The sequence below is a fragment of the Vulpes vulpes genome, chromosome 3 (assembly GCF_048418805.1).
Source record: "Vulpes vulpes isolate BD-2025 chromosome 3, VulVul3, whole genome shotgun sequence".
Taxonomy (NCBI): domain Eukaryota; kingdom Metazoa; phylum Chordata; class Mammalia; order Carnivora; family Canidae; genus Vulpes; species Vulpes vulpes.
Window position 1 is genome coordinate 35,923,262 of NC_132782.1, and position 1,081,501 is coordinate 37,004,762.

General features: G+C 37.0%; 1 protein-coding gene and 1 non-coding gene across 21 annotated transcripts; one reads left to right on the forward strand and one right to left on the reverse strand.

Moving 5' to 3' along the window:
* Positions 1 to 84,472: 84,472 nt before the first annotated feature.
* NLGN1 (neuroligin 1) lies at positions 84,473 to 890,444 on the reverse strand. Of its 20 annotated transcripts, none has more exons than XM_072752181.1 (8): positions 890,204 to 890,410; positions 717,305 to 718,116; positions 716,801 to 716,860; positions 520,634 to 520,693; positions 513,746 to 513,898; positions 92,301 to 92,513; positions 88,147 to 88,936; positions 84,473 to 87,104 (listed from the first exon to the last, which is right to left on the reverse strand). In XM_072752181.1, exons 2-8 carry the CDS (start codon positions 717,795 to 717,797, stop codon positions 86,282 to 86,284), a joined length of 2,592 nt encoding a protein of 863 aa, XP_072608282.1. In that variant the 5' UTR covers positions 717,798 to 718,116; positions 890,204 to 890,410; the 3' UTR covers positions 84,473 to 86,281. The 20 variants fall into 20 exon arrangements, with proteins under 20 accessions (XP_072608282.1, XP_072608280.1, XP_072608283.1 ...); XM_072752179.1 differs by having other exon boundaries at positions 889,731 to 890,396; XM_072752182.1 differs by lacking the exon at positions 890,204 to 890,410 and adding an exon at positions 735,469 to 736,266 and having other exon boundaries at positions 92,328 to 92,513.
* Positions 573,914 to 573,986, forward strand: TRNAK-UUU (transfer RNA lysine (anticodon UUU)). Its single transcript has one exon. It is a non-coding gene; the product is annotated as a tRNA-Lys (tRNA).
* Positions 890,445 to 1,081,501: the final 191,057 nt, after the last annotated feature.

Genomic DNA, 1,081,501 nt, shown 5'->3' on the forward strand with positions numbered 1-1,081,501 from the left:
GTAGGAACTTCTATCAGTTGCAAAATTAAAGGAGAGGAAATACTAATACATGCTTAGCTTCACATTCTGCAAAACATGAAACAGAAGTTGGCATGTGCATTATGCAAGATAAAATGAAGCAATATTTGTGGGTGATTTTTTAAAACAGGGGAAATATAATTCTGAGATTAAGAAATTGAACACAAACATGTCTTGAGGAGGAAACTGTGGCTTTAAGTAATAGAATTATGGGTTAATTTTTCCTCCGCATCTCTATACTTTTCTCCATTAAAACTTATAAAATGAATAGCTGTGATAAATGGATAAAAAGTAAATAGAAATTATGGTTCCAACATTTAAAATCTTGGAAGTTTGCTCCCTTACCCTTATATGAAGAAGCTCAACAAATGGAAAATCAACCATTCTTCTTGAACCCATCGCAGGGCAAACTGCTACCCAGAAATTTGTAGTGATGGATAAATCCAGAGAGTTACAGCCAAGGTCTCCTCACGTAAAGTAGAAATAACTGGAGCTGTAAACTGGTAGAAACACTTAAGTGAGAATGTTAATGAATTGGTGGAGATTAGGTATAGACACGTATGAATATTTATAGCAGTTTTATTCATAATTACTAAAAACTAGAAAAAATAAAATATCCTTCAATAGATAAATGGATAAAAAGTGGGTGGTACATCCATGTAACAGAATACTACTGAGCAAGAAATAAAAGGAAAGGAATTCTCAAGCCACAGAAAACACCTGTGAATCTTAACTGCATATTGCTAAGTTAAAGAAGCTCATCTGAAAAAGCTCCATACTGTAGGAGTTCAACTGAATGTCTTTGGAAAAGGCAAAGCTGTAGTGACTGTAAGATATCAGTGCTTTTCTGGGGTTCGGTGGCAGAGGGAAATAAGTGAATCACAGAGGATACATTTAGGGGGGTGAAATTATTTGGTATAAGACTATAGTGGTGGACATATGACACTCTGCATTTGTCAAAACCCATAGAACTTTATAGCATAAAAGGCGAACCTTAATGGATATAAATTTAATTTTAAAAATTTTAGGAGGTTATAGTTTCCCAGGAAGGACTGCACACTGCGACAAGAGACTGTAACCATATTACGAATGTATGAAATAACCTCACTGAGGGGGTGGGAGGGAAAGGCGCTGACCTCAGTGCTTTTGGAAATGAGTGGAGTCTGTACGACTAACAGCAAAGGGAAATGCACACAGCACTGTACTCTAGTTGCTAAATTTTTTTTACCCATGAGAGGTTGGGTTAATAACCCTGGAATTTCTATACATGTATACTGGAACTGACCAGATACATAAATGAATGGTAGGTAGAGGGAGCCAGATGTCTCACTATCGGAGTATGAATGTACAGACGAGCAAGCGAAGGAAGCAAGAATAACCCATGTGGTAATGGATTAGAGATGACTAAACAAACCTTACTAGTTGAACGAGATTGATATGATTACTTACAGAAATATTTATAGCTGTGTGCGTATTTATGAGCTCATGTACACACACGAACTTCCTTCCTTGCTCTGTCAGCTGTGAGGACCTAGAAACAGTGACATACTTAGTGCCCAGATCTTATTTCTAATACATTCTCCAGTAAAAGGATCCAGTGCTGCTTGGAGAAAAGGCTGATTCTAGGACTAGAGCCGGAAATATATAAGGCAATCCTGGAGAATCCAGTAGTGCCAAAAAAAAAAAAAAGTGTTTAAAAAGAAAAATCAAAATCTACAATAATAAGGATATGTCAACGGAACACAGGAGCCAATTGAGAGAGCTCTCTAGGGCCAAGACTGAGGAAATCTGAGCAAAGTAGTTCTGGATTATAACACACCGTATAAAATAAATATCCATAAGAACATACGGATATAAATGTTAAAAAGATGATGAATTTGAAATGAAGAAATAAATAATATAAAGCTATAGTAAAATTAGTACAAAATTTTCATACTATTCTCTCAAACTTTCTCATGTGGTGGACTGAATATTTTTTCTGAGTTTCCTAGTCGTCAAATCAGAGAATGAAGCAAGTTATAAGACAACTATAAATTAGTTGTTCAGAGGAAGGCCAGCATCTCTTGAAACTAAGATTCAAGGGGCATCTGGGTGGCTCAGTTGGTTAAGCATCTGCCTTCAGCTGGCATCGTGATCTTGGGGTCCTGGGAGCCCCCAACTCGGGCTCCCTGCTGGGTGAGGAGTCTGCTTCTCCATCTCCCTCTGCCCCTTCCCACTCCTGCTCATGTTCACATGTGCTTCTCTCTTTCAAATGAATAAATAAAATCTTAAAAAATAATAAAATAAAAAAAAAGAAAATGAGATTCAAGACAGCTTTCTTTCTTGGGTTTTCACACCATCTTTCCAATAAAGATAATAAGGAATTTTAAGAATATCTTTCAGTATAGACTAGTTAATAGGAAATTTGTTTAATTAATTTCTTAAGGGACATTTATGATAATGTTTAGGGATACTATAATCTATACCTCTATAAAATCTAAAATTATCCCTTGTCTCTAAAAGATGAGATTTTAATTAATTTGAATTCTTGAAATCATATAGGTGGCAGAAACAGGCAAAAATTAAAATATTCAAAGATGACTTCAAACTTTATTTTTATGATCCTGAGTTATTCCTGATAATCAAGAAATCGACTTGTTAAAAATACATATTTCCAGTTTTAATCCTGAGTGTTCCATGCATGTATTTAAGAAATAAGACCCCAACTACTGACATGAATCCCTCCTTTTAATTTTATTCCATCCCATTGTGGTCACAAGCCTCTGTGTATCTCCAGTTACTGCCATAGCTTCATCTAAAAGCCAAAATGGTTCCAGATTTATTTAGAATAGGTTGTTTATAGATCAAAAGGCAAGTGTTTTCATCAAGTCTGAACTTTTTTCCTAAGATCGGCTTGACTTTCTGATCTACAAGAGTTATAGATCAAAGCTGTGAGATTGCCCTGGAAGTGATCAGTGGGTGCCCTGCAGTGCTGACTTCCCTAAGACGAGCTAGGAGCCACTGGTGGGGTGGCTAATGCAGCATTAGGTCTAAATAAAAAGCATAAACAAAAACAATCTATATTCACCCCCATGGACGATTGAAACTAGGAGGGCTAATTTGTTCCCAGTGGGAAAGAAACACTATAGACTCCCTGCTCTAGGCTCAGTGGGTGCTTAGCATTTAACTCACCATGGGGCATCCCATAGAAGCTGACCTGGAATTGTTTCGGAGTGAGACTACGAAGAGATGTCTGTGATGGGACTCTATAGCCATTTCCATCAGATGTCACATTTAAGTTACATTACTTTTTTTTTTTTAAGATTTTATTTATTTATTCATGAGAGACACAGAGAGGCAGAGACCCAGGCAGGAGGAGAAGCAGGCTCCATACAGGGAGCCTGATGCGGGACTCGATCCCAGGACCCCGGGGTCACGCCCTGGGCCCAAGGCAGATGCTCAACTGATGAGCCACCCAGGTGCCCCTACATTATATCTTAATGGTCATTCAAGTATTGTTTTTGTAAACAAAGCTGCTGCTTAATTTGCAATCCTTTTTTACTTGTAACATTTTATCCATCCTGAGAGTCTGCATCTAAGTAAATGATTGGAAAGTTGGCTGAGACGACTTTTCCTCCTGTTGAAGGACCGAGACCTATATACACTCTTCACTGTGTAATTTAGTAGCTTATGATTTTAATTATTGTCTTTGATCCAATCATTTTGTCAGGTATCACACTCCAGTAAAACCCAGCCTTACCCTCTTGGTGTTTGTCGGGAGGGTATCATTCAATTTAAGGTAGCTTTACCTCTCTATCAGAGCTTCAGCGGACACCTTGAGAAATGAATACCTCAAAGTGTGTCCTTCCCGTCATCAAATCTCTGTTATGGTGTGTTTTATTTCCAGGGGACTTCTTCTAATATAATTATGCTTTTTAAAGTGCCTTATCACTTGGGGACATATTTTCTTATTTCTTACCTGGGAATCTGAAGAGATCAAGGTAAAAATACCAGCTTAATCAGCAGCATACTAGTATAGAACCTAATTATTTATATTTAAAGCAGGTCCTTTAAAAATGTTTACTGATGTGTAATAAACAGTCTGATACACTAGCGCACTAGAACAGTAGCGGGTGTTATACTGCTAGTACTTAGGTATGGACTAGGAAAACCAAATATCAAACGTAGAAGGGGTCGTTAAATAACTAGAGTGGAAGGATAGCAACAGGCGTATAACTTTGAAAAGATAATTGGTAAAAATGTCTCCTGTATTGAGGGGACTTTTACTCACATCATAATTGGGTTCCAAATATTATTCTCTCTGTCCACTTTTAGCAGGTTTACCTCCCTTACCCTCTTTCTTATATCATCTTACCTTTTCCTCTGTGCTAGCTACTTTTATAAACTTTCTTAGATAATATTAAATAAAAAAAAAAACACCTTCTTCTGAACCTTTCCCTTCTTATTATTGCATTGTAACTCCTTTTTCATTCACCTACAGACACGGTGGAACTTTACCTCCTTTACTTTATTCATGTTTAAACCTTTCGCAATCTGTTTGCAATGGTTTCTGATTCATTATTATCTTCATATGGTCAGATCTCCTTATTTTTAATTTTTTTAAGAAATAATCTATTTTTTTAAAAGTCAACTCTCTCTCTCTTTTTAAAGACTTTATTTATTTATTAATGACAGACAAAGAGAGAGGCAGAGACACAGGCAGAGGGAGGAGCAGGATCCATGCAGGGAGCCCGATGTGGAACTTGATCCTGGGATCCAAGATTAGGTCCTGAGCCCCAGAGTTTAACCGCTGAGCCACCCGGGGCATCCATCAACGCAACTCTCAATGCGGGGCTCCAACTCCCAACCTCAAGATCCAGAATCAGATGCTTTAGCAACTGAGCCAGCCAGGCACCCCTGTCAGATTTCTTTAAATTGTCTTCTGACATGAGCTCTGTTCCCTATCTGTGCCCCATCCCCATTTCCCACATGAAATATCTCCTTTTTCTTCGCTTCCTGGTCAATGCTCTATTTTTTTTTCTTTATTAAACTGTTTTTGTTTTGGTTTTATTGTTGACAACAGCTTTTGACCTCTTTCTTCAATGTGTCCTCTATTGCCTGACCCTAACGTGTTGGTCTACTCTTCCCAACCTTCTTCTCAATCTGTGCTCATCCTGAGTGATCCCATCTATTAGCAGGGCTACAGCACCCATCCCCGTGCTGATGAATCCAAAATCTAAATGGACCAGACAAAGAAAAGTTGGACTACTTTGAGAAGAAAAAGTGTACATTCTGAGCAATCAAAGCAGAAAGATAATTTTAGGCAGATTCTGAAAGAGCACTCCATACATTCAGTTACAAAGTAGATTTACTGGCTCTAGCTATTAAAGAAAAAAAAAAAGGAAAGCAATAAATTCAGAAGCTATACAAGAAATAGGATCACTAAAATTAAGATCAAAAAGTCATCATAGTGTTTGAGAACTCAAAGATGCTCTCTCTTCTTCTCTGAATGGAGCAGGAATTCTTGGCCTATAACTTCCCGGTAGCTTCTACTAAACAACAGAGAATGACATGTTATGGAATTTTCTCGGTATGGTTACTTGTGGTGTAGAGAGAGGAACTAGCAAACAATATCAAACATCAGGATTTCAGAATAGCTATAAAGTGTGCTTTAACCTCATCTCAAAGAGGCGAAATGAGATGAGTAGCAGAGAAGTTAAGGTATTAAGACAAAAAAGGCCAGGACTTGGTTGCTGATTCATTGGGAGATAGATTAGCTATGCTGTTTTGAAAGCAAAGCCCGAAAAAAAATCACTTGAATCAGAAGTGGGTTTTGTGGGCTAGTGTAGTTTGCATGGGGGGGGGGGCATATGAAGTATAGCAACTCTTCATATTTTAAAAAATAAAGGAAAATGAGTCCTCCATGGATTCAGTAAAGTCACAGCAAGGGTTTACTAACAGACATACTATCGGAATTCAGACTTCTGTCTTGTGAGCCATCATAACTGTTAGCCTCTAAAAAATGAGGAAAGCTTAGAGAAATTTAAGTCAATTCTTTGTTTGAAAACCACTTTAACAGTGCTTTGCCCCAACCAAGTAAATATCAACATTTATTAGACAAAATGTCTTAATTCACAGGGAAAACGGTAAGTTCTCAGGTGGCTCCTTCTGTTCTGCTCCCTGGAACCCGCCCGTCCAGCATGATTGGCCGCAGGGACAATTTCCTCCTTTTCAAGTTCTCTAAATTTAAAGCTGAGATGCTTCGAAAATCCTTCATCACACATAAATAAACAGCCTGATTGCGATTTCCAAAACACTGAAAATCTTGGAAAAGAACAAGAACACCAAGTTTCTTTGAAGACTGTAGAGTCTTTGCTGGGCGGACCGCACCAGCTTAAGAGGCTACTTGGCTTCTGCTTTAGATAACTCAGAGCTCACTTCCATTTGACAAATCAAGTACATTTCTCAGTTGAGATTATCTTTCTGCAGAACTTTCTTTCTCATTTAGCTTGGTTATTAGCAATTTAGAAACATTTACAAATGCTGCAAATGATCCAATTTAATTAAAAATACAATATAGATGAGAGGTATATATTGAATGAGATTTTGTAATAAAGGAAGTCAGTCTTCTTTTTCTTTTTCATAAAGGAAGTCAACCTTCAAATGGGAACGGCCCACTTCATACTCAGCCTCTGCATTATATACGCTGACTGCTATTTCCATTACTCCATCCTCCCGGCACAGGAAATCATTGCATGGGCGCTGTCTGAAGACTTAGAGCTTTAAGGCGTAGGCCATGTCGATTGGGTTTTGGTAGTTGATGTTGTTTCGTTTTGTTATGCCACCTGAAATTCCTATAATTAGAATATTTGGACAAAAAAACAAAAACAAGAGTCTGATAAAATTGCAAACATTTCTGGGAATAGCAAATGGCTTTTAGGCATTGACTTTCCTTCTAAACTCAGCCGGCCCATGGCAATAGGAGTCTTTGGAGAAAGGAAATCATTTGAAAGCATAACACTTGGGTTGTTGCAGACCAGGTCTGGATGGACAACATCATGCGACAGGAGACATACTAAAGATAGGTATTAATTCCAAGAATAGAGATTTTAAAAAATAAATAAATAAAAGCACCCTCTATCTTCTGTGCACAGACAGACACAGACAGACACGCGCACGGGCTATATTCAAGATCTCTGTTCTGCCAGGAAGTAGAACTCAGGAAATGCCAAGAGCACCATACGGATTAGCTATATCGTGGCTTAAACAGCTTTTATGGACTGACTTAGAGAGAACACTTTTCTGAATTTCAAATTATAGATAAAAATAATAAGTGCTTATGATATAACTGGATTATAAATTTTGGAATTTATAGACAGCGTAAGTAAAAGGAGCGTCTCCTGGGTAATGTTTAATATAATAAAATTGTTGGACACCTGGGTGGCTCGGTGGTTGAGCATCTGCCTTCAGCTCAGGGCATGATCCTGGGATCCAGGATCGAGTCCCACATGGGGGCTCCCTGCATGGAGCCTGCTTCTCCCTCTGCCTGTGTCTCTGCCTCTCTCTCTGTGTGTCTCTCATGAATAAATAAATGAAGTCTTAAAAAAAAAGGAAATATAATAAAATTGCTTTTAGGTTTTAGTACCCCATAAGAACATCTCTCTTTGAAGAACTGGAAAGTTTTCTTTAATCAGATGATAAGAATTTTATCACTCTTTTGTTCTGGTCTCTAATAAATTCAAATCCAAGGCCTAATCTATTACAAATCTGACTCCCTGTTGATTTATATGCCACTCAACTTTTTTTATTATTATTATTTTGCTTTTCAATTTCTAAATAAGCAACCTAATTATAAGTGGCCTTAGCTCTTTTTGTTTTAATATGTAACAAGGAGAAGAAAGAAAAGAAATAGAATGTTATTATGAACGATGTATTACATGTTATATATATATATATTACCTCATTATTCCTCCCAACAGCCTATGATGTAGGGCTTCTTAACCCATTTTTATAAATGAAGCTCGGTTCAAACAGATCCGAAGTGACAGCATTGAAATTCAGACTTCTCTGTATATAACCATTTTATAGAAAAAGCAATATTCTGATAGGTCATAACCAGGGTACATCTTTCTTTCTTCCATGTTTACATTTGAAAATGGTTTTTTGTGTCTCCCCATTCATTACTTGATCTGGAGTCTGCACAGCTTTTAAGTTCACTTTCAGCTTAAGGATGTTGTGCCCAAGATTGCGAATCCGAGAAACCACCAAGGAGCCGACACCGATGCAAACACACGAGGGTTTATTTACAAGCTCGAGCCTGGGTCCAAGTGTGCCCGACACAGTGGAGCAGGGACTTGGACCCCGAGGTTAAGAGGCATCGCAGTTTTATAGGGGCCAGTGGCCAATGAGATTGTAACACACAGAAAGTTGCACAGTCATGTCAGTCCACACGCAGGTGGCCAATTGAATTACAATTTACCCTATAGTGACCGTCTGCACTGGCCTATCACTCTGGTCAGAACTGGCGCACAGGTTTGGCGGGCACAAGGCAGAGTTTACATTCTCTGGCAGCGATGGGTTCCTCATTCCTATATGAGCCGGTTTCTGGTAAGGGTGTGCTCAGCGGCCTGACTAGGGTGGGGGGTGCCTTAGTTAGTCCTGCTCTGCTTGTCCAGGGCTAGGGGATTTTTGTTAAATTCCTTGGGTCCCGCAAAGGATACTTTTGATTTTCAGGTGTTCCAGAGTCTACTCCTTCCTAAAACAAAGCTCCAAACATCCAACTAATTCAGAGTTTTTCTCCTGCCTCCCCTAAGGCCTGAGATGGGCACAAGAGTTGGAAGTGATAAAGCTGCCATAGGCTTTGTCACTCTTTCTCCCCACTTACTCTGTAGTTGGCTTCTCCAGAGTTTGGGAGTGGGGGGTCCTGGAGAGGGATGGGGGTAGCAGTGCCTCTTTCGCAGCAGGCTTCAGCAATTCATCTTCCCTTCCCCATGTCCTCTTTGATGGCAAGCTTCCAGATGCTGGCTGACATAGGAGAGTCACTTTCTGGCTGGCTTCTTGAAACTTCACTCCTTCTACAGCAAGGCACTTTTCCAGCTTCTTCCTGTGGGATGCCCTTTTGGCTGGGGTCCATCAATATGTTTTAGAGCCTATCTTCTGAGATATCCATTTGGCATGAGGAGACTCACAGCAACTTGTTTCACAAAGCAGTTTGCTTCTTGCTGCCCTCTCTACCTGCCTTGTCATTCAAACCCGTTTTGCCATCTTCTCACCTTCAGCACTGTCTGGGGGAGGGCCAGGTGCCAAACTCTATGTTTGTACAGACCCTAGGAATATATGTCAGGTTCTCCCAATAGCCAGCCGGAGGGAGATTTCCAGTGTCCTCCGTGAGTCACTCCTGATATTGATGCCAATTATCTTATTCCCTGTGACTTGTCTTGATGTGTGTGAAGTGGAATACTTCAACAAGGCTGATAACTCTTTACCTGGATTAACCTCTTTAATAAACCTCACTGATAGTGCGCTTTTATATAGCTAAGGAGTAGGGGTCAAATGCTGCCCTGAGGTTGCTGCCTTACGTGGATCCCTCCATAGATGCAGCTAACACCTTTCTTTAAAATGTGAGTTTTCGGGGAACCCTGGGTGGCTCAGCAGTTTAGCACCTGCCTTTGGCCCAGGGCGCAATCCTGGAGACCCGGGATCGAGTCCCACGTCGGGCTCCCGGTGCATGGAGCCTGCTTCTCCCTCCTCCTGTGTCTTTGCCTCTCTCTCTCTCTCTCTCTCTCTGTCTATCATAAATAAATAAATCTTAAAAAAAATGTGAGTTTTCTTTTTCAACATTCCTTTGGCTACATGGGGTCTTTTCTGGGTCCATACAAATTTTATGATTATTTGTTCCAACTCTGTGAAAAATGTTGATGGTATTTTGATAGGGATTGCATTGAATGCAAAGATTGCTTTAGGTAACATTGACATCTTAACGATATTTGTTCTTCTGATCCATGAGCATGGAACGTTTTTCCATTCCTTTGTTTCGTCCTCAGTTTCTTTCATGAGCGTTCTATGGTTTTCAGAGTACAGGTCCGTTGCCTCTTTGGTTAGGTTTATTCCTAGGTATCTTATGGTTCTTGGTGCAATTGGAAATGGGATTGACTCCTTAATTTCTCTTTCTTCTGCCTCTTTGTTAGTGTATAGAAATGCGGCTGATTTCTGTGCATTGATTTTATATCCTGCCACTTCACTGAATTCCTCTATGAGTTCTAGCAATTCTGGGGCGGGGAGTCCTTTGGGTTTTCCACATAGAGTATCTTGTCATCTGCCAGGAGTGAAAGTTTGACTTCTTTGCCAATTCAGATGCCTTTTATTTACTTTTGTTGCCTGATTGCTGAGGCTAGGACTCCCAGTACTATGTTGAACAATGGTGGTGAGAGTGGACATCCCTGTTGTGTTCCCAACCATAGGGGGAAAACTCTCAGTTTTTCCTCACTGAGAATGATATTCACTGTGGGCTTTTTGTAGACAGCTTTTTTGGTATTGAGGTATGTTCCTTCTATCCCTACGCTGTGGAGAGTTTTAATCAAGAAAGGATGCTGTACATTGTCAAATGCTTTTTCTGCATATACTGAAAACCGAAGCTGGTGGCATCATGATGCTGGACTTCAAGCTGTATTATAAAGCTTTAATCATCAAGGCAGTATGGTCCTGGCAGGAAAAAACACATAGATCAGGACACCCGAGTGGCTCAGTGGTTGAGCATCTGCCTTCGGCTCAGGGTGTGTTCCTGGGATCCTGGGATCAAGTCCCACATCAGGCTTCCCGCAGGCAGCCTGCTTCTCCCTCTGCCTATGTTTCTGTCTCTCTCTCTGTGTCTCTCATGAATAAATAAATAAAATCTTAAAAACAAAAACAAAAAACAAACCCCATACATAGATCAATGGAGCAGAATAGAGAACCCAGAAATGGACCCTCAACTCTATGGTCAACTAATCTTCAACAAAACAGGAAAGAATATCCAATGGAAATAAGACAGTCTCTTCAAAAAACAATGGACAGCCATAGGCAGCAGAATGAAACTGGACCATTTCCTCACACCATCCACAAAATGAATTCAAAATGGATGGAAGACCTAAATATGAGCCAGGAATCCACTGAAATCCTAGAGGAGAACACAGGCAGCAGCCTCTTTTACCTGGACGACAGCAACTTCTTACTAGACATGACTCCAAAGGCAAGGGAAACAAAAGCAAAAATGAACTATTGGGACTTCATGAAGATAAAAAGCTTTTGCACAGTCAAGGAAACAATCAACAAAACTAATTGACAACTTACAACATGAGAGAAAATATTTGTGAATGGCATATCTGATAAAAGTCTAGTATTAAAAATCTATGAAGAGCTTATCAAATTCAACACCCCAAAACCAAATAACTCAGGTAAGAAATGGGCAGGAGATATGAATAACATTTTTCCAAAGAGGACACCCGGATGGCCAACAGACACATGAAAAGATGCTCAACGTCACTCATCACCAGGGGAATACAAATCAAAACTGCAGTGAGATACCACCTCACAGCTGTCAGAATGGCTAAAATTAACACAGGAAACAACAGATGTTGGTGAGGATGTGGATAAAGGGGAGCCCTCTTACACTGCTGAGGGGAATGAAAACTGGTGCACCCACTCTGGAAAATATATGCAGATTCCTCAAAAAGTTAAAAATAGAGGTACCCATGACCCAGCAATTGCACTACTATGTATTTACCATAAAGATACAAATGCAGTGATCCAAAGAGGTACCTGCACCCCAATGTTTATAACAGTCATGTCCACAATAGCCAAATTGTGGAAAGAGCTCAGATGCCCATGGACAGATGAATGGATAAAGATGTGGTCTATATAAAAAATGGAATATATCTGAGCCATCAAAAAAGAAATATCGCCATTTGCAATAACATGGATGGAACTAAAGGGTATTATTATGCTAAGTGAGGGTTGCTAGACGGAGGGGGTAGGAGGATGGGGTGACTGGGTGATGGACATTAAAGAGGGCGTGAGGTGATGAGCACTGGGTATTATATGCAACTGACGAATCACTGAACTCTACCTGTGAAACTGATAATATACTAAATGTTAATTAATTGAATTTAAATAAAATAAAATAGAATTTTAAAAAATATGAGGAGTACCTATCATCCATTATTCTCCTTTTTGGGACTTTAGCTGAAAATCAGAGGCAACAGGACAAAACCATTTAATACCCTCTTATACTATTTTTAGAGTTTCTAGCCTTTTCACTATGATATGCCATTTCCCAAAATTCTTCTTTTGTGGATCCACTCATATTCTTTAAAACCCTCCCTTAATCTAGAAGTTCAGTAGGACAATAAATATCTATGTAATAAAAAATAAGCAGACTTTATATTCTGAAACTCTGTTTTATCTCTATTGTCTTTTATGAGTGTGAGTTATGTGTTTTCTGCTGCAAATATATTGAATTGCAGCCATAGATTGTCAGAATGTCAGTATTTGCTAAATTCAATAATATTTCTATGGAAATAGTTGCAGTCGAGCATTAGGGAATTTACCACTTTATTCTGGTTTCTTTCCACCCCGACCCACTAGTTGGTTGGTCAAAAGTGTTCTGCAAAGAACTGCTAATTGAAAAAAGATATAGATCTTACTCTTGGCCTTAGTGCTAGAGAGCTGTATGAGGCTGGCAAATATGTTAACCTCCCTTCCACTCAGGGTTCCTATAATTAAAGACTCTTACTAAGTAATCTTTATAGCCACAAAAGGTTAACCACGCACATAGTGTTTCGATGAACCGTTTCAACGAAGCACTGAAATCTTTCTAAATAAAGCCAGAGCCATTGAAGCTGCTGACTAGAAAATCACCCCTGACTGATAATATGTCTGGACAAGCCATTATCCAGGATGGGTTGCTTTGATTTCAGTAAAGTGAAGTGCTAATCTAAGCAGTTAGTTCTTCTGAGTTCCCGGAGACTAAGGAGGATACATGCGAAAGAAACAAGCACATTTACAGAGCATGTGATTCCCTAAACTGACAATGTGTAGGGTATGTGTGTGTCCACAAGTTAACAAGTAATATTATTTTTTTTAACAAATAATATTATGACAACATTTTCACAAGTAATAAACTAATCTTTACAAATAGGTATGTTTCAAAATATGGATGTGCATCCATTGACCCCAGGGCAAAAACCAAACTCCTTGACATGCATTACCAGGACTTCCATGACCTGGCCTCTGCTGATCCCTTTAGTCTTTACTCTTGCCTTGCCCTGACTCCTATTCTGTCCTCTGCCCATACTCAGCTTCTTGGTCTTGCTTGGAAACACCAGGATGTTTTAAGCCTCCACAGTTTTTCACAGGCTGTTCCCATTGTCTACTGTTGTAGTTACTGACTGCTATGTTATAAATTATGCCAACACTGAGTGGGGGTCCTGGGACTTGGCAAGGCTTAGCTAGGTGGTTATTGCTCAGTGAGGTCTCTCACATAAATGTAGTCAGATGATGGCTGGAACTGGAATTGTCCAAGACTTGCTGACTCACATGTCTTATTGCTAGGCTTGGAGGTCTTGAACAGCTGGTACCGGGAATAGCTGACTTCTTGGGAGTCTCTCTCTGTGATCTCTTGAAAAGGTCTCATCATCATGGAATATTTGGGGAGCTAGACATCTTACACGTTGGTTGGGCCTTCAAAATACATGTCTCAGAGTGAGAGAGTCAGGTTATAGCTCTATCATCTTTAGATGAGCCTTGCAAGTCATTTATTTTTATTTTTAAAATTTTTTAACTTTAATTTTATTTTTGTTTTTGTTTTGTTTTTTTGCAAGTCATTTCAATTCATTCTGTTGCATTCTATTCATTAGAAGTGAGTCACTGAGGACAGTCCATGTTCAAGAAGAGGTGAATTAGACTCCCTCCCTTGATGGAAGGAGTGTCAAAGAATGTGGATACGTTTTTAAACCACCACATGTACATAGCAAATACCTGTTATCTTTCAAGATTCCTCCTGATAGTCATGTTCACTATGAAGCCTTTGGATCATGACCGTCCTCCACCTGGCTCCTTCCCTTTCTCAAATTGACCCTATGCTCCACTGTACCTCTACTCTTCCTTGTACCCATTGCTATTACTACACATATGATATCTTTTCTTGTATCCATATTAGTATATGTTTACTTGGACCTCATTCATTCATTCATTTATTCAGTCAGTTAACATACAGTGTTTCAGGTGTACAATATAGTGATTCATCACTTCCATACTATCTGACCTATTAAAATATACATTTCTTAAGGGCAGCAATTATTTCTATGTTCTCCTCTTTAGCTCATTTGGTTAGACCAGTGGGTGGAAGATCCTTAATTGAATAACTAATGAATTGAATAGAAAATTGAATAAGAAATATGAGAACAAATGTGAAGCTTATCAGTACCATAAATTTATTTATTACAAAGAAGATTTACTTTAAAAATAACATTAAACCATTTCTTCCAATGCTAAAAGCATTTGGCTTAGGGCATTATGAAAAATTATCATTTGCTTACTATTTTGTTTCTATTGAGTAACAGGTGACTGAAAATTCTAAACTTATTTTTTCCTTGCTAGAATTATGGTCATTGAAAGCAAAGTGTCAAAGCAGATTAAGAGCTCGTGCTCTTAGTTTTGAGGCACTGAAAAAAATTAGACTATAATGTAAAATACATTTATTTTTTTTCTCAGAACTTTAGTCCACGTTAATCTTGTAGATCCTTCAGTGCTGATTACTGTGAGAGCCATCAAAGATCCATAAAAGCCCAATACAATAATGGAAGAAGGAACTTTTCCAAGATGAATTTAAGATGTGATGGAATTGAAAATATAATGGTTAACTTCCTGGCAATTGTGTAATGAATGATAAGCAGAAATTAAGCAATGCACTTCTATTTGCTTTAGATTTATATGTTTGCCTTGTGGATACATGCTGGCCATTGAAATTGACAGCATTAATCTTTGGCATCTTCATTTCATGTCCTATATAAAAGCTAGTTTAAAAAGATCTTGCAACTCTCACCCAAATTAGTGAAAGCAAAGTTATTTATATTTAATTTTCCCAAGAGCCATACTTTTTATTTCGTATGTATTTCTATATCAATATTAGCATTTTGTATATTGAGAAATTTTTAAAATTGAATAGTTTACTGGCATATTTTGGCAACTCAAGATCTCTGCTGCCCGCAATTGCAATTGCATGGGGAATGGGTAATTACTCTTTAATAGTAGAAGAATAGTAGGGGTCACATTTGGCTCAGAGTCATAAGTAGCGTTTTCATTAAATATCACCCCGTAATCATTACTCATTGCACACTTTAGCCAGACAGCTGATGAGGAAGGACGATAGAACAGGGACATTGCCATCAGTAGGCAGAGCACGCACAGGCTCAAGAGTATAATTTGGTTCTACTAGTACTTGGAGACACTTACTGTCACATTATGCCACCCTACAACTAAAAAGAGTTTAGGGGATAAAAATTGTTGTTTAGAGAAAATGTGTGGTTGTCTGATGGCACACACTTCAAACTCTGTTCAAATAAAAACTAAGATAAATGAGATATTCCACTCATCTTATTGTGACTTCAATGAAACTTAGGACACTGAATCCCACAATTTTATGTGTCTTCAGGCAGAACAGGCAATAGTGTCCTTCATGTAAGTCAGGTGACATGAAGTGAGAGATATTGCCCAGTCATTACCCATAATACTTGAATACAAAGAGAGGTAGAAGAGGGTTTTTTAAAATTTTTTAAAAAAAATTTTATTAACTGCTTTCTCTGCACCTTTAAATATAATATAAAGAAAACTTTTAAGCTGATTCCTGCCATTGTCATTTTGTACATTTTTAACTTTTCTGGTTTAGGAATAGCCATGACTGAGATCACTCAGTCTCATCATCAGATATTTTAATTCTAACTCCTTTGCTTATTTTGGGGGTGTGGAATTATAGCATGAAAAACAAAACCAGAAATCCCACTGATCCATGTACACATGGTGTTCAGTGTCAGCACACATGGATGGTTTGAGATGATTTATCCCTTTCACAATCTCTGTTGACCGTGTTCCTTTCCTTGAGCTTCCCCACCAAAGCACACTCCAAAAAAACAGGGAGCACGTATGTCCAATATATCTCTCACAAAAGTTTTTGAGCCTCTCATTTCAGCCAAATTACTTCTCCTGAGTCCTTTCTATATAGAAATTCTCAAGTTCCTTCTGGTTACATTTTCATTGGAATGCCTAGCTCTCATGAGAACCTTCTACTTCTTCAAAGATAATCTCAGAGGATGAGAAAAATAGTAAGTCTTGATATTTATTATTTGTAGTTCTGTGATTTAAATTATGACAAAAAGAGAAAGTCAGAATTCTATGAGATCCCTAAGAGGTCTGGGATAAAAACTGTTCAAAGAGAATAAAAGGATGGGTAAGGTCATTTGTACGTAACAATATTCACTTGAAGCAATTTTAGAGGGTTTTATAAACTTGGGGGAAATTTTTTTCTTTTACTCCATGTTTTTACTTGTCTCTTATCTGTATGTTGAGTTAGACTGATTAATGTTTGTGTAATGGTTCTGGCCATTGGGGGCTTTCTTTCACTCTGGATGGGAAAAAGCAACAGGAAACAAGGCAAAAGATTCATTTCAAGAGTGGTCATGATTTGGAAAGTGACAGTGAACAGACTGTGCTTATCTCGTTGCCTTATCTACAGTTGTTCATATACTTCTCTTTTTCCTACCTATTGTTTGTTTTTAATTTTATTTCTGCCTTTCAGATGATCTTAATGGCTCTAAATAGTCTCTTTTTCACTTTCCCTTTATTTTGAAAGTTGTGAGCTATCTTATATAATGCATAAAAATGTACTGTCACTTAAAAAATGATTATATATACCTTGTATCACCATCTACACCGAGTGTTGAATCACATCTAGGTCCATTCTTCAATAAATTTACAACTTTAGTGGAAAAGTGGAAACGGTGAATGACTGAATATAATGAAGTGTTATAGATACTTTAAAAGACCCATGCCTGCGTATAAAGAGTGAATACCAAAACAAGGCATAGTTAATTGTGTTCATTGGAGAGAGGAGGGAAAGGACAGGGATGCCTACATAGATAAAATTAGAGGAGAGTCTTAACAGACCAATGAGTGATTGCCAAGTAAACAATCAAGTAGTCTAGAATTCTAGACAGAGAAGCTGCAAATCATTGACATGTGAAAAATCTTAGTATATTTTGAAATCACAGGTGGGATTGTGGGGTGTAGGGCAGGGACAGGGCCTTAGTATCTTAAATTTTATCTGGAATATAAATCCTAAAGTTTGAGTAGGACAAGTTGGAGGCCAGAGTGACCCAATAGAGGGTGTTTGGATAATCCAGGAAAAGACTAAGGTAGGGATTAGGGAACATGAAAGCACTATGCAAATTTGAGTACTTTTAAAGAAGTATAATTTAAAAGAAGTACAACTTTAAAGAAGGATAATTTTCAAAAACTGTTGATTAATTGGATATAGAGAGTAATGAAAGGAGGAGACAAGAATCAGCCCCAGGTTTTATTCTAAGTGGTACCATTTAGGTTGATGGTGATACCATTAGGTAAGATAGAGAATTCAGTAAAATTGCTCAGTAACATGAATTTGGATATAATGGAATTTAGGATTGGTTCTAATTTTCCTCCCAGGCTTAGTTCTGAAGCAGGGAAAATGAGGGCAAAAAAAAATCAGGAGACAGGAAAGCAGAGCAGAGAGTAATTAGAAACTGAGTGCCTTGTGCTCATTTGAGATTTTCTCAGTGCATAGTCATCTATATTCAATATATGTTTCACTATCTTTACCTTTGTTCCTATTACAATTTTATAGCATAACTTTTTAATTAACCTTGCAATAATATGACCTTGAATTTTAGCTGACACAACTTTTGGACACCACATTTGGTTTTTTGGTGGGGCTCTACTGTATAGGAGGGGGATAGTGCCAAAGATGTTGAAATGAATTTTAATACTGAGTTTGTGGTGCTTGTCGTGCGTGGAAATGGAACCCATTAAATAGGTATGTGAATACATACTGTTTCAATATCAAAACTGAGCTGGAAATGGAGATTTAGTAGCCATCAGTATATATTTGGTACTTGAAATCATGATTTTACATATATAGTGAGAAACTGACATTTTAAGAGTAGGCAGAAAAAGAAGAACCCACATGGAAAATAGGAAATAAATGATCATGATCAAAAGCACTTCAGGAGATCAAATGAGTGCAGAGTCATGGAAACTAAAACATAGGGAGTTGTTTCAAGAAGAAAGAAATGAGCTAGTAACAAATGACTAGAAATTTCCCCTGCATTTGATAATTAGGCAGCGATCTGTGGCCTTGGTTAGAGCCATTTTAGTAGCATTCTGGGGGTGGAGAGCTGATCATAATAAGAACTGAATGATGCTAACAAAGTCAGAATGTTTCCATGAGAAGGGCAGGATAGAATTTGGAGGCAGTTATTCAAGTACACAGGGTCACATGGTTTTAAGATGGAAGGAAGTCGAGCCTACTCGTGGTGCCAGCACCTAGAGGGAGGGCTGAGCCTGGGGAGAGAGAGAAGACAGACCATAGGACAAATCGCTTGGATATTGATGAGAATTAGATCAAATGCCGGGCTAGCAACGTTGGCCTTGAAAAGGAAAAGAAACATCTCTTTCTCGAAGGTTAATAGAGAGGACATTAGATAAATTTGTGGATCAGAAGGAATCAGAAGTAAAACGGGACCTTGCCTGATGGCCTCCATTCTTTCAGGAGGGAGGGGTTAATAACAAACCATCAAGAGTGGCTCTTGAACGTCTGCTAACAACAACTCAAGCCTGGTTGACATGTGTTAGTGAGAAAGCCACCCCAAGGTACCAGAGTGCTTTGTTTTCTTAAGCATCGTTATAAATACACCTTGTTGTCCTGATTACTAGAAGGAAGTGATGAGAAAAGCCTTGCTGTAAAAGGAACACTGGAGATGGGCTTCTGATTACAGTCTTGCCATATGTCCAGCTCCGTTATGCTAGACAAGCCAATTTAATAGGCTTCTCATCTGGAAGGGATACTTGAACTGAATGACCTCTAACTGTCCTTCCTAATGCAAACCTAATGTTATCAGTTTGAATTTCCACAAAGGCAACTAAAAAGCCTGGAGAAATGCGTAAGCACCCTATTTAACATGTAAACCCATGCCATGCTGCAGACACCTAGTAGCCGGGGACTTAAATTAGAGCTTGAGGTTTAGGGTAGAATTTTTAATTTATCTTAAAAGATATTTATGGCCTTCCTACTTTGAGTCAAACACTGTGCTAGGTGTCGTGTGAATAAAAAGATGGATTAGATGGGTTTGGGTCCTCGAGGGAGCTTACAAGCCAGGAAAAGAATGGAATATACATCTTTCAAATGTTGAAACTATAAAATCGAAGACATGAAGAGACAATAAACGTTCCAGGACTGAGCATAACAACAGAGAGAGTCTTTGTTCCCAGGCTGTTTGTTAATTGCCACAGACATTTGCTGTTAATTGGCCAGGACATTTTCCAGTTCAGTTCACGTGATGTGCTGCTCGATCCCTCTGGTCTACTAAATCTGTTGCCACCATAGCCTGGAGAGATTCTAAAAGTATCATAGAAGCCTACAGAAATGTTACCTCCCTGCAGAGGGAATTGGTTTGGGCAGGAACCCATGAGCAGTTTAATGTCATTCAGCTTATGCCGTGTGTTATCCTTAAGCTAACTAAACTCTGCCACCAGAACCGGGGTTGCGGCTTGGGGGTGAGGATTGGGGGTTTGAAGGGGTAGTAATTCTATTACACTTGGCATGAACTCCTCTGCATATCTGCAAAGCAAATGAATTTTCAACACTCCCTCCCTCCCTTTTTTTCTCCTCTCCCTTCTCTCCTGCCTCTCTCCATCTCTCTCTCCTTTGTTTGCTCATGTAGTTTTGTCCCAGTCTTACTCAGCCCTGTGCTAGATGATAGATAAAAATAATACGGTTTCTTTTCTCATAGAACTCATAGTCAGGAGAATAAAATACATATCAACAGTAATACGATGCCTTGGTAACTATTTGAAGGGTGTTGCGCAATAAATACTGGCGAGCAGAGAAGGAGGGGGTAGTGGTCAGGGAAGACTCTCTGAGTTGAGTCTTGAAATATAGCTGTGTGCAGCTATGTGCACGTGCACTCACTTTCTTGGGAGAAGTTACCGCATCTGCAGAAATCCTGAGGGTAGAAGGCCACGTGGAAGAATTTGATGGAGCTCTGCTCTGAGCTTTCTGTCCCTGCTCCAAACTATAGATGAGAAATGGAGCCTCAATCCTACTTCTTTCACTCACCTGCCAAACTAGAGTTTATTCCTCTTTCTCTTATATCCTATCCCATCTTCTCTACTCTTCAAATGATATTTCATCAAGAGACAGTCTCTACAATCATCCACAGGTCTCAGGACTTTGACTTCATCTATTTGTACTGCTCAAAGGGAAGAGAAGGAAAGGATCCTTCTTTCTTTTTTTCTTGTGTTGAGTAAGTGTCTATGTGCTATCACCGATTTTTACTATTTAGGCGGCTGATGGGAAGAAAACAGGATCATCATTAGGAGAAGTGCCAGGAATTTGGAGAGGCCATAAGGTACAAAGAAGAATGAAAAGAATGAGACTGGGAAGGTAGGGAGGGGACAGAGCGTGAGGTGCCTAGCGTGCCATTCTAAAGAGCATAGATCTTATCCTGAAGGTGGTAAGAGTCAATGAATATTCAAGGAGGGGAAAGACAGTTGTAACGGACACGATTAATCATGTTGTGTAGAATATAATTAAGAATTTGGCATAGCCCAGAGAGAGGTCTGGCTTTTGCCCTCAGCTTGGGAGTTCATCTACTCAAACTTGAGAGAATTATCTTTGTTCAGGGTGGCGGGATGACCAGACCAGATCTTAGGGTGGAGCCAGTCACAAATGATAATCTTAGGGCAGGGGGTGCTTGGGTGAGGGTGAGAGTTATGTCAAAGATACTAATTATATGATTTAGGGTGGGGTCATGCTGTATCATCAACTCCAAAACTGAGAATGACCACATGGATAATCCATCAATCCCGTTTAATGAAACTCCAATGAAAACTCTGAATTCTTGAGTAAGCTTCCTGGGGTTGGCAATCTTCATGAGTATTATCACATGTTGGTGCTAGGAGACTAATGCATCCTGACTCCATGGGGAGGGAACCTAGGAAGTTAACATCTGGAGTTCCCCTGGACTCAGCCCTCGGCGTCGCTTCCTTTGATTTTAATCTCGAAGGTTTCCCTCTATTTAATTATAACCATGAGTCTAATAAATTTCAGTGAGTTTATGAATTGTTTTAGTGAAACTAAAGGTGGGAACCCCCCCCCCCCGAAACTTGCAACTGCTGTAAAATTGAGGGCAGTCTTGGGGACTGTGCACTCTAACTTCAAAGTTGGCTGAAACTTTTTGCGTATAGTAATTAAAAACACAGGCTTTGGAGTCAGACCTGAATATAAATCCTAGGTGGTTATTTTGTGATCTGTGTTACCTCTCAAAAAAGGTTTCTTTATGAGAAGCAGATGACTTTGATGCTTTGTGTCACCTCCCCTTGGCTTACCTTGGATTTAGTTCCATGTGAGCTCAGACTCAACTTTGCCCTGCTAGTATTCCAGCTCAAATGTGTGTTGTGTATTTTTTCTCTTCTTGTCTCTGGGCTCCCAGCCCTCAATCAATGCAAAAATAGCCCAGAGTCAGTCCTCTGAAAGGGGGGAGGCAGTGATAAGTGTTCAGACTTTCGTATGTTGAGTGGTCATTTTTGGTCATTTTTGGAGAGCACTCTGTTCGTTTCTCAGATATTCCAGCTTCTGTTGTTTATGGCAGCAATCATGACAATGCACCTGGTATTGGCTTTCCCTTCCCATTCCCTCACCTCTGCTCTCTAGCTGAGGCTTCTCTTGTGCTCTTAGAAGCTAACTTAAGACACTATCTTACTCTTGCTATGAAGATTGAGATATTTGCTTAAAAGCATTTTAGTCCTTAGTAGATAAAGGCTGCTATTAGAAAGGGACATAAATCAAGATAGTAGGGATGAAGAGAAGGAGATTCATTTGAGAGAGTTGGGGGATTCATCTGAGAGTTTTTAAGATACTAGATGGGTATAGCACATGGATAGATGTGCTAAGGGATGGTGAGGAATCTGAGATGACTCTCAGAATTCTGACTTTGCCATTTTCTGAGAAAAAAGACTAAGAGAGAGGCAGGTAAGTGGTGGGAAACACTATCTGACGTATGAAGCCTGATATTCCTGTGGGTAGATAAATGTAACTGTCCATTATGATAGTCTTTCTACATATCTAAAGCTAAAAAGACAGGTGGCCTAAAGAACAAATCACTGCTGATCCTAAGTAACCCTTGACATCATCAGAGAAATGTATATAGAATAGCGGTTACAAACTGGACCCCACAGGCCAAAAGCATAAATGGGTGTTGTTTAGTCTGAATACTATTTCCCCACATATTGGTTTTTTTGTTGTTGTTTGTTTTCATATATCTGGAATCATTTTCTAACTTGTTTTATATAAAAATCCAACACCAAGCTTACATTTCTGAATGACAATGCTCAGATGAGTCTGAATAGCGTGTCACCTTTAGAATAGAATGAGCTCACTCCAATCAAACACAGGCCACGCCACCTAGTCTACCTTTGAACTGGAGGGTCAGTTGCTATTTATCATGAAGGTATTTGTTAGTTTTCCTTATAACAGAACCACAGCATGCATTTTTGTCATATATTTGCTTCCTTGTAGGCATTTGTGATTGAAATATGTGCAGAATAAGGGAGTGGATGAGGGAAACCCTGGAGAAGCTTCCTTTAAGGGGAGGATTCTTTGGAAGAAGATCTAAGAAAGCAACCTGCACTGGCTTGAGTCGTGTCCCCTTAAAATTCATGTTCACCTGGAACTTGTGAATGTGATTTAATCAAGTTAAGACGAAGTTATACTGGGTTAGAATGGACCCAGTGAGAGTGGTATTACTGGTGTCTCTTTTTTAAAAAATATTTTATTTATTTATTCCTGAGAGACACACAGAGAGGCAGGGACACAGGCAGAGGGAGAAGCAGGCTCCGTGCGGGGAGCCCGATGTGGGACTTGATCCTGGGGTGACCCAGGGTCACGCCCTGGGCTGAAGGCAGACACTTAACTGCTGAGGCCCCTGGGCGTTCCTACTGGTGTCTCATTAAAAAGAGGGAACACAGGTGTAGAGCATTTGACTTCAAAAAGAAGGAACACACACAGATACATAGACACACACACACACACACACACACACACACACACAACACCATGTGACAGCAGAGGCAGACGTTGGAAAGGTGCTTCCACAACCAAGGAATGCCAAGGATTGCCAGCAGCCCCTGGAAGCTAGAGAGCCAGGAAACATTCTCTCTTAGAGCCTTCAGAGAAACACAGCCCCACTGATGCTTTGATTTCAGACTTCAGGCCCCTAGAACTGTAGAGAATAAATTTCTTTTGTTCTAAGCCACCTATTTCATGGTAGTTTGTGACGGTGGCCCTAGGAGACTAATAAGAAGAAGATGAAGAAGAGAAGGGATCAATAGGAAAGACTCTCCAAGAAAAAGAGTGTTATTATTATGATCAAATGCTGAAAAGTGGTCAAATAAAATAGAGACTGAGACTATTGGAAGCGACAAGCAGGAATTTAGTGCTAACCTTGCGCGGAGCCCTTTCGAAGGAGTGCTGGGAGTGCAATCCAGGTGGAACTGAGCGGAGGGAAGAATATGAATTGAAGAGATGGTGACAAGGAGTAGATTCAAGAAGCTTCTCTGAGAAGGAGTTGAGAATAACAAGACAATAGAGGCACATGGGATTCGTGGGGTTCAGCCAGCTTTTTTTAAAGATCCATACTTGTGCATTTCTGTGGTGACTGATTGCTGCATGCCCCTGCCGCTGCCCTCAGCACCCTTCTCTGGCTGTTCATGGCAGGCATGAAGGGCATCAGTGGGCTCTCTTGCTCTCTGACTTCTGATTAGGTTTGGACAATGGGAGGCACCAGCAGAAGATGAAAGGTTGTCCAAAAGTAAGGTCAAGGCATGCATTCCTTGGCTTTCCTCTCCGTTGGGGTGATGGGTTAGCAGGGCTATGTTCTCCCCAGCTTTTGTCTGGTGGGCCTCTCCTACCACAATGGTTCTCTTCCTGCCTCTGGTAACTGTCCCTTCTGCTTTCTCCTTCAGATTCTCTGGAGAAAGCCTCACTTTCTCTCTCAATGGAAAGCCTCACTTTCTGTTGACGGTCTCCCTTTCCCCTCTATGTTTTCTCACATGCCATCCATTCTTTAAAAGTTTTCCAGTTACCTCTTCGAACGTGTCACCTATCGGGAAGAAGCCCCTGCAGGAGATAACCCACAAGGGTTGAGACCATGATGAATATGCAGAGATAAATCCTGAGAAGCTGAGAAGACATGGTTTGGAACTTCTACTTACAGTGGAACCTTCACACACGGGCACCAGAGTGATGGCCCTAGTGACACGGGTCAGATTACACAGTTGCTCTACCCCAGGCTCTCCAGGGACTTCCTGTGTTACTGGGACTGAATCTACAGCTTCTCCCACAGCACCGAGCCTATACAACCCGGTCCCCAGCGAATTCTCTGATCTGACTTTCTGCTACTTTTCCTCTTGCCCTGCTCTTCCTAGAGCAAGACAAGCAAACTCATTCCCTAGAACCTTTGCATTTACTCTTCCCTCTGCCTAGAATGTTCCCTCCAGATGCCAAAGTGAATCACTCGATTCAAGCCTTTGCCTGATGTCACCTATCAGATGACAGCTCTCTGAAAATAGTGATAAATACGTTATATCCCCAGGGATTACAACGTCCAGATGATCATTTACAATAAAAAAAAAAAACCCACAAAAACAACTCTCTAAGGATGGCAGAGGTGCAGGGGCCTCGCTCACCTGGCCCCCCAGCTCACCTGGATACCTGTCAAACCATCCCCAACACCTATGCACTTGACCTGAGACTTCAAGAGAGGGCAGCCCGTCACTACAGAGAGGAGTTTTTGCTTCTAACAAGGTAGGAAAGCTGGAAAAAATAAAAAAGAACCAAGTGGGGGAGGGGCCAAGGAACTGGGCCAAGGGGGGCAGGGAAATCCCGCCTGGAGAAGCAGGAACTTTAAAAATCCTCCAGATTCTTCCTCAATGGAAAAGTGCTCAGCAGGGCAGTCAGGCAGGGCCGCAGGAGGGGCAGGGACGCCTCCATTCCCGGGGTCACCAGGAGAGGAGGGGCCCGGGGGGGGGGGGGGGGCTTTGGGTGGGGGCAGGGGAGGGCACAGGAATGCGAGGACACTCTCCCATGGGCACCCCCAAGCTGTGCAGGTCAGCCACCCTGCACCCCTGGAGCACCTAGGCCAGTGTGGACTGGGAGCTGCAGGTGGTTACTGGGGGAGCTAACTCCAAGGCTGGAGACCTGGCCGCCGCCAGTGCTGTTGTCCCTCCTGGTGTCATCCTGTGCTCCGGAGGGGCGGGGCCCCCAGGGGAACAGGGGCCTCATGGGGTCAACAGCTCACCTAAGCCCAGCACCCGGTGGGGGTGAGGAATCCCCTGCAGGTGCACAAACCTGAGAGTCAGCACAGCAGCCCCGCCCCCAGAGACCAGCTAGAAGGACAGGGGAGGAGCAAGGTCTTGACCAAACGGCACTGGGAAGTTCCAGGGAGAGGGACTTACAGTATATAGAACCAGAGGGTACCCTCCTTTTCCCCCCTTTTTCCAGTATAACTCGTTTTTATATCAGACTAAAAATTTCCAATATTTTTTTCTTTTCCCACCTTAACTACAACATTTTACCACCTCTTCATGTTTAAGTTTCTTCCTTTTTGACTTTCCTATTTCTACAATTACAGGTCCTAGATATATTTTTCACTTCTTCATTCCCTTCAATGTCCTCAATTTAATTTTGGGAGATATACAAGATATGGGATTTTGTTTGTGGTTTTTGTTTTCTCTGCCTCATTTTGTTCTATGATAGTGGAAGTTAATACCTTCTAAAACATGACCAGCATGCACCCAGAACCAAGTGGTACACTGGGCTGGTTCATTCTGTGAGATTATATTCTCTCTTCCTTCCCATTCTTACCCCCTCTTTTATCTCGTTTATGTTCTGGTGGTCAATGTTGGGCTTTCTACAAGTATTGCTGGTTTATATAAATTTGGGACTGAGCTCTTCTAATAAACAGAACTTAATATACTCAGAACCAAGAGGATCACCCTCTAGGACCCCTCAGGTAGACTACAGTCTCCCTCCACTACAACTTTGTCACCACCACCATCTCCCAGTGCCCTTCCTTTCATTTCTTTTTTTTTTTTTTCCTTCTTCTTTGGGATTCTTGGCCTTTTATTTTTTAATATTTTGTTTTAAAATTTGTTTTTCAGTTTAGTGGTCCTTTTGTTTTATTTCGTTTTGATCTTTTTTCATTTGCTAGTCTCTGACCTCGTCAGAATCAGGGTGAAATTTACTTAGGTTGTGGTTGATATTCTTGACTCAGCCTGCTCATACAACCACTCTGCACTGAGCAAAATGACTAGAAGTAAGAACTCACTACAAAAGAAAGAATCAGAAAAAGTACCCTCTCCCATAGAGTTACAAGATTTGCATTACAATTCAATGCCAGAAAGCCAATTCAGAAGCACAATTGCAAAGCTACTGGTGGCTCTGGAAAAAAGCATAAAGGATTTAAGAGACTTTATGACTGCAGAATTTAGATCTAATCAGGCCGAAATTAAAAATCAATTAAATGAGATGCAATCCAAACTGGAGGTCCTAACAATGAGGGATAATGAGGTAGAAGAATGAGTGAGTGGCATAGAAGACAAGTTGATGGCAAGGAAGGAAGCTAAGGAAAAAACAGAAAAACAAAAGACCATGAGGAAAGGTTAAGGGAAATAAATAAGAGCCTCAGAAGGAAGAATCTACATATAATTGGGGTTCCAGAGGGCGCCGGGAGGGACAGAGGACCAGAAAGTGTATTTGAACAAGTCATATCTGAGAACTTCCCTAATTTGGGGAGGGAAACTGGCATTCAGATCCAGGAGATAGAGAGGTCCCCCCCAAATCAATAAAAACTATTAAACACCTTGACATTTAATCATGAAATTGCAAATTCCAAAGATAAAGAGAAAATCCTTAAAGCATCAAGAGACAAGAGATCCCTAACTTATATGGAGAGAAATATTAGATTAACAGCAGATCTCTCCACAGAGACCTGGCAGGCCAGAAAGGGCTGGCAGGATATATTCAGGGTCCTAAATGAGAAGAACATGCAGCCAAGAATACTCTATCCAACAAGGCTCTCATTCAGAATAGAAGGAGAGATAAAGAGCTTCCAAGATGGGCAGAAACTGAAAGGATATGTGACCTCCAAACCAGCTCTGCAAGAAATACTAAAGGGGACCCTGTACAAGAAAGAGGACACCCAAAGAAACAATCCACAAAAACAAGGACTGAATAGGTATTATGATGACACTAAACTCATATCTTTCAATAGTAACTCTGAACATGAATGGGCTTAATGATCCCATCGAAAGATGCAGGGTTTCAGACTGGAAAAAAAAACAAGACCCATCTGTTTGTTGTCTACAAGAGACTCATTTTAGACCTAAGGACACCTACAGCCTGAAAAATGAAAGGTTGGAGAATGATTTACCATTCAAATGGTCCTCAAAAGAAAGCTGGGGTAGCAAACCTCATATCAGATAAAGTTTATCCCAAAGACTGTAGTAAGAGATGAAGAGATGAAGAGGACTATATCATATTTAAAGGATCCATCCAACAAGAGGACCTAACAATCATGAATATTTAGGCCCCTAATGGAGAGCTGCTAAGTATAGCAATCAATTAATAACCAAAGTAAAGACATACTTAGGCAATAATACACTAATACTGGGAGACTTCAACCTGTCACTTTTTGCAAATGACAGATATTCTAAGCACAACATCTCCAAAGAAACAGGGCTTTAAATGATATACTGGACCAGATGGATTTCACAGATATATACTCTCCTTCCAAAACGCAACTGAATACACATTCTTCTCAAGTGCACATGGAAATTTCTCCAGAATAGACCACATCCTGGGTCACAAATCAGGTCTCAACCAATACCAAAAGATTGGGATTGTCCCTTGCATATTTTCAGACCATAATGCTTTGAAACTAGAACTCAATCACAAGAAGAAATTTGGAAGAAACTCAAACACATGGAGGTTAAAGAGCATTCTACTAAAAGATGAAAGGGTCAATCAGGAAATTAGAGAATTAAACCGATTCATGGAAACTAATGAAAATGAAGATACACTGTTCAGTATCTCCGGGATAAAGCAAAAGCAGTCCTAAGAGGGAAATACATTGTAATACAAGCATCCCTCAAAAAATTGGAAAAAACTCAAATACACAAGGTAACTTCACACCTAAAGGAACTGGAGAAAGAACAGTAAATAAAACCTACACCCAGCAGAAAAAAAAGAGTTTAAAAAAATTCAAGCAGAACTCAATGTGGAACTGATCAACAAAACCAGGAGTTGGCTCTTTGAAAGAATTAATAAGATAGATAAACCATTAACCAGCCTTATTAAAAACAAAAGAGAAGACTCTAATTAATAAAATCATGAATGAAAGAAGAGAGATCACAATCAATACCAAGGAAATACAAACTATTTTAAAAATGTATTATGAGCAGCTATATGCCAATAAATTAGGCAATCTAGAAGAAATGGATGCATTTCTGGAAAACCACAAACTACCAAAACTGGAACAGGAAGAAATAGAAAACCTGAACAGGCCAATGACCAGGGAGGAAATTGAAGCAGTCATCAAAAACCTCCCAAGACACAAAAGTCCAGGGCCAGATGGCTTTCCAGGGGAATTCTATCAAACGTTTAAAGAAGAAACCATACCTATTCTACTAAAGCTGTTCTGAAAGATAGAAAGGGATGGAATACTTCCAAATTTGTTCTATGAGGCCAGCATCACCTTAATTCCAAAACCAGACAAAGACCCCACCAAAAAAGGAGAATTACAGGCCAATATCCCTGATGAACACAGATGCAAGAATTCTCAACAAGATACTAGCCAATAGGACCCAATAGTACATTAAGAAGGTTATTCACCATGACCAAGTAGGATTTATCCCCAGGATGCAAGGCTGGCTCAACACTTGTAGAGCGATCAATGTGATTGATCATATCAACAATAGAAAAAAACAAGAACCATATGATCCTCTCAATAGATACAGAGAATGCATTTGACAAAATACAGCATCCATTCCTGATCACAACTCTTCAGAGTGTAGGGATAGAAGGAACATTCTTCAGATCTTAAAAGCCATCTACGAAAAGCCCACAGCAAATATCATTCTCAATGAGGAAACACTGGGAGCCTTTCCCCTAAGATCAGGAACATGACAGGGATGTCCACTCTCACCACTGCTATTCAACATAGTACTAGAAGTCCTAGCCTCAGCAATCTGGTAACAAAAAGAAATAAAAGGCATTCAAACTGGCAAAAAAGAAGTCAAACTCTCCCTCTTCACCGATGACATGATACTGTACATAGAAAACCCAAAGGACTCCACCCCAAGATTGCTAGAACTCATACAGCAATTCGGCAACATGGCAGGATACAAAAATCAATGCCCAGAAGTCAGTGGCATTTCTATACACTAACAATGAGACTGAAGAAAGAGAAATTCAGGAGTCAGCCCCATTTACAATTGCACCCAAAAGCATCAGATACCTAGGAATAAGCCTAACCAAAGATGGAAAGGGTCTATACCCTAAAAACTACAGAACGCTTCTGAAAGAAATTGAGGAAGATGTAAAGAGATGAAAAAATATCCCATGTTCATGGATTGGAAGAATTAACATTGTGAAAAAGTCAATGCTACCCAGGGAAATTTACACATTTGATGCAATCCCTATCAAAGTACCATGGACTTTCTTCAGAGAGTTGGAACAAATCATCTTAAGATTTGTGTGGAATTAGAAAAGACCGCGAATAGCCAGGGGAATATTGAAAAAGAAAACCACATCTGGGGGCATCACAATGCTAGATTTCAGGTTGTACTACAAAGCTGTGGTCATCAAGACAGTGTGGTACTGGCACAAAAACAGACACATAGATCAATGGAACAGAATAGAGAACCCAGAAGTGGACCCTCAACTTTATGGTCAACTAATATTCGACAAAGCAGGAAAGACTATCCACTGGAAAAGGGACAGTCTCTTCAATAAATTGGACAGTCACATGCAGAAGAATGAAACTAGACCATTCTTTTACACGAGACACAAAGATAAACTCAAAATGGATCAAAGATCTAAATGTGAGACAAGATTCCATCAAAATCCTGGAGGAGAACACAGGCAACACCCTTCTTGAACTTGGCCACAGGAATTGCTTGCAAGATACATCCATGAAGGCAAGAGAAACAAAAGCAACAAAAGCAAAAATGAACTATTGGGACTTCATCAAGATAAAAAGCTTCTGCACAGCAAAAGAAACAGTCAACAGAACTCAAAGACAACCTACAGAATGGGAGAAGATATTTGCAAATGACGTATCAGATAAAGGGCTAGTTTCCAAGATCTATAAAGAACTTATTAAACTCAACAGCAAAGAAACAATCCAATCATGAAATGGGCAAAAGACATGAACAGGAATCTCACAGAGGAAGACATAGACATGGCCAACAAGCACATGAGAAAATGCTCCGCATCACTTGCCATCAGGGAAATACAAATCAAAACCACCAGGTGATCCCACCTCACACCAGTGAGAATGGGGAAAATTAACAAGACAGGAAACCACAAATGTTGGAGAGGATGCAGAGAAAGGGGAACCCTCTTACACTGTTGGTGGGAATGTGAACTGGTGCAGCACTCTGAAAAACTGTGTGGAGGTTCCTCAAAGAGTTAAAAATAGACCTGCCCTACGACCCAGCAATCGCACTGTTGGGGATTTACCCCAAAGATTCAGATGCAGTGAAATGGCAGGACACCTGCATCCTGATGTTATAGCAGCAATGGCCACAATAGCCAAACTGTGGAAGGAGCCTCGGTGTCCATCGAAAGGTGATGGATAAAGAAGCTGTGGTCTATGTACACAGTGGAATATTCCTCAGCCATTAGAAATGGCAAATACCCGCCATTTGCTTCAATGTGGATGGAACTGGAGGGTATTATGCTGAGTGAAGCAAGTCAGTCGGAGAAGGACAATCATTATATGGTTTCACTCATACGGGGAATATAAAAAGTAGTGAAAGGAATTAAAGGGGAAAGGAGAGAAAATGATTGGGAAAAATCAGAGAGGGTGACAAAACATGAGAGACTCATAACTCTGGGAAACGAACAAGGGGTAGTAGCAGGGGAGGTGGGTGGGGGGATGGGGTGACGGGGTGACGGGCACTGAGGGGGGCACTTGGCAGGATGAGCACTGCATGTTATACTATATGCTGGCAAATTGAATTCCAGTAAAAAATATGCCACCCCCCCCAAAAAAAAGTCCCTAGACTCTATTATCCTCAAAATGAATCTTGTCCCATTTTTACCCCAAATGTCAAGTTCAGAACAAGTAAGGTGTTGTGGCCATGGAAATGCCTAGCTCAGGTCGCTAATGAGGGAGGATATAATTCATGTATGACCCCAGTTGCTGCACCCTCAGAGACATCACATTTATGACGGTGCTGCATTCCGGGGGCTGCTCCAAGCACTCCTCTGAGTGCAGCAGGGAAGCTGGGGCAGGCCCAATCCTGAGGAAGGTGCCATTTTCGGCCAGATAGCTTTGGCGCAAGGACTCCCCATTGACATTATTGAAGTCTTTAGAATTGCACCCTAGTCTAAGACTCTTCCAGTTGACCTTCATTCCTTCCCTGTCTCTTTTCCAAGAGTCAGGTTTACAGTGCCATCTCTTGGCTCTTCCAAGCTCCCCTAGCCTCCTCCTCTCTTTCCCTCATAGACGCTCCCCCCTTGTAGATCTTCTCCACATTTAATCGCATCTTGCTGTCTGCTTCTCAAAGAACCTGGACTAATATGTAAAGGAATATTTTCCCTAGGGCCCATGACTTTGTCTCTTGCTCAGGTCTTTGCTTTTCTGGAAAGCATGTTGATGACAAATCCCAAGGTGTTCAGAAATTCACCACCCAAATCAATGAGTTCCAAAGAGGAACCTCCTCCCATATTTTCATGTAGTGCCATCATTCTGTTTTCTCTCTCTCTCTTTCTTTCTCTCTCTCTTTCTCTTTTTTTCTTTCTTTCTTTCTTTCTTTCTTTCTTTCTTTCTTTCTTTCTTTCTTTTTCTTTCTTTCTTTTTATTTATTTATTCAAGAGAGACACAGAGAGAGGCAGAGACACAGAGAGAAGCAGGCTCCCCCCACTGTAGGGAGCCCGATGTGGGATTTGATCCCAGGCCGGGAATCACGCCCTGAGCTGAAGGCAGACGCTCAACCACTGAGCCACCCAGGCATCCCCATTATTCTATTTTCTGATCTTTCCTCACACGTCACATATTTCCTTTTTTCCATTCCTGTGCTCCCCACTGCCAGAGAAAGCAAAAAACTCCACCATCGTTCCAAGCCATGGAAAGTGTCTTGGATGCCTCCTTTGACAGAAATACAATACATCACCAACAGCTGATGGGGGAGCTACATATGTAGAACCAAAGCTCATTATTTAAAGTGTGTGTGCGTGCACGCATGCACGTGTGGGTATAAAAGGGATTTGTTGGCATTCTAGAAGCAGCAATACAGAGAAGTTTGATTTAATGTGGCTGAAGTGTCAGGTTCTTGGCTCTAGTCCATGCTCTGCTAACAAACAGCATATGGCCCCTGACAGTTCCCAGTTTAGGGTTTTTCTTCTTCTCTCCTGCATTCTGGGTTCCTTTCCCTTATCCTCCTCGGGGGCCTCACTTTTAAATCCTTCCCTCCCTCTCACATGCTGCATCTGCTGCCTCTCAAATGAGTTCTTCTCTAACGCATCTAAGCATGCTTAGTTGTCTCCCATCTTACCAAACAAACAGATAAACAAGCAAAACTCAGAAGACCATTCCTTTTGTACCTACCTCACAGGAGTGTTATGGGTGCCCTAGGCTGGCGTGGCAAACAACTCCACGTACGCAGGATGACAGATACTTTAATCAGTGTTGCACCCCCAGACCCTTGCTTACTACCTCGATCATGACAGAAAAGAAATAAATGATTACTGAATGAATGAAATGAGATAATACTTGTGCTTTGGAAGATAACACACGTGCTTTGAACGTGGTGCTCAATACAAATAGAAAGGCACATATGATAATTAATTTTTATCTTTTTTGAGCAATCTTTACTAAACTATAGAACACACACAGAAAAGTGCACGCGTCATAGCACAGTTCAGTGGCTTTTCATGTGTTCATAGTTGCAGAGCCAGGACCGAGATTAAGGAAAAGAATGTTATTGGCACCCAGCACCCCAAAGTTCTTCATACTGTTCTCTTAAAAAAAAATTCATTTCTTTGAGAGAGGAAGAGGGAGAGAGAGAGAGAGAGAGAGAGAGAGCACAGGCAGGGGGAGGGCTGGAGGAAGAAGCAGGGTTCTTGCTGAGCACAGGGCCCAGGACCCTGAGATTGTGACTTGAGCTGAAATCAAAAGTCAGACACTTAGCCAACTGAGTCACCCAGGCACCCCCATTCTTCTTAAATTACTACAGCTCTCCATACACCAAGTGTCTTGTGTCCAACTTTACTAACTGGACACTTTATTCTGGAAGTTCATCCCCAGTATTTTGTGTGGTTAATTCATTCTCATGGCTTTGTGATATCCTACTGTATGAATATACTCAAATCTATTAGCCAATTCCACTGTTAATAGACATTAGGGTTTTATCTCCAGTTTTTGGCAACTGTGAATTGTGCTTCTCTGGACATTTTTGAACAGGTCTTATAGCAGATTATATCCAAGGGGTAGAGTTGCTGGTTTGTTAAGGCCACATATTAAAATGCCTCCTGTAAACACTCCTAAAACATCTAATGAGGAATAGCAACTCACTCGATTCCACCCAAATAAGAAAGGTTTTATTGAAAAGTGCACAAATGCCACAGAATTTGAAAAAATGGGAAGCTATCAAAAGCAGCCATACGAATTCACAAAGCACACACTTGAGTTTAAATACTTTGACATGTTATAATAGAAGCATTTTAAATTTTATGACCCAGAAGGATGCTCATGAGGATGCCACTAAGTTATTAAGGGCAAATTAAATTGTCAGGGTTGTGTAATATACTTTAGGAAAAAAAATTATTGACAAATTATAGTATAAATCTTAATAAGTAAAACATTCAGTAATGTGGGGGTAACTTCTACCCCAATCTTGCTTTACTAAAGAGTCTAAATAGCTGCTATTTTATTCAGAGAAAAAAAAATACGACAATCTTTTTATATAATGAGGAAAAATACGAGGAACATTAAAATTTACTTTTAGCATATTTCAATTTTATATTTTCATATATTTAAATATACAGTTTGCAAGGACTTACACCTAATAACCATTTGTTAAATATTATTATATTTATGAATTATGTAATTATCTTACATATAATATACATATAATGAAGTAGACGGGCTTCCATTAAAATGTGTCGATTAAATATCTATAGAGCGCACATAATGCGTACCACGTAAATTTTATCTCCCTGTACCCACATTATTAAAAGTTCTATTGGCCACCCAGTTCCTCACAGGTGATGAATTTGTGCTATAATCTTTATTCTGATTTCCACAGCGATATCCTACCTAGACCATTGGGGAAGTAATTACTGTTTTCTCTAGGTGCTTACATAGGTGACCTCGTGCTTTGTTATTCAACCTTCACGGAAATGTGTCATGAAGTGCAAGAGAGAACAGGACTATTATATTATTAGATAAGCATACCTGTCCCCTGGCTAGTTCAAAAGGACATTGTAAGAATTAATGAGATTATATCATTGAAGTACCTTTAAATACTGGAAAAATTCAAACTATGTAAATGGTTATGGCTTTAAAATGATCACCAAAGGTATATTTCGGGAGTGTGATTGTATTCCATTCAAAAATTATTAAGTCAATAAATTAGCTTTATAATGTCATTTTTACTAAATTCAAAGGGTAGAGTCTTGAATTAATTTAACTTTTGTGAAAGAGACCTTTTCTATAAGGCAGGATTCTTTTGGTTGCCACTCTGAAAACCCAGGCCCAAAGGAGCTTAACCATTGGAGGGAATTGATTGGCTCGAGTAACTGAAAAGGCGGGGGCTGGTATACCTTCAGGCCTGGCCAGGTGCAGGGGTCTGAGGTTGGCACACTGAAATGACCGCTCTCTTCTCAGGTCTGCTTTCTCCTAGGTGACTGAGCAAATGTGGTCCAGAGCAGCTCCGGGGGGTTCTCAGTCCATGGGGAAACCCCAGGGGGAAAGGACAGTGTAGAGTTCTCAAGAGTTTTATGAAAACCCCAGATAGTTATTGACCCACGATGGTAAGGAGTTTCCCACTGTGGTCGGGGTTAGCTGGGACAGGTCCCAGGTGTGCCCGGAATCAGAGGGAGAGGGGCTGCCTGCCCACGGGAAGAACCAGTGCTGCCACCAGTGGACAAGGCTGCAGGGAACCCAGCAAGGGACCCAGTATCCTTTAGACTAGTGTGTAAAGTATCCGTCAGAAAGGCCACAGAACAGAAATTTGTCCACTGTAACCCCAGTTTTGTTTTTAACATTTTCTTTAAACAAAGATTTCAGTTTTACTTATCTGAGAAGGAGAGACAGAGAGCGTGCAGGAGCAAGGGAGTCGGGGGCAGAGGCAGAGGGAGAAGCAGGCTCCCCACGGAGCAGGGAGCCCGGGATCAGGACCTGAGCCAAAGGCAGACGCTTCACCGACTGAGCCCCCCGGGGCGCCCCAGTTTTTAACATTTCTTGAAGATTGATAAAACATTGAACAGTTTTGGCCTGAATGTCCTGCCACTGGAAATTACCTCCTGGGTTTAGCAAAGCTACCTGCCAACATCTTACTGCCTGGGGGATGTGGAGATTCACACTGCTACAGTTCTCCCCAGCAAGATCGCCTCGGTACAGATCTTAGGACTTGGGGACCCAAAATCGAACATTCGGTGGGTTCGTGAGGTGAACTGAATGACCCCGTCAAGTCTGAGCGCATATCGGCCAGGGACACTGCGAGGTTTCAGAGAGCAAGCGACAGGTTAAACCTCCCATAAAGGAAAACCAGAAGACCAGTGAACCCGATTTTATGTGTAGAAGAGAATCTGTACAAATAAATAATTTAAGCGGAATTTAGAGCCTCAAGGGGAAAATTAAAGATCTTATGGAATAGTAGGAAAAAGTAACAAGGGCGAAGAAAGTCAAATCACACCAGATGTACTTGTTGGTGGGTCATTTGGATTTTGCTGGCGGGGCAACCCCAGCAGGAGGGGTATTTTCACATCGTTTAGCCGAGGCCACAGCAGGGATTAGGAGTTCTAGTCCCTTTATTAGAATCACAAAGTCATTAAAGGAGGCATGGGCGTGTGGGAACTATTTATGGAAATAGTCAATGAAATGCTTGTATGACCACAAGAAGTAATGGAAAGTGCATGTTGCTTCTGGACACATTAAGAGAAAAAAAAAATGATTTATTTTGGCTGAAGAGAGGGAGTCAGGAGCTTCCCTTTGGAGAGGAAAAGACGTGTTCCGGGGATGAGGCATGTGCTGGCAGCTTTGGGGCTCCGGCCCCCGCCTTCGACTCCAATTAAGCCCTTTGGCCCCTTTGCTAAGAGCGATTAAAATATTACCTTACAATGTTGATTGTAGCATATAAACTTGCTCCAAGTTTTTAAAAATCGCTTCTGAGGGGGGAATTTTGAACTTTTGGGGCTTCTGCTTTTCCTACCAAGAATTTCTTAATATACATAATATACATATATATTTTTTTAACTGAGACACAGCAGGCCTTGGTGATTCCCTAAGACTAACCTGGACCCATAAAATCTGCGGGCTCATCACACGGATCTCTGCACCCCCACGGCCAGGGAAGTGGGAGGCTTCCTAGGGTGGTGGCGCCCAGGTGGCCTGGACCGCGCACCTGCCCGAACCGCACACCTGCCCCAACCAGGCACCTGCCCGAACCGTGCACCTGCCTGAACCGTGCACCTGCGTCCCATCGGCTAGCTCGGCTCCTCTCCTGCCCACCTCGCGGCCAAGGAGCCTCCAGGTTCGACCCTCGTGTGGGTGGCAACGGGCGCCCACCTATGGGAGCTGAATCCCTACTCACGTAGGGGGGAGGCGGGCAGCGGGGTCAGGTGGGCATGGCAGGGGCAGGTGGGCATGGAGGGGGCAGGTGGGCACAAGGGGCAGGTGGGCACGGAAGGGGCAGGCGGGTACGGAGGGGGGCCAGATGGGCACAGGGGACAGGCGGGCACGGAGGGGGCAGGTGAGCACAGGGGGAAGGCGGGCATGGAGGGGGCAGGCGGGCACGGAGGAGGAGGGGGTGCCAGACGACCTGCAGCTGGAGCCGTCCCGGGGGGTAGGGGGAGCCCAGCAGTCCCCGGGGAGCCGAGCTCTCCGCCCGCAGAGCTGGCTGCAGGTCTACGCCCGTGTCCTCACCATCATCACCCAGGCTCAGAACCTCAGGAAATTCCTCGACGGCGACAATCAGCACAAGCCCCTGGATCTGCGGCCCAGGGGACCCAGGCCACGTGCTACTGGTGCGAGGAAAGGCCTAGAAGCAGTCGCGGAAGGGGCAGCGATGGTGGCTGCGCAAGCGCGGGCTCAGGGTCGGAGCGCAGACTTCCGGGGCCCATTTGGTCTGCACCGGGAGGCCCTTGCAGGTGAAGTGGCGGGGGCGGGGGGGCGGGGACGCAAAGGGAAAGTGGAGTCCAGGTGGGGACGGAGCTGGCTCTGGGGACGTGGTGGGTGGAGCGGAGGACGCGCGACCCCAGCGGGCGGTGCAGCGGGGACCCCAGGCCAGCGCAGCCCCGTCCCTCCTCGTTTCGGGGACCCCGCCTTGCTGACTCGGTGAACACGCGGGGGGGGGGGCTGCCCCTGTGGCTTGGACCCACCTCGGAACACGCGCTGCAGCCGCCCTGGGACCGACAGTACATCCCATTCATGCGGCACCTCAGAGGGCTTTTTTCCAAGCTGGACATGAAAAACAACTTGTTTTCACATTTAAGACTTTTAAAAATGTATATATTTTATTGATTCATGAGAGACACAGAGACACAGGCAGAGGGAGAAGCAGGCTCCCTTGGGGAGCTGGATGCACGACTCGATCCCAGGACTCCAGGGTCAAGCTTGGGATCCCGCTCAACCAGAGGCCCCCCCCCACCCCGGGCGTCTCAAGATGGTTATTTTTATAGGAATTTGCTACCAGACAATTGAAGAGCCAGCCCGGTTCATGATAAATCAGCCTTATTGGGCTTATTAAAAAAAAAAAAAAAAAAAATTCTGCACCGTGAGACCACTCCCGTGGTGCAGCTGCCCCCGTGGCTCCCACGGCGTGGGCTCACCTGGCTAGCTCCTACTGTCAGCACAGGCCAGGGGTGCTCTGGGGCAGAGCATGTATGGGGTTATGGGGTGCTACAGTGTGAGAAGAACACTTGGGTTCCCTTCCCGCCAACTGAACCACCATGCACTCAGCAGCCCAAAATCACACCTGCTTCTTTGATGGGCCACAGGGGTGCAGCTCGAAATCCTGACCCGACCCTGGATTCCTGGGGGGATTTTCTGCTCAGGCCCTTGCCCACCCACCAGCACACTCTGGGCCAGCCCTGTTTTCCTGCGGGAGGAACCTTGGGTCCATGTCCGTTGAGGCTGTTGACTGAAATCTCATCCAACCTCCTTTTGGTGTTGACCTCTGACTGCAGGAAGAGCCTGGTCCCCCTACGGGTGGGCTCCCCCAGGGAATCCCCTTCCTGACAATCAGCTGTCCCATACACCAAACCTAAGCGTGGAGTAAGATCCATCATATGCACAGATTCAGGGATTATGCGGGTGATATGGCAGTAGGTGTCTTGCGGGGAATCACCTTAAAATCATGCATTACGTCAGACAGGACAATGCCTTTTTTTCACCTAAACGTAGTGGCCACGTCTACAAGGGCCTGTAGTGCAGCCAAAGCAGCCATCCCTCTGGCGTTGACTCTGTTTCTACCTGCCAGCCTACTGCTGCCCTCCCTTCCCAAGGACTGTGTAAACTGCCAAACCCTGACATGACAACAGGACATGGCTCCCAAACCTTAGGGCGTGAGAGTCCTCTGGCAAAACTCTTAGGTTTGCGGCACTCCTAAGAAATCCTGGCTCAACAGGTGTCAGAGAGAGCATTCCAGATAATACACCTTAGCGGTGCTTCCGATGTGTGCGGTCAGGAGAACACCGCTCAAGACTGTGGAGTGATCTTGACCCTCTGGTGTGGCCCCTGTGCTACTCCTAGTCTGCTGTACACAGCATGTTTTTAGACTTGAAAACTAAGATTTCTGAAAATATTTGAGGACTAAATTTGAGATTCACTTTATCGAGTTCTTGCAAATGACAAATTATTTTAATGTAAAACAACTTTGGATGTGAGACATAAAACAGCCAAAAAAAAAAAAAAAAAAAAAAAAACCAACCCACAAGCCACCAAATATCATGGAGAAATTGCTTCAAAAAAGAGTTTTAATGTTGTTTGAGTGTCATCATTGAAAATGTCATGTTTTTCATCTGCGCTATATTTTGTTAGGTTTACAGTAGGCATCGAGAGGAAGCATCATGAATATTGACTGCATTTTGCTTTCATTCATACATAATGATGATCATGGAGCAAAACATGAGAAAAAAAGTGCAGTAGACTGTGCACTCCGGCTGAAATAGACATTGTATTTTGGGATCATTGGTTAAAGTCTAAATGCAGAGTTAGAGTCTTGATTTATGAAGAGAAATGAGAAATGAAGAATGAAAAATAGCATCATCATAAGCAACACAGTCAAAAAGACTGCTTTTTTTAGGGAACAATTTTTTAGAATTACTCTGAACATAGGATTGTTTCATTTTTTCTTAATTACAGTGACTTCAGTTTATTCATATTTTACTTTCACAAGTCTTTCATCCCATCATTAAATTAAACCCTGTTTGTCTCTGGAAAGTATTAAACACTTTAAAGTAGAAATTTGTGCATTTCGACTAACATTTGCAATCAGGCAGGCAGTGAGTTTCCTTCATGATTATGCCTCTCTTTGCAAAACAATGTAGTGGCTACAAATTCAAATACTCTCTTTAGGAATCGTAATTTATATAAAATGCTTACCTTGTCTTACCTGGTGAAATGCCAATAAATCTTTCCAATTGCTATTAGCCGCAATGATTGCGGTAATAAATGAATATAGATATCCAGCATCACTTGTACTTACCCATTCACATAAACCAGTATAACACAAATTTATCACATTTTTATGCCTACTAATTCTACTATTAGATAAAAACCTTGGCTTTTTAAAACCAGAGTTCCGTTTGACATCTAAATATTTTATATTATTACTGAACTTATTAATTTCAAAATATATGATAATATTTAAAGATCACCAAAGCACGTGAATTCTAGAACATAGTAATTTCAGCTAGTATGGTTGAAAATGTAGCATATATCAACGTGTTTTTTTTTTTTTTTTTTTGTACTGCCTTTTCATATAAATTTTTTCTGGAAAAATAATTTTCTTTTTCTTTTATTTTTTTCCTTCCTTCCTTCCTCCCTTCCTTCCTCCTTCCCTCCCTCCTTCATTCCCTCCTACTCTTTCTTTCTTTCTTTCTTTCTTTCTTTCTTTCTTTCTTTCTTTCTTTTCTTCTTTCTTTCTTTCTTTCTTTCTTTCTTTCTTTCTTCTTTATCATTATTATTTTAATTACATGCTCTAAAGTAATTCCTCAATGGACTGAAAGAGCAGATTTTCCCCCTCAAGTTCAGATCTTTCTTCAATATCTCCCTTAGGCATATGTCCCTTTCTTTTCTATTTCCTCCCCTCTTTTCCTTTTTGGTTTAAATTCCCGGGGTCTTGAATTTCACTGAGGTGTTGGAAGATAAAGGTGCTACTTTACGAAATTTCCATAATCTTCATCACCTTTCTCATCATCCTTATCACCTGAAAACAGCATATGATCTTCCTCTTATTTTGAGTAAAATCTAAGCTCTCACACATACACTCCTTCTGAATTTTTCTCCGCAACTCAAGTATATTCATATAGCCTCCCCTGCTTGCCTGACAGGAGGGATGCATTAATGCAACAGTCTATTAATGCTAATGCCTTTGACTCTGGTCCAGATTCCAAATGATAATGTCTTTTCTGAGAACTGTTCTATCGCCACCTGCTTTTGGATGTTCAGTCTAACCACTAACTTTTTCTCTTCAGTTTTGTAGGAGAGGAAAAACAATTTTTCTCCCTCCACCTTTCTCGAGTTTTTGGCTAAGGTGCCCTATAATAAAAAACAGATTAGCAATAGAAAAAAAAAATTACATATGTAATGTATGAGAACCTCACAAAGATATGAGACTCAGATGGCAGGCAGACAGTTGAGGCTTATACACCATCCTGAGCTCAAGAAAGGCACAGGGGTCTGGATCTTTAAGTGGGGGGAGGTAATTTTGGGGAAGATGAGAAAAGGAAATGTTGGGTAAAGGTTACTCTGCCTTGCAGATGTCTCAGGCCAAAACAAACAAACAAACAAACCATAATCTTTGAGGAGAACTCCCTTCCTTGTACAGGCCCCCTTTCTAATGTAAATTTTCTCTACAAAAGGGGAATTTTTACTGTTTTCAGAGCTTCTCTTGTGCCTGCAGTTTATCAAAATAGTTGGTTCAAGAGAATCCTTAATGCCAAAGAGGCATATTTTGGGTTGGCACAATCTGCTACCCTTCGGGTTATAAACACTCAAGCATCTCTTAAATCTCCCACAAAGAACCAAGATTATCCCAACCTACCGACTCTTCATCCTGCTACCAAGTTTCCTTACAAGAGTAGTCTGTCTACATGAACTTTCCCCATTTCTAATCTTGAACAATCTCTTGTATTCTGGCTTTTTTTTTTTTTTTTTTTTTTTTGCTTTAAACTCACACTTTCCTTCTAAAACATTTCTCTTTCTGGTCTTTTTCTAGTCAAATGCTACTCATTTTGATACTAATGACCCCATCCCTTTGGAAACTGTTTTATATAGGTCAATATCACTTTGATGATATTCTAGTATTTTTCTTTTCCTATTATTTTATATCCATCTCTATCACTATTCTAACTTAGTCTCATTCACTTTTACAGTTTTATTTATAAATATCAATTTCTGTATGTTGCCTCTATTCTATTCTCTTTCTCTTGGTAATTTCATATATGATAAGAACTGGAGAATTACTTCCTAATCGGATTTCTCTTGGCCTAACTTCTCTCTTGAATTTCAAAACCACCTCTTCAGCTGTTTTGTTGGATATTGCACAAGCATGTCCTGTCTGAATCAAAATTTCAGCTTGTCCAGGACTGCTACCATCATCACACCAGTAACTTTTTCCAGAATGGTGCTCCTTCCGGGTCATCGTTATTGTCCTACTTCCCAATTGGCACTGGGAAGAATTCAACATATGCTGAATAAGTTACTCCTTCTCTATCAATGGATTTTGTATTTTACCTGTTACTTAGGTTTAAGGCCATTTTCTTGAAATTCTTCCTTACTTGACCATCAATATAAAGAGGCTTCTGTAAACTCAATCGTTGCAGCGTCTCTCGCTGTCTGTCATAAGTCTTCTTTCCTATTATTTTTGTTCTCAGTTGCTTATATGTGAGTCACAAGAAGGTAGGGAAGTTATATTACTTTGTTCACAAATTTAGCCTAAGCATCAAGAAGGTTATATGATATATAGTCAGTACTCAATAAATATATGTTGAATTGAACTGAATCAAGGGTTCTTTGTTCTTTTTGCATGGACAATTATAATAGACTCGGACTCTCTGCACCTATTCATTTCTCTAATCCATCCTACACATCACTAGTAGTCACCAACTACTACTCCTCACTCAGTATAAATATTCTCACTTCTCTAAACTATATGCCCCAATTTATCCTGCCTCAGAGCTACCATTGACCAAATTCCTGGTTATTTCCCAACATCTGTCCAAGCTTTAGATGCACAGAGTACATTTTTCTTTTCCATTTCAAATTCTTCCATCACTGCGAATACTTTACTATCTATGTGTATTGACCCTTGTACATCAAATATCACAATTTCTAGTCTACCATATCACCTTCCTAGGAATTCTTTAATATCTTTTCATTTGTTGAAAGTATGCAGTCTGAACCATTGTTGAGGTATTTCTGAATCCTTTAGTTTGTTCAATGTAGTTTTAGAAGTTTTTACCTAATATCAGAAAATAGCTTTGATAGCTTAAATGAGCTTTCATAATACTTTGGTTCCATGAAAATGGATTGAATACACACAAGATTATATCTCTGTCTTTGTGATGTGGAAAAGAGTGTGATGAGTTCAAGAAGCTAATTTTTAATCAAATTACAAATTACTATCTTAGTATATTGAGAAGATAATATTCCATAAATGATATTGCCAGACATTGTAGAGGACTGTGTTCTTATGAATAGCTCTCCCGGGAAAAATAAATCATTTTTTGTATCTGTTGCCAATCCCTTTATGTTATACTTTGATCAGATTAGTAAGACTTTATTTCTCATTTTACTCTTTGCATTATACCTAAATATAATATTATTGTAAAACATCACATTTTGACTTTTTTAAATAACTATGATACACCTTGGTCTTGCTCTATGCTCTAGATCTGTTTAGAAAAGGATATATATAAAATGGACACTATGATTTAGAGTCATGCTTGTGTTTACCTCTATTTCATTTCATTCTCATGGAATAGGATTCCTTTGACAATAAGTACAGTATGTTCCTTGAACTCTCCCTATTTCAACTATAATTTGCATGATTTTTGGTATCCCACAAAACAAACCCAAAATAATTTTCTTTTCACATTGAGTTATTTTCACTCATTATAATTGAATAAAGTATCACTTTGATAATACGCATTAATTGCAGAAAGATTGGATTAGAAATGTTATCAACAGATACTTTGGAAATGGAGCTCATATAACATTAAAAGCCATTACTTGTATTGCCATGGATGCAACAATTTGCATGTTTTGATTCTGATTTGATAGATTAACTACTAAGGTGAGTTGTTTAATGACTCTAAGAAAAAAAAATTAACAAATTAAAATTAAGAAAGACTACAAAAAGAATAAAAGTTTTAATAAATTGGATAACCTTAATCAAATGGATAGTTTTCTGGCAAAGTATGAATTGCCAAATTTTAATCCAAAATAATTTAAAAGATATAATTAGTACAGTATAGGGAAATAGATAATATGCATATTTTTGATTTTATTGATTTATTCATGAGAGACACACAGAGAGAGGCAGAGACACAGGCAGAGGGAGAAGCAGGCTCCCTGTGGGGAGCCTCATGTGAGACTGTGGGACTTGTCCCAGGATCCTGGGATCACAACTTGAGCCAAAGGCAGATGGCCAACCACTGAGCCACCCAGGTGCCCAATAGATAATATTATAAAATAATTATTCTTAGCTTATCACTGGAGTGAGATGGCTTTTTAGCCAATTGTTTAAAATTCCAAAAGACCTATAATACTTATACTATATAATGTGTTACATAACATAGCTAAAAGGAGAAAATTACCTAAGTTGATTTTATAAACTAGAAAACCTTGATAGTTTTGGACTTGACAAAAAACAAAGCTAACTCTAGGTCACTATCATTTAGAAATATATATGTATAAGTTATACATAAAATATTAGCAGGTCAAATTCAGCTCTACATTAAAAAAAATATCATCTATCATGAACAAGTACAGTTTATTCCAGTAAAGTATAGATGATTCAAGCTTAGGAAATCTATTAACATAATTCATCACTTCAAACTGTCAAGGAAGAGAAGTCTTATGATCATCCCAATTGAGTCCAAAAATATTATTTGATGAGAATATCTCTAAGAAAACTCAGAAAGAAAAATGCTCACTTAAAATCATAAACAATATCTACTTTGACCAATAGCTCATGTCACACTCAATGTGAAATGTTTAGAAGACTGCCTTTAAAAATCATGAACAAGATAAGGATGGCTTTTGGTTGTCATTTCTAAAGGAAATATAGCTGGGATTCTGGAGTCTTCTAATCTCTTCCAATCAGCAGTTGCTGATATAGTTGCTACTGTCTACCCTAGTTTTTACATGTGAAATATGATAGCCAGGCAGACACCTTTTCTTACATGCTATGGCTTTAGTCATACTATCAGGGAAGATATGTGAATCTAAAGGATCAAACTTAGCTGGTTGTATGGTTTACCTACTAGTGAGAAGGGAGTTAGTGAAGCAGAAAGCCCCATCAATCTCAATGTCATGAAACTGTTCAGATTAGATAAGGAAGACGAGGAAGATATCTTGAGGACAGAGAAAAAAAGAATTTGAAATGAGTGGCCCCTCCCAATCCATTTGTACTTATTTAACCTATCGGTCAGTCAGTATAGTCTTTGTTTTGCTGTGGTAACACGTTCACTCTGAAATTTTAGATACTTAAATGATACACGTTTGTTTCTCATTCATGCTACATGTTTAACGAGAGAATTAATGTGGGGTATTGCTTCAGATAGTTACTCAGGGACCTAGGCTGATGGTGGCTTCAGCACCTTGTATTTATATGATCTGACACACATGGCCTCTTCAGATGGCTTGGCCAGAGAAGATAAGGAATGGAGATTGCTCATGACTTTTCATTGTCTCAGTCTAGAAGTAATTGAAGTTGATTTCAATCACATTTCATTGAGTAGAAAGTCTTATGACCCTTTAGAATAGCAAGTGGGATATTTGTTGAGCACAAAATGTTGTCGACTACAGGATCAAAACTAATTCTTTTCCAGTGGCCCTCAGACTCCAACCACTATATGAATGAGATCACTGATCGTGATGGAAAAAAAAGAAAAATGGAGTGGCTGTTAGTTCATTTATTCCTTACTCTAAGTAGCTGTGCCCTCTCAGGTGTTACCAAAAAATTAATTAATTTGAAATGTAATGTAAATGTGAAATATATTCTATTCCAGTACCAAACAAGCCATATGGGATGTCAACATTATCAGTAACACTGTCAAATCCACAGGTACTATTTGTAGTCACATAACAAATTGCCTCAAAGTATGTGGCTTAAAACAACACAGATCTTGGGAATTCCTGGGTGGCTCAGCAGTTTAGTTCCTGCCTTCAGCCTAGAGCGTGGTGCTGGAGTCCCCAGGATCCAGTCCCACATTGGACTCCCTGCAAGGAGCCTGCTTCTCTCTCTGCCTGTATCTCTACCTCTCTCTTTCTCTCTCTCTCATGAATAAATTTTTAAAAAATCTCTAAAAAACAAAACAACACAGATCTCTTATCTTGCTGTTTCCATGTGTCAGGAATCCTAGTATGGCTTACCTGGGGCTTGTGGTCAAGATCTCACCCCGTGAGATTTGGATCTCAGCAAGGACTACAGTACTACCTGAAGTTCGAGGTCCTCTGCCAATCTCGCTGGCTGTTGGAAGAATTGCACAGATTAATAGCTGTTAAAAGTTATTACTTTGGTTCTGGGACTGATTGTATTTTTGAAAGTTTGTGGATGTGGTGCTAACATACTCTTAGGTGACTGACTTTGGAAAACCTAAAGTTGGTAATGGAGTCTTGGAGCTGAGGTCATGCAAGTTATAGAGGGTGTGGAGGAGAATTCCAGTTGTAGCTGCTAAATGAGAAGTCCAGACTCTACCCAGGATTCAGCAGAAGAAAGTTGGGCGGGTGGTGGTCATTTATGTATAGTTAGGTAATTAAAAAGTATACATTAAGTGATTTCTCTGGCTTGAACATCAAATAGGGTTTGAAGCTTTAAAATTTTATGGACCGAAGTGTCAGACAATTGCTTTATCTGAATTGAAATTATACTACTTATGGAGGGGGGGGCAAATATGGTGTAGAGGGAAAGCACTAACTCTTTGGAGCCAGACTGCATGGATTCTAATTCCCTCAATTAGTGGATAAGTTCACTAGAGGTAGCTACTTAACCTATGTGTTTTCTAATCTATAAAATGAGAATGGTACTAGCATCTACTAAATAGGGTTATATGAGGATCAAATGGATTAGTGTCTGTCAAAATACTCAGCATAGTGCCTGACACATGGTAATTAATCAATGTTAGCTTTAAATAGGGTGCTAGTGTAGTCAGACAATAGAGCCAGTAATATGTTGAGAATTGGGAATAGTCTGGGGGTGACTACCAGACTTAGTATCTAAGATGGGATAAGGTCACTTGAAATATTTCTCTGGCTTCTGAGTAACATCGAGCAGCATTTAAAAATGACTTTGAGGCTGGAAGAAAAAACTGGAAATCATTCACATAAAGATGCAGGCCATTTTCAGGAATAATCCTTAAAAGACAAAAACATCCAGGAAAAGGCTATAGACTCACAAATACATTGGTTTAACTCAGAGAAGAAAATGTGATTGGGAATGTGGGTTATAAGATTTAATATCTAAGGGTAATTGAAGCATCCCCACCCATACCTAGTGCCGGTTTAATCCTCAGGAAGAGTAACTTAGATGAGACACAAATACGAAATGGAACCATCAATCACGTTATCTCAGGCCAATGGCTTGGGGCTTGATTTTCTGTGGGAGAAATATTCATATCACGAGTAAAAGTGAATCTACATTGAATACTTTCTGGAGCAAGTTGGGTAAGAAACAAACAGATAAATCTCTCAAATCTAGAAACAAATTAAATGGATTCATTTGATCGTTTTCTTGCATCCTTCTTTGGGCACTCTCTTAAATCTTTCTGACCCCGGGCTCTTTGATTTCTTTCACTAGAATTTGTGACACGTGGTAGGGTAGGGCTTGGGAGAACACGAGAAGCCATGCAATAGCCTGGATGTGTCCCGAGGAAGGAGGAGCGAGGGCCACACTTGCCTATCGTTACTCTAAGCCTGGGACGTAGAGCTCATACCTGGTCCATTTGTCTTCATCAGAGAAGACCTGATGAGAACTCGGATCCATGCACCAGTTGGAAGTGAAGGGTTATATGTAGCTTGGGGACTAACATGTACATAACAAATGTGGGGTGAGTTAATGATTTGTGGTTTTAGGTCTGTTCGGTCCTGATATCTTTCTTTGACCTACAGATACTCACCATTTTCTGGTATTCGCATTGTTCTCAAATTTCTCCTGTGTGTGTAGAAGTAACACAATGTGGCCCCCCAAGATCCATCTCTGAATCTCTCCAGTACAGAGGTTGGAAAGTGAATATCTAAGGCAGGGGGGCCGTGTAACCGAGTGATGTGTAGGTGAAAGTCCCCAGGAGGGCTTCCTTTCATAATGGAAAGCAAACTGTCACCGGGAAAAACTCCTTCACTCCTTGCCTTTCAGTCCTTTCCTTGGGGGGAGGACAGAAGTAGCCCCACGAGGGATCGGCTGCTTTGAATGGCCACGTCAGAGGCAACACGCCTGGAGAAGCAGGAAGAGTGATGCACAGCTGCCAGGCTGAACTGCCCCCTTCCCAACTCCTTTCGATGAGCTTTTAGTTGGAGTAGTACAGACGTAGAAAAGTGCAGAAATCATGGGTATGGCACATATCTGTGTGGCCACTACTTGAATCAAGAAAGAGAAAATCAAAAAAAAAAAAAAAAGAGAAAATCATTAGCATCAGAGAAATCCCTGCCACGCAATGTACTGGTCATGAATCCTCTCCCCAAAAGGCCATCACCATTTTAACATCTATCATCATGGAGTAGTTTTTCCTGTTTTGAGACTTTACATAAATGGAATCGCACAGTATATAGTCTCTTTTTGAAAAATTAAATAGCAATGTGACTAGTACTTTTCTAGTACTAAATAAATGGGAATATATTTTTGCAGAAATAAACCCAAAGGATAAAAGTAAGATATATGTTAGGTGGTGATGATTACCATGGAGAAGAACTGCAGGGAGATAGAGTATGTTGCCAGGGGGGCCAGGGAAGATTATAATTTCCAATTTTCAAATCAAGTGGTCAAGAAAGATGACAGTAAGAGGGCTGCAAAGGCTTGGGGGCAGGCAGCGAGACCTAACCTGGTGTTTGTCAGACTCCTCTATCAGAAATCACATTCTCATGTACACTTAAAAAAAAAAAAAGATTTTATGTATTTATTTGAGAGAGAGATGAGGGGGTAGGGGGGCAAAGGGGCATAGGGAGAGGGAGAAACTGAATCCCCCTTAAGCAGAGAGCTCAATGTAGTCGATCCCAGGACCCTGAGGTCATGACCTGAGCCAAAGGCAGATGCTTAACTGATTGAGCCACCAGGTGCCCCTTCATGGACACTTAATAACACATAATAACACTAGATTCTCCATAGGTTGTGGGAATAGGCTAGTTGCCCCTTCTTGTGGAGAGCTTCTTCACCTGTCGCTCAGACTTTCATTTTTCATAACCAACTGATAGAATTCCTTTAAATAGCACAAAGTGGGAAAAAAACAAACAACCCAGGCCTGAATAGGTCAAAAAGCACAGCATGAAAAGGAAGGACACATTGGGTTATCAACAAAGGGAACAGGAAGCATGTGATGTGGAGCCTTTTGCCTTCTCTCCTTACTTAGAGATGACCCTGTGCTATGGGTCGTTGAGTGTTTCTTTTCCAACCATGAGTGGAGGGTATACCCAGTGGATGATGTGTTCCCTTCCCTGCTTCCTAAGATGCCTCTACTGCAGCCCAGCCCCAGCTGTACCTCCAGTCCACATCTATTTCAAGTCTTCCTCTACAGCACTGTCAGAGGGTTCTGGATGTGACCCAGGTCTCTGCCAAAACGCCTTCTCCTAGAAAAGTGCTCATGTGATTTTTAAGGCCCTGGAGGTTGGTCTGTGCCTGCTCCTCAGGTGTCCCTGTCCCATTCTGCCGCAAGCCCACCATATTCTAGTGAGACTCATTACTCTGTTGCCTTCCTGCATGGTCTTCAGTGTTCTTCAATGCCCCCTCTTCTTTGCAACCCCCCGCCCCCGTAATGGAGGGAATGGCTGTGCCTGGCGCCCTGGCAGCCTTGCACACGTCTACATAAGTTATGTGGGCGAAGGCTTGAGCCACACTCAGCTGACGCTTGGAAGAACACCTCGTGACCCCTCCAGGATGTGAGGCCAGGAGGCTTGTGAGGAGATGCTGTGAAGCTGCCTCTCACTCACCTCTCTGTCACAATCCCTGAGAGGCCTTTACGTTTCTCATCACCCGCCAAGTTCTGGTGAGGGCTGAAGCTTCCAGTCCTGTCTCTTTCAGACCAGAGCTGCAGACCATGCTGCCAGTTAGCCGCAGTCTACTGGACTCCTCCACAAGGGGGTATCCCACAACTCCTATGCAGTCAACTGGACCTAATATTTATCCCTCTCTTCTAACCCCTAGAAACCACTGATCTTTTTACTCCTTAGTTTTGGCTTTTCAGGATCTTCTATAGTTGGGATCGTACACTCTGTAGCCTCCTCAGACTGGCTCCTTTCACTTAGCAATATGCGTTGAAGTTTCTTCTGTGTCTTTTATGGTTTAATAGATCATTTCTTTCTAACTTCATCCCATCGTGATTGGAGAAGATATTTTGTGTGATATATTATCTTTTAAAAATCTATTGACTTAATTTATGGCCTAACATATGATCTTTCTGGAAAATGCCCCATGTGCACTTGGTATATGCTCTTGTTGGGTAGAGTGTTCCATATGTTGGTTAGATCCAGTTAGTTTCTTATATTGTTTTAAGTCCTCTATTTCTTTATTTTCTGTCTGGTTGTTCTAACCATTTTTGAGAGTGTGGGATTGAAGTCTCCAACTATTTTTGTAGACTTGTCTGTTTTTTTATTTCAGTTCTACTAGTTTTTACTTCATATATTTGATGGTCTATCATATTTATGATTGCTATCTTCTGGCTTCCTTGAACCTTTTACTTTTAAAAATGTATAACATTATTTAATATATAATGTCTTTCTTTGTCGCTTGGAAACGTTTTTGATTTAAAGGCTATTTTGCCTGATATTAGCATAGCCACCTCTGCTCTCTTTTGGTTATTATTTGTGCAGAGTATCTTTTTCTACCCTTTCATTTTCAATCTATTTGTGTTTTTAGATCTAAAGTGAATCTCTTGTAGACAACTTACAGTTGGATAGTGTGTTTTTATCCATTCTACTAATCTCTGTCTTTTCCATTTAACTCAGAGCAGAAAACATGATTGGAAGTTTTCCAATCCTGTCACTTTAGTCCTCAGGAAGAGGAACTGAGATATGAGACAAATATCGTATTAAATCTTCCAATTCATGAACATGTGACATCTTTCCATTTGTTTGTGTCTTGCTTAATTTCTTATGTCAGTTTCTGTAGTTTTCAGTGCATAAGTCTTTCACTTTCATAGTTAAGCTTATTCTCTAGTATTTTATACCTTGGTGTTATTGGAAATGGGATTGTTTTCCTAATTTCCATTTCAGATAGTTCATCATTAGCATAATAGAAATGCAATTGATTTTGTATCTTGAAACATTACTCAATTTATTTTTTAGTTCTCACATTTTTATTTATTTAATTTATTTTTTAAAAATATTTTATTTATTTATTCATGAGAGACACAGAGAGAGAGGCAGAGATACAGGCAGAGGGAGAAGCAGGCTCCACACAGGGAGCCTGATGTGGGACTTGATCCCAGATCTCCAGGATCACGCCTTGGACTGAAAGCAGGTGCCAAACTGCTGGGCCACCCAGGCTGCCTGGTTCTAACATTTTAAAATAGAGTCTTTAGGATTTTCTCTATAGAAGATCATGTCAACTTCAAAGATAATTTTACTTCTTCCTTTCTGATTTTAAAGCTTTTTATTTGTTTTTCTTGCTTAATGCTCTGGCTAAAGCTTCCAATACTATGGTGCATAAAAGTGTGAGGAGTATCCTTGCCTTGTTCCTGATCTTAGAGGAAAAGCTTTTACTTGTTAACTGGGTTTTACATATATGGCCTTTGTTATATTGGGATACTTTCCTTCAATTCTTAGTCTTTTGAGAGTTTTTGTCATTACTGAGTGTTGAATTTTGACTCTTTTTCTGGATCTGTGGAGATGATTATGCAATTTTTATCCATTATTCTGTTAATGTGATATATTAGATTAACTGATTTGCATATGTTGAACCATTCTCGCATCCCAGGCCTAAATCCCACTTTGTCATCACGTGTGATTCATTTTACATACTGTTGAAATCAATTTGCTAAGTTTTGTTGAGGATTTTTGCATGTATATTAATCAAGGATATTGGCCAGTAGTTTTCTTTTCTTGTAGTGTCCCTACCTGGCTTTGCTTTTAGGGTAATTCTGGCCTCATAAAATATGAGTTTGAAAATGTTCCCTCTTCTTCAACTTCTGGAAAAGTTGGACAAGGATTGGCATTAATTCTTTAAATGTTTGGTAGAATTAACCAGTGTGGCCATCAGGTCCTGGATTGGTTTTTGTTGAGATGTTTATGATTACTGATTCAATTTCCATACTGGTTATAGATCTATTTAGAGTTTTTATTCCTTCATGATTCAATCTTGGTATGTTGTATATTTTTTAGGAATTTTTCATTTCTTCTAGTTCTTCTAGGTTATCTAACTTGTTGGTATATACTTGTTCATAGCGGTCTCTTAGGATCCCTTTTATTTCTGTGGCATCACTTTTAATGTCTTCTCTTTATTTCTGATATTGAGTCTTTTTTTTTTAATTTTTATTTATTTATGATAGTCACAGAGAGAGAGAGAGAGAGAGGCAGAGACACAGGCAGAGGGAGAAGCAGGTTCCATGCACCGGGAGCCCGACGTGGGATTCGATCCCGGGTCTCCAGGATCGCGCCCTGGGCCAAAGGCAGGCGCCAAACCGCTGCGCCACCCAGGGATCCCTTTTTTTTTTTTTCTAAGTTGAGTTACGAGTTTGTAAATTTTATCTTTTTGAAAAAATCAACTCCGTTTCATTCATTTTTCCTATTGTTTTCTGTTCTCGATTTCATTTATTTCTGTTCTAATCTTTATTATTTCTTTCCTTTTGCTTACAGGGGGATTAATTTGTTTTTCTTTTTCTAGTTCCTTAAGGTATAAAGTTAGGTTCTTTATTTGAGATCTTTCCTCTCTTTTTATATAGGTGTTTACTGCTATAAACTTGTCCCTCAGTGCCACTTTTGCAGCATTCCTTAAGTTTAGGTATGTTGTGTTTTCATTTTTATTTGTCTCAAGATATTTTCTAATTTCTCTTTTGATTTTTTAAAAATCCATTCGTCGTCCAAGAACGTGTTGTTTAATTTCCACATATATGTGATGGGCCTTTAAGTGAATGCTTTGGTGTGTACATGGCTTTTATGGTTGGTTACTTTTAACTTGCATGCCTGTGACACATTTAGCAACTCTTTTCTTTTTTGCAGCATCCTGTACACATTTCAACTGTTATCCACATCACACTCCATACTAATAGTTAGTTGCTCACACAAATGTACACAGCATCCTGGATTGTGACTACATTGAAAGTACATTCTCATCTAGTCTTCACAGCCTAGCTTAGTGTCTGGTGGTTTATGGGTGTAAGTAAATGTTTCTTGAATCAGCAAATAAATTAATGGATTTAAATATTTGTGTGTCAGGTGTATTTTAATATCCTCCAATCAATAAGAATGTGTGCCAGGAATAATTCTATGCTATAAGTGTGGAGTTAAAAAATCTAGCACAAGTTTAAGAATCATGATGTTTTGAAAGGAGAGAGTGCCATCCCTGTCTTAGCCCCAGGAGGTACAAGAAGGAATCCCATGTGTGAAGGCACAAATAACACTTCATGTCAAAAGGTAATTTCCTACCATATCCCTAGAGCAGCTAACACAGGAATTGTCAGTTTTCATCCTATTTGCAACTGCTATATTTTATTTTTCTCTTCAAGGGCAATACGAATTTTGATAATTTTGGGGCTCTAGAGAAGCACCACATTTGAGCACAAGCCTCTGTTCTAATAAAGCAAGTAGCTGACCCTTTAATTCTCAGAATGTTGTATTGTTGTTTCTTTGTTTCCCTTAATGAAATAAAAGATTTTAGAAAATTTTTAGAAGAAGTTTAAGAGTAGACAGTGGGCCAGAGAGAAAAAGAAAAGAAAGAAGTCTGGAACATTGATATATATCAGTCACTTACTCATACTGTTCAGCCCAATGCAATCAAAGCATGTTTAAATTTGTAAAATCAATGTATAATATTGTATTTTTATTTGATTCAAACAGATTTCAAAGACAATTTGCTTTAATATTAATTTTTACATTTTTGCACATTTCACCTAATATTTCTATGCTGAAACCATCATAAGTTTATTTATTCTGGTTTGTTAACAGAAGAGGCATTTGTTTATGCCTGTTTATTCTTTGCCTTATGTTTAAGTTTTACGTGCCTAATTTGGCAAGGCTTTGTTCCTACTAATCATAAATAGAGATTCCAGGAACATCCAAGGAATTAAAACATGTGATGTACCTGACACATGGCATTTTGATGGTCAATCATATGATAACTATCTCTTGAACCTGACCAGAATAATAGCATATTTAATACTATAAGAGAAATTCATGGAGGAAAACAATGGTTTCATCTAGGACCAAAATACTGGAATTTTTTTTTGACACCTTACAAAAATTTTGCCCTAATGGTTGCAAAATGCTTTCATATATTTTTTTCACAGATCCTATTTTGTCTTCAGCTCATTATTTTCATCATAAGAGGTTCAGAGGGTCAGAGAAGTTAAGCAACTTCTCCTGCATCACTCAGCTCAAGTGTATAGCAGAGGTGCCAGTTGACCTCAGGTCATGCAAGGGAGCATTTTGCAGATAATCTGTTAGGAATTTACCTGTTCTGTTCAGTGTGTGTTTTATGAAGCATCTCATTCAGCCTTGGGAAGAAAAGCAAATGCATCCGACTTCCTGGAACAAGCTAACCAATCCCTAACAATTAACAAATACCTCCATGCATAAACAGACTTTATTGCCAGCACTGAAGTAGCTGGCACTTGAATTTCCTCCAAATCTTTTAAGGCTTGTAATAGCAGTATTATAATGTTTCAGTTGAAGGTATACGGAGTCTATCTGCAGTAGCATTCTGTAATGGCATAGGGTCAACTATTTCTTTTAGGACTCCTTGTTAATCACTTTCAAAGGGTCAGCTCTTGACTACGATATCACTTCTGAAAAGTAGTGTAAAAAAATTTTTTTTTTTTGTAGAGTTCTCATATACGTTAGATTTGTTCAGAATATCAATAAAGGCTAAAATCACTATTACCTGGAGCAGTACTTCTGTGCCATATACCATCACAGGCCTTTGGTTGTAATTTGTCTCAACTGATGGTTCAGACAAATATTTCATCTTCCAAGCAAACTATCTACAATGGTTTACCATGGTCTTATTTTGGGGAAATAGGATTTTTCTCTAAGGATTTAAAAAATATTTAAGTTTATTGAGATTCATGAGGCTACTTTTTGGCTGCCTGGGTCCTAGGAATTCTAGGCCGCGTTGCGTCAAGGTTTGGATCCTTGGCCAGTCCACATACTCCCAGAGAAGACGGCACCTCCCTAATGAGACTGGAGTGGTACCCATCCATTCCTCTGTGTGGGCACCCTCCTGACCCTAAAATCTTCACATTTTCCTTATTTCCTTGGGTGAATTGAATCCAGGCTCCAGAAGGGTCTTATTTTTAAGTCCAGAAGTAGCATTAAATTAAAAAAAAAATGTTGAGAGTTAAAGGATTAAAAAAAAATCCTAAGCAAAGAATTGGGGAAAATAGAGAGAAGCTGACTCCACGCGAGGGGGCAGGATGTGGGAAGGTTAGAGTCAGGAGACTGTGGGAAGCTTGGAGACAACTTGGGAACAGCGACCGAGTTAGATGCTAAGGAGATGTTGTTAGGGCGGTGAGTAGTAAGTAAGTGGTAACTTATGTCACTAAGCTTAGTCCAGCCCTGTGCTAACACCACACATCTCTTTCATTTTAGTAGCCTCCCACCACAACTACAAATGCAGCATTCTTTAGAACACAGTATTTCTCTCTCTCTCTCTCTCTCTCTCTTGCTTTCATCTTTTAAATTTCTCATTTGGTGTGATATTGGTGGTATAAGATTTCCCTGAGCATGTCTGGGTTCGAGTTTAAGACTGTTAAGAGTTCTATTGAACAGTTTACAGATATTGATTCTCAGAAAAGGTCAAAGCCTAGAATTAAATGGATCATTTGACTATTCAAATAGGATTTATTTGAAGTTGTGCTATGATATTTTTTGGCCTCTAAGAACATATCTCTAGTTTTGTAGTCATGTAGAATCACTTGTGCTACCGGAGGGGTTTTTTTTTTATTTATTTCTAGTTTATTTATTTATTTTTACATTTGTTTTTATTTAACTTTGATCTGCCAACATATAGTATAACACTCAGTGCTCATCCCATCATAACACCCAGTTCTTATCCCATTGCTATCTGAGCATTAGTTTAAATTCTCCTTTAGCCCAGATTGAGGAGTGCCTGGGAAGACTTCTAGAAGTCACATTGCCCCATGTTTAGTCAGAGAGCACCAAGTGGCCTTTATAATTTGATTAGAGACTATTATATAAAGACAGGCTAGAGAAGTTGACTAGGAAATATGAGGTCATATTTTGAAAAACATAAAGCTGAAAAAAGATTTAGATTCTAATGGTACTCAAGGCAAAAGGTTTAGTCTGAAATATTAGCTGAAAGTAGGATCCTCTAGATTTAACCACATGCTAGAAATGTTGCTTCAGGTACATCTTTACTGGAGAAATGAAACAATATACAAAAATGTGTGTATATTCAAACACAGATTAATATAAATATGTAATGTATCTTTCTATATTTTTGAATAGGGGGAAGTTCCTATTGGAAATTCTGGTTTGGTTTCTGTTCAAGATTAGTTAGAACCCTGGTGAGCAAATCAGATGTATAAATTACAGTCCCTTGAGTAGCTATATCATTTAAACATTTTTTTAAATTGTAAAATATAATATACACTAAAAAAGACATAAAGCACAAATATACAGTTTAAGGAATTATTGTAAATGCAAACATTTGTCTAAGTACCTCTCTGTTCCAGAAAGAGAATGTTTTTAGCACCTCTGAAACCCTCCGTGTACCCCTCAATTATAACTGTCTCCCTCTGAGAAATAACCACTAATCCAGCTTCTATGGTAATCATGTCTTTGTTTTGCTTTATAATTTTAACACCAAAGGCTGCATTGCTAAACAAGAGAATTCAGTTTTGCTTGTTTATGAAGATAATATATGTTTGACTAGAAATAATTTGCCATATGAGGAAGCCCGGGTCATCACCACTTGGTGCTGATTAAGTCAATATGATCCAATGACAGTATAAGAGGCAAAGCATGTTCTCCCAAACCAGCCTAGTTATGTCTTTATTAACAAGAAGTTAATAGATTTTTAAACAATGTTCTCTCCCAGTTAGGTTCTTTTTCTCTTGATTCCTCCTTTTAATCTTACTGCTCCTTTAAAAAAGTGACTAGATGTAAACATGAAAACTTATTTTCATAATAATAGTTTTGTTGTTTTGTTTTGTTTTTGCATCTTGAGCTATGTCTACACTCATGACTGTTGATGGTTCCAACCTTGACTAGATTAATTAAGCTAACTAATTGCTGTTTGTCTATACAACAGTGTGATTGGCAAAAGCTGGAGACATCGTTTCATTCAATCTTGCTGATGCCTGAAAGGGCTGTTGAGCCATTTGAAAGAAAGTTGTGGCTTGGACCGCTCTTGGTACCATTCTGCCATCTCCTGTGTAGACCAGATTATTGATCTCATAAAACTTATGGATGTACTTCAAATTGTTTTAGTTGTACAAACCAATCTAAGAAGATTTTAGCCCTTTAAAAAGTGGCTTCTGGGCATAGCGAGGCTAAGAGTTCAATGCCTCAGAGTATATGGGGCTAGTAGAAAAAAACGAAGTTATTTTTCTTCAGATCAAAAAAGACTAAAGGGACAAAGACTCCAACACATTAATAAATGAGACATGACCCTTTCCACTGATCCCAGATATTAAAGTTGCTTTTCCAAAGTAAGAGTTTTATTTTTCAAGAGAGACAGGGTCATGTGGGAAAGAATAAGATCAGAAAATGAAAGGTGATGTCACATCAGAGTAGTTATAATTAATAAGTGCTACTGGAAACACTGCAAGAAATGTCAAGAAGGTAAAAAAACATAATTTTAGATGACTATTGTAACTTAGAATGTTGTTTTCAGAAGAAAAAATATTTTCAAATACAAATTTATATGTACTTAATTGAATCAAGCTCAGTTACAATTAGATTAAATGCCAAATGTACACTGCCTGGTTTCAGGGCACATAGAATTCATCATGTGAAAAAGATAAGTCACCGTATGGCCAATGTTTCTTCCTTATTTTGAGAATCATATGTAAATGTAACAAGCTTCAAGACCTTGTAGTATTGGAAATTAAAAATACATAAAAAGTAGAATAATAATGGCTCCATATTTCCATCACCTACCTTCAAAATGAGCAACTCAGGATTGTTGATGCCTTACCTGGGCACCACGTCCTTTCCTTAGAATAACATGTCAGCACTCACTCCCAAATATATTGTTTATTGTTATTTTTAGTGTTATCTTTGATGTGTAATGTTTGTAAAATCCTTTCTCTCAAATAATTATTCAATTTTTTCTTCTCTTGCATAATAGTTCTCAAACCTTAGTACAAGTGAGAATCATTAGGAAAGCATCTAGGATGGAACACAAGAAGATGCATTTTAAATACACATACTGAAAATTTTGATACTATTGATCTATGGAGCCCACTTTAAAAGGCATGACTGGAGAAATTTATACTAGAGTTTCTTTTTTTTAAGATTTTTAAATTTATTCATGAGAAACACACACACACACACACACACACACACACACACACACACACAGAGGCAGAGACACAGGCAGAGGGAGAAGCAGGATCCATGCAGGGAGCCCAATGTGTGACTCGATCCCAGGTCTCCAGGATCATGCCCTGGGCTGAAGGCAGCGCTAAACCACTGAGCCACCTGAGCTGCCCCTATACTAGAGTTTCAAAGTATTTTGGTGAAGTCAAAAGGAAAATGGTTCATGTGAAGGCCACTTTTAAGGGTTTTTTTTTCCTCTCTATGTTCATCATAAGTATTTAGAACTCATCAATATAATATAACACCATTTGCCATTCCCCTTCATGATGATTCTACGTTTTCAGTTTAAATGATTTTTAAGTCTGATGTAAGTAAAATCTAGATGTTATAGTCTCATATAAATTGAGGTTTTATCACTTCTTTTAGGAGATATTTGCTTTAGAAAGCCATTGTTTCTGATCCTGTCTACATTTGCCATGGTAATTATTATTTAATTTTATGAATTGCATTGCTGAAATGCTCTCTGGGAAGGAAGAAATAAATTGGGTTTCTCTCAGAAAAAAATAAACAGCAGCTAAATATAAAATAGCATTCCTCTTATTAGTTAAAGAAAAGTTAGAAAATTATTCTTCTTCTGGTGGAGAAATGCTTGAGCGCTCTAGTTCCACTTTTGACTCTGCTCATGAAGAGAGACACAGAAAAATGAAAGATGAGGGGAGAGGCTTAAAAGCCAAGCTAACCTTTGGTCAAAATTCTTGGGGTAGAAAGATCATTGTGAGGAACAGCTAATGATGTCCCCTTTATAAGTTGTAAGTAAGCAGGGGTTCTCACTAGAGAGATAAAAGATTTCCCTGTTCAAGAAAATCTAAACAGACATTGAAAAACATGCTCAGCGGGCATCAGATTTGGATCTGATTTTAATGATTTGGATCTCTGTTGACCACACATGTAAGTCTGACTGGCTGAGATGTGTGGTTACCAAACATTCCAAAAGAATGGAAAAATGAAACCAAAGATCAACTTTTCTGCCTGTAAACCACCCTTAAGGATTTGCCCTTTTCTTGACTGCCCATGCTGGGCTCCAAATGAAAGGGTCTTCACATGGGAGATTTAAATTTTCAACTTATTTTCCTAAATATCCCAACAGTGCACATCCTACTTCCTTTTCTCATCTCTCGTCTAGACCAGATCCAAACAAGCCCTTGCTTCCTGCTTTCACTAGAGATGTATTTCAGACTCTTGGAATCATGATTCTGTTGGTCCCCTCCCTTGCCTTGATTCCTGAGTATACAGAGAAAGGACAGTTCAGGAGGTACCTATGAAGGACAGTGCAGGGTTCCTATGCTAGCTCATATGCCACTTCCCGACACCCCCTCTCAGATATAGCAGAAATCAGATTTCTTTGTGGAATGTTTTGGTCCTCTAAGGGGTGTTCCACATTGTGGAAGGAGAAGGCCTTTTACTACTGGTCCTCAAGGAATACCCATTAGAGAGAGCACCATTTTCTGGGTAAACATGGTAGTTTCTCATTCTACATCATTCAGTGGGGTCTCTGGAGCTTGGGGTATACGTGCACTCATGAACAATGGTATGGATATGCCTGTTGAAGAAGATAAATAGGATTGTTAAGATAGATGCTTCTATCATGTTTAGTCCTTTCTGCTTTTAAGATAAAGGTAAGTGTGGATATTGGAGGAAGGCCCAAAGAACATCTCACACCATGGCCTGGTGCTGCTTAGTGTAATTCTTACTCGATTACAAGTATATTTGAGATTCTTCTAGGTCATCAGTTATACAAATTATCTGGTAGTTATTAGTAGATGTAAAAGAAGACGTGGCACTGAAGGTTGAAGAAAAGAATGGAAAAGGAACTCATAATCTCTGTGGAAGCTATATTATGAGTAAACAAATGAAAGGAGCCATATTCAAATTCTATGGTTTTGTCTGGGTAGTTGTGCTATGAATGGGCCAGTAGGCAGTAGAGGAATACAGATCAAGGGATATGCTCCACTAGGCCATGAGTTTAATTTCTAAGTAGGTGATTTGTTAATATAGCTGGTGAGTTACTTAAACAATGTCATCAAAAGCCAGGAGACATTTGAAGAATACCCTAATTTTAAAGGATATGTGCTAAAGTATTTGTCTGTAGTATCATAATATGTGCGCCTTATATCCGAATAGTTTGTTGAAAGAGAAGGATAAAACAATGTGGAAAAATGTTAAAAATTGCTGAATATCTGAAAGATGCCATTCTTTCAATGCTTCTGTGGCTTTGAGAATTTTGAAAATAAAAGTTGGCGAGTAAAAGAAGTAATACAAATATATTTATAAATGTGAAGGTAAATATCACCTAAAAGAATCACAAGAGTTGAAATTGTCTCTGGAGTCAATTTATCAATTTTATCTGATAAAAGTGTCTGACTGCTGTTTTTCTTTATACTATTTTTAGCACTATTTAGTTTTTAAACAATCTGAATACATTACTTTGACAAAAACTAAACAATACCCTTAAAAGGAAAAAAAAATCAAATAGGCAAATTGAGAGATCAGATTTCCAAATGCTTCATGGGATTGGAAAACTCATTGATAAATATGCTGGAACAGTTTTATTTACATGTATAAGGGGGAAAAACCCAGTATCTCAGTAAAGAATACAATCACCCCAGAAGAGGATAATAGACATATGAGAGAGTAAATCAAAGGTGAAATAGAAGGAATCTGAGTGTCGGGAGAGGGGACAAGACTCTTTATGGCCACTCAATTCAATCTTTCTTAAGAGGTAATACAGGATTATTTATTCATGAAGAATTACATGACTGGCTATTTCACAGATTAAATGAAATCAGTAGATGCATTTATTGACTTACTATGTCTTAAAGGTCATTGTCTCTATACACCTTGGTTTCTTGGATAGGCTGTAGGTGTCCTAGAAATCTAATTTACTAACTAGTGGTTCTTGTTGAAGAGACCAGATGCCCTTAGGGGTAGAGGAGATACTTCACATTTTCTGATTGTAGTGGGAAAATTAATAAGTATTCTAATGTTTGTGTTTTATTTTATTGTTGTTTGTTTAACAAAAACACGAGGTCGCCTGAGGGAAGAGGGAATCCTGATGATACTCTTCTGTGTTCCAACGGTTATATCAATGTGCTTTTAAATGACCCCATCCTTGATCTCTGAAAAAAAAAAAAAAAAGTATAGTCTGGTGATAGCCAGAGCAGACACTGGACCCTTTAAGTAGCTTGGGCAGTGGGTGGGTGATAGGGCTAAGTGGTTGAAATAGTTTCTACATTTAAATTAATGAGAATTATTACCAATTTCAACAGGAAATTAGCCTTACACGACCAAGGTTTGGACATTATGCTGCTGGCTATTTCTGAATCTTGGCACCAGCAAGTATGGGCTCCAAGTCCTCTTCATCTCCTCTGTTATTCTATTGCTGCTCTTGGTTGAGGTTCAGAGTTGCAGTTTCATCTGTCACTGATGTTGCCACATATCAAAGCTGGTAAATGTCCTTAGTGGCCATCTCCGTATAGATTGTCAAAAGCTGCAATTTAGGCCTGAGCTGCCTTGGAGGCCAATTGATCCAAATGACTTTGCTCAAGATGGAGGAGAGATCCTGACCCAAATCAGTCTTTGTGCAAAAGAGAAAAAAATCTTTATTACGTTAGGCCACCACCGAGACCGAGAATTTGGTGTATCTTTATTATGGTGGCTAGAAATGATTATCCTCATTAAATGCAGTATGATTTGGAGAAAGAACTGGAAGATCTCTGGTCCACAGTGAACCGCTACAATGGCATTAGTGACTTCAGAGGCACTTTTGGGCTAAGGGTTCTGAGTTCTAAAGCAAGACAGTAGATTCCACTTCTGTGACTATCAGGTCCCTGGTTGACAGAAATAGGTGAGAGCCTTCAGCAGCTGCCACAAGTCAAACTGTGTCGTAAATCTCAGTTGTTCCTTAGAGAGGGAAAAATCACTAACTTAAGGATACAGAGAGGCTCATGAAAGATATTACTCTAGAATGTTCTTGTATGTAGGTCCCAGATGTCATCCTGAAGATCCCTGGAGAAGGGGGTGTGAAATGACAGCCTGATGTTACTTCTAGGTGAAAAGCAGCTCATGACAGTCATTCAGTGTTTGCTCTCACATCCATTCCCAGCCTTATTTTGCTCTGCTTTGTATTATAAGGGTTTGACCCTGCTGGCTTGCATTTAGTTTGGCCAATTGAAGGAATTGGCAGGAAATTGGAAGGCAGAGAAGTCAAGTAGCCAGTCAAGTAGTCAAGTACAGTTCCCTCCTACTCTGACTTGGGAGAGATTTATGGTACTGCCCATGCCTCTTTTTGTGGTAGTAGTTTACCATTCAGTTCTTCCTTCTGTGGTCTCATTTTCTATTGGTATCCCTGGCTTCTGGGTTCTAATAATTCCTATTCTTCTTCTTTTTTTTAGATCTCAACTACTCAAGGGGTGATGGTGGCTTTCTGCTGTTGCTAACCTAAGAGTTCTCTTATTACCTCTTTTGATTTTACATCTCTTGCAACACTTTTGTAACTGATCCCTGTATTTAAAAGTCCCTTTTGAGCTACCTGTCAAAGGCTCTGTTTAATTGATTTACCCTGGCTAACTTGGGCTATAGACCTTGGTTGAGGTTCCAGGAGCCAGGGCTAGATGAAGGAATGCATGGAAATGGACATCTAGACACAGGCGAAGAGATAGAGGGTGATGCCATGGGTTTACAGGGGGAGATTTGGTAAATATTCTTGGCAAAATGGGTCTTGGGGGAGGAAGATACCTTGTATGAGGTGCCCACATTTGAGCTGTTGGTGAGGAGTGTGCATACCCTGCATCGTATTAGCCATGTTTCAGTTTTTGACTAGTTGTACTTGGGAAATCCTTAGAGTATCTAGCTTTTCTCCTACCAGCTCATTAGCAGAACCTGAATCTAGGTTTCTTTCCTATACTCACTATCCCTCCTGGTGTTTAGGAGAAGACCTAGACCTCAGTAACAGGAAAGTTGTCTTTGGGATTGTTAAGTTGATTTCTTTTTCTTTTAAAAAATATTATTTATTTGAGAAAAAGAGAGAGAGAGAGAGAACAAGTGGGGGGAGAGGTAGAGGACAGACAGAGAAGCAAACTCCCCATTGAGCAGGAAGCCCAATATAGGACTCTATCCCACAACCCTGGATCATGACCTGAACCAAAGGCAGACTCTTGACTGATTGACTGCCCAGACACCCCTAAGCTGGCTCTCTAAGGTCAATTTTATTTTCCTTCCAGATGGTTTGCCTTTTGCAGATGAGAAGGCCCATATACACATTCTGTCCCACTTGCTAGTAAAGGGATTGGACTATGCTTAAAGACCTCAGATTCAGGTTTACAAATGCAATTATTGAAGTGAAAAATAGAGACTAAAAATAATTAAACTAATAAAATTCTCATTTATTTCTGAACAGTGAAGTATTTTTAAAAGTTAAATGTAATTAACACTGCCTATTAATACAATAAAGTTTTATTTATCAACTCGATTATTGATAAAACATGAAAATACCCTATATTCTACCAATAGTACTTTATAGGCTTAACTAATATCCATTTGTTTTCCAAATCATTTAGTTAGTGTTCCAGTATTATCCTTATGCAGTCATTTAGGAGCTACTTTAATTGGCTTCATTATATTTCTACTTAATCCTTCTGATATTATTTACTATTATTTTTCTTTAAGTGCATGCATGTGTTCGTAAAGAACTAATGATGCCATAAAAATATCCTTAAAATTCAGATATCAGTTCTCAGATTTTCTACCCTTAAGTTTACTCTTCACACTGAACTATGAGCAAAAAAGAAAAGAAAAAGGTGAACATAAATGCCATGAACTTAAATTTGTTCTAAGCTTTTGGAGAGAAGGTATAAATTGGTAAGGAGGAACTTTAAAGACCAAACTGAAAAACACTCTATTTCATTGTAGCATGCTTCATTTCATGCATTTTTAAACTTAACCAGGGTGCTATGTACTCATGGTGGCAGAGATGTTCCAGGATTGTTTGTACAATTCCACTCAGGCAAACTGGGTCAGGCAAGGAGGCATGATTGAAATAACAAATCATTCAAGTTCTTTTCAATTCTTTCTCCTCTCTATCTAGTCATCTCTAACCTGTCATTTAAGGCCAACTCAAGAAATACATATTGAGCTGTAAAGCATTCCACTCATCTCAACACATGCTTTCTGCTAGCTGTGCTCCCTCTTCTTTCCTTATTAAGATTTGTACCAGCTAAGTCAGACAAAAGAAAATGTGGCAGGTGTATAGTCAAGCTAGAAGTGTGTATAATGAAAACAATTAACTCTCACATACAACCACTATGCATAAGTACAAGGAGTCAGAAAACCCTTTAGATAATTGGATATTTATGCTCTCATGGAAGCTGATCCGAAATAAAAGAAATAGGAAACCTTAGAGGGGTTGGCATTCCTATAATGTCATAGAAATGTTTGCTGGGAGGACTCTAGGGAATACAATGAAAAGACAATTTTTGAAGTGTATCTGCTTTAGATCAGAGCTTCTCAAGTTTTTAATGTGTAAATGAATTACTTGGGGATCTTGTGAAAAGCGTGTTCTCATTTGGTGGGTTCCTGGGAATTCTCCAGATCTTCCTTATCTAATAAGCACCCAAGTGTGCTGATATTGCTGGTTTTTGAGCAGGAAACTTTAGACCATGTTGACCATTTCTGGTTTGCTGAAACACTGAGCTCCTCTAAATAGTTATTAATATTTGTATTTTGAAAAAAAAAGTATTGCCAGCAGTAAATATGTCCAAAAAATGGTGGTTTTATCTGGATTAATGATGGCGAAGGGCCAAATCATGAGTCAAAAGTGAACTTTTTGGGCGAGCTTGAGTGACAGTGAAATCAGCCTCTGAATCTGTTTTAATTAGTATGAAGATAGGTCTACATTGTTTCTCGTGTCTTTAAGTGTTGAATTATTCATTTGGATGCTTCAGAGCAGCTCTCTATAAATCAAATGAAGAGAAATGAATTGGGAATTATAATGGTGAGAAATTCAGAGCTCCTACCTGATATACCTGGGCACTCTCTCAGTTATCTTTCTCTTGTTCTGACCAAATCATTCCTAGTGATTTAACAGCACCTAAATTTAGCCCCCAGAGACTCTTTCATTATGGTATGTGATTTTTAAGCTCTGCAATTTTAAAGCCTTGTCAGATGGATATTAGAGTCAATTTTGAAATCTCAAAGTGCCATGTGAGGAACCTTCTAGAGAAGGTTTCTCCAACTCATTTTAGAGGAACATTTTGTTATTCCATCTACTAGTAATACAGTGTTCTCCCTCCTTCCTCTTAACACTATTTGGCATAGGTAAGTACTGAAATATTTTGTACGGATGAATTTCATTCATTCCTGTTGGTTTTCTACTGATAAATGGTTCCTGATTATTAAGGGCTAGAAATTTATTTTGTTTTGTTTTGTTTTAAAGATCTTATTTATTTATTTGAGAGAGAAAGAGAGAGAATAGAGGGAGAGGGAGAAGCAGACTCCCCTGAGAGCAGTGAGAGCCTGATGTGGAGCTCCATCCCAGGACCCTAGGATCATGACCTGAACTGAAGGCAGATACTTAACTGAGCCTCCTAGGTGCCCCCATGGGGCTATAAATTTGACCAAAACCCCTAATACACTGATTAAAGTAGTAAGAAATTGAGCACAGTGCAAATTATATGTAAAGTTTTAAAAGTAGATTGAAATAATTGTCAATATAATACAAGTGATTTATGATATAATTGATACTGCTTTGCCTTGGGGCTCCTGGGTGGCTCAGTTGGTTCAGCATCTGCCTTTGGCTCAGGTCATGATCTCCAGGTCCTGGGATCAAGCCGCACATAGGGCTCTCTGCTTAGTGGCGAGTCTGCTCCTCCCCCTGCCTCTCCCTACCACCCATGCTCTCTCTCTCAAATAAATAAATAAAATCTTAAAAAAAAAAAGAGATGATGCTTTGCCTCACAAGATTACTGTGAGGATCAAATAAGACACTGTCTTTGAAAGTGATCTGTAAAGTATAAATGGTATTTCTGTCTTAAGTTTCACTTCCTGCCAATCTATTTTACGCAAGATCACCAGATTAATCTTCTTTGAGCATCACTTTGATTATATCATTTCTCAGTTCAAATCCCTTCAATGCTCATCCCCACCTTCTCACGGATTAGGTTTGGCTTCGCTTGGCATTTAAGAAACATCATGCTGCTTTTCTAGCCTTATCTCCAGCTATTTCCCCATGTTTCTTACATCCCAAGGCTGTTTGGTTAAATCACGTATCCTGAGTTCCTGGACCATATTTTCCAATGTCTCCTGGACAGCTCCAACTGGTAGTTCCATAGTGGCCCTAGTATCAAACATATCTAAAACTAAGAACATAAGCTTTTTAATACATTTCTTACTGTCCACTAAGTTGCCTAAACCAGAAAATGGGGAATTTTTATTTTACCTGCACCTCTCTCTAAAGCCCATCTTCGACTAGGAATGGGCAATTTTTCCTTTACCTGCCCTTCTTCCTCAAGCCCATCATCAAATGCTACCAACATCCATTAATTCTCTGATATTTTTTATTTTTTATTTATTTATTTATTTATTTATTTATTTATTTATTTATTTATTTTTTATTTATGATAGTCACAGAAAGAGAGAGAGAGAGGCAGACACAGGCAGAGGGAGAAGCAGGCTCCATGCACCGGGAGCCTGATGTGGGATTCGATCCCGGGTCTCCAGGATCTCGCCCTGGGCCAAAGGCAGGCGCCAAACCGCTGCGCCACCCAGGGATCCCTCTGATATTTTTTAAACCTAATATCTTGTAGTTCTTCTAATGAGAAAATATTTATGAATCATTTGCCATGTGTTGGCTGTTGTATCAGTTTCATATTATTGCCATAATATGTTGCTACAAACCTGGTGGCTTTAAACAGTACATTCATTATAGACTTCTGGATGTCAGAAGAAGTCAAAATAGATCTTACTAGGCTAAAATCAAGGTGCAGGTTAAACTGTGTTCCCCCTGGAGGCTTGGGGGTTGAGCGGCTCCATTTTCTTGACTTCTCTGGCTTCTAGAGACCATCTGAATTCCTTGACTTGTGTCCCTCTTCTACCCTCAAAGCTACCAATTACATTGTTCCTACATACTCTCTGTTGTCTTATCTCCTCTTACTCACTCTCTTGCCTCTTTTATTTATAAGGACCCTTGTGATTACATTTAGGTCCCACTTGTGTAATCCAGGAGAGTATCTCAAGTTTCTTGGTTTAGGCACATCTGGAAAGTCACTCTTTGCACATTAGGTAACATATGTACAGCTTCTGGGGGTTAGGACATGGCCATCTTTGGGAGAGGCTTTATTCTGTTTATCATAGCTATCTTCCTAAGCAGCATGAACATAAAAGTCAATATGATGATACAGTCCCTGCCCTCAAGAGCATCAAAGACAAAGCAGTTAAATGAGTGAGCATAATATACTATAATTACTGTTATGGAATTATAATATAAGCTATCAGAAATGCTTGGGGATCAGGCAAGGCCTTGGAAAGGAGTGATATCTAAGACATGATTAAAATTCTATTTGAGACTCTTGTTACATTTTAGGGTGGAGGATAATGACACTAAATAAGTTTGATACAGCCTTTCAGGGTCCAATAAAATCAATCAATCTGATTTCTTTTTACAGTGGTGAGCAAATTGGCTTAATATAGATACTAGCTATGCTCCAAAATTATAAATACTGGTACTGTATAAACATATTATATTCATATACATAGTCTTTATGTATATATCATATGCCATCCAACAGATAACTTAAGCAATAAAGCTTTAACTAGTATGTGTGAGACACTTTTCTATGGGCAAAGGGGGAGAGCAAAGTCATACACAAATTCTGCTCTCTGAAAACTCATGCTTTTGAAAGGATTCAAGACTTGGGTATAAATATTCACAAAAATATGAGGCAGAAAGAAATGACTATCATAAGAATGATACATAGTATAATGTGTATAAAGGGCTGGAAAGAAGAATTTTGAGCTTAGAGAAAGCAAGAAAGACTTCACAAATGATGTATGATTTGAGCTGGAGTGTCTAAGGATGGGTGGTTGGACTTTGGTGATGATGATGATGAGAGAAAACATAAAAAGGGGCACACACTACACTTTGCTCCTATGTAGGGGACAAAATAGCTCATGTTGGAGATCTTTGAGTCTTTGAAACATCAGTCAAAGATATGTGAATTCTAATTCCAATTTCACTTCTACTGAATGGAATTATTCACGCCCTTCTATTGCTCTCACCAGGTCTTCAGGAGGATTTCTCCTGCAATCTGGTGAGGAAAATATGTAGAAATAAATCACATACTTCCTTGTTAGAATGGGAAAGATTAAGAAATTCAAAAGAGGGAAAGTATTCTTACTGAATATTTTCTGGAGAGAACAGTAAAGTTTATAGCTTTGGGAAATTATTTCATAATAATTCATTCAGTATATATTAAGCACTGACTGTAAAACCCTGTGATAGATAATATAGAGAATACAAATATTTTGAGACATAGTTCCTATTTTTAATCCATCTATTTTGGAAGAAAGAAAGAGATACTGAGTCCATTGCAAAGCCATGTGATTCATATTACATGGTTAGGATATAGATCAGATCAATTTTAGTGGGTCTGATTAGGCTAATGCTTATGAATTAGAGAATGCCTCAATATGACCTATAAGAATAAGCAGGATTACAATAGACTGAGGAATGTACACAGGGCTGGAGGGAGGGTAAATTCGTAGGAATGAAATTCAGACCAAAAAACCCAGCATGTGCAAAATCATGGAGGTAGAAAAGTCAAGGCTTTTTCAGAGACTGTACATTGCTATTTTTGTCCCTAAATCAGAACTGAGCAGTAAGCTCAGAGAATACAACTGCAAATAAGACAGTCCCTGACTTCAGGAGTTTATGTCCTTGGGAAGGGAACAGAGAAGCAGACAATTACAGTAAAGCGTGATTTATGTTGTGGCTGAGATAAAACAGACTTCCTAGCTTTAACCTAGCCTGGAAGTCACAAAGACCAGAGAAAGCTACCCAGAGGAGGTACCATCTAAGGGAAGTCCTGATGGATGATTTTGAGTTGGCCAAGTAAAGAGAGGGAGGATGGAGGAGTCTGTGTAGAGAACAGGGAGGCGAAGAACACGATGCATCTGAGGAACTTCAGAAAGTTTCTTTGTAGTTGGAATCCAGGATTTATGGGAAGAGGATGAGGAAGCCTATTGATGTAAACAGCAACTGGGTCATACAGGATTTTGGAGGTTAGGGAGGAGGTTGTTTTAACATCCAGATCAGAATGGTTGAGGATCAAAACTACGGAAAGTCAATGAGGATTAATAAGAGAATACATATGAGATAGATAAGAGATCCATGAGAGAAGATCCCCAGAAACCCGATTTATTAAGGAAGGGTTTTTCCACAAGAAGTCTCTATGAATGTATTGCTATAGAGGAATGACAAAGTCATACTTAGGAATAAAGCCAAGGTGAGAAAGACAAGGTGGTACATCCAAGGAGAAAGGATAGAACAAGTTTGCAAATAGAAAAATAAAGGTTGGGGTCATGGAGGGCAGAGGTGAGGGAGGAACTTAGGAAACTTAGGATCTGCAATCAACTGTTCTTTTTCAAAGAGGCTAGTAGAGACAAATGTAGGTAGAGGGTAGCCTTTGTAATGAAGTCACCTTAGCTGGGTAAATGCACCTTGATCAGTCCTTTTACCTGATGTACAGAAGAGCAGTTAGATGATTTGGACAAGATATCTAAGGCTGAGTCCTCATAAGAAAGAAACAATAGTATGAACCTCAAATCACCTCTCCACTTTTCTGTTTTGTTGGTCTACGCAGCAAAGACAGGATATCATATTTCCTGTAGGTGAACATAGTTCCCTTCACGTCAAATGTATGTAAATCTATAGTTTGACAATTCTTGGTTTTGAGTGAAAATAATTTTCTGATTTAGGAGAGGGAAAGCAAATGTAGTTTTAACAATGGATTTTAACTGTGGAAAATTCCAGGGGAAATTGACAAGACTGACTCTTATTGATGATTATTGTCTTGATTGCTTCTTCCCTCTTAAGATTTTTCTCTGTAAATAATGAATTCTTTAGCTTTAGCTCTCATTATCAGAGCTCTCAATCTTTCCCCATGTTTCCCCATGTAGTTTTCATAGTCTTTGAAACAAATATATCAGCTTATTTTTCAAAGAACCTTTTGGTAGCCAGGAGAAAAAAATACTCATAGCTCTCTCTCCTTAACATGAGTGTTCACATCTGCTGGACAGTCCAATTCTTTCCTCCTTCCCTTCCCAAAAATGTTTTGTTGGAAACTGTGCACACATTGCTAAGCTTTTTTGTTTTGTCTCCCAAAACACTGTGTAGACGATGTGCAGAATGGCAACCTGATGTAGACACAAGATAGATGGATGTTAAGTGGAGTTGGGCCATCAACTAAAGGATTTCTCTGTATACAGTCTTGCTCACATGGTACCCAATTAACCTTTTATCACTTTTTAAAACATACAGAGCTTCATGGCATGAGCTCATTCATCTTTGCTAAAAGCCTTCGTGGGAATTTGAACAAAAGTAGTTTCCATTAAATTTTCTTCAACTCTAATGTGCAGCCTTTTATTACTTCCTTTTAGCTTTTTCTTCTCTCTCTCTCTCTCTTTTATTAATAGCTGTTCTTAGGCTTTTTAAGGCTTAGAGTGAAAAAGTATAGAAATAAGTCATGTAGCAAAGTGTGGGCCCTGAGACTCAATCTCAAAAAAAAAAAAAAAAAAAATGAAGGCCAGACAGAGAATCAGAGATGCGGTAGGTGTTTTGGGCAATGGATAAGGAAATTAGTCAGAGTGAAATTAGGTCTCTCAAAAAAAGAATCAGAAGACAGTCTATTCTATTGCCATACAATTTGGGGAGAAACCCACAGCCACCAAGAAAGATACCTAGAAGATGCCGAGACAACCACTTGTCTTTAAGACGCTGTACATGGTAGAAATCCCTGGCAGCACTATGGTGGCCTCTACCAAGCATTTGGTTTGGGTCTCTAAGTCCAGGAGCAGATGGAGGCATAACTCCTGTTGTTGTTGCCCTTTCCTGACTCCAATCTAGACCAAAATACTCACCCACTGGAGTTCTTTTCTTGCTGCTATTTTCTGATTATAGGACTCAGAAAACTTATTATTCTTAAGCTATTTTGATATTGAGTGGCGGTTAGAAACTAAGGTCTTTAGATAGGAATATAGTTTATAACCTAAAACCCCGTGGTGGCGCACGTGAGAAGACTGGGATCCTAAGCCAGAGGACTTTCCCCTCACTGGATGGATAATTTTAAACTTTATGGCAGCTTCCCATTTGGAAAAAAGATGTCACAAACTAAGGGGGAGGCAGGTTTAAATCATAGGCCTGTAGGAAGACAGGCAGAGGTCGTGACCGTGCACTATGGTTTAGTTACCATCTTGCTTTTCTACAGTTTTGTAGATTTTGATGGCTGAAAATAAAAAGTTCTTATCTTTACAATAAAATGTGTCCATTTTATTCAAGTCTGAAACATATCAAAATCTTGACTTGTTTGGGATAAAATAAAGCTAACCTCCTCCTTACCTGTTATGACAATTTAAATTTCAGATGGAGCAAAGATTTAACTATAAACAGTGAGGCTGTCAATATAGAAGAAAATTTGATTAGATTTAAAAGTTTGGAATAGGGAACATCTTTCCAAGCAAGATACCAAATCCAGAAAATAGGAAGGAAACACCGATACATTTAAGTGCTAAAACGCAAGCATTTCTGTCCTGCACAAAATAACAAAAAATTCAAAGGAAACTTGAGTAAAATTATTTGCAACACACATGACGAAAAGTACTGATTTTATTTATCTATAGACAGCTCTTATAATTCCATAAGAAGAGATTAAAAAACAAATAGAAAAAATATACAAAGTAAAGGAAGACATTTAATATAAAAAGAAATACAGTGGCTTATAAGCATAAGAAAAGATGCTTTACCTCAATTTAAAAATGCAAATTAATACAATAATGACATTTCGTTTATGTTAAAATGGAAAGATTAAAAAAGTGATAATTACAATTTTGGCCAGAGTAGAGGGAAACAGGCACTCGAATACAATGTTGGTGGGAATGTAAATTTGTATAACATTTTGAAAAATAAGTCAGGAAATAGTAAAAAAAAGAAAGAAAGAAAGAAAGAAAGAAAGAAAGAAAGAAAGAAAGAAAGAAAGAGAATATCTTTTGTTCCAACCTGTCCATTTATAAGAATCATTCCTTAAATGTACTTCCACTCATGTGTACAATGTTCAAGGATAACATTCCATTGCTTATAGAAATTTCTGTTTTTCTCTGATTAACAATGATTTTTTTGTTGCTTTGTTTTTTTTATATCCTTCCCAAATTCAGCACAAGAATTATAAAAGTTATACAAATCACATTTTTTTTTCACGTGATGAAATCTGTCAGATACTTTATCACTTTCCATTTTATTTTAGAGCCGTCTCTCCCGGGGTCCCCAGCGTCACACGCTGAAGCTGGACTGATTGTTTTCTGGCTGCCTCTCATCAGACATTCGGGCATTCCCTTGATTTTTCTCCAGGATCCCCATTTCCTTGGACTAATAGCACTGCATTAATATTTTGCTTAGACATAAAATTCTAGGTTGATCATAATTTCTCCTTAAAAAAATGTGAAAGCCTTTATTCAAGGCATTTATTCTTATGGCTTCCAGGGCTGGTGTGGAGAACCCCTTGTCTTCTTCTCTGGAAGCTGTGAGGAACTTCTCTTCTGATGTCCTGACATTTCATGACGGTGGGCCTTGATAGGGTGCTTTTTCTAATCCATTATAGAAGGCAGTTGGAAGGCCCTTTCAATTAATAAACTCATATCTTTTAAGTCCAAAACATTTTTATGTATTATCTCTTTTATTACAATCCTTTTTATGTTATTGTAAAATCATAACAGTGGTACAGAGAAACCTTATGGAATAAATGTTTGGTTGAAAACATCATCATAAGAGAAATATTCTGGAGAGAAACACCCAGATTAAGAGATAGAACTTTACAAATCACCCCAAAGTCTTCCCCATGCACCATCTCAGTCACATCTTCTTTCCTCTCCTATAAATAATCCCCATCTTGGGGGCTTGTTATCCACCTTGCTTTTCTTTATAATTTATCACCCAAAAGTACTACCTTAAGCAGTAATTTTTAAGTTTAAGTTTCTTTTAATTTACATATTATCCCACCATATTTTTTAATTTATTTGTTGAGGAAGCCAAGAGATGTAATTGGTAAAATTTTCTGTAGTTTGAATTTTGTTGATTTCATCCCCATGGTGTATTTTAACCTGTTCCTTTGTTGCATTTATTTCCTGATTGATGGACCTACAGACTTCATTGCATACATTTTGGGGTGCAAGACCTCTTCAGAGGTAGTGTTCAGAGTTTCTATTCAGGACGCACACGGTAGCTGGTTGTTTTTTTATGATGATACCCGCCGTTGACGCTAGCAACAGTTAGATCCATTAATTCATTAGGAGTGAGAAAGGGTGCAGCTCTAATACAATGATTCCTTATTTTATTAGCTGAAATAGCTTCTATAAAGTGTAAATTCTTTTCATCCACTATTTGGCTACTTAGTTATACAGTTCATAGAGGAGTAGTAGGCAAATTCTTTAATGCTTCTTTTTAGTTATCAGTTTTTCCAACAACGAGTTGAATTCCAATTATCCTCTGTAAGTGACAGAAGAATTTGCCTTTAAACAATTACTAAATTACAGATTTTAACTTGATTTATTTTAATTAATGGAAATTATTCTCATTGATGCTCAAACTGTCTCATCTTTAGATAGTGAGATATGAAAGTTGGCTTTTGAGTCTTTTTTATGTATCCAAAGAAATCTTTGGCAAGATGTTCCAGATTCATCTTGTATAGTTTGTCTCCTGGTTTTTTCTCTCTCTCTCTCTCACTCTGTGTGTGTGTGTGTATGTGTTTGTGTGTGTGTGTGTGTGTGTACCCATGTGCACACGTGCATAGGGAATGTCATTTCAAGACCACGATCTGAGCTCTGGAGACGCTCTTTGCTCCAGGCTTGGTTATTGTTTGCATAACATTTTTAGTGTTTATTCTGACACTTCCATTTTAAAATCCAAACCATGGGGTTTTAACTTGACCTCTTGTATCTTGCATCAGAATATCCTTTCTTCTGCATTAAGATGGCTGATTCTCAAGACAATGGAGATGATAGAATTAGCATATCACAGTATTCCCCATGTTGTGTAATTCTTGTTGTATGAGTCAACAGTCTCAGGGTAGCAATAACACTATTACCAAAACCAATATGATGACTATACATAATGATGGTTTTTGTATGCGATTTCCCTATTCTCCTCACATTTTTAAAATAGTTGTACTGTGTCTACATTGTCAAAGCATATAGCTTTCCACCTTACCCTCATTTAGTCATAGTTCTTTGAGCAAATATATATTATTTGCCCATCACCAGTCCTTATATCAATGTCACCTTTCTGCTTGGCCAAAGGTGACGGTCTGTTAAATTTCTCAAGAAGTGTTCATTGGAACAATATTACCTGTGCTCTTGAATGTCAATTAAAAGTTTGTTGTGGCCTTCATACTTGTGTCCTAAATAAAGTTAGTTTATAGCAAGATATAAAAATCATTGGCTCACATTCTCTTTTCTTGAGCCTCTTCACATGCTATTCAATTTTCTTCTGGCATAAAGCATTGTTTTCAAAAAGTCTGATGATTAATTATATTATGGGAGTCTCCATTATAAGAGATTCAGCCTTTTTAACCTGGATGTGAATGCTCCAATAATTTTTTCTTTGATATTCAATAATCTTCCTAAAATATGTCTTAACAGTGGTCATTTTAAATGTATTCTCAGATACTGAGTGCACCTTTTCAAAAATGTAATTTTAAATATTTTTCTATTATTGAGAATGTTTTCTAATAATTGTAGTTTTTATTGTATTCACTCAGGCTCATTTTGATTTTCCTTTCTGAAGACTCCACATATACATATGTTGAGTCTTTTTTGTATTTTTATTCGTCATTTACTCTTGAATTCTTTTTCTTTTCTGGATATTTTCCCCTTTTTACCTTCTATTTCTCTTTAGCTATTTTTAAAGCCTTTTAAGGCATTCTTTGGTCTTGTGTAATTTAATCTTTACATTTGAAATCATTCTTTTATTTATAAACCTTTCTTCGGTTTTGTTAAAGCATCTCTTAACTTTTTAAATTCTGATTTATGTTATTATTCATAGGTTGTATTATTTCCTTAATATCTTTTAGTTTATTTAATTTATATCTTCCAAAAATGTTTTAGAACTACTTAGCTGTTATCTCTTCTTCTATTCTTCTTGTTCTGATAGGCTTATTTTTTTTTTAACATTTTATATTTTTATGAGGGTTAGGGAAAGGAAAGAAATAACGACATGTTCTCAATCCACAATATTTAATCAGCCCCGTTTTCTTGTGGATTGTCTTTTCTTATTGATTTATAGAAGCTTTCTATCCAACTCAATAGTTAAGTTTTTATTAATTATACATATTGTAAATATTTATTTTTAGTATGTACCAGTCATTTAAAAATATTATTTAATTTATTGAGATTTTCATTTCAATTTCTTATTCTTTCCTTTATGTTATGCTGTTTTGTGTTTTGTTTAATAAATTATTTCTTATTCCAAGGACATGGCAATATTATCCTATGTGTTCTTCTAAAACATTTAAAATTTGCTTCATATTTATAGTTGCAATTTATGTAGGATTAATTTTGTGTATAGTATGACACAGAGAGCTGTTTCCCCCATATAGATAGCTGAAAAGTTTATCCTTTCCTTTTGATGTGTAATGTTTAGTATACACCAAATTGCTCCTTTTCCTTAGGTCTGTTTATAAGTTTACTATTATTCTTCATTTGTTTCTTTTGAATTGATACTACTCAGTTTTAATGACAGTAGCTTAATAGTGGTAGGTGAAATAGTTGCTCCTTATTCTTTTGCTTCAAAAGATTTTGGCCAATCTTGACCTTTACCCATCTAAGGTCTAAACACAAACACAGAAACAAACATAATCTGTGGCAATTTTGATTAGAATAGCTTTAGATTTATGGATACATTTGAGACTTATTTTTATTTACTTCAACTTTCTCATAAAGCAGATATCTAGTGTGCTTTCATGGAACATGTCAAGAAGAATTTAAAAAAAACAATATATAGTGATCCCTGGGTGGCTCAGCAGTTTAGTACCTGCCTTGAGCCTAGAGCGTGATCCTGGGGTCCTGGGATCGAGTCCCACATCAGGCTCCCTACATGGAGCCTGCTTCTCCCTCTGCCTGTGTCTCTTCCTTTCTCTGTGTGTCTTTCATGAATAAATAAATAAAATCTTTAAAAATACACAATATATACATATAGTGACCCCAACATATATATGTAGGCATACACATTTGCACATGTTTGTATATGGACAGAATATTTGTAGAAATAGGTATACAAATTAGCAACTGTCAGTGGGGAAGGGGGAAGGGGACTGGAGAATTGGGATCTGAGGTGGGAAGGTTTTTTACTTTTCACTATAAAATATTTTATCATATATAGGTTTTTTTTTTAACCTTGTGCATACTTTTTCTCTTAAGCAATCCCATTTGAAAACTGCACTTGAATGGCCTATATCAGACTCTTAATTATGACAGGTGATTGTTGTGAGAGTTGGGGAAAATATCATAGTGGCAGAAGCACATTCTTTTTCCATAATTTCTTTCATTTAATAAGCACCAGTAACTCAGAAACCTCTAAATAGGGGTTCTATTTTTTAATGTATTTTTTTAAATAGGGGTTCTAAAGGTAATTATCCCAATTTTCTTACTCAGGATGACTATTACATCATTCAAATATTTTAAGTGGAAGAAAACAGTCTTCAAATTTATCTGATAATGTCTCTTGTGCTATGTGTATAGAGAAAATGAAGACTTAATCAGTTGCTTGCTAGTAATTAAAGAACAAAGGCTATCATTTTTCTATCATTGGTAGCTCAGTGACTCATAATAATAGATCCTTAATAAGTGTATCTAAAAGTATTGATAAGCTTGTGAGGGTGGTATTACTGGTTTGTTATGGGGTATGATACAGAATCTAGGATATAGTTAGTGCTCAGTAAATGTTAGCTGTTGATTTGTTATGGGGTATGATACAGAATCTAGGATATAGTTAGTGCTCAGTAAATGTTAGCTATTTCAATTACCATTGTTCCAAAACTTTGTCCTTAGCCTGATTCGGCAATAGTATCTTTTTAAAATTATCTGGGTAAAAATAAAAAAGTATGTTTATCACTTTATTGGATTTCATTAGTCTGGGATGGATAGAAAGATTTCATAACCTGGAAAAATGTGATGAATCTAATGAGGTGGAATTTAATAGTATCCAATATCCTGAAGATAACACTCAAATGATTAAGGACAGGATGAAGGCATAATTTGCTCAACTGCAGGGCGTGTGGAAATTTTCAGGAGTTTTAATAGGGAGTAGGTCTCAATCTAAATTACTCGTGTGCTATGGCCACCAAAGAAGATAACATTACGATAAGTTATATTAAAAGAATACAGTTTCTACAATGAGGAGATTGTTAATAATGCTGTATTAGATAGGGATCAACCTATACCTAAAGGATTTATTATATACAATCCTAGACATCACACATCTTAAGAAATATAGGCTTGAGAGACTATTAAAAAAACTAGTGATCAGAATGGTGAAGACTAAGCTATTTTGTATTAAAAATGGGATTTTTTCTCTGAGAAGAAAATGACTCATGGAAGATATGAGGGTTGTCTTCAAATTTTTGAAAGGAAGTCATGAGATGGAGATTTTATGATTTTTCAAAAGAAAAGATAGAATAATAGATGATTATAAGGAAGAAATTCAAATGGTCTCTAAAGTAGCCACTTGCTTTAGAATTGCAGACCAGTGGTGTCGTGCAGTAATAAGGTTCACAACCACATTTTAGGACTGTGGTAGAGGATTAAGGAATCAGTTAAGTGGCTGGATCAGATGAAATTTAAGCTGGATATTTCATGTTTGATTTATTTTGGCATAGTGCGGTGTGGCTTCAGATATGGCTATATTTATTGTTGGGAAGGATTGTCACACACCTGTGTTTATTGATGGACTTGGTCAATAGCATTCAACTAATATTGCTGTGAACTCAGCCAATACTGTTTTATGTTGACTATTTTGAGCCATATTAAATAGCTAAAACAAACTATTGTATAATGATTTTGTATGCTGAGTAGTACAGAAGGAAATCCGAGGAAATAAGCTTACGTGTTTAAACCTAGTCCAAGTATGGCAATAGTTGTATTTTATTGGTAAGTGTTTAACATTCAGCCTATTGTGTTTCACATTCAGCACATTGGCCCATGGTGAAAACCATTTATTGAATACATGAATGACTAATTCTTCCCATTGTTTAATGATGATGCTAGCTACTAGCTTGCCTGAGGAATGGAGGGAGCAATTCCTAAGGCACAACTTCTTTAGATCCCCTGGACATAGTCCCCACAAATTCTGCCTTTAGGAGAAGGCATAAAGAGCAATGGGAGCGGACATGCAAATGGGGGTGGTGGGAAGGTCTCCTCAGGTACAGAGGAAGTCAACTCCAAGACTGAGGCTGAATATTTTCAGGGAGAGAGATAAATGTTTTAAGGGGATATTCAAGGAAATTCTCCTGAATTGGGGGAGTAGGACGTATTTCAAATTATGGCACTCTGCTGGAAAATACTGTATTCATGTAAACATTTATAGAATATATTTGGGACTGTTTTTTGAACTCAGAAATAACATTCTGTAACCTGTAAGGAAATGTAAAAAACGTAGTAAAAATATAATCATGTAAAACAACATCAAACCCTAGAAAACATCTAAACCTTTTTGTGGAATGTGAAATTTTTGAAGGTTGTTTGGGACTGTTTACTTGGTACTGATGGCTCTGTGCGGCCAGAGACCAGCAAAACAGTGACAGTTCTTTTATTTAGCCACTTGGAAATAATGATCTTTAGGCCATATTTTGGGAAATTCTATGATGTCTTATTTGTTTAACTGTATTCTTACCCAGGGCTATGTACAGATGAGCGATGACCACACTTCACTCAGTCCTCCCTGCTGAGATCATTATTGATTAAATAGAACAAGAACAAGAGATGCATCACTCTAGATTTTATTTTTCTTTGTTTCCAGGGACACAATTTGAGTGAGGCCTGGATCAAGGATTAAATTCATTGTCTCATCCTAAATATTATTAATCTTATTCTCTAAGGACAATGAACTATGGCTTAAAGAGATTTATTTAAATATTCTCTCTCTCTCTCTCTCTCTCTTTAGAAGTGGCCATACATCTCTACAAAAAGAACTATTTGGAGGCAGAAAGTCATTAATTTAAAATTGAGAACTTTTTCTCCCTTTTTTTCCTTCCTCATTTCTTCACTCGTTCCCTTTTTTCTCCTCCCTCTTTCTTCTTTCTTCTCTGACAAGCTGTGCAATAAGTGAGCCCAAGTCCCTGAAATTTACTCTCCAGATTCTTTCCCTGCATTCACCAGAGGTGAAGAGACCATAAACTGTCATTGTTTCCATCAAACTGGACCTATCACCACATGTGTGGGCAACACAAAGAAATTGGAAAGGAACATTTATCTTGAAGATGTTTTTGTGTGTGTCACACAGAGAAGGAATTATTTCTGAGTTTAAAAACAGCCAACACAACTTGGAAAACACGGTAATATTTATTCATGATAATAAACGTGTTTTAATGAAACCCACGGATGTCCAAACACAAACTGAATCATGACACCCGATGGCCTTTTTCACAAAAACCATGACATATGTCCCAGTAATTTGCTAAATGAGATGAGTGCAGGAAAATGAATCAAAAATTCTTTTAAACATTCCATCTAATATAGACATCAACCCTAGACGTGGCTTTCTAAAATGGTCCCTTTTCTTTAACTTCATCTGCTGAGTTTTTGTTACTATACCTTTACACATTTCTTTAAAGCTTTAATTGTTATTGTTCGCTTCAATCAAAACTGCTAGCACTTTGGCTTGACCTTCTACAAAAGATTAAAGTCTATAACATTAGTACAGATGTCGTAAGATATACAGAGTCATTTGTAAATGTGTGAGTCTGAAAGGGCCCTCACAAACATCCAATAAGCCACATACCAAATAATGTGTGTATATATATATATATATACCATGTGGTATATATGACGGTTGACTAGAAAGACAAACGATATACTTTCTAACTTATGTTTGTCTCTAACAACTTCAGACTCCTTTTAAGTTAAATTTACCTATTTGGAAAAAAGTTAAAGTTTGTTAGAGATTTAAGTTTCTATACTTAAATACTATTAGATTTGATGTCTAAAAGATTCTTTGTTGTTTTCCAAAAATTCACCTCACTCCTTCCTAGGAATCGTTTGGACCCATTTGCTGCCATACAAAAATCAAATTGAATGCCAGAAGAGACCTTTCTAAATAAGATTTTCTTACTGGAAATTTGTAACATGGTCATCCTGTTGTATCTTTTCAATTGAATTATCAGGATCTGCAAATTTAAAAGAGACAATAAGGTTGATAAGTAAAACTAAATCCCAGGGAGAAAGGCACTTACACCCTGCACACGGTTAGTCCAGTCTGTATACTCCATAACCTTTGTCAAATGGAATTGATTTCTGGCCTGTGTACAAATACATCAGAGGGCCAGAATAGAGTCAAATCGGAATGCTTTTGAAAGAGAATCAAGGTGGCTACCAAATGTTTCGTATCAGCAGGATATTTCTTTAGAGGCTTCTGTTGGAAATTTGAAGTGTATGGTATCATATCACGTGCAGGAGAGGTATAAGGCTGTTGGAGAAATTCCCTTAGTTTATTGACTAAAAAGCCAACACAATTGTCTTTAACAGTAAAGCTTGACAAGATAATTAAATGAATGATAACAAAATCTCAGCAGGGAAATGCCCATTAATTGAATTTATTTGGGAGCATGTTTTCACAAGTATAGCCAAATTATCTAATTTTCACTCACATTAAAAACTGATAGTCTATAACAACTAATTACTAGAAATGAAGAAAAAGGCCAGTACTTTGAACCAATAACACAGAAGAAAACAAACATCAAAAGATTGCCATGATATTTGACAGCTTCCTAAAAATTCCATTCATCGTTTTGCGCTTTGAAAATCTTTCAGTGAAACTCGCCAAAGAAAAAAATCCCAGTATTTTCTATGTAGCAGTGCCTTTAAAGCTGAAACACATTTGCCACATTCTTTGCATCTTTTCACAATATTAGTATGTGTGTCAGTTTGAGTATGTCAACAGGTGAAATAACTGAGAAGAATAGAACAATTGAGTTTTGGCATTTCTTTTCTGTAAGAAAATTAATGCATTGTTTTTCTCTTTTGTTTTACATATGGTGACTTATTTTTAAAAATTTGGTTGCAGTTTTCATGTTATACAGAACTAAAAAATCAGAATTAATGCATCATTATGGTCAACTTTTAAATTTGAAACGAGGAATGAAATAATCTATACTCTGCTCAGATTTTCTTCTTTTAGCTGCTAGCATGATCTCTCCAAATTCAAATTGGATAGTTTTAATGCTCGAGCAAATAACTTTCCAATTTTCATAAAGATAATGATGAACCTTGTGATACATCTGTAGCAGTCAGCTAGATTTTGTTCACAGTCAACATATTCAGTAGAGATTTAAAACTATGAAATCTGTCACTTTCATATTTCTAATCTCATACTCTGGAACAACTTGAATCTGGCGAAAAACACCTGGTGATAATTTTATATGATAACAAAACAATGAAATAAAGTCCATTTTGACCTAATGTTTGTATAAATTCTAAGCAGCCTTGACTATCTGCAATTTAATCTGAGGGAGGAAAATCTGAATTAATAAGGAATGCCAAAAATATTCCTTTAATTTTGTGACTTACTGTTTTCTGAAGAAAATCGTCTGAATAAATACATTTTAAAGATATTGGTTAAAATTTAACAATATTCAAAATATTTCTGACATTTAAAAAGTATGTTTCAGCTTTAAAAACAGTTCTTAATGTTCTGTTTATTGTGGGAAATCATTTTACACTCAGAAAACTAGCTGCTGTAATTATAAAACTAACAACTAACACTCATTCACAATGACTTTATCACGACTTGAGAGTAATAATAAAACCTAGAACTGCTTTTTTTTTTTATCTTCCACAAAGTTGATACTACATTAATTTAGAAAAAAGACCAGGACTATGCTTTGTTTTCCTAAATCATTTCCCTAAATTAATATGACAAAGATGTCAGTTATGGCATATATAGGTAGATTGATAGGTAAATTTAGAGCAACAGATATGCAGAGAGAGATAAATATGGCCATCATTAAGTTATCATAGAATGCTTGATTTTGCCAAGTGAAATAATGTACATGAAAGATTTCACTCGTATCTTATTTTGTTGCCATTTCTATTTCTTTTTATCTTTTGTTTAATCAGTATATTAAAAAGACAGTTTTCTGATTAGCAGTATTTCAGATGTTAAGCAATTCTTTCTCTTGGCTCACATTGGCAGTTCACAGTCGAAAAGCACAACCACGTCAGGCAAAAACTGCATGTAGACCGCTCTGGGTTTTGAAGACTTTTTGCTTCTCACAGAGATTTTTATTTGAAGTTATAGAGTAATATCTACATTTAATTGATAGTTAATAATTGGGAGGGGGAATTACAACCAGAGAAATTCCTTGATAGAGAAGGTTTTATCTTTTAGTGTCAGCTTAATGTCTTGCTCAGCACTTTTTAATTCTCTTAGGAGGATAACTTTCTATCCATTACTTTGTGATAGTTTAATCACCCTTCTACTATGAACCTAGCTCTTCTCATTCCATGAAATATTGCACATTTATTTCCAATAGAGCTTTTCTCTGATGATGAAAATTGGAACCTGTGTTTCTAACTGAAAACAATTGGCACATTTTATTTCTACGACACTTGCACATAAGAGGTATTTAAAAATACAAAGCTAATACTTTCCATGATTCCTGGGCTTATAAATTCATAATGTCAAAGTTTCATCAGTTTCATCTTAGGTGAGACTTGCCTTCAAATACACTTGTGTTTTCTATAGAAGTTACCTACGTGTCTTCAAAAACCCAACTTGGTCTAGAAAAATGACTCTCTGAGACAGTCATGTTTCTTTTGTTATTTAAAAAAAAGACAAAACAGCAATAAACATTTTAGCTCTTTAATGAGCAAAGATCATGTCTCTTAGCATTGGACTAATAGTCATTATCCAGATTATCTTTATTTCACGCAATGACCAGTGACATGGCCAAGATGTACAAAGTTGTTTCCATCAAGTAGTATACAATTTTTTTTTTGTATAATAAGCTTTCATTCTTGAAAAAGAGTAACTGAAAAGAAAGGTTTCTGTTACTGCAGTTAGTTTGTCAGAGAAAGTTCTTTGCATTATCTTACAAACTATCAAAATTGCTAGTCATCTGAAAAAATGTAAAAAAAAATCACATAACTTTAGTCTAATAGAAATATAGTACAGGTAAGAGAGAAAGTATTTATCAGGATGTGCTCTTTAAGTCCATCTCAATTTTGTTTTTAATATAAATGTACATCTGATTACATATACAAACATTTGGAAAGGTCTGTGATATACTGTTACTGGTAAACAACAGGGGGATGAAGAGTTTCCTGTGGTCTTAAAGTATTCATTTAAAATCACACATACGTGTAAGACTAAAATCCTCCAGGTGTTGACTCTCCTTCTAGGTTCTGTATCTATGTTGTACTCTACTGAGATCGCGTGGGTAAATTCCAGTGAATGAACCTCAGTGAGAAAGATAAGTGATATGAGGAGGGACATGACTGTATATTGAATTCTTATTAGTAAACATTTTGTCATGCAACATGAGTAAATCAATTAACTGAGAACTGTAATCAGAGTGGTAATTTGGGGCATATCCTCATATCATAAAAGACTGTTGCAAGTAACTCTTTGGACACACTTCACCTTTACCAAAAGGAACAAAATACAGAATAACAAAAACCACAGCAAATTATAGATCCTGTAACACATGTCCAATTAGGGCTGTATTTCTATAAATTATTTAGACTGGAATGAAAAGAACATTAAAAACACAGGAATTTTTTTCCTGGGATTCATATCAGCGAGTATTCACCACTATACCTATAGTTTCTTCAAATACCTTTAATAACTAATTCTTCCTATTATCAAAACTACTGTGAATTATTTACTTCTAATTACTTTTGCCCCTTAAAATCTTCTTTAGGTTTTGCCAATTGATAGAGGAAGCTTCTATTAAAGACTCCAATGGGATGAGAAGAATTTTAATTACGGCTTAATCAGCAGCACAGCCACCAAGCATATAAATTATCATGCACATCGTGCTAAAAATATCCAGTTTCCTTTATCCCCACAACTTTATACTGACAGCACTTATGTGATAATGTTGTACCTGCCAGTCTTTAAACTTGTTTGTTTTACTGGCAAATTTCAGCATGAGCCTCTGCTAAGGCCATTAACAGCATTGGTGCTTTGTGTACTTATCCAAATATGTAAATATGGTCTACACAATAAAACGGCTCCAAATAAAAACTGGTGAAAATTATCTGACATTCCATTGGTGTGTCCCTTGTGCATATTCATGGTTGTTTTTTTATTTTTATTTTTTATATTTCAGACATAGTTCTTTCCCGTTTGGTGTTCCACATGCCTAATTCCATCATGTAACATAAATCTTCAAAAAATTAATTCTTGAATGTGAATGAAAAAGTATCATTCAGAACAATTGCCTCAAGCAATTGAAATTCATTTTTAAAGTTGATTTGTGTATATATGTACAATTGAATTTTTTTTCAAAACCCCCAAAGTTCTTGATATGTATATTCACATAATATTCCTCCTTATTTAAATAGTAAGAGTCTTGTAGGTTGAAAGCCAAGGAATCTTCAGTAATCTTTTACTGCAATCCATCAAAAAAATAGAGTTTGTTTCTCTTATCTGGCTATACCCTGGTTGTTGAATGTGAATGGGGGTGGGGGTGGGGGTGGGGCAGAGTATTGTTCTGTCCTCCGGTGAATGTGTTGAATGTGTGTAAGGGTTGAATCCCTGGTATAGTGTTGGGGATCATTGTGATGGTGTTGGGTGTCATTAAGGGAACATCATCAGGTGACCTCCTCATAGCTAGTGTGTAATCTGGGGGGCAGGCGGTCCGAAGAACCACCTCATGTGGATGGATGGACTCACATTCATGATCCAAATCAGTGTGCTTCATTTGGAGGGACATGATCTCCTCTTCTTGTGCGTGGGTCAGATCGTTGGTAGTAGTGCGCTGAGGGCTGCATCTCCTGTGAACATCGTGTCTCCTCTTATCCTTTTTGTAGTATAGGGCTGCAAAGGCGAGGATGTTCAGAAACAGCAGCGAGGCTCCAACTGCAATAGTGACGCTCAGCTCTGTGGAGTAGTCCCTTTGATCCACTGAAAATGGACTCGGTTGTTGTTTGGGATCATCCTGCTTGGCAGTGGGAAATGCTGATGTGACAGGTACAGAATTCTTTCTCGTAGGTCTGAAAGTGATGTCAGTCGATGGCACTTTAGTTGTTGTCGAGGTATACTGGGAAATGTCATTGAGATTATGCAGATGAGGTACCAGCTCCAACCAGAGGTTCACCTTATTGGCTCTGTAATGTTCTTTAACTCTTGGTTTTAATCCAATATGGAGATAAAGTTGATCTTTCTGGGAATATCTGGTCCATGCTACTTCTTCAAAGCGGTTGGGTTTGGTATGGATGAATTTCGTGTCTTGAGGGACTGGTTGATTTGGGTCACTAGGAAAGAAGAAAGCACTGTAAGAACAAAATTGTTTTAATTCTTTTTCTTAATCAAAATAGTATTAGCTTAACATCGGACTGAAGAGGTAACTTAGCAAGTCAGCAAAGCCTTAGACCGTGTTTTAATAACAATTTGGGTCAATTTAAAAATATAGATCCAACTGCGGGCAGCTTAGATGGATGATAATGTAATGAGAGTAAGAGTCATATTCTTGATCTCTTTGTCCATTTGGGATGGGCTACTATCTACCCAAAGATTTTAAAATTCGTATGTGTATGTATTTCTCCTAGGCAAGCTAGCAGGGATGGGATGGAATAGTGGTAAAGATTTTAGTTTTGGAATTGGAAGGTGAGGTTTTAAGTCCTAGCACTGCTACATACTAGACATATGAATATCTACCTGAGGCTAGGCTCTCATCTCCTCAGTCCCTTATTTGCAAAATTGATGAACAATGCCTGACCTGTTCACCTAACAAAGAAGTTAGAAGGACCAAAGGGTAAACAATATATTGGAAAGCACTATAAAATAATCATCACTACTAAATAATAACAAGTCTTGTGTAATAAAAACCACAAAATAAATTTAATTATTGAGTAATCCAACGGGGGTATTAAGTCTTCCTTTTTTTTTTTTAAACCCACTATTCTATTCTTTTAAAAGAACTTTTTAAAAATTTATTTGAAAGAGCACAAGCAAGGGGAGTAGCAGAGGGAGAGGGAGAAGCAGGCTCCCTGCTGTGATGCGGGGCTCTATCCCAGGACTTCGGGATCATGACCTGAGCCGAAGGCAGATGCTTAACCAACTGAGCCACCCAGGCACCCCATAAGTCTTTCTTAATAAACTTCTAAAAAGTAAGAACTAATAAAGCAACGATTTCTGAAATAGCACCATGTAGAATTTTGAATAAAGAAACCTAACATGTTATTGGCATTAACTTATTAAATTAAATCATTTGGACACAAAATTTGTATTATTTTTTTAACGCTTACAAGGATTTTTTTATTGAATTATAGAAAACTTCACTCATTAGATACATACCCAGTTTTAGCAAAATTTGTCCAGTATGTCATAACAACTGCACTCAGCATCACATCATTTTTGGAGAAATTGCAAGGAAATAACTCTGTAGGTCCAATCATGGGGATTCCTAGTACGTAGGGAACTTCGTCTCCATGAGCTGCATCAGCCCAAGCTGGAACCTGATCTGTTTGGCAATGATGGTAAAAGGCATAGAAATATGTAGGTGAACCAAAGTTTGAGTGAAGATCTGCTGTAGCTACAGCTGGTGCCACCCACTGATGATCTGTAAACAAAGCCAATAAGGTCTTCCTTCTGGTTTCAGGGTTATGACGGTCAGCCCAGTCAGTGTACATGAATTTAATGGTTTCTCTCAAAACATCTTTGCCTTCAGGATATCCATATAAATTATCAACAAAATTGGAAACGGCGAAGTCAAAATCACTAGCTGATATGCCATCATCACTATCTACTATGTTCTCAACAAATTTTAACCCTTCCCCTTGGTTAACTCCTAACATTATATCATAGTTGAGAAACTCTCCTTGCTCCATCAATATCTGAGGGTCATCTGGTATTACATCGCCATCAATCACGGGTCCGAAGGCTATGTGGTATCGTGCTGGTTGAATATCTTGGTCAACAAGTTCTTTGTAAGGCTTCTTCTGTAGGCATTCCACTAACTCTACTGTATCTGAAACATTGCAACCAACTTTTGTGGCCAACATTCTAGCATATTTTGCAGGTTGGAAACTAACAGCCCAGCTGGAAAGGGCTGTTCCACTTTGAGCTATTGCTCGCTGAAAAAGTCCTACGGGAAGAACAACAAAGAGTTTGAGATGACTTTTGAATAACATTGTGGTAAAACAGTAACATCTGATTTTTTTAGGTGTGTATATAAAAACCCATATACAACTCAAGAAACAGGAAGATAGAGACATTTTTGTTTAAGAGAAGGTACATCAAGTCATCCCCAGGGTATAAGGAGTCGGAGAGGTAGACTAAGTCTCATGCTTTGAATGGCAACTGTTTTAGGGATCAAGGAGGCAATAAGCAAGGAGAAATGGAGAATGTGTAAATACTAGTGGTACAAAGTCCCAAATATTTTTTTTCACTCAACATATAAACACCTAGGTTATTATAAAAGTCAACCAGATGGGGTTTTCCCCCCTTTACTCTTCATTAGACTTTGTATTGTTTTTTAAGAATATTTTTTCCAATTTGGCTGCATGTGTCTTCCATCAAAATGGCTCTGTACGTTTGCTTTATTCAGACTTACTTAAAAAAAAAAAATTGTTGGGAGCTTACATAGCTACTGGGGCTGGGGATTTGCTAATACCCTGGGGATGGCCCTGAAGGCACACAGACAGAATATCACTTTAGACATACTCTTTCCAGCTCTTCATGTCAGACATAGTGTGCTGAATATTCATCTTTCAGAAGAAGACATAACATTTGAAGTGTTTTCACTAGGTTAAAGAAAAAACCATCAGCAGAAGGATTCAGTGGGGGAGGTGGGGTTGTGTGATTTAACTTTTTCCACTGTTGAATGTGCACTGCTATATTTTATCATAAAAGATGAAAAATACATGGTCCACTGCTTTTAACTTAATTGCATTTAAGAATTATAAATCATGGTCCCATATGCAGTTTGATAAGAGCTGCATGCCATTCAAATTTACAAATGCACTTTATCTACCCATTAAGGTATTTTCAAATAAAATTCTTGTTTTAAAAACATAATTTATCTATTTTCTTTTAAAAATTATACTTATTATCAATTTCCAGATATAGCTTTGTAGTTCAGTTATTTAAACACATGCTCAATTATTCATATGTGTTAATGAGATAAGAATTCTTTTCACAAAGGTGCTAAAGCAGTGTCTGAATTAGAAGCAAAGTTTTAGATTTTTCTCCAAACATGTATATGTACTCAAAATGTCTATAATATGCTCCTAGATAATTCTAAAAATATTCAAAAAGTCAAACAGTACCAATTAAATTTGTTTTGGTTTCTGACATCTTTATGAGCATATTTTTAGTTTGCCAGAGCAAAGTATGCTAGAGCGAATGATATAAATACAGATAATTTTTAAAAAATTATGTGTGTGTTTGTTAACATTTGTTCAGAGAAATATTTTACTAATTACAATTAAAATAAACCTGGAGGTTATTTCCCATTTCAGGGGCTCAATGATATTAACTAAATATACCAAAAAAGATGTGGCAAAGATGAACGTCATATTAAATGTTGTCTGAGATATGCCGTCTGGATAGTGTTGGAAAAACCATGTGTTTTATCATTAGTGAAAATGCTTGTTATGTGTATTCAAGCTGTGGCTGACTCCTGGTATATACGGGGCTAAACACTGCTGCAGCTCTGGGGGTTTGTAGACTTAGATCTGTGTCTGTGTAGGAGACAGTATTAACCTGATGATTTCAAGGTATCTCCCGGGCATCTCCTGGTAAAAATAAAGCAGCCTTTTGTGTGGAGATAAGCTTATGACTAAACTAAATGTAAGTCCATTTCTCTGGTCCCACAAGGACAGAAAAGTGTGATGGAATGTTATATTTTCAACTGTTGGCATAGCAATTGGCCACTGTTTACCAAAATATCAACAGATGAAAGCAATGCTAGCCAATGGAATAATTGGTTTATCTCTTTATCAATTGCTAGTTTTATACTCGTTGACTGGCTTTGGTGCCCACTTTTGCTCTACATTTAGAAAAACTTCTAGAATAAATAGGAAGAAATAACTTTTGAGATCAAGTGACCCTATGAAGTCTGAACACATTGTCTAATGTTAACCTACGTAAATATTGGCATTAGTATAGTCTTCAGCTAGAACAATATAATCTCCTCAATTAAAAAAAAACCAACAGCAAAGTTTGCTATTTCAAAATAAGTCACTTCATTACAGACCAAAATCTCTATATAATTAGGAATGTTCTTATATGTGTCATTTTGTCATCTCAAACCAGAACTCTACTAACACAAATGAGATGTTACATAAACTATATATAAATTAAGTCTATGATAATATATGATTCTCCAAATATATATACTCATTTAATGATATGCTGTTCTTTAGGAATTCCACATCAGTGTATCTTTGATACTGAAAATAAATATTCTATGTCTGATGCTCATATCATAAAACTCAGTCTTACAAATCGACGGGGTATACTTCCTATATATAAAATGACAGTAAAAAAGCAGAAAACACTAAATGGTCTATGTTGATGTGTATTCTCTATCTCCCTATCTATTACGTACAATGGAAAAAAAGTATTTGCTTTTGCAGATTTTTCAAAAAAACCCACTTCTGTTCTGGTGGATATTTCAAGTTAATAATGAATGCAATTAGGATGAGTGACTTAAATTCATGGTAAAATGGGAATTCATAAAAAAAGCCCACATGATGAGCCTTAGGCAGGCACTTGGGCAAAAGGGTGTCAAGGCCAGAAAATGGAGGCAAGAAAAATATTTCATGGGCTTATGCAGCTTCAGTACTTCATGCTGCTTTAAAGCCAAGCTTTAGGGGGTGGGGAGAGGGGGAAATAACACTTTTGAAGTTGAAAAAGCACAGATTCAAACCTAATTTTCCTTTTAATGAAAAGCTCTACTAGTGACCTTGATGCTTTGACAATTTTGGATCATGCATGCAAAATAATCAAACATCCATTCTGTACTCAGACAACAAGTGAAAACCTTGTTTCCGGACAAACCAGCTTATGACTGCCTCCTTATCTTTTTACCAGTAAAAGGTTTTACATGTCTATTGTCTTGAAAATAGATTATACACAATCCTTGCATTTAGAAAGAACCTGTCTTTGATTTTTGATTACTGAATAAACAGAGACCACAGAACTGTGAACATCTTTGATTTTTCCCCAAAATCACCCTTTGAGAGGAAAGAAAAGTAACTGTAATTCTAACTATTCTGAAGTGCGCTTGAAAGGGCATCCTTACCAAGCCCCACAGGAGACAAAGAAAAGAGTTTGACGAAAATTGAAACATGCATAGAAAAGCTGAAGAAACAAAATTTTAAACAGTTATTGAGCTCAACCTAACACTCAGTTTGAACAGAGAAATATATACAGAGCATCACATACTACTGATGGTGGTGGCATGCAGACACCAAAATTGTCAAAATTTGCAACCTGCATAATACCTTTGGTTGAATTGCTCCAACGGTTACCTTCAGAATAATGGGATAAAGTCAGCAGATTGACACATGAACCCCCAGCGCCAGATCCAAAAACAGTGATTCTTAAGGGGTCACCACCAAAGAATCCAATGTTCTCACTAGTCCATCTTAAAGCCTGTATGAGATCAAGGAGTCCATAGTTTCCTTTTGCAGCCTGATCCCCTGTGCTCAAGAAACCTGGAAGATCAAAATGAAAAGATATCTTAGAACACCTTTTTGAGTTGACATGAATCAAATAGACATCCAATATAAATAGAATTGAAGCATGTGTTCATCAAGGTGAGTAGAGTCCAAGTTCTTTTTTTTTTTTTTTTGAGTCCAAGTTCTTTAATAAAAAAAATTACTTCCCACCAAAATAAAAGAATATACTTTAGGAAGAATAGTAGCCACTGAAGAATGACATTTATCTTCCCCAGTTACCCAGGTAAAAAACCATCAGCAGAATGTAACAGAAGGTAACAGGGGGCAGGTAAGAGAACGAAAACATTCTGTAAAACCTCAGGAGAGACATACTACCAGCCAGGTTACTTGGAGACATTTGGGATAGTGCCACGGGACATACGAGAAGGTGCTTTTGCATAAAACACTGCGTCAGTCCTCAGGGTGCTCATAGTTTAACATGGTTGGAATTTAAGAAGTGGGTCACAGAGTGGCAGGATGTGAGGGTGAAGAGCAGGGGTGTCTTTTTTTTAAAGATTATTTATTTATTTAGTCATGAGAGACACAGAGAGAGGCAGAGACACAGGTAGAGGGAGAAGCAGGCTCCCTGCGGGGAACGTGATATGGGACTCAATCCTGGGACCCCAGGATCACGCCCTGAGCTGAAGGCAGACACTCAACGGCTGGGCCACCTGGGTGTCCCAAGAGCAGGGGTTTCTAAGGCTTATGCATAAAATTATATGCAACTCTTTTCACGTAGGTGTATAAGTGCATTTTAATCAAAGATGGTCCAGGCTTAAGAAAGAATCGCTGTGTTAGAGATAATTTGAGACCACGTTTTGGAATACCTGATATGCTAAACTGAGCATATTGGCTCAATTAGAAAACAACATAGACTAATTGGAGGTTTTGGAAACGTTCAGACTCATATACCTGGGATGTTTAAAGCTCCACTTTTACAGTAAATCTGATGATCAGGAGGGATGTATGTTGCATAATAAAAGCAAAGGTAGAGAAGAGGTTACAGGGATCTGAATTGACAGAGTCGTAAAGGCAATTGAAAAAAAGGAGAAAACATTTTTGTGGCTCTAAGAACTGAGTGACTTTCTTATATGTGGAGGTTGTTAGGGAGAGAAGTAAAAGATATCACTTTAATAATACTTTAAACATATTAAAAAAATAAACATATTCATTCATTTCACTGACTTAATAGCCTTTATAATACACTTATTATAATTTATAGAACAAATATCTACTCTCTAATATATTTCCACATTTGGTATAAATGAGAAAGTATAAAGAAATTCATAAAAGATTCCATTTTATTGACTATTCACATATTGTGTAGAAAATATTTAGAGACATACGACATATAAATTGATTATTTTCATGGATGTAATTTCCAATCTCACCATGTTTAGGGAACTATTTTTTCTTTAGATATATTCTCTTACTGCAGACCCATTATAGAAACTCAACATAAAAAAGTATAAATTGTTTTGTTCAATTTGAAATACACCTTTATTTTTTTAATATAATTATTTTATAACTATACCAGGAAGTCAGTTATATTAGTGATAACAGTATCTATCAGTTGAGTCAATCAATCTATACTCAAAATTAATATAGGGACAAGAAGTTCTTTAGGGTCATTGTAGGGAGCAATAGATGAAGACAAATCTTGAATAATTTTGCAAAAAATAAAAAAGAAAGAAAGAAAGAAAGATGATTAGTCATTGTTTTCCTACAAGACCAAAAATTCTAAGAAACAAAAACATGATCTCTAGTTCACTGTGTATGTGCATGTGCATGTGCATGAGTGTGTGTATGTGTATATGTGTGTGTAGAACCCTGGAAATCATCTTTGAGATGAAGGTTAACTTTTAAAAAATAGTATCCAAATGAATACATCTTTCTGGTCATATTCATTACTTTTAAAATTAGTCTACATAATTCAAGGAATTTTCATGGTATCTTCTTACAAAGAAGCACTTTCAGGAGCACCTGGTTGGCTTAGTTGGTTAAGCAGCCGATTCTTGATTTCTGCTCAGGTCTTGAGCTCAGGGTCATGAGATTGAGCCCCTTGTTGGGTTCGTGCTGAGCATGGAGTCACCTAAGATTCTCTCTCCCCCCTTCCTCTGCTCCCCACCCCCCTTATCTGTTCTCGTTCTCAAAAAAAGAAGCACTTTCAAATTCTCAGTAGTCATATAATGAGAGCATATTAAAATACAAAACAAAAACATGACAAAGAACTCTTTTAACTTTACTTGGTATTAAGTGAATTTTGGTGTAAGACAGAACCATTGGTTTAAATTCCTTAAGGGATCCATTACAAATGTTTTGATCTATAAACATGGACTGATGGCATTAACCCTGAAAACAACATTATAGAAGGATTATGGTGTGTTAGATACAAAGGACTCTTGAAGGATAAAGGAGGTATAGTGTGTGTGTGTGTGTGTAGGAGAGAGGGAGAGAGAGAGAAAAAGACAATGAATGAGAGAATGAGAGCACACTCTAGCTAGTTTATTACCTAGATTTCTATATCACAAATACATTCAAATAGAAATTTTATTTCTGAATGTAGCTCATGCCACTCAGTGCAAACCCTAGGATTTGTATTTAATTCCTCTTGAAATAATATTGAGTAATTCCAGTAATATTCAAATGAATCTCTATATTCATACAAAAATTGACTTCCCAATAAAATAATCATAATTCAATATGTAGCATGTGGAGAACCATAGTAATAAGATGATTATCTCTACGGTAACTAAAAAAAAAAAAATCCACTCTAAAAATCCAGTTTTAGTAGCACCATTTTAACCACTCTGGTAGGTTGGTCAAATAATTTTGTGTTGATATAGCAAACTTGTGAAAGCAATTGTCTGAAGAGCAACTTCTACTTTATATATAATTTAAAGAAATCTTGTAGCATTTTCAAGAAAAAAAACTTTTTGAACCAAATCAATTCAATTCCAAGGTTGCACTATTAAGTCATAGCATGGAAAATGGAGCACGTTTTCAGGTAGAAGATTGTGTCCTAGGCTTGGAGTGTCCATGCTACTCTGTCAAGCTTCATTTTTACCTTTCATTCCTGAGTTTCCTTCACTGTTGATTTTTATTTCACGTGTATGCTGTAGTTTTTGTATCTATGTCATCCAGCTATCTCTCTCATTCCATCATCTATCTATCTATCTATCTATCTATCTATCTATCTATCTATCTATCATCTATCCACTAAAAGCAAGTGATCATTAGCATGAACTCAGAGAGCCACTCTGAGTTTTACATGAGGAAAAAATAATAGATACCTGCTGCCTTTGTTAAGGTCAGCCAATCGATCATATCTATCTTTTTTAGACCTGATAAAGTAATACTATATGCTGGTATGAATTCTTTGATTTCTGATGCTATATTCAAGCAAAACTTTGTGTCTCAGCCAAGGGAGAAAAATGAGGAATGTTGAGCAAATCACGGCCTCACAAGACACAGTGTGCTAATTACCCAAGTGATGTGCAGCATTCTTTAGACCTTGCTGTCCAGTGAGGTGTCATTTAAATTTCTTTTGAAAACTGACTTAGCTGCTGTGTTCTTAATAGCAGAATTATTTCAGGTCACTCTAGCTGGAACTTTACATTGGATTGTTCAACTGCAGTCCAGCCATGGCAGAAATCAATTTTACAAAGATCCTAAAGTGTTGCTTACCTTCATGATTACTTTGGGAACAATATTTTCCCTTAATGTCACTTAAAGTCTTTCTCTATAGCCACTCACTGTATCTAGACTCTCCTAACCTTCACGTATAAGCTCCTATGATGTAATCGATGTCCTGGTGCAAGGACACATATTTTGTAAGACAGAACAATAATGATGACAAGATCTTCTCTTCTGGGGGGAGATAGCAAAAGAACTTTCCAGAAAACAAGATTCAACTATTTAACTTCCTTGACTCATGAGTATAGAACCCTGAAAAAATGATTATTTTGAAACTCATGGTAAACTTTCAAAATTCACAATTACAAGTATGCCATGAATTATTTCAGTGGCTCATAATACACTATAATTCTCATTTGACTATGTGTTCAAATGGAATTTATTTAATACCATTCTTCCCATCTGAAAATTCATCCTATTAAAAAGCGTCTTCAATCATTGTTTTTCCTACATGGACCACTAGTCCTACTGATCTGATTAAACTTACTGAGCAGGTTTGGCATCAATTTGATGTTTACCTAATCTGGCAAGTAGGATTACTTGCAGGTGTTAGTGAGTAACCAAGCAACTGAACATGGGCTCACAGGCCCTTGGAAGGGAAAAAAAAATCAGATCAGGCATAAAATAAATTGGCAAGGGGAAAATAAATAAAAATAGATAATCACTGTAACTAGGTATTGGTTTGGGCTACTGATGTCCACCAAATTCAGACTGGCAGACCAGAGGAATGTGAGAGAAGCTAAGTTAAGTTGTCTGGCCGCAGCCCTGCAGCTGATTGGTTGATCCATTCTCTAGTCGAGTCTCAGTATAACCGCATAGACAACATATTTACAATGTAAACCAAAAGAAAAGCAGGGTGCTTCTCAGTAGAAAAAAGGATTTAAACATATTCAGGGAGGAAACTGAGACTAGGAAAAATGCAGACTGTTTATACTTGAGATTACAACTAGAATATCAGAAATTGAAGATGTCAGTGATTGTGTACTATAGGTGCTGTACATGTGCTTTCTTTTATGTGGGGGCAGGTTTGAATGTCTGTGCTTATGGTGTTTAATATCTGAAAGATTATATATATATATATATATATATATATATATATATATATATATATGAGTTCTCCGTCTGTGTTCATGCTATGAAAAAGTAGGAAAGAATCTTCTGTGTTTATCAATTCTGTTGCCTAGATACAGATGGTTGTGGTTGGTCTTTGAGACAAATTGATAAGAACTTCAAAGCAGAGGCCATACTGAGCATTAAAGGGCCAGCCTTGCAGACATGAGACTTTGAATGATAGGTAGGCATCCTTCTAGGGACCTGGGACTGCAGATCAGAAAAATAATTCATTAAGGATTTTGCATCATAAACATAAAAGGATTGAAAATGTGGGATTAATATCTCAAATTCTCCCAACTAAAAATCCAACTGAAAAGACCATGTGCTGACTCTCCTTATCTTCTTAGCTGTCAAATCCAGTTCTTGCTCTGCACTCTGTCTCTATTTCCTGCCTTCCACTCATCTTCCTGACTTATTCTAGGTCTCCTCTTTTCTTCTTAGACTCATGAAATCCTTCTAACTAGTCACTCAAAAAATAGCAAACAAGTCTTCTATTTCATCACCAGAATCACTTTTGAAATATATTATCTTCCAACGATGGACACTGCAATATTGAAATAACATCCCTATGTTAACACACATTGGACAGTTTCCCTTCATTACTCTTTGAGTCAAGATTGTTTAAAATACGACGGTTTAAAATTCCTCAAATTGGACAATTTGGGGTCTGTGTAGGGAAAAGAACACACATAATATCATTTAATTACTCATCACCTCCAGTTAACATCCTTGCTAATGTGTTCTCTTGGGAGCTGTCGTTCTTCTTTGAAACAACAAAGGATAAAGTCAAAATACTTTCCTTTTTGTATGTATCCTCTGGAAAAAAAAAATTACTCTCAAATGGTTGATCTTTTAATATCATATAACTTGGCAGTATTTCCAAAATTTTATATTTTCATACATTTATCTATTGATTATCTATCTATCTATCATCTATCTATGTATCTATCATCATCATCATCATCATCATCTATCATCTACCTATTTATTTATTGTGAGATAATTTGCTTTTTAATGGCTCATCTTTGGGAAAAGTAAACTGAATTACAGGCCAACTCCCCTGATTGCTGACAGCTGGACATGGGGAAGGTGAAAGTGACTACTAACATTCCTGAAAAGAAGATACCAGTAGATGTCTCTCTATTTTTTAATCCCCAAATTTCCCATATTTTTGTCATTGCCAAGGTAAACAGATGAGATTGATCCTTCTATATTATAGCCAATGCTGACATTTGTGACTCCTTCCCCCATAAATAAGAGTGGAGAAAAAAAGGCCCAGGTTTTCTTAGCCTCAAATTGTGTTCACTTTTCCAATTTCAAGAATGGCCCAAGACACTAGGGAAAAAAATCACTCCCAACCCCAGATCCCACACCATTACGCTATTTTTCACTCCAACCTGAGGCTGTTAATGTTCACATTTCTTGGACTGTGTGTCAAGAAACGCTTATGGAACATTCCCTGAATTAGGTTATTGTGTACTTCCTGCCTATTTGAATCTGGACAACAGACCTGGTATCAAAACTGACAACATTCCTGTGCTTTCTGAATAACTGCTCTCAAGGAAGCGAAAAACGAGAACTCTCCCTTCTGAAAGAGCTACTTAGAGGAAAGAAGTCACATTGTTAATTTCTAATTGTTCTGATTATGCAGGAATGTGTCTAATGATTTAAAAGCATAATCTGCTTCAAAGCATGGCATTCAGGGAGCCACAGTGGCTACCATATAAGAAAAATCTTCAGCAACTACATAGTTCAGAACTCCATAGCTTCAGGAGCAGTAAGGAGTATAAAATATTACAAATATCTATCTAATGCATATTTCGGTCTCTCTTATGTGCTCCTGTTCTAAGATGTGTGTGTGTGTGTGTGTGTGTGTGTGTGTTGTAATTTATCACTTGTATTTATAATGTGTTCATTTTCTTTATTTTCTCTGCCCTGGATGCTTCACTGTACCTGCCCCCCAACCCCAATGGCCATTCTGTACATATTTTCTGAATAAAGGTGGACATTAACATGTTATGATTGTCACAATATGGAGATCAACAATTAAACTTTCCAAATGAAAGAGGTCTCTGTGTCTTTCTTTGATGACAGCAACGAAGTAGGAATTTTGGAGCCTCTCAGCAGCCAATCTGTTTGGAAAAACATAGAATGGTGGTAGCATCCTTACAAGGAGGAAACTAGGGCTGTCCTCGGTATGGCCCTCCTGAAGGGAGAAGAGGACACACTGGCCAGCAAACTGACCCAGAATATGCACCCAGATTATTGGCCTAAGAACACAATGTTTGAGAGGCATTTGAGATTCTCTCAGTAGGTAATGTTATGAGAAGAGCACCACACTTAGCAGGACAACTTGGGTGTACAAGCAAGTTGCTGTGTGAGCAAGTTAGTTAGCCGCTCGGAGCCCCAGCTTCCTAACAGACACTATTAATAGTAGTACCTGCCCTACGGAGTTCTCATAATTAAAAGATAATGTCTTGGTACACAGGATGGCTTAATATATGTTGGGTAAAACTCCTCTGGTTTTAATCAACTAAATTTGACATTTTCCTAATCACCACCTATTTCATTAAAAACATTCTTCAGTCTTCATTGAAAAAAATGAATTTCAAAAGAATTAAAAAATTTCAATCACAAAAAAGGTTAAATGTATGTATATAAACAACAGGGTTAAATTTATCACAGAGGTTTTTATTTTAATTTATTTTAATTTGATTTTATTTTTTAAACTTTTAAAAAATTAATATTTTTAACGTTTATTTATTTATTTGAGGTGGGGGGCAGAGAGAGAGAGGGAGAGAGTCTTAAGCAGACTCCATGCTGAATGTACTGAGTGCAGGGCATGGAGCCCTTTATGGGGCTTGATCTCACAACTCTGAGATCACAACTTGAGCTGAAACCAAGAGTTAGATGTTCAACTGGCTGTGCCATCCAGGAGCCCATTATTTTTATTTTTATTTAGTTTTATTTTTTTTAATTGTTTTTAGAGAAGGAGGGGAGAGTAAATTGTGGGGGAGAGGGCTGAAGGAGAGGAAGAGAGAGAATCTTAAGCAAGCTCCATGCCCAGTGTGGAGCACAACGTGAAGCTAGATCTCACAAACCTTGGGCCAAAAATTGAGAGTCAGTCACTTGACTGACTGAGCCACCCAAATGTCCCAATTATATATTTTTATTTTATTGAAGTGTAATTGACATACAATATTATAATAGTTCCAGGTGTCCAACATAGTGATTTGACTTTTGTGTACATTACAAAATGATCATTTCAGTAAATCTAGTTATTACCCATCACTATGCAAAGTTAATACAATATTATTGTCTAAATTTCCCATACTATACATTACACCTAGATACGACTTATTTATCTTATAACTGCAAGTTTGTACTTGATCCCCTTCAGTCATTTTGCCCAGCTCCTAGCCCCCTTTCCCTCTGGAAACCACCAGTCTGTGCTCTGTCATAGAGGTTTTGAAATTGTTCTACAGGCTGTAGTTGCCAAGACAATTAAAAATACATATGTCGCCCTCTAAATTTTAATTGGGTAATGAGGATATTTGTTATTACATAAACGCATTTAGTGAATCTTCTTAAGTGTAGAAAGCATATTTGTGTTCATTGTAGATAGTTCCTTAGAATTCAACTCAAACATCTAATTGGGTTGTATTGTAATGAGAATAGTTTTATAAGCCAAATTACTGTGATGATGATTAAATAGCAGACATTGAGCTTGATTTGATCACTCAAAAACTATTTTAGAATAGTTAGCAAAATGGTTAAAACATCTTAGTAGTACTTTTTTTAGATATAGAAGAAAATTGCAGAAAAAGATGAGTGATGAATAACTTTGACTATTACAGACGGCAGGAGTCAACTGCACATAGCTGAGACCTGGGTGGGAAGGAGGGATGTTGTGTTCTTCAGTCCCACACCAGCTGCCCCTGAGAAAGACACAGCTAATAATAAAAAGAAAAGAAAAAAGAAGGGTAGGAGATAAAGTCTGGGTAATGAATAAGCGTAACTAATTAACTTAAGACAACTTAACTAATTTCATAAGAATATTGACCAAATAAGATTGTATTAAATATTTTATTTCTACCATAGCAGGATTTTTTGAGAAGATAAATATTGTCCTAAGGTATGACTAGTAAAACCTGATAGTCACTAAACACTTCTTTCATTATATTCTTCTCTATTAAAAGCTAATCTGCCTGATTTGGCCATTTTAAGACTTTCTATTTTTGAAAACTTCCAAATTACCAAAACATTTCATAAATAGTACAAAAATTCACCATGCACTTTGTCATCCAGATTTCCCACATACTAACATCTTCCTTCCTTTTCCTCCCTCCCTCCCTTCCTCTCTCCCTTTTTGCCCTCTTTCCTACTCATTCTTTCTTCCTTCTTCCCTCCCTCCCTCCCCTCTATCCTTCCTTCCACCAGCTCTCACTCCCCTCCCCCCATCAAATCTGGAATCACATGTTGAATTTAGTTTTTCACTTAAACTCCTTAACTGTAAACGGTTTTGTTGGTCTTTCCTTGTTTTTCTTGACCTTGATATTTTTCAAAGAATATGGGTCAGTTATTATGTAGAAAGTCCCTCAATTAAGATCTGTCTGATATTTCTTGAGGATTATATTTCCTCAGGTTATGAATTTTTGACAAAAGGACCATAGAAGGAATGTGTTTCTCAGCTCATCAAAACAAGAGCTCACAATGTTGATTTGTCTCATGACCACTTGGGTAAGGTGGTAATTTTCCATGTTTCTTCAATTAAGTTACTATTTTTCCCTTTGCAGTTAATAAATAAAAGGTAGGTGGATTATGCTGATCCTGTGTACATGTCCTGCTTCTTATCACACTGTCATTGGCTGATTCTGGCATCTTTTATGATTCTTATCTGAAACAAATATTAATTTCATTATTTATTTTATTCTCAGTTGGAATTGGCAGTAATAAAAATATTTCCTTTCTACCCAATTTGTATTCATTCATTTACTCATATCATTATGGACTCAGAGATTTTTATTTTATTCTAGGGGCTATCATCTTTTCCTTTCATTTATTTTGATGCCTATACTGTCCCTTATTTGCCAGTAGGATTCCGTCCACGGTGGCCACTATGTCATTTTGACATGTCTCCATCATCTTTGGGTACATCCTCACTTCTCATTATTTTGTAAGAAACCCCTACTACTTTTGGGGTCTTGGACCTCCCTTTGGTTAAAATTTTTGAATAGTCTTTTCACATAAAAAGCAATCAAATTTTTTCTTAGTAATTGTGAAAATTAAATTTACAAAGTAATTTAGTAAAAGTAAATTCAGATCATGAAAATTAATTACTAGGATGACAAAACATTTGAGTAATTATAAAAAACAGAAACAGAAGCTTATCCTGGAATTTTGGAATAAGGGATATCTCATTTGTGAAAAAGTGTCACATAATAAGGTTGAAACCACTAATCTGGAAGAATACTAAATAATGTCACCAACACCACATATGAAGTACCAACACACACCATCACACACACAGAAACACGCATCTACAAACCAAACAAAAATGATGGCAATAACAAATTTGCGACTCACCCTAGCTAAAGATATTGTAATGCCTCAAAATATACAGTTTATGGGAAGAGCATGGTGACATGAGTTTACCTATAGTGAAAATCTACAATACACAGTAGCCAAAGCTACAGTATAAAGAAAATTACACCAAACTACTTCCTAATAGATCTCTGATGAAACTTGAATGAATCCAAATTTTCCACTCTCAAATTTTATTTTTTAAATTTTGTTTATTTTTTTCACTCTCAAATTTCAAATTACAAAGTTGTCTGTGTTTTCTTTTAACACCAACTTTTCCCAGGAAGTTTCAATTAGTGATTCTTAAAAGTTTGTGAACCCTAGATTAGGGCCATATGGCAGGCCTTTTAGAGCAGCTGCCGAGTGTACATAAAGGCACTAGAACGGACTCCAAACATCCTGAGGCAAACCAATCCCAGAGACCAATGTGGTAGCACCAGCGGCTAGCCTCGGGTAATCTCATTTACTAATGCCGAAGGGATATATGATAGGTTTTACTTAGATGTTAGCAATAAATCCACCTAATATTGAAAATTGGAATGACTTTTTGTGTTGTACTTAAGCATAAGTAACATGGGGATGTTGGCCCCTGCAATCCATCAGAAGTGTTGTCTGGAGCCCCAAATCTATTGCTGTGTTAATCTGTGAAAGCTCACCAAGGAGAAATTACTCATGCAACTTGGCCTTCAGTTGGAGAAATTTTTCAAAAGTTTTCCTAGACCAGCAATTCCTACGGTAGCTAATATGGATCTTCAGCTCAGAGGGTCATGGAATGCTGTTCCATAGTGAAGGAAATATTGAAACAAGTAGAAGGTCAATTTAGAAGAAGCAGTGATCTGAATCTCCCCCAGGGTGCCCTCACATTAAGTTTGGATTTGTAATTGAAAATAAATCTTTCATGTCTGGGTGACAAGTCTGAGGTCCTGTTCTGGGTGCAGTTTTCACTAAGCATTATATTTTCCAGTTTGAAGCCACTGTCCTTTTCAGCTGATTTGACCTGCAATGCCACAGTAGGATGTTGGCTGCCAAGTGATTAGCTATTCAAGAAAAAAGTGAAACTAATCTCTGTATTAATATACATGAGGTGAAATGAGAAAGAATCTGAGACTCGAAGGCATGGAGACCGATGTTACAAGCTGTGCAGTGAGGCATACTCCCCCAGATCCAGTAGCAGAATCAAACCCCACAGAGGAAGGGTGACATTTGGCAGAGGTGGTGCAGGAGACAGCTGCCGTGGGTTGAAGTGACAGCTTGATTTTCTAGCACTTTAATGGAAAGAGTTAGTCCTTTTGCAGAATAAAAAAGAGCATCCTGTCATTACGGCACTTAGTAAAAGGCATACAAGTGCAGGATTCAATTTTTTCCTTTACATTGAGGATTGGAAGGGCGCTAGAGTGAAGAGAAGGTGTGAGATATCCTGCCAGAAGAACCTGCAGGTTCTTCTATATAGACAGAGAAAATATGGATATTTGTTGATCTATAAACCACGTCTAATATCGCATCTATAAAGGCTACGGAGGAACCTTTATATAGACTTTACCTCTGTTAGAAGTATTCCTTCTTTCTCTTAGGGAATCAAATAATCATGAAGACCAATTATTAGCACAAATACGAATCTTTTGACAAAAACAGGCCCATTAAATCCACATTTGGTAGATACCTACTCTTCCCAGGCATTCTGCTAGCTGCTCAATACACAAAGTCTAGTAGGACCTGTCCCCTGTGCTTCAGAAAGTTGGGTTTCATGGTAGGTACCTACCAAATACGGAAAGAGTGTGTGAGAAAGGGTCCCTGAACTCTACCTGTTTAACCAGAATCTCTGGCGGGTGGAATATGTACTTTTAGCAAGTTGCAAGGTGTTTTTGCTGCACTCTAAAATTTGAAAACACTAAGAAATTGGTTGTGGATTTCTTTACTCAAGCAGTTCATTACATTGTATATATTCGCTCTTCTTTTTGCTTTACTCATCAACCATTTCCATATAATTCTGTGTTACAGGATGATGATGACGAAAGGTTGGTATATGAAACTCTCTACACTTTTGACCTTTTCTCCAGACTACCTTTCGTCCGTCTGTAACTATCTAGACAACCAAGGGTATTCTCCCATGCTAAAATTGATCTCCCACAACAACAAAAAAATGATCATGCAAGGCCTATTCTAATATACTTTTATTAATTTTTCTTGCAGTTAAAAATGATTAAATTTATTTACAAATAATCCTTATATTTCCAAAATAAAGGAAAAACTGGACTTTAAAATGTGAGGCAATAAAATCTCTAATCTTATTTTTAAGGACCTAACAACTTTGGGGGAAAAAAGCTCTCCTTTATAAACTAATTTTATTATTCGCTTTGCTAGGAAATTCTTTTCAGAGCTGAAATATCTATGTAGCTTAAGCCAGTTTCCTTTTGTTCTGTGCTCAGAGAAGATGGAAAACATCTGGCAGGTTCTTCTGGCAGGATATTCAAGGAAAATCTTTACTCTTCAGGCAAAATAATCCAATTCCTTTTTGTCTACGTTGTATGGAACTATTCTCCAACTCTTATACAAATGGATAAATTGCATAATGGAGATGGGTATTTGTTGATCAGAGCCAAGTTATAGTAGTTTAATTTGCAATTTCTTTGAATAAAGTTAATTATAACAAAAGCAATGTTAATAAATTCTACAGAAAATAATTTGCTTTTTAGGTTTTTCAGCTGTTATCCATGCCAAAAGAAAATATAATTATGCAGGATGCTAAGAATTTCTTTTTTAACCTAACTAGGAGGAAACACTGGCTCGTAGACTGCATCTGACCAGCTTTTACCAGGTGCCATAGGGTTTCCCATAAATAACTTCATGGTGAGGAAATCATCATCGCACAAGGGAGGCAGCCTGCACAGGTGCCTTTTTCTAATTTACGCAACGTGCCTTAGGATATCCTCCTAACGAGGCCGCCGCCAGACTGGTCCACAGCAAGCTTCTGCCAGTTGTTCAGCATTGTCTTTGTGGGTCAACAGGCTTAGACTCTTCTAGATGTTGAGAGAGGGCCATTCCCACCGTTCTTACAAAGAAAAAGTACAAATAATATATTGTATACTACAAATTGATCCAACGTTGAATGAACTTCGTTTGAAAAGTTTTCATTTCTTCGTAACCATTTCTGTGAACATTTTAGAGTTCTAAACTTAGCAGCTTTCTATTTTGTATGTAGCTTCCTTTCGTTTTTGTTTTTGTATTTTGTTTTGTTTTTAAATTGGAATTAGTGGATATCGCTCTCATCTAAGATGAAGAATTCCACAAAAGCAACTTGGTAGGCTAACTCTAAGTTTGGCAAAGGAGCAAAGCTCGATTTCCTACTAAGCTGAACTAGTGTAATCATACTGTACTCAATGGAAAAACAAAAACAAAAAAATCCCTTTCTTTATTAAAAACAGCCTGTCAGATTCTGTCCAGAGAAACCTTGCTCACATGAACAAGTAAGGCTCTGAGGGTAGAAGGGGTGATCAATATTTGATTATCTGTATATCCTAGGTCACAGCTGCTCCTCTCCCTGAGCTGGACCATGGTTCTTAAATTATTTACAATCAGAAGGAAGGAACGTTAACTTCTCAAACTCAGCTTGGAGGCCTTGCACCAAGTCTGCTCCACTAATATGACCTCCTTCTCCCTCTTCTCTTTCAGCCTCTTTGATGCAGCCAGGGCCGACTTTTCTTACTTTCTTTTCCAGAGTCTTCCTCCAGGCTTTCAGTTATGCCAGTGTCCTTCTGCTTGTGCTTCCTTTGCCATATTAAAGTTTCCCTGTATCAGATTCTCATTCCTCAAACGATCATTTTTTTTCTTTATAATCTTTTCCCCTGAATAAAAATAAACCTCTTATTTCAAACCAAATAAATAAAAACAAAATTCAGTTAAAAAACTATATATGGAATATGGAATAATTGAACAATTTTTAGTAATGCCTATTCTATTAAAATAACAATTAATAGTAATGGTGATTAGTCCTATATAATATGGCTAGAATCTATTGAGAGCCTCACACGATACTAGGCACTTTGGTTAAGTACTTTGCATACCACGTTTCATTTAACTTCTATAATAATCCTGAATAGTAGTTAAGAGTTCAAAGTCATCTAGTGAGTTAATGGCAGAGTAAGACTTAAGGGCTTTGCTCTGAAAAAAAAAAAAAAAAGTATGCATTTAATATTTTGATAATGAAGTACGTCTTTATTGTATGATTCTTTTTTTAAGCAAAATATTCGTCTGCTAGAGCAACATAAAAGGCGGACTTTCCCTGGGCTTCTAAGCACCTCTCTTCTGAACACTTAACATTTTCTCCCTTAACAAATCATCCAGCCTACATAACCTCCTTCTATTCCTTGATAATATAATCTTCTCCTTTCCATAGGTCACACACTGGAACAAATGTATGATCCATTTGTGACAATGAAACACAGCAGCCTCCTTCTTATAATACAAAGGCATAATCAGAGAGGAGAAAAATAACTAAGCAAAAAAGGAAAGTGAGAGAAAACTACTCTGGTTTTAAACATAACTGAATGGAAAATTTGTCTTTCATCAAAAGTATTTCCAGGCTAATGACTTGTGGTTTCTTCAGTCTTCATTTAAGTAGAATAGGACTCACTTTTCATAAAGGAGGTAAGTGGATAAAGTACTCATTCAATTCTACATTAATTTTAAAGGGAATGTGAACTAGCTCCACTTGATAGGAGCACTCAGCTCAAAGAAAGCAGGCGGTCAGAGTTCCTGGGGACAGAACTGTCTAGTCTTATTTCAAGAAAGGGCCATGTTCCCTGGTCATACAGCTTAAAGAGGTGGGCACTGGATCCTGGCCCTGAGGGCTCTATTCTTCATCATTTCAGACCATGTAGTTGGAAGGGAGAGGGGGTGAGGGGTGTCTTAATTATATTCAAAGCATTTAGTTTAGTTCAATGGAAGATTTACTGGAGCATGTGACAGGCACAGCACTAGGCACTGAGTTTCGAGAGGCATAGAGCAATCACATTTTAATGGAGATGAAGGAAGAAATGGCAGTTCTTAACTTATTGCTCTCCATAATGGAGCTATGACATGACATAAAAGATGAGAGAAGGGCAGTATTACAATAGGAGTGTTTTTTAACATCTAGAAAATCAGACTTCAGGTGTGCATTATCTTATTCAGAGTCTAAGGCTGTAACATGAAGAGACAGATACATGGGCACTGACGCAATTGCTGTATTTCCTTTAGGGCTCCTTACAACCCCCATCTGAATGTAGGTAGGGCCACTACGAATCTCCTGGCCATGGAAGTAGGGGGTCAGAGAAGCAAGGATGCACGGGGCAAATGACAGTGTGGAAGTAATAGAAAGAACTCTATTATAAACATCGAATATAGGATTCTAGAGTCGACTTTTGGTTCTTAGCTCCCACACTATGATCTGAGATACAATCTTTATATTAGAATTCTTTATTTTTAAAAATTTTATTTATTTATTTATTTATTTACTTACTTATTTTGCTGCCAAAAGCTTTATTGTCTCCATTCGGTCCATGGATTGGAAAGGGCTCCAGGATTCTTGAGAATTCTTTATTATATAATACAATTAGTGTCCCTAGTACACTTCCTAACAAACAGCAGGTACTCAATAAGTGCTTGCTGAATTGGTGACCATACATATTTATTTTGGATAATCCTTATAAATAATTAGGTGCACAACCCTTTCCCACGTTAGACTGTAAGTATTTGGAGGAAATTGAGGAGAGAGAAAAAGAATTCATCTTGGTATCCCCTGCCAGTCTGTGGCACACAGTAGGTCACATTTTATAGAAGAGCAGAAGGTATTGTCGAATCTGGGTACCAGTTCTCCTAACCCCCAATGGAGCCTTGGCTCTGCCATCCCCTCACTTGCTCCTCATCTAGCTGAGCTCCACTTACAAATCGGAAGGTGGAGCTAGAAGCCTGGCATTTACCAGTTTGGAAGCTGGATTGATTGTGCAGTGATCCACATCGCTTGCTAGCACGGCCAATGGGAATGAAGGAGGCCTGCCTGGTCTGCTTATTTCCTTGTGCATGGACAAAAGCTAAAAACATGTCCTGTGGATCATTGTGTTTTTTTTTCTCTCAAGAATCCATAATTTACATACATCACACATCTGCAAATTTTCAGGCAGCTTTACAGACGCTTTCAGCCCTAACTCAGATGGGGTTAGATGTGGAGCAAAGCAGAGGAGGAGCCATCCCTGGAGAGGCTGACAGGGCTCCTCTTTCACAGCCGGGGCGGTTTCCAGCTGAGATGGCTGTTAGTGACTTCGGAGATAGTGGTAATGGCCTGTTGGCTTAGGCTCCCTATCTCATCTCCGAGCTGGGCTGCTTGATGGGTGAATGATGAATGCAAGTGGGTCTGGCTGACAGCTGTCTGCTGCTGAGGGGCTAGAGCTAACTGTAAGTAAAGTTAAAAGATGGGAGAGACTTCTCAGCTGCACTGATAAAATCATTTAGATGAGAAGCCTGAGTAAGAGGTGGAGTCGAGAGATAGCCAGGCCCAGAAAGACCTGTCACGGAGGCCCTCCACGAGGGTTTTGGGAGACAGACTCTTAACAGAGGAAGGAAGCTTGGGTTTTTCTCTCAGACACTGAATATACCTTCTGCCAGCTAAAGGCGGAGAAGCCACGTTAGGAAGAAGCTCACTGAGTGGTGAGCCCATTGAGGTCAAGGATTATTTCTGTAGTTTTCAGGTGATGTGGACTCCTAGTGCTAACCACACAAGGGGCTCTGGATCCACGACTTGAACTGCAAACAGCCACGGTACTGTCAAGACCAGAGCATCACCTTCCCTGCCGGCCTCTAATGCCAAGGAAACAATGACAACTCACACATCTTACTGACATTAGAAAGAGACACACGCAATCTTCCCTACTGTATGACTCACGATAATTTAGAGAATGCTTAAGACGGATCAGGGTTTAGACTTGGAAACGCTCCAATTAGATAGGCTCTTCTGCTATTGGCTCTTAAGAATTATTCTCTTCTGTATGCCTATCTGACCCATAACAGAACAAGGATAAGAATCCATGGGCATTTAAGTTGGATTAGCTCAATTACTAGTCACTTTCTTCCAATAGACGACCAGTGCTCCTTTTGGTTCTTACTGATCCCATCCATCAGTGTGGACATCTGCTGATTATCAAGAGCCATTTTCCCCCATTGCAAGGGACTTAACCACCCATTCATTCCTGAGTGTATTTCCAGAAAAGGATCTTGTTCAAAATGAAACGAGGGTCATCCCAGTGAGTTTAATCGAAAGCCTACCCTTGCTCACTTTCCCCACGAAATTTCCTCTGCACGTAGAAAGCTGGTTTTGCAATGATCATCAGATGGAGTTGAAGATAAGATCCTACATAGAGCAACCGACACAGTGAAAGATCAATTACTTCATTTTCATTATACTCGACTTAGGTAAAATAAATAAGCGAGAGTGTGGTAGGGATCTTGACATCTCTTTTAGACCTTTCTGCTTTCTTCTAGCCTCAACTGGTACCCAGTGCTGTCCAGGGCCAGCGCTACTGTTCTCATTCATAATACATTTGTTTGGGACTACATAAATAATCTCATGAATGACTATTGAATGTGTAAGAGTCACCTAATGGGGATCCCTAGGGCTTGCCCCATAATGGGCACCCTATAAATACACACTCCAGTGAATTGTAAATAGGCACAATTTTGTCAAGGCTAAATTCTCTTATCACCTTTGATATTAGTCTTCAAGTAATGCCAATTACGTTCCATATCAGATATCATATTAGGTTACCATATCAGGGAACATTTTCACGTAACAGGGGACTCTTAGAGACGTCATTCAGACCTGGGTATAGGTTTAAGAATATGAAAAGTAGTTGGGCAGAGTTTTTAATAAAAAACATACATTGATCAATTTGTTCTTATAGAGAATTTACAACACTAACTTTAGAAAACACCTGGAGGTTTCATCCATGATATTGATAATATTTGCTAATACTGGGGAAAATTGGGAAGCAATTTCATCATTGCTTTGTAGTTTTTGTAAAGTTAATTATATCTATATCTGTTTAGTTACCATTGTATTTAGAGACAAGATTTATTGTCTTCATGGTTTTTAATTCCAGGTAAAAACTAATAAACCAGGAATATTTTTCCAAATGATACTGATGAAGAAAAAAACAGAAGAAGGGCTCCTGGGTGGCTCAGTCAGTTAAGTGTCTGCCTTCAGCTCTGGTCATGATCCCGGGGTCCTGGGATCCAGCCCCACACGGGGCTCCTTGCTCAGTGGGGAGCCTGCTTCTCCCTCTCCCTCTGCGGCTCCCTCTGCTTCTGCTCAACTCTTTGTCAAATAAGTACAATCTTAAAAAAAAAGAAAAAGAAAAAGAAAAAAACAGAAGACCATAGTTTTAAATCAGTTACCTATTAATATTCAGTGGCTATTGGCAGTATGCTCTCCCAACAGTTTTTAGAATTGGCCGAGCGGAAGGCCTAGTATTGAGTTCATTCATGTTGCCCTTCCTCGCCATCTAGACAGAAAGCTTAACATGCTTTATATATTAAACAACAGAAGCTATGTAGGAGAATTAGTTTCAAAAATAATAGGGGTAGTTGCTTTTTGAATTAAAAATCACAGAGACTCTAAATGCCACTTTGGAAAAAAAAATGAGTGCTATTAATCTACCCTTCCCAAATGGAACCCGGGGAGATTAAGCTGCTGTTGGCCGCACATCTGTTACACAAAACAGCTGCATCAGAGGGTATAGATTAAAATAGAAATAGATTGTGTAGATGCTCTTGTGACTCCAGAACATCCTTATAAAACACCTAGTCACACACCAGTCTCCCTCTAATTTTCTAGCAACAATTTAAATAAATACAAGATGTCAGACAATAGTCCCAGTTCAGGGAAAAAAGGGTTTCAATTCCACCCCAGTTAATTGAGGCTAGAATCATTCCTGCAACATCTATGGCAATTTCACATTGGTGCACTTCAATTAAGGAATAATAAGAGTGCAAAGTAATTTATACTCATAGATTAGATGTCGTCTGTGAAAAATTACCGATTAACTCAAAGGCGGCCTCTGGAGTGCTCACCAAGCATTTTAATGGGGGTCTCTCTGTCACCTCTGGTCCTAATATCTGGTCAGAAACTAGCAACACTTGAAATGTGCCTTTTAAAAAAACTCAATATATGGGTCTCACACAACTGTTTCATAGTATAATCAGTTTTAATCATCTCCCACGTTTTCTATTATTTTGCCTACACTGTTTTCTTTTATTTCGGTACTTCTGGATTTACTTAGCATTAAAGGACATTTTCTCCAATAAAGTAGCAACAAAAAGACATTTTTTGGATAACATTGTTATTCAAATGTTCTGGATTGTGTTTTCACCTCAATGAACATACATAACTAACTTCCAACAATGAGAAAATGCGGTGTTTGCAGTAAAGAGAAACCAGATTCTTAATTACTGTTTTCCTCAAACTCAAATTTTAAATCTTAGTAGATGATCAGCATGAAGAAAATTTTGTGCATAATATGTTAAACTCTCCTCGAATTAAGCAGGAGGATTACCACTTGATTATCGGTTCTCAAATCAGTACTTTCTGAAGTGTCTAGAGACATGGCTAAGAAACAGTAAATTAAAGAAAAAGAACTAAAAATAGCTTTATTGAAACCATCCCTTTCTATTCTTGAGTTATTATCTGAAGAAAAACAAACTGAAACATAAAGAAAACTCACATTTATTTCATTAGGAGAGAAAATGGTCCACTTAGTAATTTACTCTTAGAGACGAAAGAGCAAAATTAAACACAAGTTGAAGCAAGATGACCTTTTCCTTTTCCCCGTGATGATGGAAATGTCAAAGAGTTTGGACCTAATAAAGTCAGGAAATCTGTGTCCTGTGGTGAGCTCTACTGCTTACTAGTGGTATGAATTTTGGCTGAACATTTTGACTTCTGTGAAACAGGATTCTCTGAAGAATGGGACAATACCTCAGTAGGTTGTTGTGAGGATGAAGTGTATGAGCATACGTGGACTCTGTGTAGTAAGGGCAGTTGTCATTTCTGTAGGGTACTGTTCAAACAGGACACCAGAATAATTTCTAATATATTTCTGAGAACCTGAGGCATTTCTATCTGTTTCTCTCTGTAATAAGTATTCCATGGTCCTTTTTTTTTAAGAGTAAGGAATCACATATACTGTAACTAGTGAGCACCTGCAATACCACCAGCCTAATAGGACTTTTAGAGGACATATTAGGAAAGAAAAAAAAAAAGTTGGGATAGAAAAAGAGTTATAGAAGTTAACTTTTAAAGAGATTTCAAGAAAGAAAAGATCCAGGCAATTTAAAAATCAAAAAATTAAATTTTAAAATTTCTGCATTTTATAGTCATTAAAATGTGGTCCTGCCTGTGTTTGGTTTAGAAGTCTTGCTTTGTGGCAGCAGTTTATTTATGCTGCTGACACTGTTTATTTAAACCTTCATTGCCAAAGTGACTAAGTCTCCAGCCTGCCCACCCACGAGCCTGAAAAGCCATGTTAAGTTATTCTGTGAGTTCTGGATCTGGGAAGATAGACACATTTGAAAGGAGGATTTCTTGAAGCAAAGCGTTATCAAAGCAATAGGCAAAGGGCATAATATCTTTTGAGAAATTAGAAATATTTGTAAGTGAATTTTTAAATACACCAGTGGGATGGGCCTGTTTAGATAATTCTATTGAGCTCTGCAAGATCTGTGATTAACAAAGGTATGTGATGAAACCCCAACATACACTCTCTCAACTTCCTTCGAATAATAAAAAAACACAGAGGGAGATAAACAGCGTGAAAGGACCAGGAAGTCAAGGCTGGGAGTGATATTTAATAAGCATCTTGGAGGACTTAGAACTGATGGTGAAGTTGATCAAGCTAGATTTGATTTCTTTAACATCTGTAGAGCACATGCAGTGTGCCAAGCAACCTAAGCAATTTACAAATGTTGACTTGTTCAATCCCTTAATCCTATGAAGTCAGATTATTAAGTATTATGAACATCAGCTCACACCACTGGTGAAGTAGTAGAGCTTGGATTTGAACCCAGATGCTCTGACTCCAAAGTCCTCTCAAAACCACTCTATTCTGCAGCTGTGAGAAATTAGATTAAGGATTACTCTGGGAAACAGTTGCTGTGCTGTGCTGTGGACACACTCGAATTGATGAGAATGTGTGTGCAGGTAGGTTTATTGTTTTAGTACCTGTCTCCCCTAAAGACTCAAATCCTTGAGGACAAGGGCTATGTTGATTTTGTTCCCTTATGCATGTCAGGAACAGGAAGGTGTTCAAATAAATTTTTTTATTGGTAGATACATATATACCTGAAGGATGGCTACAAAATGGCTTCGAAGGATTCCTGGCTCAAAAGTCCAAGATCAACACCTGGCTGAGCATCTTTCTATTGCATGAGAATTGCTTTTTGCAGTTTTAATTCTCAATTGTTTTTTAATCATGAAATCAGTAAACAAAAGAAAATTTAGAGCCTAAAAAGTAAAACAACAAGAATAAAAACGTAAAATAGAGAAAAAAAATAAATCACTCGGTTCATACTAGAAAGAGACATCATAAATTAGGTCATGAAATAAGAATTTAAAAAAGATAAAGAAATATCAAAATTTTCAGTAAGTAACATGATTAAAAATGAGCCTGGATGGCTCAGTCCGTTGAGCTCCTGACTCTTGGTTTGGGCTCGGATTATGATTTTATAGGTTGTGAGATCACAGCCCCTGGGGCTCTGGGCTCAGGGCAGAGTAGGCTTGAGAATCTCTTCCACTGCCCCCCCCCCCCATACTCAAGCGCTCTCTCGCGCTCTCTCTCTCTCTCAAATAAATCTTAAGAAAACTTTAAAGTTATTAAGATCGAACTTTATTCACCTCCACTTTTCTAGGAGGGAAATGAAGAAAAAAATTATTCAGTATTCACAATCGTGTGCAGCTCTCAAACCTGTTTTGTTATTGTTAGCAAGTACAGAGAGGAGGACAGCTCCTGTTATTTTATTTATTTAATTTAATTTAATTTAATTTAATTTAATTTAATTTAATTTAATTTAATTAATTTTATTTTATTTTATTTTATTTTATTTTATTTTATTTTATTTTATTTTATTATCTCCTGTTATTTTAAGTTGTCACCAAATAAGTCAAGAGAGGCCATCTGAGTTGTAAAGTGGAAGGTGTGGCACAAACAGCTTTTGGAAATTGGTGGGAGTGTGGGGGCAGAAGAGAAACCCCTGAGGAAAAAAATGAACCCCAGTTTCTCCTCACGGATGGAAAATTCCCTTAACAAGATATAATCCACCTGTATTCCTGAGTTAGGGCCAAACAAAGGTGTGGAAAGAGCCTTATCCTTTTATATATACCTGATGCTTGAATCCTTACTTTTGTTTCAAGATTAATGCAGGTGTGGTATATATTCTGAGCCTTGAATATCTGAGAATAAGAATTTTTCTGCGAATAATATCTTCAGGTCACAATGTCTTTGCCTAAAATTCTACAGATGCTGCTCTGTCATCTTCTGGAATGAAGTCTCAGAGAGGGGGGCAATGATTTTTTCCCTTTCTAGATATACTATTGTGTGTTGGTTCTGTTTTTTTTTTTTTTTAATTTTTATTTATTTATTCATGAGAGACACAGAGAGAGAGGCAGAGACACAGGCAGAGGGAGAAGTAGGCTCCATGCAGGGAGCCCGATGTGGGACTGGATCCCAGGACCCGGGATCATGACCTGAGCCAAAGGCAGACGCTCAATTGCTGAGCCGTCCAGGTGCCCCTGGTGCTGTTGTCTTCTTTATGGACTTTATTTTTTTTTGGGGGGGGGGGGGGCTGGAAAATGAGAGTTTGGATTCTCAAGCCATCTTTTCAGCTCAAAAAAATTCTTCCACAATATATTTCATTATGCTTCAATTCTAATTTTTATATCTTTCTTAGAAAACTCTTCTAAGGCTAGCTTTCCATATTTTTAACATCACACCTAGTGTTTTCTCCCTCCTCATTTCAGTGCTATTTTCCTTTTTTTCCCTATATTATGACTAAGCTTTTAAAGTATGACCTCTACATCGATGAATCGACATCAATCATTGTGGATTTAAAATCTGCCATTATTATTTAATTCTCTTGATATCCTTCCTTATCTCACCACCCATTTTTTAATATCAGCCTGCTGCCTTTTATTTCAATCTGTGTTCTCCAAGTTGATTTATACCTCTGTTTCAAAGGTAATGTATTATATATTCTAGGAAAATGTCAAATTTCTAAAATTATATTCTGGTTTCTATATCATTTTCAGAGGTCTGCTTTATTTGTAGAATGATACCTTTCTCTTGCTTGATAATATTTTAAAGCAGGAAATATAGATTTTTAAATTTTTTTGTGTTTTCTTTTCTTTTTTTTTTTCCATCTTGAACATGGTATTTAGACCTGGAATTTGTTAAATTACATGTTTTGACTTTTCTTAGTTCTCCTCAGTCAACTTTTCAACTGACAAAATTCCCTTCTTAGGTCTAACTAAGACTGATTAGTTGGTCAATGTACACTTTCCTTGACCCCGTTTTTAGCATCTACAGTGTTATGGGCTCTTTTTCTGCCATGTTAAAACACATAAAAAAGTCTTAATTATTGCATTAGCCATTCTTTTGTAAAAGAGGGAAAATTAAAAAAAATTAATCAAGCAAAAAAGATAACAATAATAGAAGGAATTTATTGGGACATATGTTGAAACAAACTAAAACTAACTGACATCAGGCACAGTTGAATACAAGGGTTTAACTCCCACCATCACGGCCCTTTTTGCATAGTTCTAGATACAAGGGGTCAAGAAAAGATCAGTACAGGACAAACACAATAAACCCAAAGATGTAAGTACTGAGATTTAGGCAGCATACCATCATCTGCCTTTCAGCTGTAGGTATGAAATAGGTATCTAACCAGCTACCAGGTAGGTAGTCAATGATTGGAACCCAAATATTTTCTACCCACACTATCGAGTAGCACTTACACAGTCAGTGTAGATAATATTTCATTTGAGGATCAGTAAAGAAAATTAAAGAGAAATTGGTAAAGAAAAAAAGAAAGAAAGAAATTGGGAGAGAGAGAGAGAGAGAGAATTATCTGCATGACTGAGAATGAGTTTTTATCTCTAAAATTATTTACTACAGGGATTGGAAAACAAATATAGACAGTATTATTTTGCATTCTCTGTAGAGTACAAAAATATATAGTTTATTAAATTGGATTAGAAAGTCATAAGAATAAAATAAAGCCTGCATTGAAAATGGAGTCTGTAAAGGGAAAGAAAAACTTTGGAAGCCTCCCTAGGATAGATAATAAAAGGACAAATATACAAAAACAAAGAAAGAACAGAAATTAGATATTGAGAAAATGGCTATGTAACCTTAGAATTATAGATACACATTCCAGAGGAAGGCATCATCAGGGCAGTTACAAAGCACGCAATTAGGAAGTATAAATTACCAAAGGGGAAAAAAATATATCAAGTACTGGGATACTTGTACTTGATTTAAAAACAAGACAAAACAAAACAACTGAGTATTCCAATGGACTAACATGAAAAGATATGAATATATAGACACCTAGTTGAGCAGAATTTTATAATCACAAGGATAATTAATACATCATACTGTCAACTATACAAGTAAAAAAGCTGTCCACAGAGGGATAAAAATCTGACTAGAAACTGACAACTTGGAGACATAAAATACCTGGAGACAACAGAAAAGGTGCTACAGAGTTTTCAGGGCAGATTATCAATTTATGGCTTAAAATTTTTATCCTAAGGGCACCTGTGTGGCTCAGTGAGTTGTATGTCTGCTTTCAGCTCAGGTCATGATCCCTGGGTCCTGGGATGGAGTCCTATGTCAATGGTGTCCTTGTTCAGCAGGGAGTCTCCTTCCCCTTCATCCTTCTCCTCCCCTCCCGCCACTTGTGTGCTCTTTTTCCATCTCAAATAAATAAATGAATGAATGAATGAATGAATGAATAAATAAAATCTTTTAAAAAATTCTCCTAACATAAAAACAATGGGATGATAACTTCATGTATGCTTGGCTCAGCAAATAATGCCCATTTTGTAAATGTTACTTAAAGATGCATTTTACTTGACTGATGAATTAAAACTCAGAATTTAAAAATAGGGAAATTGTATCCCTAAAGGATTAATGTGGTGTAAAATCATTAAACATAATTAATATTCTAATAATTGGAGATTTGGGTAGGCAAATGAATAAAACATAACATATTAATGAAACAAGAGCTGTATAAGCCATAAATAAAAAATAATGTAAACTTTTAGGTCTAAACACATAGAACATGTTAACAAAGCCTTTAAATTGAGACAGCAGCAAATAAAAGTGAAGATAAAGTATTTGAAATCTCCAACACTAAATTAGGAAAGCAGAAAGGATTTTATTTACTTGTTGACTTTACCAATGAATTGACTATATTTTAGAATTTCTTCACAGCAACCCCTTAGAATGCAAGTTCCATAAGTTTTGTGTTTTTGTTACTGACAAACCTCAACTGCCTACATTTCCTGCACATAATAGGTGCTTAATAAATATGGGTTGAATGAATTAATGAACTTACTTTTAGAAGCACAGTGTATATAAATATGCGTTTACTTTTGTAGATTTGGAAATATTGTACTCACTGGGAAACTAAAAGTGAACCCACAGAATCCATATAATAAAAACAAGGATCAAAAAAAAAAACCCAAAAACAAGGAAAATGAAGATAGCAGCCAGAAATTACAACTAAGATAAAACAACAACAACAAAACAACTAAAGCTAAAATGAGGAAGACCAAGAAGAGTAGCAATGTTAAAAAATGCAAATGGGATGAAGATAAAGAATTTTGGCCAGTTAGGAAGCAAAATCTAAGTAAATGCTGATTGCAAGCAACACATTAAAAAAATGTAAAAATCAATGATGAAAAAGCTTTGTAAGGTGAATACAAACTAAAAGCAATTACTGAGGGCGGTACTAAATTCTGACACAGAAAAGACAAGAAAGAAAATATGAAATGACTTGATTTTCTGTTTCTAAAGAGGGACAATTTTTTGGATCAGAGTTATAACCTGTAATGAAAATAGTTGTCATGAATCTTGTCATGAACAAGCAAGCACCCAATAGAGAATACAAGTTCTTTTCAAGCAACTATGTCATTGTTACCAAAACTGATTATACAACAGGCCTTACACTTTTATAGATTTCAAAAAGCAGGTTAATAATTTTCATTCAATTATTTATTACTATTTATTGAAGACCAGCACTCGATATTTGTGAGCCAGTATTTTCCAAGTATTGTTAATATATTAGTGAACAACACTGACTATTCCCTGACTTCTTGGATTTTAAGTTTGGGTGGGGAAAAGACATGAATAAACAAATAAGCCAGTAAATATATTGTATATATCAGATGGTGGAAGGTGGTATAGAAATAAAGAAGGCTAAGGGGAATGAAGGATGATGATTTTGGAAGAGTTTACTTTGTTGCTTCCTTTTTGCTGGGGGTGGGGGGGTGGGGGGGAGTCCTTTTTCTCAAACTTATGCCGGGTTTGGGCTATTCTTAGTTCTGCTATTTAGGACAACACTATTCTGTTTAGAATTAAGCCTTTTATAATTTTACATAAGCTTTCCGACCATAGCATGGAAGGTAAGTTAACAAATCCACAATTTTAATATGTAAGTAGCAACCAAAAATCCTATTTGTAGCCACAAAGAACTAAATCGTTAAAATATCCAGCCTATTAAGGAGGATTTTCCACTTTTAATTAAATCAGTTTCCCTATTTTGTTTCCTCTGGGTCTTAGGAATCTGACCTTATTATTATGCATCTGACCAGGATATTATAAAAGAATGATTGGGTGACATGTACTTGAAAAGTGGCTTGTTAAAACACTTAGCTAGAGTCCCATTATCTCACACGGATATAGAGGAGTACCTAGGTGTGAACACGTAACTGTATTAAGGCGTGTGTGCTCTCCTTTGTTCACTTTTCCTCACACCAGACTCACTGAAGTTAATTATTACCATTCCCCAGGACAGAGGTCTGAACCCAGAGGAAAAGTTCCAGGGAAGGGCTGTAGAAGGACTGGGAGTTATATACTTTGCATGTTCCAAAGGGGCATAAGGAGGTGACAATTCTTACTCAATTCCCTGTTTTGCTGGGCTAAATGTTCTCATGAGTAGATTTCTAAATGAATTTGGGGAAGACATCCTTAAAACCTCAGGACATGTAAAACTTTAGGGACAAGGTAGGGAAAATTCAGGTCAAATGCTCTACGTGTTGGTTTCATTTAATGTCAATACTAAAACAACAAACAAGCAAACAAAAAACCTAGCTATCATTAAAACAGTGAGAGCAATAATTCCTTTTTTTTTTAACGAAACCCAGAAGGATAGGATATAAAAACATGCATGAAAGAGAAGAAATGTGAAGGGAAATTATTTTAAAATTCAAAATATAAGATAATTTTGGGAAGAGAAGATTTTTCTTATATATTTTTAAATTGAGGTTATAAACTGCACAATTTTATTTTACATTAATTTGGTGCTAAAAGCATAACTGAGTGATTTAGTGTGGAATGACTAAATTTCATATTCTTTTTATTCATATGGAACTTAAAGTAGGTTACTGAAAAGAACTATAGAAAATTAAAGTTAAATGCCTACATAAAGGATAAAAGGAAAAAGAAACTATATGTCATTATGTCATAGGCACAACCAAATATAAGCTAAAAATTAGCATATAATACTGAATTGTGATAAACACTGAATTTGCATTATTACTAAAGAACTTAATGACTAGGGTGGTAATGGTGACTACTTTTCAGAGGTTTGGGATTCACTAAATGCCATCTTCTGTGCAGAACTCCCTCTGTTGAAATTCTTCAATTTGCTAATCACTTCTACGGCTGCAGAGGATACGCACCTCAATATTCCACTATCATTATGCCATAAAATCAGGGGATGTGCAACTTCATGATTTTATAGAGGATTAACCCAGAGAGAAAGGCACTGTCATTTCTCCTGGAAGAGGCGCTTCTGGGGTGGAGTCCAAATGAGAAAAGAGTCAGGTGTGGAGCATGTGAGCAACCACCAGGCCAGCTTAACTGGAGAGCAACATCCTTGTTTGGGTTCTGGGATGACAGAAAGGCATGAAAGCTCCAGACGTTGGGAATCATGAAGCCAGAGACACCTGGATTGGGAAGAGCACTACTGTGCAGAGAAGCTGGGAACTACCTAAGGCAAGTCCACTTATTTTACTGTTCGTTCCTCCAACACCAGTCCTGTTGGTGGCCTGCAACCTTCAGCCGTGCAGACACACTGCCTTGGAAAACCACAGAAGAGTCTATTGTCCAGAGGCTTATGCTCCCATCAGCACCTCCTGTTTGTCATGAGCTAGTCCTCCACCTATTAGACTCCTAAGGCCCTAATTTTCTCACCTCCCCTTATAAATCCTTCCTCAGCAAGCAGATCTCCATTTGCAGGCAATAAATTGCAAACAGTTTCCTTTGAAGGACTCAAACATCAATCAAAAATGAAATTCCACTTGACTAAATATATATCTTTAAGCACCTACTCTTAGGCACTCCGGGAATACAGAGACAAGTAAGATCCAGTCTTAGCAGGTCAATAAGGAACACAGACTGGTAATAAAATATAGTATGAAAAGTAGAACAGACATCTAATTCTGGGAAATGAACAAGGGGTAGTGGAAGGGGAGGTGGGCAGGGGGTTGGGGTGACTGGGTGACAGGCACTGAGAGGGGCACTTGATGGGATGAGCGCTGGGTGTTATATTTATGTTGGCAAATCGAACTCCAATAAAAAAAATATACTAAAAACAACAAAAAAAAAAGGAAGAAAGAAAAGTAGAACAGTAGAAAAATCTAGAAAACAGAGCAGTAGTACAAAAAATCTAGGGAAGACTTCCTGGAGGAAATGATATAGCTAGTTGTTGTGGAATAATAATAATAATAATAACAACAAAAGCTGGCATTTATTAAGTATTTTCTATGTTGTTGGTAGGAGCCATATTATGAAGGATCATATCTGTCACGCTGAAAGCTTATGTTCTAATCTTACACCAAAGTTCAATGCAAGGCTTTAACGTGCAGGGGAGAACAGGAGGTTACATGGATCGTCTATCAAGTTGACAGCAACATGGAAAGTACATTGGGGAAGTATAAGGCTAGAGGGAGGACACTTATTTGAAAGATTATTGGATTATTCTTAGTGTGAAATGATGACAACTAAAATTAAAGCCCTAATAAGAAGGGGGAAATAGTAGCTGTTTGTTTGTTTGTTTTCTATAATAATAGTTTAATCTGTTATTCTTTGAGGTTTATTTGTGCAATATCAGGGATTACACCTTCACCAAACCAAGACATTTTTGAGAGTGAAACGGGGCATTATTAACAACGACATCTAGAGACGTGGTGTCAAAAAACCAAGACTATTCCAGGTAACCTTTTAAATTAGTTTTGAGAAACTTGTGGTGGGCTCACAGAGGTCATTTGGGGGTAGAAAGGACAAACATATCAGAATGTCCAAGGCATAAGTGGTCAACTTTTAAGAACTGCCCTGTGGAATCCTAACTCAACCTACTTTTTTGGAAGATGGAGGGCAGATATGCGAAATTTCCCAGCTGTGACTATGAGACATAAAACTACACCACACGTAGAGGCCTCCAGACTTGCTCTGACAACTAACTTTCTACGGAGGTGATTTCTCGGTGTTTGCACCTTTCTGTGGCTCTAGTTTGCTCATCCTTTGGACATGCACCGATTCTCTTTGAGCTCCTTGAGGGACAGAGCTAATAGGGCGGGACAGTCTATTCGCCTAGCTGAGCTGTGACTGCGCTGGCAGAGGGTTTCACAAAGCTCCCCTTAAGGCTTGAGCAGTGTAGACATTAGCAATGGGTCAGCTGCGCTTTTGGGTGTTCCTGCTGGATATAGCAAATTGACCCTGAAATGAAAGCAGAGAGATAAGTGTTTCCCTTTGGATTCAGTAAAGAACTTCCTGCCGTGTGGATTAGGGCTTAAATTAATTTTCATAAACCAATAATATGCTAATACCTAAGATATTTTGCTATGTTTTATGTCATTTTTAATCTGATTTCTGTAGTTTTCAAAGGCATATTAGTGACGATAGTAGCAGTGCTTGCCATTGTTGCAGAATTGGAAAAAAGAAAACTGTAAAAAAATGAAAAGAATTATCACCCATAATTTATTCACCTTAATATCTACTGTTAAACAAGACAATTTCTTGCACCTGTGTGTACAATGCGTACAACTTTCATGTGGCTTTTTTCACTCAACATTGTATCAGAAATAATTCCCTATGCCATTAAAGTCACTTCAAAATTTAATATGTAATAACAGGATAATACTTTGTCTTATAAATGTACTATCATATGTTAATAATTTCTCTATATTTGGATGTTTATATGGATGCCAATATTTCATTAAAACCACGAATGCTGAGGTGAATGCTTTTGTGCATAAATCCTTTTTTTTTTCTATATCCTGATCATCTTTAGATTTTTCAGTAATGAAAGTACTTGGGAAAATTCTACTCATATTTTAAGGCAGATATACTCTGTGAAATTTCTTTCAAGAAAGTTTATATCACTTCACACACTAATACTACTGAATGTTGGATCCATATCATTCTATTACCCATAGCACCAGGTCTTATAACTTTTGTAATCATCTCTGATAATTTCATGGTGGAAAATATCAGCTCATTTTCTTTTAATCTGTATTTCTTAGATTTTTTAGTGAGGCTGCAAATTTTCTCATGTTGTTCATGAATACATTTAAGCTTCCTTGATTGAAATTTTCCCAGGAAAACACTTATCTCAATTCTCAAGTCATTTTTTGAAGTTGAACATAGTGTTTTTTCAATTTCATACTTCCTCTCCAATGATAGATGGGGCTCCTAAGGCTCCTAGGTTGTGCACATAGTGGGTGTATATATCGAACAGGGTGAGAGCCTTATTTGCATCTCATTATATTTCCATGAATGAACATGTAACAGTTTCACTGGTTAGAAATTCTTCTAGAAAAATGTATCTGGAGACAAGAGTGAAATGGGGAAAAATGTATCTGGAGACTATAGTGAAATGGGGAAAAATGTTTTGATGAAAAGGATTTAAGGACTTTTCTGAACTTCCTTTATTTATCAATTTGGGATGAGTGTGTTCCTTGTGAAATTAGTATCATACAAGAATTGGAGGCTCCAGTGTATACTGTTCAGACAGGAATGTGTAGACAAATCTCCACATACAGGCCAATAAACAGTAATAGTAATAGTAACAGGTTTATGTAAAGACCTAAGAAATCCTTTTAAAAGTGACATCACATAATCACAATTACAATAAAATGGAAATTTATTCTCTTCTTTTGATTTCTTCTAATGGAATACTTAAATTAATTCACCAAAATTCTGACAGTATTTTAAAGAGATTTAGCAAATCCTACAAATGCATATATCTGTCAGGGTTTTGGGTTTTTTTTCTACGCATTCATTAGCAGAAGACTTTCACTTAAGAAAAAGACCGAAAGAAAATAGATTATGCTTCAAATCAAGCTACTAAAAGAAACTTATCATTTGAATTTTATTAATTTGGCATTACATAATCTGACTTTGTTGCAAGTTTATAAACAAAGAGTTTGAGGCAAAGGGGCAAGGGAATAGGGTGCATATGTATCATGAGCCAGGATGGATGGATATCTCAGTCTTATTTTGAGATGAGGAAACAGAGACTCACCCATTCTAGAAAACTTGCACAAGATCTCACACTTAAAAAATGGCAGACTCACAGTTAAAACCTACTTCTGCCTGGCACCAAAGCCCATGTTCTTTCTAGTTCGCTTTTTTGTCTCCTGGTATAAGTCCTTGAGGTCTAGTAGTTCTTTCAATTTTTTTATTACTTCTATATGATGGGAGCTCTGATGACCTATTTGTGTGGAAATGAAAACACAGAGAGGTAAGGGATTTGCTCAAGGTCACACAGCTGGTAAGCAGCAGAGGGAGGAATCAATTTCAGGCAATCTGAGACCAGAGTCTGTATACTGAATCACAACACCGCACTACCACTTGACGTGCTAGGAGAGTAGATGGAACCAACGATCTTCAGTGGAAATATGACATTACAGCTTAATTTCTACCATGTGACACCCTTGAGGAGATTATCAGTTGTCTGCTTTATAATCGATATAATGTAACACTTTATTTGCATGATGAATATTTGTACTATTTCTTGGTTCCCACAGAAAGCTACTAGACTAGAAACACCATGTTATTATCTTGTCAATGGATTTGTACAAAAAAAATGCTTATTTGGGGGCAGGACATACTCAAAAGAAGAGCTGCAAAAAGAAAGGGCATGTTTCATGCTAGAGTTTGGAATGGAGTTTTTTTTCACCTAACATAGATAAAGGGCAGCTGGAATTTTATCTGCAGGAGCATATTATTGGTGGAATTAAAATGCAACTATATAGTTATCCTGTGCTGAATAGCATCTAAGCCACAGTTATTTTCTAACATATTTTAGAAATGTCCCGTTCCCCCTTATATGCACAGTGAAGAAAATACATTGGCATCTCTGGTTCTGTTTCCTTAGCCCCTATCGCATAGTAGTATCCTGCAAATGCATGCCTTTGGGGATTAAGGTAAATGATTTATGCTAATAAAACCATGATTAGACTCATAATTGAGCCAAATTCTGTTATGTGGAACTGCATGCCATTTGATTTGCAAAAGTTGTTCCATCTGACTTTACAGGAAGATACACTGATGATCTATCATTTTAATTTCTTTCATGAGCACTCACTGGAAAAAAGTAGGAAATGACGAGGTTGTTTATTTGTTACAGTAGTGCTCCTCCAAAATCAAATGAACAAAGGTAATCTTAATTTCATGAATCAATTATCTTAATAAATACTTCCATAATTAACTGAGGAATTCTCTGTGGAAAAGCCAATTGAGAAATGATTTCAATATGAGGAAGTAGAAAGAGACAAAACACAATAATTCTGAGCTAATATTAAACTTCCTACCACCATCATATATGGCATAGAGACTTTCCTAAGTATATGTACAACTATACATCAAATATCGCATAAGCATACGTAATGTGCAAATTATGTCATGTTTGATTCTGTTATTTGGGCTCATTCAATGGCCATTTTACAGGCAACTAGCCAACTTAAATTTTAATACATTTGGTATAACTGCATAAGACAACCACATCTTAGATTATGCCAACATTAATTTCTTTCTCCATCTCTGTACTTAAAATATAATTCCACTTGGATTAATTTAATAATGCTATTTAATAAGTAGTTTTGAAAGATTGTTGGAAACCAGGGTCCTACTACCAGACACATTTGCCGCCAGACATCTATTGATTTTTAAGACATTTTCTTTGCCTTTTGTGGTCACAGTTTTCTCATCTGTGAAACAGGTTGAACTAGATGAATTCTGAGGCTCTTTTTTTTTTTTTATAAAAATTATACTGTTAAGAAATATGCCTGCACTGATAAATTGCAATATGATTAAAAGTAAAAATAAAATGATTCTATTAAGAGGTATGACTACTGTGTGCTTTGAAAAATCAAGAAGAGATTAAGGAATAGAAGAGAATTGCGTTTGAATTCCTGTTGTAACTCTGATGAGCTTTGTGACCTCCTGTTAACTCTTCTGAGTTTTTGAGACTTCATCTGTAAAATGGAGATAGTAGTAAAAATAAGTTTTTTTCCCCTAGTAAGTACGAAAAGTGAGTATTCTCTCAGGTGGTTATGTTTTAGTCTTACAATTTCACAAGATTTTGGTTACTATAATGAATCCATAGTATTTAAAATTGTCTAAATGTTCATTTAGCTACTGGTACAGGTAATACGCATGGATTTATGCTTTTCACATAAAGTCTGTGTGAGCCTGGTAGGTAAGTACACAGATTGTTCATTCCCATTTATAAATTCAAGTAAAGCCTATGAAGTTAATTCTCATTACTCTTAACAACTTGCCTATTATAAGCTTCCCAGATCAGGCCTAGGATTATTTTTAATATTTGGATCCCTAGAAGTCAAGGATCCTATCTCTCCTTGCTTTCATTTCTTGTGTACCAGTGATAAATAATCAGGTCTTTAAGCTATAGCTTCATTAAACTACATATGCTACTTTGCAGCTGGGACAAATGGAAAAAGTCATCACCTCCAGAAGTGAATAATTCCCTGAACTGCCAATTTGGATGGGATGGCTATAATCAGGCAGCCTAAGAAATAGGTGGAATATTCACAAAGGAATATTTCAGCAAGTCACTTCTTCATTTTAGTGTTGTTTTAAATTTTGGTCGATGGTATATAGCCTTTTTTAAATTGAGTAACACACATATAGCACCTGGTTCTTATGTCATAAGATACTTAAAAAGTAGATGAAGTAACTATAAAATTCAGTGCATCATGAGTCTAGTAAAAGTTAAGTCCAATAAAAACTAGCCTAAAAGTATCTTATGCATAGATTGTCTGTAATAGCACCCCAATGTTATAGCAATACGGAAATCTCACACAAACTAGCACTTAAAATGACCACTTCAGTGTCATGCTAATTGAATCAGGAAAAAAAAAATAAAACAAAATTCTAGAGAAAATCCCTCTTAAATCATGACCTGTTTAGTTCTTCATACTGAGTTCTTGCATTGTGTGAGAGATGGATGGTCACAGATACACCTAGATAACCAGAGGGGAGCAGCTAATGGTCCATCTCTTCCCTCTATGAGTCCCTCTATGATGCAGTATGTGCCTTTAATTAGAAACCATACACTTTCTTGGCATCTACAGTTATTTCCTAGCTGTACTCATAAAGAACTTCCATGCTTTCTTCATAGCTGAGATGATTCCAGCCATCTGTCTCTTAATCCTCTCTTTGAACATATTTTGATGATCCAGGGGATAATTAAGTCTAGGTGGCCAGTAGTGAGTTTTAATTTTGTTTCATAAAGGAAACATGACATTCAGTATAAAGGAGAGAACGATATAGAAATTTTGATCATGTCTGCACAAATTTTAATAAAATAAGATCCTTCTGCTCTTTTGCTATATTTCACATTGCTATTCCTGTTCTAGAAATTGTTTCCTTGACTTGTTGAATATACTTTGCTAGTCCAGAGTTTAATTATAATGATACAAAACAAAAGCAACCCCAACTACCAAAAAAAGTAAAGACATTTCATAGTCCTAATTATAAACCTTGCTTTTCTCCACCCTCATATTTCTGATTTCCAAGAATAATCTAATAGCACAGGGATAAACCAACAGTACAAGGCATGTTGTATCACTTTTGTTATCTGTGTTACAAGTTGGGTTGGGCCAGATGCCAGCCATTGAATTTTCTCCTTCCCTTGCCTACCACACACAAAAAAATGAATTCCCATCAAACCCTAGGATAAGGATCCCTAAAAGGGAGTTTACTGCGATTTGAAAATCCTCAAAATTCCAGACTTTTTTTTTGTCTGTAGAAAAAGGCCATATTTTTCATTAAAATTTCAAATGAGATTCCAAACTCTTGTATCCGGATTACTTAAGAATATTATTTTATAACTAACATCTCAAGCTATACAGAGAGTTCTTCCTAATTCAGGTATGGAATTAATGAGATAAAAAAGACAGTTGTCTTTTTCTGTTCTGGGAGAGAAGAAGTGGGCAGGAAGGACAGGAAGAGCCCGTGTTGAACCCAAAATAAAAACATGGATTATTACTCAGAAGGTTTGGATTTTCCTTTTGATTTAACCCATGAGAAGCTCTCCAAATTTGTACTTATCAATTGTTCCATCTTGGCCTCAGATTCCTGGTCTCTAAACAGAGTGTGTTGGGTTACATCAGTGATATTCAAAGCATGTTCCATGACGTCCTAGGGGCTTTGGGAGTCTGGAGAAGTATTTTATGACCCTCCCAAGATGAAAAACTAGTGCAAAAAAGCCCAGTTAGCTTCATGCACCTCCTGAAGGGAAAGGTAGGGGTGGTAGAGGCCAAGTAAGGGCTAGTATATAGATTTACATTTTCAAGCTAACAACTCTAAATTCTGTTAGATGGTTCCTTTGGATGCTCACACCATTCCTTTTTTGGAGATGTTGCAATTGCTCGGACTTCTAGGAGAACATTTTATATACAGTATGGTAATTATTAGTTTACAGTTCTATTTCCTCCATTGGATTGTCAGTGACTCAAGAAAGGCATTATCTCTTGCCCGTCTCTGGAACATGAGAAGTAGTTGTTATACAGAAGGAGAAAGATAAACCGAAGGTGAAGGACAATAACTGGTACAGTGGTATGGAAGACAGATTCAATGTTTTCGAGTCAAATAAAAGACAAGCAGAATGTCAGGACGGTCACGCAGTGATTGTCTATGCAGTGGGACAGAGAGAGGGGATTAAATTTGAGAGATAGTCAAGAGGCAGATTGCTTATGACTTCAAGGCCAACTTGGCAGGAAAGATGGGGGAGGAGGGTCCAAAATAGCTTTCAAATTTCCGTATTGGAGTGTCATTAACCAGGAGAGGAAATACAGAAGGAGGAACAATTTGGGAGGTAATGATGATGACTTGTTAAGTTATGGTCATATTACTGGGGGTGCCAAGTCTTGTGGCCCTTTGTGTCTTTGGGTGCCCTTTGTGATTTAAGATGCCAAATGTGGGCAGCAGTCAGCAAAGTTTGAGAAACATTTCTTAAAGAAATACTCATGAGATAGTCTGTTGTCAACCAAGTACTTGTTCTCAATTTAGGATACATATTTAGAAGTCAGCAAAAAGACATCTGGCTGTGCACAATAATTTGAGAGTTGCCAGTGGGCAGGTTAGTTGAAGGCAGGTGAGTGGGTGAGATTAAGCAAAAGAAAAGTGAGAAGGAAGAAACCCTGGAGAATACTCACAGTAAGGGATAGACAGAGGAAAAGGAGACAGGAAAAGAAACTAGGAAAGTATCCTGAAAGCGAAGAGAGAGGACCAAGCTTCTTAGGAAGCTAATTGGGTGTGATACTTAGGTTTTAGGCCAAGAAAATGACATAGATTTGAACTTTCCCTGTAGGAACTTAGCATCAAGTACCAAAATGACACTGGCCACTTTCACAATAAAGATACAAAGCATACTAGGCACACTAACTTGGCCCAAAGGGAGAGTAAGATGGATAGAGCACATATTTGGTTAGGATGGCAAGGGTAGGAGGAGATGTGGGAGGTGGTGCGAGGGATAAGAACAATGTGAAGTTGTCAGCTCTCCTCTGATCAATGTGAGAACCCTGTGAGCAGAAGGGAAAGTATTCTCAGTGATTTACAGAAGAGATATATAAAACCCCGGAGCTACTCTCCTCTCTGGTGGCACAAAACATGCAAGAATCAAAGCAAATAAATCAGATGAAATGTGAGAATTGATTTTGAAAATGTGAAAAAATTAGTGGTACACTTCACAAAAGTAAAGTACAACCTTAGAATAGTAAAAGTAGAAGAAAAAAAAGATGTATTTTCAAATAAACACTTCCATTTATATCAATTCAACAACTCCATATGGTAAAATAGATACAAACGGCAGCTAGGATAGTCTCATCAACACCCGGGAAGAAATGGATGAACGAAATGAGCCAGTGGTGTGCGAAGGGAGATTACATTTACATGTGTCTTGTGAACCTGAAAAATGGAAGAGAATTGCAAACTCAGAGCAAAGAAAACTTTGCTTGCCCAAACAGGAATCTTATTTGGCCAGATATATTGACTGAGTTGCATCTAATGAGTTCTTGTGCCAATGCAAAAAGAACCCCGAACCTAACCTAGGAACCTTTCATCCTAAAAATGATTAAGTGAGAGAGAACCGTGTTGATTGTCAAGCAGGGAGTTATTTGCTTTGTAAGCCACATATTACCTCTGTTTACTATATGAAATAATGTGTGCATTGATTTGGGGCGAGGAGAATCCTCTCATTTCTAAGTCTTCTAACCTTTCAATTAGATTAACTTTTGCCCACTGAGTCTCCCTATAAAGTAAAAGAATGAACTCTTAACCCTAGGAGTCCTTTGCTAGTTTGAAGTATTCGCAAAATAAAGTATGGGGAAGAATGACACAATCTGCCTCTGTTATAGCTATCTAAGCGATTTCTAATAAAATAAATGCTCGCTGCATAAGTTAACATACCATAAAATCAAGCAGGCTGTGTCTGTGTATAATACATGTATGCAATAACCCATTAATGAAAGACTTACGATTGAAATTATTTGAATACTCGTGTCTAGTCATCTCAAAATATTAAAAGATTTAGGGCCATAAACTTAAATTTATAGGGGGTTGAATAGAGTCTCCTCAAAATTTATGTCCCCTGGGGACCTCAGAATATGAGCTTATTTAGAAATATGATCTTTGCAGATATAATTAGTTAAGATAAGGTCATACTAGATTAGGGTGGGCCCCAAATCCGGTGATTAGTGTCTTTATAAAAGGGAGGGACATTCAGACACAAGCATGCAGGAGAGAAGCAGCCAGGAATTGGAAAGATGTGCTACAAGCCAAGCAACACCAAAGATTGCTGGGAGCCATCAGAAGAGGCAAGGAAGGTTCTTCCCTAAATCTTAAGAGATGTATGGCATTGCCAACAACTTGATTTTGGATTTATATCCTCCAGATCTTAGAATAGATTTCTGTTTTATTTTATTTTATTTTATTTTAATTAATTAATTAATTTATTTATTTATTATGAGAGAGAGAGAGAGAGAGCAAGGGGAGGGGCAGAGGTGGAGGGGGAAGCAGACTCCCTGCTGAGCAGCGAGCCCGATGGGGGGCTCAATCCCAGGACCCTGAGATCCTGACCTGAGCTGAAGGCAGACACTTTACCAACAGCTACACAGGTGCCCCACATTTCTTTTGTTTTAAATCACCTGGTTTGCAGTAATTTATTACGGGAGCTCCGCCTCCCCCCCAAAATGAAATACTATCTTCGAAAAAGTGTTTAGGTATGTTTACATAAGTACTGCTTGCTCAGAAATCTGGCTTTAATAAACCTCAAGGACTATTCATGATGCCCAGAAGTTGAGTGACTTGCCCAAGGTCATTTGGTACATGTGTCTTTGTTGTCACTGGAACCCAAGACCACCAAGTACTTGAAGTCTTTGCGGCAGTCACGGTCTCTTGCTGCCTCTGACTTTACGAGGATAATTCTATAGAAAAATGACTCCAGTAAATTCCACTGTCCGTCAGGAGGAGCGGGCCAAGCGCTCGTGCTGATGGTTTTCGTGATTGGAATGCAGGGCAAACAGCCCCACACTCTGCCTTATAAAACAAGCTAAAGTGTCGTCTGCTTCCTCACCTCATCATTTCTAGAATGGTACTTATCTTTCAAGCCACAAAACAGTGCTGATGCCAAGGCCATAAAAAGTATTATATGGTTCCGCCTGCCATCTTTTCAAGGTGGGCTGGCAAAGCAGAGGACCACAGACAGAAAAATGGAGTAATAAAGTTTAAATAGTAGGCGATAATATTAATCTGCTGTGCTGCAGTGACGATTAAGAGATTGAACCAACTCCCTGCAGTTCTAATTGGATTTTCCTGTGTTTTCTACAACCCTTGGGGTTCTACCCTGATAAATCCTATTTTTGCTTGCCATTTATTCCCCGTGAATGATTCTATGTAATGGACTTATCTGTAAAAACACACAAATGCTTGTATTACCATAGAATATTTCGTTGATTTTCTTTGTAGATTGCTGGCATGTGACTTTCCAAAAAGCGAGTAATTAATGCACTGAATCGCTGGGCTAATTGCTGCCTAAATATTTCATATGGGTAATAAGATAGAGGGCTATGGCTCAGGTACTGAGAAAGCACAGTCACGTAAAGTGATGTCCTAGAAAACTGTATTATGTTGACACTAGGAAGATAGACCCATACCTCGTTATGGGTGATATCTGAGGCAATCAGATGTAAAATGAAAGAGGAATAAAGCTTCCTGTATACACACGTCAAAGACATTTCTCGAATCTGCAAGATCACTTTCGCATGGTCAATTCACTATTTATTTTAATTTAAATTCAATTGGACAACATATAAATAATGCTATCTTTGTCTAAATTTGTCTTCAGGTGTATGTATGCGAAGCCGAAAAGTACTTTTGTCAGAATATTCTAATCACTGCTTGGTTATGATCCCAGTAACAACCATTTGGCTCCAGTTATAAAATACTAATTGTATATTCCCAGGTCTAGATCGGAGAAGGAGAGTGTGTGAACCAGCGACTCAGTAGGCGCGGCTCTTCAGAAGATCTCCATACTGATTCACACCCAAAATTCTGATTGACTAGGTCTGCTCAATGTGTCTGATTTTATCATACGACTAGGGATGCTTCTAGTCACTTTCGGCATTGCTTTCAGTGTTGGCTTAGTGTGGTACCTGGAACCCCATACTTTTGTGATTTGTTCAGCAGAATCTCCTGTAAACAAATGCTCCAACTCAGTAAGTTGCCCACATTTTCTGCTTCAGAGTCTTTGGACAACATCTCTGTTCTCCAGCTTGTGGTGTTTTGCCCCTCAGACTCTGTGGACATCTTATTCCTGACTGACAATTACTGTTGCATCACCTCTGTCTGCCACCGAATCCATTCTGTCTTCCAACTTCTTCCTTTGACTCTCTTCCAGATGGCTTCTACTTGTCTGACACCGGGTGGCTGCTCTTCTGACCTAGGGCCGTCATCTGGAAAAACTGAACTGGAGTCAGCAGTCCTGCTTATTTGCTGATGCTGTGTCTTGCTTTTACGCTGTTTCACCTGACCCAAACGTCCCCCGACCCTCCTGGTTTCCACTTCCAAGTCCGACCAAGGATTTCTAACGATCCATCTCAACAGACATTTATGAAGCATTTGCCACGTGCCAAGGCATTGGACCACTGGGGCTTCGAGGGTGAACAGGCACTGTCCCCATTTTCAAGGAGCGAATGGCCTGTCAGGGTAGATCGGTTCTGTTGTACTCCTACTATGTTATAGGAGGTTTACACTTAAATCTCACAGCTGTGGGTTGTCTAGGCGTGACTGACTTGGTAGTCATCCGGGAAGTTTGCTAAAATGTCAAGGATCTGCACCGCATTCTAGATTTGTTGCATCAGAATCTTCACGAATGAGGTCAAGGAATCTGCCTCAGCAAGCAGCTCCTATGACTACGTGATTATGTAGCAGATCATCTGAGGAACCTGCCTTGAGACATACTCTCATAGCAACTCTATGGAGTTGGTTTCATAATCCTCATTTTACAGATGAAGTTATGTATGTAACTTTAGGTATGTAACTTTTCCAACTGAAGAGTGGAAGAAGCATGAACCAAACCCATATATATATAGATTGAAAACCACTGTCATTTCCACTCTACTCCTTTACAGAGCCTCTTATCTGTGGGTCCTTGATTCTCCTTCCAGAGTGGTCTCCCAGACAATCTGTATAATAATATTAATAGCTGGTATTATGGACAGCTGTGATGGTTAATTTTAGGTGTCAATTCAGCTGGATCATTGGGTGCCCCAGACCTTTGGCCAAATTCTATTTTGGAAGTAGCTGGGAAAGTATTTCTGGATGAGATTAATTTGAATCATATGCAGTTATAGTAGACTGCCCTCCCCAATACCCATTGTGGGTGGGCTTCATCCAATCAACTAAAGACCTGACTAGAACAAAAAGGCCATGTAGGAAGGCTTGACTGTTGACCTGGGATGTTGGTCTCTCCTGGTCTTTTGTCTTGGACTGAAACACTGCTTCTTTTTGGGTCTTGAACCTGCTGGCATTGGGATGGGAACTACACATCAGCTCCTCTGGGTCTCCAGCTTGCAGTTTGCAGATTTGGGGGCTTCTCAGCCTCCAAGACTGCATGAGCCAATTAATCTCTCCTGTTATTTTTGTTTCTCTGGGAGACCCTCACTAATGAAATAGCATTTTCCAGCATTTTCGAAAACAAGGAGCCATCTTTTTGGATATCCTGACAAGTTGCCTGAAATAAACTTGGACATTTCGTACTTATTTTAAAGAGTATGCACTGAGTGTGAACAAATATGGCAGAAAATGATCTAGGTCAGAATGAGTCACCAGCTGAACATAAACCAGGATGGTTCTGTCAGAACCAGAGCATCATCCCGATCTTGACAAATGGCAATAACAGCCCAGAGGCAATCCTTGCACTTTAGGGAACTGATGAAATGCTCTCAAACAATAGAAAATGGGCTACTGTCAGCCGGATCCCTGAACAGAGTGGGAGACCTGGAGAATGCCAAGAACCAAGAAACTACAATTACAATGGAGCCCGAGAGGGAAAATAAAGCTTGAGCAATGTAGGTGATGTATCTGATGCAGGCTCAGTGAGCAACGCGTCAACTATGTGGTTCTTGTACGCTGCTCTGCAGAGTGGTCCTGTCTTAAAGGGCCACTTCAGCCCATCCAGGAATTTTCCAAAGATGAGCACATCTCGTTTTGAAGGAGGTCCACAGCATGGACCTTGGCTCCGATACTACTACGGAGTAAGGGTCTCAAGGACATAAGTGCTGTTTCTTGGAAAAGCTAGTCCTTGGATGTGTTGAAAGGCAAAGAAAAGGAGGAAAGATTTTGGTCAAACTAAGAAAAACTTTCATAAGACTGAGTGGAGTAAGGCAGCATTGAACTTAAACCATTTCTGATAATCTCCTTCCTATTCCTTAATCTCCCTAAGGAAAGATGATGCCGCAATACTGCAAAAAACCGTACCGGGAGCATTTTTATTATCTGTCTTAAATCCTCCCTAATGCAATTTTACCTTATTACTCTCGGGAAGGTAAGGGGTGGTCAATGAATGGCATTAGTCATAGTTTTCTTGGTAAGCTATATTCCCCTGGTGGCAGATTCTATTACCATGAATATTCTCATTTTAACCTTGCTTGATTATTTAAAGGGAACTTAAGTGGTATGGATTCAACTCGTCTAAAGCATTAATTTTTCCCATGGAAAAAAAAATGGTGTAAGCCATAAAAGAGCTGTGAGAGGGCCAAAGACAATTTTCTGAGGAAATTATTCATTGACTTAATTTACTTTAAATTGCAAAACTCTGCTTCTAAAGTTCATTTATCTTCTGGCCCGGGCAAACTTATGAAGTAGGTAAAGTCTGTCTTCCTCAGCCCTCCTTACTCTTCAAGCTGGCAATCTTTCGGTCCCCGACCCGCATGATGCCTCACATATTTATATATGTGGATCCTGGATTGTTGTCATTCCACCTCCCTTGGGCCTGGCATCCCTCCCACTCTGTTCTAACCTCTCACCCTCCACCTTAACCTCACAAAAGTTTAGCTGCTTTGTTTAAAATTTTTTTTTTTTTTAGGGTTTTTCCTTTCTGCTAGGTGAGGTCTAACTAACCTGATAAACAACTTAATGTGTTAATGGAGACTGTGATGGTTTGAATTACGTCCCTGCAAAAGATAATGCTGAAATACTAACCCCCAATATCTTAAGTATGTGACCTTATTTGGAAGTAGGGTCATTGCCATCCAGTTAACATAAGGTCACACTGGGTGAAGGTGGGCCCTAAATTCAATATGACTGGGGTCCCCATAAAAAGCAGGCATGTGAAAAGAAAACACCATGAGATGTCAGAGCCAGAGAGTGGAGGTATGGCGCCACAAGCTGAGGAATACCTAAGGCCAGATGCTGGAGAAGACATGAAAGGATCCTCATCCAGAGGCCCTGGGAAGAACATGACCTTGCCAACACCTTATATTCAGACTTCTAACCTCCAGAAGTGTGAGAGAACAAATTTTTGCCGTTTTAAACAACAGAGTTTATGGCAGCCCTAGGACACTAATGCAGAGTCTAACTTGTTAAAATGCTATGTCTTTTTTTTTTTTTTAAGATTTATGTATTTTATTTTATTATTTTAAGATTTTATTTATTTATTCATGAGAGACACACACAGAGAGAGGCAGAGACACAGGCAGAGGGAGAAGCTGGTTCCACGCGGGGAGCCCGACGCGGGACTCAATCCCAGGACCCCGGGATCATGCCCTGAGCCAAAGGCAGACGCTTAACCGCTGAGCTTCCCAGGCATCCCAAGATTTATGTATTTTTAAAAGAGAGAGAGCACGAGTGGGAGGGACAGAGGGAGAGAGAGAATCTCAAGCACACTCTGTGCTGAATATGGAGCCCAAGGTGGGGCTCGATCTCACGACCCTGAGATCACGACCTGAGCCAAAACCAAGAATCAGATGCTTAACCGACTGTGCCACCCAGGCGCCCCAAAGTGCTATTTCTGAGTAACTTACATATGTTTATTATAATAAGGCCTTCAGTAGACAATGACACAGCAGAAGCAATACTACCAATGACCTGGCTGGTCAACGGGAAAGGAATTCTGAGATGGAAAGGTGTGTGTGTGTGTGTGTGTGTGTGTGTGTGTGTGTGTGTGACATCCACCGGCTACACACAGATTCTGATTTCTGACCCAGCATCACAACCTAACACTTAAACTATCCTGTGGGAATTCAGTTCCTAAATATTGCAAATACAGAGAAGGGCATGGCAAGGAAGGTAGTTATCGCTGGCAGAGTCTAAAGTATCAGGCACTTTGGTATATCCTTGCTCCCTTCCTGCAGCTGCTCCACAGACAGTCTTCTCTGTTGCAGGAAGGGGCACTTCCATCTACCCAGTTGCTCAAGGCCAACATAACTGGAAGGTGGAGGAACAGAGAGTTTTTTTCTTCCCCTCAAATCCCCAGCACTTTGCACAATGCATGGTACAAAGTATGTATTCAAAAGTGTTTGAGATAATAATCGGTCTAGAAAGTCTGAACTGGCTTATCCTTGTGACAGGGAGTCACCATTTGTTGTGGCTTCATGTGTTGGAGGACCCTATGCTCCGCTGTTTCTCTATCCCAAGGTTCCATGGAGCCTTTCTTAAAAGAAAAGCTTAGGACACAGATCCATTTGCTGATGGCAGGATGTACAGGAGGAGGTATTGGGGAGGCAGTGGGAGGAGTCTGGATTCTGGCCTCAGCTTGGCTGCTAACCAGACCCAAACCTGGACAGGGCACAATTTAAGAGGAATTATTAAAGAACACAGTAATGCAATTGAAAGTGGATCGGAAAGCCAGTAAAATTGGATTTCTAATCTCAGTACTGCCAAAAACTCACCCCATGGGGTTGTCATGAATCTCCTGTGGGTGACATTTTTCTCCTTGGAATATTAAGGAGATTTGACTATTTAAGAGGAAGCAAGCATAAAGCCATTTGGCTCTGTGGGGTGAGGGGGTTCGGAAGAGTGAAAGGAATGGAGGGAGGAAGGTTGTCACGCTGGGAGGCTGCAGTAGAAAAGATAAAAACACCATTTTATTTGGAGCCAATGATGAGTGTAGAAATAGTTTTCTTTTACTGTCCTCAAGTATATTCATCGGCAACACACTGCCCTTCTGTTAGATTTCCATGGTTTTGTGTGACCTACATTTGCTGTGATGTTTTACTGACTGCTTCATTTGAATTAGCTGCTTTTTTTTTTACATGCCTTCAAATGCCATTATGAATCACTGAAGCTCAAGACCATCTATCACGGTTACAAGGCATATAAAAGATGACAATCATCAGTCAAATATCTTCACTCCGCCTGAAACAAAATTTTCTCAGTACAAAATAAATACTTTCCCTCCTGCTGGATTAGCTAAGATTTATACTCCTTATATGCAAATAGTCTTCAAAGTTTCAGATGAAGGAAAGTATTCGGTGTCTTGGCTCAATCTTAGGCAGGAGATATAATTTTAAATAGGTATTTCTGCTTTGAGGCTTATCCACAGCTTCTGGAAGTGTCACATTTTTATTAGTGGGACAGCACATGGCGTTCTGTGTGCTTAAATATTTCTCCAAAAAATTCTTAGCTCATGTCTTGAGCATACCAGGAACCTACATTAGATGATGGCTAAATCCACCCCTAATTTTGTTTCGTAGACCAAGAAACTTGAATAGGAAAATATAAATTGCAATATATTATAAAATTATTGAATTTTGGAACTGGAAGAAGCCCAGGATATGCTCACTGTTAAGTCATTTGATGATTTGAGGCTCAAGTGTAGAGGGAAAGCTGCTAATTAATAATACTTGGACCTGAATTTCAGAGGTCTTGACTTTGATTTGAGCTCCTTGTCAATTCCATCAGATTCTAATAGTTTAAATAAGCATAATAGAAACTGCTTGTTGCCACTGAATATTTGATTTTCTCTTTCCCTGATTTTGTTCTCAGTATCAATGCATCCCATCAAAAAGCTGCATTCTCCAGGCAAGTTTTGAACAATAACATTTAAGTGTAAGAGTTTGGTGCATTTTCTAAGACTTTGACACCTTGGACTAGAAGACGGCTTTCAAGGAGCCCAGGCTAGGCTTATAGAATCATGGGCCCTTAGTAACCACAGGTCCATCCTACTTATCATCTGTGAACTTCTTTTACTTGAGAAATAAATAATCACCTATTTTATAAAGCAACTATTAGTTTATAGAGCTAAGACCAATTCTAACTGTATACTGTGCTACTGCCATGCTTGAAACAAAACAAAAGAAAGCAAAAAGCTTTCTAAAAACTCAGTAACCAGGACGCCTGGGTGGTTCAGTGGTTGAGCACCTGCCCCTGGCTCAGGGCGTGATCTGCGGTCTCAGGATCGAGTCCCACATCGGGCTCCCTGCCTGGAGCCTGCTTCTCCCTCTGCCTACGTCTCTGCCTTTCTCTGTGTCTTTCATGAATAAATAAATAAAATCTTAAAAAAAAAAAAACAACTCAGTAGCTGGATGTTTTGGAATCTGCCATTTTGAGTTAACAAAAGGGGCACCTAGGTTTGTCTCAGAAGAGACTAAAATGTGTGCCCATAAATATGTTAAGTAGTTATTAGTACGATTAATAGGGACCACTGTGACTGCATGGCAAAGAAAGCTGAGACTTCACTAAAAGCAGTCTGTTTCTATAAGATAGTTTCACAGCAATTTACTAAACATTTCAGAAGAGCTAATGCAAACCCAGGTAAATAATTGCATAATACAGAAACTGGATACCTGGCAAACATAATGAGTCTGATGAAACAGTGAAAATCGTGGGGATGTTTAAATTCTGAAGACATGACAGGCATTGTTAAATTTCATTTCTGATAATCTGGATTCTGATTTGTGTCTGTTAAAACAAAGTGCAAATATTTTAAAAGCCACAAAACTATAGCTAATAAGCTAGAGTAATATAAAAAAAAAAAACAACACCTCCAGAATAGGTCAAAATCTTCCAAGTAACATTGTCATAAATGATTTATTGTTAAAGCACTAAATAAAATGTTTTACATATATTATCTTGCTAATCCTTAAAAAAGCCCTTTCCACAAATAATGGTAAATTAGCTATGATAAAATAGCATCACAAAGCTGGTGCTTCTTTCTTGAATTTAAATCTAAGAGAGAAAAAAATCAATAAATAATCAATCAATCAAAGGGAGACAGATACTATGAATCATCACTAGCAAATGTAATAGTTTTCAAAAGTAAATTGTAACTTTGAAATTATGCACAGCTTTTAATTCAATAGTTCTTTTAGAATTTTATTCTAAAATGTTTAAAAAAATGACCTAAGATTTAGAAATAAAAGAGAATGAGTGTAGTTCTTTTCAGTGTCATTGTTTTAACAGGCACATTGGAGGATTAAAAAATTATCCAAGAGAATGTACCTAGAAGTCTGATGACAGAGGAGACACTGTGAAATGACATCTTCGCTAGTAGATTTCTGTTTTGTAGAAAAGAATAAATCCAAAAGCTTATAATTTTATGGTCCAGTAGCACAGTTTGTTTTTTAGTATTAGCGAAACCACTTAGCCTTCTTTGATGGGATATATACATCTCTGCTCCTCATATGCTCCTTTGAACCAGTCTAAGCATCATGACTCTATTATTAATAAGGTGAACAAAATCTTATATGAGAGTCTAATTCTTAACTTTTGATAAGGTATATTTTAACAGAAAAAAATGAACTAGACAGTTCAGTAGAATTTATTAGCACCAAAAATTGCCTGCCACCCAAATGGTACCGCATACTCCAAAATGTAAACCACAATTATTTTGGAAGCGGGAGACTTATCAAAATATATTGTTTTCATATTGTTTCTTGTAGGACGAATAATGCTCCCCCAAAGATACCCAGAGCCTACTCCCCAGAATTTGTGAATATGCTACTTTACACACGACACATGTAATTATTAGATAATAATTGTGTTGCCTTAAGATACTACCTTTGAGGTAACTTGGCAACTATGGAAAACTAATAAGCTTCTTTATATTTAAAAATGCCTTTTGTAATAAAGCTGGTCGGGGAGTATAGTTGAGAGCCTCAACATGTGAAGTAGAGGTTGGAAGGGAGAAGGAAAGCAATGCGAAGACTTGGGACTTGGTCTCAGCTCTGCTAACTATGAGCCAGGATACCGAGGATCTCATTTTCTTTGGGCCCCGAGCTCTTTTCGGCTTTTAAATCCCATGACATTTCAGGGCCTTTAGAAAATTTGGTCGTCAGGGAAAATATGCGGTGGTTCCCCCCCTACCTCTGCTAACACCAGTCACCTTTATTAATTGTGTCCACGATACTCGTTGAAGGACACATTACTTTATGCAACAGCTATTTGTTGTCCACCTCCTGTGTTGTCAGGCACTCCTCAAGGAGCTGGAGTGACAGCGTGGGGGGTGGACACAGGACCCTCAATGTTACATAGATCTTGACAGTGGAGAGGAGAGAAGTACATGGGGGCCAAATAAGAGATAAACAGGACACACTTAGATGGCAACACTTGAGACGAAGGGCACGTGACATATAAAAACCCAGGCTGGTGTGTGGGGAAGAGGTCGGGGAGTATAGACGGTACCAGTTTCATGGAAGTGATATGTGAGCTCAGATGTAACTACGAGGAGGAGCCTGACATGTGACGAGCCGGGGAAGAACATTCCAAGAAGAGGCAACACAAAGTCCCCCAAATAAGAGTGACCTTGGTGGGTCTATACAGAGAGAGAACTCCAGGGGGTCTAAGACATGGTGATCTAGGGCAAGGTGGAAGGAGCTGAAGGCAGAAATGCAGACAGACGGGCCCAGGGGTAGCCAGAGGAGATGCACCAGGGAGTGACCATGTCCCCTTCTCCAGAGGGACACTACGTCTACTCAAATACCCACGTGCTGTCATGCGGGTGAACCACTTTAGGAGGCATGTACTTGTGGGTACCAGTGTGTGGTGGAGTGATGCCCTGCGGAACGCAGGGTAAACGCTGGTCCTAGGGCGCACACGTGGAGACAGCCAGCCCCACGCTGCTCTTCCCAAGTCCGGGCCGAGCACCGCAGGGAGGGCCAGGGCTGCTGCAGGCGCAGGAAGGGATGAAGCCAGGACTCGAGAAATCATCAAAATGAAAGTAGCAGCCCCTCAGTTAAAAACCTAGAACTACCACCGCCTGCCTGCATCACTAGGCTGACGCAGCCCCTGCTCCCTGCTGGAAAATACTAAAGACCCTCACAAATGCAGAAAAGGCAAGAAAGAGGAGCAGGCAGTGCCTTTAAGTCTGCTGTGGATTTCCTCGGGGCCTTTGCTGCTTGGATGAGGTTCTGGGCCTTGTGCTTAGTTCCGTGGCTCTCATGATCGATACACGACCCTTTGCCTTTTTCCTGCACTACCTTGCAGGGATGGTACAGCTCGGAAGGCAACACATGGGGAGGCGTCAGATTCACAAATGCAGGCTCCTGCAGGCCGCTGTGTGCCAGCAACGTCGGAGGGGGTTACGGGACTGTCCGGGAGGGCCTAGACTAGCTGATCCCACACTTGGCTCTCCCAAGTAATGCTGATCAGATTTAAATCTGGTCTTTGGAATGGGGTCATGTCAGCTATAGCAATGGTGAATCCTCTACTGTGACACACCATTAGTCTCCTCTTCTTGTGTGAATAGACTCACTGTTGAGCTGTGGCAGCAAATCAGATCTCCCGCACCCCCCCCCCCCCCATTTCTGCTCTTTGCTTCACAGGCTTAGTACAAACTTTGCTAAAAAAAAATAAATAAAGTCGAACCTGACTGACTTCAGCTGGGTCCCCCACCTCCCACAGGCTCCTCTCCTTCTGAAATGAGACTACAAAGTCAGGCTGATGCTCTCCTTTGGGTGGTCACGCAGGAAGCACAGAATTGGAATTGAACGCTATTTTCATGATCTGGAAATAATGGGGGAGCGGATGCCTTTTTTTATATATATATCATTCATTCATTCATGTCCCCAAAAGGCACTCTTAAGAAGTCTCTGTTGAAATAAATTGATTCGCCTTTTGCTAAAGCTTTGTTTTAGAATGTGTCAAGGGGTTTGAAAAATATAGGCGGTATTCAAGAAAGCAAAGCAAACACATGCAACGTTTGCATTATTTACCGATTAGAATTTGGCAAGCAGCTCTAGTTTGCATACATTTGAATTAAGAGAAATTCATTTGTACATGAATATTACTAACAAGAATATTCTAACAAGAATATTAATTCAACGTTCACGAAGGCCTAGAAATGTGCAGATTTCCGTGCTTGGCGCAATGAAGGGTTCAGAGACGGGCAAGATTATGGTTTGGTGAGGCACCAGACACGGAGAGAGAATTATTAATAGTCATGACAAGTTACAAGCAAGTGTCTTTGGGAACGGTTACTCCTGCCGTCTTCCTTGAAGAACATTATGAGAAAAGGATCCTGGAGTGCAAAACATCCTTGCGGTGGAAATTTCTGAGAGCCTGTGGCATCCATGTGTAGGAACCATATACACTTGGATTATAATAAAATTCATTCGGTTCACACACTCAGCTTGGCAAGAGAGTATGAATCAATGTCTTCGGAATAGAAAAAAATAATCATTTTATGTCTAATTGAGCTGAGAACAGAACCGCATTCTGTCCGGATCCTTGTGTATTTGCTGGGAAGATATATATTGAGCACTTGCCACCTGGCAGGCCCTGTGCCTGTGGCTGCAGAGCCTGTTGCAGTGCTCCCCTAGGAAGGGCCTGCATAGGGCTGTTGCACCAGGAGACGTAACAGAGGGGTGCTCTGGCCAAGTACATTATCTGTTCATTATTATCACTTTGTTCCGAGACCTTGCCTTCTTCATCACAAAACAATGTAGAGCCCTCCTGTATCCCCCGGATCGCGCAAGGCTCAGTATTAACCTACTAGGTCTGAGCACCCAGGTGGTCCTTATTTACTGTTCCTACTCTTTTTGGACCCCGCCAAACCCTCGAAACACAAGCACCACTCAGTTTTAACATCTCACCACTCCAGAAGAAGAGAAAAGAGAAAAAAGAATTCTTCATATCCTTTCACTTTTCTCCCAAAAGATAAACCGCAGGGTCCCTTGGGGCAGGGTGGGGTTGTGTTAGCCCTGGTGAGTCTGATGTATATGTGTTTCCAGTGTAACCTTGAGAACAGTCCAGGGTCTGGGGAAAGGGAGGATAAGGCAAGTGTGCAGGAGATCATACCCACACTCCTAACTAGAAATAGGCTCTCTTGGATAATCTAGAAGGTTCACGCCAATTGACTATCTTTTTTTTTTTTTTTCCCAGACCCACTAGGTCTCTGAGGGGAAATACAGGCACACCTCTGCCTTCTGCAGCCTATCAGTTTCACAGAGACAGGAACATACGGTGCTGCCTGGGTTCTAAAGCTCTTTTCTTCATTCCACACAGGTCTCCTGAATGCCATTTATGATGAGAAGTCCAGCAAAGAATTGGCGGCAGAGAAGAGCTTAACCTACATTATTTACCAGGGGAGGCCAAGAAAGCCTGAGCAGCTCCATGAAGTCCCTCCTATAGAGCAGGGACAGGTTTCCAGAGCAGTTGGAAATACGAGTAATGAGGGGATGAGTCTACACACCGGGTGCTTCTTCTTTGTCTGGGGGTCGGGTCCCGGTGGAGAGGAGTGATAAGAACTCTTGAGCAAATAAAAGGTTTGAGGGGAAATCTAGGTGTCACAAGAAGTGGTGTGAGGTGGAAGACGGGCTCTTTCCAGAAAGATGGAAAGGTGCCTTGGCTAAAACACAATTTATGATTTTTGTCAAGGAATGGCGTGATATGCTCAATCTAGAACCCCCCCCCAAAAAAAACAAATGGAGCTTCTGGGGTGCCTGATAATGCCTCCTTGACCTGCACCTGCCTCTTGATCTCGGAGGCTGAAAGCTGATGTGAGTGCTGAGCCACCACCTGATTTCTCTCCTCTTGCCACAGACAGAGAGGTGATTAAATGAGGAAAGGAATATGGCTTTAAGGCCTTTGGAAGTCCCTGCTCAGGGGATGATCCGTGATTATTTTCTTCATTGAAAATCAAATCATGTGCTCTTAATTTTTGGCCATATGGTCAAACAAATATGGTTATCATAGCTGGAGAGTTTTCGTAGACATATACAGGCTCTAACAATTGAGATTTGCTCAGTTGCTCCATTTTTTTGGGGGGGGGGTTCTAGATTGAGCAAATGAACCACACAATTTCCATATCCACTCCATCTATGTTGTTTAAAATATTTAATAAAAATAATCATGACTATAGTCTGTTGGGCACTGGGTACCAGGCACTGGTCAGAGGCACTTTGCATGGAGCTGCCTCAGGGATCCTCACAATAACCTTCTAAAGTTGAACCTAGAAGTCCTGGGACACGACCTTTAAAACTGTAGAGTCCTTCTCTAGAATATAGTGTGGAAACATTAAAATTAAAAGGGCACACATTTTCTAATCAGAATTTAAGTGCTACTGTATTTCTTAAAATATATATATATAACTTAAGGCCACTTATCTCAGTATTCTTTAAAATGCAGAATCATAGAAATTAGAAAGAAGGACAAAAATTCTAATTTATACCTTTGATTGATTTAGTTATCATTTTGCTCCTGTAAAACTTATCTTCCTAATGACTTTGTTAACACAATTTAAAAAGAAATACAGAAGAACTGTGCACAGATACTGTGACTGGAGACTGAAAGTCCTGAAGTATTGAAAACTTTAAAAATGATTGTCATAATAAGCATTAAAATATCCTTTTCTTTTCTCTTTTCTTTTCTTTTCTTTTCTTTTCTTTTCTTTTCTTTTCTTTTCTTTTCTTTTTTTCTTTTTCTTCTTTTCTTTCCTTTTCCTTTTCCTTTTCCTTTCCTTTCCTTTCCTTTCCTTTCCTTTCCTTTCCTTTCCTTTCCTTTCCTTTCCTTTCCTTTCCTTTCCTTTCCTTTCCTTTTCTTTTCTTTTCTTTCCTTTTCCTTTTCCTTTTCCTTTTCCTTTCCTTTTCTTTTCTTTTCTTTTCTTTTTTCTTTTATTTTACTTTTTAAAGATTTCATTTATTTATTCATGAGAGACCCAAAGAGGCAGAGACACAGGCAGAGGGAGAAGCAGGCTCCCTATGGGGAGCCCGATGCAGAACTCGATCCCAGGACCCCGGGGTCACACCCTGAGCCCAAGGCAGACGCTCAACCCCTGAGCCACACAGGTGTCCCTAAAATATTATTCTGAGTAAAAAAAAAAATCCAGCTACTTTGACTTTTCAATGTTAAGTGAAGTTAAAGTTTTCATCGAGTACTAAATTTGGAGAGTTGTAGAGACTAATTTGAAAGACGTGCTGAAGTAACGGTGAGCAATGGAATTGAAACATTTCCCTTTTCTTTGTGAAAATTGCAATGATATAATATTTAGCTTTAACCTCAGGCTAATTGTATCCTGAAAAGGGAATACAACAGAATCGATGTTAAATCTTCAAGTGCTTTGTTTTGAATATTGTAGTTTTCTAAAGAGGGAAATTCAGTGGATTTCCTAAGGGTAAAATTACCACAATTATATTTTCATGTCACTTGAGATATTTGTTGAACACAAAAAAAATGGCTTTTTATTTGGAATTATATTGAAATTAATACAAGTGCCACGACGATTTGCTTACTATTTGTGTCAAGCACAGTTACATAAATCCCCGATCCAGAGACTTTGCGACCACACCAGCACGCGACCAGTGTTCTATGTTCCATCTCTGCCAACTCATTGCTGGCTATCACATTTAAATCCTTCTTTAATAAGCCCTGGCAGGCTAAAATATGATATGTGGAGGTGGGTAATCCAGAAGGACTTACAGGTGGCATCTAAAAAAAAAAAAAAAACCTGTTTGAAGTTTAGTTAATATGCATCTTTATGTTTTTCCTGCCTACGAATTCAAAAGTTGGAAAGTTGTAGATGGCACGCTAAGCTGCCTTAGAGATGACGGCGTGCCCACATTAACAACCAAAGTCTTCATCTCTCAAGCTTTTCTGGGTATTAGTCATGGAAACACCACCATCTCCTGAAAATTTACCACGCATGGATACAAATCCTGCTAATCAGATTATACTTTTGCTTCTTCATGAGCTTAGGCTGCCTCAGAACTTTCACCCCAAACTTCATTATTTAGGGAAATAAAAAGAAAAAAAAACCCACCTATACTTAGTAGAGCAAATACCAACAGAATCTGACACACTCCACCGAGACCACAAGGACTTCGGTTCCCATTCACGGATGAATCTATCTTATCAACTAAGCCAGTGATTGATGAGCTAGAACCTTCAATAAAGAGTTCTTTACATCAGCAGAAACACAATTAATCTTTTGCTTAATTAAATTTTAAGTTAAAAAATCTTTTTTTGATGGGCAAAGAACAGTTCTCCTTTTGGAAACACGTCAAGAGTGTTCTGGAATGTTAAAATACACTCTGATTCATTGTCCTTGAAGAACAACAAAACTACTCTGGCATTTGAGGTTATTAAAGATTTGAGTGAAAGATATGCTAATTTTATAAATGTAAAAAAAAAAAAAGAACAAAAACCCCCACCGCTGTGAAAAAAATGAGAGATTTGGAGAAATAATTTGTATTTAATTAATAATTACTATCTGATTTAATTTCACTTACGTGGATGCCAGTCCGTTGTCTCCTATGTTTAATAGAAAGATATAAAAATGTATTCCTTATAAAAATGAGTTCCTTTCCCTAAAAATTTTAATATTAATGCCTTGAGAAAAATATCTGTACCATCGCTATAATTTTCAAATGACTCTAATAGAAGTTCTATATTATGTGAATCAAATTATAATGACTTTTTAGGAAATTTATTCCGTGTCTGTGTTGCTATGGGAATTTTTTTTTTTTTAATAAACAAAGATTGGATTAAGTCTCTAATTGGGATAAAATAGCCACGACTCTTATCATTTGATCCTAGATATTCTGTAGAAATACAGTTTTAAAAATCGGCTTCTTTTAAGATCCTGCTCCATTGACTACAGTTCCACACCTGACAGGCCCTATGCATGCAACGGGGCATCTTATGGTCGTCATGCTGGAGAAGAGGGGACGGGAGGGTGCGCTCTGGTCGTTCATCTATTTCCTTCCTACGTCTGGTGCCCTGCTGGATCAGATCTGCATCTGCCTTCTGCAGCTGCAGCAGCATGGCTCGTGATGGAATGACAGCGCCCTGGGCAAGAGAAGAAAGTCCTGAGACAAAGCACTACAGGAGAGCATGTTCTCCATGGCTTCCTTGTCTCCTAAGGTCCGCCAGCCTCCAGCTGTCCAAGAACAAATGTGCAGCTAATCAGAAGGGGCGAATGCTTCTGTGCCCCCCCACCCTTCTACCCATGGCAGGACTTTCCGATGAGAATTCTAAACATCTCTCAGCAAAGGAAATCCTTGGTAGCAACTGGAATAGGAACCTTTGCTGGACTGCACAGGAAGGAGCAGAAAATTCCTCCTCCTGTCTCGGTCTCTGCAGCATGAGGAAGTTTCTACTCGCCAGGGCTGTGGGTTGGTGGGTAGACATGGCCAAGAGCTCCAACAGTGGGAGAAGAGCTCTGAAGAGTGTGTTCAGTGAGCAAGCGCTTCATACAGACATAGCTGTTCAGCGACACGTTCAAATCTGTCCAAATCAACCCCATAAAACTTGGGAAGCAAGTGTTTTCCCTTTGATAAGAAAACAAAATCCAGCAGTTCTAACAGAAGGTAGGGGCCGTTTGCTTGATGCGTTTCAGCACTCAGCAAGGGCTCAGGAGCCTGCCCTGCACCCCTCGCGGGCAACTCCCTGACTTGGGTGAGCGCTGACCTCTATTATTACTGCCACAGATATTTATTCTCGAGTAACAGATTTTTGGATGAGTCACACTCAGGTTCTCTTCTACTTCTTCCCCACAGTAACACCAGCACTCTTCATTTGCATCCCTGTTGCCATGGAAAAATGAACATTCTGAAAAGCAGGCAGGATTATGAGTTTAAGGCAAAGTCTAATAGTAGGGGACAGAGAGAATGCAGGCTGGAAGCACACCACAGCTAATGTTACAGAAAAATGCCAACTTCAGTAATGAGAAAAAGAAAATAGAATTCCGCGGCATGTCTGATAAATAAGCCTGTAGATGAAATACTCTGTTTCACAGCTCTTTTCCAGGGTTTGTTTGTTTGTTTGTTTGTTTGTTTGTTTGTTTGTAGAAAAACACCCTCATGCTTAGGAACAAGGGAAGCATGGCATTTTCACCACCTGGTGCACCGCTGGCCGACACAAAGGCCATTGTGCACCCAACAGCACATAATTGGATTCCATCTACACTGAACCTGCTAGATCATTAGCCATCTTTTCATTTGGAAATAGAAATGGCTATTTAAGAGGAGCAGGAAACAAAAATGAAATACCAAACTCTCTGCATTTAGTTTATTGGACAAGAGGGTTTATATTTGGATCCAGGTCATTTTATCTCAAATTCATCAGGTACTATGGGTAATGTGTATGGAAGATGTGTTTCTGGCGGTGGTGGTGGGGGGGAAGATTTACAAAAAAAGGCTGAGAGACATCAAGGGATAGGGACATGTCAAGACAGTGAAACAAGAAGAACTGGTGTTGAGTGTTAAGAAAGAAAGGAAGAAATACAGAGAAAGAACTGGGAAGTGAAGGAAGCATAAAAGACAGAGAGAGAAAGAGAGAGAGAGAGACTGATCAAAGAATAAGATGTAGAGAGGGGGATATAATTGGAAAGAAATTTGAATCAAAAAAGAGAACACAGAGAGAAAATTCCTGCCTTTAACAAGACTTCACCCAAAGGCCTTGAAAAATTGGGTAAAGTGGGACCATGGAAAGAAGCGAGAGCAGTGGAATGTGACCATCATCCCAGACTCATTATCTTGTCCATCGGAATGAGGCTCCTCTCCTAGGTGCCCTGGAGGGGCACGACACAATCTTGACTGGGGAGCACCTGGCAGTCCTGAAGGGAGACTTTTTTAACTGGGAAACCACTTTCGGTGTCGTCTTCTCCTTTTACAGTTAAGCTCTGAGAAGAGCTAGAGCAGCTTCTGACATCTTGATCCTTACATCTGGTTAGATCACATCCGATCAGATGTGCGGTCCCTGGATCTCCAGGCTGGCACTGTCACCCCCAGCCTCGGGTGAGCAAGCTGTTGGCCACCTGCCATGGAAGGGGAGGTGATGCGGTGCAGCAAGGGGAAGGCGGACCCGACAGGCTGGAGACCTGGAATTATTCTCAGCAGTGCCACTAACACAAAGAACAAACCCGGGCCGATTTCTACCCCCGGGATGTACACTCATGTAGATTCTGAGGACGTTATGGCTCTAGGGTGAGAAGAGAGGCTTCCTACCCCATGCGATCAGAATATGCGCGCCTGGTGGCTAAGGCCAGTGATAGTGAGGAGGCCTAAGAGGTCTGTTGAGGATTTTTATTTTATTTTATTTTATTTATTTATTTATTTATTTATTTATTTATTTATTTATTTGGTCTGTTGAGGATTTAACAATGTAACAGCTGAGAGGGAGGTGGGAGTGAGATTTTAGGCCCAGATTAAAGCCCAGATACAAGGAAAGGGTTGTTAATATTACTACCTTGCGACCTCTCGAAGTTGAAATTAATCTTTCTTCAACATTTACAGGCCTTTCTCTGAAATCTATCCCATTGAAGCATTCAGCCCTTTCTACTATGTGTACCAGTTGTTGACGTTCACACCTCATCTTGTCTGCTAGACTGTAAGGACTCTCGGTGTAGAATCTGTCTGGTTAGTCTTAATGCCTCCATAGAGTCTGGTGCACAGGAAACACTCAGCTTACATTTGGTGTATAAATCACAGAAATAGTCAAGGAGGTCTGTTTCTGGGACAGGGTATATAAAGACTTAAGCTATGACTTTATCTCTAATTGTATTGCTAATTTTGAGGAAATTGAATTGAGAACACAGTATTCAAACCTTAGAAATTGAACGGCCAGTGTCTGAGTCATTATTAATAATAACTGTGGAATTGCAATTATGTACTAGGATCTTTAAAGCAGTTACCTTTCTTCCTTGAATTAACACACCGAGCCAGCCGTTCTTGTCTCCATTTTGCAAGTGAGGGAACAGGGAATTAAGTAATTGGTCCAAGGTGACACATTGAGGAAAAGGCCCAGGCAGAGGGGCTGAATTCACATTCAGGGTGGCTGGTGCGTTAATTCTGGACCCAAGGCCCCTGCTGGTCAGACTGGGAATTATGAAAGTTTCTCTGTTAAATCTGGGACTCCAGGGAGGGCTCTCCACGTAGAGATGACCACAAAAGGACAGGAGCAAGGGTAAAAATGCCAGACTAGCTTGACTCTAAGTGAGGGCTTGGGCTGATCTTAAACTCCTACGGCATTTGCCTCTTCCTCTGCAAATGATACTACTCTGAACATAACACTACTTCCTCCATGGCTGATAAGTACCTTTTTGTGTTAAAATGTGATGCTTGAAAAGCTCCTAGATCGGTGTGTGGGCACATAGTAGGGACCTCAGTACATGCCACTTGAATCTGAATTTCTGCAGAGAAGTTCAATGGTGGGATTTGTGGCACCACAAGCATAACGTGGAAATCTTTCCTCAATGTTGATAGCGCTTTCTCCAAAATCTGTCTTATTGAAACATTTACCACTTTCTACTCTGTGTCGCAATTATGGTTGTTCACACCTCAATATATATCTGTGGTTCGGAGCACGAATTCAACACTCCTCCTCTCCAGCCCTAACTGCAAGGCAAATCTCACCTGATTGTCATACTCATTCATTGACACAGGTTATCTGCCCAGCAAGAGGACAATCCTGAGAGGAGCTCTTCTCGATTTTGAGCCCTTCTAACCCGTCCAGATTTGTTTCTCTCTGCGAGTTAGTGCAGAACAACCAGAATTAGAAAATACTGCTTTTAAGAAAGATAACCTTGACCACATATCCGCCTTCACTGCTCATACTATTACCACCACTACTACTGGTAGTAGCTAACTCTTATGAACACTCATACTGAGTCACACATTGTCCTAATGCCTCTATGTCTTATTTCATTTAATCCTCAAATAAACCTATGAGATATGGACAATTCTTATCATCATTTTATAGATGAGGAACCCATGGTTTATATCCCTTGTCACAGCGTTACGTGCTCTCGGTGTAGCAAGGGTAAATTGACTCCCACAAAGCTGTTCCATAAACTCAGCCTAATGATATGCAATCCAGCATGTGATCACATCAGAAGGGATTCCACACACATTACCTTTGTCATTAGATAATACCCCAGGGGAAGGAACTAGATAAATATGGGCACTAGATAAATATGATTCAGGGAATGTCTCTTAATTACTATAAAGATAAAAATAATTAATGGATTCATAGCCAGTCTTACTATTCACTAAAAAATACAAATAAAAGATCTCATATTTTTAAAATTCTCGAATTTGAAAATTTAAGTAATAATTTTCAGTGTTGGGAGTAGTGTTGTGCAATGAGCATTCTCATATTCTGCGAGGAGGAGTATATATTAGCATATTTGTAGAGGGGAAATGTATCAAGAGCTTTGCACATTTTCATACTCTCTGATTCAATGATTCCCCATCTAGGGATTTATCTCAAATAAGTAAATCGTACAAAAATACTTATATGTAAGGATGTATATCAAAATATTTTCAACAATAACACAAAGTTATGGGTAGCAACTGAAAATACAGACTCAAAAGACATCAGGGTTCAAATCCCAATCTACAGTCACTAACTCTTTGACCTTTGGGAAGTTTATGTCCCTAATCTTCAGTTTCTACTTCTATATAATAGGACTGTGCGTAAGACACCCTGTAGAATATCTGACATGCAGTATGTGCTTAACAAATATTAGCCATTTTATTTTTATTTTCTCTATTATCATTATTACTTTTTAACCTCAATGTAGAGCAATGTGGTATGGCTGTATTTTATATAATCATCTATTTAATGGAATCTTGTTTTTCAAGATTAATGATATTTAGAAGCGATAACAATCAACGAAGTGACAAATGTACAGGACAAAATCACAGGAATTATCACAATTTTTAAAATTATATAGTTCATAGATAATATGTGTGCATGTACACTTGTATGGGGCAAAGGGAGGGAGAGAGAGAAACAGGATCCCAAGAAGACTCCCCACTGAGTAGGAGTCCGATGGGCTCTATCCCACAGCCCTGAGATCATGACCTGAGCTGAAATCAAGAGTCAGACACTTAACCAACTGAGCCATGCCGGTGCCCTGGATTAAATATAATTTTAAAGCAGTTTTCACAACAGATTATTTTAAACCACACCTCCTGCACCCACACCCCCCCACACACACACACATGATGATGGCAATTGTTTTGAAGGTTGCAACTATGGATATTTGTGGAATTTTGACTGCCTAAATCTATTTCTATTTCCCAAGAGCAAGCTCATTGTCTTTAGGAAAGGCACATTGTCCTCACTGAACAGTCTACCAGGATTGTATTCCAGTCCCCAAGGAAGAGTCGCGTTATCGAAGCCAGACTAACTGGGTCCTCCTTTATTAGAATTTGAATCTAGAATTTGAGTAGAGCAACAAACGGATTGAAAATATTTGGAATTCACTCGTCACGGTATGATTCTCTTGACCATTCTGTACCTAATGTAAACTGAACCTATAGTTCTGCTTTCCTTCTTCACCAAGTTGATGTGGTTCCTGCAGGTTTCCAATTTGGCTCTCTAGACTTCCTGTGATTCTGTGGCCTCGCACTATTGTTTCAATACATTTCTGTTTGCTTAGAGTAGCCAGTGTCGTCTTCTAGCGCTGGCAACCAGAGATAACTTCACTTGTATTTAATCTACAGTCTTAAAGAAATGGCTAGATGAAAACTCATAAAGTTATTAGTTAATAGCACAAATAAGTTAGTTCCAAGACATATAGAAATTTTGGCTTATCGTTAGAACACAACATAGACAGTATGTTGTTGAAATTTATCCTTGTCCTTTCCATTCTATTGGTTAAAACTGGGTCCATAAAACTTTCTCACCTTCTGTGGGCATGGCCTACTCAATATTTCAGATATAAATCACGGCTAAAAAGGAGAGTGATTTTTTTTTCTGCCATTCATGTATCCCTCATAATAACTGTTACAAAAGACTTTGTTCTAAATAGACAGAATGAAGTATTCGTTAAAACCATAGACTCTGGCACTTGACCACCTGGGATTAATTCCTACCTCTCCACTTGCAAGCTGAATGACCTTGAGAAAGCTACCTAACCTTCAGTTTTCTTCAGGTGGAAAACTGAGATAATAACAGTTCCTACTCATAGGGTTGATGTAAAGATTAATAAAGTCAACATGCTTAAAGTACTTTTAGGGTAGAAGCAGGAATACACAAAGTTTATGGACAAAGGGGCATAGAACTTTTTAGAGTAGGAACCTAGAAATAGCCTGTGCTATTTGTGCTAGGTATGTGGAAACACATGTCAGTCTAGGGAGTACGGAGCAGTCCCATGGGTTAGGGGAAGAGAGTCCCAGGAAAGAATGAAGGAAAGAAGGCCATAACACATCCTTCTCATTGGCAAATAAAAAAACCCAAAAATTTATTAATTGAGTTCTTTGTGGGAAGCACTTTGGGGAGCACAGAAGACTAAATAGCTTTCCCCAAGAGCTTATAGGCCAGTCACAAAGACAAGACAAAAAATACATAAAAACTAAGCAATATATCATGGCAGGAGCTACATCGTCTGCACTTCAGTGCTAAGCTCCGAGCAGGAACTTAATAAATGGAGACAGAATGCATGCATAAATATATCTGCCCCGTTAACTTGCTGAGAACAACATTCGTCAGTTATGACATTGCACAGAATCACTGATTCTCACAAGAACTTGATCTTCTCTTACTGGCATCTTCAATAGGACACCAAAGCAACTGCTTGCAAAGGCAATGTAACCTGAAGAAACTGGTCATCAAGCAGGCAAAACACCTTGTGTCTTGGTCGAATTCGTTTTTTCAGAACCTAGATTTAGAGTGCACGGGTTTTCTGTATAAGATTTTGAATTTTTAAAGATAAAAATCCTCTAATGTGTTTCAAAAATCCTATGACAGCATATCTTTTTTCAAATGAAGCAATTTTTTCAAGTAAAGCAATTTTTTCAATAAAATAAAGCATTTTTTGTTTTCAAATAAGGCAATTTCTTCAAAAAAAAGCACTTTTTTTCACCCTCTGACACTGTCAAAAACAAAACCTAAAAACAAAACAAAACAAAACAAAAAAACAAAACCTATATGTCTACTCTGGATCTACTGCTATGTGGTGAATGCACAACAGTGTTTCTGGGGTTTAGGCTCAATAGACTGAATGAAGTATAAGTATTATTGCCTTGGAATAAGCCACAGTCATTTTTGTTAGTTTTAATAAACTTCTGTCAAACAGCATACAAGACATTCTAATGGATTTCATTTGCAGAATGGAATAAGAGAAGAAAAAAGAGAGAAAAAAAAAGAGAAAAAAAAAAGAAAAAGAAATGGAATAAGAAACCCACTTGACGTAAGCTTTATCGGTAGGCAAAATGCCCAAACGCTCAGATTATGTTACTTGAAGACAGACCTTCGGAACTGGAAAAAAAATCTGAAAGCCCCAAATCCTGGGAGAGAGCATTTAAGTAATCTTAATGATTCTACTTCTTGATGCTTCGTCACAATTATAATTTTGCTAAGCAGACAACACCTGTCAGCACTTTCTTCATTGCTTGACCAAGGTGGCCTGTTCAAGCAAGTGTATGCACATCATCACACGACGTGTGATTTGTAGTTTCATTTTTGGCAAGAGACACACACTTTTCACATAATGACAAGTCATAGAGTTGCAAGCCAGCCTCACTCTTTGATCTCTGCTGTCAAGAGCAAAACTGAGAAGCAAAAATAGCTTTGCTCATTTGTCTTTTGCTTATTAGATGTACGATTTGACTAACAGCTTAAAAGGAAGCGTAGCTGTACCGCTCCACTACGTACTAATAAACAACCACATACTTTACTTTGATTACTTCATTTCCCGTGCATAACAGAGCAGTGGTTGTGACAGCAAATGCTACTTTCTAGCAGCAGGTGTAATTTTGATAAAGCAATAATACTTTAGGGAGATCACTATACAAGTCTGCTTATTTGCATAGGAAAATCTCCTTACGGTAAACTCGTTGATACCAGAAGGTGGATTGCTAAGGAAGACTAGATCCATGAGTGGGCCAGACAAGCCTGGCAACTTTGTGGATTCCTTTCACAATGTAGGTCATATTTACCGCATGCAAAGGCTTCTTTAAGTGAAGGAATAAATGTAATGTATTGGGTGCATGCGAAAGAATAAAAGATATTTGTTGTTTAGATATAAAGATACATTTATATAAGATCCATAAATATGAAGTATGCAACTTTATTGATATATAAATGATATAGAAATTTTATGAGTAACGTATAAATTAAGATATGGTTTTAAATATATGTTATACATATGCATATATATTTTTATATATATACATAAACAGAAAGGGGAGAGACTCCAATAAAATCCCAAATATCAGAAATTCTTGCCCCCATTCAAACTCGTAATATTTGCCTTTGGAGAGACATATTTCTGGAAAATTAGTTGTTTTGGCTACAGGAAGCATCAAAAATGAGATTCCCTGATGATTGTACGTAAACAGCCCGTTTAGACACGAGGGAAGGGATTCTGAAGTGTGTGGTAACAGTGAAGTGATGAGATGGGAACTCACTTAGGTAATAGTTATAAACAGGGAATAAATGTGCACACGTGTGCAATCCAGTCCTTGCATGTAACCAGGAAGAAATTTCTTAAGTGTGTCTATGTGCATACATGAATATCTTAATGGTTGGAAAAAAATGACCTTAGTGAACATAATCCATATTAAAAATGTCTGATGGGGCAGCCTGGGTGGCTCAATGGTTTAGCGCTGCCTTCAGCCCAGGGCGTGATCCTGGAGTCCATGGATCGAGTCCCATGTCAGGCTCCCTGGAGGGAGCCTGCTTCTCCCTCTGCCTGTGTCTCTGCCTCTCTCTCTCTCTCTCTCTCTCTGTGTCTCATGCATAAATACATAAAATCTTTTTTAAAAAATCAGATTTTTTAATAGTTAAAAACATTTTCTTAAAGTGAAACTAATTTCATAGATGTATCACAAAAAAAACAAATGCATTTCTCTGAGGACTTAGAAAGTTACATGTTTTCATCTTTTTTTTAGATGAAAACTTAATCATTTGATGACCTTTTCTAATACTGTGAGTTTTACAATCGGGTGAGTGGCAGCTAATCAGCAGGTTTATTTTCTTTGCTGTTTAAATTGTGCAAAATTTTGGTAGGTGCTATTTCTGCCCTGGGATTTGTCTTTCTGTAAAAAATGAAAAATATGGAGAAAATACTGCATTTGAAATCATAAACAAAAGAGCCTAAAACTCTTACTCGCCATGCCACTTAAACAGAACTCAACACAGTGGGTAACGTGCCTTCCAAATCATATAATAATTCACTGTTAAAAACTGAGTTGTAGCACAGTGCTCACGTGTTGTACCTTTCTACTCTTAACTCTCAAGTGGCATCATGTTCTCATTTATTGAATGCCCCTGATATTCAAGTCACCTAGCTGTAAATTGGCTTCCCTTCCAGCCTAATAACTTGGAGACTTTTTTGTAAAACAATTGTAATATTAAAATTCAGACAAGTGACCCAAAAATGGCCCTAGAGGGCAGGCCTGCAATTTCCTGATTTGCACTTTCCTTATTCCCTCATTTGTTAAGTTTCGCGACATCAATTTTTATACTGTTGCTGTTTTATCCTGGCCAAATGGTTGTTGAATTTTAATGAACTGTCTCCCTTTGACAAATGAGTTATTGTTTGATATATTACATTAGGGATATAGAGAATAAACTACTTATGGATACTAGATATTTGGATAAAATACATTTACATAATACTAGACTATTAGTGTAATGAGTTCTATTAGTTGGGAAAAAGACAATACACAGCAGACTTTGAAACATGCTGAAGAATGATGGACGTATACATAATTTAAATCCCAGTACCTCAAACGAAATGGGAAGTATTTTCACATTATGTAACTTGATTCCTTCCCCCATTGTTAAGGTGCTAGAGAAAATTTTGCTTTCATGAAATAGATCTGAAGGATGGGGAAACTTTTCCTGATTATCAGCAATTACTCAAATAGGGTGTCAGTTGAATTCACTATTAATGAAATGAAATAGGTGTTGAAGAGCAATTTAAAAGGTGGAAAACACTACAGCTATGCTCCCTTTCCCCCTTAATGCTTCCATCCCACTAGGGAAAAGTGGTATTTTTTCCTCTTATGTGAGGGCGTAGGGCTTGGATTAAAAGTGCTCTTTGCTCCGTGTCTTCCATTCAGACTTGATTTCAAAATAATTTACCCAGACACTGTTACAGTAAAGGAAAATGGTTCAAGCAAACTCCCACATATTCAGGAGCTAAATGACCCAAAGGTTCAAATACCCACACTTTAAAAATATTATTACATGCTAATTATGTGCATGATCATGAGGCACTTCAAGATTCTGAAGTACCTTTCTCATCATTGTAGAAAGAGGAAATTATATTTGGTATGACTTTAATGTTAAGTATATGTACGTTCTTTTATTCTAGCGATAGTGAAAACTCACATACTCTAAATATAATAATTTTCTCCCAACCAGAATATTTAATTACCATTAGTATAAGGTGGTGATGAAGAACGCTGCTGGCTTTTTGAAGGGAACTTGAGTTCATTCTTCATTCTCTCGCTGACTAGCTTTGTAAGCCCTGGAGAGCAGTCAAGACTCTGTAAGCCTCAGTTTTCTCATCTGGGAAATAGGATGACCAAACTCACAACTTCCTATTTTTGCCCTGAGCTTAAGTAAGGCAATGAAGATCCGATATGTAGAACATGGGATGAGTTTAAATACTATTCGTTGCTATTCTTGTTGTCATTTGGGACTGGGGACTTAGTCGAGAGGTGTGGTTAAGAGTGTGGAATTTGGGGGCAGACAGATGGTGCTCCAATCCTGGTCTTGTTATTTCCTTGCTGTATGATCTTTGACATTCATTTAAGATTTCTGATTCTGAGTTTCATCCACAGTAGCGGGGAGCTTGCAATAGTTCCTATTTCATAGAGTTGTTGTGACGATTAAGTAAGATGATACATGAAAAGTGCACATTGTATTAGCTGAAACATAGCAAATACTCAATGAATGGTAGCTCTTATTTTCGATGTTTTAGTTGTTATCTTCTTTTTTACTTTTATTGGCTCTTATTTTATATTTTTCATTTCTCCAAGCATTCTGGGTGAACAGATACTTATTTTATTCAAATTTGAATATACCATATTTCATAAATATGCAAAATACAAGACTAAAAACCAGAAAAGATATCCAGAGAACTTTACAAAAGTATAAAGTATGCAAGCAGGTAGCAATGTTACCACGAATGTTACTTTCACTATTAAAATCATTTAGTAGTTATTAGTTCCGGGTCCAAAATTGTATTCTCCTTGATAGACGTCATTTAAGTACACACATTATAGAACTCAAGTAGCTATCTAAAAAATATTGAACAGAATGTATTCATTCAATGCTATGTGGACTGACTCATTCATTCAATAAATCCGGGATGATGGTCGAGCATGCAGTGAGAGTTGTGCTCAGGGTGGAGGACACGGAGGTAACTGAAACACAGTCTCTGGCATATAGCAACTGACTGTCCCAGCAAACCTACCATCTTACTTCTCCCAATGAGAAAACCACGGAGGAAGTGAGAGTAGGGAATGATTCTCCCAGGAGCCCATCGGTCAAGTGGGACTAAGAATAGTTGAGGCAATCATTCCTGACTTCTGAGAAACTCTCCAGTTAGAGGCCCCACCCGAGAGTCTACAGCACCGATTGGCAAATATAAACCAGACTCTAATCTATCAGAAGCGATAAATGGGATATGCTGGTCAACGTGGCAGGGCTGAAGCAGAAGCATCAGGTGAAACTCCTGCAATTGGTTCCGATTAGTCCTCGATGGCGATTTTCCCTTGCGTACTCTTACCTTCCTACCATAAGAATGTAAAAGAGACTCCACACAACTCTCCCGAGGTCACGAAATAGCAAAAGAAAGGAGTGAAAGAGCCAAAGTGGTTGAAACTAAATGTAAAACTAAAAGCGATGGGACTGTATAGAACAGCAGGTAGGGGATAGGCAGAACAAAAAGCAACTGTGATTTTGGTTTGGGAAAAGATTTTTGGAAATAGCATTTACAGATATCTCAAGCACGAGGTGTAAATGCACATATAACATGGATGTTGCAGAACATTTTATGGATCATAGTCACTTGGGGCCTTTGCAATGACTGTCTTTTCTTTCAGAACATTAACTCTGCGAGTTTTGTTAAAATAGTTTGTTTTCTGTTTTATCATTCATTCATTCCTTTTATTTATATTAACAATGTAAGATTTCTGAGTTCACAGTACACATTTATTGAGTGCTTACTATGGTCTGGATGCTACATTAGGAACTAGAGATACAGTAGAGATTAGAAGTCCCTATCTCTTCTCATAGAGGTCACAGTCTACTGTGGGAAGACGTGGACACAATGAACAGAGTCCAATATAGGGGGATGAATGCGGTAAAAAGCATAAACATAGCAATTATATTTCAGCAGATTTTTTAGCCAATTTCTATTAGAGGCCACCGTTACCGATATTCTCATTTTTCCTTCCTTCCTTCCTCCTTTCCTTCCTAAGTAGGCTCCACACCCAACATGGAGCCCAACATGGGGCTAGAACTCAAGACCCCGAGACCAAGACCTGAGTCAAAACCGAGACTCACATGCCTGATTGAGCTACCCACGGGTCCCTGCCAATATTTCTGAAATGTGAACTCCATTCATGTACCATTACTTTCCCTTCGTACTTTTCAGTAATTATTTTTAAGTGCCCTTAAAACTCTGTAACTTTTCCACAGAGTCTAATATTTATTCTCACTACGTTGTCAAATACACACTGGGATCCACTCAGATTTGACCGTTCGTTTATTCAATAAAACTTTGTTGAACACATACCACAGCTGAATATGCTGAGGCCTATTCTTTATGATATGAACAACGGTCCATTGATGTTTCTACGTATATTAAATTTTGGTTTAGTGGTTTTTGTTTGGGGTGAGATATAATGAGTATTTTAAATCATTTCTTTCATTGCCAAATTCCTTTTATTTATATTCACAATGTAAGATTTCTGAGTGACAATAATTCTTACAATTTATTCTGGGTAAACGACAAGTAATCTTTTTTTTTTTTTTTGACAAGTAATCTTTTAAACTTTCTCCATCTGTTTGATCGCTTATTACTTTGTTTAGTGCCTTTTGACTTTCATATTTTTATATTGAGGATTGGTTTAGAAAAGATGCTAAAGATATCCTTCTTTTTTTAAAAAAAATATGATCATTTATGTGGCTTTCTCATGAGTTGCTATGGGGCATGATTTATTTTCATTCAGGATCATCTCTGAATTGCTCCCTGACATTCAAGGTTGAGCTTTGCCTTCAACTGAAAAATAATAGTTCACATACATTGTCTATACACACAGACAGGCCATTTGTAAATAGGAGGAACACTGGCTGCTCTCACCAGGAGGCCTTTCACTTCAGTTCAGCCCAATATTCAAGACACAATTCACAGGACTGAGGCAAATAATGAAGTAACTTGAAAAGGAGGAGTATTCACACATTTTTTTCCTGTCTTTTCTGCTGATTTATGGTGATGGGCTAAAATTTGAAAAGACTTCTCTATCTTTTCTGCTGATTCTGGAGATGGGCTTAAAATCTTTCAGGGCAGCGTAAATTATGAATACGTGCACATGTGCAAGGGAGCAGTGACTTAACATGGAAGTTACAAATATGTGTTCCCCTCCTTATTGTGGTGTTTCTTAGCATTTTTCTCCGCTATTCGCCTTTTCTTCTGCCCTTTCAACTCAACATTTTCTTCCTCGGTAAGTAGCTAGTTAGGATTTATTCACTCGTTCATTTTTTTAGCAGTCGTTATTGAAACACCTTCTAAATTTTGCACATAACACTATGGTAGAAGATGCAAAGAAAGATGAGATTCAGACAGGTGTTATGTGCAAAGGAGCTCAAAAGAACCCTGAATACCTAACTCGGCTGGGTCAAGGCAGGCCTCAGGAAGAGGGGAGTTACTTTGAAGGATGACAGTTTGCCTACTAAGGATTGGGGACAGAGCTTTCCAGGCAAAGGTAGCGGCCTGGAAAAGAGGTAAGAAAGCACGTGGTGAAGCCCACGTGAATACAGGTTATGTGTGCTAGCAGCGGTGGCAGGTGAGGCAACGGGGTGGCAGGGCCAGTGTGGGAAGGGCCTGCAAGTCCGGAAGGTAAATAGCAGGTGATGGAGAGACACTGATGGGCTTTCCACCCAGGAGTGGTAAAGTCATATCTGTATTTTATTTTATTTATTTATTTTTAATAAAAAAAAAAAGAAATTGTATTTATTTATTTGAGAGAGAAGGCATGAGCAGGGGGTGGGCAGAGAAAGAGGGAGAAGCAGTCTCCCCGCTGATCGGGGGGCCCAAGGACCCTGGGATCATGACCTGAACCCAAGGCAGATGCTTAACCCATTGAGCCGCCCCAGATTTGTATTTTAGAAAGATCTTTCTGAGTGTACCTTAGAGGATAGGTGAGAAAGGGGTTGGGGAGAGGAGCAGCAGTGTGACTGTGCCAAGGAGATTCAGGAAGTCTTGGGGAGGAGATGGAAGTGAAGCAAACCTTATAGGATTAGGGCATGGACCTCCATCTTCTCAGCTTACATTCTTCCCTCGACGTGGGCAGGCTTTCATTAAATGTCCTACTGCCTCCGTGAAGCCTGCCTGCCCTTACAAGCTTCACGATGAAGCCCTCTAAGGCACTGAATGGGTTTAATTTCTTCCTATTCAGAGGATGGTTTGTGGGCCAGCAGCACCTGCGTCACTTAGGAACCTGTTAGAGATGCAAAATCTCAGGCGTCTGAGTCAGGATCTTAGTGAGGTCTCTAGGTGATTCGTATGCATGATGCATATGAGGAGCACGTTTCTCAGTTCTCTATGCCCACACAGATTTTTTTTTTGGGGGGGGGGTAGAGTGGTAGTTTCTATGCTCTGCGTCTTTTGACTCCCTCAAAGCGCATAATAGCGTATCCTGCAGGTGGGCAGCAGGTACTTCCTAGTTGATTTATTTTCAAAACAAGGATCTTACTTTAAATGATTCAACCATTTCACTTTAATAGACATTTATTGCAACTGGGAGACCAGTTAAGAGATTATTGCAATATTGTCTAGGTGACAAATGAAGTGCTGCATTACGGCAATGATGGTAGAGATTAAAAAAAAAAAAAGAAGTGGCAATGGAAAAGAAATATATAGAAAGAAAGATCGGTCGGTTTGATAATTACAAATATAAAAAGTGAAGGTGAGAGGAAGTATAGGATGTGTGGGTGAGGTGAGGACATCACCTACTGATTTTACTGGCCAGCTGAAGCCTGGCTAGGATTCCAATGGTATCCAGACATTTTTTTTTTTTCCTACATCAGTCTATATATTTTTTTTCCTTTGGTCAATAAACATTTTCTGAGTTGGTACCTTCTCTAGGGCAGGCTCTCTCCCAGGTGTCATAGATAAAAAGGCTCATCTGATATTATTTGTTCTTTGACCTCAAGGAATTTACAGTCTAATGGAAGAGATAGAAAAACAAACTGGCATCTAGGAGGGCATGAAGGAAGAGCTGTGATAAAGGGAGGAGCCAGGGGCTACGTGGCCCGGAGGGGGAGTCGTAACCTAGATTTGGGGTGGATGGTCTCAGAAAATGCCTCTCAGAAGAAGGACTCCCACAAGGACCCCTTGAACCTAACCAATAGCCAGGAATATATGCAAATACTCTGGATAAAAAGAGATGGGGGGGGGTGAGCTTTCATGCACAAAGGAAACCGAGGAGGGGAAGGCCTGGGAGCGAGAGCGTGGATGGTTTATTCGGGAAACTTCTACTGTTCCACGTAGCAGCAGCAGCAGGCTGTGCCAACAGGAGGCTTGCTCTGTTGAAAAATTCAGGTAAATGATGTTATAAAGTTGTCACCGATCTGGTTATTGCAGATCAAGGTACACAGTGATTTCTGGCAAACCGTGTCTCTCGCAAGGAAACCACAGCAACTTGGTGTTAGCCTCGTTCCTTGTCGGCGATGAAATAAATCAAATATAAATCTGTTTTCTCTGCACTCCAATCACTTGTTAGAATCCTGCTGATCTTTCAAAATCCATTTAGATATCTCGTTTTGTTTTGTTGTTTTGTTTTGAAAGAAGCTGACCCATATTCTCTCTCCCTTTCCTACAGTTCCCAAGTTTTTCTCCCTCATTCTTCAGGGACTGCCCTTTAGCTTCCTTAAAGTCTGAGGCTTCCCCCTGCTTGTGATCTCCAGGAAGTCAAGAATATGATCTTGTGCATCTTCATAAATATCTCAGTTAGGGACATCATGCTTGGTAGAGAGGAGGCCTCCAAAGAGTGATCTCAAATCAACCGCATTTTAAATGGCTGACCTCGGTGCGTGATTGGGGATGAAGGTGAGGGTTACCATCCTTTTAAGAAGAAAATCAGAAGTAAGTCTTTTCCCCAAATTTGCTTCAGATGTATAAATCATTCGTAACGTAGTACTGGGCTTCGAGGGGGAGGAGGTGAGGACTAGCCATCTGCGACCTCTCACTAAAACCTGCAAAATATCTCTGGACTCCAGCTCTGCTTTGGCCATAATTGCATGACACTCTACGAACAGCTCAAAAATAAATCGGCACTTTGTTAATTTTCTTTGTTAGCTCGATGCCATCACTCAGCTCGGCCAGTTTCCCACTGAACTTGGACAACAGGGAAGAGGAAGGAGTGATAAAGCCACAGACTCTCTCAGTGGCCGGCAGGCTCTTGCTGTGACAGAAGGATTGGCGGTGACACGGTGTCCTTGCAATTTTGCCCTCCTCTCCCCAACGTGTGCTAACAGGCGCTCTCATTTTTGCATCGTGTTTAATTTTTCTTTCATCTCTGGCTCTTCCGTGACTCCTCTGCCTCCCTACTCAATTGAAAGAAGGGGCTGCGTTTCTTCTCCTATAGCAATGGCAGCAGGGGGCATAAATAGGGTTTGACAGCCCTTTTATTCTATTTTACTAAAGAAAAATAGATGGTCTCACTGAATCAGCTTGGGATTATATTGCTATAATTCTGTCTCTGTTTTTGGAAAGAACATCCCCCCCCCCCAAATCCTGGGCACCATACATGATTAACTATGAGCACAGATCAAAAGCCGTCACTACGTGGGTTCTACGGAAGGAGGTCACAAGTTCAAGCAAGTGTAGTGGAGGGTGGCTTTGTGGACGTGGCTCCTTAGAGACGGATTTCCAAATTAAGACTCTATTCTTAAAAAATAAATAAATAAATAAATAAATAAATAAATAAATAATAAAACTATTCTTAGCTCTTAAGGGCCTATGAGAAAGGAGCGATCCCCTTTGGATAGCAGTTTGAGGGTAATAACCTCCAGAAATGTTCAACGTCTCAAGAGTTCAAATACACTCATTGGTCTAAAGCAGGTTGTACGACTCTGGCTTGGCAATGGACCATATGCCTGGACATGTCCCCCTTCCTGCCCAGGGTTGACCCGGTATTCTTTAAAAATATACGGAATAAAAGCTGTAAGCTAAAAATACGTTTATACCGTACTAACCCTTCTTCCTGCCAACATCTAACATATAATACTAAGGCAGCATAATCTCTGTCAGGGACACTAAAAACGTCCGCTTGATACTTGACCCTGGGAGGTGTACATCAGAGCCTCAATACCGATGTCTCTCAATATTCTATTGCAACACTACACTGTATTTCTCCCCCCCCCCCGAGTGCATCGCTTTCTCCATGCACACATCCCGTTTTACCTATTTTTCCCCTGCAACTTCTCATTTCTCTCAATATTCTTGCCGATACTCATGGACCATGGGATCTCATTTTGTCTCCAGAATTAAAAAAGACCCGAGGTGACCTGCTCCTAACCAAGAAGTCAATTTAATCCTATCTAGGCTTTAACTAAGGTTGAAAATGCCTCTGGTGAGGCAAACAATTCATTTCAAAATAAATATGGTGTTTCTTGTGTCATAACGTTGGCCCGGCGATTGGCTATTTGAGGAATCCAACGAGAACCCTTGATTTATCACTCTGATGGTCGTAGCCTCCGGGGGCGTTAATAACCTACTGACTTCAAAAATAATCAACAAAACAATGATGTGGTAGGTAAAATGAGTTTGAATTATATATTCTTTATCGTCTTCCCGGATATATCACAGAATGGTTTTATAACCTTGGGAAAGTCACTGAGCCTCTCTGTACTTCTCATCTCTTTAAAATAAAGATAATGACTTCACCTTATTGCCCAGTTCAGTGATGAAGGTGGGAAGACTAATAACCATAAAAGGCACATCGGGCTTTCTGCAAGCCAGACTCAGTATAAACACAAAGTATTTATGAAAGGGAGCGCGCACAGAGTTTGTAAATGCAAAGATGAAGTTTTTATCAAGTGGCCTAGAAAAAGAAAACACGTAGAGCGAATAAATCATGTCTTGAGACTCATTTCCGAGGTGCTCCTGTGTCCACCACTTCCCCTGCGCTGTTAGTCAAAACGAAAGCCCCGAGGGACTCTTTATGTCACTGCATTTAGCATTCAGCTCGGGCTCCCCATGGCCGGCAAGTGAAATACTCATCTTCTACTTTAAGCACCAGATTTACTGCTCCTAATGGGAGATTTGCATTTGTTCTAAGATTACAAATAACAATTATGCCAAAGCAATTACTCTTAACCTCAATTTGTAGCTCTTGCTTGCAGCAGGGCGCTTTCATCTGTTCCATTTATTTTCATTCTCATTTTGGCCTGGAGGTATTTCTAAATAAATCAATCACAGGAGATGTTGGAACAGGTCTATTGAATAACACCTAGGCTGACTACACACACTGTGTGGAGAATGGAGAAAATTATAACTATAATTCAAGCATACTTCAGGGGTCAGTTATCTGAATAAATCAAGGCAGAAAACTTTTGCCCGAGATTAGCTAGTTTGCTCTCCTCTCCACTGCATCCTGGAGGTGCAGAGGCGGCCTTTTATGTGGCAAATATGAAGCAGATAATGCACCGCCTGTTTAGAGACCATGTGTGAGTGGGTCACGTGGAGTGAATGAGTCGTCTTTGACAATGACGATGACTGGTAGAGATCACGAATGATGACTATCACCGTTGTTCATCCTTATTATGAACTTTCTACCGTGCCAGGCGCTAGGAAGCACTTGCCCACCTGCTTCCCATCTTACAGATGAGAAAACTGAGAGGAGGTTTGGGTTTGCTCTATTGAAAAATATAGGTAAAGGGAGATTAAATTCATAAAGTTAGTGACTGGTGACTGGTGGAAGGAACAGTCCATCCCGGGTCCGACTCCCACCACCTCCGGCTCCTCTGTTCTCATGGTGAGCCAGACGCTTCACCGAGCAGCACCGTTGTCTGGGCTGTCTGCACATCATGGTCAAGGACCGATTCCAACATGAAGAATAAATAAAAAAATTATGAATTGTGACTATGCTTCTGTGTCCATTCTTGGGACTACTCCTATTTCTTCAGAAGATGACCCAGTGAGACATCATGAGTAAATGATTATATTTTGACTATAGGCAGGTATAGTTGAATTTAAAAATCTTACATTTTTCTTTATATTGTGACTTGATCGTCAAGGAACCATCTTTTACTTAGTATCCAAATGAGTATTCCTCCTAAAAATGAAAAGAACTGTCTTCCATGAACTTCAGTAATGTTCTCCTTTGCTGAAGACACTGACTTTCATTAGTGATTTCTTCATATTTATCATACGTGATATATATGTCAACCCAGTAATGGAGATGGCAAACAAGGGATCAATCACCCAAAATATGGGCATGATTTCTTTTTTTTTTAAATTTTTTTTTTTTGCATTTATTTATGATAGTCACACAGAGAGAGAGAGAGAGAGAGAGAGAGAGGCAGAGACACAGGAGGAGGGAGAAGCAGACTCCATGCACCGGGAACCCGACGTGGGACTCGATCCCGGGTCTCCAGGATCGCGCCCTGGGGCAAAGGCAGGCGCTAAACCGCTGCACCACCCAGGGATCCCCATGGGCATGATTTCTAATTGCAATACTAACTAATGTTAGGTTTTTCAGTAATTATTAAAATTTGGTACTCTGCTGAATGATTTCCTAAGGTAGTTTTTAGTTAATTGATTATTTATTTATTTTTAAAGATTTTATTTTATTTATTCACCAGAGACAGAGAGAGAGAGAGAGAGAGGCAGGGCCATAGGCAGAGGGAGAAGCAGGCTCCCCACGGGGACCCCGAGGCAGGGCTCCATCCTGGGACTCCGCCTTGAGCTAGGGGCAGATGCTCAACCACTGAGCCACCCAGGAGCTCTCTAAAGTAGCTTTTTGAAACAAAACAAAACAAAAACATAAAATAGGTACTCAATATAGGAAATTTGGGAGAAAGCAAATGTGAAAAAGAAGGTGAAAAATAACATATAATAACTTCAGTTAGAGGAAAATAATGGGCCGACATATTTCTTTCTAAATTTTTAATGAAGATTTTGATAAGGAATTGTTTGTTACTGAAGCAAAGTGTCCATACAGCCAGGAATTCTGAAATAGTTTCCAAATTTTTAGTGTCTTACATAGACAGGGGCACAATTAAATTATAACAGCATATTTTCTAAATTAACTCTGATGTTCTAAAGAGCATCACTTTAAATTAAATATTTGTAGCTTGTCAGATTATAAAAAATCTTACTCTAGGCCTTGACCAGATAACGATTCTGTGTGTTCTATAAAATCTAGCACCTCCCAATTAAGCAGCATGCATGGGTTAATTCTTGGAGTTACCAAAACTAAGGCAACTTTCAGCTGAGGCGAGTCACACATGACCAGGAACTCTCTTTTCTGTCCGAGTGTAATATGTCTAAATTATGGCCAAATTATATTAACCGTGAGTGTCTGTGAGTGACAGTATGATTGCATGCACACATTTGCATTTAAAGATAGATGCTTTTGATCTTTAGGTCTAATTAAAATGGTATTACTGGCCTCTGTCCTTTTCTTTTTGGACAGCAATCTGTAGTTATTCACTGTTTCTTCACTGTTCTACACTTGAACACACAGAACAATTTATAATCCTTCTAAAAAAAAATCAGAGTACTAAGCCGTTCTGGTTCTCTCCTTCCCAGGGAGGCAAGAACACTCAGTAGAAAAAAAGGAATCTTACATCTGGCCCACAGAAAAGCTATTTACTGTAAATGCAAATTTCTGTTGTTCTATATCTTAGGGTAGGAACTTTTAAAATGCCACTGGTGATTTATTTCATTTATATCTATGCATAGCTAGAGGTGACAGAAGACAATAAACTTTTAAATATTTTTGGAAGATTTTTATTGTAAAAGTCCTGAGTGTTTGTGTACATAATGGAATTAGGGAGATTCTTATTTGACCATTTCCTATATTTAATTGATAGAAATATATTAAATGAGGCTCTGTGGGATGCTCTAAGGTAAAACGTGAAGATCATTTTGCACTAAAAAATATTCAATGGTATGTTCCCATCTCCCAACGTGACTTGTAAACTCTACAGTAAAATATATTATTCAAAACACCTGATATCAGAACCAGAAATCTGGCCTGAAAGCAACTTGTGGATGGATGGATGGCAAGTCCAAAAATCCTCCTAATAATGTATTCTTTGAACTGCTAGTGGATGTGGATTTAATATGGAAAACATATGCTCAGTGGATGAAGGGAAGAACAACTTTAATATTTGCACCATGGATGGGAGAAGAGTAATAATCCCAAAAACACTCTCAGTGGCAATCACATGGGTGGTGGCCGCGACTGAGTTGACGGCCCTGAGCTATCTCTAACATGCAGCCACCCAGGATTGCTGGGGCTCTTCACCAGGATTATGTTGGGCAAATATTCATCCTTTTAAAAAAAAATCATTTACTTATTCATTAGAGACGTAGAGAGAGAGGCAGAGACACAGGCAGAGGGAGATGCAGGCTCCTGCGGGGAGCCCGATTCAGGACTTGGTCCCAGGACCCCTGGGTCATGACCTGAGTGTCTGCTCAGTCACTGAGCCACCCAGGTGCCCCTATTCGTTCTCCTTTGAGTCTTGTTTCCCTCACTCTGAAAATGGTGGGAAATATGTGTGGTACCTCACAAATCTTTTAAAATAATTAAATATTGGGACACTTCATAAATGCTAAAGCCCTCTCCACATGTGAGGTGAAGGGGTGAATAGATGCCACAGGGTTCTGGGAGTGAAATTTTATGATAACTTTCCATGCAAAAATCCATGCCATTAAAGTGTTTGTGTGTGTGTGTGGGGCGGGGGGTAGTTTTTAAAGGTGGGGAGAACTTCATAAAATATATTTAGCATGATAGAGAAGGCTTTGGGAAAAACTAAGCATCCAATGATTAAAGGATCTGAGTTTAAATCCTATCTAAAGATTACATTGGAATTTGGGGCTTAGCAAGGAAATTGGGGAAAGGTTATTATATTAACCAGAACAATGAGCTTGGCAGAAAAATTAAAACTTGAGGGGAGATAAAAAGATCGAGTTATATGTGAAATATGAGCTTCTCAAGGTCACAAAACTCAGATCAAGCGGTGGGAAAACCAGTGAGAAGGAGAGAGTCCTGGGACTGTTGAAGACCTTAACTAATGTGACTAAATGTTTCACAATCTGGGAGTAAAGTAATATCTAAAAATTCAAAGTCCCGAAGTATGATTTGTGTGCTGGTATTACGAGAGCTCCATGAAAATGCTTATGAACTCATTTTACCCAATTTTATTAGTGGCCTCACAAGGAAATTAAAGACTTTAATATTTAATTTTTCAACATAAAACACCTTTCTAAAACACTAAGTGAGTTATTAGAAAAGGATAGAAACTAGTTTAAAAGCTCATATTCTAGATCAGGGTTCTCTTTGCCCATAACGTAGCGCGCCACTATTTATTTTTGAATGGCAAATCCTACCATTGAAAAATGATAACAGCAGGAGCATAGTCAGGATAATAGATACAGCAGGTTGTAGCCTCAAATTCATTTTGTTCATGATGCTTTCTAATTCAGCAGCAAAAAAGAACAGTGTAGGCAAATTAAAATATATAGTGAGTCTTTCAAAGCCCATGTTTTCCACACAACTCTCTGATGATTACCAACAGTGACACCTGATTTTAAATTATTTTTCAGAGTTGCATAAGACATGCATTTAATTTGTTGGCAAATATACTTGACTTATTTTATTACTCACAAGAACATGGTATTTCTATACATTTCAAACTGAACTTTTTGGTTTGTTTGTTTTTTGATATTTTTAAAAAAGAGAGATGTGACCTTAGACGTTTGGTCATGTATTTGCCTGTCTATTCTTTCTGCAAACTTATTAAAACCCTACTAAATATCAAGTATTGAGTAAACAGCTAACGGAGTTCACGACTGGTATTCCTTAATAAGAATGCAAGTTTTTGTTTCCCATGTTTCATGTAGGTGAATACGTAAATAAATGTGTAGGTAGGTACGTTCAAGTTCAGAGATACTTTGGCCATCCGACAAGGATACGGATTGCAACACGTAATTCATTAAACATTTGAGTTCCTAGAGCAACAGACTACATTACTGAGGAACCAAAATGCACATAGTATAACATTTTTACTGGTACTACTTAAATCTTTTCTCTAATTCAGATGATCGATCCAAATGTCCCTTTAGGATATTGCCCAACACTGCAGTCACTGCTATGTACATTACCTGACACCAGCCTTTTGAAACAAAAAGAAAATTCCATCTTATGAAGCAAGAAAAGTTGCTGCTTGCTCTCTCATGTATATAATTCAATATATAGCTGAAAGGTATAGCGAGTTTTCCTACTCATCCATTCCCTTTCAAACCTTTTTTTTTTCTTTCATTAGAACTACAACAATTTATGAAAGAGGTCTGTTTGAAGCACTTTCTTTCCTGTCAGCCCCTGGGCTGGTGATGTAATACAATAATCCATCATGGGGCCCGGGGAGCCCTGCTGATGGGTTACAGCAGTGGATCATCGTGTGCCACTCTGCTCTGTAATGCACCATTACTGGGGCCCAAAAGCAAAGTAGCTTTGAAAGAACTAAGAATTCCAGGTAAAGCTGTGTATATATATATATTTTCCCCCCATTTTAAGGATGGTATTAAAGGTTGGAGGAAGTGAGAAATGTTGATGGACTAATTCAACAAATTTTAAGGTGTCACAGAAGAGGAAAGAGAAAAGTTCTCTACTTTCTGACCCAGATGGAATTTACTTTGCATATTTTAAGGAAACAGCACAAGTTTGATCAGAGAGATAGGGTTTAGGAAAGTCCACGTGAATGATGGTGAAGGGTGACAGTGAATGATGAGTTCACAAAAGGAGAGAAAAGAAAAAAAAATGATAACTTTCTAATCTGCATAAGGTTGATGCTTTTCTTTCCAGTCCTACCTGGAAAACATTCTAGTCTAGCAGACAGAGATGCCCTGTAGTTAGTAAAGCTTCATACAGGTGGCACTTATCAGCGAGGATTCTCTTTGGAAAGTTTAATCTCATCTGCTCTCCATTTGAAGATGAAGTTTCCGAATGCTTGCTTATAATGCATGGCTAGGAGATGGTGGATAAAAGACGTGAGCCGACCTCTCTGGACTTGAAATCCAGCGTGGCAGCGTACAAGGAGAATAGATCTGTATATATCTACCGCTTAGTGTCAATAAAAACCGAATTCATACCCTTAATCCGGTGACAGGTAGAGAGCAAATACAGATCAAAAGTCATCTATTTTCTTTCCTTTCCCTCATCTTTATTTAATTACATGCCTCTTCCTTGAATTATAGGCCATTATAATATCCTAGATGTGAACTCAGAGAGAGCTTGGATATTCGCAAGATGTTAGAATAGCCACAAGGATGCTTAAAATTTGTTCCATTTCTTAGTGGTAATCCATAGTCAGTCTCCATACCCATTCTCCCATTGAGGGCAATCTGTTTCTTTCCTTCTTCTTCTTCTTCTTTTTTTTTTTTTTTTTTAATCTAATTGTTTCTTAAGGAAATTGCAAAGTAAAATTTACCAGAACAAATAAAAAGCCCTGAATATATTCAAGAAATCAATTGTACAATACAGAATTGGAATAGTCCAGTTGATATAGTTGACCTTAAAAAGCAGAACAAAAAATAATGGTTTCATTGGTCACTGGTTCTTTGTTTTGTTTTGTTTTGTTTTGTTTTGTTTTTGAAACTACAATCCTTTTATAATTCCATGGCCCAGGGAAGAGGTACTATTAGTAATATTTTCCATCTTGGGTAAAAATGTGGTCACGTCAACCTTCCTCCTATATTAGTAAATCCAGTATCGTCACCCCGTGCCTTCCATCCTCCTGTCCCTTTGGGGGGTTCGGTTACTGAGACTAAAGGGGTCATCCTGTCAGTTACTTTGTTAATGAATGAAAAACTCTAAAGTAACTGCTTTATGTGAATGGCAACAGCTTTAACTAGACTTTATAGTCCCATCAAACTCAATCCATACCTGGATTACTTGATGTGTCTCTGGATGTTTCATTTTAACAAATAAAGAATGATGTTAGAGTCTGGAAACCATCTAATGTTAGTAAGACACAGAAAAATTTACTATGCAGAGCCAATGAAAGTGGGACAAAAAGAACCTAAGGAGAATATGAGTACTCTTATTTGTATTTGTGAGTGAGGGGTACAAAGTAGTCAAGTGTATAAAGTCACAGCTAGCACACATGGGTCCAAGATCCTGGGGGACCAGACTGTCCCTCAATTAAGACAATAAGTTGTCTAGAAGGAGGTCGGTCTGCTTTTTTTATATGACTTCTGAGGGACCAACTGTGCTTGTTAAATCAAATGACAGAAGATTCCTGTATTTGGTGGAGATTTGGACCAGCCATGTAAGGTCCTTCCAACTCTAGAATTCCTGATTCTGTGGAAACAGATGGAAGCTGAGGTTCACAATGATGAAACCCTTGAATCACACGAAAATGACTTTTTACACAAGCAATATAATCACACATATTTATTGAACACATAATAGGTACTCAATAAATATTTTTCTTCCTTGATTCCTCTAGAAGTTTCATGTAGACACTATCTAAGTCTTTGTGAAGTCCAAATAAAATACCCTTTTCCTTCCTGAGTAAATATCCTAGTTTCTGACATGGGAAACTCTGACAGTGAGTTATGATTTTTCAGTTGAATTGTTTGGGTTGTTATTGCATTTCTAAACTATGATCCATTGCCTGAATATTATTTATATAGTTTTCCATCACAGACTCAGAGTTGATTTCACAATGCTTTACTCAACTGAGTAGAAAAAGGGAAAGATAAAACACAAATCTACATTATCAGACTTTAAAAATGGATCACTATTTTCTTCATGAAAATAGAAGTAGCTATATATACAACATATGCTTATATATTATATATTACATATGCTTATATATGTATAGAAAGTATTATAATTGATATTTAGTTAACAATTGTCCTTAAGGACAATAATTTTCAGTGTTGTCACATTGGTTCAAGAAGGGAATTTTATAGATAACAATAAATAGAATATTTTACTAGCAACTGATTAAAAATCAGAGAAATTTATAATTCTGGAATTAAAATATAGCAATAGCATTCCACAGAGAACTTTATACCCTACAAAGTACATTGACAAATATTCTCTTTTAAAGTATAGATAAGAGAACCAGATTATAGTCAGCAGGAGTATTGGGGTAGGAAGGGACTGAGGTAAAATGCCTTGTTTCCAAGCAGTGTAGGCAGGGGTTAACCTGGGAATATAGAAACTAGTATAGAATATAGTATCTAGATAGAATATATATGTGTATAGAATATGGTATAGAAAGACTATATGGGGGAGGCATGATACGGTAAGGCCTGGCCCAGGCAGGTAGCATTAATGATGGGAACAAATGCTATTACAAAAGCAGAAACAATCAGATGCTTTCACCCAGGAGTAGGAGTAGGAACTAGGGTGGCAGTGGAATGGAGGGAAAGTTGATTATCACTCTAAGAAATTGAATCTATGTGGTTAAGAATATTATATAACCGTGGAGAATAATAAGAAAATAACAGAAAAAAAAAAACAGAAAAAGGAAAGATGGTTTTGAAGATTTTTTGGATATAAAAATAATAATAGTTGCTCTTATGCAATACTTACTAGGAAACATTGTTTTTAAATGCTTTACACCAATTAACACATTTAATCCTCACGAAAACCTTACATGGTAGATATCCATGTTGCCATGACTTCAATGAAGTTAGAAATGCAAAGATTGTTGTTTTAGAATTTTACATTGGCTGACCAAAATAAAATATTTTTAGCTCTTCAAGACACCATTGTTAAAGATGTATAGTATGTTATACTGGGATGATTGAAAGTGATTTAACATCGCAATATGTGTAGGGTCAAGTCTGGAATTTAGGAAGGAGGTGGGAGTAAATATTTGGAGGAAAAGCAAAGTGTTCCCTGAAAGCTTCATGCTTTGCAGCCATCTCCTCCAAAATACTTCACAAAACTATAAGAATGAATATGCAGAAATGAGATGTCAGCAACTAAAAAAACACTATCCTGAAAAGAAATATGCAAAATAAAGATGTTTTTTAACCCCTGATTTTATGGTAAATAAGACATTCAGTAGTGGAGGATTCCAAACAATTTTAATAGCAGAAGCAGTCTTTAAATAACTGATTACTTTGGTCAAATGTAAAATGACTTTTTTTTTTTTGAGTGGGGGGAAATCTGGGTATTTAGGAGAAAGGGAAATCAGGAACTATAGGTCTATAAACTTCCTCACAAATGGCTCAGGAGAAAAAAAAGACAGAAAATGCAAAGATGGTAAAATATTGACATCTGGAAAATCTCAATGAAGTTTTTTTTTTAAAGTTTTTTCTATAATTCTTAGAACTCTTCTATACATTTGAAATTATTTTAAAATACAAATTAAAAAAGAAAAAAAAAGTCATGGTTTGTGTTCGTAAAGCTTGTGTGTGTGTGTGTGTGTGTGTGTGTGTGTGTGTGTGTGTGTCTATCTGGGGATCCTGGAGCTGCGTGAAAGGAAAAATTCCAAGCTAAAAAACTAAGGGAACAAAATCAATACGTGTTTTGCATGACAAAGAAAATCCCGTAAGAAATTGATTTCATCTGGCCCATTCCAAGTACTTATGAAATGGTATTGCTATGGTTGTAATGCCGCATCTAAGAATAAAATCAATCCCCCATGGAAGCTGTCATGGCATCCTGTTAAGTGCCTACTGAAGGGGAAGCATAATAAGTATAGTTGAATAGTAGTGGCTAGTGGGTAACTGCAGAAAAGCTCATTGGAATTTCGAAGGATAAGGGTAACAGGTGAACACTGACTTTGATGACTATCCTACAAGTTAACTGTGGAATCAGACCAGCAGCCTAAGTCAATTAACACATCAACCCCAGAGCCTAGGGAACGGTCCCTTGCTGCCTCTACATTTTTCCTCTTCTGTGCAATCTTTGTAAATTTTCTTGTCTCTCCACCTCTTTTAGAGAATCCCATTCCTTATTGTTTTTCCCTTTTCTTTTCTGTCTCCTCTAACTTTGCACTAGATCCTGCTGGTGTCTCTCTTATCCATTCCTGTCTTTATAATCAGAACAAACAGAACAAAAGTTGAGTTGTTGCCTTTGGTAACTATAATGTAAGCCTCACTGTTTTATATTTAAAGCTGAAGTTTGAAAATGTTTCTTGTGATCAAATCACCCTCAAATGGTTATTTCCTTGGATTCGGCCCTTTATTGATTTTTTTGGTTGGTTGGTGGTTGAGTGACACTTAATTTTCAAAAAAGGATTGAAATTTAATAGTCATCATATAAGGATAGATACCAAGAGTAAAAAATCTCTCAAATATCTTATTTCATACCTGGCTTCAGAGCACCACGCGTCCAGAGAACCGTGGGTAAAGAATACATCTTACTTCTATGGTAGCGCGATTCCCTGGGAGCTAGTGGAGCTATTTTACCACAGATACAATGGTACCCAGTGTATCCTGGATGAATCTCAGCCTGGCTATTCTTGAGTCGACCCAGTGGTTATTCAGTAAAGAATTCTACAGAAAAAAAAAGATATAGCTTTCACATATATCGTGAAGACTTCAGAAGCAAGATTCTATAAAGGGAAGCCAAAAAAAAAAAAAAAAAGATGAGGACACCTAGTATTTATGAGCACCTGTTTCCACGACCTGGATTAACATAGAAGGTGATGGGAAAGGCCTGAAGAGTGAAGAGGGCTGGTTTATAAGGTGGCTTTCAGGAGCTCAGATATGAGCCTGATGTCTGTACTGAGCAATCCATGATCGTCTAGCTAACGGCTTTTTCAAACTATAGTACGTATCTCGTCCTGGCTCCCCTCATCCCCCTCCCAACTCCCCAGCTCCTCACCCTACAAAATACATGCACACCCACATAAGTAAATACTGTTCTACTAAGTGTTTCTCAAACACTGATGTGCACATAAATCACCTGGGGATTTTGCAAAAAATGCAAATTCTGACTCCATAGATCTGAGACGGAATCTGAGATTTTGCATTTCTAATAAGCATCTAAGAGTGCCCAGGGCTTCCAGGGGGTAGACCACCATTTGAGTAGCAAGGCTTTACGTTGCAATGACTTTCTGGTGCTTTTCTACTTTAGATTGTCTCTAATGTTTATGTGATTTTAAATGTTGTCCCCACCCCCTTCTCAAATGTATAAACTATTTGGAATTTGGTTTCTACTTATATTTTATCACCACATATTATACACTTTGGAAAAAAATAAAGGAAGCTTCATTAAGAATACAATTGGGAAGCCCTGAAGGGAGAGCTCTCACATGCCATCACTCAGACCCTGAGCAGCAGAAAGCTTACTTTATATACCCCAGAAGGAGGAAGAAAGGATTTCTCCTTGCAACAGTCCATCCAATGAGAAACTGCCACACTTAGCCAATAGGAGGTCTTCGCCACCTTGAACTCTTTGAAACAATCCCTCCCAGCTTCCTCCTTCGCTCCAGAAAAGCAAGCCCCTTTCTTCTGTTCTCTGGACTTGCCTACGATTCACCACACTTTGTTCTGAATTGCAATTCTCTGCTATTCCTAAATAAACACGTTTTGATGACAAATAGCTTTTTTTTTTTTTTTTTTTTTTTTTTTTTTAGGTCAATAACCTAGAGGTCCCGAGAGCATCTGGGTGACCCAGTGGTGGAGCAACTGCCTTTGGCTCAGGTTGTGATCCCGGGGTCCTGCGATCGAGTCCCACATTGGGCTCCCTGCATAGAGCCTGTTCCTCTGCCTATGTCTCTACCTCTCTCCCTGTGTCTCTCATGAATAAATAAATTAAAAAAACCTTTTTAAAAAAATGACCTAGAGGTCTAGATGCATAGTAGGCATCCAATAAACACATGCTCATATAAGTTCCACTTTAAATTGTATCACTTCACAAAATCTTTGAATAACTTTTTTTTTTTTCTTCGCACAAGAGAAACTCATGTGTGAAAAGCTGTTGGTTAGTCCCTTAAAATAAGAGCAGAAAAATACTTGTTATTATTGGAGGAGAGAAAATGCACTTAACAAAGTCAGTAAATACAAAACATAGTGTTGTTCTTTGTCTAATCTTAATGCCGTTTAGACATAGCATTTTATTCATCACAGATATTCTCTCCCACTTATAATCCTCCAGAAGCCTGACGATAGAGGGACTCCTGCGCGGAAAATGTGTGTTCTACTTAGGGCAATGGTAAAGAAGCAATTTTGATGAGTGCTATTACAATCTTAGATTGTTGATTAAGGCTAAAGAGTTTTGAAAAAAAAATTATATAGAAGTGAATAAGAATGTTGTAAGGGGAAGAAAGGAAAAAGAAAACCCCAGTGTAATCTAAAAAAAATATTTACTAACATTTTTCCAAAAGCATTGATTTCTTCTCTGCCCCCCCCCCCCCCCCCCGTCTTTAATCTCCTTTCAGAACTCGGTCTTTGCTTCCTCCTTATGCTTGAAGAGGTGGATGGAAATCATGACCATGGCAATCTCTTTCCAGGAGGTGGAGGGGGTTGGGTTGGGAGTAAAAGTTCTCAGGATCACTTGGCGGTAGGAGATATTTGCAATCATCCAGTACAAACATGCAAGTAGAAATATGTATAAAGGTGCAAGTAAAAGTATGTGTGTATATATATATATAGATATATATGTATCTCTCTTTATATGTAGATATATGTCATGCAATTTTTAAAAAGCTTATTCTACTTTCACAATGAATATCTAACATTTTTTGAGTGCCACCAATGCATTATGCATTTTGTCTCTTTTTATTTACTTTTTAACGGGGAGAGTGCTTATGTCAACTAATGCCTGTGGGGAAACTCAAAGCATAGTCATACTTTTTAACATATGTCTGAATTATCGAAACCTATTAATGACAGGAAAGAAATTTTTAAAGAACTTTCATCAAACATATTTAGTAATGTTACTTGTTATGCTTTTTGATAAGCAAACGCATGCATATTGTATAAATGTGCAGTGCATTGTTTATTTTTCTTAATATGCTAATACACAACAATGTGAAAGAGGAAAGAAAAAGGATTTTAAGGTTACCAGTTACACTGGTCATTGTGTTTGTGTCATCCATTTAATAAGCATCTTGTCAAGAAGCATCCTTGAATATAAATGACCTAAAAATCTTCACAGCACTGTGGTCAAACAGGCTTTGAAATAAAATATCCATTTTTCTCTCCAACACACCTCCAGGTCTACCTCTCACCAAGTGTTTTTTAAGTTCCTGTGTTAACGTAATTTGTAATTAAAATACAGGGCATTTCCATTTTATTTAAAGAACATAGAGCTTAATTTTTTAAATCATATGTTTAAAATGAATCCTTACACATAATAGTGAGATATTTCTATGTCCCCGCTCAAGTGGTACTCTAGTGTAGAAATAATGTAGTAATATTAAAAAAAAAAGAAATAATGCAGTAAAATATAGTTTATAATTCACTTGGTCAGCTAGCTTTGCAATTATGTTATTTTTGATGATTTTGTTTTAAATGTTGGCATTGATTGTGTATTTTGTGCAAAGCTCAGACTCCATTAATATTACCATATCACACATTTTCAAATTTGCTTATTGCAAACTATATTTACCTCTTAAGTATGAGGACCTCCTTAAGTGAGATATACCCCCTCAGGTTTTATATTTAGACTATCCTAATTAACATCATTCTTAAGACAATTATCTTTGATACACAGGTACCCAATCTATGTAATTCACAACATAATTTTACACGAAAACCTCACTCTGTTGACAGAGGAGTAATTATATAAAGTCACCGAATGAAAGGGGTTTCTGATTTTTGGTAAATGTGCTGCTGAAGCGAGCGCTAAAAGGGGTTTCTAAATATCCCATTTAAATTAAATCATCTTATTTTTATTCGGGAAACTAGGAGCATTAAAAGAACAAAACAACAAAATAAGCCTCAAAGAAAACCCTGGGTTCTCTGGACTAAATTGCATCATTTCTCCAAATTCATGTGTTGAAGCCCTCACCTCCAGTGTGATGGTATTTGGAGACAGCACCTTTGGGAGATGATCAGGTTAGGCTGAGGTCATCGGGGTAGGACCCTCATGATGGGATTAGTGTTTTTTAGAGACCCCAGACAGCTCTTTTCTCCCTCCTAAGCCCTCTCCCGCTCTCTTTCCCTCTCCGTTCCCCACTCTCCACTTGTGGACAGAGTGAGAAGGTGGCCAGCTGCAAGCCAGCGAGAGGACCTCATCAGAGAACTAAATTGGCTGTGAACTTGATCTTGAACTTCCCTGTCTGGAAAACTGTAAGAAATAACTATCTACCCTTTAACCCACCCCGTCTTTGATTATTTGGTTATGGCAGTCTGAGCTAAGATGTCAGGCCACTGGGATGAACATGTTTCTGGGAGTCCAAAGACCCTGATTGAAATATTTCCTAGACAGGTTTCCTGGAGAAATGAACTGTTCTGGGAATAGCTGTTAAAAAGGTTTACTACAGCATTAAGGCAGCTGACTGGCTTCAAAGATTCCTGAAGTCAAAGCCAGCAAACAATGAGTTTGAGCTGCCATAATGACACACAGGCCTTAGAGCAGAAACAAAGCAGAGCGTGATGCTAATTATTAAAGAAAAACAGTTTTTTTTCACCAAAGCTACTACCACTGCTCTTTATGCCTTGACTGGTTAAAGCTGGTAGGTCTTCCCCTCAGAGCCAGTGTACCATGCTATGCTCCTTAAAATAACCAACATGTGCCCAAAATTTGGCCTCCTGCTGGTTTACTTTGTCATGGAAAGGGTGTTCCAAAGCATTGTAGCCAGATTGTAAATGAAGACAGAAACACTTGTAAGGACAAAAAAATTAAAAGAATAACTTTCTTGTCTGTAAGGCTTATAAAAAGGGATTTCTCTAAGATCTACTTTGCTCTCTGGAGACCCTGGAAGGTCTTCTTTACATTACCAGGAAAAAAAAAAAAAGTGAACACATACATACTCTAGTTCTTGCCATCCTGGTTTCTTTATTCATTTTGATTTTGATACTTCCTTATTCACTTTGTATGCTCTTGCTTATTTTTGTTGCAATTTATGCCATATATACGACTTCTATAATATAAAGCAACTCTAGCCAGGGAGACATTTCTTTTGTCTGAAAATAAGAACTAAATGGGGGAAAAAAAAATCCATTGCATCCTTAGTAGCTATGTTATTTGACATATCATTGAAATCTGAAAAACATACCAGTAAGATTTTCCTATATTGTTTAATGAAAAGTTTGCAAGCATATTTTCACTGTATATTGTTCACAAATGCTTCATTGTCCCCTGATAAATGGTCTGTAGCAAATCTCTAAAATCTTCTTTTGCAGTACTACAGCTTAAAAGATTCATACCATCAAACACTGCACCTCAAAGGCTAATGTCTACTCTCCAAATTTCAAATACCGGAGCCTAATAAAAATTTAAAGAGTCCGAGCTTCTCTCCAGGGAGCAGCTGTCAAGCTTCTCTTGAAAGAAAGAAACATAAACAGCCTCCACCTAGAGTACCAATGTCTTGTCTTTGAGAAAAGACATAGTAAGGGCAAGTTTTTTTAATAAAAAAAAATCCAAGTTATGCTATTTGATGTTAAAATGACAGACTTTTGATCTCTCAATAACGGCGGAACAAAAATATTCCAAAAATATTGGACGTATTTAGGAAGGGAAAATGAAAAAAATATTATTTTATGTATGGATATATGACATATATAAAACGTATATGTACACACAAACACGTATATAACAAACATATACAGGACACACAAACATATGCACACACATATATTCTATTTTGGGGACGTTACAGTCTCTTTTTAACTGCTTTCATCGTCAACTTTCTGCACAAAGTTTGATTTATTGTGTTCATAGCTGTATTTCATTAAGTCATGGCTGCCCTGGAGACAAAACAAAGTTCATTTTAGTTCAGCAGCATTTCACATTTTGCTCTCTTCTCAACACATTTCATCAATTATCCTTCATTTACACTTTCTGGTTCAGTAAAATTCCTTGTAGTAATATTCCTTCATAAAAGCCTGATCTGAAAAATCCTGTGTAGAAAGGACCAAACCACTTACTTTATGTCATCTACAGAACAATTTATTTGAGGACTCAGAGCCCGAGATTGGATTGGAAAGACTGCCACTTGCTTCGACAGAAACGCAATCTCATTTTTCCATTATAGCATATTAAAGTGTATTTTTACTATCGCCCTAATAAAGAAATTTATTTAAAATCAGTTTAATATTGGAGATCTTTATAAAATGAAGCACAAACTTTCTCTTTTGTAATCCATCTTCTGGTCAAGATGCCTTCCACTGACTTCTGCTTCGAGAAGAAAAAAATACCCATCTTAACTAAAGGTACTTCTGGACTCCTTCTCGATTCTGCAATAACCTAACATAATTCAGTAAAGAGGGGTTACCCTCAAAATTTTCGATGGGCCACTAACTACCTATGGAAATGAATCACAGTTACATATTATCTTGGTTACATTGTGGTTCATACTTTTGTAAATGTCAAAGACAATAGAAAACACCTATAGGGGAAAAAAAACAAAAACAAAAACAAAACAAAAAACCATTGACAGCCATGTTGAATTGGCCAGCATCTGGAAAAACAATGACTGCTTTAAGGGGAAAAAATTCACTCAAATCATCTACATTTATAAATTCAGTAGTTAAATCATAGCCATCCATGGTTTCTTATTCACATTATTCTGATAATTTGATTATAGACAGACATTTTAAGCCAGTGTAATCTAGTAGTTTTATTCATTATTTTTTTAATTTTTTAAAGGTATTATTTATTTGAGGGTGAGAGTGAGCAGAGAGAGAGAGAGAGAGATCAAGCTGGGGGAAAGGCGGAGGAGAGGGAGAAGCAGACTCCCCACTGAGCAGAGAGCCCGAAGTGTGGCTCGATCTCAGGACCCTGCAATCATAATCTGAGCCTGAGGTAGATACCTAACCACTGAGCCACCCAGGCGCCCCCTACTACTGTTTTAAAAATAGCCTTAAAAACGACCATTTGGTAATTGAAATTTGGTAACCGAAATGCAACAATAAAAAAAAAAATAGAACAATGTTTGAGTAAAAATTTAAAATCCCAGAGGTTCAAAATGCAGCTGGTTTTAAAGAAAAACCTCATGCTACCACATATTGTGGTTTTATTCTGTGATGCTATGCCAGTTTTAACTCAATTTAAATTTAATAAAATCACAAGCATTTCAAAGATTTTTTTAAATCGTAAAAAGTTAAGTATAAATATGAGTATGATTATTAACTTGTAGAGTTGACATTAAAGATGAAGGAAGGAATAAGAGCTCTAGCCAAACTATATGCCATTTTCAGTGCGACTTGCTGAATAGCATCCACATTCCTACACCTGTGGGTATTTTAAATGTGTGTGGGAAAGTATCACCATATTTACTTTCACATTTTTTTTTTCAAACCGGAGTGAAATAGAAGTTAAAATCATCCTGGAAGCACAGCCTAGCTTACATTAAGTATACTCATCACATTCACCTTTGTTTTATAAAATGCACCTGTCACAAGTGTCAAAATTATAAATTGTGGTAAGTTCTATAAAGTGCTGAGGAAGACTAATAAGTTAGTGACATATTAAGGTAAACCTCTTCAAGGAGGTGCCATTTAAACTAAGACTTGAAGATGAGGAAGTCAACTAATAGAAGAGTCTCGTTGCCCATTCAAAGGACCTAAGCTGGTGTTTTAAGGCTGCTTGGAGCACAGCGAGAGAGGGAGATGAGAGAAATGAGGTAAAGTTGGAAAATTGGCACGGGCTAGATCGTACAAAAACTAGCAGAGACTGAAACAGAATTTGTATTGTATTCTGAATGCGTGAAAGGCTATTGCAGTCTCTCTCTCTTTTTTTTTTTTTTTAGATTGGATTTTTTTTTTTAATTTTAAAAATTTAAATTTGATTAGCCAACCTACAGTGCATCGTTAGTGTCAGATGTAGTTCAGTAATTCATCACTTGTGTATAACACCCAGTGCTCATCGCATCAAGCCCTCCTTAATGCCTATCAGCCAATTGCAGTCTTAAATGCAAAAGAAAAAAAATAATTTGATAAACTTTAAGAGATGATCATACAGGCTTATGCACGGATAATAAGGTGGTGGTGGTGGCATGTGGCACACAGAAGTAAATGGTTTAGGATCTTCATTTATATTAATTATCTGGATTTCTTAGTTGAATATGAAATAAAAAGCAGCTTTCCCGTAATATGGTAAAGCTCACTGGATGCAGTGAATACTATGTGCAGGCCTGAACGGTAGGTATATCCTAATATATTTGATAAGCAAAGTACCAATCACCTTTACATTATTTTGCTTCATTGAAATTGAGAACATCCATTCTCCCCTTCTGGTGAAGAATCCTAAATATGCTAACTATGATTCTGAGGGTATATTTACGCATATGGACAGGCAGGTAGATAGATAAGTATATTATACATATAAATTTTGCTATATGAATAGTGTAAGGTACACTTGGGACAAGTAGAAATGAAATATTTAGTTCTGCTTTTTTTTTTTTGAAGATTTCAGAGTTTCAGTTAATACTATCTATTTCTCACGACTGTATTTTGCAATGAAGAGGAATATAAAAATCAGACCTATTCTGGTTGGCTGCTTTTGCATGTGATTTGTGATTAAAGCCTTTTCACAATGTTTTGACACGAGAAGGTGTTCGGGGACTTGTATTCTTTCCCTCATAGCCATTTTCATTTCTATTCACATTATGAGGTCCCCCCAAAATGCTAATAAGTGTTCATGGGATATTTTTCCTCAGCTAACTTTTAACTTAGAAATGGATTTCTGAAATAAATATTTTGGTCCATGTGTAATGCGGGAATCAGTTAAAGAGCTGACGATGAACTCTTGACAGTTTGAAATACTTTAGGAATATCTGGATCTCATTTGATACACAAATGGTTCAGGCAACATATTTGGTCTAAATCAGTCAATCAGCTCTTAATGCCAAAACCTTTTTAAGAACCAGGTTTCACAAAGGAAATGCATCAACATAACACAATGATCTGAATAAGTCTGTACCAAGCTGTGCTTGTTTTCTGAAGGCTGTAAAGGTTTACAAAGAACAAATATTCTAGAGACTCATGGAAATATAATCTGTCTGTGATAAGTTCTCATGAGAAATTTATTTGGGAACATAAATATGTTCTAACTTAGAGGCCTGAGGACAATTCAACTTTCCAGAGAAATGTAAACAAACATAAACTATGACGGCGATGTCGGAGGAATTTTTAAAAAAATGGTGCTCATGACCAGCATGTTCAATATGACAGCAACCATTCCCGCCTGCAAAGGTTGGCAGGAGGCAATAAAGGTTAAAAGTAAAATTTTAAATTATTAACAAGCATAGATTGATAAATCAAGAGATAGCAGTCTTTCTATTTAATAACCTCTCTGTTTGATAAACCCCTTTTTCCAAGTTTCAATACAAAAACAGCTTTTTAAAAGCTGGTTAAAAGTGAGAGTAAGGAATTAGCTTCTTTTATATAACTCAGTCTTTCAAAATGAAGATCGCCTTTGTAGTTCTCTATGTGTGAAGGCCAATTGTCGGCATATGACACTGCAGCCCAGCTCTGTTAGACACACGCACTCAGATAAAAAAGAAAGAGGGAATTAGGTGAGCAATAGAGATGTTTCCAGACTTGGAGGAAAACATGTCTATGGCCAAGGAATTCAAGGGCGGAGGAGAGTTCTTCTATTAGGGGAAAATGCTGCTAGGGAGAAATGACCGGCCAGACCAAGTCCCATTAGTTTGCGAGGACTGTGTCAAGTGGCGTAACTGATGTGATGCGACGATACCAGACAACAGAACCCATTTTTGTTTAGAATTTCGAATAGCAAGAACTGGATCACTGACTATTTAATCTTTTCTTACGCCATTGCACTTTCCGATATTAGAGCTTTCTAATCTCTTTCCATCTACAGTTTTGACTCCGAAGAGAACCAGCGATCTGCCATCTCTTCCCGTATGTGCCTCCTCAATCTCTGGAGATTGGGCATATCCGTCAACTACAGCCTCCACAGCAATTACACAGGAGGCCTCAGTAGGACATAGCTTCATGCTATGTCGGGCTGTGTGACTTTCCTAGCTCCGACTTACCTGCAGCCCATGCTCCCAGCATAACCCTGGGGACACGGAACTGGCTTTTGAACAGTGGTTCTTTACCAGATTTTATTCTATAGGAGACAATTTACAAGGTCTGGACACATTTTCAGTTGTCACAACAGAGAGGCTGTATAAGTCAGGAATGCTGCTGAACATCCCGAAATGCACCCCCCCCCCCCCAACAAATAATTACATTGGCGCAAGATGTCAATAGTACTGAGACTGAGAAGAAACTGCTCTGGGGGCATCTGCTTGGCAATCAACTGTGCCGAAACACATGACTCTCAATATGAAAAAAAAAAAGGGGGGGGGGGAATTTATTTTTGCAGGCGTTAGTAAATATTTGTACTTAAAATATTAACAATACGTGACTCGATTTCTGATATTTTAGAGGACTAAGTTTATATTAATAGATTGTCCAGACTACATATAATCCACTTTAATAGCTGTTTTCCTTCTTTTACATTTTTAATTACATTGTGACTGTTTTGCTCCTCTTCAGTTCCAGAGTATAAGAGGATGGGGGAAAACAATGCTTTTAAGTTTTCCTGGCAAAAGAGTAGAGATTATCCATCAATAAGGATTAAAAGCTATCCATATATTGAATAGCTAGGTCTTGAGTTTATTTACAAGGAAAGACAAGGTCGTAAGTCACATTTGACAGCATGCAACATCTGTGTAATTCAGCATGTTTTCTTTTTTCTGCCTAGCTGTTCAAAAGCTCTCGAATAAATTTATTACCCAACCTCTGCGATCTGCTTATCCAGGTTTCTTGTAGTACTCAATTTTGTTTTCTTTAGTCTCTATTCTGTTTTACTATTACCTATCAGATATTGTTCTAGCTTTGACTTGTAAATCACTTCAAATATTTTTAGAGATCCTTGGGTTAAAATTTTTGAATTCTATTCAGTTTATCAAATATTTGTTCAGTGCCCATATCATCTTAAGAAAAGTGATAAAAGGTTTGAAGGTCATAAAGCAGAAGAACCAAATTGTCCTCACACTGAAGGATGTTTATGATTTGATAAGCTGCTGATAAGTATTAAACAAAGAAGAAAAGCTAGAGAGGAAGATAGACTAAATACTCAAAATCCAGGAGTTACTCCTCTTTGGGAAGGAGTGTGAAGGCTTCGGGATAAAGCAGGCTACTGAAATGTGGACTCTTTCCAGGTCAAGATGTCAGAGGAAAAAGGTATTTCAAAGGAACAGGACGAGAGAAGATGAACATTTAAGAGAAAAGAGTTGTTTGGGTGACAAAATAAGCATTTGTGTCGGACACTGCTGGTGGATTACTCAGTGGTTTTGGCTGGAGCATGACTGCGATCCAGTTCTGACCAGCGGAATCAATGGTGAGTTTAATGCCATCCTGGAAGTTTTCCTCCTTGTTGAATATAAAAGTGAGCGCTAGATGAGGTCATGACGACTGGATGAAGTCATACCTTTACAGCCTCCTTGTTCCCTGGGCCCTTGCAAATAAACGTATTTGAAGTGATGACATAATCAGATGGGGTCGGGTCATTAGCACACATGGAAGGAAAGTAGGGAATCACGTCAGAAAGAGATTGAACACTATCGCAACCAGTTTTGAATGGTATCCTTTGGCAGCTTGTGCTTCATTTGGTAGATCTGTAAGGGTCGATAACAACAGAATAATATAACTGTGGAAATATGTAATATAAGTAATATGTGCTTTGCTGCTGTGTTGTCTACACTTATACTGGGGTCAGGCCCGCCCTAGAGTAGGTGCTAAGTAAACATCTGATGAATAAACAAAAGGATGAAACCACACAAATAGTTATTGTAAAGTCTTCAGCAATGCTCAATAGCTTATGTTTTACCTCTATTTAATAAATAAGTCCTACTTGAACTTATAACACGTATAAATTTCTTACAACACGTGTAGAAGTGTGAATGGTGTCTGTTATCAAACAGATCTATATACTTAAGTGGGAGGACACAATTAAATACTAGTAGATTCGGTTATGCTGTTGAGAATTAATTCTGTTCCTTGAAAATGGATTCAGAGAAATAAAGGCGAGAGAATAGGAAGGAAAGGAAAAACTATAAATGTAGCTATAAGCTTGTGGCAATTGGGCAAACATTTCCAAATTAGTAAAGAGGAAAGTGTTGCGAATTTATATTTACTTATTTATGCACCTGCAGAAGTACCTACGTTTTGGGAATAATTACTTATACCCTTCCACGTCCACGGGCAATGTATGGCTTCTATACGAATGTATTATCTGGGACATATTATGTCACTTTTGAATGTAGTCTCAACTAGTGAAACTGAACAGAAAACCAACATTTTCCTAAGTGATACATTTTTCTAAGTTCTTCCTGTTTTGTTTTGTTTTTTAAACCAGAAAAAGGATGCAACGTCTACAAGTGGGAAAACACCTATACTCCTTAATCAAATTGGAGAATAGCTGATGTTTGTCACTGACAAAATTAAAAATTCATTGTTCAGTTTAGTAGCTTGAAACCCTGTTATGTCACATTCTTCACTGAATGACACACATTCTTTTGTAGAAGTGCTCTGCTAAAAGCACACCAGAATGTTGGCAATTGGGGCATGCAAATTTGTTCTGCAACTAAGAACAAGAGGAGGATTTAGAAGCTATTTTAATTTATGTGGTGGTACATTTATGTTTAAAGTACAATAATATTCATGTCATTATCATGTATTATTCATATGCAGCGTTTGAAGTAGAGGTCTTTCCAAATATATTAAGAAACTCTTATTCACAATAATCTAATTAATTCCCACACCTCCCTTCCTCTGGTTTCAGCAAGTGTGAATCTTTAGGCTGAATTATATCACAGACTATAAACTGGCACCTTATGGGCCAGATCAAGCCAGCAATGTGTTTTGCTCACACGGTGTTTAATTTTTAAAAAATTATTTGCCAGAATCTAAAAATAGAAAGCTATGCCACAAAATTCAGATTCTCAGCTTCTTTTGTAACAATTTGCCCTAGATCAGGGCCTCTGTGGTCTGATTTCACGCAGGTCCCACTGCACATGACTTGCCTTGTCTTGGCCAACAGAGGACTTCTCCGGGCACTGGAAACATGCATGCGTGCTACCCCTGACGTCCTGGCACACACAGCCCAATTCAATCTGATTGTTTATGGATTTAGCATGAATAAAAAATATTGGTGACAACAGAGTGAACCCCCTTTCTGTACCTGGGGATGGATGGTAATGCTGATCTCAACTATCAAGCGGGGTTCATTGGTTATGGATATCCATAAACCATCCCTATGAAAAAGGTTTCCAGTTCTATTAAAAAACATGTTTTTCACCCTTGTTAAAAGACGTTTCCATGACATGGATGTTCTGTTTCTCCTGAACCTGCTTTATATAAATCCTACTAAAGAAAAGGGTGTACTATACGTTGCGGATGACTTTGTTAAAAGGTCCACTTTGTAATTCAGATTTGTGTCAGTTATTTTATATAAATTTTTATTTGAGTCATCCTAAACATCCAAAAGGATTTGCTTTTGATTTAAAATTAAAACTACTAACCCTTTTGTTGATGTCCAACATTTACGGAGCAGTTACTATTGGTTATAAAATTGTACTGATTGCTTGATAGGCATTACTTCATTTAATCTCGCAAAAGACACAGGAAGTATGTGCTATTATTAATCCAATTTCATAGGTCGAGATTAAATAACTTCCCTAACGTCTCAAAGTAGTAAAATCAAGTCTTGAGGCCAGTTTTGTTTGATTTCAGAGTCACATTCCTAACCACTGTAGCCGTGGGAGAGAAAGATAGAAAAAAGGAAGGAAGGAAAGAAGGGTGGAAGGAAGGACAGAGTAGTGGAGAATAGAATAGAATAGAATAGGATAGAATAGATTAATAGAGTTAGTTGTATCTAGGTCATGCATATATTAATGATAAATTTTGATTCTGAAATTTTCCGTGCAAGGTCCTTCCGTTACAAGGTTTGTGTGTGTGTGAGCCCATGTGTGCATGTGTGTGCATACATACTAGGAATGATATATTTTTCCTTACTGTGAAATTTGATCAAAAAAAGTTTAAAGGCACTGCACTATAGTCTATTGTCTCCTCCTACTAGAGCTTATAATATTTAATGAAATTATACTCATATTTCAGGTGGATGTGGAGTTTAGATGTAAACATCTCTTTTAAACACATTATGTCCCATAGGCATTACAATGCAAAAATTCACAAATATGTATTGTAACTTTACAGACTAAGAATAATGGTCACACCTTCGAATTTTAGGGCACTAACTAGTCTTATAAAAAAAGGAGAATGTCATTGGAACAGAATCAATGTGCTACAAAATGGAAGCAGCAATGTCAGAGATTCAAGAGATTCAAGGCTGATGACTCAAAAAAAAAAAAAGTGTGATAGAGGTTTTGTCAATGCCTTTTTGTTTAACTGTGTTGTCTAACTGTTTTCTTTTAAACACCTTATTTCCTCTGTGAATACAAGGTAGACACATTAATCAGGTGACATTGTTTTTATTCAGCTCTGTAGATGTTATTAATCAGTAATTAATTTCTGTTGTGAAGAATTTGTTATCAAATCCTGAACTCATTTCTTTCCTTTTTATAAAAGATTTTATTTATTTATTTGACAGAGAGAGAGAGAGAGAGAGAGAGAGATAGAGAGAGCACAAGCAGGGAGAGGGAGAAGCAGGCTCCCCACTGAGCAGGGAGCCTGACACGGGGCTTGATTCCAGAACTCCCGGATTATGACCTGAGTTGAAGGCAGATGCTCAACCAACTGAACCACCCAGGTGGCCCCTTGAGCTCATTTCTGATGGAGAAAAATAGACACATTGGAGCCTGACATAACTGACCATATTGTCATACTTAAGCTGTTTCCCTCGGATTGTGCCAAGGGGTGTGTTGCAGAGAGGCTTTGGACCTCAGTGGTTTCCATTAGCACCTCGCAAAGTCAACTCTGAATAGAGAAAAGTGAGTTTTGCTCTAACATCAGTGTTTTCTGCTGGCTGCTGCATAGCGAGGCTCCACAGCCACGGAGTCCATTTGGAGCAGAGAGATTCTAGAGGGGACGTCTTGAGGGAGCTCAACGGCATCATATGTTGGAGGAATAATAATTGTAAAGTTATGGCCAAACATCCCTCATTGTACCTTTGCTTTTTCTTCCCTTTGGTTTCATAACTCGGAGCTATTGTATAAAACACAAATTTCCCAGCAGCTAATGCTGGTTACATTTTTCTCCGTGCTCCAGGTAGCCGGTAGCAGTTTGTAAATCTCATATATATGCAATACTTTTTATTTTATAAATTATTATAAAATTATAAATTATAATTAGAAATCATTTTATATCAATGTTATATAAAATATGTATTATACTTTATATAGTATACATTAATATGCCATTAATGCATATTATTTATTTTATTTATTTATTATTTTATTTAAAATTTTTTTCATATTATTGATTAAAATAAACGCATGTACATTTGAAATTTGTATGGTGCAATTTGGTATGGTGCATAAAATCATGTGCACCTTCTCCGGGTCACTACTTCAAAGGCCACATAGGGCTCCACTTGATCCCTTTCCTAACTTTTAGACTTCTTTCTCTGTTTTGGCTTCTTGGCCCTTCTTTTTCTCCTTAGAACAATACATTTCTGTTGGCAAATTGAATTAAAAAAAACAATAAATTTCATCCCATTTTTGGAACCTCACTTGTATTCTCTTCGTGTAGAATATTCTCATGCAAGGCGTCCTGTTTCCAGTGTGCCTTAAGTACCACTACTTAAAAACACAGAAAAGAAATCTAGGAAATTTGAATACTAACATAGCCTGTGACTCAGAACTTCCTCATCGAGGCACATATCCATAAAAAAATACATATGTGTCAGATTAAACGTATCATAAAAAATGATCAGAGCTATGGTTGCTGTAATAGCAAACAAATAAGAAGCAAACAACCTGGAGACACTCCAAACGCCAATAGAGAGCAGAATGGATAAATACGCCATAATGGACTCACACACTGAAATTTAATACAGAACATTGAAAATAAATGAATAGGCACCAGCCTGGATGCACATCAGAACAAAATGTAGACTCACAAAAAGCCAGTTACAAAAAATAGCTAGTTTTATTTTTTGGTAATATTTTAAACATGCAAAATAAGATAATATATTTTCAGGTATACATGTGTATGGTAAAATCATTAGGAAACCAAAATGACAAGCACACATTTCAAATGGTAGCAGATTCTAGATGTAGGGAGAAGGGAGGCATTTAGATCAGAAGGGTACATAGAGGCTTCGGATGTTTTCTTTCTGAATCCAGATTTTAAGGACCTGTGTGTTTTAGTTTTACATATGCAGTATATACATGCAATAAATAATATAAATAAGAGTATTAAATAATAACTTTTTTTGAACTTTCTTTTGGTTTTATTTATTTATTCATGAGTGACACAGAGAGAGACAGAGAGGCAGAGACCCAGACAGAGGGAGAAGGCTCTGTGCAGGGAGCCCGATGTGAGACTCGATCCTGGGACCCCAGGATCACGCCCCGAGCCAAAGGCAGATGCTCATCCGCTGAGCCACCCAGGCGTCCCTAAATAATAACATTTTTATGCATGCAATACTTTAAATTAAAACAACAGGCCATCAGTCCTTTTATATTCATCCTGTTTTATTTTCTTAGAGCTTATCGCTATCTGAAATTACTATACTCATTTATTGCTGACCCATTTATTGTTTGTCTCTCTCCCTTTCCCTTCCAGACTGTGGGCTTCATAGAGGCTGGCACCTGATCTCTTTGGCTCAATGCTCAAGATAGAAGAGTGCCTCAGACCCAGTAGGCACTACATATACTTATTGGCTATTTTCAGGAATCACCAGCAGATATGTTATACAAATTAATTGTGGAGTATTGTTGGGGAGGGGGGACATTTTTAGGTATATATGTTTCATGCTCTTCAAGCTCTTAGATTTTAGGTGGATTTGTTCAACATTACGTATCTCCAGTGAATCAAACCATTTTCTCTTATCAAACCGACTTTCTTGTACATGTACCCATTGCTCTTCCTTGTAAAGCTGCCCATGGACATGTGAGACTTTTTTTTCCCCCACAGGACGCATTTGAATTTTGGCATTTAATGAATCCTAATGTGACAAGATGAAATATTAGGAAGTGCTTCAGCAACCCTCCTCTCATCTATTCCATCACTGGGTAGGAAAATTACTCATGAATTTCCTAAAGACTATGATCCTATTCCTGTTAACTGCCTGAAAAATAATTTGCTTGTATTAAAGGAATGTCTTTTTCTTGTTAATTTCTTAATGAAAAACAGTGTAGAAACTATTACTTAAATGGCACGGAAAGGCCTGAAATACTTAATTACCAAAGAAAGACCAGAAAAATGTTAAGTGAAGTGTAACAACAATTATAAAATGAGCCAAGAAGCCATTAAACAACATTTAACATATGTATTTTAAAATTTTGCCTTTACTCAAATGGTACTACTTGGCTGTTTAATTATTTTAGAAATAATAAAGGATAATACTTTAATGTAGAAATTAAAAATAAATTCCTAACATCGTTCTCAAGAATTGAGTCATTAGCTAATATAATTTTTCTTCCAATCACAGAGTCATAAAAAATCCTTAAACTTTTGGCTCTACAATTTATAAACACTTATGGAAAAAAAAATAACCTAGTTGGGATGATTTCTTCCTCCTCGGTTCTTTCCTCAAAATTTAATCTCTGTAAAACAAACAAACAAATAAAAAAAGAAAACAAAACAAAAAAAACCAACCAAACAAAACAGAACCCTGATTTTTTTGCTTAAAAAAGAAAAATCTACAAGCTAGAAAACTGAAGGAGGTAACGGCTAACCAAGAGCAATCATGAATTTTAATGTTCCAGAGAGGAGGAGCATGACCTACAGTAATGAGAAGTAATAGTTAAGTCCGGGTTGCTGGACCATATTTCTTAGGTTTGAATAGTATTTCCACCCACGCACAAGTTATATGACCTTCAGAAAGTTACTTTCTTTTTGCCTTGTTTCCTCATCCATAAAATGGGGATAATAATAATAGTACCTGCATCATAAGATTTTGAAGGTTGAATGAAATAATACATATAAAATACTTGAAACACCCCCGGCATATAGTATACGTTTTACCACTACCTATATTAAATTGAAACTTTGAGTGTAAAGATTAATTTATTTGATGCTTAAGTTCTGTGTGAAAGAAATGATAGGTACCTTACAAAGTATATTAGCTAATTCTAGTCAGTGAACGTGTCTAAAATAAACTTGGAAAATACATTAGAAATAGTCAATTTAGCATAAAATTCATCTGGCAAAAAACCATGGATCAATTTGATGCTTAAAGTCTTATAATAAATCTTGCTTGTCCAAAATCAAACCTATTCAAAGTTGGATAAAATAAGTGATATATAACAAAGCACCTTAGAGATATAGCTAATATTTCTACAGAGGAGAACTATCTGGTCAATAGAAGGAGAAGACAAGCCACAGTCTAGGAGAAAATATTTGCAGAAGACATATCTGATAAAGGACTGTTATCCAAAATGTAAAAAGGAACACTCAAACCCCAACAATTAGAAAAGAAACAACACAATCAAAAAATGGACAAGAGTCCTGAACAGCTATCTCACTAAAAAAGATATATAGATGACAAGTGAGCATATGAAAAGATCAGGGGCTTGTGAATGACAACAATAATGAGATACCATCACCCACTAATTAGAACAGCCAAAATCTAAAACACTGACCACACTACATGCTCACAAGGATGTGGATCAATGTCAGCCATTGCTGATGCAAACTGGTAAGCCACTTTAGAGCACAGTTTGACAGTTTCTTACGAAACTACAGTACTCTTCTCCTACAATCCATTAATTACGCTCCTTGACATTTACCAAAATCAGTGGAAGATTTATGTCCACAAGTAAATACCTGCATGCAGGTATTTGCAGCAGCATTATTCATAATTGCTGAAACTTGAAAGCAAGCAAGATGTCCTTCAGAGGTAAATGGATAAATAAACTGTGATACATCCAGATAATGGAATATTATACAATGATTAAAAGAAATGAGCTTTCAAGCCATGAAAATGCATGGAAGAAGCTTCAATGCATGTTACCAGGTAAAAGAAGCCAACCTGAAAAAGCTGTACACCTTTGTGATTCTGAAGGGGAGCAAATATGCTATCTTTGGCATATTACTTATTTTAAATTAAAGTTACTTGGGAAATATCTGGGTTAAGAAGAGCCCTCAGACTGTCCTTCTCCTCCTGGAAGTAGAAACTAAATCTCCTGTGCGAAGGTATCCATCCTTCCTATACCAGGAGAGTAGAAGGGATCCTTATTGTCAGTCAGAGATTGGGAATTCAAGGGTGAGAAGGCTGCTTAAAAAATCTTGCTGCTTCCTCACTTGTTTACCACCCTAAGTCCAAACTTCTTTGTCTTGTCAATTCTTCACGAACTTCTGGTTTCTTGGCCAAAAAGATATAAAAGCTGCCTATCTTGGTCACTTCTTGGAGCCTCCTATCTTTGAGTTTCCCATATTTTTTTTTCTCTTGCTAATCTATTTTGTCAATTTAATTATTAGACCGGCCAAAGAATCTAGAAGGGAAAAAAGGAAAAGCTTTCTACCCCTATAATTTTAAACCATGTGACAGTCTGAAGAAGGTAAAATTATGGACACAGTCAAAACAGTGGTGCCAGGGATTATGGGCGCAGAGCACAGTGTACTTTGGGGGTAGTGAAACTATTGCATATGATACTACAATGATAGATGCTTGGCATCATATCTTTGTCCAAACCCATAGAGTGCACAACACCAGGAGCAACTCTTAATGTAAACCATGGACGTAGGGAAATAATGATGTGTCAGTGTATGTCCATCAGCTGTAGCAAATGTACCACTCTGGAGCAGGATGTTTGTTTACCCAAAGTTGCACATGTGTGGAGACAGGGGTTAATGGGCATCTTGTGTGCTTTCTGTTGAATTTTGTTGTGAACCTAAAACCATTGAAAACATGAAGTCTATTAATTAAAAAAAAATCTAGCATGTAGATATTGACTAAGCAATATATGGCAATGTTAGTAGAATACAGAATCTAGTTTTTCTGAACAAGAATCTGAAACTAGGCACAAAAGCACATGTGGACTATATATTCCTTAGCAGGATTATAAAACAACTAGAGAATGAAGTTCAAATAATTGAACAAAAATGTTTCAAATTTGCTGCCTGAATTAATTGAACAACTAGATGATTTAATTGTTTTACCATCAGCAGCCCACTCTCCCTTTTTTGTCTTTTGTGAACAGCCGAAAATAAACAAAAATTGATAATTAAGCAATATACTCATTATCTTATAAAAACACTTAGAACTACATGCAGAATGAAATAAATCTTTCCAAGAGTAGTAAGAAGTAGTAATAGTAGTAAGTAAAGAATAAATTGTAAAGTAAAAACAATGATTTCATTCATTGTAAATTGCAACTTAGAGTTCAACCTTGAGCAGATAAAAAGCAATCTTATTAAAAATAATTTGCATGAATTTTGACAACCAACATTTTTTTTCTCGTAACTGGAAGCTACTTACCAAGAGACCCTAAACAGTTTGGACACCATATGTACAAATAAAGCCTATTATTATCGTTCTAGAAATCAGGAGCTGGTATTATTCCTTTCTGCTCAAGAAGACTAGAGGGAATGATTAACTTTTCAAAATCTAAGTTTCCCCACATGTAAAACAGGTGAAATGATTCAGAGGTATGTATATTTTTTACCCAAAGAAATGTCAAAATTAACATGTCTGTACTGATTCATTACGTGTCTTTATTTGTTATCCCAGGGCATTAACTGACACAGTATTTCTGGTGGATCAAAGTAATAGTCCATCCATGTAGGAGTTTTAAAAGTTGTTTCATATCCATGACCTCATCTGGGATTTCCAATGACCCAGCAAGGTTGCCAAAGTAGAAAGTATTCCCATCGAAGAGACGAAAGTGAGGTTCAGACTTGGTATTGCTCTCCCAAGGGCATATGGCTATAAGTGACGTAGAGTCTAGATTAAAACCCAGACCCCTAAACCAGTCCTCTTAACTACAAAGCGGTTTCATTCTTAAGGTTAAAGTCTGTTTAAGCAGCCTTAGGAAACGGTGTAGTTCAGATCTACTTACAAATGTTTGTGTTTCTCTTGCTAGTATATTTCATTTTCTTTTCGATTACATAAAAAACACATTCCAGGAGATATTATTCAGAGAAATATCATTTAGAGCAGTGTTTTTCAAACTTTGTTCAATGGAACCCATGTGTTCTCTGTGACTCAATAAGTATTCTAGGAAAACAAGACTTTATAGTTAAATTAGTTTGGGAAATCCAGCACATTAGCATCCTCTGAACTGTCGATGTACTAACCCCTGCAGTAAAGTTGCCTATTTAGCTTTGTTACGTAGCCTTTGTATACCTATAATATAACCTAAGTTGATTTATCATCCTCTTCTCATGGAATGAATTAATGTATAATTGACTTTGGAACAGTTTCTGAAATACTTCTTAAAAGAAAATGAAGTGGGGGATCCCTGGGTGGCGCAGCGGTTTGGCGCCTGCCTTTGGCCCAGGGCGCGATCCTGGAGACCCGGGATCGAATCCCACGTCAAGCTCCCGGTGCATGGAGCCTGCTTCTCCCTCTGCCTGTGTCTCTGCCTCTCTCTCTCTCTCTCTCTGTGACTAACATAAATAAATTAAAAAAAAAAAAAAAGAAAATGAAGTGAAAAATAAATTACTGCGGTTTTTTCTTTAACTTTCCTTTTTTCTAGTTAAAGCCTTGACTCTGCTCTGGGTTAATGAGAATATTTTCATCATCTTAAGCACTCAGTGGGCAGGGCCTGGATGTTAGGCATCCTCTTACCTCCTACTAACTAATAATTGCTGGACACAAATTGGTAAGCTGTGTATGAGGACAATGATTCGACAGACGTGGGTTGAGTTGCTACGAGTAAGATGCTGTTACACTATGAGGAAAACTAAATTCATGACCAATTTGTAGGGATTTTCCTAGTACTGAGTAAGTAAGTGATGAAGAAGAAAGATTACAGCTTTAACCTTGAGATATTTCTCTTTTCAGATGAGACTACAAATGCATTCTGTTCTGATGGGGAACAGAAAAGAGCCTGCAATCGTAGTTCCCCTGCGAATCCCCAGCTTGAACAGGGGAAAACTAGTTCCACTGTAGACGGGATAGCCTAAAATTGCACACACGCGCGCACACACACACACACACACTTTTTAAGAAAGAGAAGCCCAAAGGATCACAGCGCTGGGGCAGTGTCGGACTGAAGAGTACTTTCATGATCGAAAGCATGGAAAGCAAGTGGGTCTCAGACACTGGGTACAACGTTCTTCGCACCGTTTGCAGAATGTCATGACTAACCTCTGACCTTCCGGAGGCTGGAACTTGGCTGGAACTGACATAGGCAGACGTTTGTGGAACAAATGCATGAGTGTACGATTGATCTTGCCCTTTTTGGTACAATTCAACTACTTTTTTCATTGGGCCATAGCGTGAAGAGTACCTTCAGGTGCAAACTCCTACTGTTTTCTTCTCGTAGTTCGTTTGCCCTGAATGAGTTTGCCAGAGAATACCCCCTCACCAAGAGTCGAAAAACGGTGACTTCATGCACAATAATGTGTATCCTATTTAATTCTCAGGTGTGGGGTGCACAGAAGGAGAACTGCAGGGGTAGATCACTGTAAGCTCTGCTCATGGGAAGTCTGAGCCAGGGCCCCAACGGCCGGTTTTGGTGCTGTTGGGGTCACGAATGGTTGTCCCCCATTGGAAGTACTTGGCTCTAGAGATAGTTAAGGAGCCTAAAGAGCTCAGCTAATGCAAGAGCCCAACTCCCTGCCCTAAAGCCTCAGACAAAGCTGCTGTGAAGACCTGCCTAGACCAGACATATTTTCAAATGGAGGAGAGCTAGTTGAGTCAAGTCAACTGAGCTGTTTCCCCCAAACCCAGAGAAAAATGTCAAGGAAACGGTATGTCTCCTCTGCCTCTATCAGAACCCCCTCCCCAGCTTTCTCTCAATCAGATGGTCTGTACGAGGTGTGCGTTTCCTAAAACGTTGTATCTGGGTAATTTTCACTGTCAGAGCTATGTTCCCGTGTCCACCCCCCAAAACGTGCAAAATTTCCCCCTAGATTTTATCTGGCTTTGCCACCTCACAATTCAAATGCCAAATCTGTTAATCCCAAGACACACTAAAACAGGTTCGCGAAGACAGGCTTCGGTGTTCATCTGACTCTCTGAAAGTGGAGGTAACAGACGCCGTAACATCACACGTATTGCTCCGGGCCTTCGTTTTCCTGTTCTGAATGTTCATGTGAACATCCCACCAACACATCGGAGATATGCTTTTGTAGCTTACAGACATCCGCCCTATCCTATGAGTTGCAGAATGTTCAGCAATTGAAGACTGTCCCAGTCTTGCAATTTTTGGAATTATTTCAGGATTGAGCAAAGATCAAAGCCCTCTGCGTGTGTGTATAGCTTTAAACGTATTAGAACAGAAATTAAGCTGTGCTTGGTGAGAAAACAGAAGGGTAGAGTTTTAGAATTTAAGAACAATGGCCTGCAAATCATAGTCGCTTTTCACTTTATTGAATTTTGATTTTCAACGATACTCTAACAGTCGTTTATTTCTTCATCTCACCAGATTTGATCTACGTCTGAATCTTAGAAATGGCTTTTTCAGAAGCTACTTAAAATTTAAAATCATTAATAATTACTTAGTCAAGACAGTTCATCTTCTGTAATTTTTTTTCCCTACATACTTAGCTATAAGTAAACATTAATTTTTATTCTAAATGAAGCTAAAGCATCCAGTGACCACAGTGACGATTGCTGCGCTGGCTCTCGTATTCCCTGCCACCCTATAGGCCATATTTTGAATCCCTTTCTGTTCCAGAGAAAATCTGGAAGTGACAAAATAGCCTTTTAAAAGTCAAAACAGAACTTTAAAGCCATGCATCTAGAACCAGAGTAAATAATGAAATATAATTGGGTTATTAATAGAAATCATTAAAACCCTCTGAATGTCAGAAAAATATTTGCTTTAAGCCACATACCGTCTAGGCAACTACCACTCTCCTCCAAGCATATTTAACACTGTTTATCTTGAAACACTTTACACCTTAACGTCATCTGCTTATCAGTAGGATGTAAAAGAAAACGATCCTACTGCAGGTTCTAGCTAACTGTTCCCAATTTGATTTGCCAAAAAACACAAAAATTAAAGTTTTGCCTCATCCACTCAGTATTTTCAGACATTTATTTAATAAATGATTTATAGGATAAAGGTTCTGAGAAATATAATCCGCATGCAATCGCCTCAAAAATGGTTAACTTAGGAAACGAAATGTCTGATTAAGACGCATTAGAAATCCTAAGAAACAATAATGTTACATGTGGGACGGTGGGAACGATAGCTGCTACAACAAAGACGTTAGGGAAATGGTTTTAATGATCTCAGAACTTTGGCAGAACGTTAAATTGCTTTTTTTCTGGATCAGAAGTAGCTGCCAAGGCTTCTCAAAGAGAGAAGAACTAGTAGGCCTCTGTGGGGAGGGCCGCAGCCAGGCCAGGAGAGCAGCGGGGGGCCAGGTGCGTGGGGGCCCCTCGGGACCTCGCTTGCTCTCTGGGAGGCAGAAGCAGACAGACCCGGCTCTGCCTCCCCCTGGGCCCCCATCGTGAGGCCTGCCCAGGACGCATGTCACCGTGGACGACAATGGGTCCAGCGCCCACTGGCCTGGTGGCACACGAGGGTTCCCTCTGAGGAGCCAGGGCCCTCGCTATGCAGTGCCAGGTCACCTACCTACAAGCTGCAAGCTCTTTTGGGGCCCTGTGGAAGGAGCAGGATAACCAGGCTTCTCTTACTACTTCATACACCTCAGGCTCTTCGTGTCACGTCACGTTGGGGCCCACCGTAGGGCTGGTCTCTCAGCCTCTTTGTACAAGGACGACAAGGGGATAGCACATCTCATTCAGGTTCGCGGAGCAATATAGATTTTTTATTTTATCCTCAGAGTCTTAAATGGAGATATCATTTAAATGATAAAGATTCCTTAAATGATTTGTTGAATTTTTTCAAAATTAAAAAAAAATCAAATCAAAAAGCTAAGTAAATTGCTTTATGAGCATGAAAGTATTGAACTGATAACCAGACATGTGGGCCACGCTGCTCTCCCATGTTTCTCAGCTTTAACCTTAGAATTTGTAAAAGTGCTCTTGATTTGGGGCACTAGGTGGTTCAGTCAGTCAAGCGTCTGACTTTGGCTCAGGTCATGAATCTCAGGTCCCGGGATGGAGCCCCGCTTCGGGCTCTCCACTCAGCGGTGTCAGTGGTGGGGCAGGTCCACCCCACTCATGGGCTCTCTCAAATAAATCCATAATATGTGTAGAAAAAAAAAGCACTATTGGTTTTTACCTCACCAATTCCTTATGTTCTAGTCACTCCTTCGTGTCCTGCAAACTGGCTTTCCCAGCTACCATTTTTTTTTTAAGATTGTATTTATTTAAACATGAGAGACACACAGAGAGAGGCAGAGACACAGGCGGAGGGAGAAGCAGGCTCCTGCAGGGAGCCTAATGTGGAACTCGATCCCGGGTCTCCAGGATCAGGCCCTGGGCCCAAGGCAGGTGCTCAACCACTGAGCCACCCAGGAATCCCCAACCACCCGTCATTTTCTATAATTCTCTTTTTGATTCTCGTTTTACTCTGTTACTCTTCGATTTCTGTTTTTTAACCACAACCATTCCTTCTTGGTCTCAGGATTACAGTAAAATACAATTTGTCCGCTTCCTTCACCCATCACCTTCAAGATTAAAACCGAAGAGGAGGAAGGCCTTGCCTAAGAACTTACTGTCTCAGACTTTATTGGTACTGGCTTCGAAGCTTCGTCAGGTATAGGAAAACCAAGAATGCTACCCAGGTCTGTTGCCAAGTCTTATAAAAGCTCAAATAAAGGAGTGTGCGTGCTTGGGGTGTACGGTGGGGCAGAGATTTAAAATTTGCACTGTTTTGGGTGATAACAAGATAGATTCACTCCGTTGTGAGGAAGATGGCCTTGCTAATTAAGAGGGCAGGCAGGGCAAGGTTTTCTCTCTTGGGATTTGACAATCTGCCTCCAAAAAGTTATTGCTTCTCTTTGGGAAGTATGTGAATTCCATCTGCAGTCAGAACAGTAATTCAGAATGTCTACAGCTCACACTGGAGGGAAGAGTTTCAGGGGGACTCCACGGGGAGGTCTTGTTCACCGAAGACTATTTTCACCTCACTGAGAGTACCAAGGCCGCGTCCCTCATCCTCCATCTCTTTGATACCTGCAATCTTATGATTTATAAGAAATACATATGTCATTTCAGAGGCCCAAAATATAGTTCTCATATGTGTTTGGTTTTCATCCAGGGCTCCTAGCTCCTACAACACATGGGATCTCCTGTGATAAGAGCAATAAAGGTATCTTCTCTCTTTCCTTTTAATTAATCAATCAATTAATGAAAGGTGTCTTCTATTATGTTAATGGTGTGACTTTTGTAAAACTCTTGGGTAACCTAAGGGTGAGGGGTGAGGGGAACAACCTCAGGTAATTCGAGGGTTAAAACTTTCAGTTTCACTTCCTGACCTTTGAGGACGGGGAGAGAAGCTGGAGGTCGAATCAATCGCCAATGGCCAATGATTTAATCAATCAGGCCTATGTAATGAAGTCTCTATAAATAGCTGAAAGGGCTGGGTTGGTGAGCATGTGGAGATACGGGAGATGGCTGTGCCTGGAGGGGACACAGAAGCTCTGGGCACTTACTTCGTACCTTGCCCTTGCATTCTTTCCATCTGGCTGCTCCTGAGTTATATCTTTTTATGATAAACTGGTGATCTCGTAAATAAATGTTTCTCTGAGTTCTGTGAGCTCCTCTAGCAATAATCAAACCCGAGGAGGAGTTCCTGGGAACCTCTGATTTACAGCCAGTCTGTCAGAAGCATAGGAAGCACCTGGGGCTTGCCACTGGGGTCTGAAGTGGAGAGTGGGGGACAGTCTTATAGGACTGAGCCCTTAACCTATGGAATCTGATGCCTGCTGGTGCTATGTGTGGGAGAACCCTCTTCCCACTTTGGAACTGGGCCCAGGAAACCCTAGAAGAACAGTCTACCCTCCACATCTCTCCCAACAAAAGTCAAAATTGTGCTGGACTCAAAGGGCAAAACCCTCTAAAAGTTGACTGGCAAGTGACCTGGGCATTAATTGACACTGAATTTCTTAGACTTGGAACCTGTACTGTTGGGAAAAGGGGGATGGATCCTGAAGGAGAGATTAAATGGACGGAGTTTCCTAAAAGATCATTGGAAATTTGGATGTTAAAGGTTAGAAAGACATTTTCCCACAGAGGCTCGACCTGAAGATAAGGAAACGGGATAGAATCTGGAATTGTTTATGACCTGGGAAGGTTTTAACTTCTTGGCTACATATGACCCCTTCCTCATCCTTTAATGTCACTGTTAGAATAGGCAGTTACTTGGCTTTAACAGGATGCTTGGAGACTAGCAAAAGGAGAGTCATGGGTAGCGACTGGGAGAGTTAGAGACCTGTCCTGGCAACACTCCAAAAGCAAAGCCATCAGAAGCCTGATGGAACCAGACAGGCCCAAGACAGAGAAGGCCAGAGCCCCTGACCATGTGAAGAAGAATAGGCATGAAACCCTGTTCTCAAAGAAATCCCCTCCCCAAGTAATAAATATTCTACTCCCTAGTTAACAACTGTTAATAAAAGATAGACACCCAAACCCTGGGGCAAACAGCTCTCCCCGAGCTCCAGCTCGCTTACTCTTACACCTCAAGAGCGCACACTCAAAAAAATAAAAAAATAAAAAATAAAAAGAGCGCACACTCACTTTAATAAACTTTCCTACTTGTACCATCGGACCATTGTGTCTGGTCCATCCTTGAATTCTTTCTTGTGAGGGGACCAAGAACCTTTGGTGACATCCTGAGAATGGGCTGGAGGAAGGCCTCGGAGCCCAAGGGTCTCCTCAGTCCACCTGGCAACATTGCTGACCACATGATCTCTCAGGAAATTCTAATAAGTATATACAATCCTTGTTTTCCTATTGAAAATCAAGGAGTGGGATTGAGCTGATATGAATAGAAGAACTGAATTAATTTACCATCAGGTGGGTAGAGTCTGAGAAGACCACGAGAATCTACGGCACCCAGGAATTTACGACAACCCTGGGGAGGGCACTGGACTTTCCACACATCAGGGAGTAAAGATGGAGCCTAATTTACCTGTGGCCAAAGGACAGAGTGATCCTAGCAGATTTTTGAATCCCACGCTTAGTAAATATTCCCCTATAACTGTCTCAACCTCCATTACCTGGATTAAAGCAATCTCATCCACACCCTTGGAAGAGAGCACTGAATCTTATACCTGGGACATATTCAGTCATTTGTTAGATAGAATTTCCCAGTTGAGATCACTTAATATAATCTCATTACTAAATAAAAAAACAGAATCGTTTTGCTGACACCCGAGGCAGTGACTGAGTCTACTCCGAACACTATTAAGCCCACTGTGACTAGTAGAGTGCCTTGATCTCTGGGAAGTGCTTAGTAAATGTTTATTGATGATTAATCCAAAATGTTCCAGAAGCTTTACAGGAAGTTATAAACAGACTGAAAAAAAAATCCATAAATCCCCCGAGACAGGGCCAGTCTCACAAGGGTATTCAAACTGTTTTCTCTGAAGCAGTTTTAGAAGAAAGGAACCATGAAAGGAAAATTCTAAATAGCCTAATTTTATGATATGGGTTTGCAAGTACATTCCGAATGCCAAGTATTCATATAAAGGGCTTGTCTCCTTTTTTTTTTTTTTTTGGTTTTAACTTCTCTGATCCCCCATTTTAGTATGAGAAATTTCAAACAGAACGTTGAAATAATAGTAAAATGAATGTTCATATGTTTACTATCTAAATTCAATAATTATTGGTATTTTGCTATATTTGCTTGCTCTCTTCTCTCTCATTTTGAGAGGAACATGTCTTGCCCACAACTAAATCAGTGTTCATCTTCTAAGAACAAGCATATTTTTCCTTTGTAGCCATGATATCATGATCACGCTTAAAAATTCAGCAATTCTGCAATATCATTCAATGTTCAATTCACATTCAGATATTCTCAATTGTCCCTAATATGTCTATTATAGCTATTTTTTTCAAACCAAGATCCAATAAATCTTTCCATATTGCATTTGTTTGTTATGTCTAAGCATCCTCCCACTTGCTTTCTCCCAGTACAGTGACTTTTTGAAGAGACCAGGGTGATTGTTTTGTAGAACGGCCTACACTTTGGATTTCTCATATTGTTTCTTCCTCATCTTTAGGGACCTGTTGCTCTGTCCTCTGTATTTCCCATGAACTGAAAGTTATATCCAATGGCTTGGTTAGATTTAAGTGAAACAGTCTTGATAAGACTACTCTACGGGCAATACTTTGTACTTCATATTACTCCAGAAAGCACATAATATCAGCTTCTTCCACTGTTAAAGAAGTTAAATTTAGTCTCTTGATTAAGGTGGTTTCCACCAGATTTTTTTCACAAGTAAAGGTTAGTTTTCCCATTTGTAATTAGCAAGTAATCTGTAGGGTAATATTTCGGAACCTTACGATTGTTCTATTAACCACCCAAACTTTCATATGATGGTTTCAGTACCAATTGGTAATCCATTAATAGAATCAATTGTTTCACCGGGGATTACTCAGCACTTTTTATTATCATCATAAACACAGTTAAGTGACATCCTAGAGGAAGTACAAAAAGGAAGCCAAACCAATAATAGAAATGTGTTTTCTTGAACTCATTTGGGAGCCTCCAGATCCACATAAAAATAAACAGATAGCAGATGGGATATGTTGAATACATTGCAGAACATATTTGTTTCTATGCAAAAGATACTTGAAAATTAGTTAACAGATTTAAGTAAGTTTGAAGAGGATAACCTTCATAGCTTGCCATATACATTGTGGTGGTCTTCATTCATGTTTTTTTTTTTTTTTTTTAAGAGAATCTGAAACAGTTTGATAAGCATGCTAGAATCACCCAACAAGAAACAAGAAACAGAGGTGGGGGGATAACTCAAACGGTAAACACCTTGGAAGTCTGAATAGTAAGATTGTAAAAGTAGGTTTAATTAGAAAGACCAACTGGATCTTCAAAAATGGAAAGAATTTCTTAATTTCTCTAGTGCAGATCATTTCAACGCTGTCAAAATCAAGAATTGAATGAGTACAAAGGGCTGGAGGCTCCCTGAGTAATTAAGAAGCACAACTCATCTGCAGATCTGAGTTTGTGAGTGAGAGTTACCCAAGTGGTTTTGTCCGCTTGACTTCACAAGCTGATTTTCTATCCTATGATTTGAGATAGAAATATGAAATTCCCCTCTATTGTTTTTTTCCAAGTAAACATATATTGATTATGTCATTAGCAAAACATACAAAATCATAAAAAGAATAACAATGTCCCTTATTTACTCCTTTCAGGTATATTCTTCTCTGATATTTTATTGCGCATCATTCAAGACCTTTTCTATACATGTATTATTTTATTATTTATTTATATAATAAATAATAATATATTATTATTAATAAATACAATAAATAAATATAATAAAAATATATAATACATAATTATATATATAAAATAAAATAAATATAATTATATATAATAATAAATGTAAATATGAATATAAATAAATATAAAAATAAAAATAATAATAAATAATATATTATTTATTATTTATTATTATTTTATATACATGTAATATTTTAAGAAAAATACAGTGATGCTGTTTCACTGTTTTTATAATCTGCTTTTTCATCTAATGTATTTATGAACATCTTTTTTTGTCAATAATATAGTTTATATTAACATTGCAATGATGGAAATTATCACATTGTATAGATGTACTACAGTTTACTACATAATAATCTGTTGAAAGTAACAGAATTACCAGTTTTCACTGTTGTGAACGATGTAACAGCGATCGTAACTGTATTTCAATTTTTATTTAGTCATGTGATTTTCTCAAAAGTTCTAGAAGTAGAATTGCTAAATCAAACGATACACACTTAAAAACAACTACTTGCAATACATTCTAATCTACTTATTGCTACACATTTAGCTCCTTGGTTAATTCTGTTTTGTTCAAATCTGACTACTTAGTTTTATTTTGCCTAAATGTAGTTTCTAGAACGTTTTATCATATATCGCTTTTCAGCTTCCATAAATCTACCAGAGAGCTAGATATGACTTCACCCTCAATTGTCTAGTTGTTTTGTAAATATCTTTAGCCTTCCAATCTGAGGCAAGTGGAGTTCTGCACGTCTCCAGGCTGCCAGGTGGTTTATAGCGATGATAGCAAATCTTACACCAAATTCTTTCACAAGGATCGACTGGTAAGCAGACACAAACATCATATATCCTTTTCTTGTAAGTTCAAGACAGCTCTCTCTCTCTCTGTCCTGAGAAACTTTAGAAAAAACTGTGAATGAAAACTCCTTTTCTTTTACATTCTAGGCAACTGCAGCACCGGAAGGACTAGCCAATTTTTGAGCTGGCTCTGGCAACAAAATGCTCCATGAAATGGGACTGACATAGTGCTACATGGAAGTTCAGATCTGAAACACAATTTTGAAAGTACTGAGATGCTGGGTTTCCTGTGTACCAATACTTGCTTAGGAAAGGGCAGTGATGTCCCGACCGTCTTTCCAGGCAACAGCGAACTTTAAACACCTGTCGTTTCACTATGTCGATGTCTGCCATCCTTCATCCTGATTGGCAAACTTTCTGGTGTTAGTTTCATCAATAATATGCGAAGTGTTTACCTTGGGATGTGGATTCCTGATGAGGGCCTTTCAGAGGCTAGGGAATAGTTTATCTTTTATTTAAACAGTCACACATACACACATTTACTTTTTAATACCTCTAGTTAAATTGTGGAATATACACATTCCCACAATTTAACTAGAGTTTTTAAAAAGTAAATTATCTTCAAGAAGTATAACAGGTTATTGCTTCTGTTAACATTATCATTATTATTCCCATTGTGCAGATGAGAGAACTGAAGCTCAGAGTTTAAGTAACTTGCTCTGAATCCTACAACTAATATGAAAAAAAAATTATGTCTGTGTAAATCAAAACTTGGCTCTGGGCTTTCAATATCCAAAATAAAGAGGTAAACACTGTGGGTTACATAGGTTTTATGGCTAATAGAAGAATCTGGAGGACAAACAGGCATACGTGTGAAAACATATATAAAAATCATTTTGGACAATGTAATAGACATGCACTTATTGTTAATAGTTTGAACAATGCAGAGATGTTCCCATGGATGATTGTTTCCGCTATTAGCCTTGGAGAAAGGCCAGGGTGTTCTGCTATCTACAGGAGGAGTTAAAATGCATGATGATGCTTAAAAGCTTCTTGGTGACCTGGCTTAATATAGAGATGAAGCTTAACAAATGAATGATTAATATATTCATCACACTATTTTTTTTCTCTTCTTAGGAAGAGGGTATGATGAAGAATCACATGAAGATCTTTCTCAATATATACCCTACATCCCCATGACAATTTTTAAACTATTGTCTCAGAAAGCATGTGGCAGGAGCTGAATGCCAGATGCTACAAAAACACAATTTCTAGGCCGTAGTTTCAGAATAGGTATTCTCTGCTATTCACTGAGGGCTATTCTGCAGGCCCTAACCTTTCAGTGTAAAGATAAAATTGTTAAACTCAGTTTTTATTGTCTTTTCTCATTTCTCTTCTCCTTAGTCCCCATTTTCCTGTCTTCATGAATGACAACTCTGCTGACATATCGTCCTGTCCCTTTACTTTACTTCTTGTTGGCTGCTCCATCTGGCACACCTTCCGCCACGCTGTGGCCTAGCCACCACCTCCCAGCTCTTTCTCTTATCTCTCTGTCCCTTGTATACCACAGCACCCGACATACCACAGGTTCTCAAGACTGTGGAATGAATAAAGGCACGAAGGCATATATTCATTTTTATTTATTATATTTTATCTGATCCATTTGGATTTCCCAGGCTTTACAGCTACCAGGAAAGGAACAGATTTTGGTTTGGACACTGGAAAAAGATGTAGGGGCATGTGGTGGGTCCACCACCAGTAATATGACCTCAAGGAAGTATCCTCTGCCCTCTACCCGGCAATTGTGCACGGCAATCTAGAGACATTATTTACTCTAAAATTGCACATGATTTTTTTTCATTAATTTTTTTTAAATTCAATTTCATTAACAGAGAGTGTATTATTAGTTTCAGGGACAGAATTTAGGGATTCATCAGTTGCACATAGCCACTCCGGAAAATAGTGTGAAAATTACACATGATTTCTGAATGGCAAATGTGTGTTGGAGTAGACGTGGAAAAATTATACTTAAGACCTGTATAACTTATATTTAGATATTTTATGAAGCACCTTAGTTCCTTTATTTTTGCATGTTTTTAAGCAATTGTAATCAAATACAAATATTTCATTACATACATAGTGGTATAGACCGACATAGTTCCCAGTCCTAGGCTTAAAGGTAAAGTTCTATTATTTCATTGGCAAGGGTCCCCTCCCAGCCAGTGGCACAGCCGATGTCTAGCCAGTGCAAACTATAAAAATGTCAAAGTCCTCAAAGAACCTAACAAGACCATCTTAATCTAAGTGCCATATCCACCTTGATTGCTAAATTCACCTTTGTGAATTTAGGAAAATTCTCATTTCCTAAGGATATATGCCTTTTCAGCTTCACTTAACACTTCTTATTAGTTAGATTTAGTGAATTAATGAATGTGTGCATTTGTGTGTGTGTGTGTGTGTGTGTGTGCGTGCATGTGTTGTGTAGATGGTAGGGGGTGTGGTGAAACATATTTACTCGTCCATTCCATACCACAGTCTGGGATTCTTACCTCTTTAAATTCTAAACCCCAAAATTGGTTGTTCGGGCCCCACTACTTCTAAGTCTTGAAGGTACAGGATAGAAAATTTTCCTGGCAGCCTAAGACACCTAAAGCCAAATGAAGGCTTAATAAGGAGTGGAAAGTCATCCACTTTTACATGATACTTGTCGGCTTGTATTAGGGCTCGCATCTCCAGATTTGACAGCGGGCTAACTATACATGCTTGGGCATGTTTGGATTGAAGATTGCTACCTATAATGTCTAGATAATGACCTCAAACAGATGCGGCATTCTTTTGCTCTTCACAGGACAAGGACACACTCTGAAAATAAATTTGTCTCTAATTTCCTTTGTTTCCCATTTCTATTTTGATTTCCTGAGCCTGCTGTATTTGGCAGGCAGACACATTTTCCAGATGAGGCTGTGAGGAAGGCAACAATCAGGACATGCTTTATGATGTTCTTTTCAGGTTGCTTTATGCAGCACCATATCTAAAGAGCCCAGCCTTCCTGAATGTCCAGGCAGGTGGCTCCTTTATGAAGCCCACTGAAATAGCTCATCCCAAAATGGACAAGTTACAAGCTACCAACTGAGCAGGTAAAAGCACTGCACTCTGAGTTCTCTGAGGTCAGTCAGTTTGACTAAATGTACAAAGACGAGAACTACATGGACTTTGGGGCTGCTTTTAAAATGGGTCAATAAATAATCACCATTCAATCAGAACAGCAGTGGAAAGACTGGATGTATTCAACAGCAGTAAAATGGAGTTGAAAGCTACTTTCTTTCCATTTAACTGAGCTGTTGTAAGGATCAAGTGAGAATCCAAATAAAAACGTTTCAGAAGATGTTAAATGTAATTCCTATCTATCCTCCGCATTATCTTTTCCATGATTATTTTAGTATTTTTTGATGACTCCAGCTGGAGAGAAGCGAGAAGTAATATTTGAGCTATTACCCTTTTGTAAAATTATTATAAATGAATTTCCTCTTAAAAAAAAAAAAAACAAATGTAGGATGGGTAGGAAATTACTGGCTCTCAGGTCAAGCTTGTAGATGTAGTTGGCCAGAAATGGCTTTTCATTTTAATGGAGAGTTGTCATCAAAATTAAAAATTCAGAATACTTCCAACAAAAATCTTGGATTTCTCTGCTTTATTGAGAAATTGGGAAATTTGGAAGCAACAGTTTCTCTTTTAGCACTAATTTAGTCACTCATTCAATAATATTTATCGAGGTTCTACTATGTGCCAGGCACATTTCTAGGTATTCAGAAGATGACAGAGAAAGATCTGGCAAAAATCAGCTAAAAATATCAGCAGCTGCTTCTGTATACAAGTACATGCTCTCTATTTCATCACAGCACCCCCCACCCCCCGTCCATATCCTGAACACCAGGCCTACTGTACTCATTTACTTTACCTGCCTTGATCCCTGTGAACACTGGTGTTCGTGAGGCCTGTAATACACTCACAGTTTACTCATACACACCTCTTCTCTAGAAGGAGATATTTAATGGGCCAAATGTATTCATGACAAATAATAGTAGATGAGAGGTTAAATTAGAAAAAAAAATTGCTGTTATTAAACTCAAGCCTCTAAAGAGCACCTGCTACATGTACACTCTTTAAGAGGGTAGTCCTGGAATTGAGCCTTGAAAGGAGTGGAATTTCCACAATAGAACGTGTTGGGAGGTGGGGGGCGGTGCATAAGGGACACGTCTGGGTAAGGTGAGAGAAGGGAACTGTTCAAAAGCGTTGATGAGACCAGCTTGGCAGGGGCACGGGACAAGGGAGGGAAGAGCACTATTTCACAATAGTAGAGAGTCAGAAGGTGCAAGTGCTGCTGCCACTCTGTTCATAGAATTAGCTATTACAGGTAAACAAATACTCCAGAAAATAACAGAAGGATAACATGGAATCAAGTGGTTTTAAGATATTATGGTCTTATAATGCCTGAAGAATAGAAAACGAGCGCACACTTGGATTATGTGGTTGTTACTATACTTGTAAAGCTTCAAAAAGGGGGGAAACAGACGATTGAGAAGTTTTTAAATGTCTACATTATTTAGGCCCACATAAATTCCCACACGCTTGGGCATGACTGAACCATTTAAATGAGATTTCTCACACAGTACTCCAACCTATTAAGCTTGATGAGTCATCATGATGAAAATATTTATTAAGCCCTGGCTTCCGTCTAGGAAGTATTTTTAGCTTGTTCATGTGTCAAGCTTAACCTCTGAAATCATATAATTCCCATGACATTTTTGGAAAGGATGGTAAGATATATTGTATGGTATATGCACATAAACTATATATAACTATATTACAAATAGAGTTTAGAGCCGTAGTTAAGGAGTTAGAATGCCATGCTAGCACATGACATTTTGTAGTTCAGGAGAGAAAACTTCTAATGTCTTTGGAGGCCAAGAAATCTCCTCTTCATCAACATTCAATTTATTTATTTTATTTTAGTAAGTACTGTGTAAATACCATGTGCCTGATGCTAGATTAAGTACAATGGAAATGGAAGCTTAGAGAAATCACAGAACTTGTCCTTGAGGAGCTCATGATTTTCAGAGGCCTCGATTTCCAGTGTGGCATTTGCGGAGGGTTAAGGGAAAGCAAAGTATCTCATTTTCTATTCTCTTCTCAGTCCCAGGGTAGGGCATGTTTCCATTACCAGCAGTTGATTGACTCCTAAACTATGTTAGCAATTATGGTGGGCACAATTAACGGATGAAGAATGCATTAGCACTTCATAGTATGTTAAGAATTAAATCTGATATCTATTTAATCTTGTTCCGTACAGCACATTGGGCAGAAAGGGATACCAAAAAATAATAATAAAAATCACATCCATTCGCCACCTGGCTCATCTGTACCTGTCACTCCACTAGACACTTCATGGACATTATAATTTTTAAACTATGACCCAGGTCTGCCAGGTTGCAAAGTCTATTTTCTTTCCTCTTTACACTCTGCTCTGGTGCTGGCCCTTAGCAAACTCATAAATCTAGTGGGAGAGGCAAGGCTACCACACACACACAAAGCAATAAAAGGATAAACTGAATCCAGTTCTGTGCCCTTGATTTTAATACCAAAACAACAAACAGCAACAAGAGAAATAACAAAACTAGTTCGGGCAAGGGCTTACGCGGCTCCATTTCTCCATCACGGACCTGCGATTGGACCTTAGATTTTCCACCACCACTTTTTATGTGTGACCTTGAACAGTGATGTTGCTTCCCCATCTACCCCGTGGCAATAATACCTACTGCACTGTGAGAATTACAGTTAGAGGTAAAGCGCCTTCGCCTGGTGTCTGTCCCAAAGTAAAACCTCTATGTTATTCAATTCAATAAGTTTTTTTTTGTTGTTGTTGTTTTTGTTTTGTTTTTCCCCCCTGCCTCACATTATTTGACTGCAGTGGTTTCGGTCAAGGTAACTGGTGACAGCTCTCTTGAAACAACCTTATTCCCTATGGCCTGAGATTCCAGTTTCTCTTTTATCTCTTTGGCTACTCTTTGATTTTTTTTTTCAGGGTTCAGTTTTAGGCCTGTTTCTTTTATCACCGTATACTCTTTTTCTGTACAATCTCATGTACAACCAAGAGTGACATATACATATATATTCCAACAACTCCGTAGGCGACATTTCAGACTTTGACTTCCCATTGAGTCTCAAACTGGATTATGCAACTGTCTGTTTACTTGACCAGCATCTCAGTGGGAACATGTCCACATCTTGGACTCCCTACATCACACTGACACCCCCAATCTTCTCTTCCTCTCCTTTCCTGTGCTAGTAAATGGTACTCCTAGTTGTTCAAGCCACACAGCCAGATGTCATCTTTCCTAGTCCTCATTTCTTTGTCCCCGTGTATCAAATTGATTGTTAAGTTTCTCACAATATAGTTTAAATACACTTTAAATTAAAACTTCGGCTTTTTCTCCTCCCTCATTGCACTCTTGTGCAAGCCAACTTTGCCTCCAGACTGAACTATAGAATTTTATATGCTTTTTATTTTTTGATCCAAGTCATCCTACACATAGCCATTAAAAAGTTCTTTCAAAACTGAAAATCTACTCATATCATACCTCTACTTTAAGCCCTTTAATGGGTTGCTATTGCTTTTAAAATGAAGACAAAAGTCTTAATCTTTGCCTACACTGTAATCTGCCACTTAAGGATGTCTCCAGCTTCACCTCATACCATTTATTCTCTATCACCTTCAATAATCTTCAGCTAGGCTATGCTTTGTCAAGTTCTTCAAATGCACCAAGTCGCTTCCTGGGTCAAGCTTTGGGTACCTGCTATTCCTTCTACATCTTTGCCTGGTAAATTGCTGGTTAAACTGTAAATTTTAGTTTAAACTTTCTCAGAGTAACTTCCAGACTAAACTTGATCTGTATTTTTTTTTTACATGCTTTCACAAGAACTATGTTTCTACTTCCTACAATATTCATGATATATTACATACTATACATAATATATAATGTATAATATACTTGTTTCTTTTCCACTTTCTCCTGAATATTGCTTCATAGAACAAAAACTATGTGGTTTTATTCACCAGTGCCAGTTTATTCCCATTCTCCAGTATAGTGCCTTGTACAAAATAAATGGTCAATAAATATTTGTTGATGGATTTTTTTTTATGTTCAACAAGTGGTAGCAAACAAAGAAAACAGCTGGTTGACCACAATCTCAGCATTGATGACTCACAGGCAGAAATCTTTGACCACCGTATTATATTGACTATATAGACTCCCAGCTGTCTATCACCTATAATTCACCTATTTCTCCTATAATTCAGAGCAACAAATCTCACTGCTCTTTCAACTCAGGTGACAATTATTTTTTCTGCCTTTTATTATTGGTTTTCACTTCCAAAACCTGCCTGCAAATAGTTCTCTTTACTTTGTGATTCTCCATTGTGAATCCTGATGAGACGACGTGGTATAAGAAATATACTTGGTCTTTGTACATGGTTCATGGGACAGAGCTCTCAGAATCTTTGGACTTTCCTAAGTGATAGAAGTGTCTTTTGTTATTTATAAGGAGCCTCTTTTAAGCACATCTGAGTTTATACCAATGAAGTGACTTAGGATGGGGTTGATCACCAGAAAGACGAGGTGTTTAGAAAGTAGAATTCTCAGATCACCCACCAACTTTTGGGAAGGAATTGGGGGCAGAAGAAGCTGGAGATTAAGCTCTATAAAAGTAATGAACTACGGGATTTGATGAGCTTCTGGGTCATGGCAGTGCTGAGAGTGGCGCACTCAGAGAGGGCAGGGAAGCTCCATGTCTCTTTCTTTAAACCTTGTCCTATGTGTGTCTTCCATCTAGCTGGTCCTGAGTCGTATCCTTTTACAATAAATTATGAAATATTTCCCTGAGTTCCGTGAGCCATTCTAGCAAATTATCAAACCCGAGGAGGCGATTGTGAAAATCCCGATTTATAGCTGGTTGGTCAAAGTATGGGTGAGAAAGTGGACTGGTGATTGGCACCTTCAGTGGGAGCAGTCTTATGGGACTGATCTAACCAGTAAGATCTGATACTATCTCCAGGTAGACAGTATCAGAATTGAGGTAAATTAGTAGGATACCCAGTCGTTGTCAGCTGAAAATTGAAGAACTGCTTGGTGTGGGAAAATCTCTACATATCTGTTATCACAAACACTGAGAATAGAGGAGAAGAAGAATTGTCCCTTACAGTTGGAATCTACACTAAAGAGCCTCATGTTAGGTGAATTTACCGTAAGTTAAGGTAAATTGTCTGTAGTTCCATTTCCCCACTACTTAAATGCGTAACCAGTAGCATTTGATGTTCTCATCCTTAGTGTTTTCAAATTGTGCTCGAATATTAGTGATTATTTTAATACAGTTGATCTTTAAACAACATGGGGGTTAGGGTGCCAAAAATCCACCTATGACTTTTGACTCCCTGCCAAACTTAAATTTCTAATATTGTTGACCAGAAGCCTACTGCCTACCAGAAGCCTGATCACATAAAGTCACTTAACATATTTTGTGTATATATTATATCCTGTACTCTTACAATAAAGTAAACTAGAGAAAAGAAAATATTATTAAGAAAATCACAAGGAAGAGAAAATACATTTACAGTACTGTATTTCTAAGGAAAAAAAATCCTTGTATAATTTGAGCTATTCAGTTCAAACTCCTGTGTTCAAGGGTCAACCATGTATGCTTACTATCTTGAAAAGCCTTCTCCTTATCACTTTTGAAGGATGAGGTGTTTATTTGTGTTTATTTATCTATTTATTTCTTTGTCTTTAAATAACATGGTGCTAAAACAAATTTTCTTTATACATCTTTAATACAAAAGCTACCAGGGTATGCAGGCATGACAGACCCAGCTATTAAAAAAAAGAGAGAGAGAGCGAGAGCGAGAAATCTTCTGTTATTTAAAAACCATAAAATAAGCAAGGCTAGGAACGATTTTCCATGTGAGGGCAAAGCCAGAGCAAGTGATCTTTGCTTTTGGAGATCTAGTTCTAGGTTTTGGCTTAAAAACAATGTCATTGTTAAATCTGAAGGGCAAATTTGCCACATGATAATCACGAGGATGTCGTAAATTGCATTCTTCCCTTCTCCCTGAAGAGGTTATTAAAGAACAAGAATTATTTTGAAAATGTCATCAGAGAGATGGAAAAAAATAATCTTCCCCTCTAGGTAGAAGATAATAAAAGACTAAGGGATCCTGGTGGATTTTTAGCTAACAGAGGGCACAAGCCTTCTTTCAGCTAAAGCAAGAAAGAACGCAGCAAGGTTACATTTCCTTTGTATGACCCTGCTATTTTTATGTTATGGTTATTAAACCTTCATGCTCAAGCTCTTATAGAACATGCAGAAAGCCAGTTTTCAAAATGGGTTAAAACTTTAAGTGAAAAATTTTACTCTTAAGGAGGTTACCTCCTGAAAGAGGAAAAATAATTAGTTGCAGGTGGCATTAAATAACTTAGTGTTTTTACGGAGATTCAAAATGGGCAATATCTCTAGGCTTGGGAAATATGTTTACTCACTTTTCCTTTCATCTATTTTCTTAATTCCACAGGATGTTCCAAGGCAGCATTTTCAAGAGCTGGCCCAGAGGTGAAGTGATTTCAAAGAGGGGAAAGAGAAGTCTTTACTTATAAAAGATGGGAAAATCCTATATAAAATAGGGTAAAAGAATAGACGGAGGAGAGTGTGAGTATAAATTCGAAGCAGGAAAGTCTGCTTGATTTAAAGAAGAAAATGACAAGTGCAAGAATAGTGAGTTTGGTTTCTCATATTTATATGCACATGTAGGTTCAGCTCTTCAAAGGAAAGAAATTAGAAACATATGTTCAGGTAGTATATTCTAGTTTATGATTTTGTCCCCATAAAATCCTATGTACCTTAGATGATGGGTGCTTTAATATATGGGTGTATAATTCTCATTGTGTGAGATCTTGGAGGTGTAGGAGTTGTTTATATTTGATGAAAAATTCAGTGGTGAGAACTGGAGATTGAGCATCCAGAAATGAATCTATTCAGAACTAAATTTCATCCCCCTAGCTAAGGAACAAAGCTTTCTTCCTGTTTTGTTTTGTTTTGTTTTTCTTCCTTCTTCTTCTTCTACCGTGCTGAAAGTCTACCTTAGAACTAATTTCTAGGGCTACTTGAAGCTCAAGCCCCAATCGCTGATTGCATTAATTTTATACACTTGCCAGCTTGTCTGGAATACAAATGTGGATCAATGTGGCCGTGCTGCCCTGTGCTGTGCACACAGCATTTTCACACAAAGCACAGGTCACCCTGTTGGGTGAAAATGTGTCTGGTCAGTGATCTCAAAATAAAATGCTGCTGTAGACAATAGCACTCTCAGGCACACTCATTCCACTCAGGACCTATGGACAGAGGGGAGGCCAAGTAGAGTTGAAAAGGTCAAGTGGCTCTCAGGCGGAACTCACTGCTTTTGCTCTTTCAAATGCTGTCACTAGTCTCTGCTCCCAAACAGCAGAAATAATGAGCATATGTGCTTGGCCTGAACCCTCGATGTGTTACCAACTGGAGGGCACATGCAAGGCTACCCAGCTGACTCTAAAGGTATCATTCAAATTGCACTTGAATTTCTGTGGCTCTGAGGCACTTCCTAGTGCATAAGTTACAGGAATTTGAAAGCTTCAGACTATTTAGATTACTCAAGTGAAAAGCTACCATAACAAGGCCTGTTGCTCTGAAGATTCAGATACATTGCAGGTCAGAGTCAGACACGTTGCAGGCCGACTAACGACTGCGGGGCCCTATGTTACCCACAGCCGGGAACACGGCAGCCTAGTGGTATGAAGTGAAGCCTGGATTCAGGGTTAAGTAGATCTGCGTTCTAGTCTTGGTCTAGCACTTTTAAAGTGTGGTGCCTTGGTCAAGAAACTTGATATTTTGAGGTTTAAAACTCTACCTCGTGGGGGTTTAAATTTCCTCTATCAATTCCACCTCCACTCTGGAGGAGGGAGGAGATGGGGAGAGAGAGAGAGGGAGGAAGAGATCTTTTTTAAAACTGAAACACGACCATGTCATATCCTGCTTTAAAATCTCCCATTATTGGGGTACCTGGGTGGCTCCGTAGGTTGATCTTCCAAGTCTTGGTTTTGGCTCAGGTTACATCTCATGAGATCAGCCCCATGCTGGGCTCCACAGGGAATTGGCTTGAATTCTCTCCTTCTGCGGCTCCCCCTACTCATACTCCCTCTCTCTCTTTCAAATAAAGAAATAAATCTTAAAAAAAAAATCACCAATTATTATTCAATACCACAGGATAAAGTTTAAATTCCTAAAGAAGCTAAAGTGGGTCACTGGTTATTCTCTAGAGAGTCAAATTAATAAGTGATTCAATGAGATGACTAGGTAAGTGGAACTAATAGTGATAAGACAGCAGTTTTTGAACCTGGCCTGTACACTTGATGTCCTGGTGCTTCATATCATCATTTCATTTCATCCTCACAACCACATACTTACCTTTAATGCTATTCCTAGCTCTATTTTGTGTTATTTGGAATCTAGTTTCTCAATGTTTGTTACTTTTAATGTTAATGGACATTCCATGAAATATCTAGGCATCTGAACCAGTGGTTCTCGAACTATGGTTACAGTATTTCATGAGATAGAGCTATTATTTTTTAAAAGGTTTAGGATTCACATTAAGAAGGACTAGATTAAACAGAGATAAGTGAGTTTCTTTATTACAGGAACTTCCTGACTTTTATTATAAGTTGGTGCTCCACGAATGTCCAAGGGAAACTGGGGTGCTACTTACATCATATGACAAGGAATTCTTTTTGATTGAGCACTTGTTGAGATGTATCAGTACTCCACAGGACACAGCTGGGGAAGTTCTAATTTAGATAAATAAATCCTAGAACGATGAGTCCTTGGCAAATATTCCCAGAGCACTTTCAAAGTCACAAAGAGCTTGCTACCACCTGAGGATTGGCTTCTAAGTAAGTCATGTAGTAATCTTGTAATCTCTCTAAGAAGAAATGCTTGTTCTGAAGCAGTCGTAGAGCCCCGAGCAAGAGCATGTGGTATAGAACGGAGGATCCTAATGCAAATCCACAGAATAATTAGACACCTGACAAATCTTTCCCAGATCCATGCGAAATTAGAATATTGTCTAATTTAATGGGTGTGTACAAAATGTTAAGGCAAAGAGGATTGAAAAAGAAATTATAATAAATCCAAGCCATATAGTACTACGAAGTGGTTAACTAGAGTGAGGTTAGACCCATGTGTACTGCTGCAGGGAAACAAACTGAAGAAAGCACGTTCTAGAATGACTATAATGCTAAGAAACATGTGCATTTAGAAAGGCATAGAAATGACATACAAAACACGCAATGGTGTCGGCTGAAGATGAACTATGGGGTTATGAGCTGTGTGGGTGAAGGAAGGCATTCAGTTTTACCCTAAGAACCTTTGTGTTATTTGAGATTTCAGTAACCGGCATGCATTACTTTGGTAATAAGTTTATTTTAATTGAATTATACATGTTTTAAGCATGAGGAAAACAACGTATTCCAGTTATTGTCTTTTCCCATGTCCTTTGCCTTACCTAGAGATGGAATATCAATTATTATTGTCTTTTAAAAGATTATAGAGAAGACTACTGAGAATGCATAGGGTTATTTACTATAGATTTTGGAAAGCATCAGGCATTGCTCACATCCAATTATGTACCTTATACAAGCCAGGGGTGTGAATGGGAAAACCCACAGCGTTGCTTTTGGTATGGAATAAAAGACCCCCAGTACCTTATTTTGCATTCCACATGTATGTAAGTTCTTTCCAGATCCTTCCAAATGCTTGGAGATCTTTTTTTCTTTCTTTTAGATCACATGGGCAGGCGGACACGAGAAACATCCTTCTTTCTACTCCCCATCCCACTCCCATGTGCTTGTTCAACATCTAAGAATCCTTCAGGAATTAGTTTGGAATTTTACTCCTTCATGAAATGTTTCCTGACTTAGCTCCTTCTCCACCACAAGTGAATAAATGATACTTTTAAAGACTTGAACCTTAGAATTCTTCAGTGCATTGAAATTATTATATAACCTTAATCTTATCACTAAATCATATACACTTTAAAACACATCTTTATTTATTTTTCAATTCCCAAGCCTGCATACAGCAGGGTTCATAGTCAGTGTCCAATTATAAGTGTTAAGGAAATGGATGGGTTTGGTCATGAGGCTCGGATGCAATGTGAAAGGTACTATAGTAAGCTCTCTGAGGGCTCTACGGCTGAGACAGGCCCGGATGCTTCCTCTAGGAAAGTAAGTGACATGTGTACAAATAAGTATGATACTAAGAAAAAAGTGATTAGAATCCGAGAGGAATTTAGAGAAAACGCAGTTCTCTTCCCCCGAAAAAAATTGCCAAACAGTGGCAAATGGCCATTTGCGAATTTTAAAAATTAAAGTAAGTTAAAAGAAGAAAATTAGCAGTTTCAAAAGTAGATGAAAAATCAACAACAAAAAAATAAGTATTAACGGCACGACCTTAATTATCAGAGAAAGAGAAAGGGGAAAAAAAAAAGGAAAACATTCCTTGCGAAACAAATTTATTCATTCCCTGCATAAAGGATTTCTTTGTTCCCTTTGAAGCCAGATTAGAATCAATTCCTGAAAGAGAGTGTTGGACTTGAGTATGTGTTAAGATTATATGTTAAATAAAGGGCATTTGTAATGTCTCATAAAATAAAAATAATCTATGGAAATGAAAGTAATAGAGTTTCCTTCTAATCTTTGGTTAAATCAATCACATCTTTTGTAGGGGTTTCAGAGCTTCCAAGCTGGTGGGCTGCAGCGCGATAGTGTGTTGCAAAGAGATTGCAGGTATATTAGATATTGACCTCTTGCAGCCCTCGTGGCCATTCCTCACCAGACAGAAGCTGGCTGGTTCATTTGTCCTAGTGATTTTCCTTGTGTGCTATGATATAAAAGACTTGAGAAACATTGATCTACTGTCATTTGAAATCTTCATTCTTTCACATGAACCAGCTTTTTGATAAATGCCTATTATAGATGTAATTGAAGAGAATGGCAGCACAACAAAATAGGACACCAAGTTTAAAAATTAATGATCATTAAAAATTCAAAATTATCTATGTCCTTAAAGAAGTGACTTAACTTCTTTCATCCTTAGTTTGCTTGTCCATAAAATGTATAAAATAATATCTGCCAAGCCTATTTTCATATGATTTTTACAAATATCAAATAAAATAAGGGATATGAAAGTGCTTCAAGCATTGTGTATTATTAATTTATAAAGCTGTCAATGGCAGCTTACACTTTCCCCCTCTATGGAATAGAAATCACTTTGTATACATCATTTTGTTAATTCTTTGAAGAAATGAGAAAATATTATAAGTGACAGTCATTCATGACTAAAATGAAATTTAATTGCATTATGGCTCACCTGCCTTCTATTTCAATTGCCATTATCTAAGAATATTTGAATTCTACACTTGCACCAAGTTTAAATTGAAATCCAAAAATCAACATTTAGCTTTCTGGTATGTGAGTCTACAGTTTCCAAATTCTATTTTTGCTCATGTATTCCCAGAATATTACATGTCTCAATTCATTGTGCACTATATGGAACTAGTTTTCATAAATGTAAGAGGGTAGCAATGTTGAGTTTTGATGATGATGATGGTGGCGGTCGGTGGTAACGGTGGCGATGAGGATGGTGATGATAAAATCTCTTACTTTTGTCTAAACCTTTGAGTTGTCCAAAGCCAACAGCATTTATAAAAGTGAATATACAGGTTCCATGGAGGCTATTAAGTTTGAAAATTGAGGGGTTAAGGATTTTCCTTTTTATTGGACTTCCTAGAGGTTTAATATTCCCCAGAGGTTTTCACTGTAAAATCAGAAGATAAATGGCACATACAGAATTCTCTATGGAAACATTTCATCCCCCACCCCAAGGCATCAAGTGGAATATTAAGTAATTAGTGGAATATACTGTATGAATGATGCTGTTGTCTAATGAATCAACACAGAGAACCTTAGTGCTGAGATGACCATGGTCTCACGTCATTCAGTTCTACAGCTTCACTGAGCAGAGGGGGCTTTGAAGATCGGAGAACTTAAGTGACATCTTCAGGACAACACAGCAAATTAGTGGTAGAGGAGAAATTATCCGTCCAATCTTCTAAATCTAGGGCTATGACTTTTTCATTACATCATCTGGGACATAAGAATAGCCCCAGGCTTCCTTCATTTCTGTCCAGTGTTCAAGTTAATCCTGCTACCCTTTCCCTTATCACCTAGTCCTAGACTCTCATACCTTTCATTTCTTGGATCAGAGATTCAAAAGTTATCTCTATGACCTCTGGGCTCGCTGGCTTCAAGGACTTCTCCGTGAATCATTTATCTTTATTTGGATCCTGTAATATGGTTTCATATATCTGTTTAACAGATGAGGAAAACAATATCCAGAAAGTAAGATTTGCTCAAGGTCAGGCAGCCATTAGAGACATGAAGAACCAGGATTGGAGCCCGAGCAATGCCTGATAGCTAAACCTATTTTCCCATGTGCTTTAATTTTTACAAAATAATGGCTATCACTTAGGGAGCTCAAATGTCAGTCTTTGTGCTTAACTAAGTACTTTAGTGATCTCATTTGATCTTTCGATTGGCAAACTGAGTAAATTCTGGTGATTAAATCACTCTCCATGGCCCCAGAACTAGCAAACAGCATTATAGGATTTGAACTCAAATCTAACTTCAGGTACTCCTCTACTTCATACTCGGCTGACTTTGGTATTTAATCTGCAAATAAGCAAAACTCAAATCATAGGAGACATCCACAATCTTGGGAACGCTCTAAATGTCAGCGTGGTCAATAGTCCTTTGCTAACCGGGCAGCAAGGATGTTCCCATCAAGGTTTGGAAAACCGAGGTTCTGGTTCAACTTTTGCTTTGTTGTTGTTGTTGTTGTTGTTGGCTTTATAATATTGAGTGAATTACTCTGAACCTCAATTTCCTTGCCTTGTAAAGGAGAATAATGATGCTTCCTATTTTGTAAAATGGTTCTGAGACTAAGGACTCTGGAGAGCCAGAGACGATCGGGGCTCAGGAGTCCTTATGGTGTGAGAGGGGGAGACTTAAAAGATTTGTGGGGAACCTTCCAGCTGGGGTAAAAATGGGCCACAGGGAGACAGATGCATTGGCAGGGTACCTCTGCTCAGGTGGACAATGATAACAGCACTTCGCAGGTTACACAGAAGTGCGTGGAAAGTACACGGCATAACACAAATTTGACAAACACAACTAGAAGCTATGTGAGGAAAATCATGTTTCCCGAATTTGTAATTTAAGAGGAAACAGATTTCAAAAGAACGGAGTCATGGTTTTTTGTTTTTTTTTTGTTTTTTGTTTTTTGTTTTGGTGTGTTTTGCTTTGTTTTGCTTTGTTTTTGACAGATTAATTATTTGTGTGACTTGGTCTAGTTGATACTGAAAGCCTCATTGAGTGAGGCATCAGCTAAACTGGTATGAAGCATCCACTTTACAATATTTAGAGTACTCCTGGGAGTTTTGGAATTGTTTATATGCTATTTTAAAATGGAAGATTATGCAAAATGAGAGAAGAGATCATTTTTACAACTTCAGTCATATTACTAGGGGCTTTATGTTGATATTTGTAGATTGGTATTTTAATGAGTTACATAAAGTCTCCCCCTTAATGTTTATGACATATGGTTGTTACTGCAAGCTGTGTTTCTAGGAACTTAAATGCCTAAATACTTCGAGTACCCTAAAAGCCATGTGGGTAAAAACAGCCAGGAAACACAGCAGTTCGGATCACGTGGCATAAAAACCAAAGCCTGTACATGCACAACACGGAAAAATTAAAACCAGTGCCTCGGTCTCAATAAATATGATGCAGAGATATATTTATTTCTGTTACATAAGAGTAGTCCCATTTAGCATATGTTGAATATTCCTAGCTAATATTTGTACCACTCAATCTAAAAATAGAGAAGGAGGGGGAGATAAAGTTGGGGAAGAGAGCTTCTGGCAAAATGAAAAATTATCTCTATTAGAGTGGCACCTACTACTGCTGGGTGGTAGTTAAGTTCTCTCTGAGCTGATGCTATAAATCCTGATTTCCAATGATTTATAGTATGACTATAAAAGGGGCTGATACAGACCCTTCCCATTTTCAGCCTTTAGGATTTAAGTGGATTCATGCACGTTCAGCTACTGATAATATAAACCTAACCGTGCTAATCAGGATATCAGAAGTATTTTAAGGATTATTATGTTATACATATATTATATGTTTATTAAATATTAGGCACATAAGTCGTGTACAGGTCATTTTATTAAATCTATACAACAGGTCAATGGCAGAACTGTCCTTTGCATTCACATTTTATTTTATTTATTATTTTATTTTATTTTATTTTGTTTTAATTTTATTTTATTTTTGCATTCACATTTTAAATAATAAAATTGAGGCTCAGAGTGGTTCGTGATTACTCCAAGGTCGCACAGCTAATGAATGGCAAGGGGAGGACAGAAACCTAGCTCGGGTGATCCTTAGCTGCAATTGTTTAGCTAAGTACATGTTAAGCTCATTAATTCTTGTTACCAGATCCGAAACAACACAGGGCATCTCCAGTGGCTGTCACTAAAACAGTAATTGTTACAAAGCCCTTGGGATAGAAAGGTATTTAAATTTACTCTAGATAAGGGAGGCAGGAATGATAAGAAAGTTGTCCCACCACAACATTTTAAATCACATTTTACTGATGCTTTCCCATAATAAACACTACAGTAGAATATATTTGAATTGAATAGTAAATTGTATGTCTCATGAAACTTTGTCTCATTTTGAAAATAAAGCCTATCCTTCGTATTTGCATTGCTTTTACCTTATCACTTTTTTCTTCAGAAGCATTTGAGGCTCAAAATCACTGTATGGCATTGATTCTTTGAAGACCAGCTTTTTGAAAGTATCTGAAACTAATATCCTAATCTAGTGGCATGTGAAAATGTGTCTTTTGGAGCTTATGTACTGTTGATAAGCAAATGCTCTTAGGAGTGATGCATCCAAGTGAGGAAAAAGATGTCAAAGCACTCACTTGTGGTATAGAATATAAAAAGTAAACACCAAAAATCTTGTATGAGTGGTGAGATTATTTCTTTTTTTGACGAGTCTCATCTTCTTTCTCTAATGCTTCTATCCTATAATAACATTAATATTCCTTGAGAATGGGATGCAGAAATTATAGAGGGTACTATGTGCATGTAGGCATATTTTTATATACATACTTTATAAAAATCATACACACAGAACTACATGCTTATGTTTAGCCGTACAAATGCTGTGATTTGTATCAAGTTGTTTTGAGGATCAATTCAAGGAGAAAAAGGCCAACCCATTAATTCATTTGTTCACTGACTATTTATTGAGTGCCTACTATATGCTAACCAGTGTGCCATATTCAAGATTCATCAATAACAGGCCAAAACTAAGGAATAAATCATATTTGCATGACAGGCTAACACATCTTAAAAATGTGGTATTATTGGTTTGTAAATAAGAACTTCTAAATCAATTTGCTTTTGTCTTCTACTGTTTGAATTCATCATTTTAATAGAGAAGCAGGAGTAATGAGTGACATTTTAGAACGACTTTTCAATACAACTGAAGATATAAAGTACATTCTGCATCTGACTTGGGCCGTTAATCTGTGTCATGGATCTATTGAACAGTGAGCAGAACAGAGTGGTATTAGCAAATATCACTGAAATGGCATTGGGTCAAAAAAAAAAAAGAGAAATAGGACTTGCAATGATCAGTTCAGAATAGTCATAATACTGACTTCTTCCACATTTATTTTAATGATTACCTGCGAGGAGTTCAAACTCTATTTTGTGAATTAATTCTCATATTCATAACAGTTTTCTGAAGTACAAGGGAGTTTTTCTTAACTTATAGATATTGTAATAGAGTAAAAGAAAGTTTAAATTGATATCGATCTATTTCATTATCCAGGTGACTTTATTTTTCAATTGGAAAATTTGACCTTGTGAAGTTCCTGTATACGAGCTACCTGTATATCAAAAGACTTAGTTTTCATACTTCATTTACAAATCTTTCCAAGCCATTAAGGGGTTTGCTAATTCATGTATCAATGGCTTATATATTAATTTGGCAATTGTTCAGATATTACTTTGTGACATTTCTTGGGTCCTTCTATTAAATTGCTGTTTGTCTTATGTATCAACTTCTCACCTACATAATAATCATCTTGCTCCCTGGGTCCTTCTCTTAGAACAGGAGCTGAAAATTGGTGATTCTAGGACTGGGTTCACTGGTAAATCCAACAGTACATGTATTTGGCGTAGTCTAATATATTTTTATTTAGGTTTAATATGCACAGAATTTGACCCTTGTTTCATTACATAGTTTCCCTGTAAGTTTGCATGTGGCACTCATTTATTTAGTTCTCATTTAATTGGTTATTTTTAGTAATGTAATATCACTCAGGAATTGGTCTCCACTTAAATCATAAGACAAGACCTTAATAATAACCTGTATCCAATAATTCATTCTTTTACTTCCTCCACCAAATACAATTACCATTCTGTATCCCTTGTGTTCATCAAGCCATTGATTTCCTTTTCCTGGAGTTTTATTAAATATGTATATATTTATGAAAGGTAGATTTTGTAACTTTAAACTTTATGAAAAGATAAAAAGGCTAAACGAAATATTTGGCGATTCTATTTTTCATTTAATATATTGTTAAGTTTCTTTTGTATTTTGCATATTCCAATAATCCATTTGTTTTGGTCACAGTGGGTTTAAAAACACATGAAATAGCTACCACCATTTAGAGACTGGGAGAAATCCAAAGTATTCCTTAAAAATCCGAAGTTCTCTTAAGCAATGTTAAGTTCTGGAGATATTTGGCCAGAAATTTTACATACAATAGACCAGAGGTAAGAAGCAGCTACTACTTTCCCTTGGGACCGTGCTTTCCAGGCCACACCATTTGCTACATCCCACCTCCTGTCCATTTCACTACCTCACCTGGAATACAAGGGAATATGAGTTGGTATCTCCTTTCTTAGACTGGAGATGAGAATTTAACAAAAGCAACACCTAATCCTTAAGAAAACCATAAAATCTCAACCCTTTATAATAACTTTTTCTCAAAAAAAATAAAATGAAAATTTAAAAAATAATCTGCTCTGGTTGACTCATGAGGACAAAGTTATAGCTTCTTAGTGCCGGGTGGTGCCCAAGCATGTACAAGACTGACAATAAATATTTCTCAGCACTTGCCTTGGGTGTTTCTGAATGTGACCTTTAAAAAGCAGCAGTAACTATTTACCAAAAGCCAGAAAAGGATTGTTCTCTGGAATAATGTATTTCTTGTTTAGTGCCTTAAATTTGTTTAACCTATCCACATTTTACCCTAGGTCTCTCTGGGTTAAAAGAAAATGCTCCAAGGCACTATGTTTATATAGTCAAAATATATTGAAAAATTGAGGCATTTGTCCAGATAATTTAAGCAAAGAATCATAATATTAGAAAATAATTCTTTGGTCAAAATGACATATTTGGTAGCCTACATTAAGTAAACATTTTTAACCCGTAACGATTATTCATTTGTGTTCATCACAAGTGCACTCCTAACTCCCCATCACCCATTTTTCCCACTCACCTCCCATCTGCTAACCATCAATTTGTTCTCTATAGTTGAGTTTTGTTTCTTGATTTGCCTCTCTCTCTCTTTTTTCCTGCTATGCTGGTTCTGTTTCTTAAATTTCACATTTGAATGAAACCATATGGTATTTGTCTTTCTCTGGCGGACTTATTTTGCTTCGCATAATACCCTCTAGTTCCATACATCTTGTTGCAAATGGCAAGATTTCATTCTTTTTTACTGCTGAGTCAAATTCCGTGTACATATTGTATGTGTGTATATATAATGTATATATATTTTTTCCACATATATATTCATATATATACATATTATATATATACACAATGGAATATGTATGGGCATATTCCATTCATCGGCTGATGGAATGGAATATGCCCATTCATCACTCAATGGACACTTGGGTTGTTTCCACAGTTTGGCTATTGTAGATAATGCTATTGTAACCATTAGGGTAAATATATCCCTTTGAATTACTATTTTTGCATTCTTTGGGTAAATATCTAGCGATGCAATTGCTGGATCATAGAGTAGTTCTATTTTTAACTTTTCGAGGAAATTCCCTATGCTGGATATTTCTTGAGTATTTACTACATGCTAGGCATCGTCCTTCGGGTTGGTGTCATAGTAGCTAACTCTCTTTTGATAACATTCATTAATTTTTAGAAAGTACTCAAACCCAAAGGAATAACGCTTGAGAAGCTAATTAGAATAGAAAGGAATAAAACCATTTGTTTTCCAGTAGTTTCAGGTTTTTAGGCTTTTTTTCCCTAGATGTTGGATAAGGTAGTATCTTACCTTATCTGAGAAAATAAAAGGAAATAAACATCCCTTTAAAACAGCCAGACAGAAATAAAACCAAGATACGGTAAAAATGCGAGCAACCAAAGTGAATGCTGTGATTAGTTCATGTGGGAGGTAGAGATGTGGAAAAGAAAGTACAAATCTACAGGGAAATGTAGCACAGTATCGATGGAATAGAGAATTAAATAACTACAAATCAGGGAAATGTTCGCGCAGGAGAAGCCACCCAAGTGAACATCTGTAGTTTCAGGCTTTAACAAGTCGGGGAAGTTCTGTACTGGGAGAAGGTTCTAAAAATGACAAATCAAGTGCTGCGTACCACTCTGAAAACCAAAAAAAGTGGAGCATTCCACGGAATTCAATGAAGGCGGTGTTTTAGGTTTTTGTAGTTCTTGAACATGTTTCTAATTCACAAAAAGGTCTTTGCATTTTTTTCTCCCTGTTCTATTGACTAAGGGAGAAGCAGTTTAGGAAACTCGTGGACAGCTTCTGATTCTACTTCAGACATAAATGCTATGTCTACGGCATCAGCAGACATAGATCCACATTTAAATTTCAAAGGATTTGTTCCTAGAGAGTAACACCAAATGTAACCTGGGGAATGGATTTTTAGATGCTTAAAATATCTTCACATCTTTGCTTATCATAAATATTCTAATAAGGTACAACCCATTAATGGCTAATACTTTCTTCCACCCTGGATAAAAATTCAAAGAATCCAAAATAAAGAAGGATAAAAGAATATTTTTAATATGTTAGTTTCTTTATGGAGTCTTAAGGTCAGCAGGGAGAAAAATGCCATCAAAGGAAAGAAGAGATAACTTTTTTTTGACAGAGTAGGACAAATAAAATGTTTATGAAAATTAGGTGACTTAATAAAATGTGCATGGTCAAGAAAAAGAGGATGGAGTCCTTCTAAGTTAGGAACAGAGAATAAAAATTCAGAAGCAACTTCAAAAAGCTGTAATGGCCAACTGACAGCATACGACAGCGACTTCTCAAAGCTGGTCAAACCCACGTTAGAAAGTGATGTACAAGAAATAATGCCCAGTTAATAGAAGGCTGCAAAAAAGATATGGGAGGGAGGAATACTTTTGAAAATTTAAATAAGGAAGTTTATAATCTTAAACAATTTCTCCAGAAGGATAAATCAGCCCCAACAAACAATCGTGATAGTTAAGGCCATTAGAAGATACTTATTTTAAGATTATGTAATTCTATCAGTCATTTTTCATTTCTCCCTTTCCAAATCAGTTATTTCTAAAAGCTTAGCCAAACGAAAAACAAAAATCATGTGTACACACACACAACACACGTGCACACACACACACCCCTGGATGAATCTCCAGAGATTGAGTCTGAGTGAAAAATGCCAAACCCAAGTCTCAGTTACTACATGATTCCATTTATATAATGTTCCTGAAATGACAAAATTATCGACTAAGGACAGCTTAGTGGTTGCCAAGGGGTAAGGAGCAAGGAGCAGTGGAGCTGGAGGGAGGGGGGTGTGGCTACGAAAAGGCACCATGCAAGGCCCTTGTGGAGATGGAATTGTTCTTCATCTTGACCGCATCAACATCAATATCGTGGCTGTGATATTTTACTGTAGTTTTGCTATATTATCATGGCTGGAAATTGGTAAGGGCAACAAGGGGTCTCTCTGTATTATCTCTCACAATTATGCATATCTACAATTATCTCAAGTAAAATATTGCATTAAAAAATACAGTGTTACAGCAATCACGGCTCTTAATTTCCTTGAGTAGGTGAAATGCAGCAAAATAATTCTTAAAGATTCTCACATCAGTTAAACTTATTCTCTCATGACCCTAGTTGTGAGACTTGGGCCAAATGATCTGAACTTCTTGAACTTCATTTCACACATTTGTAAAAGGAGACTAATGATTCTTATCAAGGATTGAATGAGGTATCTGTGTGTGCGTGTGTGTGCATGCGTGCTCATGTGTGAGGGATAGATCTGGTTTTGTAAAAATCATTTTATTTGAGTATAGTTGACACGCAGCGTTACATTAGTTTCAGGTATACACCACAGTGCTTCGACTTCTCTCTACGTTATCTCGTGCTCGTCACAAATCTGTCACCACACAACACTACACCAGTATCATTGGCTCTATTCCCTGTGCTGAGCCTTTCATTTCTATGACCTACTCATTCCATACCTGGAAGCCTGTATCTCCCACTCCCACTATTAGTCTATTCTTTGTATTTATAGATCTGTTCAGCTTCTTGTTCGTTTATTCATTTGTTTTGTCTTTCAGGTTCCACATACGAGTGAAATAACACGGTATTTGTCTTTCTCGCTGCAGTACTATCTACCATAGCCAAGATAAGGAAGCAACCTAAGTGTCCATCAAAAGATGAATGAGATATTTTATGTAAACATCTCATCGCCGCGTCAGGTACAATTCAGATTCCCAATCGATGGCAGTTATTGCATGAATTTCAGGGATTCAAGCATCCTAGGCCAAGACTAATCCTCTGCCTTCTTGAGCAGATTACCAATGTGACCCAGCCACATTTTGTGGCCATGGAATATTGCGCCCACTCATACAATGCTCCCAAACCAACTTCACTGACATATATACTCAAGGGGAAAACAGCAACGACAATCTCCTCAGTAGATTGAAGACACTTGCCCAGAATGAAAATGATCTGGTGTCACTGATTTAAGTGAACAGCAAAATCCTTTGATCCAAACAATCAAGCTAGAAACTCCGTTTCAATTCCTCCCCCTTTGGCACCTTTCACACAGAGTCAAAACTTAAGTCTTACAAATGAGACTTTCTAACATACTTTTTGGTCTCTCCTTTTCCTTAGCTCTACCCTACTTTCCAAAATACAAGTTAGTTTTTTTTTAAACCCATGTTCATGCCATAGCCTCCTCACCAAAATCTGTGAATCTGCATTCTTTTCCTCTTTTGCTGCTGGTTACAATTTGAGAACACGTGTTATGCTGTTCGTCATTTCCCACTCTTGCACAAGCCATATCTTAAAAACTCCAATCAAGTAATGTAATTTCCTAATCAAAAGACAACTTTGCTAGATTCACACTGGCTCCAGAATAATTTCTGAACTCCTCACCATGGCAGTTTATACCCTCTATGATCTGCACCTAATTTCATGTTATCCTTCGCAACACAATCCGAGATCCTGCCAAAAGAAACTGTTACCTCCAACTCTGCTGACTCGCACATCTTCACAAACATGAGTATATGATATGTCTCCACTTCTTCACCACTTACAAAATCCTACTCACTTGCAAGATGGCACTCCTCCTCCCTGAAGTGCCTTTTAATCTGAGTTAGAACAACAAAAATTCTCAGCTTTCTAATGATTCTCAGCTCATCAAATATATATTCATTACATTATTTCCTGTGTCCTTTAGGTTATATTTAATTTTCATGTGTCTAACTTGCATCATGTCATATATTGAATTTTTAAAATAAATATTATAAAATAAAGACACAATTTATAGCTAGTAAGACTATCTTTCAATTTCCAATAATGCTCCATGGTATTAGATACATGCAGGATACTCCGTTCTAAATGTTCAACAGATATTTTTTGAGTAAATAGATGGATGACTGCACACATCTGTATCCTTCTACAAATATACCCCAGTGCAATATATCTAATATATGGTCAGTAAAAGCTGAGTAAAACAGCTTTGAGTGAAATATTATCATAATATTTCTAAAGTTCACATGGTAAATTTGATTGAAGTATTGCTATAATATTTTTGAAGCTCAAAAAGCCAAGCCATAGAACATGGAGAGAGGGAACAATAACCAAGCAACTGCAGAAAAAAATAAGGAAATAAAGACTAAAGAAAGATGATTTGTAGCGCTGAAAGAAGAAATGAGAAGCCATTGTGAAAGACTGTGAAATGGAAAATGGTACTAAATATATAAGTGTAAACAAAAGATAAAGTGAAATATCATTACTCTACGAGATGCGAAGAAACAGTCAGGTGTTTTTACACTTCTGCCTTTACTCAGAAGATAAACTAGGAAATGTTACCAATAACCTACATGTAGGAAAAGCAAAATAATAAATATAATAAATATCAGTTGTGTGGAGTACATAGAATTAGTCACCACGGAGAAAAGAGAAAAAGAAAGAAGTTATGATCTGGTCATTTCCCTTCAGATTCTTCGAACATGTGTATGGAATTTAACAGGTAAACATACAGCTATGCCATTCGGTACCAACCGTATTCCAGAACATTGGAAGTGAGGGATTTAGGTCCGATTCTAATAGGTAATGATATTTTTTATGTTATGTACAGCAGTTCACCATACCACTAATATGCTACAACATAACAAAAGGCCTATTTTCAAAGGCGTATTTTCTTATAAAATGCAGATGGGTTATATTATTTTACTGTATCGTAACAGCATATTTGAAAATTGCCCATTCACCACAACATTTAACTGCCAACTCCCATCCTGGTGTTTAAAATAAAATCTGCCCCAGTTCCAGACATTCAGATGAGGCGATGCTCTGGCTCCTGGTGCTGATCCTTCCCCACAGTAAATTTTTAATTTGTGGAAGAGGTGATATTCGGATAAGCAGGAAGGAGTCATTATCTGTAAAATTAACCACGTTGAAATATTTTTGAAAGGATTTTAAAAATGTTAATAGCAATTATTACCCCTTAGAACATCCCGTCTCTGCAGTCCAAAAATTTTTGAGCAAATTGCTTTTTATCTCTCATCGGTTTTATGCTTAATCAAAACCTTTCTTAAAACATTTCAACAAATGTGACACCCTAGGAACTTCCATGTAGAAAAATGAAATGTTACTCACTAGGACTAAGTTCCAATGCAAATAAACCAAATGTCAAAACAGTGTTGAAGTTAGAAGTACAACCGCAAGCTGCGAAAAAGATTTAGAGATCTTCCCGGGCCCCCATTTATTTTATAGCTGCCATATGAGATTTTATTTCTGGATGAAAGCTGCATTGATAAAGAGGTTTAATTGTCTGTCAGTGTGCCTTATGGTGAAGTTGCTTCATTTACTTCAAGCCTGAATCTCATTACCAGTTCAATTCTCCAGGCTCCTCTTCATCTTAAGGCGGCGCTTAATTAGTGTAGCCCCGGCGATGAAGGCAAACACTGCGAATCTAATAGACTATTGATTTTCCATCCTTAAATGGATCGGGCACCGTTCAATCATGATATTAGCTGTCCATTAGCTGGAATCCCCCCCCCATGGGCTGTCAACACCGTCAAGGCCACCCAATCCCCCAATCCACAACGAGGTAGCACCTGCAAGTGGGGATTTCTTTGAAAACCAGGCCTAAAATCCTCCTCTCTCTATTTTTTTTTCTTCAGAGGAGCTTCTATTCCTATCATCATTTTTTTTTCTTATTTAGCATTTGAATAAGGCTTTCATTTCCTAACAACTATACCACTTGGAAAGAGGTGTTTGCTTTTGAAAGGTTGATTGTGTTATCTGCCGACAAGCCATAATTTTACTCAAAACTAATTCTACCCCTTTTCCACATCTGTAATATTTTGAAAATAATCTGACACTATAAACAGTTAGAACTTGTCAAAGCAAATAGATCCTTCTAATTTTAGCAAGAAGATCTTTATTAATTTCTCCTGTAGTTTTAAGAGATGATTATCATATTAAAAAGCAAAAGGGGGGAAACGAAGATTTCACTCCCCCCACCGCCCAGATACACAAACATTCTGCAGTTCAACCAAGAGGAAAAAGAGACTGACTGTGATTTTGCTTTTTTAATTGCATATCGCCATAGGAGAAATCACAGTGAGCAACACCTCTGTCATCGAACAGAATGGCAACCACAAAAGGCCTTCAGAGGGTAGAAAGTCTGAACCTTTGCTTTCAGATTTAGAAACTCCTTATTGTTTTTTTTAAAGTTACAGGACATATTATTTACTAAGCTACTCATTTTATAATGAAAATGATGGTGGCCATGCCCTCCGTCTGAAATGCCATTTCTTCTCACACCTTTCTACACGTTGAAGTTTTATTCAAGTACCATTTTCTCTGCGAATACCCTCTAATCACCCTGTTGGACACAAGTGAATCTCTTTACTAATCACATTATCTATATTTAGTAGGGCATTCTGATATATACTATGGCTCATGTAAAAGCACTTTTCTTCCCTTCAGGGCAGGTAATATGCATTCATTCATTCATTCATTCATTCAGTGAGTGAGTCAGTCATTCTTTTCGTCATTCATCCATTTGATAAACATTTACTATAAATCTATAGTGTGGCAGCTAGCATGCCAGGCCTCAAGGAAAAAATAGATAAACGACATACACAAGTCTGTTTTCAAGAAGTTCATAGTCCAGTGAAGGAGGTAATGTGTAATTATAATACAGAGCCATTATTATTTTTTTAAAAAAGTGCTGATATTTATTGAGAGCCTACAATGTACCAGGCACTAAGCTGTGCACTTTGTACACATAACTGAATTTAAAATCCCAAACTATTACAAGTAAACTATCATTGTTCTAATTTTATGAGTAAGGAAATCAAGGTCAAAGAGGGCTAAGTAAGTACCTGTGTTCACATCACATAGTTGATAGAAGGTGAAAGTGGGTGGCTTAAAAACAGTCATGCTTTCTGCCTTTTACTTGCTGTCCAAGGGAATCTCTAGAAGTCTGATGGCCTCGTATTACTCAAATTGGGATAAAATACTGTACTTTCAGGTAAAGGGATCACTACCCAAATGGAATGCTGAGAAAATAGACATAGTTAGAAGTGCCTAGTAAACCAGGAGAAATGGAGGGGGGCACCTTCTTACCCTTCCAGGGATTTTCGAATGTTTTTGGCAAGAAATGACTTTTGAACTGAAATTGGGAGATTCTGAAGAAAGAAAAAAAACTAACTTTGATATAAACCACAGCTTGTGTACAGGACTGGTGGCTTGAGAGGGGATGGCCATTGGGAGAACCAAGCTTAGAATTCAATATGCCTGGAAGCCAAGATGTGAGAGTCAAGAAATTGAATTGTAAATCAGGTAGGTGTGGCCAGATCCTGAGGAACCTTGTATGCTACACTAAAGAGGTGTGACTTCATTCAAAAGCATTGGGGAGCAGAGCCACTGCAGGACTTGAAAGGGAGAGACAGATTAGCAATGCACTTTTGGAAGATGATTCCAGCAGTGGGACAAAGCTTAATAAAAGTATGTTAAATTAAATTCATGAAAATAATTATACTTCACGGTGGTCATAATAGAATAACTGCAATTAGAATACACCCTTTTAACATAAGAATTTATTGATTCATGCAAGATGTGAGGCCATTAAAAGATTCCAAAGTTGCATTCCTGTGGCATGGAAAGACAGAAACAGCAACAAGAGCATGCGGTCACATTGTGGGTTTTCATTTCTAGCAGAACCCTGGAAAACTCAAGGAAGATTTTTCTTCGCATTTTTTGCTCACAAAGAAGACAAATCCCTCACTCAGTAAATGCAAAACCTGAAAAAATTAAATTATATCTTCCACCCACAGAAATGTCTAAGAGTCAACATGGGTCATAGCAAAGGTTTAAGGCACATCTTTAAAGATGATGTATCAACCTTGACAGTTGCCCTGAGATGTTCCTGACTCAGCAAAAATGTCAGAACTGCATCCCATCCCATAAGTGAACATTGAGAAACACTGTAACTTTTGGAACAAAAATTCATTGCCTGAGATAATTAGCTCTACAGATATTTTCAGAGCTTATCATTTTTTGAGATACACAAGCTGCCTAACAATACATTTTCTTCTCACAATAGAGCCTATTTCATACTAGCATATTCTTCTGAACTTTTTACTTCTGAGATTAATTAAAGCCTTCTTTCTTAAGTTCTTCACGTATTGTATTAAATAATTAAATTGATGGCATATATACTGCAAGTTAGAACAATCAATGATATCTATGACTAAATAAACCTTAATCATTTTCTTTTTTTAAAGATTTATTTACTTATGGGAGGGGGGGGCAGAGGAGAGGGAGAGAGAAACCAAAGCAGACCGCACTCTAAGTGTAGAGCTGGATGTGGGACACAATCTCATGATCCTCAGATCAAACCTGAGCTAAAACCAAAAGTTGGATGCTTCAACCAACTGAGCCACCCAGGTGCCCCAAGCTTTAATCATTTTCTGTAGCTGTTTACCCAGATATAGAAATGTATTCTCTCCTTTAATCCCAGAACTCCATAGACAGCCTTCAACAAGAACTAGTAATGTTGCCACATATTTAAATGGAATCTGATGTTACACCTAATCAATGAATTCAGTTAAGTTGCAGAATATAAATGTAATATTCAAAAATCAGTAGTACTTCTGCACACTAACAACAAATTATCCAAAAAAGAAATAAAGGAAATTATCCCTTTTACAATAGTATCAAAACCAATAAAGTACCAAGGAATAAATTTAACCAAGGAGATGAAAGATCTCTACATTAAAAACTCTGAGACACTGATGAAATAAACTGAAGAGTTCACAGAAAAATATTCACTGTTCATGAATTGGAAAAATTAATATTGTTAATATGCCCATATTACCCAAAGCCATCTATAGATTCAATACAATTCCTATCAAGGCTCCAATGACATTTTTTTTACAGAAGTAGAAACTTATGGAACCACAAATACCCCAGATAGCCAAAGCAATCCTGAGGGCAAAGGAAACTGGGAGGCAGTGTGGGGGGAGCATCACATTTCATGATTTCAAGCTATGTTTTACAGCTAGAGTAATCAGAACAGTATAGAATTGGCATAAAGACAGACCAATGGGACAAATTTGAGAGCCCAGAAATAAATCTCATCAACTAATATTTGACACAGAAGCCAACAACACTTAATGGAGAAAGGATAGATAGGAGGGCCTTGCTTAAGTGCCCGACTCTTGGTTTAGGCTCAGGTCATGATCTCATGGGTAGTGAGTGAGGTCACAGTCTCCATGCTCAGCAGGGAGATTGCTTAAAGATTCTCTCCCTCTGCCCCTCCCCCTTCACACACACACACACACACACACACACACACACACTCTGTTTCAAATAGATAAATAAATCTTTTTAAAAAATAGAGAGAAAATAGACAGTCTCCAATAAAAATGGTGTTGGAAAAATTGGATATTCACATGTAAAGACTGAAAGCCATATCATATACACCACTCACAAAAATTAACTTGAAATGGATTAAAGACTTTAAAATTGAAAGCCATAAAAGTCTTAGAAGAAAACATAGGAAAAATGCTTTTCTTTGTCTTGGACATGATTTTTTTTTTCGGTTATGATACCTAGAACAGAAGCAATGGGATAAAAAATAAGTATAAGTGAGGCTACACCAAACTCAAAAAACCACCAGCAGAATGAAAAAGGGAACCTACAGAATAAGAAAAAACAAATTGCAAACCATACATCTGGTAAGAGATTAATAACCAAAATATATAAAGAACTCATAAACTCAATGGCAAATAAATAAATAAATACACCATTTGAAAATGGGCCAAGAATCCCAATAGGTATTTTTCACAGATATTCAAATAGCCAAAGGTACATGAAAAGGTGTTTAACATCACCAATCACTGGGTCACTAGGGAAATGTAAATCAAAACTATAATGAGACATCTCCTCATGCCTGTTAGGATGGCTAAATTCGAAAAACCAAGAGGTAACAACCACTGGTGCCAATGTGGATAAAAGGGCTCCCTTGTGTACTCTTGGTGGGATTGTCAAGTGGTAGTCACTAAACAAAACAAAACGCTATGGAAGTTCCTCAAAAGGTTAAAAGTAGAATTACCATACGTTCCAGCAATTTCACTTCTATGCATGTAGGTATGTATGTGACACAAATTCGCTATGTTGAAGAGATACATGCCCACATTCACTGCAGCATTATCTAAAATAAACAAGACATGCAAACCACCTAAATGTTCACTGACAGATAAACAGATAAAGAAAAAAGTGGGATATATACACAATGGACCATTATTTAGACATAAAAAAAGAAGGAATTTCTGCCATTTGTGACAACCCAGATGGACTTTGAAGGCATTTTGCTAAGTGAAAGTCAGGCTGAGAAAGACAAATACTGGGCAACCTAATTAAGATGTATGTAAAATCTAAAAGAGAGAGAGAGAGAGAGAGAGAGAAGAGAGAGATCAGATTTGTGATTACCAGAGGTGAGAAGGTGAGGAGGAATTGGGTGAAAGTGGTCAAAAGGTAAACGCTTCTGATAATTAAGTACTGGGGGTGTAAGTTACAGCATGGGGACTAGTTAGGCTGTTGTAGGATATATTTGAAAGTTCGGTGAGAGTAATCCTTGAAGTTCTCATCACAAAGAAAACAACTTTTTTTTTTTGTATCTATATGAGATGATGGATGTAAACTAAACTTATGGTTTAGTTTACATCCATCACATACATACTTCAAAATATATGTATATCAAGTCATTGTGCTGTGCATCTTAAACTTATGCAGTGCTGCATTTCAATTATTTCTCAATAAACCGAAAGAAAAAATCAGAATGAATGAATGAAAGAAATCTGAGCCTATGGAAACTCTAAGCATATTTTTCAGGTGAAATCAGGGCAGTTAAAAAAGTGCACTGCCAAATAAAAAAATGACCACCCTCTCCCACCTCCTCCCATGTATGAAAACCTGGAGATTATAAACAAACAATAAACACTGCAAATTAGCATAGGCTCTAGCGTGGTCTAGATCATGATCTGTTGTCTACAGCAGAAAATAATATTTGCAATTTAGATAATGTTTTAGGTATATGTTACTTCAAAATGCATACATGTGGATTTTTCATATTCACACCTCACTACATATTTATGAGATTTGAGCCAGATGTTTATCATCTTCAATTTGTAGATAAAGAAAGCTGTTTCCATGGCAGAGCTGGGATAAAAAGTCCGCTTCCTAACTCCTACTGTTTTCCCTTCGACATCACTTTTTGATTTATACAGTTGTTTGTAAGGGCTGCTTTTGGTTTTAATAGAAATGTCCAGTTTTAATAAAGTAATTTATCTTTAATATGACTAACTATCAGAATTTCACAGCAGGGAACCCGACTTAGTTGATATCTTCATGTTCCGGCATTTTCACTCATTTAATGAGATCCTATTTAAGTTAACAGAGCCAAAGTTTCTAATATATGCATAAAGGCTCCTATTAATGAATTTTCTAATGGCTTCTGTATTTTGAGGGGATTACTCTCTTTTTGGGTCTTCATTATAACACTCATAGGCTCTATATTCAGTTCTTTAAATGGGATGCGAGTCTACCTATTAATAGCTTTAGTATACCATACTCTTGCTACTCAGAGTATGATTGATTTATGGCCCAGGAGCCTTCGTGAGATTTGGTTAGAAATGCAGAGACTCAGGCTTCACACTGGACTGACTAAATCAGAATCTAAATTTCAATAAGATGCCCAGGTGATCCGGATGCACATGAAAGCCTGAGAAATACTGTTCTGCACTCAGTTTAAATAGAATATCACTGCTGAATAGGACTACAGAAAGTAGACACCACCAGACATCCGACATTTATATATCTTCTTATTGTCCATCATACTTGAGAAAGCACTTGAGGTAGCTAGTTTCCTGAATTTGATAAAAATGTTCTCCACTGCACCTCCTCTACCTCCAGCAGATAACCTGCTAGGCGGGTATAGAGGCACACGCACAAAAGCATACATATATTACATAAAGAAAAATTTTATCATGCCCATAAATACTTCGACTTTTCTCTCTCATTTATCCTAAGAACAAATTTTGCAGATGTGCAAAAACTATGAATTACAAGATGTGAAATATAGATAATCAAACATGCTAAGTACATAGCCATAAATGAAGGAAAAATGTCTGGGGAGGTTAATGAAACTCTCCATGGACACAGGCTCAATCCTAGATAATCTCATTAAGAGCTTTACTGCAAGTAGCAACAAATTAGCATCATTATGAAGGCGATTTGTATTTAAATTTCCTTTTATTTTTCCGGTGACTGTGTCTGCTTTGGTCCGACATTTATGGGGAACTGGTTTGATTTTATCAGATGACTGTTAATACCACCTCAGCAAAGAAAGTACTTGGAGGAGAGAGAAAACGGCTCATCCAGGCGCATGCTCAGCGCTACAGTAGTGAAGTGGTGGGCAGTTGCTGGTGACCGCACCACTTACCCACTGACTATGAATCACCACCTTATTAGGGGGAAGTGGTGTGGAGTGATAATGAGCGGGTGTCCTTGTTGCTAATTAGAGCTGTGCCACCCCTCTGACCACTTCCAGCAGCACTTGATCTCTCCATGAAACTCCAGGAGCTATTTCAGTTACGCTTTGTAACTGCTTTCTTTGTAAACTCAAAGACTTTCTCCATTATGCACTATGTGGGTATTCACAGCTGGGTACGCTGACTCCAAAACACTACATAATTGTGCCCCATATTCATATCCGTTGAAATAATTTGGGATTTAATGATTGACTATTCAAAAGGTTGAGTGAGTGACTGGGAGAATGATCTGTTTTTAACACAGACTTGATAGAAATGACTCACGTACTTTATATTAATACATAAAACAATTCTTTGCAGATCCGAATCCAAACAATTTTAAAAGCTCCCTTTTGGGCAATGAATATTCCATCTGACAATCTACACTGATCAAATAAATTGAACAACTGCCAAGTTTTCACTTTGGTGCTCGGTGTGTAGACCATCCAAAGTTATTCACATCCATTCACTGATTTTTGCCCTGAGGAATAGATATGAATGATTTCTACAAGTGATTTGAGTTCTAAGCAGAGCTATACTTGAAAATCTGAATAGTTACAAAAATGAAATGATTAAGCCTTTGAAATTCCTTGCCATGAACGGAAATTTCCCATCTGCTTATTAAGAAAACATTCAGAAAATTGGATAATTATAATCATTTATATGTAGCTAGCATCTTTCTACAATGGTGCTCATAGACCCACTGTTTCATTAACCCTCAAATCATTCCCAGAATGGAGAAATGAAATCCCTTCGAATGTATGGTGGCAAAAGTCATTGGTTCAAAAAATCACACACACGTACACGCTATTTACTTACTGACTTAATTCACTCCAGGATATTATTTCCGAAAAGTTGTTATTTGCCTTGTAAGGTATCACCTCTGAAAGTCTCAGAGTTTCTAAATGCCACTGTCATTGAGGTTTCTACAAATGCAATCACATTTTTTAAAAATTCTAACAAATATTCTCAATTAAGATGAACAATTTGAGAGTGCCCACCAAAGTAATAGATTTCAATAAGTTGTCTCAAAAATGATCACTGCTAACAAAAGCCTGAATAACACAAAAAAGACTAGGTGGTTTTTCCTGGTTTTTCCATTTTTGTTAAGTTCTGTTATTCGAAAAGTCACAAAATATTGCTATAAACACTATCTCAGCCAAGCGCTCGTTCTTCACGATCTAGGTTTGTTTTTGGGAGTTTCCACATTTATAATTTATCCATTTTCAACCTGACCTCCTATCTCTTTTTGTAAAGTAGAGATTTAGTTATATCATCTCTTGCGGTTGTCTTCCATGACTCCTATCATTCCAGTTAGGATTACTCCTGAATAAGGCTTACAGGTAATTTTTAAATGCGTATGTTCTCTCTATGCACGAAGATCTCGATGTTAAGCTATTCTGTTGGTATTAACATCTATTTATCAATCATTATGTATTAGTCGATTAGATGAGCTGTCATCTGGAAATCTGGATTGTAAAAGAAAGCAAATAGATCTGGATGAATGAATGTGATTGTAGGAGGAGAACTGGCCTCCTCAGGAGTCATTCTCAGGCACAGACTGGGGGAACCATGCCCTCTGCTCACCTGCTCACCCATCAGTATTTGAGGGTGTGATCTAATTTAAAGCAGAGACATAAAATACTGGTGCCACTGTGTTCCAAAACATTTTATTGATAGGCTTACTTATCAAGAGTTCTAATTGTTGGCACAATTTGAGTTTATCCATTCATAAAATTAATGTTTCTATATTAATGTAAAATTGAGAACCTCCAATGAACCGGGGCTTGTACTAAATGTTGATGCTATAGTGACAATATTACATGGTCTCTGCCTTCAAGTATTTGTAGTTTACTAGGGACCCCTCAAAACCACCCTTCTCATTCCTTCTCTTTGGGAGTGGAGGTGATGAGAATAAATGCTGACCTCCCAGCTTTGCCATTCGGACCTCTATGTATTAATAGACATTTACTTCAGTAAAATTTCCATAGAACTGCACATTTGGGTACTTAGAAATTAATAGAGCTAGATACACCAAGTAATTTGAGAAAAAAAAAAAACAGCATTCCCTAATTGCATGATTGGGTCTTTTTTTGTCTTCTAATTTGAGACTATTCACTGTGAATGTACCAAACTCTGACATAACCCTTGTGATATTCTTTGTGACCCTTATGGTCATAATATGTTTGCCATCCAAGTTCTGGGCGATGGAATTCTGCTGCCAAATGCAGAAGAACCATTTGACTTTTAATGCCCATGCCCTCTGAGGAAAATTTACGCAAATAAGTCACTATGTGTCTCATTTTCTTCAAAACACCTACCAAATTTCCCTCAAAACCTTCCTGAATTGGGATCCCTGGGTGGCGCAGCGGTTTGGCGCCTGCCTTTGGCCCAGGGCGTGATCCTGGAGACCCGGGATCGAATCCCACGTCAGGCTCCCGGTGCATGGAGCCTGCTTCTCCCTCTGCCTGTGTCTCTGCCTCTCTCTCTCTCTCTCTCTGTGACTATCATAAATAAATAAAAATTAAAAAAAAATTATAAAAAAAAATTAAAAAAAAAAAACCTTCCTGAATTCAATATCTCTTGTGAAAATATTTATTTACTCTCTGATTTGTTGCTGCAAAAAATATAAACATTATACAGGTAATTAATACTTCATGCGTGTCAGGAAGTTTTACACTGTTAATGTATACAGGTGATATAATTTGTCCTTGATTAAATCAGCCCAAGTTGCACAAAGGACCACTCAAGGGTCACCAAGGGAGAGAGAGGGAAAGACCTAATGTGTGAGGCTTCCAAATATTTCCCATTAACTGTTTTAATCACACTAGTTCCATTTTTATCTATTTTATTCATTCAGGATCCATTAAAAGTGTCACATGAAAAATTACTACTAAAAATGTCTGAAAACTGATTCCTTATAGGTGGTGCTTATGGTAGTGTCTATAAAATATCATCACACACACACACACACACACACACACACACACACACTATATGTGTATATGGGCTCCTGCACGGAGAGTGACTCTCCAATCCTGTGTATGCAGGCTGATTTAGCATACAGCATTGCAACTTCTAGTGACTTTCCAGGAAGGTAATCTATAAGCTGTGTGAGGACTACCCTTAATTTGATTTTCATTGGCTACTTGTTTGTTACCAAAATTAGGTTTTTCTTCTTAAGCTTAATCTAGCTCCATACTGATATAATTTATTTGCCACAAAGCACCTTTAAAACTTTTACTTTTGAAACTTCCTCACCAGGTTCAAGATCTATTTTGTCCATTTTTTCAGACCCTGTCCAGTAAGTGACCCTCATATATTATCTTACATCTGTCACGGTGACGGGGAAGAAACAACATGACAAGGGTGCTGAGGCAGGAAAGGCTTGTCTAGTCATAAATACGCAAATGTCCCAAAGGGCTCCAGAACCTTTGGTACAATGGCCGTGTGCCTGATTGACTCTCTTTGCCCTTTCCCCAGGGCAGAAAGAAATGGTTGGGTGCGAGAGGCCAATCTTTGCTCAGCCTCAGCCTTCTGATTCTTCCCATTCTCATTACTTTTCAAAAGGAGGGACTATTGGTCACCTAGTCTCAAAGCTGCTGAGATTTTAAGTTATAGTGTTTGTGATTGGCTCACCACACTTCCTTTTATTAGAATAAAATATATACTCAACTCATTTGTGTGTGTGTGTGTGTGTGTGTGTGTGTGTTATGTGTGGAACCAAGGAATGTTGAGCAGAAAAGCAATTTGTTTTCTCTGTAAACACAGAGGGAGGATATTTATAGATGTTTAATAGGGTATAACAAGGGAATCCTAAAGAATAAATAATAGATATTATTGTTTATACTCTCAGGGCATATTCCCTGAAAGAGGAAAGAATCAGGCTTTATAGGTTTTACAATGACAATGTTTGAATGATTACCAAATTACAGCTAAATTATGAGACAAAGGATGTGAAGATATTTGTGATATTTTTAAAGTAACTTTTCCAGTATAAGTCATAATTACTAGAAATTATAACTTGGCTTTGCAATGAAAGGTGGAAACTACTGAATTTTAGGATAAGTAAGTGAAAGCTAAGCAGGAATTGGCCATGTGTATGTTGCCACATTAGGAACCATGATCCCTAAGAGAATACCTGCCCTTAAGATTTTTATAATTTAATAAGAGATATTACCATGTAAATAAGAATGGAGGAACAGGAGACATGGACGCGTGCCAGGAGTTAATGCAGATTTTCAGGTAAGAGACAAATGAACATGAAATAAGAATGCATCTGAGAGACTTTCAGATGGGGAAATCTATTTGGATGTATAGAGTGACGAAGATGAAGGACCTAAATATGATCCTCAAATTTATTCTTGGAGTAGGAGGTGGATGGAGTCATTCCAAGAGACAGGCAGTGTATAAAGATAAGCAGCTTTGGTGGAGACTACAGGGAGGAGAGAAACAATGAGCCGAGGAGCTTAAGGCTCGTTGAGCTGATATGTTAGCAAGAGTTCTGCAAGGAGATGCTCTGTCAGCAATTAAAACTATCTAATCCAATCGTCTGAGATGTGTCTCTGGACAAATGGAACTTCCACAAAGACACTTAAAATGACATCTTCTCTGTTCCTTATTAATGTATGCATTTACTCAATAGGTATTTGTTGGCTGTCTTCTAGGAAGCAGGTGCTCTTTTAGATATATGGAGAGGATCAGAAGAGACCTGGTAACCTTTTCTCATTGAATTATAGTCCAACTGGAGGAGGCAAACAATAAATAAGTAGATAAACAAATATATACAACGTGAGATCAAGTGAGATGAACTGAAGGAAAATAAAGGGTAAAATAGGGAGACGTGTTTTCTATTCAGAGACATCCTTTCTGAGGAGGTGACATCTATTCTGAGACCCAAAAGATAAAAAGAAATTGAGTATTCGAAGATTATTTTAGGCAAAATGAACGCACATATCTACAGATCCTGAGGCCCGTAAGAGCGGCTCAAGTTTAGGAATGCAAGAACAACGTGGTGTGGGATGACATTGGTAGATTTGGTAAGTTTGCAATGCAAGAGACCTCTACAAGGAGAGCTAAAGGATGTGTCAAGTAAGAAGCCAGTTTTGTCCAGTGACTGGAACAGGGAGGGAAGTTTACAAAGAACGAAGGACTCCTTTGAAACTATAAACGTTTTTCTGATTTGCATTTAACTGATATTACTCCTCCTCCCATTTTAAAGCATCTCAGTTAAATGAAGCAGAGCAGGAGTCCACTGAAGAAAATGCAGGAGTCATCCTTCACCAGATAAGTAGATGTGCACTACAAGACAAGCAAGGTGAAGTCCACATGAACCCTGTTGTGGTAGAGAAAGGGGAAGCATTGTATTTAGAAAGAGTAGCCAACAAGGAATGCATATTTTTAAGATCTGTCATTTCAGATGGGGATACAAAATTTCATTTGCTCTTTATAAAATAAAACTGGTAATAGCAATCTTTAGGGTGAAATTATTGATGACCATACACACCTCAACTTCACCATTCACAAAGAGCTCTCTCCACATCCATCTATTTCTTAAAATAATCTAGCAAGGTAGATGTTACTATCATTATTTTTATTTTATCAAAAAGGAAGCTGAGGCTCAGAGAGAAGAAAATTTCTTGGACATTACACTTGCAGATGAATATAGTCCAGATACTACTAAAATCCCACTTTCATTCCACGGGATAATTATGCTTTATAATGAAAGCTTCATGTAGAATTTCCCAGAGAGATTTATTGTGTATTAATAGAAAGTGTAACCTTCAAATGTGAACCCAACAAAAACAAAACCCAATGGATAGCTGTTAAATCTTAAATGGCAAATGGTATAAGAGTAAGCCTCAATTCCTATGTGGGAAAACAAAGACAAAATGCCATGGAAGGACTTAGGTCATTGGCCACACACACTTCCAACAAGCTGCAAAATGGTAACTTCACCTTGTACCTACAGGGCCTCAGAAGAGATGATGCATCCTTAAAATATAAATTAATGATAAATTATTAAAATATAATTATAATTAAAATATAAATTAATTATAAATTAATATAAGTGCTTATACATATTAGATGGAAAACATTCTATTTATGAAATATATATTATTTATATAAAATATAAAACACATATTTATATAGAATCATATAATTTATAAGATATATATTATTTATATATAATTAAATAACATTAATATAAATAACATATTTAAATACAAATAATATATTTATATATTATAAATATATTTATAATATTTATATATCATAAATAAATATAAATATAAAATATATTTTATATATAATATATAATATAAATATCCTTATTTATATTTGTGTATCCTTATTATATTATATAATATATAAATATGTTTATATATAAAAATTTATATTCGTGTATCCTTATTATATATGAACATATATTTATATTTAGATATTATGTTATGTTAAATATATAATATAAGTACATAATTATATTTAATAAATTTATAAATAAATAAATTTAATATATATTTTAACAATAAAATATATTAAACAATGATATTCATAATGTATAAAATAATATTTAAACATATTTAAGTAATATGTTATTTATATTATATGAATATATAATATGTAGCTATTATACTAACATTACATAAATGTATGATATTTTATATAGATAAATTCCTCAAGTTAATTTCAATGGAAAACACAATTTCCTTACTTAAATTCCAAGATCATAATATTAAGTTTAATTATATTGCTCTCTCTAGAGGCATGAGAACACAGAGAGGAAAGGTCATTGGTGAGTAAAATAAGTACGTTTATGAAATACTTGAGAATGGGTATATGTCAGGGGTGAGAAGAAACAAACTCTATCTTTATAATAGTGGATACTAACTAAATTAGTCTGACATTGGCTACAAGGATTGTCTAATTATTACATGTAAACCAATTAGCAGAAAAAAATTGTATTAGAAGTGCGGATAATTTAGTTATAAGGTCAAATTTGAAAAAGAAGCAATCACAATCGAACACATACCTTAAATAAATGTTTCCCATGGTTTCATTTATATCAAACTGGCTAATGTGCTGCATTAACCTACTGCTAGGGATTAGCATTATTGATGAATTAGTGTGTGACTATTAATTAGTTTGCTTCAGAAAGACAAACTACTGTTTTAATTTGTTTTCTTAACTACACTCAGATCTGCCTTTATTTCCTTCCTCTAACCAGCATCTCGCCTGTCGCTGGCGTATGCATTTGCAGCTGCCTAGTTGGAAGCTGTACCTCTAAACCGCTCTCATCGCCTAACAGGCTATGTGGGGTCTCACTTATTAAAGAAGGCACTATTTTGAAAACATGTATCCCTATTGCTTGCACTTTTTAGCCATAACTGGGTTCTGGTGTCCAGTTAAATTTATTTCGGATAATATCTCAATACTTCCTTTTCCTTCTTTTCTGCAAAATCCTGTGTGCTGAAAATCAGGCTCCGTGTTGGCACAATGCCTTTCTGGTTAATGCAAATAAATGGAAGATTGTATTCCTTTAGATCCCTGATGTGCCAGGCAAGGTTAAAGCTTCATTCTCATAAGAAAAGTAAGCTTTTTAAAGCTGTCCCAGGGTTTGATTTATTTTCTGCAGTCACTGTTGTTAGGTATGGTCCCTGGGACTGGCTAGCTCAGGGGAATAACAATGAGCTGCGGGGCTGCTCCCTTCTAGAATCCTGGTACAGACCCCGGTCATCTTGATAATGACTCAGAGAATTTAAAGACTTGATGGATTAAAAATTGGGGGAAGGGAGCTAGACCACAGATTCGAAGTTAGCAACCACGGGCCACATTTGAATTGGCAAGTGTCCATAACTTCTGAATAACCATAAAGCTGAATGTTCAAGTTCTCTTTAGGGACACCACGACTGGACTCACTATATATCTTCATGAGATGACCAGAATTGCCGTGCATTAAAGTGCTTATGTGGCAACAGAGACCCACTTTCCTCTCTGAAGTGAAAGAAAAAAGAGAGAGAGGGAGAGAAATGCAATGAATAATGTCATTTTTTGGTTTGTCTAAAAAATGTGAAACAAAGACCCACTTATTGGTATCAGTTTCACTTAGTTTCTCTCCATTATCAGATGGTAACTTATCTTGATGATAGTTCTTAATGGGAGGCAAGCGCAGCTCTTAGAGACCTATGGAAAAAAGAGATGTATTGAGGTCCCCAAATTCTCACATGAGCTCCCACAACACTTTCTCTTATGATTGCTAAAAAGACAACAAATCCTATCTGTCATACAATGGTACCTGTCCTCCATTTTTTTTTTTTTTTTTGTGAATTTACTTTCTCTCTCTCTTCCCTTTCATACTTGTCTATTTTCCTCCACTGACCCCCTTGCCTTGGTTTATCTCATGTGTCTTTCCCCAGATCAGAGTTTCATTCTTTCATTTGCTAGTCCACTATTCATACAAGCTCGGAAGAGTTACCTGTTTTGATTTCTTCTGAGAACAACTCCACTTTATGTCACATATTCATGTGGCTACTAGGTACCTGAGGAGTGCTTTGCACAAAACATAGTAATTTTAATGATAAATATTATATAATGTTAAAATTAATTTTATTTCTTTCTTCATTCTTATTTATATTCAATGCATTTTTATCTATAATTATAATTTAGATAAACTTTTCTATTCTATAAGAGACTTATAAGCTCCGAGAGGGAGAATTATTTTTCAACTAATTTATTCCAAGACTTCCTTAGTACAGTATTCTTAGATTCAATTAATTTTTTTGGGGGGGAGTTGGCCATATTTCAGGAGGCTGATAATAGGACTGGTATTATTAAAGTCTAGATGGCAGAAAGAGGCAGAGGAACCATCGGTTAGTAATTAATGAATTAGAAATATCCTTTTAAATATATTTATAAAGCTAACTGAAATTAGGTAAGCTTCATAAGGTTTCATAATATCTTAAAGGCAAAAGAACCTCCCCTCAAGCCCCTGCAAACCCACAGATGTATTCCTTTTAGAAAACCAAAGTTTAACACTTTCACGAATATGTTTTTCCAGTTCCCAGGGAAAGGAAAAATAAATGATTCATTGAGCTGTTAAAGGATGATATTTCTAGATTAAAAATGATAGTAACCACAGCATGATCTCTTTGTTAGTTTTAAAGAAGAAAACACTGTGAAAGATCAAAGAATAGTTCTGCATCTAGCACGGTCTCTGGCTAGATACTATACTACCCTGGCTAAAGAATGTATTTCTGCAATAGGCAAAGAGTGAAGGCAGGCTTGTTATTAATGTGAGGTTTCCTTTAAAGTAATTGGAAAGTATTTCCTATCCTCAGGTGTAATTAAACATAAGTCACCCAAATAATTTTTTTTTTAATTTCGCAGAGAGGAAATACATTCTGTAACTGTTAAATAAATCTAGAAGCCACAGGAAGCACTGGTGACCAAAACACAAAGCAATAAAAACCCATAGCTGTTTTAAAAGGTTTAACTAGACATGACCACAGCCGAAGCCCCTGAATCATCCATTTGCCAGATTGATTAGGGATCACCACAAATTTCATCTTGGCTTCACAACTCCAGGTTAATTTCCTTCAGGCACCTGGTCAACCAAGATCAATCATTGCTCTGGGCAGGTCAGAGCTGTCTGGAAAAGCACAAATCTACCTCACTGCCTCAGCACTCTACTTCCTCCGGGTACGACAGCTCGTGGTCTAGCAATGTTGCAAAATAATCCACAGTTGTGAAAATAAGGAGGGAAAAGCAAGTGTTTTTGAAAGCTAAACATTACTGCTCTAACTTTAGAGTGAGGAAGAGTCACCCGGATGGGACAGATGAGGGCCTGACATGGGCATTTTGAATTAGCTCCCTCAAGAGATCTATGCTGCTGGTCTGAGGACCACGCTTTGAGTAGAAAGGGGCCAAAGATCACTGAGCTTTCTGGAAGGTTGCTGTAATAAGCAAAAAAAAAAAAACAAAACAAAAAAAAACAAAACAAAAAACAACAACAACAACAACAACAAAAAAAAACCCAAAAACAATCTTTGTTCTCTTAAATCTCTCCCTGCGGGTCATGTACGAATATTGCCAGTCCTCTTAAGGTTCTTGTCCTTATGTGCCCCTATATTCCAACTGAATTCTACTGGTTTGGTGGCAGGGAATTCCTTTTAGTTTGGTTCCCAAATGACCAACTCTCATTCTGTATGAATTGATCCGAGTGTATTTCTCCCTGAAATATCTTTGTGAGTCTTTCTAAAGCTATAAACAATTCCTTTTAAGATTTTTTTTTCTTTTAAGATTTATTTATTTGAGAGAGAGAGAGAGAGAGAGAGTGAAAGAGAGACAGAAAGAGAGAGCTCACGAGCCGGGGGATGGACTGAGGGAGAGGGAGAAGCAGGCTTCCCACTGAGCAGGGAGCCTGATGGGGGCTTGATCCTAGGATCCTGGGACCATGACCTGAGATGAAGGCAGACACTTCACTGAGCCACTAAGGTGCCCCAACAATTCCTTTCTTAAGTAATTTTGTTTTTCTCTTTTTTTTCTATTTAAAATTCTAACGCAAAATTAATTTTCATTAAGTGTATAGAATCTGTTGTTTCTTACACATAGGAATGCATATGCTCTTCCCTTATAACAGTCAGCTTGACTTCTCCCCACGTGGACATTGAGTCTATCTTTCATGCATAGATTTTTTTTTCTTTATTCCTCACTTCAGAGATGAATGCATTGAGTGGATGTCTATATTATGAGACAAATGATGGCTGGTTCTTAATGAAAAGCACATCTTTATCTATTGGATTGCTTTTTGGTTGATAAAGAGTTAACATAACAGGTTAAATAAAAGTAATGATAAATCTAGATATAGTGAAGGTACCACTACAAGAACCTGGGTCCCCCACATATTATCTTGAAAGAAAAAGAAATGACCTGTTTATACAGTCTCTAAGGCAAATATTACATAGCATATTTTGCTCTGAATGCATTTGTGACTTTGCCATAGAAATTCTGGATGCCTATCAGTGAGAGAATTACTTCTTGAACTTAATTGGATTAAATGGATCCGTTGTACACTCCATGTGAATGCTGCCGAGCTCTCTTGAATGATTTATTGGTGGCCTCACCCTTCATAATAAGAATAAAAGTGCTGTTGAAAGATCTTTTAGATCAATATATATTAATTTCTTCTTTATTTTTTTAGGTAGAGTTTTCTTTTACCCCAAGATCTCATAAACACAAAAGGTAAGAAATATTTTCAGGTACTTGGGAAAGACTGTATTTATAAAATTGTGCACTTCTTTGAACTTATGAAAGTCTGAATGCAAATATTTAGACCCTCTCTTATTCTTTTTTAAGATTTTATTTACTTATTTGAGAGAGACAGAGATCATGGGAGAGAACACAAGTGAGGGATGGGGAAAGGAGGGAGAGAGAGAGAAGCAGGCTCCCCGCAGAGCAGGCTCCACTCAGGGCTAGATTCCAGGACCCCAGGACCATGACCTGAGCCCAAGTCAGGTGCTTAACCCCTGAACCACCCAGGAGCCCTCATCCTCTCTAATTTGTGAACAAGGTTGCTGTTTCTATGGACTCTGGACAACACGTCCTCAAACCTGCATGATATTCTGATCAAGTTGTAGTTGAAAGAAAGAAAGTAGTAATGAAGTGCAGGCTAGAGGAAGAACCACATACTGAGAATGGCTAGATAAGTTTCCAGGGAAAATATTTTAAGCAAATGGTACCCAAAGCAGGTTATATGTTTATTTATGGGACAGACTTCCACATCTTCCATTATTTTCTGAAGTGAATGAATGCTGATCATGCTCCAGTCCCAGGAACTATATGCATTTAAATTAAAAATCTGGAAACTACAGTACACATTGAGGTGGGATCTATTGACTGTGTCAGTAATAGCAGCGTTTTCATTTTTCGTTTTGTAATAGAAGTCATTGTGTGTGTTCAGGATGGATTCTCAGTCTTTATTAATCTCAGCAGTGAGAGCATTTGGGATTTTAAAAGCTATTGATTTTTTAAAAAGAGATCGTAGTCCTATTCTGTGTTATCCTCAACTTCTATTTCAAATCTGTCATAAAATGGGTATCCAGTACAGAGGGTCTGGCGCTTGGTGGTGCATTTTAGCCTCCCTCTTTAATATGTCTGGAAAGATTTGAATACTAGTTTAATTTTAAGGAGTTAAAAAATCTTGTTTTGATGAATGATTTTCCCTATTCCCCTCCCCAGCACCTCCTTTTGACAATTCGATAAACAAGGTGCTGGATTGTGATAATAAAGTTTGCAAAATGGACATTTTTAACATGTCTTTCATTTGCATATTCTCTCAAGGCCTCTAAGTAATCTATTTTCCCTTCTAGTCACCTTTTTACTTTCACTTGCCTCTGAATCTTACTGCTTTCTCTCCGGAAGTATCTGAACCCCTGTTGGCCCCTGGAATGAATTGCTTATTCTTCTTCAAATGAACCATTAACTTATGTTATTAATGTCAATACAAAATGAATCTTGAAACAAAATGGGTGTCTTTTTCCATTACTCTAGGATATTACTTTCTTTTACATCATGACATTATAGGGAAAAACACAAAATGTAATGAATGCTAAATATATATCATGTAGTAAAACCTATTAAAACTTTGCTTGCATTCGTAATGATTTAAAAGTCTCTGCCCTGAGCAGCAAATGGTACCAGACTGCAGGAATACAAAAGCAAGGCTGACACATGCAAAAAAAGCCTTCCTGAGATGGAGAACCCGTTTGCTTTCTTTCCCTGTTATGTAGCTGGGGATTAAGAGAATTCCATACATCACCACAATTCTCACTCACAACTATTCAAATGAGAAAAGAATGGCAATGGATCCACAATCAATTATGAAGAGGATTATAAGAACATGGGCAAATATGAACATGCTAACATTAATTTTGCAGTGACTTCTAGGTATAGCTGTGGCATAGAACTTTCATTATATTTAAAGGTCAGGATATATAGTCATTAAAAATCCCAGAGAATGAATGTATGAGAAGATCTAAAATTCATATTTGGGTTTGGCTTTGAAGAGTGGGAGAGTAAAAGGAATGTTTGGTAGTTAAATCTCGAAAAAAACTTGGTAACAGTATATATATATATTTTTCTTTCATGCTACCTCTGTCGTTCAGGATAATAGAGGCATTTTATGCCTTTAGCAATTTATGTATGCATTGACAGTTTTGTAACTTTACATTTAACTACCATAAAAAGGTTGATCAGCTTGTTTTTGCTATGCTAGATATAAAACAAAATGGCCATAAGGAGATTGGTTCTTCAAATCCCCACGATTGTTAAAAATGAAGACAAAAACAATGGTTTGTCTATGAAAAGAAAATAGTGTCTTTTAAGAAAAAAATTCATATCATATGCCCAGATTAATTACATTGTGGATGCTAAAAGATATTCTGAATTTTGTCTTTGAGGATGTGTAATTAGACAAAAATTATAAAATATAAATAATTTCAAAGAGATTTTGCCAAAATCTTTTGACTTATAATAAGAAAAACAATAGATTCCTATATTATAAGTTATCTTGTTATATTTTTCAAAATTTATTTCAAATAAGGTAATACTTTGAATTTTGAAAAATTTTGAGACTTTTTTTGGAGAATAGCAGGTGGGAGAAAAGACCATGTATTATACCACAAAAGTACAGAGGCTATAAAACTTTTTGCTTTTTAATGGCAAGGAAGAAATAAAACTTTCAGTATTTGCAGATGACATGATATTATATATAGAAAACCTGAAAGACTTGCCCCCAAAATTGCTAGAACTGATAAACTAATTCAGTAAAGTCGTGCCCTTGAGGCAAGGGAAACAAAAGCAAAAATAAACTATTGGGATTGAATCAGAATAGAAAGCTTCTGCACAGTAAAGAAAATAATCAACAGAACTAAAGGGCAACCTAAGGAATGGGGGAGGGTATCTGCAAATGACATATCCAATAAAGGATTAGTATCCAAAATATATTTTTAAAAACTTATAAAACTTAACATCCCAAAACCAAATAATCCAATTAAAAAATGGGCAGAAGACATGAACAAATATTTCTCCAAAGAAGACATCCAGATGGCCAACAGATGCATAAAAGGATGCTCATCATCACTCATCATCAGGGGAATGCAAATCAAAACTACAATGAGATTTCACCTCAGTGTCAGAATGGCTAAAATCAAAACCAAAGAGGGCAGTCCTGGTGGCTCAGCGGTTTAGCGCTGCCTTCAGCCCAGGGCGTGATCCTGGAGACCTGGGATCGAGTTCCACTCGAGTCCCTGCACGGAGCCTGCTTCTCCCTCTGCCTGTCTCTCCCTCTCTCTCTAATAAATAAATAAAATATTTAAAAAGAATAACAAAAGAAACAACGGGTGTTGGTAAGGATGTGGAGAAAAGGAATCCTCTCCTTCTGTTGGTAGGAATATAAACTTGATGCAGCTACTCTGGAAAACAGTATGGAGGTTCCTCAAAAATTAAAAAGAGAACTACCCTACAACCCAGCAGTGGCACTAATGAGTATTTATCCAAAGAATACAAAAACAGTAACGCAAAGAAATATATGCACCCCTATGTGTGTAATAACATTATTTCCAATAGCCAAAGTATCGTGGAGTGCAAGTGACTATCAGTTGATGAAAGGATAAAGAAGAGGTGGTATACAAATACAATGGGATATTATTCAGCCACAAAAAATTAAATCTTACACGGATGGAGCTAAAGAGTATACTACTAAGTGAAATAAGTCAAAGACAAATACCATATAATTTCACTTATATATGGAATTGGAGAAACAAAACAAATGAGCTAAGGGGAAAAATAAGGGGAGAGATAAGCCGAGAAAAAGACTCTTAACTATAGAGAACAAATTGCTGGTTACCAGAAAGGAGAGTGTGGGAGGGATGAAATAGGTGATCGGGGTTAAGGAGTGCACTTGTCACAATGAGCTCAGAGTGATTAAAATAAAGACTTACAAGAATTTTTTTCAGTTTTCCTTCTCAGTTATTTTATTTTATTATTTTATTTTTTAATATTTTATTTATTTATTCATGAGAATACACAGAGAGGAGAGAGAGAGAGAGGCAGAGGGAGAAGCAGGCTCCATGCAGAGAGCCTGACGTGGGACTCGATCCCGGGTCTCCAGGATCATGCCCTGAGCTGTAGGCGGCACTAAACCACTGAGCCACCGGGGCTGCCCTTCTCAGTTATTTTAAATAAGTGGTTTATATTGCTCATATAGAGTTCCAAAATCTACATTGCTTTCTGAATTTAACATTATGCTATATTCACATCTCTACAGTTCTGCTAAGGCTTTTTATCCTGTCATGTTGCAGACTGTCATGAGTATTTTTACACACATGACTTTTTTTCCTTAAGAGTGCATATTCAAATTATTAAATATTAAGTTAATGTCTCAAGATCAGGAAAAAACTAAAAATCACCTGTTTAACAATCACATTTTAATCCAAACCCGTATATATACATATATATAAACATATATATAAATGTGCTTCAGCGAATATTTATGAAAGGAAAAAAGTGATAGCAGTTGAGGTAGGTGATTGTGAGATATTTGGTACATTTGGTCAGAAAGGACTAAGTCTCCACTGTATGTATATTTTTGTACAAGATGACTTTAAAAATCATGAATAGTAATGATTTTACCCCCAAATATACTCATTTTTATCAAGAATAGTTGACAATTACTATTGTAGTGGAAACTGGAAGGCTGTTTTAAACAGTCAAGATTTTTCTTAACTCTGGTAGGACCTCAAATAATGTGTGCTAAAAATTATGAAATAAATACATTGATTTTGAAAAACTGAGTTTAAAAAAAAAGAAAAACTGAACTTAGATTCAGATAAATTTAAAAATCTATTTGCTGCTGACAAACAGGTATGCTAGCTATTCCACTTTTCAATAAGTTGTCTAGCAATAAATCAAAATTAAAACTTTACCAATTAGAAGTTTAATTCAAGGAATAAAAAATGATAAAAAAAAAGAAGTCCTCAACTCCTTTCTTCCTCAGGCTATCTTTCCTTTGTACTCTGTAATTCTCTGCCATGGAAGACACAACACAAAGAATCTTCCCTCAAAATGTTAAGAATCAGACACAATGACCACTATATACGTAAAACATGGGAGGTGCCTTACAGGAGAAGAGCTACGTGCTATGAAAATTATCCTGGAGGAGATGCTGAGTATCAGAGAAGAAGGAAATTTGAACAAGTCCCAATGGATAAGAGCCAAATCACTTGAAGAGCCTATATTTTGCTCAAGAAATGATTTGGATCACACTCAATCTATGAGATACAACCTCACAAAAACATATTTGTAAATGAGTGATAATAAAAAGAAAATTCAGTGAAGCAATTGAAGGTCTAATAATGCCCTTTTTCTTAATTTGAATTAGGAGTTTTTAACTGCTCTATTCTAAGATGTGTATTTTCCCCAATATTTCATTTGAAAAAATTCCAAATACACAGCGAAGTCAAAAGACTACAATAAGCATTCACAAAACAGCTACACCTAACATTTTATTACACTTGCTTTGTCACATTTATCACATATGTATTCATCCACCCATTCATAAGGAGCAAATTTTAAGAAATAATTTTTATATATTTATAATTGTAACTTTCCTGAAATTGAATTGCATTTCACAACCAATGTATATGTTAAATATGATAATGTTGTTTTTCTTTCAAGGATTGTTTCTAATGTGGTGGTGATTTTTTTTTAAGGGTTAATAAATGAGAAAATAGTTTTAGTTTTGACAAAAAAGGTGAATTATTATTTAGTCATCCTATAGAGTTTTTTAAAAAGAGATATTTCACGGTTTTTAAATATTTGGTGTTAACTTTAGCAAGATTTCAAGACGAAGCTCATCATTCCAGTATTAAAAACATGAATCATGTTTGAATTACAGGGGAATAGACTTTTATAGCATATGAAAGAGTGGAACAAAGATTACAGGAAGAATTTGGAGCATTAAATGTCAGGAACAGTATTTTCTCAGGGAAGTTATTAACAGGGTGACATCCCTATCCTTTTATTTAGGCCAGACAATCCTTTCCATTATTTTTTAACCTTTGAATACTGATAAACACAACCATAGTAACTCCCTTATTTTGGTTTTCTGGGTTCTTTTGTATTCTGAATTTTTAGAGAACAAAGAATATGAGAATATGATTTATACATTCAATCTCTGTTGATGCCCACCCCCCACCTGATTTTTCACTCTGTACCATCTTTCTAGAAAGTGGAAAGAAGCATGCTGAAAAAAATAAAATAAAATAAGTAAAACCTGGAGAAAAGGCCTATAAAAAGATATATAAATTTTTATTGTAATCTATTCATAAATCTTCTTAAAGAACTACTTAGTTCTTCAAGTTATATTATTCAAGTTATATATATTCAAGTTATATTCAGGTTAGTTACATTAATTGACGATAGCTGTAATATAAGTGCGCAGTCTTAGAAAAACATGAGATACTCAAAAGGAGAAAACTTAAAAAAACCCCTGTGGTTTTGGAATTTCTGTATTAGTACTCAATTATCTGAAATTGTTAAGGAATCTGCTATTTCATGTAATTATTTCTTCCCACATCCCATCCCACACAAAAGTACTAAATTAAAAAAAACTTATAAATGTGTGAAAAAAAGTTCCTGCTTTATGAGATAGTGAATTCTAATTGCAACTTAATGATAACAGCTCAGCAGAAGCATCAACTTTTCATATTCTCCAAACTGCAAAAAAAAATACAAAATTACATTTTTCCTTCAGAAGCTGTTTATCTTTCCATAAATGAATAGTTCTTAGGCTTTTTGTTGTTACTTCGTTTTGTTTTGTTTTGCTTCATAATGTACAGCTGATATATCCCTGACCTCACTATGTGGCTCTTGGTTCTCTCTCCTTATTCCCATTGGGAGAGCCTGGTACTAATGGCCACGATCTTTTCATCGGTTCCTTATCTGCTGTGCTGATGGGGGGAAAACAGTGACCAGAGTATCAGCATTAGGTGGAGAATAGGAGTAAATCTTCTGAAGGCTCGAGAGTTTTTAAAGAACGGATTACATTAGCATCAGTACATGAACTTTCTGACATCGATTTTAATATTCAAAGCTTAAAATGCATATTTTTAACTATGTTCCAAATAGATAAGGATTTTTAGGAAGTGACCTCAAAATAGGGGGTGTAACTGAATATTATAAATCAAATTCTAAATCTCAGCTATGTGATTTCAGAGAACGTTGAATGTTAGGTTGTCCTCGATTTGTGATGTATTTTTAATTACAAATTTAATCATAATAGTTAATACTGTTGATTCCCAACTATGTATGAGGCACCGTCTCCATTGCTTTCTATATAGTGACTCATCTGTTATAACGGACAGAGGAGTTAAAAGCCTAAGTATGCACGTTTTATGGATGAAGAGAGGGAGGCAGAGAGAACAGACAACTGCTGAAGAGGAGTCACCAGTTAAGCGCCATCAATCTGGATCCAGAATCTACAGGCTTACCCACTCTGTTATACCACGCAAATCTACGTTAACCCATGCATGTCATGGGTCTGTTATTTTTCACTTAAGACCATAATCTATGTTCATTAAGGAAAACTATAAATAAATAAATAGAAAAGAACATAAAACACATGGCCAGAAGTTTTTCCATACACATAAAAATAAACTGTTAATATTTTGGTGCACTTTCTTATTTTTAAAAAATTTCATAGCACTTGAAAACAAAGCTCCAATTATATTTTGTGTATATTGTATATCCTTTCATTCAGTTGACTATGTTTCAAGAACTCTTCCCCAATCTATTTTGTAGTCTTTTTGATCATTATATTTAATAATGATCATTTAATAATATTGGTGGGTATTTAATAATTATCAGTGGAATAACTTGCCACCATTGCTTACATACTGGCCTAATTTTAAACCAAAAGTCATAGAAAAAAATGATTGCTGCAGGTTGAAAGTATCCACCATCTTTCTTTTTAAATGGCTACTTAAAAAAATGAATGGCTACTTAAAAAAAAAAAAAAATGAATCTCTTACTGGCCTGATGACCTGTTTTAAATAAGAGTTTAGGTAAAAGAATATTTATATTTTAAAAAGAATGTTTGGATATATAAGGATGGAGGGTTGGGTAGTCATTTCAAGAAAATATTGGTAATATATGGATACATCTCATAAAAATGTGTGGCTTGCCTGCCTCATCAGAAAATCCCTGACTTGAAGTTTTTATTAAAGTCGCTTAATATTTTCACTTTAAATAGAGAAACAGGTACAAAAGTATAATTTGAATAATCAAATCTATTTCTTAGACCCTCATTTTAATGCATATCACTAGTCATAATGATAATAATAATAATAATAATAATTAATAATAATAATAATACTGTGGCCATTGTGCATTTTTCAATATCAGTCTTCCACCCTACACAGCTCATATTAGACCCCTCAATTGCTCTCCGGTATGAGCTAAACTGGGAAGTAGAAAATCCTGAAATTTGATTAAATAATTCGAGGTAAGTGCTTATAATTTAAGCATCCCCTTTCCCCCAAGTCATAAATAAATAGTATGTATGCCTTTGCCCTCCGATCACACCAACATGGTGTGTTGCATCTGCAATGCAGACTTTTTTGTTTCTCATGCAGTTTACAACTCATGGTTAAGTGTGTAGCAGAAGGATGCAGCCTACCTACCGATGAAAATGATCTTCAATCTCAGCAGCCCACCCAATACAGCAGCCAGATTTCTGGCATTTAATTGCTACAAGAACTATAGGAAAGGGTTAATTTATTCTGTCTGTTGTGACTGAGCATCTCTGTTTTATTGGCTATATATTTGGGGATGTAGGCAGAGGTGAAATAATTTTTGGACAGAAATTATGCCAACAGAGTGAAAAGAATCCGAGGTAATACATGGAGAGTAACACAGGCTTAAGCCAGATTGAGCCCCGCATCTGGCTCCGTGCACAGCATGGAATCTGCTTAAGATTCGTTCACTCTCTGCCCCCTTTCTCTTCTCAATAAATAAATAAACTCTTTTTTTGTTTTTAAAGAAGAAATCCAGCTATTAGAAATAAACATTCTTTTTGATTTGTAGGGTGGGAAAGGGTTTTGCAAGATTAAAGAATGACTGAAATGAAGTTCCTCTTCAAATAACACAACCAATGTCATTTCTAATGTAAAACAGCAGTAAACACATTGCCAGTCCTTTCCTTTTTCAGATATTATGATACAAAACCGGGAAAGTAATTTCCAGCCTTAAGTTGAGCTTGTAAAAAAAGAACCAGAGTTCTGTTGCCTAGGTTGGAAACAGCGATTGGGATTTAAGTTGGCCCTTCCATGACTCCAGAGGGTAAGTTCTTTCCATTAGGCTACGACTTTTTAGTTTGCTTGTTTGAAATGTCATATGCATTCTTGTGAAGAGGAATCCTATTTATATATGAATAGGAAAACAAAATTAAGACAACACAGAACTTCAGAAACCACATAGTCTAAATTTCTGCCCAGACCTTTTCCAATGGACGATTGATCACTATTAATACTTTAAATAAATGTGTTCTTTAATACTTTAAATAAGTCCTGTCTAATTCCTCTCTTTCCTCATCGAGCGAATTGTGCTCAGTCAGGACATAACAAAACGGGGTGTTTTTTACACTTTACTCCAACGGGAATGAATCTAACACATGCTAGTCATCCTTTTCCAATATTACGTGCTATGCAATTAGGAAAATGGCCTTTCTTACATATGTTGCTCTCCTTTGAAAACCTCACTAAATAGTAGCTCTTTTTCTCAAAATACGATGGAGTCATCGTATTAGATTTTAAAAATATTTTACTGAAGAGGTTTTCGGCAGTGTTTTCTCTCTGTACACAGAAGTCTTTGGGTAGCATACATATGTCTATAAATCATATACAGCACGAATGCTCAACTCTTGGGTTTTGTTCCTCCATCCCCACCTTCACTGCATCAGCTTTAGGAAATAGCCTTATGACTCATTAGAGAGTAACTGCACATCTGTGAGATTGTTCTGGCTTTTCTCTCTAGAGACCAAATGTTTGCTATTTTGAGCCATATGAAATATGCCTTCCTTACGGGACGATTGTTAACAAAGAAACAGAGCAAAGAAGACAAAGGTCTAAATGCCCCAACTTTCTTTATGTTACGTGCCTATTATCTTAGCATTTGCAACCATCTATAAAATTACTTTTATCTGATCTATTATCACCACTTTAGAAAGTCAACTGCTTCCCTTAAACAAGCTTCACTTCATAACCGAGTTAGTGAACAGATTTCACTGTTCTACTAGGGCACTAGACCCTTGTAAAGTTTGGGTATTGAGGCTGATGCCTTCCGAGTAACACTTTCTGAGCGCATAATGCCTCATTTCCTCCAACAATATGTTCTACATAATCTCATTTTGAAAATGGGGATAGATATGTTTTTCCTTGGGAAAACAACACCAAAAAAAAAAAAAACTATTTTTTTTTCTGTAATTTGTCGCTTGATGTGTCAGTGCTGAGTTAGCAGTGAACTGAGCATACAAGGTACATGAAGTAAACTCTCTCCTGGAAATCAGTTTAAAATGTCATAGTTTGAAGACAGTAGCTTTTGTTAATAGCTGCGGGGGGTTCTGTAGGCTAACTGTTCGTAAGAGGCATACCCAGAGCTGTTGTGCATAAAAGCAATTTGAATTATTTAGGTCCCACCGTCCATGATTTGTGGAGCTGCCAACCATCTCCTGGCCTCCTCAGGGAAGTGGTGGTGCTCTCTCGAAGCAAGGGGCAGTGAGGAGAGGGGCCACTAGCCTACTCCCCATCTGGAATGCACAGCCAGCTAGGCAGGGGAAGTGTTATTAAACAAGAAATCTTCTTGACTCACGTGTTTGACTGTTTTGGTTTAAAATATTCTCTGCCCTCCGCCAGCCTTCTCCCTGGTATTTTCTCAGTGGGTAAAGGTAAATATCTTATGCTATGAAAGGTCTTTCTCATCAAAATAGAACTTAGTAGTTCCAACTTATCAGATGAGATCAGAAGCTACCTGCTATAAAGAGAGCTGTGAAAGGTATATTAGCCCTAGACGGAGACGCTCTCATGGCTACCCGTGCAATTACGAAAGAGATGCGCAGAACCATTTCCAAAAACATGTTTTGCTGATAGAACAAGTCATCCTGAAGGCAGTTACGTTATTTTTTGATTCCTCGAATACATGCAATAGTTTAAATATGTATCTCTAATCTTCCCCAAACTCTGCCAGAGAGGGATCATTACTTGCAATTCACACATGTAGAAAGAAGATATTAGAAATCGTAAATTGATTAGAATCACGATCATACAAGCTAACGAAGTCTAGGCGTGTGGCTTGGACCTTGAAGTCTGATCTCCTCCACTTCAGTGTGTTTGTTTCTTCTCTACTACCATGTCTTTATTTTTGAATCCTTAGAAACTTCACTTTTTTTTGGTAATTTTTTTGCAAAAATTACACGTGGTTGGAAAACCAAAATAAACCCAAAAGCCTTTATAGTTCTAATGTGGGATCTCAGCAGGACCCACTGAGACCCTATTGAATGTGGTGGTCAATGCAAAACAAATGCTAAGCTCGTTCACTGGTTCAGGGCCACACTCTCCTGCACCCTCTCTGCAGTTTCAAGAGAGGAGGTTTTGTGGTCTCTGAAACTTATATTATTTGGGGTACCTTCCTCAAGAAAATAACAAAAATCAAAACCCTAACTTAGGTACAAAATAAATACTATTTAGAATAGAAAAAAATAAAGGGCACCTGGCTGGCTCTTTTGGAATAGCATGAGACTCTTCATCTCAGGGTTGTGAGTTCAAACCCCACTCTGGCTGTAGAGATTACATAAACAAATAAAAGCTAAAAAAAAAAAAAGAAGAAGAAGAAGAAAATAAAACACAACAAATATTGAGATCTTGGGGATTCAGTATTTCTGAAATGTCTGCCAGCAACACCATTAGGCAGATGGTTCATGAACTCAACCGCCCCTCTCAATTTAGAACATCGTATGCCTCCCAATAACTCTCAGTATCACAGGGGCCTGTGCAAATAAGAGGTCCTGAATATTTAGCTTCTTTAGCATCATATAAATTACTTAGAGCGTGGATGACTCAAATGGACTTCAGTAATATCACAAGTTATCCCTGGTAATAAATCTGTGGGCTGGTCACCTTAAATCCACAGCCACAAATTGTTCTACAGGCACATAGACATGCATGCATGTGAGCATAAACAGAAACACACACACACACACACACACTCTCATACTTTATGGGCCCAGGGGGTGGAGGCACTAACCCTTAACTCTCCCTGGCAGCTTCAAGAACAGCTTCACAGAAGATAGGACAATTTACACGGATTGCAAGAGATGCATATGAGTTTGTTAAGCAAAGAGAACATAGAGAAGTATTTCCAGTTGAGATAAAAGCTTCGGCTGAACATGATGGAGTCTGTCTGGGTCTTCTCTCACCCATCCGGAAGGACTATAATCTGGCGCAGATCTAGCCCTTGTGAATTTTCAGAGGATCTCAGTGCTGTGTGAATAGCGATGGGAAGAAGGCTAAAGCTTTCTACGTAGATGCCCACAAAGCAGCTAAACGAATAATAGGAAATTGAGTCTAAAGATTGAAGATTAGACTTAAATATGTTCTGAAACTTAGAATGACATTGCCTCTATCACCTCTAAAACCAATATGCATTTGAAAGGAAATTATTCTTAAAATTGTAAAGTATATTGTTTCAAGATCGCTGGGCAAATTTTGGACACAAAATATATATGGCAGACAAATAATATAATGTATAGTATGTTATATATGATATAAATTATAATTTAATTGAGTTAGCAGTTACAAGCTAATTGAATGGTACAGTGTGGGCAGAGATATGTAAAATAAAGTGCTGTTGCTTAGTTTAATTACTATCTCAGATGCTGTTACACCCACAGTGATTCTTCATACAACAATGTAAAGTGTATATTCTCAGTATAAATTAGCTATTTCTTTTTTTTTTTTTAATATATTTTTTACATTTTATACTTTTTTTTTTTTTTTTTTTTATGATAGTCATACAGAGAGAGAGAGAGAGAGGCAGAGACACAGGCAGAGGGAGAAGCAGGCTCCATGCACCGGGAGCCTGACGTGGGATTCGATCCCGGGTCTCCAGGATCGCGCCCTGGGCCAAAGGCAGGCGCCAAACCGCTGCGCCACCCAGGGATCCCATAAATTAGCTATTTCTATGCATGATTTGATATTGATCAAGTTAACTAAACCAATGAAATTAAGATCCTAATAGCTTACTTTCAGTTCCACGGAAGCTTAATATCTAAATATGGCATCTATAAGAATCAATAATCCACATATAGATTATTTCTATGTTCTCTTTATTTTTATCTCTAATGGTAAAAAATTAATATCTTGTAGTAAATTTTATTTTTCTCCTAATATATTCCTTAATACAAATGCTTACCAGTATTTGTAAAAGGTAAAAACTAAGGGAAAAGTCATATTAATTTCCAGAAATGTCTACTCATATGTGGTTCCATTCTGCCTTTAATTAGAATGTGTAACTCCTGGACAAGTTACACGCTAGCATGAGTATCAGAAATAAATTTTGTGACATTTTCAATCATGTCTGGCATTTACTTTAAAGGACCGCTTAATCAAAATTGTGTCTAATCTGGGGGCTCTGATTATCATGTAAATTGATTTGCTGTTTACTGATTGATTAAGGAACACAATCAGCCAATATTAGGGGGTTTTAAATCATTGTCTTCATGTAATAACTTATCTTGACAGTATACATCTTTAAAATAAATTATTGATTATATCTTAAATTCCCTAAGATCCTAGGACATGGAAATAATACCTTTTCAAATATTAATAGAATTGTATGCATTTTTTAGACAAGTTAAACATTTAGACTCCTGTAAAAATACCCTTTAAATGCCACTCAAATTTAGGATAAATATTCATGGTAGATTCTGTACTCTTCTGTCAAATAGCTTACAGCTCATCCAACGTCTACTAGCTTCACTCCAAGAGACATCAGGGTAGTTAAACTTTCTCTGGTTCTAAGGAATTCAGGAATGTCCTTGGTTCAGGTGAAGTAATCTTGGGAAGCCCAAAAGTGACGGATGAGGCTGGTTTAGATTTAAGTGGACAAGGTAACCGTTTACACTTGCAATAATATTGTGCATTGTACAATCCTAAGGTTGATTAGAAGCTGCTGGCTCAGGGGTAGGTGATATCTGGGCAAGGCTATGTCTTGGCCTGCTTACCTCCGAGCCAAAAAGGAAGCGTTGGCTAAAAGGAATCTTTGCATTTTCAGAAAGTATGATGTGATCCTTATTGAGGATCATCCGCAACCGTTTCCCCTAATGATGCCTCACGGGGAACCCCAGGAGCTTACGTCAACGTTCATCACGGGACAACGCTGCTAGTTCTCTGCTGTCAACACTAGGACGGTGCTGACCTTATTTTCTATCACTTACCAAAGTAAACTGTGTGTAATTTGCTCAAAGTTAAAGCACGAAGTTAAAACCACGTCTCATCCTAAATACGACTTGCATTTTGTTCCATATTTTCAATATGTTTTTGACAAGAAAATAAAGAATACCCCAGAAGTTAAACTCACTTTTTTCATGTTTTAATTGGTTATAACTATGAGAAACAGCTTTGAACTAAATATTTCCTTTTTCATGTCTATGTTTCTACTAAAATAGATACCATTTAATTAGTGTGAAAATTATAATCATGAGCAACACCTAAACCATAGAAGCTTAATCATAAATATTAGCATGCCATCATCTTTGCCAATAGGAAATGGGCAATGATGGTGATTCATAAGATCTGGTTAATTCTCTTTATTTTTCCAAGTATTTAAACAGAGCTAGTCCTAGAGCAGAAGCATCTGAGAGTTATGATTGACACTTCCAATCCTCCATTTGGGGTCAAGTTGTTTTTTGAGATGCTCCATCTACACTGGCTCTAAATAATGCTACAAACATTTCCAGAAGAATCCTGTTCCTGACCTTTCCACTGCTTTCAATTTGATTGACACTTTTTTTTCCCCTGCATATTGCATTCATCTCTGCTTTCTACTAGTTTATTGGTTAAACCAATCTTTGCTTTTAAATTAAGTGGGACCCAACAGTTTACTATTGCTTCATTCTAGGCCACATTTACATTTTAAGTCAGCATACTATGAACGCTTTAAAAAATAGAGGTTCTTATTTTTTTTCAAACTACAGAGGATTGCTTTGTTCTTTCAGGTGCAGGTTTTGAAAGATTCCGACTACCACTTTTAATTTTTGTGGAAGAAAGTCATCAAAATGGATGCTGTGATGACAAGATGTGTGATTCTGGTGAGTGTGTCAGCTCCACCAATCACATCCCAGAAATTTCAGTGATATCAATAAAATTAATCTGAGCTTCTCATTAGCATGAAATTAGGATTGCTATACTTTCAACCAAATGTGAAGAAGTAAATTAAGGTTTTCACGAAGATTTTCCAAAATGTTGAAAATAATCTTTTAGGCTTCACTGCTACCTATACAGACTTCCAGAAGGAAGACAAGTGAAGCAGAGAATAAGTGTCTTAATCCAAAGGAGTGATTTCAAGGTCTAGAATTTTCTACCAGTGGAGGAAATGACTTTAGGTAAATCTAATTAGCTCTATGCTTAAAATATACACTCTTAAACATTCATCCTGACAGTATCAGGTGCTCTAGAGTGGCCTCCACATCTAGGAATTCTGAAATTCTATCTTTTAGAAGTTAAATTGAGATATCTGCAGGATAAATCTTAGTTAATCTGAATGAAATAAAATACTAAAATATGTAAAAGTTGCACATAAACTTTAAAATTATTAGAACATTGTTTGGTATTAAAAGAATGTCCTCTGTACCCCTAGTATAACTTCACTTGTTTTCTTTTCTTTTTCCCTTTTTTTCATTTGAAAAGAAAAACAAAACAAAGAGTTTGATTTACATTTTTTGTAGGTCCAGCTCTGACAGCCAATGCTTCTTGAGTGCATTGTATCTAAAATTTTTTATTTTTTATTCATCTGTTATTCTCTTGAGAATCTAATTAAATAGTTGAGTTATATATTTTATGTTAATTTATACAAACATAGCATAGAGAATTATTTAGGTAATGAAGCTATTTGACACTTGGATAAAATTCCACGCCAGAAGGCAAATTTCATTCAGTCACTCACTTTATTAATAAAGGGAATGTAATACCCTTTACATTGGGAGCAGCAATATATCTTAATGTCATCTTCAGTTTGAGTCATTTTTGTTTCAAATACACTTAACCAGAATGAAGACTGAATAATACCAGTAGCTTCCCCATAGCTATTCTGGCTATGAACTCACTTTGGACTCCACGGTCAATTCCTTCTGTGGGGCTCCCAAACCAATACTTGACCCTTTATGCTGAAGCAGCCACACCAGTACCCTTCCCTCACCCACAATGTCCTCTTTGTCTATGCCTGCCCTGGACTGCAAATACTGTGGGAAGCAATTAGACAGCTCTACCGAGCCAGCAGCATCCACACCGGTGTTGCCGCATTTCGGCTCAGACCTCAGCATCGTAGCACAGTCCTCTATTTTGCCATCGGTACCCTTGATGTGTCTACAACTTTCATCACTTTATCATTGTCGGTTGTCAACGTGTAACTCCTGAGTCTACATTTTCCAATCTCGGTTTGGATGTCCTAGTGTCACGTGTTACATAACCAGCTCAGAATAAACTGTTCGTCATTGTGCCAAAGTCAGTTTTCCGCTGACTCTCTCCGGTCTCTCTATGACAATACCATCCTTCAGTTCATCTAAGATCAAAACTTCCTTCTCCTTTGCTGCTTTCCCCCGAGGACATAGTGTCTCTCTTCAGGATTGGAAGTCCTCCTATTATACTTTCTGGTTAAGTGATTTTAGATAAATCAGTGATTCTCGAATTTCTCATTTGTAGAATGACAAGAGCGAGCCAACTACCACTCAGTGTAACTGTGAGGATTAGATACAATAATATGAAAGTGTTTTTTTCTTCCCCTAGACTTACTTTCCAAAGATGTTATATTTGTCCATTTCTACAGCCAAGTAGCATAATTATTTTTGCTTCTGTGTTCACAATCACGCACCTCGTTCACCCTTTTATTCATTCGGATCCCTTCCACATGGAATGCTCTTTAATCTCTGCCTATCAAAAATCTTTCTTGAAGTCATTTCATTGCCAGCTCCTTCAAAAGGCTTTCCTGATTCTGTAACTACATCTAACCTGTACGTAAGATACTTAAAAGCAGAAAATTATTTCTATATCCTCAGAAATTCTTAGCATGGTTTCTCTAAGAAAGAATAACTAAATAAACTGAGAATATTTCTTACCTGCTTGCCAGACTTATATTTCCATATGCCCACCTGACACCTTCTTAGAAGGAATAGCCTATTCTTGCCTTAAATTCCATGCAGAAAAAACCAAAAACAAAAACAAAAACAAAAAAAACTAAGCTTTCATCCCCTCTGCCTTCATTGATTCCATTTCCTTACATACCTAAATCTTTTAATATTCTATGATCAAAAATTCAGCTGCCTTTAACAAAATTCTGATCAAATATTATAGTAACAGAAAACTGAAAGCTGCCTCAAGTTCCTGTTACTCTTCCACGTGGTCACCAAGAAATTAAAAACGTTTTCCTACTTAGACTTTCATTTTTAAAAAAAAATTTCAAATCTTAGGCATGTCCTTTATTCTTGATGAGTACAACTTCATAGTAATTTATCAGTTTATATATTTAGCCATTCCTGACATTCTAATCACAATAGTTTTAAAGTTCTGATATTTAATATACAAACTTTTATATTAAAATGTCAGGGATTGTGAGGTGCATGCTTTGAATTATCTGGCAAATAGTAACCAACCACAATCCATAGCTACAGTCCTTTGTCTTCAATTTAATAAAAAAAAATTGTAAGCAGAATATTCTATCTAGCTTTTTTTTTTAATTCAGCTTTTCACAGTCGTATTTCTCTTTGAGAGTTGCAGAAAAAGTCAGACTTCCAGATTGCTTCTAACCACCTACCAAATTATCATTTTTGCTCATTTGTCCATATTTTACCAACACCACAGTAACAATATTAATGTCAATGATCTATTACTATATGCCAAACTCTACAGTAAATAATGTACATTAGCTGTCTTATTTCATCCTCCTAAGCACCCTATAAGGTTGTTCTATTGTTGTTTTCATTTTATAGATGAGGATACTGAGATTCAGTGATGTTTAAGCCACTAAACCCAGATCGTTTAATTCATAAGCCTTAGGCCTAGAACTCAAAACCTGGTCTTCGGCCTCCAAATCTTATGGTAATAACCATTCTATTATGTAGCTTTTTCAGAAATAATAAGACTCAGGTTCAAACTACTTTCCTGTTGCTTACCTGGCCCACTAGGATGGTTATATATATAATTTTTTGTATCTTCTCTTGATCTCCAGTGCAGAAGCTATCTAGACAGTTGTACCACCAGTGAGCTCCCTGCATAGTCCCCTGTGTGCCCCAGTTTCACTTCTCCATATACTACTATCAACTCAACTGGTTGGATTTCTCCTCCAATACAACCTTAAAGTACTCCCTTGCTCCAGAAGATGTATGTATAGATAGTAAAGGTCTTACTTTCACCATATAGAAGAAGAAAATGTATGATACACATGTGGGTAGGTACCTTTCCTATCATAGCCTCCCGCCAAATTCTTCATGTGCTATATTTATACAAACAGGAAGTCTCATTAATTACTTTTTACAATGTCTCCCAGGATATTCCCTTCTTTGTCATTCCCATTATCACCACTGGTCTGGTCACTATGAGAGCCTTCTAGCTTGTCTCCCTCATCTGTCAGAGTTACATCTCCAAGACACTACTTTGATATATTACATCCAGGATCATAACCTTCAGGACATGCTTTCAGTTATTTGGCCTAGCATCCAAGGCAATAAGTTCTTCCCAAGTATTTACCTTACTTCACCATGAGGTTCTGCTACAGATAACATATTACTCTGTGCCTTATGCAAAGTTGCATTTTTTCTGACTTTTATATGAGGCTTTTCCTTACTTTCTCAGAAACATTAGGCTCCATTCTTTCTACTTCTCCAAAGCTAATACAAGTCTCCTGTCTTCCAATGTGACCTTCTCTGAAACTCCATATCCTCCTTGACTCCATCCCATAGTATAGCACAGAATTATATATATATATATATATATATATATATATATATATATATATAAAATATACATAACTAACAATATATATACAATATAACTATATTATAGTTGCTATATAATATAACTATATTATATTGCTATAGCATATAGCATATATATAGTTAAAATATAATATAGTTATATTATATTGCTATAACATATAGCAATAACTCTTTTCTCCCAACCAACTCATTTTTTTTCCCTAGCTGGCATGTTTTAGGTGTAAGTAAATACCTAGTATCACATCACTCTCTCTACCATGCACTTTAATATGGAACATACTTATTCAACAAATGTTTTTAGTTTGACATTTCACATTAAAAACTAAAAAGGTGTTTTTACCCCATCTATTATCTTAGATATATATCATGTTAAAAAGTGTAAATGAAGCAGAATTAAGATCCATTAAAGTAAACTTGTGGCTGGGATCATTTCTATATCAAATATAACTTCTTTTCAGGTACATCAGTGTTTTCTAATTCCATAAAATTTTTAAAAAGAACGAAGAAAGCCTACAAGTAAAATGAATGTAAGGTAAACATTTCTGATAAGCAAATAATGTTTTGCTAATTCTAAGTGCAAAATCTACTTAGGTTTAAATCAGTCACAAATGTGGTTTAGAAATGAGGGTATGTAGGTAGAGGTCAGAGTATCTAGTAACACTGGGCTCCTGGCCGCAGCCTGGTACAGACGAAGCTTGCCAGTAGATGTCTATGTATTTCATGCAATATTTTCATTCCATACAACTTTTTTGCTGTGCCACCTAACTTATGATCACCATAGGGCCCCAGAGTACTTAGAGTACCGTACAGTGCTGTACTACATAGTGTACTGTATGGTACTGTATAGAGAACTTAGAGGAGCTCTAAAAGGCCATCCTATTCAGAAACACTTTTCCTCTCAGCTATTTTCAAGGTGCCAGAAATGCCAATGCCAAGAGCCCAGTTAAAATGCAAATGCACATACATTGCTAGAAGGAATAACACAAGGGGGAAAATCGTCTTCCCACCTCACCTACTTCCCAGTACTGCCTCGGGCCAGCCTGCTGAGAGGAAATCCAATAGAGCTTCAAAGTAAAGGACTAGAATGTGCTATTCAGGTCTTTTGTGTCCTGATTCTCAAGATCATTTTCTGTACTTGAACATTCCACATTGACGTTCTTTAATATTTGTCTTTTTGCGTTTTTCCCCAAATGCCCCAAACTATTTTCTTCAAATAGACAGATGCAATGATCCCATTTCTTAAAGGGTGTCTGAGGGCAGAAATTTGGGGGCCGGGCACAAGTCGTAACAGATGACTTAAACTCAGCAATGGAGCTGGTCTGCACAGGATGTATAACTTTGAAATTTCTCTGGTAGAACACTGCGTGCCCATTAATATAGAGGAGACGTGGGAACAATTGTTTTCACAGAAACCTACTTAGATTTGCCTACCTTACCCCCAATGAAAACTTCATCTAACTCAGTAACGTTACCAAGAAGAAAAGTAACACTGATTTTCCACAAGGGCTTTTGAGTCACATTTTCTAAACAAACAGCATTTAAACTTCTAATACAAAACAGAAGAGAATCAATTCTAGATGTTGAATTTACAATTATTGATATACTATTCTTAATACTCAGTAGAAGTAAAAGTTACTTCTGCTTCGACAATCAGGAACAATACACTCTCAAAATACATTTTAGTTTTACTAAATTCCCATTTGCACTATGATTAATTTAATGGGACTTGGGAGGTAGAAAGGTAGATTTATCAAATTTACTTTATTCTCTCAGCTGTAGAGAAAAAAAGATCAAGATTTGCCAACTCTGACAACTTTAAACACAGCATCATTATTTACCTATTTTCCTTTGTGACTGCATTTTTCCCCCTTTATCTGAAGTAGTTACTTAAGGCAACTTCTTCCAGTGAACCAGAGAAATAGTTATAATATTTATTAAGGAAAAGAACTCAGAAATACAGGGAATAAAAAGGTTTTAGGTTAGGTGTGTCAAATAAGTTTCTTTGTGTTATTACTTTTATGGCCAAGAGCATCACAATCTGAGGAAAACACATTAGTGTCGGTGAGAATATTTGAAAAATTTACTTCCTATCAAATCTCTCTTCTATCAAACATCAGAACAGTCATTTGAACAGATTGCTGGTTCTGATCCTTTGTGTATAGGTCAAAATTTCCCACATAAACAAACCATTCAGGTATGAAGTCCTGCCAAAACATACCTTGCTCCTAGCGAGGACCAATTTAACTTTATCACTTAAAGAAAAAGTATGTCACAGAGACTTGATTTTACCTCCAGATCATATAATCCATCTTTACTAACAAGACGCTACTTATTTTACTACATTAGAATTATCCATAACCTAAAAACAACCAAAATAGTGAGATACTCTCTCTATGAGAGAGACACACACACATACACAGATTTGCTCCATAATCCATTTAAAAACTGAATTTAGATGGACTTGACATCAGAGTCAACAGCAAAAGCTAATTAAGACACTTTTTAAAGGTTTGGAATACATTGGAATAAATTGACAGATTACTTATGCATATTTGAAATAAACTGACTGGACGTCAAATATCCTATCTTGATATACCTTCACTTTTTTTTTTTTTTTTTTTTTTTGAGCTGGACAATTCTGGAATTAAAAAGAAAAAAAAAACTGTCCCTAATTTTTAAGTTACTTTAGTTATTAGATTATGCATTCTAATTGAGGGGAACAGAAGAAAAAAAATAAACTGCCTCTGGAAATTTTTTTTTAGGGAGTCCGTGAATCATTAGTCTAAGAATTACTTGTGTGGTGATGAAGTTAGCATTAAGTCTGTTGTTTAACAGCCCTTTGAAGATCTCATTATGCCCTTTTAGTTATTCAAATCTGTTATTATGCTATCTAGTTATTCAAATTTGCTTTAAAATTACACTTTTAAAAACTCAATTTTAAATTTTGCTTTTTTCAATCTACAATATATCTTAGAAATCATTCTTTATATTAGGATATTTCTCAATATTTTCCATGGTTTCATAGTACTCCATTGTATGAATGTATAATAGTTCATGCACACTGTGATTCCTGGGAGATTATCCATGCTCTCTCAGTTTTCTAATCTATTTGCAGAGTTACGCAGAGTAGTCTCGTGATTTTTAGTTTTTTCTGCTTTAATATATAATAAGATATATCTTGCTTCCTTTTACTTTTTATTGTCCTCCTTTTCTTCAATCAAGGCAGATAGTGGTTCAGTTAATTAGTTGATGTTTCAAAATGCCAAATTTTCAATGTGCTTATTATTTCTACTGTTTTTCCCTTTACTACTTAATTAACTTCAATCTCTTTCTTTATTTTTTTCCCAAGCTTGATTTGTTGTTGTGTTTCTACCTTTTTGAGTTGAGAAATAAAGTAATTTATACCAGTCTTTCATCTTTATTGGTACAAATATTTAAGGTTATGAATTTTCCTCTGTTCACTGCTTTATTTGTATCACATGAGTTTGAATATGTGATCTATTAGCATTAACTTTTGAAAATTATGAAATTACAGTTTGTATTTCCCTTTTTCTTCAAAAGTTGTTTAATAGGGAATTCGAATATATCAGGTAGAACAAGCTTTTTTAAATTAGTTTCTAGTTTTGTTATGTTTTGATAAAATGTTGATATTATTAAAGCTTTACATAGCAAACTAAAGTTTTTGTTATAACCCAATAAATGGTCAATTTTTATTAATGTTTCAAGAGTACCTGAGAAGAATGTCTATGCTCTATTATCATGATGTAAATTTCAATATATATTTATTATATCTACCTGATTATGTTACTTAGTTCTTCTATTTCTGTGTCATTTTGTCCTTAGAGAAAGAATGACATATTAAAATCTTCTTTAACTTTGCCATTTTATTTATTTATTTTAAATTTTTCTTTATTTGAGTATAGTTGACACACAACGTTACATTAGGTTCCACCGCACAACCTAGTGATTCAACTTCTCTGTAAATTATGCTATGCTCACCACAAGTGTAGCTACGGTCGGTCAGTAAGCATTGCTATTACAGTATCTTGACTATACTTAGGAGAATAGTCAAGGCAAAGGCAATAGTGCTGTGCCTTTTATTCCCATGACTTATTTATTCCAAAACTGGAAGCCTCTATCTCCCACTCCCTTTCACTCATTTTACCTCATCTCCACCCTGCCTTCCCATTGGAAACCATCAGTTTATTCTCTGTACTTATAGGTCTGGTTCTGCTTTCTGTTTGTCTGTTTATTTATTTATTTATTTTTAAAGATTCCATATGACTGAGATCATATGGTATTTGTCTTTCTCAGTCTGACTTATTTCACTTAACCCTCTGGGTCCATCCATGTTGTTGCAAAGATTTGCCATACTATTTGAGATCTGCAATACTAGAAATTAAAATGAAAGAGCTCTTTCAGAGGAGTTGCATGCCCATATGTTAAGGAATTTCATGGTATGATCCAACCTTATCTATCTCTTAACTCATCCTGAGACATCTCCCTGAAATGCATTCTCTAATATTAAACTCCCTTGGTGTGCCTTTTCCAACCACCTTACTGGTATATTTTTTTAGTCTTGCTTCTTGGATCAACTTCCTTGTCCAGAAAACCCACTTCATCTACGCTAGTTGCTTCTTCCTCTACCTTTTTCCTTTAGTGAAGTCTTCCCTATCCACTTAAGAAGTGAATTAGTCCCTCCCCTCCAGGTTACCAAAAGCATCATACAGGATTTTACTGATGCACTTATCATATTGGATTGTAATGTTTTATTTCCTCCTCTACGAGCTGTAAGCTCCGTGAAGGCAAGCTTCTTTACTTTTACATGTGAAGAGTCTTATACAGCAGATGGCACATAGGAAGCTTCAATGATTATTTGGTAAGTGGTGAATCAATTAATTCTAAGAGCCTTGAGTGTTTTCTGAATGCCATACCCTTAACATGTCACACTTACTTCTCATAATCACCCTGATTTCCTCTAACAAAGAATCCTTTATTAACTATTCTACTTGCTATATATACAACTCTACATTTCCATTATATACATTACCATGTTGGATTGTAATTATTTTCTTAAATATCTGCTTCTAAACTAGATAAGATGCTCTTACAGAGGAAACTTTCTACAGCCTGGTATACAACAATTGCTAAGAAATTGTTGGATGCACAAGTGAATGAATGAATAAATGAATTAATAAGATAGGTACTATTGCTAAGACAAAGACCCTGGCTGCTGTTACCAGTATCTAATGTAAGGTTATACTTAGGAGAAAATAAAATAAATGTAATAATTATTATACATTATTATCATACTAAAATTGTTAAACTAGTAGCCAGCATGTTTTTAGTATATATATGTTAATAGAAAAGGAGGTTTTTAAAGTGATTAAAATAACATAGTAGAAAATAATTGTTTCTGTCCTGATAAAGGCAGTGATTTCAGTGATACTTACATTTTTAAGAAAAAAACAGATAGAAAAATAGTTTTCTTCTCTGAACAATGAGACCATGTGAATGAATGATACAAATGACATACAGAAATCATTCTAGTTTCAAGGGTCTGTGCTATAACATTCCAGTTCATACAACTATTGTTTTCCTTTCAAGGAATACTTTCAAGCCCCTCAATTATAATGTCTTAGTTGATATTTTAGTCAGTTAGAACTTTTAGGAAACAAAAATTTGAGAAATGTTGAGATTGTTATATGTGAACAATAAGAGGCCCACTCTACTTGGGCCAAGGAGGTCACTTAACAGATATTGATACAGAAAAAAATCAATTTCCATATAGAATAGAATGCCACGTATTGAAAATAGAACCATAGGAAGTTCTTCGATCTTAAGTTATGGGCCTTAACACTTGATAGTTACAAAATAAGCTTTTGGGATAAAATTATCAGTAATTTCTCATTGTCCCACATTCCCAAACTTCAAAAGCTTTCTAAAAAGTCAATTTTCTTTTAAAATTTTTAATCACTCCACCTAGATCAATGAATCTGAATCAAGTTGAAACTCCTAATAGTGTTAATGATTCTATCCTTCTCTAGAAAAGCTTTCCTGTCCCTTTTCCTTCACATGTACTCCTAAAAGCCCATGTATAAATTAAAGAAACACATTGAACTAGTCTTGTGGAATATCTAGGCTTCCAATTATTTCCAAGTAAAATTCAGAGAGTTGACTTAAGTCAACAGATGGTTTGGGGCTTGTTTAAAGAAGAAATTATCTCACTCCATATGTACGCTTGTGAGATGTGCAATCAACTGCTGCACTTTTGCACATAATTTCTAGAATTCCATTTTAAGAAAAATGCATCCAAAGAATATTCAATGGAGAACCGGTAACTTCAGTGTTTCTTCCCCTTTTAGAGCACCAGGATCTTATTAGCTTACCTTGCTGGTCCTTAGTAAACAAATTGGCTTGCAGCTGCTGCTATGTTGATGTTACTTTTATCTTAAATCCTTTTAATTAATTCTGTTGATAGCTATTTTAAGCTTTTTAATTAGCTATACTCATAAATCTGAACCACTGAAGCTAAAAACAATTCTTTGTGTCCCTTTAAGAATTAAAGTAATCACTTATGCAATGTTCTTCTGAGACAATTATTTCATATGGGTTGACAATACTTCTTATATTGGCAACCAGGAAGGCTGATATGCTTTATCCCTCTGGTTCTACTCTTCTTTTTGGCTGGCCCTTCTACAATGCATTTACCAATTCCACTGGCTTTCCTCGGAGTGTAATGACTTTCCTTGTACTCTGTTAAAAATATATCCCCACAAATCAAGAAGAAGCAGATTCAGACTAAGTGGCTGAGAAGATTTACATTCTATTGCTAACCCAGTTATTACTCTGCTGAAAACCCCATAGCATCAATATAATGAATCCCTCAAATTCTGCAGCAAGCACAATTTTTCTTCCCAACCTCATTGGCTCCCAACTTTCTGCTTGACCTTTTACAATCTGTGTGCGGCGGAACTTCATTACAACCTTTTAATGATGCACAAATGGCACACAACACCAAGGTCACAGAAGATCCCAAGTGAAAACTTTTCAAACACCACTAGAATAGATATTGAGAACTCATTTAAGAGGCAGACTAACCTTATGGAGAAATCATATCTTAGGATTCAGGATGTCTCCCAAGGGCTTATAATGCAAAATATTGACAATGTGGTAAGTTAAATACCTTCAAAAAACCTTTTTTTAGAAGAAATGAACCTGATTTCTCAAGCTATATAAAAAGGCTAGGGATCCTAAATGGCTCCTTTGGTGTCCTATCTCAGTACTGGAAGGATAATAGCTTTAGAATTCCAACCCAGACAAGTTTTGTTATATAATTCACAACATTGGTGGAAGCTCAAGAAGCCAACACTTTTATATATTTTTTCTTATCAGTTTGAGCCAGAAAAAAAAAAGCACCTCCAAATCCCATTGTAAAGTAAGTTAAGAATGTGAAAAGCACAAAATTATAGCATAGGTCTTCACATGATTGATTGAAAGTGGAGGAATCTTGAAGGCCTAGGAGCAAGCAAGTTGAATTCAGGACGGAATGGGATGTGGTAAGAAAGAAGAAGGGAGAATTTGATTCTGACCAGTAATCTCCTTCAGGAAGAATGAATATTTGCTTGAGGAGGAAGAGAGTAAAAGGAAAGAGCCTCAAGAAAAAGCTTAGTTCCACTTGCTTTAAAGCTTATTGCTCAAAGAGAGAGTGAAAGAAAACATATGATCTGGTTCTCTTTTTTGCAATTTTAAATCACTTGCACAAACGGGTTGGTTCCCGTTTTCTCTTTTCCTATCCTACCTCTTCTTCTTTCTCTATTTTTCACATCAATTCAAAAAGTCCAAGTTATACTATACATGAATGAAGCTGTGTGATCTGCTAGCATATGAGTTGGAGAGGACTGTCCAGGTTTAATCGGAAAAGGGGAAACAGTCCAGCTCACTGCTCCTCCTCCTACTTTTGTCCCCCAACTCAAATTTTTATGATAGAGATATATACTGAGAACCATGTGGAAACTAAATGAAAAATATTAGAGTCTCTGAATTGAAGACACCTGCCCCCCCCCCCCAATCTAACATTGGTGGTACCATGATGACCATATTCAATGCCTAAAAGATGCCAGGTAATTTCTACGGGTGCCTCTCCTCCAGTTCACACATCAAGCAGTAGTTTTATAGAGGACAAAGATGGGAGTTCAGAAGCCACAGAAACTGGTTCTAAACTCATGAAGGCCTTGAGCCCTAGATGCAGTGTGTACATTGAAATGAGAATGTGGGTTATGTTGCCATAAGCAGCCAAGTTCAAACCTCCAGCTCAGGCACTTGTTAGCCATGTGAATCGGGCATAATTACTTCTCTGTGTCTCAGTTCCTTCCTGTCAATGTGTAACAGCACACAGAGCTAATCCATATAGAGTTTCTCGCACAGAGCTTGCTGCTTAATGGATTTTCTTTAAATGGTAATGGTGATCGTCATAAAGCATATGACTTGACTCAGATATTGCAAGAAGTCATGGATGTTCATTTTCACCAAGAGGCTCAATAAGTTAAAAAATGACTATCAGCTTAAAGAGCAAGAATGGTTTTCTGCAGAAAAGGCCACCTGATTTGGTTTAATACAGTATTTTATGGGGAATAAAACTGGGAATAGAAGCTGATACATTTTTTAACCAATCCAAAAATTTGTTTACTTAAGTTTCCCCCACACTCCCCCCCAAACCTTTCTTTCACAGTAAGCTCCATTCTTTGCCATTCCTTCCCATTGGCACTGAACATACTTCTATACAGCATTGTGACACGCTATCTTTTCCATGCAAAATTGCCTTTGAGGGCCATGACGACTCATGGCTTTATTTCATAGTCTAAGTCAATGCTTAGTGATCCTTTTACTAGATTAACTAGCTGAGCTAGCCTGGGAAGAAATACTAGATTGCACCATTTACTCCATCAGGCTGTCTGCCATAGGCTCTGGATCCTATGCAGTATGACTGCTGGCAGCCTTGGTAGTGAGCACAGATGGAGAATAATTGAGGTGCTCAGTTAGCACCAGGCACATTGTGAAAGCTCAGAAAAGTATTAAACAGCAATGGGAAACTGTTCATATTCTCTCTTCATACAGCTGTTATACACATTTGTGAATATATTTGTAGCTGAGATTATTCACATTTCATCCTCAAGCCTGCAGGGTTAAATGTGAAAGGCCTGGCATTTCCTTTAAGAGTCCTCAACATCTTGTCCAAGAAAATGCTGAGCTTCTGGCAATAAAAATTATCTATAGACGAGGATATCAACAAATTAATTCTTTATGTATTTCCCCATTGAAATTTACTGCTTCAAAATCCTAAGAAAATAGTTTTGATTTCTGTAAGTAATACATTTTTTTTCATAATAACTATACAAAGTACATGCCCACTTCTAAACCATTTTTACATACACTGGCAGAGGTAGGTCAGGTAAAATTAATAATAAGAGATTTATAAATATTTTTGTTAATATTTAAAACATATATGCAGGTTGATTTATGACAAAATCTTTAAGTTGGTTTTTTTTATTAGTATTCATCTATTTACCTTTGAAATCTTCAACAAATATATGAATATCTACTTACTGAGTTTCAGACAATTTGATGGGCCCTGGGAAATGGCAAGAAAGAAGCAGGCTGATATACATGAATCTCTCTATTAGTGCTGTAACATGGGACTCCTAATGCTCTTTTCCAAAATCTCTAAAAGTGAGATTCATCTGCAATGAGATGGGAAGTGTGTCCAATTCATGCACTTTTATCTGATTTAACTGAAACAGGTACTCTTCGGTACAAATGCTTCACGTTGCCATAAAATTTCATTACAGAAGGTGTCAAAACGGCGTACCAGTAAATGGAGTTAAAGAAGTTAAATTTTCATAATTCTAAAAAGTCAACTGTGAAAATAAAAACTGCCTCTCTAGCTAATTCCCCATGCACAGACTGCTTATACATGAATAATAATACAAAAGGCTCTGAACTCATTCACTTGACAAAGGAGGCATAAAAAATACTGGTAAATATATTCTTACCTGCCTTGTTACCACTTGCCATCTGTATTGTTACTGCATTCTACAGTCACTTCACTGCAAATGTAAAGAAATCATCTTAGCTGCAACTCTTTCTCTCAAAATCGCAATCAATGCCCTGGGATAATGCCAATCCACATCTTTTACCCTTCCTTCCACATCCGACTTCACAAAGACGCCACTTCAACATCCAACACCATCTCCTGCCTATTGTACAAGAGGTAGAGGGACTGAGCAAATTAAAGGAAATTGTTTCCCCTCCACAAGCAGAGCCAGATCCATAATTATATACTCAGGGAGTTCAAACACTTCAATTCCCTTCCTGGAGATGCTTTCTTGGGAAGGTCACCCATTTTGACTGAGTTATAAGAGGGATGCAGATGGAGAACTGAGAGGGGGAAAGAAAAGGGGGGGTGGGGGGTCTCCACCTGGCAAGTCCGATAACCACAACCAACTCTGAAAAATCAATGGTAGGTGTGATAGATGGCAGCCAGATTGCCCTCCCACCAACATCCACACAAGGTCATGGTAGGATCAATGTCACTTTTAGCCAGAGCTGGCTTCTCGTGGTCAAGATAATATATGTGGAAGTTTAGAAGACTTTATGGAAGGGCATTCCTCAAATCCAGTCGCCAAGCAACTCGTTTCTATGCCCTGTGGCTTCATGAAAATTTTCACGTGTCTAGACAATTACAGTTTTTACCTTTCCCCCTGGCCACCCCTAGACCTGGGACAAGATTGCTAGCATGGGTTGCCAGGAGTCCCTGCTGCCATATTTGAGGTTCATCAGCATGTCCACAGGTGCTGGCTTTTTTTTTTTTCTTGCTAAGGATTGTAGCAGTAACCCATGTCTAATTACCAGGAGGTTCCCTCCCTCCTACCAAAAACAGTGCCCTGACAGATCAACACCTCTAAATTCCGTTGTGATAAAAAAAAAATACCTAAGTTATGACTTACTTCTCTTCTCCGCTAATTACAATCTAAGGGCAATTTAAAACCAATTAAGTTCTTAGGTTTTCTTTCCCCGGTCTGCCATTAATAGGCCCTGAATTACGAGAATATAAGAAGCTGTGGAACATCAATCTACAGTCACAATACTTTCAGTAGAATTGTCATGAAATCACGGAAGGATAACGAAATGATTGGATGTAATTAGGCGGGAGGGAAATAGGACCCAACTCAAGACGTCAATCAGTAAGTAATTAATCTTAAGGTAGAAAAATGGAAAAAAAAATACATATACGTGCCTTAGAAGCCATTTTATATAAAAAAAAAAAACAAACTATATTCCCCAGAGGAATGAAAGCAACCAAAGATGAATTAGAAACTCTTTATTACTAATTTGATCAAGTTCATGTTTACCATAATAAATGACAAGGTTTCTCAATTTATTAAAACCGCCTGAAAGGAGAATGGTTTCCTTTAGTCTGAAATGTAGCACTTGAGCTTACTGCAAATGACATACAGAAATTTAATGCTTTATTAAATGTTTCATGACAGGAAAATAAAAACAGAAGTGGCCATTTATCTTTGAGGAGTGACTATAAAAATCCCATTATATATACTGGTCTAAGAGAACGTCTATGGTGAGAGTTTTGAATTCTTCTTTCTGTTGGAAGTAAAGCCTCCTCCAATGAAAGGCTTATGATTTACTCATCTTTTAAGAAAATTATCACCCTGAATTAGTAGGAAAGAGAATCCAAATAGACTATTTGCTTAAATGACATGTGACTGATAATAATTTAATATGACCTATAATTCAAGAAAGAGAAAAAAATATTCCTAGAAGGAAAAAATTAAAAAAGATCTTCCAGTTCAACTTTCTTCCCATCCATATGAACTGCCTTCAGAATCCCCAGAACCTAAACGTGAAAGAGAGAGAGAGCAAACCCATTCTGCTTTTAGTAAGAAAATACATTTCAAAGAGAATGAAACACGAAGTAGGGGGGCAATCACAGACATGAAGAATCGCTCAATACCCTTATATCCCTATGAAAAATACCCAAACACATTTCTGGATAAATAGGCTCTGAGATGGCAGGGTTAGGGCTTGATTTCTGGGGATAGACCTGTGCTCCAATTCTCTTGCACAAATTACTTAATGCATTTAAGCTTTAGGTTCCTCACCTTAAAAGAAGGTAATAATAGTATCCGCTTCATAGGGATGTGAGGATTAAATCGTAGAAGAGTCACATATAAAGCCCTGAGCACAATACTTGGCATGTAATCTGCTCTCAACACATATTAGTACTTACAGAAAAACACAATTTATACTTAGATTCTATCGGGACAGATACAATTGGCTGTAACCTACTTCGAACAGAGGCCAACAAAGCAAATTCAATGTCTGATTTTGCTGAATGGACATACCTAACACTAAGAATGTTGTGATTTTATTGATAACATTAAGGGGCAAAAAGTCAAGATTGGGGACAATTAATTATCGATGACACTTACGGGATGCGTATAATGTGCCAGGTGATGTTTAACTGTTTTACACATGTTAAATCATTAAATTCTGGTCAAAAACCTTGAGATAGTTTCCGTTGTTGCTTGTCTGGCTATCCCACCAGCTGTGTGAGGATGGGGATTATGTTTTAGGAGCAGGACAGAACAGAATACGTGGCGTTCATTTGTTGCTTACGAGCTGTGAACTGAACACATGAATGAATCTTTCTAAAATGCCCCAAATCTTTAATGTTTTCACACATCCTACAAGTTAAATCCAAATGTTTCCTTCTCCAGATTTCTCTCTAGCTTTATCTGCCAGAGGCCCACAATTCTAGCTGTACAAGACAAGTCACAGTTTCTTGATCTGATCACAAATTCATGATCAATGCCTTTTTTTTTTTCCCCTTGCTGCCGCCTAAAATATGTTCCTCCTTCCAATACCTACTACCTTCCTCTTCTTTCTCGGGCCTGTTCAAATACTGCTTCTTGAGTGAAATTTTCTCTATTTTCTTCAACAAGAATTAGTACCTTCCTATTCTGTGTTGGCAGAGCCATTTATATGCCCTTTGGTCCATTTGGTGTTCATTTATTCAGTGCCCGCATGTTAAATGTCAGTGATGACCACCAAGCATTTTTAGACACTGGAGAGAAAAACAGGCCTTGGAGAAGTTCATACTCAGAAGAGTGAGCCGACTTGGTCAAATGCAAGTGATACAGGCAGAAGATGAGCAGAGTAATGGGGCTTGGAGTCATAATCTTGGAAGGCCTTCTGGAAGAGGTAGCTTGACATTCTGAGTTTTGACAGGCAAGTCAGAGATTAGTCAGGAGAAGTCAGGCTCATTCCAGGAAGGAGACACCACAGTGGAATGGCAGAGGGTGGCACACAGTTTGCAAATTGCAACTAATTTAGAAGAGTGTTACTTAAAACTGTGATCCACCACCTCACTGGCAGACTGTCTGCGAGAAATAAAATCAGAGATTGGGAGTAAGCGGACAGAAACGTTTATGGAGAGTTGACCCTGCTGTGACAGGAAAGCACCAGTGGCCTCGCTGTTGCCCTGAATACGGTTAGGTCAGTTCTCGTACTGTTGAACGAGGGCAGCCAATCCCATGTGGCACGAGCACTGTACTTGTCACCTGCTGGAGGCCCATGGACGTGTCCCCTTGGATTAGAAGCAAAACAGACAAAAGCAACAGGTCGTACAACCCAGTTTGAGAAGCGCTGATTCAGAACACCTGATGCACAGCAAGATGGGATGGCGAAAAACCCAGAGAGGGGAGGCAGGGCCAGATGATCAAGAGAACACGTTTATTATGGAATTCACTTAATCTAGCCTTTAAGATCATGAACTCTTTGTCGACGACTGAGTTTAACTTAAGCAACTCTGTATTCCCCACAACTGTCCAGGTTTGTGCTGTCGAACGCTTTTGAACACTGTTTGTGCGTGTGTGTGACTTCCTGCGTACTGACAGCCCAGTTAGGTTCCACGCAGCGGTGGAGGCTTTCGGGATGCATCCGTCTAATCTGTCATTTTTCCATTTTGTTTGGTGACTTAGAGCTCCAGGCTAGCACTGGGGATATTATGGCCATGAAACGGACCCTGTCTCTACTGGCAAGTTGTGTCAGTGGACACGGAGGAAGGAGCCATACCTGTAGTTGACAGTGAGGCCATACTTCGCATCAATTAGCCTCTAAAAGTTCCAGTGATCTGTTCGAGACTGCTTGAATTTTAGAAAGCTGTCCACATTTGTATTGAACGGGACAAAAATATTTAAGAACTTTGGCATAAATATGTTCCTTATATCGAACATTTCAGAATTTTCAATAATACTAAAGGAAGGCAAAAAATCTAATCAATTTTAGGCCATGTTATGAATTTTCTTTTCCGATAACTAGACACCCCAGGAAAAAGCAGCAAAATGAAACAAAGGAGGAACTGAAGGGGAAAGGTTGGGAGAGAAAGACAAAGGTTAGGGAACAGAGAAAGAGGTTATGGACAGATGGCTCCAGGGGGAGAAAAGACGAAAAAGGAGGGGCCAAAGCCAAAAGGGAAACAGTTCTGTTAGCACTTGGAGCTCAATGATCATTGAGCTTTACCCACGCCCTATTGTTCTCTTTCCATACGTGAATCCATCAAAAACAATGACTTCAAAAGTGTACAAAGGTTTGCTTGGAATGGTTTCAAATGAATAGAAGTCCAGGGAAGCCAGCTGAAAAAAGTACGATCAATTAAGATGTCAAAACTGCATATGAATATGGAGCCAGTTTAAAATGGCACATTTAGAGTCAGTAAAATTGTGTTGACCATGAAGAGAATAGATTTTTTAAAAAAAACATAACAATGATCACTCATCTTTTGCCTCACAGTTTACAAAATACTTTCATTTTCATCCTCATATTTGGTTATCATAACAACACCGAGATCTGGGAAAAAAAAAAACAAGGAATTTTACTCCTGTGTTATTGATGAGCACACCGAAACTCAGGGATGTTGAGGAATTGGCCCCTCATTACATGATATTAAATCCTGAAGGCAAGAGACCCACCCAACTTTTTTAGCATCAACCTCAGGACACTTCCTTGCACACCCCGCCATCCTGCTACAAGGCAGCGTTGCGCTGATGGACTGCAGTAACTCTGCAGAGTCCTACCCGTGCGCTTTGGGAATTGCACAAGGATAGGCATGGGGCACAAATAACCCCACTCCAAAATGGTTCTCCCCAGATGAGGCAGCAATTACTTAGCTCTGAAACATTACTGCCACATCTGTTTTGTCAGAAGCATTTTTGATAGAGTGAGCCTTGCTGCTCCTCGCACAAAGCATTTGGCAATGCAATGCAATAATCCCTCCTCATGAAGCCAAATTGGGGGATCTCCTTAGAAGTCTACGGATTGGGAATTTTGTTGTCAAATCCACAGAACTGAAAAGCTCACAGATCTCTGCCATTAGTATCGGTGACACAGATGCTAAAACTGTACACCCTCTAATCGAAGCACCCAATTACCTCACCTTTATCCTACTAAGGGCTACTAAGATGAGAGTTTAAATAAATGATACAGTGATATGTTAGCCTCAAGGCTCCCCATCACATAAATTTGGTTAGTTCTGTTTGATTTTTATTGCCTTATTAAAATATACCTGTATATCACCCTACTTAATGCATTGAAATATGTGCTATAAAAATGCGGCCATTCACAGAAATGTATTCAAGTTGAAAAATGAGCAGGTCCCAGAGAACTTTGCTTCATGGCATTTATTTATTTATTTATTTATTTATTTATTTATTTATTTATTGGCTTTTTTAGAGTGTTGATGCTTATTTATCATAAAGTATGCATTCTAAAATATATCCCTCGCTTAATTAAAAGAAAAGCCCATCAATTCTCTTGTTAACTCTTCAATGAAGTTCCCAGAGAAAATAATTAATATTCTTACTGAGAAAAAAGGAAAAGTATGCTATCAAAACATGCTATCAAAGGAGCCCAGAATAATGTCACAGTAAGTCTTACACATGTATTACAAATTAATGCCCTGAATAATTGTGCCCCTATCCAACACATGCCCCCCCCCCCCCCCCCCCGCCTTTGGCCCAGCTCGAAACGATACTCTCATTTTACATTTCCCACCTGGAACATTCACAAACTGGTTCATGGGAAAAAAAAAAAAAAAGCCAGTGACATCTCAATGTGAGTGTGAGGCTGCAAGTAAAAGAAGAAATTAACATCTTACTGAGGAGTCGCTTGGAGTTTGTGAGCCTCGAGCTAAGTGCTAAAACAGATTATGCTACATGAAAAACTAAATTTCTCCACAGAGGAAGAGGATCTTTATTGGCACTGGAAAGGCAGACAACCCAAGTGTCTGGAGCTATTGCTGTCAAGCACATAAATCTACATCTCTTTTCAATAGTATTGCATCGCATCTTTATTCAGACAAATGGAAAATTCTATCGAGCCAAAGCATAGGAAGCTCATCTGTCTGCCGGGGTACACTCTCCATCTGGGTGGGTGGGATAAAAACTTTATAACACAAAGCATAATTCCACAGTCTTTGCGAGGCTCTCACAGAAGTTGATGACACTTACTCTCGAGGAACATTTCCTTTCATTAGTTTGATCCCATTAGTTCTCCCCCTAACCCCAAGTTCCACGATTATCCCCCTCCCTTCAGTTTTTGTGACATGCCTTGGTTTGTAAGCTTTTCAGTCCCATTCACGTCCTCCAATCCCTGAAGCTTCTTCCAGGCGTCCATGTAGAGTTGATTGCCGTACATAAGGGTAAGAGGAAGTCAGAGCCTCTCTGAATTGATTGTAAGAAATCTGCCTTGCAGCCAGTGAAGTCCGCTATAGCGAAAGCCGACGCACGCAAGGCAAATGGGAGCTCTCTTCGGCGCAGGTGGTGGCTGACCAGCACGCAAAGGAGAGACTGGAACATCTCATCAGCAAAAGCCCAGACTTGGCAACCCCTTGAGAGGGGACGTGCCAAATCTTCATTTAGTCTGTCCTTTAAATTGGGGCTACGAAATTGAATCCACTTGGGACTCTTCACAATTCAGCACCATAACACTGTGAAAGGCACCTGCAACTGGAAACCAGCTTTAGGGGAGACACTTGACCCCACGAATCTCGGTTACTTTATCTCAGAAAACATCCTTTAAGAGTAGAATCTCTTGTTTCCTAATACCTGGAACTCCAATATGTAATGAGCAGCAGCAGAGCCAGTGTGGTAGAATGAGAAGGTGGGGGCCTGGAGGCCCTCCTTCTTGGTTTCTTACGTCCTGCACTTGGCCATGAGGGAAGTCTGAGAAACATTGGACTCTCATAGAAGTCGGTCTGAAAACTCTGGGCTTGGCAATTTCATACACCCACCACATCCTAACCTCCTGTGAAATGCCCCTGCGGTTCCTAGGAATTGTACTGACCACATGCCTGCAAGCAGTACCGGAGGCATCCCTTGACAATGCTTCACTGGTTCTAGAATTCTACAACCAAACCTCTCCCAATATCTGACCTCTCAGCCCAGAGCTCTCTCCTCTCTGCCTGGAGTCCTCACGATCCACTCAGACACCCGGACAGCAGTAACACTTCTGACCCTTAGAGCAATAAATAGCTCTAGTCCCCAGTTCACCATTAGAGCTTCCCTCCTCCCAATTCAAGAATGCTCCTCAACACTTGTTTGTTTGTTTGTTTGTTTGCTCTTCAACATTTCTGAGTTTACTCTAAAGATACTATGAGCTGAGAAAAAGAAAAATAAATAAATAAACTTTTGGTGAGGAAAGGGCCAAATTGCTGGGGTGATAAGGTTCCAGTAAAGGCCAGGGAAGGCCCTGGAGACCAACTTCATCCTTCAAATCACAGCATGGCCTCCTCTCTCCACCAAACCGAGCATTGCTTATTTTATGCAAAATGATGCACTGTTTTCTAATGGTTTATCATAGACTTTCAAGCTGTGATAAATAGTAGGTCAATCTGATCCATAATTATGCCGGGAAAAAGCAAAGAAAAAAAAAGTTTCACAATCCAAATTTTACTGAGTGGGACTTGACTCTTTTCATGGTCCTCAATGTAGGGATTAGCTAAAAACATGAGCCAAGTGTGATTTTTCAGGGCATTCCAAGTAGCTACCCCCTAGTATCAATGCCACAATAGCCTAAAACAGTGCTCACACTTTGAATTCTACTCACTGACCTCTAGATCTAGAGAGCTCTAGTGATTAGTCTTTAAAATACCAGGCTATTCTATAATGCAGCTGTACGTAGAAGTATTGATCATTTTTGGTCTAGAATCCAGCATGTACACCTATACGCATAATTTTTCCAATCCCTTTTCATAAGGGCTACGAACGGCCTCAAATTTTTATTTCAAACTTTTTTCTTCTTCTTAATACTGAGCAGTGAACCTAAAATACTCACTTTTTCTCTTGAAAGTATTTAAGGTAACATAGCCCTCTTTCATCATTCTTAACTCCTAAATGCATTATCCTCTTCTATTTCCCTTTTACTCAGAATCCTTCTATCAATGTCTTTAGCCCTCCACATTAAGCATCATATTGATTATCTAGCTTCTTTTTCTCTCAATATTCTTAAACAGTTCTCTCGTGTTGGCCTGGGCACATCCATCATTCTGTATCCTCTTTTATACATAATGAATAATCGTATTTACATACTGTCCAGTTCCAATGAATTAAAGCACTTTAAATTACTTAGGGGAAATATGTGTAATCAATTCTGACAGCATTTCTGAGACAGGTAGAAGCAAAACACCGTAATCCATTTTTCCTAAGTAAGAAAGATGGCACTGGAGATAGGGAATTAGCCTTAGGTCACGCTGTCACTTTCCAGTAGTTACAGACTGACATTCAATTGCTGGTCCAGTCTGTTAGTTCTCTCAGTCCTGCTCTGCCCGTTCCCCCTGCAACTCTCCGGGTTCAGGCCACCTCGAGGACTGCCGTGCCCGGGCTTCCTACTGACCTCCCGTCCCCAGACCCTCCCTGCTTGGATGCTCTCCTATTTTGTCCTGTCCATTATTGACAGAGGTGTCTTCTTGAGGAACTTCTCTGATCATACCACTTACTGGATCATAAACCTTCAATAGGTTCTAATCACCTAGGAAATTAAATTTAACTTTTTTTTACATCAGCATCTGAGGGTGTCAACCCAAACTTTTTCAAATATAGCAATGACTGCTCATATATACTCTCATGCCCTACTTGACCAATGCATTACTAGCTCTTCCCCGAAAGCCTCAAACTTTCCCACTTCCAAGTCTTTGCCTATGCCCCTTCGGATATTCAGAAACGCTTGTCTCCTTTTTTTTCTGATCTGATCCTGTCACTTTGTTCTTTGGGGATCATTTTGAATATTTTACTTCCATGAATTCCATCCTGGATCTGCTAGCTGTATGTAACCTATTTTTTTTTTTTCAAAGGTGCAGAAAATTGTACTTGCCTTTTGGCATTTGTGATCATCTAATTTACCTTCTGTTTTGCTTTGTTTTGTTTTTAATCACGTTTCATGGAATATAAAGTAGTTTTTCAGGAATATAAAATTGTTTAAAGCAATAACCGTTTGCCTTATATTTTGCAAAACCTTCAGCGTTACTTAGGGTCTATAATTACGTATCTAATAAAAATTCTGGATGTATTTATCTTGAATTCATTAATAGTATTTCATCATACTCAATGTATCCTATCCTCAAGTACTATTTTTCATTACAATTCATAAAATCATCATTTATCATTGTATGCTCTTTAAATTCTTGAACTTTATTTTTCTATATCACTATTGTTGGCTCCCCTTTTTAATTCTTAATTAAAATTCTTAATTCTTGCATTCCTTATGGATTAGCACATGCATTCCATTGATTGGTTCTTGTTTCTTACCCTATATGTATATCCTCCAGGAGAAATGCTTTTTCTGATAGCTCTACCTTGTGACACATGACACTAACCTCAAGGTTGTTTGTTGTTGTTGTTTCAGACCTGATCATTCTCTGTTACCTCGATTCCAAATGACTGCTTAAAATTTCTGCTAGGATGTCAATTTATATGTAACTAAACTTAGTACCTCTTCCTCCAAGATTCCCTTCCATTATCTACACAAATGACTTCACCTCCCTTTGGCACATTAGGCCAAGATTTCTTCTCTAAATCACCTAATCAATCTGATCGTCTTCGTGTACACGTGGGGAAACTAAAGCTTAGAAAGGGCATTCAGTGAGCCAAAATTACACGACACAACTGATCTGCAGATCAAGTTAATACTGAATCAGCAGCCCATCTGACAGGATGTCTTAAAACAGCCCCATGAAATTTGTTGTGTTTATAACAATAATGTTGAGAATGACGACTCTCTCTCACAATGTTCTCTTCTTGAAGATACATAAAAATCATTTCTTTCCTTGCTGAGTTCTGAGAATAGATGGGTTGCTTCTTTTGCGATGGCTTTAGTTACACTTTGTGTGACAAACTTGATCACATCTCCTTACTGCCTTCTAGAAAGTTGATATTCCAGTTTTTGCCCACATATAGCAAGTGTGTTTGAACCCTAGCATTCCTTTTGGTTTTTTCTTCCTTTCTTCTTTCTTTCTTTTCTTTTTTTTCTTTTTTTTTTTTTTTGAGAAGGAGAAAGGGGGTGGGGAGGAGCAGAGGGAGAGAGATAGAATTTTAAGTAGGCTCCACGTCCAGCACAGAGTCCCACACAGGGCTCAATTTATCATGACATGAGCCAAAATCAAGAGTCTGATGCCTAACTGACCAAGCCACCCACGCATCCCTCCCTTTTGATTTCAAATTACTTATTCCTACCAATGTTTTCCTTTCACATAAATTTCATCAATTATCTGTTTTAAAAAAATAACTTGTGAATTATATCTATTTTTGGACTATGTCGAATGTTTTGAGTGAATAAAACAGAATAAAACTATAAAATATATAAGTAAAATAGGATAGAGATTGAACTAGATATAAGGTCTCTAGGCTCCCAATAGCACACCATGTCTTTTCTGGTCTTTCTTCCTTTCTTTCTTTCTTTCTTTCTTTCTTTCTTTCTTTCTTTCTTTCTTTCTTTTCTTTCTTTCTTCTTTTTCTTTTCTTGATACGTATTGCTGTGTACCTGTGTGTGTGTGTATTTAAGATTTAGTCACTTTTGTATATCCTCCTATCAGCTTGCAAAATCCCCAAGGACAGAAATTGTCTTAAAATTTTTTTTGGCAACTTTCTCAAGCAAATATAATAGTATGTGCATATGGCAGCAACTCAGTAAGTGGATTTGGATGATTCTCAATCTTACTAAATCCTAACTCATATCTCAATTCTCAGTCACCATCTCACTTATATATAGAATTGTCTGTCTGACCTTGGCTAAAACTGTAATCCTTTACTTGACAGAATAGATATGTAATCTTAGGGTTTACTGTAAAATAAATTTCTGTTAATGGAATCTGGTCTTCTCCGTAACATGGGGAAAATGGAAAAATATGCACTTCATAAAAGTATATAAGGCAGCCAGTATTCAAAATTAGAGCAACACAATAATGTTTAAATGCATATTAATATTCAGAGTATTAGCAATATTGTTTTGTGCTTAATATAGGCTAAATATTGAAAACATAGTAAGTAGAAAAGTATGAAGAATCTCTGCTCCAATGACACCTATTCTATTCTTTTTTTACTACTTCTTTCAATGTGAAGGTAGAAATATTTAAAAATTTAGAACGCCCACCTATTTATCATCAATGACTATCTTAATAATTATACTTTTAAATTCAAGGCTGATTTGGTTTTAACTTTTCAGAAACCTAAAAAAAAAAAAAATCCTTCCAATACACTACAGATTTCTTAGATACTTACTATTAGCTCCTATCAAATTTGTTGGATGGATGATAACTGCATTAAATAAAATTAAGGAATGAAAAACCAATACCTTGTTTAGCAGTGGAATCCACCCCCTGATACTTCACAAACATATAATTAACTTGACAACGTTGTTGCTCTTCACCTCAGTATTAAAAAAGTAGGCAGCATGAGTGTAGGGCGTGCCTTATGAATTAAAGTATGTCTATATTTCCTAAAATATAATCCTTAGGAAACAAATACTTCCAAAGTTACATTGAAATTATTTTCTTTATTCCATGTAAATAGAGAAAAGCATGTTTGTTGCACCTACCAATATGGGCTGAAACACAGAAGCAGGAGGTACACAGAGTCTACACTGGGGCCCCTGTACCTATTAGATTACGAGAGTAAATCCCACACCTTCTGCACAGCCCCATTTCTCATGCACTGATGCAGAGCTACAGGATGCATAAACAAGCAGACAAAGCAAAACAATTAAAAAGAAACCTTTTTGGTTTCCATTAGAGCCAATAGTGCCTGCTCTTAATAAAGCAAGACAAAACACATTTTTCTACCAATGTCCAATTTTCCATTATTATTTAAAGCACAAAACTCCTGTATTAGAGTCCATTTGAAGAAATACTATTGTCATCTTCTTATGTATAAAAGCAATTTCAAGTCACTGCTAAATTATATTTAAGAAAATAAAGTGCGGAGCCTCAATTTTTCACATGCTTTTGCAAAAGAGTAGGAACAGTTCTTACTAATGTGCTTGCAATAAATCTCACACATATTGAGATAGCACCTTTTCTTTAGGTCATTTTTGAAACACTGAGAGTATAATGTCCAAATATTCTCCAAAAGGCACGCGGTTTTTACCCTAGTAGTACTCTACATCATGACGTCTTTTTTCAGACTTCCTGAAAGTAAGAAAATCTGACTTGAGATCAGAACTCTCGTTAGAGAAATCATTTCAGAGGACTAAAAAGCCTGCCTTTTTTCAATTGATAAGAAAAAAATTTTTTAAAAGCTTAGCTTTTCCGTACTTACTCTCTGCTACACAATTTTAAATCACATTTGCAAGTAGATTTATTCAAACACCTTCAGTAAAATATAAGATAAGGCATAATGAAAGGATAAAAACAAAAAACAAAAAAAAAAAAAAGAAAGGATAAAAACAGAGGTCTTTAAAGACATTAAGATACCATTTAAAATAATGCTAGTCTGCATTACAGTTTTCTCAAGGCAGTGTGTAGGCTCAAATGTGCCTGCTTTCTAAGTAGTGGGAACAATGCTGATGCTAAGTCACTCCCCACCAGGAATAGTGTATGATGGGCACACTGGTCTTCATTACGGGACAATCTACACACTGGTTAGGAGGCCAGTTTAGAGATTCAAACAGACCTGGGGTCAAGATTTTTGGTTTTGTCACTTATGAGCTGTGTGACTTTGGCAAATTATCTTACCACTCCAAGTTTGTTTCTTTATTTCTAAGTGCGCATCACACAAGTATTTATTTACTAGAGTTAATCTGAAAATTAAATGAGATAATCTATGCTGAGAAACTTAATTATCAATTGTTGGCTATTTTTATTAGCATCATTTTTTTGTTAGCCACAATTTTGGGGGAAAAGAACCTAAGTGACCTTTTTCAGTCGAATGGGAGTTTCAACTTTACTTTCTTTGTTTTCTTGGCTTACTAACTGTGAACTCTTGGATAATTTATCTGAAAGTCTCTAAGAAGAACCAAAGCAATAAAATAGAAAAATAAAAGTCTTTTCAGCAAAGGGTAATAGAAAACTATATACCCACATGGAAAAAATCAGTTTCAACACCTACTTCACACCATATATAAAATTTAATTTGAACATTAGCCCAACTGTAAAGTCTAAAATACTAAAGCTTTTAGAGGAAAATGCAGGAGGATATTCATATGACTTGGAGCTAGACAAGAGTTTCTTAGATCTACAATTTAATAATAAAAGTCCAATAATCTAATTTTTTAGATGAGCAAAGTATTTGAACAGACCTTTAACATGAAAAGATAAGGGAATGTCCCATAAGTACATGAAAATGCTGAAGATCATTAGTCACCAAGAAATGAAAATTAAAACCACAATGAGATACCACTACAAACACCTATCAGAGTGACTAATTTAAAAAAAAAAAAAAAACAAACAAACAACTGCACCAATTTTGGTAAAGATGTGGAACGATTCCAACTCACACATATTGTTTATAGGAATTAGAGATGGTACGGTCACTTGGGAGAAATCTCTCGCAGCAATTTTATTCCTAGGTATTTACACAAGTAAGATAAGAATATATGTGTATTTAAAGAGTTTTACAATAATGTCCACAGAAACTTTATTCATGATAACCTCAAACTGTAAACAGCCGGGGTGTTCATTAACAGGAAAGTGAGGGCACCTGCCTGGAAGCACAGGACTCTAAATCTCAGGGCTGTGAGTTCAAGTCCCACATTGGGCGTGGAGTCTACTTAAAAAAACAAACACAAAAACAGGAGAATGAAGAAACAGACCGTGGTATACTGGGACAGATACTACTCAACAATTAAAGGGGTGGAAATAGTAATAGATATATGAATGTTTGCTGTAAAATTCTGTCCATCTTATTGACATTTGGAAATTTTCATTAAAAAATTGTTGAAAAAATGAAAACCTTCTGATGTTCTTTCATCTTCTAAAAAAGGGTAATTATAATTACTACCTAAAAGTTTTCCAGAGATAAAGTGAGACAATGACATCTTAGATAAATGTTTTGCAAATATGTCTTCTGGCTCTGTGAGATGCCAATTCATTTTCTCAGTGGTGGCCCTTCATGAGTAGAAGTTTTACATTTTGATGTAGTTTATCAATTTTTCCTTTTATAATGAATGAATGAGGTGGTCTGCACAACACTGATCTCCAATGAGTGTTGGTTCTTTCATCCTTTACTTCACCTGCGTTCCCCGTCAGGGTCACAGGAAGTTCCTTTCAGCGGAGTCTCCAATCCACTTAGATTCTCCAACCTTACTTTCAGCTCCTCATCCTCCTCTACGTGGTTGGCAGTCACTTGCTGAGAGTGAAGGATATCCTTGACGTCTCCCAGCAACATCTCCTTTTCCCTCGGTTCTCTCACAACACACGGAGCTCATCAGTAGATCCGAGTGGACAGTCGGCCTCTTTGGGCCTCCAACCCCTTTTCTCTCAAAAGGGAGAAGGAGCAAACAAAACAAAAACAAACAAAATAAGGAAATGCAAGAATGCAGGGGACCACATGTCACACGAGAGTCTCCTGAATGGTCAGGAGCCGGTGTCAACTGCTCTGGAAGGTCAAGGAGAATTAGGACAGAAGAAAAGGCCTTTGAATTGTGAGACTTGTGAATACTGACCCTCAGAGAGATCATTTTCAGGGAAGTGGTTGGAACCTCAGAGGATTGGCCTTATTTCTATTCTGGGCTTATCAGTAGCTCAAATTCAATAAACTTTCTAGCTACCGTTGCTGCAACATGAAGGTCCTGCCTATTTTGCTTCAGTTTCTCACATTCTTAAGCAGAAAATTGTTACCTCTCAACGTTCCTTATCTTCCCAAGCACAGGCGGTCACAGGCCTACAAAGGCACCATGGACACAAATGATTCCAGGCGCATGGCACCCGCACTGCCAGGAAGCCGGGCTGTGTTTGTTGGTTCTGGAAAGCACTCTACTGCTGTCTTCATTTTTCAGGTGTATATATTTTGTCCTTTGCAAGGAATAAGCTCCAATGGCTTCACCAACTTGCTGAGGCTTATCTTTCTTACCGAATGCCTTTTAACGTTTCATCCTCAAAGGACAAAAAAAGTCACTTGGAGCCAATGAACAGGCTTTGAAAATACAAATATCAGCCTAAGGATCTTAGTTCTTCCCAGAGATCACCTTTCTTGAGGTAAAATAATTATCTTAAGGATCTTTAGGTAAAAATTATGAGGTAATTAGCACTGGAAGCTGGATGCCTCCTTTGTAAATGACCTGCTTCTGAGGGGTCCTCTCTTGTTTTCTGGTACCCGAGGAGTCTCATACCATATGCAGCAACTTCGGTTGAAACTACAGCTAGCGGGATCCCTGGGTGGCGCAGCGGTTTAGCGCCTGCCTTTGGCCCAGGGCGCGATCCTGGAGACCCGGGATCGAATCCCACATTGGGCTTCCGGTGCATGGAGCCTGCTTCTCCCTCTGCCTGTGTCTCTGCCCCTCTCTCTCTCTCTCTCTCTCTCTCTCCCTCTGTGTGACTATCATAAAAAAGAAAAGAAAAGAAAAGAAACTACAGCTAGCTAAGACAATTATGTTTACATTCACAACAAGCAATTTTTGATGCTCAAGACTATGATAGGCTGTATGGAGCCTATAAAAGAAAAATGCCATGTGTCCTTTACCCAAGGACTTGTGTACATGAAACAGGTTAAAGGACAATTCAAAATGCAAAATTAGTCAATTTGGGGTAGTGCGTATATGGACAGAAAAAGATAAAGGGGGCTGGAGTACATTTCCTTAGTTCTTTAGGCTTCCTAAAGGAAAAGGAAGACCTCTTTAAGAATGTATAGGGTTAGGGGGCACCTGGGTGGCTCAGTTGTTGAGCGTCTGCCTTTGGCTCAAGTCATGATCTTGGGGTCCTGGGATCGAGTGCCACACTGGGCTCCTTACAGGGAGTCTGCTTCTCCCTCTGCCTGTGTCTCCGCCTCTCACTCTGTGTGTGTATGTCTCTCATGAATAAATTGATAAAATCTTTTAAAAAATGTATTGGGTTGGGGTATCTGGATGGTTGAGTCCATTAAGCATCCAACTCTTGGTTTCCACTGGGGTCATAATATCAGAATTGTGAGATCGAGCTCCCCCTTGGGTCCCCCATTCCAGCTCCATGCTCAGTGGAGACTCTGCATCCCCTCTGTCTCTGTCTCTCCCCCCGCTTCCATACTCTCTTCCTAAAATGAATCTTTAAAACAAAAAGAAAAGAATATGTAGGACTTATGAAAAGTAACCTGGACACTCAGGAAAAGAAACGTAAGCGATTTAAGATGGCTGCAGACCCAGAACATATTTTTTCCCCCAAAACAAATTTTTAACTCTTTGTAGTAGCTATTTTTAGTTTTTTGGAAGAAAGGGATTTCCTTAAATTAACCAATGATACCGCGAGGTATCCTTAGAGGTAATATTCCATAACGTAAGGCACAGGTGGGAGCAACTTGAACAGTCCTTGTAGAAGAAAGATAAAAAGAAGCTTGGCATTATTAGTAAGCCCTACATGATGCAAAGACCATCCTTAGGATGAGTTACAGAAGTGGTTCACTGTGGAGAATCTTTTTCTGAATTTCAAGTAGGGTCCATTTCCCACATCACAAGAAAGGCAAAGGATATAGTTTAATTCCTTCCAGATATAAGTGGGTTTTTTTTTTTTTTTTATGATAGGAACACAGTGAGAGAGAGAGAGAGAGGCAGAGACACAGGCAGAGGGAGAAGCAGGCTCCATGCACCGGGAGCCCGACGTGGGATTCGATCCCGGGTCTCCAGGATCACGCCCTGGGCCAAAGGCAGGTGCCAAACCACTGCGCCACCCAGGGATCCCAATTCCTTCCAGATATGGTGAATGAGTTGAGGGCTAAGAGGGAGAGGGAATGGCTGACACCTCAATGAATCCGCATAGAACACTGAGTGGAAAAAAACAAAGACGAACAACAACAGCTGTCCACTAGCAACAGGATAATTAGACATTGCATTTAGAAAAATGTCAATTTTGACTAAAGCCTAACAGTCCAGTGGGGATAGTGAAATTCCATGAGTTGCTCATAGAAGCCAAATGAGATTTACAGAGTTAAAGCCTGATGAGAATTACACTGTCCGGATTCACACTGACTACCACATTCTCTCTTTATTACCTTATTTTAGTTAATATTCTTCAGGAGGCTTCATGCCTCATAACATTCTTTGAATAAGAAACATAATTTTCCATATTTGCAAATGTATTTGTGCCATAAAATTCATTCAATATATTTTTATCATTACTGGAAGCATTAATATCAGGCATCGTCTCTGCCCTTACTTTTTGCATCAATAATTCCTCCTTCAGTCTATTAAAACCACAGTCCTCATAACACCCCTCTTTAATAATGTTTCATCACACTGTCGGTTGTGCTTTGTTATTGTTGAAATTACTACCCAATTAACGTGCTCAAAACCACTCTCTCAGCCTCCATCTCTGGCTATTAATTACTCTTTTCACGTGTTCATCCCGGAGGAAACAAAAGGTACAGCAAATGCAGAAAATAGCATTAGTGACATGTTCATCCTTAAAAACCGTATTGCCCCAAATTCACACACTAAAATCAAGTTTAAATAAATAAATAAATAAATAAATAAATAAATAAAATCAAGTTCATCCTTAACTAACAACTTTAGCTAATATCCAAATAGTTTCACTTCCTATTTCCTCATCGTGCTCACTAATTCATAGTATTCTGTGAGATGGTGCTGTCTAAATATACTTGTCCTATGAGCTCTATGCAATTTTTTTAAAGATTTATGTATTTAGAGGGCACACGAGAGAGAGAGACAGAGAGACAGAGAGACAGAGAGAGAGAGAAGGGAGGGGCAGCAGAGAGGGAGAGAAAGAATCTTCCAATGAACTCCCCACCAAGCACAGAGCCCCATGGTCACCCTGAGATCATGACCCGAGCGGAAATCAAGGGGTGGACGCTTACGTGACCGAGCCCCCCAGGGGCCCCACGAGCTCTATGCGACGGAGCCTTTGGCTCAGAGGAGCATACATTGCTCTCGCTTTCATCAACACGGTGATGTCTAACATCAAGACAGAGTTTTTTCAAACTTGGTCACTCTGGTGGAGGTCACCCCCTTGACGGGAAGCTGGCACACACGCTTGTTCCCCAATGGAGCAGAGGGGAGAAGTCATGCCTCACAACACTCGGTCTAGAAGCTGAGCAGCCCCGTGGAGTGTGAGTTACAGCTGGAGGCCTCTTTCCATGAGGCCGGGGGTCACCAGGGGGAGTTGGTTTCCGTGTGGCTCCCTGGGTGCTCTAGACTCCCTCGGCATCCAGACTGGTGGCACTTGATTGAACCCTCCCCATGCTTGCTCGGGGTTGGGGCTGTCATGCAGGCCACTAGCTGCAGGAACAGAACACCTGGGGAGAGTCAGCTGGGGGTAAGGAGGCCTCACCTCGGGAGGACAGCAGCCAGGAGGTGACCCCCGTCCTGGTGTCACCTGCACCGAAACCACCTGCAGAAGCTAGACCATCGCAGATCCCAGGATCTCCTCCCTGGGGGCTCTGACTGCTGTCCCCAGGGAAGCCCCCTCCCAGGTGAGGCAGAGGCCGCCCTGAGCAGGCCGAGGCCGGGCCTGGCCCCCACATCCTGCCCAGGTCCCCCCCCCAACCCCAGGGTGAGCTGCTGCTTCTGTCAGGCAGTCTCCACTACCGTGCCCTGCAAACCTCAGTCCGTCCTGCCAGCCCGAGCCTTTGAGAACCTGGACCCCTCACCACACGCCCAGGGCCTGGCCCGCACCTACCACCTGGCCACGGCAGGAAACAGCACGCCCAAGGAGGGTTTCGTGGCCCAGCTCGATGCCGTCCACTACTCTCAAGGGATGAAAGGGAGGAAGCGAAGGGCCTATGTTCACCCCTCAGAGAGGCACAGGGGTAAGGGGAAGCCCGGAGGGCCTGGGGGTGTCTTACTCCAGGGCTGCAGGGTAAGTTAGGGTGATATTCTGGTCACAGGGCTACGGCCCCGACGCCTCAACTACTACGATGATTCCAGGACAGGACAAAGACCAGCCCTTGGCACCTGCCGCCCCAGCCCCCTCTGCCTGCACCAGGCCACCTCACTCACCTGACGCTGTTGTTAAGTTAGTGTAACTCCGGGGAATATCATTTTTGCCAGATTTTTCCTCCCTAACACTGTAAATCTCATTTGGCTTCCATGAACCACTCACAAGACCTCCCTGTCCCGCTTCACTGTTAGTTTGGGGTCAGGACTGGACCCCTTTATGCCTTGTCTAGTTCCTCTGCAATCACTAAACATCTAGGGTGTCCTTACCATGCTTTGTTAGTGAGGATAGCAAAGGGTTTCTGTGGAAGTAGGAGTCTGGCTCCAAGTAGTGGTGAACTCGCCACTGGGGATGCCCCATGGAGTGTCAGGTGACATAAGACTGAGGGGGTCACCACTGCAGTTGTGCGGCGCCTCTGCCCTGGTTGGACTCTCGGCTCTGCTACTCTCTAACTGGGTTGACTTCGCCTGTGACTACTTCAGCTTCTTGTGCTTCTGTCAATAAAATAAGGACTTGATTCACACAATTGTCACGAGCATTAAATGAGTTCATACTTGTACTTAAAAGAGTACCTGGCCTGTAATAATCACTATGTTTTTATTATTCTTTAAAGATTTTATTTATTTAATCATGAAAGAGAGAGAGAGAGAGAGAGAGAGAGAGAGACAGGCAGAGGGAGAAGCAGGCTCCATGCAGGGAGCCTGATGTGGGACTTGATCCCAGGTCTCCAGGATCACCACTGAACCATCGGGCCTGCCCTGTAATAATCACTAAATAAGAGTGTGTTACATAAAACTAAAATGCACAAAAAAGCCCAAGCCAAGAAGGCCCGTGGCACTGATGTCCAGGCGACACTGGATTTGTTCCCTTTTGTTTTTGGAGTCTGATCCAGGTTCTATTTGCTCGGGTTCTATAGCTGATTAACAATTAAAAAAAAAAAAAAAAAAAAACCCCAAACCACACAGTATTTGTAACACGGAATTACTGTTTTGCTTTCTTGCATAAGTTCATGGATTGCTAAGGACACTCAATAATGAGGGGACACCAAGTCTGTCGTGGTTGTAAAGGGATCCGGGACCCGTGAGGCTGGAGGCCCAGAGGGTCGCAGGACCCCAAGGGGCACAGAGTGGAGACGAGCTCACGGGGAGCTGCCAGCTGGGTCCCCAGGCCGGGGGACAGGTGCAGCTCCGCACTGCGGGGTCCCTCTGTGGGCGCCCAGGGGGGCAGGGCCTAAGGCAGCAGCCTCGCTCGGGCCTCACCTCCCACCTGGCAGGTGGGGAAAGAGGCGCGCTCAGGGCCCGGGCGGTGGCCTGCGTGGGACAGGCTGTGGACAGCGACGGGCCGATCACTTTGGAGCAGCCTTGGGTCATAGCAATCATCGAAGGGACACGAGACCAGAAACACGCCCGCTCACAGGTGTCAAATGCGGATTTTTCTGTTCCAATGAGTTAATAAAAGGAAAGTGGCGCCTGCCGGGTTTTGCGGTCTTATTGATCTTTGCATTCAAACATGCAGCAGGTGCCATATACCAGTTGGATTTTCATGAGGAATAAATGAGATAATTGAGGTGGGAAGAAAAACTTGGTCAAGATGTAAGATGCATAGTAGGTGCTTTATCCGTAACGTTCCCCTAGTGGGTGGTGATGTCCCACAACCTGCGGTGACCTACTTCTGAAACCGACACTGCCACCCTCGTGGCCTTGAGGTCGTGGTTAGCAGGGCCTGCTTCCCTCCACCCTGTAACTGCGACCCAAGCCTTTGTATTTAAAGTCACATATATTAGGGTCTTGCTTTTATTTTTTTTTAAATCCGCTCTCAGCACCTGCCCCTTAATTGGTCTGTTCAGACCATCCACAACTGAAGTCGTGACGGCTTATTGTTGGCTTAGCAGCTGTCTGCCTTCTCTACTTGTTACGTTCGTTCTTTGTTTTCTCTCTGCGTATCCCACCCCCCATTTTTACGTCCCCTCTGGTTTTATTTTTATTTTTTTTATTTTTCCCCCTCTGGTTTTAAATGAGCATGTGAATGCTTGTTTTATACATATTAACTCATGATGGTGATCCTTGAGATTCATGTACAGAACCACATTCCCGTATCGATTTCATGATTCAAAAAAGCGATAAAAGTCAAGCTTTTAAAAACTCAGTTTGCAGCAAAACTTGACCCAACCTGAGTTTATCTGGGGGCAAAGCTTGACCTGAACTAACATCGCTACCCCGTACAGTATGAATATTTGTATGTTTTGTTAGAGAAAAAAAAATAATGTAATTGCTATGCCATTAGTGCAGTCCAGTCTCCTTAGTCATATTTTTTTTATGGACCATATGTCTTCTAAAGACCTGAAAAATGTGAAATTCTGAAATACCTCTTGCTCCAAAGGGATTGTGGCCCTGTGCACGTATTTATAACCTTTCCCCGTGAACCCTACCTGCTAGCTTTTTGTTTTGCCCATTAGTGGAGTTGAAGAGCACAAAATAAGAAAGAGAAGTAGCTCTGATAGGAAGAGGAAAACCTAAAACAAATCCAAAAGTTGGAGGAGAGAGCGTGAGAGAGAAAGTTTGGAGCTGTAGAGTGAATACGGAAGATGAATTTTAGGAGGGAGCAGTTGTCAGGATGAATAGTGGGGGGCACACCACTGGGTAATAACGTTTTTCGGGATTCCTTCTGCGTGTTCAGGCTATGCAGAAACCTTCGCGCAGGCTTATGTTGCTTTAAAGGTTTAGTGAAAATCCATTTCTGTCTTTAGCGGGTTCTTTTTCTCTCTTTCTCTTTTTTAATGGACCTGGACCTCACTTAGCCAAGTTCTATTTGGCTTACCCTCCTAAGCTATATTCTTCTTGAACACTTAGGACTCCATCAATCCATCTCTTGTACACAAATGTCGCTTAATAAGTGCCTTTAAATTATGCAGCGTGGCACTACTTAGTATAAGAGCGGTACACGACGTAGGGAGAGGGCAGGATTAGGGACGGAGAGTCTTGTCACTTGGCTTCAAGTTCCGTCTTTGTTGTTCAAAGCTGTGTAAGGGAGGGGATTTTGTGTGGCTCTTGGACCTCAAGTGCAGAGAGTCGGGTTAACCACCAACTCATAGTTCATGGCACGTGGTCGCGACAAGTATTCTAATGCTATTTATTATTCCTTCCTTCCTTCCTTCCTTCCTTCCTTCTTTCCTTCCTTCCTTCCTTTCTTCCTTCCTTCCTTCTTCCTTCCCTCATTCCTTCCTTCTTCCTTCCCTCATTCCTTTTGTCTCTTTAATCCAAATTCCCCCACCTCATGCTCTATTATGCTGATATATGACCTGAGTTATGCTTGTAAAATATGTAATAATGTTGCATGTTCATCTATTCTTTATTGATATGGCTAGTGCTTGGGATGTAGTCTACATTTTAGCTGAGGGGTTTTTTTTTTTCCTTTTTAAAAAAAAAAAAAAAACTCATTATTTTTAAGATTAGCCACAGTGGTTATATGTATACATAGGATATTAGTTTTAAAAATTATCTCCTTGGGGCACCTGGGTGGCTCGGTTCCTTAAGTATTTGACTCTTGATTTTTGATCAGGTTATGATCTCAGGTTTGTGAGATCGAGCCCCGAGTCAGGCTCCGCACTGGGCATGGAGCCTGCTCGAGATTTTCTTCTGGGGCCCCTGGGTGGCTCAGTCCATTATGCATCTGACTTTGCTCAGGTCATGATCTCAGGGTCCTGGGATGGAGCCTCACATCGGGCTCCCTGCTCATGGGGGAGTCTGCTTGTCTCTCTGCTCCTCGCCCCACTTGTGGTCTCTCTCTCTTCCTCTCTCAAAGTAATAAAATCTTAAAAAAAAGATTCTCAATTTCCCTACACCTCCTCCCACTTCCCCCTCTCTAAATATATATATATATATATATATATATATATATATATATACACACATATATATATAGGTATATAATTTCTCCATTAAAACTTTGTTTACGTATTCATCTGAAACTATTTATTAGCATCAAATACATTCAAGGCACAATAATGGACACAGTCTTTGGCCTCTGGGAATAGAGAACTAAGCATATAACTCTATCTGAAAAATATTTTTCATTTTTCTACTGGTTTCAGTTTCTAGGAAAGGGTTTGAAACCACTGATAAAATAGGCTCTTTTCTCACTTAAAAGAAAATATTTCCCACAAAATACAAGTTGCTCTTTGTGATTTTTTAAAATATAGTTTTGTGTAGCTCAGTTCTGCTGTGTAGCCAACATCACGGCAGTCTTATAAATCCTTCTCTCCGGTGATAACCTCTTCTCTAGAAAGGCTAATCAGGTTTACACTCCTATCAGTAGTGCCCAAATGTGGCCACCTTCCCACATCCTTAGCAATCTCGATAGTTATTCACTTTTCCAGTTTTTACCAGCCTGATTGATATAAAATGCCTTCTCGTTGTTATAATTTGCATTTTCCCCCAGCTACTAGTGAATTTACACACCTTTTTATCTGCTTATCCATTTGGGCTTCTCTTTCGGCACTTTCCTGTTCTAAATACTTTGCCCTTTTTCTCTTGGAGTCATTGACATCGTTGATTTGAAGGAGTTCCCAGTATATTCTAGATAACAACCCTCTTTGCCCATTTTAAATGCTGAATACATTTTTGCCTTCTTGAACTGCCATCTTTATTTTAGCTTTGTGTGTAATAGCCTTCATTGGACAGAATATCTGAATTTTCTTGTATATGCTTTGTGTTTTTGGTTATGCTTTTTGAGTCATGTAGAAGTCATACTTTCATAACACTAAATCAAAAGATTATAAACTAGGTATTTAATGATTCTGTATTGGTGTCCTCTTTTGGAAAACCTAAGTTGGCCTGCATGCTTGTTAATCAGTTTTTTCAAAGTTACATTCCTAGAAAAATCTGCAGAATTTTATTATTAATCAGAACTGAGAATGTAGTTAAATTGAAATAATATGGGTAAAGCATCTCTAATTCCAGGCCCACAGGAGGCATTATACTAAGTAGCAGTTACCATTATTACTATGAGGAGAGGTATTACTGGCCAGAAAGAACCAGAGGAGGAAAGAACATGTGGGCTCATGAACAACAATGGGCGTGACTTGGGGACGGACATTTAATTTTTATTTGTTTATCTTGTGCAATCAAATGCTGAGAAAATGAAATGTGCTTATTTTCTCTCTTAAAGATTTCTAAGTGAAAGATGCCACAAAATCCAAATCGCAGCACTGCAGGGCCAACTATTTAGTGACGGCTGGATCGACAGCACAGTGGTAATCTTATGTTGTCAATAAGCAGATAAAAGGATTCAAAGAGCCGTTGGTGTTTTCGAGTTGATTTGTGGTGATCCTTCGGTGGGCAAACTGACTTTTGCCAGCCCTTTCAGTGTGTGATAGAACTTCAGATTCTTGCATGGCTCTGAATGATAACTAAAATTTTGTTTTATTTTATTTTTCCCAGAAATACCCTGGGGTGATCTATGGAGGGCCAAATACAAATGACTGTCTTGTGTACAAACAGCAAATTTTTCTCAGTGGGTATGGAAAATGTAACTCTGTGAGCTGTTATATACGTACCATAAACTTCAAGTACTCCCAATCCTAGCCTCTTTCTCATTCCTGAAAAAGTAATTAATTCTGCCCAGAAGATAACCCATTTTCCTAAAGAGAGACGTGGTGCTCCTAGTAGTGCTCGTTACCTGTAGTGCTCATTTAACAGGCTAACGTTTGCTGGCAGGAATCCTGGGATCTCTCTCTATTCCCCCAAATACCCAACACTCCAATCCTCATACCCCACGGATACTTCAACAATATTTGCTGATTTACCGATGATCTATGCTCTACTGCGGCAGTTTACCTACGGTCAAGTCCGTGTCATCATCATAGGGAGGCTAGGAACACCCAGGGACTGATGAACTTCTGCATGTGCTGAACAAAGAAAGCCCCTGGTGCCCTGTTGGGATGTTTGCAGTAAAAACCCGTTTTCTCTTATCTCTACATTAGTAACCACGTGTACTAACCTGTGACTTACGATGTCAGGAGTGTGTCTCATTTCCTAAGTTTCTACATGTGATGGGTGGTACACAGGGAGTGTGGGGAGAGGTGCCGACCCCCCCCCCCCCAGGGTGTTATTGCCAGTTGGCTCTTCCCATTCTCCAGATCGGTCTGCCCTTCACATCAGATCCGCAGCAGCTGACTGCAGGGCCTGTCACTGCTACCAGTTTTGCCCCTTCATCACCCAGTCAGCATGACTTTTTTTGCTCAATCAAACTTACCCTGATTCGGATTGTTCCATTGGAGTGGTCTGGCTGCTGCTGCTGCTATTTCCCAGCGATTAACATAGACATCACAGTGCTCCAGCCACTCGGAGACTGCAGCGGCACAGCCATCCTGGACGGCGGCCACTTCAGGGACAGCTCAGACAGATGGCAGTTTGCAGAGGGCACAGAATTCAGCAGCAGTGCCTCTCCACGCTGCGATGGCGGATTTCCACCTCAGAGGGACTAATGGGCATTAATCCCCTCCAGATTTCACGACACTCGGTCTGGGCCTTTCTACCCATATCCCATTCCTCAGCCTTGCGAACAGCAAGCAGATGCCAGCATTATAGGGGCCCGAGAAGAGGGGGCTCCTAAGATTGCCGAAGAGTCTTCTATGGATGCTGACACGAGGAGCCTGTCTCCAAGCAGACTCCCACCGCTGGCAGACACCAGGTTTGGGATCCTGGAATCCTTTGATTTTTTTCATCTGTATATTAAATATAATAAACTTAACTCATCGAGTTTTGGGGATAACTGAATGAGATGTTATCTAGATCGCACAGAGCAGATTCCTGGCACTCAGTAGATGCTCAGTAAACGTGAGCCGCGGCAGGGAGCCACACTGGGCAGCGGCATGTTGCCTCTCTCACATTCTTTTTTTTTTTTTTTTTTTTTTTTGCCTTTTCCTCTGTATTCATCAATAACTCCCTTTCCCAGTAATTTATGCGATTCCTCCATATTGACTAGAGCTTCCTTCTAGATTTTTTTAAGCGAAATTGTAATTTAATATACTATATACATCAAAAGCACCCAAATCCTAAATTATAGCCTAATGAACTTTCACAAAGTGAAAAACCTATGACACCAACACTCAGATCTAAAAGAGACCACTAAATAAATAAATAAATAAATAAATAAATAAATAAATAAATAAAAGAGACAACTAGCAGCACCAGAAATCCCTTTCTGCCCCCTTCCAGGTCCTATAAGATTCTGAAGTGCAATAGCGAGTGGGAATATATTAGCAGATTCAAAAGATCTTGAGATGCTTTGTACAAGGGACAAATAATATGTTATATGTCAAATGAATGTTCTTCCAGAAGAAAATCTAGACTCACAATTTCCCCAACACGTGTCTAGCTCTGCCTTAGTACTCGTGGTCAGCAGTGTTTCAACAACTGACCTCAGGACTTCCACTCCAGAGAGTTCTTTTCTGACTCTCCAGGGTCCATATTCTTGGCTGTTTTTAAAAGATGCCTCATCTCCCTACAAACAATTCCATAAATGTTATCTTAGTAATGGGGAATTTATCCTTCTAGAGGCGAGATAACCTACTGCTGGCCAAAAATGTTGGTTTAGTGGCATTCATTAGAGATGCATTCTGATGTGAGACTGGTAAGTAATTTAGAAAAGAATTTAAAAACCTCTAACCATCAGGATCTATTTCGAAAACAACTCTAAGATTTTTATGTGGTGTAAACTTATATCGGTGCAACCCTAGCAATTTAGTTCTATTTGAGGTATACTCAGTAGGAATGACTGAAAAATTTAAATTTTAATTATTATGACAATGCATATATAATTACTAGCCTGTTATCAAGGAAAGGTACTTCAGAAGATAAGTCTGAAAGTTCTAAAATTAGCATACCAATTGTTTGCCTGTATATGCAGATTTAAAGTACTTCAAAAATTAGATACTACCTTAATAATCATGCTTACACTATTGTTTTTTTTTTTTTCTGTAAAAAACATTTTCTACTTCATGAGGGAAAAGATACATAAATTTACAAAAAATTCCCTATCTGACTTACGGCAAATTGTATACTACTTGAATCTGAATAAAGGAGGATTTATTATTTAATTGACCTTAAAATAAGAGAAATATGAGAACTATGTGTCATTAGAAGGGAAGGCAGAAAATGGAAGTCCAGACATATTTTAAGAAAGGATTTCCAGCATATGATTTCAGACAAGTAAATGAAAATAATGTGTTAAAAATCATACAAGCCCTGAATCTCCTCGCTCCTGTATTTATAGCTTTTGAAAAATTACATGTTCATGTCTCCCTTCTTACCTTGCAATTCTGGGATTTTCGAAATTGTTTTATGTCACTGTGACAATCATGTTAAATTCCAACTCAGCCCCAGAACAAAATGCTGTGTAAAGCAAACTGAATAAACAAAGGGAGAACGCTTTATTAGGGTGGAGGAGAGACAGGAGCTGCCCACCTGACTGCCAGGGCGTGCTTGGCAGTCCAAAGAGGTCTGGTCTAAGTTGAAAATCAACCAAGCATTCATCAAGAAACCTAGAGAGAAAATGGAGCATCAGAAATTTGTCAAAGGTGGCCAACATCACCACCTACTAGCCATCTACAGAACACCAAAGCACCAAGCAATGGAACCTATAAAAGTAAGAGGAAGGTAGCAGAGAAGGCCCCCTCAGTCTTGTGCCAACCAACCCAACTAGGTTGGGATTCTCATTCCCAGATCTGCCTGCGGGCATTGCTCTCGAAAGAAAACATCCAAAGACCCATCCCAAGACCTAGAAATAGCCCTTTCTAGAAACTCCTTCATCTGGACACTCTTGTTTGCAAGTGGCTGGAACCCAACTCAAACTACCGCATGCAAAAAGGGAATAAATTATCTCAGGAAACTAAAATTAAGAGAAGAGCTGGACTCCCGAGATCAGGAACCAGACGTGCGATGACCACTGGATCTCTCTGTTTTTCCTAATCTCTCTTTCAGTCTCTCTCAAGCCCATTCGTTCTCTTTCTCTTTCTCCTCCCCGACCCCCTGCAAGGACTTACTCTCTGATCTGCTTTACCCACAAGGCTGGAACCCCCATGGCTGACAGTTTCCAGGAGCACATTTTCACCTGAATGCTGAGAGGAACTGTCTTTCTTCTCTTAGTTTCTGTTACATTGCTCCCAAGATTATTGTATTCTGTAGAATAGTCAAGTTGAGATTAAAATACACACATACGTATTTTTAGAAGACTGAGACAGAATTTCTATGGCATTGCTTTCTCCAGAAAACACAAAACAAACTTTCTTTTGCCAACACCATCGTTTCATTAAACGAGGGATATTTTTAACTCTAAAGGGGAGAGTTTTGTAACCTCAAAATAAAGGACAGTTTTTTAAGTGGAATATATTTAGCTTCATGAAAAAATTACAAGATTACAGTTACTGTTTCTCCATTTCACCCATGAATGCATAATCACTGACCAGCATCAGTCCTTGTAAATCCCTCTTCGGAGATACGGGGAGGTAGAGACCACTGCTTTTGGGGACCTACGGTGTGCACGTATCCCTCTCCCCACACAATCTTGTTTTAAGTTTCTTGTCACCACTGCCCATTCATTAGCTACCATAGACCAGAGCCAGGAGAGGTTCATCAAAAGCAAGAAATCAAGGGAAAAAGAACAACAGAGGGGCAATGATTGAGTAAAGATACACACAGCGGTAACGTCAGTTATGGGGAGGGAATGGAGCTTGAAGGGGATCAGGATATGACACCCCGTCCAAATAAGCCGCTTTCACACCCATTTTATTTTGAACTGAAGGCATTTGAGGTCCTGAAATAACTCATCTGCCTAAAAGCAGAGCTTCCAAAGGAATTCAATTGCCATAAATCCCCTGCCCTGAGGCAGGTCATAGAGATGGCAGGTGCTGAGAGGCCTCTCTGACCTCTTCTTGGTCCTGAAGCAGGTCAGAAGACCCTCATGGGAGAGGTGCCCTCCCTAGACCCGTAGGAAAGGAACATACTATTTCCAAAGTTGGAAGAGACCTAGAGGAATCTGAATGAACAAGCCTTGCTGCTTCCCCTGGGGTAGTGCCCTTAGCTCCTACCTTCTGTTCTGTTCTGTCCTGTTTTGTTTTGTTTTGTTTTAAGATGTTATTTATTCATTCATGAGAGACACAGAGAGAGAGAGAGAGAGAGGCAGAGGGAGAAGCAGGCCCTGTGCAGGGAGCCCGACGTGGGACTCAATCCCAGGACCCGGGGATCACACCCTGAGCCAAAGGCAGATGCTCCATCGCTGAGCCCCCCAGGGGCGCCTCCTACCTGCTGTCCTATCACGGTTTTCCACCACTTCTCACTCTTCATCAAGCCTGGAATAAAAACGCTCAAGCTAACCATTTCCGCAGGTCTTCATTTCCTCATGAAGGCTCCTGTGTCATGTAAAACTTACATTAACTAACTTTGCTTGCTTTTCTCCTGTTCACCCCCTCTCTTTGTCAGTGAAATGTGCAGACCCAGCCTGGGACCCTAAGAGCAGAATGGCTTCCTCCCTACATGTGCTTCATCTCTTTCCGGAGTACGTCCTTTCCATCCTTTTCTGTCTTCGAATCTGCTACACAACATAAAAGCATGGACCACACCCCTAAATCTTGGTGTTTAGTGCCAATTAAAGGATAGAAAATTACTTTCAAATTCCAAATATTCATGTAAGAATATGGATGCTAATTTGCTGGCATTGTTTTCTAATTGCATTGTGCCCGTCCCTCCATATATTCATAAGCATAACGAGGTCTTTAAACTGAAAGTTCTTCTCCTCTGCTAGAGAGTATAACCCAAACTGCTTCACTGAAATATATTCAGTCATTCAACAACAAGCCAAGCTTTCAAATTAGCATTTGCATTAGTGAATGACTCAGATATAATATAAAATTAATCCTTTACAAATTTATACAGGCTTCCTCAAACTGTTACTGTAATAGATTTCTTTATGAAAGCACATTTAATTACATCTTTTAGGAAGAGTAGTACATCAAGACCTAGACATCAACGTTTAAAGAATTAGGTAAAATTGCATTTCTAATGAGAAAAAGAATTTAAAAAGTAGAAAATAAAACAATACTAAAATTATTTACATAATTTCCAATCTTTAAAAAGAGCTGGTACAAATTCCCATCAATCACTTGCAGTCATTTTTGGCAGGAAAAAAAATTTGTCCTTCCAAGGCAAAGCAGCTTTTGCTCAAACCTCGAGTTAAATTTTTTCTCTTTGACCAAAAAAAAAAAAAAAAAAAAAAAAAAAAATCACATCATATTCATTTTACTTCCTCAAGCATTTATTACAGAGAGAATCAATTAACAGTAAAGTTAATTACAAACTATAAAATTGCTAATTGAGACAAATTACACATGATGGCTTTGCAATTTGGGTAAATGACAGGTTCGGATGGATGTGTGACCTACAAACTTATGTTATCCAAGATATTTGTATTTTTAACAAAAAATTCAAGAAGATATGTGCATTAAAATACCAGTGGAACAGAAGCTACCGTAACACAATATATTACAGCACAAAATTCAGTAACAGGAAGTCTTCAACCTGGAAGCTTTATTACTTCAAGTTTTAGGAGCAAGCCATTGAACATTGTTAAACTCATCATATACAATCTAGTGACAAAGACCCTGAGGGCTGAGTTACAGTGAGAATCAAGGTTTATTGTTCGATTGGTTTCTATCATGCTTCCTATTTTCCAGTTATTGTTACGGTCGCAATCATTTGCACTAGTGCATAACTATGTAAACAGTTTAGATCAAATACTAAAAGAAAATAAAGCTCTTTGGAGTTTTTTCTTTTTTAAGAATATTTTTTAAAAATTTATTTCAGAGAGAGAGAGCGAGAGTGCACAAGAGTGGGTGGCAGGAAGGAACAGAGGGAGAGGGAGACAAGCAGGCTCCCCACTGAGCAGGACCAATCTGGGGCTGGACCCTGGGACCCTGAGATCATGACCTGAAAGAAATCAAGAGTAGAACACTCAATTGACTGGGATACCCAGGAACCTATGGAGGTTTTTTTTGTTTTGTTTTGTTTTTTGTTTTTCTTTGTGAAAACTAACTTTTCCCATTCTCCTAGTAGGAAGTGATACACATTCATTGTAGAAAACCTAAATGAGTAAAAAGAAAAATGATCATGGATAATTTGACCATCCAGGGATTCTCACTGTGAAGATAATGGTGCCTTTCTGTCTACCTATCTCTAATTATATTTGTATATTTGGAAGTGTTTACCTGCAACAGAATAGTATCATACTGTACATATAATTTTGTAAACTACTTGTATAGCATACAGATGTACTGGTGACACATTTCCTTGCTTAACTTCAACAATATGCATTTTTTTACTACTACTTGTATAAATGGTGTTATTGAATATATGATTTAATTAACACTCCGTTTTTATGACATTTGAAAGTTTTCTTTTTTGATACTATAAACAGCATGATGGCCATCATCCTTTTAGCTAATATTTGCTTATATTTAGGACTATTTTTCAGTTTTTCTTTCTTGTATTCCAAAATGAATTCATATATATTTTTATTGGTTTGGCCCTATCCTTAAAAAAATATATTAAACTTAATATACACACACACACAATCCACATTGTATGGGATCTAAATTATACATAGGAGTATTTGGCTACTTTAATTAAAGATAATATTCAATTCTGTACTTCCCGGTCTGAAAATGAGGTTGCAGAGGAAAAGAAAAAGTGCAGAAGCCAATTAGCATCACTTGACTGTTTCATAGACTTAAATGGAGAACTCTGTGTATGTCCTCTAAAGGGAATTTTAATTTTGTTTTAAGAATGTTTTTTAAATGGATCTAGAAACTGCTGTCACTGCTTGAGACATCACGTAGAGCCTTCTAAATAAGCCCATTCTAAAATGACTACAAACTGTACCAATCTTTATGATTTCTGCTAAAGATACGACTCATATGTATGGTTCTCAACCAACTAGAATACTTTGGGAGGCTGTCAAAGAAATGATACATGTTCCAGAGATTAAATATACATATTTGCATCATGAAACTGACTTTGAATAAAATGTTCATGGAGCAACCATAGTCTTCTGTTAAAGTCCTAGACAACAATGAAGAATAAACAGCTTTTCAAAAAATACAACAAAACAGCTCTAGACCCAACATTAGCAGAAAGAAGAGTGGAAAAACAAGCTAAATAATGTCTTAACACTCTGAGCCCATGATCTATTCATCTATTCAACTAAATTCATCCTTCAATAATGAGTAGTATAGTTTCAAGGCCCCTAACAATAGGGTAGCAGATGACAGGGTTCAGGACACGCTACTCCCAAATCGGGCAATTTGGCTCACTGAATTTTTTAAGCTGGAGGAATTTGAGAGATGACACGTACAGAAAGGATTTTCTGACTTTTCCCTGAAATGAGTAGTAAAACCCTCAGGTAAGAGGTGCTCTCTGTATACCCAAAGAAAAGGAGCATCCTTGAATCCAAGACACAAAGAGATTACATTGAATTTATGATTAGATTTTCAAATATTTTTATATATAGCATATAATCAGATAATAGATTCTGTAAGAATATAATGTGTGATTTCTAAACTGATGGCCAAAAATTAAAATAATGGCTTAACATATTTTCATCTTAAGAACTACAAAGATAAAGAGCAAACGTAGTTTAGAACAATAAAACTGCCACTCTAAGACATGGGATAAGACTATGTTCTTTTCTTTGTGAGAAGTATGTGAGTTCAACTCACAATTCAAATATGTGAGTTGGTGGAAATTCTCTTCAGCTACTCAGTTTGTCCGCCAGCCCTGTCCCTATTATTTACCATTTTCGCGTTCACCACCTCTCTGATAGACTTGGAAATGAATTATTTTCTACTACCTTTGCCTCAAGAACAGTGATCACCATTTATGAAGCCTCTACTCAGGGTTAGGTACTATGCCAAGTGCTTCATGTGGTATCTCACTTGATTGCCATAGAAAGCTTAAGAGGTAAGTTAATACCTTCACTTTATAAATGAGCAAATAGAGGGTCTTGCTATGGGGTGTAACACTCGTGAACTAGGATTCAAAATCCTACCTTGTCTGTCTGGCTCCAAAAGCTGTATCTTTTATGACATTAAGAGATTAAAGAGAGGGATAAAGCATGCTTGGTCTCTCTCCTCTGGAAACTAAGAATTTCAGGAGTGAAGGTAAAGAGTGAAATGCAATCATATGGAAAGACAGCAATTAGTATTTAATAAAAGTATGCATCAAGTGTATCAGGTGAGGGGTAGGTAATTATTTCTTCTTAAAGTGGTAACATATAAATAAGGCCTTGAACAGTAAGTGAAATGTTGACAGATGGTGGAAAGGGAGAAATGATACAGATGGGCTCAAGGACAAGTTTGCCAGATGTAACTTAAACTTAAAACAGAAAGTCTGAAAATGTAGTTTGGGATGATATAATACAAAGTTTATTATGTTAGTAAGTTTGGTGTTTATTATGTAGCACAAAAAATAATAAATCATATGTTTACACATTTATGTTGAACAATGTGGCTTACTTATTTTAAAAAATTATTTATTAGAGAGAGAGAGAGAGAGAGAGAGAGAGATCCTGCTGTCACATATGTAAGGGGAAGTGCAGAGGGACAGGGAGAAGGAGGAAGCAGATTCCCCGTTGAGTGCAGAGCCTGACACAGTTCTAGAAGTCATGAACCCTAGATCATGACCTGAGCTAAAATCAAGAGCTGGATGCTAAATCAACTGAGCTGCCCAGGCACCCCTGGTTTACCTATTCTAAGATGTTTCAATGCAATTTTTATTTATTTATTTTTATATTTCCCATGGGGCTTGAGTTGCTTTCAACTTTGAGAAGCACTGTTATCTTGTTAATTTTTCAATATTTAAGATCTTCAATATTTTCACTTTGCTTAAAATATGTGGCAGTATCAACCATGTCTTCAGAAAACACTCATTGAAGATGAGGTACTATGATTCCTTTGCCTTATAGAATGTATTTGAGGCATCACATAGTCTTGAATTCTTTTATTGTGGAATTTTAAATGCTGTTCAATTACCAATAATATTAAACAATTGCTAGATAACCTTGTAGCTAATTCGAAGTTTACATCATTGTATTGAATTGATATTCCTAAAGATAAATTCACTCACTGATACAATTGCTTCTGGGTTACTAAAATACTATTATCTTAATATTATAAAAGATGATTTTGGCCAATTTTGAGCATATTGCTCTTAAATTCAACTGTGTTGTTATTTTGAGGGGAAAAGAGGTATCTGTAAATCATGCAGCATTAGAAAGTTTCAAATTCTTCACAGTGAAATACTCACAGGGCAAGGACTGCTGGAAATAAAGAGTTTAGTCAAGAACACTCAAAATTTGAAGTGCCTGTTGTTATCTTCCCCAAATACCTTTAACCAAGAATTGGACTCATTCAATATGCATTGCTTTGTGGAAAATCTGGAGGAGTTATTTGAAAGACTTCACCTGTCACGTGTATCACAACTTAAAGTTATTCTCATTTCCGAATTTAGTATCCTCTCATATTTTTGCAAAAGTTGCCCTTTGTATTTGAAGACAACAGTTTTGATGCATTTATTCCCCATATATAAAGATCAATACAGCACCTGCTTTCCCTCCTCACTATCTGGTTCACTTTTACTGATCTAATCTAAACTTTTGTTGTGCTCTATTTGATAATTTATCATAGCAGATTGTGCTACCCCCAAATATGTCACTTTGGCTTATGGTTTATTTTGAATTAAAAGTAATTGAGAAAAAAGTAGATACAAAAAAAATAGCTTTCTCCTTCTTCCATTTGCCTAAAAGAAAAAAAAAAAAAAAGCAAGATATACATTTACACCTCAAAGCAGGTGTCTTTTGTCTCCTTTCTACCAAGAAAGACAAAAATTAGTCCTCAGAGAAAACTTTAAACCCTATCAGCTTGGAGAAGGAACCAGAGGAATCTATATAACAAACTGTACTAATTAGCCTTATCTTTGCTCTTTGAAGCAGAAACTACTTTGCTTTGTCCTGTCATTTTTCTACAGGTTTACCTTTCTTTGTTGAAGATGCTGTATAAAGTGGAATTCTAAGCCACCAAAACAATTACTCATTTTTTTCTCTGGGTATTTTCCATGTATTCATGTATACTTGTTAATCAACTTGTTTGTTTTTCTCTTATTACTTTGTCTTTTATTACAAGGGTTTCAAATAAGAGCTCAGAAAGGTGATGGGAAATTGTTTTCTCCTCTACAACAACATATCAAACATCCTCAAAAGACTGAAGAAGAGCCCTTGTTTAATTGTTAATTGTTATATCCAAATCTAGCATCTCTACTAACTACATCCCTTGAAAATGATATCTACAATTCCAAGCTCATTATAAAAAAAAAATATTGAACATTACAAAGATCTGTACAAGGGAGTAGACCATCTGTTGCTCTTATCTTAAAGCTGAGTTATGATCAAACTTTGACCCCAGTTTCTTTGAAACTGTGATGATGAAGAAAGAATTGCAAATCTTTAAGTAGCTGACTCCAAAGCTAAGAAGCTAAGATAAGGATAGTGGGAAGAACTGGAGAACTCCTTCACTGGAGGAGAAACGGTAAAGAGGAGGTGGACTAGACAATAGACACCTAGTAGTGTTGTCAAGAATGAGTGATTGGAGGATGCTTTGTTACATTCTGCTAATTGCTCTGAGAGAAGCTGAGGATAAGGGCCTGTGCCCTTTGAGTAGGAAAAGGTATTTTCTCTGAAGCCCATGAGATTTCCCAGACATTCAAACTGAAAGAGAGAGACGAGAGAGAGAGAGAGACAGAGAGAGAGATGAAATTAAGGGACTGAAAGTAACAACTAGAGAAATGGGCCTCATCAAGAATGGACTTGGGGTAAATTCTTTTTCTGTTTACTGGACAGCAGGGTGATGAGGACCTGGTATTTCCTGAGGCTGGGGTATAGGTAAGGGAAGGAAGTGATGGGAGGACCTTGGGTGTACACGGCTGTGCCAAGCACAAGCTCAGCAGCACAAGCTAACTGTCATAGTAACCTAAGGAGAGAACTTGAACAAGTTCCCTGAGTTTATACCAGATGGGTCCTTGGGGACTCAGAGAAGCACTGAAGGATGCTTTGAAGAGAAGCTCTTGTCTGACATCTATCAAAATTTGGCATTTAAAGGAAATGCCACCTCACTTTATAGTCATAGTTTGAAAAGGTCTGGAAATCATTAGAACCTACTCTATACCATAAAATTGCAGTTTTTCTTATATGACAAAAATATAAGTCCCAGGGGAGAAGAATTTTTGTAGGTTTTGTTTGCTGAGGTAATTTGTGCTTAGACCAGTGTCTGGAGCAGTATGAGCTTCAGTGAATATTGTTGAATATATATATATATATATATATATATATATATATATATATATATATATATTTTTTTTTTTTATTTCACCCTTATGATAATTCTGAAAGGAGACATCAGAATCCCAAATTTACGGATGAGGAGATAAGATCTGGAGAAGTTAACAGAACTACCAGGGCCCTGTGGTTTCAGAGAGAGAGAGAGAGAGAGAGAGAGAAGCAGAGTCCAGACTTGAACCTGGATCTCTTCATTGCACACAGCTACAGCCATTTCATTTCAGCAGTTATGGATCCAAGGAACATAACCTAAAACTTTGATAATAAATAGAAGCTTTAAACTGCAAAGCTAGTTTGCATTTTGCATTTATAGCTACTGTTCTGAATTGAAACTCTGAATACAGATACTTTTTTTTTTCTCTTAAGGGTACCAAGGAAATTAAAATAAATGGGCCACATTCACTAATGTGAAATTGAAACCATTTTCCCTCTAGTCAGTTAAAAAATGAAGGCGCATTATACAATACAGCAAAATAGGATGGTCAAAGGAGGGGAAAAGCCAACAAACACTAAAGCCAATTTATTACTCCAATAAATGTCAGGGCAGTAATTGTGCGGGACGTGGATTAATTCTGGAAAGAATGGATTTGTGTCATTCTTGAAATATAAATATGAATGCTTTTACCACAGAGTTAATAAAAGTATGTTGTCTGCAGTGACTGGTAATTGATGTGAAACAGTTACCTTTACTTTATCCTGTAAATGGCAGAAACAAAGCTTCCACTGAGGGGGCTATTCACACGTAAATTGTGTTTAATGGTTTCCTGTTAATGTGTTCTATTTTTATAATGAAAGTCTAGCCAAATTATAGGAGATGCTCTTAACTCCTTTATTGCTATCAAATTGAGCAGTAATTGAATCAGGCAAGAAATCCCTTTTTGACCTTGAAGGCTGAGATTCAGATTTTACCTACTTGTCCCATCATCAAATTTGAGAGAGATATGGTATTAATTTTTCTAGCCTCTTATTTTTTTACAGTAATCTAGTGGCACTAAGGAAAATGCTTTTGAATGGAAGGTGCAATGAATCATCAACAAACTCATCCATTTGCATACAGAAGCAAAAGAATTTGAGGAAGCCAAACTTTAATTCACAAATTCAAGTTTTTCATTTAACATTTTACCTTCTATAAGAGGTTTAACTAATAAGCAGTTCAAATTGTTATGCAAAATCTGATATAGGAAAGATTGTGACTACATGTGGGAAGAAACGTGGTGTATGGAACAGATAATACTATGTGTAGATGCCTTAACAGAATTATTCCTAAAGCATTTAAATAACATTTAATTCGATTGAAGAGTTTCATGCCTTTGTATTATGTTGTAAATTTTAAAAAATAAAATAATATTTTGGAAAGCAGTGTCTGTCAGTATGTGGGTTGAACATGCTGAAAGGACCTTCCCTTTGTATAACTTCAGTGATTTTCAGGAGAACATGATTTACAAACAATTGGCAAATTACAAGCTACATTAGACAGATCTATCCTCATTTTAAAGAAGCAAACAGCTAATTGCATTCATGCTCATTTGAACTTCAAAGACTGAATTGGCCTTAAGCATCACAGAATTGGTTCTCAAGGCACCATGTTTTGATTACAAAAAAATTTTTGAAGGCCTGTGTTTCAGCCATCTTTAAAGCTGTCATTCTATCATATCCATAAAAAGCTGATTTAGTGGGGGAAGTAGTTCCCTACTAACTTTCCCAGAAATGTTCAAATTCCTCTAGCATAGTCACTAAGGTCCTTTGTAATCCCAACCTTCTCTAACCCACTCGGGTAGCATCACCCAGCTCTGTGCCCGGTCCTGTCCACTCGGTCACATCTCTCTTACCTTGCTTGAGTCACAGATGCCCTCTGCCTATGGAAGTCCCACTCATCTTCCATGTTCACTGCCCTCTTGATGAAGGACTCCCATGACTTCTTTCTGTTGCCTGTTAGAATGAATCACTTCTACCCTTTCTCTATTCTATGGAACTCAGCTTACAAATACTACTTTCATTTAACCCAGGTATTTAGAAAACCCCGAGTCCTCTCATTACCAACCAGATAATAAGATTTCTAAGAAAGCAAACTATGTACACGGAGTTGTTAAGAGTTTGGGCCCAGACGTCAGAGACCATGATTCATGCTCCAATTTCACTAATTTCTGGCTGAGCAAATATGGCAAAGTATGTAACCTCTCTAAGCTTTTTTTTTTCTTTTCTACTAAGAAATTATAGTGTGTATCTCTTAGGTTTTGTAAAGATATAAAGAAATCATGCAACTCAAAATGCATGTATCATGGTGAGTGGCACATAATAAATACTAGGTAGCTGTTATATATTTTATTTTATTTTACTTTAAAGATTTTATTTATCTATTTGAGAGAGAGAACAGGAAGAGAGCAGAGGGAGAGAGAGAGCATCTCTGAGCATAGAGTTTGACATGGGGCTCAATCCCATGACTCTGAGATCTTGACCTGAGCCAAAACCAAGAGTCAGACACTCAACTGACTAAGCCACACAGGTGGCTAGATATTTTAATTAATAATCAGTAGTATCTTTCATATTCAAACACAGTAACACAGGGAAGATGCTCAATACTCCTGGATGAATATCTGAATAAATTAATAAAATTAAGTCAATAAAAAGGAAGAAAAGGCTGTAATTTAAAAAGGAGTTTTCAACTCTTCCTAAGAACATTGAGCATCTAGAACTGTGGAAGGACCCTAAGTTTTATGAAGAAAATTAGTTTCCTCATTGGGTCGGTGATTACATAGGAAAGGTATACCTCTGTCCCTTTGTCTTACATCAATCTGAGTTTCTCCCTAACTCTGCAAAGTGCTATCTGTACTATAGGGTGAAGATCAGTATTTTGCACACATTTGGAGCATGCTCTCCTCCTCTAGTGATGGGCATGCCTGTATAAGCAAACCGGAGCGCCTGCCTGAAGAGCCAAGAGGGAATCACTTCTGCTATGGGGTTAGGAAAAGAACACAGATGCTTTATGGAGCTTACAATATTGATGGGATTATACATATGAGACTCTGGGAACCTGAACAAGTAGTTATTTCATTACACTGAGCAATGCTTTGCTCATCGAGTTGGTATGCTAAGTACAGAGGACGACACGTACACATACATCTTGCTGGACGTGGATTCTGTGAACAGGGATATCACCTCCGAGCCAGGGTCATCAATATGCACATGATCAGCTGTAAGCTATCCTATGATATAAAGCAACATGTGCCATAAAGGAGGGTGAAGCAAAGTGCTCTGGGAAGTCACACTCCAGACAGATTTGGGAAATGTTCCACAATGAAGCGCTTTTTATAATTGCTAATTGATAGGAAGAGAGTCATAGCATTTGAGAATGGGCAAATGGTGTGATTCAAATCACAGAATGGGAAATAGTAACTAGTTTAGGTTAAAGCATGGGACTGTGATGAACATAAGAGATGCGTATTAGTCTGCTAGGGCTGCCATAACAGATATCATAGATTGGGTCATTTAAACAATGTTTTCTCACAGTTCTGGGGTCTAGCAGTCCAAGAGGAAGGTTTCAACAGGTTCGGTTTCTCTTAAGGCCTCTCTCTTGGGCTTGTCCATGGCCACCTTCTCACTGTGTCTTCATATGATCTTTCTTCTGTGCAAATGCATCCATGGTGTCTCTTTGAGAGCCCTTTTCTTATAAGACCATCAGTTCTATCAGATTAGAGCTCAATCCTAATGACCTCATCTTAATTATCACCTCTTTGAAAGACACATCCCTAAATACATTCATATTCCCAGATACTGGGAGTTAGGGTTTCAATATATGAATTTGGGAGGGATATAGTTAAGTCCATAACAAGGTGAATAGATCAAATATAGTAGAGGCTGGATGGCAACTGGAAAGAACTGAAAATCTGTGATCAAGAGAAGGACACACAATTAGAACACATGATTTAGATAGATCATGTCTGTGTGTGAGGTCTGTAGGATGAGGAGAGATTGGACAGATGTTTTCAAATACAAGCAGCCAAGGACCTGATTAAAGATAATGCCACTGGGGGGTAGAAGGAGGCGTATACATATGGTAGGAAATATGAGACAGAATAAATAATGAAAACAAAAGTAAAATTGATTTTGTTTTTGTGACCAAATGTCTGTATACTAAGGGCCACAAAAAGGTAAGAATCTTGAAGAGAATAGACATAGAAGCCTTCAAAATAGAAATATAGTCTCGAGGAGTAGAAAGAGATCCTACAGCAAAGTATGAAGTTAGGGGAGGGAGCTTTCACAACGTCAGTGGGGTCTTTAAAATTGTATATGAGGCAAACAAGAGCAAGTTCTGAGAAAGGTCATTAGATTTGGCAACTGGGGAAATATTGATAATCTTATCAGTCTAGAAGAAAGCAGGGTAGGTTATAGAGGAGATGAAGGAGGAAGCTGGCAAGGAAGTTGAATAGCACAGGGAATATAAAAACAAGGTCTTACATTTAGTAGAAAATGCAATAAAGTTTACTTTGTTAAGTATTTGGTCACTTAGATTTTATAACACCTTACGAGGTAAACACTATCATAATCTTCAACATACAGATGGAGAAATATGACATAAAGGTAAAATATCATATTTAATGTTACATAGTAAATCAAAGAGCTAGATCTGACCTCAGGCATCTAATTGCATAATGCATATATTTCATAGTCATTTTGTTTCTCTATGTAGATTTGTTTGATGGTAAAAAGGGATTCATTTGGGGTGGCAATTCAAGCATGAGCAATTTCCTATGGATAAGACTGAGCAAGGCATGTGTTTGTGTGTGAAAGCTGAGTTGTGTATACTGAGACTAGCACAAATGCAGCAGAGGGTTTATGTGAGTGCTCATCAGAAGATATAAAAAGGGTCAAGTTGAAGGAATAGATAAAGTTTAGGCCTTTAGACTTTACAATATGAGTCATTTCTTAAATGAAAGAGTCATATATATTAAACTTCATGGGTACATTCATTCAACAAATATTTATTGAACCTCTACTACATTCCAGGCACTTAATGCTAGAATTCTAAAGATATGATAGGTAAAAAAAAATACAGAACTGGTCCCAGAACCTATGGATTTTCCAGCTAGAAACACTTTCAGGGGCCGTCATCAATTTGGTAAAGAATGAAGTTAGCTATTTGATATCAGAGGTCATAGATTATAATAAAACTATCTTTATCATTAATGGGACACACAATTCAAGGAAAGTCATTACACCTCTGATATCCCAGTTTGTCCATCAATGAAATAGAGATCAAATTATAACGACTTTTATATCTTTGAATAAAAGGTACATTGGAGAGGTGAAGCAATATTAATAAGTGAAGATAGCATATAATACTGTTTAACAATAAGAAATCTTCATTTTATTTTCATTAGGGAAATATTAATTATTGGATTTGACCCAGGCAGGCTTGTTATTTTAAATACATTCAATAATCTTTAGAGGCTTTTATCATTTTCTCCAGAAGTAATAAAGCTATAATTTATAAAATCAGAAGTTAATTAAATAAAAAAAATCTTACAGTAAAATGATGTCATGATTGAGATTTAACAGGAGCATAATGTAAGACATTGTTATGACTCCCGCAGTATCCATACTCGCCCACACTTCTCCCTCTTGTGATGTAGCCTTTTACTCTATTTAAACAATAGGTGCTAATACTTGAAATGAGTTGTTGTCTGACCAAATGCATTAAAGTATTTCTGCATTTTGAAATCCTGATGAGTATTATTCCATTTTAAATGGAATTTAAAATGGTATATCATTTTATTTATTTTTTATTTTTATTTTTTGGTATATCATTTTAAATGGTATAGTAGAACTATATTTTTCTGGTTGCTTATAAATTAGCATCTTTGTATTCAGCAAGTAGCAAACTAAATAGAAGAAGCCTGCATAGATCACACAGAACCTTCTTCTAAACTAATTTAATTTTAATATAGTTGCTATTATTAGTGCAGAAGACACCAAGGATATCTTGACGTGAGCAGAGCACTTCCTTAGATTTGAACACTTTGGTCAGTTAATTAAATAAGGAAATAAGAAATGTATAAAATTTATAGATGACGCCAAACACGGAAGGATAGCTGGTATGAGAAGTAACAGAATCAAGATGCAAATTTATCCTGACAAATACTAACAAGCTAATCCTAAACCCAAGCTACTGGTAATGCAGCGGTTATGTTTTTACAAAGTTAACTGTAGGAGCCTAGCTTGGTAGAGAACTTTCTTAGCAAAAATTTATGGAAGAGTGTTCTGATAGTTTTATAAGCCATAGTTTTAAACAAATGACATTAAACAATATTAATACAGACATAATAATAACAAAGCTAACAGGAATCTTTGGGCTATGGGCTCCAGACCATAGAAAGTGATCATCGCTTATGGATCTGGTGCTTGATTCAATTCTGAGAAACATATTTTAACTGACACTGAAAATCAAAACCTAATTCCATAGACAGAGAGGAAGAAATTGCAGAATTGAATGTGAATTATTTTAGGTCATTTTTAAGACTATGATTCCATGCAAAGTATAAACTATTGCAGTGCATGCTTGTATCAAACAAATCCCATTAAATACAGTACATATAATCGTTGATTATATAAAAGTACTTCTAAAATCTGAGTTTCAACAAAATTATTATCTTGATAAATCCCATTGTATAACAATACCAGCTCTTATCATATTAACTCAGAGGAAGGCATCTAATCATTTAGGCTTTACAGATGAGAAAGACAGATATGTTTTTCTTTTTCTTCAAGAGTCTTATTTTCCATTGGCTTCTTTTTAACAAACCCTATTTTTACACTGAAATTTACAGAAAGAGATATGATAGAGTTTAAAAATATTCTTTATGCATTTTTGTTGGAAAAGGTATCTATTAGGTAAAATAATCTTTTAAAATTGTTTTCAGGCTAAGCAGGAATTGGAATATAAAATAAAGGCTTTTCAAAATTCATTTTGTTTTAATGTACATCTACTCCATAATTCAAAGCAATACTTCTCAAATTTTAATGTGCATACAATATACCTGTAGATCTGGGCTGAAATCTCGGATTATGCATTTCTAGCAAGTTCCCAGGTGATACTGATGCTGCTGGTCCACAGACCACTCACTGACTAACAAGGATTTAAAGAACTGTGCTTTTCTAATGTTATCGATTATTCTGAAATAATTCCTGCTAAACATATCATGTAAAATTAAAGAAGTTATTTTCAAAAAAGGACAAAAAATTGAAATTTTCTGTTCCTTGGAAGTCCTTAGCACTCACTGCTGACCCTATTCTCCTAAATAATGTCACTATTTTTCCTGTGAAACATTGAAGCCTTCTTCCCACCTCCTCTACCTTAAAGGTGAGGCCCTTCCTCCGTAGAAAGCCCACCAACTTGTCTCTTATTCAGAGATTGCCATTCTAGCCTCACTCCTCCTCAATTCCCTGCTACTTCCTCTGTTACTCTATATACTCTTCTTCATAGGCCTTTGAGGTTGTTATAGACTGAAAGTTTGTGTCCTTCCAAAATCCGTATGTTGAAATCTTACCCCAAATATGATGGTACTAGGATAAGGGATCTTTGGGAGGTGACAAGGATGATGCCTTCATGAGTGAGATTAGTCCCTTACAAGAGTTTCTAGAGAACTTGCTTCTTCTGCTTTGCTCTTCATTACACGAGTTTGTAATTGTTACAGGGACTTGCTGGCACCCTAATGTTGGACTTCTAGCCTCCAAAAACTACATTTCTGTTATTTATATACCACCTAGTGTATAGTATTTTGTTATAACAGCCTGAGCTAAGATAGAGGTCTTCCATATACTTCTCTAATCTTCTTTTACTAAAGTATTGATATTCTGTGTTTAAATGAGTTACTCAAAAATCTTTATCCCAACCCACCTTAAAATCCTGACCTATAAAAGAAAAAAAATCACAAAGCAACTTCTTGCTATGAACAGTCATACTTCTGACCCAAACAGAGCCATGAATGAGAAAAGCTGGGGCAGCACCATGCTGCATACCTCCATTGCCCTTGAAACTTCTTTCCAGAAGGTGATGTAGAATGAGTTCTCACCAGACAGCAAGTTTAATGTGAAATTCACTGTGGTCTTTAGCACTTTTCTGCTTCTGGGGAACATATATTCATGGTCCAATTTCATACCTCCTTCTACCTATTCGTGGTTTCATCTAAGCCAGCAGTTTTCAACTGGCAATGCCACTGGAATCACTTGGGAAACATTTAAAAAATACTGATTCTGGACCCTAACCTCACTCAAGAGTCCCACTCCATTGAGAGTGGCCTGAGCATTAGTATTTTAAAAAATATGTTTAGGTGATTTTATAAAATTAACTTATCCACTTTCACTCCAAACTCCCTCATTTTTATTTCTAAGGCATCTTTTTTATTCATGTTAAAATATTTCTTCTTCATAAGGGTTTTTCAACCCCAGCATTTTGGACACTTGGGATTGGATAATTCTTTGTTGTGAAACTGTGTTGTGGAGGCTCCCCAAAAAATTACAAATAGAACTAATATATGATCCAGCAATTCTACCTCTGAGTAATTATCTGGAGAAAGCAAAAACACGAATTCAAAAAGACACAGGTACCCCTATTTTCACTGCACCATTATTTACAGATGCCAAGACATGGAAACAATGTAAGTGTCCATTGATAGATGAATGGGTAAATAAGTTATGATATATATCACACGTGTGTGATAAACACACACACATATGGCATATGTTATATTATACATAATATCCCACATAAATATAATGGAATATTATTCCATTATAAAGAGTAAAAAGGAACAAAATCTTGCCAGAATGATTGGGCCTTGGAAGTACTATGCTAAGTAAAATAAGTCAGACAAATACCATATGATCTCTTATATGTGTGCCTGTATCTTTTTGAAAAAAATTCAAGTAAGTTGCTGTGAATTAGTTATGGTAGTAAAATAATTCAAGATAGGAAAAATTTAGAAGTAATTTTTTTCTTATATTGATGAGCAACTTTCTTGAAGATTTACTCCCCATTGAAGAAATGGAAGCTGGGAATTTGCAGTCAGGGTATTTTTTTTTAAGATTTTATTTATTTATTCATGAGAGACACACACAGAGAGAGAAAGAGAGAGAGAGAGAGAGAGAGAGAGAGAGGCAGAGACAGAGGGAGAAGCAGGCTCCATGCAGGGAGCCCGATGTGGGACTGGATCCTGGGACTCCAGGATCAGGCCCTGGGCCAAAGGCAGGCACTAAACCGCTGAGCCACCCAGGGGTCCCCAAACAGTCGGGGTATTATAGATGAGAAAGAACGAGAGGAATTTACATCAGTGGACCAGGACACAAGTGCAATTTGTTGGTCCGACATCAAAAGAATGGCACAGTCGTATTTATACGTTTAGAGATAAACTATTTAAGGCATTCATGCAATGCTTTATTATGATCCCTGCTTGAATGAGTTTTTAAACGTCTAGCCATTTTATTAAAGAAAACATCTGTTAATTCCCCAAATTAATAACTCTAGGAAGCCATGCAATTACCACATTGTTTAAAGTAAGTTTTACTTTTCTTTTGGAGATGCCATTGTACATTGAAATGTTTTGTCCTGTGTACTTATTAGTGGTATATTTTCATTCTTCAAGGGTGAATTCAATTCTTTGGAATTAGTTAAATGTCAATTGAAACTACTTTTGTGAATAAAATACTGATCCTGCTGGGTAATACCAGCTTCAGGCAAAAATGAGGTATAACTAGAAAGTAAATTGATCTCTTTGTCTTATAAATTGGCTCAAAAGGCAAATAAAGAGGTAAACTCCCAAAATGTTATTAGGATTTTAAAATATAAAGTGGAAGTAGGCAAATAAAGATATTCTTCAGCTATAACCCTTGAAAAATTTTATATTAATTCTTTTAATCAGTGATTTTATTTTATTTTTTTTAAGATTTTATTTATTCATGAGAGACACAGACAGAGAGTCAGAGACACAGGCAGAGGGTGAAGCAGAGTCCTTGGAGGGAGCCCAGTGTGGAACTTGATCCCAGATCCTGGGATCATTACCTGAGCCAAAGGCAGACGCTCAACTGCTGAGCCACCCAGGTGCCCCCAATCAGTGATTTTAATTTTTTTATTATATTCTATAAAACCTATCATTTACAGTATCTTACTCTCAGTAATTTTTTCCATTAATATAGGATGTACAGTTGAAATTATATTTCTAGCTATTTACGACGTCGATTCAGAGATGTCAAAGGTAAGATCATCTCTTAGAATTCCACTAATATTATCTCCAACCAAGTCCTTCAAATGAAATTCAGTCTCAGAATTTTTAAAACTTTGCTGGGTGAAGTTGGGGAGAAAATGTCATCTTAAAGTTTTCTTCAAAACTCCACGAAATCCCTTTTGGGGCAGAGTGCTCTTGTGTTCTGGGAAAACTACCAACTAGACTTTCTATCATGAGAATATGAAGAAGCCAAGCTCCCCCGAAGTGGATATACCTAGTCAATTGTATCTCTAAGGAGTTCGACTGTTCCATAGGTAACAAAGGTTATTTTACGGGGCAAAAAGAGTTGCCTTGCATCTCTGGAAATAATGACTCCTACAGAGACAGGTTCCTTAGCATGGAGACAGCACGCTCTACGTCTGAAGACTGCTGGTGGCCCTTGTAGGAGTAATCATGTTTCCTTTACTGGTGTGTACAGCCACGGAGAGGAAATTAGAGGCTGAAGATCAGCAGCAGACTATTTGCAAGAGACCTTTCATAGACTGTGTTATGAGTAATCACACTTTCAGACTTAGGCGATAACATTCAGAGTGCAGTTGGAGGGCGCATATAAGTGAATGATGTTCCCTTTATCTTTGTCCAGAGCCGAGAATCAGACCAATATCTCAGGGGTCGGCTGCACTGAAATCAGTAGGACCGTTGGTGTTCCAAGGGGAACTGTGGTAGGATAGGCAGTGACTCCCTGATGAGAATAAAACGGTGTGAGTCGATTTAATTCTGAACACATGTCAGTGTTCTGGGGACTCTATGAAATAATTGGACTATAGGTGGCTAATCCCTGGTGGGCAGGGAAGGCATGAAATTGTCATAATTTGGGCTTTAATAAAACTGATATTTTTATTTCATACACAGAGTCGAGTGAAGCCTGACTTTGAGATCACACTTTGACATTTCTCCTTAACATATTTTAGCCACCTGCTAAAGAGAAGTCGTAACATTATTATTTCTTCCACTTAAACACTCAAGGCACACAGAGTTTCTTTCCAAAGGTGTAAGAATGTGCCTTAAACTTAGATAAATTACATGTAAATGGGAAAGCTGCCTCTGAGGTAGGAATGTTCCAAATGCAAAGTAACATGACAATGGAGTACCTGGCAAGTGAAATACCAGTGGGTGCGTTGCAAGGGATAAATGCTGTCCTGAATGGAAAGCCTGCATGTGCTTCCTCCTAAAGAAGTAACACAGGGAAACTTGTCATCCTTGTTGTACCTCACTTTCCCCCTTCATCAGATGAGTACAGTCAGGGTACCTACCAGGATGTTTGCAGATCCCCTCAACGGATCTCCAGTATAGCTCGATCCGTAGAGGAAATTTGTACTCATGGTATTATGTTGCTCACCAGGACATTTAGTTGTCAAAGTATGTTTTCAATGGGCAAGGTCTTGGCTGAATCCTCATTTAGCGGGAACAGCATTGAAGGAACTGTGGGTCCCAGTTCTTGCTCTGGATTTCCTGTAGCCTAGTTCCAGTATTTTACTTCACTGGGATATAAAAGTCTCCTTCTTAAATTAGGTGGTTGAATTAGGTCAAGATCTTTTAAAAATAGATTTTTTTGCCCTCCCCCCCTTTTTAAGGTCTTTAATTTTCTCCCATCTGCAAAGTCCCTTTTGCCACGCAAAATTAACATTCACAGGTTCCACAGACTAACAAGTAGGTGGCTTTGGGGACCATTATTCAAGCTACCACAGGAACTAATCACATTATTTTATTTAACTGCAAAGGTGTGAGTGACAAATGTAGCCCTCGCTGGATAGTCACTTGGCAGAAATAACCCTTCACTATTTTTATTTGTTTGTGCTCTTGGGGGAGTTATGCTATGAGAGGTAGCTATGGTGTAATGATTAAGAACACAATCTGGAAACTTGGGCAAGTTAAACTTGCCATGCCTCAGTTTCTTCAACTGATAGAGGGCATGATTATATTACCATCCTCATCGGATAGTTATGAAGAAGGACGGTGCTTAGAACAGTGCTAGGGAGGGATCCCTGGGTGGCGCAGCGGTTTGGCGCCTGCCTTTGGCCCAGGGCCCCATCCTGGAGACCCGGGATCGAATACCACGTCGGGCTCTCGGTGCATGGAGCCTGCTTCTCCCTCTGCCTGTGTCTCTGCCTCTCTCTCTCTCTGTGACTATCATAAATAAATAAAAATTAAAAAAAAAAGATTTATTTAGAACAGTGCTAGGGATATAGAAATAATTCAATAAACACACTTAACCAGGACCCATTTGATAGCTCAATTGAAGTAGGATTTGAGATCAAGAACCTCACTCTCTTGGCCTTCATTTAGCAATTCTCAGCAACCACTGAAACCTTAAGGTAAAAAGTCTAGAAGCATAGATTAATAAAAGTCACTGTAATATTTGATTCTGGATGTTCCATCCAGCATAAAAGTGCTATGACTTTTGAAACACTCCAAAGATGGAGAATCTTATCAATTAACAAGGCTCTCCCGTGTCTCCTCTGCTGGATCACTTACTTCTATGTTGGCTACAGGATAGGTTGCTTCTCCATTATACTTTTGTATGAAAGTACCCTAAAGCCCCATTCTAAGATAATGCAGTTCTGTTATCATTTATATCTCACCCACTTCTAAAAATGATTTAACGAAGTTTATTATACATTTTTATGGCTAGGACCTCTCTTGTGAAACAAAAGTTTCACAGTATAATTACTTTGCATATGAGATATATTTCATCCTATTCCATCCCCCCAAAGGTGGATATACCCTACTAAATTGATTTCCCCACTCACTAATATATCACAACCCACTATTGGAAAAGCATTGCCTTGTATGGACTTGGGGCTTATATTATATCTTGTAAAGTTGTTTTTTTTTTTTTTTTCCTGAGGAAATTCCTTCAAGGAATTCTTGGGACCCAACTCCAAACTTACTGAATCAGACGTTCTGGGTGTGAGACTGAGACTTAACAAACACTCCAGGTGATTCTGATGCACTAGAAAGTTTGAGAAGACCCATTTCTAGAAAATAACATTTCTTTGCTATTACATATGGGATAAACACCTCAAAATAGAAGTAGAAATAATTTAAGACATGTGGAATGGCAAGAAACTATGGGAATTGCTATGGAAAGTATGGATACCCAGCCACAAACACCAAGTAAAAGCAGAAATTAGAAATTTTCTATTGACATCAATTTGTGATCCTAAATTTTACTTTCAATTAAAAACATGACTAATGCTTAGATTGATAGTGTACTCTCTTGGGCATTCAATACACATTTGTTGATATTTTGGAACTAATCAAAGTCTGTTATGATTAAAAATAAAATGCAAAACAGCCTATCACTAATTAGGGTCATTTTGGAAGACCGATCAATTCACAATCATCTTTTTCTTAGTCTTCACTTCATTTATGGTAGAAGGTTCTTTGCAGCCATTTTGTACAATGGGATGGCATGTTTGATTGGTCCAGGGGTAGCATCTGACCTATTCTAGCTCAGAATCTCCCTTTCAGGAATTTGGGATTGGGATTCATAGAGATTTATTCATTCTGTCTTCATGTAGCTGAGCTTGAACCATATAAATTCAGGAGCTAAGGAATGGCCTAGTCTTCTTCCATGTGCCTTTGAATGAGAGAAAGCTGGTCTCCAGAAAGAAGGGGGGAAGGCACGGAGAGAAGCAGAAAACTCTATCAGGCTCTAAGTCACTGGGTGCAGTTCCTTTCTTGGGAACAATGGCATTCTGGCCTTTGGGTTTCATGATTCCTGAATCATCTTCTAATAAAACCTCCTTTCAGCTTAAACTAGCTCTGCTCAGTTTCTCTTACTTGCACTCAAACGCTGCAAACATTAGGCTGCTTGCTAGATAATTTTTAAGAAGTCAGGGGTAGGAAAGATAAATTCTTTGGTTCATGAAAATCCACAGGATGAACATGAAAGAATGGGAGATAAACACAAACATTAGAAACTTTCACTTAAGGTCCATATTATTTTTAAAAGTATCTAATAGTATTTGAAGGTTTGGTGCCCAGTTCCTTTAGCTTTATCTCTCTCTTTCTGTTTCCTCTATGCAGGGGTAAAGTTTCAGGCATTTCCTCCGGAAAGCTGTTGATGTTGGTCTAGAATTCTGCTTTGTATTATTACAATTATTTGGCAAATAATTATTACAATTGTTTGACATTTGTGAAGTGCTCATGGTGTTCCCAAAACCGTTCAGAATTTAAAAAACAAAAATATCGGTCTCCTTTAGGGAAAGCACTTGTCCCCAGTGACAACCTAAAGCCAAGAAATTAGATGCTGGTAGAAAGAAATAAAGGATTAATGCTGTCACATAATTTTGCATATGTCTTTGCGAAACAAAATATTTCACTGTAAAAGAGGCATGCATCACACATGACCTCAAAATTTTGCCATCAGATATAAGATAGAGAACTAAATTTTAATAGATATTAAAACAGAGTTAATGTGTTATAATTAGACTTTTTTTTTGCTTTTTCTCAAGGCTAAATATAAAAATTTTTGCACAAAAGAATCTCTCCCTGCGTAATATCTACCAACATATCAATTTATGTGTTTCACTATTATTTATTTATTTATTTATTTATTTATTTATTTATTTATTTGAGAGAGAGAGAGATAGAGAGAGAGCGCGTGCAAACACTCGAGCAGGGACAGAGGAGAGGGAGGAGGGAGAAGCAGACTCCTTGCTGAGCAGAGAGCCTGATGCCAAACTAAATCCCAGGACCCTGGGATCATGACCTGAGCCAAAGGCAGAGACTTAACCAACTGAGCCACCCAGGTGCCCAAGTGTTTTACAATTTTTCAAGTGAAATATGAAACTCATTTTTTTTAAATTTATCTTTTCCATAGAAGTTAAACATGCAAAATCCTTTATGGAAATCTACCTACATGATTGAGGCAAAATATTTACCTATAATAATATGACACAAAAAACATACCTCTCTTAAACTGGGCGTATATGTCTGTGTGTACACACATCCACACGCACACACACATGTTACTACTAAATTACTGAATGAAAATGCTGAGCCACTCTGAGTTGGCCCTTGGATTATACACATCTACAGATATTTTGCTTTGAATAAGGCCAAAGGATTAAAGAAAATACTGTCTGGGATCTGCAACTCCATCTACTGACCAAAAGTTACCATAGCATTCTTGGGACGGACACACACACACACACACACACACACACACACACATTCTCTCTCTTTCTCTCTCTCTCTCAATGTTTGACCTAACTCCTAGTAGCTCTTTTCATTTCATGCTATAATAACTTGTCTGCTCTGTGCAAGAGGCATGAATCATATGTCCAAATTTGATCTGACATTATGCTGCAAATACAGTTAGCACAGAATGGACCATTTAGTGCACACATGGTATACCCTTTGCAAACCAAAAGTAGCAACATGAAAAACTAAATGAGTGATTTGCCTTAGCCACGCATAAGTGAAACCTTGGAACACTGGATCTTTAAGAAAGTTTGCATGCTCCGCAACAAAATTTAGATATTTTATTATTTTTATAAAAGAATTTATTTTTTTAAGTTTTTTTTTAAATTTTTATTTATTTATGATAGTCACAGAGAGAGAGAGAGAGAGAGGCAGAGACATAGGCAGAGGGAGAAGCAGGCTCCATGCACCGGGAGCCCAACGTGGGATTCGATCCTGGGTCTCCAGGATCGCGCCCTGGGCCAAAGGCAGGCGCTAAACCGCTGCACCACCCAGGGATCCCAAAATTTAGATATTTTAAAGAAAAGTTTATATCACTGAATATAGGATCCAACCGTGTGTAGACCACTCATTTTGAGTCTTAAACTGTCCTAGTAACATCAAAATAATGAAAATGCCTGTAAAGTGTCCTTCTTCTGTTTATTTACATATTTTAACCAGAAACAGGAGGAATAATAAATGATAATGAAGAACCTTTTGTCCGCCAGGGATTGAATAGCCTCTTGTCTTATTATACTACACAATCATTAATTTTAATTGCTTCAGATTTGTAACCCACATGGATAGAATTAGGGTCCATTCCAAAAGGTGAGAAAAACAGACTAAGATTGCTGTACAAAGAAATACGTTCCAGGCTATTTTTTTAAACAAATAAGCACAAATATTGCTGAATTATTTGGCTTAAGGGCTTAAGATAAATATTTAGGTTCTTATGATAATTTCAGACTATATGTACGACATTAATATATTCTTATATTTCTGCAAAAATTAAAGAATATATTAAAAACTAACATAACATACCCCTAGCATGTGTGAAAGCTATTCATTTACTGTTTAGCATAAAAAGTCACCACAATATCTATTTTTGGAAAAATTCATCATCATACTTAAAAAGGTAAGCCTGTTTTACTTATGCAAATAATTCTAACATGGGACATATGTGTTTGATTTTTCTGCCAGTTAGACCATAAATAGGTGGTTTATTCTTGAATCACTTAAAAGAAAAAGAAAAAGCTACCAGTGCATTTGTTGAAATCAGAAGTTTCTTAGCCATGAGAGGGTGCCCACAGCTTAGTGCCGACCAGACCTAGGCACAGCTTCAGGCACTGAATCATAATTATCCAGCACAATGTTTGTCCATTTGGGTTCTGACACATTATTGAGTGGTAAATCATCTTAATGGGTCATGACCAGATTTTTTTAAAAAAATAGAGAAATATGATTTAAAAGACTAGAGTTCATTGCACTGATAAAAACAAATATGATTTTGTGAAATGTATATATTTTGTGTGTATTACATATGCATTATGTGTATTCATTTATGAGTAGTCTACAAACATACATACAAATAAATATACATATGTATAAACAAACATTAACAGACATGATCATAAATATGTATATTGGACGTATGTGTGTGTGTGTGTGTGTGTGTGTGTTCTGGGAAATGATCAACTTGTTTCGGACTATAAGTTGGTGGCAAAAAGTCAAAAATGATTGCAAGTCGCTATTCAAGTGAGAGCAGCTGCTGATGCTAGTCCTCATGGCCAGTCAGGGAAAAGGATACGGGCAGACGTTGGCACACTGTTTCTCAAAGTATGGCTCTTAGAACATTTATTAACAGTTTCAACTGATCTTAATCCCCACTCCAAGCCTACTGAACAAGTATGTCTGTGTTGAGCCTCTTCATGTAAAACTGGTTCTCCAGGTAAGTCTTCTGTGTTCTGCTATTTTTGGCTTATTGTACTAGACACCATCTCCACACAGAGACGAGGTGTCTAGAGCCTTCATTATGTCCAAAGGAAGTATTTTTTTTCTGCTTTATATTTCCTTCTAGATCTGTGATGTCCAATATGGTAGCCACTAGTCACATATGGCTATTTAAATTTAAATAATTTAAATTTAATAAAATTAAGGAATCATTTCCCTAGTGACAATAATCACATATCAATTGCTCAAGACACACGTGGCTGGTCGCTACCTTACTGGATAGTGAAGATATAGAACAATTCTATCATCGCACAAAGTTCAGTTGGACAGCTCTGCTCTAGAGGTTTTCAGTTAATTATAGAATTTGGTGCACTATGCTTTGACATTGAATGCATTCATACAGATCTGGGCTATTGAATTATATACCATTTCTCAAATGCATATAAGACACAGACAGTATATTTTTATTGATTTTAAAGTTATTTTCTGTTAAATTTATATCAATTATTAAGATTTTTAATATTTCAAAAATCAACACATGAGTGGGGCAGGGATAAATAGGTAGAGCATAGCAGATTTTTAGGCAGTGAAACTACTCTGTATAATCCTATAATGGAGGACCCATGCCATTTTACATTTGTCTACAATACCATGACTACGCTATAGACTTTGAATGTAAACTATAGACTTTGGATGATAATGATGTGTCGATGTATATTCATCAGTTGTAATAAAAATGTATTACTCTGGTGTAGTATATAGACAATGGGGGGAAACTATATGTGTGTAGGAGCTCAGAGATCTAGGAAAAGCTTTGTATCTTCTGCTCAGTTTTGCCATGAACCTAAAGCTGCTCTTAAAAATCAATCAAGTCTATTAAAAAAATGAGTATATGCTTAGAAAAATATTTTAATAATAAAGTGTTCAAAAAGGATTTTTGTGTTCTAATATCATTTACCACTTTATAGGAGAAAATAAAATTAATGTATTTTATTAGAATAAAATATTTATGAATATTCATAACTATACACACACATTTCATATCAAACAGCTGTGAGTTGTTTACTAATTTTCCCTTTAAATTATAATGACATTATCTCAAGAAGGCACATACTGCTTGAACTGCCATTATAATCAAGTTGCCAATAGAGTAAACAACTTTCATGATACTAGATGCATCAAATAATATTCAGAATAGATTAAAACCCTCTGAAAAATAAAACTTTAAGGCAATGGAACATTGTAAACTGAAATTGTTATGCAAGTCATAAAAATTTGCATGCTTATTTGCAAAACTTTTCAAACTAGTTGCAATCTTCAATATGTTTGTATCCACAAAATATATTTTTCTATAAAGGTACTGTTAACCTATCCCTTTTTAAAACTGTTCACTCAGGCAGCCCGGGTGGCTCAGCGGTTTAGCACTGCCTTCAGCCCAGGGCCTGATTCTGGAGATCTGGGATCGAGTCCCACGTTGGGCTCCCTGCACGGAGCCTGCTTCTCCCTCTGCCTGTGACTCTGCCTCTCTGGGCCTCTTATTAATAAATAAATAAAATCTTAAAAAAAACTCTGTTCACTCATGATAGAGAAAGTAAAGAGAATAGTGAACAGGTAGAGTCTAGATGAAAGAGAAAGGTAATATAAGCAGTACATGGAGGAAATTGTTAAGGTTGCCTCTCACTCTAAAAACTTGTTAATAATGGAAGTCGTATTTTCCTGAAAGTATAAGAATATAGTTATCCAATGGGATTTGGTGTAGCAGTCATTTTTGGCTGCCTATTTTTTTTAAATATTCTATTTATTTATTTATTCATGAGAGACACACAGAGAGAGGCAGAGACACAGGCAGAGGGAGAAGCAGGCTCCCTGCGGGGAGCCCGATGTGGGACTGGATCCCAGAACCCCAGGATCACAGCCTGAGCCGAAGGCAGATGCTCAACCGCTGAGCCACCCAGGCGCCCCTTGGCTGCCTATTTAACAGCCATTTTCACTTCTTGCTTGTTAAGAGAACCCATCCCCCTCTCATCCTGGGCAATGTACTCAGCCACTGAGAATGGATCATGATCATTCTAAATCAGTTTTGCCCTTCTATTTTCCTATGCCAATAATTTGTTTAGAGCTGAGCTGGTGATCCAGGTCTGCCCGAAGAGAAGTAAAATGTAACGGAGAGCTGGAGTGCCAGAATGGTCCTGAGACAATGCTCCAAGAGGACTTGTTGGTGTGAGGATCATGAGATGCAAAACGAAAACACTGAGCATGGAGGAAGGGGAAGTTGGGAGACAAGGTATTTTTTTTCTTCAAAAATTCTATTTATTTATTCACAAGAGACACACAGAGAGAGGCAGAGACACAGGCAGAGAGAGAAGTAGGCTCCCTGCGGGGACCCCGATGCAGGACTGGATCCCAGGACCCCGGGGTCACAACCTGAGCCAAAGGTAGATGCTCAACCGCTGAGCCACCCAGGTGCCCCGGGAGAAGGTCTTTGATGACATAGTTGAACTGCTTGCTACACTTGCCCTGAGACTACAAATTCTCGGGCTTCTTTTTAAATGTCCTTATATTTTAAGCTAAGGTGAATGAAATTTCCGGTTACTTTTGGCTATACATATTCTAACCATTACCGTGGATGAGATTAAGGACACGCCAAGTAGTGTTAAAGTTACACCAGACTATCACTTGACTAAATGCATCAATATAATTTTAAAAAGAATGTGTCAATCATAAAGGAGGCTGCTCCAACACGGAAGTGCAGAAAAAGGAACAGAGAAAAAATAAATAAACCCTGACTCCCTATTCAAGGACTGCATATGGAAGAGAGAACTTTAGCAACAGACTTGAAGTATTACGATCCTGTTGTCAAAGTTAGCTTTGTAGTGGACAAGAGTTTTTAAAGCTCTCTTAGTAAGGAAGTTAAGGTAGGATTAATCAGTTCAACTGAAGAAAGTAATAGATAAGCATTATCATTATCTAGGATATGTGCATTTTCAAAACAGAATTATTGGTATATGGAATTCGGGGAAGTTGAGCAGGGAACAAAGAAAGTAAAGGAGGAAAGGTTAACTTCTGCCTGCAAACTTGTGCTTCCAGAAAGCATTATTAATAATTATTGGAACAAATATTAATATTCCTTGATAGGCAGACTTATGCTAAAAAGGTAAAGTGTTTCCACTTTGATTTTTCCAGTTAAAATCAAAGCAACCTGCTTTTTTTCTTCATTTATCCTAGAATTGGTTGGAAAATGTGGCTATGAGAAGCCCTGCAAAGACACAGCAGGTTATTATAAAGGATTGACGAAAACACGGTAGAAGAGGGAATAAAAAACTCTGCACTTTTACCTCATTATAGAGAATGAGCTTGCCCCTAACTCAGACAGAATGCTTATTCCACACAAAGAACAAACATTTAAAATAAGGCCTGCCATTTATTGTACCTTTTCCCACAGAGAAAAGCCAACTGGATGACTTTGAGTCCCAGACCCCTGACTGGAGCTATCAGACTAGAAAGATTATACTTTATGGACTTGTTCCTGTCTACTCCACTGCTTGTGTCTCCAAATCCTTTAAGTATTTGGAAATGAAATAAGAAATGGATTCTTGAGTATATGAAACTACATTTCAAAAGTGGGCCTATTCAATAATTGGGTATCTTTCTACCTACGTGGTACAAAAAAGTGAGGTTTCCCAAAAAAGTAGCTCTGCATCTTTATTGTCGCTCTGGTCACATTATCTGAGTAGAAACTATTAGCTTTAATAAAATGGAAATATAATTTAAATTATTGGCATTGATAAGGAAAGACATTCGGAACATTTGACAGTAAAGCCATGACTAATTGACAATCTCATTAATTCTCAAAGCAAGTGAGAATTAGGAAGTAAGACCTTCCTTTGCTGATAAAACCAAAAAGAATTATTAAGTCATTTGCTAAGTCCGACTGACTCATAGTATGGCATGTTCTCAATACGACAACACAATTATAAATAACCGCTGGGCAGAACGGGGTCTGCACATTGCTCTTTGCACAATTTTAGGAGGATAAGGCACTGAATGACTTTTATTGGTGAAAATAAAGGCAAAGGTGATGATGGTGGCATTGTAGATCAAATCATTCCACTAAGGTATGGGAGGGAACTGTAAACAGAGAAACAAAACATAGGACAAGCCATGGCAATTTTTACGGACTTTTGGATTCAAGCCTTGATATTTTTCATATTATAATTATTTCCATATTTTTGTCAACCCCTTTATATTGAGATGGGTGCTAAACAGAAATTAAATAAGGACATTAAATTCCTTTTCCAACTGCAAAAATTCAAATGGTGATCTCATTTTCCCAACTGAGGTAGCATTCTCACAGTTGATTCCCTCAGATTTAGATTTCTTGTTTCAGTAACAGGGCCTCAGCGGATTTGAAGTAACATCTGAACTAATTAGTGACAAGAGCAATTTGACTTATTTCTTTGTCACAACTGCCATGTTAAAGCCCTGACGTCTCTGTGTTGGGCTGAAGAGGCAGGAATTGCATTAGACCAATCCTCAAAGAACGTTGGCAGTGGCAGCAGGGATTTCGGGAAAATTCGCTTCAATTTTCTGTATTACCTACTTCTAACATCCACTTTCAAAATCTAGGCAGTTTTGCCCAAAATGTTGTTTGCTCAACCTTATGGAGCTGTACAAAGTGGGTTTCAAAGTAATTTCATTGCCTTTTATCTTTCCAAATATTTGTAATTTTTTCCAATCTTTGCTTATTTTGACTGAAGCAAAATACACTAGAACAGTAAAGGAAGGCTTTACCGAAATGTCATTAAGGGATCTACTCCAAGACTTGAGTCATACCCGTAATTCCAGGGCACAAGTACTAAGGAAAGTGCTCTAAGGAAGATTGCTCACTGCTCACTGACCTGCTCTGTCATGCTCGAGGACCACTCAGGCATTTGGTACCCCGGAGGGAGGAATTTGGCCATCGGATAAGTGTCCACTTAGGACCAAGAGAACTGATTCCAACATTTAGACCCTATATTTGTTTGCTAGGGCTACTGAAACAAAGTACCAGAAGCTGGGTGGGCTAAAGAAAAGAAATGTGTAGCTCACATTTTTGGAGGTGGTAAATCTGAAATCAAGGTGTTGGCAGGGTTGTTTCCTTCTGAGGGACTGTGCGGGCAGGATCTATTCCAGAACTCTCCTGGCTTGTAGGTGGCCGTCTTAGTCCCAAATCTCTTCACATCGCCTTGCTTCTGTGCGTGTTTGGCCTGGTGTCCAAATTCCTCTTTTTGATAAGGACACCTGTTATATCAGTTCAGGATCCTTCCCTACTCTGTATGACTCCACCTTCACTTACTAACTTAAAAAAAAACAAAAACAAACAAAACAAAGCAAAACATGAAATTTACTAACTTAACTTTCGACTAATTACATCTGTGATGATCCTATTTCCAAATCACATTCTATTTCCAGCTCTGAGGTACTGAGGTTAGGATTTCAACATATACATTTGGGACGGCACAAGTCAACCCATAAGGGACTCTAACATTTCTTTCCAAAATCATGTTATTACCAAATGCACAACTTTAGAGCTACCTAATTTTTCTTCAGCAGATTCACTCAACTTATCTGAAATACGGAGATATTGTGTCAATGACAGTCAAAGGGAAACTTTTCAAATTCTTTTTTCTGTTGTTGTTGTTGTTGTTTTTCTAACACAATTTCTACAGAAAAAGGCAAAATCTTCTCTATCAATTATCTGGCACAAAATGGGTTCCTGCCACCAAGATAAAGGTTCTTTTGTCCTGAACCTTTTCATCTTTGCATGTTTTCTGGGATTCAGGACAGGCCGGGATGGAGTAGGAAGGCTGCCTACATATTCTCTAAAAGAAGGGGGCTGATCTCATCCTGGAAGGCTCCAAGCTTTGCAGATGTTGACTAGCTAGTTCAGCACAGAAAGCAGAAAGGTTCAAATTTCCATATTTCTTTCTTACTGCAGATGTGTAGACAGATGAAAATTGCTGAGTTTATAGAGGGGATGGCAAGCATGTTTGAAGGGTGATGCCAGACAATTTTGGACCACACAAGCCAGAAGATAGATTTGGGATGATCTAGTCCAACATTTCTCATGCTGAATTTTGTGGAATTCATAGTTGTTGCAGAATAAAAAAGAATGCTTTGATCAGATAAGTTTAATGAATGCCGGGCTAAATAAATGTTAAACGGGTTTTTTTTTCCCAGAGGGTTTTCAGTATTTAAAAATGGCAAACTTGCATTGTGCATCTCCAAGAGAGAGCTCTAGTACTCAGAATTTCCTACATTTTTGTACTAACAAACTTTTGAAATTTCTTGCATTATTTTCAGTGAGCCAATATTTAGCTTACTAGCATTAGCATTCTGCAGAACCTAGTATGGGTTACCAGTGTGCTCTCATTCCCTTGTTTTCCATATGCAGAAATGTAGACTCTGAGATAAAGTCCTCAGGAGAGAAGTCCTACCACTAAAATCTCTGGTTATTTGGCCAAATGAAGATACACGATAAATTATCAGAGCCAAGACGCAAAGCCAAGGTCTTAACTCCAGCCAGTGATCTTCCACACTGCCACAGGGCCTCTCCCCAGAACTGAGCACTCTTGGGGGTTTCAGTTAAGATTTGATTTGCCTCTGAGAAGATTTGCTTATTCAGAAGAACTGGAACCATCACATTGTTTTGTTTTCAGTTGAGAGAACTATACTAGTCCTGAGACTTCCTCTACTCCCACAGTGTCAAATCTGAAGATCTGTGACGTAACCTGGGAAGTTTGTCCAAAAATTCAGTTATTTATTTTACAAGTATTTATTGGAGCACCTTCTGCAAATAGAGCAGTGAACAAAGCAGAGACACGTTTTGGTGCTAGTAGAATTTCAATTTTAGCAGAAAAGAATTTGACTTAATAATTAAATTTAATAGTTAAATTTTGATAATAAATATTCAAAAATAAATGTGAATTTATTTAAAAATAAGTAAAGAGATAATATGCGACACTGTTAAATACTTTGACACACGGAAAGCATATTGATGAGAAGAAAATCTTGGGAGGGTAGGGGCTTACTTTGGGTAGTCATTGGATCTGCTCTATGGAGGAGACCATAAAACTGGTTGAATTGCCACATGAATGAGAAGGAACCTCTCATCGAAATTGGTAAATGAGAGACCCACGTAGAAGAACGGCCAGGCCTGGCTTCTGGTGGAGACATACTTAGCATGAGTCCGAGACTAAAAGAGGCTGGAGCACAGACTCCAAGGGGTAAAAAGAAAAATGGGCAGTGAGATCCAACTCTTGAGATCCCACAAGAATTTTGCTTTGTTGGGTCCAAGAAAGACTCAGGGATCCGCCTTTCAAATAAAGATCCAGGTGTTTCTGATTCAGGAAATCCACGAAAAGCACTTAAAATTTTGGACTAATTCTTTGGACATATGCTAGACTCAACACCGAAATACAGAAGCATCTGCTGAGCAGAGAGGGACCACTGCTCTCCTCTCACGGCCTCTAAATTTAGGGCAACTTGAGAACAAATCAACTGATTCAGGGAAATGTAAAGAAAGGGTGCTCTACAGTCATGCTTGGCGTAAAATAACTTACTAGTGTCTGTAGTACATGCCAATTGGCTATGCTCCTGTCATGCCCACGTAAGACCAAGCACAGGTGTCCTCCCTACTTTATGAAAGTTCCGATTATGACACTTCACTTTCACAAGAGATCTATACTTGTACCGGTTTTAGCTAACCAAAAGATACCCAACAGTTTTCATACATTTATTTATTTATTTATTTATTTATTTATTTATTTATTTATTTATTTAAGAGAGAGAGAGAGAATGAGAACACACAGGGGATGGGCAGAGGGAGAGGACAGAGACTTTCAGGTAGGCTCCAGTCCAGTGTGGAACCTGACTCAGGGCTTGATCTCCGGACCCTGACATCACGTCCTGAGCTGAAATCAAAGTCAGACGCTTAACCCGCTGAGCCACAAAGGGGACTTACAGTTTTAGGGGAAAAAGGCAAAAAGTAAATATAGTGTTTGGGATTTGTTTGGCAGCAAGCCGTGACAGAGGAAGCATACGGCAGAGTGGTGCCTCCCAGCTCCTTCCCCAGGTACTACCTCAGCATCAAGACACGATAGCTTCGAAACATGTCTGTGAGCATCTGTGCTTTATCTCAATTCATTCTGTGCATCCATTAGCCAGATGTGTCCGTAAGTTATCAGAAAGGCCCAAGAGAGGTTATTTTGGGGGCTTGGGAATGCTAAAGAAAAATTTTCCATCTAAATTAATGGTAATTGCTTCTTTGCTTTATGCCATTTGGCTTATGAAAATTTTCATAGGAAGGCCCGATTTTCAGACAGCAGGGGAAATCTGCAATGTTAGCTGCCTTCAAATATGAAGGGAGAATAAAAGAAAATTGACAATACTTATGGAAAACATGATAAAACGCTTATCCAAAATAATAATAAAAAACAGAAGAACTGAATTACATATATTTCTAAATTTAATTATCCTGTAGTTGGTTTCTTTTTTTTCCAGAAAGAATAAGAGCAATAGAAACAAAAATGTTTTTATGAGGAAAAAAGTAAAATTCCAGTAGTCTTTCCACTGTTCTAACCCTATCCAGTATCTTTAATGACTGCTCACATATTACTCATTTTGTGTAGCGACCAACATCTTTGGGTGCCATCGCGCTGCCGCGTAATAAAGAAAAGTTTGGTGGTGTCAAGGGAATGTAATGCATGATCCAAAATTTGGAATATATACTTTAAAGTAAACCGCAATCAAAACTTAACTTCAAAAAGAGTGTCTGGTATTTATGAGGTGCGTAACTGTTCTAGGTACGTGTCAGCACTGTTCCCGCTGCAGCTCACAGCAGCGCCAGAGATGAAAACTGGATCAGCCTTACCAATATGACAGGTAGCAGTTTGACTCAAAAACTGATACAGGGTATGTCTGGCTGTGATCATCAATCAATTCATTCACGGCTTATCATTTCTAAACTTTCTTATTCTCTAGAATGATCACTAATCCTTCACCTGATAGAATTAACTGCCCTTACTCTAAATTTACTATCCATGACATCCTCCTGCTTCTTATCTGTGGGCTCTTCCTTAGCTCTATGGACCAGGCATTTTTTAAATTTTTTAAATACACGGTAGAGTTAGAATGACAGCAAAGCTATTGGATTTCTTTTTTTTTTCCCCATTAGCCATATTTTTCTCCCTAAGAAAAACAAAAAACAAAAACAAGGAATAATTTAATATAAAATTATTCAATTTCTTTTTTCTTTATTCTCTTAGATAAGGCTTCTTAGCATGTTTCTCAGCAAAATTATCTATTTCTTTTAATCCTCAGAAACTTGAGAGTCTCTTTCTTGGCATTTACATTTATATCAAACCAAAGAGTGGCATACGTGAATGGTTAGCTAATGGTTAGAGAGCTGAGCTTCAGTCTCAGTTATTTTACCTTATATTCATGTCACTATACAACATGTCATTTATGTCTAGTTTTCCCATCCATAAATTAAGGACGCTAATATCTCTTCTCTATCTTTCACATGTTTGAAGTAAAAATCAAAGCAAAAACATTTTTAAAAATGAGTGTGAGGATATTTCAGAGATCATAAATGTGGTTCAAAAGTGTCAGCTATTGAAATCATGTTACTTAAAGCAAAAAAAAAAAAAGCAGCATGGCAATTAGTTGATTTTCTGCATTATGACACTCATATGTGTATGAGTCTAGTCAACATTTGTTAATCAAAAAGAAAATGAATGCTTATAAAATGCTTTGAAAATTAAAGAGTGCTATATAAATAGTGTGTTATTGCTAGAATGTGATTATATGTAAGAAAATATGCTGGCCACCATAAAGGACACAAAGAGGTATCCAATGCAAGGAACGGACACTACTACCTAGGTGTGTTAAATTTTTTTTTAATAAAGGACAAACCCAAGAATGTTAAAATAAATAGCACATCAAACCATGACCTTAAATAGCAATATAAGAAACAGAAGATATTATTTAGCCAATGCTACTGAATAGTAGATGCAACCCACTGAATGAAAAGATTCTTGCTTTCATATAATATGGAAAGAGCTGGAATTACATGATCCATTAGTAACACCTGGGAACAATGACCTAAACTTTTTCACAGTTTGCGCTAATACAACTTCGTATGGAAATATATTTGGTCAGCATTCCCACTAAAGATTTTACCATTCTATATTTTTATTTTTGCCATGAAACCATCCAAACACTATCAACTAAAATTCTTGCTGAATCTACAACAGAATGATAAAAGTAAAATAAGCTAAAATAAAATCAGTTACCCTAACTTGCTTGGTTGATGATCTAAATCACTGAGTAGCCAAACTGGTAAACATAGCATTTAAGTGCTTTATATTTAATCCTCGATGGTTTATACTGTAGTTGTTACTACCCCCAGCCAAGGAAACTCTGAGGTGTAAGTCATCAGCAGCACGACTAGAGATTCAGAGCTGAGCTTCAAATCAAGTTTTATAGGATGACAATCCCTACGGCCTCAGCCCATTATAATATTCTGAAATACAGGCTTAAATAGAGATAGGATATAACTACGTAATTAAGTATTCTATGTAGATTTGCATATAATAAACTTAACCGTATTATAATCATTGAGAAAGTGTGGACTGGAAAGAATATACAGATCAAATTATAAAGAATTTATTTCTCAAAAAAAACCAAATTGTTAGGAAATAATTGATATTCCTCAAAATAAAAATGGAGCAATCATAGTACATGAATATTGGAGAAATACTCACACGAATATGAAATACCTCCCACCCCCACCCAAGCAAATTGAAGCAGGGGTGCCATTTTACATATAATTAACCAAAAAAAAAAAAATGTATTCTTGATGTTGGCAAAGATGACATGAGTCTTGAACAGTATGGAATTATACAACCGTTTTTTTTTTTTTCTGAAAGTGTATCAACATTTGCATGAATGTCTTTATCTTTTGATCCAAAATCTCACTCATAGGTATATATTCTAGGGAAACAATCCGACAAGAGTGAACTATATTCCCAAAGATGTTCATTAAGGTATAATGAGGAAAAAATAGAAATAAACTAAATGTCAAACAAAAGGGGAATAGCTGAGTAAATTATAATGCATCAAGCCAGTGGCATTTTGTGCAGTTATTAAAAATGATAAATATGAAGACTATATAGCACATGGAATACTTTTATGATATAATGGAAAGTGAAATGGGATATAACATTTTATGATTAAATAATAGAAAATAAGAATTAAAGGCAAAAATAACATGATGGAAATGTGAAGAACACATTTCAAAATGATGTTATTTTTGTTTAATGTAGTCTTGTAATACATCTTAATTTAAGATGTAATTTAAGATGTATTAATACATCTTAATTAATACATCTTATCGTCACACCTTCCCTATTCAGTCTAGGTCCTATGAGTCATTATTTTAATAAACTCTTACATTTAATAATCTTCGGACCTTATAGTTGGTACCCACCTTGTCAAATCTGTATTCTGAATTTTGTCCCTTCCCATCTGTTGATATCTCCTTTATTTTATATATATATATATATATATCTTTAATTTCTCCCTCTCTAGTGGATTATTCCTATCGACATTTAACATGCCCAGGTGTCTCTGTAATCAAACACAGTAACCTCTTTGATACCTCTCCTTCAGCTACTACTTTATCTCTTCCTCTTTGCAATGAAGTCTTCTGAAAGAGTTATCTACATTTACAGTTTAACATCCTTCCTCAGTCCTTATTTCCCCATTCACTCTTTATTCTATATTTAGATTTATGTATTTATTTGAGAGGGGGGAAAGAGAGAAACAGAGAACATAGGGGGAAGAAGAGAAGGAGAGAGAGAATGCTCAAGCAGACACCCCCCCACCCCCGCCCCGAACCAACTCAGGGCTTAATCCTAGGACCCAGAGATCATGACCTGAGCTGAAATCAAAAGTGGGCCATTTAATGGACTGAGATACCCAGGTGACCCTCCATTCACTCTTTGATTCACTTCCATCTGACTTAATCCTCCCCTCCCTACTTTCCTTTGCCCATTGTAATCAGTGCAACACTTCCTGATTTCATCAGTGTCCTTCATTGTCAATTAAATTGGATACTTTTGGTTTTCATTTTACTTGTCATTTTACTTGATTCTTGGGAGTATGTGCAAAGTTGGCCATTTCATTAAAAATCTGTATTCCTTTAGCTTCAGTGATAGAATATTCTTTTGATATTTCTTCTTTCTGACTGCTACTTTTTGTTCTTAATTTGATGGCTCTTCCATCTGTACTTAATCCTTAAATTCTAGAGTCCCTCAATGCTAGGTATTAGGCACTCTTCCGTTTCTCTATGACTTTATAGGTAATTCCATGCACTTTCATGACTATTTAGCACTTTCTTTTCATTTTAACTGCCTATTCAACATCTGCCTTAGAGGACTCACATATCTTTCAAACTCAAAATGCCCATAACTAAACTAAAAATTTTCCTCCCAAACTATTTTTCCTATATATTATTCATCTTAATAATGCCAATCTATGATCAGTTGCACAGCTGAAGTCTGTTATCTACTTCTAATATTTCTTTATCACTCATCCTTCCATCCAATCAGTTAAAGATGAAGATAAGCCAATGGCACAGAAGGCTGAAGAAGACATGTGGTTCTTATTGGTATTGTCTGATCAGGGCTTGCATAAAGCCAGATCAGTGCGAGACATTATAATTACCAGAGTCAATAAATACCACTTATTTGTTACTTGACTCATGACCTTTTAGACCTTGCTTCGTCACTCATAAACGTTGATATTGTTGGTACTTTCCCTTCCCTTGGCTTCAAGACAATTCTCACTTGGTTTTCCTTTTTTTCTTCTTTTTATTTTCTGCTCCTTTCTACTCTTTTAGCATGCTCATCCTCCTTCAAGCCACAAGATGCTGACATTCCACTAAGATTGCTCCGTAGCTCTCTCCTTTTTCACTTGATATTTTCTCCCTATGTGATCTCATCCATGCTCACGGATTCAATTATCATCTAGTCACAACTGATTCATGCAATTATACCTCTAGGCAATAATAGTCTTCTGAGTTCCATATTTGTATAATCAACTGCCTACTTTACATTGCCTTCTGGGTATTTCAAAAGACATCTTAACCTCAGCATGGCCAAAATTGATATGCATGATTTTCCTTTCCTCACTTTCCCAGAGTCTGGACTCTGTCTATTGTTCCCATTCTCAGTAAATACCACCATTAGGCTTCGAGGAGCACAAACAAGATCACTAACCTCATCTTTGACACTCTCATCTTCCAATATGAAAAAAAATTAATTTTTGCTTTAAAAGCTTCAGTGGCTGCCTATTTCATTTAGAATTAAGAAACTCCTTAATGTGTTGTACATGATCCTACATGGTCCAATCTCTATCCACCTCGCCAACTCAGATAAAGCTCTTTTTCAATTTTTGCACTCTGGTTACACTATTACACTGCTCTATTGCCTATCCTTTGCCCTCACATCACTGAATCGGTGCACATGTACCACCCCCTTCCCCAGCATCCCCACTGGAAAGCATTCTTCCCTTATTTGTCTAACTGCCATCTGGTCATGCTTCAGATTTCAGGTGAAGTGTTATTTTCTCAGAGAAATCTTCCCTAATGTACTTTTCAATGTCATATAGCCCTGTCATAGGTTCACATAGCTTGGAGATCTTTCCATTTTAGTGTTCATCACAGATGTAAATACATGGGTTTGTTTGTATGTCTCCCTTCCACCCCGCTAGCCTGGAAACTCTACAAAAGAGAGACTTTGACTGTATTTTCTCACCGTTATATCCATAATACCTGGTGTACTGCCTGGTACATGGTAGATACTCAATATAAATTTGTTAAGAAGGAAAGCATGAAACAATGAATGAGTGAGTTTCTTTGCTATAGTGCTCAGATGATTGAGTTTAGAATACTGTGTTAGCACCTGGATACAAATCAGTAAAATGACTATATATATATATATATATATATATATATATATATATACACACACACACACACACACACACACACACACACACACACATATACACACTTAATAAATTAACAAATGGCTAAAAAGAATTAAATTAATAAGAGGCTGAAAATGAACTTAGTAGGAAAGATGAAAAAACTGCCAATGTTTACTTGAGAAAATGAGTTAAGAAACACAAAAGGTCATGGATTCCTTAAGGATACATGTCAGGGAAAGAATCATTGGCTTATAAAATCACACTTTTAGTGTAGCCCAGAAAAACTACTGAAATTAAGAAAATTAGAGAAACTGTCTCATAAGAAGGCATACTTATCCATGTTGGAGAAGCAGTGAAAGAATTACTAGAGTTCATAGCCTTTTAAAGTGGAAAAAAATACCAAGAACCAGAAAATCCAAGATGCAGTGTTGCTATCAATCCTGGAAATAGTGTTTTTTTTGTAAGATATGTGAATGAAGTGTTAGTGTCTTCACCAAAAGGTGGCACCTAAGGGTTCTGAGGAAATAAATGTATAGACCCTATGTACAGACTTGTATATAAACAACTTTTGTATATAGATATAGGATAGCTTTTTTGAACTTATACAGCTGTACATAAAAGTAGCTGATACTAGTTAAGCCTGTGTCAACACTTTTTTTTCCACTTGTACATTTGGGACTTTTTCTTTTGGTTGATTAAAGTTGCATATGCTAAGTGTGTGAATGAACTTAAAAAAAAAAAATCTGTGTTTTAGTCCTAACTACTATTTTCTCACAGTTTGAGTAGCTTAATCACTTAAATATGCTGACCATGACTTCATCGTATGTCTTCTACAATAGTTCTAAAATTCTGACTCTGTTATTCCAGAAACGTCTTACATGAAATGAAACGATAAACTACTCAAAGGAAGGGACCACATCTTATTCACTGCTGCACTCCCCAGGGTCTGGCATGGGATATTCTGCTAGTAGGCTGTGCTGTTAATTGGTTGAATTGTTTATTCTATAGTATATCCACAAGAATATTTTGAGCGTATAAATCTCTTATAAAAATATATGCAAAATCTTATGGTAGGTTGGATGTGCATTTTTCTGGGAGGGAGAAGAACAAAATCTTATAATATAGTCAGATAAGAGAATTTAAAAAACCCAAATGTAGAGTTATTGAGTGTTTATATTATTTACAGAGCTCCTGTCGCACTCAATGTATATTACTCAGTTGGGATCATCCTGATGTATCACCATCTACCCCACTTTGTAGAGTAGTCAATCAAAATATTTCTTACGGATTCACCAATTGTGTACCAGGGGCTGGGGATACAGTAGTGATGACCAGATTAGAAACAACAATGAACAAGATGTATTATTGTCTTTGGGAGACTTAATTTCTAGTGGAAGGAAACAGTGAATGAACATGCAAACTGAGGAAAATCAGCCCTAGCGACATAAATAGAAAATAGCACAATAAAGAGAAAGGATAATGCGATAGACAGTAGCTGCAGTGGGAGGGAGTTGGTTGGGTGGTCAAGGAAGGGCTGAACAGTCAGAATAAAAGGGCACTGGAGTAAGAGTCATAAGATACCATCTCTAGATAATAACTTCTCTTAGCTGTGCAACCTTGAGGAAGTCAGGTAACCTTCTCTGGATCTCCACTTTCTCATCTTTTCAAAGACATTCTACATTTATTTTTCACACTTCAAAGAACTACTACACTTTTAACTTTTTGTTGGGATATTCACCTTCCTTGGAAATCAATAAGCTTGCGATTGTGCAATCAGTATTATCCCATTGTTTACATAGCATCAAATTGCCACCTCTTTGGATCAATAATTCTTGTCCTGTCCTTCTATCCCTCCCATAACCTCTTTCCCCAACCAACTACTGTCTGATTGGAAAGGAAGGAGGCAATTAGGAGTGGAGGAGCAAAAAGGGAGAGATCTGGAGGAGATCTGAGTTGAGCCTCATCCACAGATATTCGTGTAAACTCATTCCTTTATTCACCCCGAATCCCCAAATTGATGAGACAAAAACTAGATCATTTTTAGCAGAAGGTATGTAGAAAAAAAAAAACAATGGACGTATCTAAAGAATGGGAAGGTATAAACATACTCATCTCCAGGAGTGAGCACTCTATACTGCTGACACCACTTCAAAGCCCAGCCCTGGGTATGCATAAATTCCATTAGCCAATGTTCTTTCTTTTTCTAGAGAAGTGTGACCATGAGTCTCCACTATATTTCTGAGCTCATTGAACCTAATCTTAAATATCCAGGGGGGCCTGTGAGAAGATCATTTGTTCCTGAATCAAAATAAGAGAGGAAAGCCTAATATTTACAATTTACAATCCATGGCTTTACTTCTAGTTTCATCTAGGAAACAAGACTAGACTATAAAAATCAGATATATGTGTATAAAAAAAATACACACAGGCTAACAAGACGTAAAGTAGGGCCTGCCCTCTGGAGTACTGTGAAACAAAACATCCCTATCTTTACCAACACAGATTCTTCAAACTTTTAAGAATGAGGAAGCATTCCTTCTCTGGAGTCCTTGCAAAAGTAATCGCTTTTTTTTTTTTTAACTTTGCGAGTACTTTATCTGTACCTTTCTTAAAGAATTTTCCACTCCCCTTCACCTTGAATCATAGATTTTTAAAAACACACTTTAGTTCTTCACCGAGCTCTAATCTTAAAGGTCAGGATTTGTGGCTGCTTTACCTCTTTTCAAGAGATTTTATTTAAAGCCTTGCATATAGTAAATGCTTAGTAATTGTCAGATGAATGAATGAGTCAGAGTTTGAGGACTCATTTAAATAAAAGTACTTGTGTTTTATAAAAAAATATCAATCGTGTATGAAAAGTCTCCGATGTTTCTTAAGCACGGTGGAAAGAAAAACAAACGTGATAATTCTCTTTTGAAAACTGAATGATCACTCTAGAACAGTACAACTTTCTTCCAGGAGTGAAGTAAATCTTTCATCAAATACCCTCCTAAAACTTTACAATTTTATCTTTCAGCCTCTCTTAATCCTAACCGCACAATAAGACTTTTATTAACTCTAATTGCTCTTTGATCAGACTTTTGATTATTTATCCTGAGGCTACATTGTAGATTCTAAGTTGTTCTGCACAGTGGTAATTACCATATGTTTTCATTAATCTAATTCTGTTAGTGGCTGTTTACGGAGTGGTCTTAGTGTCAATCAATTATCCTGCTAGCCCAAGCATCAAAACAATTAGAATGGGGTTTAGTTCTCAAGGTGTAGTCATTAGGGTATTTTATTACACATTTCCAGCCTATTAGAGGGTAACCAGAAAAAGACAAATAGGAGATTTTCTAATGCAGTTTCATCATTGCTACTAAGCATAGAAGTACCAGGCACTCATCTATGTGGCTAACATGATCAAAGGATATGGGTCTTGGAAAACATTATTAAACATTTGAAAAATGAAGCCATGTAGATCTAAGTAAATGGAACAGTAATCGGTGCGAATTGACATTTCCTTTCAAATACCCTGGAAACCAGACTTTTCTCGTCAACACAGAAATTGTCTTTCGCCGCACCACTATATTTGATGGTCTCCTAGCAGTATTTCTTCAAAGAAATACTTCAGGTGCTTGAAAAAAAAAAGTCAAAACATGATTTTATTCCCTAAAAATGAGTTACCATATAGTTAGTCACAACCCTTACAGAGTTCCACTGATTCCACACGCATTGCTCCGCACGTCTCATTTCCCTCCTTCCTCCATTCCGTCCTCTGTTCCTTCATCAAGCAGGCCCTGAGCACATGCCTCATGCTGCTGAAGACGTTGCACGAAAAGGAAAAGACGACACAGCTCTTGCACCCGAGTCTTGTGGCAAGAGACCAAAACAGGGAGCCTGTGCCACTCACTGGGCAAATGTCACGCTGCACGGCAACACCAGCCTGATCGGAGCTACCAACTCTTGCCGAGGTACCAGCATTTTATCCCATTTTCCTACAATAACAAGAGTTCTTGACATTTGGTGAGCAGCCGGGATACCAGGGACTATTCTAAAGACTTAAGGTGCATCGGGTCATAGAGCCTCCCAAGAATTCTGCGTTGGCTGTCCGGAGATATCCTCATTTTCCAACTGAAGAAACTGAGGCACAGAGAGGTTGAACACTTTACGAGAGGCATTCAATTAATAAGTGACATTTCTGTGCTGTGAACATGGAGCTTGTGCTTTTATTTTTCTTTAAGGTTGTATTTATTTATTCAAGAGAGATGCAGAGAGAGAGAGAGGCAGAGACAAGGCAGAGGGAGAAGCAGGCTCCCTGCGGGGAACCCGATGTGGGACTCGATCCCGGGACCCTGGGGTCATGCCCTGAGCTGAAGGCAGCCACTGAGCTGCCTGGACACCCCAGAACTTGTGCTTTTAAACCACTCTTCTCCAGTGGTTCTCCAACTCTGCAGTGCACGTGAGAATCACCAGCTGGGTTTGTTAAAAAACATAGACGGTCGAAACACGTACCTGTCCTTAGAGCTGCTGGTTCCAGTAGGTCTGGCTGGGGACTGGGAATTTGCATTTTTATCAAGTTCCCAAGAGATGCTGATGCCCTTAATCCACAGACCCCACTTTGACAACCGTATTTCAAACCCCCCAGTCTCCTCAAGCCTCCTGTCTGCCCCCCGTCTCACCACTACTCTTAATTCTCAGCAGGGAAGCTCACCACCTGCCAGAGGAGATGAGGCTCCAGAAGTCAAATTTCTCCCATTTCCATTTTCCCACCTCCTCCATCCAATTCAGTGTTATCCCCATCCTCTCCCATTACCTCCTGGTCTTCCATATTTGTGAAGGTTTGCTGTTCAAGGTCTATTCTGCTAAATGTGGACGCCGTCACTCACACTCCTTTGGGAACTCATTTAGCCAGTCCTTATGTACCAGTAGGTCAAATAAACAGGACTTGTGTATCATTAAAATGCACCTTTTTTTTTTTTTTTGTATCCTCTTGTCCCTTTACATTCATTCAGTGGAGGAGTCTCTCCCCACCACCACCACCACCACCACCACCACCACCACCACCACCACTATAAAAATCCAAACAGCCCCATGACTTCTCTGGTCACTTGTAGGTAGTAGAGAGAGCAGATCACTTTAAATAATAAATAGAGTATCACTAACTAGTAATCCAGTCCTAAATAATAATCAAAACTCTGAACTTTCATCCAAGTAGAAGCTTCTCCTACAGCAGGCAGGAAGATCTCCTGCCATCAAGGAAAGGAATATGTTAGTCTGCTCGTACTCTCTGGTCTCTTACTAGGAAAGGGAAGGGCGACACGCTTACTTGATTGACGCTGTTTTAAGATGCCTTATGCTCTCTAGCCCTGTTACGTGCTGGAAGCGGATTCTTCTTTCTTCATGGGGGACATTTGTAGGATCTTCAGAAACTCCTCAGCTGAGCACTTTCCGCTGTAACTCTCATGCTGTGGCCAACGACCTGCTCCCTTTTCGGCTTCTGACTTTCTCTGTTGCAGTCTATATCTGGTCCAGAGGTCATCCTTACACATCCTCGGCCCTGAAAAACTCTTGGAAGGTACTTTCTAGATGTGAAGAGGGAGGTCTTAACCTTCTTGATGTGAGTTGGGTACCAGTCCTCTGTCCCTGTGATGGGCAGGCACCTGTATCATGGCCCCAAGGAAGCCCAAGAAACCTAAACTGACATTTCTACAAAAGAATCTGGTGCCTCACTTTAGAATTTTACAACTCCTGTTTCTCAGTGTTTTGGGGGACTTTTCTACATAGAATTCTGTTATAAAATTATTCACCACTGTCTTGTGCACTCATTCTCCTTAATCAGCTCTTTCCCCTGTGGTGTGATAACACACTCAAATTAAAACACAGTAAAACACATCTTTTACTTCCCCTCTCGGCGTCACGCCTCTCTCTTTCTTTCCAGTCAAATCTCTCTTTTTCCATTTCTTCATGTTTCAATCACTCCCCATCCCATCAAAATTTGATTTTAGTCCCTCTCCCTCTCTCAAGGAGGCCAGGGACTTCCTAGTCTTGCTCTTTTCTATGGATATTTTTCAGCCCTTATCAAAGCTGACTTCCACTGGCAATCCATAGCATAGGCAATTCCCTTCCTGGAATCTTTCTTTGACTTTTGTGACTCTGCATTTCTCTAGTTCCCTTTATGGTTTCCTCTCTCAATTCCAAGACTTCATTTCTTCTTCCAGACAATCCCACAAATATTAGAGTATGTACCCCGGTCTTTGCCTTTGACATCCTCTTGCTTATCTCCTCTTCCTAGGTAGTTTCACCATTCGCCACACCATTGCCAAGAACTCATAAACTGATGTTGGCTAGCTCTTCACTTGCCATCTCCAATTTAACATGTTTAAATACCAAACTCCAAACCCACGCTTCTTCCTATATTTTCCGTCAATTCTCCAGTAGCACTCAATTCCTCCATTACCTCTAGTATTCAGTGTCTCATCTCACTTTTTAAAAAGAAGTCGCAGGTAGCATCAGCAGCAAGAACTACCATTTGTTGCACAGTAATTATGTACCAGGTGGGTATTTTGTAGATAAGGGCCCTTAGATTCAGAGGCCGAATAACGTGCCCGAATCATAGAACTTTTAGTTGATAAGGTCAAGATTCGAACCCAGATCTCGATGGGTCCTCCTAGTCGCTAGGTTATGCTGTGTTCTTCTAATAGCTCTGGCATCTATCCCTTCTATAGATCCTCAACTTTAATTCATGCCTTATAGCTTCAGGTAAACTCCAACTTTCTTTCCATTATATGCAAAGTCCTTCATTATCTGGCTTTTGCATCCCTTCCTACTTAATCTCTTCTTACCTCCCCATTAAAACATCTGGACTGCAGCCACACCGAACGTCTTGCATTTGGATTCAACTCTCTTTAAAATGCCTTTCTTTCTATCTCAAATGCTCGTCACCTAACAAATGACTTTCCTCTGTTCTCACAAAGCACTCTGGACATCTTTTCTTGTAGAACTTACCACAGAGCATTACATTTAATTTGTCTTGCCCTCCGCTAAACACAAGTGAGTGTTCTGTTGGACTCTAGCAAAAAGGACTGTGTTTTCTTTATCATGGGTGCTCAGTAGAGATCTGTATTATTTAGAGATCTGTATCAGGAAAAGTCAACCTTAATTGCTCCTACAGTTTTAGGTATCAAAATCTATTTAAAAAAAGTTCAAAGAGAAGTTCTGTCATAAATGAAACACAAGATATGCATCTATATTTAATACATTAAAATGACTATGTACCTCATGTAAAATATTATAGTGATATAATAGGCCATTAAAAGGTTTTATTTCATAATTAAACATTTTTAGCACAAATATCCTCATCGTGCTTCATGACACAGGACTCTGAGATTTCTAATAAATTATTGGGCAATTACTTGGGATGAGTCAAAATTCTCTTTTGTAATGATTAGTATTTTACCCATAGGCATCTTTCTGTACAAAAGTGGTGAAAACACAAATCAAGTTCCCAATTTTTTGTAGCAACTGAAACTTCTCTGCTGACATATTACATTTTAAGAATATGATTTCTACTGACTTAACATTATAGAAAATTGGTACTTCGGAGACTCGTCACTGAATTCAGTCCTGAAGTGCCTATATCTTAATCCTAAAACAAACTCACTTAAGTCAAGGATCTTTGGGACAGACTGCTCAGGGGACAGGCTAATTCTTGCTCTAGTTTTCTCTATATCATCTATGTATTAATTTAGAATCTAAACTAGCTACTTTTTAGATAATACCAAATATATTTACTAATGGTATTTAATTCTTGGCTTCTATGAATGAGGACTATAAGAACATTTGAAGAAATACCCCTACTTCTCCTGCAAAATACATTTGCCAGTTATGTTACTTACAAACCCTTTGTTTGGCTTCGTACAATAAACTCCATATAAGATTTAATACTAGGACGAGGTCTGTCTTCCATATGAAGTAGCGTGTATTCCTTTACCAAATAATTAAAATTATATTGTACGGCATAATGTCCTTGTGTTTGACAACAGGAAAACCAAAGCCTCTTATAGTTTATATTTGGTCCCCTTTGTTTAGTCACATTTTGATGTTGAAATTATCCTCAATTTTATTTTCTTTTAGACTCTGAGATAAAAATGGAATGAAAAGTATATATCAACAAGCTGACAGTCACAAGAAGTTTTCAAAATGTCCTTACATATTTTGTCTCATCCAGTTAACAATCTGGTCATTTCAAAAATTATTTCTAAGTAATTGTAGAGCATTAGGGAAAGTGAACACATCAAAGTTCACACTGTAATAATTTTGCAGAAAGCCTAGTGTTCAATAAAGTATTCTGGATATAAAGGTTTTTTTGTGTGTGTGTCTGTGTGTATGCGGTTAGTACACCTTATTACAAGTGTCAGTAAGTATTGTGTCAAAGAAGTAAAAATTGTCACTGACTCATTTTTCAAGGCTATTGAAATTGTCTGAGGATATCTATAAACATATGGATACAGAAATAGAAATAGAAGTATATCGTATATCTAGTGTTAAAAGAAATTAGATTGAACTACATTTGAAAGGCAAAAGTCCAGTAAGCATATAGCTTATCTCCCAGGTAAGATGGCAATTCAGAATTCAGTCAGTATTGAAAGGATGCATTTCTGTAAGGGGAAGTGATGCCCTGGGCGGTTCCTAAACCAGAGTTTTAGATATGGTGGACATGACAAATGAATGTCATGCATTTTATGGCCTATTTTTCTAATATTACATAACTGAAAGTCTCCAAGATGTTTTCAAAGATTGCAGAATTTTTAAAATGTAATTTTACACTTGATTTTTTGATTTACAGGAAACACACAAGTGTGAACCACTCAACTTTTAAGGGACAAGTGAATGTTGAAAACCCCAGTAAGTTTCATATCACATTTGAGTTGTATATTACTGGGGCGCACGTCACCTGCCAGCAATGCTTGTGAGGCCCTGACCCCTGGCTTCATTAGTATAAGAAACTTGAACTTGAATGTGTTCTAATCAACTTTACTAGTTTGGGAATACATAATCTTAGGGCTAAGGCTTTATGCGAGGCATCCCAATGTCAAGTTTTTAAAAAAGAAAAAAAAAAGTCTTTAGAGAAATGGAAACAAGGATGAAATAAGATGATATATCTTTACAGAACCTTTGTATTTTTTTTTTTTTTTGGCTCCTATGAAAGTAAGGGTTCATGTGGCTGGCGAGTTCACAGCCAGGATAAGACAGAGGGAAAGGGGATAAAATGTTTCTCGGAAGGACTGAGGGCAACAGTGGACCTTGAGAGCAAGAGGTAAGGATGACGAAGAACATGCTGAAGGAGACAGAAAGTTAGTCAACGTTTCTAAGACCCTGAACTCTATACTAATATGAAAACTTAAACAGGGGTTATAGAGAAATCTGGGGCCACTGAAGAGTGAAAAAAAAAAAAAAAAGGCACCTGAGAGGATGTCAAAGCACAGATTGTGACGTCTTGGTGGCAAGGTCACCAATACAATACACTAAAGGTCACCAATAAATACAATGTAATACAATTGTTTGGGCCAATACAATAAAGACCCATCTCTATGTAAACTATTTCAAAGAGAAAGATGTCAGTGCACCTGTCTCTGGAGTGCTGGGGGGCGGGGGAGGTGCCCGGGATGTGTCCTGGGAGGGGGCCCGGGCCCTGCTGCGCCACTTGCTCCCTTGGCCGCTGCTAGGCCTCCAGGCTTACAGGCCGTGGAGAGCACCTTTTGCCCACTGTGCTTACAAGGACTCCATTCCGGGGGCTCTGTCGCCATCCAGCCACACTGGTACCAGCTCCCATCCAGGGCCCCCCGGCGAGCCTGCATCTCAGTGAGCTCCACTTCCACGCTGATGCTCCAGGATCCTGCTGTCGTTGGCCTTGTCCTGTCGTTAGATGTTAAGTAGGACTTGTAGGCAAAGTAGATGAAGCTATTCCAGAACCTGTACTATTTGGTTTTTTTTTCTTTTTAATTTTTTAAGATGTTAGTCTTCATGTACGGGAGAGATTCCGGCATTGTTGGCAGCTCATTCTAGACTTTTCTCTTTGAATGAACCTACATGTTTGGAGCACGTCATCACCGTGTATATCTTGCAAAATGCATTGTAGTTTATCAAGCCACTTTCAATTTGGGGGCTTACCAAGGTCTACTACCTAGACGGCAATAGAGCCACTATTTTAAGGGAATAGTTCATCTCTTTTATATAGTGTTCTTTTCAATTTTTTGTCTTTTTAAATCTATTAGATTTTCAAGGTTGATGCTGCGAAGCAAATAAGCATTACAACTCATAAAGTCTGCTTATTACTAACCCTGATAATACACAACAGATGGAGTCAGTGTATGGAATATATATATGCTTCCAGCAACCACTTGTGGCATCTCAACATTCTTAAATTAATATCAACAGGTTTCCATTCTTTTATGTAATGTAAAAAAACAGGTAGTACAAATAATTCACATATTCTGCTGGTTTATTTTTAAATTATTTTTATGTCCTTTGATAACATAACATTTCTGATGCTAGCCCCTCTAAAATTGAACTTCCACTTCACAACAGTATTTCAAATCAAAACAAATAATTCACATATATATTTATCTTGGCATCTTAGATTAACTACATGTTATACACTTTTTTGATAAAAAACAAAAACAAATAAACATACTATTATTACTTACAAGGTGAATGAAGTGAGGTTTGAAATGCACAGCTTTGGACTTTTTACTTGATCATATAGTAAGTATGGGATGGAGGGAAGGTGGGGTTTTAGGCAATAGATCACTGTCACTAATGTTATGGAAAGGGACAAGAAATAAAATTCCAATGGAAATAATCTTTATCTCAAATTACAGCTGATGCCATCCAAAGTCAAAATCTTTCATTCTCATAAAGAAGGTAAGGTAAATACTACTAAATTATACAAAATTAAAGCATTTGCAAGATTACAAGCCCAGGTAAAGATGGACAATTGTACTGATTTTCCCCTCCCCCAAACATCTACATACATACATATGCATGTGTATGATAGAAAATATGTGTACTTAGGGGTTCCTGGCTGGTTCAGTCGGTAGAGCATGTGATTTTTGATCTCATCGTCTTGAGTTCCAGCCCCATGTTGGACTAAAGCTTACTTAAAATACATAAGCAAAAAATATGTATTTTTCAATACTTAATTTTTTTTTACCATGTCAGTATTGATAATATTTACATGCAGAACAGCAAAATACGCCATGTTTTCTCTTTTGTTATTTTGCTTAGCAGTTTTTTCTTTTCTTTTCTTTTCTTTTAGGACATCAAACACACCTTTACTTCAGGGCAATACAGATATTTGTGTTCAAAAATGTCTTAAAAATGTGGCTACTTAATGAAAGATCCTAAAGAAAAAAAAAAATCTAACAAGAAAATTTGAAAAATTTCTCCTAATTGAGGAACACTTCTATCTTCGGGATGCTAATGGATGTTCCACAAAGCAAAAGGAAAACAAATTGTGATCAAACAAATTTGGAAAATGTGGTTCAATAAAGATAACAGGGGTTCTTTACTGCAAGACTACCTAGGGTTTTAACTTTGCGTTATACATTTTCACGGTGAGATTGGGGAGAGTGTACTAAAAGCCTGGCACCATTTGACCACAGAATTATTTATTCAGAGAATACCTATCAATAAATTAAGAAATACATTTGGAAAACAATGTTTGAAAATATAAACCAAGATGGTAGCCTGCTACTCTTCTGGGTTGTCTCACACAGCTTTTTACGATTATGCATGTTCTTACTCAGAATGGTCACGCAGATCTCTTATCTCGACAATTATCACAAAATCCAAAATTTCCTCTAAATTTGATCCATGTGATTCTCAATCCCATCCTCTTGAAAATGTTTACTGTAACTCAAACAATATTCTTATTTTTTAAAAGCCGTAGCATAAAATTCCAAAAAAATAATTATGTGGTTTCAAGGACATACATGTATAAGAGAATCATAAAAAAAAATCAAATTGCCATATGCCCTTTTAAAAAATGCATTTAGAAAGAACCATTATTAAAAATTAAAAGTCAGCATTACAGGTGGTTCACACAGCAGGGCAAATTCAGAAAGTAAGAGGAATGTATTTCAAGCCTCCACCTCCTACCAGGTGAATTCCGTACCCAGGGTGCTATCAAAACGTGCTTTGACATTTGACCACCAAAACCATGAGGTTTATAGTCTTTTTATCCCGGTACAGTGGAAAGAACACTGATTTGGAAATCAGAAGTGAATCCTGGTCTTGGCTCTGCCCCTGCCCACCCCCCTGGCCCTAGGCAAGTTCCACTCTCCCTGAATGTGCTCAAATGTAACTTGTCTGAGTTGCGGCAGATAATCTGGGGTCCTCTTGGCCTTCTCCAACTTCAGTATGGTAAAGAGATGAACTGCAGGATTTTGTGTTTCAATCACCATTCAGAATACGTAAAACAATGCCAGCCTAATGCTAAAATTTTGACTGCTTCTAGCAAATAATTGTGAAAATGAGAAAAAGAAAAAGTATCTCTTCTGGGAGGGTAGATTGTAAAAGGTGTCCTTCCTGAGAAGATTCAACAGAAAAAGAAAAAGTCCCATTTGTTGGGTATTAACAAACAAGCACTCTTTCTCCAGCTGATGTGGCTTGTCAAGCAGGGTTCAAGCGGATGTCAGCATCCCGTCTTCCCTCTACTCAGGGCCCTACACAACCATCTGGGCAGCCTTCTGAGGGCATCCTGTTGACTCATCGAGATCTCATTTTGGTATCATCTCCCTTTTCTCTGTCTTACTTTTATCTCTCTCTCTACAGATCTACAGATAAATGTGTCTAAATGTCTCTAATAAAGCTCTTCTCTTGATTTCTAGTGACTGACCTCTTAATCTGCTTCTCTGCATGCCTGGCCTTCTATAAAGTTTCCATTTCCTTCCTCACCTAGTCGCTTACCATTCACTCCTAAATGCACTAGAGCCCTGGGTTGTCAAGCCTGCCTACCTCCACTCTGCTCATTTTTGAACTGATAGGCAAACCCAAGACACTTTCAGGCATTATCTTCTCGCTTGATCCCAGAATTCAACATTATTGGCTATTTTCCATATCATAAAATCTCTCTTCCATTAGCTTTGGTGATAATACCCTGTCCTGTCATATCATCTCTAATTTTTACTGCTTTTTAAGTATTAATGTTCTCCAAATCCTATCTTTTGTCTTTTCTTCTTATTCTATAAAACTCTTTAAAAAATACCCTATTCATATCCAAAACTTCAAGTTCTATTACATACTGAGGATTTCAAAGCTAAAATCCAGATCCCTTTCCTGAACTCCAAACTCCTACATTTAACTAACATATTTAATCACCTTCTGGAAATCTCCCAATCATGTTAAGCATAACAAGCATGAAATGGGATTGGTCCTTTTTATTTTCTTCTGTGTTTTCCTTTACCTTTCCACACTATTGAAGACATACCTACATTACTAGAGTAATTTATAAACCTACAAAAATGTTACTTGTGAGGTCTTAAAAGTTCTTTAAGGAGCCCTTTTTCTAACTACCCCTTTTACCCCACCACTCAACTCCCTGGCTCCCATCCCTGTGTTCGTTAAAACCATACTCTTTTCTCACCTCAGCTGCTCTGATTGTACAATTGAAATGATAACTCTCTCACACAGTTGTGGCATGAGTCGGATGAGATAATGCATTTAAAAGGCCTGGAACACAGCAAGAGTGCAATAAATGATAGAATATTATTATTGCTGGAATTATTATTTTTATTACTAGTAGGATTATGAGGTTCCATAAATTGTAACTCGATCATAACTACCACTAACTTTATTTCCTATAGTAATAATAGTTTAGGGTTGAACTCAATCTGATTTACTAAATTAACATTTTTCAACGGCTACATAGCAGTGAAAGGGAAGATTACAGACTAACTCAACATGAGAGATCCCAGCTTAATTTAGAATTGTAGACGGATATGGTATACTGAGCATCAGCTTTCAAAATTTTAATTGAAAGCACCCTTAGGCTATTCTATATCAGAAGAATAACTTTGTAGTTACTGAGTCAAATCCAAGAATGCGTTTGTTAGTTAATGAGACTAACACACGCTTTGGTATTAATAGAAAATTTCCTAGTGATTGCATAGCAAATTCTTTATCATTTCAGAACTTTAACTTGTGGGACTAAATTTCCCTAAATTCTTGAAAGAAGAGATGACTATTTAGGAAATATTTGAGCCACTCTAGCATGTGTTTCAGAATACGAAATCATTTTCAAGTTTGTTCAGGTAAAAGCGAGCACTAAAAAAATCCAGGCTGAAAGCTTTGACTAAAATGTGACAGCCCGTGGTAGAGGTTTCACCAAGGGTACATTGGGGTGAGTAAGCCCAGGCTGAAAGGGGTGTTTGACTTAACACATCGTATTGTAAGAGAGAGGGGAAAATGCTCTTTTCATTGGGTTTCCAAGGTAAGATGGCACCTGACTAAGAAATGTAGTGACCCTTCCCTACAATGACCTCCAAAGACACAGAAAACAAAACATCCAAACTATGCCTGACACATCAGTTGCCTGCCTCTGGGAGGAACTCCTGCTAACCTTTAACTGAGGTAAATTAAACATATGTGTATATACATATATCGTCCATATACGCATATTTTTATAAATAGTTTTTATTCTGAACCTCACCTTGTTGTAAACCTAGACCATTTCCAGAGTCTCATCTCAGTTTTAAAAACTCTTTTCCCAGTTAAAACTGTTCATGAACTGTGTATAAATGTTCAAGGCTCTTCAGAGCAGCTTATTGTTTTTGTCTCCCTGTCACTTTCTACTCAGATCAGCAGAAAGGTAAGAAGTAAGAGGCAAAAGAGATCGCTTAAGGAAGATCCCCATGGATGACAGAGCAGTGGGGGTCACTTCTGGGGCTCAGAGTAGCTGAGCAGACAGCAGGGTCAGCCCCTGTTAAGGGTTAAGGCAGAAGTGGTTGATGAGACTTCTTTCACTGGGGGTAGCTTGCGAAGTTCTTTTCTTTCGAAAGGGAGGAAGAATCATCACAGGCCCGAATCCTCGGACCCTCCATTTATCGTGGAGTCTAGCCTTCCCCTGTCTGCATCCAGGCTGCCATCCCCATCTCTTCTGTACTCTGAGTCCTCTGTCCTGTCATAGGGTTTTCTTTAGGTTGACAAAATTTGCACCCACCTTATACTTCATATCTGTATCTAATGGCCTTCTCTGTCATCATCTTTAGTAGCACACAAAAGTGAATTAATCACATGTGTATATATTCCAGCTATTACAGATGACTCGTCTACTTTGTGATCTTTTGAAAAATAGTCTACTTGCACAAACAGTATTTTCATAAAACCCCTACATTGCCCTGAGATGCAAGGGGAAATCAAATTACAATATATTGTGATTGGTAAAGTTGGGAGTAGATTAAAATTCTCCCTAAATTCAAGATGTGCTACATTATCTTTGGTATATGTTCTGCATACTGATTTTTTGAGGTTCTCCTTTAAGTATTTCTATCAGATGATATTTCTATCTACATACAGAGCCAGTGGGCACTTGACGGGATGAGCACTGGGTGTTATTCTATATGTTGACAAATTGAACACCAATAAAAAATAAATTTATATAAAAATACATACAGAGCCAATATGTCTCATAAAAAAAAAAAGAGCAAGAAGGAATGGGGAAGAAGATTGGCTGGGAAAAGTACAGATCATTAGACTGATAGATTGATTAATTGATGGAATTTATATTCTAGTTCATATAACTAAGTAATGTAAAGCATATATATGAAATAACAAAGAATCACAAAAGTAGAAATTAGGTTGGCAAATTGGTTCACAAAACCAAATCCAAATGCTATCCATAAAACCACACCTAAAGAATGAACCATAAGAATATTAAAAATAGGGCAGCCCCGGTGGCTCAGCGGTTTAGCGCCGACTTCAGCCCAGGGCGTGATCCTGGAGACCTGGGATCGAGTCCCACGTGAGGCTCCCTGCATGGAGCCTGCTTCTCCCTCTGCCTGTGTCTCTGCCTCTCTCTCTCTTTCTGTCTCTCTGTCTCTCATGAATAAATAAATAAAATCTTAAAAAAAAGAATATTAAAAATAAAAACACTGTTAAGGCTAAATCATCCAAATTCAATGTGAAGACAAGGAACCATACTATAAATTTTGGTGGTATTTCAGACATTGATACTACAACACTGATGATCCATAAATAGATATTAAAGATAAATAAAACATGAAAATGTACAAAATGAATAATATATTTACATATGTAAAGAAAAAACTCTTATAATTTAAAGGGAAAATAGAAACATTAGAATAGAGGTGAAAAACTAACTTGCCTCACTATTTTAAATCTGAACATAGAAGGATGCCAAGGATGTGAAAAAAAAAATTAATACATATGTGTAATATATTTCTCCTTATATAGTTTATAATTAAAAGATATATCTTATGTCTTTTAAAAAATCTTCATGCAAATATATGTAAGTATAAAAAAATCTAAATAAATCTCCATTGGTAGACAGTTCGTAGGCCACATTCTCTAAAACCCAACACTGTAAAAGTTAAAATTAGTTACAAAACTGCAACCTTTCCAAATCCCCTGAAATTAAACAAACGAAAAACCTCCATAAAGTCACTGCTGCAGCCAAAGAGAGTTGAAAATTCCATTTAGATATTAGTAAAAAAAAACCCGTCACACTGAGAATACTACATACTGAAAAATTGAAGCATGGTCAAAGGTTTAACTTTAAAATTTTATCTGCAAGCATTTTATTAGTAAGCAAAAAATCCTATAAAACAAATTGATAAATCAATTAAATAAAAGAAAAAAAACAAGGAAAACAGGGAAAGACATGTGTTGCAGTAAATAAGTTAATGAATTATAAAGCCAAAAAGATCAGTGAAAATAATTTGACAAAAGTAATAAGATAGACAAACTTCTGGCCTTATGTAATATTGAGAAAAAGAAAGAAGAAAGTATAATCTGAAGAAAAAAGATACAGAATCTGAGAAAAAGTTTGAGAATGTGATATACAAATCCATGTAACCTAACACAAATCTCAGTGAAATGATGATTTTCTAGATATATATGGTTAGCCAAAATCAACCAAAAGCAACAACAACACAAGCCCTGGAATATCAATAATCACAGAAGAATCCAGAAAAATTGGCAAAAATCTTGAGGACCAAAATGGTTCAAAAGCAACTTCTTTCAAACTTTTAGGAAACCGCTACTTTTCTGATGTATTAATTATGTAGGAGCATTTAAATGAGAGTACTGATTATCTAGGAACTTAAATAGTACACAGCTTTTACTCTGTGCTAAAAAATCAGGGGTTCTTCAACAAGACATGCATGAATATTAGGAAACAGCAATATCTGCTTCAGATCACATTTCTTTCACTTGTCACTATTTGATTTTAATCCACGAGCTCCCCCCACCAAAAAAAACCACAACAATATTTCAAAAGTTCCCAATATACCATATCTATATCTAAAATATAATGAGCTTTGATATTTAAATATGCATTATGATCTGTAGGGTTTGAGCATCTGTTTGGGGGAGAAAATTTTCATAATATTGCCTTTTTTGCCTTAATGTAGACAATAATTAATTAGTGTTGGTCTAACCAAAATAACTTTTCTATACAAATAAATAACACATTTGTTTCTCTCAGAGAGACATATACTTTTAATGTTAAGATACTTAAAAAATTTGTGTTACATAATATTTAATTCTCATTAAATCACTTTACCCTTCAAATGATAATTTTTTGGTAATTTTATGGCATTAATCATAGTTTTATAGCTATATCTCTAATATCTTTTGTTATTGATAGCCTTTCACACAGAGGCCTAAAATCATCATTTCATGATGCTCACCAGATTATCAACTCATTGAAAAAATATATCGAGCTCTGTAGGAAATAGTGAATTTTCTGAAGAAAGTCTGCCATATGCTCAAATCAGTGGGAAAAATGAATATTCTCATCCCCATAGAAATCTGTAAGCTGTTTATTACTATGCAAGATTTTACAAATGTTCTTTAGGATTCATGAGCGAGAAGATTATGTTTAATGTTATTTATCAATAAGAAGTTTCAATATAATCATGCTTTATTTGGAAAAAAATAAATACAACTGAATACAACTCTTTAAGTGTATTTAGTATGTAAGAAATATTCAGAAATATTCAAATAAACAGTGAGGATCTCCATGTAGGAATTAATGTGTCATAAAATACAGTTTAATTGAAAATATATAAAATACATTTTTGTAGGATAGCAAAAGCTACAAGTAATATTTAACTTCTTTTAAATTGCAACATTAATAACTTACAACTAGCTTATTACAAAAGGAGGAGGAGGAGGAAGAAGAAGAAGAAGGAGATAATGACAACAATAAAGGACTTTTTGGCCAATTTCAAATATTGTTATTTTCTTTCCTCAGTTCACAAGTTGGCTTTGTTTTGCTTCCTTTGGTTGTAGAATACTGTTATGAAAAGATTCTGAATTTTTGTCTTGATTTACCACTAATTTGCTGTGTGACCTTAAATAAGTCTCTTTTCAACTCTGTTTTTAATCTCCTTGTTTCTAAGAAGAGCTTAGACAAACCACATGATGTAACAACGCATTTAACCTCTGCCCCATCAAGTGACTGTTCTAATAAATCCTTATTTACCAAAACGGGCAGTGGGCTGGATTTGACCTACTATCTAAATACAGCACACGGTTTGTTGACTGTCGTCCTAGATCTTAAGTTTAATGATGGGTTGAAGATGATCATTTTATTATTATGCTTCATAATTTTCAAATATTCTTACATATCAAGTACTAGATAATACATTTAAAAATAAATTAAAAATGTATCTTGGGATAATTGATAAAATATTAATAAGACCTGTAGGTTAGATAATAGTATTATAATAAGGTAAAAAAAAAACAAAAAACTCTACCTCTTCAAATTTGGGTGATTTTATTTTAATGTCATTCACATCTCCATAAGCTCCAGAAGCATTTTCTCTGTAGTTTTATGTTAAAAAAGAAAATTAACTTCACTAGTAAAAAATAGAACATTAATTCTGTTTTTTGTTAATAATTGGCATCACATTAAATTTACTTTCATCTGATAAGCCATATTTATTCTTGAGCATTCTGAATGGTCTCTAATTGTGTTAATAGTATTGATATATGTAACTGAAATGGATTCAAGATGAACTATTTGACTAAACATAAATTAAATGATATTAAACATTTCCAACGTTGTTTCTCTCATTATTAGATCGTATCTTGACAGCTATAGAAGAAACAATTTTAAAATAGTTCCTAATACATTCGTATGTTAGTAATATTCTTCTTCAACTATTTTTACCTGAAAGCTTAAGTCAAGCAATTATTCTCCAGTTTCCTGTTTATATTTCATATTCCAACCTATCAGTCAAACTGTGATTATGCCCAGACATGATGTCACACCTATCTATAGCATTATTTGATTGGCAAGGAAGCTGGTTATACATGAAACTGACATCATATCTCTGCATAATAAAGCATTCTTTTGACAGTGTATTTGTCATGGACTCTTTATGTAAAAACCAATTAGAAGCTGTTGTTTTTATAGAATTTTCCAAGTACTATAATAATCTGTATTTTCTAAGGGAAAAAAATGTAACACCTCTTCTCAGACATATTATAAGTATCTTGAAGCACATTTGGAAAAGTTTGCTGAATGCCACACACAATGCTTTTCCTTTTTCTTTTTCTTTTTTTTTTATTTTAGAGAGAACACAGTATTAATGCTATATTCTATGACAGAGTCAGCAAACTATGGCTCAGAGGCCAAATTCAGACCACCGACCACTTTTTTTGCAGTCTATGAGTTGAGAATGGTTTTTATATTTTGAATGGTTGAAATCATTCAAAAGAAGAATTTTATTTCATGACTTGTGAGAATGATAGACAAATCAAGTCTCTGCGGCTATGAATAAAGTTTTATTAGAACAGAGCCACGCTCATTGTTAACATTTTTAGCTATGGCTCCTTTTGTGCTACAATGGAAGAATCAAATAGTTGCAGCTGAGATCATATGACCTGTAAGGCCTACAACATTTATTATCTGGCCCTTTACTGAAAAACTTTTCAAATCTCTTCTCTATGGTGGTTGATACTACTGATGTAGATAATAAAGAATGCTATAGAATGCACTGATGTAGATAAACCGGTGTGGGTCAGATGTGATTCTTGTTTCTTTTTTCTTTTTCATTGTGATCTGTATCTATTTGTCATCTATATTTTTAAAACTTTTTTTAACATTTTAATTCCATTATAGCTAACATACAGTGCACTATATTAGTTTCAGTTGTACAATATAGTGATTCAACAATTCCATACGCTGTTTAGTGCTCATCATGATAAGTGCACTCCTTAATCCCCATAACCTATTTGATTCTTGTTTTTTTTTAAGTCTTTTTTTTTTAATTTTATTTATTTATAATAGTCACAGAGAGAGAGAGAGAGAGAGAGAGAGGCAGAGACATAGGCAGAGGGAGAAGCAGGCTCCATGCACCAGGAGCCTGATGTGGGATTCGATCCCGGGTCTCCAGGATCGCGCCCTGGGCCAAAGGCAGGTGCTAAACCACTGCGCCACCCAGGGATCCCATGATTCTTGTTTTTTAAGAATAATAGTTTGTGGAAGATTAGTAAGGAGAGCAAAATTCAGCAACAAGCATATACATTTATTTTTCTCTTCAATAAATTATAGCAGTATAATGATGATAATATTTTAAAATTTACAAATTGTTTCCATATACACTATTTGTAGTTATAAAATGTCTTTCAGATACTTCACTTATTGGCAAAAAGTCTACGAGTTCATCACCAAGCTCTTTTCCTTTACCATTTGGCCTTAGGGTATCTTTGGTGGCCATGACCATATGATTTTTTTCCCCATTTGGAATAGTTTTCATAGTAAAATGAAGAATCATTAATAATTGGATCAGAAAAACAGATATAAATTGAAACAGACCCAAGCATTTCAAAACTGTCCATCATTAACCAGGATATCATCCTAGTTTCACACTCATTTTGATAACAATTCTAAAAGTTAACAAAACTTACTTCAGAGAATGACAGTGCATTTTCTTTTTTTTTATAAAACTCTTTCTGTAAGACAATAAGTGCACTTTTGTTTACACAAAGTGTGTCTTGTGGTAAAACAATTTTAATAATGATAATAAGATTAGGGTAATAATTAGGTAAGAGAACCTACTACCATAACCTGATTTATAAACATGAATTGCTTTCTTTCACAATCATATGATTAAATACAGTGCATTTCCTTTAGGAAAGAAATTTTAAGAACCTTAAAAAATACTTGCAGTATTTGAAATATACTTAAGAAAAAATTAAGTGAAGGGTAACAATAAATACTTATGGTCTTTCTGATATAATAAACATATATATGCTCTCTATAACCAAGTCCATGTGATTGTAAATAAAGTCTCTGACTTCTGAAAGGGATGTCATAGAATATCAATGGCAGCCACCAGCTTTGTAGCTCACCACTGTACCTATTATGATATAGGTTGCTGTTCAAGCCTCTTTCAATTGCTAGCAATATAAATCCAACTTGAGCAGACTTAAACAAAAATAAGGTTATTTATTAGCCGATATAAAGGAAAATCAAGGATAGCGCCAGATTAAAACTGGACAGGATGCAAGAATCAAACCATGTCCCAAATATTCTTGCAGGAATTCTCCTCTTGTGGACAATACGGCTGCCAGTAGTTCCAGGCTTACATTTTCCATCTCAGTGACTCAGTGGAAAGAGTCAGACCAAAGTCTGGGACTTAGGAGACTCACTGGCTCTGATTGGGACGTGGGCCCATCCATAAACCTGTCTCTGGGGGGTGGAACAGACATTGGCTAGGTCAGGGCCACATGCCCATCTAGGGTTTGTACGGAGGACACTGGCATGCCTAAAATGTGTGGAATGGGAAAGAGGTGTGTTTCCTAACGTACTCCGATGCCCCTGCCAAAATAGTGTCATTAGGTAAAGAAAGGAAAATCAGGCTAGATACATGGTCGGGTGTGACAGTAGAGGCCCATCACAAAATACCCTGTTTACAGACACATGTACTTTCTACTCCACTGTGCAGGAATCATCCTGGAGAAGAATTACATAAAATGGTTTAACATTAAACCATGGTGAAATTATGTGAATACATAAAGACATGCATTAAAATGTAAAAAAATGCTATGAGATACCATGCAGAATACAGAGAATGATACTTGCTCTCAAAAATGTTATCACATCTCAGGGAAATCAGGGTGGCTCAGTCGTTTAAGCACTGGACTCTTTGATTTCACCTCAGGTCATGATCTCGAGGTTGTGAGATCAAGCCCGCTGGGGTTCCAGGCTTGCTGTGAGGCCTACTTGGGATTCTCTTTCTCCCTCTCTTCCTACTCCTCCCCCCCTTTAAAAACAAAACAAAACAAAAATAGTTACATCTATTAGGAAGAGAAGAAATAAGATCGCCTATGCTGTGGCTTCAGTATTATTAATATGATAACTAATACCACTAAAAATGTCAAGCAAAAGGCTTAGCCATAGTCTGATTTTATCAGACAATATATACATATATTGGACTAATTTCAATAAACTCCAAAACCACCACCAATTTTTCAAAGAAAATTTTCTAATATTTATTTTTTCTAGTTAGATGGAAATATAGTTCCCTTTAAAATCTAGTTTTAGGGCAGCCCCAGTGGCACAGCAGTTTAGCGCCACCTGCAACCTGGGTTGTGATCCTGGAGACCTGGGATCGAGTCCCACGTCGGGCTCCCTGCATGGAGCCTGCTTCTCCCTCTGCCTGTGTCTCTGCCTCTCTCTCTCTCTCTCTCTCTCTCTGTGTCTCTCATGAATAAATAAATAAAATCTTTAAAAAAAGAAAAAGAAATCACCTTAAAAAAATAAAATCTAGTTTTATAAATATTAACATTTTTTTATTATGAAGACCTCTTAAGAATAAGTTTGAACATGAGCATATTTTTTAAACTGTCCTTTGCATAAAAAAATATATATTTAATAAAATTAAATTCACAACATACACTAAGCATTCCAATTCCAGATAATTTCTAACCCATGAAAAAATATTTTATAGTTCTCAGTAATTGTATTTTTATGTCAGCAAATGTTTACCTAAATATTTGTAAGTGAAGCCAAACTTGGCTAAATAAAAGTCTTACGTTCACAGAGACAAATTTTTAAAGTATTTACTAATTTGTTCCATTTGTTCAAAGCAGCCTAAAAGTCTAGCATAAATGACTCTGTTAACTATTCTTTGGAGCATTTTATAGGTAATAGAAGAAAACAATAATTTTACCAAATTCCCTTAATTTTCTTAGTTACAAAAAGATATCAAGGCTCAATATAAAGTGGTCATATGGTCCGAACAGTTGTTTTAGCCACAATAATAACACAACAACTCTTTGTGTCTCTCCATTGCTAACACTTAATAAGCACTCCATTGAAGCATTTTCCAGGTCTGTAAACAGAAATCACTCCAGAAGCAGATGGTTAAATATCCATCAAAAATCAGAAGATGAAATTTATTAGAAGCCACAAAAGTAATTGATCCAGAAATGCAAGACATAATGATTTCCTCCTGACACCTTCAAGTCTAGTGACACTCTGGCAAATCTACTGTGATAAATTTTTATAAATTCTAGTTTTATATAATTTTCATTTTAGGATTATCACAATGTCATGCTTCACTTTCTGAAATGATATTATACAGATATTCTCTAGTATTTTTTAAGCTGAATGTTTATAGGATGCATTCACTTTTTAAGACTTGGTTTTATCAACTGAAGACTATTTCACAATTCATCATATTTAGTCTGAAAGCAGTAAAAACAAGGTTTCAAAAGCACAATTCAGATGCCTCTTTTACTTCAGAGTATATAAATTGACATTTATAGCCTTGATTATTAAGAAGATTTTTCTGAAAATATAAATAAGCAGAGTAGGACTTACAAAATGCCCCAAGTCATATAGGAAGATAAATCTTCCTAATTATGTTTTATGTGCAGTCTTGCTCTTTTCTACCCTGTAGATTAAGAAGTCTTATATTTCTTAAATATATTATTTGTGCTAGGAGAGAAAAATGACTAAAGGCTACATCATACTTAATTAAAGCACCCCTCTTTTGGCAGCCAATTATTAAAAAAATTAAGAATATGCTCAGAAAAAATATTTATACCTTGAAGATTTACAACTATAATAAAAGACATCTAAAGACATCCTGTCCTTATTTAAAGGGAACTGTATGTCTGGAGAGAATGTGCTAGGAGCTGTTTTTCCAAGTGCAAATTCCAAGGACTGATTATCTAATTTTTTAGCTTTTTTTTTTTTTTTCTGAGTGATTACCTTTTTATTTTATTTAATTTTATTATTTTTTTTACAGGAGTTGACTACAGTTAAAAGAGTGAAGAGAAGTGTCCACACATAGAACAAACTAGCATATAAAACCATGATTTAAAATTTTTGAGCAGGGATCCCTGGGTGGCACAGTGGTTTGGCACCTGCCTTTGGCCCAGGGCGCGATCCTGGAGACCCGGGATCGAGTCCCACATCGGGATCCCAATGCATGGATCCTGCTTCTCCCTCTGCCTGTGTCTCTGCCTCTCTCTCTCTCTCTCTCTGTGACTATCATAAACAAATAAAAATTTAAAAAATAAAAAATAAATAAAAATTTTGAGCAAACTGTATCTTCCATTTAAAAAAAAAAATGTTTTTAAAAACACACTAATTGTAAATTTTCCCAAATGCCCTTATTTTAGCAGGGGTCTTTCTGGATTGCCACTTCAGGTTAGTTTATTGTAATGGACCAAAACTTCCAGACATGGGATCACTTTAAAATAAAACTATGGGAAGAATCATGATGGAAAAACATTAATTTTTAACATTCATAAGAACAGGCACTAGAGGGATGCCTGGGTGGCTCAGTGGTTGAGCATCTGCCTTTGGCTCAGGGTGTGATCCCTGAGTTCTGGGATGGAGTCCCACATGGGGCTCCCTGCATGGAGCCTGCTTCTCCCTCTGCCCCTGTCTGTGCCTCTCTCTCTCTGTGTGTGTGTGTGTCTCTCATGAATAAATAAATAAAATCTTAAAAAAAAAAAAAAGAAGTGGCACTAAGGTTTCCGAACAGTTTAAGACAAATATGTAAATATCCACGCATCTGTCTACACCCACCTTTTGCCTTCTCTCATGACATAACCATAATACTCTTCCTACCTATGGAAAGCGTTCTCTTGATGCCTGGTCTTATTCCCTCCCACTTTTTTCAAGGGCCATCCTTCTCCTGAAACTTTTATTTCTGTGCATTTACTCGCCCATACACTCCTACCAAGCAGGTGGATTTCTCAAACTCAGATCTTTCTTCTGTGTTGCAGGCAAACACACCTACTTCTGGTCTTCTCCACCAGACCTGTATGGACATATAGAACATCTGTATGTTCTACAGATGCCTCAAAGTCAAACCTTGACACATCAACAGAACACACGTTGGATAATCTATCATTGTCCTTGCAGTAATTATAAAATCAACAACTAACACTTCGTTAGTTGTGCCTGTGTTGTGTGCTTGATATTCCTTATTTAATTTTCACATCAGCCTCTGAGTTAAATACTCTCATTTTGTAGATGAAATGAGAATCTGGAGAATTTAAGCAACATTCCTAGTGCCAAGCAACTCTAAGTGGTGGATCTGAGGTTTTAAGACAGGACTTACTGAAACACAATGTGTGCTCATAGGACACCTCCCTACGCTGCCTCACTATTGCCTCAGAGGGCCACAGATGTTAATGATCAACTTTGAAACACAGTCCCTCATCTCAACTTGACGCCACATGTTGGGCATTGAAAAGCAAATGCACCCAGTTACCTGTTCAAACTTTTAGTTGCTCAGTTTCTAATACTAATGGATAACTACAATTGAGTAAATTGGTGAAATCATTGCTTTTTTAACTGTCCAGATAGAGTGCCTCCACCATTCCGCTTCACTAGATACCTGCTTGATTCTTTTCATTTATCCGTATATTCCAAATGTAGCAATGAGTATGAACATCGAATACTGGCACTGCATGTGTCAGCAATCATTATATTACCTAATACACTATTTTTTAAACATCCATTCTCTTCATAAATTTGTCTTACATTAAGCAGAAACAAATTTTAAGTTGTCGCTCACGTTATTTAACATCTGTATTGGATACTCTAAGGCAATTTTATGTGAATAATTTGAAGATGTTTTGATAAAATGACTTTTTGGGACGCCCCGGGTGGCTCAGTGGTGGAGCGTCTGCCTTTGGCCCAGGGCGGGATCCTGGGGTCCTGGGGTCAAGTCCCGCATGGGCTCCCCGCATGGAGCCTGCTTCTCCCTCTGTCTGTGTCTCTGCCTCTCTCTCTCTCTCTCTCTTTTCTGTCTCTCTCTCTCTGTCTCTCATGGATACATAAAATCTTTTTAAAATAATAAAATGACTTTTCATCCATAACAGCCCATGTGCAGTACACACTGTGAGAAAAGCATAATAATTAAAAAAATAACAATTATAAGGGTTTACGATGTACCATGCATTGCGATAAATGCTTTATATACACCTTCATGATATAGTAAAAGAGTTAACACATAAAAAGTGCTAAGGACGATGCCTGGCGCATAGTAAGGACTATAGAGATGTTTATAACATTATTACTGCTCTTACTATTATTAAATGTGGGAATATATGAATCTTAACAATCCGTAGAGAGGGCTGCCACTGTTGTCCACATTACACAGATAAGTGAAGGCACTTGCCACGGGTCACTAGACTTGGGTGCCCCATTATCGAGGACCAGGGCACCTGACTTTAGGTGCTGCTCCCCAGACGCGACACCGAGCTACTACCTAAGTTGAATTTTCCTATCTAAAATGAAGTGACCATTAAACATGTGATAACCATTTAAACTCACCAGTGTAAATTTTAAAAAGGACCCATATTTCACCTGTCATAATGGCAATGATTAAAGACAATGTGAGTCTCGGTGAGATGAAGCCTGTGCACAGGAAGAGTATAAGAACACTTAATCTTCCTGCAGGGCGATTTGTGATAGATATCAAAGATCCAACATGTACAAAGCCATCGATCCAGTGATTCCACGCCTAGGAATCTGCCCTAAAAGACATGATCCAGGAAAAGCACAGCGGTAATTTATGCATAACCCAAATTGAGAACTAAGCTAAATATCCATTAATAGGGGGATAGGCTAGGTAAATGATCACAAGGGCCATGTGAAAGAGTGTGACAAAAATCATGCTGTAAAAATGCTAACTGATAATGGAAAGGTTCATAAACACAAACGCATGCTACAAAAATATTATATAAAATGCTACCCTTTCTGTGAAGAACACAATAAATATCTGCATATAGATGCACCCCTAAATACACACACAACCATACAGAAGCCCTTACCTAATCCACAAAAGGAATGCACCCAAGTATTAAAATGGTTATCTGCGTGGGGGATTAACAAGTTATCTTGGTTTATTGGCTAAAATTTTTTGAATTGCTTACTTTTCTTTAGATTGAGTGACTATTACTTCTATTATCAGACAGAAAAAAAAAATGTTCTTTTAAAAATCGAATTTAACAGAAGGAGAAACATTGAGCGGGCTTTTTCCTATTATGTGAAAGTGGGTCTGTGTGGAAGAGGTTGGTGACATCTCTAAGGAAAGGGACAGATGACACAGACACATAAATATGTACTCAGCATTGGTTTATGGCACCAGGCAAAAATCATATTGTGTTTGACTCAAAGTTGTCGTGCCAAGACCCACCCTGACAGCCCAGAGATGCTTCCCTCAAGAAGTACGGTCTACACTTATACGGAGACTGCAACCCATCCTTGTCCTTTCCTTACAAATGCAACATATAGAGTGGAAGACTGACAGCTTGTTAAAAGCTAATTAGGAAGAGAAGGAAAAAAGCAAGCCTTGTGCAACCAAGTGGGTACATTTTTCTCCCTCAATTACGCTGAAGACTCAACATCTCGTAAACGCAAGTGGGGAAAAAAAGTAAATTTATATACTGAATGTATCACGTTAATATGTGTTAAGAGTCAAATCTTGGATTCAGAAAAATAATATATGTGTAGAATAAACAACTTTTCATTGGCATTGAAAATATGTGCATATTTCTTACAGGGGAAAATGGCATTCCAGCTCATTAAATTATGTCAAGAATCATAGCTAAAACTCAACACAGACTGTCACCAAGCATCACACAAATAATATGGCATGGGCTGGCAGCTGAGTACTACAGACTGTGCAAATAATGACAAGGAAAGCCTTTATTTCCAAACCACTTAGGGCAGATTCCAGCCAGCTCTGTACACTCCAGAGGCACTAACATTATGCACAGGGAAATTAGGTTTACACCCACATCAAAAAATGTATTTGTTAGGATAGAGGTGTGGGAGGCAATGCTGCTAGCTGCACAGATGCAACCAACGTCACCGGAGAGAGATTTCTGATTCCTGTTCCCACCACCCCCTCCGAAGGGAGCAGAGATCTGATGAAAAATACCCATCTATCGCAGAATTTCTGAAAGACTGCTGAAATCAAGCAGATGAGGCATAGATTAGAGTCCTTCTATCAGATCACGTTATTGACTTTCAAATCAGGTCAAATGAAGCCCAGATTGGATGAAAGCAATCCAATCAAATTTCCATTTAAGTCCAGGTAAAGGGGGCTTAAGGATCGAAATTATTCAGAAAGTGGCCTCTGTCTCATTTTCACCTCACCATCAAAGTTTGTCAAATATAAAGTTACCCAGAGAACTCTCAGACAGAGCAACTGTCTCTTCTTCTCTTTATTATAATCACATATATTCACTTATACAATAATGATTACTGAATAGCAACCCTGGACAACAAATAGGAATTTGGCATGGCCATTTCTTCCAAGGAACTAACAATCCAGGAGGGTGAACAACAATACGAAACAAGTGGAGCGGCTCCGTTGGTGAAGGGCCTGCCTTCTGGCTCAGGTCATGATCTCCAGGTCCTGGGAGCCTTCAGGGGGGGAGTCCACTCCTCCTTCTCTCTCTGCTCCTTCCCCACCCCCTGCTCTTGCTCTCTTTCTCTCTCAAATATGTAAATAAAATGTTTTTTAAAACATAAATAAAAATTTTAAAAAATACAGTGCATCAAGTTGTTAATCTGGAAAGCACTAGAAAGGAGCAAGGTGTAGTCAAATAGCAGGGGATGATCGAGCAAGGTGAAAGACTGCAAGGGACTTCCATGACCTTCCAGCTAAATCGATATTGGTAATAGGAAGACTCAGTGAGACTTGATGGGGGACATCCTCCTTTCTAGCTTGAATCACATCCCCCTTCCACCTTAGCCTTGCCAGCAAACCCTCCCCCGTCCCCCACAGTGAACGCCCTAGGTTTCAGAGAGGGACAGACGACGCTAACACGTCGACCCAGTCAACCTTTCCAGGACCAGAAGGCTCGCCTCCCAGATGCTCTGTGCAGCCCAACATGGAGCTGTAGGAGATGATGCAGAGAAAGGTTTCCACACATTTCTAGGGCCCGTGTAAACGACACTTCAGATGAAAGTTCAATTTATGTCCTTTTTTTAATAAGGTATTTTTCTTCCATAGGCTCATTCACAATTCATTTTAATTGGGCTCAATTTGGAATTATCAAAAATAAATTATGAACATACATTATCTTACAAGGACCAATTACCTCTATAATGGGGATCCAGTGTTTCCTTCCTGGGATATTTATTTTATTTCCCCTGGCACAGAGACCAACACCCTTCCATTAATATCAACTGGACACAAAATGGTGTTTTTAAATAAGAAATGATGGAATGTTTCAGTCCCTTATTTTGTATTTTGCTTTTTCTAATATCGGCTGGCATATTTATATATGTCTGTCAAATAGTTGCTTATTATCTGCGGTTCCTGTCACTTCTCTTGGAGAACATAAGCAAACATACTTATTACTAATAATGTTAGAAAGAGATTGATTTTCCTCTGTTTTACTACTTAGTGAATAATTCTTTAGCAGCTGCAAAACATTAAATGTTAAGTAGAAATACAACATTGATTTCTGAAGTGGTTCTGGAATAACAAAATGTCACAGCTTCACACTTGGAAAGCTTTGTTGGGCTCTTTAAAGGCTGTTCTCACTTTTACAGGCAATAATAGGAGATGTGAAAAAAATCAGATGGCAGGGAAGGAAATTTGTCTGTAAAATACAAAAGCACAAACCACCCCCCCCAACCCTAAAAACCTGAATTCCTCCAAAAAGCTTAAAAAAAATCGGTTCATTTTCAATTTCTTAGAGTGCCCATCCATACAAAGCTGAAGACACAAAATGTTACCCACCTCAAGGGCAAGCAGATACGCTAATATCTGAGGAAGGAAAAAGAGCTCAAATATCATTGCCTGCGAACGTTCTTTCACTACAGTTAATTTCCAGCCTCAGGTGTCCTCCTGAGTTGCCTTGTTTTAAATCTCATGAGGGTGGCACCTAAGAAATGTCTAGTTCTGAAATCCAAAGAAAGAACACTCAGCAAGGATTCTGTTGCGGTTACAAGAAGCAGAGCAATGTATTAAGGTCCCTTTAAAAAAGTAATAAGGAAGTGCTTCCAAAGGAAAAATGTTTAAGTATTTTATGTCTTTTATTACTTTCAGGGGTAACCAAAATGCTAAAGTGTCAGTCCAAAGAGCGAATTAAGAGAAGAAAAAAAAAATCAACACTTTTAATTAAATTAATATATGAAAATTTAGTTTTACCTCTAACTCCCAGATCTGTATCATTCATGGTTGCCTTGAATATGACTATTTTTGTAGAAGATTAAAGTCAGTCATGCAAGGTAATATTAGAAGTTGTGATAAAATATGGGGAAAAAAGGGAAACAGATACAACTCGGCTCTCACAGGCATGAGAGTTTCACATCTCTTTTGGTCACGTTTTGCTCTTAGAGGATGAAATTTTTTCCCCCTCTAAATTAGAAAAAAAAAAAAGCTATAAAACTAAACCTTGAATTATTAAGCTATGCTACACTTTCAGTAATTCTTGGTGCTATTCTGAGACAAGGATATGCTGGAAATACAGTAAAATCTGACCCACGTGATAATCACCTGAGCCAACCTGAGGCATCTCACCCTTATCTTATAATGGCTCCTATGATGGCCCCACTGAATAATACACTTGAGGTTTACATTTCTTATTCTACTTCGAACCAACACCATGAGAATGAGTTTCTCTTTCTGGCGTTAACTTTAATGAGTTAATTAAGCAGACGTGACTAAACTTGACCTGTCATAGCTCTTGGCTTTAAAAGAGTAGAACAGTCTTTACAAACTGCCAAAATATGTAATTTTATATGTATAATTCCCCACCCACCCCCTAATATTCCTGACCATAATGTTTCGTCAATGAGAAGGTGACAACGACATCTAATGAGTAGCGAAATGGTCAAAATGGGAGAGGCAAAGTCTAAACAAATGCATTGAATGCATAGTTAGCCCCTAAATAATCCAAAGATTATCGCAGAAGGACAGTTAGCTCTAACTCCAGCTTGTTTTCTGTTGAAACAAATGAAAGAAAAATTATTTGAGAGCCAAGGGCACACAAGTCCATACAGAATTTTTTTAAATCCGTCTATCTACCTACCTACATCTATCTACCCACCTAATCTCTATCCACTCCTCTGTCTAAATAAGCCCTGGAAAGCCTTTGGATTTTGTTTATTCGAACATCTAGCATAATAATACATTTTGATGTGCTTAATGTAGTGCATGAAGTGAAAGTCATATCCAGTCAACCTTTTAAGCCAATTGTTTTGTTTTAGGCTTCAAACCATGGGGAGGGGGGTCCAATATGATGATCCGAGCTGTCATTCTAAAATATTTAGAGATGGCTGATTCTAATTAAGCATATCAACTCTGATGCTTGACTTCAGTGAGACAAAGGGTGCCATCAATTTGATAAGACTCTGCTAAGCAGAGTTTAAAATTAATTCATAATTTCTTTTATGTTTGTCATGTGTTGTGAAAATGAACTGCCATTCAATTTTTCATAAGCCATGCACAAGCGAAAGATTTAATTTTAGGCAGTGTTCTGGAAGGCCTGGGTAGTTTGGGGAGCAAATTATGATTCCATACTGTGATCTTAGTATAATTGGAACAGCAAGCAAAACTTCCTGGCACGCAGATATTGACATTCGCTCTCAGAGCCTATACACATTTAAACAATTAGAGAACTTCCACTGTTTTCTCCCCGTAATTAAACCCTGAAAGCTCCTCAAAAGCCCCGTTATCAGATTATACCAAGTGTAACATTTAAAACTTTTAAAATTTTCTGTAATTATGGAAAATGTGGTGAGACTTGTGAAGTTTCAGAAGCAGGGAAAGTAAATGGTGACCATTGAAGCCATATAGTCAGTATTTGGATAATATAGTAGAGGTTGGTATCATTAGGAATGTATAAGAATAAGCAGCTGGGTGGCTCCAAGAACACCTGGTTGATAAATACACACAGAGATTTAATAATCTTAAACTGTTTAAGAGAATTATGTGACTACCAAGTGTCATCTGGGAAGAAATTGTGAGGCTACTTTATGAAATCAGGAAATAACAGGATATTATTGGAAGATCTCAAGGAATTTCAGATTAGATAGTCCGTCTCCCTAGGCACAAGTGTTCTCAGATGGGTCAGTTTTCTTCATCCTTGTCGCTGGGAGCTGGAGTGAATGCTTCATTTTAAAATTTAGTTTGTTCAGATAGGCTTTTCAAAATGGAGCACATCAAATCTGCAGTTTTAAATAGATGCTAACAGTTTTAGGACGAAATTCAGGAAAGATAAACTCATGTTGACTGAGTTAATGGGTTCCATTATTTCCTCCAATGAGAGCTAGGTAAAATACATACCGTAGACCAGAATCAACAAGATAAAACTACTGGAATGTGAAACTTTTAAAAATAAGTTTTAATGTATTCGTGGCCTTATTTATTTATTTCTGTTCCTAGACCAGTGCTTGAAACATAAGTTTCAATATATTTTCATTGACTTCACACAATGTGCTTTATGTTTAAGACCAAATAATCTTTTTGAATTCAAGATGCATTGAACCACTTCTAAAGCCCTGAGATAAATATCATCCAACTTCTTTTAGATGATAAAAATGGACTGGATCAGGTGCTTTAGACATTAGCAAGGCAAAACAACAAAAACAACAACAACTCAGTAATATTCCAAAGGTGACAAAGGCATATGTCACGATTATTTGGGCAAAGATTCAAAGCAAGAATTGAATTCTCTATTAAAAGAAACTTTCAAGGAGACTTTTTTTCATTTTTAATATCATTATAGTTAGACAAGAAGAGTGAATATGAAAGCAAAATGTTAAAAACATTTTTCTGCCAGCTGGAAACCCTTATGTCTGTTTTGACAATCCTATCACACATATACAGACTGTCACAAAGGGAAAATCTTTCAGTTTCCTCTCAGGAAGATCATTATGAGCCTTTTTTATTGATTGCTTCCTGTGGTATGTATAATCCTCCTTGTGGTTTTGTGTTATCCAGGAAACCTGTTGTGTGTAAACAACCACAGGTGATTAGCGATCAATGAATGATTTTAACCTACGAGATAAATGCAATAGGACGTGGACCTTCATGTTAAGGGCTGTTTAGTTTTCATTCCCTACAGATTTAACTTGATTCTTTTCAGCTGAAGGGAGAAGAACATGGAAAATCAATGTTGCTGGTTGAGGCCAACACAGTTGAGCTCTGCTCACAAGAACTGTTAGATAAACATTTCTAGTTGAAATTTTAAGCTTTAGTTTAGACAGTAATTTTCCTAGTATGTGCATATTCGGCATTTTGGGGGTTGCTTTTACAAAATATCCTGCTAACAATTCATTGATAAAAGCCCATTTTGTATAAGGCACACAATGCTTCCCTAGTGTAAAGAACAGTGAAGGAAGGTGCAGAGAGGGCCCAAGGTCAAAGTTATTCAATGGTCAAGATTAAATAGACCATGACGATGTTGCAGTTTTATAGTTTTTGTGGACATATCTTGGAATCTAAACCTCTTAGAACTGAAAGGAATATTACAGATCACCTACTGCAGGAGTGTCCATTACCATTGACCCCTGGACTTCCTTGGACAGCTTTTTTTTTTTTTTAATGATAAATTTATTATTTATTGGTGTTCTCTTGGACAGCTTTTTAAACATAAAGATTCCTGGAGTTTTCTTCTAGATATATTCAGTCAGAGCCTGTGGAGGCCTGGCAATCTGAACTGTAAGAAGCTCCTCAGGCAGAGATAATAAGATGAAAAGCAACAAGCAAAAGAGTATGAACAGTAAACATATCTTAGCAGAAATAAAAGACTAAAAGGGCATACTGTGTATATGTTTCTTCATGTGCTACACAAGTACATAAATACATTGCATATTTTTGGATGCATATGAAAATTCTTTACGCTAATCCTTTCTTGGAATAAGACTTACAGTCCAGTGAGGGGAGAGATTCATCCTATTTATCTCATAACCTTTTGGTTTGGCTTGTATTTCCCTTGTGCTCCATATCACTTAAAAAAAAGGAAATTTCACTTTTAAAATTTGTTCCTCAGGCCATTGCATCGAGCAGCTAGGATTGGGAAACACTGACGTACTCATTTCACGCCCAGATATTATCCCCGACTTAGCTGGGAGGTAAAAGTTGCATGGGGTTTAGATCACCATCCCTAAACTCTGCTCTTGCCACCAAAGACCTCTTTCATAAGTCACTGATGCTTGAGCTTCTGAGGGGACACTTTTTCTTAGCACCTGCCTCTGTAGAAGTTGATCAGATGGGATGCAAAATAGAAAAGGAGAGGTAGGAGACTTGTGCAATCTAGAAAGTATTTCTTCTAGGCCTCCTGTCAAGCTACGGCATTGGGGAAACTACCCTAATGATTAATTACTCATTTGGTGCTATTTCTTAAAAGTAGTAAGTGCTCCGAGACCTTCCTCCTTTGTGCTTCCTTGACATTTTATACGTAATAGTAGTTTCAGCCACGATGGCTAAGTTACACTGCAGTAGCCAAGAACTCTGAAGTCTCAGTGGCTTAACACAACAAATAAGTATTTTTTTGGTTATTGTACATGTCCAGCTGCTCATTCTAGTAACATGGCCACTGTGGCTGAGGTCCTCTGAGGAACCTGAGCTTCGGGGCTCAGCCTGACATGGGAGGGACTGCGGTGAGTCACTCTGGCTCTTAAATTTTCTTCACGTGGAGATATTTTTGGTTACATTTAATCAGTTAAGACTATTCAAGTGGCCACACCTCGGGAAGTATAATTCTACTCTGAATTCAGAAAGAGAATCAGAATTCTTATGCATTGCACTAGTGACTACTCAATTGTATTCAGAATTGTATGCTTTTTTTTTTTTTTTTCTGTTTCCTGTGCTAGAAAGCAAACTCCTTGAGGAGAAGAATCTTTCAATCATCGTTGTATCCCAGTGTTTGGCAATTAATAGATGCTCAATAAATATTTGATAGCTTAATGATTGATTTATGTTCAATTATTTTTAGTGCTATATTTTCTTAGAAGGGTTATTTTTAACACCAAAGCAACAATATTATTGGATCACAGCTACAAAAATAATATTTCAGATTTTGGAATGTTAACAGAGCAATTTAATAATGACTTTGTAAAATGTAAACACTGACATACATCTTCTTAATTGACCAGAGCAACTGCTTCATTTTATTTGATGAAAGACATTTGCCCCTACTGCCCTATCTTGGGCTAACCGCATTTTGACAATATCTCAACAGTACGGAGATATAAATAAATAGTTATAGATGATACAAAATTGCTATCAAGGGTATAGAAGCTATTAGTGGTTCATTTCTAGCAATTGCTTACTAAGGGATATGGTACAGATAAGAGCAGTCACAGATTATATGCTTTTTCCTGTATACTAGCCCCATCTCTTCCTTTGCATTCTAATTAATTAAAAAAAAAAACTTAGTAACTTTGGATATTTAATTCTCAGCAGTAATTAATCACTTGCAATATAAAGATCTGATCCAGGTATGCCTGCTGTTTGTAATATCATTATTGAGAACTTGTGGATTCTGATAAATCACATCTCCCAATTTAAGCCACTACTAAAAATTCATAAAGTCTACTGATTTTGTCCTGTGAGTCAGAACCTTTCTTCACTGTATATATCTCAATACCCCTCGTTGGTGGGTGAATTATTTCAAAAGCTCAGTAGTCAGGAATTCAGTTTATAATTAAAAAACAAAACAAAACAAAAGGCACCCGAGCAGCTAATGTAGTCACAGACCATTAACCAAAGGTTATGTATTCATAACTAATAGTTTCCGCCCTTACTTAGAGTCAATGTATCCTAAATTTGCTCCTATCTCTAATAATCTCATTGGTCTTGTGCTCATTATATGGTCTGGGAGCTGCATTATGGAATCAGAGGAAGCAGATGGAAAAGGAATAAAGAAAGTTATTAGTTCTAAAATCTGAAAGCTTATCTTACAAGTAAACTCATAAAACTTGCATTATATTTCTATGTATGTCCCTGTATTCACATGAGTTTGATTTTAGATGATTTTACATGCTCCTGTAATTAAGAAAAAAAAATTTTTATTTTCTATTGCATTTTAAACCAAGAAATATATTAATCCAGGACAGATCTAGTAAAACCAGAGTCATTTCAAAATCTTCCAATTTGTTGAAATACTCACTGCCTAACATATGATGGCTGAATTCTGAAGCAAGAGTACCAAGGTTTGAGTGAAAACCTGAGGCAAGAGTCTTCCTTTCCAGGCTGCCACGCTATCACCATTGTGGTACAACAAAATAAGGCATAGAAAGAATGACAGAGTCGATATACTAATTCATGAAAGCTTATGCAAGTGTTGTTTTAAGATTCTTTTCTTTGATCTTGTGATACCCTTTCAACTGAGAATTTCAACTTAAAATTGGTGAAAATGCTGCAGCAAACACCAATAACTATGTCCATGGGTTGCCATCTGCCATTTTAACTCTGGTCATCCACCTAGGTCCACAACAGTGTCACTGTGCTTAGATGTAATTACCCTTATAATGCCAGAATAAATGAGAGAAATAATTTTTATAGTGTTTATTAACCTGAAATTTCTAAACTCCTGGTGTAGGGACCTGAAATAATGCAAATTAAACACAGTGTAATAAACATGAAATGCATGGTACTTATTAGGAAGTGTAGGAGGCAGACACCTATATGGCCATGCTTAAGATGAAAAATGATGCCCTTAAGGAGGAAGCAAATGTAGAGCCTGGATTTATAAACTACAAAAGTAGAACAAATGAATGAAATGTATAAAAGCGGCACAAAATCCAACCACTCACTCCTAGCCTATTTTGTGAGAGCGGTTACATATGATTCTAGATCTAGTTTTTGCTGTAAGCTGTCAAGAGAGCCCACCCAGCATTGAGTAGACACAGCGAAGGAGGATTAAAATGCATTGACTATCTATCACAAAGCTGAAATACTATGTTTTTATCCTCAAAACCTGATTCATTATTACATTTATACTTCAAGTATATGAAGTTGGTATAATTACCCCCATTCATTGTATTAAACAGCTTAAATATCCTTCATGAGAATTTGAATCAAAGTTCATATTCTTTTGATTATAATACATAGCCTGAGGAAGACCAACTTTTTTCTTTAAAGAATGAGATTTCCAGAAGCTTCCTTTCAACAGAGGCCTCTGCTTAGAAGATTTATTTGTATGAAAATATTCTTGTTTTAAGTATTTAAATCATCCTCATAGCTGAAGTTACCAACTTTACTCACATTATGAGTACTCCTGACCTTGAGGGAGACCTAATAAAAGTAAATGAACAGGGGTTCACATTTGGAAAAAAAAGGGGGGGGAAACAGATGTCTTTCACATTGAAAGTAATTTTGAAAACTTAAAAAACATTGTTTTAGATTAGGGTTTGGCAATTTTTTACTATAAAAGTCCAGATATTAAATATGTTGGTAGCTTTGAGGGCCATGGGGTCTCTTTTCAACTACTCCCTGCTGCCTTTATAACACAAAAGCAACCATAACCAATACTTAAATGAACAGACAGAGCTATGCTCCAATAAAAGTTAGTTTACAAACACTGAAATTTAAATTGCATGCAATTTTTGTATGTCTTGAAATATTCTTTTGATTGTTTTTCAACTACATAAGAATGTAAAAAGGGTTCTTAGTTTGTGGGCCATACAAAGCTAGGCAGCATCGTGGATTTGACCTACAGGGTGGATTTTACTATCTTTACATCTAAGATAAGATGATCCTACTCTTAAAAAATAAAATCTCGTGTTAGTTGCAGGTGAAAATAATAAACATTTGAAAAAATAAGATAAAAAAGAGGAAACCATTCTTTTTACAGGGTTAATAGTAATGTGTGAATCCAAAAATCTTTATGAAGTAAATGACAATTTTGCACAACAGAATCCATGCCTATGAGAAGTTCTGGCAACTAGTTCAATGTTTTCCCTGAGGTATTACTCTTAAAAAATATGCTTAAGAAATTTTAACTTGCTCAGAACAGCATTTGCTGAAGGCTTTACACTGTCCATGGGGATTGATAAGTCTTTGGAGTCTGAAAATCTGCATTAGTCATAACCTTCCCACATGGTATAATTCAATATTTTCTTTTAGTCTACGAATTCTAATAATTTTTTTGTGTCCTGGTTACTAAACAAAGTTTTGAACACTAACAGCTGGTTAAGAAACTTAAGCACACATGTACACACACCCAAAACAAAAACCTCAAACTAATTGGTCCATTGAAAACCTAGTTTCTAGTTTTAACAGATTTTTTTTTTTTTTTTGGTCTGAATCAATTTAATGAAATGTATGTGCATGGATGTGTGTTTGTGTGCACTTACACATGTGAGCACTATGTAGAGTCCATATTCTCATAACATAAATGGAACCTGACTCTCTGAACTTAAAGGGACTAGAACTTGGCTAACGTTGTGGAGGAGTGGCATTATTGGATTTTTTGTTTCTCCTGGGTTCCAATAAGACTAGCATCTATCGACCTTTAGGGCAGGTACAAAAATCCATATTTTCATGCCAGACTGCATAAAAGAAAAGTTTTAGATTAGACTTTTACTATTGATTCTTGTCCCAAGATTTTAAATAAGAACCATACCTCTCATTCACTAAGTTGCAGCTAAATCCCATCTCTGATATTTTTTAGCTGTAGGACCTTAGGCGAGTCTCTTGACTTTTATAAGCCTTGGATAGTTTAACTGTAAATTAGCTGATGTGGGCAAGATCATGAAAAGACTTGTGTGCTCGACAGCTAGTTTGTATTTGATGCAAAATGAGGAGGCGCTGGGGTTAAAAAGGAAAAGAATCCAGAACTCTTGGGAGGAGCCCAGAGTTTAAGGGCAATGGCTAGTCCGAAAAATTTGCTTTGCTTATGAACGAGGTCTAGGACAGACCAATAACCACTAAGCCCCACTTCTCCGTCTGTATAGTGGCAATAACAGTATTTACTTCACAAGGTTACTATGAGCAATGAAATCCTGAAAATAAAATTTACCTAGGAATAGGAACTGGCCATAAGCCTTCACTAAGTGTTGGCTCTTTTATTGGAAAATTCACCACAGGCATGCATAATCTTTTATCTTTTAAAGAGATATTCCTGAGCTTTGAAGTCAACTTCATCAGATAATTAGACAGTGACGTGTTGGTGGCAAAGCTATAACCTCAACCCTTCCTGTGGTTTGATCTTTACCTAAAGGTTAATTTTGTGATCAAGACTGATCCATGAAAAAAAAAAAAAAAAAAAGACTGATCCATGAAGAGGTTTTCTGGAGAGAAAAAACAAAACAAAACAACAACTTTGAGAATACTGATTAAAAACAAGAAAACTGTAACTTATTCACAGAGTGTGCTTTTCCAGGATATAAAGGATAAGGGGAAAAGCTTCATTACTGGGAATAAAGATAAAGTATACAATGTGATCTCTGCTGCAGAAAGTGCCCAAAAAGCTAAGCAATCTAATGAGAAGTGAATAATTGTTCAAAGTAATTCTTATCCTTCATTAAAAAGAAACTTTTTGAGTTTTATCATAATATTAATGCAATCTATAGTTAGCATATAAACAACAAAAATATTTGCTTATAATTCAAATGCATATCTGTAGTATTTATATTGCTTTTCAATTTTTCTTGCAACCTCTTCATAAAACAACAAAGTAGAATGAAGGACTTAGGTATTCATCGTTTTATTTATCTGCCACAGGTTGTAAAATGTCTCAATTTTTTCTTTCATGATTCTGGTAAATCGTTAGAAGTTATTTAAAATTGTTCATGTATAGATAGTTGCTTTACTTGTGTATGTTTTTTTTCTCTAAGGACATCAGAAGGTCTTAGAAAATGACTCAATACCTTCCGTACCTCCTCCCATACCGAGAACAGTGTCATACATTATTCAGGTTAAACATTTCTCCTTCAATGAATGAAATATTTGTTTATTATATTGTTCTTAGCAAAACATCCTTACTCGATTACATTATATACTTATAAAAAAAGACTGTGATCTGACAAGTCTCTTAAAAGAAAGAAAATCTATCAAAAGCCAACTGAACCTTTGAGAATTTGGTGAAATATTTGAGATGAACATTTAGGGAGTGCACTGAGAGTCTGCTTGATGTCACTCTGAACACAGCAACAACCTAGTCACTGCCTAATGGGATTTGTGTCTACACTAAAGGAAAGTAAATAATATCTCACAAGAAAGCTCAGTTGATTTATCTGATAGTCATTATCGTCTCATCATATGTTTCTGAAAGATGAAATAGAAAAGGCCAGAAGGAGCAATAACTAATTATATCAAATCTGACTCCTCCTAAGTGCTTGAGGTTCTCCCAAGCACCAGTAGGTCACTTGCAATTCCGTGGCCAGTTAAATAAACTGTCTCAAATGTCTGTTCCCTTTATTCATCATCCAAGGTAGCTATTTCTCTGCCCTCTCTTGTCACTTCCTTCCCAATGCCCTCTCTCTGGAATCCCCATCTGTAGCCATCAAACCCTCTTCATCCACAGTTCCTTTTAACTTCTCGTCTTACCCAAATCGTGGTCTACTGTGAGGTGCTCTGCCAGCGAGGCTCATTTCCCTCTTACTGCAAGTCCCGTGAGGGCAAGCACGTCCCTTCTCTCGGCAATGCGGCTTCCAAACCACCTCTCTTCTGTGCCCCTTTCTCCTGCCATTTACTGAACTTATAAAGACTTCACCATCTGCTCCATGGTCCTTTCTAGTCTAAGTTCTGTAACTTGCCCTGGATGACTCCAACGTCCTTCTGAAAGTGGAGTGCGTTCCTTCTCATGTTTTTGAGCATTGATTTTCAGGTGTTCCATTCAATCAATCAATGACTCCCCAAGATGCCAACATTTTGCTCACACCTGGTGGCTCTCCTACCGGTCCCCAGGCTCCTTGAGTGTCCTTGTCACCTGTCCTCAAGATTTTGTTTTCTGGGACGTCCTGTGATTCTCTGAGTGTCCTCCAAATATATCCCACACCAGCCACCTTGAGCTTAAGTTCATTTCCCTTGCTTTCAGGTGGCTCATACCAAAAGAACCTTCGCAAAGACTCCCACACTTACACATCAGCTAAAGTTATAACACAGCAGCTCCCCGAGGCACCCAGTGTCGGGATGAGTCACATCTACCTGACTCATCCTGCATGCCTACCAGTCATTCGCCGGTCCTCAGCCAGTTACCCAGACAGACAGCATTCAAGAGCGCTAACCTCATTCATTCTCCTTAGCCTGGAAGAAATGTGAGGAAACCATCATTCTCATCAAAGTTAATGACAAAAAAAAACATTTTAGTAGTCCTGTCGGTTTAGCAGTTTCGTTCCCTCCACCCACTGCCACACCCCCAGAGAATCCGTTCACGCACTCACACTAGGGTCACCACGGGTGATGTTACTATCTCAACGGTTCTGGGACCTGTAATATCGCCATTGTTTTGTCTTCCTAGTCTTCTCCCAGATTCAATTTGTAGAAAAATCTGATCACACTTTTTACATAAGGATCACACTTTCCTTTTCTTTCACAGATCACCTAATTGAGGACGAGTTTATTTTCTGACTGGATATAACTCATTGCTCACCAGGATACTGGAATTAATCAAAACACACCAACCTATTTTTCCCTATATATAGATAGTTTAGTAATAAATAACAAAAAATGATATAGGAAGAGGAGTTATAGCCCAATTTGTTCCTTATGAATCAACTTTAAAAAAAAATTAAGGACTAACCTACTGCCACAACAACATAAATCAATTTGAAATAGTACTACTTTTTGCTTGATAACAGCAGGAACAGAAAAACTCATTACAAATAACTGGAAAAAATATAAGCAAGTAACTTGTCTAATATTGACCCTATGTACCCACATGCTCACCCAAACACAAATGCACTAAAAAACAAAACAAAATGAAGCAAAACAAAATCTGCCTTCGGGTAACAGAAACCAATTCTTCCATTTGCTCAGGTGAAGAACTCTGGAATTATCCTGACTCCTTTTTTTTTCCTGTCACATCACTCATCCAAACTATGAACAGATTATTTTGGAAGTACCTTCAAAGACATCTAGGATCTTAGCACTTCTCACTCTTCTCAGTGTTACTATCCTCCTTCAATGTACCATTTGAATTATTACAATAATTTCTTTTTTTAAGATTTTATTTATTTATTCATGAATGACACAGAGATAGGCAGAGACACAGGCAGAGGGAGAAGCAGGCCCCCTGCAGGGAGCCCGATGTGGGACTCGATCCCAGGACCCTGGGGTCACAACCTGAGCCAAAGGTAGATGCTCAACCCCTGAGCCACCTAGGTGCTCCTTACAATATTTATTAACTGGCCATCTAACTCTTCTACAAAGAAGGCAAAGTGATTCTGTTAAAATATGTCAAGTCCTGTCACATGTCGTTTCAAAACTCTCTGTTCTACTCAAGCATAGCAAACGGTAAAATTCTTCAACAACCTAAACGTCCCTATGGTATTTGGATTCCTATTCTCTGACCCTATTTCTACCCACTCTTTTCCTCATTCATTCTTTCCCATCCCTCAGGAGTTAGTGATGTTCCCAACACACTGGGGATATACTTCTGCCACAGGGCCTTTGTATTTGCTGATTTCTCTGCCTGGAATGCTCTTTCCTAGATATTAACGGGACTTGCTTACTCACTTACTTCAAAGTACGTCTTTAAATATTTCCATACTGAAGTCTTCCATGGCCAATCAATTTTGAAAATACTATACGCCCAGCTCCCCTCTACCTCTGCCACCCTCCATACTCTCTAACCCATTTCCATACTGTTTTCCTCCAAAGCACTTCTCATCTATAACAAATTTAATCTGCTCTGTAGTTATGATGTTAGCCTCTTGTTGACACTCTTTAAATAAAACATAGGCCCTATGCAGGTGGGGTATCGCATTTGTTTTGTTTGTTGTTTTATCTTGAGCCTCTTGAATGATGCTTGGGATATAATCAGTTCTTGTTTAATATTTATTGATCAGGTATTTGAATTCATTTATCAATCCATCACTCATAAGAGAAAAGAATAGAGGCAATGGATGTAAAAATGTCAGTACAGGTAAGTAATCATAGATATCGGGCCTACATTCCACAAGTGTACTGAAGTGAATGCTAAGGCGTATAACAATGGATAGTTCCACGGTGCTTTATCATGTATAAAACACCTCTGCACACACACACACACACACACACACACACTCTCCGTAACAAAACCACGTGAGGCGAGGATTAGCAGTATTTTCATTTTATAGGTAGGAAACAACATCATAGCGCTCACCACGCAGATTTTAAGAAGCAAGTCGCCTTGAGTGCTTGAGCAATGCTATTTCCGGGAGACCACATGTCATTGCCTCTACTACAGGAACTCTCTAGACCTTCAAACCATCTCCCCAGTTTGTATGAGGAGAGCATGTTTAAAAAAACACCGTTACTTTCTATGACGAAGATTGGCCATCAGAGGCACCAGGTAAGTACAATTGAATTAATGCTCCATTTTCCTACTTCAGAGTTTGGAGTACAGAAGGCATGGTCTAAACTCTATCCTCCTTTCTTAGATTATCTCATTCTCTCCTGCTTCCTCAGCTGAGGTGGAAGAGCTATTCACTGACTTGTATTGCATTACCTTAAGTACTTAAATTTCATTTTCAATGAAACCCTGTTTAATGAATATTTATGAGTATGTCCCTGCAGTGTTCATTCAATGTGTAGACTTCCCTTCACAGCGGGCTGCAGTTTTACATTTTGCTTTTTATTGCTAAAATGTTCGCCATACAAATCTATGTTGCTTAAGAAATACGAAAATAACAGTTCCTCCCTCTAACTGGAACATTTCCACTAGAGTCACCCAGTGCAGCCCTGATGGTGCTCAAAAATAATAAATAATAATAATTAGAATAATCAGCTCCAACCTGAAGTAATATGCAATTTGCATTTTTGATAGATGACATTGAAGTATAAATCTCCCAGGAGGTGCAGAGTTTCCTAGCTAAAACATTCATCATTTCTAAAAGCATCAAGTGCAGATGCCGGGACAGATCGTCTCTTCTCACCATGGAAGCACCTGCTAGTTCTCTTGTGATCAGGTGTCATCGGGGGGAGTCCTAAGGAAGAATTAATTTAAACGAGCTTACTGGCTAGACCTACACTTTGATAAAGAGATTTGTTCCTCCCAAAAAGGAAACTTTCAGTTGCTCTTTTCTCTCTTTGCGTAAATGACAGTGATCGTCTATAAAATATTCCATTATAACTGCAGAATCAAAAGTCACATAATTCCCATCCACTCAGCAAAAGGTAACTCCAATTAAAACTCTCAGTGGGTGGTCTGACATCTGATACCGTGTGGGCAAATCTGACAACCTGCCATATACTTTGAATTCCTTTAAGGTGAACATACAACTTAGCTGGTAATTTGCAAGAAAGAAGAATATGCAGGAGTGTAAAATAAATGACACCAACCATATGGTGCTCAGATTGTAAACCCCTGATGACAAGAAGATAGCTGATCATCTTGCAACTGCTACAAGTTTTTCTTCCATCTGAAGCCATTGTGAGCCATGGAATTATGCAAGGAGCATTTTGCTCCTCTCCAATCAGAGGAAAGTAAGAACTTCATGAAACTTTTGTGCATGAAACATGAAATAAATGGGATGTATCTAATTTGCCAAGTTGATATAAAACCTCTCGTTGGGATATGTAGAACTTGACTTTCACAAGAAAATCTAGGTCTTTAATACGGAACTCTATAGGAATAAGGTTCGTAATAATAATTGACCTCTTCTTTTCAATTCGATTCCCCTCTAAAGTTACCGGACGCTCCTTATTGTGAGTACCTCTAAATGCCTCTGTGTTAATCGTAGAGAGAGAGGAACAACAAAACAAACATGAAGTTGAAAATCAAGGCAAAAATCGTATTATCTGTGAGATTTAATTCAATTCAACCAACATTAAGTACTTTTATGTGTCATGCACTATGTGATATAGTCCCTGCCTGTGGGTATTGTAGATCTTAATTATTCCAATAAGTCTCTGAGGTAGGCATTATTAAGATTATTTTATTTTAACAGATGAGACCATTGAGTTTCAAGAAGTTCAAGTGGTTTGTCCATGATCACAGAGGGCAATGTACCACTCAGTAGGGGTTCACAGCATTCTTCACATGACAAAATGGGAAGCTATCAAAGTTGAACTGACTTCCTGAAACCGGCTATGTGGTGATTCCAAAGAATAAAGGGTCAGAAGGCTCTGTCACAACTGTGTGACACTGGGCAAATTAATTAACTTGCCTGAGTCTCAGTTTCCACATATAAAAGGAAAATAACACTATCCAATTCTTAAAGATTTATATACTTACTTGGGGGCGGGTACAGGCAGAGGGAGAGATTCCTTCAAGCAGACTCCCCACTGAGCACGGAGCCTGACGTGGGGCTCAATCTCATGACCCATGAGATCATGACCTGGGCCAAAACCAAAGGTCAGACACCCAACCGACTGAGCCACCCAGGCGCCCCTCCAATTCTTAAGGTTAACATTAGGTAACTTGTAACTAAGGATGTCAAACCTATATTTGACATCCTTCTATATTCAGTTGTTTAGAATAACTCCTCCTTGGTCACAGTGACAAAAATAAATAGTGGAAATCCATCAACACTTGGTATACTCTGGGAAGACTGTGTGTGATCCTGGATGCTCTCTCCTACTCTTCCTCTCTGGGAAGAGCCAGGAGTAGCACAGTGAATGGCGGGAGATGTATGTACAGTAGTAACTGACCACGTCCCCAACCCCCTATAGGTAGTTGAACCCGGGTTGGGCTCAAGGGCAGAGAAGGGGAGAATTGCAATTTGATGGGATATTTGAGCTTTGACAGTAGACTATGCTAGACTTGAAATACTTAAAATGATAAAATTCATTAGTTCACAAAATGTCTGGAAAAGCTATGAGGAATTTTTAATGATGGGGAGAAAAAGTGAGTCGTCAGAGCTTATTAAAAGGGGAAGAGGTAAGAAAGACTCGGTTGGCTTTTTTGTTTATCCCCAATCAAAATCAACTCATGCAATAAAACAGTAATAGAGCCCTCATGACATTTTGAAGGTGGTACTGGGCTGCCTTGAGGTTTGGTAACACCAGCTCAAGGCCTATCTTAGAGTCGGGACTGATAACCTGCACTGTCTCTACCCACCCGCCAAACACAGTGTCTTAAAATTTCGAATATGGATCTGCTCCTGGACCTCATGGAGCATGTAGCCACATATACATGTGGAAAGTAAAAGAATATTACAGGACACAACCAAAGATAGTATGGGTGATAAAAACCTCATGTGATCAAATAAATGAAATTCACTGGGTGCTAATGTAGAAAGAGAACTGTTTTAATGTGGACAGACTCTAGATGGGTGGTCCGGAATGCGGGACGTGTGAACATATAAAACATGGAGGCTTGTTTGAAGCAGATTATTCTCAGAATTTAGGGGGGGATAAGGTTGGGATCAGTCTGTGCAAATCCCTACAAAACAGACTCAGGTGTTCTTCATTCTCTGAGAGGCTACAACCTTTTTTTTTTTTTTTTTTTTTTTAGGATTAGAAAATGATGAGGTAAAGCAGTAATATCTTAGGGAAACTAGGATTGGAAACCTAGCCTTTTTCTGAGGCTTCATAGTACACTTAAATTACAATTAGTAAAATTAAAGTATCTTTTCCAACTCTTTTATAGACAGAATAGTCATCTTTTATGACACAGTTCTTTGTTTTTTCACAGATAACATGAAAACAAAAAAATCCCACACCACTTAAAGGATGAAATTATACTTAAAAAAAAAAAAGTCTTTAGACCTGAAGATCTGGAGGTATTTCATTGCATAGTCACTTGAAATTTTTTCTTAAATGGAATTAGATTATAGTAAGATCTTAGAGTTTTTAATACAGCTTGATTCTAATGAAAATGACAGCACTAAAATAAGAATGAATGACAGCTAAAGAAGTTTTGAATGACACTTATAATTTTTGAAAATTTTTGCATCCTAAGTGGAATGGGAGAAATCAGAACAATGACATACATGCTATTTTTAAAAAAGAAATACATTTTTAAAGGTACTGTCATGTTCTACTTCTTAATCTGGGGCTCATTTATTATTGTGCAAACTATGCATATATATTTTGCACCCTTTTATAGCTGTGGTATATTTTAAAATATAAAATTTAAAGATAGAAATGCTTCACCTTTGTCTCTTTAGAACATATTTACAAATATGTATTTGTCAACAGATCCATTTTGGAGGGAATCTAATATCACCCCCCGTTCCCATTGCGCAGACGGGCTTTGCACTGAAAGCAGGCTCTCTCTATTTTTGTTCCATATCAAGAATCGAGACTGTAAGGCCTCCACTTCTCCAGTTTGCAGGAGGTGGCACCATGGTTCTATGAGGCAGATTGCTAAGGAAAACATTTCAGCAAAAATGGTTGTTACTACCCAAAATTTGGTCCAGGTAGATGCCTTTTTAAGTATTCTGACTTGAGGAAATAAAAAGCAGCTGCCTCAGAAATTTCTCTCCTCCTCCTCGAATGCATTGAGCTACTTTGTCAATCATGGAGTTCCCACTATGAATTTTTTTAAATGAACTTTTTCTTTTTTTTTTCTTAAAAATACTGTTAGTCCAAAACTCACATTGAAATACCAACATCGCCAAAAAAACCTCCATGGCTTACTTTCATGATCCACGTGCAGCTTTCTAAAATGTCACCTTTTAATTAAGTACTTAAAATGGATTATATTATTAACATTTACAAAAGGGAATTTTGTGGTACAGTAAATAGTGTTGTAATTAATATCTCTGGCTTCCTCCTCCTTCTTCTACCATCCTCCCAAGAAACTTCCAAAGTTCTGGCCCTTAGTGTGTTTCTACATGCTGTGTGGTCTTATTTCTTTTTTAATTTTTAAGAGGAATACCAACTTGTCAAAGAGAATTTCCACAATGCAAAAACAAAAAATTAAAAATAGTTTTGTTGTTCTTCTAGAGGGGTGGGGGGGGCAGGGAGAGAGAGAGCACGCGAGACAGAGCAAGGCCCCGCGCAGGGCTTCAACGTATAACCCTGAGATCACGTCCTGAGCAGAAATTCAGAGCTGGACACTTAACTGACTGAGCCACTCCGGTGCCCCAAAAATAGGTTTTTAAGCATCATGACACTAAATATTTCTAAAGCAATTCTGGATAAGATTCCAAAAAAAAATGTTTATGAAATACATGGAGTACATACTTACTTTTCCAAATAATCATGTCATATTTGAACCAGATGATTACCTCAGTTTTCACTGGTCTGTGGTTCTTAAGCATTTTTGCCCATACACCTTCTAAAAGAGTATTTTAAAAATATATACTTTCATACATTTAACATCTAAAATGTTTCCTCTTAAATTTAATTTGAAAATATATGATTTCCAATATACCATAAATAGAAAAGGATTGAACTTTAATTTGTATTTAGTTGATTCTAAATGTCACCTTATTAATAAGCACCATCATACATTAAGTAGACAAGATATTTTACATTGTTCCTTTTTCTCTTTGAACTTTTATTTCACTTCTCCCATAACACTTGTATTTTAATGGAATATTTTTTTTTACATATGAAAGATCCTCTTATAAATTTCTTCCAAAAATATGTATATAAATAAAAACAAAAAATTTCTGTGATCATGAGAATCCAAGTGTCAGTATTTTCCTTCAAGATTTAGTTTTTGTATTATTTTATTAGTATATATTTGAACAAAATGAATGTATTTTGATAATTACTAAACATAAAAATAAAAATGTTTCTTAATGAGATAAATGAACTTTGTTTCTCAATTAGTTCTTGTATTCATAACTGAATTTTCATCTCAACTCCTATCTATTTTAGTAAGATAGTATTCAACATAAATTTAATTATTAGTTTTTATTTTTATATATGTTAGTCTTAAAAAACCTAAGTTACATATATAAGAAAACGAGAATCTCAGGAGTTTTGTTATAAAATACCATTCAGTTCTTTGAACTCCTTCCAAATTATGTGCCAGAAATCACATTGTAATGTATAATAAAAAATTACTGTTAATGATCTCTTGGCTGACAACTCAATTAACATCACCTTCAATTTTACTGAAAAGAAAGAACTTGAAATTAACTGACTTCTAAAGGAGTTTTTTATTCAGCCATTTTCTTTCTCAATATAATTACCAATATCCTGATTTTTTTTTTTGTTTTTGTTTTTGCAACTGAAGATTTTTTGGTTTTCAATCTTTTATCAGATATATACTGAAGATTTCCAGGAGCTGGAAGAGGGTGATTATATCATATATTACTCAGAATACTTTACAAATATTTCCTCAAGATTGCTTCATCTTGGAAGATGTTTAACCTATCCCTGAGATTTTTATTTATTTATTTTATTATTTTTATTTTTATTTACTTAGAAGACACACAGAGAGAGTCAGAGGCACAGGCCAAGGGAGAAGCAGGCTCTCCCAAGACCCTGGGGATCACGACCTGAGCTGAAGGCAGATGCTCAAGCACTGAGCCATACATGCATCCCTATCCCTGAGATTTTTAAATCATAAACATCAGTAAACTTTAGGGGGTGAGAGAAGGATGCCATTCTTCATGAAGTGCAGCTATAAAAGAAGAAAGGGAGCACAGCACAATACTTATACCACAAGCACATTCCCAAGCCAATCCATCACTTATTGGTCAATACAATTGATTGCTAGTGAAGATACCCAGTATTAGAAAATAAGGCAAAATTGGTTAGCTGTTCCCAGTAAAGAAATGCCAGTACTTTACTCTAATCTGCCATCTTCCCTCTTCTGAAAAGAAACTCCATAGTCTTGAAGAAGTGTGCAAAATTTATATAAATAAACCATCTTGGAGAAATTTGGTCAATGCTCATGTAGGATGACATTTTAAATAATTTGATGAAGTATATATAACAGCTTTTATAAAATATGATTTTAATTTTTTAAATTAAATTAAATTTTTTTTATAAAACATAACTTTAATGTCTTTATTTCCTAGGTTAATGCCTCAATTTTAGAATGTGAATAAATATGTTTGAATGCATGAAGAAAAGTGCCTTTTTTAAAATTTGAGCCTTATTTCTTAAAAAGTCAACATTATATATGAAAATTTGTTGAGAAATAATTAGCCACAGCAACTAAATTGTGAGTTGATTGGTTTTGAAGTGAATTATGTAGTATTTGTAAGATGTTTAATTTTCTTATCACTTCAATTGGACTGCATTTTCAATTTTAATAATTATGTGGGAATTATAGTTAACTTAAAATTACAAAGGGAAAGTATTGTGCTTCCATACTGTTAAATGTTTTTAAAAAAATGCAGCTCCTTAACATTTATACAGAAATTTTATTTTGAAGGTACTATTAAATATAAAAAATATAGTGAATATAATTGCTAAATTAATTATGATAAGAAATCTTTGTAAATCAGTTAGCATTAACAAGGATTATTTAACATAGCAACATTAGCTTTAATATATCCAAATCCTGGTTTCTTTTAATTATCTCACCACATCAAATTGCTCTGCAAAATCTGTAGAATATGATTTGTAAGATATTTTTGGTCGGAACTTTTTCTCTTGCTCATTTCTCTTGCTCATTATATTGTTACGGGTTAATATCCATAAATAAGACCAGACATAATTAAAATAATTAGATAAAATCTATGCCACTGTGGTAAAATTTACTATATGAAATTAAGTATGAATTAGCCCTTGCTAGATAATACAACGCTCTGTAGTTTATTAATGTTTTGTCTAAGTAAATCATACTGTATTTTTACTGAATTAAACCCATAGTTTCCCGGAAAAGGAAATCAATATGAAATCAAAACGGAAAAGAGATGTACAAAATCAAACTTTAAAATATACAGAAAACTAGAATAGTATGTGTATGGCTTTATACAGTAGTTATTGGAATATATATTTACATCATTAAAAAAATAAAACAACATTTTTGCTTCTAACACAAAAAGGTCTCAAACCCAAATGCCTGCAGTGGCCAGAGACATAACGTAAATATGAAGGTGTCAGGTACACATTGTGGGGAATGGAGCTTTCATGGTCTGTGTGAAAGAGCTAGCCATTTCTTAACTACAAATAGTTGTTCCCAGAGCTTCCCATTGTTTAATGAACGACAAAAATACGGAGTTTTACATTTAAAAAATGTAAAAAAATGTAAAAAAATTTAAAAAGTTTTAAAAAATGTAAAAAATGTAAATACATTAAAAAAATGTGTTTAAAAAATACGGAGTTTACTCCGTAAAATGTAAATACGGAGTCTGCTTTTCAAAATCGGTCACTGACTCCATTTCTTTTTAAAGTATCATGTAAGCTTACCTCGAAGATGGCCACTCTAAATTCTTTAGGCCCTATCTGTACATAACACTCCCCTACAATGGGCTGGCACAAGTGACACTGTGTCAGCAGCAGACACACCTTTTTATAGAGCTGAGGCCCACTTCATGGGCATGTGAACGGCACAGTCACACAGGATCATGTGCTTCAAAGGGCCTCAGGTTTGGCTGAATGCTGTGCTCTCCTCATCTTGAAATTTATAATGATGGTAAAATGTGGGGCCTACATTTTTATTTTGCACTGGCCTTCACAGAGGACATACCTGGCCCTAAATAGGACTTGTTATCTTGGCTTTCTGGCTACTGTAAAGAGGTCCAGGCTGCTCTGCTGCATAGGGGCTTCACAGAGGATCACAGAGGCCTCTGGCTTGAGTGAAGAACCCATTTTAGGTATGAATCCCACCCAAGTGTTCAGATGACTGGAACCAGGAGACCATCTAACTGAAAACACATGAGAAGCAGTGAGAACCACCCAGCTGAGCCCAGCTCAATCACAGAATCATGAGACAGCTCAAAAAGTAAATTGCTGCGTAAGCCACTGCATTTTGGGTTGGGTTGTTATGCAGCAATCAATAATCAGAAGAGGCACAATGTTGGCTATGCAAACAATGTGCCCGTGGGTCTCAAGTTTGTGACCTCGGATCTACTGGCCTGTAGCCCACGGACCTCCAGGATTGATTGGCTATCTAGAAAATTTTATCAAAATATCATTTTATTTGGGTGTTTTAAATTATTTTATTATCTTGATTGTATTGTTTAAGGGAAGAGTTCTGAAAATAGATTTTATTTTTCTTTTCTTCATATTGAGCTATCTTACCATTTGAACTGATATTAGACAAAAATGAAAATATGAATTAAATTATTTAAAATGGTTACTATAATTTGCTGGTCACTTAATATATATTTGATTAGCACATGTTGCCAATTCAGTGTGTTTTTGTTTCTATCTGAAGACAATGACTTTCATTGAAATAATTGCCTCATTACTTAGTCATTCCAAATCTACCCCTCACAAACATATGTCTAACAAGCCATCAAATTCTCCCCTGAGTGCCCAATTCCCCCCTAAAATCTAAAGTTATTGTATTCTTCCAGGAAACAATTCCTCCAAACCTTTAGGCCATGTACTTTAAATCACTCATTTGACGATGCCGTGCAAACAAATTATTAAATAATTCTCTTTGAATTTGTTTTACTAAACATGCAACTGGAGGCACATTGCCTGAACTGTATTTATATCTTCTTCTTTTATCACGCTTGACAAATAACCAATGTTTGCTTGATCCTTTCCATTTGAAGTCCAAAGAGACTTTCTTAATGTAAATTGATCCAAAATATATAAAAATAAATATTTAGTTCTTTATACAACTTGGTTTATATTCCAAGTCAGAAAGGAAATCCTTTTTTATATTTTTCCTTAAAGATTTCTGGTTGTATTCATTTGGATCAATGTGGCTGTTTCCTTACAACATTATTTTTTAAGTGATAAATTTAGCAAATCATCAAGGAAAACCACTATTAAGACATTTTAAATAAGACTAGGAAGTGAGTAGCACCACCCTGGTTTCTAAGGTCTCTGAGCTTGGCCCTGCTGTAGCTTTTGGTATAATGCATTCAGAGTGGCACAGGGGAAAATGTGCTGCCTATGATAGAAGATGAGTGTTAAGTAAGGTTAGTAATGTCCTTGGGGTTTGTTTCAGTCAATCAAGTGATTCAAATAACCCCACCTACTACAATTAGTAATGATCAACAGCACTTAATTCGTCATGATGTCAATTTCTGATACCTGTATTGTCAAGGTTTTTATAGAGAAGAAGGAACGCCATGGTGAGAATACACACTGGTTGTTAAGCGTCTTCAGTTTCTTTTCTCATCTTGACAGTCACTTACTGTATGGTGTGGGACAGCTCATAAAATTCATACACACGTTAATTGCTTCCTTCAGTGAGGATAATGCAATCCTTTTGGAAAAACACTTTGATAATCTCTTAAGTGAACTGAAAATTCATATTTATAAATCCAATTAAATTTGAGTTGCTGAGCAATGATTATTTCCTGTAGTAAAATAAATGAGATTTGATCACAATCAAAACAAAAGACACTCAGTCTTTAGACTGATGAAAGGAAGCCATTTTGAATGTCTCCAAACACATTGCCAAGATCAACTGAACTTGAACACAGAAAAAAAATAAATAACTAAAAACAAAACAATAGATTACTAAAGTTAACTGCATTATTTTCTACTGTATATACATTAAGCATCACATTGAAATGGAATCTGTTGATATGAACTCTATGTGAATTCCAAGTTGCTCTGAAGGATTTTTCAGGTTGAACTAATTTAAATTCTCAAGACTTGAAAGCATCTTAGTTGAAAAATAAGTCAACAATAGATCTTGAAATCGAAATAGATATGCTGAAACCCAATTCATTTTTATATTATATTCCTTGAGTTTATAATTCAATATTTGAAACTACAAACTTCTAATTTTAAACATGTTTATGCATTTGTCAACCAGGTATAAGGTGCTAGAACAATGATTTTCAGACATTGTTCCCTCCTTGCATCTCTCTCTGTTATTCAAAACAAACTAAAAATATAAAACTTTGGGAAGCCTGGAGTACTTAATTCTTCCTTTCCTCAATAATCTTTCCTCCTTCCTTTAGGTTGCTATTAAATGAATTTATGAACAATTAAAAATCTACAGTTTGGTCTAGAGGTCGGCAAATTTTTGAGAATGTGAGATGACCTAGTGGCTCCTAGTTTGAATTTGGGAGGGAGTAACATGCCACAGGAGATGGCACGTATATATTCTTACAAGTTTGAAGATGGCTGAAGATGAAAGTAGCAAAATCAGTAAGCTGTTAGGTGTTATGGAAGAGCTGCTCCTTCAGTGGAACAATCTGCTCCAGTTACACTGAGTAATCTTTCTACTAGAATGTGCCTTCTGGTTTTCTTGTGTCAAAAGATCTATCCCAGATCTAAAGGGAACAAAAGGTTAGAGTTTTCAATTCTAATTGAGACTGGTCATACTTCTCAAATGAGTACTCTCAACGGTGAAATAACATTGATACTTCCACTGTCTTTCTAATACACTTGCTTTAGGAAGTAATGAAACATGCAATTCAAAGGGTCATTCATTTGGCATTAAAAAAATAGTAGTAGACTATATTACTACATAGTAGAGTAGTACCTTGAAAACCATTAGTAATAATTCAATATTTTAATTTCCATTTCCTCTTAAAGTACTTGTATTTAGCTTCTCTTTTCAGACTGGAAGATCAGCATCGAAACTGCCCACATCATAAGGTTTGCTTCTCATTTCTCAATGTTTCATTTCTACTCTGGGCAGCTTGCATTTGTTGAAACATGAAACCTAAAAACATTAAATGGCATCTCATATATTTGTTTGATTAAATAACGTTATAAAGCTCTTCAGCATCCACATTAACATTTTTAATTTTGATTGAGTATCTTCTAAGATTTATGCATATCTTAGTAAAAAGTATTAATTAGCTGTTATGAAAGAAAAATTAGTCTTTTTTAGCAAAATTGTTCATATTTAATAGCTATATATGTAAGAGAAAAATATTTTCTGTTTGCATGTTTTTCATTTTTAGTTCAGTAGAAGATAAAATCACAGGTGAAATGGATAGTGATTAGCCATGGAAAACAGTATAGGAATCTCAATATTTTATTTATTTCTATATTTTATTTATTTACATTAAATATATATTTATATTTATATTTTAAGCCTTTCTAGGGAGTTATAGGCAAATCATGATCTAGTTAAGAATCCAAACTTTAAAAATGGCTGGTTTATTCTAAATTCTTGATTCTATCATGATTTGAGTGATTTGGACAAATTGTCCTATAAATCCTGTTTCCTCTTCTATGAAATAGGGTATAACAAACTGACTAATAAAGTGGATGTGACTTAAATAACTTAAGTAAATTATGTAAATTACCTTGCACAAGTCTGTCATAGGCTAAAAATCCAACAGAATTTCTTCTGCTATATCTTTTCTGATTTATACTTGGAAAGGAAAATATGAACATTAAACGAGTCTTTTTCATAATATGCTCTTACTGTTCTAAAGGAATAAATACCTTTCCCTTAAATTTACTGTGGTGGACAAAATACGGACTCCACTAAGATTTCCACTTCCTAATCCCCAGAATCTTGAATACATAGCCTTTACTAACAAAGGGGATCTTACCGATATGATTAAATTCAGCACTTTGAGATGAGGAGATTATCCTGGAGTATGTGGATGGACAAAGTAAAATCACTGGGGTCCTTGTCAGAGAAAGAAGGAGTCAGGAGAGTGGGAATTGGAGGAGATGTGATGAAACAGGCAAAGGTCAGAGAGAAGAAACACCATCCGAAGATGCTAGGCCGCTGGTTTTGAAGAGGGACAAAGGGGTCACAAGCCAAGGAATGAAGACAACCTCTAGGAGATGGGAAAGGCATGGAAATATATCTCCCACCAGAGTCTGCAAAAGGAGTACAACCCTGCCAACACCTTGATATTTGGACTTCTGATGTCCTGCAAGATTATGAACTTAAGTTGTCTTAAGCCTCTGTGTTTGTGGTGATTTGTTAAAGCCTCAATAGAAAACTGATAGAATCAGTGAAGACTAGAAATGAATTAGAAGAAGATTGCTCCATAAATTTTAAAAATTCTGGTGTCTAATATTTTTAGAGATGTATAACAAGCTACAGAGAACTGTGATGTAACTGATAAGTAGGTCATTTCATGTTGTAACACATCAAGAAGCATTAAATAAATACAGTTAAGATCCCATACAAAATATAATTTAGAAATTACAAATCACACATTGTGATAGGTAATAATGTCTTATTTATATTATAAATAATTTTAAAATTTACTATAATTGACCGAATATTTACTATGTCAATAAAACAAACATTTTTACATATGTTATTTCATTTAATTCTGGAACCAACCCTTAGAGATAGGTGTTCATACTGTAGTTTTATGGATAAGGGGCTAAATCTATTTTTTTAAAGATTTTTAAAATTTATTTATTCATGAGATACAGAGAGAGAGAGAGAGAGGCAGAGACACAGGCAGAAGGAGAAGCAGGCTCCCCTTGAGGAGCCCGATGTGGGACTCGACCCCAGGACCCCGGGATCACGCCCTGAGCCAAAGGCAGATGCTCAAACACTGAGCCACCCAGGTGCCCCGGTAACAGACTAAATTTATGTTTAACTTGCAGAAGGACAAACAAAAGGAAAGGGAAAGGATTTGAACCATAGTCTGTTGATTTAAAATCCCATGTCATTCACAAAAGATAAATTGAAATAAGAGACCAAAGAACAAAAACAGAAAAGACAAAACAAGAACAAGAGGTTGCTCTGCGAGAATTTTAAAGTGCTTCCTTCCTGACTTCAGATGATATTTCAACCTGTCATAGAGATGAGATTTCTTGAACAGGGTGAAGGCCATCAGGCTCCCCATTTCTGCCTTACTTTTGGTCTGAACATGTTTTTTAATAGGGAACAACTGACCTAACCATCAGTAGAGAACTCAAGACTGGCAGTTTAGGCCAGAGCCTAGAAAAATCTAGAAGTAAAAAAATATATATGTTTACTTTTTAAAAATTTTACATGAGATTGCTTTGGTATTCAATTTATATTCTAGCTCTTGCTATTTTCTTAAGAGGTGAAGAGCCAATGTCTACATAAGAAATGAAAGTAACATTAAACTAATATTAAATTAATATTGAATTTAGGCCTAGTCTTATGCCAATCAATCACTATCACATACCATATTTTGTGTATTTTAATGTTCCCATTTTTACAAAAGAGGCATCCAAGCCTTACAAAGTTTGTCCATAATTACACAGTTAATTTAATTCCAAGTAGGACAAATTATTTTTTTTCAAGTAGGACAAATTCTAATAGCCACGATAAGGTATTGACCCAGAAAAATATAAAATAATCCAAACGATTATTCTCTCCTTGTACTCTTCCTTTATGATAAAATCCATGCACCTGCTCTTCATACGGCGAGGCAGTAGCTGGTTCTGCAAATTAGGTCTTTTTTTAAAAAAATATTTTATTTATTTATTCATGAGAGACACAGAGAGAGAGAGAGGCAGAGACACAGGCAGAGAGAGAAGCAGGCTCCATGCGGGGAGCCTGACGTAGGATTCGATCCCGGGCCTCCAGTATTACGCCCTGGGCTGAAGGCAGGCGCTAAACTGCTGAGCCACCCGGCTGCCCCGAATTAGATCTTTCATCTCTAAATTTGGCTCTACATACTGTCATATAGATTCTCAAATCCCCTTTGGAGTGCCTTACTCAGATTTTTTTTTTTTTTCTAAAACTAGTTTTTAAGCAATGTCTATCTTTCTTCCCTTTCTAAGTTATTCTCATTTAATTAAATGGCATGCTGGAAATCAGCTTCTGCAATTGTAGACTGAAGTTGAGGCATTAAAACAAAAACAAAAACTCAGCACCTAAATTGTCACAAACAAGTCTGCTTTCCTGCTCTCTGCTTCCTTTGACAGTTTGGTCCAATCACTGACACCATCCAGAACATTTCATTTGCTCTTATCTTCAAAAAAAATTATGTTTATTAAAGTATTTCAGATTTGTCCTCAGCATTCTTGAGGAGGCAATGAGGCCTCAACCTCACAAGAGTAGGATATCCTTCATGGATAAACTGAAACATTCATTCTATATTATAACATGATCAACCTCAAGCACACTTATGAAAAGATAGCCTTATCTCCATTTTCCATATATTTTGTGTAATCCTAACTAAAATACACATTTCTTTAGGCTCTACAAAAAGAAAAAAATCGCATTACAAGAGCCATTCCACTGAAACTGCTGTCGTGAGAGTCACCAGTGATAAACTGGTCATCATATCCAAAGACTTTCCTGAAATTCTTTATTGTCACATTATAACAATGCTTACAAAGACGTTTTCCCTGTATCCAATTATTTCATGGTAAATACAAAACACCTGACCCTTGAACCACACAGGGTTAAGGGGTCTGAATCCCCCTCCCACAGTCAAACATACACCTACAACTTTTGAGTCCCCCAAAACCTAACCACTAATAGCCCACTGCCGACTGGAAGCCTTACCTATATAGCATAAACAGTAGCTTCACACATATTTATTTGTGTTATACGTATTCAATATTGAATTCTTATAATAGAGAAAAGAAAATGTTACTAAGGAAATCACAAGGAGAAGAACATACATTTACGGCACTCCACTGCATTTATGAAGAACATTGTGTGTAAGTGGACCCGCGTCGCTCAAACTCGTGTTATTCAAGGGTCAACTGTAATTAGACAGTTTTGTAATTAAGTGCCTCCCCTACGTACTTCCTCAAACTAGAGCTTATTATTTCTTTGTTCCAATGTCTCTCCACCGACGGTGATCAACAGGTGGACGGGACAGTGATGAACAGAATAGTTCTAGGATGCCACAGGTGCGTTTTCCCAACTGGGTTTAGAGATCCATAATACAATAGATCCAATGTCTTCAATACAATGTTAATACCTTCCAAAGTATGGGATTTATCAAGGTTTTAATGTGTTTCATATGGGACCTTAACTGTCCTTATTTACTGCTTTATGATGTGTTGCAACGTGAAACGGCACAGCTATCAGGTATCATTACAGTTCTCAATAGCTCGCACATTAAAGGCAGCAATAGTGAGGTAGCCGAAAGGCAACTGGGCACAGAAGTAAAATAAGACGAAAACGTAAGCATTATGATTATTGGGGGGAAAAAAATTAAAAGGTTAGTCAGGGCCAGAATGAAGGAGCAGTGGATGACAAGTTACATGACGTGAGCCTCTTAAACTGCAGTCCCTATTGCTATTTCTGACACGTCTCCTCCAATTCACAACAGTATCTGCCTGGTTTAACAGACAAAATGGGCCTTCTTTACTTTATTAGTTTAAATAGATTGAAAAAAAAAAAAAAAAGATTGTATTACCAAGGGTGGAAAATAACTCTAGAAGTTACCCGGTTAGTTGTAAAGAATCCTTAGCAGGAGAATATATACATATACTTTTTTTCTTTCTTGAATCATCTCGGAAAATGCTGATAAGTTTAACTGGATATCATTCAAGAGCAATGAACTTCCTGCCTGCAGAAGTAGACTTCAGTCTACTGATCTGTCAAGAGTAAACAATGTTTTTAATGTAAATTTGTTTAATCTTGACATCCATGTAGACAGCTACCTTTGAAAATGAATGAATTCATTACGTCTCCCATATGCAAAGGTGCCGGTCACTCCTAAGATGTAGGCCATGAAATTTGAGGTTTTTCTCCAATTGGAAATCGATTTCTATTGATTTATTCACATACTCTTACAAAATACCCCTGGAGCACAGAAAAAAAAATGCATTTAAAACTGACAGGTTGGGGTTAGAAGTACAATCTATAATCACGGAATGGAGTCAGGTTAGCCAGCTCCCAAGAAATTCATGCCTGTGATCCGGACCCTGTGAATATGCTTCCCAAACCAGCTAATCTAAAGGCCAAAGTTGAACTGAAGGCCTAAATGATTTTTAAAAGTTACAAGTAATGCTATTAATAATTTCGTCAATTATTTTAAAATGCACAAAGAGCATACGTCACCCGAAGTAAAATCTCATGCCACGTCCAAATACAGGCACACCATCTAACGGACATCACCACAAACAAGGCATGGCGTTCTTTTAGCTTAAAACAAAGTCAAAACACATAGACTTGAAACAGTTATTGATTGATGAAACAGCGATCTCTAAAGCTGACCGAGCATTAGTGCCCAGGGCCTGTAGCAGGCAACTCCAATCGTTACTCCACTCAACCTGGTGATCTTGTGGTTATTGATTCATGTTTGCTTCAATCTCTCCCTGTCTCAATGACTCTGTGCTTCCATGCTTTCACTCGCACAGAGCAATAACCACACGCACACACACACACACACACGAGCACACACACAAAACTTCTGTACTTTGTACTTTGGACCATAAAGGTGTACACCTGAGCGGATGACACTATCTCTCTCTCTCTCTCTTCTCCTTTTCCTTTTCTCTACTTGGGTAGTCTCCATGCTGCTGCCTCTGGGGATCTAGAAGGCTGCCCACAAGTTAGGTAGAGCCGGTAAGTCCTACTGGCTTCTGCTTCACAAAGGCCTAAACCTTTTGAAGACGAGGCAACGGGGAGAGGAAGGGTTGGAATGGAGCACAGGTTCCTTGGGACCTGAAGGTAATTTGCCCAGGGATTTGGGAAGGTGGAGAGGTCTGTTGTTAGCCCTGCGATGGGAAGTGAGCCACGCATCAGAGAGCAATGAGAACTCAGAGCCGGGTCTTTGGGCGAACCAGGGAGGCAAAACCACAGACCCAACATATGACCCATTCATTACCATAAGGAAGCACGGGGGCCACCAAATTTCTAGAGGCCACTGTGGCTTGTCAGTGAGAATGTTGGCGGCCACCAGACCTGACAGAGGTTTAGTACCACAACCTTGTTTTGATCATACCACGTAGGTCCCCTGGGGCCTGGCGTGAGGGCGGCCTCGGGAGAGGCCCCCAGCAATGAACGAGGGGGGATTTTTCACTAAAACCAGCACGAGGGGGGTTCAGTTTACTCTTTCAATCTTTTAAAATACATATTCTTCTGTTCTAAAAGAGCAACAACAGCAACTTAGCTGACAGTCCTCATGTAAATCAAGAATCACCTCGTGGTTAGACGCAGAACAGTCTTGATAAGAATTTTGTAAAAAAAAAAAAAAAAAAAAAAAAAAGCACCAAGCACTTTTCTTTGGCTATTACTGACTTCTTCTGCTTGACATACTTTTTGCATGAAGTGAAATGTGGCCTGTCCTTGCCAGAGTAGATAATAGTACCTGGACTCTAGCCAGCGTAGCTAGAATGTTGAGAGAGGAGAACATGTCAGCATTCACTGCGAGACTCCCCCAGCTGCCTCTGTCAATGCCTTCTTATCTGTCTTCCTCACTCCTTCCTGGGCTGTCAGCACTGAACCTGGCACTCAATGAACTGCTCTACTGCTACTTAAAAAAGCTCGGCTAGAAAATCATGTGTCTCTTAGTTCCCGTGATCATTAGTTTGAGGCTATAATGAACTTTTAGTCCTATGGAAAACACTAGAATGTGGCCTCACAGCTGTTCTTCCCATATGCCAGGGGATCTGAGGTCTACATAGTAAATTCGAAAGAAAATGTATTCCAAATGCAAGCCACACCTTTTATGCAACCTTGCAAATTGCTTTCGCTCTTCCACTTCTCTTCTACTTACTCTATCTCCTTGGTACATAAACTGGAATTCTTTCACACATGGATTCTTTCTTACAAATTCTTTTCTGTTTCTCACTTGAAGCAGCACTGCACTGGGGACATAAAGGAAATGTTCACAAGTGTTAGCAGAACTACATTTTCCTGTCTGCCATAGCTTGAGTGAATGAGTATTCTTTGTCAAAGAGAAAGAGGGACTGGAGGATGCATTCTAGTTGCTGTAGACTCCGGGAGGGGCTCACCTCACCGCTCCGCTCCGACCTCTACATTCTTTCGTTTCATGGTCTTTTTTAATTGAAAAGATAGTAATGTGCCTTAAAAGAGGTTTTCTATACTAACACAGAAATTATAACCGTGCAACCTATACTATTTTCGTTTGGCGAACTGCCTTCTTCCTACGTGTATACGTAATGCAATGATAGTGTATTAGGAAGCCCATCATCCTCCCTCCGCTATTTGTAATACTCTGATTTTTTCTTCATCAAAGTCCCTCCAGGAGTCAGTCTTAAAAATCAAAACTTTAGGGGCACCTGGGTGGCCCAGTGGGTCAAGTGCCTACCTTGGGCTCAGGTCATGATCCCAGGGTTCTGGGATCCAGCCCCGTGCCAGGCTCCCCGCTCAGCCGGGAGCCTGCTTCTCCCTCTCCCTCTGCCTGCCCTTCCCCCTGCTTGTGCTTCTCCCTGTCTGTCCAATAAATAAATCTTTTCCAAAAAATAAAGTAAAAATTTTAATGATCACATCATATGTAATTCTGTTTATATACCCAACTTAATAATACAGAATTTACTGACTCCTATTTTGAATTTGGAGCCTACAGATTGTTTCCGAGGTTTCGCTGCATAGATGCTGCTGCCCTGAGAAGTACCACAGCCGGAGAGCTCTGATGGATGCATGAGGCAGAGACCAGACACTGAGCACATATGATTTATAAGGCTCCCAATCACTGTTCAGGGTGGATACTCTCAAGTCTGTTTTACAAATGAGGGCACTTGAGTCTCGTAGAGGTAAAATACTTCCCCAAGGGCACTCAGTGAGCATGTGGCAGAACCAGGATTTGAAATTCATATCTATCTGACTCCAGACCTCATTCTTTCTCCCCTATGTCTAGAGCTCTTTATTTAGTGGAATTTCCCCAAGATATAATCCCAAGAGTCGAATTGTAGAATCAAAGAGTGTGACTACCTCTATGGGCCTTGTTACTTACCCATCAATGAAAATAACGGTGACAAAGAGACAAGAAAAATTATGTGCAAACCTATTGTCTACCTTTCCCAAAGATCTCACGCTCTTTCGGATCAGAAGGGAGCACTGCCGGGCTCCCTTTTTTATATCTGAGAAAATTATATGCGGGGAAATTTAGTGATTAGTTCATATTTCACGCAGCAGATTTCTTATGGTTTTGTGAAAAATATTGGGGAAAACGCTGCTCAAATTTAGCACATGGTAAATAAAATATTACGATCATAGAAGACCCAGATATTTGTTTGCAGCTCTATTGGCATAGATGGAATTCTTAGTAAACAGAGAAACACATATTTAATCTGTGACTAAATAAGGGGCCTTTGTGTAGCAAAAATTAGAGGGGTCCCTTTAACCAGAATAAAAATAAATGTCAAGGAGACAAAGGGACGCTTTCATGGTTTGAGATACACTATTATTATTATGCCTTTTCAACAAGTATCAATGCTCTCTCTTCCCTTTCACTGGAAACAGTGGAACCTTTGCTGAACTGACAATCAGTTAGAGCCAGTCAACAGACACTGCTTTAGGTCACATGGCACCAAGAACTGTTGTTGCCATGGCGACTGCACTATGATAAATTAGCCTGTCGCCACTAAGTATTTGGTTTGCCTACATGCCCTGGAAGGTGCCGTTTTGATATTCTCCTTGACAGTTTTGAGCTAATCTCTGATTCAACCTTTTCAGCAGGCTTGCTAACATTTACATATATTGGGGGAGAGTAAAAGGAAATTAATATTTTTCACTCATTAGATACATGTGTCACTGTTTCTGAATGATTATCACAGTGAAGGAGTATTTTTGCATTCTTAGGAAGTTTGATCATTGTTTCAGAGCCCTTCTCTGCAAGGTTAATAGGGATTTATTTCACCTCTTAGATACTTATGTATTAGTGTCACTTAATAATTGAGATAAACTACTAGATTTAGCAAAACTAGAGAAAAAATGTTAGCTATAAAAGCACTGGAGCTTGTAATAGCTTAAATAATTATTTTTCAAGAATTAGCACATTTTTATTGTTTAGGGGATTACTTCCTTAATAAATTCTGTGTCGATATTATAACAGTTTATTTTCTCTCTAGAGGTTCAATGAGTTTAGGAGGTGTTTTTTTTTTTCTTTGTCTCTTATACTTAAATTTAAATTTGATACAGTTCATTGATACTGGCACGTGAAATGTAATAAAACATGCCACGATTCCAGACAAGATTTATGAAAACTTAATTAACATTTAGCAATTATGTATAATATGCTTTCAGTTTACAAGGTATTTCACATAAATTTTCTCTTTCACCTTCAACACTCCCTCACAATGTTATCACACCCACTTTACAGATGATGAAGAACGATCAGAGAAGATAAGAAAATTGCCAAAGTTATAATGACATTAAGACAGCCCAAACTGAAAATCAGGTATCTGACTCTGAATATAGAATCTTCAAGCTACTTTGTTACCAAAATAATCATCTCTATTTTTCCCAAGCAGCCATATAAGTATTTACATAATACCCACGTTAGCTGAAAGCATCATATATTATTCATAAAAATTCAGTAATTTTAAAATTTTAAATCCAGTGAAATATATATACTTAGGTTGCAAGTAAATCTGCATACCATGTGTAAAACCCATATAAAAGGCTATTAATGAATACAAGCAATTTAAGGAATTATCTACATTATTATCCCCAAAATCTTTCCTGGATGAAATAAGAAAAGAAGAAAGAAAAAAAGAAAATCTCTGTGGAGCAGAGTAAAATAGTGGCAAATTTCAAATTTTAGACTTAGAATGACTGGAAGCGGGGAATGAAGGCTGATATTCAGATAGTGGCAGGAAAAGATTACATTTCTCCTCCTGTGTTCATCAGGGTTTATCTCATTCCCTAGTCCATGCTTTTCAAAGTATATTTATTCCATGGATAAGTGACACAACCCGTATCATCCGAGGGCCTGTCAGAACTGCAGAATCCGAAGCACCACCCCAGTGCCACTGAACCAGAATCTGCATTTTAGCAGGCTCCCCGGTGATTCGGCGCATTCCCATATTATTCCCATATTTGAGAAGCACTGCATCCGCTGGAACCTTCACCAACCGTCAGGAAGCAAAAGAGGAGACATACAGACCACCAACACCGGGGGTCTCAAGCGCCTGGATCAAGACTACAATGACGTTCGGGTTTAATGCTCCGAAATCTCTCACCTACCCCCTGACCTCGGAGACGAGACAACAATATCATCCATCAGCAATAATCAGCATCTTCAAGCGAATTGATTGCTCAACAGTGGAGACTGAACAAGTGAGTCTTGATGTGAGATAATAAAGTCTAGGATGTCGGGGACTGTACCTGGCACAAAATACACACACACACACACACACACACACACACACACACACTCCCTTTAAATTAAACTTTGTTAAGGCAAAGTCCCAAAGCATGCACTGCTTTGTCTGGGCAAGTCCTACGATAAAGGATGATCTGCAATGCAGGCCCCTGGGAGCAATTTGTCAACAAAAGTATCTGGAAGGGAACTGAAGACCAACAGCCTGTTAGCCTTGTTAACTAGTCAAGCCCAGGGTTAAACCAAAGTTTGCGATGCTTCTCTTTCCCAGGTGTCGGATGCCAAAGTCTGGGCTTTTACTATATCTTAATGAAGCCTCCCCTGCTGCCCTCAATCAAATCCTTCTCGCCTTGAATCATTCCATAAGGACTTCCTGACTTAGTAACTAGCTAATAGAACAAAATGCATATGCTAGTCATTTCCTAAAAATGAATAGTATTAATCCTGGGAGACAACGTCTTAATTCAAATGTGTGCCAGGAATGGAAGAATGATCCATTTTCCTGTTCCACTCACTGGTACGAAGAGATAGTCTGTGATAGTTGAAACAAATGGTGATTCTTGAGGCACTGGGTTGAAGTTCCTTGAGTCTGGCCGGTTGATGTTATTGCATTTTAATCTTTAGATTAATTGATAAAGCTAAAACAAAATCTCTTTAGCCTGCCAACAGTTCCCATTAAAAATGTTTGTACAGACATTATGTTAACAAAATTAAAAATGAAAGAAAAATAATTATTGCACAATTCCACTATTCCTACAAACCAAATCATTTCTATTTTTCTCTATGCCTTCTCTTCATTTACAAGCAATATCTATTTTTTAAGAATATAATTTCAGTCATGACATCAATACCAATTGTCCCTGACTTTGCCAGCCCCACTAGAGTCACAGATAATCTACTGCCAAAAGGCTGCCTTCGGCCTGGTTCCAGAACCAACTCTACACTTCAAACCCAACACAGGCAGGTGGTGTTATATTGGTGGGTGTGTGGCGATGGGGACAGAAATTATTATCCTCCATTAAATATTTAGGCTGTTTAAATTTTTATGTATAATAAATAACTGTGAACGCTTCTCATGTCATTTCCCTTTATTTTGAGTTATTTCTTTAGGATAATTTACCACAAGTGTGATTATGAGGTTTGGAAATGCAAACATTTTTGGAGTCCTTTAAATATTATGAAAATGACTTTCAAAAAGCATGTTTTGCTCCATCCCTGAGGGTTGGACGTGGAGGTGGACGGCTGGCATCGGTAAGTCAGAAAAACCGCCCACGGGGTTCTACTGTACAGCCCTGAATTGAGAGCAACTACAGAGTGTGATGTTTTCACTGCACACTAGTCTGGATATCCACATTTAATGCTTTTTGCCCCCCTAATTTAGTAGATATAAATATTCCCTGATTTCCTCACTATGGTAGCTTTAACTGACATATATTTATCAATATTTCCATAGAATGTTCCCTGTTTCCTCCTTTTAGTTCTCTAGTAGGTGGAAAGGTGAAAAATAATTGAAGCAACTACAAGTTACACCTTCTCTAGGATACTCTTCTTTTACTGTCAGTCTCAACTCTTTATATGGGATAAGAAGAGAGAAAATGACTCAGCTTGAAGACAGAAATGTCGAGAGGTGGGGAAGAAGAGTGTTTGTCCTTGGTGCTAAAGGAATCCTCTGTGGAATCTGGACTCTGGAGGTGCCATGAATTACTGTTCTCCAACAACTCCAATACTTATTGTACAAGGTGCCTCAAAGTCAGAGGGTATCACCCGACATTATGTTTCAATGTGAATAATAAGGGCTTGCTACGAACAAACAAGCAAACAAAACCCCAAAACTACAATAACAACAGCAATAACAAAGGCTCTTCCACTTAAATATCCTTTCAGAAAGTGAGCTGAGAAATGCAGGTGGTGGCATTTCTTTATAATGAAGCAGAGCTCTAGGCTTCCTGGGATTTGAATCTTTCCTGCCTGCTCAACCCGACCAGGGACAATAATAAGAAGATAATTCCTGCCACCAATTCCACTCCTTTAGGTTATAATGATGACTAGGCCCTGACAATGGGGAACCCCTTCACATGCCCTCGGGGGGGAAAATGACAAAAGCTATAGAAGAAAATAGTGTACAGTTTGCTTAGTATTTCAGGTTTTCAAAGACCTTTTCAGGCAGTTATTAATTAATCCGAGAGCGCCTTCGAAAGGTGGATATTCTCAATATTTCATAAGAAGAAGAAAAAAGAAAGGAAAGAAATGCAGTGCTACGGAGGAAGCAGGCCCGAAATAGCCCAGAGAACACAGTGGCTCAGTGTTGGGAATGATGGAAAGTAGAGTTATAATTTATCACAAATCTGTTCACGAAAAGCGATAGGTTGTCTAGACAGATGGCGGTGCGGTAATATTTGGGAGCATTTGAGGGCAGTGGCCACCTCTCCTTCATAGCTCTGAGGACTAGCACAAAGTCGGTGCGTGAGTTCTATGAGGCGTTGAGTGGCGCTAAGTAGAGCACAAGACATACATTAGTTCCTTGCATGCTCACGGGGCCTAACGTGGCAGGGAGCAGCTGTCAGGAGAGGTGATGGATGGTAAACATGATAGTAAGACGCAGAGCACTCAATGAGCTTGTGCAAAGCGCATATGGGCTGAGGCCCAGACAGAGGCGGGTTCAAATTCTAGCTGTGCTACCAACGTCGCCGTGTGCTCTTAAACACCTGACTCAAACTCTCTACTTTGAAGTTTCCGAATCTATAGCACAGTTGGTAGTAACTAGAGGATAGACACTAGTTTTCCAACCAGTCAGGATGCCTCTGTCTCCTCATCTAGAGAGCAAGAGTAGTGAGATCCAAGTCCCTAGCATCCCCTCTCCCTTCAAGGGTTCTTTAACTCTACGATCTATTTACATAGCGGGGTTCAATGTCCGGGGTGTTCCACGGGAGTACACTCCTCGTGACGAAATTTCGAGGACCACTCACACACCGGTGGGAGAGATTTTTATTTTTGTTACGGCAAGAGTTCTCAGAGCGCCACTAATCCTACCAGGTCAGGACGTCATCTGGCCGCAAGGAGAGGCAACGTGCTGAGACTTCCTCGCAACCACAGAGGCACATCTGCTGGAGCAAGTGCTGCTGGATCCAAGTCTTCTGTTATTTTTACCAAACATTTTTGTGCTTGCTCGAGATGCCCCAAGTGATGTATTCCGTGTCACATCCATCGTCGCTGGCAGATGTAGTCACATAACTCACAGCCGGCATCCAACAGGCCGAGGTGCGCCCCCCCCACCCAGGGCCACATGAGAGGTACGTCTTCCTCTCTTTTCAAGATTTAGGATTGCACTAGGCCAGGGATGGGAAATGTCAGGAACACATGCCATTAGTCCCTCTCTCGCCTGCGGAAGTTATCCCTCACAGACCAGAGCTCGCTCTCTCTCCCTGAACCAGCGTGAAGCGTTGGAATTCTCCTCGACACATTGCTCTAAACAGGCAGTACAGATGGGGGTTGGGAGTTAACATGAAGTCTTTGGCTCTCCTCACCTTAGAGTTGTTTTAACAATTGGGCTGAAGTTGCAAATTCAAACTGCACAAAGTGGGAACAAAAAAATAACCAAGAAATCTGCAGTGTTATTCATCTCTCAAAAAAAAAAAAAAAAAAAAAAAAAAGAAATCAGAGAATTTGAAACTTGTAGGAATAGATCTCAGCAGGCCTGAGACCTAAGTCTGTTATAGGGATGGTCCAGGCAGCAAAGAGGGCTTAGGCAGGCCCACAGGGAGATGCTGGGATTGTGATGGGATTGTTAGCAATCACTTGCAGCGGGCAGCACCCAGAGCTTGCCTTTACTGCGAGGAGGAGGGAAGGGGGTTCAAAACCCCAAGGGGAGCTAGAAAGGGGAGCTTTTCTAAAGGTCTTATAGGATTGTCATCTCAAGAAAATGGCGGAAGCAACAGTCCTGGGGTCTTTATGGGGCCTGGAAAGCCGGAGCGGCTTGGCCTCCTCACGGGGAGCGCAGTGGTGCCTCCAGCTTTGGGCAGTCTGTGTCCGCAAGCTCATCCTTCACCTACCTGAGCACGGCTCACTCCTGTTCTGCACCTGTTGGTGTTTTTCTGTCCAATGTTATCACCATCATTTTGTTGACTACCAAGCAGCACCCACAAATGCAAATGTGTCTTTATATATATATATATATGGTCAGACCTGGTCCAAGGCATCCCCTCCCAGAAGAAGTGATCCAGAAGGAATGACAAGGTGTGTCATCACACCTCCCTCCAGCTGCCAGGCTGAAGAGGAAAACATTCCGCGGGCCTACATGTCACATATTCGGGCTTGCCTACTTCAACACTAAATGCAAAAAAAAATGCTATCTACTCCCATATAAACAACAGTCCAGGGCAGCCCGGGTGGCTCAGCGGTTTAGTGCTGCCTTCGGCCCAGGGTGTGATCCTGGAGCCCCGGGATCGAGTCCCACGTCGGGCTCCCTGCATGGAGCCTGCTTCTCTCTCTGCCTGGGTCTCTGCCTCTCTCTCTCTCTCATGAGTAAATAAATAAAATCTTAAAAAAAAAAAAAAAAGTCCATTTACGAGACAACAAAGAGAAAGAATTAAGTGAGGTGCACAACAGAAAAGGTGGATGTTACACAGAGAGAAGCGGGGAGAGAGTCTACCATGTGGCCGTAGGAAGAGCTTTCTTACTCTCTTCACGTTTCCAGGGTAAAACAATGACTTACATGTCTTGGCCTAAGAATAAATGTTTGTTGGACTGAAAATGAATAGAAGAAAGAGAGAGATGAGAAGAAAAGGAGAAAGAAAAAAAATAGAAGGAGATTTTTACAGCATACTGCTTTTATTTGAAAAGGCCACGCAATAACAAATAACAGGTAGCTCCTAAAGGAACCCATAAGAATTTATATGCAGACGAAAAACCTCAGATAGTTTGACTTTTCAAAAAATAAAATCGGCAGCCTAAAGTCGCACAAGTTGAATATATTACAAAGTTCTTGAAGTTCAAATTGTACTTCTATATAGAAGACCTTCCTTCAATATTTCTCGGGAAAGTAAATTTCTACTTCAAAATAAACTTTGTAGCTACCCGAAAATGAAAAAAAAAAAAAATAGCCTTCTGAGTCTGCGCTGGGGGGGAAGAAAGGACTACAAGTGTTTTAAAGCCAACTTCTAGAGGGCACATCAGGCTTTGAAAGGATGTAATAAAAGATCTCCTTACAGCTCCCTGAAATGTATGACAGTATTTCAAGGAATTTGGCTGAGACTGACACTGACTCTCATTTGAGACTTTAAAATAGAAGACAAACTGTCCTCGCTTTCAGCAACTGCTTCGTTGTTTCAGAAGGGATATACCCACAGGTATAGTGTCCTACCTTCTCCTCCAAATCCTTTACCTGCGGTACAGCTGCCTGGATGAGGTAAGCCTGGCCTCACCGATAGATAATTCTCACTTTTTAATCACCTCTTCCCAATCTGCACCTGCCATCTGTCCCTTCGAGCAAGGAAATATGAAAACGCAGTAGTAGAGAGCTTTGCTTGCTAAAGAATTTAAAGAAACTTGTTTATATTTTATATAAATATTTAGATATATGTTTTTTTAAATAGTCAACATACAAAGATTGAATCATTCTTTATCGTGCAAAAGTTTTTTTTTTTTTATTATTGTTATTTATTTATTTATTTATTTATTTTTTTAACATAAGAGCACGCATTCCTGAGGTCATATTCCTCATCTGTCCAGGCCACGATTAACCCTGACGCCTCCGGTTCCTTCACTCCTCTCATTCCCTCTGTAGCCAGGTCAATTCTGGTCTGTTCTTTCTCCTAATCATCGTCTTCTCTCCATTTCAGTGTCTTCCCCTTACATCGAATCACCAATCTCCTTGATTGTTGCAGATCTGATCGGATAAGGCTATAGTCCTCCTAAAAGCCCATCAGTGGTGCCCCCCCCAAGCCCCGTCCCCAGGAAAACTTTCTGATAGAACATGCAATGCCCTTTCTGACCTGGCCACTGTTTCCTTCATGAGTCTTTTCTCTGTGCTAAGCAGGGCAGGTGTAAAGGTGGAAAGCCTAGACCTTTACACCGAGTGAACATCTGCACAGAACATCCTGATCCACCAAATCTAATTTAGGGGGTAAGCCCTAGAGCTCTTATAGTATATTTATTATAGCACTAACTGTGGTGCTTTATTTGTGTTTATGTGTCTTTCCCTATGAAAGCCCTTCAGGGTAAGTATGGAGACTTATGTTCTGTTTCCAACACCAGAACGGTGCCAGGTGCACAGTAGTCACAGAACACACATTTGTGACATGGCTGCTCCTGATATCATCTCTAGACTTGATGTTGTGGGTTCACGGAATAGTCATAGTCAAATACAACTAAAATCATGTTCTCAGCTGGCCTAGAAACAAGCCAGAAGGCGCTATTCCATGCCTACTTTATGTTTACCGCAATAGAAACAAACAAACAAACAAAAAGAGTAAAGCTATCCAGTCTGTTGAAATATCCAATGATCAAATATGAAAATATAGCTGCCAGAGGCTTGCCAGCTTAAAAACTGCGTGGAACAGCCACTGGTTACTGAAAGGTCATACATAAGAATAAATACAATCTTAAAATCTTCCATCTTTTGAAAAGCAAGTCTATATACAAATAATTCCTAGGAATCAAGCTGACCTATAAATTTGAAATATCACATTTTTCTTTACCCTTATACAAATTCTCTTTAAAATTACTTTTTTTTTTTTTTTTTTTTTTTTGTGCCAAGAGTCTACTATTTTATTTCTAGGTCAATCCTGAAATCCTCACACATCAAGGGGAGAGGTGAGGAGATGGGCGAGTCATGTGTCCATCCCTGCGGGAAGGCCAACACCCCGGACAGAAGCTGAGATCCCCTAAACCCACTGTGTCGTGGATCCTGAACAAGAGGAGGAGGAAAACTGGGAGACTTGGAAAAAATTAAAGACAAAGTACCCAAGCCATAAGTAGAATATATGGGGCCCTGCAGACTGGGAAGCATGAGAAGGTTTCTTTAAAAAGTATAAACACTGATTAGGATAATCAAATAATACCCAGTCAAGGGCTATCTGAATACGGAACTGAATTTCGGATGCCAAGCAAAGTGCAAAGTTGTCATAATAAAATCTACACCAGAAGATCTGATCATTAGTTTTTATTCGAGCTTGTCATTAAGATGACTTAAATATAAACGTTGTATTTTAGACAAGCAAAATGTATCTGAAGTTTCAATATATACTGTGTAATGTTGTGAGACAAATGGCTCCATCTCTGACACAGCAACTGCAATACGTCCTTCCGATTCAGCTCGGATTTCTTGAAGGACAGTGCGGTGATTCTCAAAGCAAATCAATAAAATTCTACAGCATTTTCAGGCCTAGTCTACAAAAAGAAATTAAGCCCCTTGTGTAAATTCAGATCATTTCCCAGTTTAGTTTGCAAAATGAAATGATCAATTCAAAATGTCTTGAGTACCTTGAAGAGGGATACCACTCTTTCCTACCTCAGTTTTGCAAAACAAAATCCTTTATCATTTTGCAGGGAACCTGAGAAATGAGGATCTCATTTAGCTAACTTTTATGTACAGAATATGCAAATTTTGAATAAGCAAAATAAGAAATATTCTGTAGGGGGCAGCTAACAAACAGAATCAATTCCAAAATGAGATTGCAAATGGGTTTAAATGTAATTTTATACTCTTCAAATCTAAGACGCAATAGCAAGAAATGCCAAACCTCTGAGAGAAAACACATTATTTTTCAAAATCTGCACAAACAGCAACAAAAGTACCATACTAGCTTCCAAACATTTTGTTTCTATTTCTTTTAGTTATTGATTTCAGAAGGGAGTCTGTGTATTTACTGTGCTTCTCCCCTTCCGTCCCCACGTGACACCGTGGGCCACAGCAATACCTGCACATCTTAAGGGGGCACTGTCCTGTGGATTCCTACTGTGTTCTCCGTCACGGTGCCATGCGAAGCCCCGGAGAAGGGTTTCCTGGGAAGCCAGGAGAAATGCATCTATATTCTAGATTCGGATGGGCCAAATGACAGTAACTGAATATTTTTAAGTCAGATGTGAAAAGTCTTAAGAGAATTTCTAAGGTGCTTTGCTTGAATTCTGCACCATAGACTTGACAAGCAGTTGCAAAAGATAGGAATTTGGAGCCAGAAGACAGTCTTAAAACGGGGCTTTTGTTAGTGATTGCTTTCGTGACCTTAAAATAGTCACTTCATAATTACCTAGTTCTCTCTGCCACAATACGGAGGATATATCACGTGCTCTCCTATCAAGATAAGACGTTAAGCAAATGATAATTAAATCTGAATTGTTTCACTGAGGTATTAGGATTACTTTATGGGTCAAAATGAACTCTATCCTTTCTCAGTGTCAATTCTATCCCCAAATCTTTGTACTTTGCATGTCTGTCTTCCCTTGAAACTCTGAAGACCGCAAGATAGTTTGAGATTTGGGTCGATAATCCTAAGTAAATCTTGTCTCTTAAGAATGAGAAGTTAGATTGCCTCTCTCCCTGTACCCATAGTTATGAAAACCTACACGGAACAGAGATGGAGAGAGAATTATTCAAGACCATATTTAGCAATATAAGGAAAGTAATAAAAAAGGATTCATGGGGAGAAATTCATGATTTTTCAAAATCCATTTTTGTCTATATTTGGCTAGCCTTAATCTGGAGATAATTAGTTCTCTTCCTCTGGTTGGTTACCTGCGTTTGCATATAAGCAGGACAAATGACATTAGGGTATGTTCACATGTACACTGAAGCAGATGTACTCAGAGCAATGGCCCGGCTCTGAGAAGGTCCTGATGATTCAATCATTTGAGGCTGTTGGTATTAAAAAATAAAGTAATGCCAAAATTGAATTTATAAAACGTGGACATATTTTAAAAGTGTATGTTTGATAAATCAATGCTTATAATACATGGAAAAATAGAATACAATAAAGTTACACGGTCTCCTCTTAATATTATCTCTGCCTTGAACATTATCTATACTGACCTTTTTAAAAAATACTTCCAAAAAGCTTTGCCCTTTTATCCTCTGTGCTTGGGTGAGGAGGGAACACGAGGAGAAGGTCTACCAGCTGCTGAAGAGCCTTTGGCTGGAGACGATTGAGAGGAAATGGAAAATCTGAACACATGATCTCTGATGAACTCAGTGGACTGCATACACATCATTTTATTTCCTTGTTTATATGTTGTATAATTAACTTATGTAGCTATTTGATATCCTTAAGAAAATTGTTGATCTTGTTAACTTGACTCAAGTCAAAGGAATGGAATCAAACACCACATTAAAAAAGTGTAATTTAGTCCATGCTTAAGCAAACTTCTGTTAAGGGACATTTGGTAAGTGTTTTAAGCTTTTCAGGCCTTATATTCTGTTGCAACTACTCAACTTTGCCATTATGGCCTGAAAAACAGTCACAAGGAATGTAAAAGAATGTGCATGGCAATGTTCCAATGAAACTTTACGGAAATTAAAATTCATGTAATTTTGACCAGTAACAAAATATTCTTCTTTTGATTTTTCTCACTTAAAATGTAAAAATCATACTTTGCTTAGGAGCTATATAAATCACATGGCAAGCAGGTTTGGCCTACCAGCCATAGCTTGTCAGGCCCTGGCTTAACCTAGCCAGTCCAGTTTGACTAGGAATTGCTAAATAGTGGTCAAGGTTCACTTACATTCTCAATTAGAGTTTCAGAGAAGAAACATATTTTAGACTTATTCAAAATGTTTCTGAGAAAGCATTAAATTATTCTACTGATGCATATCACTCTGAAGTTTTTTTTTTTTTGACCATTTAGTTTGAAAACTTTTAATGTGTTCTTTTCAATCGCAAGAATCATAAATGCAGACTCTCTTCCAGCTTCTGAATCAAGTTCAGCAAAATTTTGTTATTTGGGACTATCCTTTAGATTATGTAAGCTATGCCCTCCCAAACCTCTAAAGCTTTCTGCTTCTGCTAAACTAACCAAAACCCACAGTTTGATGGAGATTGGGGTGGAGGCACTGAGGAAAGGTAGAAGGAATGGGATTGGCTCCTTGTCAATATTATTTTGTTAAAAATTTCAGAGATGCATATGTCTTATCATTCTTTATGCTTAATTATTTTAATAGTTAACCTTTTCAAATAACTCTCTTATTTTTGGAAACAACTGACTTCTTTCCCCATTGATCAAACTTGATTTTTATTGCTACAATCACTTTCAATGTTCTCTTAAAGCTCTATTTGAATGACTCACAGGACAATTTCATTTTTTCTTTTAGGTTCGGTATGCTCAATGTCCTTGGATCTCTCTGAAAGTGTATTGATTGTGTGGCTGATAGTATGTTTATTACAGTGACTATTTGTAGTTGGTGCCTTGTCAAAGGAGTATGCCACCCTACTACTAAAAAAGGATTCACAGTTCACAGTGACAGTTTTACAGCAGAAATGAGTAAGTTCCTAGTTAACTGCAGAACAAACAAAATAAGCAACAGCACAAAACAGACCACAAAGACACACAGGACAACAACACTATGAAACACAAGGAACCAGTACAAGTGGCTCCCCAGACATAGCAGCTAATTGTATTGTTAGAGGAGCTATATACACACTAATATCAATGGCCTCCTGGCTAATGCTTATTAACCAGCTTTCTGGGAAGAAAAGCCCTGATTTACAGCATTTGCTGATTTCCATCGTGTGAATATTCCCAACTGCAGCCCATTTTAAGCCACCAATGTGCCATCTTTGAATGCAGAATTGGAAAAAGATGCATGCTATTGGCTCTTCTTAGCTTCAGCACATCAAAGTATATACTGTACTAAGAAATCAGAGTACTTTTTCTGCTCATGCCTAAAAGAGAAACTGAAAAACTAAACTTCCAATGTTTACTTCAGCAAAATGCAAAGTAAAAATGTACAATGAAATATAATTGTACCAAAAGACAATAAAAATAAAATCCTCTAAATGATTAAAATATGGCAAAATATTGGACTTAAAACACGTCTTCAAGATAACTTACAAATAAAGGTCTTGACAGTTTACATCTTTTAGCAAGATTTAAAGTTGTTACATAATGAGAGGGAAATTTAGCAGAGAAATGATCATTTATAAATGTCAGCTGAAGTTTATTTTTAAGATATAACCTTTTGTTAGATATTTTTTCTATGTTCATGGCAACTCAAGTATAATCTCAAAATGCATTTCTTTTATGTATGACTTTTAAATTCATTTTCTCCCCAATATTAACTTTTTACAGTACACCATGGCTTTTATGAATGCAAATCTGATTGATTGCAATGACTCATGTAGTCTAAAGGGGGCAAGAACACCATGCTATTCTATTAATATCGATTTGTAACATGAGTGGTAGATGTTCGCAGCAAGGAGAGAAAAAAAAAATCTATGGCTTCCTTATAGAACTGAGTCCCTAAAGCTTATCCAGTTCAGTGAACAAGCTTTCCTCTTGTAAGATATCTATTGTTTATCTTGCTTTCTCTATTAGAGCAAGAATGCTTTACTTGTTTTACATTCAAATGAGAGTATCAGTATGACATTATACCTAACCTAGACATAATGAGATAGAAATGTAAATTGCCACTGGATTTAAGGTACACAGTCTAAAAGTAAAATCTCTTCTTAGGATGAGCCGTGCCTGGTGGTGACTGAAACTATCCTTGGTAGCTAAATAACTTATCCAATCTTCAATATTCAGATTCAGATTCTAATTTCAAGGTTCTCCAAAGCTGCAGTGGGCATCAGCCAGGGTGTTTGTTTAATGAGAGATTTGTAGCACCTGAAGAAGGCAACAGAAATGTAAAAAAAAAAAAAAAAAAAGTACCTTTCAGGAGGAGATTCTAAAATTCCAAATCTTACCTCAATTTAATGCGGAGGTTATTTAGGAATATAGTGGGTGCTTGACGATTTTATTACAAAGGCATCTAGGTGCTACTCAGGTGATGACCTCTACTAGGGTTGCCAGAGGAAAAGTAATAGAACTGAATCTTGGGGGATCTTATTATGAGGCAAAAAAGCCAAGAAAGACGGTACGGAATTTAAAAAAGTGAAAATTGAAAGAGTGAAAAACTACAGGGTCAGTGGAATAGAGCTTCAAGAAGGTAGTAGCCAATTGCAGAAAATAAGTAAGATAGTTGCTTCTGGATGAAAGAACGCTGATTCTGACAAAGAAGACCCGGGGGCCCGGGAAAGAGCTTTTGGTAAGACATCAGAGTAGTTTATTGTGAAGATCTGATGGGATATGTTTAGCTGTAGGCTCGAGAATCAAGGCATTTGGGGAACACCCATCGACAGTCCAGTTCAAGCAGGAGGAAAAAGGAGTGTGACAAGGAAAGGAGTGTTTGAGTAAAATGAGAGTTGAGAGTCACAGTCTCTAGCTAAGGGAGAAGGTGACTTTCCGCTAGGTGAGAAGGGAGGTTGGGAATGATGTTAGATCAGAAGGCTGGATGGGGAAAGCTGGAGATTTCAGGGCTGGATAGCACCTTCTAATGAAGAATGCCAATGTCTGTTGGGTAATGGGAACTGCTATCAGAGACTGGAATGGAAAGGAGAATGAAAAAGCAGAGGCATTGTCAGAGAATTCCTAATGGAGACATTGTCTTGTAAATCAAACCAACACATGCCAGATAAAGCCCTAAGTACCAGGGAAGTAAAATGCCTTCCCAGGGCATGAGAAACTCACTCGAGCAATCTCAAGAACTTGCAACACTAGAGATGCAAGTCTACCTCTATCTAGGTTTTTCAGATACCTCACAGCAAGATATTCAGAGGACTCAACTTAAAAGAAATGACCTATTTCCCAGAACCAGGGAGACTTTTATTCTACATATCATAAGTCTTCTTGCTCTCAGAAGGGCCAGCCTGACAGTAGTTATTGGGTTCTATATAGAGGGAGCAAAATAATGCTTCTCCAGTGTGGACCATGCCCAAATCCCAAGAACCTGTGAATATGTTACCTGCATGGCAAAAGGGACTTTGCAGATGTGATATGCAGATGGGCCTGATCTAATCATATTAGTTCTTTAAAAGACTGATCAGAGAGATACAAGACGGAAGCATAAGCAAGAGCAATTCAAAATGAATGTGGGATGCTCTAGAAACTAGGGACGGCTCTCGGCTGACAGCCGGCTGAGAAACCAGACAGCAGCCTTACAACTGCAAGAGACTGAACTCTGTCAATAACCTGAAAAAAAAAAAAAAAAAAAAAAACAAGAAAGCAGAGCAGATTTTATCCTAGAGCTGGCAGTAAAGTATGCAATCCTGCTGGCACCTAATTTTAACCCAGTGAGACTGTGTTGGACTTAAATTTAAGGTAACACGTGTATTATTTTAAGCTGGTAAATTAGTGGTAATTTGTAGGGCCGCAGTGGAGAGCTAATATACTATATGCTTCTGAAGTATCTATGAGAGCGTGTCTTTAATGAGCACCAAAGAAGAATGAGAATCCATTTACCTAATCTTCCAGGAGATTGAATGATTTGGAGACTCCTTCTCCCACCCCCAAAACTTGCCGGCTATCAAAGACTTTTATCCCTATAAACCTGGGTCTCTGGAAATGAATTACACTTGGCAACGAACTAGCTTGAATGCCTTCCTTCTTCCTCTTGGTAAGCCCGCTATTCTCCGTTGGTTCCCCAAGACTTCCACTCAGATTTCTGCTAGGTGGTGTGATAGATGTTGGCATCCAGTAGGATCAGACTAGCTATATATTATTACTGTTGCTGCTGAATGATTATTACTCCAGTGACCCGTGATCGTGTTGTCACGGAAGTCTATACCAGGGATAGCTTGTCATAAAAGAGAGAGCAACCGATTTATTTTGAGGGATTGGGGATGGTAGTAAAGAGGAGGTGGAGGTGCTCCATGGGAATCCAGTGAGTAGTCTGAAAGTTGGATAAAACAGCAGGACGTTTCAGACAGATGTAAGGGTACCAGGAAAGGCATGAAGAAGTGAAATGACTCTGGTTCCTTCTCATTCACAGTTTGCATCAACGGGAATCAAGGGTGTGAGTGGCAGGAGGCCAAAGATGTGGTGAGATAAATATTCAGAGTCCATATCATGCAAGACTTGCTATGACATACAAAGGAGTTTGGGATTTATAAACATGAGGCAAACTACTACAGAATTTAAAGCAGAGGAAAACAAAATTGTATTTATGCTTCTAGGGCTGCATGAAGGACGAATGGAGGTGGGTGAAGCAAGAAATAAAGATACAGGTTAGGGGCCCATACAATAATGGTCATGCAAAAAATAATTAGAGCCTGCGGTAAAGGGATAGACACAGAGTGAAGATCTGAATGTGCTTTGAATGTGCATGATTTGGTGACTTTTCCTAAAGGGTGGTTGAGGAAAAAGTCAAAGATCATCATTAATCAACATGGTCATCACCATAATCCATTTTTGCTGGGTCTTTATGGATGCCTGCCACTGTGTTAAGAGTTCACTTAGATTATGTCAAGTGACCTGCACAATAATGCTCAGGAAAAGGCGTGATTGTAACATCCCTTTTACCAATGAAAAAAACTGGGATTTATTATTTATTGATTGATTGATTGATTTTATTTTTTATTTTTATTTATTTTTATTTATTTTTATTTTTAAAACTGGGATTTAAAGAGATAAAGTGACTTTTTCAAAGTTACACTGTTAGCAGCAGAGCCACTGACCTTAGAACCCACCTACTACACAAGCTTTACGCTTAGTCACTGTGTCACTGCCTCCCAAAGTTTACACCCACGTTACTGGTTTGGGTGACTGGGTGCACGGGGGTATCACTCATTTAAAAAGTAAAAAACAGAAAGATGAATAGCCAGAGGTTGGAAAGATATTCAGTTTGGGACGTGCCCGGTTTGTAGCGTAAGAGACATCTAGGTGGAGGCGTAAGGGCTCTTGGATTTCTGGGTCTGACTTTTCAGAGAGGTACAAATGGCCCATTCCTGTTTCTTGCCTGGTTCTCATGCCGGGTCAAAATTTAACGTAACTAGTAGGTATACAAGGGGCAGGAAATACACAGCCATACTACAGATTAACTTCAGATATTAAAAATAATAATAATAAAGCTTCCTCCAATCTCCAAGATAGTGTAACATCACCACCTACCATGGTGGCTGTCAAGGGCAGCAGACCTTGAGTCAGCGTGAAATGTAACCACAGGGTTAAGGCCGTACGTTTTAGGCACTCCTCACCTCCTCTTCGCCTCTCTTACTGAAGTCACCTTCCTCTGCAACTTCCTGTTTTCCTGCCCTGTGGCTCCTGAACCAAAATTGGGATAAAGAGTTCGGTGAGACCCTTCCAGTGTCCAGCCAATTGAAAATCGTAGCAAATTGTCCCAATATGTAGTTCTAAAAAGGTTACTTTAATATCATGTCTTATATTTCACCTAACTCTCATGTTTTGTTCGTTTTGTCCTTTTCTGTGTCTGACCCTTACCAGTCTGTGGGAAGGTGCACACTTTTTGAAACTTGGTTTTCTCATCCATAAACTGGAGTAGCTAAGGTTTACCCAACTGCACTATTCTGAAGGTGAGAAGGAAGTGAGGTACAACGAATACGCGTAGGAAAATCTCAATCATGTTTTTTTTTTCCACCCTCCTTTCATCTTACCAACTCATGTTTAGAAAGAATACAGCATATCTGGGGGGTGGGGAAAAAGCTGCATAAAGTGAAAACAGAGGACAGAGATGAGGAAACTACTGGAGGATATGACACAGAGATTCATAGAGTAGTATGTGTTCACAGACCCAAGCAGAAAAGGGAAACTAATATGAAGATACAGAAAAGCAAGAGAATTGAAAAAAAGGCATTTAAATATTGTCTGGATATAAAATATGCCTAAAAGAGGTAAATACTAATACAGTAAAAATGACCTCTCTCAAATATCAAGCTTCCATAAGAAATAAAGCCTTTTCATTTATGTGTTTAAGTAGAACAGTGATTCGGGTAACTGTTACTTCCCTGTGAAGCCCACTTCCAAAAACATAATTGCTCTGACCTTGGCCATAGAATATGCATTCGGCCACTTAGTGCACTTTCCTGCACATTCGTTCATCAAGTATTTATTACTCACTGCAAGGTGTGAGGCGGTGTGCTAGAAGCAATTTTGTCGGGATCCCTGGGTGGCGCAGCGGTTTAGCACCTGCCTTTGGCCCAGGGCGCGATCCTGGAGACCCGGGATCGAATCCCACGTCGGGTTCCCGGTGCATGGAGCCTGCTTCTCCCTCTGCCTATGTCTCTGCCTCTCTCTCTCGCTCTCTCTGTGACTATCATAAATAAATAAAAATTAAAAAAAAAAAAAAAAAAAAAAGAAGCAATTTTGTCTTTTCTGCATGATGGGCGTTATTGTGACTTGATTAGGACAGAGCTGGAGGGTTTATTTAGGGATAGTATAATTAGATTTCATTTGAGCACTAGGTATTAGAAAGGCTCAACTTTTCTAAATTTGAATATGTTGGATTCAAGGAGTCCCCAGGATCCCTCTGTGGCAGCCACTCACACCCACCGTCCCGGTAAATTTTGAGATCGTGTTGGGGAGGTGGGTGTATGGCCGTGGACGCTGGCCAGAGGTAAATCACCCCCATCGTTCAAGGTCTGTGGATATTTCAGCTAGGCAAGACTGGATTTGGGAATGTTGGAGGCAGAAATAAAGGTCAAAGGAGGTATACAGGGGAGGAAGGATGTGCTGGGCAAAGGGCAGAGCACACCTGAAAAAGAAACTATTTTAGGGTTGGGCTTTCATCAAATGAAATTCTCTGAAGGGGATTTGAAAACCTTCTGCTCTATAAATATCTTAGATGATTTTCTGATTATTCAGGTAACTTGAAAATCCAACAAAATACCACATCAAGTTAAAGAGAATATAGGGAGATATTGTTATTAGCCCACAATGCTCCCAGCTGGGGACCGAGAGATCAAGGTACGTATCCCTGGTCTCCATTATTTAGGCCACGACACCCGATCAATTGTTGAGAGAATGAGCAGTGTTCAATATGACTATTGTGTCCAGAGAGTTCATAGTTCTTCTCTGGCTCTACCTGTCAACCTTTCCGACACTTCTGTGTTGTGTGGAGCAAGTAGTCTTGTGTCGTCCTATTTCATCATGGACCTAAACATGGAGGGAGAAATGGTTTGGTTGGAAAAAAGCTACTTAGCAGTAAAGAATCAACAGAGGAGGGGCCATGTCTGTGGGTCCTCACTGCTCTCCTCTCCAGTCCATACATTATTTCCTTCAAGATAAACACTCAATGATGAAGGATTCAATATTTAATTTCCTTCTAGTTTTCTTTCCCCCCAAGATCATGTAATTGAACTCTCATTACAGGTGTAACCAATTCTTTTTCAATCTGTAGCTGAAAACTGCCATAGCACACAGATTCCGACCATATTTTAATGAAGCCTTTTATTAGCACGGTGCCTTCTATTGCCATGTGTGAAGGAGCTCTCAGATTTTCCATTAGAGGCCACGCTGTGGATGGGTTTATAACTTGGAAGTAAACCTTTTTGTCAGGTTGAAATAGGGCAAAAAGGTTTTAGCCTTAAGAGTACTTTGTTATTTCATAATAATAAATCAATTTTCCTTCAAGATCAGAGTGCAATAACAATTTTCTTCCAATGCTATCTCCTTGTATTTCTCCCGGTTTATATAAATGACCGCCTTTCACACATTTATATCTCCAAAAAGCATTCGTTTAGGGTCAGGAAAGAGGGTTCAAAAGTAAGGCAGGTGAACGTTTTGTGCACCATGCTAATGCAATATCCATAAAGGCCAGTTCGATTTTGCACTGAGACAAATCTCTGCACTGGAGGCGCGGACTGCATCTCGGATCCAGGCAGGCTCTTCATAGATGCCTTCTGTTGATCACCCAGGAGTTAGACAAATGTGTGTGGGTGGTTCTGAACAAACGTCTCACCATTATCTGAAAAACAACTGAGAGGGGAGGTCCTAGAAATGAAGGTTAGTATCATGGTCCAAACACACGAGAGAGAGTCCCCTGTGTAAATGATAAGACCATTGCTTTTATAATTGCGTTTCCTCTCCCCGTCCGGGTTAATACAGGCACAGTCTTAAATAGAATGGCTTTTGATTGCAGATTCCTACCCTATGCTCTACAGCTAAGTGGGGTAACTGAAAATGATTACTGGATCACCAGAAAATGCTCCAGAGACCAAACGAGTTCATGTGATTTTACCTAATCAAAGACACACACACACACACACACACGAACAGTAAGCCCTTTATTTTTGGCAAAATCCCTACTGATTTCCACACTTTGACACATTCTTTCCTATGTGTATGAGCTTAAAGAATTTAAGTGTGTGGGTTTTTTTTTTTTAAGTCATTCAGCTTCGGAATTGGTGATGGTGCTTTTCGACGTATAAATTCATAACACCGTATCTCTTTTGAAGGATGTGTATTTTATTGGATGCATCTGAATTAAACAGCTTTCCCAACCAGCACAACTAGTTCTTATTACTGCTGTTGGCAGCCAAACAACTATCATAGTTGTTGCCAGACCTTATGTTTGCTGTGTTCTTTTATTCCTTTTCATGTATCACTGTCTTTCAGTCTCAACCATCCTAGCTACTTTCTTTAATATAAATTGGGCAGGATTTTAAAACATCATTTAACAACAACAAAAAACCTTTTTACTTCTTGACAATCTAGAGGAATGGATTCTTCTAAAAGGAAACAGATTGCTTTAGAAACGGCATGTCACAACTAAATGGTCATGCCACCGAACTTTATACTAAGAGGTATTAACCCCTTGGGATTCCTACACTGACCTCTATTTTGCTCTCTTTGTCACAGTCTTCAGTAAAGCAGTGGCAGGTAGCTAGCCAGGAGCTACAGTTATGCAGAAAGAAAGGGCAGGAAAGCAAGATGGCTGCAAAGATGGGTAATCCACCTGCCAGCAATTCACAATCCTCCTCCCCTCAATAACCATCTTGTCATACTGCCTACAGGCAAAGCTCCTTTTGCTTATATGCAGCTCCGAAAATTATGCTTATTATTACCATGATCTCAAAAAGGCAAATTATTATTATTATTCATTCCCATGGCCTACTTTCATACTGAACAATTATGACTTCAGATGAGAAATAACAGTTTCATATCAAAATGCTCATACATTTATGGAAATACATAGCTGTCATTCTGCATAAAATTAGAAGCCTTCAATTTTAGTTTCAAAATCATTCTACATGCAAATAGTGAACACAAACAGAAAATTTCTAGAGCGGGTTTGAAACGTACTAGTCTACCCTAATAATCGAAAGTTTCCAGCCAAAACACTTTATTAACAACTAAATCATAATAAGCCTGTCTTTGTGCATGTCTTGTACATGGTAAGCTGTCAATAATCCATATGCAAATGACAAATAGGGTAAGAAAATGAGGATCTCTGAGTCTTGGTTTTAATTGGGACACTGCGGAGTTGAAATACTCCAAAAAACCCAATGTCCTCTTCAACACCTAAAAAAAAACTATACTGGTATACAATCGGGGGGGGGACCACATATTTCACAATAAACATTCTTCAATCTATTATTTTAGGTGGAAGTTCTGGGGAATCAAACATTCATTTGATTAAGTTGTCATAATACACGTTTTTTATGTATTCAAAAAATTCACGTATACTGAAATGAGCATAATGTAGAAATAGGTTCAATACTCTATCTCTGATGTTCAGAAGCATTCCAGTATTTTATTTTGCTTTAGGATCTCCATTATTAAATCAATTGTTATTGGACTGGATGGTTTAGATACGCTTATAATTGAGAGTCCCGGGAATAAAATAAAGAGGGTATTATGGTTCACAGAAACTTTATTCCTTGCCTTATGTACGTGGATCATGTACACCAACATGTGCTACTGTCACTTACAATAAGAATTTTCTATAATGCTAAATATTTACATTATTTTAAGAAATGGGATGCAGTTAGAATGCCAGTTAAAAGACAGGAAGTTGTGACTAAAGTTCCTAAATTATCTCCTTGAAACTAACCCACATTTTGGTGACAGTTGTGGTGATTTGTTGTGGTGGTGGCTGTTGTGTTTGTTGTTTTGGATCTTCTGAGTAAAATTTTTACAAATACAGGTTGGTCGGTCATTTTAAAAACCAGTTATTAATATGATAAAGCTTGAAATGATTGCTTTCGGAGCTGGTTATTTTTAGAAAGCAAAAACTATGTTTCGCTAGTATATTTAGAAAGTGATTGTGTTTTAAAAGTAACCACGGAACATTAGAATTAAAATTATCCTCAATTGCAACATTATGTATTGGATAGAGCATCGAATAGGAGTTGAGAGACAGGTTTCTGTCAGAACTCTGCCTCTAATTAGCCGTTGCCCTAAAGCAAGTCAAAGCTTTCAATTTTAGTGAGATGGAGAATGGGAATTGGAGGACGGTTTTCAAGACTTTCTCCAGCTCTAAATATAAAATATTTATTTGATGTTTTAGACAAAATTTACCAAATATTCTTTATCACGATCACTATGCTAAAAACGTTAAGTTCATATTTCGACAAGATTTTATCTTTGCATCAAGTGCTGAGCTACAATGGTACAAGAATTCAAAAAAGACAAAACCATCTGATAACCTGTCTGAGGTCTGGATTCTGAACTATTTAGGGATTCCAGGGCCATTATAATCCATGAAACAAAACTGAAGTCCGTCCTCCACCCAATTAAAGTTTTTTAATTGTGATCAAGTCCTAACAATAAAAGAGGTATGTATCTCACTCTTGAAAGAGATCTACAAGTTTTTTTAATAAAAAATAGACATTTAAAGATTATATAGAAATGCACTTTGTCCCAGACATGATGAAAGAGTTATGCCTTAAAAAAATTAATGGTAGTGATGAATTTTGATTAACATGCTGGAAGCTGAAAATCTCAAGACTGACTCTGGTGACGAGGAAACAGAAATATTTTGCCTCTGACAAACTGTAAAATCTAATCAAAGAGCCATATTTTTTAAAAATCCATTTTTTTCTTGAACTCTCCTATATCTAGTCTACTTTATAGTATGAGGGGAATCATAATGGTGTGATTGCAAAGGTATGTGGTGGGTTGATGGTTATTTTTATTGGTTTCAGTGGTCTATGGTCATGCACGTGTTATATTTCCCATGGAGTCAGGAGGCTACTTTTTCCCCAGGAATTTCCTGAGTTGAAACACCAGGCTGATATTTATATAACTGAAGTATTTCATCCATCATTTTGATTTTTACACTAATCCATATTTTATATTTTATTGGCAAAATGCATTATTGAAATTATTTTTGGTTTTAAATTATTTTGCCTTGTATACAGCATAAGGACTCAGTTTATAATTTAAGAGCTATAGAAATCCCGAGGACCAGAGAAACGCTTGCACTTGCTCCCTGTTGAAACCTTTTTGTCTTTGTAAAAAAGGAAAAATAGTGACTAAAAAAATTGATGAAACAATTAAAAATGTAGAATGCACAGTAGGGTATTCCTAGTATTAAAGATGCACTTTTTTTTGTTTTTTCTTTTTATATCTTAACATTTATTTTTGTATTTAAAAAGTAATATTCATCTAACAGCAAGTTTGAGGAGTAAAGGATGGAGAACAAAAAGTACTCATGATCTTTCTTTCATAATGCATATAAATCTTACAACTTTGAAGCATTTACTTTCATTTCCTTTTCGTAAGTGTCCTATTACACAGTATAATCAGACTATTTTTATAGTTTTTATGCTGGTATTTCATTTCACAGTATACAATAAACACTGTCATGACCTTATAGGATTCAAGTGACCATGGTTTGTAATGCCTGCTTACGAGTCGGTGTGGATGTACCATAATTACCTAAATATTTTTCCATTGATGAGCCTCTAAGTGGCGTGAAATACTTCCATCTTGAATAATATTGAAGCAAACATCCCTACAGAGGTATATTGTTTTCATATTTTGGATTCTTTCCTCTTAATACATTCTTTGTCAAGGAAATAATAACAAATAATGTTATCATGTATATGGTTCCTGATACAAACTTCCAATTACTTTCTACAAAAGTTTTACCACTCAAAATGCAACTGATAGTATAAATGACAGTATTACGGTTTAACGATTGCTAATTTGGGGGTTGGAAATAGATCTTTAATGTCATTTCAATTTATATTGCTTTAAATATAAGAAGAGTTAATTAGTTTTTTTATAGATTTATTCACATGTTTTATAATGCTCACTTTTGGTCTTAGTCCATGTATCTGCTGGGTGCTAATATATTTTCAGTATTTATGAATCCTTTAGCTAATAAAAATTTGTATTGTTTTTAATATTTTCTGAAAATGATCTATCAGATAACTAAATTTTTTTCTTCCTTGTGTTTTCTGTGTCCTTAGTTTTCATGTTCAGCAGTTTAGAAAAAATTCAAAGTGCATAACTGAATATTTAGTGAATTGATAATAGTGAAATTATAAATTGTATTTCTTCTAGATATTTATCGCTTAGCCATCTATTGAATGACCTTCCTTTTTATCCATGATTTGCAATGCTATTTATTACACTTAACATACAGTTTATCAAATTCTTATATATAACAGGATCTATTTCTAGACTAATACCACTATTTTTTTAGTTTTACAATACATCTTAGAGTGTTTTCCTTTCCTTTAAACTCTAATATGGTAGTGGCAATAAATGACTTAGTCATTCTTCTCATTTCTCTATCATGTACTATATCTAGCACAAGCACTTCGAATTTCACTTATAAAAAGTACTTCAAAGGAACTGGACAGATATATTTGTGAAAACAAATAACAGAATACAAAGTATGAGTGTTGTTTAAATCATGTGTGGAGATGATTATAGAAATTATATTAAATCATATAACTGAGGGCAGGGACCAATGTACAACATAATTTCACAGTGAAACATTAACACTCGCTAGAATCCTCAGGAAAGATCCTCAGAATCCATGAACATAGTGACGATTTACCTGAATCTTACTGTATTGGTAGATCATTAGATAATCTGATTTTAATTCATATGAGATAAAAATATATATACAGATACAGATAGAATCCAGGGTCCTGCGTATATGCATATGTATATGGGTGTAAAAGTTTCAACTCATTCCCAAGTATGCAGCATTAAGTAACCTATCAGTACTTCCCATCACTCACTGCTACCAGTGTATTAGCAGTACAGAAAGTGTTATATTTATCTTTCTTACATGAAGATCACTATGAACAGATGTAGGGCACATCATAAATCTGAAACCATCTATATTCTACTGTGCCTCATTACAAATAGTGCATAAAGATAAAACTTTAAGACTAGGACAGGTGGTTTGAGCATGTCCAGAAATAGAAATTAGGCTCTAGGAAACAAATCATAAATAGCAGTTGATGTCTTGAGTTTTCTAACTAATTTTCAATTTTTAAAAATTAAAAGTATTTCCCTCTGCTCCAGAGAATTCTTATCAATTACAGAATAGAGGATTCCTAGCAAAAGGCAATGTAAATTTATTATTTTTAAATGTTGATTTAATTAATGAGAAAGAAAACCTCTTTGGGTTATCAAACACATTAATAGTTTTAAAAATGAGCAAGGAAAAAAAAAGCATATCTACTTATAAGACCCAGCCACAAAGTAATGAAATTTAAGCAAAGTCCAAAGAATTTATATGTCCAGTAATGGTCTGCCTACAAAATAATACTCTGATACAGTAAAAATATTTTAAAATACAGTAGCAAATGCTCTCAAGAATCAGTTTACCTGGAATTATGCTTTTGGCCAAGCAGCTCCTCTTGATGCCCCAAAGATGACAACTATAAACTCTGGGAAATGCACACAACTGTCTGAAGACACCGGACAACAGCTGCGAAACAACAGATTCTAGAGGAAGATATGCACATCTTTGGAAGAATATCAAAGAACCTAGAGTCTCCACACTGTATAATTCATGATGTCCACGACATAATCCAAATTACATGAAAAGAAATAAGAAACATGATCCATATTCAATAAAGAGACAACCAATAAAGCCTGATTGTAAAGTGACCCAGGTGTTGGAATGAGTAGACAAGGGTTTTAAACAGCCATTGTAACTATGCTCAAGTATGTAAGAAAACTGTGGTCTATATTAACGCAATGATACATACGTCAGCTGAAAAACACAAACTATCAAACAATGAACCTGCAGAACTGGAAAATGCAATATCTGAAATAAAATTTCGCTAGAGTTAACAGTAGATTGAAGATACCAGAAGACTAAGTGAATGTGAAGGTAGATTAACAGAAAGTATCCAATCAAAAGAAAAACAGAGAACTTGTGAGGAATCGGTTTACCCAGACTATCAAACGTTTCTGGGGCTTGTACACTGCTACAACCTCATTTGCCAATGACATGACAAGTGGGCCATGAGATGTAAACATGCATAAAACTATTGGCTTAGCAATTCCATTTCCAAGAATTTATCCTAAGGAGCATAAGGCCCTTGAGAGAAAGAGATGGCATTTTTTGTTGTTGTTCTTTGCTGTATCACTAGCACTTAGAAGAGTGCCTGACACATAGTAGGAAAGATAAATAAATATATTTGAATTAATGAAGGAGAAAAAGGATGGGTAAATTCATAAATGTATAAATAAAAATAATACAGGAATGTGTGTACAAGGATGCTCACAGCAGTATGGTTTCTAAAAAAATAAAATAAAATAAAACTAAATACCAAAAGATAGATATTTGATTGTATGAAGTCTAATATATTCACAGAACTAAATGTTCCTCATATTAAAAATGAGGCAGATGGGTAATCATAGCTAAGGAAAAATATCCATGATCTAATGTTTAATAAAAAAGCAGGTTTCAAAACAGTATATACATGTTATGTAGTTAATAGAGTGAGATGATTAAAACCTTTTCTTTAAAGTTTAAAAATAGAACCTATAATAAGACAAAAGACTGCTAGAGCCGTTCCTGTATGACCACACCTTATTTTTTATTTCAAACTACCTTGTTTATTTGGCCCAAAATGATTTTTAAAGATCAAACACATTCTCAAAGGACAAGCATTTGCTAATACTCAGGATATCCAAAAGGATGTGTCACAAATTCTGAAATAAATTACCAAGATGTGTAAAGCAAAGATAGCATCACTATTTGTCAGTCACTTATCTTAGAGACCAACAGACAGTGGTTAAGAATATCTACTTTAGAGACAAAAATCCTAGGTTAAAGTCCCAGCTCCACTATCAACTGACCTCAGGAAAAAAAAAAAAAACAAACATACCCTCTCTGCCTGGGTTTCTCATCTTTAAAATAACAGCTACAAGGTAATATTGTAAACCTTATGAGTTAATATAGGTAAGGCCCTTAAAGCAGTGCCTGACACATGTTGCTACATGAGTGCTAGTCATTACCTTACCGTCGCATTGCAAGTTTTGTTATCATAGCTTTTATTTTCCAATTTTTATGTTAGGATAATCTTAGACTTTGTAGAAGAATTGCAAAAATAGTATAATGACCATAGATCCTTCACCCACTTTCCCTGATGTTAACATCTTACATAAACATAGACCATTTATGAAAACTAAGGCATTAACCTGCGTGCATAATACTCACTAAAGTATGGAATTTATTCAAGGGTCTCCAGTTTTTTTTCCTAATGTTTTTTTTTTTTTCCCATTCAAGCATCCATTCCAGAACCCTGCATTTCATTTACTTGTCATGTCTTCTTAGTCTCCTCCAATATGTGACAGTTCCTCAGTCTTGTCTTTTAAGACCTTGACCCTTTTGAAGAGTAACATCAATTACTTCATATACTGTCCCATAATCTGAGTCTACCTAATGTTTCCTAATTATTAGACTGAATTTAGATATTATTGGAAAAGATATCAGAAAGGTGATGCACCCTTCTCAGGGCATCGCCCTGGAATTTATGACGTATTTTACCACTGATGTTAACCTTGACCATTTGGTAAATGTAGTGTTTCTCAGGATTCTTCACTGTAATGTTATTTCTCCTTTTGTGATTATACATTTGGGGAGAGAGATACTTTGCCACTGCAAGTATCTAGTTTTTGTTTAAACTTTTACTCACCAGTTTTGGGATCCATCAGTAGAACTTGAGTAAAGCAATTATCGCTTTGGTATTCCAATGGGGATGTTCTATTTCTCTCATTCCTTCTACATTTATTCACTGCAATTCTTCTGTAGAAAGAGTTATCACTTCAACCCCATTTTTATATTGATTCACTTACGTATTTGTGTCAGTATGGACTCATAGGTATTTATTTTAGTTTGGGGGCATAATATAAAAATGTACTTATTAAAAAATATATAAATAAATAAAAATAAAAAATAATAAAAATTTACTTATTGATTCATTTATTCTATGTATTTGGTTATGCTATTTATTTTGTTGCTTAAATTGTTCCAACTTTGGCCATTGGGAGCTCTTTTAGGTTTGCAACTATGCCTTTTATAATTCCCTTCCTTATTTTTTTAGTACTTTTTAGTTTTTGACAACTCAAGATGCACCAGGTATACTTTATGTTTTCCTGCCCCAGCTCTGTAATTGTATAATAGTTTTTGTTTTTAGTTTTAAAATGTATTTTAAGAGATAGAGAGTCTCTTAAGATAGATAGATAGATAGATAGATAGGAGGGGCAGAGACAGAGGGAGAGAGAGTATCTCAAGCAGACTCTACACTCAGTGTGGAGATCATGACCTGAGCCAAAATTGGGAGTCAGATGCTTAACTGACTGAGCCACCCAGGTGCCCAGGAAATGTATAATAGCTTTTAAATCACACTACTTTTAGCAATGCTCTATATTTCTTTTATAATAATGTAAGCCAACAACATCCCTCTAAAAATCTCTACTTATTGTTGACTTTGAGTCTCCTCATTAATTAACTTGATCCATGCAAATTCCTGAACATTATTTTTAGTTAATTAAAATTAATTCTTGCTAACTTGTAAAAATAAAATGAAACTGCCCCCAAATTTTAAACTATCAGATACAGATATTCGAAGGTTGAGTTATGAGGAGGAATGAGTAGTTTGTAGAAGTGACTTAACCTATTCTGATGCAATGCACTGTCAGAATTACCGATTTCCACAGCCATCATAACCTACTGTTCAAAAATTATACATCTTGTTTCCTCCAAGAACCCCTACTAACTTGACATTTCTTAATATGCCCTTGCCTTCCAGGGGAATCAATTTGAGTTTTCAGCTTTTTATCACCATTATTATACTTAGAATGCCATCATATTCATCAATCAGTATCTTCAGTTTTAAATTTTTCTCAATTTTTTTTTGAGAGGCTTTTAAGGTATGTGGTAAGCTTTAAATCTTCCTACCTACCACTGCCTGACCTGCCGTAAATGCTTTGTAAGTGTAGCCTAAGTTTTAGTGGGCAGTTAGATTCATTTACAAACATATCTGAGGTTCTACTTGCTAATCAGATGAGAATAAAAGTCTGTCATTAGATTAGGAACTGAATTGAAACCCTGATCTCTCATTAGAATTTTACAGAGTCAGAAGTTTTCTTATATTTTAGGGACTCTAACCTGTTTAATATTATAAAACCTATTGAAAGCGTAACTACAAAAAATTAGGTCATTATTAGGACTCTCATTTAAAAAAACAGTGGTGCATTTTTTTGTTTAAAATTGTGTTGAATAAATAAAAAATCTTGCTGCATTAATTTTCATTTGCTAGTACAATGTTCTGTATGTTTATTTTGATTATCATATTATTACCTTGTATTTGCCTTGTATTTCACAATTTATGATAAATGGCTTTTGCATGTATTATTACCATCCGATGCTTCAAACAGATCTTTTTAGAATGCAAAACGAGTATTTTTATTACATGCATTCTATAAATGAAAAGACTAAGGGTGAGAGAAACTCAGTGCATGGTTCAGAGGCAGGAGTTGAATACAGATCCTAGGAATTGAGGCTCCAGACTCAGATTTTGCCTCACAGAGTGAGGTTTGTATGAAGGTAAGGGGGAGCTGAAAGTCACTGTCATGTGTACAACAGACAATTGCCAAGGGCTCATGAATTTCTATCCAGCTTGTCTTAGTCCCCCTGGGCTGCTGTAACAAAACAGCACAGATCGAGGGCCTTATAAAATGATGCATTTATTTGTCACAGCTCAGGGGGACTGGAAGTCCAGGCTCAGGACTGCTGCTTGGTCGACAGAGAGCCCTCTTCCAGGTTGCAGACTTCTTGTTGTGTTCTCATGGGGAAAGGAGCTGGGGAGCTCTGAGGCATCTTTCATAAGAGCACTAATCCCATTCATGAGAACTCCACCCTCATGATCTAATCACCCCAAAGTCCCCATCTATTAATACTGTCATCCTTGAAGATGAGGCTTCCAAAGTGTGAATTTAGGGCGGGCCAGGGAAACACAGACATTCAGACCAGAGTGCTGCCCCACCAAAGCACACATCCCAGTGGTTGCCAAACACCTTCTGTGTTATTCTTTGCGATGGTGATGTCCTGGATGTCAACGTCAGAGAGGACGTGAAGAAGTAGGAGGAAAATTTCTCGCTTTGCTCCAGGAGTAACTGAGGGAGCATGGTTTATACCCTCAGTATTGCTTTGTCTTTGAAAACCCCAGCCTATGACCTGCTAAAGTTATTAGACATGAGTAGTTATATTGCCTGTAGTGCACATACTCCCTACACACCTCAGAAGCCACTAATATAAAAGGGCGACTTTCTTAGGAATCAGGGTTTTGTCTGTTTGTTTGTTTTGTCTTTTCCATCTGTAATCAGATTGCTCCCTCCTTTCCATTACTTTCCAAAAACATACCACTAGTCACAAGGGGAATGATCAAGGAATATAGGATAAATCTGAAAATTTATTTTCAGCACATCCTATTAGGTAGTCTCAAATCCTTACCTTTATAAGAGTGACATCAGCATCATGACAGCATGAGTCATCATTCCCTTTGTCTCTCCCCTTTAAGCCACAGGACATCCATAGCCCTGCAAAGGATCCTCTGCTCAGAACACCAGGACTCCCACACCACACATCTGTGAGTGGGTGGATTGGAACTAATGGAGGTGCTAGAACCAAGGGAAGTCCAGGAGCAGAGGACACATCCTGCCACCCTGTCAACCTCAGCAACAGGGGCTAGGCCCTGACACTTGATGACCCTGGCAGTGGTGGTAGCCCCTGTGACACTCTACCTCCTCTCACAGTGATGCCAGAGACCCCATGACCCTGGCAGTGCCCCCCCCCCCCCAACCCTGGCAGTACAAGCAGTATAAACTATTCTAACCCCTCTGGCAGATGGGGTAGAGGGTGGAACGTGCAGGCTCCTGAACGTAGCCACAAGGCAGCGCTGGTAAGGGAAACCAAAAACTTGTGCTTTAGTGCCACCTGCTGGAAAACAAAAGGAAGGCCTCTAATTGCCAACCTGTTGAACTATTAAAACCAAAGTAAGCAAAACTTTACCTAAATAAGAAACATGTTTGCTGCTTCAAATGCGCGGGCAGAGAGACAGCTCATCAAACATCATTAAAAAAAATCATGGTAATACAGTGTCACAGAAGGAAAGTGACAGGTTCTCCAGCAACTAAACTCAAAGTCATGGAAGATTGCGATCTAAGTGAAAACATTCAAAATAGCTGTTTTGAGGAAATGTGATGAGCTATAAGAAAACTCAGAAAGGCAGTTCAATAAAGTGAGGAATGAAATTAATGAATAGGAGTACTTTACCAAAGATATTGAAATTCTAAAAGAAGAACCAAACAAAAATCCTGAAAGTGAAGAACTCCATAAATGAAATTGAAGAAGGCATCAGAAAACACTGGAAATAGAGCAGATCAGATGTTAGGTAGATCTCAGGTAGAGCAGATCTGTTAGTTAGGAATCTGGAAATGATTCAGGTGGAAGAGGAGAGAAAATTAAGATTTTTTTGAAAGTGAAGAAGCCCTGCTAGAGCTATCAGACTCCATTAGGAAAGCCAACATAAGGATAATGGGCATACGGGAAGGAGAAGAGAAGACAGGACAGCAGGGGCAGGGAGGGCATATTATTTAAAGAAATAATAGTTGAGAATGTCTCAAACCTGGGGAAACAACTAAATGAGCATATAAGTCTCTGAAGCGAATAGATCACGTTGCTTTTGCAATGCAAAAAGACCCTGCCTAAGACACATTAAAATTAAGCTTTCAAAAGTCAATGATAAAAAAGAATCCTAAAGGCAGCCAGGTGGGAAGTAGCAGTAATGTACAAAGGCACTCCCATCAGACACTCAGCAGAGTTCTCTGTAGAAACTCTTAGGCCAGGCCAGTGAACAATGTATTCAAATTATTCAGAAAGAAAACTTGCCAGTAAAAAATACTTTATCCAGCAAAGTTATCCTTCAGATACGAGGGTGAAATAAAGGCTTTACCAGAAAAACAAAAGCTGAGGGAGTTACCACCACAAGGCAAGTCTTACAAGAAGTGTTGAAAGGAGCTCTTCTAGCTAAAACAAAGAAAAAACAAAACTGCTAAAATTTTCGAGTAAGGCAGTAAATAGCTAGAATCAGAAGACTGTAGCTCTATTTTAGAACAGAGGGTTAAACTTTGTAGGATAAAAGCAAAAGGAGAAAAAAAAGTGTTAAAATAACTATAGCTAATGTGACTTGGTAACAAACTCATAGCATAAAAAGGGATAATTTGTGACAACAAAAATATAAAAGGGGAGGAGGGACACAAGGGAACCTATATAAGTAAAGGAAGACAAATCGCTATTGGCATAAAAAACACTATTTTATCTATAAGACATTTTATGCAAATCTCATCGTGGCAACCACAAAACAAACATCTGGAGCAAAGACAGGAAACATTTAAAAAAAAAAAGAAAAGAAAGAAAGAAAATCAAGCAAATCCTCATATGAAAAGACCCCACTCCACTTCGCAAAATTTATGATTCCAAAGTCTGCAATCCAAGAAGCAGGATGTATATCCAAGGAAAGAAAATACCGTGTCTGAATCCAGGTAATAATAATTTTTATTTTTTTTAGTATAGTTGCTACACAAAGTTACACATTAGTTTCAAGGGTACAACATAGTGATTCAACCTCTCTGTACATCGTGCTGTGCCCCCCACAAGCGTCGGGACCATGTGACACCACACAACACCATTACAATGCTATTGACTATATTGCCTATGCTGCATCTTTCACTCTCATGACTTACTCAGGTCATTCCAAGTGGGCAGCCTGTATCTCCCAGTTCTCTTCACCCATTTTGCCCATCCTCCCACCCCTCCTCCTGGCAACCATCAGTTTGTTCTCTGTACTTAGAGGTCTATCTCTGTATTTATAGGGACTGCCTTTTTTTGCTTGTTTATTCACTCATTTTCTTTTTTTTATATTCCATAGTTGAGTGAAACAATATGATATTTTTGTTTCTCTGATTATTTCAGTTAGCATAATGTCTAGGTCTATCTATGCTGTCACAAATGGCAAGATCTTATCTTTTTATGGCTGTGTTATATTTGTGTGTGTGTGTGTGTGTGTGTGTGCCACACCTTTCCCTACTCATTCATCTATCTAACGACTTTAGGTTGCTTCCATGTCTTGGCTATTATAAATCATGCTCCACATTATTACCAACACTTGTTATTTCTTGTCTTTTTTATTTTAGCCACTCTGGCAGGTGTGAAGTGATAGCTCATTGAGGTTTTGATTTGAATTTCCCCAGTAATTAGTGATGTTGAGCATCTTTACATATTGTCCAGCCAGGGTATCCTTGCACTGAGCGTCTTGGGATATCCTGGCTTGTACTCAGGTGGTGATAATTTTAAAAGATGAAACTTCTATAGATGACCAGGCCATGATAACTTGAATGAGAGACAACTCCAGAAACATTGCAAAATATAGGAGTACCTTTTACTAATATATATTAAATATATATAATTATATATATTTTTAAAATTATATATATATAGTTATATATACATATAAAAAGTATATATAATCTCCACAATGAAACAAAATAAGAATTTAAAAATATTTCTTATTCTCGTTTCTTGTTCTTCTATAAATAAGAACAAAAAACCATCAAGAACTACAAATAGCTCCATATTTTATTTTTTATTTTTTTAGCTCCGTATTTTAAAATAGTTTATAGGCAATGCTTTGAATAGTTAGAAGTTAATTTTCGTGATATTGAGAGAAAAAAAAAAAGATCTGAAAGCATTCTTTAGATTAAAAGTACAATATTTTAAGATTCGCCACACATGCATTCCTGCATTTACCAAGTTGTGATTGAGTTCCTTCATATGCCAGGCATTGTTGACCGGGGGTCTGGGGACATTTCTTCGTGTACACAGTGGGTGACATCATGTCATCAGACTCTAAGAACTGGCTCCTTTCACCTGCTTTTCCTAGATCCTCTCTGTCTCTCTGTGTGATCAAGAACAAAAGACAAAGCTGCGGGAGGATGAAGGGAAGTTCCAGACGTTATTCAAATGAAAGCCCTTTGTGCAGAGATATAAACTACAGATACTTAGTGAGATTATAAGCTTTAAAACTCACTTCAAAACTTAACATTTAGAGAAGCCAAATAGAAACAGAACACTAAAACCCTTGAAGCAAGCTTCAGGGCCTCCGTGGGAAAGAAAAGCAGTCATTCTGATAGCCCTGAAGCCACTTGGGCTCACCCCAAACACTGAAGATTTCTGTGCACTGGGGCCTCTGTTTAGCCTCAGGGAACTAAGGAGCTTCAGGAGGGCAGACACACACACACACACACACACACACACACACACACACACATCGGGTGAAAGACTTTTCTACAGTAAAAGTAGCAGAAAAATAAATTCCCTAATAACACAACAAAGCAAAACAAACAAACAAACAAAAAACTATAGCTACTTTGCTTAGCTAAGAAACCACTGGACAAATCCAGGGGTCACTTGGGCGCCTGCCCAGGGCCCTGTCTGCCTGCAGAGATAAAGGGAAGGTGGCAGACGTACAGAGGCCCTCGGTGCACTCCGGCTCTTCTCCTTCCTTTCCTTCAGCTCCGCGGCCTAGCTCGCCTGCATCCCAATCCCAGCACAGGCCCCGTGGAGACACACCAGAGACCCCCTATGGCCACCGGCTCCATCATGTGAACAGCTGGTGGGCCAGTCGGTCAATCGGATTGGCCTCCTGGCCAAGTGGCGTGGATGAGGGGCCCACCTTGTCCCCCACCCTCTCTCAGGCCACAAGAGGGGCCACGGCCAGTGCCCCCAGCCGCCTTGTAGCTGCTGGCACCACCTCACCCCCCCCCCCCCCGGTGCATCACCAAACCAGGCTTCATATATTTCAATAACAGACCAGAGTGTTTGCAAATGAAAGGTCCTGGAAATAATAAATATTTCATATTTTATTTGAATATTACAAAGTTTGAAAGCTTTTATATCCTACACAGTGTCCTGAACGTTCCTGGATGAATCAAGACAGCAACTGGGCATTTCACAAAGTGCCTGGAGCAGAAAGGCAGGCACACACCCATGGCTTCTAGACCTTTCTTCTACCAGATGGAAAGTAACAAAAGTAGTAACATGCAGGCTTTACCCAGTCAAGGACTTGCTGGATAAGTTACCAAGACCCTGGTCCCACCATGGCCTATGATGTCACTTCTGAGCTTCAGGTGTCACACATATGTTTGGCTACTGGTAGGGCTACACTGTTCTTTTGGAGAACCAAAAACGGTGATCTGTCTCCAACTTGCTTTTGATTGAGACTGAGATGTGTCAATTCAAGCACCACTTCCCGAGACCCTCTTATGGGCCAGGTATTTTGCTAAATCCTAGGGAAACAAAGATCAAAAAGATCTTCCTGCCTCTGGTGGCTCCTCAATGTAAAATCCTCACTGAGTAAACACAAAATTTCACTCTCTCCTTTTCCACTGTGGGCTAATATAAGAAGCATGAGCATTGTCTCTGTGTTGTTTGGAAAATGATATATTTTCAACTACATTCCAGACTGATACGATCTTCAATTTAAAACCAGGTAAGTCTCTTATCCTGGGTGCTCCTTTTTCTTTAAAAAAACAAAAACAAAAACAAAAACAAAAACAAAAAAAACAAAACAAAACAAAACAAAACAAAACAAAAACAGTCAGCAACACTAAACCAGTTCCCATTTTGCCGGAACTATCAGAAACTCTGAGTTAAATTAAGTATGAAATTTTGTTCTCTAAAACCAGCTTTATGTAAACCTTTGTGTCTTTTTAGGTGTTTTTAATTTCTCCAATTGCCTCAAACTAGGCAAGTATTCATTCTTTCAACAAATAGTCACCAACTAGTTGAAGTGTTTACACAATTTCTTTAAAAGCTCAGATTCAAAATAAGATACAAGCATAGTGGCAAAGTATAAATATGCAAATCAGTCACGGGTCTGAAGAGACACACGGTCACGTGTATCACGGTTCCTACGGTTATTTAATACAAAAATAAGAATCTCCACTAAAACCTCGGAGGACTTGGACTTTCTGATAATCTAGCATGCTTCGCACACCGAAATGTATTTGTGCTGGTCAGCACTTCCTCTCTTCCAGCCTCTAGATCTATTGCTGAACATCACAGCTAGCAATGAAGTCAGCCGTGTCTAGAATAAAAGACTTTCTTTCAAATGTGTGCTCAATTTATCTGAATCAGATGCCTCTGGCGGCTGGAATTCTCGATACAGACTGAAATTGTAATTTGTTCTCTGTTAAGCATCTGATGCAAACAGCAACAAAAACACCAGTCAAAAGGACAATGAATTAGAGCCTTGTTGGCGATACATATGCTATAAATTATAATATGAATTATATATAATATAACACATAGTGTATATAATTAATTCCATTAGGACCAATTTAACAAGTGGGGTGGGGGTACAAGTAGAAGGAAGTGCTTCTCTCTTGTGCCCACTCTAGGGCTCCTTCTCCCACACCCGGGATTTTCACCGACATGGTCAGGTGAGCTTAATGACCTGACCACCAGCAAATGTGGCTTCCCACAGACTGATGTTTTCATCCATTTCCTATTTAAAAAATAGAAAATAAAGTGTCCTCTTAAGTGTAGCTCTTGCGTATGGATTTAAAGCAGACCTTCATATTTCCTATAAACAAAAGATTATAGGTTTCTAGTGTCCAGGGAATAAGACGAAATAGCATTTTCCATAGGCAATTGGTTAGCATACATATGAAATCCTAAATATGATCATATCACAAAGTTAAGGATTGCTTATCATTTTCATTAAATTTATGGATTTTCTTTAGTAGCATTTTTATATGTAGACCTGGTTTTAAGGGCATATATTCATCTCCATGTTGGAAAGCAGCTCACCTTCATCAAATATGAGCAGTCACTAATTGAAAGGAATTATTTTTATTTCTTCCCAAATCTGGTTGCAATTTCAATAGCAGTGCACAATGCTGCCATTTAAACTAGAAAGTTCATATTTAATGCTATTCACCATTTATCTGCACTTGAAAAACAATAACAGTGTGGCCAAGTGATATCCAGGCCGCTGGGATTAACTTTTCTGATCTAGTGCTACGTTCCTTAAAAGTCTGAATTATCAGTCAGTAAAAATATGTTCAGAAATATGAAAAATGACATTTACGTGTAGAAGATGGTATCTTGTGCTTTTTGAGAATAGATTGATAACTTTTGCCTTTCAGCTCAACTGAGGGTATTTCTAAGGTTTTTCTTTTACTTCTCTCTTTGTGCTCTCTCGCCCACTTCTTCTCCCCCTCTCTCTCTTCATACTTTGAAGAGAATACTATGGGTTTAAGTCCAACTAGGAACTATAATACCTCAAAATGTGGTCAGTGGAACACCTGTCTTAGATCCCCTGCACTGCTTGCTAAAATGCAAGAGTCATGTCCCAACAGAACTACTGCATCGTTTTTTGGCGGGGGGGTGGGTGATAGGACTCCAATGGCTGATATCCCTGGTGAAGTCTGACAGCCACAGCCCGCGTGGCCACATGTAGAACGTCTAAGTAATCAGACCTTGCCTGATATCTAGTTGCATCTCTCCTTTCACCAACGGGAATCATTGTACATTCACTCAAAGATGTGGAAACCCCCACTACGAGGGACACGATGCCCAAGTGCATTGTTATTCACTAGTAAGTGAGTGGTGGCTGGTGTGACTCTGTGATCTACTGTATTCTAATGACTCGAAAACAACCTGAGTAAACTCTGTATAATGTCATATATACCAGGCTCTCTGGGTGGCTACAACAGCAGTTTTTTAGCCTCTAGTATATTGATAGAACTATAGTTGTGGATTGAACATATATACACAAACAATTAAAATATTATTGACTTCTATATCTACCCTTAACCTCCTGGTGACCCAGCTCCCATGGTTCTCCAGTCACCTTCTCTATTTATTGCCCAGACTCACCCACTTCACTTACTTCTCCCTGCCCTCAGTCATCAGACCAACAGAGTTCTGTAACTGATGAAAAGTTTAGGACTTTCCAACCGCTGCACTTTTACTAACCGCTTACCAATTACTGATGTGAAAGAAACCACAAATATGAATCTGATGGCATTTACAAGTGTAATTGGGAAATATTAGAAAGTTACAGTTTCACAATGCATATGAGAAAGCTAAGATATGTATATAAGATCTGGACTATTTTTTAAAAGATTTATTTATTTGCTCTAAAGTGAGAGAGAGAGAGCAAGTAGTGGGAGGAGCAGAGAGGAAAAGAACCTCCAAGCAGACTCCCCACTGAGCACAGAGCCTAATGAGGGGCTTGGTCCCAGGACCCATGAGATCATGACCTGAGCCAAAGCCAAGAGTCGGATGCTTAACCGACTGAGCCCCTCAGACTCCCCAAAGTCTGACTATTGTCTATGTGAGGATCAAGATTTTAAGACAGTAACTTTTTTTTTTAATGGGAATATCCACATAAGAACATTTTCTAGGGATACAGCTGGTCTACTTAAAGCCAGAGCAACCCTCAGTTCAAACAAATTCATCAGTGACCCACCTCACTTTAAAACGCATATACAGACATTTATGTATTCTTAATAAATGAATCTGAAATTTCTCAACCTATCATATGTCCACATCACTCTGCCTTTTCATGTGATTTTCCTAGGGTCAGATGTGTCCACATTATTAAAATTGAAAAAAATAGGGCACCTGGGTGGCTCAGCAGTTAAGTATCTGCCTTCAGCTCAGGTCATGATCATGGGATCCTGGGACCGAGTCCCACATTGGGTTCCCCGCAGGGAGTCTGCTTCTCCTTCTGCCTATGTCTCTGCCTCTCTCTCTGTGTGTGTCTCTCATGAATAAATAAATAAAATCTTTAAAAAAAATACATAAATAAAACTAAAAATTAATTTAGGGCAGCCCCGGTGGCACAGCTATTTGGAGGGCCTTCAGCCCGGGGTGGGATCCTGGAGACCTGGGTTCGAATCCCATGTCGGGCTCCCCACAGAGAGCCTGCTTCTCCCTCTGCCTGTGTCTCTGCCTCTCTCTCTCTCTCTCTGTCTCTCATGAATAAATAAATAAAATCATAAAAAAAGAAAAACTAATTTAAGTATCCTCTCAATCAGCATCATGTAATAATGATAAACAACCTTTGTTCACAATGTTCATAATAAGTAGTTGTCTGATAATAGTAACTAATATTTTAATTTACTAACAAATAATGAAGTGAGAAAATAAACCTGCATTGCATGTTTCTTTAATAACTGATACAGCTTTTTAAAATTTCTGTAAAGTAGATTCATAATATATTTGAAAAAGAACGATTCATAAAGCAAATTACCATAAAAATCAATTACCTATAAAGATAAACAAAAGCCAGAACCATCCTAGAATTGACGCATATTGGCAGGGTCAGTAATCTTGTGCAAAGAATTTTAGATTAGCAAAAACAGAAAAATGCACTTTTCTTTTTTTCATCTAATTCAGCCTGCTTACTAGATGTAGGTATTCAAGCTATCAGCCATGACTGCCTCCACTTTCTGGTTAGATGCAGGGAATACACTTGTGGCTAGGCTAAAACTAAATTTGGGGAAAACACATGACTAACTGCTCTTCTGGAATCTGACAACATCTCCATAGATTTTGGCCCAGAGAGGGTTACATTTTAAATTCTATTTGACACTTTTTATATAAATCGGTTTTAAGGGAGCTTAATTGATCACAAAATGACCTTAAAGTGCTGCTCAGATCTTCGTAGCAATACAGACAGACTGTACTGTTGGAAGACAGTACTGTGACTAAACCATGAACATTCAGGAATCACACAATCAAAAAACCGAACATCATTACAAAAGTATAATTTTCTAAGCCTTAGCTCTTCTCCATTTTTACCTCTCTCTCCTCATAAAGTTTTAGAAATGTTGCACATCTTTCTGGAATAAGTTAAACCCTATGGTGTCTAAGTACAGGAGGGCGGCTACCTCTAGACGAGTGCTATATAACTACCACCACCACTGCCACCCTCGTGGATATTCTTCAATCAGAAAACATGGCTTTCCTGAGAAAGAGGTCTCTTCACCGGCTATGTGCTAACACAGGTACTATATCCTCTATGAGATTTCTTTGCACCTAAAACCAACAAATCAATTGGACGCTGCTGAGGTTTCAAATTCAAGATTGACTACAACTTAGTTAAGATCATAAAATCAACTCTATGTAAAACAATTGCCAAAAATTCAATTTCTAATATAGTTTTACTCACAATAGATGATAGTAAACATAGGACCAATGTCTCAGCAAAACATCATTATGTTCTTTCCCCCTCTCATTACCTATTCTTTATTCATTCATTCATTCATGTACAGAGCAATATACATTTGCTAATATCAGTTATATAATATAGAAAAATAATCACTATCTAATTGCTGTCATTACTGTTTTCAACTGCCTGCCCCACCACTAGAAATTGTCAAAGTTGGGGAGTCTGGCTTGCTCAGTCAGTAGAGCATGCAACTCTTGACCTCGGGATCTTGAGTTCAAGCCCCACATTGGGCATGGAGCCCACTTAAAAAAAAAAAGAAATAGAAGAAAGTAATTGTCAAAATAATGAGCTGCCTTGTTATTTACTTGCAGAGCATTCTGCAAAGATCATCCGCAATCATCCTCCCAAACTATAAAATTACCCTGATGAAGGAAAAGATGTCAGGTCCTAGGGAAAAAAAAAAAAAAAGCATATGTGATAGGTGTGTGGTTCCTTTAGGGAGCTCTCTCACTGGTGCAGGCCTCATGCTGTTAGACGAGTCAACTGAAGATGAAGCCTGCCGTACCTTACTTCTCTCAGACTCCAGGCCTGCATGGCTAACTACATAGGGCAGCTCTTACACATTTTTCTAATCAAAATTGTGAGGTAAGGGTTTCGCTTTCTAAGATATTAGCATTTGGTTCTTTGCCATATTTCTTCCCCCCCAAAAAGCCATCTCTCTTCCAGTGTTAAATGTATAGTCATCAAAGACTTCCTTCATGTCATTTACTGGGATGCATAAATAATGGCTAACACTTGGGGTTATCCTTCCAAGGAGCATCTGTATTTCAAAATATGAAAGCTCTATATTTAAGATTCATAAAAATGTTTCTAGAGTCTAACTATCTAGTTGGGATTGAAGTTGGGATTGAAACCCCAACTTTTCTATTTTTCCACTTCTTAGGTGGGCTACCTTGATCACATTCCTTCACCATTCTGCACCCCAGGTTGTTACCTGTAAGCTTGCAAATATAATAGTACCTCTCTCATGAGGATGCATTCAGGAAAAAAAAAAAAAAAAAAAAAAATATATATATATATATATATATATATATATATATATAAAGCACTTAGAATGGTTCTTGTCACATACTATTCCAGTAAATGTGGACTATTATGATGTCTACATAAGAACTAAGCACAGCAGATGAGGTTGGAGCATTTTGGAGGTGAGGAAATGTGTCTCCTAAAGACACTGAAACAACAATAAATAACTGATCACATAATATACCTGGATTTTAGGTCCTTGAGAAATTAAAGGGCAGAAGGTAATTTTGAAATTAAGGAAACATTTTTTTGAATAGTGGACTATGTTAAGTTTATTTTACATAAATAATAAAATTTATAAATATAACCTTAATTGTTTTAATTCTTCACTTTTATTCCTCATATTGATTATGCTTCCCATTTGACTGTATTCCTCATATTTATCATGAGGAATAAAAATGAAGAATACCTTTATTTATTTATTTATTTATTTATTTATTTATTTAAAATAAGCTTAAAGATGTCACCTAATATGGAGTAGCACTTAGTTTTGACCATACTGAATTTATAATCTTACTCTGGAATTAGTACCAGCTAATTATACCGTTAAATTGAGAGTCTGATCAGAAATAATTTAAACAAAGTTTCACTAGTTAAACATCATCTATATACTTTCTGTTATACTTGCAAAAGAGTCTGATAGCAAGACATCAAATCATATCCAGCCAAATCCCATGTAGTCTTTTTGGTCTCAAAGGACGATTCAGACTGCCTGAACTTCTTTTTTCCATCTCTCTCCTACCACTCACATTCTCAAGCCTCTTTACAAATAACTCGTTACCAGTAGAACTTTTTTACTTTAATAGCCCCTTAATGGGTTAGTGAGCTGTTCTGTGCCACTGCTAAAAACATGGAGATGATACCTGCCCCCAGAGCTGACTAGAAATATTTAATTACACCTGCATTTCAGTTTTAGTTGTTTCCATAAACAAGGCCTAAGTCTACACAAATTTTACATGGCATGATTATAAAAATAATGGCAAAATAATTATATATTTAAGATAAACAGAAAAAAAGCTTTATTTTTGCACCCTTGCCTCTCCAAGAACATTCATATTCATTCATTCCAATTAAAAATAAAATGTTTTTTATTATTTTTTGAAGACGCCAAGTAGTCTGAAAATTCAAAAGTTAAATGATTCCCATAATGGTTTCCTCTTCGTGTAACAGTTTTGGTAAAATTGCCTTATGATAAATAAAGATTTTGCTTAAGGGAAAGAAATTTGTCATCCATGATGTAAATAGATTAAAGACAATGGAAGATCACATTCTAATTAAAAAAGTGACAGTAAATGATAATCTACTAAGCAAATTGCCAATATTTGCATCTATTAGCTGTCACATCCATGAACTAGGACAAATTTATAATATGTTACTTATACCTCATTTCTAAAATGGAGACAAGAGGTTATTTTTCCTGTCATATTTAATGCTTGTGAGACTACAGAGTGTAATATCATATTTCATTAACACGATGCTAAATTTTTGCATTTAAACAAGCCATTCAACAGTTTATCATTGGATTGACAACTTTATTTATATCAAAGCAAATGGTTAAATTTTTCCTTTCTAATCATAATTTTTCCATTTGAGACAGATGATTACTCTTCCAATTTTCCTCTCCCCACCATCATCCAAATATCAGAAGCAGCTATGTCAGGTTGTACTTTGGGTTTGAAGGGAGAATTATCTATGTCTGTTGCAACAGGCTGATCACTTTCCCTTCATTAATGATGAAGATGAAGATGAAGATTAATGATGAATGATGAAGATGAAGGCTCAGCGATGGCTCATGGAGTTCTCTTCAGCCCAGAGACTTCTAGACCTCATCTTCTAGGTTTCAGTAACAGGGTCACCGCCATTCTGTGACGTGCCAGCCCTGCCAGTAACACTGTTGAGTTGCTTACAGCTAAGTCAAAGCAGGGAAGTCCCTCTAGCATCTTGAATTTTATTTTTGGTTTCAGCCTGAGTCCAAACACTGAAGGGAAACGGAAACTCACGTGAAGCCATAGCCATGAAATCAGCCCATGTGCATATTTTCCCTTTTCCTCACTCTAGTCATGACTGAGGCTTATTGTCTATTAAAGATGTTCAGAATGACTTCATTGACACAAGTTCTAGCACATTCACAATGAAATTAATTGAGGAAGTAAATGCCACTATATACTCTTGTACTCAACAGGATTTTATTGTAGATAGGACTTAGAAAAAAAAAGAAGCATGACTTTGTTTATTAGAATTCTGAAACCTAAAAGTAAGCAAAGATTTGCTGCTGCTTTGCTGATATGAAAGATGATAATGAAGAAGCTTTAGGAAATGTATTATCCATTTTGGAGAAATCTGGATTAAATATGAACCACAAAGAAAGACAGGTATATGCCATTGAGAAAAATATAAAGGCACAAATGAAAATGTTTCATTTTAAATCTTGAGCTGAAGCAATCTGGCGTTTAACTTTTTATAGCTTTCTAATTTAAAAAATGGAATGTGTATACAAACAGATAAATTAAAATCTACAGATAGGAAAATAATGGAAGGAATAATGTTTTCCATCGAGCTTCCCTCACATTGCTATCGGAATGACTTTTAATTTTAATTACTAAAAGCTATTAATTCTTACTGGCTCATATAGACTAACAAAACGAGCTTTCATCTATTTCATACCTACCATATGTCACATATTATATTAAGCACTCTGTTTACATTTATTAATTCATTCCAGAAATATGGAAAAAGATTTATATTATGGGTTCAGGGACTCACTTGAGCAGGGGTTAGAGTAGTGAGCAAAGCACAGAAAATTTTTGTACCCACAGACCTGAAAATATGAACATTGGGGGCCCAGAGAAATTGGGTTAAGTTGGGTATCCTGCCAACAAAGTTATCTAGGATCTCAATTACTTTTACTATTAAAACATTATTGTATAATCAATGCATTGTAGTAGTGAAGCATTTCTATAAACAATACTATGGAATACAAAATAAAGCACTACACGAAAAGTCACTGTTATTAGTCTGATGTGTTCACTTCTGAATGTTTTTCATGCTCGATTAATACAAATAAATGCATCTTTACCATTTCTAAATGCATACAATTGTATGTATTATGTATTTATTTTACTTACAAATGCATTGTATTTCTCGTTCCTTATCAATACACACAGATGTGGCTAATTATTTATCTGAAGGGGTTTCTTTTATCAAATAAAGGATATTAAATAAATTATTATAAGTCGGGACGCCTGGGTGGCTCAGTGGTTGGGCCTCTGTCTTCAGCTCCATCATCCTGGAGTCCCGGGATTGAGTCCCACATAGGCTCCCTACATGGAGCCTGCTTCTCCTTCTGCCTATGTCTCTGCCTCCCTCTCTCTGTGTCTCTCGTGAATAAATAAATAAAATCTTTAAAAAAATATATAAGTCATGCCCATGATTAAATATTTTCAACCACATAAAATGATATAAAATTAAAAGTTCAATAACACACACACACACACACACACACAGTCTCCAGTCTCTCATCTCACCATCCTAAAGTTTCTATTTTCAATTTTTCTGTTGGCACTCATTTTAATTTTTATTATTTGTTAAGTACTGCAATTATTATAGTTGTATAGTTACATTATTATAGTTGTATATATACAAGTTATATACACATATACACCAATCACTTGACTTACCAACTCCTAACAGTATCTATTAACTTATCAATATGAAAAATAAGGAATTTAGTAAGATACTAAAACACTATCTCCCCTTCCTCTGCATCTCTAAGCTCTATATCTGCTATTTCTTTTATCATTATAAAATATTTTTATCATTATAAAACAATGTGTTGTGGTTGCCATAGGACTTTAAGATTTTTATACTTTTACTAATTTTTCTTGATTTGCCCAAGTAACGTATCTATTGACTTTATATTATGAAAGACAAGAAGAAATACTTTTCTTTCAAACTCTCATTCCTTTTTTACCATCCAGTTTGATACTTTATAATTATTATTATTTTTATATTGTCAAGGTTTAGTGTGCATTTTAAATTTGGGGTTATAATGAAGTTTTCAATTAGTTCTGACAGTAAGCTAACAAGAACAACAACAAAAACACCAACCAACCAAAAAACACTAAAACAGATCAATGTTATTAATGTATTAATCGTGTTATGAGTGAACGTTAGAGAAGGACACATAAGCCTATATCATCAAAACTTTGCCCACTCAGCGAAGATGTCTAAGTACTCTCTGGCTGTGCATTTGTGTTCATTTGGGCTAGTAGAGGCATCTAACATGGATTTCTTTTATAGTCTTAATAGCTTCTATCCTACAGGCCTGACCCTTGAATGTGCCTTCCTACTTAGGAATGTGTACATTTATGTCATATCAATGGGTAAGCCCTTCTTAATATTTTAATACAAAGCAGAACAGGCAGGCAGACATTAGGGAAGATCCTTCTTTAGGAATAAGGTTATAATTAATTAAATTTATTTACATTTCATCTCCCTAGTGAGCAGTTCTCTTTATGAGAGAATAGAAGGCTGAGTGCAAATATCCCTGCCTTTTGGAATTTTTAATGAATCAACCTGATTCACACTGCTCACAAAGACAGTTTTCTTTGCCCTTTTAAATTCATTTTTAAAAAAGATTTTATTTATGTATTCATGACAGACACACAGAGAGAGGCAGAGACAGAGGTAGAGAGAAGCAGGCTCCCTGTGGGGAGCCTGATGCAGGACTCAATCCCAGGACCCCGGGATCATGCCCTGAGCCAAAGGCAGATGCTCAACCACTGAGCCACACAGGAGTCACTTAAATGCATTTTAACTAACGTACTAACGACACTCTCTTTTCCTCCTGCTATTATTATATTTGTATCTTTACCTTGATTTATTAATTTTAGAAAATATTTTTGATTCTAGGATGAAATAATCTTTCTATAACTCCAACGGGCCACAAAAGGAAATTTAAACAAATACAAAATAATTGACAGTCTACAAACTACGATTAGAAAAACTAATCAAAAGGAAATTTAAAAGTAGCCAAAATTGTCAGAAATTTAGATACTCAAAAAGCACATCTAAATAATGCAAGGATCAAAGAAGATATCATAATGGATATTTTTAAATATCTAGAACTGGATAATAATTAAATATTATCTATAAAAATATTTGGGACACATCTAAAGGTTCATGTTAAATAATGAAATATTACTAATGGTAAATACAAAATAAGAAAGAGAAACCAAAACTAATGAATTAAAGGCTCTAATAAAAAATTATAAATATAACTAAAAAACCCCAAATAGTAAAAAGAAATAGAAAGTAAACATAACCTATAACTAATGATAATGAAAACAAGGGAAAAAATGGTGAGAATTAATTACAGCAAAAGTTGACTCTTTGAAAGATTTATAAAATAAATAAACTTCTAGCAGTTTTGATTAGGAAAATAAAGAAGAAACATTTTTAAAGGTTAGGAATAAAAAGTAAAAGTGACTATTGGTATAACTGAAACTTGGAAATATCAAGAGAAAACCAACTTTATGCTAAAAACTTAAAAATTTGAATGAAATCAAGTTTACTGTATGTGTTCCATAAGACATTTTGAGAAAAAATTTCAAATATGTAAACTAGGAGACCCAATCTCAATCTATTTATTATCCAGTTCAACTCCCTAAATATACAGATGAGAAAACCGAAGCCTGGAGAAGAAAATTCAATTTTTTAAAAAATTGTATTTTTTTGGGAGAGAGAGTAACAGTGGGACAGGGAGGACCAGAGAGAAGAGGAAGAGAAGGTGGGGGGGCAGAGGGAGAGGGAGAAATAGGGAGAAGCAGACGTTCCGCGGGGAGCCCAAGTTGAGGCTGAATCCCAGGAGCCTGAGACCACGACCTGAACCAAAACCCTGTCAGACAATCGACCGACTGAGCCACTCAGATGCCCCAAGAAATCTCAAATTTTCAATGGGGCAAAGCTGCTTCAATTTACTGATTTATTTACTATATCAAAGGATTAAAATATGTTACCAAGTGCTTCTTTTATTGTTACCTCCCTAGTTCACATTCCATGACAGTATAGCTTCCTAAAGAGTAAAATAAGAGCCCTTCACCACGTTTTGCACGACTCCTACCTGCAAGGAGGTCTCTGAATACAATGGGTGTGGCCAGCTATGGGTACTAAGAAACTGACAACAAACAAACCCAAACAACTTTGCTAAATCATAGTTATATATGCTTGGGAGACTAAGAAAATGAAGGAGGCCCCAAAGCAAACCTCTTAGAACACAAACAGGAAGGCAGTGACTTTATCAAGGTAGAACTAGATTGTAAGCTCTTTGAGAACTTAATATAGTTTTCATAGTGTTAGTTATTAGGAAGATGCTCAAAATACCTCATTATTTTACTGTCAAACTAGATAAAATACCAAATATCTTGAACTGAGAAGATTTCCTTCCTTTTCTTGTTTCTCTTTTCTTTTTTTCTGTCCCTGAAGTATTTCGCACTTCATTGCTGTACAAAGCAAGGCAACAGCAACAACAAAAGAAAATTAAACCATACTGAAATAGAACAGCAAATATACATATTCTTAATAAGAAGAAAAACAGCCTTAATATATACTATGATTTTTCTCCAATCCAACACTGTAAAAGGCTTTCCTGTAGACAAAAGCTGTACAGACATTTTCAAACTAAGACATGATCCACGATTTCAATTAACCACTGACATTACTAGTGTGGTTTCTACGGTTGAGAAGACATGAATAAATGATTTGAAGATCATTTTTAGACCTAGAATAAGTATTTTGCAGGGATGCTGTAGTAATGAAAAATCCAGAGCCACTCGTATGAACTATACATGCAATTTAGTACTAATGATGAATAAGGAGTCTCATATAAAAATTTCATTTGGGCTCAGTACTCAAAGGTTTGAAACTGGCATTCCAAATAAATGAAATCAAATAACGCATGAGTTAAGAATCATCATGGGAACCATCGACGCCAACTCCTTTTGATATTAAAGTTGTGTGTTTACAATGGGATAACCAGTGTTAGAAATCATGACCCATTTTAATCAACCACTCTGATAAATAAGAGAGTTCAGAAATTGGAAACCTATTCAAATGGCAGCACTCCCTGAAATAAATCAAATCTTAGCATTTTTACCAAGGCCCTACATAGGCTTGATTGCTAGATTATAATTTTAAAACAGAAGGTAACTGCTTTTTCAGACCCTGAAGAAGGTATCTGAAATTAAACATTCCAGAACAGGAAATGACAAATCATTCTATCCTTCTGTTTTGTCTGGTGTATGGATATAGGAAAATATATGAGTCCGTCCAAAGCAGAGGAATCTGACAGAGCTCATTTTTCTTCACTCATGCATCTTTTAAAATCCAGCACAATATTGTCTTCTGGGAATTCAAAATGGAAGAGAAGAGGTTGAAAATCTCTTTCCAGGCTCACTGTGCATGTGGAGATGATAACAAAGAGGTAATTGCAAAATGAGGTCATTGAAACAGCAAGATGTAAAAAAAAAAAAAAAAAGATTTTTTTTTCACAGACATGTTGTTTTTGCATGCAAGATAATATTGATATTTATATGGATTTTTTCGTATTTTTTTCTATTATTAACTCTTGGTCATTGTTGATTTTTTAAAAAATTTGTGTGGGATACGGAATAAAGGGACCCTGAAGTCATTGGATAGTAAAATAAGAAAATAGTAACATCCTGAAGCTACTCAATATAGATCAATAAATAGAATCTATTTCAGAGGGCCAGTCTTTAAGTATTTTTATCTCTTTTCTCCTTCCAAGGTGGCAATACAATTTCCTATGATTTTTTAAAAATATTTGTGAGTTCCTTTCAGAGCTCGTTAAATATTATTGCCAATTCCAAAAGTATTTATTTTGTACCCACTCTATAGGATGGAAAAGAGGGGGAGGCAGAAAATCAGTCAGGAAAATTGGACGTTGACTTAGGTTTTGAAAAATAAATGATAAAAATATCAAAGACAAACATGGGAGAGAGTTTTAGGTCAAGAAGACCTTGTATAGATACTGAAATTGGCAGATGTTCAGACATCAAGGCATCTCCTCTTTTAGGATATTGGTCACAAATAGTGTGGGAGTGCCAAGATCCCAGGCGTCAGCAGTCACTGGGTTCAAATTTGATCAACAATAAAATTCATATCCAAATTATCATGGCTCTCAGCTTTCATCTGCTTAAGTACCCTCACCCAAGGCCCACTTCAAAGCCCTTGGTAGTTATCCTTACATGTTTCTAGAATGTTTGCCAGTAATTCTAACATGAAATTCTCCTTGAGCTCAAGAGGGAGTCCTAAATAATAAGAACATAAGCTGTATGAAGAATCTTGGTTTTTTTTGTTTGTTTGTTTCTCTCTTTCTTCTTCTTTCTTTCTTTCTTTCTTTCTTTCTTTCTTTCTTTCTTGTTTCTTTCTTCTTCCTCTTTCTTTTTCTTTCTTTCTCTTTCTTTTTCTTTCTTTCTCTTTCTTTCTTTCTTTCTTTCTTTCTTTCTTTCTTTCTTCTTTCTTTCTTTTCTTTCTTCTTCTTTCTTCTTTCTTTCTGACTAACTCCCTTGGAAAATGCCAAAAGAATCTTTTCTAGATTCCCAAGTCCCCCCTGGGTGCTTCAGGAGTCAAGGCCCTATCAAGTTCTGTGTGGAAGAATGGTGACTCCACCCCTGCAATTTGTCCGTCCCTGTGAACTTGGGCACCGAAGTTCATCTTACAACCGAGTCTCAAAGACAATCATGAAATTGCATTTGTCAAGTTCTGGCTTTCGGGTGATATTTGGATCTCATGACATTTGCTTCACACTCTAGTCATCTACCACTCCCTTGACCTCCATGTAACAAAACAACTCTCATTTTATTCAGACTCTCCTTGGAACAGTCTCCATGCATATGGATTTATGCAAATAAACTCCAGGAAAGATCACCAGCCTCTTAGTTTTTGCAGAGCTGGTTTTGAATCCCAGCTTGAACCTGGCTGTCACACCTGCCGCATACAGACTCATTTCTCCTTTTGCTGGACAATAGCTCCTGACTACAAAGGGAGCTCTTGTTGGCGAACACAGTTACTAAATAGTGATTTTGTGATCTGTAGATAGGCAGGTAATTTTTACCTGAGAGAGAACTGCCTTATAGTCCCATTTCCACTAAATGACTACATAGAATTTTTAGACCTTTTGAAAGCACGATTATGCTCAGCTGCAAAATAGGAATAACTCCACCTATTCCACAGGTAGTTGTAAGGATTAAATGAGATGGCCTAAGCAAAGTGCAGGGTACAGTAGATAATACGTAGTGAAAGAGCTACAAAATGCTACTAATTCCTTATTAGTTATGTGACTATAAGTACTACTGCCAAAGCCAGAACATGCTGCAATAACACTCCCGAGAGGCAAAGTCTCTATAACATTCAAAAAGTAGCTTCTGTTTTTGATCCATCCTAAGAGCAAGAGGCTATACCCTTGACAAATACCCCAAGATGCCTCAAGATCCCCATACTGGACCTAACTGCGTAACAGAAATAACATCTTGACTTTTTTTGCTCTCAGTGGATAAATAAGACCTGGTAGTAAAGATCCAGGGAGATGAAAGATTCTGAACAGTATCATTCTGTTATTTTTAATAATGTAATGGGGGAACCTAAAATTACATGGTTTCTTAAATAATAGGGATGTGGTGTTATATGGTCCCAATCTACAAACCAGGCACCAGTAGCGATACAAATTAGAAAAGATTTGGCATATTTATTTATAGAGTTGAATTAGGATGTTGCCTTGCCTCTACTGGAGGGGACTGGCAATACTCAGAATTATCTAGAATTTCATTTAAAAATAGTTACGGTGTTGCTTGACATTCAAATTAAGCATGTCGAATAATAGAAGTTTAGTGAAAGTGCTAGTGTTGGCAATTCTCTAAACAACCATGGTCATCCTTTACTTTGCTTACGACATGTCTCTTGGTTTGTGACTCTTAGGAAATATTCCAAAATGTGGCACATCTTGGAAGACTACAAGAATACATTATGTTACCATAGAGGCATCTAAAATTAATGTTTCAAATATGTAGGGCTTACTGCAGAAAACTCCTTTGCCAAGTACATAGTCTCAACTTTAAAAAATCAGGAATATTTTGTTATTAGTTGGCATCTACTTCATTTACCAAAACGAGCATCTGTAAGATAATAGGGTACAGCGCTTTGCAAAAATTTAAGATATTTTCATGAATATTTTAACAGAATTGTATTTTATTTGGACATACACACTTGAATGACAATATGTAAGCATTCTAAGAAAAATAACTTGAGCATCGAAAATGTTTTCATGTTATTGAACCCTTCGGAAGGGTCAGCTTTAGTCAGTAACTTGGCATCACATACAGAGGACTGCATTTTAAAATAGAAGTTTTTAATACCACCACTCCTATAAACACCATCATCAACCACTAATAATAATGGTTTTTAAAATATTCACCCCCATTTTGGAAAATAGTGTTTGTTAAACAATCTAAAGTGACAAACTTGTTATTCCTTCCTTCAAACAGTGAAAAATGTGGGATAGTATGTCAATATATAACAGGCAAATCATGATACTTTGCTCTACTGAAAGCAATTCTTCATGAGTTTGAACAAAATATTTAGTCTCTTTTGTTCTGATTTTAGATCTTGTAATTACAGTGTATATGTTAAAAAGCAACCTGGTGGGGATCCGAGATTCTTTTTGTTTTTGCTGTTGTTCTTGTTGACTCTTAAGTCACTGGATATGAATAGGAAGGTAGCTTAATCTTGCTGAACCTCATCTTAGCAAAATGGTAATAATGCCTTTGCCCGTGTCCCCTCTGTTTTAAGACTATATATTTTTTAAGCCTCAGATCAGGTATCAATTTCTCCATATCTTTTCCCCAGTAAATAGCACTTTCAATGGTAATCTACCCCTAAACTTCCTAATTTTTCATAGTCAATATTTTTTTTAAAGATTTTATTTACTTATTTGACACAGAGAGAGAGCACAAGCAGGGGGAGCAGCAGGCAGAGGTAGAGGGAGAAGCAGGCTCCCCACCGAGCAGAGAGCCTGACCTGGGGCTGGATCCCAGGAGCCTGGGGTCACAGCCTGAGCAGAAGGCAGATGCTTCACCGACTGAGCCCCCCAGGGGTCCCTTAATCAGTCAATAATCTTGAGTTAACTATGCACATTCTTCTTTGGCTATCACTGAGATAATAAAATAATGAATGCAGTCATTGATTTTAAAAAGAGTTAAGTTATTCATCATCTTATAGCTAAGTAAGCTCTGGTTATGAGTGAGTATTACATAGACACAGAAACTTAGAACAGATTCATACTCACATAGCCCACCCTTTTTTCGTTACAATTTCCATTACTTTCCTATGTGCTTCATAGGAAATGATCTTCCTGGGAAAAGCCAGAAAAATAAAGCTTACAGTTGGCATTCTTGCACTGTTTCGCTTTTTATATATTGAAATGGAAGGATGGTTATAAGACATTTAATTTAGTTAGTAAATATAATTTGATTAATTAAAATGAATGCCTAAGTAGCTATCATTTTTAAAAGCTATATTGATATATTTTGCAAAGAAAATAGATATTTGAATTACAGATGGAGGTTTTTTTTTTTTTTTTCCATATTAAAGGTACAGTTACCTAAAAAAAAAAAAAAAAAAAAACTAACATAAAGTGATAAAATGAGACTGGATATTTGAATGGTAAAATTTACCTCCTTTTTTTGTTTACATTTCTTAAATATATGATCATTATAATCATGTGTTTATAATTAACATTTACAAATACATTAAAGACAGTATTTTACATATTGAGTAAAAATATTTAGGGTATAATGATATATTACAATATGTAATATATTTAATTATATTATATTAAATATATATTAACTATTATATATCAATTATGTAAAAAAGATACATCACCATCAATAGCACACATATTTTGGGGCGCTGAGTGACTCAGTCGGTAAAGGATCAGACATTTGATGTTGGCTCTGGTTTGATCTCAGGGTTTTGAGATTGACTCTGCCTGGTGCTTCCTGCTTAACAGGGAGTCTGCTTCTCTCCTTCTCTCACTCCCTCTGTGCCGGTCCCTCCACTTGTGAGCACTCTCTCTCTCTCAAATAAATAAATAAATCTTTAGAAATAATTTTTAGGAAGTAGACACATTTTGATAACCAACTTGTAAAAATGATTATTTCATTAATTTCAACTAATTTTTAAAAAGGATATTATCCTCATACAGCAATTTGGTAGCGTGGCAGGATACAAAATCAATGCCCAGAAATCAATGGCATTTCTATACACTAACAATGAGACTGAAGAAAGAGAAATTAAGGAGTCAATCCCATTTACAATTGCACCCAAAAGCATAAGATACCTAGGAATAAACCTAACCAAAGAGGTAAAAGATCTATACCCTAAAAACTATAGAACACTTCTGAAAGAAATTGAGGAAGACACAAAGAGATGGAAAAATATTCCATGCTCATGGATTGGCAGAATTAATATTGCAAAAATGTCAATGTTACCCAGGGCAATTTATACGTTTAATGCAATCCCTATCAAAATACCATGGACTTTCTTCAGAGAGTTAGAACAAATTATTTTAAGATTTGTGTGGAATCAGAAAAGACCCCGAATAGCCAGGGGAATTTTAAAAAAGAAAACCATAGCTGGGGGCATCACAATGCCAGATTTCAGGTTGTACTACAAAGCTGTGGTCATCAAGACAGTGTGGTACTGGCACAAAAACAGACACATAGATCAATGGAACAGAATAGAGAACCCAGAAGTGGACCCTGAAATGTACGGCCATCTAATATTCGATAAAGGAGGAAAGACTATCCACTGGAAGAAAGACAGTCTCTTCAATAAATGGTGCTGGGAAAATTGGACATCCACATGCAGAAGAATGAAACTGGACCACTCTCTTTCACCATACACAAAGATAAACTCAAAATGGATGAGAGATCTAAATGTGAGACAAGATTCCATCAAAATCCTAGAGGAGAACACAGGCAACACCCTTTTTGAACTTGGCCACAGTAACTTTTTGCAAGATACATCCACAAAGGCAAAAGAAACAAAAGCAAAAATGAACTATTGGGACTTCATCAAGATAAGAAGCTTTTGCACAGCAAAGGATACAGTCAACAAAACTAAAAGACAACCTACAGAATGGGAGAAGATATTTGCAAATGACATATCAGATAAAGGGCTAGTTTCCAAAATCTATAAAGAACTTATTAAACTCAACACCAAAGAAACAAACAATCCAATCATGAAATGGGCAAAAGACATGAAGAGAAATCTCACAGAGGAAGACATGGACATGGCCAACAAGCACATGAGAAAATGCTCTGCATCACTTGCCATCAGGGAAATACAAATCAAAACCACAATGAGATACCACCTCACACCAGTGAGAATGGGGAAAATTAACAAGGCAGGAAACAACAAATGTTGGAGAAGATGCGGAGAAAAGGGAACCCTCTTACACTGTTGGTGGGAATGTGAACTGGTGCAGCCACTCTGGAAAACTGTGTGGAGGTTCCTCAAAGAGTTAAAAATAGACCTGCCCTACAATTCAGCAATTTCACTGCTGGGGATTTACCCCAAAGATTCAGATGCAATGAAACGTTGGGACACCTGCACCCCGATGTTTCTATCAGCAATGGCCACAATAGCCAAACTGTGGAAGGAGCCTCGGTGTCCATCGAAAGATGAATGGATAAAGAAGATGTGGTTTATGTATACAATGGAATATTACTCAGCGATTAGAAACGACAAATACCCACCATTTGCTTCAACGTGGATGGAACTGGAGGGTATTATGCTGAGTGAAGTAAGTCAATCGGAGAAGGACAAACAGTGTATGTCCTCATTCATTTGGGGAATATGAATAATAGTGAAAGGGAATATAAAGGAAGGGAAAAGAAATGTTGGGAAATATCAGGAAGGGAGACAGAACATAAAGACTCCTAACTCGGGGAAACGAACTAGGGGTGGTGGAAGGGGAGGAGGGCGGGTATTGGAGGGGAATGGGTGACGGGCACTGAGGTGGACACTTGACGGGATGAGCACTGGGTGTTTTTCTGTATGTTGGTAAATTGAACACCAATAGAAGTTAATTAAAAAAAAATAAATAAATAAAAAGGATATTATTACTGCTGCCCCTGAGTTCCTATCACACTGTCAGATTGATTATTTTGATATTTAAAATCGTGATATTTCTAAAGGCACTAAAAATCTGCAGAAATCATGAGGCTTATATAGTCTGTCTTTCTAAGTAATGCAAATATTTAAGATTATACTAGTTTGTCAAAAGACATGTATTCAGTACCATGTCAAAGAAGGTGAAAATGCACCTAGTAAATACATACAAGTGTGCCAATCTAATTCCATCCATTTGTGAAATTCAGCTACCCATCATGTTGCAATGCTAATATGCGATTTTCCTCATGTTAGACACTCTATTGTGTATTTGTTATATTTATTTTATATTGGATCTAATGTTAGATCTATACATTTGAATACAAAAGTACATCATTTGAAGAGGCAACTGGATTTGGAAGAAGTCATTAAGGCTGTTATTTTAAAATGTAGTTACCACTGGGTCAAAAATCAGGTCATACCATGTCTCCTGACTTCTCAGGTGTGCTGAAACTATTTCATATTTCATACCTAAACTCAGTTTTTCTCTTTAAGCCCCATAAGCCTCAGCAATGGGAGCATTACGAATATGAAAGAGATATTTCTCCGCTCTACAGACTAATTTGCCACCAACCAACCCATAAAGGTATCATTTGTTGCTATCCTGTCTACAATGGGACCACCATGCTGACAACCCGTACCTAAAATCTGGGGAGAAATTTAGGGCATTGCCTAATGAGATGAGTTGCTTGTGATTACAGTAGTGTTTTAAAAAAAATAGAATCGTGTGCAAAGTGAAGAAGACATGAATATACACGTGCAGAGGACCTGGTGCATCTCTCCTAAATCTGTGACCAGTGATCATACTGAAATAACAATAATATAGGCACAAATAAACTCGCTTGAGACTACTGGAAACATCTTTATCTCGGTGCTTTATCTGTATCGGTGCAATGAGATTAAAAACATGACCTTTTTCAAAGTAAAATGATATTGCTCTTATTTATAAAAAAATTACTAAATAGATCTAGTCAGGTTGTTATTGATAAGTTTAAGAATATAAAAGGCTTTTATAAGTGTAAGCAAGAACACTGAACTCCACTGGAATACAGAAAATGCAAAGAAAGAAAAGGCAATTTCTTATTCGTTTTTACCAAACCAACATATTACTGATTTATAAGCTTCACTACTTCACAAATGTGTCTCACAAAGAAATGATGCCATAGAACAATTTTACATGAACAGTGATGCAAAAGCCATAAATGTATTAATAATAAATAGAATTAAACAAGATATTTAGTGAATAGTGTAGAGGCTGCTTTTAGGCAACAAGCTTGAGCATTGGAAACCTGTGTAATGAATGTAAAAGGGCCCACAGTGACTTAGAGGCTGAATGCAACAAGCCCATTAGGCAACGGTCTTTAAAATATCCACAAGCCCGAGCTGACCAGTTCCTATATGTTTTACCTTCTCCCCTTAACCACAGCCTCCCACCACGGCCTCCAGGCGGTCTCTCCTTTGCTGTCCTGCCCATTGCTCCCCTGCAGTGTATTCCATAAACTTCGACCTCCTTGGTCCTGCATTGAGTGAATTCTTTCACTGCTCTGTGCCGTGGGCCTCCGCCTGATTGGGTCACCGCACAAATAGTAGGTCATGACCAACAGATTGGCCTCAGAAAGACAAGGTTAGTTAAGTATTAGAAATTCTCTATAATTCACCCCAAGACACAGACTCATTAGGAATCTGAGGAAGCTTTCGATTCAGTATCTCGTACTCCTAAGGGACCCTACCACTGTGGCTGTTCTTTACCATTCTGAATAACTAGTTACTTTCTGCGCCTTTCAAAGTGTAGAAGATTTAGGCCCTACATAAACTGGAAATACTCTAATTTATCATACTAACAGATATAAAGGGGGGAAAATGCTAAACAAAATCATATTGCATCTGATAAAATTTTAAAGCTATTTTTAATGACTCTACACATCAGAAGTGGATGAGTGATTCTTTAACATTTTGGCATGAGTAGGTTATTATGCCGACCAAACGACTGAGTCTATCCTAATGATAGCATTCTTGAGGCATCCCTGAAATTAGGCACAACAGAAGGGTGATCCCTCTTTTGTTTAAATCCATACCACGAGATATAAATCTTCAATACATTCACAAATTCTTATTGGGTATCTTCCAGGTAACCGGCATTGTTAATGAAGTGGATAATATTGTCAGTAAATAGACCTAGATCTGGTCCCAATTTAGTTAACAAAAGCAGAGAAAGGAAGGGATAATATTAGTGATATTTTCAAATATGTTGGCGTTTACATGGAAAATTTGTTATTAGAAAAGTTATTAGAAATTATAAGATTACTCTTTAACATGGTTGGTTAAAAAATTACCTTAGAAAAGTAACCATTTGTAACATATAATTAAAAAAAAAATAGTCTCAAATATGCCTGTAACCAAAAGCATAAAAGTCAAGGAATAAACATAACCGCAAATTTATACGACCTAGATATACATGTCTATTGAAATAAACATCAAAGAATTGAAAATAGGAGAAACCTTATTGTTAGAGATGAATGACTCGACATTCTAAAAATTGTTTATCTTCATTAACTTAATACTTTCATTGACTACAGAATAAATGAAAAGCCTATCATGAATTTTAGAAGGTTGGATTTGATGAGATGTTCTAAAACTTGTTGGGAAAAATAACATAACTAGGAAAATGATGAACAAAAATAATGGATATGTGTAAAGAAGTCCTGACCAACCAGATATTAATGCATAGTATAACACTAAATAGGAAAGCCCGGGTGGCTCAGCGATTGAGCGTCTGCCTCTGGCTCAGGTCATGACCCGGGGGTCCCGAGATGGAGTCCCACATCCAGCTCCCTGCAGGGAGCCTGCTTCTCCCTCTGCCTGTGTCTCTGCCTCTCTCTGTGTCTCTCATGAATAAATAAATAAAGCCTTAAGAAAATAAAGCTAAATAAAAATACCATGGTATAAGCAATATCAAAGTTTAAAAGACAAACAGAGTAGAAAAAGGAATCTGAAAGAGATCCAAGAGAATATAAAAGGGACATCAGGGATCTTTATATCCTTCATTATATTTTTTTTTTCCTGGATTGTTTCAGTTTTCTACAGCAGGTAATACATGGATATGTAGTATATATAATTAAAGCAAACACATTAATCTAGAGACGATATTAAGCTCGGATAAGTAGATTTCATTTTCATATATATAACTCTATTACATTTGAACTCATATACACTTGGGGGTGTCAATGAATCACACTTCTGAAAGAATACATCTATTAAGTGGAAATTTTTCATAGTCATACTTTCTGGGAATTCTATCACAGTAGAGGAACATAGAAGTTATCTGGTTTAGCTGTCATAATTTTACGTATGAAAAAAGAGCCTCAAGTAGGGGAAATGAGTTATCTAAATCCACACTAAAGGCTAAAGCCAGAATAAAGATCATTTCTAAATCAGCACCCTTTGCATTATATCACACTATGCTCCTCCCTGCTCCAGCACGGCTCCATAGGGCTTGACTAGGGACAAGTAATTAGCAATGGCTTAAGCAGTATTTTAAAACAGCAGGGAACTCAAACCTACCTGACGCTATGCTAATCCTTAAAAGAACCTCCCACTCTGCATACCACAGATTTTATATTAGTAAAATGGTATGAATTTTCAAACAAACTTCTAGTAACATATGAATCCCACCTATGTTTGTCCGTTGTTCAAACACACTCGGATGAAGGACCCACTGTCACTCTGCAGTCTCTAGCTTTGCTAATTCGTGTTAATTCAAATGCCTGAGTGTCACACAGAGAGTTCTGGTTTCTTGATAAGGCGACCAGGGTTTCTCAAACATTTTAATCCCTTAATGTCTATCAACTTTAGTAGAGACTTACAAAAGTGACTAACCAATGTGAATTAAAATTAAGTATATATCTATCTGGTACCAAATATAAAGTCGTTCAAATGAAATGGTGTCTATCAAATTGAAGAAAAAAAAAACTTTAACACTTCCCTGAATGCAAACAACAACAAAACAGAACAAACAAACAAACAAAAAACCCAACAACAACAACAACAACAAAAAACAAACAAAACAAAACTCTTTTCACTCTATGGCAGTTACTGTAAAGCTTATATAATATATATTTTTAAGAACGTCTATAATTTAAGGAGAATTGATGGTAACCTGTATATAAAATCATTACATATGTCCTATGTCTCTGATGCATTTTAGGTTATGGACTCTTCAACTAGTTTCTCATCTTATATGCAACTCTCCACTGCCTGCTTCCCCCATGCACACACCTTGGAAAATGGCTTTTCAATTCTATATGAGTTTTGTTTAAAAAGAAATCTACTGCAGGTAATTATAACTAATTTTAATATCAATAGACACCTTTTAATCTTACAACAGCTAGAAAATAGTCACATCTCATTAAAACCCAATAGGAGGCAAAGCAATCCACATTAAGATTAAACAAAATATCTGTAAAAATAGAAGAAAAACTAGCTGAGAAAATCAACAAAGTATTTCAGACTGGAAGATGATGTTTATACTTCAGTAAATACAGGCCAGTATTCTAGAAGGCTTATTGGCTATTTCAAATCTTCTCTTTCTTAGCAGTTCAGGGGAAAATGGCATTTTTTTTTCATACTGCTAAAAGCAATGGAAAAATAAGACATTTTAGCATTCACAAAGATGACATTTGCAGTAAGAAAAAAAAAACCCAATATAGTTTTATATTATTACTGCCTTGTGAGATAAATGACTGGAAGATTTCTAAATATTAAAATTCCTTTGAAAACCAGTAGAAAGACCAGTGAAATTGGGAGTCTGGTGAGCTGACATGAGGATGAATTATGCTCTCCTCTATAGGATACAACCTTGAGAGAATGATCTGACCTCTCTAAAGTTCTGTCAGAGACTATGACACTTACCTCATAGATGTGGGTGGAGGATTCAAGTTATTAATAGCTAATATTGATTTCATGTTTACTGTGTGCCAAGCACTCTTCTAGGATTCTTAGCCTCATTGTTTTATTAAATTATCATGACTACGTTAGATATTACAATGACCACTATTTTACGGAAAAGGAAAGTGGGATTAAGTAACAGGCTAAAAGTCTTCCAACTAGTAACTGGAGAATTTATAATCTAAATCTGGGTGATAATGAGTCGGGAAATCATGTTCTTCCATTAACAAGATCGATGGCACAGAGTAAATGTTCATTCAGTACAGGAGAAACTAATACACATGTTTGTTGCTAAATTCCTTCATTAAACCACGAGCTCATGGTGAGCAGAATACTTTTGTTTATTGAACGACTGTCATTTATCTGTTTGACATCGTATTTGCCTGACCTGTTTCAGATCCTCACTAAATGTTTGAATTATGCAAGTAAAGAGCACTGCATGAAAGTTTTTCTCCTATTATTCTCACTGGTTGAACGAAAGTAAATTATTTTTAAGGAAATAATTGGTAGAGTTACCTTTTATCATTTCTAAAAAATGTGCCCATGCAGCTAACGATGGATTTTAGAAAAATGTAAGAAAAGGTAAAAGTGGGATGAATTTCATAATATAAGAAAGTTTTACTTTTTCTACATACTTACAATTTTATAATGAAAATCTTTTTTTGGAGCACCTAAAATAAGACAATAATATAGCTCTTAAAAAACTCCTCATTGGAATAAACCACTCTCTTTAAAGATAACATTTGTAATACAGCTGGTAGCAGTCATGGTGGGAAACATGTATTTGAAGAATTGAGGACTTGATCAAAATGTCTGTTTTCCCTTTGTGTTTAATTTGCATTTGGTAAGTAATATAAAAACCCTACCATCTTTAAGATGTGAGAAAAATGCATTGGGAGATCTAAGTAATGTATGAACAGTCTTTCTGGCAAAAAAAAAAAAAAAAAAAAGAGCAAAACAAAGCTATTCATCAGTTGTCATCTCAGAATGCAATCCCAAGATATCTTTAAATAACCTTCTCATTGCAGTATTTTTTTAAGCAAGAACATATTTAACTGTCTTTTGCGAGTTCATCTTTTCAAACAGTTGTTCTCTAAACATTTAATCAGATAAAGGAAGACATGTTAAGAGAGGCGCCTTTAATATATATATTTTAAGGCGACTACTATGGAATATTATTAAGCAGCATGGGCAATTTAACATCTTCCTTTCTTGTGTATAGACAGAACAGTAGAAAAGAAAAAAAAAATATTGACTGAAGGAAGCCTTTAAAATTTTTCAATTACTGATACTTCAGGGAGATATTTACTAGAGTGGTTCTTGATTAATTTAGACAGAAGGGCAATGTTTCCCCACTATGCATATGGCTATTAGGAGAGAAGTTTCCATCTAATTTAGTAACACATAGAGGGCAGAGGAATGTATTGGTGTGAGTTCAGTCATACTGACATCTGGAAAGTAGAGAGTCAGATTGGGGTAAAACTGTGAGCACACTTAACTCATTTTATCCTTGAGTAAATGATTTAAGCTTCCCATGTCTCAATTTCCTCCTCAGTAAAGTAAAACATCATTGGTCTCTCCCTAGTAGGATGCTCTATGGCTGGGAATAGTTGTGCAAATGGGAGAGGATGGCATAGTGTGAAGTCACATTCCCCGTCTCTCCAGCTAAGAGTCCTGAATGTAGTAGCATCAAGAGAATCAAGACATTTGCAAGTTTGGGGGGACCTTAATGAATATTTCTAGGCTTGGGTCCATTATATCCCCTTCTCATCTTCCCTTATCTCTGATACCCCAGGTAACCCCTGTATCTGTTTGTTTGTTTGTGGCAGAGGGAGAAGCAGACTCCCCGGCTGAGCAGGGAGCCGGATGCAGCACATCTGAGGACCCTGAGATCATGATCCCAGCCCAAGGCAGAAACCCAGTGACTGAGGCGCCGAGGCATGCATCCCCCTATAACTGTGTTTAATTCCCACTCTAAATTACTTGGGAATGTGCCCCTCAAAAACGTCCCTGAAAAACCAGGGCCAATTTGCCTTAATCTGAGAGCACTGAGCCCTGGATCATCTATTAATTTGCCAAAAATGCACCCCAGGAAGGCCACAGAATCTAACACAGTAGGGGCATTTTTTTTTTCTGTTCAATGGGTCTTTACTTGGCAACATTGGATGGAGTTTCAAATGGAGAACTTAAACATCTAGAATTTAGAACAAAGAAACCACTTTTTAAAAAGAAAAAAAATCACTCCCTTTCACAGAATTTCAACCTCTGGCTATCACTTCACTTCTGTTTCTTCTCACTTACGCTGATCCATTGTCTTTGCTGTGATTCCATCTATGTCTATAGGTTTTCCAAAGTTTCTATGTTGATAGGCTTTATTCTCCAGTCTTTCTCCTTCAGCAATTTCACTTGCACCCAAGATTTGAGCTATGCTCTCTGTGGATGCTGCCCACATGCACATCTTCAACCAAAAGCTCTTTCCAGAACTACAGATCAGTGTTTACTATTTTTATTGGCCATCTCCGCCTCACTATCTCATCATAAACTTAAATCAACAAGCGTGTTAATGACTGAACTCATCCCTCATTTCCCTGGAACAACCTTCTCCTGTCCCACAGAATTGAAAAATGCCAAGATAGTCCTGATTTCGACTATTTCAGGTGCTAAGTACAAAATTCCCCAGATATCATAATGGAAAAATATGTTCCCATTTGAAAGGAATGAAATTAATGATCCCCTTATAATATTACAACAAGCAGTTTTATGGGCTACTATGAAGTAATCACAATTGATTAGTATTTGATTTGGGATATACAGACATAACTAACGTGGGAGAGTTTTCAAATATGTCCAAGAATTTTAGAATTGCGTAGATACTAAAAAAAAAAAAAAACTGGGGAAAAATAATTATAAACCTAATCGCTTTTATGCTCACAGTGTGAAATTCCATGGTTGTAAGTTTTAGAGTGAAACATCTATGATACTCATGCAGATGCTGCAAGAAATGAAGTTGTACAGTTAAGTTGAAGTCAAATTGTGAGAATTTTAAAAACTAGGTGGGGCATATCAAAAAACTGTTTCATCTTTGGCTTCTCCTTCCTCCATCTATTCTTGAGGTGTTCTGTAATGTCATTCACAAGTGACAAACCCCCCTCCTTTTCATGCCCACAGTCTTTGTTTTTTTAAGATTTTATTTATTTATTCATGAGAGACACAAAGAGAGAGAGAGAGAGGCAGAGACACAGCCAGAGGCAGAAGCAGGCTCCATGCAGGGAGCCCGACGTGGGACTCGATCCCAGGACCCCAGGATCATGCCCTGGGCTGAAGGTGGAGCTAAATCGCTGAGCCACCCAGGGATCTCCATCATGCCCATAGTCTTAATGCCTCCTCCTACCCTTCTTTGCAGGAACCATGCATTCTCTTCCTCATTTCCCACCATTATGAACCTAGTTATTATCTACCATTATTTTCTTAATAATAGTCCAGGCACGTACTTTTGCTTCAAAAACTGTCACTAGATTTCCAATCTCAATTTGTCTGTCAACTTCAGTATTAAGACACACCCTAACCAAGTTTTAATTTGTAAAACAGCATGTTAGTTAGGCTGGAATCTGCCTCAATTTGTCTCTGGGCTCAAATATCCACATGAACCATTTACTAGCAGTGTGAATATTTCAAGTTACTTTTATTTTTCTGTGCCTCTGTTGCTTTTCAGTTAAGTGGGGAGAAAAAATAGTAAAGCTATTAGCTACAGCCATAATAACACATTTCCTGAAATGATGCACTGATTTTATCAGCTCATTTAAACTTTCTCCTCCCCGATTGTCATTTATGTTTGGGTTATTTAAACATTATCCACACAGCCTAAAGTATTTGTTAAGAGGGTAGATATCATGTTAAATGTTCTTACTGAAAAAAAAAAAAAGGCACGTTAGTTTTTAAAGCTTCTCAGAGGGTCTTCGGTGTCTTGTCACACTGATGACTTGACCAAGATCATCGCTGGGTAAAAACTCGTTGTTTTAGAATATGACAATTTTATACACTGTGAAAATTCTAAATTGAAACTAGGCAAAAAAATTAACAAGTGACAGACAGAGCAATGACTATTGTTTTATATGATTTAAGTTCAACGAATTAAGAAAAGGTTGATGGATTTTCTTTTCTATTCACATTAACCAAAGGTGAAGTAACTTACTGGCTTGTATCCTAGTCTGTTAAAAAAAAAAATTGTCATCTGATTCAAGAAGTTAAAGAAAGAATACTGTGAAGGTTTAATTTTCTCTTTAAAATTCAATTCTTGATAATATGAAATTAAACTAAGAAAAATGGTTTCCTGAACAAAAAAAAAACACATACACTCTAACATCTTGAACCAGATGAATATATGCAAAAGAAAAAATATAGTTCAATATCAGTAAGACTTTTCATGTGAAGCATCAGTCAAACTAGACTGCTTGCACATCATATTTTTATTCGCACACTCTCAGGATTCCAAACATAGAGACAATTTCACTCTATGAGTATAGAATCCATTGCCTCAGCAATCATAAGTCCCATTTTTTTTCTCTCTCTCTAAGCAATTCAGAAGTTCTTGGAAATATTCTGAAACTCTACCAACATCATTAGCCTCTTTAAAAAAAATCACAAAAACAACAAGTTCCATGGAAAAGCAGCAGTGAATGATTCATTCATTCAACAAATATTTCTTGAAAGGTTCTTGTATGACAGTCAGGAATTTAAGGCTGGGAATCAGCACTGAATGAAGTAGACAAATCCCCAGTTCATATTAAACCTACATTCTAGCAGAATGACTTTATGCCTAGGGTTGACAAAAGTTATTTATTGTACTAAATCAAGAACTTAAGAGTTTAGTGGTATACAGAATTACTAAGCAAATTTTTACTTGATAAATATGATGACCTAAATCAGTAACTGAATAAACATTACATATGGGGTAAAAACGAACTTTCAAAATAAAATATTTCATGAATTTGCAGTTGGCCAAACAAAATAAAATAAATGTAAATTATCCAAAATATGATAAATTTAAAGTATCCAAAATTTGGGGTCATACCTATTTTATAAGGCTGTGTACTTGGCTAAATCTGACGTTAAACAGATAAAAATAAAATTTTGTTCTTACATAGTGTATGACTAAAATATGTCTTTCAATTTTTCCTGGTCAAACTAGGAAGTTAACTAGGTGATGCGTAATTTCAAATGTTCATACTAAGTGAAATGCTCAGGTTAACTAGGCACTATATAGAGGGACAAGCTTTGACTTGGGAATCAAAAAATTTGGCTCTAGACTCAATTTTCGCATCATTCCCTATCATTTACCTGTGTAGCACTAGTTCCTATTTTGTCAAATCAAAGTCAAACTAGTAAAAAATTTTTTCAGCCAAAACCAACTTAGTGTCCATCAACAGATGAATGCACAGAGAAAATGGGTCATATACGTATAATGAAATATTACCCAGCCTTAAAAGAGAAGGAAATTGTTTTGCAACAACACGGCTGAACCTAGAGGACATTATGTCAAGTGAAACATCAATCACAAAAGGACAAATACTGTATGATTCCACTTATCTGAGGTTCTTAAAACAGTGACAAAAGCTGAAACTAGAATGGGGTTACTAGGGATGGGCTGGGAAAGGAGAATGGAGAGTTGTTTTTCAATTGGCATACAGTTTCAGTTACGTAAGATGAATTAGTTCTAGATATTTGTGGTACAGTATAGTGCCCATTGCATTTAAAAAATTGATTAAGATGGTAGACCCCATATTAAGTGTTTTTACCACAAACAACAACAACAAAAATGGGACACAAAGGAACTTTCGGAGGTAGTGGATATATATGATTGACACCTTGAGTGATACCTTGATTGTGGGGCTGGTTTTGTGGTTGCATTCGTATGTCCGAACTCATCAAACTGTATATAATAAATATGCCCAGTTTCTAATATACCAGTTATACCTCAATAAAGCTACTCGAAGATGTAAGTTGATTTAATGACTTTTCAAAGTATATAAAAGTTTCAGGTCAGAAATACCTGTTGTCTTGAATTTCACACGGTCTCTCTGTTCCCTTCCCATCTCCCTCCTCTGCATGGAAACTCACTAGAGCTACACACATACATTTTGGCTAGTTATTCTTTCAGATTTTTCTGATTTGCCACAGTTAAAAAGAAAAATGACTTAAATGTATACTAATGTATGCCGGGAAAATGCTCTGCAGTAGAAAGAAGTAATTAGCACTTCAATATATGGATACAAATGTAGAACATCTTATACAGTGGAATTTGAATTTGAATGTTCAGCATGTCACTGAGTTTGTTTTTCTGTGCTGAGCTCAGATAACCAGAGAGTCTACCTCAGGTGACAGCTATTCCTTTTGCTCAGCATATTGTACATTAATGAATATCATTATGGAACAAAGGCTTTTCAGAGTCTTCAGATACTTTTATAATAGACATTCTTTTATAATTCAGATTGCCTCAGAAAGAATGGAAACTTGTCTATGTTTACTGTCCTGAAGCAGATTTTCCTTTGTTCTAAAATTTCTATGAGCACATTTAAATATAAGAAACTTTTAAAAATTAATAGGAATATTATTCTAAAGTATATGTATGATTTTACTTAATTTTATATGCGTTAAGAACTTAAAAACCTGCTTTTGTCTTCAAAAAATAAACTGGTTATAGGATGAGCCAGCAAGAAGGTGACTTAAAAATGAAATGGAATATTCTTAATTTCCTATTTCCTATCACTTTCAGCTATAGTTTGGGGAACAAGAAGAAAATTGTTTGTTCAACATATATCTTTTGAATTATCTGGTCCATTGTATAAATATGTTAAGAGGATTCAAAAGTTCCAAAGGAGTAGTTACATTTTTTATGTAAATATATTTTAGATGATTTTCATAGCACACATTATGGTGTTTTTCAGAAATAAATACCGTGTTACCCAGCAGATCGATATAGGGCCTTTAGATCAATCTGGCAAGTATTTATATTCAGGATCCCTTCTTTCATGTGAGCATTATCATTTTGTTGACAGCCTTTAAAAAATCCAGACAAGAAATGTTCATTTTAACTCAAAGTTACATGAAATGCTATACTGTCCTAACTTCTGATGCCACAGTCTAAATGTAGAAAAATCATGATACAGGGATAGTGATAAGGATTGGAAAACTCTTCTTTCTCAGTGATGAAGGAGATGGAAGTCAAATTTCAGAAGTCTAGAAAGTTCTTTCATAAATCATAATACTATATTAAGGTATAAAATTAACAAGGCCAATTGAATTTAAATTTCCTAGAAGGAGTTGTTAAAGAAAATTCCATAAAACCATAATTTCTTTCCTTAAGTTTATATTTTTCCATTGGTGAGAATGTATTGTCAGGACATTACACCATTACACATTGTTCTTTAAAAAGCAAACATAAAAAATTAAAAAATTAAAAAAAAGAAAAAAAAGCAAACATAAAATCCTCCACCTTGCATGTAGAGTGAGATCTATAAATCAAAAGACCATTATTATTACTGTTATCATTGGAATAATAATTATTACTTCTACAGTATTAGTTGTAGCAATAACACAAATAGTAGTTATGGTAATATGGTACTAATCCCAAAGGAGAAGTAACTCACAGTATGACTAACACTTTAAAATTCTAACATGTCTTATAATAATGTTATAAGACTCTTAAATCATTAATGATTTGTCACCATGGTTGAGACTTGATTTAAAGTCATCTTAAAGTTAGGGCTATACTCCCAAACATCTCGGTGTCTTTAATATTCCCTATAATCATGACGGTATAGATTATGTGATGGGTTTATCTTAACCTTATAAAACTACTTATCTTATTGTGAAGTTACATCTTGAGGCTGTGTGGGGATACCTGGTTTCAAGTTCCAGCTCTGGCAGGCAAGAACTATCAGTGGAGGTATCCTTGCTAACGTCACTGAGTCTCAGACATCCCACATACAAAGCAGAATGGAATTAATGCGTACCTTGCCAACTGTACTGAAATCTTATAAGATTAAATGAGATAAGAACTGTGAAAACAATTCATAAGGCCAAAGCTATAAGCAAATACGTTATATTTATAATTCCTTAGGTCTATTGAGCTCTATTTATTCTCCTGTTCTAAGTTTCTCATATCCAAGATTCAACAAGAGACAACTTCTTTTACTCCCAGAAAAAAAAGGTCTTATGATTCATAACTTTAATTCAATATTAAAAACTTCAGGTTTGGGGGTGCCTGGGTACCTTAGTTAAGTGTCCAACTTTTGATTTCAGTTCAGGTCATGATCTCACGGTCCCAAGATCAAGCATCGTGTTGGACTCTGCCCCTCAATGTGGAGTCTGCTTGAGATTCTCTCTCTCCCTCTCCTGTTGCCCCCCCATCTTTCTCTCAATTAAATAAATAAATTCTTTAAAATAAAATAAAAACTTCAAGCTTTATGTATCTGTTGCATTTACACATTCTTAGAGATGGATGAAGGAATAGATGAAAGAATATGTGTGTGTAAAATGTTGAATATATTATTTTCTATTTATTTATATATTATATACAACAACACATGTATTACTCAATATATACTATATTTTTACAAAAATGATTAGTCGGTTGACTAAGATCATTGACAATGAAATGTCTTCCCAAAGAAAAGATTTGGGACTTAAATTCTACCGCAAAATTAAACTATCACTCCAAGAAAACTTTAGCAAGGAAAATTATCAATGACAAATTAAACCGTTCTTTTACTGAGAACCTTTTCTTTTTGTCTATGCATTATCAATACTTAATGGTTTCTTGGATGATATAATAATGAAACAATAACCATATATGAAGGTGCAGCAAACATTTATAGCAATGTTTTTTTAAAGGAATATTTACAATGCTCAGTAATTGAAAAATCCCTACCTACTTCAAGAGAAATCACAATGATACAAATAGCCAAATATATTAGAGAAAGGTCTACTTATTAGTAAAACTATTTCCTCCTGTGACATATTAAGGGAAATTATTAGCTCTCAGAACATGCAGGTATGCATCCACTGGCAGCATAGGGCAGCCTACCTACATTCATTGTCTCCAGAGCAACGAATGACCTTTATTCTGGTTTGCTTCTGGCACAACACAGGGCATAGGGATGCACTTTTTCTCAAGTGAAACACACAAGATTTCTTCCTTGTTCATCCTCTGATCAGTTTGTAGATATGCCTTTTGTCCCGTTGGTAAGTGAGAGGGATTAAGCAGAGATAAATAAAGTTTACTGTAGTAAGAGAGAACATGAGCTTTGATTCATGTATACCCGGCTGTGATAATCAGCACCGCTTCCTACTTTGCTGTGAACGTAAGTAAGTTAATTCTCTGATGCTCAATTTCCTCACTTAAGTAAATACATGGTGCCAGAATTAAATGAGATAAAATGTATAAAACTTGTAGCATGGTGTTTGGAAAAGACAAGCTCCCTGAGGGGTAATCACTGTTGTTACAGAATGTAGAGGAATTTTAGGTTATTTGGAAATGTGAAAATTCACTAAACAAATAAGCTTTACTTGAACAAATGGAAAACTCTATCTGTTTTCTATAGAATAACTCAACACGATGAAAGGTGTTCTTTCTTAAGTAAACATTTAATGCAATCCCAACAAAAATATAAAATTTTAAAGCCAGATGAGTGGATTCAAAAATTCACATAGAAAAAATAGTACATGGAGAAGAGTCAGAATTTTTCTAAAATACAGAGGAATAATGGACAGAGATAGCTATGCCCAACATCAAAATATATAATAAAACTACAATAAATAACTTTGACATGGCATATAGATACAGAGTTATTCTAAAAGATAGACCAGAAAGTCCAGAATATGAATGCACGTGTGACTAAAATACACATTTGTGATATGAAAAGTCAGCATTTTAGATTAGAAGGAAATAGATAAATTAATCAAAATGACATTGGGTCCACCATTTGAGGAAAATATGGCTTTGAGGGGAAAAGATTGATCTTTATTTTCTATAGTCTAAAGCAAGTCTTATTTCCTATATATCAAAATAAATCCTAAAACATTTATGTTAATTGCAAAATAAACCATAAAAATAGTGAAAAATTAAAAAAATTACTTATCAAGTATTATTTAACAATAATATTAGACTTATTTAAACTTTTTTAAAAAGATTTTATCTGTTCATGTGAGAGAGAACAGAGAGAGAGAGGCAGAGACACAGGCAGAGGGAGAAGGAGGCTCCTTGCAGGGAGCCTGACATGGGACTCGATCCCGGGATCCCGGGGTCACGCCCTGGGCTGAAGGCAGGTGCCAAACCACTGAGCCACCGAGGGATCCCCTATTAAACTGATTTAAAAAGACCAAATGAGGTGTGTGGGTGGTTTAGAGGGTTGAGCATTGGACTCTTGATTTTGGCACAGGTCATGATTTCGAGGTCGGGAGATCCAGCCCCATGTCAGACTCCATACTCATTAGGAAGTCTTCTTGAGAGGCTTTCCCTCTGCTCCCCCTCATATGTGTGCACTCTCTCATGAATAAATAAATAAATCTTTAAAAAAGACCAAATAACCTTAATCTTTGAAGACACAGAAAATTGAAACCATAAAGGAAAAAATGTAAATTTGATAAAGTTGTTTACTATTTATATAAACTTTTCTAGCAAATACTGGTCTTAAACTGAGGCATTTCTTTTTGCAGGAGTAAAAAATACAAAAATTGGCATAACTAAAGACGAGCATATAATAGAAGATAATAATCCTTAGAAGATAGAAGATAATAGTCCTCAATAAACAACTGAGGAGAGATGATGTAGTGAAATACGGAAAAAACAATACACTGAATAGGCAACGTAAGGGAAGTTTTTTTCCAATTTTAATAGAATGTTGTATACGTGTTGGAAGAAACGAGAACGTTAGTGCTGCAATGGTCAGGAGAAATCACTTTCTTTTAAGAATAAAGTAGAACATAGACCAAGCTGTATGAAACTATTGAGAATTAGTGATGAGTTGGCCATTCTAAACTAAATAAGAAAAACAACAAAGAGAAAAGGGAATCTAAGTATTTCTGTTCAAATTGTGTATGTATTACTTTTGAATTACAAGAAATGATGTATGGCTGTGACATGCAGCAAGAATCTACAGTAAGTCCCTGAAAATTCTAGATCAACTGTTGTCAATTTAAAGATTTGACAAATTTGTAAATATATTTTTAACTGATATGAAGTGGGATAGACAGTCAGCAATGCATGGCACTACCATGTAAAATGAAAAATTGCTCTATTTTCCGCATGACAAAGAAAACGACAGTTACGACACTTTGTACAAATATTATACTTCTTTTGTTTTTGAAATATTATCAAAGCTTTTATTCCATTTCAGAAAATGGCATTACCCAATGGCAACGCCACTAATGGTGTCTGAGACACCAGTACAATACACCAGTATCTGTCCGCTTGCCTTTGTAGTTGTGTGGTCACAGTGGCTGTACTCAAAGGGGAAGACATATGAACACTTCACAATGTCTTGAAGCGTGATCCTGATGCAAAACTTGGACTTTGAAACACATATCTCTTTAGAAGTTACTCCCCTTTTATCTCCTTTCTTAGTTTATAGACAGAAGATTGGGTTGTTATATATATATATATATATTTTTTTTTAAAGGTATATGTAAGTAGGCAATACAACACTAAACATAACTTTTCTTCTAGGAAAGTTAGGGTGATCACGAACTTTGGCTTTTAAGGTAGATATTGGGACTGACCAAGTTGAGAACTATAACTCTAGACCAAACCTGAAATTATCTGTCTATTCCTATTAAAGAAGGCTTGTGGCCCAGTATATTCTTTATTCATGTTACTCTGCATCAGTCTCCTTGAGAGTTCTGAATTTCAATCCTCATGCATATATAAAAGTAAATACAGATTTCCAGAATACAAGGTAGACATGGACTAGTTATTCACATGCTCCTCCTAGAGTATTTGCTATACTGACCAACATTTATAGTCAATACATGCATCTGACACTTAATTCATCATTAGTATTAGTATTACTTCTTCATATAATGCAAATAATAGACAAATTACACTAGCATAGATTGCTTTATGTTCTAGAAAAATCACATTTTTCCTAAATTGTAAAAAGCTAAATATCACAACAGAGGGTTTTTTTTAAACAAATTGTGTTCCATTTATTACATGGATTAGATTTCTTCAATATTTTCTAGCTATACGATGTCATCATATTTTAAAAAATAATAAAGCAACCATGTGTTCTAAATAGATGAATAATGTCAATCTATTTTGTTGGAAAGGACATAGAAATGAGATTCATATTTTAAGAGCTATATATTTTCAAGAGGCTCATTTCATAAATAACTTGCCTGTTGTGCATTGCAATTGATGCTGTAGGCATATCAAGCACTAACCTATTGTTTATTATAGACCCATTTTGTCATTTTGATGGTACAGATTCAAGTATGGCAATCTTCTTTCCTCTCTCTGCTTCACTAGCTACATGACTTCCCTTGGCTAAAACCGTACCGAAACATACACTTGAATGTCATAAGTTATGACAGCCTGGGAGCTGAATGGGAATCCTATTAACTGACCTATGAAATTAGAGAATTATAAATCTTGATAAGTCCAGGTTGGGCTGTATGCATAGCTTACCATATTAAAAAGGTACCTTTCTAACATGTTCAGATAAGTCCAAGTGAACATAATTTAAACACATGGAAACATATTGATAAAATGATGTGTATATATCAACTCCAATAATTTTATAACCTGCTAAAAATCATCTGGAAATATTATGAGCACTCAGCAGGGCATCTTGGGAAGAATTAACTATTTACTACAGGTAGAGAAGAAAACATCATAGTAGCCTTTAAAGAGCTTTAGATTTATGATTTATGTTCAAGGCCAAATTTTAGGTAAAAAAGGGCTGAATATTAACTGTTAGAACATAAGGGGGCAGAAGAATAAATGGAAATCTAAATGAAAAGTATTTGAGAAAACAAATCAGTTAAAATCTTCCAAGAAATTCAAACCCTGAAAATCATGATTATTTAGATTATGGAAACCCAATAATTTTCCTAATTTTTTTCCTCTAGTCCAAACCTCTCCTTTCAACTTGTAGAGTCTTTTTAACCAAGTAGAAACCTCTACTTTGATACCTAATAGGTGTTTTAAACTTGATTTCCAAAAGGGAGCTCCTGTCTTGCCACCGCAAAATTGTTCTTCACACCATTTTCTCCTTCTGGGAATTTGGAAACTCTTGCAGTGGGTAAGGACAAAAACCTTGAAACCATCTTGATTCTTCTAATCCATCCCTCAATTCTTGTCAGCTCTGCTTTAAAAACATGCAGAATCTAGCCACTTCTCACAGCTTCTACACTTGCCACTCTGGTCCAAACCACCACCCTATTTTGCCTGGATCATTGCAGTAGCCTCTCACCTGGTCTCCTTGTGTACCCTCTTGCCCCTCTCCAATCTATTCTCAACACAGAAGCCAAAGGATGACGGTTGAAAAGTAACTCGGGTCATGACATTGTTGCTCAAAATGCTTCAATGCCTTCCCATATTACTCAGAAAAAAGAAAATCACCAAATCCTTCTAGAGGTAGCTTTACATCACCTGCCCCCACCTACTCTCCAGCACCTATCTGACTCACCTGCTGTCTGAGTTGCTATTCTTGAACACTTGAGTCCCTCTCAGCTCATCTCCCTAGCTTTTATTTTTTTTTTCCTTTTCCTAAAACACTCTTCACCCAGATATCTCCATCATAGTGAGCTTTATTGAAAGCCTTTTCTGGCTACCCTCTCAAAATCTGCTATTCTTTTTCCAACTTTCCAATCTACCTTCTATGATGTATTTTCCTCCTTAGCACCTATCAGTATCTAACGCATTATTTTACTTTGTTTATTGCTTTTCTCTTCTCACTAGGATAGGAGGCACAACAGGGAAGAGAATTTTGCCTCTTTGATTTGCTGCTGTGTCCCTGGTATCTAACAGTATCTATCATGGAAGAGCATCCTGTGATTATTAGCTGGGTGAATGTTGAAGAGCTCTTACCACTTGAGAATCACCTGCCTTTAATCACAAAAAGGGAAGACCTCTGTTTCAGGTCACATACTCTCAGCTCCCCCTGTCCTCCCTTTTAAAAAGAGTCTCAGAAGCTTTTAAAGGGTCTACAAAATGGCTGAAGTCTTGAAAACTGTGACAAGGTTCATACTGAAAAAAGAAATCTGCAATGTCAAAATTAATAAATGTTTCAATAAGTGTCTACATGATATGACAGCAACTCAAATCATGCCATTACATATACATATAATGAAGAAATTCCAATCATAGAAATGAAATAATTTTAGCAAGCTCGAGATTATTAAAATTATAAGACATCCTTTAATTTTCTTTTGTTTAGGCAAGTGGAGCGTTATAGTGTGGGAAATGGTATGATTTTGTTTGCTTTACATTTTTGTGCGGCACAAAAAGACAATGTGGGGGTCTTCAGGTATTGTCTTTTTGCTGCCCATGTCTCCAAATTCTCTTCACAGTCAGATATATCTTTACTATTCCATTCCTCTCATTTTCAGTTCTAATAATAATGTACACTGTGCCATCACCTTGGATGTATTGACCCCCAACTCTTCTGGGCCAGCTGACTCATAGTCCATTCTTTAAAATCCTGCTCAGGCATCCTCTTTCCAAAACAGTTTTTCTAGCTGACCCCCTGCCGGACTCTAAGATAATAGGACCAATTTGCTTATTTATACCTCCTCGCGAGAATCCTTACTTCAGCTTACAGTTCTTATAAAATCTGCATTTTTGCCTCCATCTCCAAATTCATTCCCTACCACTTTTCTCCTGCTATATTATGCTCAATGTCACTGGTCAGCCTTCTGCAGACTAATTACAATTTAAGAAACTTGGTCCTCCTGAGTCTTCACCTTAGAATGCTGTGTTGCTGGATATCGGAACGGCTGGCTCCTCAGGGCTCAGCATCCATAGCCCCATTTTAGTGCATTCTTTTCTGATTACTTAATCTAAAGTAGCCTTTCTAGCTTCATCTCTGAGCATCATTGTGCTTTATTTTCCTCATAGTACTTATTAGTCTCTGATATAATTTTCTTGGTGTATTTATTCCCTATATACCTCTTCCTACCCTAGTCTAGAATGTAGTCACTATAAATTCGAAATTTTGTCCTGATACCTATTTTAAGACCCAACACCTAATAAGTGATAAATAAATACTTGTTGAATAAATGAGAGAATGTATATACCAGTATAATTTAGAAGTTAACATGTCCTTTTCACAAAGAAGTAAAATTCCTGAAAGCAGAAAGACTATGGCTTACTCCTCTTTATCCTCAGTGTCTACCTGGGGTAAACTGATAATTTAGTAATTATTTTTCAAATGAATGAATCCTATTAACACCTTTGTCAGAAGATCTTACTTTCAAAACACTGAAAATTCGATTTTACAAAGTATTAAAATGGAGCCTCAGAATAAATCTCTGAGAAATCAGACACATGAAGTTCAAATGTTGCCTTAAATGACTAAGGCACCATGGCAGAAACAGTAATGATCCATCACATGTTCTATTGCTTCCCTATATTTACTTTGAGTTGAGGCAATGAAAAGGCTGCGAGCAATTCTGTGATCTTCCTCTTCTTTGGGAAATGAGTAGACCATGTATTGAGATGGCAGAAACATAAGATCAAGACCAAGGCAGTCTGAGTTACAGAAAGGTCACATGGAGGACAATTGATCAATAGAGTCGTCTGTATCTCCAGAAGAATTTTAGTGAGAAAGAAGAAATTTTGTCATATTAAGCCACTAATATTTTGAACTTATTATTCCTGAAGAATTTACCTTACTGTAAGAGACAAACATCCTTCCATTCACAACACACATACACACAATATGTATTTTTCGTTGTAAAAAAGAAATACTACATTTTTACTCTAACTTAAATTGCATGAATTTGTCAGTTCTGTGCATTGATATGATCATGGGTTCAAGTATATAAGAAAACTAGGAGATGAGCATCCATCTTAAGTGCAGTGGGGGTAATCTTGCCTATTTCATCAGAGCTGTGAATCAAATGCACTGCATTTTGCTCTACCACAGGCAAATTTAAAAAGCCAAAATCACAGATTAAGATCAGGCTCTCTCAGCTACCTGGAGAGAATACATTATAGTAGAAGATTGCTAATCTTTCACCTGGGACACCTCAAGCCTTTAGGATCTGATAGAAAAGATGAAAATGAGGAGTATGATGTTTTCAATTTTACCATTCTTTGTATCTAATCCTCTCAGATCTATTTCTCATTAGCGGAGGACAGCATATCAAGTACCATGTAAATAAAAATCACATTGAATGGAGATCATCATCCAACTAATTTGGCTGGGAATTTCCTGAGCTTTGGAGAACGGGGCATAAATATCAATTATTTTTGACAAATAAAAGGCTTTATATTTTTGGGAAAAACAGAATAAAAGAAAGTTCCAAATACAGAATACATTTTACTGATATTAGTCACTACAAAAATAGCAAGGCTGAACAAATGATATAAAAACCATAATCAAGTTGCAATAGAGAGAAATGTCATATTTTTACATTTTTTCCTATCACAAAATATGAAACACAATATTTTCTATCACTCATTATCATCATGGCACTTAAAAATAAAGGTCAGACTTTAAATATAGCTTTAAAAAATAAATAAAAATTAATCATACTATCAACATTTTAAAGCATTCCTTAAAAATGTTTTTTTACTAAAAAGCTTTCTCAGTCCCTTTCAGCAGAGTATCATAGTCTGAAATGTAATAAAGCATAATTTGAATTCTTATGAAGTGAATGAAAATGAGGAATATTTTTAAAATAGAGATCTTAATTCCTCCACTCTTACATTTGTTCTTTAGTTGGCACAGTTTTCTGTGCTCTTCTCTTGGGCACAGTTTGAGGAGGTCTAAGTGGCTATTTGGGCCTACTTTAAGACTGCCAGATTGTTGGATGGAGTTTTTATATATTCACAAAGCTGAAAGAACCCATAAAAAGTTTTGAATCTGCTTTAAGAATATCATGGTGTTTGAGGGGGTTCCAAGATTGAGGCATAGAAGATCCTGAACTCACCTCCTCCCACAGACACACCAAATCTACAGCTACATATGAATCATTTCCCTCTGAAAAAGATCTGAAAACTAGATGAACTGCTCTCCACAACAAAGGATTAAAGGACCACACTGAGAAGGGTATGAGAGGCAGCAACACAATCTCAGCAAAAAAAATCCTACTGCTGCCACTAGGGCCCACAGTAGGGAGAAATCTCATCAGTGGAGCTTTCCCTGGAGGAACAAGGGGTTGATGCCCCACAACAGGCATACTAACTCTTGGAATCTGTACTGGAAAGATGAGCTTCCGAAAATGCCTGATTTAGAAAACCAATGGGTTGATATTCTAGGGACTCAAAGTGCTATAGGAAACTGATTCCCCTTTTAAAGGGCCCACATATGGCCTGACTCACCTAGGGATCTGGAGCAAAAGCATCAGTTTAAAAAGCTCCTAGACTGTATTTGAAGGAGATGCATTTGTTGATCTGGGGGCACCTGCTGGATGGGCAGGGAACAAATAGGGCTCTCTCCAGAGTTGGAGGTACTGATGGATGCTAATTGTGTGCTCTCCACTAACCTTGCTAGTACAAGGGAATGCACTCAGACGAAGCATTTCCTACTGACTTGCTAGGATAGGTGGGGGCAAGCAGTCATTTTACTGTCCTGCTGCCTTGCTGAAGCTGAAAAACATGGGCAGTTGCAGTGATCCCCTATTCCCCTGTTCAGATGGTTGAACACAAATGGTCATGGCATTCTCTTGCCTTAAAACTGGGGTTGAGCACATGCACACCGAAAGAGCACTTGCCAGCAACACTGTTGAAGTTTGTGGGTATGTGCAGCCAAGGCATTTCCTGTTCCCTTTCAGACAAGGATAAGCATGCCCTCTCCCAGCTGCCCTGCTAAAGTCTAGAGACATGCACAAACCACCCTGGGGATGCTCCATGTTCACCTGGTCCTGGTGGCAAAAAGGCTGACTCAACTCCTGAGCTCCAAGGGACTATAACATTTGGGAAAAAAGTCTTGGTAGGCCAACACACCCAGGATACTGTATAGACAGTAAACTGAAACATGCCCCCAGTCTTCCTGTGAGAAAGGCCTGGTTACTTATCCTGCAGCTTCAGTCTGACAGACAGACTTCAGGTTTTCCATACATCAAGATGGAAAGAAGTAGCTGTTTCACCTAATACACAGAAACAAACACAGTTAGAATCAAGCAGATTGAAGAAACAGAGAAATATGTTCCAAATGATAGAATAAGACCAACCTCTGAAAAAGATCTCAATGATAAAGATAAGCAATCAACCTAATAAAGAATTCAAAGTAATGGTCATAAACATGCTCACCAAACTTGGGAGAAGAATGGATGAACAGTGATATATATACATATTTTTAAGTACCAAACAAAAGTCAGTGAAATAAAAAATATAATAATTGCAATAAAAAATACACTACAAGGGTTCAACAGTAGACTGGATGAAGCAGAAGAACAAATCAGTGAACTGGAAAATAAAACACTGAAATCCGGACAGTCAAAGCAATAAAAAGAAAAAAGAATTAAAAAAAGAAAAAAAAAATGAAGATGAGTTAACACACCAATAGAAAAATATCAAGCAGAATAACAGTCTCATTATAAGGGTCCCAGAAAGAATAGGGCAGAAAACTTATTGAAAAAAAAAATGGCTGAAAACTTACCTAATAAAGGGCAGGGAACATACATTCAAGCCTAGAGCATTCCAAATAAAATGTACCCAAAGAGATATACATCAAGACACATTATAATTAAAATGTCAAAACTTAAAAATAGAGAATCTTAAAAACAAAACAAAACAAAAAATTATCATATACAAGGGAATTCTGTAAGGCTATTGCCAAATTTTCAGCAGAAACTTTGCAGGCCGGGAAAGAGTGGCATGCCACATTCAAAGTTCTAGAAGGAAACATTTCCACCCAAGAATACTTTACTCTGCAAGATTATTCAAATTGAAGAAAAGATAAGAATTTTTCAGATAAGCAAAAGCTAAAGGAGTTCATCAACACTCAACTGGTCATGTAAAAAAGAATGTTTAAAAGGGACTTCTTTAAGCTGAAAATAAATTAACAAGAAAAACACACAAAAGTAAAAATTTCATTGCAAAAGGTGAATATATAGTAAAGGTGGTGGAGAAGTCACTCATAAAGCTAATATGAAAGTTAAAAGACAAAATAAGTAAAATTAAAACTATAATAATTCATTAAGGGATATATAAAATAAAAAGAGGCAAAATACAACACCAAAAATATAAAATATGGGTGGGAGGAAGTAAAAATATCAAGTTTTGAAATGTGTTTCAACTTAAGTTCCTATCTACTTAAAATAAACTGTTATATAAATGGCATGTTACATGTGAACCTCACAGTAACCACAAAGCAACAATTTATAGTAAACACACAAAAGAAAGTGAGAAAGTAATCTAAATATACCGCTAAAGAATAACATCATACCTCAAAGGAAAAGAAAAAAGGGAAGAAACAAAGAGAGGGTAGCTATAAACTGATAATAGTACAATAATACTAGGGGACTTTTAACATCCCACTTACATCAATAAGCAGATCATCAAGACAGAAAATAAGAAAACATTGGCCTTATTTTTTTCTTTTCTCTCTCTCTTTTTAGAAAACACTGACCTTAAATGACAAATTAGATTAGATGGACTTAAGAGATACATATAGAATACTCCATTCAAAAGCAGCAAAATACATATTCTTCTCAAGTGCACATGGAACATTTTCCAGGATAGATCACTTGTTAGGCTACAAAACAAGTCTCAATAAATTCAAGAATACCGAAGTCATAGCAAGCACCTTTTCTGAACACAAAGGTATGAAAGTAAAAATCAACTGCCTGGGAAAAAACTGGAAAACTCACAAATATGTACAAATTAAATAACATGCTACCCACAACTCCTGGGTCATTGAAGAAATCAAAGGGGGAGGGGATTTAAAAATAAGTAAAGACAAATGAAAACAGAAAAGATGTACCAAAATCTATGGGATGCAGCCAAAAGCACTTCAAGAGGAAGTCCTAGCAATATAGGCCTAATCCAGAGGAGGAAAATCTCAAACAATCAACTACTTAATATAAAAAATCTGTTGTATTTCTATACACTAACAATGAAATCCAGAAAACAATTCCATTTACAATTGCATGAAAAAGAATAAAATACCTGTGAATAAATTTAACCAAGGTTAAAGACATATATACTGAAAAATATAAAGATATTGATGAAAGAAATGAAAGAAAACACAAATGAAAATATATTCCATGCTCATAGATTAGAAGAATTAATATTGTTGAAATATCTATTCTACACAAAATGATCTACAGATTCATTGCAATCGCTATCAAAATTCTAATGGCATCTTTCATAGAAGTGGAACAAATAATTCTGAAATTTGTATGGAACCACAAAAGAAAGGGAACAGTGAAAAAAGCCATCCTGAGAAAGAACAAAGTTAGAGGTATCATATTCCTGGATTTAAACCTAAACTACAAAGTTCTAGTAATCAAATAGTATTTTTTGTCATAAAAAGAGACACATAGAGCAATAGAACATAATAGAGAGCCCAGAAATAAACCCATTCATATACGGTCAATTAATATGTGAAAACAGAACAAAAATATACAATGGGAATAGGATAATCTCTTTAATTAATGGTATTTGTTGTGTATCAGTGGTATAGTGGTGAACATTGCTATCTTCCAATAAATGGTATTGGGAAAACTGAACAGCTACATGCAAAAGAATGAAAATGAACTAATAATCTCTTATACCTTATACAAAAATTACCTCAAAATGGATTAAAGACCTGAAAGTAAGACCTGAAACCATAAAACTCCTAGAAGAAAACATAGACAGTAAGCTCCTTGACATTGGTCTTAGAGATGTTTTTTGGATCTGGCTCCAAAGTTTAGGGCAACAAATGTAAAAATAAGCAAATGGGACTACATCAAACTAAAATGTTTCTGTATGGCCAAGGAAACCATCAACAAAATGAAAAGGCAACCTGTTGAATGGAAGAAGATATTTCCAAATCATATATCCAATAAGGAGTTAATGTCTAAAATGCATAAAGAACTCATACAACCGTGTAACAAAAAAACTCCAAACAATCTGATTGTTACAAAATGGGCAGAGGATCTAAATACAAATTTTTTCCAAAGAAGACATACAAATGGCCAATAGGCACACAAAAAGCTGCATAACATCACTAATCCCCGGGAAATTTTAATGGGATATCACCTTACACCAGTGGATGGCCATCATCGTCAAAAAGAAACAAATGTTAACTGTGTTGAGTGAAGGTAGGAAAGGGATCCCTGATGCACTGTTGGTGGGAATGTAAACTGGTGCAGTTACTATGGAAACCTATATGGAAGCTCCTGAAAAATTAAAAATAGAATTACCATATGATTCAGCATTTCTACCCCTGGATATTTATCCAAAGGAAATAAAACCACTAATTCAAGATATACGCACCCCTGTGTTTATGGCAGTATTATTTTCAATAGCCCAAGATATGGAAGCAACGGTAGTGTCCACTGATAGGTGAATAAGTAAAGAAGGATTGTTACGTATACGCAATGGAATACTACTCAGCCATCAAGAGGATTGAAATCTCACCATTTTCTACAACATGGGTGAATCTGAAGGGTATTAAGCTTCGTGAAATAAGTCAGAGAAGGACAAATACTGTATGATTTCCACTCACGTGTGGAATCTGAAGAACAAAACAAACCAACAACACGAAATAAAACCCAGACTCATAGATACAAAGAGCAGATTGATGCTTACCAGTGGGGAGAAAGACTGGGGAGGGTGGAATGAGAGCACGGGACCAAGAAATACAAACTTCCATGTATCAAATGAATAAGTCAGGGGGGTGTGATGGACAGCCTGGGGAAATAAAGTCACCAATATGGTTTTCACTTTGTATGACGATAAATAACAAGTAGACTTATTGAGGTGATCATTTTGCCATGTGTGCAAAGGTAGACTCACTAGGTGACACACCTAAAACAAATAGAACACCGCATGTCAATTATACTTCAATAAAATCTGTAAAAAGAAAAAAGTGTATTCTGGTATTCAATGTTAGAGAATGAACGATATTTTTAGTTACTTATATTAGCTATATTGAAACTGCTCCCAACGTCCAATAAGAGAAAAATCCTCAAACCAAAATATCAGTAAACAATATAAAATCATACTCCTGATGCTAAGGAATATTTTGACTTTACTATCAGTAAGTCTTCATAATGCTAAGTGGTGACCCGAGGGAGTCACAGTGACCATGGTCAGTCACATGATCTAAAGGAGTGTCAGAAGAAAACAGCAAGACATATATTTCTAATTATCTTTTATAAAAGAAAAAAAAAGAAATCTAACTTTTCTAACACACACAGAATGACCACGAAAGCCTTTCCTGAGTATATGAAGGAAATACGTCATTTAAGGGCACATGTCATATAAACTTGTCATCTATGGTGTATGAGGACTCCTGAGGGCAGTCGGGACATTGCCTGGCAGCCTCGCTTGCTGCCGTTGTTGCAAAGCATGCTGCAGATTACATGAGCCTGCGCAGGTAGATTTATCATTTGTGTCATCTAATTTTAATAAAACTAGCACTCACTGGGTGCCAGTGGCTTCAAAAGATTCCTGCAAACAAACCACAGATTGAAGGTGTTGCAGGTACCAATAAGTCACAAAAAGGACAAAGCCGAAACTGTGTGTGTGTACGTGTTAAGAATGAGCTCATAACCACCTCAATTCCAAGGTGGAAATCATGACAATTTAATCATAATTGACAAGAATTCAGTCTTCAGAACTGTCAGGGAGACTATTATATGGTTTTGAATATATTATGATAACATTGAACTTCTCCTTAAATGTGTACTTTGGTGTCTTTGTAAATCATCTTTTTCAGCTCTAACAAGTCATTAAAACTAAACCTTAAATGATCTTAGAAACAGTCTTCCAAATCTCTGGATAACAAAGTGTAAAACTAGTATCTTAAAAATAATAAGGCTTGTTTAAGCATACAGCTTTAAATTTAAAAGATGTGTTTAAAAAGATGAGTAAGCACTCAAAACTTGTGTAACATTAGGAGTCAACTACACAGCAATAAATTTTTTTTAAAAGATGAATAAGGTAAAATAACCATTATTTTAAAGTGCTGTTTTGCCTTCAAAATTTCTGCCTTGTGTATTTTTGTAATATATAATCCATTAATACCATAGTATATGGAATATAATTTATTAATATATTAATGAATTGAGGGTTCTTGCTTTAAAAATTCACCTAACTGGTCAGTATAATCAAAAAAAGGAAGTAACTCTAGTCTGAAGCTGTACTTTCCAGTAGGTAGCCACTCTCCACATTAGACTATTGAACACTTGAAAACGTGACCTGTGTTATGAAAGAACTCTATTTTCTATTTTATTTAATTTTAGTTGACTTAAAATTTTAAAAGTGGAGCAGTGTCAAGTACTGTTTTCTGACGCAACTGTATTATTTTGGCAGGACCACTTTAACTGTTGAAATGTAGTAGCTGAATTGAGATGTACTATAAGCATAAAAGTATTTTAATGAGTGAAAAATGCGTAATGTTCCATTAATAATTTTATGTTGACTCCACCTAAAATTGATGATATTTTGGTTCAATGGAATATTAGGCTCAAGAAAATATTTTTTTAAATTAATCTTGTCTTTCTTTTTACTTTCTTTAATATGGCTACTATAAAATCTAAAATTACATGTATGACAGCATTATATGTCTATTGGACATCTGGCCCAGAAGCAAAGTAGTAAATACGGAGGTTTCTAAAAGGAATATTTAAAGAATAGGTCTATAAATTTTGTTAGCTTTCAAGACTAGAATAATAGATCAATTCTTTAACCTATAAATTGTACACAAATACACACGAATTTAACATAATGTGAAGATACTTTTTATTGGGATTTATTGAGCTTAATGCAGTTACTGACATAGGAGTTAACGTCCATATTACATTATAGTTACCCAATTTTAATTCTCTTTCAGAAAAATAGTAGATATTTTGCTTCTCTGTAAAAACTGAACCCAAAGCAAAAGCCGGGAAAGAGCAAAGAAGGATAATATAGCAAGTTGATCTTTTTAAGAGAATGACAGAAAACAACAAAATTTGGGTTCTTGACCATATAATTCCATTTTAAAAAGCTAAGTAAATTATCCTTTCTTCTTAAAAATAGCAGATGATCTGGGCCAGCCACAGAAAAGCTCTTTTTTATGAAAACCCACTGACTCAGCCTTCCCATACTAATGGGTTAACAAAGTAAAACAATTGGTAGTTTCCTTGTACAAAACAAATATCCCATTAGAAAATTCACCTATAGAACACGTAGCATGGAGACCCACCTCTCTATGTAGCTTTGTTTTCAATCTCCCCTGCCCCCATGTGCTCTGTATCTGGGAGATCCCTCTTGCTGGACTCCAGCAACAAGCAGAGAGGAGGCAACCCACAGGGAGGTGACTGCAGGTCAATAAGCACACCTAAGGATGACGATGACTAAGCGTAAACAGGCGTTAGCAGCTTACTTTTAGGCAATTCATCATAGAATTCTGTTTTTATAATTGTTCCCTAATATGAAATCCCACGTTAATAATTTCTTTTGAAAAAATTGGTGCTTAGACTACCTTCGATTTCTCTGAAGAATTGCCATGTTTTACACCCGTTCTGATAATAAGAAATAGAGAACTCTTGGTAGAGTTTCCAGCTCATAGTGCAAATCATCAGCTCTGGAAATGTTTTGAGATCACGTTTTTTTGTCTTTGCCAGGACTTCACTTTTCTCTAGACTTGATTCATTGTTTATACCTGACCATAATTTTATTGTATACACTCTCATAACCAGTTACAAATACTTTCTAGACAATGGAAGGGTAAAAATATGTACGATTATTAAATATGTAGTTCATTGCCTTTCTAAATAGTACAATGATATAAATTGTGACAAAATATCATTAAGGGATACGTGGATAGCACTCATTTGAATGCAGAATAACCTGGGACTAGGGAAAAGTTACACATGCCTGTGGTCCCTTTAAACATTTTCTAGAAAATAAACCCAAATATGAACTGTAGACTAAAAACTGCTTTGCTAAATATTACACGTTGGCTTTAAAACAGAAGGGTCAAAAATACACTCTGAAAAACCTATTTCTTGTTAACTTAAAACAGTTACATCTATGGTACATTTCAAGGGAAAACTAGTTGAGCAATCTTTTTATTTATATTAAAAGGAAACCATGCATATTTCTTAAAGTTTATTATCATTCAAAGTCAAAAAACTTAATTCTAGCAAAATTAAATGACAAAAAATCATTACATATTATTCTTTTCTGTCAGAAAAAATACGGCAAATTATAATCATATTAACACAAATATTTTTAAGAACTTATTTCTACTTGAGTAGGTTACATAGTCTCTTAGGATAACTGAGTTTTATAGAAAAGCTACTGCTTGCAAAGCTCAAATGCAAGAAGCTTGCAAATACGAGGACAGAAATTAGTATTTCTCTTAGATGTGTCTCTTCTCAGGAATATGCTTCAACTCCTAAGAGAAGCCTTAAACGGTGACTTTGTCAATACATAAATCAGTTGAGAAATACAACTTGTCTTGTACTTGGAAAATTTTTCTAAAAAATAATTAAATCTATAGTCCTAATTATTCTCTTAGATAAAATAGGTGGATGTGTGTGTAATCAATAGCCAGTCTAAATTCTCTCACCCTAACCACAACCCCAACCTCTGTGGCAATAATCGAGCAGCTGTAATTAAATTCAAAACAGGTGAAGTATCAAAAGGCAAAATTAAAGAAATTACAAAATTGTTTTTCCCTTGATGTTACAAAATAACAACCTTAAACTGAATTTCCAAACAGATTTCACAGCCCATCCCATTCATAGTCGATAATAATCCTTTCTTTAATATTGTATAGATTTTAATTCGAAGACTTGTGTCTCATCATTTCCATGTTTATCTAATGCTCTTGAGCACCAACATTTTCACTCATCATATGCTACACAAAAAACAGAATAATGCAACTCATTAAGGAATGATAAATTCAGAAACTGCTACTCAGTTTGAAATAAATTACTGTTGTCATGCATTACAGCTCCAGTACCCAGGGCATTTCCCCAGAGGATCGAGGGGTTTTAGTGCTACTGCTATTGGGGGCTAAGTATTGCTACCACCACCAAGACCTCACCTTATGTATGTGGGATCAGACATGAGGCCTGCGTGACGTTGTTAATACTCCTTACTACCCACATTCTTTCTATCAATCGCTCCTTCTACCTACTTTCTACCCTAGGATATGAATATGCTAAAAATAGGACAAAGTAAAAAAAAAAAAAAAAAGAATAGGACAAAGTGAATTAACTTGCATGTTTATTGATGGCTCTTGAATTATGTATGCAGAGCACACTGCCAGTCTTGAGGATATTTGAAAACTGAAATTGTATTTTTTTTTAATTTATTTTCTAGTTTGGGTGGCAAGGCATCTACAATAGTAAGCAGTTAATACATGCAAAATAACAAGCAGAGCTGGTTTTATGCATGCCAAAGTCAAGGATAGGCTGCCCACACTATGGAGGTAGATGGAAGAGGTACATCAATCTGGCCTGAGGTAGTTTCGTAGAAGGCAGGGTGATAGTTGGGCTATGTAGATTGAACAGGATGGGTACATTTAGCAAGTGAGAAGTTGGAAATGATCCTGGCAGGCAGGGAGGAGGCTACCCTGGCTTGAGTGTAAGGGACTTTCCAGAAACTAATAGAAGATACAATTTGCTAAGAAGAGAAGCAACACACTTCAGCAGACCTAAAATGGCAGGAAAAATCTGGAATGGGTCCCAGAGTTGGTGAGAAATATTTAGAGATACAGAGCACAGGGGAAAAACAAAAAACAAGAAAACTGGTAATCTGTTACGTTTTTAAAGTATTTTTAATGTACTTTGGCATGTAAATTTGGATTTGGAGGCCCAGGGGTCAGCTGGAAAAGCTGGTAACCAAGGAAAGTAGTTAGGAGCAACAGGAATAGGAAAAAGGAGACAAATACAAGTTACTTTTTAAAAAATTGAACTGTGTCAATTAAAAATAGAAAGACAAAGGAAAAAGGAACAATCTCCAAATGTTTATGGGAGTAAATTATTCAAGAAGAACCTTAGAAAGAGAAAGGCATGACAAGGTGTCCTGGCAGATGAAATTGCAGCATATTTTTTTAAGACAAAGTAGTAAAAGTGGATGGAATATCAAAGATCATGGCACTTTGTATGTCATGGGAAAGTGGGAGGAGTATGGCGTTGGTTTCTTATTGAGGGATCATCGGAGGGAGGAAAGGATCATTTGAAAACAAATTACACTAAAAGGCAAAATCCAAGGCCTCACTTGGTTTGGAACAAACTGGAAAAAACCTGACACTGATGAAGAAGATACTCCTATCTCCCTTAAAAAAATAAAATCAGATGTGTGACTAACTTATTATACTGCATGGCTTTTCTGGGCAACTTAGGGCAGGTGAGGGTGAAAACCTGAAATTGCCTCTGGACAATGCTATAGTTATACTCTCATTCAATAGATCAATAGTGAAGGGCTAGTCGCTCCCCAGGGATCTTTTCCCTGTGCAGGTGTATTTCACAAACCAGTTTTGCTTATTAAATTCAAATAGACAATCCTGCCTGGCTGTTTGTGGGTGGTCTGTTTGTTTGGATTTTTGCATTTTTACCACAGTTGCTAGTTTAAGTGGCTTATTTGGCTTCTAATTTTGCATCTTTTGAAAGTATTTCAAAATATTTTATCTGTCTTTTAATATTTAACTTGTAAATGCATGGGGGAAAAAAAAAACAAAACAAAACCCATGACTATGCTAGCCTGAGAGGTACAAAGAGGCGTTTCCTGAGGCCCTCATTCTGCGTTTAACTTCCACAAATATTCTTTTTCTTAACACCCTGATCCTTTTGGAAACACAACTTATCAAAATTTGTACTAATAGTTTTCATTGGTTTGCCTATTGTCAATCTTCTGTATGTACTGTGGAATCCAGAGAGGAAGGATAGAGTCTGATTTTTTTTTTTAATATTGTGAACACCTGGACCACCAGCTACTGGGAACCTACATTGACACTTATCAAATGCCTATGAATTAATGAATGAATAAATGAATGACAGAATTAAGATGAAAAGGAAATTGATTATCTTTTTGTTTATGGTTTGTTATCTGCAGGCTTTAGAGCGCTGGAAAATAGTTGTCCAATTCTGGATCCAGAGAACACCTTGACTAGGAATGAGGGAAATTTTTATTCTATGTTCCAAGGTCCTATTCCAAATGACTGATCTTAATGCCTCAAGAAAATCATAAACCACATACTCCCAACTTCCTCCCAGAACTAATAAAAAAACAAAACAAAACTCCTTTCTAGGACAACTAAGAGCTTATATAAGGCTAAATTAATAACATGGAAAGACAAATAAGGAGACATTATATTATTACAGTCTCTTATATTGGCCAGTCTCTGGAATAATACAGATCATATTGATTCACACTTTTTCAAAATAGGAATTCAAAAGAGCTCTCCATAATACTGGTTCGATTCATTCCATTATTAAAAGATGTAAGATAATTAGAAACAAAATAAGTCATAAGCAGCTGTGGTAAAAATGCAAAATGTTGTCTTGATTCATTCCATTCTCATTCACCCCACTATTGGCAAAATCTCTATGTTGCTTTTTGCATAAAAGACAGATCCCCATACTCACCTGAGTCAGCCAAAGCTCAGCTGGTCCCCCAATCTTCTAGGAGCAAAATATCTGCCTTATTCACTGACTTTCCCAAGCATCTCACTTTAATGAGGCACTAGTCACGTTTTTTTTGTATCCATAGCAGATTGTCAACTTTGATCAACGTCTGGGCCTGCTCGACACACATTTTGAAATGCAAATCTAATCATATCACTTATCTGCTCCATGTCCTATCATTGTTTCTCATTGTTCTTAGAAGCCCTACATCTTTGAGGCGACACTGCCCGGCCTGGTGCCTATTTTCAACCATATCTGCCATTGTCTACCCCTTGCTCCAAGCATTCTAGCTGGGTTTGCTCAGCCCCTTCAACACCACAAACTTCCCTCTTCCTCTGGCTTTCACCCAGATTTTCCTCTCCTCCTGAAACACCGCCTCACCCCCCACTCAACGACCATGTTGGATTAGTACCTATGGACTCCTCAGATTCACATTAAAGTCATTCAACACATATTTTCTGAGCAAATCCTGTGTGTCAGGGACTAATTTAGGGTTTGGAGAGCCAGACAAACCAAGCATAAATAGGAAATAACCAGGTATGATCACAAAGAATTTTAAAAAGGACTTTGGTTGAACATGGATGGTTGCTCTGAGAAAAGACGTTCAAATCAAGATCAGAAGAGCAACAACTAGTCCCACACAGCTCTGGGACAGAGGGAATAGCAAGTGTACAATATCAAAAATGAGAATGAGTTTGTTGTGTATAAAGAACAAAAGATGGCTGGAACTGAGAGGAAGAACATTTTGAAATGAGCTTAGATGCCGGTATAAGAGGTAAGAACACTGAGAGATACAGATACATGATACAGATTTATGAAAGGTTTTGTTAGGTCAGGGAAGGAGTTTGAATTTTATTTTAAGTGAATAATGGAAAGCCACTGGAGGGTGGTGAGCAGAAAGTGGGCTGGTATAATTTATACTGTAAAAAGATAATCTGATTTTGCTGAATGGAGAATGGATTATAGGCATGGAGCAAAAGTGAAAGAGGAAAATAACATAAGAGGTTCAAGGAGCCTTAGCTTAGCTTGGTAAAAGGGGGAATGGAAAGACGGAGACTGATCCAGGATGCATGTTGGAACAGCTCAGTAAGAGAAGCTGAACTGGTTGTTGAGTGTAGAGAGACAAATGGAAATCTAGAGTTTTTCCTTGATCATCCAGAAGGATGGCAGTGCCAACGCCACCAGCACAGTGTTGTGTCCAAGAGAAGACTGCCTGGGTTAGAAGCCTGGCTCCACCACTTAAAACCATTTGACCCGAATGTCTGCAAATAAGATACTTAACCTCTCTACTCACGTGTTTCTGAATTTACAAAACTGGGAAAATGACAACTCTACCTCTTTAGGTTTTTACTGCAGAAAATTACGAATGCAATTAATATAAACTGCTTAAAACAGTTTTTGGAATCTAATAAACTCTCAATGAGTGTGACTACTATTATTATTGCTATTGTTGCAATTATTATAACAACCTAGATGTAGAAGATAATGAAAACGCATCTGTGCAAATCAACATGTTTTAGCCACTAATGTTGAAATATTCCTACGTATCCCCATGGAGATGTTGACAGGCCGAAGTATATAAATATGGGGGCCTGGGTGGCCCAGTGGGTTAAGTGTCTGCTGTAGGCTCAAGTCATGATCTCAGGATCCTGGGATCCAGCCCCATATCAGGCTCCCTTCTCAGCCAGGACTCTGCTTCTCCCTATATCCCTGCCCCCATCTTCCGCTTGTGTGTGCTCTCTCTCTCTTCAATGAATAATAAAATCTTAAAAAAAAAAATAGAAGTACCTAAGTCTGAAGTTTTGAGGAATAGGCAGTCCTATGATAGTTTTGGAAGTCACTTAGAAGAGATGGCATTCAGAGATTCAGAGCCATGCATGAAGTCCCCTAGGAGGATATTGAAAAGAAAAGGAAAGGAGCCAAAAACTCTGCTTAATGGCATTTCAGCATTTAGAGATCAGGGTGAGAGAGGGGGAGTCAGGGACGGAGGCTGAGAAGGAGCAGACAGTGAGATAGGAGGCAATCCCGGGTGATGCCAAGCAACAGCATGCGAAGGAGGGACTAGTTCACCGTCTCTTATTCTATGGAGAGATCAAGTAAGTTAAAAACAGAGAAGTGGCCAATGTAATCACCAAACCGGAGGTCCTCGGGAACCTTGACAAGGCCTTTCCCAGTAGAATACGAGAAATCGAAACTGGAATGTCACTTTCTTTGAGAAACCTCCTCTGAGTGTCTAGGAAAGATTAGCACTTGTCATTTCCCTAGTACTTATCATCCAGGTAATTGTAAAGAAATCGACTTTACACTAAATCGTTATCAACGTAAAAGATGTCATTTGTATAATTATTCATTTATTTTCTATCTTCCCGAATGGCTAGTAAATCTACTGGATAGCAGGGATCATGCCTGTCATGCTTTTCACATTATCCTTAACAACTAGTAGAATGCCTGATATATAATATTGTTCAGTTTATACTGAATGAATAAATACATTAATGAATAATTCTACACGTGACTGTACCAAAAACACATTTAAAAAAAAAAAATGAACTTCTTTTACTTAACACCTATGTTAATTGACCCGTTTGCTTTCAGATTATTTCTAAGTCGTTGGCATAACTAAATAATTACTTTTATTGCAAACCATTTGAAATCATTTTGGAAAAAGCAAGTGGAATAAAAATAGTTAACAAATGGTTTACTTTGCTCTGTAGCATTATCTGTCCTAAATTTCTTTATTCCAAAGGATAAACGATACCTCTACTCCAGTAGCTCATTTTAGCACTCAATCTAAAATTGATTACGATCCAGCCCTTATTAAAACCCAGTTGATATAAGATATTTGAGAAAATAAATCTATGGACCAAGTTAAACTGTCCATTGCTCTCAATTGGTTTTTAGCTCTATCCTATTATAAGTGAAATCACCAAATATCTTCCTCGAATTGCATTTAGTTAGGTCTTTGTTGAAATGACACTATAGAAATTGTGGGCATTTATTATTAAATCCTTGGCTATTGTAGAAGGTTAATATAGGTAATCAGGGATCGAGAATATATCTGTACCTTCTAATGACATCAAAACTATCACGTGGTTCCAATATTATTCATTGTTAAATAAAAACAAGCCATATGATAAATTTTGCTGGAGTACACTGCGAGAAAGCTGTGTCTTTTTATGCAGATTAATATGTATATTTTATCTGATAATAATAATTATATTAAATCCATTATCATTTTTACCTTCCTTCTAGGAATTGAATATATATTTATATTCAATATAAATATATATATTTATATTCAATTAGAATAATTGAATTGAATTAGAATAATTGAATATTTATATTCAATTGAATAATTGAATATAAATATATATCAATTCTAATTGAATTAGAATAATTGAATATTTATATTCAATTAGAATAATTGAATATATATCTCAATTAGATTGAAAACTGTCTAATTGAATATATATATATATAAATATTATATATTTATATTCAATTCCAACACATATTCATGGCCTAAGTTTCTGTATCTTTTCTCTATAGTATATGTATTCCTATGTGCAACCTACTTATATGTGTGCTTTTGTCACATATTATCTCCACTTTTCTGAAGCAGAAAGAGTATGAATAAAGAGATACTGAAAGTGCTTCTCTCTTCCCTTCAGTTAATCCCAGAGACAAACTACTTTTCATGATCTTGCTCAAATAAAACCAATTCCATGAAGACATTTATGACTCCAAGGACAGCCTGACTCTGTCTTCTACCTCCCAAGAAAACATTTGGATCATCTTATAAAATTTAATACTTTACTACATACTACTCTCAAATATATAGTCACATTTAAATATTTTTATTTGTTTTAGGATTTAGAACCAAACAGAAATTAAAACAAAGCAAAAAGAAACAAGATAGAGTAAATACCAGTAATAATGTAAAACATTGTACCACTTCAGAAATTAATATACTTTTCTCTTAAAAATCATAAGCATTTTTTACCAAATCTCCTTGCTGCTGGACTGCTCAGATTCAAATATCTCAACCACTGCATCCATAGGGATCCATCTGATAGTTTATGCTTTTTAAAATTATTATAAATTATTATAAAATACAGAATAAAATATCAACTATTGTTCTCTACTGAGTACTCCTCCTCTCAATTAGATTGAAAACTGTCTAAAAATAAGAACAATATTGTTCTTACTTTTTGGCCTTCATAGAAGATGTATGCTATTGGAAGCAAGTATTATATATCTGATGACTGACCACCGGCAAAGTTATATTTACTCCTGTCACCTGTCTAATAATACTTGAAGCATTACCATTCGGTAGAGAATATAATAATAAAAGTCACCAATTCTCTCTAGCCATTTCTAATAGAATAAAAATTGTGTTCATTAACATTGATATGCTGTAAAGTTAAAAAATTTTTTAAAATGCTTGTTTTACATGATTTAGCTCTAAACAGCATTATAAAGTAAGTTAAGTGTAATGCTTCAAATACAGTAGATGCACTTCAGTTTTTTTTTTTCCCAGAGAGGAGTGGTATAGCCATTAGATTACTAAGTACAGCATTAGACTCCTAAAATTTGTCAAATCACATGAGCTAGAACTATGAACACATAATTACCTTCAAAATATCCATATCAAGATAAAAGTAACATTAAATTTCCATCTGATAAAAGCCTTGTTTACCTAAATTAGATCTGAACAGTGGTATAAAACTTTTTCATTTTCTCTAAAAATAACTATTAAATTTATTCTAAATTTAAAGAGGCAGTTGAGACACGTTTTTTAACACTAAATTCGTTAATGTATTTTTTTTTCATTTCTGAGACTTGAAAACATATAATTTGGACAGTTTCTATTTTCAAAACTGTTAATTGCACAATATCTCATCCTAATAGTGAGCAATTTATTTCATATTTCCTTCCACTTCTTGTCCATAAGCACATATGTTTATCCCACTTACAAGCATAATATTTAATATTATTTCCCTCCTTTAAGGACATATAATCAAAACATTTCTCCCTAGGTTTCCGTTATGATGCTTTTATTAACTATGCACTATAATTGTTAACACAATTGTTTTTTTAATATATATTTTAAGGAACTATGCAAGAATATGCTAAATAACAGAGATGAAGAGTTAAAACTGGCTGAAGGAAAAAAGAATGTTTAAAACCAGAAGTGAAAAAAAAGTCTAAATGTTCACTTGGGTGTGTGAGACTTAATGAGACACAGTTACAGAGACCTCTCAGATGACGCAGGGTAAGTGAGATTAGCAGGCATAGGCCTGGAACCCCTGCCCTTTTTTCAACCTTTTTAGCAGCTTTTCTTATGATCATCAACAACATTTCCAATATTATAACAGTGATAGTCTATATTACTACTCCACAGGAAATCACAAAAGGGTCTCAGTTGACAAAGTAACCCCCACCCATCCCTAGCTTTGTTAGAGCAATGCTATAATAGGAGGTATATTTTCTTCTATGCCATTTCTAAGCCAGTTTCATTAATGGAACAGTTCACTGCAGTCAACAAAATCTCTTTTTCAACATTAAATACTTTAAACTGGAATCTTGCCTCTAGATAGCTGTGTGAATTTTATTACTAACACATGATCACATTTTTACTTATTGCTAAAACAAACAAATAAACAAATAAAACCTGTAATATTTCTCCTCTGGGATGGCAAATTCAAATCAACACTAATTACATTACCTGTTTCAGACATCTTGATTTTTTTTCTGCCAGTCTTCAGAGAGCAATAGTCTTGTAGTTAGCCAAATTATACATTGAACCCCCAAATTCATATCCATCGCATCAAAGCATCCAAATCAAAGCACAGCTCAAGATTTTCTCTAATGTGGGACCAGATCTTATTTTCTACTAATTTCCAGCACTCCCAAATGCAAACTAAACAGCATTGCTTTTGGATCCCATTCCCAAGAAGCCTCGGCTTACCTTGTTACTGTCAGACAAATTATTAACAACAACAAAAAAGCCCTATAGGCTTTATTGTTGTAGGTCTCCTACCAGATGAGCTGTTGATCTGGTTGTGGTATAGCACATATGCAGAGTGTGCTGAAACAAACGGTTCCATAATTTATTTCTCGTGAATTACTTCATTTAAATATATTTTCACAAGGCCCAATGCACATTTCAGGAAGACAGTGACCAGGATACATACACCAGGATACAGAACTAGTGTTCTAAGATGTACTTAAAAATTTCACAGAGTTTTGTACTTTATCAGGGTGAGAGGTCTAGAAAGGAACATCTGCTTCTTGATGCTGATTATTAGTCTATGATGTGCTTAATAGCAACAAAGGAACCAACTGAAAGTGAAATCCTAAATGCAGTAGAGCAGAACAAATATTTAGCTACCACTGAGAAAATCATCCATCATCAACACCAACACTGTTTACCATTATATAGATCAAGCAATTGATTGGTTTCTTCATTTTGTAGCTAGTTAGTCTATTGTCCTGCAGTTCAGTCATTTAAAGCATGGTATTTAGTGATAGGATATGAACGTACATATAGGATTCAAATTGAATCAAAGTCAGGCCTTCATCAATTCCAAATACATTAAAAAACAGGCAAAGTTTTATTAATGGAACGGTTCATTTTATGTAATTTTACTTTATGTGAATACAACTAATAACAGAGTGAGAAACATAAGGTGTGGCTAAAGGATTTTTTAAATAAAATAAATATGTATGATTAAGCCTTTGGAAACACTGTTGTCAGAACGTGGCATTTAATTTTAAATTTTCAATTGGCAAATTGGTCACCATACCATTTCAGGATTTTCAACTTGAGAAATTTAGAAAAATATGAGAATAACAATAAAAACAACTGAGCTATAGATAACATAATTAAAGTCAAATTACTAAAATATTGAAAGTTCTCACATTAAAGTCTTGCATAAAAACCAAAGGAAAACATTGATATTTAAAATTAAGAAGATGATTATGAACATCTCTATATATCTTTCCAATATACAGTTTTCATTGGTGGGAAAACATTCATTCCTGCCCACTGAAATTATAAGAACATTTGAAGAAAAGCCTGATTAGACACTGTGTGGAACTAACACGTTTTCGGAAAATGTTACACAGGTATTTTACACCTACATTTGCCATTGTATATCTATTGTCCACCATACTTCAAGTTCAAAATAACAAAGTAGAAAAAGATCAAGATTTCACTTTGTATTGCTAAAATATTTCCTTCCCCAAGGCATACAAACCTGACTGGCTAAAGTTATTTTTTTTTAAATATTTTGAGATTGACACGAACATAGGCTTATAATTACATAGAAGTAAGGGGAAAAAAACAATTTTCAATGGCCAAAATATATGATATGAACAATTATTAAAAAATAGAACATAAATCAAATTCCTTTTTTCAAAATCTTTTAAAGAATGAAAGAATGAAGTGCCTCTTTGTTGCAAATAAGAACATAAATTATATGCCTTTAAAAAGTATATAGTATGTGATGAGACTTTGAGAACAACTAAGATTAAAAAGATAAAAATCTTTTGTGATAAATTCTACTCTTTTAACAAATACTCTTAACGAATATACCATAATAAAGGTGTTTTATTAAATGATAATTTTACTCCCAAAGTTGTGGTAATACTATAAATATAAACTTACACAAGTAAAATATCAAGTTTATCTTTTAATAATGGGTTATTACATAAAGCAATATGCCTATTTCAGAGTACTTGATGTTATTTCACAAATAACATTTCTCTAGATTCCTTCTAAACCAAGGCTCTCCAATTTGATTTGGTTTCACATATGTATACACTATTGACTTGAACTCTTTATCACCTTATGAAATCAAATAATCAAATAATTCAGTGTAAATACATTTAGACAAATATATCTAATTATGATCTGACATATTTTTTAAAACCCAAACCTATACCGCAACAACAATCATTCCCCAAAACCAGTCCATATGCATATCCTTGAAGAGAATTATAAACTTGTTTCTAAACTCATGTCAAATTTCAGGTCATTTTATGGCATTGTAAAAAAGAAAAGTAGAAGGAAAAATTTGTTCAGGGATTAATTCTTCTTTAGACAGGCTCTGCATTTCACAGGGTTTTAAAGTGAAACCAGGAAAAACATTACTCAACAATGTGAATAATTTCACTACCTTTCACTCTCAAATTTTAAAATCAACCCTAGCTGTCTTCCATCAAGCAATTTATGGACACTTATAGAATTCAATGAAAAGATCAAAAATTTTGGTTCAAACAAAGTCAACAAGCATAGAACAATGAATGAAACAAAGCAAAGCAAAACAAAACAAATCAAAACAAAACTATCACATACTTCATGGATTAATAGTGAAAAGAAAAGAGACTTCTTACCAAGTACCCCAAGTCGATAGTTGACTGTGATGACGATCACATTGCCATAGCTTGCCAAGACACTCCCATCATATAAATTTCCAGTACCTTCCATATATGAGCCACCATGGATATACACCATCACTGGTTTGGGACCCCCACTGTCCCGAATATCTGAAAAACAAATGGTTGGCAATTGTCCTTATCCTCAAAAAACACACATCATGAAGCAGAGAATACATTTTCCATTTTAGGGACAAAAGAGCATGATTTTAATATAGTTCTTTAAATTGCTGTTTTGTTAAAGTGTTTCTTCAGCAATTCATATTACGAGCTATTGTGAAAAGAGCAATAGATATTCACTGTTTTCTAGCTAAAATTTTGTTAAACATTATAAATTGAATTACAAAACTTGGAAAAATTAAAAATGAGTGTGAATTTTAGTGCTTTTTGATCAATTTCTAACGTGACAGTAGAACAAGAAAGAATGATAATGGATCTTAGAATCATTATTTTTTTAAATGTCATAGACCTCGTATGGAATTTATGAGCCATATGCTAAGGACAATGTTATCATCGCTATTGTGAATAAAACACCTTGTTTTTCCATTTCTTATTTACTATAAAGGTTGTATTGAATGAATCATAATTAAATTGAATAATGTATGCTCTAATTTGTGAACATAATTACAACACTGTGTTTTAGGTTGCAAGAAGTTTTGTTTCAACTCTTCAAGTACTAACTGGCAGATGAATGTTTAGGCAGTAAAGTCTGTACTTTTGTCGTTGATGCACTTAGGGGACTGTCAATTAAATGATCTTTTTAAGTTGAGTCTGGGTTATCAGCTCACTCCACTGACTCTACCCTCTGGAGGAAAAATGTAAACTAAACTATATTTTTCCCTGTTTGTGTAATTATTGTATTCTTCTTAGTCCCACTTTGGCTCTATGATTTTGTCACGTAGACATGAAATAGAATACTATTTCTATTTCTTTTTTTTTCTTTTTTTTTACTATTTCTATTTCTATAACACTATTACTATATCTATACAGCTAAGCCCAGATGTAAAGTGCTCAAATTTAGGATATTAAAGTGGCTTCTACAGCTCTGACTTTTAATCAACTGTGTTTACTTTTCTAAGATACTTTGCCTGAATTTTGTAGTTTTCAATAAGGATCTAGAAATAGTATATAAGGGAACCACACATAATTTTAATTGGTATTAAAAATGCCCTATTAAGAAATAGATGCTTAACTTTATATTGGCAAGCATTGTTTTAACTATTGAATTTTGAAATATTATATATGTATGTATATGATTATGAATGCATACATATATAAAACATTACAATTCTATAATAGTCCATTTTATCTTCTACCCACAACTGACACTAAATTAGATGAGTGTATTTTCTTTTTGTTAATGCCAATATTAAAAAACATTTAAAAGTATCGTTTTGTTCCTTTGCTTTTGACCTTTTTTATCAAACTTAAATCTCCCACATCTTTACAATTGAGGTTTCAGCTTTCAGAATGGACTAATATAATACAAAATCATTGAAAAAAACTGGTGATTATTTGGATGCTGCTTTACATTTCCTGTGAAAAGCGCGATTATTTTTTTACTGTAATAATAAAATAATTTCCTTATATTAAAAATTCTTTTAGGATCAGGAATTGCAGCTCACTCATTTGTCCAGATTCTCAAGTTGGGTAAACAGCTCATTGCAGAATTTAGAGACTTTTTAAAAAGATTATTTTAAATTTGACTTAATACCAGTATATAAATTTACCATAATCCCCTCTCCTCCCTCCAAGGGTGACTTGAGAAGAGTGTCTTAGCTTTTTAAGTGATGAGAGGAGGATACTTTGACATAGAGACTATCCATTAGACAGAACTACATTTAGAAGGAAAAACTAAATTTATTTTCTTCTTACATCCTTGGGAGGGAAAATGGTATCCACTCATTTGTAAAGATTTGGGGGCTTGCGGAGATGTTAGACTTACAGAGAAAACAATCCTTTTGACATTTTTAACTGTTCTCCATTTTTAAATGCCTGTTTGCTACATACAGTTTTAGCTTATTTTTCTAGTATGGCTGGCAACCGAAGAAGCAATAATAAATTATTAAACTGAAATCATTAACTGACTGTTCACAGCAGACACTGTACTCTGCTAATTGTATGCTTGTAGGTAGCACAGAGGGAGGCTGTTTCAGAATTCTTCTTTAATTAAAATTACATAGAATTACAAAGCACCAACTGTGAACAGTAATGAAATCTTGGTAGAACCGTTCTGTTCACCTGGAAAACAATACAGTCACACATTGAGAAGACTTGCCACATTTTATATCTAATAACAGAATGAAGTGGACTTTGTTGGGAAACAGTGAAAATATGACAATGCATCTTAGGAGTTATTTTGAGTGGTATCTATTTTTCTTTGAAAATTAGACTTGAAAGAATTACTGACAGTTTGGGCTGATTCTAATTTCCAATTTGTCTTTCCAAATTTCTCAAAGATTTCAGCCTTGTTTAAGAACTTAATATACCAAGCAGTTCTTTTCTAGAAAGTTACATAAAATTCTAACAATGTCTTCTGAACACTATTTCTTTTTGCTTGAAGTAATCCTGAAGCTAATGATATAGGGGTACTAATTATCAAAATAAGTAAAATTCTTGCATATAACACCCCTTAAAATTGCTATTAAAGTTTAGAAAGATGTCATATTTCTATTATAGGATAATTGGAGTTCTATGATAGTGTTTTATCACAGAGGTCAATCCTAGACTTAATTTTTTTCATAATATACAGATCTTTTGATGTAAATATAAATAGTAGATAGCTTAAATATAATATATGAAATAAATAGGAGTAGTTTAAATTGCATCTATATTTACACTGATTTGAAAAAAAAACAGAATCTTATAAACTAATATATAGCCTACTGTTGAATATCATCTGCTAATGCCATCACTTTAAAAAAAAAATTAGGAACCATTATGTCTTTAGTGCAAACGTATTAGACATACTTTAGTAATTTATGATGAATTTATTAGAGCTAAGTCATGCCTTTAAATTTTGTCTCATATTTTTTTCTCTATAAATAAGGTGGATTTCACCTAAGATATATGACTTTGCCTAAGCAGCTGCTACAGACTTACTAAAGTTAAAACCACTCTCAGAGACTAAAACACTAGTTCAGCTACAGTAAAAACAGAAATGTTCATAAAGCATGTTTATATTTTCTATTATGTGTATTTTTTTAGGCTTTGTCAAGGATCTAGGTCATTGAAAAGAGTGTGATGGTAATAGGGAAATAATACACTGATGGTTATTGTCCTTCTAAATATTTTAAAGTTTAGAAAGATGTCATATTTCTATTATAGGATAATTGGAGTTCCAGTCTCAAACATGTCTCTCCTTGCTAAATATCTCTTGTCCTCAGTGAACTGTTTCATTCTCTTTCCTCCTTGCGCATTCAATTCCACATGGATTGATTCTCCTTTACCATGCAATCTCCTGTGCTCCCTCTTGCCTGAATCAATAAATAATAATTGGAAATAATACACTGATGGTTATTGTCCTTCTAAATATTTTAGGCTAAGAATGTAAGTTTTTCAAGTTAAAAAAGTGATAGATTTGGGAACTGGGTAGCTGTCTCTATTTTAAATTTTAATAACTGCTTTATCTTTCTTTCTGATAAACCAAAATTTTAAGCCAAGGTAGCAAGTGTCAATAGATCTAGACTAATTAATGGGGATTTATTTGTGCCTGACAACAAGGGTTTAGAAATCACAATTCCTTTTAATGGTCCTAATGAATAATTATTAGTCACATAAGTCCTTAAATACATTTACTGGTTTCCATTTCTTAAAAAACACATTAAGTTAAATATTTCTCTGATATATTTCAGGATATTTCAAGATATTTTTGCATCTCGCTTTTCTAATTCTACCAAACTCAGGTGACAACCTCCTTACAAACTAGCAAAAGAATATAGGAGTGTTGGCTAAATATAATCTTAAGTCAAAAAACATACAAAAATCTACAAGAGCAATTTTTTTAAAGTTCTATTTAGAATATAAAGTTGCATTTGGGTATTGAAATATTAATATCAAGATATTCTCAGCACAATTTTAAAAATTAAAATATCTCTTAAATTCCCAAAATAAAATGGTAGAAATCTAGGGTGTTGCTTTGACCCATATTTATCACTTCAGATTAGTCTTTTTGAAACTACGGAAATAGCCTATGAAATATGTAGGGTTTTTTTGGTTATTATAAAAAATGAAAAGTGATACAATTGTGTTTGGCCTAAAGATGGCAAAAGAATAACAGTAGGGACATAAAGGGGAATTAGAAGTATTGAATACTGCTCCACTAAGAAGCCTTGGGTGAGTTTAAGTGAATGGTGGGCACCCCAGTCAATGCCTCTGGTAGCCTCTGAATGCAGTGGCTGAGATAGGGACCTTGAAACTGAGAAAAGGACTGGAGTTATCAGGGAATAACGGAGAATAAGTAACTTGATTTTTGACTAAAGTAAAAAGAGCAATTTACCAAGTAGTTTATATGTGTTGTTTTATGTCTAGGAGCGATATTGATTCATAATTTGGAACAAATTAAATATGAAAATTGGCTTTGGTTTTTATTCATGCTCATGTCTACAACAGAGTTATAAAAGGAATTGAAGTTGTTCAGACCTTTCTACAAAGGTTTTTTTTTTTTTTTTAATCCTGAAGAATATTTGAATTTATCTTCCTTCTCTTTGCTGTTTAAACAATTATCCAAAAGGACAGCCCAGAGGAATGAACTCGACTTGAATTGATTGCTCTTATATTCTACACTTCTGAGCATTTAAAAATATTTATTGATTTGATAACTCTTGTGACTGACTGGCTTAGTACTTAACCTGAATGCTACCTGCCAATTTAAACACAGGTTTAGTACATTTTTAATGGCTATTTAAAAATGTTAAATGTGCTTCTAAATGAGTCTGTAAAATGGATTCACATTTATTGGGCTTAGCTCACTATGGTGGCTCAGAGGTATCTTTTGTAAACATGTAAATGTCTTACTTGATGCTATTTATCAAAAGAAAAGAACTACATTAAATCTGCGATCAAAATATTTTTTAAATAGGAAAATTATGTATACTAACTTTGTGAGTACTTTCAGAAAATTTAGAGTTTGCAAAGCTACACACTAAGAAGTCCTACACACTTAAGTATTATTTAGATAACAAATACCTAGTAGTTAAGGATTTTCAGAGGGCTCAGCAAATCTCAAAGCCCCTGAGAAGAAGCAGCCTTCTTAGGGCTGTGAGAAAAAAGTCAATAAAAGTCTTGAATGTTTGAAAACTTCTGATTTTTCCAACAATTATTTTTTGAGAAACACACTTAACATTTTGATATTATACATTTATTTTTTAACTATTTAGCATTCAAAATGATAACTCTTGGACAGCTACAATGATTTATTTCAAATATTAATGACTGCTTTGCATTTAAACTTTAATTATCTGTTGGGGTTCATGGTAAATATATTTTTAATCAGAGGTCATAAATTTTACTTAATCAAAATAATTCTTAAAAGTTATAAAAATATTAACAACGATATAACTTTTAAGCTTTCAATACTTCACCTCTATAATTTTCTACAGTGAAGTCGTTAATTAAATATATATCTCAATGAAAATAATTCAAGTTGTTTTGTAAGGATATATTCATTCATAGTTGTAACTAATATAACTAACATTTCTGCTGACCAGCTTGTAGATTATTTTATTTTGGAAAACCATTCTTACCATATTATTGATATCTTTTTGAGACTTAATTTCTAGGGTGCTGGGAGTTAGTTTTAAACCAGGGATAACATTACTTATCAGAAAATGATAACATTTTCTGAAATGATAACATTAGTCATTTATCTAAGAATCATAACTAGGGTAGCATTAAAAAGACAAGTCCTAATTGGAACCAAGGTGAACTGAAAATATCAGAGGGCCCCTCTGGATACTCCACCTAACACCAGGTAAAGATACACAAAGGAATGAGAAATGTCGAATCAATCTAGCAAATACTTACATGTACAGAATATATCAGAATTGTATGTTATAAGAAAATTAGAAAGAGAAAACAATTTTGATATTAGTGAAGTAGGGAATATTTTATTGCTTACAGCGGCAATATTTCGAAAATTAGAACACTTCCACTTTCCCGTCTAGAAATGATGTACCTTTGAAATGAAAGGATATCCATCAAATCTTCCCAGAGTACTGAAGTAATTGCACAGTGTTTACCATAGTTATCTAAATAGATAGGATGTCTTTCTTATCTACACAATTGAATTTATTTATATAATATTTAAGCAAATCAATAGAAAACATTTTTTTGTCATATAATTTATATTGCTCAAGAAACACTTTATATCAGCTTTTAGTTATCTTTCATTTTATTGGGTATGGGGTTCTTTTTAAACAAATACCAAAAGTTAAAAGGAAACACATTTTGATATTGGGTAAAATATTTACATAGATTAGAAAACATGCAGAATGGGTACAGAGAGACTACAGGGGGAGATTGTTAGTTCAAAGAATATGGACAAATTTCAGTCAAAACATGGGATGAAACATATCAAAAGTCAGTTCAAGAAAACAAAAAAAAAAAATGCCCCTCTTTCTAAAACAGTTTAATGGTTGGCATCAAAATGTAAAACTTAACATTCATTTCTTTTAAAAAATTAAAAATGTATATTTATGTGTAACAACAAGCAAGAAGACAAAACACATCAAAAACGGGAATTAAAAACAACTCTTCAAAAAAAGACAAGAAGTAAAAAAATAGAAAGGGGTGGAAAAAGTGATTGAGGCCCTTGTCATGCAAATAGATTTGGTGGAAAAAAAATACCTTCATCTTCAGCACCGTCATTATCACCTAAATCATCTGTCTGTTTCTTTGTAAGGGGACCTAGGATTGAGAACGGAGAAATAGAGGGAAAAAAAAAGACAATTCAAGAATAAACAAGACTGAGGGGAAAAAAAAATCAATGTAAATACTAAAATTTTCAAGGGTATTTCCAAAAAGAGCGGGGAAGTGATTAAGTCAAAGTTGATTATCTACTTTGTTTAAGAAAAAAAAAGAATCCCTTTCCCCAAAATATCATATAGAAGATTCGGTTTGTGAATATATCCAGCATAAAAAAATACATTATGGTTTGAAACTCAAGTCATAAGCAAAGGAAATGATTTTTCTTTTTTAATATCCACTGCATACAAAAAAGTAAACAGTTTTAGCTGAAAGAACTTAATTTATTCAGTGTCTTTTCTAATTTGAATTGGTGACAACAATAAAGAAAGTAGGCCAAACTCATCTTTAATTTGGGACAATATAATAACATTAGAGAAAACAGAAATATGAACACTTTTAGGGTGTTTTTTTCTTTTTTCTCCTAAATTTTTTGTAAGAGCATTAACACTTGGATTTTACACATTTTTATATCATACATTTATCAAAACTGTGACTTTTTAAAATTACTTGTCATTAAACAAATATTTCCCCATGTGTTTTAATTAAATTAAGACATTTGCAACCTGCACAAAAGTATGAACAGATAATCTCATCACTCTGTAGAGCAAAGGTACCATCAATAGAAGTCAGTGTTTACTTATTAAGTTAGTTACAGAGTCAGGGCTTACATTTCATAAGCAATTTAGTAATATAACAGAATTATGTCCTCAAGCAATTTCATGTCCAGTATAGTTAAAGGAATCATGTTTTAGAATAATAATGTATTAAAACACTGTGAATGTCTAATAAATGTTTTATTATACTTAACAATGCTAATTTGCTAAAATAAAGGAGCACACCAAAGGGGAAGTCAAAGGCCATTTGAAAGTAATTTTAAGTGTCACATAATAGACATATTCCGCACACACAAAAAGCAAGTGAAGCCCCACATTTCTTTTCATTTCTGCAACCATTTAATTTGTAAGACATTTCATAATCCTCATGCAAAAAGCAATCATTACAAACACAGGACACTCAAGTTAAAAGACAGCCAAACACAGCAGTAAGCAAGAGAATTTTGTCATGCATAAAATAACAGTCATAGAAAAAGGAAGGGGGAGAAAAGACCGAAAGTCATGTATTGATTTCAATAATATAAATAGAAAAGAAGCAGGCATTAACTGTAAGCATATTTCTTAGGGAAGGATTATTAAACATTTCAAGAAAGACTTCTGAGTCTTTTCAGCGATTACTGTGCATTATGTTTGTAATTCAAACTATACCTATTATCAGAACCCTCAAAGAATGAAAAAACCATCCCAGAAAATGGAAAGAAGAAAAAAAAAAAAAGAGACATAGTCCAGTTATGTTTCATCAGCTCAGAGAAACAGCCTTGAAAGATAGTAGTAACTGGCAAAGATCAAAATATTGGAAATGGAGAAATTAACGATGTCACTGAAGGGATCCGTTGACTACTCAGTTGAAAGGGCATCATTTCAAGGTCATTCCAAATATAGACAGAGGAGCTATACACAATAAATTGAATGATACACTTTTACAGTCACTCTTGCAAGCAATCATTCCCCTAAGAGAAAACCTAGATGAAAACAAGCCTATGTTAATTGGAACTCAGTCACAAGTTCACAGAGATCTACATTTCTTTAATATGACCCTGCTTGGTGCAAAAAATACCCTCAGTGTTACTGGATATCCATGCAACAATGTTGCTACATTTCTGAAAAATAGAGATAGTTTTTATTTGAATTAAAAAAAAATCACTGTATCAAAAACTATATTTGAAATATTTCCAGTTTTAAAATATCATGCAAAATATTAGGCTTAGAAAATTATGTTTTCAAGCTTTTTATTTTTCTTTAACTACTGTAGGCAGTAAATGAACAGACTTTAACACATATGATTTCTTGCATTTCTATTTTCAAAGTTGCTATATGGAAGTTATAGTTTGATTTACTGGTTAGCAACACAGATTTAAATGCAGTGGTGGTTATTTATTGCTGCCCAAACCACTATCTACTTTCCGGTTTTAGTTAGATTACTTAATTTGCTGAATTCTTGGCTCCATTAAGAAACTGCTAGCGTTAAGTTCAAAACATGTTTTTTGCTGAGTCATCAGTTCACTAACTTTTGGAGACAGATGTAAAACCCATGACAATTAAATTAAGTCACTCCTGTCACTTTGTTCAGGCCTCTTTTGAACAATTCAGATGAAGTGTCTTTCTTTCCTGTCCTAGGGTACCCAGGCAATTCACAGGACTTCTTGATGAAATCATTCAGGTTCTACAGTCACGTAGGCAATAGTTTTACATACTTTGCACACACACACACAGAATTGCTGGTTCTTGGGGCTCCTGGGTGGCACTGCTGGTCAAGCACCCACTCGGGGTTTCTGCTCAGGTCCTGATCTCAGGGTCGGGAGACAGAGCCCTGACCTGGGCTCTGCTCTCAGCCTGGAGTGTATTTAAGACTCTTTATTCCTTTTCCTCCTTTTCTGACCCTTCCTACCTCAAATAAATTTTAAAAAGAAGAATTGCTGGTTCTTGGGTCTGCACAAGATGTAATAGTAAGAGAATTTTTTATTAAAACATGATCTGCTTCTTGTTTGCAGGTGGGACACAGATCTCAGTTGCTATTTGACTCTGGGTCTGCATAAGTAGGGAAGCCATGGAAACGATACTGCATATACAATGAGGCAACTCTTCCGTGGATAGAATGGTTGAATCACCCTTTATGCTACATTATTTATGATCACTTTTCCTACTCAGGAAGCTGCATGCCTCTTAACTTTTGTGGGATAATAATCACAGACATGCCCAGTATGGAACAACTCTACTGTAGTAAATCTGGAAAGTTAAAAACAGATATAGATATTCAGCATCATAAATAGATGGGGACATCATTATCTTAGAGAAAGATTAAGTCAAATTCTCCCAACAAAAGAATTTCACTTACTGAATACTAAATAAAATCTCATTATTGTATGATATTAAATTGTTCCCACAGTATGGGTTCTAGCAGTATTTTCATAATTCCTGCATCACTGGGCTGGGTTTTCTTAACATCGAGAGTTGTTTACACATCTGATTTTTTTTAAGTTTCCCCGGGAAGAAGAGGGCTGATAACAGTTTTTGGCAAAAATGGTTATAAAAAGAAAACAAGCCCACCAGATTTCCTTGATCTCATGTGCCTAAAGGCACAGGGAACAAATATCTGAGAGTGTCCAGCCTTGCAAATTGAAAATCTCAACATTGGTTTCTCTAAGGAAGCTTCCAATAGAGTAAACATATGTTTACGGTTCACAGAAACCGGTGCCTACATGATCTCAAGGTTCCTTATTCCCAGGCTGGAAGGAAAACAACCACTGCTTTGAGCTTCCTTCTTTCTAGGAGACGAGCAACTCCAGGTCATTATTAATTTATTCTAAACTGACATAATTTGATATAGTTACTGATGTTAATTTTTTTTAATTGAAGGAAAATATAGTAAGAAGTGACTGTCATTAATTTCCTTATGAAAATTAGACAATTACATTTTAGAGACCATGTATTTCCTATTAACTGATTAACATTATTTCCCCAAAGGGTAAATAAAATCATGTATCCTTCAACAAAAATACACAGTCACGATCATTATCAACATTCCAACCATAGCTTATGCTTCTTTTAAACTACAAACAGTGCATTTTCAATACTAGCAGTTTAAATGGGTATCTTAAAGCACCAAAATATAAAGTGAATGGGTCCTCTAAAACCTGGAGAAGTGATTTATTTTACCTTGAAACTCTATAGGATCTGTCCTCCTTGAGGAATGCACACATAACTCTCATTAGAGTTAATAGGAAAGTGGACCTCATGTCATTTTGAAAGGGAGTGAGAGTAATTACTATATTTTATATCTCCTATAGGCAATAAATAGATTCAGTGGGGGAACAGCAGGACTAGGAAGGTAAAGGGAATTCCTAATCATGAAGGTAAAGGGAACTCCTAACCATGAACTCTGAACTCATTTAAATCCCAAAGAGTTTCTTTGCCTTTAATATAAGCATAATTCGAAATGTTGGCTTTTACAAAGGACTTATGATGCAGTCTTATATTTTAGGATCTGACCACAGTGCCTTTTATTTTTTTAAAAAAACGAATAAAATAATCAGCATTTCTCTCTAGTTAACCGGAGAATAATTATGAGGCCTCGAAATAATTACTATCCACCCATATTAATGCCGCTTTTTATCATTCTCTTTGATGAAGGGCTAATATACTTTAGGTCTCAAATACATTAGAACTGATTATAAATTCCTTCATTATGGGTTCAATTCAGCAGAAATTATCTGTACTTTGTGTCACACATATCTGCAAAAGGCAAGCAGGTTGAGGGTATTATTAGCTCCTGACTTAGGAAGCTGGCCATGAGAAATGTGTCCTTCTTAGGAGAACAAGTCTTTGAAAATTTTAGGATTATTTAGAGCTCCAGGCTCCTGTGAGTTCCATTGTGATACGTGAAGAGCCCTGGCTAATGACCTTGCTCTATTCTTTCCCCACCAGACTTGGAGGTAAACTGACTCCATGGAATTCCTACGGCTATTTCCACAGAATGGGAAAATTTAAGGATGTTGCCATTGGAGGCCATTTAAATCTTTTCAGGAATATTCTTAGTCTTTAAGAAACTAGAATCAATAATGTAAGAATCTAATTATGTCTACTCTGGGTGGAAGACAATGCCAGAATTCAGGACATTGACAATAAAGATAGTAGTGTGTTACTGTATTTGATTTTTTCCAAATTGATAAACATTAAAATACAATGACTCAAAGAAATCAGTTATCACAACAGTTGGAGTTGTTGAAAAGGTAGTAAATTTTACCTATTGAAATTTGGTGAATTTTATATAACTACAATACACAACTCTTGAGAATACGGAAATGAGTGAAAGCGACTGATTCAAAGTAATACTCATTAATTTGATATTACTATATTAACTAAAGATTATCACACTTTTTAAACCATTGATTGTATGAATAAAGAAATCATAGCTGAAAATAATTTTCTTAATACTTTTTCTATTGAAAGATGGCATTCTTGTGCAATGTCACAAATATGCATTTTGAGAAAATGAAAATATAATGCAAACAGCTGTGATGAAATATTGGAAGCAAACTTAGAGAGAATTCAGAGCTTTTAAAGAATCTCTATCTGTGTGAATTTTGGTGGCTCTACTATGCCATGCATGATGTTTGAGTATCTTTTAGGAGAGCTACCTGTTGAGGCTAGTGGTTCAAATGCTGTAGAAAGGACCACGTTCCAAGGGTATAAAAGCAGCAGACATGCTCTGTGTTTATTTTTGTGTTAGAAGAAAACACCTACGTGAACAAAAAACAGATTCAGTTCTTCAGAGGCAGAGCACGCTTAAAACATGACTTTTAGGGAAAAGAAAATTTGATGTTAAGGTCAAGAAAAAAGGAAAGAGAAATCTTGGATCCAATACATTGAGAAGAGCTCATTCATATTAATAAGAAAAACAAGTTGTTTTTTCAAAAAATTATCTTTATTACAATACTTTGAAGTCAAAAGCAATCCTGTCTAGAACAAAAGTGATAGGAACTGGGAAAATATTTTTAAGTAGATAAAAAGTAAGTAAAATAGGCTAACTCTTAATCTGAGCATCACTAAATTTGCACAAGCTCATTATTTTTTTAACACTACATTTGTTTGATTTTTTTAAAAAAATGCACATGCAGTATTTTATAGCATGAAGAATGTCAGAATAATGCTCCCTTCTCATTTGGAGCAACGTAGCTGTATGTTGTATAAATCCTGTTGCACACTGTGAAGTCATAGTCTCCACTGACCTGCCTTTCCACACATTATCCAGAGATGTGCCTGCGTATGGTGGGGACACAAGTACCACCAGATGCCCAGAGCTCTTTCAGTAGGGCTTGAGGACTGAGATGGCACCAAGAGTCCAAATTGCTTGGCGTGGCTGCCAGTATTTAGTCGTCCAGCTTTTCCAAATATATATTATTCCAGATCCCCAGTGTACATGGTGAGCAACACAAGCAAGACCTTAGCCCTCATGAAAATTAATCTCGTCAGATAAAGAGCCATTAAGTAAATAATCACACACAAAAACACATATTTACAGATGGTGTTAAGAAAAAAGTCTTGGTGTTCTGAGAGGTTGTGCAAGGTGACCTAGCTGAACCTAGGAGATCTTCATTGAGCAAGTGCAATATAGTCTGAGGCCTGAAGCATAGCTCCATTCTAAGCAAGCAAAGAGGCTGGGAATGGGCAGGTAGGGTGGAAAGAAGATTCCAGCAAGAAAGGCCCTAAAGTTAGAGGGAGCCTGGAGGTCAGTGAGACTGACAAAGGGAAACAGAGAGTAACAGGAGATGAGACTGAGGTGCAGCAGCTCTAGCCTGCGGATTTTTGTCTTAACCCTAAAATCAATAAGAAGGCCTTTAAAGGGTTTGTGCACACACTGACAAATTCTTCCCTATATGAATCTTAAAGAGAAAATCAGAAATGGGTGAAGTCACTCCAAATCACAGGGCAGAGAATATTTTACACAGAAGCCTGTGTTATATTCTTATCAGATGAAAATAATTTCATTAAAAGAAATTAGATGATGGAAAAAGAGTCTAGAACTCTTCTCTATTCCCTGTTTGCAAATAAGATGAATATCACCAAAAAGAGAAATCTAAGACTCCAGCATATCTAAAATTTTATGAATATCTTAAAGTTTTTTATTAAGCACATATTTAAAGTTATATTTATTTTGCTTAAAAATTAACAAAATGAGAATTAACATATCTTAAGTACTCTTATTTCAGACAAAGATAGATATTCTGTAAGTGATTTTTACTTGGATATCAGCCCCCTTCTCAGCATAAATGGAATGGCCACCAGGTCTACTTCAAGGTGAGTTTTACCTCCCCTATAGGTTTTACTTCCAGAATTATAACTTCCCTCTACTTCTCCAATTTTATTCCTGTCATGTTCTTCCAAAACTCTCTATTATTGGCCTTGTCTGTGGCCATCATTATCACATGCCTGAATTATTGCACTAAGCCCATAGTTATTGCTCCCACTGTCATCTAGACTCTAGACTGTCTCTCAAGCCATTTTGTATGCCATAGGTTTTTAAAGTTGCAGATAATAATAGTGGCAAACCCAAAAAGAAAAAGATTTAATCACCATCAGCTAAAATGTACACACATTCAACTCCTTCTAAGACTAAAATTGCAAGCGTTCCAAGGGAACAGGAACTCAAGAGCGTATACAAAAAACTTGTACTGTGAATTTTAAAATAGCTATAACAAGACAGATGAAAACTAAATATAGTTTAACACTCATTTTGATGTTTTAGAAATTCATGAGCAAAAAAAAGATTTTTTTATTCAAAATGGAAACAAGTCATTTCAATTTTTTTTTAAAAAAATGCAGTTTAGATTAGCGTTCATTAAACACCATTTCCATTGTTTCATTACTTTAAAATTTTATACTGTTTCTTTATTATTTTAGGCTAAATGCCCCAGAGTGAACCATAAGACTCTCCTCATTCTTTCCAGATTTTATCTCTTCATTACATGGCTTTACAAAATACATCTCTTCTGAATTCTGCCAAATATTTAAAGAGAAACTAATACCAGTCTTTCTTAAAGTCTTCCCCAAAATCGAAGAGGATGGAATGCTTCCAAACTCATTTTATGAGGCAGCATTACCTGATAGCAAAGCCGAATGAGAACACTACAAGAAAAGAAAATCACAGGCCAATATCTCCAATGAACATAGATGCAAAAATACTTAATAAAATATTAACAAACCAGATTCATCAATACATAAAAAAAATCATATATCATGATGGATTGAGATGCAAAGATGGTTCCGCATTAACAAATTAATTAATATGATATATTGCATTAACAAAATGATGGCTAAAATGATCATCTCAATAGATGTAGAAAAGGCATTTAGACAAAACACTACATATTTTCATGATAAAAACTCTCAACAAACTAATACACGGAGGAAATGTATCTCAAAATAATAAAGGCCATATAATAAGTCCACAGCTAACATCATAGCCAATGGTGAAATGATGAAAGCTTTTCCTCCAAGATCAGGAACATGACAAGGATGTCCATTCTCAGCACTTTTATTCAACATAGTACAAGAAATCTTGTTCAAAGCAATTAGGCGAGAAAAAGAAATAACAAGTGTCCAAATTGGAAAAGAAGAAGTAAAATAACCTCTATTTGCAGGTGACATGATATTATATGTAGAAAATCCTAAAGACTCCACCTAAATACTGTCAGAACTAATAGACAATTTCAGTAAAGTTGCAGGAAAAAAAAGATCAATAAACAAAAAATCAGTTGTATTTTTATAAAAATGAAATATCAGAAAGAAAAATTAAGAAAACAATCTCACTTAACATCAAAAAGGTTAAAATACGAAGTACTAAATTTAAGAAGCACAGATCTTTACACTGCAAACTATAAGACCTTGATGAAAGAAACTGAAAAGGACATAAATCGATGGAAAGATATTCCATGTTCATAAGTTGAAAGAATATTGTTAAAATGTCGATGCTATTTAAAGTGATCTACAGATGCAATGCAATCCCTCTCAGAATTCCAATGGTGGTCAGCCCTGGTGGCTTAGTGGTTTAGCATCGCCTTCAGCCCAGGGTGGGATCCTGGAGACCCTGAATCGAGTCCCATGTCAGGCTCCCTGTGTGGAGTCTGCTTCTCCCTCTGCCTGTGTCTCTGCCTCTTTCTCTCTTTCTCTCAAATAAATAAATAAATAAATAAATAAATAAATAAATAAATCTTTAAAAAAATTCCAGTGGTGTTTTCCACAGAAATAGAACTCATAATTCTAAAATTTGTATGACACCACAAAAGACCCCATATAGCCCAAACAATTCTGAGAAAGAGCACCAAAGCTGGAGGCACCATATTTCCTGATTTTAAACTATGTTACAAAGCTATTGTAATCAAATCACTTATGGTATTGGTATAAAAAGTAGTTACATAGATCAATAGAACAGAATAGGGACGCCAGAAATGAACCTAAGTATATGTGGTCAATTAATTTTCAACAAAGGAGCCAATAATATAGAACAGAGAAAGGAAGTCTCTTCAATAAGTGATGCTGAGAAATAAACAAAAGAATGCAACTAGACCCCTATCTTATATCACATGCAAAAATAATCTCAAAATGTATTAAAGACTTGAATGTAAGACATGAAATCATAAACCCCCTAGAAGAAAACATAGTAAGTGAAGTCCTTGACATTGGCCTTGGCAATAGTTTTTTGGATTGGATACCAAAACCAAAAAAAATAAATAAATAAATTAAAATAAATAAAAATTTTAAAAAGCAAAGACAACAAAAACAAAAATAAATAAGGGAACAGCATTAAACTGAAAAATTTCTACACACCACAGAAACTATCAACAAATGAAAAGGCAACTGACAGAACTGGAGAAAACATTTGCAAACCACATATTCAATAAGGGGTTAATACATAAAATATACAAGAAATACATACGACTCTGTAGTAAAACAAAACAGAGCAAAGAAAAAAAAAAACTCAACCCAATTTAAAACATTCAAAACTTAACTGGACATTTTTTCCTAAAGAAGACCTACATATGACCAACAGGCACATGAAAAGGTGCTCAACATCACTAATCATTAGGGAAGTACAAATCAAAACCATAATGAGATATCATCTCACCTCTGTTAGAACATCTATTACCAAAAGGTGAGAAATAACAAATGCTGATGAGAATGTGGAGTAGAGCAGACCTTTGTACATTGTTGATAAGGATGCAAAGTGGTGTAGATAACAGTATGGAGGTTCTTCAACAAGTTAAAAATTGAGCTACAATATGATTATGATTTAGCAATCCCACTTCTGGTTATATATCTAAAGGAAATAAAACCATGATCTCGATGAGCTATCACAGCAGCATTGTCAAAATAGCCAAGGTAGGGAAACAATCTAAATGTCCATCAGCAAATGAATGGATAAAGAAAAGATGGTGTATATATACACAATGGAATATTATTCAGACTTAAAATTATTTCACTTTTAGTAACACGGATGAACCTGGACAACATTAAGTGAAGGAAGCTAGATATAAAAAGACAAATACTGTACGGTATCACTTATATGTGGAATCTAAAAAAAATTAAAAATAATAAAATAAAAGTCATATTCATAGAAATAGTAAAAAACAAATGCTTGCCAGGGTCTGGAGAGTGGGTGAAATGGGAAGAGATTTGGGGGGAAAGGGTAAAAACCTTCAGTTATAAAATAGGTAAGGTCTGAAATGTATAACATGGGTTACCAAAGTTGATACCGTTGTATTGTATAATCAAAATCTGCTGGGATGTCTGGGTAGCCAGTGGTTGAGCATCTGTCTTCGGTTCAGGGTGTGATTCCAGGTCTGGGGATCGAGTCCCACATTGGGCTCCCTGCATGGGGCTTGCTTCTCTGCCTGTGTCTCTGCCTCTCTCTGTGTGTCTCTCATGAATAAATAAATAAAATCTTTTAAAAAAATCTGCTAAGGTATACAACTAAATGCTCCCACAATAGAAAGAAGAAGCAAGGAAGGAAGGAAGGAAGGAAGGAAGGAAGGAAGGAAGAAAGAAAGAAAGAAAGAAAGAAAGAAAGAAAGAAAGAAAATAAAAAAAACCCAAAGTACATCTTTTTCCATTGCGAGTCTTGTCACTGTTGCACAAAAATGACCTCACCCTCACATCTTGTAGGCTTTGTCTTATACAGTCGATTTCTTAAAGTTCTAGCTACAATCAGCTCACCTCACAGAGGAGGAAAGAAGGATGATAAGAATAGGGAACCTCCTCTAATATACCCTGTAAATATTTTTGCATATTGAGAAGAAGGAGTACTGTTGTGTGTTTTGGCCTGAACTGTTGTCTTCAAGATATGAACTAGAGATAGTTCTATAGTGCTCAGCAAGACCTGACTGTGAAAATATCTTACTTCCTGGACATTACTACATTTTTTCTCCATAAATATGATAAAGAAATTGAGCCAGTAATTTTTTAAGATCTTCTTTTCTTAGTGAGTCTCATTGGGAAATAAGTCAGTAAGGTCAAGAGCTCTACCGTTAAAGTCCTAAAAGAGCTAGACTGTGTGTGTTCCCCTGAAGTGACATTGGGACAGTTTCCAGTCTCAAACATGTCTCTCCTTGCTAAATATCTCTTGTCCTCAGTGAACTGTTTCATTCTCTTTCCTCCTTGCGCATTCAATTCCACATGGATTGATTCTCCTTTACCATGCAATCTCCTGCCTGATACAACAAATGATAAGCTTATTATAAAAAACACCTATGAATCCAGTGATTATATGCCCAGAGTCATAGGATGCTATAGCTAGAAAGGACCCTACTGATTAAGTCCTCACAGTCCTCCAAACTCCACAAATCCTCAAAAAAAGTGTTAATTCATTTTTCTCAGGCCCCAATGCTGGTTAAAAGCAGAGTTTAGTCTAGATTTCAGGTTTCCTATCACTTGATCTAGTTAGTTCCTTTACCTTAAGTCACACAACAAAGACAAGCAGAGAAAAAGGGAAAAAAAATGAATGTGAAGGTATCGGATGTAGCATAGATATCTTTTAAATAAACAAAACAACAGGGCCACCATCATTATAACTATAAACCCTTTAGTACTCCTCTAACCAACATTTTACTTAGATGTCATTGAGTTTAAAATCGAAATAAAAATAAATATTTATAGGGGCGCCTGGATGACTCAGTCAGTTGGGTGTCTGCCTTCACCTCAGGGCATGATCTCAGGGATCCTGGGATTCAGCTGCAAGTTTGCTCCCTGCTTGGCAAGGAGCCTGCTTCTCCCTCTTCCACTCTCCCTGCTTGTGCTCTCTCTCTCTCTCCCTCTTTTTCAAATAAATAAAAACTTAAAAAACAAACAGATATTTATAGAAATGACTTTAAAAGGGAAAAACAAAACAAAACAACAGAGTTGGAATAACAAAGATCCTAGAGTTTAAACCAAATAAGTAAAAAGTTATTAAAACAATTTCCCAGTAGTATATATTGCTAAACTGAATGATGTATGGAATAATTAAAGTATGAAAAAATTAAAATAATCAACTTAACTTCAAAGAAAAACCATCGCTAAGGGGAATAGATGGCTGTACAGGCTGATGACAGTGAAATGCTCTGTAGATCGGTTATATGACTACCTTCTAGAACCTTGAAGTCCTAAATAAAAATTAAAAAAAAAAAAAAATTTAAGGGATCCCTGGGTGGCGCAGCGGTTTGGCGCCTGCCTTTGGCCCAGGGCGCGATCCTGGAGACCCGGGATCGAATCCCACATCGGGCTCCCGGTGCATGGAGCCTGCTTCTTCCTCCGCCTGTGTCTCTGCCTCTCTCTCTCTCTCTGTGACTATCATAAATAAATAAAAATTAAAAAAAAAAAAATAGAACCTTGAAGTCCCTCTACTCCAGCACTTAAGATGCTTTGGCTCTAACCACTCCTCGGGTCCCCTTACTGTACCATAATTAATGTTTGGCATAGCAGGGGCTCCCAGCACCCACCTAGAGTGCTATAGGCTGATATCCTTCATAACTACTGCAATTTTAGTATTTTAATATTTCCTCTGGATTAATTTCAAAGACATTTCCAAGCCTAGAGGTCTATAACTCTAAAATGTATTTCCTAAAATATATACTAACTTTACTTAATATTGTGACTATGTTCTAATTGGTCTGGAAACAGCTCTTTCATGTGTTACTTGTATAAACTTGAACATGTATTTTTAACTGCATAAAATCAGGAACACAGTGCTACTTCACCCTCAATATTGTTATAATAAGAATTCAAAGTGCCTAGTAAAGGGCTTAACATAGAGATGTAAAATTAAGTGTTTGTTCGCCTTTCATGTTTCTTTTATTTATTGCCTCAAATCAAATCTTTAAAACATATTCTCACACACAAACATGCACCCCTCCACTCACACATGTGCCTCCTAGTGTAATATGTGCTGAACAAAAAGGACTTTAGAATTAGGCTGTTCCCGCTCAGCTATTAGTTATGTGATTTTTGTGACTTTCTTAACTCTGTATTATTCAGTTTCTTTAAATGTAAAGGCGGACAATCTCCACCTAACAGGGCTATGTTATAAGGATTTGAAATCATGGACATGAAATACCTAGTTTAGTGCCTGATGTATAAAGAGAGTACAAAAATAATAATGATAATTATCACCATATTGTCTCAATGTAACATTAATTTGCTTTTAATATGTACTAATGTCTACAGTAGAGATATCGCAACTATTTTCACTGAACTTATGTATTTGACCCAGTCCCCCATTGCTTAATGTAGAAACATTTAATTAAAGTCCAATACTTCATCATTCTCCCTAAATAGTCTATTCCAGAGCGTTCTGACAAAAAGGTAATTACGGTATTTCATACTCACTTTGAAAAGTATTGACACAAATTTACCAGACTATTCCTCAGAAGATAACCGTATGTATGCTTTTTGAAGTCTCCTGAGCGCCAAGCATCCTAGAAGGTGCATAGCAATAGTTATAACTATATAAACATTATTTTCCACCAATGATCTCCAGGAAGATTATGTTCAAGTACTTCTTCATGTAAGAATAATTTTCCTGCTAGTTATACATAACTCCACATTTTGACAAGGACAACTTGGTAGAAAGAATTTTTCTGAATGAGTCATAAATTGAGCATCTATTTTTACATGTCTAGCATATAATGAATTTTCATATATTTTTAATTATAAGCCAAGGAATATGACACAGTAATTAAAATGATAGTTTCTAAAACTATGCTACCTGGTTTCAAATCCTGTCTGTAGTTACTACAACCTCTGTGATCTTAATTTCTCTGTCTTCATTTCCTCATTTGCAAACTAAACATAATTAATCATAGTACCTCCCTATAGAGATGATGTAAGAACTAAATGAGTCAATTTACCAAATGGCTTACATGATACAAAGTAAATGGCCAAGCAAAGTATTAGCTATTTTTATGAGATAGGTAGTGATTATCTTCATTTCGTATCTTCATGTTCAAATGGAGAACATGAAATTTGAACCTCAGTTTGGGAAATAGAAATTAATGAACTTGTTCAAAGAACCTGATGCTATGTTAACCACTCCACAAGAAATGTTTTAAATATTTATTTATTTATTTGAGAGAGAGGGTGCACAGGGTGTGGGGGTTAGGGAGGAGCAGAGAGAGAGAGAGAGAAACCCAAGTGGACTCCATGCTGAGCGAGAAGCCAATGGTGGCTCAATCTCAAGACCAGGTGAGATCTGAGCCAAGACCAAGAGACAGATGTCTCACCAACTGTGCCACACAGGTGCCCCAACTACCCCATAAGGATTATCTTATTGACTCCTCACAACTATTCCAGTCTCAGAATTATTATTCCATTTGTGGGTAGATTAGGAGGGGAATCTGGGGCTTAGAAAAACTGTATTTGTCCAGTATCTTCTATCTGCTAAGGAGCCGGGATGTGAGACAAGTTCTATATTTTTCTGGAATTCACACCATTAAGATTATTCTGTGGGGTTCCTTGGTGGCTCAGTGGTTTAGCGCCTGCCTTCAGCCCAGGGTGCAATCCCGGAGTCCCGGGATCGAGTCCTACGTTGGGATCCCAGCATGGAGCCTGCTTCTCCCTCGTCCTATGTCTCTGCCTCTCTCTCTCTCTCTCTCTCTCTGTCTATCATAAATAAATAAATAAATAAATAAATAAATAAATAAATAAATATTTAAAAAGACACTTATTCTGTGCTTTCATACGGTATCATAAAATGCCAATAAAATTTACAGAGATTAATAGAAAAGCAGTTAAAATCTAAGAGTGTTATAATGGGATACACACACACACACACACACACACAGTTGTGTATCCATACATAGCCATATATCTAAGTGATGTATATATGTATAGTTGAGACTTTAACCACTCAGAGTAAACTTCGCTGTTAATTTTTTACATGGCATTAGGTTTGCTGAGATGATGAAAAAAATAGAAATGAAACAATTACAAATGTGAGGAAGTATAAAACCATGCTAGGTAACTCTTCTATGGTACGGGGAAAAAAAGCAAGGTTGTGGATACAGAATTCAACAAATAAAATAAAATGACATGCGAGTAATACGCTCTGCATTAGGACCACATCTTATAAACGTCTTGACCCTAACATTGGGTAGGTAGGCAGGGCAGAGAACAGTCTAGAAAGGGCAGGAAATGTGGTTTGTTCAAATGGAGAACATGAAATTTAAACCTCAGTTTGTTACTTAGTCCCAGGGTGTGGGCCCCAGGCCCCGGCCCCAGACTGTAAGGCAGTTGCTCATGCAGGAGCCGGAGGCCTCAGCAGCACGAGATGGTTCATTTCAGAATGACAGCTGTCGGGTTCTCAAGTAAAAGAGCCCAAATTAATAACACAGCTGGGTTCTACTTGGAGCCCTGCCACTTAACTAGATGATAAAGTATAAGACATTGTTCAAGTCACTTCATATCTCTGAGCCTTCCTTCAGCTGTAAAAAGGAAGGCGATGTCTTCTAAAAAGGAAGGAAGGGAAGCTGTTGTAGAATCAAATAATACGGTGTTTGTGAACACACTGCAAACGCCTTTCATGTGTAATACGAAAGCTTTATATATTATTGGCATTAACTGAGCTGCAAATAGTTGGGGACTGCTCCCTATAAATGTCATGACTGACCAAAGCACTGGCTGCATCGTGTATTCAAAAGAAGAATATTTACATTATCTTAAAGAATAAAGCCCATGTATACTTTTTTTTTTTTCTAATTAAAATCATCTTGCTTCCGTAGGTGCCTATCAAGAACACAGGTTCTGGAATCAGAATCCCTGATGTCACACTCTGACTCCACCATCCTCCCCATTGTCAGACATTTGGAAAGTCACTTGACAACTTTGGCCTCCAATTATTCCATCTGTAGATTGAAGACAGAAATAATGCATCTGGGTGGCTCAATTGGTTAAGCATCTGACCCTTGATCTCAGGCTCATGAGTTCAGGCCCTGCATTGGGCTCCACGCTAGGTATGGAGGCTACTAAGAAAGAAAGAAAGAAAGAAAGAAAGAAAGAAAGAAAGAAAGAAAGAGAAAGAAAGAAAAAAGAAAGAAAGAAAGAAAGAAAGAAAGAAAGAAAGAAAGAAAGAAAGAAAGAAAGAAAGAAAAAGAAAGGAGCTCACAGCATGGCTTATGAGATTGAAGGTGGTAATATATGTGTAGCTCTTGAACAGTGTCCGGCATATTTTAAGGATCTATTAAAAATTAGTATAAATCCAACATTTAGAAAACTATATTAATTGACAAATTGCAAGAGGAAAAAAATAGGTATTTCCTTGGTGCCTTGAAAAAAGTAAAGGTTCTGGATATAATTAGTAATATGTTTAATATTTAGCCATTATAGATTTGAAATTGATTACGAGCTAATGAGAATTTTAAAAACACTTTCTTTTTTGGCAAAATCTCAGGTCTGAATTTGTAGCATTAGAAAAAAAAAAGTGCAGAGAATTTAAAAGCAAAATGCCATAGCAGCTCTTTATTTCCATTGTAATAATTACTCGTTAAGGAGAGAGTTGACAGGTTTGGGATAAGCTAGTACATCTAATACTTTATACTTTTAACACACCAAAAATTTTTGTGGAAAGGTAAAAATGAGTGCAAAAAATAGCTGCTTGAGGGTGATTCCACTCACAATGTGACTTTAAGATGCTCAGTTTAAGAGCACCTGCAATAGGAAACATGGCCACTGAAAGCTTACATTCTATGTTGTGCATGAATTGTGTTTTGGGAAGCCCATGAGCAAAATTAAGGTATTTGATCTCCAAAATATAAACATGCGATCTTAAAAGGGGCTTATCTCTCAAGTATTTAATGGTTGCTGGATTACAAGAATCAATATGGGATAAGAGGCTCCATGTTTTATTGATTTCTCCTTTCCTGCATTTTCATTCTTCCTTTAAGCTATTAAAATGCCTCAAATCAAGCTACTTTTGGTAAGATAACCCAGAATAATAATATTTATCAAAGATAACATATCCAATACTAGTATTTTGCTATTGGCAGTTAAGATTGCCTTTGAAGAAAAAATATTTACTTATATAAATATGAAACCTTTTGCATTTGGTCTCTAGTATTTTTACAACGAAAGCACTTTTTAAAAAAATATATAGAAATCACATTCGATTTTGTAAAATATTTCACATTTAAATAAACAGCCACTTCTTAAATATTGCAGAATTTTTATTCTAATATAGAAAGCTAGAAACAGCTGTATTAAAATTTAAAGCAATAAAAAATATGCAATTGACTTTAGGCAAGAGATGGGTTTCGAAATTTGCACATGAATCAGTTTCTAAATTTGAAATACACTAAGAAAGGCTACAATGTTGGCACCCTGTGGAGAATTATTTGGATAAATAAATCCTTCTTATAAGAGAATAATCACCCCAATATGTGTTTTCTAAGTTACCATTGCTACATTTTTTTCCTTTGAATGTGGATGCATCTGTATTTATCTAGTAGTAAACTCACCCCTTCTGGTTCATGTTAAGAAATAGTATCTAATGTTTTAATTGCTTGTAATGAGCTCATTTATCCTTTGTGATTCACCTAAAGATAATTTCGCACTGAGAATGAATGATTTTCAACATTACTTTGTCGAAATGGAAAATTTGCTTCTGCGGCAGCTTAATTATTGCAGACAATTTTTTATTAAGCGGAAGAGCAGTGACAAAACTCGTAATAGGACAGGTACGTAGAAAAGACTAAAATGGCTCAGCATTAAAAACAAAAGGAAAGAAATAAAAATGAATAGATAGAAATATTCAGGACAATTACATTGTGCAAGATTCACAGCAGAGCCCTTTCCCTCATGACCCTCTCTTTGTATTTAAACATATTTTTCAGATTAATCCCTGTTAGTAAATCAGTAAAATTCAGTTCTCTAGACAGTGCTTCTCCAACATGAGTGTACATTAAAAAAAAACAAAAACAAAAACAAAAACAAAAAAAAACCCTCAGGGATCTTATCACAAATGACAATTCCTATCTCCTCTTTCCTTTGAGATCGCTCAGGGCTCAGTCTAGAGTTCCTCTTCTCTTGAGATTGTTCAAGGTTCAGTCTGGAGTTCAGCAAAGGAATGATGAATGCGTTCTAGGGAACGCACTTTGAGGAAAACTTGGGATCTAGCCCCCTTTCCTATTTGGGGGATTTTTGAATCTTTTCCTATTTTAATTCTCACTGGGGAGAAAAATGGAAAGGTCTACATGGATCTAAAATCGACAACATTGCGTACATGCTTAGGATGCTTAGGTACCACACACACCAGCTAGAAATACCCATGTGACTGCCATGGTGCCTCCTCCTTGAGAAGAAAATACCTGGAAGAAGCACAGTGGCTTATTCCCAAATAAAGTTTTATTTTGTGACAATACTTTAGATGAGAGACAGATTAGATAGATGGATAGATAGATAGATAGATAGATAGATAGATAGATAGATGAGTGATTTGGATAGATATGTCATAAACACAGTATCCAAACATATACATCATACATACGAACCCATGTATACGTATATAATAATACATCTACATGGCATTGACAGTATGAAATGGCTCCATCCCTTTGCTTTAGTATTTAGAAATCTGGGCAAGAAATGACCTCTATCTCGAAATATTTCGCACCATATTTGTTTGAAATGTATTTAATCCTGAAATAGCTTGGATTCTTTGAGGTTCCCGTATTCCCGAGCAGACTCACCTCACCGTCTCATAGAACAGGGATGCATTGTATGTGCAAAACTAGGGCTGGCAGGAAGAAACAGCTTTTAGACAAAGCAATGAACTCGACCTGAAATAGTTCAGAACAGACTTCTAGGAAAAAATTAAGGAATGTCATGTAAGGAAGATGTAAAAATTATCAAGGAATATCTAAGGGGTATAAATGTCAGACAGTGAGAGAAATATGCTCCCAGAACATAATGAAATAAACAGAAGTATAAAAATACAATAAGAACATAGCACAGTGATCTAAGGGTGGCGGCACCATCTGTGTCCTGGGAAAAGAGGGATCGCTGGCCCCCTGCCTGGAGTGGGAGCCAGGGAAGCAGGGAAGCTTTTGAACTATTCTGGTGAGAACTAAAGTCTTACTCGTTTTGTCTTCAAGCCTGGGGTATCCACATCTCTCTCCTCGTTAGTGTGCGTGTGTGTGTGTGTGTGCACCTCTTTGGGCGCCGACGTCCCCTCTGCTCCGTGTGTTTAAGTGCGTGTGAATTTCCGTCTAGTTAAGCAGATTTCATCCTGTGGGGTGACGTCATTCACTGTTTTGTGTGTCCATGGCTCTGAATATATGAGACCTGCCCAACTGCGTCTTGCTGCTTCTCTGCATACCTGGCTCTGCTTACACGGGCCCCTGGCCCAGGGGTGCTCTTCTCCATCTGTTGTATGCATGTCTCCATGTCTCCACTTAAGGGACGCTCTTTCTCTGTTCCTGGGTGTCTTTGGTACCTGGGGTCCCACTCCCTGTGTTCCTCGGTGGGCCTCCGTCACTGTATCAGAGGCCTGACAGTGGGTGTCTCTGCATTTGGGTTTCTGATGGCACGGTTCTGGGTTCTGGGTTTCACATACATCCTACATGTGTCTCCTTCTCTTTTTGTGCCTCTGGGTATGGCCTGTGTGTGTGTTTTTCTTGCCTGCTTGCTCCATGCGTGTGAGCATCACTAAGTGAGCGCCCCAGGGCGTCCCTCTGTGGGGCACGCCCGTGGGAGGCTGCACAGAGGAGAAGCTCCCATGACACACCCTCTCTCAGCCCAGTCTGTCAGGGGAGAGACTCAAGGACATTATCTAGTCTTTCATTGCCTCCAGACAGGGCTACGGCTAACATATTCCACAGAGAGATGTTAATACTCATTTTCCTTACCTTTCCTAATATATTCTGTTGACACTCAAGTTTTACACATAGATTGTCTATTCCATGACCTAAATGTCGCTAAGCCTTATTTCCTCAGGTACAAATGATGATAGAGGAACAACTTTTGTAGGACTGGCATGAAAATTACAGATGTAAAGTTCCTAGCACATTACCTAGCACATAGTTGGTGCTTCATCATTCTATGACTCTCATCAGGGCATATTTTTAGGCTAAAATTTTGTTGAAAAGTTGAACGCCTTTAAGGAAAACTGCTCTATAATCAATTGTAAGAGAGATTATTTCATGCAACGTCCCTACCTTTTAAAAATATGGCTAGAGGAAGAGTATAGAATGGACCTCTTCTAAGAAATATTAGGACAACTTTTTGGATGGAAAATACCTTAGGACATCTGTTTCTACGCTTTCAGCGGCCTATGGCACTAATCTAGTAGCGCTAGATTATGTACAACCGTTGATCAATTAAAATATAGCTTGAAATGACGGCCAGGGCAGGAGATAATCTATTGCAACCTCTTCCTCTGCAGCAGGTAAGGACACTGAAGGGAAGAAGATTGAGTCTCCACGACTTGTCCTAAGTCATAGACCCTGGAGGCAAATGTGCTACAAAATGCCACACTCCTCAGGTTTATAGTCCATGCTGTTTCCAGTGTGCTTTGCTACCTGCACTGTGGAGTTAAAACAAGGTCGTTTTTTTTTTTTTTTCATTTAATCATATCTATTGAATAGGTAATTCATTCACAAAGTGGAAAATACAAATCAATAAATACAAAGGGTTATTGAAAAGTCATGGTCCATCTCAAACACCCTTAGCTCCCTCCCCTGTGCCTGCCCCATTCCCACTCTTTGGTTTTATGTGTCCTTTCCATAGTCTCTACACAAATTCAAGGAAATTATTTATACAGACACAGCAATTATAAGCTATATATGTATTTTAATTTCTTCTCTTTTTCACATAAAAGATAACATTCTAAATTCACTGCTTTGCCCCTTTCTTTTTTTTTTTTTTTCTTTTTACTCAACAGTATATCCGGGAGATCTTTCTATATCAGTAGATGAAAAACTTCCTCATCTTTTTTATAGCTGCACAGTGATTTCAGATATTTTTTTAAAGAATCTAATTAGTTGTGAACACTTAAGCCGAGGGGGAAAGAATAAAGCTTAGTAGAAATATATATATAAGGTTATACTGAAAAGTTCCCATACCAATTTTAATTGATGGGTGGTGAGGAACAATGCAAACAGAAGGGTCAAGGCAAACTTTGAGCACACAGTGAAAACCATCTGGCCACACTTGTTCCCTTTCCTGACCTCCCAAGGGCTGCCTGAGGCATGGAACAAAGAGATAAAATATCTACACTTATTTTACTTTTTACTCTCAGGGGCAAAAATCCATAGAATACAAACATTCATAAAATAAGAGCGGTTAGGAGGATCTGAATGCTTGGAAAATATGCACTGCTCAAACTACCATTTTAAGTTGTAACTTTCCCAACTCACACACATATACACGTAAACTCAGTTTTTCTTACAATTTTCTTAAGGTTTTATAGTAAAACAAATGTCTTGCTGAGAACTTCTTTTACTATAATTCCATTGTCTTTACTACAGTACAATTAATTTGCTTATCTATATTATTTCATGGAATTACAACATTTGAGTGCCTATAAACCTGTCAGGAATGTTGTTATGTGTCATATGTATTTGCAAGATCCAATCTTCCCCAATTGCCCCCATGGCAAAATATTAGATCTATGGCTGATTTGCCTTACTCATCTTTATCCACAATATGCAGTAGATAACAATATGCAAAGATAACTAAAAACTTCAGAAGCCTTCCTGAGAGTAGAATTGCTTTTGTGGGGTTCACGGTAACTAAAGGAGCAAGGAGAGGCAGATGCACCTACTCTATCTCTTGCCTGTTGCCCAATGAGATTTCAAGCTTCTCTTAAATCTCAGATCGAGTTAAGGGTAATAAAATAAAATTACCTTAAGTTCTTTGTCCATGACCAAGTCACATAGCACGGTTTAGGTTTGAGCTAATAGTTTATTTTATGACTCTACTAAGAGCATGGGTGCTCAATCTACTTTACATCTTAAAAAGATTTACTTTTTACAAAAACACTTCGACAGAGATTGCTTCACTCTTTTCTAAGCACTTTGTAAGTCAAGGGCTAATGTTCCTGTTTTATAAATATATCCATCTTGTAAATCTAATCATGGAAACACTGGAAGATAATCAATTCTGTCTGAAGTCACATCACTAACTACTGGTGGCAACTCTACTGTTCAAGTTTGACCTAATGCTTCTCATGGAAACCATCCTAACCCATCCTCAAATCCAGAAATGAATAATTGGCCTTGATAAAAATGTAGTCATTGAGTCAGTCCAAAAATGGGGATGATAAAAAACCAAAATGGCAACTAAAATACCCATCAACGTTCATCCATCCAGAGTGGTGAACAAATTCAGTCTTGTGCAATTGTTAAAATGAATTCAATAGTTCTATATGTTCTGACATTAAAGTTATCTAAGACATATAATTAGGAAAAAAAGGGAAATTTCATAATAAACGAAAAGCACCATCCCATTTATATAGAAAAAGGATTAACCACACAAATGGTTAAATATATATAGACATTTCCTGGAAGGATATTCAATAAACTACTGTGAGCTGTTTTCTCTAGAAAGTGAGCATAGTATGTCATATGAGGAAATAGGTGGAACTTTGTACTTTTTCACTTACACTCTTAATGTTTGCAATTTTTTAAATCATGAAAATATCATTATTATCACTTAAAGTCTCATATGTTCAGGATTTTTAATTTGCTATTAAAGTTGGACAAGTCAAGTAAACACTCTAGACATATCTTTAAATGTCTCCTTCTCTTAGATTACTCATTAGTCTTTGAACTTTGACTTTATTTGTGCCAAAATCTATTGACTCTTTGGATAAATATTTAATTTCTCCAATTAATTATAAAGCTAGCAGGGAGCTTAAACTACAGGGATAAATGTACTGGATTTTTACCTCATCAATAAAATAGCCACTCAGAATGACATTCTGGTTGGATTAGCAAGAAACGTGCCATTGTCTTGATTACCAGTGCATGTGACATTGAAGGTGCCAATGGGCAATTGAAAAATGTATATATTTAATGAAACCTTCTCTGAACCTTTAGAGCCTTCTAGTCATTTTCACTTACCACAGAAATCATTTCAGCTGATAAACTACTGAATCTGATTTGAGGTTCATATTTTAGACATAAGTGTAACATTTTAACTCATTTGTGATCCCAACAAGCATATACATAGACATGTATGCATGTATTTATGTATCCAGAAAGAAACATGTAAGAATCATCACTAAGTACGTGAACCAAGTGACTACAGTAGGAATCGTAGATTAATACATTCTTTAGCTCACATTATTATGTAGGGAAGTTAGAAGCACTGCAGCATGAATTAAGGACAAAGCGTCAACCTTAAGTTTAAATATGGACTTTTCAGATAAAAAGTGATAGATTTCATGAAGGCTGTCTAGAAAGTGTGTTGTTTTTTATGCACATGATTCTGAAATTCTATTCATGTATTTTTAATTCTGTGACTCACAGACCTTGTAGGTAAATGGACAGCAATTTTTGGCAAAAATAAGAAAGGACAGAAATTTTTAAAAATGGTTATATGAAAAAAAAACAAAAAATGGTTATATGAAATTATAAAATGAAGAGTCAGCTTATGGACATTTTACATAATTGTGCAAAAGTTGTCATTAATGAGGGAAAATTAGTAAAATATTTTTCATCATTTTACTCCATTTTCTGCTACTCAACCTGGCACATGGGACCTATATAATAGCTTATGGGTCTTCTCAAAATCTCCTTAAACTGAAATGAAATCAGTTTAATTTTATAATTTTTGGTAATATGTAGATTTATCTTATGTCCCATAATAGTTAGCTTAAGCCACATTAATCATTCCTGTCATACAACTTTCAGTGAGCTTGATGCTCATCTGGTTTCTCCATTAGATTTTGAACATCTGTCAAATTCATCTTGATACCTGAAGTTGCTGCCCAGGGTTTGGCCCTGCCCAGAGTTTGGCACATTTAAGAAACTCAGTAAAAGTTTTTTTTTTAAATAAATAAGGAGTGGCGGGGCAACAAATATTCTAAAGATTCCAGTGACTCTCTTCTCTTTATATAAAATCATTACAGGTGCATATACTATAATTTTAACTGATATTCAGAATGTTGATCCTGAGGATTTTCAGATACCTATATAAAGGTAAAAATAAAATTGAAGCCAAATATTCAGTTGTGTTCACTGCAGTGTACTTACCAAGAGAGAAAAAACAAGTAATATCTTCTACAAAGATTATTTTAAAAGTGCTAAAAGAAAATGATTTTTGAACTAATATCTAAATAACCAGAAAATCAAAACTCAGAGTTTCTTGCTTATCAAAATCTTATTGTTTCTACAATCTTATTATTTATTTCCACAGAATATTTATGTAGAATATAAGTATGATTAGTTCTTAAAGAATATTGTTATATAAAATATTTACCATTTTAATGAATAAAACATTAAATGTGATGTCAGCCCACTCAATTGGTTATTGTATCAGTGATATATTAGACATGCAAATTAAATTGCACACTTTTGCATTGCTTTCACTACACAAGAATAATTTTTACCACTGTAAATTATTAAACTATGTCATAATCTTTGATCATATCAATTAATTACCCTTATTATTCTTTGTAAGATAACCTTAAATTCTAATTTTGTTCTTTTTTTTAAAGAACACGAAGTGATTTAAGTTGCTTCTTGAATAAACATCAACTGCCAGTTAAAAATGATTTTGCCATCCATTTTTGGAGCATTAACTTCATTGTTAAGAAAGGAAAGGCTGAGAAAAAAAAATCTACTCAATAGTGATATATGGTTTTTCTTACAAGAAATATGGAGCTTAAATATTGTCTTTGTAGAGCAATGTTAAGGTTGCAGAGGAACTAAAACAAATATTAGTAGGGAATAATGGCAAAAATTCATTTTTAAGAAAATGACAGCAAAATTCATTTTTAAGAGCAATATGCTATATTATTCATATATTCTTAGGGAAAAGATGGCAAATTTATTGGCTTCCCTCTGCCCCTATCCTCTGCCAGAAAGAGCCATCTGTAATAAGATGGAAATATTGGCACACACAAAAAATTCACTTCTGTTTCCTAAAACCATTGCCTAATAAAGTCTGCTGCATATCCCAAGGCTCTAGTCTTTTCCACTTTTCAACAGTGATAGGGATACTGAGGTACTTCCTTTAGGCAATTTGTAGTCTACTTTCAAACTAAATAAGAGATTTCCCCAAACTAGAAAAGATAAAGTGGATCCACATGAGCAAAACACTCACATTTTCAAAATATGAATGTGTAATCACAGGCCCTGAAAAAGTGGTAAATAAAAATAGACACTAAATAAATTGTATGCTATTTTAAAAATACACCTTAGCAACCTCAGTCTCTATATCAAAAATGGCCTTTTGGCAAATAGAGATGAACTTTAACACCTCAACTGAAAAGTGAATTTGATTAGTGCTTCCTAGGATTGTACTTCTTAAGAATGTACTACTTAGGAATGTATATGGGTAAAGTGTTGGTCTTTTAATGAGATGATTATTCCTATTATCAGACATAAATGTGCTAGATTTTTCCTATATGAAGTAAATACTTGGAGAAGTTGTATGAAATCTTACAGAACAATTTGGAAAAGAATTTTGGAAAATAACTTCAAAGCAGTCATTTTAGTGTTCAGAAATAAAGTCTATCACTTACTTACAAATATTCACTCCAAAATCCATTAGACCACTACTTTGGGTATTCAAAGTACAGTTGAACTTTGAACAACACAGGTTTGAACTGTGTGGGTCCACTTATACATAGATTTTTTTGATATAATAGAGCACTATAACTGTATTTTCTCTTTATTATGATTTTCTTAATAACATTTTCTTTTCTCTAGATTACTTTATTGTAAAAATACAGTACATAATAAAGAAGACATACAGGTGGCCAACAGACACGAAAAAATGGCTCAGTGTCACTAATCATCAGGAAAATGCAAATCAAAAACACAGTGAGATACCAGAATGGTTAGTATCAACAAGACAAGAAATAGTACGTGTTGGCGAAGATATGGAGAAAAGGGAACCCTCTTGCACTGTTGTTAGAATGTAAACTGGTTGCAGCCACTCTGGAAAACAGTATGGAGGTTCCTCAAAAAAAAAAAAAAAAAAGAAAGAAAAGAAAGAAAGAAAGTAGAAATACTATATGATCCAGTAATTCCACTGCTAGCCATTTAACAGAAGAAAACAAAAATGCTAATACAGAAAGATGCATGGATCCCTATGTTTATTGCAGCATTATTTACAATAGCCAAGATATATAAGCAACTTATGTGTTCACTGATAGATGAATGGATTAAAAAAGATGTTTATATATATATATATTATTGTTAAATATTAAAAATAAGAGAGGAATGAAACTGCAATTGTAACTATGTTTTAGTGCATAGAAATATAGTGCACACACACTATACTTAATGGAATATTACTCAGCCATAAAAAGTTATGAAATCCTGCCATTTGTGACAATGTGGATGCACATTGCTAAGGGTGTTATGCTAAGTAAAACAAGCCAGACAGAGAAAGACAAATATCCTATGATTTCACTTATGAGTAATCTTAAAAACAAAACAAAACGAACAAATAAGGAAACAAACAACAATAGCAACAAAGGGAGAAGCAGACTCATAGAGAACAAACTAGTGATTGCCAAAAGGTAAGGGAGTAGGGCTTGGGCAAAACGGGTGAAGGGCATTAAGAGGCACAAACTTCCAGTTATAAAATGAATAAGTCACAGGGATGAAAAGTACAGCATAGGGAATATAGTTAGTAATATGGTAATACACTTATTGTGGTGAACATTTTGTAATGTGTGTAATTGTTGAATCACTTTGTTGTACACCTGAAACTAACTGAATGCCATATGTCAACTATACTCCAGTTAAAACTAAATATATTTGAAAAGAATATCGTGCATAATATAACATACAAAATATGTGTTACTTGCATATTATCAGCAAGTCTTCTGGTCAACAGCACACTACTAGTAAAGTTTTGGAGGAGTTAAAATTTATAAAGAGATTTTTGACTGGGAGGGCCTGGTGCGCCTAAACTCTGTATTGTTCAAGGGTCACCTGTGTAGTCAGTGTTATGGTTGGGATAAAATCAAATAAAGCTAACATTTATTATCTAGTATATTCTGGACACTGAGAAAACAATCTTGCATGAATGGCCTAGTTATGATGCACAATAACTCTAAGAGGCAGGTACAGTTATTACTCCTATTTCACAACTAAGTAAACTGATACATCTAAAAAGAATTAAGTAACTTAAGCCAATAAGTGAAGAACCCGAATGTACAGCAGTGTTATAGGGGTTTTTTCTTTAATTGTTTTGAGTATAGTTGATACACAATGTTATACTAGTTTCAGATGTATAACTTGGTTATTTGACAAGTTTATATATTAGTTTTAATCACTATTATTGCCTTCTAAGCTATATAGATACTCTATTTTGACCGAGTTTTATTTTTAAAAATTCGAATTTATTAGCACCTATCTGTGTGATCTACACAGTCCATACAGTTTGCTGGACTGGATGACAAGATTTTAGCAGTAATAAAGTCAGAGGCACAGGTTTGGTCTGTGTTCAGTTGATATTGCCCCATGAAAGTCTATTTTATTGCTACTGAAACCCATCTATCCAACTTTCTCACAGAGTTATTTTTCAATGAATCATGAGAAAGGATCAGAGAAGTATCTGCATTGAGCTTGCCAAAAGCAGCCACTCTTATTAGAGAATCACTAAAGGGTGACCTGTATTATGTATAAAGGAAAATAAACATATAATGACCACATCACTCATGTTGCTTTTCAGGGGAATCTGATTTACCATCAGGGAATGATCATATACAAGGGAATTCTTTTTTAATCATTTAATTGGCTTTCTTCTTTCACATTTAAAATACTAAAAATGTTGGGACGCCTGGGTGGCTCAGTGGTTGAGTGTCTGCCTTAGGCCCAGGGCGTGATCCTGGAGTCCCAGGATCGAGTCCCACGTTGGGCTCCCTGTGTGGAGCCTGCTTCTCCCTCTGCCTGTGTCTCTGCCTCTCTCTCTCTCTCTCTCTCTCTGTGCCTCTCATGAATAAATAAATAAAATATTTAAAAAATAAATACATAAATAAAATAAAAAAATAAAATACTGAAAATGTGACATTCAAAGGCAATTGCTGAGAAATAGTCAAATAAATGGATCTCCCCAAACACATTGCTGGAGTAATCATAACTATATTAGGTTGTCAAAACTAGAACAGATTGAACTTTTTCATCAATGTCAACTGATTATACTTATTAACAGTAAGGAAACAAAATCTCTTCAAGTAGCTAATATCATTAAATATTAAAACTAAGAAGAATAAGACTGTAATTATCTCTATTTTTAAAAATTTTATTTGTTAGAGAGATAGAGAGAGAGAGAACACAAGCAAGGGGATGGGCAGAGGGAGAAGTAGATGCTGAGTGGGGAGCCAGATGTGGGACTCGATCCCAGGACCCCAGGATCAGGACCGGCACCAAAGGCAGACACCTAACTGACTGAGCCACCCAGGCACCCCTGCAATTATAATTTTAAATAAGCCATGATTCCTTTAATATATTTTACCAAATGTCTCATATAATCCATATTAATGAAATTTCATTTATTATCATTTTGTTTATATTTAGCTTAGGGGCTTCCTAAAACCAGTTGATATAGTTTACAAGCAAAAGGATACAGTAAAATATGACAATTTCTCAGCAAGTATTGTTTGGTACCTGCATATTTGTAGGAAATTGCAGTTATTTAGAATTTCACTCATTTGATGGTCAAGGAAGAAATTTAGTTAAGAAAAATACAAGTGGGACCTCTTCACCTGGATGTTTTTGTGTGAACCTATAGGAATAATACTGGTTGGATGGACAAGGTAATGGTGCTGGTAGAAACTGACTACAATGCACAGTAAAGAACTCCCAGCAGAAAACCTGAAGTAGGTAGACAAGGATTGATGTTTTCACATCTGGGTGCTACTATCTGTAATGATTATCCCCAGTAGCCTCAGTGCTGCGCCGCCCTACCTCATGATCGATGTCTCTTTTTCTTTATCTTTCCCTTTATTTCATGACTATGTAATGATGCTATATTTTTTGATGTCCTAAGTTAAAAAGAAAAAAAACAAAAAGTGTTACTCTAGTTTTGTTTTTGCTACTTTGCATTTGTCAAATGTCTTATTGTTTTTAAGGTACCCCAGTGTCCACTCTCACATTTAATTAACCTCAAAATTCTATGCTGTCAGAAGTAATAATTTGCTTATCTGAAATTACACAACAAATAAATGGTGATGCCAAAATAAAAATCCAACATGAAACCAATAAGGAGAACAATGTACTGAGAACTAGATATTGTGAAAGGAACTTTAAATGTGCTACATTGCAAATTTGCAAAACCCCATGCAATAGACATGATCTCAACTTTATGATGGGAAAAATAAGTATCATGGAGATTAGTACTCTACCCAGGTCACTGAGAGGCAGAGCTAGGATTCAAATCCAAGTCTGCTCAAATCCAAAGACTAAAGTCTTTTTTTTTCTTTAAAGATTTTATGTATTTATTCACAAGAGACACACAGAGAGAGGCAGAGACATAGGCAGAGGGAGAACCAGGCTCCCTCTGGGGAGCCCAATGCAGGACTCGATCCCAGGACCCTGGGGCCACGCCCCGAGCCAAAGGCAGATGCTCAACCACTGAGCCACCCAGGCTTCCCCAAAGACCAAAGTCTTAAGGGAGAATAGAATATTTCCATTGAAAGATTATATACATAAGAAGAAACATATGTATTTTATAACTGGTAATATAAGAGTAACAAAGAATATAAAGATATAAAATAATTTAAATTATGTAATCTGAATATGTAATAAGTAGTCATATTTCAAAGATTTATGTATTTGCATTTTATTTTTAAATTATAAATGCAACACAAATTTAGAAAACCTAGTAGTTCTTGTAAATATTCAGAAAATGCAAGCATTTTTCAATTATGTAAATTTGCATTGTGATGAGAAAGAGATGGGTAATTTAGGAGATTTAAAAAATAGATTTTATTTACTTAAGATTGCATTACTTGGACACATTGATAAAAGTTTTTTTTTTTTTGATAAAAGTTTAAACAACATTCTTAATTACTGAGAAAGACTCAGCAGTAAAGGACCAAGCCTGAAAATCTTTCAAAACTAGTATATACTACATTAAAGGAGCAGTGAAAAGATGTGAATGGGTTTAAATATTGCAGCAGTAAGGAATATGTTAAATCAGTATAAGATAAACCATATCGTGTGTGTGTGTATGTGTGTGTTGGGGTTATATTAGAGGAGTTTGAGTTCAGGACAGTGGATTAAATAAAAGCTAGAGTCTCTCTCGCTTCCCACATATTTAGATATTCCAAGAAAACAATAGAATAAGACTACCAATGTACTTAGGCACACCAAGGAATCTTGAAAAGATGCGGTACAGGTTGGTTGAACAAAGAAAGCACTACCAAAATGTTCACAGAAAACTATCACAAAAGTGGGTTCAGCACTAAGAGAGGACCAGAAGTAGAAGGGAGTCCTGAGAAGCCACCCTATAGCTATTTGGGATATGACAGTTGCAGCAGTTGGGGAAACCTTAAACAGACCAGAAAATAGGAGTCACTGTCCCTTAAAAACAAACAAACAAACAAACAAGTTGAATTGTGGAGTTTGTGTTGAAAAGATAGGAAAACTGGGCAGCTGAAAGTTTAGAGGAAGACTAGGGATGGCCACGGGCAGAAGATTGCTGCTGAAGCTCCCTTTCTGGCAAGATGCCCTATTCTTCCCCAACACATATTTCACATATTTTTATACCTGTATGAAAGTAGAGTCTCCACCCCTATTCCTTTTTGTTTGAGCCACTAATGTTTCTTGCTTTGTCTATGTTAAAAGCCTTATAAATAGGGTGATTGCACATCGAGGTTTGCTTGTACCAACATCAGTTTATACCTGTAAGTCCCTCTCCTACTTAAAACCCTTCAGTCTCTTCCAATCTCTTAAAACATAAAAACCCAGACCATTTACCACGGTCCACATGCACTGCTATCTGAAGGACACTCCTATTCTCCACCTTCCTTGCTGTTCTCCAGCCATACTGTCCTCTATTATCTTTCTTAGACATGCAATTATACAGCACCTTCATGACTTTGCATGGGCTACTTGACTTTGCATGGGCTACTTCCCCTAACCAGAATGTTCTTTTCTCTTTTCTTCACGCGACTAACTCTATTTTCTAATACACCTTAAATACCAGTTCTATAGGGAAGCTTTTCTCTCCCAAAACATCTAATTTCAATCCTGAGTCACTGTCACGTTACCATGTTTTGTTCCATAGTACTTATCAACGTCTGAAATCATCATACACATTATGTATGTGACTATGTGTGTACTTTAAACGTATGACTCCCAACTGCAAGGTGAAACTGGATGCCTTCTAAAAGTTCATTATTTGATATACAAATTGTGAAAAGATGCTTTTTACTTCATGATAATAAAAGTATTCTTTCAAATTAAAAAAAAACTACTGTACACTATTTATGGTGAGAATACCTTACATTTGGTCAAAAACTTGAATATCCACATAAGAAAAAAATGGAAAGGAGCCAGTAATCTTTTAAATTTCTTATCCCTTTAGATTATTGAAAAACACTTTTGTGTGAATAATAAAAATGTACCATGGGTTTTGTTTCCTCTCTGGCTGATAGAAATGATCAGTATATTAATCAAAGGGAATTATAGAATTTTTAAAAATAAGATTACATTTCTGTTTTTTTATTACATTCAAGACTGAAAAGATTGCAAGTTAATCATAGCATTAATGTTAAAATTAAAATGCTTAGCCATTTGAAGGTATGTATATATATAAATATGTGTGCATATATATGTACATATATTTTAGAATTATAATATTCCATTTCCACATCTTCTTAAAAGGAGTCTATCCTTATAATACAGTAAGTACAAAATAAGTTTGCTTAACAAATAGCAAAATTTATAAAAATAAAAATCAAGTGTAAATACTTTAACTAATAAATCTAAAGTTGTTATCATATTTTAACAATATTGAGATCTTGGAGCATAGAGTCTTAATAATTTTTCGAATTTCAGAGTCCTGTTAAAAGCTCAACAAATATTTGAAAAAAAATTAACAGATGAATGAATGAAGCTCCAACTTTCTGTTTACTATTTTATTATTTTAAAAGTACAATGTCACAGGCAAATCTTGTACGATTCAAGTTCTCAGTTTTTTCCTTGAGTATTTATTCACTCTGGGAATATTTCTTTTGCTCCACCAATAAAAAATTAGTGAATTTATCATTGCTTTCCAGTAAAAAAAAAGAAAAGAAAAAAAACTACTTCCTCTACAGTTGTCTAGAACTATAATATTCCTCATGCTCCAGCACCCTAAGTATCACATCTGCTTTTCAGTTTATAGGTTTGATTTTAAATGATGACATACAATTGCAAAATTGAGATGAATCGCAAAATTAATAAAGTTCCTCATTTTCTTTTCAGTTTAGTTCAACAAACTTTTTTTTTTTTAAACTTACTAGGTACAAAATTGTGCTAGGCACTCCCATATACTCAGAGATCTCATTGTATTATGGAAAGATAGACATGTAGATGGTTGTAAAATCAAGATGTTTGCAATAAGGGATCTGAACGTAACAGCAAACCACTATGGGAAGGGAGAGAAACAGGAGATTAGATTTCTCTGTGCAGTCTCAGTAAAGGCTTCTTTGTAGAAGTGCATTTGAGATGAAACTTGAAAAATCATAGAGACATTGAGAAGTGAAAAACCACTGGAAGCTGAGGATACAACTTGAGCAGGAGAGTGAGCAAAGGATTTTTACTTTAAAAATGAACTCCAGGTTCAGTTGTAAAGGACTCCGTTACTGGCAGTATGTTTTCTGATTCATAACCTGTCCTAAAAAGGTTGAAGAGCTTTACTGTAAAGGTTGAAGGGCTTTACATGGCAAAATGACAAAAGTAGGAGACATTCTTTTTCATTTTATTGAGCGTTCATAAATGTTCATTGCATCACAATTCCTTTAAAAGCCCTATATGGGAGGAACATTGCCATGCCCATTGCACAGGTAAGGAAATTAAGACTTAAAGAGGTCAATTAATTTGTCTGAGGTTATATATCTTGTCAGCAGTGGTCTAGAGCTGTGATTCAATTTTTTTTTTCATTCCAAAGCTGTTCTCTTTATCATTACACCATACTTTCTCCCAAAGGAATTAGGAATCCATGGGAAACAACCCTGAACTAGAATTTTGGATATATCGCAGTAAATATTGATTTAATGTTATACTCCCAAAAAGCAAAATATCAGGAGGTATCCATGAAGTAATTAAGATATTTATATATCACTACATAGGTTACAAAATTTTAAAACTATTAATTTTAGGAAGAGCAAAGGATAGGAGTTAGGAACATTTGTTTGTACCCTACACTTTAGACCCATCAACAATTATCTGTGGTTACAACTTCGGGCAAATCAACATACCCCTTTGGTTCCAAGTTCTGTAAACATTTTACTTGTACAATTATCTTATAATGTCATTATTTCTAACCAGCCTGTGAACTCCCTGAGAGCATGCTTACTCATTTTTGCCCCAGCACCACACATTTTCCTAGCATGTTCAACCACAGAATGGATGATAGAAAAATGAAAAAAAAAATTTCTTTAACTGTAAAATAAGGACTCACTCCAGTCCTCTCAAGGTTCCCACCAGCTTGAGAATTCCCAGTGTTAGGGTATACCATTTCCCAGAACCCCAGGAAGAGAATATAGCTTCTAAGCTTTGTTGTATCTTTGGAACACATCACAAACTAGAAAACTCCATTAATTGCTTTGAGCTTTGAAAATTGTCAATTTTGTATATGGAAAACATAAAGAACATGAATATTGGATATTTTTCTAGTGTCTTATATGGGAAATGTCACCTTTTTTTTTAATATGTCCAATGGAGTGGATGAAGGAAGAGTATAGAAATAGCCAAATGACTCTGAATTCTTCTTTTAGGTAGATGAAATCAAAACCCATAAGACATTCCTTTTTATTCATTCATTGGCATATGGATAAAAGAAAGTGAAATAGATGAACTCAACCTTGTACTTTTCTGCCTTTCCAATCTGCATCTCTCTTCAGCTTAGAGCCAATCTCTAATCCTGCCCTCTATTATTTGTGCCAGACACTGGATACATCACCATAAATACAAGATTTTTGAGACAAAGACCCATTTCTTAAAGAGCGAAGCACCCAGAAGGACAGACAGCTGCATGCACAGCATGTATTACTCCATACATATGTGTGTTGTCATGGGAGCACACGATGAAAAGTTCAAGAGAGGTTCCTGAGCTGAATATTGGGGTCTGAGGAGGAGTGTGACTGGCAGGGAACACAGGGCATACTGTGTTTGTTTGGGGAGAAGGTGGGGAGGTGGAGTGGGGTTCAGGAGGCATAGAGGTTAGAGTCACTTGAGCATACACTGTAACTCAAGCAATTGTAGAGGATGAGGAATGGGCCAGGTCATGGCTACCCTTGTAAACCATGTTAATCCTGTTGGCCTTTCTCTTGGAAGAAACCATGAGCCACTGATAGGCAGAGGAGATTTAGGGTACATTTGATATTCTATCAGTTGTGAAAAAAGATAGATGCAGTGGGGGGAAGCTCACTGTTAATGCCCCCACAACTCTGCCTCCAAATTTGTACTTTCTGGGTCCTAAAGATTATCAAATGGAATGGAAAACTACTTAGATCAATCAAAATGTTGGTTTTGGTTTGGGGGTTGTTGTTTTGTTTTGTCTGAGACAATAATTTACTATTTTTCATCGGCTATTATATGTGTGTGTGTGTGTGTGTGTGTGTGTGTGTGTGTATAAAAGGAGGAAAACTAATCAAAATATAAATACAATTTAATAGAATTTTCATTTTGATACATGGTCCTAGAAAGAGCTAATTAAAACATGACCTTGAGGGACACCTGGGTGGCTCAGCAGTTGACCATCTGCTTTGGCTCACATCATGATCCTGGGGTCCTGGGATCAAGTCCCACGTCGGGCTCCCTGCATGGAGCCTGCTTCTCCCTCTGCCTGTGTCTCTGCCTCTTTCTCTGTGTCTCTCATGAATAAATAAAATCTTTAAAAAAGGTGACCTTGAAGAAATATTTAGCATGTAATATGTAAGGTGTAAGTTGATGAATGGTGACCATTCTAAAGTTCGAGTATTTTTTTTAAGATTTTATTTATTTATTCAAGAAAGACACACATACACAGAGAGAGAGGCAGAGACACAGGCAGAGGGAGAAGGAGGTTCCCTGTAGGGAGCCAGACGTGGGACTCGATCCATGGTCTCCAGGATCACGTCCTGGACTGAAAGTGGCGCTAAACACGGAGCCACCTGGGTTGCCCCTAAAGTTTGAGTATTTTTTAAGAGTATCCTTGAGATCTAATCTTCTCAAGACCCTAGGAAGCAAATCTGCACAGGAGTATTTACTGGGATTGGGTGAAGGGGCTATTCATCTATGCATTAATAAACTGCTCAGTGCATTCATTCAATTGCAATTTTTCTCTCACTTCCTGTTGAACCATCTTTAGTTGACGACAGATAAGTAAATTCATTCTCAATGAGAGAAGGACAGCTTCACAGCAAACATCCCTGTTCTCACGTAGTAACAATCAGATATTCTGTAAGAACTCTCTAAACAATAACTATTATTTTTTGGTCAAACTCAGGTATTAGAAAATCAAATGATTATATACTGGCCAGCTAATCTCCAGTTTCTAAAGGATAAATTAAATTTTATAAGTATTTCATGAATACAATATAAATTTGAAAGAGAATTTGAGATAGGAAAAAATAGAAGTCAGTATAGAAACTTGTTTCTGAGTAATATCTACTTATGAAATGTTGAAATTAAATGAGAAATTTAAATACAGTTAATTTTTAAATGTTCAAAGGAAACTGTAAAAATTACTATTTAAATTACAAAAATTTAATTACTCAAAGGCATAAAGTAAAGTGATTATGGATGGAATTGCATCAACTGTGAAGGCTGTTGAATTTTGACAAAGGACTTGATTTTTCTAAGCTAGTTTCTGGATCTTGAAACTATCACTTAATTAGAGGGAAAAAAAAGAGACTTTAAAACATAAAATTAAAATATCAATGTGTGCCTTCCTCTTCCAAACTGAATGGGTGAGTATTGCTTACTCTGGATCCACTCTTGTTTACTTAACAGTGTACTTACTTGTTAAAAACAATTGCATTATTTAATTAATTAGCTGGATAAAGTAAACCAAATAATACATTTATCATGGAGAGATCTCAAAGACTCAATATTAAAAACTGAGCAATTCTTTAGGACTCTCATTTCTCACTTGTTTCCAGTAAAAACGCCTATTCCTTTTGTAAATACCTTTGTACCCTCCAAGTCTTGGCCATCATTCCTTATATGTAAGAAAATACTTTTTCATCTAAGTATAAGCCAACTACCAGTTTGTTTTCCATTATTCATTCGCCAACATATGTTCAATGTCAATTGGTGCCACTTATGAGCTAGAGTCTCCTTATTGCAAGAAGCAAGCTATAAATATAACTTGGTCATCAAGTGTGGGAAATCCCTGTAGGCTTATCCTATTGCTTTAAGTACCGATTTCACATTTCTGGTTCAGTGTCTATTAAAAACACATGTTAAACACTGAAGGAAAACACACCAGCCCCTTCTTTTGTTTTTCCAGGTTATTATTTCCACATGATAATTACACATTAAACATCTACAGCCACTTATCATTGAAGTTTTAAAGTACCCTCGCAAGATAAACTATAATTACTATTTATCGTTACTGATCTAGAGAACGGAGCACCAATGAAGGAGATAATTTTAGGGAGTGATGTCACAGATAACTTTGAATCAAAATTTCAAAATCATTATTTTTTTTTAAGATTTTATTCATTCATTAATGAGAGACAGAGAGAGAGAGAGAGGCAGAGGCACAGGCAGAGGGAGAAGCAGGCTCCATGCAGGGGGCCCGACGTGAGACTCGATCCCTGGTCGGATCATGCCCTGGGCCAAAGGCGACGCTAAACCCCTGGGCCAAAGGCGACGCTAAACCCCTGGGCCACCCGGGCTGCCCCTCAAAATCATTATTTATTGAAACAAAAATTTGGTAATAATCATTTTTCAATTAATTCATGAGTTACTGACACTGTTTACACAAGATGAGAATTATAAATTACCCTTAGTTTATACTCTGCCTTAATTTATAAACTAATTTCTAAATTACACAAATGGAAAATGCTTATTATTACTTGCATATGTAAAATGTGTTATCCTTTGTTCCTTTCAATATCCTTTCACGCCAGTTCCTAACTTTATAAATTGTGAATTTTTAGCTTCTATACTACCCTGACTCCTAGAATAATTCTGTGCAAGGTTCCTGCCCTACTATGTGACTTAACTTGATTTCCTTTGTTTCTACTCCCATAAAATGAAGAGGTAGTAACATTATAGGGCCATATTTTGGACGATCTATAATGTATGTAAGATTACAAGCACACAACTAACATGTGGTCAGTGTTCAATAGTAAAATATAATACTATAGCTCCTGCTACTACTACAATTACTAATATTGCTACTAATTCTAAAAATAAGAGGAGGAAGGAAAATATGGTGAATGAGAAAAAAAATAAGGAAAAGAAGAAAAAAACAATGAAATTTTAAGTGTTTGTGTGTGTGTGTATGTGCATCTATATAATAATATGTTTGGGGGCACCTGGGTCACTCAGTGGTTGAGCATCTGTGTTTGGCTCAGGGCATGATCCCAGGGTCCTGGGATCAAATCCTGCATCGGACTCCCCACAGGGAGCCTGCTTCTCCCTCTCTCTATGTCTCTGCCTCTCTCTGTGTGTCTCTCATGACCAAATAAATAAAATCTTATAATAATAATAATAATAATAATAATAATAATAATAATGTGTGTAGTGTAAATTTGTGTTTTGTATCTTTACAAAATAGAGGATTTTCTCCTTTTCCACAAAGACTTGCTATGCCACTAAAACCCTGAGCATGACCTATCCCCAAAGGAACTAAATGATGGAATTACCAAGGTGATGAAAGGGGACCCCTGACAAAATAAATATATATTGGAATAAAAGGTTCTGAAAGGAAATGGAAGGCATTTTACTTTTTTTTCCCATTGAAGATAATAACAGCATGTGAAACAACTTCTCTTGCTATTTTTACCGCATGACCTAAGTGTACAGCTCTGCATGGGATCCTTGGTCATTCCAAAACCCTAGTAATTGGAGGAAGGTGGACAAAGTTACGGTTATAAGACTAGACCAATGGAATTTATGGCTTGAAGAGATTATATAGAATTCTCTGGAGCAGCCGTTCCTACCAACATGCTTGCTGGCTCTTTTGTGTTCTAGAGAAAGGAGAGGACAATAGGAGGAAAGATCCCAATTCTAAGACAAGGAATTCCACTTACTTTTTCTCCTGTAGTCTTACCAGCAAATTTTCTCTCTCTCTCTTTTTGTGTGTGTGTGTGTGTGTGTGTGACATTTTACCATCTTTTTAGAAACATTATCAGTTTTTTTTTCAATCTACTTAGACCGCCATGCAGAAATAGCTCATATCTGTCCAATTACCTTTTACTATCAAGTCAATGGAATTTTCCCTTCACATTATTTTAGATTCTGACAACACATTGTTCTGTATATCATTCTCCAGTAAACTTTAGTTTTTACTGGATTTCTTTTTGCTTTTTATTCTTTTTAATCCTCATGAACCAGAAGGAATTCTGTGAGCCAGAAGGAATTTCATCCCTAAATAAACAGCCTCCGTCATACAAATGTATGTGTACACACAGATCAACATGTGCAGTTTCTGGCACATGTCTTCACTTATCCATCTTAAAACTCTAATGATGGACATAAAGATATTTTTCAACTGAATAAGACAAAATTTATTCAACAAGAGACATCACACGGCATCATGTGGTGCTATAAAAATAATTTAAATGACTGATGGCTTCATTGACATAAGGTAATAAAAATAATTTATTCCAGGAAAACTGTACTAAGATAGTTGCTAATAAATATATATTTTGAGGGACTGGAAAACTCTATATTTCTATTTCTATTCTTATTCAGAAAATTTGCTTTAGAGACAAGATGTAGAAATTGATTCATTTAACTGATGAATGACTGATAATTAAGTCATTTCAACAGAATTTTACCAAATAGTTTTCCAGATTACATTAATTACGACTACTGGTAATTTGGGGTAGCCTCATCTATTGTTGGCATCTCTTAAGTATGAGAAACCCCCCCTGAAAAGTGAGCTAGGAAGTACTTTTTAGTCTTTCCACCTAACCCCTTGGGGCCACAGGAAAAAAAACAACCTACCTATTCCATGTGGCAGCCCTTCAGGTAAGTCAAGGCAGTCATGTTATTCCCCCCTGGTTCTGCTGTCATTTTGCTTAATCAGTAGTCAGATCTCATAGGGGGCAGCTCCACACTCTTTCGATCACGCCCTCTGAACAGAGTAGAGTCTGTCCACCTCCCTCTGTAGGGACTGCAAAACCTAAGTTAGATCCAAGCAGGTAGAGTGTAATTATCATCTCTCTTCTGCAAATTAAGTTTCCAAAATGTCACTTAAAATCATACGGTGTCCTTGATGAGCACTTTCCACCTTTAATCCATATTTAAGATTCTACTGTAATCTCAAGACCTTTCTCATAATGCATCCCTGCTAAAATTTTCCCCATTCTAACAGTAAGTGGTTTTTTATTGTTACTGTTCCTTGCTTGTTTGCTTGTTTTGTGCCATTTGTTTGAAACTCATCTGTGAGAATACAAAAATTTCCCAGGCAATTTCAAAGAGTGATGATACTTAGTGAAAATCAAGTTTAAAAACAACATAAGAATAGTGTTTTGTATTTCTTTTTTTTGTGTGTGGGGGGGATAATATTTTTTAATTTAAATTCAAATTAGTTTACACACAGTGTAGTATGGGTTTCAGGTGTAGAATTTAGTGATTCATCACATACATATCACACCCAGTGCTCATCCCAACAAGTGCCCTCCTTAATGTCCATCCCCCACTGAGTCCATCTCCCAAGCTACCTCCCCTCCAACGAACCCTCAATTTGTTCTCTATATTAGGAGTCACTTATGGTTTCCTCCCTCTCTGTTTTAATCTTATTTTTCCTCCTTTTCCTCTATGTTCATCGGCTTTCTGTCTTAAATTCCACATATGAGTGAAATCATATATTTCTTTTTCTCTGATCAACTTATTTTGCTTAGAATAAAACATTCTAGCTCCATCCACATCATTGCAAATGGCAAGATTTCATTCTTTTCGATGGCTGAGTAATAATCCATTGCATATATATACCACTTCTTTATCCATTCATCAATTCATGGGCACTTGGGCTTTTTCCATAATTGGAAATTATGGTGCTAGTGCTGCTACAAACAATGGGGTACATGTGCCCCTTTGAATCAGAATGTTTGTATCCTCTGGATAAATACCTACTAGGGCAATTGCTGGGTCATAGGGTAGTTCTGTTTTTAAACTTTTTGAGAAACCTCCTTGCTGTTTTCCACAGTGGCTGCATCAGTTTGCATTCCCACCAATAGTGTGTAGAAGAATTCCCCTTTTCCCACATCCTCACCAACAACTGTTTCCTGAATTGTTTATTCTAGTCATTCTGACTGGTGTGAGGTGGTATCTCATTGTGGTTTTGATTTGTATTTCCCTGATGATGAGTGATGGTGAGCATCTTTTCATGTGTCTCTTAGCCATCTGGATGTATTCTTTGGAAAAATATCTACTCATGTCCTTTGTTCATTTCTTAACTGGATTATTTGTGTTTTTGGGTGTTGAGTTTGATAAGTTATTTATAGATTTGGATACTAACCCTTTCCCAGTTATGTCATTTGCAAATATCTTCTCTCATTCCATAGGTTGCCCTTTAGTTTTGTTGACTGTTTCCTTGTCTGTACAAAAAATTTGATCTTGATAAGGTCTCAATAGTTCATTTTTGCTTTTGTTTCCCTTGCTTCGAGAGACGTACGTAGTAAGAACTTGCTATGGCTGAGGTCAAAGAGTTTGCTGCCTGTTTTCTCCTCTAGGATTTTGGTGGTTTCCTATCTTATATTTAGATCTTTCATCCATTTTGAATTTATTTTTGTGCATAGTGTAGGAAAGTGGTCCAGTTCCATTCTTTTCTGTGTGGCTATACAGTTTTCCCAACACATGAGAAGACTGTCTTTTTTCCATTTGATATTATTTCCTGCTTTAAGATTAGTGGACCATACAGTTGTGGGTCCTCTATTCTATTCCATTGATCTATGTGTCTGTTTTTGTGCCATCACCATGCTTTGTTGATAATTACAGCTTTGTAATACAGCTAGTAGCCCAGAATTATAATGCCTCCCACTTTGCTTTGCTTTTTCAACAGTACTTTGGTTATGTGGGGTCATTTCTGATTCCATACAAATTTTAGAATTATTTGTTCTAGCTCGGTGAAAAATGCTGGTGTTATTTTGATAGAGATTGCATTGAATGTGTAGATTGTTTTGAGGAATATCCACTTTAAAAATATTTACATATTTATTTATTTGAGGGGGGGGGCACGAATGAGGGAGAGGGACACATGGAGAGGGAGAAGAGAAGTAGACTCCCCACTGAGCATGGAGCCCAACATAGGGCTTGGTCTCACTATCCTAAGATACAACTTGAGCTGAAATCAAGAATTGGGCGCTTAACTGACTGAAGCACCCAGGCACCCTAAGTATTATAGACATTTTTATCAATATTTGTTCTTCCAATCCATGGGCATGGAATGTTTTCTCATTTCTTTCTGTCTTCTTCATCTTATTTCATAAGTGTTCTATAATTTTCAACATACAGATATTTTACCTCTTTGTTTAGGTTTACTCCTAGGTATCTTATGGTTTTTGCTGCAATTGTAAATGGAATTGATTCCTTGATTTCTTTTTCTGCTGGTTCATTATTGATGCATAGAAATGCAAATTTTCTGTATGTTGATTTTATATCCTGGGACTTTGCCAAATTCATGTATCAATTCTAGTAATTTTTGGTGGAGTCTTTTGGATTGTATACACAGACTATCTTGTCCTCTGCAAAGAGTGACAGTCTGACATCTTCCTAGCTGAGTTGGATGCATTTTATTTCTTTTTGTCGTCTGATTGCTGAGGTTAGGACTTCTAATACTATGTTGAACAAGAGTGGTGAGAGTGGATATTCCTCTAGTGTTCCTCATCTTAGGGGAAAAGTGTTCAGTTTTCCCCGTTGAGGATGATATTAGCTGTGGGTTTTTTTTTGCATATGGCCTTTCTGATGTTTATATTCCTTTTATCCCTACTTTCTTGAGGGTTCTTATCAAGAAGTGTGCTGTATTTTCTCAAATGCCTTTCCTGTATCTATTGAGAAGATCATATGATTTTCATTCCTTCTTTCATATTTGTGCTGTGTCATATTGATTGATTTGCTGAAATCAAACCACTCCCATAGCCCAAAAATAGATCCCACTTGATCATGGTGAATAATCTTTTTAATGCACTGCTGGATTTCATTAGCTAGTATTTTGTTGAAAATTTCTGCATCTATGTTCATCAGGGATATTGGTCTGCAATTCACATTTTTAGTGGGGTTTTTGTCTGGTTTTGGAATCAAAGTAATACTGGCCTCACAGAATGAGTCTGGAAATTTTCCTTCCATTTCTATTTTTTGGAACAGCCTCAGAAAAAGAATAAGTATTAATTCTTCTTTAAATGTCTTGTAGAATTCTCCTGGGAAGCCATCTGGCCCTACACTCTTATTTATTGGGAGATTTTTTTTGTATTATTACAGATTCAAGTTTTTGCTGGCTATGGCTTTGTTCAAATTTTTCTATTTCTTCCTGTTTCAGTTTTGGTAGTTTATATGTTTCTAGGAATTTATCCATTTCTTCTTGATTGCCCTATTTGTTGTCATATAATTGCTCATAATTTTCTCTTCTAATTGTTTGTATTTCTGTGGTATTGGTTGTGATCTCTCCTCTTTCATTCATGATTTTATTTATTTGGGTCCTTTCTCTTTTCTTTTTGACAAGTCTGGCTAGGGTTTATCAATTTTGTTAATTCTTTCAAAGAACCAGCTCCTAGCTTCATTGATCTGTTCTACTGTGTTTTTTAGAATTTCTATATCATTTTTTTTCTGCTCTAATTTTAACTCTTTCCCTTCTTCTTCTGGTTTTAGGCTTTATTTGTTGTTCTTTTCCCTGCTATTTTAGATGCAAGGTTAGGTTGTGTATTTGAGACTTTTTTGTTTCTAGAAAGGCCTGCATTGCTACACACTTCCCTCTTATGACTGCCTCTGCTTTGTCTCAGAGGCTTTGGACTGTCATGTTTTCATTTTCATTTGTGTCTATGTATTTTTTTAATAGCTTCTTTAATTTCTTGGTTAGCCCATTCGTTCCTTAGTAGGATGTTCTTTAATCTCCATCTTTAATCTTTAATCTTTTAATCTTTAATCTTTTGCCATCTTTCCAAAAGTTTTCTTGTGGTTGACTTAAAGTTTCATAATATATGATCTGAAAATATTCATAGTATGGTTTCAATCTTTTTGCACTGATTGAGGCCTGATATGTGACCCAATATGTGAATTATTCTGGAGAATGTTCCATGTGCACTCAAGAAGAATAGGTATTCTGTTGCATTGGGATGAAATGTTCTAATATATCTGTTAAATCCTTCTGGTCCAGGGTTTCAATCAAAGCCATTTTTCCCTTGTTGATCTTCTGCTCAAAGATTTTTTCATTGCTGTGAGTGGGGTGTTAAGATACCTTACTATTATTGTATCATTATCAGAGTTTCTCTAACTTTGTTATTGATTTATATATTTGACTGCTCCCACGTTGGGAGCATAAATGTTTACAATTGTTAGATCTTCTTGTTGAATAAACCCCTTTGTTATAATAGAGTGCCCTTCTTCATCTCTTATTACAGTCTTTGATTTAAAATCTAGTTTATCCTATATTAGTATGGCTACTCCCAGCTTTCCTTTTTTTGTCCATTAGCAAGATAGATGGTTCTTCACTCTCTCATTTGCAATATGGAGGTGTCTTTGGGTCTGAAATGAGCCTCTTGTGGGGTTGCCAAGGTGGCTCAGTCTTTTAAGCATCTCACTTCAGCTCAGGTCATGATCTCAGGATCTGGGGATCAAGCCCTGATTTCCAGCTCCCTATGAAGCAGGGAGTCTGTCCTTCCTCTTCTTCCTCTGCCCCTCCTTCCACTTGTGTTCTCTCTCTCTCTCAAATAAATAAATATAATATTTTAAAGTCTTTTTTAGGGGATCCCTGGGTGGCGCAGCGGTTTGGCGCCTGCCTTTGGCCCAGGGCGCGATCCTGGAGACCTGGGATCGAGTCCCACATCAGGCTCCCGGTGCATGGAGCCTGCTTCTCCCTCTGCCTGTGTCTCTGCCTCTCTCTCTCTCTGTGACTATCATAAATAAATTTTTAAAAAAAGTCTTTTTTAAAATAAATAAATAAAACGAGTCTCCTGTAAGCAGCATATTGATAGGTCTTATTTTTTTTATTCATTCTGATATGCTATGGCTTTTGATTGTAGCATTGAGTCCATTCACATTCAGAGTAGTATTGAGAGATATGAATTTAGTACCATTATATTACCTGTAAAGTCACTACTCCTGTAGAATGCCTCTGTTCCTTTCCAGCCCTTTTGCTTTTTTTGGGTTTTCTTCCCCCCTCACAGGGTCCCCTTTAATATTTCTTGCATTGTTGGTTTAGTGTTCACGAACTCCTTCAGTTTTTGCTTGTCCTGGAAATTCTTTACCCCTCCTTCTATTCTGAATGACAGCCTTGCTGGATATAGAATTCTTGGCTGCCTATTTTTCTCCTTCAGTGTGTTGAATATATCATGCCACTTTCTTCTGCCCTGCCTTATTTCTGTGGACAGGTCTGCTACTAACCTTATGTATCTTCCCTTATGGATGAAGGACCTTTTGTCCCTAGCTGCTTCCAGAATTTTCCCCTTATATTTGTACTTTGCAAGTTTCACTATGATATATCCTGGTGTTGACCTGTTTTTGTTGATTTTGAGGGGAGTCCTCTGTGCTTTTTGGACTTAAATGACTGTTTCCTTCCCCAGATTAGCAAGTTCTCAGCCATAATGCTTTCAAATAGACCTTCTGCCTCTTTTTCCCCACTCTTCTTCTGCTTCTGGGATTTGTAGGATATGGATGTTACTGCACTTTGTGGAATTGCTGAGTTCCCTATGACTATATTCATGATTGAATAGTTTTCTTTCATTCTTCTTTTCAGCTTCATTATTTTCCATAATTTTAGCTTCTATATCGCCTATTCATTCCTCTGCTTTTTCCATCCTTGATGTGATTACATTCAGTTGATTTTTTCATCTCAGCTATAGCATTTTTTAGTTTGGCCCGACTATCTTATTTAGGTTTTTTATCTCTGCAACGAGGGTTTCTTTGGTGTCTTCTATGCTCCTTTCAAGCCCAGCTAGTATTCTTATGACTGTTGTTCTAAATTCTTGTTCAGATATACTGCTTATATCTGTTTTGAACAAATCCTTGGAATTCCTCCATCTTGTCATTATGTCTAGGTTTCTATCTTTTTCATGTTATGAGAGCTCATTATGTTTCCTGCTTCTGAGAGTAATACTATATTAAGAAAGGGTCCTACACTATCCAGGGCCTGGTGTTTCATGAAATGTTCTTGGTGTATGTTGTGAGCATTTCCCTTTTTCTTTTGGCTGCTCTTTCCCACAGGTCAATCCTCTGCAGAGTTCCTCTTTGCTTGCCATGGGGAGTGTCTGGACCTTTAACTAGGTGTGCTTTGATTTCTTCATTAAGATAAACTTGATTTAAAAAAATAGAAAGCCTGACCCCAAAAACGAGAAAATGAAATAAACAAATCAACAAATGAACAAAAACTATGAGCCTGATTCCAAGAAAAAGTAAAAAAACATTTAAAATAATTTAAAATTTTTAAAAATTAAAAAATAATAATAACATTAAAAAAATACTGGTCCTATTTCCACCAGAACTGAAGCTAATGTTTTGGGTCTATGGTCAGTAGCCTTGATGAATGCAGGAGGCCTGCATTGGTCTTCTAAGGGATAGGACCGTTGCTCTGGTTCACAATAAGACCTGACCTTTAAAGATGCCCCTGCCAGGCATGGGAGGGGGGGGAGTCTAAGAGACTCCAGCCTCCCCTGGAGACACTGTGTTTCTCTCTGAAGTCCCATGGTGCTGGTGAACAGGAAGGTGGAATCTGGTCTCACTTCACCCTCTTGTCCCTTGAGAGGGGAACTTGTGACCACCATTGTTCAAGGGGCTCTCACAGAAGAACAAACTCTCTCTCCTGTGTCCCTGGCCATCAGTATGTCCAGAGCCACAAGTCTCCTGTGTTTTATGTCTGGCCAGCAGCTAGGACACAAAACAACAAATCTTAAAGGACCCTGTGATGCAGGGACCTGCTTCCTTCCCAGGAGAGCCTCACGGTACTGCACCCAGCACTGCTTTACCCCAGAAAAGCAGTCACTTGCCTATATGAGTGTTCAGAGTTTCTGGGAAGCACAGTGAAAAATTGGAACCAAGTTATCTGCCCTCTGCATGTACCTCTGTTCCCTGCTGTTGAATGGCTGTTCAAATGGCACGTGGCAGGCCTTTTGTCCTTGGAGAGGCAATTCACCTCAATGAAGAAACATTGAAGATTGTTTTTCTTAATCTTCAGATCAATTTCCTAGTTGTTCAAAATGATTTTATGTTGCTCTAGCTGTGTTCCAGGGATGAGGCAACCCAGGGTCCCTCTACTACTCCATCATCATAACTCCCGTCCATGCTTTATATTTTCTTAAATGCAGTTTCTCAGACATTTGTTAAAGTATTGGACATAGTAAAGATGTTCTTGTAAATGTGTAGATATAAATGGTTATCTACCCATAGGAAACAATGAGTGACTATGCTTGATGTGTAAAAGATAAAGGAGTGTGAGTTTGCTTCTGTTTTTAACATTATTGATTCTGTGTTCCCACTTCTGAAAGTCTTTGTCTTCTTTTACATATTATTATTTTCCCTCTTTTTCATCTAACTTTCTTCCAATTTTTGTGTTCTCTCTTCAATTTTTTTCTTCCTCATCTCCCCCCCTCCTTTTTTTTTTTTTTTTTTTTTTTTTTGTATCTCTATGATACATGAAAGCAGAGTTTGCTGGCAAGAAGTTCAGGAAGAACAAGTTGAAGGCATGGGACAATTCTATTACCTGTTAACTAATATTAAACTTTTTAAGCTATATCATGTATATAAATGCAATACAGAACTTCATAGTATACAAAACTTCATAGTATCAAAAGTAAAAAACCGTTTCATACATCTAGAAAAAATTCAGAATGAATGAGAAATAGAGGAAGGTAAGTTAAAAAATATTAAATGCTTTATCAAACCAAAACTATAATTGTAATATATATTTAAAAACCCAAACCATTAATTTCTCTCTCATTTTTTCTTAAATTTCTAATTTTATTCAAAAGGACCTGGATAATATATTATTTTTCCCTACCCCTTGCTTATTATCTGGCACATAATAAAGGCATGAATAAATATTTGTTGGAGAAATAAATTCACAAAAGAGAATATGCATTTATACAGTCTTAGTGGAGGCCGGAATATTAAAGGAAAAGGAGCTTCTCTTATATCATGTGCTGGAAGACCAGTCATTAAATAATCAACAGTTAATTATCTGTCTTTATTAACAGTATAGGAAATATAGACAAATTTTCTCACCACATAAGTCTAACAGATTGGGGGAAAGAGAAAAAAGGAAGTAAGTTCCCCAAACCTTGCCCATTTTCCCATTTACTTATTAGCAGCTAAAGCAGGAACAGGTTGTGGTCTGGGGAAACATGAAACCACATGCCTCATGCCTGCCAAAGATGTGTGTGTGTGTGTGTGTGTGTGTGTGTGTGTGTGAGAGAGAGAGAGAGAGAGAGAGAGAGAGAGAGAGAGAGAGTCATCTAGAGACATATTCTCATATTATTTGGAGAAATCTGTGATAATTACTGAAATGGATACCCTATCATATCATAAAACCAGTATTTGGAATTTCTGGTTCAACGAACTTAACCCTTTCCTTTCTTCTTCCTGTCATGTTTCTCAACGTGTTCCAACCCCACCCCAAACTTTACCCCAATCTTGGCAGAATCAGACTCAAGAAACAAGCAGTCACTTTTCAATGTCTAAGTTGCTCTCTCCTAGTGAGCTAAAGCACTTAAAGAGATACATTAACTTTCAGGCCTCTTGGGTGCTATTCAGAGCAATGGTTTATAACAGTTAATAATGTATAACATAACTAGAGAATGCCTTAGGCAGGCTCATTGTGTAGTAAACATAATAAAACAGTTTCTTTTTAGTATCAATTGGAAGTACATTATTTCCCCCACCATTAAGACATAGTAAATGAATAAAAAGATCACATCATTTGCATATCTTGTAGAGCTATGGTGTATTTTATCTCATTTATATTTTAATCACTCACACTCTGTTGTTCACTTTTTTATGCATAATCCTTTTTAAAAGGTACAAATATTTGTTTGCCTCACTTTTATGTGCATCATCACTTTTATGATGGACACCATGTTTAGCAACCCACCTTTAGGGGGAACTGCTTTTAATTTTATTAAAAAAACAAGAAAAGTGTCTCATTATCAGGGGAGGCAAGTTAGACCCAGCACCTTTGCTTGTCAGAGAATATCATTCTCTGGGGTCTACTGTAACACTGACCTTCTGTTATTTCCCTTCTAGTCAAGGGAGTCACTTCTCTACCTCTCCTCTAAGCTCAGGACCACCCAAGCCCCCCTTGACTTATTTCCAGTCCTGGAGAAATAAATAAGTAATTAGGATTGAATTGGAATAATGCCTGAATATTACTGACTAATATTACAACTTCTTGCCCATTCGTCTCTTCTAATCCTTCAACTGCTTTCTGGTATTACTTCTTTGCTTTGAACTCTGAGAACTAGATGTCACTGCTAGCTCATTCCAAGGATTTAATCAAAGACTTTGATATTAGACTGAGCATTCTTTTAAAAAAATATTTTATTTGTTTATTTATTCATGAGAGGCACAGAGAGAGGCAGAGACAGAGGCAGAGGAAGAAGCAGGCCCCTGTGGGGAGCCCGATGTGGGACTTCATCCCAGGACCCCAGGATCATACCCTGAGCCCAAGGCGGATGCTCAACTGCTGAGCCACCCAGGTGCCTCATAGACTGATCATTCTTGGCTCATTATTAGGTTGGCCTTCTGTCACTGATTTGTTCCTGGTAAAAATCTGCATTATCTACCTCAATTAAGAAGCTTAAATCAGAGGGAAAAAAAAAGTGTAAAGGATATAAAAAGAGCATCTATCCAACACACACAATAGTGGCCAAAATCCTATTTGGGCACTTTGCAAAATTTGAAGCCACCAGGCTAGAAGGAACAATTCTAAAGGAAATTACGATCATTGAAAAAGTCTATTAAAACAATCAAGAGCCCAATGATATGAGAGATGTGATGATCTACTTAATACGAAATCTCAGAAGGTGCTGTCCAAAATGAAATAGCTGTAGTTAAAAGGTGGCAATGTTTCCTCAACCTTTCCAGTTGACTTGCCTCATCAGAACCCTCTCAGCTTTTGCCCCAGTGCAACTGCACTTTTGAGTCACACTCGATTGTTGACACTGGCTCCCTGACATCTTACCTATTGCTCCGTGTCTATCTGTCAGTACCGCTAAGTGCAGCTTATCTGATCAATCTTTCCTCAAGGTTTGGAACCCCTGCCAACCTGCAGGGAGACAGCCTCTCACTCTTCAATAGAGAGAAAACAGTAGGTCGCCCCAATGGACTTTGAGTACCCTATCAGAACGAGCAACTCAGGTTTTTGTTTTTTTTAACATAAGGACTGCAACTCAGGATTCTCATTATATGCTAATTCGAGTATTAAAAATTATTGCAAACTGGCTTATATTGTTTATATGCTGAATATAAAGAGAGAAAACATTATGTCAAAAAGGGCAAGACTGAGTCAGCGTTCAGCATTTCTCAGTGTACTGCACAAAATGGCTGGGAATGAAGTAGAATTTCCTATTTTATTTTACCCAGAGGCTACCAAAAACATTTCCTCTACAAATTGTTATAGGCCCAGAGTTAAAGCGGCATGATTTTAGGTAGCTCCAGGTAAACATCTGTTAATTGCTCTATTTTGCTGACTTGAATATCATGATTTGTGTAATGCCAACACATTAGTGAGTTAGAAATTTTAGTTGCTATAATTGTCATTTGTTATTGTATTACAGCAAAATTGGCATCTCAAAAGCTGTGATTAAGAAAAAAAAGTGAATAAATCATTTCTATATGCTTTTTATCTGGTTTGGTTTAATATTATCAATGTTTTCTGAATCTTGCAGCCCTATGAACTTATCTCTATCATTGATGGCTTTAATAAATAGAAACATATTAAATAAAACTAAGTTTAACTGAACTGCCTGCTGTATATTCATATAGTACAAAGAACTATACGTGAAGACGTGGTCTGGATTTATGTGTGGATGAATAAAACACTGAGAGATTACATAAATAAAATTTCTTTCTTTAACTCTGTTCACTGCAGCAAGAACTTCTGAAGTAAATCAGGAACAATGACCTGCCACATCTTGGTTAGAATCACTGTCACTCTGAATTTCTAAAATTGTATGAAACTGCAGCCACTGTGGACAACAGTATGGGGGTCCTCAAAAAGTCAGAATTAGAATTACCCTATGATCCAGTAATTGCACTATTCGGTATATACCCAAAATACGAAACAGTAATCCAAAGGGATACATTCACCTCTTTGTGTACTGGGGAATTATTTACAATAGTGAAATTATGGAAGCCGCCCATGTCCCTTGGTAGATGAATGGATAAAGAAAGATGTGATTGATGATGATGATGATAGATAGATAGATAGATAGATAGATAGATAGATAATAGATATAGATATAGATATACATACATGTAATTGTACAAAATGTATAATGGAATATTATTCAGTCATAAAAAGCAATGAAACTGGGGCATCTAGGTAGCTCAGTGGTTGAGCGTCTGCCTTCAGCCCAGGACCTGATCCCAGGGCCCCAGGATCGAGTCCCGCATCGGGCTCCCTGCAGGGAGCCTGCTTCTCCCTCCACCTGTGTGTCTGCCTCTCTCTGTGTCTCTCATGAATAAATAAACAAAATCTTAAAAAAAAAAATCTAAATATTTCCTCTAAGAATCTGTATCCTTAAAAAAAAAAAAGGCAATAAAATCTTGTTTCAACAATCAGGATGGAGCTAGAGGGTATAATGCTAAGCGAAATAAATCAGTCGGAGAAAGACAAATACCACATGATTTCACTCATATATGGAGTTTAAGAAACAAAACAGATGAGCAAAGGAAAAAAAGAAGAGAGAGACAAACCAAGACACAGAGTCTTAACTATAGAGAATAGGCTGATGGTTACCAGAGCGGAGTTGGGGGTGATGGGGGGGTGGGGATTAGGGAGGGCACTTTATCATGATGAGCACTGAGTACTGTATGGAACTGATGAATCACTATTTTGTATACCTGAAACTAAATATAACACTGTGTGTTAACTATACTGAAATTTAAAAACTTAATTTTAAAAAAGATATCTGTCAAGCAAAACTAAAATACACATCCTAAATTTCTTAAACTTGTATCACATTTGTGGGGGAAGATCCGGGAAGCCACTTCATGAAACTCAGAGCAAAATACTGACTAACCACAAACTGAGTTTGGCCCTTGATCATTCTCTCGAGAAGTAGAGAAAAGGAACTGAGATAAACAGGTACCAAGAGTGATTTGCTTTAGTACAGAATAAACACTGAGTTACTACCCAAAAAATAAATAAAACCGTGTGAAACTATTATGGTTTCAACAATGTGTGTTTAGTTATTAGCGTATTTCTTCAATAGCTATGTCAGAAGTTTTTAAACTGCTCAAAAACCTGAAGGATGCAAACATAATTTAGACGGGCATTTTCCATTCAAGGATTATAAGTGAAATCAAGGAGACATGTATACAAGCAACTGTAATTTGAGGTAGGAAGTGGTGACTGCCTTAAGAGAAGTAAAAATAAAGTGCTATGGGACCTCAAAGCAAGAAGACCGAACTCCCAACTAGTCAAGAGAAGGTTTTATATGAATATAAAATTTTAAAGCAACTGGCAGAGAGGCACACATGGCTCAGAAATGGATCACAGTATATTGTGGAATATAATGGATCACAGAGGAGGTATTTCAATTCATATGAAAAGAATGGTCTAATTTAGTAAATGGATATTACAACTGATTCTCCATTAGAAGAAAATACATTGGATCCCAGTCTCACCCAATTCCTGTTGATTAAAGGTAGAATTATAAAACAATAAAAATCTTAGAAGACATTTAGGAGACTATATACACAACCTAGAAACTTTGAAAGTTTGTTATAAATAAGATAAAAAAGTGATGCCTGGGGGACTCGGGGGTTGAGCTTCCTCTGCCTTTGGCCCAGGGCATGACCCTGGGGTTCTGGGATCGAGTCCCATGTCCGGCTCCCTGCAAGGAGCCTGCTTCTCCTTCTGCCTGTGTCTCTGCTTCTCTGTGTGTGTCTCTCATGAATAAATAAATAAAATCTTAAAAAAAAGCCTACAAGTTAGGAAACAAAAAATGAATATATTTGCTACATAAATATTAAAACTTCTATATGGAGAACTATATCTTAAGAAGTTAATACATAACAGACTGTGAAACAAACACTTATAATGCAGATAATAAGAAAGCATTATTATATTTAACATACTAAAAGCTCTTAAAACTGATAACCAGCGAGCCCGGATAGCTCAGTCGGTAGAGCATCAGACTTTTAATCTGAGGGTCCAGGGTTCAAGTCCCTGTTCGGGCGGCGCTTCCCCTTTTGGGATCCCTGGGTGGCGCAGCGGTTTGGCACCTGCCTTTGGCCCAGGGCGCGATCCTGGAGACCCGGGATCGAATCCCACGTCGGGCTCCTGGTGCATGGAGCCTGCTTCTCCCTCTGCCTGTGTCTCTGCCTCTCTCTCTCTCTCTGTGACTATCATAAATAAATAAAAAAATTAAAAAAAAAAAAAAACTGATAACCAAAAAGCTGACATCTCAGTTAAAAAACAGGGTAAAGAATAAGAATAGATAATGTACAGAGCAAATCAAAATGACCAATAGATACATGCAAGTACGGTGGCCCACTCAGAGAATGAGAGAAATGCAGATGAAGGTACTGTTGAGACAGGAAAATTTTCTCATGCAGATGGCATTTGGTCAAAAGCGAGATAATGCCTAACATCCTCCCCCACGTAATAGAAATGTTAAGTCTCACAGACTTCTCAAAAAGCAATCTGAAAGCATGTGTTGGACTTAAAACACATAGACCAGTGATCTCACTCCCAAGAAGTAAAACCACTACTATATTAAAGAATGTTCATTGATGTACTGTGTTGGTAGCAACACTAGAAAAGAAGAAGTGAATGCCTGTCAGTGAGAAAATGGTTAAATAAGTTGTGGTTTATCTTTGCTGAGATGTATGATGAAGTTATTTTTTAATGAGTCAAATCTCTATCAGCTGATATGTATGGGTTTCTGAAATGAACTATTAAATAAGAAAAATCAAGATGCAGAGATGTATAGACGAAATATTTCTATTTTGGAAGTCAAAGAGTTGAAACTGTGTGTGTGTGCAATTACATGAATTAAAAGAACATGGAAGAAGGCAAAGTAGAATGCTAACACCAAGATCCTGGGAGTGTGTTTGAAAAAAATGGGTGGTGGGAAAGGGGAAGAAATTGTGGAAGGTCTAAAAGAAAAATAACACTTAATATGTATGGACTGAACATCTTACAAGTATCTATGTGCAAAACTAATAACCCATCAATAAAGGCGCGGAAGCTAGGAAACCACCCTCCATCAATGGGGCGCCCAGTGTGACAGCCATGGGAGAGGACCTACAATGGTGTCAGAAGGAATCCCCAGTTGCTGATTCAAAGTTATTTACCACTTTCCTAGGAAGGAAAAATTGAGGGCTGATATCAGAACCTACAAAAGCTTCACTTAGTTAGCTACATCTAACTGGGTATAATAACTGTTTGGTTGCCTTTTATTTTCATGTAAAAATGGAGCCCAACTAGAAGAATCATTACAAATATAAATGGAGAAAGGGCTTTTTTGATGATGTAAGGTTTCTTTCAATTGAAGTAGAAGAATATGTTACAGAGAACAGAAGGAGACATTTCTGGAAAAATTCATTTAGAGCACAATTATGGGAAAGCCTGGCTGGCTAAGCATCTTGGACTTCTCTTGTAGCCTGAAGGACTGCGAATAACACGGTAGCAGGAAAGCTACAAGGTCAGTTGGATGGGGGGTTGGGAGCAGAGGCACAAAATCACAACTTTAATTTCAAATAACATTTTATTTTTATTCACTGGTCAGAAACTTTCAGCAGAAGATTTTTTTTTAATTTCCAAAATACATAAAATTAGAAAGCGTAATGTAATAAATTCCCATATATCCGTTGTTTTAATCTGCTTCGGCTGCTATAGCAAAACACCATAGACTGGGTGTCTTCACAAAAATATATTTCTCACAGTCCTGGAGGCTGGGAAATCTAAGATCAACTGGCCAGCTGATTCAGTTTCTGGTGAAGACTCTTCCAGGTTTGCACAGCCGCCATCTCCCTCTGTCCTCATGTGCCCCCTTCTTGGTGCATGCATGCATGTGGAGAAAGAGGCCTCTCTCCCTCCCTTTTCTTATAAAGACACCAATCCCATGAGATTAAGAGCTCACCTTTACAACCTCATTTAATCTTAATCACCTCCTAAAAGCCCTATCTCCAAATACAGTCTTGTTGGGGGTTAGGGGTTCAATGTGTGAATTTGAAGGAAACACAGTTCAGTCCACAGTACTCATCATTTAAGTTTGATAAAGATCAAGATTTTTCTACTTTTTTATCATATAACCTATTTCTTCTTTTGTTATGAAATATTTTAAAGGAAGTCTCAGGTATTAGATCTTTCATACCTATAATCTTCAGTATATAATTTCCAAATATATGGGGTTTTATTTACATAAGCACTTGACTATTCCACAACTGATAAAATTAACAATAATTTCTCAGTATAATCTAACAACCAGACCATTTTCATATTATACTAATTATCTCTAAAATGTCATTTTTTGTTGCTTTATCTAAATCAGAATATAAACAACGTCTGAACATTACTATTTGTTGTTATATAACTCAAATTTCTTTTAATATAACTGTCTTCCCTCACTAAACTTTTTTTTAATTAATTCAATTGAGACACTGAGTTGTATTTCTTTCAGTAGAGTGTCCTATATTCTAAATCTATGTATTTTATTAATGTCATTTAATTTGCCCCTCAACCACCTGTATTTCTTGCAAATCATCAGTTAAGTCTATAGACTTCATTAAATTCAGGTACAATTTCTTAAATAAAGAATATTTAAGTGATTCTATATAGTTCTTTTCCCAGCATTTCAGGATGAATATGTCACATAATGTCGGTTTGTCCTGATTTTAATGATTCTAAGATTGAACAGTAGGTCAAGATGGTGACATCTGATTCCTCATTAATCTTTCATCCAATGGTCTTATCTATTGATGATTACTTCATTTGGTATTGAAAAAAAGGTTGATTTTTCCTAGTTGTATCATCTTCTGTAGCTTATTAACAGAATTCTTTTCTCATCAACTTTTAAATGTTTAAGGAGGTTAGGTACTCTCTTGGGCTAAGATTTGGACAATATGTTTGAATATTTATTGTCCTGCCCTAGTTATATCTGTGATAGAATTATCATTTATGGGCAGCCTGGGTGGCTCAGTGGTTTAGCATCACCTTCAGCCCAGGGCCTGATCCTGGAGACCCGGGATTGAGTCCCACATCAGGCTCCCTGCATGGAGCCTGCTTCTCCCTCTGCCTGTGTCTCTGCCTCTCTCTCTCTCTCTCTCTCTCTCTGTGTGTGTCTTTCATTAATAAATAAATAATTTTAAAAAAGAATTATAATTTATTTTCCTACAGATTTATTCATTTATTAATAAATATTTGTTGCATGCCTACTATATACTAAGCCCAGATGTATCAGTGCACAGAGATCTAAAAAATTCTTACACTAATAAAACTATTAATGAGACACAGACAATAAGCCATGTAAATAAGTAAACTTCAGAATATTTTCGATGGTGATACATCCCCTGGAGGAACAATATGGTAGAGAAAGAATAAAGTGTATTAGAGGAAAGGGTTATTGCCATTTCATATAGCATAATTAGAAAAAGCCTCATGACATGATTATACTTTAGAGAAGACATGAGAAAATTAACTGACCGCATCATGCAGATACTAGAGGAAGAGCATTTTTTGTAGAAAAAAACATTGAAATTCACAAAGATCTTAAGACTAGAGCATGCCTTAAGGAAGAGTAAGAGGGCTAGTATGGCTGGAGCATAGTAAGAGAATAGGGTGTAAGTCGATGACTCAGAGAAGCAACAGGAGCTAGACTTTGTAAGGCCTTGTAGGCCACTGTGTGGGTGTCAGCTTTTATTCTGGAAGGAACAAGGGCCATGGAAGGTTTTGAGGGGAGGAATAACATGATATAACTTATGGCTAAATGTAATTCCTGTGGTTGTTGAATTGAGAATAGGTCTAGAGGATCAAGGACGGGAAGGAAAGTATAATCCAGGTGAGAGATGATGGTGTTTGGTTCAGGGTACATATAAGTAAGAAGAGATCAGGTTTCAGATATACTTTGAAGGTAGAGCCAACACAGTTTACTGGCAGATAAGGTATGGGATGTGAAAGGAAAATGAAAGTCAATGGTGATTGCAAATTTTTGACCTGAGCCCCTGGAAGTTTGGATTTGCTTCTAAGATGAAGAAGACCAAGAAGCAAGTGTAAAAGGAAGAACAGTTTGGGCATGTGAAGTTTGAGATGAATTTTGGATACTCAACTAAAGTTGAAGAATATGCAGAAAAATATTCAAATCTGAATTGAGGGAGAGGCTTATAGCAGGAATTTAAATATGAGCATCATAAATTCATAGATAATAGATAATATTTAAGGCCAAGGGTCTAGACGAAATAAATAAGGGAGGAAGTATAGCTTTAAAGAGAAGAAATTTAAGGATTGAGCCCTTTAGCATGTACCCATGCTGATGGAAATGAGCTAACAAAGGTAAGTGGATGGTGTTACAAAAGGGTTTGGGTGAGATTTTCTGAAACAATTCCCAGGAGCTGTCAAAAGGCTAAGGTGTCCAGTATACAAGTCAAAGTTTTGGCCTTTCTTGGAGTATAAGGGCAGAGATGGGGGTGGATAGTAAGTAGAAGGGGGAGAGTGGACACTGTCTTCTCATTGCTTCTGTGTTCTCACTGACATAGGAAGCAAGGTGACCAGCTGAGAGCGAGGACTAGAGAGGAACTGTTGAAGATCCGAGGAGAGGAAAAGTCACTAAGAAAGGAGGAAGGAGAACGAACAGAGAAACGGAGATTTCTGACTGGCAGCCTGGCAGCCCCGTGAAGTTGGTAGCGTATGTGACTTTTCCTATCTGGTTTGCGGAATATGTAGGCCGTCTAAACAGGTAGAATTAGATATTAATAGGATGAGAAACAAAAGGTGGTTGAATCGAGAACTGTATTGCTGGGTAGGATTGAAGAATAGGTAATGTTTGGAGCATTGAGGGGGAAAACAAGGTAGCTGGGGGTTGGAGAATGGAATGCTCGAAGGCAAGATGCTGGAGGGATTTCTGCTTAAGCTAAGGTATAGGGTGCACCTGTAGGAGGGGTCGCTGATAACAAGGTGGAGGGCAAAAGAGGAGAAAAGTCCGGGAGGCCAACAGTTTACATATTACAAATTGGGTATGTTTTCCATTTAAGAGACATCAAGTCAAGAATTCGAATCTATATTTTTAAGACACCAGGGAACATTTGTTATTTGCTTCTCAAAAGCCTGGCAGGAGGGGTATTCAGTATCTTCATAACCCTGGGAAGGACTTACACTTAGGAATGAAATTTTGAGAATCAGGAAAATACAAATAGAATGTACATGGTCCCTAAGGCCTTTACCAGTTGGGCAAAGAGACTGTCATTCTACCACTTGTCCCAGACCCTTCTGTCCAGCTGTGCCAAAGCGTTCACACGAAGACAGAGTTTTTAAACAGCATGCGCCTTGGGGTGAACACATGATTCAAATCACAGCTCCAAGACTTTCGAGATGTATCAACTTGGTCAAGTTATTTAACCCCTTAATCCTCAGCCTCTTATCTGCAACAGAGGGAGAGTAAACTTAACTTGAAGGATGGTTGTGGGACTCCCGATAGAGAACATCGCAAGGCTCTAGCATAGCTCCTGGAACAGTGATTAGTAGCTATTATTAGATTTCATTTCCAAAACTCCTTAAATGCTCTCACTTCCATGACTTTGCCCCTGGTGTTCTCTTTTAGAGAGACCTTTTAGACCTTTTAGAGGTCCTTTTAGACCTTTAGACCTTAAAGACCTTTTAGAGGTCTTTGTCTGTGTACAACAGAGTTGCTGATTTGCTTATCTACACTGTTTATGCCTCAGCTGAAGACTGTCTTATCAGCATCTGATTCTTTAGGCACCAGACCCTCCCTCACAGAGGTAATTCAGTTCAGGACTGTTTGAATGAACCAGATAAATGGATGTGACATGCCCGCATTTAGGGAGATGTGATAGTTATGCTCACGTGCTTTTACTTTCACAAAAAAAAATATAGCAAATAAAGATGGATCGAAGCAAAAGCACTTTGTGAAGAACTAAAAAAATTAATAAACAAATATTGGATTAAATTGACAGGTTATGACTGTTTTGCCTATTTTTTATGTATATTATAGATAATTGACTAAAATGCTATGTGGTTTTATGATCCTCCTTGGCAAGCAACAAGTGAAAATGTAGAATATTTAATCCATTTGAAATTGGATCATGTCAAAAAAAAAGCAAATGGTCAGTCCTTGCCCTAAACATTCTTATCACCCAGTACAGTCCTGTTACAGGGCAGTTTGCCCCTATTTTGGTCATCTCGGGATCATAGTTTGAAATTCAAAGCTACACTTCCACAGTTTTCAGCAAGAATTCAGTTTCAAGGAACCTATTTGTCACATGTTCAAACACCTGGCCTTTTGGTTGTTTGTTCTAACATGTGCTTCTGGAACTAATATGCTTACTGCGATTTTTGCCCCAAATGCCATACTTGAAGTACTTCTAAAGCACTGTTCTTTCTCCAGGCAGTTGAGTTGTGCTGAAATGTTCTAATGATCCCAGGGTCAAGTATATTACAAAGAACTTTTCTGGCTTTGAATTTCCTTCCACACATCATAACTCTGTTGGAATTTAGACCTCAATGTAAACGGCAGGAAGACCGACATTTGCATAAAAGGATTATGCACCATCCAAAGAATTAAACTACAGGGAAGTTGATTTATCTGCCCTTCCATCAGAAGAAACCTCTACTAACTGCTATTTCTGCAGTGTACAACAATAATTAGTGTGCATAATGATTCCTTTGAGGCACAGAAGTGCATTCTGAATTCTCAATAGATATAAAATTATTTTGGTACATATCCACTACTACTTGTACCACACTGTGTTCTAGTTCTTAGAAAACCGGCAAATCCCATTCATTCTGTAAGCTAATGTCTTGTTAAGTTTTGTTAAGTACAAAAGATAATACTCTGACTATGCCAAGGAAATTCGTTTTCAATCTTAGTTCATTGTAAACCTCCAATTTGCAGAGGCGATGCCATCCAGTGAAACGCCCTCACCAGGAACTTCATTACCTGACTTTGAAACAAATATAGGAAGCATGAAAGTATTGTCTAAGGCATGAGAAAAGTGTTGGGGTGGTAATAAAATAGCATTAAGAATGGAGCGAAATAAAGTTACAAGGACTGGACAACACGAAATAGGCCTCGGCACAAAGCCCGAGATAATGAGCAAGGCTCCAAAAGGTAGCAGGAGAGAATAGGTGTGCTGAGGTGAAGAAGGGCAATGGATAAAGATTAGTTTGGTACAAGGCAGACCAGGGCAGGGCAGGTTCCACATTCAGGAAACCTCTGATGGGACGACAGAGTCAACTCACGGCAGCCTGCAGACTTCCAGCTGGACAAACTTCTGACCAGAGCAGAGGAAAACACAGGGCAGGAGAATGGGGATAAAATTCAAGTTTACTCAGTTTGGGCACCATTATTTTCAACCAAGCATCAATAGACAAAGCATATACAAAAATTTACCAAGAACATTTCCACTGGCCAGACAGTTTATTATAATTTTTGAAGTTGTTATTATAGTATGGTTAGCTTTTTTTTTTCTTTTTTTACAAACGGAGCTATTCCTAGAAAATCACATACTGAAGGAACACTTCATTCTGTTTTTAGTTAATATGTAGTGGTCATGACGCACAGTGACTGTAATGTTTAATGGGTTATAACAATCTTTTGTTGGAAGAGAAATGTTTTGAACATACACGTTACTATCAATTGATTTTTGGAGAAGAAACACAAGTCAAGGGAACGGTGTATTTCAAGTGGAATAAGGATCACTGGCATTGTTTCAAACTGGAAAGCTGAGCTTTTATTTTGGAGTTTGGGGGTGGGGGTGTCTTTTCCAGTTAATTAAATCACAAGTTATTGGTCTGTATTAATTAAATTTTTCAGGACTATGTCAAATTCTCCAGTTATGTAACCCGATGTAAAATATATGATGTTACATTTAGAAGAGATCCTTAGTGATCTTTCAGTCAGGACAATCTTCTTTTCTAGATGAAGCAACTATGCCGAGAAAGACAAACTAATCCACTCTGGGCCAATAGGGCTCCTAATGTATCTGTTCAATAGTGTTTCGAGTAAATTATTTGATAATAAAGAAAAATGACTTTGCAGATCTAGCAGGCTGTAAATCATTTTTGGTTTTCACGTTTTTCACTGTGACTTTATGCCAAGTTTGCTTTCTAAATCCTCACAAAAAGATGCTCAGATTAAAGAGAGAGAGAAAGCAAATGAGAAAAACATTTTTCAAAGACACATTGTACATTTAATTCAATTATAGGGTTTTCTACCTTATATTTTTACCTTTGCTTTTTAGTCTTTGACTAATCAGAACAAATTAGGCATAAAATAAAATACATTCTACTTTAGGTTTTTCTTTCTCTACTATAGCATTTTTGGTTTCCTCAAGAAAAAAATCAAACAGAAGGACTGTAAATGAATAAAAAAAAAAAAAAAAAAAGGAAAGTATGCACAAGAGTGTGACCAGGAAAAGATGACCAGAGATCCAGTTAGGTGCCAAAATAGGGACTGCAGACAGAAGGAATGAATCCATGTACCAGAACTTTTGACTCCAACGGAATGATGCCCAGGTATTATATTCACTTATATATGATAACATCAACCACACAGAAGATGCTACCCATATGCAAGCAAAACATAAGCATGCATTTAAATAGATCTGTTTTTTTTTTTCATTCACAAAAACTCAATCATGCTCTATGCACATCATGACTTCATATGTTTTGCAATCACAGGGCCACAAATAAGCAGGATTCTATATAACTAGGGGCAGCACCAAGGGGTAGCCACCTCATTATCTCAATTAGCCTTTTCATGCCTCAATCCAAACTTCTGCAAATAAATAAGCAGTCTTACTCAAACAGTAGACTTGATCTACAAATGTAGCCTTCAGAGATTACTTAGACACAGATCTCTCACTCTTCCAACTGTATTACGGCCAAAATCCTCTCCTTTATGGAAACTTTGGAGTTTCTCCCGATGCTTGCTTTATGGGAATTGTAGAGGTAGGTGAAATCACATTCATGAACACTAATGTTAGGAGAGAGGAGCTAGGACTTCGGGCTAATTTGTAGCAGACCTGAACTTGGAGTGTACACGAGAATTCAGGTCCAATAAACCATGTAGCGATGTATTTATCATAGTAAGATGCAAGCTGTTTTAAAGAATGGAATTCTTGCATAGGTATGGTATAAAAATTGGTTGCATATAGAGAGGTCTGGTTGGTCTTTGTCCTGGTTCCTTTAATCTTCTGGAATTTCCTGAGTGATAAAAGTACCTTTGTATTTATGGTGCCCCTCCTCTCATTCCTGTTAGATTTCCTAACTAGGTGATCACGGAGGGCCCCATGGGGCACACCAGATAGTTGATGCTAACAAGGCATGTTAGGGTTAAGAGCCAGCCATACTAAAAAGACCAATCACAAGGTTTTGAGCCATGTATCTTCATCTAGCTCCAAGGAGATGAGAGGGTCAGAAGATGGAGTTCAACGCTGTTGGCAATAATTAAATTAATTGTGCCTAGATGAGGAAGCCTCGATAACATTCTGGATACGAAAGGGTCACATGAGCTTCCTGGTGGAAAATACTCTTTGGGCATTGTCACACATCAGTGCGAGGATGGTAACTCCTGTGTGAGAATGATGGTAGCTTCTATTTGGAACTCTCCCAGCCACTGCTCCATGTGTCTCTTCTTTGGCCTGCATAAGGGACAGGGTATAATCAGATACTGCTCTGGCCTCTGCGGTAATCTTGCCCACATTTCCTTTATCAAGCAAGTGAACTTGCTTCAGTTGCTGTGGTTGTTGGCTGCTAATAGTTACGGCTTCCCCTTTCTTTGGAGAATTGTCTTTGGGAAAACAAGAGCCACCTTGCCCAAGAGATTACACTGTATCCCTGACAGGTCCCTCCCCCACAATGGACATGTGGGACAAAAGGCCATCCCTTCTCACCTCAAGATGGGGCCAGCTCTGTGGAGAAATTAGTGCTCCCAGGGCTCCCGGTGGGATCAGACTGAAGGTCAGCTCCCAATAAGACCACCTTGCTTATTAGCTTTATCTCCTACCCCAGCCTGCTCCCCTCACGCCATTTCTTGCATGAGCACTTCTTCAATAATCACCTCTCCAAGATATTTCCGCCTCAGGCTCTACTTATGTAAGTTGAAACACAATGGGTAAATTAGCCAATATGTGAGGAATTGTATTATTAATAATTTTTATATCTTCTAATCTTATAGTTGATATATTATATTATGAAGGAATCCTTCTATTTGCCATTGCTATAAGAATGCTAATTTCTTCCTTGCCTTTAAATGGAAGACAAGTGAACATATTTTCATATATCTTAAGTACTGAGTAAGGGTCAGACATTATACTGGGCACTACCACACCATATGTGTGCATGTGTGCATATACACAAAATCATTTCATTTCCTCCATCATTCCAGGGGATCAGCCATCTTTATTTTATAGAAAAGATAAAAAGCTCCTTAAGGTCACAAATATAGGGAGTAGGGGACCTGGGGATCAGACACAGGTCCAAGTCCTAAGTTCATCATTTTTCCAGGGGACATGTTATTCCTTCAAATGATGATATAAATGCTATGATCTCTATCACTGTGAAAAATATTGAAGCATACGTATAAGCTAAAGTCGTGACACTTTTTCAATGCCACCTCTACTTTGCATGCATCTCTATTTATTTATTTAATTTATACTCCCACTTGTTCCAAAAGCCTTTTTAGATAGTTCAGGTTAAATTGGCACATTTTTCTACATCTATGTGAACAAAGTACATGTTATAGCTAATTCTCCACTGCTAAATACAAGGAATAATCTAGAGCTAGGTAGCCCATATATAACTAAGTAAAATTCATTTTTGAGAGTAATGGTTTCAACTTATAATTATTTAATTAAGAGATGAGCATTAAATGCTAATAAAAATTATTTCAAAATAATATTGGATGCAGGGACACCTAAGTGGATCAGTGGTTGAGCATCTGCTTTCAGCTCAGAACTTGATCCTAGGGCCCAGGATCGAGTCCCACATCGGGCTCCCTGCATGGAGCCTACTTCTCCCTCTGCCTGTGTCTCTGCCTCTCTATCTCTGTCTCTCATGAATAAATAAATAAAATCTTTTTTTTTTTTAAATAAAATCTTTTTAAAAAAATATTTGAAAAAAAATAATATTGGACGTAAAACAAATTTATTAGCTAGACAGAAAATCATTAGAGTATTATTTCTCCTCTACCTTTTAAAGCATTTCCAAAAACTGGTAGCAACTGAAGCCAATAATATGAATTCTAAGGGGAGATAGCATGTGTAAATATATATATTATATATATATGTATATAAAATGTGCCTTATATACTAAGAATTACACCGAACTAACATGTATATGCAAATTAAATATTTCTAAATCATGTTTAAAGACTTTATTACTAGCATCAGTATTTCATACTACCATTATGATACTGGTAGTAACATGGGACAATCCTGGCAACAGCAGAATCTAATGCACAATGTGTCTTAAGAGTTTATACACTAAGTTTCTGAAAGTATTTTCTATCTGGCTATTTATTTACTAGACATGATTCATATTACACCCAGAGAGTAAGACCTGATATCTGAAAATCTGGATATGAGCTCCTATTTTAATGTTTATTAACTTTTTCATTCAATCGGGACAACATTCTGATAGTTATTTTCACATACTCCAGAAAATTACTGTGAAGATGCAATGAGAAAGCGTATATAAAAACACTTGGTAAACTTTCAAAGGCGAGTCAAATATCAGACACTAGTGTTATCAGTAAATAACTAGTTAATCTAGCCACGATAGATTCATATGGAAAAAGTCTTTTAACACTTATATTGAGAAGAATTTAGAGCCACCATGAGAATTACTTTTCAGATCTATGTCAATATCCCAACACTGAGTTACAACTGTTTTAAATATGTTTTCCAAACTTATCATGACCACATTTATAGACAGGTAGGTGTCTTCATAGCTAAATATTCTAGATGAAAAGTAAAAAGCATAAGGCCCAGTGGTGTTCAGTAGTTAATGGGTGATCTTACAGGAAAAGGTGCATATATTTTTTCTAGATGCTGTGATAATATGTAGACATGCCCAGTTGCCATGAGGCTAATTCCTCATATCCATCCTTTCCTCACTCTCCCTCTCTTATTTAGATGTGGAAAGGCAGTCAATGCTTATGCCAAAATGAAAAATTCAACCAGTTTCTTCTCACACATATTGAAGAATAATTCTGAGGGAAACCCATCCCACCATTGCATTTTCTTTCCAGAAGCTGCCACCAAGAGTCAAAGATTATTCTACACATACTAGGTGGATACCATTTCCTTCATTGTTACTTCCACTTTTCCATGTAACCAGATATAATGTTCTTCTTGTGAAAATAGGAAACCCAGCAGCAAAAGTAAATCTAAGGAAAAAAAAAAACCAACAACTTTTCTCTCTTCTGCACTTGAAATTTTCTATTACTTGTACACTTCAAGATGGAATATTTCTTCATTCTTACAATGAATGTAAAACAATGCAGTTATTTCTACATCAGCAATATATCAACAAATAATATGCTTTGGGGTTCTTAAATATATGTTTTCAAGAGAAAGATGATTTTGTTTTATAGACTTCCTATCATACCCCAATGTTTGCACATATCTTAAGAATATTCCCTAAATGAATAAGACTGTGAATTGCTTTGGAACAAAAAGTATATTATTTTGTTTTTGGATACCCAGTCTCATTCAGCAGGTAACAAGTAAATCTGTGTCAATGAATGATTGAGTGCGTGAGGAAGCATCTCCTAAAGGATTTAGAAGGGATTGTGAGAAGGCAAACCTTTGAAATTAGAATGGGACTTTCCCTTGCCAATCAAATACAGCACTGACAAGTCATTCCTAGAGAGATTCATCCATCTATTCAGACGTTTGCCAAATAATTGCTGAAGGCCTACTACGTGCCACATTCCACTCTGTGTGCTAGGGATGACATGCTAAACAAAAAGATTATGATCCTTGTTTCTTGGGGATTACTTACCTTCTACTGATGACGACAGAACTTGAGCGCATAAATAACTATTATTACATCTGTGACTATGAAGGACAAACTAAAATGCTTAATAAGTGTATATATAACAAATCAGATTTAATATAGAATAGACAGTCAGAAACAGTTTTCCTGAAGAGCATTTAGACTCAGACTTGAAAATAAGGCAGAAGTAGGTAACTTAGAGGCAGCAGCATATGAAAGTCCTAAGAGTAGATATAGAGAGGGGTGAAGGTTTTGTGGCCAGAGCCCAGTGAGCGGAAAGACGTATATTAAAAGATGAGTCAGAATTGCTAGGAAGAGAAAGGCTAGTTGTAGAAAGTCAGGTAGATTCTAGGCTAAGGATTTTAATCTTTATCTTGAGAATAATGAGAAAAAATTGAAGGATTTTTATAACGTCCCCTTAACTTGAGATCAACTTTTAATGGATGAGTGTAAGCCTTCCATTCCTTCTGCTGCCTAGGAATCAGGAAAACAAGACAACAACCCTCAGGGAGCAAACTTTACAATTACTTCCATAACCCACTGTCTAGGACAATGCTTTGCTTAGAGGAGGCATTCAGTGAATACTAGTTATTTTTTACTGAATCCAGAGCCCTGGTTGCAAATCAGTTGCCCACCCTGGATAAGAGATTACAGTATTCTGAGTCTCCATTTCTCTGTCTATAAAGTGAACACATCTGACTTATAATTGCTCGGAAATCTCTTTTAATCTAATTTAATAGTTCATGATTCAAAAATGCCTTTGTCAAAAGTAAATAAATAGAAATCTGGCTCTTTTTCCCCCCTGGAGTAGCTATGTCCAGGTAATAGGTAACTAAGCCACACAATAACTGTCACATTCCATCCAAACATCTAACCTTATGCTTGGAGAGCCCCATAAATGCCTGCCATGTGATCTTGGGCAAGCCACATAATATCATCTATAAAACAAGACGTGTGGACTCACTGATCTTTAAAATTCCTTTTTAGTCCTTAAATAATGCACATTATTTTCCTCCCTATTTTTATCATTGATGCAACTCAGGCAGTTCCAAGTTTGCTTGAATTGATGTCTGTTTACAATAAATAAATACCCAATTCTTTGCCGTGGGGGGGAAAAAAACTTTAGATGTATAGACAATAAGGTCATTAATTTATTTAATTAAATTAACCAATTACTAAATGTTAATCCAATTAGGCATCAACTAGATAGGATCTCCAAGGATTTACTGCCTAAAGAAATGATATCTGGCAACATATTTGGATGAGTACATGAAGATAGGGAAGTAAAAATATGTTCTTTCAGTGCATAGAGAAAGCTGTTATCTGCTTCCCATTTTCCTTTTCCCTTCATTCAAACCGTAATAAGGTCATTAGTCACAAGCAAGGCAACTCTAAGCACAGAAAACATGATAAGTGCTGAATTATCAAGTCACTAAGTTCCATAGACATTTCACGGTAGATGCAGAGAACTGCCATTGTGTCTGCTCTTACACAGGGCTCATCTGCCCTGGTCAGGAATGGGCCATTAAGAATGCACACCACTGATCCAACTGTACCTCCCAGTTTCAATTTAGTGCAAGGAAAGACAGGTGGCCTGTTAACAATGCCGGGAACATCTGGAGTTGGTAATGTGGACAAAGAGTGATTGATATGACTCTGCTGAAGGATAGAGAGATTTTTAATTGGTTGGATGGTATGTGCAATAGTGGATGGAGATCTATCAGTCTCATCCCAACAGAGCAATGAAGACAAAAGAGTAATAACAGCCACTTCAGTGCCACTTCTGATTAGTGGCTTCCACAAGCGACCAAAGGCGGGAACATGCATAGGGAAAAGTAAAAAAAAAAAAAAAAAAAAAAAAAAGACAAGAATGTGAGGCACATGCACAGCAAAGTTCAATGTATTAAAAAACTTGGGGTGGATTTTACTTCTCTGGGCAAAAAATGAAAGGAGGTTCATATTTTATAATGGTGGTAGTAGTGATGATGATGATGATGATGATGGCTCTTCACTCCCCACTTTGCCTAGTTAAATCCTACTTATCTTTTAGATCTTCACTCAATTGTTACCCTCTACAGAAGTCTTCCCAGACCTTCATAACAGGCTTAAATTCTTCTAAAATAAGCTCTCATCTCTCCATCCCTTCCTCAGCACCTGCTCTACTGAGAAAGTGTGCTTCTATTTGCATCACTATTCTTTGTTGTAGTTTCTTTCCACTCAGGTACGTGTCCCTATGGGCAGATAGTACATCTGCTTCTGCTTATCATTGACCCCTCAGACCTACAAATAGTGTTTGGGGGCTTAATAAATGTTTGTTTAAAGGAAAAGGAAAAAAATAAGGGAAAAAAATCTTTGTACACCTATTGCTCAGCATCTATTGTCCTGATGTGTTCTATATTTCTCATCACAACCCTTCAAAGTGAATCCTATTATTTCCATTTCACAGAATCTTGGAGAATGAAGTCAATGGTCAAAGGTTTCATAACTAAAGTGGGTGGAACATAGATACAAACCTGATCAGTGAGGACATAGTTCATGCATTTTCCACCACCCCTTACTATATCATCCTGCCTCTTTATGTTAAAGCAATTTATTTTCCTAACTATATTAAGTCTAAAAAAAAATGGTGATGTTACAGTATTCAGAAATCTGACATAGTTGACAACAGCCTCCTTTGACAGGTTTTACTACATTAAACATGAAACTTCTAACAAATGAAATCTATCTACCTCTGAACATCAGATTCTGCAGGCAATCAAAGAAATTGTCTAGGCTGGAGTTAACACTGAAGGAGAGACAGAAAACCTACCCAGAGACTCAGAGTTCATTCTTGAGCAATTTATACTTCCTCCTATCCAATGGCCCAATCACAGGCCAGCAGCTTGCTGTGTCTCTTTTATTTTATCCTCGGCACCCCAGCCAGGATAAAACCTTTTTCCCTAAGACACAGAAAACAGAATATTGGCAATATGGCTTCAAAGCTGGAAAAAAAAAAAAAAGGTAAGAAGAAAGTCTAAAGAAAACAAAGGCCTGTTTTCTTCTCAAGTTCTGTGTAAAGAGAACAAAGATAGGAGTACTTGCTCTGATATATCTGATAATACAAAGTGCTAACATGAAGTATCATGAATAATAAGCAGCTATTCAAAGAAGGAAATATAACACGATAGAGTAAATGGTGTATTTATCCCTTGAGCTGATGAGGACTTAGTCACTATGAAGTCATTCTTACGGAGAACATAGTTTACACTCCAGGACAAGCTACTCAGGTCTACACATATCACCACTCCTCGTTACATATAGGCATGATTTTTAAATATTAAAGCTGTTATCAAATATTAATGCTAAAAATAAATTGAATTTAGACTGCAGGACTCAACTGTTGCCACATATTGCTTAAGTGTAAGTGTATTATGAGTCTTTAAGGGTCGATAGCTGAGAAGTCCCATCTGGAGAAGTGTCTCAGTAAGAGTTGTATATAAGTTTTGGTAGATGCACCGTATTGAGGGAACCAAAAGATGCCCTGTATCGATCCACAGTAGCAAAGCTGATGCTATTGTAACATAGGTCTAGCCAGGCAATTTCTACAGTGAAGTTTTGGGGGAAGATGTACTTAAATACAAATATGTTTATATAATTTTATAAGTATAATACAAATGACCCACCTGAAATCTAAAGAAGTAACTTATTCAGAATATTATTAAGTGTATTTTTTGTTTTTCTTACTTCAGAGATGACCAATGGGAATAGGTTTCTAAAATCTCAACTAAAATGAGGAAAAAAGGTATTTTTTTATTTTTTTAAATTTTTTTTAAATTTATTTATTTATGATAGTCACAGAGAGAGAGAGAGAGATAGAGAGAGAGAGAGAGGCAGAGACACAGGCAGAGGGAGAAGCAGGCTCCATGCAGGGAGCCCAGTGTGGGATTTGATCCCGGGACTCCAGGATCGAGCCCTGGGCCAAAGACAGGCGCCGAACTGCTGTGCCACCCAGGGATCCCGAAACCAGGTATTTCTTTCATGAGAACAGAATCACAATTTTTGCCTGCTAGCAAAGGAATGTAACACAAATCAAAAGTGAAGAAATGTATGCTGAACTCAGGTAGAATTTGTTACACCAATATGTCATATAAAAAATTAAATCTTGGGATCCCTGGGTGGCGCAGCGGTTTGGCGCCTGCCTTTGGCCCAGGGCGTGATCCTGGAGACCCGGGATCGAATCCCACGTCGGGGTCCCGGTGCATGGAGCCTGCTTCTCCCTCTGCCTGTGTCTCTGCCTCTCTCTCTCTCTCTCTCTGTGACTATCACAAATAAATAAAACTAAAAAAAAAAAAAAGAAAAGAAAAAAAGAAAATTAAATCTTGATTTCCTTATATGGTCAATTATGTTTTCTGAAAGAGAATATGAGTTTAGAGCTATATCCTTAATATATCTAGTCATGAGTCCTTAAAGAAATATCTTAATCTTTGTGACAGTTTCCTCCCTTGTAAGAAGGGAATGTGCTAGCTACCTAAAAAGATCACTGAAAGATTAAATAAGACATTGTGTATAAAATATATGTAGCATGTAGTAGTGTATGTATAGCGTGCAGTGGAAGCTTGAAAGCATTTCTCTCACTATCTTGCATTAAGAAAAACAGTATTTTGGAAAAGGCATTAATTACTCTTAATCACTTGGGATGTAGAAAAAATTCCATATTTACTACTTGGTACAGTGACATTGGTCCTAATTTTTTTAAATATTTTTTATTTATTCATGAGAGACAGAGAGAGAGAGAGAGACAGAGAGAGAGAGAGAGGCAGAGACACAGGCAGAGGGAGAAGAAGGCCCCATGCAGGGAGCCCGACATGGGACTCGATCCCTGGGACTCAATCCCAGGACTCCAGGATCACGTCCTGGGCGGAAGGCAGGTGCCAAACCGCTGAGCCACCCAGGGATCCCACATTGGTCCTAATTTTAAGAGAGAATCTCAGTTCTTCTGTCCTCTCCCTCTTATTCCTCAGGGTCTCTGTTGATGATTGCTTGTCCTTAATTTCACTAAAACTGTCTGCATCCTTTAAAAGGAAAATGGATATACTGTGCATCCCTAAGAAGAGGTAATATAGTTATCCCTGGAGAGAAGGAAGTAGAACGAAATTCTGGAAAAAGAGAGAGAAGGAAGAAATAAATCGTATTACGGAAAGATAGGAACATCATGGAATGAATTAAGACATCTCTGTGACTTGGTTGAGCTCTGCTTACTCACCAGAGGACCTAGAGGGAGTAAGGATGCTGGCTTCTAAGAACGGAGCGTGGATCAGAGGCAGCCAGTATATATGGATACACACTCAAGCATCTCAGGGAGAGAAGGTTTCTCGCTTTTCTCAGCCATAAGCATATTGGACTTTTCTTAACTAGATCACGATTATGTTTTTATGAGTTGGAAAGTTGTTGTAAAGGGACCACAGTAAGCAGAGTAGATGCTAGTGAGCTCAGAGTCCCTTTTGTCTAGCACATACTAGGCATGGAAGAAGTGTCTGCTGGGCCAAGAAGATCACCTGCTCTGTGAAGGCACTGGCTAGAACTTATTTATACACTACTCAAGAAATAGTTGTTGATTGTCTGCTATGTGCCAGACATTGTGTGGTGCACAAGAACACAGTTGGTGGCCACTAACTAAATCAAGCAGCAAGCGAATGGATTATGACTGCCAGGATTCTTATGATGTTTAAGATGCAATACTTATGTACTAATAACTGTTTTAATAAGCTCCATTAGTTTATAAAGTATTGACTTAGTCAATCTTCTGTGTATTCAGTCATTCTTATAACTGACTGCATGACCAAATACTGAATTTTCATAAGTCTACTAGCTTGTTTTAAGATGCTAATAGTACAATGTATGTTTCATAAGGTCAAAACTGTTTTTCTGTAGGTCTTGAAAGTGTCACAGAATATAATAACAACCCTTCCTGATTTCATATCTCATCGACTCTTCTTTGGTTCTTGTTGGTCAGTGCTGTTCTTTAGCCTTTACCTCTTCCACCTTACGTATACTGTTTCTAGTTTTTGAGAACAATTTATTCTTCCCTTTCTCCTTTAATTCCAAAAGCTGCCATCATCCAAGAATTAAACATATAGATGTTTCTTTGTGGTATGAAGCAAAAGAAGCACATCTTCGTTTTAGACATCATTGCCTGTCACTGTAATTTTGTTTTCCGTGTTTTCCAATTCTTACACTTCAATGATTTTCCTTTTTACTTCTATTCCTTTATTTCTCTTTGCCTAGGATTCATTTTCTTCTCTCTCCAATCAGCATTTCTTGGGAAAGGAGAACTGGGTGAAGGATTAAAGAGAAGCTGTGACCAGGATACCGGTTTATATAGTTCATAGTGGCAGGTCCTGACTTTATCAACAATGTGTGTGGATTATCAATGTGCAAAGATAATCCATTCTTTAACCACTAAACTCACCTAAGAAGGTGATGAAAGTGGGAATCCAGTGTTAAAGAACAGAGAAGTTATACGTTCTCAATTGCTTCTACTGTATGGTTAAGCCAATATAGTAAAAAACCACTGAACTCCTTCCAACTAACTTGTTCAGCTGATGCCCAGCCATTTCAATTATCCGGCTTCCATGGCAGCCCCTAGGGGTAGCACTGTGTGTGAATTTACTTACATTCATGTTTTATGTGTTTTTATCACAGTGAGTTGGACCCATCAGGAGAAATGAATTGTTTTTGAATCACAGCACTCTCTTATCAGACTACACAACCAGAAGCCAACGTAGATTTTTTTTCCTTGTGCTTTTTTATTTTTTTAAATGAACAAACTAAATTAGAGAATATATAAAAAAAAGCAGCTGCAACTACTTTATCCCCACTATATTTTAAACTTTCCATTAGAAAGCAAGTCACTGTTGTATCATTCTGTTCAATTTTTCTACTGACCATCAATCCAGAAAGAAAGAATTCCACCCAGAATTTAGGAATTTCCATCATCATTATCAAGACAAGCAATGCTGAAGTGTATTCACTATCTTTGTTTTCTTAACAAAGACTTTATTCACTGAGGCTTCTTGCTTGGAAGTCCAGAACCATCAGGTAGAGAGTCAGCCTTTTTTACAAAGTATAAAAATATTTTGACCAGACATTCGTATTTTACCGTTTTCCAAGTAGAGTCATTTTTTTTCCCCTCTGCCCTTGCCGTGATGTGACATTTAATTATGGATTCCCCAGAAACCTTTCCCTGAGGTCTTTTACATCAGAAGTACCTTTTCCGGGAGGACTCCAGTGGCGTTTTTCATCATGACAGCAGCTCCCTATGGCTTAGCTTGCTATTAAATCCTGAATTAATATAAGCAAACCTCTTCTATTGACAAGATAAACAATGTTTCCCTTTGTTTTTCAGAAGATCTACTAGGCTGGTTGTTGAGCCAGGACCTTTGGTAGGTAGCCTTTTGTGTAAGTTAAAACATTTACCCATACACATGCTTTCCATCTAACCAGATTTCACAACCTCTATTATTGCACATCCTCAATCAAAAGAGTGCAATGGTTCTGCATCACCTACCAAGTAAAGGCTAGGCCCCTAGAAAATGGCATTTCTTAACAAATATGTGTTAAGAGATCTTCCCTTTTGTGAAAAGATCAGATAGATGATAGATGATAGATAGATAGATGATAGATAGATAGATATTGATAAGATTAGGTAAATGATATTTTTAGATCTATATTTTTTTCCCCTCACCTCACAATGGAGGCAGGGACATCTAGTCTTTGGGATACCAAGATTCGGATTCAAAATGTTTTTTTTTTTTTTTTTTTTCTGGCTATCATCAATTAGCACTGCCATGATTTTGGTATTTCATATATTTCTTTAGCCCTGCTACTAATGTAAAAGTGTGCCAAAAAACAGCAAATATTCAAATTTGTATATCTTCATTTTTGCTGCTGATGCCAAACATGCAGAATAGAAATAAGGCAAGGGCAGATATATGGTCTGATTATATCTTTTAGCAAAGTATATTTTTGCAAAGCATTTGTATTGTAGAGGTAAAGATGCTCCAAAACATAATACTAGCAAGCTATTCCAGGAACATTCACCATGACCAAGTAGGATTTATCCCAAGAATTTGAGAGTTGTTTTTTATTCAGCTAATGTAATACATCATACCAATCAAAGGAAAAAAATCCAAGGATTACTTCAATGTATGAAGAAAAAGCATTTGAAAAAATCCCATGCCTCTTCATGATAAAAACACTAAAACTAGAAGTAAAAAGGGTTTCCTCAACCTTACATAGGGGATCCATAAAATACCCAGAACTAATGATATCATAATGACATCATTTTAATTGGCAGGTCCTGACTTCATCAACAGAGCCGTGTTCATTCTGTGCCATGTGCAAAGATAATCCATTCTGTAAGTGGTAAACTCACCTAAGAAGGTGATGAAAGTGGGAATCTTGTGTTAAAGAACAGAGAAGTTATACATTCTCGGTTACTTCTACTCTAAGCACTTAGTAGTGCTTTCCCCCATAAGATTAGGAACAAGACAAGCACTTTTGACACTTCTATTCAACATTGGCCTGGAAGTTCTCACCATGACAACTAGGCCAGATATTAAAATAAAAAGCACCATATTAGAAAAAAAATTAAACTAAATCTATTTGTAGATAATCTATCTTGTTATATAAAATCCTAAGGAATTCATTCAAGATGTATTAGAACTACTAAATGAGTAAATTTTGCAATCTACAAGACCAACATAAAAATACCTTGTATTTCTGTATACTAGCAGTGAGTAATCAGAAAATGAATTAAGAAAACAATTCCTTTATAATATCTTCAAAAGTAATTATAAAATATTTAGAAATAAATGTCACAAAACAGTGGCAAAACATACTCTGAAAATTAAAACAAAAATATTATTGAATGAAATTAAAGAAGACCTAAATAAAAGGAAAGACAATCCATGTCCATTGGGTCAGAATACTTAATATTGTTTAGACAGGAGTGATTTCCAAATTGGTCTACAGTTTCAATACAGTTCCCACCAAAATTTCACCTATTTTACTTAAATTGGTGAGTTGGTCCTAAAATTTATATGGAAATTAAAGGGACTCAGGAAAGCCAAAATAATCTTGAAAAAGAACAATGTTGGAGGACTCAGAACTCCCAGTTTCAAAACTTACTAGCAAGCAAAATTGTATGGTTTTGGCTTAGGATAGAAATATAGATCAATGGAATAGAATTAAGAGTCCAGAAATAAATTATCACATTTCCAGTAACTGATTTTTAACAAGTGGCCCAAGTCAATTCAATGGAGAAAGAATATTTTTTTTTCAATTTTTTCAACAAATGGTATTGGGTCAACTGAGTATTCATACATAAAAGAAATGAATTTGGACCCTTTTTTTTTTTTTCACACCTAAATGTAAGAGCAAAGTCTATGAAACTCTTGGAACAAAATATATGAGTAAATCTTTGTTGACTTTGGTTTGGCAACACCTTTTTTAGGTGACACCAGAAGTGCAAATGACACCAAAGAGAATTAGTAAATCCACACCAAAGAGAATTAGTAAATTGGATTTCGTCAAAATTTAAAACTTTTGTGTTGCGAATAATACTAAAAAGAAAATAAAAAGACCATCCACAGAATGCAAGAAAGTAATTATAAAGATGTATCTTATAAGGAACTTGTATTTAGTATATAAGAAGTTCTCTTACAGGGATCCCTGGGTGGCGCAGCGGTTTGGCGCCTGCCTTTGGCCCAGGGCGCGATCTTGGAGACGCGGGATCGAATCCCACATCAGGCTCCCGGTGCATGGAGCCTGCTTCTCCCTCCGCCTGTGTCTCTGCCTCTCTTTCTCTCTCTGTGACTATCATAAATAAATTAAAAAAAAAAAATTAAGAAGTTCTCTTACAACTCAATAATGAAAATATCGAAAAACTTTATAAATGGGCAAAAAAATCTAAATACATCTTTTTCTAAAGAAGATATGCAAATGGCCAGTTAGCAGTAAAAATGATGTTCAGCATCATTCACCATCAGGGAAATGCAAATTGAAACCACTATGAAATACTGCCTCACTTCCACCAAGATGACTGTAGTTGAAATGACAGATATTAACCAAGGTTGGTGAAGACACAGAAAAGCTCGAATCATCATCACCCGATGCTGCTGAGAACGCAAAATGGCGCACCCATTTTGGAAAACAACCTGGCATTATCTCAAAAGATTAAGGATAGAGTTTTCATATGACTCAGCACTTCCATTTTTAGGAATATACGTAAGAGAAATGAAAATGTGCATTCCAAGCAAACTCTTTTACATAAATATTCATAGCAGCATTATTTATGATAGCCAAAAGTAGAAGGACTCCAAAGTCCATCTACTAATAGGTAAATCAAATATGGCATATCTATGCAATGAAATATCATTTGGCAATAAAAAGGAATCTAGTACTGATATGTGCTACAAATTGATGAATCCTGAAAAAACTGATAGAAAGTCAACAAATTAAATATTCTATGATTCCATTTATATGAAAATGTCTAGAATAGGCAAATCCATAGACACAAAAAGATTAGTGGTTGCCTAGGGCTGGGGAGTTGGGAAGGAAATGGATAGGGACTGCTAATGGATTTGGGTGTTTTGGGGGGTAATGAAAATGTTCTAAAGTTGACAGTGATGATAATTACACAACTCTGTGAATATACTAAAACCATTGAATCAAAACCTAAAAAAGAATGTGTGGCATGTGAATTATATCTCAATCAAGCTGTTACATTTTTTAATATGTAAAAAATGTGAGCAGGGAACCTGATTTGGGGCTTGATCCCAGGACCCAGAGATCATGACTTGAGCTGAAGGCAGACACTTAACCATCTGAGCCACCCAGGAGCCCCCATTTTTTTTAATATTCTATATTAGCAATCATGTTACAGTACAGGAAGTTGTCTTTTGATAACTAGTGTATAAACTCAGCTAACACAGATCCCTACTATTCCTCCAAGCAAAAGAAATCTGAGTTCCAAACAGATTCAGAGTAGATTTTGGCTTTTGTACTTATCAGATGATCGGCTAATTCAAATAGGTTTGGTTTAGTAACATGGCTATGATTTGAGAGATTCTTTGTAAAAACTAATAGCCATTTTAGGGTACGCAAAATGAAATCATAAATAGGTCCTCTGATTTACTGCTAAGCATTAAAATTTCAGATAAGCTTTACAATGAGCCATCTGTGCCAACATTGCTCATTATTAAACAAGAATATTATGCAAATGTTTATAGTACTGATTTATCAATAATAAGCCAATACTAAGGTATATGTACATGCAACATACATAGGAGTATTCCTACTTTGAATTCACAATTATATTGTAGATGAATTAAGTTGAGATTGTAAAGTTACTTTATAGTTTAATAAATGGTTTACTACCATCTCTAAATATTTCAGAAGTACATGAATTTCCAAGTGAAAACTCATTTTGGTAACCTAATGGCTTCTCTCTCACATTGCAGTCCTCCCCACACTCCCAAACCACTCCTCTGGAAAAAAAAAAAAAAAAAAAGAAGTCTCTATGAAGTGAGAAAGAAAACATTTTGTTCAGAAATAAAAACAAAAGGGAGAAAGCTTAGTCACAAGCTATAACTATGTTCTAGTCTATAACTATGTTTCTTGGTTTTCATTTCTCCTCCATTCCTTTGATATTGGTTTTGCATACCTGTCTGTAAATCATGTCCCCTGGATATTACACTTCCCAGCACATTACATATAAAATATACATAATGAATTCATATGCTTTTTCCAAGCTCAGTGATCACATTTGTAAGGCTCTGCAGGGAAGGAGCGTGGGGTACAGGAGAAACTTCCTCCTTCTTGGGCCACAGACATCACTGAGCAATTTCACCTCCATGTACGAGAAGGCAGGGGAAAGAAAGAAGGCCAAACCCCCAAGGAAGGGCAACCACCTCCATGTATGAGCAGAAGGGGAAAGAAGGAAGGACAAAAAGAAATGAAGGTGGGTGGAAAGCATCATCAATTTTATGTGTTGTATTAAGTAGCCAATATAAAGCTTAAAAATAAATTGAGTTTCTTAAAAAAAAAATAAAATAAAATAAATTGAGTTTCTTTTCAACTCTATCTCCACAATCCTTTTTCCTTTTTCCTTTTTTCTTTTTTTTTTTTTTTTTTGGTTTTGTTTTTATTTTAATTCCAGCTAGTTAACAGTGTTATATTAGTGTACCATCCAGCAATCCAACAGTTCCATACATCACCCTGTGCTCATCACACGTGTCCTCCTTAATCCCCCCAACACCTATTCAACCCATCTTCCCACACCCGCCCCTCGGGTAACCACCATCAGATTTGTTCTCTAAAATTAAGAGTCTGTTTCTTGTTTTGATTCTCTCTTTCTCTCTCATTTTTCCCCTTTGCTTATTCCTTTTGTTTCTTAGATTCCACATATCTCTAACCTAGGGCACCCACTCCCTTAAGTCCCTGCCTATCTTTCAAACTGTGAGGTCTTCCATTTTTTTCTGTGCTTCCATCCGCTTGGTGTCTGCCTGAGAATGAAGTTTCTAAGAGCTACTCCAAAGACCCAAACCCCCCTGAGGGAGAGCATGCAAAGACAAAATATATTTCTATAACGTGTGTGAATGACACACAACACAGGAAAGCATTTTTGAAATGCCACCTGTAATTGGAAAAACAGTGTTTCTATGTAAAAGATCTTTTTAAAAAATCATGTGGACGTCACCATTCCCCAGTGCAGTATGAGTCAACTGTGGCCCTGAGAGCGACAGGTCTAACTGAATTGTCAATCTTTAATGTCATTTCAAGACCCTAGAGCAGAAAATTATTATACAGCCTCCTGTGAAAAAGGAATAACAAAAATAGCAAAAGCAAATTTCATCCCCAAAGGGACTCTGCTTCTCTCAAAACTTATCTCTATGCAGATTTGAGACAGGAGAGTTGGCCTGGTGAGCAAGGACTCAGGCAGCTTGAAAACAAGCATCCTATGCTGCAGAAGAATCAAAAGTTAAATATAATTCATGAGCCAGTAAGAAATTTTAGTCCTTTTATAAACTGGTAAGAGGAGTCTTTCTCTTAATCCTTTGAGTTTTATTTGCAGCACTCTGGGACGTAAGAATTGTTTCTTCAGTAGTTTACATGTCTTGCTCTAGTTCTGCAATAAAATCAAGTGGCCAGAGATGAGCTGGGAAAGGAGACATGTGTTTCACTAGCTCCGAGGTGCAAGACCCATACATAGAAAGGGCATGAAAATAAGTTTCCATGCATAAAAATAACAAAATATTCACTCTCTCGGTCCAAAACTGTTTGGACTTTGGATTTTGGCTATTATTTCTTTCAATAGCAGCTGGAATTTGAATAAATGATCTTTACATTTTGTATCTAATATGTATTCCTAATCATAAGAACATGGAAACTGGAATATTCATACGATAAAAAAACCAGTAGATCTCACGCAAGCAAACAAAATTCATTCCCTTTATCAGAGACCTAGCAGACCCCTATTTGCATAGCTTGATTTAGAATTCACAAATATTGTATTAAGTCTAATTCTTAGAGGGAAAAGAAAAATCTTTGCAAAAAAGGATATGATGCCATGTTAATCATACAGAAGGAGGTCTGTACATAATCTCAGGGAAGGGCTATTATTTTATCCACTTTACCATTGCTGATACCAGCTGGTCTAACCACTTCCAATCAGAGTTCAGAAGGAAACCATTACAATAATTGGTTAAAAATATTAACTCTTGCAGGGAAAATTCCTACTGAGGGGAAACTAAGAGAAAATTGCTTTTTTAAGGGTAAGACGTGATTTATTCAGATTGCTTATTAAAATGAATTCACTATCCTCACGGTTGAATGATTATCTAGTAAAATTCAGAATGGATGGAGAAACAGCACGCCTACCACTTTAGAAATATAAGGATCCAAAACTAAAGCATCAGAAATCGATGGTTCAAATACATTAGACCCTAGGGCCTCCAAAGTATCAATACTACAAAACAAAATATTATTCCACAAAAGCAGCCCAAAAAGGGATTCTCTAAAGTTAAGAAACACAGTTATAATCTGCTCGCTGATTATTTCTGTGGAAATAACAGACATCGAGGGTGTTTTAAAGATGTACTATTTAATAATTAAAGCATAATCAGTAAAATACACTTGATAGGCTGATGGAAGGAATTAACACTAGGTAACCAGCAGCTATTTAGGTTCTATGCTCATTCGCTAGAATTAGTACCTCTAAATAGAAAATGTACAATCTGCCCCAAAGCAATGATTTTTTTTAATTTCTTGTTGAATGTGGCTGAATGAACAACTCTTCTGGAGGATTTAGTACATAAATGCCATCCCCTCCTACCGTGACAAATGTCAAAGGACATGATTTTGTTACCTTTCAGACCGCACGTATTTTGGGGCCTTAAGACAAGGAAGCCACTACGAGGAGCTCTGCATGCTAACAAACACCGGCAAAGAGAGACAGCAGGCACGAAACAAGGAACTGGAGAAGTAGAGCCATAAACATGCACCAAGATTTCAAGGTGAAGTTAGGAGCCTCCTGGAATCGCTCCCAGGTGAGAGAGTTTTTGCAGGAGCTGGTAACATGCCTGCATCTCCCCCTGTACACCTGGCTGTAGACGTAATACAGCCCCACTCCCACCGCCCAGGTGCTCTGCTCAGGGGGGTGGCGGGGTCGGGGGGGACATGTCACCCTTCCTCCCTGACACTACACCTGCGGAAAGCCACCGTAGAACAGGAAACAAGGATCCCAGAGAAGGGAAAGGAGCCAGTGACCATGCAAAGGAGTTAAGCCAATCGATTCCAGTGACAATTCAGAAGCCCTAAATGATACTTTCCCCTCTAAAATGCAATGCCCCTATGGAATATACAAAGATTAAGAGCAACCATTCATGAAGGTTTTCAATGATTTTTTTTTTGTTTTTATTTATTTATTTTAATCTCTACTCTAAATGCACTTATAACTCAAGCACCACCTGCTGGATCAGGACTGGATCTTCCCACTTAATGACTGCCAATTTGGTCAGCATTCGAATCCGTCAAGAAGGCAATTCAATTTTTCATAGGAATAAATAAGGCAAGACAACTACTGATTTTTTTTTAATGAGCCAACCTAAAGTTTTGCTAAGTTTTAAAATTAGCTTTACGTTTCCAACTCACATTTAAACCCAAACTTACTTTTTGGTGAAACATTAAAAATTCACTACTACAGGAATTGAAAGATAAGTTATTAATCTGAAAGATATATAACCTATACACATAATATTGACATTTATGTCTGTTTCTGTGGTTCAGCGTCAATACCCTCGTTAGCTACTAGGTTGCAAATGTTCTCTTGCTAATGTTTATTTTTCTCGTAATAATACTTTTATGATAATATTTGAACCTTTCACCATCTTAAAAGAAATAACCTGTGGTCCGTTTTAACCACACAGACGAAATAAAAATCTAACAATAAAAGCCATTATCCAATGAAGAAACTTATAGAAATGACTCCCTGTGATTTAGCTAGTTATCTTTTCTAGTATTTCAATAATCAAAAAAAAAAAGTATATTATTGGAGAATGTGTCTTAGAATTAGGTCACTGAATCAATTTTGCATTTGTTTTAAAAACAGTCATATTTAGCGCTCTCACAGAAAATCAAACTAAACTGAAATAAAAATAACTGTTTCCAATGTAAGTACTCAAAAAATAGTTATTTCATTAATCAAAATCAAACACCCCCCCCCAAGAGCTGCTGTTAAATTCCTCTAATGTATTAAAAAGCAGCTATATGCAGCACTTCCAGGCATGGCCTCGAAGCCTAACTAGTAGCAGAATCTTAGGGCTACATTAACTGTGTATCCTAGGCAACCAAGTAATGGCTAAAGCACCACAGTGTTTGTTTAAAACGTGATGTGGAAAGCAATCAGAGGAGCTTCCATTCCAGGGAAATTCCTTTTCAATGTAAGCCTCACACTGCATTAGAGTGGTGTTATTTGCACCATTATAATTAAGATTGTGTCACCATATTCATTATTTTCAAGGGTTTGTAACTGAGCTGTAAAAAATTAGTCATAGTAATTAAAAGACAGAAAACATCTAGTTATGCTAAGATGTCCTACTGGGGCATTTAGGGTCCTAGTGAAGGGGATTTAAGCAATTTAAATGACAGACAATATTTTATCTTAACTAGTTTAAAAATACTATCCTAAACACTGATAAATTGGAGGTGTGCATAAGAATGAATGTAAACAGTAATTTAGTCTGTACTTCTCTTGATAAAAACATACATTAGCTATTCTTAAACCATAATGATTATTCTTTTATGATTTTTATTGAGTTAATTCCTCAGGGAGTTTATCTTTTGACTAATCTGTTGGCAAAGAGCAATACGGTCATTCCAAAAAAAAAAATTCAATTTTTGTGTTTTGAGTACTTCAAGTAACCAACGCTGATGTAAGTAACTAAATCTACGTTATTTTGCATTTTTTGCTTAGACATTTATGCGCCCACATAAATTATAGGAGCCGGATTTTCTTCTTGATGTATTTTTTTTAAACCAAGTTCAGTGTTTTTTTTAATCAGTTTTCTTAAGTAAGAAGGAAATATGTTTCATCTGCTGTTTTTCAGACTAAAGAAAGAACTTGTTTTTTTAAATATTTTTTTAACAAAAATAAACTAAGTTGAGGTTAAGGGAGAAAAATAACGAAGCTTTATTAAGAGCCTGCTGTAATACTCGCACATGCTATACATTACATATTTATTTCATTTAATCCTCTCAACAGTTCCGCAGGAGAGGTAGCATTGTGCCCATCTCACAATGAGGAAACTCACAATCCTAATAGGACCCAGGATCCCAACCTCCTACATTTTTCATACTATTTATGCATCTCTGAAGTAAAGATGTAAAAATTGAACATAGTCCATCTTATATTTAAATGATTTCCCAAAATATTAGGAACAAAGTTATAGAGTACCTTCATTTCTCCTTTCAGTCCCCAGCATGCCATATTTAATTAACAAATGTATAAAACTCATCAAACTGTAAACTCAACAAGAATGAAATGAAACTAAGAATTGCAAAAAAATTCCTATTTCTTCTTACCGCTGTCTAGTAATAACACAAGCTAAATTATACATAAAATAGTACTGAATTCTGCCAACGAAAAACAGAAATTGTCATCTGAGACTCAGTGTGGTAGATACTGTGATGAAAATAGTCACAGGTTATGTGTTAAAATTACTCCACGGAGCTGCTTCAAGAGACAGAACCGCTCACTCGCTGGCCAAGGACCCTCAAGGTGCATATCATGGCTTTGAGGAAGCCTTTTCCAAATTTACACGGTTGCTTTTCTTTTTTTTTTTTTAAATTTCTAAACATATCCACTATTGTTTGCTCAATTATTTTCAAAGAGAATATATCAGAGATCTGATTGCTCAATTATTTTCAAAGATCTTATTATTTACTCCTGATATCGGAATTTGATATTCATATAAGTAAGCTCTGAACATTTTTAGCTTTATACTTTTAAAGTCTTTTTAATAAATTCGATATTTTGATTTTATATTGGAATATTTGAGAAAATGATAGAAAATAATTTTTTATTTTCCCCATCTTTTTCACTTGCATAATGTTGAACAAAAAGAAAAGAAAAGGGAAAGATATGAGTTAACCAGTGTCCCCTTTTCAAATGGAGAAGTCAAGGGAAAAGAATCAAGGCACCTCCCACTATAGTCACGACCTGTTGCTTTTGAACACCTGAAATGTGGTTAAGTCTGAACTGAGATGTATTATATGTGTAAAATAAGCATTGAATTTCATATAACATGCATAAAATCTCATAAAGAAGTTTTACATTACTTGTTGAAATGATACTATTTGGAAATACTGAGTTAGATAAAATATATTTTAACAATTTACTCCACCTATTTTTATTTACTTCTTTTCACATGATTGATAAAAAATTTTAAGTTACATACGTGGCTGAAGTTTGTAGCTAATATTCTATTTATTTGGGACAGCACTGTGTTAGACAAAGCATGAGACATGGAAGTTTGGGTCTGAAATCAATGATGTTACCTACAAGATATTTCCTAAAACATTTTTTTTACTGTTTCTCTTATACCCTAACATTTCTCATAACGTTAATAAGATTACCTCTTATGCAAACATATTCATAAGCATGTACACATATTTTACTTTTTTGTTCAACGCTGCATTTTCAATATTTAGAATAGCATCGGCCAATAGTAGGTGTTCAATAAATAATTGTTGACTGTATTGTAAACCAATATTTTGCCAGCACTGAATACTATTCAGAGTTAGAAGGCAAACAGAGGAGACTGTGCCTCCCAGCCTCACACAGAAATTCTAAGTCCCATAAGCGAAATCTTTGAAACAAAGAGACATGCAACTGAAACAAGTGAAAAATGTGACTTTTGAAATATTTATAATATAAAAATTGGCAATAAATAAAAATTGTATATGATTTGATTACAGAACCACCTATGTAGGAGTCCAGTGATGTGTACATTTGAGGGCAACCTGGAAATTTAAAATTGCGTTCACCTTTAAAATATACAAACATGGCTATAAAAGATATTTGTAAAGCTTCCTATTTAATGTCGTTGATATTTTCCTTCGAAAGTCAAAAAGTTCACTTGCCAAAGTATACCTTCCATGAACAGCAGAAACTCCAAAGTGCAGATTTGCATTCCATCAAAGACATGATGATAAATTAAGAAGAATCATTAGGAAAGCTCAAATATTTTGCATATTGCTTCACTGTGACTTCAAGCTTATGGGAATGTGTGTATTTTAAGCCGCCCACACAACTTATGTCCCTGGGTTAAAAAAAAAAATTGAAAGATTATAAAAATCTTTAGATACCAAAGTCTGAAGACTTGGGAGAGATGGAAACAGAATGAAGTTACTCTAATCCCCAAGGAGTTCATGGCCCACAAGAAGTCCAAGAAATCTAAACACAGAAATAAGATGTCTTAGCTGGGGCAGGAACCCTTGACCTATTGATGAATCTGATTACTCAAGAAAAAAATGTTTTTCAGGGCACCTGGGTGGCTCAGCCAGTTAAGCGTCTGACTTTTGATTTCAACTCAGGTCAGGATTTCAGCCCAAGTTGGGCTCTGCACAAACTCTGCTTCTCTCCTCTCTGTTTCTCTGACCCTCCCCTCTATTTGCTGTCTCTCTCTCTCTCTCTAACAAATAAATCTTTTTTTAAAAATTGTGTTTTTCAGAGACTTTTAAACTTTAAAAATACATGTGCTATGAGTTGCTCAGAACCTGAAAGAATGAAGAAGAGGTACATCGTTTGGTGGCTCTGAGCCCAACGGCTACTTTAAGAATCCTAGTGTGTCCTTGGGCAAACATCCTTCCTTCAAAGCCTCTGTCTGCTTATTTAAAAATAATACAATAATCGTCCCCCCGGCCCCAACACAGATTTCTGTGAATTCGTTTGAATAAAACCCTAAGAAGTGTCTACAACAAATTATCAGACTTGGTCGCTTGAAACATGAGAATCTTATCCTGTCGATTTTGGAGGCTTGAAATCTGCAATCGAGCTGCAGGCAGGGCCACGCTTCCCTGGTGGGGTCCAGAGAAGAATCATCCCTTGCTTCTTCCCAGTTTCCGGTGGCTCCCAGCAATACAGGCCGTTCCTTAACCTACAGCTGCTTCACTCCAAACTCTGGCTCTGTCTTCACATGGCCTTCTTCCCTACACGCATGTGCATTTCTGTATAGTGTCTCCTTGTCCCAAAAGGACACCAGCCAATGGATATAGGGCCCACCCTAATCCAGCATAGCTCATCTTAACCAATTACATCTATAAAGACCATGTTTTCAAGTAAGGTCATTATTTTCAGGTTCTGGGTGGACATGAACTTTGGAGGGGGAACTATTCAACCAACTACAGATATTTAACAAATTCTAAAGCTCCAGTGGCTTTAAGCAAAATAAGAGAAAAGTCAAAAAACCAATGGAATGTAAAGAGACAGTCACCTCTGCTATGTATTATGTTCTCGTACGTACATACAGTGTCTACCGAGACCTACCATGTAAAAAATATAATTTTTCCATTTTCCAAAATGTGCCTTTAAGTGAACTTCTACTGAAGTTGTTGTTTCTGTTTTTCTTAGGATTTACATAGTCCAGCCACATCGTATCAATTTTTCACTTAAATCCTGACACTAAGTCTAGCAATTTTTCTCTCCTACATGTGTCTAACATCCTTTTTCACTTCTAAGTCTACCTAACCTTAGCACCAGTGTGAAAAGAATCGCCTTTAAAGCAGCAACTGTCTCAAGACTTTTGAATTGTAACACAACCCACTGGGGATTAATTTCTTAATTTTTCACATTTTTGCATGATCAATAAGCCATCAGTGGCTCCCCATTTTTTTTAAAGATTGATTGATTGGTTGGTTGATTGATTTGAGAGAGATAGAAGAGAGAATGGGCAGAAAGGGCAGAGAGAGAGAGTCTCAAGCAGACTGCTGAGCAGAGGGCTCTAACTCATGACCCTGAGGTCGCAACCTGAGCTGAGATCACACCTAACCTACTGGGTGGTTAGGTAGGGTTACCCCCTCTCCATTTTTTAGGCAGAATCTAAGCTCCTCAACCAACTAGAAAGACTTTCCTGATATGATCTGCTCACCTATCCAAATACACTTTCTTTTAAAACTAAATGAGAACCTCAGGCAGCCCGGGTGGCTCAGCGGTTTAGCGTCTGCCTTCAGTCCAGGGTGTGATCCTGGGGACCCGGGATGGAGTCCCACGTTGGGCTCCCTGCATGGAGCCTGCTTCTTCCTCTGCCTGGGTCTCTGCCTCTCCCTCTCTCTCTCTGTCTCTAATGAATAAATAAATAAAATCTTAAAAAATTTAAAAAAAAAGAGAACCTCATCTTTAGGAAGTCTGGTCCATTGGGTCAGTTGCCCTCATTCACTTCTTGCTTAGTAAAGGAAGTTAAGTATACAAATTCCCTTTCAGCAACACTGAAAAATATGCAGAATAATTCTGCCTTCATCTCAAAAAGCACTTTACATTAATGTGCCAAGGTAGGAAGGGTTTGTAAAAGTGCATGAGAATGTCTTCTCCGAATGGAGGATGAATACTTATTTGATGTGGGCAGTGGCCACATACACCAGATGTTGATGCACTTGTGGGGATAGAAGACGGGAAACTGGTCGGGCAGCAGCGAGGCTGTAAGGTTAGAAATGGACTTTCACCAAAGTGAATTTTAATTGCGAGAAGAATATTCATTTGGAAATATCCAGCAGATGGTGAAAGGTAGGCCTGGACTGTGTCAATAGAATTTCTAGAAGATCAACTGAGATGCTAAAAAGAGGTAAAACTCTCATTCTAGATGGTGACGGGCATAAATGGAAGATACTGGAAAGACTATTATTTTAAATGAGTAGCATTGGAAGTTATGTTTCATGAAAGTTTTTATATTTTTTAAATAATTGCAAAATACACATTAGTCTGCAAAGAAACATTTGATTTTGCACCTCTCCCCACCCCCCGAAAGCCAGCTTTGTGTATAACTGGATATTATCTTAAATGACCTGGGAGTGGTCACTCGTCACTTTGAGTAACTGACTTGGTGCCATGAATACTTATGGTACCTGGACCTGCTTTGTCCTGGTGAATCTTTCCCCCGGATGTTTCACTGTTACTTTCTCCTCCCAAATACGGATATGGGCCTTCACAGAATTGAGGAACCGCCCAAATCAAGGAAATCCCCAATACTGTTCTCAATGAAGAGATGCTGAATAGACAAGTTTAAAAGTTTTTTATTTCTTTCTCTCTCTTCTTTAAAAAAAAAAATCCCTTGATAAACCACCGGAAAGTTTTCTGACTTTTTTTTTTTTTTTAATAAGGCAATGGAAAGCGAGTTGCTTCTGAAGCAAGGAACATAACTTTTATTATCCCTATTCCCTGTTACTGACTGTTATTAATTTTAAACTTTTGTTGCATTTTTCAGGTAATAAAAAAAAGCAATAAAGTAGTCCTTTAGTACAAACCGCAACACTTGTGGTTTGTTTTAAAAATCAAACAGGCTTTATAAAGGAAGGTAAAACTACCTACGGCTCCCAAGATAAACAAAACTAGTTATAAACCAAATGGAGAAAAACATGGTTTGTTCATTCGATAAATATTTGAGAGCTGGCTGCGGACAAAGTTTAGGGCAAGGCGAAAGGCTATAAGCCATTCATAACACTGCTGTAGCCTACCTGAGAGCCAACGAAAGCTCAGAGAACCAGGGCACAACCATCACAATAAAAAACAACATCAATTTATAGTCTTTTATATTGTTACTACTTTATAGCTCCAAATAAAAAATATGAATTATTTCATGTAATATTCATGAGAGTCCTGTGAGGAAAGATGCTGGAAAGACGCTGCCAACACCATTTTAAAGATGGGACAACTGAGGTTTAAAGATTAGTTACCTTCATGTAATAAAAGTGAAAGCACTAAGAACAGAGCCCATGACTCTTTTTACCCTTAGTCTGTAACTATTCTATCTCATAATCAGGATGAAGAACAGACATTTCACACTTGGCCACAAGTTCCAGACTGTGAGGAGTATCTGGAGAAAGGGGGAAGGACACACCCCGAAGTGACCCCCAATAAGTCAGGCTGTGAGCAGTCTTCTCCCCTTGAGAGTGGACACAACCAATGACTCCCTACTGCCCAATAGAGCCTGACAAAAATGATTTTACTCTCTTGATTTAATGACGTGATGCCATATAAGGCTCTACTTCAGCGGACTGAAGCCTGACGGATTCTCCCACTGTCCCTGAGGAAGTAAGAGGACGTGCTCTGAACCATCTAGGGAAAGGGTCGCACGACGGGGAGCAGGGGGTGGCATCTGGGAGCCAAGCGTAGGCCCCAGCCAACAGCCAGCAGGTCAGTGGAGGCCTCAGTCCTACCACTTAAGGAGATGGATGCTGCTCATCCCTGAGGACCTCCGAAGCTTATCATTCATTCCCTGGGCAGGTTTCTGATGAGACTACAGCCATGGCCAGCATCTGGACCGTAGTCTAGTGGGATCCTTGCAGGAGAAAGCTCAGCTCAGTTGTACCCGGACTTCTCCGCCACCAAAAGTGACACAGCAAATGTGTGTTGTTTTCAGCATCTTGGTTTGTGGGGATTAGTGATGCGCCGCAGAAACCGAACACAGCACCTCTCTCTTGGCCTGGATGCTACAGCCCGAGCCCTCGAACTATGCAACTGATAAAAATAAGCCAAGGGATATTTGGCGAAGGAAGTCTACTTTAATCATAAAAACGAACATGTTTTGAGTGCTTAATTTTTTTTTTTTAAGCTGGGCATTGCTGAAGACCTTGGTACACATGGCAACAGAGTTCAGGACGTTGGAGCGCTCCGAGGCTCAGTCCTGGGACCGCTTCCCTCCTCTCTCCTCACTCACGCTCTAAGCCAGTAGTTTTCCAACCCGAGTAACATGCAGTGACTCTTGGGTTTTGAACAAAGATAGAAGCAGAAACAAAATAAAATTTGTCATACGTGGCAAGATAGAATTACATGAAATAACACATCTTTTTTCCGGTGTGTAGTCTATGTATATTTTTGATGTAAAATGTTGTCTTAAGTGTGGGTAGTGACCAAAAATATTGAGAAACACCACCCTCGCTGATGTCATCCTGATTCATGGTATTGAACAGCAGCTATACTATGATGGAGTCCTTTTATGTCAATTTTATATCTCTAGACTTTCTCTCTTTTCTCTGAACTCCAGACTCATTTTCTGATCGCCTGCTGAACAGTTCCACTTGAATGAAGAGTAGGCAATTCAGATGTATCATGTCCAAAATCAGACTCTTGACTCTCTATGGACACCGATGCATCCCCCCCCAGTCTCCCCATCTCAAGCCAAAAACCTTGGGGTCACTTTGATGTCTTTGTTCTCTCCTACTCTCTATAAAATTATCAGCAACCTTGTCAGTCCCTACCTTCAAGATATATCAGAACCTGACCATGTCACACCACTTCCGAACTACCACTTCACACTCCACCACCTGAATTACTGTTTTTGAAATAGATGCCCCGGCCGCTCTCTGCTTCCATCCTTGCTCATTTCACTCAGTCTAGTTTCACGGGAGCAAAAGTGATTTCCGAGTTAAATCCTTACCTCCTTTCTCAACACCCTCCTCTGAATTTCTATCTCATTTACATTCCATATTTAACCTACTATAATGCACATTTATTTTTTATGTTTAAAGGCAAGATGTGCCTTACTTCTCTGTGGGGACGGCAGTGGTCTTTACCTACATAAGCTTGGACATAGCTGTTCATAGGGCCATCACTTTAATTGACTAACAGGCATTGTTGAAACATCTTGAGTTTAACGTCTTCAAGAAGCTTCCGCTGCGATTTGACATTGAAATTAGAAGTTACTGTGGGTGCAAAAAGACAGTGGCAGACCAGCATGGCCTATATAAGAATCTTTGTCTCATTAGGATTAAATGAAAAAAAAAAAAAAAAAGATTAAATGAGCTCCTTAAATAAATACAAAATTTTTAAAAAATGTCACTTGATTAGAAAGTATGGTACCATAGTTTACACGGAAAGCTTCCCCCCTCCAAGGTATGCATGGAATAACAATAAAACTAACCCTCAAAAGTGTCTTAAATTTGATGCTATTTGGTAAAAGCCAGTCCTCATAATGTTCTACAAGGCCCCTTCATGCTCTTATCCTTCTGATATCTTTCTGAACTTATCTCTGAAAATTCTCTCCTTTGCTCACATCGTTCTAGCTGCAGTGACTCCCCTGCAGTTCTTTGAATATCCCGGGAACACTCGTGCTAAAATCTCTGCCTCTGCAGTACCTTCCGGCTGACATGCGCCCACCGCACACATACCTGTACGACTCGTTAGCTCACTCCTTGCAGGTCTCTACTTAAATGCCATCTTGTTAGAGAAGTCTTCCCTACATAGCTTATTTAAAACACCTCTGCATCTCTCAAATTACTTTTTCCATATTTTGTACTTTTCTTATTCTTTTATTTATTGGCTGTCTTTCCTCCATTACAAAGCATCATAGTGCCTGGCATACAGTAGGTGCTCCTAAGAATCTGTTGAATGAGGGACGCCTGGGTGGCTTAGTGGTTGAGCATCTGCCTTTGGCTCAGGGCGTGATCCCAGGTCCTGGGATTGAGTCCCACATCGGGCTCCCTCTGGGGAGCCTGCTTCTCCCTCCACCTATGTCTCTGCCTCTCTCTGTGTCTCTCATGAATAAACAAAATCTTAAAAAAAAAAAAAAGAGTTTGCTGAATGAATAAGTGAGTAACTAGATCTTCACAAAAATCTTATGATAGTTACTGACATTATCCCTGATAGTGATAATATTATTGTTCTCCTTATATTGATGAGGAGAGTGAAGTACAGAGAGGTTAAGTAATTAATTAGGTCGAGGTCTCACAGATAGTATACATGGGAGGCCTTGGGTTTGGTGTGTCTACAGTGAACCTTTCCTAATTATTGTCTCTCGCGGCTTAATATACAAGTGCAGGTCTGAGGCCATTCATGAAGATAAAGAAAGAAAGCTTGTGCAGAACAATGACTTTCAGAAAGCTATCAAGAGCTTGCTACTGAGATAGCAAAGTCACCCCAGCCATAGGACCTAATTTTGGAGCAATTTTACAATTAATTCTGTTATTTTACTAATCCTTTAGGGGTGCCATTGCTTAAGGTATCTTTTCATTCGAGGACATTTACTATTTTGTAGCAGATCCTGGAAAAATGCAAGGACTCCAAACCCCTAATTATTAAATACTTAACTCAGGCCCAATGGGATCTCTTTTTGGCCCAGCATATATTCACGACGTCCCTCAAGTCACAGCAGCTTCCTACTCAGCTCCAGTGCATGCCTGGTACTTCATCCTGGCCAAACGGGGATCACTTTTCCAATCTATTTAGATGATTAAATGACTATGCAGAGTGAAGAGCAAGCCATGCTTTAGTGACTACGATATTGCAGAGATGATGCAAAATTATTTTATAATTCCTCTCGCAGCAATAAATATACTTTATTGCTTTTAAAATCCTCTACTATCTCTGAGTCTTCTGTAATAATCTCTATAAATAATTACATCAAATTTATCTAGTATATTTTGCCTTAGAAAAGCCTATTGAGTTATTGTAAAGATTAAATGAGATAATTCATAAATACATGAAGAACTATATTTTGCACAGTATAAGTACCCTGAACTCATTATTATTATTATTATTATTAATTATTATTATGTGTTATTATTATTATAAATTATTACATGCTTATATTTTACTTTAGAGTTTGGTGACCAGAAATGAAAAATTCGGAAGTAGAAAGTAAAAAAATGATTATGTACCACTGAAACTATAGTTTAATATATATATATTTAAAAGATTAAAAAGAAATTATAGTTTATTTAGAAAAAAATAAGCTTTGCTATTTATGAACCCTCAAAAAACACATCTTTTAAGAATGAAAGAATAGACTTTCTTCACTCACATTGTCTGCCTGTGTACCTGGCCCTTTGCTCAACTCCTTCTTGTTTATTCTTTAAGACTATGATTAAATATCATTTCCTTAAGTCAGACTTCCTGATCCCCAAGATCAGATCAGACATCCTGGTCTGCCTCTCACGTACTTCTCTTCCTTCCAACTGTACTTCAATATCATTAAAATTAATTTCACAAATAGTTATCTCCTTAGCATTGTCATATGCTCCTTGAGAACAGGTACCAAGTCTGTTTATCCCTCCATTTCCAGATCTTAGCAGTATGTCTGCTATCTAGTAGGTATTCAATAATGATATTTATTTAAGGAATAAATTTAACTCTGTTATCCTTGGCTATAGAGAGACTCAAATGGAAAATCTAAAAGACTAGAGTATCCAAAATATATTTGCATAAAAATATAAATAAAACATTTAGTTTTGCTGTGTTTTCCTCTTAGTGAAATTAACTTCCTAATAATGTGTGGTATAATGGGAGTTTTGCTGTTTTTGTTTGCTTCTGAGCTGAAACAAAATTAAAAAGTCATCCACCGTCTCTTTTCATTTATAATCTCTTGTTCACTTGGGTGGCTCAGTTAGTAAAGTATCTGCCTTCGTCTCAGGTCGTGATCCCAGGGTCCTGAGATCTAGCCCTGCATCAGGTTAGTTGCTGGACAGGGAGTCTCCTTCTCCTTCTCCCTCTGCCTGCTGCTCTCACTGCCTATGCTTTCACTCTCTCTGTCAAATAAATAAATGAAATTTTTAAAGAAAATAAAATCTTTTGTCTCTCCTAAGCAAATTTGTGATGTACTGGAAGCTGGCTCTGCCCATTATGGAGGTGGACTTTTGATAAGTAGGCTAGAATTCTCTGGAAGTTCCTATTGGATAAATTGTCCTTCCATGTTAGATGGTCCCAAGGCCCATTCACAATATAAATATATAAATATAAATATAAATGACCTTTGGGTCACCTGGATAAAGGGACATTGGAACTTAGCTTCACACAAGTTATCACAGATACTTTTCAACATGAAAACCATGTTTAAATTTGGATCTTCAATTTAGTATGCATAGATATCACTTGAGAGTTTATTTTAAAACAAAGATTCCTGGAGGTGTCTGGGTGGCCGTTAAGCACCTGACTCTGGATTTCGGCTCAGGTCAAGATCTCAGGGTTGTGGGATTAGTTCTGCAACAGGGGAGTATGTTTGAGGATTCACGCCCTCCTTCTCCCTCTATGCCTCCCTCTGCTCATGCTCTCTCTATGTCCCTCAAATAAATAAAAAAGTCTTTAAAAAATAAAATAAAGATTCCTGGTTACTATTTTCAGAAATTTTGATTTAACAAGTCTGGACTACAACTCAAAAATTGGCATTTTCTAGAAGCATGCCAAAATCCACAACCACAGTTTGAGAAAACCCTATCCTAGGCTATAGAAAGGATGTGTGTATAGATAAGATATGTACATATATATGAACACTTTGCTATTTTCAGTATTTCTCATTAACCTCTGTCCCCAGCATAAGCCTCAGTACTTTCTGAGGAAAGCTCCAACATCAACTCTACGAGGTTATTTACAGGAGGACACTGACAACGGATCCTTTTGACTCTCCCATATCTTTCTGACAGTATTAGTAAAACCACCGTCCAAGACAATGACTTGTCCCAGAAGGCCGACTGGGATGCAAACTCTCCTGGAAGCAGCTACACCATAAGCCATTACTGAGATTTCTTCATTCTTTGGCATGAATTAATTAGTGTGTAACTGAATGGTGTCAGGAATCAGATACTGAGCAGATATTTTAGATTTTCAAAAAGCTTAGGTAAACGGGAAGATGCAGAAAGGATTTTTAGGCAAGCAAGAGACCAGAATATGTATACTTACTAAGAGGACTAAGTCCAAGAAGAACTAAAAGAAAGGAAAGCCAGAAATGGAAAGAAAACTTTGCTATTTTCAAGTTACCTAGGGCAATCCTGACTAAAATGAACCCATTCATCCATCTGCCCAACCATTTATACTGATATAAACAATATCGAACAAGTGCATGGACTGAGCCTGCAATGGTGCTTTCTTTTTGGGGGGGGTGGGGGTGGGGAATGATCAAAAGGCTGAAAGACATAAATGGTCTCTGTCCTCATGAAGTGTCCATGCCAGCCTAGTCTATCCTCAGGGCGAAGGAAATAACAGAATGAAAAGTGCATCTCATTATATCAGTTACCTTCAACTGTGGCTCAACAATATAAGGAACTAATTAATTTTAATGGTTCAAGAAGAAGTTTTTTTCACATTCAGTTCCCTAATCTAAATGCTTACACATTACTGCATCGTAAAGGAAAACTTCAGTATTATTACAAGCATTTTTTTGATAGTTAGTAAAAAGTATTTTTAAAATTCTTACATCTTGCCATCTATTTTAGAAATAATTTGCATCAGATAGAGCCATATAGTGAATGGGATCACACAGGCAAGCAATGCATCTACTGGCTCATTCAGGATAGTCACTGACTTGAATCTAATATGTGAGAGTCATATCGACATGCATTTTCCAGAGTTGCAGATTTTTACAACTGAAAGGAAGTTTTAGAAATTTATTGTATATATCTCTCTCCCTCCAAACTGAGACCCATTCGTGAATTGTGAAATCATTGTAGTGATCTGTGACCAGCATTTCTTTTGAGTGAAATAGCATAGCGTAGCAGAGAAAATAGAGTCACAGTCTGCACAAAGGGTACTATTCTGGGAAACATGTTTTCAGTTCTTAACATGCACTATGTATACAGTGTCACCATGGAAAATGTGTTACTATGGGTGACAGCCTAAACAGTTTGGAAGCCACTGGTCAAGTGCTGTTACATAGCACGCTGGGACCAAACCTTCTAGTCTCTTACCTGTCATGTATTCTCCATATTATCTGGCTTGATGTCCTTTTTTTTTTTTTTTTTTTTTTTTTGTAAAAATGGAAACGAGCAACCATCGAGTCACTGTATTTCCCTTAAGTGATCTAAACAGCTAAATAAAAACTATGTAATTGTAATTTTTTTTTCATAAAGCTTCCAATTGCATTAAATTCCGGCAGAAGATGAAATAGCAATTTGAGACCAGATTACATCAAACTCTATTAAAGACTTTATAAAGTCTGAGCTCAAAGTCCACCGGCTCTAAGGGTTGCTGGGGCATCATCACACTGCACTGTCTGGCTGAAGTTTCTTTTCATTAGATGTTTCCTTAATGAACTTCTCATGACAATACAGTGCAGGGATGGGCTTGGAAGTGGTTAAATACCATCTGCTGAGGCTGGAGTCACTTAATAAAAAGTAACTTGCGGTGGTTGCCGGAGGCGAAATCAAATACTGGAAATGCATTCAGGTGCCGGGATCAAAGGCACAGTTTCATTGATTAATGTGTCAGGATAAGCGGTGTGAGGTGGTCCCCGCTTTTCAGCGCATCCAATGTGCCTCCGTTGCTGTGATATCTTCATAAAGACACATAGCGATTATTCACCTTGGAGGAGTAGGCAATAAATGAGTATAGAAGGAGGAAAAAATCCTAATTAAAAGGCCAATTTATCAAATAATAATCTAAGCTACATTATACTTCACCCTGATTGCAGCGTTCTCTCTTGGACTTAAGGATACATTTGGCTCCCAGCAACGCTAGAGCTCATTATAATCATCATTAAAATAACACTTTTCTCAAGCCAGCAGGAGTTGGGTGTCTTGCGGAAACTGTGCATTCAGCCCCTGGGAAGAAGGAGTATCAGACGAGTGCATCAAGTGACCCCTCGGGATAAACCTGAATGGGCTCTGATGAGCTCCAGAGGGTGCCACCCCAAGGTCTTCTAGAGGCAAAGACCTGCTGCCTCTTATTCCCTATATGTTAGTAACACAGGCTGCTGTAAGAGAGAGACTAGAGTTTAAATAAGTCACTTTCTTACAAATTATATAGTGGTGCTTCAAACTGAAAGGCAGACATTACGTATAGATGGTATATATTATACACGAACAAAAATTATCCTATTGATAAGCACTGGTGTATTTAGGGAGTAAAAGGAATATATCTCCAAAATGTGTGACCCCTCCTTCTAGAAAATAAGAGATCCAGAAATTATAAAGATCCACAAAGAATCATTCCTTTAAATCCCTCTTCTACAACTTCAAAGCCGTTGTGCCTACCATCTTATATACAGCCAGTTTCGACAGGAAACCAATAAAAATGTAGACTCATTCGATTTTATTTTGCGAAAAAAACTCAAAAATTTTATGTTAGTGGGAGAATTGTTTTATGAATATCGCTGGCTACTGTAAACATGTTTGTTTATTAGGCACAATTAAAACCCTTCAAGTAATTTAAAATACAATTGCTAACTTTATTTAAATGTGTGTGGTTCAGAAGAGTTTAAAAACAATAAAAGAAATAAACAAATGTTTTGTTAAAAGAAGTCTGAAACCCTGTTTTCCTGGTGTCATGATATAAAAAAATGCCGTGAACAGGACAAGGATCTTTTCTTTCTTTCTTTTTTTTTTTTTCAATTTAAACATTCAGCGGAAGCAGCATGTGGAACAGTTTATATATTCTTGACTAATGAACTATCTATCTGCAAAAACGATGGATGCTACTTGTTTAAGTAATTTAATTTTTCTTAGCAATGCAAAATCAGGAAGCATAATAACAACTTCTGTATATCATTCGATGGGCAAAGAATAGAGAAAAGTGAAGTCAAGTTTCTTTGTAATAGAAGGGACACAAACCCTCGTCCCTTTTTGGTGTCTTTATTCTATCACGGTGCAAAGTAAGACTCTCAAATGTCAAAGCTCTTTAATGAGTGAGATGAATCACACCATGAAAATTATTCTGTGATTACGGACTAGCTATGTGCTCCTGGGCAAGCATTTCACTGTTTCCAAATTGCAGTTTCCTCATCTGGAGATCCCTACACCACACTATACGAATAGGTGAACCAGCCAAAAACAAACAAAAAGACTCAGCATAGTGGTTCGCTTATATTACACACCTTATAAATCATTATTAAGTACAGCCGTGGGAATATGTCCTTCCTGACCGGTAACAGTTCACTTTTTAAAGCTGCTTGAAAGTGGGAACCAAATGGTTCAGGTGGTTCTTAACAAAAGGGATCTGAGAGGAAAATGGCCTGCACTGCTCTGGGCCCTCGCGGTGGTCTATGGCTCACTCGTAGACTCACGTGGAGGTCAGCCTTGGGCTCAGCGCCAGTCCACACCGGATAAAGTACTGCCCCCACTCTGGGGAAATACAAAGGGCTCAAGACGTTGGGTGGCATTTGACAGCCTCGTGGCCAGTCAGGTCCGGTCTCTATCCTCACCCCCTTCGGTAAGCGGGGCTGGCATTTCATGGGGACTCAACCTCACCTCGGTTGGCCAATTCCAGTAACAAGTATAAGCAACCAGCATCCTTAGTGGGTTCCCCTAAGAGCACAGAGAAGATAAGAATGATGGAGAGACCCACATCTGGCCAAAGAACAAGTCCCTTCAGCCTCCATTTTTTTCTTTTAAGCCTTTGGCTGACCTGACCCTAAAAATACAAAAGTAATGAGCCTTCCTGCCTTCAGTGCATTCGCACAGGAAACACAGACACGCAGCAGGCGATGGCTTTAACACCTCGGGTTTCATCAGGGGACTTCGTTATGTTCCATGTTTCAACTTGGGAGATTAACCTCCGGGTCGCTGACTGGAAAAGCAAAGGCCCACGGATTTTTCCCACATTGTTCTCAGAAACAAACTAAAAGCCCACTGTTGGTTCTCAACCGGAAAACATCTAAATTTTAATATCTATAAAGTATTATCCTGAATCATTTCTATCCAAAAAGATGGCCAGTATCAGCTCAACGAAACTAGCTACCCAGCATAAAGTCAATACTATTTGATTGTCTGTATCTCATGAGTTTATAGTTTTTCCTATTTCTCCAATATGGCAATCTGTGGACCTCCTTGTTTGTGTAGCTAAAAACTGAATAATAACTAATGTATGAAAAATGGGAATCTGAGTTCTAGAGTCTCAAACTTGAAGCCAGATGGTCAAATTTTGCCCATTAGAGTATTTAGTTTCACTAACATAATACTTAAAAATATTAGTTTTAACTTAAACCCCATAAATGGTGTATGTGCTCCCAGGTCATCTCAGGAACCATGAGTCCCTACTTGCGCAGGGATTACCCCAATTTGCTCCTTCAGGAGACTTGACTGGTTCTTGTTACGTTTGTAAGTTCACTAAGCCTGAATTAGATGCCTCCAAAATATACATTACCTCCAAAGTGTCTCAGATTAAAGGGACTTTATTGTTAAAAGAAGCTCAGTTAACAAAATGTTTACAGATGCAATTAAAAATTTAATTATTAAAATTTCATTAACAAAAGCCCTGCTTTTCAAGGCATTACACTTGTGTGCTGTGGGCCATTCAATGGTCATTGCAGGCGTAGACTTAGCATTCATAAACCAAGTTTTAGAAAATTAAATTACTTCTAAGCAATACTACTCACTTTTAGTAGGCAACAACTGGAAATAATTTAGAAACATTGTATTTAAAACTTGGTTTACATATTGAATGCTGAAAAAAATTAGACTGTACTAGTCAAGTAAAAAGGAAATAGATCCGGGGAAATCTATGCAGAGATTTTTTTTTTTTAAATGTGAGTAGGAATATGGATAATAATAGAGTATTAGATTAAATGTTAAACATGGCAGTAAGGAGATTCCATAATTTACAATTACAAAGAAGTCAAGAAGGGCAAGCTGGGTACCTTGTTGGTCCTTTTCTATTTTATGTATGGCTGGTATTTTCCACGATAGCTTTAGTATGTTCATCTTAATTTTTTTACGTTGTCAGATTAGATATATATCCATTCACTTAATATTTGGAAAATCTATAATTAGTTGTGTCTACCTAGTGTCAAATTTAATTAAAGAGATGTCTATCACCAGTTTGGCACGGCATGAAAGCAAAATTAATGTCAGATGGACAAATATTTTAATTTTCAACGTACAAGTATTGAGTTAGGTATCTATACTTTTGAAGTCTACCATAAGACCTTGGTTTTAAAAACATTACAAAAGTACTAAAAACACAAACACAGTTTTAAAAAACATAGAGCCCACTCTCAAGGAAACCACTGTTAACGATTTAGTGCATGTGCATCTAATGTTTTGTTTTCTGCTTTTCTAGATACATGTGTGCAGTATCCCAGATTAGTTATCGGTCCTATTAGCAAATACCTAGGATCTCCTGATCAGTGCATATACTCACGGCTACAGCTACATACGTTTTGATTATTTGAGATTTTTGTGTCTCCGACATATAGAAACTAGATTTTTCAATAACTACATGCTGTACAGGTATGTTAAAAATAAAACAATACCAAAATACAATAGAAATCACATTATTGAGAACCCTGTTTTTTAAAAAAATTAATATACTGAAATACTCATTGGTTTAAATATAAAGCTTTTTTCTCAAGTGCATAAAGCTTAAAACCCATATATTTGAGTGCTCATGATCATTGAGATATGTGTGCCATTATCTAACTTTCATCTCTGAAATATATTCAAGTGCTTCCTGTGTGATCATTACCACCCCTAGACCCATGTGAGGCAGACCCCTGGGCCCTGCACTTTTGTAAGATGTCACGATGGCTCCCTGATATCCTGCACTCTACAGGGGACAAGGAATCTGCTGAACCAAGTGGCTATTTTCATCTTCTGTGTACAGTCCATCTTCTAGACTATTCTCCAGGTGTTTAAGACTCTGAACTTTCCTGACCCGATGGCTCCTGAGCCCAATACAGGGCCTGTGCAGGCCTCTTTCCTATTCCATCCTCCTGAAGGTAGAACTTTCTACGAATATGTATCTCCCTAGATCAGAAGGTTGGCCAGGACACAGCCTGTTGGGGTTGTGTCTTGCTGTGGAGGGGCTTAGAGTCTGATTTACTAGAGGTAAAGCTCTCGTGCGGCACTGAGCCTGGGGTGGAAAGGTAACAGATCAGGCAACGGATGAGGGGACTGTTCTTCAGCCAGGGTCTGGCGTGGAAGTGCAAGAGTAGAAGAAATCTGAAACCAAACCTGGAATTCTATGTCATTATGAAAATATCTATAAGATAGGCCACAAGTACATACTTAACAGTTTCTTAACATACTTTACAAATTTTTAAAGATTTTTTAAAATTTATTCATGAGAGAGGCAGAGACACAGCAGAGGGAGAAGCAGGCTCCCTGCGGGGAGCCCGATGCAGGACTCAATCCCAGGACCACGGGATCACACCCTGAGCCAAAGGCAGATGCTCAACCACTGAGCCACCCAGCCTCCTCAACATATTTTACAATTTTTATATGTCTTCTCATACCCTACAAAACATTTAAGGGCTGGACTATATAATTAGTGCTCTTAACTTCAATGTAAAACTGATGATCAAAACATAACTTCTTATATAACCGTTACCATCTGATGGTAAGGAGCTTTACCCGTCACTGTTAATTAAAACTGTGCTTTGTCACCTGTGATGTTCCATTTATTACAATAAAAGTCATTAATTTTTGAACCAATAACAAATTACAAAACGTAATTGCAAGGGCTATTTTATTTCTAAGGATAAGTAGCAAAATTGCCTTAATATTCAACGATGTTGAGGTAATTTTTTAGTGTTGCCACATCCCTATCTCACAGTTCATTGGGCTTAGAACTGGCAACAAGCACGCTATAATTTTTCAGTTTTTTAATTAGATTTAGCCATTAATTTAACTTTTCTATCATACAGGAAAGAAAGCATAACCCTGTTTGCTTTCTGATTGATGCATATGGTTATAACATTTACATGCAAAACTTTGTTATCTAAGATTCACATAACTGGGTACACATCAGGAAAGGGGGATTTGGTCTCTTATTTATTTTCTACTTACATAAAGGATCACATATTAGCTGTAATAATATTTCTGCTTATAGAAAAATGTACAAGACACCAGTCATACTATTATCTTGTTTATTCTTCATTACTACTTTGTGAAGTATATTATTATTACCTTCATTTCACATATGAATTCAACTGAGGTTCATAGAAGATGAGGAACATCCCCAAAGTCACATAGCAATTAAGGGGCAAATTCTCGGACTTTAAATCCCACGTTCTTTACTAGAACATCATACTTCACAAAAATCATACCTTTTGTAGCAGACAACAATAAAAATTGGTAGATGCACAATACTGACTTCCTACCCTCTCCAAATCAGTAAACATTGTCAGATCATAAGGTATCTATGGAGGATAAAAGATGGGCAAGACATACTTTTTGCAACCAGGGAGCTTACCTACTAATGCTAAAGCTGAGATACACCTAAGCCAAATTGCAAAGAAACGGATAAATGTCCCAGAGAAGTGCAAGGCATCACAGATGCTCTAAGGAGGGAGATAAGATTTCTGAGAGGAGTAATCAAAGAAAAGCTGTGGCTTAATAGGAATAGTGAACTATGAGCTCAGCTCTCCAGGATGAATCAAGGTCAAGAGGGAGAAACCAAAGTTTCAAGGTGAATGAAATGGCATAAACAAAGGCTTGCAATAGGAAAAAGAGCCTGTGTGTGTGTGTGTGTGTGTGTGTGTGTGTGTGTTGCATATGTCTAAATCTAGGTTTGTACCTGTATCTATAACTATGTCTACATCTCTAGCTATAATGGTCTAGATCTATATCTATAGGTAAATATACATTAGTTAACGCCTGTTAAATCTGATGGCTGAAAAGACAACTGATCTACTAAAAACAACTAGCAGCAGATTTAAAAAATAATCAAATATATTTTAACCTATCAGAACAACGCTGGAAAAAAAAAGATAGTTAAAGACAATGTTACCAAGGGATGGAGAAATCCAAATCTTAACACATCGGTGGTAGGGGTGTAAAACAGTAACTGCCTGAACATCTTTGAGCCAGTAAATCTAATTCCAGGAACCTATGCTAAGGAGATAATTGGACAAGTATGCAAAGTTATATGAATAAGAACATTTATTACAGCAGTGTTTGTAATGGAGAAAATTTGAAAACAGTCCAAATCTTAAGCAAATGAATTGTTTAAATAAATTACAGAACATTTACTTCTAAAAGTGATAGATCTATATGTATTAACAAATCCTCATTATATTAAGTAAAGAAAACAAATGATGGAACAGTAAATACAGTTTGTCTGCATTTAAGTAGATAAAATGTACTTATATATGCATAAAAATATGTATCAAATCATAAACAATATTTATTTCTGAAAATAGGACTACAAGAAATTTTCAAATTCTATTCAATAATAATATCGCTTGAATATTTGCAGGAGTGTGCAAATTATTTCTAGCTTAATTATTTGAAGTTTAATTATTATATGTTGTCATAATTCATAGCATATAAATCTTACCAAACTGTACTGCATGAAAGGGATAAATTACTCAAATAATCCCAACCTCATTTAGATTTTTTTCCTTGGTTATATTTAATCTTCTGGAGATCACAAAACAATGCTACTACAACTGATTTTCCTAAGGCCTACATACCTTGAATACAAAAGAAGCTTTTTTGTGGCCAAAAATGTCCCGAACAGCATGGGCAGATTTAAAGGATAATGCTCTCAATGGAAACTACACTCATATAAGACAAAATGAAAACAGGCTAGGTTTTCTCCATGACGGAGTAATTATTCCATTCAGTTTCATGACAAAAAAGTCAAAGTATTTCAAATAAAACTTTCCATTTCCTAAGTGTATTCTTGGGTTTTCTATTTTCTTCATCTCTTCTTCCTAAGAAAATAATCCCTAAAATCACCTTTTAATAAAATTTAAATTAACCATTTTCTTATACAACTATAAACCCTTGTTAGGATTTCAAAAATTTTAGGTATCCTTCAAAGCAACAATATGCATTTTTGCTTGTTTGAAATCCATTACTCAAAATGGAATCTGCCAAGTGATATAAGATATTTTCCCTGTTTCTTCTTTTATTTGCAGAAAGAAGAAAGAAAGAGAGAGAGAGAAAGAGAGAGAGAGAGAGAAAGAAGGAAAGAAAGAAAGAAAGAAAGAAAGAAAGAAAGAAAGAAGAAAGAAAGAAAGAAAGAAAGAAAGAAAGAAAGAAAGAAAGAAAGAAGAAAGAAAGAAAGAAGAAGAAGAAAGAAAGAAAGAAAGAAAGAAAGAAGAAGAAAGAAAGAAAGAAGAAAGAAAGAAAGAAAGAAAGAAAGAAAGAAAGAAAGAAAGAAAAAGAAAGAAAAAGAAGGAAGGAAGGAAGGAAGGAAGGAAGGAAGGAAAAAGGGAAGAAGTGAAGGAGGGGACAAAGGAAGGAAAAGAAGTTCAGAAAATAAACATCTTAGTACCACTGGTTGCTATGAAAATATTTTCACAATGACCTGTATATCAAAAATGACAGGCCCACCCAACTCCTCACAGCATATTTCACTGTGGATCCTGAAAATTCATATGACATCTTTCCAAACTTAGCTTTAGGTTTGCCACTAGATTTAGGTCACAAATTCTCTTAGCTTCTATTATTTCAGTAAAAAAAAAAAAAAAAAAAGTTTCCAAAGAATGTTAGTTGAAAAATAATATTGACTTGTACACGCATATGCTTAAGGTTGTCAGTGCCTTTTTGGGATTGATAATGCCTGACATCATAGATTTGAGAGAAGACGGCCTGTCAACTGGAATAGTAAAAAGCCCATGCAAAGTAATTTTTCGGTAAAGAAAACTGTCAAGATTGAAAGCACCTTGACTGGTATTGATTATATGGTGGCAGGAGTAGAGTTACCTGAGCAAATGGTAACTGGCTAACATGTTGAAGATACAGAGAGGATAAAACACGATTAAGTTCAACTCCAGTGGAACAGTATACACACAGTTTGCTACCACTTGGTGAAAGTGTTCTGGAAAAATGAATACCTACCCATCACCGCTCTTCAACAAATGACCCCAAGGTAACATGCACTTTCTAGGGGCATTCTACCACGGAAATGACCGTAATTTTCATCATCATTAAATTATTAATAATAATCTGATTGAGTCCTCCTACGTCATGGGGAATGTAAGTAGGCAAACTGTCCAAAATAATTCAGAAAAACTTCCACCACAACACAAATTTCTCTCCAAAAAAAAAAAAAAAAAACTTGCAGGATTATTAAAATTATTATCAAAATTTGCAAGATTTTAGATACTAGTTCCATCAGACCTCACCAGTGAGTCTCTGACTCATATAAATTGATCTCTCTCATAAATGAAATGATTGCTACAACCGGTATGAGCACTTTTAAAAAGTGCCTCTATTATTTACCTCACTGAGCAACAAATAATTCCCAACTGGCAATGGAAAGCAGATAAATTATTCAGGTTGAACAAATTCATACATACTAAAAGACTACAGTTTGGCCAATTCTGACCTTTCTTTTAGACAATGAAATCAGCATGCCACTTTATGAAGAATGGATAACGCTTTTCCTGGTACGATTGAGGACATAATTATTGGAGGGACAATGTCAGACATCAGGACACGCTGCCTCGTGCCAGACTTACACAACATCTTCTTTTCCATAGCTTATGCCTCCCAAACCAAGTTTTGCAGTGGCTGACAATTACGCTGTGTCCTCCCAAGTAACTGAAGCTTCTGCATCTGCTACTGCAGGTAAAAAATAAAAAGCAGGCAATAACACAATATGTGCGTGATTTAAGGAACAGCTCTGCCACAGGCTCTAATTGCTCTCAGGATCTGAATTGGCAAAACCATAAGACATTCAACAAAAGGCTCTATGCAGGTAGGCCTATAAAACCTAATTATTTCTCACAAAGCAGACCATTCCATTTAAAATAAAAGAAAGCTATGAGCAATAAAGACCATGCCAATAACAATTAGTCTTCTGCACACATGATTAGACTCAGAAAGATAAGGAAGACTGTAAATTTAATGCCGAATCCCATATTTCTGGAGGGGTTCAATATTCTGTGCTAATTATGCCGAAAGACCTCGTGCTACTTAAAAGTACGTAGATGGCAAAGTACGACACCATCTCCTCGGATTTGCTGTTAACTCTTAACATTTAACTCTGATATTGAAAGACACTTGGATGTATAAATTCAGGCTTTTTTTTTTTTTTCCTTGGTTTCTTAAAACTATTTTTAGGAATGGTTTTAAGCCTTTGCCAACTGTAATATTTACTGATATGTACGTAATCCAGCATTTTACAGAACTTAAAAAAAAACACACTTTACTAAGGCAGAGAATCCTATTTTATAGAGGAATTAAAATGAATTTTAAAAAATCCATACAGTAAATAAAGCCAGTGTAAAAAGGGAAGTCAGAGCATGGAATTCTATCTGCTGTTTACCAAATAGTTTAAAAAAAAAACTTATTTAAAATGACTGGTGCAATAGAAGGCAGAATGGACCCATCAAAATCCAGGATACAAACGTTTATGTAGAATTTCTTTATTAAGTGGAATCGCCATGCCTCTTCTAAGTAGAAAAGATTTGTTCTTTCACATGGCTTTGTACTAATTTGGTTCTGCAAAGGGTAGTTTCCTACTAGCATGCAAATGTAACTTCAGTTAATATAAATGGAAGTTATCTACACACCACAGCTGTGCAAAATACCAAAGTTGAAGTTATTGGTAGTGTTTAATGTATGTTATTATTAAAAAAAAAAAAACCTTAAGTAATATAACGCCAAGAAAATTCTAGGTGTATAAACCACAAAGAGGAAGCACTATCTTTGCCATTAGGATGGGATGATCAGGAAAGATCTTTTTCTGTTGGACCATATTTAATTTGTAAATGTTTATGGCCTTTGTGAAATAAAAGAGAATCTTACTGGCATTCAAGTAATACTGCTTGAAAGAAAACCATTTTAATTTTGTTTCTGAAATTGTGGAATAGGAAAACAAGTAAAAACAGTTTTAAAGCCACAGGGAAGCAGAGGAGTCTTTTTTTCCCCCTAACTGCACAATAGTTCGTGTCTCCATAGAAACTGATGGCATTGCAGTAAAGTGTCATCAACAAACCAGGGCTTCTAACTATACACAAGTATATTTCCAAAGACATTGAAAAACACATGTATATGTCCTTCCCTCAAATAAAAGACAATTATTAAATCTTTGAGGAACAAGAACAACAGCTCAAAAAATCGTATGGCGGCCTCTCGATGAAACTAAATTCTTTTTTGGTCATTATCTTATTGAAAGACCACACAGATAAAAAGGCAAATCCCTTGGATGCAGTGATTGAAGACTTCTTTGCAGAATCTTGTCCTTGCAAGTTATTAGTTATAATTATCCTTGTTTATTTTGCCTTCCTAACAAGCACCAAGAAGGTAGGGGCCATGGCTAATCAGTTCATGACCGATGGCCTAGTCTGGAACTTAGGAGACATACGGAAGTTCTTGTCCTGAAGTGACCTCTTCCCCAGCTCCATCCCATCATTGCCATGCCCACTTTTACCCCGACTCTTTATCACAACATTTGAAAACAGGTCTTAAATACTGACCTTTTGAATGTCAATGTTTTCATACCACGAGACAGAGGCACTATGACAGAAATCATGAATCTGTAGTCTAAGGGCCTTGAATAACCCCCAATTTAGTCTCATCTCTTGCTAACTAGCTACGTTACCAAAGGCAAGTCGTTTATCTCCTCCGGCTTTGGTTACTCAAGTGAAGAGGCTTGCATCACTAAGATTTATTCTAGCTCTATTATTTGGAAAAGGACGGAGGGTATGACTCAGGGTTGAGTCTGAATCACTGTGTTCTAATTTGGACTTCAGAATTCCATATTCTAAAGTTGAAAAGTCATATTACCTATCGCGTATCGGTTTCCCGTTAACAAGTTACCACAAATTTCAGTGGCTTAAAATGCCAGAAATTCATTATCTGACACTTTTGGAGGCCAGAAGTCCAAATTCAGTTTCACTGAGCTAAATTAAGGTGTCAGCAGGGCACCGTTCTTTCTGGAGGCTCTGGGAGAATCACTCCCTTGCCCTTTAAAGCTTCTAGAGGCTACTCTTTTCCCTGGCTCAAAGCTGCACCATCCCGCCTTCTCCTTCCTTCTTCACTCCTTCTCTGACCGGCTCTCTTGACCCTTGTGATTACACTGGCTCCACCCAGCTACAGACCTTGTCTCCTGAAGATACTTTAATCACATCTGCAAGGTCCCTTTTGCCATAGGACAATATGAAGTGACATATTTACAAATTCCCCTGATTGGGACGTGGGGCCATTATTCTGACTACATGCTTCAGAAAAATGTAGATAAACTGTAATGGGATTTTCTGGCATCGCTGTGAGCTCTGGATTTTAAGATTTCTATTAGCCACTCCCAAACACACACATTAGCACTCCACCCTGGCTTCTAAATAATTGGGTTGTCTGTCCATACATCAGTCACAGCTTTTCTAGAAAATCTTTTGCACACACAAAAAAATAAATGTGACAGAAATCTTTGGAGACTGGATTGGATCCAGGTAATAGTTACACTTCAAAAACACAAATGAGGGTTTCTGCCTGAAGATGGTTCATCGAAGAGGAGAAAACAGGCGTTTCATTATGTACAGACGTTATGAAAACTCTATGAAAACACAACAGAAGTTCTGCACTCAATGCAAGAAACTCATTATGAAAACATAAACCACCACTGTTCAGCTTTTTTCAAACAGTCTTAATGATGGTGGAATTTATTTGTTTCTACCTGTAGAGTACAAAGTACATTACAGTAACACAGAGGTCTGGATATATCTTCTCACCTCGAGAAAGTCACAAACAAGGGTTCACATCTCTAACAAGGCAGTTTTTTGTAAGATTTAATTAAAATGAACTAATCTGGCTCTTTTGATTGCTTTTACAATTATCTTGTATTTTTCCAAGAAATGGAACATTATAAAAAGTAAGGGAATATAGCACTTCTACAGTAGTGATTAACATGACTGCGTTTACAAGGATTTTTATAGATATACAATTAACAGTAATATTTTAGTATATTTCCCAGGAGTCTGTGGTTTTTGGCATTTGGGAATACATTTCATTTTGCTGATTTACTCCATTGCCCATGTCTTACCCAGTTATTTCCCAAAAGATGAATAACTGGCTATGCAGAGTCTCAATCCTTCAGATAAAAAGAATGTAAATTTGCTCAGTTTGGTAGGTGAATTAGCTCTTTCTAGCCACAAAGGTCTGCTTAATAAATTAGTACTACTAAATGGTACCTCTGTGACCAGCAAAGTTCCTTTCTTTTCTTTTTCTAATCTTATCATCCTCTAACCTTCCATCGGTGGGCAATTTTCCCCCCACTGGTGGGAGAGAATTCATTTGTTGGGAGACACTTTACAGTGTCTCTTATTAACCAGTCTTCAAAAAAATCGCCTGCTGTTACTCCTATACCTTTCTACATTATTCTTTCCCCAAGCTTTAGGACATAGGATACTCTCTAATATTATAATTCCCATTTTCACAAATGAAAACCAAGAAGTCAAGGCCACAGAGAGTACGTGGTGACTCAGTACTGGAGACCAGAACTCAGATCTGTGACTTTAAACCTATTTCTGTTGCTTAGTTCATGGAGACAGGAAGTTTACATTTATACTCACTGCAAGAGCAAAATATTTCAAATACTCCACGAGAAAGCAGAACAGTTTTTACTTCTGCCCTGGAAAAATCAGGCCATCTGGCTGCCCTCATGACACATTTGAATAAGAATATCAGGTTGGAAATTTAGGTCAAAGCCAAGAAAGAGAAAAGCGCTTGACAAGAGGAGGCTAACGTATTTAATGTCAGGTTGATTTCAGATTTGCCCTAAAATTGAAGGATGTACATTTATAACACTGGACTGCTAATGTTCAGTTTGGATTCTTTTATCTTATGTTCAAACCTGGTAAATTATCATGAAATTTGGGCTTTGAAATGGAAAAATAGGTAAGGTAGATAGAATACAGAATTAAATTAAGATAGAGGCGATGCCTACTTTTTTAAATCTCTCCTTTCTCCTAGGAAAATGCTTATTCATATTCCAGGAAATAAAAAAATGGAGCACATTATAACAATTAATAATCAAGCTACTGAAAATATCGATGGCGTACAGCTCTATGGTGCACAAGTTGCCATTAAGTTTTAAATCAGAGTCATATATGTGTCTGTTTCAAGGGAAGGCTTTGTAAAGGTGGTTTTGTTTTTGTTTTTGTTTTTGTTTTTTAATGAAGTATCCCATACTTTTAAGGCCTTGTCCTATTTTTGGAAGGGAAATGTATCTTAGTATCCATACCATTAGCAGTTTGATTACAACTATAAATGAAAGAGGAAAGGCTAGAAGGGTGGGTGTAAAAGCAAAAAATTAAAACCAGTATGTTACAAGTTACAAGTAATGCTACTAGTCCAAATAAAAGAAAATTTAGATTAATTTTATATTAATTGCCTTCAATTAATTAGAAGCAGCATGGTGACAAGTGATAGGACAAATCATACTATTATTAAGCTAAGTACATATAGGACTGCTGAAGTAATTCTACAATTCCAGTCAAAACATGTATTTGTCAGCTTCACTGTATGATTAATTCATCTAAAATTGTTATTTAGAACTGGATTAAACAGGCTTTTGCCTTAATTTGCTCATTTTTACACAACAAGACAACGAATAGATATTCGTAACATTAGCTATTGCAAGGATTTAATCATTGTTATGGCTATAAAAAATAGAGCAGTAATCTATGAAATGGTTTTGCCATGATTAAGAGGATGGAGGGTTCTAGATTTTTGTTGCTAAGAATTCAGTTTTCTTTTTCTTTTTCTTTTTTAAGATTTTATTTATTTATTCATGAGAGAGACAGAGAGAGGCAGAGACACAGGCAGAGGGAGGAGCAGGCTCCATGCAGGGAGCCTGATGTGGGACTCGATCCCGGGTCTCCAGGATTATGCCCTCGGCCGAAAGCAGGCAGTAAACTGCTGAGCCACCCAGGGAGCCCAGAATTCAGTTTTCTAATTGCACTATGTCCAACAGTTTTCCCATTTCATCACCAGCATTCTCCTAACTCCAAAGAGGCAACTAATACCAACAGAGAGCAAAGTGAAGGCTTTTTGAAACTAATCATTCACTCAGTAAGGAAAGCTTGCCTCATGTGTATGGGCAGCAGAGTCAGAATTTCAGACTTTTTCAAGAATCTAGGAAAAAATTACCTAGCAAAAATCTTGCTCTTTGAGGACATATTTCTCTGTATGTTCCACAGGGCCTGGCATACAACAAAATATATAGTGAGAACTGAACAAATATTGAACCCAACTGAATCTGAAAAGCAACTAACATTTTAAGGCATCTTGCCATCAGTGGGTGAACCCTTACACATCAAAAGGGAATATCGCTGTTCTCCCATTAGAAAGTGCATGAATCCATTAGGTGACCAGAATCTATTTAATGGAGTGGTTTGGGAGGTCTCTTATTTCTCATCAATGGAAGAATAGGTATTTGGAAGAACACCTGAGCCCTGATTTTGTTTTCACTTGCATGTGGGGGAAAAAAATCTCCCACTTGATATTTTAATATTGCAATGTGATGCCCTTTTTCCTGAATTTCCATTTCTTAGAAAAACAACAACAGCACCCTCTCATCAAGTAGCATTTATGGATCCTCTAAATAGTTGCAGAACCGAGTACAAGGCTCCACAAATCAGCAAACTTCTGCAACAAAGCAATGATTCTCCTAAGGATGTCTAGATCTGATAAACTAAAACATGAGAAGGCAGAAAGAAATGAAGCAGACAGAAAAAAAATTTTTTTTCTCAACTTTTTAAGCCTTATCTTAATTCTTTTAGGACACTGGTTGCTATTCAATGCACTGGAGCGCACATTTACAAAATGGTCCTAGGAATCCGAAAAAAAAAATTAATACGCCACTAAAAATGTGAGCAATTAATCCTCTAATCACAAAAAGGGCCCAACCTATAAGGGAGAATTGGCATAAAAAAAATGGATGGAGAATCTTTCTCCCTCTCCTTGTCTAACAAATAACAAAGACATTTGCATGTTGTCCTCTTAACCTTATTTAAAATTTTCATAAAGCAGACAACAAAAGATAAAAGGGTCCACCAATTCATTTACAATCATCTGTATCATCACTAACCTATATCGAAATACTGTATGCTAAAGACTCTGCATGCGTTATTTATTTATTTCTCACAAGAGGTCTTGTAAAGTAAGATGTAACTGTTATTACATCTCTTTTTTTCTTTTTCTTTTTTTTTTTCCCTCTTTTCTTATTTGACAAAGAGAGGGCACGAGTAGGCAGAAAGGCAGGCAGAGGGAGAGAGAGAAGCAGGCTCCCCACTGAGCAGAGAGCCCTATTTGGGGCTCCATCCCAGGATCCTGGGATCATGACTCAAGCCTAAGGCAGACACCCAACCAAGTGAGCCACCCAGGTGCCCCTCCACTTTCTTTTTTAACAGAGGTAGAAACCGAGGCTTGGAAAAGTAAAATTAAGTGCTTGAGGACACACAGAATGAAATATTGACCATAAAAATAAGACTTGAGCCCTGCTCTAGCCCACTTCAAACCTTTGCTTAACTCTGATACGGTTTTTCTATGGCTATCCATGAAATTTTACTGTAATTAAAAAACATATCTGTAAGTTGGCAAATAGGAGACAGCACAAAAATTAAGAGAAACACTTAAATTTCTCCATGGTCAAAACTAGTTCAGGAACAATACTTCTGATTATATGTTTTAAATTATATGGGAAGAGGAGCATTGGTAATTACAGCCAGAGATAATACTTCGGGTCACTCTGAGGCCACAGGAGACTGTCCACTTTCAAGACAAACCTATCGTTTTCCATCACAACAAACCTGTTCTTATTGACAGAGTGCTTCTGTGAAACACACGGCTTTATTTAGGTGTCCACTTCATGATGTCTGCAGAAGTCCTTGTAGGTGAATAAAGACTGTGATGCAATCATGCGGGTCAAGACACAGAGACAAGCATGAAGGAAGATCAAGAGAGAATGTTTAGGGGCGCCTGCTTGGCTCAGTCAAACATCTCCCTCTCTCTCTCTCTTTAATATTTTACTCATTTTTTTGAGAGAGAGTGAGAGCGAGTGAGCACAAGCAGGGGGAGCTGCAGAGGGAGAGGGAGAAGCAGGCTCCATCCAAGGACCTCAGGATCACAACCCAAGTAGAAGGCAGATGCTCAACCAACTGAGCCACCCAGACCCCCTCCCATCCCCCCCCCCCCCCCCCCCCCCCGCTGGCATCTGACTCTTGATTTTGGCTCAGGTCATGATCCAGTGTCATGAGATAGAGCCCTCCCTCTTCCCTCCCCCCACCCCCATCTCACCTAGGGCTCTATCCTCAGTGAGGAGTCTCCTGGGGCTTCTCTCTCTCCTTTTCCCTCTGCCCCTCCCTGAATTCAGCAGAGAGTCTGCTTGGGACTCTCTCTCTCCTCTGTCCCTTTCCCCCACCTCACCCCCAAGTAAATAAATAAATAAATAAATAAATAAATAAATAAATAAATAAATAAAATATTTTTAAAAAGAGAGAGAGAGAATGTTTCAATCCTTGGTTGTGGTTATTTCTGGTGACCAGTTGCTCCTATACTACTATACTACGTCACTGTTCTACTGTTCATTCTCTTCTTAAAATGTATAATCTAATAGAGGTTTTTTGTTGTTGTTTTTTTTTTTTTTTTTTTGGTAAAGTGAGTTGGAACTTAGTTTTTTTTTTCAGGGATCAGAAGGAATTGCAAATAAATAGCTATCACATTGAGTATTTCAACATATACTGGACACTGTGCCAAACTTTCTCTAATGCTCACAGGCATCCTATGTACAGGTATTCCTGTCTACAATTTACAGATAGAAAACTGAATGAAAGAGAAAATTTGCTCAAGGTTTTACTGCAGGAAGTGATAAACACAAGGTTGAATTAAGCCCAATATGCTTCCCACGATAGCAGCTTGGGGAAAATCTACTATCAAGTAGACTGTTGAACTAGTAGCAGGTATCGTATTTAAAAAATAAAGCAAAACCAAAACTTTTTAAAGGTAGCATACTGGTGCAAATAGCAGTGGAAAATCACAGCATCAAAAGATTTGACTATGAGGCCCAGTTTTGCCAGTAAACTGTATCAATAATCCAGCACAATAAATGGATGGTAATAAAAGCCCAAGTATGAATGTATCCCTGTGGGTGGTACTGCTCTTGAGGAGGATTTTGTAGGTCAGTCTGGGAACCTAACCACCATTTTCTACATAAAATGTGTTTTGTTTTTGTTTCCAAGCTATTGACAAAGAAGTGAATGTTTAGAACACAACCTCTTTGAAACTTGGGGACTGACTGTTCTAATAATGTTCAGTTTGATAGAATATTTAAAATTACAGTCATATTTTCAAAATACGTCTAGGTACTGAAGGTAAATATTTTTCTCTTTTTCTCCTGAAAAAGCAAATTACCTTAAAATGAATTCTTTATTTAGGCCATACAATGTATGATTTGTTTTTTTATTGACTAATTAAAAAAATTAGTAAAATCTGATAAATCTAGAAGTTTTCAACATCTCAATTATCTGTCTACAGTTCGGTGGAGGGCTGCCAATAAAATATACTTCTATTCTCCACCTTTGGAATTTTTATTTAATATTCTTTGGAGCAATTCGTTGTGTAGATCCTGTGGGTGTTTTGTGTCTCAGTCAATAAAAGGCAACACAAAAGTACCTATGCAATCTTCTGATCAGAAGGACTGGACTGTATAGTACGTTGTCGGCCCTAAGTTAATAATCTTACTTTTCAATTCCCAATCAAGCAAATCATGTTTTCAGTGGTGCCTATTCAACGTCAGGTTTTCACTCTAGATACCAGAAACTATGCACAAAAGCAATCTTATTTATCCAATCCGTACACTCTGACAGAGGAACAGAAACTCCTGCAATGTTGCCTCTCTTGTAGCACAAAAAAATATAACAAAATGTGTCCTGCTGAATCAATTCATCCATCAATTTAGTTACAGCCCTCAATGACGTACCCATAGATGTGCCCCATATAAGAAAACACCCTGAGACTTTAAATGGAACCTTGCTGCAACTGGTCACAAGCATTCAGCACCTCATCCCAAGTGTCCAGATCATTTTGTTTGTTTAGCACCTCTAAAGTATGTACTTTTCATACATTATGTAGTGTTTTATTTGGTGGTTCATCTATCAGATCTTTTTTTTTCCTATCCTGCCCACAATGGATCATTGACTTAAACACATAGAAGAATAACAGACAATTGATTGGATTTCATTCAGTGCACAAAGAGAAAAGCTACTGAGTTTCATGACAGTTGCAACCAGCAGCAATCAATGTGTATCCCCACAAAATCTCTAGTAGGGCGGATCTATCTCACACCACTTCCTACTGATACAGTAGAATTTGGTTTCTTCTGGACTCTGTGTGCTTTCCAAGGGCTGTTTTTTCCCCATTATTTTCTTATATCTTCCTATGTTTGACAGTGTGTTGTCCTTAAGCGTGTTGTTCTACACTTCCTCTACCAATTTTATCCTTAGCACGGATTAAACTAATACTTCCATATTAATAGTTTTCTAATCATTTTTATCTTGTTCTGCATTCCAGTACTCCCAACTTTCTCTAGTTCTTTTTAAATGTTTCTTAACCACATTTTCCTGTTTTTTTGTTCATAAATTTCCATGCCATCTTCTCCCTGCAAACATTACCTGTGATTCTGTTACACAGCTAATTTTGGAAGGAAAACAATTTATTTAATTTATGCTTCTAAATTCAGGGGAGTATGGTTAATATGAGCTAAAGTTCTAATAAAACACGAATATAACCAGACTGTCAAAGTGATACTTGGAGAGGGAAATTCTCTTCAATAAATAATTTAATTTATAAATATATTGATATTTTAGGTGACTTTTTATGCAGTGTTTGAAGTACTGGTCAAGTTTGAGCTTGTAGTTTAGAACCTAATATTTAGAACTAAATATTTTTTGCTAATTAAAATCAGCATTTCGGGTGAACCTTTTGATGTATATCAGAAGGTTCAGCCTAAAATTTGGCCTGCAGATGTTTGCTTTTCCAGCCCAACTGGATTTGAATATTTGTGGGTGGGTCATTTATTGTTTATTTCCCCAAATACTCCATATTCTCCTTTGTTTTTCACTCTGACAACTTATATATTCATGCTACCCAGCTGTCCATGAAGGAATTTGTTATATGGTAAATAGGTGAATTTTTTAAGTCTTTACTGGAAATACAAAAGTACAAGAGGTAGGTAAATTTTATGTTAGTTCCTCCTTGAATTTCATGATTAAAACATATGCCCAGTCCTTAAAAGGACTGACTACAGATGAGCCAATCACCATCCAAAGTATTGCCTCCAATAGTACAAAATCCTCAACATTTCATCTCATTTTGCTTCAAGATGTCAAATCACTCTATTATTTTTTTTATCAAATTACCTTAGAAAGATTCCTTAGCCAGCTTCTCATAATTCTTGTTCTTACTCTCACTTACAGTGTATTCTCAAGGAAATCATGTAGCAAAGTTCTCTAGGCCACAAATTTGTACCACGCGAAACAGCAAGGATACTTGATTTGATTGAACTGTCCCACTGGTGGAGAAGATATTTGTGTAATCGCCTCTTTCTGAAATCAGTCACGTACTTTTGACTCCATACAGTAGCCGTTAATGGGAAAGTGACCTCTCTTTATTTCTATCCATGTCCTTTCCAATGCATTTAACCCTGTTCACAGAGACTATCTTCACAGATGTACTCTGAGGATTAGAGGTAATGCAGCTAAAGACTTCTGAGTATCTTGCAAAAAAAAAAAAAAAAAAAAGGTTAGCTCTTAAGAATAAGTATTATCATTTTCGTTCATATTAAATTCAAGGAGCTCATCTTTGCCTTCAGGGCTCTGTAGCTTTCTCTGCACTTCCAAATCTCAGCTATCAAACACATTTCTAAAATACTCAATATAAAAGTTAAACTAGAACGTTACCAAGGATTTTCGACACCCACTGCAGATATTTGATAAGTCCAATCTTACCTGTATAATTTAGAGAAATGTGATTGAAAAGTCATATTTTGCACTTATATAGTATCTTATATTTTCAAAGACATAGCTGATCACTGGCTTTATTACATAGCAATCAAGTAGTATTTGGGGTTGTAGAGATAATTATCAGCTAATCCTTATACTAGAAAAGTGAGTGTATATCATTGCTTTTAAAAAATAATTGATTAAAAATGAACTTCTTCCATGCACTGAGAAGTGATAACTGCCAAATAAGGCTTATAGCTTACTCCTTGTACACCTGAAAAGACAGTGACTACCCATGAAAGTGAGGTAATGACATCTACCAAGTTATTATCAGAACAATCTTCTTCTTCAAACATTAAAGGGCTTAACAAAATATTAATTTTCTTTTTTTAATATTAATTTTCAATGAGGATTTCCTATCTCTGGCAACTAAATACAAGGGGAATTATGATGTCAGAATTTGATAGAATAGGTAGTACATTGAATCTTATTTATACATTGAAGGTTATTCACTGATTATTGCCAGCAGAAAAAAATATATTCTACTAATTTCTGATATATTAAATCAATAGTATGCAAAATATTATGTACCTCAGAGCAATAAAATTAATTTTTCACTCAGTTACAAAAAGATGCATTGTGCTTGACAATCTTGGCTTTCACATAACTAAAATCCTTCCACAAACGAGGATTTAACTTGTACTTAAGTTACTATATAAGTCAACAACTCTCTTTCAAAAATTTTCAATAGTGAAAACATTTCACCTGGAGGGAATATTTGTCATTGCTTCATTTAGTTTTATTTTGGGGGCAAATGAATACCACTCAGAGCCCAATGTGGTAAGTCTAGCATATGATCAAGCTAGATAACACCACTGAGGGTCAAAAATGTGACACAAACCATTTGTACTGATTTTATACTTGATCCCAATGCAAATTCTGGAGAGGACTCCAAGGTGCTTTCTAATCCTTAAACCTTATTTATCTCTGAGTTGATACTTGGGTCACAGGTTCTCTCACTTTAAGTTAAAGATACATATTAGACACCCACAAACCTAGATCTATTCTAGCTGGAATATACAGGAACATAATATAAAATTCTTGGCTGCAAGGACCTTATTTTTCATATATGGACACAAGAATCTCTGGACTACTGAGTAAGACTACAGAAAAGACCCCAAAAAATATTTTAAAGGGTCAATTTATAATTAAGTCAATTTATAATTAAGAAAGAATTAAAATGGGTGCTAATTTTGTAGTGAATGCAATAAACACAGAGTATGGAGAGAGAGATGGAGAATGGAAAGAGAGAGAGAAATGGAGAAAGAGTGCATTGACTAGAATCATTAGAAAATCTTCAGAGGTGGAAAGATCTGCACTAATCCTTGAGGGGAAAAAAATGAGCTAAAGAGGGGTTGAGAAGAAAGGAAAAGAAATCATCCAGATGAGAAAACAGTATGAGCAAAGGATAAGAGAAGGAGTACTACCTGTTATTTCAAGTTCCCTTCTCAGAAGCCAACAATGGCTCTTGATTATCCTTTGAATATGATTAAGACTCCTCATTACAGACTTCAAAGCTTCCTCGCCCCCCATTTCCTGGATTCTGCAGCTAATATTTATTAGGAATATCAACTTAATATAGTCTACACAGAACTAGCGCTTTCCCTTCCACAACTTCTGTAATGCCTACAGCTTCTGCTGAGGCACTTCCCTAAGGTACCGTAACCTGTTCAGCCCATACTTCAAAAGTGGTTTAAACTCACATCTTTCTGCCTTTGGAGCTCTTCACTACCCACACTTGGCTCTGATCTCCTCATATACAAAATTAGTCAGATATCTATTTTTATGCTTCATTGTGCTTTTATTCTTAGATGCATTCATTGTTGCTGTAAACAGAAGCAGAAACCATGTCCTACATTAACTAGATTAGATTATGAGGTTCTTGAACCATTTATATACTAGGGATTTCTATGGAATCCAGAATCAGAATCATGGACTTTAATCACACACTTTACATATTCATTCACCAAAAAGTCACTGATAACTGTGAGCAAAGCACCATATACATTTACAGTATATAGTATTTAGACCACAAAAAGGTTTCACTTTAGTGAAAAACTGAACTGTAATTCAGGCAGTATGTGAAAAATGCCAAAGGAGGTGATTTTGAGAACTGAGAGCTTATTTGTAGATGTGTTAATTGAGTTGAATCCATAAATAAGAATGTGTCTGAGCTGGAAAATATTATAATGCCTAGAAGTGAAAAAAGATGAGATTCTAGGAACGAGAAACAAAATACTCAAAGGAATGGCATATGTAAGTCACGGTGCAGTTGGTGAGGAGCCTAGTTTAGTTGGAGCCAAGGCTTTGTGAATATTTTATAACATGACATTTTATAAAAGCCAATCTGACTTGGACCCATGTGAGAAATGTTATTTTATTTATTATTTTTTAAGTATCTATCACCTGTAAAATGGGTCCACTCAGCAAGGATTCTGGAGTCATGCCTCCATTCATGACTCTTACAGTAACTAATGGACTACTATTTGGAAAGTTCCAAGTCTCAGTTTCTTCAACTATAATCAAAAGAATAGGAGCACCTGGGTGGATCAGCTGGTTAAGCTTCTAACTCTTGATTTCAGCTCAGGTCACGATCTCAGGGTTGAGACGGAGCCCTCCATCAGGCTCTGTACTGGATATGGGGTCTGCTTAAGATTCTTCCTCTCCCGCTGCCATTCTCCCCACCTACCACTCATGGTTCTCTTTCAAAAATAAGCAAGCAAAAAGAATAGAAGCAAGCAATTTCTTCAAACCTCTCAATGTTTCCCACTGCAGCATTCTGTTTACTTTTGTTTGTAACATTAATTCTAATTGATATTCTTTCTATCTACTTATCTTGTACCCATTCTTCAAATAGAATAAGGATGGGAATCATATCTATCCCTTCCACCTCTATATCCCAAATGCATAGTTTACTGGAGATACATTTTGAAAAGTATTAATGTACTTTTCTAGTGTACATTTTTTTAGAACAGGTTTTTGTTTATTTGTTTATAGTTCATTCAACCTACCTAAATGAATAAGACAAAGTAGAATGGGAAGATTAGAATTTGTTACAGATACAATACAAAAAGAAAAAAAATAAAGATAAAATTCAGCTTTTGATATTCAAAATAGGATTTTGTAGTACATATGAGGCTTTCAAGCCAGGCCATTATCTTGAGAGATAATTGTTAAAATCCCTTTAGTACCTCCATTAGCATACCAAGAGTCAGACTTGGCAGGGCCAACAGGAAGAGACCCTAGGACCAAATCTCACTCTCCTTTATCTGGAAAGGAGGAAAGGAAAGTAGAAGAGCCATTTTAGCAGGGATGTGTCTTGAGTTTCCCAGATCTGTCTGAATATAGGGAGGGGCGTCAAGGAAGTGGGAATAAGCTGAAGAGCAGATTGGGCTTCTACTAGCCATCTATCATTACTCTACTCTCTACAATGTTGGGAGGAAGCCACCTCATGGGCTACTCCAACTGTCCTACAATACATCTAACTCTTATACCCATGGACACAGGAGTGGCCAAGCAAAGAGAGGCTCTCCAGCTTGATTTTGCCTTCTTGCAAGCACAGTCCCATATGGTCAAGATATTGAGCTGAGAACCAGTAGGCCTGCTATGTAGTCTACCAGGGGAACAGAAGAATAGAGGATTCCAAAGCAGGAGATGGAAGTGAATCAGGGCATAAAGTAGGGTCTGACTTTCTTGGAACTAAATAGGGAGAAGATAACCAGTCAGAGCAGATCAAGGCCTATCAGGGCAAAATATAAACTGTACTAGCTGCAGATGTCAGTCATAAATAATCGTACACCCAAGTGGAAGGTACAGGGATGAAATGTGACAACAGGACAGTGACATGAAGCCTGAATTTTCACCAAGTCTTATGCATAACACCTTCCCCAATATTCCCCGACATCATTCTGGAGAGAAAAAAGACCTTAAGAAAAGTTCATTTCAGAAATTAGTAGTGTCGTCCATGAGATTTTGAGGACTAATTTTGAATGTTTAAAGCAGATTGGACACTTAGTTAATTTCTAGCCAGTAGAATACCTACACATCCAGTTATAGTAAGAGTCAAACCATGTGACTTGTCTACAATATCTTTAATAAATGGTGTTTGGCATATGTTTAGTGTTTGATAAAGGGCTTTATTTTAATGACTGAAACAACTAAAGGACTCTCTAAATAGCTATGATTCTTTGATTCTAGTGTATTGCAAAGATTAATAAGAAAATGTAAATGACCTTTTAGCTGCTCTCCACTGCACAGCCACGTAGCACTCCATGGAACACAAAATCCTAAGGAAACAGTATTGTTTTGGAAGGCCAAAATCCAAAGCCTAATGAATCATTAACTTCGTATAAGCTTACTTAAACTTACTACCCCAGGAGAGCAAATGAATTAAGAGGATCTCCTTGCCTTCTCGGGAGCCATTAACAAATCCCTATGTCAGTATGTAAGGAAATCTCCAGAAGATAATCAGTAACATTCAGAGTTGGCTTAGCAGTTCACAAAGCACATTCACATAACAATATGTCTTGTAGCGTCATTTAATATATGAAGAAAAGGGTTTTGCAAAGTTAAGCCACATGACCAGAAGTGTCTCACTCAGATCTGGTCTGGGTCTACAACCCAAATAAATACATACATTCTTAAATGTATAAACTGCAGAATGTTCCCAGTATCAAACATTTTAGATACTAGCATGACTTATTACATCCTCTACCATTCTATTTTGTTTTAGACCTTTTTTTAAGGAATTAATATTTCTTGAATCTTAAGATTTTATTTTTTTATTTTATTTATTTTTTTAATCAAGATTTTAAAACCTAGTACACTGGTATAGAGCAACAGCTCTCAGCAACAGTGGTTGTGTCCATTAGCCTGTGTTTCGTTTGTCTAATTTAGGAGTCTCTCTCCTTGATTGTTGGGCCCTACTTGCTAAATGTTCTGCATTCAAGAGCAATCCTGTAGAATGAAGAATTATCCTACATTTTAAACAGCTTTCAAGTACCTTGCTAGACATACATAAATGAGAAAACTATGCATAGTTACTGAAGCTCATATCTTAACTCTTTTTTACATATCGATATTTCAATATATTTTATTTTTTCACAGTTTAACATAAAAATGCATTCTCCTAAAATACAACTATTTTAGAAATGCAGAGAAGTTGGTATTTTATTTTTCAGAACATTATCAAAAGTTCGGTTGGCATGTAGGAAAATCAGCTGACTGACAGCAGAGCTGCTCATGGTATTTGAGTCCCCAACGTGGCATACCTGTATCTGTCTGCATTTTAACCTTTTCATTTTAATAATCCTATGTATAAGCATAAGCATCTAACTACTTGATCTAGCTTCTAGTGAAGCCATGCACATGCATTTATATAAATAGATATCATTATTAAATTAGCCCTAAAACTTGCCTGTGTAGGTAGACAATATCATCTATCAAGTTCATTTCAGTATAATTAAAAATCCATTACGAAAGATTTCATACAAACGAGTTACTGGGTCTGATCATATTGAGAATTACCACTTCGGAGGAATTCATCATGGTTCTACAAGCATATAGTTAAGTCCAAAATCCAAGGAAAACGATCTGATTATGGATTTCACTTGGAGTTTATTTATAAGGACAGCAGATATGACATACAGACTACCACTGTCCCAGCACTACACTTTCCCACCCATAATAATCACTCCTTCTGGACACAAATCATTATACCACACACACCATTAAGATTTAATATGAGGTCCTTGAGTGTATTTACATGCAGGATATTGAGGTTATTGATCTCATCTATATGGCTGGGAGAAGCATGGGTAAAGCAACAACATACTTCTGATTAGAAGTTTGCAAAAATTTACATAGGGATGAAAACAAAAAATTAGCCATCCTTAGGAAATCACCAGGGAGCATAATTTGGATTTAAAATTTTCAAGAGTATAGTAATCTGACTTATAAAGAAGTGCAATTCAATAAAAATAAAGTTAAAAAATGTTTTTGAAATGAAAAAAAGGAGGAGAGAAACTAAAAGGAACTTCTACTCATTACACTGTTGTGATTATTTTGTTTTGTTTTAGCAAATACTTGGTGTTCACTTCCTCATTATAGTAGAATATTAAGAGAACTTTGAATTCGACAACTCAAGAATGAGTTCAAATTTCTTCAGCTTCACAGTTATCTCACTGTTGTTCCAGAGTTATGCTGTGAAAAATCAATTGTGTACTGTGACCAAAAGAACAAGTTCTGGCCCTGAGTCTTAAGTCTGTGTATTTCCTTATAACATGTTCTAAAATTTGGTGATAACTTGCTAGTCATTAGCATCTCCACATCTGAACATGTTCAATGATTGCTGGAATCTGCTATGCCTCTTTTCCTCCTTCTTCCTTTTACCTTTTATAGATTGATACGGTCTATTCCCCTCCCTTACACACACACCTCATGAGTTCTAATCCTCTCAACTAAGTGAGTATTAATTTGGTTTTAGTCAAATGATGACATCTGAGGTTGAGAAATCAGAAATGCAGGGCATTTGGGTGGCTCAGTTAAGCATCCGACTTTTGGTTTTGGCTCAGATCATGATCTCGCAGTCAACAGATCAAGGCCCAGGTAAAGGCTCCACGCTCCGTGAAGCGCCTGCTGAGTACTCTCTCTCTTCCTCTGCCCCTCCTCCTGCTTGCATGCAATCTCTCTCTCTCTCTTTCTCTCTCACTGTAAAAATAAATAAATCTTTTTTAAAAAAGAAAGAAACGGGAAATGCTTTGTCCATGCTCACATTAAGCCTTCTCATCACAGTTACCTTTCTGACATAGCATATATAGAAAGCTCCAATCTCTGCTTTGGAAGCACCCATGATCACCCGATCTTGATACTTTCAGGTTGATTTACTGAATTTCCTGGATTTGAGTTCTTATCTGACACAGCCATCTTCCTGCTCTATCAACCTAGAGCTCACCATTGTGAATCACTGACTGCCAACCTATTTCTGATTATTGGGCCCTAATATCCTCTTTTCTTTAGATTCAACATCTGCCTGGTAGCCTGTGTTCTATGCAGGGAGTGAGGGAGGACAGTAATACCTATTAGCTTAAGGTCTCAAAATGTATGAGTAGGAATCTTGGGAGCATTTTTACCGTAGTGTTTAGGACACTTTAGATTATTGATGCAGTTAAGACACACTTAGCACTTAATTTTCTTAAGGTATTAGGAACCTCAAGCCACATTGCTCATAAAACCTGGGAGTATGTCCTACCTATACATAAAAAAATGATTCAAATCTGTTCTCTTCTTTTCCATGGGATTCTTAATCATTTTGTCTCATAATGAGTAATTACCAATAAGCTTCACTTTGTGTCTATTATAATATTGGGAGCAACTTATTTAAATTGATTTTCAACTGGAGTAACTAGTAGGTATCCTGTAATTATCTTTTATGTAACACAAACCATACATTATTAAATGAGTCTCCATTATTAAAGAGAAAAGCCCTTGGAAGATCTAATAATAAGGGCTAATATTATGGAAAGAATCATCTGGCACCATACTGGGACATAGAGGATTAAAATGGTTACACAAATTAAGTTCTATCAGTATGAAGTAATATATTATCTACAATGCAAAAGAACTTTATTAGAAATAATAACTTCTGAATCATCAGATATAGGGCAAGGATTATTTACCTTTAAAGGCTTTAGAATAACATTCCATTGTTCATTTGATTAAGGTTTAGAATAGTTTAGTTATGATCTTAATATTATGACCAGGAAAATACTAAATTGAGATGAATAAATAATCAATTAAACTATATCCAACTTTCAAATTCCAAGTATCTTCTCCATGACATACTTCATGGGAAATCCTATGGGCAGCCCGGGTAGCTCAGCAGTTTAGCACTGCCTTTGGCCCAGGACGTGATCCTGGAGACCCGGAATCAAGTCCCACATCAGGTTCCCTGCATGGAGCCTGCTTCTCCCCCTGCCTGTGTCTCTGCCTCTCTCTCCATGTCTCTCATGAATAAATAAATAAAATCTTAAAAAAAATAAATTCTCTCTATGTAATCTTAAAAAAGGAGCAAACAACAATCTGATTCAGTAACTGTCATTTCCAATATGCTCTAAATGGGACATCACATAACCTCACGGATCTAATTGGACTACTTTAGCACATTTAAAAAACTGAGTTTTTAACATCACAACTATATTTTCCGTTGGTCTATTTCTTCAGGCCCGGATGCTTGGAAAGCTAATGGCTTGCCTATAAGTAAATTAGGGCAATAAACATCTTTCACATCCTATCACTTAGGTATGCTTCAGACTTACACTATTGTGAAGACCTAGAAAGTACACTATGTAAATTCTGACTTTGAACTTTCACATTTATCCTTGGTAAATGTGCTTCATCTATTTCCTAAGCTCAAAGTGCAAAAGAACTGGAAGGGCACACTGATCTAGCCAAAACACATGTTGCTGGAAATTTGTACATGAATGAAATCTCTAAAAAACAAATCATATCTTAATTGCACTAGAAAAAAAAAAGTTGTGTTTGAAAAGACACTATTGTGTCTTCAAAGCAAAGAAGTCTTTTGAAAAGCTAATAATCACACCCAATTACTATCTGTTTTGGCAGGTTTGCATTTTAACACACTGAGTAAAATGAAATACTTTCATTATATAAAATTAAGTAATGATAATAATATCTTCTATTTGCATATTTTGATTAAAAAAATAAAAACCACCAGCTTTGGAATTGACTGGATCTTGGTTAACTCAAATTCTATAAATAGTTACTAGCATGTGTCCTTAGCTTCTGTTTCTTCATCTACAAAATGATGACAATAGGCACCTCTTAAGGTTGAAATGCTAATTACATTTGAAAACATTTGCAAAGTATAAAGCATAGTACAAAACACCCCCTTATATTAACTTTATAGTCTATCCTGGGCCTTCATATATATTATTTTATTTGATGCTATCAACCAAGTAAAGGGAATGGCCATGCCTTAATTGTATGGACAGGAATCTAAGATTGAGTAAGCACAAATTATTTACTCACAAGTAAGTAGCTAGAAGTTGAGTAATTAAAATAGCTATTGCCATGAAAATAGAAAGTGAGGGGGGAAAGGCCAAGGAAATATTATTTTGAATTATTACCTCTAGGTTATCAAACCCAGTATTTTTTCCCATTCTTTACCTTTTACAAGTCCCAGCAACAGTTATTGTTTTGTCACTAGGAGATATACCTCCCCACTCCCTCACCTAGAGTTAATTCCTCATCCTCACTTGTGACAGGCTGGGGGAAGCCTAGTGGGACCCGGAGAAATTTCAAATCTACTCCCCAAGAAGGTATGACCAGTACTCACTAGGCATGGTGTTTTCAGACATACAGTACATGAAGCAGTATTAAAGTCATGGAGAGAGGGGAGGGGGAAAGGAAGGGGGACTTGAAATTATAGGGATGATCGTTTCTTCCACTGAGGACACAAGGGGATAAAAATGAAAGAAAAGCAAATCAAATGAAAACTCTGTATTTTAAAAGGAGCAAAAAATAGCTGCTTATACATCATTTATAAATACATGCCAGCTGCATATTAATACTAAATGGAAGGAAGCAAAATTTAAATTTATTTTTGTAAAACTAACCACAAATATGCATGCTGTATACAGAATGCCCTGTAATGAAAAACACAGCTTTAATCTCTGTCAACAGTTGCAAGAACAGCAACTTATACAGGATGACAATTTAATAAAAATCTTTAAATATTCTCTCATGGTGGAGCAAACTCTTTAAATTACAATAGCTTTGCTGGATTTTTTTTCAACTAAAGAGATATCTAAATTTGATATGAACCTCAGGTTTTAACATCCGTGTCTTGCCAGTATATAATTCATTGACACCTCAGCAGCAATTTTAAAGACCTGATCTCTTAAATATGGAGAATCATGGCATATGTAGTAATAGCTATTGTTATTCTACATGGGCAGAGATGATGTCATAAAGGGAATCATTTAATGAAAAATCTCAAAATAATACTAACAGTAACCGGTATCATTTCTTGAATTTACTATATCAGCCACTGTGTGAAGTGGTGTATATACACACTCCCATCTAATTCTTTCAAAACCCTATGAGGAGAATATTACTATTATTATCACTATTTTGAAAATAAACAACAGACCAAAGAAGATCTAAATAAATTGCCCACAGACAGACACTAGTAAATGGCATAGTCAGGTTCAAATTGGGTCTAACAAACTTCACAGCCCACTTTCCTACGAAATAGGGTCTAAACCATCTCTCAGGTCTTTGTGAGTTCATTTCACATAGTTTCAGAAGTAAGGAGGTTGACTGGAGTGGTTAAATGAATTTCCAAACATCATAGGAAACACAATATTGAACAGTCATTGAGCATTTATTAGCACCTTACTGAGGGCATTACATGCCTGGTGTTTGACAACGTCAGGCTGAGGTAGGTTCCTGTGAGGTAGGTTACTGTCAACATTCCCATTCTCGGTGTAAGACTCTGGTGTAGAGAGCTTAAATAACTTGCCCTGATCTTCCATCAGGTAGTTAGTTACTGGTAGTCTAAGTCCAGAGCCCAAGTGCTTAATCAGATCATTCAAATGCTTCTTATTCAGGGAGCAACCCATAAAAAAAGGTCCAGAAAGACCATGCACATCTCACCCTGGGAGGCAGAGAGTGCAGAGATGCAAACCTCAAGCACATCAGCAAGGGAAGGTTGTAGAGGCCAAGGACAGATTCATCATGCCGACTCCAGAGGACTGACTGTCACGAAAATACCTACTTACAATTACTGATAACAGCTTGAGCCACAGAAATATATTATTTAGAGTGACAGCAAGGAAGCATCAGTGCAAATTCATCCTTGCTTTAGAAGAGTGAGAACAGCTAAGAGTCAATTATTATCCATCAAAACATCAATCTTCTTCTATTCCCCTTTCATATCCAAACACTGACCATAAAGTCATTTTGTTACCTTGGCTTGGAACAAAGATTTCGTGTTTCTATTTCCTTACCATATTAAAAAAAATAGTGCTCAGCATATAAAACAACTTCTGTTTATCTCATCTCACGGAGCAGAAAATGCTGCATATAGTTTGAAGAGAGACTGGTTTGAACATATACAAAGTTAACAGCCAATCCTGTCATCATGTATTTCATAGCCTAACAAATTTCAAATAAAAATATGTAGCTTAAATCCCTACTGGTAAACATTATTCTCGTGAAAAATATTGTTTTAACATGAAGCAAACGGGCAATCTTTAAGATGAATTGTTCTAGATTTTTTTGTTGTTGTTTCTTTTTAATGTAGCCTGAAGCAGAAAGAAAATCTGGCCCAGTTTCCCATGTTTCAATTTCCAATTCCAAGGCATCAGATTGCTTACATTGGAACCAGAAAGGGTGCATTTATTTCAGTTCTTGGCTCAGAACATTCTCTGACCTTATGTATATCAAGTGTATACATAATGCAAACATGTAAATATATATTTTATATATATTCAATATACGTGATATATAAAAGTCCATATATATGTAGATATTAACCAGTTAGAAGAATGTTCTGATAATATATATACCATATATATATTCATAAGTTATATATATTTTTCAGCCCCCAAAGTTACTTCAGTTTCCTTACCCTAGTGACAGAGGTCTGACTGGACCGAAAACCAACGACTTCCCCTTTCAATTACTTGCCATCAACATCTTTCAAATGTATGCTGGAATATTTTTATTCCATAAAATAGTCATAAAATAGTGTCGATGAACAAACACAAAGATCATAACCTTGATTCATCCCGCCACTCGACATTCAGGGAATTAGAATTTAAAATGAATCTAGTTATTTAGAATTTTAAAAATTTGCCACCTTTAATGTCCAGAGAACATCGGCCTAAAAAATGATGATTATATTTAAAAGTAATCCAAAAATTATATTATTATCTTTCACCTTTGCATTTACTTTTGGGATTTTTTAGAACTATGACAGTGGTGATTTTTTTATACTACATGCATACTTCTAATCATCCCTAAAATAGCATCTTCTTGTTCAAATCAATGCTAGGTTACTTTTAGACAAAGTATTTTATCAATAAGCAATATACAAAGTAAAATTTCTAAAAAAGCCTGCAGCATATTCACACAAATTATCACAAAACTCATAATCCTGGTAGGGAAAAAAAACACAAAAGCAAAAAACTTTTAAAATCTCATTTTCCATGCAGGAAAATTACTATCCTCATCTCTTTTCAGTCTAGCCTCAAAACGTTTGCTATTCCAAACCATTTTTCCTCTGACTCTTCTTCCTCTTTTGACCTTGGCCAAAATCTTATACACCTTCCAAGTATTAATCCAATATTTTCTCTTTTATAGAACATGTCCTGACTTCTTCTCTTAATCATAATTAATTATTCCCTGAGCAAGTACTTTCCAAAGAAATTCTGACATAAAACATGCCATCTTGTTTAGGACCCAGAGCAGGATTCAATGTCTCAGCGATCCGCGGTCAGTATCTAGTCATGGTGTTCAAACAGTTGGTTTCTCATGGTGTAATGATTACAAAATCAGAGGCACAGACTACCTCAGGCATTTTCCTGGCTCCTGGCTTCAACTTTAAGAATATAATAAATCCACTCTTGAAAAAGTCTGTCCTCTTTGAGGCCAACATATTTTATTACACCATCTTTTACTCCTTCCTCAAATTGTTTCCTCTACTGATCTTCGTATCTTCCTGTTTTTATCTTTTACTAGTTCTGATGAATCACATTTTCTCTGACCAAAAACCTCAATAAATTCATTTGCTACTTGTGTTTCATCAACTCTAGATTGCTTCTAAAATTTAGCTGTATATAATTTGCAATCAGGCTACATAACATAGCACAATGGAAATCTTTGAACTGATGGACTGGGTCAATCAATACCAACTGGTGGTTTCCAGAGTATTCTCAAATTCAACAACATACTTAGACCAAATTTATTTAATTCCCAGCTATTCTTGCTCTACTTCACTATATTCTTTCTCTCCCAGTTAATGGAACCACCCAGTTATCACAGGCTTTTCAACTCCAACATGCTATAAAGCAACAACACTCTCCTAAACAGTTTGAAAATCTGTCCATCTTCCCAATTCACACTGTCAATGGCTTGTTGATGGGCCCCAGTATTTCTCACAAAGATAAGGTCTATGGTCCCCTAGCTAGAATTTCACCTTCAAGATTTTTAATCTCTTTTCCATATGTTGCCAAAGGGATCATTTTGAAATTCGTATCTGACCACATCACTATCCTAACAAAAAATTAAATGAATGGTTTTCATTACCATGAGAATGAAGACTAAATCTCTTGGCTAGTGTACAAAGTCTTTTAAAAACTAGCCTCAGCATAGGTTTCTAAGCCTCATCTTCAACCACGGCCTCCACTTCTTTATTTATAAGTCACTATAGTAATGGTGAACTATTATAGTAGCCCTAAAACCTCCATGGCATGGATCTTTCCATTTGGAGTGATTCCAGCCTTTTTCCATCTGATAATTTCTACTGCTCCTTCAATTCATAGGTCAAGAATTACTTTCTTTGTGAAGTTTGCCCCAGTTCTTCCATGGCTTCATGATAACTAAGAAAAGTAAGTTCCTCCTTCTTAGTTGCCTAGTCTGCTAATTACTTCATTACTGTTTCTTACATTCCTCCCCTACCAGTCTATGAGTTCCTTAAGAGCAAGGAACCATATCATTTTCATCTCAGTTTCCCCAGTATATAGAAAAAGTATTGATAAATAGTTGGCATTTAGCAAATGTTTGTTGGATGATACATCAGAGTCTCTGTGAGAATGAAGTGTTCTCGCCACATTAAGGGCCTGTGGGCACTCAAGTTGACTAGATATATTATATTTCAATTCAGAAACTGTTTCAATAGCTGATATCATAATTGCTTCCACATATAGCAAGTTAAGGGGAAAACTGAGGAAATTACACATACACAATTCCACTCACAGAGCTGGTCATAAATAAAAAATTGTACCAGAATCTGTATATAACTGAAAATTAAGTTATATTACTCGAGGTCTTTTTGGGAAGAAGGGGTAGGAGGGAATGGAGGCTGAAAATAGCTGTTTGGCATCACAGAATGAACAGAAATCTGCAATCAAATTTAATCACATCTCAAGTATTTGTATATGGCTCTCAATCAATTAATGTTTTCAAAGTTCAATTTCTGAACCTACCAAATGTGGACATTAATGCACAATGAAAGGATGATTGTTAGGAAGATTATGTAATGGTTAGCAGACAGTGTCTGGCTGATAGTAAAATTGTCCATTTATCGTAGTTTTTCCCATGGATCAAAATATTTGTAAAGCCATATCAATATTTCTATCTATATTAATTTTTAAAGATCATATGCTCAGAATGAATAAGCTTTATATATCACAGTTATATAGTTATCAAATCTATATGGTGGTCTGTGGGCAACAGTATTTCTGTCCATCTCTGAAGAAACTGTCCCAGTTCAAAACAAACAAACCAAAAATGTTGCTATAGAAGTAAAACTTAACTTCTCTCTTCAATTTATAGGCAATTTGAAGAAACTGCCAATTTATAGGCAATTTTAAATGGTAAATTTAGGGGTGCCTGGATGGCTCAGTGGTTGATCATCTGCCTTTGGCTCAGGTCATGATCCTGGGGTCCTGGGATCGGGTCCCGCATCAGGCTTCCTGGGAGGAGCCTGCTTCTCCCTCTGCCTGTGTCTCTGCCTCTCTCTCTGTCTCTCATGAATAAATAAATAAAATCTTAAAAAAAATAAATGGTAAACTTATTAATAAATTCAGACATATGCAAATGAAGCAAAGAAAGCAGACAAAAGCGATATGAGACGGGTGGAGTAATATGCAAGTAAAGCTTAAATTTTGTAGATGTTTCTGGACTAGTCTGGATGTTGGAAAAATATTCCAGCAGATGGAAGATGGCACTACCGTGGGGTCTGGTGGAAGACCCCATTCCATATATTGGCTGATTTCCTAATCGTATAGCTAGATGCGAATCTTGGTCTCCAAGTCACCTTTCTAGCCCAGATTACAGTCAGCCGCCTTTCACTCTACTGATGTCTGGACATCTGTACTCCTGCTCTGTTCCCTCAACAAAGTACTTGTTTGATGGCTACAGAAATATTCTGGGATCCCTGGGTGGCTCAGCGGTTTAGCACCTGCCTTCGGCCCAGGGCGTGATCCTGGAGACCTGGGGTCAAGTCCTACATGGGGCTCCCTGCATGGAGCCTGCTTCTCCCTCTGCCTATGTCTCTGCCTCTCTCTCTCTCTGTGTGTATCTCTCATGAATAAATAAATAAAATCTTTTTAAAAAAGAGAAATATTCTTTCTCTGGGCCTTAGGTCTTTTGGTTCTCATTCTGTAGGCTTCCTCTTTCTTGGAAATTTAGTATGCTCTGAACAGTTATGCATGCTATGTCACACGACTTCTACTCCCCCCCCCCATTCATTTTTAAATTATTTCAACACTGATAAAGCACCACTATTTGCATGGTATTATGCTAGACAATGGGGCTTGGAAAAAAGAAGAGAGATACAAACAAATGAAGACATGTTCTACAGTTCTAGGACCGAATGTCTAGTCAGGAGAGAAACATGAAAACAAGTAATTATAAGAAAGCATAACAATTGCTTTGTTAGAAGTATGTTGAGGTGTGTAGTGAAAGTTTAGGCATTCTCAACGCTAAGGGTGGATATTCACTTAATATCTAGAGTTTATAATGACTACTACATAAAATAAAAATAAAAATTTCTTTTGAATTATTTGCAATATGTAAGTTTATATGAAGAATGCACCAAAGGTATACACATAAAATCAGTCATACATTTAACATGTTACTTTTACCTAGAAACACACACACACAGAGACACATAAAAATGCTATATTAACTGGAGAAGACAGCATGTGTAATCTCTATATTTTAGCAATTATTAGGGTCTCAATGGCTACTGTAAGGGCCCAAGGTCCAAGATTTCAAGCCAATCTACCAAGAGGGGTAGATTGGCTTGAAATCTTTACATGGGATTTGCATTGATTTAGAATATCGCAGGGCTCTGGACCCACCGCCAGGCTTTCCCAATAAGTCCAGTTTCAATCTGTACCCTATTAATGTTCAGTCCTATTGATCTGCCTGTTAGCCTGCTCAGATTCTACAATCTACCGGAGGCATCACTACTTCGGTTCTCTGGCTGTTTGAAAAGCAAGGAAGACCAGCAGACCCCAAAACTCATTGGAGGTTTCTCTTTCCATGTTTCCTTTGTTACCCTTTCTAAAGTTGAACTTCTTTTTCTTTAGACAATTATAGATTCACATAAAATTGAAAGAAATATTGAGAAAGAGCCCATTTACTCTTTATCCAGTTTCCCCGAATGGTAACATCTTGCCAAGCTATCGTATGATATCACAACCGGGATACGGATATTCATGTAATTTATTCAGATTTCCCCAGTTCACTTGTACTTCTCTGTATGTGTGTATTGTACATGTATGTGTGCATGTACATGTGGAGATGCGTGTTGTCGTGTGTGCTTGTGTGTGTATATGTAGTTCTATGCACTTTTATCACATTTACAGGTTCATGTATCTTACACTAGAGTCAAAATTCTGAACACTTTCATCACCAACATGACCCCTCGTGTTGCTCTTTTATAACCACAACCTCTTCCCTCTTACCCCCTCCCACATTCACTCCCTCTCTAGCTCTTAGCAACCATTAATCTGTTCCGCATTTCTATAATTTTGTCATATCAACATCTGACATATTAAAATTGACATATTAAAATTTGTCAGTTTTATATAAATGGAATCACATAGTATGCAATCTTTTGGGATTGACTTTCTTTTCCACTCAGCAGAATTCTTTTGAGTTTCATCCAAGTTGTTGAGCGCATCAATAACTCATTACTTTTTATCTCTGAGTAGTATGCCATGGCACCTACTGTTGCTATATCTTTTAGAGCATAAGGACATAAGAGACAAGATCGGAGGCTTTTGCATCAGGCAAACTCAGGTTCAATAGTAGGCTACGTAATCTTGGACAAGTCACTTAACCTTTTCCATGTACACACCTTTTTTTTTCCTGTTTTAATGTTTTGGTAAATATTAAATTACATATTTACAAAATATGTAGCTTGGTTCCTGAAAACAAATGGTTTGTTTGTGTTATTAATGGTTTGTTTGTTTTATTAATGGTTTGTTTGTTTTATTAAACAACAGTTAATAGTTAATAAAATGCTAGCAGCCACCAAGAGTAAAAGAATTGGCTAAAACTATTGGGTAAAGTGCTACCCTTCCTACTTATAATCACATATTTTATTTATGATGGTTTGATTTTCAGAGGAGTTCTTCCAATTAGGGATTTCTTGGAGCTTTATTCTGTTGTTTATTTGTTCTAATAAATTGCTCAGTTTACTCTACTACCTGAAGCTCCCAAATGCATTAAAATGATCAGTTCTGGAGATTGAGCTGGCTGGTCAAGTGAGAGAGATGTATGTGTAATGAAATGGGCCTACCGATTCTGGCATTTTGAAAATCAGCTACTTACAGGACCAAGAAAGAAAAAAAATAAAAAGGTTTTATATTGACATTTATCCATGTTAGAATAAAAATATTTCATTAAGAAATATCCACATGGACATCAGTGCAATCATTTCTAAGCACTTAATCAACAGGAAGAAATCCTGATTAAGGGATTTCTTCCCTTTTAATGAATTTCTTCCCTTTTACTGCTTTTCTCCTCCTTTACACCAAATCCAAAACTCTGTATTCTTAAAGACCAACAGACACCATATATAAATAATCAATGTATTTTACAAATTAAAGGCATATATGTGCTAATCAAAATGTCTGGTCTTGGCAAGATAGTAAATTTTCTATTATATTTTTCCTATCACAATTTAAAATTTTTTAAAGAAAAAAAGACATTAAGATAAGAAAAAAAGACATGAAGATGCCATAGTTTTTTTGTAATAATAGAGTAGATCTCAAATCCCTATTTACAAGTTCCTGGGAGCCAGAAAATGTATCCTAATCTGGATCATTTTCTCCAAGTTTATGAACCTGTGTCTCATCCCTACTGGGACTCTCTAAATTCTATCATGTCTCATTTACCATAAAGTGGGAAAAATAATTTTAGGAAAGGTCTTGACACTAGACATTTTAAAAGCTATTCTAATAATTAATGGGCTTCCATCTTTAATACAGTATTGTCCTAATTTATCAGTAATGGTTTCTTATGCAAATAAAGTCATCCATTCATTTCTGAAAGGATAGTCTTTTATCTCTTTAAGAAATGTTCCTATAGCATTGAATAACATGTTCAGAATTTACCACATTTTTCCCCTATAGGGTTTCCTCTTCAGCCCAAGATATAACATAGTGATATAAGTGCACAAACTTTGTAGTCATCCAGACATTATTCAAAGCTTAGCTTTTCCAAGACTCTGTGACTTGGTAAGTTATTTAAATTTTTTAAGCCTCAGTTTCCTCATCTGTAAAACTGGGATAGTAATGCAAATGTGAAATTCTTGGTTCACAATAAAGGATCAATAAATATGCTTGATGTGATAAATAATAATTTATACGTGAAATAAGTAAATATTAGACAAGACCATTCTACTATTGATTGCTTTTATACTTTCTTTCATCTTTTATCGAAATCTGCCAAAAGGCTATTTTGTATATATTTTTCATTCACCTCTTATCACTCCAGAAAATGAAACATAGATATTCAGACTTAGCATAGCTCTTCAGACACTACTAATTATTAGCTGATTACACATAACTGAAAACCAACAAAACAACAAAATGGGTATCATAGTCATTTGCAGACTTTATTCTGATGCCTAAGTAACTAGTTATGTGACATCAACATGTTGCTTATCCCCGCCAAGCCCTAGTGTCATCTTGTGTAAAATGAGATAATACCACTGAGTTTATAGGGTTGTTCTAAGAACTAAATGCAATAATGTAGGTAAGATGGTTGACACCATGCTTGATACTCCCTTCTTTTTCTGATAAATTTGTTTTTTAATATTACTATAAAAATCATAGTCAATAGGTAGGCTACCATAACTGACCAGACCAGTATTTCAAAAATAGTAAGATAGACTATATTTTAATGCCTTTTCTCTTAATGTTTACCCTAATGCTCCAATATTGCTTTCAGAGTAAATGCGCAAGGATCTACCATAGCAAATGGGAAGACATTATCTTCCTCTATGTGGATGACATGACGCATCCTTATATACTAAGGGTCACAGCAGGAGTGACTAGTACAGGTACCTAATTATTGCCAAAGGAATGACTCAATATGACTCACAGAAATCACTGTATTTGGAGACATTCTTTACAGTTTGGTCATTACATGTTTTGGCAATGTATTTTGCTCAATTACCGAGGGGTACTTTTCATAGCATCAAGAAAATGCCAATTTGGTCACGTACAGTTATTCTATATTATTCATGAGAGAAAAAAATGATACTGATAGTGTAAATCTTTGAATTACACATAAAATTTCCTAAAATCTCCATTTAATCCTTTAAAGAAAACCTTTATCTATCACAAACCAGCTCCCTTGTCAACCATAACAATTTTAAAAAATATAACTCGAGTCATTCCAAATTCCTTAATTCTGAGATAGCAACTGTTTACTGACGAGGCAAAAATGAGCAAAACCTACAGTGAGTCCGCCCAGGTCTGTCTTCTTCTCAAACGTTCCCTGAATAATGAGTAATACGCAGCCACATGTGCTATTATATAGTGACATGACCTCTATTTTTCAGCAAGGATAATAAAACAAGACAGTTGAAAGAGCTACACTATGAAAGGTGCTTAAATTTGAGGATAAAACTACAAAATACTTATAAATATGGTAATGAGGTAAATAGTGACTAGGTTTGATTGAAGTAACATAACTTAGGCTGAAATAATGAAGTGTCTTAGGTAGTGGGGAGGGGAGGAGAGGGAAAGACTTTCTTCTCAGATGTAACAGGCCTCTCTTTGGCAATTTACATTTAATCATTAGGTCAATTCTGTCCAAGAGGTATCCCCAGCATCCCATTGTAGTAATGGAGCACAGAGGTTCTCAGAGGTGCAATAACTTGTCCAAAGCCATGGAGAACTCAGCAAGATTTAACCTCCATGTATCCAAGGATTTCTGCATCATCAGGTATCAGAACCAACTCATCTGTAAATAACGATCTTATGCAAGTCACTGATGTATTATTTGGGTCAGTCTTTATTCACTATAATAGTCCTTCCGTGCTAGCTCACAGGTATAGATTAGTAACACGTGAATATTTCCACTATTCTCTTTGGAAGAAAGACAGCATATAAAATCAAGTGTGAATATGCTAAAACCTGAAAGACCAGTACGACTTCATAACTACAAATTATTCCTTGCTTGTTTGAATTCTGTTGGGCTCTAAGTCCTCATCCTCATCCAAAATATCACTTTATGTACAAGACTCTACAGTGGAACACTGGCCTCGAGAAGACCCATATTCTAGTCCCAGGTCTTTCAAGCATTAGCTAGTGTTTGCCCTTGGATCAGATACTTAGAAACACTAGAGGCCCAGTTTTCTCACCCATGAAATGGGATTTTCTATCTAATTCATAATGCATTATGAGGAGGAGCAAGTGAGTAAAGTATGTGTGACAGTGTTGGGAAATTGAGCAAAAAGCAAAATATAAGAGAGAAATATTGTTACAAATCTAATCTTACTTAGGTCTTCTCTCTTCCAGTGTGGTTATGGTAAATGGTAAGGTAAATGATCCAATTCTACATTATTTCATTAGAGGTTTTATGCTACTTCTTCCACTTGCTAGGAATTTTGTCAGGGAAACAAAATTGTATTTTCCCAAACATATTAATAGCCACATATGTATTTCAGAATAAATGGTATAGGTGTGAAGCATGCACTAACAATATGCCATCCCTCAGACAATCCAAAAAGCCAAGGTAAACCATTTTATAAGAATAAAATTAAGGAATCTGCCATTATATTCTATAAAGCTGTTTGCTATCTCTGATTCTTAGCTACATAGTAAATATTATAAGTACTTATGGGAGTACTTTTAGAGTACTTTGTTTTCTTTCTGTGCATTGGGATTTATAGTACAATAGATGCTTAACTTTTGGCCTTTAGTTTTATGCTTAGAACTTCTGACATTTTAAATCTCAACACTTATGATTAACATCTTTGCTTTACGCCAGAAGCTAAAAACTGAGGCCCCTGCATATAGTAACACCTTTCAACAGTCACACACTCCAGCAGTTACTAATTTTCCAACCCAGTACCTGAAGATGACATTTTGATAAATATGCAAAGGACTTTCTGAACTATTTATTAGTTCAGTATATGAAAAAGTACACCTTCAGTAATGACATTTTGTTTCCAAAATAACTTCATACACTTTGTCAGGTTTTTTTTTTTTATTTTTAAATTGAGCTACTTATGGAATTTCTGAAAATATCACAAATAATTCATAATTATGGCATACTTCTAATTCTCATCTCTTCACTCTCAAGAGCACGATATTTTTTGAGTCCAGTTATTTTTCCAGAAAGAAGAAACTGTCATGATAACTTTATCATCCTCCTGGAAATGAATGAGGTGTGTATCACTCCGCATTCTTACTCTTAGTTAAAATGAGACTAAGGAAATTTAAACTTATCTCTTGTCAGCCTCAAGAAATGGGCCAGTAGTTAACATAAAAATGAAATGGATTTGGTAAAAAGACCCAGTACTCTACTCACTTTCCCTGCCACATCTGAGATGTAGAATTAATAGTCACATCACAACACCAAGCATTTTCTAAGCTTCTTCTATGTGCTCAGAATAATGATGATAGTTTTCAACTGCATAGAAACCAAGATCTGAGTCAAAACTATCAGTTTTACTAAATCAGCTGATACTTTGGATTTATCTGTTTTTTCCTTATTTATGGGAAAAATCAACCAAAAGACAGTTTTGGGGGAAAAAATCATAATCTTACCACCATAATAAAAACAACGTATCTTTTTAGTATGTTAAATTTCAGATATACATATGCATGCATATTCCTCACATAGCTTTCATTATATTGCAAACGAAATTTATATTTTGTTTTGTTAAAATCTGACATCACTTGATTAAACTATCTGATCCAAGAACTACATGGATCAATAAAGAAATGTTATAGATACTATCTCACACTTGCCCCAGTATTTGAATGGTGAGGTTTGTTTTTGAGAAGCACCATTGAGCAGAGGCATTTGGTCCTGTTACAAAGCTTACATTATAGTTGAAAAGTAGTTACGAATTCTTACTTGTAATCATTACCATAGTCCTGGGGAAGACCAAGGAAGGACCATCTGATCCTGAAGTCAGAAAGAACGATGCTATGCATTGAATTATGTCTTCCCAAATTCATATGTTGAGGTCCTAACCCCCATCATCTCAGAATGTGATATTATTTGGAAATAGGGATGTTACAAATGCAGTCCGTTAAGAAGTCATACTAGAGTGCAGTGGGCCCCCAATCCAAATATGACAGGGGTCATAAAAAGGAAGCCGTGTGAAGAGACAAGACACTGACACAGGGAGAATGCCGTAAGAATACTGGAGTTAGGCTGCCAAAACCCAAAGAATGACCACAACCTAGATCCTTTCTTAGCACCTTCAGAGGGAGCATGACCTTGCTGACACCTTGATTTCAGATTTCTAACCTCCAGAACTGTGAGAAAATAAATTTCTGGTAGTAATCACTAAGTCATCCGGCATATGGTACTCTGTTGCAACATCCCTAGGACACTAATACAAAAAAATATATATTAAAATATACCACATTGCCCTCTACATACTCAACAAATGTAACACCTTCCTAAGAAGTCTTACTGTCTCTTAAGTCCCTTCAAGTCATTATGCAAATTGCTACCACACTGTTCTGTCTTAAAATAGGAATGCAATAATTCCAGGAATGTAAAGTGGTGCAGCCTCAATGGAAAACAGTATGTAGGTACCTAAAAAAATTAAAAATAGAACTACCATATGATCCAGCAATCCCACTTCTGGGTTTTCTATCCCAAAGAAATAAGAACAGGATGTGGAAAAGATATCTGTACTCCAACATTCATTGCAGCATTATTCACAATAACCAAGATCCAGAAACAACCTACGCGCCCATCAACAGATCAATAGATAAGGGAAATGTCATATAAACACAACAGAATATTACTCAGCCATGAGAAGGAGAAAATCCTACCATTTGCCACAATATGGATGGACTTTAAAGGCATTATGCTAAATAAATAAATCACTTATAAATGGTCCCATACAATCTTTGTCTTTTTTGTCTGGATTATTTCAAGTGGAATCTAAAAAAGTCAAACTCATAGAAACAGAGAGTAAAAAAGTGGTTGCCAGGCCTGGATGTGGGGAAAATAGGGAGGGATTGGTAAAAGGATGCAAACTTATTTTTAAAAGCTGTAAAATGAAAAGGTCTAAGGATCTTTGTATAACATGTGTGACTACAGTTGATATACTGTATTATATAATAGAAAATTGCTATGAGAATAGAACTTATGTTCTTACCAACAAAACCCACAAATATGAAAGGTAATGGATTAAAAAAAGGTGAAATCATTTTTTTTCAATCAAACTCAAAATGAAAATAAAGTATTACCCGTCCCAATTTTTTTAAAAAAGTAATTATTTCATTACATAAAATGACTTTTATGACTTCCTCACGTTGATAGGAAAAAATTAAACATGGCATGCAAATATGATAACTTTGATATTCATGATGCCTTACTATGTGCTATGCGTGGGGTTTAGTCATATCTATTATATCCTCATAGCATCCATTTGAACCAAATATTAGTATTTCAATATTAGAGATGGAGAAAAGGTTTAGTGAGGAAGTGAATTGCTAGGATCATACCACTAAAGAAGGGCCAAGCCAGGTTGTCACTCCTGGTTATCATCCTCTAGGGCACGCATAGTGAGCCTCTGTGAGGAAACTACAATAATTGGAAGTCCTCTCCAGATACAGCTTCTATATAGGCTGTACTTCAATATTATTTCTTCATTCCGAGCCATCCTTCTCACTGCCCTACCTGCCATCCCACACACTCACTTCAAATTACGTGCCTTTTAATTTAATTGTGTTTGCGTCCCTCTGAGTTACTTCTACTAACACCTTGTTTTTCTTTTTTCTTCTCCTGAAAGCCCAACCAAACTGCCAGCTATCTTCCAATATCAAGATTTGGTAATTATCACTTCTTCTGTGAAGTCTAATTAGTTTCTTCTTAGGAAAAATTTGAGAAACACTGCCTATATGCTGAATTCATGATAATCTGGAAAGATGCCAATTATAGCATTTCGTCAAGTATTCACAAGCCTTTATCTTTCTTCTAGACTATAAGCTTCTTAAGGAAAGCACACTGTATCCCTAGTACCTACAGCAGATGATAAATACATATTTGTAGATTATATAAATGAATGAATGAGATAAAACATTATTTTTAAGCTTTACTGAGGCAAAATTAACAAATAAAATCGTAAGACATTTAAAGTGCATAACTCAGTGATTTGATACACATCTGTATTGTGAAAGGATTCCTGTCTTCAAGTGAACACATCCATTTCCTCACATATTTACCTTGCTTTTTTTCTTTTTGATGAAAATATAATGTATTATTAAATTAAGATGTTTTCATGGTTCCAAGTGTTATCTATTACAAACAATGCCACGATATTTGTCCTAAAATGTAAATCTTCTTTCCCTTTCCTGGATCCTCTCTAAATTCAAAGAACACAATATCCCCTGACCTCATCATAACTGCTCAATAAATGTGTTAAATAAATGTTAAATCGTAAGCATATTTCCCAGAACATATGGAGTACTATTCAACAGTTAAAATGAATGAACTAGACCTATATGTATCAACACTGATAAATGTAAAGATATAATGATAATGTTGACAGATAAAAAGCAAGCAGAGAAAGTATATGTAGTTTTCTATGTATGATGTGGTTTAGATAAAAATTTGAAATGCATAATATTTTATATTTATGATCAAATATATATGCATGTATGTAGTTTAAAATGCATGTGGTTGACAAATGCCAACTTCTCGAGAGGAATGGAGAGTAAAGGGACAATAGGAGGGAATTTATCCATATCTGTTATGTTTTATTTCTTTTTTTAAGATATTTTTTATTCATGAAAGACACCTAGAGAGAGGTAGAGACACAGGCAGAGGGAGAAGCAGGCTCCATGCAAGGATCCCAATGTAGGATTCGATCCCAGAACCACGGGGTCACGACCTGAGCCACAGGCAGATGCTCAACCACTAAGCCATCCAGGTGCCCTGTTATGTTTTATTTCTAAAACAAGAAATCAAAACAAAAAAAAATCATGTGCAAAAATAAAAGATCTAAAGTCAATGTACCAAATATTACCAATTTATTAAATCAGGTTGGGAAATGCATAGATACTTGTTTTACTGTCTTTTGAATATTTTACTTTTGAAATAGTCCATAACAAAGTAAAAACAAATGATTTAAAAAGTGTAGCATCAGGCTAGAGGGAAAACAGAAAAATCATTACTGGGTAAATGCCATAGTAATGATTGTTACAGAGAAGATTCACTCCTGGATGCTAAAAATTAGTGGGCAGAAAATGAGAAGAAGTAGAATGCTTGCATAATCTCAAAGTCTCTTCTCCAAGATACTCATTTTCTTTAAGATCTTATTTTTGTAAGTAGTCTCTACGCCCAACATTGGGCTCAATCTTGCAACCCTGAGATCAGGAGTCATATGCTTTCCTCTCTGAGCCAGCCGGGCACCCTAAAGACATTTATTAATTACAAAGGTAAATATAGTAACTCTACAGTAGAGAAACACAGCAAACACCACGCTATGCACATGTTCAAGGTGGATAACATCACCAGTGAGAAGACCCAAGGGCATCACAGAACCCTTGGTGCTAGGCACTGGATACAGTGTGATTTTTCCCATATTCTTGCCAAAAATGTGTAACTTCATCGAAGTCATAAGAAAACATCAGACAAACCTAAATTGAGGAACAAACGTTCTATGAAGGAACTGACTGGCATTCTTTTGACACTTTTGACATTCTTCAAAAGTGCCAAAAATTATGAAAGACAGGAAAAACTGAGGAAGTGTTGCAGATTGGAATATGCTAAAGAGAAATAACTAAATGTAATGTAGGAACCCATACAGGATCTTTGCACAGAAAAAAGAAAGAGAAAACAGGCCAGCTTCAACAAGCCTCCGCAGTTTACATAAGGGGAAGAGGATTTAGATAATGTATCATACCCATGTAATTTTCTGGTTTCATTTAGTGTACTATGGTTACACTACGTGTTAATATCAAAGGAAACAGGCTCAGGGGTATTGGGGAAATCTTTGTATTGTTTTGGCCATGTTTCTGTAAGTTTAAATTAGTTATATTTCTAAATGTAAAAAAAAAGTGTGAATGCCTATTAATTCCATAAATTTATCCCAATGAAATAATCAGAAAAGTCCATAAAGCTATATGTGTGTATGCATGCTTGTGTGTGTGTGTGTGTGTGTGTTCCATTATGGCATCGTTTAAAAAACTAAATTGGAAATAACCTAAATACCCAACAAATAATTGTTACCTCCATAAAAAGCTATACGCATCTATGCAAATTATATTTTCTTTAGATTTACTGACATGCAGAGATGTTTGCAATCTGTTGTGTAAAATAGCAAGATAAAAAACATAGAATACAATGTAATTATTACTTTATGTGCATGTTCTTTAAATTTTTGTATTTCTAGTCCAAAAAGTTTCTCTTTCGAATATATGCAAAGGAATTGATCTTGAACAATATACAATAAAATGTTAACATTTGCTCTTTATGTGAGTTAGGATAATGTGTTTTCTGTTCATTAATGTGTGTTTTTAATAGTTCTAATAGTGCAATTAAAAACGATGTTTTTAAGATTCAAGATGTTCTGGTGATGGATACCATAAAAAAACTACTATTATAACATTGCTCATCTTTATTATAATTTTAGTTATTATTCATTCAAATGTAGACTTTTTTAAAAATTTGTCACTGGAGCAGAGTTTTCACCCTCAGGATAGCAATGAATCTATGACACATCCAAAAAGAGAGGGATCATTTTCAAAGAAAGTCTGCATCATCAAGAGAGTTCCTGTTAGGGAATGATTGATCTGTTAATCATATATCTGTGCAGGAGAAAAGATCCTTAAACTCTGACATCCTCTAATTACAACAGAACTGTATTGTTTCTAACCTAACACAATTTTCCTTCAAAAACAGTAAATTGTTTTAACATGAATACATTAAGCTTGCTTTCAACGACCTTCATGGTATAACTTTTAACTCTTACTAAATGTAGTTCATTTAAAATGATACATATATTTGGTCAGAGCTTATGGTTTGGTCCAGAATCGCATCATTGCATCCTATTAATAGGAAACTGAAATTTTAAAAAGAAGATCCTTAAGCTCATGTTTATCTATGTCAATAGAATATGACTGTCAAAGTGGGAAAAAAACTCTTCTAACTCCTGCAATGTTATGATTTTATTTATCAGGAACTCAAAGTCAAGAGACATTTAAGAAAAGATTTGGGACTAGTGTTTCCAATCCAGGCATGATGCTTTTTTTTTTCTGTATTACAATGTGCGTCCTCAATGATGCACCAAAGTATGGTAACGAATGAATTCACCCATTAACCACCTGCAGGGCTACATAGATGAATAATAGTGTCAGTCTTTGCCCCCAGGTGCTCCTGGAGAAGAGGTCAGGCAAGTAAACAAAACACTTGGGCAACACTCCCATTATAATATCCATGGAACCTAGAAACTAATACCAATTATGAATCCCAAAATGTGAATATAATTATAACAAACCTCATATTATGGAAACAATTCACCAAAAGGATTTGGCCACTACTATTTTAAATCTTACTTATGGTTTTTTTTTTTTTCCTTTGCACATTGGGAAATGCACTCACCACACTGGTAAATGTAAATGCTTTCCTTTAAAATACATATCTTAAAAATAATAATAATAAAATGAAATACATATTTTTTTTTATTTTTCTCACGTTGTTCTAGACAGTATTATTTCTGAGCACATACTTAAAGGATTTTTTTTTTTTTTTTTTTTTGGTAAGGTGACTCGAGTAGACGTAAGTTAAGCACTGTTTACACATGTTGGAGTCTTCGGTGTCAATTATGTAAACCTTGTCACTTCAGCAGAAATAGAACTACACATTTATTTAACACTGATCTTCAGAATATCTAAATGCTTTGACAGGTATGCCATTCCACCACCTTTGTTTGACAAATGCAAGAAGATGTACTCGGCGAATGTTTTCAACCTCGGTTGGCATGTATTTAACAAATATTTGTAAGAACCAACCATACGCCCGTCACTAATACTGAATATTTGATGAGCGCTGAGATGTTGAGATGTGCAAGTTGTGGCTTCTGACACTGAAGAACTCCTATGACACTGGGAATTTAAAGCAGTTTGGTAAATGTTTAAATGGAAACAGTATAAGAGGGGGCGCCTGGGTGGCTCAGTGGGCAAGTGTCTGCCTTTGGCTCAGGTCATGATCCTCAGGTCCTGGGATCAAGCCCCACATCCGGCTCCCTGCTCAGCGGGAAGTCTGCTTCTCCCTCTCCCTCTTCCTTCTGTTCCTTCACTCTCACTCTCTCTCACTCTCTCTCTCTCAAATAAATAAAATCTTAAAAAAAAAAATAAAAGAAACACTGTGAAAGAACAATAGATACTGCAAGGAGTGTGATTTAGAGGGAAAGGCATTAAACTGTAGAGACCCTTACATTTGGGCTCAAACACAGACCTCCTCTGTAGTTGAATGAGCTTACCCTCCCTGCAGCTCAGTAGCCTCATCTATGACATATACACCCGATGGTTCTACCCATCCGGCACGGTGGCTCTGGGACATCCATGAGAACACAAGTGAAGGTCTCATAAAAATGCTTTATCCGCCATGGATGCTCAATGACTGGAAACTTCCTTATCCTTTGCCTTAGGATCACAGGACAGACAATTGCTAATTCCAAATAGTGCTCATTTTTTTAGACTTTTAATGGTTCCCTTACCCAGGGTGCTCATTTCTTTTTCATAGAAATGTGATGATCTGGCCATACTGATTCTGTAAGACTCTCCACGTATAATAAAGTGATTCTGTATTTCTAAAAACTAGACACTGATTCCATTTAAGCGTTCATTTCCAGAAGGAAGCATCTAAGTTAAAAAGACAAGAGATGGTGGACATAATCTATTCTAAATTAAAGATGTGGTGAGCTTTCAGGGAATTATTGAAATTTTTCAAAAGTTCATTTTAGGTCTAACTGGGAGAACAGCCCTTAAAAATGTACTGATAAGGATTTTAACAATTTTGTTTTTGCCAAAAGATATGATTTTTATTATTCAGGAAATACTATTCTCTTAGCTAAGATATGTGCATAATTTAATAAGAATCCCATCCAATTGTTTCATTTTGTGAAGAAGTACATTTTTTAACAATTCATATTGTTTTGGCACAGAAATAAATTACAGTGCTGAAAAGGCCTAGAATAAATATAATGACAGCATACCTCATGCTGAATACTCCTCCATCTTCCCAACGGTTTGCTAAAGGGGAAAAACACCTAAGAAATACTTTTGCAGTTCTTTCAAACAATGCACTCCTACTCATCAGGCAGGATTCCTTTGGGAAAAAAGACTGCTCATAATGGAAAAGAATGGCACTGATTTACAGATTTGAAACGGATGATTTTCAAGGAACTTAGCTTTCAGGAGTCCATGCGATCATTGCTCTACACTTGAACATTTTCTGGTCACAGTTCCTGACCCTACCCGGACATTTGAGTACAGAAAAGACAAAACATTCAGAAATGGAGCATGTCGAAATAGTTCCCAGCTCAACTACCAATACATTTCTAGTCATCTTTCAACTGCAGCTTTTTTTTTTCTGATTCATTTGTGGGTGGTTTTAATATCTCTAGGAGCTTCTTCTGTTCAGCAGAGTTCTTTACAGTATCTTTCCAGTGCTATTTATTTATTTATTTATTTATTTATTTATTTATTTATTGGCACTGGTTTCTATAGATGCAAGAACTTTCCTTTTCACGGCATATGAAATTATTTCTTTCCACGTTTTTTTTTTTTTAAAGGGGGGAAACTTTTTTAAGAGTCGTATTGGTCCTATTTTCTTCTCTAGTGTTCTGTGAGCAACAGAGGCATGTCTCAGGATTTCCCTTCCACTGTAAAACCTTGATAAGTCAAACAACTAGTGCAGGCTAAAATTGGCCCAGTGCAATACCGCAGTTCTCCCTTAGCTGATTTCCTTTCTGTGGTTTCAGCTGCCCGTGGTCGACCACAGTCCAGAAGCAGATGACCCACTTGAGTACCCTTAGAAGGTCAATAGTAGCCTAAACGTTATGTCCTAGCCTAATGCTATGGCACTGTGACAGCTCATCATGTAGGCATCTCACAGCATCGCAAGAAAAAGAGTGAGTACAATCCACAGAGATATTTTGAGAGAGAGACCACATTTGTTTAACTTTTGTTACAGCATATGGTTATAATTGTCTTGTTATTATTATTGTTACTCTCCTACTGTGTCTAATTTATAAATTAAACTATCATTAAGTCTTTATGTATAGGAAAAGACATAGTATATTTGGGTTCAGTGTTATCTGCAGTTTCAAGCCTCCACTGGAGGTCTTGGAATGTACACCCGAGGACGGAGGGGATCCTACTCTTTTCTGCCTTCTTTCGAGAACCAGATTTTGCCCCAATAGCTGTGATAACTGAAACAAGTGCTCAGTGGATGTCAATTAACTTTAATGAGTGATTCATTGTACAATGGAAACTACTTTGCATTCCCTCTAGATGCTTTCACTGTGTGGAAAAGATAAAGCTCAATTTAGCTTGGGGCTGACACAGTGAAACATAATTCACCTGCCTCCATTGTTTTCAAGTCATGGAGGTTTCTACAGAATGGCAAGAATGACACTCATTTTACTAGAACATATGCCGCATTTTCTCTTGCTATATATTTAGGACAGATGACCTACATAAGCCAACAGAATGCCAGAGGAGGAAACCTGCTTATCTGTCAAATAAATACAAGAAGTAAACCCAGAACAAAAATACATGATTTTCAGGCATCCTACTTAATAGCAATATTGATATTGAGGTGGGGGCCTACTGTTACAAGAAATTTTGACAAAATATAGGACCACACAAATATATCCTCTAGCTAAAAACAAACGCAAGCATGCAAACGATGAAGCAGTGAAGAAAAGACACCCAAAAAAGGCAGACAAACAAGCTCAGAAAGTCACAAATAAATAGCAACAATACATCAAGATTTGAAGCCAGCAATGCTCTAAAATGTGTGAATCAGGGATCAAAGCATCACAATGTCCCCTTTATATAATAAACCCAATATGTTAGCTGGCAAAGAAGACTCTGTGGCTCAAGGCTATTTTTTAAACTGCTGCTCTGGAAGTTTCTAAGTGCTAAATGATTCTGGTCATACTTACTTGCTTTTTAAACGACTCCCACATGGTTAATATTTCTGACATACCCTTGTATACGCCAGGTAGATGGTTATGTCACGCAGTGATTGTCATTTCAGCTCTCACAAAGAGTTGACACTTCAGCAAAAAGAGGAGTCAGCAAATAGAACAGACTTAGAAAGCTCCACTTGCTTACTTGAAAAAATATATATATAGTACAAACGCATTTTCTTTAATCTGCCTTGGTTTTAACAGTTTATACATCATCATCAAATATAATATGAGAATAGATATATCTTAATTTGGCTCTCTTCTGAACTCTAAAATTTTTCTATATTTGTGTTTTATGTTTACTGGGTATTTTATTATAACTTTCACTGGTTATTGCTCACAATGACACTAATGGTAGGCCAAGATTCTTTGGTTAAAATATAAAAATAGAGGCAACAGAAGGGCTCATCAGCCTAATGACACAACCTGAGGCTTCAAGTTCCCGTTGTTATATTTCTCTATTGGAGCGAAAGAACTACAATAATCTTGTGCCTGTCTTCATAGAAGCATCATATAAGGCTACCTAGGATATTTATTCTCTTTGAATTAGTTTCTAATTTTATTAAATAGTTCTACAAACATTTGAGAATGGACGTCCATCCCCTGCATGTGTACATATCACATAGATGGAGTAAATTACAATGCACATTATAAACCACAGAGATTTTATGGCCCAGTGGATTACTGGGGGCCTCCACTTAGATACCACTGTGTAATAGCACTAGAATCAGCACCATGGCTTCATACAGTGACAGAGGACCCGGGGAGGTGGGTAGCAAGATTAAAGCACAGGAAAGTCTTAGTTTAGTTTTGAACCAAAGCAAAGTAGGATGAGCATTTTGATACCTTCTTCACTCTGATTTTTGCGGGCTCTATAAGAGGATACGCAACTGAGTAGACATATCAGAAGCCATCTGATAGAATAGGAGTTTTCTTTGCTATTTCCAAAAAAGTTACAGTAGTAACGATATTTCAGTATAGAGATTAGACTAGGATGACCCTAGCCTGTAAAAAGAAAAAAAAAAAAAAACTTAGATTCTTTTAGGTCATTATCTTGGATTCCAGTCTGTAAGAATACAGACTGTTTATTTCTCATCAAAACTTGTTTGTCCCAAGTGACTTCTCTTTCCATAAAGTAATTTATGTAATTACACCCAACAGAGAGTCAATGAAAAAGTATGGTAGGTCATTATAGCTTCCTAATCACACACCTGGTAGCAACAGACCTAAGGAAAATGAGAAACAGTGGGGTTCTGCAAAGGCCAAGATCCTCCTGACTGCTAAGAGTTGTATGATGTGATATCTCAGACTTATGGTATAAATATGTACAGCCACAGCATCTACTAATGTATACATTGTCACTGCATCTGCTAAGGAACTTTCACTTCGACATTTAAGCTATGCCCCTTTTCTTTCCTTAATTATCTACTTTATTGGTAGGGTTTATAAAACCTCATTTCTTTCAATCTCCCCTACTAGATTTTGGTGAAAATGTCTATGCACTTTCAAACTTAGGTTTATCAATCCTGTAGTAGATTTAAGCATACATCTGCTGTCCTATTTATCAGCTTTTATAGAAAAAAAAAAAAAACACATGAAATCATAAGAAACTTTTGGAAAGAACATCGCCAACAAGGATCATCAATTGGTACTTTTCAAAATATTGACACCCATTATTCATGGCTCCCTCTTTCAGAAAAGCTTTGGTGTTTTTATTTATTTACCTACTTATTTAATGTTATTGAGACTGAAATGAATGGACCTGGGGCTTTGGAGTGAGTGGATAATTCTAATATTTTTAGCTGGAGGCAAAATATATGCACCATATTTTAAAACACTCTAAGAATGTGAATCAAGTTTCCAACTAATGATTTTAAAGAGAAGGCATTTACACTTTAAAAGAATAAACTCAAAGCAAAAAACCTTGTATTAGCAGTCCTCACTACTCCCTGACACCCCATAAAATGACAGTTCAGAGCCTTTGAAAGAGGCAAAATCGTATAATAATGACAGAGAGAGAGAGAGCAAACAATAGTATTATTTTGGAAGCTAAATGCAAACAAATAAAAAGCAAACAAACCCAAAGACAAACAAACAAAAACCAAGAAGTAAAGTACTTTGCTAAGAAAGTTGATTCCTAAATTGGCAGTAGAGAAGGTAAAAAACCAATCCAATTTGCACTACAGAACTCCAAATGTCCCAGGAATTGGCAACACAAGTAATTGGAAGGGTGGTGAGTCCAAGTCTAAAAAGAGCAAGATTGTTTGAAAGTCGATTTAAGAAGCAGAAGGATCCCCAGATACCCTCATCTTCAGGACTTAAGGCTTCAACCTGAGATACCATAAAGAATGGGACTCAGGAGTCAAACACCATGAGATCCCAAAGCTCCCGTGTCATACAACTCCCTTAGTAGTTAGATTATTAAACCACATGTTTTAAAAATAATAAAAACTCTTTTTCTCATGGTTTCCAAGCATTTTTTTTTACATTTGTTATCTAATGTAATCATCACAATTGCCTCCAGTAGGTAATGCAAAGTAGTTTTCTCTATTTTTAAATGAGGAAGAAACTGAGGTAAAATTAATCAACTCAGTAGTTGTAAAACTTTTAATAGTGGCATCCAAAGTCTTCAAATCTCAGATATCTTATAAAGCTTAAATTATCCTTAGATCTCTTCCCATAGTTCTACTTCTCCAAGAAAGTGATTGCCATCATTGGTGCTCATAAAAAACCTTGAGCTTAATTACAACAACCAAGTCCCAAAAATTCTGATTGAGGAAGACTAAGGTGAGGTCCCGAATAGCTAAAAAATAAAGAACACATTATTCTAGTGATTCCAGTGCAGGTGGCGAAGGGGCTATCTTTTAATAAATACTTTATTAAATATTTTAATTTTCACCAGAGCAGGAGTCAATACAACTGGGTCATATTAGCCAGCTTGCACCAAAAACAAACAAAATGACCCCGAACCCAAAATTAACTAACGCTTTTACTAAAAGACATTATTAAGGGTGTGTTGGGAGATATGAGGAACATCTCTGAAGCTTTTATAAAAGTTCTATAGAGGATATTTTTCCTGGACAGGTAAAAATAATGCAAGAAACACTCTTCAGAATTTAGGACAAGGAAAAGAGAATAGTGATCCCGTCTAATTAACTTGGAATAGTCCTTCTTTTTATCAGTGCCCCTTTTTATCTCGCCTATCAGGATGTTCAGAACTAAATTTAATATAAATTACCAAGAATTAAGGCATATGTACTTTTCCACCAAGAACTCCTCCCTCACACATATTCATATGAGTCTGAACTGTGTTATTTTAATTGTCTTATTATACAATGAATTTTAAAAAGCTATCTTAAAATCATGTGGGAAGCAGGCAGGGTATAAATTATAAATAAATATACCTGAGAAATGTGAAGTAAACAAATTCATGCAGGAATAATTTCAACATGAAGGAAGAACAGGGAGTTAGAGATTTTCAGTGGTAGATTTTTTTCAAAACATAATTCTTTCAGGCACAGTTGGTAAGTACACCTGTCATATATGCTTCCAAAAATGTAGCTCAAAATGATAACACGTTGAGAGAAAAACAAATCTTGGGAATATAAAATTCATTTGTTATAACCAGTTTTGCTTACACTCTCTCAAAATAGCCATCTGTACCAAAGTGTGTACATAACAGAACAACTTGCTACAATATAAAAAGTTCATATATATTTAGACCTTGGAACTTTCTAAGGGATTGAAAACTTTTCAAAAAGCACCTTTCATTTCTGCTTCAAAGATGCTACATGTGAGGGAACAGGAGTTGACTTAAATGAACAGCAGCTGTTTAAATAAATCCTATTACAATGTGGTCAGTCCTATTTTTCTTTTTTTCTTTCCCTAGAATACTTAGCTATCCACCCTCCTTCCAAGATCCTCCCTGCCTTTTATTTAAGCACTTGCTTGGTGCTTTCTGTAAGCAGATTATTTCCTCTGTGCTTTATAAATTTTAGCTCATTTAATCTTCATAGCAAACTATAATGTAGGCAAAATGTCCCCAAATTACTTGACTACTGTGGAAGAGCTGCGACTGGAACCCAAGCAATCTGGTTCCAGCATCTGTGACCACTGCATACTCTACTGATTCTAAGGCAATCTCTTAACAGAAAACAAAAACAAAAAACAAACAAAAACAGTGCCATGTATTAACTCCTCACCTCCTACGTGAATTGGGATATATGTCTATCTGGATTTGCCATTTCACACAAAATGCCTGAAGAATCTTCTCGCAGATACTAGACACCTATCTATAGATGCTTACTTTATTTTGAAAAAAATAAAAGAAACTTCTTCATGATGTGTACATGGTTCCTCAATTGTAAGATATTTCTTTTATTTAATAATAGCTTTTGGGGAAAAAAAGAGAAACACAATATCAAACATCTATGTCAATCACTCAACTTGAGAAATAGTAAAATGTTAAAAGAAAGAAACTTAGACTCCCCCCGCCAAAAGGGTAATCCTTAAATCTCTTCTTCTTTCTATGGGTTTCACCTTCTATTTTGTTATAACAAGAATCTGATCTATATATAGCATTTTAACTGCCGTGAATACTAGACAGGATAAAAGTAATAAACAAATTTCTTTCAATAGTTAGAAATTATTCTTTCTACTAAGACCATCTTACCTTATGCTATTCGGGATCCATGTTTTAGAAGATGTCACTAGTACTGCTGATGTGTTTAAGGGAAAACATTTATTCAAATATACTCTAGTACAATCCTCCCAACATTTTTTTTCCCATAAAGCAAGGTAGGGAAATTAAAGTATAAAGAGTTTACAATGCCATCTCAGTTCAAGGTGGGAAGTTAAAATATTATCTCTCCAGATTTAACTCTCCCAAACATGATTGCTCTGACAATCTGCTGCCATGTAATAAACTACACCAAATATTAGTGGTTTAAAACAGCAATGACCTTTAGTAGTCATTCATTTTCTTCAAAAATCCCCAATTTGACAGGGCTCAGTGGGGAGGATTCATCTCTGCTCTACACAGCATCAGCTAAGGCAACTCCATTGGGCTGTGGAATCCACTTCTAAGAAGATGCTGTCATATGGCTGGTTAGGTGGTAGCACCTGCTGACCCCGCTAGGGTTGTTGGCCAGGACCTTTGATTCCTGCCCATCTGGAAACTCCACTGAGCTGCCTGGACTTCCTCAACAACGATCCTGGACAACATGATCTCTGGATCTCAGAAGGTCCCAAGAGACCTATGAAGTATCTCAGCTCTCTCTGCCTCAGTTGTTAAGCCCCAGGGTGTCACACGGTCAGATTCTGCTAGAAGAGTCAGCCCAGACTCAAGGAAAGGGGAATAGGACTTCACATCTTCATGTATGAATAGCGAAGAATGTTCAGCTATGCTTAATCAACCCTATCAATATGTAAATTGGACATGATGTCTATAGAAATGCTGTTTTCATTTTCTTGAGCTAAACAAGTTGATGATAAAGTTTATATAAGAAAACAAACATGCGAGGATAGCTAGGAGGTCTATAGATAAGAATAGTAGTGGGTACCAGTCCTACTCTATATGAAAACATACTCTACAATCTTGCAATAAAAACTATAGGATGCTGCTCCAATGGAATAAAATAAAAGACCTAAAATATACGCAAGAATATGTGGAAATTTAGTGTATAGTAAAAAATACTACTTAAATCATTGAGGAAAAAGACATTCTAAACAAAATATGTAGAGACAAGTGGGTAGTCATTTTTAAAACAATCATGTTAAAGGGTGCTCCACCTCATGATCATAAAAATAGAAATTTAACCAAAAATGTGATACCATTTCTAATCTGTCGAATTGGTAAAACTTCCTAAGTTTGGAAACACACACAAAGGCAGAGCTTAAGAAAATGGTTAAGTCTACAGATTGCTGGTGGGAGTGTAAAGTATACAACCACATGGAGGGGAAATTGGTAATATCTTCTACAACAAAAGCAATTCCGCTTCTAAGAATTCATCCTGAAATAAACCTCCAAAACTAAAAACCAATATATGTGAAAGGTTATTCATTTTGTCATTATTTGCAAAGGCAAAATAGGGAAACCATCTAAATGTCATCTGTGGAAAACAGATTTGAGTAAAAAATGATGAAAGAAAAGTATGTAGCTGAAAATGAATGAAAAAGATGTCAATGAACTGAATGTTATATCCAAGGTGTATTATTAAGTAAAAAAGCAAACTGCAAGAGAGTCGATAGGTATTGTACAGTAGGCCACCTTTTGAATAAGAAAGGAGAAATACAAAATGAGGCTGTGTGTATGCACACAAACACATGCACATACATATGAATTTGCTTCTTTTTGTAAAAAGAAATTAAGAAAATGATTTTCTTTCTTTGCAGATGAAGGGAATTATTATGGAACAAAGATTTGAGTATATGTTTTCAGATAGTTTTACCCCGTGGACCATATAAATGTTTTACACATTGAAGAATTAAATTAAAGAGGATGGAAAGAGGCAGATCATAAAATTCAATCAAAGCACAAATGTACTAGACTGAAGCACCTTGGTTGCTCAGTCGGTTATCAAATAAATAAAATCTTAAGATTTTATTTATTTATCTGAGAGAGAGAGAGAGAGAGAGAGAGAGAGAGAATGGCAGAGACACAGGCAGAGGGAGAAGCAGGCTCCATGCAGGGAGCCTGACGTGGGACTCGATCCCGGGTCTCCAGGATCACGCCCTGGACTGAAGGTGGCGCTAAACTGCTGAGCCACCAGGGCTGCCCAAATAAATAAAATCTCAAAAACAAATAAAAACAAATGTACCACACCTATCTATCAAATGTACAGCATCATTGCACAAAGAAAAATAAACATTTAAGTAAATTAAACAGTTTTCTAATTGTACACCTTTAGAGTATCTTAATGGGTATATATCCTAAGGACCTAAGGACCAAAAGAACTACAAGAAATTTCTTTCTTTTTTTTTCTTGCTTTTTAAGGTGAAATTATGTTTTAATTTGAAAACTCACAGATTGCTAATAAAGGTTTATGGTTCCCATCATTGCATTCAGCAAATACTTATTGACCAGGTCTTGCTTATCAGACACCAGAGACGTAAGATTAAACTTTTAACTTCCTGGGCTTTCTTTTGGTCCTAGCAGTGTAGATGTGATCAAAAACGAACTCTCTCTCTATGCTGAAAAATAGAATGAGTACCTAATTCTGATCTTGTAAAGAACTGGTTTTCACCCTGAGAGAATGAAAATACAAACACAGAAGGTGGAAAGTTGAGAAAGAATCCTATGGCATTGCATCTGAATTTGAGATAGTAACACGAACTCGACATTGCTTTTTAACTGCTTTGTTTAGGTATAATTGGCGCACAATAAACTGCAAATACTTAAATGTATAATTTGATCATTTGCATTCACATTCATCCCTCCCCACAATTTTCCCATATTCCTTTATAATCCTTCTGTTTTATATCTCCGCTCTGGGCCCCCTCCGTGCACTCCTTGCAACCACACACATTCTTTCTGTAATTATAGATTAGTTTGCATTTTCTAAAGTTTTATATAAGTGGAATTATCCCGTATATACCCTTTTCAATGAGAGGAGCCTGGCTTCTTCCATTTAGCATAATTATTTTGAAATTAGGCAGTCACTTATGGTGTTGCTTATAGTAGTAGTTTTTCTTTTCTTTTTTTTTTTTTTTTAATTCTGAGTGGTTTTCCATTTTATCAATATTCCACAATTTGTTTATCTGTTCGCCTTCTGATGGACATTTGGGTTGTTTTAGATTTTTGGCTAATACAATTAAAGCTCCAAGAACATGCAATACAATTGTTTCATGAACACCACATGCTTTCTTTTCTCTGGGTTAATTAATTAGGAGTGGAATGATTAGATCAAATAGTATGTGTCTGGGAAGATTCTTAAGAATCTGACAAACTGTTGTCCAGACACAGTGTGCCATCTTACACTGTCATCGCAGCAATATACAACAGTTTCCATTCTTTCACACCTCCCACTGACTTGGCATGGTCAGTCTTTTTCACTTTCCAGTCTAATACGTGTGCAGCGGTATCTCATCGTTGTTTTCATTTTAATTTCTCCAGTGAGAAATTATGTTCAGCATCTTCTCATGTGCTTATCTCTAAATCTTCTTAGGTGAAGTATTCAAATATCTTGACCAGTGTTGGTGTTTTGGTTTCTTAGTATTGCATTTTCAGATTTTTGTTATATGCCCTGGACATACGTCCTCTACAGACATAGGATTTGCAAACATTTTCTCCCCATGTTTGGCACTTCTGTTCACTCTCTTAACAGTGTCTTTTCATGAACAGAAGTACATTCTAGTGAAATCTAACTTGCCAATTTTCTTTTTCTTTAAGTCAGGTAGTTTTAATTCTTCTACTTTTTCTTTTTCAGAGATCCTTTTGGCTATCTTAGTTTCTTTGCATTTCCCTATAAATTTGCAAATCAGGTGTTAATGACTACATTAAAAAAAAAAAAAAAAAACCCTGCTGGTATTTTTATTGGCATTACATAGAATCATCATTAGTGACAAAACTCACATCTTAACAATACTGAGTCTTTTCACCAATGATCAAAGGATATCTCCACTTATTTCAGTCTTTTTCACTGTCCCTTAGCAATATTTTTCAGTTTTCAGAATACATATCTTAAATATCGTTTAGCATGTTTTGATGTTAAACATGACTAGAATTTTCCCCTATTTTTCTAGTTTCATGAAGCGGAAGCTGATGCCATGAATTTGAGATCTCTCTTCTTTTCTAATATGAGTATATTTTTGTAAATGTTCCCCTATATTCTGCCTCAGAGGCAGTCCATAAATTCTGATATATTGCATTTACATTTGCATTCAGTTTAAAATACTTTGAGGCAGTCATTTTTATCTGATTTGATCCATATGTTATTTATAAGAATATTATTTAGTTTTTGGGATGCCGAGGTGGCTCAGAGATTAAGCTTCTGCCTTTGACTCAGGTCAGGATCCTGGGGTCCTAGGGTCAAGTCCCACATCGGGCTCCCTGCATGGAACCTGCTTCTCCCTTTGCCTGTGTCTCTGCCTCTCTCCCTGTGTCTCTCATGAATAAATTAATAAAATCTTTTTATAAAAAAAGAATATTATTTACTTATAAATATTTTGGAACTTCCCAGAGACTTTTCTTATTGGTTTCTAATTTAATTACATCAAAGTCAGGAAACATACTTTGCATGACTTTAATTTTAAAATTCATTTGGGGGGGATCCCTGGGTGGCGCAGAGGTTTGGCGCCTGCCTTTGGCCCAGGGCGCGATCCTGGAGACCCGGGATCGAATCCCACATCGGGCTCCCGGTGCATGGAGCCTGCTTCTCCCTTTGCCTATGTCTCTGCCTCTCTCTCTCTCTCTCTCTGTGACTATCATAAATAAATAATAAAAAAAAAATTTTTTTTAATAAATAAATAAATAAATAAAATTCATTTAGGGGGCACCTGGGTGGTTCAGTCAGCTCAACGTCTGACTCTTGTTTTCCACTCAGGTCATGATCCCGGGGTCCTAAGATTGAGCCCCATGTCGGGCTCCCCACTCAGCGAGGAGTCTGATTGTCTCTTTCTCTGCTCCTCTGCTCATTCCCTGTCTCTCTCTCTCTCTCTCTCTCATAAATAAATAAATAAATAATCTTAAAAAAATTAAGAATTAAAAAATTCATACTCGCTGGGACTTGTTTTGGGGCTCAACATATGGTTTGTCTGGGTAAATATCCTGTGTGCAATTGAAAAGAATCTCTTCTGCTCTAGGTTAGGTGAAATGTTCTATATATGCCAATTATATCACGCTGGTTGTTAGTATGATTCAGCACTGTTCACTTTAATACTTTGGGATAATTCCTTCCTTGGGCCTCTGATATTTCCTCACATGCATCCTCTAATCATTGTGCGGAGTACCTGAGGGAGGCCTTGTGAAGATCTCGGGGCTCTCTCACCTCTGTACGCCAAAGCCACCTTGACTTCTTGGACTCCATCTCTCCAACCCTGGGACTTGGTTAGCTTCTATCTGGGTTTTTCTTCCCTATGCTGTTGTCCAGAACTCTCCCAAAGCAATAAATTGGGACAGTTGCAGGACTCGCTTTGCTTGTTTCCTGTTTCTTTGGGATTGCTCTCTTTCACTATTGTCTGACATACATGGTCTTATAACTCCTTGTTCCATATACTTTATCTAGTTTTATTTTGTTTTCTTTTTGGTTATTTTAGGCAGGAGATAAATCTAGTCTTTGTTATTCATTTTGGTCAGAAGAGAAGTAAACTTATGACATTTAAAAAGAAATACATTCCTAACAGTTCACTAAAAGCATCTCAATCAGAGGGTTTTTTCCCCCCCGTAAAGGTTCAAATAATATATATTTTCGACTTTGCAATTCATATGATCTCTTTTGCAACCATTCTACCATTGTAGTATGAAAATAGCAACAGATAGCATGTAAACAAAGGAGCACAGGTGTTCTAATAAAATGTTATTTACTAAAATAGGAAGAAGCCTGGATTTGGCCCACAGGCTCTAGTTTATCCACTTCTGAGCTGGATAAATGCCATCCCACATCTCAGTGGTCACGTATAATGGGCACTGTCTTCATGAAGTCTCCAAATGTACAGTATTTTCCCCAAAAATCTATAGCATTGCCTATTAGTAGTATATCCTGACCTTACTTGCCTTCTGGTAGAGATAAACAACATCACCTAGGTAATATTCTTACTAAAAATGTCTAAACTGATTTAACGATGAAAAAATAATCAAAGATTTAATGTGGGTGACTACGAAAAAACACTTGGAGTGGACCAGAAAGAACATATCAGCCAGAAAACTTCTTATTGGTTAGATACTTTATTTGTCATGTCCTGTCCCATTCACATTTAGAGTCAGAATGCAAATATAATGAATAAAATTCTAACTCAGTGAAGTATCTTATATCAAAGATTCAAGCTCAACAATAATACTTCCCCCATTCCTACAGCACTCATGATCCTTTCAGCATTCCTACTTGGCACACAAAACAGACCAGGAATAATACAAAGGTATAACAATTACTCATTTTAAAGTTTTGATTTATTTTTCTATTTTTATAAGCACCTCTCTGTTCTTTATTCAAAAACTGAAATCTCATAATTCATTTTATATGAAATAATTCACCTTTGGTAACAGTAAATATGAATATGATAGAATTCAAAAGTATGGATGGTATCAAACCTGGAGCAAAGTTTGGACTTTTCATTAAATTCTCCCTTCTTAGAGTTTTAAATATTATTATTATTATTATTATTATTATTAATAGTTCTTCAATTTATGGACTGTTTCCTTCAGTGTGTGGTAATACCTTTCTGCACTACGTGCTTATCTTCTATCAGTTCAGAAAGCAACTAATGCCTATAATTAGTACATGAAAATTAATACATGAAAAAAAAAATTCCTCCCTCCAAAGCTACTCTGGCTACTTCTCACAATGTTTTCACAGGAGAAATTATATATAACCATGAAATTATAAGTCACATTTTAAAAATCAGTATTTCCATAAAGAAAATTTCTTTCATAGAGCTTCTGCCTCTGATAAAATAATTTACTACTTATCAAACAATTTACTACTACCAGCAAGGGGTCTCAACTAAAATTCTCTCATACTTTCTCATTTAATTACCCATGAATTGTGTAGCAGGTATCACTGTCATTTTACAAAAGAGAAACAACAATATCAGAGAGATTAAAAGACCTAACATCACATACTTAGGGTAATGGAAGAGAACTGTTAAAACATAAAAGCAAAATATTTAGAAGAATATGATCTCAAATTTGATTTTAAAATTCCTTATATCTATTTTTAATAATTCTTATCTGTATCTTGCTTTTCAAAAATTTTTAAAGAATTGTTTTTTTTTTTTTAATTTTATTTACTTACTCATGAGAGACACAGAGAGAGAGAGAGGCAGAGACACAGGCAGAGGGAGAAGCAGGCTCCCTGCAGGGAGCCTGAGGTGAGACTCAATCCCAGGACCCCGGGGTCACGCCCTGAGCCAAAGCCAGATGCTCAACTGCTGAGCCACCCAGGCGTCCCTCATGTATTCGATTTTGAAACAGAGAGAGGAGCAGAAGGTGAGGGAGAGAGAATCTCAAGCAGACTCCCCACTGAGTGCAGAGCCAAACTCTGGGCTCAACCCCACACCTCGAGATCAAGACCTGAGCTGAAATCAAGAGCCGGAGGCTTGACCGACTAAGCCACCCAGGTGTCCTTGTCCTTTTAATTTTAAAATGATTTTTGCATAACCTTTTAAAATTAAAGGATAAAATTAACATCTGTCTACTGAAGTTGACTGAACCATCAAACTCGCTTTATACTCACTTCATTTCACAGCCACAATTACACTTTCTCAGCCTGGAACATCGAAACAGAGGCACAGCTAGGCTTTTTCAGCTTTGTGGTTAGTCACATAAAAGAAATATTCTGACAAATGCATTTCCCCATTTATTCATTGGTTAGAAGAAAAAAGAAAGAGTGAACTTACTGATGAACATGAAGTGGCATAAAACCCGAGTTTTATCCTAAATTAAAAAAGAATTATACCTCATATTTTAGATTTCTGGAGGATGTAGAGAAAGCAAACATCTCTGCTAAAATCTACAGATATACCCACTAGCGTATCTCTTCAACTGCAGTGAGTACTTTACCATCAATTTTCACAGCTTTTTACTTCCAAATGTTGAAAGGTAAAGAATGAAACAGCGTCTCTGGTGATTTTTATCTGGGTCCAGGGGGCTAAATCCAAAACAGATACAGAGAAGCAAAAGCACCCACAGAAGTTTATACCCTATGCACATACTATGGTAATTCGGCACCAAAGACCATTTTCATCGTTCTATGTAATAATATAGCAGCGTCTTCTCACCCATAACTCAATTCTGTATTTTAAGACATCACAGAAATTTTCCTGAACTCAGCTACCAGAGAACAAACACCTGTGCTGTCTAGACATGCTTCATAATGTCACAGTATCGCAAAATCTTAACTCAATTGTCTTAGCCTGTGAAAGCAATAAGGATCATAAAAACCAAATTTTGATTATAGTGACAGCCTTAAGTAACTAAAATGTCATTAGATTAGTTCTTTAAAATACTACTTCCACCATTTCATAGTAATAAAACAAAAGAAGATCAAAAACTTACATCTGAAGGAGTAGTGGTAAAAATAATTTTCTAAGGGCGCCTGGCTGGCTCAGTTGAGCATTGGACTCTTGATTTTGGCTCCGGTCATAGTCTCTGGTCACAGTCTCCAGGTTGTGAGATTGAGCCCCAGCTTCTCAGGCTGTTTCTTAGGCGCTGGGCTTAGTAGGGAGTCTGCTTTTCTCACTTTCCCTCTCCCTTTACCCCTCCCCCCGCTTGTGTGTGCTCTCTCTAAAATAAATCAATAAATCTTAAAAAAAAATAAATAAATTTCTATATGACTCACACCAAATGTGTATCATTCAATTTGCATGTTATTCAGAGGTCAATTACAAGCTATTATGATCATTATCTTTATGTATTAAAATAGTGAAACAAATGAAGGAGGACGTCAAAATTATTTTCAATATTTTAGACTACATATTTTTGAAGATATTTCATTATAAACTGTTAGATACAGTCACCAAATCATTCCATGTATAATATGCTAAAACATCTTACTGGCCTCTTTAATTATTTTCCTTGACCTTCAGATTATGCAGCTAGGTGAGTCCCTACACAGCCAAGTTCATCCCTGGGAATAAAGAGTTTTCGTATCACCCAGTGTCTGCTGTTCAGCCAAGGTAACAATTTTCTTATGAATTTACCATTAGGTTACCTCGATTATCTTATTCACCATTAGACTAATATAAAGAGACAAGCAAATTTCCTAGAATTTCTACTTGTAGTATTTCTGTTTGTACTTAATTTTTTTTTAAGATTTCATTTATTTATTCATGAGAGACACAGGCAGAGACACAGGCAGAGGGAGAAGCAGGCTCCCTTCCCTGCAGGGAGCCCGATGTGGGACTTGATCCCAGGACCCCGGGGTCACGCCCTGAGCTCAGGGCAGATGCTCAACTGCTGAGCCACCCAGGCATCCTTCATTTGTAATTTAAATCATGAAGTTAACAACTGATATTTTAAAATATGTTTTTATACAGCTTTAGGCACAGCACTGTCAGGAGACACCTAAATGTCCTCTATTACCTTTTTTGACTAGAAATCATTTTCATCCTAATTCTTTATTTTATATTTCTAATTTTGTTTATTATAGTATCTCCTGTTAGGCTTATTAATAGCCTCACTAGTGTGCAAATTCAAGAGAAATATCTGTGTCGCTATGTTATCCAGAAGACAACTTCTATCCATTCTTAAAGTTATGTCAGGCTAACATTAAATCCCCATAGAACTATTTTCCAAGTAGTCCCAGGAATGAACAAAAAGTTTATAATAATCATGTTCTGAAATTTCAGATCATGAACCTAATCTTCATGGCTTAAAAATTTTTAGTTATAACATAACAAAGAATGTCCCCAAAGTATAGAGTTAAAAAAGAGAGGGGGGGGGATACACTGAAGATGAGTTATGAGGAGTGTTCTGGTTCATAAAACAATACAAAGTTAAAGGAAGGAAGGAAAAGAGAGAGAGGAATGCCATGGAAAAATTGTGAACGTAGGCAAGACACTTAATTTCTGAACCTCAGTTTTGCAATCTCTACAATGGATGTAATGTCCTTGAGGGATTTATCACAGCCTTTCAACTCCTGCACCTTGAGTCTTTCTCTGGGGCTCTGAAATATCCCCCAGTGAAATAGAAACCCCTTCATTGCTCTATTACTTATGCAGTGGAAAAGGCGGTTGATAGCATCCCCTCCCCCCCTTTCTTTTCTCTTCCGGCACCACTGGAAATGATCCAATGTGAAGTTCTATGCAGGAACACACCGCTGAGGTAGGCAGAATCACAGATAAAATTGATGTATGGCATTTTTTTTCCCTTATATCCACTGAATATACTCAACTAGTCAACAAATGAACAAATGTCATTGTTAAGTTCTTTTCTTACTGTTTACTTAGTAGACATAGAGGAACTAAGGTGGGCAATTCACCACATACCACATTAAAACAATTTGGAAGCTGGGAATAAAAGCCTGCCACCCTTGATGGCTTTTGGCAAGGCCAGTAAGTAAACCACAGTTCCCCTCTGCTTCGAACCGCACATCAGAAGCCGGCCCAATGTTCTCGATCGCTGCCTTCTTCCATGCTTGTTTAGTAACAGACTCAAGTGTAAAAGAAGTCAATAGAAATGTGAGTCTCCTTTTATGAACATACGACTCAATCCTTTCAAAAACATGTCATCCCAATGAACTCCCCACAGACACAGTTGCTAATACTTTGGGGGGAAATGAATGCTATTTCAAGGTTTTCATTGATATAAAATATGTTTTCTAATTTATAATGAGTTAGGGACAAACAGGGCTAGGCCAGGCTAGGTAAGGGGCCACAGACACAGGCTCACAGAAATCCCCAGAATGCCAAGATGTAAGGAAACCAGAGATAAAGGAGCAGGCCAGACCACCTTGCCCTAGGGGTAGGCAGGGAGGGGGTCTTGTTATGACATCCTCTGTGACCAACAGAGAATAACCAGACCCCAAAGAAGACCTAAGCCATTAAAGATGTTCTCAGCAGTCCTAACTCAAACCAGGACGGCACAAGAAGCTCAAGGCCACAAGCTTCCCAGTCAGTTCTCCATAGAAGACCAACCCTACAAGCGCTCAGTGGCGACCTTGTTGGGACCCCTCTCACTCCCGAGAGCTCCCTCTGTATCTTTACTTAATGAACTTCTATCCCTTTCCTCACTCTCCTGTGTCCACGAGACTCCGTAAGACTAGAACCAAGCTCTCCCGTATGAGTAACACTAAAGATAGAAGTTTAAGATAATAAAAGGAAAAATCATTTTGAAATATAGAAAGAACCCAAACAAAGAGAATTCAAATTTTAGTCAGTTCCTTGAGTGGCCTGGTGAGCATTCATTTCCAGAAAAGCATCTTCTGAAGTCATTTTCTTCAGAAATAACTTATTTATTCCTAATACGAAAACAGTTAAGACACAGTTATTTGTGATTGCTTTTCTTTTAACAAGCAGGAAAAAAAAAAAAAAGAAACCAAATTTTCAAATTCAAAACAGAACAGTGAAATAATAGTATTGCAACAGTGGAGCGAAGGCTCTACTTCCATGCCGTTAGGCCTTATTTCATATTTACTAGAGAACTAGTGAGAATTGATAGTAAGTAGAGTTCCCTTGTCCTTACCTGCTGAGGCAGTAACTCCAAAGATAATAACTCCCTATAAACTTAAATTACTTAGCATTTCTGAGCCACATAAACAAAATAAAAAAGGGGCGGCAATACCTGTCTCACAAGAGGATGGAAGAGAGTGGATGGTGTGTGTATAAGAAGGAAATGGCAGGTGGGAACATACGATAACCCATTACCTGTTAATTTTCATGGTATTATGTGATTATTAGTGTTTTTAGGCAAAATAGATATTCATGGACTCTGTGAAAAGCAAAATAGAATTTTACTACAAATAACTTTATTTTTTAAAGTGTGTTATATAGTTCAGAGGAGATCCAAAATTAAGTTAACCTATCCAGGCGCCATAGTAACATTCCTACATGAGGTGGCCAAGCAGGCTCTGGTCTTCCCCACATCCACTTGGATGCTCTCTTGTCATCTCAAGAGCTCCTTCACGGACCGTGTTTCCTCCCGCCCTCACTTTCAGCCCCTCCTCTGTCCCATCCTGCTCTATCTTACTTCACCTCATGTTGGGACCATCACAGGAAAAAAAAAAAAAAAACACCTTATTGCTCTGCTTGCAGACTGACTTTCTCAGTTCCAACTCTTCCCACACCCTGAGGACAGAACGATCTTCCTAAAGCATAGTTCTTGTTAATAATAGTTTATTTGCTATTATTATAAATAGTAATAAGTGAATTATAAATGCACTAACTAAAATAATTCTTAGTATATAGTGGAAAATACAATTTTAACACAGGGATGATTAAATGAATCATGGTACATTCCGCCTCTTAAGTATGTATTAAAAATTAGTAAGAAAAAAAAGTATACATAATTACTGGGGGGGGAGGGAAATATCCTTGTTAATTCTTAACAAAGCAAATTGCTGAATAACATCTCTTATGTCACCTCATTTTGTAAAAGAGTAAATGATATACTTTATCATATGATAGATATTTGAACTATGTATGGAAAAACACATTATATGAAGCACAGTAATATGGAAATATATTTAGGTTCGTGAATTTGTTCACAGTGATCGTATCTGTGGGATGAGATGAGGAACAATGGGGGAGGAGATTTTATTTACTCATTCATTTCTTTTATGAAAGATATCATAGGCAGTTTGTTTACCTTTACTTTGTGTTGTTTTTTAACCATATTTTTTATGTATACTGTCAACAAATTATCTAGTGAGATTAAAGAAGTCAACAGAATTCTGACTTAGTGTTTTGTCCAGCACTATATTATTTGCCTTTCTTATAAAACAGAACATGTATTTCTTTGGTGATTTGAAACATTTAAAAGCCCATGATGTAATTAAAAGCATGGATTTAGGCAAGGTTACCTTTACTGGCAGATAAAGGCTTGAGCAGATCGTCTTCATTCTAGTAGGGAATTATTTAGACAAGTTGTCATTTATCACACCATCTCAAAGTTCTATTAAAATGGGCAACAGAACAATGTCTTGCAGTGTTATTGCGAGTATAAGCTAATATAAGTGGATTATGCATAAGAGGTTTAACAAGCTATGGGGGATCAGAAAGGGTTATAAGAAAGAAAAAAATCCAGCCCAATATACTCTCTGTTCTTATAAATACTGTACTGTTAAGTGAGAATTATAAGAATCAGAAAGTTTCTTTTTGTTGCTGGCCCTAGAAGCCTAATTTTCTTCACCAAAAAGACTTCACCAGATATCCTTTCCTCACAAAAGCTGTTTCTAGGAGCTCCATGCACTAGGCTTCCGTCATCGCTGGCAATTCCCCTGCCTATCGCTAGAGATGTCCACAGAGAACCCGTGTTACCATTTCTGAATGTTATGGTAAATGTTTGAATTAGGTACCTCTTGAGTTTCCCCTCCAGGTGCAAGCCCCTGGGCTATAAAGTTCCTCTTTTTCAGGAGCTTACAAAATCTCCCATTTCCTAACAGATTAACTATAAACACCCATCTTGTCACTTAGGGTTATGAAGGCTGTACACATGTGCATAGATATGACGTGGCCAAGAGCACACAGTGGGGGAAACTGCCCTAGGGAGGAATCATTAGCAATGCTAAAAGGACAAAGGGACTATAGTCCAGTTAGCAAAGGTGAGTGCAGAAACCAGATCAAGCTCCAGAAGTTGGCAGAGGCCAAACCATGGAGGATATTATACAAACCCCAAATGAACACCGCAGAAGGGTTTTTAACTAGACTCGGTGAAAGGATGATCAAATAATCAGTCAGGTTGTGTTTAAGATGTCATGTTAAGGTATCAGTGGCTGCGGTATTAAGAACAGATTGAAAGAAGCCAACGAAAGAAAGCTCATGTCAATCCTTGGCTCACAGCCCTTCAGAGATTCTTCATCTCAAACAGACTAAAAGCTAAAGTCCTTAGAGTATCCTACAAAGCTTTCTATGATCTGCCCCACCCCCCGGCCCCCATTTCTCAGATTTTAGTTCCCACAAATCTCTTTCATAAATATATCATGGTTATCAAAAGTCAAAGGCATTTTAACTTTTGGCCACTGAAAACATTTTCTTGAAGCAAATTATAGACTCCTATTGCTCCGGGAGCAGTACAAAAGTAATCTCATCTCATCCCTCCTAGAGAAGGCAACAATGATAAAGACCACCCTTCAAGGCAAAACCTGTGTAGTCATCTAAAATCCTGCCTGCATACCTGGTGAACCTGCGGTATTAGAGAAGCACAAATGTCTGGGGCTATTTTCCCTGCCTCTTTATCTCAAGAGAGAAAGACTGGACAGTGGGAGCCTAGTTAGCTATAAGAAAAGTCCCAACTCCTTGAGGCAGGGCACGCAACTATTCAAGCACCCAGCTTGCATTCAAGTGTCTAATAATTGATTGACTGAATTCTCTGACCGTCACCTGAACATGAAGCATAAAATGACAAGAGCTAAAAGTAAACCAAGGTCATTTTTTTTCTGCTGCACTTAGTTTATGGCAATTCGTTTCATGTGTGTATATATAGACCATCAACACAAGCCATCTCTTCAGATAAATAAGCTCAATGATGACTTTAGGCATTTTCCACAACACTAGGATGTACCAAATTTTTGAAAAGGAAGCAATATGACATTCTTTATTCCTTAAAATTTCATACCTACGTTTCCCAGACACTCTGGGGAAAAAATGAAGCAGAACAAATGTTTTCACAACCACCAGCTGGGAAGCCCCACGTTATAACCAAAATATCGAACAAAATTCAAGAAGCACTAAGTGATATGTTCATCATACTAAACCCATTTCCATTATTGCTGCCCTCAGTAAAATGAATGTGTGTGTTTGTCTTGTTTTTTCTCTAACAGTAAGATACTTCATTTCCTACAATCTGAAATCCTCTAGACAGGCATTGCAGATACATCTGAAAACAAACTACTATGTTATCAGAAAATCATGAAGATTGAAGGCTGCCTCCAGCACTGCTGGATTTAAAGTTATGGCAATATTTCCTTTATATACACCATTTTCCAAAGGTTTAGAAAACAGCTGTAAAAAAAAGTCTGCTCCTGGATCAAGTTTTGTAGGTTTAAGAAAGGAGAAAAATATTAGACTTTATTGCAAAATAAGAACATTTTAAACTCCATCTTGAAATTGTAAATTCCCAAAACATAATTTTTAAGGCCTCTGTGCTACAACTTAATTTTAATATGTAACAAAAGAAAAATAACGACCAGAAATTTATGAAATGACAACCCATACTCACCTATTTGGAATGCATGTTGGAAAATAACTTCAAGTAAATAACTGTCATTCCAAAGTAGATTTTACTCCTAGTTAGACTGGATTTGCTCTGTTACCATGGTTATACGTGACTACAAATATATATATATACTTTATTGAGTTGTCAAATGATACTATCCTTTAAAAATTACTCTGGAACAAAACCCAACGTTTGTGAAGTACAAAGACAGAAGTGAAACCATTGTTCCTGGTAGCATTTCCTTCTTCCTCACATATATCCATCAATTCACACAAACACTCACCTACCCCCCACAAACAGAAACATGTAGGTACACATATATCAAGCACAGTCTTCTGTTGCTTTTGATTGTTCAAGACTAAAGAAGAGTGAAGTCCCAAAATAAATGAGGGAAACAAAAACCAAAAAAAGGAAACTTCGAGATTTTTTTCAATCTACAGATGAAAAGGATGGACCAATTGTATCATAAGCAATCTTTCTCCAAACAAGAAATCTATATTCTCCACGTGCGAGATCGTCTACCAGCATGAGTAACAGAATAGGTCTTACTCAGTGATCATTTAATACGGGTAGTTGCTAATAATAACCATTTGAACCACACATTTGATTTGAAATAACCACTTTCAGAATGAGTTTGTCTCTCTCTAAACGTTCAAATCTACAACTACCTACACAATTACAAACCAGAAAGATCACTGGGAAGGCCAGCTTGCCACGACACATCCTTATGTCTTGAGAAAGCAACTTAACTACTGGCTCTCATCTTGGAATTTTCTTTGAGGCTCTCTATCTGGACTAACTTCCCCTAAACCACATGCCTTTTCTCCATTTCCTAACCATACTCTTCAAGTTCCATCCCAAGAGTCTCCCTTTCCAAACTCCAACACGTTAGTATTTGCATACAATGTTAACCGGGGTAACAAAGTCAACAGGCTTAAGGCACTTGAAAAAAAAATTAAGCAAAAGGCATGTCAGAAGAATATTGTTCCACGTTAGGGAAACTTGCACTAAAGGAACTTTTAAAAAACACTGGTGCCTAGTAAGAGATGTCCTGGAAGATGTAATAGAGCTCGCAAAGGACTCACCTTCTTTCTGTGGAAGAGAAAGAATTCTGAAGAATGATAATATCACTTAAGAATTATGTTAAAGTGGATTACTGGGAGGAAAAGGGAGAAATCTAATTATAAAAGGGTCAGTGGGATCTGCCTGAAAGGGATGTACTTGATCACTTGATTTTGGCGAAAATGCAGAACACTGTCATCCACACATACTTTAAGAGCAATTTGTTTATTTCTTAGATTATATTCAGCTTTATTTTGAAATGGCCTTTGGTTTCTAGCTTCTTAAATATAGTAGACATACTCCCAAATTAAAGAAATTCGGGTAAGAATGTGAATAATTATATTTAGGGATTATAGAACTTCATGTTCACTACTTAAAAAAAAAAAGATTACTGTTCACTGTTCATGATGCCATTAGAAGGAAACATTAGTTCTGCACCTTGAAAATCTTCCTCAGACTTTGGAGAGAACATCAGCCATTTAAGCACTTCGGTGAAAATACTTTTCTCCTTGTCTGTGTAGATTTGGTAATACCTTCCAAAATAGCTTAGCTCCCCAATTACACTTGACTGGCTGTGCCTTTGTTCGCTTTCTCAGGCATGTCTCATAAGTAACTGAGAAACATAGTTTACTCTAAAGTCATGCATTTTTTTTCTCTTTTCCTTTATCAGTAAAAAAGAAAATCATTCTCAGATAACTCCTGCCTTCTTTAACCTTCAGCATTTTTTAAGTTCTAAATTTTTGGTATGCAGTATTTAAAAAAAAAAAACAACTTTCTATAAAGGTTAGAAAAAGAATTGATTGAATTTTCAAGCTTTTTTCAACTATAATTATACAAGTCTGATAAAGTCTGAAATAGAGATTGATTTCTTCAATGTTTTAGCACAGTCAAGTTTTTTTTTTTTTAAGCAATGAAGGTACAGATGATTAAACCAGCAATATAGCAATATTAAACAAGATGTGAAGGGGTTGGAGATAAGGGATTAGTTATGCATACATGATTCAAAGGGAGTTGTCTAATAGAAACTTGATATACAACTTGCTAAAAAGCCCTTTATCTAAGGATTCCCAAGTTTCAAACAACCTTTCACTGGATATTTTATAACCCACTGTTACATGGCTCTTCCTTTGAACCTAAATGATGATTTTCCTTTTTAATGATAACAAAAGCTAAGTCTGAATGAAGAATATTTCTTTTTTAATTTGAGAAATATTTCTTAATTAAAACATAATTGTCTACTGGTCATTTTGCTATTCTGGAAGTCTAATTCTTGGGAACATAGAGATGGTGTTTGCCAACCTAATTAACATTGGATCAACCCCAGTCTGGGAATTTGGTCCAAACACATGCACAAAGAAATAATTACATCCTCCTATCTAAAAGACTCATTAAAAAAAAAAAAAAGGCAACAAGATATTCTACAACTCAGGTATGTCCTTCACCGTTGTGATCAAATTAAAGAATAAAGAAAAAGAAAAGGATTATAGGAATCTTGAAATTGCTTATACAGTAAAAATGGTTATTTGTGTAATGTTCTGCAAAGTGCTTTGACCTCATGAGAAAGCAATTAAAATATTACATTTGGGTTTTTAGGACAAAATTTTAAAGTAACATCAAGCCCCAAACAAGTGGTTTTCTTAAAAACTGAAGACATAGCATAAAGTATCTCAAAGCTGCTTCCCAGTTTTATCAGATAGAAACCACACAATGTTTTACGTATGGACAGAATATATATTTAAGACTTGTATTTTCCTTATGTGCATATTTACATGGATTTCTTCATTTCTAACCAAGCTCAAGGCCAATACATTGCTCAGTGTAGCTTGGATGCTCAATGACTATTGTCAAAAGGCAAAACCTAAGGCATTTTCACATGAATACCAGGCCTAAAAAAATCTGTAATAATCAAAGAATAAGAGGGAGGTTTTATGTGTGTGTTTCCTTTTCCCCACCTGAGTGAGCTTATTTTAAGGTAAATGCCAAATGACATTCTCACATCTATAAACAGGAACAGAAAATAGTCTTTACCACAAGGAGCACGTTATTGAGCAAGGTCATCCCAGACCTGAGGAATCTGAGCCCTTTCAGATGACCAAGGGGCTCCAGGAAGCTTGCTCACCCAGGAAAGCCAGGCTCAGGTAAGTAAAAACTGTTTTTTACTGCCTAACTCGCCATGCAAATGATAGAAAATGAGAGCAATATCTGTCAGGAAGAGAAACAAGCATTCACATAAAAGAGAAAAATACGGAGAGAAGAGAGAGGTTCAATGGACAAATACTGGAATCAAGTATAACTGCAACAAATGCCTCACAGGAAGACAGCAGATTTCAGCCAATGCATACAGATTTTCAGAAATGATTTCTTTTGCTGAACAGAAAACAGGAAATTAGAAAGAAAAAGTCTCACCTGGAAGAAATGTAGAGCCAGCTGTTTGAATAACCTAAAGCATGAGTGAGTGCTTGTGAGAAAAACCTATGCAAAACAGGAGACATGTACCTTCCTAAAGATTAGGAAAAACTCAAGCTGCTGTTAAGAAAATCACCAGTGAAATAATGACCTTAAAAGTAAGAAGTTTTGTACCAACAGCAAGAGTGAACCCAACGAACAAATGAACAAACAAACAAAAAACCCAATACTAGGTGAGATAATGCAATATGCAAGCAATAAACATTGTGGCTCTGAGATCATATGCTAGAAAATCACGAATTGCAAACGCTTCTATATAATGTGTTCAAATAAAACCATGGGAGGTCAGCGTAAAGAAAGAAAGGAAAAGAAGACATAACTTTTGATGACATGATTTTACTCATGAACCAGTCTTATGGAAATGTTTTTGTGTCTTTGTCAGTGACTTTCAAGAGGTCCCCAGGGAAATATATCCACTGGGATAGCTTTGCCATTTTTGGCAACAGCTAGGTTTTGAAAATGAAGAATAAATTATGAATCATAAGCACAGTCTTAGAAAATGATTTGAAAAGTCAACAGTTGTAATGGTCAGTTTAAAATCTCTGAAAACAAACTGTATGAACCTGTGTGACAAATTTGCAAGCTGAGAACAAAACTAACAAACAAACAAACAAACAAACAAAAAACCCACAGCTAATAAAAATATTTCCAAATAATGAAGCTGTCTGTCAGGGGTCAATTCTAGAATAGCTGAGGGCATGTGGTCACACTGGCGTATATCCTTGGGAGAAAATATGCTAAACATTTAGGTCCAGAAACAAAAAAACAAAACCAAAAAATCTTAGCTATATATGTCTCTGAAAAAAATATTAGTAAGAACCTTTCATATACATAAAATAGTCTTTGATGTAACGAATTGTTCTGAATACCTTTTGTTTTAACTTTGAAAAACTGAGATTCAATTTTCAGCAAAAAAAAAAAAAAATTCTACAAAGAGCTAGTTAAATTTTAGTGTTCTGTCCTTAAAGAAAATCTCTGAAACTAAAAATAATCATACTTGACACAGTGTGTTTGAATAAGTTCCTTTCTTATAAAAAAAAATTAGTTATTTCCCTTTACATTAAAAAATTATCAAAATACAGACACTAAATTTTTACTCATATTAGAAAATGCTAGATGATTTTTATTTTTCCTCTTGTGATACTAACATTCATCCTGTAGCTGCACTGACATAAATGGTAGCAACTAATAAAAATCAAATAAAATCAAATCATTCCTTAGTCACATTAGCCAAGTTGTGAATGGTTGATAGCCACATGTGGCTACCATGTCAGTCAGACCAGATCTAAGATACATCCACGGCTGCAGAAAGTTCTATTAGCACCAATCTACAGGCTGTATACAGAGATGAAACTTCATACATTTGAATGTACTGTTGATATAAACGCTAATATAAATTCAATTACCAAAGCTGTATTTCTAGCTACAAAAAAAAATTAATCATGCTAAATTTCAAAGATGTTTCTATCATCTTTTATATTATAAGCAAGTCATAGTCTTAACAGGTTTATTATAATTTTGTATTGAGTTTTCAAACTAGTAACTCTGGTAGAAGTCATTTGATTTGTATCTGTGGACCTTTTAAAAATATATTTCTTTTATTACATTAAACATTCTAAGATTTTTCTAGGCAGATTTCAGTGAATAGGTCAGGTAGGTTGAATGAATACTACTTGATTGCCTTATTATTTGATTAGTTAATAATATCTTCTATTATTTCATCAATAGCTAAGATATACATTTGTTAGCTAATTCATAAATAGTGCAAAACAGGTTATTTGATAAGTGGTTCATGAGCTGTAGCTTGAAACAATCATGTATTTTGTGTCTTCCCAAAGAAAGTAGGGAGAGACCAAGATTTTCCCCAAGCATACCACACCCACTTGGAAATAAGACTTGGGAGAAGATGAAGAGGCATGAGTTAATGTACACATATCCCCATTTAACCAAGGTTACTGAAACCAACAAATAAATCCAAATTTTTTATTCAACTGCAATCTGAGCCAAAGTACCAGGGTGGTGTTTTGGGTCATAAGCATATCTGAGGAAGGGTGGGAGTTGGGGCAGGGGGGTGGGCGTGGAGGCATAGTCTTTCCAATATCCATAATCACAAAAACTGGTTCAAAAGAACTTGTCCACCATCTCAGAAAACGGTTCACATTACCTTATCTCCAAAACCCATACCAACAGTATTTTTCCTAATCTACATAATGGCTTTCTTTCACCCCAGTCCTTCACCATTCTAGATCATCTGTCCATTTTTCTACAAAATTAAGAAAAGGGGTGGGGGAGTGGCACTTTTAACAGTAAGGTATCCCCAGTCCCCTGATGACTCAAACTCTATTTGCTAAATGCTATGTAAACATAATAGAGCAAATCCAGAAAGTTGATTATTCTCTAATTACTATCAGGCAAATGGCAAGTGGGTAGAGTTGAGAATATTTGACTCACTCATTCTCTACATCTGTCTACCCAGATTGACACGGATAAAATCTCTGACAATTACTGTAGAGTTCAAGAAGGTTCTCACTGGAATATATTGACCTCATTAAGCCTTTTATAAAATTATATGGAAGCCCCCCCCCAAAAAAAATTCAAACAGAGAGCATGGATAGAATATGAAAGAAAATTATAAGCCTTATCATCTTCTTAGTTAAGAACAATCAGACGACTTGTGAGCTATCCATTAGTCTTGAAAACACTACCATTGGTTACTTAATACTCAATGTTCTGTTATAATTAATTTAATTAATTAACCAATTGATTGAAAAAGCTTCTGTTTGTTCTTACCGCTCTGCATTGCATCTCACTGTGTTGCATTCATATTTGTAAAGTATCTTACAGTACATTAGCTGATTTAAATTATTCCCAAAGAAAGTAAGATATAGCAATATTATACCACAGCTAATTTATTTAAATTGGTATTCCAAGTCTTCTTAAATATAAAGAAAATGTATTCTTAATTCTTTGTAAGACAAGGGAGCAAGCATCTGCAAAAGTTTAGCTTCTTGTAAACAGGGAAAAACAGCAATCGTGGAATGACAAGAGAGCTTTTAAGCTATGACAGGATGGCATTTAAGCTATGGCAACAAATGAAACAAGCTCATGCTACCTGAAGTCCATGCATGAACTGAAATCCTCAACTCATCCTCCTCTCTGGAGTTCTTGGGGAGTCAGCGAAAGAGGCAGGAGAAAATGCAGACAGACATTAGCCTTTTTATCCACTGCAGTTCACTTTGTCCTTACAAGGAATCGGAAAACATGAAATCTGGAAATGACTCTAGGGGTCATGGAACCTGAACCCTCATTTCACGCAAGTGAAAACTGAGGCCCAGAGAGGTGTGACTTGCTCAAGGTCACACAACAAAGCAAGGACAGAGCCAGAACAGGAGACCCTGTATCCAGCGTTTTTTCCACAGCTGAGAAGCAGACAGGAAGCTGGAGGGTGGAGCACATTTCCCCCTTTTAACCCTATATAGTGGTTCTTCCAGCATACTTTTTTTCCTTAAAAAAAAAAGAAAGAAAAAAGAATGCTAATAGTGCTCCTTATTGCCAAATCTTTGGTACCTTTTAAATAGATATTAATGGGACTTCAGGAAAATGTAAATATTTATAAGATTTTTTTTTTAATCTTATAAATGTCTTATCAGATAACACAACTGTAAAGGCCTATTAACCATTTTCTTTCCAAGCGCCAGCCTCTTACAACATCAATCTAACCAAAGACAACTGCCAAATTAATCTTCCTAAAACAGTTTTAATCATGTCATTCTCTTATGCACCAACATCTGGTGGCTCCCCTTTGCCTAGCAAATTAAATGTAAAATCCTAACACTGGCATTCAAAGTCCTTCACAAAAGTCCCAATCAATCTTTCCTTCCTGATGCTCATTACTTCTTTCCCAGCCCAACTCCAGTCATGTGACTGTCACACCTTCGCTCTTTCCCACCTCCACGCCTCTCTGGGCCCTGTTTTTTTCTTCTTGATACATCGTCTCCTTCCATACCTCCCCATCACAAGTCTGCATTATCTCAGGTCACCTTAAATCTCTTTCAGGTCACCTAAAAATTTTCTGATTGTCCACTCTCTAAACTCATGGAAAACACATCCATGGTTAGGTATCATCCCTCCCTCCAAGACTCTGTTTTTTGTCTTTCGTGAAACTTACCCCACTCCTTGACATTTACATTATGTAAGTAACCTGTCCTAACCCAAGCTTTCCTAAGCTCTTTGATGACACAGTCAATAGGCACCCCTGCTGCCCACATCACCTCGGCATTGTTGACTTTCATGTTGACTTTCAGAAGATGCAAGAAGCATTCAACTTTCACTAAGGTTAATCTCCACTGAGGTTTTATGTGGGAGTCACAGTAGAGGCTGGCCACCAACATGGACATGGCTAACAAGGTGGACTGGGAGGAATAAATGTCATATGTTGCTATAAAATAGTGATGAGACAGGCTGCTGGCATTTTTGGCTTCAGGAATAGTCATAGTCTGGTTCTTCATTTAGCTTAACTTCCCTGGGACTCAAGCCTCCCTTGGGTGTAGAATGCAGTTAGAAGCTCTTTTAACTCTTTCAGTATAATTAGTGCACTGAAGAAGTCATTTGTTCAATGATCTGGAAGGCAGCGTGCAGCTCCCCTAAGGCTTGCATCTGTTATTGGGCAGGAAATATGGCAACTTGCTGTGTTTACTAATTGGGTCAGTTAGTAACTTTGTTCTCTTTTCTGTTTTTCAGAAATTCCCTAAATAAGTAATTTTCCTGTTGGAATCGTAATATGAAAAGTGACCAGCATGATCGCTGAACAAACGTAAACTTCGGCTTCCCTAAAATTGCAAATGAGTTGGATTATTTTTAACCTCTCTTTTGCTCGGGATTATTTCTCCTCTTCCAGCAGGTCAGCATCAAAGAGCAATTTGCACATTCTATCATGCTCTGATCTTGCCAGATGTTCTTGCCATTGCTTTAGATAATTTTCTACTTGATGTCCCACATTCTGCATTCTCAGGCTCTCTCTGAGGTTTATGTGGTTTTAATGAGCTACGTGTAGGAGTCCCAGGTAAAAGCCTCACCAGTCCCATCTGTACTTCTCCCAGCGAGCGATGTGGCCTCTCTGCGTTCAAGTTCTTTGGGTCCATTCCCCTCCCATGCAAACGAACATAGCACTTGATGTGAACAGTTAAATGGCTGGAAAAACAGACTGAGTCTGTGCAATTGGCCTCATATACATTCTTCAATCTTGGCTTGTCAATGAGAATGATACTCACACAGTCTATGGCAGTGGGTGGCCTTTTTCTGAGAATAGTATTATGTACCCTATTCATTTCTCTTTTGGAAATCTAGAGCTATACACAGCTCAAAAATGACAGCAATAGAGAAATTTTAGTGCAGAAAACGCATCATCTTTTTGCTTCTCTTTGGTAAGATGTGAATGTAGGATTTTTTCAGAGCATTTGTGTGTGTGTGTGTGTATTGATGAAATTATTTTATTTGAACATGCTACAAAGGTATAAACAGTTTTTTAAAGCCTTCAAATTGATAAGGAGCAGTAAAGAGGACGGTAAATTCATTCCACATGATTAATTTTTGCTGGAATTTTCACAAGCTCATCCCTCAAGTAAATCTGGAAATACGATTTATTAACAACATCGCCTTCCTCTGATCCATGAAGTCTCCAATCTGCACTCAACTTTGCCGGTGCCTCCTTGCTCACTGTCCACCCCTCACCTGAATGAATTCCTGAATTTTTATTAAGATGCGTAACATTTCATCCCACTAATGACTTCTCTAGTCTTAGTCTCCATATCTGATTATTTATGATTTGCCTTCATACTAGATGGTAAGTACTTAAGTTCAGTGTGTATATGTCTGTGTGTGTTACTAATGTGCCCAGACTGGATTTGTATTCCAGTATGTAGCATGAAGCAGTCCACAAGGTAAATGCTCCAAAAATACACATTGAATTCAATCAACATGTATTTTCTGAGTTACTAGTGTTCTGAAAAATTATGTTCATTTGTCTAGTCATTAATACAAATCTACATAAATTATGCACCTGTCTGTTCTTTTTGGCAATTTACATTTCGCTAGATGATTTTGCTTTCTTTCCAGTTGACAGTTTGTGATTTGCTGTCTATGCATATCTTCCTTCTCGTTTCCAAGCTTGCCCCAGTCAAAGGTAGGTTACAGAGCTATGACTCTTTCCTCTGTCTCGTTGCCACACATCCCTGTCACCTGCCTCTGTCTTGTTCTGACATTCTTATCTTTCCCTCAAGTTCTGTTTTTAAAAGATGACTCAGTAAAATAAATACATATATGTGGCATTATATTCAAGAGTTTGCCTTAATCTGTCATTTGAGAGATTAAAACTTGGTTCATTATTCCATCTTGTCCTTCTATTTGTTTTCTGGAGCTCCCCCTCCCCTTCTCTCTTTCTCCTTTGCCATGGACACTTTCCATTTCTCAGACATCATTTCTTTATTTTAATTTACTCTCTATCCTTCCCTCCCTTCTTGAGTCCTGGTGAAGAAGCTATGTTAGAGAAGGCTGGTTGGGGTTAGTAAGGACAGGAGGTCAAGAAGGAAGGCACTGGGCAGTGAGATATCCTAGAGTCATCCTACACGCCACCCCTTCCTCAGCCCTCCCAACAACCAGCCAATACCCCAATCCTACTGAACTGGCAAAAGACATCTCTTATCCTTCGTTTCCTCCTTTCTACTTGCCAGCCATTGCTTTGAGTAAGGCCCTCAGGGTCACTGATACACCACTGCAATACTCTTCTACTTGTCTCTACTTTTATTTTCTAATCCATAGATTCTATCATTTATAATGTCGGAGAGAATATTCTATAGTGTTCATCTGATCAAGTCAAATCCTTGCTTAAAAATTTTAATGATTTGCCATTACCTATATAAGACCTCCAAGTTCCTTAGACCCAAGATCTGGGAGCTGCCCAGAGCTCCAGGCTTACCTCTCTGCTCTCCACCTGGCCCAGCCAGCTCCCATCTCATCCCAGTACATACTCTCCCTCAATAGACAGACACTACTTCCTCAGGCTTCACTGTCCATTTCAAGCAAGATCACTGTGACAAAACCTTCCTCACTGGCTCCCTCCAAGATAGAACTGTCAATCCCCCCCTTTGGGCAGCCTCCTACCATGCATAACCTTTGTCTCCTTCCCTCATAGCACCTCTATCATTTGTTGCTTTAGTAGTTAGGGACACAGTCAATAAAGCTAAGCTACTTGGTTTTAAATCCTGGTTATGCCACTTTCTAGCTATGGAACACATACAGTGTATATAACCTATCTGTGCATCACACTTCTCATCAGCAAAGTGAGGATATTAATAGTAGTGATTTCATACATTTTTTGTGGGAATTAAGCAAGCTGCTATATAAAACCCTTAAAACATGGCTGGTCCTTTGTAGGTATTGCATAATAGGTAGCCATTACAATAGTTGCTTACCCCTTATGAGTAAACACCACATCTGGTTGTTTTTGTCCTAGTGTCTAGCATAGTCTCTAGGCCATATTAAATACTTCATAACCATCTTGTGAGAAAATGGACAAATGCATAAAAATAGGAAAAAGAGAAAAACCGATCTTTTGTTTCCCCAAGTTACAGCATTTTCATTGTTCCCCTTAAATGTGAAGGGGACGGCAAGGGTACAAATGCAAACGTTCATAGTGTTTTAGTTGAGAGTTTTAGTCGAACTTTCCAATGCACACAGAGGGTTTCTGTTTTACTATCTCACAGAATTATATGAACATCAGTGGGCATGCAGCATGGGGAAAACACCAGCAAAAAAGGAAGCAGAACTGGCTGTGTAACTTGTGGGGCCCAGTGCCAGATGAAAATGTAGGATCCCTTGTTCAAAAATAATAATGAATTTCAAGATGGCGACACTGGAACATTTAAGTATGAAGCCATTGCTCAGCACAGGGATCAGTATGCCTGCACAGATCGCCCTCCCATGAAGCCATCACTGCCAGGAATCTAACACTGTCTCCTCCATCCTCTATGCAATGTGTTTTGTGACACAAATCTGGTGTATGTTACTGCTGGATTCACCTCTTGCAACTGGACTTGTAGCACAGAGTATAGGTCTGTAATGCTCCTACTTACCATCCCTCTCCACCCTGAACTGCTCAGGATCCAGCCTCCACTGTCCACTAAAAAAGCCAATGCCTCTCCATTGATCTCAGTAACCTAAGCTGCCCATTATCTGTCAGGCTCAAAATGCTCCTTCATTTATCAACCATTGATGGGCACCAACCATGTTTCACAAGCTCTGCCTGTGATCTTATATATACAATAACGTCTCATTTTCTTGTTCGCCCCATTTTATAATGTGATTCCTGGCTTTCCTGGGGAAAGCCAGTAGTTGTTAATATCTAATAAGAGAAGAAAAGAACAAAATGACCCTCTGGATAAATGTACAGGTAATGGTGATTTGAACCAACTAAAGGCTAAATCATAAGCACAGACCACTGGAGGAACTATTTCATGTTATATAGAAAATCCCTTACACAGATCCAGTTAGGCCTCTTCTTAGATCATCTAGTGCTCAGGTTCTTCCTGTTTATTAACCCCAGGTGACATGCCTTAGCAGGAACAGTGGCAAGAAGTCCCATTACTGAGGTAGATGGTGTAACAAGGACAAAGAAAGTAAAATAATTATAAGAGAAGATATATTTGTCACAGGAGGGATATTGGGGTTAGGTAAGAGGAAAAGGAAATTAAATTAGAAGGTGGGAAGGGAAAATGAAGCTTCTGGCCTGGAAAAGGAAAATCATTCTCTGTGCTTCTATTACACAAATGCGTTGTTGGCGTCCTGTATTAAAATATAAATTCAGTGCAGAGGCAATAAGGCTGGCAGCAACATGCACAGGCAGAGAGCCAAGAGCCTCGGCTGTTGGCAGCCACTCGGCCCTCAGGGCCCTTGCAACAGAGTCCAGGTTATATCTGTCAGACACTGAGACACTGAACGTTGTTATTTCTTAGTTAAGGCCTCTGATGTTGGCTTTGAAATTTTCTTCATTTTGGGAGCCATAAACAAAATAGTGATTGTGGAGCAGAGAGGAGGAGAATATAGTCTTCCTTGCTGTCTGGTGAGAAATGATAGCAGGTGTAGGGTTGCTCAAATCAATGCGGATGGTGGGAGATGAAGGCTCTCCCCAAGAACGTACATTGTTTCTTAAGGCTGTTTGGGTTTTCAATGAATATTTATCGGATCCCTTGTGAGTACTGGGGATAAAGCCGCGAAGAAGAAAACTCTTCTGGGGCAGACAGAGAGTAAATATGTAAGCACGTAAATGAACAAGCTGATTTCACTTGGAGATAAGAATTTAATAAAAGAAATAATCCTGGGTATGTAAAGGAATACCTGGGCGAAGAGAGGGTGCCCTAGCAGAGTGTTCAGACCAAGTGGCATTTTGCCAAGACTTGAATTATAAGACTCAGGCAGGAAAAGAGGTAGACGTCGTATATGCAAGTTAGAAAAAAGCAGCAAGTTCAAAAGTCCTGAGGTGGGATAGAGACTGGAAACCAAGACGAGACCAGCAGGGCCAGAGTGCAGAGAGGAGGCAGGAAATAGAGGGCAGGAGGCCGCACACGCGGGCGGGAGTCGTCGTGGAGGCTCTGACAGGCCACAGAGCCCTACATTGATTTTAAAAGCAACAGGAATTCTTCCAGGGACGGAGAAAGGAGAACGATGATTTGATTTCAGACTTCAAAGGAAACAATCCCACCGGCTGCTCCTGTAGAAAGGGATGCAGGGGCAGGAAGGGCAATGGGAGACCTGGCCTGAGGCTCCTGTAGTAACTCAGGCGAGCAGTGACGGCAGCTCCCGATGAAGCTGAGGGAGGTGGAGGAGGAAAAGGTGCACAGAGGGGGAAGGATGATGTCTGCAAGGCCCTGAGCACCAGGGGTGGGCCCCGTCTCCGCCCTCCGAGGGGTCACCTTGTGAAGAGAGAGGGTTGGCCTCTCCCAGGGAAGCCCCATCAGCTTCAAAATCAGTATGTGAGGGGCTTCCCCCAAGCATTCAGGATCCACCCCTCCAGCGGCCTCAGTTATTCAGAATATAAAATTGAAAAAAAAAATTCTTGAACAAAACCTGTATATTTAAGCTGTCATCCTGCAGATACTCTTTTTAAGCCTCTTGGTTTTGCTCTCACAAACGAATATTTTGTCTGTGGGGTTTTGAAATGTGGTTGCTCCGTCCTCCCACCCCTGACAGCGTCAGGCACTGGGAAGCGGGCAGGAGTGTTTGTAAGCCACCCCCCCCCCGAAAGCAGGAGCAGGAACAGGGGGGGACTGTAACCCCAGCAAAGGGGGAGGAAACATAGATACACACACGACATACCCCACCCCCACTGACACAAACACATTTTATTTTATGTTTTTAATTTTTTTGATTTTATTTATTCATGAGACACAAAGAGGCAGAGACCCAGGCAGAGGGAGGAGCAGGCTCCCTGCAGGGAGCCCAATGGGGGACTCGATCCCAGGACCCCAGGGTCATGACCTGAGCCAGATGCTCCACCACTGAGCCACCCAGAGGCTCCCACAAACACACATTTTGAATAAACACAGAAATAACCTGGAGTAACTCAGTAAAACGGCCCCACGCACCACACACCACAGGCCTATAGTATTTATTCCTGAGGGCCCACCTCAGGCCCAAGTTTCTAGCACAAAACCTCTGAGCCACAGACACGTCTGCCGTGTATCCCCTTGTGCCCCGCCTCCCTGCTCCTTTATGCCCCTGAATCCACCGCCAGAGGGTTAGCAGGTGCTGGGAGGGCAGCTTCCCGGAGCCCTTGAAGCCCACCTCGGGGCCCTGACCACCTGGGGCCCTGTGCACCTGAGACCCTGCCCACCTGGGGCCCTGCCCACCTGGGACCGGGCGCACCTCGGGGGCCCTGCCCACCTGGGGCCCTGGGGACCTCGGCGCCCTGACCACCTGGGGCCCTGCCCACCTGGGGCCCTGCGCACCTGGGGCCCTGCACACCTCGGGGCCTGCACACCTCGGGGCCTGCCCAGGACGCGCTCAGCAGAAGCCTGGCCCATGGCTCAGGGGCCCTGCAGCTGCCGTGTCAGTGGCCAAAGCATCCCCAACCTTGCCAGAGATTTCTACAGGTACGATGCAGGTGTTTCTTTTTTTTTTTTTTTTTTTTTTCTTTTTTAACAGATGGATAGAAAGTTTTAAAGCACTGATTCTTGGCAGAGCAGCTAAGGTGGGCTCAGGCACAGGGTTGACATAATTATAGTTTTGGTTATGCCCGATGTGTTTTATTCTGATGTGCATATTTTGTGCTCCACAGACATTTAAAGATTTAATTAAATGTTTTATTATAGGGCACACGGTGCCAAAGAGTAGCATCATTACCTTCTGCGCCCCCCACCCCCCAGAAACGGCCAGATCCTCATTTTCTTTGGAGATTTTAATACAAATAAGGCTTACTTTCACTTTTCACTTTTACTTTCACTGACATGGCCACCAACGGAAGGTCTGATTTCCCGTTACCTGCGGCCTAAGGTGGCAAAGGAAGCACCCTGAGGGCGAAGAGTAAGTGGGTCTGTCCTGGCCAACTGAGCCTCCTGTAGTTCAGGACATGGATCCTTTGCCTACAGGAGGCTCAAGAGGGACACAAGGAACAGTCAGGTAGGAAATTTGAGGCAGTGCCTTCTGGACATTGAGCACAAACCAGAGCAAAGAGACAACACTAGTGAGGGAGGGAGGGAGACAGAAAGGAAGGGAGGAAGGAAGGGAAGAAGGAAGGAAGGAAAGGGAAGGGAGGGAGGGAGGAAGGGAGGGAGGGGGGAAGGGAAAGAGAAAGAAAGAAAGAAAAAAGAAAGAAAGAAAGAAAGAAAGAAAGAAAGAAAGAAAGAAAGAAAGAGAAAGAAAGAAAGAAAGAAAGAAAGAAAGAAAGAAAGAAAAGAAAAAAGGAAGGAAGGAAGAGAGGGAGGGAGGGAGGAAGGGAAAGGAAGGGAGGAAGGAAGGGAAGAGAGGAAGGGAGTGAGGGAGGGAGGAAGGAAGGGAAAGAAGAAAGAAAGAAAGAGAAAGAAGAAAGAAAGAAAGAAAGAAAGAAAGAAAGAAAGAAAGAAAAAAAGAAAGAAAAGAAGAGAAAGAAAGAAAGAAAGAAAGAAGAAAGAAAGAAAGAAAGAAAGAAAGAAAGAAAGAAAGAAAAAGAAAGAAAAAAGAAAAGAAAGAAAGAAAAGAAAAGAAAAGAAAGAGAAAGAAAGAAAGAAAAAAGAAAGAAAGAAAGAAAGAAAGAAAGAAAGAAAGAAAGAAAGAGAAAGAAAGAGGAAGGAAGGAAGGAAGGAAGGAAGGAAGGAAGAGAAAGAAAGAAAAAGAAAGAAGAAAGAAAGAAAGAAAGAAAGAAAGAAAGAAAGAAAGAAAAAGAAAGAGGAAGGAAGGAAGGAAGGAAGGAAGGAAGGAAGGAAGGAAGGAAGGAAAGAAGAAAGAGAAAGAGAAAGAAAGAAAGAAAAGAAAGAAAGAAAGAAAGAAAGAAAAAGAAAGAAAGAGGAAGGAAGGAAGGAAGGAAAGAAGAAAGAAAGAAAGAAAGAAAGAAAGAAAGAAAGAAAGAAAGAAAGAAAGAAAGAAAAGAAGAAAGAGAAAGAAAAAGTAAGAAAGAAAAAAGAGAAGAAAGAAAGAAAGAAGGAAGGAAGGAAGAGAGGGAGGAAGGGAGGAAGGGAGCAAGGGAGAAGGGCATCACTCTGATAGTCAAAGATTCTACTTAACAACAGTCTGAGGCCCCAGTAAACATTGTACAAGGTATTGTTTGTTTTTTCTCCTCAAAACGCCTTTGCTCTACTGCAACAAGTGGCCAAAGGTCTTTACAATATAAAAACAGAAAAACTACTCATATCTCATCCCTGGCCTTTCAGAACAAGTTGGAATACAAAATAATTTACATGATCATTATAGAAAAAAATTTCTATTTAGAATTCAAATTTATAGATATTTCCGTTTTCCTTGAAATAAAGTTAATTCCCTAAGTAAATGACTTCCAAACGTTTTCTTTTAAACAAAGGAAATCTCCTCCCCACCCCGTTTCCCCCCTTCTTTAAAAAAAAATAGTATCTGGGCAGTACAGGTGGACTTTGCCTATATGTGTAAGAAATGGAAGCCCAGCTGCCCTGGGGGTGTTGGGTTGGGTGACAATGTGGGGGGGGGGGGATGCGGGTGGGAGCCTGGGGGCAGGTCCACAGGGGCACTGCTGGGCTGCTTGGCTGCCTCCTCACAGGGAGCTCAGAAACCTCGGGGTCTGCCTGGCCTATAAGTTACTGCTATCAGTTCCTCCTGGTGAAAGCTGGGGCCTGAGCTGCTCAGGGCCTGGAAAGACGATGAGCTGGGGAAGATGGTGAGTGGGAACTGAGCAGGAATGCAAAGTTAGCCCTGGCCATAGGCACCCCTCTTTCCGGAGATCCCCTTCACAGGGACATGCCTATTCCTGAGAGGCCCAGGAATCCAGATCAGAAGAAGCATGCACGTTCTTAGCGTTTCTACCCAGGCCTCCCTCTTCCTTTCCTGGGAATAGGTCTCTTTACAAATGCTTCTGATCTACTTGGCAGGGTTACATTAGTCCTCATGTCATAGCTGTCCTGCATCCGTTATCCCTCTATCCCCTCAACCTCCTTCCACTTCCAATTTGGGAAAATTGGAAAGAAGATACTAAAAGAGGAGCTCTGCAGGGTTGGGTTTTTTTTTTTTTTTTTTTTTTGAGAACAGAATAGAAAATCTTTCGGGAGAGAAAGAAAAGAGAGGGAAAGTGCTTTTGTATCACCCTCCTAAGACTAAACGACAACAAGCCATTTCCCTTTGTGGCCTAACTGTTCCAAAAGTCTTTGCCTCAAAGAAAAGAGATGAAAGGAAAAATGAAAACTTCTTTTTTTTTTTCAGTCCTGAAATGAGGAGCAGAAAATTAAGACTGTTGATTTTATGATTTTCCTAATGATAACTATGGCTGCAGTGACCCCCAACTCCTTTTATTAAGATTTCTTTTTGTCATTGTTTAAAACTAATTCTTGCAACATTTTACATGCTTTAATGAAAACTAAAGGCTATAATTAAATTGGTCTAATGCTATCATTACACAGATACCAGATGAACAGAATTACAGCAAAGGAATAGGCCTTAAATTTAAAAAAAAAAATTTTTAAAAAGAACTTTGTTCAATTGCCTAAATATGACAAATGAAACAGTATTGAAAACCAATGCTACTACAGTATTAAATTGATAGGATCTTAATTGTTACTAAAACTATATTTGCATGTAAGCAACCATCTGGATAAAATGTTTAAAATTCAAGGAAAGTTAAAAAATCTGAAACTTTTTGTCACAGAATCTAACACTTGCATATTTAAAAGTATCTAAACTAATGCATAGCATCCTATCTTGGTAGAAAAATACTTTAAAAACAAATTAAAGAAACTTCTCAGGAAAGTAGAAAGAATCTATTTCTTTTGGAGGGCCTGAGTATCACATTTCAGTTCTAACTTGAAAAGGAGCAGCCATGTGACCTTGGGTAAGTTATTTAACTTCAATAAGTAATAATTTTTCAATGTATATAAAATGAGTATAATGATAACATCATTTTGAAATCTTTCTGGGGATTCAGTTTAAGAAACTGGAAGTGTGCTTAGTGTTCCTCAAAAATTCAGTCCTAGGACGCCTGGGTGGCTCAGTAGTTAAGTAGCTTCCTTGAGCTGCCTTCCTGGGATCCAGCTCAGCATCGGGCTCCATGAGAGTTCATTGGAGAGTCTGCTTCTCCCTCTCCCTCTGCCTGCTACTCCCCCTTCTTGTGGACTCTTTCTCTGTCAAATAAATAAATAAAATCTAAATAAAAAACAAACAAAAAAAAGAATCCATGTCCAACCAGAATCTCAGAATGTGACTTACAGATTAAATTGCATTACCTTAAAATTCATATGTTGAAGTTCTAGCCCTGAGTACCTCAAAACGTGACTTTATTTAAAAATAAAGTCCTTACAGATGTAATTAGTTAAGATGAGGTCATTAGAATGGACTGTACCCCATCTGATTGATGTCCTTATAAAAAGGAGTAATTTGGCAACTCAACTGCAAAAAAAAAAAAAAAAAACAAAAAACAAAAAACAACCCAACTTAAAAATGAGCAGAGACTCTGAATAGGTATTTCTCCAGAGAAGACACACAGATGGCTCACAAGTACATGGAAGGATGTTCAACATCACTGATCATCAGGGAAATGCAAATGAAAACCACAATGAGATATCACCTGACACCTGTCAGAGTGGGTAGTATAAAAAAAGACAAGAAATGACAAGTATTGTTGAGGATGTAGAGAAAAGAGAACCATCATGCACTGTTGGTGGGAATATAAATGGCACAGCCACTATGGAAAACCGTAAGAGAGCTCCTGAAAAAAATAGAACTGCCACACAATCCAGTAATTCTTGCTTCTGAGTATGTATCTGAAGAAATGAAAATTGGAAAAGGTCTATGTACCTTTATGTCCACTGCAGGATTATTTACGACAGCCCAGATATGGAAACAACGCAAGTGTCCATCGATGGTTAAATGGACAAAGAAAATGTGATACAGACACACACACACACACACACACACACACACACACACACACAGGAGTACTATTCAGCCACAGAGAAGAATGAAATCTTGCTATTTCTAACAAATGAATGGATCCTAAAGGCATTGTGCTAAGTGAAATAAGTCCAAAGGGAGAAAGACAAATACTGTATGATCTTACTTATACATGGAATTTAACAAACAAACAACGAAAACAGCCTTAGAGATATAGAGAAGAGATTGGTGGTTACCAGAGGTGGAGGTGAGGGATGGGCAAAATGGGTGAAGGAGGTCAGAAGGTATAAACTTCCAGTAAGTCATGGGGATGTAATAGCTGGTGACTACAGCTAATAATACTGTCTTTCATACTTGAAAGTTGCTAAGAGTTCATCTTTAAAAAATCGTTACTATGGTGATGTAACCATACTAGCATGGTGATGATGTGAACTAGACTTGGTATGGTGATCACTTCACAATACGAAGAAATATCAAATCATTACGTTGTACACTTGAAACAAATGTAGGGTTATCTATCAATTGTACCTCAGTTTAATAAACGGATTTTTATTTTTTATTTTTATTTTTTTTTAATAAACGGATTTTTAAAGGGGATAGTTTGACACAGACACATATACAGGGAGAATGTCGTGTGCAGAGACACAAAGAGAAGACAGTCATCTGTAAGCCCAAGGAGGGAGACCTAGACCAGATTCTTCCTCCCAGCCTTCAGAAGGAATCAACCTGTCAACATCTTGATCTCAGTCTTCCAGTCTCCGGAACTATAAGCAAAAATCTTCTGTGTTTTAAGACATGCAGTTCACGATACTTTGCTAGGGCAACGCTAGCAAAGTAATACGATGACCTTACTTGGAAACAGAGGCTTTGAAAATGTAATTAAGATAAGGTCATACTGGATTAAGATGGGCCATAAATGCTGTCACTGGTGTCTTACAAGAAAGCCATGTGAAGACGCAGAGACATGGGGAGACACACAGGGAAGAAAGTCCTGTAGTAACAGAGGTGGAACCAGAGTGATGCATCTACAAGCCAAGGAATGCCCCAGACCTTGGGCAACACCAGAAAGCAGCTCAGAGAGAGGCCAGGAGATCCTCCTTCAAAAGCTCCAGGACTCATTATCCCTGTCAACTCCTCGATTCTGGACCTCTCACCTCCAGGACCGTGAGACACTAAATCTGTTATTTTAAGCCACGCATTTTGTGCAGTTCCTTACAGCAGCCGTAGGAAACTAATACAGGAAACGTTACATGAAGCACTCCATCCTCTTCCAAATGGTTATAAGAAAATTTATTATTCGAATGTATCCATCCACATCTAGTCCAGAAATTCAAGATCATCAAATCTAGAATGAGTTCGTATGACTGCACTAGCGAATTCATATGCTGGTGTGACTTTTGAAATTGGTCACTTCCTAGACTATTTCAGCACGTGCCACCAGGACAGGAAGGAAAAAGAAGAACATTCACAGGAGAAATCTTAAAAAAGCCAAAAGATGATCAACAAAATCTGTAATGCTAAGTAATACAGAAATGATTTAAAGCAATAATTTTGTCATAATCACTAAGCCAGTAGCATGTCCTAGATGTGAAAACAATACATACGGAAAAGATATTATTTTTTTTATACATTGGAGAGGGAAAAGAAAAGCAATTTCTACGCAGGATTTATTTTGTGGCATAACTCTTTCTGCTGGTAACATAAGTCTTAAATGTTTTCGACTTCAAGTCCAGTTTCTATAAGAAAAAAAGGTATTTATTCTCTGGAAAAATTGAGTTGGACAACTATAATGGCCTTTTAATCATCTGCTTCAGAGGACTCTCTCTGCCTGTCAGCAAACAATGGCACAATTGATGCTGTTCTTTTAAAACTTTACAACCCTTTAGATCTACTTCATTTCAGAGTCCCAAGTTAAACTGTTTAGCTTTTAGAAGCCTTAACCACATGTGTCCAAGGCTCCTAATTCAAATATGGAGCCAAATCTTTGGTGCAATCTGGTTTCCCACTCATCTTCAAACCCCCAAATGAAGCAGATGTGGTCATCATTCCAGTATATAATGATTTTTTTCTATTAGCAAACCGACCACCAGTTTCATTTTCTCTTCCATCTGGGACCCCACACGAACAGATCATTGCTGTTGCTGTTGTATGGTTTTTATTCCCTGTTCACAAATAGTCACCTCAGAGGAAATATAACTGGGCACCAACAAAGTATTTAACTTTAGACAAGATACTTAACTTCTTTGGTCCTCCATGTCTGCATTTGTAATATGGTAAAAAAAAAATAAAAATAAAAAATAAAAAAATAAAAAAAACTCAGAAGATTGTTATATTAAATTAATAATGCTAAATTCTAGGACAAATTTTTTAAGTTTTTTTAATAATCTCTACACCCAATGTGTGGCTTGAGCTCACAACCCCAAGATTAAGAGTCTCACGCTCTACTGACTGAGCCAGCCAAGCGCTTATTCTAGAACAAACTAAGAGCTCACCAATGTTAAATCTATCTCCATTCCCCTTAATATCACACATCAAACAAAATAAAAACAATCAGATGAAAACAGAATCCCACTACCACTTCTACCCTTGGATTTCTACTCATGTGCTCTTCTTAGCATTGTTGATTTAAATTATCTGTTTATGCTCTTTTTAACCCAAAGCCCCCAACTGTGCACCAGATCCCATATTTCTATAAAAATGTCATTCTAACAGTCTATCATCTTCAATATTTTTCATTGTTCCCTTTCTACTATACAAGCATGTCTTTATTTCTTTCATCTTAGCCTACAGCAACAAAACAACCTATTTTCCTTACATTCCCATTTTTTCCCGGATCCTTCTTATTGCAAGACTTCTTAAAATAGTCATTTATGCTCAGAGACTCCAAATCTCCCATTTTCTCTTAGACCCACTCCAGTGGTCAGACCCATATACCCCACAAAAGTTCCTCTGGTAGAGATGATCACTCTGTCATCACTGTTTTGATGTATTTTCCTAGTTTCTAAGACAACAACAAAAAAATCTTGGTTTACCTCCCATCTCGTACATAACACTTTTGCAGTGTCCATTGTTTTTCTTTTCTTCCTCCAGCCCTCTCAATATTACCCTAGATGGCAAGATCTCGTTATTTCTCATGTCTGAGTAATACGGCTTCATATATACGTACACATATCTCTCACATCTTCTCTATCCACTCATCCATCTATGGACTCAGGTTGCTTCTATAGCTTAGCTATTTTAAATAATGCTACAATAAACATAGGGTTTATATGTCTTCTTGAAGTAGTGTTTTTGTTTTCTTTGGGTAAATTCAGTGGTAAAATTATTGGATCGTATGAGAGTTTTGTTTTAAATTTCTTTTGTGGAAACTCCATACTGTTTTCCACAGTAGCTGTGCCAATTTGTATCCCCACCAACAGTGCACAAGGGGTCCTTTTTCACTACAATCCTTGCCAACACTTGTCCTTTCTTGTCTCTTTGATACTAGCCACTCTGACAGGTATAGGGTGACACCTCATTGTGGTTTTGATTTGCATTTCCCTGATGATCAGTGATGTTGAGCATGTTTTCATGTGTCTGTTGGCCATCTGTATCTTTTCTTTGGAAAAATGTTTATCCAGGCGTGGCTGCCATTTTTAAATTGTATTATTTGGGTTGTGTTTTGCATGTGCGTGTGTATGTGTGTGTGTGTGTGTGTGTGTGTGTGTGTGTGTTGGTGTTGAGTTGCCAGTTTTTTATATATTTTAAATATTAACCCCTATCAGATACATCATTTGCAAATACCTTTTCCCATTCAGAAGGTTACCTTTTCATTTTGTTCACTGCCTCCTGTGCTGTGCTGGCATGACCTCTTTAATAAAAGTCAGATCATTCTGAATCTCACTGCCTCTCTCCCTTACCCTTTCCGGATATACTATAGTGCTAGTTGTTCCCTACCTACACAATGCAGACTCTCACCTTTAGTGCCTTTGTTCTAGCTCTTTACTCTGCTCTTTCTCCAGATATCCATTTCATCTCCTTCAGGTCTTCGTTGGAATGAAGACTATGCTAAATATCTTATTTAAAATTACCGTCATCCTTCACTCCAGCACTCTTAATCCTCCATACTCTGTTGATGATTTCTCATCTTCTTAACTTTAGCTGTTGATTTTGTTTATTTTCTACAATTAGTCTCCACACACTAGATGTAAGCTCCAGGATGTTAAGGACTTTTTTTTTTTTTTTTTTTTTTTTTTTTTACTGCTGTTATCTCTGGATCCTAGAACATTAATATCATCAGCACAGAGTAAGGACTCAATAAATATTTGTTAGATGGATAAATTGGCTAAAAATGTGTAAGCAAAAAGGATGGGCACTATGGAACATAATCTTCTTTGACACACATTAACAGTGGAAAGAGTATTGTTATAAGCAACTAATCAGGGAAAAAAATCAGTGTCTGTGTTCAACAAACAACCAGATAGACCCTAAAGTTGTGGAAAAGACTCTTGAATGATATCCATATTATCTCAGGAAAAGACTACTAAACAGAGAATGTAAATGTAAAATAGTTCATGAAAATCAAGAATGAAATGCTCAAAAAGTAAAAAATTATGCAAGAGCCAACTATTAAGATTCATTCTAACTTTCTGTACATTAAAAATTGGGGTATATGAAAAAAGTAGGTTAGCAATTTCTCACCACTGCAGAAATGAAAATCAATTCTGTATTCATCTCAAAAGAGCTATATGCAAATAGTAGTCAAAGTGCGGGAGAAACACAAAGCTACACAACTCTAGGGCATCCATGAGCCAATCAATTTGTTTGTGGATTCTCTGGGTCCCTTGTTCCTCCTTCTCATGTTTATTGCCTAATATTTGACCACTCTTCTGTTTGTTGGCAACTCTCACAAGACAGCAAACTAGAGAAACAAAATGAAACATAAGCAAATTAAAGCTATTCCTGATAGTAGCCAGGAGAGATATGTTGGGATCTTGGTCTAGACAATAAGAAAATTATCTGTAGGATTTTAGAATATTCACAAAAAGGATATTAACATGTTTTCTGGAAATCATTTGCTACCATGGACTTGACCCAATTCAATTAAAGCAAGCATTAAATCCATTTAAAATAGAGTCAACAGGAGAATAAAAAGAATTAACAATATATTTGAGAGGGGAAAAAAAAGAAAGGGAGATCAAGAAGGTAGAGAGATATGAGCCTCTGCTATAGAAATCTCTAGGAGAAGTAATGTAACATTATGTTAATGCATCTAATATTAGCAAGAACTAGGACCAAACCTAACTACCACTTACTAGCAATAGAAATCAGGTCAGAACACTTAACCCCAGAACCTACTTTCTTATTTGTAAAATAAATAGTAATATCTTTTCTACATCCAAATTTCAGTTTCAGTCACATGTAATCTGCCTATTTGGCCCAGTGTTGATATCGTCATCCCATTTTAAGCACTCATCTTTCAATTTTGCAAGGATAAAACCCTGAAGAAATATCTAGAGAGTAATTAACATATGGCCAAAACTATCATGGGAAATATAAAAAGATAGATTGAAAAGTGCAACTGGGACCTCTTTTAAATGAGAGGAAGCCTATTGATAAAAAAATTTTTTTTTTCCTTCAACTGCACAGGAAAATATTATAAAAGCTCTATTTTGAAACTATAGCAAGGCAGAGCGCCTGAGTGGGGACAGTCGGTGAAGCATCCAGCTCTTGGTTTCAGCTCAGTTCCTGATCTCAGGGTCATGAGATCGAGCCCCACTTCTGGCTCCAAGCTGTTCACAGAGTCCGTTTGAGATTCTCTCTCTCCTTCTGCCCCTCCCACTCACGCTCTCTCTCTCTCTCTCTTAAACAAATAAATCCTAAAAAAAAAAAAAAAAATACTATAGCAAGCCATCTCTTGGAGGAAGTAAAAGATTTGTTCCTGTTATACAGACAAAAGTGGAGAAGATGGTTTGTTCTTTGTAAACTTACTTGAATGCAGTAAGTTCCGCAGGAAGAAGGATCTTTGTTTCATTCATTACTGACTCCCTTGAAGAGTACATGATTTAGGCAATTAAGAAATGGTTTTGGATTTACACAGTAAGCGCAGATTTTAGTGTAGTTGGCATGGGGTGGGGGTTCATGTGCCTCAGAAGGTGACCATCCACAATTTTAAAAAAAAAGACAAATAATAAAAATGAAAATATCTTTAACTCCTGTAACATGCAACACAACTATTCTTATAGTTCCTGAATCATCATTTATAAACTTCTAGAATTCTGTTGAAGAATTTATAATCCATATGCAATAGATGTTGCTATCTGTGTAGATATTAAATGACTAGTATTTGAATTAGAATAATATGATTTCTTGAAGTGACCAAAAAAGACTCTCTATGATCGAGAAGAAAAAAAAAGTTAAAAGTTTGGGGGGGAAAAATGTTACACCTCTGCTTAAAGTCAAGCTCTAAACTTTAGTTTTGTTTAGTTTTAAATAGGCCATTTATATAGAAAGTTACATTTAAAATCTTTGTTATTTAGACTTTGGGGCAACATACAAATAGCCAGTAGATGAACAAAAATTATTTAATAATAATAGTATATATTAAATACCCATGCAAAATATTTTTTTAAGCTGCTGAACATAAAAACACAATAGATTTAGACTATACACCACACAGACTGAAGTATCTACAGATTTTATCCTCAAGCTAATTAGAAATTGATTCAAAGTTTGCCAAAGTAAATAGCACAGCCTAACACACCTCTTTGCCAACTCTCTCATACAGCCGATGGAACCAACAATCCAAAGAACAATGAAAAAGAATTTTCTAATGAAGCTATTTTCCCTTGAAGTTATATGAGAGGAAAGGTCACTTTCTCGCTTACTAGCTTACCTTTTTGGTATCCTTCTCATTTCCTTGATTGTACATATTTTCATGTATTATGCTCTATTTATACATTCTTCAATAGCATCTTTATTTATGACTTTGTGAATCAACATCTTTGTGATAGGAGGTGAAAGTCACTTAGCTAATTACACATGCTTGATAAGCTGCATAATAATAACCACTGCAGTACTGTACATTAGTTGAAGGCATGTAAATTACTGCAGTTATTCTCATTTGGGGAAAAACAAGAGACTGTGTTCTAGTCGTTTAAAACACTTTGTTCCCTCTATATCCATCTTCTCAAGTAGAGTGTGCTTTGAACCCAAATTGCAGCATCAATAATAAAACAAAGGTCAAATCCCATTCTACTAGTATGGCCCAAGAAATGAAAATAAAAACAAAACCAAACAAAACTCAATTTAATGCAAATACTCTGATCGGCAGTTGAGAATTCTGTTGTATGAAGCTTTTCCATATAACGCGATCCTCGTAAAACAGAACAGTTTAGACACTCCCTGCCCCACAAGGATGTTGTAATGAAATCTGACTTGGTCCAGCCAGATGAGAAGTGCAAAGAGAGATAGAATGTACAGCACTAGAATATTAATATGACTTCTGTATGAAGATTGGAAATTCTACAAAGTTATGAATAAGGTCAAAATAACACTTAGATGATTTACTGCCATAGAAAATCATACTCTCCTGTGAGTGATTTACTGGATGTTATATAAAAATGGAGTGTGGACAAGCTACATTCAGATGCAAGCTTGCAGCTGTCAGTGTCTACATTTGCTCAATCTGGCTAGAGGATGATTTGAAGGTTGATTTAATTGTAGCTTCTGAATCATGTTCTTCCCTATGTTTTAAATTGTTTAACATAAATACAAAAATGTTAAAGTAATTTTAAGACTGTAAATATTTAGGATAAAAATCTGCAAAATCTCATTCTTTTCGGGAAGAGGGACTGAAAATATAGACTATCTGGGGGGAAAATACTACTACTTAATAACGGTAATCGCCCAGCAGTTATGGCAAATTTACCCCGATATGAGAAAGTTCATAGGGCATTCGCAAGTAGCTAAGAATAAAGAGGCAAAAAACTAGGTTTGTGACTGAACTGATCAGTTTTAAGAGGAACAGAAATCGCTCTCTGGAGAACAGGGTTCAGAGAAAAAGTCAACCAGTTGGCAAGGCAGCATCATTTGGGTTCCTCGCGGGTAGTGTCATAGCCCGAGTATCTTTTCCTCTAAACACCAACTCAGAGCAGAGATTCAATTCCTGTTGATGCCACCAGCACCAGCACACAAGGCACCACCAATGAGCTTCGTCAACATTATCTGCTCAGCTACAGCTCTCCTTCATCATCTTTCTGTTCCTTGACAGGCTTCAAGAAATTCCAAATATCACCTAGCCATTCACTTCCCAGCATCAGCAAATCATCCTGAGGGAGAATATCTTCTTCCTCTGCAAGCTTTTCCCCCATTTTTTATTTCCACTTTTATACATACCTCCTTTTCTACATATTTTCTTGCCGGGTTTTCTGGCACATTCCTTGGATATTCTTTTTACTGAAAAATGAATAGAAGACTAGAAAATAACATGGCGCTCCATCACAGACCGCCGGAACATGCAACACCACTATCTAACTTAATATGCTCCTGCATTTACTGAGTGCGAAAGATCCCCGATTCGTTGAGCCTGCACATGCAATGGAGACATGTTGATGCATCTTCTCAGAAGTCATTCGGTAGGAAATGGAAATTAGGAACCCATTTCTACCTAAATATACGTGCTGTGGAGGAAAAAAAATGAGTAGGCACAGGAAATAAAATAAGAACAGATACACTAACACACATAAACCAAAAGAGCGGCATGCAAGCATGTAAAATATGTCTACATGCCAACAGGAAAAGCCATGCATGCTACCAGTACACATGAATCAATATCGTTAGAACTTAGAATAGAAAAGAAAATATAAATTTATCTCCCTGCTTTTCCTGCAGTAAACTCACCATCCTCAGTTGGAACGTATATGTTTAAATATAGGCAATCTTCGCTCTGGTCTTGTACGTATGATGAAACCACATCCAAGTTATTAGTAAACCACACAGGAAGCATGACTTCTGGCAATCTGCCGTCAATGATGTTCTGGGGACACACAGGAGCAAACTGAGTCGCATTCCTGATATCTGACCAGGGAGATGGTGGTTCTGGAGGCTGAAAACGATGTTCCCCTGTTGGTGGGGCTGCATACGGAACCCCAAGAAATTGAATCACAGGTCCCAAAATTTCGTTATTGAGCTCTTTCTTAATCCCTCTTATCTTGCCGAAGTTGGTGGTCACCAGTGGGTCTGCATCATCCAATTTTTGTGAAAGCACATGGGCAGCCTGCAGCAAACATCCCAACGCGCAGAGAGTCAATGAGGCACCCGATCCCCTGTGTACCAAGCATGCCATTATTGCCCTCCAAGCATAATTTGGCCACATGCATCTGGGCAGTGCCATGGTCCCACATTAGTTGTGTAGTTGTCTGGTTTCAGCGAGGCAAAGGTATTTGTATCCGCTTGAGAAGACTGTATAGTGGTAGCTCACACCTCCGACTTCTTCAAGTCAAGCTCGTCAAGAAAAGCTCAGGAAGCTCTTTACGCAGCCAGTATCTCCCATCGATTTCACATGGATTGAAGTAACATCTTCAATCATCACTATTTATCAGACCATATCCTATTGACCATTCTGTTTTCCATAGTAGCAACGTGACAAGAGTGGCCATTGACTGTAGATTCCCCTCTTATAAATCAAATCCAGTTAGCGGCAGGTCTGCATCCTAAAGAAAATGAAAATAAATCATTAGAACGAACAAGCTAAAATAGACAGAGCGATAACTAGATGTTTTACAAGCTACAGAAATACATACACAGCAGCCAGAGTCAGGTAAGTTAAAAGCTACCATAGGAAAATGACGGCTTGATGTGAGATGACAAGTGAAATAACTGATTATTACATTATTGAGAAACTTGCCTGCTGACTTTATACACGTTTAAGTGGAAGTGGACCTTGTCAAAATATACGGTTTCAGGAGCATTTCACAGTACACCATCTTTTCAAAACGCTGAAGGTTATATGTGAAATTGCCCTTTTATTGACAGTCTTCAATCACAAGGAACCACAGAATTAATCAGCACACATACTAAAAATTAGAATTTCAAAGCAGAAAATCTTTCGAAAATTATCAGTAGGAAATTAGTGGAACGTAGACAAACTGTAAGAGTGGAGATATATATATATATATAACAAACAAAAAGACCCCAATCCTATGCTATATAGAAGAAAACAAAACTAACGCTAGAATAAAAAAATTAATCCGAGTTCAGCTATGATCATTTAAGTGCAAATATCTTGTAAGTTCAACCTCCTTGCTGTTTCTCAAAAGTTTGCATCAAGTCATTGGATATAGGTCCTTTACCCTAAATTAAGATTCAAGACTTTAAAAGATAAAATGGCTTTAGACAAATTTTGAAAAAGAAACAGAAAGTGGCATAATTTTTTGCAGACTAAAGTTTTTTTTTTTACCATCTAGTGATAGCATTTTACAAATCAGTAAATCTGCAACACGAAAATTAATTTCTGCATCAAAGATAATATATTTTAAGTTACAAATTTTGTTTTCACTACCTGCTAGAGATCAAAGGAGCGATAAAAAAATAGAGGGCAGTAGTTTTAGAAAATAATCATACCTAATCACTGCATCTTGCATATTAACACTAATGGAACGTCTCATACTGTTTACCCAGTTCAGCTTAAAACGCATCAGGATAAAACCTAACACTCGGGGCAATGCAATTCACGGTGTAGTCGTACTTCAACTCCAAGATAGCATGCAACTCGGCAAATTCATCTTTTCTTGTTCAAGCAACCTTTTAAAGTGCTTACTTTGAAAATAATAGTGTTGATTTGTATTACAGATGGTTCTATCCTGTCATATTATGAGAAGATTCCTGAAGAAGTGCTGGTCTGGCAGTGGGGCGGCCCTGACTTGGTGTTATTGAAAAAGAGATTGTACAAACTATATAGGGCAGCAGGAGATTTGGTTCAGGCCCGGTGTTCCTTTAGCTCTGAACAATCCATCACAAAAGGCAATAAGGAGATAAATGTCTTTCTTCAAGAATCCTTCCTTCTGTGTTAATTCATAAACCTTTGCAGTGAAAGCTCATTAACATACAAAAGACAGGCTTAGACCCAGCCCATTCCTGCCTTGGCACTCCAGGATGGACTGAGGATTTAGCTACACAAACCCATTTCCGTTAAGAGGACGCTATACGTATTCTCGTGCAGAATCACAGTGGGCCACAGCATGACTGTCTTTCCTAGTCACGTTTTGGTGTTAAAAAGCATCATGTTGACACCCAAAATAGAGTCCCCGTGGTGGCACCTTAAAAATCTCATCACCCTTTTTCATTCAGCCCAATTTCCAAGTACAGTGATTTCCACAAGTTCCTTCTTTATACATTTGGTATCTTATTCATAATAAAAAGTACTTGTTTCATTATTAACAAAATAATGCTCCTTTTTGTACTCGCAAAGCCTTAGCCGTGTTAAAAAGAAAGGGGCTCCTGTCTCCCACTGCTGTGATACTTTGTTTAACACAGGTTGTGAAGAATTAGAATTCTGCGTGCCATGGTGAATTTTCTAATTCTAATAACGTTACAAAAATGAGGTCACAAAAATGTCCCATTTTACGCCGGCTCACTTGTATGGGGAATTATAGTATTGATCCCAAAGATTTTTCAGAGATTTTTGTTATAATAATAACAGTTGTCTGAGTCGAATGTAAAAATATGGCTTGCTTAAATTAATGACATTTTAAATATCTATGTAAATAAGTCTATATATGTCTTCATATATATATATACACACACACACACATATATGTATATATATATGTCTAAATATACAGCCTCTCAAATTTGTTGGCAGATTTTTTTTTCCTATTTATTTAAGGTGCTTTATAACTGTATGCCAAACCCTTAGCTTTATGCATTTATATCTCATTTGCAATAACCCTATAACATGGGTTCAAGAGTTACCCGCTTTTTACTGAGAGGAACTGAGACTTCAAGAAGTTAAACACCCTGCCCGAGGTCTCTCAGTGAATCAATAGGAGCCCACTGGCATCTGATTTAAAAGCTGTCCTCTTGATCAGTGCACCTGGTAACAGTCTCTCACTGCACAATTAACACTTTTTAAAAAATTGATCCTAGTGCACTTAAAATTGAATTGCAAAAGTGTTTTATGTTCCTTCAGAAGCACAGAGTCTAAGTAAATACTCCAACAATTTCATAGAAACAGAAATTTAAATGGATTACCCTGTTCTTACTGAAAGTTTAGGTTTTATTTTGTTACCTTTTTTGCTTTACATTTTCTACCTTTTTGTTTTACATCAAATGCAGCGATTGGTTGTTCATATGTGTTTACACAAGGTTATGCTAAAGTAATAATGGGTAACAAAAAATTCCAACTTCCTAATAGCCTAAATGCCCATTAATAGATATTGATAAATGAATTACGATATATTCACAAATTAGAGTTCTATACATCAGTGGAAATAAGGGACCCAGACCTAAATATGTCAACTTAGATAAATCTCAGAAGTTTTAAATAAAGTGAGTTGCAGGGATGCTTGGGTGGCTCAACAGTTGAGCATCTGCCTTTAGCTCAGGGTGTGATCCCTGGGTCCTGGGATCGAGTCCTGCATCGGGCTCCCCACAAGGAGCCTACTTCTCCCTCTGCCTGTGTCTCTGCCTGTGTCTCTGTGTCTCTCATGAATAAATAAATAACATCTTAAAAAAAAGTGAGTTGCAGATCAGAGACAGTAAAATGTTATTTAAATAAAGCATAAAATATGCAAAACGAAGCTATATATTATTCACAGATCTCATAAATATGTAGTAACAGAATACTTGTCATTCCTGGATAAGGAGAAAAGTGTATGAAATTACTCAAGCAGTTAATTAATTAATGCTATTAATTAATTGGTAATTAATTAATTGGCACTACAATTGATAACCTGTGGTGAGGCCTTAAAAGACCACAATTAATTAACTATAGCAAGTTTTATAAATCTAAGATTTGACAGTGTCAGGTGACACACACATACACACACACAACTACATCTTCATTATGCAAGTGTATTTTTCCATGTGTTTGAAATATTTTATAATAAATATATTAAAATAACAAGATCAGAAAACCTTATTCAGCAGGCCAGAGAAGGAGGGGAACCTATCAAATCATACAGGACTAGCTCTGTCAGACATTTCAGTTTGCACACGTACGAGTTCAAAAAATTTCCCCCTTTGGGTTGCAGCATGTGTGATCCGACTGAGAAAAAATAAAATTAAACATAAATAATATTTTAAAAAAGCATCAAAAATGGCAATAGATTATCTCATATATATTCATTCATTATAATCACTGGAACTAGTTTGTTCCTGAGTAACCCAGACCAAAGAGATGATGCTGGAGAGAGTAGAGAACTTCCTGGAACTCCACATAATCACGGTGGGTGGCACATTCATCCAATCTTCTAGTCACTCAACAAACATGTATTGGATATCTACAACATATAAGCTAGTGTGCTTGGTGTTCTGAGAGTACAGTTGAGTTTTTGCTCCTAAGGAGTTATAATATTTTAAAGGGATAAGTCACAGTAAAAGAAAAATTGTCTCTAATGCATGTTGATGTGACATGTGTTCAACAAATAAATGATGAATGGGGAAGAGGGAACCAGCACGAAGTTTGTAACTAACTCATAACTTGACGGAGCCTCCTATGTGTCTTTCAAAAAAGTGTTACCAATTTATTTCTATCTTGCTTTGTTTTTGTTTTTTATTTGTTTTATTATTGAACCCAGCTCCCCTCACTACTGAATTTCTTACTCAAGGGCAAGGATTTTGTTGTTTTCTTAGTAATACTTCAAATCCACAATAAAATCTATTTGACAATCCTTATATAATTCAGGCAAACCTCAGCAGGTACGGACTTCTCACCAGAGTGGTGTGGAGCTTGCCCAGTGCCATACAATTGATTGTTGTTCTTTGCCATTGTTATGTACTATAAAGTCACTGCAAATACCAAATTACAGAACATAGATCCATTGCTCCTAGGGAAATAGCTGGAAGTTACTCACATAGTTATAAATTATAATCTCAATTACAAATTAAACAGTTATAAATGATTCACATAGTTGCAAATTATAATCTTAAACCCTAAAAACAATTCATCCTCGTAGACTATTTTCTCTATTTCACAAAAGAGAAAACAAGGTTCAAAAGTGCTAAGTGACTTGTCTGAGGCAAGCCCACTAACAGATGCCAGAGTTGGGATTCAAAGCCCCTCCAACTAGCCCCAGGGCTCCGGCTTCTTCCCTACACAGCTCCACCTCTCCCATTTCTGTCCTCTGTCCTTCTCTATAGGAGAGCGGAAACAAGGAAGCAGGGTATCTCCTTGAATAACCTCAGCTGAAAAAAATGCTCATAGGTCAACCCAAAGTTTTTACTCTTCCCGTATCTATCTGTGAATGACTGCAGAAGCACCTGGGTATTGACTTTGGGGTTACAAATAAATTTTAATAAATAAGCAAATTTGAAAATACAGATCGAGGAATAATGAAGATTGGCTGTATTATCCAAAAGTAAGTAATATTTTATACCTACGGGTCTATGACTCATTTTGAGGTCAGAATATATCAACCTGCCACAGTGCTTAATCATAATCATTGGTTTGAAGAATTGGTTTTACTACTAATAATTTAATAATTCTTGCATTTACTAATAACTGGTTTCAGTGGACTGCAGTGTTCCCAATGGCCAAGACCACCCATGTAACTGGAATGTGCTTACGTGACCAGCTCACTATAAGAGAATCTGAGCATGAGCAGACTTGGGGATTCCTATACCACGATGTTTCACATGCCTACCGGAAGTGACTTGGAGACAAAGACTATCCTGTGTGACTTGCAGTGACAAAACAAAGAAGCCTGGTCTGAGACGTCCAGAACCCATTCAATGGATATCCTTCTCCTGTTGCTCTCTCATACTGTTTCCCTGTAACCAAGCTTTCTAAGGAGTATAAACTATTTGAGTCCCAGGAGTCCTTTCTATACCTGGACACTTAAAGGAACCAATGTGTAATCAAGGGGTAATAGTAAGTACTTAAAAATAGAATGAATAAACAAACGAATGCAACAGGAAATGCTGTTAAGACTTTAGAAGACAGGTCTACTTCTAGTTAACAGATTAGCAAAGAGATTTGAACATGGATGGTCTTGGAAGAGATCCCAGGCAGAGGGTACATTCTAGAAATATGGAAAGGATATGGAGTGGATACTGTAGTGCTCAGTCTCCGCGGGAAGAGCTCACATTCCAATGACCGGTCCACACCAGTGTAAAGCCTGGCTTTCTTGCCCCAAAGCAGACCAACTCTTCCGAGGGGCCACCCTGGGAGGCACTGGTACAGAGGGAGGCACTGACTGTGATTCCCTCCCTCCCTCCCAGTGGCATGTCCCAATAAACTTCCTGCGGGTAAACCTCCATCTCAGAGTCTTTTTTCCTCTGCCCTGGGAAACCCCGACCTACAACAGAAAGGAAAGACGCAGCAATGTTTGAGGAGGGCATGGTTTAGTTTGGCCAGAAGTCAGAGTAAATGAGGTTCAGTAAATGAGACTGAAAAGGCAGGTTACAGCCAAATCAAGCAAGCCCTTTATTAAAAAGCTAAAGAGTTTGGATTTTATTCACAGGATGATAAAAAGCCATTAAATATTCCTAACAGGGGAAGAATATTATCAAATTTATTCACAAGAAAATTAAGCTGGCAATGCTGTGCAGCAGAGATCTCCAAAGCACTGTGCCCATACCTTAACCACAAGATGACCAGATGAGAGAAGGAAAGTAAATCCTGAGCTACATATCATAATTTTTTACATAAAGCTTAAAGGGAAAGAAATGAAGCTCTGCTAATGTGAATATATGGCTTAAATACCAGCATCTCCACTCCACGTGGTTGTGTGATGCCTATAGCACTTGAGATGTTCTTGGGAAGGTGTACAGTCTTTAACATGGTGGGTTGGCCAGCGGAGACAATTTTGTTGTTATTGTTTCTTTCCAACCATATAGTGATTTATACTAGAGTTAACATCACTGGTAACATCACTGGATAAGTAGATTTATATGTTTTTCATCATGTTGAAACTAAAGTAACTGTCACAGAAAGGACTGCTGAACTAAAATGCCTCTCAAAAGATAAATATTTGCTAAAGGAAATACTAGTGACACAATCATAAGAACAAGAAACAAGCAGACATGAAACTTCTCCAACTTCTAATACAAGCTCTTCAGCTACATTGCAAGACCCAACACCACAGCTATCTAATCACATGCAAAAACAACAAAGATTTTCAAAACATCAAGAAAACAATTTGAAATACAGAGTTATATGCATTTCATGAACTGTGAACTGTGCCCTTAGAATCTCTACGTCTTGGGATATTGATGAATGATGGAATGAAGGCATCAAGATTCAAAAGATACTAAAAATACTGATTTTATTTTTCTCATCCTTTAATGCCTATTTGGTGTATGATTTACAATCTGATGATAGAGATATTTATGTAGGATTTGCATGTAGATACTTTATACTTTTTGGTTTGGTTATCTATCATAAACCTAGGATTGTATAATCACAAAAAAATGTGGGGACCATTACCTTAGTGAACTAAATGGTGAGAAAGAAACCAGAAACAATTTTATTACCATGTTCAACTTAAAATAGAGGTGAATATACTACATTTATGTGAAAATAACAGCAAATTAACATTATCATCACCAACTACTTGCCAAGCCCTGTCCAAACCACTTTACATGTCCCACTTAGTTCCCACCACCAATTTACAAGCCACGTGCTGTTATTTGAGAAGAGGAAAATGATAATTTAAGTGGTTCGATAACTTTCCTAAAGCCTCAAAGCTAGGGAAAGGCAGACCCAAGAAACAAGCTGAGGACTGCCTAACTCCAAAGAACATCCCTAAAGTTTTATGAAACATGACATTTTGCTTTGCTCCCCGATGAGACCAACTCAATTAAGTCACATGTTCAGTTTTAGCATTTGAGGAAAGTGAAACACACAGGACACTAACAAGAGGAAAATAAAAAGGCTGTTGATCAGCCTGCTGGGGTTAATTAATAAGCACAATTTAGAGCATCTCCAAGTATTTTGGTATAGAGACTTCTTCCAGCAACATCCCATAACGTAGGCCAGAGCGAAAATGAAAAAAGTTAGGATTGGCGATAAACAAGTCAAGAATGTTAGAGCTTCAAGGAGCAAAGGTTATGAGAAGTGGTAATTCCATTGTTGAATAGATAAACTGCATCGAGGTAGAAAGGTAAGCCGTACCGGAAGGGTACAAGGAGAAAAAGTAAGAAACGGAACCAAGGATTTATGAAAGGTTTACTCTGAGATGGGAACATCAAACTTCAAGGGATGCCATAGGCCATGTCATGGCCCTACCACCATGTAGCTATTGAGAACCACTGTGGCGACAAGCTTATTCTTTCATAATCACCATTAATTAATAACTTGATTAATAGCTACCACCAACTGAGCACAGATTGAGGCCAGTCTGTGAGCTAACTGCATCATCTCATTTAATTGTCTCTAAATACCATGAAGTAGAGATCATTACCATCTCTTTGTAACAGATAATTAAATGGAAGATCAGGAACACAAAGCCACTGAAACATTTTTCAATAAAACAAGGCCACAGTTTTATGAACCTAGTGAGTTCTCACAAATAGAAGGAGATAAGGCTGAAGAATTAATGGACTCTAAAGATAAAACCTGCCCCCTTCTCAATTTTTTTTTCCAGAGCATCCTTTTCAGAAAGAAAAAAAAAAAAAAGAAGAAGAAAAAGAAGAAGAAGAAGAAGAAGAAGAAGAAGAAGAAGAAGAAGAAGAAGAAGAAGAAGAAGGGTAGGTTGGCTTCAGTTGATTCCCAAACTTAACATCCTCTCCTCCAAAGAAAATACAAGCAGTTCTATTTGGTTTTTTTTTTTCTCCTTAAGCTACTTCCACTCTAAATCAATCTCTCCAGTGATGTAAGAAAATAACAGAGAGAATACATTATCAAGGAGAAAAGGCAAACTAAAATTTGACAGTAACAGAAGAAAAAATTTTACCAATAAAATATTTTCAAGAGTAGCAAGGAAAAAACGAGGAGTATGTTGCCAAGGTTACACCCTTAGCCAACTATCTCGGTGCAAACACAAGACTACTGGAAGGCAGCTCACAGCACCGGGAGCAGCAGCCAGTGAATTGAGAGCCCGACTTGTTCACCAAGATCTTCCTCCCTAGAAAGTGTTCCCTTGGACAACGTTTGCCTGGAGGAACCCTAGTTAGCCTCCCCTGAAGCTTGGCTCAAATATCAGTACTTCCCTCCCAGATCCTTCCAGCCACAAAAACACTCCCTTCTCTCAACTCTCAAAGCACCTATTATCTTCTCGTAACTGAATCTGTAGTACTTTCGATCACAGTAATTTATAACATAGCTCTCCTCCCCATTCTCTTAGTTGTTCAGGGGTAGCCGTTGGCGAGGCCCATGTACACAAGATGGGCACAGTGCTGATTCTCATGGAGACTGAAGTTCAATGGGGGGGATGCAGTTTATTGAAATCTGTCACACAAATAACTATTGTCATAAATACTTCACCAAGAAGGATGGATAATGCAGGGTTCTCCAAAGAAGATTTTTTTAAAGGTTTATTCATTTATTTGAGAGAAGGAGAGAGAGAGAGAGAGGAGGAGAGGGACAGAGGGAGAAAAAAGGAGGGACAGGAAGAGGAAAGAGAATCCCAAAAAGAAGATTTTTTTTTAAGATTTATTCATTTATTTGAGAGAAGGATAGAGAGAAAAGAGAAAAGAGAGGAGAGAAAAGAGAAGGGACAGGAAAAGGAAAGAGAATCCCAAGCAGACTCCCTGCTGAGCACAGAGCCAGATGCAGGGCTCAGATCCCATGACCCCAAATTCATGACCCTGAGATCATGACCCAAGCGGAAATCAAGAGCCAGACATCTAACCGACTGAGCCACCACGTGCGCTTCTGAGGGGAGATGTAATGAGTCTGGACCAGGGTGGATGATCTTCCTAAAAAGCAGTTCTGAAGGATGAGTAGGAGTTAGCAGGTGAAAATCAGGGGACGGACGGAGGAAAGAGAAAGCCCAAAATGCTGTGAAGGGTGGGGCTTTTCAAGAACAAAGAGTGAAGACTTTGAGGGCAGGGTAGGGTGGCATGCTGGAGAGGAGCTGACCGTTCAAGAATTTCCGGGCCATTTCAGGAATATAAGATCTTATCCCGAGTATGATTAGAAGAATTATAATCATGATAATGCCATAAATAGGTTGTCCTTAGTCTTCAAGAATAACCCATTCATTTATTACATTATTTTTTATCAATTAACCCTACCCTCAGCTGTTATCCATCTGTAATGCCTGATCCCTGTAAAGGCATTACCTTAATTAGACTTACAGCAAGAGATGGTAAGAAGGAGAAGAGGTAGAAACAAATCATAGTATAATAGAAATTCCTCAACGTGCAAGGGCGTACATGGATGGCCATGCAGACTGGTAGCTAATTCCACTGCTGTCTGGCAAAAAAAAAAAAAAAAATGGGATTCTGAGATGCCGTAGCTTTCCTGACACCACAAAGAAAGAGATTCAAAGTGATAGTGCTTCCTTCTCCATTCACATCTGAATATTTCTGCTATGGCCATCATTACAACTAATGGCTGAATATTGGAGACCAGACATTCTTTTTTTTTTTTTTTTTTTTTGCCCTAGAGGTGGCTGAAACAAACCATCTAACATTTAACTGTATAAAATGACTTTTACTTCCTGTATACTTTGAATTTACACTCAGAATCTCTAAGTATTAATTGTTAAATCTAAAATCTAACTTAATAGTCCTGACTTCCAAGCAAACAACAAGGTGAAAGGGTAAGAGGGACAGGAATTCATAAGTTCATAAGACAGGATGTTAAAAAAAAAAAAAAGTATGAGCAACAGTTTTAATGTATATGTAAAATACTGCAGGACATATTTTTAAAACCAATTGGCGACCCTGTGATCCTTTAGAAGAAAATGAATAATCACTCAAGAGCTCAGGAAAGACAGCAAGGTAGGGCTGATTACTTCCCTTGATATTAAATTGATGCTTTTGTCTGAAAGGGGCCACTTTTGGGTCACAAGTCATTGCTTCCAGAAGCAACTTAATTATGGCTGCCACCAGCTTTACGGAGAAGAGAGAACAATCCAAGAGCAGTGCTACATTCTCAAGTCGCTATCTAAGCTTATTTTTGTTTCTAGTGAGTTGCTGTGCCTGGGAAGAGTAGAGAATTGCCATTCCTGGTGCCCTGCTTAATTAAAGTCCTCTTTAAAAAAATCCCTTGTTGCCAGAGAATAGCTACAACTTTGGCAGAGGCAGTGCTAAGTTTCTCGGTGTGGCCCTGTGCCAGGCTGTGTCAATCTTGACCTCTTGGAGGATGATTAGCAGAGAAGGGGTAGTTAAACCTTTGTGCCCATTCAGTCCCAGGCTTCTGCTGGAATTGGCAGACACTATAGTGACTATTGTTTAAGGAATAACTGTCTACTAGGAACTGGACTAAGACCACCAACTCCTTTCACATAAGGCACCAAACAATGATAATGGCTTCCTGTCACTCCTGACCCGGCTTAGAGTTGGACCAGTGCCCCAAAGGGGGAAAAAAAAAAACATTACACTTGCAATATTCTTCAGACGTCCACGTCTTTTCTTTTCCCTTCATATTACAGTTCTATTAGTACTAGTAATCACAAAATCCCCAAAAATGCTCTATTCACAGGCCATGAGCAGCATGGCGATGAATAAATATTTGCAAGAATTTAACATACATGTGGAACGTTAAGTTGCTCAATGAATCCACCATTTAAATAAAATTGACTAGGGAGCTCAGAATTAAAAAGCATTAAAAAAAAAAAAAAAACGAGAAAAGGGTTCGAATAATGGCCCAAATACCAAACTTCATTGTAGTCTAAAACTCACTGTCTATGTTCCAAGTGTTTGTAAATGTTTGACTAATTTTTACTTCCTCCAAAGTTCCTTGAGCGATCACATTTTCCTCATGGCAGAAAATAACTCTAATGCACGTTTTGGTCAATTACAACCAGAAATAACCCTATTGTACTTGTACGCCTTAATAAAATAATTTATCAAAATCTCTTTAAAAACCTATAAATAAAAATCGCTACAAAGTCTCAATTATCATTTGTCTCTGATTAAAATTCAATCTTTAAATATATTCTTTTCTACTTTTGGAACTTTGCATATGTTGTTCAAAAGAACAACTGACTGATGTTAAGGGGAAAAAAAGGCAAAAATGAAGAGACCAAGGATGAAGCAAGAGGTTACATATTTAGTTGTTAACGTCCAAAGCTAGAGCCCATCTCTTCACCCACTTAACAAATATTTATTGGTCACCAGTTATGTGCCAGGTACAGCTTTGAAACACAAGACAAAAACCTTGCCGTCATGGAAGTCACACAGACTACTACTACTGTGCTGTTTCAGTGTACGATCTTTTTTACCTCTGTATCCTTGACAACTGCTCAGAGGTTATTACTGAAGACCGCGGGTCTGAATAATGGGAACTTTTTATATCAATACTCATGATAACATATGCATTAGGATACCTGGCATAGTTAAAGACGTAAGGAACCCAGTGATTGGTTTTTTACCCATAAAAAAAAGGACAGATAACACTATCACTTTCTGTAAAGTTTTGGACAACTAAGTAATATAGATTTAAATCACAAATGACAGATGCACCGACTTGAAACATAATGTTTACTGAAGTGAACCTTGTAGAGCTATGGTTAACTATTAAATGGCTCAAGTACTGTTTTTAGGTGTGAATATTGTGACAACTGTTAGTCAATGCCCTATGCCATCATCACGATTTTCTTGGTGAATTCTATCCTAAGAGGAGTGGGTATCTTACGGGAAAATCTTATCCCAGTGAAAATTCCAGGTTAGTTTTTTTTTTTTTTATCAAAACAATATTCATTGATTTCATGGGTGACCTTGCTGATTTTCCAAGCACAGTGAGTGCCCCCATATGACAGTATGAAAGTAGTCACCAAACTATTAAAGAAAAAAAAAAGGCAGCAAGAATTTTCAATTCACCATGAAATGTTACAATTAACCTCTTTTTTTCTATGACTCAACGTTCACTGGGTGCTTCAAGGAAGAAAAAAGTACTGTTACATTTAAGTGATGACAAACATCTGTATAAAAGAATAAGTTAGTACATCAATGGGATGTTTGTTTCAAAAAAAGGAAGTTGTTGAGGCACATATATAAAACCTTCATATCATTGCCTGACATCTCCGTTCTTTTCAGAATATGACTCTGTCATTTAGATACAGACAAAATATAAGAAAATCACACTCTAAGAAGATATCTGCCCAATATTCTATCTGCTTCCTGACTTCTGTCCTACTTCTCCCCACTGGCGCTACCAAATAAACAAATAAGCAAGCAAACAAATGCCGGCTTACTTTCTAAATTATGTCAAAAATTAAACAGAATTATAGGTGCAGGTAAATTGATAGAGAAACCGAAGCACCACGACAGCACAGCCAAAGGGACAGCATGGGCTCCTGGGGTAGCTCTAGGTGCAGGCAGAGAAGAAGACCACAGACAAAGAAAAGCCTACTGTGTGACCTATCACAAGGGAACCAGGATCATCAGGATCATGTACAAAAAGTGTGACTGGGTACACAGGTAAAATACTTAAATGCTACAGACACCAGAGAAAAGTGAAAAAGTATATATGCTTCAATTCCAGGAGTCAAACCCAACCAAGCTCATCAACTTAAAGGCAGGTCCTAAGATGTCAACTGCACTAAGTAGGTGTAGTCAGTCTCAGGCGGGAACTTTATTTCCTGGGACGGATCACTGTGGTTTTTGATTTTACATCTGTAGCAATAACTTAACTTGCTTTTGTTCCAAAATGAATTTCATGCTCAACTTGTTTTTCTTAATTAAGCTTCCTTTAGGAGCCCCTAATATGTGTATTATTAAAACTCATTAGTCCCATTGACGCTTGCCTGTTGTTTTTTTTGGCCACATATTCATATATTGAAGTGTTCTGTTGCTATATATAGGAAGAAAATTAAATAATAAATATGAGGACTTGAACGTTTTATGAGTGTCAGGATGAGAGACTGCCTGCAAGGCCCATAAGGTTTCACACAAAAGAGGCATTACTGCTAAAGCTAACATGCTGACACATCTCTGATCTATAAAGTCTGCAGTAATGGCAGCAGTAAAGCGTGTTGCCATTGACTAGAATTTCTCTTACATGCAACGGAAATAGGCACAGAAGAGATTATATTGACTGTTATAAAACGAATTCATATAAAATCCCCCAAAAGTTTAATGTCTAATAATTTCAAATCCCTGAAGTGATTTACTAGTTTTCTCTGACTTCAGTTAAGCTTGGAGTTAGTAATCTTTCTGTCTCACACAGGTTTGCTACCAAATAGGTGGGGTTCTTTTTTTTTTTTTTTTTGTGGGGGTGGAGGGTGGAGAGCAGAATTTTAAAGGTAAAAATACTTCATATCCTTTCATAGCAACATAGTGATGTTCAACATCATTAACGTGATTCCATTAATAGCAAAGCCAAAAGAATCAAGTATGTTACTGTTGAGGAATCACTCTTCTTAGAAACGGTTGGGAATGGTAGCTACATCAAAATATTTTAAATTAAAAAAAATATATATTTTAAATTATATTTTTAAAAGGCATTAAAAAAATCAAAAAAATCAAAAAAAATCAAAAAAATAAAAGGTATTAAAAAGGACATTCTAGATTCATCATGAATGTTCACTATTTTTCTTTTTATTGTCTGGGCCTTACAAATTTGAGATATTAAAAAATTGAAATTTTAAATTAACCAAAACTTTTGTTTTATTTTGACATTTCTCAAGAAAGCGAGAGAGATGGAAAATCTACGGTTTTGGATGCCATGTGTTAAATTTCAATAATTCATGTAAAACTCTTGCCCTTTTCATTTTACTTTCAATTAAGAGGCTTTTCAAAAAAAATGAATTAATGTAGAATAGTATGTAACTAACTGTATTTAATCGTCTCAAAATCATAGAAAGAAGCCGCAGGAAATATCTTCACTCCTACTGAATATTAGGTGAGTTAGAACACATGGAAGGCTTTTGAGGGACAGGTGCAGCTGTCAAAGCTCCAATGAATGCAACATCAGTTTTCCTATAGTCATGAGCTTTGGGGAATCCAGTGCTATTTCTTGTCACATACCTCAGGAACAGGGTTTGTAATTTTCTGGGGTAATTGAGAGCTTCCATCCCTTCATCCAAAACTACTACATTCTATGTTACTCTGAATCAAAAGTGGAAAAGCTGATCAAGACCCTCCTGCTTTAATCATCTTAACCAAAAATATGTGTTTGGATAAGATAGAGCAAGATGTAATGAATTTTCTAAGTGAACGCTCAAGTTTTTCGGGAGTTCATAGAGTGATCTGCTCTCTTGGTAGAGAGGATTTCTATAACCGGGTACCTTGGTTTTGTTTATTGGCTACAGTCTGAAAAAATTCTGTGGTGTGTAATTTTACTATTATTTCCATCATTATTGACCTTCCAAAGTGGATCTACTACCTACAAAGTCACCAGAGTTCTGTGCAGGAACCGCTTACAGAAACCAAAGAGTAAGACAAAGTTTCCCCTTTTCCTTTTCCACTGGCGAAAGAGAATAGAAAGTATTGATGATTCCTGACCGAGAAAAATAGCACTCAGCCGGGACAAGGACACTTTGAGCGGAGTCTTCTGCTTAGCACTGTGGCGAAAGTCATGACCACCAGCTCAACGGTTGTGAAATATCCGAATTAACTTTTAAAAGAACCTTCTTTCTCATGTTTCATATTCTCCATCTACCTTTGTATCAACGTCATATTCTCTACTAGCCCAGAAGGAAAAACTCCAGCTCACCTCCCATTCATCTTCATTAAATATTTACTGTCATCATTTAATGTTGTTCTTTACCAGCTAACATTTTTTTTCTGCATTACTTCAAACTTTGAAAAAAAGATGTTCACTATCATTGATCTGTGGGGCTAAGATCAGTGGCTAGAATGTACCAATACACAGACCATCCATTCTTCTAGCTCACCCTACGCATGAACCACGTGACTTAGAGCTGCGCAAAAAAAAAGGCAAATCTAGCCTCTCAGATTTCTCCCTGAAACTAACAGTTGGGCTTATAAAAACTAGTTTTCTATTTTTTGTGGCCTTTAGACAAGCTTACACAAAATCTGAAAAAGAAAAAAAAAAGAGGAAATATTTAACTTCTGCACCATAGAATCCTTGGGAGAAAAGTTTTCTATTTTGCTATTTCCTCTTAAAAAAAAAAAAAAAAAAAAAAAGGAATGACACGGTGCTTGTTTCAGAACTCAGATTTAGGAAACACATACACATACAAAACTGGGAAGAAAGTTTGGCAAGGCTCCCCTTTTAATATACCAGGATGTCTGATGCATTTGGGATTCCTGAAATAAGTACGGGGATGATGAGTGCTTCAGATGACATTGAAGAGTGGCCTTTCATGAATTCACACATAATGGGGAGGCTTCAATGTTAAGGCCATAAAACTATCTCCATTCCTATCCTAATCTGTAAACAGAAACCCCTGAAAAGATATTTGATGCTTTTCTTTAAGAGATAAAATTGGATTTAAAGAAAAAAAAAATCACTGTTTTCTATCTTAACAATTGTCTAGGTCCATTTTATTGTAAGGGATCTTGATGTCTGAAGCTTTAAGATCTCACGAATTGGCCTTAAATGGGAAGAGCCAAGTAAAATCATAATGCTGAGGTGTCAGAAGGTACTAAGGGGTGGTGGTGGGGGTGGGGGGGTAGTTCATTAGTAGATAGTTAGATACCTATTGAGATAACAGATATTTAGCCTATCTAGGGACACATTCCAAACCCATCAGCCCATCTGTGACTGCTCCTGCCCGGAACCCATGTGGGTCCCCAAACCGGTTCACAAGAACAGGCTTTTTCCCGGATTGCGGAGCAACTTTTAGTTGTCTGAGTCCGTGAACACCACTCATGTGGGGGCCTCACTGTGATCCTATGCGCTGACATTGATTTCCCCCCTGCCAATAGGGAGGAGGACCTAAAAAAAATAAGAGAATAAAAAATAAAAAAATAAAAAAAAATAAAAAGGAGGCAGGGAGGGCGGGAGGGGCTGGAACGGCCTGCACGGGAGGCGCGCACAGGTCTGCGAGGGCGCGCGGCGCGGGGTGGGGCGGGGGCGGGGGCGGGGGGCCCGGGCGGGGGCGGGGCGGGGGCGGGGGCGGGGGCGGCCGGGCTCCTCCAACTCCCACAAAGTTCCCCGGCGCCGGGTTACGCCGAAGTCTTGCAAGTGGATCCCGAGCCCCGCGCGGCGGCCGTGCACCGCGGCGTCCCCCCGGGGCAGGGGCCCTGCAGCGCAGCAGCGGGCGGGGAGGGGGAGGGGGAGGGGGAGGGGAGGGGGGAGGGGAGGGGAGCCGGGGAACGCGGAAGCGGCCAGTGTCCTCGCCGCCGAGCATCCGCGGCCGCCCCGGGGGGAGCGCAGCCCGCACAGGCGGCTCCGCGGGCATCGCCGCTCGGTCCCCGGGAAGTGCCGCCCGCGGGAGAGCGCGGGGCCCGGGCTCGGCCGCCGGAGGTCTCGGGTGCAAAGTTGAGGTCCGCCGCCGAGCCGGGGCCGCGAGCTCCGTCCGCCTGCACCCGCCTGCACCCGCCTGCACCCGCCTGCACCCGCCTGCACCCGCCTGCACCCGCCTGCACCCGCCTGCACCCCGCCCGCACCCCGCGACCCTCCTGCACCGCGCCCGCACCGCGCCCGCACCCCGCGACCCCCAGCACCCCGCCTGCACCCGCCTGCACGCCGCGACCCCCGGCACCCCGTCTGCACCCAGTCTGCACCCCGCCTGCACCCCGCGACCCCCGGCACCCCGCCTGCGCCCCCCTGCACCCCGCGGCCCCCCGCACCCCGCGCCCCCCGCGCCCCCCCCCCGACTTACCCTCCCGGAGCGAGCCGCGCAGGCCCCCGTCCTCCCTTAGCGCCCCTCCGGCCCTTCAAGGAGACACTTCCTCCTTCCACTTCGCCGTCAAATTCAGGCTCGATCGGTCCAAGTATTTATCCGCTTCTAGACGCTTTTTCGCTTTTTTCCCCCCTTTTTTTTTTTCTTCTCTTTTTTTTTTTTTTTTTTTTTTTTTCTGGATCTTGAGCCCTGGGGATTCTTGTAGCAGAATTCAAGACGCTTCCTTTTTCAATTTATTTTTCTTCTTTAAGCAGCCGCAATCCCAGTTTTTGCAAAACCACCACCACCACCACCACCACCCCCCCACACCTCCTTTTTTTTTTCTTTTTCTTTTTTTTTTTTAATTCACCCACGGACACTTCCAAAACGTGTCGATTGATCCTTTTTTTCTCCCCAGATGAAGCCACGATCCAGGATTCTCGGGACCCAGAGCCACCACCTCCATGCAAATCCGACCAGCAGGCAAGAAAATACAAATGATCAAACAACGTTACTTCTTTCGGCTGCAATCAGATAATCCGACTAATCCAATAGATTTATCTCGATGGGAAATTGACCTCGAAAACGAATCCCTGGCGCCGATGTCCAGGGAAGCGGTTCCGTGGCCCCGTTCGGGTGACCGGGAGAACTGTGGCTGCTTTCTTCCTCCTTCTTTTTTTTTTTTTTTTTTAAATCTTTTTGGATTCTGGGTGCACTGCTCGCAAAAAATGCCGAGGACCCTGCTTTTCCCCTAATAGAGGTTTCTACTCCAAATCGGTGCAGGATGAAAAATGGTACAAAGGTACCCCTAGTGGCCAGAGGGGATATTGCAGGGAATCTCACTTTTTTTTTTTCTTTTTTTTTCTTTCTTTTTTTTTTTTTTTTTGAATCCCCTCTCCTCACCTTCCCCCCCTCCCCCTGTAGATAACTGGCTGCTCCAGGAGTTAGAGAAGAAGAACGGAGATGAACATGAATAGTCTATGACCACTTGAAAACATCGTCTGATCTTTCTCCTTTGTTTTACTTTAAAGACTGAATCTTCTGTGCTTCTGTCTCCCCAGTCAGTATTCCATCTTTTTTTTTTTTTTCTTTCCCCAGCAGAATTTTCCCCAATGGCATTTAGTAGCTAAAATGCCAATTTGGAGCAGCTAGTGATTTCAAAGCAAATGCACTTGTTTCCTGAATAACTACAGATACTCGGAGAACCCCTATTCTTCCTGAGATACGCTGCTTTCAGAAACAAACAAACAAACAAAAAACCTAATGTTTTGTTTTCTTTAAGGTTATAGGATTATGGATACATACTTTTTTTAAAAAAAAATCCCTTCTCATTTCAGACTTTTGATATTCATTCAGCAGAGCAGATGATGGCTACTGTGAGCCTGTGGTCGGAAAGCAGGGTCATTGCATAGTCCTCAATGCTGCTTATCTGAACCCTTTGCAATTCGATCATCTCAAGATTCCCACTAGCATTTTTGAAAGGTTTTAGAGAAAAAGCCAATGCAATGAATTTCAAGATTCCACTTTGGTAAGCAGTACTTCACAAACTTGACTGTGCTTACCAGAAACCCAGGAATCTTTCAGATGAGGATTCTGGTCTGGTAGGAAGAGAAGGGATGGGATTCAGCATTTCTAGCAAGCTCTCCGACCACACCCTGATTATTAGGACTTAGTCAACTTGGGAAGTTGAATTCACTTCCATGAGTGGGTGCAATGGCTGCAAGGACTCCACCATCTTTCTTCTTTAGAGGGCTTAATAATCAAGCCTTCTTAGTGTATTGAGCTGTTAAGGAGTGAAGAGACCTTTCTCCTATTACTGGTTTTGTTATTAATTGACTATGTGACTTTGAGCAGTCATTTTTTGACCCACGGCCAATTTATCTATTAAAACTGAAGAGTAAACCAAAATAAATGGACAAACATACCTGGTCCTGGATGGGAGACTCAATGTTGTAAATTAATTTATAAAATTAATGTAATTATTATTAAAAGCCCACTATAATTTTTCATGGAACTTGAAAAGTTAATCTTAAAATGTGTTTGTGGGAGCAAAGGGTCAAACCTGTCAACATAATTTTATATACAATACAATTAAGAGCAAGGTATGAACAATTTCCATATTAACTATTAAGACTTAATAGAAAATGACAGTAACTGAGGGCAATGTAGCTTTGCTTCAGGGATAGAAAGTAGTTCAATGGAATAGAATAGGGGGCTCAGAAATATATCCCTGAATTTATGGAAACTTGATAAAGAACAGGTGGCATTACAGAGCAGTGCGGAAAAATTAATTATTCAGACGATAGATTAAGCATATGAAAAAAGTATGATTCACACCTAGATATGTATTTAAGGATACTGAGCAAAACTTAAAAACCTCATAGAGATACAAAGCTTTGTGATTTGGGGTGGACAGGAATAGAAGGTTTTACTAAACATTCAAATAATAAAAATTAAATCTCTAAAGGAAAAATTTTAATTTTGATATATTAAAATTAAGAATTGTTGTGCATCGAAAAAGTCAAGGCATAAACCGACAGAAAATATTTGCTTTGCATATAATCAAAGAGGGATTAGTATCCAAGTACATAAAGCTTTCTTACAAGTCTATAAAGACAAAAAAAAAATGATAGGAAAAAATGTGCCAAGATGAATAGTCAATTAGCATAAGAGAATTCTCAATGTCCAATAAGCATCTGAAAAAGATATCTTAGTTACTAGAAAAATACAACCTAAAACGATGAGATACCATATCACAGGTATGAAACTGGCAAAAATCTGTAAGTCCAGCAATAAGAAAGAATGATGAGAATGTGAAGAAACCATGGGAAGCATATTAGAACAATTTCAGAGAGCAGTTTCGAGATAGCTGATGATTCTCATTTCCTAAAATCTAATGTCTCTACTCCTATGTCCTTCTCTTCACATGTACAAAAAATATCCATTACAGAATTACTTGAAAGAGGAAAAAAAAAAAGGAAAAGGAAGAAAAAATATAAACACCTTTGGATAAATAAGTGGACAAGTACTTTTTGGAATAGTCATACTGTGATACTAGAAGCAGTAAAAAGAAAAATGAATGCACTATAGCTACTTGAGCTAGCACGAATGCATCTCAAAAGTGCAATGCAAAGCAGCAACCATAAAAGTAGGTTGCAGAAAGATACCTGTGGGATGATACCATTTATGTAGCAAGTTTTAAAACATGCAAAAATAATTATATATATTTTGAGCATATGTATATGTGGCAAAAGCACATAAACATCCATGATAACGATGAACCTGAAATTCCGGATAGAGGTTATCTCTGAGAATTATGGAGGTTAATGACATTGGGATGACATTCCGCTTGAGCTGAATCTTCAATGCTTTATTTCTCAGACTGAATCTTGAGTCCACAAGTGTTTATAATATTACATATAAATTGTGTGTCTGGACTATTTCATTAAAATGAACTATTTAAACTAGATGACTTTCATGAACCCATTACAGTATCTGAAAATTTTCTAATTAGAATAAATATGTGTAGAAGTGAAAGGAAATAGTATGGAAGTCTGAAATATCATAATGTGCTTTCTTTTAAAAAGTATGTAGTACCTTTTATTTCTAAGAAGTAGAAAGGGATCAATGCTTATTTACTTCCATAATAGGTATGAAAATTTTCAGGGAGCAGACGAAAACCACCACCTAAATGAGAAAAGCGTGGTTGAAATAGGGGGAAAATGTAATCCTCAACTAACTCTTTCTTGTGTCTTCCTTTGATCTCACGTAGAGTAACCAGGTCTCTGAAACTGTAAAATAGGTAATGAACTGATCATGTTCAGTTCTGACTGGTTAACTGGAAACCATCAAAGCCAGGGTAGCCCTAAGCCAGCCAAACTACAATACAAAAGATAATTCCTCCAGAATATTTGAAATATATACCTAAATTCAAATAGGGAGGTTTTGTTGATATGAAATATAAGAACTAGAAATTTCATTTCAAAATCATTAAACAGTATTTTTCATAATTCATTCAAAATTGGAGAAGAAATCAAATATTAAGAAAGAATTTTTTAGGGCCCAGTATCAGAAGTAAAATGAGTTGGATTAGCAGCTAATACCCCTCAACTCACATTGAACTCAAGAAAGATGCCTGGACACATCATCGATCAATTTTCAGAACAGCATTCCTAGGCAATAGCCAAAGCATCTTTGTAAAAGACACAGAGAAGGGGCAATTTAATGTCCTTCAGTGATAGAATAAACAAGGGGGAAGAAGCAGATTTAATATTTCCAAAATTTGGAGAGGTTGACATATTCTTTCAGCAACCACTTATTGAATACCACCTACTTACCCGGCATAGTGCAAAGCATTTCACAAGACAGTTAACATTAAAACAAATCACCACCACAAACCCTTCGTTAGCTATTGATAATTCATTTGTTCACTGGAAATGGTTAGTAGATATTTTGAATGAATCCTTCACCACCTATGTTGACAATGAGATACTGGACACTAATATAATACTGAAGGTGTATTTTCAGTGTGCTTAAGTCAAACTGATGTGACAGGTTAAAGTAGTCAATGAAGGAAGAAGAGCAAAACAAGAGGCAAGAGGATGAGAAGGTAAAGGAAAGGAAGAAGACTGAGCATAAAAATACGAATCAAACTCATTTCTCTCCCTGGTGATTTACTTTACAGACAAGATAGAAACTTATCCAGTCTGTGTATCCCCCAGAGTACAAATGATTAGTGAATGAGTGCCTAATAGATCAACGTGTGAAGCTAGTTGATTGCATTCTCTATATTGGAAACAAATGCATTCTCTATATTGGAAAGGCTTGCTAATACAATATCTCTTCAGAAAATGAAATTAAGAGAGGAGGGAAGTAAAAAATTACTATGACTAACAATAATGGGAAATAAAAGGCCAAGACTGGCAAACTTGAGTGCCAGTTGGAATATGGGATTCCAATTTGATTCTGACACTAAAATTTCAGCTCTGCTGAAACCTATGGTGGAATTACACATCCTATTTTGGTTTCTGCACTTTACACAAACAAATAAAAAATGATTGATTAATACCAAATGGATCTTGTAAAGAAATGGCATAGTTCTACTAAAAAACAGATGAGAATGCATTTAATTGTTGCTTTTAATACAGAAGTCATTATGAAAAGAAGGTTATGATGGGTTTTTTTGATAATTGATATAGCAGCACATCTTTCGTGACCAGGTCAAATCAATTAAGTTCTGCCTGTAGTAAACATTTTAAGATGTTATGAAAGACTGGTGGTCTATGTCTGAAAAGAAGTAACATAAAATACTGTAAAACAGATTTTCTAAAGCAAGTCTTGGGAAAATATATTCTTCTACCATCTTCAGAACTCCCCTGATGTACCCTCATTTTAAGTGCTCAAGACTTGAATCTAAATGAATGGCAACTGGGAATTATGAAAAGCATAAAAATAAAAAGTATTGCAACATCACAGGCCTAACTACTGCAAAGGTAGCTGTTTATAAAGAGGTTCTCTCTACAGGGAAGAATCTGCTCAGACAATCCTGCTTAATTAGAAAAGACTACTTAAAACACTTGACTGATACTGAATATTTCAGGTATGTATCGGGAGAACACACCTGCTTGCATGCTAAATTTACCAGATGCATTTTTATATTTCATGGTTTGAAGACCTGTAATGGAAACCAAGGAAGTAATGATCAAGACTAGATATTTTGGGATGAGACGGTTCACATCCTCATCATTTTACAAATCTGATAAAGGATACAGGAAAAATCTTATGGCTGAAATTAGTTTTACCAGGACTCAAACTAATCATTAGAGTACATTTGAAGTGTGGCCCAAAGAAATGCAGTTTTCTAGTCTTTGTATAAACTCCACAGATCTCCTTTTTTTGTATATTTTTTATTGGAGTTCGATTTGTCAACATATAGTATAACACCCGGTGCTCATCCTGTCAAGTGCCCCCTTCAGTGCCCATCACCCCAACCCCCCACCCACCTCCTCTTTCACTACCCCTTGTTCGTTTCCCAGAGTTAGGAGTCTCTCATATTTTGTCACCCTCTCTGATTTTTCCTACTCATTTTCTCTCGTTTCCCCTAGCATACCTTTCACTGTTTTCTATATTCCCTGTATGAGTGAAACCATATGATTGTCCTTCTCAATTGACTTACTTCACTCAGCATAATACCCTCCAGTTCCATCCACATTGAAGCAAATGGTGGGTATTTGTCGTTTCTAATGGCTGAGGAATATTCCATTGTATACATAGACCACAGCTTCTTTATCCATCATCTTTCAGTGGACACCGAGGCTCCTTCCACAGTTTGGCTATTGTGGACATTGCTGCTAGAAACATCGGGGTGCAGGTGTCCTGGCGTTTCATTGCATCTGAATCTTTGGGGTAAATCCCCAGCAGTGCAATTGCTGGGTCGTAGGGCAGGTCTATTTTTAACTCTTTGAGAAACCTCCACACAGTTTTCCAGAGTGGCTACACAGGTTCACATTCCCACCAACAGTGTAAGAGGGTTCCCTTTTCTCCACATCCTCTCCAACATTTGTTGTTTCCTGCCTTGTTAATTTTCCCCATTCTCACTGGTGTGAGGTGGGATCTCATTGTGGTTTGGATTTGTATTTCCCTGATGGCAAGCGATGCGGAGCATTTTCTCATGTGCTTGTTGGCCATGTCTATGTCTTCCTCTGTGAGATTTCTCTTCATGTCTCTTGCCCATTTCAGGATTGGATTGTTTGTTTTTTTTGCTGTTGAGTTTGATAAGCTCTTTATAGATCTTGGATACTAGCCCTTTATCTGAGAGGTCATTTGCAAATATCTTCTCCCATTCTGTAGGTTGTCTTTTAGTTTTGTTGACTGTTTCTTTTGCTGTGCAAAATTTTATCTTGATGAAGTCCCAATAGTTCATTTTTGCTTTTGTTTCCCTTGCCTTCATAGATGTATCTTGCAAGAAGTTACTGTGGCCAAGTTCAGAAAGGGTGTTGTCTGTGTTCTCTAAGATTTTGATGGATTCTTATCTCCCATTTAGATCTTTCATCCATTTTGAGTTTATCTTTGTGTCTGGTGTGAGAGAATGGTCTAGTTTCATTCTTCTGCACGTGGTTGTCCAATTACAGATTTCCTTTTGCTAAATAGGAAAAAAAAAGCTAAGAAAGCAAATAACTAAAGTAGCCAAGGCCACACCGAGGTCAGTGGCACTGCTAGATGAGAAACCACTGTACCATGCCACTTTAGACTTGTTTTTTTTTTTTTTTTTTTGATTGGTTGTTGGTATTAAAGTGTCATTATCCTTAAAGTATTTGATGACAACCAAATTTCAAAAATTTCAGTCAACAAACAAAACAAAACAAGCACAGCATTTAATAGACTTAATATAATTAGCAGAATAATGGCCCTCCAAAGATGTCCACATCCTAATCCCTGGAATCTATGGATATGTTACCTTACATGACAAGAATGACTTTGCAAGTATGATGAAGGATCTTGAAATGGGCCCGATGTAATCACAAGGTGCCTTATAAAAGGAAGACAGAAGATTCAGAATTAGAGAAATAGATGTAATAACAAGCAGAAATCAGGGGCAGACAGAGAGAGAGAAAGAGATTTGAGGATACAATACTCCTGGCTTAGAAGATGGAGGAAGGGGCCATAAACCAAGGAATGCAGGTGGCCTCTAGAAGTTGGAAAGGTAAGGAATGGATTCTCCTCTAGAGCTTCCACAAGGAATGCAGCCCTTGCCAACCCACTTTAGACTTCTGACTTCCTGAACCACAATTTAACAAATTTGTATTGTCTTAAGCCACTTAAGTCGTGGTGATTTGTTACAGCAGCAAAAGTAAGCTAATGCACTTAGTTAAAAATATTAAAACTAGTCTAGGAATAATCAATTCTCTCCAATAAAAACATAATATGTGCTACATATGCAATTTTAGATTTTCTAGTACACACTTTAAAGAAAGGTGAAATGAAATTTGCTAATATATTTTCTTTAGCCCAATATATAAAAATATAATCATTTGATATGTAATCACTACTGAAAATTATTAATAAATGTTTTATATTATTTATAAAAGTCTTCCAAATCAAACATATATAATTGGATATCTAGGTGTCTAGAGCAGATCTCAGTTTGGACTGATTCCACTTCAAGAGCTCAACAGCCATATATGGCTAGTGACTACCATAATGGATAACACAGCTTTAGACTGTAAGAAACAAATTAAAAAGAAAACTCATATATTATTATATAGATTATTCTGATATTCTCTTACTTAGAACAGTCTAGTCTAAGAATCACAAAGGCACCTAGAGAAATCAGGATGTTTACAGCCAATTTTCTAAGAAATGCACTTAAGAGAGATCAGAAGAGGAATAAAAACAAAAGAATAACATGAAAGAAGAATATGATCACCTAATGATACTGAGTTGTCTTTTTTTGAAAAATTCTAAGGATAATAGAAAAGAAATTTCTCCAGTATTTTCAGAGCAAAAAGATAACCAGGTATAGGATAAGAATGACATTGCTTGGGGCCAACTATGTAATATGAACAAATGACCAAGAGAAAAGCAAAACTATTAAGCCCTAGCTTCCAATTTCTCCATAGAGAAGAATGATGTTTGAACTGGAAAAATATATGATGGTGAGAAAATGGTAAGAAAGCCTGAAGGTGATTTAAATTAGTTTTAAGATTCCAGATCCAAATCAGTTACCTAACAGGATACTAAAAATACTTGAAGATGTGTTCTTGGAACTAATATCTAATATCTTTGAGTCACCATGAAAATTGTTAAGTGTCTTGGTTTTCAAATAGAATTCCAGAAACTGATGCTTACTATTCTTGACATTAACTGAAATTCTAGAACCCATGCTCATATGTATTCACTAAATGTATGACAAATATGAATAAAATCTTTTCACTAGAGTTATAGGAATGGCAGATCAAAAATGTAGTTTGAACTGTTTATATTGACTTCATGCAAGACCTTTTAGAAAAAGACACTCATAGGGGCACCTGGGTGGCTCAGCGGTTGAGCGTCTGCCTTTGGTTCAGGTCATGATCCCAGGAGTCCCTCACTGGGCTCCCCCAGAGGGAACCTGCTTCTCCCTCTACCTAGGTCTCTGCCTTTCTCTCTGTGTCTCTCATGAATAAATAAATAAAATATTAAAAAAGAAAACTCATAATTTTCTTCCAGACAGAACTGTGAAGTATAGGCTGAATGATGTAGTTGAGTAGATCCTTTGAAAGTTGAACAATCGTTCTTCTGTAGCATCTGCTGAATGTTCTTTGATGTCCACTTCTCTTTTCCCTTTTTGAGGGTTAAAGTTTCTGAAAGAATTTGTTTTGTAATCAAGTCTTTCCATTAAGCAAATTAGTCTAATGATAGGTATGAATGAGATGCTTTAATAGGAGCCTACCTTAGACCATGGACTTTTAAATAGATTACTTAAAGCCACTAACTATTTTTGGAATTATGTTTTTCAATGATGCTTTTGCAAACTATTTCTAAATAAGGAGTTTGATATAAAGTATTTAATTGGTAAACTTTAAATTGAATTTTAATTCAATTTAATCAAATTTTGACATCCAAATTCCCTGTCCTCTATTGCAATATAGAAACCAAGGTCTCTTTCTTTTTAATTTACTCACTGATATAAATATTTCTATTTAATTAATCAACCATATTCTTATCAAAAGATATTTCTTATTGATAGTATTTAATTGAATTACAAAGAAATTTGGGTTGTAAATAGAGTAGTTTTAATAAAAGCTTCAAAATCAATCTAAATTTTAGACAATTCAATACAACTCAATATCAATCTTAATTTGGGCTGCTGAACATAATTTATGTTCAATTTTTTGAACATAAAAGTTCAAGTGAACTTTTATGATGTAATGGCAATGCTCTTTAATCTTTTTTAGCTGCTAATCCTGGCAAAATTAGATAATCTTTCTCTATCTTCTCTCTCCCCAAATATATCAAGAAGTAGACCAGGAAGCAATATAGCAGACAAAATAATAATGGTAATAATAATAGTAATAGTAATAAAAACAGAAAAGAAAATCAAGTCTCAATATAGCTTGTCTCCCTTTTCTCTTGTTCACCCCTTTCTACCTTATTTTTAAAATACATATAAATAATACTATATATAATATAGTATTAAATATTATATTAAACATATAAAATATTTTAATATACATATCACAAAATATGCATGACATACAAATAAGGATATATATATTTCCATGTGGTTATCACAAACACTAACATTTTTACATACTTCCTTGATCATAAGGACTCTTGAAGGCACGAAGATTTAATGATCATAACAACAAAAATAATGTCAACTTTCACTTGTTTAATGCATCTTCTGTACTTGGTTCTTATTCTTATGTATGTCTTTCAAGTTTGAAGGGTACATATAATTTCTCCCATTTTTACAGAAAACAGAAACTTAATCACACTAAATGTCCTGCTGCCACTAACAAAGGATTAAGCTAAGATTGCATTCAAATTTAAATCCAAGCTTCTTGTACTTCCCTTTCACTGTGAAGGGAAGTAAGCTCAGAGCTGAAGAGTCTGTACCCCGAAGAAATGACTCAGTGCTCCGGAGTTCATATAAATGGAATGGTCAGTTGTAAGGACTCCCAAAACGAAAAGCGGTCACCACTGGGTAAAGGGATGCCCCATGCACCTCTCAAGAGGCAGGGATAATGCCAAGATTGGGTTAACTTCAGTCACCCTGCCTTATATGGGGCCGATGCTGCTGACTGTTCTGGGGAGCAGTAGAGGATAAGGGTGTTCCATTGTAGCAAGACACCATGGTGATTTCACCCACTGGGAAGGCAAAACGATGTACTGAAGTGAGGGACTACAAGAGAAGAGCATTGCCAAGCATTCAACTTGGGAGCAGTTAGCAAAATCCTCTTTAAATGACCAGCCCGCTGAGAGAAAACATTTACCCAGGCTGCTGCAGCCAACACTCTGGTTTGCTAGTCGAAGAGTTGGTTTCTGATTATTTGAGAAAGGGTGCTGCCTAGAAACCACAGGCAGGACCAGCACTGAAAGATGTAGTCAGATGCACCAGGAAAGTGTGATCCAAGCAGACTACGACTGCAGAAGAGCCAACTAAGGTTGAAGAGACAGATCAGAGAAGCAGGTAAGAGCAAGGTTTTTTATCCAAGAATAGCAGGTGACACTGGACTTCTTGACATGGACCCAAATACGTTCACATCTGCATGGCTCGGGCCAGCCTCCTCACTGGCCTCTACTCCCCTCACCCGTTTTTTTTTTTTTTTCAATCTATGCCTCACATAGACACCAAAACCATCTGTTTATAAAATAAATCTCGTTGACACACTTCTGTATTGATTATTACCCGTATTAGTGGTTCTTACCACATTTGCCCACTAGAATCGCTTAAGGGGAAAGGTGGTAAAAATACCTATGTTTGAAGGGAGGTGGGCGGGGGGGGGGGGGGGGTGGGGCTGACTGGGTGACCGGCACTGAGGGGGCACTTGATGGGATGAGCACTGGGTGTTATTCTATATGTTGGCAAATTGAACACCAATAAAAAAAATAAATAAATAAATAAATAAATAAATAAATAATAAATAAAATAAAAAATAAAAAAATACCAGTGTTGGGACCTGCCTCTCTGATCCCTACAAATCCATTAAATCAGAATCTCTGAAGTTAGTGCTAGGTCTCCAGCATTTTTAAAACACTCCTGAATGGTTCTTACATATAGCCCAAGTTAAGAACACTGACCTCGAGAGTATATTTTAGATGCCACATACAAATATTGAAGCTTTTTAAGTGATATGCATAGGATTTGCTATCAGATGGATCTGGATTCAATTCCTAAGTATTTCACTTGCTCATGACACTTGATTCCCCCTGGGTTTCTCTTTCCTCATCGACAATATGGAAATGGCTACAATATGTGTGGAAAACAGAGTTATCTATTTCCTTCCATCTTTATTCTTTTCCCTATTCGCTCTGTGTAAAGAAAGATCCTTTAACACATGTCTAAGTTTGCTATTGGGGATGACCGGGATTAATAGGAGAAAGGATTGCTGCTTTTGAAAATACTCTGTTAAAACATCACTACCACCAACAGAAAACCAAACACCTAAGCCTACTCTCCAGAACTCTGCAGCATACAATGGATAGCAGATCCGTAGTATTTCAACTTAATACATGCTCAGAGTGAATTAATAACTCAAGGAAACATCGTGGGATATAGGGTTACTATCACTTTCCAATGAATTACATAATGTTCAGTAATATTACTTCTTCTTTTAATAAAACTCATTTTGATACATTTTGAAAGCTGTGGAGAAAACTACCCCCATACAGAGATTTTTAACTCATTTCTAGGTATAGGAACTTGAGCCAAGAAAAGTGTGACCTAAGTGTGACACTTCCATTACATCACCAGAGTCTTCGTGCCGGGGGCACTTTTGATATGAGATTTGCATACAATGAAGCACTTTTCAGCATAGGTAATATCTTCCTTAAGAATATCAATCATTCATAAAATATAGTTCATGAAGTACTTTAACATATCTAATTATATTTGAGTATTGAAAGAAAAACTTTTTGGAGGAAGAGAACAGATAATATTTGTTCCTTTTCATGATTAAATAAATTGGGGGAAGTTGACTTCCTTATGGCCACTCAGCGCTTTGCTACATGTAGGAATCAGACCTTGGACTTCCAGTTTAATTTCCATTCTAATAGCACATACTGATGTTTTTCCTAAATTGGCAGAAAGATCTCAGATAGCCTATTCTTGTAGCAATCAAAATGCTTTGGTGGAGGTAAGTTTTCAACAACAACAACAAAACACATGAAAGTGTAAGCAAATATTTTAGGTAAAAACGGAGCTGATACAGTAGAAGGGAAAGAGGAAGAGGACCAAGAGCCCTGCCCACCATGCTCCTCCATCCCCACGGGTAGCAGCCCCGACGAGGGCAACGTGCAGCACCATTGGACAACTATTTGCTGTCTTTATAGATAAGGAACAAAAGCCTCAGAAAGCAACAGATTTGGCTGAGAAGCTCACCTCGTTAGTGACTTCATGTCTCTTGATTCCTAATCAAATCCTCTTTCTCCTGTGTTATAATATCTCCTAGGCCATGTGGCTATAGATAGCCTAGTCCACTATCTCTAAGTTGCTCACCTCCCTTCCTGTCCAGCCATCCCTCCTGCCATACATTACTTCTCCAGGTGAGCTACACTACATGTGGTTTTCTCATATCTATCAAGCCTTTTTTTTTTTTTTAAAGTAGGCTCCCTGGCCCAGTGTGAAGCCCAACCTGGGGCTTGAACTTATTCTCCTGAGACCAAGACCTGCGATGAGATCAAGTGTCAGACGCTTAATTACCGGAGCCACCCAGTTGCCCCTACCATGCCCTTTATTATGCATCAGACTTTCTGCACATGGTTTTCTCTTTGTCTGGAAAGTTCTCTCTTTGAATGCCTTCTTTCTCAACCTATTCACTTTTTTAATTTCTACAGATTCATCAAATCTGATTGAAGTCAGCACTGACTCTAGAGACCCCTCCATAACATTACCCACCAAACCCAGCCCTCAATACCGCCCCTACCCTACTCCATCTCCCCCACTCCCAAACTGAGTTAGGTAGCAATCTTAGTTAACTGATGCTTTTCTTTACCTCTTAACACACTTGTACTTTCACTAATTGCTCTTTGAGGAGAGAGTCTTGACTTTTTTTTACCTTTATTCACCTTTATTTTGAACCTATTCAGTGTCACAATAAACAAGAAATGCAAGAATGAATAAATGCTATTTTCTAAGTAATTTCTTACAAAGAAACATGAATGTAGGACAGTGTGGTATATATTCCAGGAAAGCAGGCCTCACTTGAACTTGCTGCATATGCTATATCATACTGCCAGAAAATAGGGCAGCCATGATCCTCAGCAACTCCAATTTGCAGCTCTAGAACTTTCTGTTACCATGGCAGAAAAACCTTGCCAGATACCTATAATTAAACAATCTAATTCTTTATTCATAATTTTGAACAGAAAACCAGAAACAGCAAGCATTTAGGAAAACCAATAGCATTAAAAAGGAATAACAGATAAATGGGAAAAGAAAACCTGGTAGGGAAATATATTTAAAGAAACAAATATGTACTTTAAAAGTCAACCTGTTATTCTTTTTCTTTAATAAGAGTTTATTTATTTATTTATTATTAATTAATTAATTAATTTATCTATCTATCTATCTATTTATTCATGAGAGGCACAGAGAGAGAGGTAGAGACATAGAGGGGAAGCAGGCTCCTCCCAGAAAGCCCGATATGGGACTTCGTCCTGACTCTGAGATCACATCCTGAGTCAAAAAGCAGATGCTCAACCACTGAGCCACCCAGGCGTCCCTATACTGTTACTCTTAAAGTAGTTCAAGGGACTGGTATCTTAAGGAAACCAATAGGTTCCTCTAAAAACACAACTAAAAGAAAAAAGGTTTTATAGAATTTTAGTATTGAAATGAAAAATGTAAATAGAGGCCCTGAGTAACCAAATGCACATGGGCTGCGGAATAATTTATAAACTGAAAGATGAAGTAAAAATAGCTCCTTTAAGAATGAATACATAATGGAGAGACATTTATATGAAGGCTCACAATTCCGTATTTCCCCCTTAGTTTATTTTACTTATGTTGCTTTTAAGGAAAAGTTAATATAATAATTTTATTAAAATTACATTTAATAAAGTATTTTCAAGTTGTTCACAACGCTATCATAAAACTGACTGGATAACCCAGTACATTATTAGTGTAAAATACTGTTGGTTGGAGAATAATTTTACTGTACTTTTTAGGAATCATAAGATTTCCATTGTATTTTTGCATTTTTTACCTCAGGCAAAAGTACTGAGAAAAGAAACATACAGTGTTGAAGAAGTAAGTCCTGGAAATCCCTTTTCCTTCTGAGGCTATATTTATTCCCCTAATTTTTTTAAACAATTTTTTGCTTAATAGTTTTGATTATTCATGAAATATCTTAAATTGTTATTTGTAATAATTTAGCTTCAGGATTTTGATGTCCAAGAGATTTCTTTGTTTTGAAGGAAAATATCTCCCTTTCTTCTATTGGTGAGTGCTGGAGGTAAACCTAGACCAACAATTTGATTATCTCTTCTATGGATTAACAATAACCCAAAAGAAGAAAGACTCACCTATGAAAAGATGCTCATTGCAATATAATTTATAAGAGCAAAATTAGGAGCAATAAAAATATACAGAATTAATAAAATATTTAAGTAAACTATGGTAAGGTACTTAATAAGCATTATTAGATTACATAGCAACAGAGAAAAATGTTCAGGAGACAACGTAACTAAACACAACAATATTCAGAATTAGATTTGTGCTCCTATTTCAATTATATAAAAATGTCAATATTTGAAGAATTTTGAACAAGAACGTAAAAATTTTTGTTTAATTTGAATAAGATTTTTAAAGGGAAAAACAGAATTTTCCTTCTTTTCTATCAGTATCTCAAATTTATGGAAATTAAGAATACCCCAAAAGTAAAAAAATTGATTTGGTTTTGTTTTTTTTTGTTGTTTTTTGGTTTTTTTTTTTGATTTGGTTTTGAATTACATACACTCAACTCTGACATCAAATAGGTGTCTTGAAATTGCTGAGTCTGCCTTCTCTACTTCATCTCTATTCATTTTATCCAAGATGACCATTTTTAACGTAGATATAGAAACTTCCATGTATACCACTTCATAGTTTTCAAAGTGCACATACACACACACACACACACACACACAATTATTCAATTCACTTAACCATGCTGCAAGGTAAAATAGATAAGGGAAACCAATATTATAAAAGAAAGATACTATAGGTATAATCATCTTTTTCAATATATAAGGATAAAGGGTTTAAATGAATTTAAGATCCCACGGAGGCATAAAATGAAACCCATTTCCAATCCTTTCTTCTACATTAGTGTCATGTGATGACACCACCTTAATAAAAGATAATTCATTATGCATTTAACGTACAGAGGATACATTTCTTTTGGGGGGGTTAAAAATGCAGTAAAATTTTAGTTTATCACTGCTTTTTTTTTTAATTTGAGTATAGTTAACACACGATATTACATTAGTTTCAGGTACACACGTCTCTTTATCTCATGCTATGCTTATCAACATCTCCATACTTTATGCCATGTTCACCACAGGGGTAGCTACCAACTGTCCTAATGCAACACTATTACAATATCATTGATTATATTCCCTATGCTGAGCCTTTTATTCCTGTGATTTATTTGTCCCATAACTGGAAGCCTATATCTCCCACTCTCCATCACTCATTTTGCTCATCCCCCCGCTTCCCTGCCCTCTGGAAGCTATCAGTTTTTTTCTCCATATTATGGGTCTGATTTGTATTTTGTTTATTTATTTGTTTTGGGTTTTTAGATTCCACATAAAAGTGAAATCATATGGCATTTGTTTTTCTCTGGCTTATTTCACTTAGCATTATACCCTCTAGATCCATCTATGTTGTCACAAATGGCAAGAACTCATCCTTTTTATGGCTGAGGAACATTCCATTATATATGTACACCACAACTTCTTTATCCAATCATCCATCAATAATAAGTTAGGCCGCACTCATAACTTGGCTGTTGTAAATAACGCTGCAATAAACATGGGGTACATGTATCTTTTGAATTAGCATTTTTGTTTCTTTGGTAAACACCCAGTGGTGAAATTATTGGATCATATGGTACTTCTATTTTTTTTTTATTTTTTGAAGAACCCCCATACTATTTTCCACAGCAGCTGTATCAATTTACATTCCCACCAACAGTGCACAAGGGTTCCTTTTTCTCCACCTCCTTGCCGATGCTCATTGTTTCTTATCTTTTTTTTTTTTAATTTTAGCCATTCTGACAGGTACAAGGTGATATCTCAATGTGGCTTTGATTTTCTTTTCTCTGATGATCAGTGATGTTGAGCATATTTTCACGTGTGTGTTGGCCATCTCTACGTTTTCTTGGGAAATTTTTAATTCTTTGCATTTCATTTGTTCTTAAAAATTTAAAGACATACCAGGCAATATACCTAGTCCTAGAAATAAAGAGATGCCTAAGATATAGTCCCTTCTCAAAGGATTTGCAGTTCAGAAAAGAAGACACCCAAATAAATAAAGAGGCATGAGTCAATGTGATAACTGCTGAGGCAGAGATATCAATAATACACAAGCAAGGAAATGTGGACTCATTTGTGGGGTGCCTATAAAGAGGAAGCTTTGGGCAATTACTTAACAAAGACTGAATCTGGAGGATGAGTAGCTGGTGTAAAATGGGCAGAGAGTAATAATATTTTAGAAAGTAAATTCTTTTTCCAAAGTTAAGGATTTCATAAAACTTTATTAATGGGTATCACTAAAGAATCCAATTTTGCAAGCACTATTTAATTCCCAAATAATTTAGTCTTGATTTCATATGGTTTGTTTAATTATACATGTTTTGGTGACCTGCTAACTCATATAAGGAAGCAATTTGTCTTAATGCTAAGGTTATAAGCTAAAGTTATAGCTAGGTTATAACTAGGTTGCTGACCTAGGGAAGGTCAGTAACGCCTGAAAATTAAAAGCCTAGAGGAAAAGCCGGGGTCTGTAGCTTCAATATCCATCCTCAAGTTATTTCTCACTGAAACCATGACTCATGAAACTTGTGCTTCAGGTAACCCATTTACTAACCAGACATGTTGATGGATATTTTCAGGATCTCTTTAGATCAATTTGAAATGATAGGGATCCCTGGGTGGCGCAGCGGTTTGGCGCCTGCCTTTGGCCCAGGGCGTGATCCTGGAGACCCGGGATCGAATCCCACGTCGGGCTCCCGGTGCATGGAGCCTGCTTCTCCCTCTGCCTATGTCTCTGCCTCTCTCTCTCTCTCTCTCTGTGACTATCATAAATAAATAAAAATTAAAAAATTTTAAAAAAAAAAATTTGAAATGATAAAGTACTATTGTGTAATAACTGACACCAGGCAACTCTCAGTGCCATTAGTTGTAGGCTTCTATCTCTCCATTATACCTCAACCTTTATAGGCTATTCTTTACATAAGGCCTCTATTCTTAGCCCTTCTTCTTTCTCTATGAATAATTCTGTTTGTTTTAGTTTGAAGAGGATGAACACAGTGAGGGATTAAATCTCTATTCATAATAAATGGAAAAATCAGTTTGATTCACCAAATTCCAATACGCCTAAAACAGCTTTAATTGATATTGTTTTAATTCAATCAAAAGAACTGTTCCTCAGTGCATACATCTATAGTCCTAATAAAATTCCCATTGCAACATCTGCTTCATCTTCACTCCAACGAAATCTGCTGAATTGGAAACTGTCAGGTCTGTCAGAACACTTCTTTCTGTCAAAGCTCCCTGGGGGATGGTATAAATCAGTTTACCTTCATATGGTAACAGGTATGACCAGGAAGAACAACCATGTCTCAAAACCATGCTTCTGGAACCACTCCTTTTTTGTCTATGGTGACAGATATCTTATAACTGTCTTCTATTTCCCTTGGCTAAGTAATAAATCTACCTCTTTGGGGAACTGCCTGTTTCTTCTACCACTTTTTAGGACCTACCCCCCTCTAGGCCCCTCATAATTGTTACAGGTAGGCATCAGCTTTCTGAATGCACTCTAGCTTCAACAAAGTAGAATGAGTAGAACTCAGCAGTCCAGGTCCTGGAATTTAGTAGAGTTTGAAAAATAAAACTTCGGTGCTCGGCTCTCAAATGCCAGTAACTTTCAGAAAATCTCCCTCCTCCCATTTGCATGCTGCCTCAATGTCTGATACTTGCTTTCACCTTCACATCCACTTCATCCTCCACCTATAAGGCAGCCAGTCTTACTCTAGTTAGTTACTTGGGAGACCTGGAGGTGACTACTCTTGTATTCTTCATCTGGCCACCTGCCCTCTCCCTCATCCTCAGAGGGCCCATTTTCCAGGACTGGTCATACACTCTTCTATTGCCTTCCATCCTCACATTGTTATAACCTAGCTTGACGTCCCCTCCAGCTCTGCCCCGCACTCCTAGTGTGTCTCATCCTCTTCATCCGGGATTTCCCTTTTGGCAAGAGTTGGCCCCATAATTCCTTCCACTTAACACTTGACCTCAACTTCTTTTAGACTATAAGCTACCTGAAAACAGGAAATTTTGCTTATCACTATATTCCCAATGTCTAAAAAACAGAAGTAGCTAATACATATTAATTGAGTGAATGAATGGATTTTCTTCAGAAATTCCTGTTAGCCTTCTGGCCTCTTCATAAGAGATAATTCTGGTAAAACAAGTTGAAAGAATTAAAGCAATAATAAATATATCCTTCAAAATAGGTGAGGCAAGTCTATAATAACAACCTTAAAATCTCAGATTGTTTATAGCTATGAAGATTGATTTTTTTGTGCATGCACATGTTCAACATGATTCAATAGATATTCTGGTCTTTGTGGTTATTGAAGGGTTCAGGGAATGAGGGTGGAACCATTTTGGGTATGCTGCTATCTCCTCATGAGCCCAGAATTCACAAAGTGAAGGAGAGCCCAAGAATTAAACACTGGCTCTTAAATATTCAAACAGCGTTATCTATTAACATCTCTTCATATGGACAAAATAAATTATACGGTAACAAACTTCAAGAGGTCATGGAAGTGTAATCCTCCCATGACGCTAGATAGAAAAGAGAACTGAAAGTCTTAATGAGAACTAGTCATGTTTAACACAATTAGTAAAGTATGATATCCTTAAACATTCATTTCTCAGTAAGATCAGCACAGTTCTATGTAAAAATCTTTTTACTTAAACAAGAAAGATGCATAGAAATCTGTATTATTTATTATTAATCCTGTATCCCCATTTTTTTCTTCACTCAGGTCTATAAAGAGCACAGAAATAGATTCAGAGATGTTTAAAGAAACCTATGCAGGATGCCTGGGTGGCTCAGTGGTTGAGCATCTGCCTTTGGCCCAGAGCATGATCCTGGAGTCCTGGGATCAAGTCCCATATCGGGCTCCCTGCATGGAATCTGCTTCTCCCTTGCCTGTGTCCCTCTCTCGTGTCTCTCATGAATAAATAAATAAAATCTTTTTAAAAATTTAAATAAAAAAGAGAAACCTATGCCTACAATAGGTGGAAGGTGTGATGAAAAAGCAAACTTTTGAGGGGAGTATGGCTGGTATACCCATATGTTTATGAGCAGGAATGAGACTGGTGTGGCTGCAGAGGGTAGAGTAGGGGGGCTTAGGAGATGAGATCAGACAGGTAATACAGGTAGATCAGTAGAATTTCAATTGCCATTATAGTGATTTTTGTCTTTTATCCTGAGTGAAATGGGAACCCCTTGCAGGATGTCGAGCATAAGACAAGAGTAAATCTTCTTTTATAAAGATTCAATCTGTTGCTTTGTTGAAGTGGATGTAGAGGGGCAAAGGTGGAAACAGAAAGACCAGAAAAGCCTACTGCAGAAATCCTAATGGGAAATGTTGATGTCTCTAGTTAAGATGACAGAAATGGAAATAAATTTTGATTTTAGATCCAAAAAGATTTCCTGAATAGATAAGGGTGTGAGAAAAAGAAATGACCCAAGGATGACTCCAAGGTTTGTAACCTTGTTGCATAACATTATCACATTTTCAAAGATCTTTGTAAAATATAAATCTATTTGAGGGCAAACAGATACAAGCAGATTGGAGAGAATCAGAAGTTCTGGCAATGCTAGGGATCCCTAATTAGATTAAGTTGTTGCTTTTCTCATCTTTTCAGCAATATAACTTTACTACTTGGTGTAAATAAAAGCCTCTTGATGGTCGATAAATTTAAATCATTCCTTGGCTTTTGGTGCACATTCACCTATATTTAACTTCCCTTAGCTTTCCCTACAGAAATAAATACTTATTTATTCAGAATCTCTCATGCATTGGTTTTTCAAGTAAAGATAGAGCATCTCTAAAAGACCAGTTGAGGTTTTTCAACTAACAAGTGCATGTACATTATCAATAATCCCATGTTGTTTGTGAATTTCTAACAATAATTCACTCTGAGCAGGTGCATTGTGTTCCATTATACAATGTTTGAGGACTGCAAAGCTGCAGGCTTGTGCTGTAACCAGCTCATGTCCTCAGATGACCCAGATTGGAAACAGGCTTCTCTACCACTGCAACATATCATACCATAGCCAGAGGGATTGCAACAGTAGATTCCCCATCATGTCAGGTAGTGAAAGCTGTGGGTAGAGTAGGCTTTCTGTGTATGTGGTGGGGGCAGGCAGGTTGTAAAGAGAAAGATTTCAGATTTGGATTTGTTAGGTAAAGTTTATTAGATATCTGAATCAAGATGTCCAGAATGCAGTACTAATCTGTATCTGCTAATATGAATCAGGTATTCAAAAGAACTCAGAAAAGAGATATAACTTTGAAAAACTATGGCATATTGATGCTATTTTCAGCCATGAGACTGGATAAAATAGCCAAGAAAGTGAGGGTAAACACATGGGATGAGAACCAAGAATGGAACCTCAGGCCACTCCAGTGTTAAAATGTCTAGTTGAAGAGGAGTAAACCACCAAAGGAGACTTAGCAGTGACAAGTGAGGGTCGCTGCTGAGAAAATGAAGTCAGATGATGCATAAATGCTCTTCATAATTGGTAAAGTGCTACATAAATTTAAGTTTTTGTCATCTTTACGGGTCGAATTAAGCGCCCTTACAGCATTCTCCACTGCCAAGACATACATGTCTGCACGCATGTACACACTCTGATCCTGTTTCCTCCTCTCTAGGATGATCTCTAATTGTATCCCCCACATTCCCCAGCACCTGGTCAAATTGCACTGGCTTTCGTTCCATGACCATGCTTCTCAATGGTTCTCCTTTATTCTTCAGCTCACATTCTTACTGCTGCCTGGAATGTCGTCATACTTCTCACTCTTTAAAAAATCCAACTGTGTTGACCTCCCTTGACCCACCTCCTTCAATCCTTTTGCAACACCACTTAAAAAACTGAACTATTAAAACATTGTTCTGCAGTGTTTTGTAGCCTTCCACAGATTATACCTTATACTATACTTGTTAATGTACCTGTTTCATCTCTCCTGCTGGTGGTTAAATGTCTTATAGGCAGAGGTCTTAAATAATCTCTGTATTTCTCATGGCACCTAATTTAATGCTTAATACGTCATATGGGCTCAATAAATTTTTAACAACTCAATGAATTAGTTAACATAAAGTAATGCATATGTTTATTTTGAGCAATGTCACACTTATTTTGCAGAGAAAAATCTTCAACTAATATTTATCTTATGACACAGTACTTGGTCTCTTATTTCAATTGATTTTATATTATTGCCAAACATATTTAATGTCTGCTATCATATTTTCTAAGTGGAAAGTGGAAGTCTAATCCAAAATTTAAGACCTGCAGAAAAACTATCAGTGACTTAAACCTGGAGGGTCCTTAAACAATGAAAAAACAAAAAAACAATGTGTTGATTGCTTTAAAATCACAGGGGTAAATAACAAGTTAGCCCTCCTTTACCCTTTCCTTCTTTTCTTCTCATTTTGTCTTTCCTTCCGTCCCTTCTACCCCGCCTTCCTCACCCTCTTCCTCCTCTTTCTTTTTTTTTTTCTCCTCTTTCTTTCACTCAACTTCTTTGTTGAAATTGTACAATTAAATATCCCTAGACAAAAAGTCATAATGTTCAGATTTACTATAAAGCTGACCCAGACAAAATAATGTCATCACTGAGGTCAAATGATAATACACTTTAACGTTTTTCATTAATGACCACATGTATTCTTTTCATGATGGAAAGTAATATTTCATATACTATTTTAAAATCCATTAATACTTATCTCTAATTATATAATATATATAAAATCATTCTAGCATTTGGAACATAAAACACATATTAAGCTAAAACCTTCCTTTAAATTTATATCTAAGTTTCTCTCTGTATCTCTATCTCTACATCTACGCAGAGAGAATTTCATTTAAAGTATTTACTTGTGGCAGGGATCTTCTACTTCCAAATAGGATGTAGAGAAATCAAAACACCTTCTCTACCATCAAATAATGAGGAAAAACTAGGTAAATTAAAAATCATAATATTCTGTGTGGTCAGTGAAGCATAGGAATCCTTGATAAAGCAAATTCCAGGTAAGAACAAACACTTAATAAGTGAGCCATGAGTACAGTAGCTGCCACATATTGGGTTAAATGCTTGGCTGGGCAGACACACAGTGGGTCTGCCACAGAGTTTTCAGGGACAGGTCAGAATCAGCCATGATGCCTCAGACAACAATGTAGGAAAGGTAGACTGTGTACATATCCTGAAAGAGATTCAAATGTCTATAGTTTGGGTCATCAGTTCTTCCCTCTTGAATTTTTCCAACATGCATTTTTCCAAAAATGCAGCATGGATGAGAAATACAGTGTAGTATTTCCACCACCTTAGATTCATGGGCTTTGCTAAGGATAGATCCACATTTAATAAACCCAAATATCTGAAAGTGCAAGCTCTTTCCTCTGCCTGAAAGTTAAGGTGAGGGAATACTCTTTCAGCATCTTTGTACTTTGAGTTGACCCGCTATGTCACCCATACCAATTCTTTTTTTTTTTTTTAATTCTACATAATCCTGATACCAAAACCTGGCAGGAAAATCACAAGGAATAAAATGCTAACAATCCTTCTGAACATAGATCCAACAGTAGTTGACAAAATATTAACTAGTGAATTCAGCAACACCAAGAAAGGACTTAACTTGTAGGATTTACCGCAGTAATTGAAGAGAAGTTTAACAACAACAACAACAAAAATCATTCAATATAATTTATCAGTTAAAGGTCAATATTACTTTAAAAGGGCCAGGGGCAGCGCCTGGGTGGTTCAGTCGGTAAGCATCTGCCTTCCACTTAGATCATGATCCCAGGGTCCTTAGAACCTCACATCAGGCTCCCTACTCAGTGAGGAGTCTGCTTCTCCCTCTCCTTCTGCCCCTCCTCCTGCTTATGTTCTCTCTCTTTCTCTCTCTCATTCTCTCTCTCCCTGATAAATAAATGAAATATTTTTAAAAATTAAAAACAAAGGTCAATGCCATATAAACATCACAATTGATGGAAAGAGAATTTTATAGAATCCTATACGCATTTGTGATTTAAAACTATATATATAAGCAAGCCAACAGTAACAGGGATTTTTCTTGATTTGATAAAGACTTGTACCTAGAATATCCTAAGAAACCAACAATATATGGATAAATAGCACATTAGAAAAGGTTCAAATATTTTAACAGACCACTCACTAGAGAAGACATATGAATGACTAGTTAGTTAACATAAAGGTCATCAACATCATTAGTCATTAGAGTTATACAAGTTAAAATCACAAGGAAATACAATTTAAAAGGGTTACCATTAAAAGGACTAAAAATACCAAATGTGGGCAAGGGTGTGGAGCAACAGGAACCCTCATACATTGCTTATAGGAGCACAGACAGATTCATCTATTATGAAAAACAATTTGGCAGTTTTTCATAGTTACACATTGACCCTAAGAGCCAGAATTCTACTCCTACTTATGTAAGAGAAAAATTCATAGCAAAAATTTATAGGAGCCAAAAACTTAAAACAAGTTTAAGTGCCTATTTTCAAGAGAACAAATAGAGAATGCTATTCATTAGAGTATCATTCATCAACAAAAAAGGAACAGTTTACTGATAAAGTCAACAATCTGGATGAGTCTTTCAGACCCAAAGAAGCCAAACGTGTCATTTATGTTGAAATTATTTCAGTATTGCCTAATACTAATCTATACTAATCTGTACTAATCTATACTAATCTATAATCAGTACCGATTAGTGTAATTATATACTAATAGGTTAGTATAGATTATATTAATGATCCTAAAGATTATATTAATCTCTGATTAGTACAGATTATTAATCATGCTAATGCTTAGCAATATCGATCTATGATCATTAAAGTGTGATTACATTCAGAAGAGTAGTTTCCTGGGATGTGCAGGACTAGGAAAAAAAGCGCAGAAAGAATTTGGGGGATAACAGAAATATTCCACTTAGGGATGGCAGAAATATTCCATAATGGAGTATTTTTCTCTCATTTGATGATTTTCCCTCAAAATCACCACCACATCCTGAAAACAATAATGAGTTGAACTTCATTGTTGATTTAGTTCTAAACAAACCTACTTCTTAACACTTTGAGTCACGCGAAAAAACTTTAGATGGTTTTTGTTTCTCTTCTTAAGTACTTTTAAATTATCTTTCATTTTTAGCTTAGGAAACTAATGTTGGAATCCCTGCGTGGCGCAGCGGTTTGGCGCCTGCCTTTGGCCCAGGGCGCGATCCTGGAGACCCGGGATCGAATCCCACGTCAGGCTCCCGGTGCATGGAGCCTGCTTCTCCCTCTGCCTGTATCTCTGCCTCTCTCTCTCTCTCTCTCTGTGACTATCATAAATAAATAAAAATTAAAAAAAAATTTAAAAAAAAGGAAACTAATGTTAATCAATTATACTTTTTGAAGCTTTACAGAATTCTAATTCTCAGCATGATTTTGGAAATGAAGTTGATTTCAGCGTTACAAAAATAGGTAAAAGTTAGTGGCTGGTGTCACCATATGGCAGCAATCGAATCAACTGCTATCACAAGGTAATAAAAAATAAGCTTCTGAGAATCAAACAAGTTGCAGCTCTCAGAAGCAATCTTAATCAACTTTTCTCTGCTCTTTCTTGCTACCTCTCTTTCATGTACAAATAGCAACCAACGTTATGCCCAAGGAGGAAGCTTAGTCTCCTTTCCGGTCTAAAAATCAATGCTGCCGGCTTATCAGCCAGCAGAGGGCTCAATGAATGAATTCCCAGGTCCTTACAAAATAGCTAAGAGCACCTCTGCTCCTTGGCTTTGTTAAACATGTAATTTGCCTCTTAAATCTGCATAGGCAGTGGAGCTGATTATTCTTATTAGTCGTTAAACTTAACCACTACTTATGCTCATTCAAACAGTCCTCTTTTCACTTGTCATACGTATCCAACTATTCACAGGCATTGTTAGTACCGGGGTGGACAAATCCTAGAATTTTAAAGTTGAAAGTCATCTCTGAGGTCATTCTTTGGAGATCTTTCATTTTTAAACCCCTTACCAGACTCAACAGTGCTCCTGACCAATAACTGGATAACTTCTTGCTGGTGGAAAGGAGATGAGTAGATATCATTTGTGAGATAATGTATTGCTCATATGCACAGTTCAATTATCTGATGCCAAAATATGTTTTGCTGTAAAATCTATTCATTAATCCTAGCAATTCTCTCCATACCTATGTAAGTTAGTTCCACTCCTCATCTCCTGGACAGTCCTCCACATATTTACAGCTTCATGTCAATTCTTTGGATTTTGGTATCAGCTTGGAAAACAACCTAATTTCCTTTCCCACATATCTATATGCAATTAGTTCTCATTTTTTTTTTAGGTTTGTTTCTCAATGTACTAGTTAAACGTGGTGATCCCCATCACTTTAGAAATTTGGAATTGCAAGGTTAACCCTCCAAGTATTTATAATTTGGAGGTAGAAGAACCTCCGAAGTCAAGACTGGCTTTGTGACCTAACCCAATGCCTCTCAAATTTTCATGCGTATTGCATTACCTGAAACCTTATTAAAATGCAATATCTGATTCAGTAATTCTGAGGCAGACCCTGAGAGTATGCATTTTAAACAAGCTTCCATGCTACTGGTCCACAGATCACATTTTGAGTAACAGGATCTAAATAGAATTTCTTACACAGGTTTCATTAAATTTCAAAAATATAATACGCTTTTCTACACTACTATATTTTATATGAACACATAATTAAGGCAAAACATTAACAGTAGTATGTGCGTGCACGCACACACACAAACACAAGTGATGCTGTTTAATGCAAGAAAAAGGTAGAAAAAAAGATATTATTATATTACCTCTCCCCTACTAACAATTATAATTTGGTGCATGGATGCTTTGAGCTATGAAAAAAAATATTCTCTCAAGTTATCCTGGATCATATAGAGGCCAATAATTGTTCAAAACTTGTGTGGTAATTAAAACTACCATAACTTTTCTAACCCTCTACCTGTTAATTGTCTAATTTCCGTAGGCTTTCTTTCCTCCCTGCTGGCTGGCTCTCACTTTTACTATCAAAAAGCCTTCTCTCCATTTTCACAAAGGTGAAAATGAATTTATTCTCCAGGGAATTAGGCACACATACTACAGAAATTTTCTCATGTGTTGTAGACATGAATATTCCATGGTGAGTCTAACTCAATATGGAATAAGTAATTTTTTTTCTCTTCGAAGAAAAGGATCACCTGTTACTTAATAGTCATCCTCTTATGGCTGGCTTACAAATTGTATCCTCTGTCATTTTGGATACATTTGTTTTACCTAGTTTTCTACTAATTTACTAATAGGAATTATAATAATTTATATAATTATATAAATTGAAAAAAAATAATTATATAAATTGTTATATAAATTATAATTACTACTAATTTGCTATAGCACCTAAGAACTATATGCAGAGATTTTATTAACTACAACAATAAAACAACTACTACTACCATTTACTGAGCGCTCATCTCATGAAAAGTACTATCATTGTTCATGCTTACAGAATTCTAAATAAGTAAGTATAATTGAGAACATTATACAGATGAAGAAACAGAAGTTGATAGACGTGAAATCGCTTGGTTGGGGGTTACTTGAGCAGTAAATGGTTAAATTGAGGTTTGGAACCAGATAATTTTGGCTCCATGATCACAAAACAACCCTGCCTGTCTTTGAAATTTGTTTCATATTAATACATAATAGGTTTTCTCTTGAAGAAAGTAATTATAGCAATCTTTAAAATTGGGAGATTCCATCAAACGAGATCCAAGCATATGTAAAGGACAAGAGGATCTTTTAAAATGTTGAGTATCCTCAGGGCATAAAAATAAGCCTTCTTAAGATCAGAGATCATAAAAAAGAATTTTTCAAAAACGCTTTTTAAAAAACACAAAACAATTACTCTAACAATTAGCTTAAGCTAGTCAAATCTTACACATAAACTAAGTGGCAAAGAGCATCCGACCAATTTAATGAATTCATAATACAGACCTTAGCAGAACTAAGAGCTCCTGGGTTTAGTTTAAGTTAACATTGACTGGCTTAGCTCTGTGTTTGTTTTTCTGCGGTTTTTTTGCCCCAACATGCCATGATCCTTAATTTTAATTCCTCCAACGCTTGCCATTTCCTTTGTAAATCTTTTGGTAAGAACTTGAAAATTATACTTCCTATCACTGGACTTCCTTTACTTTTGTAGTCCTCACCTCCACTCATCTTCAGAACTCCAGCCCACTCATTCTGTGACCCCTGCACTATAAAAGTCATTGATGAGGGTGGGACGAATATGATTAGAACTAGAATGACCTTTTTCAGATAAAGTGATAGTACAGTAAAAAAAGAAATCTGATTAGATCCGTAGAAATGCTTGAGATGAGAAAAGAGAAGTCGTCATATGTAGGGAGGAAAAATTAAGAATGTCAGAGAATTAAAATAGAAATGCATTCTTTACAGAATATAGCTATAAGTGACTAAATTATGGTGCATCTTTTAATGAGTCAGAACTTCTCAATGTCAAGATGTTTCATGACAGAATTGCAATTTGCATTGCATTGTTCAAGTCACTGGTCTAACACTAATGTCTGTGTTAGTAAAATTAACTTCACTAAGTAGTAGCATAATGGCCTCAAAAAGACATGGCAGGGCTCTTTCGTCTGGGCTACCACCATGTCATCCAAACTGAGGAGGACCCAGAAACTTCAGGGCCACAGGAGCCACAGCCACACCTGCAGAGACAAGCACCAGAACCACCCAGGAGACCTGGGTAATGCTTGTGACATGCATCACCACAGGACCAGCTTCGACAAATATCACCCAGGTTGCTTTGGAAGAGTTGATATGAGACATTACCAGTTAAAGAGGAACCAGAGGGACGCCTGGGTGGCTCAGTGGTTGAGCATCTGCCTTTGGCTCAGGTCATGATCCTGGTCCAGGGATGAGTCCCGCATCAGGCTCCCTTGCAGGAAGCCTGCTTCTCCCTTGCTTATGTCTCCACCTCTCTCTGTGTCTCTCATAAATAAATAAATAAGATCTTAAAAAAAAAAAAGAGTAACCAGAGCTTCTGCCCAACAGTCAACCCTGATAAACCATAGACCTTGGTAAGGGAACAGACATGGGTAAAAGCTGCCAAAAACAAGACTAGAGAAGCTCCTATCATTGATGTGGTGCGAGTGGGCTACTACAAAGTTCTAAGATGGGGGGTGGGGGTTCCGTGTTCTGGTAGCTTGAAGCCAGGTGGAGGGAGGTTCATTAAATGCTAACAAGTGCTTTTATTAAAGAAAAAGAAAAAGGAAAAGGAAAAGGAAAAAGAAAAAAGAAGAAAAGATATTGCAGGTTACAAATGTGGTTTTTAGGTTTGTAAAGTGAGAATTTAGCAAATGCTTTCACTATTTTTTCAATAGTTTTAGAAATATACTTAAATACCAAGTGGCCATATGACAATTATGGTGACTCCCAGGTTACTTGCAAATTTTGTGTGATGAGTGTGTGGAAGGGGAAATGTAAAGTAAATAACTAACATAATTGTTACTGATGAATTCATTTAAGTCCTTTCTTTAGTTTACTCCCTTATTCTATTTGAACTTCAGTCCTCTGTGAAGACTGATGGAGGACATAATAACAAGAGAAGATCCTTCTTTGGCATTTTGGCATGCATGTGTGCCGAAATGTGCTGTCCATCCAGCTGTGGCATATAGTGGATCCCATACCTTACCAAGGGCAGAAGAGAACATCATGGCTGATTTTTCCTCTAAATCTCTGCATGTATTTATTAAAAGCAAAATTATTTCCATCTTCATTGTCCAAATAAAATTCTTATTCATATTTAACCTGGAAAAAAAATCTTCACTTGGGAGATTGCTAAAGAAAAATTTACAACAAATTGCACTACTGTACACGACAGACACCATGGATAACTTCAACCGGAATATTAAAAGTCAAATCTTAGGATTCAGGACTCCTTTCCAGCTTTCGGTCTCTAACTCAAGTGACACAGATCCTCATAATCTCCTCATCACCTTTGCATTTCGAATACCATCACCTGCCAGTGACCTGTAGAATTCATCATTGAGGTAGAAGATAAGGTTATGTCACCAATCATGGCCCACTGGGAAAGGTTAGCTTTTTAGAAAAGACTATGTGACTGACTTCTATAATAGAGTGAACAGTGTTGGTAACTTGCAGGCAGAGGAAATATGAGTATAATTTACAAAGGATTGGCTGTCCTCCAAATCCTAAGGGTTAACATTGTCAGCTGGCTAAACTTGGTTCAGAAATATGCACGGTCATCTTCCACCAGTAATATGAGCATCATAAAGAACTGGTGCAAACAATTTTTATCACAAGCATTGCATGATTTACCATCCCTCCTGTAAATAATTTAATCTAATAAAAAAAAGAGGAAGCATTGTTTCCATTCGGAGAGAAAGTAAATTCTAGGATAAAATGAGAGGCGACTTTTTCATGGACACAAGAATATGGACCGGTAAACAGAGGGAAACAGCCTATATGGCTCACTGACACTACATTAAAATAGCTATACAAATGAAACATATATCACTTTACTTAACCAAAATTTGAACTGTTTTCTTTTGTCTTTTGCTAAGGAACATTTAGAGCTTGTAAGTAGGCTGGAATAAGACTCTAGAAAGCAATCTTTCATTTATTCAGGAAACAGATAAGTATAAGTAAAAGAAAAATCCTGATATCCCTTTCAAACACATAATTTATCTGGATTTATTCTCTACTTGTGTGAAAGGGGGATAGTTACAGACTCTTTGGTTCCACAATGAAGGTGAACATAATTTTAGTCTTCACTAATAAAATGTGGTACCTTTAATCTAATAGAAATTCACTGCTAGTGGTTTAAAAAAATGTCCAATGCATAACATGGTTTATCACAAATCCTTTTTTTTTTTTTTAATAAAAGCAATTGTGGTAGGAAGGACATAATATATATTCACTATTTTCAAGGAGTCACAATAAATTAGTGTTTTTCAAACTACAATGTATGACCCATTAATTGGACATTAAATAAATCTAATGGGATCTGGCCAGGTATTTTTTAATGGTACACAGCAGAATAGAAAAGAATATCATATGTTGGAAGGTGCTGCAGATAGTAAAGTAAGAATCATTTAATGAGGGGCCCCTGGATGGCCCAATGGTTGAGCGTCTGCCTTTGGCTCAGTTCATGATCCCTGAGTCCTGGGATCGAGTCCCGCATCGAGCTCCCCCTAGGGAGCTTGCTTCTCCCTCTGCCTGTGTCTCTGCCTCTCTTTCTGTGTCTCTCATGAATAAATAAATAAAATCTTTTTTAAAAATCATTTAATAAAATCTCTATTTCATGCCATTTACGTACACATAACAAACTTCTCTCTATATTTATATATATATATATATCTATTTATGCATGCACACACATGCCAGTATGTTGTTGTATATTGGATCCTAATATAAAATTAAACATCTATTTATAGGCCTTGGTCAAAAACATTTGAGAACTGCTTCAATAAATAATATTAAATCCTGTTTTTTATCATTAAAAATAAATCATATATTGTACCTTTCTTCAGAGAACTGTCTTAAAATTAACTAATCATTAGGTCTACAGGCAGATCATATTATATATTATATGATTTCTATAATCACCACAGAACCATCACATGATCCAGATAGAAAAGTTTAGGTGCTAGTCTTACATAAACACTCCACTTTTCAAGCACAGTTTTCAGTTTATTCTAATTTCCTCAATACTTTCACTTTCTTATTATATTAAGGAATGCAAAATTTGAAAGTCTAGCTCATATAGGAAGCATTTAAAAACCATTTTATATATATTTTTATATCCTAGCTTGACTTAGTCAAATATGCACAAAGCTTCCTTGATTTATTGGCCAGCCAATTAATTTTAGAGGAGCAAGATAGATTTATAGATCCCATTTGACAAGGTGATAAGCTATAGGGTCCAGAGAAATATCAGTAACAAGGTGGTTGCAGATGTGAAGTGAGGGGACAAAGGTGTTTCTAGCAGGCCTTATTCTGGAAGAAGGAGAATAGAAACAATTTCAAAAAACTTTTTGAGCTTTTGACGGTTGGAGAAAGCCGTGTATGAAAAAGTTAATAAATTAAAGAACTACTATAGTGGGAGAAAATGATTGCTGAGTGGGAATGAAACACTATCGACTACTCCGGGGGATAGAGCTTTTGGGAAAAAATTAAAATGTGCTCAGATTTTGTTTTTATAAGCCATTCAAAGGAGACATCTGGTCTCCTTACCAAGACTTCTGTTCCTGCCCTTTGTAACAGAAATCATGCTCCTTCCTGCTGGCCCGGAATTGCAATCAGACCACCTTCATTTTATATAGACCCCAAGAGAGTACTAACAACTTTTGACTACTGATAGCTTGGGAAGGCTTCAAACCACTAATCCATTGTCTGTAAGCACTTTATTCTCATACCGATGCCATAAACAATCTAATTCTGTAAAAGCTGACACATAATACCTAGTATGAAGAGAAGAACTTATGTTTAGTAGCAACCTGAGGAAAAATGAGTACATAAAATCAACAAGGAAGCATCAGTATGGTTCATCGGAGATCTGGGACTGCGTATCTGGATATAATATTGGATAAATTGAGAAAATTGAAGCGATAATGGATCAAAAGTTATAACGCAGCATTTTTGTGCATCACAGAGACCCTTTAGGGAAACCCCCGCTCAGCAGTGAGTTCATTTATCAAAGGGATAATGACCCAAAAACATTCTTTTGGAGACAGTATGGAAACTATTTCCCTTTTAAAAGAAAGGCACCTGTGGAACTAATTAGGATGAAGTACTTCCTTCAAAGTATGGGCTATAATCCTGTTGAGTGAATACAAGACTATAGGTTAGAATGAGACAAAACACAAATGACAGCTGATGGTGGGGTGGCTTCTAGTACAAAAATAAGATTTGGAGAGATTCACACTGATATTCACTGAGATATTCACAAGAGAAAATAGTTATTGTACCCAAGAACAATTTAAATAATTCAAGTCACTCTAGCCCCAAATTCAATTAACAAGTGCCGCCAAAGTGGATAAACCTCCCCTGCATGCACATCATACTTACAGATTCAGGGAAAAGTTCTGAGAAGATAGTTTCCTCTGAGAAGTAAGCTGGGGGCTTACACGAAGAGGCTGCATTTTTATTTTATACCTTTTAATTTTGTACTGCCTACTTTTTCTAAAGCATATTCATGCATTAATTTTAAAATATCATTTAAAAAGGAAGAGTATTGCTCATTACGTTGAGGAATGTAAGATACTTAAGTATTTTCTTTATTCAAGATGCAAAATAATTGTTTGCAGATTTGTATACATTGCTCAACTCTCTGCGCGTAAGTAAAATAACATGTAAAGGAATGATATTGGACATTTGTTATCATTCCATTGTCAGTTGAACAATAACGCAGAGATTTGATAGCACAACCCAACTGCTGAGGCTTATCACACCCACGCATAACAGAGAGAGGAAATATAATGGAATCATGCAACTATAGCCTGACAAGAATCAGGGACCTTAGCAATCTAAAGAAATCTAATTTATTTGCATTTTTCTTTTATGGTTACTCTTGTGAGAAACCATCAAATTTTACTTAAAAATTAATCTATTTATCAACCTCGCTTAACTATCTCCATCCTCACCTGACAGAGCTTCAAAGAAAGCCAATGCTCACATACTTTCTCAGTTATTAGCCCTCTGGGATGTACCTTTGTTTCCATCTCTGCCTTTACACTACCTCCCAGACTTCTGTTCATCTTTGACAATACAAACTTTGCGGTGCCATCAATGACCATCTTGTAGCAAATCTAAAAGGTAACTTACACTCTATCATATATTGGCCTGTCAGTATGACTCCACATTCTTGCTTATGCCCGCCCTCCCTCCTACATCTCTCTCTCCCTGGTTTTATGACAGGGCTCCTTCCTGTTCTTTCTCCTAACGCTAGGGCCTTCTAGGTTTACCCTCTCTTCAAAGTTGGGATTCCTCAGTTTTCTTTTATGGACCCTTTCCCTTTTCATTTTATAGTCTCTTTCTGGATTGTGTCATGAACTCTGGGCCTTCTTTTGCCACCGACATACTGAAACTTTCCAAGTCTATATATCTAGGTCAAATCTTATTTTAAAACTAGTTTTCTAACTGCCTGCCACATACCTCTATTTGGATGTTTCACAAGTACTTTAAACTCAGTATATCTCAAACTTGCCTCAAGGGATTTCTTCAAACCCAATCCTTTCCACATATCTTTTTTTTTTTTCAGAGAATGGTACTGATAGCCACTTTGATGCCCAAGAAAATATGGTACTTCCTGAGACCTTTATTCCTCACCCATTATATCCAATAAATTACTAGAATATACAAATTCTATGACATCTACTTCGTTCTCTGCCCTCATTGCCACTTCCTTATCTCTTACACAAATAAATGCATAGCCCTCTGTCTCCCTGCCCTCTGTTGCCACTTCTCTCTAAATCATTCTCCATACACCAGCCAGAGTAATAAACACACAGGCACAAACTCATGGTACTTCCCTACTTAAAATCAAGGTAAGAGTTCTCTATTACTTTTCAGATAAAGACAATGTCCCTATTATGACTTAGCACATTATTGTGACTTATCACACTCACACCCAATTCCACATTCACACCCAATTCAACACAATACTTCAGTCCCTCAAAATCATTGTTACTCAATTATATCATTTTTCTACCCATGCTTTGGAATTCTCCGCATCTTTTTTTCTAAAACACACATGTTTGAACTCTCATGCCTGGTTAATTTCTGTACACCACTTAGATTTCAGCTAAGACATTATTTACAATGGGAGGACTTCTCTGACCTCTATTTCTCCACTCAAGTCTTTGTTTACTGTCACTCATCAATGTTCCCCTGTCAAGTAATATTTTGTTACATTTATCACAGTGATTTATAATTCTTTACTTGTCTTTAAGCTTCACGAGGGCAAGGATTGCATCCATTTCCTTTACCGTTTTATTTCTAGCTTCTAATGCAGTGACTAGCATAGATTTTTTAGTTCAATTAACATTTTTAATTTCATATATAAATTAATGAATCATCATCATCAATCTTATCAATGTCTTATTCTCAGAAATCCAAGGTTCCTTGGCTACTCTTATAAGAATTTCATTTATGATATCTGACTTGGTTTAATCTATTTTAGCCATGTTTCAGAATACATGATATGCTTTCCACTCAAGGAACACTTGTCAAAGTCATCAAGAATTTTCAAAACAATTGTCCAAGAACTGGTTTGATGCTAATGTACATGCTCCTAAGTATATATCAGGAGTTCATCTACTGCTTTAAAAAGACAGAACACTGCTGGCAAAGAATCATTTTCTTGAAGAAGCTCAAAGTTCTTTACTAAGTTGTGCCAGGGAAGCCCCACATCCAGCGACAGATTTCATTAGCAGTACATCCGTTTTTGCTATCTTTGTTGATCACTGTTAAGTGCTATGCTAATAGACAAAAGTAGAAAATCAGAACATATGTTGTGAAATTAGCTGGAAGCTATATAAGCAACGTTTTGTTTTGTTTTGTTTTCTGGATGAAGAGTTCTGGTTCAAAGACATAGTTTCTAACATTTTAGTGTGCAAGGAAAACAACCAATAATGGATATATCAGACAGAATTAAGAAATCAGACAGAATTAAGTTAGGTAGTATTCTCACCTAAGGTGTGTAAAACCAGTGTAGCAAGAGAACTAGATAAAATGCTGTAGTAAATACTGAGTTTTAAATACTGAGTTTTTCTTCAGTACATTCTACTAGACCATCTACTGCAAATTAAGAGCTGAAGACAGGTCATTTGAACATGATGGTGTAAAGTGAGAAGAAATGTTCAGAATTCCAGAGATAATTAATACCAGCTACAACTGTTGAGACGAAAGGATGTATTCTATAGTTATTAGAATGGAAAGGACAATAGACATGTAGCATGTAATGCCAACTTAGAGTATTAGATGATGTATTAAAGGCAACTTTAAATTAAAGGGCAATAGTGTATAAAATAACACTAGGGTTGAAAGATGAGACATGAAACTAAAAAAAAAAAAAATGGGGGACTGATGAGGGTTTCTAAATAGAAGACCTGATCTAACAAAACACCCAGTAGCTAATCACTTACCCCAGATCAAAAACAAAAACAAAAACAAAACATGGCTCTTCTTTAAAGGAAGTATTAGAAGAAAACTGAGCATCTGACATTTCTCCTCCCCCAGTAAAAAGGCTGGCTTATTGCTGTTCACCATAAAGAGAAAGCTAATGATCAATTCTGTCCACATTCACAGAACTTCTAGGAAACCCTACTTACCTCATTTCTAACCACTAAAGGTGACCAATGCTTAGTGGACTTTTAAAGAAAACAAGCAATGTGGAAAAAAATAAAAGGTCAAACCAAGCAAACAGAAAAGTGGACTTCAAAAGAGAGAAAAGAATTTAGAGAACAGAATAAGATTTTTAAATGTTTTCACTAGTATCTGGGGAGATCTAGGAAGACATTGCATGCAGAGAAAAAGTAATGGATTCAACAAAAATGGACCAATAAAACCACAAGATAGAATTCTTAGAAAAGGTAAAATTTCCAAATTTTACATAGGAGACATCAAAATCACATTTGAGGAATATTCTAGAAATATATATATATATATATATATATATATATATATATAAAAGATGAAATAAGAGAAGATATGTAAAGAAATGTGTCAAACATATTCCAAAAATATGTCAAACAAGAAAGTCCTTTGATTTACCAGAGTTGAAGAATGAGAGAATAGGGGTAAAATTATCAAGGAAGTATCAGAAGAATGTCCAGGCTGAGTGATATGACCTTTCAATTGAAAAGGCCCATGAGGTGCCCAGCAAAAGGGGCAGCTGGGAGGCTCAGTCATTAAGCAGCTGCCTTTGGCTCCAGTCATGATCTCAGGGTCCTGGGACTGAGCCCTGCATCAGGTCTCTGCTCAGCTGGGAGTCTGCTTCTCCTCTCACTCTCCCTCTGTGCTCTCTCTCTCAATAAATAGATAAAATCTTAAAAAAAAAAAGTGCAAAAAAACGGATTTCTATGTAAAATGAAACTATCGCTTGTTTATGAAAGTATAATAAAGACATTATTAGAAATGCAAAAATCAGGATGTTTACCATTCTTATTTTCTTTCCCAAGAAGTTAATCTTCCCATCTACATATGATTATTGATACCTTTGTAGTTTCAAACAGCATAGGTAAATCTCCATTTCAAATGCCATGTATCATCGACAGTATTTACTGATTCCCTTTTTTTGCAGAATGAGAAATTATATTAAGGTTCCCACCCTCTCCTCGTCCTTTCTTTGGCTCTACCCAAGCTTTGATAGCCTTAGATTTACTTCCATCTTTACACAGTTAGATTAGTTCCAAACTTTTAAACTGAATAAATATTATTACTATGCTGCTGTTGCAGCAAATGTAGTTTGTCAGAACCTTGAGTCACATACTGGGATTATATTTCATCCCCTAGAAGTCTAATACTTCCAGAAGAAAAATACCTTCTTGTGTCATTTAGAATGAATTCTCTTTAAATCTTCCATCCCAAATGCCTTTACCATAGTCTCAATTTTGTGCAATTTGGAATCATTCTTCATATTTTATAGATTCTTCTTATTACCCAGAGCCTTCTGTCCAAAACCTTTTGTCCTACTGCTCTCTAAGGCAGTGTCTGGCTATCACAGAGGAATGGCATGTTACTGTGCCTCTAAGTTAAAATCATTCTTTCCTTGATATTATGAATTAATCTTTCTTAGTATACCTTCTTCCTACTATAGCACATCTTCAATTAACTTTCTCAGAAGGCAAGATAATAGGGGCGGAAGGGTCTAAGCAGGAAGCAGGAAGAAGGTTGATGGTGTGAATGAACTACACTCTTCTTTCATAGCAGGAAGTCAATGCACAATGCAGAAGTAGATTTTTTTATTTTAAAAAAGAGATTAATATATGATTTTAAAATATGCATCAGAAGATCTAAACATAAATATAGAAATAGTTGTCACTTGAGGATAGAGCCTGGAAAGAGAGAGGACTTTGGCAATCAACACTTGCTTTTCAATGTAACTTGTAATTATTAGTGTTAGTCACCAAAAATGCCCAATTCTCTGCCCCCTGAGAACATGGCAGGACTGCACTTCCTGGTCCTGGTGAGATTGCATGGAACTATATTACTAGTCATGGCTAATGATTTGTGGGTGACAGTGGCACGTGTCCCTACTTCTAGTGGCATGTGACTGTAAGAGCCAGTACACGATTCATCACCCTCTCCTTTTTTTCCTCTGTAACATTCATCAGGATCTTTGGTGGCTAATCATCAGCCTGAGTACCAGAGTGAGAATTATGTTTCAAGCTATTCCCTGACAACTTACGATATACAGCATGGACTAGAAATAGCCTTTGCTATTATGGGCCACTGAAATTTTGGAGTTACTTGTCACTGCAGCAAAAATGCCATTTGATTTTTTTTCACGTGTGTATGACTTACTTTGATAATAAGATATTTTGAAACATCAAAAGACATAGCAAGCTTCTAATTGGTCCTAAATAATATGAATATCATGTCTTTGTTAATGCCAAATCTAAAACTCGATAGAATGATTTTAATTATTTTCAATGGGGTTCTTTCTCTGAGCCTCAGAACACAGAAAATTGAGTAATTATTTTCTCCATTCTCCTGAGGAGGTACATAAGTAGTATCATTCTAGAGGCATAAGAGAGAAGCTAATTCCTTACATATAACAGAAGTCTTATGTCATCAGGGCTTAATTCTTCGTGAAGCCTCAGTTGAGAAAGCCTACTTGGCCTATAGCTCCCATAAGGAGTACGGTAATTCATCGAAAGACAACTAGCCATGTTTTAACATTGTTATACCAGAATAAAACATTAAATAATGAAAACCATAATGATTAAGGAAGAATCACTTTTCTGCTCTGCTAATTTATATAAGGTAGTAATTCTCAAACTTCAGTGGGTCCAGAGTGGGAACCAGAAATTTGCATTTTGACAGACAAATGAAGATAATCTTTAGACCCACTGGGAATATTGTCTTAATGTTTTACTATTTATACATCACAATTCAAAAGATTGTTTACTTTGTCCCCCAAATTATCACTCAATGATTAACTCAAGAAACACAGTAATAAAAATGGAAACTAAGAGGAAGTCAAAATCACACTTAAAATAGAATTAAATCCTTATCAGGGAGGATTAACCATCTCAAAAATTGACTGTGATTAAAACATAGCAGGAACCTGAGGTTATGCTGGTCATATTTCAAAAGAACTCGGTGATTGACCAGATGCCAGCTGGATCAATGGCCATCTTCCCATTCCCAGAGACATACCCAGGAGAGGCAGATGGGATCATGGAGAGAGGGATTCACCAAGGCAATCAAATTTCCTATGGCCCCAACACTACTCAAAAACAGCACTCCAAGAAGCAACTTGGTTTCTGTTCTCCCACCTGAGAGGGGGGCCACTGCCTGCTGCTGTCTAGTCACAGTGCCTTGCTTTGTAAGAATTCTGAGACCTGGGCTTCCTCTTTTCTTTTGTCACATGATTCGGCAAATCATTTAATCAGTTTCAGATTATGACAACTGACCTGATGACTGTGAATATATTCTCAGTTCTGCCAAAACTCATCTGTACACGGCCTCAGCTATATTGAAACCTCATGCTATATTTTGAAATTTCAAAAAAATGCCTTAGCCATTTGGACCTTCTGTTTTTCCTAGTTATTTTGATAACAGAAAACCAAAGGCTAGCAATGGTTGCCGGAGAAACTATATTGAAATGTGAGCAAGTATTAAAAATGTATGAAACTGTTATGAAAAACAGGTCTTGTCCATCATCACAAAAAGTAAGTGAGTCGTATACTGGTGGTGGTGACTGCCCAAACTGGCTTGACCATCTCACTCCAGTTTGGGCCTCTCATGACTTTGGTAGCCTAAACACAATCCCACTTTTATATTTTCCCTTCATTTTACATCTCATTAATACTCAAAGTACCCTCCCCAGTTCAGTCCTTTGTAGCCTGAGGTCTAAATGTGGTAGAGAATAAGTTAAACATTTCGTGGAAAGACCAAATACACATTTTTTAATAAATAAGTTTCATTGTGCTGCTGTGTCACAAAGCAAAACTTATCAAGTAACCATGGAAAAAAGTAATGTTGAAGGTAATACAAGATATTTTTCATTATAGCAAAACATGCCTGTGTATGACAGATTTTCCTTGAGCGAGTAGCTTTCCCATATTAGTAACACTAAACTTTATACATGATTATATTTCAACTTTACTTTGATCTAAAGAAAACCAGTGTCAAATTTAGTCTTTTCCCACACTTTCCCACTTCATTAGTGCCATTCATTTGCATCCTTGTGAGCAAAACCCTAATATTTTTTCTACTCTTATTTTCTTTTACTCCATTTTTTCATCTATTCATTGTTATTTTGTTAAACTGTATGTATTTTTATGAGATACCTCAAAACATAATGAAGCTAAAAGAAAGTGTAAGTAAGAGGCAGGCAATAAAGAAAGACAGAAAAGGAGATAGAAGAGGAAATGTTATCTATAATGTGGATGAGCCATGAGGAAAACTCAAGATGGTGTCATTGCTGCTTAGAAAGCAACTCCTGGCCAGCTGAAACAGACTCTCTTACCATGTCCTGTGATTGGTCTTTTTTTCACTAAGATAATGGGAGATAGGAGTATACTTTCTGAGGTTCTTAAGTTAAGAATACTTTGATACCTTCAGTTTTTACGAATAACCTAAGAGTTGCCTACTAATAAAAGCATTAGTGGTTAAGAAAATTTGAATTAATTTACTACTCGAGTAAAAGTGTGGATCAAAGCTATGTTGAATATCGCAGGGGTGGAGAGTTCCACAGGAGGTGGGCAGGGTAAGAGCAGGAAATGAGGGCAGTGGCTGAGAATCTGAGTTTCAGATCGAGGCAGACTTGGATTTGAATCCTTCCTCATGGTATCACCTTCGGTACTTATTGCCCGAGCCTCAATGACCCTTATCTAAAACAGGAATAACATAGCATCTACCTCTTCATGTCCTTTAGAGATTTAACTTGAGACGAAGGCATTAGAGAACTTAGTACAGAATGTTTTCTATTCACTTTATTTGATTTTTAATTGTGACAGTTTCTTCCCCCCAAAACTTGAGATTTATAGAGCAGTTAAGTCATGCATACAAGAGTGTAGTTGAGGGTATATGTAACAAATGCCTTGAAGGTGACATAATGCAAAGTGTTATGGGGTAAAGGGAACAGAGAGAATAATGATCAAAGTCAGAGACCCAGCTGTGGGGTCAGCATGAAAAAAAGCCTCTAGTGATTTAAATGAAAGGCTACCTAATGTGTTCGAGAACATATAGTAAAGCTACATCAAGACTCAGGTTGAAGGACAAATTGGAATAGACTGTACAATTTCAAAGTAAAATGAAAATGCTATCGAGAAGAAACTAATGATGAGAACACTGCTTTTGCAAAGAAATCATTCTGTGAAAAGCAATACGCTCTTTATGTTGCCACCAATTAGGATATGATGCTACATTATGGCTCTTCTCATAACAACAGAATTTACTGTAGAATTAATATGTGCCAGAAGTCTTTTAGATACATAAGAATCATGCAAGGTAAGGATTCTCCCCATTTTCCAGAGCAAAAGATGAAGTTTAATACGCTTAAATACTTTGATTAAAGTCACTTAGCAAATGATGGCACAGAGATGCTTCCTGGCTACAAAGTCCACGTTCCAAAGCCTGTGCCCCTCTCACTATCATCCTTTGCAGAATCTTTTTTGATGCCTGGGTCAAAAATGTGGCTTGATTGTTTACATGGGGAGTGGGCCCCCTCATATAGGATTTTACATTAATTCTCTGAAAAAAAGGCATAATGGGAATTCAAATAAATAAGGATACAGGCTTTATTTTCCAGAAGAACCAAGTGACACCAACACCAGTAGTGTCTTATATAAAGAGTGGCTGCCCTCACACTCATGGGGTAACAACAAACTCAAGATTTTCTGTTCTTCTAGTGATTACAGATCTTGACAGTGTGTTAATTGCTATGAAGTCTGCTAAACTGGGAACATATCTCTGTAGCATTCTGAAAAATACAAAGTCCCTAGGTTTGAAGAAAAAAAAAAAAAACAGGAAGAAAACAATATGTAAGCAAAGAGAATAAATGATAACTTTCCAATGTTTCCTTTTTTGAATTTTTTAATACTTATTTAATTTGAACTATGACAATTTCACATGGCTTTTCCAACAATGGCTATGCTCTAAACAGAAACTGAAAGTAATTCAGGCTACCTATAAAGATTATCTATCAATTATCATTATGCGATAAAAATGGCATAGTTGCCATAAAGCATTTCCAAATAGCCAAGTATAGGAAAACAGATAATGAGGCAATCTTGCAATTAAGAGACTATTATCAATGGAGAAAAAAAAAACAATCAGAAAGAACTTTTCAAAAGATTGTGTAGTATTGATTAGAGCCACTTTCCATGGCTCTCCCTATCCTGGACACACTTTCTGATCCTACTGTTGCCAAGTTGGACCACGTGACTTGTGCTGGTCAATGAATCAGGAGTAGCTGTATAAAATGTCACTTCCAAGTTCGAGCATTTCATTATTCATTCAAGATCCCCAGAGTTCTCTATCCCTCTATCCCACTGACTCGTTGAGTCTGATAGTGGCTGCCCCATCAAGCGGAGTTCAAAAGTGAGGGGATGCAGAACATAAATTTCAGTCAATCTGCAACAGTCATGAAGCATGAGGGAGAATTAAATCTTTGCAGGTGAAAGTCACTAAGATTTTGTGGTTGTGACTGTAGTTTATCCTAGCCCAGCACTGTCCAAGAAAAAGAAAAATGTGAATCACGGATGAAATTTTAAGTTTTCTACTAGTTACATTTAAAAATGCACAAAGAAATAAGGTGAAATTACTCACCAGTCACATTTCAAGTGCTCAATAGCCACGAATGGCTAGTGGCTACTGTACTGGACAGAGCAGATTTTGCTTATCATGGTGATTCAGACAATACGTAGTACCTAATTAATCACTAAGATTTCCTCAAGAAACACACATGCGTACAAAGGACACATGACTTGAAAATAGGAGACAGCTGATATGTTGTTTTGCTTTAAGATAGCAATGGGCTATCCTAGTGGATATGTCCTCTGGGCAATGAGAAAATACAGAACAAGGAAAGCACAGAACATTAGGAATATAAATGTAGCTCTAATTATCCTTCACTTTGCTAGATCCTGAAAATAGAAGAGTAGAAGGCTCAGCTGTATCTTGAAAAATCCACAGTTGTTCCTCAAGAGACCAAATAATATAAAAGATTAAAAAAAAAAAAAAACTTTGAAAGACATATCTGAAAGAGATATCAAATATCTAGCACTCATAGGTCCTGGAGCTGAGAAAAAAAATACAAGCAATGAATACAGTTTTAAATATATCTGAAGTAATCAAGAGCAAAAGAAATGCAAGAACAGTGTGAAAGGTTTGGGTTTTTAACAAGAAATGATTATTAGTGACATTTGGAAGTATAGCTTTGGTGAGTTCATGAGTTAAGGGACCGAATTAGAGAAAATTCAAAGAAATCTAGTGAAGAGGAAATTGAAGCAATGAATGGAAGGCAATAGTAATAGTATGAGTAGAAATGCACTTCTATAAAATAGAGCTCCATTTTAGCTTAAGAGCCCAGGGAAACTTAATAAGAGAAAACAGCCATTTGTGGGTCTGTGTGAAGCTAATAATGAAATGCAGGATTTTACAAGGAGATGAGTGGCATGAGGGCAAAAAAGAGCAAAGGACTTAGACAAGGATCAAATACCCTATCTGGAGGCTTAAAGGAATAAAATGTAAGGCAGGGCTTTAGATTGGCTGCCAATCAAAGATGAAATCTTTGGTCTATTGAGAATTACATGTTTAAATAATTGGCTACCTTGACTTTGAATGAAAGAAAGCATGGGATTTACAGGTAGTTGTGAGTTTAGTGGGGAATAAAGGAAATGAGAACTTGACTGAAAAATAACATGATTTCTATAGAAGTATGTATTTTTTTTTTAACACAAGTAAAAATGAATAAAATTTTTAGGAAAAATAAAAATGAATAAAAAATCAATTTATCATATGAACTAGAAATAACTTAAAAAGGAAGAAAACTTTTTAAAACTTGATTTTTTTTCTTAAAACTGAATACCATACATGCCTGTGCTTTTAAATATCCTACAGAATAAGTAATAATATGAAATTCCAGAAATTTTTGGAATACCCATCACAGTACCATGTTATTTTGCTTACATACTATTTTTCTAAGTTTATACCAAGTCAAAATTCTTTTTAAAAAAAGTCAAGTTTATGCAAGCACTATACCCTTGTATATTCTCACTTATTTTCTCACAAATATCTTGACATTAGGTGTTTGGAAAAATAACAAGATCAAATAAAAAATTAAGAAGGCAAAGTCAATTCTCCAGATTTATATATGCAAACAAATTTATGGAATGTATGTAGGTTTCAAAAATTGTCACAATAGATTAAAACATAATTTTTGTAATACAGAATAGTATATATCAAAAGTGAAGAGCAGCGTAAGTCATAGAATACCAAAAACAAGCAAGGATTTTGTAAGAAAAAAATATTTTGAAAGGTCCAAGCAATCTGAAGAACTGGAAGGGCATGTCAATTAAAGCAAAGTCCAAGATAATCAAAAATACTTTAAGAAATCTATTTTTTATTTTTTTTTTATTTTTTTTATTTTTTTTTTATTTTTTATTTATTTATGATAGTCACAGAGAGAGAGAGAGAGGCAGAGACACAGGCGGAGGGAGAAGCAGGCTCCATGCACCGGGAGCCTGATATGGGATTCGATCCCGGGTCTCCAGGATCGCGCCCTGGGCCAAAGGCAGGCGCCAAACCACTGCGCCACCCAGGGATCCCAAGAAATCTATTTTTTAAAGAAGAGCATCAAGCAGTGAAAATAATCTCAACTAAAACCAAAAAATATTTTAAATATAATTATACGCTAAGCAAATGACAAAGGAAAAGTGATGAAGTGTAAAGACATAGTCTACGAAGTAATTATTTAGACCCTATTTTCAGAATTAAAGCAAAAGAGCAGGCATTTGCTTATCATCAAATCAGACTTATGAGTAGAAAGGTGAGAAATTAAAGAACCAGCAGATTAACACCATAAGTGACAATTAACTCAATAATGTTTTTTCTGCTGATAAAAGACCAACACCAACAGCTCTCAGTCAAAAGTGCTAAATTAAGTAAAGATTATAGTAATTCTTAATTCATTCAGATGGTTAATATCTGGAAGTAATCCAACTAAACTCACCTCTGGAAATTACCCTCCTAAATAGCTTTTGTGTGAGAGGGTATTATCTACTAATGTCCAGCTGGGAAGATTTCTCCCTTAGGAAAGTTAAGCCTCTTGTTCCATTCATCACCAACCCCCCAGCACCCCCCACACACGTGCTCTCTCTCTTCATTCTTAGGGATGACAGCACAATGAACCTATCGGTGTCCTTTATTCCTTTCTCTCTCTCATGACCCAACCCAACATGGATGAGTGGAGCTAGCTCAGAATAAGGGGTGGGCTCCAGGAACAGACGGAGTGAGCACAGATTCTTGGGGTCAAAATTATCCCAGATCCACCTAGCAATTTGTTTAACCTCTATGATGCTAACTTGTCTTATTTACCAAATGAGGATAATAATACTCACCTCACAGAGTTACTGAATATAAAGTATTCATATATAAAGTGTAAAGTATATATAACAATGCAGATAGAGTGCTTAGTATATCTTGGCATGTAGGAAGTGTTCTTTCTACATTAATTAATTAACTAAATTCTTTCTACATTAATTTCTACAAATTAATTTCATTGTGAAGATCTGAGTCCAAATCCTACTCTACCATTAGAAGCTCTGTGGCTCTATTCCTGAGGATATAGTTCCTACCATATAATATTACTGTGAGGATTAAATAAGTTAAAATATGAAAATTGCTTAGATCAGTAATGAGCAAGTAATATGTGCCACATAAGCATTATTATTATTATTATTACTAGGCTCACAATTCTTTTTTTTTTAATATTTTATTTATTTATTCATGAGAGAGAGAGAGAGAGAGAGGCAGAGATACAGGCAGAAGAAGGAGAAGCAGGCTCCATGCCGGGAGCCTGATGCGGGACTCGATCCCGGGACTCAGTCCCAGCACTCTGGGATCATGGCCTGAGCCAAAAGCAGATGCTCAACCACTGAGCCACCCAGGAATCCTAGGCTCACAATTCCTAAGGGAGGTTCTGGAAATAACGAAGTCCTGATGCATAGGAGTTTATATGTAAAGCGCAGAGGTCAAGTTTTCTATAAAAACAGATACAACAAGGATGATCAGAAAAGGGGCCAAGAATTAATGACCCTAAAAATTAGTAAAGAACAAGCGATCAACCCATAGGTTCATTACTGATTCTAGGCGTTACCACTTTTTTTTTTTTTTTGAGAGTCACTGCCATATGTAGTGTCCAATGATCATATGCATATCATAGCCACAAGGAGGACTGGGCTTTATAGATAAAATTTGTAGGGATGAAAGACTAGTCCTCCAGGGAGATCTTCAACACTCCTCCATGTTGATCTCTGGCTTCCCATAAGTCCCACATTGGCATTGCCATATATAGGACTGTAATATCAGAAGGCATCGCTTCAAGTTTGTGGTGTTCTACTTGATGCTTTTGTTCTCTCACTATATTTCAGAACCAGCTAGGCATGGGCTCTAATCTTGGTTCTATCATTTACCAACTTTGTGACTTAAGCATATTCTATAGTGTATCTGATGCTTCACTTATGAAATACCTGTCTCTCAGGGCCACTGGGAAGTTTAGGGATATTATATATAGGAGTGTCTGGCATGCATTCAGCAAGTGGTTATTAAACACTAGCTACACAGTGTCTTTATCTGATTTATTTCTTTGTCTCATACCATCAGAATGTGTTTATTCTCAATGCCTCTCTTTATGTAGTGGAGTAATTCTTATCCTTCTCTGGGCTAAATGTCCATAATGCCCTAAAACTCCTTAGGCTCTTGCACATACTGGCTTCTGTTATGACTTTTTATATCCTGGTTGCTTCTAGTACCCTCTCAATCCCTAGCTCTCAAGCTACAGAAGGAGGCCTTCTCTATCAGCCAAGGTGGCCATATAAATGAAAGGAGTCTTAAGTTTCCTTGCAGCCTTTATATTCAGTAATTCTAGTAAACTTAATTCTATAAAAGCTTATGTTTTAAATTCAAGTTGGTACTTCTATGCATGGGTTACCTGAAAACCCATCTCTTTGTTTTGTTTTCTAGCAAACTACATCTAGCTGATGCTCCATGTATATTTTACATTAAGCTTTCAGTCTCCAACATGTCATCAGGACTTGAGAAATGTCCCATGTGCCACCCTCTGCTTTGCATTTCTTTCCTTCCACTTCTCATGGCAAACTTAAACTTGCTCCTCCAAACCAGATCATATGTCACCCTCCATGTGATACCCTCTTCAACTCCTCCAAACATCCTTGTGTTTCCATCTCTGTAAAAGACTGACTACACTGAATTATGATTTGCTGAATGTTTTCCTCACACTTGGCTATGTGTTGGTCTTTGAAGATAAAAATAACATCCTATTCATTTTCCTAACCCCAATAAACATTACCTTGTTGTAGCATGAGCTTTTAAAATTCTTGGTAATTAAATAGATTATCATTCCCTTACTTTAGTGAAATGACCACGTTTATTAATAATAAGGTCCCGCATTTGCGTAATCCCACCTCAACATAATTTTGTATCTATTCCTATCATAGCAGTCTAAGTACAATGGAATTCACCAGCATGTTAGAAGATTAAGTAGGATTTTTCCCAGAAATATGAGGAAATTTAAATATTAAAAAATTATCTGTGCAATTTACCATAATAGATATAAGGTGAAACATACGATTCTTTATAGTATATTAGATATGAGATTGTATAATATGTTACATTTTATGTAAATCATAATCCATTCCTGATGATAATTACAATTCTTAATAATAAGGGATCGAGAATTCTTTTATTAATATGATGAAATATACTTGCCTGAAACAATAAGCCCACAACATGTGTTTAATGAGTTTACTCTAGAAACATCCCCATTAATGTCAGAAACAAGAGAGCAATGCCCACCCTTACACAAACTTTGTGTCATAGATAGGGAGGTATGATCCAATACAATTAGACAAGGAAAAGAAATACAAATTGGAAGGAAGGTGGTGAATGTATCGCTTGATATGGATATAATTGTTTTGTCTGGAAATCCAAAGATAATTAATGACAGTGAAAAATTAATTGCAAAAATCAATAACTCCCATACATGCAAAAAAAAATCCAGTTACATAGAAATAAATTACGAGAAACATGTAAGTTCTATATAAGGGAAAAAATGTAAAACCTCTAAGGAACAAAGAAAATTAAAAGAAATAGAAACTATATTCATGTCAAGGAAGATAGAAATTCCTTAAGTTCTTAGTATTCTGTAAATTAATCTATGTAATTAATATGCTTAAATAAAAATATTTGACAGGATTTTTTAAAGTTCACAGACTCCTCTAAAGACCACATATGACTAGCTAGCAAAAAATAAAGAGCAATGAAAAAGAACTATATTATAATGATATCAAAATATAAGGTTTTGATAATTAAAAGACTGATGTCCTTGTAGGGAAGTAGACAGGAAGAGGAATCAAACCAAACTGAGTTGAAACCCTATAAATAAATCACAGATGAAAACTTAGCAAATGATCAGTGACACAGGAAAAGAATGACATTTCAAGTCCGTGAAGAAAATATGTATCATACAATGAATAGTATTATGACAATCTGGGAAACTATCTAAAAAATGTTGGATATAATCATATATTTTACAACAAAATAAAGTTCTGCTCAATTAAGTAATTGAGTGTAAAATAAATAACTCAAATGAAACAAAAGTTTTAAAACAATTAGAGCGAGGAATACCTTTCTGAATTACACAAAACTCAGATGCAGGAGCATAAAAACCGATAAATATGACTACAGAGAATTAAGAGATTCTCCAAAGGGAGGAAAAACTCCAGGAACAAAGTCAGAAGATTAAAGATAAATGGGGGAAATATTTTCAACTCATATCACAGACAATGCACACACATGTATGTATAACTTTGTGATATGTGATTATAACTATATATATATATATAAAACTATGATATTCAGTTACAGTTGTAAATTCTTAAATATAATTATGTTATATATAAATATTTATAACAATATATAACTTTGATGTAAATCATCACAAGACCCATCCCACTAAAAATAATGAGCAAAGCATATGGACTGTTTATCAAAAAAAAAATCAACAACATATGGCTCTTAAACATAGAAAAGGACACTGTATCCCAGTTATATTAGCAGAAATTTAAATTAAAACTAAGATGAGACATTTTGAATCCATTAGTTTGGCAAAAATAAACTTGTCTGCCAATATACTGAATTGGTGGCAGTGCCTATAAAAGTTGAAGATGCAGCTGGTGGGAGGATAACTAGCACAGCTTCAAACAAAGGCAGCTTAGTAAGATATTTCAAGATTAACAATATATGTACCCTTTGATCTAAGATTTTTAATTTTAAGTATTATTTATTTTTCATATGAGAAAAATGATGCTTGTGTAGGATATACACTGTGGTGCTTTGTGTTATTACAGAATTGTCCACAGTGTGGAGGAGAGTAAATAAAATATGACCAATCCATATAATGGAACTTCGTGAAGGTTTAAAAAGAAAAATGTAATGTCATATAACTAATGAGGCCATGATTGATAGGTGATTGATAGATGATAGACAGATAGATGATAGATGATAGATAGATAGATAGATAGATAGATAGATAGATAGATAGATGATAGATAGATAGATATAGATAGATAGATAGATGATAGATGACTGATAGATTAATAATAGATGATAGATAATTGCAGGAGCAAAATGGAAAACAAAAAAAATGTGCATTATGCTTCTGACTCAAAGATACATTTGTAAAATCACATACATAAACACATATAGATGTTTAGGAATACATAGACCATATAGGGAAAGATAAAAAGAAAACTGATCAATCACAATGATTATACCCAAGGTTGAGGAAAAGGATCATTGGATGAGAGGAGACACAAAAGGTTAAATTTTCACTGTACATTCTGTTGTACTTTTGAATTTTGTACCATGGGTATACGTTAGATCAAGAAGATAAACAAAAAAAATTTAAATATTTAATGTAAGAGGTATGCCTTCTCTCAAATGCTTTTCTTCTTACCTCTGTCCTAAGAAGCAGCCTCATACTTCTCCCCTTCCTTCTCTTCCTTCCAAGTATCTTCAAATGTAGCCTCCCCTTTCTTTCTGTTTAAACACCATAAATCTTTGTAAGGGAGAACTTCAAAAATGCAAACAAACAAATAAAACTCTCTACAATTATTCCTATTGTTTTCTGACTCCTGTTTCAGTTTTTATTCCTCCCTTAAGAAAATGCTTTTTAGGGACACCTGAGGGGCTCAGTGGTTGAGCATCTACCTTTGGCTCAGGGAGTGACCCCAGGGTCCTGGGATCGAGTCCCACATCAGGCTCCCTGCATGGACCCTGCTTCTCTCTCTGCCTATGTCTCTGTTTGTCTTATTTATTTATTTATTTATTTATTTATTTATTTATTTATATGTTTATTTATTTATTTATTCATTTATTTATAATGTAATGTCATATAACTAATGACATGATTGATAGGTGATTGATAGACGATAGATGATAGATAGATAAATAATAATAAATAATATTTTATCAATAAATAAATAAATCTTTTTAAAAATTTTTTTAAAAGAAAATGCTTTTTTAACTACCTAAGCCATGCCAAACACCATGTTAAATTCCAGGGACACACAAGTGAAAAAGGTCAAAGTCTGTGCTTTCATGGAGTTTGCAGTCTAGTGGAGGAGACAACTAATCAGACAACTAAAGGGACCATGTGATAAGCCTCATACTACAGAATATACAAGAAGATATAGGAATTTGTAGAAGGAGCCCCTCACATGCCCATAAAGTGATTTCCAGAGAAAGTAACATTTAAGCTACACAAGAAAAATGACTAGGAGAGAACTGATCATAAGAGTGAGTTTCAGTCAAGGAAAACAACCTGAGTGTAGACTGACAGGACATAAAATCCATTTGCCCTTTTTGAAAGAAGACAAACATGGTTAAAACTTCAACAAGGACATATAAAGAATTTGCTAGAGGATAGACATTTGAAAGTAGAGAGAGTGGAGAGACAAAAACCAATTAGGAGATAATGATGGCAACCCCATCCAAATATGAAATATAATAATGACATGGATTTGAAAAGGGGGGTAATGAATCGATTCAAGAGATTTTGAGGAGTTCAAATACAAAAATTGGTGATTGAATGGATATTGGAAGTGAGAAGGAAAAGGAGGTAAGAATTATTCAAAATTTCTCCACTAGAGTAACATAATATGACTGACATCATGCACTAAAATAAGAAATACAAAAAAAGGACTAAGTCATAAAGAAAACCTTTGAATTTAATATTCTATACATTATGTTTAGGGTGTCTGAAAGATTTCCCAGTGGAGCTTTCCAATAAACACCTAAATATGCTGGTTGTAGCTTATAGAGATTGACTCAAACTGAAACGATAGATGTGAAAATTATAACTGTAAAAGTTGAAACCTAAGCCATGGAAGTGAATGTGATGCTCTGGGAAGTGCACAAAGGGAGAAAAGAAGAGGATTTAAAGTAATGTTGTAAAGGAAACCACAGTTTATGGGGTAAGAGAGAATGAAATATCTGAAACAGTTAAGCAGGGGGTGGGGGGAGAGAATAAGGAGCTTGTAGTAACACAGCAGGAAAAGGAAGAGAATATTTTAAAAGAGAAGAGAGTAGTCTGTATGCATCAAATACAGTTGAGGGGACAGATAAGGACAAAAATTAGCTCACTGGATTTAGAACAAGCAATTTCATCAGTGAGTTATGTGTGCAGAATTCATGATTACCTTGGTTGAGGAATGAGTGTGGGAGTCCACCTAAAGGCTTCAGAGCTCTCCCCTTCTAACCCCTGCATTCCCTCCTCATTCCTTCAATAGGCACTAGGAGCTCACAATGGAAGAGCGAGGACAATTATAAGGGATAAAGAGGGGTCATAGGTAATGATGAAGGAGCCAAGACGTCAAGAAGGCACATGATTCTTAATGTATATGTGCCTAACAACAAAGCATTGAGATACATAAGAGGCAAAAACTGACAGAACTACAACAAAATAGAGGAATTCAGTTTTCTAGCTGGTGATGTAACACTCCTCTCATCAGAAATGGACGGACTCAGCAGGGAGATCATTGGTAAGGGCACCGTTGTCCTCACCAGCACCATCATTTAACTGGATATAATTGACATATACAGACTGGTTCACCCAATAATAGCATATTACATATTTTTCTCAAGATCTCATGGACCATTCACCAAGACAGACCACATTCCGTGCCATAAAAGACACTTTACCATATTTAAAATAATAAAAATCACCTAATGCCTGGTCTCAGATCACAATGGAAATTAATTAGAAATCAATAACAGAAAGATAGCTGGAAAACCGCCAAAATACTTGGGGATTAAGAAGTATATTTCTAGGTAATAGATGGGCCAAACAACAACAAAAAAATCTCAAGAGAAATTTTTATTTATTTATTTTTTATCTTTTATTTTTTGGTGTTTAATTTGCCAACATATAGAATAACACCCAGTGCTCATCCCATCAAGTGCCCTCCTCATTGCCTGACACTCAGTCACCCCCACCACCCGCCCACCACCCTTTCTACTGCCCCTTGTTCATTTCCCAGAGTTAGGAGTCTCTCATGTTCTGTCTCCCTTTCTGATATTTCCCACTCATTTTTTCTCCTTTCCCTCAAAAGAAATTTTTAAATATTTTGATTTGAATGAAAGTGAAGATATAATTTATTAAAATTTATGGCATACTGTGAAAGCAGAGTTTAGAGGAAAATTTATAGAAATGAATACATGTATTTAATAAGATCTAAAATCAATAATCTAGGTTTCTCTTTAATAACTGAAAAGGAACAACAATAACAAAGGACAAATTAAATCCATAGAAAGCAGAAGAAAAGAAATAATAAAAATTAGACCCAAAAACCAAAGAAATCCTAAACAGGAAACCAACAGAGAAAACCAACAAAACCAAAAGCTGGTTCTTTGAAAAGATAAAAAAAAAAAAAAAAAAAAAAAAAGATAAGCCTGTAGATAGGATTACTAGAAAACAGTGACAACACTAAATGCTGATGAGGAAGCAGAGCAACGTGAATTCTCATTTATTGCTGTCGGATATGCTAAATGGTACAGCCACTTTGCAAGGGAGTTTCTTATAAAACTAAACATATTCCTATTGTATGATTGTCAGTCATGCTCCTTAGTATTTACCCAAAGGAGTTGAAAACAGGTCCATCTAACCTGTACATGGATGTTTATAGCAGCTTCGTTCATACTTATCAAAACCTGGAAACAACCAAGGTGCCCTTCAGGAGGTGAATGGACAAACAGACTGTGGCAGGGCCAGACAATGAGGAATGAACTATCAAGCCTTAAAAAGACACGGAGGAAACTTAAATGCATATTCCTAAGCGAAAGAAGTGGATCTGGAAAGGCTTATGATTCGAATTACATGACACTCTGGAAAAGGCAAAACTGTAAAGACAGTAATTAGTGGTTGCCAGTGGTTGGGGGTGGGGAGGGAGAGATGAATAAGGAGAGCACAGAGGGTTTAAAGAAATGAAACTGTTCTGTAGGATACTATAATGGGGGATAGATGCCATTATACATATGTTCAAAGCAACATAATGAACACCAAGAGCGAACCCTAAAGCAAACTATGGACTTTGGGTGATAATGACGTGTTAGTGTAGGCTCATTGATTATAACAAATGTACCATGGGGTGTGGGATATCAGTAGTGGGTGAGGCTATGCATGTGTGGGGACAGAACATCAATAGTGGGAAAAGCTGTGCATGTGAAGGAACAAGGATTATATAGGAACTCTCTGTACTTTGGGCTCAATTTCACTATGAACTTTAAACTGCTCTCAAAAAAAAAAAAAATAAAGTTTACTCAATTAAAAAAACCCAGCAAAACAGTTTATCCACTTTGCAGATTTTGACACATTTTGTTTAGTGGGAACATAGTAATTTAAAGGCATAAGTTAATTTTTCTCTTCAATACACCATAATATACTTTGATAGCAAATGTTTCCATAAATTTCTGTCATGCACTAATAATTATAAAACTATTGGCATTGTCTCAGTTCCGTTAGAATTTTAAGCTTCCCCTTACTTCCAAAGCATACAGAAAAGCACAAGTATCTGTACTAGAATTGATTGCTAGGCTTAAAATAATTTAGTTTGGGTAAAAGCAGATGTTTAATTCTGTAAACTTGTAATAATCTATCATATATCAACTAGTAGTAACTGTGCAAGTTTTATGCTTTGTCCTGGGTTCTTTCCACATTTATTTCCAGACAGGACCTACAGCATGCATCCTACATATGATTTGTGAGAGGAAAAGCTCTCTGTGCTCTCTCTAGGGCCTTCTCATCTCCTGCCAGGCCAGTGAACAAGATGAGTTTCTTTTTATAATGACAAGGCACAGAGATAATTCATCAACTGGAGAGCACAAACAATCCTTTATTCAGCAGAATGACAAAAGGTTATTTAGCTTCTGGCATCTACTATAGTTCTTGCAAGAACCAGGCCCAAGAGCCAATATGATAATTAATAAATTTCCAACATCTGGGCAGTAAAACAATTTTTTATGAATGTTAAACAATGCCAATGCCAAATTAAAACCTCCCCTTCTTGTATTTATCTATCTGAACTCTTCACTGTACAGCCAAATTTGCCTGTGTTCTGGCTATAAAATGGGGATAGTGATGACATAGTAGGAAGATATTACACAATTTGGGAAATCCATATTACTAACTGTCATTTAATCATATGGACAGTGATGATATCACCCTCTGAGCCTAATGGAGGGTAAACCCTTGCCAAGAGTAGAGTATCAAGTTAAGTGATAGGTGAGTGATATCAATCAACGCATTGAATAAAGGAGCCAAACTTAAAGGAAGAACTGAGAGTCTCAGTTTCTCTAATTGTCCTCCAGAAGCTGTTTTTTACTTTATTTCTTTTAAATAGAAAAATAATCTTGATTATGTGATCATTGCTTACACAGATTGAGAAAGGCCACTTTCAAGTCTTAAAGCCTTCATAAACTAAGAGGCACCAGATCTTAGAATCAAACTTAGAGATCATCCCATTTAAACCTTTACCTTTCCCTTAGATTTCCCAACAAAAACAGTATATAATGATGACTATGGCTGTACAAATTAGATAATACATGCTATTAGGATTTTTAAGGAGAAATAAATGTGGGCTAAAGTATTAAAAACGTTTTACAAGGTAGAACAAACTGTAAATCATAAATCCTATGTAGAATATATTGCAATTTATGAAAGATTCACTAGATACAAATTGAAACCACATAACCTAGAATAAAAAGTGGCAATTTTTAATTGCACTAAAATAGATTTGCAGGGGCACCTGGGTGGCTGGGTCATGTAAGTAAGTGTCTGACTCTTGTTTTAGCTGGGGTCATGACCTCAGGGTTGGTCATGAGATCAAGTTGCAGGTTGGACTCTGCTTGGTGTGGAGTCTGCTTGAGATTCTCTCCCTCTTCCTCTGCCCCTCTTCCTGTTTGCTCTCCCTCTCTCTCAAACAAATAAATCTTAAAAAAATAATAATAAACAGAATAAAACTGATTTGCAAAAGGAAGAATTTGCTTGAATGAATGAGGCCTCTCTTTGTTGCTTAATGTGTTTAGTATATATGAGAATGCCCCATCCCCAACTTTGATTGGAATCCACACTAAATCTTTATGCAGAAATTATATTTTTGGATGAAATTATTCAGAAAGTATTGACTTTGAAGATCAATTAAAATAAACTTGCAATTGTTTGAGAGAACCAGAAAATTCAGATGTGAACGGTGTTTTCCAAAATGGCGGTGATACATACCCCGGGTGATTAATGGATGATGCACAGGATTGTAAGAATATCTTCATAACAGGGTTTCACGACCAAAGGAGCTTAGAGAGCAATGCTCTCAAGTGACAAGGTTTGAAAGTTCTAGGTTATGTGATAAAAACCCACAGACTATAGTTGGAAGAACATTCATTCATCTCTTCATTCATTCAGTGAATTTAGATTGAACCATCTGACACTATGAGTATTTGATTATATATGACTCTAGACAAATAGCAATGTATTCAATTAGTCCAATAGTTATCAAGTGTCATATGCAAGGACCACGTATCTGTTGCAAGGAACACAAAGATAGTTCTACCACCAAAAGAGCATATAGATTTATAAAATCTGTACAGAAATAAATATAATATGCTAAACTCCCACAGTACTGTGGAGAGGAAGAGTGAATATTAAGGCATGGCTCTAATTTTGAGGGTTGTTACTTCTTTTTTTCCTAAATTTAAACACCTGACTTACCATCTTGTGCAAATTTCCTAGTACTGAAGGCAATTAATATTTTGCTCAGACCCAACAATTAAAAGAGGATGGGGACACTTTTATCAAAGTTCCACAAAAACAAAATGGCACGTGCTTTGGTAATGGAGCTAATGGGTAAGTGAGAGATTTAGAAAGATGCTGTGAAACATGGCTTTATTAAAACCTTTCCTCTGTTTGATTTCTAAATAGGCCCCTCATAAGCCCATAAAACACTCGGAGTATTTGACCAAAAAAAGTAAACATTAAAATAAAAATAAATGTCTTTTCCTAAGCCATTCAAAATCTGATTCATTCCCCCCAAAAAATAAATAAATAAAAATTGAAACAAAAATGTTCAGATTCAGGTAACCAGTTTTGTCCAAAACAGCAAACAGTGGCAAGAAAGAGCAACTATGGAGGGCCTATCTGTGCCTACCAATGTGAAACTTCATGTCTCTCTTGACTAGATAGATTGCCTAATTGTTAAGCACAGTCATTGAGATGAAAGCTATATTTATTTGAAATAATTATCTAATTTTAACTCCAGTGTTAGTGATTCTAGGAGAAGCCTTCAGATGATGCCGCTTCCCTGTTCTCTGACCTCATTTTATATTGCTTCCCAAAGAAAAGCACCTACGATACAGAGCTTAAGTGTTTTTCACCTGCCACAATTTTTAGACTTAAAAAGTTTAGTTTCTTCCATTCATCATACTTGAATACAAGAAATAGATCTCTAATAATAATCCATATTATTCACAAGCTATTAATGGAATGCTAGGTCCAGCAACCAAAAATCCCACTTCTTTTTTAAGAATCTGCTCATGAAATACAAAAATATTCCTCTCCACACTGTCAAACTGCCCCTCTGCATGCTCACGACAGCTCTCAGCTCCTTTGCTCTGTACAAATTAGCTACCTATAGGTCTTTTTGCCTCAGTAGCTTAAGAGCTAATACAAGTTCATATCTTATTCATTTCTGTCACTCCATAGTATCTAACAAAGCCTTTTCCAGATTTGGCATGGAATAAATGTATGTTGAATGAAACTGCAAAACATTAAGAAATAAATAGCTTACAACAAATAATAGCAAAAAAGCCCCAAAACAAAACAAAACCAACAAACAACAAAACCTATCCTTCGCACAGAGACATAAAATAAACTTTAGGAGCAAATGATGATAAACTAAAACCATAATCATAATGGAGCAAAACTAGAAGCTATTTAAGTCTGCTTAAAGGATTTTCATCCCTTAAGTAAAGAACTTACCTTGCTACATTGCTCTATATACAAATTCCCATTATGGCTGAATGTGATTCCTATCAAATCCATTCCTAGGACTAAAAACTCTGTTTTGTGTACTGAAGTCCACTTCCCTGTGCTTATCTCCTTCATATCATGGGTCATTTTAACATTAAGGTCAGATATTTCTCACAATTCTTTTAAAGCAAATCCATTCTCTGAAGAGTAAGTTTTGATGAAAAACACATCAATGCAATCAATTCATGTATTCAGAGAAAAAGAAAGTAAATTATGGTATTTTTAAAATTCAAAAAAAGTTCTACATGAAATTTATATTTTCATGTAAGGTATAATTTCTGATGTTTACAAATTTGCCTAAAACTTTTATAACTGCTACCATATAGATATGGTGTTTAGCTAAATATCTTGACTTACTATTTGCTGGTGAAAAGAAAAATATGAAAAATCCAGTAATGTGGAAATATTATTTATAATTTAAATATATCTTTGATAGTAAAAAAAATTGACTAAAAGAAAAGCAAAGCCACAATGACAGGATAACAGGAATAGTGAATGGCAAAAACTTCAAATAGGATGAAAATGACTTTTAAAATCTTTCTTCAAAAAAAAAATAAAAATAAAATCTTTCTTCAAAATATCTAAATGTTGAAGCAACAAGATTTGCCAAACTTATTTTTGTAACCATGGTTTGGCTCAGCCAGAGCTGAAAGTTATATTAGAATGTAACTTTGTGCCTTGTTTAGAGTGGGGGGCCAGAGAGGGAGGGGAACTTAACTATTAGAGATATTTGATGAATTTCCTGTCTCAAAATATTCTTTTTTAAGATTTTATTTATTTATTTGAGATAGAGCGCAAGTGGAGAGGGGCAGAGGGAGAAGCAGTCTCTCCATGAGCAAGGATCTTAATGCAGGACTCGATCCCAGGACCCCAAAATCATAACCTGAGCTTAACCGACTGAGCCACCCAAGTGCCCCTCAAAATATTCATAAATATTTGGGCTTATGGGAAAAAAATCTGAACCTATTTCAGAAGCACCATCTTTCTGATGATCTGGGGATGATGGATCTATAAAGTGAGAATGTTAGGAAGGCAGCAAGCCTCTCAAGGAAAATTGTGGGAAAATGAGTAAGAAGACATCTGGTGAAGACAGGCCAGTTGAACTAGAGCTACAAGGTCAGGGTGTCAGAAGGTGCAGTCCATCCAAGCCTACAGTTTAGGCTGGGCTCCACCCCACCGGGACTCATACTGCCTCCTTCAACCTCACCCTACAGCAGTCTGCCCTAGAGAGGACAGCTCGATATGACTGGAGGACTGTATTCCTGGGGGAGAAAACTGAAGAGCTGTGGACTTCTCCCTTAGCAAGCAGGACACGAACAGCATATTGAATAGCTCAGGGAACTGACAAGTACCCCACAGCTCCAGCATAGAGTCACAGACGAAATCAGGAGTAGTGTGCTCCAGAGGAGAGGAATTATAAGCTAAAGGAACTTGGATGGGAAAAATCATGCATCCCTGCCCAACCCACTACCCTCTGGAAGGCTCAAAGATAGCAAGATGTCCCCATAGTTGTATGACCTAAAGACGCTAGGGGACATTGAAGATTATAGAGGAAAACAGCCCTGATTAATTTGTTTATTCATGGCAGTTCCCATAATCTCAAAAGAGACCAAACAGAAAAAGCCTCTAAACAAACCTAAAATCACCCAAAAGACCATAGGATCTGTGAGGAAAAAAAAAATAATCACATTCTTCATAACATGATTCACTAATTCACTGATCAAATGTTTTGAGCCTGTCTATAAAATGACAGAACTGCTGATAATAACACTAAAAATTATGAACCAAAATTACACAGAGGAAGAAAAGGCCAAAGCAAAAATAAGGAAGGAGCTACAAAGCACAAATACCCTTTTCCTTTGCAGCAATGATATGTTAGCCACTAAAAGTAGACAAAAGAACACTAGAGTCGACCTCACCGAGGAAAGAGCACAAAGTATTCAGTTGTCTTGATGATAGACTTCTACAACACACCAATACTATCACTACCATTTATTAGGTATCAGATAAGTACCTCTCAATGTGCATCTACTATTTCATTCAACTAATGAGGTAGCGTTAACACACTCTTTTTACAGTTGAGTAAACTGAGCTGTGGTTAAATAAATTGCCCATGATCACAAAACTACATACCCAACAAAAGAGCCAGAAATCATGCCCAGCTCTCTCTCACTTTGAAGCCAATGTCCTTTCCAATACCAACACTTGCTGTCATTAGTAATCTGAAAGTGTCAGAAAAAGTGGACCATAATTGACAGAATTGCAGTGTTTATCGTCATAATTAATTTTTAGAATGCAGATGTGTGTGCGTGTGTGTCTATGAAAGCAAGAAAAGATACCATGTATTTAGAAATAACTTTAGGGGCGCCTGGGTGGCTCAGTCAGTTAAGCATCTACCCTAGGCTCAGGTCATGATCTCGGGGTCCTGGGATCAAGCCCCAGTTCTGGCTCCCTGCTAGCAGGGAGTCTGCATCTCCGTCCCTCCGCTTCTCCCTTTGCCCCTCCCCACCACCTGTGCTCTCCCTCTCTCTCTTCTCTCAATAAAGTAAATAATTTTTTTTAAAATAAGAACTTCATTAACAAAATACATGAAACAAAATTTCTACACTTACAAAAATAATCGACAATTATTTATAAAATTCACTAAAACAGATAGTTAATTGCTAGTTTGTTTAAGGCCAATATATCATGATGGAAATAGTGGAATATCCTTTCAATGGCAATCCTAGAATTGAACCATATTATCTTATTGGGTGGTTAATGACCACAAGAAATGGAAAATTCAGCTCAAATGACAACAAAATTTAGTTTGAAAGACAAAGGGCAATTGTGGTCTCATTTTTTTTTTCATTTTAATTGGATGGATTTGATTGTCCTTTACCAACCATGAAAAGGTTCCTCAATCAACTCCTCCATTCTCAGTGTGACAAAATGATAAGGATGCCTCTTACAAACTCCTTCTATTCAGAAGCAGATTGTGTGGCCCAGAATAGAGTGAGCCTGAGGTTAATTCTTTCTCATCATCAGCAAACATGTATTTATTCCCTACAGTGGAAGTGAAAAATTTAATCCGAAAGAATTACTTCCCTGCAGAGAGGTGTGAAGTAGCAAGTGTTCAGGGACCCAATTCTACTTCAAAACCTCAGTTTCAGCCTGAAACAAGTAGAGCATTGGGCACAAAGCAGAATAAAGATGGAAAAGAATATTGCATATTAAGACAAAGAACTTAACCTACAAAACAGTTTGAAAAAAATGAAGTTTTACAGCAGAATTTGAATGTAGGATCTGTGGCATTCTTTTACATTTTGATCTTTCTTTTGAACATTGGAGTCTCCTCCAAGAGTTTTTCTGAATGAACATTAAACACAATGAATGACACAACTGAAAAAAAAATAGTATAATGCAAGAGTGCTTTGCTTTACCATTTATGTGCTATAGAATCCTTGACAGTATGGTAAAACCTAGAATCCTCTTCCCAGAATAATATTTTAAAATTCATGTTAAAAACACATAGAATTCCAAAGGAACCAATCAATCCTACACTCATCAATATTTTAAATTAATCAAACATATAATAAGGCATTGTATGTGCATATAAGCACATTAAGTAAAAAAAAATATATAGTAGCAGGTCAAAAAAACTACTGTTAATTTCAAAATAGAGATCACATAAAATGATATTTTGAAAAGTTTGCAACAACTAGAACGTGATATAGAAAGTTTTTAATTTCTGTAGTTAAGTCACAGTTAGAGCTATACCAGTGTGTCTGTTGTCTAAATTCCTCATTAGAGGAAATGCTACAATTCAGTACAGGATACTGAATTTGTCCATGAACTCTTGGGAGTTTAAAACAACAACAACAACAATTCTGGAAAAACATAATAACAAAATAAGTTAAACGTAAAAGCTGCGGAAAATTTTATTCAACCTCACTTTGTTAAAATCTAAAATATGTAGACTCTGACAGGAAGAAACTTCCTGGATATAAAATGGTAACTATAAGCTTTATTATGTTGACATCCAAGAATTCAAAACTATTTTCTCTGAAATGTATGCTTTCAGGAGACACTTGGCTGGCTTAGTCCGTAGAATATGCAACTCTTGATTTCAGGGTAGTGATTTCAAACCCCACGCAGGGCATAAAGCTTACTTTAAAAAAATCCTTGCAGAAAAATCCTTTGCCAAACCAAAAGATGATAAACATCATTTTGATAATAAAAGGTATAGTAAATAATCTGGTCAGAGTTCAATGTTGATCAGAAGCACCCTTTATTTAAACAAGAATAATTTTTTATTAAAAATTATACCTTTTAGGGACAGCCCAGGTGGCTCAGTGGTTTAGTGCCACCTTCAGCCCAGGGTGTGATTCTGGAGTCCCTGGATCGAGTCCCACGTCGGGCTCCCTGCAGGGAGCCTGCTTCTCCCTCTGCCTGGGTTTCTCCCTCTTTCTCTCTCTCTCTTTCTTTCTCTCTCTCTCTCTCATGAAAAAATAAATTAATTAATTTTAAAAAATTTATCTTTAAAAAAATTAACATATATATTTTAAAAAATATATTCATGGATTTATTTATAAAGACATTAAGTACCTCCTATGTGCCAGTAGTTTTATCAATACCTAGTGTCAGTTATCATTTAAATTGCTACTATTCATTTGATCATTCTTTAAGAAAATATACATGAAAGTGCTTTCATGGCAAGGTATTATTTGAATGTTGCACAGCAAGAACAACATAAATGCAGTTGTTTTTTGTTTTGTTTTGTTTTTTTCCCCATGGAGCATATATTATAGCAGGTGAGAAAGACTTCAAACAAGTAGCTATTTCAGCCATTATTTAGTGATTGCACTAAATTCAACAACAGAGAGGAACATACTGCCAATGAGACTGTGTAACAAGAGTATCTTGAATGGTTGGGGAAGGCTTCTGCGGAGCTGACTTTTTCACTGAGCTTTGAAGAATATGTGGTTCCCCGATGGTAAAGGGAAATGAGATGGGGTTCAACGGGTACAGAGGACTTTCAAAATTGACAAATGCAATGTGCTGAAGTCCTGAGGCAGAAAGGTGTTTGGTATAGTAAAAGACACTTGGAAGGAGAAGAGAACAAAATAAAGCTAGAAAGGTGGCAGGAATTAAATTCCGGAGGGCACCATGGACTTCATCAGACATATGATCATCTTCCCAAGAATTATGGGACGCCCATGCAGAGTGCTAAGTAGGGCAGCAAGCCACAGGACAGATCTGTGTTCTTGAGAGTTCACGTTTGGCTGCCACGTGGTGGCTAGACTAGATGTAGGTTCCTCCGTGAGAATCTGCCAACGCAGACCTAATCCAGGAGAAAGATGGGAGTGATGTGAATTCAGGTTACGAGCTGGAAATAGGCCAATCCAAGGCAGATTCAGAAGTTAAAAGTGCTCACTTGATAAAGGAGATAGAAAGAGAGAGACGACCAGCCTGATTCTGTTTTCTGACTCAAGCAATGGCTGAAGAGGGATACCATGTACTGAGACTCAGCACACCAAAGAAAGGCTGATCTGAAGGGAGGGTGGGGCACACCAGAGGAAGATACACTTTGTTCAGGTACAGACTTGTTCAACAGGAGACATCTATGAGACATCCAGCTGGAGATGTCAAGCAGGCTCTTGGATTTCTGAGCCTGCCGCTTAGAATTGGGGCCCTACTCAGAATGTATCTATTTAGGAGTTTTCAGTCTTGAGGAACTCTGGAAATAAATAGTCACACTTTAGAAGACAAGCCTGCAGGGAATTCTAAAAGAAAAAAAAATGAAAGTGATAGGAAGAAAAGATAAGGGAAAGAGGAAGTGGCCAGTCAGGTCAAATGCTATTGAGAGATCAAGAATTAGGAGAAAGGAGAGATGATGTATGGTGACATCGAGGTCTGATCAATTCTATTTTGGTGCAGAGTTGATGTGAAACCCGATTACAGTGGTTTGAAGAGTCAACGGAAACGGAGAAATGAAAACAGTGTAAACAGGTCTTTCTTAACCTTGGGCTGTGAATGGCAGCAGTTCAGTGCAGAGAGCAAATGTGAGGTCAAGAGACTTCAAGGGTCCTCATACGATCAGAACATTTGAACTGCAAGATAAGCACTTTGCAAACTCCTTTTTTCCCCTTTTTGAGCCATATCTTGAATTATTAAAGCTGATGAGAAAATGAGTTTGAAATAAATTTCATGCAAAGGAAACAAAAACACCACTTCTGGAAATGCTGAAGCACACGATAGCACGATCTAATCAGTTTAGGAATCTTGGAACGTATTCCACACATTTCATCATGAATTCACCCAATGCTTGATATGCGTGTTCTATATAATGTACAAATAAGCAAATACGTGGATCATGCTCAATAACTAGAAATAATATTCCCTATAGTCTACAGAAGAAAATTTTGAAGTGAGGTAAAAGGATGATTCAACGAAACAAAAGCAAAGTCAGAAACGGCATTGACCACTGATAGTTGTCAAGATCTTCTGGAAGCAGGAATTATTGGTAAGTAAAGTTGACTATATTTCTTATCATCAAGATTAATTGGCAGTTTATGACAGATATGTGTCATTGTAGACCTCCTAATTAACACATTTCTCATGTTGCTATTTTCCTATTTTGCTGCCAATAATTCAAGTGTGTTGTTTTTTTTTTTCTCTTCAGTGAGCAAGAAACAAAGTGTCTTCAATGAGGGATAATAAGTGATGGAGAAAGGAACTCCAGCCAAGGCTCCCTTCTAGATATGCATTCAGAATTTCCCATGAAAGATATCATAAAGTGAAAATTACCAAGTATCAGATTTACAGTGCTGTTCCCTGTAGCACCTTTGGAAATGGCAGTTAAGTATTTCAGGATAATTAGAGACTGGTAAACCAACAAATTAATAAACTATCCCCAGGTGGCCACGAAAAGATAATGTGGTTCCCACAAAGTGACAAGCATTCCCAGGGAGAATGGCAGGCACTAGGAATGTCTGCTTCTATAACAACTTAGTATAGGCCAAATTGATCAACAGTCTTAAAATATAAGTGAAAATAAACGGTTTAATTCAAAAAGTAAAATCTTTTACAAATTATTTTATATAAAACACATTTATAGAATCTTTCTTATGGACAATTTTGCTTTTATAAATTATCAGATGACAAGAATAAGCCTTTGCACATTATCTCATGCTGTTCAGTATTTGGCTTGAAGCCCAGGAGAGGGTCATGCCTTTATAATGATGAAAATGCAACTATAAAACAGCCAAGGGATTTAGAAAGTGCAGCTGAGTGACGAGAAAATGGGCTTCCTTCCCTGTTTTGCACACAGTAGGCAGTCTGCAAATATTTGCAAATGGATTTGTTCTATTTGTTTACATACTGCCTCATATATACGTACTTGATAGGCTTTACCCAAGATTCTAAGTATCCAAGTTGTTATATATGGATCTTAATAGCTGTGAAGCCTCTGATTAGTCATCTGATGTCTTTAGGTTCCAATTTTCTCATTTGTAAACTAGGGTTAATTATACACATACACATGCATATACATATATAAATCACATATGTCACATAGATGTATGTTAATTATATATGTACGTGTATACATATGCTTACACACATATCTTCTTAAATTAATTGTGGGGGAGAAGGAGATTCTTTACACAAGGCATCATAAGTCATAAAAGGTCTATAAAATTATATAATTCACAAATATACTGCAACCACAGTCTCCAACACCTGGAAGTACATTTTTAGCTTCTATTTCTAATTTGATCACTGCTTCCTCTAAATGTTTTAACAAGAAACCCCTTTGTGAAAATCTTATAGGAACTTATAAGTTCTGCTGGAAAACAGCATATCAATTAAAATTCAGTGATATGTGCCATTTGCGATTTCTCTTTCCCAGTTGTTGTACACTTGGTATTTATATGCTGCACCAAATTATTAATACCTCTTCTGCAGGTGACTGATTTCTTGTAAAAAAATCCCTACATACTTTTCAGTATAAAGAATATAATAAATATTTGGCATAACACACACAGAGATGAACTTAAAACATGTGTGCACGTGAGGAAAACAATAGCTAAAGAAGTATGTAGTTCTCTTGTAAAAAAACAAAGAATCACGGCAACATCAGAATAGTAGTTCATATTCTCTGGAAGCATTTATTAAATACATGGCTTGACATGGCACAAACCTCAAATCAACTTAATTTGTGTCATCTAAGAGTTCACACATGAATAAAGGTATCACATTTCATTGAAATTACTCCTCTAGACCTGGAGATTTATTTATATACTTTAGAGGTTTGAGACATAAGATACTCTCTCCCCAAGTCTCTAGGAAAATTGCCAAGAACTAGACTTTAATGTTTATGGCCAAAAAAATTAATAATCACTTCAGAACACTGAAGAATAGAAATCCACTCTTGATAATAGAGTTTGATTGCTGTCAAAATGAACTACTCACCACTTGAAACGTTTAAACTTGCAAAAATATTTGTGGAAAAAAATTATTACAGCGTGCATTAAAATATAAAGTCGTAAATGTCTAGCAACCTCAAAGTCTAGGTCATGACAGGTATTATTAAATCAAGAATGAGTGAGAGGATAGATACAATGTTGGGATCTACCATGGAATTGCAAACTGTGGGTCCTCAGGCATGATGTCTTATTATTTATAAGGCCAAGACGATACTGAGGTATATGAGTGCCCTGGGTAGGCTAATAACTTGGAACTCTTCCAATCAATAGTCTTTAAATGATTGTTCAGCACTTATTTAATGAGCTAAGGAGAAACCAACTTTCTTTCAATAAAAATTTTATATCTATATTCTTTACATTATGAGGGTTTTTCTTAACATGCACCAAATGTAAAAATAAATTTTTAATATGTTTGGAATTATCTTCCATTTTTCATGGTATCCCCATCTGTCAAAACTGGACAAAAATCTGTCATTAAAAATCACTAATAACAGTGGTAACATAAGTGGAACATAATAAACAGAACTACTGCAATATGATAAAGGAGAAGTTTTGTGGGAGAAGTAGACTCTAGGTTTTGTTTTATTTATTTGTTTGCTTATTTTTAATATTTTTTAGGACCCTACTACCTAATTATTTCTGGAACCTGTGGAAGCATGAGAGTAACCTCTCCTGGGAGCTTGTAGCAAGGGGATTAAACCCAAGCTGGAGAGTTAGAGAAGGCCTCTCCACAAGGGTTTTTAAAGGAATGATCCTATTTAGTTTTGGGGGAGGTTTTAAGAAAACTGGCACACACCACTGTGCAGTGTGGGAATTGTAAATTAGTGCCAATTTAAAAGGAAGTGAGGTGTTAATCAGAGCCAATGCCTTATAAAATGTGCCCATCTTCTGACCAACAAAAGAGTATGTATTATTAAAATTACCAGATATATCATTATATGCATAAAGATATTTATTGCAGCATTGTTTATGTAGACTAATTTTTTAGACATTGTAAAATAAAACAAGGGCACACAGTTAATCAAGATCATTATTTTAAAGCAAACGTTTAAAACAGTTTAGGATACTTAGGCCTTGAATACAGTTTTTTTTTTTTCTAACACACGTTCATTTTATGACTGACTTGTAAATTGTCAAAAGTTCTGACCAGTTCATATTCAAGATTTTTCCAGAGATGAGGAATGATTCGAAGACAGTTTCCGTACTTTACAAATCATTTTGTGACTGTTTAATAAATTTATTGTGCATTAAAAATTATATTATGAGATAGATGGATGATAGATGATAGATGATAGATAGATGATAGATAGATAGATGATAGATAGATAGATAGATAGATAGATAGATAGATAGATAGATGATAGATAGATATGTATGTGTATAATTTTAAACCAAGATTTTCATACAAAGAAGTGTCTCAGGGGATCCCTGGGTGGCGCAGCGGTTTGGCGCCTGCCTTTGGCCCAGGGCACGATCTGGAGACCCGGGATCGAATCCCACGTCGGGCTCCCGGTGCATGGAGCCTGCTTCTCCCTCCGCCTGTGTCTCTGCCTCTCTCTCTCTCTCTGTGACTATCATAAATAAATAAAAAAATTAAAAAAAAATTAAAAAAAAAAAAAAAAGAAGTGTCTCAGTTATCTTATGAGTAGTTACTGCTGGTTTATTGAGTATCTATACAGGTATAGCATAGGACATAAAGTGGACTCTGAAGAAAGAATGACAAAGTCAGAAAATATCCTTTGTGTAAAGAAAATGTATTTATGATGATTTGTGGGGAACAGTGCCCTCACACTGTGGTGTGGAAAGACGTGCCTTCTTTACCTACCACATTAGAAGTAATGGTACTCTGTACTAAAAAAAAATTAAAGAATAGAATAAGAAAAGCTGAAAAAAGCTGCTGGTAGTTTAAAAGAAACCCCAAGTCTTCAAAATCTCAGAGTTGGATTAAGAAGGGATTTAGTAATCAATAAAGATTAACAAGAACTCTAGTTAAAACAAGAAATCATATTTCTTATGAAATTTTACTCTAAGTATATTTTCTGTTTAAACATATGAATAATATTAATTAGCCATACCAAGTTATTTTTATATAGTTTCATTAAGAAAAATCCTCTATTCTTTCTCTCCACCGTCACACTTATATTCATATTCCAACCTCACAATCAAAGCATGTCTGCCAATTGTGATGAGTTAACACCAGAAAGGCTAAATATTAATGTGCCCCTGATTGAAGATCCATGTAGTTAGTCTCTCCATTGCTCATGAGTTCAATGTATCTCAGATTTTTCCATGTACACATAAAAATATTTATCTCTTTAATAATCCAAATACCTACTTAGTTCCAATTTTCTGCAAAATAAAGAAAAATAAAGTTTAGTGCATGTGTATACATCTTCAAGTTAGTCCTGTTCTCTTGCAATATATGCTGTCCTTTTAATGAATATAAATTTTAATACTCTGTATGCTTACATAAAACTACATTTTTAGTTTTTATTAGATGAGGAAATATTTATTGATCTAGCATTTATCTGTCCTCAATATCCCAAAATACTCTAGAAGTTGGCTACTCAAAATACAATTCTTGAACCAGGAATATAGGCATCACTTAGTAGCCATCATGCAGAAATGCAGGCCCAGTCCAAATTTCCTGAATTAGAATCTTCTTTTGGACAGGATTTTCAGGGAACTCATCCATACACTAAAGTTTATGAAACACTATTCTGAGAACTTTGGCTACTACTATAAACTAGAAATTACTAAGATATTTTACAACAGTCTCATTCACCAGATTTAAGGTAACTATTGATGGACTGCTAGAAGTAGTGACGATTATGGGTTAAATAAGAAAAAGACATTAAACAAAGTGTTTGATGTGAATAGAGGCTGGGAGTTTATAGATTGAATTTTGCATAGATGATAATTTACTACAGCTTTAGAAAGAATCTGCAGTATAACAAAAATTTTTAAATGAAGGTACATCTAATTATAGACTATTTATGTAATTAATAGTCAAGTGATTCACTGTTTATTGCAGTGTATCAACTTATGGACTGATGAGAGTGAAGATGAGGGATGAAAGAGTGTGTACTCTGTAAAAGCTAAAATAGACACTACAGCTTATGCATCTTTCTATCCTAGATGCTCAAAATTATACAGGCACAAAATAGGTACTCAGTAAAGAACTGCCTGAACGAGCATAGGGAGGATGAAGACATGGTCTTTATTCTCAAAGTTGGGTGATGAAGAAAGAATGGAATTCTATTAGAGAGAAACGTAAGAAAGGGCCTAGGGATATGAAAATCTAAGTATACTTAGTAACAACAAAACCCATAGAAGTTAAGAAGAGAAGAGAACAAGAGCACAAAGAGATTTGTCTTGTAAAAAAAAAAAAAAGTCTAGAACTATGAACTTTGTAGGTATAAGGAAGCAGTTAATTTTGCAGCCAGAATCTGCAATATAAGAAATAAGAAGATAATATAAGAAATAAAATAAGAAATAACAAAATGGCAGAAAGATAATAAATAAGTAATGAAACTAAATCTTCCTAGAATTATTTGAATTAATTGGAAATAGGAGAGAAAACATAATAGAGACAAAAATGGAGGGAGCAGAAGAAAAAGAGAAAAAAACAAGTGAGGCTGAACCAACACCAAATCGTGACATTTTTCCTCGTCTTTAAAATATATATAACTGTTTAAGTAAAAATCATATTATTGTATTGTGGAGTTTATAGCATATGCAGATATAATATATATGACAATGATATCTAAAAGGTGGGAGGGTAAGGGTACATAGACCTATATGGATTCAAGTTTTCTATGTTTTTGTGTCACTATAAAGAGACACAATATTAACTCTAAGCAGACATATATTGAAGAGGTATATATTTGAATCCCTAGAGCCACTACAAGTAATACAAAGAGATTTAGTAAAAAACATTAACAAAGAAATTAAATTTAAAAATCTAAAAATATTTTAAATAATCAAGAAGGCCAAAAAGAGGGAAAAGGGAATCAAAAAAAAAAAAAGAAAAACAGAAATATAATAAAATAATATTCACAGATCAACTGTAATTCCTACATCAAATGATAATGGGTTACACTCCCCAATTAAAAGGTAGAGTTTACCTAAATGTATAAAAAGGAGACTCAACCAAATGCTAGCCACAAAAGATATGCTTCAAATATAAAATAGAAGCATACAGAAAAATAAAGCACGCAAACAATAAGCATAATGGGGATTTTCCATTATGTATCAGATAAATGTACTTCAACTCAAAGGGAGATACACAGTAAGTGTATCCACACATGGATACACTTACTGGTGATAAACGAGTTAATTCATCAGGAAGACAAAGCATTCATAAAGAAATTTGGGCCTAATAAGTAATCTCCAAAATGCTGAAACAAAATGAACAGAATTAGAGGGGAAGATGGTCCCTCTATTGTGTATTATTCACACAATAATAGTTGATTTTGGTACATTTTTCTCAGATTATGGGGAGAAACTGGACAGGAATTAAGTAAGGCTCATAGGTGATCTGATATTTGTCTTCTTATAGAGTCTGCGAATACAAGGTGCCTCAGTTTATAAGTTTAGCTTTACACTCAAAGAGAGATGGGATGTTGTTTTTTAACAAATATATACTTAGCACCAACAATTTCCACTAATTTCAAAGCATCCTCTAAAAATACTTTTTAAAGTAACTGATTTAAGAGACTATAATATATCTACCAGATTCCATTGAAACGTATAATTTTTTCCAGATTGATTAGAATGATTCATACATAAATGCTTTTAACGATGAACCTTTTCAGGAACTCAGAAATGATCTACCGTTCTATTTTACACTGACTATCAGTGTGTGTATACTGGTATGCAAAACAATTTAAATAAATAATTATTTACCTTCATTATTAAATATTGAAGTTTAATTTAGAGAATCTGAAAAGATACACACTCCATAGGCTGAGTATAGCAGCAGATTTAATGTTAAAAGTAGTAAAACAATATATATACCACGGCACTGTCCTTGCTTATGACTGGAGATTTATTCTTTTTCTATCTTTTTTTTTATCATTCTCACACATGACTTCATGTTTAAAGTAGATGATTCCCTATGATTTATTTATTTATTTATTTTGATCCCCTTCATCCCCTTCCATCCCTGTCCACTTCCGACCTCTGGCAACCACCCACCTGTTCTCTATCCATAGGAGCTTGTGTGTTGTGTTTTTTAATTTCAGATTTTTTTTTTAGATTCCACATAAAAAAGAAATAGTGCGGTATGTGTTTTATTCTGCCTAACTTATTCACTTAATATAATTCCCTCAAGCTTTACCCGCATTGTCACAAATGTCAAGGTTTCTATTTTATGGCTGAATAATATTCCATCGTACACATAAGCCACGTTCTCTTTACCCATACAGCCACTAATGGACATTTAGGCTGTTTCCACATCTTGGCCATGAGAGCACACGTAATCTTTTCAAGTCGGTGTTTTTGTTTTCTCCTGATAAATCTCTAAAAGTGGAATTGCTGGATCATATGGTAGTTCTCATTTTAAGATTTTGAGGAACCTCAGTACTGTTTATCACAGTGGCTCCCAGTTTATAAAAACTCAACAGTGGACAAGGGTTCCCTTTTCTCCACAACCTCACCCACACTTGTTATTTCTGGTCTTTTTCATAACAGTCGTTCTAACAGATATGAGGTGACAGCCCATCAGGGTTCAGACTTGCATTTCCCTCATGCGAATGTGGAGCATGTTGGCCATCTCTTCACGTACCTCTTGGCCATCTACATGTTTTCTTTGAACAATTATTTTTAAAGATTATATTTAGTTATTCATGAGAGACACAGAGAGAGAGGCAGAGACACAGGCAGAGGGAGAAGCAGGCTCCATGCAGGGAGCCCGATGTGGGACTCGATCCCCGGACCCCAGGATCACACCCTGGGCCGAAGGCTGCACTAAACCACTGAGCCACCAGGGATCCCCCTTTTGAACAAATTTCTATTCAGATTTTCTGCTCCTTTTGTAATAGGATTGTTTTTTGTTTGTTTTATTTTCAGTTTGCTACTGAGTCGTATGAGTGCTTTACGTATTTTGGATATTAGTCCCCTTATCAGATATATGATTTGCAAATACCTTCTCCTATTATTGGTGGCCTTTCCATTGATGGTTCCTACTGCTGTGCAGAAGCTTTTGGTAGATGTAGTCCCCACTTACTTGTTTTTGCTTTTATTGCTTTTGCTTTTGGCATCAAATTCAAAACATCATTGCCCAGGCCTATATTAAGGAGTTTGCCACCTACATTTTCTTCTAGGAGTTTTATTGTTTCAGACATTATATTTGAGTCATCCATCCATTTTGAGTTCATTTTTGTGTATGTGGTAAGATACTGGTCCAGTTTCATTCTCTTGCATGTGGCTCTCCAGTTTTCCGAACACCATTTATTAAAGAGACTGTCCTTTCCCCATTGTATATTCCTGGCTCCTTTGTCATGAATGCATTGACCATAGACATACGGGTTCATTTCTGGCTCTCTATTCTGTTCTCTCTATTCTGTGTGTCTGTTTTTACGCCAATACCATACTGTTTTAATTACTATAGATTTGTAAGAGAGTTTGAAATCAGACAGCATGATTCCTCCAACTCTATTCTTCTTTCTCAAGATCACTTTGGCTATTTAGGGTTTTTTTCTGTGAATCCATACACATTTCAGGACTATTTGCTTTAGTTCTTTGAAAAGTGCCATTGGAATTTTGATAAGGATTGCACTGAATCTGCATATTGCTTTGGGTAGTATGGGCATTTTAACAACTTTGACTCTTCCAGTCCATGAGCACAGAGTGTCTTTCCATTTATTTGTCTTCAATTCCTTTCACCTTCTTGGTTAAATTTATTCCTAGGTGATGGGCACCGAGGAGGGCACTTGACGGGATGAGCACTGGGTGCTATACTATATGTTGGCAAATCAAACTTCAATTAAAAATACATATATAAAATAAAGAAATAAAAAAAAATTTATTCCTAGATATTTTATTCTTTCTGATGCAATTGTAAATGAGATGTTTTCTGAATTTCTTTGATAATCTGTTTTTAGTGTATAGAAACAAAACATAATTTGTGTTTTGATTTTGTATCCTGCAACTTTACAGTTTTTGATGGAGTCTCTAGAATTTTCTATATACAACATCATGTCATCTGTAAATAGTGACAGCTTTATTTTTTTCCTTTCCAAATTTGGGTGATTTTTATTTATTTTTCTTGCCTAACTGTTCTGGCAAGGATTTCCAATACTAGGTTGAATAGACGTGGTAGGAGTGGGAATCCTTGTCTTGTTACTAACCTTAGAGTAGAGGCTTACAGCTCCCCATGTGTATAGTATTAGCTGTGCTTATCATATATAACCACTATTATGTTGAAGTATGCTCCCTCAATACCCACTTTGCTGAGAGTTTTTAATCATAAATGGATGTTGAGGGACACACCTGGGTGGCTCAGCAGTTGAGCATCTGCCTTTGGCTCAGGGTGTGATCCTGGAGTCACAGGATCGAGTCCCACATCAGGCTTCCTGCATGGAGCCTACTTCTCCCTCTGTCTCTGCCTCTCTCTGTGTGTGTCTCTCATGAACAAATAAACAAAATCTTTAAAATAAATGAATAAATAAATAAATGGATGGATGTTGAATTTAGTCAAATGTTTTTTCAGCATCTATTGAAATGATCCTATGGTTTTCATCATTTTGGTAATGTGGATAGCACACTGATTTGCAGATGTTGAATTATCCTTGCATTTCTGGAATAAATTCCACTTGATCATGGTGTATGGATGATTCTTTTAACATATTATTGAATTCAGTTTGCTAATATTTTCTTGGGGATATTTGCATGTTTATTGATCATGGGTATCGGCCTATAATTTTCCTTTCTGTGGCATCCTTGCCTGGTATTGGTATTGAGGTGATGCTGGCCTACACAAATGTGTTTGGAAGATATCCCTGCTCTTGTATTTCTTATAAAATTTGAAAAGGAGGAGTATCTGGGTGGCTCAGCTGGTTAAGCATCTGCCTTCAGCTCAGGTCATGATTTCAAGGGTCCTGAGATCAAGTCCTGAGTCAGGCTCCCTATTCAGAAGAGAGTCTGCTTCTCCCTCTCCCTTTTTGTGCTCTCTCTTTCTCTCTCTCTCTCTCTCTCTCTCTAAAATGAATAAATAAAATATTTTTTAAAAAAAGAGCTTGAGAACGGTTGGTATTAATTTTTCTTTGAATGTTTGGTAGAATTCACCAGTGAAGCCATCTGCCCACACTTTTGTTTGTTGGGAGGTTTCTGATTACTGATTCAATCAATCTCTTTACTAGTAATACTAGTACTATTACTTTATATAGTTTTATATATTATTATATATTATATATTATATATATATTATATATTATATATGTAATATATTATATATTATATATATTATATATATTATTATATACTATAATAATACTAGTACTATTTCTTTACTAGTCAGCTCAGGTTTTCTATTTCATCATGATTCAGTCTTGATAGATTGTATGTTTCTAGGAATTTATCCATTTCTTCTAGGTTGTCCAATTTATTGAAGTGTAACTGTTCATAATAGTCTTTTATAATCCTTTGTATTTCTGTGCAATCAGTTGTGAAATTTCCTTCCATTTACTGATTTTATTTACAGTCCTATTTTTCATTAGTGAGTCTAGCTAAAACTTTGTCAATTTTGCTTATCTTCTCAGAAAACCAAGTCTTAGTTTCATTCATCTCCTGTATCATTTTTTAGTCTTTATTTCATGTATTTCTGCTCTAATCTTTATTTATTTCCTTCTACTAACTTTGGGCTTCATTTATTCTTCTTTTACTAGATCCTTGAGGTATAAAATTAACTTATTTATTTGAGACTTTTCTTGTTTCTTGAGATAGAAATTTATTGCTATTAACTTTCTTCTTAAAATTGTTTTTACTACATCCCACAAAGTTTGGTACATTATATTTCCACTTTCATTTGTCTAGTGGTATGTTTTTTATTTCTCTTTTTATTTCTTCTTCAAACCATTGGATGGTCAGTAGCAGGTTGTTTAGCCTCCACATATTTGTAAGCTTTCAGATTTTCTTGGTATAATCAATTTTTAGTTTCATACTCTTGTGATCAGAAAAGATGCTTGATATGATTTCAATCTTCCAAAATTTATTTTGAGTTGTTTTGTGGCCTAACGTATAACCTATCCTGGATAATATTCCATGGACACTTGAGAAAAATGTGTACCCTGTTGCTTTTGAATGAAGTATTCTTTATGTATCCGTCAGGCCGCCAATATTTCCTTATTGATTTTCTGTCTGGATGACCTATGCATCAATGCAAGTGGGGTAGTAAAATCTCCTACTATTATTGTATTGCTGTCTATTGCTTCTCTCTTTAGGTCTGTTAACATTTGCTTTATACATTTAGTTACTTCTATGTTGAGTGCACAAATGTTTCTGTATGTTATATCCTCTTGTATCCTCTTGTCGAACTGATCCTTCTACCATTATTTAAAACTTGTCTTTGCTTCTTATTATAGTGTTTGTTTTAAAATCTATTTTGTCTGATATAAGCATAGTTACACCAGCTTCCTTTTGGTGCCCATCTGCATGGAATATCTTTTTGTGTCTCTTCACTTTCAGCACTATGTGTGCTATTATATCTAAAATGAGTCTCTGTATCTAAAATGGTGTCACATTTTACATCTTTTTATTTTGTGTATTCCCTAACATTATGATTGCTATCTAGTTATTTTCACTAATTTGTCTTTTAAGCTTTCTACTAGCTTTATAAGTGATTAATTCACTACCTTTAGATATTCACCTTTTCAGTGAGTCTTATTCTTTCTTATGTTTTCTTGTTACTAATTAGTACCTTTTCTTTTTAGCTTAAAAAAAAATCTCTTGAGCATCTTTTTGTAAGACCACTTTCGTGACAATGAACACTTTTAGCTTTTGCTTGCCTGAGATGTTCTTTATCTTTCAATTCTGAATGATAACTTTGCTGGATAGAGTAGAGTATTCCTGGTTGGAAGTTTTTCTGTTTTTGGTTTGTTTTGTTTTGTTTCCAGCGCTTTATATGTATCCTGCCACTCTCTTTTGAACTGCAAAGTTTCTGCTGAATAATTTCCTGATAGTCTTATGGAAGTGAAGTGGGTTTCATTATATGTAACACGTTGGGTTTTTTTTTTTCTTGCTGTTTTTAAGATCTTCTCCTTGTCTTTAACATTTGACATTGTAGTTATTATGTCTTGATGTGGGTCTCTGGCTTCGTCTTGTTTGGAACTCTCAGAATTTCCTACATCTGGATGTCTGTCTCCTTCCCCAGATTAGGGAAGTTTTCAGTCATTATTTTTTCAAACAATATTTCCGCCCCTTTCTCTCTTCCCTTTCTCCATTCCTCTACAATGGGAATGTTAGTGTATTTGATGTTGTCCTAGAAGCCCTTTAGCTATCTTCACACAGCTTTCTTCTTTTTGCTCATCTTACTGGGTGCATCCCACTGCCTTGTCTTTGAGTTGACTGAACCTTTCTTCTGCTTCATCTAGTCTGTTGCTGATTTCCTCTAATGTATTCTTCAGCTTAGTTATTGTATTCTTCAGGTCTGTGATTTTGGTTCAGTACTTTCTTATACTGTGCGTATCTTTGTTGAAGTTCTCACAGTGCTCATCCATTCTTCTCCCAATTTCAGTAAGCATCTTTATTAACATGATTTTGAACTCTTTGTCTGATAAATTGGTTATTTTTGTTTTATCAAGAGTTTTTCCTAAGGTTTTCTCCTGTTTTGTTTTGTTTTCATTTAAAACGTATTCCTTCATTTCTTCATTTTTCTCAACACTCTGTGGTAGTTTCTTACAGAAGATCAGTCATCTCCCCCAATCTTGAAGTACTGGGCTTGTGTAGTAATTCAACCTTGTCCCAACTCTTTGCTATCTCTGAAACTTTTGTGTTTATCCAAGCAGCCTATTATATTTGTAATGGCTTCCAGTAGTTGTGGATGTGCCAAGACCTGTCAGTGTCCCTTAGGAGGAAATCTGAGCACTGAGATTCAGGCTGCTTGGAAGCCAGACCCTCAGGCAGTGGCTTTTAATGCAAAAATATACAGTCCTATGGAACTGCAAGCATAAGCTCTCTTGGCCAGGTGATCTGGCTCTGTTCTCTAGGTGACAACTGCAAAAACTGGGGCTTAGTCTGCTGCCTCGGCAGTGCCCTTGGGGTGGCAGCTTGCCAAGAGCTTTCGCTCTTAAAGCCACAGAAATGTAAACTCACCTCCCTACCACTGGCCCCCACAGCCAGGTAATGAAGGAGCATCTCCCAGAGAGCTGCAAACACTGCAGCACCAAATGTAAAAACCAGGGTACCAGTCATATATAAGGCTCCCTCCTAAGAGATAGTGGTGCTCTGAAATATGGCAGAAGGAGAGTGCAAAGATAGTGCCTGCCCTCCAAGGTCTCTGAGAGGATTATGATTTGCCCCTAGATGCATATTTAATTAGAAGCCTGTCCCTCAGAATTCAGTGATGATGATTAGTTAATAGGTCCTCTTCATAGAGAGACAAGCTCCAGACTCTGTTGCCTCTCATTGTGCCCTGGCGGTACTAGCTATTTAAGAACTCTTTCTTCATTGGTTATATAGTCTTGTGGGACCCACAGGCATAAGCATCACTGGCCTCCAAAGCCAAACAATATAGAAGTGGCCCCTGGAAGCAGCCACAAAAATTGGAGTGCCAGACAGAGGTATGAGCTCCTTTCTGGGTGACATTAATTATTGCAGTCCCATGGGACCAGGAACTCAAGCTCCCCTGACCTTCAGAGCCAGACAGTCAAAAGGTGTCCCTTGAGTGGTAGTCACAAAGATCAGGGCACTAGTCAAGTATAAAAGCTTCCTTCTAGGAGATACCAGTGCTCCAGAGCACAGCAAAGGGACAGCATGAAGATGGCACCATTCCATTTATGATAACATCACTATGTGAAATATAAAGAAATAAATCTAACAAAAGATGTATGAGATCCATGCAAGACAATGAAAACCACAAAACACTGCTGACAGAAATGAAAGTTCTAAATAAATGGAGCGATATGACATGTTCATGAATTAAAAGATATCCTCCCAAATTATTTCATAGATTTAATACAATCCCTAATAAAATCCCTGCATCCTTTTTTGTAGAAATTGAAGGCAGATTATAAAATTTATATGTATATACAAAGGATCTGAACAGCCAAAACAATTGACAAGCTGCTTATAAAACTTACACGAAAATGTGAAGCATCTAGAATAGTCCAAGTAATTGAGTAAAAGAACAACCTGAGAGGATTTACACTATCTGACTTCAAGAGCTCACATAATTCTACAGTAATCAAGGCTATCTGGTAGCAGCATAAGAATTGAGAAATAGATCGATGGAACAGAATAACAAGCCCAGAAATAAATTTCCATTTATTTAGTCATCTAATATTTGACAAATATGCAAAAGCAACCAAATGAGGAAAGCCTTTTCAGGAAACGGTGTTGCGATAACTAGATATCCATATGGAAAAAAAATGACTTCAGACCCTATCTGATATCATGCATAAACATAATTTAAACCATATATTTAAATATAAAATCTAAAATTAGCAGTTGTTAGAGAAATACACAGAATGTCTGTATAACTTGGGAGTAGTCAAATGTCTTAGGTAGGTCACAGGAGGCAAACCAAAAAAGAAAATAAAAAAAAAGTTCCACACATCAAATCAAAAGTTCTACACATAAAAAAAAAGACTAAGAACATAAATAAGAAAGCAATAAACTGAGAAAAATATTTGTGAAAAATATGTGACAAAGGACTAGAATCCAGGATATATTACAGAACACTTACAATTCAATAATATAAAGAAAACCAATTTAAAAATGGGCAAAAGATCTGAAATAAAACAATTCTCTGAAGAAGATACACAAATGGCCAAGAAGTACATGAAAAATTGCTCAACATCATCAGTCAGAAGACAAATTGAAAATTAAAACCACAATTAATCAAATTAACCATAAATTAACCAAATTAAATCCACTTACAAGAATGACTAAAACTAAACAATAACAAAATACCAAACACACATACACACAACTAGTAATACTAAAAATTGACAAAGATGTAAAGGAATTCAAAAAACAGAAATTAAATGAACAAGTTGAAAACACACATAAGCCACCAAACAGACAAGTCTGGATTTCATAGAACATTTTGTAGATCAATTTTTACAGTATAGAAGAATACTATAATTGCTGAATCTAGGAAGTGATTATATGCAAGTTTATTATAGCTATCTTTCAACTTTTATAAATCTTTAGAGCTTCCAAAAAAGTAAAAAATAAGAATATTAACCCCAAGGAAATGCTGGGGTTTTATATATTTCAAGTAATCATTCATTATTCATGTTTTAAATCTTTTTCTATGTGTATTTGTTTTATAGAGTAGTGGCTGAATGTCTAAATTCTTGTGGTTCACTGCCTGCATTGTAATTCCAGTTTTGCACTTGCTAGTCGTGTGGACCTGGACAAGATAATTAACCTCATTATACCTCAATTTCCTCATCTATAAAATATGAATAATATGAGTATCATTTTCATTTGGTTGTTGTAAGTACTGAAAGAGCTTCAGCATGTAAGGCGTTTACCTTGCCTGTCACAAGGTAAATATTTGAAAACATTAGCTTTTATAATATTATTACTTACATACTTAATTCATGCACATCACTTGCTCCATATATATTTGCAACAGACAAGAATATACAGTAAAGTTGTTGAGTAACTAATCTCCATTTTTATTAGCAGGTTCAACTGATTAACATAAATTGCAGGTTGTTATTAGATGCTGAAATTATGCCATTTTATATTCTTTGGACCAGGGAGCATGTAAAAATGAATCCCTTTACTACTTAGGCAAAATATGGCACATATCCAGAAGGCAGAGACTGTGGTTCATACCTCGTAAACACGCCTGGGTTGAATTCTCAGACAAGTGACTCAACAGCTGCGTAACCTGGGGCATGATATTTAATGTTGCTGAACTTCAATTTCTTCATTTGTTAAAATGAGGTTGATAATACCCATAGGCATATATTGGGGAGTAAATGAAATTTACTATATGTAAAACTTTAGTACAGACTATGGCATATAACATAAACTCAATAAGTGAAATTCTTATTTTTTTACTATTTGCGAAATATTCATTTATGTATGATAATATGATGCCTCAGGGACCACTGACAATGACCTGCAGCTAGAGGATAAGGATAAAGATCCAGAAAGTTCCTCTGTCAAGACTCCTAGAGAGATATTCATATTTGCCATGTTAGAGTGTCAGTATTCCAGGTTTTAAGCCCAAAACAGAGGGTTGCATTAACGCAATGAATTTTTAGATATAGAAAATTGTATTTGCATTTTTACTAAGTTATTTTTATAAAACAAACCAAAAGGCTGTGTAAGTAATTTGCAGAGAGAAATATGAAATGACTGAAAATTCCTGAGAAATATAGAAGAATTATGCTTAGAACACTATAGTTCATATGAATATTGTTTGAATATTTTATTACTTTGAGTTGGTATCATCTTCTTGGGTAATTTATTTGCCTCTCCAGAATTTAAAAATGAAGTATATTTATCTTGAGAGGTGTGAATGTATTTTTTTTAAGTCTGTGCATTTTACTACCAACAACAAATTTGGAAAAATACCATCCTATTGTCTAGTTGCTTAGTGCAAAAATATCAACTTATTCATGCAATCATTTTCTTTAATAATTCAGCGCAAATAGTTTAATCAGAGGTTACTCTTTCTTTTATTCTTTGGTATTCTTTCAGCCTTTTTTACTTTTCTATAGGCTCTCAGATACAGTGAACTATTATATTTGCAATGAATTCTGGTTTAATATGTTTTAAAAATCTTCCCTTGTCAACCATATTTCTTGTTATGTAATTATGTCTTATTCACCACTATATTCTAAACTCTTTATAATTTAATAATTTTAATAGAAACACAAACCAGCTATAAGCACACTAATTTTAACCTTGTCCAGAAAACATCCAAATATACAGAAAATCCTACAGTAACAAATGCTATCATTTATAACTTTCAGCTCTTTCTGCAGTCACATATTGCTTTAATGACTCGTAAGAAGTATACATGTATCAAAACAAGTTAAAATTCTATAACAAGTTGAAATAATACATAAAATGGTGAGGCAATAGTGATTAAAGTTAAGTAGTATCCTGAGATTCTAACATCATTAGAAAGAAAACTATAGTTACTGTTTAATGTTGGGTACTATTTTGGCAAGTAAGAATGTTAAAAAATTTAAGTATAATACTGAAAAAATAGAAATATAAATGTAAAATGTACAAAATAGAATAAATAAAATGTCATCAAACACAAAGCAGGAAAGAATGAAAAAGCAACAACACACACACATATACACACAAAACAACAATAAAATAAAACAAAATCTTGTAATTATAAAATACATAGTTAAAAAACAAGAAATTCAATGAGTCAGAAACCACGATGAATCTACCTTAAATAAATTCATCAGTTCAGAGATAGAAACTCTTGCAATAGATTAAAAATGACAGCTGTATGCTATTTTAAAAAGAGACAACCAAAACATAGAGAAAGTATAAAAGAAAGGAATTAAAAAGAAGACATTAGGCAAATATTCAGAAAAAGAAGCTGGTGCAGTTATATTGATTTCAGAGAAAATACAGTACATGGAAAAAAGAAATATTAGAGAAAAAATAAGTCATTACATAATGATAAAAAAGAACAATTCACTAGAAAGACATAATAATATTTCATCTTTTTGTTCCCAATATATTGTTACAAAATACATTAAAAACCTTGAAAGATCTACAAGGAGAAATCAACAAAAATGGAAATGGAATTTGTCAATTTTAACATAAATATCTTAATATTTGTCAGAAAAGAACAAACAAAAACAATACTAGGACATACAGGCTTTAGAAAAGACAAATAATTTTATCTAATGAACAAGTACGAAACCCTAGCCAGAACAATTAGTGAGTTAATATTATTTCAAACCCATATAGAACATCTACGAAAATTGTGCAGAAAGCAGCTCTTAGCAAACACTAAGAGATTGAAATCATACAAACCACACTGCAACAAAACAGATCAAAATAACAAAAAATTTAATCCCCAGATCCCCTTATCATGGTTTGAAAATTTGTAAACATACTTTTAAATAATGCATGGGTCAAAGAAGAAGTCATAAAGGTAATTACTAAATATATAGATTTGAAATGATAAATGAGAATGCTACCTATATAGGTTTTGTTGGATATATCTACAGCAGTACTAAGAGGCATATTCATAAGCTTAAATGCATATATCAGAAAAGATTAAATTTGTAACTTATGATGTTAGGAATAGTTCTAAGAAATAATATTAACTTGAAATTATTAAAAGGAAGAAGATTTTATTTGAACAGAAATTCAAATATATCCCAATTAGTTAAAATGGAATAAATCAGATATTTATTGTTAGTAAAGAGACAGAAAACAGAAACTCTAAAACTGAAAAGGGCACTTTTGCTCAGGTATGAATCTTCAGCAGGAAACAGCCAGCCATGAGTGTGGGAGGATAAAAGAGCGAAGAACAATTAGTATTATATTTTTGCTTCCCTCTTACCACTGCCTAGAGCTAAATAATGCCTGTTCTAAGAGCCGCAGTGACTCAGAGCCCTGGGCTGGGTATCCAGGAAGCACAGCAGGGGGGTACAGGAGCCCTTTGTCTCTAGAGGGATAAAAGATAGAAGGGGGACTAACAAGCTTTATGAAGTCTTTGCTCCACAACTTTTGCTCCAAATCCCTACACTGGTTAAATACAATCTAAGGTTGTTAGCTTTTTTGTGCAATGAACCCCTTTGATAGTCTGGTGAAGCCTATAAATCTCACCTCAAAATATCAAAAAATACAGTAAATAAAATGCAGCACTACAAAGGAAAAAAGTTAAATTGAAATTCAACCATCAAAACATTTTTTAAAACTCTCGATACAGCACCGTGTATGCTTTTTAAAAAAGTAAGGCATTAAATATGATAGCTGCTGGCTAGCACTGACTGTAATTCCAAAATAATAAGCAGAAATAAGATTGGAGGTATCTCTAACTATAAACGGCATGAAAACATCTGTGATAGCTATCACTGAGAACATCTGCGACATACACGGCAAGAACGTCTACACTCATTATTTAAAGAAATCTTAAAATTCAATGAGATTATAATAGACCAAATGTGATTTTGTTTCATACATTCATGGGCCCCCTGATCTGATGTTTTCTCCTCATACTGCTTCTCTGTAAAAGAGGGAAGCCTTGACCAGAGCATTTATTCTGTGGAACAAGATAGATTTTCTATGAGTTTGTGTTGTTTGGGTTTTGTTCTCCTTGCTGTGGTTCACCCACTCCCTCACTCTGGCTGCCTGGGGCTATCGGGGCTGTCATCTCAGCCATCCACATAAGGGATGCCCAACCCGCAGGCATACTCCCAGGGGAAAAGGAGTTGGGGGCAGGGGCCCGGATGGGGGGGGGGGGGGAATGACTTTCCCTGACCACCCTCTCCAAAACAGCCTCCAAGAGAAACATTAAAATTCAACAGATCTCATTCAAAATGCCAAGGGATTTAATACATTTTTTAATTGAAATTCCTGTGTGATATTCTAAGGAAACAGAAGATGTTCCTACAATCCACGCAGACAGGAAAGCCTATACAAGCACCCCAGACAATTCTGATTGAAGCTGTAAGATGAGGGCAATGACGGCTAGGAGTACAAAAGATTACCCAAACCAGAAGAAACAGCAAATCCATATGGGGGAAAAAAAATCACATATAATGAAATAGTGCATTGCATAAGTTAGTAATTTCAAAAGTACTTTCGGACAAAATGTAAGCTTTACCTCACACCTTATAGAGAAGAAAAATTCAGGTGTGTTAAAGTTTAATTATAAAAATGAAAACATAAAACCACTAGACATGTATAGAGATTAATGTAATCTAAGCGTAAGAAAGACATTTCCATATATGCCCTCAGAATTTAAAATTACACATAAATGTCCACTTGATTTGAGTACAAACAACTGAAATATCATCTAACATAATCAGAAAGACCAATGGCAATTTAGAGAGTGTGGAAAGGGATTTGAAAAACAAAATCCTTATGTTTAAATTTTTAGGAAAGAGATAAATAATAAAAAAAGACCTCAGCGATTCATCCAAGAAATAAAAATGACTAACAAATGTTAAAAAAGTGTTTCATCTTATTAACATCAAAGAAATGAAAATTAAAGTACCAATGAAATTTAATTTTGTCACTTATCAAAGTGCCAGAGATTTTTAAATTGAAATTTTTCATGCTAATTAGAGTGTGATGAGATGAGTGCTTTCACACTCTGCTGGTGAGAATGTAAACTGGCATAATAATATTACTGGAGAGCAATTTGGGAGTGTCTTCCAAGAGCCTTAAAAATGTTCATATATTCTAATTGAGTATTTCAACATCCAAGTAACTATTTTTAAAATTTTTTCAAGATACATAACAATAATCATCATATTATTACTAAAGATAATAAAATCCTGGCTTCAGAAAATACCTGATGATAAAATACCAATTTAATACGTCACGATACACCTGTATGAAGTGTTATATACAAAAACATACTTGATTCAAAGAATATGTAGGGACATATATATATGGTTCTCATCAAATACTAGATGACAGAAGTAAAATAGAAAAATTTATTTAAAATTTGATCCAAAGTACATAAAATTAAAAAAAAAATCATTATCTTTATGAGAAGGCCAGAACAAAATAGAGCATATTGATAATAGCTATTAGCTCTACGCAACAGTGTATGTGTAATATTTAATTTCTTTTTCATCTTTTCCATGATTCCTACAACCTTATACTCAGAAAAATAATAAATGTCTTAAAACAGGAGGTTTTATTAATATTTGCACTCCACTGCAAATATTTCTTTAAAAAATGATTTTATTTACTTATTCATGAGAGACACAGAGAGAGAGGCAGAGACACAGGCAGAGGGAGAAGCAGGCTCCCCCAGGAAGCCTGATGTGGGACTCGATCCCTGAACTCCAGGATGAGGCCCTGAGCTGAGAGCAGAGCTTTACCGCTGAGCCATCCAGGCATCCCGCAAATATTTCTTTAGTCGTTATGAATCATTAGTGAATCTTAACAAGTGTGGAAAAAGTGAAATTTTTTTATATAAAATTTCACTAATAGTGCATATGTTTAGAACATAATTACTCTGTCATTGGGAGCATGGATTCTGGAGCCACACTGCCTTGGTTTAAATGTCAGCTTTCCATGCCCTAATTTCCTTACCTGAAAAATAAGAATACTACTACTAGACTAATAATAATGACACTAGTAACTATCTCAAGGCATATTCATTAAGAGTTAAATGAGTTAATACATGTGAAGTATTTCGAAGACCGACACATAATTAATACAATACACGAGTTGGAGTACGCCCAGACGCACACGCACACGTACACACGAGCTCATTGTGCTCATGAAACACTAATTACTCAATTACTCAATTGATCTTACTTTACTTCTCTCGTGATGAACAAATGAACTAAACAGTTTGGAGTTTGGCTGAGGTCTAGGTAGTTTGAGATTCCATAGTTACTAAATTCAAGTAACATCTATTGAGAGAGCTTAGAGACCTAGATAAGTGATTGACTAATTAAGTGGAATAATTAAAAAGCAAGAACTATCACCTAGCTACATTATCTAGAGATTTCCTATTGATAAATTGGAAAATTTACTACATTTACTACAAATTTAATCAGACTAAATCCTCTTGATGTCCTTGATGGGGTAATTATGTAATGAGATACGTAAAATAACTGCTATAAATTTGTCTTAGTATCTATCCAGACCCCATCAGTAACATCTTGGACCTATTCCTCTTCCTATAGTCTCCATCAGTTTATTTAAATCTGAGTGCTTGTGTGTGGAGCGTCACCAATATAGCAGGTTCATCCTTACTATATTTCAAAACTGGAGAACGGAAAGTGAACTTTGGTTTATTTTACATTTTCTGTTCAGTGGAAGTTAGATATTAATTTCAAATGGAAACCTATTCTTCATTTCTCTTCCAAGAAGCAAGTCATGCATTTGTCCTCTACATCACTTTAATGTCATTCATCTGATTCTGAGTCTGCAAATCCATAATGTAATTCCTAGTTTGAGGCCAGCCTTGGGATTCACATGCTTTACACATTTCAATTGTACAAAATGAAAAAAAGAAAATAATAGTGGGTCAGAGAAGAGGAGTTGCCTTACGTTCATACAAAAAAAAAATCTGTGGCAGCACTAGAATATACTGATCCCTCTGAAACAACTCTTGCATCTTTATAAGGATCTTTTATAATAAACACCCTACGACTCATGCCTCACTTCACATATCCAGGTCAGATCCCTTTCTAGTTCTCTTTAGTTGCAAATTGAGTTGCAATTTCCATCACTGCCCTCTACTTGACTCCAGTCTGTCTCACTTTTATAACTTCTCTGTCAACTTCACACATACAAAATAAACAAATAATAAAAAAATTAAAATACAGATGACTGTGTGTTTATTACCTCACTCTTAAGCCCACTCTCATATCATATCAGATCTTTTTTCTTCAGAGACAGATTTTTCCCTGTCCCCTATGGTTTTGACAGTTCCTTCCCCATCCCAATCCTATGCCCTGTAGTCTTGACTGGGCTGTCAACCATGGCTGCCCACCTATACCTTGTCTGTGATCTGGAGCAGGAACATGGCCCAAAAAAGTCAAGCAGAGCACTTCTCTGGTTTGATATCCAAAACCTGGGAGTAGAAGAGTCTTTTCCCGTGAGGTTGCTAAACTGAGATGAGTGGAATCTAGACATCTCAGTGACCACCAAACTAATGATACAGCATGAGGGACCCTGACTGCCATAGCTGCAATGACTGACCCTCTGGATCTAGCTCTATGGAAGCCAGTTTCAACCCTGAAACACACAAGTAGGAGAGTCAATAAATTCCCTTTTTTACTTGTGATATTTTGGGTTAAGATTTTATTATATAATATCAGTTCCATCTTCTCCTCCTTCCCCTCCCCATTTCCTTCTTTATTTTCTTACTTCCTTTGTCTTCACTCTTACCCAAGGCTAGATACATATTCACCTGTCTGGGTTTCATTCCATCTCCTGAGGAACTTTACCACACCAAATCATTCCATCATAACCTTTATTTTCCACGTCTTCAAATGATGCCTTTCTATTTTGTGTTTTTTCTATTGCATGCAAACACATGCAGTTCCATGACCTAATCCTGACCTACTTACTTCCTTTTCCTTCTGCGTTCCTTTACAAGTAAACCTCTGGAATGTATAGTCTATACTTGTTTACTCCACTTTCTAAACTGGTTTCAACCCTGCTTACTCTCTTGAAGTGCATTATGCAACAGTCAAAATAGACATATATTTTTTCAAATCCAGTTTTCATTTTTCTATCTTTGTTTCACTCAATCTCATTGTTGATTACTAACTCCTTGAAACTTACTCTTCCTTTGTCTTCCATGCTTCCCTTCTCTTTGCTTTTTCTCTTTTGTCGTTCAATCACAGGTCCTTTCAGGGGCTCCCTTTCTTTGCTTATCCCTTAAAATGTATCCCTATTTAGTGTTTCATTCATGGCTTCATCTCACTTTCCATGGCTTCATCCCCTGCTTCATCATATATAAATGAAATCCATGTCCACGTTTCTAGTCCAGACTTTTCCTGAATTTTGAGTAATATACCCAATTGGCTGCCAATGCTCATTCCACATAGATGCTACACAGATACTTCAACCTCAACAAATAAAAAGATGAATTTACCAAACTCTCTCCCAATTTGTTCTTCCTTATCTTGGTCAATGTTACCACCATCTATTCCCACCACAACCTTGACTCAGATAACACCTTAGATTTCTCCCTCTTTCTCCAACTCTTAATCAGTATATGGATTCTATGTTCTACATGTAAATAAATAAATGTTCTATCTCTTCCCCACCACATCTGATATTTTATTTTTGGCCTATCTCTGGTAAAGCCCTATTCATTTACCCTCCATAGAGGTGTCAGAATGACCCTTCAAAATACAACTTTAATTTTCCACTCCACTTTAATGATGGATAAGGCATATATTTTTTACTAAGCATACAAGAACTTTCATCTTCTAGCCCTTCCTACTTTTTCAGTCTCATCCCCATCACCTATGATAACCACTTATTACACAGTTCTGTAGATGCTGCATGCCTTTAGGTCTTTACCAATCCTATTTTTGCTTCCTGGAACCCCCACTTCAGAGACAAGCAGTCTCACAAAGATCCAAAAACCCAACAGTTTTTGAATAATTTTTCAAGCAGTCAATAAATAGATTTGTGATTATGTATGCAGTTATCTTGCCTAATAATTTTAAGTCCTAAAAGCTGCAATATAAAGCTTACCCAAACCTTTCTCCCACTACAAACTAATAGATTAAAAATCATTTTATACAGCTTATTAGAAAATTCTGACTTTTCGTTAATATCTCCCTAGTAACCTATATTCAATTTTTAGTATTCCTGCCATCTTTAGAGGACAAAGTCCCTGCTCAGGCTGTGCTCTGCTGGTCAAAGGGAGACATCAGCTTATTTCTGAGTTGAATTATGTCTTCCGGCCACATGGGGTTTTTGTTCTCTTCTTGGCCTTCTCCTTAGGTAATTCTCTAGCTTATCTCACTCTATTCCCAAGTAATCAATATTTATGAGACACTGGAGGCAGAGAACTACAGTCATAAAATATCATAACACTATGTCGACTTCACTAATTTCTCAGAGAAGAAAATGACTCCCTTCCTGCTTTTCATCCCATTAGCTGGACTGAACGCCAATTCTTTTAAAGCACAGTGCTTGTTTAGTTAATAAATGGACCCAATTAACTGATTTCTAACAACATTTAGCAGTTGGTTTATTTTCGAAACTGTTTCAGATACAAAGATTAAAGCATTTACAACACTTTCAAAATTTTCTAATTTTGCTAAGGGTAACATGCTCAGTCAAAAAAGATGAAACATACACTTGAAGAATGACTAGTAATAATTTTTGTTCATTAAGTAAATCAATCACTCATTAATGCATGCTGCAAATATTTGTAAAATTTTCATCATATATCAGTCATCATGTAAGGATCTGAGGAGCTTGCTCCCAAAAAAGTTTTGTTCTAATACAGTCAGTAAGCAAAAATTAGCATAGCATATGAGATGTTTTGCTTTTGATCAGCTCATTATAATTCCTACATTTTGTTGGAGAAATAAAACCAATAATGAACAACTCTACATATTTAAATGGCAGGTAAGAGAGTTGTGAAATCATATGCTTAGTAATGAATACATAAATACATACACATACATACGTGCAGAGACTGTAATTATCTCACATAAAGGATTTTATTAATTAATCAAAAAACAACAAATTCATTTAAGAAAAATTTTAAAGCATTAGCACAATATGTCACACATGTAAATATGACCATTTACATGGTCAAGTTATTGCAATAACATTACATTTGCGTGCATCTTCCATTTTTCATAAATTTTAATAAGTGTAGAGGTGATCAACTGACAGTTTAAATTAATTAGTAAATAACAAAGTGTCATTATTTTCTATCCTTTTTTTGAAAATTGATTAGCCAGAGTGTAACTTCATTTTAGTAAATTTGATTCTGCATTTAAGATAATGTAAAAACTAATTATTAAGACTACATGTAGGGGTACCTGGGTGGCTCAGTCAGTAAAGTGTCTGTCTTCAGCTCAGGTCATAATCCTGGGGTCCTGGGATCCCAATTCTCCTTATTCCCATGCCCCCCCTTTCATTCTCTCTTTATTTAAAAATAATAAATAAATAAATAAATAAATAAATAAATAAATAAATAAATTTACATATAATATTAGAATATCAGAAACCATGTTAATTTGCTATGCATAACTTATCCCATTTCATGAGGACACATAACAAATTATGTGCATATGCATATAAATACACAACCAAGGAAAATTGTGACAATTAGTATGCATATATTAATCAAACCATATCAGATTAACTTCTAAAATATTATATTAAGCAAGTGGTTCTCAAGTTTTTCTCCTCTGTTCTTAAAAACAATCTTGACTATATAAGTTGTATTTTTTATGGGTGGATATATATTTATATATGTATGTATCATCTCTATCTATACTTACATGGAACTATCTGTATCTATCAAGATAGATACATATTTTTTTTAGGGCGCGTATGGGACCCAGAGGGAGAGGAAGAGAGAGACAAACCCTAGCGGACTCCATGGCCAGCGTGGCTCCTGACGCCAGGCTTAATCTTACAACAATGAGATCATGACCTGAGCTGAAATCAAGAGTTGAACATTTAGCCAGCCATCCAGGTGCCCCTAGATACACATATTTTTAAGAAAATTAGATACATTTTTAAGAAAATTAAATATAATTGTTTTAGAATGATGTAGTATTCCGCAGAATATGTGGCACTTTTCCAATCTATGTATTGCAGAATAGTTCATAGAACAAAGTATTAATTCAGGTTTATTTTGTTTGTTTTCATGTAGAAGAAGGACAATTCTTTTATAAAGTACAGAGGACTCTAAGTCATGCTAGCTGGAGACAAACTAAACTTCAAAATAAGACTCTGATCAAGGCAGGTGATGAAGAAGAAAGCTTACACCCAGGACTAAACTTCATCAGAGACCTGGCGCAGGTTAAGAATACATTTTACTCTAGTTTGTTCTAGGTTTGAGTCTAACAGTGGCACTCTTCCTGTTGCTACTAGAAGAATTTTTATAAGCAAAAGGCAAATTACCAGAGAGACCAACATTCTTAATTTCGGAGGTAGGAAATCTGCTACCTGTTAAAGGGAGCGCTGTGTTACTAGCCCACCGGCATCCTGACAGCCGTAGAGCACACAGCAGGCTTGTCCTCCTGACCAGGAAAAAGATGCTGAGAAGCTGACTTAAGAATACTTCTTTGGGGACTCAATAGCTAATGCACACAGTAAAAGAGAATAGGAATTATTGCCCAATGCAAAAAAGAAATATATATTTTATTATATAATAGTCCTACTTACAAACAGACAATTGCAAGTGGGAAAATTGAAGAAAAGGAGTGACATAGTTTTCTGGAAGACACCATGTTGTATCAGTATCTGAAAGGAATGGTACTCAAGGTTCAGATTTCTTAAGTGGCAATTATTTCACTAAAGTTTCAGGTGTATGATTTTTTCTTCCTGGAATTAAAGGTCCATATTTGAAGGTTAAGGCAGAGAATGCGAAGTATATTCTAAACATCTTTTCTGCAAGTCAGCATTTATAGAATTTCAATGCTCATTTTTCACAGTGGAGAATTCATCTCTACTCTTAACCCAATGGCCAATATCCAAAATGAACAGAGAAAATAATGCCTTCTTTGAAGCTTTGCTTCATTATTCTAGGAAGGCCAGGTGCTCCTTCTGAAATAGTACTGATTTTCACTTTGCAGTAATTATAAATACAACTTTCCTTTTTTTTTCAGATTTATTTATTTGAGAGAGAGAGAGACTGAGAGCCTGTTGGGGACGGGGGGAGCAGCGAGAGAGGGAGAAGGAGAGAAGGGGACTCTTCACTGAGCAGGGCACAGCTCTGGCTAGATCTCAGGACCCTAGGATCATGACCTGAGCAGAAGCCAAGAGGCAGATGCTCAACTGACTGAGCCACAGGTGCCACAACCGTTTTTTGGTTTTTGTTTTTTAATATTTATTTTATTTTGTAATGGCTTAAATTCTCAAACTTAAAGACAACATTTAAATTTTTCATAGGCAATCTTAACGTAAGGAAGGATAACAGGCCTTTCATGGGTTTCTGTTTTGTGTTTACTGACTCTTGGGCTACCAAGGATTTGGATTTCTCATTACATGAAAAATTCTTCATACTACATACTTGAAAAATAAGCTTTATATTTAGCAGACTTGCTTCCTCAGTATATCTGTCTTTTGTGATATAAATACTAGTCTTTGACATATTGTGTTTTGATAGAATTTGCAATCCAACACTGTTTAATTATTCATGATGAGTGATCCATCAAACAAAAGATTCCCAAGAGGACAGATAAAAACAACTTGTTATCTTATTTGGGCCAACAACTCAGAGTTGAACAGAAATGCCTTAACACTGAATAAACAATGGATTTTTTTTTAAGTTGATGATTGAAAATGCTAAGAACAATACTGCAGGCACAATAATTAAATTCATCATAACTTGTCTTCTTGTGACATTCTTTATGTGTTCAACATTCCAGGTAAGGACTCTTCTTTCCTTAGTAATAATAAAAGAGCAAAGTATTAGTTCTTAGACAAAAATATTGAGTATAGGCTAATTTTAATAAGTCCAAGGTGGTTGGCAATATTAATAAATTCCTTCCACCCAAGGCGTGGGTATGCTAGATATATCTACAATGCTGGATACTGGAAGTTCCTCAAGGTTAACTCAAATACAATTTGCTAAATGAAGCTATTCTCCATTTTAAGTATTTAATATAATTCCTAGCTACAAATTTTACTCTTAAATATCCTTTCTGGGCAAAGGACATCATTTCCTGTATAACTCACATATAAACGTTCTATATAGGGCAAGATTTAGTAGATAAAAGAATGAAATTATTCAAAAAGACAATTCTAAATAAGGAAAAATAATAGAAAGGATGGAGATTTTTCTTTTTAAGAAAAAGAAGAAAAAGAAAGAAAGATATTTTGAAGTTTGTAGTCACATTTTTTAAGAGATCTTACCACTGAGCACAGTAAGAAGCTAAGCTTTTTCAAATTTATCTTCTACACCAATGTAACCAGCATCCTGCCTCTGTGCTTAGGGAGTAAGAATGCTATGTTCTTTCTTTTGGATGTAATTATCTTTTCTTAAAAGAAGGATTGCATGTTCCCCATGTCCCTAAATTCTATGATACCTCCACAGTTCCTCTAAATATTTTACTTTGGTGAATTTTATAATAACCCAAAACACTTCTCCATTAATAATCAGACTGAATTTCTGGAAGCTGGAATTCATTACCTTCTTTCTTCGAATGTCAACACTACTAAAATTTGCAAACCTGCCTACTTCAGCAAAGTTCAGGTTCATGATCTCTAAGCAATCATAAACTTATCTATTTGGATAGGAAATTTCTATAATCCACAGGAATATTAGATATAGATACAAGTTAGAAACATTAAGTGTATTTACTCTTAGCTTTGAGTTCTGAAAAGCAGCATTAAAAACAGTCACATTGAAGGCTCAGTAGAACAAAATCAAATAATGCTGAAATTCTGCCTTTAATGAACTTTAGACATATTCTCTTAAGTTCATTGTTCTGGCTTGATGATGTCACTCCAAAATTTATATGTTGAAGTACTAATCCTCTAGAATCTCAGAGCGTAAACTTTCTTGGAAATAGGGTTTTTGCAGATGTGTTATGATGAAGCCAAGTCATACTACAGTACAGTAGATAGGGGCCCTAATCCAATATGACCTGTGCCCTTATGAACAGGGAAATCTTAAACACAGTCACGCCCTGGAGAGAATACCACGTGAACACAAAGGCAGAGAGAGGGGTGATGCATCTACAAGCCAAGGAACACCAAAGATTGCCAGCAAATCACCAGAAATTAGAAGAGACCCATGGAACAAATTCTCCCTCACAGCCCTGAGAAGGAATCAGCCCTGTTGACTCCTTGACCCCAGACTTCCAGCCTCCAGAACCTTGAGACAACTAATTGTTACATAAGCCACCTACTTTGTGCTACCTTATTGTGGCAGTCCTAGAAAATGAATATATCTACTATAGATTTTGACCTTAGCAACTGTCTGATTCTGAAGTGCTATTGGCTCATTGTGAATTTTTATTTTAATGGATGTGTTTCTTTGTAGTCAGTCTCCTTCACATTTCTGCCACCTTCACTGCACGAGAGTCATTTCCTGGAAATTGCCTTTATTTCCTTGGGGCTGACCTGAACCAACAGATGTATCCCAAAGTGTAATGTCTTCCCTCAATAAATTGCTGAAATGACAAGGGCTTGTATTTCTTTTTCTGGAGATCAACTTATTCTTTCACTTGATTTTTTTTTCCTAGAAAAAAATGTACAATTCTTGTTTGCTCATTACAGATTCCATTAGTAGTGATGAGCTAAAGACTCCTCAGTGCAGACTTCACCTTTGTTTTAAGTTGTGTCATCTTGAGATACCTCCTGGCTACTCTAAGAAAGGCATTACCTATAGAATTAGCAGTATTTATTATTCAAGAGCAAACTGTACTGGAGGCTGGGCTGGAGAGAGGAAGATGCACAAACAAGAGTTTTAACAATTGAGAGGTTCATAATCGGACATGGGAGACTGATACATAAACAACTAATCAAAATATCCTGAGCTCTGCCTGCAAAAACTGTAGTTAACATGTTATAGAGCGCTTATTGTTTTCCATAGACTGTCCTAAACACTTAGAAGTGTTATCTATCTCATTTCATCTGGTAGCAGCTTCCGGAAACGGGTACTGTTACTATTCTCACCTTACAGGTGAGCAGCAGAAAAATACAAGGAAATTGATAAACTCAACAAGGCTCAAAAGTGACAGAACCAGGATTCAAAGAGACAATATCATGCTTTAGTCCTTATGCTATAAGTGCTATCTGTATTCGGGGGTAGAGGAGGAGGTCAGGAAGATGTAACAAAACTATTTAAGCTGAACCACGGGCAAATTTGGCAAGGAGATAAAAAGATGGATCTATCTGGAGGAAGAACGCCCCAGAAAAATGATAGAAGGCATGGGCAATCAGAAGCAGTTCAGTACAGGAGCTGCTGATGACAGGTCGAGGTGTGGTGCAGAGGACTAGGAGGGACAGGAGATGGAAGGCAGAGTGTAGAACATGCTCGTGCCCTGCAAAGCAGTTTGTAATTACTCTGTACAAGAAGGGAATCTTGGGACACGTGGGTGGCTCAGAGGTTGAGCGTCTGCCTTCAGCCCAGGGTGTGATCCCGGGATCCTGGGATCAAGTCCCCATCGGGCTCCCGGCAGGGAGCCTGCTTCTCCCTCTGCCTGTGTCTCTGCCTCTCTCTGTGTGTCTCATGAATAAATAAATAGAATATTTAAAAAAAAAAGAAGGGAGTCTTCATTGGGTTTTGAGCCTATGAGAGACACAGCCATAGCTGAGCATTAGATGCGGCCCTGGTGGCTTGTAAAAGAAGGTGAGTCAGTTCTCAAGTTGAATCTGTCCACATCACACAGGTGTCTGAGGGATATTTTCAAAATGGTTCAGAAGATAAATGATACCAATGTACATATATATAACCATAAATAAAAAGAAACACATTTACAATTAATATTGAAGAAAAAAGGGGTAAATTGTTAACAGTAGATGAATCGGGATAAAGTATATGTAAATGCCCTTTGTACTATTTTTGTTTGGCAACTTTTCATAAGTTTGAAATTATTTCCAAGTAAAAAGTTTTAAAAAGCACAGAATTCAGATGGGTGGTTGCCACAATCTAGGGTGAGGAAGAGAAAACAGGAAGAAATCGCTTAGTAAGAGTTTTTTACTTTGGAGTAATGAGAATGTTTTAGAACTAGATAGAGGTGGTGGTTACATGACATTGTGAACGCACAAAATGCTACTGGATTCCTTTGGGGGAAAAAAATAAAAAGAAGTATTTCAGAGTATATATACCAACATTTGGAAGACTTCATTTTGCTTCACAAATATCCCCCAAATGCCAGTTCCAATCCAGCTATCCTAGGAATATTCTCCTGAATCTTTAAAGGTTACAGGTACAAGTGCTACAAGAAGAATTTTGAAATGCCACAGTAATTAATTGGCCAACTAAATATACAACAGCCTACGTAACGGGCCCGCTTCCCCAGCTACCATCAGAGAACAAGAGGCAACCATCAGTATAAGTGGATGTAGCAAAAGTCACTGACAGTCAGAGAAGTATTGCTATGTTTCTCTTGGCCTACTCCTGGTCAAAGGCCTGGCTGGAAATTTTAAAAATTGTTCTCTTTGAAGAGATATTTCAGTAACTATTTAAAGATGCATTACCTATTGTCATGTCAAGAATAAATTACTGTAGTTTTGTGTAAAATATATGCAAACCAGTAACACTAGAAAAACTGATTACAAATGAAGACTTTGCAAAAAAGTCTTTATTATTTAATAAAATACTAATAAAACAGCGTTACTTTAAGTTTCGATAACACTTTTTATTTCTTCTGAATACTTTATCTCACCTAACCTGATAACCTTATGACGGAGACAGAATATTATATTATAAAGCATTTTTAGAGAGACCTGGGTGGCGCAGTCAGCTAAGCAGCTGACCCTTGATTTCAGCTCAGGTTATGATCTCAGGGTCCTAGAATCAAGCCTTGCATCAGGTTCCCTGCTCAGTGGACAATCTGCTTAAGATTCTCTCTATCTTTCCCTTTGCCCCTCCCACCACTCACTCACTCTCTCTATCTCTCTCAAATAAATAGATAACTCTTTTTTTAAAAAATTCAGATTAAGACCATACGTCTAGTAGTAATGGAATCCAAAGTGCTTTTTTTTTTTTTACCATAACCCAGTTATACACCAAATCAGATCAGTTCCTCAATCAGTTCCAGTGAATTTCCATATTACGCACTAATCTTTAATTCAATTGCAGTGGACAACATTTAGAAGTTTTATGTCTATATTTTTCTACCATGATATGAAATTGCATTGACGGAACTCCCTTATTATAGGTACACAATACAGCACGGTGACTATAGTTCACTATAATAATGTATTATATGCTTGAAAGTTGCTAGAAGAGACTTTAAATGCTCTGGACACACACACACAACACACACACAATTATGTCAAGTGATAGAAGTGTTAACTAACCCTATTATGGTAATCACTTTTCAATAAACATGTATCAAATCATCACATTGTATGCCTTAACTTTATACAATGTTATATGTCAATTATATCTTGATAAATCTGGAAGAAAGAAAAGAAAAAGGATTCTGAGACTCTAAGTGATGGTGGAGCCTAGAGATGGAGGAAACCTGGATATCTGAACGATTGCATGGAACAGATTCTTCACTGACTCATAATGAAATGTGAATGAAAAGTAAGCAACTGTCTTCCACTCAGGTTATGATCCCCAGGGTCCAGGGATCAAGCCCCATGTCAGGATTCCCACTCAGCTCAGAGTCTGCTTCTCTCTCTTCCTCTGCCCCTCAGCCTCGATCTCTCTCTCTCTCTCTCTCACAAATGAATTTGTTTTTAATCTTGAAAAATAAATAAATAAATAAATAAATAAATAAATAAATAAATAAACTTTTATTGTATTAACCCACAACTGTGACCTAGGTAGCTATTTACTAAATAGTGACTATGTGCCAGGCAGTATCCTAGCTGCTTTCCCTTACATTATTTCATTTATCTCACATATACAATGATGACTTTGAGTGACTCTGATATGCAGCACATGGCTTGAAAACAATGGCAAAGACAGTAATACTCGCTGGGGGCAAGAACAATGGCTACTCTCATATATTTCTTGTATAAATATTAGTGCTCATAATCTTTCTAAAGTCAAAATGTGAACCATTTGTACTAAAATTTAATCAACTGCACTAAAACAATAACCTTATCTTTTGACTCACTAGCTCCACCTCCAAAAAATTTACTATTAAATATATAACTTCTGCATAGTAAAGGAAACAATCAACAAAACTAAAGAACAACCTATGGAATGGAGAAGATATTTGCAAATGACATGTTTGGTAAAGGGTTAGTATCCAAAATACATGAAGATCTTACAAAACTCAACATCCAAAAAAACAAATACTCCAATTAAAAAATGGGCAGAAGATATGAACAGGCACTCCTCCAAAGAAGACACACAGATGGCCATGAGATATCACCTCACACCTGTAAAAATGGCTAAAACCAGCAACACATTAAACAACAGGTTTTGGTGAGGATATGGAGAAAGGGGAACCCTCTCACACTGTTGGTGGGAATGTAAGTTGGTGCAGCCACTCTGGAAAACTGTATGGAGATCCCTCAAAAAGTTAAAAATAGAACTACACTATGATCCAACAATCTCACTACTAGGCATTTACCCAAAGAACACAAAAATGCTGGGGTCCCTAAGTGGCTCAGTCAGTTAAGCAGCTGACTCTTGATTTCAGTTCAGGTCATGTTTCCAGGGCCATAAGGTCAAGCCCCATATCAGGCTCAGTGCTCAGCTGGTAGTCTACTTGAAATTCTCTCTTTCCCTCTCCCCCTGCTCATTCCCCCGTGTTCTCGCTTTCTCCAAAATAAATAAATAAATATTTTTTAAAAATACAAAATTACTAATTCAAAGGGATATATATGTACCCCAATGTTTATAGCAACATTATCTACAATATCCAAGTGATGAAAACAGCCCAAGTTTCCATTGACTGATTAATGGATAAAGATATATATATAGATAGATATATATATACACACACACATACATATATAATAGAATAGTACTATATTCTATTCTATAGTAATATAGATATTACTATATAGAATATAGTATGATTCTATTTATATATATATATATACACACATATATATAATAGAATATTACATAGGAAATAAAAAAGAGTGAAATCTTGCCATTTGCAATGACCTGGATGAAGCTGGACAGCATTATGCTAAGTGAAATAAGTCAGAGAAAGACAAATACCAGATTATTTCACTCATACATGGAATTTAGAAACAAAACAAATGAGTAAAGTAGAAAAAGAGAGAGAGAGAGAGAGACATACCAAGAAACAGACTGTTATAAAGAATTAGGATGGGGGATGGAGGAAATAGGTGAAGGGGATTAAGGAGCACACTCATGATGAGCACTGAGTGCTGGATGGAAGTGTTGGATCACTATTTTGTACACATGAAACTAATATTATGCTATATGTTTACTAACTAGAATTTAAATAAAAACTTCTAAAAAGTAGCAATTGGAAAGATGCATCCTCCACTCATGTTAAAATAAAATAAAATTTCATTTAACTAGTAAAAAAGAAAAAGAAATACCATAGGTATACGTAGAGATATATGAGGTCATCCATTGTAGCACAAACTATGATTATAAAAAAATTGGAACAACCTAAATGACTAACAGTACACATATATTTAAAATAATTCTAATATATCCATTTGATGAAATCTTATGCAGCCATTAAAAGTCATATGTTCCAAGAATAGCTAATGATGTGGAAAAATGCTCACAAATAAATTCATGTGACATATACCAGATACAAAACACTTCAACTTTTCAAAAATAGGACTACAAATAAGAAGATGGAGAGGAAATAAGCCAGCATGTTAATATTAATTACCTCTAGATGATAGGATTAGAAATGGACTTATTTCCTCCTTTATATGTCTCTATTTTAAAGTGTTATATAATGATCATGCATTATTTTTCAACTCAAAATATATGTTATAAAAATAGAGAAGGCAAGGAATTTTCTAACCCATTTTTTAAAAGTTTCTACATAAACTTGTTTAAAATTAAAAAGCCCTGATGTTTAAATCTGTAAGTTCTATTTAATAGGAAAATTCACTTATGTGAAACAGCTAATTCCCTGATGATGTTAGATAAGTGAGGTGTTATTACAGTATTTCTAAAAGTTGTCTGCCATCTGTGAGTTTATTTTTTTAATTTTCTGTGGTTTTTCACATCTAAATTTAAAATTGTTTTCACATATAAAGATCTATGACTTATGGTGATTTTTTGATAGCTTACATTTCTCCAGTCTTTGGTTCCACCAAAATTATTCAACAATAAGCTCCCTCCCCATAATAACTGAAAAATAGTTTCTCCATTTTACCGACAACTCACGTAAAGGCAGAGATGTGTTAGTATACCTAGAAAACAAAACAGGACACTCCAGGACCTGGAGACAGCATGGTATCACCTTGTATCTCAAAACAGAAGGGAATATTTGCCCCTTAGGAAGTCCTCAAACACTACTTCAGGGCTTTTTATTTTTTACCTTTTTATCCCCAGTGTGGTGTGCAAAAGCACACCATGGCTCATACACAACAGTATGCTTCTTCGATAATGGTGCTCACTTAGCCTCAGGGCCAAGAACTCGTTAAGTATCCAAAATAAGATGTCGGGTTTCATGGCAAAGAGATTTTTGGTTTACGTTTTTCACTGGTGTGTGTCAAACACCTGGAACAGCGCCTGTATGCCATAGGTGCTCAATGAACATATGTTTCATGTGTTGATTAGACAACCTGAAGATGATGACGAAGTTTTTCTCTCCAGTCAGCCATGCATCACCCTGGCCTCATTTATGAGCCTTCTCTAGAAACTCGTCTATTTTCATCTCTTCATTTATAATGGTTTTCTTTCCATTAGATCCTGAAGCTATCTTCTTATCTCTATTTTTGTGTGATCCCGACATGGGATCTAGGTCCTACACCAACGACTCACAAGTTGTTGACCTCCAACGACCTCCTTCTTGACATGTATGATATTCTTTTCCTTGTTTTATTCCGCCTTCTCTGGAACATTTTATACTGTTGGTGGAAGATTCTTTTCTGAAACTTCTTTCTCACTAGACTTGGAGGCACTCACATATTCCAATTGTATGCTCTACCACATTTTATTTTCTGCCATTTTTTTATCATCCTCTTTTCCTCAGTCTGACATGGGATTTGTACAAGATTTAGCAGTCATCTTTTTAAGCTCATTTCTTTGTGGTTTCCATTCAAAAAAAAGCATGGCTTCATCTCTCACCTCTAATTTAAAACATTCCCTTCTATAAATTCCATCTTGTTCTTTCCCTATGCTCAGTCAGAAATTTCTATTTGACATTTCCGTTTGAAAGTCTAGCCTTTACATCAAAGTTGACTAAACTAAATTTGTTATCTTTCTTTTTTGTTTGTTTGTTTTACAAATCCCTTTCCCTAAATTACTCCTGTGTTTTTGTATGCTAGGTTGAGGTGTTTCTTGTCTCTCTGCTTCCCTGGTAGGTCTTGCCTACCAAGATCTTTCCCAGCACAAAGTTTATATAAGGTTGCTACAAGATGAGTCAGTTGTCCTGCAGAGCTCCTTCCTCCAAGAAGTTCTCAGGAACAAATAAAATCAATTATTCATTTTTTTTTCCCTAAGCATTCTGTCTTCAACATTGGCTCAGTCTACAAAAGCCAGCATCCTCTGTGATGCTGTGTCAGTTTCCTGAGTTACAGGACACAGCACCCTGCAAGCATGGCAGCAGGCCAGTTAATTGAACAGAGCTTAATTATGCACTGATAAGTATGAAAATCCTAATTCCTCTGTGGAGAAATGACTAAGTATATTATCAGGAAATGGAATTATGAAATGTTTCCAGATCAAGTTAAGGATCTACTGGTGAATTAATAAAGAATTAAGCTTCGAAAGCTTACCTTAAGTAGAGATTGAGTGAATTGTGTTCATTCTTTGAAACCTATTGATTTGCAAAACCAATATCTCACTGCTACAGGAGGCAATCCAGAACTGAAAATAATTTAGAAAAAAACAGCTCTAAAGATAAATAGATCATTTGAAGATTAACCTTTGCCATTAATGGCTCCTGAAAAATGGGCTGTCCTTATCTATTCAATAATCATGTTGTTCATTAATTCTTTGTGTATGAAATTGCAACTGATGGTCCAGGAAGTAGTTTCAGGAATAATATGCATTTATAAAAAGTAGTGTTAGATATTAAGAGATACTAGGAATTTGGGGTCAACCAGCAATCTGACTCTACAACTTAGTTTTCTGGGAAAATCTGAGGGATTCTTTAATTTCTCTAAACCCCAGTTTCCACACCTGCAAAATGAGAATAAGAACGCTAATTTATAGGGTTTCTATGTGGATTCGAGATAACATATAAAACATGACTCTCTATAGTACAGTACTGTCAGTAAAGGATATCTGTTATTACTTATGAAGCTAGGAAGTACGAGCAGATATACAGTAACAAAATGCCCCTTACATCTTAATGCCTAGAGAAATAGTTCCCAAGCTTTTTGGTCTCTGGACATTTTTCTGGCTCTTGAAAAATTATTGAGTGCTGGCATATCTCAGAAATATTGTGGGTTCAACTCCAGATATCACAATAAAGTAAATATCACAAGAAAACGAGTCAAACAAGTTTTTCGGTTTTCTAGTGCAAACAAAAGTTATACGATACAGTAGTCTATTAAGTATGCCAGAGCATTATGTCTAAAAAATAATGTACATCTTAATTTTAAGATACTTTATTGCTAAAAAAAATTATAACTATCAAAGCTTTCAGTGAATTGAAAGCTCATGGAGGGTTTGCCTCAGTTGCTGAAGGGTGGGGCGGCTGTGGCAACTTTTAAAAACAAGACAACAATGAAGTCTGCCACAATGATTGACTCATCCTTTCACAAACAATTTATCTGTAGTATGTGAAGCTGTTTGATAGCACTTTACCCACAGTTGAGCTTCTTCAAAATTAGAGTCAATCCTCTAAAAGAAACCCTGTCACTGCTTTATCAACTACTTATGTAATATTCTAAATCCTTTGCTGTCATTTCAACAATCTTCACAGCATCTTCACCAGGAGTCATTTCCATCTCAAGAAACCACTTTATTCACTCACCTACAAGAACCAACTACTCATCCATTAAGATTCTATCATAAGATTGCATCAATTAAGTCCCATCTTCAGGCTCCACTTCTAATTCTAGTTCTCTTGCTATTTACACTACATGCGCAACTACTACTTTCACTAAAGTCTTGAATCCCTCAAAGGGATGTTGGAGTCAACTTCTTCCAAACTCCAGAAGAATATTAATTTGTTAATGTTGATATTTTGACCTTTTCCCGTGAATCACAAAGGCTCTTAATGGCATCTAGAATCCCTCCGAGAATGTTTTCAATTCACTTTCCCTGGATGCTTCAAAGGAATGACTATCTATGGCAGCTATAGCCTAAAAGCAAAATGTAATTCTTAAATATTAAGTCTTGAAAGTCAAAATTACTCCTTGAATCATGAACTAAAGAAAGGAGGTTGTGTTAGCATCCCTGAAAGCAACACTAATCTAATTGCACATCTCCATGAGAGCTCTTGGAAGACCACAGTCAATGAGCAGTAATATGTGGAAAGGAATCTTTTTTTCTGAGCAGTAGGTTTCATGGTGGGCTTAAAATATTCAGTAAACTACGCTGTAAGGAAGTGTACTGTCATCCAGACTGCATTGTTCCATTTATAAAGCACAGGTTGAGTAGATTTAGCATAACTCTCAAGGGCCCTAGAATTTTCAAAGTAGTAAATAAGCATTGGCTTCAAGTAAACGTCACCAGCTGCATTAGCCCCTAACAAGTGAGGCAGCCTGGCCTTTGCAGTGAGCATATACTTCTCTTCAGCTGTGAAATTCCCAGATGGTCTCTTCTTCCAATAGAAGGCTGTTTCGTCAACATTGAAAATCTATTTAGCGTTTCCACCTTCACTTTTCATCTTAGCTAAATCTTCTGGATAACTCACTGCAGCTTCTACATCAGCACTTACTGCTTCATCTTGAACTTTATGTGATAGTGATGGCTTCTTTCCTGCCATCTCATGAACCAGCCTTTTCAAACTTTTCCTCTCCAGCTTCCTCACTTCTCCCAGCCTTCACACATTGAAGAGAGTGAAGCCTCACTCTGGATTAGGCTTTGGTTTAAGGGAGTGTTACAGCTAGCTTAATCTTCTATCCAGATCACTAAAACTTTCTCCATATCAGCAGTAAGATGTTTTGCTTCCTTATCATTCATGTGTTCACTGGAGTAGCACTTTTAATTTCCTTCAAGTACTTTTCCTTTGCCTTAACAGCTTGACTAACTGGTACAAGGACCAAGCTTTTAGCCTTCTTAGCTTTCAACATGCCTTCCTCGCTAAGCTTACTCATCTCTAGCTTTTTATTTGAAGTGAGAGATGGGTCACTCTTCCTTTCACATGAACACTTACAGATCATTGTAGAGTTATTAATTGGCCTAATTTCAATACTGCTGTGTTTCAGGATATAGGCCCCAGAGTGTGAAAGACAGGGGACCAACCAGTCAATGAAACAGTCAAAACATACACATTTACCAAGTTTGACATCATCTATGGGCCCCCAATCAAGTACAATATTAGCATCAAAGATCACTGATCAGCTTACCATAACAAATACAGCTATGAAAAAATATGAAATATTATGAGAATTACCAAAATGTGATGCAGAGACACAAAATGAGCAAGTGCTGTTGGGAAAATGGTGCAGATAGACTTGCTTGAATACAGGGTTGCCAAAAACTTTCAATTTGTAAAAAATGCAATAAAGCAAAGTGTAATAAAATGAAGTATGTCTGTACTCCAAAGAGTTTTTCCTGTATTTAGGATAAATATATGGGTATTTACCATGGAAATTAAATTTCAAAAAATTTATAATATTTGTGTATTCCTACATCCTTAAGTAACAATAATGAATCTACTGTATATTAATATTAACAGTATATTTTATATAAAATGATATTTTTAAAAACAAAAATATTCGGTGAGAAGACTAGTATTGGTTTACACTTCTGTAAGCATCTTTAATGCTAGGCTTAACGTAAGACAGCTGTATTGCCCCCTTCGATGATGGTGAACACAATGGCAATAACAATAACAAATGAATACTAATCAAGATAAAATTCTAGGCCGTGATAACATCTGTGGTTAAGGTTGAAATGTGGAACTGGAGGTGCCCAGTGTAAAATATCATAAGAAAATTACATCAGCAGGAGTAATAGAACTGTACTGAATAGATTGGAGAAAAAAATAGAGATGAATAAGGGGTTTTAAGGGCAAAGGAAATGTGGACTATGAAAAATTCTGAATGCAATTGGGAAAAAGCATACTCTGGTTTATATTCTGTAATGATTTGTTTTCAAATTATTTAGAATGGATAATGTTCTACTGAAATCTTTGAGCAAGATAATCCTTATTAGTGAAGGTGGAGTTGTCATTACTCAGAACAGTTAATAATACCAATGTTTGGGGGTACATACAGAGTCACAGACCACCTGGAAAAAATTCTAGCACTCCCCAAAGATCTTCAGCTTATAGTTTTGGAATGACAAATTTCTTCTCAGAGCTAGATTTAAGCATCCCAGTGGGACTAGGGTGAGGTGGAGATTATGCCTCTCCTACATAAAACAATTGTGCATGACCAGAGTTATAAACAGTCTTAACAGAAAATGTGAGAGATGAACGATGGATGGGTGGAGGAAGTGAAGAGATGGATTCTGAATTTTGAACAGAAGTGCTGGGTACCAAACTTATTGCTGGAGTTAAAACAAACCTCAGAAGAACATAAACACCTCTCGGAATTGTTTTGGAAACACCAAGTTACCAACTACTGACAGAAATATAAGAAAAAAAAAAGAATAGATAAATGTCAATCATTTGAAGCAGAGAAGAGGTAGTACTAAAATGGTGAAGAATAATCACAGCATACAAAATAATATGAAACAAATAAAATGATGGCGGAGACACCAGTAGGAAGTTGTTGTCTTAATCTGGGAGTACAATAAATAAGGCTAAAGATTAAAGTCGCCTTGAAGAAAGTTACCTGAGTTGGGAGACTGGGTATGGGAAGAACACGAAACCAGGGGAGGAAGCAAAAGAAGCCAGGAGGAGTGAATTGGTGATCACACTTGGAGTGATTAGAAGTGACCTTTTAATGAAATGAACAATCCAATGAGATGCATGCAAAAAGGGAGACTCAAATCTAAGGGCTAAACTTTAAAGGACTTTCAAAATAAATGAGAAAGAGCAATAAAGGTGGTTGAGGAAGAAATGGTAAAAGCCTAAGGGAGAAACCTGAGGAAGAAAAGAGTAGTTTGAATGACAAAGGGCAAGAAAAGTATGAACAAAGAGTGTCATGGGTACCTTGTTTGTTTTGCAATGGAAATGCAAATACATGTGGAGTATTTCATTTATGCTGGCTATTCTTTCGGGGACTTCCCATCAATGTTACTCAAAACATGGCTAATGGACTAGTGCCATTCAGAGAGCTATCCTCTATCAGTCTACGATGCAACCAGTACAAAATGAGAGTAAGCTTTAAGAAATGTTTATAGCAATTTGACATTTAATTATAATTTTTATTTTTAATTTCCTTATGGAAAATGGCCCTTCCATTTCACCATTGATAGTCTGAGAAACACCACTTCACATACTTTATCCGATTTGTTTCTCATACCTATTCCATGAAGTATTATTCTTATGCCCACTTTACAGAAGACTTGAGGCACTGAGCAAACTCATACAACTATGAATTATTTAAAAGAGATTCAGCCTATATTTAAAAAAAAAAATAAAACAATGAGTGAAGAGAAAAAGGAAGGAGAAAGAGGGAAGGGGAGGGATTTTTCATACAACATTACAGTATACTTTCAAGATATAAAGAAAACACTTGAGGAGAGAAATTTTCTAGTTTCCTTTGTGAGTATGTGACATGCGGTGTGATAATAATTGTGAATCAAATCACAAATGTTTATAGAACAATCCCAAAACCAACTTGAATATTAAAAGGAAGGTAATAATCCTTACTACATGCATGACATGGTTTTATAAAAGAGCAAGCACTGGGGTCAAGTGATATTCTAACTGGGTGAAATTAAGTAAATTAACAACTTCTCTAAGCCTCAGTTCCCATATCTCTATAATGGTCATGATAATAGAATCTTTCCCATTTGAGAATTAAGCGATGTGATCCATGTCAAAGACAGCCCAATGTCTGGCTAATGCAAGAGCTTAAAAAATGAAAACAGAAACACCTGAGGTGATAGGTACACGTGCACCCAGGAGTCTTTATTTTCCCAAAGGAACTAGAAACCCATACGGTTAGCTAGAGTATAAAATTCCCCAAGTGTTCACTAAAAGCTCCAGCTGAATTTGGTACTTTACCATCCTTTTAATTCAGAATCAAGGATTTCAGCCATGCGTAGACAGTTCAATCTGTTTGATTGATTTCCTTACATCAAAGCTCATATAAGTGTTAATTGCTTGGAGTTGACTGGGAGATGTATCTGACTTGCTTGTAATGGACCTCCTTGGCACTCAATAATTTCTAGAGTAAACTCCTGTCTCTCCCTACTGCTGTCTTTCTCTCTGGTCCATCGTTCTCTGGGGATGCTGTCTAGGTGTCTCTGGGTAACCTCCTAAGTCCCTGTAAAACCCAACTCTGTAAGATGGTAACAGAATGAGTGGAATTACGCTTTAGGTCTAGAAAGAGAGAATTCCTAGGCAGCTCTTTATATTGTGGGAACATCAAAGTCACCTGGAGCTAGTGTTTATCCCCTAAAACTGTTTATACCTGAAACCTCTCTTTTATTGTCATGTAGACACCAAAATATCTGATTACAACCAAATTAAAATTATTTACCCTTTGTAGATCCAACTTTTGCCTGGGCCAGGAAAATAGAAATTTGTAATATAGACTATATCTCACTTTCAGCAAACAATACAATGCAAAAAAAATACAAACAACCAACTGCTGACCCTACTGATAAGTACTTCCACCTCCATTGGTCCGAAGGAAAAATCAATAAATTACACCTGGGATTCTTGAGCTCTGAGGTAATAGTTGGGTCACATCATCCAACATTTTAATATTTCAATCTTAACTAGTTGAACTGGTACAAGAGGAAGGGATGCCAGTGTTGGAAAAGAAAAGGATTAGAGAGTACTTTCTTTGCCTATTCCTTTTTTTTTTTTTTTTTTTGTCATTTTTATATACGTCTGCTCTCCTAAACTAAGCACTAAGCCCCCTTAATTTTCTGGAGGCCACATTGGTTGTCTTAATTATGAAACACATTGGATCCTTTAACTCAGTGTTGTTTGTTTCTTTCCTCTGATCTGCTTTCAGCAATCTTAGGAATATTTCACAAATAACTAAGAATACCTATAATACACTGTTATAAGTCCAAAGGATAATTATAGCACATAAAAATTCCTACATGATTTATAGAAGTATTCCAACCCTGATTTTTGTAATCAACACTTACTGCCACAGTTTCTAGCCTACATTAGTTCTCTAAATATGTGCTAATTAATATGGTAATTAATAAATATTGATTTTTAAAATTACTGTTTAAGGTATGTATTTAAGAATTCTCATTGCAAAAAATAATTCTGTGTTGCCAACTTTCATCTACATTTGCTAGAAAAATAATTGCTCCTCACACAATATTTTTATTTTAAATAAAAGCTCAAAAATTCCCAATAACCTTGGGTAATAGCTTTATAAATAAAATCCCTGATTATAATTGCTTTTTAAATAAAATTAAAATATGTATGTGACACCTTTACAAAGAGTGCTATTATGGTCTTTAACTCCAAATTATTTAGGACTTGCTCTCACTCAAACCTATTATAAGGACTCTCTTGAAATGGGTCTGTATATGGCTTATCATTAGAGCACAAAATTATCATAAATATAGTAATGGTAATAGTTTTATTTTTCTCCTTTAAGTGCAAGCAGATAGTAATTTCTTCAGAATATTTCAGTTATGAGGAAAAAATGTGAGGAAAGAAAACTCTGCCATAATTTCCCATGATCTTATTTTCAATAAGAAATTAAATAATATCTCACTGATCTAGAAGCCACCTACTTGTTAGTCTCTGCTTACCACAACAAACTCAGGAACCAGAAAATTAGCATGTAAGGCTCTGATCAACCAAATAAACGTCATAGAGTTTGTGCATTAGTTACCAGAGAGCTGTTAATACTTCTTTCCAAGCCTACTTGCTATGACATTCATATACACATACATGAGGACACACACACACACACACCTGAAAGGACTTGAGGATCTGCTTAATTCCCAGCAAAGTGGAAACAGGAAATTAGGATTATGGGTGTGGTTAATTGAAAGACATGAAATTTGTTCATTCACTCATTAAAAAACTACATAGTTAACTGAGATATGCAATGAGATGAGCATTAAGAATAAAATGGTGAACTAAACAGATACTGCTATAGGATCAAGTAGTTTCGTCTACTGGAGGAGACATTAATCAGTAATCTCATAAATATACAAACTGATGAAAGGAACAAAAGGAAAGTGCAGGAAACCATAATACTGCAAGAGGGAGCAATATTGGGCACACTTAAGACTTAAGAAGTAATTCCCTGATGAAGTGACTTTTGAACCGAAATTGGAAGACAGGCATAAACTGGATGAAGGGATAGGAAGCATTCCAGGGGAAAAGACTAAATGGCACATAGGAAGGCTCTAAGGTTGGGGCTGGGGAGGGGTGCCTAGTCCAAGTGTCTGAAAGAAGATCCAAGTAGCTGGAGGGCAGAAATCAAGGAGTGATGTCGTCTTTGGCAAAGTAGGAATGGCAGGGGATCTAGGCATGACACATGCACAGGCTGGTGGGCTAGGATAGGAATTTGGGTTTATCCTAAGAACAATGGGATGCCACTGAGAAGTAGACAATAAGGAAGGAATGCAGAGAGTGTGCCCCTGAATCCAAAGAAGAAGGTTTGTGGTTTGCTTTGTTTTTTTGTTTTTGTTTTTGTTTTTTTTCCAAAAAGAAGGGAGGTCAAGTGAAGAAAGAACTAAAAATCAGGGATGCCTGGGCAGCTCAGCAGTTGAGCATCTGCCTTTGACACAGGGCGTGATCCCTGGGTCCTGGGATTGAGTCCCACATCGGGCTTCCTACATGGAGCCTGCTTCTCCCTCTGCCTGTGTCTCTGCCTCTTTCTCTCTGTGTGTCTCTCATGAATAAATAAATAAATCTTTTATAAAAAAAACTAAAAATCATAATGGAGCTGCTATCATTAATGAATGTGAGAGCTCTTTTGGGGAATCCAGTAGAAGCAATATTTGAGTAGTGTGGCAGCCAGCATTCTATTGCCTACCTGACGGTCTCTGTCCTCTTCTTTCTTGCTGTCAGAGCCTTCTCTTACCACCGAGGCTAAAGATGCCAGAGCCCCACTTTATCAGCCTCCCTTGCAGCTAGAGAACCCGTTCTAGCGTTGGCCAGAGGAACCTGAGTGCCCTCTGCTGATGACTTCTTGAAAGGTTTTTCTTCCTTAATGAAATGTGAAACTTTTCGCAAGTCCTATGTGAAGACAACCCCTCAGAACAGCTGTAGCTCCTTAGTACCCATGAGGGAAAGCCCAAAAAGATCACAAATCATCAACAGCCCTGAACTGTTGAATTAAACATATGGTCTCTTCTTATACAGAAAAGTAAATCTTCATTTTTAGGTAACTTTTAGCCGGGCATTTTGTAACTTGCTATCAAAAGAATCACAACTCAATTAAGTGGATTAAGAACTGTCTAGGTGATAAAGAACTAGAAACTGAGAGTTTAGACAGCTCTTGGAAATGACTGAAATACTGAAGGATGGGGAAGTTGCTGGATCTGGAGAGATGGGGAGAGATTTGCGGTTTCTGGTCTGACTTGGTTTGGGTTTTGTTTTTAAGAGAGGAAATAGTTGAATATATTTAAGTGATGATCGGAAGAATCCAATATAAAGCAGAAGCTGCACAATACAGAAAAAGAATGATCCTCAGGGTAAGCTTCCTGAGAATGAAAGCAGGAGGCGGCATGTTCAGCTCTGCAGGACACTGGATATCACTCCATGTTTCTAGAGACACTTCCATATTTATATGTATTTATTTATTTACATGTCATAGACACTCTTGGTTTCCTTCTTACCTCATTATCAGCTTCTTCTCACTCTTCTATGCTGTTTACATCCGTGTTGGATCCCTCAACATTGAGGTAGACTCCAGGGCTCAAGCCTTAATCCTCTTCTTTAACAGTCCTCTCCATAACATTAAATATCATTAAAATTAATATACTGATGACATCTAACATGTATTTGAGGCCTTAATTTACCACCAACTGCTGGACTATCTCCTTCATATGTCTACTTGTTCACCTCATGGACACCTTAGAACTCTTGATTTTGTAATTACCACCTATCACTCCCTCCAACTTCCCTACACCGTCACCAACACATACATGCAAAACACATACATTTCTTCTACTTACAGGTTTTAACTCTTGGTAAATGCCAATCTCATACACGTAGTTGCTTAAACCAAAGACCTGGAATCATCCTTGATTCCTCTTTCTTCATCATTGCTAACTCCCCCCAAATGCAGTCAACCAGAAAACCTTAGGGCCTTTCCTTCCACATATCCAGATTCAGTCCACTTATCTCCCCATGACCTCCACTCTGGCCTAAGCCACCCTCATCTCTCGCTGAGTGACAATCTCCCTGCTTCTACACTTGCATGCCCACAATTCAATCGGCAGGTAGTACCAAAATTGTCTTTGATAAATACAAATTAGATCAAGCCACTTTCTCATTGAAAATCCTTAGGACCTTCATATTACATGTAAAGTAAAATTCAAACTCCTTAGCGTGATCTACAAAAACCTAGATGATCTGGTCCTGCCCATCTCCCCAGTTGCATCTCTCCCTCCATATCCCTTATTTATTTCATTCGAACCACACTCCTATCTCTGCTTTTGTGGACAGCGCCCCTACGAATACCAGCCCTAGAGTTATGTGGTACAACATCTGCACGATAACATGTAGTGACCTTGCTTCTGGGCATTGATGTCCTCTCTTTCTGGCACTATTCCCTCTCATCTCAGAATGATCTGACTCAGGTCAAACATCTGATGGTATCTGACTGCCTACTGTCTGCCCCTCCTCTTCCTTCCTCTGCGCCTTGGAAGGATGACCTCCCCTGCTTGCCCCACCTAGACTCCCTTATCTCTGAATTCTGCTAGAGTGTCCTGATACTAAGAACTGCTGAAAGGCTGAAGAACAGGAAGACAGAGGTCAGGGTATTACCCACTCTCTCCCTCCCCAGGGTCTCCCCTGCCAAGCCACTCTTTAGACAGTGGCCAAGTTTCCCCATGACCACGGTGCATGTTAGGGACACGACCCACTATGCCATAGCTACTGCTTCTTCCCACCAGGCCCTGGCAAGTAACACCACTATTTGTTTGTCCGTTCAGACTTGAAGGTAAAAATTAATGGATTACCACTGTTGTCATTATCTGGGTGATTTGCCATCTCCTGCTCATTCTCTTTGCTAAGCCCACACCTCTGTGAATGGCCCCTTCCTTACACCCTCTTCAAATGAACGCTTTTGAGTACGTGAGTGGTATCTGGAAGACGCAATAGCTATGATCATTGAGCATTTCCTATAATGCAGGCACTATTCTAAATACATTACTTATATTTAATCTTCATATTAATCCCATTATAAAGGTCTTTACAAATGAGGAAAGTCAGAAACAGTTGAAGTAAACTTCTCGGGGTTACGCGGCTTGTAACTGGTAGTATCCAGATCTCAGTCTACACTCTTAATCACTGTGTTATACCACCTCCCAAAAGGCATCTTCCCTTTCCACCCTAGTAAAAGCTGCCTTTTCCCACCCAAGCCACTGTGTTTCATATCACCTGCTTTATTCTCTTCCAAGAACTTACCTTTTTTTTTTTTTAATTGCCAACTATATTTAACTTGTATATGAGTTTACTGTCTCTGCTATAGAATGATAGCTCCATGAGACCAAGAAAGTAGTTTGGCTTGTTCACATTATACACAACATCTAGAAGAAAGTTTACGTACTGTAAGTATTCCACAAAGCATGACTTTCATTTTAATGGAGCAATAAAAAAATGTGAATGTGAATGCTGGCAAAAAAGTTGACCAAATTTCTATCTGATTTCTTTTCTTTTCTCTATAAAGCAGAAAGAGGAGTCATCTGCTCATAGTGAGGGAGAAGTGAATAAATCACGTCTGCCGAAGGTAGAAAAGTTGAGCTGCTCATTACACAGAGGGGGAGACCAGAGAAAGGCTAGATTGTGCTGAGGGCTCAGCTGTAGTTGGGCAGTGTGAATTTAAAGTGTTCCCAAACTTCCCTGTTTTCTGATTTCCTCCAACAGTGCTCAGCTGCCCTGGTGCAAGCACAAAGAAAATAAACCCTAGTGGAATCAACCAAGAATGGGGAAGAAGGCTGCTGATCTATAAAAAGCACAATGCAAAGGTTTAGCCATATGAAGCCATTTAGTGTGGAAGAAAATCGTCTGACATACCTCAGCAGGTTCTAAAAGCATTAGTGTATTAGTGCAAAGGATAACAACTGAGCTCACCACATGGGGAAGGCAACAAGCTTAGAATTGGAGTCAGTTCAGCCATTAACTAGCTGTGTGATCATTGGCAAATTACCTAATCTCTCCAAGTCTCCGATTTCAGTTCTATAATTTGAAACACGTATGCTTTCCTTGAAGAGTTGTTTTGGGCCTGGGAATTAAGCTTTAATTAAGCTGGGAAGGTCATACATATGTAAGAGATAATTCTACCGTAATATCAGATAAAAGAAAAGGTACTGATTGACAAAAACCCATGATGATTCTTCATATGAGCTTTTCACATATTTCCTTATAGTTTACATTTCTAAAGCAGCAGAATAAAATACCAGAAACAGGTTTTTATGATTTTAAAAACCATAAAATGTAATGTAGATGTATATATATGTGAATATTTGTGTGTATATGTGTGTAGGTGTATGAAAAATGAACTAATTATCTCAGTGTGATCCTGAAGCCTACAGTTGTGAACATCTAGCCTTTGAAGGCAGGGAATATAAAGAATGATATGATAAGAGTATTTTCAAATTTTAGTCTTTCTGATCATTATCCATTTTCATTAAGGCAACCAAACTGAAGAAAGTAAAAAGAAGAATATATATTTTTTGGTCTTGGACTTTACTTTCACAGAATGGTAAGAATCAGGGGCAGGCAGTTTTTAAAGACCAAAGTCGACACATCTGCACTTAAAGTAACAGTTGTAATATCCAGATCATAAATCAACTATGCAAAAGTTACCTCGTCAAGATGAGAAGAAAAAAAATGGCAGAAGTAAAGGTGGAATAAATGTATACTGGACTTGCATGAAATTACATCAGTGGCTCATTGAATTCAAGCAGAAGCCTAAGTTTTATCTTCCATTTTATGGATATTAGAGCCTATCCACTTAGATGAGCAGCATTACCTGCTCTCCTTCTGCTACACGGACAGGTAGCCACAGAAATCCATCAGTCGTTTTATCTAAGCATACAACATAATATCAAATATGAAATGGATTCTATAATAACCTTAAAAAAACAAGCACTGGACTTTCTGAAAAAAATGTTTTAAGTCAGAGTTTTATAAACATGACTGTAATTTTGAATTTCTACAACCTTCATATTGTAATGTTGCCAAGGCTTTTAAAAAGGTGCCTGTACGTGCTCTATTTTCAAACTGGATTTTTTTGCAGATTTTTTTCAAGTTAAAATATATATATATATAGATAGATAGATATAGATATCACCAAAAACAAACTGACGCATAAATTATGAGCAAATTAATACCAGTGTCAATATAATCATATATAGCTTCTTGCCCAAGAAAGTATGTTCACTGGTCAGTTAAGTGAGTTGTTATTTACAAAGTGGCATGCTGTCAATGAACAAGTATGAGGAGATATAAATGATCTATTTCAAAATTGCATTACCTTGAAAGAATTTGATTCTTTATAGCATTACAATTTTCAGTACTTAATGGTTATGAGTTTAACTTGCATAATAGCCTTTCCACTGAGAAAATACAATGAAATTGTTCACTAGAAAAAAATTTATAACCTAACAGTAATGTTTATACTTTTTTCCTCCTAAAGGAACAGAAATTCGTAAATTGAGAAAAGTAAATACTGATGAAAGTTGGAAATTAAATATGCAAAGTCCAAGTCTGGAAGTAAACTTAAAGATCTGTTATAAACCAGCAAAAATAGAGCACTTCTACATAGTCTATATAGAGACTTGAGGCCAAATCTTATGGATACTGAAAATACAAATATATGTCACTTACTCTTTTCTCCCTTCTCATTAAATGCTTTCCTAATTAGAAAACAATGTTTAGAAAAATTTCAAGGCAGTGGAAATCAGGATAAAGTTGTAATAACATATATTGGGAGTAAAGCACAGTTTCAAAAAACAATGATTTAGTCATAAAAAGCTTCATTTTATCCTTTCATGAATACTGTGTCATCAAAGAGAAAAAACTAAAATTTGGCATTCGATTTTAAATCTTGTGTTTCCACTTTAAAATTCACAACTAATTGCCTCCCCTGGAAAGATAAGTGGTGCAAATGCTTTATTATACGCTGACTTCAAACCACTCTATCATTTCTTCTAAACTCGTTACATAGACTTATAAAGTTATATTTTGTTAATCCTGAAGGTTTCTGGCTTAATCAAAGGTGTGTGTGTGTTTTAGTGATTCAACCAAGTCATACTATAATTAATCTGGCAGACTGTAAATTTTAAAACTTGTAAAACTACTGCTAGTAGCCAAGTTATTAATATCCTTACATTCAGGATCTCTTGGCTACACAGTCTTCCAAAGTGCTTATCATGAAATCTTATAAAACTTTGACAGAATGAATCAAACACCTTTCAAAAAGAATATAATGTTTTAAAGTTTCAAAACCAATCATGAAAATAATATTTTATAGCTTTTAAGTCTAATGTTAAGACTTACTAATTACCAAAAATATACAAGAAATCTGAAATCAAATTTAAACACTTTGATACAGACATATGTACACAATCATTTATGAGGTAACAAAGTACAATTATAAAAATTAGTCTGTAGAAGTCTATCCTCCCTTGGATTACACACTTAGAATGGATAGCTGAATGTAACACATTATTTTTAGTTGGATACAAGAAAAATGTAATCTACTTTATTAAAAAGAAGGACTAAACCAAGTTAACACTAGAATGAAAATAATTAGAAAGAATTAGATGCAATAGGATTAGTATTTCAAAGGGAAAAATAACCATTTAACAAACTTTAAATACAACTACAATAACTCAATACTCTTCATACATTCAAAATCCCTTCTGGTTCTTTATAGAATTACAATTTTCTATATTTAACAATTTTTAAAGCAAGAGTAAGTTGACAATGTACTCAACATAAACCATTGTATGGGGGAAACCCGGTAACAGAATTAAGCTCCCAAATGTTGGCATTTTTCCAACCTACAAGGACATTTTCATTCCTCCAAATTTAAGCTAATTGCTGTTTACACATATTTTTACATAATTTGAATGCAAGTGTCATGATTTTGAAGTTAAAAGGGATAAGATGCACCTCGACTTTCTATAATACAAATTTCTTGAGGTTTATTTCAGAATACTAAGATTAATGTGGAAGGCAACCAGGCGTTTACATCATGGCCTGGTAATTTAATGGATTTAACATACACCTCATATACATTATTCTGGAGGAGCATGAAGAATACTTTTAACAGTATAAAATAAACCTCAGGTTCTCCAAATACGTGGAACCAGTACATTTTCCCTTGTGTTTACATCCTGGTACCCATATTTCATGGGAATAGAAGCATAAAGCATTTACTCAACCTCAAGGTAATTCCTTTGTATAGTTTCCTACATATTTCTCATTTAACTCCCATTCATCCCGTGGATTAAACTCCATCCACAAGTTCATAACCATTTCTTAATACAATCTTAAAAGTCAACAGTGAGCCTCAACAGGTTTGGAAATTCATCCTCTCCAGGCTTTAAACCAGTGCTCCCTAAACAGATCTTCTTTAAGAACAAAGTAAAGAATGTAATGTGTACTAGGGGGGAAAAGGGGGTTTTTCCCTTGTGCAAATAAACTTTGCTGCCTACACATTAAACAGACTTCAAGAAGTTCCTACCTTTCCAGGACTTCTCAGAGCCTACAATATGCTAACGTGTATTGCCAATATCCAAAAGGGAGTATAATATGCTACATTTCCCAAACATCTTTGACCAAAGAAACCTTAGAAAAATAAATATAACTGAAAAACCGTGTTTCTACTGACTGTAAATTGGGAAATGCTGGAAAATTTCTCCAGGTTAAGTCTATTTTTGAAGAACTTCAGAAAAGAGAATTCTAAAAATGTCCACATAGAAACTATGGCTTTTACTTTTCTTGCTAACATATATTACTCTTCTTAACATTCCCTCTTCTTAACATTAAGGAAGAAAAAGGAAGATTTAGGGCTCATTAACCCCCAAAGGCAAGTATACCTTCATTTTTTCTCTGTATTGAATCATTTAATTCCTTTAAGCTTTCATCAGAGGTCCCATTTTCAAACTCTTTAGTCACTGAATGGTCCCTAAATAATCCAGTTTGTATATGACTTTCTTAAACATGGTAACCCTAAACTTGGAAAAAAAACTATAAAAATAAATGATTTTTTTTCTCAATGATTCCTAATTATTAGGAGATCTCAGGATCACGTTAATTTTATTTTTAAATAAGAGTTTCATATTATACACTGTTTAAGAAAGACTGCATACTGGATCTTTGATCCCAGGACTTGTGGTATATTAACCCAGAATCTGGGGAACTTTTTCTTTTTTAAAAAATTTTATTTATTTATTCCTGAGAGACACACTGAGAGAGGCAGAGACACAGGCAGAGAGACAAGCAGGCTCCTTGTGGGGAGCCCGATGCAGGACTTGATCCCAGGACCCCAAGGTCACAACCTGGGCCAAAGACAGATGCTCAACCACTGAGCCAATTTTTTTATCAAAATTTGATCAAAATTTTCTGAAGAAAGTTGGCAGATCTTTCATTTGGTTCTTTCTTTTATTTCATAGTTATCTTTTTTTTTATTTTTAAGGTTTTTTTATTATTTTGTAATTTGATTGAAATCCATAGTGTCAGAGAAAAGGTGCGGGGAAAATAAGCAATTCAACACAAGATAGTTGATAAGCAGGGATCCCTGGGTGGCGCAGCGGTTTAGCGCCTGCCTTTGGCCGAGGGCGCGATCCTGGAGACCCGGGATCGAATCCCACGTCGGGCTCCCGGTGCATGGAGCCTGCTTCTCTCTCTGCCTGTGTCTCTGCCTCTCTCTCTCTCTCTCTCTGTGACTATCATAAATAAATAAAAATTAAAAAAAAAAAGATAGTTGATAAGCAGATAATTTAACCCATCATGTCTTACTAGAATCCAAATAAACAAGGAATGATCACAAATTGGAGCTATAGGAGATAAAGATGTAATTTGTGATAATTTTTATATAGTTTTAGTAGGAAAGACAACATATATAAGACACATGTTTTCTTCATCACCTTATTTAAACTCTACTCCTATCTTAACCAGGAAATTGGATTTCCGTTATAGAAATTTTACTGCACAAAACATTTAAGAATCTGGGATATAAGATTTTCTCCACTGGCAAATACGTAGGGGTTTGGTTTGGAAATAGAGTCCAAGGAAGAAAAAAAATACTGTTAAAGTGAAATTTTCTCAAAATAACCAAGTAATCAAAATAACCAAAGTGATCTATTTGCTCAAGATCTATTTGCTCAAGTGATCTATTTTATACACCCATATGCATTTGCTATAACCCCAAACTAATGAATCTTTGAGGAGTAAGCTCCTCTCTTTATATTAAGTCCATAGTGTTAAAAACAAAGTCCCAAATACCAAACTTCATCATCTGTGGGGATTAGATATTTGGGAGCTCAGTGTAAGGGCTGCAATTGAGAAGGAAACAAACTATTCAACTGGCAATTGGTGGAAAATACAGAGTTGGTGGTGATGATGATGGCAATAGTTGAAGAGTGAGTGATAACAGGGAAGGCCGAGTCAAGGAAGGCAAAGATGGCAAACCAAAAAGCAGCGGGGATGGTAGCGCAAGGGTGTGTGGTGGGCTTGGAGGAAGGTGTGATGAGTAAGGGGTGGTAATGATCAAAGTAAAGGGATTAGCAGAAGCCAAACCAAGACTAATGGTGTTGGGAACAGCACTGGGGGAGACAAAGATGGTGGCTCTCACCTGACACCTGGCATATTGTAGTCTGGGGGAGCTTTACGGGGCATCAAAAGTGAATAGCCAAACAAGTGGCTAAGTCCAATAAAACTAAATAAAGAGTCAGGTCAGAGTAGGAAAAGCCAGCTACAAGCTTTGAACCAGAGAGCACAACTGGGATTAAAAATAATGTCATATCCATCAACGGTCCCTCGTAAAAGGGAGTGCTGGATAAATTCCAATGTATATTTTATTGCAACTTCAACTGCCTTTCACTTATGTTCCTGAAAAAGCCTTATCTTCCCTCATCCCACCTTAAAAAGTTTCTGATCAGAGTGCCTGGGTGGCTTAGTCAGTTATGCATCCAACTCTTGATTTTGGTAATGATTTCATGGTCATGAGATAGAGCCCTGCATCATGCTCCACGATGGTGTAGAGCCTGCTTAAGATTCTCTCTCTCTCCTTCTCCTTCTGTTACCCCCCTCTCCCTCTCTCTCTAAAAAAAAAAAAAAAAAAAAAAAGGAAAAAAAAGGGCTTCTGATCGTGGTAAGTGATGGAGTCCTAGCAATAGGAGTAAAGGTAAAAGAGTACCTATTGCCACAGTAAGCACAGCCACATTGGAGGTAATAGGTAATGCCAGCAGTTGAGAACCTGGTTGCAATAACTGGAAAAGCAGGAGCTGAAAAAAATGTAAGTACTTTCTAGACAGATCACATCTTAAGGATCTTCTTTAGGTTTCCTACCTTATTTCTATATCTAAGAATAGAGTTTGACAATCAAATATGTTATATGGTGTATCTTATTGCTATTACATGCTATGTCAGTCATGCAGGAATCAGAATCCGAACCAAGGAATTTTAACAAAGGAACCACTGATAGAGGTGTAGGCAGAGTGAAGGCAACCAAAAACGAATGTTTCAGCACCCAGAGAACAGCAACTGAAAGAAGCTCTTTCTTGCCCAAGGGCAAGATGGGGAAAGAGAAAAAAGTGTTCCTGAAGTACAGTTAGAGCTGGAGGCATGGACGCATGACCAGCCCAAGTGGTAGTCATGGGAGGATGCAGTCACTAATAGAAACCATGGCAAAAAATAAAAATAAAAATAAAATTAAAAAATAAAAATAAATAAAATTAAAAAATAAAATTAAAAAAAAAAAAAGAAAGAAAGAAAGAAACCATGGCACATGGTGGGAAAGAATAGCAAAAAAATTACCCACTCTCTCTCCTACCCTCCATCCTTGTCGCTGACTAGCATGTGTCGGATTTAAACCAGAAGCTAGCTGTCAAGGCAGCCTGGTGAATGTTCATCAAAGTCAGCCTTCCAGGGCACAGAACAAGACAGAGAAAGGGAGAATGTAGATCTGGGTGGGGTAGGGTCACAAACAGATGATAACTAGTAGATACACGACAGCATTACTGGGACAGAGTTAAACCATGCCTAAAGATGAATTCTCCTGGCCACAAAAATAGAATACTCTCCATGTGTCTTGCCAATAGCATGAAATCCTTGAATTACAAGAGCTAGATCATGAGTGGTAGGAAATTCAAAGTTATTAAAATATATCCCGGAACTCCGATGTGTGCCATGCATTCTTTGCAAAGGACTGAGAGCAACTAACCATAGCAAAGAGAAAATGCGTAATGAGTAGCTGTCTTAGGTTTGCTTCTAAGTGCTGTGAAATAACTTGAATATTGAGAAATATATCTAGATGTTTTCATTAACATTTTGAGCAGCAGCAATGAAAAATTAGTTTGCTTTTAATGTTGGTCATTTAAAACTGATTTCTAGGGACGCCTCGGTGGCTCAGTGGTTGAGCATCTGCCTTTGGCTCGGATCATGATCCCAGGGTCCTGGGATTGAGTCCCATGTCGGGCTCCCTGCGTGGAGCCTGCTTCTCCCTCTGCCTGCATCTCTGCCTCGCTCTCTGTGTGTCTCTCATGAATAAATAAATAAAATGCTAAAAAAAAACAAAAAACTGATTCTTTCTCAGTGAGAGCTATATAATAATCTTTTTTTCTTTTTCTTTTTCAGTGAGTGCTAGGTGGCTCAGTCAATCGACTATCTAGCTCCCATTTGGGCACAGGTTATGATCTCACGGGCCTTGGGATCCAGCCCCCGTCAGGCTCCACGGGAGTCGACTTAGGATTCTGGCCTCTGTCCCTCCTCTTACTCACGTGTGCTCTCTCTCTTGCTCTTGCTCCTCTAAAATAAATAAATAAATCTTAAAAATATATATAATGAAAATAATAATAAAAAGGGAGTTTTAGACATGCTGAAAAGCAGGACAAAAATAAAGGAAGAACAATACGACTAGTAATGGAGATCACGTATTCTTTGAGTTTGTCCTTATCTTTCAATCAAGTTAGTTTCTGGATAATAGTTACAAAAAGCAATGCCAATTTCGTACTGGTGTTTCTTTCTGATCCCAAAACCATTATTTTCTCTTCATAATATCTCTCCTTCATTTAAAATGTCATTAGCCTCCTTCTTTGATGAGTGAATGGAATAGACTACACTACACTTCTCCCTAAAAATGACTGTCTTTTATTGAACTGTTGCTAACATATAACAAAATAATGTTTCAGTGAACATGAGGTTTTTATACATATCTATACTATTTTAAAAGAGGAATCTGACTTGGTAACATAAAACACCATATATTTAAAGTGAAAATAACAGCTTAAGAGGCTAAAGGATTTTTAAAAATAAAATCAACTTTCCTATGGCAGATGATGGCAATAGAAGGAGGAAGAATGTGAGACGTAGTGGCTTACACTCACAACACAGTTAAAGGCTTATGCCAATTTGTGAAAACCATGCCATATATGACATGGAGAAAACTATCAAAATTATTTGACAAAAAAAAAAAAAAATCCACGGAACAAAAGAGGTAAGTCATGGCTACGGAGGATAGTCAGGGAACAAAACTATTTTCCGTGGGAGCCTTTGTTACTACTTTTCTAACACTTCAATGGTTGAAAGAAAATCAAACTGTGAAAACTTACTGCCAGTCCAATGAGCCCTGGAGGATTTGTCACAAATTTGGAACCTGAGTGGCCTCAAGCTTCACAGTTCTGGTCCTCAGAAATGACAGAAAGCAAAGGGACCAACAGAGAAAGTGAAGCATTAGCTATGCAGAATTGAACAACAACATATTTTAGATTGTTGGGCAAACTTTAGGCCACCTTTTCAGTTTTTCATTAGACCAGATGACCAAATAATTTCCTCCAAAACATGTGCTATACTTAGGAGCTTACAAGGAACAAGCACTATTTTGTAGCTATTCACAGGTAATTGTAAACTTACTCTTGCCTGGAAGAAGGCTTCTTAAATACTGAAAATTGCATCAATAACTAAAAGCAAAGGAGCTCTGCAACTCCTTTTAGAACTATTTCATATGGGATCATTTTACTAAAAACCTAAAAAAAAGGGATAGGAACATTCAAGGAACTTAGGTCTTGGTCCCAGAGAAATGATGAACATCAACAGACTCTTTGAAGTGTATATATAGGATGCAGTTAACTGTGACCACACGATGCTCTCTATTCCCTAAACGCTGATATCCTCGCTAGAAAAAATACTTTTGTTTGTCTCCACAAAGAACAAAAGTGAACTAGTTGAAACGTTTATTTAAACATGCATCACTCTAAATCAATGTTTCTTAAATGAGGCCCATGGATCTAGACTCACCTGGAGTGTTTGACTAAACTGCAAATTCCCAGCCCCGATACATAGGTAATTCATATGCATGTGAAAATTTGAAAACCATTGCTACAAAGAGATCATGTATTATTTCAGGAGCAAGAATATGAAAATTAGAATCTACTTTTCTTCGCTTTTGATAACATTAGAAGATTTTAGGAAATAAATGGAAACTTGAAGGAAAACATTTTGAGTAACTCAAGTAGGCCTAAAATTTTCTGATATGAATCAACAATGATAAATTGTTTTATTTTCATAATTCCCCATCCTACCTGGTCTTACCATCTGGTTAAGGATTTTGGATTAAAGTTGATTTTAGAATTCTTTGCAATTGAGTATTTTCTACTTCTTTGGAAGGAAAAAATCTAATAAGCTTAAATATCAATCAGTATGTTAGCTGATTCTTAAATATATTTAAAAGGACCTCATTCTTTTAAATTTCTTCACTTTGCATATTTTAATATGATACATTAATCAAAATATAAATCAGAAATCTCTTAACACTAAACAATTAATTTTATAGACATTTTTATTTAAATAACTCTTTTCTACAAATACAAATTATACCAACTAAACCAAGAGCTTCCCAAATGCAAAGAATCTTGATCTATTTAAGAAAATTTCCAAAATAAAATAAAATAAAATAAAATAAAATAAAAAAAGAAAAAAAAGAAAATTTCCATTATGCATAAAGGGATATGGAAATCAATGTTACAGGAAAAGTCCACTTAAGTATATAGGAAGAAGGAGCAAAATGATCACTATTTAAAGATAAAATTGCAATCCCCAAATTGAAAATGATTAAATCTATATGGAAGAGCTCAAGAACTTGGTTGGTTATAAACTAAACACTCAGCATATAAATAAAATCTTCCCATATGCTAAAAGTTAAGTGAAAACAAAAAATAGATGTTCACAATACAAACAAAACCACAAGGTGCTTAAGAACTGCACAAGAAAACTAACAATGAAGTAGACATTTTACTGAAGGATGCGAGAGATCTGACTCTCTTATTTTCCTTATTAAACAATTAAGTAATGAGGTAAGACATATGGGGTCATTTTACTAAAAACCTAAAAAAAAGATTAAAAAAACCTAATGATAGCATCCTCATAGGGCAGGGCACGGATCCAAGAGGGGCGAGAACAAGGTGTCAGACCCGGCAGGGTAAGAAGTTGTGGGGAATCAGGAGACGAGCAAGGTGAGGAGAGCATCCACGGAGGGGCCAGCACAGACATGAGATGTTTGAGCCCACACTGGATGAGGAGGGTGTTCGTGAAGTGTGGGGTCCAGTGAGCACTGTCGGGGCCCAAGAGGCATAAGGAAGGCGTCTATGCAGAGGAAGGAGTGGTAGCAGCAATGGGAGACTGGTTTCACACAGGAGAATTGATCAAATGAGGAAATAATGTGCCGAGAGCTTTGCTTCTGATTAACAGATAAGAAACTTACAAATATGGAGGGACGTCTAGGGGGCTCAGTGGTTGAGCATCTGCCTTTGGCTCAGATGGTGATCCCAGGGTCCCGGGATCGAGTCCCACATCGGGCTCCCTGCGAGGAGCCTGCTTCTCCCTCTCCCTCTGTCTCTGCCTCTCTCTCTCTGTGTCTATCACGAACAAATAAATAAAATATTTTTTAAAAAGAAATTTACAAATATGGAAAGGGAGAAAACTAGAATGAATTCTGGGCTGTCTGATTAGACTTTGAATTTTTAACATAAACTCATTGCTTTAGATAGAAAGATACAGAAATATTGTCGTAAATTTGTGTAAATGTGTATTCCCCAGCTGTGTCCATTGAGAAGCCTAGAAGGAGGGACACTCCAGTAGTAGCACCTCGCGCCCAGATCCTGGGTTTCAAATATTATTTTCCTCTAAAATGACACAGTAACTCCTTCAGTATGGAAATTACTTTTTAAGTACAACACCAAAGGCACAATCTGTGAAAGAAAAAACTCACAAGCTGGACTTCATTAAAACTAAAGACTTCTGTTGTGCAGAGCATTCACACTGCCAAGAGAATGAGAAGACAAGCTACAGACTGGAAGAAAATATGTACAAAAGACATACCTGATAAAGGACCGTTACCCAAAATATACAAAGAACTCTTAAAAGTCAACAACAAGAAAATAACCAACCAGGTTAAAATATGGGCCAAGGACCTTAATCGGCACCTCACCATAGAAGATATACACATGGCAAATAAATACAGGAAAAGATGTTCCACATTGTAGATCATCAGAGAAATACAAATTAAAACAAGATACTACTCCATACCTATTAGAAGGGCCAAAATCAGAACACTGACACCAAATGCTATTGAGGATGTGGAACAATAGGAAGTCTCATTCTTGGCTGATGGGAATGTAAAAGGATGCAGTTACTTTGGAAGATGGTTTATCAATTCCTTACAAAACTAAACATACTCCTACCATACATTCCAGCAACCATGCTGGTGGCACTGATCCAGAGAAATTAAAAACTTGGGTCTACACAAATGTTCCAACACCTGGAAGCAACCGAAATGTCCTTCAGTAGGAGAATGGATAAACTGTCTTACATTCAGACAGTGGAATATTATTCAGCACTAAAAAGAAAAAAAGCTAGTAAAGGATGGGAAAATATTTAAAATGAAAAAAAGACAATCTGAAAATCCTACATATTGTATGATTTCCACTTTATAACTTTATGGAAAAGGCAAAACTATGGAGCCAGTAGTAAGATCAAGAGATGTCAGAACTCAGTGGCGAGGGAACACTGAATAGGCAAAGTACGAAGGATTTTTAAGCCAGTGAAACTATGCTGTATGACACTACAATGGTGACCAGACATCGTTACCCATCTGTTAAAACCCACAGAATGTACTAAACGCAGAATTAATTCCTATTATAAACAACAGACTTGGGGGAACAATGATTTGTCAACATAGGTTCATTGATTTTAACAAATGTACCACTCTGGTGGAGGATGTCCATCATGTGGGAGGTTAGGGAGCCCACCGGGCTCAGTTAGTCAAGCATCTGACTCTTGATTTTGGCTCAGGTCATGATCTCAGGGTCGTGAGATCCAGCCTGTGTCCGACTCCTGCTGGGCGTGGAGCCTGCTTAAGGTTTTCTCTCTCCCCCTCTCCCTTTGTCCCTCCTCCTCTCTAACATTTGAAAAAAAATGTGGGACGTTATATATGTGTGGGACAAGGCTAAATGGGAAATCTCTATACCTTCCACTTAACTTTTCACTAAAATTGCTCTAAAACTCAGCCTATTTTATATATTTGTAAAACTTTTTTGAAGATTTTATTTATTTATTCATGAGAGACACAGAGAGAGAGGCAGAGACACAGGCAGAGGGAGAAGCAGGCCCCACGCAGGGAGCCCGATGTGGGACTCGATCCCAGGACCCCAGGATCAGGCCCTGAGCTGAAGGCAGACGCTCAAACTCTGAGCCATCCAGGTGCCCTTCAGTTTATTTTTTATCAAAAAAATTTCAAGCAAAATAATTATTTACCAAAAATGGAAAACAAAACCTTCCAGATATTGATTTAATTAGATTTGTCACTAAATATACTGTACAAATAAAAACATTTATATATATATTATATATTATAAATATTTTATATATTTTATTTATTACAGGTATCCCCACTCTTCAAACGTTTACCTTATAGCAACTCACTGATATGAAAGATGTGCATTAGTACCTGTGTTCATTAACTGAAAGGAATCTGAAGAGGGCTTTTGCTTTTAAGAAAAATGGTGAAAGTGAAAATAATATTCAGCGTTTGTTTTGCAGTGGGCCATCAGAGAGGCAGCACGTACTGCAGCAGCGAGGGTAGCCCCACCAAAGCTCCTTCCCCAGGACCTACACCCAGCATCAAGCCACAGTGAATTGTGTGGGCATCTGAGCACTCCCTCTATTTGTTTTGTGTATTCATTAGCAAGATGTATCCTAAAATATCAGAAAAGCCTACAAGAAGTTATTTTTGGGGTCTGGGAACACTGAAAAACTTTTCCATTCAATTAATGGTAATGTTCTTTCACTTTATGCTGTTTCAGCTTACAAAAAATTTCATAGGAATGCTCTATTTTTGGATAGCAAGGGAAACCTGTATATGTATTTGCTAGATTTTTGATAAGAAAATCAGCATGGCTACAACCAGATACTAGCTTCCTACTCGCCGAAAACAGCTCTTTTCCTTAAAGAAACAAAATGCAATATAAATAACCAAAGTAGTAATCATAAAATAATAAGGGAAAAAAAGGAAACCACTCTCCTTGGAGAAATGCTTGCTTGGCTCCAGGACTGAAGAAGTGAAAGTACAAGATTAACCTGGAACATCTAACTGTGCCAGAAAGGAAGGTATTACTCCAGGCATGATAAGGCCATGTCAAAGGATCTCAAGATCCACCCTAAAGTGCTCCTACTGGCCAAATACAAGAAAATCTGAATATGAAAAGAAAAAAAAATGAGAACAACATAACACATTTTAAAAATGGAATATCATGAGTACATCCTGATAAAAAATATAGTTAATTAATTGAAAGTTAGCTGGGAAGAGAATATGTACGCAGTGTTAAGGATCTCCTTCACAATAATTATTAATTACAAAGGGGAAAAGAAGAACTTTACAAGGAAAAAAACTGGCAAACGTCACCTTAAATCAAATACCATCTGTGAGGATGCAATAAGTGTGTAGCATCACGTCTGTGATGTTCCTCCCAAAGATGCATGCTTTAAACATGAATAAACGCCAAACAAACCCAAACTAACTGACTACCAAACAACTGCATGGTAATCCTTTAAAGTACCAAGCTTATGGATTCAGAGAAAGATTGAGAAAGTATATCAGATTGAACAAGGTTAAAGAAACATGGCCACTAAAAACATGATTCTAAACTGGACCCTTTTGTTATCTATAAGGGACATTATTGGAAAATTGACAAAAACTAACAGGGACTGAGAATTAGATGGAGTCATGTATCAACTCTAATTTCCTGATTTAGATGGCTATAGGAAATGTACACTAAAGTATTTGAAGGAGAGATGGGTAACTTTCAAATGGCTTAGGGGAAAATTAGGCATTTGTATTCTGCTTGCGACTCTCCCATAAGTTTAAGATTGTTTCAAAATAAAAAAGTCTTTAACAAAAAATTATTTGAAAAAAAAATTGATAAACTGGGTTCCCTGATTCAGGAATTCAACAGCACAGAGATTATTTAAAATCTCCTTGGTTAATAAAATTCTAATAATAGTATTTTTAACTTAACAAATATCCTACATTCCATCTGGAAGAAAGAGTGGGCAAAAAGGCGAGAAAATATTTGAAAAATAAGAGTACCTGTATTGCTTTATATTAGAAATATTAGAAATATATAATAAATTAAAACAAAATGGCATTTTTCCAAATAAACAGATTAATGAAGCTGAAGGAGTCCAGAAGATGCCAGTACATGTCAGCATTTTGTATATAATAAAGAAAAATTTCAAATTACTACAGAAAGATGGGCTCTTCGATACTACTATTTAGATCCTTATACCGCACAATAAAATAAATTCTAGGTGACATGAAAATTTAATCATGAAAAACTCAAAACATAAAAGTATCTAAAGAAAATGTAGATTAATATACATGTAATTTGGTGTCACAGAATCTAGGCTTGATGTTGATGAAAAAAACCATAAAGGAGATCTATATTCCCATAAACAGAATAAACAGACAATAGATTAGAAAAATTAGGCAAGTCTCAAAAGATGGAATTCATTTGGCAAATAAATATATTTTAAAGTGTCTAAATCATTAATAATCATAGTTCTGACAATTTAGGCGATAAAAGAGAAGATCACACCTCAAAATGTAATGTCCAGTCTCGAAGGGGCACAACAAACTTTTTTGCCAGAGGGATTACATATGGCCACCACCATTAGGGAGGGCACATTGGGAACCCGTACTCAATGGACTGAAAACGCGCATATCCTTCACCCCAAGAATTCCCCATCAGGAAATGTCCCTAAGGAAACATTCAAACAACTGTGCAATGCATATGTAATGTTTCTTGCTGATAATAGGGGGGAAAAAAACTAGAAACACTTTATAAATCAAGTAATTAGGTGTCAAATTATGTCATTAAAACAATGAGTTAATAATTATGTCATCTGGTATTTGACATATAAATATGATAAATAAATATATGAGAGAGAATTAACAGATCATCTTTGTATTTAAAAGTGTTGGGGGGAGGACACCTGGGTGGCTCACTGGGCTGAGTGGCTGACTCTTGGTTTCTGCTCAGGTCATGATCTCAGGGACTCGGGATGGAGCCCTGATTTGGGGTCCCTGCTCAGGAGAGAGTCTGCTTGAGGTTCTCTTTCTCCATCTTCTGTCCCTCCTTGCTGCCCTCTCACTTTCTCTCTCTCAAAAATAAAAAAATAAATATTCAAAAAATAAAATAAATAAGAGTGGATGTGTATTTACACACACATTTTCAAATACTATACACACACACTCTCTCGGAAAGAATTAGCAAAATAAAGTCAGAGAAAGAAAATAGGTAAAAGGAATTATACCAGGATGATAGGATTCTGGGGTTTTTCTTTCTATCTGCACAACTATTTCTTTTCTAATTGTGAGAAGATGAGTGTGTGTTTCTTATTTAATAAAAATAATAAAAGCTATGAAAGTTGTGGGGAAAACAATCTGAGAATTCATAAGGAGGGAGAAAATTTACCCCCAAAAAACGTTTAATTAAAGAAGAAAGGAAGCATCTAAAGAATGTAGTTACTTTAATTTTTTCATATTATACATTCTCTTCATATTTTGTATTATAATATCTGCTATAAAATTTCCATGTAGCAGAACCACTTAGTTACAAAAGAACTGTATAACTGATAAAAATCCAACATCGTATCTTTAAAATGGCAAGTCGTTGAAAGCAATCTTGTTATAAATTTTGACATTACTATGTAGTGTATAATATTTTTTAAGTTTTTTTAAAAATTTTTATTTATTTATGATAGTCACACAGAGAGAGAGAGAGAGAGAGAGGCAGAGACACAGGCAGATGGAGAAGCAGGCTCCATGCACCGGGAGCCCGATGTGGGATTCGATCCCGGGTCTCCAGGATCGCGCCCTGGGCCAAAGGCAGGCGCTAAACCGCTGCGCCACCCAGGGATCTCTGTAGTGTATAATATAAAACTAAGCAACCAAAAAGAATTAGCATTAATATTTGATACATATTTTCTAAGACAGAATTTAAATCTACATAATGATAAAATGTGAATTACTAACTTACAGAGAGAGCAGTTGTTTCTATAAAATTAAATGCTTTTATGATTCAGATAATTAAACAAAATAGGAAAACATTCTTTTTAAATATAAACAGATTATTTAGAGAATTGAGTTGACTATCATATCAAGAACTATTTTTTTTTTATTTTAATATTTTATTTTATTGGGGGCACCAGGTAGCTCAGTCAGTTAAGTGCTGGACTCTTGATTTTGGCTCAGGTCATGAGATCTGCTAGCCCCCCCACATCAGACTCTGGGCTCAGGGCTCAGCACCGAGTTTGCTTGAGACCCTCTCCCTCTCCCTCTACTCTTCCCCCTGCACTCTCTTTTGCTGTCTCTCTCTATCTCTCTCTCAAATAAATCAATGGATCTTTTTAAAAAAGAGAGAGGCACCCAGGGACCCCCATATCAAGAACTATTTTAAATAATTTTCACTAGTGAACTTTGAAATGATTAATACCTAATACAGAAAGGTAGATCATTTTCCATAAAAAGTAAAATAACACCAAGTACTAATTCCATATAATGGATCCCCAAAGTCATCAATTTATACTCACAAAAAGTCTTAATTTTAGGATTGTAGGAGCACATGTTGATATAGACATGCGTGGAATTAAAACAGGTGAAATGCTGCAGTTTAATCCATGACAACAAAAGAGATTATTCTATAGAAATTCCAAGAACATATTTGTAGACTTCAGAATAAACACTTGGGTTTTCTTAGATCTCTATCAAAGTGCATTAGACTCACTTCAACTATATATTTTAAGGTGACATAGTCTTTGTGTTTGAACCATTTAATCATATTAAATTCTAAAGGATACAATTATTATTTGCAACCATGTATCTCCTCACCCCTCATTTCCAGTCTTGATTCCTACATGTCCTAGTATGATATCCAAGTAAGCAGTAGACACGTGGTTTGGCCTGTAAATTTTCACACGGCTCTTCTTATGCAAAGTCTCAAGATAATACCTGACAGGGGTCTGTTTGGGGATCAAAGACAATATTTTCTTCATTGAATCAATCATTTAGAAATTTAGAAAACAAGAATAAATGTGAGTTAAAGAAAAGAATTCATGGCATGGACGAAGACGCTCCTTGGTGCACTGCTTGTCCTTCAATGCCATCTCTGGAGGGTGGGCTATCATTGAAAGAACAGAATGAAGTCACACCAATGAAGTGCCACATATTCTCCACCTGCTATCTCATTTAATCCTCCCATGCTATGAGGAAAATACTTTTATTTCCATCTTATACATGAAAAATGAGGCTCAGAGGGATACGGAGCTTGTTGAAGGCTCATAAATTTGGGGAACAGAATGCATGTCTTGGGCAAGTTTCTTTGCTTGCTCCCTTGGTGATCTAACCCAGTCTCAAAGCTCAAATACCATCTGTATGGCGACAACTCCCAACATCATCCAAACTCCAGCCTTAGCTGCTTCCTTGGTGTTCAACCAGGCGTGCTCTCACGGTAGGAATTTGGTACTGACTGTTCCCTCCACCTGAAGAGCTCTTCTCCCCGGTGCACATATGGCTTGTTCCTTTACTCCCTTTAAGTCTTTTCCAACTATCACCTGTCGGTGAGGCTTACTCTGACCAACTCATTTTGAATTAGAAATGATCTCTTCAGGCCCCAACATCCCCCACACCCCTTCTCTGTTTTACTATCTTCTCCATGGCCCTTACCGTCTTTGAACGTATTGTAAAAATCACTCACTCATTTTGTTTATTCCCCTAAAGTAGGATGTCAGTTCCTTGAGTACAAGGGTTTTGGTCTGTTTAGTTCACTGTTGTCACCCAAGAGCCTAGAACTGAGCCTGGCACCATAAATACCTTCAACAAAATGAATGAATCAAACTAACTTGAGATTCTAGTCACTATTGACCATCAATCCTATCTCAGCACACTTCTCCTTCCTTCTTGTCTCTCACTAAGGAAGACTCTGCCCTAAGTTTAAATATCCCTGGACTGATTACCACAAATTCTATAAACATCTGACTGTTCAATTGCAGTGGAATCCTCACAAAGAAACACGCTAAGTCTTTGCCAATCCAAATCACAATATGAAAATGTGCTCATCCTTCACTGAATTTTTATTAGCCATTTTTTCCAAAGACTCCCATCTTAATGTCTAAATTCTTTATCCTACAGGAACCTTAGGAAATAAGAACACATGAGAAGAAGAACGAAATAAAATAAATGTAAAATGGTGGAGTATGAAAACAAAATCTGGTGAAAAAAATAGAATGAAAAATAAATGCAAAGATAAACAGGAAAAGTATTTACAAAAGCTTCTCAACAAGGATGTATGTCCATGACATGGAAATTAATTTTTTAAAGTCTGGATTGTGAAAAAAAAAAAATCTACAAAAGCATGAGGAATAAGAATAAAAGAGAAAGGGTAGAAGTCCCATCACCTGAAAAAAAAAAAATAGCCTATCAAACTGCTGGTAAAAGGTATTGCAAACTTTCTGGAAAAACAAGCCAATTATCTGTCCATGAAAAGCAGGGTTAAGAATGAAAGGCAACAAACTTTCATTGAACCCACTCTATATCAATGTATTTCAAACTTAGTAACATGCTGATGCTCAAAGAGGTTAGTTTTTTTTTTAATTTTTATTTATTTATGATAGTCACACAGAGAGAGAGAGAGGCAGAGACACAGGCAGAGGGAGAAGCAGGCTCCATGCACTGGGAGCCCGACGTGGGATTCGATCCCGGGTCTCCAGGATCGCTCCCTGGGCCAAAGGCAGGCGCTAAACCGCTGTGCCACCCAGGGATCCCTCAAAGAGATTAGTTAACTGAGACCATAAAATGGCCAGAAACAGAGATCGGATTAGAAACCATATTTACCTGATTCTAAAGCTCAACGCATGCAATTAAAAAAGCAATACCTTTTCTCTGCTATAGGTCAAAGCAAAACTTTTTGGAGCCAAATGGCAAACACAATTGGTGAAAAAAAAACAAACAAACGAACAAAAAAAACACTGTCTACCATACTACCTATCCTGAAAAATCCCTGCTTTTACTTGTCTTATTAGCCCACTCCAGGACCCCAATAACTGGTAAACTACTCTTCTTCAGAGACTGAATTCAGGTGCCTTTCCCTCCTACTATTTTTCCCCCTGTCACATTATCACTGATCATCACCTGCACTTCTCAAACACAGCATTTATTACCCTGTCTATGCAACCCTACCGGCAGAGGTTGAGAGGAAGTCTTCCAGTAGCATGGAACAAACCACTGGGGGAGGCATCAGAGTGGTCCAACAGTCTTTCAAACATTTACTGAGAGCCCACGGGGGCTAAGCTCTCAATCTGCTTGATACTTGGAATACACAGCAAAAGAACCACAAGTCCTCCTGTCTTAGTCTATTCAGGCTATTATAACAAAATACCACAGACTGGGTGGTTTAAAAACAACAGAAATTTCTCAGTCTGGAGGCTGGAAATCTGAAATCAGTGTGCCAGATGGGTTCAGTGAGGGCCCTCTTCCAAGTCACGGACTTCTCTTTGTCTCCTCATATGGAGGAAGGAGCAAGAGAGCTCGGTGGGGACTCATAAAAGCACTACTCCCATTCCTAGGGACGACACCACTTTCATGATTTAATCACTTCCCAAAGACCCCATTTCCTAACACCATCACATTGGACACTGCGACGTCAACATACAAATGTGACGGTGACGGTGGGGAGACACAGACATTTGGACCAGAGGGCCTCCCTTTCACGGAGTCTGGATAGGGCGACAGAAACAGAAGATGATGGGCTGCAAAAGCTCAGGGCAGTATTTGAGATGCCAGCCTTGGCCATGGCACAGGGCTGGGAGGGAACCGAGGCCAATAAAACATCCAGTGCTGTGGCAGACATGGTGACGGGGAAGTTAGAAGCAGGTACAATCACACAAAGACGAAGAGTTAACGTGAAGAGGTGCCAAGACCTCAGTAAGGCTCAGGGTTACACGCTCGGTCAAAGCACCCATTTACAGAGAATCCAGCAGATATCCATTTCCTAAGTGGAGAACAGCAAAATAAGAATGAGGTCTCAGAAGCCAACCAAAAAGTCAAATTAGCACTAACTTGGTGCATCTCCAAATTCCAGAGCTCTTTATGAATCTATGTCATGTCCTTGCACTGTCTGAAATGAGGTGGGATTTTGCTACAGCTACAGCTCTAGCTATTGCTCTATTTACGTTAGCTTTGGGAAAGAACTGCAGAGGCTAGGAATTGGGGGTGGTCAACACAGATCAGGGTAAAAAGTAAAGTTTGCATTCATTACACTTCTAAGTATTCATCTGCAATCCTGCCCAATCATGAGCAACCATAAGAAAAAAAAACCTGACAATTATTCAAAATATCTAAATATTACCTACAACAGTCCTTGAAAGAGAATTATCTGTGCTAATAATAAAGAAAAAAAGAGAAAGGATGGGGAAAATGTGGACAGGGCTAAGTTAGGATAGAAAACAAGGTAAAAAGTAAATAGCAGCAGAGAGTAGAAAGAGAGACAGAAAAAAGAAACATCTCTTGCTCTTCTCTTCTATAAACCATCTGTGAACCCGTGGATTTCGTTGCCTCGTGGCTTTAGTAAACATGGTTGGGGCCGCAGCATGGGAAAGAGGCTTTTGGAGTAGCCAAAAGCTCTTCACTGGGGTCAGACTTCATTCACCCTCCTGAGGACCATGTGACACAATAGACGTGTGCTAAAGGACGCAGCAAGCCACCAAACAAAACAGATTGATAATAGATAGATTCCAATAATGCAATGATAAATTCTGGGTCACCAAATCACCCGAGTGAAAAAACAATTAATGTACTTCGCATACATTGTTAGCTGTAAAATATACAGATTTCAGTCCTTTGCTACTTCAAACTACATACTTAGACAAATTGATGTGAATGTGATATAGAAATAGAGTGCTTGGACCTCGGGATCCCTTTCTGTGAAGCTCATGGGTTTATCATGTCCAAGCGGAGTCGACCACAATAATCACAGCTAGTTAATACTTATTTTATTTATGTCTCCTTATGCATCAGGCTCTGTTCTGAGCACTTTATGTACATTCTCCTTTATTCTTCATTACTGTGCAATCTACCAAAAGGAAGAGCTCCCCTTATCTTCCTTTATGAATGAGGAAATCGAGGCATAGACAGACTAGATAATTTGACTGTAAAGCTAGGATTCCTATATAGGCCCCTCTTACTAAAAGACACATGCCCTGATTCCCTCGACTGCCCGACTCCTCTATAGGACGGTGCCTTCTGCTCTGTAATATTCAACAGTATCCTCTACTCATATAGAGCTTAATAGTATATAAAATGCCTTTTCAGACTCTGATTCTGACTCATTCGATCCTTACAACTATGCTATAAAACAGGCAAGGCTATGTTGTATTTCCCATTTTATAGGTAAAAAGATTAAGACTCAGCCTGGTTAAGCAGCTTCCACCAATCATCAACACATGGCGCACAAGTTAGAACTTACATGTGCATCATCCAACTTTAAGTCCTAAGCTCTATCCACTAAATCAAGCTCTTTCCATCCTTCTTCCAGGAACAAGCAAGATTCGTCTTCATACTGCTAAATTACTGGTTGAGAACTAAAAATAAATAAATAAGTAAGCATCAGGAAAGAGATATAATGCCTGCCAATGGCCTTAAATAATCAGCCCTCCCACCCCTGCCATCTAATTAGATTTAAATAGCAATCCCTATATTATAGGGAGCTATAAATTTGCCTATTTTGCAGTTGACAAAGGATGTTTCACTGAAAGCACTACTCGAAGGTCCAGAATTTAACCATATACCATTGAGTTACTATAATTATTTGGAGGAATGTTAAATCTAAGTTTTTGAAATCACCCTTTAATCACAATTAGCTTGAAAAACAAATGCGGTTCTCGTTCCGAATGTTCTCACTTTGTTTGACAAACATGTGAGTCAAAGACCAAGGAGAAGTTTTGCTCACTTTGCAGTTTCCTCCATCAGTGCCCCTGGTCTTCTTCTGCACCTTATTTGAGCCCTTATTTCGGTTTATTTTTTAGGGGTTCTAAGTGGATCTCTTTGATAGAGCTTTTCATATGTGGGTCTTAGGGCGTCTCCACTGCCCTGTCCTAGGATCCACTTCCATATCAGACTGTTGCTCATTGTTTATCTTTTTAGGTCCTACCCCTTCGGCCTTCTCAACACCACTTGCTCCACCTTTTGTGGTCCAGCTCCAACAAATCCGACTTCAACATGAGACGCTGCTCCCTAAATCTTCCTTCTTTGCCCACCCCCCCCCCCCACCAAAGACATAAATCTTCAGGTCTTTTTCCCCTCCAGGGTTTTACTCTTAATCACAAGAGAAAAATAATAGAGGGGAAGACAGAGCTAATTATGTTACACAATACACAATGCTTCTTCTAATTTCTTATCTAAAGCTCCTGATTTCCTTTGAGGTGGCAAGCTAAGCCTCCATGTGCCCTCTGCTAAACAAAGGATGGTGGTAATTCTGGGAAGATTACAAAGAAAGGACCACGAATCCTGTAAGTTCATTGGTACCCTCGCTGCCTGGGGATGGCTCCTTCTCTGGTCTAACTCAAGGGGAGCCACTGAATCATTCCAGGGCAGGGGACTGGATCTTCTACGCACCCTGTCCCCCGCCCTTGCCTAGCTTCTTAGGGACTACCAAGAAGACTACTGCTACAAACTGAATGTTTGTGGGTCCCTCACCCCAATTCATATGTTGAAACCTGATCCCCAGTGTGATGATATCTGGAGGCGAAAACATCAGGAGGTGATTAAGTGAGGAGGATGGAGCCTTCATGAATGAAATTAGTGCCTTTATAAGACGCCCAGGGAGGTCTCCTCCCCTTTCTGCCATGCGAGGACACAGCAAGGAGATGGCTATGAGCCACGAAGTAGGATCTCCCCAGACATTGAATCTCCTGGAAAACTTGATTTGGGGCTTACAGCCTCCAGAAGTATGAGGGGGAAAATGGTGTTTCAGTTGCCCGTCGATGGGATTTTTGTTATAGCAGCCCAAATGGACTAAGACAAGTAGGATGCGCTGTCTCCTTTGTCACACTCCAATCAATGTTCAGGCAGTCCCCCGGGTCTCAAGCCTGTGATACGGCTACCATGTTGCTGCCAGGCAGAGCTTGCAGACAGCAGTGTGAGAATGACCATCTCGGGTCCTACATGCCTCTCTCCTCTCTGGGCTTCCTGTTCAAATAGGTCACATCTCATTGCAAACGAAGTATGGAAATGCCACTGAGGCACTTTGGGGGCACCCTCTGTGTGCAAAGCTCATGCTTTTGATGGTGGCCTCTGATGGTGGCCTTCCATACCACTACCACTACCGTTTTCTTCTTCATCTTCTTCCCAGGGAGAAGAGGTATTTTTCTCTCTTCTTGTCCATGGGGTAGACAGATCAACTGCTATCTTTAGGGACAGGGCTTCCCAACTGACCTCCTGTCCCTGCACAGCACTTCTCCAGACATCTGGGGACCAAGCGTCCCTGAAGAAGGGCTAATCCTTGCTTGCCAGACTCCTGGCAGTTGGCAAACTTTCTATGGATCCTTTCCTCCGTAATGGTACCTCTTTCCACACTGAGAAGTACTATTTTAAAAATTTACATAAAATAGACAGATGCATGGATAGAAGACTAAATAGAAAGGCAGAACAAGAGCAGCCTAGGTGGCTCAGTGGTTTAGCGTCGGCCTTCAGCCCAGGGCGTGATCCTGGAGACCCGGGATCGAGTTCTGCATCAGGCTCCCTGCATGGAGCCTGCTTCTCCCTCTGCCTGTGTCTCTGCCTCTCTCTCTCTCTCTCTCTCTCTGTGTGTGTGTGTGTGTGTGTGTCTGATGAATAAATAAAACCTTAAAAAAAAAAAGAAAAGAAAAAGAAAGGCAAATCAAACAACCAAAAAATAAACAAGAAAGTGGCTTTGCCTCAGGAGGCCAATGGGGATACCTCAAGTCCATGGGCAGAACACCTGATCAGTCATTCCGCATGCCCCCAACTCCCCTCCCCAACCACTTTCCTCACAAATGGCCGAGATACAGGCTCTTCGTAAGGGGAGCAGTCTGGCTGGGTGGCAATGCAGGGAAAGAATGAAAGACTGTTATAAAGAAAGAAAGATAAACACCACCAGAGTCAAGTGCAACTAATCTTCACTCTCATTTTCTCCTTTCCATCTGCAGCACACACCACAAATAATCAAGTGCTTTCTCGAAGAGAAGGACTGTTACACGGACAGGAACCTAAAAAAGCATTCCTTGCCGACATTACGCACGACAGAGTTTATTGTAATCAGGTCAGTGAAGTTCCATTCCGTGAGCCAGTGGAGATCCTTTTACTTTATAGAACATTCTCTCGTGTGATTGTGTATAAGAAGATTCACCTGATTCGATCAGAGCTGGAGGGGGCTGAGGAGTATTAAGAATAAAGCCCTTTTGTTTAAAAGAACTATAGCCATCTGCCTTTCCAATGTTTTTATGATTTGAGTTCGAACTCGTAGAGACAAAACAACTGAAGACTTAGAAACCTCCCTTCCAAGAACAGACAGCTGGAATCAATACATTTCCCTGAAATATCCTTTCCGAGTGATAATTAAGAGAGTATCCCCAGGACTGTATGCATCCGGCTGCTCCTGCATGAGAAAGGTCAGGGTGCTAATAAAGACACGTGCCTCTTTTTCTTTAGGTGGGCTGATTTTTCCAAATCAGGAACCCAAAGGGACCCAGAAACAAGCTTACCCGATGTCCCTACAGCAATGCTTCTTCTACTGGGTTACAACAAATACTAGAGCAAATAGGCACGTGCGTGCATGCGTGTGTGTGTGTAACAGAGACAGAGAGGGGGAGAGAGAATGTGTTTCAGTCCTGGCACGTGCATCTCAAGAGTTTTATTCTTCATCTTTATTTTTGGTAGCATCATTTACATTACAAAAACAGTAAACTGGCATAAGTTTCAAACACACCAACTTGCTAATAGTATTCTCCAAAGGGACAATGGCAGGATCAGAGAAAATGCCTCTTGCTCCAAATACAATTTTACATTTTGAAATATGATTTACTTTCTGGACTGCAGCCAGGCAATTACCATTCACAAATATTTCAAGTGGGAGAAATGAAGTGGTTGCTACTAGTCCCGTAATTTGGAATCGCCGCTAACAGATTTTACATATCATCAACTTCTCTGCCATTCTTTTTTAGAAAATACAATAAAAATCTTAATATTTCTGCATTTCAACCCTTATTGTTAGCTTTGCTGATGCTCGAGACAAACCGTGTAAGTGGCTCCCTCTGGTGCTGCTACTAGTGTTAGTGGTTTTGTTTTGTATTATTCACGACCACAGATGTAAACCAGATTAGCTGGGAAAGGTGCGTAGAAGCCCACAGGGCCTGCATCCCCAGAAATGTCTCTTGGGATACAATCCCACTTGGAATAAAATGAGATGAAAGGTGACACCTTTCATGATATAAGAATAGATACACTATCTTCCTTGGCCTTTTTTCTTCATTTCCTATACACCGAAGGAAACTGTAGAAGATAAAAGAAAAGTCATGTTCACTAAACCCTGGCCAGAGCCCCTAAGAAACTACTTGAATGATGCTCCAAGAAACTACTCAAGTGCTTCTAATGGGCCTCTGAGTCCATCAGTCACCAGCCCAAAGCTCCACTTTAACCCACAGCCCGCATAGCAGTAATTAGAGCACAAGTGGGGTCGTAAAATTTGCGTTGCAGAAGGCATCCAAAGGCTGCAGAAGAGCACTTCTGAACGGCACTGGGGAAGAAGCAGGCAAAGATCTCCTTCCACGGCGGTGATCCATAGTTGTCTCCAATGCCCCCTCTTGCAGGATCAAGTCCTATCCAAAGACGGCCAGTGCTTGAAATCTAGGCTCCGAGGTCAGTGGCCACAATTAAAGCCACGGGGATCCTTCTAAGGCCGTCTGCAGGATCTCCCCTGTTGGTCTCGTCCTCCTTTCCGCCCAGGAGGCAGCACATCCTCCCTGATAGATTCCTCTAAAACACAGCGTATCCTCTCCCGCCAGCCAGAATGTTAATGCATTATCACTCTGTACACTGAGAAAACAAGTGACCATATGTAGCCTATGCCAGCAGAGCTGTAACTGTGAAGAACAATGGCTCTGAGTCAACAACAGAATTAAACTACTCCCTCTTATGAAGCTCTTCTGAATATTTTAAGTGTTGCCTTGAAAGTGTGGGATTATGTGCAAGCATAAACATTAGCTTAATGCAATTTTTTGGTTCGGAATATGCCAGAGTTTAAAAATCAGAATTGGAATGCAGAAAATAACTTTGGTATAAATTTATTTTTTTTCATGTGTGATTAAAACATGATTGAAGAGGCATACTTTATGTATAATTAAAGTTGCTTTGTAATTAAGAGATTTAAGCATGTATAGAAAATGATACAGCTTCGTTTGGAGATTTTACAAAGGCGCCTATTAAACACTCACTCCCTAGCAAGCCTATGACTCAAATGTTTTCACATTCTAATGCTGATAGAGTCCTTGAATTTTTTTTTAAAGCTGCCAATTTCACCATTTCTAAATGCTTTATCCTCCCTTCCATGTGTTAATAAAATAAAAACAGTCCCATCTTCCCCGCATTAGCCAAAACAGAAATGTAGAGCATCCTATATATCTTCATTTCGACGGCTTGGGGGTGGGAGGAGAAAAACAAGGATCCTCAGGATCTTTGAGACAAGGTTTGCCTTATTTTTGCCTTCTTCACTGTGCCCAGCAACACATGGCATATCAAAAGTGTGGGATAAACTGTTATTATTGAGTGAGCAGAGAACGTGTTTGTGTACACGTGTGGAGGGTTATCATGGTAACAAGAATTCTCTGAGGCATTTTTTTATGTGCCAAGCCAAGGTATTAAATACATCATTTCATTTAGTCCCACAAAGCCCTACAAGGTTGACATCATCAACCCTATTGGACAGATACATACACAAAATGAAAAAAAAAAATGTGAAGGCTACACGGAATCACACATGTTAATACTATCTTAGCAACAGGATCACCTTTTGGGCTAAAGCGTGAGAGGCAGAAAAGTTTGCCCCATTCTTGTTTATTTTATAGTCCTTTTCTCACAACACAGCTTCTCAATCCCCCACCTTCTCCAGGGATTGCCTCTTGTCCTCCCTGTGGGACGCTAAAGCATCCTTCTGGTAAGCAATTGGCATGAACCAAGGCTTCATCTCACTGGCAATGGTCCTGCTTTTAAACTAATATTCCTGGCCTTCTCCATCAATACATTTCTATTTTACACTTCATTTATGTTAGCTGAGCATCACATGGGGAAGGAAAAAATTCAGACAAACATACTCACACAAATAAATATAAAATATATATTATATATGCAAACATATTATGTATATATACATATAATATAATGGTTTTGCAAGCTTGAATATTGCAGAAGACTTAAAGGATATTGCAAACTTAAAGATGCCCTTTATACTGTCTGTATCTCCCTAACAGACTACCCCAGTCCAGGGATTGGGCCTTCTTTCTGCCCTATAGTAGCATCATCTCACTCCCTTTTTCCTTTCGGGCATGCATGGTAAAGAAAAGGCCCCATAAGAGGCAGTCCTGGGAGGTCTCGTGGTTCTTTGGAGTTTTAGAGAAGACAGGTGGGGGAACGACATTCTCCACTGAATACTAGGACACGCCCAGTGTATTTCTGACCAGCAGAGTCAAAATGCACTGAATTCATGAGACACTGTGACCATGTTTATGGAGTTCTATAGAAAACATGCACATGGTCTTCTAACTGAGTCACTGTCTGCTCTCCAGGTGCTGGTTATTCTAGGCACTGATTCCCAAAATGAGCTGCTGTTTTTTTTTTTACAAAAGGTGGCTTCAAGGAGAGTTGGGAGGGACATTGATTTCATGTTCAATTTAGTAGAAACAGAGGAATATGTCTCACTTGAAATTTCAATTCTTAGGCCATAGAAATGTTATAATTTCTAAAGTAATGATGAGGGTGGTCACTGGGTGCTAAATGACAAGTTAGCACCAGCAAGAGCCTCTCTCCCCTAAGCAAATGGGACATTTTGATTATAAATGTCCTGTAATCAGCGCTTCTGAAAAGACTGATCAGAGCACAATAGTGGAAGGGAAAGAAGGTGTTTTGGGGGGCAGAGTGTTTCCAGTATATTTTGGGCAGAGGCCACCCAGATAAGAAAACAGTATCTGGGCAGACTATGAAAAGAAGAATCTCCTTGCTTAATGACAATCAATCAGTGATCTCAAACTGATTTAGTATTAATCAGTTATATTAATAGACACATACTCAGAAAGTTACATTTTCCATTTCAGATAATTTGTTTTCTGGTAAAATGAGTTTCTTCTGATATGAGTGACGTGAACAGTGTTTCTAACAAACTGCTTATCTCAAGGTAAATATATAATTGACACTTGTGATTTGCAGAAGTCCTAAACCAAACTACTAAACACAGAATCCGATGCATCTTTTCAATAAGCACCTCTCTTTTCTACAATAGTACTTCTTAATGTGGGTTGTCTCATTTACTTATTTATTTTACTTTTGAAAAAGTCTTAAGTGATCAATTACCTCTGCTACATGTCATATTCTTAATTTTTATTGCTTTTAAGTAACACTTTGCTCTCTTTTCTCCATTTGTTCACACCCCAATCTCTTCTTTTTACCAAATCTTTCTAAAAATAAAACACCCTTCTTTATAACTTCTGTCAATTATCTCCCTGTATTTCTAAACTAATAATTCTATAATCACATATATGTGTGATGCTGATATACGCATTAATGTCCTGTATGTAAAACTGATGCATGAAAGTATTACATGATGATTGGGATGTTTTGGTCCAAGTTCAGTCACTGTAATAAACCCAGCAAGGCATTTCTTATCTTGGCCTACTTTGTCACTTGCAAACTGAAGAAGCTGGCCTAAAATTGACTAAAAAAACCATGTTGGTCCTTTCAGCTTCTCACATGGAAACATTACTGGATATTTATTTTAAAAATTTTTTAAAAAGGAATTATTCCTTTTTACAACATGTTTTACATATTCTCTAGGGTCAAAATTATGCTTTTCCCCTTCGGTCATAAAATAGTGATTTCAATGTGACTATAATCTCAACACCCTATTTAATGGTCTAAGATTACAAACCATTAAACCATATTCTCCATCTTAAATACTAGTATCATGGATATTTTTCTCTTCTTGATTTTGAAGACTTATTTATTTATTTTAGAGAAAGAGAGAACAGGGGAAGGGGCAGAGGGAGAGAGAGAGGATCTCAACCAGACTCCCCACTGAGCAGGGAGTCAGAGGCAGGGCTGGATCTCAAGACCCTGAGATGACCACCTGAGGCGAAATCACGAGTTGGATGCTCAACCCACTGAGCCACCCAGGTGCCCCTGGATATTTTTCTAATAGACAAAGTGGCCTAGATAGAGGATTAAAAAAATCTAATTAATCAAATTCAACAAAATCCACTTACTTTCAGCTATATTATGTATTCTATACTTTAATTGTATTAAACAGGAGCTTCGAGAATATCTAGCAAAACAAAAAGAGTTTTCTTCATGCTCTAGAAATCAACTCACTTTTATGGCAAAATAGGTAGGCGAGAGGCAACAGTGTTTTCTTTGTGGTGACTATACTACAATGAGAGAAAGGAGAGTGGCATACCTCTGGAGAGCTTGTTATTCATCAGAAAGTAAGTACCCAGCTTTCTGGCCACTTAAGAGCAGTGGCAATTTTCAAATACAATACAGAGAAGAAACACTGTTGTCTGTGGAACTGCACAGTAAGAACTGTCAAGATAGATCCACAAATAGTAGCATCTGACTGATCCAACCCAAGACTCCTCTTCCTTTTATTCAGATTTTGTAATCGGTGGTATGTGGTTGAGTAATGATAAAACAAAAAGAAAAAGGAAACTTCATTTTTACCTGCCAATTTTCTCTTGCTTTTTACTGATGACTTTCTTTTTAAGCAGAACATTTATATATAGTGATAGTTAATTCCTTGTGTAAGTTTTCTTTGTTCTTGATGGAAAATGCATTTTCTCCTTGCATCTCCTTCCCACTTTTGCGTGCTTTATTTGGCTCTGATTTATTCAGTAATCTTTTTCATCCAGCATATTTGAGGAGAGGGGTCCTAAATCCTAACTGCTCTGTTGACCCCTCTGCGTTGCTCACAGTTGTTTTAGAGAGCAAATAAGATACGTGTGTGCAAACCTCCCCAAACTGTAAAATCTTAAAGCCATACAATAAACCTTAAAGCTATACAGTATCTATGATATATATTAAACTGACTAGTTTAAAGTGACACCTCTCTATCATGACATGTTTATAAAACAGCTTAAATACATATTAGTATTATGGACATTCCTTATTAACAATTATCTTTACCCTAAACAGGCCTGAGAGCCTAAAGACACATTTAATTTCAGTTAGTCTAACTATACATTTTAAACATGGAAACTGAGGCCCAGGGAGAGTAAATGAATTGTAAAAGTGAAAGTTACTAGAAGAGTCTGCTCTATAAAACATAGGTCTCTTATTCCTAGTCTTATGCTTTTTCATGTTACTATCATCTATTTAGAAGACTAGCTCTACTTTATATATTACAAACTAGGAGGGGAGGTGGAGAATACGAAGGGATAGAATTAGACTCTAATCATTCTGTCTAAGAATTATGTAGCAATCTCTCACATCCAAATGCTTAGCGATTAATTAAATAGTTGGTTAATTAATAATCATTACTGCATTAGCTCGCTTAAGAAACGAGGACACGTGTATCATTAAAGTTGCCACATTTCATTGATTCTGACACATTTTTTTGACCTTTAACATCTTTGAAATCAGGATGTACTTTATAATTCCTATAGCCAAGCAGTAGTGGAGGCATAGTTGCCATTGACTTTGTACGTAAAACTTGGTTGCGTTCCTCTTGCCATAACCAGACAACCACTGCTCCTGACACTTCTAGACAATTTAAGAGAGAAATATGAGATGGTCATCTGAAAATTCTCGGTCGCCAACCTTCCGTAATAACAAAACACCAGCATCAAACCTTTCAGAAGGTATCAGCTGCTTGGAATAAAATGCTGAAGACGATCATGGAGCACTCTTAAGAAATGGCATATCACCAACACATAGAGACTATTGTCAGAAAAAATATGAATATTGATGGCTCTGAGTCAGAAAAAAATGATTCAGAAGAGAATCTAAATAGAACAAAGGTTTCTTTTTGCATTCTTAAACCAACATATTTACTAATATTATACTTTTTATATGTGTACAAGATTGATATAGAATAAAAATATACATCTTTTAAGTCTAGGTTGTTCGTTACAAAAGCATAAAATAAAAATTTTAAATGGTAGGAAAGAAACATCTAATGATTCAATCTAGGTGTTTCTTCTTTCAAAGGTGTACATAAAATCAGGATATGTCCTGTAACCAGGTGTTCCTTAGTTTTGATGAGACACGGTGTATCCAATATATAATTAACCATTTTATACTCTGAGAAAAGTTTTAGGAAATTGCAATATCTAGGGTCAATGCTGTGAACTAAAATGATTTCACAGTGGATGTCGAAGTATGAGATACTGCCCAGGTCTAGAGGAGAGGAGGTCAGAGAGACCCCTACTTAGAAAACGTGCTCTCCCAGGGGTCTTCACTTGATTCAAGAGTGCCCAAAAAAGGTGGATCTATTTAAAACCAAACTTCACTATGCTCTCACTTTCAAACATACTTTCTATTAAAACAAAAAGAAGCAGCGTCGGTTTCTGACCCTAAACACAGATGGAGGTACTAACTATCATTTTACGGTTGATTCAAATATTAGTTCCCCTGGAGGTGAGCAGCCCGGGGGTCAGAGGGGTTTGCTGTGGCACAAATGGCTTCAGGCGTGGAGCTCAGAAATGGAGCACTGGCAACAGAAAGGGGAGACGTTGAAAATGCACTCTAAAAAGCTGGCGGTTAACCAAGAAGGTAGCCTGGGCCCATCTCGACATTTGCTTTGAAATAAAGCGGAGATCAAATCCATTCTTTTCTAGCTCATGGTTCTTTTACGTGGTGGCTTCGGTGTTAAAGTTTATATTTGCCCATTTACCTGGTGAGAAAGTTATTGGATAGTAATGAGATTACAGAAATTCTTGGGCTATGGAGGGGGGAGGGTGAAAAACAACTTCTATCTGATTGCAGAGCAAAATACGTATGAGTTCAGTTTATTGATACTTTCTCTGCCTTCCCTGCCTTGGTTTACCACCAGTCCATGAACTACAATGTTTTTCTCTATCAAAATGATTCAAACACCGCTGATATCCCCTTTTCGTGAAATCCTACTGCACATGTTAATGGGAGCAAGACTCAGCAGTTCATTGCACTCAATATTGCCTAATTTTTTAACATAGATTCATTCATTAAGGCTTAAGACATTTATCTAGTGATGTATGACAGCATGTTTGCACATGCATACCTACACATACATATGCATTCTTCCTCCTTCCAAATATAATTTGAAGCACAAATTATCTATGATAAAAAAAGCCCCAATACAATAAAATCTTAGAGCAAAGTTTAAGTTAAAAACATAGATTCAAATAATGAGCCAGGGTAAAAGGAGATGGTTAAGAACCCCTGTTCAATTGAACACAAAATTGGCTCTGTGCTTCCATGAAGTCAGACAAGATCGAAAATAAAGCTTTCCTTGTTTTAAAAAAAAAAAGGACTCACAATGTTCAATGAGAGAGACACTTACTGGCATGTGAACGGAAAACCCTCCCCTAGGCCTTCCAAGTAAACAGTTATCAAAAGCAGTGAGGTCATTTTAATCTGGGCATAACTGACATCAAGTCCTTCTTCATGAGAGTAATTGGCAAAAGGGTTCAGCCATTTCTCACATTATTCCTGAATTATGATGATAAGATCATGTGACAAACACAATCTACTTAGAAAACAGGAAATACTCCAGTTTAACTGTGGTTATTTTATACAATATAGGTAAGTTGAAAAGGTAGGGTTTTGGATTTAGCATAATATAGTACTTGAAATTTAATATAATTTAGTGTCTGTAATTCTTCTATCCAGGTCCCATTCCTACATTTTCTGAATCTCCAGGCAGTAATTTTTTTTTAAATCTCTGGAACTTCATGAGAGGAATCATTCTATATCAGAAACATGCAGCTGACACGTATTCAGTTTATGTCCATGGATTCAAAGACTATATAATGTGTGTGTGTGTGTTTTCTAAGTCTTCCATATTACAAGAAATGTAAGGAAGATAAAGCATGATGTTTACGAAACACCCTGTTAGGTACCCTGGGTTACAGCCATTGCCTCCTTCCTCCCAGTTAACAAAAGCTCTGATTTTAAGTATGACCTTGCCATATCCACAGGGAAAGGAGACCTCTCCTCCAGCCCTAGGGGAAGGACCATGCTTGATCAAAATCAGTCAGTCAATGCATCACCTCTTTGCCACTGATTCATTTAGGAGTGGGATGTGTCATAGCTTTTGTCAATTAGGCATAAAGGGAAGTCTACTGAAACCTTCCAGAAAAATTTTTCCTTCTCATTTCCATAAGAAGAAGACTGCTACTCTTTGCCTTGAGTGGGGCTGTTTGGCTCTCTAGTAGCCATACTATTGATCTTCTCTCCAAGATGAGAGCCAAGAGAACAAGGGCAAGTTTGTCCTAGAGCCCTGACATCTCTGAACTGCTGAGTTAGCTGACCCCTGGACCAGCAATACCTCCAGAATCCGTGTTTTATGAGATAATAAGTCTTTACTCCTAAAGTCTTTCATTGGGTCTTCTGTTAACTTGAAGCCAAAAGTTTCTTAATCGACACCATATTTTATATTTCTATATTCTACACAAATCTGAGCAAATATGGGCATTAAATAGACTCATAAGAGAATGAGTGAGAAGGGTAAAAAGCAGGGAAAAAAAATAATCAATCAGACAAGATCACTGGCCATCGCAGCAACGTTGATAGGTCTTTGGAAGGTAGACCTCTTCTCTATAATGATGCCCAACGGTACTCCTTTACCACACCGAGGTAAATAATTGAGTAATCTAATTTTTAAAAATATGTATTTACTTTAGAGAGAGTACTCACACAGATGTGAACCGGGGAGGGGCCAAGGGAGGGGGAGAGAATCCCAGACGCGCTGCTGAGCACGGAGCCCGCTGTGGGGCGAGGCTGGACCCGACCCAGAGATCACCTCCTGCGCCAAAATCAGGAGTCAGATGCTTAACGGACTGAGCCACCCAGGCGTCCTTTGAGCAATCTAATGTAAAGTTGCTATGGCCTGTGTTACCCTCTGTCTACAAGAAATTATCTGACCTGATGCCATTACTAGCACGTGCAAGCATTAGAAGGGAGTGTTGAAACACTAGAACCACATTTTTGTCTTCTTTGACGACAGGTCTATCGACCACTACCTAATTTATAAATACGAATAGCAGCCTTTATTGCTTTCTTCAGTAGACTGAAGGAGATGGGGTGCTGTCTGCCTCTCTCACACTCAAACACACACAAACGGTAGGAAGAGCAAGATGCCCCATCCTGCCCAGTTATTTCCCAACGAAAATATCACCCAGAAGGATCCAAATCATTTTGTTAATATTTAGCACGTGAAAAAGTATATCTACCCTCTTTTATGACTGTTTGCTTTCCTTTTTTTTTTTCTTGTTCTCCTTTCTAAAATATTAGGTGAATTTCACATTTTATTTTATTCTGCTGTAATGGTAAACACTTGCAGTTTCCAACTGCAAATCCACTTCCCCTTCTCTTATCAGATTCTGATTTTCTTCCAGGTACTGGTATGCCAGTAATAAAATACTAAGATAAAATACTTAAAAATAAAAATATGTATTTCCCAACTTTTCATGTACCTGCAAGTAGCCATTTCACACAGTTCTGGCAGTGATAGGAGAATGGAAGTCTCTAGGGAGAATGTCCACATCACAAAAAAAGAAAATGCTCAAGGAGAAGGCTTGTTTGGCCTTTTCTTCTCCTCTCTCTCTCTCTCTCTCTCGGCCCCCCCCCTTTTCTTTCTTTCTTCTTTCTTTCTTTTTCTTTCTTTCTTCTCTTTCTTTCACCTCTTTCAAGAATCACATAAGGAGTCTTCTACAATTTATCAAGCAAAAACCAAACAGATCCTCACCACCACTGGAACTCAAAGACACAGAGGAAGTGGGAAACAGGGAATTGTCCCGTTCTGACTTTGGGCAATTGTTGCCAGTTGAGGCAGATTTTACCTCTGAGGGCATTTGGTGATGTCTGAAATAGTCTTAGTTGTCATAACTGGATGGGTAGGGTGTGCTACTGGTACCTAATGAGTAGAAGCCAGAAACATTACTAAAACATCCTAAAATGAACCAGATAATCCCTGCCCCCCAATAAAGACAAAGGCTTATCTGGCCCAAATGACTATAGTGCCAGCTGAAAAATCCTAACCTAGAGCAGTCTTGTCATGTTTCTTGGGCCTAGAAAGCAGCCACAGAAGCAAGAAGCACAGCAGCGATCCTAAGACCATAAGGAGAAGAGCACCAAGGTGAAGAAAGAAGTCTTATTCTTTGACTAAATGTTTATTTAAGCAACTGTCTCTTCCTGAGTTTTTATTGTGTGAGATAAATAAACCCTTATTTGCTTAAACCACAGGTAGCCAGGTTTTCTGTTGCCTCAGAGCCAAACTGTATTTCTAAATAGTACATTTGCCATTCACTTATGGTCTACTTTATGTTCAGACATGGGGTTAAACATTTTGAATAAACTGATAAATCAGATACAGTTTGGTGTTTTTTGTTTGTTTGTTTGTTTTGTCTTGTTTTGTTTTTTACCTCTGGGAACTTACTGTCCACTGAGGAAGCCAAGCATCAGGCCAAGCAAAGGTGGGCTGCTCCTGGTGTAAACAACACGTTGTGGGAGCTCAGGGTAAGGATTCAGGAATGAAGCAGGATGGGGCAGGAAAGAACACTCTAAGGAAATAAAATGTTCTATCCTACAATGGGGGGGGGGGGCAGGGATGGGTGGAAGCCATCCTCGAAGAAACGTTAGTATAAGTGGAGTTCAGAAGATAAAATTCCTGTACTATTGAGGAAAATAACAAGTAAGAGCCTCGTGAATGAAATAAAGAGTAAGTTGGGGAGGAGTTCTAGGTGGAAAGTATTTTAATCTAAAAAGTAAAGTTGGGGAGTAAATCGTACAAAGAATAGCAAGCCATCTGCATTCGAGACACTAACATTCAAGCTATAAGGAACCATTTGGCTACTGTTAACAAGAGATTGGCAAGACCAGACCTGCGTTTTAGGAAACAAAATAAGTGTGGTGAACTGGACTTGGAGGATTCCATCTACAAATAATTAAAATATGACTGAGGAATCATATCTTCCTGTTTACAATCTAGTAAGATGGAAAGAGACCCCAAACCTCACTTCAAAACCCTTTAAAATGTGACAAAAGCCTAGTGTTGAGCTGTTGCGGCCTCAAATCTCACTGTTAATGCCAATTGTGTTTTGCTTACAGAAACCACAAATTGGTTTCCGTTAGGTAATTCATAAAATAATTCCTTTGTTTAAAGAATTTAAGAAAGGATTCTAGAAATAAACGATTACAGTGCTTTGCTATAAATGTTCAAAATTATTTGTTTCAATATGTGGAAACCCAGAGAGGCATCTGCCAATCATGCCTAAATCTGTATCAGTCCTACCCCACGCGGGAAGCTGTCAATAACTTGTATGGAAAGAAACTGTTTTCACTCAGAGAGAGCTTAGATTTATATCCGTAGTCTGTAGTCACAGCTCTTTAATCATGCTGTAAAAAAAAAAAAAAAAAGAAAAGAAAAAAAGAAATCCTAACTAATTTAAGGAACTTTGAAGGAAGATGTGGATCCTGTCCCTGGATCACCGTGTGGAAATAATAAAAGTGGGGGGAAAAAATGAAACGTTCAGAGTTGGAAGAGACTCCAGAAAGTCAGGGAAGTCACCCGGCCCTGCCAAAGGGTCCTGGAGGCTTCCAGTACCCCCCTGCCCCCCAGCAGCTGGTGGAGCCCTCTGCCTACCTGCTGCGAGGATACATTCCAATTTCCAAGCAACTCAAACGTACACATTTATGCCCTACGGAACCAGAAGAGAGAATTTTCACAAATGAAGCCCCACCACGGGGATGCAGGGAAGACTGCCAGGAAGGGCTCTGGGGGTGAACGGAGGGCACGCGTGGAAGGAAGGGGAGCTCCCGAAGGCTGTCTTTACCCCACGCTGCAGAACCCTGGCATCGTCTGCTAGAAGACCGGCTCCCTCAATTCCGGCTTGTGTTAAGAGGATTGCAAAGACTAACCGTAGGATAGCAGGCTTCCAGAAAACACTTACTTATTTTAATCAGACCGTGTAATCAGAAGGCCTGGCTGATGATTAACTTCCACTGCCTCCGATCCTCGCTCCATCCCCCAGCAGCGGCGCAGGTAGCTGGCCGGCAGTTCCTTCTCTGCCAAGGGCCACGGCAAACTTCATGTTTTTGCACTTAACGTTTACTATTTTAAATATTTGCCCGGCCCTTCGCTTCTGGGCTCCTTTAGAGAGCTGCTCTTCTGCTGGGCTGCTGGGCTGCAACGGCTGATGGAATGAAATGCCCCCGAGACCTTTTTTTTTTTTTTTTTTTTTTTTTTACAGCTTTCACCCTGAGACACATGTACCCACACACCTTTCCTTAGGGATATTTCCCCACCCACGATCCTACTTCTAATCAAGCACGACCCCTGGGTGAGGGCTGGATGCATCGTGTCATTTTTCAGATGCAGCCTGAGAATTCCCTTAAGCAACCCATCACCCACTGGAGTGCCAGCATTTAAAAAAAAAAAAAAGAAAAGAAAGAAAGAAAAGGAAAATGAGACTACGAAGTACCTAGGAAAATGCAGAGTGACAGACACAAGGCTGAGTTAGCTGCGCGGATCCCTGTTTCCTAAATCCTGCGCGGACCTGTCTCCCTCCCTGGTCCTGCAAACGGGAAAAAGCAGCGGGATGGAGGCGGCGGGCGGCGGCGGCGGGCGGCGGCCACCTGGAAGGGCCCCGGGATGCGCGGTCCCCGCGCATCTCGCACTCCTGGGTTCCCCGCAGGTGGGCTGCTTTTTTTTTTTTTTTTTTTTTTTTTTTTTTTTTTTTTGCTTTTTTTCTCCACGTCTACTCACAAAGCCTGGAGCTGGACGGCCTGGAGCCCCGGGGGGACGCCTGCACCGTGCGGCCGGGCGCCCGCCCCCGGGGCTTCCCCGCGCGCCCCCCACCGCCCCCGGGGCTCCGCGCTCGGCTGGGGCGGGGGGGACCGGGCTCGACCCGAGCGCAGACCCGGGAGCCGCGCGGGGCGCCGCGCGGGGCGCAGCAACTTTCTCACCCGGTGGAACTGGGCGGCGGGAGGAGCCCCCCTCGCCCCCCGCCCCCCGCGGGCCAGCCGGGGACCCCGGGCAGCCTCCCCCGCTCCTGGCACCGCGCGGTGCCCCTCGGCCCCCCTCGCCCCGCGCGCAGCACCCCCTGCACCTGCGCGCCGGCCGGGCCTCGGGATGGGGGGCTCACGGCGCTGCGGGCAGGTGGGGGCAGGTGGGGGCAGGTGGGGGGACAGGTGGGGGCAGGTGGGGGCAGGTGACGGGGGCACGACGCGTCTGCTCCGACAGCGCCGGGGGAGCAGAGTGCAGCCGAGCAGGGACCCCCACCCGCGGCGCGGAGCGCGGAGGCCCCGGGGATGGGGGGCGAGCCTCCAGCCCCCCCAAAGGTCGACTGCGAGGACGCGCCCCCCGCTCCGCGCATCCCCACCCCACCCGGCCGGCGACCCTCCGGGGAACCCGAATCCGCTCAGCCGCGGCCGGCCGCCGGCGCTCCTCCGCGGGGGGCTCTCCTCCTGGGGTGTGGGGGCGTTTTGAAAGGAAAACCAGCGTCGGGGAGGCTCCAGGACACCCCCCCGGCCCCGTAAGGCTAATGAAACCACCCGGTGTATTAAAGTTCATCATTTTTATTAATTTTTGTCGTTACCATCGCTTTCGTGTCGGCCGGAGGACGGAGGCGACGGCGTGGGCCCCGCAGCCGCCCGCAGCAGCTCCCGAGGGCGCACGGTTTGCCGGGCTGCAGAATGGGCTTCCTAACACAGCTGGCGGGGCCGGGAAACTCGGCTACTGGGCCCGGGCGGGGTGCGCGGGGCGCGCGGGGGGGGGCAAAGCGTTCGAGCTCCAGCAGGCGATTCAACCCCCAGCCCCCCACCCCACCCCACCCCCCACCCCACCCCCCGCCCCCGTCGGCACGGGAAGGGGGCTCAGCGCGCCCGGAGCAGCAGGGCAGGGCCGCGGGGCCGGGGAGGGGGCGGGAGGCGGCGGCGGGACGCTCCGGGGACCCCGGGTCGCGGCGGGCGCGGGGGTCGGCGGACGCACGAGGCTCCCTTACCTTTCTCTCTCAGCCCCGTTTGCACCTGCTCTGCAACCATAAATACTTCGTGAGGCTTAGCGTGCAGCCAGGCGATGGCCGAATGTTAAGCGATCCTTCGCGCTCCCTCCCCTTTTGAAAAAACCGGCTCAAAAGAATGTTAATAGTGTCCTCGTTATCCATCGGCTCCGACACATGCCGCCCGGTGGGCAGGAGAGGCGAGGACCCGGCGCTGGGACGCGCATCTGGGTATTTACATCTTACGCGGCCGGAGCACACACACATACACACGTTCTCTGCATCGAAATCCAAAAAAGAGGAGCCCCGCGATGCCTCCGGGGAGGGAGGGGACGCGGAGGGGAGAAACTTGGCGAGCCCGGTACATCCAAAGATCTCTCATCAGGAGCCACCTGCTTCCATGCGCAGAATTCCCGAGGAGATTTAGAGGGAGAAGGGGGAAAAAAAATTTTTAATGAAATACCCAAAACACACACTTGCAACTGGAAGACGCCTAAGACGCGTGGAAATGGAGAGGATGAGACGATCTCCCGAGGGTGCAGATCCGCCCGCTAAGTGAGCAGTCGCCTCCAAAGATCACGGGCGGGGAGGTGGCTGCAGCTCGGCCCTGCTCCGGTCCCCGCCGCCGCCGCCGCTGCTACCTGTAGACACGCGCACACACGCGCACACACGCGCGCACACACAGCGCAGCCCGCCCTCCTCCCCCCGCCCCCGCCCCCGCCCCCCGCTCGGCGCTGCTGGGTGCAGGAGTCGGAGCCAGGCTACACCCGCGTCCCAGACCCCGTCCCGCCGCCACCCCTCCTCCCCCGGGTCGGGGCGCAGCATCCCCCGTCCCCGCCCTGCGCCCCCCCCTCGGTGCAGGCCGCGGTCGCAGGGGTGCGGGGTGCGGGGTGCGGGCCCTCCTCCCTGCCTCCGCCCGCGGCCGCCGAGCCTCCACCGCCCGCAGCCGCCGAGCCTCCACCGCCCGCGGCCGCCGAGCCTCCACCGCCCGCAGCCGCCGAGCCTCCACCGCCCGCGGCGCTCAGGGCTGCAGGGGCGGGGTGGGGGGAGGGCTCCGGGCGTCACGCGTGACGTGCACCGAGCCCCCCGGAGCAGGTGCAAGGGGACCGGGCCGGGCCTCCAGGCCTCGGCGTCGCCTCGCTGCCCTCCCGGCGCCGGGGCTCGGCCACTGAGAGCTCACGGTTGGAGGCCGAGCCTCCCAGCGCCTCCTCGGGGTCTGTCCCTCCGCAGGTGTCTGGTCACCAAGTCCCCCTTAGTGTCGGCGTCCGCCAGCCGGCGGCAGAGTGAGCTCCCGCGCCCCGCAAGGTGCGGGCCCGACCGTGGGCACGGGGTCGAGGAAACGCCACTGCTCCGGCCTGTCCCCCCGGCTGCTCTCGCATCTTCGCCCCCCGAAAGGGGATTTTTTTATTTAAAAAAAAGACTCATCATAGCTAATGAGCGCTGGCTTCTGCGACGGGAGGGACTCACTGCACCACACTGTTCACACTGTTCACACCTACCCACCTCCCGATCCGCTGCCCCCCCCCCCCGTGGATTTCTAAATGCCACTGAATTGGGGTCCAGGGCCCTGACAGCCCAAGCATCAGGGGACTCCAGGGCGAGGTGTAATGATACAAACAAGAAATCCACCAGGAGAGAAATCGCTAGGAAAAAATCAGTGACGCTGAGCCTAGAGAACTGGGTTTTTTCTTATTGCAAAAGCGCTTGCTTCAAGTTCTCAAATCTCCCTGTGTATTATAATCTGTGAAATGTAGGTAAAAGAAAAGGAACTTTAAAATCACCAACGCTTCCAACGCAGTTGCTCAGAGGTATCACTCACTCGTTAATTAATTAATAACACTAAATAAGAGACCTAGAGTTCCAGCACAGGTGACCAGGTTTGTAGAAAGAATCTTCAAGATGGCATATCGTTCCTTCTTAGAAGGAATTTGGTACCACATTTTGCTGACAGTTTTAGGATTCAGTCCGTCTTGTCATTTTTTTTTTTCTAAGTCACCTTTAGTTGATGTGTTGACAAATAGTAGATTTCACTATTGCTCCTAGGAAAGTGAATCTCATCCAACTTAAACATGGGGCTGATTCGTGGTGAAAGATGTACCTTGCCCCAGGCTGTCTAAGTCTACATCCTATGAAAAGCTCTCTGAAATTTCTAAATTCACTGGAATTTTCTAGGAAAAATGAGAAATGAGGATCTATTCCAGTATCAATAAAAGTGCCTGATTCAATTTCTTCAACTTTCAGGAGGCTACACAGCTGAGGTAGCCTGATACCAGGCATCATTTTAAAAACTGAAGAATCAAAAAAAAAAAAAAAAACTGAAGAATCAAACTTTTTAAAAAGAAATAAAGATAATGTAATAAAACTGATCGTAATTTACAAATATAAAGTTCTGTATACTTTCTTGTATCCCAAGATTGTAGGGATCACTTTCTAAATGCATCAGCTGAGGTTACTATCAGAACCCTAAGGGAATATAGACTGAACGTTTTTCATCTCTAATATTTGGTATTTATGGTATGAGATTAATCCTAAATAGGTTCTATTGTGCTTTTTCATTATTTTTTTCACAGCTACTACACTTTATCAACTGGGCACTATTATCTCATTTTTATGAGTTAAGTCTTACCAAAAAATCCCAAGAATTCTAACAAAATAGAATTGCCTTATAAACAGCACTTACCACAATCTGTGAATACAGGCAAATGAGCTACACTCCCGTTGCCCATCTTTCCCACTTTCTCAATCAAACACCCTGAGGGAATCGACCCACCCTATATCATTTGAAGCCAAAAGCAATGAAAGCAAGAAGTTTTGCTTTTTATGTTTTTCTTCTTTTGTGGGTATGCAGTTAAGAGCTGGTACTCTGGAATCAAATTGCCTGAGATTGAATCCTGGATCTTCACCGACTTTGTTATTGCCTGGTTTGTGTTACTTAATCTCCCTAAACCTCAAATTCTCCCTCTGCAAAATGGAGATAATAACAGTACCTACTCCGTGGGAATGTTGTGAGGATTATCCAAAATAATGCATGTAAAGCGCTTGACACGAGTAGGTGATTTTTCAGTGTTCACTCTATTTTTAGTGTCTATGTGATGTCTTTTCTGATTCAAACACTAGTATACGTAGCGATATTTGGGCTTAACATTAAAAGCTGATCATGAAATTTGGATGCACACGTAGCATGGAAGCCATTAGTGGTTACAGAGTAATTGCTAGACTCTCCCTGCCTTCTCTTTTTCTTATGGTCCTGTATCTGTGTTCTGTGACCCAATTTTTGTATAGGGGATCATACTAAAGGTGAATAATGAGATAAAAAAGAAAACATTAAACACATGAAAAAGTGATGAAGGCACCAATAAAATGAAGGAAATTGAATCCAATTCATAGTGTGAACTGATCATGTGATCTTCTAGGTTGTGCCATTAACTGGGCTCTAGTTTGCTGCCTTAAACCAGTCAGATACCGTTTGGAATGAATAATAGAACTTTCTGTACCGTCAAATACAAACAAAAAACCTTGGGAAATTTCCCCAAACACATCTGCTCATTTGTGGATTGGGAAGAAGATCCTAATATAACACATAAAATATTAACATTTTCTGAAAATATTGGCTCAGAAGAGCTAATCTATTGAGTGGGAAGGGGTAAAATATCACTAGAGGAGTAGTGAAATCACCTTTATATGTTTATGACCTAATTGTCATGATGATAAAATTTTCTTTTCCAGAAAAAAAAGTGAAAATACTGGAAAAGAAAGTTAGGCTTGAAGGCATACATTATAGTGTATTTTCAGATACCTCAGTGCAGTAGTATATAGACTCAGTTTGCTTTTAGTCCAGAAAGTCATTAAGCGGGAACATCTTCTCCCCCAGTAGTTATATATATATATATATATATATATATATATATATATATATATATATATAAAATTAAATGGCATACTCTCCTAAAGTTTAAAAAAAATGCAAGAGTATTACTCATTCTTTGGAAAATCCTGAAGACTCATAGCAGGAGATTAGCACCTTTTTTTTCTGTTCCAAGGGGCTTCAGAAGGAAAAGTACTAATAAAATATCATGCTTGGATGAAATTTTACTTCAACTTTCCTCATAAATCATATGTATTTTACTCAAAATGGGCTAAAAATAAATAATATACTGTGAAAGATTTTATAGGGGCAGTGGAAGTTCATATTTCAGCTCTGAAAGAAATAAAAAATGGAGCTGAATAATCTGTCAAGTTATGGCATTTGCCAAGTATACCACCTGCACAGCTTCCTGGCTGTTTTTTGTTATAACCTAGACAAAAGATATAGATGTTATTAATGCAGAAAAGATAAATCCTAACTTTTAAGAGTACCAGCATAGTCTGGTTGTATGTATTATCTATTTGGCCACAATCCATCTGGTCTCCAACTCTATAGTCTGTCCACAAACCAACTCTCCATCCCATGCAGTTTATACAGCATGGCCAAATTCGTTTTTTTTTTTTTTTTTTAATCTAGCCTTTCCTAAGTCAAACCATTTTTGAAAATCCGTAACAAATCTGTAATTCCTAATATGTGAAATACAAACTTCTTATCCCAGGATCCAAAGTTAACTCTCAATTCTACACGTCTTTATTCAGCTTTCTCTCCCATGACTTCTCTACCTAATCTATTTCCCCTAAAAGATGTAATTCACTGGTCTCCAAGCCCAGTTCTCAAGATTACTTCTCTTGGGCTAGCCAAATCACCATCCCTACCGACTGAAAACTATCAAAAATACTACCTCAAAGATTCTTTCAGCCAGAAATTATTTTCCCTAACTCTAAATACAAGTAGTATGTATCCCCCATAATGCAGTTGCACAGTCTATCTTGTGTTACCATTATTTCTAGATCTTTTGTTCCTCCTAACTTATTTACTGGGTACCTAACAATCTCTCACTCCAGGACCTTTGCACTTACCATTCCCTCTGTCCTGGACTCTCTTTTCCTCCTGATGGCTATATGAGTCCCTCTCTCCTATAGATCTCTGTTCAGATGTCACTTTCAAAGGTTGTCTTCACTGCTATCTAAAACAGCATTCTCCTCATTCACTCTGTCTCCTTAACTTGTTATATTTGCTTCAGTATACTTATTGTGACCTAATTGTATTTATTTGTTTATTATTTGCTTCTCCACACCAGAAGGTAAACTTCATGAAACCAGAGATTTAGTCTGTCTTCTGTACTGCTCTGTGCCAAATACCTAGAAGTATACCGGATGCATTATGGCGCTTTATACATACTTAAACAAATGAGTAAATGAATGAATAAATGAATGAATGTGGTTAATTTGATTCACTAATAGCAATTTTGGAGGCATGATTACTGACTATATCTAACGTCAGCCAACAATTGCACATAAAGACTTAAGAATTTGCTCAGATGTTCTTGAAAGACATTTCTTAAAAATATATGTCTTACTTAAAATACATTAAAGCTGTAATTACAGGACACAGGCCCCACTTTTTTGAAATAATGTTTAGAATGGGCATATATTAGCCCTGAATGTGTTCATAAAGCAATGATACTATACCATACTTTCAAAAATAAGCTGGTCGCTTAAGGGCCAATGGTACTTTATTATGTATGACTTAGATTCTGCATTTGCTCATTTCCCAGATTTTAATGATTTAAACTGTGTAATCTAGGTAATGTTCTTTTTCAAAGGCTCTAAAATTCTTTTTTGATAATTATTTAAAATTTTGAAATTTATACGAACAGTGATAAAAACCTAAAATGACCTTTATAATATAGTATGTATTTGGTTCTTAAACAAGTAAAGATTGTTTTGTATTATTGGGTAAATGAATTCTCACTCACCCATCCTTTCAGTGCCTGTCTGTACTTATTACCTTATTATTGAAGGATCAAAAGGATTCTAAACACTGTGTTTCTCCACCTGTACAGTGTCTCTGAGGTAGAATCATACCTACATGATACGGTGCCTTTGTGTATAATATAAAAAAGACTTTCCAGAGAAGGACATTCCAAGCAGAGGAGCAACATGTACAAAGGCATGAGATCACTTGAGTGCAAAATATATTATTAAAGGCAAGCAGCTCTGTTTAGCTGGAGCATGTGAGGTCTATAGGGAGTAGCAAAAAATGAACTTGTGTGCAAGCAGGGTCAGATAATGAGGGGACTTTAATTCAGGCAATGAAGTTTGGATCTGACCCTTAGTCAGGGCCCCTAGTGGTGTGTGATCACATTTGCTTTTTAGAGAAGTCTGTCTGTAGGTAGCAGCGAAGGTAGTGGATTGGAAAGCAGAGTTTTATAAAGCCAAGAGGCAGAGAAGCCAGTTATGAAATTAGTGCAATAGTATACGAAAAAGATGCGGGTGGCTCAACTATGCAGCAATAACAAAAACAACAAAAAAGTAATTTAGAGTAGTGCATTAATACAAGAAAAACTTAGAAACTAACTGGCTGTGCAATGTGAGAGAAAGTCTAAAACATTTTTTAAGCTAGGTAAATGGCACTGTCAATTATATGAACTTTATGAAACAGGAACATTTTTAGTAAAGTTATTTCACGATGGAAAACCTAAAACCCAGTGGTAAAATTACTAGATCCAAGGCAAAATAGTTTAAACTTGAAACTCTGTCCTCTGATTCCAATTCAATTAACTTAACACTGTTACACATTATCCTCCTAAACTTAAAAGGTATTAATAGATATGAGAATATGGCTTTCAAATACTCAAGTTTGTAGTTAATATGAGTTCAGGAAAAAAACTATTTGAGCGGAAGATTACTGGTCAATGTCTGAAACTTAGGCATTCTATATTGTTAATCTAAAAAGAAGGTGGTTTGTTTGATGTCAAGAACTGTGTAAAACTTCAATAAACATAGAGGGGAGAGGGAAAGAATGAGAGACGGAGAGAAAAAGAAGAGAAAGAGAGTAACAATCCAAGCTACAGCAAGAAAAACAGAATTGAGGATTGAGCTTTCCTGAAGACAACCGCTATAGTCAAAGATCTCTATAAACCGTGGACCTAATGCCAAAAAAGCTACGAAAAGGTCCTTTAAAGCAAACAGCAGCATACAGATTCTTTTAGGGAATACACACACACACAGAAGAGGAATTGTGCAAAGAGACTTCTCATTTTTGCAGGTATTGGCCTGGGGCCAGAAGGACTCCGTGTGATGAGAAAACCTGTGATTCCTTGGTTTGGGGAATCACAAGACTGAATCCAGGGGGAAACTGAGAAAGAGGAAAATCTCAGAGAAGATAAAATAGACATGCAGGAGATGCTCAGCTTCTGTCTGCCCACATCTTTGGCTGACCCCTAAACCACATCCATGTGCAAGAGATTCATAGTAACTCAGCTAAATAACTTATTTGAGTTAGTATTGGAGTCATTGTCCAAATCAGATAGTTACCTGCTAAAATAAAAGAAATAATACTTTTCGGAAGAAAAACAATGGAACTCAGAGTTTCCATAACTTAATATTCATATAATTCAAGATGTGATCCAAAATTATCTGACATACAAAAATTCAGGAAAATAAAATGTTCTCTTAAGAAAAAAGAAAATCAGCTGAGACCAAATCCTGGGTTATCTAAATGTTGGAATGAACCAACCAGGATTTTAAAGTAAAAAGAATATACACTTGCAGTAAGTAAAAAAAAAAAAAAAAAAAAAGGAAATTTTTTTAAAAGATTTTATTTCTGTATTCATGAGAGACACAGAGAGGCAGAGGGAGAAGCAGGTTCCTCACAGGGAGCCTGATATTGGACTCGATCCCCAACTGGGATCATGCCCTGAGCTAAAGGCAGATAGATGTTCAACACTGAGCCACCCAGGCTTCCCCAAAAATAAGAAATTTAAGCAGAGAAATATACATGACAAAAAGAACAAAAAGGACATTCTAGAACTGAAAAATATTACAAATGAAAACTTCACTGGTTGAGTTTAATAGTGAAACGATGGAAATGACCATAGAGTCAGGGAACTTGAAGGTAGAACAATAGATATCAGCCAAAGAAAAGAACGGAGAAAATTGAAAGAAAATAGATGGTATAAGGCAATCTTAAAAGGAGAACAACAGAATGGAGCCAAAAAATACTTGAGTAATAAATGGTAGTTGGAATTTCACATATTGCCAGTGATATACAAAATGGTGCATCCACTTTGGAAAATGGTTCAGATTCTTAAATGATAAACATATACTAACCATAAGACCCAGCAAAGCTACTCCTAAGCATATACCAAAAGAAGTGAGTGAATAGGTCCAAACAAAGATTCGTATACAACATTTGTAGCAACACTTTTTCACAATGACCTCAAACTGGAAACACACCAAATACTCATAAATGGTGAATGAATGAGCAAAGCGTGTTACATCCATATTTTTGGAAGCTACAAAGCAACAAAAAAAAGCACAGTATTATAAAACACACTACAGGAGCACCTGGGTGGCTTAGTCAGTAGAATGGCTGAGTCTCGATTTTGGCTCAGGTCATAATCTCAGTGTCCTGGGATCAAGCCCTGAGTCTGTCTCCATGCTCCTCAGGGAGTCTGCTTAAAGATTCTCTCTCCCTCTCCCTCTGCCCCTGCCCCCAGGACACACACACACACTGTCTGTCAAATAAATAAATAAATCTTAAAAAAAATACGCTACAAAAACAAATCTAAAATCATTATGCTAAGTGAGAGAAGTCCAACACAAAAGACTGCTTGTTTTATAATATTACAGATAAGAAATTCTAGAAAAGGCAAAACTATAGTAATGAAGATCAGTGGTTGCCTAGAGCACGACTGGGTAGCTAGTGATGGCAAAAGGTCACAGGGGAGCTTCTGAGTGGGAATGTCTATACTTTGACTGTAGCTGTGATTCTAAGCCTGTACACAATTGCCAAAATTCATCAAACCCTACTCTTAAAATGGAGAAAATTTATTATATGTAAATTATACCCTCAGAGAGCTAAGTAAAACGAAGAAATGGTATGTAGTTGAAAAACTAATGTGAAATCATGTGGGAGATTTTGCAAATGAAGCAAAGGAACCTGCACTTAGTACAGTTGGCAGTAGGAAAAAAATGTAAGCTTCCTATTTATTAAAAAAAAATTCATGCTTTAGAAAGATTAATCTAACAGCAGAATACATGATAGACTAGAAGAGGAAATGATAGGGGCTAAGAAATCTTTCTGGGTCAGCAGGTCAAACCTTACATGGTAGCAATTGGAATGGAAAAGTAAGGATACATCTGAAATATTTCAAAAGGAGATACTAATTATTTGGGATATTATTCTCTAATAAAGGAAAAAAATTAAAATGTTGTACATGAATGTAAAAATAAGATAGGAAAGCATTTAGCCAGGAAACTTTATCAGTGTTTACCTGTTGAGACAGAGTGAAAAATTACACATTTTATTTTCCACACTGTATAGCTACCCCACACCGAACAATTTATTTCTATCCCTCTCCATGTATGATCTTTCTTAATCCTCACCACTAATTGATGAGGTGAGTGGACTAACCCTCATTTTAGAGATGAGGAAACTGAAGCCATGTTTAAGTGAACTGTGGAAGATCATGCAACTAAAACACAGTAAAGCCAGGTTCAAGCTACACTCTGGCACAAACTCCTTTTTTTCTTAGCCTTAGACTCAATTGACAGAATAGATTCTCAGTATCATCATACGCTGTAATGAAATCAAGAAAAAAGCAAACTGAGAAAGCACCGTTGAATCTATCAACATTTTTGCAGGAATCAGTGTGAAGAGAGCAAAAGGGGGGACCTCTGGAGTTAAGAAGACTAATCAGAGAATGGATACGTGGCAGATATAACTTTAATTACCTAACACTTTTGTCAAGACTTTCCATGTTCTTCCATCTTTATAGTAGAAACAGTGACTACCTTTCAACATAATCGACTCTCTTTAAAATGCAACTGACAGAAACTCAACTCAGGCCCAATTAAGTAAAACAAGCAAATTCCTGAGAAGCAAAAACCATAATTTATGGGGTTATACAACCGAGAAGTTCAGGCTATATTGAGCTCTCACCATGACTGTATCTAAAGGCTTTACCTGAGGTCATTAAATTTTTCTTTTACCTTTTCTTCATTCTTTGGCTTGCCTCTGCTTTTTTTCAGGCAGGTTCTCTTCATTCCTGGGACAAGATGCAACTCCAGATACTCCCTTTCAACCTGGCATCTTCAGAGAGAATTGCTTTGTTAACTCCAGGAAGAAATCTTATGAAGGACTTGAAGTGGTTTTGCTTGGATGATACATTCCTTTCAGTCACAGGCAATGGGGCCCAGGACACGCCAGGTAAGAGAGCCCACCAAGATTTACACAAGCAGTGGAGACTGATGTAGGAAAAGCCTAGAATGGTTACCAGAAGAAAGGTGAAAAGCCTTTCTGGGCAGACCTACACTATAGTCATGCTGACAGGTTGCCAAATGCTGCTCCTAGTTTTTTTCTCCCGTTAGGTCCTTTCCAGTTCCTTCTATCTAGCAGAAGCGGGTTAGTTATTGCAAAACCACATCTCATGCTTCCTAATTTCTGAGTCTTTGTTCAGTTTGTTTATGCTACTTTGAGTTCCTCCCCTAAACCTGCCTGATTAAATATAAATTCTAGAAGCTAATGCATTGCATATATTAGGTGTTTAATGAATGTTCATTGTAGGGAATTGTCTAAGTAATTCATTAGACATTCAGGAGACAAGAAGATACACAGGGCAGAGTCACTAACCTCAAAGAGCTTTGATTAGGAGGTTAGAGAAAACACAAATAACCAAAGTACGAAACAAAACAATGCACTGAATACAAAAAAAATAAAGGGAATTCAGAGAGGGAAAGGATGAAGCGTATCTGAGAGAAGGGGGAAATAGATTTCAGCAAAGGCTTTGTTTAAGTGCAAGTATTTGATTTAGCTCTTAAAAGTGATCGAAATTCAATGTGTATTTATTTGAATTGAATAGATGAAGAAGTGAATGAGCGAGGTATAAGAAGAAACAGATAAAACATTTCAATTTTAGATCATCTATAAAGATTAGTCTGAATTCTAAAAGGTAGTGGAGTCAAGAAATGACTTCTTTAATTTTTTTCTTTCTTTCTTTTGTTCCTTCCTTCCTTCCTTCTTTCCTTCCCTTCCTTTGGTAGGGAATTGAACATATTTGAAGAAGAGGAATATTAAGTAGGATATACCAAATTCATTAAGAAAAAAAATGGTTCAATGTAAGATTTTGGTCTAGAAAAGTAGAGGCTGGGGAGCCTGGGTGACTCAGTCATTAAGTACCTGCCTTCAGCTCACATCGTGACCTCAGGTCCTGGGATCCAGCCACAAATGGGGCTCCCTGCTCAGCAGGAAGCCTGCTGCTTCTCCTACGCCCTCTGCTGTTCCGCCCACTTGTGCTCTCTGGTTTTCTCTCTGTGTCAAATAAATAAATAAAATATTTTAAAAAAGAAAAGTCAAAGAGAATGAGATACAGAAAATAAATGGAATTTTAAAGGCAAATCTCTTAAGAAAAAAAATAATCTTAAATAGTCTTAGGAAACCAAAACCAAACAAAAGATTTTATAGGAAAATACCTTTTTTTAAATGATAGGCTTAAGTTTAAAGTGGCAAACATTAGTTCAGATTTTCCTGTTTATAATGGATTACTGTGTTTTGTTTTAAATCTGTTCGATGGTAATTTATGGACTACATAAAAGTAACAAAATACTTCCTCATACAATATCTAGTGCCTATTTCTTAATAATCTACTTCAGTCGAAAGTTTAAAAGTGTTCTTCCAGTCATTTATATATAAATAGAGGTGTTAAGTGTCCCTTACAGTATTAGGAAATCAATATAAATATTTAATGTAAAGGAAAGAAGAGATGACTTAAGTATCTTGGGATTCAAGTTGGAGACAATTGCCCTCTCACATTTCTTTCTCATTTTCTCTGTTTCAGAGAAATAAGAGTACTGTCTTTGATGCCTAAAATAATAATTACAATTTCTAAATTCGTGAAGCCGATCGCCAGCCTCTAGTAGCAGGTTCAGATTTATTCTAGTGCTCTCACAATGGAAAATGCGTTAGAACTGGATGTTTGTGATGTCATTATGAAAAGGAATCTTAGGTTTTACCTTACCATATCCTTATATGCTAAGATTTTCATTTATTTATGTAGCAGCTCCTTAGGGCTAACTACAACGTTTTGGTCACTAGAAGGTGCTAGATATTTGCCCCTGCAGATACAGGGAGGTGATGTAAAGCCTAGAAGGATTCTGATAGAAATTTTCTCTTGTAAAGGTTGCATGTGGGAGGAGGAACCACGTAAAATGTAACTCAGAAGTTGTTAGACTTGATGAGTAATGTGCGTTGAAGGGTCATTTCATTATTCTGGGTCACACTTCATTTTTGTAGAGGCCAGTGGGATCTGTTCCCTCCTGCAATTTGCTAAGAATTACAGATATGGCTCTCTCCATCTCTATATGTTCCTAATAAAATGTAGTGTGCAGAGGGGGAGGGAATGTGAAAACAATGCATTCCCATGAATTATGTTAAGCATTCATTTCTCAGCTCATCTTCTACTAAACACCTCTTAACACCCTGCCTGGTAACCAGACTTGATGATTTGCACACTGGCCCCCTACAGGTCTAACTTCATTCTGTTTTCTCCTCCTGGAGCATTCTCTTTTCATGCAGTTCCTTCCCTTTATCATTTCCAACCCAATATTCTCAAGACAAAAAATGTGAAGCTCAGCTCAAATATCCCCTCTTGCATGAAACCTCCTCCCTTTTCCCCTCATGATGAAAGTAGTACTTTTCTTCTGAACTTCTCTGGCACTTTATACCCTCATTGCAGGCATTCCTAAGTGATTCATAGCGATTTTTATGTGTTCCTCATCTACCCTATTGGAAAAGTGATTTGCAGATTCTTTTCCTTTTTATTTTATTTTTTAAAGAGTTTATTTATTTATTCATGAGAGACACAGAGAAAGAGGCAGAGACACAGGCAGAGGGAGAAGCAGGCTCCATGCAGGGGAGCCCAATGTGGGACTCGATCCCAGGACCCTGGGGTCATGACCTGAGCCAAAGGCAGATGCTCAACCACTGAGCCACCCAGGCATCCCAGATTCTTTTCCTTTTTAAAAATTTGGCACCTGGGTTATCATGCACATATAAATACTGCATAAACATTTTTGAATACATAAATATATGAAAATGAACAATAAATAATATAAAAATAAATGTGTTAGAAAGAAGAGTGATTAAGAAGTTGTTATAGCCATTCAGTGGTGTTCACATCCTTAAACCAGGATGATGGTGGTATATACTAGGGTAGTGGCAAGTGGAAATGGATGAAATGGAAATTGTGAAAGCTCTCCAGGAGCTAGAATTGATAGGACATGGAGAAGGCGAGGAAGAGAGAGAATTCAATATTCTTTCCAGATTTTCTGCTTGAGGAAATGAGCAGTTGATTGTACCATTTACTAAATAGAGAATTCTGAAGAAATAGCAATACCATGGGAGGAAAAGAATTCATTCCATTTGGATATGTTGAATTCTAAGTGCCTATGAAATCCAAGTGGATGAAAACAACTAGGGATTGATTATGGGTCTGAAGTTCAGGAGACAGTGTGGATATACATGTTGGAATTGTCAGCAGGTGCATGGTGATTGGAGCTGTACCAGTGACTGGGAAAGATCACCAGGGACAGTTAGTAAACAGGAAAGAGAAGAGCCTAGAATAGAAAAACAACAGCATTTTAGAGTCCAGGTGAAAGAGGAACCTGGAGACTGAGTAGTGGGTGGCTGAGGGACAGAGGCGTAATGAGCATCAGATCCTGATGAGAGGGATCAAAATGAGGACTGAACAGAGTCCAACTGGGACATTGGTTTCTCCAGTGGAAATGGTTTCTGTGGAATATTCACAGCAGAAACCAGACTGAAGTGTGTTGAATAGTCAGTGAGAGGAGAGAAAATGAAAACAGCAATTACAGAAAATTCATTCAAGAAGTTTGTAAAGACGAGGATAGAGATAGATTTGTAGCCTAAGAAGGAAATTGGGTCAGAGGAAGGGCTATTGTTTTTTGGGCTTTGTTTTTACCATTGGAGAGATTATTTTGAAATGTTGATGGAAAGAAGCTAGTAGAGAAGGTCAGGCTGATGATCACAGAGAGGGGGAAGATTGCTATGGTTCTTAAGGAAGGCAGAAGGCCCTGGAAAATAAAGCTAAGAGGAAGGATATCACCCTTCTAACAAGGAGATGAGTGTAGATACAGGTAAACTTGTAGATTTCCTGGGAAGTCAAAAGAGTTTCTGCTGGATGGTTTTGTTTGTTTGGTGATGCGAGATTCAAAGCCATCTATAAATTGTGTAAGTGTGTATTGTAGAGAGTATTGAACATCTGAAAGGACCAAACAATCAATATTTTAAACAGCATATGTATATATAACAGTCATTAAAACTAGAAACTAAATATAATGTGATTAATAGACATATTCAAATTCCCTGTGTGTGTGTGTGAGTGGACTTGACCATTTTACAGAATTAGGTTTGTAAGGCTGCAGGTAAAGAACTTAATGCACAAGATTTGCAATCAAGACAGCTGAGATAAAGAAATTAACATACAGGGCAAAAAAATACAAGGATGTTTGTACGATCTTCACAACAATCCTATGAAATAGGTCCTATTTACTATCTCCCCTATATCTCTGAGGAGACTGAGTTTAAAGAACTTGAAAAAAATTTGAGAAGTCATGAACTACCACAGAATGAGGAATTGCTGGGATTAGGATCTGTATCTACCTCTATCCTAAGCACATACTAATTACCTTTGTGGTAGAATCTCCTGCATTATTTACTGTGTACCATTATCCAAGTTGTATTACTGGCCCAAGTGCTTATTCATGTTTTTAACCATACACTGTTTATTATGTACAACTAAATGGAAATAAAATTGATCTCATATAGATTTCTGGTCAAAATGGCACTGAGAGATCAATGTTTAAGGGGTTCTCCCTGCATCACATTTATATCGGTAACCAAATATATTTTTAATATGTTAAAAAAATGTTTTTTTTAATGTTAAGGAATTAACAATTTAAAACCAGATTGTCCTCCACAGCATGAGTGTGCCTCTTCAAATCCGCTCAAGGCCTGTGTAGAACACAAAGGCAGAGTAAGCAAGAGAGAATTATTTCTTTACGTGATTGTCTTTGAGCTGGGACACCAGTTTTCTCCTTCCTTCAGATTCTGACTTGGAGTAGAACTTATACTATCAGCCTTCCTACTTCTTAGGCTTTCAAACTCAGATTGAAACCATACTGTTGGGTCTCGGGGTCTCCAGCAAACCTTGGGAGTCCTCAGCCTTCCATAACCACCTGAGCCAATTCCTTATAATAAATCTATGTATACACATATATACAGGGAGAGAACCAACATTCCATTGGTTCTGTTTCTCTGGAGAACACTAATACAGCGGTGCTGCTCAAAGACATGATAAATGTCTCCACTAGTTCAAAATAGAAGAGAAACACACAGTGGTAGGAAGGGTGAAGGCCACAGGCTGCTGCCTTCCAGGTCTGGAAGAACTCAAGAAGCCAGGAGGAAGTCAACTCCTGCAAACAAAGAGACTCAAAGTATTACCCATACAGCCAAGGACCAGAGCCAGGTTGTGTTGTGACATTAGGGATTGGAACTGATGAAAAAGAGAGTGACCCCTACCTAGGTCTGCTTCTGTGAGCAGGTCAAAAGGCAGCCGTGCCACCTGGACGTGGGCCAAGCCATTCTCTGGCTGGGAGATGAGATATGCAGTGTTGCTGTATATAGAGCAAGAGCTCCATGTTACAGAAATGAGATCATCTTCTGGATTTAGGACCCAGGGAATAAAGAGACCAATAAAATCACTTGGGAGAGGCAACGGGCTGAGACAGACAGACAGACACACATGCACAGAAAGCAACTCCTCAAAAAAAGGCTGCAAATTAGTATTCAAAAAAAAAAAAAAACCACACACAACCAAACTATTATTTGAGAAAATCAATTAACAAAAACTACAATCCAAGAAACAAATTCACTCACGGTAATTGAAAATAACAGAGCAATCTAAAAGTCACTTTAACCTAAGTACATTTAATATTATCAAAGAGATAGAAGAAGAAATGACACCCATAAAAAACAAAAACTAGGAATCAAAAACAGATATAAATGAAGAACAGAAATGTATGAAAAAATAAGTAGTCTTGGAAGAAAATTATAATTACTAAAAACAACTAAAAAAAGAAAAACTCCAGACTGGAAAATTTCAGAGGCAGTATTGAAGACTTCACCCAAAACATAGAAAAGAAAGAGCAAGACAGCAAATATTAAATATTGAAAAAAAGCTCCAGAGTCTGGCACTTCTGCCTAGGACATGGAGACATGGAGAGTATAGTTCCTACCCTGAGAACAAGAAAACGCCTGACAAACTACAGAATCATAACTTCTCTTAAGCCCATGAGACAGGGAAGTTGTGTGAAGTCAAAGGAAAGTCAGGTTTCTCCAACGGAGACAGGACGTGAACACACATGACCTGCGGTCCAGAGTGTGAGGAGAGAAAGTCGTGGGTGCCAGGTGCACACAGGGGGGTGAGAAGAATTCAACTACAATGGTCATAAATTGCTAAAGGCAATTCACAGGAGAACACACCGTGTGGAAGCCCAGACACAAGGGGAATTTGCACCCACTTACATGTGTCTTCTCTACAGGCTTCCAACGGATGCTAATGAGAAAGAGCCCTGGCAGGGTTGGTGACTAGAGAAAGCTTCACCCAGTGGTGCAGTCCTGGAGGAAGGAAGAGGTCCTTCTTTCAGGAAAAGCTGGAAGTTCCCCGCCCCCACGACGTAGACACCAGATCCTATGGAACAAAAGCCACTGGAGGAATGGCAGCAAAAACCATCACCCCCAGAGCAGGCTGAAGAAGGCCCATCGCCCCTGGAGATGGATAGAAGAAGATAGCGGGGGGGGGGGGGACCCTCTCCATTGCAGATGATGCCAGCTATAAGTGTGACAGCATACTGGCATTTCTTCCCCTCTAATGTCATCTTGTAGATCTTTTGCTCTTTTTTAAAATAAAGATTTAATAATGCATAAAGCTGAATGACTTCCTGGGCAATGTAATTTAAGTTTAGCGATCAAGTAAAGGGCCATATCTTGCCAAGTGATGTTGTTCTTACTCTTTAGGCAATCACCTTCTTCACAGCTGCTGTATAACCCCTTGGGCTTTTACTGCCATTATTTAAAAAAAAATTATCAATAATTTTAATGTCAATGACACAATGACCGTATACCTCATTATCAGCCTGCAGACTTATCCAAATTTATGTGTTCTGTGATGAATATGAAAATAAAATATTCCCCATTGTTTCAAACATTTGCTGGAGTGTTTTGAGAAAAGTATATTCTTGAACCACTAAAGCCTTGATCCGTCTCTGAAGAAGATATTGTACTACTGCTAATGTGACAGTGGGCCACACTTTTCTTCAGACTCTCCCTAAATCCACCTTTAATAGAACTCCAGGTACGAGTGATGACCTCCCCATGTCTTCCTCCGGTGGAGAAGAAATTGGGAGTGCTTACAGGTCGCTCATCATTATTTCAGCCTCATCATTCATCATATACAAATTGCTGGATTGTTTAGGGATTAAATGAAATAATGAGGTAAGAATTCAGGATTGAACTAATACCCTACAACCACCGACAAAAAAAAAAAAACTGTATTTAAAGACCATTTTTATCCAACTTCAATGCCCTCAATAGCTTCTTCATGTTATCGAGCAGCTGGGATTACACTTGAAGCTTAAAGAGCTCAACAGGCAAATATTTTCCTGGCTTTGCCCATAGGGAGAAATCACCATCAACCCCAAATCCTAAAGCAAACCACACCTAACCAACACAGCGGAAGAATCAGGAATATACCGTCTGCATGCTGAATCTAATAGCCACATCTTCCTGAAATGGCAGCGTCAAAAACTATCATTATTAAGTATGTCCCTTCCCACGTTTAACTTTGGCCACTGGACAAATGCAAGACACCGTAGGACACTACTTTGTCAATCCCATTATCCATACACGTCAGTGGGCTCTTCTTTTTGACTCAGGTTGATTTTCCTTTCAGTTCATCCTGGGACTCTCTAGAATTCTAGTTCTGCGATGAACATGTCTATCTACATCTTCCTCACGCAGTGTTTCCTCAAGCCTCCTCACACTAACCAAAACCAAGCCGGGGCATAGCCTCCCTGAAGACCAGCCAAGTACCGCCTCTTCACACTCATACACCTTGGTTCTGTTACGTCCGAGAGCGCAAGGCACTTTGGCACTCTCTTAGCTCACCATTGCTGCCTCTCCAGGTATGACTTTTTTTCTTGAGTGCAAAATCTTTCTTCATTTGATGTGTGATTTTTGGTACCTTTTTTTTTTTTTTTTTTTTTTTTTTTTGTGCTGCTGTCACCCAGTGACCTTCTGATTATTTCTGTTTGTTGGACATTTGGTAAAATGGCTCATGATTTTCTTTTCCATTACAACTCTTGCCACCATCATAGAAATCTTTAACTTTTGCATGAACAGCCTCCAAGAGTCTTACGAATATGCGCCATAATTGAAAGTTCTAGAACAATGCTATTTTCTGGCAACTACCAATAAGAGTATGGAATTTTAAAGCAAAAATCATATACAAAGAAAGGAGATTACTTTTTCTTCTTTTAATATTGCCAAAGAGACTACCTTAGTCAGCTCTATAAAACTGCCCCCCAGCTGGACTGTACGTGTGTAAGGTGCACGTAGCAAGGAGTAAGCTTTTTTAAGGTAACCATCTATGTGAAAACAGGTGAAGAAACAAAAGGATTAGTATAAGGTAAGGGAACACGTGGATTTTAGAAAAAGCCATAAACAGTTTTCAAAAACAAACCCCTGTCAATGTATGGATGTATATCAAAACCCATAAATGAGCACGGTGTGCATGTGCGCTCCCTCTTGCCAGGGGCAGGGGATAAGGGAAATGGTTCTTTGCCAGGCCCTGTGGATCCTCTTCCTCATCATCTGGTGCTGCCATCTGCTGACCTCTTCTGCATCTCACACTTTTTATGTCCCGTATTAGATCGGAACCAAGGTTATTAATTTTAATAGCAGAAAATTCTCACACTCCCTGGAGAGAGCTGCCTTACATTCACATTCTTTGGAGGCTTTATCAGTGGTATTTCTATAACCTGTAGCTACTCCATTGTCTGCACAATTCTGGGATTTAAGAAGATTTGCTCTTCTTGCAACAGCTCTGAAAAATGCCAGCCACAGCCACTTATTGCCTGGGAATGGCCTTTCCGCTCTGCACACTCTCTTCTCTGTGCCTTTTGACTCTCTCTGGGCCCCTCTGAACTGTGCGAGGGCGGTAAGAGTCCAGCTTATTAAGCCTTCTGGCAGGAACAGGGCAGTTTGGTCCATTTCTGTTCAACAAAATGTTATTGGAGCTTCCTATTTGAGTCCCACCTCACAAAGATCCCTTTCTGCACAGAAAACGTGGAGCCCTGATTACTTGATTGCAACACCCGATATTACTTCCAGCCTCCCTTACCCAGGTTGTACCGCTTAGCTGTTTGTGCTTTCTGGAGCCTCTAGGTAGAAATGCTTCTGTGGAGGAAAAAAAAAATACCATAGTCTTAGAGTCATACTTTTCTGGATGATTTAGAAGAGCCAAATCTGACTTTTTAAGTTATGTGTGTGTTTGAATCACTAAAATATCCTTTCAAAAATCACATGGTTTAGTCCACATGCATTCTTAAAAATATTTTAACCCCCCCCCCCCCCCCCCCCGGTGAGTTTAGGGCAGATTTTCAAATCTGTTCATGGAGAACCATGAATGCAAAGGATGGCTGGGACCCGTGCATTTCCAGGTACAATCTGGGTCCTGCTTCATCCTATCATTCCTGGGTCCCCCTCCAGATCCACTGATCACAAATGCTGTGGAGAGAGGCCTGAGAATCTGCATTTGCAACCTGCTAATTAGGCGCTCCTTAGGCATGAAGTTGAAAATCAATGTGCACATGGAGGCTGCATTAGTTAGCTCTATGCTGGCTGTGCATGAGCATCCTCTGCAGAGCTTTTAAAAAATAAACGCCTGTCCCAGACCCCAGGCCCATAGTGACTCAGAGTCTTCACAACTAAAGCTTCCGAAAGCTTCTGATAGAGAGCTCAAGAATGTCTGCATTAGGCAGATACAGATTTTATTGATTAACAATAACAGCTGTTACTATTAAATACATGCTAAGCAGACACCTAGGTGGCTCAGGTCACAATTCCCGGGTCCTGGGATAGAGCCATGCACAGGTGCTCCTTGCTCTGTGGGGAGCCTGCTTCTCCTTCTGCCTGCCACCCCCCTGCTTCTCTCTCTCTCTCTCTTTCTCTGTCAAATAAATAAATAAAACCTGGGGATCGCCAGCAGTTTGGCACCTGCCTTCAGCTCAGGGTGTGATCCTGGAGTCCCGGGATCGAGTCCCACGTCAGGCTCCCTGCAGGGAGCCTGCTTCTCCATCTGCCTCTCTCTATCTCTGTGTGTCTTTCATGAATAAATAAATAAAAACAAATAAATAATAAAACCTTTTGAAAATAAATAAATAAATAAATAAATAAATAAATAAATAAATACATGATAAGCAAAGTGCCTAGCACTTAATCCTCACCACAACGCTGTGAGTTTGGCAGTACGATTACACATTCATTATTGTTGCTGTTTTTCAACACGTGGCTTGGAGAGCCTGAAGGATTCACACAGTGAGGGAGTTGTAGGAATGGGATTGGAATGTGTTCAGTCTGACTCTTAAGGGCTGGCCTGCTCTTCTGGGCTATCACACTGGGCCAGGCCTCCTGCTATCAGTTGGTTTGCTTTTAATTTAATTTATTTATTTGCTGCTATCAGTTTTTTACAGCTGCCATTTTAGATGTTAGTACAGATTTTCTTTCCTCGGTCTGCTTTTCTCCTTTCTGGTTTCAAAATTAGCACAATCTTTTTCTGTTGTGGCTCTTCAGCTTTCCTTTGTAATTGTTGATGTAGAATGAATTCCCTGAGATACCTAACTAGTATGCTGCTCGTGCACAGAGCGTTTTATGAGGGAAGGAGTCTTAACTATAATGTTTCATGGCTTAGCTTATTGCTAGAGAAATGGTCTTCACCTGCAATAGAAATCTTTTGATTATTACATTTAGTCCAATACGTCAGGCGAGATGCTTCACATGTGCTCCTTTAACAAAGTTCTCTAACTCTGGTTTACCTGTTATCCTATATTGTTGTAATGATATAGTTACACTGTTTTACCAGACTATGAACTTTCTGAGAAAGGAGGTGGTGTCTCTTATTTCCACATGCCCAAGGATGGTAGACTGAAGGAAGGCCTTCAGAATAAGGCATTGAGAAGCCAATAGGGAGGCCTGGGTGGCTCAGTGGTTGAGCGTGTGCCTTTGGCTCAAGGTGTGATCCTGGGGTCCTGGAATCGAGTCCTGCACCAGGCTTCATCTGGGGATCCTGCTTCTCCCTCTGTCTATGTTTCTGTCTCTCTCTGGGTGTCTCTCATGAATAAATAAATAAATAAAATCTTTAAAAAAAAAGAAGCAAATAGTTCTGTGTACCACTTAAACCACCATACTTCCTCCATGTGTATGTATACACATGACTTAATTTTGCAGAGCTCTGACTCCTTTGTTTGTAGCAGGAATAATAATGTCTATCTGTTGGGCTTATTCAAGAGAGGTAAGAGGGATAATAAATAATAAATAGCTTTGCTAACAACATAGCATAGTAAGCTAGAAAGTGACGGGTACAATAGAAATAAAAACTGTGGGGCATACACGGGGTTATCAGTTGTGACAAGGAGAATGAGTTAGAATAACAGGATGGTCAGGTTAGAACTCAGTAAGATAGTAATATTTGAACAAAGCTTGAGGAAATGATGGAATTAGCACATGGATACCTGAGAAAGGAGTATTGTAAGCAGAGGGAAGAGTCAGTGCAAAGACACTAATGCAGAAGTGTGCCTGGTAATGTTTTAGGAATAGCTGGAAGCCCATGTGGTTAGAGCAGAGTAAGAGAGAAGTCAGAAGATCAGTGATTCTCAAACTTTAATGTGCATAAGAATTGTCTGGCATGAGGAATGAGATTTTGCATTTCTAAAATGCCCCCCAGGTAATAACAATGCTGTAGGCCTATGGCCTAGGCTTTGAGTAGAAAGGATTTAGATGACTCTCACTCTGAAGAGTGAGAAGGCAATTAAATTGTGGAAGTATGATAGTATCGTGACATGGTAGTAAGCACTCAGTTGAGGCTGTAGTCATGCATTTAACGCAGTGTGGTTATGTGTTTTCTCCAATCACATTCAGCTATACAGAGACAGGCGTGAAGCTGGCAAAGAGTTGGGTTTAACTAAGATGGTAGGGGATCCCTGGGTGGCTCAGCGGTTTTGTGCCTGCCTTTGGCCCAGGGCGTGATCCTGGAGTCCCGGGATCGAGTCCTGCATCAGGCTCCCTGCATGGAGCCTGCTTCTCCCTCTGCCTGTGTCTCTGCCTCTCTCTATGTCTATCATAAATAAATAAATCTTTAAAAAAAATAATAACTAAGATGGTAGTTTTGCCCTGATGAAGGGAGAGAACCCAATGGAATCAAGCGTGTATACAAGAGTTGGAATAGTGATTAACCACAGGATTTAATATGGGTAATGATATAGCCTGGGGTAGTTGGTGGGAAGTCAGGCAGGCCTTGTGGCACTTCACACTTAATAGGAGTTGGTCTTAAGCCATAGATACCGAACATGTGATCTCACCCTTCATAGGGTCAATGGTTCCTGTGATGGGTGGTTTCAACAGTTCAATGGAGACACAGCACTTTCAAAACCACTTGCACTGAAGTGTCAGTGATGTCAGGAAGTCTGTAGTGATGATGCATAGATACTGCCTAATGCCCTCCCCCCCCCCCACAGTAATACGCTATCCTGTTAAGAAATGAACATTTGAGGGGATCCCTGGGTGGTGCAGTGGTTTGGCGCCTGCCTTTGGCCCAGGGCGCGATCCTGGAGACCCGGGATCGAATCCCACATCAGGCTCCTGGTGCATGGAGCCTGCTTCTCCCTCTGCCTGTGTCTCTCTCTCGCTCTCTCTCTCTCTCTCTCTCTCTCTGTGTGACTATCATAAATAATAAATAAAAAAAATTTTAAAAAAGAAATGAACATTTGAGCTTTAGAAAGTATCTCATGCTGCCTTTTTATTTTACCTTGCTCATCACTGTTTCAGTATCTGCTGTCCATAACCTTCAATTGAAGGTTTGTTTATATGTAATCGTGACAGCAGGTAAATCCATGGCTGACTCTTTAAAACTTACTTAGCCACCATTGCAAAAACTTCCTGCTTATCCAAAAGGAAATCCCAAGTGCTGCTGAGTTATAAACTATTACACAGAACTCTTTTCTCCTTTACTTTATATCTCAGTTTACTTGTTTTTCACCTTGCTGTCTTGTTTCAATGCTGGGATCCATTCTAGTTTTGATTTTGGCCTCTAATTCTAGGAGATTGAACATTTTTCCTAATCTTCCACTCATCTTTAGCATCTAGACCTTTCCTACTGAAGATTTTTCTGGGTTAGTTTGTCCCTCAGGCCTTATTATTACATTGTTTTTAATTAGGATTCCCTGAATCAGTTACAGACCCCTCCTCTCCTAATTCTCATTTTCCTTAACATCAGTAAGAAAAAAGATCCTATTAATTCCCATTGCTGTCTCCCTTCTTTCTTCTTTTCTCCCTTTTAATCTCGTTATTTCCTTTTACATAATACATGCTACCCTTTCACACACACACACACACACACACACACACACACACACATAAATCTCATTTTTCCTAGACTTTAATCTTCCTCTTTTCCTGTTGAAGAACTAATCAATTACAACATGAGGCTCTAATGTTCAATCCTCATTTTATCCAGGCTTGTTCATTTGTTTATTTCAAGTGTCTACAGGAAACAAGTCTCCATGATAGAAAGGAAATGGGCAGAGGTGATGCTGTGTGTGCATGTTTTCTCCAGTTGTCTTCAGATTTGGACCAAAGCCTGAGGTTTTAGGATGCCTGGTCTCCAGATAGCCAAGCTTTACTGTAATAAGCAAATTGTACATAGAGATTAACTCTAATAGCTACATCGGGAAATAACATTAACTCTGCAATTAAGACAAAAACTTTATATACACGGAAATGGAAGGGTTCTTTATGGAATCATAACCATTTTTACAACTGGATGGCACTGAGAGATCTTTCTGATAAATCCTGAAATGAGAGAAATTAAATATGTTCTTATCTATATATGCGATCACCTCCATCACTTGGAGGAATTTTACGATAAGCCACACTGGAATGAAACATGAGTTTCATGAATTCACATGTGTCTATTGATAAGGCCTTAAAACATTTACATCTGACTCTTTTGTTTCCATAACACTTGATTCCCATCTTTATTACTCTGCTTCATAAGGTTGTGTTGAGGATGGAATAAGTAAATATGTATAAGTCTCTGATGTTATTCCTCATCATTAGAAAGGACAGTGTCTTGGAAAGGGAATATGAACATTCTATTCCGACCATTGCAAAAGAGTATCTTTAGTGACTTATCCATTACTGTCCAGAGTTTAGTCATTATTTCCTTTTTGAAAGGTTGATCATCTCCCCCTGATTACATTGATATTGCCCAGTTTCTGGATCTAACAAGGGTGGCAAACACACTTTGGAGTATAGTAAGTTGGCCCATACCACCAATCCTGCAAGGCCACTTGCCTAATGATTGTGTCCATGCTAAAGCTCTTCCATTTAACACACATTTCTTGTTCACTTGCCTGCTTTCCCCATTAGATTCTGAGTTCCCCAGGACAGGAACCAAACGTATTTATGTAGGTGTTACCACGAGGCAGGCATGTTCTTCTTATATCCGAATAGAATTTGAATGTTGTGCTGAAATATAAACATCTTGAAGTCAAGGTTTATATCTCATTTATATTCGCAGTGCTAGTTTGTAGTGTACTGCCCAGTTCACAGCAGGCAGTAAGTGGATGTTGTTTGCACCTAACTAAATAAATGTTGAGGTCTCATAGTGCTCAGTTGATGAGGGCTCATTGGCACAATAGCTCACATAAAGGAGCTAAGTTCATCTTTTTCTTTTTAAATACAATCAAAACCATTATACATAGATGCCCATTATTTCATCTTAACAATTAAAAAGAGGGACACCTAAATGGCTCAGTCAGGTAGCCAACTCTTAATTTTGGATCAGATAATGATCTCTTCCTCTTCCACTGCCATCCCTCCCTCCCTAAAAAAAAATAATAATCAAATTAAAATTAAAAATATAGAAATGAAATATGTTTTTCAACCTTTTTTAAGAACAAAAATTTTCTTACTTGTTTCTATAACAATAAAATGGCTTTTACATGTCAATGATTCCCTAAGAAAATAAAAGTAAGGATAATCAAATGATATTTTACAAACCTTTAGTGAATGTTGGAGCACCAACCTTCCCAAAGCAAGGGCTGCTTGTTTCATAGTTTCTGTGCAGAACTGTGTTTTTGCACAGGGAGGAAGGACTTGTCATTTTTTAAATTGAATACTGTTTCACACCATAGATTTTTTTTAAGATTTTTTTTATTATTTGAGAGAGAGAGAGAGAGAATATATGAAACAAGGAGAGCTTGCTTTGACATGTTGTCCCAAATAAAAGATACTATGATAGAATGATGGTTCCTCCGAGGATGTCCACATCCTCATCCCAGAACCCATTACCTTACTTGGAAAAAAGAAAATGCAGACGTGATTCAGTAAAGGATCTTCAAATGGAGAGATTATCCAAATGGATCCAATGTAATTACAAGGGTCCTTATACAGGAAAGAGAGAAAAGAGTCAGTTAGAGAAGCAGATATAACAACAGAAGCTGAAGTCAAATTGATGCAGCCATGAGCCAATGAATGCAGGCAGCTTGTTAGAAGTTAGACAAAGAAATAACAGATTCTCCTCTAGAGCTTTGAGGAAAAAAACACAGCTCTTCTGACACCTTGATATTAGCCGCAAAAGACCCATTTCAGATTTCTGATCCCCACAAGTGTAAGATAATAAATTTGTGTTAACTTTAAGCCACCAAATTTGTGGCAATTTGTTACAGCAGCAATAGGAAATTAACACAGATACTATAACCAAAATTCAGTTTTTGGTGAAAATGTAAAACTAGGCTTCTAGGTCCTGAGAGGCCCCAAGAAGCCCAGGCAAAATGGGAATATTGAAGTGATCTTACTGATAGGATGGACCACACAGGGCATCCTAAAACCGAAGTTCACAAGGGGCTAAAAAGGTGCTAAGGACACATGGTCTCCTAGAAGTAGTCCAAGAGGCAAGTGTGAGAAAAGAAAATGGGACATTTAACTTCAAAATTCACCCACGTGTGTGATTCTTGGCAACAGTTATATACACTTTTTCCAAGAAATAAGGAGGAAAATGACTATTTATCAGCTAGAATCTGACTTTATACCATATAGTTTAACCCACAAACATTTTGTATCTAGTATTTAATTATTGCTCATCAACCCCCATCTTGGTTTGTCTCGAACAATGCATTCCCACTTTATCCTAAAGTTACTCTGTCCTGATTTGACCCAAATTCAAATGAGCACATAAAATAGAGCAGAATTGCACAGTTAGGATTTAGCAGGTCAAATATCTCAGGGAAAACAACACAAAAGATCTTGAATTTTACTTTCAAAGAAATATGTGTGAATGAATATGCCCAAATGATAGTGTATCAACCTAAGCCTATGTCCTTTGTTATTGACTTTTCACATATAATTACTTTTGCTTTTACCTATGTAAAATACAGTGATTAAAAGTATATCTTTGAGTCAATCAACTTTGACCAATACCTTGCTTATCTGCCCTTCCAGTTACTTAACACATCTGTGCTTTAGTTCCATCGTCTATAAAGTAGTGCTAATGATAGCATCCAGCTCAACGTGTTGTTGAAAGGATTTAATGGAAAAAATAGATTTTAGACACTCAGTAGAGTTTAACTAAAACTCAATTAAAGGTAGGTAATATTAGTTTTATTATTATTACTATTATTATTAAACTAATTCATTCACATCTAACAACTATTCACTATATTCTAGAAATCAATTTGCTAAACAAAAATGTGTGCGATACATTTTATCATAGGAGCTTAAGCTATAAACCAAACTTTATGATACTAACCTCTGACAGGTCTTTCTTGCCTTTAATCTAATTACATGTCCAGGTGCAAAACAAAACAACAACACCAAAAGAATATTTAGAGTGTCTGAATGTTCTCTTTGGAAAATTGTGAGGTGTTTTTTTTTTTTTTTAAGTTCAAACATATTTTCTTTCTATCCTTTCATCAGTTATTTGGTGATTTGCCAATATGAACCTCATAAGAAATGCACTAGATAGACTTATTTCCTAACTAGTCTGCATTTTTTATGGGCCATTTTTTATACTTCTAACACTATATGCATGGATAATACTGCAGGTTGCTCTCCCCAATTAAACTGTTCCTTGATGAAAGACACCATCTTATTTATCTTGAAATACAGTATATATTAGGTGCTCCACATGCTATGTGATTGAGTAAATGAATGAGAATTATTTTTAAAAAAAAGTCAGGGGATCCCTGGGTGGCGCAGTGGTTTGGCGCTTGCCTTTGGCCCAGGGCGCGATCCTGGAGACCCGGGATCGAATCCCACATCAGGCTCCCGCTGCATGGAGCCTGTTTCTCCCTCTGCCTGTGTCTCTGCCTCTCTCTCTGTCTCTCTGTGACTATCATAAATAAATAAAAAAATTAAAAAAAAAAAAAAAAAAAAGTCAGTTACTGTATTCTGAGCCCTAATTGCACCTAATTCCTCAATGGTGAATCTGTGATTTAAGTTCTCCAGACTAACCAATAATAGATTTTGCATTTTCTATTACCTTCCCAGTAAAAGATATGTCAAGGGTACTGACCGATGGCTTAGGGCTAGATTAACATATTGCTTACTGCAAGTAATATATAGAAATTAACTGAGAATCAAGAATTCTGATTTTATTTTTCTTATTAGCTCACTATATGTTAAGACTACAGGCAATCAATATTTTAATCATTCCCACCATAAAAAGTAAAGTAATAGGTTTTTTCGGAAAAGGGCCTATCTCATCCCTCTTTTCAAATAACTTGCCCCTTCACCCCCCACCAATTCTGATAGGTCAGATTTGACTGGATTGCTGTTCATCATTTTGAATGGTCATACTGTGGCTTAACAGGGAATAAATCATACCCTAAAGCTGATAGACTTTCAATACGCAACCCAGTGAACAAAGGATACATTTTCACAAATTCCACTGTGAAACTGTTGGGCTATAGTTTCCAGGGACATGACTTATGTAAGTAAATGTATGCATATTACAAAGAAAATTAACCAAAAACTATCATAATCTATTGTCCAGTGCCTATTAAAACACTTCATCATGAAATGTCTGTGTACAATAATTTATAGGATTTTACAAAAAGCCCTGGGGCCAAAATATTTCAAAATAGAATTATCAGGGACACCTGGGTGGCTCAGTGATTGAGCATCCGCCTTCAACTCAGGTTGTGATCCCAGGTCCCCGGATCGAGTCCCGCAGGGAGCCTGCTTCTCCCTCTGCCTATATCTCTGCCTCTCTCTGTGTGTCTCTCATGAAAAAATAAATAAAATCTTTTAAAAAATAGAATTATCAATTACCAATACAAGTCTCTTTTATTTAATCACCCTATCTGCAAATTGCTGTGTTGGAGAATCAGCAAGCATGCAACAAACTTGCTAAGTAGAGAGATTGGAAAGTGAAAACCTTTGGGTAAGGATCTCCATTTGGATAGAGAAGAAGAAACTATGGTTGCTAGCAGCAAAACACATAAAACTGCACGTGGTCGGCTGCATAATAGACGCTAAGAATGCCAGCTATTTAAATAACAACTTTGAAAGCATATTAAAAGGCAGCGGAAATAAAAAACTGTTTCCTCCTTTGACAACTACCTAGACCACACTTTTCTTGTAAAAACAGTAGAGGATATGCCGCCAACTAAAATGAAAGCTTTGTTTCTCCTCTTTCGCATATGGCCTCTCAATTGATGTATAAAATATTTTGGGAAACAAAGCATAAAAGAGTCAAAATTACCAGGTTGATTTTGCTCTCAAAAACAGTTTTCTTCCACTTTTTGTGTAGTCTGCCAAGCTCATCATGCTTTTGGCAGGTGTAAGGCACCTCTTTTGAATCCGTTTCATGAAGCTGGTTAACGCTACTAGCAGCCACTGTTACCTGGCAGTACACAGCCGAGGTTTTTATTATTGCTATTAATCAATGAGGTGAACTGACATTTAGAATGTGCGTGTAACTGGTGACTTTCCCCCTGTAATCAAAAGATTTTAAAGGTATTTGGAAGATGTTTAAGAGGGACCCTGATTCGTTAAGAGTCAAGGATTTAGAATCAAAATATCTTAATTGTTTCAGTGTATTTCAGAGGACAAGCTTTCCCTGTTAAAAAAATAGGTAAGAAATTATTTTTTTTGCCTTTGAGTTCCATGTATGTCCTCTTCCTTCTCCTTATTCCCCCCTCTTCCTTGTCTCTCTCTTATTCTCTTTCTTGCCAAAATCCTTTAAAATTTAAAATTCCTTAGCTTGCGGGCTACATCTGGCCCACAGGTGTCATTTGCTGACGCCTGAATTAATTCATTCAGCAACTCTTAAGTGATAAGGCCACCACCCCCATGAAACCAGCTGAAACAGATGAATGAAAAAGTAGTCGTAGCAATGTGTGTGGTGCTGCGATGTTGTATGGTTTGCCACACTCAACCCAGACATTGAAAGTGAGACAATTTGTGATAAAATGGGTTAGTAGAGGAGGTGGAGATTAGAAGTGAAAAATTTCTAGGGAGAGAGAACAACCTGTCCAAAGGCCTAAAACAGAAAGACGGAGTTGGTATAATTGAGGAATTACATGATTGTACATGACTTAGCATTGTGAGAACACCGGGGAGGAGGGTGGGAGAGCCTTGGAGACAGAGCTTGCGATTATAAGCCGTGTTGAGTTTAATCAAGGAGCCAATGGGAAGACATTAAAACAATTTAATAAACAATATAAAGTGAGAAGATTTGGATTTTAAAAATAGCCCTTTGGTTGCAAAGGCAGGATGAAGTTGGAGAAATTCAAAACAGGGGGGAGATCACCACTTAGGAAACAGTGGCGGTGAGATATGGAAAAGTGTAAGTAAAATTGAGTAACCAAATATGGAAGGACTCAGGTTAAAATCCCATTTTAAAGTCACTCACTCTCTTGGCATCTGAAAAACCTGAACTAATGATATTTCCTACCTATTTATCTTAGAAAGTTTTTGTGAAGCTTAAGTGAAATGATGTTTATAAAATGACTTAGCAACTCTCAAGCACTGTACTTTTCATTATTAGGGTTATTTAAGTTAAAATTTTTACACACAATAACCTTGATAAAATTATACCTCGAATAACACTCAAGGAGGAATGGATATTTGCAAACCCTATTTTATCTTTTCACCTAAATGTAGAGGCTCAGAATTTGCTCCAGAAAATCCTCCTGGTGGTTTGAGGTCTATCATAAGCGGATTCTAGATATCTAGCCCCCTTGTAGCCTCCCTAAGTTTACTTTAGAACTGGAAAACCTGCAAATAAATGATTATCTAAAAGTATGCCCCAGAATTGCTAAGGAGCACTGCCTTTGTTCAGATTAGAAAAGAAATATCATAACTGTTTAGTATAAACCTCCAGGGTATCCAACGAGAGCAAAGAATGGAACTTCTTTGTTTGGAACAAACAGAGATTATATTTTTCCTTCAGAGAGATAAGGGGAAAGGAAGATGAGGAGGAAATAGGGGGCAGTGAAGAGAGGGACCTAGGAAGTAACTCCTGCATGGGGAAGCAGCCAGGAGAGGAACCCACAGAACTACAGAAATTTCAATCTTACGGTGTTGACTGCATGAGAGACAGAGACTACTCCACCTTTTCCCATTACTCAGCTTCTTCCACACATCAGAAATACCTTAGTCATGCCATATTTGTGGATATTTTGTGAGAAGCGGATGTTGTAGTTAATGATTGTGGTTGTGGGCAGAAATAGGCAAGGGAGTTGCATTTTGTAAGAGAGAAGAGTGTGGAAACAGGAGGTCCAGTAATAGAGGAGGAGATCATAAGAATTCAAATCCCCTGCATATCTGAAGCAAGTTCGAGAGAGTTTGGGATTTGGATAAGTCATGGAGATCAATTGAGGTCTTATAGACAGTTCATAGAACTCCAAGGAGCAGAGGGCTTCTCCCCTGATGCTTTGGTTGCAGATTATTATGGATTATCAGGAAGCCTTGTTTCAGGTAACCAACTCTACAGCTAAAAATGTTTGCAACCACCTACTGATGTAGAGCGTTTAACGATAACCAGCTACTAACGCAACTGAATTATGAGAGTGTATATTCTTCATACTTAATAGTAGTAGTACCATCTATTAAATATCTAGATAAACTTCAAGTTTCCTGTGAGCCTGTGCTTTGTTTTTGAAAATTATCTATTTTATCTCTTTCTTCATATATAAAAGTGTAAAATATGAGAAATACATGGATTTCTTTCCATATAATCATTTGAATACTACAAATATGAAGCAACATTTATATGACTTCTGGGAAGAAGATATTAGTTTATTCACTGTATTGATGGAGCAATGAAATGAATAAAATATTAATAGCTAATGTAACTCAGTGATGTTCTAAGAAGCAGTAAGCTTCGTAGCCCTTTCTTGCACACTGGAACTACAAACCATCTTTAGCACATAGAAGATAGAACACTGGACTAAACCCATGGTTTAATTACCAGGTCTATGAATAGGAAGCTCTGGGACCCTGAATAAGTCGATTTGCTTCTCTGAGTCTCTGTTTTTCATCTGTAAGATGGATTGTTGAATATAATGATTTTTAAATATTACGATTCTAAAATTGTGTCTCTTTTGTGAATTACAATGGAAAGACCAGAAATCTGCTATGTGTTTATACTGTTGTCATCGTGACAGTCAGAAATTTCTCTCAGCATCTCAGAAATTCATAGTTATATAGATGGAATCACTTATTAACCCTTGCAACTCTTAAGATTATAAAGTAACAGAGTTGCAAGGGATCTCGGAGCACATTCCATTAAAATTCTACTTTGGTACCATATGATCAATATATTTCAAAGTTGTCTTAATTCTAGAACATCTCCCATGACAGAGAACTCATTAATAATGACATCTATGTGCCTATTTGCTGTATCAGGTCCTATGACTTGTTCGAGACATTTGTTTTGATGTCAGTTTAAGATGATAACCGTTAGAGACTTTACCGTAAAGATAATGAAATGCTCCTCTCCTTCTCCTTGCTCTGTGATTATAGATCCAAAAAAGGGTGCTGTTTTCTCTTTTTTCTCCAGTTCATTATCTACCCTGTTATTTTCCTTTTATTTCTGATTTTCACACATACACACACACACACACACACACACACACACACACACACAGATTCTTCCCAAAAAATGGATAGAAGAAATATCGTGCCCCAGTAAGTAGATCAGTGAGGTCATATAATGCTAATATGGAAGGAGCTGGCTTCTCTCCATCTGTACATAACAATGCATGGGCAGTCAGAGTGAGATTCATGCTCTTTAATTTTTTGTCACTTCTAATGCAGTAGCAGATCAAAAACAGGAATAGGAATTTTGGTTTTAAGATGACATTGACACATCATAGGCATTTGTCTCAAGAAAAATTTGTAAATAACATGCTCTTATCTTGACATGGATGGTATTTTGAATACCAAACAGCCCTTTTTTGAGTACAGATTTGCAGCCTTTATTCCTGAAAATATTTCAATAACTATAACTAAATAAAAGGCTCAAAGCTCAATATTCTCTCTTTCTCTCTCTCTTTCACTAACAGAAAAATGTTGAAAGTGGACTCATCGTTCAATATGAGAGAGGTGCCAAATGAGTGAAAGAACCAGTTACAGAGAAGAAACAGTAGAGCCTGGGCAAGTTGCCTAAAGGAGCACTTAGGTTGACCTTCATATTGGAATTGAAAATGTGAATTATTTTCTCTTCATTTTTTTTCTTCTGGATTCTAACAATAAAGACAGTCTTTAAACTTGTGTTGTTTCATGTTCTTTTATCAAGGCAGAAAAAGGCAACAAGAGAGCAGGCTTTCGTGTCAGAAAGCCCAGCACTTGAATCCAAGTACCACTACTAGTTAGTTACATGATCCTTCTGAATATACTTAATCAGTTTAATTTCAGTTTTCTCATTGAGAAATTAATTATGAAAATAATTCTCTTATATGGTATTATGAGAATTAAACAAGAATATTACCTATAAATGTTATGCTATGTACCTTGTACAAGGGCATTTCTTAATAAAACATATCTATTATTGTTATTTGAATATACTGAGTACATATATTGAATTTGCGCATATATATTAAGGAGCCACTAAATAAAAATAAGAGGCTAAACTCTTAATGTTTGAGTTTATAAAGCTTCCTCTCTATTTTAAATAATATGAGTGAACAAATAGCTACTATATATGCAAAATTATGTATTGGAATAAAAACATGTATAAATTGAGGTAGTTCTGTTTGTTTAGAACTATGGAGTTGTAGGATGGTTGAGTTTATCATATGTTGCAAAGTCTTTGGATACATAGAACATGAGGCCAAAGAACTTAGTCCAATTTATTTAAGAGAATAATTGTTTTTAAGTGGCTAAGACAAAAATCACATAATCAAATAATTTATGCTGGATATCCTCTATTTGCCCCATCACATCCTTTTCCTGATCTTCTCCATCCTGGTCTATAACCCATAAGGCCAACTTCATTGTTTATATTTACTGTTTCTCTTGTTCACTGACTTTGGCTTGAGTTCAGCCAATAGCAAGTACCAGCAGGGGATTAAAAAGAAACAGGAAAAAAAATATCATATAAAGAATTAAAAATCTGGAGGATTGGGACGCCTGGGTGGCTCAGTGGTTGAGCGTCTGCCTTTGGCCCAGGGCGTGATCCTGGAGACCCGGGATCGAGTCCCACATCAGGCTCCCTGCATGGAGCCTGCTTCTCCCTCTGCCTGTGTCTGTCTCTGCCTCTCTCTCTCTCTCTCTGTGTCTCTCATGAATAAATAAATAAAATCTTAAAAAAAAATCTGGAGGATTTATAAATCTTGATATTAAAACATTTTAAAAGCTACTGTAATCATGTGAGTGTAGAAATGGTGTAGAGATAGACTGAAGATCAACTTAATAAAATAGAGTCCAGAAAATATGTATAAAATACACACATATATGAATTTTGCTGACATATGAAGTTACTTCAATTAGAAAAGAAGAGCTTTGGTTTTTTCTTTTAACAAATGGTCTTTGAACAATTGGAAATTTCTATGAAAAACAAAATGGACCCCTATTTTCACTCTACAAAAATTATTTTTAAATGAATTATTTTTAAATGAATTATTTTTAAATGAATCTCAGTAAAACTGGAATCATAAAGCTCCTACTAGAAATTATAGGAAAATAGTCTTATAAACATGGGGAAGGCAGAAATTTCTCTCTTTTTTACATGTGAATGAATATATGCATTCAGAATGAAAATTAAAATAAATAAATTTTAAAATGCCAACAAGTACTACAAGCATCACAATATCAAGGAAACATATAGATACATCATTAATTATCTTCTTGGCATATTTATATAATAGTTTTCCCAAATATTTTCTAGCTGCAATTTGCTGTCTCAAAAGACAATTTTTGCAATATTTTCTATAGGGAAAACTCAAAGATAATTTAGACTTTCCTCTAATACAGTTGAAAAACATTTCTATTTTTTTCTTTTTAGACATTTTTTTCAGCTTCACAAATTGTTATTGGTAATGTCATATCAATTTCTAGGATTGCTTTTAAATTTGGGGAAAAAAAATCTCAGTTTTATTTAAGACCCGCAAGACTTTAGAACATTTCAAATTTTTGTGTGCAACACCTAATCTTAAATATTCTTTGAAATGATAGCATGCATTAACAATTTTGTCAAAGTTCTCATTATGTGCACATAATATAAGAATTTTGTTATCTCCATTTATGTCATCTTTTATAGAAATGCGTAAAATGTATAACTTGATTTAACATTTTCTTGGAAATGCATGAAACTCATAATTCTAGTACTTACGATCCCTTATGTATTCTTTGTTTTTCAGCTTTATTGAGGTATAATTGACAAAACCAATATATATTTAAGGTGTACAACGATTTGATAAACATACACGTTGTGAAATAATTACCACAATCAAGATAACTAACACAACCATCAATTCATATATTTACCTTCTTTTTTGGGAGTGGGAGAGCACTAAGGATCTACTCTCTAGCATATTTCAAATATGTAATACAGTATTATTAACTAGAGTCACCATACTGTACATTCGACCACCAGAGCATATTCATCTTATAGCTGAGAACTCTTTGACCAGTATCCAATTCCCCCATAACACCTCCCAGCCCTCAGCAACTATCATTCTACTCTGTTTCCATGAGTTTGACTCTTCAATTCCACATATAATGAGATCATATAGTATTTGTCTTTTTGTGTTTAACTAATTTTACATAACACACTATCCTCCAAGTTCAATCCATGTGATTACAAGTGGCAGACTTTCTTTTATATGGCTGAAGAATACTCAGTTGTGTGTGTGTGTTTGTGTGTGTGTATCACATTTTTTTCATCCATTCATCCATCAGTGGACACTTAGGTATTTTTCAATATCTTGGCTATGGTAAAGAGTGCTACAATGAACATAAGAGTACAGATATCTCTTAGAAATAGAAATTTTGTTTCCTTTAGATATTAACCCAGGTGTGCGATTGCTGGATCATACAGCAATTTCATTTTTTGAAGGATTTCTATAATGTTTTCCATCTATTATATTTGCCATTACACTGTTTATCATAGTTTCCAATGTATATTCCCACTCACAGTGTACAAGGGTTCCATTTGTTTCAACATCTTCTGCAACATTCATCATCTCTTGTTTTAATAATGGATGTCCTAACAGATGTGAGGTGATTTTTTTATTGTAATTTGATTTTCATATCCCTGATGATTAGAGATGTTGAGCACTTTTTTATTACCTGTTGGATATTTATGTCTTTGGGGAAAATGTCTATTCAAATCATTTGCCCATTTTAAAATCTTTTTTTTTAATACTGAGTTATGTGAGTTACTCATACATTTTGGATATTCGCCCTTTATCAAATATATGACTTGTACATATTTTCTTCTATCCCATTGGTTGCTTTTTCATTGAGTTTGATGTAATTTCACTTTTTTCCTTTGCTTTTGTTTCCTGTGCTTTGGGTGTCATATCCAAGAAATCATTGTTATGACCAATATCTGGAAGTTTTCCCCAATGTTTTCTCATAGGAATCTTAAGTTTCAGGTCTTCCATTTTTTTCAGCTCTTACATTTAAGTCTTCAATCTGTCATGGGTTAATTTTTGTGTATGGTGTAAGATAAAGGTCGAATTTCGTTCTTTTGCATGTGGATATCCAGTTTTCTCAACACCATTTTTTAAAAGAAACTATCTTCTCCCTATTGTATACTCTTGCTGTCCTTGTCACAGATCAGTTCAGTGTGTATGTGTAGTTTGGCTTCTGGGCTGTCTAGACTGTTCCATTGGTCTCCATCTGTGTTTTTATGCCAGTACCATACTGTTTTGAATACTATAGCTTTGTAATATAGTCTGAAGTTAGGAAGTATGATGCCTCCAGTTTTGCTCCTCTTCCTCAAGATTGCTTTGATTATTTGCAGTCTTTTGTGTTTTTATATTTCTGTGAAAAATGTCATTGGAATGGCATTGAATCTCTAGATTGCTCTGGATAGTATGGATATTTTAACAATCTTAACTTTTCTAATCCATGAACACGGGATTTTTTTCCAACCATTTGTGATTAATTGCTTTCATCAGCGACTTATTAGTTTCAATATAAAGATCTTCTACCTCTTTGGTCAAATTTATATCTAAGTATTTTGTTCTTTTTGATGCAGTTATAAGGAGGATTGTTTTCTTAATTTTTTTAAGACTGTTCATTTTTAGTGTAGAGAAATGCAAGTAACTTTTGTATATTGTTTTTCTATTCTACAACTTGACTGAGTTCATTTTTTACTTCTAATAATTTCTTGGTGGAATCTTTAGAATTTTCTATACATAAGTTCATTTCATCTGCAAATGGTAACAGTTCTTCCTTTCTGATTTGGATGCCCTTTATTTCTTTTTCCTGCCTAATTGCTCTGGCTAAGACTTCCAGTTCTATGGTAAATAGAAGTGGTGAGAGTGGTATTGTGTATTGTTCTTAGGGGAAAAGTTTTTAGCCTTTCTGCGATGTTAGTAATGGGCTTACTTAATGTGGCATTTATTGTATTTATTATATGATATTTATTATACTGAAGTATTTTCTTTGTCACCTAATTTATTGAGGGTTTTTATCATGAAAGGATGTTGAATTTTGTTAAATGTGTGGGGATTCTTTTTGCCATTTATTGAGATAATCAATGTTTTTATCTTTCATTCTGTTAATTATTTATTTATTCATCAGAGACAGAGAGAGGCAGAGACATAGGCAGAGGGAGAAGCAGGTTTCCTGCAGGGAGCCCGATGTGGGACTTGATCCCAGGACCCTGGGATCAGGCCTTGAGCCGAAGGCAGACCCTCAACCGTTGAGCCACCCAGGTGTCCCCCTTCATTCTGCTAATGTGGTGCATCACATTTATTGACTTGTAACCTCCTTATATACCAGGGATAAATCTTTTTTTATCTCCACATGATCCTTGCAATGTGCTATTGAATTTGGTTTGCTAATATTTTGTTGAAGATTTAGGGCTTGTAGTTATCTTTTCTTGCAGTTTCCTTATCTGGCTTTGGTATCAGGGCAATGATGGTCTGTGCTGAGTGGGGCTGGAACCAGGATACAGGCCACTTCAGGGCCCACAGTCAGGACCAAGGTCAGCAAGTCCATTAGTGGAGGCAAGGGTAGGAGTGGCTCCTCCCTTGTCACTTGGTGCTGGTGGCAGGACCAAGGCCAAACAGAGTTGTTGCAGCTGAGCCCACAGAGAGACAGCTACTTTGAGATCCATAGCTATGACTATGGTCTGCAAGCCTGCCAGCTAGACATGGACCTCCTCTCTTGAAATGGTCTTCTTTGGTTTTAACTCCAGAGGAGCTTCCTACCTAGATCCAGAAAGCACTTTTTTCTGCAGATGGCTGACACACTATTGTTGCTACAGGAGGATACAAGCTGGGGATATTGTATCCTACCATCTTTCTGATGTCACTCTCTAGACAAAGACTTCCTAAACACAATTTAAATTGGATATACTATAAGGAAAAAAACTTGATAAATTTTAATTCATTAAAATAAAAATTTTGAACACCAAATGTACTTTTAATAATTCTTTTACAATGTGTCTGCAACAAATCATCTCATTGCATACTTATTAAATATCTTACAATCTTCTTTGTCAATTATACTTCAATAAAGCTGGAGAAAGAAGGTACCACTTATAAAACAGTCAATCTACAGATAAGGAAAATATATTTTCAAAACACACATCAGAAAGAGAACTCATATATACAAAAATATAAAAAAATTACAAATAATAATAAAGAGAGAAGTTATTTTAACAGTGGCCAAAAGAAATGTAACCTGGTGCAGCCACTCTGGAAAACAGTATGGAGTTTCCTCAAAAAGTAAAAACATAGTACTACCATTTGATCCAACAATTGCGCTAGTAGGTATTTACCCAAATAATACAAAAACATTACCTACAATAGCCAAACTATGAAAACAGCCCAAGTGTCCAATGATAGATGAATGGATAAAGAAGTATTTATTTATTATATATATTTATTACTCAGCCATTAAAAAAACAATGAAGTCTTACTATTTGCAATGATGTGGATGGAGTTAGAGAGTATTGTGCTAAGTGAAATAAATCAGAGAAAGACAAATACTATGTGTTTTCACACAAATGTGGAATTTAAAAAACAAAACAGACCAACAAAGGGAAGAAAAAGAGAGAGGCAAACCAAGAAATAGATTCTTAACCATAGAGAACAAACTGATGGTTACCAGAGGGGAGGTGGGTGTGGGGATGGGGATTAAGGAGCACACTTGTGATGAGCACAGGGTGATGTATGGAAGTGTTAAATTACTATAGTGCACACCTGAAACTAATACAATACTGTATATTAACTATTGGAGTTAAAATTAAAAATTTTTTAAATGGTCAAAGGACTTTAATTTTCATTTCACAAAAGATACAAAATGGTCAATAAACATGCAAAAAAAAGTGTTTACACTATTAATCTTTAGGAAGACACAAATTAAAATTACACTGACATCATTCTACACTTTGTAGCATAAGTAAGACTTGAAAATAATAATATAAATGTTCGCAAATTTGTGGAGCAATTGAATCTCTCATCCTTTAATGGTATGAGTATAAAATGGTGCAACTGCTTTTGAAAACTGTTTGAGATTTTCTCATGGAGTTAAACATAAATCTAACCTACGATCTAGGAATTCTACTATTTACCTAAGATGAATGAACAAATATGCTTATACAAAGACTTATATAAGAATATTGATAGCAGCTTCAATGATAATAGCTAAACCTAGAAACAACCCAAATATCCATCAAGAGGTAAGTGGATAACAAATTATGATATATTCACAAAACAGCACATTCCTCAGGAATAAATATGAACAAAGTGCTGGTAATTTCAACAACAGGAATAAATCTCAAGAATATTATACTTAGTGAAAGAATCGAGACACAAAAAAAGTTCATACTATTTGATTTTATTTTATGAAAGCTAAGAACAAGTATAACTAATACAGTTTTACAATAGTTCTTGATTACCTCTCAAAGGTGTTAAGCTGACTGGAAACAGCATGAGAGAAGTTTCTGGAGTGAAATTATCTCTGTCTTTCCTGGAGTCATAGTTACACAAGTTTACACAATTATCAAAACTCATCAAACTAGGCATAATTTTTTACATAGATCATGTCTCAAAAGTGACAATTTATTGAAGACTTAGGTAAATTTGAGAAATGCAATGTGGTGCACAAATAAAGAAGACAGAAGGTACTTGAGAGCAGGCAACCATGGACAACGTCTAACATTTGTGTGAAAGGGAGGGAAGACACATGGAGAAAGGAAGGACAGACAACATGAGATAAATGAGATAAACCATCAATATGATGAAAAGTGCCCACCAGATTGAAAAGAAAAACTAGGGGGCACTTTGGTGGCTCAGTGGTTGCGCATCTGCCTTTGCAGGGTCCTGGGATCAAGTCCTGCATCTGGCTCCCCACAGGGAGCCTGCTTCTCCCTCTGCCTGTGTCTCTGCCTCTCTCTGTGTGTGTCTCTCATGAACTAATAAATAAAATCTTAAAAAAAAACTGGAAGACAATGAAATCTTATCATTATGTACAAAAACTTAGGATTAGAAAAATAAAGTAAATGGTAAATAATGAATAAGATCTAACTACGAGATTTAGAAACAAGGGGCCCCTTGAGGAAGTATATAGAGTATATAGAAGTATAATGAAGTCCCAGTAGCCATTTTCCTGACCAATTCTAGCTCCAAAGTTAACTTTACTCTAGCTTTAAAATCTGTGCTGAGAGAAGAATCTTTCAATTCTGACAGAAAGAAAGGGAGGGAGAGGGAATGATTTTCCTTACTTTTATATTTTTCATGTTATGAATACTCAAATACATTTTTTAGGGTTTATAATTATTTTAAGGAAAAATATTTTACCTTTTTCTTGCCAGTCTCCCACCACAATAAGTCACTATATGGTTATTTATGCTAGAATGGATATGTTAATTTACTCATTTGCATCATTTATGATACTCTTCCCAGAAAGAGGAAACATTTTTACATTTGATTAAACACACCTTGTATGATTTAATAGCAATCTTTAAACTTATTCCTCATCTTGGTATTATTTTCTAGCAGTTCTGCTGCCCTTGACCTCTTCTATGTAAAAAGTGCAAAAAAGATCTTCAGCAGCTGGTAAGGAGAACTGCTTTATATTATTGTCATAATATGTGCATGGGTCAATTTTCAGGTATAAAAAAATATTTTAAATAAAAGATTCTTCTGCATTAAAATAGGATTCATTGCTTTAGTTTGATTTCTCTTTTAATTATTTAGATTCACCTTGCCTGTCTCTGCATTACTACAATGATTCAACATAAGTCAAACTTTACATTTACACATATATTTTCTTTGAACTACATAACTATTTGCATTAGCAATTATTTTTGCACTGCTTGTGACATTTCTTGCAATAACCCTTAAAATATTCCTTGAGCCCTATATTTATTTTTCCTGCTTAAAAAAATAGTTTCTTTTATCTAACATTATCTTCAGCACATTCAGTATTACTAATAGTATATCTTCCAGTACCTTAGCCTTGTAGATCCTTAATCTCCTCAAAACCAGTGACTATATCTCCTAAGATTTGCTTTTGTGTATACTTGGTCCTGACTCCCTCTGGAAAATGAAATGCATTTCTTCTCTGTTTCCGTGCATCTTGTATAATACAATGGTAATCATCACACTAAGTTGCAATTAATTATATGTTAGTTTCCACTGTTAAATGTCAACAACTGAAACTATTTAATTTATGAAAATACATATTCTTAAAACCATATAGAATTTTGTCCTTTTATGCCATTTTCCCATCCCTTCTAAGTTTGCTTTCTGTACTCAGGGTTACAATTCTTTTCATCTCCCTATTCATCTCAGTCATGCTCCATTGTATTACTACTACCTAACCTACATACAGTATGGCTAAAGGGAAGAAGTAAATAAGATATAGGAAATGCCACCTCAAGAATAGGTCCCTACATAATATGATTGCGATGAGTTCACTATAGGTAGTGGTCCACAGTGCTTTAGTTTCAAAAACTTATATGTTTGGGTTTTATAAATTGAGGGTACTCAAAATAATATCTACAGCTATGTAAAATTTACATTTACATCAATGACTATAACTGTTCTGGTATCTAGAACAATGGAGCCCAATACTATGGATAGGATAGATATTCTGACATCCTATTGGTGGATCTTTTTATGCTGAAAATTCTGTGAAGCTAGACATCCTTGATGCTGCTGCTCACAACAATAATAAAATAATCCCTAACCTTTATTTAGCATTTTTGTGAGTACCAGAAGGGTTCTAAGTGCTTACCATTTAGTCCTCCACAAATGATGTGATAGGCATAGTATTTCCTCTATTTTGTAGACAATGGAACTAAAGCACAGAAGGGGGCAATGTAGTGAAGGTGAAATTTAAACCCAGAAAGTTCAGCTTCAAGTTCCATGTTCTTAATCACTATGTCAAATCATCTCTCAATTAAATATACTACCTTATGAATTGGATTTGAAATGAGGGAAGGAGACACAAAATATGAGGAACCCATTTTGCTGAAGTAGATTATGGCACAGACGGTTTTATTTTGTAGTTAGCACTTCCAGACTTGATATTTCTCTGCAGTGGTAACAACAACCTTCCTATTCAAATAGAAATGATGTTATACTATGGCCTAAGAGTTGTTGCTAGATGCTCACTGGAGTCTGCTTCTCTAGCCATCTCAATTACATCAATAACCACTTGGTGATAAACCATCTTTTCCATAAACAAACCAGAAGAGTGCCCGTTGCAGTTCCTGGCTTCTATTCAATATTATGATTTGTTCCAGAAGTGGGAATAGCAATTGAAAGGAGCTGCAATAGCAAGAGACAAGATGGGTGTCTTCCCACAGAAATTTCTGTGGGACTGGTAGCAAAAAATGGATTAAGGATACTGCTTTCCTACCCAAATTTTTCCTATGTCAAACTAGCCACCTTAAGTTAAAAGGAGGGATGGAGGACCAAAAGAAGTAGAAACATTAGATGAAACAATAATTTTTAAGACTACTGGCTATCAGGAAATAAAGGACAATCCCTGACAAAGTGGGAAAAAATGATGTGGAGTCGACAATTGCTTCAACTTACTGTTATGAAGACACTTACAGCCAGTTTCCTTGGGAAAAGTTGCTGAGTCAGTACCTGTTAGATGTCCTGATATAAGGAGATGAAACTGAGAGTCTAGGGAGTTAACAGGAATGACTACCAAAGAGAATAAAGCTGCACAAATAGAGAATTCCAGAGATCTTTGGAGGATCCCCATCAAGTATTCAGCTGAGTGTTAATCAGAACATAAGTGAGGAACACCGATGACTGGGGAAGAAAAAATTAAGAAAAAAAAATTAAAAAATAATAGTGCCCAACAGCCACGTAGGGCTGGAAATAGTGCTGGTTCCAACAGCCAGATTGGAAAGCCTCATCACTCACAGGGTATTGTATAGAGTATTCATAAAAACGTTGCCTCAGTAGCAGAAAATAGTTAGCTCTAGACTGAGCACAGAGTCCTGCCTAGCAAACCTCAAAAGCAAAACCCAGAAAGATCAAACTTTCCAAATAACTTTGCATCCTAGGAGAAAAAAAATGCTTATAAATTGTTCATGATCAGAAGAATTGATATTGTTAGGGACGCCTGGATGGCTCAGTGCGTGGGCATCCGCCTTCAGTTCAGGGTGTGATTCCAGGTCCAGGGATCAGAGTCTCACATCAGGTTCCCTGTGAGGAACCTGCTTCTCCCTCTATCTATGTCTCTGCCTCTCTCTCTCTCTCTCTCTCTCTCTGTCTTTCATGAATAAATCAATAAAATCTTTTTAAAAATGTTTTAAAGAATTAATACTGTTAAAATGTCTATACTATCCAAAGCCATCTATAGATTCAATGCAATTCCCATCAAAAGTCCAATGGCATTTCCACAGAAATAGAAAAAGAAATCCTAAAATTGTATAGAACTACAAAATATTAGAAATTGCCAAAGCAATCTCAAAAAAGAATGAAGCTAGAGGTATCATACTTCCTGATTTCAAACTCTATTAAAAGCTATTTTAATCAAAACAATATGGTAGGAGCATAAAACCAGACAGAAAACGAGTAGAAAAATACCAGACATAAAACCAGTGGAACAAAATCAAAGGCCCAGAAATAAACCCACACATATATGGTCAATTAATATTTGAAAAGAAAACCAAGAATTCTCAATGCGGAAAGACAGTCTCTTCAATATTTTGTGTTGGGAAAATTAGATATTGAATGAAATTAGATATCTATCTTATGCCATATACAAAAATTAACTTGAAATGGTTGAAGGACTTAAATGTAAGAACAAAAACTATTAGATTCCTAGAAGACAACATAGGGAAAAACCTTTTGACATTGGTCTTGGCAATGATTTTATGGACATGACATCAAAAGCACAAGCAACAAAAGCAAAAATCAACAAGTGGGACTACATCAAACTAAAAACTCTTGCATAGCAAAATAAACAATCAACAAAATGAAAGGCAATTTATGGAATGGGAGAAATATTTGCGAGTTATATACCTGATAGGGGGTTGATATCTAAAACATTTTAAGGCACTCATACAACCTAATAGCAAACCAAAACCAAACAAAAACAAACAAAAACAAAAATACCCAAACCAATTTAAAAACTGGGCAGAGGACTTGAATACACATTTTTTAAAGAAATACATACAAATGGCCAACAAGTCCATGAAAAGATGGTCAACATCCCTAATAATCAGCTCAATATCCTGCATCATCCCTAATCATGACAACAAAATATCACTTTATGCCTATGAGAATGGGTATTAACAAAAAGACAAGGGATAATAATTACTTGCAAGGATGTGGAAAAAAAGAATTCCTGGTAGATTGCTGATGGGAATGAAAGCTGGCACAACCACTGTAGAAGACAGTATGGAAATTCCTCAAAAAATTAAAAATAGAACTATTATATGATTCAGCAATCCCACTTATAGGTCTATACCTGAAGGAAATACATTCCTGAAGGAAATGTACAGATCTACATTCCCTTATTCATTGCAACCCTATTTATCATAGACAAGACATAAAGACTACCTATGTGTTCACAGAGAGGTGGTTAAAGAAAATGGTTAAAGAAAAAAAAAATATATATATATATTACATGAATGGACTTAGAAGGCATTATGGTAAGTGAAAAAAGCCATACAGAGAATGGCAAATATTTCGTGGTACCACTTATACATAGATTCTAAAGAAAAAAAAATTGACTACAATAGAAACAGGGTAGGATGATGGTTACCAAGGGTTAAGAGATGGAGTAGATATTGGTCAAAGGGTACAAACTTTCAGTTATAAGATAAATAAGTTCTGAGAATCTAATGTGCAGCATGGTGACTACAGTTAACAGTACCATACTGCATATTATAAGTGGCTATGAGAATAAAACTTTAATATTCTCACCATTCCAACAACAAAATGGTAATTATATGAGGTGAAGGATGTGTTAACTTATTGCAGTGTGATAAACATTTCACAATATATACATGTATGAAAACATCACATTGTATATCTTAAATGTATACAGTGTTATATGTCAATTAGATCTCAATAAATAGGAAAAAATAATATACAGAGTAATACAAAAATATCCAGGAGCCAATATGGTAAACTTCACTATGTCTGACATCTTATTTAAAAAACTTCATTGTGGGGCATTCTGGGTGGCTCAGCGGTTTAGCCCTTGCCTTTGGCCCAGGGCATGATCCTGGAGACCCTGGATCAAATCCCATGTCGGGCTCCCGGTGCATGGAGCCTGCCTCTCCCTCTGCCTGTGTCTCTGCCTCTTTCTCTCTGGATCTCTCATGAATAAATAAATAAAATATTTTTTAAAAAATAAAAAATAAAATAAAAAACTTCATTGTGTCCAACATCCGATAACAAATTATCAGCCATGCAAAATAGCAGGAAAATAGAACCTATAGTACAAAAAAGAATTAATCAAAACAAAGTCACATCTGGTATAGTTATAACAATTAGAAGATCAGGATATTTAAACAGGTATTATAGCTTTATTCCCTGTTTTCAAAAAACTGTTGGGAAGATTGAACATTAAGTGGAGACATGGAAGAGACAAAAGAGATTTATTTTTTTTTAATTTTTTTTATTTATTTATGATAGTCATAGAGAGAGAGAGAGGCAGAGACACAGGCAGAGGGAGAAGCAGGCTCCATGCACCAGGAGCCCTATGTGGGATTCAATCCCGGGTCTCCGGGATTGCGCCCTGGGCCAAAGGCAGGCGCCAAACCGTTGCGCCACCCAGGGATCCCTGACAAAAGAGATTTAAATTGAATTTCTAAAAATGAAAACCACAATGGCTGAAGATAAAAATGCACAGTATAGTATCAATGGGAGATTAGACTTTACTGAAGAAAAATTAAGTAAACTTGAAGACAAAATAATTGAAACTCTGCAAAACAAAACAATACAAAAAAAGCATTTTAGAAATTAATGGAGCATTAGTGAATTGCAGAACAACTCCAAATCACTTATTACATGTATAATTGAAGTTCCTAAGGGAGGTTCTGGGGAGAGGCACAAAATAAATAACTGAAGAAATAATGACCAAACTTTTTTCAAGTTTAAATAAAAACTAAACCTCACAGATACAGGAATCTCAACAAATGGCAATGCAAGCAATATGAAGAAAACTATACCAAAGTATATAAAAACCAAACCAATGATAAAAATAAAAAGAATTTTTTTTCACATTGTCAGAGAAAACACATTATGTATAGAAGAATTAAGTAAGAAAGTAAATTTCTTTTTAGTAACAATGTAAACTAGAAAATAAGAGAGAAATGTTTTTAAATTGCTCAAAGAAATAAATTTTTAATCTATAACCAATGAAAATACCTCTCAAAAATGCAGGAAGAGTAATAACTTTTTCAGATGTGTAGAACCTGAAGGTTTCCATCACCAGCAGATTCATACTACAGGAATTAGGGGCAGTCTTCAGAATAAAGGAAAATGACACGAGGTGGAAATATGAATCTGCACGAAGAAATGAGAAGCACTGAAAGATGTAACTACATGGATAAACATATAAGTACTTTTAAATTTTGTATAAATCTCTTTAAAATAAAACTGTGTTTTGCCTTTCTAGGTAGAGTCCATTCTCACTGTGAAGCCCAATGCAGACTTGAACTCATGACCTTGAGATTGAGATCTGAGCTAAGATCAAGAATCAGACACTTAACTGAGCCACCCAGGTGCCCCTTAAAACAAAACTGTTTAAACAAAAAGAATACAGTAAGTGGTTTGTAACATATGTAAAACTAAAATAGTTGGCAACAGAACAAGGGTTGGGAGGGAAGAAATGGATACACTATTGTAAGATTTTACCACTATATATTAAGTGGTATGACATCACTTGAGGATACACTGTGGCTACACCTGCATGTTGTAAATCTTAAAACAACGATTAATGTTAAAAAAAAAACAAGAATTATAGTTCATAATTTAACAAAGGAGATAGAATCATAAGAGCATGTATTTAACCTATAATAGCACAGAAAATGAAAATGAGGGGGACAAAGAGCAGATGGCATAAATAGAAAATAATAGCAAATGATAGATTTAAACCTACAGCATCAATCAAAAAGTGTTTAAAGCAAGTGAACTAGCCTTGGGTCTTAAACTATATGTTGGCAAATAGAATATAAATTTAAAAAAAAAGAAAAAAAGAAAGCAAGTGGTCTAAATATTCCAAATTAAAAAGAGAGATTATTAGATTGAGTATAAAATAACTCACCACTAAATGTTGCCGACAAGAAGCACTCTTTAAATATAAGAAAAAAGGTTACAATCTAAAACATGAAAAAGAGATACTCCATGCTAATAGTAATTTTAAAAGGCCCAGAGTGGTTACATAAATATCAAATTAATATTTCAAAGCAAGAAATGACAAGGATAAATAAGGTCATTTCATAATGATAAAGGGTTACATTCTTCAAGAGGATTTAACAATACTGAATGCATACACACTTAGTAACAGAGATTCAAAACACAAAAGGCAAAAACTGATAGAAGGACAGAGAAAAATAGAGAAATCCACAATTATAATGATACACCAATAACCCTATCATAATAATTAATAGAATTTATGAATAGAATAATTATAGAAAGGCTCTTAAAATGATTAATAGAATTAATTAATAAAGTGATTTTACAATCAATAAGAATACAGATTTGAGCAATCCTATCAACCATATAGACCTATTAGATATATAGAAAATCCCAGTTAAATACAAAAGAATACACATTCTATTTGAATGCAAATGGAAATTTTACAAAAATATACCATACTCTGAGCAATACAACAGGTATCAACATATATGAAGGACTCAAGCCATATAAAGTATGTCCTCTGACCAAGATCGAACTATTTTCATAATTATACTTAGGCACTATTTGCTCCTTTTTTCACTCTCATTTTCTCATGAGTATAAAGTGGAGTTCTCCAGAATCTACATTATATGTGATATTGAAGAAACAGATATGAGAATCCAACTGTCTTTTATTAAGCCACAGGTTTAATATATTTTCAAAAATTTTTAAAGTAATACCTATCACTCTACTCAATAATATTTTTTCAGAAATGTAGTTATTTTCATAAAATATATTAATTACATTGATATATAAGACTTGACTGTTGTTTTAAATTATTTAATACAAATTTCTAAAATTTCTCATTTTCTAACCTTGTATATGTTGATAGAGAAAACTCCTATAAAGAAAGGTTCTTTTTGGAGATTTCAGTAATTTTAAGAGAGCAAAGGAATTTCAAGACCAAGAACTTTGATAACCATTACATCAAAACATCGTTCAAATATGCTCAATACCAAACTCATCCTCTCCTTCTTCCCATCAAATCAGTTCCTTCTTTTGGCATATCTTTTACATTAATGCTCAATTCTCTAGGTCGCTTATACTTGAAACCTTAAAACAGATATAATTTTTCCTTTTTATGCCCATTTTTGGCCTCTCTGTTTTGTGTTTGTATTTTGTAAGTTTATTTGATATATCTACTTACTAGATTCTAAATTCCCTGAAGATAGAGTTCATACATTAATCTTTTTTTTTAATTTCCCATAATACTGATCCCATCCTCAAAAACAAAATCTATTAGTGGAATGATTCATAACTGGTTGTTTGATAAAAAATGACCAAAAGGATGGTATGATTAATTTAATATTGCAAACACAATGTTATTTGCATAACCTAGAACATTTATTATTATTTGCAGGAATTAATTCCTTATTTAATATAAAATATGAATCTGTTCACGAGCCTCGGGTCATAATTAAATGTAACAATGTGATTTTAATTATCTTTGAATTAGCACCATTATAAAATACCAATATGTTAGGTGATGATAAAATATCAATATGTTAGCATATGAAGACCTCAAGTTGAGGGCCGTGCGAAGGATGCACCAGGTGAGAGGAGCTGCAATACTGGCAGATAGTGTAGATTTTACATTAAACTTCTTGCACCAAATTTGTGTCCCTCACTAAAATGAGTTATGAAAGCTGGGAAAATCATTAACAAAGGCACCAGGGCCAAACCCTGGCTTCATTCAAAGTAGAGACATTTCCAACCATATGAAAATGATGCTTGAGGAAGAGTCATAATTTCATGACAGGGACACAGAACAGGGGCTGATGTTTGACACTGTGGCTGCCGACTAACATTTACTCTTACGAGATAATGCATGCTGTGATGGAAGTTCTCTGCCCAGTAGCAGAGAAGCCAACAAATGCAGGTATTTCAAGATGGAATAAGATGCGAAGACAAAGGTAAGAAGGAGAACTTCGCCGGTGAGGAAGAAGTAGTAGGATCTTCATGGTACATTATCTCCTGTGGGTGAAAGCTGAATGACATGCAAGATTCCCTCATTAGTTTTACCTTTAGGGAATATAGTTTTACTGACATTCTGAAATGATTATCTCACCTTGTAACACTGTCTCCAGACCACAGAAAGTTATATTTACCAGGAGAAGTTATCTGGACAGCTAACACAATGAGGGGATCACAATTCCCTAATCATCGGAAACAATGGGTGAAACAACACTTCTTGAAGTACAGTACTTTTAATAAATAATGGCTTTTCTACTTTTGTTTCTAAACCATTTGTAAATTTAAGATTAGACTTTGAACACAGCAATTATCAACCATGCCTACCATTACAATTGATTATGTTATTTTGACTACTTTTTTTTAAAATCAAGCTTATCATGTTAACTTGGGCCAGGCATCAATTTGCTTTTGGCTAGTCAATTCCAACAATGTGAATTTTGGAACTAGGTTGAAATTATGAAAATGCTAGAAGAATTTCATTTTTTTTTTTAGTCTATTAAATTCATACAGAAGTAAAGCAGTTTAAATTTCTGGACTAGAAAACCCAATCAGGAAGGAAAACACAAGTACTATTTTTATTTAAATTTAGTAATCTTTTGGAGATCCCTTAAGGACCAGTTTTTAATATATAGTATGGAAAACATTGCAGGTGGTTGAGAAAGCAACCAATCTTTATTCTATCTACATTTATTGTCTACTATGTTCCAGGCACCAATAAAAATGTCACAACATAAAATACTCTAACTAGAGTATTCAATAGAAGGGGGGCACAAGTTACTTCTAAAAAAAAGTAAATGGTCAATATTCTAGAGCATAACAAAAGCTTAGGCCCAACTATATTCATTTGTTTCTATTACAAATAGAAATGTTATTAGCAGCAACATGACAGCATCCTTAAAACAAATAGCTATTTTAGTACTCTTAAACAAGGGCTTAGATAAAAATGAATGATTTCGGAATTTCTCAGTTGCTGAAGTATGGATAAACTATTATCCAAACAATCAATTAAATGTACTCCATTTCGTTAAGTATAGATAAGACATTATACAACTTAAGGTTCATTTTAACCATGATTCCCTCTACCCTAGAGATGGAAACAGTTTTCTGGTACGGAGACTGGGTTTTTATCTCAGTCTATATCTTCATTTCTTGGTCCCTGTTCTTGCCAACTAAGCTGCACTTCTCTTCTTACAGTATTATTTTGCAGCAAATGATGCTATCCTTCTGCAAATAACTTAATCCTTAGATAGACAACAATTTCTCATGTATACTTCTCCTTAGGAGATTTCTTTCTTTTTTTTTCATTTTTCTTCCTTTTTGGTTTCTGTGCTATGAGACTCTTCTGCTCCTTTCTAATTCCTCTGAACCTTCTTTTTTTTAATATAATTTTTTAAAAGATTTTATTTATTAATGAGAGACAGAGAGAGAGAGAGAGGCAGAAACACAGGCAGAGGGAGAAGCAGGCTCCTAGGATCAAGCCCTGGGCTGAAAGCGGTGCTAAACCACTGAGCCACCTGGGCTGCCCTCCCCTGAACCTTCTATTCATACTACTGTTGCTTCCTTTAACATCACTGCTTACCCACATTGTTGTTGGTATGTCTCTAAACACAGGCCCTAAAACTTCCATCTGAGTTTTTCTCTCTGTGGTTGCTTTGCACTCATTATTTGAAAGATAGAAAGAGCTATGTATCTGCCACTTAGAAGATCCCATCATTCGGATTTGAAGAGAGAAGCTTCCAGGCTGCATCATCAGAAAGGCACTTACTTGGTACAAGGGAGAAATCCTACTGTTTCTGTAACATGCCCCCTAGCCTTCATGATAAAGCATCTGCCACTTACCAAGGCCTCAACTGAATCAGAAACCCTGCAAAATCACCACCTCTATAAATCCACTTTTTAATTCATACTACCTGGGTAAATAAACATGTGATATCAAAAGAAGATTTTTGAGAAATACTGAATGATTTCTAAAGAAAGATCCTTTTCCTTCTAATTCTAACTCACCATGAATAGATGAGTGTAGTCCAAAAAGTTCTGAGCATTTTTTTGAGTATAAGCTGGGCCAGCATTTCCTGGAATTGGTCTTGATTGGAGGCATCTGGTTTATAATCTTAGCATTACAAAGAGGCTATGAGACTCCAACTTGAGCTGGCAAATGAGTTTCCGTGAGTCGTGTCTGGAAAAGCCTCTCCTTTCAGGACAACAAATTCTACAGGTTCTTTTAAAATTGGGTTGCTTTGTGAAAATTGGCACTAACATACTTCAGGGTTCCTTCAATTTCAAAATTCTAAGAACATGAGATGCAATATGATAATAATTTTTGTCTGTAGACTAAGAAAATTGATGAAAGTCACTGTAAAATTCAGAAGTTTTCTACAATAATTAATGGATCTTGGGTCATCATGGTATTTGGTCTTATTAAAAAAGATTTTCATTAATCATTCTAATGAAATTGACAAATAATGTTTATTCCATGAAAAGTCTCTTCTGCTCATTGCACATATCTTTCTCATTGTTCAAATGAGTCATCTTCATAAGGCTTGATGTACTTCAAAAATGTGTAGGACATGTTCTATTTGATCCATTACAGTTTTTTCAGTGTTTTTTTTTTTTCAGAAGTGTATATATAAAACAGATAAAAATGAAGTTGCCTAAGTCAAAAAAAAAAAAAAAAAGGAGGAGGAGAAGAGTGTTGGACCCCACTCACACTCATTCTCCTTTCATCTCCTGCCCAACCCTGGAGAGACTTTGGCAGAACCCCTAAACTCTCTAAAGCTGAGATAGAAGATCAGATCGCTAATTCATAGCAACAAGTCTCTTCTCACAGAATTCTGCACACAACCCCAATTTTCAGCCTTTTATAAAGATGCCATAGTAGCCACAACATTCCATAACCTTTAACACTGAAGGTTTAGTAAAAATGTAGAAACTTTTACATTTTTAGGAAGTATTTGTACTTGTTCCACATGCTTTCCCAGCATTTTTCATTTTTAATTTTTTATAGTTTTTGTATCATACAAGTTGTATATATTAATGTAGAAAGATCAGAAATTAGAGTATAGGAAAGACAGAGAGAAAAATAACAACTTAATATTTGTAGAACCTTTTGTAGACCTACCTGGTTCTATTTTATGTGTTGTTACATGTAATAATTCATTCAAATCTCCCAAAAATTCTAGGAGGTTGTTATTATTATTATTATTATTATTATTATTATTATTATTCCTAATTTACAGATGTGAGAACCAACAAAAAGATGGTAAAAAAAAAACTTGCATAATTCTACAGAACTAAAACAAGGACTGACATATGATTTTTTATGTACATAGCCTCATACCATATTATTCTTTTCACTTGAAAACATATGTCCATGTCAATAAATATGCTGCTTAATGATGATTCCACATACATCAACATAAGCCCTGTATAAATTACTCAACAAGGAATCAACACACATATTCCTTCTATCTCTTAATTTCTCTTTCTGTAGATTTGTTAAACTGGATTACTTTGAAATTAGAGACACTAGAGATAATGCCCAGAGAATAGAAGATAATTCACGGATTGGGAAAAAAAAACACTTGCAAAAGGTATATATGATAAAATATTGTTATCCAAAATATATGAAAAACTCTTAAAACTCAACATTAAGAAACTAAACAGCTCAATTTAAAAAATGAGCTAAAATGCTTAACAGACATTTCACCAAGAAGATTACACAGGTGACTAATAAGCCTATGAAAAGATGCTTCACATCATATGCCATCAGGGAAATACAAATTAAAATAACAAATATCACTACATACACCTACTGAAGTGGCCTTGAATCTGGATCACTAACAACAAATATGTCATTATATATTTTTCCAAACTCTGAAGTGAACAAACACCAAGAGTGAATCCTAATGTAAACTGTTGACTTTGGGTGATAATGATATGTTAATGTAGGTTATACTATATATATTATAACCAATTACAATAAGTGTACCACTCTGGTAGGGGATTTGATAATGGAGGAGATTATGCATGTGTGGGGACAAAGAGTATATGAGAAATCTCCCAATTTCACTCAATTTTGCTGTGAACATAAAGTAGCTCTAAAAAAATAAAATCTAATTTTAAAAATGTAACAAGATTTGTTTCCAATCATAGTGAATAGCAGGGTCTGTACTGAACTTCCTACTGGAAACAACTAGAAAACTGGACAAAATACATGAAACCTCTGTTTTCAGATATTGGAAAATACACAGTGTAAAATTGTGATTCCTGAAAAAAAAGGGAGAGAAATGATAGAAACGAGCCTGACGAGCACCATGGTTCTCCTTCTGGAGCCATAATCAGGACTGTAGTAGAATGAAGACAATCACAAGTAAGGCATGGTGACTCATGGAATGAAGAAAAAATAGTTTCAGGAATGTAAAGTAATTAGAAGTTGAAAGGCAAAATTCCAGATGAAGAAAAATTTTAAAAAAGAACTTTAGGAATCTGCATAGCAGTCCCTTTGAGTCTTTTGCTAAAGCTAAACTGTACAGGCATACAGCAAAACTGTGAAGCCGTGCAAAAAAATGACCAATATACTGTAAACTGCAGAATTTCCAGAGCTCACATAGGAAAAGGAGACATTCAATTTGACTAACTGAAGTAGACTGTTCCTTCTTTTTCTTTTTTAAGATTTTACTTACCTATTTGAGAGCGAGAGACAGAGATAGCGACAGAGAGCACAAGTTGGGAGAACAGAGACAAGCAGGCCCTTGCTGAGCAAAGAGTCTGACATGCGGCTTGATCCCAGGACTCCAGGATCATGACCTGAGCTGAAGGCAGACGCTTAACAGAGTGAGCCACTCAGGTGCCCCAAGTGGACTCTTCCTGGTAATCCTCAGAGCAGTCAGTAGAGACTCCAGAGAGCTATGCCTGAGTAGTAGAAATAAATTATTCCTAAACACTAGTCAGTATCTACCCTGTCAAATCTAAAAACAGGCCTCTAAAGGATTAAACTGATCCATAATAATTAAACTGTCATCCAGAAAAAGCACAACAATCTTTAAGGAAAGATGACAAAATCTAAGCACTCAACAAAGTGCAGTATCTAGCAGCTAATCAAAAATAATTAGAAAGGCCAAGATCCAAGAAACTGTGGCATGTAGGAGCACCTGGGTGGTGCAGTCGGTTAAGTGTCCAGTTCTTGATTTTTGGCTCAGGCCATGATCTCGGGGTTGTGAGATCCAGCCCTGTGTCAGTCTCCACACTAGGCATGGAGCCTACTAAAGCTTCTCTCTTTCCCTCTCCCTCCGCCTTCTCTCCACCTCGCTTTTTCCTTCTCTTAAAAAAAGATTGTGACACATAAGCAAAACAATTAGTACCATAAATTCTCAGAAACTAAGATTAGAAAGTAATTTCATCAACCTGATAACAGACATCCATCAAATTCTACAACTAACATCTAACTTCAGATTGAAAAACTAAACACTTCCCCTCATGCTCAGGAATAAGAAAACAAGATTGGCTCTCATCGCTTTATTTAACAAAGAATGAAAAGGCACGTATTTTAGAAAGGAGGAGATTAATTCATCTTTATTTATAGATGACAGGATCATTTATGTACCAAATCCTAAGGTATTTTTTTAAAAACAATTCCAAATTATAAGTTAATTTAACAAAGTTGCAGGATAAAACATCAATATACAAATACCAATTGTTCCATATTCTACTGCAAAAAAATTGGAACTTGAAATTTAAAGCATATCATTTTTAATATCATAATGTACAAACCTATGAAATATTTAGGATTACATTTGACAAGATATGTGCAAGAGATTCCTGAGAGAAATTAAAGACCTCTAAATAAGTGGTAAGATATAGTGCATTCCATGAATGTCAATTCTCTCCAAACTTATCTATGTATTCAAAGAAATACCAATGAAATCCTACTGTTATTTTGAAAAAAATAACAAGCTCTTCCTAATATTTAAAAAATACAAATTACCTAGAATATCCCAAACACTTTTGAAAAAGAAAAACGAATAAGAATTCAAAATTGGTCAAAGAGAAAAACAAAGGAAAACAAAACAAAATTGGTCAAAGAATTTGCCTAGACATCTCTCCAAAGAAGCTACACAAATGGTCAGTAAGCACATGCAAAGGTGCTTGACATCACTGATCACTAAGGAAATGTGAACAAAAATGACAATGAGATATCACCTCACAAACATTAGTGTGGCTACTATCTAAACAACAGAAAGTGACAAATATTGGTGAGGATATGGAGAAATTGGAACCTTGTTCACTGTTGGTGGAAATGTAAAAATGTTACAGCCAGTGTGGAAAATGATATGGAGCTTCCTCAAAAATATAAAAATACCATATATAAAAAGATGCTCACCATCACTCATCATCAGGGAAGTGCAAATAAAAACTACAATGAGATATTACCTCACACCTGTCAGAAAGGCTGAAATTTAAAACACAAGAACCAGTAAGCATTGGCAAAGATGTGGAAAAAAGGAACATTCATGCACTATTGGTGGAAATGCAAACTGGTGCAGCTACCACAGAAAACAGTATGGAGGTTCCTTAAAAATAGAACTAATCTAACTAATCTATGATTCAATGATCATACTACAGGGTATGTACCCCAAAATACAAAAAAAACACTACCTTAAAACACCCTTATGTTTATAGCAGCATTATTTACAATAGCCAAATTATGGAAGCAGCCCAAGTGTCCATCAATAGATGAGTGAATAAAAAGGAAGTGGTATATCTCTACAATGGAATATTATTCAGCCACAAAAAGGATGAACTCTTGCCATATGCCACAACATGGGTGGAGCTAGAGAGTATAACGCTAAGCAAAATAAGTCAGAGAAAAACAAATACCATAGGATGTGACTCATACATGGAACTTATGAAACAAAACAAATGAACAAAGAAAAAAGAGAGAGAAATCAAGAGACAGACTCTTAGATATAAAGAACAAATTGATGGTTACTAGAGAGGAGGTGGTTAGGAGAGATGGTTGAGATAGGTGATGGGTATTGAGGAGTGAACTTGTGATGAGCACAGGGTGAAATATGGAATTGTTGCATCACTACACCGTACACCTAAAATTAATATAACACTATTTGTTAAATATATTGGAATTTAAATTAATAAGTACAATTACCATATGATCCAGCTATTCCATTTCTGGGTATATACTCAAAATAACTGAAAGCAGGGTCTTGAAGAGATATTTATATACCCACATCCATAGCAGCATTATTCACAATAGCTAAAATGTGGAAACAACCTATGGATAAATGGATAAGCAAAATGTGGCATATATATATATATATATAATGGAATCTCATTTAGTCTTATAGACAAAGGAAATTCTGCAATATGCTACCACATGGATGGACCTTAAGAACATTAGGCTAAATGGAATAAGCCAGTCACAAAAAGACAACTATTGTGGATTCCATGTGTATGAGGTACTTCAAGTAGTCAAGATCATAGAGACAGAAAGTAGAGTGATGTTAGGAAGGGGCTGGGAGAAGGAGAAATGGAGTTACTGTGTGACGAATATAGAATTTCAGTTTTGCAAGATGAAGAGTTCTGGAAATAGATGATGGTGACAGTTTCATAATGATCTGAATGTAGTTAATGCCACTGAACTGTATATCTAAACATGCTTAAGATGGTAAGTTTTATGTTATGAGTATTTTACCACAATAAAAATTGGGGGAAAACTAATTAATGCAATTCACCATATCAACGGTCTAAAGAAGTAAACCATATGATCATCTCAATAACTGTAGAAAAACCAATAGGCAAAATTCCACTAAAAACCTTTATTAAAACCTTCACTAAACTAAGAATGGAAAGGGCTTCCTAGATTTGATTAAAGAGTAGTTACCAAAAATCCTATAGTTAATATCATTGACATGATTAAAAAAATTGTATGCTCTCTCCCTAAAACTGTGAAAAAGGCAAGGATGTGGGCCCTCACTACTTTATTCAACTTTATACTAGAGGGCACAGGCAGTGAAACTCCCTTGGATAATAATCAAAAGAATTCTGCATTACTATAAATTAATAAAGGAAAACATTTATTATTAAAAATTTCCACTTATTCTCAAAGAAAGGCAGGACTGAGAAAAGCTTATCACCGAATGGGAGTGGAGACAGTGGTTAGCAACAGGTGGAAGAAAATGAATAAACGTTCTATCGTTTTTTTTTTTTTTCTTTTTATTCCTTTGTTTTAAAACTAAGTGACACAATAGTTTGTTTTCATTCTGGGGGTAAAATTCCAGTATTAAAATGTAGTTACTGCAGTGAGAAGAGGGAACCAGGTGGAAGGAGATGCAATCCAGTGCACTCAGAAGGAGGAGTATTGGATAGCTAGAGAGGCTCTTCCCCAGAATCTACTTCCTCATTAGCACAGTAGGAACAGTTTTAGATCGCAAATGGTTTTAGGTGCCATAAAAAATTTCAAAATCAGAAAGTCATAATGTTCTGCTGTCCCTCCATTGAACCCCAATACAACTTCATACAATGGAAGCAGATCCAGGTTGGTGGGCAGATTTGGTGGTGGGGACAACAGAAATCACCCATCTGACCACTTCTGTATTTTTTGTAGAATATGAGCTTATCTGGGAGCAGTAATGTCTTGGTACGTAGGCAGAGATTGAGTGAGTTAGAAAAATTTAGAAATACACAACAGACATCTCTGAGCATAATAGAGAAATAGAGAATGCGGAGTAGGGTGGGGTATTCATTTGAGATCACAGGTCATGCATATACCCCTGAGCTGTGTGACTTAGTTCCACCCCCCACAGTAGGTGGCTTAGTTCATGCAGTCTCTGAATTGTGCTAATCAGTTGCCACTCAAGTATAAGAGGAGGAAGGACAAAAAGAAATCTCTTGTTCTCTCCTTTGGCCTTGGTATCTCTTTCTCATATATATATATATATATATATATATATATATATATATATATGAGAATATATATGATTGAGAATATATATGATTATTTATAATCTCCCTAAATGAAGAGATTTCTACTTTAAACCTAAGGATAATTTGAAACTTTTGTAATGAACATTTCTCAAAAAGGTAAAATGGAGAAAAATGTGGCTCCATATTTGGTTCTTGGGAAGGTAGGGCAAAATTCTAGGTACTCACAGCTGTGCAACCTGGGACAAGATGCTTAACCTCTCTGAGCCTTTATTTTCCTCATCTGCAAAAAGATTTATTTATTTATCCATGAGAGACACAGAAAGAGGCAGAGACACAGGCAGAGGGAGAAGCAGGCTCCCTGTGGGGAGCCCCATGTGGGACTCGATCCCAGGACCCCGAAGTCAGGCCCTGAGCCGAAGGCAGACACTCAACCGCTGAGCCACCCAGGTGTCCCAATAACTGCCAATTCACACAGACTTCTCTTCATGACTTAGTCTCCTCTCTAATATCAGCTGCCATCTGCCATTTGCCTGATATTTCCTTAAAATTAATTTTTCTGCCAGGGGAAATTATCCAACTTTTTTAGGTATTGGTTTTCTCATTTGTAAAAAGGGGACTCTAAGGGGCTTGTTTTGTTTTGTTTTTTTTTTGTTTTGTTTTGTTTTGTTTTTTTGGAATCCAGTGAGATAATACAGATGACCCTTGGACAACCTGGGTTTGAACTGTGCGGTTCCACTTACACATGGATATTTTTTTATCAATACAGTATAGTACTATGAATGTATTTTTGCTTCCTTATGATTTTCTTAATAACATTTTCTTTCCTTTACCTACTTTATCATAAAAATATAGCATATAATACATCTAACATACAAAATATGTACTCCTCAACTTTATGTTGGACTTCAGTCAACACAGTATTTTTTTCAGTATTTCATTTTCTTTCTATTAATGACTATTTAGCTAAGACTTCTTTTTCAGTCTTTTCCAAGGGTTTTCTAGAGGATTTATAAACTTAGCCCAATTTGTCTTCAAATAATCTTATAATATTTCATATATAAGAGGCTTTCAACAATATATTATCACTTCTCTCTCCTGTCCTTTGTGCTATTGTTTTGAGACATTTCAGCTTTATCTATGTTTTGAAGGTCACAATAAATTACTTGTGATTTTGTTTTAAAGAGTCAATTAACTTTTATACAAATATTTAAAATTATTTTTTATTCCTTTGTGTACATCCCAGTTGTCCTCTTATACTACAAAAATTTTCCTTTGACATTTCTTGTAGTATGAGTTTGCATAGTTTCTAAAGAAAAGTCTGCATTCATTCTTATTTTTGATCCTATACATTTGCTATACCTTTTTTCACCTGGCTGCTTTCAGTTATTTTCTTTATTGTTAGTAGTTGTCAATTTAATTATTTGTCCTGGCATAGAATAGGACAAATGTATATGTTTGTTCATTGAGTATCTTGGAAATATGGTTTATCATTTTCACCTCCTTTTCAAACCTAATCTTCTTGAATATTTTTCCTTCCTCACACCTTTCTTTCTTCTGGGATTTCAATTAAATTTATGTTGTACCACTTGATTTTTCCCCACACACACCACTCAGGTTCTGATTATTTCTTTTGTAGCCCTTATTTTCTTCTGCTTCATTTTGCATTTTTCTTATTTGTTATATCTTCAGGCTCACCGATATCTTCTTCTTCAGCATCTAATTTACTCCTACTTACTTCTAATAAAATTGTCATCTTTACTATGTTAAACCTTCTAATTTATGAATAATTATAAATTTCTCTATTTAGGTCTTTGATTACTTTAATCAAAATTTCATAATTTTCAACATACACATCCTGCTAGGTATTTTGTTATATATATATATATAGTTATATATAGTTATATATAGTTATATATAGTTATAATAGTTATATATATAGTTATATATATACACTTAAGAATATCATTTTGGGGCAGTGTTGTAAATAGTATTTTTTTAAATGTTTTATTTATTTATTTATTCATGAGAGACACACACAGAGAGAGAGAGGCAGACACACAGGCAGAGGGAGAAGCAGGCTCCCTGTAGGGAACCTGGCATGGGACTCGATCCCAGGTCTCTAGGATCAGGCCCTGGGCCAAAGGCAGCACTAAACCATGGAACCACCTGGGCTGCCCGTAAATAGTATTTTTAAAACTTATTTCCTTTTGTTCATTGCTAGGAAATATTATGACTGTTTTTCTCATGTTGACCTTGAAACTTGTGACATTGAAAACTCATTCATTATTTCTAATAATTGTGTTTTGTTTTCTTTTTCCATCTTTGGGATTCTATCAATAGATAAGCATGTATTTGTGAATAGGGAGACTTCATTCTTTTCCAATCCATATGCCATTTATTTATTTTTCTTCTCTTATTCCACTGGCTGAGACTTCTTGTACAATGCTAAATAGAAGTGGTGAGAGATCAAGCCCCAAGTCAGGCTCCTGGCTCAGTGGGAGTCTGCTTCTCCCTCTTCCTCTGCCTTCCCCGCTGCTTGTGCTCTTTCTCTCTCTCTATATATATATATCTCTGTCTCAAATGAATAAATGAAATCTTTTTTTAAAAGTGGTGAGAGTATATATATCCTCATTTTATTCTTTAAGATTTTTTTTACTTAATTGAGAGAGAGAGTGACAGAGATAGCCAGAGAGAGCACAAGCAAGGAGGAGAGGGAGAAGCAGGCTGCCCTCTGAGCAGGGAGCCCAAGGCAGGGCTTGATCCCAAGACCCTAGGGCAGCTCAGTCCCAGGACCCCAGGATCATGACCTGAGCCAAAGACAGATACTTAACCAACTGAGCCACCCAGGCACCCCAATCCTCATCTCAAATTCTTTAAGGGAAGCATTAAGAGATCTTAAAGGAAGAGCACTCCATGTGTCACCATTAAGTACTTTGTAAGCTTTAACTTTTTTGGACATGCTTTTATGAAATTTATAAAGTATATTTCCATTCCTAGTTTTCTAAAAGTGTCAATCATGAAAATGTGTTGGATTTTGTTAAATGATTTTTCTCCATCAAATGATTTTTCTCCATCAATTGATATGATCATGGAATTTCTTAACGTTGTACATTATCTTGATTGATTTTCCAACACTGAAAGCCACCCTTACATTCATGAGATAAAAGCAATTGAGCCTGATGTGATTTATTTATTTTTTGAACCTAGTGTGATTCTTTGAGAATTTGTGTTTTATTTTAACCAGTGACCTAGAATGCCATGGGATGGCATTTATTCATGTTAATTTCTCAGCACAGCATTCCTTGTGCCAGAATATGTAGAAATATTATATAAAGAGTATAATGTTGAGACCCAAATCTGCATCAGACTTGACCTTCAGTTACCATTTCTCAAAGTAAATGTTTTTATTTTTGATTTGGTTTAGCTTAGACCCTAAGCCAAGATAGAGAAGTTTCCTTGTCTTTTTACTTTGTTGGGAAGTTAGATTTATTTTTTAGGATTTTACTTATTTATTCATGAGAAACACAGAGAGAGAGGCAGAGACACAGGCAGAGGGAGAACCAGGCTCCATGCAGGGAACTCGATGTGGGACTCGATCCTGGAACTCTGACATCATGCCCTGAGCCGAAGGCAGGCGCTTAACTGTGAGACCCCCAGGTGTCCCGGGAAGTTAGATTTTGCTAGTCTAAGTTTTAATGAGGACAAAACTCATTAAATATTTCACTTTAAATAAAGTACCCAGTTCTAATTCTCACATACCTGGATAAAGGACTTGTCTCCTCTTTGTACATGGTTAACAAGATGCCAATCTCTTATTTTTAGAGGTTACAAAATTCTCCCAGGAGTTGTGCAACTATAGGATCAAGTAATTCCTCTGAATTTCAGCTATTTGGAGTTTTAAAGATATTTGTTCTGTTTATTCTTTAATTTCTTGATCTTAGATTTTTGATGGTTTTACTTTATTTGTTTTTGATTGGTGAATTTTCAGGATATGTAATGGCTATAAATAGCCAAAAGTAGGAGTCAACATCACATTCATATTCATAAAAAAAATAAAGTTGATTTATTTATTGTTCATGGTCAGGGTGTGCACACATGCATTGGTGTGTCATGACTATCTTGCTTATAGTTTTCTTTATTTGTTTTTATTATTTTTGAAAATAGTCAATAGAAACTTGTGATATGTATGACAAAAGCAAATTCTTGTAGCAATACAAAGATAGGATGACAATTTGAGATCATGGCTAACCAGCAGAGACAATACAAAGTCAAATGTGGGTGAGTGGCTCTTGTTTTAAAGAACAAGTTATCAAAACCAACAAAATAAAAACCAAAAATGGGAAACAACAAAAAATGTCTTAATCCAAATAATATTAATATGGTGAAAATTTTAGGAGAAACTACAAGAGATTCCTCAAACTACATGATGCTCCCTTTTGGTCTAGACATGCACACTGGGACCTGGCAATTCTTATGAATCTGACCTTTCTGTACCTCGTTTCTCTGAGACATACACTTGTTTTCTATCTCATGTCATTTCCTCGGGGTTCTGCTGTGTGTTAATGAGTTTTAATAAGATGGAAAAATCCATGCTATTGTGTATGGGTAGCAAATGATTTACCCAGGAAATATAAAGCCTTAACCTAATTAAAATGGTTGTCTCCACAAAGCCCTCAAGGGACAATGTTAATTGTAAGATTTTCAGACATTGTGTCAGCTTCTTGGGGATCCATTTTTTATTGTGAGGAAATTTGCCATATTTCAAATTTTACTATCACTGAATGGAAGATCAAGTTATGCTTCCAACTCTGTAGCCTAAGTATCCAGTTGATTCATAACATTTTTATGAAACTGAAGACAAGTTTATCATATACAATGTAATTTAATTTTTTTTTTAATTTGGGTCATACAGACTGCTGGAACATGAGAACAAAATAGTCAAAAATAAAACCCTTGAGTGGAGAGGCTTTTATTAAAACTTCATTTAATATTTATATTTTATTAAAACTGCCTTACATATTAAGACAAATTCCTTAACTTAGGAAATATCTTTTTACTTCTTTTGCATTTTTAAATTATTGATTAAAATAGTTTGAATAGGTGATACATTTGCATGGTTCAAAATTAAAAATGAGAATCACTATATTTTGTAATCAGATTTTCTAACCAAAGAAAAGATAGCTTTTACCCAATAATTTAGAGGACTCATTAGGGAAAAAGGAAACTTCTTACATATAGAAATATCCAAAATAACAGAAACAAAATTAATAGAATCTCTGCCTCAAATTTTTAACATTGAGCAATGTCAGCCTGAGTGGCCAAATTTGTTTGTACAGAAGCACACAGATACCCAGCCGATACCCAACATAAGCATGCCCTAAGAAACAATAAAAAATAACCCCTTAAATCTGAACTGTTCACAAAGAAAAAAATCTTCAACAGATAGATATGCTGGTGCTGTTCCAGAAGAGAGTTCCCCTGTCTTCCTCCTTTGGCTAAAGATTTTCACCAGTTTCTTATTGTGGAGGAATTAGACATTTCTATCTATATATCATTAACCAGCATATACACATATATGTATATATGTATGTTTATGTATATATATGTATGTTTAGATAAATATATATATATATATGCTTAAAGTTGGGGGAAAATGACCTATTTGTTACAGAAAGCTATTTGGACCTGTGGCTCTTATCTTACAAGTTCAAAATAGGCTTTCCGGTTAAACAGCACCTTTTCCAGAAGCTGCTCTACTAAGACAAATTTCTTACTGTATGAACCATATGTTACAAATCATAAGCTGCTACATTATTTGCACCATGAAGTCAGTGCTTATAAAATGCACTAAAACACAAAGCATCCATCAATCACTAATATTTCCGTATAAAGAAGGCTATAGAGAAGATCATAGACTCATAAAAACTTAGAGCTAGAAAGAACCTAATAACAACAACTAAATTCAGATAACACTAAATTATGTGACAGATACTGTTCTATGTACTTCAGATGTATTGATTTATTTGACCCTGATGACGATACTGTAAGATGGGTACAATTATTATTCCTATTAAGGAGAGATGGACATTGAGACACAGAAAGTTTCAGTGAATTATCCAAGGTCACAGAGCTTAACAGTTTATGAGTTGAGATTTGAAACTGGCTCTAGAATCTGTGTTCTTACCCACTACAAGTCTAAAGACCATTCCTAAGTAAATGAAGTGGCAGTAAAATATTGAGCTGGAATCCCATGCAAAATTTATGACAAATGGAAGGATTTGTCATCTATATTTTTAGTTTTTTGACTATTGCAATGTGACTGGACTTAAGAAAAATGAATTTGGCTGTCCTTCTTGATTAGTCTAAGCAATTATACACTTTTTATCTCAAAAAAAGAAAACCCTACAAAAGTCTATTAACTCAATATGGATAATAGGGCTCATTTTTTAATGGAAATTTAAAGGCTTGAGCCTGCCACTCTTAATCCTCAATGAATGTTTAAAACTTAAGACTATTTTCACTTAATACAAATGATTTTATTAGAAATAATTGAAGTAATTACTCCCAAATTGATCTATGCTTCCCACTGCTTGTGATTTCTTTTTCTTTTGAGCTTTCAATGTTTCAAATGCAAAGTGCTTTGAGACTTTTGTAAAAAGATGCTTTTAAAAATACATACTGTCAAAGTGTTACCAGTTTCTGTAAAACTCTGTTACATCAGGCAGCGTACATATTAAAATGTTGAATGACTCATCTTAGATTCCCTACGTTGCCTATATGACCTACACCACAGTCATAAATGGTTTTAGAAAACAAGAGATTGTCACTACTTTTAGCAAGTTGACCTTGGGTGAATAAATAAATTAAATTCTCTGGGTTTTTTTTTATTATTATTTATTCCTGACCTAAAGAAAATCTCTCTCTCTCTCTCTCTCTCTCTCTCTCTCTCTCTCTCTCTCCGTCTCCTTCTCCTTCTCTCTTCACTTCAGAATCTCAACATGCATGGTCTCTGGGGGACTAAGTGATGTTAAAAATCTCAAAAAAAAAAAAAAAGGTGTCAACCACTGCTGCACAAATGTTATCCAGAATTCTTGAAACATAAAACAAGAAATTCACTCCTGAAATTAAACAAATAGAAGAGCTTCTTTCCAAATAAGATTATTATTTCTCCTATTATTGCTTTAAAGTGCTTGGTAAATTTTAACCAGCCTTATTTTGAAAGTAAGAAGCTTTGTGATGTTCCAGGACAAAAACTGTGTTATTTTATGATTTACAATGTGTCTACAAACATGTAATTTTCTTATGTTGGTCTATATTTATGAATCACAGGAGCCATATATGGCGGCATCTCCTACTTGCCCCCTCTAAATACCCGGGGATTGAAGGCAGTCTGCTACAAAACCATGTGAAAGGGGTGCTGTGCCACAGGAAGCAGCTGGCTGTGGGGTGCTTTTGGCCACCGCACAAGGTAGGAGCTAGCCCACGAAGAAGCTCAGAGTGCTACAAGAGCAAGGTTCTGGACCACCCATCCTCAGGGACCCACAGACTGAGTAAGCACCAGAACCAGCAGGGAAAACTGTTTTCCTTCTCGATGTCTCTCCAGTACCATTTACTGGCAAAGTTTCCACGGTAGCTAGCAAAACAAAAATATTTGAAGGGTCCATAAACATTTTCACAGAGCAAGCAACAGGGATGAATTAGGAGTGGAGAGTCAATAAATGGGTAACTTTCACATCCATCACTATATATTGGATATGTGAAAGCAAATAATCTACCTCTAATTTAAATTCACTGGACTATGACAAAACACAGCTACACTGACAAAACCACACACAACCAAGAAATATGGACTTTGAATGGGATATAGTAGCTTGATGAGCTTTTGGGTCATTTCTCTTGTTCTATATGTAGGAAAAACAATGTACATAGATATTCAAGTTCAAAGGGATGGATGGTGGTAGTGAATGCCAGTTGTCCCCCTTATCCATCCTCCTTTTCTTCCAGAATACAATGATTCTTAGCTGGGCACACAGCTGCTCAGAATAAAGTTTATTTTCCAAGCTCTCTTTGGCAATCATGCATCTGTAATAGCAGCTCATTTGTCCGACTCAGTTCTGACAAGTGAGCTGAAGAAAGAAGTATGCAGCAGCTTAAGGAGTAGTTCTCAAGATCCCTTTTCCCTCTTCTTTTTGATGCCATGCACCATCATTCTTCCTAGGTTGTAGGCCTCTTCATCTTGGACTAGAGAGCTAGGCTCCGTATAGTGGAATATAAAGATAGGTGCCTTAGTCTCTGACACTTGGGGCATATCATGCTGGCTCCGGAGTACTTCTCTTTCTTTGTGCATGAGAAAAGTAAATTTCTACATTGTTCAAGCCCCTGTGATTTTGTTTGTTTTTTTCTACCATAATTGGAACTTAAATATAATATATTCTGTCCTTAAATAATACCTATCACTCCTAATTATCTACAAACGACTCTACTATAACTGATTGCTCACTGTTGTTCACCAATGTCCTTTTGACCAGTTAGGTCATAAATAATAGCTTTTATGGCAAGAAGGGGTTAATGAATTGAAAGACAATCAAAATCTATTTCCGTAGCTGTCTATCTATCTCCTTAAGTGAAGCATATTAACAAATCTAAAGAATTAAAGAATTTGGGGATTTAGGGCTACTGTAGATTAGGCCAGACATATTTTATTTGTTACTACTGATAGTAGAAAGTTGGCTGTAGGGACACCTGGGTGGCTCAGTGGTTGAACATCTGCTTTTGGCTCAGAGCGTGATCCTGGAGACCCGGGATTGAATCCCACATTGGGCTCCCCGCAGGGAGCCTGCTTCTCCCTCTGCCTGTGTCTCTGCCTCCCTCTGTGTGTCTCTCATGAATAAATAAATAAAATCCTTTAAAAAAAAAAAAAAGAAAGTTGGCTGTAAAGTATATTTCTATATGAAGATCTAAATATTTCAAAGAAGATATATATTTTTATAAAATGCATGTGATTGTGTTTGATTCATTTCCTTGTGCCAGAGATGGAGAAGTTAGTAGAAGAGATGCAAGATTGAGTAAGTTTTCCTGATTCCCCTTTCCTGTCTCATTAACATGAGAACATTACCATTTTAAAATAATACATACAAATAGCCACAGCAGAAAAACTAGTAAATATTTCTCTAATGCTTCCTAAATTAATATAAATAGATAAAAAAGACTGAAATGATCATAGATGACCTCAAACTTTTATGAGAATTATTTAAAAATGCTAACAAGGACAGCTTTGAAATACAGTATAGCTCATATTTCATCTTGGCTAAGCACCAAAATTTAGTTCATATGTGAAAAGAAAGAAACGGAGAAGATGTACAACCTGCTTATTTCAAAAAGGAAACTCCAAAGATTAAAAATGGAAGAAAATGGACGCCTGGATGGCTCATTCAGTTAAGCTTCTGCCTTCAGCTCAGGTCATGATCCCAGGGTCCAGGGATTGAGCCCCACATCAGGCTTCCTGCTCAGTGAGGAGCCTGCTTCTCCATCTCCTCTTGCCCCTCTCCCGTACTCATGCTCACTCTCTGGCTCTTTCTCTCTCTTGCATGCTCTTTCTCTCAAATAAATAATAAAATCTTTTTTAAAATGGAAGAAAAATGTCAGTCTATAAATACAGATACTTAAAATGTTTGCATATTAATGAATGATTGTATAAAATGGAAATAAAATGCAATGGAGAAAATCATGAAAACTATGTTCTTTACCCAGGGTCTAAATTTTTGTCATAATATCTGTTATAGGTTGAATTGTGTTCCTCCAACCCTAAAATTCATAGGTTGAGGCATTAACTCCAAATGTGATTGTATTTGGAGATAGAGACTGTAGGGACATAATTAAGGTTAAATGAGGTCATAGGAGTGAAGTTCTATTTCAATAGAATTATAAGAATTCCTTATAAGAAGAAGAAGAAGAGACACCAAGAATATGTGCACTCAGAGAAAAGGCCATGTGAAGATACAGTGGGAAGGCAGAGAAAAAATCTAAATTTCTTCTCCAGAAAATCCAAACCTGCCAACACCTTGATCTGGGAATTCCTATATTTTGAGAAAATAAATTTCTCTTCTAAACCACCCATTTTGTGGTATTTGTCATGGCAGCCCTAGGTGACTAATGTAATCTTACCATATGGTCTAGAAAACAATAAAATAAATGCTATTAATAAGCACCAACTGTGTGCATTGACCCTAATTCTAGGTTCATGTAAGGTAACTCCTACCTTGAGATGGTCCTCAAAATAGTTGAACTGTTTTTGTCTATGTCTGATGTCTCTTCGACTTTCCCTGAATCTCACATTCTATTAGTAATAATCAAAAAAATGCAGTTTTTTTGTATTTTCTTGTACAAGTCCCAAGCCCTTGGCTACAACCAATAAGTTTATTAGCAAGTATTATAAACATCCAGGAAAAGTATGAGCACTTGCATTAGTACCACATAGTAATGCCAGCACAAACCACACATTCATAGAAAATTTAGTGTCAACAAAGACAGCAAACTCATCGACTAACTTACCAAAGTTAGCTAACATTAAAATATTGTTTTATAGTTGTATTCTCTAATCAATTTGCATTTTCCTTGAATGTTTTCATGGGACTTAAAGGAAACATTTAGACTAATTTTAAGGTAATAAAATATCATAAGAGACATCAAATTTAACACTTTAAGTATAAAACTTACCCTTTTATATCATTTGAAATTTTTGTATATTCACAGAACCATGTTAAACAAAGATACCAACCTTGACTTGCAATGGTTTTATGGGTTTAGATGATCAGTTTAACTAAAGTCAACTTCAACTAGCAGAATAGAAGAAAAATATCCAGAATAAATTTTGGAACACAGAAGGGACCTTCTTCAAAATGACTTGGTACGTAAGTGAACCTAAAATACCATACTTTTTTTATTAGATCAGGATAACATACGAATTAGTTGTGTGGCCTTGCTGAAACCACTTGACCACCCAGGGTCTTAATTTCTCAAGTGTGAAAACAGTGAGGTGGGACCAAAGATTTACTGTGGAGGAACAGTGGAGAAATGGTCTCCAATTTGTTTTAGCACCATATCTATGGGTACTTGGGTAGCTTTTCCCACATTGACTCTGAGCTTAACCATGTACTTTTCTTTGGCTGCTGGGACAGTACCAAATGGGATACAAGCGGGTTTGAACAATGCTTGCACATTTGGACTTGTCCCCTCTTACTATACTAGGAACCTTTTGACATGTGAACTGCTCAAGCTAGCCTGTTGGAGAATAAGAGACATGTCAGCATCTACCCCCACACTCTCAGACTAACTTCTAACTCACTGCAAGCACATGGATGAGCTCAGATGAGATCAGCCAATTCCAGCTCGTATTAGAACTTTCTAGGAGAATTCTAATTAAATAAATGAATATTGTGAAACCATTAAGTTTTGAGTAGTTTATTATAGGATAGGTAATGATATGGTTTTCTAAAGTCTCCTTTAGTTCTGAAATATTATGATATTTCAATTTCATGTTAATAAAATTGCAAACTCACAGTCTTTGAAGACAGAGAACCTGTTCAATATTTTTATTCGGACAAACTTTTGAGCCTCAGTTTCCTACTCCCATATACATTGGTTGACTTTCCTGCTGGTTGACCAGGGACAATCTTAGTTTCCTCTTACTGTTTTATTATAATTCTTAATAGTATGTTTCCTCTCAAAAGTATTTCAGTTGAGTCAATAAATTACATGGTAACCTTAAAATGTACTTCCTAGGTTTGGAGTGAGGAAAAGTGAGATTAGAAATAATGTCAATTATTATCATTAGTTTTTGATAAGCAATCCATAGCTTTATTGGGCACAAAATATGCAAAGTTCTACTTCATGAGTTATGAAGATATAAAGATCAACAAAACATGGTCCATGACCTCATATGTTTACAACTTACCATTGCTATGGATGGAATTGTGTACCACGAAACTTATATGTTGAATCCAGTGAAAAAGTATTTAGAGAGAAAGTCTTTGGGTAATAATTAGGGTAAGATGTTTTCATGCTTAATGATAGGATTAGTATTTTTGTTAGAAGAGATACCAGATAACTTACTTTTTCTCTCCCCAGCATCTGAAGACAGAGAAAGAAGCTGACCATTTTCAAGCCAAGAAGGCCTTTACCAGAAAGCAATCATGCTCCTCCCCTTGATCTTGATTCAAAGCTTCCAGAACTGTGAGAAAATGAATTTCTGTTGTTGAAGATGCCCAGTCTATGGTTTTTGTTATGGAAGCCTGAACTAAGATGACCATATAGTTCCTCTAAAATATGTAAATTTCAGAAAGTTAAACCAACCAAAAGGTATGAAATATCTTGTATGGTAAACCTTGTTTTTATGCATTATATAAAGATAGTAGTTAAGAAGGAAGATTTTGAAGGCAAGTTGCTTGTGGTCAACCTTTACATGAACATTGTGACCTTCAGTATGACACTTAGCCCTCTATACCTCAGGTTTTTCATCTTGAAAATGGGGTGATAGTAATAACACTTAATTCATCACATTTTTAAATAACTCATATTGGGTATATACTCATATTTATATATAGAAAACTCTACAATAGAGTCAAACTTTGGAGCTCACACTCATTAAGTGAGATATCGGGTCCTGACATTATTTAAAAATCTGTCACTCTTCTGAGTTACTGCAGTTGACTTCCTCTAACTTTAATGCAACTATGACATATTTTTACCTGTATTGTTGGAACAAAGCAATATTTTATTCAAATGATGAGTGCTGTCATTAGTTGTTATTAAGTGATTAGAAGAACATACATTAAGGTTAAAATGCTGACAATGTTATGAATGTATTTTGTCTTTCATTTTCCAAATTAATTTAAATGACTTTTTTGTTGCCAAAAGTACTTATTTAGGACTGGAACCATTCTTTTATTTATTTATTTATTTATTTTTAGGACTGGAACCATTCTTATTTGTTAAATGAATACATCACTAGTTTAAGAGAAAATGTGTCAGTATAGCACATAATTCAGTATCTCAGAGATGCCTTCTAAGTGTATTATATACAGGGATATAGATATGTGCTTTAAGATTGTTAATGGTATTCTTTACTGCTTACATATGACTTTAAGGAAAGATATTACATGTTAATGACATAGAGAAAACTCCTCTTGCATTTAGCTATTATTTCTAATTTTTAACTCTATCTCTGTAAATACATGTTCTTTACCAAGTCTTTTCTCAAATCTGGCCTTCCCACTAATGACTAATATGTCCTTTTCTTTCACCAGCTGCTATTGATTCCAATGGGTCAGAGCAAATCTATGATTTGAATTGTGCTTTATGTGTTTAATGGCTCTGGTATTTCTGAGCCAATATAGGGATTGTTTCAGATAACTTTAGTTGCTAATATTACCTGACAAAGCCTGGAAGGATGACAATCACCAAAGTGATTCCTTTCACTTGATTATTTCACTGACTTTAAGAATATTAATTTTATTTTGGTTGTACAAATAAAGACCAAATCGGCATACATAAACTGATGCAATTATTCCTAATATTGCATCCTATGTTTGGGACATACAAAATTAACAACACAAACAAAAGAGAAAGTGTATAGGATTTGAATAAGAGCTTTTTAATTAGAAAGAAGGAGCAAAAACAAATTTTAAAAATCACATACTTTCATCAAAGAAGGATGCAGAAGGAGAGGACTAGCACTAAAACTCTAAAAGTTACATTTTCCCCCATAATAGTCACTATTTTTAGGGCTGTCTTTATAAGAGCCTTAAAGCAAAGCACAGAAAGTAAAAGAAATGAAGTTTCCTCAAAATTTGCACTTGATAGAAATGTCAAAGAAGCTATAATTTTAGTCCAAACTAGGCATATATACCTAGCTAAAGGTACTCTTTCAAATGCATACCAGTTTTTATTTGTATTTCAGTGACCTTATTTTAGCTTTTCTTTGAAATTTTCTAACCCACCACAGAGGATAAAAATTGAAAAAGCTACAAATGCAAAATGAATTATTTTTTCTGTACCTCCAACCTTAAATTTGGGCACAATAACTTGTATATGAAAGTAGGAAAGATTACTTGATAGTCACCAATTGCCTGTTGAATCGCAATTTCTGGCAGATTTTTGCTTGAGTACCTAACAAGTAGAGGATAAGAACTGCGCCTTAGGAATTGTAAGTAATATGAGGGTTGAAGGTTTTAGTCAACAGTAAGCACCATGCATGGCAGCAATAAATATGGTCACCAAAAGTTTAATAGTATTTTAGGCTATCCTAAGAGAACCAGGAAAATAACAATTCCTTTCTACTTTGTTCTAGACAATTGTGATCAGGAACAGATGTCTCACTTAGTATACACCAATAGCAGTGACCAGAGAGAGAGACAAAGGTGGTGAAAAAAAAATCAAAACAGCATGCAGTTGAAAGACCTATAGATTCCAGAAAGACAAGAAGACTCAACAGATGTAGTGTAGGAGTCAGATGGTGACACACAAACATTTGAAGAGAAGTGGCCACCCAATTTTGTCAGAGAGAGATTTTGTTTAATAATAAAAACTTTCTCATAGATCAGACCCTCCAAAGAAAGACCACCTCAAAAGGTAATATGTTCCCATTCACTGAAGTATTGACTCAGGCCACACAGATATTTAACTGAAATGCTGAAGACTCAGTAATATAAGAGTAAATGAGCTATATAATGTTTAATGTTCCTTCCAAGCCTAAGAGGCCTTGATTCCAAGATGCTCAAATATACAATTAGCTAAGAGAAAGTAAAAACTATTTGTTTTTATAATGAGGAGTGTGAGCACCCGTGAAAAAGAATCCATTTAACACATAACTCCAAAACTTTCAATATCATAAATTTTGTAGGCAAATGTTTTCTAGAGTGAAAGAGGTCTATAAGGTAGGTGTAAATTTACCTGACTAAAAATGTCCTTGTTTTCCTGAGATTTATTGACAAAGGAGCTCAAAGATTTAAGGGTGGAATAAAAAGTAAGAGCAAACAAACAAAATTTAACATGGGCATGAGGTAGTATTTCCAGGAAATATAAAAAATTTTGTTTTCAATGTGCAGGTCATGTACAAGAAGAAAAAGAAATATATGGCTTTTTTCCTTTTTTTAATAAGGGAAAAACAGAACACTCATAGAAGAACGCTATGTTCTCAGTGTTTAAAAACATCTTATAAGAATATATGCCTCGTATCTCATGAACTGCTTCTGTTCTCATGGTTCCCCTACTCAAACTGCCTAGCCTCAGCATATTTTCAAATACACCTGCTTCAATATGTAGCTATTGTTTGCCCTGGTCTCCTGAACTAGGGGTGGATTTAATCTCTGGCCTGCAGCCTTTCAGGCTACATGGTCTCGAACTTTCACTCACTATTCCTTTATGGCAACCCATTTTAGGTTCCAAAGAGGTGGGAATTACGACCCTTCTTATCTATATATTCGAAGGAGAATGCAGCTACTGCAATACAATTTTAAAATATTCCAAAGGGATATAGTTCAATAAAAATTTATTTCCAGTCTTACTTCTCATAGATGTCCATGTTACACTGAAGAAAATCAATTTTGAATAATTTTGGTAGCTTTGTGAAAGCTTCTTAGAAATTGTCCAAAAATGGTTCAAATTCTCTAGACCCTAAGGGCCATCCTCATACTGTTCATAAGATGCATACAAAAATCCCATTCCCTTGGATCAGAGTACAAGACATGCCCTAGAACATTTACTGAATACTAAGTTTTTCATGCTAAGAATTTGTTCTTTTTCACATTTAATAATCAAACGCCATTTCACCCAAGTGCTCAAATATACCACTGAATCTATGAATAGACTCAATTTATGTTTTGTTGGATCAATACATGTGAATAGACACCAGAAAAGTATTAATGCCAATATGTGGAGCTTAAGTAATTAACATTTAATCATATTCAGAAATGGCCCAGAAACATGGAATCATTGAATCTTATCCTTTCTGAGACTAAAGAGTTTATCCTGTATAATCTGGGATCCAAGATAACAGTCACTTCTACAGCACTCCTGACCAAGGGCAGGCCCAGCCAAGGCTGAATGACTTTCTCCAATGTACCAATGATACATTTATTTGCCTACCTGAGGAGGTATATTCTGAAGCAAGGTCATGCTGACACACTCATAGGGTGCAACTCTACTCACAACTGTAAGGTTTGATGGAGACAACAGTAAGCTTCTTTTATAGATGAGGAAGCCTGTGAGTAATAGCTATCAACATTTCCAGGTTGAAATCATCTCTTTTATTCTTTTCCATGCATAATCCCACAGGTTCCACCAAACACTTGGCAAAGAGCTTGTGTATTTAAAAAGAACACTTTTTTTGAGGAAAAATTTTCCATGATTATGTCAGGAGCCACCTAGAGATATATGGGTTTAGGAATGTGTCTTCAACCGTATAGCTGCAATTAGGAATATTTCTTCAGCAATATTGGCAAATCAGATGTGTCAGAAAATGCTTACGTAAAATAATAAAGACTGCTAAAACCATGGATGAAACAAAAGGATTTTAAAAGAGTATGGTCAAAGAAAGAATTAGTGGACACATAGTTCTTTGTTATATTATTATATTCATTAGATGCTCAGAAAGGAATGTTCTTGGAATTCATTAGTTTAATTCCCTCAAGAAATACCCTCAATTGATTACTTCTATATGATATGCTTTTCATTTTAAGCAAGATGTAAGAATTTACCCCTTGAAGAATTTTTATTTATCTTCTGCAGGTAACATGTATAATTGCCTAGTAAAATGCCAGATACATAGTAATGGTTAATAACAGTAAATAAAATGGGGAAGGATTATTATATACAGTTAATCATTTACACTTAAATTCATAGCTGTGTTTCTATTTTAAATTTTATGCCGTTTGTTTTGGCAAAGTATTCCAACCTCCTGGAATAATTTTAAACCATAATCCTGTATTACTGGATTTACTATACTTCCTAGTGTATAAGAAGTCCCCATCCTTTCATTCAGACATTGCTAACAATAGTGACTGTGCAGGGCCAAGGACAAAACACTATGATACTCAATGGATACCTTTTCAAGGGCAAAGATTTGTTCTTTAGGGAGAATGACAGCACAGTGATTTAATTCTGTTCATGCTTAGAGCAAATGTGGCCATTCAGCATAATTTCTTAATTATGATAAAAATGAAAATGTAAAGGAAATTATTTCAGACCAAAGTAAAGGCGTATGGAATGAAGATACTGTGTAATCCACTTTATGTCCATGAGAGATTTGGATCTTTTATATTAATCACATTTAATTCTTTGAACATATCACCTACATCATTTAAAGTTATAATTAGCACTGAATGGCAAGAGAAGATCACCAAGTTGGAGGTCATGGAATGAAGCCAGAGTATTGACATTGGAGTCTACTAATATTATTTGCTTCATCAAACTCCACAAGTATGATGGCTGCAAAGGATGGACATTCAGGCAGTAGCTGTATGATGAAGTGAAGTGAAGTGAATGTGCAGCAGAAATGTTTAAAACACATAGGCATCTCGGAAAACGGCAAGTACAGTGAAATGGTGCATTTTGAGCAAAATGGTGAGACTCCAAGGACAGAGAAACAATGTCAATCTGCAAAGGCGTCCGTGACTTAATGACTCCAGTTGTAAACCAATTTGAGCCTCAATGTTGAAGAAAGCACAGCCTTTTGAGTCATGGTCACAGACAGAAGCTGTCTGTGCTTGTATCTTCAAAGAAGAGGAATCAAAGAACAGGAAGAGATCTTGAAGATCCAAGATTAACATTTCTACTTGCAATATTTGAAAATATGTAATTATGACGCTTATTAAAAACACAAAGAACAAACCAAAAGAGCATTTTTCTGTGTCTATATCTGGTGGTGTCTAGAATACCTCATCCTTACATATCATCAACATGGAACAGATTGTGTGACATTTCAAATTATTTTTCATATTGCATATGTTTTAATTATAAAATTTGTGGGAAACTATCAGAAAGCAACCACCCTTAATTAACATAGCAGAATCAACCCACAATGAGGATCACATTTAACTCCCTCTATGTGCGGGAGGGGCTAATATTAAGTCAGGCAGCGCGAATAGAAGTCACCAGGTACCAGAGTGCTGTGAGAGGCACTTGGCAGGTCAGAGCTTTGGAATCAGAAAAGACTTAGCCTGGGGCCACACCTGGTTGGCTCAGGTGGTTGAGTGTCTGACTCTTGATTCAGCTCAGGTCATGACCTGAGGGTCTCTCAGGGTCTTGAGATCAAGCCCTGAGTCAGGCTTTAGCCTTGACTTGGAGGCTGCTAAGATTGTCTCTCTCCCACTCCCTCTGCACCTCCCCAACAAGGAAAGAAAAAAGAAAGAAAAAGAAAAAAAAAGAAAGGATTTAGACTGGATCCCTGAACTGCCCCTCACTTTGTGCAGTAGTCACTTAACCTGTCTGAGACTCAGTTTTCATACATATACAGTGAGGATAATAACCCAAGAGTCCTGTGAAAAGTAACCAAAAAATATAATGTACATTAAGAGTGGTGGCAGCCACAACCATCATTTCCCTAGACATATGATAGCTGTTGCATTTGTTTGGACAACAAATATCACCAAAATAAAGATATACGAACCATTCATTTGGGGTTACACAAAGTAGATTAGATAATTTCTTTATTCTATAGGATTTTATTTTAATCTGAAATAATCAACCTCAAAAAATTTCATTTGAAATAATTGAGAGTTTGCCTGTACTTTCAGACTGAATCAGAAATGTAGTAAATAGAGCCCATGCAGATAGCATGCCTTAGTGGTTGGTTAAGAATCAAGGTACAGGAACTCTGCAAAGTGTTTTGGCGATACCCCTTATAGTAAAGCTAAAGACATCATCTATGACCCGGCAATTTCACTCCTAGGTCTATATTGAACAAATGCATAGACATGTTCACCAAAAAAAATACGTCTTAGGATATTCACAGCAGCCGCACACTGGAAACTACCCAAAAGATCACCAAGAGTTGAATAGTTAAATTGTGATATATTTGCACAAAGGAATACCATTTAGCAGTGAGAATGAATGGCATAGAATGAGAAGTAACAATATGGATGACTCTCACAAACGTAATTATGTTGAGCGAAAGAAAACGAACACCAAAGAATACACACTATGTGACCGTAAAGTACAAAAACAAAAGAAACTAAACTGTGTTGTTAGAAATCAGGATCGTGATTATGCTTGGGAGGTAAAGGAGGGAAGGGGATGCATAGCGACTAGTCAAGAGAGGTTTATGTGGGGCTGGTAATTTCCTATTGTTTGACCTGTGCACAGTTGCACAGATTTATGAAGTCTGAGAAAATTCATCAAGCTCTATGCTTATAGGTGCACAATTCTGTAGGTGTATTATAGTCAATAAAAATTAAGAAATTAAGGTAGGCTAATAATCAGTGCTCGATCTTAGCATATTCTTTGATCCTTTATCCCATAGTTTTCAGAAGACAAAAGCACACTAGCAAGAGAGAGTTTCCAGAAAGCTTTTGACCAGAACAAGTCTGAGTGTGTGCTACTCAGCTCCTGAATAAATGCCAGAAAACACATTGTTTAGAGACATTATTAAAATTCATGCAATTTAAATGTTAATGTTTTAAGCATGACCTTATGCTAGTGGAAAAATGCTCTATTTGCTATTTGTTTCCAACATGCAAATAGAAAATTTACATAACTGTGTCCTAATATTTTGCTTATAAAAAGTTGAATTAGTCTGAGAAAAGTCTTTTATATCTCCATTGCATATTTTTATCCAATATTACCATTTGCCCTTTCAACTCATTTCTGGACATAATAAATGTATTGCCACCTACTGGTGACTCCACCTGTAAATGTGTGTCATCTGAAACTTTGAGAAGATAAATATTGTCAACTAATGTTACTTTACAACTCATATGCATTGACATATAAAATCACATTCATATTTTAATATTAGTCCTGTGAATTTTTTTCTTTAAGTGAAATCGACTTTATGTATTTTAATTCTACTTTATGTATGTGAAATATTACTTTATATAAATGGCTTACGTTTATTGGGATGACTTAGTCCTCATTTGGAAAGTACACCCTCCTGTTATCCATGTCTGCTGAGCTAAAAATGAGAGCTGTTTTAAAAGGTTTAGTGGAACTTGTGTATATGGAGTCATTTGTTGAGATAAAAAAAAAAAAACTGGCCTTGTTCGATCATTTTCTTTCTACTCTTTGAAAGTGTTTATTTTTATTTATAATAAAATGAAATGAAAGCTAAATATTTATTTTTACTAAATCAAATGAACTCACTTTTCTTTTGTGAAAGATAACTTCACTAACGTCCCCTAAATTGTTTTTATAACTTCCCTAAGTTGGTATTTAGACTTCAGTTTGCAAAAGGATGCACTAATTGCCATAATGGATTAGTTTCCTTGAGTAATGAGCAGGTCATGTTTACTTTTAGTTCCATGGGTTTCCTCTAAAGCCAGGACTCTGAAGAACTCTTATTTTGGCCTAAAAACAGCACGCATAAACTTAGCATCACGTTTAGGGTTCCCTGCACCTTCTCTTCCATTGTCTGCTGCTCTCCTGTGCCTTGTGGAGAAGACATCCTTGCTGTGACAAAGCCTCCCTTCCAAAGAAAACCCCTGGACACAGTCCCTTAAAGGAAGGAAACATCCTTTTTTTTTCTTCTCTGGATTATTTCATAGTACCACATATTTTGTGTGGGGGGGTCATTGATTTTGTGTTCCCTGACTGCCTTGTCTTTACCCGTTTCCTACTCTGGAATATATCCTTCATGGTAGTGATGTATTGATCCACTTCCTTCTTCCTCCTCTCTGTGCATGTCCCTGTTAGCTGCTAGTGACAGGGGAAAGTATAGAGGTGGTTAAGAGGTAATTTCTTACCCTCAAAAGGCTTACCATTGAAAGGCCAGGACTGCCTTTTTTGAGATTAAGAGAATCAATAACAAAAGGATCTAAGAACTGATTGAATGAATATATGGTGATTGACAAGAGTTAATTAATGCTGTGACAGCTAACAATTTCCTTCAAAACATAGCTCAACCGTGTGGCTGTTCTATTTTCCAAATTTCACTCATAACATGTTATGAGGAATGAAGCCGCTATGGCTCGCTATAATGGGCGTTTGGATTGCAATCTTTAAATCTAATAGCCATCTCACAGGATAAAGAAATCAGAAGTGTCAGAGAGCAGATGAAGACTATATTTGAAGGGGGCAGAGGGCTCCTCAAGTGCTTCTGAAATCACCCCTGTGGGCACCTCATGTCAGCCAGACAGTCTATAGCTAGAAATAATATTAACAATGTAAAATGATGTTCCTGAATATTAGATCTAGATTCACATTAATGCAAAATACATATGTAGAAATGCTATGATTTCAACTGCAAATTAATTTATAAGAGCGGCGCAGAATGCTAAATACCTTTAGAGAAGAAAAGTAATTTTTTTCCTACTCTCTGAGGGAGTATTTTATATCTGTAGTCAAGTTGTTGTTGCCGAGATACCTTGGCTTCCTGGTGATTTATAAAAGCAGGAAAAATCTTGAGCATTATCAGTATTGTGTGCACGCTGTCTCCAGTTATGTGTCCCTACTGTTTGGGCCAATGTTCCCAAAATTCAGCCATGGTAGGCTAATGTTTCTCTAGCCACAATTATGTAAGGGTAATAACTACCATGAATGAAGTGCTACGTAAGAATGGATAACTTTACTAAGTTATAAATGTGAACATCCCCCAAATGCATAGGGAGAGAACCTGTGTTAAGTCATTGAAAATATAGACCATGATGAAAATTTGTGCATTCACTTAGGCAACATTTATTTATCATCTAGTATTTGTCCTATTTTAGGTTTTTGGTAAAAAATTGGCAATGGTTCCCCTGATTAAAGGACTTAGTCCCAAAGGCACAACAGACAAACACAAATACACACTGTGGTAAGGGTGGAGTATAATACACTGCCTACTGGATCATTATTTCTCAGGATCTTGTGTTTGCTCCTCATCCTCTGATTTCTTCTTAAGACGGGTATTCCTCGGCATTCTTTCCTCCTCTTCTGGCTACGCATTACCCCCGAGTGATTTCTTCCCTCTAACTGGCTTCAATAGCCCCCATGCTGGTGAGTCCCAAATACTTCTTTTCAGTTGAGGTAGCTCCTCAATTCTTTTCAGAGTCTACTCAACACCTCTACTCAGGTATCCCATGCGCATTTCAAAAGCAACCTATCTAGAACAAAATGAATCACCTTTCCTTCTCTTCCTTCTCTCTTCATCTATCAGAAAAGAAAAGCCAATGAGAAGAAAAGAAGGAAGAGAAGAGAGGAGAGGAGAGGAGAGGAGAGGAGAGGAGAGGAGAGGAGAGGAGAGGAGAGGAGAGGAGAGGAAGGGGAAGGGAGGGGAGGGGAGGGGAGGGGAGGGGAGGGGAGGGGAGGGGAGGGGAGAGGAGGAGATCACCATGATGATCTGTGGCCTGGCCAGAAACGTGGGCAATATGCAGATTCTCTTCTTTGTTTTTTCCCCACGGTCCAGCCTGTGCACCCCCGCTGCGTGCCCCTGTGATACACCCCGCAGCCTTGCATCTGAATGTGCTCCTTTCCCATGGCCTCACGCAGGCCTTCCTCCATCCATCTGCCCATACATTCATTTAGCAAATATTTCTGAAGCAGCATCTCCATTTCAGGCCTTCATCTTCCTTTTTTTTCAGGCCTTCATCTTCTTGTTGCAACAACCTCCTGCGTTGTGCCCCTAATATCGTTTTGGTGAAACAAATTTTATCATTTCCCTTCAGAGTAATGATTCTTAAATGCAAATCTGGTCCAAAGACTTCACTGAAATATCTCCCTTGGCTTTTCATGGCCCTGAGACATGGTTTTCACATATTGGGGGTGAGAGAAAGAGGTGCCAGGAACTTGTTAAAATAATAATTACCTTTCAGCATCTAATCCTATAGTAGAACTGATATAAAGCAGACAGAAAATGTCAACTCTGTTCCCCTTCGTCCACCTGTCAGAGCCCCACCTCAGAATGGCTTTGAATGGCCAGATAACAGCAATAATTGATCCTTCGTCCTTTTCCTTCTTGAATAATTGAGAAAAAAATAAAGAACATGTTTTCTCATACATGGTATATATAAATAAGACTTTTTAAAATGTTTACTAAGGGATAATGAGGAATCTGGTGATAGCACATGTTAGATATCCAACTTCTTACCACAAAAAGCAAAGGTAGCTAAATTAGCAGAATATCCCCACCATTCTACCTTCATGAGCTTCTCTCTACTACCCAACTGGCGTCCTTTCCCTTCTTTTGATATGAGAGGTTGAAACAGTATGAAGGGAGGGGAATGGGATGCCATGGGATGCTGTACTATGATAACGGGATCCTCCCGTGTCTGTGAAAGCCTCTCTCCATGTCAGACTTAGCCCCCTGACGACATGGCATAGAGAACACAATCTGTCCAAGAGTACCGGCTAAGAGACCTCCAGCCAAATGCTGTCTGTCTTAATTGCCCCAAGAAGTTAGAGACTACGGATGTATGGACTCCGGAGTACGTTACCATAAAACCTTTCTTAAAATAGTAGCTCAATATGCCAGACAGATAAATCTGGAGTCCTTCCTGTAGAAGCTGGGTGGATCACTGGAACTCTGCTTTCTTTTCTGTTTGTCTCTGCCCTCAACACAGTACCCTTTGCCCTCCTCCTACTGGACGCCCCTCCAGCTCCTGGTTTCATCTGCATACTACGCCTTCCAGAGTCCTGTTCCTAATACTTTTACCCTGATCTCTTACTTTTTTTTTTAAGATTTCATTTATTTATTCATGAGAGACACACAGAGAGAGAGAGAGGCAGAGACACAGGCAGAGCGAGAAGCAGGCTCCATGCAGGGAGCCCGACATGGGACTCGATACTGGGTCTCCAGGATCACACCCCTGGCCGAAGGTAGTGCTAAGCCACTTGGCCACCCAGGCTGCCCTGATCTCTTCCTTTGTACCAACATCCCAGCCACCAAATTGGCCCTGCCTCTATTCCCTTCCCAAGCCCTCTGCTCCACACGCTCTTGGCACCTGCCCACTGGTTATGTGGCAGGTTACTTTAAGAAAATGACTTAATGAATTTTAAAAATACATAAAGCGCAAAAGGAGAGTAACAAGTATTTTTATTCTTTCCACAATTTACCACTTAAAAATGTATTGATCGTAATTTTTTTGGTTTTTGTGTTTTTAAAGAAAATCACTTTTGTTTAAAATGAATTATGCGGGATGCCTGGGTGGCTCAGTGGTTGAGCATCTGCCTTTGGCCCAGGGCGTGATCCTGGAGTCCCAGGATCGAGTCCCGTGTCAGGCTTCCTGCATGGAGACTGTTTCTCCCTATGCCTGTGTTTCTGCCTCTCTCTCTATCTCTCATGAATAAATAAATAAAATCTTAAAAATAAAATAAAATAAAATAAAATAAATAAAATATGCTTGGGGCACCTGAGTGGCTCAGTCACTTAAGCATCAGACTCTTGATTTCAGTTCAGGTCATGACCTCAAGGTCTCTGGGCATGGAGCCTGCTTGAGATTCTTTCTCTCCCTCACTATCTGCCTCTCCCCCCTCTCTATAAATAGAGAGAGAGAGGGAAAACAAATTATACTTATTGTAAATAATTCAAATAGTGCTGAAAATCAGAGAGATAAATGTTAAGAAAACTCAGAACTTGATCACTCAGAAATAAACTTCATAATTATTATTCAAGTCATCATACAAAGCACATGTACGGAGAGGATGCCCAAGCCAGTTCGGCTGAGACTGGATTACAAAGAACCACACTGTAGACAAGAGTTATGTGATTTTAGCCAAAGAAAAAGAAACTAAAGAACATCTGAAGGGATTATTTAACCAAGCAAATTGGTCTTCACAGTAACAGATATTATTTAAAGACTTCCAAGTTTGCAAAGTAAGTTTACAAAAAGCATTAAGAAGCTAGACTCAGACAGGTTTTCTTTCCTAAAACACAGTAAGTTTCAGACAGTATTCATTAACTTCCTGCTATGGGAACATGAAAACTCTAATGCCTTTATAAATCTATCTTTTCCTCCTACCTTCCTATTCATTAATTATTTTATCAATTTTATATTGTCCAGGTTTTAACATTTATATGATATTTTTTAAGCTTTTATTCTGCTATAATTTCAAACATACAGAAAAGAAGAAAAAGTAGTAAATACAAGGAATTCTCATTCACCTTATACCTAGATTCCTCAAATATTATGTTTTACCACACTACGTTTAGATTTTTTTTTTCCTGAAATGTTTGACAGAAATTTGGGCATCATCTCTCTCTCTCCCTCTAAATTCTTCAGTCTGCATTTCCTAAAATTAGGGACATTCTCTGATATAAATGCAGTGCAATTATCAAAATCAAGAAATTAACATGGTTAAAGTAATATCATCTAATGTCCAGACTTGGTTCAGACAACACCAATTATTCCACTAACGTCCTTTTTCTGACCCAGGATTGCCTTTACTTGTCATTTTATTCTCCTTTAATCTTTAACACACTCTCAGCCTTTGTCTTTCATGATAGTAATATTTTTGAAGCTCACAGGCCATTTAGTCCGCAGTGTTTCTGTGTGTTAATGGGTTACACACAACATTTGGTCCTACAGTGGTGGTTCTCTATGGCAATGAGTTACACACAAGATTTTTCCAAAGCTTTGCCTTCCTGGTTCTTTTCTGTGGTTGAGGAATGGCTGGATTTCTCTAAGTTCTTTCACCTGTGAGATGACACTTTGGCTGTTTGGGGGTTATATTTTCTTCCCCTTAAACCAGTGGTACTCAGTCCTGGCTGCACATTGGTATCACGTAGCTTTCAGGGATGGAAAGATGTCATTTTTGTAGCCTAACAGGAATGGGGGATAGGACCCAGCTGGCGTAGACTGCTAGTCTTTGTTGGAATACGTGGGCTTCGTGTTCTCGGAGAGTCTTGTTACATATGCTGTACTACAGCTCACTGTCTACTCAACCCAGAGGACGCCCTATCCTTTAGAATATTCCTCCAAGTGAGTGTGTAGTGCACAGTCCAGCCCAGCCTAGTGTCTCAATTCTTCTCTCTTCCTAAATGCTATTGCTATTACCCTCCAGTAACAATAATAAAAGGATATGGACACACATTTGCTTCTCCAACTTTGGGGGTATCCATAATTCAGTACTTTGTTGGTCTACCTATATTGCTCAGAGCCTTCGTAAGTCTTTCTATTCCATTCCAGAATCATATTTCTTTCCACGAGTTCTCATTTTATTGCATGAGTTTATGCTCCTTTCCTTATCTGGTTACTGTTGATAATTTTATTGTTGCAGTTTACACTTCCCATATTGTAAGGTGTTGGAAAAGTGGAAATTCTGTGATGCAATTTCAACCTATCGTCTTAAGGCAGAACAGCACTGACTTAAACATATGTCTTTTTCTAATGGGCTATAAGCTCCAGAAAGACAGGTCTTTATTTTAGTTGACATAGGGCATGGCAGATTGCCTGGCACATGATAAGCATTCAATGAACATGCCTTGAGTGATTTTAAAAATATATAATAAGAAAACAAATAGGGGAGATGTCAAAATGTTATTCATTTAATCAAAACCTGGCCTTTTCATTCAGGGTGCTATCATTATGTGTTTGAATATCAAGTACACGGTACATAATTATATGCAATAGCCAGTGACTTCTGACCTCATCTCAACATATACTGAATATCAGTAAAATCTTACTTTTTCCAAAACTCTCTTCCAACTGTTTATTTCTCAGACCAATGGATACAAAGTAGGACTCAACAGGCTCATTAATCTACCAAATACCTTTTTTCTCCCACTTTGTTGGTAATTAAAGGCATATCCTTCTATTCTGACCGGAAAAATTCCTTAGAATTCACAAAACCATCTCCACCTCCTAAAACTAACTCCTAAAACTAACCTCCTAAAACTAACACTAAAACTCTTTTAGTGCCTAAAGACTATGTAAAAACAGCCAACTCCTTTATTTTTGTAAAAATTTCTTTCCTGGCAGTGTAAAAAACAGGTAATCTCCCTCTGTACCCGTGTCCCTCTGTAAAGCGTTACTCATTGTTACAGGATGCTCCTCTATGAATAAACAAAACTACTTGTTCTTTTCCTATATAGTTTTGCAGCAAAAAAAGAGGTGATCTTTAGTTTTATTAATGGACATGCAGATGGCCTGAGCCTGGAGCCACACTCATCCATGATAGGGGTAGCTCAGAGCACCTCTTGACAGCTCACCTGGCTCATAACCATCCCACCGTTCTGTGATATATTAACTGAATATATGGGTAGGGTTTTTTTTTCTTATTTACCTTTTATTCAGCCCTTAGATGGTTTTACTTTCTCTCTGGCAGCTTTTAATGATATTACTCTCTTAATGCATTCAGAATCGTTTCACAAGTGAGGCTTGTGAAAATTAAATAAATGTATAAACATGAGGTCTCTTAAAAAAAAAGAGATTGATGGCAAACAACTAAAGACAAGTATTTCATAGTATTTAAAAATCTTAAAAGCAGTCTCTTCATCCAATTCTTGGCCATAGAAAATAGTTACAAGGAGGACAAGACAGTAAAGCAGAGGAAGCCTGTGAAAGGTATTGAGCCATAATATTTGTGCACAAATAGAGGAACAGACTTAACTGATGAATTAATTTACATTTCAAAAACATCTTTTTAAATATTGCTTACAATAACACTATTCAACAGGTGAAAATGAAGGGTGGGAAAAAAATAAAATAGAGTAAAATAAAATACAAAAAAATAGGTTGGGATTTGTGGAAGGCTAAATAATGGCCTGTCAAATATGCCCCCCTTCTAGTGCCTTGAGTCTGTGGATATGCTACATGGCAGATTCTGCTGATGTGATGAAGCTGAAGAGTTTGAGATGAGAAGAATATTCTGGATTATGCTGGTGTGCCCAATATAATCACAGGGGTCCTTTTAGAAAGAAATAAGAGGCTCCAAGTGAAATAAGACAAGTGTTGATCAAGGTCAGGGTGATGCGGCCATGAGTCAAAGAATGTTAGAAGTTTCTGGAAGCTAGAAGAAGCTAAGCATGGATTCCTCTCCTAGAAGCTGCAGTAGAACCAATCCTGTCAACACCCTGACTTCAGTCTAATGAGACTGATTTTTGGACTTCTGACCTCCAAAACTGTAAGATAATAAATGTGCTGCCTGCCACAAAGTTGTGGTAATTTGTTTCAGCAGCAGTAGGAAAGTAATGCAGGATTTTTAAAGCATTCCATGAGGGCCTATAAAAACCTTAGAAATAAGCTGCAAAGGCTGTATGCTAAAGCCAAAAGTAGAATGCTTTCCTTGCTTTTTTTCTTAAAATATGCAATGAAATTATTTCTCATCATCATACCGCAAGGTTTCAGTAGTATCTAACTTTTAGAATTGTTCCATATTTCTGTTTAAAGTTCTGTGTGTTGGTGCACATGAGTGTGAAATTCCCCACAGCCCTCTGCAACATAAATTAATTTTGTTGGGTTTTTTTTTTTCCCCTTCAATAACACCTCTGCTGTAATTACATCTTATTGGCTTTATAAAATAAAGCTCCCTGATTGTGAAAGCAGAGATGTTATTTGAAATGTTAGTCTCTGTGATCAAGATATCTGCTACATCAAGGAAAAGCCACCAAGTCCCAGAGAGTTTTCACACCTGAAAATTAAACCAATTTGTTTTGCAAATCTGTGTTATGCAAATTACAAAATCAATCACTAAATAGAGATGTCTTAACAAAAGATTTTCTAAAAGGATTAAAGATTCTCTACAGAGGACAGTTCCTCAAATGACTCCCCCCAATCCAAATGCAGACATTTAGCAGTCTATGGTGAGACTAGTTATTTAACTAAATTATTCTACAGAATATATCTTGAAATCTTCTGATTGACATGAGAGCATGTTCTAGAGAATACCATAATAAAATTTTCTTTCTTGCTTAAAAGAGTACGGATTTCATGTTTCTAGAATTTCCTGAGTGTATGTCATGGTTAAATGCATGGGCTCTGAAGCCAGATTGCCTGGATTGAATTCCAGCTCTGACACTTGTAACCTGAGGTTAATTACATAATTTTCTGTTTCATCAGGACAATGAGAAAAATAATAACACCCACTTCATTTGATGGTTTTGAGGATTAAAAAAGTTATAGTGATAGAATGAGGCGTGTGGCAGTCAGCCTTCAGTTAGCTATTATTATTAAAGTCAGAAATATAAAATAACTGTCAATCAATCTTATATATACAGAGGTAGCTACCATTATGCAGTCAGCAAATATTTATTAGGGCCCACTAATAAATGTCAGCATCACTTATTATAAAATGAATCTTTTTTGTTGAACTTTTAGCAGCTTTCTGAGAGCAGAAATTTTTGCAGTCAAAAAAGCACATTTGTTCCCTTTTTACATATTTATTTTTTCTTTAAGCCATCAAAGAAAAGTTAGCCAAAAAGTCAACTCTTCAGCCACATTCACCCACAAAGGATACATGTTCAACAAGAACATCATGTGCAGATGCAGGCATAAAATCAGCCTCCCAGAGAAAACCTGGACCATTGTAGTGGGTATTTATTTGCAACCGGGTTGCATGGAAAAGTCTGGAAGTTCAAACAAAACTTGTGATTATTTATTTTCTTTATATCAACCTAACTTTGACTACATCACCCCATCTGGGTTTCATTATCAATTTGACAACATCACCCCATCTGGGTTTCATTATCAATCATTCTAAGACATTTACCCGCATCTAGGTCATGACAGGGTGCCAGGGTCTTTTTTTTTTTTTTTTTAATTTATTTATGATAGGCACACAGTGAGAGAGAGAGGCAGAGACATAGGCAGAGGGAGAAGGAGGCTCCATGCACTGGGAGCCCGACGTGGGACTCGATCCCGGGTCTCCAGGATCGTGCCCTGGGCCAAAGGCAGGTGCTAAACCGCTGCGCCACCCAGGGATCCCCAGGGTGCCAGGGTCTTATACTCAAAGCCCTCCATACTCCACTCCACACTGTTGTATTAATTACACATGGTCCAAGCCAGAATAGTCCACTGATGCCTTCTGGTTCTGCTGCTTCCTTGACGTGCTTGGGATACAGGAACCTCTATCTGAAAACCCTGAGGCCTGTCACCTATGTAGGTATATCCATTCCTTTCTGAATTATATACTCCCCTCCCGCCCCTATCCTACTGCAGTCAAGTGGAGAACAATAAAACAATGCAGGAATCAGAAGATGACTGGGACAGAGACTTCTGTTTCCTACTATAAAATATAAACTGTCTTGTTTTCCTTTCAGTGCTAGAACTCTCATATTTAGCTAATATGCACACACCTAATTGGAAAATAGACACGCTAGCTTCTTTAGAGTTGAGAATTGAGAGTGTGACGTTTTGACAACAATGGGAAGTAAAGATAGAACTTATTCCCTAAATCCAGAGGAAGGTAAATAGTCCAGAGAAGGTGACTATCAGTTAAAAGATAGGCTTTTGAAAAGGTCAGTAAAACTTGATCAAGACTGTCAAATGATTAAAAAACAAAACAGAAAAGAAGTTATAAATTACCAATATTATGAAAGAAAAAGAAAATCATTACTTACCCCCAGCACATGAAAGGGACTAATTGAATAATTTCATGAATATAAACAAACCATTTGGATAAAATGGATCAATTCCTTAAAAACCCAAACTCTAATGTCACCCAATATGAAATAGATAACACAAAATGTCATGAAACTGTTACAGCAATTGGATTAGCAATTAAAAGATTCCCAAAAAAAGAAATCTCCAGGCCCAGCTAGTTTTACTGGTGAATCTATTCTGATTGTGATGGTGGTTTCACAAATCTATATATATGTTAAAATTCACAAAGCTAGAGACGAATTCATAAAAGATTCATAAAAATGAATACAGTGACTCACATACAAGTTAGAAATATACTTCTCTCATTTCTCTGCAGGGCATGCAAGCGTCTTGTCTCCATGTCATCCAGGGACCAGATTCTTTTTTTGTTGTTCTGTAAATTACAAGGTTTTGGAATGTATGATCACCTCCTGCTGGTGAGGTTTGGGAGACTAAAGATTAATAGTAAAGGGTCAGTTTGGCTATAGGTGAAGAGGTAGAGAAATGGAAAAGGATATTTCAGCTGGGGAAATCTTGAGTCAGGATACAGAAGAAAGACTGGGGCTCTCAAAAGAAAAATATTTCCAAGAAATCAATATGATGTTTTTAATATATGCAAGTTTTCATACTAAGAAAATCTGTTTCTCTTCATGGATTCTAAAACTGACTTTTTACTATTCACTTACATAACAAAAGGTTCATAATCAGAATTCCAAGGGTGGGCATACACAATTATCTATTAGCTTTTATGATTTGCAGTTTCCATATATTTGGAAAAGTTTTTTTTTAATAGATTTTATTTATTTATTCATGAGAGACACTGAGAGAGAGACAGAGACACAGGCAAACTCCCTGCGGGGAGCCCTATGTGGGATTTGATCCCCGGGCCCCAGGATCACACCCTGAGCCAAAAGCAGATGCTCAACCACTGAGCCACCAAGGCGTCCCATGGAAAAGTTTTAAAACAAGATAACTGACCTTAAGTAAAATCTGGGTGTAATTTTTTTTTTATCTTCAATGCTTCTAGCCTCCTTTTTCCAAACTATTGTTCTCCCCTTCCATCTCCAGTCTATCCTGTCTCATTTCTTCTTTCATCTTTTTTTTAAAATATTTAATTTATTTATTTATTTGACAGAGAGAGAGAGAGAGAGAGCACAAGCAGGGGGAGCAGCAGGCAGAGGGAGAGAGAGAAGCAGGCTTCCCGTAGAGCAGAGAGCCCAGTGAGGGGCTCAAGCTCAGAACCCTGGGATCATGACTGAGCCAAAGGCCGACCTTAGCCCACTGAGCCACCCAGATGCCCTTTCTTTCATATTATAGCTAACTAATTGCTAGACAAACATCAGCAGGCTACATATTAAGATGTTATTTCCCCTGGGAATATTTGCATTTCACTATGTTTCTCTTATAGGCAAAATCCTCAAGACCCAAAGGAATGAGTCGCTAATGATGGACATGATAGGTCAAGGAGTAAAGCATCTGGGGACCTGGCTTAGCCTCGTGAGCCCGCCACGCAGTCACGTCTCTGTGCTTTTTTAGGGAAATCCTTTCATTCATCTCACTTGGGAATGAGGTAAAGGAGATGAATCAGGAAATACCCAAAGCCAACACTAGTTACATAAGCTATTTCCTGCTATTCTTTCTAAAATTGATTACTCAAGCAGTTTTACTTTCTTATAAATAGGGGGGAAAGTTGAAACAATTTGCATATAATCTGTATTACTTCATTAATTATAACTGCAACAGTTTGAATTGTAAGCTAAGTGTGAAAGAGCATTTAAACTATAAAAGAGTGTATCTACACGTTTCTATCTACATTTATCATAATAACATTCATATCATCAACAAATTCTGTTTCATGTAAATATATTATACAATTTTCCTGTATAACAATTGGATGATTAAATTCAATTATGGCCTTTATCCTGAAAAAAATTGTAGTTCCTTGTAAAACTAGAACCAAATTTTATATATATTTTTTTACATATATATGTACATATATATTATTAGACACATTAGAATATATATTATATATGTATATATATGTAAAATATATATATTATAATGTATTACGTATTTAAAATCACATGTTTGTAGCATTTTAAATTCCATGTAATAAAGAGTCTGTATACATTTTACAGGTATACACATATATATATTCCATAAACTGTAAAGGACTATACAAATTCACGGAAGTGCTTTTATTACAATTAAGATATTTATCATAATTTTAATTTATGGAGTTAATAAAGGGATAAAAATTCACAAAGTACATTGGGAAAAAAATTTAACCTTATGGTGAATTTCAGGTTTTCCTCTATCAAAACAAGGGCATGAGCCTATCAACAAAATATTGACCCGCTTCCCTACACTGACATGAACCAACCTCCACCTTTAATGACTGAATCATTCGTATCAGTAATCCTCACCCTCCTGTATACTTAGATTTCATTTTGATCTCATCCTTATCCCCATGTCCTACCCGCTTAGGACTTCCATCGCAGAGTGGTAGCTTTAGTTGATACTTTTGTGAGGCAGGAGCCAGAGAAGTAGAAGGAATGCCCAGAGTCAGGAGTCCAAGTCCTTGAAGGGGAATGATTGAGACATGAGCTGGAGGCAAGGACAATAATAAGTAAGCTATACATTAAAAGTCCAAGGGTACAACATCCTGACCTTGTGGCTTCCAAGACCTTGGAGCTGACAGGTCAAGAGCCATAGGTGTGAAGCGCATCCTCACCTCCGGCTTCTGCCCCAGGATCACCCCTAGACTCATCATAATGCATCTGCATAGCAGTTACAGCTCCCCCCTCCTGCCCCCCATGGAGAAAGGCTGGTGCAGTTTCCCAAATGATTGAAAGCAGCTCCATTAGGGACCAGCCACTGTATGTCACAGCTCCTGCCAGCCCCAGAGGCCCAATAATGTCCAGTTCCGAAACAACCCAGGGGCCAGTTCCATCTTGCAGAACCTTCCCGCTCTCCCACCTTGGTGAACCTCTTGCTACGTTCCTTCTGGCTGTCCTTAGGGGAGCGTGGATCCTCACGTAGCTCTCTTCATGGGGAATCTAAGAACTGAGACCTCCACTCACACAAAGCAGCAAATTCTCCCACCGGTAATACTTTTAAACTAGGGACGCTGCCCTTTCTTCTGATCATACCTTGCAAAGAAGAGGTGTTAATGCTTACTTGAGATTTATCCTCACCCATGATTCCAGACTTTTTTTGTATGAGCACATTCATTTGCAGGAAAAATAATTTGCCTCTGTGTCCACTACTGAAACTAGAACCTTACCCAGGATAAACTGTTTCATACCCTGGGTCAGGCACCCGGTCTCACACAGGCCTCTCAGGCAGGGCCGTGCTATTGTACTCCATCAAACTGCGATTCTTCAAATATTCATTGGCTTTTTTTAGAGATAAGATAGCACCAGGGCAAAGGATGGAGAAGGAAGAGCACCTTCTTAGTGCTCAGCCTCTCCTCTATTTTCGTGAAAAATTTAGCTTTGGTGAAAAAGTCTCACACCATCATTCAGCAAATTAAAACCCTTCTGGTTAACCAGATTTATCTTCCTCAGAGGCAGTTTATTATCTACTGTAATTCAAGCACACAGCTTGGTTCTCACCGTCAGCGCCAAGCAGCTCATCAAAATATTTTCATATGTTTACATTCTCCCTGTAGCAGACCAGTTCCAATAAACAGAATTTTGTGCGTTTCATAAGGTTTCCACCAGAGTTGTTTCCATTCTTGTAGCACTTCTGGAAGTTACTCAAGAACATTTGATAATGTCCACTCATATAAGGATCACCTCAGCCTCCTCTGATGACTTCTCTGTGTTGTGTTGTTTGTTGGATACAGCCTCCCACCGTTGCCTTCCACATGTATGTATATGACACATACACTGGGATACACAAAATATCGATTTAATTTGTGAAATATAATTTACCGTTTAGCATCTCTCCTTCAGGTCTGTGATTTAGGAGACACAAAATAAACATAAAACGTGGTTATTGCCTTCAATATATAGTCCACCATATGTTCTCTTCCAAAAGTAAATTATATTGGGGAAATTTATTCTTTAAAAGTAACAGTGGATATGCCTAAAATCCACCATGTTCTAGAATATGTTTTAAACTTCTGGGTCTCAGAGGAGCTATGAGTTTTGTGCCTACCTATACATAGGAGGGAGAGAGGATTGGGGCAAGGAAACGGGCTGCAGAGATGAAAAAAAGACTGTCCCTCTTTGATATATTTACATGGGGAGAAATATTTTTTATTAGTCCCTCTTCAATATATTTAGATAAGGGGGAAAAACAAAATAAACATTTGAAATAGCACAAAGGCCCTCGGCTTATTAGTTTTTTAGAAGCTTGTTTTTGTAGATACCATGGCATTCTGTTTGGAACACAGCCCCAAACCATCACATTCCATTATAATTAACTGGGCTGCATGTGACTATTCTACTGATGGGCTGATTTTGAGATGGAAATTTTGGAGGAATCACATCAAATGCTAGAGAATGCACACACATTTAGTATAAAAGAATTGTAATTAAACTTCAGTCATCCTCTCCTACAGAGAACATTGAATTAGAGTCAAAATTGGTTTCTATTATGTTTAAGTCTATCAGAGGCACCGGGGGAAGATCATTAAGACACTAGAGCAAAATGAAATCTGTGGGCAAATGTTCTATTTATTATAAAGTGTGGGTGAATTCAAAGCTGTCCATAGGGTGGGTGCTGAGGGCAACCTCCTGGCGGGATGCAAATGTAGTCTATAGTAGTTCTCACCAACACAATCCTCTACAAGAGTAGAGACTGGGCCATTTAGAGAAGAAATTCCTCCATGGAAGGCACAGCTCCTGTAGAAGAGTCTATGAAGAACCAAGAAAAATATGTAATCTGTTCGGATTTAAACTCAAGTTTGCTCTACATTTCTCCTTTTTTTCCCACTTAGATTGAGTTATCAAAGTCACCCATACCCTTATAAAATCTTTTTTCTTCTTATCCTCTCTGATGCAGAGTTTCTTGGGGTAAGAGGAAGAAAGCACCTCTCTAATGCTGAGTTGGGAAAAATGAGCCAATCTTCCTACCACTATGATTCGCTCTTGTCACCATCAGCAGAGCAAAAGGATATTTGATGAAAAATGCCAAATTAAGAATCAAGAAGTTCAACTGTGCACAAGCAGGATAAATGCAAGGAAAATGACAACAATAGACACATCGTAATTAAATTTCTCAAACTTCTTCCTCCTCTCTGGCATATGCACTTATAGATGAAACTATCTATGAAAGGCTTTTGTTGTCATAGTTGTCATTCTGCCTCTAAGTAAATACAACTTAGATGGCATCTAAGACTCATCCACCCAGTCTTAAGCACTCTGTAAACCACACTTTTTCATTATGAAAACAAAATACACAGGCAATCCCCAACATGTCATTCAGTTGTATCTTAAAACACATATTTAGGTGACTATCTGAATGCATTTTGTCCAACTCATAGTGATTTCCATGGTGATATATTCTCAATTTAACTAGAGAAATACATGTAACTCATAATATACAAGAATTATAGAATAAATTGTAGAACATATATATAAGAATTCTCTGGAAGCTACAGTATCTAATTTTTCAAGAAGTGCTCGGAATATGCACCATGTTTACTCCAGTGGGATAGGAAGTTTTCCTTCCAACTCCACCCCTATTTCTCTGGCATTTAGAAGAGACTCTATCAGCTTCAAGCCAGTGCAGGAATTCTGAAAGCTGGAATTGAGGAAAAGTTGGAACTGAAGCCCATCAGTATTACATTGTCTTGGAAACATTTCAATTGCCATTTGGCACACATCTTTGTTCTTTCTGGTCAGCCATAAAGATGGCTTAGGCTGTAAGATTTCTGATAACATTACCTTTGGATTCTGACTCCAATCCACTTAGAGGAGCACATGGTTTTGCCTCTTTCCTCCCATTTGACTTTTCCTAAAATAGATTCAAAAGGACTTTCCAAGGTGTTCTGTTTCCTTTGAGTTTTGTCTACTTGAATCGATTTTTATTGCAACTTACAATGCGGAAACAAACAGAATTTCCTATTCTGAGCCTCTCGGATTTTTTTCTTTTCATGTAGACTCAGTTGTCTTTACACACAGTGTTGCAACAGCTTGTTTATCAGAATCAGCTACGAGTCGTGAGGCAAATATTTTTGAATAATGATAATTTAATTGCCAATGTTTTTATATAATTTTTGAAATGAAGTACAATAAATTTAAGGCTTGTTCTCTAATAAATGTCTTTTCCTTACATTCTGATGTGTTGTTGTAACTTGGGAAAGAAGGTAATGGGATCGCACATATATAAATTGGGAACTGAACGGCATCTATATTCAAACTTATCAGTGCAAACATGGGTCATAGGGTCTGAGTGACAATGTGTAAAAAATGGTAAGAAACACCTCTGTAGAAAATATGGAATCTTTCTAGCAGAAAAGAGAAAGAAAAACATTTTCTGGGTTTAATAGAAATACCAGGTCTCTTGCTTTCTCGGGCATTTGGCAAGACCTCTTGAGGTAAATTCTGAGATAATACATTAAGTGGCATGTGCCCGGGCTCAGCAATGGAGTAAGGATGAAGGAGAAATGGAAAAGCATGTTTTATTGTTTTACCACTTGACAGTTTGTCTTAGACCAAACCAGAAGCAAGAGGAGAAGCTGGATACATCCATTTCCCCATAGTAGTTAAGTTGATTCACTAGATATGGAAAGGAAGAAAGAACATAAAGAGTGAAAACATGAAGTTAAAAGATTTTTCTATGTTCCCACAAACATGAGAAGATATAAAATTTAGAGCTCACTTTCTCTATCATGTCCCACATTCAGTTACCTTGAGAACTAGATGGAAGCATAGTACAATGCAGAGATTAGCCAACTTTTTCTGGAAAGAGCCACATGGTGGATATTTTCAGGTTTACAGGTCATATGGTCTCTGTCACTACTCAACTCTGCTCTTGTAGCAAGAAAGCAGCCTTAGACATTATGGACATGAATGGGCATGACTGTGTGTTCTCACAAAACTTCATTTAGAAAAACAGTCTGGAGGTCGAATTTGACTTGAGGGCCATAGTTTGTGGACGCCTGCTTCAGTGGATAAAGCCCTGGATTTAGTTTAGCTGTTAACTAATGTAACCTATAACCTCCCAAGTAAATTTGCTTAATCCTCTTCAAGGTCTCTTTTTCCTCAGCTTCTTCATATGTAAAATGGGCATTAAACCAGCCCCATAATAATGTATGCATGCCTGTCATACATATCCACATTTATAGAATACATATCATAAAGTCATATCGTATTTATCAGGGTAAATATTGTAATTAGACAAATCTTGAGGCTCAGTGGCATAACGAAATGAAAGTTTATCTCTCACCCCCATTAAATTCAAAACTGATGTTCCTTGTGGGTGGTTCACGGGGGCAGCCACCTACAAGCTGTGATTCAGGAACCCTGGTTTCCATTGTCTGGCTCCACCATTCAAAGACACATTAGTGTCATCCAGCCAGCAGTTCTAAGGGAAGAGCACACACGGGGGATCAAATGTCCCACGCTTACCTATCTCAGCCTGGAGGTGCACATATTCCATTTGTCACGGGGACGCAACAAGAAGTGCCTGAGGAATGGAGTCCCCAAGGAGAGCCATTGTCCAGCACCAACTGCACACTGTGGCAGCCATGAACAAATCCTTAGTCAGCCAGCAATATCTGGCACAATCACAAACACAACATATGAAAAAAAAATGTGTGTGCGTGGCGGAGTATCCTACAAAAATGTCCGTTATGAGTATTTGCAGACATTTTCCAGAAATATTAAGTCAGCCCTCTATGGAAACTAGGTAAAAATGAATAAATGTATTTATTTTGTTAAAAATGTAACAGACACATCAAAAATTTGAACAATTGTTCATATTTTCTGTAGTAAATAGAATTCAGGTTCAGGGCTTTGGGCTAAAGCCATGGATTCAGTTTTCTGTGTGTGTGTGTGTGTGTGTGTGTGTGTGTGTGTTTTAATGAACTCACATGTATAATGAATTCAAATGTCTACAAGCAGCTGGTGCTCACACCTACAAACATATAACCATAAAGGTTTCCTCCCAAAGTCCAAACGCAGTTCTAGTTAGGCAAAGAAAGTTTCAGAGTCTGGAGATGAGCCAAAGCAAAAGAATTAAGCATAGTTAAGCAGATTTTCAAACATAGAAAGCAGTTGAATTTCTTCTTAGGGATTCATAATTATAAGGAGATCATTAGAAGAAGATTTAAAACAGTATTGCTGCTTTGCCTTTGATGCTGCGAAACCATATATCTTTGATGCTTATGCTGCCCCTTATGCTCAGTCACTACAATTAGTTTTAAGCACTATTACAAACTAAGGGAAGCTGTTCATTCATTTGTTTATTCTTTCTGAATGCTGAACACAGCACACACCCTGTTCTCAACAAAGTAATTATTTAAAAGTGAGATTGTGATCAAGGAAGCCTACCCAACAAATAGAACAACTCTTTGAAGAGGATTATTTCAGTCAATATATGGGTGGTGTTTCCAAGTGCCAAAAATGGTGCTTGGACAGCATATGTCACGGCAACCAGAACCGATAACCATAAGCCCTACCCACACAGAGGTTAGAGTCCAGTAGGGAAGTAGAATATGAACAAGGGGAATGACAACTTTATAATCCAAGAGTGAGCATGAGAAGGAAACGGGCAGAGAATACTACATAAAAGGAATATCCATGAGTAAAGGGTATACAGGAAAGGTCTGAAAGACATTTAACCTGAAATTTAAGGATTAAAAAAAAAAAAGAGCCAGCCAAGTAAAGCCTCAAGGGAAGAGCATTCCCGGGAAGGGAAAAAAATAATAGCAAGTAAGAAAGATCTAAAGCAGAAAAACCTGGCTTGTATGAAAACACAGATGAAGACAGAGTGACTCCATTTGATGAACTTAATGAGACAGGAGTCACAGGTGATAAGCAGGGGCCAAATCATGGAAGGCCCTCAGGTTGAGGCCTGCACTTGGAATTTTATTCTAAACTGCATGGGGAAGACCATAACCATGGAGGGTTTTAAAGCAGAACAACAACAACAACAACAACAACAAAAATGCAGAATCAACGACCTATTTTTAAAAAAAGAAAAAGATTTATTTACTCATCCTAGAGAGAGAAAGAAAGAGGGAGAGAGCGCCCAGGTGCCTGAGCGTGCACAGGGGAGGGCCAGAGAGAAAAGGAGAGAGAAACCTCAGCAGATTTCCTACTCAGGAAGGGGGCTCTATCTTAGGACTCTGAGATCAGGACCCTGAGATCAGGACCCCAACTGGAGCCAAGAGTCCTACTGCCTAAATGCCTGTACCACCCAGACACCCCAAGCAGAACCAAAATCTTCATCTGATTTCATAAGAGAACATTTTGGCTGTTGAGTAGAGAACATATTAAGGTCTGGGCAGAAGGAAAGGAGGAGACAAAAATAGAGGCCTGAGGGCACAAATTAATGAAAGAGAAATCAGAATGAACTTTGATTTTGTTCTCTCTATTTAAAATGGGCAAATCTTCACTATTCCTGATTTGGGTCTAAATAGCTAAATACAAATCTATCAGTTTGGTCTGAAAGTTGAAATAAGGTTTTATAAAAATTTACAGTTTTGAGAGTGTTGGTCCAGCTCTGTAGGGGTATTTTTATAGACACATATATACATGCTATATAAGCTTTTGATATTTTACATCCCTATGTACACACACACCTCACACATAGGCATAATACATGTTTGCCCAATTTAAAACAGTATACAACGTACCTGAAGATCCTTTAGAATAGTTTTCCCAAAATTGGCAAACAGGAACTAACTATATTAGTGGTAGAGACATGACTTTAGATAATATTGTAGATGTCATTTGATAATAGGCCATAGTAAAACTAATAGTCATTCAAATAGCAAGAACATCCACTTCCTTTCTTTTCGACCTAACAAAACCAAAGAGGAAGCCTCAGTTTAAGGTTAAAATTTTTTGGACATCTCTCTCACATGAACCAATCTTTACTTCTCCATTTAAAAAGTCCTATCTCAAAAAAAAAAAAAAAAAAAAAAAAAAAAAAAAAAAAAGTCCTATCTCAAGCTCCCATACTTTAACAAATAGTGATACCTACCTAGAATTTAATAATTTTTCCCTGCTTCTGTTGAATTTGTGGTAATAGTAAGCTATGTATGAAAAAATATACTGTCTTTACATTTAACTAAGAAGATAAAGTTTCCTTAAATATAGTATTTAAATTAAAATGTAAACTAATTTTAAGAAAGAAATAGTGAAGACATAGTGGTTTCCAAGATTTTGCAAAAATTATAAAGGTAGTTCATAAATGACTGAAGTTGGGAAACACTGCTTTAGAATAATGTTTGTTTCAAATATGAAGAATAACTCCAAAAGTAATAAAAATCATGAAATTATCTACATAAAAGACTATAAAAAGTTTCCAGAACATTGCTGACATCTCAGCAGGTCTTGTAATTGTTAAGAAGCCCGGTGAGGACCAAATTAAAGTGGCAATTGTCCAAAAGCCATTCAAGTCAATATCTAGCCTTCTCTCTCATATAAGAGTTATTAAAATGATAAAGAAGTTGATAATCTTATTCAATTTTCTATGACCTTTGTAGGAAGAATAAGAATAAATAAGCAACACATATATAGTATTTATAAATGGAAAACTGCTTTGCAGATCTTTTTTTACAATCAAGAAAAAAACAATTTCAAAAATGCCAACTAAATATAATAGCCTCATGAAGGCATGGATGATTAAATCTTTATATGATATCAGATATTTGATTGACCTGGAAATAAAAACCAAATGTATTTCCTCAAAGTACTTCAGAATCTTCAAGATTATGACATGAGAAATCTGATTTGGATTCTTCTGTAAGATCTTGCTATTTATTAAACATAGTTATCCCAGAAGAAAATGTAATTTTATGTGAAACAAAATATGTCAAACTTTGTATTGCATAAAAGAATTATTTATTTTGGTCTTCTATTATCCTTTCTGAAACATCTGTTTTCCTTAAAATACAGCAGAATCAGATCATCTCCCAGGAGCCCATCTAGCTCTGTTATTCAATCAATTTATTAGTCCATTCATCTATTCATTCTTTTCAGCAAACATTGGTAAGTGCTTATTTTATACCTATCACAGTGCTTTATATTGGAAATAAGAAGGGAAAGAAAACATGTCCTTGCCCTCAAAGAGTTTAGAGTCTAATAGAACCATGTAAACTGCTATGATGAAGAATCAGTAACTTTATAAGATAGTTCTTAATATGATTTCTCTCCCCTTGGACAATGTTCTCCAATGATTGCTCCAAGTACAGCCATAGAAGACCATGGAAGGCCCTTTCAAGAATAGACCATGGATACATGACTGGATCAGTCATAAAGCATGCGACTTTTGATCTCAGGGTTGTAAGTTTGAGGTCCAGGTTGGGTGTAGAGATTAGTTAAAAATAAAATTAAAAAAAAAACAAAAACGGGGCAGCCCCAGTGGCCCAGCGGTTTAGCCCTGTCTTCAGCCTGGGGTGTGATCCTGGAGTCCCGAGATCAAGTCCCATGTTGGGCTCCCTGCATGAAGCCTGCACCTCCCTCTGCCTGCATCTCTGCCTCTCTCTCTCTCTCTCTCTCTCTCTGTGTGTGTCTGTCATGAATACATAAATAAAATCTAAAAGAAAAGAAAGAAAAAAGAAAAGAAAAGAAAAAAGAAAAGAAAGAAAAGAAAAGAAGAAAAGAAAGAAAAGAAAAGAAAAGAAAAGAAAAGAAAAGAAAGGAAAGAAAAGAAAGAAAAGAAAGAAAAGAAAAACAGAATAGATCAGACTAATTCACCCAATCCTCTTCCAGGGCAGCAGTTCTTTCTTATGCCTTTCTAGAAGGATGCTTGCTACCTATTATATAAATCTAAGATGACTTCGTGTTTTTATTTCCCATTCACACTTTTATTGCAGTAATCACACTAATTTTTCATAACTTTATAGTGAGTATTTGGAGAACAAATACCAGTTATCCATATGTAGGAAATCACAAGAATTCAAAATTAGAAGTGACTTGGAAGACATACATCTTATTCAGAGATTTTTAAGTTAGAATTAGGTAAGATTTCAGTTGTCTGCTTTTTTGGACAAGAGGGAGACAAACACATATATCACATATTTGATATAGACACAAACATTTTGAGCACAAAGATTAAGACAGATGGATAAGTATAGTAAACATGAAATAGGTAGTAGTGGAAATATATAATTTTCAGATACCAAAAATCTTTCTATATTTTAATTTCTGTCATTCTCAGTCCATGTTCTCCTGCTGGAGGTAAATCCACCCCATCCACTGGTTGAAACACATCACTTGGTCCTAATTTAATCAGGGCATCACATTTGCTTAATCTTGATGATTAAGTGAGAATGGGACCTAAGTGAGGCCAGTCAGAATGAATCTCAGAATGAAAGCTATTGAAAGGACTTGAATTCTTTTATACTGGGCTGAAATTATGAAAAACTATAAGTGGCAGTATAGCAGCAGGAAAGATCATGTCAGAGAAGTAAGTCAACACAAATATAATAACAGAGCTAAGCTGTATAAAGAAATAGAGAGAACTGAGCCCCAGTGAAAAATATAGTTATCTTAAAATCAACTGGAAAAAAAAATAAATACTATCTTCAATATTCTCTTCTCCTCTCACTACTTATTTTATAGGCTCTCCAAAATATAAAGTAATATTTTCTAGAAACTCGTCCTAATTTATAGGGTTTTTTTTTTTAATTTACTGGCTGTAGTTAGTTCCTAAAGACATAAGATGTCAATTACTTAAACTTAGAAAAAATATTATTTGAAATATCCACTTCTCTGATGGTCACATTTAGCCATTCAGTAAATATTATTATTTTTTAAAGATTTTATTTATTCATGAGAGACACAGAGAGAGAGAGACAGAGACACAGAAGGAGAAGCAGGCTCCCTGTGGGGAACCCGATGTGGAACCCGATCCTGGGACTCGATCCTATGACTCCAGGATCATGCCCTGAGCCGAAGGCAAGTGCTTAACCGCTGAGCCATCCAGGCGTTCCCATCTAGTAAATATTAGTTCTTTCTCTCTCTTTCTTTCAGCTGTGATAAAATAATTCACATTTAAGTGAAAATTTCTTATAGAGGTCATTAAAAAATAATAGTGGACTTTGAATTAAACAATGTAGTAGACTAAATAACCTGAAAGAATTTCTAATACAAAATGTCTAAGAATGTTGGGTTTAATGTAACAAACATCTTTTAAATTCATAACTGAACAAACAAGAAAGCAATGGAATTTGAAGAGTTAAAAACTGGCAGTTGGGGAGATTATGGGGCTGAAAACCAGAATGATAAATTAAATTATATTAGTTGATTTCAATAACTGAGAGGCTGCACAGGGACAGGAAATATGACATAAGTTGGGTTACTGGAACTAAAGCCCTCACATATAACTTAATCCTCAAAGCCCATACCCTCAAGAAGAATGAGCTTAAAAAAAAAAAAATCCATCTGTCAAAAAAGGTATCCAAAAAAAAAAAGAAAAGAAAAAAACAAAATTTCTCTGTCTTTACCTAGGATCTGCATAGGGTGAAAAATATTGTTTCCCCTTGCATAGGTCTGAATGATTGAGAAGTTCCATGTTGATAGAAATCAATTACACCTGAAAGAAAAAAGAGACACATGTTTTCTTTTTAAAACACATCTTAGAACAAGCCTCAGAGGAGTCTCATGGATAATGTCTCACCCAATGTGAACTTGCCTTTAAAATTATATAACTTATGAAGAAACAAGCCATTTTGAGTGAGAATCCACAGAACTGAAAAACAGCTGAAATAGACCTCTAAGAATATCAGATCATAGAATTCTCAGATTTAAAATATTCCATAGGTTTCTTTAAAATGCATAAAGTATTTAAAATATTATGAAAAGATTACAAGAGAACATGATACCATTAAAAATAATATGTAGCAGATTTGAAGAAAACAAAATAGAAGTTTCAGAAATGAAGAATATTACATTGTACATAAAAACAATGAGCAGGTTAAACAGAAGAACAGACAGAGATGAATAGAGAAATACCAAGTTGGCAGCTCTAAAGAGGCTAACCAGAATGTAGTAGAAAAAATTAAAAGATGGAAAATACGAACAAAAGTAAGAGATCTGGAAAATAGAATTCCAAGGCTCAACACTCATCTAAATTCATCATTTAGATAAATGATAATAAAGAAAAAGAATAGAAAGAATGGATAAAAGGCAAAATTAGAAGAAATCATGAGTCAGAATTTTGCAGAATGATTATGAATCACCTCTTCACAAAATACATTATCGGTATAGATAAAAATAAATACAAACCTAGACATATAGTGATAAACTTCAGGATACAAAGGACAGAGAAGATCCTAGTAGTTGTGGTTAAAAAACAGATAACATATAAAGGAATGACAGGTAGATCAAAACTAAGAAAAATAGAAGACAACTGAATGGTTTCTCGAAAGCGTGGAGGGAAAATAATTATCAACCTAGAAATTTATATCCGATGATATTGTCTTTGCAAACAATTGTAAAATAAAGATGTCTCTAGGTGGAAAAAAAAATCTTGGAAAAATTTAAACACAATAGACCTCAATGACTTAACATCTAAGCAATGTACTGCAGAAAGAAGGAAACTGAATCAAAGGCTGAAATTACAAAAATAAATTGATAAATATAAATAAACATACAAAAAATTGAATGAAACAAAAATAATAACTATTTTAAGTGTTATGAACCAACATAGAACTAAAAAATGGCAACAGTCACATGTAGGACGGGAGAAGAAATCAAAAATGAAGTGTTTGGGGCACCTGTGTGGCTCGGTCAATTAAGTGTCTGCCTTTGGCTCAGGTCGTGATCTTGAAGTCCCAGGATTGAGCCTGGCATCAAGCCCACATCTGGCTCCCTGCTCAGAGAGGTGTCTGCTTCCCCCTCTGCCTCTCCCCCACCCTACCCTTTGCTCGTGTTCTCTATCTCACTCTCTCTCCCTCTCAACTAAATAAATAAGATCTTTAAAAAAAAATTTTTTTAAAGAAATGTAGTGTTGCAAGATCTCTGCATGGTTTTAGAAGTAGAGATTAAGTAGCTAACTAAGTAACTTTGAGTTTTTTAGGTATCATTTACAATTTTAAGGATAGTCACTAAAGGACTATAAAGAAAGTATATAAATTTGAAATCCTGTACAGAGGAGGAAATGGAATAAAAACAAAACAAACTTGATATATCAAAAGATAGACAAGAAAGTAAAACAACTCACAGAAAAAGAAGGATAAACAGAAAACTCACAATATGTCAGGATTGACAGTACATGGCAGAAACTGCAGTTATATATTTTTTTAATTGCCTATAAAATGTACATGTAAAATTTAATGGCAAATAGTCTGCAATTAAAACATTGAAAATTATATACAAGGAAATTCCTAGTCAAAAGTAAGAAAAAAAAAGTAAGCTTTTGTGTAAACTACCATGGCTTTATAGATGTTACACAGATTCTGAGATCAAAAGAATTTTTATGAATATAGAGATTTACTTTATAATTTAAAAAATGCATCTTGACAGGAATCTCTTAGAATTCTAAATATGTATGCAATCTATTTCTCAAAGCTATTAAAACAGAATGACAATTTTACCGAAGACAAATCCACAATCACATATGAAAGTTTGATACACTTCTTTTGGAAACTGAGAGCTCAAGCAAAAAAAAAAAAAAAAAAAAAAAAAAGATTTGAACAATTTACAAGCCTGATGTACTAGTCTGCTCAGTTTACCATAATAAAATACCATAGTGTGAGTAGTTTAAACAATAGACATTTATTTCTCATGGTTCTGGAGGTGGACAAATCCAAGGTCAAGGTGCCAGCGGGTATGCTTCAGCCTAAGACCTTTTCCCATGTCTTGTAGTTGGCCACCATCTCACTATGGGCTCACATGACCTCTTCTTTGTGCATAGGTGGAGAGAGAGAGAAAGGTCTCTTCTTATAAGGCCAATAGTTCTATGAGATTAGGCCTCACCCTTATGACCTCATAGACCTTTAATTACCTCCCAAGGACCCTATCTCCAAATATAGTCACACTGGGGGGTTAGAGCTTCAACATAGGAATTTTGGAAGGACAAAATTTAGTCTGCAGCGCTTGATATATAGAACCTTGAGTTCAGCAATTATAGAATACACAAGAACATAGAAAACAGGTATAAAAAATATCCAGCATAAAAAAAAAAAAAATCCAATGTATTAGACCACTAAAAAATGTTGAATAAATTTAACAAACCTGCATTATTCATACACATTCTCTCATCAAAGTGCAATTAAGTTAGAAATCAATAATAAAAAGAAAAATAAATAAAAAATTTTATACTTTTTTGAAATTAAAAACGAATTTTTAAATTACTCATGGGTCAAAACATTATTTACAAAAGAAATTAGGATGGGACGCCTGGGTGGCTCAGCAGTTGAGCATCTCCCTTCAGCTCAGGGCTTGATCCCAGGATCCGGGATTGAGTCCCACATCCCGTTCCGCGCAGGGAGCCTGCTCCTCCCTCTGCCTGTGTCTCTGCCTCTCTCTCTGTGTGTGTCTCTCATGAATAAATAAATAAATCTTTAAAAAAGAAAGAAATTAGGAAAACTTTGAACTTGAAAGAGAATGGAAACATAGGTGTTCTGTGTGTGATATGATATAGGTATCTCCTCTGAAACTTCCATTTCTGCAAAATCACCCACCAAAACTAATAGGGTATCAGAAGAAAGGTAGATCTAGGAATAAAGCACCTAAAATTTATGCTTTTTATAAAATTGTATTGTTTATAAAATAACAATCCTAATAAAATAATAAATTGCATAGTTAAAAAGATATGTGTAGCCTTAAATAAATACTATAGTAAATATGAAACCTTATTTTTTTAAAAAAAAGACAAACATAAGAAGATATAAGGAAGCATTGAGCTAAATTTTATAGCAAAGGGGAAATGCACAAAAATGAGGAAAAAATCATACAATAAGTAATTACAAGAGGAAACATTTGACTACAGTAAGCTCAGGGGAGGAACACGAAGTGAACAGGTAAGTGTACAGTATCGTGTTCACCCATAGCTGGCAATATTCAGCAGCGTTAGTGCATTTTCTATTTTTGTGTACTTTCTGTTTTACTGCTGTTACTTTGGTGAGATTAAATATCAGCATGCTGACATTTTAAAAATGTATAATCAAAGCAATGTTTGCGTTATGCTGTCATCATTCTCTTGTTTACAAATCACATATGAACTAATTCTGTTTTTTTAAATTCATTTATTTATTTGAAAGAGAGAGAGAAAGCTCGTGGGAGCAAGGGAAGGAGCAGAGGGACAGGGAGAGCGAGAGATAATCCTCAAGCCGACTCCCTGCTGAGCCCAGAGCCTGACTGGGGGGCCCCTTCTCAGGACCCTGAGGACATGACCAGAGCCAAAATTAAAAGTCCTCCCCTTAACTGACGGAGCCCCCACAGGTGCCCCTTGCACTAATTCTTATTATAGAAACTCTTGTAGCAGAAGAGTCTTATCTTAGGTAAAACATGGCTCTTAGAGAGCAATTACTAGCCTTCGCTGTTTTTATTAGAAAACATGCTGAAATTTAGTCGGTATGTGTATAAGCTGGGTCCTATCAGGAGAAAGACATTAGAGGAAGTTTTATATCATTTTGATTTAAAGAATCATGAATGTGACAGGAGAGTCACATAAAAGTAGATAACCCTAAAGGGGATCAGTCCTTTTCCTGGGGGAGAGTGTCCAAAGAAAGACAAATTTGAAAAGGTGGCTCAAATCTTGTTAAAGGAGGTGCAGTTGTAGCCAATTAGGTAACCAAGAACTTCGCCAGATTGCCAAGCCAGAGCTGGTCCCCACAGGCCAGAAAAGCAGGAACATCCCTTTGGAGCACAAATTGAGGCTGGTGATGAGCAGGTGGCAGATTGAGTTCAGATACCACCGTGGATTTGAGAAACATCCTGCTGTGCTCACCTCAGAAGGGGGCCAGGAAACAGGCCTCTGAGACACAAGCAAGCGGGGCTGACAGGTAGGCAATGGGAGACTGGTAGAGAGCGGGAAGGGTACAGACAAGAAGTGGGGACTGCTTAGGTTGCTATGGGAACCAGGAGCTGGGTAAGCCTCCCTCTGCAGGCACCCAGGGCCCTTCTTCCACACAGTTTGACCTGAGGGATTCTGGGCCAGCTGCTGGTGATGAAGGTTGGGCAGCAGTTCCAGCAAATGGCAAGCCCATTGGTCCCCCCAGCACAAGTGCCAGTAGGACTGAGGGGAGGGCACAGGGAGCAGGGGTCTTGGCTGTGGCACCATGCTGTCAGGGTGTCTCATCCACGCTGTCAGGGACACTAGCTGTGCTGCTGCTGCCCGACTTAAGAGCTACAGAAAGTGCACAGCAGCCAAATGCTGAAGAAACCTGATCCCTATAAGCACCTGGCACTAGGGATTCTGTGCAGACCCTGCAGTTGGGGAAAACAACACAAAACACATCCTTCAGGAATCTGGTGAGCAAGCCATTTTGGAAGCAAGAATGCCCCTTGAGATTTTTCTGGTAGCAGAGGAGAAATATGTATAAGGCCCATCTCCTTTTTAAAAAGGCATGAATTAAAAAATAAATAAATAAATAAATAAAAATAAATAAAAATAAAAAGGTATGAGTTTGGAGTTGAGAGGTGACAAATGAATGACCATTATATATTATCCATCTTGCAAAGCTAAAAAAAGAGAGAGAGAGAGAGAAATACATCCAAAGAACATAGAAGAAAGAAAATAATGAAGAAGACAAATTTAAAGAAATAAAAAATTCAATGAAAGAAATCACTAAACTAAAAGAACAGACTCTTGAAAAGACAAATAAAAGAGACAAACTGTCAGGATTGATCAAGAAAAAAATTTAGGAAGGCCCATAAAAAAGTTAGTATTAATAAGGAATATGTAGGTAGAATTACAACAGAGGCTACAAATAAAATAACACTATATCTAAATTTAAGCCAATAAATTTGAAAACTTAGGAGAAAATAAACCCTATGTACTAGGAAGATAAAACTTACCAAAACCAATTTAAGAAAAAAGTTTTGAAACACCAATGATCTAAAGAAATTGGATCAGTAGACATAAACCTACCTTCCACCCCACACAAACACACACAAAAATATATCAAAAGGGCAAAGATAAGTAATTCTATTGCTAATGTCTACCAAATTCACAAAAAAGTAAGAAAAGAAAACCACTCAAGTAATTCTATAAAATTAATACAAGTTTGAGTCAAATTGGAAAAGAATAGTATAAGAAACAATTATAAGCCAATTTCACTTTTAATATGGAGTGAGGCTAGAACAAAACAGTGTGATTTCAGCTTAAAGACTGCCCAGAATGTTGACCAAAATCTAATACATGGTGACCTTCATTTCAGTTGCCTGTTGTACCGGTAAACTAGTGAAACACAAAATATATTGAGACAAAGACACAAGTGAGGAAGAGATACAGCTTCCCAGTTCTTGGCTAGTTTCTTAACAAGTTTCTTCCTAAGTTTTGTTTTCAATGAAGAACAGGCAGAAGAGAAACCCACCACATCCAAGGAGCCCAAGACACTAGCTCCCTTCCATTTATGCATTTAAAAAATGAGAGAGGTCATATCATCATTCAAGAGTCTATCTACTTACTCTTAAATCAATTCTTTTTTATATGACAGTGATACAATTTTGTATCATTAATGCATCGTGTTTTTATCGAATTATTGCATCAAAAAAGGCTTGACCATAGCCTATTACAGATATGCACACAACTCCTAAAAATACATATCTGCATATAGAAATCTGCAATCTATTTAAAAAATAAATCATGACCAGGATGAGTATCTTAAAAGTGTAGGGATGATGCAATGTTAAAAGCTCTCATAATGCAATATAATACATTAATAAAAGACAAAGAGCATTTTTTTTGTTTATGCAAAAACCACCACGTCCTTTCAAATCAACTCCAATTTAAGATTTTTTAAAAACCTTATCAAACCAAAAATAGAAAAGAATTTCCTGAACCCAAGTAAAATGAATGAGCAAACACTATGGTTTGGTTAATCTAATACACAATTCCAATCCCCTTTCCAGTGCTGTCTTTCATTATATAAGCTGGAAAGCTTAACAGTCACTTTCCCAGTCTGCCTTGAAAGGGTTTTGGCCTAGGAAGCTGAACTTACAGCATTTTGAGAGCATGGGAAAAAGGTCTACATCTAGGCTTATTCTTACATGAGAAGAGATAACTTCGATGTGTTTGAAATACAAGATTCTTGTCACATTTTCTGTCACCTTGCAAATGAACACATTCATGAGAGATCTACATTATCTGACAAAAACCTATAATGATTTCTGTAATTAATGTTGAAATTCTAGAAACATTGCATTTAAAAATTAAAATTAAGACAAAGATGCCTGCCATTACTGCTTCTATTTAGCAGCATACTGACTGTTCTTGTCAGTCCATAATGATAAGAACAAGAGCTAAGATCTAAGAGATTTGGGAGAAAAAAAATTAAAACTGCAATTATCACAGAAAAACATTGATAGGATATGCAGGCAAATTATTCCAATTAATGAGGAGTTTTAAGCAAGAATACTGGATAAAAGATTAATACACAAAACTCAATTGAATTTCCATAATCCAGCAACAGTAAAATGCAATTTTTAAAAGTAACAGTAACTCTCAGTAATTTAGGAATAGAGAGGAACGTCCTAGACTTGATAAAATATACCTGCAGAAAACATACAACTATCATATAAAAGGTGAGAAGTTTGAAACTTTCCCATTAAGATCAGAAATAAAGCAAGTATGTATCCTCTCACAATACTTTTGAACATTATAATGAAAGATGGAGCTAATCCAATTAAGGTAAGAGAGAGAAACAAAAGGTATACAGATAGAGAATAGAGAAATAAACCTATCTTGGTAGATGACATGACTGTCTCTGTACAGGATCCAAAAGAATCAACAGAGAAACTACTAGAATTAATGAATGATTACAGCAAGGCTGTAGGATACAAGGTGAATTTACAAGTCAATCACTTGCCTACATACCAGAGATGAACAAGTGGAATTTGGAATTTAAAACATGATACCATGCACATTATCACTCCCAAAATGAAATTCTTTGGTATAAATCTAACAAAATTTGTACATGTGAAGTAAAGTTTTAAACTATGAAGACATCAAAGAAGAACTAAATAAATGGAGAGATATTGCATGTTCATAGATAGGAAGACTTAATATTGTAAAGATGTCAGTTCTCCTTAACTTGATTTGCAGAGTCAATGCAATCTCAATCAAATCCCATTGATTATTTTGTGGATATTGACAAACTGAGTTTTGAAGTTTATATGGACAGGCAAAGACCCACAATAGCCAACACAATATTGAAAGAGTAGAATGACGGTGGAGGACTGACATTACCTGACTTCAAAACATACTATAAAGCTACCTTAATCATATTGTAACCAGGACAGTACGATGTTGGTTAAAACACACACACACACACACACACACACACACACACACACACAAATGAATCAAGGAAACAGAATAGAAAACTGAGAAAAAGATCCACATAAATATAATCCACTGATCTTTGACAAAGAATCAAAAGTTATACAGTGGAGCAAAGAGTCTCTTCAATAAATGCTGGAACAACTGAACAACCACATGCAAAAAAAAGAAAAAGAAGAAGAATCTAGACACAGACCTCACATTCTTCATAAAAAATAAACTCAACATGAATCAGATCCAAATGTGATACAAAAAACTATAAAACTCCTAGAAGATAGCGTAAGAGAAAAACTAGGTGACACTGGCCATGGTGATGATTTTGTAGATACAATGTCATCAGTCATGATCCATGAAGGAAATAATTGATAAGATGGACTTGATTTAAATCAAATACTTCAGCTATTCAAAAGATAACATCAAGAGAATAAGACAAGCCACAGACTGGGAAAATGTATTTGCAAAGGACACATCTTCTTAAGATCTGTTATCCAAAACATACAAAGAACTCTTAAAACTCAACAATAAGAAAACAAACAACCTGATTTAAAAATAGGCCAAGGATCTGAAAAGACATCTCCCCAGATAATATGTACACGTGGAAAATAAGCACAGAAAAAAAATCCTTCAGATCATATGTCATCAGGGAAATACGAATGAAAACAACAAGATACTAGACATTTATTAGAATGGCCAATACCCGCAACAATGACACCAAATACTCATGAGTTTATGAAACAACAAGAACTCACGTTTGTTGCCGGTTGCTAGTAGGAATGAAAAATAGTATTGCCTCTTTGGAAGACAATTTGACAGTTTCTTACAAAAGTAAACCTACATATTATATTTTTCAGCAGTCATACTCCTTGGTGTTTATCAAAAGGAGGTAAAAATGAATGTCCACCCAAAAACTTGCACATGAATGCTGCTCACAACTTTATTTATAATTGCCAAAACGTGGAAGCAACCAAGATGCCCTCATTCAGTAGGTGAATGGATAAATAAGATGTGATTGATGCATCCAGAGAATGGAATCTTATTTAGCCCTAAAAGGAAATGAGCTATCAAACCAGGAAGTCTAGGAAGCAGGAAGTTGTGACCCATGAGCAAAACAATCAGTTGCATGAATGACTAAGATCAAGTTATCATTAACTTGATAATGGGCACCTATAAAATTCCACAACTAACATCTACTTCGGGGTGAAAATGGAATGCTTCCCTCAAGCTCAGAAACAAGACCACTTTATCCAACAATGACTAAAAAGGCATGCATTTTGGAAGGAAAGAGATGAATTTGTCTTTGTTCTCAGAATTTTTGCCAACTGCTGGTGGAAAAGCAAATTGAGACCAGAGAGTTTTGAGGTCAATTTGCCAATATTTTATAGTTTGAAAGACCCATGATTTCTAAACCAACAACTTTTCACTGTTATACAATATGACCTAGAAAAGGTCACACACGCACAAGGAGATAAATACAAAAATATTCGTAGTAGCTTTGTTGGCACTAGTGAACACTTGGAAACTATCAACATGAGACTGGGAAATAATTGTGGTGAAATCATATAATGCTCTACTATACAGCAGTGAAAATGAATGAACAAGAGTCACATATGGGAAAAATAATCAAAAACAATGTTGAATTTTAAAAAGTACGTTGCCAGAATATATGCAGAATATGATGTCAAAATATGCAAAATGACATTATATATTAAGTGATATACCCTTAATCGGTGAAAGTATGAAGACACAGAAGGTTAAATGACATTTCAGGGTAGTAGTTACTTCTAGGCTTGATCTCATGCAACGAAAACATGAAGCCATAAAAAAGAGCTTCATCTTATTTGTAACGCTTTCCTTGTAAGCACAATGTAGAAACAAGGGAGAGTAGTGGATTATTTTTATATTTTTTGGAAATGCAAAGTATAGATGAGTAAGTAAAATAAATAAAACATCATGACACTATCCAGTTGGATAAGGAAAAAATGTATTGAACACTATGGCCTAAAGTGATTATGCTGACTTAGTTAGAGCTTGGAATGATAGATCTTAGAAGAATCAATAAAGTCTTTCAAGAGTAAATGGGGGAAAATGTTATTCACTATTCATGAATCTTCGGCTGTTCTTATTAACCTGCCAGAGGCTCTTCTCCGAAGACAATAACCAAACAGCTTATCAAAGGGAGTATTTTTCTTTAGGTTTCTATACCATATTGATTAAAATAATCTCTCACAATATTTTTCTTTATCTTTGATAAAACTAAATGTATAGCAGAGCAACACCTGTTCCATATGTAAGACCAACCTGGTTTATAGCAACATGCATATTTACAAAATGATTATCTCATTATCAGACGAAAAGATATGTGCATTAGGATATAGATTTCCTCTCTCCAATGTCGCAAAATAGAAAAGTGTCGAAACTGGAATATAAACTGGAAGGTACCCCGTGGAGCCAGCATGCATTCATTTCCTTAGTTTCATTTTTGAGACTTCTGAAATAAAGATTCTGCTGCAGTAATGAGATCATCTGTTCAAAAGAAATGCAGACCGGAGCCAATAGAATTGCCTGCTTCTGTATCATGTCCTTGTTGTTGCTGTTCAATATATATTTCATTATCATCATCATCATCATCATCATCATCATCATCATGATAAGTGAACTCTTTTATCCCCATCACCTCTTCCCCCATCCCTCCCACTTCCCCTCTGGTAACCATCAGTTTGTTCTCTAGAATTAAGAGTCTGTTTCTTGGTTTGCCTCTCTCTTTCTCTCTTTTTCCTTTGCCCATTTGTTTTATTTCTTAAATGCCATGTATGAGTGACATCATATGGTGGTATTTGTCTTTCTCCAGCTGACTTATTTCACTTAGCATTATAGTCTCTAGCTCTACGTATGTTGTTGCAAATGCTCATTCTATTCTTTGCCTGAGTAATATTCCATTCCATACCACCTCTTCTTTATCCGTTCATCTCTTGATAGACACTGGGTTGTTTCCACAATTTGGCTGTTGTAAATAATGCTGCGATGAACATAAGTGCCCATATATTCCTTTGATTTAGTGCTTTTTTTATTTTTTTGAGTAAATACCTTGTAGTGCGATTACTGGATTATAGGGTAGTTCTATTTTAAATTTTTTGAGGAACTTCCATACTGTTTTCCACAGTGGTTGCACCAGTTTGCATTCCCACCAACAAGGCAAAAGGGCTCCTTTTTCTCCACATCCTCACCAACACATTTCTGGGGTTTTACTTTTAGCCATTCTAACAGGTATGAGGTGATATCTCATTGCAATTCTGATTTTGCGTTTCCCTGATGGTAGGTGATGTTCAGCATCTTTTCATGTGTCTGGCCATCTGGAGGTCTTCTTAGGACAAATGTCTGTTTACGTCTTCTGTTCATTTTTAATTGGATTGTTTTGGAGGAGTTGAGTTGTATTGGTTTTTTATCTATAATTCTGTATACTAACCTTTATCAGATAAGTCATTGGCAAATATCTTCTCCCATCTTATAGGTTGCCTTTTAGTTTTGTTGATTGTTTCCTTCACTGTGCAGAAACTTTTTATTTTGATGTAGTTCCAATAGTTTAGTTTTCCTTTTATTTCCCTTGCCTCAGGAGACATATCTAGAAAAATGCTGCCATGGCCAATGTCAGAGAGATTACTGCCCATGCTCTCATCAAGGATTTTTATGTTTTCAGGTCTCCAATTTAGGTCTTTGATCCATTTAGGTTTTTTTTTGTACATAGTGGAAGAAAGTGGTCCAGTTTCATTCTTTTACATGCAGCTGTCCAGTTTTCCCAATACCTTTTGCTGAAGAGACTTTGTCAAGTTTTAAGAATATATGCTCTTTCTGTTTAGAAAGAAAGTTTGACAAGAAATATGCAATTATGCTTTACATTGTAAATTTTAGCTACATTAAAGTGATGATCTAATATATCGTTCCAAATATCTATTACCACACATACACACACAGCATATAGTTGTAATTATAAAGCAGCATATCCTATGATAAAGTGACACATACAAAATTGTATGTGAGCATATAAGAAGGTGGAAAAGAGAAAATATATGGACTGCCTACTTTGATCCAACCTGCAGAACTGTGCATGACAAGATGATTTCAGAATTTCTACTTCCTAAAACTGCTTAGATGATACAGGATCTAAAAACAACCTAAGCAATTAACTTCTACTCATTCTTCAAAATGAAGATGAAGTAAAAAAAAACTCCCTTGGAAAGCTCTTCTGGGCACCTCCTTCCTCCCAGAGGCTGAATTAGGCACCTCTTTCAGCAGCTTACTCGTCCCCAGGCTCACTTCTATTGTGCCAGTAACACCAGTGTCCCCAAGAGTCCTGGTGTGTCTGTCTCCCTGGTCGAGCATGAGCACTTAGAATCTGACCATTTCAAGGTCCTCAACTTAGCCTCATGTCTGGAACTTAGTATATACTCGAACAAATGTTTGCTAATCTAACCCTAATGTGATATATACTCTAGATCTTCATTCCTATGAATATATGTAATTGATATTTTATCTGGAAAGAGAAAAACGTTTCAACCAAAATACATGCCCATTTCCCGACAAGGCGTTAGCATTTTACATTCCCATTTTCTTTTCTTGTGCTTCTCTGACAAAGGAACCCCTATGGCATAACCAGAGACAAACTGACATTCCTCTAATAGAAACAGTACTTGTCTACTTTCCAGAACATTGTGTTTAAAATATACTTTAAATGAAACTGGTAAAAGATGCCAATGATATAAGCTTACCTTGATGCATATCTTAGCAGTAGAGAAAGTACTTGATTCAACATGCATTAAAACTTTATCTCGGATAATATCAGATATAGCTTTCATAATACACCTGGATTCTTGTCGCAGTAGGTACAGATACATGCAAGAACTCTGCATCTCAAAAATGTAATAAGGGATACATTGAATTATGTATTGTATGAAAAGAAGTGACAGATGGTATTATAGAGCACACCAAAACACTGGTATTTATACAATAAGCATTAAATACATTTCTCTAGATAAATGAGGTTATTTGCAGGTATGACGCACCTAACTCTCAAATAATGGTTTATTTTAGGTTTGAGTGCATCACACCGCTTATTTTAGAGACTACATCTGTCAGAATGAAACTGATGTGATACAGAAATTCAAAAGATATCAGAAAGTACTCCAAGTAAACCTAGAAATGTGGGAATACAAAAAGAATATAAAACTAAAGTGTAGATTTCTGTGGTGGTGGAAGGAGAATAAAATAAAAGAAAATGAACTTCAAAGAGAACAAAAAAGGATTTCAAGTCATGGATGTAAATTACTTTAAAAAACATTCCATGCATAAGGAACTCCACCCAAGTACAAGATGTCTAAATGACAGTTGAGAATTTACAGTAACCCATGGAATCAATATAATTTACTTTAGATATTAAAGAGAAACATAAATCTCTTGAGGATGCAAATGATTGACTCACACAAAATGCAAAATCACTCTTTTTGCTTTGTGTGTTGAAAACTCATCCTTTAAAGAAGCTAAGGGAAATGAATGAAATTTGTGCATTATAACTGGTGTTACTCTATATATTTCTCTTCTTCTGCTTTCAATTTTTCTCTTCACAGAGAAACTGAATTCTTATTTCTTCAAAATAGTGGTTTTTCGGCACCTGGCTGTGAAAAGGATTACCCCCAACTTAGACCAAATACCAACTTTCTTCTTGAAACCACCAAATTTTTATTTGAGAATTCATGATTTACTCATGTAGATAGGAAAAAATAATCCATTATAAATATACTTGATCATACCTCTAAGATTTCTGCATTTTAGAAACAGTTCTCATCAACATAAGGCTCTTTGGGGAGCCAGCCTGGTGCTTCCCTGGCCCTCCGTGTAGCTATGCATGCATTGGACTCCACTTCCAGGCTGAACTACACAATAGGACACTACCATTCACAAATCACTTAGTGGTGCAGTAAAATATACCCACTCCTTTCCAAAAGAGAATAAAATACTAAATTGAAAGGAAAATACTTATTTGTGAAAATGTTTGATGATGCAGATTTACAAATACCATGGTTTCCTTTTAAATATTAATCTAATCTTTATACAAAATGTTTTTAAATGTGTCACTGATGACAGATATCTTCAGAACAAAATAATTATTAAAAATAATCAACTAGCAAAAAAAAAACCTTTTTTTTTAACACACACACAAAAAAAAACTTTTATGTATTCTCTCTGGCTATCCTATTTAAATATATGCTAAATGCTACCTCTGAATACCAGGAACAACAAATACAACATAGAAAAGACATGGAGAAATAACAAACAGACAATAAAATCTGTGCATATTGAACTAAAAAAAAGAGATATTAATGCACTGACCAAGCTTCCTCATTTTAAGATGTTTCTATTCTTGCCCATGATTTTTCACATAAATAGCTAAAAATACTAATTAGGTGTATGGAATTATTTTCCACTTCTGATGTGTGTACTATTTCCTTCTTTGAATAAAAATGAAGCATTAATTCCACTGACCAAAAATCTGGATCACAAGAATCTTTATTTTTTTTTCTGTTCACAACCATTGTTTCGTTCTACTTTAAGGGAAGGAAAAGGTGAAGTATGTGAAAACAGTGCATGGTCCAACTGCTATGTTATACCTACTAGAATCATTGATATGGGACCAATAACACATATATCAAAGTGATAATCATAAAGCAGCTGATGATTAAAGATGAAGGGTGGAATAATTCTGGAGGGCTCCTTCAACAGAAATATAAACTGAGGCAGTTTTAAGTGGCAGGAAAATTACAAGCCACAAAACATCTATCACTGAATTTTCAAGGGATACGCACACATTACACATTGCCCTAAAACATAATTGATTTGGGCTTCCACGCATTTTCAAAAAGTGAATATTTTAGAGGTGCCTGGATGGCTTCGTCAGTTGAGCATCCAAGTCTTGGTTTGGGCTCAGGTCATGATCCCAGAGTTGTGAGATTAAGCTTAACTCGGGCTCCTGCATAGCAGGGCGTTTGCTTGAGATTCTCTCTCCCCCTCTCCCCATGCCTCTTCTCCTGCACTCTCTTTCTCTTTCTAAGATAAATAAAATCTTTTTTTTAAAAAATTGGTTATTTTGTGTAATAGTCCATAATTCTGATTGTTCTAGAAAAATCAGAATAGTGATTATACTGGGCCTAAATCCCAATGACAGTGTTTTCAAAGTGTTGTCTGGACCAGCAGTATCAGCATCACCTGTGAACCTGTTAGAAATGAAGATTCTAGACCCCAAACCAGACCTACTAAATCAGAAATGCAAGGGATGGGGTGGAGCAAGTCCCCTAGATAATTTCGGTTTATGCCGAAGTTTGACAACCACAGATCTATGACAATAAAAGACATGGTTTTGCTTTGTTGTGCTTTGCTTTGCTTTGTTTTCTAATGACAAAAAAAGTCTTGTTTTATGCAATCCTTTTATTTCTACATTTATTGAGATATTCATAGGTTTTGTCTCCTGTAATCTGTGAACAGTGTAAACTATTTTATTGTTTTCTATTATTAAACTATCCTTTCATATCTACTTGGTTATTTGAATAGTTTTCCAGTTTGGTTTGCTAATAATATTTTATTTTAATATTTCCTCTATGTTATTAAGTGAATTATAATTGGCTTATCTCGTTCTGTTATCACGCTTACAAATAAGATGAGATTTATGTTTCTTTTTATTCCTAGAAATGTTTGTATAAGATAAAGATTATCAACTTGTTGGAAGTTTAATATAACCTTCCTATGAAGAAAAATGGGGCTTTGTAATTTCTTTGGATATACAGTCAATCTCCACTGTGAGTGAATGCTGTATCTTTGAAACCACCCAATCACTAAAATTTATTTGTGGCCCCTAAATGAATATTCAGGGTTTTTACAGTCATTCTCAAGCATGCACGAAATTTTTAAAAATCTTGGTCACCCAATGTGAATGGTCCTACCTGAAGTCAAACAAAGTGACACTCTGCTTTCTTGTTCCAGATATCATACTGTACAGAAGGATCTTTTTTTTGTAGTCTATTCAGTGTCATGTTTTTCACATTTTTGTATTTTTAGTTGATGATTGTGTTGTTTAAAATGGCACCCAAATGTAATACTGAAATGCTGCCTTGGTGTTCCTAAGTGAAAGAATGCTGTAATGGACCTAAGCAAAAAAAAAATATATGTGGGTTAAATAAATGTTCAAACATGTAATAACATTCTTGGCTGTGAGTTCAATATTAATGAGTCAACAATATATATTTTATATTATATTTATTATATTATATTATATTATATTATATTAATTATATTGCATTATATATAGCATCCTTAAGAGAAATATACATAAAATAAGACTATGTATTCATAGTTGGCAAAAGTGTTGTGACCAGAGGCTTGCAGGAAGCTAACTTTGTATTTTTCTTTAGGAGTAACGGTTCCTATTTCCTCATTCAGTGTTCATAGTGACTTTATAGAATAAGCATATCTACTGTGAATAAATAAAAATTGACTATTTTAAACTACCAATTCAATTGCTTTAATGGCTGTAGATCTAGGAGGTTTTCTCTTTCTTTTCTGAGTCAATTTTGCTGATTTGGATTTATTCTAAAAATTATTCATTTTATAAGTTTGTCTTGCTACTATAAAGATCTTTTTAATATGTGATTATGTTATTTTAATATTGTTCAATCTTTCTGTTTGGTTATTTTTTTCTCCTTGACCAATTTTATCAGATTGTTCACCTGTTTTATTTTAAACCTTTTGGGTCTGGTTTTGTAGAACCTCCATTTTCCTCTATTTTTTTCTTTTCTTTTACCTCTGTCCTTCTACCTATTTTGATCCTCATGATTTTTCATTTTCTAAGTTTGTGAGTTGAATGTTACATTTCTTGATTTGTCTTCTTTAACATAGGAATTTAAGTATAAAAATATTTTTGTTCTTTATTTTATAAGTTTTTACTTTCTTGTCATTCAATTATAATTATTTCATAAATCACATTATAATTTCTTTTTCCAGAATATGAATTTCTTAGAAAATGTAGTTTTCGCTTGCTTGTTTTAAATTCTGAAAATATAGGAATTGCATTTTCTAGGATGCAAGTTTATATATATTCAACAAATTAGCTTATTAATCATGCTGTTTGAATTTCTAATGTTTTCAATAATTGGTTTAGTCAGCTTGATCATTCATTGTCAGAAAGAAATGTGTCAAAACCAACCATTAAGATGATTTAATCTATCCATTTACCCTCATCTTCTGTCCATTAAATATAATTTTTTCAATTAATTTGATTCTGTGTTTACAATCATTGTGTGACTTTTGTAAATGGAATATTTCTTTTAGTATTTTTTCTAACTAGTTCTAATTTTAGTTCTATAATTGAACTTTATCAATACCTGTATATTAAATTTATACATAGCCATCTATTAAACTTTCACTCGTCATAGTTTTTCAACTGATTCTTTTAGGTTTACTAAACAATCACTTTTCACTGATAGCAATGACCTTTTTTATATTCCCATTTATACCTCCTGCTTTGTTCTCTTATCTAGTTGCATTGGCTACTACCTCTAAAACAATGTTAAATAACAAAGATGATTGCAGATATCCTTATTTTGTTCCTGCCTTTAGTGCTAAAGCACAGTGCCAGCTTTTGGTTAACACATTATATCACAACAATGAAAGTGTTATGTATTCTACTATAAAAATATTATGGAAATGTGTGTCGCTATTTTATCATAGTGTGAAAATGTTTATTCATACATTATTATATTGTAGAAGTATGCATTGATTCTTATTTGTTAAATATTACCTAATACCTTTCAGAATCCATGGAGATAATCACACTACTTTTCTCTTTTGATATATTAACTTTAAAGATTTAATAGAGTATCCTTTTAATACTATCTAGTCTTAAGAACTCAGAGTGTGGAGGGTGAGAGGATGTATATTATTTGCTTTCTGAAAGTTCCTTTGTTTTCACCATAGCAACTAGTCTGTTTGGGCTGTAGAATTTTACTTGGATTAGTTTTGTGATTTTTATGAATAATCCATATGCACATGAAAAGGCAGTGCTTTCAGGGTAGAGATTTTCATATACACCTTGTCATTATGTTATTTAGTTTGTATGAGGACAGTTACATGTAAAATAAAGCATCTCATTACTAATGTGTTTCTATTATAGTTTGTATTTCTAGTAGCTTTTTTTTTTAACTATTGTATTCTCCTTCCTAAAATGTTTTTGAATTTATTTTTCCCTAAGACTATTTCACTTATAACATGGAATGAAGGTGACTATTCCAACTGTAGAATTACTGGAAATAAGACAAATTTCTTTTTAAAACCTCTGAATTCCTGACAAAAGCAAAATCAAGATGCAGGCTATACAGAAACCACTGTTTTATAATTATTCAATAATTTGTTTTTTAAAGGGCCTATAGTGAATGTTTTGGCCTATTCCAAAAGGAAAGAAGGATTCCAAAGTCCAAGAAATATGTGGTACTGGCACAAAAACAGACACATATATCAATGGAACAAAATAGAGAATCCAGAAGTGGACCCTCAACTCTATGGTCAACTAATATTTGACAAAGCAGGAAAGACTATCCACTGGAAAACGGACAGTCTCTTCAATAAATGGTGCTGGGAAAATTGGACATCCACATGCAGAAGAATGAAACTAGACCATTCTCTTACACCAGACACAAAGATAAACTCAAAATGGATGAAAGATCTAAATGGGAGACAAGAATCCAACAAAATCCTAGAGGAGAACACAGGCAACACCCTTCTTGAACTTGGCCACAGTAACTTCTTGCAAGATACATCTATGAAGGCAAGGGAAACAAAAGCAAAAATGAACTATTGGGACTTCATCAGGATAAAAAGCTTCTGCACAGCAAAAGAAACATTCAACAAAACTGAAAGACAACCTACAGAATGGGAGAAGATATTTGTAAATGACCTATCAGATAAAGGGCTAATATCCAAGATCTATAAAGAACTTACTAAACTCAACATCAAAGAAACAAACAATCCAATCATGAAATGGGTGAAAGACATGAACAAACATTTCACCAAAGAAGATCTACACATGGCCAACAAGCACATGAGAAAATGCTCTGCATCACTTGCCATCAGGGAAATACAAATCAAAACCACATTGAGATACCACCTTGGGACTCCTGGGAGGCTCAGTGGTTAAGTGCCTGCCTTCAGCCCAGGGCATGATCCCAGGGTCCTGCAATCAAGTCCCGCATCAGGCTCCCTGTGGGGGGAGCCTGCTTATCCCTCTGCCTGTGTCTCTATGTCTCTCATGAATAAATAAATAAAATCTTAAAAAAAAGAGAGAGATATCACCTCACACCAGTGAGAATGCTGAAAATTGACAAGACAGAAAACAACAGATGTTGGAGAGGATGTGGAGAAAGGGGAACCCTCTAGCACTGTTGGTGGGAATGTGAACTGGTGCAGCCACTCTGGGAAACTGTGTGGAGGTTCCTCAAAGAGTTAAAAATATCTGCCCTACAACCCAGCAACTGCACTCCTGGGGATTTACCCCAAAGATACAGATGCAGTGAAACGCCGGGGCACCCGCATCCCAATGTTTCTAGCAGCAATGTCCACAACAGCCAAACTGTGAAAGGAGCCTCAGTGTCCATTGACAGATGATGGATAAAGAAGATGTGGTCTCTATATATACAATGGAATATTACTCAGTCATGAAGATACTGAATGGAATATCCACCATTTGCTTTAACGTGGATGGAACTGGAGGGTATTATGCTGAGTGAAGTAAGTCAATTGGAGAAGAACAATCATTATATGATTTCACTCATATGAGGAATATAAAAAATAGTGAAAGGGATTATAGGAGAAAGGAGAGAAAATGAGTGGGAAATATCAAAGAGGGTGACAAATCATGAGAGACTCCTAACTCTGGGAAAGGAACAAGGGGTGGTGGAAGAAGAGGTGGGCGGGGGGATGGGGTGACTGGGTGACAGGCACTGAGGTTGGCACTTGACGGGATGAGCACTGAGTGTTATATGTTGGCAAATAGAACTCCAAAAGAGAAAAAAAAACATATATATATAGAAACAAAAAATATTGGAACTCAATTATAAATTTAAAGAACTTGAACTTTGAATGGTATAGAAGTTACACAGAGTATCTTAATAAATTACCAAGTAAAAAGAAAAAAAAAACAAAGTCCAAGAAATAAAGAAGATATTATTTTGCTAGCTTTACGCACTAGAAAAATACAGACAATTCCTTTGGTAAGTTGTTCATTCCTCATATTCACCCTCATTCTCTTCAGTGACCCTCCCAGAAACAGCATTAGTTTCAGTCAACAATAGTGTTTGACTATGTAAAAGGACCTCACTTGATTAGTACCTAACTGGGATACATAGCCAATTAATTATGTGTAGATCTGAACCCAATAGAAATTAGACAGGAAGGCAAAGAAATATTTGTAGGTAATAATATGTATTCAATACTGAACATAAATAGATTTGATTAATTTCCTAGATAGCTATACATATATTTATACTCAGCTTGGCTCAGAAATTATGTCAGTTGGCATCATCACTAGCTTCTTATAATCACATCATCCGTGTTCTGTGCTCTTATTTCTTTACAGTGAGGCTTTGTGTTTGATGTTAACTCCTCCCTGACTTCTGAGAATGAGAAGTCACTACCCTTTGTCAATTTCCTGGTACGTTCCTACAATTGCCATGATGTATGGGACCTTCTTCATCCTAGCCAGATAACTATTACCCTTCTTTTCTTCAATGCCATTGTCTTCCCATAAATCAGCAGGCAGAAGGAACATGTGTGACAAAAATTATGTCTTCCCTAAAGCCCAACTGTACCAAATTGCTGTTGCATTTAATTGTCACTGTACGAAAAAATGAAACCCAGAATCTCTTGTCTGTCTCCCTCCGCTACGCCATCAAGCTGCCTGTCAACCTATTTTCAGTCAGGAATTTACAGTATATCTTGTGAAGATCTCTCTACATAAATATTTTCTTTTCTAATTTTGTGCCATATTTTTCTCCTTCTTTCTTTTTTTAAACCTTGTTTCTCAAACTGAAAAGCCCATTTTAGCTTGGCACATTAAGAAACAATTCAACAGATGTTGCACCCATCACTGTATGTTTTCTGTTTCTACACAGGAATAGAAAGTTGGCCAAGAAAGCCAGTCCCTGTTGATCTTCACTTAATCCCAATACCATCAAATGCCTTCCGCAGAGTGCACCTTCTTGCTCATCAGCCTCACTGTATGCCTGATGTCATGAAGATACTGAATTACTTCATTCTGTGTCACTTTTATACCCATCCGCTATCTGGCCAAACTGTACCAATGGCTGTTCTGTTTCTTTTTCAGTGTAACTGTCTAAAAATATTTTTACTGGCTTTTCCAACTTTTTATTTTTCGTCCTCTATATTCTGTAGCATTTTCCTCTAGTGTCTCTCCTGGTCATCTGACTTTTCTGAGAGAGAAAACACAAAATCTGAAGAGAAATAATTCCTGACTAAGATTTCCCCACATCAAACTTTTGCAAAAACTTGATAATGGGATTTATAATTCACTATACTTAGAATTTAGATGATTATAATAAAAGCTTGTTTCAATTTAAGAGTAAAAACAAATAGTAATGAAACAACATCTACATAAACACAAATTCAGTTTTGCAGATGTTTCATCAGTTCAAGTCACTAAACATCCACATGATTACATGAATTATTTTACATCATTCCACACATATTTATTCAGCTTCCACTCCCTGCTTTGCACGTCTGTTAGGCACTTGAGGAACCCAGAAAAACTGTAAGATTCCTGCTCTTCAGGTGCCTGGCTTCTAATCTCTGAGACGTAAATGAATATACTGTAAATAACTGGAGAATAGCATTTATCTTTGAACATCCTCTACATAAGAAAAATTTTCATTACAAAGAAGCAAAAACTATGATTTAGTTGCCCAAAGGGTCCATCATCTACCAGTTTTAAGGCTACTTTGTTCTTCAGTATAAACTATGAAACATAATGTAAAATGCTATTCTTCTCTGCCATTTTAGTACAATATTTCCACATAATCAATGCTCTATAAAAATTGAAGAAACAAAAAATTGAATGAATATTGTTATGACTCAGATACCATTATTCTATTAATCCTCCATAAGAATTTAGATAACTGCTATTTACAAAAACTGTTTTAAATATACTAGTTTTGCTTTCATCTTTGTTTTGAACTATTCAATCAAGAACAGCAAAATAACTCCCTAATTTAAATATTCCATATAATCAGATGCATCATAATCAAAAGTTAGCCTTGCCCTCTAGCCAATTCAGTGACTTCAATTTAATAAAACTAGTCTTAAGCTAGTCCTGAAAGTTCAGTAACAATTATTCTCAGATAGAAATATAAGGAAATAGATCCCTTGATTTTCCTCTGTATAAACATATAGAAACTGCAACTCTGGAGAATTCATTTATCCTAGCTGAAGCTGAGAATGTTGGGAGAAAAATAAAAGCACATCCTTTAAACTTTCAAACAATGAAATATTATTTATTTCTATCATTAATAAAAATTCCTTCATTTGTCTGCCTTAAGTCATTTAAGAGCTCATGATGCTGGTGATGGTTATAAGAATGAAAAACAGAGCATCTTCCAGCAAAATATAAATAAATCTTGAAGAGTGGACAAGATTCTGGGTGTGTTCGGGCTAAAGGTGAAGCTGGATGTGGCTTTGTGAGGAAGAATTGCTGAGTTTCAGAACTTCTCAGAAATGAACCTTAAACACACAAGTCTTGATTCTAATGAAACAAGATATAGTATCTAATTGTCCTAAGGCCTGGCTGGAACTATTGGGCAGGAAGACGCACACATTTTTTTTCCATTCAAAGAACGATTTATAATTGAATCCTAATAAGATGTAAGACAGCACCTGACATTCCCAGGCCGTGATTGGATGACCAGCTTCAGGGATGATGATCCCTGCCCGGTCAGACATTGGATTTCTTGGATGATTTCCAAGAGCCTGTGGTAGTTTGGTAGCTCTCCCTTTTGTATTTGCATAGTTTGAAAACATGTTAATTTGAACAATATTACTTAGTTTTTCAGCAGATGAATGGTCTGACCCAGTTAGAAGAGTGACCTTTCTTCCTACTTAGAAATTTTATTCCCTGTTAAAATTTGTATGTTAAATTCAGAAAACAGCCCTCAAACGTCTTCGGCTAAGATGCCTCCACAAACACCTTTGTACATTATTGAAAAGCCCACCTAGTGTGTCCCAGGACCACAAGTTGATCAGTGTCTCTGGAACAAAGGGGTCAAATTCAAAATAGCTCAAGGTGTCACTGGAGAGTAACAAAGTCAGAGATGCAGCCGGGAATCAGGCTTGTGAGCTATTGCAAAGGACCATTGTTTTTATTCTCGGAGTACAGGGGAGCCACTGTAAGGTTTTGAAAAGGGGGATGGCTTTATATGACTTATTTTTTAAAGGATCTCTCTCACCACTGAGATTGAGCCCCAAGTCAGACTCCGCACTCAGCATGGAGTCAGCTTGAGACTCTCTCTCCCTCTCCTTCTGCCCCTACCCCCTGCTTTCCTTCTCTCTCTCTCTCTCTCAGAAATAAACAAATCTTTGAAAGAAAAAAAGAATAGCAGGAAGCTGTTGCCACCCCTAGCTCAGAAGAGGAAAGGTGAATGGTGGTTACCAGAACCCGAAGTGATCCCTGTAGCTCTATGAGAGGATGCCTACGAAAGCCGCATGGCTAAGCAGGAACGCAGCCGATCTGCAGCAACCTGCAGCAAAACTCTCGTCTTGAGGAGGCACGTTCGTTCCAATGTGATTAATATATTAGGGAACAATTTGAGCATTTACTGAATTTGAGGTTTACTTATGCACAATTTCATCCATGAGAAATGCCGAGTGAACAGAGAAAACTGCATAGCTGAACTGTGCTGAGCAGGAAAACACAGAACGTTCGCAGGCACACACCTCCAACAGCTACTCGCCACTTCAGGCCACTGCGTGTTGTGAGGCTCATCCATCCACATCTGCTGTGACAGCTTTCCTCCCAATTTCAGATAATCCCCCTTCCACCACTTTATGATAACTCACAGTCAGCAACTTGTCAATGGCCCTTCTACAAGCAAGCTTCATGTCCTTTTCAAGGTAAAATGCTATATTTATTGCAATACGTGTGTGTGTGTGTATGTGTTTTAATCATTTAACATGCGTGAAACTGTGCTATAATTTTTATTAGGTTCCTCTTCCTCTCTCTCTCTCTCTCTCTCTTTCTCCATATAAATATACTGACAAGGATTTTGAGTGCTCTTGAGTACCCTGCCCCTGATCCCATTTTCCCCAAAGCCTTGTAGTTTTAATTGCATGATATTGCGCAGCGTGATGATTTTCAGCACTTTGACTGCTCTGTTATAGCAAAATGATGGTAAATACCCAGATCTCACTCACTTCCCTCCTTCCAGTTTCAATCAACTCCTCTTACTAACCGAAACCAACAGGAAATCAGAGAAAAAAAAAAAAAAAAAAAAAAAGCTCACAAATGATGTACTCTGAAAAAGTCAGCCTCCAGAGGCACAGTGCCAGGCAAGGAAGGGTGGAGAATGGATCTGAAAAGGCAAACTGAAAGTGTGCAGTCCAGAAAGCTTCTTCAGCTTGAAGATCCTCTCTTTTGACCTCTAGTGCTTGCTCAAAATGTGGCCTAGGGGTCAGCAACTTCAGCATGTCCCGGGAGCGAGTTGGAAATGCAGAGTACTGAGCTCCTCGACACACCTGCAAATCTACTGACTCAAAGTCTGCATTTTAACAAAAATCCCTCAAGTGATTTGTTGGTGCATTTAAGTTTCAGAAACACTGTTCTCGAATCTTGTGTTGGCTCTTCTTCCATCAACCTACCTCGTTGGCCACTACCCTGCTGCTTTTTTGTCCAGTGTCTCTTCCTCTTCCAACTCTATAAAACATTCCAAGTTGTGATGGACCACAGGTGGCCCATAGCCTGAAGAAATGTCAGCGGTGGAGTGACCTGGGCTTCATTCGGATCCGCTCCATCGTCGGAGCCAGCTCCAAGAACACTGCAGAAAGTGAAATAGCGTCTGTCCCCCAAGAAGCCAGATCACGACCACTAGAGTCAAGTTAAATTCATGCTGACTCAAATACCAGATATCGTCTATCGGTTTGCGAGAGAAATAACACGAGACCGCGAGGTTAATGGAAATTAGGAATCAACAGTTGTTAATAGATATAGATTTTTAGAACTTTTTAAAATAGCAAAGCCTAAGAAATTTAGTTGGCTGTGAATTCTTCATTGATTAAATTCAGTAAATAACTTTATCTTGACAATCTGTTTTCAACACCTGTTAATCTTCACTTTCCCTCCCCTCCATTAGCTCTCCCGGAAGATTCTCCTGGTCACCTGTCTTCAAGTCCTTAGAATTATGCTTGATTTATTTCTTTTTCTTAATCTCATTCTTGGAGGCCATATCATGACTGAAACCTAACAACGCTTCCCTCTCAGTACCTCTTCTGTATTTATCATCCTTTTCATTCTTGTTTCTAGTTTTCTGGTTTACATCCTATCACCAGTTACCTTGGGATACGTGATGACCTAAGCGGTCTTCCTAAATGTGTTATTTTCTTACAGTAGCTCGTTCTAGTTCTACCCAAATCTTCATGAGATCACCATTGCTTCCAGAGTAAAATTTATGCCTGCCCTAATATTTGGGATTTCTGATCATTTGGTTCTGAACTAGCATATTCCAATTTTATGTTGGAACCTACATGGTGTTCTTCACATCTCCATCACCACCCACAGATGAGCTCACAAGTCTCTGTGACCTACCCTACCTCTCACATCCCTACCCTACATAGGAGCACTCTGGAGAACTCCCACACATTGGTCTGTTGTGTGCCCACCTTGTTCCTTTCTCTCATCCTGCACTCCAAAACACTTACTTTAAAACATTATCACTTTACTTCAGACATAGTGTGAGCTGACTGCTTTGATTTTCATTTGTTTTTGTCCTTGTGTTGTTTTTCTTAGACACCTCTTGATTTCATACTTCAAAGTCATAGATCATCCCTGTACCTCCTTCAGGGCTCAACCTTGAGAAATCTCAGCTCAAGCAGGTATACCTGGACTCCACCCCCCCCCCTTTTTTTCCTGAAAAAATAGATCTAGAAGCCCTATTTCTAGTCCTTTCTCCTTCTCCATTCTACTAACCAAATTAGGTTCTTGAACAGCTCTTACCCCATTTTACCCTCCACAAACAGAATACATTCTCCTTTCTTCCATGAACGCACAAATTGTATCCACCTCCCAAGAACCTGCTGCATTCCACACCTCTTCAGCCACACCAGTCATCTCTCTTCCCTTTACTTTCAGCTACTTTTTAATTTTTTACATCAGTCTTTATTTTCACTTAAGACTTCTGTGGTTTTATGACTTAGGTGAATTCATGTTTATGCCTTACTTCCCTAACAAGGCCAGGGACAAAGTGCAATTTTCCCTTTATGCCTTACAGGTTTTGCATGTGTTCAATTACATTTGTTGATTGAAGCTATAGCATTTTCTCTTGTTTGTCTAATGGAAGAATTGTTTTTTTTTTCTTAATGGAAAAAATAGAGCTGGGACACTGTGAAGGTGCATGCAAAAAATTGTAGAAACTACCCACATGCTGACAGATTAACAATGCTTTTAAAAGCTGCCATTAAGGATCCAATTCAAGTCTACTTTTCATTAAATTTTAATCCTTTAGTAATTTCCTCTTCCGGTGTCCATTCTCAGTTACGTTGTCCCCATTATGCTTTTTAACTTTAACCATTAGAGAACAGGTTAAAACAAACCCATAATTAAATCGACACTAAAAAGTTTTTAACGCAGCTTTTTGGCATAAAGCTTCTTATCTTAAATATATTTAATGTGTCCCCTGGCTTATCTACTTTACCTAATTGTCCATAACTTTATTCCAAAAGAGCTATTATTCAAATGTACATGCAGATATACGTATGCTATGTGCACATGTATATTTAATTTTATATGCATGGGTAAAATAGAAAACTAGGTAATTCTAACAAGCTAACAATTCTAACGTAAGCTTCAATATAAGAAATATTTTAAAAGATTTTCCAATATTTAGAATATTTAGGCTTAAAACTTAAACTTGGAATGGGCCTGTACCATGAATAAAGTTTGTAAGCGACAAAATAGGATTGATTTTATTTAACTAAGAGAATCTTCTGTAGTGTTACTATAGGGCAGACACTAGCCTAACTTTACAAATATTAACCCATTTAATCCTTAAAACAGTGCCATGAACTAGGTATTATTATCATACCCACTTTACAGATGAGAAATTAGGCACAGCTACTCCATGGCAAAGGTAGACTTCACACCTAGGGGTGTGAAGGTCACACCTATTGGCTCACCTGGGCTCTTAACCATTATGCACTGCTGCTTCTCTGGTGAAAGAGCAAAATAATGTTATGGGATATTTCGTGTGTGCATATAAGTTTGAAATGGTCTTCTGACTGTGTCCAAAGCCATTTTTCTACATACAGAGAAACATGTATTAGACTATGTAAACTTGACACTCATTAGAACTACATGCACTCACCTTCATCAACCTAGAGAGTCATGTTTGTCCTGACAGACTTCTCATCAGTCCTTCTTTCAGTGAATTTTTATTTAGATTTTAAGAGTTGTTCTATCAATAGTCTCTCCTCCTATATGCATCTGGGCACAATTCAATAATGGTTCATTCTTTAAATTCAGTTTTTATGTGTTTTGAAGTGAGACACATGCATAATTATAAAAGTCAAATATTTCTGTAAATATTTTAGATTAATGACAGCCCCCTACCCCAACTCTTTTCGTCCTTGATTTCTATCTCCCAGAGACGATCCTTTTCAATTCATTATGACTATTTCCTCCAGTGTTTACCTCCTTTTTAATTAAACTATTATTTCTTCTTGTTTGTTTGCTTTAAGTATCATCCATTAACTGTTAGGATAGATGAGGAGTCTTTGTGGTTATGGGCAGGCTTGGGAAGTGGCAGGCTTCACTCTAAGGTAATGCTGTAAACTCAGACATCTAATGGGGAATCATTATAATCAGCATCTATAGTATTGTCACTTTCCTATTTTGCTTATCCAAAGAAAATTTCCTAATATTTTGTGGATGGGGAAAGTAGGGAATGGAATGAGCATATAAGCATGGACAGCCGTGGGGCAATGGCAGTTGGACAGTTGCATTTTTTACTAAGTAGATTTTTATTGAATTCTTTAATTTTCAGTACAGTACCAAATACTCATCTGGCCTAATGTCAAAAATCAAGGCTCCCTCTTTTTCTAACCCATCTCGAGCATAAATCTCCAGTCTGCTGCCAATGTTGAAGGAGGTATGGTCACCTGGTTATGTTGAGAACCTAAGTGTTTTTGGAACAGAAAGAAAGTTCCATCACATTTGGCATAAAATCTAAACTTCTCCTTATCAAGGTGATTTTCTAACCATCCAATCTATAATAGTACATCTGAATCTATCATGGATCTTAGCCCTTCCTCCCACTCTTCCTTCCTGCCTTCCTCCCTTCCTTTCTTCCCTCTCTCCTTCTGATTCAGATATAAACTTGCTCTGGTTTTATAAAGTAGTCCAGTACCTAGAGTAACATTTGATACACAGTTGCCACTCAATAAAAACATTTTGAATGCATGTTGGTAGAAAGAAAGCTCACAAATTGAACTCAAACTTCCTTTGCCAAGGCTTTGCAGATAATCTTCATCCTTAGCTGGAGGAAATCAGCACAGTTAATGGGTAATAGTAGGGTCTTTAAACCAAGGTTTCTAGCTACAACCCAGATTCATGACTTACTGCCATGTGAATCCCTTATCTAAAACCTAAGAGTGATAGCAATAATACCAGCCTCCCAGAGCTGTGGGAGGATTAAATGGCCTCCATTCAGAATGCATTCCTCACATGTCAGCTCCCTGCCTTATCCCTCCTGGCTAGGAAAAACTTAATTTCAACTTCCTGCTCCTGTGTATGTTGAAGTGGGTATGTTCTCGATCTTTTCTCTCTCCGTTTGCTGGAGGGTCGTGGCTTCACCTGCTCAGTTCTGGACCTCTTCCAACCCTCTAAGGGAAGTTTCTGCTGTTGCCACATTCGTTTTTTGGATTTTAACATTGCGGCATTGGCAGAAAAGGTCAAAACATAGAAAAGTTATAACTGTGCTGGTCCACTGTAGAGAGAAATGCAGGGGGAGTAGAAGAGCGGCCACGCTCTGCAGTGGGCTGTGGTGCTAAAGGAGGGCAATGAGGACAAATGGGCTCTGGGGAATCAATTGGAGGGGAAATGTGTATTTAGGAGCAGAGAAGGAAAGACATGGAAGGGAAAAGAAAGTCACGAAGAGCACAAGAGTCCTCTAAGCTAATATTGGAAATAGCTAACATTTATTAGGTGCCTATGATAAACTCTTTTGACAAATCTCATTCATTCCTCATAATAGGAATAGTAGGAGGTAAGCACCATACTCAGGTATAGAGTTTTAGAGAATAGGAGACAACCTGGAATTTTCATAAGCTTTTCTGTGAATCATGACTCCTTCTGTATATTCTTCTATAGAAACGAAGAAACAATGAAATTCTTGTTTAGACTATACATCTCTGGAAGAGAGATTACGCTGAGATTGACTCATACGGATCACAACTTCAAAGGATGACACACGTAGACAATTGTACACTGATTTCTCATTCCTTGGTCATAGCTATGGATACAACAGAACTTCCCTTTGCTATCCAATATTGGAAATTCCTTTACAGGAGTGAAGGGCCTAATTTTAAAAAGTTCCAAAGACAAAAACATCCAGAACATTGTCTCAGGTAAATTCTAAGAGTTAAGCCACAGTCATTCTCTGCGGTAGGCATAAAGAATACAGTAAACAAAAAGAAAAGTTAGTGTTTTTCTTCCCAGTAACTTGGGGATGTAATCATTGAACATAAATGAAAGACCCCATATTTTAAAAGGAAAAGAAACCATACCATTCAAGTCTTATTCCAAATTATAAATTTTTTTAACATCTATACAATTAGCATTCAATGAGTTTCTCTCTTAACTGTATTTTCCTTGATCGTGAGGAAGTCAAAACTTCCATTGATCATATTGATATTTCTTTTAGGAACACTGTGGCTGGATAAAAGCATTAGTAAGTGGGTTTGCAATTCTGTAAATTCTGACTCACTTCAGAGAATCAGAATATTCTCTAAAATACCCTGTTTACTTGTCTAGTGAGGAGTTCCTTTGTGCCTTGGCTACCCACAGGTAGTCTTGTTCACAAGCTTCATTTTCTTGCTTTTTTTTTTTTAATTGAAGGAGTAAAAGCCTTAGGAATTTTCAGTGCACAGCTATACTTCAGGCCCTTATGTTATCTTATTAGGTTTGGCTTTTAAGTGTGTTTAATTTTCATTTTCATTGCAAAGGCAAGCTTCTATTTCCTTGGATCTTTAAAATCATGTGTCTGCATTATTTTAACTCATATTAGCATAAAAGAGCCCTTTTTTTATTATATGATTTTCAGATTCAGTATTTTTCTACAAGTTGCCTTTTCAAAATAACAACAAAAACAAAAGCACAGATTTACATAACACTCCGTTTCAAATCAATTTCACATCCCTTGTCTCATTTTTTTCCTTTCAAAGCTTTATGAGGTATGGAGGCTGGAATTATTTTCCACACTTTATAGATAATGAAAGTGAGGTACAGAGAGTTTAATGCACTTGCCCTAGGGCATATAGCTAATAAATGGTAAAATAGAACGGCCACCCAGGTCTTCTCTTTTCTGATCTACAAAATAATAAATCACGTGTGGTTTTTTTTCCACCCTTAATTCCTATTCTAACCAGCCTTTTACTATTAGATTGGACCAAATGTTTATCTATTATTATTAGACCAACAGTACATTCTAATGGGAGCCAAACTTTGGAGATAGAGTTGCCTCGATTTTCTTCTTTGTAAAAAGGAGATAATGACAGATTCTATCTAACTCACTGTGTTGTTGTGAGGAGAAAATGAGGTAACACAAGTTAAGGGGTTAAGTAGCCTCCACATAGACCAATTGGGGTCCAAAGCCTGGCTCTTTTGGACTAGCTGTGCAAAGCTGGGCCAGTTTCCTCCCCTTCCTGAATCTATAAAATAGGAATAGCAGCCTGCCTCACAGATCCTTGAGAGAATTAACTGATATAATATACGTAAAGCTCCACTACACCTCAACTCTCGATGAGTGGTAGCTGCCACCCCTGCTGGTTTCCTAAATATTAGTCCTTGTCAGCGTCACCACTGGTTTGCTCCACTCTGCTTGTTGTTAAGCGCCATGATTCAGGATTTCACTCCATCATTCACTTCATTAATCAACATTATTAGTTACTTTGGGGATAGCTGTCTAACTCAGTTTAAAAAAAAAAATGCACGTCACTTTTTTCACCCGCATTTTTCCCCATCTTGCAACCGGAGGGGAGTGAGATGTTTTTCAGAGACCCTAATAAAAATACACCTAGTTGTCTGCTCCACCCACTGGGCTCCCAGGGCACTTAGTCTGTGCTTCTATAAAGCACTCACTTTTTGACAACAAGTTTCTGTTCTTACTTCTATCACCTCGATGTCAGATGCCAGCAAGCTGAGTGGAATTCTGGATCCAGCCAGCTGTGTCCCAGGGAAAAGGGCTCCACCCAGAATTTGAGGCCCTCGTGCCCATGGTGACAGCTGGAGAACCAAGAAGCAGTTACTAGAAGCAATCCTTTACGTGGGCACATGGTCCACTGTCTGAAACAGGGGGACCAGATCCAAAGAGAACAAAGTCCAAGGGCCAAATCCAAGATTAGTCTATGTGAGGAACTGCTGAATCCAGCATTGATGCAGCACAATCTGGATGAATGAGAACACTGAAAGTTCATGAAAAAAAGGCAAAACTGGAGAACTTGAGCTAGAAGTCAGGTGGCATCTGACCAGACTTCTCAAGTGCCTACTGGGGACAGTTACAAGAATAGATGCCAAGAGGGACTAACTGGCTCCCCCTTCGGCTGGCTTCCCCGTGTGAGCCACAACTAAAAACCCTCCTTCCCAGACCTCTCCAGCCCACCTGCATGGCTTCTTTGCCATCACACGAGGGCTGTCCTATGAGGTCTCTTCCTCCCAGCTTATTAGCAAGAGTCATCCCGGTTGGTGGAGCCTATGATTCTTCCTGTGTATCAGCGAGAGCAGGCCACAGTTTCTTCCACCGTCCCACACACTGAAATAAGAAAATCCTCTTACTTGGGATAAAATTCCCGTGGTGGCCAGGTTTTCTGCTTGTGCATTTTATTGTTCTCTTTCCCATTTCTTACTCCGAGTTACAAGCTTCCATTCACAAACCTATCACCGATTTCCCCTGTCCTAGGCCTATCTGACTTATTTCTTCCAACCTATGTGGAAACAATTCACCCTTTTCATAAAAGAACATTTGCCAAAGGTTTCCTTTCACCTTCTCCTCCAGCTTGGACATGAACTTGCATTTGCGGCACACGCAGCCAATGATCATCCAAAGCCAAAAAACCCCATGCACGGCACACCAGCTATAGATCACTGGAACAGGTGTCATCATGCCCCAACGTAATGGGTCTCAGGAGTAATCCTTTCGCTCCCCTGATGTATTTCTCCCTATAAATTGTGTGGGAATTGCCTCTTTGCAGCACCTGTTCCCAGAGGGAAAAGCTACTTATTACTTACTTAAGACCCATCCTCTTCTACTTGTTAACTTGCAAACCTGCTGTGGGTTAACTTTAAACAAGATTTTAGCCCTATGTCTAGTGCCCTCGCGCACACAGAATAGCCAACAGAACCTTGCAACAGATTTCACCCTCTCAACCAGGCCCTTGGTCTGCACAGCGGCACACGCTGCCTTCCTTTCTTGCCTGGGTAGCATTTCCTGTTTCTTCAATGATGTATGGAACCGAAGACTGGAAAAGGTGTCAGCGTGAGATAAATAGCTTACAGTTGCCTTGAGTAATCACAAAGGAGAAAGGGGTGTGATGCAAATGTCTTCTGTGTGCTGGGATGTGAGGTTTAGAGAATGGTACTGAAAGGAACTCCAGGGTTTAACTCAGAAAGAGTAAGAGGATACAGCTCACATAATATTAAAGTTTTAGACTATTCTGAATTATTCGGGTCATCCCAGAGCTCTGGAGCCTCTAATACTAGCTGAGAAGTGCAGTGTTTCACGCAGGAAGTCCAGGAGTCTCCCTCGGTGGACAACCAAAATGAGCAGCTTACCCAGCGTAATTTTTCTGAGTATTTGGAACTTTTTTTTTCTTTTTCAGCTAATATTATGTCACAGTACAGAAAAATCCCAAAAGCTACTGACTTATCAATCAGCATGTTCATTAATTGGCCTGTTAAATAGAAATATATACATGTGTATACATATATATATACATACACATAGGAATATACATATATGTTCCTACCTCTAATATGAAAAACAACTTATGTAGTTTGATGACTTCAATTATTTTAAAAATCTGAACATTTCTCCTATTATCTGCCATGTTTAAATGCCAAGCACCAGTATTCTTCCTTCAGTTCTTAAGCTCCTTCTCCTAGTCTCTCTTTTCTTTTTTCTCCCATCCAACCTCATCCCTCTTCTTCCTCTACCAACTATCACAGCTCAACAACATGGATGTCACTTCAGCTGCAAGCATCCAATTTGAGAATCCTAGCATTTTTTTGACTTTACCATCTCCAAACCAGAGATGCTTACTTGCCTTTCAGGAAATTCTGTTAGAAAGAAAGAAAGGTAAATAAAAGAAAGAAAGAAAGAAAGAAAGAAAGAAAGAAAGAAAGAAAGAAAGAAAGAAAAGAAAGAGAAAGAAAGAAAGAAAGAAAAAAAGAAAGAGAAAGAAAGAAAGAAAGAAAGAAAAGTCACACTTCTAAATAAAGCTACAATTAACTGAGTGTCTGGGAAAAAAATGCTTTATAAACACTCCCAATAATCTATTTCCATAAACTAAGAGAAACGACCACTTTCATATCTAAATAGTCTTATAATCCAAAACTAATGCCTGCTGATGCTATTAAGTTGTTAGCATCTTATTGAGTGCATGTTCTGTGTCAAGCATTGTGTTAAGCAAAATACATTATTTTGTTTAATCCTCGGTATGATGCTATGAGATCAGTGTCAGTAGTATTACTGTCGTTTCTAAAATGAGAAAATAGACATTTAGAATGGATAAACAACTTACCCACAGTCAAAAAGTTAGTAAAAATGTAGAATTGAAATCCAAGTCAAACTCATTTTAAAACACATGATTTTAACCCATGTATCCTAGTGACAGCAGGACTTTTTAAAGACTTCCAAAATATATTCTGAAGTAAAGATGAAAATAAAATTCTTGATCAAATAAGATAATAGACTTTTTCCCCCAACTCTAATTTACAAATGAAGCATATACCTACTCCTTTTCTTTTCAAACCAGGGTTCACCGAAGGTAATAAAAATAAGGAATTTTATAGTGGTTTGTTTGGTCATATTTTAAAGCAAATTTCCAACATTATGTTATTTCAACCATTAAATAATTCTGTAAGTTTATCTGCAAAATATAAACATTTAATTGGATACTATTATCATACCCAAGAAAATAAAAACTTTTGACATATAATGGCTGGTCTATGTTTAGTTACTTTGGAATCAGGGCAGTTCTACACTTAACATTAGTAGGGCCAGAGAACAAATAGACTCACATACCACATTTAAATATTTAAAATTTTATACTAAATATTTAATCACTAATAATTTTTCAACTATATACCAAACTGATAAATTTTTAGATATATTATATTTACCCTACTACCTTCACAAGTATACCTTTTAATAATAACAAAACCTGAGAAATACGTGCACAGTTATAGTTTTTATATGGTTGAAACTTTAAAAAAATCAAATGCCTAAGTTTAACTATCACTGTATACTCCTGGTGTTCCTTGGTTAGCTAGTAATGTTTGGATATGTAATAAAATATAGATATATAGTACATAAATAAGATATTTATTACATAAATTTTATCTTTCTCCATTTCACCAGCAGATACACTGTTTTTCATCATTCTGATCATGATTTAACATAATTTTATTCTACCTATGGAAATAATTTAAATAAAAGTAATGTCATTTTCAAAAAGTATATAAAAATTATATATACTTCATCAAATGCTACCATATATTTTTTAATTAATTTATTTATTTTAGGGCAGCCTGAGTGGCTCAGCCGTTTAGCGCCTGCCTTCGGCCCAGGGCATGATCCCGGGGTCCTGGGATCGAGTCCCACATCAGGCTCCCTGCATGGAGCCTGCTTTTCCCTTTGCCTGTGTCTCTGCCTCTCTCTCTGTGTGTGTCTCTCATGAATAAATAAATAAAATCTTTTTTAAAAATGTATTTATTTTAGAGAGAGAGAATGTGCATTAGATGGGGGGAGATGAAGAGGGGGAGAGAGAGAGAGAGAATCCCAAGCAGACTTTCAACTGAGTGTGGAGCCCCAAGCGGGGCTCGATTGCATAACTCTGAGATCATTACCTGAGCCAAAATCAAGAGTAGGTCACCCAGTGACTAAGCCACCCAGGTGCCCTAAATGCTGCCAAATTTTAATTCAAAATTTCCTTTTAAGTCTTCTAAAACAGCTTTTTCTTATAAAATATTCTCTGAACTATTACAACTATAAAAAATATATTAAATTAATGAATATTAAAATGTCGATTACTTAAGTCTGATATTTAATGTTTTGAAAATTCAGTTAAATCATTACTTTTTCCTAAAATCAAAAATGTTATCAATTCTTGCATTCAATGTCTTCTTGGTGTCACAATTCACCTCAATTACCTCTATGTCTATGTATTTGCAAGTTTCAGAGTAAACACCAATGGTTTCTTATTGTAAAAATTCCTCAGTCATCATGTGCAACTATTGCAAATTTCACACTGTTTCATTAGCACATCCAAAACCATGAATTAAAACAGGAAAATAAGTAAAAATAAGGAACTCTCATCACTACTGAGAAATAATACTTCATTATACTGCAAAATCTTTTGCAGTCAAGCTATCTGGAAGAAAACATTTGACAAGTTAATTAATGTGTCTTTTCTGCCAATAAAGCACTTCTGCCTCTCAAATCCTTCCTGTACTCTAAAGCAGTGTCATTTTCTGATGTTCAAAGGCGTAATCCTTAAATCTTCACCACATTTGGAGGCTGTCTGTTATGATATCTAGGACATGAAACTCAAGACATGGAGAAGCTTTTCCCTGGAGACTGAATAGAATTGGCCACAAGAATAGAAGATGTTTAGGATGTTAGGCTATGTTGTACAGTGTTCAGTGCCAGATCTCAGATGACAGAGGCATTTTTGTTTTGGTTTGGTTTGGTTTTGTCTGTGTTTTGTGGGTTTTTTTTTTTCTTTTTTCTTTTTGGATGCTCATACTACGCAGAAATATCTAAACTTGCCAGCCCAGGGAAGGGGACCTTTTGTCCAGGTCAAGGGTTTAGGATTCAGGGGTTATTGTCAATGTCAGAGGAGCATCTATTGAAGATGCAGCCAATTCCAAAAGCTTGAAAAAGTCCCTCCATGTTGTTTCAAGTTTAATTAAATCAGGGCTTCTACACATGATTTACTTTTGTCCAATTTGTTTGGCAATGGTATATAATATTTCAAGCCTTATCTGTACTTAGCTAACCCAGAAGAGTAAATCAGCTGTGGAAAGTGTCCCTTGGGTCCCATCTAATACTGGACAATCAGACTAAAATACACTTAAAGTATAAAAAAAGAAAAGAAAGCTGTTCATCACTGTTTCTATGCAATTTTGTTTTCCATTATACCAAGAAAACTCAAAAATACAAAACCAATAAAAGAGATTTTAAGAAAAGGACTACTCTAAAGATTTTGCAAATAAGCACTACAAAGTAAATTTAAAAAAGACACCTATTCTCTGTTCCAAGAATGGAAGATTTATATTCACCAAGGGGAAAGAAATGTGTATCAAATTGTTACTTAATCCTTGTCCAGGCAAAACTCAATTAGGGCAAGGTGCCTGACAAAACTGTTGCGATGATCTACCGAAGTTATAAATATGACAATTCCCATAACAAAAGAGAAATGGGTTATCAATATATATAAGGATATATGTATATTGGATGAAAGAAACAAGTTACAGAATTTCAGAATCTAGATCATAGTAATATATATCTATGTAATATGAAAAGCTTTATGTTGATATAGAAGCTCTGTTAAAATGTGATCATGTGTATTAGTCTATATATATGATGTATACATATATAGTACATGCACCTAATACACACACACACACACATACATGATGAATATGTTTGGGTATGATTGGATAAGGCCACCAGAAATTTTATATAAACAATCTGAATTGTATTCAAGAAACAGTGAAGTAATTAAGCAGCTAAGGGCAATGATTTATAAGAAAAGACTAAAATAAGTAAATATATGAAGTTTGGAAATAAAAAGAGTAATGGCATAATTACATTACATAATATCTGAAAAAAATGCAGCCATGACTGTGAAAGATGTCTTAATTTGCAAAGTAAAATAAGAACAGTATATGAAATTACAGGTCTTCCCTAATTATCAAAAATATTTCTTGGAAGTTCGAGAAGTAGGAAATAGAATGCAGGAGAAAAATCTTTTGTGAAATGAGTCACTGACAATTAGGGACCTATATACACCATCACCAGTTCAGAGCACCAAAATATTTCTGCTAAATGTTTCCAAATTTGAATTTCAAGAAACCAGAAGGAAAGCATGAGTCATTGAGATACCCTGCTCCAGAATTCCCTCATGTTTTAACTACTACAAAATCCAGTTTGCTAAACTCAGAGGAGAATAAAAACATCTTATTTTCCATAAGCATTTTTTTAGTGGGAACAGGGAATTGTAATTGTTTGATTCCTTTGTATTATGCATCATTTGCACCTATACCAGAGACTCCCATGCATACTGAGGGCATTTCAAATTTAAAAAATAGTAATAGAGGCTCCAGGGTGGCTCAGCCAGTTAAGCGTCTACCTTTTAACTCAGGTCATGATCCTTGGGTCCTCAGATAGAGCTCAGTATTGAAGGAGAAGAGCCTGCTTCTCCCTCTCCCTCTGCCCCTCCTCTTCACTCATGCTATCTGTCTCACAAATAAATAAAATCTTAAAATAATAATAGCAATAGTAATTTAATAAATGGAGTTTCTTTTCAATCAGATATGAAAGTTGTGAGACTGTTAGTCCCACCCAATCAATTCCAACAAAAAGCCAAATAAGCTACAAAAATCATAGTTCCTAAAATTCATTGAAGAGCTGGGGACACAACTTAAATAAAATAATATCCAGAAAGTGCCAAGTCCTTCACAGAAGAGAAGAGACACATGGCTGCTGAGAAAGAAAATACCATGAAAGTGAGAAGGAGGGTGGGGGGGATACATAGGATGTAGATACAAATTTAAAGAATTATTAACAGTAACGCATAGGCTGGCATGGCACTTAGAATTTGGAGGAACCCCAGCCACAGACCAGATCTGCATCCACCTTCCAATCCTTGCTCGCAATTATTCACCAAGTGTAAGGAATAATACCCTAATAGCTGGAAGAGTGGTGTCCAAGAATGAGAGCTAAGAGAGAGCTCCATTGAAGGGCCCCTTTAAATGGCCTATCTCCCTCAAAGGAGGGTAATTGGGGTAGGAATCAGAGACAAATCTACTATCTTAAAAAATGTTGGAGATGTCAGAGAGCTAAGAGAAACACACACACACTCACACACACACACACACACACACACACACACACACTTACAGTACAACTTTCAATTATCAAGCTATAGAGAAACTTTTCAAGGCATTCTGCTTCTCCATGGAGTATAGGGCCACAATGCTCCAAAGGCTGGGAGGATGGTAAGAGGGCTAACAGATCTCTAAAGAGAGGTAAGAGGGATAACAGATCTCTAAAGAGATCACCCATCGATTCAGAAATCAATGGGCCAGACTGGAAAGAAAAGATAAAGAAAAGATAAATCTCTAGGAATCTAACAGTCTGGCAACCTGGTTGTACACTATGGTGATATCCCGTAGTTTCAAAAGCTGATGGCTCCCACTTTGAAGCATAGGTAGATCTCTGGCATCTGGGCAGTGCTCTGGCCCCAGGTTCAGCAGAAAGGAAAATCCTGATTCTGTCTTCCAAATTTTTGAAGACAATGAGAAACAAAATTAAATTAATGTTGAAAGAAAGAACAAACCCAGCTTAACTAGATCATATTGACTCAGTCCCTGCTCTAATAGCTGATTAAAAAGTGTGCCCTTTCCAGGAGCAAATATAACTTACATCAGTTTCTTCTACTCTATTATACAGAATGTCTGTCAAACAATGAGAGATTACAAGACAAACAAAACGCAAAATGCATGAACAATGGACAAGAGAGGAAATAGTCGATAGAAGTAGACCAGAAATAGCTCAAACATTGGGATTATTGAGAATTTTAAAAAACCACTATTTTTTAAATGTTAAACAATGTAGTGAAAATGGTAGGTAGCAGGTATAAAGAAATGGCAAATGTCAGCAAAGACATGAATTAGAAAATTATAGTTATAGAAAAGATTGAAATAAAATGTCACATGTGAAAAGTATGATACAAGATGGATTTATAGGGTTCTGGTTATGTAATGAAAAACCCTCAGGGATTAAGCATACAGCATAGGGAATGTAGTCAACGATATTGCAGTAGTGTTGTATGGGAAAGACTACAGCTACACTTGCGGTGAGCATAGCATAATCTTTTTTTTTTTTTTTTTTTTGCATAGCATAATCTAAAGAGCTGTGGAATCATTGTGTTGTACATTGGAAATTAATGTGACATTGTGTGTCAACTGTGCAGCAATAAAAAAAAAGATGAATTAAACAGCAGACTGGACAAAGCAGAAGGCAAAAAAGTTTCCTAGCAAACACAAAGAGGGAAAAATAAGTACAAACAGGAATTAAAAAGAACAGAGTATCTGACATATGAGGAATACTATCAAACAGAATAACACATAAATTGGGCTGCCAAAAAAAGATGAAAGAAAGAAAGAATGGGACAAACTACTAGAAGAGATCATGACTGTTGTGATATTGGTATGTAAAATGATACCATTACTGGGGGAACATTTTTGGACTTTTTATAATTTATATACCCTATAATCCACATATTTTACTCCTAGATATTATTTAGAAGAAATGAAGATATCTGACCACCAATTTATTTCCATAAGAATATTGTTATAGCCACCTTGTTTATAAGAGCCAAAAACTGGAAATAAATCAACAGAATGAACAAACACTGGTATATTCATAGAATGGAATACTACTCAGCAAAAAATTATAATGATGATGATGATGATAACATATTACTGATACATGTAAAAACATCATTGAATCTTAAAATCATTACATTGAGCAAAAGAATCTAGACACAAAAATGGTACACGTTGAGTACCTGCATTTATAAAGAAGGCCAGAAGGCAAAACTAATGACAGGTAATGAAATCAGACAGTGACTTGTCAAAGAAAGGAGGATGGGAGGTAGAATTGATTGAGAAAAGGCCCGTGGAAACTTTCCGTGAGTGATGGAAATGTTCCATAACCTCGTTTTCAAAGGAGATTACAATGGTGAACCCAACTGTCAAAGTAATCGAGCTAAACAATTAAGATACGTGCATCTGATTGTATAATAATTATGCCACAATAGGAAAAAGATAAATAAATAAAAAGAAGTTTCCTCAGGAACATTATTATTATCAGTGGGAAACTGTAACTCCTGCAGAAGAAAGAAAAAGTAAATTGACCAATGAATAAAAGGCTTTTAATCAGAATATTCTAAAATTGTCTTTGATTGCTGTTTGCTTAATCCTCAACCATCTTCATATTCATATCTTCAGCACTACAATGAAATTTAAAATAGGCTCAGCAGACACCCCAAATTTATGAATGTTCATTCCTAGTGGCTGACACACATTATTTATTCAATAAAAGTTTATTAAGGGCATTTAAACTGAAATAAGGAAGTATAGGCCATACACTAAAATACCAGGAGTTAAAAATAATTCCTCAGAAGGTTCTAAAACCACATTTTGCCAGCAATAAGTATTAACATCCATGTTTCCCATTATGTCCATTTCCTTTTTTATCATATATTTTAATGACTCTTTGCAAAACATACAAATATAATTCTTATTTGAGTATCAATATCTGTTGATTTCTCCATCTCATAATTAATGAAACAAAATCAGAGAACACACAAAGTAAAAATCCAATATACTTTTTATTGGTCCTATCAACAGACATTCAGACATCTGCATACTAGCGACTGAAAAGCACTCCCTCATAGCTGGAAAATTATCCTTTCTCACCTTCAGTTAATCTTTAGAAGAGTCATTTGTAGAGAAATGAGGAGAAGAAGAAAAGCCATTATACACAGCTGGAAGAGTGGAAAGAGTTATGTTGTCTTTACATTCAATAAACACTTATTGACTAATTTGAAAACTACCTGTAGAGCATTACCCACTGACGTGCACCAACTGACTCATTTTCCATTTAGAACAGAAATGCAGACATCTCAAGTATTGAAACAAGAATGGCAACCCCTTCCCTTTCCATGCTCATAGAAGACATCAGTATTAATCACCGAACTCATCCTGCAGACCCGATATGGCCTCAGAATCTTTCTCACCACAGCACCAGAGACGGCCACCACTACCGTCATGGTGAGATGAAACTCTTTGCCATTCTTTTTTTTTTTTTTTTTTTTTTTTACTCTTTGCTATTCTTGTTCTGAATTTCCATTTAGTGTGACCTTGCTTGATCCCGATTCCAGAGCTATGACATGAAGAGTGGGATATTTATGCTTTAAATCAAGGAGTCAGGAGTGCGGTACTAAAACCATCATAGCATCTTCTAGCTTCAAATGACGCAGAGACCATGTGAGTGAAAATGAATTACTATTTGCTAGGCTTTTTGAGTGCATTTGGTGAAATAAGCTGAACATGAACAACGATGCATTATTATTTTCAAAGTGTTCTTATTTGCCCACCTCCGGCAAATTGGGAAAAAAAAAATACAAGTTTTCTAAAATGATACACATTTCTGAGATTCTTTCAAGTATCTGGAATTAAATGAAAACAAACCTACTCATTTATGATATCAAAGAATTCTGTTTTTTAATAATTATTGCTTAAGCATTATTGCCTCCTTGGAGATAGACCTTAATCACGCCCACCCCAAATTCACAGTGTTAGTATGTACTGCTAATATAGAAAAGTCAATTTTTTGAATAATTGTTGTTATTTGTCTGGCTGATTAATCATCTCTAGTCTAATTCCTTGCCATTTTAAAACCTAAATTCTTTCATCTCTAAGGTGACTTCCATCCTAGATTATAATAGCCCTCTGGTCTTCTCAGCTAGGAACAAGCCCTTGTTGCATATCAATTTACTAATGCCAATAACTATTAAATAAAAATGTGGTGGTCATCTGAGTAAAGTGGAAAAATGAAACAAGAGTGGTGTAGAGTCAGAGAAAGCAATAGTCAGAGGAAAGAAGAGTAAGCCTGACATTTTTATACTTTAAAAAATTATTGCAATGAACATCCAGGCAAGAGATTGGAAGGAATTTTCCTTCTTAGCTTCTCTAACAAATATTAACAGAAGCCTTTTTTTTCTTTTGGCTGAAAGTAAACAACCAATGGGATTGCAGCTCTAGAACGTAAAATGTAAGACACTCAGATGGACTCAGTGAAATATGAGAGAAAATGATATTTCTAGACTTATTTTGCTCCATTCACTACAAACTGAATCACAACACAATTAATTTAACTCTGTGGAAATGCTTTGCATTTTTGATAGCCCAGTATTACCTGCAAAAATTGCGAAGCTTATTAAAAATATCTGCCAAATTTATTTAAAATGCAGGAGATGATAAACTCCGCAGACTTGGGCAGACCAAAGCATATATTCAGAAACTTTCAACAGTGGACTTGGTATCTTTTAAAAAGGATTTGCCAACTGACCTCAGAAGTCCTCAAGCTCTCCCTTGGGCATCCCTGGCAGCAGGGATTGTCCGGGCACACAGACCATAGCCTCTGGCATCCTTGTGGGAAGGTGGGCCAAGGTGGGCCAAGGTGTCTGTCCGTCTGTGAACTGTTGGCTCAGGGGTCCTTCCCCTTCCCTGGACCGGCTCTGCAGAGCAGGACCCCACCCCTGCAGCCAGCCTGTCTTTCCCAGGCTTATGGTAGTGGCTTCCAGCTGGATGTCACCAGTGAGAAACACTAGAGGGAGAGAAGGGGCAAGAGAAGGGGAAGACCAGGATGGCGTTCACACCAGTGGCTACATCCCCTGCGGAGTTCTAGACTGTGTAGACAGCCCAGCAGACAGCCCCACCGCTGATTGTGCTTCCGGCGTGTAACATGACCTAGAATCTGGCAACACAACCTGCTGCAGCTGCAGGAGGTGACAGCTTCCTCCTCCCCAGGTGCCTGTTGTCCCTTGTTAGAATTCTCAGCTCTTCTATTACTTGTGTAATTTCCTGTATTAGATTTCTTGAAACCAATTCCTTATTTTGGATCCTTAAAGAGGTTTCTATCTGGTAGATTTCTGACTGATTACACAATATTTCTAAGTTTTGATCAAGATAATATGAGCAGAAGAGATAAATGCCTTTTTTAAAGATTTTTTTTTTTTTTTAAATTTGAGAGAGAGAGAGACAGGGACAAGGGGCAGAGGGAGAGGGAGAAGCAGACTCCCCACTCAGCAGGGAGCCGGATGCAGGGCTCTATCCCAGGACCCTGGGATCATGACCTAGGCCGAAGGCAGATGCTTAACCAACTGAGCCACCTACCGAGGCCCCCAGAGATGAATGTCATGTTGATTAGAACTTCCCATGTAGGATCCTCACTCCTTTTCCTCTTCTCCTGCTGAATAGAAAGGGCTGCAAGAACGTGCAAGGGAAGAGTCCTTATCCCCTGGCACAACATATATTTCGACATTAGCAGGAAATTAAACATTTATTAAGTCTCTGAGTTTTCAGGGTCCATCTAATACAGTAGCCAGCACTGACCTTAACGAACGCAGGTGCCTTCCTGCTTTACTCAGACCATATAATTTGGGGTTTCTACACTCACATGTGGGATAATTATTTTTGTACAATTTTTTCCTAATACCCAAAATTAGAGTTCAAAAACATTTAACAGATTGAGATTTTTTAAATCCATTCTCAATAACTATCTCCAGGAAAAAAAATCATTTAAAAGACGGAGTTGGACTTTGGCATGTTTTGTCTGTTTTTTTAAGGTTAATCCTTCAAACTACTGTGATCCTACTTTGTGCTAACATAGCAATCCTATTGCCTCTTAAAATACATTGACTTAAACAAATAAAAAACTTTTGGAATGCCTGGGTGGCTCAGCAGTTGAGATCGGGCTCCTGCAAAGAGCCTGCTTCTCCCTCTGCCTGTGTCTCTGCCTTTCTCTGTGTGTCTCTCATGAATAAATAAATAAATAATATTTTTAAAAATTATTTTCTCTCATAGATCAGTAAGCACAAATGATCCAATGCTAGTAGGATGACTCAGTGGTGTTAAAACTTTTTTTTAATCTTATTTTGCAATTTCTGTTTTGTTTTGTTTTTTATAATCTTATTTATCAAAGAGGGCTCCTGCCATATCTACCTTCCGGCCTCAGTGAAGAGGGAAAGTAAGGGGAGAGGTGGAGGAAAAGTTCCTTTTATTCTCTATACACAAGTCAGAAATTGCATATATCACTTCCATTTGCATCACATGAGCAGAACGCAGTCCCACTATCATTGCTGCAAGGGAAATTGAAACTGGGTCCCGCCAAAACTTCTGTTACTCTGGAAAGGGCTAATATATACAGGGACCAAAGAGGTAGATCATCTGCTGCTCCTGTCATAGAGGCCTGCAGGCTTTTAGAGGATTTTGCAGAAAAATCAAGAGAGTGATTCACTATAACAAGGCTTTTAGAGGATTTTGCAGAAAAATCAAGAGAGTGATTCACTATAACAAATATTAAAATAAGGAGGCTGAAAGATTTACCTGAGAAGTAAAGGCCTATTATAATACACACATTTTAAGTCATATTTCATTGACTTTAAAGAGCTATGAGTTCAATAATTATTAGATGGACTAGTATCATAACCATGAAGAAGAAAGTTCTTATTAAACGATAGCACAATGCTTTCTTGTTATTCAGAATTTTTATTTTATCCTCATTGCATTAACTTGTCTAGATGTATTTATATATACATTTTAGCAAATACACGCTGCTATTTCCTCTTTATGCATATGACTCTTTGTATTATTATTGAATTATAGTGTACTCTTCTTGATGATATTTTAAATGGCAATTAAATTCAAAGCATGTAGTACCAACAATGTGAATCATTCAATTAAAATGATGATATTATAAGTCACTGTGGTCAAGTTTTCACATGAGCAAGCCACAGCTGCTAGATCAACCCCCCTGCCTGGCCAACAAGAGCTATAAGATGCATCCCAAACTTAGAAGTGTTCAAATGTTAAGAACAAAGAGTTTATCGTCAAATAAATAAAATACAGTAATTATATTGTACTACGTGCACCTTCCCACCATCCTTCTTCCCAACTGCACTCATTCCTGTTAGTTTTGTTTCTTTTTGAAAGACTTTGTGAAGTTGGAGCACAGCATCTTCTTTTAAAAGGTTCAAATTTACTTTCCTTTTTGCAGTGACAATTTACCTAGTTCTGATTTCACATGTTTTAGCTTGAACTATTGTTGTATTTAGTGGGAGGGTCCTCGATAGGATACGGTCAGCTATACAGGAAGAGGGAGAAGAATATGAAATTCTATAATGATTTACTAGTTATTACTGGGTAACTTATCCTAAAACAATAAAGCAATAAACATGTATTAGCTTGTAGTTTCAATGAGTCAAGAATCCCAGCCTGGCTTAGCTGGGTGCCTCCAGCAGGTCTCACAAGCCTGCCTTCAAGGGGTTTTGGAGCTTTAGTCATTTCAAGGGCTGGACTGAAGGAGGATAAGCTTCCAAATTCACTTACTCACTCACTGAGGTCTCTAGTGGCTGTTGGTCAAGATCATCAGTTCCTCGCTACATGGAATTTTCTACAATGTGACTTTTTAGAGGGAACAAGCCAGAGAGAGCAAGTGGGGATGAGAGGAAGCCATGATCTCTCTGTAACCTAATCTCGCAAGTGGCATACCATTACTTTGGCCATACTCTACTCATCAGAAGAATCGTTAAGTTCAGCCCACACTCAAAGGGAGGGAATTACCCAAGGATTAAGAGACAGAAGTCCCTGGGGGCCATTTTATGAGCTGCCTATCACAATGACAAAAATACATAATTTCTAAGAAAGTGAATTTGGTATTTATATAAATCATTCGTCATTCACATAGGCATATCTTTCTTTGAGTCCTTACTGCTATGTTACTCAACTGAATTGCCTCCCATGAACCCCTTCTATTTTATTCTGCGTGCCTTGAAATAATCTTTCTTCCATTAATAATATCTTCCTCATCTAATTTCTCTTCAATAAATCTTTGTCTCTATTTGCAACCTCTCTCCCGCTCCCCATTTCCTTGGTCTATCCTACTAACCAATCTTATCTCTTCTTTTCCCTCAGAAGTATTTTTTTCCTTAAACTGTCCTTTTCCTTACCACTTCCCTGCCTTTATTCGGGTTATTTTGCATGCCTGCTTGGCTTCCCCTTTATCCACCTTCCTAACAAATATTCTCATAATCTTTCAAGATTCAGTGTGTCCCATCTCTTCCACCTAGGCCTTCTCTGCTTCCCAGCTCATAGAGTGATGTTTTATTACCTATATCACTTACTCGACAGTTAATCACATACTATTTTGTGACAACCCTTATGTGAATATTGCTTTCAACTCCCACCAATATTTAATGTAAATGTAATATTTCTTCGGCTAGGTTATTAGCACATCAAAACCGGGAATTGATTATCTAGAATACCTACATCCTTCAAAGTGTGCCTGGCATATAGATACCCTTCAGAAAACCATGTGAAAGGACTTATACAAAAATAAACCAAAACTTACACTTTTAAGTCTACCTTTAACCTACAACCAACTGAGGTCTAAGCAAATATACTGATGACTCTTCCTTGCATTTCAACAAAGTGAAAATTTTTATTGGATACTCAAATGTATGACAAATGTGTTTCAAAACCAAAACACCAATTAAAATTAATAATGAATAAAAATCAATGATGACTATGTTGCAAAGTTCACATGGAATTTAAAAGAAGCTTTAGGAAAACCAAATTTAATGATCAACCCTTTTGATCTTAGTTTTCACAACTTACAAGTGCCTAAATTTCTAGGCCCAGAAATACCTAAAGATATAGGAGGAAAAGCTAAGGTACCAGTGATAAAGGACATGGAACATGAGTAGGAAAATAGCCATAGAGGATTTTAAATTATTAAAAAGCCTTAAAAATGAAAATCAAAATTTAATCATATTCCCACTCATGAAGCAAAGGTTAGATTAAAATGTTGGTGGTTAAGTTCCCATTGTTCATAGCAAGCTGGTGTTACAGCCTCACAGGGACATGGGGAGTGGATGGTTCTGCATGTTACCTTGTTGTAGGATGACCCAATGCAAAGCAATAGAAAAGAAATAATAGGTTAGCCATACTTCAACTTTAAAGATGCCTCTTGAAAAGATCCTCACACAAAGCCTAGAAACATTTCAATCTTATTTCTGTTACAAATTATGCTTGAACGAGTCACAGCAGGACACCAAGAATCTCAAGTACTTAGGAAAACAGAGGCACAGCACAACAAGGAAAACTAAAGTTTTCTCTCTCCAAACACAATCTGGTTTTGAAAAAAGGAAAAGTTTACTAGGTTACAATGTGTTAAGTGAGGTGTCTAAGGGCAAAGAATGACTCATGGCAAGGCTAAGAATAAAACATGAGTTTGGCACCCTAGAAAACTTTTATTTAAAATAAAAATTTTAAACCTATGTGCAATTGAAAGAAAAGTTCTTACAAATTTCTAAGAGTTTCACCAAAAGTTCCTCTTCTCTGTCTCTCTCTCTTTCTTTCTCTAGATTTAAGATAAACACTTGCAAAAATATTATGCTAACAAGATAGCATTAATCTCAAGATATAGAAGCCTTAACACATAGAGAGCTGAAAGGAGGAATGAAATTAAGTAAGCTTGTATATATATATTTGCAATAGCTGGACTACTCTAATTGGCATCTATTTTAGAGGACATTCTCAGGCAGTGCAAAGAACATAAATTCTAAGATCAGAAAAATCTAAGATCGGATGCTTATTTTGCCCCATAAGACCTGGATGAGTCATTTAGTCCAGGCCTGAAGGTCTTTATCTGTAATTTAGTTTACGATGCCGCCCAATAGAAATATTTTGTGGAAAAATCCTTTGCAAAGTCTAAAGATTCTATAAATACTAAGTTACATTTGGCCTCCAAGATTCTGAATTTTTTTCTCTAATGCACCAAAGGATAGCAGCTAGCTCTAGACAAGACTGTAAAATAGACTAATTAGATTTCATCACTCCTCCACTTTCCATGTCTCCCCCTCTTTATTATTTCTCACCCATGTCTGCTGCTACCTTGGAAGTACAAATGCCCTCTTTTCTATCGCTTCCTCTCTTCTCTGCACTCAACCAAGGTGAGAAGAAGGTGTCCATATCTGTATGTACACAGTATAAGCGTGTAAGGACAAGGGCTTTTGGAAGAAGAAAATAAGATCTGCCTCTCTCCTGGTAGCAGTTTATCGTGGACTCTACAAGACAGTGTTGGGGCACCTGGGTGACTGGGTGGTTGAGCAGCTTCCTCTGGCTCAGGTCGTGATCCTGGGGTCCTGGGATCCTGCAGGGAGCCTGCCTCTCCTTCTCCCTGTGTCTCTGCCTCTCTCTGGGTCTCTCATGAGTAAACAAATAAAATCTTAAAAATAATAAAATGAAATGAAATGAAGTAAGTAAAATAAAATAAAATAAAATAAAATAAAATAAAATACAATGTCCCCTTCCTATATTCCAGAAAATTTGCCACTGTGATGTAGATTATGGACTATGTGAACAGAAGACCCATTACAGAAAAACATGCGTTTTTAGGGAAAATAAAAGTTTTTGCAGCACTACTCACAAAATAAGACACCAACCACTGGCATATGCCCTACATCTACTTTCTTTCTTTCTTTTTTTAAGATTTTATTTATTTATTCGTGAGAGACAGAGAGAGAGAGAGAGAGAGAGGGAGGCAGAGACACAGGCAGAGGGAGAAGCAGGCTCCATGTTGGGAGCCTGATGCGGGACTCGATCCCAGGACTTCAGGACCATGCCCTGGGCTGAAGGCAGGCGCCAAACCACTGAGCCACCCAGGGATCACCCTACATCTACTTTCTATTTAATGTTTCTAAACTGCTTAAAGGTCATTTCTGGGCACATGGCTTTATTTGTAGGGCAATAATTGATCTTAGTAGTGTTCAACACTAGAACCAGTAAGGTATTTCTGAACCAAAGTTGCCCAAGATGAACAATATCCATTTTTAAACATGAAACTACAAGTGATATTGAATGACAATTTGAATTAAAATACAGTTCAGCCAGATTTACATTCATAGGTTGAATGACTGCCAAGGTATATTTTCTCCTTTTTGTCCTGGACACATTCTAGATACATGAGAAACAACTTTTTCTGCATTATGCAGAAAAATTAAGTGAAACAGTAAAAAGCAGCCCACTATAGTCTGAGTGACTTGTCCTAGTGATGCTACAAGATTTAAGTAATTGTAGAGTCACTAGTATTTTTCTCATTACCATTTAAAGTGCATTTATAAAATAATTACACATTCCGATGAAGATTTCTATATTGTTCTTATACCAAGAAATGTAATAGTAGTATTTATATAGAGGATCCAGTGATTTTTCCCTATTTGCTTATAAAACCACTTGCTTGTAAAATGGAATATGCATAATCCTGACATTAGTGAAACTGTTTCAGAAGTGGATTGCTATTAATATCGTATATTTTAATGATCGCAAATATTTATTTTTATGTGCCATATGTAACCCTATTTTGTCCAACTCCATATATCCTAGTAAACATTTATGCTCATAACTAAAGTCTTTAAATGATAAAGGACATTAAAAATTACATATGGACCATTATAATTTCTTGGCTAGCTTTCAATAGTTATCTTGTAGCAATTTTTAAAATCCATTTCCTATTGTCTGTAATACATGCTCCTCCCTTGGGAAAGTGCCATATCTTCTTTCTGCTCAAATATGCTTCTGTACTATAAATCCCCATTAACATTATGGCAATTTTCACTTTCATATAGTATACACCATTTTTCTAGAGTCACGTACTATTTCGAACATGGCTAATTGTTACAATCTGTAACAAATTTATTCCTCGTTTCACGAATTTCATAAGAAAGTCTGGGCAAACACCTGTCTTTGCCAACCAAAGTTCTCACGTGGGCATTTTATTTGAAGATATAAAGTTCTTCTCCATGTCTCTCAATCCTCCCTCCTCAATTCTTCACTTGAAGATGTCAGGTTCCCCATCTCCATGGTCCTCAATTCTTCATCCCTGGCCAGGAGCCTTTTGCCATTCATCACACTGCCCGGCACGCTCTGGCCTTAAATAAATTCCACTGCCTGCTTTCTCTGCCTTTACATCACAGCTCCTGAGCTCTGATGGAGGGAAGCACACAGCTGTTCACATGGATCCCAGTTCCAGTGTCCGGCTTGCTCATCCACAGGGCACTCACACCCGCCCCGGTAAACCTGGGCTTCCCGGGCACCTGCTTAGAATTTCCTAAGGACTGTGGGAACGCTTTGGAGTACTTAAAAAAGGAGATGTGTGTTTCAATATAATCCCTCTGGCTCCATGCATGTAAGAAGCATCACACAGAAGGCAGGGAGACAAGCTAGAAGCTATAACAGTAATGTAAAGAGGGGTTCCCCGGGCACCCTCTCTCCCAGTTTCCAACTGGCAATTTCAAACTTCTCCCTCTCTTCATACCTCTGCCCCCATCCTCTGCTCTGTCACTCCCAACACAAGACCTGTCCTCCTCCTCAACAAGAGAGCCTTGAGAGCCTCCTTACTGCTGAGCTCTCCCTCCCCCCAGGCCTGGCTGCCCCCCACTGTGTCCTGGACCCCAGATGTCTGGCCTTCTCAGAAAACCTGCTCTCCCCACCAGGCCCTCCCCTCCTGCTTCTTCAACACCCCTCTTCTGTGTACAGTGTCCCTCCCATCAGCTTGGACCCTGGCATGATGCTGCTGTGAATTAGGCAAGTGGCAAGGGGCATGGAGAGAAACTGACAGATTCAGGGTTTATGGAGAAAGAATTGTACGGATTTTGTGTTTAATGAGAAATGATGTTAGAAAAATTTTATGTGCCACCTTTAATGTGTACATACATGCATATGTTTGTGGCTCAAGAAAACAGGAACGTTGGGATGCCAGGAAAAGTTCTAGAGAACCAAGGGAGGCTAATGGGCTTGCAACGGGCCAGATGTGAGTACCAGATGAGTTATGCTCTGACCATGTGAATTTTAGGCCTCCATTGCATGTCCTAGTGGAAATATCTAGTAAGCGGTTGTTTACATGGCTCTGAGTTTCAGCAGAGGAAACTTGGCTGTTATTCTGGAAGTTTTTAACATGTTGATGATAAATGAGTCTATGACAGTGGATTAAATCATCCAGGGAAAATATTTAACATAAGAAGAGAAGCAGGCCGAGGGTGGAGCCTCAATACCTTCCTTAAAGGGATAAGCCTAGCACCTTGACTGGAGACCAAAAAAGAATACTGAACATTGGAAGAGGAAGTCAGGACAATGTTGTGTCATAAAAGATGCAGAAAGGGAGAATTCTGGAGTAAAAGGATCAATAAAAGGTGTCATGTGGAGCCAAAAGCTCATGTGAGTATAAGAATCAGAAACATTTATGGGAGGGCACCTGGGTGCCTCCGTTTTCTGCTCAGGTCATGGTCTCCAGTCATGGGATCGAAGCCCACTTCAGCGCTCAGTCTGTTTCAGACTCTCTCTGTCTGTCCCTCCCCCTCCTCAAATAAATAGGTAAAATCTTTAAGGAAAGAAAGAAAAAACATTTATTGAATCAATAAAAAGAGATCATCAGCAAGGGAAGTTTTAGTAGTTTGTTGAGTGGGGTGGGATGCAAGAAATTGAGAAATGAGTGGGAAGACAGTAAGCGGAAGTAACTAGTTTAGAAGAGAGGTCAAGAAAGTTTATTTTAACATGGGTGAGACTTAGGAGGGTCCGAGCTGGCAGGAGGGACGCTGTACGCAGAAGAGGGGTGTTGAAGAAGCAGGAGGGGAAGGCCAGGCCTCTGGGGTCCAGGACGCAGTGGGGGCAGCCAGGCCTGGGGGTAGGGAGAGCTCAGCAGTAAGGAGGCTCTCAAGGCCCTTGTTGAGGAGGAGGACAGGTCTTGTGTTGGGAGTGACAGAGCAGAGGATGGGGGCAGAGGTATGAAGAGAGGGAGAATGTTTGAAATTGCCAGTTGGAAACTGGGAGAGAGGGTGCCCGGGGAACCCCTCTTTACATTACTGTTATAGCTTCTAGCTTGTCTCCCTGCCTTCTGTGTGATGCTTCTTACATGCATGGAGCCAGAGGGATTATATTGAAACACACATCTCCTTTTTTAAGTACTCCAAAGCCTTCCCACAGTCCTTAGGAAATTCTAAGCTACTGAGCATGACATCCAGATGATCGCAGTCTGGGCCCTGCTCAACCCTAAATCTCATCTCTTGTTGAGTTCCTTCATCCACTCTCCTAGTCAACCCCGAATCCCTTGAAATACCCCAAAAGTGTCATGTTCTCTTTCCTCTCAAGTCTTGGAACATGTGATACCTTTGTCTGGAGCACGTGTGTCTGTCTACCTACCCAGCCTGCCCTCTTCCTCCTTATAATCCCTCCTCCTACCTCTTCAGCCTCAGTCTGGAAGTGATCACCTGCAGAAATCCTTTCTAATGATGCACTTGGTGCAATAGGTTAGTTCTCCCCACGCCAATGCCTCAGTATCCTGTGCTTTAGCCCTTTATCAGCACATATACCACGTTGTGATCTTCTGTGGACTTATTTTTTTCTCCCACTCGCATTAGTGGCAAGGCCAGAGCAAGTGCTACATTAACCATTTCGAATGAATGAAAAATGAAGTCATTCCACAGCTGGGTATTTGTTGTACAAGTATTTATACCTTATATATGATTAATTTCCAAAGAAAAATGGAAGAGAAGGCAAAATTTGTGTCCTCCTTGGAGGAATGTATACATCCATTTTAAAACAGAGCATCGAAGTATGTGAGAGTCTCTCAGCATGAAAGGCAGAGAACGTGTGGGACCTGGATGTGGTTGAAGGTTGTCCTCCGACAGGTCAGGAGCTGGGGCATGTCTTGCTTGCCATCAGTAATCAGGCCCACCAACCAGTGGGTAGACAACAGAAATGTCAGCAGTCACAATCTAATGTGTGGCTCCTGTTACCTAGTTCGTAGGCTCTACCTACTAAATACCCAGTAGATTAATAAAAGAGAGCCATGCAATAATCTTCTGCCCAAACGTATGACTTGGTTTTTTTGCAAGCCGCTGAAGCTGAAGAAAATACTGGGGGAGCGCCCTGTTTAAATGTGACAGTGATAGAACTCTTCCTAAAACTTTTAAATTCTTCTACTATTAGTTTTCTTTCCTCATTTTAATATACAAACTACAAAGTCCCTCAATTTGATTCCCGAGCCACATGTAACATTAGTATTTTCTGCTCTGAGTAAAAATCTAATAGCATTTCTTTCATCTTTCTCTTCTTATGGTAACTGATCTTTCCTATCTACAACTCCATGCAGAGTTCTTAGGTCTATTCAGGGCTTACCCTGGTGACTTCTTATGTCAGTACGAAAATGTCACGCAGTTGTGTTTTTTTGTTGTTGTTGTTGTTTTTTTTTTAATCACAGAAGTGGTATTACAACCTGGGCAAAAAAAGAAAAAGCAACACCTTCCTTATCCCATGCTGCATGGAAATCTGACTACCCACCTCTGTCTTTACAAACTGATGCTCTGCCTTTTGCTAAAATGCCCTACTTGTCCAGCCCAACTTGTCGAGACAGAAAATCTTGTTATCTGTCATTGTGTAGAGTTGCCAGACAAAATACAGTATAACCAGGTTAAATTTGAGTTTCAGGTAAACAACGACTAATTTTGGTGTAAGTATGTCCGATGAAACATTTGTAATATCCAGATACTAAAAATTATTCATTGATTATCTGAAATCCAAATGTAACTGAGCATCCTCTAATTTTATTTGCTAAATCTAGCAGCTTAACTGTGAAGGATGTTGTCAGAAAGAAGCCATCTCAAAAACCGCCTCTATTTCCTCGCCAGGGACCTCTCATCAGCCCCCAACACGACTTCATCCTTTTACCCCTAAAGCCCCACCGTGAAAGTCACCAACTCAGGGATGCAGCAGGAAAGGACTTAGTGACCCAGGTCCAAGTCCAAGCTCAGCCTCCTCATTTTCCATTGAAAAAACAGAGAATCAGAGTTCAGTGGCTTGAACAGGAACACACAGTAATGGGATAGCAGAACTGCGAGGATTCTGTTGTTCTTGTTGTTGCTGTTGTTGTTAGCTACAAACCTTGTATTCTAAAGGTCTTAGATAGGGTTTGTTTGTTTCTTAAAAAGGCATCATCAGGATACCACCAACAAAATACAGATATGCTTGGTTGTATGGGAGATGCTTATTGATGCTCTTTCAGAAAGTATAAAGGTCGTACAAATATCCATTTAATTGAAATGCATGCAATATAATGCTAAGCAAACCAATGGCTAAATCAGGAATAAGGATATGGGCATGGAGGTGCAGAGGACATAGAAAAGAGAGTTAGCGCTAGAGGTGTTGACATGTCCACGGAAACAGAAGCCCCTGGACACCCTGATGATTTCTCCTCAGGACTGTACAGGAGCCTTTATATCCCAGTGACGGACTATGTGTGGCACCGCTAATACTTATCAATATAAAGGCACATTAGAAAACAATCAACATAAAACGATATGTGTACATCTGAACACATTTCACCCTATTTATGCACCAAGACAGCTGCGTTTGTGGGCTCCAGGTCTGGGCCTGTTCTTCTCGTGAACTCTCACTCTACTCCCCCACAGATGAAACATCATCTATACAAAATCTGTTATATTTTCCTAAGGTGTAATAGAATCTTAATATTGTAAAATCTCAGGCATATGATTTTCAAGATCACACTCCCTTGCTCCAGGCTCCTGAAGGATGCAGTCATCAAACGAAATCAATGGAAATAACACGCTGAGCAGAGAAAGGCTTTATCATGCATGAAACTCAGAACCTGTCTGCTGTCTGTCCTGCAAGTGAGCTAAAAATAGGCAGCTTTCCTTAAGCAGAAAGAGGGCATTTAGCAAGCAGCCATATGCTTTGGAACAAGAAGGAATAACAGAGTCACCCTGTGCTGGTGATTGGAGTGTTGTGATGTAGACAAGCATGAGGGAAGGGAAAGGCAAGGGCATAATTAGAGGGATCCAGCGACAATGACGACCATGCAAAAAACCTGGCTTGGGACCAACCAGCTAGCAAAAAAAAAAAAAAAAAAAAAAAAAAAAAAAAAAAAAATCCTGTATCTGTTTCCTAGTAGTGTAATTCATAAAAATTAAAGAAGAAAAACCTGGAGGGTGTCATGCTGAGTGAAATAAGTCAATCGAAGAAGGACAATCATCATCTGGTTTTATTCATATGTGGAATATAAGAAATAGTGAAAGGGACCATAAGGGAACGGAGAGGAACTGGAGTGGGAAAAATTAGAGAGGGAGACAAACCATGAGAGACTCCTAACTCTGGGAAACACACAAAGGGTTGCAGAAGGGGAGGCGGGTGGGGTGATGGGGTGACTGAGTGACGGCCCTGAGGAGAGCACTTGATGGGATGAGTACTGGGTGTTATACTCTAGGTTGGCAAATCGAATTTAAATTTAAAAAATGAAATAAAAAAGAAAGAAATGGATCGCAGGCAAAAAAAAAAAAAAAAAAAAACTAGAGATATCTAGGACTGAAACTCAGAAGGTGTCTGTAAAAACAAACAGTCATGGTGTTCTGGAGTCAGCTCTTACTGGCTCCTGGGAGGAAACTGTACGCGTCTCTTCCCAATGCCATGTCAGTGACCTCATGGTAGTAGCTTAAAAGGGGCCATGGTAGGAATATTCATACGTGGAATTGACACGCACACTAATCAGTGTGTGTGTGTTTGTTTTCCTGAGAGCCAGTTCATAAGCCCAGCTCTGCCCACTACCTAAAACCCAGCAGAGGAAGCATGTAAGGGCAGTATAAAACCAACAGGCCTGGGATGCCTTCCAAGATGGCCTGGGGCCAGAGGATGGCTTCACTGGGGCAGAGGAGGCACAGCCAGAAGTAGAATTGGAAAGAAGAGTCTGGTATAATTTTTCCAGACCTAGAAGCTTTACCTATCCAAATTGAATTCAGGCTAGAAATCTAAGTTTATCTCAAATTATGTTGAGGCAGAGAAAAGAGCATGTGAACTTTCAGTTATATATAAAAACCAATGCTTATAGACACGAACATTTCTTTTAAAGATTGTATTATTTATTTATGAGAGACACAGAGAGAGAGAGAGGCTCAGAGAGACACAGGCAGGGGGAGAAGCAGGCTCCCTGCGGGGAGCCTGATGCGGGACTCGAGCCCAGGACCCCGGGATCATGACCTGAGCCAAAGGCAGATGCTCAACAGCTGAGCCACCCAGATGTCCTGATGTGAACATTTTTATTTTTATTATATTTGCTTCCTGAATTCTCTTTTGAAAAATTCAAATCCTGAGTTTGCTGTTCTAAAGACTATTGTTTCTAAGCTTTAGCCTTAATAGCCCCAAATGACGTAACTGCAGATGGGGCAGGGAACAAAAAAAGAGATGTCAAAACACACAAGAAGGATGGAAAGTTAAACTGCCCATTGCCAAACAGAAACTAATAGCTGTTTGACCAAGCGCAGCTATACCTGGAATTTGCAAAACTGCCTCCAGAGGTTCCACGGGGCACCCACACGCCGGTGAAGGTCCCAAATGCAATAACGAGACTTCAGCCTGCATCCTCAGGGATACTCCCTGAATTTGCTCAACAATATCAAGCCTACTCATTAATTTGCTTTTCCTGTAACTTCAAGACAGGGACAGATCTTAAACAATTTGTGTTTGTAAGGGAAAGCAGATAATTGCTTTTGCACTTTAGCAGGAGGTGATTGCTAAGCCCATTCCAAAGAACAGGAAACACATTTCTTGTATTTTCTGTATCAAAATTTTTGCCAATCAAAATAAAGAATCTTAAAAACAAAACAAAACAAAAAACAAAAAATATAAAGAATCTTAAAGACAAGTCTGATTATGAAATTACCCTGTATGTGCAAAAGAGAGCATTAATCTATTTGGCTCTGATAAGTTATTATATTTACTATCACATATAAAATAGGCATTTTACAAAGTATATGTAAAAGAATGACTAGAGATAGTATCAGAAATAAATATACAATGCCTATTCATGATAAAAATCCTCAACAAAGTAGGTTTAGAGGGAACATAACTCAAACATAATAAAGGCCATATATGAAAAACCCACGGCTTATATTACCCATAATGGGGAAAAACAGAGCTTTTCCTCTAAGGTCAGGAACCAGACAGGGATGTTCACTCTCGCTACTCATTTAACATAGTACTGGAAGTCCTAGCCACAGTAATCAGACGAGAACAAAAATAAATAAAAGCCATCCAAATCAGGAAGGAAGAAGTAAAACGTTTGTTATTTGCAGATTACATGATAATATATATATATACAGAAAACCTAAAAGACTCCACCAAAAACCTTCTGGAACAGGACACAAAATCAGCATACAGAAATTAATTGTGTTTCTATACACCAATAATGAAAAAGAAGAAAGAGAAATTGTGGAATCAATCCCATTTATAATCGCACTAAAAACAGTAAGATAGCTAGAGATAAACCCAAGAGGTAATCACTGTACAACACTGATGAAAGAAACTGAAGATGACACAAAGAAAAGGAAAGACATTTCTTACTCATGGATTGGAAGAATATTGTTTAAAGTGTTTATACTGCCCAAAGCAATCTACACATTTAATGCAATCCCTACCAAAATACCAACAGCATTGCTCACGGAAGTAGAACAAACAATCCTAAACTATGTGTGGAACCACAGAAGACACCGAATAGCCAAAGCAATCCTGAAAGAGAAAAGCAAAGCTAGAGGCATCAGAATTCTGGACTTCAAATTATGTCACAAAGCTATAGTGATCAAAACAGTGTGGTCCTGGCAGGAAAACAGATATATAGATCAGTAAAATATAATGGAAAACTTAGAAATGAATCCACAATTATAAATTGTGGACAAAGCAGGAAAGAATATCCAATAGCAAAAAGACTGTGTCTTCAACAAACGGTTCTGGGAAAATGTACAGTAACATGCAAAAGAACGAAACTGGACTACTTTCTTACACCATATACAAAAATAAATTCAAAGTGGATTAAAGACTTATATGTGAGACCGGAAACCTTAAAAAATCCGAAAAGGGAACACAGACAGTAACTTCTTTGACATCAGCCATAGAAACTTCTTTCTAAAGGCGCCTGGGTCACTTAGTTGGTTTGACTTCAGCTTAGGTCCTGATCTCAGGGTCCTGGGATTGAGCCCCAGGGCTCTCTGCTCAGTGAGGAGGGAGTGGGGGTGGGAGTGTCTACTCCTACTTCTGTGCTCTCTCAAATAAATAAAATCTTAAAAAATAAAAAAAGGGGGGAAAAAGCTTTTTTCCTAGATATATCTTCTGAGGCAAGGGAAACAAAAGCAAAAATAAACTATTGAGAATACATCAAATTAAAAACCTTTGCACAGAGAGGGAAACAATCAACAAAACTAAAAGGAAAAATACAGAATGGGAGAAGACACAGCTGATAAAGGGCTAGAATCCAAAATATATAAAGAACTTATAGGGACCTCTGGGTGGCTCAGTGGTTGAGCATCTGCCTTTCTCTCAGGGTGTGATCCTGAAGTCCCAGGATCAAGTCCCACATCGGGCTCCTTGCATGGAGCTTGCTTCTCCTCCTTCTACCTCTCTGTCTCTCATGAATAAATAAATAAAATATATATTTTTTAAAAAAAGAACATATTCAACAGTCCCCAAAATGAATAATTCAACTTAAAAATGAGCAGAAGACATGAACAGACCTTTCTCAAAAGACATCTAAATGGCCAACAGACAGATAAAAAGATGCTCCACGTCGCTTATCATCAGGGAAATGCAAATCAAAAGTACCATGAGATATCACCTCACACCTGTCAGAATGGCTAAAATTATCAACACAAGAAACAACAGGCATTGGCGAGGACGTGGAGAGAGGGGAGCCCTATTGGACTGTTGGTGGGAATGCAAACTGGTGCAGCCACTGTGGAACACAGTGTGGAGGTTCCTCAAAGAGTTAAAAGTAGAACTATGCTGCGATCCAGCAATTGCACTACGAGGTATTAGCCCAAGGAATACAAAAATACTAATTCAAAGGGATTCGTGCACCCAGATGTTTATAGCAGCGTTATCTACAGTAGCCAAATTATGGAAACAGTCCAAGTGTCCATCTACTGATGAATGGATAAAGCAGTGGTGTGTGTATAAATACACATATAAATGTATATGTATATATATATACAATGGAATATTAGTGATCAAAAAATAAAACCTTGCCCTTTGCAATGACATGGATGGAGGTAGAGAGTATTATGCAAAGCAAAATAAGTCAGAGAAAGACAAATGGATTAATAATTATAGATGGATAATTATAGTGGATAATGGATATAATTTCACTCCTGTGGAATTTAAGAAACAAAACAAATAAGCAAAGGGGAAAAGAGAGAGAGGCAAACCAAGAAACAGACTCAACTATAGACAACAAGCTAGTGGTTACCAGGGGGTAGGGAGGTGGGGGGATGGGGAAGTAGGTGATGAGGGTTAACGAGCACACTTGTGAAGAGCACCAAGTGATGTATAGAATATTGTACACCTGAAACTAATATTACACTGTATGTTGACTAATTGGAATTTAAATAAAAACTTTTTTTAAAAAAAAAGAAATATATGGTATTTTGTGTTTATTTTTGTACTTTGAGTTTGCTCATATGAAAACCTTTTTTTAAAAGATTTATTTATTTATTTATTTATTTATTTATTTATTTATTTATTTATTTATGAGAGAGAGGGCGAGAGAGAGCACAAGCAGGAGGAGGGCCAGAAGGAGAAGCAGACTCCCTGCCGAATAGGGAGCCCAACTCAGGGCTTGATCCCAGGACCAAAGATCATGACCTGAGCTGAAGGAAGACACTTAGCAGACTGAGCCACCCAGGTGCCCCTGAAAGTATTTTTTGACGTTTCCTTTTTAAAATATACACTCCTATATATTTTAAATACGCACACACACACACACACACACACACACACAGAGTTTTAGAGGAGAAAAGTTATCGAAGTAATCAATTAATTCAAAGTCTAAATGATAAAGAAACTCGGCCAGTTTGCTGATGCAAGAGCTTAAGTCCCATCTTTTAGTTCTGAATCCAGTGTTCTTTCCATGACCATGGCATACTGCTCCCTGAAAACAAAATGACCTAATACTTATTGACTGAAGTATACAAAATGTTAAAGTATGTGATATATTTAACAATTCAGTTGGATTGAGGGAAAAGCAGGTGAACTAGAAACAAAACACTAAGATGCCTGGATTATCATCCTGGTTCCTAACTTCAGCAACTGGACGGAGCCTCGGGCAGTAGTTTCACTTAGGGCCATCCTTAATCTCTAGTAATTCTTCCTCCCAACTTCCGGCTGAGTGACTGAACAAGTAACCACAATTGGTGACTGCAAGACAAGATGGTCTCTAAAACGGCTTCTACTACAAAACACTCATCGCTAACTGCATGGTCTCTTTCTCATCCACATGGGTACTTTCCTTTTCACTGGCCCACCAGGTAACTGATGTTAAAAAATCTGTATTGCATTTGCCTGGTATTTGTAAGAAAATGTCCTACTTTCTTTTGGCACAGGAGAGGTCTTTATGCACAGAGAGTATTCTAACCAGATTTCTACAGGGACGACGTTGCCTCAAATTTTTTTGTCTTTAATATTATTTGATATTTTCTGGAATAATGACTCTTGGTGCATCAAAATTCTTTTTTATCAATTGTTTTGACAACTAAAAGCAAAGTTCAAGAAGAGGTTTCTAATCCAACATCACTTATTCTATTTTTAGTTTACACTGACGGTTGCATTTGAAAATCACTTGTGATTATAACAGTTAAATGAATATTGAGAAGTTGCTACAGAGGATTATGCAGGGGTGGCACCGCACAATGCCAAAGGGTGCCAAGCATACCATTCATAATGGATGTGGACGATGCCCTCCCTGGACTTGTGCCATGTACGGCTTGCATGGCCATGGATGGTGGCATCATCTCTATGGGGGCTCACTTTCCTAGGATTATTTAAAGAGTTGAAGAGTCAATCAATCTCACAGGCTTTGTTTGCCTTCTTCAGCAATTACTTCCTCTTTTCCTTTGTTTTGCGAACTCGTTCCAGGTCTTGAGTCCATAGACTGCATGCCGAACAGAATCTGAACTTTGATCTGTGATGATGACGGAGGGAAGACTTTTAGCCCAGAAGATTATTAAAAGTAGAGATCTAAATAGGAAGGTACAGGTTCAAATCCCCAGTCAGCAATCTGCACAAGTCATTTATGGAACGAGAGATTTTCTCCAGGTGTATATGAAGGTAGAAGAACCTAACTTACCTCCCTTAGTTCCTGCGGTGAGGTAATGAAATTGAAACCACCCAACACTTTCCTGCCATCTACGGGATGGAGTGAGGGATTCAGCAGATATTTAAAAAAAAAAAAACAAAACAAAACAAAAAAAACAACCTTGAAGTAATTTCTATGACAGCCTTGAGATTTAGCCCAGTCATTGACTTAAAGACCATCACTCATTGATGTTAACCTAAGGGATTCAAGCAGAGCAGCTGCCAACTTATGGAGAAACTAAGTCGAAACTTGGAAAGATGGGGGAGGGAGGAGGCATGTATAACCAAATTGTAATAAGAAAAATATAAATTAATAATAAATAGACATGTATAATCAACTTGACTGGTAATCAAGGAAGTGCAAATATAAAAATCAGACGAGATCGGGCGCGTTCAGGGTGGTATGGCCGTAGACGCAAATACAAAAATCAATGGGAAAATCTTTCTCACCTATCAAATTAACAAAAATGAAAAAAATTGATGCTGGGGAAGTTGAAATGATATACCATCACCCAGCACTAGCACGACTATAAATTAGCATCATTTTTCAGTAAAAAAAATAAATAACAGCAGGACACTGGAACATTACAAAGTTAATGCTCTTTGACTTAGAAATCCCGCTCAAGAGAATAATCCTAATGAAACAACCCCAAAATGAACACGTAAAGATGTCCATGAGGATGCATACTGGCTTGGGGAAAATCGGCCCCCAAAAAATCCCCCCTCCAAAAAAAACAAAACCCTACTTATTCCTTTAATGAAATAAAATCATGGTATACCCATCCAGTAGAACATGCAGAAACTAAATGACTTTAGCGGAAGGCCGAACGGCGTGGAAAACGAACGCTATCCAGCGTCAAGGGAGGAAGACGGAGCAGACTTCCGGTTTAAAATTCATCGTTTTGGGGATCCCTGGGTGGCGCAGCGTTTTAGTACCTGCCTTTGGCCCAGGGCGTGATCCTGGAGACCCGGGATCCAATCCCACGTCGGGCTCCCGGTGCATGGAGCCTGCTTCTCCCTCTGCCTGTGTCTCTGCCTCTCTCTCTCTGTGTGACTATCATTAAAAAAAAAAAAATTTAAAAAAAATATTTAAAAATTCATCGTTTTGAGTGTACCTTGTGGAAGGTACGCACCGTCAAGGGCAGCATGGGGCTGTAAAGCCACACCTGGGCTATTTTCATAAAGCTCAAAAAGAGGCAAAACTAAACCATTGTGTTCAAAGCCATGACAGGCGTCACCTTTGGGAAGTAAAAAAAAAAGAAAAAGGAAAAAAAGGTAACAACTAGGAGGGGTTTCTGGTGTGCTGGGGGCGTCCTATTTCCTCCATCTGGTGGTTTGCTGGCCCCTCCGCGCCCGCTTCGTGAGGATCCATCGGGCACACCGCAGTGCACTTCGTCCTTCTGCAGGGGCACCGCACTCCAGTACAAAATGGTGCCAAGATGCTTTGTTAAACTACGAGGAAAAGCAAACGTCGGGCACACAATTCCTGACAGACATGAGACGAAGGATGCGATCCCCAGGGCGCCGCGGGCCTCTCCAAGTGTCTGAACGTTCCCCCTAAACCGTGCGGGAGATACGCGGCCGCCCCCTGGACATCCACGAGCAGGTCCTGAAGTCCCACATACCCGCACCTCAGCGGGAAAATATTGTTCTTTGAAAAATAAAAGCTGCGCGAGCCCGTGCGGAGTCGGCCTCACACCTGATGCGCAGACCACAGAGACACAACCCACCGTCTCCGTTTTCTCTTTAGCACGCAGGGCGTTTGCATTTTACGTACGTCATTTTCGAATTTTCCAAATCATCCCTAAATATCATATTGCTTTTAGAACCTGAAAAGAAAAATACAAACTTTTTTTTTTTTTTCAAGATCAAACAAAAACCCGTGCCCCGCACCCAGAAGTCCTGGGGAGGCCGGCGGCAGGTGCAGCCGGTGGGCGGGGCCTCTGTGGAGGGGCGGGTCACGTGACCACTGGTGGGCGGGGCCTTTGCGGAGGAGGGTGGGCGGGTCACGTGACAGCAGACGGGTGGGAAGCCTTACAGAGGGGGATGGGGTGGGGCCGCGTGACAGCCAGTGGGCGGGGCCTCACGGAGGTGTGGACTCACGTGGCAGCCGGTGGGCGGGGCCTCGCGGGGGGGGGGCGGGGGTCACGTGACAGCCGATGGGCGGGGTCCTCACGGAGATGTGGATCCACGTGGCAGCCAGTGGGCGGGGCCTCGCGGAGGTGTGGATCCACGTGGCAGCCAGTGGGCGGGGCCTCGCGGAGGTGTGGACCCACGTGGCAGCCAGTGGGCGGGGCCTCGCGGAGGGGCGAGTGGGCCACGTGACAGCAGGCGGGTGGGATGCCTTACAGAGGGTGATGGGGTGGGGCCACGTGACATTCGGTGGGCCTTTGCAGAGGTGTGGAGCCACATGACAGCCGGTGGGCGGGGCCTCGCGGAGGGGCGGGTGGGTCACGTGACAGCCGATGGGCGGGGTCCTCGCGGAGATGTGGGCCCAGGTGGCAGCCAGTGGGCGGGGCCTCGAGGAGGAGGGCGGGCCACGTGACAGCCGGGGGCGGGCCTTGCGGGGGCAGGGCCTCGCGGACCGCGACCGTCGGGCGCAGGTGGGGCTGCCTGGACCCGGGGGTGTGCAGATGCTTCGCCCCCGGCTGCGCCGAGCCTTGGCTGCGTAGGTAGGAGGCGGCCACCTGTGCTGGGTACAGCCTTCAGCCTCTCCCGGCTGGGCGGGGGCAGGGCGCCAGGAGGTCGGGAGCCCTGGGCCCCGGTGCGCCCCGAGGAGGCCCCGGGCAGTTGGAGGCGGGGAGTTCCGAGCGCCCGACGGCCCCGCCCGCCACGCCCGAGGAGCGGAGCCGACGCCCACCTGGCTGCGGAGTAGCACCTGCTTTTGCCGCTCAGCTTCGTCCGCGTGGTGCACAGTGCGAGGCCGGTTACCTCTGACCGAGTGAAGGATGACGACGAGATCACGGACCAGGTTTTGGTTTTTTTTTTTTTCCCCATCATTTGCGGTCCGAGCTGTTCCCTTAGCCCCCGGCACTGCGGCCGCCTGGGTGCCGAGCTCCGCGGACCGGGCCTCCCCGCCCCGCCCCCGGGCCGCGCACCTGCCCCCAGGTGAGCTGCGGGCTGCGCGGCGCGGACACAGCGAGCCTGGGGAGGCGCCCCAGGGACCCCGCCCCGACGACCCCACCCCGGGGGACCCCGCCCGGACCAGCCCGCCCTGCACAGTGGCTCGGCCTGGGAAGGGTCCTCGAACCCGTCTGCAGTTTCCCGTGCCTGGTCCGTAAAGGACCGGCAGGTACAGGCAGGTACCGTCAGGGTGTCCGTTTCTGAAACACTAGCTGAGCGTTTGGCATTTTGAGCGAGCCACGAGGTTGAGAGAAACGCATGAAATCGATTTGTAGAGATGAACTTGCTTGACCGCTGAGGACTGACCTCACGGCGCAGGTGAGGTCCTCGTGCCCCGGACGGCCGAGGCTTTGGGCCCGGGTGCCGGCCACGTGCTCCCCCATGTGCTTGCACGCTGGGGGCGCTCTTCTCATCCAAATGGAAAAATTAATCTGATGAGGGCCCAAAAATAATATTTTACAGGGTTATGTGTTTTGTTTTTTTTGTTTTTTTTTTTTGTTTGTTTGTTTTTTTAACGTGTGGTAGGAGCTCAAATAGTTTTGTGAAGTGAAAGGTAAAGGGAGAAGAGAAAAAGAATGTGCTGGAAGCAAGAATCCTTCAAACTGCCTAACTCTGCACCTTCCGTAGTCTTCTTCATTGTCTTGATTTGAGTAAGTAACGGAATATTATTCTGATAGGAGAGAAAAGGTTACAACTGCAGGCGAGATTATGTTGCCTGGTGTGTCACAGAGGCTTAAAGTAAGTTTTAAACCCCTCTTCCAAGTGCATAGAAGCAGCCCAAGGGGGTAGCCGTCATGGTGTGCAACACAAGTACGTAATCAAGGTGGAACTCGGGGTTTTTTTTTGTTGTTCCCAAAGTGGACTTTTCTTTTAAGTACCTGTTCGACCCTGTTCCATCTGTTACTCATCAGTGTTATTATAACCAAATGGCTAAAGCTTCCAATCTGGTCATTTTCAAAGATATTTCGAAAGCGAAGTCATTTTAAAAGCCATTCAGGAAAAAAGACTTTTTTTTTTTTTTTTGCCATTGTTCAGAATGGAAAATAAGTGCTTATAACAGAAACTAACACTAAATTCATAAAGCTGTCCATCTTCTGAGCAGTGAAACTAGCACATCGGACGTTGATAACAACTTAAAACAAATGAAGATGAATCCTAATCAGGAGATGCAGAACCTTAGACTGATTTCCAGTCGTAAACCCATAGTTTATTCCTTACTGTAGCAGAATATTTTCAATTAAGACGCAATGACTGAAACCATATCTCTGTACTAAAACTACATCCTCTCTAGAATTTGTCTCTAATTTCTGCCTTTCTTTTCTTTGATATGACGTTAGTTGAAAATAGATAAGTGCCCTAATAAAGGTAGGTTAACAAAAACCATACAAACCATATGCTCAAGGGTTTTTAAACCCTTTGATATCAGGGAGCCCAGAATATTATCTTTTAACTAGTGTAAAATATATTGAGTCATTTTTCTGGAAGATACCATTCAAGTTATAACATTTTGTACCCATGAAGAGCCTTGTTGAATTTTTTTCAGTGACATTGATACAATACTACAGCATTCTAGCTTAAAGATTACCAAGGGATGACTATAACTTATCACACCTCTGGCTAAATTTAAAAATGTACACGATAAAAAAATAATAAAAAATATACACAATAAAGGAGCCTGATCATGTGTCCATTAGAAAGAACATTTTCCTAATTGTCCAATTTTTTTAACTTGCTGAGCAATAACAGCAATAGTAAAAATGACAATAACAATATTATGATACGTAACAATTATTGAACACCTACTATTATCAGGTAATCTTCAGTTACTCTTCTCAACAACCACATGAAGCAGATATTATCGTCAACACCATTTTGTAAATGAGGAAACTGAGGATCCGATGGTCATGATCATTATCAATATCATTCTAAATTATATGATGGGAAAAACTTGTAAAATAAGTATGATAGCAGATTCAGCTTTATCTCTATGTTGTAGAAAGCCTTTGGGGTAAGATTATTCGCATACTGTATGATGTGATATACAACTAGTATGAAATATTCAGGATTCATGTATTTGAATCACTTAATATTTCACAAATTTTAGGCAACTTTGAAAGGTAATTGAGCTGATTCGACACAGGATGTATAATAGAGCATGTACTTTTAACCTTGACGAGTTTTTAAAAGCTGAAGTCACATCGCAATCTAGAATTGCATGACAAGTAAGAAATTGATTTGTGTAGAATAGTTTTAAGTAAATAGTTTTAAGCAGATCATTTAAAATAAAATGTTTCAGAAAGACTAGCATTATAATTAGTGAATAGAAATAAAAATCAGTAATATAAATCAAAGCTCTTGAGTTCCAATTTCTTTGCACAGATGAATTAGTTGTTCTGTGTGGCTATTAAGTAAATAACAGCTAGTAAATCTTAATAAATAATAAAATATTGATTATTAAATAATAAATCTTAGGGATCCCTGGGTGGCTCAGTGGTTGAGCATCTGCCTTCAGCTCAGGCCGTGATCCCAGGGTCCTGGGATCAAGTGGTGCGTAGGGCTCTCTGCATGGAGCCTGCTTCTCCCTCGGCCGGTGTCTATGCCCCTCTCTCTCTGTCTCTCATGAATTAATAACAAATCTTGTTGATCAATAAATATGACTTATTAAAGTAAATAAGATTTACTTAAATAAGTTGTACATGTGGCCTTTCAAAAGTAAGCATTAATATATGGAACCAAAATTTAGAAAGTAAGATTAAATTTCCTTCAGCAGAGGAATTGTATGTAAGTCTGTTTGAGCTCGTGGTTTTTAAGTGTGTTTGAAAATATAGACTTGAAAATGTTGGTCTTGCTTTACTTTAGGCACCTTTAGTTGGTACTTACTAGGATGATAGCTCCACATGTTAGTTTAGAAGTTCCTGGCACTCAACCTGGCCCGTATTTCTCTCTAGAATAACTTTCCTTAGGAAATGCCACATTGTGGGTGTTCATCTGATTTCACATGCATGAATGCTTCAGTGCTCTCCCACTAGTTATCACTTAAATTCCTATTAGCCAGCATAACTCAAGCAGAAGAATTCAATGCTGTCTTTAAAGATCAGCTAAGTTATAGCTTGGGAAGGCATCGTATTGTCACCCCCCCCTTCCCAAAAAAGGGTGCATTTAACTTGTTAGAAATCAGCTCAATTTTATTAATGTGGAGGTGTAAGGAATAAAACTGTGACATAATAACCACTTCATGTCCCTATTGAGCAGACATTTGGAAACCTAAGCTTTAGCAGTTAAAAAAAAAAAAAAAAAAAAAAAAAAAAAGGATTACAGTAACCCATGGCCTCCACAGTCAGCTCTTGTATATATTCCTAGGCTGAACATACCGAGTCTCTACTTTAGAAACGCGTGTGTCTGTGTTGACAGTCCATGGAACCCTACTCAGAGAAGGAGGGTAATAGAGGAAGGAACACAGAGTTGACTAAATCTCCCTAAGTACTAGGGGCAAGGCTTAATTAAAACATTCTCAGAAGTTCATGTCTCAGTTAATGTCCCCATCTTTTACGTTCACTAACGTAGTTAACAGTGAAGGGAACATCACATTAAACATGAGGGTCATTACCACCCAAAGGGACAAGACTTGATATACATTAGAAATGACACAGTTTATGGATTTATACCTTTCAGCCTATACAGAATCCCTTCAGCTTTTGCCCATACATTCCCTGACAAATTCCATAAATGTAGAAAAGTAGAGATAATCTGCAGTTCGTAGAAGATTTATCTTCTCATGCAGTTGCCATTGTCTTCCTTTTCCTTGCAGAGATTCTATTTCCATGGGCCTTCATGTTACTTTGTTATTAGAGAATTTGTTCAACTATTACCCACACTAAACTGGTCATCTGGCTTTGTTCTTATCTTCCAATGGCAGATGACCACCTCTGTTTTCCACTTATCTTTCCATCTTCCTAAATATATATGTGTGTGTGTGTGTGTGTGTGTATATATATATATATATACACATATATACATATATATATTTTACTCTTTCAGATCTTTCTTCTTTACAATAAGGATAATGCATCCCAAGAATAATGGGATGGACTTGGAGGTAGGGGGAGGAGAAAGCTGTAAATTGAAAAAAATTCCCTCCTGTCCTCACTATTGACACATCCTTCTTCCAACCTTTTCCTTAGGATTGAGTGTTGACTGAAATAAGGTTGGTCCTAAAGTCATTGATCTGGTTATCAGATCATCATACTTATCAATTAATATAACAAATAGTTGTAGAGAGAATGGATCATGAGTGAGCAAGTACAGAAGGGTTTTCTTTTTCTTTAACCGTAGCTAAACTTTAAAAAGGTATGATAATGATAGTAAACAACTTCTTCATGTCCAGTGCAGTTTGTTTAGGCTCTTTAGGGCCTTCAGAAGCACATAATCTCTTCCTCTAAATACACCATATATACACAGTCTAACAGTTTCCAATCCACTTGCATGAACTGCATTTCATTTGTTTTGTGTGGTTGTGCATTTTGTAGAAAAACACCTCCTATCAAATTCTTCCCGACATTATCACTTTTACTTACAGACAATGCAGAGATTGTAGGTGGGGTAGGTAGAGGACATGTGTTAGGAAGTTTTACTTTAGGAAAACTCAGTTTTTTATCCGTGAAATTTTAAGCTATCTTAGCCTGCCATTTTCTTAATGTAAACCTCTTATAGATGTGTATAACATATATTTAATAAAGGACACAAATTATAAATATACAGCTCAAAATAGATAGAGATAGATGATTAGATGGCTGGATTAGATGGATAGATAGATTTAAAAAAATGGTGAATTCAGTAAACCCAGGAACTCCCTCTTGGCCCATTTCAGTTACTACCCACCCTCTCAAGGGTAACCACTATTATGATTTCTAACACCACAAATGAGTTTTGCCTACCTTTGACCCTTTTAAAAATGAATTATACAGTATATATGCTTTTTATCACTCACTATTTTACTTGTAAGATTCTTTCATGTGATTGCATGTAGTTGTAGTTCATTCACTTGTCCACCATATATAATATTTTTTCATTGTATAAATATACCACCATTTATGTATCTTTTCTACTATTTGGCATTTAAAATATTTTTAATGTTTTTTTGTATAGTGCTACTGAGAACATTCTTGTCCATGTGTATTTTTGAGCATAAGTATGCGTTTCTGCTGGGCTGAGAGGAGGAAAAAAGACTACCCAGACATAGAGGATAGGACAGAGCAGATGTTGCCAGTTTTCCAAAGTGGTCGTACAAATTTGTATTCACATGAGCCATATGTAATAGTTCCAGTTATATGATATACTTTCCTACACTTGGTATCATCTATCTTTTTTATTTTAGTCATTCTGGTAGATTTGTGGTTGCATCTAACCTGGGATTTCAATTTGCATTCTCTTGATAACTAATGAAGTTGGCAACTTTTTAATAAATTTATTGACCATTTGGAAATCCACATCTAAACATTACTGAAATGTTTGGTCCATTTCTCTACTGGATTGCCTGCCTTTTTCATATTGATTTATAGAAGTCCTTTATGTATTCTGGATATGAGTCCATATCAAACATGTTTATTACAAATATATTCTCTTACTCCGTGAACTGCCTTTTTTCATTTTCTTCATGATATATTTTGATGAACAGGAGTTGTTCCTTATACTCCAATTTGTTACTTTTTGAGTCCTGCCTAAGAAATTTTTGCTTACCCCAAGTCATGAAAATATTTTGTTTTTTTTTTCTTCTACAAACTTGAATTTTTTATGTTTAGGTTTTCAATGTATTTGGAATTGATTTTTGTGTATTATATAAGGTGGAAGTCAAATTTATTTTTTCCATTTGACTTAGCCAAGTACCATTGATTTAAGACTGTAATTTCCCTCATTTCATTTCATGATAGGGTCACTCTTCTCATAAATTAACTGATAACTTATGTGTGGGTATATTTCTGATCTTTTATTCTGTTCAAGTGGTCTAATTGCTTATTCTTGCATCAAAACAGTAATACTTTAATTATTATAGCTTTATAACAATTCTCAATATTTGGGTGTTTAAGTTGTCTGGCCTTGTTTTTCAAGTTTATCATAGCTCTTCCTGGCCCTTTGTATTTCCATATAAAATGTGAAGTTTGTTGTGGCTTGGCTTATAATTAAGCTATGTTTGATTTTGGTAAAGTTTTCAGGTACATTTGGAAAAGAAGGCACCTTCTGATGTTCTTTGACATAGGGTTCTACATATTAGCAATTAGGTCCAATTTGTAACTTGTGTTACTCAGAACTTTAATGCCCTTAAAAGGCTTATTTTTTTCTGTTTCTTTCAATGTTTTAGGAGGAAAGGGTCTGAAGTTCAATCAGCTATTGAGAAGGGTGTGTTAAAAAATTTTTTTTTTACTATGATTGGAGATTTTTTAATTTCTCTGTTTCTGTGAATTTTTTGCTTTATGTATTTTAAAGCCATGTTATTGACTGAATACAGATTTAGAATTATACTATATTTTCCTAGTCTAATTCCCTTTTTGTATAAAATATCCTTATATCAGTGAAACTACAGTCAGAAAACAGAAACTACATTAAACAGAGTTACTACAAAAAATTGTTAACTAAATTAAAAAGTGGTTAACTACTAAAAAGAGTAGAAAGAGAACTCCAAGGATTATAGAGTTAGGACTCACAGCAAGCAGGCTACTCCTCTAAGAGAAAGTGAACAACAAAAATGTGGAACCTTGGAGGAGGTGTTGCAACGTTGTCAGATCTCAGAGCAGAGGATGTAGTTGCCTCTGGAACTCAGTGCCCACAAATGGTAACTAAAATGAGATTCCCTTGCTTGGAACCTGGGAGAACAGTGAGGATATAATGAAGAAACTTGCCAAAAGGACACCTTTGCTTAACTGTGAGGGCCACAACAGCAGAGGCAAATGCTGCCTGGACTCTTGCAAAATGCTTCCTGAATCCGCTGGCTACTGGCTTGAAACAAACTCTAGAAGGAAAAGTCCTTTTGAAATTTTTTTTCCATCTTTGCAGTGTTTCTATAGTACCCTCTATTGGTGGCCAGCTGGAAAAAGAGAACTGTAGTATGCAGAATTCAGTTCCAGTGAATACAGAGTGAGGGGTACTTTTGGAGTTAAGAGACAATGAAATTAATGACTAGCACACCTTTTTTATATCTAGCAATGTCCCCTGCCATAAAGTCTACTATGTCTGATAGGAATTAGAGCCATCCCATTCTGGTTGATAGTGGCATGCTGGATCGTTCTGCATAGTTGTATTGTATTTTCAACTTTCCTGTGTTCTTATATTAGGGTATATCTATCACAAGCAAAATATAGCTGGGGTTTATATTTTTTCCAGTGTGATAATCGTAGACTCTTAATTAGAATATTTACTACTTTTAAATCTAAAATAATTGCTGATATATCTTGGTTGATATCTAGCATATTCGTTACCTGGTTTTTATTTGATTCTTTTTCTTTCATTTCATGCCTCTTTTTTTTTAATTAATCAAAAATATTTAATTTTTTTCCTAGTTTTTTTCTACTTATACATTATTTTACTATTCTTCAACATTTAGTCTCAAAATTAGAATATGACTCCTTGACTTATTACAATCTAATACAAATGGTTTTCTTACTAAGGTCTTATTAATTTGAGAACATTAGAATTTTTAAATTCCATTTACTTTTTCCCTTATATCATTGTTGCCATTCTTTTAATTCTACATACATATTGAACTTGGTAGAAACATTTTTCTTACTGTTCCATATGGTTAATTGACAATACTCATTTTTATGTGTATATTCTCATATAATAACTTTTACAGTTATTCTTCATTCCTTACTACAGTTCTTCCTTGCTGCTTCTTCATTCTCACTCTGTGCTCTTTCTGGGGTTCCAACTACACTTCTGTTAGACTTTATCACTGTGTTCCACATTTCTCCAAAGTTATTTCCTATATTTTACATTAGTTTACTTTTCTACTTAAATTCAGGTATTTTCTACTGCTCCTTGAGTTTACTAATCCTGTCTTCTATTGCATCTAAAAATCAGTTAATTTAATCCATCTGAATGAGTTAATCTCAGACAGCATATTTCTCAATTCTAGAATTTTTATTTGATCCTTTTTTACAGATTCTAATACTCTGATAAAATTCTTTGTCTTGTCACTCTCTATTGTTTTGACTATATTAGAATTATTTTAAGTTCCTTAGCTAACTCCAATATCATCTTCATCTATAGATATGTTTCTATTGACTACTTTTCCTTTTGGTTTCTTATGTTATTTTGGGGAATCTGAGGGGCATACTTAATAATTTTTCATTAAAGACTGAATATTGTATATAGAATATTATAGAGGATTCAGATATTGTATCTTTCTCTGTAATGAGTTCATTCCTCTCTTCACTAGGCAGGTAACATAGTTCATCAGAATTTAATCATGACCTGTTCCATGTTGAGGCTGGGTTGAAGCTGGGAAAAAAGCCTACCTCTACCTCTGGTTTACCCTGGTCCTAAGAATTTGCAGCTGAAAGTCCAATGTTTCCCTGAGGCCCTTTCTTTCTGCCAGTCCTGTCTCATAAGACTGCCAAATTTTGCATTGCTTTTCAGAATCTTTCCACTTAGATCTTTAGCATTCTGCTCCATGACGCCCAGAAATTGGTGTTTATTGAGGTGATAAATATCTCTGTATTTGAGGCCCCCTCAAATTTCTACCCAAACATGTGCTGGTTTCTTATCACTCAAGGTTCTCCTTCCTCAGTTGCAATGCTTCTGAGATTGTTTCCTCCCTATGCCCAACTGACCAATACCCCCAGGATAAAAATGGCTGTAAAAGTCATTTCAGTGAAGAAGTTACACCCTCTCCATTTCTCATTGCCTCCCCAGCATCCTAGTACACTCAAACAGATGATTTGGTATTTTATCTTGCTTTTCTGTTTATTCTCAACAAAAGTTTGGATCTGCTGCAAACTACTTCCCTCCACCCATAGCAGAAGGCAACATGTAACCAAATAGTGTGAATGATACATTTTGGCAGATTCAGATTGTGAAAATTAGTAATTTCAAAAGTATGGCTTTGTTTTAAGTTTGATACACATCAGAACTTTTTCCCAAGAAGTTCTTTGACTTCATGGTTCTCTTTTTTCAGACATTAATTAGGAAAATATTAGTGGATAATTAATATACAATCGGTTTTCAAACATTTCTCAATTCCAGAAACCTATAAATCTTCATTACATGTAATTCGAACCTGATGGAAAAAGTGAGAAACGTATTTCTAAACTATTTTGATATCTCCCCTTCTTAATTCTAAAATTAATTTCTCCCCCAGATGAATGCATTTCTGCAAAATAAGTATCATTATTTATACCAGAAAAAGATTCAAAGAAATCTTCAAATAATAATGCTAAAAGAACTGTACTAGGAAGAAATTAAATGATTATTTTTCTTTAATTTTTTTGATGAGGGGGGAAGGGGCAGTTTAGAGTGTATGGTAGGGGAGCCCCAGAGAGCCCTCTTTGCCCCTTTCAGCCCCTTTATATCTTCCAGAGAAAAGTAGAGGGAAGCTGGCTATACTCTGAAAGGAGGCTATGTGTTTCAAACCTGGGAATGAGTAAGAGGGGATCTGTACTTTGAGCAACCTGAACCAGAGTCAGAGAGGTACTGGAGGGGTGAAGGGAAGATGCATGGTACTTATCAACTTGTTCCTTTTACTGGAAAAGAAGGCAGCAGCCAACAGTAGCTTAGAGGCTTGTAAACTGAGTCTGCTGGCTTCTACAAGGGAGGCAATGAAGTCCAATTAAATATAAAAAAGTTATTTGGGCAAAAATAAATATATACAAGATCTAAAGAGCTCTGTTTGAACATATTTCATAATTATATCATCTTTAACAAAAGAGCAATCTGGAAATCTCGAAAAGAATTAGGGTAAACCCTACTTTTGACTCAAATGTTTATGTGAAAAGGCTTGGCACGCATAGATAGGTAGATAAGTCTCTTCTCTTTTCCTCTTTCTTTCTCTTCCCTGTCAAGTTCTGTGGTAAGTGCAATACAACATTATGCCATTCATCCTTAGGCAAATCATGTCAACAATCTTGTCCAACAGTTTCCGAAGTGTTAAAAATGACTCTTTGTTCTTCAGCTTTTTTTTGTTGTTGTTCAGCTTTTAAGGGGGAGGACAATTCAGAGATTGTTAGTTGAAATGCATTGTAAATATATTAAAAATATTATAATGACAACAATAATAGTTTTATTATATAATATGTTGGGAGATTAGAGGATTTCTATGTTCACTCTCTACCTGTCTCCACCCTCACTCCAAAAGGTACTTTACAGAGATTTATAATGATCTTGGTGAAAATAAACATCCAGTTCAACCTCAGGGGGAAATAATTTAGAACCTGTCTCATTTTTATGCCTCAGGTTCTACTTGTGTGATAGGAGTGGCAAATATTAATCATTCATTCATTACCTGTAGTGTCCCCATTTTGTGAATCATGCGGTATTTGGGTTGGTATATATGATAACAGTGGAAAGTAAAGGAGCTATCTCTGTTTCTGATTGGTATTCTCTTATTTTACTGACTGCTCTCCAGGACACAAAATCCTTAGGGGGTGAATGTCTTGAGATTCATTTTCTTATGCAAATATTAATTGCCAACTTATGAAATACAGGGAGAAAAATTGTGTGTGCGCATATAAACAGTTTCACAATGTAAAGCAAAGCACTGATAAACATTACTGGTATGTTTATGTATAAACATTATTATTTTTGGAATTTGTTCATGATATGGTACATATACTATATTTATCAACTGTCCTTTGTAGAGCACTTACTATGAGCCAGATGATGCATTAGTCTCTAATACATGTTGTTTTGTTAATCCTTCAATCATCCCTGTGAGGAATGAATTCATTTTCATGTTTTAGGATGAAGAAACAAAGATTCATCAAAGTTAAGTAGTTTTTGTTAGCAAGAAACAGAGTTAGGATTTGAACCCAGTATCTTTTCAAGTCTGAAATGTATGTCCTGTCCTCTAAGTTACTTTGATTCTTTTTTTTTTTTAAGATTTTATTTATTCATGAGAGACATACACAGAGAGAGGCAGAGACATAGGCAGAGGGAGACGCAGGCTCCCCATGAGGAACCCGATGCAGAACTCGATCCCAGGACTCCAGGATCACGCCCTGAGCTTAAGGCAGACACCCAACTGCTGAGCCACCCAGGCGTCCCTACTTTGATTCTTAAGCTTAGAACACCCTACCAGGAAAGACAGAGAGCAGCTCTAATCTCCTGTTCCCAAGCTTCTATGAAGCACAATCCATTTCGTTCATCTTTGTTAATCCCCCAGGAATTAGCCCAGTATTTTCACCTCCTAGGAACTCAATAAGTGCTTGTTTACTAAAGGGATGAATGAATGTCTACCAATAATGCATCTTTACAAACATAGTTTTGGGGAAGGTTAAGTGTATAGACCTTTGAGTGTTTCTGTAGCATCAACAGCTATTGCAGCCTTCATCTTCCCAGCAGTCTGCTTCATCAGTGCCAACGCAGGGACCAGCTTCAGCTCAGCAAAATAAAGCATATGAATGCATTGGCCCTCGGGCCGGCATGGTCAGACTCCTCTGGAATAGACTGACCATAAGCATGCTTAGGGCACTGGCAAAATAGCATTACCCAAAAATAGTTTCTGGAAAAATTTGGTCTAGCATTCAGTATTTCAAAAAGTTAATTATCAGAATAATATCTGAAACTTGTTGAACATTTAAAAAATATTTTATAGTTTGGTATTGATTTTCCTAATGCTTTTATTTATGTATGTATTTGTTTTACTAATACATTTAATTTCAAGTGGTAGGAGAATGGAGTGGGAGTCAGGACAGGTTGAATAGACAGTAACCGTATTAATGCTTTAGACCTCTCGTATTTCTACTAGAGCTCTTCTCTGCCTATTAAACATGCAGATACCTATGTATCTACCCCAGACTTAGGGAATCAAAATCTGTGAGGCCTGGAACCTAAGAGGCCTCAGGGGATTCTGATGAGTACTAACGTAGGATCGCCACTGAATCATAAACTTTCTGAGAGTAGAGGTGATTTCTGGTTCAACATTGCATCCTGTACTGACACAGATCATGACAATGAGTAGTTGCTTAGTCAATCATAGATGAATAATTGAATGAATTAATGAATTCTTAAAAGGAAGATTTTTTAAAGTCATCACTGTGTAATCCACCCTTATCTTGCTTACTTGGTGCTATGAGTTTTTGTGTTGTTTTTTTTTTTTTAAGATTTTATTTATTCATGATACATACCGAGAGAGAGGCAGAGGTACAGGCAGAGGGAGAAGCAGGCTCCATGCAGGGAGCCCGACATGGGACTCGATCCCAGGTCCCCAGGATCACACCCTGGGCCAAAGGCAGACACTAAACCACTGAGCCACTGGGGCTGCCCAAGTTTTTGTTTCTAACTAATGAAGACACTATGTTTTTAACAAATAAATGTTGCTTATGTTTGATTTAATGTGGATGTGATGAAAATCTAGAACACAGCCGATAGATCAGTTTCAAGTTTTACTGTTGCCACCACGTGGGGATGTGCCTTCTCTGGCCCTTATCTCCAAAATGAAGGAATTGAAGTAGATATGCCCTGTAATTCTCCTCCATTGCTCAAGATTTAGTTTTCATATTTTAAAATTTTTTTAAGATTTTATTTATTTATTCATGAGAGACACACACAGAGAGAGAGAGGCAGAGACACAGGCAGAGGGAGAAGCAGGCTCCATGCGGGGAGCCCGACGTGGGACTCAATCCCAGGTCTCCAGGATCACACCCTGGGCTGAAGGCGGCGATAAACTGCCAAGCACCAGGGCTGCCCTAAAATGTTTTAAAATAAAGCAGAGCCTACTATTTAAATGCCTTTGTACACTTAATTTGTATTTCCTGGAAACACAGGTTTTACTTTTGTACAAAATGAGGATACATAAAGTCAAGAAACAATATAGTATTTCAGAAAAAAAGGCTAAATGTGTTTTTATCAAATACTTTAGTGCTCTTCAGCCCTCTAAGCGTTCTAGTAATATCATAAATTGGGAAGAGAAAAATCACTGTTTTGCAAATTTTTGGTGAGGCAAAAATCATCAGTAGGTGCTAAATTGGAATCCAGAAGTTTGATGAGCAGAATAATTACTCTCAAAGTGTCTCCCTAGAGGCTGCTTTTAAGTTGCCCCAGGGAAATCTAACATCTTGACCAGGTGATTAAAACTGACATCACCAAAGCAAGAGGACATTGTGTGTCCCCGAATGTGATATCTAGAGAAAGACACATCATTCTGTAGTGTCTGACTGGGTATGCTTAACCTGAATCTAATCATGTAGAAGTATCAGTCATCCCCAACTGGGGTAGCTTCTATAAAATAGCTGTTCAAAAATACTGATGCCACAGAAGACAAAAAAAGGCTGGGGAACTGTTCCAGAGCAAAAGAAACTAAAGAGACATGGTAACTGTATGTAATACGTTATCTTAGCCTGACTGTTATACTAGAGAAAAAATTCTAAAAGCACATTATCAAGACAACTGACAAAATTGGAATCAGGACTGTAGATCAGACATTAGTATTACATCAGTGTTAAAGTCAATGAATTGGATAAATATATTGTGTTACATATAAGGTATTACTGAAATTAAGAAATGTGCACCGAGGGGAGCCCAGGTGGCTCAGTCAGTTAAGCATCGGCCTTCAGCTCAGGTCATGATTCCAGGGGCCCCATGATGAGGTCTCTGCTCAGCAGGGAGCCTGCTTCTCCCTCTGCCACTCCCCATGATGGTGCTTTCTGTCAAATAAATAAATAAAATCTTAAAAAAAGAAATGTGCCCTGAAGTAATAAGGGGTGATGAGGTATGATGTATACAATCTACTTACAAATGATTCCAAAAGAATAACTATTAAGTATATATATGTGTGTGTGTATCTCTCTATACTGTGTGTATCAGTCTACACTGAACACACACATTAGGGAGAGAATTACAAATGTTGGCCAAAAATGTTTAAAATTGTTAACAAAGATGGATAAAGGGCAATTGAGAGTTCTCAATATTATTCTTACAACTTTCCCATAAATTTGTAAGTTCCAATACAGTTAGATTCTTTCTTTCTTTCTTTCTTTCTTTCTTTCTTTCTTTCTTTCTTTTCTTTTCTTTTCTTTTCTTTTCTTTTCTTTTTTCTTTCTTTCTTTCTCTCTTTCTTTCTTTCTTTTTTTTTTTGCTTTTTAAAGATATATTCCCTACTTCTGGGTGATTTAACTTTAAAATATGTTTGAGAACAATTAGTTAAGTAATTTAAAGTGTCGATCAAAAGATATGAAATGTTCATGGTTACCGTTCATTAATTTTGTAACTCCACAATCAAAACACTGAACTATCCAGTATACGTTTTTTCATTTGAAAATGGCAACTGTGACCACAATTCACTTCGTATACTGTGGTAGGAGGCAGTGGAGTAAAGTAAAAAGAATTCTGAGAGCTGCAAGATATGATATATATCTTGCACACTGATTTGCTGTGTGACCATGAACAGGTCATTTCACCTGCCTGAGACTCCATTTTTTCATCAACAAAATGAGATTAGATTTGAGTATGTTGAAAGGTTTTCCTCCTACAATTCTGAGTTATAGTTTAAGAAATAAAATCTGAAAATCTAAAATTTAAGAACTGTACCAACAGAATAAAGAGGTAACAAAAGTTAAAGGGAAAAGAATTTCTTTACACATTCATGCAGTCTCAGCTTCATAAGTAAATAGAAACTTGAATCACTTTTATAAAAGAACAGAGCAATGTTTGCAAAGAAACAGAACAAATCCAAACTTTTTCTCAGGATGTCCATGAATTTGGCGGGCTGATTGCATTTATGTCTCAAAAATGTAGGCAGGGGGCCCTGGCTGGCTCAGTAAGAAGAGCATTCAACGCTTGATCTGGGATTATGAGTTTGAGTCCCACATTGGGTGTAGAGATTATTTAAAAAATAAACTTTTAAAAAAATGTCGCCGAAGTTCTGTGAGGCACACTGACCTTCAAATTCCTGCCACAGCAAATTAATTATTATTTTCATAATCAAATTAGATTAAAGATTTTAAGGAAGCAGAGACATGTCCTCACGGACTGCACTTGTAAAGATAGCAAGTTGTATCATTATCACTTTCCCAAAAAGGTCTTATTTTTTTGGTTCTTTATGAGCCATACTTTATTTCAACAAAGAATGAGGGGAAAAATTATTTATTCCCTAATAATGATTTAACTGGAAGAGACCAGGGTAAGTATGTCATAAATATTGTTGACTTAAAGTAGCAGCAATAAAAATTTTAGAAAAAGAAAAGAAAGAGAAAAAGGAAAACAAAAGAAAAAGAGTCAGGATGCCACAGTGCCTGGAAAAGCTTTCAATGATTAAGTCAATTTGTAAAAAGCTACCTTCTATTTAGGTGACTTTCCAACTAAACCACCTCAGCTTTTGTAATGTAGTGCAGCAAGGGGGAAAAAGATAGTTTTCAATTCTTCATTTAATGTGCAATAAGATACAATCTTCCATTTGTCCAATCAACAAATTATTGTGTACCTACTGTACATCAAACACGTTCTGAATATATAGCAGTGAATTAAGGATACAAAATGCATTCTCTCACAGAGCGTGGTGGAGGAAGATAGATACTAATGAAACACACGTAAGAAAAAAGCACTGTGATAATGGATATGGGTAGATTAGAAATAGATATGTGACTGGGGGTGGTTACTTTAATTCATCAAAGAAGGTTTTTTGGGAACAGACATTTAAGCTTTGATCTGAATGACATGAAACACAGTAAAGAAAATATTCCAGCACAACTAGCACAAAGGCTCCTGGATGGGAATGTACTGCTAAATTAGCAGAATAAAATAAGTAAAAATAAAATGAAAGCAGGGTGGCTGGAACGTAGTAGAAAAGGGAGGAAAGTTGCAATGAATTTTCAGAGGGAGCAGAAGCATAAGGGATTTGTATTCTATTCTAGGTGTTTTGGGTAGCCCTGGAAAGGTTTTAAGCAGGAAAGTGGTGGGATCAGATTTTCATTTAAAAGAGTGATTTGGACTGCTGTGTGTGAAGAAAGCAATTGTGATAATCTAGGCAGGAGATCTTGGGGCCTGGAGGAAGGTATTGTCATGGATATGCAAAGAGGCAGAACTTTGAAAGAAAGAGGCTACAGGACCTGATGATGGATTGGAGGATGGTGGGGGATACGTGAAAGAAAGGAGTCCAAGATGATTTGTAAAGTTCTGTCCAACCAGATAGATGTGGGAAGACTGGAAGAGGGGCAATTTGAGGGAATGAAAATGAAGAGATTTGTTTTCAGCTTAATTTTAAGATGCACATTAGACAATTCAAGTAGAGACGTCCCATAGACAGTTGGGTATACAATTTTAAGATTCTGGGAGTAGAGAAGGGCTAGACTTGTAACACTTGAAGTTGAGAGCATTTGATGGAATGTGAAGCTAGAGGACGGGACAACTCACCCGAGGAGAGAATGTAGTTGGATAAAAGAAGTGGCTCCAGCTCTCAGGTGGAACAGAAGAGGAAGAGCCAACCCAGAAGACTGAAGATAAGTGGCCAGTGAAATCAGACAATAAGGAGTGCATGGTGTCAAAGAAGATGTGAAAATGCTGCTCCAGTGTCCACTGAGAGGAGTGCTGCTGAGAGGTCTGGCAGATGAGGGCCTACGGTTGGCCTTGAGGACCAGTACGAGAGCGGCCTTTTACATTTTTTTAATTTCCTTTAAAAATGTTTTTATTTGTGTAGTCGACACACAATGTTACTTAATCAGTTAGTTAAAGGTGTACACCATAGTGACTCCACTTCTCTATATGTTATGCTATGCTCACTACAGTGTGGCCACCATCTGTCACCCTGCAAGGCTGTTAGAATATTACTGACTCTAGTCCCTGTTATTTCATTGTACAAGAGCAATCTTAATGGAACGGTAGAGACTGAAGCCTGAAGAGAGTCTCTTGGGAAGAGAATATGTGATGAAAAAGCAGATACAGAGAATATAAACAATTATCTTCAGTCGTTTTGCAGTGAATGGGGGAACAACAGGAGAGAGTGGCAGGAGGATGAGTGGCAAGAGGATGTGGAGGCAAGGGGATTTGCTTATTTGTTTTTTCTTTATTGCTAGATTAGTGTACACGTCAACAGGATTAAGCCAGAGAGGAAGAGGTGATATGGAAAGGTGACCGTTGCAAGAGCACAGTCATTAAGAGGATGGAGACATGGGATCCGTATAAAGGGTGTAGCCTTTGGAAAAGCAAAAGGAAGTCCAAGGAGGCTGCTTGTGTAATTACCTCACCTCTTCTCTTAATTGATGTGCCATCACGTAATGATCTCATTTGATTCTCACATAATTCTTGCGTATCCAATCATTCTCATTTCCAGAGGAGGAAAATAAAGTTTAGAGAAACTGGAAAATTTCTTCCAGAACATTCAGTTAAATCTAGAATTCAAACCTTTCTTGCAGCTCTAGCCCGAATGCTTTTTCCACTATATAATACCTTGATGAAGCTGCCTTTCCAAAGCTCTCTCCAGTGCAACATGGCAGATATTCACAGTGAACATACAAAGAAGTACAGCTGTTTCGAGGCCGTTAGTCCCATTTGGTGACTTAGTGATCAGCAAATTATTTAGTAATTTCAAGTTTGAAATTCCTGGAATCCGCTCATGTGAAAGTTTAATGTCTGATGTCCAAATCATTGTTTTCTGAATTGAATGACTGCTGGAAGGTCACACTTAGACTTGCAACTAACTAGCTAGCTAATGAACTAAATCTAAAATCTAATGCTTTTCTCAACAAATTTAGTTCATGTACTTGCTAACCAGAAATTGCCAATTTATTTTGTTACCATTTTAAATGGAGTTCCATGCAATAAAAAGGCAGTAAAGTTAAATACCTGATTATTAAATTTCAAAAAAAAAAAAAAAGCTAAGGTGGTGAAAACATCCAAAGCCCAATCAAATGGTGGTGCAGTGCAGCGGAATTAACTATCCTATCATCCAAAAGGTATGGAATTTGACATCGGATGTCCTGGGTTCAAGTTTTAGATATGGTAAGCTCTCTTGGTGATCTCTTTTAGGTTGTTTAATCGTTTGGTTTCCTCATTAGTAAAATGGGAGTAGTAATACTATGGAAAAGAGCTGTGAGAAACAAATAGGGTAATCCAGTGAGATAACTTTATAAACTGGAAGTACCTGTTGGTTGCTGTTATTATTTATATGGCACTACGCGGAGTGTTTTAATTTGTATTTCTTAAGCTTTGTGAGCCAAATTCACTCTCCCATCTGATAATGATGAACTGTTCATTTATGGATCCTTAGATAAAAGAGAAGAAAGTTGCCTGCAGAGGGACACCTCTCATTGTCCTATTCTAAAAAGCAAATCTCTTGAAATCGCCTCAGTCACATTTTCCCACAGGAGCCCGCCCAGTATTGCTACCACAGTACGCACTTCAGCCACGCGCTCATTTGCATAACAAATGTACATTGAGGGCCTTTAATATTCCAGGCTCTGAAGGAACTAGACATCAGGAGAGTAAAGGGATTGGGACACATTTCCACTTCTCCAGTAGTTCAGGGCGTAGTATGAGAGTGTCTCCTCTGTATAAATTTATCTATACATCCCTCCTCCCCATGCTCCACCTCTCTCCCAGCTCTGAGCTCTAGAGTGCCAAGACCCTATCTTGGTCATCTTTAGTTTCCTTTACGTTACTTACTACAATTTGTTGCTCGTAGTAGGTGTTCAATAAATAATTATTAAAGAAGTATTTTTAGTCTGTTTTTTAAAATATCAAGGTGTACTAGTGGACTGACAAGCAAGATGTTTTTTTTTTTTTCTCATAATGTTTCTCTGGTTACATTTAACAGTAAGTTAAAATTAGATCCTTTTCTTTTTTTTAAGAAAGAAAACCATAGCAACTGTGATGTTGAATGTTTCAGAGAGCACATTTTTAAGGATTTTCTTTTTCTGAATTGCCTGTTTGTGGTGCCTATTTCAATCGAAATTCTAATAAATAATTTGTGGTACTAATAGCCATATAAACCACTGATTGTATCGATGAAGCTGTGGAAACTCCCACATAGGACAGAATGCTTGAAAAACGCTTGAAACAAAAAATAAATGTGTTGAAAAATCCACTGTATATATTTAAATGGTTACTCCCTGGAAATGGTTGAACATTAACCTCTCTTTATTTCTTGTACCTGCATTTATTATAAAACCTTGGAGATTGTTCTAATGCTTCTTATAAATATTTGCCAGAGATCTTTTTTTAAGGCATGTCTCTATGAGGAAATCAATTTTACAGTGCTGTCTTCTAAATTAAAGAATGGGCATTTTTACAGAATGTTATCAGTGAATACTTCTTTGACATACATAATGATGGTCTAAAGTTTTCTCTAAGAGTATTTTTATTGAAGTAATGATTAAAGTGCCTCGGGAACACTGACTAATGTCATGTTAATCAACTTGACTACTAAAAAAAAATGAAGAGGTTGATAGTTTAAATCTAGTTGGTACATGATTCACTTGAACTATGAAAGGAGAAAATGTACTTCATCCAGGACCAAATTTGAAATAAATTTTTAAAAAACTAGCAAAACACCTCAAAAACAACTTTTGCACAGTTACAGGCCATATCTTTATAAAAATCCAATTTTGTTTCTTCTAAAATGTGTAAATTAGCTTTTGACTCCCTGCATTCATATTGATCAACATCTCTTGATGGCTATTCTATGCAAAGCACTGAGCTGATGTGAAGATAAGTAAAGCACATTTCTGCTTTTAGGGAGCTTATTGGAAAAAATAAGTCATTCACCCATAACTGCAATGTAGAAAATAAGTGGTATAAATGCCATAGGTATTCTGAGGGGGGAGAGATGGATAACTTCTGGCTACGTTTGGACAGGTAGAATGAGGTGGCAACAGTAAGATGGAGAATTCTTAGCAGACAGACTAGAAACCAGTATCTATTGGAAGTAACAAGAAGTTCAGCTTGACTTCAGAGCAGTTTATAGGAGTGCTAAATAAGTCTGGAAATCCGCACTGGGTTAGGTGGTGAAAGGCCTTGAATTCCAGATTATATAAATGGAGTTTTATAATTTTTTTTAAAAAAGTTGTAAGTAAACAGTTGCATAACCCTTTTATAGATATGCAACAGGTTTTATAAAGAACAGGCTCTAAATCTGAAGCTGAAGTCACCTGATTTGTAACCAACATTGATTGATTGAGTTTAGTCATACTTGTTCAGCCTGCACATTTAGGCCACTTTTAGACATGAGGATATTTATTCTGGGTTTTTGAGGGGGGCTTGGATTATTATTTCTTGTCTAAATTTGGAATAATTGATCTTCCAGATGTTTGAAAAAAAACATCTGCCCTCAGATTTACTCCTGAGTGCTCTGTGTACCACGTACACTTTTTCCTCCTGTATTATTGTTTCTTATACATATCTGCACTGAAGATCAAAATTATGATTTCTATAAGTGGTTAAGGACTGATGCAGAAAATAGCTGTTTCTTAAAAATAATAAAACCTTCCTTCTTGCAATGAAGAAGGGTGTGGGAAGGAAGATTTGAGTGGGGAATTTGAAGGAAAAATAGAAGAGAGAGGGAGAAAGAGAGAGCAGTGGGTCAGGAGGAGAAAAAGGGAGGGAAAGCAATTGTCATCTAGAAGAAATGGTCATAAAGATAACTTTATACATGCATATGTTTCAATAAATGCAGAAGAGATAGGTAATGCTGCTGTAGATGCTAAAAATATTACTAGTTATAACCAACTACAGATATTCTGATATATTTTAATAGTTGGTTCTTGAAAGTGGAGAATTTAGAAAAGCTACCTGGGAGGGGCACCTGGGTGGCTCAGTCTGTTAAGCCTCTGCCTTTGGCTCAGATCATGATCCCAGGTTCCCTGCTCAGAGGGGAGTCATCTTGAGATTCTCCCTCTACTTCTGCCACCCCCCTTCACATGCTCTCTCTCAAATAAAATATTTTAAAAAAGAAAAGAACAAAAAAAGAAAAAAGATGATAAGGTAAGATACCTGGGAGATACCATGAAAATTTTGGAGTAGGTCACTCACCAGCAATTCTTGTTTATATTTTGCAGTCTATTGTAAGAATGAATAGGAATCCTTAAAATTGAATATTTTGAGCTTTAAATGAGTTTCAACAGCCTCACATCTCTTTTGTATCAGAGATAGTATTAGACCAAGAGGGGAACCTAAGTATAATTTTTATGGTATTTGTAAGAATCCATCTTTATTTGGAATTTAGCCTCATTGTGGTTTATAAATTTTACTCAAAATTTCATACAATATTTAAAAAACCATTTAATGCATATGGGGGGTATTGGAGTCATGCTACTTCCATTTCTTTATCTCTGCTACTGAAAGAAATACTGGTATAAATGTGTATCCCTAGTGTCCATCCACCAGAGATCCTAAGTCAAGGACCGAAGCTTTTACTCAACCCAAATCCTATGTAGCATAAGAATAAACGTAAGGTAGAGTGATTGCCAAGACAGTTTTCCCCTCACCTCTCTGACTAGCCACGTTAGCGGTCCAAGAAATGTATTAGATGCCAGCCATAATTCTAAGAGAAGAAAAAAAAAAACAGCCTTGCAAAAAGTAATGCTGTGTTGATGGGTCCTGTGATGCCCAATCATGGTAATCTTCTTCAATATTGAGCATAATACAGACTGGCAAAAATTTTATTTTTTTAGATATCTTCCCGCAGAGACATATAACTCAGTATAAGTCATTGGGGAAATATTCTAATATTAAACTTTTGCAAATTGGGGCACCTGAGTGGCTCACTGGTTGAGCATCTGCCTTCAGCTCAGGTCATGATCATGGGGTGCTGGGATCAAGTCCTGCATCAGGCTCTTTGTGGGGAGCCTGCTTCTCCCTCTGCCTGTGTCTCTGCCTCTCTCTCTGTCTCTCTCATGAATAAATAAATAAATAATCTTTAAAACAAACAAAAAAACCAAACTTTTGCAAATTAACATCCAAGACCACTATTATTGGAATTATTGGAACGTGATCTTTACTATGAGATAATGTGGACCATCACAGTAGGGTTTTTTATATATCCATGTTTGAATGAAACCCTTTCTGATAACACAAATGTTCAGTGGTAGAGGGAGAAAAGTGCCTGAAGGCTACAGCCATATATACAATTTTGCTTCTTCTTTACTTTATGCAAGAATTACCAGGTCAGAGTTTAGAGTGTTTTAAATGTTTTCTATAGGCAAATTGCTCTCTCTCTCTTTTTTTTTTTAAGATTTTATTTATTTATTCATGAGAGACACAGAGAGAGAGGCAGAGACACAGGCAGAGGGAGAAGCAGGCTCCATGCAGGGAGTCTGATGTGGGACTCGATTCTGGGACTCCATCACACCCTGGGCCGAAGGCACAGCTAAACCGCTGAGCCACCTGGGCTGCCCAAATTTCTCTTTCTTACAAACAAACAAACAATCAGTGATTTTAATAAAATCGTGTTTTGAGAAGCTACTCAAGGCTATCTTCAGTCAGGTACTGTCCTTGTGGTAGATGAGAAGAAGCAAGAAAGTTAGCTTTTATGTCACTGTTGTCCTGTTGTCATCCTCAGCCCTTCTTGTGTTTTCTCTCCTCTTTGTGTTCCATTAGCTATCCTAAAGAACAGCATGCTAATAGAGGAAGAGAGTGGAGTAGTGAGTAGGGAGGTAATAGCATTCCAGGTTGTATTACACAGAGATTAGAAAAACTAATGACCAACAGCATGACATGGATAAGTAACTTAACCTCTTTCTCTCTCAGTTACTTTGGAAAATGCGGTTCTTATTCCTATATACCCTACATAGTTGTTTCCATGACAAAGGCTGAGAGGTAAAGGAATCTAAAAAAAATAGGAACCACCCGTACTACATAATCATTAAATCTCAGGGTATTTTATATTTTGAAATTAACCTAGCATCAGAGACAGTATACAAAAGACCATTAATTATTAAATTTTTTGAACAGTGATGATTTAGGAAAATGTCTCATCTTTATATAAGTACAGCATTGATATCACTGCTACAAAAATACTAATATGGTAGACTTAAGATGAATATCTGGCTCCACATTAATGTGAGGTAGAAGGTCATGTTCTGCTATCAAATTAGTTCTGAATAATAGTTATCTTTAAAGCTGCTTAAACTTGAGATTTTCATTACTAATAGAAGAAATAAATTGAGGAAACATTGTGCTTACAACATTTCTGG

Bases quoted from the DNA above. Each gene is read 5' to 3' on its own strand.
- NLGN1 (XM_072752181.1), bottom strand. From the start codon at position 717,797: ATGGCACTGCCCAGATGCATGTGGCCAAATTATGCTTGGAGGGCAATA. The intron at 513,899-520,633 runs GTATTTTTTTTC...TTTGTTTTTCAG, and splicing joins TGACGGTGCTGAAGATGAAG to ATATTCGGGACAGTGGGGGT. The intron at 88,937-92,300 runs GTATTATGCAGG...TTCTTCCCGTAG, and splicing joins TTGGAGCAATTCAACCAAAG to GACTTTTTCAGCGAGCAATA.